At 38.7% G+C, this 903,201-nt stretch overlaps 2 protein-coding genes, 4 long non-coding RNA genes, 1 other non-coding gene and 2 pseudogenes across 25 annotated transcripts; 6 read left to right on the forward strand and 3 right to left on the reverse strand.

Annotated features, from left to right (window-relative positions):
* The first annotated feature begins 497 nt into the window (after positions 1 to 497).
* Positions 498 to 21,740, forward strand: LOC143653882 (uncharacterized). Of its 4 annotated transcripts, none has more exons than XR_013161587.1 (4): positions 498 to 5,526; positions 9,170 to 9,301; positions 10,359 to 17,683; positions 18,534 to 21,740. It is a non-coding gene; the product is annotated as an uncharacterized LOC143653882 (long non-coding RNA). The 4 variants fall into 4 exon arrangements; XR_013161588.1 differs by lacking the exon at positions 18,534 to 21,740 and having other exon boundaries at positions 10,359 to 10,516; positions 17,564 to 18,505; XR_013161589.1 differs by lacking the exon at positions 18,534 to 21,740 and having other exon boundaries at positions 498 to 1,861; positions 3,117 to 5,526; positions 10,359 to 18,505.
* Positions 21,741 to 21,807: 67 nt separating this feature from the next.
* LOC143653883 (uncharacterized) lies at positions 21,808 to 40,038 on the forward strand. Of its 3 annotated transcripts, none has more exons than XR_013161593.1 (3): positions 21,808 to 26,476; positions 27,098 to 27,175; positions 27,336 to 40,038. It is a non-coding gene; the product is annotated as an uncharacterized LOC143653883 (long non-coding RNA). The 3 variants fall into 3 exon arrangements; XR_013161590.1 differs by having other exon boundaries at positions 29,094 to 40,038; XR_013161591.1 differs by lacking the exon at positions 21,808 to 26,476 and having other exon boundaries at positions 26,730 to 27,175.
* A 29,726-nt stretch (positions 40,039 to 69,764) lies between these two features.
* On the reverse strand, positions 69,765 to 70,594 carry LOC143653101 (peroxisomal membrane protein 11A pseudogene; annotated as a pseudogene).
* Positions 70,595 to 80,851: 10,257 nt separating this feature from the next.
* FAM13C (family with sequence similarity 13 member C) lies at positions 80,852 to 424,305 on the forward strand. Of its 7 annotated transcripts, XM_077125262.1 has the most exons (16): positions 80,852 to 80,997; positions 282,593 to 282,679; positions 298,062 to 298,100; positions 306,053 to 306,109; positions 308,719 to 308,917; positions 344,463 to 344,581; positions 363,347 to 363,410; positions 376,694 to 376,781; positions 391,072 to 391,282; positions 392,429 to 392,567; positions 398,120 to 398,201; positions 399,294 to 399,505; positions 415,726 to 415,821; positions 417,055 to 417,254; positions 419,012 to 419,113; positions 422,764 to 424,305. In XM_077125262.1, the coding sequence occupies exons 5-16, from the start codon at positions 308,843 to 308,845 to the stop codon at positions 422,885 to 422,887; spliced, it is 1,512 nt and encodes a 503-aa protein (XP_076981377.1). In that variant the 5' UTR covers positions 80,852 to 80,997; positions 282,593 to 282,679; positions 298,062 to 298,100; positions 306,053 to 306,109; positions 308,719 to 308,842; the 3' UTR covers positions 422,888 to 424,305. The 7 variants fall into 7 exon arrangements, with proteins under 7 accessions (XP_076981377.1, XP_076981380.1, XP_076981378.1 ...); XM_077125265.1 differs by lacking the exons at positions 80,852 to 80,997; positions 282,593 to 282,679 and adding an exon at positions 297,670 to 297,759; XM_077125263.1 differs by lacking the exons at positions 80,852 to 80,997; positions 282,593 to 282,679 and adding an exon at positions 297,790 to 297,923.
* On the forward strand, positions 92,775 to 97,602 carry LOC143653102 (melanoma antigen preferentially expressed in tumors pseudogene; annotated as a pseudogene).
* On the reverse strand, positions 303,472 to 303,661 carry LOC143654699 (U2 spliceosomal RNA). The gene has a single exon (XR_013161894.1). It is a non-coding gene; the product is annotated as a U2 spliceosomal RNA (small nuclear RNA).
* Positions 423,861 to 697,233, reverse strand: PHYHIPL (phytanoyl-CoA 2-hydroxylase interacting protein like). Of its 6 annotated transcripts, XM_077125269.1 has the most exons (7): positions 697,084 to 697,233; positions 696,863 to 696,979; positions 646,512 to 646,588; positions 434,678 to 434,874; positions 432,394 to 432,568; positions 429,367 to 429,484; positions 423,861 to 425,362 (listed from the first exon to the last, which is right to left on the reverse strand). In XM_077125269.1, exons 4-7 carry the CDS (start codon positions 434,840 to 434,842, stop codon positions 424,828 to 424,830), a joined length of 993 nt encoding a protein of 330 aa, XP_076981384.1. In that variant the 5' UTR covers positions 434,843 to 434,874; positions 646,512 to 646,588; positions 696,863 to 696,979; positions 697,084 to 697,233; the 3' UTR covers positions 423,861 to 424,827. The 6 variants fall into 6 exon arrangements, with proteins under 6 accessions (XP_076981384.1, XP_076981382.1, XP_076981385.1 ...); XM_077125267.1 differs by lacking the exons at positions 646,512 to 646,588; positions 696,863 to 696,979; positions 697,084 to 697,233 and adding exons at positions 465,759 to 465,798; positions 489,770 to 490,851; XM_077125270.1 differs by lacking the exons at positions 646,512 to 646,588; positions 696,863 to 696,979; positions 697,084 to 697,233 and adding an exon at positions 489,718 to 490,847.
* On the forward strand, positions 641,445 to 677,289 carry LOC143653888 (uncharacterized). The gene is made up of 3 exons (XR_013161595.1): positions 641,445 to 641,512; positions 643,307 to 643,363; positions 677,211 to 677,289. It is a non-coding gene; the product is annotated as an uncharacterized LOC143653888 (long non-coding RNA).
* Positions 697,234 to 697,292: 59 nt separating the features above from the next.
* LOC143653103 (uncharacterized) lies at positions 697,293 to 737,372 on the forward strand. Of its 3 annotated transcripts, none has more exons than XR_013161103.1 (4): positions 697,293 to 697,368; positions 717,356 to 717,439; positions 736,081 to 736,314; positions 737,250 to 737,372. It is a non-coding gene; the product is annotated as an uncharacterized LOC143653103 (long non-coding RNA). The 3 variants fall into 3 exon arrangements; XR_013161102.1 differs by having other exon boundaries at positions 736,081 to 736,242; XR_013161105.1 differs by having other exon boundaries at positions 736,081 to 736,242; positions 737,254 to 737,372.
* The last annotated feature ends 165,829 nt before the right edge of the window (positions 737,373 to 903,201 follow it).

The following is a 903,201-nucleotide window of genomic DNA, read 5'->3' on the forward strand; positions in this document are numbered from 1 at the left end:
TTAAAGAGAGAAAGAGAGAGAGAGAGAGAGAGAGAGAGAGTGTGTGTGTGTGTGTGTGTGCGTGTGTGTGTGTGTGTGTGTGGTGTGCACGTGTTATGCCCTATGTCTTCATGGGAAGGGGAAAGGGCAATAAGCAATTGATACACTAATATAGTTTCTTTCTTTCTTCTGTAGATCTTTTTTAAAATGTAGGTGCCTGGGTCCCACCCTGAGCGATTTTAATTCTGTAGGTTTAGGCTGTGGCCTAAGCATACATGTTTTTAATAAGCTCCTCGAGTGAATCTGATAATCTAGCCTGCGTTAAGAATGGCTGTTAGAAGATTTTCAATAGAGGAATATTTATTCTCTTAAAGAAGAAAGAACAGAACAAAACAATAAACCACGAGTAAGGGGTTTTATAAGCAGTCAAGTGTGTTTCTTTAAATAGGGGGCACCCTTTCCATTGTGCCAAAATTGTCTTTTCATTTCTTTTGAAATATTTAAGATTTTTTTATACTTCTATGTTGCCTTTCTTTGAAGGCGCCTGCAGCACTTTACAAACCTGCAACCTCACAGCCCCTCTGTGAGGCAGGCCGGTAGTACTTCCCTATGTGGGACACCCGGGCTATGGAGAATTTCAGAACCTAGTTCAGCCTCCTCAGTAATGCAATAACGGGGCTCCAGCCGCTCTGGGACTCCTGCTTCACACTCAGTCTTCTGGGATGTTTTCTGTACCTCATTCTTTAATATCTGTCATAAGGTTGTAAATAAAATAAATTGACACTAAAAAATACCAACTCCATGTTTGTGCTGAAAGTTCCTTTTTTGCCAATGTTATGTTCAGGAAACCCCACAACCTAAAAATATTTAACCTATGGCATCCCCACATTCGTCAATGCTAACAGTTGTCCAAATGCATCTTCACTGTTGTCTACTATTTTCACCCAATGTGGCATTATCTATTGTAATGAACTTTCAGTTACAATAAAATATTTTTTGTTTGTTTTGCATCAACTTGTTTGCTTTCTCTCATCTCTGCCAGCCCTACCGCCACCCCTACACCCAGTTACAGTACTACTTCATCTGAGTGTAAAACTATAAATTACCTGATGTTCAGTTCAAGCTCCAGGATTTAGTGACAGTACAACATCATATTTAAAGGTAGTTTTGCTAAAATTATTAAGCATTGCCTTCCTAAATGCTAATGCCAATCCTACAGCACTCTCTTGAGAAAAAGAAGACAGGTTTCTCACTGAGAGTCTCAGTCACAATCTCAGCAACCACTTATTGAATTCTCAATATGTTCCAAGCACATTATACTGTTTAACCCTCACAAAAACCCTGTGAGGTGTGGTTTATGATCTTTATTTTATAGTATAAAACATGACTGTCATGATGCTATGGAGAGCATATTATAGAAGTCGACCTAATTTCCAAAAATAAAACAAGAAAGGTCTCTAGCGAAACCTGTGCTTTCTAGCAAGGTTGGAAATGGAGCTAAGGAGAGGGGTGTATAAAGCCAATCCATTAGTGACTAGAGAGATAATTACACATGACTTGCTCATCTCCCAACAATTAGCATTTAGAAAACACACCTAAGAATGAAATTATGTTGATTAGAATGTCATCTTTTATGATTCAGAGATACTTTTTCACATTTGAAGGGCTTCACGCTGAGTTTGGGACAGATGTGAAGGAAGCGAGTTGGTTACCCGGTCTTCTCCATAACTTTTTTTTAGTAGCACCTTCCAGCCTCCTGCCCCGCTTCCTGCAGTGAGCCTTTGATGAACCAGTTGATGATCTAATTTCTCATGTGACAAGGTTCAGCCATCAACTTTTACAGGCCCCATGAAGAAGAGCTCCCAAGAAGCAGGAGTTCCAGGTATTGTAAAGTTGTGATGTGCTGTGCGGGCTCTGAAATGTAACCTCAGATAGTCTCAACTTCTAGCAGGCAAACTATGATTGACTTAACTCAGGATGTTCCAGGAAACAAAGGGTGGCTGCTATTTGAAGGGAAATAATGCTTCATTTTTTGCTTTACTTAGATGGCTATTACATTGAACACATAAAATACAAAATTTACATTAACAGTGCCATTCAATTTCTCATCTGTCCATAACCTTGGAATCTTTTTCTTTATAGTCATTTGTGTCTGAAGGCTGGCAGGAGGCTAAGCCTTCTTTGGATAAGGAGTTAAAGCACAACCAGTTCAAATGAGCAGAGATCTCTGAATACATGGATAGTATTTGGGGATGCAGTAGACATACTCAGTAAGCTTGTGATTCAGCAACCAGATTACCTGAGTTCAAATCCTAGCTCATTCCCCATGGCTGTGTGACTGAAAGCAGGTTATTTAGCCTCTCAAAGCTTCGGTTTCCTCATTTGTAAAACATGTCATAGGACTATTGTGGGAAGTAAAAGAGGTAATCCTCATATATTATATATATAAAATCCTCATATATATATACCTGGCACATGGTAGGCATCCAATAAATATTAGCTACCATTAATTTTGTTGTTATTCTTAAGTGTGTGGTACTCAATACTTGAAGAGGCTCCAAGTGTTCCTGAGTGCAGATGATAGTGAAGTAAATGTTCATCTTGAAGAATTTCATTTAATGAAAGACTAATGAGCCTTCTGTTATCCTTAAATTGTATAACTGTCACAGCTTGTTCCCCCAAGCATGTTCTTGTCACAATCTTTCCCCTTAGGGACTCATGACTCAGCACATTTTTCTGGAATTACCATTCAGAAGCTCTGACACAAAACAAAACAGAACACATGCTGTTCCTCCACACTTCAAATAGAGCCTACTTTGTAAATGAACTGCCCTGGAAATTTGAACTTTTATATTTTCTTTAGGAACTCTCATCCAAGCTGCTCGGGATGTGGGCCTGAAATTGGGCAGAAAGCAAACTGCTCCGATTTGTTTATCAAGTACTGATTGGTTTCAGCTGAGGGCCCTTCCCTCATCACCTTCCCAGTACACCTTTGAGGTTTAGCCTTTAGGAAGTGCAGTTCCTTGCCAGGTCTTCTGGGATTCCATTCCTGGCAGGTCACAGCCCATATTTGGTTGCTTTTTTACTGCCTGCACTTCTTGTCTTGAATCATTTCCTTTTATTTTTTCTCTTTGCAGATAAATAAAAAGGCATTTAAAAATTTAATCCAGGTGGTGCAACGGTGGCTCAGTGGCAGAATTCTCGCCTGCCATGCTGGAGACCCGGGTTCGATTCCCGGTGCCTGCCTGTGCGAAAAGAAAAAATTAATTCATTCTTTTTCTAGGTGGTATTCTAAAACCTTTGGTAAGTAGCATGTTTTCAAATAAGAATAATTAATCGTGGTCAAGGTGCAGTCTTTGAAACTAAATAGCCACTAAGGTACACCTGCTTTTTCTTCTGGAGAAAGTTCCAGATGTGACAAGGCAAGTTACCATTCTTCGAGCTTGCATCCGAACACTGTACATCACTAACAGGGCATTTCTAAGAGTAACCGAAATGACTGCAGGGCCTTCACAACAAAGGAGACTAGGTAGAACTGGTTATGACCACCTGTATGAGATGATGGGCCAATGGTAGCAGCTCATGTGCATACAGCTGCTGGGGATTGGGGTGCCACTCTGAGGACTCTTAGGGCCGGATGCATTCCGGACCTGGAGGGATCAATTGAGGCCAATAAGAGTGCCGAGCTACCCATGGAGTCAGGACGAGCTCAGGGGCCTGGACAGAAGTGGAGAGTTGGTTTCTGAGATCAAAAGGGATAATATGTCAGACCTTTTTCTGCCCAAGTTGAAAACAACTATGATGTCCAATGGGCATTTTAGCCAACACCAGTTGAGAGGCATAAGCAGCAGCAAGAGCTGGCCTCATTCCTCACATTCTGGGAAGTGGTGTGAACCAGAGGCATCAAGCAGCCTCAGCAGCCTCAGCAGCCTCAGCAGCCTCAGCAGCCAGACTGAGCATTCAGACTCAGAGTCAGCCTCAGCAGCCACCTCTGAATCTGAAGAGTCGTTTAATGTATAGGTTTTCCCTCAGTTAACTTGTTGAAGAAATCAGGTTATTTGCCCTGTAGAGTTTCTCACATTTTAGATTTTGCTGACGGCACCCCTATGGTGTCATTTAACATTTCCTTTGTACCATGTATTTCCTGTAAACTGGAAGTTAGATCTAGAATGTTGATCACATTCAGGTTGTAATATTTTGGTAAGAAAAACTCACTGATGGGGTGTGTACTTCCATCAAGGTGCACTAAATGTCTGTCTCTTTTTTGTGGTTTTCAAATTCACCAGTAGGTTCAGGTTGTCAGCACGATGGCCCATTATAAATTTGCCTATCATATTTTCACCTAATGCCTTTTGCAGGCATTTGTGAACACTGCCTATGCTCAATATTTCATTAGAGATTGAAAAATATTGATATTCTGATCCTTTCATTCCCTAATTCATTAGATGACATACTTCTATAAAGAGAAAATTTCCTTCAACATCTATTGATTTCCCTAAAGAACAGTTTGTACAAGAAAAATAAGAAAAATATTTGATTCTTTTCCTTTTACCAGATTTTAGAAAAGTAAGTTGATCTTCTGGCATTCTCCAAATGTTACCAATGAGGTGCTTTTATTTTCTTCCTAGGGTGGGAGCATATACCTCATGGATCTTTATGAACTCATGGATCTTAAATTTGGGGAGGTTTCAAGCAATTGCAATTTTTTTTTTTTGATGCTCAGATTTTTCCATCAAGTTAACTCCTAAGTCCTATTAACACAACCTCAGTAGTCTTTGATAGTTTCTTTACTCTGTGATTTGACAAGATATTTTAGGCTTATCTTGAACATTTCCTGCCCCAGATTTGTAGTCAGCTATTTCTACAGGGAGCTTTGTATGAATAGTTTTTAGACTACAATCTGGGCAGTACGAGTGTTCATCTGCTGGGTTGGAGATTGTTCCTACAAAATAGGTATTTTTGTTTTTTAAACCGAAAATGCATTCTGAGTTCATGCTGAGAGCTCTAATCTGAATTGAGAATCACATGATTTTACTTTGACTTTACTGATTTTATATTTAAATCTCTTTTGTTTTATGCTGAAAATTTTGATTTTCTAATGCATTAACATAATTATTTGCCCGATCCTACTATGTATATAATGCTGTCAAAATAATAATACTAGTTCTGATGGATGGAATTGGGTACCGCAGTTTGGACATGTTCTTGGTCTTGGGTGCATTCCATGGGTGTGGACACATGGTAAGTAGGTCTTCTTCAAGCTATTATTTCAGCTAAGGTGTGGCTGACTGAACCGGGTTGGGGTTAGTCTGGATTATTGGAATCCTTTATAAGCAAAGTCAAAGTCAGAGGGAGAGGAAGTTCAAGCTGAGTATCCAGAAGCTGGAAGTCAATGGAACACAGAAAAGAAAGGAGAAGACACTGCCATGTACACTGTCATGGGACAGGAAAGCTGCTTGGCTTCTAGCCCCAGAATGCCGCAGACTTCAGGGAGAAAGCATGGCCCTGCTGATGCCTTCATTTTGGATTTCTCCTAGTCTCAAAACTGTGAGTCAATAAAGTCCTGTTGTTTAAGCCAGCCCGTTGTATAGTACCATTTTAGCAGCTGGGAAACTAAAACACTAGTATTACTAATACCATGACTATTGAAAACAGTTGAAGGTTGCTTTGCAATTTTGTTGTCCTTAGGATAACCTATTAGGGATGTGCAGTCAGGTTACGCTATTTTAATCATTTGAAATAGTTCCTTTCCATGTGATTAAGACACCAACTTGATCCTCACTTTGGTTTATTTGTGTAGTTTTAGTTTGCATCTCTCCTAATATAAGCAAGGTAGAACACCTTTTCATATATGTAAGGGACATTTTAAATTTCTTTCTTTGTGAACTCTCTTTTTCTTTAGGCTTGTGGGCCTTTTTCTTCTCTATTTTTAGAGACCTTTCATAGATTAGGGATGTTTACTTTTTATTTATAATACAAGCTGAAAATGATTTTTACTAGTGTGTCATTTGTCTTTTTAACTGGTTTATGGTATCTTTTTCCATAAAAGCATTTTTAATTTTTATGTGTGACTCATTTTTATTGTATATTTTTCAAGTGGGTTTTTTTTTTCTTTTTTGCGTGGGCAGGCACCAGAACTTGAACCCCAGTCTCCAGCATGGCAGGCAAGAAATCTGTTTGCTGAGCCACCGTGGTCCGCTCCAAGTGGGTTTTTAAATAATTTATTATTTATTTATTTACATATTATTGTGCTTATAAAGTTTACATGTTAGGGAGTGAATTTTATGAATACTTACTTCCATTTATACCTTCTGAGTTTCATGTCATGTTTAAAACTGTTTTTTCAACCCCAAGATCATTTTTTAAATACTGCATCATTTAGGTTACCTTTGGCCCCAAGTTATAGAATATCAAATAAAAAGTTGCAAATATATTTATTTTTTGTTATGAAATATTGTTTATTTCATAACAAAAATATGGCACTAAGAAAGCTAATTTAGTGGCTCAACAATATTAGCAAGGATCCAGAATCTTTTCATCTTTTTGTTCTGCAATCATAAGAATAGTTTATCCACTTAGGCTGGCTCTCCTCATGGTCTCAGAATGGCTGCCACTGTTCCAGGTATCTCATGCAGACAGTTACAGATTTAGAAAATGGAGGTTCCCCCTCTGGCTTCAGGTTTTGAGAGCATGGAACACCTTTTTCAGAAATCCACAGCAAACTTCACACATTCAAATTGTGGCCCATGCCCATTTCCAGTGCAATCACTGGCTTTGGAGATAACATTGCCAAGAATGACTAGTGTAGATTCTATCCTAGAACTGGGGAGGAGCCTGGAGTAAATGATAACCATACATCTGAGCATAATCTGCAGTTTGTGAGCAAGGAAGAAGCAAGAAACGACTATTGGGAAGGCAATTAGCAGTGTCTGCCATCATACTTCTTATAGATTCACATTTTACATATAAACCTTTGATCCACCTGGAATTTATGTTGGTGTAAGCAATGAACTAGGAATCTAGCTTATTGTTTTTCTAAACAACTAGCTAGATGTTCTATTTGTTGAATAATTCATCTTTTTAAATTAACTCTCTTCTAACAGTTTCTAAAAGAAAATATTGAGGAAAATTTGCTTATACTGTGGGAATTTTTTGACAAGTTCTTTTAAGTTCACTATCTCATATAGCTCCTGTAAGATAGCTCCTTCAAATCATATTTTTCACATCGTACTAAATCCACACTGTAAGAATTTGACAGATTGCTCAATCTCTATGTAATGCACAGTCTCGCCCTTCACCTCACACGACAGGACTGAAGTTTGGGTTTCTATTTTTGAAATTGAGTGCTGAAATGCAACTATTTCTTATTTATTACAAAAATAACTGAATGTCCGCTATGTGCCAGTTAGACGTTTTTCTGGGCACATAGAAGCCTCAAAGCATTTAGGAGCTTACATTTTAGGTAGCGAAGAGAGACAATGTGTATGTGTGTGCATTTATATACATACATACACTGGAGGAAAAGCAGAGTAAAAAGGTTGTTGGTACCAGGGTATGAGGGGTGAATTTTCATGATTGTCAGGGAAGGTTTCACTGACAAACTGATATTTGAGACAATATAAGGAGAAAGCAAGCTACGTGGCTGTCTGGAAACAAGATGAGTCTAGACAGAGCAAAGGGCAAGTTTAAAAGACCTGAAGCAGGGGTGAACTTGGCACTAGGGGTGAATTGGAATGAATAAGGAGGTGAGGTCAGAGAAGTTAAGCAGCTCCAGACCATACAGGGCTTTATGGGTCATTGTAAGGATTTGGGGTGGGGGGGAGGAGATGTGGGTGGGGATAAGAAATGAGAATGTTCTCATTGTAAGAATTTTGATTTTTATTTTAAATGAGGTTGAGACAATTCAGTAATGGTTGATAGATAGATTAGATATCTATATAGATAGGTAGATGATGATGATGATAAATGATGGATAGATAGATAGATAGATAGATAGATAGATAGATAGATAGATAGATAGATAGATAGATAGAAGTCATGATAGATCTCATTAATTTCTTAAGAGGATCACTCTAGGTATTGTGTTGAGAATGGACTATAGGAAGACAAGGTGAAACCCAGAAAACCAGGTAGGAAGCCATGACAGTCATTCAGTTGGGAGTTGAAGGTGACTTGGCGTAAATCTGAGATGGCAAGAAGCAACCAAATTCTAGATAGACTTTGAGGTACATCCAACAAGATTTATTGATGGGTTTGATGTGGGGTATGGGAGAGGTGTGGGGTATACTTGAGCAACTGAAAAGATGGAGTTGCCATTTGCTGAGAAGTTTTGCAAGTGGTAAATCAGATGTTCCGCTATGGATATGTTAAGTTTTAATTTTATTTATTTATTTATTTGGTGCATGGTCTGGGAATCGAACCCCAGTCTTTCATGTGGAAGGCGGGCGTCCTACACTGAACCACTGGTATGTTAAGTTTGAGATAGCTATCACACATCCACGTGGAGATGTTGGAAGGCAACTGGATATGCAGGCAGAGAATTCAGGGGAGCTGTCTGTGCATTAGATATACATTCGGGAGTTTTCTGTTACATAGAGGGTGTTTGAAGCCTTGAATCTGGATGAGATCACTAGGAAGTGAGGATAGGTAGAGCTGAGAAGAAGGTTAAGGACTAGGTCTGGGCATTCTATCATTTGGAGATTTGGAAGATACTTTGGAACCAACAAAGGAGACTGAACAGGAGCCAGCCAGTAAGGTAGGAAGAAGGAGAGAGAATAGTGTCCCAGAAGCCAAGCGAAGAGAGTGATTCAAGAAGGTGGTGGTGATCAACCCTGTTAAGTGATGCTTTTGGGGTCAAATGTGGCGAGGACTGCAAACAGATGGTCAGCTTAGTTTGGTGGTGATCTTAATGAGTAGCTTGGAGAAGAGGGCAATACAGGGGTCTCCTCTGAATGGGTTCAGGAGAGAATGGGGGGGAAAAGTGATTGGAGGCCATGAATACAAACAACTCGTGAGGAGTTTTATTCTCATATATAATGCAAACATTTTTAACTCTGTGGACCAACTTGAGCATGGTGCCCAAAGCTATTATTTTTGCCCCTATGTGTGGTTTGCCTAAAAGGCAGATTGATTTTGCTTTGTCTTATGGCCAAAAATTAATTCCTAACTTCGATCATCTGTTCACTTCTAGGAATGATCTGAGAGAGTGTAGACAATTCATTACAAATCCACCTGCAGTCCAGCAGAAAATAACCTGAAATGCCTATCTGACTGAAGGGTGCTGGTTGACTTTCCTTGTTTTGAACATTTACTCCCTTTGGAGGTAACTGTGACAGGTCATTCTGGTTGGGCCAGTTGGGTTGCAGGTGCTGTGAAAAAGGGTATAAAATAATAACTCCCTCTGATTCTACAGCAGTGCCTCCTGGTTTATGAAGTGCTTGTTAAATCCTCATTAAAACCATGTGCTGTGGGCCAGGCAGATGATGCTATCACCATTTTATAGCAGAGGAAAGAGAAGATTCTTGTGGCTAAGGAAATTGCCTTAGGTCGTGGAGCTGGGATAAAAGCCAGGACTTCTGTCCACTGTCTCCTATTGCTCCCATTTGGTCAGCGGTCAGTGGTCAGGGTCTCCCAGCTGGCTCAGCCCCATCACTGCTAATTAGAGTGAGCAGCCCACATCTGCTTTCCTGTGCCAGGTCTGCCTGGGAACAGTAAGGGAGAGAGGAATGGTATTTAGCTCTCACCATGGCACATCAACAACCCTGGGTATTAGTCATGCCCTGCCTCACAGTGTCTGAAAGTTGTTGACTCTGGCCTGAGCTTTGCTCTCTTCTCTTTGGAACTTTAAGATTATCTGCTATTCATAGGTTGTATCTCAAAGTTTAATGGGAGGTGACAAGCCTATCAGATTGTGCTGGATGACATCCACTTCTATTAAAGTCAAATGTGGCTCCTTTAAAATCAACAGATAAAACATTGAATGAAATGACCTATTAACCCAACAGGTGGTCTTTCATTTTGTGCTCCTGAAATTATATGAATTCTCTTCCATATCTAAGAACATTCTAGAACTAATTTTAGAGAATCACATCCTAATGTTCTTAGTGAAAATAAATGAAACCTGTCAATAAGCTATGCTTGGATGAGAAGGAATTAAAAGGGAATTTGGAACTGAGATGATGGAAATAATGAAGCTGGAGTTTTTCTGACAGCTGATTCTTCCTCTTCTAAGTTGTTACAACGGCTTTAAAAAGCCACCCTGGTAAGGTTGCCAGTATCCTCAAACAGGAAACACATACTGAGTGTCCGGGAGTCTGCAGGGTTTGATTACTGATTATTCAATAACGTGCATTTACATATGACAGCTTTCATTACTACAGGTTACTAGCTGTGGACACATAATGGACAATCTTGAACTCAGAGAGAAGAGAGGGAGGATGGAAATTCTTCCACTAATCACACTTGACACTGTAGCCCTGAGAGCCAAATATCATAAGAGTCTAGATGGAGAAAAAGCAAAAAGACTGGGAAAAACAGGGTAAGTCATCCATAGCCCAACAGTGTTCCTCTTCCAGTCCAGCCATAAGAATCTGTGCACAGGAGGCATGAGGAGGGAGAAGAATAGGAGGCTAAGCCGACGGCAAGTGCTTGGAAGCCCTTCAGTCAAATAGGTTGCCTTAAAAGTAGTCAGTGCAGGGATTTACTTATTAATTGGTACAGAGTTTCTGTTTGGAATGATAGAAAAGTTTTGGTCATGGACGGTGGTGATGGGAGCACAACATTGTGGGCATAATTAACACTACTGAACTACACAGTTGAATATAGTTAAGCGGGGGAAATTTTAGGTTGTATATATAATACTAGAAAAATTTTTTTAAACCCATATGATTGTACAACACAAACAATGAACCCTAATGTAAATTATGGATAATAATTAATAGCACAATTATGATAATATTCTTTCATCAGTCGTTACAAAGGTACCACATAATCCAGGGTGTTAATAACAGCAAGGTATATGGGGACTCTATTTTCTGCATGATTTTTCTATAAACCTACAACTTTTCTAATGAAAATATATCAAAAAAAGATTTCAAGTGGGGAAAAAGAAATAGCAAGCATACATTTGGTGAATATCTAGTGACAAAGGAATATTCCTATGCTTAAGATGACAGATATCAAACTGTTCACAGAAAGCCTAGCATTTTCTATCAGCAATTCCACTCAAGATTTTATACTAGTTTTGCAGATGTATGCAAAGATTACATAAATGCTCATTGCAGCATTTTTTTTTGTAATGGCAAAGCTGGAAACAATTTTAATGTCTAGCAATAGGGGACTCAATAAAAACACTATTATATTGGTAGAGTCAGTACTGTGCAGCCATTAAAGAGAATGAGAAAAACAGATCTGCTGATATAGAATGAGCTTCTAGACATGCTGAGTGAAGGTGTGTGTGTGTGGTAAGCATGGTATCTGTGTAGAGCATGTGTATCAGTCAGCATCCCAACAGAAAACCAGATTGGCCCCAGATGGTTCAAATGTTGAGACTTTAATGAGTGAACTGTGTACAGAGGTGTGGGTAGAGCATGTTGAGGTCCTCAGACACTAGAATCGGTGAGAAGCCATTACCACTCTGTAGTGGATACTGTGGTGTTGTACCCAGGTCTCCTTTTCAAGGCAATGTCCCCATTTGCAGTTATATCAGCTGTTGCTGGCACACTGGGAATTGCCCGCAGCCAACACAAGGGTCAGCCTTGTCCAGGTTGTGCCTCCTCCTGGGGAGTGTTGTGGAGAAGGGCAGTGGCCAATGACTGGCTGATGCAGGAATACAAAAACCCAGCCCCCATGCCCAACTTGGGACAACTCTGAAGGGCCATTCCAGCTCCACAGCCCCCTGTAGGATCAGTTGAGGTCTCCCTGAACTGCATTTCAGGTTAGCTTCTCCTTTGGGCCAGTCCTGCTATCCTCCGTTCCTTACAGGAGTATCTCCCAAAGAGCACTCTTCAACAAACTTTCTTCACAGAACCTCTCTAACTTGGTCTGTCTCCAGAAAACCGTGGAGGTGAAAGGGCTAAAGAGCTGGATCCATGAAGTAGGGGCTACATGCAGGAGCGCTAGTTGTGGAGGGATGCAGCAATTGCCAGGGATTCAGGGTTAAAGCAGAAGAGGAGGTGTCCAAATCCTTCTCTCTTCATACTCTCTAACCTCCTTCCATTGTCTGTCACTGGAAGAATGCAATTGGAAACCAGCCATGAGTTTGCACCTCTGGGAGCAAAGAATAAGAAAGAAAAGGGATTGGGAGTGGGGGTGGGTGAAAAGGGAGGATAAGCAGCACAGTAAAAAAGAAGAATATGTAAGTATATACATATATATATATATATATACATGTAAAATGTGCTTGCTTATGCATAGAGAATCTCTGGAAAGATATTGAAGAAAATAGCAACAGTGGTTGCCTCTTGAAAAGGCAACTGTGCAAACAAGACATGAAGGAGACTTGCCTTTCATTTATTCTCTTCTGATCATTTGAATGTTTTTATATAAGGTCATATTTAATATCGTATTTTAAAACTGTTAAAATTAAAGTATTGACCTTCTTGGTAAGGAATTCAGGAGAGAGTTTGGGATGAATAACAGTTCCTCCGTGTATGAATGGTTACTAGGGTGCCTTGCATTGTACTGTAGGAATACAAAGAGGCAAGGTCCCTGCCCTCCAGGAGTTTACTGTTTGGTGAGTTGCAGACAGTGACAATATGTGGTGGGACAAAGCTATGACGTGAAATGGATTGCAAGGTATAGTGGACTAGAGAAGAAAGGGGGTCTCAATCTTTCTAGAGGGCCCCTACATGTCTTCAGCTTACAGGGGGGAGAGCCAGGGCTGAGACTGAAAGGATGTCTGAGTTTCACCACCCCTGGCCAGTAGGATTCTAGAAGGAGAATAGGAGGCAAGGAAGATGCCTCAGGGAAATACAGCCTTGTAAGCTGTTTCGGTTTGCTAAAGCTGCTGGAATGCAATATACCAGAAATGGATTGGCTTTTACAAAGGGGATTTACTAGGTTACAAATTTACAGTTCTAAGGCCATGAAATGTCTGAATCAAGGCATCAAGAGGGAGATACCTTCTCTGAGGAAAGGCTGCTGGCATCTGGGGTTCCTCTGTCACGTGGGAAGGCACATGATGACATTTGCTGGTTCTTCTTTCCTGGATTTTGGTTTCAAAACATCTCTCTCAGTTTCTGTGGCTCCTTTTGGCTTCTCCTGGAGCATTTTCTCTCTCTGAGCACTCTCTAAAATGTCTCTGCCTTTTATCCTTTCATAATGGACTCCATCGAGGGGATTAAGACCCACCTTGAATGGGCTGGGTCACATCTTCAGGAAACAACCTAAGCAAACAGTCCCACCCACAATAGGTCTGCACCCACAGTGCTGGGTTAAAAGAACCTAGGCTCTTCCGGGGTACATAACAGGTTCAATCCAACACATATGCTATACTCAAGAGCTAAAATTTTGAAAAGCCATGGAAAAGTAGGTGTGTTGTTTTGGTTTTTTTCAATTTGACGTAAAACTAAGTGAAACCAATGAATTTTCTTAAATGTATATATGCAAGAAACCATCACCCCAATTAACATATAGCACATTTCTATTACCCCAGAAAATTTTCTTGGGCCCCCTCCACTCAATTCCCACACTCCTGAGGCAACACTGTTCTAATTTGTTTCACCAGGTGTCACCTGCTCATAAACTTCTTGTAAGAGGAATCATTCAGGATGTTCTCTTTTGTTTCTTGCTTCATTTATTTAGTGAAATGTTTTTGAGATTCGTCCATCTTAAAGTTGCCAGACAAAGAACAGGACATCCAGTTAAATTTGAATTTCAGACAAACAACAAATAATTTTCAGTAAAAAATTATTTTTTAAAAAATATGTCCCATGCAATATTTGTATCTTTGTTTGCTAAATCTGGTCATCTTAATCCACAATTTATCTCTTCTATTGCTGATTATTATAAATAAAGCTGCTGTGAATATTCTTGCACCAGTTTTTTGTGGACATGTTTATATTTCTATGGGGAGAAGTACCTAGAAGTACCTAGAACTGTTAGGTTATAGGCACATGTGTTTTTTGTTCTTAAACTTCCAGTTTTTCAAAGTATCTGTATGTTTTATAATCCATGGGAGAATTTTGAGCAGGGAAGCCACTTGATTAAGTTTGTGTTTTAGAATAGCTCTCTGGTAGCAATCTTGAGGAGATATTGGATGGCAGGGGCAAGACGAGAGGTAGGGAGGTCCTAGAAGGTCATTTAAAAGTTCCAGGTGAGTGTTGATGAATACTTGCATCGCGGTGGTAGAAGAGGCATTTAGGAGGCAGACTTAGGAAGGCTTCTTGATGGGCTGTCAATGTGAAGTCAGGGAGAAGGAGAAGTCAGATCCGCCATATCTTTGCCAGATCATTACCTAGAATTGGCATGGATGATGTCTGCTTTATTTACTAAAATCTCTGAAAACAAGGTGCTACAAATTGACATTTATTGCCTGACTCTTATGTCCCATGACTTAACAGAGAAAAGACTTCAGATGCTTTAGATTATTGTTGGGTTTTTTACTGATGCAAAATACTTATTCCAAGTTGGTTATTTTATGCTATTTTCACATCATAATAGATCTGTGATATCCACAGTTTGTAGATATGTAAATAATATTATTAAATAGTCTTAATCTTTGAAATCTCACAAAAATTTATAGTTTACAATCCATCCTGAATATCAGGGCTGAAAGAATAACACAGCATTTCCTATATCCAAATATTTCACATTGTGCCCAAAAAGAAATAAAAAGAAAACCACATATGCTTGGTTAAGAGTTAAAGCTATTCAGGCAGCCAAAAATAAAATAAAATATCCAAGTTATTAGCATTAATTTAATTGAATTTTAACTTCTATTTTGTCACTTTGTCAGTAACAATGATTGCTTGAGCATAGGGGTGAGTGCCCAAGGGCTGGTAGGACAAGCTGTTGCTGCAGACCAGTTTTTCAACTTCTCTTTGCTGCCAGCTCCCACATGTGCATCACTGCATATATTCTGCATGTATTTTATAAAATCTTTCCCACTGCACACTGCTCTCTATTAAGCAGAAAATAGGAAGAAACAACAACACACTAAACAAGCCAATCCTTCTCTCTTTGGGATATGATTATTTCCCTTTTGCAGAAATTCAACAACATAGGAAACACAAAAGAATTATTTCTTTTGTTCACTCCCTACATACACAAGCTGTGTTTCCTGGCTCAGATTTAACTGCATGCATTTATGTGCCTACTTCCAGGCATCATCATCATCTGGTGTTTCACTGCTACTGGTTTCCATGTTTCAGTCCTCAAACTCCACTTCACACGTTTTCCTCCAAGGGGAGGAGAGGCTGCAACTATGGCTCTGCTAGAACCTGTTCTTCCCAAAGCCAGTTCTCAGCCGCTCGGTCTTCAGATGGAACTCTTTGAGCTCATAGTGGTATAGTAGTTTAACTCTATTTATATTTCCATCAATAAACTTTCTCTTTCTTGCTCCTTTCTGCACCTTTCAATAACAGGTGTGTCCTTCTCACACGCAATTTATTGACAGTTACTGTGTGCATCCAGTTGGCCACTTCAGTTCAAAGAAGAGTGATCAGGTGTTAGTTTATGTCCATGGACTGCAGGTGGTATCCCCTTCCCTCAGTGCCAAGTCTTCACCCCCTCTGCATTGCATATATAGAAAGGAACTTGGTGAGACTTAACTTTTCTGCTAGGCACAGCCCCTTCTTGAATAATCAATATCTCCTGAATATGAGGGATTGGTTTTTGTAGTGATTAAGGGCATGACCTTTGGTTCAGATATACCAGGGCAGCATTCAGCACCTATTTGCTGTGTGACAGTGAGAAGATTACTTAACCCTTCTGAATGTCAGTTTTCTTTTCTGTAAAGTAGAGATTAATAATAGTATTTCTCTTTTGGTTGGTTATGATGATTAAGTGTCTGAAATTTCCTACCAGATCTACCTGGGGTTTCTTTATTTACTTGGCCCACCTGAGGACAGACTCAGCCCTTAATAAGTACAGCATTTATGACTAAGACACGGTTCGCTTTTCCAGTTCTGAGCTCAATTACATTGATTATCTGGCCTATTGCTTGGAGCTGCCTTCATTGCCAAGCCAAAGTATTGCTTAATTGCTCTTTTAAGTTCCTTTGAATTTTCAGACCTAACTTACCTGCAGCCTGCAACTCCTGAAATGCAGCACCCTTGAGCTTATTGGGAATAAGTGGGATTTTGCTGTGTGTTCTCCCGTTCTAGGACTATATTTTTCTTTTTTATTCAGCCACTGAGATAGTGGATCGAATCCTCCCATTTTGCTTCCTTGTGGCAGGGGACACGGGCAACCTTCCGAAGCATTTCCTGTACTTCAGCACCACCCTGTGGTTCAAAAGAAAATTCCAGGAATAGGCCGCGTCCATTCGTTGAGCATAATCAACAGCCATGAAAGGCCATCTGGCTTTTGTTGCCTCTTTCAGTCTGAGAGAAATGAGATTTGTTACTGAATATGGAATGTCTCCTACAGGCTAAACTGCTTGCTGAGAAATCAGGCAATTGAGTGGGTCCAGTTTGAACTGTGCAGCAAGTCATGCACAAATATAAATCCAGGCTGCTACTGTTCTATGATTTATATTGAATTGTGTCCACATTTCACAGATGACTCAGCTTAGCCAAAGACCTTGGCATTGCTTTTTTACTGTAAAATGTTGAGCTAATGTTTTCAGTTATTCCAAGTTAGGAATTGGCTCTTGGCCATTGGTGATACACCTTGGAAAATCAACACACCTCATGGATCCCACAACCCAACCTGCAACTGAATTTTACCAACAGACGTATTAGTTTGGCCAGCAAAGGTTTACATAAATGGAATTAGAAAGCCATTCGAAAGGGTGGAAATTTTATCAGTATCTGTAACCCCACTCACTTCCCTATTATCTTATATCCATACTCCTTACTTTTTTTTATCATTTGCTTCTACCCTGAAGACATATGAATTTGCAATTCCCTTACTAGTCCAGGAAGGTTGGTTGCTTTGCCTGTGCTCTTTGGCAGAACCTTCTTGACTAACTTATTGCTCCTAATGATGGATCACTTCATCCCACTGACTCCCTATTAAAGGTATGTCACCAGATTGTTGCAGAGATTTACTGGCACCCAGACTAAATGTATAGAGGCAATATCCAGAGGCCCCCAATCTGCAAACAGGAGGCCTGCTTATCATCACCAGTTCAAATCCAAGCTCTACTTTTCATTGGCTGTGTAAATTGGGCAAATTGTCTATAGGTGAGATTTCTGTGGCTTTATTTTCTCAACTGATTAAATGAGTTAATAACACATAAAGCCCTTAAACAGAGCCTGGGAACTGCTGAACACTCAGGGATGGTGAACAGAGCAGGGATTAGTGAGGGTAACACATGATTCTGAAAGTTAGTTCGGGAGCCTCACTCCCCTCACTCTAATCCTGGCGCTAGTGATGATGGTAATGACATCTAATACCTATTTTATGACATTCTTCAAAGGATTAAATGCCATTTCTGAAGCAGGCCCAGGAGACATTCTGTGGAGCGGCTTCACTGACCTCATCTAATCATCTTTTTTGTCCTCTTCTGAGATTTCACCACAAAGGCTTCGCTCCTAAGGTAAGCCATTGTCCTCTGAGTCCATGAGAAACCTCGGGAGAAATAACACATTAAACACCTGTCCCTTCCTTAACATTTCCCCAAGATTTAACTGAGAGGATGTTTCCAACAAAGCAAACAAAGGAGAGGGAGAAAGAGAAAAATTCTCAATTTCGCTGAAATCTGGCTCAGCATAAAATTACTGCATTGTTTACTCCCACTTTCCCTTTTACCTGAGGAGCAATTGTTGAAGCAGCCGTGGCCTAATCGTTTTCTGTGACTGTCACACAATTGTAGTCAGTCTGGTCACTTCCACCTAGCAATGCTATTTTTTTCCTGGGACATATCTTAAAGCCTAAGAAGGTTCAGTACAAAGTATGCAGAATGTTTTTGCTTTTAAATTGTTGGAATGGACCAACTCTCTCGACCCCTGCCCGAGAAAAACTAAGTCAACTTTCCCAAGGCAGACAGTTGGTTAGTTACTGGACAGGAATACAGGTCTTCTGGTGCTTGATCCAGCGTTTATTTTATCCAATTAATTAATTAAGCAAATATTTATTTATTATCTGTTACATGTGGGTACTGAGGGGATATGGAGAAGCAGGTGCTGTTCCCCTCACCTAGCAGGGGAAAGGTGATGGTGGAGTTACACAGATAAGGGAGGATGTAACAAATGAGTATGATTGCTGAATCATTAGATGGTTATTTCTTTTAGTCTCCAGTACCTTAGAGCAGCTAGAAGTAAAAACCTAAAATTGTGGAATTGTAATGCTTTTGAAATTTATTATTTATTTCAATAAATTTTGAAATTTATTGCTTTTTTGTATATGTGTTATTTTTCACAAAGAAGAAAACTATATATTTCTTCTAGCCCCCAGCGTTCTGGAGCAGCTAGAAGGAAAAATCTGAAATCTGGAATGGTAACACATAACAAACTCTGCAATCAGTTCTGTAACAACTTGTTGAAGTGTACTTTGAAAATCATTGCTTTTTCTTTCTTTTCTTTGTATATATGTTATATTTAAAAATAAAGAACATTACAAAAAAAAAAGATTGAACTATGCAGAGTGACTTCCTTCTAGTATGGAAAGAGGGGATGAAGATGGAAACCCCTGATGAACACTTCCACAGCCAGTTGACAGAGAACAAGATCAACATAAATCATGTTGATAATACATGCCCTTGATATAATGTGATAAAAATGACACTTGACCGGTTTGATTTTCCTCCCCCAAACCAATAAACCTGGCCTGATCATGGGGGAAGTATAAAATTCCAGTAGCAGATCTGACCTCTATTGGAACTATTTGACTGCTTTTCATCAAGACTGTCAAGGTCATCAAAGACAAGGAGAGTCCGAGAAACTGTCCCAACCATGAGAAGCCTAAGGAGCCATGGTAACCAAATGTAATGTGGTGTTCTGGATGGGATCCTGGAATAGAAAAAGGTCATTAGGTAAAAACGAAAGAAATCTGACTATATTTAGTTAATAATAATGCATCAATATTGGTTCATTAATTGTAACAACTCTACTAAACTAATGTAAGATGTTAATAATAGGGGAATCTATGCACTGGACAGAAGGGGTGTATGGAAACTCTGTATTATATCAATATTTCTGTAAATCAAAAACTGTTCTAAAAAAATAAAATGTACTAAAAAAATACATTTCATACCAAAGAGGACTGGGGAGCACTTGTATTAGATTTTATAGCTGAGCCCTAGGGACAACTGTTCTCAGATAAACACTAAATAGTTCCATGGCCATGGAACACTATGTATGACACCAGAGTCATTTGTTAATTGGTATTTCTTTAGAAGATTCACTTTGTGGGATGATATATGTATAGATATCAATACATATATTATTTCATAAATAATTTTCACATGCAATGTTGATTTAAACAATGCATGTAAATATAATGTCCTTCCTGGGCTTTTTTTGGGGGGGGGGGTGGTTCATGATCTGGGAATCAAACCCAAGTCTCCTGCACAGAAAGTGAGCATTCCATCACTGAACCACCCATGCACCCTGTGCCATTTATTTATTTTATTTTATTTATTATTTCTTTTTGTATGGCAGGGTCACATTTCATTATTGTTCCATGTAAGTATCCTGTTATTGCAGCAGCATTTGTTGAATTTTTGTTTGTTTTTGCTTGTTTGCTTATTTTTTCAGGATGCGCATGGACTGGGAATTGAACCCGGGTCTCCCACCTGGCAGCCGAGAATTCTACCACCGAACTACCCTTGCATCCCCTGCCATTTATTGATTTATATTTATTTATTTATTTATTTAGGCAAGGTCAGGCTCCGGGAATCGAACCCGGGTCTCCAGCATAGCAGGTGAGAATTCTGCCACTGAGCCACCGTTACACCACCCTGACATTTATTTATTTATTTATTCATTCATTCATTTTTTCCTGCCATTTATTTTTAAATAGCTTCTTTTCTGATTAAACATGTAACATATAGATTCAAAAATTTTAAAAATATAAAATAAGTCTAAGAAGAAAAATGAATTCATTTCAAAAAAGCAATCACATGCTAAGACAGCGAAGATAATCAGTAGGCAGCTGCATCTCTCTCCATGGGCGGTTCCATCTAAAGTGGCTGTCACTCTTGGCTTTTCTCACAGGTTGGGGCTGACAGGGCAGCCTGCAGCCTTCAGGGTGTGGGAAGGTCCTTGTCCCCTCTGTCCTGTGCTCAGCTCCTCCTCCCTAGCCTCAGGGGTATAATTGCTAGTTAAATTACCTGCTGTTAATTTTATTTCCCATCTGAAAAGGCTGGTAATTGTTAATAATATGATTAGCATTTGCCCTTTATAACAAACAGAATGAGTGAAAACTGATAGCAAATAGATTATTTTTACAGAGTGTCCTAAAGTCCTGTGCATATTTGAATATTTTTTTAAACATTTTTTTTCTCATGGAGGGTTATTGTGGGAAAACCAAACAGGGCATATTGAGAGGATATATATGTGTGTGTGTGTATATATATATATATATATATATAGGAGTTGCAGAAAGCTGAGTACAGAGTATACGACTTTATTTTCATTTTCTTCTTTTTACTTTCTATATCAGGGGTCAGCAAATTTTCTCTGTGAATGGCCAGTAGTAAATATTTTAGGCTTTGCTGGCATATGGTCTTTGTTACATCTGCTCAGCTCTGCCTTTTGTTAGCATGAAAGCAGACATCTATATGAATGACATTTTGTCTCATACCCAAGAGGGATAGGTATATATATTAGAACGTGAACACAGCTACCTTAATTGCAAGATAAATCCAGTCTGGCATTTGAAAGCTCATAACCATCTTGTCAGGATATAAACCAAAGACAAAGGAAAAAATGCTCTGCACACCTTTCATAGAATCACCATGTCAGCATGTGCCTCTTGTCTTTTTAATCATGCTATGCTTTTGTTAAAAGGTATAGGAAGTCACGGTGTTCCGCTACTAAATGTTCCTCTAATGACACAGCCATTTGGAATGAGCCTGAATTTTATTTTGGCTGAAGAGGGAGTGAGTTATGGGAAAGGTCTGCTCTACTTAGTCATTAGCAGTGTATGCAAGGTATGAGGTCTGCCAGCAGATCTAAGAAGTATTAGCTTGGGAGCATTTTTGTCCCCTGAACAGATGTCTTAAGTTTTATGAGTACAGATTGAGGCCCTCCATCCATTTGTTAAAAAAAAAAAAAAGTTGGATCGTGGGTAATGAGTTCAGTAGGAAAAATATGAGAAAAATTGTCCTTGCCTGATTGAAGTTAGCAGCATGCTTTGTATTAGCAGTATACGTTAAGAAAATTCAATAAGGAGGTCAGAAGGCATTTCAAATACAGATTGTTGGAATTGAATCATTTTTCAAACACATGTTCAAGTCCTAACCCTTAGTTCTGTGGGTGTGCACTCATTTGTAAATAGGGTCTTTGAAGATCTTCAGAGACCCTATTTAGATGAGGCCACACTGAAGCAGGGTGGGTCTTACCCTGGTATAACCGGAGTCCTTATAAACAAAGGACATTTGGACACAGAAGTGGAAGCCAGAGGGGGAGACAGAAAGACAGGACACCACATGACGGGGGCAGAATTGAGTTATGAATTGCTAGCAAGCCCCCCCCCCACACACACACAGAAGGCTACATTCTCTAGAGAAAGACTGATCTAGCTAACGCTCTGACTTTGGACTTCCAGCTTGCAAACTGTGAACCAGAAAACTCCTGTTGTTTAAGCCAACTGGTTTGTGTGATTCGTCATAACAGCCTTGAAAAACCAAGATTGATGTTTTTTTAAAAAATAATATTTTTGTTGTATTATTAATAAAAGTCAAACCTGGCTTAAGCTAGAAAGAGGCAAAGTCAGAATTAGCCCTAGAACTTAGGCTGTTTACTGCTAGAAACAGTATCTTATTCATTATACCCTGCTGACATATTAGGTATAAAAAAATTAAACGCTCTTGCTGGAGACCCAAGTATCCTTTAAAATAGAGCAAGTATCCATTGCTCTATTTACCTGAAGAAAATAAGTTATCAACCTTGGGCACTGTGATAGTTAGGTTCTGGTGTCAACTTGGCCAAGTGAGTATGCCCAGTTGTCTGGTCAGGCAGGCAGTGGCCTGACCATTGCTGCAAGGATATTTTATGGCTGGCTGATGGACTGGAAGATTGGTGTATTAAATCATTAGTCAGTTGAATGCATCTGTGGCTGATTAAATCTGTGATCAACTAAAGCATGCCTCTCACATTGAAATAATCCAATCAGTTGAAGGCTTTTAAGGGAGAAGAGAAGACTTTCACTGCTTCTTCAGCAAGCCAACCTCTCCTGTTGAGTTCGTCCAGACCCTTCATCAGAGCCACCAGCTTTAAAGCCTGTCCTACAGATTTTGGATTCTTCCATTCCATGGTTGTGTGAGACACATTTTTAAGCCTCCTATTGGCAGATCTCTTCTGTTGCTTCTGTTTCTCTAGAGAACCCTGACTAACACAAACATCAAAAGTGTAAACGCATTCCGGCTCAGACTTTCAGAGGCTCCTGGGCTAAGCCCAATGGCCATAGACAATAAAAAAAACCTACTTCCTGAAACTTCAGAGCCTCAACCCCAGTTTGTTCTGTCTCCGAGGAACATTCCAGGAGGCTTGAAGCCCTGTCCCTTTTCTGTGCAACATTTCTGAGGGCTCATCTGGGATATGAGGCCAGTGAATTATCACCTCCCTCACCCGTGGTGGCACCTGGACAGGAGACCCGACGGAATCCAGCGCCGGTGGTGGTGGTGGTGGTGGGGGCGTCGCCATCTCTCGGATTCCTCATCTCCCCGGGTGGGGCGCCCATCACCACTGCAGCGGCAATGGATCCGGGACAGTTTCTGGAACCAGGTGTCTGGGAGCACCGCCCGTCCGACTGCTGTCAGAGCCGCTGAAATCATTCTGTGATCAAGAGGGCCACCACAGACGACCCCTGGGAGTGCAGCCCTGATCCTGCACACCTGACGCGCATCATTCTCCAGAAGCCACTGTGCGCTTCTCCATCGCAGAGGAGATGAGCTGACCAGTCCGCAACTGAGGCCAGAGTGACCGTCGTTGCCTTGCTCTAGCTCACTGGAAGCAGCTAGTCCACGTATGGCGGAAGGCTGAGGAGACCTCCGAGTCCTGCTTCAGTCACCCCAGAAGCTGACTGATCTACGCACGGACGAAGATTGAAAAACCAACACATGGACATGCTGGCCTGCCGGGTCTGTGGACTAATTGTCTTTTCTTGCTCTTTGCATTTGTCTTTCATTTAGCAGTTTCAGCCCTCCTAGAAATAGGTTGCCTGAAGTTCTTCCCCAAAAAACAACTTTCCTCTAATTTGGTGGGATCCCTCGTACCCAGGTAACTTCCCCCTTCCTAGCTGCTGCCCAGAGTGTGTGTCTCCATTCCTTTCCTGAGGCTAACTGTACATTCATGTGGTGGCACTCCCCACAGTCAGCACCATGCACCTCGCTCCTCTATTTCTGCTCGGCATGGTCATAAGCCCTTCCAAGGGAATGATGCATGCCAGGCATGCCTCAAAACCACTTATGTTGGGAAAAAGGTGAAAACTATAACCAGCATTCATGCCAAGGCAGTTCTCAGACCTGCATTATTCTGTATGCATCCTAAAGGAAAAGCCCCCAGTATACTATAATCCCACCTCACCAGGTTCAGTATTGCTGTTTTCGCTACCATAGGATGGCAAAACTATCGCCATAACCCCTAAAAAGGGAAACAGTTCCCAAATCCACCTGACCTTCAACACATGTACAGTTTTACGCTCCCCACCCCCCACCAAATCCGACACCTTTCCCAATGTGGTCCTCCTGGTAATGCAATGCGTATACAATCAGGGGGGAACTACTTCCTGAAAAAAGAATGTAAATGTGTTCCATTCATAATTTTGTGAGGGTAAATTATATTTTAATCATTATGAGCAAGTGTTAGAATTACTATATTACATGATCCTATTTGTAATGGTTTGGAGGCTCTATGGACCCCAGGAAAGTATGTTCTTAAAGTTGACCAATTCCTGTGAGTGTGAATCCCTTATGAGTAGATTTTTTGGTGAGTAGGATCTTAAGTTGAGATGTGACCCACCTCATTCAGGGTAGGACATGATCTTTTTACTGGAGTCCATTGTAAAGAGGATGAAATACAGAGAGAAACACACAGAAACAGAGAGGAAGTCATTGAAGCTGGAAGATGGAAGCAACAAAATCCAGAAGAGAAGGGAGAGACCAGCAGACGCTGCCATTGTGCTTTACCATGTGACAGAGTCCAGATCACTGGCAGCTTGTCTTCAGGAAGATGGTATCCTGTTGATGATGACTAGATTTGAACGTTTTCATGGCCTCAGAACTGTATGCTTGTAAATTAATTAATCCGCATTGTGAAATCCAACCTATTGTTTGGTATCTGCATTTTAGCAGTTCTAGCAAACAAAAGCACCATTCCTCCTGATTTTAATTTTTTAAAACTTTTTATTTTGAGTTATTGTAGATTCAAAAGCAGTTTTAAGATATACCACAAAGAGATCCCAAATATTCATCACCAAATTTGCTCCAGTGGTAAGATTTTTGCATGGCTATAGAACAATATCATTACCAGGAAATTAACATTGATAGAGACTTTTGACCTTATTCAGATTTTACCAGTTTTACATGTTCGTGTGTGTATGTGTGTGTGTATTTAGTTCTATGTGATTTTATCACATGTGTAGATTGGTGTTCTAGTTTGCTAGCTGCTGGAATGCAATATACCAGAAACGGAATGGCTTTTAAAGAGGGGAATTTAATAAGTTGCTAATTTACAGTTCTAAGGCCAAGAAAATGTCCCAATTACAAGTCTATAGAAATGTCCAGTCAAAGGCATCCAGAGAAAGATACCTTGGTTCAAGAAGGCCGATGAAGTTCTGGGTTCCTCTCTCATCTGGAAGGGCACATGGCAAACATGGTATCATCTGCCAGCTTCCTCTCCTAGCTTCCGGTTTCATGAAGCTCCCTGGGAGGCATTTTCCCTCTTCATCTCCAAAGGTTGCTGGCTAGTGGACTCTCTGCTTCATGGTGCTGCAGCATTCTCTGCTCTCTCTGAATCTCTCCTTCCCTTTTCATAGGACTCCAATAAACCAATCAAGACCCACCCAAGTGGGTGGAGACATGTCATCACCTAATCCCGTTTAACACAACCACTCTATGAAATGGGATTTATATTAAAACATGGCTTTTCTTAGGGGGCATACTTCCTTTCAAACCAACACAATTGGTGTGACCATGACCTCAGTCATGACACAGAACAGTTCCATCTCTTCTGCTATCCTTTTATGGCCACAGCCACCTCCCTCCCTGTCCACTCCCTACTCATGGAAGCCACTAATCTGCTCTCCATCTCTATAACTTTATCATTTCAAGAATGATATATAAATGGAATTATACAGTATATAACCTTTTGAGATTTTTTTTCACTTAGTCTAATTCCTTTGAGATCAATTCAATCTGTTAGGGTGTATAATATATCATTATTGCCAAGTAGTGGTCTATTGTTTGGTTTGACCACAATGTGTTTAATTAACCATTTATCTTTTGAAGGACACTTGGGTTGTTTCCATTTTGGGAATATTATAAATGAAGCTGCTATGACATTTGGATACAGAATTTTTAAAATTTTACAGGTGAAACTTGGTTTTGTTTTTTTAATCAAATGTAATTTTATTCAGATATATTAATATACCATGCAATATATCAAGGGATGCAATTAGTGGTTCACAGTATCATCACATGGTTGTGCATTCATCACTATCATCCATCTTAGAACATTTGCATTACTTCAGAAAAAAAAGAAACAAATAACAAAACCCCCAACATCCCATATTCCACATCACTCACCCCTTATTGGCACCTTGTATTGCATTTTACTCAATTTAAAGACTTGCAGTAAATGTAATTGCTACTAAGACAGTGTAGTATTGTCAGCAATAGATATATAGATCAGTGGAACAGAATAAAATATCGAGGAGTATATCCATATAACATGGGCTTATACGGATAATATGGACTTTTCTTTGCTATATAGATATACAATCATTATCAAAGATCAGGGCTACTGGATTATAGCTCAAACAATTTCTGGTATTTCCTTCTAGCTATTCTAATACACTAGAAACAAAAAGAAATTTCTACCTAATGAATCAGTAGTCATAATAATTTGTTAAATCCAAATTTTTCCATTTCATGTATAGGATTTTAGCTGAACACACTTTCCATTATTCTGGAATAAATGCCCAAGAGTGTTAACTGCAGAATCTTAAGGTTTGTGCATAATTGGTTTTGTAAGTAACAGCATTATTCTTTTCCAGAATGGCTGTACTATTTTATATTCCCACCAGCAATTTATGAATGATCCATTTCTCCACATTCTCTCCAACATTTGATGTTATCACTGTTTTTTGTTTTAGCCAGTTTTTACAGCCAGAGTGGTATCTTTGGTTTTAATTTGCATTTCCCTATTAGCTAAAGATGTTGAACACATTTTCATGCATCTTTTTTTTTTTTGCCAACAGTATATCTCTTCCATGAGATATCTATTCAAGCTTTTTGACCATTTTCCAATGCTTTTTTCCTTATGGTTTGTGTTTTAATTGTTGAGCTTTGAGAATTTTTTATGTATTCTAGATACAAGTCCTTTGTTGGATATGATTTGCAAATATTTTCTCTCAGTTTGTAACTTGTCTTTTCATCCTCTTCACAGGATCCAGTCACATAGCAAAATTTTCATTTTTGAGGGCATTTATCCTTTTTTTCTTTTATTGTCCATACTTTTGGTATCCTACTTTATTTGTAACAATATCTATTTAAGCATGCATATTAGCAGCTGAAAGGAAAACTGTGAGTAGACATTGTTATGAGTTCCCTATATTTTTGCACTTTCAGCAATGATCTCATTTGGGTGAATGTGGATAGTTTGCTTTACCGTCAGCTGAGCACTACAGCTGATGGGCTGCAGTCCTGGTAAGTACATGCCACATTTCTTTATTAAGATATTTTCCTTCCTATTCCCACAATTGATGTTCTTTCTCAGGCTTTGTAATGGCTCTGGCTTGGGAGTTGCACTAGTTGGCATATGCTCCAAGCTATTTAGATGTACAAAGGTTACTTTATTTTATTGCAGGGAGTCCATGTGGGAATGGGGGAAGTGCGTGTGTGGAATTCAAAGCAGCCAGGCCCAAGCTCAGATCTTCCGGGTATATAAACCTTTCAAATTTCTGTCTTCTCACCAGTAAAATGAGGGTAACAATCTCAACAACTTTATAAAAATGCTATGAGAATGAAAGAAAACAATGTATATAAAGCACTTTGCAGAAGGTGCAGCATAGAGAGGTGCTGAATAAAATATTACTTAATTATGATCATAATCTTTCCTCTGTACACATTCATCTCAGATTATTTCCACACAAAGTGAAGAATTTCAGAATTCCAGAGCTGCTCCCCATCCCCTTATCAAGGTTTTAAGGAAAACATATGGTCTAAAGGGAAAAGCACTGGCATTTTTTTTCTCTCATATCCAGTTACCACAGGGTATGGAAGCATCAAGAGGGGCTCCAGTGACTTCTCTGGGTCTCAGCCCTACTCCTCTCTGCCCCATTATATAGCGGCAACACTGTTCCTTAAACTTACCAGAGACAATGATCTCTGGCAATGTGAAACTCCTCTCTTCACTTGCCACAAATGAGAGGTATGGTGGAACACTCACTGGTTTCCTGGTGGAAACATTCCCCCCACCAGAGGTCCTTTCCAGACTTTTTGTCTATGGTCTTCCAACTTTGTGCCTCCTAAGGCTTCTGACCAACCAGCCAAACCAGTGCCTTGTCGTTTCTGTAAACCCTTAATCTCTGATCACTTCCCCTTCCATAGCAAGTTGATGGCCAGATGAGCTGCTTGAAACTCGGCCTACTGGAAGGACTTCCCCTCAGCATCTTCTCTCAGAGCTGCCGCTGATTGTGGGTGTAATGAGGCTGCAGCCCATTCTCAGTTCACACAAAGATATAACTGGATCCATCTGTGACCCAGGCCCAGGTTTCTTCATCTTTCATCAGTGGGTCACAGGGAGTCCCCCATGGATGTGAGTCGAGGCGGAGGCACCAGCACAACAGAGGCAGATGGCGTGAGTGTCTGGGTCATCTATTCATGTACCTTATTTGCACTCTCAGGCTCTGCTTAGACCGAACTTAAATATCGATCCCATGTAGCCAGGGTTGTTGCCGGTCTTACCCATCCTTATGACTTGGCGGGTCTCACAATGCCTAGTCATGTCGGCCAGCTCCAATTGCATAGTCCCTTGATGTTTAACAGTCGGGAACTCATTCTATTGGATCTGGAGCTGCCTTTTCAATGGTGAATAATTTTCTGCTGCAGACAGCAGAGCCTTGCTCCAGAACTCTAAGACTCTGTTCTGTGAGTCTCATTTTGGGGCTTGCCAGAGATGCCACATGGTATCCTTATCTATCACGGATACCTCCAAATCCATATGATTTCCTGTGCCATATAGCTTCAGCCATAAGACTGCTTGACCCCTCACCTCAACTTATGATAGAGCCTACTCTTGTTCCGGGGCTCATTCAAAACCTGCAGTTATTTGCAACCAATAACTAGCTTGGAGTAGTATTTCTAAGGGTAGTAAATAGTTCTCCAAAATCCAAAGAGGCCTTCCAAGTCCTGTGCCTCATTCTTAGTGAGTGGTAGGAAGTGCAAGGCACAATAACCATCTTTTTACTTGGAGGGCATTTGCTGGCATGCTGCAGACAACTGATTCCTGAAATCCTCGCCCATGTGGCAGGCCTCTGAAGATTGGTTGGGTGCATCTCCTACCCTCTGGTATGCATGTGTTTTACCAGGGTACCCAGAATTATGATAACTTCCTTCTTATCAGGTCTGACCTATACGCTGGCATCAATGCAGTGAACCAGTGTGATATTCTACAGAATTTCAAGATGGAAGGAGTCCCTTCAGACTGTGTGGTGATTGGAAGTGAAGGTAAAAAAAGACTCAAAGGCTTAAATCAGCTCTGGATCTGAGTACTGATTCTGGTTTTGACTTGGGCACTAGGACTCCTTTCATTGATATTTATGTTAGCAGGGAACATCATTCCCTGGCGTTGTGACATAGAACAGACACCGTGGTCAGATCCTGTGGCAAGACAGACAATGTGTATTGCTCTGTCTCATGCAAATGAGAATTACATTTGATCCTTCTCTTTATGGGAAATAAAAAAAACACAGTAGACAGATCACTAGCCATATATCAAGTGCCAAGTTGTATTAGTCTATTAAATACACTACATCTGGCACAGCACCTGCGATTGAAGCTACAGCTTGATTAGGTGTATGGCTCTCATCATCTACCACGATCCGTCTGTTTCCCACTCCCCTCCGGGGCCCCAGACAGCTGAATTAAATTAGACCTTTTTGGCATCCTTTACTTTTCTAACAATGGTTCTGATCTCTGTCATTGCACCCAGGATGCAGTATTTCTTCTAATTTACTATCTTGGCCATGGTGTGTGCATGTTGGGACAATTTAAAGGGCAGCATCTTAGTCTTTCCTCCCAAATATCTCTTATTCCACAGATCAGGAAGCCTATGTAAAGTGCTTTACCTATAGGAAGGGCATCTTCTCTATTATACACTCAGGAACTGGGAGAAATGACCCCCTGTGTCAGACCTGGGCCAGGGCTTCACGGATCACCTCGTCTCCTTCCACTCTTATAAGGTGCCGTAATGGCAAATTTCATTCTCTGTATAAGTACCCTCTAAGAACCTGTATCAAACAATCCTCAAGCAATCGTGCCATTCCCCTTTCCTCAGTGTACAGTTATATGGGCAAATGATTGTAGGTCCTTTTGGGGAATGTATTAGTTAGGGTTCTCTAGAGAAACAGAATCAACAGGGAACACTTACAAATATAAAATTTATGAAAGTGTCTCACATGACCGTAGGAACGCAGAGTCCAAAATCCACAGGGCAGGCTGCGAAGCCGATGACTCCAATGGATGGCCTGGATGAACTCCACAGGAGAAGCTCACCAGCCAAAGCAGGAATGCAACCTGTCTCCTCTGAGTCCTCCTTAAAAGGCTTCCCATGATTGCATTTAGCATCACTAATCGCAGAAGACACTCCCCCTTGGCTGATTACAAATGGAATCAGCTGTGGATGTAGCTGATGTGATCATGACCTAATCCTATGAAATGTCCTCATTGCAACAGACAGGCCAGCGCTTGCCCAATCAGATGAACAGGTACCACAACTTGGCCAAGTTGACACCTGTCCCTAACCATGACAGGGAAGGATTAGGAGAATTACTTCTATGTGTATTTGCTATGGTATTGCAATAGAAATGTCTGCAGCAACTTCAATTGATAAGCTCTGGATCTGAGAACTGACCCTGATTTAGAAAGTAGGTGAGGGAGTTGGAGTGTTGTCCATCAACTCTCATCAGTCATTGGATGAAGGCTATTCTCAGGGGCATTGATTTCCTGGAACTGCTGGCTGCCCAGCAGGAGCAAAGCAGGTTACTGTGGTCAGAGAAAAATCTTAGACAGAGTTGCTGGCATTGCCAATGGGAATTTGGGCAGGCATAAATGGAAATGGTGAGTCCCAGGGATTATGGGATATGGGGCACCAACCACATTGTTGACAAACTCACAGGGAGCAGAGAGTTCAGTGGGTTGGGGATCTGCTAACTTTGGGATTTACTTTTCCCTAAAATCTACATTTACAGACTGTAGGTAGGATTTGTTTCCTTCTCTAAAATTTTTTTAAAAACTCATTAATGATTATAAAAGCTATACATATGATCATTGAGAAAACACTCCACTATAAGACATGGGCTTAGAGCTATGGGAGCACAGAAGAGAAAATCATTATTCTGATGAGCAAGTTAGGAGATGGAAACGGGAGAACCCTGGAGCATCTCTACTGATTCCCTGGTCTCTGGTCTCATCTAACATACAGCATCCTAACGTACCCATGATTTGAATATTATTCTCACTTTATCAGAAAGGAAGATGCATAATAATAATAAATTTAATGTGGTTGAGATTACACTGTGAATCTTAAGAATACAACTGCATCTCTTGATTCCCAGTTTAGTATTCTGAAACTCACTAAACCACTCTTTATCTCACTTCAATTGCTATCTCAAATTATACTGGTAAGCCCAAATTCCACAATCTGTTTTCTCTTGGGGAATGGAGAATGACAGGCCATCTATCATCCATCTTTGCTTTAGAAGGCAACGTGATTTTTATGTAAGTGCAGTAATATATATATATATAATAATGCCTTGCAGTCTGAAAATACCGTGAATAAATTGGAAAATGAAGACTGTGAAATTAAAAGGTTATAATTTTCAACTCTCTTAGCATGAGTCAGACTTCATGTGCCAATGCTCCCTTATGATGGGATTGACAGTTCTTCTCCAGCATTTAGCATAAACACAATAGAATTTTTCTCATGTCACACATTATAAATGTCTTGCACCCACTACCACAAATGACCCACGAAATTTAGGACCTCTTGTTGGAGGAGTGAATCCAAAATCTATAGCCCGACAGAAATGTCTTTCTGCTAGTCTGTTCCCAACAGTAAGGTATCACTAGTCATTTTATTAATACCCAATTTGTTCTTACTGAATTTTTATTTTCAAGGGTATTTTATAATAAATGGTCCTGTAGCATACCTCTAGTTATATTCCCATATAGAATGCTGGGAGAATTGTGCACCAGCTGCAAATCTCAAAATGCCAAAACTTTATTCATAGTTTTACCAAGAAATTTATATATGTATATGTGTATATGCATATGTGTGTGTATGTATATATGTATATTTACATATGTATGTTGTGTGTGTGTAGCAGGAATATGTGAGTAGAAAACTGATTTCTCCAAGTGCCGTATCTATTCTGCACTTAGAGGTAAAAGATTGGGACTGAATGACTGTGTACAGTCAGACTGTATAGACTAGATACAAGCCATCTAGAAGGAAGTCACATTTCCCTCCTTGTTTTAGGGCATAGACTCTGAGATTTATAAAATTTAGCTCAATCTACTTGTCTCAGTTGTGGATAGAAAGAATATAGGTTTAGGGGCCTAACGTCAAATTCCAGTATCAACTATATACCTGCCTATTATTGAATGGATTGCATACTCTCTTGGTCACTTAGTTTTCTCATCTGCAAAACAATGACAGGAACACCTATCTCATAGGATGGGAAGACAAAATGAGTTAACATATATAAATTGGTTATCACTGTGCCTGGCACATTGCATTAGTCCCTAAAATGTTTCCTTTGTAGCCAACACCCTAAATGCACAGTAAATCAATGCTCAAATGAGGCTTGCATTCTTCTAGTAATGAAACTCCCTATTTCCTGAAGCTACTCATTCCATTCCAGTTTAGGGAGCTTTAACTGCTAGAAAATTGAAAATGTTTCTCTAACTTTGAACCATTGGTCCTTGATCAGATTTCAGAAGTATATCCATGGAAAATCTAATCTTTCTTCTGAATTACAGCCCTGTACATATGAGGAGGTTGCTCTCATTGAGGCCAACTCTATGTCTTTCTTAAGAGATACTAATTTAAGGTTCCTCACCATTGTGATTCCTGCAAAAGGCCCTCTTTCATTTTCACTCTTCACTCACTTCCTGGGCCTTCATGGCTTTACTAACTGTCCCCCATCTTCTCTTCTGAATTTGATTTTTGGCTAGTGTTCCTGAGCTCTATAAATGGTAGTAGCCATCCATTCAGTCACCTAAGCCAGAAATCTAGGAATATATCCTTGACCCTCTTCTTTCCCTCAACCCCCCACCCCATGCAATTCTCTACTCAGTTTGTAGTTTCTGCCTTCTCAATATCTCTTGAATCTACTCATTCCCTCCTTTTTGAGGTCTACTGCTCTAGTCCAGCTACCATCATCTTTAGCCTAGCCTGAAACAGTAGTCTCTACATGGTCACTCCACATACCTGGTTGCCCCATTCTAATCAGTTCTCCACCCTGATGCAACAGTGATGTTTTAAAACTGCAAACAGAATCCTGTCATTCTCTGACTAAAAATGAATTAACGGCATGCTAATATCTTAAAGTGAAATATAAACCCCTTACCATAGCTATAAGGCCCTCCCATTGACTTCTCAGCCTTATCTTTGATCTCTTCTCATTTTTTTTTTTTTACCTTTGTAATGGTGGATGTGCTTTAAAGGGTTAACTCCCCAGGTCTTCACTGTTCAAACACTGCACATTCCAAAGAAAGGATTAGTCCTTGAATAGCCACTTAGAGATGACCTCTAAACCCTTGGAATATACTGCCTGATAAGAGTGTCTTTGTATGCCTAGAGGTACCCCAGATAGTTTATGCTAACAATGAGATTTATGGTGGGAATCTTGGGCCATGCTATATAAGTTTGACCTGGGTGGGGGGCTGGAGATTAAATAACTAAGGTTAGCCACATGAGCCTTTCATGTATATGTGGCCTATCCCCAGTAAAAACCCTGAAACCAGGATGGCCATGAGCTTCCTTGGTTGGCAAAATGCTGCACATGTAATATATGATTGCTGAGAAAATTAAGCTCTGCCTGTATGACTTCACCTGGAGAGGACAACTGGAAGATTTTGCCTAGTCTCTCCTGGACTCTGCCCTATGCATCTTTGACCTTTGCTGATTTTAATCAGTAGCCTTCTATTGTAATACACCATAACCATGAGTATATTAGCTTTTTATTTCGGTTCTGTAAGTCCTTCTAGCAAATCATAGAGCCCAAGGATCTCCCAACACATTGGAATTCTTTCAGTTCCTTGAACATATTGTTCTGTTTTTCTGTCTTTGGACTTTTGAAAGTATGTTCCCCCTGGCTGGGCCATTCTTTTCCTTCCAACTCCCTTCCCCATTTACTTGACCAATGCAACTCATCCTCAGTTCCCAGCTATATGGTCAAGTGTTCCCTGACCATCCCTAGACTAGTATAAATAACCGCATTATAAATCTAAAGTATCTTATATTTTACCTTTCCTATGTAATTATTTCTTTGTTTTAATATGTTTTCCCCTCTAGACTATATATTCCATTAAGATAGTGATCATTTCTTTTTTATGAAAAATTTCAAAGATATACAAAAATAGGCAGTATAGTGAGAGAATCCTCATATTACCATCCCACAGCTTCAACAATTATCAATTCATTACCAATATTGTTTTATCTATAGCCCCACCCATTCCTCCTATTTCCCAGCCTATTTTGAAGCAAATCTAGGACTCCAAGTTACAAGCCACATGAAAATTTGATTAATCAGTATTCTATCAGTGTTTTAGCTAGGCTAAACATTATTAATTAAATATTGATTAATATTTAATAGTTAATTAAATTTTAATCAAACGTATTAATTAAAACGTGGGGGAAAATAACAGAGATGCAAGACCTCTTTCTAAGGTGAAATGGAGCCATTAGTTAGTTATTCATTCAATTAATATTTATCAAGCTCTTGCTTGGCTTTAGACACCATATTCAGGGCTAAGGATACAGCCAACATGGAGTACATGGAGCTTATATTCTAGGATAGTAGTATACTTTGCATTTGGTGGGTGAACTAGTTATGAAATCATCTAAATGCTATCATCTTATAGCTTTTGTTCTTTCATTTTGTCCACTAGCGTATTATAGAAGTCTTCATTTACTGCTCTGCTAAAATCCAAATATAGTATATGAGATTGAATTATTGGAAATTATCATTTATGTAGGTCATAAAAGGTCAAATAATGACAATTTTTATAATATTCAAACTAATGTTTGTAGAATGTTATTCTCTGCCAGTATGGTAATAAAAAAAAAAATGAGCTGAAAAAGCATTTGACAAAATTCAGCATCCTTCTCTGTTAAAAACACTCCAAAAGATAGGAATCAAAGGTAACTACCTCAATATGATAAAGGGAATATATGAAAAATTGATAACCAGCCTTGTACTCAATGGAGAGAGACTGAAAGCCTTCCCCCTAAGATCAGGTACAAGACAAGGATGCCTACTGTCACCACTATTATTCAACATTGTGCTAGAAGTTCTAGCTAAAGCAATCAGGCAGGACAAAGAAATAAATGGCATCCAAATTGGAAAGGAAAAGTAAAACTCATTATTTGCAGATGATATGATACTATACGTGGAAGATCCTGAGAAATCAACAGCAAAGTTACTTGAACTAATAAACAAATTCAACAAAGTGGTGGAATATAAAATCAATGTACAAAAATCAGTAACATTTCTATACACAAGCAATGAGTTAGCTGAGAAGTCAGTTAAGGAAAAAATTCCATTCAAAATAGCAACTAAAAGAATCAAATACTCAGGAATGAACTTAACTAGGGATGTAAAGGACTTGTACACAGAAAACTATATAACATTGCTAAAAGAAATCAAAGGAGATCTAAATAATAGAAAGACATTTCCTGCTCATGGATAGAAAGGCTAAATATAGTTAAAATGTCACTTCTCCCAAATTGATCTATAGATTCAACTCAGTACCAATCAAAATTCCAACAACCTACTTTGAAGATTTGGAGAAACTAACTGCCAAATTCACCTAAAAACATCCTAAAAAAGAAGAATGAAGTGGGAAGATTAACACTCCCTGACTTTAAAACTTATTATAAAGCCACAGCGGTCAAAATAGCATGGTACTGGCACAAAGACAGAAGCATTGACTAATGGATTCGAATTCAGAGTGCAGAAATAGACCACCAAATCTATGGTCAACTGATTTTTGACAAGGCCCCCAAATCCTCTGAACTGGGACAAAATAGTCTTTTCAATAATTGGGCATGGAAGAACTGGATTATCAATAGCCAAGAGAATGAAAGAGGACCCCTATCTTACACCCTACACAAAAATTAACTCAAAGTGGATCAAACACCTAAACATAAGAACTAGCACCATAAAGCTTCTAGAAGAAAATGTAGGGAAACATCTTCAAGATCTAGTAATAGGAGGTAGCTTCCTAAACTTTACGCCCAAAGCACAAGCAACAAATGAAAAAAAACAAATAAATAGGAACTCCTCAAAATCAAATGCTTCTGCATCTCAAAAGTCTTTGTCAAAAAGGTGAAGAGGCAGCCAACTCAATGGGAGAAAATATTTGGAAATCGCATATCAGATGAAGGTTTGATTTCCTGTATATACAAATAAATCATTCAACTCAAGAACAAAAGAACAAACAATTCAGTTATAAAATGGGCTAAAGATATGAATAGGCATTTTTCTGAAGAGCAAATACAGATGGCTCAAAAGCACCTGAAGAGATGCTCATTTTCACTGGTTATAAGGGAAATACAGATTAAGACTACAATAAAATACCCCCTCACACCTATGAGAATGGCTGCTATTAAACAATCAGGAAACTACAAATGTTGGAAAGGATGTGGAGAAACTGGGGCACTTATGTCCCGATGGTGGGAATGTACAATGTTGCAGCCCCTATGGAAGTCTGTTTGGCAGTTCCTCAGGAAACTAAATATTGAGCTGCCCTATAACCCAACAGTAGCACTACTTTGTATATATACCCAGAAGAGCTGAAAGCAATGCACAAACAGACATTTGCACATCGATGTTCCTAGCAGCATTATTCACAATTGCCAAAAGATGAAAACAAACCAAATGCCCATCAACAGATGAGTGGATTAACAAAATGTGGTCTATACATACGATGGAATATTATGCAGCAGTAAGACAAAATGACATCCTTAAGCACATGACAAAATGGATGAGCCTTGAGGACATAATACTGAGTGAAATTAGCCATCATACAATAGGACAGATACTGTATGATTCCAGTTTTATGACCAGCATAAAAGTATTATCAGAGACTAATAATATAGAATACAGGGGACTTAGAGATACATAGAAGTTAGAGATGAGTGAACTGTTAGCTAATGAGGTTGAACTCCAGTGTAAGGGAATAGATAGGACAAAGGTGATTTTCTAGTGGGTCTAGAAGTAATATTACCATATTGAAGATGAACAAGATTGAAAGGGGTTGTATAGACCTACGTGTCCCACTGATTAACACTAGAAATATAAATTAGTTCTCATAAGAATCACTTCAAAGATATGATTCTTATGCAAAGAGTGTTTAAGTCCAGGGTACAGGGGGAAAACTGCTATTGCATGCTATGAACTATGTTCAAAAGGAAACGATCAGCACTACCACAGCAGCAGCAGAGGTAAATAATGGGATGAGGGACAAGAGTTAAGAGGAGATTTTTAGATCTCCTTCTTGGTGAGGTTGTGTTTATTGGTTTTCTGTCTCTTGGGAACAATGAAATTATCTAAAATTGAGAATGTAGATGGACTGTGGGCTTTGGGCCCTCTACATGATGCCCAACGAATGCAGGTGGCTGGAGGATGCACTGATGGAGAAGTAGACCGGTAAACAATGGTGCATACTTATGAACAAAGGCTGTGCTGCTACAGAAAGGAACAAAGTCATGAGGCATGCAATGATGTGAATGAACATGCAGGACATTTGGTGAGACAAAACAAGCCAGAAACAAAAAAAACAACAATGGTATGGTCACCTTTAGAAAATGCGTATAAGAAAACAGGGCCCTAGATTGTAAGCTTTTAGAGCAGACACATTAAATCCGGAGTAGCGATTATTATTTCTGAATTTTGAGAGGCTGTTTTATATATGTAACCTGATATTTGGAGATAAGAATGAAGCTGAACAGGTTGGAGTTAAAGTAATTCAGAACATAGGGGTAAGGAAGACTGTCTATATTTTAGAAACGCACATATTCTTTGAGATCAATAGGAGAAAGGCTTGTTTGATTTGGAACTGTAATTTTCTGTGTGCATAATCTAATTCAGCCTATCTGTATAGCTTATTTGAACAACTGAAACACAGAGAGCACAGAGTGAGAAAGAGGTCCTTTAATCCTGTATAGATTATTTTAATGCCTGGAAGCATACTAGAGTATGTTAAGCAGATAATCAAAAAGTATTGGCGAAGTCCCCTGAGGGAGGGGAGAAAAACTATGGAACTATTAAACCTTACCATTAGGGATTTCCTCTGATACTGTGTCAAACTTTAGGGACACCCAAATCAGTAGGCCATGTCCTCAATCATGAGGCTTACTCTTGTGAAGCTTATGTAGGTAGCTTATATAGAAGCTTAGACTACCTATAGGCATGCCTCAGAGTTACTTCTGGAGGACCTCTGTTGTTTCTCAGATGTGGTCTCAGTTTCTCTAAGCCCAACTCTGCAAGTGAAATCATTGCCCTCCCCCCTACATGGGACATGACATCCAGGGGTGAAAGTCTCCCTGGCGACATGGGAGAAGACTCCCAAGGATGAATCCAGACCTGGCACCTTGGGATCAACAATTCCATCCTGACCAAAAGGGAAAAAAAAGTGTAAATAAAAAAAGTATCAGGGGCAGAGAGAGAGTTCAGATATAGTCAAGAGGCTACTCTGAAGGTTGCTCTTGTGCAAGCATCAGGTAGACCTTGCTACCTATCATAACCTGTCAGCCTCCAACCAGGACCATTCCAGCCAATCCTAAAGCACACCTAGGGCAATTTATAGAATTCCACAAGGGTTCCAGGCAATAGAGTAACTTTCCAGAAACCTACAACCTCCAGATGGGTCCCTGGTTCAGATAAATCCTGAAACCTAGCCCAGCCTCTCCAGAACATCAGATAGTTCCATCTCCCTACCCCATATTAGTGACAGACCCTTCCAATATAAAAAATTTAGAATTGCCATACCCCAAACAACCCCAGTGAGAGGTATGGAAAGATCAAAGGTGATGGTGGAATTATACATAAAAGACAGGACTTGTGCTGGTTTGAAATGATGTATGTACCTTAGAAAAACCATGTTTTAATCCTAATTCCATTTTGTAAAGGCAGCTGTTTCTTCTAATCCCTATTCAGTATTGCATGTTTGAAACTGTAGTTAGATCATCTCCCTGGAGATATGATTTAATCAAGAGTGGTTGTTAAGCTAGATTAGGTAGAGGTGTGTCTCTGCCCATTTAGGTGGGTTTTAATTAGTTTCTGAAGTCCTATAAAAGAGGAAACAGTTTGGAGAATGGGAGATTCGGAGAGAACAGAGAAGGCTGCGGCACCATGAAGCAGAGAGTCCATGAGCCAGCAAGATTCAAGATGAAGAAGGAAAACACCTCCCAGGGAGCTTTGTGAAAATGGAAGCCAGGAGAGAAAACTAGCAGATGACACTGTGTTCGCCCTGTACCCTTCCAGCTAAGAGAAGCCCTGACTGTATTCACCATGTGCCTTTTCACTTGAGAGAGAAACCCTGAACTTTATCGGCCTTCTTGAACCAAGGTATCTTCCCCTGGATGGATGCCTTTGATTGGACATTTCTATAGACTTGTTTTAATTGGGACATTTTCTCAGCCTTAGAATTGTAAACTAGCAATTTATTAAATTCCCCTTTTTAAAAGCCATTCTGTTTCTGGTATTTTGCATTCCAGCAGCTAGCAAGCTAGAACAGGACTTAACAAATGAATATGAATGCTGAATCATTAAATTGATATCTCTTTTAGTCTCCAGTATCTTAGAGCAGCTAGAAGTAAAAACCTAAAATTGTGAAATTGTAACCCATATCAAAGTCTGAAATATGTTCTACAACTAATTGTGGTGCTGTGCTTTGAAATTTATAACTTTGTATATATGTTGCTGTTCACAAAAAAAAAAGAAGGAAAAAAAAAAGTTGATTATGATGATAAAAAAGTACTTAAGCCTGCTAGCCTCCCATATTTTGGGGCAGCTAGAAGGAAAAATATGAGAGGATTATATATATGGTAGCCCATGACAAACTCTATCCTGTAACCACCATTTGAAGAGTGCTTTGAAAACATTGCTTTTTTTATTTCTTTGCTTTATACATATGTTATATTATACAATAAAAAAAGTTGAAAAAAATGAGGTCAGTCATCATCTTCTCTAGTCATCATCACTGCTTCCCTTATAAATCATGCCCTTACTAATGTATCTAGAATGTTCTTAATGCACTATATAATGGACTCTTCTCTAGGCACACCATGCTGGGTCACCAGGTGTTATACCAAGTGTTTTAGTTTGCTAAAGCTACCGGAATGCAATATATAAGAAACAGAATAGCTTTTAAAAAGAGAATGTATTACATTGCAAGTTTACAGTTCTAAGGCTATAAAAATATCCAAACTAAGGCTCAAGATACCTTTGGCTCAAGAAAAGTATATGGGTTCTGGATTTCTCTGTCAGCTGGGAAGGCATCTGGCGACCTCTGTTAGCTTTCTTTCTAGGCTTCTTCCAACACCTTCCCCAGGGGGGGTTTCCATCTGCATCTCCAAAGGTCTCTTGTCTGTGTCAGCTCTGAAACTTTTTCCAAAATGATTCCCTCTTAATGGACTCTAATAAGTGACCCACCTTGAATGGGTGGAGACACATCTTCATGGAAACCACCTAATCAAAATGTCCACCCACAATTCGCTGGGTCACATCTTCATGGAAACAACTTAGTAAAAAAGATCCCACCCAGCAATACTGAATGAGAATTAAAGAACATGGCTTTCCTGGGATGTTCAACTATTTTGAACCCACACACCAAGTAATAACAGATGTCCAAGGCTGCTGGTACAAGTATTCTATGGAGTATTTCCAAAAGATAACTACACTGTCCACTATCATTTACATAGAATTTCATGGGAATTCTGGAGTTCATACTGTGGTAAACCAAACTCCCAGTAGTCATGCCCTTATGTTATGTCACCCCAGTTTGAAGCTGGGATGATCCTATAATTTGTGTTAATCAATAGAATGAGACAGAAGTGATGCTGTGCCAGTTTGTTGCTTAGGCCTTGAAAGGGCTTGACAGTTTCTCATCTTGTGCTTTTGGGAACACCACACCACCAGGTAAGAAGTCCACTTACTCTGCTGAAGAAACAATATAAATTGGTTATTTGAGGAGGGAAAGGCCTGAGACCACATGGAAAAAGACCCTCACATCCCAGGATTCTAACCCTGCGGGTGTTTGGTTCATGCAGGTAAAGCCATCTTGGATATTTTCAGCCCCAGCAACTGTCTGACTGCAACTATGAGAGACCCTAAGCTAGATCAGCAGCAGAACAGCCCAGCTGAGCCCTAGTCAACACACAGAATTGTGAGAAATAAAAATACTTGTTGCTTTAAGCCTCTGGGTTTTGGGATAAGCTGCTACACAGATAAAGACAACCCAAACAATCTCTTTCCCATGATTGCACTCTATCCAAGTTTGGCTTAAAAGTAGGATAACATGTCTGATATGTCAAAAATTCTCTTTGATTCCTCAAAGATTACCAAGAGCAGTTTTCTCTGTTCCCTGCATTTGTTTTTTGTCTACCTGGAAACTAATTTACAACCTCTAGATCTTCTTTATTTCTTTATCTATATGTGGCTTCAAGTCTCTCCTAACTATATTTGTTTCAACTTTCCCAGTGTGACAATTCTTTTAGACAGAGCGGATGTAGTTGAGGTAGAAGTTGAATTAACCCATTTGTTAGTGTTAAGTCTTTGTCCCTAAGCAGATAGATAATACTGCTTATATCATAACCTAAAACAAAATAAGCAACTAGAAATGAAAAAGAAAACAAAAACACTGTCACCACCAACACCATCTCCTCCTCCACTCTTCCATAGTTCAATTTTTAAAAGTTATCATTGACCTGCTAAAATATTCACTTTATTTTGGGTCTAAACTTTTTGTGATTTATTTGTTATAGCTCTTTAATAAGCTATCCCAAAGTTATGCATATTTTTAGTCTTTGCATTTTATGGATAAATATGATATCATCATTAATTTTAAATATTTTCAAGACCTGGTCAGAACCCCTTTATTTTGAATAATAATTGGTGTAATGAAATTGAAGGATAATAAGGGTGATCTTTAGAATCTGAAAGACTTCCTTTTCTGCCATTTAACCACTTAGGTGATATTTTGAACTTTAGTTTCTCTGCATCTATAAAATGAGCTTTTAGGATTCGATGAGATATTGTGTGTAAAAGCCCTGAGTACAGTGCCTGACACACAACAGATTATGGGCAAAGGTCTGTTTCTCCCCACCCACTGCAGGAGAACTGAGATGGCATGTTGTTTGAATGTTATGTACCCCAGAAAAGCCATGTTACTTTAATACAATCTTGTGGGGGCAAATCTATTTTGGGGAGGGACTTTTTGATTAGATTGTTTCCATGGAGATGTGACCTCCTCCTATTTAAGGAAGGTCATAATCTACATTCTGGAGTCCTTTAAGGGAGAGGCATTTTGGAGACAGCTCAGAGCTGAGAGGAGCTAAAAGAGAAAGAAAATGCCCCAGGAGAAGCCAGAAAGATTCACAGGAGCTGAGAGAGTCATTTTGAAACCAGCCCAGGAGAGGAGGACCAGCAGACATCACCATGTGCCTTCTCACATGACAGAGGAACCCTGGATGCCAGCAACCTCTGAGAAGGTATCTTTTTATTGATGCCTTAATTTGGATATTTTCACTGCCTTAGAATTGTAACTTGTAACTTAATAATCCCCTTTGTAAAAGTCAATCCACCCCCTACGTGGGACATGAGATCCAGGGATGAAAGTCTCCTGGCGGCATGGGAGATGACTCTCAGGGGTGAGTCTGGCCCTGGCACTGCGGGATCAATGGTTCCATCCTGACCAAAAAGGGGAAAAGAAGTATAACAAATAAGGTATCAGTGCCTGAGAGAGTTCAAATAGAGTCGAGAGGCTACTCTGGACGTCACTCTTATGCAAGCTTCAATTAGACATTGCTATCAAAACTTGCTAAACCCCAACCAAAACCATTCCAGATAATCCTAAAGATAACTTAGGGCAATATATAAGATTCTACAAAGGTTCCATGCACTAGGGTAACTTTCCAGAAACTTATAATTCCAGATGGGTCCCTGGACCAGATAAGACCTGAAACCTAGAGGGGCCAACCTCTCCAGAACTAGCTCCATTTCCCTACCCCATGTTATTGACAGTCCCTTCCTACATGAAAAAGCAAGAATGGGCATAGCCCATATACTCCTAAAGAGTGGGATAGAAAGATCAAAGTTGATAGTGGAGTTATACAGAGAAGGTAGGGTTTAACAAATGAGTATGATTGCTGAATCATTAAATTGATATTTCTTTTAGTCTCCAATATCTTAGAGTAACTAGAAGTAAAATGTAAAATTGTAGAATTGTAACCCATACCAAACTCTGAAATCTGTTCTACAGCTAATTGTTGCACTGTCCTTTGAAATTTATGGCTTTTTTGTACATATGTTATTTTTCACAAAAAAAGAAAAAAAGAGTTGATTGTGATGATAAAAAAAATAGTCATTCCTTCTAACTTCCAATGCTCTGGAGCAGCTAGAAGGAAAACTCTGAGAGGATGATTCAGTAGCCCATGATAAGCTCTGGGAGCTGTCCTGTAACTACTTGTTGACAAGTGCTTTGAAAACTATTGCTTTTTTATTTCTTTACTTTGTATATATGTTATATTATACAATAAAATAAGTTAATAAAATAAAATAAAACAAAATAAAAAACAAAAAAGAAAGCTAATCCATTTCCGTTATATTGTATTTTGGCAGCTTTAGCAAACTGAAACAGATAGGATTCAGATTTTGAAGCAATATGGGGAATTAATTTTCACAGATCTCTATCTATAAAATTAAGGCAACAAAAGTAAGGAAACTTCATTAATCAGTTTCTGGAAATTTAATTAAAAACAACCTATCAGGACTTTCAAGTTCTCAAGAAGTATTTTCCAATCTTTTCTTAACAAGAGTCATTTTTCAAAGTTTATAATTCATGATGACTGATATCAAGACTATACAATTTGTTAGGGAGAGGCTTTCAATCAGTAGTCATCCTTTCTCAAAACTAATTCCTACACAAAGACGCAGCTAATTAAGGAAACAGTTTTAATTGCCAGCCCTATCCAAACTAATATATTGCACTCTGAGAAACTTTTCTCAGGGGATGGGGAGTGGAGATTGGTTCTGGTCTATACAATTGTTCTTGTAGATTGAGCTGAGGGAAGAATTCCTTCCATTATCTTACTTCAATTATTGAGCAAGACCTATCAACATGGTTGATACAAAATGAGACCTTTCTTTGAAGTACAGAACTGAGAGGAATAATTAGATTTAAAAAATGTTCAAATCAATATTTTAGTTTTTTAATGGTTATTTGTTTAACGACTTCTTTTGATTGCTAGTGATAAAACCCCAATTCAACTAGTTTAAGCAAAAGAAAAAAGGAATTTATGGGAGGATACTGGGGTACTCTTTGGAAAAGCAAGTCACATGGAAAACAGAGGTACCACCAGACCTTAGGAAGTTAATGGTGAGAAAACAATGAGATTACAATCAGGAATCAGTTTCTGCCTCTTCTTCGGATTCTCTGTAAGTCCTTATCATTTTCTCTTGCTATAGACTGGCTTCCTTCACATGGTATAAAACATTGTTGTTGATGGGGTCCTGAGTTTTTATCTTACTCTTTCATTCATCAAAGAAAGAATAACACTCTCCTCCTGTATTAGTTTACTAATGACTTCTAGAATACAATATACCAGAAATGGAATCACTTTTATAAAGAGAATTTAAGTTACAAGTTTACAGTTCTAAGGCCATTAAAATGTCCAGACTAGGACATTCAGAGAAAGATATTTTGATTCAAGGAAGGCCAATGTCTGTTACATGGGAAGGCACATGGCTGGCTTCTGGCTTCTGCTGGTCTGTGTTCCTGGTCTGTTGCGTCCAGCTTCTGATTCCAGTGGTTTCCTTTATAAACATTTGTGGGCCTTTACTTAGCTCTTCTAAGACACAGCTCTGGGTTCTGGCTTGCTGAGCATCTCATGGGAGGGCACATGGCAAGGTCTGCCAGGCTTTGCATCTCCAAAGGCCATGGCAAGGCATTTGCTCAACCTGTCAGCACTTCTAGCATCTCCAAATGTCCACATCTCTGTCAGCTCTGAAGTGACTATATGTCCTAGGGCTTCTGCATTTTAAAATTTCTGTGTCTACGTCTGAATTTCCCACTTTTAAAGGTCTCCAGTAAACTAATCAAGCCCTACCTTGAATGGGCAGTGTCATATCTCCACCTAATCAAAAGGTCCAATCCACAACTGGGTGAGTCACATCTCCATGGAAACAATCCCATCAATGTTTCCACCCTGAACAATAGGTCTGCCCCCACAGGATTGGATCAGGATTAAAACATGTTTTTTCTGGGGTACATAATAGTTTCAAACCAGCACACCTGCTAATCTCAAAGATCAACAATCCTAGAGAAGGGGATAATTAGCCCTGCTTGGTTACATGTCTGTTCCTGGACCAATCAACTGGAGAGAAAGAGAGAGAGAGAGAGAGAGAGAGAGACCGCATGTGCACGTGCTAGAGAGAGCAGGGTCTGGTGAAAACATTAATAGTCCTTGGTGCTCCTTATATGTACAGTTATAGAGTCTTCTTTGGCAACTGGAACATCCGATCTGGTTTCTGCTGGAGCTTTAACTGCAATAACAGTCTTCATGGAAGGTCTGAATGCTGTGAATATCTTGATCCATCTCATATGCTAGTCTTTCATTATCTTTGTTAATTCAAACAACTGCTGAGCACAAAAACAACTGCTGAGCACAATCCTTAATTAATTCATCCAAAGCATCTTCTACTTCTAATAAGTCAGAAAGTTCCTCCTGTAGCTTCTGTTGCTGGGGTATTTTTCCAAAATTGCTAAGATCAGAACCTAGCCACCGAATATGGTTCTTAGGTTCTTTTTTCAACTAGGTTGATTCCATCTAAGTCATTGATAATGCCATTTACTCTTCATTTTTCATACTCCCAGTTTTGTTGTAACCTTATGTTACTGGACAAAGGTGGTGAATCCTTTTGCCCAATGCACTCAAGTGACCAATTCCTGAGACACTGGTTTCAAAGAAAGAGTTTATTACTAGGCATGTGGCAGGAGAGCAGATGGCCTATTGGCCCAAAATCTGTCTCCCTGAACTGTGGTAATTCTGAGAATTTTATAGAATTAAAAGATGGTCAGGTTTTAGGATAATGAGCACAGTGGCTCCAGATGATGTAATTAGAGGTGATCTAATTATTGAGCATACACAGATTGATTACATGCTTGGTCACAGAATGTATGGAAGAAAATGGTGGCCATAATATGCTGATGGATGTGATTTTTAGTATTATAATGAGGTGTAGGTGACTTGTAGGTTAAAGTCTAAGCTACTGCATTTGGCAGGTGGGCCCATTTTGGTTCAATCTGGTCTTGGTTATCAAAATGACTTTGGGCTTGTGGTGGGTTAATTCTGGCCTGACCCAAGACAAACATTAACAAACATTAGGAGCTATCTTTAGTGATTACAAGACTCTAAAGTTGAAAAACTAGATAAATGGGTACAAATGAAGTTGATCACAACATTTTTTACAGTCACAGGGGCACAAGAGAAAGGCTATACAATCATTATATAACTGGATTATAATTCAGGGATTTCAGGCATTTCCCTCTGTTCATTCCAATATGCTAGAAAGCAAAAAGGAATATCTATATAATGATTCAATATTCAAAATCATCCCTTAAATCCTAATTTCTCTCAATCTTGAGGGATATCTGGGTGATGACTCTTCTAACTGCTTCAAGGCTGAAAAGGGGTATTGATATTAAAGGGTGAAAGGATGATACTGATTGTTGTCCTTGGAGAATCTGCTATTGCTGGATTTCAGAGCTTATGTGGTGTTGGAACAATTCAGAGGTTTTATGTCTCTGAAAAACACACTTATAAATATGATTTTTATAGGGCCCAGGATATCTTTCTGGATTCCCAGGAATACTGTTGATTGGGGTTTACCATATTGTGGCAGTTTGCAATATATGACTGAAACTTGCTTAAGAGTAACCTCCAGAATGACATCTTGACTTGATTTGAAATCTCTTAGCCACTGAAACTCTATTTATTTTTACCCTTTTGGTTACCTAATCCACAATGCCAGGGCCAGGCTCATCTCTGGGAGTTATGTCTCATGATGTCAGGGCCATGTAGGAGGAAGTCAGAGTTTGGCCTAGAGAAAGACCACAGTAGAGAAACAGCAGAGGTTCTCTGGTGATGACTCTTAGGCATTAATTATAAGTAAGTTCAGTTTACTATTACAAAAATAAATTTCATAAGAGCAAGCCTCAAGACTGAGGCCTTGGCTTATTAAATTAGGAGCCCCTCTTACTTAAGAAAATGTCAGGAATTCCCCACGTGGAAAAGTTTAATAGTTCTACTTTTCCCAGTCTCTCAAGTGACTCTGTAAATACTTTTTCATTTTCTGCCCAAAATACTGTGAAATTTATCATGGTATAATGTTAACCTGTACAGAACATTAAGATTTCATTCCTTATTTTAGGTTCTATATCAAATAAAGCTGAATTAGTTTATTTAAATAAACTGACCAGACAAGGTAAATTAGATAGTGTGCTGCAGAAAATTTAAATTTTTGACAAAATTAACATTTTTTTTTTGGTCTCACACAAAAGTTGAAGTTTTAAATTACAGACTATATATATATATATATATTTTTGCCTTGTGTATTGATTTACTTAGGGTAAAGTAGATCAGTTTCAGTCACATCTCTAATTGGAGTTTAATGTTTTTCAGTTTTTTTTTAAACAGTTGTTGTATGGAGTGATGCTGACTTTCAGAGCTGGAGAACTAAATCTGAGTCTCAGGAGTCACCCAAATACTTAACATTCCAGGGAACTACTAGATAATACAAAGAGCAAAGCATTTCAGAATTTAAGAGTAACAGTTAAAGCTTACAATCTAAGCTGTAATTTTTATTAGCATTTTTAAATGAAGCTACTTTCAGAAATAAAAACATTAGACAGTTGTTTTACATTAGCAAACCATAGTGGGGGGGTTGTTCTGTTTCACATTTATACATTTATCAGAGTTATGTTAATTAACATATAAAATATAATTTATATATGTCCTGCCTCTTTTTTAAAGTCTCTTTTTGTTGCAGATGAAGCTCTAGCTTATAGCTGACCACATATACCTTCAGAGAAGTATTAGGGCAAAGCAGTGCAACTGACAAGTAAATTTGTCTGTTTCTATGATCAGTAGCCTTTTTATAACAATAACTTAAACCATAGCCAACAATATCATACCATTGTTTACCATCACACAGATTAGTATCACTCATGGGTAGTGAGTACATTGCCCAGTCTTTAAGAATTTTTATACAATTTCTAAATTTAGTGTCACTCATGGGCAGTGAGTACATTGCCCAGTCTTTAAGAATTTTTATACAATTTCTAAATTGTTGAATAACATTTTATTCATAAAAATTTAGCTAACATCAGGATAGAAAATCCCTTTTAACCACTATAATACATCCCAAATACTTCTTATACAATATGTTAAACTATTTTAGCACCTTACTTTTACAAGGTGAAAGAACAAATTCTTTGTAACAGTTTTTCTCTTAATAGTGAGAGGACTTGTCTTCTGAAATAAAGGATGATAAGGTCAACATAAACATTAACAAGGATGTTCTTTTTTTCTGATGTAAAGTCTTTGTTTTCTAGACAGAATACTCAGAGGATTTAGAAAAAAAAACTTTTTTAAAACTTCACATTAAGAGCAGACTAACAATTCACATTTTTTTAACAGGGAGAAAGCTAAACTTTAGTTTTGCATGAATACTTTGACACAAAAACTTTATTTTTTGAAATTTATAATAAACAGGCTTATGTTTTGGTCAGCATGGACTAAGACAGAATTTACTTTTATAAACATATAACTTTCTATATTCATTCAGGGCTTTTAGTCGACATACAAACAAAATTCACTTTTAATCAGAAAATAAGATTCCCTTAATATGGGAAATAATAAAGACACTCTCTATCCCACCTATAGTTTTTATTTATCCAGACTGCACATAATCAGAAATAGATTTGATAATAAATTCACAAAGCTTCTTGAACATGTATACTTTCTTTCAATTCGTGAAGGGGAGAAGGGACAGAGATCCTACAAAATATCTCAAGGCTATTTATATTTTAATAACAATCTGATTACTACAGTTACATTGCAAAGGTATTATTGGGAAAAAAAATATTAACAAACAGCCTATTCTGTAGCAATTTTTATGTTCACTATTTCTAATCTCCAGATCCCTTAGAAACAATTCTAAACCACACCTCCCCCCTATTTCTGTGCCTCGCCCTTTCCCGTAACTGCTTCACGTGGTCAGGCCTTAGGGGAGGGATAAGTGTGGTGAAGAATGAAGACCTGCTGGTTGAACTTGAATTTGAAAGTTTTAAGTGAGGGCAGGGTGGGATTTGAGAGTTCCTATGCCCTTCTTTTTTTTTCTTTTTTTTTACAATTTTTTAATTGTATAATATAGTATATATATACAAAGCAAAGAAAGAAAAATGCAATAGTTTTCAAAGCACTCTTCAACAAGTAGTTACAGGACAGATCCCAGAGCTTGTCATGGCCTACCAAATGATCCTCTCAGATTTTTCCTTCTAGCTGCTCCACAATATAGGAGGCTAGAAGGAATAAGTATTTTCCTATCATCACAATCGACTTTTTTTCTTTTTTTGTGTGAAAAATAACATATATATATATAAAAGCAATAACTTTCTAGACACAGCACCACAATTGTTTGTAGAACATATTTCAGTTTGACATGGGTTACAATTTCACAATTTTAGGTTTTTACTTCTAGCTGCTCTAAGATACTGGAGACTAAAAGAGATATCAATTTAATGATTTGACAATCATATTCATTCGTTAAATCCTGTCTTCTCTGTATAATCTACCATCACCTTTGATCTTTCTGTTGTCTCTTTAGGGGTATATGGGCTATGGCCATTCTAACTTTTTCATGTTGGAAGGGGTTGTCCCTAACATGGGGTAGGGAGATGGAACTATCTGATGATCTGGAGAGGCTGGGCCCTCTAGGTTACAGGATTTATCTGGTCCAGGGACCCATCTGGAGGTTGTAGGTTTCTGGAAAGTTACACTGGTGCCTATGCCTTTAACTATTTTAAATTATTAAGTCTTGCATTACAAGCTGTGACAAGGACAAAAATTGGAAAAGTTCTTTGCTTTTTCCAGAGGCAGCCCTTTGGTAACTTTCTGCTGCCTTAGGGAAATTCTAGGGGTGGTTTCTTTCTAATGTCCAGGTTGTTTGCAGTAATTACAAAACTAATACTTTTGAATCTTGTGGCTGAGAGAGCTTTTCTCTTTTTATATCAGAAGTACCAATTTATATATATAATTATATAAGGCACCTAATTATTTCTAAGCAGTTCAAATAGAGCTCTCTAAGAATTTTTTGTTACTTTGTTATTACCCTCTGGAGGTATGAGACTATACATTGAACAGGCAGATAGAAATAAATAGAAAGTTAGTTATGCAAGAAACAGAAACACAGAAGTGCTTTTGAGAAGGACAAATAAAAGATTAAAATATATTATCTCATTTGGTTTTTTACTTTTTACAGAACAATTTTAGCTGCAATATCTTTAATCTTAACTAAAATGACAGTATTTTCATTTTAAATCATATGGAGGCCAGATTATATTACAGGAATAAACCTTTTTCTTGAGGACTCATAACTAAAATCTTTCTAGTTTTCAATACAGTACTCAGGTTCCCTTTTAAAAGAATTTCCATAATCAGTAACCAGTTAGGAACATTTGACCAATGCAAATGCAGTAAGATACCAACTAACAAATTTAAACAGACATTTAACACTTATTATATTTAAGTAACAGTCCAAGTAGATACTAGACCGAACACACCAACTAACAATTAAATAGGCATTAAACAGCTTAACACACTGCTTATAAATAAAAAGGTTATAGGTGACACCTAATTATCAGAAATTCTTCCAATTCCATCTTTGTTTTATTCTCTGATGCATTTTTTTCTTAGGTTGCTTCTATAGAAGGCAAGTTTCTACTATTTCCTTCTGCTCTGTCTATATTCCAGAATTCAAAACACAAGTGTGACAAGTGAAAATTGAGTCCATCATTCAGACGGCCTTGTCTTTTTGGTGCTGGGTAAATCCAGTCCTAGAATAAAATAGACTGATGATCTTGTCATTTAGAATGACATACCATTATATGAATATGAAGGCTAAAGATGGGCATGTGAAACTGACTTCCATTTATGCACTAATATTTTTAACTATAGTCGTTTTCTGATCTTGCAGTTATAAACCATGAGCTGGATTTTTGAGTGCAATTTACTAGAGCTACAATTCTTGATAAAATTGCAGTAAGCATGTCACCCTCCCGGGTTAACCAGTGCACCTGCTTATGTCAATGCTCAAGCATGTGGGTTTATATATATCTTTACTCCTGTCCGGCCTCACCTTTAAGTTCACAAAATTCAAGAAAAAAGACTCCTTCCTTCTATTTCTTTTATGCTTTGTTTAACAGGGGCATCTAGCAGTGTCTTAGCACCCAGTGGACAATCGATGAGAGTGAGTAACTGACACTTTTCTCTTTGTGGTGAAAAAAGAGAAAAAGTACTCCTTGAAGGAGTAACGTGGCGGGTTCAATGCAATGCTCTAACTGTAACACTAATCCATATTCCTCCAGAAGCTATTGGTTGCTTAGGATAGATTCCATATGTCTTGGCAGTAATTTCCTTTATTTCTCTTTTTCCTTCACCTCCCACGATCAATCCATTCACAAGCCTGGTTAGGTTTCCTTTAAAATATACCCCTACTCTTTCCATTTCTCTCCTTCTCCACTCTTATTAATCCAGACAAAGATATCTTTTTTGGCTTATGTTCTAGCCTTATTATGACATTTCTACTGCTATTTTTGCTCCCAACCCCCTCTCAATACTCACACAGCAGAAAGAGAATATAAATCAGATTTATAACTCCTTTGAAATTATGTCTGACTTCCCATTTCACCAAGAACAATGCCCAAATATGCTATCTCAGCATGCAAGCTCCCACATGATCTGCCCCTGCTTACCTCTCCAATCTCATATCTCAACATCCCTCCCTGCACTCACTGACCTCAGTAAGTTCAGCAAGCACTTCAAGTTTATTCTACCTCCGGGCTTTTGCTTTTGTTAGTCTCTCTATCTGGAAAATTCTTCCTCTAGACATTTCCTTGTCCGGGTCATCTTGTCATTCAGGTCTCAGTTTAAATGTCTCCTACTCGTAGAGGTCCTGAAATTTTCCTTTCTCTCTTACAGCTTTTCTCCCATTATTGCTTATTTATAAATATATATGGCATTCCCTAAAATAATTATGTTTTGTACAGAGAATAATGGCTTTCCAGTATAATTTATTTTTTAGTTTTTTAAAAAAATCAACTTTAAAAACATTATTTTCTCCTAGTTGCAAAGTTAGTTCATGTTTATAATGGACATTTGAAAAATATAGAAAGATAGAAAGAAGATAACAGAAATCACCCATAATTCTACCAATGGAAGAAACTATTATTAATATTTTGCTCATTTCTCTAAATTGCATCTCTTGTAATAATCTTCCTTCATAATCCAGCCTGTATTTATCTCAATACTTCTCGGTAGAGCTTTGTTTTAAATCCAGCTGGTTTCAACTATGTATTAATGTGAACTTTCTGCCATATTTTAGTCATATTCTTCCCCAGCTGCTCCCCGTAGCACTCAGAGTCCTGTTCTGTGGCTTTTGGCAAGGCTGGGAAAATCTCTGTAAGTGTTTGTCCTCTTTTTTTCACCATTTGTGAATCCTATATTCATTCTTTATTTGTTTAATTGCACAAATATTTATCTACGACCTACAGTAAACCATGCACTGTCCTTGTTGTTGGGGACACAGTAGCTACTATGATGAGATCCCTGCTGTCATTTGTTTTCTATGAACAAATACATAAGTCCTAGGTGGTGAGTAATGGAGGGGAGTGATGTGTTATTTTAAATAGTGTGGTTAGGAAAATTGGAGCGAAGACCTGAAAAATGTGAAGGTATATCTGGAGGAATCTCCCTGGTAGAAGAAACAGCAAATTCGAAGACCTTGGGGCAGGAGTGTGCTTGAAAGGTTCTGGGAACTAGCAGAGAGGCCATGTGGTTTGAGCTTATCCAGTGAGTTGAGTGGGGAATGGAGGAGATAAGATGATGTCATGGAAATGACTCTGAGTAAGGTGAGATACCAGTGAGACGATTTAAACAGAATATTTCCTTGATCCCGTGGTTATTTATAGACTTCCTCTGGCTGCTATGTGGAGAAATGGCAGCAGTAGGAACAGGAGGCCACCAAGAAGTCGTGGCAGATATCCTAGCAGGGCATGACTGTGTTGGTGAGCTATGGTCAGATTATGGGTATGTTATGAAGATGGAACCACCAAGACCCACTTTTGAGAGAGAAGGAGCAGACTCAATGGTGACTCCAGGGATTCTGGTTTAAGTAACTCGAAGAGTGCATTTACCATTTACTGAAATGGGGACAATTTGAAAGAGACCGGGTTGGCAGTGGTGGAAGGAGCATATAAAGAATTCAGTTTTGAATGAAGTCCACGTGGGAATATCACATACATAGCTGGATATATGAGATGAGTCTGGGTTTCCGGAGAGAATTGAGGGTTGCAAATATGAATTTGGGAATTGTTGCATGACAGAAATCATAGGACTGCACATAGAGAGAGGAGAGAAAAGAAGAAGAGAGAACAGAAGGCGGGGGCTTAAAATCCTCTAAAACGCATAAGTCTCACCTCCTTTCTAAAACTTCCCTCATTATCTAGACCGTATTTATGTTTCTATTTTTCAGTATTTTTACCTTTTACATTCACTATTTTTACATGTACACTTGTATCACTATGATAGAATTTGGCATTCCATTACAATCTGTAGTACGTAATATTTCATGAATATTCATTGGACAGCTACAATTTGTGTGCCAGGTGCAGTGCTGGGCACTGGCAGTACATTGATGAATCACACAGACATGGTGCTGCCCTAGAGGACTTTTGTCCTAGTGGAGTTACCATAGAGTGTTAGAGTATACTTCATATGCTTAGGGTATTAATGATATGGTATTACTGATTACTAAACATTAAATCCATATCCTTTCCTTCCTCTTTCTCCGTATTTCCTCAGTAATGTTAACTCAGAGAAATGAGAGTTAATCACTGATTTAAACAAATGAAAAAGTACATGTGCATAAACAAACATGCATTGATATTTGATATTTGATCCAAAGATTGCATTTAACTAGTGTATAGAAGGTGTTTTGTGGCAATAGCAGGTGGCATCTGTTAAAAATGATGTTCCATGATGCCATGCCACCTTGGCCAATTCTGAGTGGTTTTCCAGCATTCTTCTCTTACTAAACAGCACTGCCCTCACTATCAACACAGCCGACCAGGTCAGAAGCAACCTGTCCTTGGTTTCTCATCTCTCCTTCTCTGCTTTCCCACTGGGCACCTGTGCTCTCAGGTGGGGAGAAAGCATCTTCAGTTCAAATCTCCATTCACCATCTCAGGCTGTAGCCAGGCAGAGGGACCAAGGGTAATGGGCCAACTGCAGAGGAGAAGGGAAGATAGACTGCCCCACATCTACTGAATCCCAATTTCTTGAGGTGTGGCCCAGGAATGAAATTTTAGCAAGCAATTCCAGGTGGTTCTGATGCGAACCGATGTTTGAGAACCTCTGTCTGGGAAGATGGGTGTCCTGCTGGCCCACGAGGCCATGTACTCTAGTCTTCAGCCTCCAGGCCAGCTTCCCCACAGATTAAATAGCTTCTTGGGCCTGGCCTACTGAGCATTTTGGTGGCCCCTTCAATTGTGCACCCAAAGGGAGTCCTGACCCTACCAGGAATCTCCTTTCTCCACAGGAAAGACAGGGCCAGACGCTGATTAAGAGCATGAGGCCAGCTTCCTTGGCTCTGCCACCTGTGTAATTTTAGGCAAGTTATTTACTCACTCTGAATCCCAGTTTCCTCCTCAGGAAAATAGGAACAATAATAGCACCAATTTACCGAGTTTGCTGTGCGGAATGAATGGAATAATCAATGAAAGGGGCTTAGGGCCGTATCTGGTGCAGACCAGGGCCAGAATGAACAGTGGCCTTCACTCTGCTTCTTCTTTCTCTGTGGGAAAGCTCGACCTGACTATAAAGTCTCAACATGCTTCTAGAACATAACCCATTCATAACTCGGGGACATCCGATTTAAATGGTTTTCGCCTTATCATTGTGTGGGAGAGTCAGTCAGCCCTCAGAGGCCGAAGCTATTCCAAAGCTAATTAAAGGACAGAGCCCCAGGCAGCAAACCAACCCTGACTGCCTGATGTCGCTTTTGCATCTTCCTTTAGAGGAGGACGAAACACTTGACTGATATTATTAGTTTAATAAACAACTTTCACAAAGTCTCAGTGAGGAAGTTGTCTTATTAAAGTGGGGTTGCTTAAAATAAAACCTCTTTTCATACAGAGTAAGACTAAAACAAAACAAAACAAAAACCACGGGAGGAAAGTGAAGGCAAAGGAAATTTATTTGAGAGGATAGGATCAGTGAGAGAAAAATGAAATATTTCAATCTGGTCACTGCTCTGATATTGCCATGAATAGGAAGATCAGTGGGAAATTGCAGATATGGGGAGGAGTGGGAGTTGTGGCTTTCTTATCCCATTTTGTAGGCATCTACATCTGCCCTTTACATTATATTCCCACAAACCACCCCCAAAGTTTATATGTGTCTTACCTTACCCTGAGACCATTTCCTAAAGAGTCTTTCTCTCACCACGCACTCCCTGTTGTATCTCATTCGGGTCACTGGGCATCTTCCTACAATGCAGTCTGCATAAATACTCTCTAGTTCTAGAATGCTCCAGGATTCCCTAGTGCCAAAAGACAAAAGTAACATCTTCTTGACCTGCTCCGTCTACAAACTGCCCCTCTCTCCAGGCTTCTGTCTCACCAACCCCAGTCTGAACCTCGGGCTGTCACAAATTGCCCTTCTTACTATGAGGACATACTGTCACTGAATTCTGACCTCTGCCCAGGTCACCTCCTTGTCCTGGCTTTCCTTCCCTGTCACTGTCTATCTTCTGTAGTGCCTTTTACCTTCGCTGAATTCTAGTGTGTGTTGTTATCTTCCTTTCTCAGGCTTCTTTGTATTCCCAGCATCTCGTGTCCTAGTTGCTCAATAAACAGTTGTTGGTGATGACAATGATATTGATTAAAAATTGGATTGATTCGCCCCTGTTGGTTTTTATTCTCAAGGCTGTGGTTGTGATTAGACTCTGAATTAATTTCAGGTCTATTATAGCAATGAATAAAATTTAAATTGCTCCCTATCTCAGAAGGCAAGACTGGGATCAGGAAGAGTAATTCCCAAAGAAATTCTTCTAAATAAGTTCCTTCCTTTTTCCCTGTTGCTAGTGTGTACCATTGCCAGGATTTTGAGAAAAGATATAGGCAGAACCATGAGCCTGTTAACAAGTCCTTACTACCAAATTCTTCCCTTAGACGAATAAGCATATCTCCAGATATGTTTTGTTTTCCCATTAGTTCCAAATTCCTTTCTTTCACCCAGCTGCAGAAGGACTTCAGATTTGATTTGTCACTTTCCCCCATTACTCCCTGATTCACAAGGATACATGTAAGGAGGGAGCTGGCAAGAACTGATTTCTACAAGTCATCAAAAGCATGTTATTAAAGTTAATGTATTTCCCTTGCCAGCTTTGGGACTAATGTAGCAATAAATTGGATGAAGATGGCTCTGACTGTCTACATAATGAGAAACCAACTAGTGTGGAACAAGAGAACCTTTGTGTTTTTCTAATGGGGGAAGGGTAGGAGTCAGGCAGGGTTCAAACTGTTTCCAAACATCCACAACCCATAAATCCAAGATAAGAAGGTTTGTTGCCTTTAGAGTCAAGCTATCTCAAATTAAATCTCTCCTGCTTAGAACCTCACTGCAGTGTTTGGGTTTGGGGGCCAGCATGGCCATGCTTAAGCTGACAACTTCGGGCACTTAGGGAATTTTGTAGCAAAGAGAGAGCTCCTGGTTCCTGCTGTGTCAGAGTGAAGGGTGTAGGCTTTGGTTCCCATCATTGAATCTCAGTTCTGGCACTTACTGACTTTGGTAAGTTACTGAGCCTCTAAGTTTCACTTTCCCATTTTTGGGGTTGGTAATAATATTCGATTCATAGGGTTGTAAGGATTAAATATAGCCATAGGTGGAGAATGATTATAGGGTGCCTAACGCATATGTCCTTGCTACCAAATTCTTCCAGCAAGTGAATAAACATATCTCCAGTTATTTTTTAGATATTGTTTTAGCCCAATAAATGGTAGCTGATTTTTATTATCCCCATGGAAAGATTTTAAAATACTTCTGAATTGGTGAAAGCTGATTCAAAATTCTTTCTTTCCCTTTCTTGCTTCCTCCTTCCGTTCCTTCCTTCCTTCCTTTCTCTCACTCTCTCTTTTTGTTTCTCCCTCTTCCACTATCTCCTCTTAAAGCCTTTATAATTCTTTTATGCTTCTTAGAGAGAAAAGGCCATGCTGCCGATTTTTGTTGAATGATTAAAAAAAATTATAACTAAGAGTACAGGATATAATGGGATAGGCTAAAATTTCATTTCAAGAGCCTTAGGGCAACTATTTCAGAGTTCTCCCTATCATGATAAATAAAATATGGACTGCCCTCTTTTAAATGCTTTGCTATATTATAAAACTAAAGATTTGGGAAGATTCTTCACATATGTTAATTTTCCCCCTCACAAGGAACGGGCCAAATGTCGTGAGAAAATGTAGTGAGTTGGCTCTGACTATGTGGATTAATGAGGAACTACTCTCCAAAGGGATGGGAAATGGGAGGCCCTTTCCTAGGACATTTTCAAGTGAGGCTGGTTCTTGATCTGTGAAGAAACAGGTGTTATGGGAGTCAGTTGTAACCAGCAGTCAGTGGTGAAAAATTAAAGAAATTCATATGGTGTGTCAACTCATGAGCAGGCCACTGATCCGAGGTCTGAAAACCTGGGGCCTCACGGGGGTGGGAAGGGAATGGGGTGCACAGATGAGATGCACCAAGGCAGGTAAGGAGCTGAGCAAGAGCAAGGGATCTTTGGTGTTGACTGGAAGGAGGACAGTAAATGCCTCTGGTTAATGGATCCATAGAGGCAGCAAATAGGTCAAACCAGATGTTGACTGCAGGATGGACAGATTTCTAGAGCCAGTACGATATCAGAGGTAATCTTGAGAGAGGCTCATGGTGGAGAGGAAAAAGCATTGCCTCTGTTGTCATACAGAGAAAGTTTGCATCCTGGCTCTGCTGCCTGCTTATTGCTGTGCAAAGGGACAAGCTATCAGATAGCTTGGGCTTGGTTTCCTGATTTGCTAGAAGGGAATCTGAACGCCAGCCTCTCCAGGCTGTTGTGAGGAGTAGAGGCAATGTGTGCATGGCAGTGAACTCAATAAGTGAGAGACTGTTCATGGTTTCTCATTTTTTTCAGGTGAGAAAATCAGTGCTAAGAGTGATGATTCAGCTGTCTGTTTGGGAGCTACATCATTGCTTTTCCAACTTTAATATGCACACTAATGCCCTGGTGTCTTGTTAAAATCTGGAATCTGGTTTGGTAGGTCCATGTGGGGCCTGAGACTCTGCACCTCTCATAAGTGGCCAGGTGAGGCTCATGCTGCTGGTCCATGGACCACATTTTGAGTAACAAGATGCTATATAACACAATCTCCTATGGTGTGCTAAGGTTTAGATGAACTAATGTAGATAAAATGTTTGCAAATGATCTAACACATGGCAGATCTTCAATAAATTGTAGCTGTTATATTCCAACTTTCGGACCAGTGTTCTCTCTTCTTTATTGCCTAAAGCAATACAGAATAATGCCCCTGAGTGTGGGCAGGAGCGGGTAGAAGGGTTGGGCTAGTAGTTTTGCAGGAGAGATAAGAGCCTTTTCACAAAGTTCTGCAGAGCTGTGCTGCTTTCAGACTGAGCAGGGTGGAGAGGATGGGCAGTTCTCCAAAGTAGATGGAAATTTTCCAAGACCCTCACAGACAGTGTTCTAAAGCTATTTATAGCTTTTCGTTATGTAGAAAGTGGTTATTTAATGGGCCTGTCTTTTGCAGTTCCAGCTGCTAGGACAAGTCATGGTGTAGGATGTCCAGTGCTATTTCAGAATCTCTCTTGGCCAAGGAGGAGGAAGGCCAGCCAAAGGAAAGATGGGCCTTTCTTACTAGTGCTCCATGCAGGTAAATTTATAGCATAGAAAAGTGCAGACCCTCCTTTGTGGGCTCAGAAAGCACATATCTTCCAGTTTTATGAGGATATTCCAACATGAAGAATGATATTAAAAATTGACTGCCTCTGCTTTGCTCAGTTGGTAGTGTTCCTTTAGAGATAAAACTAGCTACTAGCCCAAACTTCTCAGGCCTCTGCCTCTCTGGTGCCATGGATAAACCATACCTGCATTGAACTGTCACTGGCTCTGTGTCATATGATTCAATGTGACTTTACTTCCTGTAGGTGTATCACAGCTTTTGAAAATTCTTTTCAAGGGGCAATTTATGGAAGGGTTTCCCATCACCAATCTTCTATCCTAATGTCTTAATGGAATTCTTGCTCTGCTGTCCTAGATTCTGTTAGAGTCACAGCAGGATAAAGGAAAGATTATATATGTGAAGTTAACATTAATAAGGTCAGGAACTGAGGAAATTCTATGGCATAAATGAGAGTGGCTCATTGCTTTTCAGGGCTCTTGACAAGCTTTTAGGCAATGATACTATTTATATAAAAATGATTAATTCCTGTCCCCAATTCAAGGCGAAATTTTGAAGTCAGTGAAATTTGAGCTCTGTGTTTTCTTTTTCACTTTTTATTTTTTTTAACTTTTTTGTTGTGTAATATAGCATTTATACAAAGCAAAGAAATAAAAAGGCAACAGTTTTCAAAGCACTCTTTAAAAAGTAGTTACAGGACAGATCCCAGAGTTTGTCATGGGCTACCATATGATCCTCTCAGATTTTTCCTGTGTCTTCTTGATGTCTCTTGTCTCGTGTTATCGTCAATAAAGTAGCTTTAAGCATTAAATTATTTTACATTTACCAGAATTTCCTTTATCTGAGTGGAAAGAGCGGTCTTTCCATGAGTCACAATCAATTAACAATGCAGATCCTTTAGCACTACCCCAGGTCTTCTGAACCAGAAGATATTTTTAGTAATAAGGTATGTAATTTTTCTTTTTGTAAACTGAGATATCATCACACACATACAGTCCATCCAAAGTATACAATCAATTGCTCACCATATATCATCACATAGTTGTGTGTTCATCACCATGATCATTTTTAGAACATTTGCATCACTCCAGAAAAAGAAATAAAAACAAAAAAGAAAAAACTTATACATCCCATACCCCTTACTCCTCCCTCTCATTAACCACTACCCCATTTTTCCCCTTATCCCCTCCTCAGTATTTATTTTTTGTCCTAATTTTTTACTTATCTACCCATACCCTAGATAAAAGGAGCATCAGGCACAAGGTTTTCACAATCACACGGTCATACTGTAGAAGCTATACAGTTGTACAATCATCTTCAAGAATCAAGGCTACTGAAGTTCAACAGCTTCAACCACTCTAGTGTACTATAAAATAAGAAGGGATAGCTGTATAATACATAAGAATAACCTCCAGGATAACCTCTCAGCTCTGTTTGAGATCTCTCAGCCATTGACACTTTATTTTGTCTCATTTCTCTCTTCCTCCAATGGTCAAGAAAGCTTTCTCAATCCCATGATGCCAAGTCCCAGCTCATACTGAGAGTTCTGTCCCATGTCGCCAGAGATTTACATCTCTGGGAGTCACGTCCCATGTAGGGGGAAGTGCGGTGAGTTTACCTGCTGAGTTGGCTTAGAGAGAGAGGCCACATCTGAGCAACAAAGGAGGTTCTCTGGGGGTGACTCTTAGGCATAAATATAGGTAGGTTTAGTCTATCCTTTGCAGGAATAAATTTCATAGGGGTGAAACTCAAGATCGAGGGCTCAGTCTATTGAATTGACTGTCCCCATTGCTTGCGAGAATATCAGAAATTTCCCAGATGGGTAAGTTTAACTATTTCCTCCTTTCTCTCCAGTTTCCTCTAGGGGACTTTACAAATACTTCTTTGTTTGCAAAGTCTAAATTACTCTGAGATATTTTGAGGCATCACACCAACCTCTACAAACCAACAAGATCTCAACCCCTATTTAATATTGCATGTAATTATGGTGTTGGAATAAACTGACCATACAAGTTAAATTAGATAATGTGCTACCCAAAACATAAATTTTGTACCAAATAAACACAGAAGGAAGCTTTTGTAAAGTGACTCAAGGCTGGGAAGGGAACAGGCATTCTCAGGCTCTCTAAAGTACCAAGTCTAGATAAAAATGAACCGGAAGTTAATCTTTGCAGTATGAAAGGTCTATGTGCTTTCTGGTCTGAATCTGTTCTGTACCCCAGAAAAGCCTAGGTTATTTTAATCCATCCCTGTGGGTGTAGACCTATTGTGGGTGGGACCTTTTGATTAGGCTATTTCAACTGAGATGTCCCCTAGCCCATCCAAGCTGGGTTAGTCCTTCACGAGAGTCTTTGATGAGAGGATCAAAAACAATAAATTTCAGAGGACATCACAACAATTAGTTGTAGAACAGATTTCAGAGTTTGGTATAGGTTACAGTCCCACAATTTTAGGTTTTTACTTCTAGCTGCTCTAAGAGACCAGAGACCAAAAGAAATATCGATTTAATGATAAAGCAATCATAATTGTTGGTTAAAACCCTACCTTCTCTGTATAATTCCACCATCAACTTTGATGTTTCCCTCACTCTTAGGCGTATTTGGGCTATGCCCATTCTAACTTTTTCATGTTGGAAGAGGCAGTCAATAATCTGGAATGGGGGATGGAACTAGCTGATGTTCTGGAGAGGCTAGCTCCTCTGCATTTCAGGACTTAGCTGGTCCGGGGACCCATCTGGATGTTGTAGGTTTCTGAAAAGTTACCCTAGAACACGGAACCTTTGTAGGGTCTTATATAACATCCTAGGTGTTCTTTAGGATTGGCAGGAATGGTTTTGGTTGGGGTTTGGCAAGTTATGATAGGTAGCAATGTCTAACTGAACCTTGCATAAGAGTGACCCCCAGAGTAGCCGCTCGACTCTATTTGAACTCGCTCAGCCACTGATAACTTACTTGTTAAACTTCTTTTCCCCCTTTTGGTCAGGATGTCATTGTTGATCCCATGATGCCAGGGCCAGACTCATCCCTGGGAGTCCTCTCCCACACCACCAGGGAGACTTTCACCCCTGGATGTCATGTCCCATGTAGTGGGGAGGGCAATGATTTCACTTGCAGAGTTGGGCTTCGAGAGAGAGAGAGCGCGGTTACATCTAAGTAACAAAAGAGGTCCTCCAGAAGTAACTCTATAGGTAGGCTAAGCTTCTCCACTTCTCTACAACATACATAAGGTTTACAAGAGCAAGACTCAAGATCAAGAGTTTGGCCTTTTGATTTGGGTGTCCCTAATGTTTGACACAATGTCAAGGGTTTCCCCAGTAGTAAAGTTTAATAGTTCCATATTTTTTCTCCCATCCCTCAAGGGACTTTGCCAATACTTTTTCATTATCATCTTAACATACTCTGGGATGTATCCAGACATTACATTAAGCTATATGGTATTAAAGGCCCTCATTCTTATTCTGGGCTTCTTGTGTTGGATTGTTTAAATGATCTATCCAGACATGTTGAGTTAGGTTATGAGCTACAGAAAATTTAGGTTCTGGGCAAAATAAACCCTTCTTCCTTTAACCTCAAAGAGTAGATGAGGATCTAAAAATATAGACAATGTCTTCCTTACCTCTGTATTCTGAATTACCTTAATTGTGACCTGTTCAGTTTCATTCTTAATTCTAAATATCAGTTTATACATATATAAAACAGACTCTCAAAATCCAGAAATTATTACCACTCCAGACTAAATGTGACTGCTATAAGAGCTTACAGTTTAGGCCCCTGTTTTCTTATAAGCATTTTCTAAAGGAGACCATACAATAACTATTCTTTTGTTTCTGGCTTATTTTGCTTCACCAAATGTCCCAGTTTCATTCACAATGTTGCGTGCTTCACAACTTTGTTCCTCTTGTAGCAGCACAGTATTCGAACATATGTATACACCATCATTCACCACTCTACTTCTCAGACAGTGCATCCCTCAGCCACCTGCATCATTAGGCATTATGTATAATGCCCAAAGTCAGCAGTCCATCAACACTCAATTTTAGATAATTTCATTGTTCCCAAGAAAAGATAACCAATAAACACACCTTCACCAAGTAGGAAATCGAAACCTCCCCTTAACTGCTGTCCCTCCCTTCATTATTCACCCCTAGTATTGCTGTGGTACTGTTGATGTTTTCCTGTTAAACATAGCCCATAGCATGCAATAGTAGTTTTCCTCCTATACCCAAAACTTATACACTCTTTGTACAAGATTTATACCTTTGAAGTAGTTTATGTAAGAACTTGTTTGTTTTTGTAGTGTTAATCAGTGGGACACATGGGTCTATACAACTCCTTTCAATCATGTTCACCTTCAACACGGTAATATTACTTATAGACACACTAGTGAACTGCCTTCATTCTATCTATTCCATTACAGTTGAGTTCAACTTCATTAGCTAACTGATCACCCATCTCTCGATTCCATGTGCTTCTACGTCCCCTTTATTCTGTATCATAAATCTCTGATTTTCCCTTTACAGTGGTCATAAAAGTGGAGTCATACAGTATCTATCCTTTTGTGTCTGGTTTATTTCACTCAGCATTATGTCCTCAAGGCTCATCCATCTTGTCATGTGCTTCAGGATGTCATTTTGTCTTACTGCTGCATAATATTCCAGCATAAGTATATATAATATTTTGTTAATCCACTCATCTATTGATGGATGCTTGGATTGTTTCCATCTTTTGGTGATTATGAATAATGCTACAATGAACATCAGTGGGAAAATGTCTGTGTCACTGCTCTCAGCTCTTCTGGGTATACACCAAGTAGTGGTGTTGCTGGGTCATAGGGCAACTCAATATTTAGTTTCCTAAGGAACCATTAGACTGTCTTCAATAGTGGTGATACATTCCCATCAGCAGTGCATAAGTATCCCACTTTCTCCACATCTTCCCCCACATTTGTAGTTTCCTGTTTGTTTAATAGCAGCCATTCTTATAGATATAAGGTGGTATCTCATTGTAATCTTGATCCGTATTTCCCTTATAGCAATGAAAATGAGCATCACTCCATGTTCTTTTCAGCCATCTGTATTTCCTCTTCAGAAAAATGTCTACTCCTATCTTTAGTCCATTTTATAATTGGGTCGTTTGTCCTTTTGTTGTTGAGTTGTATGATTTCTTTATATATACAGGATATCAAACCTTTATCTAATGTGTGATTTCCAAATATTTTCTCCCATTGAGCTGGCTGCCTGTTTACCTTTTGGCAAAGTCTTTTGAGGCACAAAAGCATTTGATGTTTGAGGGGTTCCCATTTATCTATTTTTGTTGTTGTTGTTCCTTGTGCTTTAGGTGTAAAGTTTAGGAAGCTACCTCCTATTACTAGGGTTGAAGATGTTTCACTATATTTTCTTCTAGGAGCTTTATCGTACTGCTTCTTATGTTTAGGTGTATGATCCACTTTGAGCTAATTTTGTATAGGGTGTAAGGTAAGGATCTTCTGTCATTCTTCTGGCTATTGATATCGAGTTCTCCCATGCCCATTTATTGAAAAGACTATTTTGTCCCACGTCAGTGGATTTGGGGGCCTTCTTGAAGATTGGCTGACCATAGATTTGGTGGTCTTTTTCTGTGCTCTTGATTCAATTCCATTGGTCAATACTTCTATCTTTGTGCCAGTACCATGCTGTTTTGATCACTATGGCTTTATAATAAGTTTTAAAATCAGGGAGTGGTAATCCTTCTCTTAATTTTCTTTTTTAAGATGCTTTTGGCTATTCAGGATATCTTTCCCTTTCAGATGAATTTGGTAACTAACTTTTCCAAGTCTTCAAAGTAGGTTGTTGGAGTTTTGGATTTGTACTGTGTTGAAACCATAGATCAATTTGGGTAGAACTGACATCTTAACTATATTTAACCTTCCTATCCATGATCAGGGAATGTCTTTCCACCTATTTGATCTTCTGTGATTTATTTTAACAATGTTATGTTGTTCTCTGTGTACAAGTCCTTTACATCCCTAGTTAAGTTCATTCCTAGATACTTGATTCTTTTAGTTGCTATTTTGAATGGAATCTTTTCCTTAATTGACTCCTCAGTTAGGTCGTGCTTGTATATAGAAACATTACTGATTTTTGAACATTGATTTTATAACCTGCCACCTTGCTGAATTTGTTTATTAGCGCAAGTAACTTTGTTGCGGATTCCTCAGTATATTCCAAGTAGAGTATCATGTCATCTGCAAATAATGAAAGTTTTACTTCTTCCTTTCCATTTTGGTTGCCTTTTATTTCTTTTTCCTGCATGATTGCTCTAGCTAGAACTTCTAGTTCAATGTTGAATAATAGTGGTGACAGAGGGCATCCTTGCCTCATTCCTAATCTTAGAGGGAAAGCCTTTAGATTGCTCCACTCAGTATGGTGCTAGCTGTGGGTTTGACATATCTGCCCTCTATCATACTGAGGAAATTACCTGTGATCCCTACCTTTTGAAGTATTTTTATCAGAAAAGGATGTTGAATTCCACTGAATGCTTTTTCAGCATCAATCAAGATGATCATGTGATTTTTCCCTTTCATTTTGTTAATGTGCTGTATTACATTAATTGATTTTCTTGTGCTGAACCATCCTTGCCTTCCTGATATAAACCTCACTTGGTTGTAGTGTATGATTCTTTTAATGTGTTGTTGGATTCTATTTGCTAGTATTTTATTGAATATTTTTGCATCTATGTTCATTAGGGAGATTGACCTGTAGTTTTCCTTTCTTATAATATCTTTGCCTGATTTTGGTATTAAAGTGATGTTAGCTTCATAAAATGAGTTAGGTAGTGTTCTTTTTTCCTCATTTTTTGGGAAAAGTTTGATCAATATTGGTGTTAGTTCTTTTTGGAATATTTGATAAAATTCCCTTGTGAGCCACCTAGCCCTGGGCTTGTTTTTGTAGGAAGATATTTGAGAACTGATTGAATCTCTTTCCTTCTTATTGGTTTGTTGAGATCTTCTATTTCTTCTTGAGTCAGTGTAGCTTGTTTACGTGTTTCCAGGAATTTGCCCATTTCATCTAACTTCTCTAGTTTGTTGGTGTACAGTTGTTCATAGTATCATCTCATGAGTTTTAAAATTTCTTCAGGATCTGTGGTAATGGCCCCCTCTCGTTTCTGTTTATTTGCATCCTCTCTCTCTCTTTTTCTTTGTCTGCCTTACTAGTGGTCCATCGATTTTATTGATTTTCTCAAAGAACCAACTTTTGGTTTTATTGATTCTTTCTCATGTTCTTTTGTTCTCTCATTCAGTTAACTCTGCTTTAATCTTTGTTATTTCTCTTCTTCTATTTGCTTTGGGGTTAGTTTGCTGTTCTTTCTCAAGTTCCTCCAGGTGGGCAATTAAGTCCTTGAATTTTGCTCTGTTTTTCTTTTTTAATATAGGCATTTAGGACAATAAATTTTCCTCTCAGCACAGCCTCAGCCATGTCCTGGAGGTTCTGATATGTTGTATTCTCATTTTCATTCATCTCCAGATAGCTATTGATTTCTCTAGCAATTTCTTCTTTGACCTAGTTGGTTGTTTAAGAGCATATTATTTAATCTCCATGTATTTGTGAAAGTTCTCATTCTTTGGTGGTTATTGATAACCAGCTTCATTCCATTGTGATCAGAAAAAGTGCTTTGAATAATATCAATGTTTTTAAATGTATAAAGACATGTTTTGTGCCTCAGCATATGATATATCCTATAGAATACTCCATGAGCACTAGAGACGAATGTATATCCTGGTGTTTTGGGGTGTAACAACCTATAAATGCCTGTTAGGTCTAATTCATTTATCAAGTTGTTTAACTTGATAAGTCTATTTTGTCCAATATTAGTATAGCTACCCCTGCTTTCTTTTGGTTACAACATGCATGGAACATCATTTTCAATCATTTCACTTTCAATATATTTTTATCCTTGTGTCTAAGATGAGTCTCTTGTAAGCAGTATATAGCTAGATTACATTTCTTAATCCATTCTGCATCTGTATCTTTTAATTGGTAAAGTTAGTCTATTAATATTCAAAGTTATTACTGAAAAGGCATTTCTTCAGTCCACCATCTTATCATTTGGATTTTATTTGTCAGATCTTTATAATCTTTTCCCTTTTTCTCTTTTTATCCTTTAAGTTACCCTTACTGGTACTCTTCAATTCTGTGCCCTCCCTCAGACCTCCTTCTCCTGTCCTTTTTTTCATCTGGCAGATCTCCTTCAGTATTTCTTGTAGATCCAGTCTCTTGTTGACAAATTCTTTCAGCATTTGTTAGTGAAATTTTTAATCTCTCCCTCAGTGTTAAAGGACAATTTGGCTGGGTACAGAATTCTTGAATGGAAGTCTTTCTCATTCATGATCTTAAATATATCATACCACAGCCTTCTCATGTCTGTAGTGCTAGTTGAGTAGTCTGAACTAAGTCCTTAGTAGTTTCCCTTGTATATAGTAGATTGTTTTACTCTTGCCTCTTTCAGGATTTTTTGCTTCTCTTCAACATTTGACAGACTGATTAGTATGTGTCTTGGGAAAAGCCTATTTGGATTTATTATATTGGAGCTCATTGGGCTTATTTGATTTGCATATTTTTGCACTTTATAAGGGTTGGGATGTTTTTCCCCGTTATATCCTCAACTACTCTGCCTAGCCCTTTACTCCTCTCTTCTTCTTCTGGGACACCAGTGATCCTTATGTTTGTGTGCTTTGTTTTGTTCACTATTTCCCTGACATCCAATTCAAATTTTCCATCTTTTTTGCCATTTGCTCTTTTGTGTGTTTGAAATCAGTTGCCCTGCCCTCTAGTTCTCTTATTTTTTATTCTGCCTCTTCAGATCTGCTGTTTGTGTCTCTACTATATTTTTGATTTGGTCTACCACAACTTTAATCTCTGTGATAGCTGCTATTTTTCTATTTATTCTTTTAAATTCCTCTTTATCCTCTTCTAGTATCTTCTTTTTTTTTCAATTTTGTATAGAAATTTATTAGACATAATTAATTTGTAATACAATAGAGGATCTAGACAAGGTAAAAAATAGTTACTTAAACTTTTTATTTTCCCTGATCTAGCATCTTTCATTTCTCTTAGAATTCCCAAAACGTTCTTTCACAAATAAATCCCATGTCTTAATAGATAGCTTTAAAAATAGAGAAACAAGGACCTGAGTCTAGCTTTTAAGCATCTCAATCATATTTATGGGAAATTTAATTTATTTAGTGCACATTTCTTGTCTCATTTCCATTCAAATAAGTTAGAGAGCATTACTGATGGAACTGACTCTAGCCTCCTACATGAAAGAATCCTATGTCAACGGATCACAAATAACCAAGCCAGGAAATAAGAACATGAAGAGACGGCATCAACTCAGTCATTCTGGTGTCGTCTTCACTGGCCCCTTCCTACTCTTCTTTACCTCACCCAACCACCGTATAAATATGAAAATCTAATTTATCATAGAAAATTGTGACTCTCCTATACTCATATTCATGAACGTTTTTAACTATGTAAATTTTGATGCAAATTAAGAGCATTGTCGAAACTATTTCGGCATTTTAAATAAAACAATCTAATTGGTAAGTCTAGATACGGTTTCAATTTTCGTAAAAAAGAATGCAAATTATTGACCACAGAATTCTGGAGTCTCACACTTCCACTTAAACATGAGGGCAGTGAGATATCATGGAAGGAATACTGACTGGGAGTCAGAGGATGGCGGTTCAGGCCTAGAATGTAAATCCCTTCAACTTTTTCAGCCTCTGCTTCTGATTTTGCATAGCCGTTGTACTTCTTTACAACCTCTTCCTATAGACATATTTTAAATCATGATGCTGTCAGATGCTTTTATGATTCTGCTTCTGGACAGAGCAAGGACAGGAGTGCAAATTAAGAGGCTACAAGCCCAGCTCCCCTCCATCCTGCCACTGACATCCGTGGAGGGGGGAATAACTGATAAGAGAAAAATGGGGGTCCCTACTAGATCTGAGAGTGCTATGTATCAGACTTACTGTGATCAGGTGAAACTAATGATCCATACAACCCCAAGGTTACTGTATATTAGTGCTTTAGTTATTACTCTGATTAAGTCTCTTTCAATTTTTATTTATTCAACAAATACTAAGCTTCTACTGTGTGCATAAGAGATACTCAATAAATGTTAAATAAAGGGGAAATACTCAGAAATCCCTCCAGTTCTCAAAAAAATACACACAAATCTTCATGCTCTCTTTCTCCTCCCTTCCTGCCCCCACTTCCACTCACGTCACACATCACTAACTGCTCGTGTGAACAAGTCCTTAAGCACAATGGGACATTACTCTATGAGTAATACAAATGCCCATTTCACTGAGAGGTAACCTTTTAAAGAAGGTGTTAGTCCTCAGCCTAAAAACACCCTAGCAGGTCCTTAGCTTCATCTGAGGATATGTTACAATGATGATGCCTGCTATGGAAGACACAAGACCTCCAAGTCCAATGACACCGGGATTGGACTTATAGATTCCCAGTTGGTCCAAAGGGATGAGGATATGGGAGAGGGTTTTCACTGTGTCCAGGAGCAAGGGAGGGTGTTTCCTCAGGGATCGGAATAAGAGAAGGAGAAAGGACTGAAGCCATTCTGTTTCTCCATCAGCCACACTGTACCCAAGAGGATTCTGGGATGGTGACTTCTTCCTCTTTGCCCGGTCATGTGCGACTTTTTCCATTTGCAGGGAGATTTCATAACAGATCCCTGGCCAGGTTCAGCAGGAGAGAATAGTAGTAGTGTCGGGCAGCCCACATTTGCCATTTCTCTTTGCTGATGCCAGCGGCAAGCCCTATGTTCTTCACCCAGAGGATGGTGTCACAGATGAAATAAATCACACGGTTCAGATTGGCTAAGGTTAGGCATAAGCGGGGCACCAGGTCAGTGGCATGAATGCTCTGCTGAGCCGCCTGTATAGCATGGACCACGTTGCCTAGTCTGAACCACTGGACTCCAGTTTCTTGAGCTTCATTACCACCTTTTCTTTGTCAGCTTTAGGTTCTAACAAATATCTAAGCAACATGCATGTGTACTGAGTGAAGAGGCCGTCTCGGCCCTGGGTCTGGTTGGTGAAGTGGATAAAGGCGTCCATGGCTCCCAGGCCGAGTCCACGAGCCACACCCAGGTCGGCAGTGAGCCCACAGCCCAGGTTGTCCTCCACAATCCCCGGGGAAGGGGACGGGCCCACCGCGCGGAGGGGGAGGGCTGACTCCCTCTGCCCCCGTAGGGGTGGGCGCGACTGGCGGAGTTCTAGTATCTTCTTGATCTCCTTTATGCCATTTGCCATCCCATTGATTTTATTAAGTAGATTTATATGAACATCTTTGTCTGGTTGTTCTGAAGTCTATGTCTCCTCTGGTGTTTTAATTTGGTCATCAGGCTGGGCTATATCTGCCTACATCATAAGCTGAGTGATCTTCTGTTGTATTCAAGGCATGTAAATATCTCAGTAGGGTTACTCTGGAAGTTGATTTCCTTCAGGAAACTAAAGCTTTTTATCTGTGGGATGGATGTGGAGCAGGATGTGAGGCATGGGGCAGGGCACAGCAGTATGGTGACAGGTTGCAGCACAGGTATAGGTATGGTTTGGGGATGCTGCACTGGTGTCTGTGAGCCTGGGGTGTGGGGCATGGGGTTGTAGAGGTGTAGCACAGGGGCTTTGGGGACAGGGTGCAGCTCAGGCGGGCCTTGAAGTGCAGGAGCAGGGTGTGGCTTGGGGGACTAAGAGGCAGGGTATGGCAGGAGGCAGATGAGCGGTCTGTGTGGATGTATCGGGGCTGGTGCACAGACAGAATAAGGGTGAGCGCGTGGAGTGTGGGGGTCATGGCTGTCAGAGTGTGGGGTAGGTGACAAAGAGGTCGGGCACAGGGAGGGCAGGGTGTAGGTATGTCCTTGAACAGGGGGAGGGGTCCAGGGGGCCCAGGATACAGATGTACAAGTGTGTATGGGTGGGGCACAGGTGTGGGTCAGTGGCTAGTGATGTTGGGTGGGTGGTACCCTGATCACGCAGGCATGTGTAAGGGAGTGGGTTGGGGCAAGGGAACACACGTGTGCAGGGCAGTGGCTATGTAGCACAGATGCCCACAAGAACACCTGCCAGGTGTGGGAGCTGGGCGCTTGTTCCGGGGGTGGGGCAAGGGTGTGCATGTGTGTAGGGCAGGAGTCGAGAGGTCAGTGCAGGTATGCGTGGGTGCCCGGTGGGGAGGATATGGCTGGCACGTGGATGGGTCTGGAGAGCAAGGCCGTAGTATGCAAGGATTTAGAGGGCAGGGCCCTAGTGTGCATGGGTGTAGGGAGCGGGACTGTGGTGTGCGGGTGTGCATAGCTCAGGGGCAGCATGTCGGGGTTGAACCTTCGTGAACTAGGGGTGGGTGTGGGCCAGATGTGCAAGTCAGCGCTTGCCCAGAGCTGCAGGCTTGGCGGGTGTGCACGCGTCTGCAAATTTCAGAAGGCCATACGCCAAGACACATGTGCGCAGAGCTCAAGGTGGGAGGAGGAGGGTACCCACCGGACTATATATATAACAGTGTGCACCCACAGCCTGGAGGCGCTGGCGACTGCCTGCAAGGGGCAGGGAGGGGGAGGTGGGGTCCAGGATCTGAGAGTGGGTGTGTGGGTCTTAAGAGGGGTGGGGCAAGACTGTGTGCCTGCACTGGAGAGGTAGATTGGGCTGGGACAGGCTTGTGCACACGTATGTTCAGAGCTGTGGGGCGGGGACACAGTGGGATGGGGGGTTAGTGTGGGGGCACTTGGAGCCTGGTGGGGGCAGGTGACAGGGTTCAGGTACATGGCGAGTGGAGTGAATCGCGGGTCGTGGTGTAGGGGCGGCGCATGTGTGGGTACTGAGTTCAAGAAAGCAGGCTTGGCTTACTTTCTTGTTTCCGTCTCCCTGTCCATGCACTCCCGAGGGCTCTGGGCTTCTATTTCAAAAGACTCTTTATTTTTTTTAAATAGCCATCTTTGTGTGAGGCATCTCATTGTGGTTTTGATTTGCATTTTCCTAATGGCTAATGATGTTGAGCGTGTTTTCATGTGCTTATTGGCCATTTGTATATCTTCTTTGGAAAAATGCATATTCTAGTCCTTTGCCCATTTTTTAATTGGGTTGTCTTTTTGTTATTTTGTCAAAATTCTTTATATATTCTGGATATTAAACCCAATAAGTTTATTTTGTAAATGGAAGCACAGCCCCATCCATTAGTTTCCTATTGTCTATGACTATTTTTATCTACAATAGCAGAGTTGCATGGTGGTGACCTAGACTGCGTGACTGGCCAAACGTACAATATTTACCATCTGGCCCTCTCGTTTAGGTGAATCAAGATCTCTCTCTCTCAGTCTCAGTTTTCCTCATCTGTAGTATGAGATAAATATTACCTATTATGTAGAGTTTTTATATCATTTAAATAATTATGATAATGATAATAATAATAATGACATAATTAATGGAAATTTCATAGAACAGCTTTTAGTAATAATAATGGTTAATATTTATTGAGTCATTGCTCTGTACTGAACACTGACTTAAGTGTTTCACATAGATTTCCTCATTTATTCTCTATAACAACTCTATGATTATTATTTTTCACATTTTATAGATAAGAAAACGGGCAGAGAGGCGTGTAACTTGTCCAAGTTTATACAGACCATGTTTGGCTGAGTCAGGATTTAATTCCGTTACCTATGGTTTTATTTACTGTGCTGAGTTTCTCCGAAAAAGGTTGGTTTTCTGCCTTTCTTCCCCTTTGTGAATCTGGCATTGCCTTTTATCTCTGCTCACAAATCTTAAAATAATCCCCCTGATCACAAAAGTCTTCTGAGGTGGGATAGGAATTATAGGGCTTATCCAATGCAATTGGGGGACGCAACACCCACCCTCATTTTCAGGTTGAGGACACTGACTCCCTGTCCGGTTACTGCCCAGCCAGCTGTCCTACCCAGGGGAGTCTCACTGACCAGGCAGCTGACCACACTGGATGATTGACTCACGTCTGCCTTGAGAAGAAGGGCGTGAAGAGTTCTTCGAGGAGGTGAAAAAACGAATCCTTACTGTCCTCAAGTTTCCTAACTCTTTCCAATAGGTCCATAAGTACTGCATAGGCTGAGCCTCAGATGCCTGTTAAGTCCAGACGCCTTAGAAGGTGGCCATATTCTATACTGCCTGCCTCTGTCCTTTCCCACCCCAGGCAATTCTGAGTTTTCAGCACACCAGTGTGACCATATGATTAGTAAGCTATTGAAACACTTCTGTATCTTTTGGCAAATCGCAGCTGCCCCAGTACTGCCCCTTCCCCCTCCATGGCCTTGGCTGCCTGAACCTCTCTCCTAGGGCAGCGTCCTTTCCCCCACCTGCCCACAATCCAGCATGTAAAGAGGTAACCCATGGCTGGCGAAGGGGGTCCCAGAACCCTGTTTCAGCACTCACATTGGCATTCATCCTCATTGTTCAGTGCAAGTGCATTGTTCAGCAAGTGGATTGCTGAATCCACTAAGTTGAATATCACCCCAGCCGGTTAGTCTTTCCTCTGAGTTGTGCTAATCATATTTTCTCTCAAGAATTTGAACTAAGACAAGAGTAGGACCTTTAACAGTGAGAGCTGAATCTTCAAGAGGATTTGAAGAGAGTTAAGGCCAGAGTGGGCTCTGAGCAAGACAAAGCGATGTGAGGAAGCTGAAACTGAGTGATAGAGGCTGGATGGGGGAGAGAGGAGGTAGAGCACTTACAGAGAGAAACTGGCCACCCTGAGAAAGCAGGTGGCCCAGGGGAGGGTCGGAGAGAGCAGTAGGTCACAAGAACCACTTCAATCCCTGTTTCCTAGTCCATTCCAGTCCCTCTAAGTGCAAACCAAACTCCCTTTTCCTGAATCAATTTGCTCCTCGAAATATAAGAGCCAGACAAAATCAGTATAGTTCAGGCCAATAATCATTCATTCCTTTTAAATCAAACTGGAACAAGAGATGCATTTAGATGGTAAAATCTTTTGTAAGCATTGCCATACCATGACTAGCTTTGATAGCATCTGTGTTACTGGCCCCAGTGGTATGAGAAGACAGCTCCTCCCTGTGGCGAGGTCAGGTGAGGTCAAGTGAGGTCAGGTGAGGTCAAGTGAGGTCAGGCAAGGTCAGGTGAGGTCTGGAAAGGCTAGTAGCTGAGACCTAGAAGCCGGAAGAACACTCTTCTCTATATTAAAGTCTTTGATTCAAGGCTGCTATCCACAAACATGAACTAACTAAATGGATATTGAAATGGTAATGAGAATATTATGGTTTTCCAAATGAAAAGCCTCCGTCTAATATATTTTCCTTTGAGAACATTACTTTCAAAATAAAATCACAGTTAATTTAAGCTGAGTTAAATATAAGGAACAGTGGAAAATTACCAGCGAAAGCCCTTTATACCATTGCTTTACTCTGATGCATACACATCTATATAGCATACCTACAATTTCTTATTCCTGGGAAACCAAAGATAATTGGAGAGAGATCTGTCACAATTGAATCTTTTCAAATGATTATAAAATATACCTAAATTGGAAAAACTTAAGACTGAAAGAGATGAGAAAATTTTAGGTAGGAATATTGATAACAGGCAAAACTATTCCAAGGGCTAGACCAGAATTGGAATTTCAAGAGCAGAAATTCCTTAGCTTGACATTCAAAGACTTTTTGCATCTGTCCCAATAAACTTCTTCACCCTCCCTTCCCCTTCCTCTCTTTTCTACACACCCCCTATGCCACCATCTCACGGGCAGTCCTGGCATTCTCCTGTCTCCCTGATTACCTTATCCTACCGCTTCAATTCAGAAAGTCTAGCTCTCTGAGATTGGAAATTCTATGGGTTCTTCAATCTCTGGACCCCCTACCCAGGAACTTTCCCAGTCACTCTTCTGATGCTGAATTTTTAATGCATTTTGCACGCTTCCTCCCACCATGAAACTTAAAACATGTTTCCTTGCGTTGTACTGTTCGGGGTACATGTTGTGCTTTCACTATTACACCACAAGTTACCTAGAGCTTTGCACATACATTTTCCTGTATGTTTAGAATATGTGCAAATATTCCTACCCAGCCCTTCAGGTCTAGTTCACTGTAACCCATATTTAGATTAATGTTCAGAAGACGCTTCTTCTGAGAAGTCTTCCTGGACTCCTCAGAGTAAGTGAGGTGTTCACATAGCTACTTGTCCTCTTATTTCATAGCACTTAGAACAATTCATAATTACACCTTTATTTTGGTAACTATTTAGGAAATGTCTGTCTCCCATTCTAGACCAGCTGGGGCAAAATGACACATACAGACTCCCAAGCTTCTTCCATGATGTGAATCTGAAATGGGACTTGGAAATCTCAGCATCTGACAAGGACCCAGGTGATTCTTACCATCAAGGAAACTTGGCATTGTTCTAGCTCCCCCAGACTCAAGTTTAATTGGTTTGGGGCAGGACCTTTGTGGTGGGGGGGGGGGGGGGGGGGCGGGGAGACAATGCTTTCCAAACTCAGTTTCTGCTTTAATTTTATGTCTTTTGTGGGAAATCCTGTCCTTTACTATAGGTTGCTTTTTAAAAAATCTAGACTGCTAAGAACAGCTAACATCTGGGTAAGAAGGCAGGTTCCTAGCAGCAACCTTTCCTCATTGAAGGCCTTCCATCACACTTATTCTAACCGATGCTTCCTTCCTTCCTTTGTGCATGATACTGACTGTATCATCTTCATTTACAGCGCTTGTCATGGCTGAGGTTCTCCCTGCCTCCATACTGCAGACTCCTTGAGCCCTGGTAACCAATAAGACAGGACCTTTGGCCAAAAGAATTTGGGAAGAGTGTATCAGCCGTCAATCATTTCCCAAGAGACGGACACCGAGCAGCACTGGCCTAAATCTGACAAAGAGACAGCTTTTCAGAGCGGTTTTACAGGCTCATGTAATCATTCTCTAAGTCTCTGCCTCCCATCTCCATTCCATCTTCCCCTTGGCCTTTTTGGCTCTTCAGCATCTATCCATAAATACTGAGTCCAGAATTGAGTTTTAGAAATTTTGAGAAACCTAGTTCCAAAATTCTTTTTAAATGTTTTGGCAAAAATATTACTTTAGTTCCATTTAGGGCAGAGTTTTGAAACGAGGCTTCTCAGAATGGGCCTTTGTGTTTTGGAAAAAAGATTGAGTTTTTGACCTAAACTTTGCCCATAACCCACAGATCATTGGAAATTTATGTGCATAATGACCCTGTGGTCATTTACTTACAGTTGTCTGTAAGTAAATATTCCCTTATGAATCAAAACTGTCTTCTATATCAAACCTTATTACAGATAAAGAAATCAACACATTTGTTGCCTGCAAGCATCTTTAGAGCTGAGGAGCTTCATACAGAATATATTTCTAGAACCCACAGCGCTAAACTCTGCAGGGATGTTGACATGTCATTTAGGTTTCATTCCACTTGGGGGCAGCATTGTGCTCCAGATCACTGCTGTGTTCTTGTTTTTGTAACTCTAAAATGCTAATTTGGGCATCTCAGTGGAAATATCCGTATAGTAGCAAAATTGGAAGTTGCAAGGGAGCTCTGGCTCCATCTGTCATCCCTTTATTACCCGTGTTCACTAAGCTTCAAACTCACTTCATAGCAAGCATAGTAGCCAATTCATTATGAGTCCTTTCTCTTGGCATCTTCTTTTAATACCTTCTGAACATTTTCACCTGCATAACTACATTTGCAACATGACTTGCAGTTGACATTTTAACATCTACACAATGGTGTCAAAAGCTTGGCAAAATAGGGAGTCTAGAAGGCAATATTTTACCTCCAGCTGTTTGTCCTTGTTGCTAATCGCAAAAATCATTGGGATTTTCTTCAAAGCTGAGAGAGTACAATGAATTGTTTAAGGTAGAAGAAAACATAAAGACAGTGGTTCTCATCCTTGCCTTTACATTAGAATCACTGAAGAAAAGTAAATGAAATCCTAATGCCCTGGCCATAATCTACAGTAGATTAGCATCTCTGGGCAGTAGAGACCCAGGTGCAAGATTTTTTAGATGTTTCCCAGGAAATTTCCACGGATTGCTAGGGTTGAGAATCACTGACTGCTCTAGTTTGCTAACTGCCAGAATGCAATATACCAGAAATGGAATGGCTTTTAAAAAGGGGAATTTAATGAGTTGCTAGTTTACAATTCTAAGGCCGAGATAATGTCCCAGTTAAGACAAGTCTATAGAAATGTCCAATCAAAGGCATCCATCCAGGGAAAGATAACCTGGTTCAAGAAGGCCGATGAAGTTCAGGGTCTCTCTCTCTCTCAAGTGAGAAGGCACATGATGAACACACAGTCAGGGCTTCTCTCTCAGCTGGAAGGGCACGTGGCGAACACAGCATCATCTGCTAGCTTTCTCTCCTGGCTTCCAGTTTCATGAAGCTCCCCAGGAGGCATTTTCCTTCTTCATCTCCAAAGGTCACTGGCTCGTGGATGGACTCTCTGCTTTGTGGTGCTGTAGCATTCTCTGCTCTCTCCGAATCTCCTTCATTCTCCAAAATGTTTCCTCTTTTATAGGACTCCAGAAACTTCTCAAGACCCACCCAAATGGGTTGAGACATGTCGTCACCTATTCCAGCTTAACAACCATTCTTGATTAAAATCACATCTCCAGGGAGATGGTCTGATTACAGTTTCAAACATACAGTATTAAATAGGGATTATTCTGCCTTTACAAAATGGGATTTTGATTAAAACATGGCTTTTCTAGGGGACATACATCCTTTCAAACCAGCACACTGACCTAAACGAAAATTGCAGGACATGGAGCAACGTGTAAGTACAGAAAAGGGCCAGACTGACGTAAGCTAAAAATGAACTAGAAATCAGAACACCAGTGTTTTAGTTCCTTCAGGTCTCCTGGTTATCCATGCAACTTAGTACAAGTCACACGACTCACTTGTCTCAAGTTCTTCTTCTGTAAATGGCATAAGGATCAAAGGTCATGAAATGTGCTACTCGTTTGAAAACATCCTGTGCGTCACATAGTTTATTATTATGGTCATTTTTAGAACCATATCATTTCAGGGATTGAGTTTTGTTGTGTTTATGGAGTTTAAACAGCATCCCATTCCCTTTTTCTGGGTTTAGCTTTTCCCAGGTTTCCTTGACTTCATGCTGCTATAATGGAAACAAAATTTTCTAGATAAGCGATGAAGATGGTGGGTAAGAATATGCATATTTTAAAACAAATTTTTGGACTTCCGGTTCTGGACTAGATGGAGTAGATGTATTTCTCCTTGCCCCTCACATAGCTAAAATCCTGGGCTTAATATATAAAACAAACAAGGTATCTCTGAGAGATGGAGAGATGAAGGTAGAAGGTTACAGACTCTGGGATACGAGAAATGTCATGTCAGTGGTTTCCAGGGTTTTCTTTCTGGTATCTGAAGAAGCACACAACCCAGGAATGCCAATCAGGGCAGACAAAGTCAAAGAAAAGCCTGCTCCCTCTTGTCAAAAGGCTGGGAAAGGTGTAGTATGGCAAGACAGAAAAATCTGATGGCACAGGTCCTGCTCCAGCACCCCATTCTGTCAGCAAAGTCTGAGTTTTTGGAGTAACTTCATGCCGAGTTGCAGTTAGAAGAGGCCAACTGGGGAGCATGGACTTCACCTCCACCCTGTAGTGGCAAGGTGCCCCTTCCCCACCCTATGTACCCCCCTCCCCATTCAGTGGAGACCACCTGGAGCCTGAACGTCCTCCCTGGTCTGGTGGTAGTGAGGTGCTCCTCACCTCCTGACTGTGATGGTATCAGAGGAAGTCAAGGGGGAGCCTGGACTTAACCCCCTCCCAGTGGTAAAGAGGTTGCATGCTCTCTTTCTCCAATTGGTCCAGAGGCCAGCTAACACCAAAAATTTAAACGAGATATAGGGTATCATAATCATACCCACATATACTGAATACAATTTAAAAAATCACTTGGCATACCAAGAACAAGGGAAATTTCAACTTGAATAAAAAAGGAAAATCAATAGACGTCAACATCAAGATGATGCAGATGCTGTAATTATCTGATAAAGATTTTAAAGCAGTTATCTGAAGATGCTTCCATGAGCATTTATGAACATGCTAGATACAAATGCAAACAAATTGCTCAGGTGGGTTTTATGTGCACCCACATTTGAAGATTACCAGTACAGGTAGATCAGGCTTCATTCAAGAGATGAAACAGCCGGCCAAATAGATCTTTTTTTCCCTTAAATTCTAAACCTTTCCATGAGGGCCTAAAGCTGCTTGGTGTTAAATATCTTCAGAATGCTTTTAACTTGTTTCTTGGTAACCTCGTGCAGAATGAATAGTAGGACATACAGCATTTAGGCTCATAGTTCTTTACAGCTAAAGGTTTGAGGTACCATATCCCTTTGTAGACCCAGAACCAAGTTACAGTGGTCTCTGACTGGCTTGTATCTGACTTAAGCTACATTTCTTAATAGGGGCCAGTCTTCCTTTTTCTTCTCTTTGATAATAATTGTGACTCCCATAAGTATCTGCTTATGACTTCACCCCAGTGCCAGTTAAGAGGAGTTTGGTGGGTGATTCAGTGGCAGTTATTTCCATTGCAGCTGGGGGGAAATGGGGAAAGAATGAGGGAGACTGGGCACCCCTCTTCCCCCTTCTTTTGGTACCACTTCTAGTGGGAACTCCAAAATCCAGTGATGCTCCTTAGCAGCTTCTCAAGCCTTATGTGTATCTAAATCCTCCACCATCCCACCCAGGTTCCATTCAGCTGCTCCTTTTAGAGGTCACCAAACTCGTACAATAAAATCCCAAGACAGCTTAAGGCTGGGTTTCCTTTTGAGACAGACCAGTGTTATTAACTCATCTAAGTATAAATTCCATTACTAAAATACATCTGCCGTCAGATGTACTTTCTCCATAGGATTTCTAGGAAAAGAAAAAAGGAAGTGAGCGCTCCTTTATTTTCCCACCATTGACAGCATTAAAACTGGGGGGAGAAGGGGGGAATACAGCCACACCTCATAATCTCCCCCTTTCCCATTAGAGCCAAAGTTGCTGTTTTGCTATTTCTTCAGAACCCCACAGTACCCGGGAATAAAGATTCCTTCCTGCTCACTTGACTGACCTTCTAAGTGAAAAGGGGGAAATCACAGACAAACACTAACACTTGCTGACATAACCAGGTCACGTAGCTACCCAGGCACCTCATATGATTAACCTTTTAAATTTCCTGCCTTGATCAGATACATGTGGCCCGGCAGGGGAGGGGCCGTTACTTCCTATCAAGTGTTCCGTTTCAGGCTGTAAAATTCTGCTCAAGTGAAAGTAGAACCGGTTTGGGTCTAAGGCTTGTCGAGGCCCATGGTGATTCCTAAGGCCGCTGTTTCAGTTTTCCAAAATTCTCTGGTACAGTCAACTGCTCTTCAAAGGACCTGGGGCAGTCTTCCAGAGAGGAAACTGGGAGTCAGAGCAGCCCCAGCGGGACGACAATGTTCCTCTACCAAGCTCGGCTCGGTAAGTTCAGTACAACCACCTGGTGGCTGGCCTTGCTTATTCATGTGAATGGAATTTTTCGCGAATGTCTGCTTTACCTACTGACAGGAGTAGGTAGGGGTTAGGAGAGAAAAGAGGGGTAAGTAGTGGACTTGACACTTTTCGGTCTATTTTGCCTGGTTTCTCTGTTTACTGATGAAGGGATGAGTGAGCCTGACAACACCCTCCCTTCTTTCAAATCCGAAGTCTCCAGGCCTTGCTGCACCAGCGGCAGCAGTGATTGCACATTCCCAACTCACTGTCTTCTGGAATACCACCTGCTGGATCTTCCAAAAATCAAGAGAATGGAACAGGTTTGTGGTCAGACTTCACAGTTCCAGCCACAGCTTCAAAGGTGACGTAGTAATGAGTTAGGGACTGTCAGGATCCAGGACTTCATAGGAAATGAAATAACCACTGAGAGCAGTGGGGTGTTGTTGGTGAGTGAGATCACACAGGGGATGAGAGCATGCATGATGAGCTGCAGGAATAAAACAGAACTAACTCTCAGGCAGGTATAGATTGCTTCAGAGAAAAGCAAAGGCCTCGGTGGTAGAGGGTTTTGAGGTGTATTCTAGACAGGTCACCATGGATGCCAAAGGACATGTCTTCTTGTTTTGTAGGGTGCAGCAGGGATTCTTGGGATTCTTTAGAAACAGTGGCTGAACTCTCTGGGGTCCCCACAACCCCCTCCTCCCCCCACTGACCAGTGGGGATGCAGCACCACAGCCATCCAGTCCATTCCAACCCCGGCTCAGGAGATACTTTTCGGTCATTTGCAAATATAAATTCTAAATAAAAAGCCAATGTACTCAGGTTGGGTTTCTTGGCTGATATGAAAATCTGTGGCAAAGCCATAGATTTATAGCCCATGACAATAAAAGCTGCAAGTAGTGAGAGGTCCAACCCTCTCTTCTAGGTCAGGACCACATTACATGTTTATAAATAAATTGTTTTTATGGTCGCCCATTCTTGGACTCAAAACCATCACTATAAAACAATTCTTTTCTTTTATACTTCACCTTTGTCTTCTACAAGATTGGTCTCTTGTCTATAGAGAGGATACAGAACAAATGATTATTCCTCTTTGCCTAAATGGTATTCCGTATCAACCTTCTTAAAACACTGCTGAGATTATGCTTCTCTAGTATTAACAACCCCCATCTTTCCTTTGTCCCTATTTTAATTCTCTCTGATGCTGTCATTTGATTTATTTCAATGTCAAGAAGCCAGACTAAACTGAAATGAGGTAAGATGAGTAATGTTTAGGAAAGTAAAATACATTGGAGGCTTTTACTTTCTGTATTTTAATTTGTGAGAAGCACGCTGACTAAATTTTTAGTAGAATCACATGAAAGCTTACTAATTTCTACACAGTCAGTCTGAGTTAATGGTATATTCTGAACTCATCTTTAGCTTTAAAAAAAAAAAACTACAGCTTTACAACTGGCGTACAATGAACTGCCCATATTTAATGTGTACAATTTTGAGAAGTGCTATAAATGTTTACACTTGTAAAACTATCGCAAAGTCTAGATAATAAACATAAGAATTGCCTCCAAAATTTTCCTCTCACACCTTGGTAATTCCTGCCTTCTGACCTATCCCTGCTCTCCCTTCACCCCCAGGCAACCACAGATCTGCTTTCTGTCACTATAGATTAGTTTGTATTTTTCTAGAGTTTTACGTAATGGAATTGTACAGTATGTACTGTTTTACCTTCTGGCTTCTTTCACTCAAAGGAATAATATGAGATTCATCACCCATGCTGTAGGATGTATCAGTAGTTCATTCTATTTTGTTGCTGAGTAATATTCCAGCATCAGGCTATTCCACATCCTGTTTATCCATTCATCTATTGATGGACAATTGCGTTGTTTCCAATTTTATACTATTACAAATAAAGTTGCTATGAGCATACCGGTACAAGTCATTGCATGTGCATATGCTTTCATTTCTCTTGGGTAAATGCTTAGAAATAGAATAGTTGAGCATATGGTAGGTATATATTTATCTTTTAAAAAATATACCTGCCAAACTTTTTAAAAATGGTGGGATTATTTTATAGTCCTACCAGCAGTGTATGGAAGTTCCAGTTTCTTCACATATTTGATAACACTTGGTTTGTGTTTTTAGTTTTAGCCATTCCAGTGGGAGTGTAATGGTATCTTATTGTGGTTTTAATTTGTATTTCCCTAATGACTAATCATGTCACACGTCTTTTATGTGTTTGTCATCCATCTATCTTCATAAGGGATGTTGGCCAGTAATTTTCTTTTCTTGTGTTACTTTAGAACTTCCAGCACAATGTTGAATAATAGTGGTGACAGTTGGCATCTTTGCTCTGTTCTAGATCTTAGAGGGAAAGCTTTCAGTCTTTCATCATTGAATATAATGCTAGCTGTTGAGGAAATTTCCTTTTATTCCTATTTTTTGAGGTGTTTTTATCAAGAGAGGATGCTGGATTTTGTCAGATGCCTTTCCTGCATTAGTTGAGATAGTCATGTGGTTTCTCCCCTACATTTTGTTAATGTCATGTTTTACATTAATTTTCTTGTGTTGAACCACCCTTGCATACCTGGGGTGAGTGGGTTTCCCTTGATCATTGTTTATAACTTGTGCCGTTGGATTTGATATGGAACTTTTTTTTTTTAAGGATTTCTGCATCTATATTCATAAGAGAAACTGGTCTGAAATTTTCTTTTCTTATAAAGTCTTTATCTGGCTTTGGTATTAGGGTGATGCTGAGCTCTTAGAATTAGTTAGGCAGTGCTCTCTTTGCAGTTTTTTTTTTTTTTTTGAAGAGTTTGAGCAGAGTTGGTGTTAATTCTTGGAATATTTGGTAAAATTCATCAGTGAATCCATGTAGTCCTTAGCTTCTCTTTTTGGGAGGTTTTTGATTACTGATTCAGTGTCCTTCCTGGTTATTGGTCTGTTGAAATCTATTCTTGAATCAGGAAGATGGTCTGTGTGTTTCTAGAAATTTGTCTATTTCTTCTAAGTTATCTAATCTGATAAACAGTTGTTCACAGTATCCTCTTATCCTTTTTATTTCTTTGGGGTCAGTAGTAATGGCCTCTCTCCTCTCATATCTGATTTTACTTCCTTGCATCCTCTCTCTCTTTTCCTTTGTCAATCTAAAGTAAAAGGTTTGACTTTCTTCTTTTTAAGGATAAATATTTTGGGTGTTTTAAAAAATTTTTAGTCTCTATTTCCTGTACCTTTACTTCCTGCCTTCTGCTCACTTTGAGTACGCTTTGCTCTTCTTTTTTCTAGTTCTCCAGTTGTGCAGTTAGGTCTCTGATTTGAGATCTTTCTTCTTTTTAATGTAAGTGTTTAGAGCTTTTATACTGCCTTTGTTTCATCCCATATGTTTTGGCATGTAGTATTCATTTTCATTTAATTTCCACATATTGGTGATTTTTCCAGTTCTTTCTGCAACATTATTTCTAGCTTCATTCCACTGGAATAAAAGAATATACACAGTATGATTTCAATATTTTAAAATTTACTGACATTTGTTTTATGACTTACTGTGTGGTCTGTCCTGGAGAATGACCAACATGCACTAGAGAAGAATGTGTATTCTGCTGCTGGGTGAAGAGTTCTGTATGTCTGGTTGCTTTATAGTGTCCTTCAGATCTTTTCATTTCCTTATTGATCTTCTGTCTAGATGCTTTATCTGTCATTGAAAGCAACATATTGATGTCTTCTACTATTAATGTAGCACCATGTATTCCTTCCTTCAAATTTGTCAATATTTGTTTCATATATTTTGGGGCTCTTCATTTACATGCATATGTGTTTATAATTATGCTTCTTGTTCAGTTGACCCCTTTATCAGTGAGTAGTGACTTTCTTTGCTCATGACATCGTGTCTGTCTTAAAGTCTATTTTATCTGGTATTAGGATGGCTACCCCAGCTCTCTTTTATTTATGATTTGCATGGTAAAAGTTTTTCCATCCTCAGGTTTTCAACCTACTTGTTTCTTTGAATTTAAGGTGAGTCTCTTGTAAATAGTGTATAGTTGAGTAATATATATTTATTTTTTTAATCTGCCAATCTCTGCCTTTTTACCAGAGCATTTAATCCATTTACAATGAAAGTAACTACTGATGATGCAGGACTTGTTTTTGCCATTTTGCTTTCTGGTTTTTTTTTTTGTTCCTCAGTTCTTCCAGTAACTTTTATTTCACATGTTTTTATTTTTTAGTATATTACTTTGAATACCTTCTTATTTCTTTCTGTATATATTTTTCAGATATTTTCTTTATAGTTAACATGAGGCTTAAATGTAACATCCTAAATCTACAATAATCACTTTTTAAATGATAACTTTAATAGCAGATAGAAACATTGTTCCAGTACCCCTCCATCCCCCTATAGCTTATTTGCACTTACTATAAATTATATCTCTGTACATTATGTCCAGAAACCTAGATTTATCATTATTTTATATGCATTTGCATTTTAGCACCTATTTGGAAGTAAAAAATGGCATTACATACCAAAATACACCATAAAATAGTACTGGCGTTTATAATTACCCATATGGTTACCTTTAGCAGAGGTCCTTATTTCTTCATGCTGCTTTGATCTACTATCTAGTGTCCTTTCCTTTCAGTCTGACAAATTTCCTTTAACAGTGATTGTGGGGCAGGTCTAGTGATATAGCTCCCTTAGCTGTTGATGATCTAGGAACATGTTAATTCCCCCATCATATTTGAAAGAAAGTCTTTCCAGATACAAAATTCTTGGTTGGTAACTTTTATTTCAGTCCTTTTTGTCTCAGCACCTTCTTGCGTCGGTGGTGTCTGTTGAGAAATTGACACTTAAATCTTATGGGGTGCAGTATCCCTCATACATAGCACACCACTTTTCTCTTGCAACTTTGAGAATTCTCTCCTTGCCCTTGGCATTTGACAGTTTGAATACTGTGTGTTTGGGTGTTGTTCTTTTCGAGTTTATCTTGTTTGTTTTTTGTTGGCCTTCTTGAATGTGTATATTCATGCCTTCCATTGAATTTGTGATGCTTTCTGCCATTATTTCTTTGAATGTTCTTTTTTTGCTCTTTTCTCTCTTTCTTCTCTTTCTCGGAGTCCCATGCTGTGTATATTGTTGTGTTTGATGGTGTTCCAAAGGTCTCTTACCCTCAGTTCCCTTTTTTCATTTTTTCCCCTTTTGCTCCTTGCTTGAGTCATTCCAATTTTCTTGTTTTTGAGGTCACTGAGTCTTTCTTTTGCCAGCTGTAATCTGATGTTGAAACCATCTAAGGAATTTTTTATTTCAGTTATTGTGGAATTTAATGCAAGTGTTTCTGTTTGGTTCCCTTTAAATTTTCTATTTCTTTATTGAGATAGATTGTTTATTCATCATTTTCCTGATAGCCTTTAGATTTTATCCTTTATCTCCTTGAGCATGGTGAGCTTATTTTAAAAAATCTTTGTCTGGTTTATCAGAAATCTGGTACTCTTCATTGATGGGCCATCATTTTTGTTTTTCTGTGTTGTAACCTTTTTTGTACAGTGTGTGTTTTAATATTTTAAGGTGTTAACTAAGGGATTTAGTCTCTTCCTTAATTTTGCATTCAACTAGTGACACGACAGGGATTTCTTTGAGTGCCAGGAGCTGGAAAAAACAAATGAATGCAAGAAACACATTTCTTTGCAAATTGGCTGTGCTTTAGCTGGTGCTCTCTTTCAGAGTTTAGCCTCCTTTCAAGATCAGCCAAGGGTAAAAGCATCTTCCCCATCTTTTTTGAACCTGTGTCTTTTCCTGTATTTGTGCTTGCATGTGGCTTTGGAGAGTGCAGGCTTACTCCATACTGTGTTGGGGTTGGGTTTGGAGAGGAGCTAGCAAGGGTGCTATGAATTTCTATTGATAAAGCTATGTTTTCTTGATTTGGCACTTAACTAGTTATGGTAACACTTTATTTTCTGGAGTTTGAGGACAATGGCTTTGATCATTTTTACTGGTTGTTCAGAGATTCTGTTGGGGAATGGCTCCATCTTGTTTAACCAGAAGCAAGTTGCTGAATTTATTGGCATAATGTTGGTCACGATATTCCAATAATACTCTCTCTCTCTTTTTTTTTTTTTTTGGCTCACAAAAGCACTTTTTATTTGAGGCAAGGAGAAGTCTGACTAAAAGGAATATAATTCCAAGCAGTCAAAATCCAACTGTTAGTGATACTATTTTGACATAGATTTTTTTTCCTCCTTAGTAAGAAAGGTATATTCAACTTGGATTTCCTAGTCAGGCAAAAAAAAAAAAAAAAAAAAAAAAAGAGCAAAGAAAACTGGAAGAGACTTGTAATCACCAGCTCTTCCATGGCTGCCAAGTGTCCACAAAATCACTTTCACTGGGGATTACACTGCCTGCCTCATCCAATGGGAAAAACTCCTTTTTTTCAGTCTGAAAGCCTGTAGGCCAATGAATAGGGTAGAGGTCCAGGTAGCCCAGCCTGAGGTCACTAAGTGTCTTCTGGCAGGCTCCTTTCACCAGGCTTCTCTCATGGTATGTGCACCAAAGTTTGCTGACAATGGAGAGGTCCTCATGCTTCACCACTGCTTCTTGAGCATCTCCTGGATAGCCACCCCCACTTCATTTCATGCTGGTACACATGTGGCAGTCCATGTGGCAGTACCTAACCTAAATGATTACCTTCACAGCTTCTGCCACTTTGCCTGGGGGGGCGGTCTTGGCACCATTGCAGAGCATGATGTGATTAGCCATGACTGCTAGACTTCGTAGACCCTGACCCACAGCTATCCCATTATTGCACTTTTAGTATTTGTATGATCTGAAGTGATATCATCTCTCTTATTCCTGAAATTGGTAGTTTATGTCTTCCTTCCTTTTTTCCTGATCACTTGGCTAGACATTTCTCAGTTTCTTTAATTTTCTCAGAGAATAAGCTTTGGTTTCATTAAGTTTCTCTATTGTGAATGTTTTCTATTTCATTGGTTTCTGCTTTGATCTGTATTATTTACTTTCTTCTGTTTGAATTTAAGCTTGATTTGCTCTTCATTTACTGTTTATTTAAGGTATAAGCTAAGGTAGTTGATTTTAGACCTTTGTTTTTTTTTGCTTATAGGCATTTAGTGCTATAAATTATTCTCTAAATACCATTTTATCAGAACTACACAAATTTTGATTTGTTGTTTTTTCATTTTCATTTTGTTAAAGATAATTTGTTATTTCCCTTGTGAGTTATTCTTATACCAGTGGGTTATTTAAAAGTATGGGTTATAGTATCCAGATATTCACAGTTTTAAGTAATTTGATGATGTGCCTTTTCATAGTTGTCTTTATGATATTTATTTATTTATTTTGGATGGGCTTTATTGAGTGTCTTGGATCTGTATGTTTTGATTTTTCATCAAATTTGGATAAATTTCAGCCATTATTTCTTCAGTTTTTACCGTGTTCTCTCTCCTCCTTTGGAGACTGTAACTGCAGATATATCAGTTGGTATATAAAGCTCTTCCATATCTTACTTATCCTTTTTTATTTCAATCTTTTTTTTCTATGTTTCATTTTGGAAAATTTATATTGCAGTATCAGAGTTTCCATTCTGTGCATTGCTCTCCTCTCTTGTACTGTGACTTGCAAGCTCTTCCTGCTTTGATTTCCTCAGTCCCTGTTACATCCTCTCGACTCCTGGACACTGCCAGGCTCTGCTTGGGTCACCTCCTTTTTTCTGAGGCCTCATACTCTTTTCTAGGCAGTTTGCTGGGACAATTGTATGGTTGCCTCGTTTGTTTCTTTCAAGGGTCACTGTCATTTGATGCCTGATATCAAATATCTTTAAGATATTTGTTGTATCTTCTCTTTTGTCCAGTTTTTTTGTTTTGGATGGGAGGGTAAACCTTGTCTGAAAGAATAGATCACCAAAATGCTGATCCATTTTTAAAAGTTAAATGCAAACATATTAAATTTTTCATATACTTCAAAAATCTGTATTTATTGGAGGAGAGGATTTATTATTATATAAATTGTTCGGCGGCAGGGAGTAGGGGCCACTTAATCATGATGAAAATGAAATCAAAACCAAACAAACCAAAGAGAAATAATTGCTGGATCATGTTGCTCAATCAGGTAAAGACAAACCCCAGTTTCTCCCTGTCTGATTCCTAGTTCCAGGACCCGCCCACAAGCTGGAGAACATCACCTACTGATCTGGTGGATTTGCTTTTTGAACATTTCAGAGAGTCCAAACACATGCCAATGACATTAATAATGTGGGTGGGACAATGAGAAATGATAAAGGGGTTTGTCTCTAATACAGACTTTTCTAGTGTATGGTCCATGAAATCCCAGTATTTCACATGATGTTAATAAGTATTCACTAAAAATAAGTTTGGGAAACTTATGATATCATCCTCAATAGGAATTCGGAATGTACTTGAACTCTGAGAATTTTTTTAGTTAGTTAAATTATTTTTTAAATAATTTTTCCTTTTTTTTTTTGCCTGAAAAGCTATAAATTTTTTAAAAATTTGTAAATAAGATACCTAACTATCCTATTCAGAACCAAATTATGGAATTTAAATTTGTGTACATCTACAAAGTCATTGAACAGATACTACTTTTGGTCTAAGTCCTCAATGAAAAAATTATAACGTAAAGCGAGAAGCATGTATTGTTTGCAAACTGATCAAGATCTCAAAAATACTACATGTAAAAAAAAAGAATACAAGATTCCAAGTTTTCCAGGGATGATGGATGCGTTACCCACCATTATGCTGAGGGAAACCTGGGTACAAACTAAGCATTCAATAAATACTTGTTTGTTCATTCATTCAACAAATATTTATTCAATACCTACCATGTATTAGAGCATATACTAAGCATCAAACATGTGAAGTCAAATAAAAATTGGTCCCTGGAGTCAAGGACCTCATGATCCATGGAAATGGCTAGTGAATAAATAATTACTGCTAGTTAATCCAGAAGGAACTTTTCAGTCATTCATTCAGTCATTCAGGATACTAATTCATCACCAACCACAGGCCAAGCAGTGCTGTTAGATCTGGGGGATACAGGGATATGTCCCTGCCCTAAGGAAAAAATAATTAGGTGGAGGAATTGATTTAGAAAGTGATTGTACACTTGAATAATCAGAAGTGCAGAGTGCTTGGGGACAGAAAGGAGAGTAATCTAAGTGAGGTCATCAAAGACTCCTTCGCTCAGGAAACAGAGACCTGACCCATAAGGAGAGATCAGCAACAGGAAGGCAGGTGGGTCCCATGTGTGGGTGTGTGCTCATGCACAGAGACCTCACAGGCAAATCTGAACGCAGGGAGGACTATGGCTGTACATGCACCAAAGGATGTCAGTGTGGCTGGAGCAAGAAGCAAATGACAAGTAGCAAAAAATGACCTGGAGAGAGAGAAGGGACTAGATCACAGTGGTCTTACAGGCCATGTTAGGATTTTGGTTTTTATCTTAAGGGCAGGAGGTAGGAAGCGAGTGACAAGAGCAGATTGGCCTGTTAAAATGATCCCTCTGTAATTGTCTTATGGTTACATGAGAGAATGGCTTTGTTCTTAGGAAACATACACTGAAGTGTTGAGAGGTAATGAGGCATGTCATATGCAATTTACCTTTAACTAATTCTGGAAAAAAGTACAGGTGTACGGTTGTGTGTGTGCATGGGAGGGGTGTGAGGAAGGACAGGGAGGCAGAGAACATGCATGCAAGTCTCTGGGGAGACTTGGGGGGACACAACTGCAAGTCTCCATTTCTCTTTACATGAGAACAACTGATGCTAGCAGTTTTTCATGACTAGGTGTGTCTCCCCAGCCCTCCCTCGTATTGCTTTCTCAGCACTTGTATCTTGCTCCCCATTAACATCACCCATTTCAGCTGCCACAGACAATATGTGGGTTTTCTCCTGGGTGTTCTGACAGCTGAGAAATTTGTCAGCCCATGCAACGAGAGCTATTTCCTTGCAATGATCATTCTTCAGTAGCCTTGATATTTCTGGAGTGGTCTATGAGAGACAACACAGTGTGAGAAATAATGACCATCTGTGATGAGTAGCAGACCAGAGTCTTATTTAGTGAGTTACACAGCACTCCAGTCTGTGCATTTTTAGCCACGGAGAGTGCACATTCCTTATTTTTACATAGCCCTTCTATTCTCATCCCAATCTGCGAGCAACTTAAGAAAAATGAAGTTAAAACATTACTTTAACACCATAAATCTTGTGTCTGTCATGTCAGTTTTTGAATTTTGAACTGATGTGCAGTGGTCAGGACTCATTTGCTAGTGACAGAAATGTAAATGAATTTAAGCAAAATGGAAAATATTTTTTGGCTAGCAAAATCGGGAAATCCAGGGATAGATCTTGCTTTAGACATGGCAAATCACCATTCTTTTTTTTTTCTTTTCTTTAATAGGTTCCATGTCATTCATTTCTTCTTTTCACCTTTGAAACTCTAATCTTTTTTCCACCACATGGTAAGGGATCCCAGAGAAATAACCGCATCCTCCCTGATGGCTGTGAGTTGTGGGTCCACCATGGAGCTCTGCCCACACGATATGAATTGGAACTGGGGGAAGAGTTATTCCCCAGAGAGACCCAAAGCAGCTCCCCCAATAGAAGCATGTCTACTCCTTGATGCAATTTAATAGCTGATGGAAAGAGAGAGTCAAATTAATTACATGGCTTAAAAATGGAAAGTTGATTTTGCTGTCTAATTCTCTGAAAGAAAGGAAAGGCGCATCACATCTTCAGTAACCATCACATCTTCAGTAACCGTCTACGAAGGCAGTGGAGCTCATGGAGCTGGCCTTCGGAACAGCGACGATGCCCCCTCCAGGGACCCCAGAGCGTTGCGCTTGATTTTCATCCCTTCCAATGGAATTTCTATAGTGGACTGTAAGAGCAGCTAATTATTCTCCCTTTTTTCCCTTAAACGTATTATATTTTATCTAACTCTATATAGCCAATGTATTATTTTTAATATATAATTAATAAAAATCATTAATGAGCTATTTTACATCTTTTTGTGCATATTAAATCTTCATAACACAGTGTATATGTTACACTCACAGCACATCTTAATTTGGACCAGCCACAGTATTTCAAGAGCTCAAGGGCCAAATGTGGCTCCTGGCTGCCATGGTAAATAGTGCTGCTATAGGTTGCAAAAATCCCAGCAGACATTTTTGCAGTATTTAACAGCTCATCTTAAGATTAGTAGAGATATAAAGGGTCCAGAATATTCAAAGCAACCTGAAAAAAGAAAAGGAAAGTTTGGAGGATTCACACCACCTGACTTCAAGCCTTCTATAAAGCTCCAGGAATAGAGACAGGGGTATTGGAATAAGGACAGATATGGAGATTAATGGATAAGAAGCAAACCCACGGGTAAGCCAGGACCTCCATGGAGGATAGGGCCGTCTTCCCTACCCTCAGTCCTGCTCCCGGGGTGCCAGCCCCAACATGTGGCATGGGGGGGGGGATACTTTTTCTTTAAAGATCTCAAATATGACTTTTTTGAAAAATTTTTTGAAATGACAATTATCTAGCCAGTTGAATCTTCCTTTCATGGCATTTTAAATATATAGTCTGTGCCCAGAAATTCCAGTTCTTATGGTTTTGTGATTTTATTAATTAGGCTTTCATCTCCGTCTTCCAAGTGCTATGTAATGCTGTTTGGCTTTTACAGTTTCCCAATGAAAATTCTGAAAATGAAAAAATAATGGCCCCCATTTTAGGGGTGACCTGCAGCTGGGTGATCTGAGAACATAGCACATTCTGCTTCCAATGCCATGGCTTTGGGTCCTTGAGTGATGATCAGAAATCACTTCCCAAAGATTCCTCTGGGAGCCGATTCAGCAGGATGAGGAAGCCCAAGTCCCCACCCCAGCTCCTGGAGCTGGCGGGTCAGAGCCTGCTGAGGGACGAGGCCTTGGCCATCGCGGCTCTGGACGAGCTGCCCACAGAGCTCTTCCCACCATTATTTCTGGCAGCCTTTGCCGGGAGACACAGCCAGATGCTGAAGGCAATGGTGCAGGCCTGGCCCTTCCCTTGCCTCCCGCTGGGGGCCTTGATGAAGACATGGAAGACTCACCAGGAGACTTTAAAAGCTGCACTCGATGGACTCGATGGCCTGCTCACCCACAAGGTTCACCCCAGGAGATGGAAATTGAAGGTGCTGTATTTACAGGAGAATGTGCATCATGACTTCTGGGCCTTATGGTCCGGAGGAAGGGCCAGAGCTCAGTTGCTCTCACTGACAGAGACAGAGGCAGCCCAGCCCATCCCTAAGAGGCAAAAAGTGGACCATCCAAGGATGGGAGCAAAGCAACCCTTGGTCCCCCTGGAGGTGCTCATAGATCTTTGCTTCAAGCAAAACACCCTGGATGAATTTCTTATCTACCTCATGGAGTGGGCCAAGCAGAGGAAAGGTTCCCTCCACCTCTGCTGTAAGAAGCTGAAGGCTTTTGCAATGCCAGTAAAAAGCTTGAAGAAGCTCCTGAAAATGGTGCAGCTACACTGCATCCAGGAAGTGGACGTGAGCTGCACCTGGAAGCAGCCCATCCAAGGAAGCTTTGCCCCACACCTGGGCCAGATGGTCAATCTGCACAGACTCCTCTTTGCCCATGTCTGTGTGTCTTCCTGCAGTTTGCCAGCCGAGGAGGAGCGTCATGTCGCCCAGTTCACTGCTCAGATGCTCAGATTGCACCTCCTCCAGGAGCTCTATTTGAACTCTGTCTACTTCCTCAAAGGCTGCTTGGACCACGTGCTCAGGTGCCTGATGACCCCCCTGGAAAAGCTTTCCATAACCTACTGCCAATTTCAGGAATCCGACTTGATGCACCTGTCCCTCTGTGTGAACATCAGTCACCTAAAGCAACTGGTCCTGAGTGGTGTCATCCTGTTCGATATAAACCCTGAGCCCCTCAAAGTTCTGCTGGAGAAAGTCTCAGCCACCCTCCAAAACCTGGATTTAGATGAGTGTGGGCTCACAGATGCCCATTTCAATATCCTCTTGCCTGCCCTCGGCTGCTGCTCCCAGCTCAAGTCCTTCAGCTTCTGTGGAAACCCCATCTCCATGCCTGTCCTGGAAAACCTGCTGCAGAATGCTGTTGGGTTGAGACACCTATACCTCGGCTTGTATCCTGCCCCTCTGGAGACCTACCAGGACCTTCATGGTGCTCTCCACCTGGGAAGGCTTGCTGAGCTGCATGCCAGGCTGAAGGCGATGCTACAGGACTTGGGGCAGACCCGCACACTCTGGCTCGGTGGCCACCTCTGCTCTCAGTGTGGCCACAGGACATTCTATATCCCAGAACCCCTACATTGCCCCTGCCACAGGCAAGCTTAGTGGATGAGCACATATCAGAGACCTTCTACTCAGCATTGGAGAGTGAAACATCAGTTGTATCTTCAAGGAACAAAGAGGTCACAGTTTCAGACAACTGTTCAGTGTGGATGGACAATCGCCCAGTGGTCCAGCAGAGCAGCAGAACTGAAGGGGTCAAAATGTGTCCTATAGAATCAGAAATACAAATTTGAATCTATAGAGGGGGATGTGTACTCGGGAGATACATCTGAGATTTACCCCTTCTTGGATGGTTTGAAGAACCAGTCAGAAACTAAAGATTGTCAGAAATAAAAGGAACCTCCATGTAAAAAAAAAAAAAGCAAAAAAAAAAAAAGCAAACCCACACATTTGCTGTCAATTGATTTTTGGAAAGGTGTCAAGATAATTCAATGGGAGAAAGGATAGTTTTCTTTCTTTCTTTTTTTTTTTTGTAACAAGTAGGGCTAGAATAATTGAATATCATTGTACAAAAACAAAACAAAAAATCTTCGACGTCCTCCTCAAACCACACAAAAATTAACTCAAATTATATCCCAGATCTAAATGTGAAATCTTCTAACATTATAAAAATTCTAAAAGAAAACATAGAAGAAAATCTTTGTAAGCATGATTTAGGCAGAGATTTCTTAAAACACCAAATGTACAATTCTTAAAATAAAAAAAGATTGATAAACTTGATGTCATCAAAATTAAACTTTTACTCTTAAAAAAATTAAGAAAATGAAGAGACAACCACAAACTGGGTGAAAATATTTCTAAATTATAGATCTGATAAAGGACTTGGATTTAGAATATATCAACTACTCTTTCAACCCAATAATGAAAGGACAAGCAACCCAATTTAAAATTGTGGGAAAAAATTTGAACAGGCACTTCACCAAAAAAGATATATGAATGACAAACACAGGCAAAAATCCTTAACATCTGTAGTCATTAGGGAAATTCAAATCAAAACCTGAGATACCAGGTGTCATTCAATAGAATGGTTATAATAAAAAAAGCCTAACAATACTAAGTGTTGACAAGGATGAGGAGAAACTGGAGCCCTCATATGTTTGGTAGGAATGTAAAATGATCCAACACTTTGGGAATATTTTGGCAGTTTCTTAAATCATTCAACATATACGTTAACACATGAAACAGGAATTCTACTCCCAGACATCTATCCAAGAGAAGTGAAAACTTATGTCCATATACAGATTTGGATGAGAATCATAGTAGTAGTATTCATGATAGCCCCAAAGTGGGAACAACCCAAATGTCCAACAACTGCAAAGAGGATAAACAAAATGTGGTCTATTCATATGATGGAATATTATTCAGCACTAAAAAGGGATGAAGTTCTGTTACATGTTCCAACTTGGATGAACCTCAGAAATGTCATACTAAGTGAGAAAAACCAAATACAAAAAGACTACGTATTGCATGATTCCATTTGTGGTATGAAATTTGTAGAGACTGAAGACAGATGAATAGTTAAGTGCGGCTAGGAGGAAGTGAGGCTTGATTGCAGTGGACAGAAAGGTAACTTTTGGGGGTGATGGAAATATTTTAAAATGGTAGTAATGGTTGCACAATTTTATAAAGTTACTAAAACCCATCAAATGGTACACTTAGGTGAATTTTGTGGTATGTAAGTTAGAGGTCATAAAACCTATTAAAACAATAAAATGAATTGGTAGATGTGGATAAAGCAAATGTAATGAAAAGTTGGAAATTGTAGAATCTCAGTGATGGGTACATAGATATCAACTACACAATTTTTAAACTCTGTGCACTTCCAAGTTTTCAAAATACAATGTTGGACAAAACATTGCCAAATCTAATGCAATAGCAGTCACCTGCCTAAACAAATGTCATGATATACGAAGAATTAACTCTGTTAATACTGTGCCAAATAGTTCACTTTGACCTTTAACTTATAATCCCCAAATTAAAAATTCCTTTACAATTTTAACACAGTTTTGAACTAAGATTAACTGATTATACAGTGTGAATTTCAGGATAAGGTCATATAAAGTCACTGGGTCCCAATTTCCACACAGGTCTCTGTGGAACCTACTGACTACCTGCTCCCTCTTCACACACTCCCTCTGGCTTTTTCTCGACCTCCTTGTCCAGACCTTCTCAGTATTCTATTGGATGTTCTTCTCCTCATCGGCAGGTCTTTTAACATTGGTATCCCACAGGGCACAGCCTCTCCTCACTCCCCAGTACCTCTCTGAGCAATGACATTCATACCTGATCCTCAGTCACCAGCAACACAGGCATAAGAGCTTCCCTCTCATGTTTCTCAGGAACTGGGAAGTGAGTTTGTCCATGCAAGGTGGAAAGGGAGGGCAAATGTTGATGTCAAGTTAGGAAAGTACCCTAAGTCTCTGGGTTGTCCAGAGAGGACTTTCATAGAGGCAACGATGGGATCAGAGCAGAAGGCATGTGTAATCCAACTTCCTAGCCTTCCACCCTCTTTCCCTGCACCATATTGCAGCAGAAGCTGATGGGAGAGCCCTCACTTCAGCTAGAAAGGGCTGTGGAGTCGCCTCTAACTGCTTCCCCCCACTCTTGTTACAACCCCACGTAACCTCCTGGCCTTAGTCCCATCTGGCTTTATTTTGCCCTTTCAGGTGGTTTCAGATCTTTATTTCAAGAAGCACTTAACCACATGCATGTCTGAAAGTATTCATCAGTATTTTCCCAAGAGAGACCCTACCAAAGGTATTGAGCAAATCTTTTCTACCATTTTCTATCGTTTGTATTCATGACAGAAACTCAAAGCCATCTCCCCAACACAGACCCTTAAAACACATTCAGCTGTTAACCACATGTGGTGATACCACCCACCCTCAACTGCCGAGGAGTCCAATTCTTCTTTATGTTTTTCACACAAGAATGTAGTAAATGTGATATACAATTCTATTCCCACCTCCCAAGTGGGGGTAGGGTGCGTGGGGATCAGGAAACAGGGGAAATCTAGGATGTAGGCTAGAGGTGCTAGGATTTTCTCAGAGAAGTAATGGAAGCTGAGTATGTATAAGGGTTTTAGCTGCTGTTACCAGCAAGCAGTTCCTGACATTGGAAGAAGCACAAATCCACAACCACGGCATTTCTTAAGATATCCCAAAGGCGCTGTCTTCAAAGATCTAAGGGCTGCAGAGACGGGAGAACTGAAAGTGTTAACATCAACCTGTTGGCCTGGAATGGAGACCACCTTGGTGGATGAAACTTCTGGACCTGTGTGGCCTCTGTGTGTCTGTCTACAAGAGATAGCTCCGGGGTTGCAGGAGCTCAGATAAGGCAACTCCAGTAGCAATTTGGTTGTGGGTTTACACTTCAGCAGTTCTGTAACCTGTTTACCCACTCTATGCTCCAACTTTATCCAATGGGTATTTTCTCCTTTTATAAGGACTCATAGCTGCAATCAAGTGGTCAATGTCACAGGGAGGATGTGCTGGCAGTGCTGAGTACTGACAGCCTTTAGCATGGAGACTAAACTGGCCACATGCTTGTTGAGGGCACCGTGGGACTCCTTTATAGGTCAAGCAGTTAAAGGGTACTTTTCAGCATCAAAGGAAGCCCTTGAATATTTATCAGGGAAATATCATCCAATGTCATGATGTCCTTTGGGAAACACAAACCTTGTCAGCTGAACCCAGATGAGCCCGATGAGGGTACAGGGTGTGAGTGTGGGAACTCGGGTGGTGGGTCAACATAGATCCAACCTCTGCAGCTTCCGAAGTACAGTTTATCTATCACGATAGCCATCACAATGTTGTTACAACTCAGAGGACGCTGTTATAATTGGAGGATTATACCTAGTTTTTCGTAAAGAAGTTTGGAACAATGAACATTTTTAACAGTATCGTTAACAGTATGAAACACGTAGATCCACCTGCAAAATATCCTGAAATACTCAGAACGCTTTTATAGGGAGCCAATTACTGAATACTTCTGTGAATGCAGGGCAACATGAGAATGTCTTTTTTTTTTTTGTATGTGTGTGAGTGAGAAAGGGAAGGCAGGAAAATGGAAGCAATTGTGGGAGAGAGTCGCCATTCTGAGTGTATTGCAAGGAAAGAGAATTAAAGCATAAGCACATGAAAAGATGCTCAACATATTTAGCTCCTAGGGAAATGCAAATCAAAACCGCAGTGAGATACTGCTCCCCATCCGCTAGGATGGCCGTTATTAAAAAACAGATAATAACAAATGTTGATGAGGATGTGGAGAAATAGGAATCCTTCTATTGTGGGTGGGGATGTAAAACAATGGCAGTTCCTCAAAAAGTTAAACAAAACTACCGTGTGATTCAGTAATACCACTTCTAGGTATATACATACAAGATTTGAAAGCAGGGACTCAGGTATTTGTACACCAATGTTCATAGCAGCAGTATTTACAATAGCCAAAAGGTAGAGAAACAACTGAGTGTCCATCAGTGGATGAACAGGTGAAGTGTGACAAGAACAGTACAATGGAATATTAGCCATAAAAGCATGAAGTTCTGACATGTGCAACAATGTTGATGAACTTTAAAGAATCATGCTGACTGAAATAAGCCAGACATGAAAGGACAAATATTGTATGATCTCATTGATGTGAAATAGCTAGAAAATGCAAATTAATAGAAATTAGATTACAGGGTGGTGGGTGTGCGGGAGGGGGCATGGGGAATTTTTTCTTAATAGATACAGAATGTGGATTTGGGATGATGGAAAAGTTTTTGTAATGGATGATAGCAAAACACTGTAAATGTAACTAATGACACAGAATTGTATATTTGAAAGTGGTTAAAAATGGGAAAGTATATGTTGTATATATGTTACCATAATAAAAATTGAAATAAAAGAATTAAAGCAGAGAAAACAGCCAAGAACCATCAATGTGTCAACAAAGGCTGAGTGGGAGATTCAAACCAGATCATCAGAGAGTTCCTGGTCACTATCTCTTTTACTCTCAAGCTAAAAACAAGGTCTGACAGAGCCAGCTCTGCTCAGATCTGGAGAAGTGGAAAATCTGGAAAACAAGCTACTGAATTTGCTTTACTATCTTTTATCTAAATGTGTTAACTCCTGTCCATTACCCCGGATGGTGTCTCTAGTTGTGAAAGTTCAGGTTAGGAAATCTGGCATTACAAAACCTCCATGGGTCTTGATAAGTTTTTCTCAAACAACCAGCATCAGCTTTTGGAATACCCCTATGCTCATGTAGATGAGATATTCATAAGTATTATCAGCAAGACCTACTTTTAAAAGGTTGGTCTTTGGGATCTTGATAAAACTTTGTCAAGTGACAAATGAGACCGCAAAATGGAGCTGGGTTGTGACAAGGGTTGCGTGGTGCGATGCAGTGGGAGCCAGCTGGGAAGCAGGGATTCCTGAGTTGAGCTCATTAGGCCTTCTCTTGCAATGGTGCATTTTGGATAAGTCCTATGAACCTCCTGTTGTGACAATTTTACTACCTCAGGCTGGGGTGGAAATCTCAAAATTCTCTTCTGGTTCTAACAGTCTACGATTCCTTGTTCTCTGCCTCTTTTGTAGATTGGGGAATAATGGACCTAAAGGTAAAAAACATGTTTCTATTGCCTTCAGACCATTATTTGGACCTGCTCTCTAAACTCTCTTCACCCTCCCTGAACTAGTCTTCCTTTCCTAAGTTTTTATTCCATGTACTATTTTCATTCTGACAGGAAAAGTTTTGATTATATAAGCAAATCCTTTTGAATGGATTAGCTGATTAGGGTGTTACCTTCTAAAATGAGAGGGGAAAAAAGAGCATAGATATAAAAATTCTGGAACTGTCAGGCAATTGTGTGTGTGTGTGTGTGTGCTTGTGTGTGTGTGCTGTGCTTGTAAGAGAGAGCATCTGTTACTGTTATCAGTCAGGTCCAACCCGCCAAGTTGCTGTCTATTTGCCTGTACACAAATTTACATCAGGCTCAGGCAGTTCAATCAAGTGTGCAGAATTTGAATAGCAGATGCCCTGAGTGGGGAAGTCACCCTAAGAAGGAGACAGAGTTGGGGTAAACACTGTGTGTGGCTGCTACACCAGGGTGAGTTCCACAATAAATTCAAAACACTTCCAATCCTTATCTCATTTTATGCATGCAACAGTATTGTGAGGTAGGCTTGGTAGAGATTATTCCCATTTTATGCATAAGAAAAGAGAAGTTCAGAGAGAATGCAGTTTGTAGAGATAGGTAAAGTCAACATCTGATTTGTATTTTTGGTATCTTTTCTTAGTTTTAGAAGATTAGAGACCAGAAATTAGATTCCATTCCAGCCACTATTCCCCCACCCTTCACTTACACCAAGCACCCTGTTTTACAGATGTGCAGAGACCCAGAGAAGTCACCACGAGTTGTCCACCATAGAATTTATCTATTATATTTATCTGAAATAAAGTTAGAAATTGCAGATTTTAGTCAATGTAAACCTTAGGAAAATAGTTGGAGTGTACAGTTATAACAATACAGGCTGAATTATAAAGCTATTTTCCCTTTCCTTATCCCAGTATCTCTTCCCTTTCCAAAGAAATAACTTGAGGTCACAGAATGGAAATTTGAGGCTATGTTATGGGATTTTCCTGAATCTCTCAAGAGTTTTTAGCTGTTCTGTGCTCCTGAGTCTTAGTTTAACTAAGCAAGACTTGGTTCATTCCAACTGGGCTCCTATCACAATCTCAAACGTTATGTGAGGTTGGTGCTAATTTAATGCCCCATGTTTCTTCAAAGAGCAGGAGCTTTTAAAACCAGTCCAAGCCTCACCAGAGCCGATCACCCAGTGGACACAGAAGAGACATTCCTGAGAAGGGATCCTGTCAAGGAAGCCAAGGGTTTTCACTTGACCTCTATCGTCACTGACAATTCATTTTGGAACTCCTTCTCTTTTACTCTATTAAAGGCATGAAGTACTCACAATTTCACAACAAATATACTCCAAAAGCAGATTTAAAACCATGGAGGAAGATTTGGACTTACAGGTTTCCCTTAGAGATTTGGGTTAGGAATGGCCACAAAACTAGTTTTCTTAGTATCTTGTAGTTCCAAGGTGAACATCTCCGGTCTCGGCTCTCTCTCAGACTCTCCTTGCCCAGGCTACATGGAGGCACATACAAGTAGGCTTTGCTGCCAGTGAATACATGGTTGCTAGGTGGAATACAACACATGAACGATGGTCAGAACCGCCACAAACCAGTGTTCACAGAAAATGTGGATTAGCTGAGCAAAATTAAGAGTTTCAATTGAGTGCATTAAAATAAATTTCATCTGATTTTTAAAAACAGGCTATATGCAAGAAGCTGGAGATCACTGAAGGAAAGTTCCACTGACGGAAAATGGTCAAGAACATTCTGAAATTTGGCATATAATAAAGAAATGAAGGAGAAGAAAATGGAGCCCTAGAATGAAGAAAAGGCATTCAGGAGTCAGGAGTCCGGCTGTGATTCTGCTGGAATCCTGCTCCCTTTGCTAACTTCCCAAGTTAAATGTCTTTGATGATTGAATTACAGTTTTGGACTAGGTGATCTCTAAAGTCTCTTTCAATTCAACAGTGTTGTGAAATTCATGACAGGAAAGCCATTTCTCCATTCTCTCTTTGGCCTGAATGCACTTCTGAGATCATAAGCAGAACCTAATTAGCTGGTGTTGAGAAGGTTATACACAGTGTACTCTAATCATCCTGAACATCTTGTTCCATTCTTTTAATCTCCTCTCTTATTTTTTCCCAAGGAATTTTGAGACTCATAGCTGATACACTTCATAAACTAGATATTCAGAGAAGTGATACATTTTTAAAAATTGGAATCACTTTTTAATATTTTTGCAAAAAATGTATTCTAGAAGCTTAAAAACCAATCTGACATACTTTTCTTTGCATAATAACTTAAATGCAGCAAGTCTTGTTTATTGGCGCTAGGAAGAAAAGGTAGACAAGAGCTATATTTATGTGCTTATCTTGCCTTTAAATTAATCTCCCCCAACATTTTTCCTGAGCCCTTTGGTTGCCATAGAAACTGGCATGGCCTCCAACCGAGATTCCTCTGAGACTTAATTGCATTCTGAGTTTCATAAACTCTCTATTAACCTTTGCTTGACAGATATGTGTATGATACAATATGAGCTAGATTAATAGTTTACCGTGATGTATGCATTCAGATTTCATGTGCTTAGTTCTCTCTTTCAGCCAATTAAACATACTTATGAATAATTGTGTAGTGTTACTGCTGACGCATTTCTTCCTTTTTAGAAAATGCCAGATTTAATATAGCAGTCTAAGAGATAGGGTTATTTCTAAGGGATAATGCAGAGTGAAAGCTGAAAATGTCTATGCACTCAAATATATTGGAAATACTGTATCTATATATCTCTTGATAAAATATACATGTTTGCTATGTGTCAGGTACTATACTAAGAATTTTACATGCCTTATCTTATTTAATCCTCATAAGAACTCTATGTAGCAAGCATGGTTATTTCCCTCTGTTTGTTTCCTTGGCTGCTCAAGTAAATACCATGCAATGGGTTAACTTAAACAATGGGAATTCACTAGCTCACAGTTCTGAGACTAAAAGAAAGTTCAAATCAAGGCATCTTCAAGACGATGCTTTCTTTCCAAAGACTGGCATCCTGAGGCTGGCTGCTGGTGATCCATGGTCCTTGGCTCATCTGCCATGTAGAAATACACATGGCAGCCTCTCCTAGTCTCTCAGTTCTCTTCCTGGTTCCATTGAATTTGTTTCCTGCTTCCTGTTGCTTTCTATCTGAATTTCATTCTGTATATAAAGGACTCTAGAAATAGGATTAATAGCCATCCTCATTGAATTAGGCTACACTTTAACTGAAGTAACCTCATCAAAGGGTCCTTCTTCCAATAGTTTCACACCCACAGGAATGGACTGAATTTAAGAATGTGTTTTTCTGGGGTTCTTAGCTCCAAACCACCACACCCCCCATTTTACAGTTGAGATAACTGGGATTTAAGGAGCACGAAGCTTCTACAGTTAGTGGCAGAACTGAGATTATGATCCAAGCCTATATGACTCCAGAGTTTATAAACCTTCCATCTGTATCCATTTTGGTTGATCCTCAGGCAATGCCTTGGGGACCCCTGGGGATGGTGGGTAGGGTTCCAGAGAAAGTCTTATTTTCTAGGTGAATTATTCATTCACTAATATATCAGATATTGGGCTAGGGATAGGGGAAATGGATGCATAAGACACAGACCTTGCTCTCAACGAAAGTCTGGGGAATGGAGGAATGTAAGACAGGGAAAAGGACATGGAAATAGAGTTACGACTTGCTAAGACTTACAAGAGAGGTGTCACCAGCATAAAGCCTCAGTGAAGTACACAGTTGCCTTCAAAGAAACAATAGTCTGAAAATAGAATGATTGCAAAACAAATTCAAACTCTATGGAAAGTTCTTTAAGAATGCCAGTGCCAATCTCATTTATAAAGCCTAGCAGAGCATCTGCTTCTTCCCCTTCTCACGCCTCCCCCCAAAATCTTCTCCTGTTTCGCTGCAGGCTCCCCCAAACTCTCAAAAACTTGGTGTATGCAGGCTTTCTTGTTGCTTTCCACTCCCCTCTAGGGCTCATCTCTTTCTTTTTTTTTTTTTTTTTTTTTTTAATTTTTTTATTAATCAAAAAAAAGAAAAGAAATTAACACAACATTTAGAAATCATTCCATTCTACAAATGCACTCAGTAATTCTTAGTATCATCACATAGATGTATGATCATCATTTCTTAGTACATTTGCATCGATTTAGGAAAAAAACTAGCAAAACAGCAGAAAAAGATATAGAATGTTAATATAGAGAAGAGAATTAAAATAATAATACTAATAAAATATATATATATAAAAAGGAAAAAGAAAAAAACAAAAACAAAAGATACAAACACACAAACAAACAAACAAAAAACCATATTTCAGGTGCAGCTTCATTCAGTGTTCCAACCTAGTTACATTACACTTAGGTATTATTGTGCTGTCCATTTTTGAGTTTTTGTATCTAGTCCTGTTGCACAGTCTGTATCCCTTCAGCTCCAATTACCCATTATCTTACCCTGTTTCTAACTCCTGTTGGTCTCTGTTACCAATGATATATTCCAAGCTGATTCTCGAATGTCGGTTCACATCAGTGGGACCTTACAGTATTTGTCCTTTAGTTTTGGGCTAGACTCACTCAGCATAATGTTCTCTAGGTCCATCCATGTTATTACATGCTTCATAAGTTTAGTCTGTCTTAAAGCTGCATAATATTCCATCATAGGTATACGCCACAGTTTGTTTAGCCACTCGTCTGTTGATGAACATTTTGGCTGCTTCCATCTCTTTGCAATTGTAGATAATGCTGCTATAAACACTGGTGTGCAAATGTCCGTCTGTGTCTTTGCCCTTAAGTCCTTTGAGTAGATACCTAGCAGTCGTATTGCTGGGTCGTAATCCATTCTGCCATTCTATGTCTTTTGATTGGGAAATTCAGTCCATTAACTTTTAGTATTATTACTGTTTGGATAATATTTTCCTCTACCATTTTGGCTTTTGTATTATATATATCATATCTGATTTTCCTTCTTTCTACACTTTACTCCATACCTCTCTCTTCTGTCTTTTCGTATCTGACTCTAGTGCTCCCTTTAGTATTTCTTGCAGAGCTGGTCTCTTGGTCACAAATTCTCTCAGTGACTTTTTGTCTATAAATGTTTTAATTTCTCCTTCATTTTTGAAGGACAATTTTGCTGGATATAGGAGTCTTGGTTGGCAGTTTTTCTCTTTTAGTAATTTAAATATATCATCCCACTGTCTTCTAGCTTCCATGGTTTCTGCTGAGAAATCTACACATAGTCTTATTGGGTTTCCCTTGTATGTGATGGATTGTTTTTCTCTTGCTGCTTTCAAGATCCTCTCTTTCTCTTTGATCTCTGACATTCTAACTAGTAAGTGTCTTGGAGAACACCTATTTGGGTCTAATCTCTTTGGGGTGCGCTGCACTTCTTGGATCTGCAAATTTAGGTCTTTCATAAGAGTTGGGAAATTTTCAGTGATAATTTCTTCCATTAGTTTTTCTCCTCCTTTTCCCTTCTCTTCTCCTTCTGGGACACCCACAACACGTATATTTGTGCGCTTCATATTATCATTCAGTTCCCTGATCCCCTGCTCAAGTTTTTCCATTCTTTTCCCTATAGTTTCTGTTTCTTTTTGGAATTCAGATGTTCCATCCTCCAGTTCACTAATTGTAGCTTCTGTCTCTTTAGATCTACCATTGTAGGTATCCATTGTTTTTTCCATTTTTTCTTCTTTGTCCTTCACTCCCGTAAGTTCTGTGATTTGTTTTTTCAGATTTTCTATTTCTTCTTTATGTTCAGCCCATGTCTTCTTCATGTCCTCCCTCAATTTATCAATTTCGTTTTTGAAGAGGTTTTCCATTTCTGTTCGTATATTCAGCATTAGTTGTCTCAGCTCCTGTATCTCATTTGAACTATTGGTTTGTTCCTTTGACTGGGCCATATCTTCAATTTTCCGAGCATCATCCATTATTTTCTGCTGGTGTCTGGGCATTTGATCAGATTTCCCTGGGTGTGGGACCCAGCTGGTTGAAAGGTTTTTCTGTGAAATCTCTGGGCTCTGTTTTTCTTTTCTTGCCCAGTAGGTGGCGCTCGTGGCGCTCGTCTGTCTGCACGGCAGTCGGCCCGGGAAACCGCGCGTGGAGGGGGGGGTCGCTGGCCGCTGCGGCTTGGGAGAGTGCCGGTCCTAATTGCCCAGCTGGCCCGAAACGCCAAGCGTGACGGGAGGGCCCCGCTATCCAACGTTCCCAGTCAGACCGGGGAGCCACGTGCGTGGAGGGGACCCCAGTCGCCAGCCGCCCCGGCCGGGAAAACGCGCGCCCCTCGGGTATCTCACCGCAGCAGATTCTCCCTGCCCGTTCAGCCATTCCAGAATGGGGTACGCTGTCTTTTTGGTCTCTATCGTGACTCCGGGAGCTGTTTCGTATTATTTCTGTTTCTTTAGTTGCTTTCCTGAGGAGGAACTAAGACCCGCGCGTCTTACTAAGCCGCCATCTTCTCCGGAAGTCTCATCTCTTTCTTATATAAATCAACTTAGCCTCTCTGATAGGTTTTTCTTTTTCTGTTCTCTTATTACCCAAGTTTTGCATAATGAAGAATAGCTTGGAAACTGGCCAGAAGCTGCTAGCGTTTTCTACTTAAAGGAGAGATGGGCTAGGGAAAAGACAGCAGGCACAACTCATTATTTTGTATCTTATCTTTGCCACGCAGGAATGAATTGACAGGTTGGGGAGTCTAGAGAAGGGAGTGCAGTTATTCTCACCTGGGAGGGGAAAGTGGGGACATCTCAGAAGCTGATCTGGAAGGACGAGTGGGTGTTCTCCAAGTGGAGAGTGGTATAGAGGCATTCTCAGCTGAAGGAACAACTTGTACCAAGGTTGGTAGGCATGAACAGGTATTGTGTAGTTGGAGAAGAGATGACTCTTTTAAGATAAATCCCACTTATGTTGAAGCAAGTAGAAAATACAATTTGGCCGTTTTCTAGAGGTAAAGAAAGTGAAGCTAAGAGGCTAAGAGAAAATCTAGTCTAATCTTTTTCACTTTATTGTCAGGGAGCTGGAGGCTTCAACAAATGCGTGTAACTGAGTTGCTTCTGTGAGACCACCTGCTTCAGGGCTTGCAGCTCTTGCTCCTGTCCTGTGTTCAAAGGGTCCAAAGTCAATGGGTCTACCGCTAGTTTTGTAGGATGTTTTAACATCAAACACGAAGGTATTTCTAACACATTTTATCTAGCTAAATTCATTATTCATATTCAACAACAAATTTAATGGACTTTGCTCCCCTAAATTGAACTCAGATATGATTGGTTTATTGACCTATCTGAACCTGATAGGATTTAACAAGTGACATTGAGTAGTTTTCTGTGGTCGCAGACTCCACTGAAGTATGTTAGTCTCCCTTCACTACTGAAGGACAGATCCCTTCCTGGTATCTTGGTAAAAATTAACCATTCCCTGGCCACTTAGGTTATTAAAAATCTGACTTATTTGAAAATCCAATCTCATATCTGATTCAAAATTTCCCCCTATCAAAGACCAGGCTTGTGGCTCCAGGGATTATAGTGTGTCTGTGTGTGTGGCTGGGAGGGGCACAACCTGTTAGTTGATTCCTTATCCCACTCTCTCTCACTGGGGGGGTGGGGTGGGGTGGGGCAGATTGAACTCATTTAACTTTTTCTCCTCCTTCTTCTGGGATCTGGTTTTTCATTGTATTGGAACAGATATGAGGGAGAAAGAAGATAAGAGTTTAAGTGACTGCTGGGTATTCTCTCTGCAGGTTATTGATGCTTTGCTGGCCAACACTGACACCTGACCATTTGCCTGCTGTTTGGCATATGGCAAGCATCTAAATGTTGACTTGTGGTATAAGAGGACTTAAGGGAAAACATCCCCAATGCTAGCTCCTTGGCATAGGAGATCAGCCTCTCATTCAACTTTTCCCACTCTCCCTGCTCCCAGCTTCAGCTCCAGGCTCTTCAGCTCAGATTCTGTTAGTGGTTGTGGTTTCCTCTTGTCACTGAGATTCCTGGGTGGCTACTAAGCCTAAGCCTAAGTACCCTGAGTGATGTTTATTTGACCCCTGAAACCTCACATATCTTTTCAATTCAAGCAGGGAGAGCAATGCTGCTTAGAAATTAAAGATGTAAAAGGCAAACACATTGGGAAGGAAGAATTAAAACTGTCTATACACTAAGATGGCATGTTGAGCAGCTTTGTAGGAACTTCTTTAAATGAGTTTATCGAGGTTGCAGGATATCAGATCAATATATAAAAGTTAATCACGTTTCTATGAACAAGCAATGAGCAATTGGAAATTGAAATATCATTTATGGTATCAAATATAAGAAATAATTAGGAATCAATTTGATAAAAGTTCAGAACCTGTATACTAGAATCTGCACAATATTGTTGAGAGAAATTAAATAAGACCTAGTTAAATTGGGAAATATATCATGTTCATAGGTCAAGAACTCAAAATTGTTAAGATGTCAATTCTCCTCAAATTGATCTATAGATTTAATACAATCAAAAAACAAACTGAGATCACTGCAAGCATTTTTTGTAGACACTGATAGGCTGATTTAAAAATTTGTATGGAAATGCAAAAAGACCTAGATTACTCAAAGCGAATTTGAAAAATAAAAACAAATTTGAATGGCTAACACAGTCCTGATTTCAAGACTTACCATACAACTCCAGTAGTCAAAACAGTATAGTATTGGCATCAAGACAGACAAATAGATCAGAATTACTGAATCCTGAAATAACCCATACATATATGGGCAACTGAGTTTTCATTTCCATAGAAATCAAATTGGGAAAGGATGATCTTTTCACCAAATAGAACAGTTAAATAGCCACATGTAAAACAACAGCAACAAAAAACAAACAAAAAAAAAGAATTTCTATTCTTTCCTTATACCACACATAATTACTCACTCAAAATGGATATAAACCCTAATGTCAAATCTGAGATTGCAAAACTTTTAGAAGAAAACATAGGAGAAAATCTTAGTGACCTTGTGTTTGGCAAAGATTTCTTAAAAAATGTTAAAAGAGCAGGAACTTTAAAAGAAAAATCTATAAATTAGACTTCATCAAAATTAAAACATATGCTTTTATAAAAACAGCAAAATGAAAAAAAACAAGTCAGATGGGAGAAAATATCTGTAAAATGTATATCATCCAAAGGACATACATCTAGAATATATAAAGATTCTTACAACTTAGTAATACAAAGAGAAAGAACCCAATTAAAAATGGTCAAGATTTAAACTGACTCTTTACCAAAGAAGATAAAAGGATGGAAAATAGACACATTTAAAGAGGCTTAACATCTTTGGTCTTTAAGGAAATGCAGATTAAATGCATAATGAGATAATACTACACTGTCACTACAAAGGCTCAAATTAAAGCGATTAAACATATCAGTTGTTGAGGATGCCAAGATTCTGGAAGTCTCATAGGCTGATGGTGGGAATATAAACATTATAATCACTTTAGAAAACAAGTAGTTGCAAAGTTAAATATGTACCTACCATAAGACTCAGCTTTTCCACTCTCAGTTATTTAACCAAAATAAAAGCAAGCTTATTTCTATACAAAGTCTTGTACCCAGCAGGTATCTTCAGAACAGCCTCAAACTGAAAACAATCCAAATGTCCCTCAACAGGTGAATGGATAAAAAAAGTGTGTTATAGCCACACAGTGAAATATTGCTCAACATTAACTAGGAGTGAACTCTTGAAGCACATAACAACATGGATGAACCTCAGAATAATTATGCTGAGTAAAGGAGGCCAGGGAAAAAAGCAGGTGCATACGCTATGATTCCATTTATATGAATTTTTAGGAAATGTAAATGGTGAGTAGTAATAGGAAGCAGATAAGTGGTTGCCTCAGAAAGAAGTGGAGAGGCAGGTAGAAGGAGAGGCCTTGAATGTCAGTAGGGAAGATTATTAGGAGATACAAGGAAGCTTTTTGGGGTGATAGGAATATGTTTATCTCTTTGTAGTGATAGCTTCATGGTTGTATGAATATGTAAAAATTCAAGTTGTATACTATGAACATGCGCTGTTTATTGTATGTTGATTGCACCTCAGTAAAGCTAGGGAAAAAGTTTAAAAGGCAGGAAAAATATGTATTCTGTGATCCCACTTTTATTAAAAATTGTATCACACATATGTATTTGTAAGGAATTGGAAGAATATATTTTAGAATATTAGCAGTGATTTGATTTTCCAAATTTTCTATAATGACTAAATATTTCTTTATAATGAGAATCAATAATGGTTGTTAGCCTGGTGGGTAGAACATAGACAATAATCCTGCACCCTAAAAAAATGAACAAAGACTCTTAGAAGTAATTGTCAGGTTCTTGACAGAGAGAAAACTGAGGCATAGAGATGGGAAGTGACTTGTCAAAAGGCACCCAATAAGATAATGGCTCTACTCTAACTAGAATGCACATCTGGGGACATTCTACCTAGAGTTTGTTCCATTGCATTGTATTTTCTTTTGTTTGTCTTAAGCTGCATTTTAATTCCTGTTGACCTAATTTTAGGCTTATAGAAGATTTGCAAAACTAGTAGAGAGTGTTCAGATATATCTTTCACCCAGCTTCCCTTACTGTTGATATCTTGTATTACCATATTACAACAATCAAAACTGCAAAATTAGTGTTGGTACAAAACTAGTAAGACTTTGTTTGGATTCCATTGATTTATTCACTAATGTCCTTTTTTTTTTTTTTTTTCAGTTCCAGAATCTTATTCCGAAGCCCACATAACTTTTAGTTATGTCTCCTTCAATCTTTAACAGTTCCTCAGTTTTTCCTTATGTCTCATGACCGTCATAGCTTTGAAAGCTTCTGGTCAGACCGTCTTGTAGAAATATACAAACCCTCAATTTGGGTTTGTCTGATTTTTTTAATGATTAAGTTGAGGTTTTGCATTATCGGTAAGGGCATATCAAAGCATGAATTCATGAGGCCATCTTGACCATCTCTGAAATTACTTTGATTAAAATGAAGGGTGGGATCCATGAGTACATGATGGTGTCTTAACAGAGGTTCTTTATATATATATAACAATCAAAAGTATATTTTTGTTTCCTGGTTGTGCTTGCATAATGCTACTCATAATTTGCTGGGAAACTGAAACCGTAGGGTACATTATTTAACGTTTCTCAAACTTATTTTACTACAGAACTCCTTTTATCTGCAGCATCTCATTTGATTTATGTTTTGCAAAGGGCACTTTGAGAAATGGTGCCCAGGGAATGACTCAATAATAGGGATGGCTTGTCATCTCTTTTTCTCCTTCCTCTTTTCTGCTCTCTTCTTCCTTTTCGGTACCATGTTCTTCCTTCACCTTACTAGTCAATATGCCTTCAGTCAAGCAGTGCCTTCACAGGCTTCTGGCTTTACACAAGTCTTCCCATGGAAACACCCAAGCTCTCTACTCTAGAATGTTCCTGGCCATCCTTAGGGAGGCCAGAAGCACAGTTCTGAACACATTGGCTCTGACATTCAACTACCTGGGTTCTAATCTTTCTTATTAGTTTATGCAGCTTATTAGCTGAATCATCTTGGGCATGTGGTTGTCAGGATTAAGTAAGAGTGCTCATAATGTGCTTAGTACTGATGTACACGAATTATTCAATAACTGACATATATATGTATTTTTTTAAAAACTTTTTTTATTAAAAAAATTAAGCAAAACATTTAGATATCATTCTATTCTACATATACAATCAGTAATTCTTACTATCATCACATAGTTGCATATTCATCCCTTCTTAGTACATTTGCATCGATTTAGAAAAAGAAATAAAAGGATAACAGAAAAAGAAATAAAATGATAATAGAGAAAAAAAACTAAAATTATAATAGAGAAAAAAAACACCTTACCCCTTGCTTTCATTTACCACTAGCATTTCAAACTGAATTTATTTTAACATTTGTTCCCCCTATTATTTATTTTTATTCCATATGTTCTATTCTTCTGTTGATATAGTAGCTAAAAGGAGCATCAGACATAAGGTTTTCACATTCACAGAGTCTCATTGTGAAAGCTATATCATTGTTCAATCATCATCAAGAAACATGGCTACTGGAACACAGCACTACATTTTCAGGCAATTCCCTCCAGCCTCTCCACTACATCTTGAACAACAAGGTGATATCTACTTAATGCATAAGAATAACTTCCAGGATAACCTCTCGACTCTGTTTGGAATCTCTCAGCCATTGATATTTTGTCTCATTTTACTCTTCCCCATTTTGGTTGAGAAGGTTCTCTCAACCCCTTGATGTTAATTCTCAGCTCATTCTATGGTTTTTCTCAGTCCTTTGATGCTGAGTCTCAGCTCATTCCAGGATCTTTGTCCCACATTGCCAGGAAGGTCCCCACCCCTGGGAGTCATGTCCCATGCAGAGAGGGGGAGGGTGGTGAGACTGCTCGTCCTGTTGACTGGAGAGAGAGGCCACATCTGAGCAACAAAAGAGGCTCTCTTGGGGGTGACTCTTAGGCCTAAATTTTAAGTAGACTTGACCTATCCTTTGTGGGGTTAAGTTTCATGTGAACAAACCCCAAGACTGGGGGCTCAGCCTATAGCTTTGGTTGTCCACACTGCTTGTGAGAATATCAAGAATTCAACTTGGGGAAGTTGAATTTCTCCCCACTCTCACCATTCCCCGAAGGGGGCTTGCAAATACTTTTCCAGTCACTGATCAAATCATTCTGGGATTCATCGGGGGATCACTCTGGACAAACCAACAAAATCTCATGAGCTACCTGAGATTCCAAGTACTTATGACATTCAATCAAGCTATCTACATGAGTTATATTAGAAAATGCTCTAGTCAAAATATAAATTTTGTAACAAATAAACTTTTTTGCTTTAGTCTCACACATAAGGTGACATTTTAAAGTAATAATTATCTATTTTCAGCACCCTGCAGTAATGACATTCCTTTGTTTTTCCTCATGCCAAAACATTTTTAAAATTTGTACATTGTACATTTCACTATTATTATATACTCTAGGCATTCCTAGATTATACCATCTCGATCTTTAACATCTATCGTTCTTTCTGATTTCATTTATGTCCCCAGCCCTCCTCCCTCTATCATTCTCACATGCAGCTTCATGCGGTGTTTTAACATAATTACATTGCAGTTAGGTAGTATTGTGCTGTCCATTTCTGAGTTTTTGTATCCAGTCCGGTTGCACAGAGATAGGTATTCTTCATTCAATCATTGAATCAACATTTATTGAACACCTTAGAAGTGTCATGCACTTGGCAGGTAAAATGTTGGAAAAGACCCACTTCCTGTCTGTAAAGACTCACGGTTTATGGTGCTCTCGCTATTCTCTGTGGTCTTCATAAAGTAGCGTAAAGAGCACTGGGCTGGTGTCAGGGATGAGGCCTTACTCTCCCTGCCTTTCTGTCTTTGAGAGCTTCAGTTTCCTTATACACGAAACGGGGTTTGGTGTGTGTATCGACCTCACCAGATTGTTGGGAAGAAATATACATCGCAAAAGCAGAAGGACACATTGCAAATACAAGTATGACATTTGTGAAAATGTACCTGCCTAGAGTTCCATTCCCTAGGGTTCCTACTTAGACTTAATCTGATACTTGTGCATGTATGATTTTCTTTTCCCTTTCCTTTTCCTTTTCCTTTTCCTTTTTCCTGTCCTGTCCTGTCTTATCCTATCCTATCCTAGAAAGGTGGCAGAGTTAATATCTAAGATGCTGGGAGCCCCTTTTAGCACTCTGTACTACACCACGTAGGCAACTGGCTTTTGCTTACTTAGCCCTACTGCTACCCACTATAGGGTGTGGGAATTGGTTGGGGATAGTCGGGTCACTTTTAGGTAAATATTTTAGAGAGGTGAAGAGAAACTGCTTTAGTATTATAGCTAGGGCAGGAAAAACAGACACTTTTTTTTTTTTTTAGCATTATCTTATTTACTTTCTAAGTGAAAGTACTTTTATGAATCCATTGGAAAAAATTCATATTGCTACAACCAGGTTTGTGCAGTATTTAATAGAATACTACCAATAAGAAAATAGTCATTATTTTTTAAGCTACTAACGTTTCAGCATCACTGAAGAATCATACTACTGGGGAGATTTCCTATAGTTTTATTCTAAAAAGTGATTGAGGACCATAAGAAGAAACTAGGCAGGCTTCATATTATCTTACTCTGCAAATATCATAGATAATAAGACTGAAATTTATTATCTAATTTACATCTAATTGTGATTCTGGTGCTTGACATATCCTACTCCGATGGAATTAGAGAACATCAGAGACCATCCGGGCAAAGTCAGGTAAACAACAGGAAAATAAAAAGAAAACTGGAATAGACTTGATCCCTATTAACATCTATTTTTGTGTAAATAAGGAATTTGAACTTGATTTTTTTCCCCTTAACTAAAGAACTGAAAAGTGGGAAGTAGGCAGTTGAGACTTTATGAATTATTCTGTAGGGAAATGTTTCTGTGTTTTCAGCACTCTGCCTCCTAGCAGGAATTTGCCAGGTCCTGGAGAATGTCACAGCACTGTTTTACTTGAGAACAAATATTAAAGAAATGTGTTACTATAGTTGAAGTACACTCACAAAATATTTTCTACCTTTTTTCAAACTTTATTTTAATCAAATCTCTTAGATAGAACAAGATGGATCTCTGATTGGCTATGTGAAAATGCTAATTTCCTGTGGAAGCACATTCTTTTTCTCAACTCCAAAACAATTCAATGAAACTTGCAGAAACAAAGGCTAAAAATTTCTGCTTTATCTTGCTGTCTGAATCTTTTCTTTTTACCTCTCCTCAGAGTACAACTTAAATCCATCATCACTGTCAATTTCTACTTCATCAAATATTTACTGTTGTGTAAGAAATGCAGTGTAATATATAGGACACAATCTTTTAAATAAATAGTTTTAAAATTTTAGTTGGGGAGATAGGTCATAAAACAACAAAGCTACTGTTAGTAAGCACTGGCTCTATTCCAGGTCCTGATTTTAGAGCTGTTTCCTTCTCTAAGATATTATCAAGGTATGATCACTATGATCCCCAATGAAGCTCACAGAGGCTTAACAACTTGCTCAAATCACCCAAGTAGCTCTAACCTCGGTCAACCTGACTCCACTGACCATTCTCTCATTCGTGGGTGGAAGCCATATAGGCAGGAAGAAGCCAAAATGACAGGCGAAATGGGACAGGTCATAAAACTGGATACAGTCCCAGTAACCACAAATACTAGAACACAAAAACAAACTGCTGCAGCCACGTGATTGAATACTACTTAGCAATTAAAAGGAGCAAACTCCTATAGCAACCAATGACATGGATGAATCTCAAATGCATTATGCTAAGTGAAAAGGCTATACAAAAAAGTATGTATAATGGGTGTGATTCCATTTATATGAAGTTCTAGAATAGGCAAAATTAATCTATGGTGGGAAAAAAAACAGTACCTACCATGTATTAGATGCTTTATCAGGACCAGAGCACTGAGGTCCCTGAACTTCGATGGTTCAGGGTAGTGGTGGTGGCAGATCTGAGACTTGCTCCTTCCATGCTGGGAAACCAGATAAGTATTCATGGCTGGGAGTGGAAGTGCCTGTAACTTCCCCAAGGCAGGAACTAAGCCTGTTTTGCTCACCATGGTTTTCCAGCACCCAATGCAGTGCATGGCTCAGAGGAGTCCCTCAGTGTAAAATAGGAGGATCCACTCACAAATTGGATATGTCTACATGTTTACATTCATTATCCCTGAATTCCTGCAATTTGTGCCCCATAATTTAACACTTGATTATATACCATATGGTAATGTTCTTTGTGTGTCATTTTATCATCCCAATCATTTATAAAAACACAATGTGCAAGTACGAGAGAAATAGAGAATATGTGAACTGAGAGGTTCTTAGGTGATTACAGCGATTGTGTAGCTAATTAATATGATGGCATCAGTGAGTCTAGAATTACATTAGTGATTCTAGAATTACTAGAAGTTTGTGATGCCAGTTTAAGCGAAGTTCTGTGCTAGGCACTGAAAACAAACACAAGAGAAGCAGAATGCATGATCATTGTGTATAAGGACTTCTCTATGCTGGGAAGATGAGATAAATAAGAATGCAGGAATGCACTGCTGGGATATGTACTAGGAATCTCACTGCTCTGGCTTCCTGTTCTCATGGTAACATCATCACTCAATCATGACACTCCTTCCTACTGCTGTGAGTTCAATTAGGTCCCTTAAAAAGCTATATTCAAATCCTAATCCCATAAACACGACCTATTTGGAATAGGGTCTTTGAAGGTGTCATTAATTAAGATGAGGCCAAACTGGTATAGAGTGGTTCCTAGTCCAATATGACTGGTGTCTTTATGAGAAGGAATTTGGATAGAGACAGGCAGACACAGGGAGAAGACCTCCATGTGAAGAGAGGCAGAGATTGAGGTGATGTATCTATAAACCAAGGAACTCTAAGGATTGCCAGCAAACAAGCAGAAACTAGGAAGAGGCAAGGAGATATTCTCCATTCTAGGTTTCTGATGGAGCATGGGCTGCTAGCATCCAGAACTGTGAGACAAATTTCTGCGGTTTTAAACCCTGCAGTTCATGGTACTTGGTTGCAGCAGTCCTAGGAAACTAAGACATGTGCTAAGCCCAGGGCTGGCCCAGATGACTTTCCACATCATCCTCCAGTCAGCCACACTGAACAACTGGAATTGGCACCTGAGAGGAGTATAGAAAGTATAAGAAGTTGAGGGGAAGCAGTCACTGTTTTAGTTTGTGTTCTAGTTTGCTAGCTGCCAGAATACAATATAGCAGAAATGGAATGGCTTTTAAAAAGTGAAATTTAATAAGTTACAAGTTTACAGTTCTAAGGCCATGAAAATATCCCAGTTAAAGCAAGTCTATAATAATGTCCAAATGAAGGCACCAACAAGAGGTTACCTTCACTCAAGAAAGGCCAGTGAAGTTCAAGGTTTCTCTCACAACTGGAAAGGCGCATGGCAAACATGATGGCATCTGCTACCTTTCTCTCCTGGCTTCTTATTTCATGAAGTTCCCTCTGGGGCATTTTCCTTCATCTCCAGAGATCTCTGGCAGCATGGGCTCTTATGGTTCTTGTCTCTCTCTCGTCATTCTAAAACGGACTGTATCTAAAATGTTTCCTCTTTTAATGGATTCCAATAAACTAATTAAGACCCACCTGGAATGCTGGGATGGGTGGAGTCACAACTCCATGAAGCCATCTAATCAGAAGTTACCACCCACAGTTGGGTGGGTTACAGGTGCATGGGAGCAATAAAAAAGCTCCCAGCCAGCAATACTGAATGAGGATTTAAGGACATGTCTTTTCTGGGGTCCACTGCAGATTTAAACCAGCACACTTTGTTAAAAGCTGCTGGAATACAAAATACCAGAAATGGAATGGCTTTTAAAAAGAGCATTTATTAAGTTGCAAGTTTACAGTTCTAAGGCTATGAAAATGTCCAAATCAAGGCATCTAGAGAAAGACATTGTAATTCCAAAGAAAGGGCTGATGAAGTTCAGGGTTTCACTCTCAGCTGGGAAGGCACATGGCAATATCAGCTAGCTTTCTCACCTCATTTCATAAGGCTTCTCCAGGGGTGTTTTCCTTCTCCAAAGATCTCTGACTGTGGGCTCTTTTGGCGCTGAGCTTTTTTAAAAATGGTTCCGTCTTATAGGCCTCCAATAAGCAATTCTACCTTGAATGGGTGGAGAGATATCTCCATGGAAACCATCTAATCAAAAGTTACTACCCACAATTGGGTGAGTTACATCTCCATGGAAACAAAAAGATCCTACCCAGCAATACTGAAAGAGTATTAAAGAGCATGGCTTTTCTGGGGTACACGACAGTTTCAAACTGCACAGTCATGATTTGACTGATGTGGGTTTTAGAGGTTGGCAAAGGCTTCATGGAGAAGGTAAATTGATCTGAACTCTGTACCAGCAGTAGGTTTTACCATCTGGAGTGTCTTCCACCACTTCAGCCTCAAAGCCAGTCCAGAGAGGCAGTGCTGCTGATTGTCTTCATTCTGGTGCTGAGTCCTCCAAACCGAAGCCACCCCCTTGCTGAGACCACCATTGGCCTTGGAAAGGTGTGGGAGGGGAGGTGACCATAGGAGATGGGTCTGGGTTACAATGGCTTGTAACAGCACAGCAAAGGTTTTTGTCTGTTAAGTGTCATCTGCTTACCATGCTTAAGCAATGAGGGCCTAAAAGGAAGCATCTCTGAGAGTGGAGTGGACTTGTGTACATCTGCTGCCACTCCCTACACTGCAGAATCCTCCATGCAATGGGGGCTTCTCTGTGCTGGGGCCAAGTCTGCGAGAAGTCCAGTGCAGTCATTCTGTCTTACGGTGGAAGGGCCAGGCTTCCAGTTAGGCTGCTTACAGTCTCTGTCTTAAGAGGCAGGATCCAGAGAGATGGGGGCCTCTGCTTCAGAGGAATTGTTTGTCATGTTGGTTTGTTTGTCACCAGTCTGATTGGAAAGAGGGAGAAGAAATTGCTCTGTCAAGGTTTTGGCTTGAACTGTTTTTTGTTTTTGTTTTTGTTTTTGTTTTTTGTAACTATGGACCCTTTCCAGTATGGAAGGGTGAAGTCTTCCCTCTCAACTTTAAAAAAAGAGTGGCCAGCACCAACTTTAGCCAGCATCAACTCATAGTCTAGTTCTATTTCATACTTTGTTTGCTTCCCAGAAGTACCTAAGATGGCTTGAAATAAAAGCAAATGTCAAGACTGTTGAGAAAGAAACAAAACCCAAAATGTCGGGAGTTTTGCTTCAGGGATTAGTTTCTTTCCTGCTCTTTGGTGTCCTTGGGGAGCTTTCCAGTTGCCCAACACCATGACCTCACCACTCCTGGCCACGCTCTGAGCTCCCCACCTGCTCTCATCTCCCTCTCTGACACCTTATCAGTAAATTTACATTTTAAAATAGAAAACTTGTTGATCTAAAGGAGATATTTCCTACTGTGGCCTGAGGTTGAGTGAGGGTGAGGGAGAGAGAGTTTTTACTGGGAAGGGTCTTTGCTAGCCTGCTCCTCAAATCTCAGGGCTGCAACTTATTCTGCCAAAGGTTAAGGTTGACACTGACTTTAATTTCTGGTATTGCTGCATTTCAAGCTTTTCCAGTATGGGCAATGTTTGTATTGAACACACTCATTTCTTAATTAAAAACACACCAAAACCCCTCATCTCTTGTTGTGAAACCTCCCCCAATTTCTTTTTAATGCATTAATGGTTTATTTCTAAAACAGATGATAGACGAAGCCAAAGGACACCTTCAGATCATAAAAGAGACACCCATTCAATCAGAACACAACTGCAGATCTAAAAGGTGACTCAGGAAATCAGGATGCTGCTCAATCAATTTCTTGTCAGGAATTTTTTGGCTGCTTCTAGTTTTAAGTCCTTTCATTTTACATTTTGGGAAGCGACTCTCAAATTAAAGTCAAAATCTTAAATACCAAAAGATAAATCAGAAGTTGTTCACTATGAACTATTTCCCTTGACTGAGTAACCAGGAGCCAATTTCTCATATGATAATTTTGCATATTAATAAGAAACAGAATTAAGCCTTCTAAAAAGAGGCCGACTTTTGCTGAGTTTAAAGGAAAAAATACTTTGGTGCCAGAAAGAGCTTTAAAGACGATCTAATTAATCCCATCCTTTCCGGGGCCAGAATGGGTGAGAGCCTGGCCTGAGCACATAGTGAGTTGCGTGTATAGATAGGACTGTTGTGTCCAGCATCCCAGATTCCATGGCCACCCTGACATGACATGTCATTTCTGCAACCTTTCTATTACCAACAGTATTCTAACAGTATTCTGCCATATATACAAAGGAATGTCACAAAGATGGAGATTTTATTCCTCCTAACCGATAGCAATAAAGAAATTATGCCACATGTGCAGCATTCACACCCCCAAAGGAACCTTTTTGTTGAAATAAAATTTTGAAAGCCAGTATGCTGTTTGATCAAATTCACCTGATGGTGGGCTTATTTCTGGAAAGAGGTTTCAGTAAGATTTGTGCAGTATGCAAAGCCTAAATCAGCAGACACTGATACCGAACCCAGAGGAAGGAGGCTCTGCCAGAATGAGACATGGAAGTGGTGTTAAGAGCAAATCAACTACACCAAAAAGTAAATAATAAAAGGGCTTGCTGCAATAGATAACTTATGCAGTGACAGATCAAGAGGTTACTTGGCCTAGAATGCTCAAAGGCTGTGAAACAGGCTAGTCCTCAGAGCTAGCTAGAAAGCTTCAGAGATGCCAGGCACACAAGTCCCTTTGAGGGCATGGAGCCCTGTTCTTTCGTTCTCTGTTACCTGGGGAAATTGCATGTGGCCAAGATATAAATAAATGGTCAGTTCTCTTGCAGGCTGCTCTGACCTTCTGTATAATAATTCAGCAAATGGTTTAATTTTAGAATGCTGCAGATAATAAAACCCATTAATTTTCATTTTTATTTTTGCTTCCCACACACTATTTTTTTGAGTATACATATTGCAATGTCCAATAAGGGCTTTCTTTTTTATTGTTTCGCTTTAAGGCCTACATTGAAAGAAGTCTAACGTTATTGCTCTTCTCATCTGTTATTCAATAATGAATGTATTCCAGCTGGACAGAAAGACAGATCTATCTGTTTTCTGTCTGACTCATTGTTGTTAGCAGTTGTCAGGGAAGCAGAAACCTTCAGTCTATTGATGAGTTCCAGCTGTGCAAATTTGGAAATTGAATTTCCACTGGAAAAAAAAAAGGGTTGGTAACTCTTTTTAATGGCCCTTCCATTGAACAAAACAAAACAAAACAAAATAGTTTTCAGTCATCGTGGGATGCCAAGTTTCAATTTTTCAAAATGGTTTAAAATTGATGGTGAATCATTCTCTTTGAGTTACATTGAAAGGCGCTTTAGGTCCTCAAAATAATTGCTGGCATTCACGCAGAACCTTTCATGATGACTCTGAACACAGCCTCCAAAACCCAAGACTGATATTTGATGCATTGAAGTCTTTTTTACTTTTACTTTTTAAAACAGCTTTATTGAGGCATAATTTATATATGTACCAATCCAAACTGTGTGCGGTGTATGTGTGTGTGTGTAACCATCGCCACTATCTGATTCCAGAACATTTTAATCAGTCCCCAAAGAACCCCATTCCCTTTAGCAATTATCCCCAATAGCTCCCCCAACCCCCTGACCTAGGCAACAACTAGGTCTCTATAGATTAGTCGATTCTGGATATCCCATAAAAATGCGATCATATATATGTGGTCCTTTGAAACTGGCTTCTTTCTCTTAGCATGTATTAATACTTCACCCCATTTTGTGGCTGAATAATATTCCATTGTATGGTTGATATATTTTGCTTATCTATTCACCAGTCAATGAGTGTTTGGGTTTTTCCACGTTTGGGCTATTATAAATAAATAATGCTGCTAAAAACATTTGTGTACAAGTTTTGGGTTTCCAGCCCAAGACACTAGCCATCAGAAGGGGAAAGAGTTGGAGAAGCTACTTGCTTCCTAACCATGTCACCGAGAAGTGACACCATCCCTTTTGCTTACATTCCATTGAGGAGAACTTAACTGCATGACCCCATGTAGATGCAGGAGTGTATGGAAATTTAGTCTCTGGCTGGGCAGACCTTTCTCAGTGACAAGGGTATATTCTGAAAGGAGGAACAGGAGTTTTGGGGAAGACAGTTAATATTCTCTGTCCATAGAGAAGTTTTTAATGGTATGATCACTGTTTTTTTGATAACCTGGTATATTTTGCCAAATTATTCCCCCTCATTTTGAAATAGTTTCATTTTTACTTATTTCTGATTATAAACAAATACATACATTTGGTCTTGGTCAGTTAATTACAATAGTCTATCCATGGGACAACTTGAGAACTAATGTGTATACTACAACAATTTTATTTTCTTGGGCTACTTTTTTTTTTTTCTTATTTGGTTTAATGTTTATACTGCTCTGGTTGATTAATTTTGACTTCTGTGAGTATATGGAGCAATTAGTTGAGACCTTGTCAGTGATACCGTATGAAAGAGCAGGAAGAGATGGACTAAATCTATTCTGAAAAAGGAGCCCCAAATGAAACAAATTGGGTTCCCTCCAAGGAGACTTAAGAATTGCAAAAATATCTCAGCTGAACTGTGGGATCTTATTCAAAATATAAAATAACATGGTATTATCTGAAAAATATTTTCATTTATCACTTTTCTTTTTTTTTTTTTTTTTTTTTTTTTTTTTTTTAAAGGAAAGACAGAGAGAAGGAAGGAAGGAAGGAAGAAAGGGAAACATTTTCTTGTTTTTTTATTGTATTCTGTTTCTCCGTATTTGTTACATGGGCTGGGGCCGGGAATCGAACCGAGGTCCTCCGGCATAGCAGGCAAGCACTTTGCCCGCTGAGCCACCGCGGCCCGCCCTCATTTATCACTTTTCTTAAGCTATTTATTTTGTATATAACTGCTGTAAATTTCAAGGACATTTATAATTAAGATGTCTCTCTAGATGAATTATTTTGGTGCTTCTTTTTCAGTTTCTAAGACTTAAGTTTACTTACCCCCACCTCTTCCCCCAACCAAGAAAAAGATCCAAACAAAGCCCAAGTGTTTTAAGTGTCATTTTGACTATTATAATGTAGTTAGAAAAATAGCAAACATTGCTCCGCCAAAATGAATCTCAATTTTATTTGATCCAGTCCTTATTATTTTTCCCTTGGGAAGTTAAAGGATATGATTATGTTTTTCTTCATTAAAAAAGGTAAACTTTACAATATTTGTGAGGGAAGCTGCTGAGGCAGAATGAGGAAATTGTGCAAGATTCATTCATTCATTTGATTCATTTATTTATCAAATGTTTAATGAGCACCTACTATGTGCTAGGCATCATTCTGGATGCTTGGGATATATCAGAGAACAAAACAGACAAAGATTCCTGCATTTGTGAGACTGATATTTCAGTAGGAAGTGATGATAAGCATAATAAGTAAGAAAATCACATATTAAGTTAAAAAATGGGTAAAAAGAGCGTCAGAAGGTTTTCACAATCACATGATCATATAGTTATACAAACATCAAGAATCAAGGCTATATTGGATTGCAGTTCAATAGTTTCAGGTGTTTCCCTCAAACTACTCCAATACCTCAATTGCTACAGACTAAAAATTAGCATAGGCTAAAGGGATTTTAAGTGGGCTAGGACTACAATTTTAAATGTGGTAGCCTTGCTAGGTCTTATCAAGAAGGTTGCATTAAGTGCTGAAGGAGAAGAGTGAGTGCACCAGGAATTTATCTGAGGGAAGAGGTCTCCAAGTAGAAGGGACCAGGACAAAATCCCAGAGGCAGGAATGTTTCTGGGATTTGAAGGGGCAGCCAAAAAGTCAATGTGGCTGGGTGGAAAAGAGAGAGGAGGTAGAGGAGAAGCAGCAGGTGACAAAGTTAGAAAGGAAATGGGGAACATTAGATAGAAAATGTAAAGTCTTACAGACCATTACATATTGCAAGGACTTTGGCTTTGATTTCCAAAGAAATGAGGACCCCATCAGAGAGTTTTGGGAAGAGGAGTGTCATAATGTGAATTTAATTTTCACATGATCCGCCAATCTACTGTGTTGAGAATGAACATTAGGGAACAAGGGTAGAAGTGTGAAGACCAGTTTGGGGCTATTGCAATATTCCAGGTACATTAGAGCAGGGAGGTAGTCTTGAAGGTGGTGAGAAGTGATTGCATTAATAGTACATTTTGAAGTTATAACCCGCAGGATTTCCTGATAGATTGTATATGAGGCCTGAAAGAAAGAGGAGCCAAAGATTCTGTGGTACCTAGTATTACTGTCTAAATATTTGCTGACTCTTCCTACTGGGCCTGTCCCTCTGGAAGAAGTATCCTTGCAGTCCACCAACCTAAGGCTTGGACTTGTGACATGTTCTGGCTAGTGAATTGCGGTGGATGTAATGTGCCCCTTTCTACCAGACTCTTTACAGGTTCTATCATCTCTCTTGTGTCCCCTGCCATGAGAAAGGCAGTTCAGGGGAGGGAGAGGGAGAGCATTCCTTCACTCTGGATCCTGGAGTGAAGAGAATGTAGAACAGAGTCATAGTCCATCCTAAACTGATGTGTAATGTGAGTGAGGAATGAATGGTGTAAGCTGATGATATTTTTGGTTGGTTATTACTGTACCATAACTCAGGGAATGCTCACAGATACAGATACTTTCAAGGCTTTTGTCCTGAGCAACTGAGGTAGTGAGGTTTTTGTTGACTGGGATGGGAAGATTGTGGGAAGAGCAGGTTTTCGAGGGAAGATTAGGTGTTCAGTGTGGAATATGTAAAGTTTGAGATCTCCATCCTATATCTCAGTGGAGATATCAAGTAGGTAATTGGGTGTAAGAAATTAAAGTTCAGGTTGGAGATAAAAAATTGTGACTCATCAGCATACAGTTGGTAGTTTGAGTTTGGGTGTGTTCATAAAGAAAGTGGCTACAGGTAGAGAAGAGAAGGACTCCATCTGAGGTCATCATGGACCTCCTCAAGAGCATCTTCTCATGGGGCAAAGGGAGCCTGAATTGCCTTGAATTTGAGAGAGAATGCAAAGAGAGAAATTGAAACAGCAAGGATAGTTAATTCTTTTGAGTTTTATTCTTAAGGAGAGTCAAGAAAAAGACATTAACTGGAGAAGGAAATTGCATCGAGCGAGGGCTTTTGTAATAGGATGAAAATATCAGGGCAGATTCTGTTCTTGAATATAGTTCAGAACATTCTTTTTATTTCCCTTGGCCAGTTTATCATTTTTTAAGGCAATTTTGTTGAGATATATGATATATTCATATACCATATAACTATCCAAATTGTATACTCAGTTCACGGTAGCATCATATAACTGTGCATTCATAATCACAATAAATTTTTGAACATTTTCATTACTCCAAAAAAATAAAAATAAGAATGAAAGTAAAAAAAGAATACTCAAGATATCCCATACTCTCACACCCCCTATTATTTATTTATTTATTGTCTTTTTTTTTCCATACTCATCTGACCATACACTGGATAGAGTGTCAGACACAAGGTTTTCACTGTCACATGGTTACACATTTAAAAACTCTGTAGTTAATTCAATCATCTCCAAGAAACAAGGCTATTGCATTATAATTCAACAATTCCAGGTATTTCCCTCCAGCTACTCCAATACCCCCCAAACTGAAAAGGGATATTTATATAGTGCATACGAATAACCTCCAGAATGATCTCTTGACTCTATTTGAAATCTCTTAGCCACTGAAACCTAATTTTGTTTCATTTTTCTTCCCCCTTTTGGTCAAGAAGCCTTTCTCAATCCCATGATGCCAGGGCCAGGCACATCCCAGGGGTCATGTCCTGCATTGCCAAGGAGATTTACATCCCTGAAGCAAACTGTGCCATGTAGGGGGTAGAGCAGTGAGTTCACCTGTGGAGTTGGCTTAGAGAGAGAGAGACCACATCTGAGCAACAAAAGAGGCTCTCTGGGAGTGACTCTTAGGCATAATTATAAGTAAGCTTAGCTTTTCCTTTGCAAAGTAAGTTTCTTAAGGGCAAGTCCCAAGATTGAGTGCCTCCCATCAAATTAGCAGTCCACAGTGCTTGTCAAAATACCCAGCCTTCCCCAGGTGGGGAAGTTAAATGTTTCCAACCTTCTCCCCAGTCCCTTGAGGGAACTTTGCAAATACTTTTTAATCTTCTGCCTGGATTACTCTGGGATATATTGAGGCATCACACCAACCGGTACAAACCAACAAGATCTCATTCCCTATTCAATGTTCCATAATGTTAGGGTGTTTAGTTAAGCTAACCATACTAGTTAGATTAGATAGCATGCTATTGAAAATATAAATTTTGCACTAAATAAACATATCTTCCTTTGGGCTCATAACAGATGTTGAAGTCTTAGAATATGGTCAATATCATCCTTTACCCTTTAGCCTGATTTACCTTAGTCCTACCCAGATCAGCTTCTTTCATATCTCTAGTTGAAGTCAGTCTCTTTTTAAGTGTTTTTAACAGTTACTGTATGAGATAATGCTGGCTCGTAGCTGCAGAACTCCACTCTAACTGTGTCTCAAATGTCATACAAATTCCTGAAGATCCAGGGAATGACCAGTTTATACACAAAGAGGTCAGCATCTAAGAATTTAGAAATAACAGTTACAACTCAAGAATAGATGTGACTACTATTAGAGCTCACAATCCAGGACCCTTTATAATAGATCTTCCCCTGAAAACCTATGCTCTCGAGTTCAGTTTTCAGAGTTTGCACACTGTATTTAGTCTTTATTAATGAGGCATTATAACATCTGTCTTTTTGTTTCTGGCTTGTTTCCAAACCATGAGGTTGCTTTAAAGTCTGGTAGAAACTTCATGAATTCATAATGATGATTAGATATGTGTGATATAAAGCTTCAAATTGGTGTCCTGGTACAAGAGCTACTTTTGCTTCAGGTGAAAAGATTACAGAGATTATAATCTCTGCTATTTCTTGGATCAACATGGGGGAGACATCACATCTTCAAAATCCAGAAAAAGGGCAGAAAAAAATTCAATATGAAATGAGAGGGAATTTTAAAACTTCAATACTAAATAAAAACATGGGCCCAGATAGGTTCTAGATATATTGAATTAACATTAAAATAGTATAAATACATAAGGATGCAAATTTCTCAGAAAAGATTTCATTTTCTATTAAAGTTAATTTTACATTCCATTTCAGTACAACCAGACCATCCTATTTTTCTCTCATTAATTTTTCACATCAATGTTCTAATACACTTCATGGAAAGGATGTTATTAATAATTTGCGGTTGTATCATAAATCTATCATTTCAAAGTTTGTGGCTTGATTAATGTTCCCCTTCATGGTTAAGATTCTGCCAGCTGATTTCTTGCTTAGGTAAAAGGAAAGTGAAGAATGGAGCAATGCAATTTAAAAATTGACTTCTGGCTTTAATTTGAGTTTAAAAGATATGGAAGAAAATTGGAAGTGCTAGAATGTTTAGAAAAAAATAAATGATAGGTTAAAATAAATTAAATGTATAATCTAAGTTGTCACATGCAGTTACAGAAAAAAAAATATTTAAAGACTATGTCCCCAGTTTGGAATATACTTAGTAGAATATATACTGATTTATTTATTTTTTTAAATTTTTTAATTTTTACTTTTTTTATTAATTAATGGAAAAAAAGAAATTAACCCAACATTTAATAGAAATCATACCATTCTACATATGCAATCAGTAATTCTTAACTTCATCACATAGATGCATGATCATCGTTTCTTAGTACATTTGCATCGATTTAGAAGAACTAGCAACACAACAGAAAAAGATATAGAATGTTAATATAGAGAAAAGAAATAAAAGTAATAATAATAGTAAACAAAAAACCTATAGCTCAGATGCAGCTTCATTCAGTGTTTTAACATGATTACTTTACAATTAGGTATTATTGTGCTGTCCATTTTTGAGTTTTTGTATCTAGTCCTGTTGCACAGTTTGTATCCCTTCAGCTCCAATTATCCATTATCTTACCCTGTTTCTAACTCCTGCTGGACTCTGTTACCAGTGACATATTCCAAGTTTATTCTCCAATGTCCGTTCACATCAGTGGGATCATACAGTATTTGTCCTTTAGTTTTTGGCTAGACCCACTCAGCATAATGTTCTCTAGGTCCATCCATGTTATTACATGCTTCATAAGTTTACCCTGTCTTAAAGCTGCATAATATTCCATTGTAAAATATACCACAGTTTGTTTAGCCATTCTTCTGTTGATGGACATTTTGGCTGTTTCCATCGCTTTGCAATTGTAAATAATGCTGCTATAAACATTGGTGTGCAAATTTCCGTTTGTGTCTTTGCCCTTAAGTCCTTTGAGTAGATACCCAGCAATGGTATTGCTGGGTCGTATGGCAATTCTATATTCAGCTTTTTGAGGAACTGCCAAACTGCCTTCCACAGTGGTTGCACCATTTGACATTCCCACCAACAGTGGATAAGTGTGCCTCTTTCTCCGCATCCTCTCCAGCACTTGTCATTTTCTGTTTTGTTGATAATGGCCATTCTGGTGGGTGTGAGTTGATATCTCATTGTGGTTTTGATTTGCATTTCTCTAATGGCCAGGGACATTGAGCATCTCTTCATGTGCCTTTTGGCCATTTGTATTTCCTCCTCTGAGAGGTGTCTATTCAAGTCTTTTTCCCATTTTGTAATTGGGTTGGCTGTCTTTTTGTTGTTGAGTTGAACAATCTCATTATAGATTCTGGATACTAGACCTTTATCTGATATGTCGTTTCCAAATATTGATTCCCATTGTGTAGGCTGTCTTTCTACTTTCTTGATGAAGTTCTTTGATGCACAAAAGTGTTTAATTTTGAGGAGCTCCCATTTATTTATTTCCTTCTTCAGTGCTCTTGCTTTAGGTTTAAGGTCCATAAAACCGCCTCCAATTGTAAGTTTCATAAGATATCTCCCTACATTTTCCTCTAACTGTTTTATGGTCTTAGACCTAATGTTTAGACCTTTAATCCATTTTGAGTTAACTTTTGTATAGGGTGTGAGATATGGGTCTTCTTTCATTCTTTTGCATATGCGTATCCAGTTCTCTAGGCACCATTTATTGAAGAGACTGTTCTGTCCCAGATGAGTTGGCTTGACTGCCTTATCAAAGATCAAATGTCCATAGATGAGAGGGTCTATATCTGAGCACTCTATTCGATTCCATTGGTCGATATGTCTATCTTTATGCCAATACCATGCTGTTTTGACCACTGTGGCTTCATAATATGCCTTAAAGTCAGGCAGCGCGAGACCTCCAGCTTCATTTTTTTTCCTCAAGATGTTTTTAGCAATTCAGGGCACCCTGCCCTTCCAGATAAATTTGCTTATTGGTTTTTCTATTTCTGAAAAATAAGTTGTTGGGATTTTGATTGGTATTGCATTGAATCTGTAAATCAATTTAGGTAGGATTGACATCTTAACTATATTTAGTCTTCCAATCCATGAACATGGTATGCCCTTCCATCTATTTAGGTCTTCTGTGATTTCTTTTAACAGTTTTTTGTAGTTTTCTTTATATAGGTTTTTTGTCTATTTAGTTAAATTTATTCCTAGGTATTTTATTCTTTTAGTTGCAATTGTAAATGGGGTTCGTTTCTTGATTTCCCCCTCAGCTTGTTCATTACTAGTGTATAGAAATGCTACAGATTTTTGAATGTTGATCTTGTAACCTGCTACTTTGCTTTACTCATTTATTAACTCTATTAGTTTTGTTGTGGATTTTTCTGGGTTTTCGACGTATAGTATCATATCGTCTGCAAACAGTGATAGTTTTACTTCTTCCTTTCCAATTTTGATGCCTTGTATATCTTTTTCTTGTCTAATTGCTCTGGCTAGAACCTCCAACACAATGTTGAATAATAGTGGTGATAGTGGACATCCTTGTCTTGTTCCTGATCTTAGGGGGAAAGTTTTCAATTTTTCCCCATTGAGGATGATATTAGCTGTGGGTTTTTCATATATTCCCTCTATCATTTTAAGGAAGTTCCCTTGTATTCCTATCTTTTGAAGTGTTTTCAACAGGAAAGGATGTTGAATCTTGTCAAATGCCTTCTCTGCATCAATTGAGATGATCATGTGATTTTTCTGCTTTGATTTGTTGATATGGTGTATTACATTAATTGATTTTCTTATGTTGAACCATCCTTGCATACCTGGGATGAATCCTACTTGGTCATGATGTATAATTCCTTTAATGTGTTGTTGGATACAATTTGCTAGAATTTTATTGAGGATTTTTGCATCTATATTCATTAGAGAGATTGGCCTGGAGTTTTCTTTTTTTGCAATATCTTTGCCTGGTTTTGGTATGAGGGTGATGTTGGCTTCATAGAATGAATTAGGTAGTTTTCCCTCCACTTTGATTTTTTTGAAGAGTTTGAGGAGAGTTGGTACTAATTCTTTCTGGAATGTTTGATAGAATTCACATGTGAAGCCATCTGGTCCTGGACTTTTCTTTTTAGGAAGCTTTTGGATGACTAATTCAATCTCTTTACTTGTGATTGGTTTGTTGAGGTCATCTATTTCTTCTTGAGTCAAAGTTGGTTGTTCATGTCTTTCTAGGAACCCGTCCATTTCATCTAAATTATTGTATTTATTAGCGTAAAGTTGTTCATAGTATCCTGTTATTACCTCCTTTATTTCTGTGAGGTCAGTAGTTATGTCTCCTCTTCCATTTCTAATCTTATTTATTTGCATCCTCTCTCTTCTTCTTTTTGTCAATCTTGATAAGGGCCCATCAATCTTATTGATTTTCTCATAGAACCAACTTCTGGTCTTATTGATTTTCTCTATTGTTTTCATGTTTTCAATTTCATTTATTTCTGCTCTAATCTTTGTTATTTCTTTCCTTTTGCTTGCTTTGGGATTAGTTTGCTGTTCTTTCTCCAGTTCTTCCAAGTGGACAGTTAATTCCTGCATTTTTGCCTTTTCTTCTTTTCTGATATAGGCATTTAGGGCAATAAATTTCCCTCTTAGCACTGTCTTTGCTGCGTCCCATAAGTTTTGATATGGTGTGTTTTCATTTTCATTTGCCTCAAGGTATTTACTAATTTCTCTTGCAATTTCTTCTTTGACCCACTTGTTGTTTAAGAATGTGTTGTTGAGCCTCCACATATTTGTGAATTTTCTGGCATTCCGCCTATTGTTGATTTCCAACTTCATTCCTTTATCATCTGAGAAAGTGTTGTGTATGATTTCAATCTTTTTAAATTTGTTAAGACTTGCTTTGTGACCCAGCATATGGTCTATCTTTGAGAATGATCCATGAGCACTTGAGAAAAAGGTGTATCCTGCTGTTGTGGGATGTAATGTCCTATAAATGTCTGTTAAGTCTAGCTCATTTATAGTAATATTCAGATTCTCTATTTCTTTATTGATCCTCTGTCTAGATGTTCTGTCCATTGATGAGAGTGGTGATTTGAAGTCTCCAACTATTATGGTATATGAGTCTATTTCCCTTTTCAGTGTTTGCAGTGTATTCCTCACGTATTTTGGGGCATTCTGGTTTGGTGCATAAATATTTATGATTGTTATGTCTTCTTATTTAATTGTTCCTTTTATTAGTATATAGTGTCCTTCTTTGTCTCTTTTAACTGTTTTACATTTGAAGTCTAATTTGTTGGATATTAGTATAGCCACTCCTGCTCTTTTCTGGTTGTTATTTGCATGAAATATATTTTCCCAACCTTTCACTTTCAACCTATGTTTATCTTTGGGTCTAAGATGTGTTTCCTGTAGACAGCATATAGAAGGATCCTGTTTTTTAATCCATCCTGCCAGTCTATGTCTTTTGATTGGGGAATTCAGTCCATTAACATTTAGTGTTATTACTGTTTGGATAATATTTTCCTCTAACATTTTGCCTTTTGTATTATATATATATATCATATCTGACTTTCCTTCTTTCTACACTCTTCTCCACACCCCTCTCTTCTGTCTGTTCGTATCTGACTCTAGTGCTCCCTTTAATATTCCTTGCAGAGCTGGTCTCTTGGTCACAAATTCTCTCAGTGACTTTTTGTCTGAGAATGTTTTAATTTCTCCCTCATTTTTGAAGGACAATTTTGCTGGATATAGGAGTCTTGGTTGGCAGTTTTTCTCTTTTAGTAATTTAAATATATCATCCCACTGTCTTCTAGCTTCCATGGTTTCTTCTGAGAAATCTACACATAGTCTTATTGGGTTTCCCTTGTATGTGATGGATTGTTTTTCTCTTGCTGCTTTCAAGATCCTCTCTTTCTCTTTGACCTCTGACATTCTAACTAGTAAGTGTCTTGGAGAACGCCTATTTGGGTCTAATCTCTTTGGGGTGCACTGCACTTCTTGGATCTGTAATTTTAGGTCTTTCATAAGAGTTGGGAAATTTTCAGTGATAATTTCTTCCATTAGTTTTTCTCCTCCTTTTCCCTTCTCTTCTCCTTCTGGGACACCCACAACACGTATATTTGTGTGGTTCATATTGTCCTTGAGTTCCCTGATACCCTGTTCAAATTTTTCCATTCTTTTCCTGATAGTTTCTGTTTCTTTTGGAATTCAGATGTTCCATCCTCCAAATCACTAATTCTATCTTCTGTCTCTTTAAATCTATCATTGTAGGTATCCATATTTTTTCCATCTTTTGTACTTTATCCTTCACTCCCATAAGTTCTGTGATTTGTTTTTTCAGTTTTTCTATTTCTTCTTTTTGTTCATCCCATGTCTTCTTCATGTCCTCCCTCAATTTATCGATTTCGTTTTTGAAGAGGTTTTCCATTTCTGTTCGTATATTCAGCATTAGTTGTTTCAGCTCCTGTATCTCATTTGAACTATTGGTTTGTTCCTTTGGCTGGGCCATATTTTCAATTTTCTGAGCGTGATCCGTTATCTTCTGCTGGTGTCTGGGCATTTTGTCAGATTTCCCTGGGTGTTGGACCCAACAGGTTGAAAGATTTTTCTGTGAAATCTCTGGGTTCTGTTTTTCTTATCCTGCCCAGCAGGTGGCGCTCGTGGCACATATTTGTCTGCGGGTTCCACCAGTAAAAGGTGCTGTGGGTCCTTTAACTTTGGAAAACTCTCGCCGTGGAGGAGGTTCGCCAACCGAAGCGGCTTGGAAGAGTGCCAGCCGGCCCGGGGGTCCGAACGTGGGGAGGGTCGCCGGCTGCCGCAGCCCGGGAGAGCGCCCATCCGAATTTCCTAGTCGACCTGGGGCGCCAAGCGTGGCGGGAGGGCGCCAACCGCTGCAGCCTGGGAGAGTGCACCGTTCCCAGCCGGACCGGGGAGTCACGTGGTTGGAAGGGACCCCCCCGGTCACCGTTCTCCGCGGTCTGGGGATTTCCAATCCAATTCTCTCAGATGGTCCGGGGGGCAGTGCGTGGTGGGGGCGCCAGCCGCCGCGGCTTGAGGGGACCGCCTGCCGAATTCGGCCAGCTGGCCCGGGAAGGAGGAAGGGAGGGACTCCGGCCGCTTGCCGCCCCGCCCGGAAAAGCCCGCGCCCCTCGGCGATCTCACCGGAGCTGGTTCTCCCAGCCAGTCAGCCGTTCCAGGATGGGGTACGCTGTCTTTTTGATCTCTGTCGTGGCTCTGGGAGCTGTTCTGTATCGTTTCTACCCCCCTAGTAGCTGTTCTGGAGGAGGAAAGGTGAGGGTGGCAAGGCTGTCGAGGCCGGTGGCGGAGGAGCCGGTGAAGGCGGAAGAGGGCACGGTGGTGGTTGGAGAGCCGCTGGAGTAGGAGGAGAAAGGGCTATACTTATTTTTTTTAGAGCAATAACATTTCCCTGATTCTGTAAAAATACTTATTATTCTTTAGAGAGATGAATTAAGCTAGCTGTCCTTTGGCTATGAAGAAGTCCAAATGTGCCCCCTTTTAAGGAAGGGTGAATCAAAAAGTACCCAGAGGTTGTTGCGGAAGTGAAGGAGAAAGGGGAACTTTGGCTAGAGGGAATGTTGCTTAACAAGATGTTCTTTTTCTTCCAAATTAGCACCATGTCTCAGGCTGTAGATTGCATGCCCTAACATCCTCGGTCTAGGGTAGAAATGTGGGGAAAGTGTTTGTCTCTTCACCTAGCCCCACTGTGAATTTTACTTCTTATACTTGTTAATTATGTGAACTTTGCAAATTCTTTAACATCTTTGAGTTTGTTTGCTCCATCTATAAAAGAAAGGTTGGGAAATAATTTTACCCTAAGTGAGGATAAAATATAAACAAGAGTAAGCGGCTTCAGTGATGCTCAAGGTGCAAGATGACTTCTTTTATATTGTTAATAGATTCTACCTCTGAGCCCCACATTCCAAGCTCAAAAGTCCAAGGTCAAGACAAAGGGGCTGGGGGAGGGTTGAGGCCATGGGTTATCAGTCTGTCCTGGTCACTACTGGAGTTTATGCACACAGGTGGCTCTAATCAGGAGTAGAGAGTAAAGAGTGTCTCTGTTTCTGATTGATGGAGGGATCCTCACTCATGCTGTCCTAGGATCCTTGCATCCCCCAGGGGACAACTCCCGAAGGAGGTGCAACCCTCTCATACTAGGCCTCCACAGTTTCCCAGGGAATGATGTGGAGGGTTTAGGACCATTTTCCTTTACCTTTTCACATCCACCCTTCAGGGGTCTTAAAAAAAAGTACCTGGTAATTCTCCAGTAGGGGTGAGGAAAGTGCAGGTCTCTGGGACCCCACCCCTATCTTTATGTGTGATTATAGCAGAGATGACGAGGCAGCTGTTGGAGGTTGAATCGTATCCTCCACAGGACTTGTTCATGTTCTAATCTTACGTGTGGGTGTGAACTTATTTGTAAATGGGAAACTTTAGGTCCTAACCCCAGGTCCTGTGAAGGTGGACTCATTTGAAAGTAGAATGTCCAATGATCCTTTTAATATATGGTCAAATTGAATCAGGGCGGGCCTTAATCCAATATGACTAAAGTCCTTATAAACAAAGGATATTTGGACACAGAAGTAGAAAGAACACAAAGGAGATAGAGTGTCAGGGGATGGAACCAGAGATTGATTGCCAGTTGGCCACTGCCAGAATGCTAGACTTTGAAGAAAGTACAACCCATCTACACCTTGATTTTTTACTTCTGGCCCGCAAAACTGTGAGACAATGAATTCAGTAGCTAAATTCTCGAACATATCATTCAGCCACATTAACTTTTAGGAAAATTGCCTAACAGTGTAAGTGATGTTAAGTTTTCATACTTCAGCTACAATCCAGTGAGAACTTGAATTGCTTAATTCATACACAAGTTAAGTTTAGTTTTGGAAGAGATTTGTAGTAAGTAAGAGGGAGGAAGGGAGGACATAATAAAGGAGGGAAAGAAAAAAGGGAAGGAAGGAGAAGGGAGAAAAGAATTGAAAGAAAGAAGAAAAAGAAATCTCAATTCCCCACAGAAATGTTCCATAATCTAACAAAAATTACAACCTAAAAGTAAAAGAACCTGGTGAGAAAATGGAGAAATTAATACCCTTAAACATTGCTGGTAGGAATAGAAAATGGTGCACATACATAGGAAAATAGTTTGACAGTTCCTCAAAAAATGAAACATAGAAATACCATGTGGCCCAGCAATTATACTCATAGCTATAGTCTCAAGAGAAATGAAGGCATATGTCCACACAAAAACTTGTGCATGACTGTTCATAGCAGCATGATTCATAATAGCCCCAAACTGGAAACAACCAAGTATCCATCAGTAGTTGAATGGATAAAGAAATGTGGCATATCCATACTATGGAATATTATTCAGCCACAAAAGGAATGGAGCATTGATACATGTTACAACATGGATGAACCTTGAAAACATTACACTAAGTGAAAGAAGTCAGACACAAAAAGCCATATGTGGACAGGCCATGGTGGCTCAGCAGGCAGAGTTCTCATCTGCCATGCCAGAGACCCGGGTTCAATTCTTGGTGCCTGCCCATGCAATAAAAGAAAAAAAAAAGCCATATGTTATATAATTCTATTTATATGCCATTTTCAGGATCAGCAGATCTATAGAGACAGAAAGTAGATTAGTAACTATTGGTGGCTGGGGGTCTAGGGGAGCTGGGAGTGACTGTTAATGGGTATCTTTTGTGAATGATGAAAATGTACTAGAATACACTGGTGATGGTTGCACAATGTTGGGAATATCCTGAAAAACCACTGAATTGTGCACTTTAAGAGATGAATTTTATGGAACTTAACTTCTCGATTAAAAAAAAAAAAAGACCCAAATAAAACAGAGTAAACATCTTTCCCAGAATTTCCACCAGCCTTGCAGATGCTACAAATCACAGGGATCTTAGCTAATGAATTACTAAACTTCATGTTCCTTCTTGATTCTCAAAACAAATTGGCAAGGTTGTGTTTGATTATCCCCATTTTATAGACGAGTTGCTGAGAAGGCTCAAGAAAGGTTAAGTGGCTTGGCTGAGGTTTCTTGGCAGGTATACTAATTGGATATCTGATTGATGAAATTTTGGGGGGGAACATAGATCCTGTGAATTCTACCCTGAAGTCTTCTGCTGCTCCTTGTTGTCCTTGCCTTGAGCTCAGTATGATCTCTCTCACCTTCTCAGGAAATCTGCTCTATTCATGAATCTAATTGCTGATGCTCAGGGTCATTCAGGGCCCAAGGAGAGAGGATCATGGGCAATAAAATGCCTCCTTGTATACTGACCTCAGTAAATTCTCTACCTACACAGAACCTGCTTCTCCATTGTTCTGTTGGGGTAGGAACGGTGAGTGATATGGAAGAAAAAGTTGGAGTGACATGAAAGAACATACATCTGGAGCACCCACACTGAAACAGACTCAAGGATTAGGGAATTAAAGCTTCCAAAGCTTCCTGTGCACTCCTTCCCCACCTCACGTACCAAGCCTACATGCCTTTTAGAGTTCCCTTTCCACAGAGTCCCAAGCCCACCACCAGAATTTTTGCTTTCAAGAAATGATCTCTAAGAAAATTCTCGAGTTGTGGTGCTATTTGCTGTTTGAAAAATGAAATACTGAGCAGACTAACTGCCATGATGGATTTGTTAGCCAGGGAGAAATTAGTGTCAAAGTTTTGTTTAAGGGAATGTTGAACCAACAAATGCCTGCCAAAATTGCCTTTCTCTAGTGAAAAGAATTATCTGCTTCTGGAGAGCGCTGAAGATTGCAAATTACTTCTTTTGCTTTGAGGTGCCTGACAGGTTTTCATATTCATCTCTTTTTGTTTTGCTGCATGTTAATAAAATGCATTAGTTGGGTGATGGGTCTCTAAGTAGTGAAGGGCAATTCGCGCTATAAGAAAAGACATAGATGGAAACAAACTTGTATCTATGGGGCACAGATGAAGTGGGAAGGAGAATATCTAGTCAGGGAAGCTAAAGGCATGCTTTTCTTATCCTTTCAGGAAACTGTTAATGGTATTGAACTTTGCATTTCTATAATAACTATCAATTTCCTAGTACTTATTATCATTTGCCTGTAAAATACTAAAATTCTGGGACTTTTTCAAGATGGGGGCTATATAGAAAAGGGGAAGGTGGGTCAAGCAAATCATTAAAGCAGTCAGCTTAGAAAAAGGGAAATACAAAATACGGTCTTTTCATACCTCTTTAAAGATAGAATAGTATAGATTAAAGCCACAAGTAAAGCATGGGTCTTCATCCATTCATTTATTCAACAAACACTTACTGAGCACCTACTCTGCCTTCAGACACTGTTCTAGTTATTGGAGATAAAACAGTGAACAAGACAGACAGTTTCTTGCTATTGAGAGCTCATATTCTCCAAGCTACATATTTAGAATTGTTTTTAGAATTATCCAAAAATTGGGTCTAAAATTTGAGTCTTCAATTAAGTGGATTTTTTGAAAATGAGAATTTGGTTATTAGACAAATTTGGACAGAGACAGAGTAGTTATAAAGTATTCTGGGAAAACCAAGGAAGGAGGGACTATCTGAGCCAATGGAACAAATGGAACATTCTGCCCAAAAGTGCAGAAGACTATCTCATTGAGAAATAGGTAGCTCCTTGTGGCTGATACATGATGGATAGGTGGGTGAGGGGACTCCTGGGTGGTACAACTGGACAGGTAAGAAGACATATAGTTAAACTAAAATATAAATAAATGAATAAAATATCTCTTTTAGGGAAAGGGATAAAGGTGATGATTTTGCCTCTTGTGAAAGGCAAATTTTCTGTTAAAAGCACATCTTAAGATAAAAAATTTTCTTCCAAATTTACATTTATCCACTCACTTTTGGTTTTTGATGGTTGCAAGTTGGCTGTCAAATAGGTTTTGGCAGAATTTAAAAAGCTACAATTATAGAAATCCATCACTGTAATGGAACAAATAAATTGCTAATAGTCATAAGGATATATATATAATTTTTTTTTGCTACAACATGTAGCTTTTATAACCACAGTCTTTTATGTAATCAGAAAAGTCTGCGGTAGAGCTCAGCCTAAAGAACAAATTATAAGGAGAAATTGATATAAAGAATATGCTCAGGCTGTTTCATGGTCTCGTTTTTGAGCATCTGTTGGTCTTCAGAGACCTTACCTCTGCTATCCTCACACTTCATCCTAAATGTCAAAGAGTGGCTGCTCTGGTTTTATCTGAATTACTTACATAAATGTGTTTTTTCTTTTGTTCTGGTTTACTTCAAATAAACAAGTTTGTAGCGCTGGTCTTCTGAGTCCTAATCTGCCAGCTTCGTTCCTGTTTTCATTTGCTAAAGCTGCTGGAATGCAGTATAGCAGAAATGGAATGGATTTGAAAAAGGGAATTTATTAAGTTGCAAGTTTATTGTTCTAAGATGTCCAAACTAAGGGAGAGATACATTGACTCAAGAAAGGGCAATGGGTCCAGGACACCTCTGTCAGCTGGGGAGGCATGTGGCTGGTTGCTGCTGGGGTCTTTGGCTTCTGGGTACCTCTGTCAGCTGGGAAGGCACACGGTAACGTCTGCTTTCTTTCTTTCTCTCCTGGCTTCTCACCTTAAAAGGGTTCCCTGGGACGTTTTCCTTCTTCATCTCCAAAGGTCTCCTGTCAGTGTCAACTCTCTAGCTTTTTCCAAAATGTTTCCCTTCTAAGGGACTCCAGTAAGCACCCCTACTTGAATGGGTGGAGACATATCTTCACGGAAGCCACCTAATCTGAAGGTCCCATCAACAATCAGGTGGGTCACATGTCCATGGAAACAACTTAGTTAAAAGATCCCACTCAATAATACTGAGTGAGGATTAAAGAACATGGCTTTTCCTGGGTATACAACAGTTTCTAACATGCACAGCACCATTAGGAATTCATGCCCAGCCCTGCAATATGTGCTGGAGCATATATGAGAAGATTGTTGTCAGGTAGATGCTACTAGAGAACCCCCTCTCTTTCATTGTGCTGCTCCCCTGAGGACACTTTCCCTTTTATCTTTTTTTTTGTTTTGTTTTCCCTTAAAAGAAAAAAATCTCTTGAGTCACTACTAGTAGCAGGCATCTAGGAGGAGCAGAGTTCCTTGAAGGCAGCTGCTGAATTAGCATTGCTATTTGGAAACTGAGCCTTGATCCAGTTTTAGACCAATATGAATCCAAGAATAAACACTGGCTCCCTTGTGCTGATCAGCCTACGGTGTCCCACATTGGTGGTACTACCCTCTGTTTCTTTTGAAGGAAGAACAAGAAACTTACTGAAACACACCAATCTCCTTGAAATATCTACAGCTACAGAGTCATGAGAATATTTGCTTTGCCTCATCAATGTGGATAGCCTCATTCAGTCAGGTGAGGCCCTGTGAGCCAAAACTGAGAAGAAACTCTGCTCAAGGTTGTAGCATCAAATCCTGCCTGAGGTCCCACCTGCCCTACTGATTTCGGACTTGCCTGTCCCCTTACCCCATTCTGCTTTGTCCATGCCTCAAATTGTGGCTCACTGTTTACTTGTTTGTTTGTTTGTTTTTTATTTCTCTCCTGCTTTGTTCCTCCCATCTAAGACCCAATTTCAAATACTTTCCTGACCTTTCTGCTTTATTCCCCGAATAAATTCCCACATGCTGTCTCCACAGAGTAGTCACCTTGCCACAGACCTTGTCAACGTTGACTCTCTGGAAGCTTCTCACTGGTGAACAACTTTTATGAGCAGCCTAGTAAGACATAAGTAATCACCCAGCCTCACCTACTGGCCGTAGATTCTATTCAGTTACTCTAAATTTAGTTAACTCTCTGTGCAATACTTTTCATCTACTATCCAAATTCAAGCTAAGGACCTACTAAAATATGTCCACTGTTTCTCATCTTTAATCGCTCTTTAATACTAACATCCAAAATATCCTGATATATACTTTTGTGAAAATAGAAAAATCTAACAAGACAAATGTATGACTGGAGTTGTTATGAAAATTCTGTATAACCATTGGATTTCCATTGTGTGTTGTACATGTACACAATTCAATAGATATGTTTTTAATATAAAAATTCAGGTAAATCAATGTTCACCCATTCTGCTGATTTCTTTTTAGATCCCTTTGCCACTGAAAATGTGTTCATTGCTTTTAAAAGGGCACTGACTGATTTCTTCATCATGCTGCTTATTGGCATTGGTAGGTCCACAGAAAGTTAGATTTGGAGGGATTGTAAAGCACATGTAATTCATTTTTTTTTACAGATGAGAAAAGTAAGGCCCAGAGACAGTAAACCTCGGCCAAGATCATACCACATGAAGCACGAGGGCAGGGACCAAGTCTTTTGAGTCTCAGTCAAGTGCCAGCAGATCTCATATGGCTAAATCATAACACCTGGGGAGCTGGTGAGAAATGAAACAAGCAAACAGATTCCCTGGCAAAGGTGGAATATTCTGAGATATAGTCCACCTTGGGGAGGAGTTGGTGAATCTTTGTTTTAGAATAACTCCCCTGATGACAACTATTTAGGAATAACTATTTAGAATACTATCTAGACCAGAACTCAGTGCATTTTATGACCACAAACTTAAGAAGGAGCATGGATAATTGAAAATTCCTCATTATGATTTTCATCAAGAGAGCTAAAGTATACCCTAGATTTCTTTTCCCTGATTTGGTCCAACTTCAAAAATTGAAAGACCAAAAAATGCTTGTAGAGTATGTAAATAAAAAAGATATGAAGGTACAGACTATAAGAACTTTGGCTGATTATGTCCAAGAACTCAATATGGAAAGCTGCAGCATAGCTAGTGAAAGCACTGGTACTTTTTTCAGTGAGCACTGCAAGCACTGGTGGCCTGTGGCTCAGTAACAAAGTCAAAGTATTAGCTGTATGCCCTGCTTCGAACGCTGTGAGTTGTAGTTGCTGATTTGCCCCCCGTCTCCTTCCTTCACTTTTCCTTTCTCTTGCCAAGTCTTTCAAGTGAAGTGAGCTCCAAAGCAAAGTGAGTGTTTTGTGACTGCCTGATAGGTATTGACGAAAGTCATCGTTCAGACTGCACTTACCCAGAATGCAGCTTAGAAACCATGAATCATGTTTCAAATGTGGGGTGTACAAACCAGAGTCAAATATTGTAAATTGTGGCCTCTGCAAATGATCAACACTCAATCTTACAGAACAGACCATTCCACAACACAGAGGAAATTGGATGGTATTTGTTGAAAGTAGTGATCTCTAAAACATCAAAAAGATAATTAGATCATTCTACCATCTTTTTTGGAGTCATTTAGGAGACAAATTGAGCCCGAGAGGGAAATCTGCGAGAATTCAGTGTTTTTTAAAAAAACTGTTTACTAGGTTGAACTCAAAATGGTGAGTGCATTGATAGGAAAACTCTAATGTTTCTCAGTTTTGGCCTCTTAAATGTTATCACCATTAACACGTGACTTTTCCTGCAACACAAAGGTAAATGCATGTCACAATGAAATCCTGCACATATTAGTAGTAAAAAAAGTTTTCCCCAGTGGCTGAAGAAGTATACTTTTGACCCTTGATTATTAAACCTGGAAGTGATTTAGATAAATTTATTCACTGTCTGGTTTTACAATTCAAGAAAGGAAACAGAGTCCCTGAGAAGTTGTGCCTTGCCCAAGCAGAACAAATTCCTAGTTTACTGACCCAATAATTCAACATTTGTTTCCTCCTTCTATCTACTTCCCTGTAGGCAAAGAGAAAGAACTTTAAGAGTTAAAAATTTTGTCCAAATGGGTTGTTTACAAGGTGGCGAAGAATTTTTTTCCAGCCTCTGCGAGTTATTTATTTTTCTAATTTTATTTTTTATGCAATACATTACAATTTTGTATTTTAGAACTGGGTCATCTCATGTATAGAATGGGCAGATGTTTAACAGTCTTTTAATATTGTAATAGTTCCTAATCAGCTTTGAAGATGAGACTCTTGGATTATTTTTTCTTCATGGGAGTATTAAAATTGGCGTAGATTGACCTCTATTAATCGATATTTAGAGCATACAACTCACAGAAAATGCTCATTTTCCCCCTGAAGGGACTACAAGTGAAACTTGAGCTCATTTGTGCTTTGACATGTATTTATTCACAAAGGAATGGTGTGGCCCCAGGATGAGTCCTCATCAACCCCAAAGGACTCAGGGTATCAGTTTCCTTCCATTTTGAGTAAGTGGCTGCTGGTAGAGTGTTAGCATTTATACTGCATTTACTCTGAAGGTTCTATGGAGTTCAGATTAGCTATGGTGCAACTTTGGCTGGGTATGAAATTGGACAAGGCCTAATTACTGGTTATGCTATCAAAGACTTTTTGTTAGTTCCTTTTCCTCAGCTTTACCTCATACAATAATAGGTGCTTCCTGGATTCTTAAGGCCTCTTGGTAGTGGGGTGGTGGAAGAAAGGTTTATATTTTCTTTTTGTAAGCAGCTTTATGGTCTGATTATTCTTTTTTCAGAAAGTTCTATTGTATGTCTGACCTAAATCTCTCTTAATGTGGGGTAAGCCTTTCTCTTCTCATTTCTGAGTAAATATATGTGGGGTGAGTTTTTATAGGTAGGTGATGGGAACACAGGCTCAGGCAACCATAGAAACTTTCAGCAAATGACCACTTTATTATTACAGAGTTCAAAAGAGCAGGAGAAGAGATCCCATCGTGGCTAGTCTCCCCAGGAGGCCAATTGCTTGGGTCAGGGTCGATAAATGGCTGCTCCACTTCTTGTTGGAAAGGAGACATATATCTATGCTTACTCCAGAAGGTGGGGTATTTATACAATCCAACAAGGCCCTGCCAGGAAGAGTTCCTGCCCTGATAAGCAGCTGAGGCTGCTGGTTCCCATGTTAAGGTATGGTCAGGGGACTCCATTAAACATCTCCCCTGGGCTATAGGATGGAACCATACTGAAACATCTGCCTGCAGTAGAGAAGGAGGTAGGGGCAGGGTGAGGAGTAGGTGAGGGCTGGTTGATGGCCAGTTGGTGTATAGGTGATTTTCCCAACACAGCAAGCTATAAATGACACTAAGCAAACATTTCATTGTCTAAATTTAGGGGGAAAGGGATTTATTACAGTAAAGCAAATTTTATATGATTTATTCTATAAAATTTTGAATTGAAATTTGGCATGTAGAGGGTTAAGTCATGGTTAAGATAGTGTTAACCTTTTGCCAATCCCACCAGAGCACCCTATGGATTCACTGAGCAGATGGCTAAGAGTTGACTCCCATGAGACTTGGCACCCGGCACCCAGAGACACTTGCATTGGGAGAAATTACATGCAAGAGTTTACTGCCCCACTCTACCTCTGGTCCCAACCCAGAGAGAAGGTGAGCAGAACTTCAGCCTCCTGCATTTTATTGGCTGTCCACAATTGACCATACTCAATCCATACTTATTTTAATAAATTCACAAGTTAAATACGATGATACAACCTACATATTTGGTTTTGCTTTAAGGTTCTTGAAATATAGTATCACAAGTATCAAAATTTGGGGAGTACTGCCTCAAGATCTGTCTTACTTTGGCTAAAAGTAACACTAATCTTTGGCCTCATTCATAAGCACCTTTCAGACCCTGTGGCATAACCTCCTCCAGAGCCCAAACCCACATCTGTGGCTACCATCCCCGCAATATTCCCAAAACCCACAGCTGGTCCCAAATGATTAGTTAACCTTTTGTACTGCCTTCGGTTCCCAGTCTGTTCACTTTTTGGTACACTAAACTAACCAGTCCTTGACTCCTGTAAGAAATCTAACCTCCATCCCTGCACCACAATAAATGCAAAGCCATGGATCCCTCTGACCACCCAAGCCATCTCCTGTCAACCCATTTCCCTTTGGGACCTGTCATTAAACTATCTTTCTATTGGGACGCAAATTTAAAATCCAACTTGACTAATTCAAAACACACAGACTTGGAGAATTCTGAGAAATTTAGTCAGGGCAGCAAGCTCTCTGGACAATCTACTTCATGTGTTAGTTTCTAGTAGAAAAAGAATTTGATGGTAAGAATTCAAAAGGTACATACATGAATTGCTTTATAAGAGAGAAATTTAACCATTTACTCAGGATTTTATATTTAAAATGCCAGTCAATTTTATAGTATTTACTATAATTTAAAATGTGTAGAAATTGTTACTCAAAAAGTCTACTTCTCATTCATACCTGGACACCATGAGGCACCTACAAAGATGCTCACTGCAGCATTGTTTGTAGTATTCCAAAATGGTAAACAATCGAAATGTCCATCAATGGACAAATGCTCATATAAATTATGGCCTAGCATTACAATGTATAAAAGAAATGGGAAAGATCTATACACAATGACACAATATTTTCAAGGTGTACTGTTAAGTAATAATAGAAAGCTATAAAACTATATGACAACTATAAAATAATATGTTTCTTTAAGAAATATTGCATATTATAGACATATATGTCTATAATAAAAGATCTAAAAGATGCACATGAAACAGATAAAGTAGATATCTCTTACAGTTGTGTTTAGAAGTCAAGAAGACTTCTAGCATTTTTGCTAATAGTTGAACTTTACAATAAAAATGTGGTTGTAGGTAGAATTCTAAAATGGCCCCAAGATCCCTGCCCTTTAGTGTACATGTCCTGCATAATCCTGGGACTGAATTTGAAGGCTTTTCCTCTCCTGTGATTAAGTTCTAATTATTTCCATGATTTTGTTATGTCATACAGCACAGCTGACCTTTCACAGGGAGATTATCCAGCTGGCCCAACCTAATCACATGAGCCCTTTAAATCAGGGTCTAGAGGTCAGAGTGAGAGGAAGTTAGAGATGCGAAATACAAGGGGGACTCAAGTCAGAGGTTCTGCATTGTTGAACGGGCCAAGTATCAAGGAATTCCACAGCCTCTCATTGCTAGGAGTGCTCCCTGACTGACAGCTAGCAAGGAAGCAGGGACTTGAATCTTGTAATCGCAAGAAACTGAATTCTTCTGCAATCACAAGAGCTTAAAAGAAGACCCTGAGTTCCAGACAAGATAAGCAGCCTGGCCCAAACCTTGACTTTATCAGATGATTCCTGAGGATGGAACCCAGACATGCCCTGCTTGTAATTCTCACCTACAAAAACCGAGATAATAAATGGATGTTGCTTTAAGCCACTAAGATCATGATACTTTGCTCTGCAGCAATAGAAAACTAATACAGATATAGCTGAATATTACTTTAATTGAAAAAATTTTTTATTTAAAGAATAATTAATCTTAGTCATCCTTTGTTTTAGGTTCCTGGCTACCATACAAAGACTTGTCTTAAACAACGGGAATTTATTGGCTCAGTTTTGAGGCTAGGAGAAGTCCAAAACTGAAGCATTAGCAAGGTGATTCTTTCTCCCTGAATATTGTGCCCATGATCTTGGTCCTTGGCTTTTCTGTCACAGGGCAATACACATGGCAGAGTCTTCTTTCTCATCTGGTTCTGTTTACCACCAGCTTCTGGCTGCTCCCCGCGGCTTCTCTTTGTGTGCCAATTTCCTTTGCTTAAAGGACTTCAGCCACATTGGACCAAGGCCCACCCACGTTCGGCTTGAGCGCTCCTTAACTGATAATATCTTCAAAGGTCTATTTACAAATGAGTTTATACCTACAGGACCTGGGGTTGGTGCCTGAACATGCTTTTTTGTAGGGGATATGGTTCAATCCCCAACACCCTTAATAACTTCCTTATAGGTTATAAATGTTACCTAATTGTACTTAAGCCCACCAGTGCACTGTGGCCCCACCCTTTGGGAATCAGCATCTTAGAGGCTATCTGGTCCAACCCCCTAGACTTTAGCTCTGATTTATAAGTAGACAGCTAGCTGGAATGAGCATCCTCATTTCAGATGACTAACTGCTCTTATGTTCTTTCCCAGAATTTGTCTTTTTGCCACTTTCAATTTACACATCAGCCTCGTACTCTGCACCACCTGATCTTCTAAATGGGTCCTTCGAACACTCGAAGATCTCACGCATATCCCCTATAATCTCCTCAAAGCTGAATATTTTCATATGGTCTCATTATTCCTCAATATAAAAGACAAAACAACAAAAATGTTGCTTCTGTAAGACCCTCGCTTTCATTAGAGAAGAGGTTCCAATGTATAAGTTGAATATTAATTTCTCAGGATCATCCCTCAGTAGAGATAAACATTTCCCAAGGCTTCAGGGAAGTTGAGAAACAAAGTAGTTTTGTGGCCAAAAGATTTATGAATCATTGATGATGAGGTATTTTCGGTGCCATCAGTATAGGGAAATGCAAGGGCTTGTCCCAAAACAAATAAGAACAAGGCATTTCCAATCTACTTAGCAAATGTTTTATATTTGAGTGCTTACAGTGATTTTGTGGCCACAGCCACAACCTACAGCAAAATCAAGTATCTTGGAAATGAAATTATACAGAAGATTTTATAATCTAATAATTTTTCCAATACTTTAGTCCTTATTAAAATAATCCCAATTTTTCTTTGAACAACTCTAGTGACAGGCAAGTCCGTATTTGATGAGGCATCCAGGTTTACTTAAAAATGTTTTTCTTATGGTTAGAAATTCATTTTTATGTTAATTTGAAATGTGCTTTTACTTAACTTTTTAAAAATTGATAATTTCAGTTCTGTCCTGAGACTGAACATAGGTTCATATAAGCAATCTTCCTTTCAGATATTTCAAGGTAACCATCGTGTCCCCTTAAATTTCTGGTTTTCCAGCTAAACACCTCCAATTCTTCAACATTTAGTTAAAGGAGCCTGTTCTAGTTTGCTAACTGCCAGAATGCAGCACACCAGAGACGGATTGGCTTTTAATAAAAGGGGATTTATTTTGTTGGTTCTTCAGAGGAAAGGCAGCTAACTTTCCACTGAGGTTCTTTCTTACGTGGAAGGCACAGGATGGTCTCTGCTGGTCTTCTCTCCAGGCCCCTGGGTTCCAACAACTTTCCCTGGGGTAATTTCTTTCTCCATCTCCAAGGGCCCGGGCTGAGCTGCAAGTGCTGAGATGAGGAATGCCAAGCTGCTAGCAGTGCTACGTTGCAATCTCTCATTTAAGCACCAGCCAATTAAGTCAGACGTCACTCATTGCAGCAGACACGCCTCCTAGCTGACTGCAGATGTAATTGGCAACAGATGAGGTTCACGCACCATTGGCTTATGTCCTCAGCAACAAGACTAGGTATGCTCACCTGGCCAAGTTGACAACTGAATCTAACTAACACAGAGCCCAAGAGGATGTGAGCTTTTATTTTGTGCGTATGATTGTGTGTGTGTGTGTGTTTAAGGACATGTTCATTTTGTCTCGTATTGAACTTGTAACAAGCCTAAGGAGCCTGTTTCTTTTCTTTGGGATTGCTGATAAGACATTACCAAGTCTTCTTGTTCCTCTGATTTTTTGCAGAGAGCCAGGGAGAAGCATGGTTTTAGCCAATCTGAAAGCATTTCAATCAAAGTCATATTATTTTATTTTCCACCTAACTCCTGTGTGATCGTTGATGTTGAGGGCCTGTTACTGGAACCCAACTGGCAGTTTCTAGCCACTGTTGCAAAATTTATTCAGATATCAAAAGGTACAAAAGATACCAAATTAAAATGATTTGAAAGGATAACAGTAAAAAGTAACTCTCCCTTGCTCCAGTGACCAAAGTACCCAGTTCCCCTCCCCAGAGGCAGCACTGTCATCAGATCTTATGTATGCATCCAGAGACTTTCTGTGCATTTACAAATATGCACATATATATTACATATTTAAACACAGATGGTAGGACACTACATAATCTTCTGTACCTTGTTCTTTTTCACTTACCTGTATATTCTAGAGATCTCTTAACATCAGAACATATAAATCTGTCTTGTTCTTTTAATGTATTCTACTGTATAGACGTATCCTAATCATTTAATGATACCCTGTTGATGGATATTTAGGTTATTTCCTGGGTTTTTTGTTTGTATTTTGTGCAATTACAAACAACACTGCAAAAAAATATATACTTTCATACATGTCTATTTCATACAGGAGCAAGGATAAGTCTAGAACAATACTTCTCAAACTTTGGTGTGTATAGAATTACCTGGCTGGCTTATAAAAATCTAGAGTGTTAGGTCCCATCCCTTGAGTTTCTAATTTAGTAAGTCAGTGTCAGGACCCAAGAATGTGCTTTTCTAACTGGTGCCCAGATGAAGCTGACATTGCATGTTCAGGGTCCTCACTTTGAGAAACATACTCAAGGCTATCCAGAATGCAATTTCTCTATCAAAAGTGTATTTTTTCTTAATTTCGATAGATTTTGCCAAATTGCTCTTCATAGAGGTTGTACCAAGCTAAATTCCTTAAGGCAATGCGTGACCAGGTCTGTCGCTCACCCCTTGTTTTAGGCTCTTCAGCTTTTTAATCTTGGCCCATCTTCTAGGTGAAGAATAAGACATTGTCTTGAGGCCTAAGGGGAAGGAAGCAGTGTGATCTTAGAAGAAAGAGTAGTATACTGCAAATTAGGAGACCCGAGCCCAGTGAAGTAACTTCTCTTATAGAATATCACCCTGGTCAGGTTCTTAAGCTCCCTATGCTGGGCATCCCCATGTGTAAAATGGAAGTAAGAAAGATTACTAGGTCACAAAGCTACAGGGAGTGAAAGTGGATAAACACAAAGCATATAAAATTGAGCACATACAGCTAGAAGGAAAAATCTGAGAGGACAGTATGGTAGCCCATGACTAACTCTGGGATCTGTCCTGTAACTACTTGTTGAAGAGTGCTCTGAAAACTATTGCTTTTTTCTTTCTTTCCTTTGTATATATGTTATATTATACAATAGAAAAAAAGTTAAAAAAAATTGAGCACATAGTATGCAATTTCAGACTCTGGTTAAACGTTGCCTGTGGGTGACTATGCAGTTTGTTTTACATGCATAAAATTGTTCTTTTCTGAAACCAGCTTGATATCCCACTGTATTCAGTGAATAGATGTAATCAATTGACTGATGATTTAAATGTATGAAATACCCTCACACTAAGCAGCAGGCTGGTACTTGATTGATCAAACCAGTGGATACCATAACCTAGTTAACATATGACATTAAACCATCACAGGCCCTACAACCTAATCAGTGTCTGCATCATTGAGTGTTTATGAAATAAAAATAGCATAGGTAACAGTTACCTACAATGTCTGCCCCAAGCACAGGGTTCCGCCTCAGGAAATCTGCCTGTCAATACTAGTAGCCCACAGGCTGCTCCGGCTGGGAGGATGGCAGTGCTACTGTGCATGTAGGTCCTCAGATTTAGGCTACAAAAGGAGATTTTCCTAAGCAAAGATCGATGTTCTTGGAGGATCCATGTCAAGTGTGAGGATGACACCTTAGGCCAATCCTCAGTCCTCAGAGCTTGTGCCTCTTCCCTACAGAGGGACTCAGTGTGCAGAGCTGGGCTCACATATGAGCTGTGTGTGGCCTTAGACAAATTACTTACCATTTTAGGCCTCCAGCTATAAAGTGGGAGTATTGATACTCCCCCCACAGGGTTAATAAAAGAATTAGATGAGGTGATATATATGCAACACTTAGCCCAGTATCTGGCAAGGAAGAACCTACAATAAATGGTAGCTGCTGTTATTATTTAAGGTAGAAACATGTCTCTCGTTTTACCAGAGAGAAACTTTTCTTTCTTCTGTTAGCCAACCAGGAGATTTCCCCTTCTTTCTCCATGGCCAGAAGAGGGCATATTGTTATCCCTAGATGACATTATTTGTTGAGTAACTGAAAGGAGTCCTAGACCAGTTATGAAATGTGAGATTCTGCAGCCTGTACTTCTTCTGTCAACAACCCCACCGTGCTCCAGTGACGCCCACTCAATGTAGGCCTTCGGTGTCAGTCCAGCAGCCCACACATGGGTCGCGATGGCCACATCCCCCACACGGAACAGAGCAAGGCTCTGGTTCTCAGAAGTCAGGACTGCACTAAGGACGTGGAAGAGCACACGGCTGTGGCATGGTAGCCTGTCTCGCATTTCCAGGCCACCAGAGTGACAGATCCCTCCCCACTGACATGTCTCTCTCAGCAGACCAATGTGGGTCTTAGCTTCCTTGAGAAGGGCCTTAGCTTGTAACCACATCGCTGCCCAACTTTACAATTATGCTCATTAAATAAAAATTTTTAGCTTTAGAAAAATCCATAACTTAGAAAGAAGAGATGTCCTGTCATCCCAACCCAGAAGTAATCAGTGTTAACAGCATAATATCATGGCATATGTCATATGCTGTGATATAATACTTTTTCTATTTTATCAAATGGGACTTCAGTTGAATAGAAGTGAATTAACCATCATCCTTGGTTTTGGAATAACATTGGTCCTTGTGAGGCTCCATTTTACAATATTACAACTGTGGTAGCTATTCTCCTAAGACAGACTCCAGTGAACTTCTCTTCCTGGTACCCATGTCCTTTAGTCCCCTCCACACTTAACCAAAACTGGTATTGGATTCACTTTAACCTGGAGAAAGAGTAGAAGAGAGGCTGTTCCTCGCTTAAAAGAATAACTTCTGCTTTTGCACTCATGGGAGCCTGCTCTACCATGTAAGAAGTCCAGCGACCCCACTGGAAGGGCCATTTGAATCAGGAGTGGTCCTTAATCCATATGGTTGAAGTCCTGATAAGCAAAGGAAATTCAGATACAGTCAGAGAGTAGAAGTGAGAAGTGAGAAGTAAGGAGAGAGAGAGAGGAGAGAGAGGAGAGAGAGAGGAGAGAGATCCCATGTTGCAGCTGAGTCTTGCCATTTTGGATGTTTCAGTCCTAGCTGCAATTTGATCCCAAGAGTGACCATTAGAAGAACTTCCCAGATGAACCCCAGTCAACCCACAGGATCATCAGAAATAATAGAGTGAATAATAAATTGGTAGGACCCTATGTTTTATGGTAGTTTGTTACATATCACTAGATAACTGAAATCAATACAATGGATACCAGGGAATCCACCGCCCAAGTTGAAAACTAGGACACTCACCATGATTACACCTACCCATGTGCTTCTCCCCATCCCACCCCCTGCTTCTCCAGAGAGGTAACCACATCCTAAATTTTGCTTTTAGTGAATTTTGCAATTAAATTTTGGAATTTTATCCCTCAAATTTTATTAAGATTGATGTATGTTTTGTGTACTTAATGATTATAGTACTCCACTGAGAGACTGCACCACAAATTTTTCTTTCTTCTGCCAATGGACATTGAGATTGTTTTCAGATTTTGCTGTCATGTAAGAGATTGCAGCAAGCATTCCTGTACACATGTCCTGATGCTCATGCACCACAGTTGTTCTTGAGTCTACACCTCAGAGTGGAAGAGTTAGATTGTAAGATAAAATGAAGTTTTCTTTCACAATATAACTTTAAATTGATTTCCTTTTTTGTTGTTGTTTACAAAAATAGAACCATGTTCTATCTTTCTACACTTTACATTGGGTGTCATTTCAGGTCACTACATTCAAATCTATCTTATTCTTTTCAACATCAATATATCGGTTATATGGATATGCTGTGGTTTATTTACTCAGTGTCTATTGATAGGCATTCATAGTTTTTCCGATTATTAGCTATTATAAATAAGGCTGCAATAAATATCCTTTTACCTTTTTGGGGGGTACATGAATTTGTGAGAGAATTTAAAAAGAATACATTACTAGATGTTGAATTTCTTGATTGAAATGCATAACATTTACATTTTTTAAAATACCGTTTAAAATACATATTGTCAAATTACCTTCCAAAAAGTGATACTGATATATAATTTCTTGTAGAGAGAATAAGACAGCTTCCTTTGTCAGGTCTTTGTTGATACCATGCCTCATTACATCTATACACTATTTCAATCTGATAAATGAAAATATCTTATTGTTTTACTTTGCAATTCTTTAACTATTAAAGAGATTGGACATATATTCATATGTTCATTGACAACTGGTGTTTATTCACTTTGCAATTGATAGTTCATGTTATTTACACATTTTTTTTCTACTGGATTTCTTATTTATTAAGAAATTTTTATATATGATCACTCTCTCTGTCATACTATGTGTAGCTAATATCTCTTCCTTATGTACTGTTTGTCATTTGATTCTTTTCTTTTTTATAGTGAAAAATAACATATACACAAAAACAATAAATTTCAAAGCACACTGCAACTATTAGTTATAGAATATATTTCAGGGTTTAGTATGGGTTACAGTTCTACAAATTTAGGTTTTTCTTTTAGCTGCTCCAAGACACTGAACACTAAAAGAAATATCAATATAATGATTCAGCAGTCATACTTATTTGTTAAATCCTATCTTCTCTATTATAACTCCACCTTCTCCTTTGATCTTTCTCCTAATTTGGGGGGATATTTGGGCTATGCCCATTCTAACTTTTTCATGTTGGAAAGGGCTGTTGGTAATACGGTAAAATTTCATGTTGGAGTTGATGTTCTGGAGAGGCTAGCCCTTCTGAATTTCAGGATATATATGGCCTAGGAACCCATCTGGAAGTTGTTGGTTCCTGAAAAGTTACCCTAGTGCATGGAACCTTTGTAGAATCTTATATAATGCCCTAGGTGTTCTTTAGGATTGGCAGGAATGGTTTTGGTTGGGGTTTGGCAAGTTATAATTGGTAGCAATGTTTAACTGAAGCTTGCCTAAGAGTGACCTCCAGAGTAACCTCTCAACTATTTAAACTCTCTTAGCCACTGATAACTTATTTTTTACACTTCATTTCCCCCTTTTGGTCAGGATGGCAATGTTGATCCCACAGTGCCAGGGCCAGGCTCATCCCTGGGAGTCACCTCTCACACTGCCGGGGAGACTTTCACCCCTGGATATCATGTCCCATGTAGAGGGGAGAGCAATGATTTCACTTACAGAGTTGGGCTTAGAGAGAGAGAGGCCACATCTGAGCAACAAAAGAGGTCCTCAGGAAGTAACTCTTAGGCATACCTATAGGTAGGCTAAGCTTCTCTGCTACATACAATAAGCTTCATAAGAGAAAGCCTCAAGATCAAGGGCTTGGCCTATTGATTTGATTGTCCATAATGTTCGACACAGTATTAGAGGTTTCCCTGGCAGCAGAGTTTAATAGTTTCATGTATTTTTTTTCCATCCCTCAAGGGACTTTGGCAATACTTTTTGAATATCTGCTTAAGATACTCTGGGATGTATCCAGGCATTACATTCTTTTTTTTTTTTTTTTTACATGGGCAGGTACCAGGAATCGAACCCAGGTCCTCTAGCATGGCAGGCAAGCATTCTTGCCTGCTGAGCCACCGTGGCCTGCCCCAGGCATTACATTCTTGTATACAGGATTAAAGGCCTTCGTTTAGTTTGACTATGTGCTACAGAAAATTTGGGTTCTGGACAAAATAATCTAAGTCTCAAAGAGTAGATGAGATTCTAAAATGCAGACAATGTCTTCCTTACCGCATGTGTTCTGAATTACCTTAATCCTTACCTGATTGGTTTGTTCTTATCTCTGAATACCAGGTTATACATGTATAAAACAGCCTCTCAAAATTCAGAAATAACAGTTACTACTTTGGACTAAATGTGACTGTTATAAGAGCTTACAATCGAGGCCCTGTTTTCTTTTTTTTTTTTTTTGAATATATTTTTTGTCAATCCTTAACAAACACACAATTTGTTATTCTATTCTATACATGGTGTACAACCAATGGCTTGCAATGTCATCACATAGTTGCATGTTCATCACCATTGAACATTTGTATCTCTCCAGCAAAAGAAATAAAAAAGAAAAAACTCATATATACTATACCCCTTATCCCTCCCTTTCATTGACCTCTAGTTTTTCAATATACTCAATTTACTTTAACCTTTGTTCTTTATGTTATTTATTTTTATCCGTATTTTTTACTCATCTGTCCATACCCTAGATAAAAGGAGCATCAGACACATGGTTTTTGCAATCACACAGTCACAGCGTAAATATCATTATACAATCATGTTCAAGAAACATAGCTACTGGAACACAGCTCCACCATTTTTCATACCTCTCTCTAGCCACTCCAATACACCATAAACTAAAAGGGATGTCTGTATAAGGCATAAGAAAACATACAGGATAACCTCTCAACTCCGTTTGAAATCTCTCAGTCACTGACACTTTATTTTTTCTCATTTCTCGCTTCCCCCTTTTAGTCAAGAAGGTTTTCTCAATCCCTTGATGTTGAGTCCCTGCTCATCCCAGGATTTCTGTCCGCTCTTGCCAGGGAGGTTTATACCCCTGGGAGTCATGTCCCAAGTAGAAGGGGAGGGCAGTCCAGTTTACTTGCTGTGTTAGCTTAGGGAGAGAGAGGCCACAGCTGAGCAACAAAAGAGATTCTCTGGGGGTGACTCTTAGGCCTATTTGTTTTTAACTTCTTAATTGTATAGTATAACATATATACAAAGCAAAGAAAGAAAAAAACAATAGTTTTCAAAGCATTCTTCAATAAGTAATTATGGACAGATCCCAGGGTTTGTCATTGGCTACCATACCATCACCTCAGATTTTTCCCTCTACTTGCTCCAGAATATAGGAAGCTAGAAGGAATAAATATTTTTTAATCATCACATTGACTTTTTCTTTTTTTGTGAAAACTAACATATATACAAAAAAGCAATACATTTCAATGCACAGAAATTTTAAAAATCATAAGAAAATATTATGAACAACTATATGCCAACAAACTAAATAACTTAGATGAAATGGACAAATTCCTAGAAACACACAAATTACCTATACTGACTCCAGAAGAAATAGAAGATCTCAACAAAACAATTACAAGTGAAGAAATCCAATTAGTCATCAAAAATCTTCTCACAAAAAAAAAATCTCAGGACCTGATGGCTCCACAGGAGAATTTTATCAAACTTTTCAAAAAGAAATGACACCAATCCTTAAACTCTTAAGCTTAAACTCTTCCAAAAAATTGAAGAAAAAGGAATGCTACCTAACTCATTTTATGAAGCTAATATCACTCTAATACCAAAATTGGATAAAGATGATACAGGAAAAGAAAACTACAGACCAATCTCCCTAATGAGCATAGATGCAAAAATTCTTAACAAAATACTGGCAAATCATATTTAATGCCACAGTAAAAGAATTATACATCACGATCAAGTGGGATTCATACCAGGAATGCAAGGGTGGTTCTACATAAGAGAGTCTATCAGTGTAAAACAGCACATTAACAGACTAAGCTGGAAAAATCACATGATCATATCGATTGATGCTGAAAAGGCATTTGGCAAAATCCAGCATCCTTTCCTGATAAAAACACTTCAAAAGTTAGGCATCAAAGGAAACTATCTCAGTATCATAAAGGGCATATATGAAAAACCCATAGTCAGCATCATACTTAATGGTGAGAAATTGAAAGCATTCCCCTTGAGGTCAGGGACAAGACAAGGATGCCCATTGTCATCACTATTATTCATCATTGTATTAGATATACTAGCTGGAGCAATTAGACAGGAGAAAAATAAAACACGTACAAATAGAAAGGGAAGAAGTAAAACTTTCATTATTTGCAGATGACATGATCCTTAGAAAATCCTGAGAAGTTTACAGTAAAACTATTTGAGCTAATAAACAAATCTAGCAAAGTGGCAGGATACAAGATTAATGTACAAAAATCAGTAATGTTTCTATGCACAAGCAATGACCTATCTGAGGTGACAATTATAGGGAAAAATTCCATTCAGAATGGCAATCAGAAGAATTAGGTATCTAGGAATAAACCTTAGCAGGGATGTCAAGGACTTATACATGGAAAATTACAAAAAAAAATTACTTAAAGAAATTTAAAAATGACCTAAATAGATAGGAAGATATTCCATGCCCATGGATAGAAAGGTTGAGTATTGTCAGGATGTCAATTCTACTCAAACTGCATGCCTCACAACTTTGTTTCTTTTTGTAGCAACACAATATTCAATCATATGTATGCACTATCCTTCACAAATCCACTTCTTGGTTAGTGCGTCCTTCAGTCACCTCCCGTTATTGGGCATCATGTATAATGTTTAAAGTCAGCCATCCATCAACACTGCCAATTTTAGATAATTTCATTGTTCCCAAAAGAAAGATAACCAATAAACACACCTTCACCAAATAAAAAATCTAAACCTCCCCTTAACTCTTGTCTGTCTCCCCATTATTTAACCCTTGTGTTGCTGTGGTACTGTTGATGTTTCCCTGCTAAACATAGCCCATAACATGTAATAGCAGTTTCCCCCCTATGCCCTGAACTTATATGCTTTTTGTACAAGATTGATATCTTTGCAATAGTTCATGTAAGAACTTATTTATATTCGTAGTGTTAATCAGTAGGACACAGGGTCTATACAACCCCTTTCAATCATGTTCACCTTCAATATGGTAATATTACTTATAGATCCACTAGTGAACCACCTACACTTTTATCTATTCTCTTACATTTGAGTTCAACCTCATTAGCTAACCGTTCACCCATCTTTAGCTTCCGTGTATCTCTAGGTCCTCTATATTCTGTACTATAAGCCTCTGATTTTACCTTTACCATGGTCATTAATGTGGAATCATATAGTATCTATCATTTTGTGTCTGGATTATTTCACTCAGAATTATGTCCTCAAGGCTCATCCATCTTGTCATGTGCTTCAGGACGAGATTTTGTCTTACTGCTGCATAATATTCCATTGTACGTATATACCACATTTTGTAAATCTGCTCATCTGTTGATGGGCACTTGGATTGTTTACATCTTTTAGCAATTGTGAATAATGCTACTATGAATATCAATGTACAAATATCTGTTTATATCACTGCTTTCAGCCCTTGCCAGTAGTGCTATTCCTGGGTCCTAGGGCAACTCAATATTTAATTTCCTGAGGAACTGCCAAAACCTCTTCCATAGCAGATGTACCATTACACATTCCACCAGTAGCATATAAGTGCCCCACTTTCTCCATAGCCTCTCCAACATGTGTAGTTTCCTGTTTGTTTAATTGCAGCCATTCTTATAGGTATGAGGTGGTATCTCATTGTAGTCTTGCTATGCATTTCCCTTATAGCTAATGAAAACGAGCATCTCTTCATGTGCTTTTCAGCCATCTGAGTTTGCTCTTCAGAAAAATGCCTATTCATATCTGTAACCCATTTTATAATTGGATTGTTTGTTTGTTGTTGTTGAGTTTATGATTTCTTTATGTATACAGGATATCAAGGTTTATTGGATGTGTGATTTCCTAATATTTTCTCCCATAGAGTTGGCTGCCTCTTCACCTTCTTGAGAATGTCTTTTGAGGTGAAAAAATATTTGATTTTGAGGAGTTCCCATTTGTCTGTTTTTTGTTGTCATTGTTGCTGCTTGTGCTTTAGGTGTAAAGTTTGAGAATCTACCTCCTATTACTAGGTCTTGAAGATGTTTCCCTACATTTTCTTCTAGGAGCTTTATGGGATGGGTTCTTATATTTAGGCGTTTGATCCAGTTTGAGTTAAACTTTTGTACAGGGTTTAAGGTAAGGGTCCTCTTTCATTCTTCTGGCTACTGATATCCAGTTCTCCCATGCCATCTATGGAAAAGACCACTTTGTCCCAGGTCAGTGGATTTGGGGGCCTTGTCAAAGATCTGTTGACCATAGATTTTGTGGTCTAAATCAGCACCTTTATTCAATTCCATTGGTCAATACTTCTATCTTTGTGTCAGTACCATGCTATTTTGACCACAGTGGCTTTATAATAAGTTTTAAAATCAGGAAGTATTAATTCTCCCACGTTTTTCTTCTTTTTTAGGATGCTTTTAGCTATTCAGGGTCTCTTTCCCTTCCATATGAATTTGCTAACTAGGTTTCCCAAGACTTCAAAGTAGGTTGTTGGAATTTTGATTGGTACTGCATTGAATTTGTAGATCAATGTGGGTAAAATTGACATCTTAACTACATGTAACTTTCCTATCCATGAGCAGAGAATGTTTTTCCACCTATTTAGATCTTCTTTGATTTCTTCTAGCAATGTTGTGTAGTTTTCTATGTACAAGTCCTTTACATCCCTAGTTAAGTTCATTCCTCAATACCTGATTCTTTTAGTTGCTATTTTGAATGGAATTTTTTGCTTAATTAACTCCCCTGTTAGGTCATTACTTGCATAAAGAAACATTAGTGATTTTTGCACACTAATTTTATATCCCACCACCTTGCTGAATATGTTCATTAGCTCAAATAACTTTGTTATAGATTTCTCAGGATTATTCAAGTATAGTATCTTATCACCTGCAAATAATGAAAGTTTTACTTCTTCCATTCCAATTTGGATACCTTTTATTTCTTTTTCCTTCCTGATTGCTTTAGCTAGAACTTGTAGTACAATGTTGAATAATAGTGGTGACAGATCAGGCATCCTGATCTTAGGGGGAAAGCTTTCTCTCTCCATTGAGTACAATGTGGCTATGGTTTTTTCATATATGCCTTTTATCATATTGAGGAAGTTATCTTTGATTCCTACCTTTTGAAGTGTTTTCAGAAAAGGATATTGAATTTTGTCAAATGCTTTTTCAGCATCAATCGAGATGATCATTTGCTTTTTCCCTTTTGATTTGTTAATGTGCTGTATTACACTAATTGATATTCTTTTTTTGAACTATCCTTGCATTCCTGGTATAAATCCCACTTGGTCATGGTATATATTCTTTTAATGTGTTGTTTCTTTCGATTTGCTAGTATTTTGTTGAGTTTTTTTGCACCTATGTTTATTAGGGAAATAGGCCTGTAGTTTCCCTCTCATAGCATCTTTACCTGGTTTTGATATTAAAGTGTTAGCCTCATAAAATGAGTTATATAGTGTTCCTTTTTTTCTCATTTTTTTTTTTTGAAAACTTTGTGCAGGATTGGTGTTAGTTCTATTTGAGATGTTTGATAGAATTCCCCAGTGAAGCCATCTGGCCCTGGGTTTTTCTTTGTAGGAAGATTTTTTATGACTGATTGAATCTCTTTACTTGTGATTGGTTTGTGGAGATCTTCTACATCTTCCTGAGTCATTGTAGCTTGTTTATGTGTTTCCAAGAATTTGTCCATTTCATCTAAGTTGTTATTGGCATATAGTTGTTTATAGTAACCTCTTTAAAAAAATTTTCTTCAGAGTCTGTGATAATGATGCCTTTCTCATTTCTGATTTTTCTTCTTTGCATCATCTTTCTTTTTTTCTTTGTCAGCCTTGCTGGTGGTCCATCAATTTTGTTGATTTTCTCAAAGATCCAACTTTTGGTTTTAATGATTCTTTCTATTATTCTTTTGTTCTCCCATTCATTTAACTCTGCTTTTATGCTTTTATCCTTGTTATTTCTCTACTTCTATTTGCTTTGGAGTTAGTTTCTTTCTTAAGAATAGCAGTTACATCCTCGATTTTTTGCTCTTTCTTCTTTTAAATACAGACCTTTAGGGCAATAAATTTCCCTCTCAGCACAGTCTTTGCCACAATGCATAAATTTTGAAATGTTATATTCTCATTTTCATTCATCTCCAGATAGCTCACAATTTCTGTAGTGATTTCTATTTTGACCCACTGATTGTTTAAGAGTGTGTGTTTAATATCTCCATATATTTGTGAAAGTTCTCATTCTTTGGTGGATGTTGATTTCCAGCTTCATTCCATAGTGATCAGAGAAAGTGTTTTGAATAATCTCAATGTTTTAACATTTATCATCTGACCTAGCATGTGATCTATCCTGGAGAATGTTCCATGAGCATTAGAGAAGACTGTTGATTCTGGTGTTTTAGGGTGTAATGACTTATATATTTATGTTAGGTCTAATTCATTTATCGAATTGTTTAAGTTCTCTATTTCCTTGTTGATTCTCTGTCTGGTTGTTCTAGTTATAGAGGAAAGTGGTGTATTGAAGTCTCCTACTATTATTGTTGTAACATCTATCACACTCTTCCATTTTGCTAATGTTTATTTCATGTACTTTGGAGCTCCTTGATTGGGAACATAAGCATTTATGATTGTTATTTCTTTTTGGTGAATTGTCCCTTTTACTAGTATGTAGTGTCTTTCTTTGTCTCTTATTGTGTCTTTACACTTAAAACCTATTTTATCCGATATCTGCTTTTTTTTGAATTACAATTTGCATGGAACATCTTTTTCCTCCTTTCACTTTCAATCTATTTATATCCCTGTGTCTAAGATGAGTCTCTTGTAAGCAGCATATAGCTAGATTATATTTCTTAATCCATTCTGCCAATCTGTATCTTTTAATTGTCATATTTAGTCCATTAATGTATTAGTTTGTAAGCTGCTATAATGTGATATAGCTTGGTTCGAAAGGCCAGTGATGTTCAGGGTTCCTCTCTCAGCTGGAAAGGCACATGGCAATGTCTTCTAGTTTCTCTCCAGGAATCTTCAACAGCTTCCCTGGGGCACTGTCCATTCTCTTAGTGCTGTCAGTTCTGTTGGTTCTGATGGCTCTAAATTTTTTCCAAAATGGGTTCCTTTTAAAGGGCTCCAGTAAGCAAACCTATCTTGACTAGGTGAATATACATCTCTGTGGAAACCATCTAATCAAAATTTACTACCCAAAATTGGGTGGGTCACCTCTCCATGGAAACAATCAAAAAGCTCCCACCAAGGGATATTGAATAAAGATTAAAGAACTTTGCTTTTCTGGGGTACATAACAGATTCAAACCTGTACAGTTAACATTCAAAGTCTTTACTGTAAAGGTGTTTCTTGAATCCACCATCTTATCCTTTGGATTTTTTTTTTATCAGATCTATATATTCTTTTTCCCCTTTCTCTTGTTATCCTTTGTTACCCTTATTGGTACTCTTCAATTCTGTGCCCTCCTCCATACCTCCCTCTCCTGTCTTTTTTTTTTTTCAGCCAGCAAAACTCCTTATAGTATTTCTTGTAGGCCTGGTCTCTTGTTGACAAATTCTTTCAGGATTTTTGTTTGTATGTGAAAATTTTAATCTTCTCCTCAGTTTTGAAGGGCAGTTTGGCTCGGTACAGAATTCTGCCTCCATAGTGCCAGCTGAGTAGTCCGAAGTAAGTCTTATGTGATTTCCCTTGTATATAGTAGATTGTTTTTCTCTTGCTGTGTTGAGGATTTTCTTCTTCTCTTCAGCATTTGACAGTCTGATTAGTATAGGTCTTGGGGAAGGCCTATTTGGTTTTATTCTATTTGTATTTCATTGGGCTTCTTTGATTTGCATATTTATGCCCTTTATAAGGGTTAGGAAGATTCCCCCCATTATATCCTCAACTATTACTCATAGCCTTTTCACCTTCCAGGATACTATAATTCTTATGTTTCTGTGCTTTCTTTATTTTGCCCATCATTTCCCTGAGATTTAATTCAAAATTTTCTTTCTTGTTTGCCATCTGTTCTTTGGTGTGTTCAAAATCAGTTGTTCTGTCCTCTAGTTCACTTATTCCTTCTTCTGCATCTTCAAATATGCTGTTGTGTGTTTCTAGTATATTTTTATTTGGTCTACAGCATCTTTAATCTCTGCAGTTTCTGTTTATTCTTTCAAATTCCTCTTTATGCTCTTCTAGTGTCTTCTTGATCCCCTTTATGTCATTAGCCTTCCCATTGATTTTATTTAGTAGAGTTATATGAACATCTTAGATTAGTTTTTCCAATGTCTGTGTCTCCTCCAGTGTTTTAATTTGGTCATTAGGCTGGGTTATATCTCTCTTCATCTTGATAAGCTTAGTGGTCTTCTGATGCCTTCGAAGCATGTAAATATCTTGGTAGGGTTACTTTGGAAGTTGATTTCCTTCAGTAGTCTAAAGCTTTGTATTTGTGGGATGGATGTGGAGCAAGATGCGGGGTATGGGGTTGGGCACAATGGTGTGGTGGTGACAGATTGTGGCACAGGTATAGGCACAGGTCAGGTATGCTATGCTGGTGCCTGTGAGCCTGCGGTGCAGGCCACAGGGTTGTAGAGGTATTGTGCAGGGGCCACGGGAGTGGGGCCTAGCTCAGTCAGGCCTTGGAGCATAACAGCAGGGTGTGGCATGGGAGACATAGAGGTAGGGTGCAGCAGGAGGCAGATGGGGTGGCTGTGCAGATGCATAGGGGCTGGTGTGCAGACAGAATGTGGGGGTCATAGGTATCAGGGTGTGGAGTGTGGTGCACAGAGGTTGGGGCATAGGGAGGGCAAGATGAGGTGAGTCTTTGTACAAGGGGAGGGCCCAGGGGGGCCAGGATGTGGATATGTGAGTGTGTAGGGGTAGGGCACAGGTCGTGGGGGTTAAGGGATGTGTGCCAGGGGCAGGTGATGTCCGGTGGGTGGAGCCCTGGTGCATGTGCACAGATACAGGAGGGCAGGAGCTATGTAGCACAGCTATGCACATGAGTGCCTGCCAAATGTTGGAACAGGGCAATTGTGCTGGGGTATGGGGCAAGGATGTGGTCATTTGCAGGAAAGTGGGTTGGAGTGCAGGGGTCAAGGGGTTCGTGCATGGATGCGTGGACACGCAGTGGGGAGGGTGTAGCTGTGTGCAGTGCATGGGTCTGGGGGGGGGGTGGACAGGTGTGTGCATGTGCAGAGCTCAGGGGAGCAGGGTCAGGGTTGCAGCTGCATGGGCTGGGGGTGGGTGTGGCCCAGATGCACAGGCCAATTCTTGCCCAAAGCTAGGTGGCATGTCAGACATGCGCAAGTGTGCACAGCTCTGACGCTGATGTACATGTGCACAGAGGTCAGGGAGTAGGTGGGGTTGTGCAACTGTATGGGCTGAGCGCAGGTGCAGCCTGGTCATTAAGGGCATCTGCAGCCTGGATGCGTAGGCATCTGCCTGCTGGTGGCAGGGAGGAGGCAGTGGGGGTCAAGGAACTGGGTGAAGGTGCATGGGTCTCAGAAGGAGCAGGGCAAGATTGTGCACTTACACTGGAGAGGTGTGTTGGGCTGGAGCATGCATGCGCTCCTGCGAGGGGTGAGGGTATGGGGCACAGAGGAGGGCAGGGGAATCAGGGCAGGAGTACTCTGAGGGTAGTGTAGGGAGTGGGTGATGGGGTTTCGGTGTGTGGTGTGGGGTGATTTGAGAGCAGTGCATTCAAGAAATGTGGCTTGGTTTACTTCCTTATACCTATCTCCCTGTTCGTGTACTCCTGAGAGCTCTAGGCTTCTGTTTGGAAAGGGGTGCATTAGGCTGTTTGTACCAGCTGGAATGGACTCCAGTTCTCTGCATCTCAGTTCTTCAGCTTTTGCAACCAGGGCCTCCCTATATGGTGGAGAAGACCCTCCCAAGTCCCTTATATCCTGGAATCACCATCCCAGTTGCCTTCTCCTTACTTCTCTAGCTGTTCCTTGGAGGAGGGGTGAACTCAGTCTTTCCTACTCCACTATCTTCCCCAAACTCCCTATGATTTGATTTTATTTATGATTTTTAAAAATTAAAAATAAAATTGTAATCCTCATCTAGCAAAATGTGTCATTATTTTTCTTAGTAACTGTGAGGTTTGTGTAAAGCTTGGAAAGTCTTTCCCCACCTACTTTTTTTTTTTTTTTTAACTTTTGCAGTCTATTTTTAAATTTGAACATTTACTTTTAAGTAAGTGAAGAGGTAGGGACTTAGCTCTATTTATTGCTTGTTTTATTTGTGATCTTGAGCACATTACTGGCTCTCATGTGAAAGTAGAACAACAGTTCATGATCATAGGACTGCTAAAGGGATTGAATGTCTTTTAAAATATGTGAAAAAGAGGTCACAGAGGGTACAAAGAGATGGCACAAGGGATTTTTTGTGTGTGTGGTGATAGAATAGTCCTGTATCTTGATTGTGATGAAAGTTACTCAGATCTATACATGCAGTAAAATTATATAGAATTGCACTCACACCCATATAGATAAATGAGTGCAAAATTTAAAAATAGTGAAAACTGAATGTTGACTTTAATCTAGTTAAAAGTAATGCACCAAGGTCATTTCCTTGGCTTTGATGTTGTGTTACATCTATATAAGATGTCATCATTGGGGGAATCTAGGCAAAGCTAGAGGCAGCTGGGGAAGGTACATGGGACTCATCCAATTTTCTCAACTTCTTGTGAGTCCATAATAATTTTAAAATAAAAAGTTGAAAAATATGTGGCATGGTGCCTGGAGAATAATACTCTACCAATAAATGTTAGTTTCCATCCCCTCACTTTTGCCCTAACCCTATTCCTAGTGCTCAGATTAAATGTGAAGTATGTGTATAAATGCAGGTAAATGAGGTCTGCCTCTGCCCTGTCCCCAGGTGGGGAATGGGGGAAATAGAAGACTAAGCAGGGTGTGGGCCCTGGTGCCAAATCTAAATGCTTTACCCTTCTGGGCTCTCAGCCTGGCAGCTATAATGAGAGCTAGAGCATTATAGCATGCAAGCTCTTGTGGGCTGTCAATAGCTCTTTAATTGTCTCCCTTTCTGCAAATACGGAACAGAAAACAACCCTGGTCAGCTCTGTTTATTCCGATTTGGTGGCTCCTTGGAGAACCGATCAAGTCAGACACTTGTAAATTCTTTTCCAATGAGAATTCGTATCCGAGGGAAAAGGATGTTCCACCATTGTGAAGACCTGGTATAGCTCCAGGTCCTACATCACATTTGTTCTTTTCTCTAACTTGCTTCTCAGGTACAGCAAAACAAATACAAAGAATTGAATATTTATTGTATGCTCAGCACACAAGCTCTCAACAGAACAGCTTGTGTTATTCCTTCTATTTTGTAGATGAGGAGGATGAGGCTGAGAGTGGTGAAGCTAATAAGTGGCAGAGCCAAAATTCAAGCATAGGTCTTTTCAGTGGCAGCACCAGTAATGTGCCAACTCATATGGTAGCAGTGGTAAAGGTCAAAGGCAATGGTTTGATCTGGGTGACCTAAATGTAGCATTTATGTTCGATGATTGTGATGTCAATTGGTCTTGGCAAATCAGAAGTGAATTCTTTGAGTGTCTCTCCTCATTTCCTCCAATGTGACTCTCTGTGTCAGGGATTTGTTGTTGAATCTTGTCATAGTGATTAGCGTCTCACCCCTAGAGCAGAATTTCAGGTCAGGACTGCCCTCTATTTCAGTGTTTACACTTCTGTTTCCTAGAGGGAGAGAACTGAGGGAGATGGGAAAGTCAGAAGGATTAGTAGGGACCGAGGCCACCACCGCACAGCTCTGAAGGGCAGAGAGACCTTGCTTTTGGTTCAGATCCCAGCACTACCATTTATTTGCTCTAAGACTTTGGACCTTGATAGGTGTATGGCCACCCTATTTTCTATAAAATATCTATCAAAAAAAAAGGTAGTATCTCCTAATGCAGGGTTTTCCCCAAGTGCCCTATAAAATGATTCAAGCTTCAGATGCTTAGTTCCTTCCTCTGGGAAATCTCAATAAGAGGATTGAAGTTTGGGTTCAGGAATGGGGTTGACTAGGAGACCCACTGTGAAGACTACCTCATCTAACCCAGGAGTACCTCCTCGATCCTAGTATTACCCCATCCAATGGTATGGTAGCTCCTGTCCACTACACTTCACTCAGTCATGAGGATGATTATGATTTAAGGCTCTCAATGCTTTCCTGGCCCCATGCCCAAGAGGGCTAACAAAGTAGCCAAGGCAAGTACTTACTGAACTTACTGCTGCAGAATCCAAACATCTTTGGGTAATATACAAATAGACCTTTAGACCCACAATGGGACCTATTCAGGTGGCATATAACTGGGAATTTGGGTCCGTATGGAGAAGATGGGGGCCTGGAACCGGAGTGGAAAGAACAAAGTGCTAAGAAACACCAAGGACTGTTTCTAAATAGAAAGTAGAAAATATCCCACTGTGGGCAGGAAATTATAATAATAAAAATCATTCTAGCTTTTTTTGAGTGCTTAGTCATTGTCTGAACTGCTTTCTACAAAAGGGAGGATTTTGCAATAGTCAAAATTCATTCTTTGACTCTCATTTTCACTGACAATGACTCAAAGGACAAACAAAGCCTGTTGTTGCCCTTCCAAAATCGGCTGGCCCTTAATTGTCCTGCACACAGGTTTTCTGTGATCTCTGGTTGGGTGGCAAAGGCTTCAGGAAAGTATCTCCCCAGGGAATGGCCTTTACATCATCTGCTCATCAGAAGAGAAAAAAAAGCACTCTCACACGTATCATTGCATTGCTTCCCCGATGCAGAATGAACAACATCTGACAGCAGGTCACAGTCCGGGAGAAAGAAGGACTACATTGGGAAATAACATATCTGACCCACAGTTCCTGCTGCCATCTCACAAATGGAAATGGGAATGAATCATGAGAATCCAAACACCCTTGGGATAATAATTTTTGTGCCGTGCTGCCTCTCGTTACCATTGCTTTTCTGTCTACTGCCAGGGGGTGGAAGGTGGCTCCATTTGTATGCAGATAACAGCTTCAGTATGATTGTTTATTTGGAAATCTGCACTTGGGTTTTAAGCATAGGAAATGTATTTTAAATAAATTCCATAAGAAAGTGGAAGAGAATTCTAAATAATAAAAAATGAAAGAAAGGGAAAGGGTTTCTATAAATAACATGGAAACAGATGCTTCCCCACCTCCATCCCCGTTCAGACATCAGAAATCTGAAGGTGAAGCAAAACTACACAAGTTCTACTTGACTCCCTTTCTAAAGAATGGCACATAGGCCAGGACGAACGTGATGAATCAGCCCTGATAGGGCTCATTTTTGTTGAACACTTTTTTTCTGCCATAAATTAAGTCTTCTGTTCTGAAGAGATGACCCTGCAGGGCACAGAGAGAACTTGGCAATAAGAAGCATTTTCTGTACTCTTTGAGGAATGCTATGACCTGGAAGACATATGGAAAATACTGTGATGGAAGAAATAGATTACAATTTTTTGGAAGGAAGAGGTGTTTCCTTTTGGTAAGCTTGAGATCCCTCCAAAGCAAAATTCTGGAATGAAATATTAAATAGATGATTCAAGAAATAAGATGATCACTTAAGGTTTATACAGGTTCAACACAAGGGAAATATGCCCCCCTACACCAAGTTCCTTTCTTGATCAGGTTATTAGAGCAATAAATTTGGAGAGTGTTTTGATGTCATGTGGCTGGATATTAACAAAGTCACAGGTGATATCTTTCTTGTTATCCTTGTAGGTAAAATAAATATATACAGACTGTGTTATATTATGTGAATTTGTTATTGGTTGACCAAGAATGATGAACTTGGAAATAGGTCTCTAGTAATTTGCCAAAGGACCCTGCCTTCATCCCTGCCTGAGTCATCATTTTATTCATGATTTAGCAAAATAAATTAGTGGTAGGGCAATCAGTAAGGTAAGAAACTAGAAGGATGTTTGAAGGAGATTGTGATAAATGAGTATCCAAAAAGTCTTGTCTGCCTTAAATGATAAACTGACACCTAGCAAAATAAAATTGAAGTGAATAAATGGAAAGATCTATACTTTGCTCTAAAAATGTAGCTATGGAAATGCAGTTAAAAAGGTGCAGATCCTGGCTTTGCCACTTACCAGCTGTTTGACTTTGGAAAAGTTATTTAACTTCCCTGTGCCTCATTTCCTTGGGTATAAATTGATGTTGATAAAAGTAATTGTCTCCTTGGTGTGTTAGGAGGATTAAATGAATTAATATCTATTCAGTATCTATATGTACTTAGCATATAATAAACACTGATTATTATTATCATTCTTGTTGCAACAGAGAAACAGTTATAGTTGACTCAGTTTTCAATGTTAGTGATATAATAGAGCTGACAAGGAAGACAAAAGTTGGCTTTTATTGCTGTAATTATTGTTTTAGCTTAGGTACCCTAGAAAGCACAGCCTTATGCAAAAGCTTTACTACTATTTTACCAGGGGAGTGGAAATGAAGGGAGAGGGAAGCAAGGAGATCCTGTAAGTGGATGTCTTTCAAACCTGGCCACTGCTTCATATCAACAGGGACAGATGGTTTGATCTTGTGGAATCTCATAAGCTATCTTCCAACAGACAATATGAACAAAGGAATCTCAGGCTGATCCATTTGGGAGGAGGAAACAAGAGAATTGAACTGTAAGCTCCAATTTCACGTTGGCCAAAACCTTGTCCTATGGGTGTAACCTGAGTAGACACTGAGCAATGTCTCTAAGCCTCAGCATCACAGGAAGTCATGAGGAGCGAGGCAAGAGATGCAGGGGTCTGTTTATGTGTAAGTGAGTGAGAGAGAGAGAGAGAGAGAGAGAGAGAGAGAGAGAGAGAGAACAGGGTGCAAACTTGGTCAAAGCCTACTGATGCTGACTGCTGCAGCAATTAGAACAATTGGCCAGAGGCTGTGAAGACAGGTGTGGCAGTTAAGTTCCTTTGTGAACTTGGTGAGATCGTGGTGTCCAGTTGTTCAGTCAAGGAAGCACTGGCCTGATTGTTACTGTGGGGGTATTTTATGTATTTAAATCATTAGTCAGTTGATTGTATCTATGACTGATTACATCTGCAATCAACAAAGGAGACTGCCTTCAGCCATGAGGGAAATCTCAATCAATCAGTTGAAGGCTTTAAGAGGAGAAATGATGATTTCAGTAGCCAGGAAGAATTTCTCTCTCTACATCAGCCTATCAGCTGCTCCTGGGGAATTCAGTGAAAGCCTTTATAAGTGTTCTCAACTTGCAGCCCCAAGGTTGCATGGGGCAATTCTTATAATAAATCTCATAGTATTTACATATACATCCTGTCAGTTCTGTTTCTCTGAAGAACCCTGACTAATAAAACAGGTGAGGCCAAAATGACCTAAGAGGCCTAGAAGAGGTATCAGATGCAGGATTCCTGTTCTGCTAGGAGCTGGTCAGTCCACCCCTGAAGAACTATATTCCGTGTATGAGAACTCAACATAAGAGAGAAAAAGTAAAACTGAACTATGTCCAGGACAATGATGACAGGACTCAAAATCATCTACCTAAATAGTGGAATAGTGGATTGGAGGTTAGCCTGGAAAAGAGGACTCTGTGTGAACTAGAAAGACTAGAAAATATTTTCATGCATCTTAAAACCTGTTAAAGATTTTGTCTGGAACTAATGGGTGGAAGTGACAGAGAGGCAGACATTAATTCAATGTAAAGAAGAACATTCAAACAACCTCAGGTATACATTGCTGTGCAGTTTGGTGAGGCAGTTGAGTTCCCCCAGTTGGTTAGGGAAATTGTGTAGAGCATGTAGGCATTAAATGGGAGAACTAGCTGAACTCTGGGGCCCACAGCAATCCTCTATAAACAAATCATCAGGAACACTAGGAAGCTAAGTGCCTTCTTAAAGTGTTTCTAGATAGAAAGTTGGTTTATTTCTTGCTTTACAGAGGTCTATCTATGGCAAACACAGAAATTTTTATAGAGAAAAATGATGGCTAGAGAGAGAATGACAACAGCCAGGCTTAGAAAAGCTTGACTATTTTAGCTAAATTGTTCGTAATTAAATATTCATTTGATATTGAAAGGTCAAAGTGAATAAATCTATAATTCTGTATTTTACAAGGTGTTCACTTTGCATTTCCATATAGCTCCTGAGCAAGCTTTTTCACAAGGAATTTTGTTCATATTTTGCTTTCTTCAAACTTCATCATAGTTTAGAACATGAAATTAAAAACGCGTAGCCAATTAATTTTAAATTCAGAAGTGAGTGGGGACCCCACATATAAAATGTTGTGGATCACAAACCCTACACACATCACCAAAGGAAACTCACATAAATCAGTGTTTGGATTTTCACTTATCCCTTAGACAGAAATTTGGTGTATTCGTTAGGGTTCTCTAGAGAAACAGAATCAACAGGGAACACTTGCAAATATAAAATTTATGAAAGTGTCTCACGTGACCGTAGGAATGCAGAGTCCAAAATCCACAGGGCAGGCTACGAAGCTGATAACTCCAATGGATGGCCTGGATGAACTCCACAGGAGAGGCTTACCAGCCAAAGCAGGAATGCAACTTATCTCCTCTGAGTCCTCCTTAAAAGGCTTCCCATGATTGCATTTAGCATCACTAATTGCAGAAGACACTCCCCTTTGGCTGATCACAAATGGAATCAGCTGTGGATGTAGCTAACGTGATCATAACCTAATCCTATGAAATGTCCTCATTGCAACAGACAGGCCAGTGCTTACCCAATCAGACGAACAGGTACCACAACTTGGCCAAGTTGACACCTGTCCCTAACCATGACAGTCCACCCCTTGTCAACTTGGCACCTATACCTTAGATTTCCAAATGAAAACAAAAATAAGCACACATTTTTTTCTCTTACCTGACAATACTCAACTGTCCTGCATATAACTGGAAACACATTAAATCTCTCCAGAATAGGGTGCAAATCCTTGGGCAACATTCATTCTTAAACTTGATATCTTACAACTTAAATAGTATAACACAAACAAAACAGCATCACAGTCCTCGTTTCTGTAACTGATCACGTGGTCGAAGTTCATATTTATCACTACTTTCTTCCACTACCCATTCCATGTTCCCTTTCCCCTCAGCAGGCACTTCAGCTGGCCGTGGTTCTTTGCCTGGTGGGGTGACCCAAACCTTCATTCCTGAAGTCTCAGAGCCATTAGTGGTCCTGCCTGGATTGTGTTGTTGCAGTTTTCCATTGATTTTAATCACAGGGCATGGTAGTACTAATAGACGCCCAAGGGGATCTCCTATGTTCCAAGAAAACTCTTCTTTACCTCCATTATGTAGTTGCAGTCCTACTTCCTTCTGATAGTCAGGGTCAATTACCCCAGACAATAATATAATCCCCTTCTTGGTGTGTTGATCCAGAGGCATAAGTAGCCCAAAGTGGCCAGGTGGCAATCTTAACTTCCAGTTCAGTGGTATCACTGTTGTTTCTCCTGGAGAAAGCACACCCCGTTTTGGAACTAAAACCTGTAGACCAGCAGAACTCAGGGTAGCAGGGACAGGAAGCAAAAATTTTCCTAGTGGATCACTAGGAGTAATAGTGAGTGGCACCACACCCATTTCCACCCCTTGGTTCCTGGACCCATGGATCCTGGCTATGGGAGAAACAGCACCATACAGCGGACGCTGATTCAGAGCATACACAGCTTCCTGGAGAACATTACCCCAGCCTTTCAAGTTTTTGCCACCTAGTTGGCACCGTAATTGAGTTTTCAAAAGGCCATTCCACCGTTCTATCAATCCAGCTGCTTCTGGATGATGGGGAATATGGTAAGACCAGAGAATTCCATGAGCATGTGCCCATTCCCGCACTTCATTTGCTGTGAAGTGTGTTCCTTGATCCGAAGCAATGCTATGTGGAATACCATGACGATGGATAAGGCATTCTGTAAGCCCACGGATAGTAGTTTTGGCAGAAGCATTGCGTGCAGGGAAAGCAAACCCATATCCAGAGTATGTGTCTATTCCAGTTAGAACAAATCGCTGCCCCTTCCATGAAGGGAGTGGTCCAATGTAATCAACCTGCCACCATGTAGCTGGCTGGTCACCTCGGGGAATGGTGCCATATCGGGGGCTGAGTGTGGGTCTCTGCTGCTGGCAGATTGGGCACTCAGCAGTGGCTGTAGCCAGGTCAGCCTTGGTGAGTGGAAGCCCATGTTGCTGAGCCCATGCATAACCTCCATCCCTACCACCATGACCACTTTGTTCATGAGCCCATTGGGCAATAACAGGAGTTGCTGGGGAAAGAGGCTGACTGGTATCCATAGAACGGGTCATCTTATCCACTTGATTATTAAAATCTTCCTCTGCTGAAGTCACCCTCTGGTGTGCATTCACATGGGACACAAATATCTTCATGTTTTTAGCCCACTCAGAAAGGTCTATCCACATACTTCTTCCCCAGACCTCTTTGTCACCAATTTTCCAATTATGGTCTTTCCAAGTCCCTGACCATCCAGCCAAACCATTAGCAACAGCCCATGAGTCAGTATACAAACGCACCTCTGGCCAGTTTTCCTTCCAAGCAAAATGAACAACCAGGTGCACTGCTCGAAGTTCTGCCCACAGGGAGGATTTCCCCTCACCACTGTCCTTCAAGGACACCCCAGAATGGGGTTGTAATGCTGCAGCTGTCCACTTTCGGGTGGTACCTGCATATCGTGCTGAACCATCTGTAAACCAGGCCCGAGTTTTCTCTTCCTCAGTCAATTCACTGTAAGGGACACCCCAAGAGGCCATAGCTCTGGTCTGGGAAAGAGAAGGTAATGTGGCAGCAGGAGTGGAAACCATGGGCATTTGTGCCACTTCTTCATGTAACTTACTTGTGCCTTCAGGACCTGCTCTGGCTCTATCTCGTATATACCATTTCCACTTTACAATAGAGTGCTGCTGTGCACGCCCAACTTTATGGCTTGGTGGGTCAGACAACACCCAACTCATGATAGGCAACTCAGGTCTCATGGTAACTTGGTGGCCCATGGTTAAGCGTTCAGTCTCTACTAAGGCCCAGTAGCAGGCCAAAAGCTGTTTCTCAAAAGGAGAGTAGTTATCTGCAGCAGATGGTAAGGCTTTGCTCCAAAATCCTAAGGGTCTGCATTGTGATTCTCCTATAGGGGCCTGCCAAAGGCTCCAGACAGCATCTCTATTTGCCACTGACACTTCCAGCACCATTGGATCTGCTGGATCATATGGCCCAAGTGGCAGAGCAGCTTGCACAGCAGCCTGGACCTGTCGCAGAGCCTCCTCTTGTTCAGGTCCCCACTCAAAATTAGCAGCTTTCCTGGTCACTCGATAAATGGGCTGGAGTAGCACACCCAAATGAGGAATATGTTGTCGCCAAAATCCAAAAAGACCAACTAGGCGTTGTGCCTCTTTTTTGGATGTGGGAGGGGCCAGATGCAGCAATTTATCCTTCACCTTAGAAGGGATATCTCAACATGCCCCACACCACTGGATACCTAAAAATTTTACTGAGGTGGAATGCCCCTGTATTTTTGTTGGATTTATCTCCCATCCTCTGACACGCAAATGCCTTACCAGTAAATCTAGAGTAGTTGCTACTTCTTGCTCACTTGGTCCAATCAACATGATATCATCAATATAATGGACCAGTGTGATGTCTTGTGGGAGGGAGAAACGATCAAGGTCTCTGCGAACAAGATTATGACATAGGGCTGGAGAGTTGATATACCCCTGAGGTAGGACAGTGAAAGTATATTGCTGACCTTGCCAGCTGAAAGCAAACTGTTTCTGGTGGTCCTTACTAATAGCTATTGAGAAAAAAGCATTTGCCAGATCAATAGCTGCATACCAGGTACCAGGGGATGTATTGATTTGCTCAAGCAATGATACTACATCTGGAACAGCAGCTGCAATCGGAGTTACCACCTGGTTGAGTTTACGATAATCCACTGTCATTCTCCAAGACCCATCTGTTTTCTGCACAGGCCAAATAGGAGAGTTGAACGGGGATGTGGTGGGAATCACCACCCCTGCATCTTTCAAGTCCTTAAGAGTGGCAGTAATCTCTGCAATCCCTCCAGGAATACGGTATTGCTTTTGATTTACTATTTTGCTTGGTAGGGGCAGTTCTAGTGGCTTCCACTTGGCCTTTCCCACCATAATAGCCCTCACTGCACGAGTTAGAGAACCAACGTGGGGATTCTGCCAGTTGCTCAGTATGTCTATGCCAATTATACATTCTGGAACTGGGGAAATAACTACAGGATGGGTCCGGGGGCCCACTGGACCCACTGTGAGACGGACCTGAGCTAAAACTCCATTGATCACCTGGCCTCCATAAGCCCCCACTCTGACCGGTGGTCCAGAGTGACGTTTTGGGTCCCCTGGAATTAATGTCACTTCTGAACCAGTGTCTAATAATCCCCGAAATATCTGATCATTTCCTTTTCCCCAATGCACAGTTACCCTGGTAAAAGGCCGTCGGTCTCCTTGGGGAAGACTTAGAGGAATGTTAACAGTATAAATTTGTGGCAGTGTAACAGGTTTCTTCCCCATAGGGACCTGGCCTCCCCTTCATTCAAGGGGCTCAGGGTCTGTAAACTGTTTCAGGTCTGGAAATTGGTTAAGGGGCTGTGACTCTGTGTTTTTGTAATTCAGGTTAGACTTCTGTTCCCTTGACCTAGAACTCTTTTGTTTATATAGCTCCAACAAAAATTTAGTAGGCTGCCCTTCTATTGTATTTCTAGGCACCCTATGATTTACTAGCCAATGCCACAAATCTCTGCGTGTCATATAATTTTGATGCCTCCTTTGAGTTTGTTGTCTATTATAATACCCACGTCTACCCTGTCTTTGGTGATTAAGTGCTGCCACCTGGCTTCTGCCAACTCGAGATCCTGTCATCCCCATTGTGTTTAAGGATTCCAGCTCAGTGACAGCAGTTCCTACAGTAATATCTGACCTACAGAGAAGTGCAACCACAGAGCTCTTGAGGGATGATGGTGCTAGTCTCACAAATTTATTTCTTACTGTTCTGGTAAAAGGTGCATCCTCTGGACATTCCTGGGGTGTAAGAGCAGGCTTTGCATGATAAATCCACTCTAACATCCCAATCTCTCTAAGCCTCTGGATCCCCTCATCTACATTATACCAGGGCAGTTCTGGCATTTCAACCTCAGGTAATGTTGGCCACCTTTTGATCCATGTTTCAACCAACCACCCAAACAAACTGTTAACACCTTTCCTAACTGCTCTAGCTATAACATTGAATGCAGAATCTCTGCTTAGTGGGCCCATATCAATAAATTCAGCCTGATCCAGCCTTATATTCCTCCCACCATTATCCCACACTCTTAAAATCCATTGCCACACATATTCCCCTGATTTCTGTCTATATAAATTGGAAAACTCACACAGTTCTTTTGGAGTATAACGTACCTCCTCATGTGTGATACTTTGTACCTCACCTTTAGGGGCCTGTTGGGACTTTAGTCTAGTTATAGGTCTAGAAGAAATGAGGGGTGGTGGGGGTGGGTCATGAAAAGAATTAGAAATATCTTCCAAGCCATTTGCTTCAGGGCTTTCATTTGCAGTTTCATCTGGTGAAACAGGATTAATAACTCTAAGGCTAATCCCTTCAGGAAGAGGTTGGGTGGCCAATTCCTCAAGGCAGGCTGGAGGTGGGGCGGCTGTGTCCTCAGGGCAGACTATTACAGGGTTATCTAAAGAAGGCTCAGCATGGTCTAGGGTTTCAACCTCGCCCCCAACATCATTATCAATCCATATGTCACCATCCCATTTTTCAGGGTCCCACTCCTTTCCAATCAATGCCCTCACTTTAATGGCAGACACCATGCAAGACTGAGATTTCAGTTTATGTTGTAAAGTTGCTACTCTAACAATAAGATTCTGAGTCTGATTTTCAGAGATCTCAAGTCTACGGCTACAGGAAATAAAATTTTCCTTCAGGATACTCATAGAAACCTCTACATCTTTCATACGGCACTTAAGCTTCTTGTTTGAAGCCTTAAGCCCATCCCTTTCACCCTTTAATGTAGACAGTGTATCTAACAACAACCAACCAACATCTCTATAACTCTTATTTCTACAAAACTCTGTAAAGGTGTCAAAAACGTTATCCCCCAGAGTCTGGCTTCGTACAAGCGAAGCATTAGGAGAATCAAATGATGATATTTTGACTATCTCCTTTGCCAACTCAGTCCATGGATTGGGAGTGTCATTCTGATTACGGGAATCAGAGTCCTTAGTGTCTCTGAGCCCAGTCAGAGTAGAAAACCATTCATAAAATCCCATTTTTAAGATTCTGTTCCTTAAGAACCACTCCCGGTACCAAGATGTATTAGTTAGGGTTCTCTAGAGAAACAGAATCAACAGGGAACACTTGCAAATATAAAATTTATGAAAGTGTCTCACGTGACCGTAGGAATGCAGAGTCCTAAATCCACAGGGCAGGCTACGAAGCTGATAACTCCAATGGATGGCCTGGATGAACTCCACAGGAGAGGCTTACCAGCCAAAGCAGGAATGCAACTTATCTCCTCTGAGTCCTCCTTAAAAGGCTTCCCATGATTGCATTTAGCATCACTAATTGCAGAAGACAATCCCCTTTGGCTGATCACAAATGGAATCAGCTGTGGATGTAGCTAACGTGATCATAACCTAATCCTATGAAATGTCCTCATTGCAACCAACAGGCCAGTGCTTACCCAATCAGACGAACAGGTACCACAACTTGGCCAAGTTGACACCTGTCCCTAACCATGACATTTGGTAAATGACCATCACTTTGAGGAGAGGTAATAACCAGTGGCAGAATCATGGAATCAGAAGGAATTTTACAATTCTGACATTTTCCTGATATATGAATCCCCCTTAAAAAAATTAACCCCAAGAAGATTCCTGCTTGTGCTTGAATACCTCTGGCAATAGAGAAATCATTAACTCATAAGCCAGGAATTCTACTATGGGACAGCTCATCTCAGGAAAGTTATGATGGTGAAACATATTCAAAGATGTAAAATGTAAAGAGGGAAAAAAAGTCAGCAAGAGGTTAGTCACTTTATAAAAGAAATAACCAAAAGCCCCTCATTGAAAAATTGATTAACTATAGGATGTATATCGCCAAATGGTTAAGGTTAATGGTTTCCCAAAACAGTGGGTACACTCTGGATTAAAATAGAGACGTGTTTCTCAGATTGCTTGTGGGGAAGCACCGATTGTTAAAAGTTCCACCACATCAGACTACACATGGCCCTACTGCACACACTTAGTACATAGCTGGCTGCACAGAGGCTCACTGTACAAATTCAACTGCACACAAGGTGACCTATACTCTGTTCAAAGAGATGAGTTCACTGACCATGCGCTTGGAGGTCCTAGCATTGCCAAACTGTGGTAAGAGTTAAGTACCTTACTTACTCTGTTTCGGCATTTATCTTTTTGGATAGCAGAAACACGTGGTTTGAGGGTTGGCTCGTTGCCAAATCTTCCTCTTAATGGCTCCAAAGTTGAGTATACAGTACAGAGTCCTGGAGTCTTAATTATCTGATAATATAGTGCAAATACTAGACAAAGTGAAATTTCTAATCTTGCAAAAGATGCAGGATTTAATGAAGATGATAAAGTGATGTTGGAGCCCCGGGCAAATTACCCTTGAAGCCACTGACAAAGAGGATCTGGTAATGATGGAGGTGAAAATCAGCAAGAGCTCTGACATGACAGGTACTTCAAAGACAGATAGTTGACTATTAAAATATTAAGAACTCCCCTTGGGGGAGCTGATGAAAATCCCAAATATTTTTGCAAAAATGATTCTTTTCACATTCATGTTGCAAAAGTCAAATGATTGTAAAGGATGTCACATCACACAGGCAGCTTTATGAGTAAACTTAGCTGTCTCACCATCAGTGTTTGATCCATTCTGTATCTCTTCTAATAACTGTAGTATATTTGCAATCTTACCTAATGCTGTGAAATAAAAAATAAAACAATACTATAAAGTCAGAAATAGAGCTTTTTAAAATCATAAGATTCACAATGAAGGCATGTTTCCTGTTTTAAGTTTAATTCAAGTGGCCTTTTCTGGTGCCAACTAGTTTCAAAGAATGTGTATCTTTAAACCCCATTTATAAACAGCATCACACAAAGCAGTACCACATTAGTGAGGCAGCTCTTATATGACATTGCCTCAATTTCTGGTTCCTCATCTGTCAGCGACAGTACTTCTCTTCTTCATTGAGCAGGAGGGAGTCCTCTCTTCTTCCAGGGTGAATACTATTGTGGAACAGGGAAACAGCCTTTGAGTTTCAGAAATTGCTTCCCACCACTTAAAGGTGGAAATAGAAATTGTTTCTTTAAAGCACCGTATCTGTGTACTTCAGGTTTAGTGCACAGGTTTAGACAAAGGTGAATTTCACACATGGAGGACACTCCCCTTTGGTTTGCATTAAGGAAATGGCATTCCATTGAAGGAAGGGATGCAGAAGATTCCCACATGAACATCATCAAATGCAATAAGTATTTTTTTCAAGATTTTGGGGTCTACTGTGTTCTTATTTGCCTAGAGTATAAAATCTGTATGAGAAAAAAAATTATAGATGAAATAATCAACAAGTCAAGGCAATGAGTGATTAAGAATGAACATGAATGGTGCAAACTGTTATTTGCTTCATACTTTCATTTGTTTACTCATTCATTCCCCAATTTACATTAGAAAGGTAATGATCCAGACCAAGTTTAACCAGCTTTCAAGGAATGGGGGAGATCAACTGAGACTAGAGTAGTTAAGGGAGGCTCTTGGAGGAGCTGCAAGGTGAGGCAGTCCTGCTGGGGAGGGAGGATTTCTGTGGAACTGTGTAGGAGGAATGAGAAGGATAATCCAGGCAGGGGCATGGGTATGGCCAAAGGTAAGAAAGTAGGAATGACGCTTTGGGGTTAGTAGAAAGCAAACACCTGGGTGGGATGAATGAGGCCCTGATGGTAGCTAGAGGAATGGAGACATACAATGAAACACCTACAGGGACTGTAGTGTCTGGCCCTGGGGTCATAGCCCATGTGGACCCATTGAAGTCTTTTGGCAATAGAGTGATAGAAAAATGGATTCTAGCCGCTGATTTAGTAATACATCACCATGGCATTCTTCCTGCAGGGGAGCAAATCCTCACCATATGTGCTGGTTTGAAGCTGTTCTGTACCCCAGAAAAGACCATGTTCTTTTAATTCGTTCCCATGGGTATAGACCTGTCGTGGGTGAGACCTTATGGTTAGATGTGACCTACCCCATTCAAGGTGGGCCTTAATCCTTTTTCCTGTAGTCCTTTATGAAAGGATAAAAGACAGAAAAATGACCAGAGAGCTTATAGAAAAACCCTGGAAAGCTGGGAGAGGACCCACAGAAGCTCAGAAAGGAAGCCAGTGGAACCAGAAGCTGAAAGCTATGAAACCTGGGAGTGACGGACCAGCATACACTGACCGTCTGCCTTCCATGTGCCAGAGGTGTCCCAGATTCCAGCAACCTGGCTTCAGAGTTCAGGAATCATCCTTTTGATGCCTTGAGTTGGACATTTTCATGGCCTAAGACTGTAAATTGTCAGTTAATAAATTGCCATGGTAAAAGCCAACCCATTTCTGATAAGTTGTGTTCCAACAGCTTTAGCAAACCAAAACACCGTATATCCTTTCTGTCTTGTGAACAGACACTAATGCATTCTGTTTATCTGTACAATCCCATACTCTTTCCTCTATTTCTCTCTTTCTGTATTTCCCTTCCTTGTCTTACTCCTGTCTTCTCCCTGTATCTGCCATTTGGCCCTTCTGTTACTCCTAATCTTGTTGCTGCCTTTATTTCTTTACAAATGTAGTGTGCAGTGACTCTGCAAATACATTGCACATTTAAGAAAAAGAAAAGCAATGAAAGCATCAGGAAGGTAATGGGAGAACTGACTTCAGGATTCCTCAGGGGATTTTTGCAAGGATCCCATGCTTGCACCTTCTGGAGAAACATAAATTTCAGTTGCTGCTCTGCCTATTTTTACCCCCTAAAACTTACGACAGAAATTCTTAAGGTTATAGAATTTTTCTTACAGGTTTAATACTATAAATTGCTGGTTGTAGAAATTCAGGAGAGAAGACATGAGTTTGGGAAAAATTGGTTGATGTCCCCAGAGCACTAGCTTGGTGGGTAAACTAGATAAACTTTAAATTCGATGAGTGGGAAGCCTTGTAGCCTAAAGGAGAGATTCCAGGGGCAGGGGAGTGGGTGATAGTGACATTTTTGGATCCGCAAAAATAGCAACAATATTGAGGAGACTTTCATGTAAATAAATGTGTCATTTTTGAAAGTAAGGTTTGTAATGCTTGAGATTTTCAAGAACCTTCTTGAAATGATTAGTGATTGATGATAATCTTATGTGCTTCTAAAACAAGTTCTAATGCCCCAAAGTCATATCCAGTTTCTGTAATAATATTTTAATTATACATATTTCCATTTAAATAGCTCCAAAGCTCTAAGTATTAAAGATGTTACAATATTTTGTGTTTTTTTTACTGTAAAATAGAACATATATATATGCAATAAATTTCGACATATCTTGTAACAAGTTATTATAGAATAGATTTCAGAGTTTGGAGTAGGTTACAGTCCTACAATTTTAGGCTTTTCCTTCTAGCTATTCAAAACACTGCAGACTAAAAGAAATATCAATATAATGATTCAGCAGTCATGCTCATTTGTTAAAGTCTATCTTCTCTAACTCCTCCTCCTCCTTTTATCCTTATCCCAATCTTTAGGGGTATTTAGGCTATGCCCATTCGAATTTTTTCATGTTAGAAAAGGCCATTTATAATATGGGATAGGGGCACGGAACTCGTTGATGTTATTAGAGAGGCTGATGCCTCTGGATTTCAGAACTTATCTGGCTTAAGAACTCATCTGGAGGTTGTAGGTTTCTGGAAAGTAATCTTAAGTGTGTGAAACTTTTATAGAATCTCAGACAAAAAGCCCTAGATATTTTTTAGGATTGCCAGAATGGTTTTGGATGGGGTTTGGCAAACGTGGTAATAAGCAATATCTAGCTGAAGTTAGTGTAAGAGTATCCTCCAGAATAGCCTCTCAACTCTATGTGAACTCTCTCAGTCACTGATACCTTATCTTTTTGCATTTTGGTCAGGAAGGCATTGTCAATCCCATGGTGCCAGGGCCAGGCTCAGCCCTGGGAGTCATGTCCCATGTTGCCAGGAAGATTTTTACCCTTGGATGTCATGTCTCACACAGGGGAGAGGGTAATGGTCTTACTTGCAGAGTTGGGCTCAGAGAGAGAGGTCACAGATCTGAGCAACAAAGAGGTTTTCTGAAAGTAACGTTTAGACATAAATATAGGTAGAGTTAGCTTCTCTGCTACAGAAATAGGCTTCACAAGAGCAAGCCCAAGATTACAGGCTTAGCCTATTGACTTGGGAGTCTCTAATGTTTGAGACAGTATCAGGGGCTCCCCTGGTGGTAAAGCTTAATAGTTCTATATTTATTCTCCCATTTCTTAAGTGACTTTGCAAAACTTTTAACTGTCTGCTCAACATACTCTGGGAGTATCTGGGTCTTACATTAAACTACCGAATTACAAGCCCTCATTCCCCTTCTGGGATTCATGCATTTGGGTTGTTTAAGTGAGCTGTGCAGACAGGTTGAATTAGATTATGTGCTACAGAAAATTTAGATTTTGGACAACCTAAACCTCTCTTCCTTTGTTCTCATACAGTAGGTGGAGTTCTAAAATATCAACAATGTCTTCCTTACCCCTGTATTCTGATTTACCTTAGTCCTGACCCAACTGACTTTGTTCACATCTCTAACTGAAGCCTGATTTAATCTTTTACATTCAGCAGCTGCTGTATGTAGCAATGCTGACTTTCAGAGCTGCAGAACTCAAACTCTGAGTCTTAGGTGTCACACTGGTAGCCACAGTTCCAGGGACATACCAGAATATACGTATATAGCACAGCATCTCACCATCTTGAATAACAATTAAAGCTCCAGACTAAATGTGACTGCTATAAAAGCTTACAATCTTGGCCCCAATTTTCTTTTAAAATTTTTTGCCTCATCTTTTAAAAATATATTTTTATTGAGAAATCTTCACACACATACATCTCATACATAGTGTACAATCAGTGGCTCACCATATCATCACATAGTTGTATATTCATCACCATGATCATTTTTTCGAACATTCGCATCACTCCAGAAAAAGCAGTAAAAACAAAAAAGAAAAAGCCCTTTACCTCTCCCTCTCATTAATCACTAGTATTTCCATCTACCCAATTTATTTTACCTTTCCCCTCCCCCATTATTTATTTATTTATTCAACTTTTTTTATTGTATAGTATAACATATATACAAAGCAAAGAAATAAAAAGGCAATAGTTTTCAAAGCAATCTTCAACAAGTAGTTACAGGACACATCTCAGAGTGTGCCATGGGCTACCATATGATCCTCTCATATTTTTCCTTCTAGCTGCTCTAGAATATAGGAGGCTAGAGGTCTTAAATATTTTTTATCATCACTCGACTTTAATTCCTTCTTTTTTGTGTGAAAAATAATATATAAAAAAGCTATAAATTTCAAAGCACAGTGCCATAATCAGTTGTAGAACATGTTTCAGAGTTTGACATGGGTTACAATTCCACAATTTTAAGTTTTTACTTCTAGCTGCTCTAAAATACTGGAGACTAAAAGAGATATCAATTTAATGATTCAGCATTCATATTCATTTGTTAAATTCTAACTTCTATGTATAACTCCATCATCACCTTTGATCTTTCCATCCCTCTCATTGGGGTTGTTTGGGCTATGGAAATTCTAAATATTTGATATTGGAAGGGTCTGTTACTTATATGAGGTAGGGAGATGGAACTTTCTGATGTTCTGGAGAGGTTGGGCTAGGTTTTAGGACTTATCTGAAACCAGGCACCCATCTGGAGGTTGTAGGTTTCTGGAAAGTTACTCTAGTGCATAGAACCTTGTGAAATCTTATATATTGCCCTAGGTGTTCTTTAGGATTGGCTGGAATGGTCCTGGTTGGGGTTGGCAGGTTATAATAGGTAGCAAGGTCTATCTCAAGCTTGAATAAGAGCAACCTCCAGAGTAGCTTCTCGACTCTATTTGAATTCTCTCTGCCTCTGATACTTTATTAATTACACTTCTTTTCCCCCTTTTGGTCAGGATGGGATTTTTGATCCCAATGGTGGCAGGTCTGGATTCATCCCTGGGAGTTCTCTCTCTCCCACACCACCAGGGAGACCTTTACCCCTGAATGTCATGTCCTGTGTAGCGGGGAGGGCAGTGATTTCACTTGCAGAGTTGGGTTTAGAGAGAGTGAGGTCTCATCTGAGCAACAAAAGAGGGCCTCAGGAAGTAACTCTTAGGCATGCCTATAGGTAGTCTAAGCTTCTCCTCTACCTACATAAATTTCATAACAGTAAGCCTCTTGATCAAGGGCATGGCCTATTGATTTGGGTGATTTGGCCTAAAGGTTGATCACTAGTGTTTCCATCTACCCAATTTATTTTACCCTTTGTCCCCACTATTACTTATTTTTTATCCATATTTTTTTACTCATCTGTCCATACCCTAGATAAAAGGAACATCAGACTCATGGTTTTCACAATCACGCAGTCACATTGTTAAAGTTTTATCTTTATACAATTATCTTCAAGAATCAAGGCTATTGGAACACAGCTCAACAGTTTCTGGTATTTCCCTCCAGCCACTGCAATATGCCATAAACTAAAAAGAAATATTCATATAATGCATAAGAATAACCTCCAAGATAACCTCTCGACTCTGTTTGAAATCTCTCAGCCACGGACGCTTTATTTTGTTTCATTTCTCTCTTCCCCCTAATGGTCAAGAAGGCTTTCTCAATCTCTTTATTTTTATTTCTCAATCCCCAGCTCATCCTGGGATTATTTCTCAATCCCCAGTTTATCCTGGGATTTCTGTCTCACACTGCCAGGGAGATTTATACCCCTGGGAGTCATGTCCTATGTAGGACAGAGGGCAGTGAGCTCACCTGCTGAATTGGCTTAAAGAGAGAGGCCATGTCTGAGCAACAAAAGTGGTTCTCTGGAGGTGACTCTAAGGCATAGTTTTAAGTAGGCTTAGCCTATCTTTTTCAGGAATAAGTTTCATAGGGGCAAATCCCAAGATCAAGGGCTCAGCCTAATGACTTTGTTGTCCCTACTGCTTGCAAGAATATCAGAAATTCTCCAAATGGGGAAATTGAGTATTTCTTCTTTTCTCCCCATTCCCCCAAGAGCAATTTGCAAATACTTTTTTATCCACTGTACAAATTACTCTGGAATATATTGGGCATCACACTAACCTGGACAAACCAACAAAATCTCACACCCTATTCAAGGTTCCATGTACTTACGGTGTTCAACTAAACTGACCGTACAAGTCTTATAAATATATTTAAAAAGAGACCATACAATATTTGTTCTTTTGTTTCTGGCTTTTTTTTTTTTGCATTACATAATGTCCCCAAGTTTCATTCACCTTGTTGCATGCTTCACAACACATTCCTTTCTGTGACCACACAGCATTCCATCATGAGAATATACACAGTTGGCCGTTATACTTCTCAGTCAATGTATCCTTCACCCATCTTCTTCCATTGAGCATCATGCATAATGTCCACAGTCAACCATCTATGTCTCATAGTATCCTCACTTGTATAATCATCAACACTCTCAATTTTAGACAACTTGCATTGCTCCAAAGAGATAAATAACCAACAAATACACCCTAACCAAATAGAAAATCCAAACTTCGCCTTAACATTTGTCCTTCCCTGCCCCCCAATTATTTACCCCTGGTATTGCTGTGGTATTGTTGATGTCTTCCTGTTAAATATAGACCATAGTCTGCAATAGTAGATTTCCCCCATACCCCTCTATTATTTACTCTTTGTAAAAGATTCATACCTTTTAGGTAGTTCATGCAAGAACTTATTTATGTTTGTAGTGTTAATCAGTGGGATACATGACTCCATATACTCCTTTTCCATCATGTTCACCTTCAATATGGCAATATTATTACTTATAGATCAACTAATGAACTGCCTTCACTTCTTTCCATTTCTTATATTTAAATTCAACCTCATTAGCTAACTATTTACTCATCTCTAGCTTCTGTGTATCTCTAGGTCCCCTATATTCTATATTATAAGCCTCTGAGTTTATCAAGGTCATATGAGTGAAATCATCCAGTATCTATCCTTTTGTGTTAACATTATGTCCTCAAAGTTTCTTTCACGTTGTCATACGTTTTACGACCTCATTTCACCTCCTGCTGCATACTATTCCATCATATATATATATATATACCACATTTTGTTAATCTACTCATCTGTTGATGGGCACTTGGATTGTTTCCATCTTTTGGCAATTGTGAATAATGCTGCTACAAACATCAGTGTGCAAATATCTGTTTGTGTCACTGCTTTCAACTCTTCCGGGTATATACCTACAAGCATTGCTGGGTTATAGAGTAACTCGATGTTTAGTTTTTTATGAAACCACCAAATTGTTTTCCATGGTGGCTGTACCATTATACATTTCCACTAGCAGTGCATAAGTGTCCCAATTTCACCACATCCTCTCCAACATGTGTAGTTTTCTCTGTGTTCAATAGTAGCCATCCTTATAGGCATGAAGTGATCATTGTAGTCTTGATCTGCATTTCCCTTATAGTTCATGAAAATAAGCATCTCTTCATGTGCTTTTTTTAGTCATCTGTATTTTCTCTTCAAAAAAAATCTATTCATATCTTTAGCCCATTTCATAATTGAATTGTTTGTTCTTTTGTTGTTGAGTTGTATGGTTTCTTTATGTATACAAGATATCAAGCCTTTATGTGATTTCTGAATATTTTCTCTCATTGGGTTGGCTGCCTCTTAACCTTTTTTGACTATGTAGTAATCTTGAAAGAGAAGTAAATACACAAATTTATTTTCTTGTAGCTAAAACTGTCTTCTCTTTATTTAAGCCACATTGGGTGAAAAGACTTCAAAGGTATTTTGCACAACTTCATGATTTCTAAATGGAATTTGTTAGAATGTTTTGTATGAAAGTACAGGGAACCCAAATTGTCTTAAGCAAGAGTTGGACTTTTTAGGGTCTTTTAACTGAAAAGTATAGAGTGTGGGCAGGTCTAGCATGAATTGATCCAATGGTTCAGTGGTATCAATGAGAACTCAGTGTTTTTCTGTCTCCTACTTGGCTCTCCGTGCTGTTGACTGAATCTCAAGGCTAGTGTGCCTTATAACAAAAGACAGCTGCCAGTAGCTCTCAGGATGCCTGCTCCCTTGCTTTCTCCAACATGAAAAAGAAAGTGATTTTCCAGAACTATCTAAGAAAATGCTGAGCTGCTGTCTGATTCAATTAACTCAAGTCCGGTCAGCCCATCACCCAGCAAACACTGTGGTAGAATCATGTCTTGACTGGCTGATACCAGTTTGGTTACCAGTTCTTGCCTCAATCACTGGAGCAAGGGGAGAGTAGCACTTTATATTCTAGAAGTGTAAAAATTTTCTGTATGCTAGTGGTTCATCTAGTGTGATACTCAGATTATCTCAATATTTATCATTAGTAAACAAGTACAAGGAGAAGGGTGGCAAGTTTATTAAAGCTTTACGATACATCATGGGGGTCCATTGTGCTATTTTCTCAAGATTTGTATATATTTAAAATTTTCCATAATAAAAAGTAAAGAAATTTATGAAGGTCTGAGGGTACTATGGTTTTGTGCATTTTAGTAATATTTGAAAAGTCATTCAGCCAGTGTTTTAACATGTCACCCAAAAATTAGAGCCTCTTTCCAGGTCTTATGTTGTTTATTTAGGGAAGTGACCCCAAGGGTCAGGTGTGGTCATCCAGGAAGAGTGAAACAAGGAAGTAGGAAAACTGGTCACTACTGGGCACTGAGGAGCCACATAGAATAAGTTTCAGAAGTGCTTCCTTAAGACATGAAAGGACAGTGCTTATCCAGGGACTCCCATTAGACCAGGGCATCTTACATATGTCTGTACAGGCATCAGAATGGCTGTGAAGTTTCTAGCAGATGGCAAAGGTGCCTCGGGTGCAGTTGGGATGAGTGGTTCAGCTGAGCAAGGTGCTATCAGGTTGCATCCACGTACAATTGGTTCCCGCGATAATAACTGGAGTACAATAGGGTACATTAATGTCTGATATAGTTGCATGATCCAAAAACTTGGCTTTGTAGTTACAGGGACATGTCTGCTTTTGGATTCACTCCCCATGACTGAGGAATAGAATCAGGTATTCTTTGCCCTTATACTCAGTCATAGGAACCATGTATAGTGAGATTTTCTCTTTTGATGTAATACTTTCTAGCCTCCCATTTCCTTCCTCCCCCTACCATCCTAGCCAACAGTTCAGCTTTTGAATTTTGTTGAAGGACATTAATACTCCAGGAAATGCACAACAATATAAAAGGCCCTGGCTCAGTGGTAAGGGATGACGCATTGCCTCAAAGGGAGATAAAGTGGATGAGTTGTTGCCACTTAAGAAAATGTCACATCCTGTGTTTTCACCAAATACCCCAAAACCACAGGGTACACATATCACAATTCCTCTATAGTTTTTTTTTTAATTTCCTCTGATGCATATAAATGATAAATGATATGGTTGCAATTTGTTGGTAAATCTAAGATAAGATAGAAAAAAGTGTCCTGATGTGCTGTTTCTACAAAATTGATTATATTTTGGGATTTGGGGTATACAGGATTATGTAATAGGATTATTTTGAATCCTTTAACTCATTTACCTGTGTTGAAAGTTAAAGATTACAACCCCTCAGCACTCCTTCCATCAGGGTATAATCAGTAGAGAACATACCCAGGGAATGAGTGGGGAGCACTACATCAGCATTATGAATGCGGTCCCTCAGTGCTTAACATACAGGGCTCCCAGGAAAGGCCGGGCTGGAGGATGGGGCCTGGAATGGGATCAGATTTGGAAAATCTTGCTAACATCTGCCCACACTTAAGCCTTGACCCACTGGTGGGAAAATTAGACCCTGAATTCACTCATCCAGCAGGCTAACTGGGTTGCCCACAGATTCAAAAGTGCCAGGGGGAGGTAGGGACCTTCAGTCTAGGGTATAGAAAACAAGCCATGCTTGGGAGGAAGAAAGGGTAGAGGGCCCGCTGAGCTTCTGACCGACCCTTGAGGTGGACAGCACAGCAGGCCAAAGATGGTCCATGTTGGCTCTGTGATATACACGCCCAGATTAAGAAACAAATGGGAAAAACACAGTAGCAGCAACATCAGCAAATCATAATTTTGTTAAGCGTGTGTTTCTTTCTCCCTCAATAAAGAATGCCTAGTGATATAACAAGAGATCAGAAGTTGTACCTCAGTGGAGAGTGGCACAGAAGGCCTTGCCTAAGCAGCTGAAAAATGGAAGAATATGGGAGGAAGAGCAAAAGAATTCTCTTCTGATGGAAATATGAATCTGGCAGTCCACGGGAGCCTCCTGAGAAGCTGAACCACTTTCCTCTTCACCCTGGGATTTATATAATAATGATTGATGCTCTTGGTTGCACAGGGAGTATGGTCATCACTCCTGGTGGAGATCGAATCATGTCTCCTATAAAGACATGTTGAAGTGTTAATCCACATTCCTGTGAGTTTGAACCCATTTGTAAGTAAAAACCTTTGAAGATGTTTATTATTAGTTAAGGTAAAGACTCATTTGTGAACAGGTTCTTTGAATTTCCTATTTAGATGAGGCCACATTGAATCAGGAGTGGTCCTTAATCCATATGCTTGAAGTCCTGATAAGTAAAGGAAATTCGGAAGCAGTCTGAGAGTAGAAGTAAGAAAAGAGAGAGAGACAGAGAGCGACAGAGAGAGAGAGAGACAGAAAGATGGCCATATGATGGAGGATTGCCATTACCAGAAAGCTACAGACTTTGGAGAAAGCTTGGGTTTTCTGACACCTTGACTGGACTTCTAGCTTCCAAAATCAAAGACAAAAAATTCTCATTGTTTAAGCCAACTGATGGGTAGTATTTGCCATAGCAACCCTAGGAAACTAAGACAATGCCCATTATGCAAAGGCTGTGGTTCTCTCACACAAATATCTTCAACCAACAGATCAGAATTCGTAGTTATAGCTTAAGTGAGCAATATGAATTTGATCTCAAAGGCACCCGCTGCTGCAAAAATCCTCACTTGAGTCTTCGCTAGAACTCCCAGGGGCAAGATGACACAACAGGCAGAGACGATGTTTTCCTCCATTATCACCTCCTACTGCTTGTTCAAGTGCACATTCTGTAGCTCTTAGCCTGCTGGAAATTTCAAGCATTCAAGACAGATAGAAATCAGGGTCCTCATGAAGCAAAAGGTTGGGGACTCTTGTTTGTATATGTGGTCACAGCAATAGTGGGTACCATGTCACACTTTGGAGTGATGGGGCTTAGGTGACAGAGGTCACATTACATATTAGACAAAGTCTAATCCCCAGAGCCTGGGAATTTATTATAAATATATTACCTTGCTGTGTAACATGGGTCTATGCATTTTTTTTATCCTGTGGCAGGAAGACAAATTGCTGGCTATGACCTTCTGTTCCAGTTAATGTTCATTTGTGGGTCCTAGCAAACATCTTTTGCCCTTTTCCCTCAGATTCGTTTTGGTTATTTTAATTAACTCTCTGAATGTATGACGAGATTGAGATGGAGATAGAAAGAATTTGGCTCAGATATTAATTCTTGCTCCCTTTTTGTTAAGGGTTCTTACATGTCAACATGAAGCTAGTTAAATTTTTTCTTAGGCTCTCCAGTGCTGTGGCAGAGATGGTGATTTACCATCAAAGATGCAAGCTCTGTCTGTATGGTGCAGAGTTGTGGCTGGAAGGCACTGCCTAGCCAGGGACTACTCTTTCTACCCAAGACTCCCCCAACCTGCTTGCATCTGCCTGTGATCATGTGACTAGTTCTCACTAATGCAACATTAACTACTAGAAGTCATATGTCAGTTTTTGATTGGTATGGTTATGAAACAAGTATGCCTTTCCTCTCTCTCCCATCTGTCACCTGGAATTGAAGGGGCTTTGAGACCCTGAAAGAAGGTGGAGCCACAAGGTCAAAGGAGCCTCGTTCTGAATCATTGCCTGCCCAGCAGCACCATTGCATTGTTACATGAGTGAGAAATAAATTTCTATTCTGTTAGGCCACTGAGATTTTGTAGTTACTGTATTCCAGCTTAGATAGTGACTTTAATGAATACAGTTATCTCGGTTACTTGCTGGAACAAAGTAGTAGGTGTTCAATCAATGTTTTTGAGTAAATGAATGAATGAAATTGCTGCCTTTTGGAACCATGTACATATCAGGAGAAAACGTTTAATGAGTTAAACCACATGTTACAGAGAAGAGGCTTTCTTGATAAATCAACCCAATAATTAAGCACAGAGTTAAGTTACTTCTGAATATTGAAACAGTGTTTCTGGATGGCACTCAAATTAGAAGGTTGTCCTCCATCTGACAATAGGCATGGAACTCAGTAAAATTTCTCTCATCCCATAGAGAAGAAAGCATGCAAGTCAGTAGCAGCAGTCATTTTGCAAAAACTGGAAGGAATTTATTTGCCTTTTTAGTATTTGTGGTAACTCCAGGCAGCTAAAAAATATTACTATAGGCAAAAATAGGCAGGGTTCTAGAGAGGGTACTCATCTTTGCAGAAGGAAGGCTGAGAATTCTCTGCAGTTTGTCTAACTGTGCTGGGAAGATCAGGAGACTGGTCTGACACAGATCACAGTAGCAAGGCGCATAAACCGTTATAGGATTGAATTGTGCCCTTCCAAAAGATACATGGAAGACCTAATCCCAGTACCTCAGAATGTGAACCTACTTGGAGATAGATCATTGCAGATAGAGTTAGTTGAGATAAGGTCATACTGGAGTAGGGTGGGTCTTTAATCCAATATGACTAGTGTCCCTATAAGAAAGGGAGAGAGGACACTGAAGGGATGACACCACATGATAAAGGAAACAGAGATTGAAGTGCTGCATTTGCAAACCAAGGAATGCTGGGATCGCCAGAAAGGTACCAGAAGCTAGGAAGAGGCAAGGACGGACCCTCTCTTTCCAGATATCAGAGGAAGCGTAGCCCTGTTGACACCTTGATTTCAGGCTTTTAGACTCTAGACCTGTGCGAGAAATAATGTCTATTGTTTTAAGCCATCAAGTTTGTGGTATTTGCTCCAGCAGTCCACAAAGTCTCTTTGTGAGGTGGCCACTTTCTCACCCCACCTATTGTGGATTTCCCAAATCAGCAGCTCTCCCACAGGGTCTCTCTGTGCACATTGTTCCCTGGGCCTGAGCACCTGGAAGGTAAAGAGCTTTCTAGTCTTACCCATGAGGACTCATGTTGTTGTGTGTATTTCTACTCAAACTTGCAGGCTGATTTGAAATTTCAACTCCTCTGAGAAGCTTCCTTCATATCCCCTTATCTCTTCTTCCTCTAGATCTCCACAGCACAGTTTCATCTGATTATTAGGATTCTGATCTTATTGTTGTAGTTTTCTGCTTATAATCAGTTTTCCCCACTAGACTCCAAACTCCTTAAAGATAGGCACTGAACTTGATTTTCACTGCAATTCCAGGCATGGCAGAGGGTTACATGAATAGGATTTAACATCGTCCATTGTAAAGTGAATCTTTGAATATATAATTAGAGTTTTGACAAGAACTTTGAGGATATATCTGAGAATATCTCAATTTATATTAGTGTACAATAGAACTTGTTTCCTTCAGCTAAATGTTAAGAAATATTTTGGAAAATTTTGGCAAAGATTTCAGTTTTAGTTTGTAAAACTATAGTCTTTCTTTAACTTGGACCTTGTCACTCCAAATGTAGGGGCATCTAAAATATTATTTGAACACATTCATATTTCCTATTGCTTCCACTATTTTCTTTTAAAAAGTAGACTCTATTTTTTGAAACAAGACTACATTTACACAAAAATTAAGAGGATGCCCCACCAGCCAGCCTGCCCTCCTCTCCCTTTTTGTCCGCCGGCCCGGCGCGGCGCTCATGCCCCACCAGCCAGCCCGCCCTCCTCTCCCTCTTCCCCCCTCCCTCTTCCCCCTTCTGCTCCGGCGGCGCTCCATCCAACATCTTATCCTTCCCTTTCTCCTCCTGCTCCGGTGGCTCTCCAACCACCACCGTGCCCTCTTCCGCCTTGACCGGCTCCTCCGCCACCGGCCTCGACAGCCTTGCCACCCTCACCTTTCCTCCTTAAGAACAGCTACTGGGGGAGTGGAGACAATACAGAGCAGCTCCCGGAGCCACGACGGAGATCAAAGGGATGGCGTACCCCATCCTAGAATGGCTGACTGTCTGGGAGAACCAGCTCTGGTGAGATCGCCGAGGGGCGTGGGCTTTCCCGGGCGGGACGGCAAGCGGCCGGAGTCCCTCCCTTCCTCCTTCCCAGGCCAGCTGGCACAATTGGGCAGGCGGTCCCCTTGGGCCGCGGCGTCTGGCGCCCCCACCACGCGAGGCCCCCCGGACCAACTGAGAGAGTTGGGTCGGAAATCCCCAGACCGTGGAGAACGGTGACTGGGGGGTCCCTTCCAAACACGTGATTCCCCGGTCTGGCTGGGAACAGTGCACTCTCCCGGGCTGCGGCAGCTGGCGCCCTCCCGCCACGCTTGGCTCCCCAGGCCGACTAGGAAATTCGGTTGGGCGCGCTCCTGGGCTGCGGTGGCCAGCGACCCTCCCAGCATTTGGATCCCTGGGCCGGCTGGCACTCTTCCAGGCCGCTTCGGCTGCTGAACCTCCCCCACGGTGAGAGTTTTTCAAAGTTAAAGGACCCACAGCAACTTTTACTGGTGGAACCCGTAGACAAACATGTGCCACGAGCGACACCTACTGGGCAGGATAAGAAAAACAGAACCCAGAGATTTCACAGAAAAATCTTTCAACTTGTGGGGTCCAACACCCAGGGAAATCTGACCAAATGCCCAGATGCCAGCAGAAGATAATGGATCACGCTCAGAAAACTGAAAATATGGCCCAGTCAAGGGAACAAACCAATAGATCAAATGAGATACAGGAGCTGAGACAACTAATGCTGAATATATGAACAGAAATGGAAAACCTCTTCAAAAATGAAATCGATAAATTGAGGGAGGACATGAAGAAGACATGGGCTGAACAAAAAGAAGAAATAGAAAAACTGAAAAAACAAATCACAGAGCTTATGGAAGTGAAGGATAAAGTAGAAAAGATAGAAAAAACAATGGATACGTACAATGATAGATTTAAAGAGACAGAAGATAGAATTAGTGATTTGGAGGATGGAACATCTGAATTCCAAAAAGAAACAGAAACTATCCGGAAAAGAATGGAAAAATTTGAACAGGGTATCAGGGAACTCAAGGACAATATGAACCACACAAATATACGTGTTGTGGGTGTCCCAGAAGGAGAAGAGAAGGGAAAAGGAGGAGAAAAACTAATGGAAGAAATTATCACTGAAAATTTCCCAACTTTTATGAAAGACCTAAAATTACAGATCCAAGAAGTGCAGCGCACCCCAAAGAGATTAGACCCAAATAGGCATTCTCCAAGACACTTACTAGTTAGAATGTCAGAGGTCAAAGAGAAAGAGAGGATCTTGAAAGCAGCGAGAGAGAAGCAATCCATCACATACAAGGGAAACCCAATGAGACTATGTGTAGATTTCTCAGCAGAAACCATGAAAGCTAGAAGACAGTGGGATGATATATTTAAGTTACTAAAAGAGAAAAACTGCCAACCAAGACTCCTATATCCAGTAAAATTGCCCTTCAAAAATGAGGGAGAAATTAAAACATTCTCAGACAAAAAGTCACTGAGAGAATTTGTGACCAAGAGACCAGCTCTGCAAGAAATACTAAAGGGAGCACTAGAGTCAGATATGAAAAGACAGAAGAGAGAGGTATGGAGAAGAGTATAGAAAGAAGGAAAGTCAGATATGATATATATAATACAAAAGGCAAAATGTTAGAGGAAAATATTATCCAAACAGTAATAACTGTAAATGTTAATGGGCTGAATTCCCATATCAAAAGACATAGACTGGCAGAACGGATTAAAAAACAGGATCCTTCTATATGCTGTCCACAGGAAACACATCTTAGACCCAAAGATAAACATAGGTTGAAAGTGAAAGGTTGGGAAAAGATATTTCATGCAAATAACAACCAGAAAAGAGCAGGAGTGGCTATACTAATATCCAACAAATTAGACTTCAAATGTAAAACAGTTAAAAGAGACAAAGAAGGACACTATATACTAATAAAAGGAACAATTAAGCAAGAAGACATAAAAATCATAAATATTTATGCACCGAACCAGAATGCCCCAAAATAAATGAGGAATACACTGCAAACACTGAAAAGGAAAATAGACACATATACCATAATAGTTGGAGACTTCAATTCACTACTCTCATCAATGGACAGAACATCTAGACAGAGGATCAATAAAGAAATAGAGAATTTGAATATTACTATAAAGGAGCTAGACTTAACAGACATTTATAGGACATTAAATCCCACAACAGCAGGATACACCTTTTTTTCAAGTGCTCATGGATCATTCTCAAAGATAGACCATATGCTGGGTCACAAAGCAAGTCCTAAAAAATTTAAAAAGATTGAAATCATACACAACACTTTCTCGGATCATAAAGGAATGAAGTTGGAAATCAATAATAGGTGGAATGCCAGAAAATTCACAAATACATGGAGGCTCAACAACACACTCTTAAACAATAAGTGGGTCAAAGAAGAAATTGCAAGAGAAATTAGTAAATACCTCAAGGTGAATGAAAATGAAAATACAACATATCAAAACTTATGGGACGCAGCAAAGACAGTGCTAAGAGGGAAATTTATTGCCCTAAATGCCTTTATCAGAAAAGAAGAAAAGGCAAAAATGCAGGAATTAACTGTCCACTTGGAAGAACTGGAGAAAGAACAGCAAACTAATCCCAAAGCAAGCAAAAGGAAAGAAATAACAAAGATTAGAGTAGAAATAAATGAAATTGAAAACATGAAAACAATAGAGAAAATCAATAAGACCAGAAGTTGGTTCTATGAGAAAATCAATAAGATTGATGGGCCCTTAGCAAGATTGACAAAAAGAAGAAGAGAGAGGATGCAAATAAATAAGGTCAGAAATTGAAGAGGAGACATAACTACTGGCCTCACAGAAATAAAGGAGGTAATAACAGGATACTATGAACAACTTTACGCTAATAAATACAACAATTTAGATGAAATGGACGGGTTCCTGGAAAGACATGAACAACCAACTCTGACTCAAGAAGAAATAGATGACCTCAACAAACCAACCACAAGTAAAGAAATTGAATAAGTCATTCAAAAGCTTCCTAAAAAGAAAAGTCTAGGACCAGATGGCTTCACATGTGAATTCTACCAAACATTCCAGAAAGAATTAGTACCAACTCTCCTTAAACTCTTCAAAAAAATCGAAGTGGAGGGAATACTACCTAATTCATTTTACGAAGCCAACATCACCCTCATATGAAAACCAGGCAAAGATATTACAAAAAAAGAAAACTACAGACCAATCTCTCTAATGAATATAGATGCAAAAATCCTCAATAAAATTCTAGCAAATCATATCCAACAGCACATTCAAAGAATTATACATCTAAGTAGGATTCATCCCAGGTATGCAAGGATGGTTCAACATAAGAAAATCAATTAATGTAATACACCATATCAACAAATCAAAGCAGAAAAATCACATGATCATCTCAATTGATGCAGAGAAGGCATTTGAAAAGATTCAACATCCTTTCCTGTTGAAAACACTTCAAAGGATAGGAATAGAAGGGAGCTTCCTTAAAATGATAGAGGGAATATATGAAAAACCCACAGCTAATATCATCCTCAATGGGGAAAAATTGAAAACTTTCCCCCTAAGATCAGGAACAAGACAAGGATGTCCACTATCACCACTATTATTCAACATTGTGTTGGAGGTTCTAGCCAGAGCAATTAGACAAGAAAAAGAAATACAAGGCGTCAAAATTGGAAAGGAAGAAGTAAAACTATCACTGTTTGCAGACGATATGATACTATACGTCGAAAACCCAGAAAAATCCACAACAAAACTAATAGAGCTAATAAATGAGTACAGCAAAGTAGCAGGTTACAAGATCAACATTCAAAAATCTGTAGCATTTCTATACACTAGTAATGAACAAGCTGAGGGGGAAATCAAGAAACGAATCCCATTTACAATTGCAACTAAAAGAATAAAATACCTAGGAATAAATTAACTAAAGAGACAAAAAACCTATATAAAGAAAACTACAAAAAACTGCTAAAAGAAATCACAGAAGACCTAAATAGATGGAAGGGCATACCGTGTTCATGGATTGGAAGACTAAATATAGTTAAGATGTCAATCCTACCTAAATTGATTTACAGATTCAATGCAATACCAATCAAAATCCCAACAACTTATTTTTCAGAAATAGAAAAACCAATAAGCAAATTTATCTGGAAGGGCAGGGTGCCCCGAATTGCAAAAAACATCTTGAGGAAAAAAAACGAAGCTGGAGGTCTCGCGCTACTGGACTTTAAGGCATATTATGAAGCCACAGTGGTCAAAACAGCATGGTATTGGCATAAAGATAGATATATCGACCAATGGAATCGAATAGAGTGCTCAGATATAGACCCTCTCATCTATGGACATTTGATCTTTGATAAGGCAGTCAAGCCAACTCACCTGGGACAGAACAGTCTCTTCAATAAATGGTGCCTAGAGAACTGGATATCCATATGCAAAAGAATGAAAGAGGACCCATATCTCACACCCTATACAAAAGTTAATTCAAAATGGATCAAAGATCTAAACATTAGGTCTAAGACCATAAAACAGTTAGAGGAAAATATAGGGAGATATCTTACGAAACTTACAATTGGAGGTGGTTTTATGGACCTTAAACCTAAAGCAAGAGCACTGAAGAAGGAAATAAATAAATGGGAGCTCCTCAAAATTAAACACTTTTGTGCATCAAAGAACTTCATCAAGAAAGTAGAAAGACAGCCTACACAATGGGAGATAATATTTGGAAATGACATATCAGATAAACGTCTAGTATCCAGAATTTATAAAGAGATTGTTCAACTCAACAACAAAAAGACAGCCAACCCAATTACAAAATGGGAAAAAGACTTGAACAGACACCTCTCAGAAGAGGAAATACAAATGGCCAAAAGGCACATGAAGAGATGCTCAATGTCCCTGGCCATTAGAGAAATGTAAATCAAAACCACAATGAGATATCATCTCACACCCACCAGAATGGCCATTATCAACAAAACAGAAAATGACAAGTGCTGGAGAGGATGCGGAGAAAGAGGCACACTTATCCACTGTTGGTGGGAATGTCAAATGGTGCAACCACTGTGGAAGGCAGTTTAGCTGTTCCTCAAAAAGCTGACTATAGAATTGCCATACAACCCAGCAATACCATTGCTGGGTATCTACTCAAAGGACTTAAGGGCAAAGACACAAACGGACATTTGCACACCAATGTTTATAGCAGCGTTATTTACAATTGCAAAGAGATGGAAACAGCCAAAATGTCCATCAACAGAAGAATGGCTAAACAAACTGGTATATACATACAATGGAACATTATGCAGCTTTCAGACAGGATAAACTTATGAAGCATGTAATAACATGGATGGACCTAGAGAACATTATGCTGAGTGAGTCTAGCCAAAAACTAAAGGACAAATACTGTATGATCCCACTGATGTGAACGGACATTTGAGAATAAACTTGGAATATGTCATTGGTAACAGAGTCCAGCAGGAGGTAGAAACAGGGTAAGATAATAGGTAATTGGAGCTGAAGAGATACAGACTGTGCAACAGGACTAGATACAAAAACTCAAAAATGGACAGCACAATAATACCTAATTGTAAAGTAATCATGTTAAAACACTGAATGAAGCTGCATCTGAGCTATAGGTTTTGTTTGTTTGTTTGTTTTTGTTTTTTTGTTGTTTTTTTGTTTTGTTTTGTTTTTTTACTATTATTATTACTTTTATTTCTTTTCTCTATATTAACGTTCTATATCTGTCTGGTGTGTCGCTAGTTCTTCTAAACTGATGCAAATATACTAAGAAACGATGATCATGCATCTATGTGATGATGTTAAGAATTACTGATTGCATATGTAGGATGGTATGATTTCTAAATGTTGGGTTAATTTCTTTTTTTTCCGTTAATTAATAAAAAATAAAAAAATGTAAAAAAGTAAAAAAAAAATTAAGAGGATAGTACAGAAAATCGCCATAACCCCCTTACCTAGCTTTCCCTATTATTAACATAACATCTTACATTAATATGGTGCATTTGTTACAGTTATTGAACCAGTCTTAATACATTATTGTTAACTAATGTCTATCATTTATCCAGATTTCTTGAGTTTTTGCCTAATATCCTTTTTCTGTTCTAGGATCCTATCTAGGATACCACATTAGTTGTCATGTCTCCTTATCCTCCTCTTGGCTGTGACAGATTCTCAGACTTTTCTTGGTTTTGTTGACTTTGATGAGTACTGGTAAAGTATTTTGTAGACTGATCCTCTATTGGAATTTGTCTGATTTGTCTTTCATGATTAGACTAAGATTACAGGTTTTGGGGGAGAACAATCACAGATGTAAAGTGCCATTTTCATGACATCATATCCAGGATCATACCACATATGTACTGTCACGTGGTTTACCACTGTTGATGGTGACTGTGACCACCTGGCTGATGTAATATTTGCCGGGTTTGTCTGCTGTAAAGTCACTGTGCACAGCTCACAGTTAAGGAGTGGAGATTTATGATCCCCTATATGAGAGTGCAGTAATTACATATAATTTTGGAATTCTTTTGCATGGGGGAGTAATCTATTCTTCCCATTTACTTATTTATTCATCATTTATTTATAGCACTATGAACTCATGGATATTTAATTTGTGCTTTGGATTGCAAATCAATAGCATTTCATTTTGTTATTATGTGTTCCAGTTTTGGTAATTGGGGGATCTTTCATTTGGCCTCTGTGTCCTTTTGACATACCCTCTTCTTTGTAGGTTGTGCCTTTGTAGATTTTTGTTTTTGTTTTGTACTTCCTTACATCTTGGTATCACACAATGCTCCAGTCTCCTCTTGTATATTCCCTGTGCCAGTCCTATTAGCCATTTTTCCAAAAGGCCTTGCTTCCTTTTATCATAGAATGGTAGAAACCAACATCTGGATACTAGGTGCATTGTTGCTATGAGGGTGTCATTGCTTCTAGCCCCTTTCAACTGACTAAGGTAATATATATGTGAATACTTACTGACATACATGCATTTTTATATAAATTTTTCTATATGTAGCCATCTGTATTTATGTTAAGTTAAATTATCAGTTCTTACTGATAATTCCAACTCTAATCCTTTATCAGATGGAACATTCTAGTCTCCTTCCCTCATTTATATGGAAATTTCCACAGTGAGAAACCTAGTTCTCACATCTCCCATTTATTTACTTAATTGTTCAATTCAAGTGTATGTAAGAGTGGTTTTAGAATTGTTGACTCTTATTCCCAGTTAGCAACAACTTTATCAATTAGATCAATCAATAGTGCTCTGAACAGTTCCTTTTGCCTTCAGTTTTTTTTAATAATTTTTTATTAATTAAAAAAATTGCAAGAAAGAAATGCAAACATCCTTAATATATGCTCATTCCATTCTACATATATAATCAGTAATTCACAATATCATCACATAGGTTATTAGAACCAATAAACTAAGTCAGCAAAGGGGCAGGGTACAAGATCAACATTGCATATTCAGTACTGTTTATTTACAGAAGTAGTGAATAAACATAAGAAATCAAGAAAAAATCCATTCATAGTAGCAACTAAAGTAATCAAATATCTAGAAATAAATCTAACCAAGGATGTATAGAACTTGTACTCAGAAAACTACAAAACATTGTTAAAAATAATTCAAAGAAGACTTAAATCAGTGGTTTTTGAGATGTTTGATAAAATTCCCCTGTTAAGCCATTTGGCCCTGGGCTTCACTTTGTAGGAAGATTTTTGGTGACTGATTGAATCTCTTTACTTGTGGTTGGTTTGTTGAGATCTTCTATTTCTTCTGAGTCAGTGTAGCTTGTTTGTTTGTTTCCAGGAATTTGTCCATTTCATCTAAGTTATCTAGTTTGTTGGCATATTGTTGTTCATAGTATCGTTTTATGACTTCTTTTGTTTCTTCAAAGCCTGTGGTAATGCATCCTTTCTCATTTCTGATTTTATTTGCATCCTCCCTTTTTTTCTTTGTCGGTCTTGCTAATGGCCCATCAATTTTATTGATTTTCTCAAAGAACCAATTTTTGGTTTTATTGATTCTATTGTTCTTTTGTTCTCCCATTCATTTAACACTGCTTTAATCTTTATTTCTCTTCTTCTATTTGCTTTGTTGTTCTTTCTCAAGGTCCTCCAGGTGAGTAGTTAAGTCCTTGATTTTTGCCCTTTCATGTTTTTTATATAGGCATTTAGGACAATAAATTTCCCTCTCAGCACAGCCTTTGCTGTATACTCATTTTCATTCATCTCCAGATAGCAACTGATTTCTCTAGTAATCTCTTCTTTGATCCACTGATTGTTTAAGAATATGTTATTTAATCTCCATATATTCAAGAAAATTCTCATTCTTTGGTGATTATTGATATCCGGCTTCATTCCTTTGTGATCAGAGAAAGTGATTTGAATAATTTCAATGCTTTTAAATTTATAAAGACCTGTTTTATACCCCAGCATATGATCTATCCTGGAGAATGTTCCACGAGCACTAGAGAAGAATGTATATCTTGGTGTTTTGGGGTGTAATGACCTATATATGTCTGTTAGGTCTAATTCATTTATCAGTTGTTTAATTTCTCTATTTCCTTGTTGATCTTTTGTCTGGTTGTTCTATCTATAGAGGAGAATGTTGTATTGAAGTCTCCTATTATTATTGTTGAAACATCTATCACTCCCTTTAGTTTTGCCAATGTCTGTCTCATGTACTTTGGAGCTCCTTGACTAGGAGCATAAACACTTATGATTTGTTATTTTTTCTTGGTGAGTTGTCCACCAACTCACCAAGAAAAGGTCCTCCAGGTGAGCAGTTAAGTCCTTGATTTTTGCCCTTTCATGTTTTTTATATAGGCATTTAGGACAATAAATTTCCCTCTCAGCACAGCCTTTGCTGTATACTCATTTTCATTCATCTCCAGATAGCAACTGATTTCTCCAGTAATTTTATTAATATATAGTGTCCTTCTTTGACTCATATGATGTCTTTACATTTATGGTCTATTTTTTCCGATGTTAGTATAGCTACTTTTGCTTTCTTTTGGTTACAACTTGCATAGAACATGTTTTTCCATTCTTTCACTTTCAATCTATTTGTATCCTTGTGTCTAAGATGAGTCTCTTGTAGGCAGCATATAGGTGGATTACATTTTTTTAACCCATTCTGCCAATCTATATCTTTTAATTGGCAAGTTTATTCTGTTAACATTCAAAGTTATTATGGTAAAGGCATTCTTGAATCCACCATCTTATCTTTTGGATTTTATTTGTCAGAGCTATATGTTCTTGTCCCTCATTTTCCTTTTATCCTTTAAGTTACCCTTACTGGTACTCTTCAACTCTGTGCTCTCTTCCAGACCTCTCTCTCCTGTCTTTTTTTTTTTCCAACTGTCAGAATTCCCTTTAATATTTATTGTGGAGCCAGTCTTTTGTTGACAAATTCTTCCAGGATTTGTTTGCCTGAAAATTTTAATCTCTCCCTCAGTTTTGAAGGACAATTTGGCTGGGTACAGAATTCTTGGCTGAAAGTCTTTCTTTTTCAGGATCTTAAATATATCATGGCACTGCCCTCTTGCCTCCATAGTGCCAGTTGAGTAGTCTGAACTCAGTCTTCTGCAGTTACCCTGTATGTAGTAGATTGTTTTTCTCTTCCCCTTTTCAGGATTTTCTGCTTCTCTTCAACATTTGAGAGACTGATTAGTATGTGTCTTGGTGAAGACCTGTTTGGATTTATTCTATTTGGAGTCTGTTGAGCTTCTTTGACTTGCATAATTATGTTCTTTATAAGGGTTGGGAAGTTCCCCCCCCCCCCATTATATCCTCAACTAATCCTCCTTATTCTTCTCTTCTCCTTCTGAGGCACAATGATTCTTATATTTGTGCACTTCATTTTGTCCATCGTTCCCTGAGGTCCAATTCAAATTTTTCCATCTCTTTGGCCATTTGCTGTTTTGAGTGTTTGAAATCAGTTGTCCTGACCTCTCATTCACTTGTTCTTTCCTCTGCCTCTTTGAATCTGCTGTTGTGTGTCTCTAGTATGTTTTTTATTTGATCTACAGCATCTTTAATCTCTGTGATATCTGCTATTTTTTCTATTTATTCTTTCAAATTCCTCTTTATGTTCTTCTAGTGTCTTTTTGATCTCCTTTGTGTCATTAGCCATTCCATTTATTTCATTTAGTAGAGTTATATGAGCATCTTTGATTAGTTGTTCTAATGCCTGTGTCTCCTCAGGTGTTTTAATTTGGTTGTTAGGCTAGGCTATATCTACCTGCATCATGATATGCTTAGTGATCCTCTGTTGTTTTCATGGCATGTAAATATCTTGATTGGTTTACTTTGAAGTTGATTTCCTTCAGTAGTCTAAAGCTTTGCATTCGCGGGATGGTTGTGGAGCAGGATACAGGGCACAGGGCAAGGTGCAACAGTGCAGTGATGTGTTGCAGTGCAGGTATATGCCCAGGTTACAGATACTATCTGGTGCCTGTCAGCATGGGTGCCCAGCAGTGGGGAGGATGTGGCTGTGTGGGTACATGGGTCTGGGGGGCAGTGCCCTGGTGTGCACTGGTCTAGGGCATGGGGCCTTTTGTGCACATGCACAAAGCTCTGGGAAGTGGGTCAGTGTTGCATCTGCATGGGCTGGGGACAGATGTAGCCCAGCTGTACACATCAGTGCTTGCTCAGAGTTAGTGGGGCATGACTGGGGGCTGTGAGCATGCGCAGATCTGGGAGGGCAGTAAACTGATGTATACTGCTGCAGAGCTCAGTGTAGGTGGAGTGGAGTTGCATGACTGTATGGACTTGGGGCAGGTATAGCACGGGTATGGAGTAAGTGCAGCTTTTATGTACTGGTGACCACCTGCATGGAGCAGGGAGGGGGAGGTTGGGCTCAGAAGGGGCAGGGTAAGACTGCACTTTTGTGGGAGATGTGGGTTGGGCTAAGGCAGGTGTGCATGCTTGGGGTGGGGGTATGGGGCGAGTACACACGTGGGTGGTTGGTGGGGCAGGGGTGCTTGGAGTGTGGGGAGGGGGAGCAGGTGATGGGGTTCAGATGCGTGGGGTGTTGGGTGAGTTGCAGGTCATGGAGCTGTGCCAGTGAAGGTAGTGTATTCAAGAAATGTGGCTTGGCTTACTTCCAAGTCCCTATCTACCCGTTTCCCCATCCGTTCATTCCTGAGGGTTCCGGGCTTCTGTGTTAGGCTATTTGCACCAGCCAGATGGTCTCCAGTTCTCTGCTTCTCAGTTCCTCAGCTTTTACAACCAGGTCCATGCCATGTGGTGTAGAAGACCCTCCCAGGTCACTTACACCCTGGAATCGCCATCTCAGTTGCCCTCCCATCCCTTCTCTAGCTGTTTCTTGGAGCAGGGGTGAACGCGACCTATCCTATTCCACCATTTTCCTGGAACCCAGTACAATTTTTTTAATGTGCTGATAACAGGGTGATGTTGTTCCCTCCTTGTGCTGATTTGAATCTGTTATGTACTCCAGAAAAGCCATGTCCTTTACTCTTCATTCAATATTGCTGGGTGTTATCTTTTTTTATTGTTTCCATGGAGATGTGGCCCACCCAATTGTGGGTGATAACTTTTGATGAGATGTTTCCATGGAGATGTGTCTCCACCCATTCATGGTGGAATTGCTTACTGGAGTCCCTTAAGAGGGAACCATTTTGGAAAAGATCCACCAGAACCAACAGATCATGCAGCCAGAAACCTTTGGAGATGAAGAAGAAAAACACCCCCGGGGGAACTTCATGAAATAAGAAGTCAGGAGAGAAAGCTAGCAGACATTGCCACATGTTCTCCCAGCAGAGAGAGAAACCCCAAACTTCACTGGCCTTTCTTGAGTGAAGGTAACCTCTTGTTGCTGCCTTAATTTGGACATTTTCATCACCTCAGAACTGTAAACTTGCAACTTAATAAATTCCTCTTTTTAAAAGCATTCTGTTTCCAGTATGTCACATTCTGGCAGCTTTCAAACTAGAACATTCCTCTTCAATTTTTTTGAAGAGTTTCAGCAGAATAGGTACTAATTCTTTCTTGAATGCTTGGTAGAATTCACATGTGAAGTCATCTGGTCCTGGACTTTTCTTTTTTGGAAGCTTCTTGATGACTGATTCAATCTCTTTACTTGTGATTGATTTATTGACATCATCTATTTCTTCTCTAGTCAATGTTGGTTGTTCATGACTTTCTAGGAAGTTGTTCATTTCATCTATGTTGTCTAGTTTATTAGCATATAGTTATTCATAGTATCCTCTCATTATCACCTTTATTTCTGCAAGGTCAATGGTTATGTCTCCTCTTCCATTTCTGATTTTATTTATTTGCATACTTCTCTCTCTTTTTTTTTTCAACTAGCTAAGTGTCCATCAATTTTATTGATTTTCTCAAAGAACCAGCTTCTGGTTTTGTTGGTTTTCTCAATTGTTTTCATGTTCTCAATTTCATTTATTTCTGCTCTAATCTTTGTAATGTCTTCCCTTTTGTTTTCTTTGGGATTAGTTTGCTGTTCTTTCTCTTGTTTTTCCAGGTGAGCAGTTTATTCCTCAATTTTTGCTCTTTCTTCTTTTTTTTTTTAATATAGGCATTTAAGGCAATAAATTTTCCTCTTAACACTGCCTTTGCTGCATCCCATAAATTTTGATATGTGGTGTTTTCATTTTCATTTACCTTGAGATGTTTATTTATTTGTCTTATAATTTCTTCCTTGATCCACTGGTTGTTTAAGAGTGTATTGTTAGCTTCCATATATTTGTGAATTTCCTGGCCCTCTGCTGTTATTGATTTCCAATGTCATTGAATTATGATCCAAGAAAGAGTTTTGCATAATTTCAGTCTTTTAAAATTAATTGAGACTTGCTTAGTTATCCAGAATATGGTCTATCCTTGAGAATGATCCATGAGCATTTGAGAAAATGGTGTATCCTGCTGTTGTGGGGTGTAATGTTCTGTAAATGTCTGTTAAGTCAAGTTCACTTATCGTACTATTCAAATTCTGTTTTTTTATTGATCCTGTCTAGATGTTCTGGGCATTGGTGAGAGTGGAGAATTGATGTCTCCAACTATTATGGTAGAGGTGTCTATTTCCTCTTTCATGTACTTTGGAGGACTTTGGCTTGGTGGGTAAATATTTATGATTGTTATGTCTTCTTGTTGAATTGTTTCTTTTATGAATACATAGTGTCTTTCTTTGTCTCTTTAATTGTTTTACATTTGAAGTCTAATTTGTTGGATATTAGTATAGCTACTCCTGCTCTTTTCTGATTGTTGTTTGCATGAAATATCTTTTCTTAACCTTTCACTTTCATCCTATTTTTTCCTTGGGTTTATAATGGGTCTCTTGTAGGCAGCATATAGATGGGTCCTGTTTTTTATTCCATTCTGCCAGTCCATGTCTTTTGATGGGGGGGGGGGTGTTAATCAATTAACATTTAATGTTATTACTGTAAAAGCAGTACTTTCTTCTAATATTTTGTCTTTTGGATTTTATATGTCATATCTAATTTTTTTTCTCTCTTTACCTTTACTGATAGTCTTCATTTCTAGTCATAAATTCTTTCAGTGATTGTTTGTCTGAAAATAGTTTAATCTCCCCCTCATTTTTGAAGGACAATTTTGCTGGATATATAATTCTTATTTGGCAATTTTTTTCTTTTCGAATCTTAAAATATAACATTCCACTGCCTTTTCACCTCTATGGTTTCTGCTGAGAAATCCATAGTCTTATTGGGCTTCCCTTGTTTGTGATGAGTTCTTTTCTCTACCTGCTTACAAAATTCTCTCTTTCTCTTTGACATTTGACAGCCTGATTTGTAAGTGTCTTGTCTTGGAGAATGTCTCTTTGAGTCTGTTCTTTTTGGGGTATTCTGTACTTCTTAGATCTATAATTTTATGTCTTTCCTAAGAGATGGGAAATTTTCAGTGATTATTTCCTCCATTAGTGTTTCTCCTCCTTTTCTGTTCTTTTCTCCTTCTGGGACACACATATTTATGTGAGTCATGTTGTCATTCAATTCCCTGAGACCCTACTCATATTTTCCCATTATTTTCCCTGTATTTTCTTTTGTAGATTTCAGCTGTTCAGTCTTCTATCTCACTAATCCTTTCTTCTGCCTTTTCGAAACTATTGTTGCAAAGTTTCCATTGTTTTTCATCTCTTCTATTGTGCCTTTCATTCCCATAAGTTCTGTGATTTGTTGTTTTCAGACTTTTGAGCTCTTCTTTTTGTTCCAGCCCAGTGGCTTCTTTAAACTTGTTGACTTGATTTTTGATGAGATTTTCCATGTCTGTTTGAACATCCTGAAGTAGTTGTTTCAACTCCTGTATTTCATTTGAAGTATTGGTTTTTCCCCTTTGACTGGGCCATAACTTAATTTTTTCGTATGACTCATTATTTTTTGCTGGCATCTCAGCATTTGATTTCCTTAATTAGTTTATTCTGGAGGTTGTTTTCACGCTTTTACCTAAGATTATCTTGTTGGAGGTCTTTGTCCTCTGTCTGTTCTTTGACATTCAGTTCAACTTATTTTAGACCTCTAGCATAGGTTCTGTTTAACTGATCAGAATTTTTCAGTTTCTGTTTCTTGCCCTGTGTATGGAGCCCCGTTTTTCTTTCTTCTTTTTAGGAGAGTCTCCTCAGATATTATAGATCCCATTCAGGGGGAAATGTAGCCAGAATCAGTTTTCCCTGAGGGTGAGACCCAGCAGTTTGACAGACTTACTTATGAAGCCTCCAGACTCTCTGCTTTTCCTATGCTGCCCAGCATGAGGCACTTGTCTGCCCATGGCTTCCCACCAGTGTAAAGTGATGTTCTGCCTTTAACTTCAGCAGACTCTTCGTGCTGGAGAAATCATTAAAACAGAGGTAAGATTGTAGAATGGCTTTAATTACTTCGGTTTTCCAGTCCCGGGACCTGAATTCCTTGAAGGAGGGATTCCATTTGAACTGGGCCCCACCTTTCTCTTGGGAAGATACACCCTTTAGGGAATGAATTACTTTCACCTGACTACTTACTTTGTCTCTCAGACAAGCTTAATTCCCACCCTTGCCTGGGGCAGTGTTGGAGCCTCAGAAGGTTTCCAGTTCTATCTAATGAGCTGTTAAGGAGCAGAAAAAAAAGACAAAAAAATTAAAAAGACTCTTCAGAGCTGGACCCCTGTCCTGGTGTTTGCCAATCAAGAGCTTAAGTTGGTTTGTGGCTCTACGTATTGCCAAGCTCTGTGTGCCTCCTTTTCTTGGGGTTTAGCCCTTTTCCAGTATTTTGTGTTTTTCACTTTTTTTTTGTGAGCCCCACTACTCTCTGCTGGGGCAAAAACTCCTAATCCCTTTAGGGCTTATTCCAGGTTTATCTGTGCTGGGGGCCTATTTTCAGTAGTCAGTATTTGTTATTTAATTCCATAATTGGAGCTTGTTTCAGCTAAGTCCTTGCTGCTAGTCAAGTCTTTTTCCTTTCCCCCTGGGGGAACTAGGCTGCCATGCCTGTGAGGGGGGGGTGCCCCTCCAAGCTTGGGGGGGCTTACAGTTCTCTGTGGGGTCTCAACTGTTCCACCTGGTCCAGACTGGTGTATGCTGTGTGTCCTGTCACTGATATTCCCCCTAACAGTAATTCTGTACCATTCCTGGCTATTTACTAAATAAATAGCCGAACTAAATTCCACACCTCACAATGCCCCCATCTTGCTCCTCTCCTTCACTTCTGAAGGATAATTTCACTGCACATAAAATCTAGTTAGGTGAGGTTTTCCTTTCAACACTTTAAATATTTCACTCTACCATCTCCTTTTTTGCTGGTTTCTGAAGAGAAGTCCCTTGAAATTCTTATTCTTTTTACTCTTTAGGTAGGATGTTTTCTTTTTGGTTTATTTCAAGATTCTCTATTTGTCTTTGGGTTTCTGCAAGTTAAATATATTTGAGGGGTAGATGTTTTGGTTTCCTTGGTGTTCTCTAAAGTCCTACATCTGTGGTTTAGTTTCTATCACTGATTTTGGAAAGTTACAGCCATCATTATATCAAATATTGCTTTGTTGTGTTAACTCTTTTTTCTCCTTCTGGTATTCCAATTATGCATATATCATACTTATAAAAACTGTTTCATTGTTAGGTTATTCTATTCTTTATTTTTGCATTTCATTTGGGAAATGTCTATAGGCACATCTTCATGTTCACCAATTCTTTCCTTAGCTGTGTCCAGTCTACTGAAGAGTCCATCAAAGGTACTCATTTCTGTTAAAGTGTTCTTTATTTCTTGTATTTAATTTTGATTCCTACTTAGAGTTCATCTCTCTTATGTAACCATCTATTCTTCCATTTAGTCTACTTTTTCCATTTGAGCCTCAACAAATTAATCATAGTTATATTATGTTCATTGTCTCATAATTTCAATATCTGTGTCATGTCTGAGCCTGGGTTTGGTTCTTCCTTTGTCTCTTCAAACTGTATGTTTGTATGCCTTGAATTTTTTGTTGAAAGTCAGCCATGATATATCAGGCAATAGAAACTGAGATAAATAGGCCTTTAGTGTGAGGTTTTATGATAATGTGGCTAAGAATTGGGCTGTATTTAATAATTGCTATAGCTATAGTTGCCAGAGGCTTCAGATTCCTCTCGTTTCTTTACCTTTGTCTCCTCTGTTGTCTTTGATTTTCCTTAGATACGCCTTCTTAAGTGGAATCTGAGCCTTGAAGCTCTGTCAGAGGAAATCCTCTGAAATATTGGAGCACTTTTCATATTGTTGTAAGTAGTGGGGGAGAGGATCCATTCTATGTTCTTATGACTGAATCTCAGTGTTTTAGGGACATGTGTCCCTTGGCTGTGTCCTTCACAAATGTTTCTTACCTTTCTTTTTTCTTCCCCACTTAGGTGACACAGGAACACTAAAGAGGGCTAGAGTTGGATAATTGTCCTCTGCCTAAGGATCTGGTAAAGTCTTTTTACTGGAAATTAGACCTTTGTAATGGAGAATGCACTGGGCATATGTAGTTATGTTCAGGTGTCAACTTGGCCAGGTGATGGTGCCCAGTTCTGTTGCTGTGGACTAAAAGCATCAGCATGTGAAATTCATCTATGGCTGACTACATCTGCAGTTGGCTAAGGGGAGTGTGTCACGGTCAGGTTCATGTGTCAACTTGGCCTAGTGGCGGTACCTGTTTTTTTGGTTGGGCAAGCGCTGTCCTGTCTGTTGCGATGAGGACATTTCATAGAATTAAATCATGATCATATCAGCTGCATCCACAGCTGATTCCATTTGTAATCAGCCAAGGGGCATGTCTTCTGCAATCAGTGATGCTTAATCTAATCACTGGAAGCCTTTTAAGAGACAGACGCTCTTTCTGCTTTGGCTGGTGAGCCACTCCTGTGGATTTCATCCAGACCCTCCATTGGAGTCGTCGGCTTCACAGCCTGCCATGCAGATTTTGGACTCTGCATTCCCACGGTTACGTGAGACACTTTTATAAATTTTATATTTGCAAGTGTTTCCTGTTGATTCTGTTTCTCTAGAGAACCCTAATTAATATAGAGTGCTTTCCACAATGAGTGATGTTTAATTTAATCAGCTGGAGTCTTAAAAGGAGAAGTCAAAAGGGAGAGAAGTAGCACAGCACAGCACAGACTGAGCTCAGAGGGACACACAGCCAGATGTTTGGAGATGCAGAAAGGAACTGCCCTGGGGAAAGTCATTTGAATCCAGAAGCTGGGAGGGAAGGCCAGCAGATGTCACCATGGGCCTTCCCATGTGATTAGAGAAAGCCAGAGGAAACCCAGCTGCCTTTGCTCTGAAGAACTGTAAATTTGTAACTAAATAAATCCCCTTTATAAAAGCCAGTCCATTTCTGGAGTATTGCATTCCAGCAACAATAGCAAACAAAAACAGCATATTTCAGAATGCTTACTTTCCCCCTCCCTCTGCCAAAGAAAGGAGGTGATTTTTCTTGGTTCTTAACCGTGAGAACCAAGAAGGGGTTCCTGGATGAAAAAACTCATGAAAATATGTGGCCCTCCTAAGACTGCAGCCTCCAGGAGTTTCTTACCCTCAAGCTTGTCCACACTGAGCTGCCAGCAATTCATCAATTTACCTTTTAAGTGTTCCTACAATTTATGACTTCAGTGACCTCTGCCCCAGCTAAACTAACTTTGGCTGTGTTTCTCTGTATTTGCCTATCTCCTCAAATTTTTTGGTGGCAATTTGCCCTGTGACCTCAATTCTCTGATGGACCAAGAAAAGTAATTGATTTTCAGTTTCTCAGCTTTTTTCTTGTTGTAAGAATGGAACTGATGATTCCCAAGCTTTTTTCATGTCAAAGCTGAATCCTGAAGTGTCTTAAGATTCAGTTTTTAGTTTACAAAAGCTCTTTCAAACAAGAGGCTTTGACTAATGGCCTTTATAAATCGAACGTACTGTTATTGTTAAAATGTTGTGAATTTGAAAGTCTATTGTCATCCTGGAAAAGGAAGAAAGGTACTACTGTATGAACAATGAAAAAAATAGATTGCTTCTGCTATCTGATTGATAAAGATGTGCTCTCAATATAGATCACGTTTAAACCTTCTGAATTCTAGGTGAAGCTAAGTGGAAATATGTGAAGTTTTATCAAGATTAGAACATAAGTATAAACAACATTGGCCTCTTATCACCCTTTGGAAGCTCACAGAGAGGAACCCTTAAAAACCTTCCATCTTTGGCAAAACGTACAGCAAATAAAATAGTGTTTCCCCTGGCTTTTCTCCAATCTGTAGGCATCAAAGAACAGGAAGTGAAAATGGAAAACAACAGCATATCTGAACTATCAGGAAATATATTTGAGTTTGCTGGCTGTAAAATTACCAGAAGAGTGCATATGAAGTCTTAGGGAGGACTTTAACAGAAGACAAAGCCGGTCTAATTTGTTTCAGATTGTGTCTGCAGTCCTATCAGTGAGAAATAAAACATGTCAATCTGATGAGATTAATAGATGTTCAGCCAGGCTGCAAAACCATGAAATTTCAAGTGGAGAGAGACTTGTAGAGGAGCGCCTGGGTGATTTCCTCTTTAAGATTTTATCAGAAGCAGCCAGAGGGCAGCACAGCAGTTTGGCTTTAAATGCCAAAAAAGCTCTCTAAATGGGCCCTTATGCCAAAGAAATGAACTACAGATGGTGTTTCTTATTCCAGGTTCACAGATGCCTCCCACAAATACCAGACAAAGATATAGCCAGGCATTCAAATGAGAATAAGAATAAACATCTAGAATTCATAGAAGCTGTCTGAAAAAAAAATGGCAGTAAAACTTTGAGCAACTGATCACAGAAGCTAGCAGGAACCTGGGCATGTAAAAGGTAGGTAACAAAGATTTATCAGATAGTATTCTACTACATAGACCCTCCAATGAACTGGAATCCTTAAAAAGAAAACTTAAAAAGCAAAAGATGGCATGGATATAGCTCTGTAAAATTTGCTGCTTCAAATGTTTTTTAGAAATTATTCTGTCATCCAATTTTAGCATGGTCAATACTGTCTGCCTATGGATCTTCAGGAATGACCCCTGAAAAATTAACGTTATCAAATGATGACTCTCAACCCATAAAATCTGATTTCATTGCATTCACTATATGTATACCCTTAGGAATGACTCAGTCATTTCAGAAATGTAGTTCGTGCAAAAGTGTTTTTCTGCCTAATCCTTAGATAATCAGAAAATCTGCTAAAGAATATTACATTATTATTTAGTATTTTACTTAATGTATTCCTGTTATCTAATGTCCTTTGGCCTGTACTACAGTGAAGTAAAGAGTCATATGTTATACTCAAGAGCATTTGGGGATGTAGCATTCAGTCTATGAACAAAGCGGGTTAATGTCAAAATGAACTCTTCTCAGATACAACATAATAAATTAAAACCAAGCATGCAGTCCTATTGCATCATTCCGTAATCATGGCCCAGATTTAACACTTGGTCTGTAAATACATGGGCCATATTTTCTAAATTCCTATTCAAGGTACGTGAGAAGTGTTAATAGTGCCTTTGTGAGTGATGATAGATTCTTCACCAATGTTTGGCTCTCCTAGAATATTCAGGAGGTTGAGTCACTTTATCCATCATTATTGTTTTTCATTGGCTTGGAAAATTGTAGGGCCTTCACTAAGACACTGCCAAATTAATTCATTCACCTCATTTAAGGTTGCCTTTTCCAGATGTCCAGGCATTCCCACAGACCTGTAGATCATCTCATTTGAGTGGCTTGATTTCTTGCACTTTGCAACTGCTTGACTTATGTACAAAGCACTTTTCCTAAGAGAAAGTGGTCTCTTCTTAAAGGTCTCTGTGATGGAGAAACATGTTTTTCCTGTTCTCACAGCTGCCTCTCTTAAGTCTGAGTCCCAGACATTCCAGCAACTATAGCCTTGCCTTAAATGAAGTTTTTTTGTTTTTTAACCAGTCCAGAATCTATAATTAACAAAAGCAAAAAAGACTCTGATTCATGTTAAGGTCAACCAGTGGAAATAATAATTCTAGGCCAATTTATGAAGGACCCAGAATGTCAGTAGTTATTCGTTTTGGAAAAAGAAACATAAAAATAACAAAGACAGAGGCAGGGTTCAAGGCTTGATATTTTGCGTTTTCTTTGGTTGTTAGGTTTTTGTTTTCCTTGAGGAACAGCTGGTGTGTGAATTTGTCCCTTTCCCTTCCACAGCAGTTGAATACACTGCTAGCAGAATGTGTACATGCCAGAGTTTAAAGGCATTTCAGGTGTTGGTTACTATAAACAGAGGGGGCCAATTGTGCCTTAATTATAGGGAGTGCATAATGGATAACTTGGTGGAAATGAGGTGCACGGGGCAATTCTCTGGCTACAAAGTAACCATCTCCACCAAACCCTCAAGTCACCTGACATTCTAGTATTAGAGATTTATGGCTTGGGATCTCAAGACGTTTTACTCTTTAAATGTTTCTACTGACTAGGAAATTGTCTTTGAGTGAGGAAAGTCAGGACACTCTAAACTCATTTCTTGGACAGATTAGTAAAGCCCTTAGGATCTTTCAAAACATGAATGTAAAGACAAGAGATTGTCTAATTTGATGACATATGGAAAGTTACCAATGAATCTTTAACCTTTTGCATTTTTTTTTATTAATTAAAAAAAGAATTAACAAAACAATTAGAAATCATTTCAATGTACATGTACAATCAGTAATTCTTAATAACATCACATAGTTGCATATTCATCATTTCTTAGTACATTTGCATCGATTTAGAAAAAGAAATAAAAAGACAACAGAATAAGAATTAAAACAATAATAGAAAGAAAAAAAAAAACAAAAAAAACAAAAACAAAAAACCTATACCTCACATGCAGCTTCATTCAGTGTTTTAACATAATTGCATTACAATTGGGTAGTATTGTGCTGTCCATTTCTGAGTTTTTATATCCAGTCCCGTTGTACAGTCTGTATCCCTTCATCTCCAATTATCCCTTCTCTTTTTTTTTTTTTTTTTTAATTAACAGAAAAAAAGAAATTAACCCAACATTTAGAGATCATACCATTCTACACATGCAATCATTAATTCTTAACATCATCACATAGCTGCATGATCATCATTTCTTAGTACATTTGCATTGGTTTAGAAGAACTAGCAACATAACCGAAAAAGATATAGAATGTTAATATAGAGAAAAAAATAAAAGTAATAATAGTAAAATCAAAACAAAACAACACAAAACAACACAAAAACCTATAGCTCAGATGCAGCTTCATTCAGTGTTTTAACATGATTACTTTACAATTAGGTATTATTGTGCTGTCCATTTTTGAGTTTTTGTATCTAGTCCTGTTGCACAGTCTGTATCCCTTCAGCTTCAATTACCCATTGTCTTACCCTGTTTCTAACTCCTGCTGAACTCTGTTACCAATGACATATTTCAAGTTTATTCTCGAATGTCCGTTCACATCAGTGGGACCATACAGTATTTGTCCTTTAGTTTTTGGCTGGATTCACTCAGCATAATATTCTCTAGGTCCATCCATGTTATTACATGGTTCATAAGTTTATCTTGTCTTAAAGCTGCATAATATTCCATCGTATGTATATACCACAGTTTGTTTAGCCACTCTTCTGTTGATGGAGATTTTGGCTGTTTCCATCTCTTTGCAATTGTAAATAATGCTGCTATAAACATTGGTGTGCAAATGTCCGTTTGTGTCTTTGCCCTTAAGTCCTTTGAGTATATTTCCAGCAATGGTATTGCTGGGTCGTATGGCAATTCTATATTCAGCTTTTTGAGGAACCGCCAAACTGCCTTCCACAGTGGTTGCACCATTTGACATTCCCACCAACAGTGGATAAGTGTGCCTCTTTCTCCGCATCCTCTCCAGCACTTGTCATTTTCTGTTTTGTTGATAATGGCCATTCTGGTGGGTGTGAGATGATATCTCATTGTGGTTTTGATTTACATTTCTCTAATGGCCAGGGACATTGAGCATCTCTTCATGTGCCTCTTGGCCATCCGTATTTCCTCTTCTGAGAGGTGTCTGTTCAAGTCTTTTTCCCATTTTGTAATTGGGTTGGCTGTCTTTTTGTTGTTGAGATGAACAATCTCTTTATAAATTCTGGATACTAGACCTTTATCTGATATATCATTTCCAAATATTGTCTCCCATTGTGAAGGCTGTCTTTCTACTTTCTTGATGAAGTTCTTTGATGCACAAAAGTGTTTAATTTTGAGGAGTTCCCATTTATTTATTTCCTTCTTCAGTGCTCTTGCTTTAGGTTTAAGGTCCATAAAACCGCCTCCAGTTGTAAGATCCATAAGATATCTCCCTACATTTTCCTCTAACTGTTTTATGGTCTTAGACCTAATGTTTAGATCTTTGATCCATTTTGAGTTAACTTTTGTATAGGGTGTGAGAGATGGGTCTTCTTTCATTCTTTTGCATATGGATATCCAGTTCTCTAGGCACCATTTATTGAAGAGACTGTTCTGTCCCAGGTGAGTTGGCTTGACTGCCTTATCAAAGATCAAATGTCCATAGATGAGAGGGTCTATATCTGAGCACTCTATTCGATTCCATTGGTCGATATATCTATCTTTATGCCAATACCATGCTGTTTTGACCACTGTGGCTTCATAATATGCCTTAAAGTCAGGCAGCGCGAGACCTCCAGCTTCGTTTTTTTTCCTCAAGATGTTTTTAGCAATTCGGGGCAACCTGCCCTTCCAGATAAATTTGCTTATTGGTTTTTCTATTTCTGAAAAATAAGTTGTTGGGATTTTGATTGGTATTGCATTGAATCTGTAAATCAATTTAGGTAGGATTGACATCTTAACTATATTTAGTCTTCCAATCCATGAACACGGTATGCCCTTCCATCTATTTAGGTCTTCTGTGATTTCTTTTAGCAGTTTTTTGTAGTTTTCTTTATATAGGTTTTTTGTCTCTTTAGTTAAATTTATTCCTAGGTATTTTATTCTTTTAGTTGCAATTGTGAATGGGATTCGTTTCTTGATTTCCCCCTCAGCTTGTTCCTTACTAGTGTATAGAAATGCTACAGATTTTTGAATGTTGATCTTGTAACCTGCTACTTTGCTGTACTCATTTATTAGCTCTAGTAGTTTTGTTGTGGATTTTTCCGGGTTTTCGACGTATAGTATCATATCATCTGCAAACAGTGATAGTTTTACTTCTTCCTTTCCAATTTTGATGCCTTGTATTTCTTTTTCTTGTCTAATTGCTCTGGCTAGAACCTCCAACACAATGTTGAATAATAGTGGTGATAGTGGACATCCTTGTCTTGTTCCTGATCTTAGGGGGAAAGTTTTCAATTTTTCCCCATTGAGGATGATATTAGCTGTGGGTTTTTCATATATTCCCTCTATCATTTTAAGGAAGTTCCCTTGTATTCCTATCTTTTGAAGTGTTTTCAACAGGAAAGGATGTTGAATCTTGTCGAATGCCTTCTCTGCATCAATTGAGATGATCATGTGATTTTTCTGCTTTGATTTGTTGATATGGTGTATTACATTAATTGATTTTCTTATGTTGAACCATCCTTGCATACCTGGGATGAATCCTACTTGGTCATGATGTATAATTCTTTTAATGTGTTGTTGGATACGATTTGCTAGAATTTTATTGAGGATTTTTGCATCTGTATTCATTAGAGAGATTGGTCTGTAGTTTTCTTTTTTTGTAATATCTTTGCCTGGTTTTGGTATGAGGGTGATGTTGGCTTCATAGAATGAATTAGGTAGTTTTCCCTCCACTTCGATTTTTTTGAAGAGTTTGAAGAGAATTGGTACTAATTCTTTCTGGAACGTTTGGTAGAATTCACATGTGAAGCCATCTGGTCCTGGACTTTTCTTTTTAGGAAGCTTTTGAATGACTAATTCAATTTCTTTACTTGTGATTGGTTTGTTGAGGTCATCTATGTCTTCTTGAGTCAAAGTTGGTTGTTCATGTCTTTCCAGGAACCCATCCATTTCCTCTAAATTGTTGTATTTATTAGCGTAAAGTTGTTCATAGTATCCTGTTATTACCTCCTTTATTTCTGTGAGGTCAGTAGTTATGTCTCCTCTTCCATTTCTGATCTTATTTATTTGCATCCTCTCTCTTCTTCTTTTTGTCAATCTTGATAAGGGCCCATCAATCTTATTGATTTTCTCATAGAACCAACTTCTGGCCTTATTGATTTTCTCTATTGTTTTCATGTTTTCAATTTCATTTATTTGTGCTCTAATCTTTGTTATTTCTTTCCTTTTGCTTGCTTTGGGGTTAGCTTGCTGTTCTTTCTCCAGTTCTTCCAAATGGATAGTTAATTCCTGAATTTTTGCCTTTTCTTCTTTTCTGATATAGGCATTTAGAGCAATAAATTTCCCTCTTAGCACTGCCTTTGCTGCGTCCCATAAGTTTTGATATGTTGTGTTTTCATTTTCATTCGCCTCGAGGTATTTGCTAATTTCTCTTGCAATTTCTTCTTTGACCCAGTCGTTGTTTAGGAGTGTGTTGTTGAGCCTTCACGTATTTGTGAATTTTCTGGCACTCTGCCTATTATTGATTTCCAACATCATTCCTTTATGGTCCGAGAAAGTGTTGTGTAAGATTTCAATCTTTTTAAATTTGTTAAGACTTGCTTTGTGACCCAGCATATGGTCTATCTTTGAGAATGATCCATGAGCACTTGAGAAAAAGGTGTATCCTGCTGTTGTGGGATGTAATGTCCTATAAATGTCTATTAAGTCTAGTTCATTTATAGTAATATTCAGATTCTCTATTTCTTTGTTGATCCTCTGTCTAGATGTTCTGTCCCTTGATGAGAGTGGTGAGTTGAAGTCTCCAACTATTATGGTATATGAGTCTATTTCCCTTTTCAGTGTTTGCAGTATATTCCTCACGTATTTTGGGGCATTCTGATTCGGTGCGTAAATATTTATGATTGTTATGTCTTCTTGTTTAATTGTTCCTTTTATTAGTATATAGTGTCCTTCTTTGTCTCTTTTAACTGTTTTACATTTGAAGTCAATTTGTTGGATATTAGTATAGCCACTCCTGCTCTTTTCTGGTTGTTATTTGCATGAAATATCTTTTCCCAACCTTTCACTTTCAACCTATGTTTATCTTTGGGTCTAAGATGTGTTTCCTGTAGACAGCATATCGAAGGATCCTGTTTTTTAATCCATTCTGCCAATCTATGTCTTTTGATTGGGGAATTCAGTCCATTGACATTTAGTGTTATTACTGTTTGGATAATATTTTCCTCTAACATTTTGCCTTTTGTATTATATATATCATATCTGATTTTCCTTCTTTCTACACTCTTTTCCATATCTCTCTCTTCTGTCTTTTTGTATCTGACTCTAGTGCTCCCTTTAGTATTTCTTGCAGAGCTGGTCTCTTGGTCACAAACTCTTTCAGTGACTTTTTGTCTGAGAATGTTTTAATTTCTCCCTCATTTTTGAAGGATAATTTTGCTGGATATAGGAGTCTTGGTTGGCAGTTTTTCTCTTTTAGTATTTTAAATATATCATCCCACTGTCTTCTAGCTTCCATGGTTTCTGCTGAGAAATCTACACAAAGTCTTATTGGGTTTCCCTTGTATGTAATGGATTGTTTTTCTCTTGCTGCTTTCAAGATCTTCTCTTTCTCTTTGACCTCTGACATTCTAACTAGTAAGTGTCTTGGAGAACGCCTATTTGGGTCTAATCTCTTTGGGGTGCGCTGCACTTCTTGGATCTGTAATTTTAGGTCTTTCATAAGAGTTGGGAAATTTTCAGTGATAATTTCTTCCATTAGTTTTTCTCCTCCTTTTCTCTTCTCTTCTCCTTCTGGGACACCCACAACACGTATATTTGTGCGGTTCATATTGTCCTTGAGTTCCCTGATACCCTGTTCAAATTTTTCCATTCTTTTCCCGATAGTTTCTGTTTCTTTTTGGGATTCAGATGTTCCATCCTCCAAATCACTAATTCTATCTTCTGTCTCTTTAAATCTATCATTGTAGCTATCCATTATTTTTTCTATGTTTGCTACTTTATCCTTCACTTCCATAAGTTCTGCGATTTGTTTTTTCAGTTTTTCTATTTCTTCTTTATGTTCAGCCCATGTCCTCTTCATGTCCTCCCTCAATTTATCGATTTCATTTTTGAAGAGGTTTTCCATTTCTGTTCGTATATTCAGGATTAGTTGTCTCAGCTCTTGTGTCTCATTTGAGCTATTGGTTTGTTCCTTTGACTGGGCCATATTCTCAATCTTTTGAGCGTGGACAGTTATCTTCTGCTGCTGGTGTCTGGGCATTTATTCAGATTTCTCTTGGTGTTGGACCCAGCAAGGTTGTAATATTTTTCTGTGAAATCTCTGGGTTCTGTTTTTCTTATCCTGCCCAGTAGGTGGCGCTCGTGGCACACGTTTGTCTGTGGGTCCCACCAGTAAAAGGTGCTGTGGGACCTTAAACTTTGGAAAACTCTCGCCGTCCTGGGGGTTCGCTAGCCGAAACGGCTTGAGCCGGCCCGGGGTCCGAACGCAGGGAGGGTTGCTGGTCGCCGCAGCCAGGGAAAGAGCCCGTCTGGATTTCCTAGTCGGCCCTGGGCAACAAGCGTGGCGGGAGGGCGCCAGCGGCAGCGGCCCGCCCGAGAGAGTGCACGTTCCCTGGGAGTCACGGGTTTGGAAGGGGCCTCCCCCACCCGTCACCGTTCTCCGCGGCCTGGGGGTTTCCGATCCAATTCTCTCAGTTGGTCCGGGGGCTGCGCGTGGTGTGGGCGCCAGCCGTCTTTGTTTCAGGGGACCACCTCTCCAATTCTCCCAGCCGGCCCGGGAAGGGGGAAGGGAGTAACTCCGGCCGCTTGCCACCCTGCCCGGTAAGGCCCGCGCGCCTCGGCGATCTCACCCGAGCTGCTTCTCTCAGCCAGCCAGCCGTTCCAGGATGGGGTACGCTGTCTTTTTTATCTCTGTTGTGGCTTTGGGCGCTTTCTGTATCGTTTCTACTCCCCTAGTAGGTGTCCTGGAGAAGAAACTAAGATCCGCGCGTCTTACTAAGCCGCCATCTTCCAGGAAGTCACCTTTTGCATTTTAAGGTGGTTATTATTGTATCAATTGTATTACAACTGTCTATGGCATTATTTTATTTCATTTATTTAATTCTTTTCTTCAACAAATATTTCTTAAGCATCTATAAGTGCAAAGCTATGACATGAGTGGCCCTACTCTTCCCCTACCTTTGTAGACAAATCTTAATAATCACTAGCCATTTTTGGCATTTGTTTTATCTATTAAATAGTGTTTTTTTGTTGTTGTGGTGGTGGTTTTTTTCTGTTCAAGTATAAGGGAATAGAAATACAAATCCTGTCCATGGTCTGAACCAGTCCTGGGCAAAATACTGAGGCATAAAAATGTATTTTTTTGTTTTGTGTTTTGGTGGTGGGGCATCACCCCTCCCCCATATACCCTCTCCTTGTAACCCTTTTTTCCTTTCTTTACCTGCTACATATCTGCATCCCAGATCCTAAGGGCTTTACTAATCTGTCCAAGAAATGAGTTTAGAGTGTCCTGACTTTCCTCACTCAAAGACAATTTCCTAGTCAGTAGAAACATTTAAAGAGTAAAACGTCTTGAGATCCCAAGCCATAAATCTCTAATACTAGAATGTCAGGTGACTTGAGGGTTTGGTGGAGATGGTTACTTTGTAGCCAGAGAATTGCCCCGTGCACCTCATTTCCACCAAGTTATCCATTATGCACTCCCTATAATTAAGGCACAATTGGCACAATAGTAGCCGACACCTGAAATGCCTTTAAACTCTGGCATGTACACATTCTGCTAGCAGTGTATTCAACTGCTGTGGAAAGGAAAGGGACAAATTCACTAGAACTAAACCAAAAGTGTTAATCCTTTTGAGAGTAGACTATTTTGTGTTTGGATTCTCAACCAGCTCCAGGTTTGATTTATGGTCGTTATGGACTATGTATTACTTTCATAGCAGAGATTGGGTCTCTACTGATTCTGGTGGTTAAGAGTTATTTGAATTCTCATCACCACCACCACCCTACTCCTCCTAGCATTCCCCAAGAAGGCCTATGCTGCCACATTTAAACAGGGCAACACTCTTTAAGAAACTGAAATTAGTTTTCAGGCAGCTTGAAAAAGTGCATGTCTTGTTGGCCTGCTTACCCAGAAGGATTTGGAAACCATTTTCCATTTATCTATATAGCCTTTATTTTCCCTACAGAAACACCCCACTTTCCAGAAATGCCAAACATATTTGTTGAAATCTGTATCATGATGAATTTTGTGTCTGCTAATAATAATATTATCGTATGTGCAGTAGGAGTAAGATATTTCCAATTTAGGAACAAGGATTTTTCTGCAGGAGGACCTGCCATGTGGGCTGGACTTGGGGGTTGTTCTTGAATTTCTTTTTCTGGAAATAAATCCACTTGCCAATTTAACTCCAATTTGTATCCTTCTGAGTTTGCTGCTGAAGCAGGAGGAACAACTAGTTTCTCTAATAGTTTTATAAATAGTTCACCTGATTGTGTTTTGAGATCACAGAATTTGAGCATCTGGAGCTAATAGGAATTTAGAGGTCATAATGTCTGAGGGTCCTTAGCCTGGATACTTGGAAGAATGTAGGGACTCCGAAAACTCTCTGAAATCATTGCAAACTTTGTGTGTTTGTTTTTCTGGGGGTAAAAGGGCTAAAGCTTTCATTCGATTGCCAAAAGAATTCATAATTTAAAAAAAATGGATAAAATCACTTAAATTCCTCATTTTATAAAGGAACAAACTGAAATCCAGGAACTTTGCCCAAGGTTAGTAAAGGAAAAGTTAGAAGCATCCTCCCTACTCGAAATTCTCCTCCTAGGCAAGTGGAGGCCCAGGGTCCTAGTCAGTGGTGGGCTGGCCGATGTTTGACACCTGACTCTCCAAAAAAAATGTGTGCATGTATATACACATATAGCTTCAATATAACTTTTAGTGACATAAAAGAAGTGTAGCACATAATATGCAAACAATGAAGTAGTGCAATTCACTTTGTTATAAATTTTATATACATATAGTTTCAGGGTGACTTGCTATTTCTTGCAAAACCCACTATCGATGTTCATAATTCTATTGCCAACAATAGTGTCACAAAATCAGACTCTGTATAAAGGCTTGATTATTATCCAGTTTAGCAAGGAGGTCACTTTGTGTGTAGTTCCAGCATAAATGTTGGATATACAAAAGTTAAACCACTCGTTTGGCAATGATGTGAGTTGACTTCTTTGCTGAATTTGACAATTTGCAAATACCGTAATAGTCACAATGTAATGAGTGTAAACACACTCATTTTGTTTAATTTCATTATTAACATTTTCTTCATCATTTTATTTTTAAACCTAGATAATCAACAGAAGTCCTGATTTGTAGTGAGCATTTGTCAGTTTCCCTGGTGCAGAGTCTCCCTGTGTGGCCAGTTTCAGGCCACCAGTGAAATATCTCTGGATGAGGAGTTGGGAATAGATGCTTAGTAGCACATCGTTACATAGTTCTTTACTATTCAAATACCACAGAAACTTCAGTGGCATAGATAATAGTAAAATATGGTATGCTATTAGTGAGGGATGAATTTTGCATATTTATTATCCTTGTTTTAAGTATCATTTAATTGCGTATTCATGTAATTTAATTTTTAATAATGGCAGTTTGCAACATTCCTGATATTTTAACAATTGGCTCTTGTCCAGCCCACCACTTTTTCTGTCCCTGCACTGGGCTCCTATTTATGTTTAACCAAACAATTAAACATCCAAATTGTTTTTATAAATGCAGTGATTTTTTATCTCTCTTAGTATACGGTATTTTGAATATTCAAATTCTAACCCAATATAAATTTCACCACCTTTGAAAAATTGAAATACAAGCGGAAGGCTAGGTATGATTATTTTCGTACCTAAAATCTTCCCACTTTCCACGGTCACCATCATTCCTCACCGGCATCATAACAACAGCCCCTACCCCGTTTCCTTACTAGGTTTCCCGCTTTGCTGCAGTCTGTTCTGCACACAGCAGCCACTGTTTCTTTTAAATGAAAAATCATGTCATTTCTCATCTCAAAATTATCACAAAGCTTTCAATTTCAGTAAAAGGAAATATCCAAGGACTCACCGTGACCCATCAGGACTTAAAAGGTGTACACCACACCCAACCCTACCTTTCTGATCCCATGTCCTGGCACCCTCTCCCTTGTTTTCTCCAGGCCCTCTGTACTGAGCTAAGCTACCCCCTGTCGCACGACTTTTGCACTTACTGTTGCCTCTGCCTGGAATGTGTTCCTGCTGAGATACCCTCAGGGCTTGCTCCTCACATCATTAATGTCTCTCACCTTATCAGAGGCATCACCGAAACACCTTGCCATCGTCACACTCTATTCCTGTTCCTTGCTTTATGTTTCTTCAAGTCACTGATATCACCTGAAATACATGCTTATTTGTCTCCTTATTTTCTATCGTCAAATGAATGAAAGTGCAATAAGATCAGCATTTGTTTATTTAGTTCACCAGTATATTCTCAGAGCCTAGGACCATGCATGTGACATCATAGGCGCTGAATAAATTATTGAAGACAGAAGTTAGTCTTTACAAGCTATAAAGTCTTTTTTCCTAAATTCCTGTTTTTATAGTTCCTTTTTCCTGCACAAAAAAATAGTTCCAATATTTTTTTTAGCAAAGAGAAGCCAAAGACAAGTAAATGTTCTGAAAGCATTTATTGAAAGACACTTGCAGGCATGGTCTATAAGAGACATGTATGTCAAAGAAAAATAGCATAAAAAGCATTTTAGTAAAGAGAAGAATGTTACTGGAAAGGGAATGCAAAGGAATCAGATGTGAGAAATACTAGCTCACTAAATAAAAGCACAATAGGAATTTAAAAGAAAACGTGCAGTTTCAAAGATTACTAATTCATAACAGTCTGAACATGTTGAAAAAACTAATTTATCACAATTGTCATAGTCACAAATATCAGGTATTTCTTCAGGCATCAGTATTGTAAAGGTCGGGGATAAATTTGTTTCCTTGAACAGGAAATGCTCAATGTTTCATTTATTTCAGGGATCAGAACTTGACAAGCTGACCTGTTATTTTTGGTTTCTCTCAGTGCAAAGTGTTCTGTTTTGTTTTTTCTTCCTTTGTGAACGTGGGTCATAATGTACCTACTGATTTATAATGGCAGAAAGTGACTGTATCAGTTTTTTCTTCCTCACACCTAAACAAAGGGATTTGGAAAGATTGATTGTAAAAGACTAGCAAGGACTTGTCTAGCAACCACAATCCAAAGGAAAGTATGTATCACCTTATTAGTATCAGAAACAGTTTGATTTGCACTTGCGCTAATACTGATATTGATGAAAAACTGAATTGGGAGAGTAAATTAAAACTCCCATGTGATAGTCTCTGATGGAAACAGAGTGGCCAAAGGAAGAACTAGATTTAGCTAATGATCAATTCATTGTTCCTTTGAATCAATCTGATGATGGCCTTTTATCAAGTCCAACTTTCAGTAGTGGAGAGAAGTAAAGCAGCTGTCAAGCTTGTGCATGATTATGAGTAAGCCTGTGCTAGATTATTTAGTAAATTGAAATGTTTCTTTAAAGCAATACTGAAACCTCACTGGATGATACACGATTCATATTTTGGTGTTTATCCTTCTTCTCTTTCTGTGCTATAAATGACATAAAGTGCACAGAAAGAAAGATAACAAATGATTTTTACCAAGAAAGCTTCACCAAGGGTGGGGGCTAGGTTGTGTTAGTCCTCGGTTAATCTCAGCTGTCTGAATCTCTGTGGATGCCTGGAACCATGGTGCTGACACTTGGCTAAACCTAAAAAAATGTATTCTATTCCTGTGCTGTTGTCTAAGACAGGTCAGCAGCAGTATAGACAGGTCTATACCAGCTTGTCAGCATGGGATAGAAAATGTACCAATACAGTATTTGTACCTAGTTTCTGTTATAGTCCCTTGGTTTCTGCTATGGGACCTGCCCAATTGCCTGATTTTGGCTACACAACCAGTGGGATATAAAGACCCCTTTTTGCACAAGTGGCTCTCCTGAGATCAAATGTGATCTATGTGTCTTGGTGGTACACAACCTCAAGACAAAGCACATTTACAGAAACTGGCAGGACCGTAGAAATTGCACCTGGGAATTTCATTCCTCCCTGCTGCTCACCTGGTTTTTATTTCTCCTGCTATACTATAATCCTTTATCTTTATTGAAGCCTTTCATGAGTAAACCCTGAGGAATTCTGCGAGTCCTTTCATTTATCCAATCATGTATAATTGCTGCAGCAATGTGTTAGTTTTGTTTCTATACACTTAAAGTGACTTGGAAAGATGGATTGTCAAAGAATAGGCAAAGATGCATTGGACAATTGCAAAACAAAGGAAAACAGGTATCACATAATCAGAGAAACATTGATTCATGAATAAAAGCATTCAATGGGACAAAGAAGATGATTTCATAAATAGTACAATTCACAATGATAATATAACTGTGAATCTTTTGGAACAAATAAATAGAGGAATGTTGCTTTAATACCAAATGCAAAATCAGAAAGGCAGTGGCATATGCTCCCCGGATGTCCAGCTCTCCCTGTGTCCTTAGCCCTGAGGCCAGTGTAGCGCAGCGATTGTATTCTCAGGTTCAGGAGGAGGAAAGCCAAGGCTCAGATCCCAGCTTTTTCACTTTCAGCTATTCATGTTACCTAATCTCACAAATACATATTTTTTCATATAGCTAAAATAGGGCCGATAATAATAGTACCTACTATAATTTTGCACTTAACGTTATATATAATAGTTCCTGGTGTAACGTAAGAGCCAAATAAAAGTTAGATATTGTTGTTTTGAAAATTATTACAATAACCTCATTTGATAATGATTCTCTTTTCCCCAAAATCTTTCTGTATGTTTTAGCCATTGGGATTTAGGAAATGACAATTTACTTTTAAATTTCTCATGCCCCATAATTTAGGAATCCGATCACTTAAAAGGGAGTTTCCAACAAAGCAAACTGCTCTCTTTGGATGCATGGTTTAAAAAAGCACTACTGGTCCATGCACTTCCCACACAAATAAACAAAAAAACAACGGAAACAAATAAAAAATTCAAAATGGTATTGCAATAGCAGGTTACTTACATGGAAAAAGAATGAAATGTGACCCCACCATACAGCACACACATGAAAAAGAAAGCACAACTATATTACAATTGTAGCCCCCAAAGATAACCTGTTGTATCCTATGTAACAATTTACATATCCTTTGGATTTTAACTCAAGGATGAATGCCAAAAGCGACGATTTAGTACATAAATTTCTTTGTAATTTTATTTGTATCTATTTTATTGATCAAAAATATTCTGCTATGGGAAATGGTATTCTATCTGTAAAGACATTGTTGGGAGCATCTAGAAGACTAAGGACAGCTATTCTTCTTTTCTACTTTGCACTAACAAATCATTTACCAAATTAATTCATTATCTTTGGAGAGCCACATATGTGAATTCAAATGTCACCATTCCATTTTACTGTATATAACCCCTATCGTCTCTTTCATTTTTCTTTTGAGACCTATTAAGCAAATTCTTTGGGGAAGTTTGAATTTGAGATAAAGCTTGTATTTTGACTGACAAAATTTAATTCTTGTTGGCTATGTTCCAAGGGAACCAAAGTCAACTCAAGATCCTAGATTTTTATTAACTTGGTCTTCATGGCAAAAAGGTGAAAATTCTGGGAAACTGATGCTGATTAATGTTTTGAAAACATCTTCCAAATTAAGGTATCGGTTATAGAAATTAAAATAGTTATCGGTTGATCCATTTTTCCCCCTTTTCATTCCCAGAAGAAGCACGGGTGAAGTCAGGAAATTTTGTTATGCTAACCTGAACTTTCATTTGCTTAAAATAAGTGGTATTTGTAGACTTCAAATAAGTAATTATGTGCAATCAATCAAACAGTTTTTGAGGGAAACGGTCTTCAGTAGAATGGAGTAATAAATGCTCAACATGGGGGGAGGTAGAAGTGGGAGAAGATTTAAGTAACCTTCTTATATAGAAAGATCAAACAGTTATAAGAATCAAGAGCTTGTATTATAAGGTCACATCAATGGTAAAGAGAATAAATACAACGAGGTCACATTTCATATGGATTTTAAATTGAACATACCACTCCAATATCTGCTTCAGTTGTTGCATCAGGAGTTTACCCCCCAATGACCCTCCTGCCTTTCTCTTGTAAAGAGATTTAGGGCCCACCTGCAGATAATCCAGGATAATCTCCCATCTCAAGACCCTTAACTTAATCATATCTACAAAGTTCTTCTTGCCACAAGGGAGTATAATTCCAAGTCTCAGGGCTTGTGGTTTGAGCATTTTTGGGGGTGTCATCATGCAATGTAGGTAGGAGCTATGCTTATTCATCTTGTGTTCTTCATATATAGCGCCTTACTCAGCCCCTGGCCAATGCACGTTTGCTGAGTTGAGGAGAGGACATGGAGAGAGGTACAGAGGTGGGGCTGAGCAACGTGTGTCCGGTGGACCTTGGCTAGATTGCTACATGTGGACCCAAGGACTGCAGCATTAAGGGAGGTTAAAAAAAAAAAAATGATGTGGGAAGTCAGGTTGGGGGGCCATGTGGCAGAATGCCCTGAAAATCAGGCTGTGGTTTTAGACTTGGATTTGTGAGGATCTATTAAAGGTTTTTATTTATGGGAAAGAAATGATTACAGGGGTTTTAATGAAAGATTAATGTGGCGGACACAAACTCTTGGAGTCTACTTCAGCAATCCAGTCACAAAGTGATAAGTACTTGCGCTTTAGTTGTGGTGTTCCAAAAGCCACCGGGCAGAAACCTAAAATAATAGAAAGAAAGAAAAATGCTAGCACAATAGCTGAGTCACTATAGGAGGGAGGGTAGCAGAATAAAATCTGTCAGAATTAATTATGTTTAGACTACAAGAGATAAAAATTACAATATAATAAAATAAATATGTTTTTTTTCTCCATAGCAAGGGTACTGAAAGTAGGTGGCTATTGTGTTAGTTTAGAGGCATAATTTTATCAGAGCCTGTATCTCTGTGACTTTCCTGGCTCTTGAGATTACTGCTGCACTCTGGGATTCAGTTGAATTTTAGGGCAGAATTGAATAAGGCGGCAGGCGTAAAAGGGAGCTAGCCATGTCCTGGAGGAGTGGTGGCCTGCCTAGAAATGCCCAGAAGACAGTACTTATGACTCACTGGCCAGAACTGTGTCACGTAACCACCCCAGCTATAAGGGAGGCTGGGAAAGAAAGACTTCTGAGGAAGGGGTGTTGGCAAGGAGCCTTTGGTGAAAGCTTATATTGTTATTTTAAATGACCCTTTCCCCTTGCTTCCTGTTTTCAATGCAGGCTTAATGTCTGTACCTTTATGTAATGGCCATTTTGCATCTTTGAATCTTATAGGAAGGTGTTCAAAAAAGATTTGTAGGTTTGGATTAGATTTTTTCCCTTTTTCTTCTGGCGGTGAAGGTATTAACCAGAAAAGGAATACCATTCAACCTGTACTTGGGTGCTTGCTTTGTGCTAGATTTTAGGCTATACCCTATGGGAGATATGGACACCCAAAATATAATTTCTGCCTCCAGGATCTTACATTGTAATAGAGAAGAGAGGCACAGTCAAAACAAAGTATAAGGTGAGCTCGAATAGAACACTGCCTCAAGTAAAGTGTTGTGGTGGTTCTTGCAACTGGAAAAGCAAAGCAAAGAAACAAAAAACAAAAACACCAGAGTCTGGTTTCATTTAGTGTCTGAAAGAAAAGCCTCTTTTCCTGCCCCCATCCCACCCCACCCCCACCCAACCACTCTCCCAGGTCCATGCCTTTTGTTTCTGGGAACAGGGTTCAGAAAGTACCCAACAGGACTAAACATAAATGAGTGCCCTTAACTTTCATAACACTGTCCACTGGAAAATTAATTGTGAATGGTTAGATGCACTGAAATTTAAAATAGCTGAGTCATTATTTGGCTTCTCAGAAGTACCCATCACACCAGGAGTTCACATAAAGCAGTTCTTCCTGTGATCATACAACAAAAGCTATATGGGAGGATCAGATTGATGGGAATCAGACCAATTCATTTGAAATGCAGGAGGCGGCATTGTCAAGGACATGAATAAAAAGTAAACAGTGTTTCCTTTGCAAACAGGAAGAGGTTTAGAGAGTGTTAACCTTAGAAACTTTCAAAAGTTTATCAACAATAAGAAATGCTTGGCTTGGTGTTCACCATCCTTTGAATGACCTTGAGAGTGAACAAACTATCAAGTCAGGATGGGCTTAAACCTTTCTGGGTTGGACCATTTCAAATCCATTGTTGTCTAAGGATTGTATTTCCAGTTGAAGTTGGATAGCAGGAGAGGAGTAGGAAATGTATTTTGTATTGGCTATTTAGTGCCTATTAAAATAATGAATTTTGGCAATGATAATATCTCCTTTAGAAAAAACTAAGAGAGCCTTTAGGTCCTCTTTGGTGGTTACAAATGGGCAGGAAAAAGAACAATAGCGCTTTTGTATAAATACTCTTACTTTATAACAATTATACCCAACCATCTGAAAATCTTTTTAAAAGTTCTTATTACAGCAGAGAGGACATTGCGTATATGGTGAGCTAATATGTTTACTAAATAAGATGAGATTGTTTGAATATAGCCAGTTATCAAAGAATTAGGGAAAATGAACCAATAGTTCTAAAATTAACCTAGTCATTTAGTGCTTGTGAAATTAGACGAAATGACATTTAAGGTATCCTAGGATCATCAATAATGATTATACTAAACATTCGATACAAACTTAGTCTCTGCTCTTACGTTAGCTTCCCACAGTTGGAGCTCTTCTTGACTGGACATGGCATTTGTTTCTGCCTGAACTTCTCCATCCATTCCTTCTATTGCTGATGATCTTCATAATTTCAAAAGGAAAGAAGACATGAAAGCCTCAGATGCTACTATGGTCTAAAGGAAAAAAAGATGTTTCTGTAACGATCAATGTTATAACAAAATAAAATGCCCACAGTCATGTAGGACTTCTGTAATTCCCAACCCCCACTCCACCCCTGATACCCCAAGAGCTACATCCCCTTTCAGAGAAGAGCAATTTCTTATGGTCAAATCCTTGCCCATCAGTTATCCCATCTTTACCAGAGGGGAGGGCCGTTGCGCAGGCTCCTTCTTGGTCTTCCATCGGTTCCATGCAGGGGCCAGACAGGTGAGTTGAGAGATTTTTCTCTGTAGGCTTAGACTTCTGGGTGGTGTGGGCTCAGGCTTGTCTTGGTGGCCAGGCATGCTATGACACATACCATACACTGGGTGGCTTCAGCAACAAGTATGCATTGTCCAACGGTTTTGAAGGCTAGAATCCAAAATCATGCTTTCTCCAGGAGTCTGCAGTGCTCTGGTGCTGGGTTACCACAATCCTTGGGGCTTCTTGGCTTGCATCTCTGCCTCCATCACATGGATTCTCTTTCTAGCTTTGACTTCTGCTCAGTTGTTTGCATCTGTGTCCAGAATTCCTGCCCTTATAAGGGCTTCAACATAGTTGATTGGGCCCACCCTGATTCAGTCTGTCCTCATTGAAATAGGATCGTCAAAAATCCTATTCACAAATAAGTTCACAACTTTAATATATCTTGAAAAGTCCTGTTTACAAATGAGTTCACACCTTCGGGAATTTGTATGAAGACTTGAGTATTTATTTTGCGGGGGACATGATTCACTCTCCAATAGGCTATTTCCTACAAACCAGCTCTCTATATACATGTGCCTGTGAGAATTCAGGATTTAGTGGCAGGAGAGAACCCAAGCCTCTTGCTCAGATTCAGTTATACCACACCCCAGGCTCAGGGGTATCCCATGCTGGCTTGGAGGATACTTTCTTTTTTTAATTTTGTACCAAATACACATTTTTTGTTTTAGTCTCGCACAGAAGTTGAAGTTTTAAAATATGAATGACCGTCTATTTTCAACACCCTGCAATACTGACATTCCTTTTTTCTTCCTCAAGCAAAAACATTTTTTTAATTTGTACATTTGGTCACTATTATTGTACATTCTAGGCATTCCTAGATTATAACATTTTAGTCTTTATCGTCTATCTTTCCTTCTGATTTTCATATGTGCCCCCAGTCCTCCTCCCTCTATCCTTCTCACGTTCAGTTTCATTCAGTGTACTTACATTGTTGTGCTACAATCAGGTAGTATTGTGCTATCCATTTCTGAATTTTTGCAACTAGTCCTGTTGCACAATCTGTATCTCTTCAGCTCCGATTACCCTATATCTATCCTATTTTTATCTGCTGATGACCTCTGTTATTAACTGGAACTCTTGAAGTGTACTTTTAAAATTTCAATCCCACCATTGTTCCTTGAGGAAGAACCCTGTGGAAGCAGGAGGGAGATGGGAGATGGGTGGCAACTCTTAACATTGCTTAATCCCTGGATGTACTAGCTTTGAATAACCTCAAAGTGAATTATCCCCCATAAGAAATGTAAATTGCCATAACAACTTGGATAGCCCTGTGACAGTATCTCTTAGGGATGAACAGGCACATATCCTCTGGCCAGGAATTTCATTTTGGATGAAGGGATAGAGAGGCTTCTACCTATTACAGAGAAGAAATATCCAAGAAATTTGTTGCAGCTTTGTAATGGCAAAAAAAAAAAAAAAAAAAAAAGCCTAAAAAACTGAAAACAACCTAAATGTCCATCAATAGGAGAATGGATACTCGTGACCTATACATAGACTAAAATACTATTCAGCAGTAAAAAGTGAACTCCACATTCATCAGTTATAAAATGCTATGTATTTTGTGAAAACAATGCTATATATTTCAATAGATGCACACCTATGAATTAAGTCAAATAAAAATGAGAGGTACCAAATTTAGGCGAATTATTGATTCTGAATAGGGATAACATAAAATAGAATTGTGGAAAGGTACAAAATGACTTTAATTGTATATTTCATTTTATTAGGTCATGTGTGGGATACACAGATGTTCGTTATAGTATCCTATATACTTTTCATATGCCTGAAACATTTTAATTCTAAACTTCTTCCAAAACCTCTAATAGTTGCTACAAATATCACATATTGACAATTTACAAAAAAAGAGGAAAATCTTTTAGATGTAAATACAAGAAAGAATGTCTTTCTCTTGAGGTGCTCTTGTGCTTTCTCTTCTCCAACAGTGTAAATCAGTCAGGATCAAGGTTTCCCTTTCCAGCTGCCTGCGTGCTCAGAGCTGCATTTGAGCTTCAGCTGCAGTACGCAAGTAGGGCCCAGAGCTCCTGCACTGTTCTTTCTCCCTGAACTTGATTTTCCACAAAAGGGTGCATTTTTCCCTGGCCCTGAGATTGTTCATGCTAATTCATTCCATTTTATGGTATTGTAAGCCTGTTCACCTTCTTTGAGGAATAAAATGATTTATAAATAAAAATATCAAATTATTTTTCATTTCTCATTTTCCCTTTGTTTATATAAATATTGCTTTTGTACAGGGCAGGACTTTATCTGCCTCTACCTCTCTGCATCCGGCATCTAGCATGTCTCTGGCACTTGATGGGCATTTCAACATTTGTTAATTAAATGAATTAATGCACCTACAAATTCATGTTTAACCAGGTCTTGATTTTTACTAAATACAGCTTTACTAAATGTCTCGGGGGAATGTAGTTTTAGATGATTTGCTAAGGTTATTTCTCGAGGAGTAAGGTTATGTGGGTCAAATGATATGAGCACTTAAAGGCCATTAAAATGTTTTTCCAAATTGCTCTGCAAAAAGCTTTTTATCAGTTTATACAGCTATGAGAAATATGAGAATATCATATCACCATGAAACTATCTGTATTGGGGTAGTATTTTATTTTTTTCTCATGTGCAACTTAATAGATGTAAAATTATAGCTTAATGTAGAGTCCATTTTCTAAATGATAGTTTACCTACCATTTGTACCATCTCACTTTAAATCACTACCTTTTTTTTTATGGTGATCTTCGTGTGTTCTTGTGTCAACTCACTAGACTTTTCTGTGTCTCATCATAGATGTTCATTACTGAGTATAACCCATCAGAGAGAAATTGTCCGTGGAAACTGTTCAGGCTTCTTAAATCCCGGTAACCAGCTTTATGACCTATAGACAGTCTCTAAAACCCTTTGGGCTTTGGTTTCCTCCCCTATAAACTAGAGATAAGAATATCCTTGGATGCCTTTTAGAAGGAATATGGTCATATGTATAATATATCTTCGACCACATGGCACAGAGGAGATGTTCAGTAAATAATAGTTATTGTTATTTAAATTATTTTCTGTAAAATTAGATTTATAATTTAGATGAACATTGATTTTACTTCTTGGTATGTGTACATAAAGAACAAATGTATATTAATCATGGATTTTTTTGGCAATCTATTTTGAACTATCTTAAGCAAAAAGTGGGATTGACTGTCATAAGAGTAGAATGATCAGATAAAGGAGAGAGCAGGTATGCAGCTCAGCTTCCAAAGCATAGGAGCCAACACCCTAATGTTGAAGGATATTCTTTCTTCAACTCTTATTTCTGATTCTCCCTTCCCCTGAGCTCCAGAATCTTTCACTATAGGAGGGCTTTCCCCAGACAATCCCAAAAGTCCATAAGTTTTATACTTTACAACTTCAGTTTCTGAAGGAGATTGCCAGAACAGGCTCTCAGTTTCCAAGTCCATATATTTTAGGGAAGGACTTTTCGATGCAGTTTGAGTTAGGTGATTCCACCCTAAGTCCATTCATGTCTGGCTGAGGTGAAGATGAATTTCGATCACATAAGAATTTGGAGAGTTCTACAGGAATGTTGGGAAGAAGGTGATAATGTTTCCTGAAGAAAAGAGGGACAAAGAGTGTTTATCAGAAATGAATTGTTCTACAAACGCCTTGGTAGGGTGGGATGACCCTCTGGGGAGTCATAATCTCTTCTTAGCAGGTCTGGAATAAAAACATAGCTAGAATGAAGTATAAGGTTCTAAGTTAGGGACATCCAAGGAGTAGCTGGATGAGTGGGTGCCGTATGAGCAGGTCCCCAGTTCTCTGTGTGTGTGTGTGTGTGTGTGTGTGCGTGCCTCTGAAAGCCTTGCAGGTCATCTTCCCTCAAGGTACTCAATAAATGTTGACTGAGGAAAAGTTTAATGAAGTGCCAAACACGGTACCTGACCCATTATAAGTGCTCAATGAACATTTGCTGAGTTAATGAGTAACTGCAAGCCTAGGCTATGCTTTGAGTGTAATTATAAAAATAAGAGTCAAATGCTGCCCTGATGGTAATGAAAGGAGATAATCCAAACAACAGGCAGCACAGTAACCACCAGACTCTGGGCAGAAAGCAATAGGTGGTCAACAGCCACTCCAGTTAAGTGCCTCCAGCCCACACTGAAGCAGTATATCAGGAGTGACCATGGGACTGGCACAGCACAAGCCATTAAGGGCAGAAAGACAAACTATCTCAGCACATCCCAGTGTGTTCTTTCACGGGCCCGGAGGGTCCTAAGCTCCTGTTATCAGCAGAAACCAACTGGCTATGGGTCTTCAGGCAATGACTTGTTATCATCAGTATCAAAGGTTTTGGGTATTCCAGAGAAGAACTATTAATAACTGCAAAAAAATCTGTACATTTGAGTATTTAGTTCACTCCATTTTCTCTAGACTTTTTTCAATCTAGACTGTCATAATGTATCACTTCAACGACTTATTTGGCCCCCTGATCCTTTTGCCTCTTTAACTTTTTATGTGCCCGTCCCTGAATAAATTCAAAATATATGCCTTTTCTGCTCTTAGGTGCAGGTTCTCTTGAGAACATTATACAATGATATTGGGACCACCAAAAATTAAGGGTTTTCAAAGTGCACTGGATCCTTAGGCCTATTTTACAGCATTGCTTGTTCTTGATCATTGTCCTTTTCCATTTTCTTCTAAACTTCAGCCATTCTCCTAAAAAACAATACCCAGAGTCCTCTTCTTCATTGTCAACAAATAACGTAGGCAACTAGTTTCCTCCATATAAATTAAAGCCATCTAGTATGAAAATCCAAATTCCCCGCCTTCCCCTCCTTAAACTTACCTCCACTTATATCAGTGGTTGTCAATACTGAGCACACATTTTAAAAAAATGTTTTTTTTTAAATCTTGTGTCTCACTCTGATATTCTGACTTAATTGGTCTGGACAGGGCAGGGACATTGGTATTTTTATAAAATTCCCCAAATGAGTCCATATTCAGAGTTGAGAGCCACTGAACTATATCCATTCTTCCCTCATTCTCCCCAGTTTCTGAAATAAGATATCTCACCAGATCAAAGCCAACTCCTTCTAGAATGTTTTCAGTCTATCTCTTGAAATGTAGAGATTCCCTTTTCTGATGGATGGAGAAATCTTGGTAGGAATGCTGAACCCATAGATTTGCACAAAAGTCTGGTCCACAGAGCCACTCACTCCTTCCAAATATCCAGAAGGAAGCATAACCTGCATCAGAATTGTAAATTGTGTCTGAGAAGGCAGGTGAGGTACCTGAGCAGTACCTGAGGTTCTAAATCCAGCAAAGAGCTAGGAGCACAGGTTTTGAGTCCATCAAAGCTGTTCACCTCCTGCTTTTCTACCAGCCAGCTGTGTGATGTTGGCAAGTTTTTCAACGTTAAGGTCTGTTTCCTCTCATGTAAAATATCAGTACCTACTTCACAGAGTTTGGTGCACATAATTAAGATAATGAATATGAAGTCTCTGACACAGCTCTAGGATGTGCTCAATAAACATTTGGTGTTTATGGTCCAGTTTGTTTAAGCTAAGCATCTTTATTATTTCTTCATTCTAAGAGCTCTGCATGGGTGATTTCATCTGCTTCCATGGTTTTCCAAATATATATCTCCATTCCTTACCTCAATCCTGAGCTTTAACCCCCTGTCACCCGAGTGATCCAATCTAGACTCTTTTAATCTTTCTGTGACATGGAGTCAAACAACAAGCCACTCAGTCATTCATTCAACAATTTCTATTGACAGCCTACCATAAACCAGACATTCTTCTAGACACTGGGGCTATAGAAATGAAAAACAACAAAGCCCCATTCCCTCAAGTGGTTATGCTTTACTGTTTCCTTTCCATTTTCACAGCAATTGTATTCTTTGGGCCCATGTTATCCATTTTCTGGTTCTCCTGGCCCCCTGATTAGTCTCTTGGCCCTCTAACATCGCTCCCCTTCAATCTATTATTCACGGAGCAACCCAAGTTATTATTCTAAACTTTAAATCTTTGTAAGCCAATATCCTGCTTAAAACACTTGAAAAATTCCCAATAATTTGCAGGATGAAATCTAAACTCCTTAGAAAGGAATTTATGTTTATAATATAAACATAATGTTCAAATGAGGCTCCTTCTGTCTCGGTTTTAACCAAGATAGTAATTAAGAAAAACTCCCATATGCATATCCCTGATTCACCAGTGTTGGATTTGAAAGGAGGTAGCCAAAAGCCAGTTTTGCAACCCCAGGGGACTCATCTTCTTGAGGGCATAAGCAGGGTGAAGATAAAATGGCCAAGGAATGAAATTAGAGATAAGATATCTTTGGTGGGAGATGCAGTGAGGTCTCATGAGGAAGGAGAAGAGAATGAGCCTCTCTTACCGCAAACTTAGGTGGTCTTCAAGAAGATGAAAATCCATGGAGACTGCAGGTCAAAAGACTGATGCAAGACCCACGACTGGAAAAGTTTAAAGGCCAGAAAGTGACGTTAGCTAGTAAAGAGAGATTGTTGCATTGGGAATGATCTGCATTCCCAAATTTGTCAGGGGAAAGGTGTATAAAAAACGGATCTCTTGGGATGCAGAGCAGGCCTGGAGCCATCTAAAATGGACTTTGGACAAAAAACTTACATCAGGGGATGATGGGACTCTAACTTTTGAATGATATGCATCACCACAAAGTCCAAGGACTGAAAAAGAGTCAGAAGCAGCCGACTATAGAATATTGCACAATACAGAAATCTCAAAGGATACAACAGTTACAGAAATGAATGGATTTTCTGAAGAAATGTACTACAGGAAAGTTCCTTTTAAACATTCAACAAGCTTGGAGAGAGTTAACTCAAACCATCTGCTACAATAAATACTATGTATATGTTTGAGAAGATATTGCCTATCCTTTACCTCTTCTTTTAGTTTGGATTCCTCCAGAACCAGGCTCTAAGACAAGTATGTGAGTACAAATATTTTATTGGGAGGTGACCCCAAGAAGCACAGGCAGGAGAGTGAGAAAGGGAAGGGAAGAAGCTAGTAACATAGAAGTAGCTGACTATGCTACTGCTCCGGGAACTGGTGCTCAGAACCTCTGAGATCACTCTGGGACACAGTGAAGAATGTATCTCAGAATTACCCCAAAGGAGAGAGCTGCACCTCTACCAATTCTTGTCAGTCATTTGTTGAGGGTCACTCTTAGGAACATTAAGTCCTCAGCAGTTGTTGCCTGCACTGGATGCAGAAGGACTGGGCTTCAGAGGCCAAAGAAAGTTTTCAGGTTAAATATCAAAGGTGCTTCTGAGAGGAAATCATGGGTACCCCAGGGTACATGTGAGGGGTTATAGACAAGCAACAGCAGCAGCTGCTGTACTTCTCTTTCTCCTCCTGCTTCAGTTTTGGAGGTGCCAGAAGCAGTCTTGTAGGTGGAGAGAGAAGCGTAGAAACACTGCTTGGGAAATAGAAAAGAATCCCATTGTGTCTTCCTTTCCACGGATGTTGTCTCATCTCTAACAGCCACAAGCTGAGGGAAGGGACAGATTCCAAATATGAATGGAGTCTGGAGTTTTACTTTTACCACAATTGGGCATTTTCATGCCTAAAATGAGTATTCTTAAGACTAAAAGACCAGAGGGTGATTTGTTTCCTGACAGTCAACAGGAAAGTTATGGTTATAAAATAAAAGTTATAAAATAAATGGAGAGGACCTCCCCCCCCATGAAAGGAAGGGCTGAGTAGGTAGTGGAGAGTGGAATATATATTCATTTTCTCATTGCATGAGTCCCATTCATGTTCTAGTCAGCTAAAGAATTAAAAATTCAGTTATCCAGAACTTTTATCTATAGAATATCAAATACTAATGCTAGTCCCAAACATTTATTGAAAAATTTCCATGCGGACAACTCTAAACTAAGCACTATGAGGGATACTGCACAGGCCTACCCTCATCCCTCAGTGGTATTCTCCACAGTCTAGTTGGGAACCAGCATAGTTTGAAGAATTTTCATCAATGACTGAGCAATTATATGACCTCAAGGATGGATTCCTCCATCCATTGCTTACATGTTCAACTACTAGAAATCAAATAGGACCTTTATTACCTGCTGATTCAGTAAAACATTAATTATTATACTTATTGGTTATTGTTAACAAATTAAAAGTTCTTGGTGTGGAAGAAACTTCAGGTAAAGTACAATCATAAATCTGGGTAAGATTATAGCAAGTTTTGGCTATTTAGCTAATTTAAGTTTAATGATAACCCACCTCTATGATTTTGTTACTGGAGATCCTAAAAGCAACTGAGATAGTTTGTGAGACCCAGACATAGCATGAAGTCATCACAAACAAATGCTGTCAAACATTTTTCATGATCTTTTCTCCTAAAATTAATATCAACACAACCTAAAAAAAAAAAAGTCATTGTAGTTTATATAGTACAGAATACTGAATAAGACCACATGCTTTTCTTCCAACTTATTAGTATGAAAGTACTCAATAGAAAAGCAATCCTGTTCATACATGGATAGTATATCTCTTTTCCTTGACCTGCTTCAGAATGGTCTGATGTCTTCCTGGCTGGCCCTGAGACCCCTCGGTAATCTAAGGTGGGGGAGGAATAAGGACAGAGGATAAAATCTCCTATGACCATGGTACAGTGAATGTAGAATTGCCGATGTATTACAGTGATAGAATGCCTTGGATAGAGGAGGAGGATCCCATGGCATAGTGAAAGATCAGGGGTTTGGCGTTAGATGATCCATTTCCACATCTGCAGAATGGAGATAATGATAAAGCTGAAAGCAATGCCCTGGGTTCTGGTTCATGTACTCAGTATGCCTGTCATAATGGGGCAATAATCAGAGAATAAGTGGATCTGAAGGGAAGAAAAGTAATTATCAAATTGAGAAATAAGCTAAAGATCTTGGTTATACATGATAGCCCCACTTTGAGAGCTGATTCAGTAGGTTGAGGAGGAGATCCAGCAAATCAAAGATTTATGGTAGTTTCTGATTTGCAGCCATTTTGAAACCCACTGAATTAGGAGGATGGGACAACCAGGAAAGGTTCTTCAAACAACTGTCATAATTTGGCAATGAAAGTGAGAAAAATTCAGCTGTGTTTAGGAAGGAAGAAGGATAATTCCATTAACAAGTGCGGTTGCACACAAAGCATTTAATGATCATGGCCAAAGAGAGCTATCTAACTGGGATATCTAAGTAAGAGAAAGTTTGCTCTCCCAAACTAGGAAGTATTCCTGAAGTCCCCTCAAAGTTTCTGGAAGATAGATATGCTAAGCTTCAGGGGCATAATCTGCCAAACTGCTCCTACCCTAGATGAAAAGGGCTTGGAAGGTTTAATAAATATTAAGGCATTGCACCATTGCAAAATGGCAGTAGCAGTTCACTGTAGAGTGCAGTAGATTGGACTTCAACATTTATCTACCAATCAGTCGCTGTAATGCAATATAACTTCACTTACTCAGCACTTCCAACTTGGCTTCACAGTTGATAGCATTGTTATCCCCATTTTCTATGTGAGGAAACAGAAGTTAAATGAGGCAAAACCTGTTACTTAATATCACAAAGTCAGTAAGAAGCAAGTTCAATCGAAGAAAGCATTTCAGTTTCCTTTATCCCAATCCTGAGTTCTTCTGACTGTAGGAACACTTGCTCAAGAAATTCACCTGGGGTTGTCTAAAAGCAGAGTATAGGAGCTAGCCAGAAGGGACATCAGGGAGGTAAAGAATTTCAGGGATTTGGAATTCATATGAACAACAGAGAAGAGAAACAGGAGGTTGCTGGCTTAAGCATCGAAGATGTTAAGCCAAATGGGAGGATAAGGAGCGAGCCAAAAAGTTTCTATCACCCAAGGGACAAAGTCAGCGAGAGGCTGGGAAGCCCTGAGTTGTGACTCTCCATTCTTGAGTAGATATTAAGCATGATAATAGAGAGGATTCTGACCCTCACCAAACAAAAATAGACTAACTTCACTATGTCAGAGAAAAATGTCATTAATTGAATAGCAGATGCCTTAAAAAACTCAAATAACTGAATTTTTTTTCACTTTTAAATTAAGTGCTTGCTGTTACCTAGACAGAGCCTATAGGTTTAATAAGTTTGAGCTACCGAGTTGTCTACCAAGCTCCTAAAGAAATAAAATACTATCTTAAGCCACAAAACCCATACCAATCATATCCATTAACTGCATCTGATTTTGCCATGGATGCAATCAAAGTCCAGTATATAATTTGGTCCTATATTACATTCACAGAAGAAATAGGCCCAGAGATGTTCAGTCATTTATCCAGAACCAGGATTTAAACCTCTTTCCAGAATTTCATGGTTGACTAGCCTTTTTATTGTTCCAAGCCAATTAAATAAATCCTTGAGGATAGTAAAGATGGTTATGGTTAGTGTTTTGGATTGTTTCGAGAAAACATTTTTAATTTAATAATAAACGCAATTGAAGAAATCTTGTTATAAATGTGTTCTCTTTTGGAGATAGTGATGCATAAGCTTGTTTGCTTCATGACTCATAGCTCTTGGGAAAGGATGAGATTTAAGGAAAAATTGGTTTTTATTCAGAGTTGATCAATATTTTCATCCATTTTTACTTCCTTCTTTTGAAAAACAACAGCAACAGCCAGGTGGAATGCTTTAAAAAGCATCAATACAAAAATCAATCACCACTACCTAAATTGCATGATGATAGGACTTCATTGTGTTCCTACATACAGGAATTGATAATAGTTATTTGTGGAAAAAATAGCTATAGACGAGAGGTTTTAAAAAATAGAATTAGGAGGATATTATAACAGATCACAATTATTCAGTAGAAGCTTTTCCAATGCTATGACTCATTCTTTTTTTTACATGGGCAGGCACCGGGAATCGAACCAGGGTCCTCTGGCATGGCAGGCAAGCATTCTTGCCGCTGAGCCACCGTGGCCCGCCCATGACTCATTCTTAACCCAGGTGTCATTCAGAACCTACAGTATATTTTGAAGATGAGATTGTCATAACACCAATTGGAGTGGGAATCTTAAAGTATCAGAATTCATTCAAATTGTGAGTACACTAGATTGTGGGGTGAGTGATAAAAATGTGCAGGAGAAAATTCTCTTGAGACAATAAGCCTCCCTCAACAACTCCTAGAAAAGAAAAATAACTTGCTATAAAAGCATATTTCTAAAAAATAAAAATAAAAAGAAGTACATCTTTTGTTGGCTTCTCAAGTAGGAGATTATTTGAAGGATAGTTGATATTTGACACCAATGCAGACTCTCTTCTTATCCTTCTCATATTTTTTTTTCCCTTTTCCTTGCCTCCTATTATAATCCAAGATGGAAGTGAAAATGGACAGCTTGTGTAAATCAAGTCAGTTGCAAGTAATAAAAAAGGATCGGCAAAATTTTAGCTCAGACTGGATTTAAAAGAGTGAGTTACTGGCTTATGTAACTGGGAAGTTGAAGGGAAAACCAAACTAGGTTGGGTTCAAGGACTCGGAGGATGCTATCATCTTTGGGTGTCTGTGGGGACCCATCACTAAGGTCTGCTTTCCTCCATGTTGGTCACATTTGGAGGCCAGCTTTTCCTTGAAAATGAGAAAGTTCACTACACCCAACATCCAGTCCACCAGTTCAGCAATCTGAGGGCAGGAAAGGGTTAGTTTTCCAATAGATCTGAAGAAGCCCTGGGGCTCCCATGGAACTGGCTGGGGTTATTAGCTCAGTCCTGAAGCAATCACTGAGGCTAAGGATTAAGGTAATGGTCAAGCCTGCTGAGTCATATGGCTACCATGCTTGGGGTTGGGGCAAAGAAGTGAGGTCAGCCCTATGTGCCCCACAAATCCTGAGAGCAAAGGAAGGGAGCCATGTCTTCTCTTACTGGAAGAAGAGACAGGCAGGCAAGAATAGTTGAAGTTTGCAGCAGAGCCTCATAGTTACAATTTTTGGACCTCAAAGACTCCCCTAGGGCCCAGAGCAAACTCTTCTTTTCTGTGACATTGCTCCTGAAGAACAAAATGAGTCCTGGTGAACCTTTCTCTCCTTCTCTTAGCAGCTGCACCTCCTACTTAACCAAGTCCTGGGCTCAAGTTCTCCTTGATTAATCTGGCCCTTACTGATTTCATTACATTCCACTTGGCCTGGGGAGTAACCATTTTCTCTAACTTGCCTGAGGTTCAAGACTTTTAATCTTGGGAGGAAAGATTCTAAGCAGAAAATGAAGGAAAAAAAATTTTCTTTCCAAAACACTGTGTGAATTCGTGTTGATTATATTTTCTTTTCTCAGAGAGTCTACTTCCCCCATCAGTCTGTAGCGACTAAAACAAGAACAAGAGACTGTAAATGGCAAAAGGATTTTATGTGAGACTATAGCATGATCTACCTTTGCTTACAATCCCAATGCGCCAGACTTATCTTTTTCAAATAGATGTTGAAACAGTTTTCTTAGATTTAAAAGAATTATACTTGATCCGAGAATGCCAGTGCTCAAAATCTGATAATACCTCAAATGGAAGAGGTGAATTAAGAAAACTCTGCTTATGATTTTAGCTTTACTTCTTAAGGAATTTATAGGGAGTTGAAATTCTCAGGTGTGGAAATGGAAAACAGACTGATGAATATTGACATTTATTTAACATCTAGATCATGTTTTCTGTGCAAACCAGAATTCAGCTCACTGTTCAAATGCGTGTCTGCTCTGTTACATCCCTGCTGTGCTAAATGTTTGGGAATTGCATTGAATTCACAATGAAGGTGTGAAGGCATTTTGCTCTTCTGGAAACTGAATACAAAACTGCAAAGATGACAATTTTTAATTTCTTTTGGCTGTAGCTTCCAAGTTGTCATGCTCTGTGCATACAAATGCCAAGTACCTGCTAACAATGAGAAGGATGGCTTGGCAGGTGGCCAATGTGTTGAACTGGAAGATTCTTCCTGAGTTGGGCTGAGATGAGGCCCCAATCACTTGCATAACATTGGAACTTGATTTGAGTGATGACTTAGAAAGAGACAGTATTAAACAACTGACTCACCAAGTGAGTCACCCTTGCTGAGCCATGCACTTTCATTATCCTCAGAAAGCTGTAAAGAAAGCCTCTCGTTGCCAGATGTAAATGGAAATGCCTGGCATATTGATTCTGCTCCTGTTTACACTCTGGATAGAGAACAATCTACACCTGGGGAGTGTGCCAAAATCCTGCTGGGACAAAATTGTGAAATAGGTAGCAACTGTCTCTCAGGAACTTTTCTCAAGCCCCTATCCCCACCCCCCTTTCTTATATATATTTATCTCATCTTAGAAACATAACTTATTCTCTCTCTCCACTTACTTCCCCTTCCATTACTTTTCCTTCTCTTCTCTTTTTCCCTTCCTTTCTCCCCTTCTCTTCTCTCTCTCTCTCCTCTTTCTCCCTCCCTACACCTCTCTCTGTCTCTGTCTCTCCCTTTCTGTCTGTCTCCGCCTCTCTCTCACACACACACACATACACACACACATACACTCATACACACTCCCAGTTCTTTCTGGGTCCTGACAGGAGGGCATTGTGGCTCTCTAACCAGGTGACATCTTCTGCTCTGAAACTTTCCCCACTCACTCTTTCCCTCCCTACCTCTGGGCCAAATTAATCTGTCCTCTAAATCCTTCTCCCTTGTGCCTTCTAAATGGTTGAAGTTAATTTGATATGGATAGATTTGAGTACTGGGCAAGGTAGTTGATAAGAGATACTTACTTAGCATTAGATAAACCTAACACATAGAAGGCTCAAAATTTTCAATTTGGCTGGAATATGCATACTTGGGACCTCCATAACTACTATTTGGAAAGGTATCTTGGTGCTGTAGAAAGAGTATTGACCAGCAGTTAGACAGACTGTGTCCTCCATCTGGGTAATTTTGAATAAATTTTAACTTTTTTGAGATTAGGTATTCTTAAACCATAAGAAAGGAAGAACTAATACCTTCCTTTCTTACTACAGTGGCCATCTGCTGGTTTTGCCTGCTTGGCAGTCATTTCTCCTCCTCCTCCTCAATTTTCTTTTGTGTAGCCCACCCACCCTCACACATACGTGGTCCATGTGCCTTGCTTGAAGGAATCTTGGGTCTTACTCAATGCAGAACAATTAAAGTTAGTCTTGGGACTTTTGCTGTGACTACTTGAAAAAAGGGCCTCTCTTTCCATGGGCAGATGGTAAGGGAACTTCTTTGTCATTCTGTGGGGAGAGCTGCGTGCCTAAAGCACACCAGATTAGCAACCCTGGAATAAGGACATAGTCAGCATCTTTCTTTTCCATTCTGTCTGTCAGTCACAGGGAAGATCATTTATGAGCACTGATTGGGTCAGGAACCCATCCTTGAATCTGATCACGCCTATTTCCACATCAACTCCTACATTTCATGATCCAGTAAGTTGTTCTGTCTGCGTGAGCTGTATTTGAGATGGGTTTCTGTCACAGACAGAAGATCCCAATTAATATAGCTCAAAAGAACAACGACAAGAATTCCAGGAATAGTGGTTCTTGTTCCATAACACCATTTGGCGAACCTTCTGTAAAGGGCCAAATAGTAAATATTTCAGGCTTTGCAGATTATAGGGGCCATCGCAACTACTCAGCTCTGCTGCTGAAGTGAGAAAGCAGCCATAGATGGTGCAAAAATGGATGATTGTGGCTATGTTCCAATAAATCTTTTATTTATGGACACTGAAATTTCAGTTTCATATCATTTTCATGCCTGGAAATATTTTTCTCCTTTTGAGTTTATGGCCATTTAAAAATATGAAAGCAATTATTAACTCAAGAGTCTCTGTATAAATAAGAGGTGGGCAGTGGTCTGCTCAACCGTGTCCATAGGAATAGTTGACTTGAAGAATACTAACAGCTACATTTCTAGAGGTAAAAAAAAATGTTCAATTAACAAAGGACAGTTAGAGCCCTGTCTAGACTCACTAAATCAATCATTTGTCAGCGAGTCTGGGTTTTTCTGGCCAACCTCACAGTTAACATCTGCAGAGGATAGGATTGTGCCCGTAATCAATTTGATTTGAATGTTCAAATGGCTCAGTGGAATCTGTCCTGTAACTACTTGTTGAAGAGAGCTTTGAAAACTACTGCTTTTTTCTTTCTTTGCTTTGTATATATGTTATATTATACAATAAAAAAAAAGTTAGAAAAAAGCCCAAAGGTAGTACACAATGTTTGTTGTGTTAGAAAATAAAATAATACTTGTTCTCTCTTTGTTTTCCTTTTGCCTTTCATTTCTTCTTTCAATTTTCTTCTTTGACTCCTTTTTGCCCTTTGCAATTCCGTGAGCTTACTTGTTTCCCGATTTCTCTGTTCCTTTTTTCCTACTGTTTCTTCTGCAGTCATTTACTTATTTCTCTGACTCTTCCTTCTCTGCCCCTTATTTTCACCTTCACTGTTGCAGGTTTAGCATAAATTTTTCTACCATCTATTGGCCAATCCTTTTATATTTGTACTAGAAAATGTTTACCAGGTTCTGAAGCACATTTTAGCAATGCATGATAATTCAATAACTTACTCAGTTGTTTTATTTTGTCATTAAATACATATTTATTGTTTACTATTACTATATACTGTTTTAAGCACTAGCGTTCTAAATTGAATAAGACTAACAAAGTCACTCTTATGGAATTTGTTACCATGAGTTGTGACAGAGGAGACAGAGAGAAAAAAGAAACACAAAGAAACAGAAAATATTCTATAGTAATGAGTTTTAAGTATAAACTTAAAAAAATAGACTTTAAATAACCAATTCACAATTCCAGCAATGGCAGAGATTTGAGTATCATAAACAAATGTAAAACTCAAAAAACATATGCTGTAACTCTTTTCAGGTATCAAATAATACACACTGATGGGCTCTTATCCTTGAAAGGAAGGAAACACATGAGATGAGCAACATATTTACCCTGAATTTCTGATTGGGAGCACTTTCCAAACCATACCACAGTGAAATAGAACCTACAAGTGTGCCCAAGATTGAAGTTAAGAGGTTTGTGGTGCCTGGAATGTGTGAAGCAGGTTAGTTAGTAGAAAGGAAGCAACTGAAATGGAGCCCCGTAAATGTTGGCCAAGATTTCCTTGAGCCACTTGAACGGCTGAATACTGAGCTCTGTGCTCACAGGGCAAGACTCCATGTGGCTCAGGAGAGAGCAACTACTTAAGGAATATGAGCAAACCAGAAATTCTGGAAGTTGAATAGGATTGGAAAACAATAGAGGTCCTGGGACCCAGAGTGGTGGGAACTTGCTAGGCACACTGGGCATTCAGTTGAGATGACAAACAAGTGACATCTTAGGGATAGGCCTGTTCTAGTCCTGAACAAAGCCTAAAACCGAGCTTAAGAGAGTAACATCAAGCCCCTAGAAAGATGATACAAAATGGGCTTTCAACAGTGTAGCATCTACAATGCCTAGCATGAGAATAGAAAAGTGTCTATCCCTGCTGGGATTTTCCATCTAGTCACCCACCCCAAAGAGCTGCTAGAAGTCTGAAATCCAGGTCTTGTCAGGGCCGTGCTTCCTCTGACACCTGTAGGAAAGAATCTTTCCTTGCCTTTTCCTAGCTTCTGGTGATTTGTCAGCAATTGTTGGGGTTCCCGGGCTGGAAGCTGCAGCACTTCAGTCTTTGCTGTCAAATATCATTCTCTCTTGTGTGTGTGTGTGTGTGTGTGTGTGTGTGTGTGTGTGTGTGTCCAAATTTCCTCTGCTTATATGGACACCAGTATTACTGGATTAGGGCCCAGCCTAACTCTGCCTGGCTTCATCTAAATGAATGACATCTTCAAAAGTCATATTTCCAATTAAGGTTACATTCATAGGACTGGGACTTAGGACTCGAACATATCTTTTTGAAAGGACACAATTCAACCCATAACAACAGGACTCTCGTGCGTCTTTTGACTATTGCTAAATCCCAAAACTTGGATCAGTGCCGTTCAACAAATATTTTGTTGAATGAATGAATGAGGACAACCTTTTATTTCTGAGTTGCATCTCTAAATAAAGTGATGATCCTCACTTCCTACCTCTCAAAGCAAAGTTTCTAGAGAATAATTGGGAAGTCTACTAGGCAACTTCACTATGTAGTTTTCAGTAGAAGAAATTCAGTTTTATTCATTGAGGAGGTGAAATAAAGGGGATCAGACGTACATCTGATATAGGAAACACAAATGACCATGGGGGCCATGCAGAAAACATAAGTGAGTATGACTAAATGTAGGATAGAACTGTTAATTCCACATGCCCGGTCTAGATTGGAGAACCACATTTAGACGGCTTTTATTTCTCAGGACAGTCTTCCTTGTTTGACATTTGTCACTTCTCAGAAGAGAGGGAGAGATGAGGAAAGTAGTAATCTTCCAGAAATAGGGACGAGGGAGCACTATGAGCCTCCTGAACATAAGATGATTTTATATAATCTCAAGCAAAATTTGGAAGTGGAGGAAGGTGCTTATATCTAGTGATTGGTATTTCAGACAAAATACTTGAAGACAAAATTGTTACTAGAGACAAAGGAACGTTTTCTAGTGAAAAATGTGTCAATCAAGCATACATAACAATGACAAGTATGTATCTAACGGAGCACCAAAATATATGAAGGAAATGCTGACAGAATTGAAGGGAGAAATAGGCAATCATAGCTGAAGTTCCCCACTTTCAATAATGTATAGAAAAATGAGTTTGAAGATCAATAAAGAAATAGAAGATTTGAGCGGCACTACAAACCAAATAGTCTAACAGCTGTCTATAGAACTCAACACAGCAGAATATGCATTACTGTCAAGGACACATGGAACATCTTCCAGGATAGACTATATGAGGCCGTAAAACAAATCTCAATAAATTTAAAAGGATTGAGATCATACCAAATATGTTCTCCAACCACAAAGAAATGGAATTGGAAATCAACAACAGAAGAAATTTTGGGAAATTCACCAATATGTGGAAATTAAACAACACATTCTCAAATAACCAATGGCTTAAAGAAGAAATAAGAAAAATTAGAATACACTTTGGTTTGTATGAAAGTGGAAAAAAACACATACCACAACTTATGGAAAGCAACTAAGGAAGAACTTAAAGGGAAATGTATAGCTGTAGATGCCTATATTAAAACGAAGAAAGATTTCCAATTGATCATCTAGCCTGCTACCTTAAGAAACTATTAAAAAGAACAAACTAAATCCGAATCAAGCAGAGAAAGGAAATAAAGATTAGAATAGAAATAAATTAATAGAGAATATTAAAACAATAGAGAAAAACCAAAAAACTCCAAAAGTTGGCACTCTGAGAAAATCAACAAACTTGGCAAGCCCTTAGTGGGATAGAATAAGGCGGGGGGGGGGGGGGGGGCCTCCAATTATTGAAATCCAGAATGAAAGAGGGTGCATCACACATTGATATTACAATGCTTAGGGAAAGAATACTTCCATAAATCACTTCTACCTTGGGCTAGAGGAGTTTAGTGAGTGTTTCAAGGGCATGTAATGATTGAGGTGTGGCTGCCTGATCAGCTGACTTTGTAAATAGTTATCGGCAGGCCAAATTGAGCTGGCAGATGTTTTTCAGCTGGCTTACCTAATAATTTTCTTTTTTTAATTTTAAGGAAGTTAGTATTTTTTAATAATCAGTATATTTCACATTAAACATAAATTCTGGCTGCCCTAGTAAAATCTAAAGATTAGGCAGCCATCAGTGGGACTGAAAAGCACCCTGCCTTTTAAAGGAGACACATATTCCAGTTGGTTATAACCTCAAACAGGGCCTTTTGTCTTAGGCCTGGCCATTTCTCTTGTTTACTCAATCTTTTGGTCCTGTTAAGCACTGAATTTTCAATCCCTATGTACAGAAACAGATCCATGAGCCATTCAACCCACTACTCTGTGTATGACAAAGCTCATTTTTCATAATATCAACCCCAAGTGATAGTTTTAGAGATCATCAAATCCAATTCTTTTTATTTCTTTCACAGATGCTTAAAATGAATTTCAGGAACACAAAGTGCTTTACCTAAATTCACACAGCCAGCTAGTGGCAGAGCTGAGAGTAGAACCCAGGCATGTCTGCAAATTCCTTTCCTATACAATCTTCTAATTTTACATGTTCTCTAAATTTTTTGACAACTGCTTAAGTTTTACCCATACTGATTCATTGAGCTATGAGTTCCATGTATTAACCTCTGTGTAAAAAAATGCCCTCTTTTAAACTGTCTTAAATTAGCCTCTTTCCAGGGTGATAGAAGGAAATTCAGGTTAAAGCATATTCAACCCTTCTCTAGGCTTTCCTATTTGTATAGACCTGATCATTTTCCCCTTAGCCTTTGTCATTTGGAATGAACTTCTCTGGCAGTGCATGCCGTGGAGTATCTCGAGTTAAGTGGACCACAGATTTTTTCATTTTATGTGTTAGGGAGACTCAAGGGCTCTAAGCTTGTAAGATTGTCCTCCACTCCCTGCCAGGACCACTCTGACTTAAAAAATCTCCCTATAAGGGAAAAGAGTCTCAGCCAAGAACTGTTGACTGTGCGTTATGCCCTTTTATTGGGGCCACCCTGTGGTGCTGCCATTTCTTTGCAATGATTTCTCTAAACATTAACTTTTCATTTTGATGACCTTTAAACATAATTTAACGAGTCCTCTTTATATTGGTGTTTTTTCACATAGTTTCTACTTTTACCTTTTTATCTTTTAATTCCTGCTCTTAATCCTTAATCTCATAGATTAAGGTGGGTTTTGTTTAAAATTATAGTTCATAGAGTTTTACCCTTTATTTGTTTTGCTTTTAGGTTTTAAGCTTTTAATCTTATTGACTTCTAGGTTTTAATACTTCAGTTTAAATGTCATTTATTTTCTGATTATTTTTAGCTGTTGATCTTTGTTGGGATTTTTATTCTCAGATTTTCATTTGAATTTTATTGCTTTTCCTTTATGTTTCCCTTTATTCTCAGTGGTTAGTGTTACTTTCTCTCTACTCTCTCATTCTTCCTTAATTATTAAAATTGATGATATATTTTACCTTAATATACTTTTTGTCATGGCTGACAAGGAGTGTTATCATAGAGGTCATAGCTGCAGAGAAGATGGTATCAGAAATGGGAGGCAGCGATTTGGAACTTTCCTTTTCCCACACTCTACCCTCACTGACCCCTTTGAGTAATATCATTTGAGTAATCTCTATTGGATTATTTATCTTTTTCCTACCATTTCATAAGATCTTTAAACATTTATTTATTTTCTGTTTCCCACAGCAAAGTTATTCATCTCTGGGGACCTGAATCGTAGCCTTAGCTAGCCATGATACAATGAGGCTCTGCTCAGAATCAAAGGCAAAAAGACAATTGATTCTCTGTGAAACAAACGTTTAGATGCCAATATATTACTAAATGAAATTTTTTTACAAAATATATAACTATATATTTTGTATATATATATAGTTATTTTGTTATAACTATATATGACTATAAACTGAGATGTTAGTGGCATACATGGTAGCATAGGAAAATGACCCAGAAAATCTTCACCCCCTGGACCACTACGTCGCAGATGTATCATCCTTACAGACCATAATATAAACAATTTGTCCTGAGCTTGTGCAACGTGAACACCTTACATCTCTAACTTTAAGGGCAGCCCCATCTTTTGTATCACTGATTTATCCTTCTCCTTGGTATGATTTCTTTTTTCCTGGGACAAAAAAAAAAATACACATTTTAATATGTAGTCTAATCATTCCAAAGTCCATTATACATTTCCAGACCAGGAGCTTAATGAGATGAAAGAAGCAAAAATGAATCAAAGCTTTAAAATTCTGATGAGACCTGCGGTTATCCAAAACCTATTTAAAACTCTCCCCCTGATGTCTCAGTGAAAAATTTTATACTTTTACCTTCTATCAATATTTTTTATTTGAGCTTAAAATAGACTGTCTTCACTGTATCGCAGCAAGCATCGTACTCACCCACATGCCTGTTTTTTTTTTCACATGGGCAGGCACCAGGAATCAAACCAGGGTCTCTGGTGTGGCAGGTGAGAACTCTGCCTGCTGACCTACCATGGCCTGCCCCCATATGCCTGTTTTAAAATAAATCTTGGTTTAGAGTAACAAATGACAACCAGAAAAGACCATCCAACCCTTTTCCTTAAATCAAATTTAAATTTAGTATAAATTTCTCATCATCCTAAAAAGTGCTCTGCATTAATAAGTTGACGCAGGAAAAACTGAGTTTGCATAGTGTATGTGGTATAAAGACAGACTGTGGGGTGTAAGTACTGCTGGTTCATGAAGCTAAGATCTCTGCAGGAAGAATTAAACTTCTCAGTTTTGTTAATCAGACTCAATGCTCCACACTTCGCAGATCTGAAGCTGCTTGCTAACCAGCTTTTTCATTGCCTAGCCAACCAGCCAAGCCAACAAACAGAAAATAATACAGTCTGGATAAAATGCCTGAGAAGTTTCTCGCCAATGAATTCACCTTCATCGATGTAGGGACAGAGTCCTGTTTGACCATCCTCACGATGTGCTTTAATCCAGGGTTTCTCAAACTTCTAAACATGGTCTAGAAGGCCCATAATTTTCTGTGGGAATTTTTTAATACTTTATATTCATTTCAATGAAAAATTTTAAAATTAAATCAACTCTTAATAAAAGCACGTCTGGATTATATGGATAACATCCTGATAAAACCAGGATATCCAGGAGGGCTCAGTGCCCATGTTAGCAAATGTTTTAATGTCCTCATAGCAGGATATAAATTTGGAAGTTTTGGTTATGTGGAGATATCAGGAGGTGGTAGAATCAGATAGAAAGTGGGTAGGGACACCACCCACAAAATATAAATTTTTAAAGAAAATATTCAAAAATTGGTAATGATTTTTGGGCACTCTTCTCTGATGGGGGAAAGCATAGAAGGAGTGAAGATTCTGTAGAGATATTTTAAGAATTTATGGAGCGAGCTAGGCTGTGAGTCACACAGATGCACACACACACGCACAGTGAGGGGTGGGGATGCCTCTCCCATCATCACACGCATGGTGAGGGATTATGCAGGCTGTAATAATTACATCGCTTAATATTAAAATATGATTGCAGAGGGGATGGGCTGGTACGTGACTCATATCCAAGAGTCAACAATAGGGGCCTATAATAATTTTTTTCTTTATAAAGAACATATGTATTACTCAGGTTATAGTAATGTAATAATGTACTATTTCATTTCATTTTTTGTAAGGGCATCCTTTGCCAAAACGAAAGATGCATTATTACACAATTCATATAAAATATGTTTCTTTTTTGACTACTTGAAAATCTGGCCTCTTGGGGCCAGAGTGCTAATAAAGGAGCACAGAAATACCGTTTCCATCAACAGTACCTGATGGGGAATTCTTTTAGCACTAATGGAAAAAGGTTCAGTGCTTCAGTTTCTGTGTATCTGCCACTTTTCGCCAACCTATGATTCTATGCAGATATCCGTTTGGGGCTCAGCTGATGAGTTTAAAATAAATCCTTTGTTTTTGATACATGTACAGACTCATTATATAATATGCCTGTGAGTGTCAGGTTGATTGCTACATTCTTGTGTTTAAGCAGATAGCAGTTTTCATCGCAGGCATGTTGTTTTGTCCATTGTTCCTTTTAAGTCAAAGCTTTCTGACCTGAGTTGTGCCTCCCTGCCAGAAGGATAGGAAGATGAACTTTCTTTGATAAGCAGATGTCATGATTTTATTATCATAAACCAGCAGAGCCCCTAATAGATGACCAAACTAGCTCTGTAATTACTGCCAAAAAGAAGACGTTCAGATCAAATACTTTATAACCAAACATATTATTTTGGGAGGATGAAATTTGCAGCAACATTTAACTATGTTCTAGCCAATACTTTGATAAAGCTTTGACTAGTCAATTATGTTGTATTATATTTTGCAATTCGCTATTTTGGGGGTTATATCAGAGCATACAATTTAAATATTCTCTGGTTTTAGTGACAGTTGTTTTCATTTAATGGTACATGTCAGGATCTGATGTTTCAAACATTTTTCCAGGCTAAAAATATTACGGCTATAGTCTATGGTACAGAAATGGAAGGCTTGGTGTCTTTTCATGTGTGCCCTGAAGACTCAAAACAACCTCTTGGGGAGCCACTTGGCCATGGTCAAGGCCGTCTCTCAGCACAGAGGTAGCGTGAAGGATTCTTGTCAGTCTCCACATTTTTCATAAGAGAATATTAGCCCTAACTCATTTTGGTTAACAGTTAACTCTACATCTCCACCCCTCTCTATAGTGTTTGAAGTGAAAGAGCTTGGCAATGAGTAGAGTAGTAAATTTGCTCATTTACCATTAGTGTTATCTCAAAATCCTACAGTTTCTCCAATATATAATGTTCAAATAGAGCTGTCTTATAAGTGGACATTCTGCATGCTTATTCAGAGAACTGAATTCCAGGTGTGGAGTTTGGGGAACACCACGAAAACTAATACAAATTCACAAAAAGAGCTTATTTTTTAGTAGGGGGAGTCAGACAATAAATAAGTCAGTGGATAAACAAAAATATAATGTCAGATAGTGATAAATACTATTAATAAAATAAAGGAGCGTAAGAGAGTAGGAAATTCGTGGGGGCGGAGGGATGTTAGTAAAGAAGGCCAGAGTGCTCCCCCAGATGGAGGAGAAAAGGGGAGAGCACCGAGGAGGAAATGAGCCTGGCATTTCAGGAGACAGTGGGGAGGCAGGTGAGGCTGCCTTGAGGTGTGAGGACAGAGGGTGATGTGGTCTGAGAGGGGTCAGGACCTCAAACGCCCTTAAGGGGTTAGCATTGCTCTAAGTGAAGCCAATGGGAGGTGCAGAGCAGGGAGTGATGGAATACGATGGACCCCCCCTTTGGACAGGCTCGCCGGCCATTGTGTGGGGAATGGAAACAAGAGTATATATCGGCCCTGGAATGGTTCCCAATGCATGGAAGTTGTTAAACAAATATTCCTTGAAAGAAGTCTTCAAACTATAATACCTTTAAAACTGTGGCAGTTATAACCTTTAAAGAAAAAAGTTTTCTTATTCCCCAAGACCAGTGTTATCCAGATCTTGAAGTGTACGTTTGTTCATGAGGTTTGGAAACAAAATGCTTCTTCGCTTTGGAGGGACGGCAAGCCAGCTCGGCAGGCATTTTACCTTGGATTTCAAGGCAATTTGTTTAATTCTCTTTTTTACCTACTACGCTAGAGGTCTGAGTGGTGCTGCTTGGAGAAATCTCTACCTTGACGAAAGCAGTGGGTTGTGGGAAAAATAAAAAGAAAATAACTGAGAGGGGGTTCAGAAATTTAACTGACTTAACCAGCCAATGGAGGGATTATTTCTCACTTCTGCAGTTTGCTGTTTATCACATACCATTTTCACAAGCATGATGTTTAGACCAGAAACAGAAGTCCATTTGGGAAAATTTATTGCAAAAGTGCCTCAGCATCCTAAATGAAGTAAAACACACACACATACACACACAAACACAAACATTTTCACAATGAAGTAAAAAAAACACACACACACACACTCACACCCCTCCCCATTTTTCTAGAAGTTTAGAGTGACTGCCATCCAGGTCTTGACAACGAGTACCAGGGCCATCTATGGCTTTGTCTTTGAAATGTTTTTCCACTATTTGGAAATGGAAAATCTTCATTGGAAAACTGCTGTCCCTGCCCCCGCCCAGCTATGGTTCTCTAGCAGGGGCTACCTGATATAATCCCCTCCCTCCTGACCAAAAGCCTAGCCATTATTCAAACAGAGCCACCAGAGTCGCTCTGAGATTTTTCAAATTGAGACAAAAGGAAAGAGGGGACAGATGACATTAAAGATGGGATTCCAAGAGCTGCCAATAGTTCTGACAGGTCATGCAAAGAGGTCTGTCTGCGGAAATGAAACTAATATGCTGAGAGAAGCAGAGGTAGGAGAGAGAGAGAGACAGAGAATAGAAAGGGAGGGAGGAGGGGAAAGGGAGAGGGAGAGGAGAGAGGGACAGGGAAGCAGGCAAGTGTGTGCCCACGAGCATGTGTGCAGGCTAGCCATGTTCAAGGCCTTGCTTTCAGTTGTCTCTGAGGTCCAACTGCACCCTTCTCCTCCTTACCAAAATGTCAGTGTCAGCCCATTAATTTTTCTTTTAGCCTATGCGTGGGCTTCACTTGGGTCTCTGTCCCTTGCAACTTTATGTCCTGCCTGATGTAGGGAACATGACTTTTGAGCTTAATGTCATTCCAGACTTACAAACCTTTTGGTGGAACAAGCATGTTGCCACCCACCCACCCATAAAACTGCCTTCCCCGCTTAGGTGTGCTGGCAGCACACTGCATTGATATATGGCTTTTTTTTTATGTCTTCATTTTTAAAATTTGTATTGATAAAAGCAAACAACATAAAAACACAAACATTCTTAACATATGAACATTCCATACTTGATGTGCAATTAATGGCTCGCCACATCATTGCATAGTTTTATATTCCTCACCATGATCGTTTCTTAGAACATTTGCATTACTCCGGAAAAGGAAAGAAAAAGAAAAAAAAACAAACTCATACATACCATACCCCTTACCCTTCCTTCTCATTGCCCACTAGCATTTTCCTCTATTCAGTTCATTTTAAGATTTGTTCCCCCTATTATTTATTTTTAATCCATATTTTTTACTCATCCGTCCATACCATAGATAAAAGGAACATCAGAACAAGGTTTTCACAATCACACAGTCACTTTGATGCAGGTTTTAGAAACAACTCTGTAACACTGTTATAATTATCTTAAGAATTTTGATGATATTGTACATGGCATAATGTCCTCTTTCTAAAGATGAACAGGAGTAGTATGTTTCCAGTTTGAGGCACCATGACTGTTTTTGAAGGATAGAGTCATGCCTTGTGAAAAGAACACAGAATTGGATTCAAAACACCAGAGTTCATGTCAGGCTCTTCCCCTTACACAAGCTGTGAATAATTGGGAGACGCAAGTACATTTGTAAAGTAATGATAAATAATGTGTGTTTTTTACATAGTGATTGTAAGCCAATATATGTGCAAAGTGCTTTGTAAATAGGAACCACAAGTAATGAATGCAATTCATCGATTCCATGTCCACTTTTACCTTGCATTTAAAAGCGATATGTCTAACTCTCTTTTTCCCCTGCCACACTACAGCTCCAAGTGGTGCTCCTGGAGGAATTTCTACCTTGACAAAAGCAGTTGGTTGTGGGAAAAATAAAAAGAAAATAACTGAGGGTTGGGTCAGAAATACACCTGGCTTGATATGATGGAGACCTCTTCTCTGTCATTTAGCTCCAAGGCTGGACACTGGGTCCTTTGTGCAGAGCAAAACCAAGGTCAGCAAACATGTGGGTGTTTACAGAAAAATGACTTAATTTGGTTCACCCAGGTTTAGCTGGTCATGTGATCTGCCTCTATTTTTTATTTTTTCCATTTTTTAAAAATTTTTTCCTTTCAATTTTTTTTGTGTCAAAAATAACATAAATACAAAAAAGCAATAAACTTCAAGGCACATCGCAACTATTAGTTATAGAGCAGATTTCAGAGTTTGGTGTGGGTTACAATTCCACAATTTTAGGTTTTTACTTCTGGCTGCTTTAGTACTGGAGACTAAAGGAAACATCAATATAATGATTCAGCAATCATACTTGTTTGTTAAACCCTACCTTCTCTGTATAACTCTACCATCACCTTTGATCTTTCTCCCATTCTTTAGGGGTAATTGGGCTATGGTCATTCTAACTTTTTCATGGTGGCAGGGGCTGTTGATAATATGGGATGGGGGGTGGACTAGTTGATGCTCTGGAGAGGCTAGCCCCTCTGCATTTCAGGACTTATCTGGTCTAGGGACCCATTTGGAGGTTGTGGGTTTCTGGAAAGTTTCTCAAGTGCATGGATCCTTTGAAGAATCTTATATAATACCATAGATGTTTTTAGAATTGGCAGGAATGGTTTTGGTTGGGGTTTGGCATGATAGGTAGCAATGTCTAATTGACGCGTTCATAAGAGTGACCTCCAGAGCAGCCTCTTGACTCTATTTGAACTCTCTCAGTCACTAGATCTGCCTCTATTTTAAATCAATGGAGACTTTTAACTCAAACCTTGAGTTTCTCCCTTCCTTCTTATCAGTGCTTATTGAAGAAATTATGAAAAAAATAGAGAAAATATTCATACGAAATAGTTTACTCCATAATTCTCCTACACAGAAATACTCACTGCCTGCTACAAATTTCTTTTCTGTACGTAATACAGCCACATAGTTGAGCTTGTACATTTATACAATTCTGCATCTTGTTTTTTTTTAAACATTACATCATAATTTCCCAAATTATGGGAATTCAGTAAAATACCTTGTGAATATTATTTTAATGGCCATATAATAATCTATAACATAGATCTACTATTTATATTTAATTGTTCCCCTGTTTTTAGATTTTTAGCTGAATTCAGAATTATTTGCTATAGTAAATAATGCTGTGCTTAACAGTTTTGTTCATAAAAATCAATAGACTTTTAAAAAGCCTTTCCCACTTATTTATGGTGCTTCTTTTACCATATCTAGAAACACCTCAATTTTATTAGAAGGTTAGTTCTGAAGGTCATGTGTAAATCCATTTGTTCTTAAGTCCAAAGAGACCAGCAAGAACTAGTGCCCTCTGTTGGTGGTAGGTAAACACGAGGACGTAGCTCTGGTTTGTGGTTTTGTTTATCTCTAACTAGGTCTCTGAGTTGAAAGGTCATAAGCAGGTAAGACTCTGTGCTGTATTCTTAGATATCAGGTCTATTCCTGAGCTGTTATGTAAAGCTATCCATTTATCCTATTTTATTTGTTTTTTACTGAAATAACATGCTGCTCTGATTACATAAATAGTACAATTTATTGCAAAGACATGGGCAATATAGGAAATTATGAAGAAGGGAGTTAAAATCATCTATAACCATACCATGCTTAAACTTTGATATCTTTCTCCAGCAATATGTATATTTCTGTGCATCTCTGCTTTTCTCCCACATAATCAATCTTGTACTATATATGAGTTTTGTTTATCATGGCATTTAAAATATACTAAATGCATGTCACTAGTATTTTCCAAGACAGCAAATATTCTCTGAAGATGCAATTTTAAAACAATTATATTCTTGTTTATAAATCTTGGTCCAAAGTTATTAGTTTGTCTGGATAAAATTCCAAAAATGAGAATATTGGATCAAAAGATAGTATATGCTGCAAAGAATGCCATCGCTATGTGCTTTATTAGTTTTATCGACTGCTTTGTGTTTTACCAATTACCATTCCAACCAACAATGTATCAGAATACTTGCATCTTTACTTGAATTTTAGCTGGCCTGGTAATACATAAAAAGCAAAAGGTTCAGAGGATAAATTACCACACTCCTTTTGGAATTTGTATCCCACTACCTCATATAAGAGTGACAAATCTCATCCTTTTAGAGATCAGAGCTGGTTGTGCCCATTTCACACCTGGGTATGTGAGTTTTTCTGTAGTTTTCTGTGGACAATCTCTTGCTCCATGTATTTCCTCACCCAGGTTCATGAGAGTGTAGCAATAACAATGAAGTTGCTGGTGTAAGGAGTATATGTTGTTACGTGGAAAAGGCAGCTGAGACCAAATTCTACTAACTTCATGACCTTGGGTAAAGTTTAAGCTCTCTGAGTCTTCATCTCCACACCTGTAAAGTGGGATTAATGATGATGATGCCTACTTCAAAGGGTTGGCATGAGGATCAAATGATATAATGTACATAGAAAGCAAATTGTGACCTAAGCACTCTTTCATTATTGGCTAACAAGTAAAATATTTTTTTTTAAGTGGAAAAAATGGGGGAAAGGGCATCTGAAACAAATACCAGCTTTGTAGTCTAATCACTTGTAGACTACAAAAGCCTCAAATCCTATATTCTAATCCATCTCGGGATTTTGCCCACACTTTTCGGTATAGGTTTCAAATCTTGTGGAAATTTTTTTTTTTTTTGTAATTTTACAAAAAAAAAATTTACATCTTTGTAAGCAATGGCAGTGGGTTTATGTCACTAGACATTTTCTCATTCATTACTGACCACTCCATTCTGTGTTAGGTATGGTGCCAAGTCCTAGGAATAAAATATAAGTAACAGCCTAAGGTGTGAAACAGATGTGAGGTACAATCGTGTGACTATATACCAACAATTTACACAGCTAAGGAAGCAGTTGATTAATTCTGACTGGTGGTCAGGGGCACGATGAGCACAAAAGAAGAGGCACTTGACTAGGTCTTACATATACAACGAATGAGGAAGTCATTCTAGGTCAAGAGAACAACATATATGCACAGGCCACGGAAGGCATGCTTGGAGAAGGGGGTTGGTGGTAAGGCTAAATCGGAGCAGGCAAAAGGGGTTTTCAGAGGAAATGAGGGAATTTAGTGTGGGATTAGTGGTGGGTGTGTTGGTGACCTACCCCTCTCACATTCTTAGTTCAAGTCATTTAAATGGAGCTGACCCCATCTCCTGCCTTGAGTGCTAGTGGTTGTGTCTTTGATTAATAAAAATGGGAAGAGCAAATTATTTAATAAAGATATAATGTTGGATTGGCAAAACCTTGCAATTCACATGATTCGGGGAGAAAAATAATAAATGGTCTAAACAAAGTTTGGGAAACACTAACCCATATGTTGAGAAACATGCCTCCAGCGCTAATATTCAGTTCAGCACCATATACATTGGGGCACAGAGGGAGTCCTAGTGGCAAACATAAAATATTTTATTTATGGAAGAAAGTATATGAAGTCAAATTTACTAGACAGTTAAAACATTACTCTTGTGTGAAGGAGTCCTAAAAATAATAGGCCAACCCAATTGAAATGGCATGGTCCTCTAAGGTTATACATTTATTTTGGGTCTCAACTGTTTAAATAATTTGGGTGGGAATAACTCTTTCTTCCTGGAAGACCTATGTTCTGGGGTCAAAGTATATTTCTGTAGCCTTTAATTAACTTTTGGTGGTGACCAGCTGGTGAATAACCTGACAGTGTAAAAAAAGAATAGGAAAATATATTTCTAACTAGTATGCCTGGATCCCTTTAGAGTAGGTTCAGCTGTCCTATAAGTCTTGGTTCTAACAATTGTGAAATTGGGAAATAGGCAAATCACAGATGCTCTTTAGTTTTTTTTTTTAATGTTTATGCCATCTTAGAAGCAAGTAACATCAGATAATTTGTTTTGGCCACTTTCTTTGCTTTGTGATTGTACATTAAAATATAAGGTCAGCTTCCTATCTGACAACATGGACAGAATAGAGATGGGGCAGTGGCTGAAATGGCATCGGCGGCTCAGGTTCTTAAATGAACGGAAGGTTTTGCGGCGCAGATCTCAGACTGGCTAAGAACTCCCATGAGTTAAAATTAGGAGGAAAGAGCATCTAGCCTGGAATGCTTACTTTTCCATGAATAATGAAAGCTACTGATGTCATCATTGTCACAGCTCGGGCCATAGTTATTAATCTTAAAGTTTCTCAGCGGTCTGCTGAGAGTGAGAAAATAAATAGTGGTTCTTTTGGGGCAGGATTGAACACAGGACCGAGTTCACAGGAGTCATTTCTAATGCCATCAATTTGAAGTCGAGATGAAAGATTTTTCTAGCCTCCTCACACAGCAGCTACGTGGAAATAGAAGTATTTTCACTGGGTGATGTGCAAAGCCAGAAAAAAAATTTATAGGTACAAAACATACTTTATTAGAGATTTGGCTGGGGGAAAGAGATGTTCTGTGTTTCTGAGCTACACCATTTTGTTTATTTCTTTTTAAAAGGGAAAAAATGGGCCATTTAGCTTGACACTACTGAGATGAAATAAGCTTGATCCAGCTGTCTGAAACATCAGAGATTGCAGCTGGCCAATCTCTAATTATAGAATCTCTATTATTGGTGATGCAAGTGGCTGAATCTGTGGTTTGACTTCTATGATCCCTGGCTGTTTGAAAAGCTGGAATTTTTAGATAGTTTTTTTTTTCTTGCCTCTGCATAACATATTAAACAAATTTAAATAAACTTTTGGGATAAATATAATTAAGGAGCTGCAGTTCACATCTTTGTCCCTTTTGTTGACCATCGTATGCCTGAACCATGACTTTGGATGAAGCTATTAAATCTCTTCCCATGTGATTCAGTCCAGAGCATTTAGCTCTGACATCCTAAGGCATTTTAAGAGGCAAAGGTCAGCATTAACAATTCTGAGTCTCTCAGAGAAAGTTTATTTGTCTAATGGTTTGTGTGTTTAGAAAAGTTCTCAGAATTATTGTGTTTCAACATTACTCTGAACTCTTTATGCCTTTCTTGGTCTCCACTATTTTGATTGACTTTGCAGTTTGGTTTAGAGAGGAACAAGTGTTAAGGTTGAATTTAGATAAGTTAGCAGTGTCAGGAAAACCTTGGTTAGCTGGGATTACTTGATGATACCCCTTAACCTGTCACTTTTAAGAGAAGGAGAGAGATCACAGATTTGTTATGTTAACGAGATCTTGGGAAATCCCATGGTGGTCAGCCAGCCAGCCTCCCCATCATCTCTGTATGTGTAATTACACTGTAATGATAAATATTGGGAATGTTGCTCAAAACACTGAAATGCCTTTGGATATTAAAGAGTCAATATCACTGTGCTCTCTATATAAATTCACAAACCTAGACTCACAAACTAAAAAGATTTTCAATTTGGTTTGAAGTGAAAAAGGTTTAATTGCAAGCAAGTTAAGAAATTTAGATAATCCATATTCTCCATTTCCTAAATATTGTAGCAAGACATTATCTGGATTTTATAAAAAATATATGATTTCTATTTTTGATTTTTTAAGTAACCTATTCTTTGATGGATTTAACTATTCTTTACTTCCCAAACTAATCTGTTCTCAAGCAATCATCAATCCTAAGGCAGAAAAATGGGTCTTTTCCTTGATGCACTAGAAAGGAGAGCCTGAGGCAAAGATTCAGATGCTGAAATTTTAGTTGGGAGATATAAGCCTAAAGTGGCAAGGGCAAATTAAGAGGGAAGTGAGTCAAGGAAAGATATGAAGTTACATGATGTATTATGTTTCCATGTTGGCTACCTCTTCTCAATGAGCCATTAAGGGAAATGGTAGACCATCCAGCAGACATGTTCACTTCGCATGAAGGATTTCTATAGCAGGGCTATGAGGAGGACATGCCTCTCATTGCAGTCCGTGGAAACAGGAAAGGAGGGAAGATTTATCTTAGGTCCTCTCCTGTCCCCATTTCCCACTAGTCAAGTTTTACCCCACAGGGAGCTAACTTCCCAGCCTTATGAACTGTGTCATGGGCCCTTTGGAAGCCCAAGAGGTGACTATGTCCATCTTATCCAAGTCCTGAAGTAAAAATGTGATTTGGCATGAGGGGCATGAGGGCCGCGGAGGCCCAGGGATTTAACTTAGATCTTCTATCTGAGAGACCTTAGCAGCAGTGGCATTGTCCAGGAAGAAGATGTTGCCTTAGAAAGAAGGAGGCAGTGAAGCCTATCTGAGAAGGCTCACAAGGTTTGGTCTGACACCAATTCCAACTGTCAGGCTTGAAACTTTGTTATGTGAGAAATTCACGAAAGTATAAAGAGTAAAGAAGATGCATGAAAATGATCATTGTGTAGGAAAACGGACTAATTCTGAAATATTTGTGGGAAGTGGGTCTATTCATGTTACTAGAAAATTCAGCCTGAAAAGGTAGGAAAGTACAAATACTAAGTAGCCCTGAATTTAAGCCCAGGCTCTGCAAATCATTGGCTGTTTGACACTGGCTAATCAGTTATTATCTGTGGGTCTTGGGCTTCCCTTCTATATAGGTATTAGCGAATTAAGGACTTTTCACTCTAAAATCCACTGATTATATCATTTCTGGAACTCACTGTATTAGTTTCCAGCTGCTAAAACATATCATATAGTGGATTGGCTCAAAAATAGGAATGTATTGGATCAAAGTTTCCAAAGCTAGAAGGCTTACTTCCTCCCAAAGTTGGTATCTTCTGGTTAGCCAACAATCTTTGGGGTTCATTGGCTTTTCCATTATGTGGCAATGCATATGGCATCATCTCCTGTCTCTTCCAGGTTCCATTGACTTTCAGCTTTTGGTTTTCCTGAGGCTACTCTTTCCACATCCAATTTCCTTTGCTTATAAGGACTTCAGCCATATTGGATTAAGGCCCACCTTCATTCAATTAGGGCACCTTAGCTAACAACATTGTCAAAGGTCCTATTTACAAATAGGTTTATACCCACAGGACCAGGGGTTGGGACCTAAGCATGCCTTTTTGTGGGGAACATGATTCAATCCCCAATACCCACCTACTAAAATGTGATATAAAGTGGTAGAAGGTCTTATTCCACCTACAGTTAAAGCTGAACATAAGAAATTGATTTAAATTTGCAGCAAGATAAATTTTTGTCAAATTTATTGAAGTGAATGAGGGAGACTGAAAAAATGTTTCCAGGAGAGTTTAGGGAAACAGTAATACCTCTTGCTTTCTGACTCCATTTACTTCTCATTTAAAGCAGGGTGAGTCATTTTGGGCCTGTGATTCAAGATGCTGTAATTCTAGAACATTAGTCCCACAAATTATGTTTAATATGTTGGCTGTTTTAGGTACCATTTGACATTTTAGATGTTCGATCTGCTACAAATAGCTACTTAGAGCAAAGGAATGAAGCTACCACAATCAATGAAAATAAAGATAAAGGAGAAAAACTAGGGAGATGGGCTTGGAAAAGCCAACTGCTGTTACATTAAGCAAAATGTGATTTTCCCATCCTATTTAGTCTTTTGTGGCTGCACCATAAAGCTGATGGTATTTAGTTTACCAGTTTTCTTGCTGAATTCTCTGTGATAATTCTGTTGGCACCCTTGTCTTCTTGCCTCCATTGCTATCCTGTTTCCTTGAAGCTGCAATTGATGGGTTAATGCATAACATTTAGTCTTAAACATACTCAACTTTGCCAGGTGTTTCAGTTTACTAAAGCTGCTGAAATGTAATATACCAGAAATGGGTTGGCTTTTACAAAGGAGATTTATTTGTTTACATATTTACAGTTCTATAAAAATGTCCCAATTGAGGCATTAACAGAATGATACCTTTTCTGAAGACAGGCTACTGGCATGCAGGACTCCTTTGTCTGCTCTCAAGGCAAATGGCCAGTGTCTGTTGGTCCTTTGCTCTGGGTCTCATTGCTTTCAGCTCCTGCTCCAATGGCCTCCTCTCTGAGATTCTGTGGGTCCTCTCTTAGCTTCTTTGTGTTTTTCTCTCTCTAAGCTCTCTCCAAACTTCTCTGGGTATTCTCTCGAGATCTCTGGGCTTTTTCTGTCTTTTATCCTCATGAAGGAATCTAGTAAAAGATTAAGACCCACTTTGAATTGGGTGGATCACATCTCAATTGAAACAGCCTAAGCAAAAGGTCCCACCCACAATAGGTCTGCACCCACAGGAATGGATTAAAGGAACATGGCGTTTTCTGAGGTACATAATTGTTTCAAACCAGTACACCAGGTATAAACCTAGAGAATAAATCTTCTCAGATAATTATCACTGGATCTGAGTATGTCAGTTATAATGTGATTATATATTATATATGCATGAATAATAATTATTATTAATATCCCAAGTTGGCATTTGTTATTCCAATGTGAGAAAGTATATAAGGTTGAGAACTTTGGGAACTTATGTATAATATTAAGACAAAATATAGAAAATATTTGATCATGTAGGTACAAAAGAATTCCTTTGATATTTTTATTCAAATATGCCTACACATAGCAGTTTAATCTTGGGTCAATTTGCCATTATCTTCTGAAGGATGTCTTTGGTGCCCAAACCATAATTTCTAGGAGCTTCTCTCTTTGCTCAGACACACAGAAAGTGCTGAGACTTTTCTTTCCTTGGCTAGTTAGTTTCTGATTATCGCTGGAATGGCAATGTGTTTGGAGCTAGGGGCAGCCATATTCCACACTAGGGATAGAAAAACAAAGCCAAATGATGGGGTGAGGTGGGGAGAGAGACAGAGACAGAGGAAGAGAGAGAAATAGTATAGAGATGCTCAGTGATGAGCACAAATGAGACTGGGTGAAAGAGTACAATTGTCAGTTCAAGTCCATATCTCGATCTAGAGTAGAGGTTAAAAGTGATTAAATTCAGCTCATAGACATATTTTGTTTGACCTACATAGCTTTAAAAAATTAATTTCAAACAGAGATTTTATATTTATCTACATTTCTAGCTTCTTCTTCTTCAAAAAAAAACAAACATAATTTCTGGCACTACTGACCCTGTATTCCCACTGGGTGATGATGGGCTGGAGCTGAGCAGGTGTCCTTTCTAGATGGAACATGAACTCTGTGCAGCTCACTGCAGTCACGACCAGCCCGTATTACATTCCTGCCTTTCTAATTCACTGGTTATTATTGATACCTGCCTGCCTGCTTTAGGTTTGTGAGTTAAAGACTCTCATAGGAACCTCCTCTATGGTTTAGTTACCTTTAAATCTTTAACCTCTCCACTCTACCTGGTTCATAATGACTGATTTTGATCAATGATTAAAGATAATGCTGGAAACAGACCTGTTTCTAACATTTGAGGGGCCTGGGACCAGAGTCTGGATATTTAATAGTTATATTGCAAATTAACAAACTGAGAAGTAAAATTGATTCTACCCTCCTATTGTGGCAAATATATTTTCAAAATAACAAATCCAGAATGCATTTTAAGGTGTCATTTGAATAGAACTATTCAAATTCAGCAAAATGTCAATGATGGCAGAACTTAATTATTTTTGCTTATATACAGATATTTTGCCATTGGGCTGTTCATGTTTGTATGAGTAGTGAAATAAAGAGCTACATAATTCATAATTTTTTTATCTATCACACAAAATGTATATATCTTCCTTTAATTTTAGCAAAGAAATTAGTTATGTTGTTATAATCAAGATTTTCAAATGATTTGTGGTCTATTCTCAGCAGTGCACATTTTAAAAAATTACTGTAGTTTTTGTATTAATTTCATTTCAGAGAAACTACACTCTCATGAAGTGGTAGCAACTAGAATTATTGAAAGAATTCTTAAAGTAATATTTAGATTTGCAAATGACTTACGAATTTTATGTACCATGTTCAAACATTGCAATAGAACTACATATGATAAAATAGCACATGAACAATTACAAAATGTTTTAATTTCATTTTAAGATCTATAACACATTCCTCAATTTTCATCATATCTTAAAGTAATTTAAAATCCATGCAATAACATAAAGAATTGGTGTCATGCTTCATGTGCTATGTCTTTAGCTATGATATGTATGCATGTTTGTTTGAGCCATGTAGCTAGAACTATGTAAAAGCAATTTAAATCATTCAACCTAATGCATATTTAAGAGTCAAATGAATTGTTTTATATTGTAAAATATTCCTCAGTTGCCAAACCTCACTAATTCGTGAGCACCTCTACAATTACAATTGGAAAGAAGAGAGTCAAAGTGGATATACAGCACTGCTGGGAAATACTTCCTCATGCACTAGACTCTTAGTTGCCAAGTTGACAAGGGGTGGACATGTAGTACTTAGATTCAGTTGTCAACTTGGCCAGGTGAAGGTGCCTAGTTCTGTTGCTGTAGACATGAGCCAATGGTACTTGAGCCTCATCTGTTGCTGATTTACATCTGCAGTCAGCTAGGAGGCGTGCCTGCTGCAATGAATGATGTTTCACTTAATTGGCTGGTGCTTAAATGAGCGAGTGCAATGTAGCACAGCCCAAGCAGCTCAGCATTCCTCATCTCAGCACTCGCAGCTCAGCCCAGGCCTTTGGAGATGAAGAAAGGAATCCCCCGGGGGGGGGGGGGGGGGGAAGTTGTTGGAACCCAGTGGCCTGGAGAGAAGGCCAGCAGAGATTACCCTGAGCCTTCCCACATGAAAAAGAACCTCAGATAAATGTTTTAGCTGCCTTTCCTCTGAAGAACTAACAAAATAAATCCCCTTTTATTAAAAGCAAATCTGTCTCTGTTGTGTTGCATTCTGGCAACTAGCAAACTAGAACACAAGTTAACCAATTTGTCTTTTCTCTTACCTTATCTCTTCTGCCATTCAAATCCTTCCAGAACTTTGAAGCACTGTTTGTGGAAAAACATACAAGCCACCATGTTATTTGATACAGTCACCTTTCTTTTTAAGTAAGACAAGAGATATTGAGAAGTGTTTTCCTGTTAGATGCAGGAATGAATGTTTAGGGCCATGGGTCACACTGGGCCAGTGTAAGCTGCAGGTCCAGGAGAATAGCAGTGTCCACATGTTTGCTAATGGTCCTTTAAAGCATGGCCCAGTGCATCATCTCGTTGTTTTTTGTTGTTGTTGTTGTTGTTGTTTTACATAAGCTAGCACCAGGAATTGAACCCAGGTCTCCAGCATAGTAGGTGAGAAATCTGCCTGTTGAGCCACCATGGTCCGCCCCCAATTCATATCTTAAAGTTTGCTTCTAATCATTCTAGTGTCATTCAGAAATATTTACTGATGCACAGAATACAATTCAACATTGCATTTGGGCTCCACGTGATCAGACCCTGTGCCAGTTTGAATCTGTGGTGGACCTCAGAAAAGCCATGCATTTAATTTAATCCTCATTCAATATTGCTGGCTGAGAGCTTTTAAATTGTTCCCATGGAGATGTGACTCACCCAATTGTGGGTATTAACTTTTGATTAGAGGGAGATGTGACTCCACCCATTCCAGGGGCCTTGACTGGAATCCTTTAAAAGAGGAAACATTTTGGAAAGAGTCCCTTTTTAGAGCCATGAAAATTATGAGAGCCAGAGCTTGTGTGGCCAAAGACCTTTGGAGATGAAGAAGGAAAATGCCCCCAGGGGAACTTCATGAAAAGAAACCAGGAGAGAAATCTAGCAGACACTGCCATGTTCACTATGTGCCTTTCCAGTTGAGAGAGCATCCTTGAATGTCACCGGCCTCTTTGAACCAAGATATCTTTCCCTGGATGCCTTAGAGTGGACATTTCTATAGCCTTGCTTTGTTGGGACATTTTCATGGTCTTTGAACTGTGGACCTCCAACTTAATAAATTCCTCTTTTAAAAGTTTTTCTGTTCCTGGTATATTACATTCTGGCAGCTAGCAAACTAGAACAGACCCCACTGCAAACTTCTGGCCTTCCTTCCTACTCTTTGTCTTTACCAGTCTCCCTGAAGGCAGAGATTATAATTAAAAAATAATACATACCTTAGCGAGATGTCATATGTACATAATCCTCTCCTTTTTGTAAAAACTTATGAGATTATTTATGGTAGAAGAATTTGAAGCCTAATGACAAGCAATTTCTTCAAGATTCTCACCCAGGTCTGCTTCTTGCCCTGTAGCAGCCTTCTCTTATAAACCCAGAGATGGGAACTTCTGGGGAGTGTGGTGGAGTAGGGTGCCCCAGGACTCAGTCCTTCCACCAAAACAACTATTAAACTCCAGAGACCAGAAGAACACTGTACAGTATCCAGGGAAGAATGGGAAGAAGACTGGTAAATTATGGAAAAGAACTATAAAATAGTCTCTCTGTGCAGTAGCTATTGGCACTCAACCCCCACTCTTGCAGCAGGCCACCACATGGTCCAGTCTCTGGCTATCTGCTGCTGATAAAAGGGACATACAAATCCTCTTCCCCAAGAGCAGAGATGTGCACGGCTAAGCACTGATCATGGCTTTTGATTAGCAAATTTGGATCACTGGGTTCTGACTGAGAATAGCTATTGTTTTAATCTGCCCCGGTGAAAGGCAGCAGCAGCCATTGTTTCCACTCTGCCCTGGAAAAGGCAGTGGCAACCATTGTTTTGTCCCACCCCATACAAAGGCATCAGAAGCTATTGTTTCAACCTTCCTTTGACAGAGGCAGAGGTGGTGGAGATGTAGAGAAGCAGGGCTTCTTCAGGGCTGTATGGGAAAGTTACCTGAAGGGCAGCGTTTTCTGGGCAGGCAGGGAAGCTTAGCTTTGAGGAGCCATCAGAGAAGTATTTGGCACCCTTCCAGACCCTTCCACAGGGCAGTTTGGAGCTGTTCTGCGCTTGCTTCGCTTGCTTCATGAATCTCTGGCTCTGTAGGAAAGTCCTGCCTAGGGTGACCCTCCTCCCAGAATTTGTCCTCCAGGCAAAAGCAGTGTGAAACAATGAAAGGAGTATAAAAAACTATAAAAACATAGTCTGGGACAAAGGCCTCCAGGCTTCAGATACCTGGAAGAGGGAAGTGTTTGCTCTGGTAAATAGAGGGGACAACCAAACTGCTGTAAATTGTTTTGGGCACTGCAGAACAATTAACAAGTAAAAGACCAGGACAAGACAGAGATCCAGTAAGAGAGGGAAAACCCCTCACAGGACATTCACCTTGGGAAGACTCTTGATAGGAGGGCTGAAGCTCAAGAAAAACTCTACTTATCACCAGATAGTTAGAAAACCAAGAAACAGACATCCTAGGGAGAGAATCCCAGAGTTGACATTTAAAAATATTAAAATGTACAGTGTACAACAAAAGAATACAAGACAAAGATATAGGAAATGATGGCTTATCCGAAGGAAGAGGATAAAAATGTGGAATACACCAACAAAGAAGATGAGAATATGGACATACCAATCAAGGCCTTTTTAAAAAATGATCTTTAAAATGTATAAGGAGATGGAGGAAAATACAGAAAAAGAACTGCAGGATACCATGAAAACAATGAAAGAACAATATGAGAGTCTGAGTAAAGAGATCTTAACAAAGAACCAAAGAGAACTACTGGAGTTGAAGACCACAATAACTGAAATGAAAAAATGCCCAGGAGAGTTTCAGGAGCAGAATGGAGCTGTGGAAGAAAGAATCAGTGAACTTGAAGACAAGATAATTAAAATGAGTCAGGCTGAGGAACAGAAAGAAAAAATAAATATTAAAAGTGAAAATAGTCTAAGATAACTATGGGACACCAACAAGCATACCAATATACATGTGTTATGGGAGTTCCAGGAGAAGAAAGAGAGAAAGGGACAGAAAGAATAGTAAAAGAAATAATGACATAGACTTCCCAAACATAGCAAAAGACATGATTATGCACATTCAAGAAGCTCAAAGAACACCAAACAGGATAAACATGAGGAAAAATATACCCCACCTTATGCTGATTACACTATTGACTGCACAGGACAAGGAGAGAGTTCTGCAAGCTGTGAGAGAAAGGTAATGTGTTATGTAGGAGGGATTCTTAATTGGATTGAATGCTAATTTCTTATCAGAAGCTATGGAGGCAAGAAGGCAATGGATTGAAATACTTAAAGTGCTGAAGGAAAACAACTACCAGCCAATAATTTTATATATAACAAGTCTTTCTTTCAAAAATGAGGGTGAGATTAAGATGGTCTAAGATAAACAAAAGCTAAGGGAATTCATCACCACTAGACTTGCCCTATAAGCAATGCTAAAGGAAGTTTCCAGACCAAAAGGAAAGAATACTAGACAGTGGTTCAAAGCAGCATAAAGAAATAAAGACCTGTGGGACATGTAACCATTTTGGATAATTATAAATGCCAGTATTATTGTATTATATTGTTTGGTAAATAACTTCACATCTTACTTCCAAAAGGTACTAAAATGAAAATGCATAAAAAATAATGATATATATACGTTTTTTGACATACTATATACAAAGATTGGATTGGAGCCAATTAGATTGGAGTGGTAATAAGTACCAAAATATGGCAGAGGGACAGAGGGGTGTAGGAAAAGTATATGTGCATGCCATTGAAGTTAAATTGGTATCAAACCAAATAGAATTGTTACATATTTAGTATGTTAAATTTTAACCCAATGGTAACTACAAGGAAAACAGATGAAAACCTGTATCCAGAGAGAAAGGAAAATGTGCTCATTATTTTACAACACAAGTGAGGAACAGAAAATGTTTAAGACTTACAAAGGCTAAATAGCAAAATGGCAGAAGGAAGGCCTGTGTTATTAGTAGCTAGTTTAAATAAATTAGTAAATAAATTAAACTCTCTAGTCAAAAGGTAGAGATTGGCATAAGAGATAAAAAAAAAGAGTAGGACTCAACTATACGCTATATGCAAGAGACTCACCTTAAAGTCAAAGATACATGTAGGTTGACAGTGAAAGGATGGAAAAAAATTTATACCATGCAAAGTACTAACCAAAAGAGAGTTGGGGTGGGTATACTAATACTGAATAAAATAGTCTTTAAGTTAAAGCAGGAGGGTCAAATGTGCTCATTACATATTGGTAAGGGGGACAATGCAACAGAAAGATGTAACAATTATAAATATATATGAACCTAATTGTACAGCCCCAAAATTTATCAAGCAAATATTGAAAATATTTGAAGGAAGAAACTTATAGTTCTATATTAATAGTTGGAGACTTTAATATACCACTACCAACAATGGATAGAGAATCTAGTCAGGAAATCAGTAAGAAAGTACAGGAATTGAATAATACACTAAACTAGCTAGACCTAACTGGCATACATAGGACATTGCACACAATGAAAACAGAATATACACTCTTCTTGAGTGCACATGGATCATTTTCCAGGTATGTTGGAGTACAAAACAAGTCTCAATAAATTCAAAAATATTGAAATTGAACAATGTATATTCTCTGACCACAATGAAAAGGAGTCAATAACAGAAGAAATGGAAAATATGTGGAAGTTAACAGCATACTCTTTTTTTTTTTTTTTATGGCAAACCCACCCCTCATATGGCACTGTCCTCCAAGGGGCTACACCTCTCATTTCCCTACCAACAGTGAATAGGTACATCTCTTTCTCCACATTTTCTCTAGCACTTGTTTCTCTCTGTTCATTTTTAAACAGTTTTATTCACACATCATACAATCCAACCTAAGTGTATAGATTTGCCTTCACCACTATAATCTATCTAAAGACATTTTCTTTTCTTCCGTAAAAAACCCATACCCCCTCTTCAATCCCCCTGCCTGTTGACATTTAGTTTTGGCACAATGCCTTTGTTACATTCAGTGGAAGCATATTACAATGTTACTGTTGACCATAGACCCTAGCTTACATTGACTGTACTTTTCCCCATATGCTATCTATTTTCAACACCCTGCAATATTGATGTTCATTTGTTCTCCCTCATGCAAAAACATTTTTTAGTTTGTATATTTCATCACCATCATTGCAACTCTAGGCATTCCTAAATTATACCATCTCAGTCTTTATCCTCTATCTTTACTTCTGTAAACAAAATACTCTTAAACAATCAGTGGGTTAAAGAAGAAATCAGAAGCAAAATTAGGAAATATCTTGAGGTGAATGAAAATGAAACTACAATACATCAAAACTACGGCTGCAGCAAAGGCAGTGCTGAGAGGGAAATAGACAGCTCTAAATGCTTACATTAAAAATTATGAAAGGCTTCAAATCAGGTATATAACCTCAAAACTGAAAAAGAAGAGCAAACTACACCCAAAGCAAAAAAAGGAAGGATATAAAGATTAGAGTGGAGATAAATAAAATAGAAAAAAAAATAGAATCAATACAACCAAAAGTTGGTTCTTTGAAAAGATCAACAAAATGGACAAACCTTTAGCTAGACTGACAAGAAAAAAAGAGACAAGATACAAATAACAAAAATCAGAAAAGAAAAGGGGATTTACTACTGACCCCACTGACATGAAAAGGACTACAAGAGGATACCATGAACAACTGTAGGCCAATAAATTAGATAACTGAAATTAAATGGACAAATTATTAGAAACATACAGACTACTTATACTAACTCAAGAAGAGATAAAGTATCTCAACAAACCAATTACTAGTAAAGAGATTGAATCAGCTGTTAAAAAAACCCCCTCACAAAGAAAAGACCAGGACCAGGTGGCTTCATAGAGGAATTCTACTAAACATTCCAAGAAGACGTAATTCCAATTCTGCTTAAATTTTTCCAAAGAATCAAAGAAGAGGGAACACTACCTAACTCATCCTACATGGCCGACATCCCATAATAACCAAAGCCAGACAAAGAAACTACAAGGAAACAAAACTACAGACCAATATCTCTTATGAATATAGAGACAAAATTCTCAACAAAATACTCACAAACTGATCCCAACAACATATTAACATAATTATATACCACAATCAAGTGGGATTATCTCTGGTATGCAAGGTTGTTTCAACATAAGAAAATCAATTCATGTAATACACTACATTAATGGAATGAAGTGAAAAGAACATACATGATCATCTTGATGCAGTAAAGGCATTGGAAAAACACAACACCCTTTCTTGATGCAAACACTTAGAACTCTAGGAATAGAAGTAAACTTCTGCAACACGGTAAGGGCATAAATGAAAAGCCTAGCATCCATTTTCAGGACCTTGTGTCAGGCAATGGTTCTTTAGGCTTTACACCCAAAGAACAAACAACGAAAGAAAAAATAGATAAATGAGCTCTCACCAAATTAAAACCTTTGTTCCTTAAAGGACATTATCCTGAAAGTAAAAAAGACAGTGGGAGAAAATACTTGGAAACCACATATCCACTAACCTACGAGGTGTAAACCGAAAAGAATCAAAAACAGGATCTCGATCAGATATTTGCACACCAATGGTTATAGCAGCATTATTCACAATTGCTAAAAGATGGAAGCAACCAGGTGTCCATCAACCGATGAATGGATAAAGAAAATGTAGTACAGAAATACAATGGAATATTATTCAGTCATAAAAAAGAATGAAGTCTTGATACATGCAACAGCAGAGATGAACTTTGAAGACTGTTCTAGTTTGCTAGCTGGTGGAATGCAATATACCAGAAACAGAATGGCTTTTAAAAAGGGGAATTTAATAAGTTGCTAGTTTACAGTTCTAAGGCCAAGAAAATGTCCCAATTAAAACAAGTCTATAGAAATGTCCAGTCAGGCATCCAGGGAAAGATACCTTGGTTCAAGAAGGCCGATGATGTTCAATGTTTCTCTCTCAGCTGGAAGGGCACATAGTGAACATGGCAGCAACTGCTGGCTTTCTCTTGGCTCTGCAAAAAACGGACTCTCTCCAAAATGTTTCCTCTTTTGAAGGATTCGTAAGCAACCCCACCTTCAATGGGTAGAGACACACCTCCATGGAAATCATCTAATCAAAAGTTACCCACCCACAGTTGCGTGAGTCATATCTCCATGGGAACAATCAAAATGCTCCCACCCAGCAATTGAATAGGATTAAAGGACATGGCATTTCTGGGGTCCACCATAGATTCAAACCAGCACAAAGACATCATGTTAAGTAAAATAAGTCAGGCACAAAAGAAAAAATAGTGTATGATCTCACAGATTTGCATAATTTTATGCATGATTTTTCTATAAACCCACAACTTCTTTAATAATGAAAAAATTAAAACATAATTTTTAGAAAAAAGAGATTGTCCTTCCATTCTACTCAGCCACTCCTTTCTGTGCATTTCAAAGTGTTCAACTAATGTTTGCAGCCTGAATACACTTGGATTTTTACCAGAACCAAAAAGGGGTAGATGTCAAAAGCCACTGCATCTTTTCATTATGCAGTTTTTTCTACAGAAGAATGACTTAATTTACTAAACAGGAGATGACTTAGCACATCCGTCATTCTCCCTACAAAGGCCACATTGAATATGTACTCTTGGTTTCTCTCTGCTCCTGTTATCATGGATTAGATTGGCTGTTTGCCCAATAAGGCAATGATTTCTTTTTAGTGCTCTTTCAGATCCTCAGCATTTTTTATTCCAGAATGTGATAGTGAATTGCTAGCATAAGAGTGATTTCTCAGCTTTTCTGATAAAGGTAAGAACGAAGCAACTGGAAGTTAAAACGTTATATGTACATGAGGATTCTGGTTATTAGAGATTTTACCTAATTACAGACCATTTATATGGAGTTGGATACTACTTGGCAACTCTTAAAAATAAAATAATAGCTTAAAGTACTTCAGCAAAAAATAAAAAAAATAAAAATAAAGTACCCCGGCAAAAACAGTAACAACAGCAACAACACTGAAAGTGAATTGGGATAGATGACACTGAAATCCCAAATCACATACACCCACAGAGCTTACTGTGAATGTTAACATGACTTCACTATTCTACTGTCTCCATTAATATAACTTTACTGTTCCACTGCCTCCATCCATGTGAATCACTATTCCAGGAAGCTCTTGCCTGGGAAGATAAAAATTGGAAATAAATTTGTTGTTTGTTTCAGGAACTTCCCATACAACCCCTTTAAATGAACATCAAAGTATTCATCTCATCGGTGCATAGCATCACACCACTATTCTACTCCTCAACACTCTGTGAACCCATCGCCTCAAAATCCTCAACTTGAAAATCCTCACCTTAAAAATCGTCATCTTGAAAATACTCATCTTGCTGTATCCACTTTTATACGTTATTGTGTCATGATCCTTACTTAATCCTAATTGAACTCCCCTCCCCTTGAGAGGTCCATCTTTAACTGATTCCAAAACTTCATACATACCCCAATTTGCTATTCCCACTTCAAGATGACATCAAGACTCTGGCAAGGTGGAATTCTCCCTTCTTGGGTAAGAGTAAATTCAGCTTTATCTTATCAATAGGTTGCTCTGGTGATATTTTGTGGGAGCCGGCATTTTGCCAAATAGGAATTTTGAAATTGAGTACTGATCATTGGTAAAACTGGTTGATGTGGGTGGGGGGGAGGGTATTATGTTATTATACTATTCTCTCTACTTTTCTGCCTTTTAGAAAAGTCAAAATAAATGAAAAAACTAAAAATTTTTAGTTAAAACCTAACCGGGGTAGAGGCCAAGGAAAGTAGCTGTTGAATGAGTGATGAGAGATCAAAGCGATTTGATAGTCAGTAAAATTTAGCCTAGGTATCAGCTTCTGCATTTATGGCATGGTCCCTCAAGGTGGTACAAAGCAGGCTCCTACCTATAAATACAATTCTTATAAGCATTTGTTATTAATCTGCAGGCAGGAACATTTGTGAACATTTGTGTCTTGATGTCAAACCCTGGAGGATTTCGTGAAATGAATCCTCTTCTAATGTGTTACTTCTCATGATAGTAGGAAGGAGGTGGATAACAAATAGATAAGACAAGGACTTCCATAGGGTGTTAAATGGCATAGGAGTAAGGCGAAGGAGAATCCAGAGCCTGATTAAAAAGCCAGATACTTCCATTGCCTCTCAATTTCTACACAAACTCTGCCTGCCATTCCTTTCATCACTTCCTTGCATATAACTCATTTCCATTAGTTTTCTGTGCCTGAGCCTTTTCTCATCACAGTGGCCTTCAAACCATTCCTTCCCTCCACTTTTATTCCCAGTCCTTCAGTGATTAAAATCCTTCTTCCTTCCTTCCTTCCTTCCTTCCTTCCTTCCTTCCTTCCTTCCTTCCTTCCTTCCTTCCTTCCTTCCTTCCTTCCTTCCTTCCTTCCTTCCCCCTCCCCCTTCCTTCCTTCCTTTCTTTCTTCCATCTATCCATCCATCCTTATATATATATATACAGTGCTTGGCACATAGTACCCTTTCAATGTAGCTATTATTTTCACTTTTCATTGTAACTGTCATTGTAAGCCATATCTGTAAGGTACAAGCAGATGATAGGTGTATAGTTAACAATTTGTCCTTGTCCAAAGAGTAGTCTGGACTTCGTTCTAGCTCCTGGGAAGAAACTTTTGAATGCTTGTAATTTCCCAAGTAATAGTAACATCTTTGCTATGCCTATTAGTTTATGCTAATGAGGTGATTATGGTAGGCCCCTTGAGTCATTAGTTGTGTGATATCAGCCCAACCTCTGGAGGGAAATGCTAAAGACCAAGTTCACCCACATGTGCAGTTAGTCAATCAATTAATCATTCCTATATAATGCCACCCAATAAAAACTATACACTGAAGTATGGGTACGTTTCCCAGGTTGTCAATACTCCATGTGTAATGTCACATATCAATTCCAGGACATTAACATGTCCTGAGAATAATGGAAAGCTAACATTTGGAACCTTGTGGGCTCTGCTATATGTGTCTATTCCTTTGGCTAATTTTTATCTGTACCCTTTCCCCGTAATAAAATATAATAGTGAATATAATAGCTTTCAGTGTGTTTGTAAATCTTTCTAGTAAATTACCAAACCTGAGAGTGGTTTCAGGAACCCCTACACTTGTAATTTGTGTTAGAATTGAAGGAAGTCTTAAGAACTGTTCCCTATAACTTTGCAGTTGGGCCCTAATTCCTTGAAATTGCTGTCAGAGTTTTGGCAGTCTGGAGGGCTGTGCATTCAAACCTTGCAGTTTGGCTAACTCCAGGTGGTTGTGTCAGGAGATGTGGAATTTGCTAGAATGATCCTGAATCACTGAAACATGGTTTTGGAAGAGAAAGAATGAAAGGGAAAATGATAATTAACCTTTGATTCTGGAATGGCAGCTGTGGTGTGATCAGTTACTAGAGTAAACTTTACCAATGGAATTTAGAAATAATGGCCCCAACTTCCATGGAGATGGCTCACTGGCTACATAGAAATGCAAAATAATAAGAGAAAAGTTAAATTTATAATCCTTTGGGTATTGTTATCTGTAATCACTAAATTGAAAGTAAGGCAGAGTGTTAGGGTGAATCCTGAAGCTTGACCAAGCTTGGATTCTTGCCAGTTTGAGCTACAGCCTCTAGCTTCAGGACCCTACTAACAGATAATATTAAAATAAAAGCAAAAGGTGCCGGAGAAGATCTTGATACTGAACCAGACTTAGGGCCTCTACTGAAGGAACATATTGGAGTAGATTCTGATGCTGGGCCAAGCTTGTGTTCTGGTTAGCTCAAGCTATAGCTACTAGCCTCAGAGCCACTGCTAAAAAGGGCAAAGTTGTGCTGAAACAACACATAGTGGAGAAAGTTAGAATGATTCATAAGAAATTGGGCAAAAACAAAGGAGAAAAAAAAGAGGGAAAGTCAAGGGACTTGTCCAAGTGAAGCAAAAATATTTATATGTTTATTAAGAAGTCATAGGGATAAACAGTCATTGGTAGGGTCAAAAGAAAAGTCATAATGCAGCTGGATGGACTACATGAGCTGAATGGACCAATAAGAGTTCCTACTGGCCCCCAAGATTGAAGAGCCCTAAAAATATATGCTTTGTTACACTAGTTTGGCAGAATCTGGAAAGCTTCAAGGAAAGGAAGTCAGAGAAACCTGATTAACAAATGCCTTATCCTGAATCTAATCACAATAGGGACTGATAAGAGGGCCTGGGTCCCTTGGTGACATAAGTCCATACACACATGAGTAGGTAAATGGCCAGTGGTGAAGAAGAAACACTTCTGAGATTCCTTAGTACGGGAGCTGCATGCACTGTGGTTCCAATATCTGTTGGTAAAGTCCTAATGGGGACTAAGGTTAGATTAGGAGAACATAGGAATGATAGAGTTGATAGGATTAAGGTGAAGGTTTAGATAAAAATGGATATGTTTGTATAGGCTTTATGTACTGTATTTGCATCTCCTTTACCTGAATGTATTATGTAGAGATGCTTCCTCTACATAGTATTGTAAAAACCAAATCTCTTTGTGAAGTCCTAACAGGGGTCAAAGTTAGATAGGGAGAATATAAGAATGCAGTGGTCAGAGGGCTTAAGGTGAAAGTTTGTATGAGAATTGAAATGTTTGAACAGATTTCATGTGAAGAGAATTGGAATGTTAAAGCAAATTTCATTCTCCTTTACCTGAGTGTATGTGGGGATGGCTATTTTGTCTGACTGGGAAATGCTTACCCTACCTTGTTTTGTAAAATGGTAGGCAAATAAATTCTATCTTCCACAGATAGTAATTGAATGGACCAAAAGGGAACCACAAGCTTGCCCAAACCACACAGGTTGTTCATTTCAAACAGTATAGCACAGAAGCTAGACTGATGATATAGACAAATTCTCTATATAATAGTCCTGGGTGGAGTATAAATTAGGGCTTATGGCAAAAGCCTGTGAGATTCACCCAGCAAAGACTGCTGGGATTTTGCACCAGAAAATTTCCGTTTGAGAGACAATTACTAGCTGAACTTTGGACTTCGATTGAGACTTCCCTTATGAGAGAAGGACGTAAAATTGTCTTGAAACCTGAAATACACTTAACATCTTAGGCAATATGGGACAAATGCTCTAATGGGGAAGGCATTGCCCAGAATTTTATGATAAGATAGAACATAATATCAGGGGAATGCAAAGAGGTACTCGGTGTATTCACAAGCAGGTAGGATCTTCTTCCCTAGGACTGACTTTGGAACCATCATAGGAGTTGTTGAGTCTTATTGCCACTTGCACAGTGCTCCATGAACAGCTCTCCTTTGACCAACAAAAAAGCTACTTGGTTTAGGGATGGCAGTTCCAAGATGAATGGACAGCATCCTATTTGGAAGGCTACTACTCTGTTGAAAGAATATAAAAATGAAGTAGTTGATAGACCTGAATTACATGCTGCTTGCACTTATTTTGGATGTTTACTGACTTGTGGGCAGTGGCCAATGGCCTGGTTATATGGTCAGGCAAAAGACAATGGGAAATTGGCCTATTACTGAGATGCCGTATGAGGCACAGCCTTACAGAAATCATTATGAGAATTTAAAGGGTGCATCAAAGTAGAGCATGTTGATACTTGCCATAAGGAACCATTTCTAGAAATGGAAGTTGGCTGGAACCAGTGAGTAGATATTTTCTTGTGCTTGATTGAGGTGGCACCTGTGTCCAATAGACGGGTGGAAATGGTGGATGTATAGCAATTCAGAGAGGAACTTAACTATACATATGGCTCTTGTGCCCTCCAAGGCCCTAAATGCCAAAAAGAACTGTTCTGTCTGCCAACAAAGGAGAGGCTGCAGAGGGCTATGGGGTATAGTCTACAGGATGCCTGTGCCACACATAGCTGGCAAGTCAGACTGATGCTGGTAGCCCTGGAGGCTACAGATGGGTCCCAACAGTACCGGACACTTCCTCTAGACTGGGCTCGTGTATCTGGCAGTTGTTACAAATGCTTAAACACTATAAAGAGACCAGAACAGAATATAATGCACCAATTTGGACCACCTCATCACATTTCTTAAGACCAGAGAAAATATCTTATAATCCATAATGTCCAGCAATGGGAAGAGAGGTATCCTCAGAGTAATGGCTTTACAGAAAACTGGAATGGAAAATAACTGAAACATTTGATGGCTAACATGGCGACAGATAAAGTAAGAAAGGCTGGCTTGTACACCTTTATTAACATGTGCTCACACTTAAGATGGAGGACCCAAGGCAGGTCCCCACTAGGCAGGATTCTCTACTTTTCTGGTGGATCTGGGGAAGAAGTGGTGAGGGAGGTTGCTATATAGTTCTTTCCACTGGGGTGGGGTCAAGTGATGATAGGACTATTTAATTACTCCCATGAGGGAAAGTTGGTAGTACTACTCTACTTTTTTCTTTTTTTCCTGTATTACTTCAACTTTCTTTTTTCCTGTTTGATGCAGTGGTCTCAGGACCAGGACTGTACCTGTAAGTGCCAGAAGTAGAGATGATTCTTAATCAAGAAACTGTTATCTATACCTTAAACCTTTATGTCAGAATTCCTAAGGCCTAATGGGCTGGACAATGCCTTCACCCCATCTGGTAAAATTGAGGTTGACAATTAATGCAGTTGTTTTTACTAGTGGTAGAAATAGCACAATAGTTTTGTTCTTAGGTAACCCTAACCTACATGAGTGGGAGTGGACTTATGAGGAGGTACTTGCTAGATGGACGTTGCTGCTGGCAATCTAGATGAGCTCAGTGGACAAAGTTAATCTCCCCTTCCAAAAGTGGAAAAGTCTGAATATAAATAGAGAAGGAATGGTGGTCGAGGGTAAACAAATGTATAAGTGGGTTATGCAATGAAAGAAATGCAATATTAAATCTAGTATTACATGGGTACCTCAAGAGAGGCTCAGAGCAAGAGATGATATCATCTCTTATCTCAATTATACCAGATGCTTGAAAGAATGACATCATATGCTACTAAGACCATGCCTGGTTTTGGAAGCTGACAAGATAGAATGGAAACCTGCAAAGCTGAGTGATATCATTTGGGAGTGACATCACTTGGTCATATGCTATGATAGCTGAACCAATTATTAATGACTGAATAGGACTCTAGTTATGTGCCAGTTATCTTCTGCCTTTCAGGTTACATATATCATACTGGATATATAACACTGGCATTATTGGTAAAATTATAATACTGATATGATATTTGAGTTATTTTTCCCCTTTGGTAGCTGATACATTCACTAAGACTTGGTAAGCCACATTCATCAGCTCACTGGGGAAAGGGTTTGTGTAAGGGGGAGGAAAGGGAACGTAGAAGAGAGAAAGGAGGACAAAACGAAAAGATTTTTCTCTCTTGTTACTGAACAAAAGCAAACCACAAAATTGCCTCATACTTGAATTTTATCAAGTATTTAGCTAGCTAGTTAATACTGACTTCATAAGCAACATCCTCTAAGCTAGTAGCTCTTACTCTTTTTCTTTCCCTCCAAGACTCATAGGATGGATGACAGCTAGGGTGTGGGACCTTTCCATCAGTGTGCCAGGATTAAGAGCAGTTCCCAGTGGAATTGCTGTAACAGCTCCACCCCTTCAGCTCCACTGAAGAATGCAGTTAGGAATGCTTGTAAGGGAGAGCGATCCTATTATGGAGAAAAACTTGGATATGTTCTAATTTATTGTTTAGAAATGGAATTATTTATAAATCTCAAATTTGACAAGTGACTTGCAAACTGCCACATACCTCACAACTAATCATGGCTCGCCAGTGTATTAAAACAACACTGTTAAAGACTGTTGCTTGAATTACCCAAATTAAGTAACCAGACTTTTTATTCCTTGAGAATACCAGGCACTTTCCCTTTCTTCTTAATAGCTATCTTATATCCACCCATCTCTCACCCAAAAATATGGATTCATGGTCTATTGAAATGAGAAATATAACTGTCTGCTGCCATGACCTTAAAAATGAGAAAACCAGCAATAGTTATTCCTAGGAGTATCATTGTAAATTCTATTTAAGGATAGCCACAAATTCTTTAGCACTTATCCCATCATTAGGTGGGCCTAATACTCTATGCTTGAATCTGAGCTGATTTGTATCTGCCTTGATCAATAGAGTATGCAGAGATGATACTGCGCCAGTTCTTGGCCAATTCTGAAAGCAGATTGGCAGCTTCTGCCTTGGTTTCTTGGAAGTCAATTGCCATATAAGATTGGTTGCCCTCAGACCACTATATTGTGAGAAGCTCATGCCACATGGAGAGGTCCTGAAGTTGAGATGCCATGTGGTAAGGGGCCAAGGAGCATTGAATTTTTGGATATGTGAGTGAAGAAGTCATCTTGGAAGTGGATCTTCCAGTCCCACTTGCCCCAGCTGGTACTACATGGATCAGAGATGAAATGCCCAACTAAACCCCTCTTGAATTTTTTATCCTCAAAATCAGGTGAAAAATAAAATTATTGTTTTATGCCATTAAAACATTATATAACTGGAACAATGTCCATGAGTTGAGAAGTTTAAAGAGATGTAGACTATCAAGTTGTAAACACACAAAGGTATTTATGTAAGGAGATTCTGTGTTAAAATATGGGCAGATATACCTGGACTGAAGCTCAGCTAGCATATGTAAAGAAAAAGGATGCTATTAAGGATTATAAAACAGAAGTGTAGCTAAATGGAATTGTGGGACAAGAAAGAAAAAAAATGGAAAATTTTCTTTGAAGATATAGGAGGATTTATGGGGAGAAAATATCCTTTATCTTTCACAGACTGGGAGAGGCTTTGCTGAGGTATCTTGGATAGGTCCCGACTTATGTTTACTCAAGGACATGTGATGCTTTCTCTTTCAACTGGGTGAGTCATTAAATCACTATCTGTGTTTAACTTGACCTACAGCTATACCACTTTGCTGGAAGAAGGTGCTGAAGAAGACGGAAATGCCACGCCCATCTTGAATGACTGGTGCCTTTGTACTACTACCTGGTAACTCTAACAACCATGAAGCCCCTTTGTTATCTTTCACACTGGCAGCACCTTAGCAGGCCCAAGCCCTTTTCCTAAATACTTGTCTCCCCACCTACCACCCCTAAGGCAAAAAATGAGTTTCAGATATTCTGGAATTTAAAACATTAAATAATTATTTGATTCTCGGTGCCTGCCCATGCAAAAAAATAATAAGTATTTTTATTATTAGATAAAACCTTTCCTGATTTATAAAAGCAAAAAAAAAAAAAAAAAAATGAACTGAATAGAAGTATATTCACTGCATACTGTACCTTTTTGGAAGGACTGAATCCGCAGAGTCTTGACTACCTGAAACTGGAAGGGATAGCCAACTTATTTTTTGCTAAAATGCATACTCCAAAATATCTTAAGGGTTAGATTTAATAGTATGAAAAGGCAGATCAAACAATATTTATATAATTTCATAGGAAAATATGCAAAGCTGGGACTTAGGTTTGACAAGCCAGTTGCTCTCCTTCCAATGGCACAAATCTGGCTCTGGGGAATCAGATGACTCCCCCCAACCAGTCTACAGTATGATGTAACCACCAAAACCACTCATACTGATCCTGGGCCACATGATGAGTATAACATTCAGAAGAAGGAGGTACAAGTCCCCTTTTACTCTTCACTGATCAAACCACACCTGGAACAATATGTCCAGTTTAGGGACTGTACTTTATAAGGACCTTATCACACTTTATCCAGTGTAAAACAACCAAGAAGGATGCTGAAGGAACTCTGAATCATGTCATATGAGATGCTACTGAAGAAACTGGGAAATATATTGCTTGTAGAAGAGAAGTTAGAGTAGATTAATTCTGAGGGGTACTCAGCCAATGGTGGAAATAATGTGAGGCAGGGGAGGACTCAATTAGAAAAAAATCAAAAATTGGAAGAGACCAATAAAAGCTTTATGAGATATGGATTTCTGGTCCCTCAAGTTATTCACGCAGCAGTTGGGCATTGTCCTGGAAGAAGTTCAGTTGTTAAACATGGAATTTAACAAGAAAATATCTGAGGTTCCTATAGAATCACATCAATAGGAAAGATGTATTTGATTATGTGAAAAAATAATTTAGGCTACGATATTAGCAATGAAATGTATTTTTCCCAGGATGATTTTTATTACAGTTGAATGCTTTAGAAAAATAATCACACTATCATACCCACATCTTGCTGTCACAGCAAACATTGCTGAGCAATTAATCCCAGCGTCCTTTCTTGTGGGATTTCCACACCTTAGAAACAATATTCTGCCCAGCCATTACCATCAACCAAGCTGGCATAACAGCATGAAATCTGTTTGCTGTACCTGAAAAACAAAGCAAAGGAAGGGGCTGTCTAACACAAGAGATCCTCTTTCTCTGAAGACAAGTTGTCCTAGAAAAAGTCTACTTAAGGTGAAACAGGAGAACTTCTGGGGAAGATGGCAGAGTAAGGAGCTCCAGGAAACACTCTTCCTCCAAATCAGCTAATGGAGAGGCAGGAAATGTCTAAAGCAACTTTTCTGGGGCTCCAGAGGTCAGGGAGCACTGTACAATGTCCAGGGAAGAGCAGGAGGAAGATGCTGAGAAACCACAGTGAGGAAATCACTCTGCCACAGCTGCTGGCACCTATCACCTACGTTTGAGGCAGGTTGCCTCAGGGTCTTGTCCTTTTCTGGCTACTGCAGGTGTAGAAGACATGGAAACCCTTTTCCCCAAGAACAGGGGTAGTATGACCAAGCACTGATCATGGCTTTTGATTGGTAAATTCAGACTGCTGGGTCCCAGCTCTGAGTTACTGTTTCAGCTTACACCAGTCAGGGATCGCCACAGCCATTGTTTCAAACCTGCCATTGATGGGGCGAGGTAATGGAGTTTAACTATGCAGGGCTTCCTTAGGACTGCAGGGACAATATGTTGAAGGGTGCCATCTGTTGTGAATACTGGGAAAGTACAGCTTCAGGGAGTCATCAAAAAGAGTTTTGGTGTCTTTCCTGACCCCTCCTCAAGGCTTTTTGTAATAAGCCCCATTTGTGGGTTCTTGGCTCTATTCTGGCTGGGAAACAGTGACTTGGGAAAGTCCTCTCTAGGGTGAGTCTCCTCACAGAATTTACCTAGCAGGAAAAAGCTGCTAGAGGCAATGAAAGATGTGTTGAAAAAGAAAAGAAAAGAAAAGAAAAACTGCAGAGGCAAAACAAAAACAGAACATATCAAGATTCCCAGAGAAAGAACAGAGGAGAGGAAGTTATTCTTGGGAGTGAAATAATTGCACAAATAGTGCAATTTTGAAAATTGTACCACACATTCAGGTCAAGAATCAAATGAAGGAATACTGAAAACATCTGGTCAGTTAAACACAGGCAATTCTAAAGGTCTACAAAAAGTTGAATCAAATGTCAAAGAAAAACATTAATGCAAAGTCAATCAACAACATAACCCTAGGCGAGAGAGAAACTTGCCTTCAGAGTAAACTCATCAAGGTAATTAGATGCCCAGATATCAGCAAACAATTACAGGCCATTCTAAGAAACAGGAAGACATGGCCAAGTCAAAGGAACAAATTTTACCTTTGGAGGAGACACAGAATTGGAACAACTTATCAAAGATCTTCAAGTAAATATGTTAAATCAATTCAAGGAGATGAAGGAACATATACCTAAACACATAAAGGGTATTAAGAAGATACAGGGTGAACATAAAGAAGAACTGAAAGCATAGAAATAAAATAACAGAAATTATAAGGATGAAAGTCACAATAGAAGAGATTAAAAGTACACTAGAAGCATAGAACAGCAAATTTGAACAGGCAGAAGAAAGAATCGGTGAAGTAGAAGAAAGGACAATCAAAATATTACAGAAAGAAGAACAGATAGAATGGTCTCAAGAATTTGAATGAGAGCTCAATGTGCACAAACATACATGTCATCAGTGTCCCAGAAATAGAAGTAAAGGGAAAGAGGGTAGAAAGAAAACTTGAGGAAATAATGGCCAAAAAATTTCCCAACTCATATGAAAGACACAAATATATATAACCAAGAAGCACAATGTACTTCAAACAAAATAATCCTAATAGACTATTGCAATATACATTCTTATCAGAATGCCAAATTCCAAAGGTAAAGAGAGAATCCTAAAAGCAGCAGAAGAAAAGTGATTTATCACATGAAAGGTAATAGCAGACTAAGTACTGATTTCTCATCAGAAACCATAGAAGTGAGTTGGCAGTGAAAGAGAAAATTTTACCAGCCAAAAATTCTTTATCTGGCAAAACTATCCTTCAAAAATGAGTTTTAAAAAGCTACAGATAAACAGAAACTGAGAGATTTCATCAGCAAGAGACTTGCCCTACTAGAAATACTAAAGGGAATTCTACAGACTGAAAGGAAAAGATAGGAAAGAGAGGCTTGGGTTAGAGTGCAGAAATTAAAATCATTAGTAAGAGTAACTAAAAGGCGGGTTCATTTCCTGGTGCCTGCCCATGCAAAAAAAAAAAAAAAAAAAAAAAGAGTAACTGAAAGGGTAAAAATAGAGACAAAAATAAGATGTGAAATATAAAAAGCAAAGGATAAAATGATTGCAGTAAGTACTGTCTTCACAGTAACAATATTGGGTGTTAATGAATTAAACTAAACAATCAAAAGATATAAATTGGCAAAATGTATAAAAAAATATGATCCAACTATTTGCTATCTACAAGAGACTCACCTTAGACACAGACACAAGTAGTCGAAAGTGTAAGGTTGGAAAAAGATATTCCATGCAAGCAGTAACCAAAAAAATAAGCTGGAGTAGCTATAGTAATATTGAACAACATAGACTTTAAATGAAAAATTGTTATAAGAGACAATGAAAGACACAATGTATTAATAAAAGGGGAATCCATCAAAAAGAAATGACAGTAATAAATATGTATGCATATTATAGTGCCCAAAAATACATGACGCAAGCATTGACAAAACTGAATGGAGGAATAAATGTCTCTAAAATAATTCAGAGACTTCAGTAGACCACTGTTATAAATACATAGAACATTTAGACAGAAGATCAGTAAAGAAGCCGAGAACTTGAATAATATGGTAAATGAACTAGACCTAAAGACGTATTCAGAACATTACACTCCCAAACAGGAGGATATACATTCTTCTGTAGTGCACATGGGTCATTCTCCAGCATAGAACACATGTTAGGTCACAAAACAAATATCAATATATTAAAAAGTATGGAAATTACACAAGTACTTTTTCTGACCATAATGCAATGAAGCTGGAAATTAGTATAGGTGGAGAACTGGAAAATTTTAAAATATATGAAAATTAAACAACACATTCTTAAACAATCAGTGGGTCAAAGAAGAATTTGCAAGAAAAATCAGCAAATTCATTGAGATGAATAAAAATGAGAACACAGCATATGACAATTTATGGAATACAATAAAGGCAGTGCTGAGAAGGAAATGTTTAGCCCTAAATGCCTATATTAAACAAGAAGAAAGAGCTAAAGTCAAAGACCTAATTGTACACATGGAAGAAATAGAAAATGAACAGCCAACTAATTACAAAGCAAACAGAAGGAAAGAAATAAGAAAGAGTAGAGCAGAAATAAATGACAGAATAAAAAACAATACAGAAAATTAGCAAAACCAAAAGTGGTTCTTTGAGAAGATCAATAAAATTGACAAACCCTTAGTTAGACTGACAAAGGTAAAAAGAGAGAAGAAGCAAATAAATAAAATCAGAAATGAGAGGGGTGAAATACTGCTGACTCCACAGGGGGAAAAAAGGATCATAAGAGGATACTTTGAAAAACTAAATGTCAACAAAATAGACAACTTACATAAAATGGATAAATTCCTAGAAACATGCTGATGCAAGAAGAAATAGGAGACCTCAACAGAGCAATTACAAGTAAATAGATTGAATAGGTCATCAAAAACTTCCCAATAGAGAAATGTCCTGGACCAGATACCTTCATGGTTGAAAACTACTAATCATTCCAAGAAGAATTAATACCAGTTCTGCTCAAACTCTTCCAGAAAATTGAAAAGAAGGGAATACTATCTAACTCATTCTATGAGGCTAACATCACACTTATCCAAAGCCAGATAAAGATACTACAAGAAAATTACAGACCAATTTCTCTAATGAATATCAATGCAAAAAATCCTCAACAAAATACATACAAATCAAATATAGCAGCACATTAAAAGAATTATATACCATAAGCAAGTGGGTTTTATCTCAGGTATGCAAGGACGGTTCAACCCAAGAAAATCAATTAATGTAATACAACATATTAACAAATCAAAGGAGGAAAATACCACATGATCATCTTGATTGTTCCAGAAAAGACATTTGACAAAATCCAGCATCCTTTCTTGATAAAAACACTTTTTTATAAAAGATAAGAATAAAAGGAAACTTCCTCAACACAATAAAGGGCATCTATGAAAAACCCACAGCTAACATCATGCTCAATGATGAAATACTGAAAGCTTTCCTTCTGAGAGCTGGAACAAGACAAGGATGTCCACTGTCACCACTGCTATTCAGCATTGTGCTACAAGTTCTAGCTAGAGCAGTATGCAAGAAAAAGAAATAAAAGGCATCCAGATTGGAAAGGAAGAAATAAAACTTTCAATTCAGATGACATGATTCCATAAATGAGAAAGCCCCAGAACACTATAACAAAACTATGAGAGGTAATAAATAAGTTCAGCAAAGTGGCTGATATAAGAACAGCACCCCAAAATTAGTAATGCTTTTTACGTTAGTAATGAGCAATCTGAGAAGGAAATCAAGAAAATCCATTTACAATTGTACTTAAAAGAATCAAATATATAAGAATAAATCTAACCAAGGATGTGAAAGACCTACACACAGAAAAATATAAAACATTGCTAAAAAAAATTAAGGAAGACCAAAATAAAGGACATTCTGTGTTCATGGATCGGAAGACTAAATATGGTTATGACGTTAATTCTAACCAAACTGATTTACACATTCAGTATAATCCCAGCCACAATTCCAATAGCCTACTTTTCAGAAATGGGAAAGCAAATTACAAATTTATTTGGAAGGATAATGGACTCTGAATAGCCAAAAACATCTTGAAAAAGAAGCACAAACTTGGACGACTCACACTTCTTGACTTTAAAGGATATTACAAATTTACTGCGGTCAGAACTGCATGGTAGTTTTGGATGGATATATTGGCTAATAGAATAGAATTGAGAGTTCATAAATAAACCCTTCCATCTCTGGCCAGTTGATATTTGACAAGGCTGCTAAGTCCATTCAACTGGGACAGGATAGTCTCTTCCACAAATGGTGCTGGGAGAACTGGGTATCCATATGCAAAAGAATGAGAGAGGACCCCTATCTCAGACCTTGTACACAAATTCACTCAAAATGGATCAAAGACCTAAATATAAGAACCAAAACCATAAAACTCCTTGAAGAAAATGTAGGGAAGCATTTTCAATATCTTGTGGTAGGCAATGGTTTCTTTGACTTTAAACCCAAAATACAAGCTGTGAAAAAAACCTAAATAAATGGGACTGCCTCAAAATTAAAAACTTTTATGCTTCAACACACCTTGCCAAGAAAGTAAAAAGGCAGTCTACTCAATAGGAGAAAATATTTGGTGACCATGTATCTGATAACTATTTAATATCCAGAATATATAAAGAAATCGTACAACTCAACAATAAAAAGACAACCCAATTTAAAAAAGAAGAAAAGACTTGAATGGAAATTTTTCCAAAAAGGAAATACAAATGGCTAAAGAGTACATGAAAAGATGCTCAACATCACCAGCTATTAGGGAAATGCAAATCAAAGTCACAATGAAATATCATTGCACACCTACTAGGATGGCAGCTATTAAAAAAAAAAAGAAAACTGCAAGTGTTGGAGAGGGTGTGGAGAAATAGGAACACTTATTAATTGCTGGTGGGAATGTAAAGTGGTGCAGTCACTCTGATTCCTTAGGAAGCTAAGTATAGAATTGAATATGATCCAGCAATCCTACTACTTATATATTTGGAAGAACTGAAAACAGAGACTCGAACAGACATTTTCAAATCATTGTTCATAATGGCATTATTCACAATTGTTAAAAGATGAAAGCAACCCAAGTGTCCATCAACTGATGAATGGATAAAGAAAATGTGTTATGTACATATGATGGAATATTATTGAGCTGTAAGAAAGAAGTCCTGATGCCTGTGACAACATGGATAAGCTTTGAGGACATTATGTTGTGTCAAATAATCCAGACACAAAAGGTCAAATAGTGTTTGATCTCCCTGATATTAACTAATTATGATAAACAAACTGATAGAGTTAGAATCTAGAATGTAGATGACCAGGGAGTAGAATGGGGGTAGGGGATGGGGAGCTAATGCCTTCATCTGTGCTAAATTTCTATTTAGGTTGATTGTAAATATTTGGAAATGAATAGTGGTGATGGTAGCCCATTATTGTGAGTATAACTGTGAGTGGTGATAGTAGCCCATTATTGTGAGTGTATTGTGTTTGTGAACATGGTTGAAAAAGAAAGTTTTGGGGCATGATTGTTATTGGAAGAAAAGTTAGAAGATAAAACAGGGCATTGTATAAAACAGTGAACCCTTTTGTTGATAATGGACTATGGTTAATTGTACAAAACTAAGAATGTTCTTTCACGAATTATAAAAAAATGTAGGACACTATTACAAAGTGTTAATAATAGAGTGGTATATGAGAAAGATGCATCTAAAGTAAACTATGACTATAGTTTACTGTAATATTTTAATATTCTTTCATCAGTTGTAACAAGGGTACCACACTAATGCAAAGTGTCAACAATAGGGAGTTATTTGGGCATACTGTATCTTTTATGTGACTTTTCTGTAAGCCTCCAATTCTTCTGATTAAAAAAATGAAAATGAAACAGGAAGTAGCATTTCATAGTAAATAGAAAATATAAGGGGTGAATGGAGCTTTGTCTTGGAAAATAAAACTAAGTTGTCATTCATCTATCTAATTCTGCAAATAGTTATTAGATAGCTGTTATGGTCAGACACTTTTTTTGGCCCTTGGTATAAAATAGTGAGCAAGACCCACAAGTCCTTGTCCTTTAAGAACTCATATTCTAGTCAAGGAAGCAATTATTAAACAAATAGACAAATAAATATTAGATATTGGATAGTGACAGGTCCGATGAAGAATGTAAAACAGAATAAAGTGAGAGGAGCTGCTGATTTAGGCTGGATGGTCAGAGAAGTTCTCCCAGAGTAAGTGCTTTGAGCAGAACGAGGCAAGAGGTTATCTGGGGATGGTATTACAAGGAAAGAAGATTGAAAATGCAAAAGGCCTAGGTAAGCAGCAGGTTTGCCTACAGTAATAACAGCAAGGAGGCTGGTATGGCTGAGACAAATTCAGAGGATCTCCAGGGCCAGGGCAGGAAAGACCTAGCTGGCAGACCCTGATAAGAAATAAATAAATCATTAAAATATTTTAAACTTATATTCTGGCTGTCTTAGTTTTCCAGGGCTCCTGTAATAAAGTAGCACAGACTAGTTTGCTTAAACAACAGCAATGTATTATTTCTTAATTCTGGAGGCTGGATGTCCAAAATCAAGGCATCAGCAGAGATCCAAAATCAAGGCACAAAAAGCCATGCTTTCTCCTAAGTCTGTAGTGTTCCGTGGTAGCTTGCTGGGTGCTGGAATCCATAACTCAATCTCGGCTTCCTTCACACAGCCTTCTCTCTCTCTCTCTCTCTCCTCCTGTGTCCAAGTTGCCTCTGTTTATAAGGAATCCATTTATATTGGATTAAGGCCCACCCATTAGTTTGGCCTCATTTTATCTAATAGGTCCGAGGAATGGGACTTGATCATGTCTTTTGACGGACGTGATTCAGTTCATATATAATTGGATTCTATCTTGGATATAATTAAAATTGGATATAATTCTAACAGTGAACTAATCTTGAGAAACAGTGAAAGCCAAATCATGCCAACTGATGAAGGCGGGTATATGATTTTCTTAAAAAAACTTAGTAGCTCAAAATGAAAATCTTTTACATTTGACCCTGCATAATCATAAAAGTTAACATTTACCAACATTTACCAAATTCTTAAGGGTTTCGTAGCTTTAAGGATTGCTCTTAATACTTTGATATTTTAACTCATTCCCTTTTGAATTGAAGTGCTGTCATCTTTGCCAAGTTTTTATTCTTGGGTTGTCACTGCCAAAGATTCACTTGTCACTGGTTTTGAAAGTGATTCAAGCTGTTCTCCAACGTCACTACCATTAACTTTATGAAATCCTGAATTTTTTACAAGAATTGAAATTTCACTTAGACATCAAGTTTATAACATATCTGCACTTTATTGTTGGCAGAATCAGAGAGAACATGTCAGACAGAGGTGGACTTGATATATACCAGTATTGATTGGGAGGTGGGTTTGAATGAGGATCAATATCACAGTCTCTTATCAGTATATACTTTTGGTATCACAACTTTGCTTCCTTGGGCATCTTTGAATCTTCAGGGGCTCAGATACTGACCACTCAGATAATGATGCGTCTTTTATGATGACAAATATTGGAGTTGTCTAGGTGAAGGATTAGAAGACAGGGAGTCAGGGATTACTTTTTTTTCTTTTTATGGAAAATTCTCTTCTCAGGCTAGTGTCCTCTCTTTCTGGAGGGAAAGCTGCTCATTCCCAAGGGTCCTAGCAGGAAGTTGCAGGTCACAGTGTCCAGGTCAGTAGCACAGGACTCTTTTGACTTCCAGGCATTGTAAAAAGATTCTGGCTCCATGCCTCAGGGTCTTGCAGAAAGTGATTTCTCAGAATTGTCCATTCCTCCAGGGATGTGTGAGTATTTTAAATTGAAGAGATATAAAGTGAGCACAAAGCCGTTCTGGATGGAGCTCATTTCATTTTAGAAGATGCTCATCCACCTTTAGTAAAGCTTTCCTTATTATTGCTGCCCTTAAAAAAATAAGCTATGTAAACACTAATTTACTATTGAAAATAGAAAGAAAATGTCACCTGCAAGCCTACTAGTCAAGCACAGCAGTTTTGTTCATCCCGTTTCAAACTTTATGTTGACATATTCTTTTTTGCGTCATTTACTCTGCATAGAACCCATGATACAGGTCAATATCATCCATTTTACAGATGTGATCACTGAGGTTGAGTGGTTTCCAAGTTCAAAGTACTAGTAAGTAGTACTTACTAGTAGTCTGAGCAGTCTGACCCTAGAAACTCATTCTGGCCCATTATACTATTGTTTAGTATTCTACATATAGCCAAGTACATTAGAATTCAATTTTTTTCCAATTACAATAGACTATTGGCATTAAATCTAGACTTCAGATGTTAGTTTTAAGAGCACTGATGGGAAAAGTAAAAAACTGAAACTTTTAACATGCGTGTGAATAAACCATATTCAAATCTAGCATCTTCATTCTGTCCTTATTCTTATATTACATAAAATAGGGCTGCACATGTAACATATATCATATAATATATACATACACACATTGCAAGCATCATGGAAAGGACCAGGTCTTTCTTGTTCATGCCTAAAACAGTGGCAGGCATGTCATTTGTTTATTCATTCATTTGTTCAATAAGTAAAGTAGAGCAATTCATTTATTTTGCTTTTTTCCCCTGATATACTCAGGAGCTTGTCTCAAAATTCTTAGTTCAACCTAAAGTTAATAGTTTTGGTGTTTAGTGGTTTGAGAAACACTGGTTAAAAATGATGAAATACTTTTCTTTGCTGCAGAATCTCTCAGAGTCCAATATGCATTGGATAATTATAATACACATTTTTTCAAAAATTTACTTTTGACTATGTAACTCTTTTCTGTTTCTTTTCCTGGACCATATGGGAATCTATAATTCCACCAAGGATACTTTGAGAAACGCCATTCTAGAAGTTATGTCTACAAAAAGAGAAATGTTAGTTTTTCTGCTTCTCGTTTTGAACTGTCCTTGAACTGAGTTTAGTCAAACTGAGGATCTCCAAAATAATCAGATGTTGTATGAATTATAGGGAAGGTTAGTATAAGACTGTTAGGTTAGGTTTGTAATTGGTTAGCATCCTACAGTATGATAAGACTACAGACTTTGAAGTTATCTTTTCTTCTGGACAGACTGGACAAAATTTGCAAGTTATCATCAGTATTGACCTATTCTTAATTGAATAGTGTAGCATATATAAGCTAATGAATGACAAGCCAGTATAGACCATTTCTAAGCCTGATTTAAGATGAAAAGAAATAATGCTGTAAGAACTAGTTTAGAAATACAGATTATAAGTTTTACACTGCCAAATTACAAGTTGGTTGGTTTGTTTCTGGGGCACTTGTGTTTTTAACCATAATCAACTATATCTATAAATTGTTTTGATTATGAGTATTACTTAAAACTTAATTTTGTTCCATATTATTCTTGAGTTGATAAGAATTCTTACTTCTTCTCTGTGGACATTTATTGGATACCTGAATTTATTGAATTCAATTGTTATTTCATGTTATTTTCAAAGGATCCTCATTACAGTGAGAAAAGTCTGACCTTTCTCTGCAGTAGAGTATTTGTAGTCAGTATCATAGCCAATTAGTGAAAGGGGTTTTGGAAAACTGGCAACCTTTGAAGCAGTAGAATCGAGAAGGCTGAGTGTAGACATATTCTTATCAGTCTCAATAAAATAGAAAGAACCTCAATTTATAATAATTTTATTTATTATATAAAGTTATTTATAATTCACTTATAAATAATGAAGACAAATTTATAGTGAAGAGGTCGTTTCTTAGCACTCTTGAACCCAGCTTATATGAGATAGTGGGTGGTTTTGGAGCATGTATGTATACACACACACACACACACACACACACACACACACACACCTTATATTTAAACATCTGAGGGTCGGATACCTCTAAGCTTATGTGAGTCCATGAAGTTCTAGTCTAAGACCATATTAGGCTTTTATTCAAAAGCTTTTAAAAATATTCGGAGAAAGGAAAGTAAAATTGCAAAGGACCTTAATGAAACCTGTTTTTCTTTGAACACCCAATTTGGGTTTGTCAAAGTATAATTTTAAAAAGATAAAAACATGAGTCTTGTAATACTTGGAAATATCCTAGAGTATATTAAGCAGATAATCAAAAAGTATTGGCAAAGTCCCCTCAGGGAAGGGAGAAAGAGTATGAAACTATTAAACCTTACCATCAGGGAATCCCCTGATACTGTGTCAAACTTTAGGGACACCCAGATCAATAGGCCATGTCCTCAATCATGAGGCTTACTCTTGTGAAGCTTATGTAGGTACTGGAGAAGCTTAGATTACCTATAGGCATGCCTAAGAGTTACTTCTGGAGGACCTCTGTTGTTGCTCAGATGTGGCTCAGTCTCTCTAAACCCAGCTCTGCAAGTGAAATCATTGCCCTCCCCCTGACGTGGAACATGACATCCAGGGGTGATGGTCTCCCTGGCGATGTGGGAGATGACTCCCAGGGAAGAATCCAAGTCTGGCACAGTGGGATCAACTATTCCATCCTGACCAAATGGGGGAAAAGAAGTGTAATTAATAAAGTATCAGTGGTAGAGAGAGTTCAAATAGAACCAAGAGGCTACTCTGGAGGTTACTCTTATGCAAGCTTCAGGTTACCTATCATAACCTGCCAACCCCCAACCAGGACCATTCCAGCCAATCCTAAAGAACACCTAGGACAATATATAAGATTCCACAAGGGTTCCATGTACTCGAGTAACTTTCCAGAAACCTACAACCTCCAGATGGGTCTCTACTCTAGATAAGTTCTGAAACCTAGAGGAGAGAGCCTCTCCAGAACATCAGATAGTTCCATCTCCCTACCCCATATTAGTGCCAGACCCTTCCAATATGAAAATTTAGAATTGCCATAGCCCAAGCACCCCTAAAGAGAGGGACTGAAAGATCAAAGGTGATGGTGGAGTTACACATAGAAGATAGGATTTAACAAATGAATATGAATGCTGAATCATTAAATTGATATCTCTTTTAGTCTCCAATATTTTAGAGCAGCTAGAAGTAAAAGCCTAAAATTGAAATTGTAACCTATGTCAATGTCTGAAATATGTTCTACAACTAATTGTGGTGCTGTGCTTTGAAATTTATAGCTTTTTGGTATATATATTTATTTTTCACAAAAAAAGGAAAAAAATGTCGATTGTGATAAAAAAAAGTATTTACGCCCTTTAGCCTCCTATATTCTGGAGCAGCTAGAAGGAAAAATATGAGAGGATCGTATGGTAGCCCATGACAAACTCTGGGCTCTGGTCTGTAACCACTCGTTTAAGAGTGCTTTGAAAATTATTGCTTTTTAATTTTTTTGCTTTGTATATATGGTATACCATACAATAAAAAAAAAGTTAAAAAAAATGAGCCAAAAGCATAAGAGAACAATGAATATGCCAATCAACTGTATTGTTGAAAGCCTGACTATTAAGTTAATGAGAGACAGTGAATTTCCATGATGGAATTTGTGGTGGGCTGGCATTCTGATGCTATATGTATAGTTGTCTCTGGGTGTCACTCCACTAGGGGGGTGTTGATACTGAATAACCTCTAGATTTAGAAGTTATCAGTGCTGCTTGTTCCTGCTCTGTTATAACAGCTTATATGTATGAATAAAAAAATAAAGAAATAAAATGCCATAAAAAATCATGACTCTCATAAAAATGTAGGTCAGGTGTCAAAGATCTATTAACTCATTAATGAGGAAACCTGTAAGGTTGTCAAGCTGGCTCTAAAAGAGCACTTTTGAGGATCTGAGTAGTTATAGGCATTTTAAAAGAAGGTTATTATAACATTGTTAGGTTCGATTCAAAATTGGTTAGCATCCTACAGTGCAACAAAACAACAGACTTTGAAGTTATCTTTTCTTCCGGACAGACTGGACAAAATTTGTAAGTTAACATGTAACTTCACAGTGTCTGAGATTTAATCACTAGTGAATAAAATGAAACACAAGTACGTTCTCCTAGAGAATTAACAAATACTTGAATACATCTATTAAACAGTGCTTAGTTTCATGACACTGAAAGGTCATACTTCTCCCCTTATTTCCAGGTTTTGGGTAATTTTTCTAATTATCCCAAAATAAAAATTTATGGGTGTTTTTGGTGATGAATTAACTCACTGATACAACTAGTTTAGATTAAAAACCACCATCTCAGCTGATTTTGGGAGAAGAGAGATTAAAAAAGGAGGGAAGGGAAGAAGAGGAGTAGGCTGTTTTTAATTCAAAACTTAAAATAAGCATCTGGCACAGATGAGCACTCCTTCCATACCAAGGCCAACGTGGCAAGAAAAATGACCAGGAAAAGAGGGCAGGACAACCATTCTCGGGGGAATGAAGGGAGTGGGGGCTGATAACCTTCCCCTCCCCCAACAAAGCTGCCTTTATTCAAAGGAGGAACTTTCGTTGGTTTGATTTCTCCATCCATTGTAAAGGTGCCTGTGGATAGAACTCAGGTGACTTGCTCCTGGGAGAAGCAAGTCCCACCCCTTGCACGGGTCCTAGTCACCTGCTAGTGCCTGGAAAAAATTTCTCCACGCGCCCTACGTGGGCTCATTCACAGCTCTGTGGTCCGTTGCCGGGGCGCTTCCTTTTAGGAACTGAAATAGCTGTGCAGACAGATCGAGTGTGATGCAGAGAGCCCTCTTTCAGAGCTCTTCTTTTCCTTGGCAATAAAAAAAAAAACAGTACACAATAAAACAATTAGAAAAAAAAAAACCCACGAAAGCAATGTCCCTCTCCCCCTTCTCGTCCCCTCCCTGCTTTTCTTGACGATGAATCTCTGTGAGCCTCCGACCCTAGGTAGAGCAGCTCAGTAAAATTGGTAGGAGACGTCTGGAAGAAGGCAAGTCTCCTGGGTCTCTCAGCACCTGGACAAAAAAAAAAAAAAAAAAAAAAAAAAGCAGTCGGGCACTCCTATTCCCAAGCCTCAGAGTGGCTGGCAGCAGAAAGGCCTGAATTAAACCCAGCGCCTGGGCTCGCGAGGCCGGGGTCGCGCGGGAACTCCAGGTGCTCCTCCTGGGGGCCCGGGGGTCCCGTGGTGCTTGTCCCGCCACGCGAGCTCCCCGGCTCGCTTCCCACCGCCTCGCGGGCTGCCGGGCTTTGCGGTTCGCCGGTGCGGCTGGGCCCCTGCTGGGGGTGTCGTTGCGAGCATGTGCAGACAGCAGCCCAAGGTAGAGCGAGCGCGCCGGGCAAGCCCTGAGACTTGCTTTGCAATGCCATGTTTGTGTATGTGCTCTAACTCCCCGAGAGCAATCAGGGAGACGGCTCCCCCGCCGGACTTAGCTGATGTTTTCTTGTTTCTGTTTCAGCCTTCAGGATAATTCCTTCGGCAGCACCGCTGTGACAGAGTAAGTGATTCTTGGCATTAAAATAAGACTTGCATGCTTTTCTCTGGAAGCAGCTACTATCTTGAAGGTACGGTCCCCAACTGCTCGTCGTATTAGATGCATTGTCTCTCTGTAATCTGGAGCTGAGAAGATCGCGAGACGTGCTGACTGATGGGGCCCAGAAATCTTAATAGGTTAAAATCAGCCTTTTAACAGCTGCGAGAGAGATATTAAAATCAGCTGAATGCATGCGGGAGCTAAATGCTCCAAAATATGTGTTCTTGGAGCTAACATTTAAAAAAATCTATTTGACATGTTAGAAAGGAAGCTTTGTTATATTTTGCCAACATCGGTGTCAGGTTTCATGGAGTGCACACTGTATACATTAACAAATAGGAGATGGATGTGAAATTACTTGAACTGAATGCAGGCATGTGATAAACAGGCTAAACTTATCTTCACCATCTCTTGTCTCCAGATTTTTAAGACTACAGCAGAGTAAACTTTTCTTGTATGTCCTTTGTCTTTTTTGTTTTCTGATCTAAAGACCCGAATATAGGGATAATGACTAATCTGACCCTACAGTAAAAGCTATTGATTAGGGCAACTAGCACCGTTTAAGCCTGGGATGAAGGAGTGTAATGTTCTACAAAATACCAGCAGGCGCAGTATTATTTTTATTGAATATTTATAGCTCATTGCTAATTCTCATAATTGCTTCCTTAATATATTTTATTGCATTTACTATAATATACATTAAAATTAATATGTAGTGTGTTTTACTAATAGTGCATGTAGTTTATATATAGTTTATATATGTGTATATGTATGTATGTGATGTATATACTACATCTAGCAATCTGTCTCTAGACTAACTCAGGATGTTTACTTCTGGGACCTTTTTGTAGAAGTCACTCTAAACAGCTTTTCAGGAAAAGGGCATATATAGGTTTGTATACTCAGCTACATTTAAGAACAAAATAAATGCTGCATTTAACACAGAAAGCCCAAATAGGTTGGAAGCTGTTTGTTTAAGTTCTTTGGAAGACTAATAAATAGAATTTGAATGTCAAGTCCTATCACTGCCACTTGGGGATGGAAGGCCAAAATCCTACAGTGCTTCCCAGTCCTTCTAGTTCCCCACATTCTTTTGTTTCTCTGTTTGGATGTGCTGTTCTCTTAGTGTTCAGCTTTGAGCTCATTGGAATGGAATCAATTTTTAAAAAACAGTATTGACTTTAGAAGATGCAATGCAAAATACTCATTTGGGCCTGCATCCTATTAATGATATTGCTTGGTAACCTGTGCTGCAACTTTGGTTTTTTAAAAGTCTGAGAAAGGAAGAGGGATGCGTGCCAAGGAAGGCAGGCAACGAAAGCCGAGGCCTTCCTGGTTCAGGTGCACAGGTGCTGCCCTCATGCCTTTGCTGGGCTTATAGGCACCAAATACTTCCTGGGCCTGATTCTCGAGAGCCCTGTGTGGCCAAATTCCCCCACTCAGCCCCTATGTAGGCATAGCACCCTCAAAATGGAGACGCTTAGTTCCAGATTTTACATGGCAATATTGTTTTTCTTAAAAGTTTTGCAGTTAAATGCTGGGAAGGTCTGGTACCTTGTCTTTGGACACACCCCAAGGAGTTCTGATTGCATAAGATCATGTTGTTACTTTCAGAAAAGTGACAGTGATTTATTTTAAAATGCACTGAGTGACAATTGGAATGCCATCTGGCTAATTTACAAAACCTAAAGTGCATATTTAAAACATAACAAAAGCTTCATGTGTGCTACCAAACACAGACCAGGGTCATTTTAAAACTAGCTTTTGACTCATATAACAGTTTCTCCTTCCTACTTTCCTCCGCTACACGAACATTTTTTTCTTCGATCCCTGAACTTGACCAGCTGGGCCAGGGTGCACAATACTGAGACATAAGCATAGCAGGTGCTCAGTAAATATTCCGGTAAGGTCTTCACATAGGCAGAGCAGATACCTTCCTCTCTTATATTTTGGATACCAAGAAAACATCCTCTTTCTCCTGCCTCCAACCCCAACCCTAAAATTCAGGCATTTATTTTCTTTAGTGCCTGAGATTCCACCTAGAGATGATTTCTTTTGGATTAAGGCCTCTGGTGGTGAACCCTTATTAAAATGGAAATTTAAAAATATGTGCTCCTGGGAGGGGGATCCAAGTTGTCATTAATACTTTAATATGAATTACTCTATCAGTTATTCCCTGCTAGGCAGGGGTCTTAAAAGACTCCTAGGGAAGTGGAATTGGGAGGGATTCTAGGACAGATTTTATTCACTTCTAGATTTCTCCAGGCCTGGCACTGTCTGTGCAGCTCTGCACCAGTTCCATTTCTTTTTCTACCCAATTCTTCCGAGATTGGAATGGCCTTGCCTTTTCCTTCTGTGTCCACTTTTATCCATTACTTTTCCATAGTCATTTCAGATGTTGCTCTGGCTAACCTGCAATTTGAAATGAAGCCTAGAATGCAGTGAATTCTGATTGGTTACCCTCTGTTTCAGCGGTTCTCATACCCAACTCATCGTCATACTCAACAGGGGAGAAGGGACTTGTGGAGAATTCAGTTTCCAGGCTTTCTCCTAAAGTGGGAACTCAGATAGGAGATTGTGTTGGAGTCAGCCAAGCCCTGGACTGGCTTTTGGAAACTTTTAGGTCAGTATTAAACTTTTTAGAAACATACTCATTATGTGGGAAGAGGGGCTGCCTGGTTTAAAAAGTTAAGTTCCTGGGCCCCACCCTCAGAGAGTTGATCTAGTAGGGGTGGGGCTAGGGATGCCGTGCAGGCAGTGCTAATGCAGATGGTTCTAGGGTCACATTTGGAGAACGCCATGATGCTTCGGGCTGAACAGAAGTCCCATTCTCGTGCTGAAGAACTACATTCTTCTGATAAGCTGTCCGAGGCCTCTCTTTTTATTTGTTCTAAGTTGGAAAAGGGAACCTCCCAGGGTGCTTCTTTCACCATCATTATTCTAAGAAATCAGTAGTCCTCTCTCAGTTTATTAAGCCCCGTACTATGAGCCCTGGGGGAAATAGATGAGGAGAATAGTTGGTTCCCGCTTTTCTGGACTCAATGTGATGGAGCAGAAATGACCCCGACAGTTGGAATCCAGGACGATTCCTTCCTTGTGTGAAGGTGGTTCCTACCTCAAAATATTGTCAGGCTTAAACGAGATAATATGAGAAAGAAGGTGAGCTGTGAAGCACCATATAATTTTTCGTTGTTGTGGGGTGATAAAGGGACTAAAAGTCAGAATATAGATGAAAGTACCATCTTTGAGCATTTCACAGAGAAATGAATGCAAGGCCTGGGCAAGCAAAAATTAAGAAGCCTGAGAGTTCAAATCTGGTTGATGAGAACTACAAAGAAAATCATTTACTGGAGATTATTTCACATTTCATTTGACATGAGTAACAATAAAAAATCATTTTATATTGCAATCTGGCACATATACATAATTTAAACAAATTTCGTGAAATGGCATTTAACCCTTTATAGGATATTTTCTATTCTGTTTCTCTAGCAACAACAACAAAAATGCTGGTAGCTACTATCTAGTTTTAAGACCTACTAACAAGTCATGAAATATAGTTTGAAAAACACTGCATTAAAAGACATCTTGACTTTCTAAGGGGGAGGGCTTTAAAGGAATTGGTCCTTAAATTCCTGTATAATGCTATAACGTAGTAAGAGGACACCATGCTCAAGATCAGCTGGACACTTAGTTTGAGTTGATTTTCTTCCAGGAGTAGGGACATCTGGATATGGTCCCCTCTGTCAAATCTAGTTTTATAATTAGGCCAGTATCATGCATTTGCAAGAGGAGGGGATAGTCCTAAGCAAGGAATCAGTAGAACAACCAGAAAGGGTGTGCTGATTAACTAGAACTTGATGGTCCTTATCAAAGTAAATGAAAACTCAACTAAACTAAAAAGAGCTTGCATGTGTGTCATGTAAGCCAGTAGGGAGATCTATTTCTAGTTGCTGCATCTGTGAGCTTGGAATTGTGTTTCCTTGAGTGATGACTGGAGGCCTTAAAATTGAATCAACTAATTAGGTCCAGCCTCTTACTTCAGAAAGCATCTGCAACTTTGCATGTTTTGGTGCCGTTTCTATTTTAGCTAATTGTTCTTTGAGGAGAAAAATTAATATATCAGTCAGGGAAAATATATATTCTTGCCAAAGTCTCCAAACAATAGGTATTGTTGCGCTCCAGGGTTGAAACTTTGGTTGAGTCCCAGTTCTCTGGGAGTGAGCATTCTAGATTTCTGTTTTGCATTGATTTCTGTTGGCAAACATTTATGTTCACATTATAAAGCCTAAATGACCTGTAAAGTGAATGTCTCTAATGGAGGAGAACAAGGCAATACTTGGGAATTTAGTTGTGGTTTTTTCATGATATGGGCAGAGTAGGCTATTGGCAGTCAAAAACATGAAAACAAGGAAATGTAGTTCCTTTTGTTAAGAGAACCATTTTGTTAAGCCAACCAATTTCTTTTTTTCTGTTTCCATTTTATAAAAATTGCTTTAATTTCTGGGTTTTCATTTTTGAAGCCTCATTGCCTTTTTTTTTATTGTGAGATATAACCTATACAACAAAAAATTTCAAAGTACATTTTAACAAGTAGTTATAGAACAAATTTCAAAGTTTGGTATGGGTTACAGTTCCATAATTTCAGGTTTTTCCTTCTAGCTGCTCTCAGACACTGGAGACTAAAAATAAATATCAATATAATATAATGAGTCAGCAGTCATACTCATTTGTTAAATCCTAACTTCTCTGTTATAACCCCTCCTCTTTTGATCCTTCTCCCGATCTTTAGGGATATTTGGGTTATGCCTATTCTAACTTTTTTCATGTGGGATGGGGGATGGAACTGGTTGAAGTTCTTGGGGATACAGGCTTCTCTGGGTTTCAAGACCTATCTGGCCTAGGAACCATCTGAAGGCATTAAATTTCTAAAAAGTGAACTTAGTACGTGCAACTTTTTTTTTTTTGGATAGAACAGAGAGAGTGAGCCAGGTGCAGCTGATGCAGTTGATGGCGATAAGGAGAAGGTCTCTCGCAGGTTGGAGAAGGTAGTGAACGAAGGGCCTGCATGCAGCACAAGTGAAGTGCTCGCACAAGACTTACTACCTAGCATTTACTACTTGTACGAATCCTGGGTTGGCCATCCCCACGAATAAATTAGGACATGACAGCAGCAAGAAAAGAAAAAAGAAGAGGAAGGAGAAGAGACAGCACAAGCAGCTCAGGAGAAAAGACCCGAAGGGAGCTCTGGACATCCCGCTGTGGTAAAGAAAAGGAGCAAACTCGGACAACAGGGAAAAAATATCAAGTCTGTCAGTTCACATCGCAATTGAGGGAGGGGTGCACCGTTCCTGGAAGTACTGCAATACCAGGTCGATGCGTGGAGTGGACAGAGTAAGCTCCTATTCCATCTCCCTGCTCCAAAAATCCATTTAATCTATTGTCCTCGGATAGAGGACGTATCAGATATAAACTGATAAAAACAGATACTACACTTGATCTTAGCCAAAAGGCCAAGAAGCGATAGTATGTGCAGCTTTTGAAGGCTCTCAGATAGATCCCTGGGTGTTCTTTAGGCTTAACAGGAATGATGTTGGTTGGTTGGGTTTGGGAAACTGTAGCAATTAGCAATAACTAGCTGAAATTTGCACAAGACTAGCCTCCAGAATAGCCTCTCCACTCTATTTGAACTCTCTTAGCCACTAATACCTTATTTTGTTACATTTCTTTCCCCCCTTTTGGTCAGAACAGCATTATCAATCCCATGGTGTCAGTCCAGGCTTATCCCTGGGGATTATGTCCCACATTGTCAGGGAGACTCACACCCCTGGACATCATGTTCCATATAGTGGGGAAGGTAAAGAATTTTACTTGCACAGCTGGGCTTAGAGAGAAAGAGAGGCCACATCTGAGCAACAAAAGAGGTCCTCCAGACATAACTCTTAGGCATACCTATAGGTAGACTTAGCTTCTCTGCTATAGAAATATGTTTCATAAGAGCCTCAGGATCAGGGGCTTTGGCCTATTAACTTGGGAGTCCCTAGTGTTTGGGAGAGTGTCAGGGTTTCCCAGGTGGGAAAGTTTAACAGTTCCATATTTTTTCTCCAGTCCCTCAAGGGACTTTAACAGTACTTTTTTAATTATCTGCCCACCATACTCTGTAATATCCAGGTATTACATTAAGCTATACAGAATTACAAGTCCTCATTCCCATTGTGGGCTCCATGTATTTGCATTGTTTAAATGAACTATCCAGACAGGGTGAGTTAGATTGTGTGCTGCAGAAAATTTAGATTTTGGACAAAAGAAACTTCTTCCTTTGGTCTCATACAGTAACTCATTTCTTTTTAACTGCCAGAGGAAACAAAATATTTTAGCAGATAGAGAGGTTAGAGTCTGTAGGTGGTCTTTGTTTAATTCACTATAAAACCATAATTTAAAAGGAATCATAAGGGCAAAGTATTGGAGCTGTCATGAATTTGTTCTGTGGTAAATTATACATCATTGCCATTGAGGAAAAATTTTAAAATTTAAGTTGTTTCATATAGTATTTCTACTACATGGTTAATGTATTTTTATTTTTTTATTTCTATCTTCTCAGTACCTTATGGAATCTCTGAGCTCAGGGGCCTGGTCTTTTTCAACTTTGTGTCATTTAAAACTCATGTTACACAATGTAGACTTGGGTCTGTGTGGATTCCCACACTGTTTGTAACTTGTCTGAAATTAGGAGTAAGCATTCAATAACTATTAAGGGAATCTAACATTGATATGGCATTTTCCCAAAAGGATCTGTCCACCGTGGACTGGACATACAAATTCAAACCAGTCAGTCCTGAAGCTCAAGAGTTTGAGGCGCATAGCTCCAGTGCTTAATGCAGTACTTGAAATGCAACAGATGCTCAATAAGGGTATGTTAAATTATTTCGGAGACCAGTCTTGTGGAGGAGCCAAGTTACTGTTTCACTTCAAGTATATTAAGTGTCTGCTATGGGTAGTACTGTTCTAGGCACTATAACAGTACATCTGAAAAAATAAAATACAGTGATTTCTTCTCTGTATTTCAAAAACAATGAATGAAAAAATTCTCAGAATTGCAAAGCAGACTTTGTGGAGCAGGCTATACTTGGTTAGCAGAACCTCAGAATGAAGAGTAAACATCTGTGCATTAAAGTAGGAATGCAGTGCAGCATGACTTGACTGTGAAGGTTCAAGGAGCTTGTGGGACCTGACTTGGACAGGGAAGGATGAGTAGGAGTTGAAGATGGATAACACATTCCAGACTGGGGTGCGGTTGGTGTGGGATGGCTAAGAATTAGGAACAAAGACTCTATCTGACACTTGAGTGAGAGGGTCTGTTCGCAACATAAATTCCTACTCTGGATTCCCACGGCCAGTGTGGAGAACTAGAGATTTTTCAATGTGGAAGACCGAGAATTCTTTATAAGGTAAATCTAGAAGTTTTGTGAAAAGGAGGGATCAAGAAAGTCTGGAGGCCACCGTGGAGACTCCTGGAATAAGCCAGATGGGAGTTGCTGTGCTGTGGAACTGGCAGAAGCAGAGGAAATGCAAAGGGGCATATGGTTAAGTCTCTTTTGAGCCAGCAGTGATCCATCTATCTTGGTGTCTGGGGCACCGGAGTCTCTTCTAAGGTCTAGCTGGCGATACAGAGCTGGCGATACAGAGAGTGGAGGGAAAAGGAGAGTCACATCTAGTTCTGAGCTTTTAAACTCACATGAAAGGACAACATCAGTATTATAGCTAGCTTGGGAAACATTGGGAATGGGAGCTGGTTTGAGTGGTATAGATTGTTATATTTTTCAGTTTCATTGGCTAATCTGAGATAATTCTCAGCCATTGCTCCTACTCCTGAACAGACAGTTGGATCTAATGCATTTTTTTATTCCTTTCTCCAGGTGTGACGAAGATACAGTTTCTCTACATGAAGACCAGACTGATTGCTCCAGTCTCAGGTAAGACCCACCGTTTTTTTTTTGTTTGTTTTTTGTGTGTGTGTGTGTGTGTGTGTGTGTGTGTGTGTGTGTGTGTGTGTGTGAAGAAGAGACACCATCTGGGTCTGGTGTCTTCAGTCTCTCCTTTGAGTTCTAATTATTTGTTCTCTCTCATGTCACATCTCTTCTACTAGATTTTCAGTTCTTGAGGGAGGTTTGTTTTGTCCACTCTTGGATGCCCCTGCCCCCCTCCTTAGTATCCAGCAGCGTGCTTTAAGTATAGGGAGTGTTTAATAAATGCCCATTGAATTAAATGTTGTTTAGCCTATCTTAGCGATCCCATCACAGACCTTAAAGAAGGATTCAGGACCCAAACATGGCTAGCATAAGGTCTTGGCATCGAGAGGCTCACTGTGTGGTGGCTAAACTTTCACAGTTAACCTGTGAAATCTTCAACATTTACTTTGTACTAGGTGCTTTCACATACATTTCATTACTTTATCTAAATGACTGAAAGGAAGCTGATGTTTCTCTCTTCAGTCTATAGATGGGGAAACTGAGGCTCAGGGGATTGGTTTTCATCCAAGATAATATAGCCCCTATGAGGCAGAATTTCAACTGGGATCTATCTCGTTCCAAAGTCCACTTATTGGATAATAAACATATATTGAGGGTATTTTGCATGTTTATGCTGGAAACCTTTCAAGATACAGAGTAGGGAAAGACAGATCCCTGCTCCTAGGAATTCAGTCTACTGGAGGAGAGAGATGATACAGTGCCTTAAGCATTCTTATGCTAGAAGTAAATATAGGATTCATTTAGAAGGACCCCAAACAGAGGGGTGTAGAATGGTTTCCTGAGGAAAGTTGCACATGGTATGTGATAGTGTCTATGAGTGTGTAGGGGGGAAAGGATCTGAGGCTAAGTAAAGGATGAGACCACCAAATTGAGGGAGCAGCATACTGGAAAGCCACAGAGGTAGAGGGAATAGTTTGAATTGAAAGGATAGCGAGCAATTTAGGATGGCAGGTACCCTAAGAGCCTGGTGGAAGTGAGGAGGCAAGAAGAGGTGGTAAGAAATGAAGCTGGAGAGATAAACAGAGACCGGATTTCAACATGGGCTTGTATGCCTTACTAAGGAGTTGGGAATTTATCCTGGAGGCATTGGAAGACTAAAAAGAACTCTTGATTTTTTCTTTGCAAATAACCACTTGCCTAAGGCATGAGAGTTACAATAGCTATCATTTATTGGGTTGTGGCCTTGAGCCAGCTTTCTCTGGTAAGCATTTCACAGAGACTGTATTATCTCTCCAGGGTAGACAGTACAGCAATTTTACCGATGAAGTAACTAGAGGTGAAATAATGTGGCCCAGGCGGCAAAACTAATCAATAGGCAAACTCCTGCTCTTTTCAGAATACCATGCTCATTCTAAGTTATGATTTATTTCAGTACATAGTGACATAAAATTCATAAGCCTGTACGTTTCTGTTTAGGAGATTTTGGAGTAATATGTTGCAAATATATCTCATAAAAGATTACTTTTATGCTCAGGTTTTACTTTTATGTAACAGAAAGAGGATGTTGTTGCCTGCTCTCTGAGTTTTCTTGCCTTCCAAGTTAAGAAGGAAATTGTGGCCCTTTGAAAACATGATGTAGAAACAAAATGCAGCTAATAGTTATGGAATGAGCCTGTCAAATGAGACATTTTATATTTGAAAACCACTTTTTTTCTCCTTTATTTTTTTTTTTATTTATTTTTTTTTTTTTAAGAGAGAGGGAGGAAGGGAAGGAAAGACAGAGAGAAGGAAGGAAGGATGGAAGGAAGGAAGGGAGGAAGAAAGGGAGACATCTTTAAACATTTTCTTGTTTTATTATATTTTGTTTGTTTGTTTGTTTCTTACATGGGCTGGGGCCGGGAATCGAACCGGGGTCCTCCGGCATAGCAGGCAAGCACTCTTGCCCGCTGAGCCACCGCGGCCCACCCTCTCCTTTATTTTTGAGTGTTCTAGAATCCTCCTCTAATAAGGAACATTTAGGTAGCATGTTTCTATGTTAGGAACAAAGGGTGAGCGGATGAGTGTTCTTTGTTTAAATGCCTCTGCAAGTTTTCAGGTTATTGTAAATTGGTATTGCCTGTAAGGAGGAAGCATCATGCGCCTGGATCCTAGAAGAGGGGCCTGAGAATATGGAGTCTTGCAATCTTGCATAATAGCTCAGGGTCTCAGGGAATTAGCCCCTACATTAGATAGTCTGTGAGTCTTAGAATCTTAAGCGGTAAGGCTCGCATGACAATCCCTAGCCCGCATAGCTCACATTTTTATTATAGAGCAGAATATGATAATACGTGAAAGCACATTATTAAAGTGGAAAATTAAAAACAACAAAAAATTACACATACAGAGTTAAAACTATAAACATGACGTCCCCTGACAAAGACTGGAAGGTTATGTGGAGTGATACAAAGAGTGGCATTCGCGACTCCTTCTGTTCTTTTTTCCTGTAAATTGTCTACAAATTTTACCAGGCAGCCTAAAAAAGACAGCAGAGATGGATATTGCCAGCCCCTTTTCCTCAGAGTCGTCGATTAATTTCTATGTGTGCTTTCTAACTTGGGTCTTTCTTCTTTTAGAGATGAGAACAATAAAGAGAATTACCCCGACGCCGGAGCTCTCCTAGAGTACCGGCTGCCCCCGTGCGAGCCGCCGCAGCATGTAGAGCAGACTGGGCGGGCGGACAGCGTGCTGCGACCCAGCATGGGCAACTTCAAGTCCCGGAAGCCCAAGGCCATCCTCAAAGTGGAGAATGGGAGGAGCCACGGAGAAAACCAGGTAGCGGGCTCTCCTCCCCAGCCCCCTGTCCACCCGGGTGCTTCCCTGCGAGGCCGCCGCAGATGGCGTGGCGGGCCGCGTGGTTAGGGCGGCTTGGCGTTGAGTGCTCGGCAGACGTGAGACGTGGAGTTGCTTTCCTGGGTTGGTTTGCGTGTTCTGGGCGGGCTCATGATTCAGCGCCCTCTCAAATGGATGTTCTTATATATTGGCATTTGACACTGATTTAGAGGAGCAACTGTGGAGGAAAATGGAGGACGATCTATCGTCTCTAACTGTCCTCACTTATGCAATACCATATAACTCTTGTCTCAAACTTGTGGATTCTGCTCCACAAGTCAAAAGTCCCAGAATGACTTGGAACCATTCTCCTTTGGCTGCAGTTCAGCATCCTGAAGAAACACATTCAAGTGTATGTAGGTGTGTTTGAGTGTGTGCGAAGTACCTGGTTCTCTGAGGTCCGTGCGCATTTAAATGAATGAATGAAGCATGTTTTCAATTAGATTCTGCTAATAAATTTACATTTGTGTATTTTTAAACTTTTTCTACTTCAATAGGGATATAGCAAAGGATGTCATTTTTTAATCTTAAAAATCTCTCAAGTAATTTATGTTACTTCTAAAAGAGATTGAGTGAATATAGTCTAATCTTTCTGGGAGGTTAATGTTCTCACATTGAAATTAAACTTGTAACGCACCTAACTCAGTTTTGGGGCTGTATATGCTCCATAAATGTTAATTTTGCTTTTTTTGTTATATTAATCTTAAAATAATGTGGGGATCTCCAAGTGTACTAGGTTAAGTATGTAGGAACTTTAGTTCTGTTCTCTTTAGCAAATGGGCGCCAGTTGATCTTCCTTTTAGAATAACTTTGGCAAGCTGACCTTTAATTTTATTATGGGTGTGGTGATTTTTATCTCCCTCCTTCCTTGGCATTGTAACCTCCTTATTTATTATGTCAGTTTTGCAATGAAAATGCCCTTGACATATGTGAAGCTCTATTGTGATTATCTTCAACTGACTATTAATCTCATCACAGACAGAGATGAGTGTGAAATATCATCTGAGCTATGATAAGCTTGACACCCTGCCCATTACGGAATGTTCCTAGCACCTGCCTGATTTGGAATGTGGTGCTGGGAGGACACAGAGACCCTGAGGGCTGTTCCCAGTGTCTCGCTGATCCCAGGGAGGCTCTGACCTTGAAATCCTTGACAAGGGGTCCCCTGTGACCTTGCAGGTTGGGGGTTACCTGCCATCTCTCTTCAGGGTATTCTCTTTCTTATCATGCTATAGTCTGACCTCACGGATATTATAAAGCCATCACTTGTAATAAGGTGCTAACGGGGCGTGCAATTTCCAACTTGTTGTCCATACACTGGAACATTTCAGGGAAAAAATGCTTGTATAGTCTTTGCTCATAATATACCATTGGAATCCTGGACTGCAGGTAAAATTCCCAGTTCACTCCCAACATCTCTATTACACAATTAGATTTAATTTTTTTTAAATGACTGAGAATTTTGATAATGTTATTTTAGATCTTCTGCATTTGGGGAAAATTTGAAACACTCTTTCTTCCTATGTTCTTTGGGGAGAGAGAATTAACATTATTTAAGTAGTTACCAAGAACTGAACACTTACAAATATATTATTAATAAAACCTGTTTACATATTTAATTATGTACCATGTTCTAGGCACATACAAAGTTTTACTACAGTTGTATGGAATAGGTATATTATCTTTTTATGCAGATGGGAAAATAAGGATTTGAGGGAATAGATAGCGTGTTCAACCGCTATTTGAAAGAACTTGGGGAAATGTCTAGTATTCTCCACAAAAGCACAGTGCTTGCACCCTCTTATAGTATTCACACCTTAATTTTTATATAAAACTTGTGATTTCTATCTGGTACTTGCTTTCTTTGGTGATATATTGTGTTGCTAGGCAGTAATTGCTTATTTAGAAAGGATGACCTTGTAGGGAATTTCGTAAGTGTATGTTTTCTTGTCTGCCTCAGAACTTTGTGACACTTGCCACTAAAATCTAGACAAATGTTGTTTGAGTGAATGTTAGGTCTGCTAGGATATAAGTTTCTTGAGGTCAACTTATAGATTATTGTCAGCTGACTTATCTTCAGTCCATCTTATCTGTTCTATCTCCAGCACCCAGTAGTCATTAGTATTATATGTTGAATGAGTCAAAACTGGTGAGAGAGGCATGCATGTGATTGGTATCATTTTTTTTTTTTGTAAAATGTTATCTCTTCATTTAATTAACAGATAAATTTTCAAAAAGGATAAAAGCATGACTTCTATGAAGTTATAAAATAAAGATGTGTCAAAGATTTTATATAACTTCTTAATTAATGAGGGCACCAGTAAGACATTATGAGCAATTCAAAAGAGAACACAAAGTACCATATTGTTATAGCCTGATAAGGAATGATGAAATAAATTTGCAAATGAATGCAAAATTGGCAAAACTTGTAATATATAGGGTTACAGTCTATTACATTCCACTAGATACAAATTGTTTGCATTGTCATCAGTTTCTACAACTTCTATCATTATAGAGTTGTAAAATAGCCTAGCATTGATAAACAAAATCAGAGATAATACAGATGGATTAACTAGCCCAGACACTCACTGAAAAAATTTCAAAGTCTTTTACAAGTGTTCTTTGCCATTCACCCCCCTCCCTTTTGTGATCATAATAATCTCAAAGAAAGGTTTTTCTTGATCACAGAGTATGACTGGTCTCATTAGGCTTGACCTGATTACATAGGTGCAGCAAGAGTGTTAATTTACCACTTAAACCTTCTTAGATATGCGTTGCAAAATCTAGAGCCCTACAGTATTGAATAACAACTCTCTGGAAATTTTCATAAAGAATTCTCTATTAAACTTTCCATGTGTCTATGATTTGCTATCCCAGGGCTAGGAGGCCAAGCCCAGGGAGCCATCTCCACCAGATGTCATCTGCAGTAGCTATACATTTGGGTGAATTACTGTCTATTTGAGGTCCCTCAAATAACCTTAGGTTCCTGGCCTACCAGGAAGTGACTGTCCTCACGACTTGTAAGACTGGACCCTGGAAGCTAGGTATATTAGCTAGGGTTCTCTAGAGAAACAAAATCAGCAGGAGATTACTTTAAGTATAAAATTTATAAAAGCATCTCACACAACCGTGGGATGTAAGAGTCCAAGATCTGTAGGGCAGGCTGTGAGCTGGCAGCTCCAGTGAAGGTCCTCTGGCTGAAGCAGGAAGAGTGATTGTCTCTTCTGAATCCTCTTTAAAAGGATTTCATAATTAGATTAAGCATCAACCATTGCAGAAGATACTCCCCTTAGCTAATTACGAATGCAATCAGCTGTGGATACAGCCATTATGGTCATGATTTAAGTCCATGAAATGTCCTCAAGCAACACATAGGCCAGCACTTGCCCGACCAGACAGCTGGGCACCACCACCTGGCTAAGTAGACACATGAACCTTACCATCACACCGGGTAACAGGCCACTTTTCCTGGAAAGGCTTTGTAGGCATTGGCTCCATAAGTGATGTTAACAATAACTTCCTAAAAGTGACCTGTTCTACCATTCTCAGATATGAAACTCTATATAAGGCTTTGGTAGCATAATTGATTTTTCTGTTATGGCCTGATAAATAAGACTGATGATTATTGAATATATGCAAATGACCTTACAGCCATGTAAAGTAAGTACACTTAGTATGAATTTCTGAACTTTGGGGGTCAGCAAGACTGTACATATGCAGAGTATTTTAGTTTGTTAATGCTGCCAGAAGTACAATATACCAGGAATGGGTTGGCTTTTATAAAGGAACTTTATTAAGTTACAAATTTACAGTTCTAAGACCATAAAAATGTCCAAACTAAAGCATCCAGAAAAGGATACCTTGACTCAAGAAAGACCCATCTGGGAAGGCCTGTGGCTGGTATCTGCTGGTCCTTGGCTTCTGGTTTCAAACAGCTTATCTGATGACATTTACTTTCTGCATCTCCAAACATCTCTGTCTGTGTTGGCTGTGAAGCTTTTTCCAAAATGGTTCTCTCTGAAAGGACTCCAGTAAGTGACCCATCTTAAATGAGTAGAGTCACATCTCCGTGGAGACCACCTAATCAAAAGGTCCCACCCTAAACAAAAGGTCTGCCTCCACAAGACTGGAGAAAGAACATGGCTTTTCTGGGGAACTTAACAGTTTCAAACCAGTACACAGTGTCTACTAAATTGTCATGGGTTACAGATAGTTGAAGTAAAAAGAGAAAAGACATTCTTCTAAATCCAGTACATAAAACATTAAAACAACAATACTCAAAAAAAAAAAAAAAAAACTACAATGAAATTTACTTTATCAGTTCATTTGGACCTATGTAATTAATTCTTTTTCTGCTGATCTTGGCTTAGCAGTCTTATGACGCCATCTGCTTCTGACTAAAATGAGTTCTGCAAATACCAGCTCAGCCCACTGGTATAGTCTGAGTGATGCCATCGGTAGGCTGTCCCCAGGAGTTTGTTCTTTGAAGTGTCAGTGGTTTTAGTATCTGATACAGTTCTTTACCATGATTTACCTGAGACAATTCCCCTTTGTTGACAGTTCTCCTTTGTTGATGACACAAACTGTAGCCAAAAGCTGATAGCAGAATCTTCAGGAAAGCATCCAGTAACAAAAAACCTCTATAGATGACAGAAATTGTAAATGGCTGTGGTTAATTTATTACCAATAATTTTCAGACCTGAAAGATCTGATGGGAGTTCATAATAAGATTAATGCATAACATGACATGTAAAACAGGTTAATAAAACCATTCCAAAAAATTAGACAGAATGTCTTAAAGGACAAGGAGTAAGCCTGTTTTCAAAGAAATCAGGGAATATTACTTCTGATTCTATAAAAATGGGTGAATATAGTTTTTACAGAGGAAATACTCTGGAGATATAATCCTAATACATTTTATATATTTCATATGCATACATATTTGATATATTGTACATGATACATGAAGAATATACCAAGCTAAGACTACACTGAGTCTATCATGGAAAAACATTAATTAAATTTGGAATTAGGTCCAAGACATCTGTATTTTTATTAAACTCCATAGGCAAGTCATATGTGCATCCCTTATTGAAAACCACTGACCTAGATGATGCTAGATAAAAACTAAAGAAGCAAGGCTTTGGACAATTCACTGTTTTTAAGAACAATCAAAATGATCACTGATGGCACTATAATGTTGTCTAATATCAAAAGGCAAAGCTCCAACAGGACCTGGACAAATACAGGAAAACTAGATACAACTGTTTCATAGGAATTTTGCTCACAGGGTAAATGCTACATTAACTAGATTTACTATGCATATAGAGAGAGACAGTGGTTCTGTTTATAAAGCTGGCTTTGGGGAACTTGAATTTATATCACAGCTACAAAACCTGCCCGACTGTCACCATCGTTGAAACAGTGAGTTCTAACTGCTTTGATATGAGATCGTAGTTCCTCAAAAACAGTGTGAAGAACTGTTTTAGTTGTTAAAGCTGCTGCAGTAATATACCCGAAATGGAATGGCTTTTGAAAGGGGAATTTATTAAGTTACAGGTTTATAGTTCTAAAGCCATAGATATGTCCAAACTAAAGCATCCAGAGAAAGATATCTTAACTCTAAAGAAAGGGCCGATGATGTCAGGGTTTCTCTCTTAGCTGGGAAGGCACATGACAACATCTGCTAGCTTTCTTTACTGGCTTCTCCCTCAAAAGGATTCCTCTGGGGCATTTTCCTTGGGCTCTGTTGGCACTGTGGGCTCTGAAGCTTTTTCCAAAGTGTTCCCTCTTAAAGGTCTCTAGTAAGCAACCCCACCTGAATGGATGGAGACACGTGTCCATGGAAACCATCTAATCAAAAGTAAGCACCCACAATTGGGTGAGTCACATCTCCATGGAAACAATAAAAAGTTCCCACCCAGACATTGAATGAGGAGTAAAGATCATGGCTTTTCTGGGGTACACAAAAGCTTCAAACCAGCACATTCTACCCTCTGGGCCCCCCCAAAACATGTTCTTTCCATATAAATACATTAATTCCATTACAATACCAGAAAGCCTTAAACCATTTCAGTTACAATACAAATACAATATGAAGTCAGAAACAGTGCAGAATCTCATCAAAGCCACCTACAGTCATGATCTGTCCTAAGGCATAATTCTCCTCTGGCTCTGGACCTGTAAAACTAAGAACTAAGTTATCTGCTGCCAACATACAAAGGATGGACAGTCACAGAATACATATTTCCATTTCCACAGGGAGAAATTGGAAGGAATACAGGGGTCACTGGACCCAAACAGTTCTGAAAACCTGCAGGGAAAACTCCTTTGGATTTCAAAGTCTGAAAGTCATTTATCCTCAGGGCTTTAGAAAGTGACAGGCATAAGCCCTTTTGCAGCCTTGGAAGATGCTGGGGAAATCATCTTTTTCTAGGCTCCACCTTCTCTGAGAATCAGGGCAGCACCAGGCTTTCTGCCATCTCTGGGGCACACACTCAATCTCCTCAGAACAAGGCTCTTCCCAAACCCTGAGGATTGTGCTTGAAGGGGCAAAGCTCCTCCAGAATATGGAGATGGAGGGCCCACCCTCTGCCTTCAGGGCAAACTCACCCTTTCGAAGTGCTTAGGTGAGTCCACTCTCCTGGACCTAGGTTTCTTGGCTTCAGACCTTAGCTTCCAAGTTATTTTTCTTCAATTTGTTCCTTTTCTGTCCCTTTTAGTTCAGACTGGCAGTGACTCCATTTATACAGATTCCACAACACCCCTGTTCATTTTCTACATAGTATTCAGGGATCATAACCATCAGACAATAGGACTTTCCACAAATCCTTCCTGAATAACTCCATTTCCAATCCTGGCTTTTCCTGTGATGGCCGACTGCTTCCATGTTTGGTGAAATCCCCACATCAGCCACTATTCTCTAGTCTCCCTTTCTGGGTGTGCAGAATTTTACGTACTATCAATTTCTGGTTTCTTTGCACCCAAGAGTTCAGTTCTCAGCTTGTCTCTTTCATGTTGCATTTCAATATAAGCTGCAAAAACAAACCTGGCTGCACTTTCCACATTTAATTTGGAAATCTCTTCTGCTAAATATCCAAGTAGATGTCATTTAAAATCAGCCTTCCATCCAAAACCAGCAGCCAATTTTTCCAGAATTCTTTGCCACTTTAATACAGGAATTGTCTGCCTTCCATTTTGTAATAAAACTGAATCATTTCTCTATAAGATATCAGAGGTATCTTTAGAGCCCATATTTCTACAAATAGTCTCTTCAAAGCATTTTAGGCCTTCTTTATCAATCTTCTCACAGATCTTCCCAAATCTTCCCCTTATCCATTTAAAAAGCTGTTCCAATATGTTTGATATTTGCAAACTGCAGCAGCACCCCACTTCTCTGATACCAAAATCTGTTTTCATTTGTTAAAGTGGCCAGAATGCAATATACCAGAAATGGAATGGCTTTCAAAAAGGAAATTTATTAAGTTGCAACTTTACAATTCTAAGGCCAAAGAAATGTCTAAACTTTCTAAACTTTTTTTTTCTACTCCAATGAAAGGGTTGATGGTGTTCAGGCTTTCTCTCTTAGCTGGGAAGGCACATGGTGAAATCTGCTAGCTTTCTCTACTGGCTTCTCCTTCAAAAAGATTCCTTTAGGGCATTTTCCTTCTGCATCTCCAAAGATCTCTCGCTGTGTGGGCTCTGTGGCACTTTGGGCTCTAAAGCCTTTCCAAAATGGTTCCTTCTTAAAGGACTCCAGTAAGCAACCCCACCTTGAATGGGTGGAGACACATCTCCATGAGAACCACCTAATCAAAAAGGCACCACACACAATTGGTGGGTCACATCTCCATGGAAACAATAAAAAAAATTCCACCCAGCAATTTTGAATGAGGATTAAAGAACATGGCTTTTCTGGGGTACGCAATAGCTTCAAACCAGCAGAAGAACTTAAGAGCACAAACTTTATGAACTTGAAAACAGCCCTCCTTGAAGCTGAAGGGCGCCATTGTAAGGGTTTACCTATAGTCATCTCTGCTTCTGTTCTCACTATCCCAGAGTGACTCTTCAGTCAGATCCTAACCAGACTGGGGATGGGATAATAGGGAAGGGAGAAGGCACCAGATGATAACTGTTGACAGTTTTGACCTAATGCCTCAACTTTCTTACCCTTCTGATCAGCCCCAAAATCAAAATTAAAAATGAACATTATGGTGTGTCAGGTTGAAATCTCACTTCCAGCATCTTTTCTTTAATCTTGGTCTTGGCCATTTCTATGAGAAGGTGCTGTGGATAAAGTAGCAGAATCTAAAAATGTTTTTTGTTTATATATGAATGACTGATTCCAGGTTTGAACCCACTTGAATGATTTAAACAAGAAGGACTTAGGTAGATTTACTGAAACAACAGATACCAGGGATCAGGAAAAATGTCTTTGAAAAAGATATTTGGAATCAGGAGACTATTTTGTTTGAATGAGGATCATTTGTAGTTCTACTTTCTGCCTATTTTTTCCCTGCCTTCCTTTGACAGTAGGCTTTGCAAAAGATTGGCTTCAATAGGACCCATCTAATGACCTGTCTTATGTGATATTAATACCACAGTTCATTGACATGATGAACTTGAAGTAAAAACAAGATGTGTGAATTTATGCTAAGCATAAACTTCTGGTCAAAGTAGATGCCAATAACACTTTGCACCTGTGCAAAATGTTTTGTTTGGTAGCACACACACTTGCTAGGAAGAAGAACACTGCTTGAGGGTGGGCCAAATTTCAGATGCCTAGAAGAAGTTTGGTTAATAAAAATTTTGTTCCTATTGATCAGTGGGGGCAAGCAGTACAGCTAATCATTTATAAGGCAAGGAACAGGAATTTGGAGAGTCTATACCTGGTCTTGTCCATTAAACAACGGGTCATTCCTGAGTCTTACCTAAAGTTATAAGGGGAAGGGTAGTTCTTTGCTGTACCCTGTTTTCCTGTATACAAAGGGATTTTTAAAAAAATAGTCATTGTTTTCCAGGACCACAGGGCTCAGGTCAGGTTTAACATTGCCTGGATGTTTAGTTTTAGCATTGGTAGAGTGTGTCTTATCATCCTCCCTGCCATCTGGCATCGTGCTGTGCGCCATCCTTCTGTCCACCCCTCTGGTGGCTATTTGAACAGAAGACAAAAAGTAGGAGGCTCTATAAAAGGCTTTGCCACCGTGAGCGGTGTGCTGTGAGCACGCTGCTAATTCACTTCCTCGGGGAGCCTGGCTGTCCCGTCTGGTATACAGCAGCGTCGTGCTTCTTCCACTTGGCTCCGGTAGATGTGTTAAGAGGCTGGAGCAAAATCCAGCTCTGCTCGTGAAAGTGGTGTTTTTATCTTCCCACCCAAATGAAAAACTCTCAACACCTACAGGCAAGATAACCTAATTATGAAGTATTTACTATATGTTTGTTTTAGGAGGAAATAGGTCTTATTTTTATTGTTTTAAAGAGTCTGAATTAAAAGAAAGATGATAGTTAATTTGGATTATTTTTCCCCAAAATAAGGAAGTATGATTCTGTTTCCAGTTATGGATCTATTTGATACACATTTTTCTTAATATACTACTAGACCGCTGAACAACACTCAAACAGTAAAAGCCAGAAAATGTGTAGCTGATTGGCCTTGAGACTGAGAGCACTGGAATGCTAGAATGAAGACCTCAAATAGAATTTTGCCTGCTTCTTAGTGAGAGGAAGACTTTTAAGTTATAAATACGCCTTTGAGGGTTTCCTTTTTGCAGTGTGTCAAAAGCATGAATTCATTTTGACTCTTAACAGTTGGTTTTACTTAGGTAATTAGTTTGATGCAGTACTTGGTGTTTTATTATTTCTTATGCATGGTTTTGAAGTTCCAGTGTAGACTTTAATTCCATTCCTGTATGGTTTTTTTTCGGAAGACCTCTTACTAGTGGAGAAGGATGGCAGCCTTAAAGTTTGCTTTCTGAGTTGTCCTTTGCTCCTCCAACAGTGAAGTTGCTAAGATTTAGAGGGCTGGTGCTCTGGGAAATGCAGGCTCCTTAAATTTGAGGCCAGCTGAGTAGATGTGTGGATTCATTGGTTTCTCATGGTATATGTGCTTCTGCTGAACCCTTTTTTTAATAACCAATTTGTTCTTCATGATTAAACTGAGGAAGAAGCATACTTTTAGAAAAGAAGCTATAATGTCTGTTAAAAAGTCATTATTTTTTTTGAAATACACACACACACATACATCTAAATTCTGACCTGAAGGAATCTTAAAATAAAGTGATATCTCATGATTGCCTGGGCATTAAATCTCAAAAATTTAAAAACTTGGTACTCAGATGTAGTTAAAATTCAAAATAATGTAACTGGTTTGAGACAGTTAAATGAACCACGAGTGGGGAATTTGAAAATTTGGCATTGTGGTTCTTGGGGCCACATTATTTAATTGATATTCCATCTATGATGGAATTGCAGAAAAATTTTTCTTAAGAAAATGAACACGAAGGTGTTGATATATTGGTTCTCTTGAGTGCAGGAATGGAGAATGGCAGGGCTTGATCTCTGTACTTACATGCTGCTTGGAATATTTAACAGAGTTGCAGATGACTTCCATATAGGATGGCTGTTAAAATGGTCTGTTCTGCCTCTTCCTTGTCTATGCATTTTTTGCATAGAGAAATAAAATCTTATTTAAATAATTTCTGATTTTCCCTACATAAATCCCAAAGATTAATCAGTCCATCATAAGACTTACCAATACATGGAAAGAAGAGGAACATCCATGGGATCCTTTGTGCCTATTGGCATTTGCTGTCCCCTCATTGGGTTCCAGACTTAAGATACCATGGAGAAATTCCCTTTAATAAACTCCAAAGATAAACAGCTGAGTAGTGAGTATTCCTAAATCCCGATGGGTATGGGTTCAAATTCTTCCTCAGCCACTTACTTCTATACAACTTTAAGCCATCCATTCATCAGCTCTTTTTCAGTTTTCCTATCTATAAAGTGGAAATGATACTATATAAAAAGCAAAAGGTTACCGAGAATTAAAAGCAGTATTGGCATAAACAACACTCAGCAAGTTTCAGGGTTAGCGGGCAATAAACAACACACCGTAAATTTAACTGCCTGTCCTCTCAATCAGTCTAAGCTGGATTCTGCTGAAATAACAAATAACCCAAAACCTTAGTGGCTTAAACCAACGAATGTGCATTTCTCACACATGCTACATAGCCATCATTTGGTCACCAGCAAGTGTCTGCTGTCATTTAAGGATCCGGCTAATGGAGCAGTTGCAATCTTGAATGTTGCAGGTTTTTGAGACAGAAGAGAGCTCTGGAGTGTCCCACAGCAGTATTTAGAAGCTCCAAGTAGCAGCATTGCCTTCTCCACTAATTGGCTGGCACTAGTTGAGTACAACCCACTCTCCCGTCCCATAAAACAAGATACCAGGAATAATCCTAAAAGTAAGGAGAATGGAATCTGGAGATCAGCACTAATACCTCTCTATACCCCTGTACTCAAAATAGGAGATAACTTTTTTTAAGCAGGATAAAGTTAATTGGTCTTTTTTTCTCTTGTAGTCCTTCACAGTAATGAAGTATTAGTGTTATTAATGTGAAAGACTGAAAGAGGAAAAAGAACACTAAATAGGTTAAGTATAACCAATGGATAGACATGCCATTATATTCTTGTTTTGAATAGAAATTGAAGTTTTACACAAGCATGCCTTTAGTGTAACACCTGCTTCACTTTTATGGGGCAAAAAAAGAAGCAGGTCTCATTATTGGTTTATTCTCTTATGGCCAAATGAAACTTCAGAGTTCATTAATTTTGTTGTTGTTGAGGAATAATTGTGTCTTACTCTTGCCAGAAGAATGTAGTGACTCTAGGTCATTCCACCCAAACTTGCAGGGCTGGGATTAGGAGGCATTTTAAAGTTTGACCCAAAAATATTCCCATAAGAAAGAAGATTGGACAGTTTGAATATTGTTAGCTGTGGAAGCTGGAGTTCTGCACACACACAGATATGCAGGTTCACGTTCTCATGTACGTAGTGATATTTATTCAAGGGCAGGGTGCTCTTTGGGCAAAGCAGACAGCTTGGCAAGGATGTAGCCTGTTTTGGAGCGTGGAAGCAAAGCTGCTCGGGAAGTCTAGAGAGTAGAAACACAATGAACTGACATTTTGGGTAACTAAGAATCACCAGTTACCCAATGATATGTGGAATGAGACATAACGTGTCGACCCCAAGCCTACAATTTTGTGCTCCATATTTGTAAGAGTTGCAGTTGTAAGACAAAATATGGGATACCAGTTAAATTTGAATTTTAGTTAAGCGATAAATACATTTTTTAATGTAAGAATGTGCCAAATATTGCATGGGACATACTTATGCTAAAAATTATTCATGTTTATGAGAAACTCGAATTTAACCAGACATCCTGTACTTTTGCTCAATCTGACCAACCTACTGAGAATAAATGGCATGAACATTTAACCAAACTAGGGTGGAAATAACTAGTTGTGTCCATGTAGCCTGAGAGCTGTAAGCATAAATATATATATATATATATTTGTTTATTTTTTTATTTGAGCCTTTTGGGGAAGTTAAGAAGTCAGCAGCTGGTTTAAGTTTAGGAAGCTTATTACAGTATTTATTTTATCTCTTACTGTTCAAGAGGCATGAATCATCCTGGAAAAAAGTTGCCTACTCTCTCAGGATGATAAAGCTTTAAAAACAGGATAGAAATGCTCAAAAAGTTTGAGAATCTTTACTCTCAAAGTCTGCAGACAACTTGTCCCAAAGAGCCTCACTTGCAAGGGCAGTCATTAAATCAATAGGAAGGCTGACTTTCCAGAGCCACCTTCTGTGCTAAAATTAATCATCAAGAGCAATGTAACTTACGCCCGAAATAGACAGAACAATAGTGGCATGTTTTAGGTATTAAGCTTACCCGAGAGAAGCATCCTGTTGGAGGACTGCTGCTTTGAAAACTGCTGCTCTAGACCGAGGCTAGTGGCGCATGAGGATGGTTCCACTATTTTAAGCATTATTTTACTATGTGGTTACCTTCAGGCATAGGTGACTGAATGGCTGTGACTAACAATGGAACTTTGCCTTTACACCCAACAAAGCTCAACTTGGTTTTGTTAGGAACCCTTAGTCGCCTGAGTACTCTGAAACTTGACCACTGAAGAAGTTGTAGCCACAATCAGAGGATTTCTTGGAGGACCAAAGATGTTCAGTGCTGCTGCTTTTGCCCCTTATCGTGCTGAGCTACAATATTATGGTTGTTTGGCTCAGTAATGCTGCTGTTTGCTGGGGAAATTTCCGATAGGAAAGGTCATTGGATGTTTAGGCATTTCAGCTGAAACTGCCATTAAATATCAAAGGGATACTATCAAGATTTAAAGGGCTCTAAATCAATTTGCCAGTGTGGTGGTGGCGGAGGTTGTTTCTCTGTGTGTTTAAGTTCAGAAAACAGGGGCTGTTCTGAAGCTCTGACCCTCCAGAAATAAAAACCACCAGGGGAAAATCATTGTGTGTGGTGCCTGGAAACCCAGGAGAGCATTATCCCTCCCACCTCTTCCCTCTGTCCGCTCTACCCCCGCCCCCCATACCCCTTCATTTCTTCTCAGCTATGTTGAAAACTGACATTTGATTTAGAAACACAGAGCCTGGTGCGCTGAAGACCTGAATACCGCTCTCTCTGAAAGACGAGAAGATTGAACTAAAGCCTGAATTTGTGGAGTTCTAAATGTAAAACAGGCAAATACTGTTTGAGGCTCCTTCTTTTAAAATTTTATTTATTTATTTGTTTATTTACTTCTACTGGTTACTTATAAAGACTTTGATGGCTTTAGCCTTTTCTATCTGATGTGAAACATCAGGATGGAAATAGAGGGAAAAAATCCCCACAAACTATTAACTCTTTTATTCTACCTGTACCTTATGATAAAATATGGAATGGATGCTCAGTAATGGTTTCTTACTGTGATGAAGAATCTGGGAGGAAGGGTGTGGGACAGGAATGGGGTGAGCTGCACCCCATCTGATGTTGCCTTGGTGTTTCCACAATTCAGGGCAAACAGGGAGGACCCAGGCGGACATGCTTCAGGAGGTAATCATTTCCCGCACCTGCTGTTTGCAGAGAATGGGGTGGGCTCCAGGCAGGTGTCAGGATGAGGGGGCAGGTGGGAGCAGAGACAGGAGTCATTATTTCAGAAAAGAATGAACGTCTTTGAAGAAGACTATTTTTAAAAAGCAGAAAATGCAGTAGCTGCAACAGTTCTCGAGTATTATTTTATTTTCCTGTCATTGAACTTTTCATTATTTGGTTAAAATTTCAGACACAATCTGCCTAGAACTTGTTTGCAGTGTCTGGCTGTACCTCTGAACGCATTTTGTTGATGAATAAGGAACTTTTGAAGTTGGTTTATTTTGGCTTCCCCTTGATTACTTGTGAGCTAGTTGCTAAATATGATTTGACTGAGAGCCTTTTAATGTATTCTTTAGAAGGAGATTTTTCCATTGCAAACAAGATTTGAGGGTACATCTTTAACCACACTGACCCACAAATAATGCCCAGCTACTTATTTTGAAATGGGTTATTTTAGTCAGCCACCTTAGCTACAGCGTTATCGGGACCTACACATTTAGATTTGGCCTTTTCTTTTACTACCTAAACTGTCAGTTTCACTAAGACACTTTCCTGGGGGAAAAAAAAAATCAGTCAATTTTGTTTCGTTTGTCAAATCTAGTTTGATAACTTGGTGTTTCATCGGTGATGTTGGTCAGAGTGTGGCTGTCATTGGGCCTCGGTTTCCCCATTTGTAAGTTGAGGGGGTTCCTGAAGTTAGACTGTGGATTTCCTTGTTGCATCAGGGCAGCTGCAAGGCCAAGTGGGATTACAGTTCAGGAGGATTGGCAAAGCAGAAGCACGTGGGTACTGGGTGCTGTGACTGGGATCAGTCATTACAAGGGGTACAAGTACCGACTAGGGGACCAGAACAGAGTAAAACTTCAGTGGCAGTTGTAGCAAGACAGAACTGCCACTGAGTTACCTGAGCTGCTGAACTAGTGTTTGTAACCTTCCTTTTGACAGAGAACACAATTGGCCCCAAATCCTAGTGGAGCTGGGCCAAAGAGTCAGAGGGCCTTTTCTAGAAGTAGAAAATGGCAAGGGGCTGGGTAGCTTATTACACAAAACAAATGGATAATTGTAAGTTTCTGGGCATGGACTAAAGTGTTTGCTTTTCATGTAAATCTGCTTGCATTTTCAGACCTGTTTGGTGAATGAGTGGAAGCCTTTCATCCTTGAACCCAAGTATCTCTCCCAGATATTCTTTCCTTGTCAATATCACTGCTATAGTCCAATTCATACCTGGAAACCTGCAATAATTATGAAATATTCCTTCTATAGCAATTACCATGTACAGCCTTGTCTTAAGTGCTTTATATATAATAATTAATTAAATTTTTCTGAGTCCGCTATCATGGGTTGGCACTCTTATTCCCTTCTTTACAAATGAGGAAACTGAGGCAGAGAGAAGTTAAGTAACTTGCTCAAGGCCACACAATTTGAATAAATGACTGAACAGTATTAGTAGGTATTATTTGACTTATCATTTATATGGCTGTATTAAAAATTAATCTATCCTTTTTGTTGATCTAGGGGCAGGGGATGGATTAAATATATGTTGGTTCCTCAGTACACACACCGAACAGGTGACCACAGAGTTTGAATGTGTCTGTGGCCCTGGATAAAAAGGCCTTGCTGGGCTCAGAAGAAGTGGAATTGAACCATCTGGTTCTCACTTGTAGAGGATGCAGAGACTATGTCATCTTTGATAGAGGAATAAATAGCAGATGGATTTCATGGCACATATTGAGGAAAGATGGGAGGGAAATGGAGATGTTTTAGTGATATCAAAGGACCTTGCTGGGTGTTTGCTGTGGTTTGGATGTGGTTTGGTATGTTTCATATGATTTAATTTTGGGCAGCAACAAAGGAGATCTTTTCTTCAGGAGTGGTGGATTTGGGCTTCCATATTTGGGTGTATGCACTTGTGCTTAGGGTGCAAAAAGTTTTCAGCTACTGATATTATTCAGCTAGTGTTTGCTTATTTGTAGGCTACTAGAACCTGGCCACTTTGTGGAATCTAAGGTAACTTGATGACCAGTGATTCAGGCTTGGTAGTTGCATCAAGGATGAAGAATTGGCTATAAAGTACAGTTGATGTGAATGATTTGTGGATTCCATGTTTGTGAATTCAACTACTTGAAACATTTTTTTTGTAGACCCAAAATCAATATTTGGGGAACTTTTGTGATCCCTCCTAGATATGCACAGACATTGGCAGAGCACCCATTGAGGTCCGTTCTTGACTGAGGTCCAACAAGGTGATACTCTGCCTTCCTGTTTCAGCTCTCATACTGTCAACAAGGGCACTTTTCACAGTAAGGTTAGTGGCACAATTTTCATTTTGGTGACTTTTATTGGTGATTTCACTGCTTGAAATGGCCCCCAAGGATAGTGCTGCAGTACTGTCTAGTGTTCCTAAGTGCTAGAAGGCTGGGATATGTGTGTTTGTTCAGGTGTGGTTATAGTGCTGTCAGCAGTGAGTCGTATGTTTATGAGTCATCACCTTATTTAATGAGCTCCAATTACCTGCCCCCAATATGATTTATAATTAAATTCAATCACATTTATGTTCAGAGGTTTTGTTTAAAGGTTGCTCTAAAATGCTCTGAAGGCAAAGAGACTATTCCTAGATGGAGTTGAGTTGGTCTCTAAATCACGAGGTGATCTTTGTATGCAAATTTAAGGAGGAGGCAAAACATGTAAGGTGTCTTTACACAGAAACACACATATAACAAGGTTATGTGTTGGTCCCTTGAGGAAGTGTGACCAAAGATTTCCCCCAGGGGCAATAGGGCCATGTTCCTGGTGACTTTATAGAAAACCTTACTATCTCAAATAACAAAAATTGACTATAGTTGGCGAACAGGTGGAATGTATGTTCTTGAGGCATGTCTTTCTTAAAATCATAGATGTATTTGACAGCTTGTACAAGGTGTTGGTTTTATTATAAGCTTTGGCCACAGTTGAATGGTAATACAGAGCTTATTGATCATCAGATCAAGTTGTGAACTAACAGGGTAATTCAGAACTTTCTCTTTTTGTCCTGTAACAACAGACTTTTTAGTTACCTACTGCTTGACATTCCTGAACTGTGTGGGCACCAAGAAATGAGATGGGGTGCCTGTGCTTGGGGTGGGTGCATTATCATGGTTGCCCCTTCTTCACATGGAATTGTTCTAAGGATTAAATGAGGTAATCCTTATACGACATGTACTGAAATGCCTAGCACATAGTCAGAGCCCAATAAATGCTAGGATGTTACTCTGTGGTCATCATATCATAATAAATTATCATGATAGTGAGAATGAAAAGTTCCTGTTTTCTTAGGAAAAGACTGTTCTTAGTGACCATGGTTACCAGTTACCATCAGAACCTGTTTTACAGCTGTTTAAATCAGTCAGTAACACTTGCTTTAGCAATCAAGCTTCTGAAAGCGAGCCAATCAGTGAGAGCACCCCCACCCCACATCCCACACACGCTTGTGAAGTCAGTCAATCAGCAATGGCTTAATTGTGTTGACCATGATGTTACAAGTTAGCCAATCAACAGCATTCTCGCTCTGGCTTCACTTCTGCCTCCAAAGGTCAATTGATGCTTAAACTTTCCTGATTCTGGAAGCGTTCCAGTCTCTGAACTTTAGGGGTTCCCCAACTGTATGTAAGATCAGTTCTCTCTGTTTTGCTCAGGGAGAATGTCTTTTAAAGAGCAGCTCTCCCTAGCTTAAACAAGCAGTAAATTCAGGTTTTTCTTCATATATTGAGTGGGGACCTCTTCCTTCAAAAATCTGAGGTCTCTATAATGTGCTAAGGGAACACAAATGAAGTTATAAGGAGGACTTCACACATGAGATGATTTTTACCCTGAGTAATGAAATTGGGGTAATATAAGTAGAAGAAATTGCAGGGAGAGGGAGATATTATGTGCTAACAGAACATACCATGAGTGAATGCATGGATGATAGTGGCAATTCAAGAACTGCCTCCTATTTTGTCACCCCTGGACTATAGGGTGTGGAAAGGGCAAAGTGATGGAAATTAGATTGGAATAGTTTTTAGGAGCTGGATTGTAAAGGGCCTTGAATTCTATCTTAGGGAGTTTTGCTGTTCTGAGTCTCCCAAACATATTTCTAAGTTCCAAAAGCAGAGGAGACTAGACTTTTACCATAGAGGGAGTTTCTCTGTAATTTCCATGTAGGGGATATTTGTCATTCTTTTTTGGCTGCCCAGCATCTGAACTCTGTTCTTGTGCTTGAAGAATTTCCCACAGTAGGAAGAAAATTGCTACGTGGTTTTCCAGCCTTCCTTTCAGCTAGGGCATGAGTACAAGTTGGCTTCTACCAGTCAAATGTGCCCACCCAAGCCTTGGCATTGAGTTCCTAAGATCTGGAGACCATGGGAGGGCTCTATGGGTGTCAGAGGTTGCAGCAAGAAATGAGATCTAGACTCTGTGTGGCAGCCATGGCAGCAGTGGGACCACCGTTTAGAGGGCATTCCACCCTGCAGAATCTACTGCATTTCATCAGTCCTAAGAGTCACATTTCCCCTATATTTGAATATTTCTGAAACAAGGATACTTCTTACAATCAATGTTGTGTCGTAGTTTCATAAGTAGTATTGTTTACATTTTTTTTAAAAGAGAAATAGAACAACAGTCTATCTTAGAGTCAGTTGTATCATAGATGGAGAGTACTCAATGGAGGCAAAGCATCTGCACTAGATCCTTTCTGAGCACAGGTTTGAGTGTGTGCCTGCCCTAGTAGCCCTATGCATGATTCTGTAACCCTTGGGGTTATTATGAAAGCCTCCCCATGAATTCATTCTTGGCTTAAATTAGTGTAGTGTTAATGGTAGTTTGGAGCTAAATACCCGAGAAAAACACGTTTGTAAACTTAATCCGTTCCTGTGGGTGTGAACCCACTGTAAGTAGGACCTTTTGATGAGGTTACTTCAGTTAAGGTGTGGCCCAACTCAACGGGATGGCTCTTAATCCTATTATTGGAGTTCTTTATAAGCAGAATGGAATGCAGACTGATAGGGAGAAAGCCACTGGAAGCAAGAATGTGAAAGTCAGTGGAGCCCAGAAGAGAAGGGGGAAGTTAGGAGACGCTGCTCTGTGACAGAGGAACCACGGGTCGAGTATCACAGGCAGCCAGCCCATGTCAGTCTTTGGGAAGGAAGCATCGCCTTGATGATGCCTTAAGATCTCCTAGCCTCAGAATCATGAGCCAATGAATTCTTACCACTTAAGTCAACCAGTTCCTTGGTATTTGCTTTAGTAAGGAGGAAACTAAAACAGTGTTGCCGTATTTTTTAAAAGTAAAGATCCTGACTTGTTTTTTTTTGAGACAACCCTTGTTTTCTCAAAAGTCTTAAGAATGCTACAGTCCTTTAGAATAACTGTGTTAGTGGAAAAAGAGTTTTTTTTTTCTCTTAATCATCACTTGAAATAGATGTTTCAGGAAGCAATGCGATGTTAATAATTCATCATTCAATGAATATTTATCGAGTGCTTCTTTGTGATTTTATGGACATGGGGTTCCACAAGACAGTGATTCTCATGAAGCTTTCATCCTGCTATGTACCTTGGTCTTGCAGCCCCCCGGCAAAGGGTCTCATGCCCATCATTCCAACCTCCTGGGGGCTTATCCCAGCCTAGAAACACGAGGCAGTCAGTGGAGAGCTGGGGCTGGCTTTAACCGTAGGGAACTGATGTGACCCAATGTGCAGGATCACTTCTTACAGCCTTTCTTCTTTAGTTGTGCTGAATCTCTAAAATGCAGCCCTCATTCTACTTATTGGTGTTCAATTTCCCTTCAGAGTTTCCTGTATCTTGAAGTTCTGTGGAAACTAGTTTGGAGCAGGATGCTGTGGCCTTTGGGTTGGAGATGCCACTTGTCTATTGGACTCTTCTTAATGCCTTTGAGTTCAGATGTTCAGCGTGTTAAGCTTTCTTCATTCCAGATAATGGCTGAATTACCAAATTAAAAAAATTCCTCAGTGTGAGTGGTGATACAATTAATATTTTGGTCTAAGTGATCCTTGTTTGGCTTTTTCCCAGGTCCATATAATAACTGTTTTTCATCGGTTATCTTTAATTGGAATATTCAGTTCAGTCCAAATGTGTAATCTGATCTTACCGTGCAGAACGAAGTATGCTTTCTAAATGAAGACTCTTTTTGAAGAAAAACCTTACGTATTTTACTTGAGGCTGAGGAGTCTGATAAAAGACTTAAAGAGGCCTATACCTGTTAATTGGGAAATTCGACACAGGGGCTGTTTGTGCAGCCTTTGAAGGGACCAAGGTTGACCTCTGCAGAGTAGGTGCCTACTGTGTGCTAGCACTGGAGAGAAGGCCCTTGCAGGAAGGAGCTAATATTTTGCACCATTGTGGTATCCTCCCAAAGTCTCAGTATTTGAGGGGACATGACACCAAAAACTTGGCATCTTTTAATTATTGTTAAAATGTATGTGAAGCCATAATGCAAGTGGATGTTAGACATTCACAAGATATCACTATTTTCTATGTCTGTTTTCTTTAGCTATCTTAGAATACTTTCCTCCTCAGGATTTACTTGTTGCTGTTCATTTGTTTTTAATTTGAGGTAGTCTATTACGTAGTATTATATTATCACCCTTGTTTACTTTACCCTCAGCTATAAAATGCTTTCTTAAATAAGTTTTTGTGAGAAAAAAATCCATCTAGAAGTTTGTTTCTTGAGATGCTATTATTTCCCTTTTCCATCCCCTGCCTTCCACAATCTCCCTCACAAGGAAAAAAAGAACCCACATCGGAACAATATGTTTTAAGGATGGAAAAGATCATCTAATGCTTCCTCAAAGTCTTTAGAGGGAGAATGTTAAAGTACCATGGTTTTCTTTTATAGTGAGTGTTCCACGTTTTATGAGAACAGTTAGACTTTCCTCAAAATCCTCAAAATCCTCAATGACTAGTGCAAAAGAATACAAGGGAGGCAAGTCCCTTCTGTGTGCTTAAGCCCATTTGGAGCTAGTGTTGAGAGCTGCGAAACGCCCCTGTCAAAAGCTGTGTTTTATTTAGCACTTGGATGAAGTCCAGTCTTATATAGGAAGACCTAAAGCTGTCATTTGTTCAGAATTTGTAAGTAAGAGTCTGGGTTGAATTTTATATGTCCCTCATCTATGAAAAGTTGTTAGGCATAATAATAATGTAGCCAGAAGAAGCACTTAAAACCTAACCCTTTCCAAATACTTACATGCGATGCCCTCATTTAAGAAACAGACTTGATAAGTTATGTTAATGGATGGAAAAGCAGTCTAAAACATTTACATACTACAAATGCAAGCTGCTGTTAGTATTTGGCAGTTTCTTATTTATTCAGTAAAACAGCTGTTCAAGACCCTTCCTTAGGCCAAACTTTTTTAGCCTTATTCCAGACACAGAATGAGCATGCAAGTAACGAGACACTGGCGTTTTAGTAAAAATATTTTATGGTTCCTACTTTTGGGGAATTCAAGCTAGCATTGATCTTAAATTAGACTCCATCTTTGGAGTTTTTATTCTGTGGAAGTTTTTAATGTTGTGCGTGTGTGTGTGTTGTTAGGTTTCCTAAATTCACAAATTACTTTTACCTCAGCGCTCAGCAGAGGTAATGAATGAATGAATGAATCAGTCAACAAATATTTTGTAAGGTGCTGGAGCAGTTAGAGAGATTGAAAGAAATGCAGGACACAGGTGTGCCCCCTTTGGGTGCTTGTGTTTTAACATGGGAGATATAAGCCAAGCACAGATTCTGCATATGCTGCAAAACAAGACTGTCCAGGATTGAACACCGCAGAGAACAAAAGAAGAATCCAGAATGAGACAGACAGGCTGTTGGTGTGGCCTGATGTCATTTGAGTAGATGAGATTTGAGGTTAGTCACCCAGGATCCAGGCTCAGATCCATGGGATGTCATGAAGAAGGAAGGAAGGCAGGCAGGCATCCCTGGAATGAGGAAACTGCTTCCAGCGAACAAAGGGTGTGAATTGAGAGATAGCTTACAAGGAAAGAGAGCCCCTCAAAAGATTATTTTTCATCTTGTGGCTTTCTTAGGCTTAATGATTTGATCATGCATTATTCCCATAGAAGTTAGAAATGGGAAAGAATCTGTACTGATGCAACACAAGTCTAGGGCTTTTTACACTTTATTTTTTAAATTTTATTTTTTCCAGAGTGATCACCTACTTTGTTTGCTACTGTAGTCCCACAGCTAGAATGGTCTATTGTGTTGTAGAACATGCTCAGTAAATATTTTCATAAATGTGTAAGTAACCATCAAAGGGATACAGAGTTTATTAATTGGAAGTGGAAGCCTCCTTTGCCCTCCTGCTTCTCGAAGGTGGCGCTTTCTCTGAGTCTGAGGCTCCCTGCTTCTCCTTGTGTCTGACAGTAGTGGAGATGTTGAGTAGTTGGAGTAATATTTGCAATAGTAATTTTGGATTTTTCTCATGACTGTTTTGAGAACACAAGAATAATTTGATTCTTGCTAAACCAAATAAAATAAACAAGGGAGCTTGTGAAATAAAACATTGAGGGATATTTGAAAGCAAAGAATAACAGACGCAGTTTAATGATTTCAGAAAATACCACGGTAGAGATTCCCTATCAACAGGCTGTTCATTTTCCCATGGAAAAGAGGAATTAATGTTGCAGTTCCTGGGATCCACCTCTGTGCACTTTAGAAAGAGGTTTTAGAAGGGCCTTCAACCTCAGCTCAAAGGGAGATAATTTTAAAAATACACTAATATTTAACTTACATTAAAAAACAGAAATTGGCATTTCCAATTCTTAAAATTACAGTAATCTATTGAAGATGAAATAAGTCACTAGCCTCAGTAATAGTTCTGAAAGGCCAAGTGGCTGAGAAGGGCATGCAGGCTTGACAGGGGCACCATTTTGCCTTCCCTTTGTGCCTCGAGCCGTGGACATGACCCAATTCTAGTAGGAAGGCTTAAGCTTGGGGTGCCATATTTATAGATGCTGACCAACTGCTCTAGCACTCCCATTTAACTATCATTTTAGATTCCTCATTTATAAAACAACGTATTTTTATTTATTACAATAAATAGACTGTAAGAAACAGCGGCACCTATTTTAAAGAACATTCTTTAGAACATCTGAAACAGAAGTCATACTGTTTGAGTATACTTTTATTTTATATTTCTTTTATTGCTTTATTCCTACTTTCAACTGTAATCAAAATCCTTTAGAAGCCCTTTGAAGCAAGAAACAAATAGGCCAGACAATAAGTTTCCTCTTAAAGATTCTGTGAAAGCCACTCTGCATAGCCTTCCCATCTCTTTCTCTCATTCTTCTTTGCAGTCTCCTTTTCACCTGCCTGTCTCTTAACTACTTTAAAAATTAAACACATACTAGTTAAACAAGACAAGCAATAGAGTTGTTTGTATGTTAATATGCCCCACATAAAGCATAAGTCTTATATAATAACACGCAGCTCCATATTCAGTCTTCCCTTTTTGCTGTCCTTTGGAATCTGACTATATAACCTAGTCTGTAGCTTGTTTGTTTGTTTTTTTAATTTAAGAAATATATCATCAGTCCCATCAATAGTGGTGCTCCTGAAGGTTCTGTCCTGGGTTTTCTCTTCTCTCTCTGTACTCTCTGTACGAAGGCCTCGTCCTCGTCTATGGTTTTAGTCACCCATATGCTCATTCCCAAATCTGTATTTCCAGCCCCAGTTCTGTCTGTGGGATTCCAGGCCATGTGTTTATCATGCCTGCTTGGCTGCCCCATGGGAACCTTACACCAGCTCTTCCTGTCTCCATCTGAGGGAGCAGCACTATTATTCATCCCGTTTCCAGGCCACCTCCATAATTCATCTTTTGCTGGGATGTTGTAATTGTTTAACTATCCTCCCTTTTTCCATCCCTCCCTGCCACCACCCTCCCCCCCACCTGCCCCGCCCCAGCTTCTAATTCATTTGCCTCACAGGTCCCTGGCAATCTTTCTACAGTGAAAATGTAAACATTTCTCTTACTTATACTACTCAGTAACTTGCCTTTGCCTTCAGAATAAAGCTCAAATTCTACAGACTTCCTATAATCTGGCCTCTGACCATACCTCACCTGCCATCATGGGTCACCATTGTTTTCTTCTATCCTAACCCCAAACATAGTCAACCAGTTTGAGTTCTTTGAGCATGTTTTCACTTGTGCATATTTCCCTTGGTACAGTCTGTCTCCCAGCTTTCTGTCTCTTCCAGTGATGCTTCATTCTTAGAGCTATTTCAGTAATATTTCTTCCAGGAACTGGGTCTGGTGTCATTCCTATATGTTTCCAAAGCAAGTCATGCTCAGCCCTGTCCTATTGTAGCATTTATAATACTATACTGCAATTGCCTGTCTATGGCTTATGCTGCCCCTGTCCCGCTAGTACTAGACTGTGAGTTTCCTGAGGGTGGGAACTTAGGAATACCAGGGATAGCGCAAAATCTGGCGTCTGGAACCGAACATTAGAATGATGATTGAATGAAGCCAGAAACTCAGGAAGCCCATAAAACTAAAGGGATGGCTGAATCCTAGAACTTACAGTGATCAAAGCCAGGAAGGCTTTCTAGGCTGGAGGGATCAGGCTGCTTGTCATGTGAATGTCATAACATGACCTGAGAAATGATCAAATGATTCAGCACGACTATAATTTGGGTGTTCCATGCAGTTTGTTTGCTTAATTGCTAGCTGCCAACAAAATCAATATGCAAAAACCAAGTCAAGGACACACAATGCATTTAAAAAGGAGGATATCTAACGTCTATCAGCCCCAGGGTTGACACAAGGCAGGTGGGTGTCTTTAATGAGAGATCTCAAGACCTGGTCAAGTGAGACATCAGTGGAGGGTCCCAAGTCTTCACCTGGAGACCCTGGTCAGAGTGTGATGAGGATGTCAGTGGCCTCACATTTCAGTGCCGGCGCTGGAGCTGGGGTTAGAGCAACCGCTGTCATCTGCCTCCATGTGATGCTCACCTGGAAGGTGTCTGCTCTGGGCTTTTATTGCCTCAGAGGTCTCATCACCAATATTCTTATCGAGGAAGTATCCCTCTGGCAGCCTGTATCATGTCCTCACATGAATGTCTGGTTATTACCTGCTACAAAAACATGTTTTTCTCAACTTGTTTAAATTCTCACTATGGCCAATATGTTTACAGTATTTTTGGAATCCAAGGTCATTAATATCATTTCAATACACAACACTGGTTCAAAGCCAGTTTCAGGGCTCGGGCGTGGCAGATGGAGATACGGTGCTATTAGGAAGTAAAGCAAAATGGTCACAACCAGAAGCTCTTTGCCTTTTGCTTTCCCTCCTGTTTTGTCCTGGTTAGGGCTTTCTATAAACTCAGCAATGTGCTGGAATTGGAATGAGCTGGGGAGTTTATTTTCAAGGCCTAACTCCTGAATAGGGCAGGAGCAGAAATATGGAAGATTCCTGAAGAGGAGTTCTTAGATTTAGAGTAGCCAGTTGTCAAAACATCTCTTGTAGCTGCCTAATCCCTACCCTCCTCCCTCCACGCCTGTGTGAGCTCATTAAAGATGAGACTTGTGTTTCTTTATGAATAGCCCTCGTTTCAGACTCCATTTATCTATATACTGCAGAGGAGAAAAAACAAATGCCATTGAGAAACTAAATATGCCTGTGACTCTCTTTAAGCTGCTCTGTATGCTATTGATTTTACATTTGAATACCTGCTTCTACCCCTGCTGTTACATTTTGTTAAATATGACCGTGTTCCCACCAATTTGAATGGGATACTTCTCAGTTCTGTAGTAAACTTGGATTGTTGAGCCATAGTGAAAAGAACTCTAAATTTGGGGTTAGAAGACTGGAATTTGAATCTGATATCTGAAACTCATTCATGTGATGCAGTGTAGCCTGACTTCATGCAATTTTGAATTAAATAATAAAAGCATTAAGTCTCTCTTTATGCAGTGAAATAATACAGCCCCAATTTATCAAAAATTGCATAGTTTCAAAATTCTTTGGACCTATTGAATTATAAGTTGTTTTAGCTGATGAATAGAAACACCCAGTGTCTTCTGTTTTAGAAAAAGTCTTAAAATACATAAATCTTAGATGATGCAAGATCTTCAGGAAGGCATCTTTTATAAAAGGAATCCTTCCTGGCCTAAATAAGTCAGCTGTCTGGATGGATCAGTCTCATTTGATTTTTCTCATTGTGGAAAATCAGGAGACCCAATCCCACTTCCTATTGTTAAATGAGGAAATGTAGGTAAAAAGTGCCTAGTTTAATGCTGCCTGGTACAGATCAGACACTCAATGTTATTTGATTCAAAAAGTGAATAAGGTAGGCAACATAATTTGAATGTCTACTTTCTATTAGAAATTCTCATGGAAAAATAGTAAATTAGGCAATATCTCTATTTTATAGATAAGGAAATAGGGCAAAAGGAGATGGGATATGTATGTAAGGCCGCATAGCTAGGGCATGGGTATGTGTGGATTTTGAACCCATGCCCACCTTCCTCCATATTTTATTTCTTTGTTGAAACAATGACTAGGATAGCCAGAAACTGTTTTTTAAAATAGGGCTGAAGAAACTTTTCTCTAAGACCCCTTAAAGGGTGAAAACATTTTGAGTAATAGATACAAATTTTTCAAAAGAAATTTAATTTGGCTCTTCCAGGGCCTCCTTTCTCCCCAGTTATGAAAGAAATGTGATAATCTCGTGGGTCTTTTAATCAAGGGGGTAAATGTCTTTCAAATTCCCCAATTATTTGGGGAGACTTTAAGTTAATTTCACAGGCTTGTGTAGGTTTGAGGAAAGAAGAACCCTGGGGTGATACAGAATAGGGTAAATTTACCACACTTTCCCCATGTTGGCTTAAGAGCTGAATTTGTGTGCTCTCTCAAACTATGGAGACCTCAAATGGATCAATCATGTAGTAATCAGAGCTCTTGGGGAGAATATGCTCTCATTAGTGCAAAGTATTATTATTGGCAATGGAGTGATTAATTTTTAAACCACCTAATTTAAGCCAGAAATGGAAGAAAATAAAGTTTTATCAACTTTGAACGAGAGTGGGTAAGGAAAATCCTCGCATGTGAGAAGCTGAGAAGATTTAATGCTTTGAATGACTTTCTACTGAAGGGAGTTTTAGAGGACACAGAACATCTTTGAGTCCTAACCGCAGAGGGGCAAGAACTGAGATTAGAATGAAAAATTCTGTTCTTTGTTCTGGATTAAGGATTTGTATAAATGGGGGAATTTAGAAGGACCTGAGGCAATGGCCATGCCTTCAAATTAAAACTAGATTCCATGGTCCTTCCTAGTTCCAAAAAGGTCTGCTAACTTTTTCTCAACTAGGTTGCAGTTTCGAACCTCTCAAGCTCACAGGTGACTTCTTTGTAGTCTCTGTCTACACTATCCTAGTCTCTGCCCGTAGATCAGAAAACTATCCAAACGACAATATTTTTTTTCATGAACAGCTTTCTTAGGAAGTGCCTCAGAACTTGGTCAGTTGATTACCCCTGCATGTAGCAAAGAATTGACAAATCACTCCACCAAGGCAGGATATGGGGCATATGGGAGGTGAGATAGAAAGACAGGGGAAGATGGCTGAGAGCTGGGAAAAGATGTAGGATGACTCTTCTGGCAGTCTGCCCATCCAGGCTTCTCCTGGCCAGAAGGTAGGAGGACAGTCATGGAGGAGAAGGGTCTTCACTTCTTCTTTCCTCCTTCACCTTGGTCACTTGGACCTGACCATCTGACAATGACATTAATACAGAAATGAATAACTTAGATTCTGTCCTCTTGCAAATTTGGTCCCTGTCGAACAGTAGATTTTCAGCTTCCTTGAGTGCAGGGATGCTTCCTTCACCTTTATGTACCCGCCACCCCCACTAACTATCAAAATGCTTGGCATATGGTAGGTGAGATTTTTTTTTAAGTAAAAATGTATTTCAGCTATGATAGGATGAACACATGCTTTAATGTTCTAGAATTTTTGAGTTTGATTTATTGCCAATTCCAAACAGAGATGTAGTAAAGCTTAAATGGGCTAATGTAATCAAATCTTTACATCTTTTTCAAAATTATTTTATTGTGCTAACATATATGCAATACAAAATCTCCTATTTAAACCAGTCAATTATATACTTTAGTGGTATTAATTATATTTGCAATGTTGTACTATATCACCACAACAATTACTAAAACATTTTATCAACCCAGACAAAAATTCTGTACTCATTAAGCAGAATCTCTCCATTTCCCCTCCTCCTTCGTCCCATGGTTGTTAATCTGCTGTCTTTTACTATGACTTTGCATATTCTTGGCATTTTATATAAGTAGGCCCATGTAATATTTGTCCTTTTTTTGTCTGGTTAATTTCACTCAATGTATAGTCAAAGTTTGTCCATGTTGTAACATGTATCAGACTTCATTCCTATATATGTGCAGGAATGAAGTCTGATACATGTTTTATATATATATATATATATATATCACACATTTTGTTTATTCTTTCATCTGTTGATGAACATATGGGTTGTTTCCACCTTTTGGGTATTGTAAATAATGCTACTAGGAGCATTGATGTACAAATAGTTCGAGTCCTTGCTTTCAGTTCTTTGGGCTATATATGCAGAAGTGGAATTTTCAGGTTATGTGGAAATTCTATGTTTAACTTTCTGAGGAACCACGATCTAGTTCCATCATGGCTCTAGCATTTTACATTCTCATCAATGATGTATAAGGGTTCCTGCTTCTCCACATCTTTGCCAGCACTTATTTTCTGTTTTTGAAAAATAGGCATTCTAATGAGAATAAAGAGATATTACGGTTTTCAATTTACATTTCCATGATGACTAATGACCTTGAGCATCTTTTCAGGTGATTGCTTGGCCACTTGTATATATTCTTTGAGAAATCTCTATTCAGGTCCTTGTCCATTTTTAAATTGGGCTGTTTATCTTTTTGCTGTTGATAATAGTTCTTTATCTAGTCTAGATATTGAACCCTTATCAGATGTATGTTTTGCAACTATTTTCTCCCATTTTGTAGGTTGTCTTTTCACTTTCTTGATAATGTCCTTTGCACAAAATCTAATTTATCAATTTGTTTTTTGTTGCTCATGGTTTTAATGTCATATCTAAGACTTCATTACCAAATTCAAGATCATGAAAGAGTGTTATGGTTTAGCTCTTATATTTAGGTATTTGATCCCTTTTGAGTTAATTTTTGTATATGCTGTGAGAATAGGGGTTCATCATCATTTTTTAGGTGTGGACAGCTGTTTTCTCCATCACCATTTGTTGAGCAGACTGTTCTTACCCAATTTAATGTGCCTGGCACCCTTGTTAAAGATCAGTTAGCCAGGGCAGTACAACAGTGGCTCAGTGGCAGAATTCTTGCCTGCCATACTGGAGACCTGGGTTCCATTCCCAGAGCCTGCCCATGCAAAAAAGAAAAAATCGGTTAGTCATAGATATGTAGGTTTATTTCTGTACTCTCAATTATATTCCATTTGTCTATATGTGTATCCTTATGCCAGTACCACTGTTTTGCTTACTGTGGCTTTGTATTAAGTTTTGAAATTGGGGGTTGTGAGTTCCCTAACTTTGTTCTTCTTTTCAAAATTGTTTTGGCTGTTTAGGGACCTATAAAATTTCCTATGAATTTGAGGTTTGCTTTTTCCATTTCAAAACCTGCTGCTGGTATTTTGATAGAGATTGTGTTGAATATGTACATTGCTTTGGGTAGTATTGATCTTCCAGTCCACGAACACCTGATGTCTTGCCATTTAAGTCTTCTTTAATTTCTTGGAGCAATGTTTTCTTGTTTGCAGTATAGACTTCTTTCACCTCCTTGGCTAAATTTATTCCTAGATATTTTTAGTTGCTATCATAAATGGGTTTTTTTTTTTCCATTTAGGATCATCCGTTGCTGGTGTATAGAAACACAACTGATTTTTGCAAGACAACTGTGCCCTGCTACTTGATTGAATTTTTTATTAGCATTAATAATTTTCTTGTGAATTCTTTGAGATTTTCTCTATATTGGAACGTACCATTTCTAAATAGGAATAGTTATGCTTCTTCCTTTCCAATTTGGATGTCTCTCATTTACTTTATTGCCTCATTCATCAGGTTAGGACGTCTAGTACAATGTTGAATAATAGTGGTGAAAGTGGACATCCTTGTATTTTCCTGATTTTAGGGGAAAAGCTTGCAGTCTTTCACCGTGAGTATATTTTTAACTGTAGGTTTTCATGAATGCTCTTTATCAAGTTGATAACGAATAGAGCTTTCATTCTATTCCTATTTTTCTGAGTGTTTTTATTATGAAAAGGTGTTGGATTTTGTCAAATGTACTTTTTGCATCAATTGATATGATCATGTAGTTTTATTCCCTCATTATATTAATGTGGTATGTTACATTGATTTTCTTATGCCAAACCATCCTTACATTCCTGGGATAAATCTTACTTTGTTATGGTGATTAGTCCTTTTAAAAAGCTGTTGGATTTAGTTTGACAGTATTTTGTTGAGGATATCTGCATCTATATTCGTAAGGGAAATATGTCTGTAATTTTGTCCTCTTGTGCTATCTTTATTTGGCTTTGGTGTCAGGGTAATTCTGTACTCTTAGAATGAATTTAGGCCATGTTCTCGCTTTCTAAATTTTTTGGAAGCTTTTAAGAAGGATTGATGTTAATTCTTTGAATGCTTGGTAGAATTCACCAGTGAAGCCATCTGGTTGAGGACTTTCCTTTGTTGAGAGGTTTTTTGATTACTGATTCAGTCTCTTTACTTGTAGGTTTGTTGCGACATTCTGTTTCTTTTTGAGTCAGTTTGAGATATTTGTGTGTTTTTAGACATACATTTGTCTCATATAGATTTTTAGTGACATATAGGTGTTCATAGTATTCCCTTATGATCCCTTCTACTTCTTTCATCTCTGATTTTAGTTGTTCGCATCTTCTCCTTTTTCCTCTCAGTCTAGCTAAAGGTTTGTTGATTTTATTGATACTTTTAAAGTATAAATTTTTGTTTTTACTGATTCTTTGAATTGTTTTCTCATGCTCCATTTCATTATCTCCACTCTAATCCTTGTTATTTCCTTCCATATACTAACTTTTAGTTTTATTTGCTCTCTTTTTTTTAGTTCTCAAGATATGAAGTTTGGTAACTAATTTGCGATAGTTCTTCTCTTTAAATGTATATAAATAGAGCTCTAAATTTCCCTCCAACCCCTACTTTTGCTGAATCCCTTAAGTTTTGCTCTGTCGTGTTGTTGTTGTTTTTTTCCTTATCCAATGTTGTGACTTTTGTGGGAGGGACATGGAGAGAAAAGGCTAATTCCTGGTCACCTGTGCCATAAAAATTTTCTTTGGTTGCCCTTGTTAACCTTGACAGGGTTGGTAATCTTGTCAGGTGATAGTGTCTACTGGAACAAATGTTTAGCCTAGTGGGTGAGCCTTGGTCTGAGTGTCTGGCTAAATCCCTGTTATGGAGGCAGATATTTATGAGTGGGTGTTACTGTCCACATTTTGTAAAGGAAGTTGATAGCCTTATGAATAAATGACAGTTAGTAGCACAGCACTTTTAAAGGCACTGCTGTTCTATTAATTGAGTAAGAATGGTATCCCTTTTCTTTATGTCTTCCTTCTTTAGGGAAAGCTTGAAATTATATTTAAAACCTGGGATAACTAAGGATTGAGTTTCACTCCTCTGTTTCTTATGATGTTCTTGCATCTTCCAGATTGGACTCTTGAAATTACTTTTCCTGGGTGTGTCCTTCTGACAAGACTTCTGTGTCACTTAGAGTTCTGTGCTGTACTGAGCATGTTCCTAAGTTCCTTGATGCTAACACATACATCTTGTCACACTTTTACATTTTCTAAAATCTGAGTTTGCCTTAAAATTAATGGGTATACTTAATCTGGTATAATTTTTTCCTAAAATGCTATACCCAATCAAATTAATGGTGGCTTTTAATAATTGGTGACATTTTAGTATAGACGAAAGATAATGGTATTTTCATTATCTGTTGCTGTGTAGCAAGTTACTCCAAGATTTAAAATAACAATAATCATCGATTAACTTGAAATGGTTTCAGTGAATCAGGAATTCATCTAGGGCAAAGAGGGAGGTCTTGTCTCTGCTCTGGAATGTTTGGAGCCTCAGTTGGAGTTAGAATCATCTGAAGGCTCACTATTCCCACGTGGACTTAGCTGGGGCTGTCGGTCCACAAGGGCCTTTTCATGAAGAGATAATAGAGTGGGAGGAATTAAACTGAAAATTTCTGCTCTTTTCTTGTGAGTTAAATATTTTCCAAGCTCTTAATTAGCCGTAGAAGGAAGAACATATTCAGCATTTTTGAAGTGAGGTTAGACATAGGTTTCTGATCTGCAGGGGTTTTGGAGATCACAAATTTGGAGTGTGACCTACTTTTTGGCATTGGTACGGGCAGCATCTATCACAACCATGCCTATATTTCACATCAAAGCTTGCTCTGCTGATCAATATCCAGGATGATTGAACTCAACTCTTTACTTAGTCTTTCCCACTGCCTCATATGATCTTGAAGTTTGGGCAAAGAAGCAGAGCTGATGGTGCTGCTTTCTTCTCCATTTAAATAAGAGGCTCAATTGTCAGCTGTCTCTAAATACTTATATGCCAAACATTTCAGAGAAAGTTCTGCTCTTGCAATACTTTGAGACACCTGAGTTAAGAAGATTAAGGGAGCATTTTCTCTGAGCCCTTCTCATTTATCCCTAAGATAAATCTTTAGGTTCAAGGGAATCAAGCCGTTTGTAGCTTATTTGTTCTTCTTGGTCCTCTCTTTCCCTACTTTCACCTCATTGAGGAGTCAAAGAATTAGATAAAATGCTGAGTTTAGAAAAAAATAAACAAAAACCTGCTCTTTCCTAAAAGGGTGAAATTTTTTTCAATGGACATTTCTGGTTTAAACTTCTTAGAGATGAGAAGAAGGACTATTCTGAAGGCCTACAAGTATTGAGATCTCAAAGTATGTTTAAAACATCATTATTGGTATATAAACCTGAAGAAGGCATTCTAGCACTAAAATAGGTTTTCTTTTGCTGAACTCATTTAAATCTTCAAGGATTTCCTTAGAACTCATTTCAGGACAATATACTGAGGGGAAATTTTCTATAAAAGGGTATTGTCATTATCGGTAGTTATCACTAATATTATAGATAGTATAGATTATCACTAGTAATCACTATCGATACTGTCTGCTACATGTCTCCAGGTGGTAAGCACTGGACAGATATTGATGACAGGTTGTTTAAAAACTTTGTGAGGCTAACAAGGAAACTGACACCCAGATAGTTTTTATAACTTGCTCAAGGTCACACAAGGAGTAGAGCTGTCTTATTTGAAAGCCATTGTTTGAGGATAACTTAACCGATATTGGTTACCTGCAGAATTTTTCACAAGAAATTATGAAGTGTAGGGAACTACATACTAGTGAGAAGTTTTCGTTTGGAGTGCTCTCTTGCCTAAAGCTAGAGATTTGGAAATATGGAATTAAAGAAAGATTCTTGGTAGGTGTAATTTTTTTCCTTTCTTTCAGCTCTGCTCCAAATTTCCATCTCCCCTTTGATATGAAAGGCATTCATACGATTTAGTTGTAGAAGCTTGGAATGACTATTTGACAGATAGCTCCACCAGCTTATTCTAATGCTTTTGGAAAATAATTTCTGAGCACCTGACACGTGGGTACCTTTTACTGGCTTCAACCCACACTCCTAAAAGAGGGACTGGGTCTGTGCTGACATTAAAAAATATTATAGAATCACCCAGATTTACTTCATGACTTGGATATGTTGACTGTCTGATGGTAGCCATCCGGATTTACTAAATTTAACTGAAATAAGTGATTTGGGTTTTAGTATCTCATATTTTCAGATAAAGAGAGGCTATTTTATCCTAAGGAAAATTTGTCAGATAGAGGTTTGAAACTGCTTAGCGACTGCAGCTGTTTAACTGCTGGACGTATATAAAACTTTCAGTTTTAGTGGGTGTATCCTTGTATTGAATCCAGATTTAGTTTTAGTCTGAGTGATTTTATGATTTCCTCTGGTGAGTGTAGCTTTCTGCCATTTTTCTTAATTAATGAGAGGATTACATCATGGTATTGCTCACGAAATGGTTTCTTTGAATGTGTTGTAGCCAGTGGTAACAATATGTATTGGTGGGGGGGCATGCATGAGAGAGAGAGATTGATTGAGAGATTAAGTATGTTTAGGATTTGGGGTTCATTAAAATGGTCTGTCTTAGTTTTCAGACTAACTTAAATGTACATATGGTGTTCCAGTTGCTAAAGCTGCTGGAATGCAGTATACCAGAAATGGGTTGGCTTTTTTAGTGAAAATTTATTAGGTTACAAATTTTCAATTCTAAGGTCATGAAAATGTCCAAATTAAGGCATCAAGAGGAAGAAACTTGCTGGTAGGAAAGGCTGCTGGCATCTGGGGTTCCTCTGTCACATGGGAAGGCGCATGGCAGGGTCTGCTGGGCCTTCTCTCCAAAATGTCTCAGCTTCTGTCGGCATTTTTCTTTTTAGCTTCTCTGAGCTTTCTCTGAAATATCTTTGCCTTTTATCCTCTTCTAAAGGACTCCAGCAAGGGGATTAAGATCCACCTTGAATGGGCTGGGTCACATCTCCATGGAAACAACCTAAACAGAAAGGTTCCATGACACGTCTGCCTCCATAGGGATAGATAAAAAGAACATGGCTTTTCTGAGGGTGTATAACAGGTTCAAACCAGCACATATGGTCATTGCAGAAAATGTATTAAATGTAAATGATCACCCCAAAGAAAAAACCAACAAGAATATGCCATTTTAGAATTAGTCCCTATTAAGATTTTTGTTTCCATCATCCCAGTTTGTGTGTGTGGGTGTGGGTTTCTGTGTGTGTGTGTACATGTATGTACATTCAAACATGTTTGTTTGCAAAAACTGGGCTCATGCTGTAGATAATTTCAAGAAATTATATGCTCAGACAGATCTAATCATTAAATCTCCTTCTATAATATAATTTACTATAGCCACAACATTTTCTTTGTGTGGATCTATCAGCTCTTTTGGTCGTTAGTTTATTCTTTTTCTGGACTACCTTTTGTTCTCTAATTCTGCAGCAACTGACTGGTAGAAACAGGCTTTTTAAAGTTTGGGTCACTGGACTGACTCCTGCCCACACTAAAATGAGTACACTGTATTGTCTTGCTGCTCCCCTGCTCTGTGACCCCCCCCCCGCTGAAGAATCCCATGGAACTGACTGCTGCTGACAGCTCATCTACTTTTGCGGTTGTTTCTTGCAGGAGACAGAGCATGTGGTGTCCGGCCAGTCAGAGCGCCAGGGGAGAGCAGGAGCACCAGCTCACGAGAGTCCGCAAACCAACACCTTCAAGTGCCAAGAGGCAGTGTGCCTTCAACCGAGGTGGGCCGTTCGTTGTCAGAAGTTGCACTGCACCTGGGGTGTATTTCACAGAAATGGTAGTGCATGCACCTGCTACCTGTGTACAAGAGTCAAGGCTCCCTAACTTTTGCTGGCATTATGATAATAAAAGAAGCTGCTTGAGAGGACCCAGAGGGAGAATCATGGAGTCTAAGAGAAATGTAAAAAATCTACTTTCTCTGTCTCCAGTTTGAAACTAATCAGCCTTAAGGCTCAGAGAGGAGTGTGTGCATCTGGGGCTGTCTTTATTCTCTTGCCCTCTCTCATTCTCCACTGGAGGTGGTCAGGCGTTCTTCCATGACAATGGTAACTAATGATGACAGTGTGGGCATCATGCCCAATGTTTTCCACATATTATCTCGTTGTGCCTTCATGGAATCCTCTTCAAGCAGGCACTCATAGCCCCGTTTTAAGGGGAGGGGTCCAGAGACTGAGAGACATTAGGAACCTTGCCTGATGTTGCCATAGGTAGCAAAGATCTGAGCAGAACTTGAATCTACAAAGGTTTAATTTAGTGCTTGGCAGGTGGGCCTGGCGTGCTGACTTAAGTGGAGTCGTTAAACCCTGATGCTTCTCCCGGGCTGCCCTCTCTGGTCCACTAGACCTGCTAGAGCCAGCCCTGGATCCAACACCAGAGTGAGGGTGGAAAGCTGCCTGTGGAGAGGTTGGCATGGCCTTCTGATGGGAGACTGGCATTGCAGCTGTCTATGGAAAATCTCTTCTGGAAATAAACAGAAGAAAGAATTCAACCCCTAGTTGTGTCAGCTGTCTTTGTAAGATCTTGTGTTCGGGTGATATCATAGCCCTCACTCAATGGAAAGGGAATGCTCTGCCTCTGAGCATGACCTTTAGAAATTTTTTTTTCCTGTAAGGCAGCAGAGTCTAAATGAATCAACAACCACAGAGAAGAATAGTTGCGCTATGTAATTGTGTTTAAAAATATCCAGTGTACAAAATTTAGAATCATAGATCCCCAAAAGATTAGAGGGGGACTCTGAAAGTATGGTGTTCCACTATCCAAGTGGATTCATGGGAACCTTTTTTAAACGTTCTTGCAAGTTGCCACCTCTTACCTGACCTCAGGGAATCCAATTGGACTCAACCTTGTCATTTTCCTGCTGATTAGACTATTCTCACTCCTATAGGAGGCCTTATTTTAATTAAGCCTTTTTAGGCTAGCTAGAATCAGCTTAGCAAGCAACCAGACTGATTACTGCCTATTCCGGGAAGAAGAAAACCAATGATATTCACATGCATGTTTCAAAATAGTAAAAATCGAAACAGAGTATTGATAAAATGAAATCATTCCTATTTGCGTGTGCAATATATACTGGCCCTTTGGGGTGAATATTGGATGGTGGCTGAAAGGAGTAAAGAGCAACAGACCTTCTCAAGGATGCTTAAAGCTACTTTATATCCCACTTGTGGCAGGAAAGATAATTGGTGATTGCACTGTTGTCAGAGGGCAAGCTGGATATTTAGCTCGATTCCGTGGTGGGAATATTCACATCTGAATAATGAAGAGCTGACAGTGTTGGGTAAGATGAGCAAACACGATGAAGAAACATGCAGGGCAGCAATTCATAGATTTTGGAGGGTTTATAGCTTTATTCAGATTCTCAGAGATCAATGATGCTTTTGCTCAGGAAATAAGAAGATGCACATAAACGCAAAAGCTTGTGTAAAAATTTAGGAGCCTCTTAGCCCTCCTGTACTTGCCAGCTTAAGAAGGAGTCCTGGTTTAGGGTCATTGTGCAGCCTTTCTTCATTAAGCCAGTGCTGGTTTCTAGTCCCCAAAAGATCGGCTGCTTCTACTCACAAAAGCCCGTCTGGTCTCTCTCCCCCACACCTTAGCAAACCTCCACAGGATCCTCATACTTTGAAGGCCTTCTTTCCTTTTGCTCCTTTGACTTCAGTGTCCCACTTTGCAGGATTTAGCTCTTCAAGCTAGATCAACTGAAGGGAGTCTACCATCCTCTTAATAAAGCTTTTAAAAATTCAATGCTGAACAACTGTACCCAGGATTCGGCAAGTGTATTTATTTATAAGCATAGCAGCAGTATATAATTAACATGAATTTTATGGCTAACATAATGGAGATTCCAACAAAGGTAAACTTCCTGGTTACTAAGCCAATCTTCCATGCCAGCTCAGAAACAGTTATTTTCTATACGTGTGTCTCCATAAGGCCCGTGCACCACTGTCAGCGCTCGCCAGGAGCACGGCTAGGCCTGTTATGTCTAACACTGTCAGATTTTGTATTTCGATAGGGCCGGTAATCTTTAAACTACAGTTTTGACTTTATCTTGGTGGCGTCATCCAAGGACATTCTAATGGAACTGAAAACATCCTGTCTCCAAATATTACAGGGATTGTGAAATTTGATGAACTGGTGCAATAAGATCTGAGGCTAAAAACAACTTTGAATCAGGTAGCTCACATTCCTGGTAGCACTGTTCTGTTTGAGCCAGCGCATGGTCAGGTGCGGGCGTCTCATGCCGAGTAAGATCTTGATAGAGACCTGATACTGTCACAGGACCCTCTGGACCCGGGGCTGCCTCAGGGTGAAGGGGGAAGCCAGCTTAAACCTCCGCAGGAGTAAAATGCCACCTTCTTGGGGCTGGGGGAGAAGCTATTAACATAATGAACACTGATATGAAGAAAAGAAAGATCTTTCTGCAGCCGGGAACTGGCAAGGGGTCACACTTCTTTGGGTGAAACTCGAAGGAGGAATTAAACAGTCTTCACAGAATGAATCCATCCGAAATGAGATTTGGGACCTGAGTGGGGTCATGTTGGGAGTGGGTATTGATCTTCCCGCGCATGCCAAGGAGAAATAGTTTTTATACCCTTATGTCTCAGAACATTTTATGTCTTGGACTCTTTTTTAGCCCAAGAAGCTTTTATTTGTGTCTTTGGATGAGCTTCAGGGAGTCTAGGACTATTTTTGCAGAAGTGTGTGTTTGTGTGTAAACATGCAGTATTAATTTCCTATACTTACTATGATGAATGGCTACAAACTTTGTGCTTAAAACAACACAAATTTATTATTTTGTATTTCTGCAGGAAAAAACGCAAACACCCAAAACATTTCATAGCACCCTCCCTCCATTATTCATTCATTTCTTGTCTTTTTTTTTTACCCCCTACTCATCTGTCCATCCACTAGACAAAGGGTTCCTCTGTACCTGACACTTTCAAAGCATATAAAATTATAGAACTGTATTTAGTTAGAGCTGGAAGGAGCTTTTGTAATAATTATTTAAAACAACCTCCTCATTTTCTAGTTTGACAACCCAGATAAACTGGATGTTTAAGCTCTTGCTCTCCTTGGTAATAGAATCAAGACAAGCACCATCAATCTGTTTGGAGCAACCACTTGATGAATATGTATCAGTTTGATTGACTTTTTCCAGTTTGATTGATTTTTATAGCTAAAGTCGGTGCCAATCCTGTAAACCCTGGCATATGACAAAGGGGAATTTATGAAAGTAAAAGAATACTAATGAAGTCGGGGACTTCTTACCCAGCTAAGTAAATTTGCTTTTGAGAGTGATTAACTCACTTGTGTTTAAAATATTGTATTAAAATGTATGACAGCATTAAAACCTCTTTAAAGACCTTGTCTGTATAAACAGGAGCTGTTCCATAGCATTGTCGTACTAATGAAGTTGGTGGTTACATTTGCAAGTTCTGTGGCCTCTTATTCTTAAGTCCCCAGTTATATGGGATTGAAGATCAGGAATATGAGCAAGGATAATGGCTTTTGATGGCTTTGACGATTTTTGTGGCGTTCCAGATAAATACAGAAACTGGGGGCTTTGTTGCTTCGTGGAAGGAGGAAATTTTGTTGGCAGCAGCTTTTCCATGGGGGATAAATACTTTCATCTTTTGTTTTTGAGCTAGCCAACTTGGATGTGTGCATTTGAATAGATAATTTTTTCTTTATTTTTAAACATGTATCACAGAGGAAAGCAGTGACAAAGACTTCTGCTAAACAGAGAAAGAATGAATAAAAGAATGAGATTTTTTTAATAATACAAAATAAAAGATTACCCTTAGCCTGGAACAGAGCAGGGGTTATCAGCTCTGAGGGTTGAATGTGTTCTCAAGGTTTTTTGTTTTGTTTTGTTTTGCTTCTGTTTGTTTATTTATTTATTTGCGGGAGAGTGGAATAGGATAAAAAATATATATATATATATTCATCTTGACAAAGTTTTGAGACCCCCTGTTATCCAGCTAGGCCAGAATGGGTTCTAACATGTCTTCCTTTGAGAGTACTGTATAGGAAGCAGGCTGGAAACCTCAAGCTCTCCTCCCGCTCTATTCCAGTTAAGAAACACAGGGTCTTATCTCAGGCCTATCAGGTAGCCTTTCACTGCGCTCAGATCTCTGGAGGTTTGGGTCAGATGGTTTCTAAAGCCACTTTCAAGCTCTAACATGTGAAATACGCAACGCTTTAGATATTTGAATGGTTAGCCATGAAAAGACTTTAGCTTAATAATACAAGCTCTTACAGTCAGAGCTAAAAATAATTCCCCTGATGTGGAACACAAAAAATCCCACACCAAATCCTTAAACTGATGATTGAAAAAAGAGCCCACACTTGATTATTTTGGGAATGAAACACTTTTTTTTTAAAGGAATCTGTCCTTGGACACTAGATAAATTGTTAGTACTTTCACCAGGCAATGATTCAGCATAAAGATAGAAAGGGAAACTCAGAGATATTCTCTCATTAAAAATAATAGTAATAATAGTAAAATAGGTGTAGCGGTTATATTGGAAAATACAGCAAATCCCAAGGAAATAAAATTGCCTTGCAATTTTACCACCCGGGTATAACCACTGGTACCATTTTAGTGCACGTTCTTATGTTGTTGCTGTTGTTTCAGGGTTGTCATAAAAAAGAATTGTGTGTGAAAAGGGCTTCCTGATGGAATGGGATTTGAATTGGCTGGAAGCACTATTTACTTCGGGCAGGTCCAGCAGTAGGAATCTGGACAGTGTATTCTAACTGCCTGATATTTATACATAATAGTGTGATTTTTCTACAGAAGACCAGTAAGCTAGGTATTAGAGAAGTAGGTTATCACAAAGCTCATCGGTTCAAAGGCTACAGTGAACAAACAAGATTTTCCATAATAAACATCTAACATACAGTTTTCTATAAGAAACACGTTTCAGAAGTTTTGGTTCCATCAGAGTCCTGTATTAGAAGTGAAATGCTGGGGAGATCAAAGAGATAATCCATAACAAACTTAATAATTAAATGTAATCAGCTTAACATCTAAATATTTTAGAGAACTTCTTAGCTTTATCTGGAAATATGTAAATTTTAAGCCAATTAAGAACTTTGACAACTTGGTTTAATTGTTCTGGGTTCCTGAGGTCACTGGAATGTAGCTGTTCCTCAAAATAGCCTTCTCTGTCTTCTCAGTGAGGGAATGGTGACCCCACTACTTCTGTCCTCGTATTTGTCAACAAGGTTATGGCTTCTCAAGACCTTTATTAATATGATACATATATATATTCAAATGCTATTATATATAGCATATGGAATTTATAGCATGTAATATATATTTATATTTTTATATATGGTATTTAACATGTGTTGAAAAGAAAGACTTTGTTGATGAGTACTGTATATAAAGTATATATAGTGATGCACACACCTTTCTGCCTCTCTATTTTTTTATTTTACTTTTTACCAAGGCTGGATTAAAATATTTTTAGATTTAATTTATTACATATATATGCAAAAATGTATATGTATGTGCATATATACTATCTTAGAGACAATTGGTGTGTAAACTGTTTTTCTTTTAATATTGTATTTTTCCATATCAACATATTCTACATCATATTTAATGGTTGTGAAATATTCCATTCTGTGGTTATACTATCATTTATTTAACTAATTTCAAATGATTAGGAATTTTCATTATTTCTGGGTATTCGTCATTGGAGATAGTGCTGCAGTGACCATCTTTGTAGGAAAATCTTTATGTTCATCTCTTATAACTTCCTTGGTTTCGTGCTTAAGGATCCAAGGCCATCTAGGCATAGGATTTGAAATGGTAGCTGAAATGAGATTTAGGATATAAATCTTTCAGTTAACTGATCATAGAACAACATAGGAATATAATGGATAATTAACAATTTTGAGAGAACTAGACTGGATTCACATATGTTGGAATCCAGTCAAACATACTGGATACAGGATAGTCATTCTGAGTGGAATATTTGAACTAATCCAGTCCTGTTCCCTCCCCCATATATTAGATATTTCTGTTTCATCCGCTAGCCTTGACAGTTTTCTAGTTCACACTGTGCTGTGGACAAATTTCCTCTGGCTCTAACATTGCCAGAGGACATTTGAATGTCATGTGGAATAATTCACACATCTAAGGGGTTCTGGCATCTTTGGCTGTAACCCCCTGGATGCCAGCAAGCAATTTCGGCCTTTGTGCCGATCACAAATAGTCCCCAAATTTCCTATTTGCCCCCAAAGGGAATGTACCACCGCTCCCTTGGGAAATGTCAATCTGCAGGATGTACATTTTATTTCAAACCATGTTCTATGGTCTTTATTAACATGAGCATATGTTCATAATGTATTTATAAATGGAAAAAGCAAGTAAATAGCAGTATTGCAGTGTGATCCTGTTTTTGTTTAATATGGAAATATGCTCCAGAAATATACTTGAAAGGCAACATTTTATTGGTAGTTACTTCTGGATGGGGTAATTGTGGGTAATTTCTAAAATATTCATGGTGCTTTTGTTCTCCAACTTTTTCCCATTGAGCTTCTATTAAATTTTCAATTGGAGAAAATTGATAAGTTTATAAATACAAAGAAAATAAGAGTACGTACTGCCGCAGTTATGGAACATATCAGAAACTTGTTTAAGTCTTTGCAATCATATTAAGTAGTTTTATTTTCCCTGTTTTTTTTTTTTGAATTGTTGTATCTTAGTCTTGGGCAGACAGGAATATTGGGAAATTATTAGGAGAGGGTGGATTTTTGTTGTTGTTTGTTTGTTTGTTTGGTTACTGGGGAGAACTAAAAGGAATTTTGAATGATTCATGTGGCTTTTATGATATGGGTCAGTTGAGACCCAAACATTTGGGTCATATTAAAGGAGATTTTTATAGAGTCACATTAAGTTGAAACCAAAATTTGCATCCTACACCCCTCTTTCCTTGAATATTTCACCTTGTGGGAAAAGGCAGAAGAAATTCTCTTCTCACTTCCTTGAGCAGAGCAAACTATCAGGGTTCCAAAACCCCAGGGTTCTTACCCTGCAGGTGACAGAGACAAAGGAAGACCCAGGCCTTTTTAAGTGGAGTTGGTCCAAGAGAAAAAAAACCAATAAAGGGGGGAAGCAGGAGTAATGCCAGATTTCAGAGACTTCTGAGACAATGTCTTAAATTTAATGCCAGCATAGAAAACAATCAGCCACACCCAGCCTGTTGAGTAAATCCAAGGCCCCTAAAATAGAATTCCTGGGAAGGGCTAAGGAAATATGTCCAATATGCTGTAGCATAAACAGCATGGGCCCCGGGTGTAGGTAGACCTGAATGCTAATTCCAGCTTTGCTACTTCCTTGGACAAATTCCCTAACCTCTCTGGGTTTGTGTTTTTCAGATGTACTTTGCAAATGGAACTGTTTACTTTGCAGAATTAAATGAAACACTCCATGCCTGTCCTCAGACAGAGGCAGACCTGCAATAGGTGCTAAATAAATTCTTGTTGTCCACAGGGACCAATCTCATGCCAGCTTCTGACCAGCTCCACGTACTGGTCTGTGGCTGCCCACATGCCTCCCTTACCCCTAATTTTCCATCCTGTCTTCTCAATTTGTCTGATTTTCGTTCCTATCTCAGAGACCAGCTCAGTCCTTTCTTTCCTTGCAGTTTTCTCTTTCCACTGAACCCACACTGAGTTTTATAGTTGGAACATCTTCAACTGAACTAAGTATATGATCCACCCTAAGAGTGCTCAGGGTTATCTCTCCAAATGGGATGTAAGCCTATTTTCTTTTGAATGTGTACAGTTGCTGGCACAGTACTGAACTCATAGATGATCATTTGTCTAGTAAAGATTATACCTATTGAATCTTAGATAGATAATCCCATGGAATTCTGGGTTACGTTCCATAGTCCCATGTTTCCGTTGGCCATAGCTCATATAATCCTCATGTAAATAGGCCTTTCACAAGCCCTAGTATGTCTTCAAGCACATGCGCACGTTGCCATGCTTCCATAACCATCCTTCACCCAACCCACATTACCTCCGTAGACCCACTTTCCTAGGCCTTCATTTCTCTCTAGTTGAATCAAAAACCATGTAGATCATGAGCCGGCCGTTTTACCTGAATTTCTAATTGAGACTCCAGTGATTGCACCTTGCTTTCTCAACTTGGACGTGAGATTAAGATCATTCTAAAGAGCCTTGTACAGAGTCTGGGGCCAAGAAATCCTAAATGGCTGTGGGTTGTGTGTGGTGGGAAGGTGGGAATGAAGAAAGTGGTCGTCTTCAGTGTGTTAGTTCTTTCTGACCTTGCTGGCCTTGTGTGTGCTGCGAAGGAGACCCAGGCTATTGCTTACCAAGTAGTTGGTGGCTGGTAATGGTAGCATTTATAAGAGGAGACTTGGCTGGTGTACTCTCCATAAGTAACAGAAACCGACTCTGTTAGACTCAGGCAAGAAAGAGGGGTCTATTGGGAGGTGCTGAGGTGCTCAATTGAACTTAGGGTTCAACAGCCAAGACCCAGGAAGGACAAGAACCAGCCCTGTTCATGGACCTCTGGGAACTCAATAACAGGGACTAGTCTCCCTAGGGTGCCACTACAGGATGATTCATTGCCAATAATTTTCCAGTCCTGCTCAAGGTTCCAATTCCAAGTTCTGGGCAGACAAAATCAGTAAGTAGTGTTGAAGTGGGCTTGGCATAAGGAAAAGAAAATACTTAAGAACCCACTTAAGGTAACTGTGAAAAAGGATCTGGTCTGCCTGATCAAGCTTGCATGAAAAAAAGGCCTGGTGGGACCAGGGTTCCTCCGACTTGCCTCTCTGGTCCTTAACTCACCCTTGCTCCTCACTGTGGCACTGATCTAGTGCTGTTCATCTTGTGCCACGTCCGCATCAGTGAGGAAGGGTGTGTATTGAAGGCATGTATGGTATGCATTGTTTGCTTTGAAATTGGATGGTAATAAGAATCTAAATAGTACATATTTCAGGGGACAAACAGGGGAATAACAGGTTAGAGGTGCCAGCTTATTCAAGAAACAGACCAAGTTTGGTAAAGCTGGAGTAGAGTAAACTTTGGAGAGAATGGAATACAATAAGGCAGAATGGTTGACAGTGACCACGTGCCCAAGATATGGATTTCGAATTTTCCCTAAGTCCAAGAGAAGTCATTGGAGGTTTAAACAGGGTAATAGCATGATCAGATTTCATTCTTAAAAAGTCCACTCTGGAGAAATGGAAACCCTCATGCATTGCTGACGGGAATGTAAAATGGTACAACTGCTGTGGAAAACAGTTTGGTGATTCCTCAAAAAGTTGAGCATAGAATTAGTACCTGATCCAGCAATTCTACTCTAAGATATATACCCCAGAGAACTGAAAGCAGGAACACAGATACTTACATGCCTGTGTTCACAGCAACAAATGTATATCCATATAATGGAATATTATTGCGCTGTAAGAAAGAATGAAATGCTGATATATGCTGCCACGTGACTGAACCCTAAGACATCATATTGAGTGAAATAAGCCAGACACAAAGGGACAAATATTATATGATTACACTTATATGAAGTACTGGAATAAGAAATTTTATATATAGAGAAAGTAGATTAGCGGTTACCAGGGGCTAGGAGAGGGGAACTAGGGAGTGATAGCTTAAGGAGTCCGGAGTTTTTGTTTTAGGTAATGAATAAATTTTGGAAATAGTGATAATGGTTGTGCAACATTGTGAATGTAATTAATACCATTGTATTGTACACTTAAACATAGTTAAAATGGAAAATGTTATAGTATATGCGTGCTATGGCACCACAATTTAAAAACAAATAGCACTCTGGGTACTGTGTAGTGGGGAAGCAGGGAGGCGTTTTGGAGCCTAATGTGTTGCCCAGGTGAGAGATGATGGTGGCAATGCAGATGGAGATAAGAGTAGAGGTGAAGGATAGAGTCTCATGACTCTTTCCTATTGGGAGAGAAAGAAAACCTGTAGTGGAACTGGCATCATCTAGGCTTGTTTAATATTAAGACCTACTCAGATCCCCTGTGCCTTGTTTTCTTGTATTCCTAGAGCTATCCTGATATATAATTTACAAGTTGAGTATTGGAAGACAGAGTATAAGTTTAATACCATGGTGTCCATTGTAATGACTATTTAGTAAATATGTATCAAATATTCATCTGTTCTTCTAAATAGGTTTTTCTCTTCCCCAAAGCCACTTGTGATGCCCTGAGCCCTTCACTGCATCTGTCACTGAACTTGACCTTTATTTGTGTCATTATTTTTTTGCTTTCCCTGAACGTAAGCTCCAGAGAGCCAAGAATCGTATCTACTTTGTTCAACACTCCTGAAAGCAGAGCCAGATAGGACAGTGGGAGTATGAAGAGGTGAACCCCAGAAGAAGGGGTGTGTGTGTCTGTGGGCGGGAATGGGGAGGTGCGGGGTGGGGGAAATAGGCAGGGAGGGGGGAGGGAGGGGGAGGAAGGACAAGCCACTAATGGCTGTGTGGCTGAGCAGGTTTCCATGGTGAGCAACTCCTTAAGGAACCAGGTGTATCGTACTCTCTGAAATTTGGGGGACCAGAGCATTATCCACCAACTCCGCTCTCTTTTGGCTCAGGGTTTCTCCCAGGGGAGTTAAACTCTTTCACTTTTCCAGTCTGAGGGAACTAGCTCAGCCTTGGAACACCCCCCTTGAGTCAGAAAAGTGAAGAAAGTTGGCAGGTGTCTGAAGTGGGAATAATGCCAGTGAGCAGGATTACCCTTAGAGCGGGAGCATCTGCTTCAGTGTCTCCTACAACCTCTGTGTCTCCTGGGCTGAGTTCTGCCCGGCACAGGAGCAGGCGTCTAATGATTCTTTACTGACTGAGTGAATGAAATAAATGAGGTGATGCCAGCAAAGTGCCTTGTATCCTGCCCGGCTGTAACACAGGCTCAGTAAACCTGGTGCTGCAATCATTACCATTTCTAACAACTTATTACTAGGGACTCTCATCTAGTTCAGTCCCTACGGACAAAGCTGCTGGCTCCACTGTCCCCACTACCCCATCCCAGCCTCTTCCTTTCTGGTTCACAGGGTCTTTGCAGCCACACCCAGGTGACATCTGTCTCCTTCCCGCTGCCCATCCTGATGCTGGCCTCCCAGGCCCTGACTCGCTGCTGCCCGCTCTCCAGTCATTGGCCTTGTCCTGGCTTCTTTGCAGTTCTGTCCCAGCTCTTGAGAGCCGGTAGTACCTATGCCAGGGTGGCCAGGCTGCCTTGAGTTCTGAGTTTCTTTGTGGACTCTCCAGGGACATAGATAGCCCTTACCCCTTCTGGAATTGTGCCCTGGGAGACCAGGCCAGAAACACGTAGGTCACTCCTGGACTCTCTGACATCCCTCACCTGTGCCCTTTAACCAGTGGCCCCGCCCAAGTTGTTACCCCTGGAATTTAAAAAACATGTTTCCTAATTAAGAACTCCTGCAGTTCTTGCTAAATATAGGCTCTTTTCTCTGGAAATTCTGATTCTGTGGACCTGGGTTGGGATGCAGGAATCTCTTGTTTTTAACATTTACATAGGTTGTTTCTTATCTTCAGACAGGTATTAAGGTGGGAGGTGAGGGGTGATGCTTTGTTCCAGCTACTGGGAATTTGGGGGGCATAGGGATCAGCAACCTTATCCCTTCTATGGGGATTCACTGACCTGGAGAAGTAGATACTTGGTTGGAAAATCTGTTAATGAACATCTACTGACTTCTAGTTCTGTTTTCTGCCAAATGGTTTCTTTGGGAAGCATCTAAAACTCTGTATATTGGTTTCTTTATCTTTAAAGTTGGCTGCCCACATCTGACCTCAGTCCTTTAGCAAAGACATGTGGTAAGTACCAACAGACAAATGTCTTTAATGTGGCTGAGCACTCCCCAGAGAAAGGGACTTTATATTTACTGGTATTGAGGATTGTTATTGTTGCTAATAATATTACTGGAATTTATTGGCATCTCGTCTGTGTCTGCATATAGAGCTATTGTCTGTACATAAAGAAAGCTTTGCTCCGAGGGTTGTCCTCTTGGGATATACCTTTTGTTTTCAAAAGAATTTCAGGAAATAACAGTCATGCAGCTGGCCAGCACTCATTCAGGTATACATTAGTGCCGCCTGAGCATGGCTCAGCTTAGTACAACAGAATTTTTTGAACTCTTGTGATGTGATTTGTGGTAGGTACTGTTCAAGTTTAATGCCCTGATTCTATGAAAGGCATTCAGAAAAGTTTGTTTGGTGCTCTCCTTTTACTTTTTTCTGCCCAGGTTTTCTGTGTTGTGAGTTAGAAAGCCACTTGCTAATGTTTAGCAGGTCTCAGAAGAATACTTCTGCTTATGGGACTGAAGTTGTCCCATCCTGCTGGCCTTGCCAGACTGTTGCAGGTTGGGGGTGGAGGAGGGAGCATGTGTTGTATTATAATCGTACATACTCAGAGATATGTCAGAATTGGCAGCTTCCCTTAATCCTGGGATGCATAACTTATTAATAAAATATGTGAGTACCTGCTGTATGTCTTATGCCATGCTTGGCTGTGGAGATAAAATGTTAATAAGACTCATGGTCTCTGTCCCATAGAACTTACACATCATAAGAAAGAGGCAATCAAATATTTAAACAAATAATTAGGAACTGAGCAGTGCTACATAGCAGAAGTAGAAGATTAGAATACAGCAAGAACATATAAAAGGGAGATCTGATTGGGAGCTACCTGGTTTCTAAATAATGAATGAGGAAATGAAAAAATGACTGTGTAGCTGGGGTGTAAGGAGAAAGAATGACACAAGCTGAGGTTGTTGAGATGGACAGATCTAAATTTTTAAGAATTTTTAAGAATTTTGGCCTGGTATGTGGAAATGTAGTGACCAGATCATTGTGTGGGAAGTGGTTTGAGGAGCAGGTGGAGAACTGGGAACCAGGGAAGAAGCAGTCCTCTTCCAGGTAGTCCGGGTGACTCACCTGTGGTCATGGTGGAGATGGAGGGGAGAGGATAGACTCAAAAGCTATTTGGTGTAAGAAATTGATGGACTTGGTAATAAATTGACTAATGGGCTTGAGCTAGAGGAAGGTGTTAGATAACGCCTGGTTGTCTTCCATGGGCGACTGGATTGATGGGGAAGCTCTTTGAGATGAAGAACACAAAGTGGGGTGGTGGTGGGGGTATCAGCTTTGGAGGGAAGCGTTATCAGTTTCTGACATGCTGAGTATGAGATAACTTTGAGACATCCAAGTAGAGAGATAAAACATGTTGACACCATAATCTGGAGAGGTTTTGCCTAGAGGTGGAAATTTGGATCATTGGTGCATAGGTGGTAATGGAGCAATTGATGAAGTTGCCTGGGAGACAGTATGGAATGCTGAGAGGGTTTAGGATGGGCCTTGAGGAACATTGTTTGATGTACTGGTAAGAAGAGGATGAACTTGGGAAGAGCAGTTCAAAAGAATAGGAAAATCAGGGTCTATATGCTGGGACCAGTACAGTGTTTTAGTATGACCCAAGTAACTAAGGAATTTCTACTCCATTTGGGAAAAAAATGTATATATTGAAGTAACATATAAGTTACTTAATTTCTTCATGTGTAGTTTCTCCTTCCTTGTAAAATGGTGTTATCTCTGTTGTAATAAATGCTTGCTTCATAAAGTTGAGGGATTAAAGTGCTTAGCAGTGTACCTGGTACATAGTGAGTGTTCCCTCCACCGATGGGACATGGTTGCCCGAAGATAGTCAGCTAGCAGCTAGTTCAAACTGAGGTCTTTCTGTCGTCTGTTTCCACCCTTACCGAGCTGCATAAGTGGAGGAGCTGCCAAGGGAGAGCTGACAGTGCATACAATTAGTGAGTAATGGTGCGATGGCCTCTTAACAGAGCCCAACATTTTAACCAGTCCTTAAAAAGGCATCTATCAGAGACCTGCTCACTCGTCCTGAGAAAGGATGTATCAGCTCTTAGGATTGCATCTCTCCCTCAGCTTATTTATTCACAAGGCTTCAGTTATTAACAATAATGAAATATACCATTAATAAACAAATTTTATTAACAATAATGAAATATACCATTAATGATCAAATTTATATAATTCTTTCATGGCATTTTTGTATAATGGGATGATAGAATCCCCGTTAGGTCTAATAGCAACTCTAGTGATAAGCATGTGTCCGGAATTATCCTTCACATCATAAATTATCTGATGAGTTAGCTAATATTATCTGCACTTTACAGATGAGGAAACTGAGGCTAGAGAGGTTAATATCTTCCCTAAATAAATGTACATATCAAGTAAGTGATTGACCAAGAAGTCATTCTTGGATCTGATTCCTTTGTTTTCATCATTTATCCATCCGTGTACTGAGCTGGTATCAAGTGTCAGGCACCATACTTGGCTCTGGTAGCATAATGAGGAAAAACCTGATGCAGAACCTGTCCACACACCGTTACCTCTGACTACTGTGCATCAATGTCACCAACATCATTTCTCTGTGCAGAACACACTGGAGAAGTTCCCCATTATAAGGTGAGCTGGCTAGATATATTCACTTCTGTATGTCAACCTCACTTCACACTTCACATATCTAACCTGAACTCATGAATTGTTTCTCCTTATGCCTGCTGCCCTCTACTCAATAAATATATCACCTACCTTTCTCTGCCATGAAAAAAAAAACACCTATCATTTTCTTTTTCACATAGACTCAAAACTTTAGAATAATTTTGATTACATCTTGCATACCCAAGACCCTTCTTAGAAACATTTAAGAACCTGTCACTGCCTCTCCATTTCCTCTTTACCATTCTGATATCTGCTCTTGGGCTCTGGTCCTTGATTCACTGAATAGCCTCTGGGCTGTTCTTATTAGTTGTATGCTCTTTTTTGACGGATGCACTATGCTATAAGCCCTGCAAAGGTATTGATAGATTTTGCTTGCTTATTTTCATTGCCCCAACAACTGACACATAGGCATTCAAGTAGTTATCAGATTAAATTAAAGCATCTTTGATGCTTCAGGCCACCACTTGCCAAACTTATTCTGGGTGTTTTTCTAATGGGTTGAGGGTCATTTTCCTAGAAAATAATGTGATAATATTACATGTAGGCTGTCCTCGCATCCCAATAATATGTGAGATATTTTTAAACAAAATGCATTTCTCCTTTTTTCCATTAATGTCTGCTACTTGTTTATTGTGTTACCATTTGCTGTCACTCATCAACAGGAATCTGCTACAGAATCCTAGAGAAATTTATTATTGAAAAGTGCAAACTGGAAAATGAATATTCTTTCTGTTAAAAAACACCAGTATTGTCATCAGGAGATAGAAATAGGGTAGGTATTGGGTAATTGGAGATGAAGGGATACAGATTGTGCAACAGGACTGATTGTAAAAATTCAGAAATGGGTAGCACAATGCTACCTACCTGTAATACAATAATGTTAGAACACTGAATGAATCTGAATGTGAGAATGATAGAGGGAGGAGGCCTGGGGGCAAAAACGAAATCAGAAGGAAAGATAGATGATAAAGACTGAGGTGGTATAATCTAGAAATACATAGAGTATATAATGATGGTGACTAAATGTGCAAATTTTAAAATGTTTTGCATGAGGAAGAACAAAGGGATGTCAATAATGCAGGGTGTTGAAAATAGATGGTAATTAATATTTTAAAACTTTACCTTATGTGTGAGACTAAAGCAAAAAATGTTTATTTGGTACAAAATTTATAGTTTGACTAGTGCATTTCCTAATATAACTTATGTGGACAGCCTAATTGGACCTCATAAGTACGTGGAACCTTGAGTAGGGCATGAGATTCTGTAGGTTTTTCCAGAGTGATGCCTTGATAAATCCCAGAAGGATATGAACAGTGAATAAAAAAGTATTTGCAAAGTCCCCTTGGGGGAATGGTGAGAAAGGGGGAAAATTCAACATCCCCAAGTGAAGAATTCTTGATATTGTCACAAGCAGTGGGGACAACCAAAGCTATAGGCTGAGCCCCCAGTCTTGGGGTTTGTTCATATGAAACTTAACCCCAAAAAGGATAGGTCAAATCTAGTTAAAATTTAGGCCTAAGAGTCACCCCCAAGAGAGCCTCTTTTGTTGCTCAGATGTGGCCTCTCTCTCCAGCCAACACAGCGAGCAGTCTCACCACCCTACCCCTCTCTATGTGGGACATGACTCCCAGGGGTGTGGACCTTCCTGGCAACATACGACAGAAATCCTAGAATGAGCTGAGACTCTGCATCAAGGGATTGAGAAAACCTTCTAGACCAAAAGGGGGAAGAGTGAAATGAGCCAAAATAAAGTGTCAATGGCTGAGAGATTCCAAACAGAGTTGAGAGGTTATCCTGGAGGTTATTCTTACTCATTAAGTAGATATCACCTTGTTAGTCAAGATGTAACGGAGAGGCTGGAGGGAACTGCCTGAAAATGTAGAGCTGTGTTCCAGTAGCCATGTTTCTTGAAGATGACTGTATAATGATAGAGCGTTCGCAATGTGACTGTGTAATTGTGAAAACCTTGCGTCTGATGCTTCTTTTATCTACCTTATGGACTGATGAGTAAAATTTATGGATTAAAATGAATAAATAATAGGGGAACAAATGTTAAAATAAATTTAGTAGATTGAAAATAAAGAACACTCTTATTTTCTGTAGCTACCATACTGCTGTAGAAGCATACATAGCTTGAAAACCTTTGTAGTCTACCACGAAATTGTAAGCGACTAAATGGTACTGGATAAGATAGGTTCAACCCTATTCCCAAGAGTTCTTTCTCCTCAAGTTATGGGAAACTTTGTATTTTCTGAAGCCCTGAAATCAGTCTTGGGGTGCAGGAGATGATGGGGAGTTGATGAATGTGCCAGCTGTCTCCTTCCTCCTCTCCTTTCTCCTTTCTCGCTCAGTTTTTTTTTTGGTTGTCCCCACTGTTTGCAAGAATATCAGGAATTCTCCAAACAGGGAAGTTGAATTTTCCCCCTTTCTTGCCATTCCCCCAAGGGGACTTTACAAATACTTCTTAATTCACTGGTCAAATCACTCTGGGATTTATTGGGGCATCACACTGGACAAACCTACAAAATCTCAGGCCCTATTAAAGGTTCCATGTACTTATGGTGTTCAGTTAACTTTGAACTATGTGTGAGCTCATGGTTGGAAGCCTTAGTCTTCCTTCACAGCCAGGAGGGAAATGCTAGTGGGTGGTGCAGGCTTGGTAGACAGGGTTATCCCAGCCACAACTCTCTTGTTTTACTGTCCCTTTACTTTTCCCATTAGAATTAAATTGTTTGCTCAGTTAGTACCACTTGGGGACTGCAAAAACTTTGGACTCTTTGGAATATGTTAGAGAAGTTGGGCTTGTGACATTTAGAAATATGCATCCTGACATTTAGAAATCATTGATCTTATTGACCATTCAGAGGACATATATGCTTTCTTGAGGATTCAAATTGAGGCAGAATAATAACTTCAAATAATTATGTCCTAAAATAAATCTTCCATAAATGACTTAAATCTGACTAACTCTTGTATTCATTAAGATAGCTGACTTTTTATAAGGATAATAACTATAATTTAATATGTTTAAAATATAAAGCATAAAGTATTGAATGTCATCTAGTACGTATCATTGGACCATAGAGTTTACAGGTAAGCATATGCCAGTAGTGGGGTTTTTATTTTTCACACTCTTCCCCCCTCCCCCCCCAAAAAACAGATTCAAATTAGATTATAGCTTGACTTAAATCTTTTTATTATTATTATTGGGAACTACATAGTGGCAAAATCCAGCTTCATCATTTCTATAACACCAATTTCTATAACGTTTATTGTTTACTTAAGAGATAGGATGGAATTTCTAAAAATTGTTTTAATGAAACCATGTCTTTCTGTAGCAGTTGTTTCAGATCACAGTCATTCATTCAAAGCATACTGAATTAGCATTAGGTACTGAGGATTTTAGCAGTGTAGAAAATGGTCAAAACCATTTAGTTGGAGTCTGCATTTTAGTGTGGGGACACCCAAATGTGCATATGAACAAATAGAATTTCAGATAGTGATAAGTGTTAAGAAAATATACAGAACAGTGCAGTAGAGAGTGAGGGGCGGGCTACTTCCAGTTAGGGGAGGCCTCATTGGAGAGGTGACAGTGAGCCAGGATGCTTAAATGATGAGAAGTTCGATTGTATGACGATCTGGGGGCAAAGCGATCTGGGCCGAGGGAACAGCAAGTGCGAGGGTTTGAGCAGGGATCAGGCACTATGTCTGCAAGAAGAGGCTGGGGAGGCTGGAGTGGATAGGCAGTGGTGCAGAAAGGAAGGCAGGGTCAAAGGCTGCCAACTTTCTAGTTTGAACTCAAGTCTACAGTCAGTAGGGATACTATGGAGGGTTTTTAATAGGAGCCTGGCCAGATTTGTTGTTGCTAGCTTCAATTGCCTTGCTGAAAGGTTTCTTTTAAATGGAAATAATTTTTCTTTGTATTTTCTAGAATAGACCAATGTACTGCCATTTGGCCAAAGGATGCTTTTGAAACCCAGCAGGACTTAAATGAGGTACGTGCAGTCATTGTTGGTTGAATGAATTAATTCATCATGAAACTTCTTTTTCACAGTACAAGGAATTCTTTCTGATTAAAACTTTGACTATTTTTGCTCTTAGGTGAACTTGTCATACTTGTAGTTCTTTATTCAGTTGGTAATGTTTTTCCTTACTCTGGAGCAATCACATTCAAAATGTTATTTTTGAGACAGCTAGCCATGTCTTGGAACTAAACCGAATTTGGCAGTTATTTCATTAATGTCTTTCAGCTTTGCTTCAGGAATTGTATAATGATGACTATGTAAAGCACTTATAAAATTTTCTCTTAATATTATTTTATTTACATCTCTCTATTTTTTCTAATGATTTCCATTCTCAAACATAATCATGCTTACTTTTTACCCATTGAGTATGATATAGTTTGATGTTTGCTCTGACTGCCTTAGTGTGCTTTGAAATATGAAGTCATAATTTCCAATCTAAGTGATTTCCCAACAAGCTGGACATCACAATTTTAATTAGTTTGTCCTAGATTTTCTTCAAAGTATGTAATTTGTTATCCAGTTGGAAATCAATATAGTACTATCAGGAACCACATTATCATGAATGCTTTGGCTTAAGGGATTGGTTTGGAATACACTGTTCAGTTTCTCTTTCTCACATCGTATACTTAGGGAGCAATAGGTAGTATATCTGATTAGAATCATAGCAAAGAGAATAAAAATGGAATAGAAATGATGGGCTTCAGTCAAATTGTTTATTTGATATTTTTATGAGGTTTTCTTCCCTGCCCCTCTTTTATGGAAGAACCCCCTAATAACATTTCTTTGTGCACCAGAGTTCTGTGGCACACATATGGGAAACATTGCCTTTATATTGCTAATTGAAATTGAAAATATATACATAAAGGTGCACAAATTGTATAGCTGAATGAATTCTTACAAAGTGCATAAGCAGCGCCCAGATCAAGAGAAAGAACATGATCAGTTCCCAAATTCCCCTGTGTAATACCTTCTAAGCACTACTCCTCTATTAGGATAACAGTTATTCAGACTGACAGATTCATTTTGATTTTTTTGAACTTTTATAAATGGAGTGCATGTACTCTTCATTTGCTCAGTATTATGTTTGCAAGATTCATCCCTATATTGGCAGGTAGTTGTACTTTTCGTTCTCCTAGCTGTAATAGTATCCTATTGTATGGTTGTTGCCAGTTTTTGGTGTTTTTTTTTTTTTTTTAACTATTATGAACAGTCGTTACTGCTTGTAATTTATTTATTTATTTATTTATTTTTTGGTGCATAGTCCGGGAATCGAACCCGGGTCTCCCGCATGGAAGGCGAGATTTCTACCACTGAACCACCCGGGCACCCAATTTATTTTTATTATGAGCTGTTTTCTGGCCTACTTTGTACCCCTGAATTATGTAAGAGTATTCCTTTTGTCTGTAAATGGAAATGTAAGGAGGAACTTTTTGTTATATGAGCTCTTTATTGTTTTCTGTTCCATTTAAAAATTCATCTACTGCCCCAACCTTGCATTTATCTGAAAAGAACCCACCAGTTCCATATCACTCTTTTTTTTCCATTTCAACTTTGCAAATCTAAAATCAGAAAAGAGTTTCTTGGACTTCATGAGAGGCACAGTGCACAAGTATTTTCCAGATGTTTCCATGAGCCTGACCTTGAATATAAATAATAACAATTATAAGTTGCTTCATGTGCTTTATATTTTCCCACCTCGTATTTCATGTCTGCTATTTGGATTTCTTACTACTACTTGCCCTATGACAGATTAGATGGAGTTCAGCTATAGTTTGGTTCCAGAGCTAGTACTAGACCCAAGGTCAGCTCTCCAAAGTAGGGAGATACATGGCATACATATCTTTGTATGAGTTTCTGCCTGTGTGTATGTTCCCCACGCTTTCTCAATGGGCTGCAGAACCTACTTACTTTCTGTTTCTACTTGGCATGAGCTAAGATTTGATTCTTGCCAGTCTTACTTTTCTTTTGCCAGTCTAGGGCTTCCAGTTTTTGACCTTGGTCTTCTTGACAGGACTGATGTCTCTAGCCCATGTTTTTTTTGATGCTACTGAGACTATGTTATAAGAATTTATTTCTGAAGAACTGATTTTTTGGCCTATCCCTTGTGGGGTTAAGTTTCATATGAACAAAACCAAGATTGAGGCTTCAACCTATTGCTTTGGTTTTCCCCACTGCTTGTAAGACTATCAAGAATTCTCCACTTGGGAAAGTTGAATTTTCCCCCTTTCTCACCATTCCCCCAAGGAACTTGGCAAATACTTTTTTATTCACTGTTTAAATCACTCTCACCAGGAGATTTTATTTGATGGGATCTTCTGGATCCTGTCTGGAAAACAGTCTAGACTTGAGATCTGTCAGTGTCTCATTTACCTTGATCTTCGGTCTTTGTTATTCTTTCATGACCATATAATTTTAAAAAATTCAATAGCTCAAAAGGTGCTTGAAGAATAAAATGAGAAACATTGTTTTCTCTCTCCATATCCTAGTAGATCCCATTCCTGACTTCAGATTTGGTTAAGAAAACTAATGGTTGTATAAAGAAAACTGGTGGACCTCCCTTTCCTGAGCAAAAATGGCATATTGGATTCCCAGACTTCTTTTTCCAACTCTTCAACTGATTGGCATAGAGCATGAAATCAGTTTCATTCAGTGTTTCATTTGTAAAACCGGGGCAGGAAGTGTTGAATTGGGTTAATTCTAGTATCTTTTCAGTTTTAACACTCATTGATTCTATCCTTTTTTATTTTCCTAGTGGTTGTAGCATTTATTCATAGGTTCCCATCAGGGATGGCATGAAGCAAATGGACCCAGAGTTACTCAGGGACAAGGCGTCCTCAAAGCCATCCTCATGAAGGCCTGGGCTGGAGTGAGTTAAGGCTAAACCTTGGATCTATAATCAAGTTTTTATTCAACCAGGGTATATCAGTTTCTTTTAGCTGGGCATTAAAGAGATCATTTATCCATCTGAAAGTGATATGAAACTCTCATCTTTTCTTCACACACTGCTGGTACCCCTTATTTGTTGGATTATGTTAATTATAATAGCTCAACATTAGCCTCAACATTAGAGATACCTTCCTCTTTCAAGTTCATGAAGAAACCTGAAATTAATTACTTAATCTTATTAAAAATAGAACAGTTTGCACATTTGAAAGGACCTTCTTTGAATAGAACACAATATGCATGTGTCTGTGCCCCGTGTATGTCTCTATGTGGAGGATTTTATTGTCTTTATGTTATCATTCATAGTTGTACATTAAGTATTTATTAAGTTGTGCATTTGGTATTAAGCTATATCAGACCTCAAGATGGTACTTACTGCTATGTTTGAGATGGATTTCTCAAAACTGTTTTAATTGTGAGAAAATGGTTTCACAAGATGCCTTTTTGCACCTCTAATACTCCTGAGTTGACTGAATGATATTATTTCAGGAAGACTAGGTAGCTGTACTTTTCTTTTTAAATGCAAACCCAGTCTTTTGGTTGGCCCTTAGTTCAGGATTGATTGATGAATTTTTTAAGTATCTGGAATTCTGTCCTTGTGACTGAAAGCTAGTTCAACCTGGCTTTAATAATAACAGGGATTTATTGACTCACAGCTGAAAGTTTAGGATAGGGATAGGCTTCACGCATGGCTAGACCCAGGGATTAAACATTTGTCAAGTACATGCCATCTATTTTCCTCTCTTGACTCTGCTTTCTTATATTGGCTTCATCTTAATATAAGGCCCTCTCCACGGACACATTTTTACAGCTAGTAATTCCGGTGTGAATTACTTTTCTATTACTATATAGAAATTGTCAAAAACTTAGCAGCTAAAAAAATACCATTTGTTAATTCAGTTTTGTAGGTCAAAATCTGGATGGGCTCAGCTGGATTCTCTGCTTGGAGTCTCGCCAAGCCAAAATCAAGGTCTCAGCCAGGGTAGGTTATTTCGAGGTTCTTCCAAGCTCATCCATGTTGTCGACCAAATTCAGTTCCTTGCACTTGTAGGATTAAAGTGCCCATTTCCTTGCTGGCTGTCAGCTGGGGACAGCTCTCAGCTTCTAGGGGCTGCCTACATCCCTCATCACATGGCCTTCTTCATCACCAAGCCAGCAACAGCACAGCAAAACATTCATCTGCTTCGAACCTTTCCAACCTCTTCTTTTGCTACCAGCTGGAAAAAAAAATCTCTGCTTGGGTCACCTAATTAGATTAGGCCCGCCTGGACAATCTGTATATCATAGGTCAACTGACTTGTGACTTTATATTTGCAAACTCCCTTCATCCAGTTCTTGGATTACTCTTTGATCAACCAGGGTAAAAGAATCTTGGGGGGTCATCTTTAAAGTTCTGCCTAGCACACAGTGGAAAAATAGTCTCTCCTTTCTAGCTCCAAAAGTTTCCAAACTTGAGTCTCATTTATCTGGTTTGGGCCATGTTTTGATTTGCGAAAGCTACTGGAATGCAATATACCAGAAACAGAATAGCTTTTAAAAATGAAAATTTAATAAGTTGCAAGTTTGCTGTTCTAAGGCCGTGAAAATGTCCAAACTAAGGCATCCAGGGAAAGATACCTTAATTCAAGAAAAGCCGATGGGTCCAGAACACCTCCGTCAACTGGAAAGGCATATGGAGACATCTGCTGACTTTCTCTACTGGCTTTCTGCTTCATGAAGCTCCCCTGGCAGCATTTTCCTTCCTCAGCTCCAAAGGTCTTTAGCTGTGTGTGCTCTGTTATTTGTTGGCCTTAAAGATTTTTCTAAAATGGTTTCCTCTTAAAGGGCTCCAATAAGCAACCCCACCTTGAATGATGGAGACAACATCTCCATGGAAACCATCTGATCAGAAGTTACCACCAACAATTGGGTGGGTCACATTTGTATGGAAACAATAAAAAAGATCCCACCCAGCAATACTGAATGAAGATTAAAGGACTTGGCTTTTCTTAGGTACATAATACCTTCAAACCGGCACAGGACACATGCTCATTTCTGAACAAGTGACTGTGACCTTGAGTTTGGAATAAGCTCATACATAGGCTGAATGTAGGCCATATTTCCAACTTTAGATCCGGGAATGCTGTTACCAGAGGATGGTTAAAAGGATGTCAGGCTGACCGTGGGTCCACTTCAGAATGCCTCCTGGCATTTTTCTGTTATGGTTTTCTGAATTAAGAGAAACTGATCCTGCTCCCTACCAAGGTTTCTTGCAAGAGAAACCCTGTGTTTACTCAACCAGAATGGGGTCCTCTGATTCTTCTTTTTTTTTTTTTAAACAAATTTTTGTTGCCTTTGTCAATGAGAATATTCTGTAGCCAACATGGTCATGGTGTAAATCCTAGTTCTTATTCCCAGTTGAATGGACTGTACAGCAAAGAACTGTAAAATGCTTCCAGGCCTGGTTTATTCTACCCCATTGTTCATAGGCAACCATCCAGCCTGGCTTCTTGTATCCAAGGGGACCAGGTCTGTAGACCTCACCCCTCAGGGGAGTTCTTAGTGTAGTCTTAGCAGAAAAAGTGGAAGCCTTGCCAGCAGCTGCCCACATTCTTCTTTGTCTGAGAGTTAACTTGGAAGAACATCAGAAGTGTTGGGCTGAACTGAGAACTTACGGCAAGGTTTGCTGTAGCTGACCCACCTAAGCTGGCCTCCTGCCTTCCCCATCCTTCTTATACTGCTGCAGCTTTTCCCCATTAACCTCTGCTCTTTCTTCTAGATGACATCACTATCCTTTTTCTTATTATTCATTTTTCATTTATCCTTCTTTACTAATTTCCGCCTCACCCATGAATGGCAGGGAAGGGATGCTATCTAGTTCACTATCTCCCTGTGTTGTAGCCTGCGTCAGTCTGTGTTGGAATTTTCATTGCTTTGTAGCAAGCAGAGAAAAATAAGAACCTAGTGAGTTGTTCATAAACGAAAGTCTACGAACAACTCCTGAATTCCGAGATTGTGCAAATTTTCATTTTGTGATGAAATGATGGGGAGTTCGATTTTGGCTTTTCTATATGCTCTTAGTGAAATAGGAAGTTGACAGTCCTCATATAAAACTGCCTCCCTGTCCTCCAACTTCTACAAAATAGTGCCAAGAGCTACAAAAGGCCAAAAATTCACTGCAGTCTATTGGGTATTTCTTCTAAAGAGTAATTCTTTCTGGGTATTTCTCCTAAAGAGTAATTCTTTCTTTCAGTTGTGTTTATTGAGAAGCAAATATGTACCCAGCTCTAGGTTTTGTGTTGAGGTGGGGGTGTGAGGCTGGAGTAGAAGAAGGAACTCTGTCAATCCCACTTCCAAGGGGTTTATGGAGATATACTTCAACTCCTCATTTAATAATCCAGAGTGTGGCTTTCCTGGCATTGCTATCTTTTGACCTTTCTAGGACAAAACTTTCTTAGAGCTACAAAACTCAGGTCATAAGGCAGGTGAAAGCTGAATTTCCTTGTTACCTAACAAAATACTGGTATTTGGGGAAATGGCAAACACTTTCCAAGGTGATCTGCCACTTTTACAGGCACAGGTAGGCAACTTACATCTATGGCATGTGACTTCATGATTTCTGGTGGAATGATGATTAACTTTTAGTATTCATTACATTTTAGAAATTGAGGGAGTTAAGATAGTGTCATCAGAAAAAATAAAGACCGTGTCGTCCAGCATAGTTAGCTGGTTTACCCAGGGACACAGAATGAGCCAGTGGTAGATTTGGGACTAGAGGCCACAGTGGGGCCTCTACTGTGCCCATGTCTTACTCAAGTTAATTTTTTAAGCAGAATATTTTTAGGGCTGAAAGAACTTAGCAGAAAAATAGCTACAAACAAGTAACCATTTGGGCTGCTATACAGACTAGGCTTGAGGACTCCCTCCCCTGTAATATAATCCTGATCTGGGAAAATTTATTAGGGGGTTTATCCATCTAAATACCTGTGCTTTTGGGTAGTTTAAGTATTATGCACTCTAAAGAAAAGCTATTGAAGTCCATTCTATGAGTTGTAAATGAGGCTTTCTAGTTTTAGAAAATCAATGCCTCATCGTTTAGAAAATCTCAGAGCCTTGATTTTAAAATGTGAATTTATAAAATTACTTTATCTCCCAGACATCTTATTTTTTAATTATTTAATAAAGTGAACATAAAGGATATCACAGTGAAGTGAAACTGAGGGCAGGACTGCTCTGCCTTCCAAGAATGAAATCATTTGGCTAAAAAGAAATTTGGTTTGGGTTCTTGCATGCTATGGCAAGGTTGCCTCAATTTTTTTCTTTTTAAGTGCTGACAGAACCAGAATAGGCCCCGGATCTTCTTATCAGTAGAGGGCTCTTTGACATGAATAGCTTATCTTTTTTTTTTTTTTTTTAAATTTTTTTATTGTGTAGTATAACATATATACAAAGCAAAGAAATAAAAAAGCAGTAGTTTTCAAAGCACTCTTCAAAAAGTGGTTACAGGACAGATTCCATAGTTTGTCATGGGATCTGCCATACGATCCTCTCATATTTTTCCTTCTAGCTGCTCCAGAATATAGGAGACTAGTGGGCTTAAATTTTTTTTTATCATTACAAATGGCTTTTTTTCCTTCTTTTTTTTTTTATGAATAATAACATATACAAAAAAGCTATAAATTTCAAAGCACAGCACCACAAGTAGTTGTAGAACATATTTCAAACTTTGATATGGGTTACAATTTCACAATTTGAGGTTTTTACTTCTAGCTGCTCTAAAATACTGGAGACTAAAAGAGATATCCATTTAATGATTCAGCATTCATATTCATTTGTTAAGTCCTATCATCTATGTATAATTCCACCATCACCTTTGATCTTTCGATACCTCTCATTGAGGTTGTTTGGGCCCTGGCAATTCTAAATTTTTGATAATGGAAGAGTCTGTCACTAATATGGGGTAGGGAGGTGGAACTATCTAATGGTCTGGAGAGGCTGGGCTAGGTTTCAGGACTTATCTGGACCAGGGACCCATCTGGAGGTTGTAGGTTTCTGGCAGGTTACTCCAGTGCCTGGAACCCTTGTGGAATCTTATAAATTGTCCTAGGTGTTCTTTAGGATTGACTGGAATTGCCCTAGGTATTCCTTAGGATTGGCAGGTTATGATAGGTAGGAAGATCTACCTAAAGCTTCCATAAAAGCAACCTCCAGAGTAGCCTCTCAACTCTATTTGAACTCTCTCTGCCACTGATACTTTATTAATTACACTTCTTTCCCCTTACTTGGTTAGGATATAGTTATTGATCCCACAGTGCCAGGTCTGGATTCATCCCTGGGAATTCTCTCCCACGTTGCCAGGAAGACTTTTACCCCTGTATGTCATGTCCCAGGTAGGGGGGAGGGCAGTGATTTCACTTGCAGAACTGGGTTTATAGAGACTGAGGCCACATCTGAGCAACAATAGAGGTCCTCCAGAAGTAACTCTTAGACATGCCTACAGGTAGTCTAAGCTTCTATGACATGAATAGCTTATCTTTTACACTGAACTTTTTAGTAGGGAAAAAAACAAGGCTGACCACCCCAAGTAGAAAGAAGCTGGGATGTACTGATTCGAGGGGAATCGGAGTACATTTAGACTTGACTGCAAAGCATGCTAGGACAGAAGCGGCACAGAACCCAGAGGGATTAGCTAGAAGCCCAGTTTTTCTCAGAGCCTGATAAATTTGACTTTATTCTTGTAGGCATTCATGTTGGAAGAAGTTCCAGTTCTTTTGGCAAGAACATCCAGAGTACACCTATGACATTCAGGAGATACCACTGCCTTGCTCCTAAGCTTTTCAGCCCCTTTAGACTTCCCAGTGTGGACGTCCAGGGCAAGAGCCTCGTGAGGGTGGCAGAGGGCTGGGGCTCTGGCAGAAGCTACAGTCCCTGGGGTAACTGGAGCTCAGCAGGTCACGGAGGCTTGTTGGGTGGATCGGGGCTCCAAGGAATAGAAATGTTTCTCAAGGTGTGGACCTTGGCCCCACCTCTGCACCTGCTGATTTCAGAGTCTCTGGGGGTGGGACCCAGCTGGCAGTATGCATCTCTAACAAACTCCCCAGTGATTCTTAAGGCCTATTAATTTTCTGAACCAGTATAGAAAAGGGCTTGAAATGTGGATAATTCAAAGAGGCCCCCAAAATATACTGCCTAAAGGGCCCATAACAAAACTACTACACAACATTGTTGTATTAATTGGCTATTGTGCTATACACTGAGATAGGGAGGATACAACAGTGTACAATGGAGGTATGGCACCAACCCTTAAAGAGCTGGAAAGAGCCAATAAACAGGTAGACAAATAAAAATATATGTTGTAAAGAGTGTTAGCAAAGAAACAAGATGCTAAGAAATAAAATTAGATGAGGTGATCAGAATTAGATCCAGGAAAATGATGGTACATAGACTGTGACAGTAACTATAGCTGATTAGGTCCCGGTGAGTGGGGGGTGGGGGGGCAAAATTAGCAGATGGACAGGAAGGTATGGATGTTTGGGTGGGAGATAAATACTCAGAAAAGAGTGGGAATTAGAAATGGGGATGTTTGGGGACCCTGTTGTATCCCCAGTTTTGAGATTTTTTATTTAATTTTGCTTCATATCACCATAGTTTATATACAGTTCTTGGCACGGGGTGGGGGGGGCATGAAGCCTTTTCATATCAACTAAATGTAAGCTGCCCTGGCTCTGCAGCTGGTAAATTGCAAACGAAGCCACCCTAAAATAGTATTCAACAATCTAGCCTGTGTGGGCGTTCTGTATTCCAGCTATACTAAAGTGGGACCTGGGTAATTGTAGAGGACAGAAAATGAGTAGAGTGTTTTCTAAAACAAGCAGCATATTCTCCATTATGTAAAAAAGAAAAAATTAGCTTTTGGAAAACCACACCTAGGTTTCAGACTTCCCTCTATCTTCTTTTTTTAACCGGGTGGGAGAGTTGGGGAAACAGAGGTAGTTCTCTAGGAGATGCATTATCCCTTGCTCACTCAGTTTTCCTGAAGATCCCAGAAATCCACTCACTGAGACTTTGGAAGTAAATCTGGAAAAGTGCTAGCATGTTGGCCTCAAGGGATAAGCTAGGGCAGCCTGGCAGGGAGCCCAAGTCTTCATAAGAGGAGGGTTCCACTGACAGAGCTCAAGGACCACAGATGTACTATCCTACTTTGTCCTGTAGGGGAAAAACACATGTTCCTGCATGAAAGGTCAGTAAGTCAGGCATGATGGAATAGTGAAACAGCTTGTGAGATACTCTTCTAATGCTCCCCATTTTCCCCATAGCCTTATCACAGTGATATGTTTGACTTATTTGCTTATTTATGAGCTGTCTCCCCCTAGTAGACCAGAAGCCCCATGAGGAAGGTGCCCACATTAGCCTTGTACCCTGAGCCTAGTGCAACTATGTGTGGGCAGAAATATGCCAGCACATTGAGCTGCGAGTGTGACATCCGCTCTGCATGGGGGGATAAACCCTGTCTGTGGTGTTTGCTGTCCCTGGGCTTTCTCAAGGGCAGCTCTGCCAGGCTCAGTCCTGACAGGATAGGCTGGGCATGTCCAGTCGTCCCCTGGAAGGACATGTCTGGAACAGTGGTATAGATTGCTTGTAGGTAACCCCCCAACGATGACTCTGCCCCCAGGGTTCCAGTTCCAACTTAGTCATCAGGAGAAGCATTCTCTTCTGGGCCCCACCCATACGGGTGTCTAGGTGCCTACCCTTATTGGGAGGGCTTACAGATACCCTCTGCTTATCTACATCTCAGAGTGGAATCTACCAGCCATGCAAATAGATCTCCTTTAGCACTTGGAATCTTGTTTCTGCTTCAGCATGAAGAGGAGAATGTAGGAAAGGAAGATGAATGAGCTGTAACTAGGTCACAAGTATTGTACCTCATCCCCTGGGAGAACTCAGAGGCTCTGAATATGAACCCCAACATGCAGCTATGTATGAAATATTATTTTGATTCCTTACTTCTTTGGGTTGCATGAACACTTGGTTCAGTTCTGCAAACACTGCCCAAGTCCCCATGTAGTGATAGTGATGATATGCAACCATCTTCAGTATTTTTGTGTTAGCTTTTCTCTCCTTGAAAGTTGAAGGGGAGCTTAAATGTTATCTAGCTTGAGATCCTTGCTTGGCAGACACAGAAGGTGAGGCTCCAGGAGGTGAAGGGATGAGTCAGGCTCTCACAGTTGATGTAGAGCTTGGTCTTGTCACAGGACCAAAAATCTTCCCAGTGGTCTCTGGAGTTTGGAGATATTAATAACCATGAAATCCAGTCCTTGAGTATTTGGTACTGTGCAACATGCTTTCTATGGTTTGTCTCATTTAATTCTTAGAGCAGTCCTATAAAACAGATGCTACTGTTACTTTCATCTCTTTACAGATGAGGAAATTATGGCCTAGAATAGCCAAGAAGCTTGTGCAATGTCAAATGTACACAGTAGGTAGCAGAACTGGGATCGCCTTCTGCACCTGTATGAAATGAGCCCCTAAGCCGTTGCAGCTTTCTACTTTGTGGAATATACAAGCCCACAAAAATTTGAGAGGTTGCTGGTTCCAAATCTTCCCTCTAATTGTAGGGAGAAACAAGCATTATTTCTCAATTATTAGGGGCCATATTTAGAAGAGTTTTACTGTTTTGTGAGAAGTCACTCTGATTTCTAAGCTTCTCTGATAGGAAGTTTCCCTGGAATCCTGTTTGATTCTCCCAGCTGTTTATTTCCTTCTGACATGACAGTCTTAAACTCTTGCTTTTCCCCTGAGTTGCGAGAAGAACATCACCCAAAGGAGGGAGAGGCTGCGTAAAATACAAAGGCCTGGACTCAGGCAGGTGCTTCCTCTGAGCTGTGGGGCTCAGCCAGCCCAGGCACACCTGAGCACTGCGGGAGAGGGCGTGGGAGGGGGTGGGGGTGCCTGAGGGGGAGGGGGAAGCAAGAAGGGGAAGAGTAGAGCAGTCATGGGTGGTCTCTGTGTGTGGCCCAGGAGGGACCTGAGCCTGCTTAGGCACCTGCTGTTTTCAAATGGGCAAGAGACAACGTATGTAAGAGGTCCATCAAGGAGCAGCTTTTAGTACATTGCTGTAGATTCATATTTACTCAGGCCAACAGAATGGGAGAGGGTGCATGCCCCTTGTGTGGGGCTGCACCCGGGGTGGGGGTGGAAGAGTGTATGGGAGATGGGATGTGGTAAGGGGTGGGGTTTGGGTGGAGTGGAGGCATAGGTGTGGGGTAGGGGGTGGAGTCGGGGTGTGGGAGCATGTGTAGGAGATAATGGTGTGTGGGGAGTAGGGTATGTGGAGGCTAGGATGTGGATGTGGACGTGTTGGGGGTGCATAGTGGAGAGAAGAGAGAGGACAGGACTCTATGTGGCCGTCCTGCGGGAGTCCCGTGGGTGAAGAAGCTGCTGCTCCCCGCGGGGCTCTCCTGCTGCCCGGTAGCAGCGCCGGGCCAGGAACTCACTTTGGTGGGGGGCGGAGGTGGAGGTGGAGTGGGGGAATGGATATGCTCATTTTCTGCATCATGGCAGGATCCGTGCGTCAGTCGGGATGACTTTTTCTTTTTAAGAACACATTTAAAATGAGAAATGAAGGGAGTGGGCGGGGGATTGCGCCGGGGGCTGTAAAAGATAAAATGCTTCTCCCTCAGAAGCGATCGAGCTGGTCTCCCTGAACTCTGCGGTCGAGAAAAGGCAGCTGCAGTCTTCCCGTGTGAGGGAAGTAACTTTAGAAGCCGCATCTCACCACACACCAGATAGAGCCACCAATGAGGGAGCCGAAGCCCCTCCCGGTTGCCAGGCGCCCCTGCTGCAGTAACTCTTTGTGCACTGCGGTGTACTGCAGTCTTTGCGGTGGAGGGACGATGGCTTTTATGAATGGTAGCCAGGGAGGGGCCCCATGTCATCCGTTCCTGATGTCAGCACACTGAATGAAACACTTGTAAAGCGTAAAGCCTTGAGCACCCGGGAAGCAGATACCTTCTCGGATTGGTTCGCCGAGTGCAGCGGCTCTTGCTGACGAAATCACCAGCCCCATGTGTCACAGATAATCCGTGTACGTTCGGATTTAAATGAGGCAGAAACTCAGGCTGCATGTGTAATAAGGCGCATCCGATGCGGACACAACCGGCTCTCCGTGCAGCAGCTGTGGCCGCGACCCTCCTCCTGCAGACCGCTGCCCACCCACCGCTGTGCTTTCGGCATCTACTAAGCTGACCCCGATGTTCTGCTTCTGCTGGCAGAATTCCTTGCTGAAGCTCCAGGCCCTCGAATCTGATCTGTGCTCTGCATTTTTGATACAGCAGGAAGAAGCTGCTCAGGTGCAGGAAGTTAAGGACCCAGTCCCAGAATCGCTGCCGAGCGCCCCGGCGGACGGGGCGGATTCTGCAGGTAAGAGCCGGGCTGGGTCATGGGCTGGGGGGTGGGATGTCCTCGTTTGTACCCTCGGGCAGTATTCAGCCTCTTGCTGTTTATCCTAAACCTGGCCGGCTGTGAGAAGCAGTGCCGTTGCTCCAGGAAAACGGAAGAATTGTGTCCGAGTTACACAGGGGGGTTGGGAGGGAGTGGGAGGAATTAAGATATACCTTAGAGCCTTCTCTTCAGCTGGAGTCTGAGCCCAACTCGCATGAATAGGGTTCAGGTGAAAAGCTCCCGTCATAACTCTAGTCTTCCTTTTCCTAGTCAGCAGTCTGTAAGGGGGAGTGGTGTGCTTGTTTTACCTCCCTGGACCTGGGTTGTCTGTGCTTCCTTGAAACTCATGATGTTTCTGAGGTATGGTGCGGATGGGGGAATTTAGAAGGGGCACATCATGTATCCTGCTAACTGCTTATAAGATGACCCATCGGCACAGGGAGAGTGGAGGTAAGTGGGTAAGTGGAGCAGCCCATTCTCACCTATCTTATCTTGTTCTGTCTCTGTGTTCTTTTTTTAAGCATTGATTTCTGTTTAAAAAGTCTCAGAATTGGTTCTCATTTGCCTGTTAGTTTCTCCAGTTTTAATCCTGAGGATGATAGACTGGCTGGCAAGTAGACAGCAAACGAATTCTCTCAGTAAGACTTAGGCAGGAAGAAAACACTGATTTACATGAAATGAGAACACAGTTTATCTTTTCTAAAACAAATGGGTTAGAGGTTTACAGACTGGTTTCTGGATGGATGATAGAGATGGGCTTAGGTGTGCTTGTAAAGATAATTTATTCCAGTACTGTTAGTAATAATACATTGAAGATGCCACTATTTTAAAAAGACCCACATAAACTAAGCAGGCAAACAGTCATCTGCAGTGTTTGAATATAGTTTAATAATTGTGGCTACAATAGCTAATAACAGTAGCTACTATTATTATTAAAGACTTTCTATAAGCCAGGCACTATTCTAAGCACTTTGTATCTTATTTTAGTAAATGCTTAAAACAACCTTGAAAATATTGTGATTCCTATTTTATACTAAGGGCTCCACAGCCTAGAGAAGGTAACTGGCCCAACATGGCACTGCTGGATGTGGATGGCCAATGGGCTGTGACATTATTGCCTGGACAACCCCCTCGCTCGTTGGCTGTTGTGTTTGGAATAAGAGGCAAATGAAATTGGGTAGGAGCCGATGTCAAACCAGTTGGGACTTTAAGTGAGATTAGACAACATCTTTCTTTTTCCCCTAATCCCATATCCCACTCCTTGCAATCAAACAATATATAAAACACATAAAGCCGTCTGAAGCCAAATACAAATGAACTTTTGAATTGTCTGCTGTTTTGGATTAGGTATAGGGGGTGACTGACGAACAATGATTATTTAACAAAATAGTTGCTGAATGTTGGATATGGATATATTTTGTCTTGGTTTTTTCTTTTTTTTTAAATCATGACTTGTGTGTGTATTCTATTTTCTCTGAAGATCAGGAATAGTTTTGCATTGTCTCATTCTGGGTGGAGAGAATTTTGGAAGAACCTTGTAGAACGGAAAACACATGCTGGGTTTATGTGGGAATTGCCCACACAAAGGACCAACAATATTTTCTATGTTAGGTTTCAACTTGCAGAAATGGGCAGAAGTTGTCTCTCAAAGGAGGTTTATGGGCTAGGTGCTGAGTTTTCCAAAATCAAGCTGAGGTGTCCCAAAACCCTTCCAAGGGATTCTGTGAAGAGGTTTTCAGTGTTCATTCATGCAAACACGTGTGTTCAGCATGTACCCTGGAATGTTTTCTAGGAAGAGTTCCAAGAATGTCAGATTTACCTGAGGAGCTTCTCAAGTGTGCAGATTCTCAGGCCTCATCTCTAAACAGTGTGGAGCGGGAGTCCTGGGATCTGTATATTTCATGAACACTCCCAAATAATTGGGCCTCACTGGTAGGGTGAACAGAGTCTTGAATGATGAGAGAGAAGGTCTGGTTCTCTTTTGTCCCCACTTTGAGTTCATCATGGGGGTAGGCTCACAGACCACACGGGACTCATGATTCAGTGTCTGTGACCAGTTGGCTCAGTTCATTTACTTCAGGAGGACAAAGATGCTCAGTATCCAAGTCCAGAGGCTGGGATGGGGCCCCTAGAGGAAAGTAATGGAGAGGGACTCACCTTCAAGGCTGCTTTGGAACTCTAGGAAGGGTGACTGTTCTAGTTTGCTAGCTGCTGGAATGCAATATACCAGAAACGGAATGACTTTTAGAAAGGGGAATTTAATGAGTTGCTAGTTTAGAGTTCTAAGTCCGAGAAAATGTCCCAATTAAAACAAGTCTATAGAAATGTCCAATCAAAGGCATCCAGGGAAAGACACCCTGGTTCAAGAAGGCCGATGAAGTTCAGGGTTTCTCTCTCAAGTGAGATGGCACATGGCAAACACAGTCAGGGCTTCTCTCTGAGCTGGAAGGGCACATGGCAAATACGGTGTCATCTGCTAGCTTTCTCTCCTGGCTTCCTATTTCATGAAGCTCCCCGGGAGGCATCTTCCTTCTTCATCTCCAAAGGTCACTGGCTGGTGGACTCTCTGCTTCGTGGTGTGGCAGCATTCTCTGCCCTCTCTGAGTCTCTCATTCTCCAAAATGGTTCCTCTTTTATAGGACTTCAGAAACTAATCAAGACCCACTCAAATGGGTGGAGACATGTCATCCCCTAATCCAGTTTAACAACCATTCCTAACTAAATCACATCAACCAGGGAGATGATCTCATTACAGTTTCAAACATACAGTATTGAATAGAGATTATTCTACCTTTATGAAATGGGATTTATATTAAAACATGGCTTTTCTTAGGGGGCACACTTCCTTTCAAACCAGCACGGTGACTGAGTGCCCAGCACTATGCCGGGTTTAGCACCATAAGCGCCCCCATCCTGGAAAACACCTTACCTGGTCCTGGATGGGCATTCACCATATGTAGATCACAAACAGCATAATGTGAGATGGAGACCCAGGCAAGGGTTAGACTCAAAGTCCCTCTAACTGGGTCAGCTTCCTTTTACAGCTGAAGCAAGCGTTTCTCGATGACATTAGTGAGCATCTATTCTGCTATGGTTGGATGGGAAATGGAATAAGGAGCGTCTTTTCAACTGCTTGTCATTTTCAAAGTGCGCAGAAGGACTGTTTGGTGTTCCACATGACTAAATGTAGTAACCTCTTTTCCATCTGAACAAGAGTGATTGACAGTGTGGCGTTTTCAGCAAAAGCTTGCCACCAGCGATAAACTGGAGGCTTATTACTAGAAGTAATAGTTTCAGCGAAGTTCCTAATTAATTCTTTTATTCTAAATCTTGATTTTTAAATTGAACTTACCATTTGGATAAGAGCCTTGAGATTAATGTTGATAATTACAGAATGCTAATGTGGTATGTCTATTTACAGTCTATAATGATTCCTATAAAGAACTCTATCTGGTTATGGGTTTCTTTCTAATGTTGAAGTTGGAATGAGACAGAGTCAAAGGGAGCCTGACCTTTCTTATATCTTAAGAGACTATCTACTTTACCAGAAGTTCCCAGTTAGTTGGGAGTACTTAATAAATCTACCAATGTCTGGTCCCCAACCCAAAATGCAAAATTAAAATGTAGAGATTATGTCTGAGAATCTCCATGACTGAAAAGCTTCCCTGGTGATTCCAACCTGAGGGCAGTTGTGGGAAAACGGCATAGATCTCAGTCCTCCTCCAGGGTGCCCTGAAATGTGTTCTTGCTGCAGGGTGCAGTTTCTAATTGGATTTCTAACACGGTGAGCCCCGCAGATATCCTTGTCGGTGGGGCTGGTCATTCATTTAACTGGGTGCTCCACTTGAGCAGGTGCATTTGGAAGTCAGGGGAGGGGGGTCTCCATACCTCAGAAGTGTATGGAATTTCCAAATACCTTTTAGAAACTTTATTGATTGTGGGTTTATGTGTATATTATTTCTGAACCCTTCTTGAATCCTTTTATATTTTCAGTCTGTAGCACCTGTTACTTTAACTAAAAACTGGCTATTACTATGGAAAGTAGTACTCCATTTGTTTATTCTAAACTGGTTTATTTAAAACAGTCATTTTTTTAAGTGAGGCCAGTTTTGCCCCCTTTGAGATACTTGTTAATATCTATAGATGCTTTTGGTTATCACAAGTTCGGGTGGGGGAGAGGTGATACCGGCATCTGGAAAGTCAAAGCCAGGGATGTCCCTAAACATCCTGCAATGCATAGGACAAGTCCCCACAACACAGAATCATCTGGTCCAAGGTGCCCCAGTGCTAAGATTCATAAGTGAATAACATCAGATTGGTTAACACTGACCTCCATACTTGTGTAAGGTATTGTTACTCGGGTTTTGTTTCCTTCCCCTCACGAGAACCCTGAGGTGAGTGTCATAGTCATCCCCAAATTGAAGAAGAGTAAGGAAACTTGGAGAGTAGATAAAACTCACTGACGGTCCCATAGCCACTGAGTGGTAGGGGCAAGGTTGGGGGATGTGTCAGGGGCTCCCTGGTCTGACTCCATAGACTAAGCTCTTCACTACTGGGCTAATTGTCATCTGGCTTAGGCATTAAGTCCCCATAGCTGTAAGATTCTATAATTCAGAATTAAGCCCAAAGCCAGCCTATATGCATTATACATAAGTAGTGGGTTTTGAAAAAGTCACTTTGCTGATCCACCCCTGACTTTGTTTTATCATCCTGACCAGACCTGAATTTGTAGTTGATTTACTTAATTGCAGCCTCACTATTCCTACAGTGAATTCAGCAACTCTGATCTAAACCATCTGTGGGTCCCTGGTATTTACCTGACCTGCAGTCCAGATGAAGTGAAATAGGTTTTTCTTCTTCCTTAAATATGGGCAGAGTTAATATAGATTTTCAAAATAGTAGCTCATGGGCAGAGTGTACAGGGGATCTCTTTCTGTTATTTCTTATTTCAGCAGGTGAATATACAATGATCTCAATAAAAATGAATTAATATCTAAAAACCTACATGGGTACAAGGGTATTCTAGCAAATGATTATAAAATAATTCTACTTTTAGAATTGTTTTTCAAACTTGTTGTAGTGATACATGGTATTTTCTGGGCCTCTGTCTCATGGTAGGATATTCTACAAGGGCTCCAAATGTCCCGCTCACTATGAAACCATTAGCTTAGTGTTTGTCGCTTAAGAGGCGATGGATTAGTTTTCTTCAATCACATTATCTCCTGGTCTGCAGAGGAGGTCATTTGCCACTGGTTGGTGGTTGCTTGAAAAATATCAGCATCATGTGCAAACAGACTTATCACCCTGTACTTCCTCTTCTACGTCATTTCTGACAATGTGAAATAAGATGAATCCAGGATCTGTTTGCAAAGATTGGTACTGACGTGTCTGTTGCAAAGATATGAATTCAACCCTGCCCTTTTCTGCGTGTTGTTAAATGAATTTTGTGTCCATTACAAAGCAGTTCATTGACCATTTTGGTTTAAACAACCTTTGGTGTGAAAACCTTGCTATAGATTTCTTGAAAGTCCACATAAGTTCTATTAATTGGTTCTCCTTTGTTCAGAAACATAGCTCCTTCCAGAACTCCATGTGCTGGTGGAGTGACCTTGGGCAGATTATTTAACCTCTCTGCATATCTGAGTTTTCTTTTCTGAAAAAAATGGGAAAATTAATAGTACCTACTTCTTGTGACTGTTCTGAGAATGACATGCCATGATATTCATGCAGCCCTTACATGTTGCCCAAGGTAAATGCCCAATAAATGTTTGATATCCTTATTAAATAAGCTGGACATTACTGCCATATTCAGAACTATGTTCTTCTCCCTGCATTTGTCTTTACATATCTATACTCATCATAATTTCTAACTACTTTCAAGGTACGGAAGTGACATTTAGTATTGTGTGTTCCTTAAGTCCCTTCTAGAGTATTGCATATGATTAACCTTACACTAGTTCTCTAAAGCAAAAGGCATTTACAACAGCAATAATCTATAGAGCTGATGGTTGAATAATTACTATCTGTTAAAGTTGAAACTACATTTATTACGATAAAATCTATCCTGTGTTGAACCTGTGACATAACTTGGCTGGAAAAGGTCTTCACTATTCATTATTTTTCTCTGACACTTTTATAACCATCTTCTTAGTCTGTGAAGGAGGGAGCCTCATGTTAACCCTTTGTTTTCCAAAGGAAACATTTTTAAAAATTATTTCAAAATTTAGATGATCAGGTCATGCAGTTCTCTGAAGCTGTTTCCACAACTGCCTTATTTAGGAGGGGGAAATCAATACCACAGCCCAAATTACCAAGTCATTATTTTAAAAGTAATAATTCGGTTCTTAGGTCAGGCCAAGTGTTGTCATAACAGGCATTATGTCATTTGTCCATCTCACAACTCTTTACGAATGAGGAGTCTGAGCTTTGAAGAGACTCACCTGCCCAAGGATACCATAGCTGCACACAAAGTACGATCACAGACCAAACTCGGGTCTCTGGCTCCAGAGCTCAGCCTTTACCAGCAAGTTTACAGTCATTTTTTTTAAAAAAAAAAAAACGTTTCTTCTGGTTTTGTCTGGTTATATTGGCGTCATTCCTCCAGTCATATAAAGAGTACGGTCTCAAAGTGACCAGATGACTTGCCTAGAAGTTTTGTGTCCCATGCTGCTCTGAAAAGCCACCCAGGGCTGGGGTGGACAACCTCTTCTGTTTCTTCTTGTTCCCTGGGAACATATGTTTCTGTGGCTCCATCTATGTCGCGAGAATTTAGCCGAACCCATGGGACACTTGAGGAAATGCCTTGTAAACGTACTGCCACTTTGCTGGAACTTCCTTCAGCAGTCTTTCTGTTAACTTTGCATATTTAATTCTCCTTCTGCTTCTCAAATGCACATCTGCTCATAAATGAAAATTCCCTTTTCGGTGTGGATCAAGTCACCTTAGTAGCAGATTTTTATCAGCCATTTTATCATCTGAGGCGATCGATCGTGCAGGAATTACTGAGACACCTAGGAGGTTGTTTAGGCTGAAAAGTGATTGGCATCACAGCATCCAGCTCTGTGTACCTAGAGGATGGATGCTTCTGAATCTTTGACGCTCTCCTACATGACACCTGCTCTTTCTTGCCCAAGTCCAGCTTAGGCAGAGCCCTGCAACCTGGGCTGCTGCTGTTGAGCCTGATTGTAATTCAAGGAGCTGGTTCCATTCTTGTGACCCAGGAAGGAAAGGCTAGATGTTCTCAGAGATGAGGCAGTGTTCATTTGCCCATTTCCCTTGATGAGTTCTCAACTTTTATTTGACGATATACAGATAGGCAAAGAATAAGTCCTGACTCATCAGCGGAGAAGTGAAAGGTTTAGGCACCTGATAGATTTGTCTAGAAGATTTTTTCTTTCCTCCATGAATTGGACATTTAAATTGGTGCTGTATAGAAACTGCTGCCACAGAAATGAGTTATAACATCCTTAGATGTTCTACTATAAAGCAATGCAGAGAATGGATTCCTTCCTTTTCCCAGTAGGGCAGCACTCGGGTGGGGGGGGGGGGGGGGGGCGCGGCTTACAGCTTCTCTGTCGTCAGTGGAGTTCAAGCCTTCTGTTGCCCACAGGACAGTTCTGATTTAGGGCAGAAATTGTTAACTTCTGAGATCTTTCCATGGGCCAGAAGTTTACCTCTGCTGCACGCTTCCTTGTCGCCGACTGACTATTACTCACCCTAACTCACCTTCTTTCTCACCCAGGCCCACCATGATAGTCTGCCTATGTTTTTCTTCTCCCATGACTTTCTGTATGCTTCTTTCTCGCCAACTCTCTTGCCATTCTGTCTTCTTCCCTTCAATCTAGTATTCTCTGCCTCCTGTTTTTCTTTCCTTTGGGAATTTCCTTTGCTAAGCTGGTTGTGGTATGGAATTAAAACGTACTTAAGATATTGATTGAATTTCATTATTTACTTAAAATTTGAGTAAGTTTAAATTGTTTATACCTTTCAAAATATTTTAAACCAATATTGGCCAAATAACAATGTGATTTTCTTCTGATTAAAATAAAATAGGTTTTCTTTGTTAATCTATTCTTACCTTCGAGACAGTGAAAATACCAATAACATACTTTAAAAGTCCTTAAAAATTCTTTTATACAAGCATATATGAGTTATTTTTGGACTTTTAAAATAATAGAGACAATATAGCCTGAAGCTTTAGGTATTTCTGGGATTTAAATGTTATGGTCACTGGGCAAAAAGTGCTTAATTTTATTTATGAAGAAAAAATATTCCAAAATTTCCATCCTGTCCCTTAGGAAACATGATTGGTGGGAACAAATTTATCTTAAGAGCTACCCTGAAACCTAGAAGAAGATTGTAACAGAAAACACAGGACAAGGAATAAATGTAGATCTCATCTGAAGCCTCCTGATCCATGTAGCTTTCTGGTTTGCAGGAGGATTTTATAATTCCTCACTGCTCAGCAAACCCAGGGCCCTAATCTATAGGCCATGCCTTTTAATTGAAATCAGTACATTGCCACCTTCTAAATGACAATGAGGCCCACTGTCCTGCCCCCCTGTAACCGAGAAATTTAGATTTAAGGGATGCTTTTGATTACCGAATCATTATATAAATATTCCTTTTTGCTTTCTGGTATATTGGAGTGAACAGAAGGAAATACCTGAAATCCTCAAACTATAATCCAGCTGCCTTGATCTTTGACAATGATCATATAGCCTTAATCTTGTGTCCTGTGATTGTAAAAACCTTATAATTAACCTTCATTTGTGCCTACTTATCCAGTTGTTCATCTTCCGAGTCTTGTGATCACTAAAGACAGCCCCTAATGCTTATTAATGAAGGGTCTTGGGTCAGCCCACAACTAACCCACCCCAAGTCCAAAGTTGGGGCTGTTCTGACAACCGAGACTGAATCTAACCAAAATGGGAATGCCTGACATATGCAGTAGCTTAGATTTTAACCTGTAAGTTGCCTATACATCATAATACTCTGCCATTTTCTTACATATATTCTGTGACTAAGCATATAATCAATCTGCGCATGCTCAATAATCAGATTACCTCTAATGATATCATCTGGAGCACCTGTGCTCATTATCTTAAACTCTGCCGGTCTTTTTCTCTGATAAAACCATCAGAATTATTGCAGTTCGGAGAGACAGATTTTGGGGCTGATGGGTCATCTGCTTTCCTGCCATATGCCTAGTAATAAACTTTTTCTCTCTTTGAAACCCTGGTATCTCAGAAATCGGTTCTTGAGTGCAGAGGACAAAAGAATCCACCCTTGCCTGGTAACACCTCCTTCTCCCACCCTATAAGAGGCATTGGGGAAATGTGTGCTGAGATCAAACACAATTAGACATTTCACTTCTGAACTCTGTGCCTACCCATCTCCAAGGCCTGCTGGGCACTTCCGCCTGAATGCCCAAAGGTACCTCTTAACGCAGTGCATCTGAAACTGCACCCATCTTTCCTTCCCCCAGCCTGTTCATTTCCTCAGTCCCCTAACTAGGTGAAAGGTACTACCATAAATACAAAATGATACCTAACATTTAGTGGTAGATTATTATGTTTTTCTCCCCCAGGCCCTGTCCCTAAGCACTGGACATTCCTTTATGAGGTAAATAGTGTCATTATAACCCCTAAAACAGGGTATGGCATGTAGTAGATGGTCAATAAACACTTGTTGAATGATTGAATGAAGTTCCATTATACAAATGGGAAAACCAAGATCAAAAGAGGCTAAGTAATGTGCCCATGATCACACGGGCAGTAAGTGGCAAAACGACTTGATTAGGGTTTTCTGTCCCTGTAGCCCATGCTCTTGTCCCTGATGGCAAACTGCCTCTTAGGATCTGCAGGATATTGTTTTGCCGTGAAATATAGCCTCTATTCCCAGTGATAATCTTTCTGCTCCACTAGCGCCCTGGTGTTTATGGTGGCTATCCACAAAAGAGAGTTTACAGTGCTGGCCTCTCCCTGACTGTCATCGGCCCTCAGCCTTTACTGCCTAATATTGGTGGTACAGCTTCTGCTCTCTCGATGGTGTCCAATCAAATGACCTCATCTCTTTCCCAGCCTTAGTTATTAGAATGGCTTCAGATTTACCCCATCCTCCTTCTCTGATTTCAGAGCTCACCTCTGAGTGCCTGTAGGCACCCCAAACTCAACATACATGAAACTGAACTCAACATACATGAAACTGAACATGTATTAATCATGTTAATACATGATGTTTTAATAGCCATCTTTTTGTGTTTCGACCAGAGAGAGGCTGGCCAAGACTCTGATGCTTAAGCTTCATTGGAGTCATAAACATGCTTTTGGCTTATTTAGCTTTTAATAGTGACAGAGGCCAACATTTGGCATTCTGCAATATACCTGAATGCTTTCTGCCTATGAGACCATCATGGCAGGCAAATCTAGGACTGAGAATTAACACATCCTCAAGGCTATAGCTAATTGATTACACAGTTAAGTCTTCCGGGTCATCCCAAGTATTTGCAGACAGAGATTTATTTATATTTTGGATTGCTTTAAAAATTCATATTTGAAAGTCGTATTTAAAAATGACTGATTCGTTTAACAGCTGTAATAAAGCGCCTGCTTCTACCTGGGGTTGTAGCTGGATCTGAAGTGGTCTCCTGGCCTTCCCGCACAGGTGATAATTATTTCCATTTTCTGAGTTTCCTTCTGCTCAGTGAGTGGGTTGCCAGAAATATTCTTAGGCTCTGCAGGGCAGAGATGTGGAATCTTCTGCCATGGACACTGGTCAAACCCTCCCGAAAGGGAGTTAACACACTTATACCACCTTCACCTGCTGAATATAAAATGGCAAGCATATTGCTACCAGCCTCATGTGCTTGGGATAAAAATTAAATATGTGCAAAAATTCTTCGAGCAGTTTGAGGACATGGTGAGTCCCTCTGATATTATATGTCTATATAGAATATGTCTATAAATATTAGATATGGTTATTCTTATTTATAAATAAGAAATGACAGGAGGGACAACAAATTCAGTCTATTGGTCCTTGTTTCCCATAATAACCCAACAGGGGCTCCTAATGAGGTTGGTCCTCTAAAGGAAGCTAATATTCAAATCCTTTAATTACATACCAACAGTGATTAAAATGTTGGTTTTCATGGTTACTGTGTTAAGCGGTTTCTATGGCTTATAACACTGTTTCACCACATGTGATATACATGGTGTGTAGGTGAATATTGCTAGTTTAAATAGGGGTTTATTTTAACATAATAAAATGTGTTATTACAAAAGTGTTAGTACAAAAATGTAATTAGCCATCATTTGTTTATTGGCCTTCATTGCTTAGGATGAAGCCTATTTTTTAAAAAAATGTGTTGAATTTAGAAAAATACGTGTATATACGCATGTATATGCGCCTGTACGTGTATATGAGCACATATGTATAGTTAAGTAGGTTTATGTGTCTATGGCAACAATTTGTGTAAGGGATACAGTTTGATTTCATGTTACCCTTGCTTGGTATTGTGAAGTAAACATTATTGCCACCACCCCTCCCCCCTCCTTTTTATAGACAAATAAACCAAGGTTTGGAAAGGCCCGCCATTCTCTAAAGTCCCTCTTAACAAATAGTAGACCTGGGATTCTAACTCACAAACTTTTTTCTTTAGTGATCTATAGTGGGGATGCTTTTTCACATCCCTGAGAATGATGTGAAATATTTGACATTTTCATTTGCTTTATTTTATTTTTTGTCACAGCTGTGTGAGTAACATAGCCAAACAAGGAAACCGAGAGAGGTCGGGGAAATTGCTGGAGCCCCCAGCCCCGTTTCTCTAAACTGTCCCACTTGACGTGATGGGCTCTGGCAAGCTGCCTCTTCCTTGCGAAGAGAAAGTGAGGTGCCCCCAGGGAATCATCAGAACCCCCTGAGTTTATTTAATACTGCCATAAGCTTCTCCTGTCAGGGGCACAGCCTGGGAGGGAGCAGGGCTTGGAAGCATGGCTTGGGCATTTTTCCCAGGATGGCAGAAGCTGGCTGGCTGTGAATCCACACTGGCCCGATTTGAGCAGGCATTCCGTAATTCTGTCTGTACGGACGCACACACATAGACACATGCGGGGCTGATTTAATTAAGCTGTTTCTTAACTGAAGAGGGCGAGTTCAGACAAAGAACTACCAAATGACTAGTTCGTGACTCTGTCACTTTTCAGCTATTTCTTTGGGATCTTGCAGGCTGATTGTGCCCTTCAGGGGTGCATCCATAGGTTGGACAGGGGGTGTTCATTAGGCAGCTCTGATAAGTTTGCATCCAAGGAAAACAGGTGCCATGTAAATGGAAGTGTTCAGTTACCATTTCAATGTCGTTCCAACAGAGCAACTCATAGTGGGCTCTGTGCTTCTGTGAAGTTACCTGTCAGTGCTCTTTGGTCTCCAGAATCGTGTTCCAGGTGCTGCGTCACACCATGGCTAGGAAGGGAAGTGCCTCCATTTTGGCATTATAAACCAGCACCCAGGGGAGCCTTGGAGACCCGTGTTGGTTTTGATCCTGGGCCACTGCTAAGCTGAAGTCCCTGAATCATCCTCATTTCAACTAAAATATGCTGGTCCCAGGTACTTGCTGAAGATTTCCTTCTTCCTCATCATCACCAGAAGACATTTCCAAGAAATGGGGAACGAGAATAAAATGCCTTTGCTTTTTAGAGCCTAATGGTTTAAGAAAATAATTTAGGTAGGAACCCATATACCCCCTGGTGGATTTTGAAGGTGATTTGTTTGCTAATGTATTCTGTGATCTATTGGTTAGGAACTGTTACTCCTGTACCCTTGACTCCTGCCAAGCTGCAGTGACTTCTGGGTAGATGATTCCTTGCAGGGGTGTTACCTGCAGTGACTTGTGTCAGACCTGCCTGCATGCCTTGCCGTGGGCCTGGGACACAGGCATTCAACGGGTTCCTACTATTCTTGTGCAACCCTCACCACCTCCACTTCGGAGGAGCCCCAGTCTCTGGTGGAAATGCTGCCCAAGAGCTTCAAAGTCACCCAGGAGGCCTGTCTACCCTCCATAACCCAGAAAGGTAGAAACTGATGAAAAACACAAAAGGACCTAATCAGACATTTGATGTTACAGAAAGAAAATTGCATTTCAAGCTCTCGAGAACACAGCCATTCTCCTTCTGATTGAGATTCATTCCTTACCAAATTGTGATTAATGTTTACTTTGGAAGAGTAGATTGTAGCTATTTATAGATTCTGCTTATCCATCCAGCTAATCTTACTTTGGAGAAGTAGCAGTAAAAGAAAGCTGTGGGTTGTCCTGACTTGTCTGTTGGGAAAAGTTTAGGAGTTTGCTTTGGCTGCCTCTTGAATGATGACTTACAAAGCCACAGGATGGAGAGACTCTCACCTTGGCCACCCTGAGTCTCCTTTAAGGCCCCTTGCCCAGCATCCCACCTCCATAGCACTGGACTTTAGGGCTGACCCTGGCTGGAGTGGAGAGCTAATGGGCTGACTTCTAAGGGAAATGGTGGCAGCGAGATTTCAGATACGAAGCTGGTTAGCTGGGGAGAAAGTTTAGAGCTGGTTTTTGTTTGTTGGTTTGTTTTTGTCCGAAACACTATATATAATTTTCAAGAGGAAAATGGAATCACTCCTAATTCTACCAAGTTTTGTAGTTCATATGTAGCTTCTTAATGTTTTGGTGCATTTATTTGTACACGTAGATGTATTATTTTTATGCAAAATAGAATTATGTTTTGATACTTGTGTTTTTTATTTAGCATATTCTAAATATTGATGAACAGAGTTCTCCATCGTTTTAATGACTGCTGAATAATTTTCTATCTGGAGTCTCCTCTTCCCTTCTCTCCCTTTCTTCACTGACAATTCTGTTATTCCTTTGTTTCTTGATAATCTCTCCATCTTTTGCTCCGGCTCCATTTGATTATTTCCTTTTTACATATTCTAACTTTTTGTAATATATTCTTCAACGTATGCAAGTAATATGAAATAAAGTGAAGAATTTTGCACAATTTGAGCTATATTGACTCTTTAATTCATTATGAAATAATTTGTGTTTCCATATTTGTTGGTGACTTTGAAGTATTTTCTATCCAGTTTCTGTTAGAACAAGTACGGCATTATTTTGAAAGCCTTTCATATCCCCAGAAGGAAAAGAGACAAACCATGATAATGAAAGTTTGTGATCTTGCTTTGCCAACATGACGGTCACGAGCCCTCTGTCACTTCTGAGTCTCGATGATTCATCTCGTTTCCCCAGACCCTGAGCCAGTCCGCAAAGACTGGCAGAACGAAGTCAACAGTGGCCCGGAAGATGTCCAGTCCGTGGGGACCAGCAGGCTGCTCTATCACATCACCGATGGCGACAATCCGCTGCTGTCTCCGCGTTGTTCGATCTTCAGCCAAAGCCAGAGGTTCAACTTAGACCCCGAATCAGCCCCTTCTCCACCCAGCACCCAGCAGTTTATGATGTAAGAAAGCCTTGTTTTGTTATTATCTTAGTTTCATAAGTTGTTGTTTTTTCCAAAACTGCAGTGAAGCTTGTGTCTGAAATAGTGCAACCTGCTTCTCAAATGCAACTGTTAAGACTTGAACAGTAAATGACAGATTCACATTCAGGCCTTAATGTCTCAGGAGAAATGCTCATGCGATACCAGCCACCCTGGGGAGTCACATGTTTAAACGTATTTGGTGAAATGACCGGACCCCTAAATAACTTTATGTACATGCAAATGTTAGGAATACTGTTTTTAATGAGCTCGCTTTTCTTTCCATCTCCTGCAGTTGTCTCGGTGGATGGATTGGGGGAACTCTTGAGAGTTTCCCACCTCAAGTTCTTTTTAGATTCTAGAAAAGTGATCCCTTAGTGGCTGCCAGTAAGGAAAAAAAAAGTCAGATACCTGCACCTTTAGACACTCCTTTTGGAATTTGCATTTGAGATTGGAGTCAGGGAGAGAAAAGGAATAGTAGTCTTATTTTTTTTGAAGTTCCACAGATAATTTGATGCATAGGTGAAATTCAAAATCCCTTGGGTGAAAATATGCCCAGAGCATCCATAGTTTCTCCTTAATAATTCGTGTCAGTATTCATGAGCTTAACCCACCCTGGGCCCACAGCCTTGAGGAGGTGAGTGAATTACTGCTATTGCATATGAAGTTGTGTGTTATGTGAGAGAGAGTACATGTTTTCTGGAGAAAGGGCCCATTCATTTAATCAGATTTTCAAAGACTCTGTTGACTCAAGGAAAGTTAACCACTCACCTAAATATTCCTTGTAAATGTCGGTGAGTAGGGCTCGCATATCCTATTTAGGAGGATGTCTCAACAAGACTCTCTTTTCTGGGTCTTACCTTGGCTTTCCCCAGGCTTCAGGAAATGCATTTCCTGGACTCAATATTCTGACATTTGTATATTAAAGTTCTTGTTGACACTGTTCATGATGGAGTTCTGATCAGGGCTCCCCATTAATGAGCAGATGCTACCATAGTAGACTTCTCAGATAATGAATTGCCCTCTGGACTTCTCTGATAATCCAGGAAGCTCGGTTTGTGGACCAGCAGGTGTATTTACTAGAAGGCCATTGGTTTTGATGCTCTTTCCCTCCCTGTAATGTCACAGGCCCCGAAGTTCTTCGCGGTGCAGCTGTGGTGATGGCAAGGAGCCACAGACCATCACCCAGCTCACCAAGCACATCCAGAGCCTCAAGAGGAAAATTCGGAAATTTGAAGAAAAATTTGAACAAGAAAAGAAGTACCGGGTAAGGACCTTGGAGGTTGAAATAAGAGCAGATTCTCTCAGAGGCATGTGGGTTTTCCTGAGCCTCTGTCCTTTCTTTCTGGTCCCTCCTTTTTGCCAACTAATAGCATTGTCCCCTTTGGCCAACCTAGGGCTTATCATAAACTGAGTTCTCCATCTGGGGTCTGTCTTGTTCTTGAATGCTCTCAGTTGATCTCTTTTAAGATACTTCCCTGTAATTCCTCTTCTCAAACTTTTTTGACTATTGAGCATCACCCCCCCCCCCCCCCTTATTATCACTAGCATTCTAGGACCAAAACTTGGTAAACCTTTGAATTTCAATCTTATTTTTCTTTTAACTCTTCCACTTGCATTGTTTAAAAATATTTTTTATTGTGAAATGTAACATATACACAAAAAAAGCAATAAATTTCAAAGTACATTGTAACAAATAGTTATAGAACTGACTTCAGTTTGGTATGGGTTGCAGTTCCTCAATTTTAGGTTTTTCCTTCTAGCTGCTCCAAGACACTGGAGATGAAAAGAAATATCAATGCAGTGACTCAGCAGCCACGCTCATTTGTTAAATTCTATCTTCTCTGTTATAGCTCCTCTTTCACCTTTGATCCTTCTCCCAATCTTTAGGGGTATTTGGGCTGTGCCCCTTCTAACTTTTTCATATTGGAAAGGGTATCGATAGTATGGGATAGGGGATGGAACTAGCTGATGTTCTTGGAGAGGCTGGGCCCTCTGGGTTTCAGCACATATCTGGGCTAAGAACCTATCTGGAGGTTGTAGGTTTCTGGAAAGTAATTTTAGTAAGTGGAATTTCTGTAGAATCTCAGAAAGAGCCTTAGGTGTTCTTCAGGGTTAATTGGAATAGTTTTGGATGGGGCTTGGCATTCTGTGCTAATTAATAATATCTGTTGAAGCCTGCATAAGAGTAGCCTCCAGAGTAGCCTCTTGACCCTATTTGAACCCTCTTAGCCACTGATACCTTATTTTGTTACACTTCTTTTCCCTTCTTTGTTCAGGTAGGCATTGTCAATCCCTCTGTGCCAGGGCCAGGCTCATCCCTAGGAGTCCTGTCCCATGTTGCCAGGGAGATTTTAACCCTGGATGTCATGTTCCATGTAGTGGCGGGGGGGGTGGTGTCATGATTTACTCACAAAGTTGGGCTTAGAGAGAGAGCGCGAGGCCACATCTGAGCTACAAAAGAGGTTTTCTGGAAGTAACGCTTAGGCATTAACTATAGGTAGGCTTAGCTTCTCTGCTACAGAAATAAGCTTCACAAGAGCCAGCCTCAAGATCAAGGGCTTAGTCTACTGACTTGGGAGTCCTTAATGTTTGAGACAGTATTAGGGGATGGATTCTCTGATGGTAAAGCTTAATAATCCCATTTTTTGTTTCCTCCTGTCTCTCAAGGGACTTTAACAGATACTTTTTGATTATCAGCCCAACATACTCTGGGATGTACCTGGGTATTACATTAAGCCATACAGAATTCATTTGTTAATCCACTCATCTGTTGATGGGCACTTGGATTGTTTCCATCTTTTGGCAATTGTGAATAATGCCACTATGGACATCAGTGTGCAAATGTCTGTCTGTGTCACTGCCTTGAGGTCTCCTGGGTATATCCCATTTGCATTTTGATAAGACACTATGGAGGACCTAAAGGGCAGAGTCTCTAATTGTGGAGCAGACTAGAGGAAGAGACAGTTTTCTTTGACAGAAAAAAAGCCACTTCTGGAGGAATGGGGACATCACGAGTGACATCTGTAAAGGTCACTCCTGAGAACAACACTTGATAAATCCCTTCCTGTCAGAGAATCACCAGTCTTGGCACTGAGCTCCAGTATTGCATATTTGAACCTTTGTTTTTTCATATAAGATGCAATAGAGTCATAGGTAAATGTCCCAGTGGCCAATCCTGGTTTTATTGATTTTTCTTAAACAGTGGCCATGACATAGAGAAAAACCATATTTATGTAGAGTTGCACAGAAATATTGGGTCTTTGGCACACGGCCCAGAACAGCCTGTTATTAGAATAAAAGAAAATAGGGAATAAATCTTGAAATATTTAAAAGCTCGCTAAGCAGAAGGCAACTGGAAGGTCTCTGTGACCGTGGGCTCAGTTCTGGGGCGCGAGGTTAGTAGGTGAGACCCGGCTCTCCTGTGCTCTCCTGTATTTCACACAGTGGCCTCAACTTTACTAAAAGAAGGCTGTTACGGAGTGCCTTTTTTTTGTTTTGCAAATGGGGGAAGAAATCACATTGATTTTCAAGACATTCATTTTGAAGGTGTTGAAAATTCTTTTTTCCAGCTAGGAAGTATCCTAACTGAATACATCCAGCTAGGAAGTCGCAGGTGTTTACTGTTCTTTAGAGAGCAGGCAGGGGCCGTCTCTGTCTTGTCACAAAAATGAAGGGAAATTGCACACATTAATTCTCCACTGGAATTTTCTACCTGCAGCACAGACCCCGTGACTATTTCTCCCAAATATAACAGCCACCTGGCAGCTGTCTGTTTTGGAAGAGAAGTCCGCCTGGCGTTTTCTGCATTTGTTCGAGATAGCTTTTGCCCTAGCGCAGATACTACTCACACATCCTTAAACACTCACAGAGGCAGAAGGAAGGATTCAGGATCAGCAGGGGCGGGAAGGCTTCAGGGTGACCACTTTTATTTCAGAGTATGCAGAAGTCTTTGGTGTAATCAGTGCCTCGCTGTCTCAGGAAACAGGGCTTCCCCTCGCCCTTCCTGTCAGGGTGCCAGGCTGTGGTGAGAGGTTTGGCATGTCAGTAGGCTCTAATTGGTTGCTGTGTGTAAGGCTTCCCTTCCTTGCAGCCTGATTGTGGAATTAATAGCACCCATTGCTAATTTTTTAATCCAAGCTCCTGGTGGGCCTGTGTACAACAAACATCTTTTTCTCTCTGTTGGATGTACCCATATTATAGCTGTATCCCAAACTATGCTTATTCCCTATAATTCAATTTACATTTGACCATTATTGGACTCATGGGCCTGGAAAGGCTGTTTGAACTGGATGTCCGCTTTCAATGTAACTGGGGAATGTTTGAATTGGAAGGGATCAACCAATCTTATTTTTTATTTAATGAATGGGGAAGCTGAGGCTCAGAGAGGGGAAGTGACTTTCTGGAAGTCACACAACAAGCAATCGATCTAGCCTTGACAACTCAGATTCTTTTTATTCCCAATCCAGAAAACCTTCCAAGGTGTCTTTTGAGCTGTCTTTGGCAAACCACAAATCTGGTTCATTGGTACCCCCAGTTATGTGACTCAGGGGCCGATCTTAAATATACTGAGCAAAACGGAACCCACATAACTTCTGTCTATGTGGCCAAAGGGATCTATTAAACCAGAATATTTCAGTTCAGAAGTGAGAAGGCTGGAAGAGCCTCAGCTTGTATATGAAAACTTTCCATGTGATGGAAGCTGCCATCCATGCAAGCTTGATTTAACCTCTTTGAAAAGCTCCTTCAAGGGTAGGGAAATAAAGAATTCATTTCAGAAATTGATTTTGAGCTTTAAAATACTCTGTCAGAAATTCAGCCTTAAATTTCTCCAAGGTCCTATATGCAGTAGTGAAAGCTCATTTCTTTAGTGCTGACTGACTCGGTGCCTTAGGTTTTTTGTTTGCTTCTTTATTTATTTTTTAGTTTCTGCCATATTTCAAAAGATGGCATAAACTATGTGGGGCAGATTGAGATGGAGAATTCTATAAGGATGTTGAGAAACCAGATGTAAAACATTTGTCATATACATGGATTTTTATTCAAGCCCAAGCAAAAAGAAGCAAAGAAGCAGTTTCACAAATAGTTTCGTAATTGTAGACTCTTTATTAGGGAAATAATGCAGTGCCTCGTTCTGCCTCACCAAAGGTGGGGCCAGGCGGAGCTGTTTCAGAGGTTGGGGCATCCATTTGTTGCTGTCCCTGGCACTAGGACCTGGCACTGGGTCTCCCTCACAGAAACCGTGGTCTCCCAACCAAGCTCTGCTGAGATTTTTATATCATTGCAGAACTGACGGAGCCATGCCTGTGTCTCACCCTTTATATACCTGATCCCGGGTGCTTCTGATGAGCCCGTCACACTTCCATGCATTTCCCCTTGAACTTGAGAGGAATGTGCTCTCCACCTCTATGTCTCCCTCTTACCAACCAGCTGCCACTGCTGAGTGAATGTAGTGGACCCTGTGAAAAAACACAGCAGGGGCCCGGGGTTTTGTCACTGACAATGCACACTTCTTAGGCTCTTATGTTTATGGTTATGTCTTGTTGAGAGTTGCTCCTGGAGTATCTTCAATTCAAGTAACCCATAATCTTGGGCTGGCCTATTAGTAGCCTGGGTGGCCTCAGCTGTTTAAGAATGTTTCTTATTTATCTATGGGTGTGGGTGGCAGGGGAAAGGGGATGGGTCTCTGTCTAGCCACTGCACTGTCTGCCTCTGTTCCATAGAAAGCCTGCTTTTCTGCTCTGAGTGGTAGAAATCAAGCAAATCTAGGGGAAGTATTTGTACTGAAAATCATATCTTTTTAAAATAAAAATATATTCTATTGCCACGTACAAGTTATAAGGCTACTTGCTAGTCATACGAATCCCTACATGTATGTTTCTCCAAAAAAAATTTCAGCATTCCTCTGAAGGTTTACTAGTAACACTCCGCCTACTACCTCTGCTGCTAGTGGCAATAATGCTAGTGTAGTAATAATGCTAATACAGTAATACTAGTATTATTAACTAGTAGTAATAACAGTAACACTAGCTGTAATTCTAGCTAACACTTCCATAATGTTTAGCAAGTGGCCTGGGATTATTTTCAGGGCTTTAATCTATTAATTAATCTATCCATCAGAGCAACTCTGTGAGGGAGATATTATAATCCTCATTTTGTATATGAGGAAGCTGAGGCACAGAGATGCTAAATATTCCCTGAGGTCACACATATGTGATGAAGTTTAATTTCAGTGCTAGTCCTGTAATGATGTTGAGTCTATAAATAGTGAAAGGATTAGAAATGTAGGTGTTTCCTTGACAAACTGACTTTGCAGGAATGTTGATAGGTTTTAGAGATCCTGGGATCTCCTTTCTTTAAGGTAGACTTGACCTGTAGGAGTGAAGTCTTCCAGTTCACCTGTCAAGCTTCCCCGGGCAGGCTGAGGTCATAGCCATGTGGGTGAGCACTGGTCTGCCTCAGTGCCGTTGCCTGGAAGAGGGGTGGGGGGTCCAGGTGGCCCACAAGGTGACTGAGGAGTAGACTGCAGAGAGCACCTGCACCGTTAGGACTGTGTGAAAATGCTGGGTGGCCAAAGTGTGATTAGAAACAATGCCCATGACAAGGATTAAAGAGTGAGAGGAGGTCAAGAAGGTTTGCTTTGTCTTCTGGAAGCAACTCTCATCAGCTGGAGTTTTCAGGCCTGAGTTTCTCTCTCAGCTCCATGTGCCCCAGCTCTGTCTTTGTGTGTCTTAGCTGTTTAAAAATTTGTTTTTCCTTTTCTCTTATTCTCTCCCTCCCCCCCCCCCCCCCCCCCCCATATTTCTCTCTTTCCCACAGCCTTCCTATGGTGACAAGACTTCTAACCCTGAAGTCCTGAAATGGATGAATGATTTGGCTAAAGGTCGTAAACAGCTCAAAGGTAAACGCAGCCAAGGGTCGCTCTACCCAGAAAGGAAGCAATTAAAGTAGTGATAATGAGCTCCAGGGCATTTTGGATTCATTTCTACCTGTAGTCTCTTGAACCTGGTTTCCAGCCTTGGCTGGGGCTCCATCTTGAGATAAGGGGCCCAGGATCTCCTTCATTGTTGAGCCGCATTTAATAAATCTCCTTACAGTGTCTGAGGAACTCCAGCCTCCCAAGTGGAATCATTCACTTCCCTGTGGGAGCATTAACCTCCCTGGGTTGCTGGAATTTTTCCAAATTTCTTGAAGGATGGAAATTAAAGGACTAGACAGAACATTGATTCAATGGCATTATACTATAATGATACAGCAGGTTTATAAAATATGGAGATTTTACAAACCAAGCCAGAGTCTAACTAAAAAGCAAACAAAATGAGCTATGTAATTGAGAAATCAGTATAAATGGTGTCATACAAATGAGCAGTCCTTTAGTATATTCCAAAATGTACTTTTGTAGTTAAGTCTCAGGTGGTATCTTTATTTTTAATTATGTTTATCTAAACATCTAAAGCCACATTGCAATAGTGGTGATTCTTGGATTTTAAAACCTGGCGTTAGACAAAACTGTGACATCTGTCCAATTGGGGCTGGCACTCCCACCACCCCTTCCTGTCCCCTCAAGTATCTCCTTAGGTACCTGCATGTGTAATGCCTTCCAGAAGTACCTGCATTTCCATGGGGGTGTTTAGCTTTAAAAACCCAAGTAAACAATTTTTTGAGTGCAGAGTTCAAGTGCTACAATAAGTATAGGTAGAAACTTTAGGGCCAGGATACTACTGATCCTTTTCCTCAGAAACCTAAGCCCCTCGGTAACTCCCACACACGATCTCCCACCTCTGTGGGCTCCCAGCCTGTACAGTCCCCAGTTTTTACCCCTGACTGGGGACAAATGCTGTGGGCCCTGGTTACTAAGTTTGGCTTTGGCCGGTGGAATGCTGTCGTGAACACTGTTTATTTCCACTGACTTGGCATGAGGGAAGGGAATCTCTGTTCTTATCAGGACCAGTGAGTCTTCCTTACTCATGGTAACTCATGGAGTTTTTCTCAGAACTAAAGCTGAAGCTGTCGGAAGAACGAGGGAGTGCTCCCAAAGGTCCATCTAGAAACTTGTCCTGCGAGCAACCCCCAGTCCCCAGAGAGAACGGCAAGTCTGAAGCTGCAGGCCCTGAACCGAGCTCCTCCGGAGAGGAGACCGCAGATGCCACGTTGACATGCCTGAAGGAGAAGAGAGAGCAGCCTCCTCCCCAGGAGGATGCTAAGGTACCTCATGTTCTCTTCACAGGGCCCCAGCACTCCACAAGATGCCAGTGAGATCGTGGTTTTAATCATTTTTTGTTGGGGCCCATTGACACAATATGGGTATCTTCAAAAGGCTTGAAGTTTGTCAGATGAGTCCTTGGTGGACTATTGGCCATGAAATATGGGTGGTACCATATGATTCCAGGATGTGTTGCCATTTGGGAGGTTATAGAGTTCCTGCACTTTTATGGGAAATAAATGGCAAAAACACTAGAGTACATTAGCTTTTTCCAATCAGAAGTTAGCAAATGTAGCTACAACTAGGGAATAAGCATGTCTAAAATGAGAAAGAATTCCAATTATAGTCCCATCTTCCCTTATGTTTTATTAAAAATATAAAGCCAGGAAGAGGAATAAGTGGTAAGGAAAGTGGTTTGGTATTATATTTACTGAAACAAGAGACATTTGGTTTGTGGGGAGTGCTTTAGGTATCTTAAAGCTTAAGTGTTAGGTATCTTAAAGACTTCAGCTTTAGGTATCTTACTTTGAAATATCTGTGAGACATCCAAGTAGAATTGTCAGCTAGGCATTTGGATATATGAATCTGGAGCTCAAAGAAAAGATTCAATTATATTTTACCTACCTGATTAACCCCTGCACATCTGTGCTCATGTTTGCCATAGAAACTTCCCTCTATTCCCTTCTGTCCCAACCCTAAAACTGGCATGATTGCCTCTGCTTTCTTGAATAAGAGTTGTGGTTACACTGTCATAGCTCTTACCATGCTGTACGTCATGAAATTTCTCACACTGCACTTTAAACTTCTTAACTAGAAGGCTTGTTTATTGCTCATGATCACAGTAGGAAATGAGTACATTTATTGGGTGTATGGATGACGACAGATGAATGAGCAAACTAGCCTACTTAACTTTGGAATGAAGTCTTCTTGAGGAGAATGCTGCCTTTACCTCCCCTATTATACATTATCTGGTCTTAATCTTAAGGAAGCAGCATGTGCAAATCCCATGCCAGGTTCCTCCTGTGCTCCTGGACTTGTCCTTTACATTGGGTCTTGTTATGCACAGGTGGAAATGGACCACCTTTTTCTGTCCTCATGAAATACATTTAGAGTAAAAAAACAACCAATGTATGTTGTAAGCAGTGAATAGATTTTCATCCACTTGGCTAACATTCTCTTCCCTCCCCACAATATTCTAGACTTTTGTGTCAGCTAGTGGATAACTTCTGTTTTTATATGTATGCACATGCACATTTGTAGATTTTCCAAACTTCAATGCTTTTGAGGGTGTTTTCTAAATTTTATAGTTATTTTGACAGTCTATAAAGACAGGTTTATAGGTGAGTTAGAATTGGTATAGTAGACTCGGAGTGGGACTCAGCATCTGACCTGGTTGCTTCCTAACCATGTGTATTTGGCAAATAAATTGGTTTTCTGAGATTCAACTTCCTTATCTTTAAATACATACAAAACCTACTTACTTATATAATTATTATGATAATAAGGGAGATGCCTGGTAACTGGTGGGCAGTCATTCATTTGTGAAACAATTTGAGTGCCTACTGTGTGCTGTAAACTAGGATAGATGCTGAATATATCAGGGATGTGGGGTACAACAAGAAATAAGTGACTCAATCATTACAGACTTTGATAAGTACTATGCAGGGAATTAAACAGTGTGATGTGCTAGAAAATAATGGGTATGCTTTCGAGGGATTAGGAAAGCTGAGGAGGTACCATTTAATGAAGAAGAATCAGCATCCAAAGAGAGCAGGAAAGAACATTCTAGACAGAAGGAACTGTAAGTACGAAGCCTTGGAACAGGAGGAACTTGTCACATACTTGGAATTTTCAGGTTTGTTTGCCAGAATTCCCATCACAGAATGGGATGGAATGAAGTCAGAAAATTAGATCAGAGCCAGCCTGTAGGACATTTTAGGCTATACAAAGTATTGGGAAGGGGTTGAATGGTTTTAAGAAAAAAGTGATATGACCTGATTTACATTTAAAAGACCTTTCTGATTGCTGATGAAGATGGGTGGTTTGGACTTGCAAAGGGGCATTGGAGATGGAAAGAAGTAGATATAAAGTATATTTTGTAGGTCAAATCAAAATGACTTGCTGAAGCACTGGATGTGGGGAGATGAAGGAAAGGCAGAATCCAGGACGATAATGGGGCACTTTACTGAGATGGGGAAAAGTGAGGAGGATCAGAGTGGGAGGTGGGGAGAAAACCAGGAGGTCTGCTTTTTAAAATGTTAACTTTTAGGTCTTTGAGGAGTAGTGTGGCCAACCATCCCAATTTGCCATGGACTGTCCTAGCTTTAGCACTGTATGTTCCAAGCCTTGGGCAACCGCTCAATCCTTGGCAAACCCAGATGGTCAGTCTGAGACTTCTAAGTGCATCTGCCGAATAGGCCCATGCACACAAGTCTGGAGAGCAGAGAAAAGTGTCTGAGTTCTTTAGAAGTCATCTTTGTATAAATGACAATTATTTCTATTATTTTAGGTGAGGTATCTGTTGAACTCAGATTTAAAGGGGCTTCTGTTAAATAAACCTGGGAACTCTGCAGTAGACAAAAGTTAGGCCTTCTAAATAGAGAGCATCTGTAGTTGTTTGTGTATCAAGCTGCAGTTTTGTCCTTTGGAGGGCTGAGCTTCGCAAACCATTCAGGAGCCTGTAAGCCAGAAGGTGGGTTTTAAGGATGAGTACATAGGCCATAGCAGAACCAAAGGGAGGAGAATAAATCTCCAAAGCAGCTAGTATTATTCTTGACTCCTCAGCAAATTCATCAGCATTTGAGATCATCTCCTTAGGTTCTGTTCTTTAAACTCAAATTCACAGATCACTTTCATCTAGGGTACTTGCCTTACTGTTGAAAATGCATTAAATATTAACATTTTCGAGATGAATAATTATTTCTTTTTTAAAGAGACCTTTGTTATGACTCTTCCTTTCTGAATTTTATGCATTTGGTGTTGGAGCCCATGACATTGCCTTGTTGACTCAGATACTACTAAGGGGCAATTTTCTTCCTCTTTCATCTATGGATCATTTGGGGAGATAATCACTTTGGGGTCACAGGAATCCGTTGTGCACTGGAAATTAGTCATCCGCTGTCTGATTGGAGGGCCTGTTTATGCCCTTTCCAAGGTCTGTAGGTGGGGTCATGTGCATAGTGAAAATGGACAAGTAATGGCAGTTTCTTCTTCCAGCCCTCCACCAACTGCAGCATCTTTGAGAAGGAAAGCACATTTAAAAGCAAACAATGTCATAATTTTTATTTTTAAAAATCAAATAAAATTTAAGAGCTGATTAGTAGGTTGTTGGAGTTTAGAGAGAAGGGGTACTTAGCAGTAAAGGAAAACAGAAGGGGGACTTAGCAGTAAAGGAAAACAAGAAAAATCCCTTCAAGGGCTTTCTGCCTACGGATCCTTTTTTATTTAACGTTTTGAATAGGTAATACTTTCTCACATATCTGGAAAAGAATATAAAATGTCACACGGTGAAAAGGCTCTGAGGTCTCTCACCCCCAAAACAGAGAACTGGTGTTATTAATGTTTTATGTGTCCTTCTGGAGGTTTATAGAAGCACAAGCAAGAATCAATGTATATTTCTTGGTTACCCTTAAACTGTCTGTATAATTATGTATCCTTCTTTCACATTAAATATTCTGAAGAGCTTTTCGTATCAAGATATGTAGAGCTAGCTTCTCATTCTATTTTTAATTTTTAAAATTGATTCTTTAATACCACCATGGTATTCCTTTTTACTAACAGGCAGCACTGATAGTAACCTCACAGTCAACTAGTTTGATAGCTTAACTAGTACTTAGTGTATCTGACTCTGTGCCAGGGACCCTTACATATGATAACCAATTAAAAGCAATCCTCATTCTGCATATTAGGAAACTAAACTTCCAAGATTATATCATTTTCCACAGTAAAAATAGCTGACAAATTTTGAAGTTGGTTATCTGAATTTATGTCCTCTAGTTTCAAGGCTAATCCTAATCTGCAATGCTCTCCTTATAAATTTGCTTTGTATGCTGATTTCCTTATTGACTTTCCACATTGTTTGACAGACTGGTTAGTTCAAATAGCTCCACATTCAGTGGGCTCGTTCCACATACAGTGTCTCCCTCACTATGAAATTGGAGATGGAAAAATTTTAGCAAAACGTGAGTGTCTAAAGCTAAAGAATAATAGATTTCCATCACTCACTCTGTAGAGAGGAGAATGTTAGTTTTACTGCTTTTCTTAAAAGAGAGCCTGTTTATGGGAATGATTAGAGAGAATGATTTTATTTATAAATTTCAGTGGTTTATTGTGAAAGAATACATAGAGTGGTGGTTTGGAGAAGTAGAACAGGTATGGTGGTAAAAGTGCTTAAGTTGTGGAAGTTCTTTTCCCCAAACTTTCTGACCATAGCTCAAAAAGAAAGCAACCTGGGCTGGCACTCAACATTTCTCTCTCGTGGAAGTCCAGGTTATTTAGGAGCTGTCATTCCAGACCTTAAGTCAGGAGTTTTAGTTTTGCAAATTTGTCAAGACCTCAACACATCATTTAATAGCTGTGTTCTCTGTACAGTCCTCTCTTGCTCAAACTCCTCTTGGTTTCACCTCTTCTGATGCCATAATAAGGGAGGTGTAGGAAGTGAAGGGAATTACTTCTGGAGTTTAGCTCCTTAGATTTATCTTTAAAATCTGACAATCCATCCGCACTCTGGATAGTTCTGTTTCAGATTACTCCATATGGTCCATGTTTCCTTTATTCAAATCACAAAAATCAAAAGTTAGGTATACCTTCTGTGCTATAGATGGCCACAAAAGTGCAGAATTGGGGGAGGAAAGAGTATTTCAGGAAACAGAACCATTGAATTCAGAGGAAGAAATTGAAGCTTAGTACTATGTGACTGTAGAACAAGTTCTGATGAGTTTCTGCCCCTCTGATTTGGAGTATCCAGCTAGCAGACCTCACACCTTGACTCAGTTTCCTTTATGAAGACTGTCTTTGCAGGCCTCCTCTAGCTTTCCTCATGGGCCTGTGGGTAAAAGACACTATACTTGGCATGTAGCCCTACCAATAACCCTTCTTCCTCAGGCAGCCTACCTTCCTGACTAAGTCTAATTTGAGGATGAACACTTACGGAATTACAGTTTGGACAATGGCCATTGAACCTTTTTCAATGGCCATTTGTTCAATGGCCTTTCAATCTTTATGCCTCCTTTGGGTAATGATTTTAAGATTGAAATCCTGGAATCTTCAGATTAAAAGAAAAGTGTATACACTGTGCATATGCCCTAATTCTCATCTAGTATCTGTGGAAGATACTTTTGTACAACAGTACTCATCATTCTAACTTGTTTATTGGTCACTCTTTGCTATTGCTGTTCTAGGATTAAATTTAAGGTTTCTAGAATCTAGTGCATATCCTAAAAATAAACAAAATCACAAAATTGCATCTAAGTGATACTAATAATAGTTAAATGCAGCATTTTTCTGAAGTGCTTTCTACAGAATAGAAATCCCAATGCGGGAGAAGCATTATTTCCATGTTTTCTTACTTGCTAGATTGAGATTATTTTTCTCTATCACCAATTAAAGTCCCATGGAATACATTTTTTAAAAAACATTTTTTATTGTGGAATATAACATACACAAAGGTGATAAATTTCAAAGTACGGTTTAACTTGTAGTTATAGAGCAAATTTCAAAGTATGGTATAGTTACAGTTCCACAATTTCGGATATTTCCTTCTGGCTGTTCTAATACACTAGAAACTAAAATGTCTGTACATGTTACTGCTTTGAGCTCTTCTGGGTATATACTGAGTAGTAGTATTGCCAGGTTGTAGGTAGCTTTCCATCCTTTTCAATTTTTCAGAAGAGTTTGAGCAGGATTGGTACTAATTCTTTCTGGAATATTTGGTAGAATTCACATGTGAAGTCATCTGGTCCTGGACTTTTCTTTTTGGGGAGCTTCTTAATGATTGATTAAATTTCTCTACTTGTATTTGGTTTGTTGAGGAAGTCTATTTCTTCTCAAGTCAATGTTGGTTGTTCATGCCTTTCTAGAAAGTTGTCCATTTCATCCACATTGTCTAGTTTATTAGCATAAAGTTGTTCATAGTATCCTCTCATTACTTCCTTTATTTCTATGGGGTCAGTGGTTATGTTCCTCTTCCATTTCTGATTTTATTTATTTGCATCCTGTCTCTTCTTCTTTTTGTCAACCTCGCTAAGGGTCCATCAACCTTATTAATTTTCTCATTGAACCGTCTTCTGGTTTTGTTGATTTTCTCAATTGTTTCATATTCTCACTTTCATTTATTTCTGTTCTAATCTTCATTATTTCTTTCCTTTTGCTTGCCTTGGGGTTAATTTGCTGTTCTTTCTCTAGTTCTTCCAAGTAGACAGTTAATTCCTCAACTTTTTGCTCTTTTTCAATATAGGCTTTAGGGCAATAAATTTCCCTCTTAGCACTACCTTTGCTGCATCCCATAAATCTTTTTTTTAATTTTATTTTTTAAATACCAAAAAAAAAAACACCAAACGCTAACATTCTTATTTTGATCATTCCATTCTACATATATAATCAGTAATTCACAATGTCATCACATAGTTGCATATTCATTGTCATGATCATTTCTTGGAACATTTGCATCTATTCAGAAAAAGAAATAAAGCAAAAATGGATTAAAAAAACTTATACATACCATATCCCTTATTCCTCCCTTTCATTGATCACTAGCATTTCAAACTAAATTTATTTTAACATTTGTTCCCCCTATTATTTATTTTTATTCCATATGTTCTACTCATCTGTTGACAAGATAGATAAAAGGAGCATCAGACACAAGGTTTTCACAATCACATAGTCACATTGTGAAAACTATATCATTATACAATCATCTTCAAGAAACATGGCTACTGGAACATAGCTCTACATTTTCAGGCAATTCCCTCCAGCCTCTCCATTACATCTTAAATAACAAGGTGATATCTACTTAATGCATAAGAATAACCTCCAGGATAACCTCTCAACTCTGTTTGGATCTCTCAGCCATTGATACTTGGTCTCATTTCACTCATCCTCCTTTTGGTTGAGAAGGTTTTCTCAATCCCTTGATGCTGAGTCTCAGCTCATTCTAGGGTTTTTCTCAATCCCTTATGCATCCCATAAATTTTGATATGTTGTGTTTTCATTTTTATTTGCCTCAAGATATTTACTGATTTCTCTTGTAATTTCTTCCTTGACCCACTGGTTGTTTAAGAGTGTGTTGTTGAGCCTCCATGTATTTGTGAATTTTCTGGCACTCTGCCTATTATGGATTTCCAGCTTCATTCCTTTATGATCTGAGAAAGTGTTTTGTATGATTTCAATCTTTTTAAATTTATTGAGACTTGCTTTGTGGCCCAGCATATGGTCTATCCTTGAGAATGATTCATGAGCACTTGAGCAAAAGGTGTATCCTGCTGTTGTGGGGTGTAATGCTCTACAAATGTCTGTTAAGTCTAGCTCATTTATTGTATTATTCAAATTCTCTGTTTCTTTATTGACCCTCTGTCTAGATGTTCTGTCTATTGATGAGAGTGGGGAATTGAAGTCTCCGATGATTATGGTGGATGTGTCTATTTCTCTTTTCAGGGTTTTCAGTGTTTGCTTCATGTATTTTGGAGGATTCTGACTCAGTGCATAAATATTTATGATTATGTCTTCTTTTTGAATTGTTCCCTTTATTAATATATAGCATCCTTCTTTGTCTCTTTTAACTGTTTTACATTTGAAGTCTAATTTGTTGGATATTAGTATAGCTACTTCTCTTTTCTGATTGTTATTTGCATGGAATATCTTTTCCCAACCTTTCACTTTCAATCTATGTTTATCTTTGGGTCTAAGATGAATTTACTGTAGACAGCATATAGATTGGTCCTGTTTTTTAATCTATTCTGCCAGTCTGTGTCTTTTGATTGGGGGGTTTAATCCAGTAACATTTAGTGTCATTACTGTACGGACAGTATTTTCTTCTACCATTTTGCCTTTTGGACTTTATATGTCATATCTAATTTTTCTTCTTTTTACTTGATAGTCTTCATTTTGATACTCTTCTTCACACCTCTCTCTCCTGTCTTTTCTTATCTGTCTATAGTGCTCCCTTTAGTATTTCTTGCAGAGCCAGTCTCTTAGTCACAAATTCTCTTGGTGATTTTTTTGTCTGAAAATGTTTTAATTTCCCCCTCACTTTTTTTTTTTTTCTTTTTACATGGGCAGGCACTGGGAATCGAACCCTGGTTCTCTGGCATGGCAGGCAAGCATTCTTGCCTGCTGAGCCACTGTGGCCTGCCCTCCCCCTCACTTTTGAAGGGTAGCTTTGCTGGATGCAGAATTCTTGGTTGGCAGTTTTTCTCTTTTAGTAATTTAAATATATCATCCCATTGTCTTCTCGCCTCCATGGTTTCTGCTGAGAAATCTACACATAGTCTTATTGGGCTTCCCTTGTATGTGATGGATTGTTTTTCTCTTGCTGCTTTCAAGATTCTCTCTTTCTCTTTGACATTCTGATTAGTAAGTGTCTTGGAGTACGTCTATTTGGATCTGTTCTGTTTGGGGTATGCTGTACTTCTTGGATCTGTACTTTTAAGTCTTTCATAAGAGTTGGGAAATTTTCAGTGTCGTTTCCTCCATTAGTTTTTCTCCTCCTTTTCCCTTCTCTTCTCCTTCTGGGACACCCACAGCACATATATTCATGCATGTCATGTTGTCATTCAATTCCCTGAGTCCCTGCTCATATTTTTCCATTCTTTTCCCTATATTTTCTTTTGTTGTCGGATTTCAGATGTCCCATCCTCCAGTTCACTAATCCTATCTTCTGCCTCTTGAGATCTGACATTGTAGGTTTCTGTTTTTTTTTTTTTTTTTATCTCTTCTACTGTGCCCTTCATCCCCATAAGTTCTGTGATTTGTTTTTTCAGACTTTCAATTTCTTCTTTTTGTTCATTCCTTGCCTTCTTTATATCCTCCCTCAATTCATTGATTTGATTTTTGATGAGGTTTTCCATGTCTGTTCAAACATTCTGAATTAATTGTTTCAACTCCTGTATTTCATATGGATTGTTGGGTTGTTCCTTTGGGCCATTTCTTCAATTTTCCTAGTATGATTCATTATTTTTTGCTGGCGTCTAGGCATTTAATTACCTTGATTAGTTTATTCTGGAGATCGTTTGCACTTTTTTTTTCCCTAGGATTTTCTTGCTGGATGACTCTGTTGTCTATGTGTTCTTTGACATTCAATTCAGCTTATTCTAGTCCTCTAGCTTAGGTTTTGTTTAATAGATCAGAATTTTTCAGTTCTTGTTTTTTTTTTTTTTTTGCTTCTTGCCCTGCCTGTATGACCCATCCCTTAGGAGGGTCTCCTTAGGTATTAGAGACCCCAGTCAGATTTTCCCAGACTGAACTGGTCTCCTCTCAGGAGGAAAGAGTCATCTTCATCAGTTTTCCCTGAGGGTGAGACCCAGTAGGTTGAAAGACTTTCCTGTGAAGTCTCTGAACTTTGCATTTTTCCAGTCCTGTCCAGTATGTGGCACTTTTCTGCCTGCAGGTCCCACCAGCATAAGATGATGCAGTACCTTTAACTCCAGCAGACTTTCCCTGCTAGGGGTGTGGTAGAGACAGAGGAGAGGTTGTAGGCTGGCTTTAATTGCGTCACATTTTCAGACCCTGGGGTCTGAATTCCTTGAGCGAGGGATTCTACCTGAGTTGGGCCCCACCCCTCTCCTGGGGAAGGCACAGGCTCCAGACAAGCTCTCAAACAAGCTCAATTTTGCCTATACCTGGGCAGTGGAACCCAGGAAGCCTTGCAGCTGTATCCAAAGAGTAATCAATCAGTAGAAACACAGCCAAAAAAGAGAAAAAAGTAAAATCCTTTTCAGAGCAGGACCCTATTCCTCAGGTTTGCCAATCAAGAACTTAAGTTGGTATGTTGCTCTGTGTATCTCCAGGTCCTATGTGCCCCCTCCTTTCCTGCAGGGCCCAGACCTTTTCAGATCCAAAAAATACTTTTTTTTTTTTTTTCGTTTTCTGTCAGCCCTGCCTTCTCTGTGCTGGGGCAAAAACCAGTGACCTCTGCTTTTACTCGAGGTTCAGCTGAGCTGGGGGCCTATTTTTAGTAGTCAGAATTTGTTAATTAATTCCACAATTGGAGTTTTGTTGTGCTCAGCCCCTGCTGCTAGTAAAGTCTCTTTCCTATCCTCTCTGGGAAGCAGCCTGTGTGGGAGTGGTGCCAGCCACTGTGCCTTGGGGAACTCACAGTTCTTGGGGGCTTGCTGCCAGTCCAGCTGGTCCAGACTGGGGTACGCTGTGTGTCTGGTCACTGACGTGGCTCCAGCAGTTGTTCTGTGCTGTGCCTGGCTATTTACTAGCTGCTCTTAAATCCCACACCTCACTAAGCTGCCATCTTGGCTCTGTCTTGCCAGGTTGCAGGGTAACTCGATACTTAGTTTTCTGAGGAACCACTAAACTGTCTTTACAGTGGCTGGACCATTATACATCCTCACTAGCAGCGGATAAGTGTCCCAATTTCTCCACATCCTCTCCAACATTTGTAGTTTCCTGTTTGTTTAATGGCAACCATTTTTACAGGTGTGAGGTGATATCTCATTGTGGTTTTGATTTGCATTTCCCTTATAGCTAATGAAGATGGACATCTTCTCATGTGCTTTTTAGCCATCCTTTAGAAAAATGTCTCTTCATATCTTTTGCCCATTTTATAATTGGGTGGTTCTTTTGTTGTTGAATTATAGGATTTCTTTATATATACTGGATATCATCCCCTTATTAGACATATGGTTGCAAAATATTTTCTACCACTGAATTGGCTGCCTCTTCACCTTTTTGACAATGTCCTTAGAGGCACAGATGCATTTGATTGTGAAAAGTTCCCATTTATCTATTTTTCCCTTTGTTGCTTGTGCTTTGGGTGTAAAGTTTAGGAAGCTACCTCCTATTACTAGGTCTTGAAGATGTTTCCCTGTACTTTCTTCTAGGAGTTTTATGGTACTGGCTATTACTTATAGGCCTTTGATTAATTTTAATTTGTCTATGGGGAATGAGGAAGGAGCCCTCTTTCATTCCTGTGGCTATGGATATCCAGTTTTCCCAGCCCCAGTTATTGAAAAATCCAGTGGATTTGGGGGCCTTGTTGAAGATCAATTGTCTGTAGATCTGGGAGTCTATATCCAAACTCTCAGTTCGATTTCATTAATCAATATGTCTGTTTTTGTGCCAATGCCATGCTGTTTTGTACACTGTGGCTTTATAATCTTTAAAATCAGGAAGTGTAAGCCCTCCCACCTCATTCTTCTTTTTCAGGATGTTTTTGGCTATTGTAGGGCACTTTCCCTTCCAAATAAATTTAATAACTAGCTTTTCCAAATCTTCAAAGTAGATTGTTGGAATTTTTATTTTAGTATTGTGTTGACTCTGTAGATCAGTTTGGGTAGAGTTGACATCTTAATGACATTTAACCTTCCTGCCCATGAAGATGGAATGTCTTTCCACCTATTTCAATCTTTATGATTTCTTTTAGCAATGTTATATAGCTTTTTATATGCAGGTCCTTTACATCCTTGGTTAAGTTTATTCATAGGCACTTGATTCTTTTAGTTGCTATTGTGAATGGAATTTTTCTTAATTGCCTCCTCAATTAGATTACTAGTGTTTAGAAACTTTGCTGATTTTTGCACATTAATTTTGTATCCTGCCACTTTGCTAAATTTGTTTATTAGCTCAAGTAATAATTAGCTCAAGTAGTTAACTCAAGTAGCTTTGTAATGGCTTTCTCAGGATTTTCCAAATATAGGAGCATGTCATCTGCAAATAATGAAAATTTTACTACTTCCTTCCTGATTTGGATGACTTTTATTTCATTTTCTTGCCTAACTGCTTTAGCTAGAACTTCTATCAAAATGTCGAATGATAGTAGTGACAGTGGACATCTTGTCTCAGTCCTGATCTTAGGGGGAAGGCTTTCAGTCTCTTACTGTTGAGTGTGAGGCTGGCTGAGGGTATTTCATATATGCCCGTTATCATACTGAGGAAATTTCCTTTGATTCCTACCTTTTGAATTGCTTTGATCAGAAAATGATGCTGAGTTTTGTTGAAGGCTTTTTCAGTGACAAGAGATGATCATGTGACTTTTCCCTTTCACTTAATTAGTGTGTTGCATTACATTGATTTTTCTCATGTTGAACCACCCTTGCATGCCTGGAATAAACCCCACTTGGTCGTGGAGCTGGAACCCAAAACAAGGTTGGGACCTCATGTAGGAGGTGCAACCCTATTTGAAGATCTGTTAAAAGCTAGAGAGAGGTGTATAATTTTTTTTATGTGTCCTTGGCTTTGATTTGCAAGTATTGGGTTGGAATTTTTCATCTATATTCATTAGGGAGATTGGCCTGTAGTTTTCCTTTCTTGTAGTATCTTTATCCAGTTCTGGTATAAGAGTGATGTTACCCTCATAAAATGAATTGGGTAGTGTACCTTTTTCCTTTTTTTTTTTTGGAAGTGTTTGAGCAGGAATGGTGTTAGTTCTTTTTGAATTATTTGGTAAAATTCTTCTGTGAAACCATCTGGCCCTGAGCTTTTCCTTTAGGAAATTCTGTGCCCTCCTCCAGGTCCTATAGATAGGAGAGAGCTGACAGAGCTCCCTTTAGTATTTCCTGCAGGGCAAGTCTCTTTACAAATTCTTTCAGCATTTAATTGAAAATTTTAATTTCTTCCTCACTTTTGAAGGACAACTTTGCTGGATAAAGAATTATTGGCTGGCTGTTTTTCTCTTTCAGAGTTAAATATATCATACCACTGTCTTTTCGACTCCATGGTGGCCACTGAGTAGTCCACGTTTAGTCTTAGTTGGCATCCCTTGTATGTGGTGAATCACTTTTCTCTTGCTGCTTTCAGGACTTTCTGCTTCTCTTCAGCATTTGACAGTCCAACCAGATTAGAATCTGTCTTAGAGTGAGTCTATTTGGATTTATTCTATTTGGGGTTCATTGGGCTTCTTTGATTTGCACATTTATGTCTTTCATTAGCATTGGGAAGTTTTCCCCAATTATCACCTCAAATAATCTTCCCAGTCCTTTATTCTTCTCTTCTCCTTCTTTGATAACAATGATTCTTTCATTTGTGCACTCATGTTGTCTATCATTACCCTGAGGTCCAATTCAAATTTTTCTATTTTTTCACCATTTGTGCTTTTGTGCATTCAAATTCAGTTGCCCTGTGCTTTGGCTCACTTATTCTTTCTTCTTTCTCTTTAAATCTACTGTTGTGTGTGTCTTGTATATTTTTAACTTGATATATGTTATCTTTCATTTCCATAAGATGTATTTTTCTATTTATTCTTTCAAATTCTTCTTTATGGTCTTCTAGTGTCTTCTTGATATCCTTTTCATCTTTAGCTAACCCATTGGAGTTATCTTGGAGATTTGTATGAACAACTTTAATTAGTTGTTCCAAATTCTGTTTTCTGTCTAGCATTTTAATTTGATCGTTTGATTTGGTCATATCTTCTTTCTTCTTCCATATGGTTTACAGTTCTTTGTTGTTGCTTTCTTGGCATTTGATTATCTTGATCAGTTTATCTTGAAAGTTATTTTCTTTTGTTCATCTAACATTTTGTTTTTCCTTGAGTTTGCATTAGAGGCCTACTTTGGCCCTTGATTTGTCAGTAATTCCCTGCCAAACCAAGGCTTGGGTGTCATGCAGGAGGTGGAACTCTAATTGAAGATCTGTTAAAAGCTGGGGAGAGAGGCAATTTGCTGGATTGCACTTTTCCTGTCTTCCCAGCAGATGCACTCTTGGGACCCCTCTTCCTCTCAGACCTTCTGCTTCTTTGCTGAGTCTACTGACTGGGCAGGATGCAAATCCAGTTAAGGTCACATGTCTCTGTGTGTTTTGAAAGTGGCCAACCTGATTGGGGGATGGGCTGTGTGTACCTTGAAGGAGAATGTACTTGTGGCCACAGTGGGTCTGGTGATTCCCAGGCTCCTGCGTGGAATGCTCTTGGGCTGTGGGCTGAGAGTTTCAAGTTCCCCTGCCCACAGCCAGCACTGCAGTGCTTGGTGATGTGGCATGGCTCACTCCCTCAACTCCACCTCTCTGCCTGTGCATGCCATGGGTGCTCCCAGCCTCCATGGAGAAAGGATAAAGATAGTGGAACCCAGAGTGCCTCTTTCACTGGTCAATTGTCAGATCAGCTCTGTTCTGCATCCCCCCTACCTCCTGGGGCCCCCGAGTATCTGTCAAAACCAGGCACCCACAGTGGCCTGCCTCAGGGATTGGGGATAGGCACTGTGCCCCAGCAGCAAGGTCTCTGTACAAATATAAAGCAAGAACCCAGGCTTCTGGGTTCCCACATTGAAGCTCCCAGCTGCAGAGCTGAGACAAAAGATCTCTCAAACTTTTAAGGAGGTGGGAGTGCAGGATTGTGCCACTCCTTTGGCTCCAGCCTGCGCGTCGCAGCCTACCCCAGACACTGTCATGACTGAGTAGACTCACCTAGTCCCCTCAATCGTAATTTCTCCACTTTTTCATTCAGGTTCTCCATATATAATTTAGAGGTCCTTCTCTGGTCCCTTGTACCCTGGAACTACTGTCCCTGTTGTTTTCTGTCCTTCCTGTTTGTTTCACAGTGTAGGGATAACTCAGTCTATCCTATTCTGCCATTTTTCCAGAAGTTCCCTCCCCTGGAATACAGTTTGATAGGCATTTTTTTCATGGAGATGTGGCATGACTAAGAAAGTTTAAGGAATGATTGGGTAACACATGAAAAACTCTTGGGGTTACTTAACCAATACTTCTAAGGAGAGAGAGGTGATCTTTTTTTCTACCTAGACAGGGAAAGAAAAAGAGGCTTATGTTGTAGCTTCTAGAATTTATATGATGGTTATTAAAAATTGCAGTCTTCTTTTTTTTTTTTTTTTGCATATAATCCTGGGTTGATAGATTGATACCATTGGGGATAATAACATGTTGAATACTGTGAGAATTCAAAGAAATATGTGACTTGATCTATTTCCTCAAGAAACTGAATTTATTTGGGCAGATAAGGCTGAAACACAGATAATAGTTAAGACCCAGATAGGAGATAGAGAAATTCAGAGAAAAGGGATATCAGTAGGACTAGTATGGTTCTCACCTGGGAGGGGGGTAAAGTAGCATAACTGGGAAGCTTAAAAAATACATATGCCCAAGCCATTTCCTTTTCCCTCAGAGCCAGACAGCACTTTTGGGATGTGCATGTTGATAAATGATACCCGCATAATTATGCTATGCGCTATTTGTACCATTTCTACTCCCACTCCCTCCTGAGTGAGAATAACTGGACCAGAGTGAAAGGGGGATGCTGTGACTAGTAGATGTATAGCAAATTAATGCAGGATATATAGTAGGAGACAAGCCAAGCAGAGGAGTTGGGTCTGGATGGATAGATGGATGGATGGATGGATGGATCAATAGAGAAAAGAGTTGGGGGAAAGAGCAAGAAGAAGCTATTTAAATTTTTATGCACAGTGTGACCCACAGGAAATAATGCTTAGGGTTGGGTCATACAGCAGAGATATATAGAATGACTCAGTGGACCAAAAGGTATGGAGTTTTTAGTGGGAATGAACCTCGTAATTCCAACCCACTTTTTGTACAGGTAGAAAATTGAGGGTTCAGAAAACTGAAATGTTTTGAGTTTTTTTTTCCCATAATAATGTTGTTAGTTAATGTCAGTACTATCCAGTAAGCTGGTATAGTACTTATGTAGTGAAGACCTTGGTCAAGGTTGATAGTTGTAGATATAATAACAAAAATCCAAATAAAATTGATGTTTCAGAAGAAAACCCTACAGGTCTTGATCACCCACTGTTTTTTTTGAGAATGAAGAAGCAATTAAAGAAGAGCCTCCTTACTATTTAGGCATTGATGACTCCTCAAGAAAACTTTAAAAACATCTTTCTAAATGTGGACTTATTCTTTAAGAAACTTTCTGAAAAGAAAAATCAGCATATGCTTTATTAAAGTATCTTATGACTTCCTTTTTTCTAATTATCGTTCCATTATAGTATTATAATCCTTCACTTTGAAGCTTCAGAATTTTTTTGCCTGCTAAAAATACTGATGTGTTTCGATGCTAGCTTGAGAAAGGAACAATAATTAATTTCATGTTTTTCAGGTAACTAAGCAAGACAAGAACCTCATAAAGCCTCTTTACGACCGATACAGAATTATCAAGCAAATCTTGTCAACACCTTCCCTTATCCCAACAATTGTAAGTCGGGATGCTTACATTAACTAGAAGCCTGTACTAGTGCCGTGTACTGATGTTTGGTTAGGGAGGCAGCATAATGAAAGTTAAGAAGCCATCTTGTCAATATATGCTGCTAACAAAGCCAGTTGTTATTTCACAAGGTTGAAATGTGGCCTCCTCGAGCCCCAATACTGTATTTAACAGTGGCTGATAATTAGAACCACTGTGAAACAGGAATATATAGCACTCATATTCTTGAAGTCAATTTTAACATTGGCGTTCATGCTTGGGTGGTGAGAAGAGGCAACAGATTTCAGTTTAGCATTGTCTAATTTACAAAATGGCTAGACAAAACAGCCTTTCTATTCTTTGCATATTGGTTACTTCTTTAATAAGGAAATTACAGTATATTCTTTGATAAAATGCAAGATATTTTTGGTATCATTTGACCAATAGTGTGGAATATCTGAGTAAGCTTATTTCAATAGAAAATAGGAGTGTTGAAATTGAGTTAGACTTTAAAAAAAATAGTGATACAGGAATACAGAACCCCAAGAGCATCACAAATCCTACTCCATCAGTATCAAAACAGTCACTTGGTATATTTGAATATATTTATACACTGATATATTAAAGCCATAAAGCATAATGATTCATAGTTTTTGAAATTTCCTCATTAAGAAAGCATTATCTAAAATAGAATATGATTTTCATGCAAGAAAATCTTTAGATTCTGACCAGAACAGGTTAAGGAGTAATTCCACTTTGCTTTTGGCCTTTATTAAGTTTCTTCTTAAATTTGTCAGTTTACTAAGTATCATCCTTATCTGAATGTGGCCCACATCTGGACCTGATTTGGGTTATTTCTAGATGATGAATATATCCATCTCTTCCTAACCCACTTCATCTGAGAACCAGAAGGTCTGGCTCAGAGGGAGAGAACACTTGGCAATGTGACCCAGAAATGGGTCAGATCTTGAATGGTCATGCCTTCTTTGACTCGGCAAGCACAGATAAACTTGGTGAACATTTTAGCCCAGCTTGGATGCTTCTTTGCTCCTTAACTTCTGCGAGCACTTGAATGCAACTGATAAAGCACACCTCTTGGTTGCTTCCTACCCTGTCCTCAGTAAGCACACCATAAAAAACCTGGTTTTTATGGTATCCGTTTATGGTTCCTCCTTCCTGATTTTCCTTCTTTAAGAGGCACTTCATATTTTGTGACTTGCTGTATTTAACTCTGCCTGTCATAAGCAGGAGGAAGAGGACTCTGATGAAGACTGTACACAGGGAAGCCAACAGTCCGGTTCAACAGATCCAGCATCTCACCTTCTTGTTGGCGACCACCTTACCTACTCCAATGAGACTGAGCCTGTTAGGGCCCTGCTTCCCGATGAAAAGAAAGAAGTCAAACAACCAGCCCTCTCCATGTCCAATTTACATGAGGCCACCATGTGAGTATATATCCTAAGTGTGACATCTTACTCTAATTTCTTCTGGTTTGGGGTACGTATTTGTGCATATGAAGTTCAGAAGAACTCTTAGGCTCTCTAAAAAGTGCTAACTACCAAAGGGCAATCCTAAAAGCATGATCTGGTTGCCCTCTTAATGGAGAATCAGGAAGATAAAATCTTGAGGAACCAAGCCTCCCAATATTGGGTTTAAATTAAATTTCACAGGGTCTGGCCCCAAGTCTAATTCTTAGATGTGTATGAAGTAGAGCTAGCCTTGAAAATTTTGGACTGAAAGAGTTTTTATCCTGTGTGGGTCTATATCTCAGTGTCTTCCGTTTGAATAAAATGGGTTTCTCCAGACTGGGAATCCCCTTGGCTTTAAGTAAATGAGCTGCCCTTTGTTTCCTAATAGCCTCTCAGTCAGGAGCTATTTGGATTTTCAGTAGTATTATCATTATTGTAATTATCATCATTATTCAGTGACTGGCATTCCTCTTGATCATTTCGCTGTCTTTGGTTTATATCTTGCAGCCCAGATTAGGATATTTTAAATCCTAAGGTAGGGATGGAATACACATAAATATGTGAGGTGAGACCACAAGGTATGAGCTGAGATTTTGAAGTGCCTGTAGAATTAGTTGGTACCTTAATTTCACTTCACATAAAAGTAACTTGTTTGGGAGCTTTTATATTGATTATATACTTATGTAGCAGAAAATCCTTATTTCCTTGTATATATTAAGTGGTTCCTAACTTTTATGGGGTGTTGGACTTTTTTGAAAGCATTAGAATATTTTCATAGACAATACCTATATATGATTTTAGAGTTCACAGAATTACTGAAACCCATACACAGGTTTCACAGATTAAAAAAATTCATGTTCAAAATATGTGACTCTTCTCTCCTGTCTTTGGAGAATTAAGTAGAATTTGAAATGCAACTGTACCTTTCTTCTGGGGCTTAGTTTTATTCCCAAGGCTCTCACCATTCTCCCTGGTTTAGTTTCCCAGCTGTGGAAATCAATACCATATAGTGGGTTGGCTTTCAGAGGCTAGAAGGCTTGCCCTCTCCCAGGGTTGGTATCTTCTGGCTGGTCATCAAGTTTGGTTTTTCCATGGCCTCTTCTCTTTTGGATTCCCACTGATTCTGCTTTTGGTTGCTCCCCGTGACTTCTTTCAGTGGCCTTCTCTAAAAGGCCTCCAGTAATTGGACTAAGATCTGTCCTGATTTAGTTGAGTCATACTTCAACTGAAGTAACTTCATCAAAAGGTTCTATTTACAATGGGTTGATGTCTACAAGAATGGATTAAGGACCTGTTTTTCTGGGTCGATAGCTCCAAGCCACCACACTCTCTAATCTCTGGATTAGAAGTGTAGAATTTTCTTAGTCTCTTCCTCTGTGTCTGTTATGTTCAGTTTATCATGATTGTTTATGATTATTTCTTCAGAATGTCTGTACATCTCTCTTCACACCACAATTATTCTCACAATTTCTAACAATGGCACAAACTCGTTTCCTTGTCTCTTGCCTGTCCTTTTTACTTTCCTGTGACAGTGCTTTCTTGGGATAATTTTCCCTTTGCTCATGTGTACCTGTGCTATGATCAGGGAGTCTGTTGTAATTATACAAAAGAGACTCTATGGAGAACAGTTCAGAGACCTAATATGCTTTTACTGAACAGATAAACCTGCTCATCATGATGTCTCAATTAGGCCAGAGCTCAGTAATGGCAAATTTATATTTTACCTGTTAAAGGCCTGTACTCCTTGACCATCTCCGAGAAACTAGAGCTGACAAGAAGAGACTTCGGAAAGCCTTAAGAGATTTTGAAGAACAGTTTTTTAAACAAACAGGAAGGTAAGTGTGGGAAGAAATAATTTTAAGCTAATATTTTTTAGGAAATTATTAAGAATGAGCTCTAACTTTTCTGTAGGAATGGGGAATTTATACAGGTGCTAATAATTATCATACTGGCCTAGACCAGGATTTGCCCAATGCAACATTCTGACAGTGCCATTACTATGCTTTGTTAGAGGTTGGAGATGTTAAAATATTACATCAACCTTTAAAAAGTAAGAGGAGTATGCTATATCACCCCTCACTTTGCATAATCTTATTTTAATTATTCAATTTTTTAGACTTTTAAAAAACAAAAACATACTTGATTTCTCAGCCCATGTTAGTTTGATTACTTAGTTCCAAAGTTAATCCCTACTTTATCAAATTATAATTCTTCTTTAAAAATGTCCTTTAAATTTTAAAATAATTATTTTATTTCACATAATGGAACAAAAATTCCTATATTCTTTCTATCCCTTTAATATTTAGGTATATTCTCTACTGCCAACTAAGGGTTGGTATGCATTCCATTAGCTTCCTCTAATTTTTGATGTATCATCAATAAAATAATCAACTTCTTGAATTAGCTTAAGACCAGAGACAAATCACTTAGCTACTTTGTACCTCAGTTTCCTCCTTTACACGATGAAATGATTCAGTTCCATGGGATACTTTGTGGGAGGCTACAGCCTTCATGTGTATGTCAATTTTATTATTAATTTTCCCAAAGTCCAGTTATTAAATGGCAGAGATGAGATAAAAGTCTCCCTTTGGATTGTAGAGCCTAAGCACTGGAGTCAGTACTGAACTGGCTCCTTGGGGTTCCTCTCCATGTAGCTATCGGCCTTTCTTGGATTGTTTTCATTTCAGTAATCCTAAAGTTGCCCTGATGGAGATGGATTATTCTCTGATGGCACCTGAGGCTTTATATACGCTCCTCTAGTATCACTGACAGCCTTCTCATGTCTGCCTTCCTGGGCTGTTCACTAGGATGGACCTAATAGGTCAGGAGTTTTTTACATTCAGCAAATACAGGTGTAACCTACCTGGTTTTCTACATTGAATCTTCTTTTCCAGTTGAATGTTACAAGTCTAACTTACTTACCTAGTGGCTAGCTTTGTTTTTGGTCAGATAACTTCATCTGTCTAAATCTGTTTCCTCAACACAAAATATTAACCACTTCATAGTATGGCTGTGAGGACTATAAGACATAATGTATGGAAAGTGTCTGGCATAGGTCAGAAACTCAAAAGTCATTTATGTTATTTATTATTCTCCTAGTATTAACTAATCTCATGGGAAATGTTATGGGACTACTTAATTTAGAATATAAAACATGTTTTGTCTGTTTTCCTTCCTCCATACCTTTTTCTTTTCTTTTATAACTTTTATTCAAATGTCTCTCTGAAACCTTCCTTGGAATAGTGACTTTGTATTGTCTGCTATACTATGCTTTGGGTATACATATGACTTACATAAAAGTTTCTGATCTCTGCCTTTTTTTAGATTAAAGTACCCTGCAGGAATCCTTCACTCAGGGAAATATTTGGGGAGATGTTATCAGTATTATAAACCTATAGTCATTACATATGACATATGAGAAATGAGTTAAACACTTCAGTACCTGCATAAATTCTTTTCATAACTTTGGGTTCCCTGAATAAATTTACATTTTTTTACTCCTTTAACTGAGGAATCTATTTTAAATAGTTTGAGAACCCATCGTGCTCATAGTCCTGTCTAGTGGATTTACAGTGGTACTTGGCATGCCTTTTGATATTCAGAGAAATTACGTTCTCTATATACAGTATACTCTACTGTACCTGACACCCGTCAGTCCTAAAGTCATTTTAGTTATGCCTATATCTGACCAAGAGGTTGTTTTGCCTCTTGTGGTGATATATTTCAACTAAATGCAAAACCGGTGATATGATGTAACTAAAATTAAACTGTTGAATGGCTGAAAAATATGAATCTTAATCTTGTTTTCCCTAAGAAATTTTATTAAGAAAGTCCAATGATCCATAAGGTAAAAAAGACATGCTAATGGAATACTAAAATTTTTAAAGTTCTGTAAATTTCCTTGGCAATATTTATCAGGGCTGAGACATGATTATCATATAGATGAAATTATTATTAGCAGTTATAGGCCAGACTGTGCTAAGCACAGTAGCCTGTTTTAAATGATAGGACAACTGCTCCAAGAAATATACAGCAAATTTTTTTTTTCTGGGCACAACGTGGTAATATACTTTAGTGGTAGTATTGCCATTCTTAAGAAGGAATGGCAAGCGTAATTATATATATGAGGGAAGTATTCAGATGGGGGAAATATACAAGGGAATATGCATAACAAGGGAAAAGTCATAATGGATTGTTAATATTTCCTTATAGATTAGACTATTTCTTCACTTAGATCTGTTTAACCAAATTAAGGTGGTATTTAGGCACCCAGTTGTAGGTTTGGACCATAGCATAGATTGGAGGCAAAGGAATGATGGACTATAACTTAGACAGCAGTAAAGAGAAACCATGTCTATGTATTTGTGTATTTTTCTACATTCAGTACTAGAAATTCCAGGGCAGTGAATAGAGGTGCAACACAAGTAGATAACTACATTCTAAGAGTATCCTTCTACATAGCTTGTTTGTTTTTTATTTGTAAAAGGTATTTGAAATATATTTCTTTATTATCTACTGGGAAAACAGAATGGGGTTCTGGGTAAAACACTGTTTGCTATTTTATCCAGTTTCAGTCACTCTAAAATTATTAACATTAGAGAGCATCTGCAATCAGTTCCAAGTGTGGTGACTACATGTGTTTTCCACCCCTTGATATTTCAAAGTCATGGCTGAAAGTGTTTTAAAACAACTGCATCTTGGTTGATAAGATGACCAAGAGCATTCTGAGACCTGCTGCAGCAATTATTCCCCTTTAGAAAACATATCCTGGCAACATGTTTTGGTAAGACAACTGGTTTTAACCCCAGATAGGTACCCAACTATTCGTCAGAGTAAATGGCAAGAAGGTACATTAGTTAGAATGTGTATGTATCAAAGTTGTTGCACTATTGTAGGTCTAGTTTTATTAGAGTTGGTGTGAAGTGAATCATTGTAGTTTAGACTCATAATTTGCCTTAATTATGGTAACGCTTAGTGATTCTACTACACATTAGCAGAGAGGGGTATTTATAACTACAAGAAAACTTGCAAATGTTTCAGGTTTGTAAGTAGGTACTAAGCTTTCTTCCCCATCATCATAAATGTAAATGTAATTTCTAACAACTTTCACTCTTAAGGGCTGAATCTTGCATAGGCATGGAACTATGGGTAGGTAACAGGAGAAAGACTGTCAGGGAATGACTTGAGGGTTTTGTGGGTTTTTTTTTTAACCCCCTAGATCTTTTAACATGTCCCATTGTCATATGTCTACACTGGACTATATTATGTTCTCAAGGGTGCTCTTACACAGAAATCTAATAACTCATGGAACAGAGGGAGGGAGTGAAAAGTAAAAGGGAAAGTAAGGAAGACATGATAGAATGAGTTGAAACTGTTACCACCCTGTACTTTCTCAATTATGAATTACTCAAAAAGCATTATTAATGACTTGATTCATTATGAATTAATAAAAAAATCTATAAAAAGTCTGTTTTCCTTTTCATAGAAGTCCACAAAAGGAAGACAGGATCCCAATGGCAGATGAATACCATGAATATAAGCACATAAAAGCCAAACTGAGACTATTAGAAGTCCTTATCAGCAAGCAAGATGTGGCCAAAACCATTTGAGCTATTTTGTGATTACTTTCATCCAAGAAACAATCAAGTTTATTTTGCCCTGCCATTTCTGTAAGTAGTTTTGACATACTGAAAATGAAGCACTTTACTGATAATAGCTGTTTTTTAAGAAGAGATGGCAAATGTAATTATGTATGAGTAGGAGGGAGTCAGATGGGGGAAGAATGTAAGTGACAGTGTAAGTGGGGAAAAAAATTGTTTCCTTCATGACAAGGGGGACTCAGTCATTATAATAATTACAAATATATATATATATTTTTTATCAAGCCTAAATAAAGAACATCTATATGTTCAATGGGCTACTTGTTAGGGAAAGTATATGTAGTGTCCAAAGACTGCTTATGTGAATGTATAGAAAAGAGGATGATTTTCAAAGGTGGAAAGGAAATTCTGCTTTTTATGTAGAAAAGAATATAGCTGTTCAGAAAGTAATTTATTTGGAGCTTTTAATAGATTTATGTGATTTAAAAAAAAAACTACATTGTCTCTTAAGTCTGCTAGACTTTCAGTACCCCAAATTATTCTAGAATGTCACTGCTAATTTTTCATTTCTTTATAAAAATAGCACATTATTTTACATGTTTGAAATTTTACATTTCTGACTACCAAAGTTCATTCTGATAGCATGTACTTTGTGAATTATCTTTGTCTATAACTGACAGATGTTGATATTAAAATATCGCATTAACATTTGAAAATAGGTATTTTGGATAGATGTGTCTGCATTAGGTAATTTAATGTGATTATAGTTATAATTAACCTTTTTGTTTACTGTAAGATTATATAACTATTTTTCAATTGGGAACATGCATTTTTCTTAATATTCCAAGGTCTATACTTTGTGAAGTCAAAAAACTTTCTCTTAAGCTATTCTTATTTCTGTGAAAAATGAAAGGTTTTGAAACGGTTTGGCTTATTTGCTATGATACCTTGGAAAAGAAGCCACATTATTTTGTTTGCTTCATCAACTTTATGTAGATTGCTTTATTTTGTAAAAAACCAAACTTCATTATTTTTCTTCTGTAAAATCAGCAAACAATTGACATTTTCTTTCATGTACCAATCATGTTTGTATTTCTGATATGTTTAATCATGATGTTGAAATTTTCATGTAGTTTGGAGGGGAAGAATACTATTTCAAAGGCTTATTGTTTTCTCTGTTAATATTTACCTACTATTTTTTGTAACTTTAATGAAGCAGAATAATGTCCTTCATAAAATGGTTTAATTAAAGTCATCTTCTTGTAACAGGACAGATACACAATTATTTGAGCTTTACAAACTACATCTTTGATAAGGGAAATGGTTTCATGACATATATACAATTGCTATTAAAATGTAATTCTATATATTCTATATGATTGTAAATATTTTATACAACAATACAAATAAAATATTTTTCTATTATATTTATTATGTTGAAACACAGCTGTTTCCTGTTAGCTAATATAAATAACATAAATAACACTGTCAAACAACAAGTTGGAAGTGCTGACAATTCTAGGTTTCAAGATTTAACTCATGCTGCAATTACACCCTTTCATGCGGTTTGGAGTTATCTCAATATTTATTCAGTAGATTAAAATGAATGCATATTTAAACACCCTTTATAAGCCATTTTGTATTTTGCTAAAGCAGTCTATATAGAATTGTCTTATGTTTGGCATAAGGACAAATAAAACATTGCAGCATCTAGGCAAATAAAGTGTCAGTAAGAGAAATGAGGATATTTCATCATTGAAAGTAATGGGAAAGGTTGGGATTAGGAAACACTAAAATGACTCTGAATGAAATTTGAAAAGTGGCAGTCTGCTTTTGGTAATAGTGGCATGTGCATGCTTCAGAGCAAACCATCTGGTAATGAAAATGGACAACAAAGGATAATTGCTTCTAGCGGAAGAAAAGGGACTAAGAATAAGAAAAGTGAACATTTAACGTCCAACACTGATGTTACAGGTTTTACAGCTGGGATCTTTCTTTGCGTTTGCAGTAGACAAACTCATGAGCTGATGACCAGTGATTTCTGCCACGGTGCCCAAAGAGAGATCCACAGGGTCAGTATAAATGACTTCTAAAATGACATCCTGGGCATGATGGTAAACTAGCATCCCATCTTCTTCTTTGCAGGTCAAAAATTTATTATCCTTAGAATTTAGCTGAGGCAGACGCTGCTTACAGAATTCATCTCCTGGTGATCCAACAGGGGCAATAACAAGGATCACATAATGGTAAGCAGTGTACATACAGTAGAAGTCCCCAAAGTATAAGTTAGTATTAGGGTTAAAAAGTTTTTCTGCTGCAATCTCAAACCTGTATCTTCCATAAGGTGAATCCTGGGGTGGTTTCCCAGTATTGAATTCAGTGCTGCAACTGAAAAAGATGCCTTCTAATTTTCCACTGATGGGAGAACCGTGGCTACCACTGTTATCCTTGACAGAGGGCTGCATAGCATTCTCATGATGTTCTCTACAAGAAAAAAAAAAAGGTCATTGCTTGATAAAATAGTGGTATAGCCACTAAGTTGTAAATTTCAATGCTGACAGGCCTACAGGTCAACTGTCTGATGTTAAATTCCTGAATGCCCATTCTCAGATCAAGGAGAACAGCTTTTTGATATTACCTATAGATGGCCCAGTTCTATCCCCAACCCTAAGGTAAGGATAGTCTGTTACAGATCCTTAACATAAATTTCCTGACCAGAAAAATCAAATTGGAATTATAGATCTTACACTGAAATCATACCCACTGTATGCACACTGGGTTTCTGAAATGTCTTTTTGAAGAGAAAATTAGACTGCCAGGACTACTTACTTAAAACAAGGTAAATGTTGCTTTCTAAAACACCAGTATTTGGTCATAAAAATGAGTGCTGTCTGCTCGTTTGGCAGAGGAGTTTTGTTGTTTTACCCAAGTACAATTTATTAATCAGGCTCTCTCTCCTGTGTTTAGCTTAAGACTGTGCTGATTATTTTCCCTTTGGCCATCCCCAGATCCATTCCCACTGCCTGACTCATCTTCTCCTGTGGCCTGGGACTGTATTATCCAGTTTTTCCATCTCTGCTGGTTTTCAGTTCTGATAGGAAGCACCAGCAGGAGATCTAGGGCAAGAGGAGGTAAAGCTTTGGTATGTCTTCACCTACTTCCTCCATGCTTCAGAGACTTGTGGTTTTGGCAGACCTGGGTGTATCTATATTTACTTATCTCTGATCACTGTTCCTGCTAGGTTGTTCCTATTTCCCTTCCCCAACATATTAAAACCTTTAACCTGTTGCTAGGTCACAGTTGCTTTTTAGTGTCCCTTAACCCTTCCTACTCATACTAGGTAGACTATTGTCATAATTCCCAGAGTATGTCTTCTGTTTGTCAGGTCCCAGACTGCTACAAACGTGACTTGGGATGAAGAGTACAAGCTACCATTCAGGCAAAGTTAAGTTCCCCCAATCAATATGATTCTTAGAGTTTCTGGGGCAAGTGAATTGTGCTCAGGATGTGCCACTGGCTTCAGAACAGCAGTGGGTCTCAAATTCTAGGGCCTGAGAACCACTAAGGAGCTTATTAAAAACTCTGATTCCAGGAAAGACCAAGACACTGTTACCCACTGGAGGAGACCAAGGAAACATGATAAATAAATGCAGTATGGTTTCCTGGATTGGGCCCCATATTCTTCCCTCTCAAGGTTTCAAGAATCTCTCTTTTAACATTTTTTTTTAATTTCAAAAACTTTCTTTAGCCATTCTTTTAGGTTATGTTTGCTGGTGACAAATTATTAGTCTTCCTTCACCTGAGAATGTTTTGATAGCTTCTTCATACTAAAGTGCCATTTTCACGGAATATATGATTTTGGGTTTGATAGTTTTGTGTACCTGAAAAATATGCCACTTCTGGCTTCCATGGTTTCTGATGTGAAATCCACTGTTGTTAAAAATGTTTTTCCCTTGTAGATAAGGTGTTTGCATTGCACTGCTTTCAAGATTTTTTTTTGTCTTCAGTTGTTCAGGACTTTATACTGTGTCGTTACATGGGATTTTTGGGGGGTTTATCTTGTTTGCTTAGCTTCCTGAACCTATAGTTTTGTTATTTGTCAAATATGGGAAATAGCTATTATGTCTTTGAATATTTTCTCTTCTCCTGTGACTCTTATATGTGTATGTTAGCTCTTTTGTTATGGTACCCCCAAATCCATGAGCTACTGCTAATTTTTTTATACTGTTTAGAGTTTTTAGCTGTACTTAAGTGGGAAGGATAGGGAGAAGTATGTCCACTCCACCTTGTCTCCAAACAAAAATTTGTACCCTTGTTACATTCTCATTAACAACCCAAATACCAATATATTTATCCTACAATGATCTACAGAGCAAATATATACATAGGAATCTATTGGAAAAGTATCCTAATATCAGTGACAGAATATCAACTTTGACACTTTACAACCTGGTACCAAAAGTACAACATTTCTTACATGTGATTACCGATGACCAAACTTAGTCGTTTCCCAAAGAGAAAACGTCCCTCTATAGGAAAGTATTTTAAGGACAAATAAATAGCTTTCCCCTATTTGGCTACCTAATGAACATACATGAGCTAAGAGATCAAGTGGTATTTTCATTTGGGGTACGGAAAAGCAATGTTCACTCAGGAATTCATTCCATATGGAGACATAATCTGTTTAGGGTTTTCTCATAATGTACAGTGGGAAAATTTATCAGGCAAATGAAAGGTTCCTTTTTATTCGATCATTCTAAATAACCAGAAGAAATTTTAAATGAATGTTGATCAATAAAATGTTACCTATTAAAGTTCATTATTAAAAAAAGATCCACTGAAGTTAATATACACTAATAAAACAAAGTACAGTGTAAAAACTGTACCCATGCCTTAACACACTTGAATATACTTGCCAAGTTATAAATTACATGAATTTTACAATTAACAATATGGAAACATCAAAGGTAAATTTCTAAATTCTATATGTTTCTTTCATGCTAGCTTAGAATCAATTATATGTAGTTTATGTTCGTGATATATATGCACAAACACACAGTAACTTTCTCCATCTTCAATGTATTCTTTCTTTACCTTATTTTCTTCTTGGAAGCAATTTTGAAACCAGGGACCTGAAACTAAAGGCCAGTCCCCACCCACAAGACATAAAAAAATCTTAGAGAAATGCTGACCTCCAGTGGCCACCTAAAATAGATATTAAAAATACTTCAGCAATCTGAACCTGCTTCCAAAGATGAAATTATTTATTTTGGTCCTGTATTTCTTAGACAATTGCAACAGTGACATTTTTTTTTTCCAAATTCGATGTTTGACAAATATAAATACCCTTCTTACTGAATATATATGGTTGTTCTGGTCAATAACTGATAGGTACTATATCTGTGGTATCTTTCCTTTTGTATTTTCTAATATAGGTGAAGGTTGTCCCCTCTCAATAGACTCTAAGATAAATAATTTATCAGCCAAGAGAATGGTGAACTAAAATGTGTATAAAATGTTTAAACAAAACACAGGAATGCATTTTACCATAAAAAATATGAAAACATGATACTGCAAAGTTGTTCCTTTGAAGAACACAGGCACCTAACTATTTCTCTCCCACTGATTTCCTTTACATTTTCCTGTTGGGGCAGCTTTAAATGTGGAACCATAACCTTGATTTAAGAAAAACTAGAGAACTATGAATTTTTTTTAAAAAGCTTCCTAAAGGTTTTCATATGTAATTTGTTAACTTAAAAATCTTTTAAGGTCTAAGTATGACCAAGGCTTTAAAAATGATTGATTATAGGAACTGCTGTACTAAAAAAGATTCAGAAACTTAACACAGATAGCATTTGTCATTTTAAAAGCCTTAGTTTTACATCTGCCTATTTACTCTCCTGAAATGTTCTTTCAAAAGTGACCTATCAAAATTACATGTGGTATAGAGTTATTCTGACTTCTTGACCACTGCTTTAATGAATAAACATAGGGGTTTTTAGAAATAAATAATCTAAGATAACAGCTGAGAGATTTACAGTTAGCCTGCAAATCCAACCTGATTTACCATACTTCATGAAATTGTCACCCTTTTTATCATTTTCAATGTAAAAAAGAGACCCCCCCCCAAGAAAGAAGAAAATTCTGTAGTCTGAATAAAACAGAAAGAATTGAACAGTTGGAAATTAGGAGAAAGGTATGTACAGGAAATATTTATCAATCTAAATACCAGAGGTTTAAGATCTTCCAATCAAAATAGAGAAAGAATTAGTACAACAAATGATTATGGAAAGGAATTGAAGTAAAATGGGGAAAAAAATCCTATAATACTGACTTTTACTACTTAATTATTCTAGAAAACAAAAGTCCGAGTACCATTAATATTTCAAAAACTAAAATTGCTATTGATAGAACGAGAGTTAAGGGAAACATGAGGCTAGATTCTGGAATGTTTTTTAGTAAAACAAATTACTATTTTTGATTCCTACCGAATATAGTCAAAATATTCCTTCTGCTGGTTACGGTAAAAAACAGAAAATTTAAGCATACGTCCTGCGATCACTTCTGCCTTCTCCAACAGTTGTGTTAGATGAACTTTTGAATAGTCTGAAAATAAAAAAAAGAGTTGGTTATTAAAAATACAGTGATCAAAGTCACAATTACATGCTTAATAAACTTCAGACCATTTTACTGCCACGGAAAATAATGCTCATCAAAGTTTAATGATCTGCCAAATGCTCACACACTCAACTTCACCCATCATCTTCTGGTCCCTAATTGATGGACTGAGTATAAAAGACTATTGACAATCTAAAGCACCTCTCAAAGGTTCTTTTCAGCAACTTTTGTTTTGAAAATTGTTTGAGAACTGGTTTCAAATTGTTGCACCAGAATCTTAAAAAAAAAAAAAAAAGGCAGCCTAGTTTAACTGCCCATGGCACCACAGTGTGGACTCACTGCTTCATTGGCTCAACAAACATTTAGTTACAACACAGAATGTACTAAGCACCATACAAAATTAGATGATCAGGTTATAGAATAAAAAGACATGTTCTTCTCTCAAAGAACTCAAAGTCTAGGAGAAGATATACATAAAGGTAATTAAAACTTACTATGGTAAGTATTAACAAGATTGGGTTATACAAAAGGTTTTATCGCTGTCATACATGGTACTACAAGTAGAGTATACTGCATCTCTGAGGTCATGCATTGTATCCATCACTATTTTATTTCCAATACCTTGCACACTGCCTAGGACCATAGTTCGTGCTCAATAAATACTATATGAGTTAGATGTCCAGATTAAAAAAAACAATTTATAAACAAAAAACAAAAAACCAATTTATATGATCAAAATGTACATAGCCAAGAGTTACTAAGTTTTGGTGAAACAGTTACCAAAACTGTAACAAGATTTAAGCTTAAGTTCCCTAAGATGTTAGCCACGGAGAGAAAAATGCAAAATAAGTTAAAGAAAAATATTGTGACATTTAAAAGCTGGTATTTTTATTATTTACCCCATAATTTCCCTAGAAGATTGTGGGGTTGTAGGTAAATAAAGGAGCAACAGGGAGAAGATGACTCTGTGAAAGTAAGAAGACGTAAGGATTCAATTAACTAGATTACAGAGTATATATATGTATAAACATATCTATATATTTATATCTGTGTCTATATAAATGCAAATATATATGAAAAGTTCATATATACATGAACTGCAAATGCCAAGGTTTTTCCTTAATCTCACACCTTTCTCTAATATCAAATGGCATTTTAGCAGGTAAATTCTAGCTTCTTTTAGTGGACAAACCCTATGATCTGTTTGGTGCAGTCTTATTGAAAATAATGTTTATTAAACAACATCAAAAGACACTGTGCCTACATGCTTGCTTAGATTAAACCTCCCCAGTAGGGCATAAAGAAAGCAATGGAAAGAAAAACAGTGAAAAGAGTAAAATATGAGGTGGATTCCAAAAAGAAATTTTAATTCAGGAAAAAATGAGGGGAAGTACTAATTATAATATGACACACCAAATAAAAGTAAAAGCTGTATCTGTGGGAAGAATTCTTTACTTCACTGTTAATACAATTTGGACATTTTTAGATATTTCCTTACTGATTATTGAACTATGATTAATACAATATTTTATATATTCTAAGACTCGTCTTTTATGTTAACATCTCTGGCATGCAGCTGACAATAAATGTGATAAGAAAACACTGTTATAGTTTAATTGGCAGTATTTTTTCTTAGTGGTGCATAAAATGATGTTGGCTCTTATAGTTGATGACAACTTAGGCATGAAGAAATATGGTACCAGAGATATTTTCTTTGGCGCTCAAACATTGAAATCCTTTACAAATAAGGGTGTAGTGATCTTTAGTAACTTCCTCACATGGTAAATAAAAAAGGTTGAAGAAAAATGAAAATCATGTAGAATGAAAATAAAATTTCATTCATTAACATACTAGTGTACAAGGCTTACCCTGAGTTCAAGGTTAAGAAAGAATAGATATCAAGATAAAGTAGGAGCTGAGCATGTACTGGGTTTAAAATAATGTAAGTGTGAAGCCACAGGCAAGAAAAAACTGATTTATTTGAAGGATGCCTCAGCTGGGTAAGGTTGCTAAGCAACTTGCAGTAGACAAGGCCAATTATTAAAGCTTTTTCTATAAGCTCTTTAATGTTGGAGCAAGCACTCAGCTTCTCCCTACAATTATTTATGAGAAACAATCATCTAGGCAAAGAAGAGGAAACAAAACATACAAAAGTAGAGTATGGCCAATGTACTAAGGTAGAGGTATCTTTGTATCCTAACACCTATCAAGATGCTGATTTGTTAAGCAAATTTTAAGTGTACAAAAAATGTTTGTTTTCTGAATGAATGATATGATAGTAACATTTCCAATCTCATGGACTATTAAGATATAGTTCAAGATCAAAGAAGATGAGCTGTCCACATTCGAGCTCGCAGTAAGGTTCTTTTAAAGAAGCAAACACATGTACCCCACAAAGAACAAGGGCTTCAAGATATTGTTCTTCAGCTTTTCCAGCACTCAAGTGAAAAATTCAACAACATCACTGCTAGGGACATTCACTGAGACCTGGCACCATTCACCTAAATAAGAGAAGGATGTCCCTGGCTTCCTTCTTCCAAAAATGTCTGTGAGAATGCTAAAAAAGAAAAAAATAAACCCCTCTCTCTAAAAATGAGGCTTAAAATATTCTGAGTAATATTTTGAAACTGTATTTTTTGGGCAAAGCTTTTACTCTGAAAAACCAAACAATAAATCCAGTAAAAATTTAACTGATGTCATTACTCAGCTTTTATTATTGAAAACCTCAGCTCTCTCCAATCAATACAACATGGTTTATTCTGTTTTAGAATGCTACTGACAATGCAAAACTGACTAATACAATACATATAATTTTATAATTACAAAATAATTTTCTGTAATTAGCTTTCCAGGAATTATATTAAATGTTTTTCTATATTTAAACATAGTTCTCTCACCTGCTGTGCAGAATTCTATAATTTCACTCCATTCAGATACAACATAATCACCATCAACTTGTTTTGATGCAGTCTGCACTGCTACCGTATATTCAGTTCTTGGGCTCAAAAACCAGTGTCCACGGACAGTCATAGGCAAAGGAACAGCTTTTGCCACCAATTTTGTTGGAACATCCTAAGGAAAGAATGGAGGGAGGAAAGAAGGGAGAAAGGGAGGTTATTAAGTGAGGGGACAAATTAATTTAGCAGCATATCTTGAATCAAATATAAATAGTGGGGAAGAATGTATTAAATTTCTTGCTGATTGTTAAATTTATTCACACAAGAAAACTCTATGATCATTATATTCAAATCTCACTCTCCATGTGTAGAACTTAAGGCTGAATTGATCAAGTGACATGGTGAAGTCACACAGCTGGTTTATGACATAAATGTATTTGTTTTCTAGGTCTCTAGACCTAGAAAAGTATGTGCTTGTTTTTCGCTCTATACAATGTTCCTTAAGAAACTTAAAGTAACAGTGAAATAAAGGAGATGGAATACAAATTGTGTATTTTAAAACATTATATTTGCTTAATTTAGTCTACTCAATAATTTTACAAGGGAAGCCTGCTCCTGAACACATTATATATGAAAGAAAAGAGCAAATTTTAAATAAATATTTTTAAATGTTTTTAAAAATCTGTTTCACATACAAATCAGGTAGCATTTGTTTCATCTATATTCAGGTACACAGCCTGCATGTTGCAAAAAAGTTTAGATACTTTTAAACAACTATTCTTAAAATTATTAAACCTGCTGGGTGAATAGTCACTAAATTCCTAAGGATATGGCAATGTAATCTTCACCCATGGTGAATAAAGGGGGTCAAATCTTGATCTATTCATCATTTAATGTTAAGTATTTCAAAGCTGTTCCAAGAAGGCAAATATTAGCAAAGAGAACATCCATCAGTGGAAAGCATAATCAGAATTGGAACAGGGGAACAATAACGATTGGCTAATCTTCCTCTCACTTTTACATCTTTCATTTGTATAATCTTCACGTATCTTTAGTATGTATAATTTCACATCTACTAAAATGCAAAATTTCCAGGCAAGGTAAGACAGTTCCTTCTCAAAGATTACAAAAGTTAAAACAGTGTTAAAAAAGTTTTTCAGCAAAGGTGAAAACACTGAAATATTAAGAAACAATACTTTAACCAGATAACTGTTATACCCTCTTATAGCTATTTATGGAATGATACAGCTACTTATGGAGTGATCAAAAAATGTATGATACGTAGACACCAGAGAAGTGTTACATGTCTAAATCAACTCAAGGTTAATTTCTACCCTCAAAAACGCAAAAAAAAAAAATCAATACATAAAACAATTTTTAACCTTAACGTGTTTCAGTGTTCTTTTTTCTTTGTGTTCTGTATGGCAGGGGTCACATTTCCTTCTTTTCCCATGTGAGTATCCCCTTATTGCAGACTTTTTGTTGCATTTTTTGTTTATGTTTGTTTGCTGTTGTTTTTTGGGAAGTACATATAGGCCTGGAATCAAACCCTGTTTTCCACTTGGCAGGTGGGAATTCTACCACTGAACTACCCTTGCACCCCAACCTTAAAGTGTTTTAGCAACTACCAGAAAGGTTATAAGCTGATTCCTCTTTTGACAGTTATTGCAGGGAAAAACTTGTGCCTCACTGGGAAATTATGCATTGTCTATATAGCGCACTCTTCTGGTTATTTGCTTTTCATTCTATGGAAGTTATTGATACTGCTGTTTGTAGATAACGATATCAATTCAGTTATTCTTGTCTAAAGACATGTAAATGAATTCTGTTCAGCAGAACACCCTCATTCCCACCCCCTCTAATGGAAAATACAGTTTTGCCTCTACTTGTTCATTCATTTCAATATTCCTGATCTATAAATATATTGGTTCGTTAGAGTACCCTTCGGACTGCTTATAAGACCTCATCAGCTTCCTCATTAATAGTTAAATTTTTTTAAAGACATACTCATTTTTATGTCTGTATGAGAATCATGATTGTATCTTTTTTTTAATTATCAATTAATAATACACATGGCCTTTCATTTTCTTACAAAATTTCTTAGAGGGATAAGGTTTATCAATCATGTATAATTTTTATTTTCCCCAAACAGTATCAAATACAACATATAAATCATTAATAAAACATTCTTTCTTTTGAAATATCTTCATACTTCGAATGTTTTTGAGGTGCAAAGGAATATGATTTTGCATAATCTACTGTAATGTTGCTATTAGAATTTTACCTTGTGTTTAAATTTATTGGAATTCTTGTTTTCTTTCTTGTTCAGATCAATGAAATAATGTGTAATACGGTCCTTTGATTTTGAATCCATTTCCCATGAAATCTTGAAAGAATCACATGTAATATTGCTTATTTTGATGTTATGTGGGACAGGAAGTTCTTCCATTTCTGCTATGCCACTGTCTTGTGATTTGTTCCCTGAAAGGAAACAACGTGCAGAAAGTTAGTTTCCAAAGAATGGATTTTTCCAGTTTGCAAGGTCATTTAGCTGTGTAATCTATTTCTAAATTTAACTGTCTAATTACTGAATCTGGGATTTCACTTTGTTGTTAAGTAATTTGAATGTTAATTCTAGTAAAAGTCCTTTCCACCTCTAATTTCAGTTTACCTAACAAAAATATTGTGGCTCTGACTTCCTAAACCACAAAAGGCTAGGCTTACATTGTAGGCTTCTTCTGAAAAGCCTCAAAAGACCATTTTCCTACATGAGCAGTAGATAGTGCTCTAAAGTAATATCAGGTGTTTTAAGCTACATGACTTCATGGAAATGTTGATAATGAAAGAATCCAGTCAAATATTTCTTAAGAAATCTATGAGGTATCAATGACAGGCTAAAAAAAAAAAAACAAACTGCTCTTACTTTTCCTTACTGTTAATATTACATAGAGAAGCAGCACGTAATGGTTATATTACATACACAAATAATAGTGAAGGATCATTCACCTAGCGTACTGTATCAAAGGAGTACTCCAGCAATCTTTTTAACTAGTTATCTTGATAAATTTAATTTTGAATAAAGGCTGAAAGAGAACATATAACTGCCATGGTGATCAGTATCATTAAAATCTTGAAGAACTGATCTGACAGTTAGTTTAAAGACTATGTCTCTACATTCCTACATAGGAAAAATACTAACAATCTGGCTAACAGTACAGAGCAGTATTTGATGGATAAAAAGACAAAGAAAATATAGACTTCCCAGGTTTGTTTCATATACAGACAAGATATAATGAAATAAAAATGCAATCATCTCTCCACTTCCCCCTCCTCTAAGCAAATTTAATATTTGGATATCCCAAAAGAGAAATATATAAATGTAATTGTTATTCATATGCTAAAAAATGGCAAATCATAAATCAGTTACATAACGTATTCTTTAACAGAATAAAATAGCAAATATTGATCAACAAATAATAAAAACAACAAAAATGAATGCCACCATGTGCAATACCTTTCCACTTCCAGGTAAGATTGTTCTTTCTCCCCCAGCCCCTGCCCCAATCATCCATATAAAACTTTGACAATTCCCACCCTTGATAAATCTTTGACCATGCTGTCTGGTGGCCAGAGGAACCTAATGTCAATAGAAAACTAATTTCAAAATACTTAGCTTCTTTACTTTTATTTATTGAATGTTACTTCTTAAAATCCTTCTTTCTTCTCCCATTTGACCTCAAAAAAAACCTTACACTGCTTCTAGTCTAAAGGTTTTCAGAAGTAAAAGGAAGGGAAGAAACCAAATGGAACCATCTTTAGCAGCCGTTGAAAAAGGAAATGCAATAAACACTTAAACATTAGTAATCTGTGTCTATTTCAAAAAGCTCACATTCCAATTTGTTATTCTGATTGCTGCTGTACGATTCTAGGAATTATATCTCCCAGAAAGGAGTGTTCAAGTCTTAATCTCAGTCCCATGTATGTGACCTAACGTGATAATATGGTTTTTGAAGATGTGATTAGTTGAGGACAAACTGGATTAGGATCTAATCCAATATGTCTGGTGTCCTTATAAGAGGGGCACAGACAGACGGAAGAATACATGTGAGGAAGCAGAGAATGAAGCATTGTAGCTGCAAGCCCTGGAAGATCAAGGATTGCCAACAAGCCACCAGAAGCTAGAAAGAGGCAAGGAAATACCCTGTCCTACAGATTTCAGATGGAACATGCCTTGCCAACACCTTATTTCAGACTTGACCCTCTGGAACTGAGATAATAAATTGCAATTGTTTTAAGCCACCAGATTTGTAGTGCTTTGTTCCAGCAACCCAGGAAAACTAGATAGTGTCCTTGAGGCACAAATGTTTTAATTTTAATGATGTCCAGTTTCTTTGTTTTTTCCTTTGTTACTTGTGCTTTTGGTATCATGTGTAAAGAATCCTATGCCTTGTCTAATCTAAACAACAAATATTTCCACATATTTTCTTCTGGAGTTTTATAATTTTAACTCATATTCAGGTCTTTGATCCATTTCTGGGTTAGTTTTTATAGGAGGTATGAGGTAAGGGTCCAAACTCTTTCTTTTCATGTGGATATCCAGTTGTCACAGCACTCTTTGTTGAAAAGATTGTTCTTTCCCCATTTTATTACCTTGGCACTTTTGTCAAAATCCATTTTATTACCTTGGCACTTTTGTCAAAATCAATACAACATAAATGTAAGGGTTTATTTCTAGACTTTCAATTTGACTCTAGTGATCTATATATATCTATTCTTATTACAGTCTTCATTACTATAGTATTGTAAGTTTTGAAATTGTGAAGTATGAGTCCTCTAACTTCGTTCTTTTTCAAGACTGTTTTATCTATCCTGGGCTCCTTGAATTTCTGTATGAATTTTGTAATCAGCTTGTCAATTATTACAAATCAGTCAAATTTGTAGACTGATTTGGGAAGTACTGCTATATTAATGATATTAATCCACAAACACACAATGTCTATTTAATTTCTTTCAACATTCAGATCTTAAATGCCTTAAAAGTAAAAGCATTTAATGAGTAAGTAACTTGAAATTATCAGTGAAAAGATGAATTCCCTTTTAAATCTACCATGGTAATTTTCAAACATACACCAAGAAAGTTATATAATGAAATCCCAATGTACCCATAACCCAGCTTCAAAAATTATCATTTTGCCATTTTTGTTTCAACTATTTACCAACCAACTTGAATTCATTTACTTCTCTTTTCTTGATAACTTTTTATTGGAAATAATTTCAGAGTTAAAGATAATTGGCAAAAACAATATAAGGACCTTGCACAGAGATTCCCCAATTGTTAATATTTTACCGCATTTGCTTTTTACTTTCTCTCCTTCTCTTTCTCTCTCCCCATCCCTCTCTATATACAGAAAGCACATACATTCTTTCTGAAGCATTTGAGAGTTGAATACACACAAGAAGGCCCTTCACTCCTAAATATGCCAATGCATATTTCATGAAAAGATATTTTCTTACATAACCAGAGTATAATGATTAAAATGAGGAAATTAACATTTTCTAATCTTAATACCTCATATTTCATCATTTGCCCCAAAAAAGGATGTCCTGAGTACCAACAACATTTGATCCAATCCAAGATCACAAGTTGAATTAAATTGTCATGTTTCTTTAGTCTCCTTTAATCTGTTAACAGTTCCTCAATCTGTCTTTGTCTTTTGGGCCATTAAGAGCAATTTTGTACAATGTTTCCTACTTGGGTTTATCTGATGTTTCCTCATCATTGAGGCTTTTTTGGTGTGTGGCACGAATATCATACAAATAACATTGTATACATGATGCTGTTTTGTTCCACGACTGAAAAAACCATATAGACTGGAATTGAAGATATGGATATAAACTTATGGTTTTTATATATATATATGTATATATATATAAACTGTACTTATATATATGTAAGTACAGAAATAGATACAAGTGTACATATATACAAATATGCATATATTCCTAGCCCTAGTCATTAAGAAGTTTAGCTCCCTAGGATGCTTAAGCAAATACCATGAAATAGTTCAGCTTAAATAAGGGGAATTCAGTCATTCACAGTTTTGAGGCTGGGAAAATGTCCAAATCAAGGCAATGATGCTTTCTTCCTGAGGACAGGATGCTACTGATCATTGACTCTTCTGTCACATGGAAAAGCACATGGCAGTGTCAGATGCTCTATTCTCTCCCTTCTCTTCTGGGTTTTGTTGATTTCAGTGTCTTGCTTCCATGGCTTTCTCTCTCTCATCATTCCACTTATAAAGCACTCCAGTAATAGGATTAAGACCCATCTTGATTGAGATGGGTCACAAACCGAAGTAGCCTCATGAAAAGGTCCTACTTAGAATGGTTCATACCCATAGGAATGGATTACATTTAAGGACATGTTTTTATGGATTGCATACAGCTTCAACCAAAGAATTTATAAGCAATGGCACTCTAATAGCAACTGGCACCTTTAGTACTCAAATCTTAGTTCCTAAATGCCATTCTCCACTAAAATGAATCAGAGTTTTTTTTTTTAGAGAAATGGCTCTACAGCTGGGGCTGGAAACTATAAAATAAGTTTGGAACTCCTTGCTAATGGTAGAAAGTAAAAGTGCTCAAAGAATGATGGTGACATGTTAGATGGACACAAAATCCAGGTTGAAGGGCTTTTACTAGCCAAATGTGAGGCAAGTTGAGAAATGAAATATTGATAGTAACCCAGTGAATAGAATAGGACTACATGAGCCTCTGTTATAAATGGGGAGAGAGAAAAGTTCTTCCATATAGGAGAATACAACTAAGAAATATAAAATGGAATGATGTAATTAGAAAACCACCATTTAGAAAACATACAGTAATAACTGATTCAGGGAAGAACCATCAGTGTATGCCATAGCAAGTGGAATAAATGTTCAATGAGGAAAGGTATATTTTCATAGTTTCAAAGTATCTCTCCACAACTACTTCTTAATTTACAAAGAGAAATACACTAGAGAAACCTAACAGGCACTATATTAACCAAGTGATCTTTTGATTTTTATGTTTGAAAATTTCATAATTGTATACAGAAAAATATAATAGCAGATTTACATGGTTTATTTCTTCCCTCCAGTGTGATTATATTATTCATTTGGAATGCAATGTTTCATTTGCTTTATTTTGAATGCTATTATCTAGTCTAATTTTCCTAATAAATCAAAGGACAAAGGCAAACGGAAGACATAGGCAAAACGGGAAAACCTGAGACTGTCACTGTAGCTCTTCCCCATAGTATGCCTCCTGGTTCAGATTTAACATACGTTCTTAATATGGGGGATACCACTTACAAAAAGGGAGCCATTTTGTTTACAAAGCATTTCCTCTCTTATATCACATTAGTTATATAGTTAACATGACATTCTCCAGTGAGCCATGCTCTATAAATTTCTAAGTCCCAGGTTTATTTACAATAATAACAGGTATATCTTGCTAAAAACATTTCAAAATAAGGACTCTTTAATAACTTTCTGCCAGTAAATATCATTAGCATGTTTACAAGGAGATCTGGTTACTAGGTATGTATATAAAAAGACTGGACCAGGTCATCTCTCTCCTGGTCAAGGGACAAGATTCGTTCCAGGTCCCTCCTTTCTATTCTTTCTATTTCTTTCCTAAGGTCACCCTTGTTTCATTTCTTCCTCTTTCCTTTTTTCATTTTTTTAATAATCCACAAAGCTTTTTTAGATTTCACCAGTTATACATTCCCTTGCATGTGTGTATTTCTATGTAATTTTATCACATGTATAGCTTCATGTAAATACCATTAGAATCAACATTTAAAACTGTTCCATCACCACAGGGCTCCCTTGTGCTATCCTTTATAGTCACACCCACCTTCTCCCTCCTCCCCAAACCCTAATCCCTGGTAATGACTAATCTGTTTTCCATATCCATGATTTTATTACTTCAAGAATGTTATATAAACATGTATGTATAAAGTATGTAGATTCTGGGAATTCACTTTTCCCACTCAGCCTAATTCTCTTGAGTTCCATCTAGGTAACCGCATGCACCAATAGTTTGTTGCTTTTTTTGCCAAGTAGTTTTCCATGGTATGGATGTTCCACAATTTAACCACTCATCCAATGAAATACATATGGGTTATTTTTAGTCTGGAACTATTATCGATAAACTTTCATATGAATATTCATTGTACAGTTTTTACATGAACTTAAATTTTTATTTCTCTGGGATAACTGACCAAATAATTGTTCAGTGATATGCTAAGTACACTTTCAGTTTTAAAAGAAACTGCTAAACTGTTTTCTAGAGGGGATGTGCCATTTTACATTTCTACTAGCAATGTATCAGTCTTCCAGTTTTTCTGTAACCTTGCCAGCACTTGTTGTCACTATTGTAATATCTCACAGTGGTTTTAATTTGCATTTCCCTAATGGCTAATACTGTTTAAAATCCTAAACACTATTAAAATCTTAAAATAGGGACTTCCGGAGAATATGGCGGCTTAGTAAGACGCGCGGATCTTAGTTCCTCCTCTAGAACAGCTACTAGGGGAGTAGAAACGATACAGAACAGCTCCCGGAGCCACGACAGATTTAAAAAAGACAGCGTACCCCATCCTGGAACAGCTGACTGGCTGAGAGAACCCGCTCCGGTGAGATCACTGAGGGGCGCGGGCTTCCCCGGGCAGGGCGGCAAGCGGCCGGAGTCCCTCCCTTCCTCCTTCCCGGGCCAGCTGGCCAAATTGGGCAGGCAGTCGCCTCAAGCCGTGGCAGCTGGCGCCCCCACCACGCACGAACCCCGGACCAACTGAGAGAATTGGATCGGAAATCCCCAGGCCACGGACAACGGTGACCGGGGGGGGGGGTCCCTTCCAAACACGTGACTCCCCGGTCCGGCTGGGAAAGGTGCACTCTCCCGGGCCGCGGCGGCTGGTGCCCACCCGCCTCGCTTGGCGCCCCGGGTTGACAAGGAAATTCGGATGGGCGCTCTCACGGGCTGCGGCGCCCGGCGACCCTCCCCACGTTCGGATCCCCGGGCCGGCTGGCACTCTTCCAAGCCGCTTTGGCTGGCGAACCTCCCCCATGGCGAGAGTTTTCCAAAGGTAAAGGACCCACAGCACCTTTTACTGGTGGGATCCGCAGGCAAACGTGTGCCACGAGCGCCACCTACTGGGCAGGATAAGAAAAACAGAACCCAGAGATTTCACAGAAAAATCTTTCAACCTGTTGGGTCCAACACCCAGGGAAATCTGACTAAATGCCCAGACGCCAGCAGAAGATAACGGATCACGCTCAGAAAATTGAAAATATGGCCGAGTCAAAGGAACAAACCACTAGTTCAAATGAGATACAGGAGCTGAAACAACTAATGCTGAATATACGAACAGAAATGGAAAATCTCTTCAAAAACAAAGTCGATAAATTGAGGGAGGACATGAAGAAGACATGGGCTGAACAAAAAGAAGAAATAGAAAAACTGAAAAAACAAATCACAGAACTTATGGAAGTGAAGGATAAAGTAGAAAAGATGGAAAAAACAATGGATACCTACAATGATAGATTTAAAGAGACAGAAGATAGAATTAGTGACTTGGAGGAAGGAACATCTGAATTCCAAAAAGAAACAGAAACTATCGGGAAAAGAATGGAAAAATTTGAACAGGGTATCAGGGAACTCAAGGACAATATGAACCGCACAAATATACGTGTTGTGGGTGTCCCAGAAGGAGAAGAGAAGGGAAAAAGAGGAGAAAAAATAATGGAAGAAATTATCACTGAAAATTTCCCAACTCTTATGAAAGACCTAAAATTACAGATCCAAGAAGTGCAGCGCACCCCAAAGAGATTAGACCCAAATAGGCGTTCCCCAAAACACTTACTAGTTAGAATGTCAGAGGTCAAAGAGAAAGAGAGGATCTAGAAAGCAGCAAGAGAAAAACAAATCCATCACATACAAGGGAAACCCAATAAGACTATGTGTAGATTTCTCAGCAGAAACCATGGAAGCTAGAAGACAGAGGGATGATATATTTAAATTACTAAAAGAGAAAAACTGCTAACCAAGACTCCTATATCCAGCAAAATTGTCCTTCAAAAAAGAGGGAGAAATTAAAACATTCTCAGACAAAAAGTCACTGAGAAAATCTGTGACCAAGAGACTAGCTCTGCAAGAAATACTGAAGGGAGCACTAGAGTCAGATACGAAAAGACAGAAGAGAGAGGTATGGAGAAGAGTGTAGAAAGAAGGAAAGTCAGATATGATATATATAATACAAAAGGCAAAATGATAGAGGAAAATATTATCCAAACAGTAATAGCACTAAATGTTAATGGACTGAATTCCCCAATCAAAAGACATAGACTGGCAGAATGGATTAAAAAACAGGATCCTTCTATATGCTGTCTACAGGAAACACATCGTAGACCCAAAGATAAACATAGGTTGAAAGTGAAAGGTTGGGAAAAGATATTTCATGCAAATAACAACCAGAAAAGAGCAGGAGTGGCTATACTAATATCCAACAAATTAGACTTCAAATGTAAAGCAGTTAAAAGAGACAAAGAAGGACACTATCTACTAATAAAAGGAACAATTCAACAAGAAGACATAACAATCATAAATATTTACGCACCGAACCAGAATGCCCCAAAATACGTGAGGAATACACTGCAAACACTGAAAAGGGAAATAGACTCATATACCATAATAGTTGGAGACTTCAATTCACCACTCTCATCAATGGAAAGAACATCTAGACAGAGGATCAATAAAGAAATAGAGACTCTGAATACTACTATAAATGAGCTAGACTTAATAGACATTTATAGGACATTACATCCCACAACAGCAGGATACACATTTGTCTCAAGTGCTCATGGATCATTCTCAAAGATAGACCATATGCTGGGTCACAAAGCAAGTCTTAACAAATTTAAAAAGATTGAAATCATACACAACACTTTCTCGGATCATAAAGGAATGAAGTTGGAAATCAATAATAGGCGGAGTGCCAGAAAATTCACAAATACATGGAGGCTCAACAACACACTCCTAAACAACGAGTGGGTCAAAGAAGAAATTGCTAGAGAAATTAGCAAATACCTCGAGGTGAATGAAAATGAAAACACAACATATCAAAACTTATGGGACGCAGCAAAGGCAGTGCTAAGAGGGAAATTTATTGCCCTAAATGCCTATATCAGAACAGAAGAAAAGGCAAAAATGCAGGAATTAACTGTCCACTTGGAAGAACTGGAGAAAGAACAGCAAACTAATCCCAAAGCAAGCAAAAGGAAAGAAATAACAAAGATTACAGCAGAAATAAATGAAATTGAAAACATGAAAACAATAGAGAAAATCAATAAGACCAGAAGTTGGTTCTATGAGAAAATCAATAAGATTGATGGGCCCTTATCAAGATTGAAAAAAAGAAGAAGAGAGAGGATGCAAATAAATAAGATCAGAAATGGAAGAGGAGACATAACTACTGACCTCACAGAAATAAAGGAGGTAATAACAGGATACTATGAACAACTTTACGCTAATAAATATAACAATTTAGAGGAAATGGACGGGTTCCTGGAAAGACATGAACAACCAACTCTGACTCAAGAAGAAATAGATGACCTCAACAAACCAATCACAAGTAAAGAAATTGTATTAGTCATTCAAAAGCTTCCTAAAAAGAAAAGTCCAGGACCAGACGGCTTCACATGTAAATTCTATCAAACATTCCAGAAAGAATTAGTACCAACTCTCCTCAAACTCTTCAAAAAAATCGAAGTGGAGGGAAAACTACCTAATTCATTCTATGAAGCCAACATCACCCTCATACCAAAACCAGGCAAAGATATTACAAAAAAAGAAAACTACAGACCAATCTCTCTAATGAATATAGATGCAAAAATCCTCAATAAAATTCTAGCAAATCGTATCCAACAACACATTAAAAGAATTATACATCATGACCAAGTAGGATTCATCCCAGGTATGCAAGGATGGTTCAACATAAGAAAATCAATTAATGTAATACACCATATCAACAAATCAAAGCAGAAAAATCACATGATCATCTCAATTGATGCAGAGAAGGCATTTGACAAGATTCAACATCCTTTCCTGTTGAAAACACTTCAAAAGATAGGAATACAAGGGAACTTCCTTAAAATGATAGAGGGAATATATGAAAAACCCACAGCTAATATCATCCTCAATGGGGAAAAATTGAAAACTTTCCCCCTAAGATCAGGAACAAGACAAAGATGTCCACTATCACCACTATTATTCAACATTGTGTTGGAGGTTCTAGCCAGAGCAATTAGACAAGAAAAAGAAATACAAGGCATCAAAATTGGAAAGGAAGAAGTAAAACTATCACTGTTTGCAGATGATATGATACTATATGTCGAAAACCCGGAAAAATCCACAACAAAACTACTAGAGGTAATAAATGAGTACAGCAAAGTAGCAGGTTACAAGATCAACATTCAAAAATCTGTAGCATTTCTATACACTAGTAATGAACAAGCTGAGGGGGAAATCAAGAAACGAATCCCATTTACAATTGCAACTAAAAGAATAAAATACCTAGGAATAAATTTAACTAAAGAGACAAAAAACCTATATAAAGAAAACTACAAAAAACTGCTAAAAGAAATCACAGAAGACCTAAATAGATGGAAGGGCATACCGTGTTCATGGATTGGAAGACTAAATATAGTTAAGATGTCAATTCTACCTAAATTGATTTACAGATTCAATGCAATACCAATCAAAATCCCAACAACTTATTTTTCAGAAATAGAAAAACCAATAAGCAAATTTATCTGGAAGGGCAGGTTGCCCCGAATTGCTAAAAACATCTTGAGGAAAAAAAACGAAGCTGGAGGTCTTGCACTGCCTGACTTTAAGGCATATTATGAAGCCACAGTGGTCAAAACAGCATGGTATTGGCATAAAGATAGATATATCGACCAATGGAATCGAATAGAGTGCTCAGATATAGATCCTCTCATCTATGGACATTTGATCTTTGATAAGGCAGTCAAATCAACTCACCTGGGACAGAACAGTCTCTTCAATAAATGGTGCCTAGAGAACTGGATATCCATATGCAAAAGAATGAAAGAAGACCCATATCTCACACCCTATACAAAAGTTAACTCAAAATGGATCAAAGATCTAAACATTAGTATGGCACCTATTTCTCCGCAACCTTAAATCTGCCTAGTTGCCCCACGAGCCCTGTCTGTACAGCCCTCTCCCCGGCAACAGACACGTCGCCCCACAAAAATTCTCTCATTGGGCCTCTACCTATCTCCTCCTCCTCCTTGCTACATTCCTGCTACACTCTAGCTGCGTTGCCACTTATGAACACACAACCCCCTCTTCTTTCAACACTCCTCCTCCCCCAGCCCCTCCTTTCAAACTTATATGTAGTAATCAAGCCCTCTCCTCCAATCACAGTGCCCTTGGAAATCCACCCTCCCCTACTCTCTACCATCCCTATATAATCAAGTATACTTCCCTGAATAAAGGTCCTTGTGCGCAGTCTTGCTAACTCCACTTGGTCCCGCGGTTTGATTTCGTCTTCCACATGCGCTCTCAGCCCTGTCGAGCCCCCGGAGGCGTAGGCCAACGCTTCCCCCAACCGCTGGCGGCAGAAAACCCCATCGGAAGGAGGCTAGCAACCTCCTTCCTGCTCCTCCGTCTTCGCGCCAGCCCCGTTCGCTGAGAGACGGACCCCAAGCGGCAGCACCGGCCGGACCAGACACACTACCGCCGCAATTGGCGCCCGAACAGGGACCTCCCCGCCACTCGTCCTCTCTTCAGCCCCATTCGCCGTTACTCGGCAGAAAATGGACCGCAGCCGATTTGGATCCCTGGAAGAAACATCCGTCCGGCCACAGCGACCGAGCAGACGCCACAGACGCAGAATGCGCACCCTAAGAAAGCGGATGGAGCAAATGCAAATTAAACGGTCTCCACAAGAAGATAACCCGCAAACACCACAACCATCACCCTACCCAACCAGGCAGGTCCGCCGCAGAATGAGGTGCCTGGTCTTCCAAATGACACAAGCAGCCCTCGAAGAAGACGACCCTCAAAGCGACTCTCAAATTCAAAGAAGACAGCTCCTCAACCTCTACAACGAGGCTTGAGAACGCTGTGCCCCGTTTAATGTGGATCCCTCTGAACGCTTCCACCTGGATAGCCCCTCAGCTTCCCTACTCAGTTAAGGCAGAGGGCCTGCCCTTGATCTCTCGCCACAAACGAGACTTTGGTGTTTCCGCCGCGATCGCCGCTGCCGTCGTTGCGTCAGTAGCCGCCGCTGCCACAGCTGCCGTCGCGCTGACTCAAACATCCACCACTGCTGAGGCCATTAACAACCTCACACAGACCGCTGCGGGGATGTTAAGGACCCAGGACAATATAAACCTCCTCATGCACTGGGCGGTTTTCAACCTGCAGCAACAAATTGACTTACTAGCCTTAGATATTGAAGCTCTATATGAAGTAGCTTCGTCTACTTGTGATGGACGCTACCCCTTTTCCCGCCTCTGTGTTACTCCGGTACCTGTTAACACCTCCCGACCCCGCCTAACTTTACGTGATTGGATCTTTACAGCCTATAATGACTCATTTTGGAACTATACCCATAATCTTCAAACACAAATTTTAGCTATGGAAAACATTATAGTTCCCAAAATCACAAACTCCCTTCTTAACAGTTTGCTTAAAAAATTCACCTCCTTCTTCCAGCCCTCTAACCTTCTCTTCTATGGAATACTGCTACTCATTCTAATAATCATCCTCTTCCTGCTCAAATGTTTATATACAAAAATCTCTCACCACAAGCAACAAACTAAACTTCTTGCTCTAGCAGCTCTCGAACTTCAAAACCCCTTCGCGGATGCAGGCCATCGCCAGCAGGCGCAGGTTTGGTTAGCAAGTGTTGCCCACCCAGAGGACTGATCACCCTCTGGGGGCGTGGCTCATGAACGCGCGCTACAATCCTCATGAGCCCCCAGGGACCCTGCAAGCCACCTAGCCTATGGTAAGCCCTGCTCCCCTCTCTACTCGCCCTTCCTCACCAAATCATTTTACCCCCCATTTTTTCTTTCTTTCTATTAAATAAAAAGGAGAAATTATGGCACCTATTTCTCCGCAACCTTAAATCTGCCTAGTTGCCCCATGAGCCCTGTCTGTACAGCCCTCTCCCTGGCAACAGACACGTCGCCCCACAAAAATTCTCTCATTGGGCCTCTACCTATCTCCTCCTCCTCCTTGCTACATTCCTGCTACACTCTAGCTGCGTTGCCACTTATGAACACACAACCCCCTCTTCTTTCAACACTCCTCCTCCCCCAGCCCCTCCTTTCAAACTTATATGTAGTAATCAAGCCCTCTCCTCCAATCACAGTGCCCTCGGAAATCCACCCTCCCCTACCCTCTACCATCCCTATATAATCAAGTATACTTCCCTGAATAAAGGTCCTTGTGCGCAGTCTTGCTAACTCCACTTGGTCCCGCGGTTTGATTTCGTCTTCCGCGCGCGCTCTCAGCTCTGTCGAGCCCCCGGAGGCGTAGGCCAACGCTTCCCCCAACCGCTGGCAGCAGAAAACCCCATCGGAAGGAGGCTAGCAACCTCCTTCCCGCTCCTCCGTCTTCGCGCCAGCCCCGTTCGCTGAGAGACGGACCCCAAGCGGAAGCGCCGGCCCGACCGGACACACTACCGTCGCACATTAGGTCTAAGACCATAAAACAGTTAGAGGAAAATGTTGGGAGATATCTTATGAAACTTACAATTGGAGGCGGTTTTATGGACCTTAAACCTAAAGCAAGAGCACTGAAGAAGGAAATAAATAAATGGGAGCTCCTCAAAATTAAACACTTTTGTGCATCAAAGAATTTCATCAAGAAAGTAGAAAGACAGTCTACACAATGGGAGACAATATTTGGAAATGACATATCTGATACAGGTCTAGTATCCAGAATTTATAAAGAGATTGTTCAACTCAACAACAACAAAAAGACAGCCAACCCAATTACAAAATGGGAAAAAGACTTGAACAGACACCTATCAGAAGAGGAAATACAAATGGCCAAAAGGCACGTGAAGAGATGCTCAATGTCCCTGGCCATTAGAGAAATGCAAATCAAAACCACAATGAGATATCATCTCACACCCACCAGAATGGCCATTATCAACAAAACAGAAAATGACAAGTGTTGGAGAGGATGCGGAGAAAGAGGCACACTTATCCACTGTTGGTGGGAATGTCAAAGGGTGCAACCACTGTGGAAGGCAGTTTGGCGGTTCCTCAAAAAGCTGAATACAGAATTGCCATATGACCCAGCAATACCATTGCTGGGTATCTACTCAAAGGACTTAAGGGCAAAGACACAAACGGACATTTCCACACCAATGTTTATAGCAGCGTTATTTACAATCGCAAAGAGATGGAAACAGCCAAAATGTCCATCAACAGACGAGTGGCTAAACAAACTGTGGTATATACATACGATGGAATATTATGCAGCTTTAAGACAGGATAAACTTATGAAGCATGTAATAACATGGATGGACCTAGAGAACATTATGCTGAGTGAGTCTAGCCAAAAACTAAAGGACAAATACTGTATGGTCCCACTGATGTGAACCAACATTCGAGAATAAACTTGGAATATGTCACTGGTAACAGAGTCCAGCAGGAGTTAGAAACAGGGTAAGATAATGGGTAATTGGAGCTGAAGGGATACAGACTGTGCAACAGGACTAGATACAAAAACTCAAAAATGGACAGCACAATAATACCTAATTGTAAAGTAATCATGTTAAAACACTGAATGAAGCTGCATCTGAGCTATAGGGTTTTTTTTTTTACTATTATTATTACTTCTATTTTTTTTCTCTATATTAACATTCTATATCTTTTTCTGTTGTGTTGCTAGTTCTTCTAAACCGATGCAAATGTACTAAGAAACGATGATCATGCATCTATGTGATGATGTTAAGAATTACTGATTGCATATGTAGAATGGTATGATTTCTAAATGTTGGGTTAATTTCTTTTTTTCCATTAATTAATAAAAAAAAAAATCTTAAAATAGTGTTTAAAGTGCTTATTTCCCATCTGGGTAATTCTCTTTGGTGAAATGTCTATTCCTGTTCTTCTCCCATTTTCTAACTGGATTGTCTTTTTTTTTAATGTTGCTTTGAAAGTTCTGTGTATATTCTTGATACAACGCCTTTGTCAGATATGTGGTTTGCAACAATTTTCTTGCAGGCTATAATTTGTCCCATTACAGGGTCTTTCACAAAGCAAATATTTTTAATTTTGATGAGGGAGAATTTATTATTTATTCCTTTTATGAGTTTTGTTTTTAGTTTAAATCCAAGAATGCTTCACTTAGTTCTAAATCCTGAAGATTTTCTCTTGCTTCCCCCCCCAGCCCATAAAAGTTTTATGGGTCTAGGTTTTACATTTAAGTCTTTGAACCATTTTGGGTTTTTGAGTAATGTGTGAGGTTTGGGTCCAGGTTCATTGTTTTTGCCTATGCATCTCCAATTGCTCCAGAACCATTTCCTGCAAAGGCTAGCCTTCTTCCATTGAATTGCTTTTGCTCTTAGACATATTTCTGTAGGTCTATTTCTGGATTCTCTTTTGAATTCAGCTAAAATCTGCATTGATCCTGTTCACTGGTCCTGTCACACACTATGAGATTATTATTAAACTGAAGATATCTTCACATTATTATTACTCTGTATCTTTCAGGATAAAATGTCTTAATCATTATTCCCACAGATTATAAAACCTAACAAAGTTTCAACAAGTCTCAGCACATAGGTAATACCTGTTGTTATATCTAACTTGAACTCTGCTAGTCCTGTCATCCTCTGGGTTGCTGTTCTCCAAGGGCTCTCTTGGTACCAGGGTATGCACACTTAATAAGCCATCTTCTGAAAAACTGCCATTCTCTCCCTCATTTTGTAATTTCCTTTTGCTTCAGCAATAGACATTTTACTCCTTCTTAACTTAGTTCTATCTTGTCTGGCATATCTTTGGCCATGATATAGTGGATCCAGTTCATTTAAGTCTTCTAGTGGCGGTTGGTTAACAGTGTGTGGCTTGAGGATATGCAATGCAGAAGAGCCCATGGCAGGAGAAGCTGAATATTTTTGTTGGCCATTAATATTTCTTATCTTGGGAATTGATTGTTCCTATCTTTTTTAAAAAAACCAGAATGTCCCTCTGTAGTTTTTTTTTTCTTTCTGTGCTTGGCCAGGTATTTTTATAACAATTGGGAAAGAAACAACATCTCCTTTTTTGTGTTCTGAAATAATTTAAATGACAGAGATGTATATCTTTCTCAAAATCTAAATAACCCAGAATCATCTTGGCTAATCTCTAACTTAAAAATGATGCATTGTCACATTCTATTTCTCTAAACCCTGCAAAATGTCAAAAAAAGAAAGAAAAAGAAAAAAAACAAAAATCTGTATGACCCCACAAAAGTAAGAAGAAATGGAGAAATAAAGACTGGTGAGTTTCAACAACCTTTGGAAAGAAACGTGGTAAACAGGAATGATAACTGATTTAACAAAGCTGAGGAAGTTACAATCTAAGTGTCAACAAAGGGGAAACCAATATAAATTGGCCAGTTGGACTAAGGAACTCTCAAGAGGATATCAGCATTTGCCAACTTCAAAGTGATTTTCAAATGTATTAGAACAGATTTGTATAATCTTATTTGTGCAAAGTAAAGCTTCTGCAAGTTAGACTGCCAGGTTTGGAATCTAAATTTCTACTTCTAGCTATGGCCTTGGAAAAATAATTTATCAGACTTTTATTTCTTTTTCTGTGACAAAGAATAACAGTAATAATTTAAATTATCAGGAATTAATATGAAGGACTCCTCTCCCTCCCTCAATCTTTAAAAAAATGTAAGGGTAGAAGGAAATTATGAGAACAATATTGTAAACAGATTTCAACAAACTCGTGGAAAATGCATGTGACATCTCATAGGAGTACTTAGAAGATGAGGGATAATCTAGAAAGGCACTTACAGAGTTACATGTGGTTCCAGACAGAGGAATAAATCAATAAATGAAAGCTATTTTTCTTTTATGCGGCCTTTTATGGTATGTGATGCTAGCTCCTTTTGTATTCTTAAATTTATGGATGTATGTGTACATGGACTCTCCCTTTTTTCCTTAAATAGACAAGGTAGGAGCCTGAGATTTTACTTTTGTAAAGAAGCAACACCGATTTTTTTTAATAATCCTGCTTTTCTATAATTAAATGATAAATTCTTTCATCTCTACTTGTAACTTCTTGTTTTGTTGTCTTAAAATGAATGATCATTACTTTAATTCAACGAGGATGAATATTGAAGAATATTTTTATAAAAATTTTGCCTGAATTCCAAAATGGTTTTTCATGATCACTTCTTCTATCTTGTTTTCAATATATTACACTTCTGATTTTATTTCTTTAACCCAAGAATTATACAAAAGAATAGAGATTATTTTTAAACATTTAGGTGACTGTTTTTTCTCTTTAGGCTTTTGTCATTTATCTATTAGATTTATAGCACTGTATTCAGGGAGTAAGATCAGCACTGTATTCAGAGAGTAAGATCTGTTCAATTTTCTGTTTTGAGATTTTAGAATTGAGGATCTTTGCCTAATAATTACATTTTACTTTTATAAATGTTCTATAATCACTCGAAAAACGTAGATGTTTAAGGTACTAATAATTTCTCAATTATATTATTCAGAACTTCCCCATTCTTATTTCGTTTTTACGTGCTTGAAGTGCCCTTCTACCACTGTATCAGTTAACTTACATGTCTAAAACTTTTTGCTTTATCATGATGCCATAGTATGAAGCATGTATATGTTTATGGAAGGTATAGCTTCATTGGGGAGCATAGTCCTCCTCAATTAAAAATAAATTTATTTTCCTTAATAAGTACATTAATTTGTGTGGAATATTTTTATTTATTCCTGTCCTTTTTTTTCTTTAAATCTCGCCCTTATTGATAATTATATCCCAGTATTAATTACCAACTGGCCAAGAGTTTGAGTACTCAACAGATAAATATGAATTTAAATTCCAACTATGCCACATAGCTGTCTGACCTTGAGAAAATCTTCTAAGTCTCTTTTTCCTCACAGGGTCCATGAGTATTAAATGAGTTACTGCAGATATGGAAAACATTCAGTATAGTAACTGACATGTAGTAGATACTCAAAAAGTGTTAGCTGAGAAAAGTCAGTATTAATTCACTCAACCCTCTGGCCCAATCAATACATAATTCTTCAAATTCACTCCAGATTATCAATGTCTCCAGTGATCTTTAACAATTATTTTTTTCTTTTCAAATTCCCCCAACTTACGAATACTCATTAGTGTCCAGATTTGCAAACGTTTTGAGTAAATCCATATACTCTCAAAGAGGCTACAATTCCCTAATTTTGGCATAGAATCTGAATATAAATGGTCCCTAAATTACTTCATGATTCTCAAATATACTCCAGTATCTTTTTATTTTTTTAACTGAATTACTTTGCAAATCACATCTAATTTTCTGCCTTTAAGGTCCTGTTGACTCTTACAGCTTGTCACCCTGCTTGTTGCACTCTGTGTCCACAGGTCTCTAGTTTTTATTTTTGCACAACACTTCATTTTTTTATTACTTTTCTACACATCTAATTCTTAAACCCCTTTGTATTGGTTTGTTTAATTAATGCTGCCAGAATGTAATATAACAGAAATGCAATGGCTTTTAAAAAGGAAATTTATTAAGTTACAAGTTTACAGTTCTAAGGCCATAAAAATGTCCAAACTAAGACATCCAGAAAAAGAAACCTTGACTCAAGAAAGGCTGATGTCTATCATGTGGGAAGGCATGTGGCTGGCATCTGCTGGTCCTTATTCCTGGTTTTGTTGCTACCAGTTTCTGATACCAGTTTCCTCTCTAAGCTTCTGTGGGCCTTCACTTAGCTCCTCTGGAACATAACTCTGGGTTCTGGCTTGCCTAACATCTCATGGAAAGGCACATGACAATGTCTGCTAGGCTCTGCATCTCCAAACGTCCATGTTTAGGCATCTGCTCTTTCCGTCGGCACTCTAAGCATCTCCAAACGTCTCTATCTCTATCAGCTCTGAAGCAATGGTGTTTTCCCCAAAATGTCTTCCCTTTTAAGGGGCTCCAGTAAACCAATCAAGACCCACCTTGAATGAGTGGAGTCACATCTCGATCTAATCAAAAGGTCACACCTACAATTGGGTATGCCACATCTCCATGGAAATGATCTAACTGAAGGTTTCTACCTTACAATATCGAATCAGGATTAAAGATCATAGCTTTTCTGTTGAAACACAACAGTTTCAAACTGGCATACCTCTCTATAAATTATTTCTCTCTTACATTTATTCTTCTTCTTAGTTATCTGTATATTTTTCAGGGTTATTTTACATCTGAATTTTTAATGAAAATTTGTTTAAAAGCATTAGTCTCCCAATGCCCGTAGTACCTAAATGGCACCTCACCCCAAATTCAGTTTCTTAAAATTTATAATTATTCTGTGATTACAGCTCCTGGGTTTGTTTAAACCCATGTAACAGCACTTTTTTATTAAAGAATTCTAATTCATGAATCAAAAATATTTTACAATATATTATTTAATTTTTCACTGATAAGGAAACTCCCCATTTATTGAACCATATGCAGGGTTTTTGAAACTTCCTGATACCACAAGCTTTCTCACAGCTTCTCATTATTCTGGAAGATAGGTTACAAATGCAAGACGTGGCTATCCAAATGTTACAATATTAGGAAAATAGTTCTGCAAAGAACAATATGGCACCTGAATACTAATAAAACTTTCCCTCTCTATAAAGGCAAATTATCTTACCAAAATCAACAGAATGTGACCACTCTGGGGTTTCAAACTCTGAAACCCAAAGTCACCAATATTTGAAATAATTTGAATGTAGTAAATTTACAATGTCCATGGATATTAGAGCCTTGAGCTTTTATGTGAAACCAAGAAAACCTATTTATCTCTGTGGTGCTCACCCTTCACATATAGCACAACAGATTCTTCAGTTCACAAAATAAACACACAATTCTGGCTTCACTGACATCAACAGCAGCACAACATCAATGTTTCATGGTCCTATTCATAGGCTTATCTTTCTTAGCCATATCTTGTGTTAAATTCCAAGCTAAATTGTCTAATTAATCTTAAGAGAGATGTGATCACTGCCCCTGAACTTGAACTAAAGCATTAGCAAACGAGCAGCAAATGAAAAAGACACATTCAATGTCTTATGTACAGCTAGACTACTCAAAGCATATGTAAAAAATGGAGAACAAAAGAGCAAAACCTTTTTGATATTTCTCCTTACAAATGCCAAAACTGTATTAGCAATGATAAAATTAAGGCATTTTGTTAAGCTTGTTTTAAAGATGAGGTGAATTTGCTTTTTCTTTTTTATTTGTCTTATCACTCACATTTAAAAACTATTCAGAGAATAAAGGTGGAAAACCTTTGGTATATGTTAATATGATATTTTCTAAAGGTAAGTAGACATCTGTAACAAAAGAAAAAAATTTTATAGAAAAAAAATGCTAGATGGCAATTCAGGGGTGGGGGTGGGGTGGTTCTTTAGCCCAAGTTTTCCTTCTAACTAACTGGGCAAATGAAGGTATGCCTGGTTTCTCTGTTAACTATAATACACAGTCTTTAAATACAATATTGGATCAAGGCCTCTTAGTAACAGAAACATTTACTAAAGACTTACATAGTGTTTTGAGTGTTTTACATATATTTTTAATTCTCATAAAAACCTGAGTTAAGTACTGTTATTATTATCTCCACTTTAACAGATGAGAAAAACTGATAGAAAGGTTATGTTACTTGTCCAAGGTCAAATTATTGAATGTAAAGGGCAAGATTTCAACCTGGAAGGCCTAGTAGTAGCCTTTACGTTGTTAACCATGTACCTCTGCTGCCTTACCACCCATATACCTCTGCTGCCTTACCACCAATTGCTATAGAACTATCCATATTGCTTTGGACCAATCACTTAACCTTCATTGTTTCCTTATTTGTAAAATAACAGAGCTGGTCCACCTTATATTCTCTTTAAAGTCACTTCTAATTACAAAATTAAGAAAACTTAAGGATATCACACTTTTTCTCAACTGCCATTTTTCTAAGCTTCTTGTCTTTATTAACAGTACTTTCCATCACTTCGTTATCAAATTAAATATATCCAAATACCTTCCATCACCTCATTATCAAATTAAATATATCCAAAGAGCCTTACATCTAAGAACTGCTTAATTGTCTTAAGATAATATCTTCTTGCAATTAGTTGGGATACCATAGTGTAGTGGAAAGTCGTAGTATTTTGCCCAAGTTTTTTCACCAACCTGTTGTATGACCTTAGCTAAGTTACTTAACTTTTCCTGAACTCGGCTTCTTCCTCTTCAAACTGAGGGGACTTGTTAATGTGTCCCATTCTTTTGGATGTTTTTATTCTTGATTTAAAAATATTAAATGATAAAAAGGAGAATCTATCAACTTTTATTTGATAGTTGACTGTTTATGGTCTTCTACTGCCTATTCTTTTGCCATTTTAGATTAAGTCCTCAATAAGGATACCCTGGGGCAGATAAAAGTGGAAGTGAGCAAATGCTCAACTATTCATTTTGTTTCGTTATTGGCAATTCACCACAAAAATGGAGTGAAAGGAGGCAGAACCTGCATTAACTTCAAGGTCTGAACTGTTTTTGTCCTGATTTTTCTCCACTACTATAGAACATATCCTAGTTTGCATAATCCTATTTCTCTGCTTTTTCAATATATTTGCCCCTTTTTATTTTTTACAAGTTTGATCTTAGTCCAAGATCCGGAAGGTTTATGGTGGCAGCATACCTGAATCTGTGGATATAAGGGATAAAGTGTTTCTTTGAATGAGCATCTTACAAAGAACTGTGTCTCAAAAAAGAAGTTAATGATGGAATGCTACTATAGCTATTTAATAGGAAGTGATTTATATTCAGTTTTCCTTATATTTTGGTTATGAATCATAAGTATATTAAATTATCTAAATTTTATTTTAATTAAATAATGATTTATAAACCTGAATTTATTATGTACCATATTTTTAGGTAGTTATTTCCCCCACATTTGTCCCTTCATTGTGATACACAATAAATTCATGCAACAATATTAAAAAATATAAAATACACAAACATCTGATATCAACAGATATCAGAATGCACAGAAGCAGCTAAAACATTTCAAGATCAAATTTTTCTATGAAATACAAACATTATAATTGTGTTGTAAGCCTTGGTCTATCCTACACAGAAAAAAATGAGGAAGAAAACATTTTCCTCTGCACTAGTAGTTCAAAAATTTGCATCTAGAACATGATTTTTAATTGACAGATTAGTCATTTTATTTATTCCAATTTTCACCAGCAAATGTGCTTACAAACATCAGAGAAATCTACTGCGTCATAAAGAGTATTTTTTTTAATTGCAGCTCTATTTGTATTCTGAACATTATAAAATTGATCTTCCTACATAAGAAGGGTGGATCAATTTTCCTCATCACTTGAGATTCCTTCTAGACTTGAAGGCTAAAATATGGCTCTGATGCAAAATAAACATTGGAGATAATCTGCCTTTATAAAAGTATACTGCAGCACTTGCCATCTCAATGTTATATTATAAAAAGGCAAAAAACAGTTCTCCATAAGTAAATATATAAATTTTTAGGATTAGAATCTCACCCCAAGAATACTAAAGTAATGATTACAAACTGTTTTTTTCTGGTATAATTAGGAAGCTGATTGATCTATACGTGCAAGAGACATACGCTGAATGTATAAGTGCAAGAGGATCAATGATACACTAGAGTTAATGTTTTTATGGCGATTAAATTACAATCTGATAAAGCATTTGTGTTTTATTTTTGTTTTTACATAGACAGGCATTGGGAACCAAACCCGGGTCTCCAGCATGGCAGGCGAGAACTCTGTCACTGAGCCACTGTAGCAATGCCCAGCATCTGTGTTTTTAAAAACATCTTTATTGACATATAATTCACAACCATAAAATACACCCATTTAAAGTACACCACCTCAATGATTTTTAAGGATAATTACAGAGTTGTGCAACTACCACCCCATGACCCAAGAAAGAAATCCTGTACTCATTAGCTGTCACTCTCCATCCTTCACCCCAGGCCTAGAAAGCCATTAATCTACTTTTCTATTCTATAATTTTCCCTATTATGGACAGTTCATATATACATGAGTTCGAACAATGGATTGATTTTTTAGTTTTTTTTATTAATGGCTTTCCAATTAGCATAATATTTTCAAGGTTCAATGCATTATAGCAACTATCAATACTTCATTCCTTTTACTGCTGAATAATATTCCTTTGTGTGGCTATATCACATTTTATTTATTCATTCATCAGTAAATGGGCATTTGAGTTGTTTCTACTTTTTGGTTCCTATAATAATGTTTCTATAAACATTTATGGATAAGTTTTTGCACGGTACTATGTTTTTGTTTCTCTTTCATATATACCTAGGAACAGAATTGCTGGGTATAAAACTCTATGTTGACCAATTTGAAGAAGGATTTGTTTAAGGTAATAAATCATATTTTATGATGATAATATTATGTTGATGTCTTTTAAATCTTTATCACTAGGCTCACATCAGCTCCCAAACTCTGGACCCCCAAATATACAACTACCATATATAATCACAATGGATGCCCTTGCAACCAATCCAACCTTAAGCATCTTGAGGATGTCTGGCACAGTAATGTGTCCTCTATATACACAATGTCTGACTTACAGAAGGTACTAAAAGATGTTCACTGTATGAATGAATCCATGCATGAGCAAACATAAAGTGGAATTTATCTCACTCACAAAAACCTGTATGAACTTTTATATTTTCAATCTGCTTTATACCATGCTTACTCTCTTCCAAGGTAGACATGAATCAGTTACTTAATCTTCCCAATTCTTCCTTACAAATGTCTCTCAAATCTGTACTCTTAACCACATCTACACAGCCATTGCCATATACAAGCTACTCATAACTTCTCATTCATTGTAACTCTAAATCAAGTCTTTCTTCACTAGGTCTATCCTTCACACTGCTGCCAGATGGCTTAACAAAAAATAAAGGTTAATATTATCTTCCAATTTAAAAATCCTCCTTGTCTCCTTAGAATCATCAGGATAAAATCTAAGTCCTTTAGCTTAAAATATCAGGATCTTCATACTTTGGTCTTAACTCACCTTTTCTGGTTCTCTTTGTACCTTTATATTTTCACTCTCCAGATTTCTTTTTGCTACGGTATTACATTCTTTTTTTTTTTTTATTTTTTATTTTTTTTTCTTTGATTTTTTTTTTATTAATTAAAAAAAGAATTAACAAAACAATTAGAAATCATTCCAACCTACATGTACAATCAGTAATTCTTAATAACATCACATAGTTGCATATTCATCATTTCTTAGTACATTTGCATCGATTTAGAAAAAGAAATAAAAAGACAACAGAATAAGAATTAAAGCAATAATAGAAAGAAAAAAAAACAAAAAAAACAAAAATAAAAAAACCTATACCTCACATGCAGCTTCATTCAGTGTTTTAACATAATTGCATTACAATTGGGTAGTATTGTGCTGTCCATTTCTGAGTTTTTATATCCAGTCCCGTTGTACAGTCTGTATCCCCTCAGCTCCAATTATCCCTTCTCTTTTTTTTTTTTTTTTTAATTAACGGAAAAAAAGAAATTAACCCAACATTTAGAGATCATACCATTCTACATATGCAATCATTAATTCTTAACATCATCACATAGATGCATGATCATCATTTCTTAGTACATTTGCATTGGTTTAGAAGAACTAGCAACATAACCGAAAAAGATATAGAATGTTAATATAGAGAAAAAAATAAAAGTAATAATAGTAAAATCAAAACAAAACAACACAAAACAAAACAAAAACCTATAGCTCAGATGCAGCTTCATTCAGTGTTTTAACATGATTACTTTACGAATGTCCGTTCACATCAGTGGGACCATACAGTATTTGTCCTTTAGTTTTTGGCTGGATTCACTCAGCATAATATTCTCTAGGTCCATCCATGTTATTACATGGTTCATAAGTTTATCTTGTCTTAAAGCTGCATAATATTCCATCGTATGTATATACCACAGTTTGTTTAGCCACTCTTCTGTTGATGGAGATTTTGGCTGTTTCCATCTCTTTGCAATTGTAAATAATGCTGCTATAAACATTGGTGTGCAAATGTCCGTTTGTGTCTTTGCCCTTAAGTCCTTTGAGTAGATACCTAGCAATGGTATTGCTGGGTCTTATGGCAATTCTATATTCAGCTTTTTGAGGAACCGCCAAACTGCCTTCCACAGTGGTTGCACCCTTTGACATTCCCAACAACAGTGGATAAGTGTGCCTCTTTCTCCGCATCCTCTCCAGCACTTGTCATTTTCTGTTTTGTTGATAATGGCCATTCTGGTGGGTGTGAGATGATATCTCATTGTGGTTTTGATTTGCATTTCTCTAATGGCCAGGGACATTGAGCATCTCTTCATGTGCCTCTTGGCCATCCGTATTTCCTCTTCTGAGAGGTGTCTGTTCAAGTCTTTTTCCCATTTTGTAATTGGGTTGGCTGTCTTTTTGTTGTTGAGATGAACAATCTCTTTATAAATTCTGGATATTAGACCTTTATCTGATATATCATTTCCAAATATTGTCTCCCATTGTGAAGGCTGTCTTTCTACTTTCTTGATGAAGTTCTTTGATGCACAAAAGTGTTTAATTTTGAGGAGTTCCCATTTATTTATTTCCTTCTTCAGTGCTCTTGCTTTAGGTTTAAGGTCCATAAAACCGCCTCCAGTTGTAAGATCCATAAGATATCTCCCAACATTTTCCTCTAACTGTTTTATGGTCTTAGACCTAATGTTTAGATCTTTGATCCATTTTGAGTTAACTTTTGTATAGGGTGTGAGAGATGGGTCTTCTTTCATTCTTTTGCATATGGATATCCAGTTCTCTAGGCACCATTTATTGAAGAGACTGCTCTGTCCCAGGTGAGTTGGCTTGACTGCCTTATCAAAGATCAAATGTCCATAGATGAGAGGGTCTATATCTGAGCACTCTATTCGATTCCATTGGTCGATATATCTATCTTTATGCCAATACCATGCTGTTTTGACCACTGTGGCTTCATAATATGCCTTAAAGTCAGGCAGCGCGAGACCTCCAGCTTCGTTTTTTTTCCTCAAGATGTTTTTAGCAATTCGGGGCACCCTGCCCTTCCAGATAAATTTGCTTATTGGTTTTTCTAATTCTGAAAAATAAGTTGTTGGGATTTTGATTGGTATTGCATTGAATCTGTAAATCAATTTAGGTAGGATTGACATCTTAACTATATTTAGTCTTCCAATCCATGAACACGGTATGCCCTTCCATCTATTTAGGTCTTCTGTGATTTCTTTTAGCAGTTTTTTGTAGTTTTCTTTATATAGGTTTTTTGTCTCTTTAGTTAAATTTATTCCTAGGTATTTTATTCTTTTAGTTGCAATTGTAAATGGGATTCGTTTCTTGATTTCCCCCTCAGCTTGTTCATTACTAGTGTATAGAAAGGCTACAGATTTTTGAATGTTGATCTTGTAACCTGCTACTTTGCTGTACTCATTTATTAGCTCTAGTAGTTTTGTTGTGGATTTTTCCGGGTTTTCGACGTATAGTATCATATCGTCTGCAAACAGTGATAGTTTTACTTCTTCCTTTCCAATTTTGATGCCTTGTATTTCTTTTTCTTGTCTAATTGCTCTGGCTAGAACCTCCAACACAATGTTGAATAATAGTGGTGATAGTGGACATCCTTGTCGTGTTCCTGATCTTAGGGGGAAAGTTTTCAATTTTTCCCCATTGAGGATGATATTAGCTGTGGGTTTTTCATATATTCCCTCTATCATTTTAAGGAAGTTCCCTTGTATTCCTATCTTTTGAAGTGTTTTCAACAGGAAAGGATGTTGAATCTTGTCGAATGCCTTCTCTGCATCAATTGAGATGATCATGTGATTTTTCTGCTTTGATTTGTTGATATGGTGTATTACATTAATTGATTTTCTTATGTTGAACCATCCTTGCATACCTGGGATGAATCCTACTTGGTCATGATGTATAATTCTTTTAATGTGTTGTTGGATACGATTTGCTAGAATTTTATTGAGGATTTTTGCATCTGTATTCATTAGAGAGATTGGTCTGTAGTTTTCTTTTTTTGTAATATCTTTGCCTGGTTTTGGTATGAGGGTGATGTTGGCTTCATAGAATGAATTAGGTAGTTTTCCCTCCACTTCGATTTTTTTGAAGAGTTTGAAGAGAATTGGTACTAATTCTTTCTGGAACGTTTGGTAGAATTCACATGTGAAGCCATCTGGTCCTGGACTTTTCTTTTTAGGAAGCTTTTGAATGACTAATTCAATTTCTTTACTTGTGATTGGTTTGTTGAGGTCATCTATGTCTTCTTGAGTCAAAGTTGGTTGTTCATGTCTTTCCAGGAACCCGTCCATTTCCTCTAAATTGTTGTATTTATTAGCGTAAAGTTGTTCATAGTATCCTGTTATTACCTCCTTTATTTCTGTGAGGTCAGTAGTTATGTCTCCTCTTCCATTTCTGATCTTATTTATTTGCATCCTCTCTCTTCTTCTTTTTGTCAATCTTGCTAAGGGCCCATCAATCTTATTGATTTTCTCATAGAACCAACTTCTGGCCTTATTGATTTTCTCTATTGTTTTCATGTTTTCAATTTCATTTATTTGTGCTCTAATCTTTGTTATTTCTTTCCTTTTGCTTGCTTTGGGGTTAGCTTGCTGTTCTTTCTCCAGTTCTTGCAAATGGATAGTTAATTCCTGAATTTTTGCCTTTTCTTCTTTTCTGATATAGGCATTTAGAGCAATAAATTTCCCTCTTAGCACTGCCTTTGCTGCGTCCCATAAGTTTTGATATGTTGTGTTTTCATTTTCATTCGCCTCGAGGTATTTGCTAATTTCTCTTGCAATTTCTTCTTTGACCCAGTCGTTGTTTAGGAGTGTGTTGTTGAGCCTCCACGTATTTGTGAATTTTCTGGCACTCTGCCTATTATTGATTTCCAACATCATTCCTTTATGGTCCGAGAAAGTGTTGTGTAAGATTTCAATCTTTTTAAATTTGTTAAGACTTGCTTTGTGACCCAGCATATGGTCTATCTTTGAGAATGATCCATGAGCACTTGAGAAAAAGGTGTATCCTGCTGTTGTGGGATGTAATGTCCTATAAATGTCTATTAAGTCTAGTTCATTTATAGTAATATTCAGATTCTCTATTTCTTTGTTGATCCTCTGTCTAGATGTTCTTTCCCTTGATGAGAGTGGTGAGTTGAAGTCTCCAACTATTATGGTATATGAGTCTATTTCCCTTTTCAGTGTTTGCAGTATATTCCTCACGTATTTTGGGGCATTCTGATTCGGTGGGTAAATATTTATGATTGTTATGTCTTCTTGTTTAATTGTTCCTTTTATTAGTAGATAGTGTCCTTCTTTGTCTCTTTTAACTGTTTTACATTTGAAGTCTAATTTGTTGGATATTAGTATAGCCACTCCTGCTCTTTTCTGGTTGTTATTTGCATGAAATATCTTTTCCCAACCTTTCACTTTCAACCTATGTTTATCTTTGGGTCTAAGATGTGTTTCCTGTAGACAGCATATCGAAGGATCCTGTTTTTTAATCCATTCTGCCAATCTATGTCTTTTGATTGGGGAATTCAGTCCATTGACATTTAGTGTTATTACTGTTTGGATAATATTTTCCTCTAACATTTTGCCTTTTGTATTATATATATCATATCTGATTTTCCTTCTTTCTACACTCTTTTCCATATCTCTCTCTTCTGTCTTTTTGTATCTGACTCTAGTGCTCCCTTTAGTATTTCTTGCAGAGCTGGTCTCTTGGTCACAAATTCTTTCAGTGACTTTTTGTCTGAGAATGTTTTAATTTCTCCCTCATTTTTGAAGGATAATTTTGCTGGATATAGGAGTCTTGGTTGGCAGTTTTTCTCTTTTAGTATTTTAAATATATCATCCCACTGTCTTCTAGCTTCCATGGTTTCTGCTGAGAAATCTACACAAAGTCTTATTGGGTTTCCCTTGTATGTAATGGATTGTTTTTCTCTTGCTGCTTTCAAGATCTTCTCTTTCTCTTTGACCTCTGACATTCTAACTAGTAAGTGTCTTGGAGAACGCCTATTTGGGTCTAATCTCTTTGGGGTGCGCTGCACTTCTTGGATCTGTAATTTTAGGTCTTTCATAAGAGTTGGGAAATTTTCAGTGATAATTTCTTCCATTAGTTTTTCTCCTCCTTTTCCCTTCTCTTCTCCTTCTGGGACACCCACAACACGTATATTTGTGCGGTTCATATTGTCCTTGAGTTCCCTGATACCCTGTTCAAATTTTTTCATTCTTTTCCCTATAGTTTCTGTTTCTTTTTGGAATTCAGATGTTCCATCCTCCAAATCACTAATTCTATCTTCTGTCTCTTTAAATCTATCATTGTAGCTATCCATTATTTTTTCTATGTTTGCTACTTTATCCTTCACTTCCATAAGTTCTGCGATTTGTTTTTTCAGTTTTTCTATTTCTTCTTTATGTTCAGCCCATGTCCTCTTCATGTCCTCCCTCAATTTATCGATTTCATTTTTGAAGAGGTTTTCCATTTCTGTTCGTATATTCAGGATTAGTTGTCTCAGCTCTTGTGTCTCATTTGAGCTATTGGTTTGTTCCTTTGACTGAGCCATATTCTCAATCTTTTGAGCGTGGACAGTTATCTTCTGCTGCTGGCGTCTGGGCATTTATTCAGATTTCTCTTGGTGTTGGACCCAGCAAGGTTGTAATATTTTTCTGTGAAATCTCTGGGTTCTGTTTTTCTTATCCTGCCCAGTAGGTGGCGCTCGTGGCACACGTTTGTCTGCGCGTCCCACCAGTAAAAGGTGCTGTGGGACCTTAAACTTTGGAAAACTCTCGCCGTCCTGGGGGTTCGCTAGCCGAAGCGGCTTGAGCCAGCCCGGGGTCCGAACGCAGGGAGGGTGTCCGAACGCAGGGAGGGTGTCCGAACGCAGGGAGGGTTGCTGGTCGCCGCAGCCAGGGAAAGAGCCCGTCCGAATTTCCTAGTCGGCCCTGGGCAACAAGCGTGGCGGGAGGGCGCCAGCGGCAGCGGCCCGCCCGAGAGAGTGCACGTTTCCCGGGAGTCACGGGGTCACCGTTCTCCGCGGCCTGGGGGTTTCCGATCCAATTCTCTCAGTTGGTCCGGGGGCTGCGCGTGGTGTGGGCGCCAGTCGCCTTGGTTTCAGGGGACCACCTCTCCAATTCTCCCAGCCGGCCCGGGAAGGGGGAAGGGAGTAACTCCGGCCGCTTGCCACCCCGCCCGGTAAGGCCCGCGCGCCTCGGCGATCTCACCCGAGCTGCTTCTCTCAGCCAGCCAGCCGTTCCAGGATGGGGTACACTGTCTTTTTTATCTCTGTTGTGGCTTTGGTCGCTTCCTGTATCGTTTCTACTCCCCTAGTAGGTGTCCTGGAGAAGAAACTAAGATCCGCGCGTCTTACTAAGCCGCCATCTTCCGGTATTACATTCTTAAAATTCTCTCTCTCTTTTTTTATCATTCCTAGGATGAGTACTTTTTTATGACTCAGTGGCTTTGCTTGAAATTCCTTTTTTACCTCCTGCTTCTCCCTGACAGATGCCTCCTCACCCTCTAAGATATATAAAAATATCACCTATATAATTAAGAAATCCAGCTTCCCTAGGCAGAATTGGCTGCTCTGATTTCTCTGCTGCTTTAACATTTTATTCGGAATTCTGCATTGCACTTAATTGTACTGTAATTTATCTATACATGTCTGAACTCTTCATAAGTTTGTAAATTCCTTGAAGTTATCTTTATGTCCTCAACATGTTGCATAGTGCCTGACACAGAGATGTTTAAAATTATTTAATGATTGAATATATTTTTTATGCAGGAGATTTAGGAAGAATATATTGAATCATTTAAAAGCAAGAACATAGAGCATTCTTCAATACTAAGAGGGAGGGTAATGAAATGATTCAGTGTGCCTCTGTACACAGGGCTACAAAAAAAATACAGTAAATCAGCTACTTAAAAAGTTCTGAAAGCAGGGTGGTACAATGGTGGCTCAGCGGCAGATTTCTCACCTGCCATGCAGGAGATCCGGGTTTGATTCCCAGTGTCTGCCTATGCAAAAAAAAAAAAAAGGTTCTGAAAGCAGTGACCAGTGACATAAATGATAAAAAGTATTCAGAAATAAAGGATGACAGCTGCTTCTAAAATCTCAGATCAACAACCACTTCTGAAAACACTGTTTCACAGATGAGATAAATTTAAAAATCTAAGTATAAAATATGACATTTCTCAATCAGAGTCTATCAAAACCTAAAATATAAATTAAATTAGATTCAAGCACTAAGTATGGAAAAAAACTTGGAGGATATGAGCCCTATTATCTGCCTTCATATACTCGCATCTAAGCAACTGACTGTTGCTGTTATCAGATCACAGCAAGTTGAATGTTCTCGCCATAATTTTTAAGAGAGACCCTCAAGTGACAAACAATACCCAATAATCCTACTTGTTTTTCAAATAGGCTGGCTCTTCTCTCTCCCAGATAGCTTTATATTTTTTCTCAAACCTCCTATAACCTCTCCTCCATCTTCAGCAAATGAACAATTAGATATTACTCCTTTTCTTCTCATTCACATACCTATGAAAGTACCTAAGTGTTCCTTTCTTCCCTTTTATTACAATGGAGAAAGTGTCCCTCATCTTATCAATAACAATTTTTTTCATTGGTATTCCACTTCGCCTCCTCCAAGACAGAGTTTCTTCAATAATTCCCTTTATTCACAGCATCGTTGTATCTCCACCTGATCATTTTCAAATGCCTACATATTTACAATTTTTATATATGCATATACACATACATTTTAAATCCTTTACTTCTCTATTGCCTTCATAATCTAATTTTTACAAACAATTCTCAACACATGCTACAGCTCCGTTTCTTCACACTCTTTTCTCTCTTAAGCCCAATCAAATCAGTTTCTGCCTCTGCCACTCCAAAAAAGTCATCTTCTTACGCCATGGGAGCAAATCCAATGGATTCTTTCTAGTTCTCCCTTGACTTTACCTATCAACAGCATTCCTCACAGTTTATCATTTGTTACTTCTTTAAATATTCTCTTAGTTTTTCCTCATTGTCTCACAAACTACAATTTCATGTTTGCCTAAACACAGGTTAGTGTTTCTCAGGGCTCTACAGCAGTGTTATTCAAAGAAACTTTCTGCAATGATGGAATGGCTTTATTTGTGTTGTTCAGTATCTTAGCCAGTAGCCACATATGGCTATTGAGCACTTGAAATGTGGCTAGTGTGACTGAAAAATTAAAATTTTAATTTTACTTAAGTGTAATAAATTTAAATTGAAATAGCCACGTGACTTATTTTATAGGACAGAACAGCTCTAGAGAGCTTACTTTTCTTTAAATTGAGCTATCATTTTTTGGCTGACAACTTCTAAATTTATTATATATAATAATAAATTATTTATTTTATACCTATTATATCTATTATATATATAATAGATATAAAATCTATTGATATATCTATATAGATATCTATTTGACACTTCTACTTGGATCTCTCACAGACGTCTCAAATTCAAAATGTTTTGATATTTCCCTCCCAAAACTATCCCCCAGGACAGTGTTCCCCCATTTTATAGAAGGCAAAAAACATCCATGCAGATGCTCCACCCAGAAATTTTAGACTTTGACAACTAATACCAATTAACTGATCTTATTTTCAATTCATCAAAAACCCAAGCTTTTATCCCGGAAGGGTGTGTTTGGATCCAAAAGGCTTTACCTCAATTCTTTTGAAATACTACTCCTTTACCCCCTTCAGGTTTCAGCTTATATGTTACCACCTTTCAGAGAAGCTTTCTGTGACTACCCTATCTAAAGTTGTTTGTCCCACCTACTGCTGATATTCTCCCTAAGTTCCTCATTTGTTTTCTTCACAGCACTTTCATAATTTCTCAACGCTATGACTTATTTATTTATGTTTAATATGTACTTCCCACTTGTACATGAATTCCATGAATTCAGGGATTATGTTTACCTTGTCAGCAATGCTTTTCCAAATTGCTTAAAATTAGAAAAAAATAAGAAATGAATGCTTAATAGGTGCAGTATATTCCTCAACATCATAATGAGGACATTATTTTAAAGCTTCTATAGTACCAACTGGATGAAGTGGGAAAAGAATTTTTAATCATCATTTAATTTTCAAAACCTCACGCTAAATTATCCAAACATTTAGGTTGATTCTCAGCTACCAAACTGCATGTTTTTCTAGTACTACAGGCAACCTACTAGAAGGCAATGGTGCTTTTGCAGATTCAATGAAGTTAATACCTATGCTCTAAAACATACATATGGCACTATAATGTTTTGCTATCACATTATGTTGGTAAATCCTGCCATCTCAACCTCAAGTAATACGCTATCTCAGGCACTGACTAACGTGCCTCTTTACGGATTTATATAGACCACGAAAATGTACCTCTTCATATAGATTTCTAATCTGTATTATGGTTTTGAAGACAAAAGGCATATACAATATTCAAAAACAATAGTTAAAAAGTAAAGGTATATGTAGTAAAAAGTCTACCATCTACCCTGTCACCTAGCCACTTAGTATCCCTATCCTGAAACAATCATTATCATCAGCCTTTCTGTGTATTCTTTCAGAATATTTGATGCATATTTTCCTGCTCTGGCCAGACTTGAACTCAACCTTTTTTTTTTTTTTTTTTCAAGGAGTCTTGGTTCTTTTTGGAAGGAAATGGCATTTCAGGGCTGTAGTGTGAATTCTAATCATGTTCATTCTTACTGGATTGGTCTTTTTTCTAGGCCTTTTCAGTTGAGAATGCTAGGAAATATTCCATTGCTTTATTTTTTAAGAGAAAATTCATCAAAAGTTAACTTACATTTTTAATTCAAATCCAGGACTACATATTTTTATTTAAACGTTTAATCTTATATTTGTACTTCCTTTCTAGCATGCCTGGTACTCAAGGGGATCAGGAAAAACAGAATTAAAGTAATACTCATTTTTTTAATCCTACACTACATACTTAGTCTCAGAATAGCCACCAACATACAACCAATGATTACTATAAATAGTTTATAGTGGAAAAAATTTCCATAAGGCATTTTCATCAGGGATGTACAGTCTAATTGCTATGCTTTCAAGCCACTTGGAATATTTTCTGAGTGATTATGCCACCAAGCGGATGTACTCTAAGGTTCATTTATGTCATTTTATCATACATTTTTAGGGATTTATGTTGTTGTTTTTAACCTTTATTTTACTTCAGTGAAATTTACTGATCTTTCCTGTTATGATTTCTAGGCTTTGTGTCATCCCTTAATGGTCTTTGCATTGTATTTTAAAATATTCATTCATGTTTCTCCTTGAGTTTTCATAGTTTCACTTTCTAAATGTTTAAAAATTTTATCTGTGTGAAATTTATCTTATGGAATAGGAATATTTGCAAAATTCAAAATATGTGGAATTAAATGCAAATTCTTAAACCAATCCATCAATGAAGAATTCATAAAGGAAATTAGGAAATATTTTGAAATGAATGAAAATGAAAACACTTATCAGACGTAGCAAAGACAGTGCTTACATTGAAATGTATAACTATAAATGCTTACATTAAAAAAGAAGAATAATCTTAAATCAGTAACCTAACTTCATCCCTAGAACTAGAAAAACAAGAGCAAAGTAAACCCACAGTGAACAGAAAGAAGGAAATAATAAAGATTACAGCAGATAAATGAAATAGAAAATAGAAAAAAAACAAGAGAATCAATTAACCAAAAGTTATGTGAAAAGATCAATATAATTTAACAAACCTTCAGCTAGACTTACAAAGAAAAAAGGGAGGACACAATTAAAATCAGAAATGAAAAATGGAACATTACTCCTGATCTTACAAAATTAAAAAGGATTATAGGAAGATACTATGAACAGTAGTATGCCAGAAAAGTTAGGCCAGAGGAAATGGAAAAATTCCTAGAAACACACGAATTATCTAAACTGACTAAAGAAAAAACAGACCTCAACAGATCAATAATGGGTAAATGAAAATCCAAGGCCAGGTGGCCTCACTGGTGAATTTTAATAAAATTTAAAGATGAATTAACACCAATCCTCCTGAAACTTTTTCAAAAAAATTAAAGAGGTGGAGGGACACACAAGGGCAGCATCACCCTAATCCCAAAGTCAGGTAATGATAGTACAAGAAAAAAAAGTACAGACCAATATCCCTTATGATGATAGATGCAAAAGATCCTCAACCAAATACTAGTAAACCAAATTCAACAGAATATTGAAAGAATTATGCATCATGATCAAGTGGGATTTAATTCAGGAATACAAGGATGATTCAATACAGGAAAATCAATCAATATACTACATTAATAGGATAAAAGAAAAAAATGCATATGATCATCTCTATGCAGAAAAGGAATCTGAAAACACCCAGCACCTTTCTTTGGTAAAACATTCAGAAAACCAGGAATTGAAGGGAGCTTTCTCAACATGACAAAGTGTGTTTATGAAAAACCCACAGCTAACACTATACTCAGTGGTAAAAGATTGGGCGCGTTCCCCTAAGATCAGGAACAAGACAAGGATTCCTGCTTTCACCCACAACTATTCAACATATAATGAAAATTTTGGCCATAGCAATCAAAGAAATAAAAGGTATCCAAATTGGAAAGGAAGAAGTAAAACTGTTCCTAACTGCATATGACATGATAGAGAAAATTCCAAAGAAACTACAAGAAATCCACTAGAATATACAAATTCAGAAAAGTGGCAGGGTATAAGATCAACACAGAATCAGTAGTGTTTCTACACATCAGCAATGAACAAGGTATGAAAAGTAATCAAGAAAACAATTCCATTTAAAACAGCAAGTAAAAGAATGAAATAGCTAGGAATAAATTTAACCAAGAATGTAAAGTACTTATACACAGAAAACTACAAAATCACTGCTGGAAGAAATTAAAGAAGATCTAAATAAATGCAAAGATTTTCCATTCTCATATATTATAACTTAAGATCATTAGAGGTCAGTGCTATTCAAAATGATGTACAGATTTAGCACAATCCCAATCATAATTCTAACAGCTTCCTTTGCCAAAAAGACAACTTATTAAATTCTTATGGATGGGGAAGAGGCCCTAAATAGCTAAGATTGCCTTGAAAAAGAACAAAGTTGGGGAATTCATACTCCCTGGTTTCAAAACATATTACGAGTCCACAGTAATCAAAATAGTGTGGTACGTGCACAGGACAAGCATACAGACTGCTACAATAAAAATGAAAGTTCAGAAATAAACCCATAATCTATGGCCAATTTATTTTTGACAAGGGTGTCAAGTCCAATCAATGGGGAAAGAACAGTCTTTACAACCAATATGCTGGAAAAAGTGGATACACACATGCAAAAAATGAAATTGGACCCCTATGTCATTCCACTTAGTCTGATAATGAACTCAAAATGGATCAAAGACCTAAATATAAGACCTAAAACTATAAAACTGTTAGAATAAAACCTAGGGAGATATCTTCAATAACTTGTATGAGATAACGGATTCTGAGATTTTATACCAAAGCATGAACAACAAAGATAAAAATAAATTGTATTTCATAAAAAATGAAAAATACTTTGGCGCAAAGGACATTATCAAGAAAGTGAAAAGATAACCTACAGAACGGGAGAAAATATTTGGAAACCATATATCTGATAAAGATTTAATATCCAGAATATAAAAAGATTTCCAACAATTCAACAACAACAAAAAGACAACTCAATTTAAAAATGGGCATGGGCCTTCAATAGGCATTTTTCAAAATGGGATATATAAATGGCCAATAAACACATGAAAAGTTGCTCAGCATCATTACCCATTAAGAAAATATAAATCAAAGCCACAAGATATTATTTCACACCCACCTGGAAGGTATTATTTTAAAAAATGGAAAATTACAAGTATTGGAGAGGTTGTAGAAAAACAGGAAAACTCTTTAATTGCTGGTGGGAAAGTAAAACTGTACAGCCACCATAAAAGGAAATTTAGCAGTTCCTTAAACATTAAACACAGTATTACTGTATGATCTGGCAAGCCCTCTTTTAGGAACAGACCCAAAAGAACTGAAAGCAGGGACTGGAACAAATATTTGTATACCTATGTTCATAGCAGCATTATCAAAAACAGCCAAAAGGTGGAAGCAACCTGATGTCCATCAACAGATGAATGGATTAAAAAAATCTGGCATACCCATATAATGGAATATTATTTAGCTATTAAAAGGAAATAAATTTTGATACATGCTACAATATGGATGAATCTTGAAGATATCACGTTGAGTAAAAAAACCAGACACAAAAGGATAGAAACTGTATGATTCCACTCTTATGACCATGGTAAAGGTAAAATCAGAGGCTTGTAATAACAGAATATAGGGGACTCAGAGATACATAGAAGATAGAGATATGTGAATGGTTAGCTAATGAGGTTGAAGTCCAATGTAAGGGAACAGAGAGAGGTGAAGGCAGTTTTCTAGTGGGTCTATAAGCAATATTATCATATTGAAGATAAACAAGATTGAAAGGGGTTGTATATACCTATGTGTCCCACTGATTAACACTAGAAATATAAATTAGTTCTTGCAAGAACTACTTCAAAGGTACGATTTGTGTACAAAGAGTGTTCAAGTCTAGAATACAGGGAAAAACTGCTATTGCATGTTATGGGCTATGTTTAAAAGGGGAACATTAGCACTACCATAGCAACAGCAGAGGTAAATAATGGGAGGAGGGACAAGAGTTAAGAGGAGGTTTAGATTTCCTATTTGGTGAGGGTGTGTTTATTGGTTATCTTTCTCTTGGGAACAATGAAATTATCTAAAATTGAGAGCGTTGATAGACTGTGGACTTTGGGCACTATATATGATACCTGAAGAATGCCGGTGGCTGAAGGATGCACTGACTGAGATGCAGATGGGCAAATGATGGTGGGTACCTATGATCGAATGTTGTGCTACTACAAAAAGGAACAAAGTCGTGAGGCATGCAATGATATGAATGAACCTGTGGGACATTTGGTGAGGCAAAATAAGCCAGAAATGAACAAACAATTATGGCATGGTCTCCTTTAGAAAATGCTTAAAAGAAAACAGTTGTCTAGATTGTAAGCTTTTACAGCAGATACATTTAGTCCAGAGTGGTAATTATTATTTCTGGATTTTGAGAGGATTTTGGATTCTTAGAGATAAGAACAAAGCTGATCAGGGGTTAAAGTAATTCAGAACACAGGGGTAAGGAAGACATTGTTTATATTTTAGAATCACACACACTCTTTGAAACCAAAGGAAGAAAGGTTTATTTGGTCTGGAAACTAAATTTTCTATAGCACATAATCTAACTCAATTTACCTGCATAGCTCATTTGAACAACTGAAACACAGGGAGCCCAGAATAAGAAAGAGGTCCTTTAATACTGTATAGCTTAATGTAATGCCTGGATATATCCTAGAAGATAAGCAGATAATCAAAAAGTATTGGCAAGCATCAAAGGATTGAGAAAAACCCTAGAATGAGCTGAGACTTAAAAATCACAGGATTTAAGGAAAACTTCTCGACCAAAAGGGGGAAGAGGGAAAGGAGACAAAGTGTCAATGGCTGAGAGATTCCAAACAGAGTCGAGAGGTTATCCTGGAGGTTATTCTTATGCATCAAGTAGATATCATCTTGTTATTCAAGATGTAATGGAGAGGCTGGAGGGAACTGCCTGAAAATGTAGAGCTGTGTTCCAGTAGCCATGTTTCTTGAGGATCACTGAATAATGATAGTTGTCACAATGTTACTGTGTGATTGTGAAAACCTTGTGTCTGATGCTCCTTTTATCTACCTTGTCAACAAATGAGCAGAACATATGGAATAAAAATAAATAATAGGGGGAACAAATGCTAAAATAAATTTAGTTTGAAATGCTAGTGATCAATGAAAGCGAGGGGTAAGAGGCATGGTAGGTATAATCTTTTTTTTTTCTTTCCTGTGTTCATTTTATTTATTTTTCTATTGTCTTTTTATTTCTTTTTCTGAATTAATGCAAATGTTCTAAGAAATGATGACTATGCAACTAAGTGATGATATTGTGAATTACTGATTATGTATGTTGATGTTTTATTTGGTTTTCTTAATTTTTTAATTAATAAATTTTTTTAAAAAGTATTGGCGAAGTCCCTTGAGGGATAGAAGAAAAATATGGAACTATTAACTTTACCATCAGGGAATACTCTGATACGGTGTCAAACTTCAGAGACACCCAAGTAATAGGCCAAGCCCTTGATCTTGAGGCTTACTCTTGTGAAGCTTATGTAAGTAGCAGAGAAGCTTAGCCTACCTATAGGTATGCCTACGAGTTTCTCTGGAGGACCTCTTTTGTTGTTCAGATGTGGCCTCACTCTCTCTAAACCCAACTCTGCAAGTGAAATCATTGCACTCCCCGCTACATGGGACATGATATCCAGGGGTGAAAGTCTCCCTGGCGTTGTGGGAGATGACCCCCAGGCCAGCTCTGGCACAGTGGGATCCACAATTCCATCTTGACCAGAAAGGAGAAAAGAAATGTAACTAATAAAATATCAGTGGCGGATATAGTTCAAATAGAGTCAAGAGGCTACTCTGGAGGTCACTCTTACACAAGTATCAGTTAGACCCTGCAACCTATCATAACTTGCTAAACCCCAACCAGGACCATTCCAGCCCATTTTCAAGAATACCCAGGGCAATATACAAGATTCCAAGGGTTCCATGCACTAGAGTAACTTTCCAGAAGCCTACAACCTCCAGATGGATCCCTGGACCAGATATGTCCTGAAACCTAGAGCACCCAGCCTCTCCAGAACATCAGATAGTTCCATCTTCCTAACCCATATTAGTGACAGGCTTTTCCAACATGAAAAAGTTAGAATGGCCATAGCCCAAACACCCCCAAAGAGAGGGTTAGAAAGATCAAAGGTGATGGTGGAGTAATAAAGAGAAGAGAGGATTTAACAAATGAATATGATTGCTGAATCATCAAACTGCTAACTCTTTTAGTCTCCAGTATCTTAGAGCAGCTAGAAGTAAAAATCTAAAATTGTGGAACTGCAACCCATACCTAACTTAGAAATATGTTCTACAACTAATTTTGGTGCTGTGCTTTGAAATTTATTGCTTTTTTTGTATATACGTCATTTTTCGCAAAAAAAGGAATAAAGTCGATTGTGATGATAAATTGTGATTTATGCCTTGGCTAGCCTCCTATATGCTGGAGCAGCTAGAAAGAAAAATCTAGAGGATCATATGGCAGCCCACGACAAACTCTAGGATCTGTCCTGTAACTATTTGTTAAAAAAAGTTAGAAAAAAAAAAAAGCAAAAGGACAGATATTATATGAAATAACTCGAGTATGCCAATTCACAGAAACAGAAGGTAGATTAAAGGTTGCCAGGGGCTGAGGCAGTGCAGGCAAGAATGGAGTGTTAATGCTTAAAGGGAACAGAATTTCTGTTCGGGTTGATGGATAAGTTTTGGTAATGGATGGCTGGTGAGGGTAGCACAACATTGTGAATGCATTTAATGTCAATGAATTATATACCTGAAAATGGTTAAAATGAAAAACTATTTATTGTATATGTTACCACGATACAATTTTTTTTTTAAATAACAATATATGGGGTGGGCCACAGTGGCTCAGCAGGCAGAGTTCTCACCTGCCATGCTGGAGAACAGGATCAATTCCCAGTGCCAGACCATGCAAAAAAAAAACAAAGAAAAACAACATATGATAAACCTCTAATCTTCAATTAAGGTTTTGAATATATTTATAACTCTAAAAGTATCAAGGCTCAGAATCACCTTCTACCTTTCTGATTTACAATTTTGATAAATCATTGTGAGATTTTTTTGGTTTAATTCCAAATTTCATCATTCAAAGGTTAAAACTGCAATAGGGAAGGTATCATGACATTCTCATTCCTTAAAAGCACTATAATCACAGAGGAATTGGTCAAGGAAGAGCTGGCACCTACCCAAATGAGAAAGAGGGTTATCAAATATACCCAAAATCTTTTTCCATGATTCATCCCACATGAAAGCCCAAATGCAAATTAAGCCCCAGAACAACCCAGAATAGCTAGATAATAAAAACACAAAATGCAACTTAGTTGTTGGGCCTAGGACAAAATGCAAATTACTGAATATAAATAGGGTACAAGAGGAACAAAAAAAAAATTCTGAAATAGTGCATATGTTAATAAAAATAAATAAATAAGCAACTGCACTTCAAGACTAATGTTAATGGAAAGCAGGCTCTTGCACTGTTGAAGGAGCCAACATGTACAAACCTACACAAGTAGGACGTAAAGTCTTAAGCAAAAAACAAACAACAGTTGCCTAGCCAGAAGAGAAGATGACATGAGTAAGTTTGGAACAGTGAAAGTAGGGAATCCTGGCCCTGGCAGAGAGGTATAATAATTTTTACATGGAAAAGAAGTTCGCTTTGAAATTGCTGAGATTTTGCAAGGAAAATGCATGGAAATTAAGAAAGAAAAGAGCACAGATGCCAGGTGGCCTTGGTGAACAAGGGGGTGACAATACCAAAACCAGTCAACAAATACGTTGCACTTGAATTGAGGTTTCAGAACAAGGAAGACTAATATTGCAAAATTAATTGTCAAAAAAACCTATTTTTAGAAAAGGATTAAGAAGTGATTGGAGTTAAGGAAGATGAGTAATGCGCAGATCATCAAGGAGCACACAGAAATAACAGTTATAAAGTTATAAGAGATAAAATCAGATTAGACCAATGAAGAGAAAAAAATGAAGGAATTTTGTCTTAATACTTTATGTCAAGAATTCCCTGGAGTTCAGGGCCTGGAGAATTGGAGAAGTAATGAGAACATCTTTTGAAAAGGAGAACTGTCACAGGGGCAGTGGATAACAAGATGTTTCTACATTTGCAGTATTAGCCTTCCTTGTTCTGAAACTTCAATTCAAGTGCAACATATTTGTTGACTGGTTTTGGTATTGTCACCCCATTGTTCACCAAGGCCACCTAGCTAACTAGTTATCTGTGCTCTTTTCCTTCTTACATTCCATGCATTTTCCTTGCAAAATCTCGGCAATTTCAAAGCGAACTTCTTTTCCTTTGTAAAAATTATTATACCTCTCTTTTAGTTCCTTGATGAGCATTTAAATCAAGCTTTCATACAAAGATTCTCTTAAATTGTTTACCTATAGAACACAAGAAGCTCATCTAAATTGCTTCATACAGCATATTAAAAAATACATTTAAGAAATGTTTTTGATGATTAAAAAGTACATAAGTATGTAACAATCATGATATCCATCTTTGAATATGTTGGATGGATTTAATAATTACAGATATACTTGTGGTATAACGCAAGATACATAAAAATACAATTAATATAATAAAAATTTGTTCTTAAAACATTTTAACCTTGAGCCCTTATATGAAAAAATCTTGAGTGTACACATAAGTACAATTTAGAACAAATGACTAGTTCTAAATTCAATTTATTTAGATAGTTGGTTTTAAAGGCTGTCACAGTTGGAAAAGATATAAAAAAAATCACTAGCTATGCTTACTATACCATAATATTCTTCATTCCTCAATTCTATACACCAATAACATGAACATTCCTCAATTCTATACACCAATAACATGAAGGTACCCCATGAACACTTTGTTCACCCACATATTTAACATTAATAAAGTTGATTTTTCTTATTTTAGATAATCTAAAAATAAATATTAATAGAAGTTCCATAACTTCCTTCCATGGCCCAAATGATTATCTTAAATATACTCTGGGGTCCATACACACCACTTTGATAATCATTACAATATATTCATGGCACTTACAAAAGATAAATAAAACTTGCAAGTCTGACACTTATAAATATAATTAAAGCATATAATTTCCCCATAATATAATAGAGTACAATAATAAAATTCAAGTGATCCATCTGCACACCCTTAATGATAATATAAGACAATAAAAGTCATTTAAAAAGCAATTAAAGTAAATTCTGTCAACAAAATAAATTATGATATCTTTAAATGTATTTTTAGTAAATAATACACAACGAAAAATTTCACAAAACTTTTTAATTTAATGAAAACTATTCTTTTGGTTAAAATCCTTTTTCTCTTCTCCCTTTTCTTATATCAACACACTTAGATTTCCAGGGAGTCATTTTACTTAAATATAGTATTTTTGACATCTCACAAGATTTCTGTACGCTCAAAGAAAAGTAAAGAATAATAGAGGAATGTTGATAGCAATGCTGGGCAATAAGCTCTGCAAATTTACTGGTAAATGACACAAATGCAGTATCCCACAGTGCTATTGTAATTTAATTGTCGGCGAAATTATAATTTAGTCAACCATTGGCATGGCCCATTAATAGATTAAACAAAAAAAAAAGTTGTCTTTGAACATCCAACATACAGTATATATTACCTCCCACGAAAAATTCAGAGATAATTTTAGAAGTTATTCTTTAGTTGATGTCACATTTCACTGCCATTTTGCATTCAAATTTTTCTGAAGGAAACACTTAAGAACAGTAGAGAAATGACATAATGCTAATGTAGAAAATCATTCCATAATTAGTTTTATAAGCTTATATTTCATATTTTATAAATTCGGCACATCTGTATTTTAAAGAGCTCTGTAAATAAACAAATACACATATATTCACAATATATATATCATCTGTGCTAACAGCATTATGCATGTATCCAGAGAAATACATTTAAGATTTTCATAGAAATATTTTTACATGATAATGAAAGTAAGTGGTCTTGGTATGCCAGAAAATTAAAATTGGAAAATATTAAAACTAGAGGCAAAGAAATACCAAAAAAGTTCTTACAAAATAAAATGAGATCAAAGAAAAAAAGTTCTGCAGATGTTAGTCCATCTGAATGAAGGTCTCAGAAATATTTACAAAGCTCTTAAAAATATTTACATATGTGACAATACACTTGTACAATACATTGTGCAAAAAAAGTCCTAGGAGAGGTAGCTACATGGCATTTGGAATATTTATCATTATTTCAACTTCAAGTTTTATTACTGTAAATATCATTAGAATTTGAATTAGTAAATCGTTTAACAAAACAATGAGTTTAAACAGCAAATTCTAAAACCACTGCTTTTTAATAATAAGGCTTTCCTTTCTTTTTCCTTTTTAATCACTAAAAATAACAAACAAAAGGGCTACATCAAACCCCAAGGAAATTAAAATTGTATATACTGAAACTAACTGCACCAAAAGAAAATATAATCAAACATCCAGCCTTAATAAAGTTTGAAAAAGGTAAACAAAAACTGTATTTATTAAAATGGAAGACTTACCTAAGCAAAGAATCTACAAAAAAACAAAAATTCAATGTAAAAGACTGTCTTATTTAAAGGCTCTTAACAAATACCATAGTAAACATTAAAATTAGTTGGTTTAATGTCAAAAAAAAATTCTTGAAAATATAAGTACAGCCCAAAAGCCTTAGAAATAGCTTTGGTGTAGATTTAAGTTTTTCTTTAGACTCCAACGTCATTTTTCTGTTGATTTAATTTTATTTGGTTTCTTTATTTGATACATGCAGATTAATGTTGCCAATAAGAGGAAAATTAATCCAGTGTGTTTACACAGAAAAGTATACGTCTAATTCTCTTGTCCTTCAAAATAAGGGGGAGAAATCTACTAAGTGCAGAGATTAGGTCAACTGTATTTCTTCTTCTTTGCATTTATGCTAAATGTCCCAAACAACCACACAGAGATAAATATATGACAACAAAAGCAATTAATTTGCAAATGCCCCTTTCAGAGGCCACAAAAAACAGTATTCTAATTTACTCTAATTTCAAATGAGTTGAACTATCAAATTTACATCTTTAATCCTAAAACTCTCCATGAGCCAGATTTCTAATAACCTTCTGGACATTTCCACCTAGATATTCCACAGAGATCTCAAACCCAATTTCTACAGAAATGACTATACTAACTTCCTATTATAAGCCTACTTCACATTCCCTCCAACAAACTTTTACTTCATTTACTGGTGTCAGAATGTCCCTAAATCTCGCAATCTAGTAAAATTAGCAATCCTCCACAATACTTTTTCATATCTCAGACTTCTCATTTGATCACAAAGCTGATAGATTTTTGCATCATAAATGTTCCATTCCACTGCCGATCTCTATCTACCTTTTCTCAACAATTTTACCTACTATCAAAAATGGGCTTAATCTCCCAGCTCATTACCCCAAACTGATGTCTATACTATCTCTTTAAACTACATATTGAGTATCTCCTCCCTAGTTTAGAACTTCTTAGGTTATACTGCCTAAGGCAGTAGTTCACCAAGTGTGGTTCCTAGATCAACATCAGCATCACCTAGTAATCTGTCAGAGATGCAAATTTTTGGACTCCATCCCAGATCTAATGAATCAGAAAACTTTGGAGAAGGGGCCAGGCAATCTGTTTTAACAAGTCTTTCAAATGATTCTGGTGCCCAATAAATTTTGAGAATCGCTGAACAATAATTTTAAATTCCTTTAAAACACACACACACACACACACACACACAGGGTTCAGTGAACATGCCCTTAACTTCCTAACTATTTTAAAACTTCTTTAAAGTTGTAATACAAACAGCATATATAAAGTTATGCTGTTAATAATAGGTGACTTTTGGATATACATAAAAAAATAAAACTTTGCCCACTATCCCAGTGCACAAAGTACTGCAATGCATAAGAACTTTTTTTTAAACTTGAGCCAGCAAATATATGATCAAGTAAAATTTTACAAACACACACCTTATATACTTGTGTATTGCATCCAAATCGTTACAGACAAGGCTTATGTGCATCTGTTTGGTCATTCCTTTCCTCAGAACAAATTAAATAGATTGAGGGCTTACTATGAGTTTTTAAATTAATTTCTTTCCTACTTTTTGCTCAACAACTTTATTCTTAATTCACAAAAGAAAAATGGTTTCACCAATGATAAGTCAATTAAAAGCTAGCTTTAACAGAACAGTAACTATTTCATAAATGAAATGAAGAGAGTAATTTTCATAGTGGGGTGTCAAAAGAGATGTCCTAAGTTGCCATTTATTTGCTTAAGAAAATGCATAAAGTTACTTTATGAATCTTTATATATGAAACTTTATTACAGTTCTTAAATTGTGCTCTTTATCCTCCAAGTTTGAAAAATGCTGATTTGTTTGGATCCAAAACCATATAAAAGGATTTTGGTACTTTGGTGCTAGGAATAGAATTATTAGTTGAAAAGGGAAGATGATTTCTGAAATTGATTAAATGTTTGTATGCATGTATATGATTGTGCATATATAGTTATGTTACATTAAAAGAAAACAATGCTGGCATTGTTATCTTCACATGCAGATGTGGCTGAAAAGGCTATTTCATAATCAATAATGTATTTTTTGGCAGTTTGTATGAGCAAAGTTTCTTCTGTGCTTTGTTGCTGTAGCTTTTTTGGTAGATCCTGCAGGTTTTCTGGGTCTTTGCCTCTTTTTTTTTTTTTTAACTTTTTTTAATTGTATAATATATACAATACATATCAAAGTAAACAGTTTTCAACGTACTCTTCAACAAGTAGTTACAGGACAGATCCCAGAGTGTGTCATGGGCTACCATACCATCATCTCAGATTTTTCCTTCTAGCTGCTCCAGAATATTTGGAAGCTAGAAGGAATGCATATATTTTTATCATCATAACTGACTTTTTTTCTTTTTTCTGTAAAGTAACATATATACAAAAAAGCAATAAATTTCAAAGCATAGCGTAATAATTAGTTGTAGAACAGACTTCAGAGCTTGATATGGGTAAACAATTCCACAATTTTAGGTTTTTTCTTCTAGCTGCTCTAAGATACTGGAGACTAAAAGAAATATCAATATTATGATTCAGCACTCTTATTCATTTGTTAAACCCTACCTTCTCTGTATAACTCCACCATCATCTTTGATCCTTCTCCCATTCTTAATGTTTTAATTGACTATTTTTAGAGCAGTTTAGGTTTACATAAAAAGTTGAGCAGCAAGTTCCCATATACCCACAAACTTAAACAATTTTCCCTAATATTATTAACATTTTAGCATGGTATATTTGTTACAATTAATTAACCAATATTGTATTATTAGCTCAAGTCCAGAGTTCACACAGGAGTTCACTTTGTGATGTACAGTTCTATGGGTTCTGACAAATGCATTATGTCTTGTATCCACCAGTACAGTATCATACAGAAGAGTTGCATTGTCCTAAAAAGCCTCTGCACTCCACCTATTCATCCCTCCTTATGTCCCCCAACCCCTGGCAACCTCTTACCTTTTTATTCTCTGTAGTTTTATCTTTTCCAGAATGCCATATAGTTGGAATCATACCATACGGAGCCTTTCAGCCTGGCTTTCACTTAGCAATATGCATTTAAGGTTTCTCTATGTCTTTTCATGGCTTGATACCACATTTCTGTTTATCACTGAATAATATTTCACTGTATGGATGTTTATCCATTCAACAATTGAAGGGCATCTTGGCTGCTTCCAGTTTCTGACAATTATGAATAAAGCTGCTAGAAACATTCACGTGCAGGTTTTTGTGTGGAAATGTTTTCAATCCATTTGGGTAAATAAGAAGTGCAACTGCTGGATCATATGTTAAGACAACGCTTAGCTTTGTAGGAAACTACCAGATTGTCCTACAAAATGTTTGTACCATTTTGCATTCCTACTGTGCTGTTTTGAAAGGAAGTATGCCCCCTATGAAAAGCCATGTTTTAATATAAATCCCATTTCATAAAGGTAGAATAACCTCTATTCAATACTGTATGTTTGAAACTGTAATGAGAGTATCTCCCTGGATGATGTGATTTAGTCAAGAGTGGTTGTTAAACTGGATTAGGGGATGACATGTCTACACCCATTTGAGTGGGTCTTGATTAGTTTCTGAAGTCCTATAAAAGGAGAATGAGAGATTGAGAGAGAGCAGAGAATGCTGCAGCACCATGAAGCAGAGAGTCTACCAGCCAGTGACCTTTGGAGATGAAGAAGGAAAATGCCTCCTGGGGAGCTTCATGAAATAGGAAGCCAGGAGAGAAAGTTAGCAGATGATGCCGTATTCGCCATGTGCCCTTTCAGCTGAGAGAGAAGCCCTGACTGTGTTCACCACATGCCTTCTCATTTGAGAGAAACCCTGAACTTCATCGGCCTTCTTGAACCAAGGTAACTTTCCCTGGATGCCTTTGATTGGACATTTCTATAGACTTGTTTTAATTGGGACATTTTCTTGGCCTTAGAACTGTAAACTAGCAACTCATTAAATTCCTCTTTTAAAAAGCCATTCTGTTTTTGGTATATTGCATTCTGGCAGCTAGCAAACTAGAACACCTACCATCAATGAACCAGACTCCCTACTGCTCCACATCCCTGCCAGCATTTGGTGTTATCAGTGTTTTAGATTTTAGCTACTATGTTAGCATATTAACATAATATCCTGCAAACTTGCTGTAAATCAGTTATTAATTCCAGCAGTTTCTTTTGGATTTGCTAAGTAAACAATCATGTCATTTATAAAAAAAGACAGTTTTATTTCTTCTTTTCTAATCTGTATGCCTTTTATTTCCTTTTCTTTCTTACTACATGTGCTGGTTTGAAAATATCATGTACCCCAGAAAAGCCATGTTTTAATCCTGATTCAATCTCTTTGGAACAGCCATTTTTTAAATTCTGATTCAATACTGTAGGTTGGAAACTTGATTAGATTACCGCCACAGAAATGTGACACACCCAGTTGTGGGTATTAACCTTTGATGAGAGGGGATATGTGACTCCACCCAATCCAGGTGAGTCTTGACTAGTTCACTGGAATCCTTTAAAAGAAGAAATGACAGAAGCCTCAGAGGCAACAGAGAGAGCAGATGTAGATGCTTGAAAAGAAGAGTTGCTTCAGAGAACAGACACAGATGTTTGGAGATGCTTAGAGCCCAGCAGACATCACCATCAGATGTTAGGCAAGTCAGAACTTGGAGAGAGCCAAGGAAAGCCAAGAGATGAAAGCCAGCCCTAGAAAAGCAAAGTGAGGAATGCACACAGAAACAGGCTGACGGCAGCAATGGAACCAGGAGCAAGGGACCAGCAGATGCCAGTCACGTGACTACCCAGCTGACAGAGGTGTTCCACACCCATCAGTCTTCCTTGAATGAAGGTATCTTTTCTTAGATGTCTCAGTTTGGACATTTTTATAGGCTTAGAACTGTAAATTTGTAATATATTAAATTCCCCCTTTAAAAAGTCATTCCAATTCTGGTATATTGTATTCTGGCAGCTTGCAAACTAACAAACTGCAACATCCAGTATGATGTTGAATACAAATGGTGAGAGGAGACATTCTTGCACTATTCCTGATCTTAGGAGGAAGGCTTCTAGTTTCTCACCATTATCTATAATGATGGCTGTAAGTGTTTTATAGATGTTCTTAATCAAAATAAAGAAATTCTCTATTTCCAGTTTGCTGAGAACTATAATCATGAATGGGTACTGGATTTTATCAAATTCTTTTTCTGCATCTACTCATATGATCTTATAATTTTACTTCTTTAGCCTGTTGATGAGAAAGATTATATTAATTAATTTTTAAATATTGAACCAACCTTGTATACCTTGCATGAATCCCACTTGGTTGTGGTATAAATTCTTTCTATACATTGTTGAATTTGATTTGCTGATATATTTTGTTGAGCATTTTTGCATCTATGTTCACAAGATATAGGTCTGTAATGTGGTATGAAGGTTATGCTGGTCTCATAGAATGAGTCAGGAAGTATTACCTCTGCTTCTATTTTCTGAAAGGGATTGTAGAGAATTGGTATCACCTCTTCCGTAAACGTTAGGTAGAATTCACAAGTTAAACCATCTGGACCTGGAGCTTTCTGTTTTGGAAGGTTATTCAGTACAGATTCAATTTCTCTAACAGATATAAGTCCTAGTCAGAATATCTATTTCTCCTAGTGTAAGTTTTGGTATATGTGTCTTTTAAGCAGGGGTCATCCCGTTTATTTATTTACTTATTTTTTTACATGGGCAGGCACCAGGAATCGAACCCGGGTCCTCTGGCATGGCAGGTGAGCATTCTTGCCTGCTGAGCCACGGTGGCCTGCCCTATATGTGTCTTTTAAAGACTTGATCCATTTCATCTAAGTTATTAAAATTATGGGCATGGAGTTAATGATATTACTTCATCATCATCTTAATGTACATAGACTCAGTAGTGATGGCCCCTCTTTCATTTCCAATATTAAGAATTTGTGTCTTCTCTCTGGTTTTTCTTAGTTACTCCTGCTATAAGTTTATCAATGTTAATGATTTACTCAACTTTCACTTTTGCTGATTTTCTCTATTGATTTTCTGTTAATTTCAATGATTTCTGTTCTAAATTTTATTATTTCTTTCCTACTCCTTTCTTTTAACTTGCTTTTCTTTTTTAGTTTCCTAAAGCAGAAGCTTATATTACTGATACTGGATCTTTCTTCTTTTCTAATATATATACTCAATGGTATACATTTTTCTCTAAGTAAAACATAAAAAAAAATTTTTTTTCTCTAAGTAAAACATAAAAAAAAAAAACAAAAAACATGCCCAGTCATGATTTCTTAAAGTCAAGCCAGCAAATAAACACATGGCAAAATTTTACAAACACACACATTGGGTACTTCTGTGCCGCTTTCAATTAGTTGCAGGCAAGGAAAGTTCAGGTGCATCTGTTTGGCCTTTACTCTCATCAAAACACACGAATTAGATTAAGGGTTTACTATAACTTTTTGCATTTCTCTAATTATATTTGTAATACAGTTATTCTCAATTGGAATAGAGGTACATGTTTTCTGGTATAGGTAATGAAATATCTATAAAACTAGAAATGGATCCCTAGTTAAAAAGAGGAAATGTTATAAAAAAAATTAAGAATGGATATATCGAGATTGATAAGGCCCAAGATGTTTCTAAGTCTTACTATGTTAGTACCGGTTGATCTTTGAGCTAGTATTGACGTCACTATCAACTATGTTTATAAGGAAATAAATATACATAGTCAGTCTATGCCGAAATAAAATGATAGTCATGTGTCATTAAAATTTATTTTGTAGTGGTAAAAACTGACAAGTTCTTCTTCAATTTTATATAATAAGGTTTTGCAGTGCAATTAATATGGTCTCTACAAGTTACTTAATTTTGAAACAAACAAAATGCACTTGAGATACTTTAAATCTGACAATTAAAATGGACTCAAAACAAAATCACTAACTGAGTAGATGGAAATACTAATGATCGATGAGAGGGAGAGGTAAGGGGTATGTCATGTATGACTTTTTTCTTTTTATTTCTTTTTCTGGAATGATGCAAATGTTCTAAAAAAATTATCATGGTGATGAATACACAACTATATGAAGATATTGTCAGCCACTGATTGTACACCATATGGAATGTATGTGTGTGAAGATTTGTCAATAAAAATGTTTTTTAAAAAATCCTATAAGGATATTTTGAGGGGAAAACTTGTTAATCTTCCATTTCTGTTACTGCAACAAATATGTTAAATGAGTAAGGTATTTCAAAAATGGAAATAAAATATTGGCTCTATGTCTGAAAACTTAGAAAATAATGCAAAAATTATTCATCCCATATCTTGATTTCATTTACAAGCTGCGATTATGTAAAATCTTTCCAATTTAACTAAAAGAGAATATGAATATGGCATATCTCTCCTTTTGCTTTTGCAGAGTTTTTTCAGACAGATAAATTCAAGAATGGTATACCAGTCTATAAAACACACAATGAGAAGAAAATTTTAATATCTAAATTAGTTCTCAACACACCATCAGCTAAATTGTCTAAAATGCTGAGACACTACATTAAAAGAACTTGTATTAAAAGAAGTCAAATAAAATAATAACCCTCAGGAGTGGTGATGCCTGTAAAAAAAAACTAGCCTGTTGCTAGTTTTCATCAAGTCGTAATTGTACATTATAACAATTAGATTTTAAGATAATTGTTAAATAATCAAAATATTGTTTAAATTGAAGATTCTGTTTCTGAGCTACCTGAAAAATGTTACAAACAAAATTTCAGAATTCATTTTTCATAGCATCTAGCTCCTTAATAAGCAGATGGAACCCAATTTGACAATACAGGTCACAGTGTTGCCAAGCTTATAAATGCACATAAAGTCTCAGCAATGAAACTGATTCTTGCAGTAAATATTCATCATGCAAGTAAAATAAATTCAACTGTTCAGAAACTTGAATAGATCACCGCTAAGATATAAATATTTTTAAAATGCTACCAATGTCTATCTTGGAATATTACAGGATACATTATTTTCTCACAGATCAATAAAGAAACGTACTGACTGAAGAATCATACATTTTCATTCACTCCAAACGCAATACATCATTATCTTTCATGATTCAGCCTTGGGAAAAAAAATCTACTTGTTTTTAAGTTCTGGATCAATTTATTTGAAGTGTATCCTGAGAAGGCAGACAGTAAGAGTTAAAAACCATTATGATTTCCTACTACTTGTTTGTATAAAAAAACTTTTATATACACAATGCAGTTAAAATAAACAGAAGTAAAATGGATGCTGAAACTGACATACAATAGTAATTTTCAAACACAGCTGCTAACTTTAATTTCCCATATAACCACTGATTGGCTACTTGAAAAATGTTATAATACTGAAATTGCAGGAGATAAAAATATACTAATAAAATGCTTCCCTTAAGTATTAAAGTTCTGCAAAATGTTTTTCAATGCAAATAGTTTCTTTATTAATTAGAACTAGAATATTTCAAATAAATTAAGAAGATAAAGTCAACACCTTTAATCCTGGCATGATTTAGCTAGCCTTAACTAGCTTTCAGTTTATTTTCCCATCAGGTATGTTTCCTTCCTCCAGCAATACTAAATAGCCTGTATTCCCAGAACATAATGTGATTTAATGTCCCTAAACATGCTTTTCTCTCTACCAGAAATGCTCTTCTTCCACTTCTTCTCCTGGCAAAATTGTATCTTACTTTTAATCTCCAGAAAAATGTCACTTCTTCTATGAAGCCATAGGAGATAAAAGGCAGAATTAACCACTTTCTCTTCTATACTCTGTTGTAGTACTTAACACATTTATCTATTAAGCATATTGTCTCCCTAACTGGACTGCAAATTCTTTGAATGCAGGATTTAAGTTGCATTCATTCTTGGATTCTTTGTCTTTTTTTTTTTTTCTTGTTAGCACAGACCTGAGAGGTGGAATACATGCATAACAAAATATTTAAAATATCAGGCAAGTAAAAATACTCAAAAGAGACTAACTGAGAATTTTAACTGATTAAAGCTATATAAATTATTGAACAAGAATAGAATGGCACTGTCCTCCTACCAGCACTACTCAATGTGTGGTCAACCCACAAGTGATGGTCTGAAAACTATCTGTTACTAGTCTGTGATGAGATAAAGATAAAAATTGGGTTTAAGCATTTAGAACCTTTTATAGGAAACTGAAAGAAAGATTTGTATGTCTGTTGAATCTAATGATTAAAAAATTGTCTTGTGTTTTGTATCTTTTTAATATCATTTTGTGGGGTTCATCATTATATTTTTATAAAGGATCAAGTTGACAGATTGGAAATCATAAAAAAAAACAAAACTGTTCCCTTACCACAGATAGCTTGAGAATTATTACATTAGGCTACAGAAAATAAAGATGAATAAGACCCTGACTCTTGCAAGGAGAGTTTGGTTTAGAAGACAGGCTATAAAACATGCATAAATTTGTGTAATATGTGTCAATATAACTATTCATATTTCTCAAAGTTCACATCATCATCTTTGATACTTGTTTTACATGGCTATTAATAGAAATCTGAGTGTACCTAGAAATACTGGTGCAAAACTAGTATTTCTTTCTAAATTTATTTGTATTAAGGCTATATTTCAATTTAAAACTAGGGCCTGTTTCTCTCATTGCTTATCATACCCAATGGCATGGAGGGCTATCCACCTCTGACTGACCTCACAAAGAACTAGCCTAATGCCTGGTAAGACTTTTCTGCTTTACAAAGCTCTAAGTGACTTGCATAATCTCAAAATTCAGATAGTATGTAAAAACAAAACGAGATTACAATTTTTTTCAGAAACACTTTTTCTTCATATTTTTGTACCTGTTGAGAGAGATAAACTTATTTTTTCAATCTTCTACATTAGGGGTTAGCAAACTTCTTCTCTAAAGGGTCAGGTAATATTTAGGATTTGCGTGCTATGAGGTCTGTCACAACTACTTAACTCCACCTTTGTATCAAGAAAACAGCCAAAGACAATATATAAGCAAATGGACATGATTGCATTCAAATAAAACTTTACTTAAAAAACAGGCAGCATGCTTGTGGATTGGCCCAAGGGCTATAATTTGCTGACTCCTTTTCTACATCATAGTCATAACTCAAATCACATAGTAAATTTTCAAAATTAAGTGATTCTTATTTTCATTTATCTGATTTTTAAATAGAGTTCACCAACCTGTAGACTTAGGAAATATGAGACATTATTTTCCAAGCCAAACAAAGCAAACATATGGAAGATGTTTTGTGTTTTATCTTTTTTAATGGCTTATTTCTAGGGAAGCTAGAAGCTACAAGTCTTCGATACTATTAGTAGATAGCAACACTCCCACAGGCTATAGAAAACAAAAAGACAGATTTATTTACACTAATTGTCACAAACACTACAATAGATATCTCAAAAAATCCTCAAGTAACAGTCTCTTTTAAATGAACCACAAATTTGGCCCAAATAATCATAACATCAATTTTTAAATGAAACTAAGTACAATACAGAGTATAATACTCTTTGTTCAACTCACATCTATTAAATATCTTCAAAATGAATAGCTCCTGTATGCATTTTTAACAAACCTGTGTTGTAGATTTATTTCATTTTGTGGGGTTCAAAGTTGACCTTCCCCAGGTTGTGATCACTCCTTTTCTTCAGGGGATGAAATATAAACCTCATCAGAAGTCACCTGAAACTGAAGTCGATTCCTAATCTTTTTTTTTTTTCCTTCAAATTTAAGCCTCCCTAAGGGAATATATGTTTCTATGAATGATGCTCCTCCCCATTCTAGAACTCATCTCAGAACATAATTGCTGAATGTTTAATGTAAGTTCCTAAGGGGTCTCTTAATGTTAGATTGCAAATGTCTTAACATAATTCATATGTTCTTCCGACTATATACTCAGTCCTTCTAAAAATATGTCTAAAGACTCTGATACTATCTTTTTTGCAGATAATTAAAAAATCTCAACAAAATCTTCAACGAAGTGTCAAATGGCTAGTTTTTGTAATAATGTTCCAAGTATTATTGTTAAACTATAGGTACCTCTGAAGAGTAGAAATAAAAGAAAGAGTCTAAAAAGAATGTAAGTACATTGTCTTGTGGGGATCCATGTTGAAGTGATAATGAGAAGGCAGCATATATTATGGTTTTGGCAATATTACATTTATGAAAGAGGGAAGTGTCACTGGAAAAGGCTTAAGATATACCTGGATGTCCACTGATATTTCAAGTTTGAGTCACAAAAATTTAATGTTATCACATTGTATAACAGTATTTCCGTTCTTTTGCCTCTTAATGATTATTCTGATTTCCCAGATTTTACTACTGATTTCCCAGATTTTCCAGAAGTTACTACTGGTAACTTTATTTGCCTAAAAATTCAATCAATTATTAATTCTTGGTAATTACTGGATTTGTTTCATACCATTGCCATCTTCTATTCTTACCTATAGAGCATATACTGATGCCTATTATCTATTTTTCCTTCCTAGTCTTTCCAACTCTTCTATAGATATTTGCTAGCTGTCTTCCCCAAATACTAATTTTACTTCTCAATGTGTGTGTATATAAACACATAGTTTACCTAATAAGTCACTGATTAACTACTGAGTAGTGATAATAAAGTATTTTAAACAGTTAAAGGATGAGGCATGTTTTAGATTAGTAAAAACAATTTGAATACTCAATAAAGGAGGAAAAGATTCTTCTAGAGAAATTTAACAGAAATGGGGAAAAAAGCAAGAAAAAGACAAATTCTATAAAGCAAAATTAAATTATGTATCTACTAAGGACAGAGAAGGAAAACCAGAAAAAGTATAGAAGGAAGGATTATACTTGCTTCAATAAGTAATGATTGATGTGTAGCTGCTGCTAATACTGGGGCCCAGAATATATGTTATCCAGAAACTATACTCATAGAAGTTAGAGAAAAAAGCAAAATTGTGACTAAACGAGGGGAAAATATCAGCGGAGATAAAACTAAGTGACTAGGAAGTTGCCTAGATAGTGAGTGACTCATGGGGAGTGAATTTCTGACCTGCCTATGTGGGCAACAAAGCAAACCAACTGTGTTACTACTTAGGACACATCAGTCATTCTACCACTGGAGGGAGTCTGGACACATATCCTTTGATGTGGCTTTTACTGTAATAACTTTCTGATATTCCCTGGAAATGAATTAGAACCTCTACCAGGGACATGAACTGGTTTAACATGATCTGATGGTTCTGACGCCTTTGTTTGTTTTGGTTTCTATTTTTCTTTTGTTTAATACCCACTAATGAAAATTTATATCATCTTTATACTCACACCTGGGTCAAAGGAAATTCACAGATCAAAATGTTGTAGTACAGATCAAACCTTAGGAAGAAAAAAATCACAAAGAAAAAATTGTAAAACAAGTACAGAGGAGGGCTCTAATGAAAACACCAATCTAAAGCAGGTGTCAAGGTCATGAGGCACATGACAAGCAGCAAACATCAGGTTTGAGCTAGAAACTGAAAACAGATTTTAGGGGTAAGCCTGACCAGGATATTACTGATGGCATAGTAAAATAGAAATAAAAGACAGAATACTCTATGATCTAAAAATGTTCTATTCTGTAATAGATAAGAGTTTATTGTTTCCATTAACTTCTTATGAAGCTGAAGTGACAGAAGAACAATGCCCTAGTTAAACACACACTAGAAGAAATTATGAAAAACAACAAAGATATAAAAAGCCAAAAAATAAACAGAAAGCAGTTCAAGAATTATGTGGAAAATAAGTTTCCATTCGCAATAATAGTTGTTATTCTCTTATTTTTATCTATAATCATGATAAATTTTATATAGTATTATTTCATTTAATTCTTTCACTAATCCAACAAGATAGGCATTATTATATACATTTTTAATGAGAAATCTTGAACTAAAACAGGTTAGGCAATTTGCTTAAGGTTACACATTTGACAAATATACTAACAAAGATCTACCTGCTTCTAAAATGGTATTACCACCATGCTATACTACATGCCAGTGAGAATGAGTGATGACTATGTTACATTATTTTAATAAAGAACATTAGAGTTAACACTTTTGTTGCTCAGATGTGGTCTCTCACTCTCTCTAAGCCCAACTCTGCAAGTGAAATCATCGTCCAACCCTCTAAGTGGGACATGACATCCACGGGTGAAAGTCTCCCTGGTGGTGTGGGAGATGACTTCCAGGAATGATCTGGCCCTGGCACTGTGGTATCAACAATGCCATCCTGAACCAAAAGGGGAAAAGAAGTGTAACAAATTTCTCAGTAGCTGAGAAATTTCAAATAGATTGGAAAGGCTACTCTGGATGTCACTCTTACACAAGCTTCAGTTAGGCATTGCTGCCTACATAACTTGCCAAACCCCAACCAAAACCATTCCTTCCAATTCTAAAGAACAAGTAGGGCATTATATAAGATTCTACAAAGGTTCCATGCACTAGAGTAACTTTCCAGAAACCCACAGCCTCCAGATGGGTCCCTGGACCAGATAAGTCCTGAAATGGAGAGGAGCCAGCCTCACCAGAACACCCCCTATTCCATACTACCAACAGCCCCTTCCAACATGAAAAAGTTGAAATGGGCTATGCTCCTAAAGAGTGGGAGAAAGATCAAAGGTGATGGTGGAGTTACATAGAGAAGGTAGGGTTTAACAAACAATTATGATTGCTGAATCATTATACTGATATTTCTTTTAGTTTCTAGTATTTTAGAGCAGCTAAAAGTAAAAACCTAAAACGGTGGAGCCATAACCCATACCAAACTCTGAAATATGTTCTACCACTAATTGTTGTGATATGCTTTGACATTTATTGTTTTGTATATATGTTATTTTTCACAAAAAAGGAATAAAAGAATATTAGAGGTAACAACTTTGGGTATTCTTCCTAAATGTTTGCTTCAAAAGATGTCACTGACGATTACCTAACACAGCCTGTGCTATTAGGCTTTCGTGCTTCTTTATGCTTCCAAAGTTAAAATTTGTTTAACTGACCTGTCAATAAGCATAAACAAGGAAGTCCAAAGTGATTTATAACTCAAATAGATATGATAAAGTCCAAATTCAAAAGAATTTATCTTTTTAAGTATGTTAAAGAAAGAAGATTCTGTTTTCATTTACCCCAAAGGACTATCGCTAGTGACAAACAAAGGGAAATCTATCAGCTTCTGTCTTTAAAACGTGTTCCCTTGATGACTAGCATCATAAACTTCATAAAGTGTATCTAAGGCAGTCATAAAAGGCCTTAACCATGGAAGTAATACTTTTTAAAACTAGGAGGCCTTGGGGGTTTATTTCAGTACTGCACCATAAATTAATTTTGCACTTTCATTCTATTATAACAAGGGTGCAGAGAGCTTGGATAAGGCAATATACAGAAAAATCTTTACTTTTCAGCAAGGAAAGGAAGGTGAAAATATGTATATGTATGATAAAAAGGTGAAGAGAAACAGAATATAGAATTTTCTATCTAGTGTTGAGGCTGTTTTGCTTTGTCACAGGTCAGTGAGGTTCTGAAGCAGCTTCATGAAGGAACAAACTGGAAATGGGTTCCCATATCACTAATGCTTCAAAATGAGAAATTAATGTGTTTTTCCTTTCATTTAAAAAAAACACTACAACTAAAGTAAATCATATATGCAATGTAAGTACATTTCTGCAGAGCACATAATGAGGGACAGAAGTATTCACCTAATTACAATAGGGATTACAGAAACCACTAATCAATAGCATATCTTCAGAAGGTTTCCTCCTGAATCTTCACTTTGAAGTAGAAGTGATACCTAGCCTAGGCAGTGCTCCTGTACAAGAAAACAAAGTGAGCTTGCCAGGACCACTTGAACTCTATCTCATGTTCTTTAGAGACTATTAATACTTTGAGAAACTATGAAAAAAGCATTATGAATTGTTATAAAAATGTAAACATATATATTCAAATTAAAATAAGAGACAAGAACATGAGAATCAAGGAAACACAAGAAACACAAGACACAGTTTTGTTCACCAACAGCTATAGTTCCTGGTTAATGCAATACGTAAAATACTACCAAGTAAAAATCTATGAGTGGAGAGAGTAAAATTATACTTTCCCCTAATCTCCTTCTTTATTCCACTTCCAAGGAATTAATACTGCTTTCACTTTTTTTTACCATCACCAAATTAACAGCTGAGTTTTAAAAAGTGAGAAAAGTAAAGAACAACCAAGCAAATTTATTTCTATGATCATAAAATTATGAAAATACAGCTATTAGGTATTTAAGCATGTAAATAGAGCTACCACATATTCTGCCATGTTCTATCTTTCTGTGTTTTGTACCTACAAAAGTAAAATAATGACATGAGAGGCCGAAGGAAAATGAGGAGAAGGAAGTGAACAAAGAACATCTAGCTGAAATTTTACAATTTCTCCATTTAAATTTGGCTAAACAAGGTTTGGTTTACATATTTAGTATGTTTCATAAACTATTTTGTGAAAAACAATTATACCCTCTAAATTATTCCTATAAAGCCAGGTTAATAATTTTGGAATTGACATGTGAAGTAAGAATACCAAAATAAAAAAAAGTTAACATTTAACAACTTCTACACAAGCTATTTCCAAACTTTTACACATTTTCTAATAAAGGAGGGAACACTTTATTTGTTGATATAACTATTTTATATAAAACCCTTTTAAATTAGTCTGTCGATTCAATTAGAAGTCTTTAAATGTAGGAATTTCATAGATACTGCTTAGTGTTAGCATCCCCTCCCCAATTAAGTGTTACATAATTTGCTCATTTTGCAGGATTCACAATATGAATAGGAAAAACTTAAAAACACTGCCAGAATAAAACAGCTGGTACTCTAGATCATAGCAAATGTGGTTTTTAAAAAAATTCTACATTAACCCTGTTAACTTTATTTTTAAAGAACTTTATTTTCCCTAATATCTTTGAAATTTGTGGTAAATGCAATTCTAAATATTGAGATGACTGGATTATGAGGGGCAGCAGTAAAATATCTATTTTTTAATTACTACAGGAATGAGCTTTTGATAAATCACTGAAGTAAATAAAAATGAAGTCCATCTTTATGAGATTCTTGGTTTTTTATCAAACCAATTTAAGAAAATTAAAATCTATTTACAGCTTACAATGGTAACATTCCAAAAAGGTATTTCATCAAAGTATAAACTAAAACCTAACTGACTTTCTATGTAGCATAAAAATAACCTTTATAGTCATTATAAAATCATTATATAATGAAACACCAAAAGAACTAATTTTTTTAGATGCCATAATTATGTTCACCTGCTACTATGGGAACCAAAATAGTCTAAGAATAAAGAAAATATAAACAGCCTATTCAAGAATACTTATTTTATTCGCACTACACTTATTTCAGAAATTATTCAAAGTCACTTTGGAATCAAAGAGTAATTACAATGTTTTCTAAATTCACCAATAAAACAGGAATTTAGAGCTCAGTGGGCCTAAACGAACCAAAGAGTAACATCTAGCCAAGTCAGTACCATTTAAATGACTTTAGAAAGAACTCTGCTCCCTATTTGGATAACACACTGATAAATTTTACGACCTTATTGTGAACATATCAACGGCTCTACACAACCGTGGGGAATGACTGTTTAAAATAATCCTCCCTAGGTACAGTTAAAACTTAATTTCATTTATAGTTAAAATTGTTCAGTCTTCTCTTGACAATGTGTAAACTGTTTCTTCGTTGCCAGATGTACAATTTTACAATTATTTGGCTAGCCAATTACAATCAGATGATTTCTTTACAAATGAAATTCTACTCCACGTTTTTGAAAAGGCATTGACTCTCCAACTATTCCAACTAACCCAGAAGCACTTTACTCACACCGGGCAAAGAACTAGCTTACTCTCCTTAAAGCTCACACCTGTGTTCAATCAATTCCCTTCCTCAGGAAACGGCCAACTTTAACAATAGACTAAAACGACTTCTTAACACACAATAGCGAGTACTCGCCGCCTATTCTGAATCGCAACAAACATATTAGGCAATTCTTTTAGGATTTCTGACCACCTCTGAACCACAGTCTAGAACCACGAAGCTTGTTACTGTCCTCGGTGCTGAAACGCACTCTTTTCCTGAAAAACTGTCATACTAATCCCATTTTAAGGCGGATAAAAAGTCGTCTAAATTTGGGGAGTCTGAAGATGGGAGGTTTTAAAAAAGAAACTGATAAGTTTCTGGGCAGAGGATGCTAACTAGTGCTTGCTGGGGGTGGGGTAAGGGGGAGCGCTAGGAGCATCGGGAGGGCATTTCCCCTTCCCAGCCGGGAGACCCACGAAACCCGGACTGCGGCAAAGATCAGAAACGCTTCGTCCCGGGCAGGAGCCGAGCGGCTGAGAGCGGCGCCCTCCAGGGGCAGCTCCTCGGCCGGGGCTGGGCGGGCGAGGGGCGCCGCGGCCAAGGACCCCCAGAGCATTCTTTTGTTTCTGGGATCTGAAGGGAGGATGGGTGGGCGGAGAGGAGCCTGCACCTGTATTTATTTGTACAGAGGGAACAACAAAAGACCCTGCCATCCCGGCGGGCAGCGTCGGCGGAGCCGGAGCGGCCACGGCGCCTCCGCGCGGGCTCAGCCCCTCTCCTCACGGTCCTGGCCGCTCTTACCGTCCCGATCGCACAGCTGAATGGCCTCCAGGCTGAGGTTTTTGATCACCTCTTCACAAGGGCTGGTGGGGCTGCTGAGGGCATGATCCAGGCGCGGCACCTCCATTTTTCTAACTCCCTCTCGAACCCGCCGGCTTCGTTTCCAGTCTCTCTGGGCGGGCCGGATGGGAGAAGGGCGGGAAGGGGAAAGCGAGTGGCAGAGAGAGGGAAGAAGGTCTGGCACGCCGCACTGAGAACCAAGGTTTAGCCGTCGGGTAGGACAGCCGCGGCCGAGGCGACCGCCGTGACGAGAGCTCAGGGGAGTGTGCGACTCAGAGAAGGAGCGAGACCCAGCGCGAGGGCGGGAAGCGCGCGCTCCCGGAGGGGAGGGGACGTGGCGCGCGGGGAACGTGAGGCAGAAGCAGCGGCGCGCGCGCGCACGCGCGCAAGAGAACTTGCCCACCTACTGGTACGCTGCGCCTTCCCTCTTCTCCCTCCCCGCGTCCGCACCCGCACCCACAGGCTGTTCCTCCCGCACGCACGCGCCCCCAGCTGCTTTCGCGCCGCGGCCTCCGCACCCCCGCACATAAAGCGTCTGGCAGCGGAGCGCGCGCGTTCTCCTAAGTCGCTGTGCGGGTGATGGCGGTTCGGCGGTTTTTACCCTCCGCACACAGGCGGAGCCCAAGTTAGTAATGAGGTGATTGCGGGGACACAAGAACGAGCAGGCTGGCTGTTTCTCAAAGACTGGAAAAATAAAGGCCCAGATCCTCTGAATTGGGGTATTGGAGCCAGCGGGCTTCCTGCACCCTGGCTACTTGCTGCCCGCACCCCGCTCCCTCAGACAGAAACATCTGCCTCCGTGTGAAAAATGAAGCAGATTATCTGGGGAGTGCAGGGTTTAGGTACAGGGATTTGGGCCACCCCAAAGAGGGGGCAAACAGTAATTCGGTACAGCCCGAAAGGTGAAGGAAAGAGGATGCCAGCCAACCCGCTAGGAAGGAAGCAGACGTGTTTAAGAGGTGGAGAGCCGCTCACATCAGATGGACTTTCCAATTTAGCTGCCTTCAACAAATATGTATGGAATACTTCACTGTGCCAGGCGTTGTTCTGGGAGCTGCTGAAGGGGGTGGGGGGACGGGTAGTGGAGAGAACAGCCTCTGGACCTATGGAAATGGAAGGACCTATTGTTGCTACAATAGAAAATAAAGTTACCCTGAACTTGAATGCCCACTGCTTCTCCCCCCCCACCCTTTTTTATTGTATACTGTATGGTGGGGTCACATTTCATTATTTTTTCATGTAAGGAACCTGTTATTGCAGCATCATTTGTTGAATTTTTGTTTGTTTTACTTGTTTTGCTTTTGAGGAAACTCAAGGACCGGGAATCAAACCCGGGTCTCCCGCACAGCAGGAGAGAATTCTGCCACTGAGCCACAGGTGCACCACCCCCTGCCCATTGCTTTTGATGAATCCTATAGTGCTCTTAGTGGACCTGCAAATGTTTTTAAAATAAAATAGAAGCAGGTCACAGCCTGTTGCTCCCATTTACTTTATTGGAATATCTGAGTTTCACTGCTATCTTATGACCAAAAATAGTGCCCCTCCCCGCTTTTTTTAGTGTGTATACTTGTTGGGAATTCAAGTTTCTTTTATTTATTTTCCATTTTCAAACATGAATGTTAACCAATAAAGTAACAATCTACATATATAGATTACTATGTGCTATCCTTTCCAGTTACATCCATTTTGCCACAACATGACTAAATCTAGTTAACTGAAGCCTCATAAAATTTAAGGACTAACAAGACAAAATAAGCCTTTGAGAAAACCTGGTACAACTGTAAACTGAGAAGAATCTGGGGAAGATAATTAGGTATCTTACACTGAAACACCCTTATTATGAACTTAGTATCAAAGATGGATCTCCTGCTTGCAATTTAAAAGAATTATTTTGTCAAGACAAGGTGTCCCCAAGGAGAGGGTAAATTATTACCTGTCAAAAGCTATGACAATGAGACTCTTATTGGTGAATTTCCTGTGTTCTACAGCCCGACTGTGTAAAATTAGAAATTGATAATGCCAACCCAACCACAATGGGTTCATCTTTTAAGGGTGGTCTCAGATTTACAAATCACAAAAGGAACTGTGTAAACCAGAATACCAATATATTGATTTACAAATGAGAAATACAACCCATGCATATAATTGCAACTATAACTCAACTACAAATATTTATTAAGCACCTGCTATGTCCAGTATAATAAGCTAGTGTTGGAAGTACGGAATTCAAACTGAAAAAGTAAAAGTATGATGGGTGTTATGAAGAGAAAATAAGGGAGCTGTGGAAGTGCATGGGGTCCTAATGTAGTTTGATTAGTCAAGAAAAGCCTCTAAACAGAATTTTATCTTAAGGGAATGGAAAATTATTGAAAGGTTTTAAATGGGGAATTGGCATGATTAATTTGTAGGCCAGAATATTTGTGTAATAGGAAAAGGGGGTAATGCTTTGAAAATTATTAATTTGGCTTTCTAGGTTTAAGAGCTATTCAATCCAAAGCACCTTTTTTTTGTTACACAAAAAGTATAAAGAGAAAGAGTTAATATATTTTGAATATTCAACATAGGCTATTTTTAGCAAGTAGCTACACTTCAAAACAAGGCATTGTCAAGTATATAAATGTATAATTTAACATATTAAAGCTAGGCCTGGTAGACCAAATAGATGCATTTTTCCTTTTGTGAGGAAACAATATCTTAGTCAACTTTAGGATTAGGCTTGAGATTGACATAAGAAAGATGGTGGCTAGAGGTAGGCCAGAGGTAGAAAAAAATTCTATTCATCATGTAGGTGAGAGGCTGTGGCTTTAGAAACATCCAAATAGTGATTGGAAAACTCAAGGGCATAGGAATTTCTGCCCTAGTCCTCAATTCTCTGGGAGGGGGAGGATATATCTGGCCAGACTGAAAGGGCAACCACATTTGAACCAACTTAAACAAGGTATTATAGTTAGGGGAAGGAAGGGCAAGGGTTTACTCTCCAGACTGTTGAAAGTTGCTGTGTACACAGAAGGTAACTGAGTTGAGAGCCAGCAGGCCTGCCATAAGCCTAATGTTGACAAGGAAGGTGATGATCCTCTAGTAAAGACTGTGGGATGCACTTTCTACATCAGAGTTGTTTAGAGTATCAAAGAGATGAGACCCAATCACAGAAGATGACCAAGATCTGACTGAACCACAAAAGTAGATGAGTTCCTCTGGCCACCAACTTCAAGTGTAAGACCAGAAGCAAGTAAGCATATAAGGATGTCACCACAGAACCCAGAGGAGAGAGAAAACAACATTCAAATCCAAGGGCCCTTTGTCCCAACCAATGCTTCAAGGTAATACAAGTGCCTCTCTCCTGATAGTTCCAAATACCATCTAAAATAGGATCTATGGAATATGGTGGAAATTTGAGAAACTGAGGAACTTATGTAAAGAAATGGGATTTTACCTAAAGAAACTGATAAATGGTTACTGAATACTGGTTCCTGGATTAGAATGAAAACACATTATTACCTCGCTCCCATATCTCAGTGAATAAGTTTAAGACTTCATTTTGAGCCAAAACCTGCCCCCCTTAGTTTCCCCTCTATTGATCATATGCACTAATGATAATACTTTTTCCTTCTCCTGCGCATATATATTTTCTAACTAAAAACTCTTAGTTCTTTCAAACATTTCTGATAACATACTGTTTTGAGTCCTTACATCATTTTGAATACTCTCCTTGGATAGCTCCAACTTCTCTAAGCCACCATAGGTGAACACACCAGGTGTGGAAATATAATAAGAATATAAAAGGGAAAATACAGTGGGCTATCATCATCTTTGTTCTATATTCCAGACACCTGTAATATAGCCCAGGAGCACATTAGCTTTTTTGACAGTGATAACACTCTGCTCACACATCCTGAGCTCGCAATCACATAAAATCCTGTACCTCTTTCCCCTAACATTTCTCATTTCCCCTATGATGTTGTAAATTTTAAGCACATATTTTGGTACTTTTCATAGTGAAGATACTTTACTGAATTTTCTGAATTATTTGAATGAACTTCAGTGCTTTGAACATGTTTAATTATTCTCCATCAGCTAGCCTACAATTTTATCAAAGCAAAAGCAGGTTACAAAGTCCTTTTGGCAAGCTCGCTAGTGCTGGAGAATCAGATATTATTCTTATATGACCCTCAGCCTTAGGCACAACCCTGGTTTATATGGCTAGGAAGAGGGTAAACAGGTGGGAACCAAATCCATGGGTAAATAAAGAAGGGCTCTTTCTTTCTTCTCATAATACTATCACAACTTCTCCTAAGCACTTTTTATGAACAGCAGGGCAACAGGAAATTCATGATTGACAGAGTCAAAGTTGAAAGCCACTCAAATATTCTAAATTATGTTGTCCTGACTCAAATTGAATAGTGTCTGGATTTAGGATCAAACAAAATAATGCATAAGAAAACACTGTATGAACTGTAAGGCATTTCAAAAAATTAGAATGCTTTTATTGGACGTGAAGAACCACATTAAGAAAGGCTGTCTGGTCAATATTATAATACAGATTTTTAGAAATGTTTACTATTTTAAAACATTGAGAACTTCCATATTTAGAATATCTTTATGGTTTAGTATATGGGCTTTTAAAAATCATGTCAGATTATGTTGGCTTTTGGTAGATCTTTGCCAAGCCCATAAGCAAACACTCGCTATTAGATCCCTCCCCACTATTTGATTTCTATTACTAATTCTAAATCACTAAACACTGATTGTGTAAATAGAAATCCATGAAGACTTGCCCATTAAATTCATGCTGTTAAAATTTAGCTTGCTTAGTGATACAATGGCTATTTCAAATCTTCTCTCTTTAAAACCCCCAGTTCTACACTCACTTTTAAATTATCTCACACACACTTGTGAAAAAAGGAAGGCAGAGTGAAGTTTCCCATTTGTTTTTTCTTTAGCTCAATAGGTTCTGGTACACTTACAACTTCTTCCCTCACCTGTACTGTCCATTCAGTGCTTGTGTGATGCAGGATAGAATTAGCTTTCCACTTATATTTTCCCCCCTTCATCTTCAGCTTCTTTCTTTCTGGCTTTGAACACTTGTCAAATTTCCTTGATCTTAAAAATTATCTCACTTAAATCAAATGGTTACTACCCAATTTCTTTATATTCTAATAAATATAAAGGGCCTGTTGTAAACTGATATAAAGTGTTATTATTTCATTGCATTTTAAAAAAAATTCTTCTAAAACTTATCACCCATCTCCATCACTCTGATTCTTACTCTCAAATGTCACCTTTGGATTTGGTAAGATTTATATATCATAATATAAAATTTAAAGACCTTTATCATCTGCATTCTCTTTGTTATTTCAGCAGTTTATTTCCATGAAATTTTGTAACTCTGAATTCTACTGGATCTCTTCCTATGTGAGCTTAGTGTTTTTTATCCTGCCCTCTTGAGGGGAGGTGTTTTTTAAAGTTCAGCCTCTGATACTATGTTCTTCCCTGCAAAAAGTCATTTCCTCAGAGAATTCATGCATTCCCATAAATTCTCATTTCTTCTTAATGTTTTAGTTTTCACCTTCATCATCAAATTCCTCTTCCAAGCTCTCAACTCTAATCAAAAGCTATTGCCATATTTTAAACTAATAAATATGTTCTAATTAATCATAATCATTTCTAATTCACCAATCCCTCCCCAAAACCGATTCCCTTTTCTACCTTCTCCTGTTATAGTCAGTGTGGCATCACCATCCTCTTAGCCACACAATATCACACCACTTTCTGATTTTCAATTTTCTTCTTTAAATCAAACTATGATCAAAACAACTGAAATTCTTGTGCACTGAAGGGAATTAACATGAAAGTGAAAAAATAAACCGAAGTACGGGAGAAAAGCTTCAAACCAAATATCCAATAAGGGTTCAATATACAGAATATATGAAGAACTTGTTCAGTACAACAACAAAAAGACACACAATGCAATTAAAACAGGGGTGAAGGACTGGAATAAATCTTTAACCAAAGAAGATATACAAATGAACAGCAAACACACAAAATGATGCTCAACATCATTAGCCATTAGGGAAATGCAATTTAAAACCACAAGGAGATACCACTTCATATCCCCAACAATGGCTATTATTTAAAAAACAGAAAATAACAAGTTTTGGAGAGGATACAGAGAAATCAGAACTCTTGAACATTGCTAGTAGGGATACAAAATGGTTCAACCACTGGGGAAAATAATATTACAGATACTAAAAAAAATTAAATGTAGAATTATCATTTGATCTGGTGATCCTACTTCCAGGTATATACCCAAAGAGTGTGAAAACAGGCTTGCAAACAGATACTTATACACCACTGTTCATAGCAGCAATCTTCAGTGTTGTATATCACAGAAAAACATGTTCGTAAACTTAATCCATTCTGTGGGTGTGAATAGGACCTTTTGATGAGGTTACTACGGTTAAGATGTGACCCAAATGAATTAGGATGGGTCTTAATCCTATTACTGATGACCTTATAGGGAAGGCCACAGAGAGAGAAAGTCAGAGGGAGAAGCCATAAGCTGAAAGTCAACTGACCAGGAAGAGAAAAGAGAAGCCAGGAGAGACCACCATGTGCATTGCCATGCAACATAAAAGCCAAGGACCAAGGACCAAGGACCACCAGCAGTCAGGCCCAGAACAGTACAGTCTTCTGGGAGAAAGCATCACCTTGATGACCCCCTTGTTTTGAAACCCTCCATAGTTTCAAAACTATGAACCAATAAATTCCTATTGTTCAAGCCAAAGCCATTGAATGGTATTTGATTTAGCAGCCTTGAAACTAAATCATTCGTAACAGCCAAAAGCTAGAAACAACCCAAGTTTCTATCAACAAATGAATAGATAAACAAAATAGTCTACATATACACAATGGGATATTATTCTTCTTAAGAAAAAATGAAATTATGATATAAGCTGCAACATGAAAGAACCTTAAAAACATTATGCTCAGTGGAATAAGTAAGGCATGTAAGGACAAAAATTGATGATATTACTTAAAAGAGATGATTAGTAATGGCAAATTTGCAGAGATAGAAAGCAGATTAGATGTTCCTGGGGGAAGGGGAATGTGGAGAGGAGGAGAAAGAGGAATGTTTGTTTGTAAAATTTTTTAAATGAAAAAAAAAGGCAATTCTGCAATATTTCTCAGGTACATGATACTTTATTCTGAATTTTAGAATCACCACCCACATATAGGTCCCAATCATTTTGATCAGATTATTAAAATTGCCTTTATAGTCTACCTTCCTCCATTCTATAATCTAGCTGCTATAAAATCAACCCACTAAAGCACTCTGTTAATCAGAACTTACTCAACATATTACAATGGCAACCTGTTTTTGTTCTGTAGTTAATGGGGAGCTAATGAAGATTTTCAGATAGTTATGTGACAACTGCAAGTGTGTTACAAGAAGATTAACCTGCCAATGTTTCATAGGATGAAAGGAATGTAGGAAAACAGAACATCAGGAGATCATTATAATTTAGAAATATCAAGACATTATAGACTAGGGATAGTAGATTGGGGATAGAAAGGAATTAATAGACTTGAGAGAGTGATATCATATTACTGTGTTTCCAATACTGTGGAAAAAAAAAGCACAAAAAGGAGAGGTCCTTCAATATTCTGATATTTTAAAACATAACGTTCATTCTCATAATACTTCATGGTTATATATTATAAATATTATCACAATATAGTACTAAAATACAGCATCATTTGTCATATGAAGCAAGTAAAAATTATCAAAAGCCTTTTTTTCCTGTTTTTAAAACCCCAAAGTTAGGCGGTACAACTGTGGCTCAGTGGCAGAATTCTCACCTGCCATGCTGGAGACCTGGGTTCAATTTCTGGTGCCTGCCCATGAAAAAAACAAACAAAAAAAACCCCCAAAAGTTATTTCCAATGATAAATATCTATGAATAAACAAATCTCAACTAAAAAATGGCTCTCAGAACAGACAAACAGGTTGCCTTTTTTGGAATACTTTCTACTGTCACTAGTCGAAATTTAAAAGCTGTGGCTCTTACGATGATGAACATATTTTAGCTTCCCCAAATCATTTTTAAAATGAAGAAAATGCCTGCAGGATCTCTAAAAGGCCTTCTCATTTTTCAGACTGCCCAACTCCACCTGACATTGCATGGTATCATCAGTAATGTTATATACCATTATATATAATGGTATCATATATAATGCTATTACCATACACTAATTAGTGTGATAATAAACCTTATTTTAACAACCACATCTTGATTCGAGACTTCCTCTTTAATATTTGTCATAAATGAAGTGGTAATCCACACTACATTCAATTGGAGTGTAAATTACCTAAACTTATCCAAACTTAGACCTGTTTCAAGATGTATAATGAGAAAAATATCAGGGTGGGCAGAAGTTTATTAAAGGAATTACTCAGTCAATAATATGCAATGAATGCTGATTCAGTACTATGTACATATGTATATGTATGTATATATGTATGTGTATGCATTAACTTAACTCTGTGTTTGCCAGCACCTCCCCTTCCCTAGGTTATTACTGTTATCCTATAATGCAGATAAATGGGAGTTACTTCTGGTTAATTTAAGAGAAGACAGCATCATAAAAATAATCCCATTATTGCTATGCCTGAAGAGGCTTCAATAAGTAAGTAACAATAGTGAGGACCACCGAGACACATGAAAATCATCTTCTGCTATTCCTAATAAGGGTTCTCATCATTAGAATACAGACATGAGACTATTTATTATCCCATTCTATGTTAATGTTCATTGTATGATATTCATAAAGATGTCATATTCTCACCTATTACCATTGCTTTTCTAATGTTTGAACCATCTTCACAATAAGCAAGCTAAGTTGTATGTAAATACCTCTAGTAAATACAAAATGAGCCTGTCCTACCTACAGACAGCTCTAATAGTCAACATCATACAAAATAAAAAACCTTCTCCATTGTCAAATTTCTTCTCTACTGGTCATGGAGATACAGAGAAAAGTTCATTCTTCATCATATGGCAGCCCTATCTATGGTTCAAAACGTCTATCATATCTCTGCTGATTCTTATCTCCAGACTAAATCTTTGCAAACCCTGCAGCTCTGCTTCAAAGGATATTGAGTCCTTTTGCCATCTTATTTACTTTCCCCTGAATATGCTCTAAAATTACATATGTCCCTCTTGAAATATAATGCCCAGAATTAAACTCAATGCAACAGGGGTGATCTGATCACAGTACAGCAATTTTATAGCCCAGAGACTATAAAATTTGATTACAAATAAGTACTTTAAAATTAATTACCAGAAGAAAAAAATTAATTACCTGTTCATTCATATTCAAAAGTGTTCTTTGATAATTATTTGACAGTCATATGGATATTCACATTCGTAAAGTCATTCACAGTAATGTTCATTTTTCATCATGACAACTTTCTTCAACTTCTGTGTTTCTAGGCTGAACAAAATGCTTACAGGTCTCTTGTTTATAAATCACAGATGATATTAAAGGTAATTATGCTTAAAATATCACAAATGAAAATAACTACCGGAAGATGGCGGCTTAGTAAGACGCGCGGATCTTAGTTTCTTCTCCAGGACACCTACTAGGGGAGTAGAAACGATACAGAAAGCGCCCAAAGCCACAACAGAGATAAAAAAGACAGCGTACCCCATCCTGGAACGGCTGGCTGGCTGAGAGAAGCAGCACGGGTGAGATCGCCGAGGCGCGCGGGCCTTACCGGGCGGGGTGGCAAGCGGCTGGAGTTACTCCCTTCCCCCTTCCCGGGCCGGCTGGGAGAATTGGAGAGGCGGTCGCCTGAAACAAAGGCGGCTGGTGCCCACACCACGCGCAGCCCCAGGACCAACTGAGAGAATTGGATCGGAAACCCCCAGGCCGCGGAGAACAGTGACGGGTGGGGGAGGCCCCTTCCAAACCCGTGACTCCCGGGGAACGTGCACTCTCTCGGGCGGGCCGCTGCCGCTGGCGCCCTCCCGCCACGCTTGTTGCCCAGGGCCGACTAGGAAATTCGGACGGGCTCTTTCCGTGGCTGCGGCGACCAGCAACCCTCCCTGCGTTCGGACCCCGGGCCGGCTCAAGCCGCTTCGGCTAGCGAACCCCCAGGACGGCGAGAGTTTTCCAAAGTTTAAGGTCCCACAGCACCTTTTACTGGTGGGACCCGCAGACAAACGTGTGCCATGAGCGCCACCTACTGGGCAGGATAAGAAAAACAGAACCCAGAGATTTCACAGAAAAATCTTCCAAACCTTTGGATCCAATACCCAGGGAAATCTGTCTAAATGCGCAGACGCCAACAGAAGATAACGGATCACGCTCAAATAATTGAAAATATGGCCCAGTCAAAGGAACAAACCAATAGTTCAAATGAGATACAGGAGCTGAGACAACTAATGCTAAATATACGAACAGAAATGGAAAACCTCTTCAAAAACGAAATTGATAAATTGAGGGAGGACATGAAGAAGACATGGGCTGAACATAAAGAAGAAATAGAAAAACTGAAAAAGCAAATCACAGAACTTATGGAAGTGAAGGACAATGTAGAAAAGATAGAAAAAACAATGGATACCTACAATGATAGATTCAAAGAGACAGAAGATAGAATTAGTGATTTGGAGGATGGAACATCTGAATTCCAAAAAGAAACAGAAACTATCGGGAAAAGAATGGAAAAATTTGAACAGGGTATCAGGGAACTCAAGGACAATATGAATCGCACAAATATACGTGTTGTGGGTGTCCCAGAAGGAGAAGAGAAGGGAAAAGGAGGAGAAAAACTAATGGAAGAAATTTTCACTGAAAATTTCCCAACTCTTATGAAAGACCTAAAATTACAGATCCAAGAAGTGCAGCGCACCCCAAAGAGATTAGACCCAAATAGGCGTTCTCCAAGACACTTACTAGTTAGAATGTCAGAGGTCAAAGAGAAAGAGAGGATCTTGAAAGCAGCAAGAGAAAAACAATCCATCACATACAAGGGAAACCCAATAAGACTATGTGTAGATTTCTCAGCAGAAACCATGGAGGCTAGAAGACAGTGGGATGATATATTTAAATTACTAAAAGAGAAAAACTGCCAACCAAGACTCCTATATCCAGCAAAATTGTCCTTCAAAAAATGAGGGAGAAATTAAAACATTCTCAGACAAAAAGTCACTGAGAGAATTTGTGACCAAGAGACCAGCTCTGCAAGAAATACTAAAGGGAGCACTAGAGTCAGAACCGAAAAGACAGAAGAGAGAGGTATGGAGAAGAGTGTAGAAAGAAGGAAAGTCAGATATGATATATATATAATACTAAAGGCAAAATGTTAGAGGAAAATATTATCCAAACAGTAATAACACTAAATGTTAATGGACTGAATTCCCCAATCAAAAGACATAGATTGGCAGAATGGATTAAAAAACAGGATCCTTCTATATGCTGTCTACAGGAAACACATCTTAGACCCAAAGATAAATATAGGTTGAAAGTGAAAGGTTGGGAAAAGATATTTCATGCAAATAACAACCAGAAAATAGCAGGAGTGGCTATACTAATATCCAACAAGTTAGACTTCAAATGTAAAACAGTTAAAAGAGACAAAGAAGGACACTATATACTAATAAAAGGAACAATTAAACAAGAAGACATAACAATCATAAATATTTATGCACCGAACCAGAATGCCCCAAAATACGTGAGGAATACACTGCAAACACTGAAAAGGGAAATAGACTCATATACCATAATAGTTGGAGACTTCAATCCCCACTCTCATCAATGGACAGAACATCTAGACAGAGGATCAATAAAGAAATAGAGAATCTGAATATTACTATAAATGAGCTTGACTTAACAGACATTTATAGGACATTACATCCCACAACAGCAGGATACACCTTTTTCTCAAGTGCTCATGGATCATTCTCAAAGATAGACCATATGCTGGGTCACAAAGCAAGTCTTAACAAATTTAAAAAGATTGAAATCATACACAACACTTTCTCGGATCATAAAGGAATGAAGTTGGAAATCAATAATAGGCAGAATGCCAGAAAATTCACAAATACGTGGAGGCTCAACAACACACTCTTAAACAACGAGTGGGTCAAAGAAGAAATTGCAAGAGAAATTAGTAAATACCTCGAGGCAAATGAAAATGAAAACACAACATATCAAAACTTATGGGATGCAGCAAAGGCAGTGCTAAGAGGGAAATTTATTGCCCTAAATGCCTATATCAGAAAAGAAGAAAAGGCAAAAATGCAGGAATTAACTGTTCAATTGGAAGAACTGGAGAAAGAACAGCAAACTAATCCCAAAGCAAGCAAAAGGAAAGAAATAACAAAGATCAGAGCAGAAATAAATGAAATTGAAAATATGAAAACAGTAGAGAAAATCAATAAGACCAGAAGTTGGTTCTATGAGAAAATCAATAAGATTGATGGGCCCCTATCAAGATTGACAAAAAGAAGAAGAGAGAGGATGCAAATAAATAAGATCAGAAATGGAAGAGGAGACATAACTACTGACCTCACAGAAATAAAGGAGGTAATAACAGGATACTATGAACAACTTTACGCTAATAAATACAACAATTTAGAGGAAATGGACGGGTTCCTGGAAAGACATGAACAACCAACTTTGACTCAAGAAGACATAGATGACCTCAACAAACCAATCACAAGTAAAGAAATTGAATTAGTCATTCAAAAGCTTCCTAAAAAGAAAAGTCCAGGACCAGATGGCTTCACATGTGAATTCTACCAAACGTTCCAGAAAGAATTAGTACCAATTCTCTTCAAACTCTTCAAAAAAATCGAAGCGGAGGGAAAACTACCTAATTCATTCTATGAAGCCAACATCACCCTCATACCAAAACCAGGCAAAGATATTACAAAAAAAGAAAACTACAGACCAATCTCTCTAATGAATACAGATGCAAAAATCCTCAATAAAATTCTAGCAAATCGTATCCAACAACACATTAAAAGAATTATACATCATGACCAAGTAGGATTCATCCCAGGTATGCAAGGATGGTTCAACATAAGAAAATCAATTAATGTAATACACCATATCAACAAATCAAAGCAGAAAAATCACATGATCATCTCAATTGATGCAGAGAAGGCATTCGACAAGATTCAACATCCTTTCCTGTTGAAAACACTTCAAAAGATAGGAATACAAGGGAACTTCCTTAAAATGATAGAGGGAATATATGAAAAACCCACAGCTAATATCATCCTCAATGGGGAAAAATTGAAAACTTTCCCCCTAAGATCAGGAACAAGACAAGGATGTCCACTATCACCACTATTATTCAACATTGTGTTGGAGGTTCTAGCCAGAGCAATTAGACAAGAAAAAGAAATACAAGGCATCAAAATTGGAAAGGAAGAAGTAAAACTATCACTGTTTGCAGACGATATGATACTATACGTCGAAAACCCGGAAAAATCCACAACAAAACTACTAGAGCTAATAAATGAGTACAGCAAAGTAGCAGGTTACAAGATCAACATTCAAAAATCTGTAGCCTTTCTATACACTAGTAATGAACAAGCTGAGGGGGAAATCAAGAAACGAATCCCATTTACAATTGCAACTAAAAGAATAAAATACCTAGGAATAAATTTAACTAAAGAGACAAAAAACCTATATAAAGAAAACTACAAAAAACTGCTAAAAGAAATCACAGAAGACCTAAATAGATGGAAGGGCATACCGTGTTCATGGATTGGAAGACTAAATATAGTTAAGATGTCAATCCTACCTAAATTGATTTACAGATTCAATGCAATACCAATCAAAATCCCAACAACTTATTTTTCAGAAATAGAAAAACCAATAAGCAAATTTATCTGGAAGGGCAGGGTGCCCCGAATTGCTAAAAACATCTTGAGGAAAAAAACGAAGCTGGAGGTCTCGCGCTGCCTGACTTTAAGGCATATTATGAAGCCACAGTGGTCAAAACAGCATGGTATTGGCATAAAGATAGATATATCGACCAATGGAATCGAATAGAGTGCTCAGATATAGACCCTCTCATCTATGGACATTTGATCTTTGATAAGGCAGTCAAGCCAACTCACCTGGGACAGAGCAGTCTCTTCAATAAATGGTGCCTAGAGAACTGGATATCCATATGCAAAAGAATGAAAGAAGACCCATCTCTCACACCCTATACAAAAGTTAACTCAAAATGGATCAAAGATCTAAACATTAGGTCTAAGACCATAAAACAGTTAGAGGAAAATGTTGGGAGATATCTTATGGATCTTACAACTGGAGGCGGTTTTATGGACCTTAAACCTAAAGCAAGAGCACTGAAGAAGGAAATAAATAAATGGGAACTCCTCAAAATTAAACACTTTTGTGCATCAAAGAACTTCATCAAGAAAGTAGAAAGAGGCGGGCCGCGGTGGCTCAGCGGGCAAAGTGCTTGCCTGCTATGCCGGAGGACCTCGGTTCGATTCCCGGCCCCAGCCCATGTAACAAAAACAAAGAAACGGAATACAATAAAACAAGAAAATGTTTAAAGATGTTTCCCTTTCTTCCTTCCTTCCTTCCTTCTATCCTTCCTTCCTTCTCTCTGTCTTTCCTTTAAAAAAAAAAAAAAAAAAAAAAAAAAAAAGAAAGTAGAAAGACAGCCTTCACAATGGGAGACAATATTTGGAAATGATATATCAGATAAAGGTCTAGTATCCAGAATTTATAAAGAGATTGTTCATCTCAACAACAAAAAGACAGCCAACCCAATAACAAAATGGGAAAAAGACTTGAACAGACACCTCTCAGAAGAGGAAATACGGATGGCCAAGAGGCACATGAAGAGATGCTCAATGTCCCTGGCCATTAGAGAAATGCAAATCAAAACCACAATGAGATATCATCTCACACCCACCAGAATGGCCATTATCAACAAAACAGAAAATGACAAGTGCTGGAGAGGATGCGGAGAAAGAGGCACACTTATCCACTGTTGGTGGGAATGTCAAAGGGTGCAAGCACTGTGGAAGGCAGTTTGGCGGTTCCTCAAAAAGCTGAATATAGAATTGCCATACGACCCAGCAATACCATTGCTAGGTATCTACTCAAAGGACTTAAGGGCAAAGACACAAACAGACATTTGCACACCAATGTTTATAGCAGCATTATTTACAATTGCAAAGAGATGGAAACAGCCAAAATCTCCATCAACAGAAGAGTGGCTAAACAAACTGTGGTATATACATACGATGGAATATTATGCAGCTTTAAGACAAGATAAACTTATGAACCATGTAATAACATGGATGGACCTAGAGAATATTATGCTGAGTGAATCCAGCCAAAAACTAAAGGACAAATACTGTATGGTCCCACTGATGTGAACGGACATTCGAGAATAAACTTGAAATATGTCATTGGTAACAGAGTTCAGCAGGAGTTAGAAACAGGGTAAGACAATGGGTAATTGAAGCTGAAGGGATACAGACTGTGCAACAGGACTAGATACAAAAACTCAAAAATGGACAGCACAATAATACCTAATTGTAAAGTAATCATGTTAAAACACTGAATGAAGCTGCATCTGAGCTATAGGTTTTTGTTTTGTTTTGTGTTGTTTTGTTTTGATTTTACTATTATTACTTTTATTTTTCTCTCTATATTAACATTCTATATCTTTTTTGGTTATGTTGCTAGTTCTTCTAAACCAATGCAAATGTGCTAAGAAATGATGATCATGCATCTATGTGATGATGTTAAGAATTAATGATTGCATATGTAGAATGGGATGATCTGTAAATGTTGGGTTAATTTCTTTTTTTCCGTTAATTAAAAAAAAAAAAAAAAGAGAAGGGATAATTGGAGCTGAAGGGATACAGACTGTACAACGGGACTGGATATAAAAACTCAGAAATGGACAGCACAATACTACCCAATTGTAATGCAATTATGTTAAAACACTGAATGAAGCTGCATGTGAGGTATAGGTTTTTTGTTTTTGTTTTGTTTTTTTTTCTTTCTATTATTGTTTTAATTCTTATTCTGTTGGCTTTTTATTTCTTTTTCTAAATCGATGCAAATGTACTAAGAAATGATGAATATGCAACTATGTGATGTTATTAAGAATTACTGATTGTACATGTAGATTGGAATGATTTCTAATTGTTTTGTTAATTCTTTTTTTAATTAATAAAAAAAAAAAAAAGAAAATAACTACCACAGTAGCGGTGTTTTATGCAGTTTCTTGGTTACTCTAGGTTCCCTAAGACCTTTAAATCAGGATATGTTGTGAAGTTGATAATAAGATTTTCTATTTAGGATAAGTGTCATATAACTATAAAGTTATCTGTATATTCACACATTTTGTGGGACAGATCATGGGCTAATCTTCCATGGTGTCGAAGGTTGCTGACAGTTCATGAAATGCAATAAAGAAACTTATTTCAGATATTTACAGAGTAAACCTGACAGCCTCATAAGGATTTAGTTGACACTGCAGTAGTGATGAGGGAGATTACTTCTTCGGTCTCCCATGTGATACTCCTGTCATTACAGTACAATTCTACATTGCTTTTGCTTCTCCACACACACAAAAATTGCTTTGCAGATAAAATAGCTGATTTGATTGTTTAGGATATCTCAGATTGAAGAATTAAGGGCCCTTAATCAAACATAGTGAAGAAGAATCTAAGCCTACAGAAAAGGTTCTAATACTTCAAGAAACAAGACTGACACAAATAAGAAGTTAAATTATAAGCCATCATCCGGAAAAAGTGAGCTTTAAAGATAGCCCAGGCACATTTGGTCCATGCTACATTCGATTCCATATTATTTCAATGACTTAATCATGGATCAATCGTTTTTTACTAGATCTTTTTCTTTTTTTCTTGTACCATAACAGCCAAATACCCCTGTAAATATTAGAGGGATGACGGGAGGAAAGAGCAAAACAAAACAGAAATGTCCATTTTAGGCCCTCATTAGGCAACTCTTCTATTTCTCTCTTAAGGATACCTTTATTTATATGACCCAAGCAACTGTTTACTTCACGAATGTATCGATTCAGTCAAACCTATTTGTCTGGTAACATATAAGTAAATCAAATATATAATTTGTTTTATACTTTTCAAATACTAATTTGCGTGCCATATTGAAATAGGATTAAGTTTCTTAAAACACAGCCCATAATGACTTTGTCCTGTGCCTTTGTAAGAGGCTGCCAAACAACAGTAGTAGAAATAATACAAATGATGCTCACTGGTCTTACCTTTTTCTGAATAAGCAGCAAATTACATACATGCCAAGACCTATGATTGATTTTTTTTTTGCTACCTCATATGCAGACATAACTTTAAATACATTAATTTTCTGTTTCAAAGCCCCTATCTTTTCATATTCTTTCCTATTTCTGAGGTTTCAGTATCTTTGTCAAGATAATGGCTCTCAAATGATTAGAAGGGTAAATTTGTGGAGTTGTTGATACATTTGAGTCAAAAGATTATTTACAGCTTTCAATTTCACCCTTGACCAAATCAGTCTGTGTTTTGCCCCTCAACTCTGCAGACTAAAAAGAAAACAGGGGGAGAGGTTTGTCACATCACTGACTTAAATACTACAATCAACCAGTGTAAACTCCATTAGTTAGATTAATTCAACTGCACAAAGATTTTTAGTGCTTTCAATGTGTGAGGCACTAAGTGATAAGGCACAGAAAAGTACAAGACTGTTCTGAGAGTGCATTTACCCATAAAAATGTAACAGTCTACTGACATCGAGGGGACATCAAACACACACAAATAATCTTCATTTCTTATATAGTGCACATTACATACTTTTTTTGGTCAGAAACCGTCACTGGCAGTTTTCTGGCATGTCACTATAGGGACTAAAAAATATAAAATTGTCATTGTGCTTTCATCTTAGAAGTTCAATCTTCTCTTTACTTTCTGTGTTGCTGATTTGTTTTACAGTGCTATCAACTGATATATACTTGGCATCCTGTGCAACAAGTATTTAGATTATTGAATTAAAGAAGAGCTAGTGAAGGAGACAAGAAACGGACCAGTCTTCAATTTGTTATTAAGATAATTATAAACATTGCTATTTCACCTTTTTTTAAAAAGGGCAGAACTGAGAGTAAAGCAAATGGTATAAAATGCTGTAGAAGAGGAAGAAATCATGTGTCATGCAAGCACAAAGGAGGGAGAAATTAATTATTTCAGTCAGGAAAAATCTATGTAAATAAAACACTTATCGTAAGTATTGTAAATATAATAAACTAAAGTGTCATCAGGTTGCTTCTCCAGGCTCTACACAGTACTCAAAAGAATTGCTGAGTCAACCATTCTAACCTGTAGTGTGATTCACAAAAGCTTCATTTTAGCCCCCGAAACATTTTTATATTCTGTAGATATATCAGAAAAAGATAGTTTGATCAAATGGCTCAATATCAACATACTCAATTCACTCTTTTAGATTGGGTCCTTTTAATGAGCAGGAAGGATAACTACTCTATATATGGTGTGCATTTAACAGTAATGAATACGACCAGTTATAGAACCTAATTTCATTTAATGTAATGAAATTACATGTGTATACTAGAAAATACCTCATTATTATTATAAAGTCAACATTAAAACTCTTCTTTATAATTTTATCTAAATATAAGAATCACTCAGGTGCTATTTTTTAAGATTCTGGGCTTGTGAATAGGCACTCCACTCTAATTTTGAGTGATTAACTATCATCTAATAAATTTTTATTCAAAAATAAAGTTATCTAATATTGCTTCCTTATAATATATTCCAGGACTATTGTTTTGAAAATGTTTGAGGCTATATGTGTCTGCTATAAATACAAGAATTATATTTTTTATTAATTAAAATATACCATGCTTATAACCTCAGTAAGTCTCTTCTCTTCCCATGTCTTCAAATGAAACCTGGAAAAAACAAATCGGACCTGCTTTATATAGGCTAACATCCCCACAGTGCATTGTTTCCCAAACCATTTTCAGAGTATCATGAGTTTCTACTTAGTTTTTTCCATCTAAAAGCATAGTATTAATACAACCATTTTATAAAATATAACTTTTTAAACTTTTTAAAATTGTATAATATAAATATATACAAAGCAAAGAAAGAAAAAAGCAATAGTTTTCAAAGCACTCTTCAACAAGTAGTTACAGGACAGATCCCAGAGTTTGTCTTGGGCTACTATACCACCATCTCAGATTTTTCCTTCTAGCTGCTCCAAAATATTTGCAGGCTAAAAGGAATATATATTTTCTCATCACACTGACTTTTTTCTTTTTTTGTGTGAAAATAACATATATACTGTTCTAGTTTGCTAGCTGCCGGAATGCAATATACCAGAAACGGAATGGCTTTTAAAAGGGGGAATTTTAATGAGTTGCTGGTTTACAGTTCTAAGGCCGAGAAAATGTCCCAATTAAAACAAGTCTATAGAAATGTCCAATCTTAGGCATCCAGGGAAAGATAACTTGGTTCAAGAAGGCCGATGAAGTTCAGGGTTTCTCTCTCAAGTGGAATGGCACATGGCAAGCACAGTTAGGGCTTCTCTCTCTAATCTGGAAGGGCACATGGTGAACACAGCATCATCTGCTAGCTTCTTCTCCTGGCTTCTGGTTTCATGAAGCTCCCCGGGAGGCGTTTTCCTTCTTCATCTCCAAAGGTCACTGGCTGGTGGACTCTCTGCTTCATAGTGTTGCTCTCTCTGAATCTCTCATTCTCCAAAATACTTCCTCTTTTATAGGACTCCAACAAACCAATCAAGATCCACCCAAATGGGTGGAGACATGTCATCCCCTAATCCAGTTTAACAACCATTCTTGACTAAACAACATCAACCAGGGAAATGATCTCATTACAGTTTCAAATATACTGTATTGAATAAGGATTATTCTACCTTTATGAAATGGGATTTATATTAAAACATGGCTTTTCTTAGGGGACATACTTCCTTTCAAACCAGCGCATATACAAAAAAAAAAAAAAAAAAGCAACATATTTCAAAGCACAGCACAACAGTATTAGGCCTATGCCCATTCTAAATTTTTCATGTTGTAAAGAGCTGTCAATAATATGGGGTAGGGAGACAGAACTAACTGATGTTCTGGAGAGGCTGGCCCTTCTAGAATCTAGTTCTTATCTGGTCCAGAGATCCATCTGGAGGTGTAGGTATCTGGAAAGTTGCCCTAGTGTATGGAAATTTGTAGACTCTTATATATGGCCCTAGGTGTTATTTAAGATTGGCTAAAATGGTTTTTATGAGGTTTGGCAAGCATGATAGGTAGCAATGTCTAACTGAAGCTTCCATAAGAGGGATCTCCACAGTAGCTTCTCAATTGTATTTGAACTCCCTCAGTAACTGATACCTTATTTGTTACACTTCTTTTCTCCATTTTTATCAGGATGGTATTGTTGATCTCATGGTGCCAGGGCCACACTCATTCCTGGGAGTCATCTCTCATGCTGTCAGGGAGACTTTCATCCTTCATGTCATGACCCATGTAGGAGAGAGGGCAATGATTTCACTTAGAGTTGGACTTAGACAGAGTGAGGACATATCTGAGCAACAAAAAAGGTCCTCCAGAAGTAACCCTTAGATATACCTATAGGTAGTCTAAGCTTCTCCACTACCTACATAAGCGTCATAAGAGCAAGCCTCAAGATGAAGGGCTTGGCCTATTCATTTGGGTGTCCCTAATATCTGAATTACCTTAATCCCAACCTGATTGGCTTCATTATCTCTAAATACCAGGTTATACATGTATAAAACAGTCTCTGAAAATCCAGAAATAATAATTACCACTCAGAACTAAACGTGATTGCTATGAAAGCTTACATTCTAGGCCCCTGTTATCTTACAAGCATTTTCTGAAGTAGACTATACAATAACTTCTGTTTTATTTCTGGCTTATTTTGCCTTACCAAATGTCCCACAGGTTCATTCACAATGTTGCATGCCTCACAACTTTGTTTCTTTTTGTAGCAGCACAATATTTGATCAAATATATACACCATCATTTGTCAATCTCCTTCTCAGTCAGTGCACCCTTCAGCCACCTCCATTCATTAGGCATCATGTATAATGCCGAAGTCCACAGTTCATCAACACTCTCAATTTTAGATAATTTCATTGTTTCCAAGAGAAAAATAACCAATAAACACACCCTCACCAAATAGAAAATCCAAGCCTCCCCTTAACTCTTGTCCCTTCCCCACTATTTACCCTTGGTGTTGCTGTGGTACTGTTGATGTTTTCCTGATAAACATAGCCATAGCTTGCCAACAGTAGCTTTCCCCCATACCCTGAACTTATACCTTCTTTGTACAAGAATCAGACCTTTGAAGTAGCTCATGCAAGAACTTATTTATATTTTTAGGGTTAATCAGTGGGACACATAGGTGTATACAACCCCCTTTAAACACGTTAACTTTCAATATGGTAATATTACTTATAGACCCACTAGTTTGAACTGCTTTTAATTCTGTATGTTCCCTTACATTTGAGTTCAACCTCATTTGCTAACCATTCACACATTTCTAGCTTCCATGTATCTCTAGGTCCCCTATATTTTGTATTATAAGCTTCCAATTTTGCATTTACCATGGTCATAAAAGTAGAGTCATGCAGTATCTATCCTTTTGTGTCTGGCTTATTGTACTCAACATTAGGTCCTCAAGGCTCATCTATCTCGTCACGTGCTTCAGGGTGTCATTTCGTCTTACTGCTGCATAATATTGCATCATATATATATACACACACACACACACACACACACATCACATTTTGCTTATCCACTCATCTGTTGATGGGAACTTGGATTGTTTCCATCTTTTCGCGATTGCGAATAAAGCTGCTAAGAACAAGCAAATATCAGTTTGTGTTACTATTTTCAGCTCTTCTGGGTATATATCAAGTAGTGGTATTGCTGGGTTATAGGACAATTCAATATTTAGTTTCCTAAGGAACTGCCAAACTGTCTTCCATAGTGGCTGTACCATTTTACATTCCCATGAGCACTGCATAAGTGTCCCAATTTTTCCACATCCTCTCCAACATTTGTAGTTTTCTATTTGTTTAATAGCAGCCATCGTTATAGGTGTGAGGTGGTGTCTCGTAGTCTTGATCTGCATTTCCCTTAGAACTAATGAAAATAAGCATCTCTTCATGTGCTTTTGAGCCACCTGTATTTGCTCTTCATATCTTTAATTCATTATATAATTGGGTTGATTGTTCGTTTGTGGAATTGGATTATTTCTTTATGTATACTGGATATCAAACCTTTGATGTGTGATTTCCAAATATTTTCTCCCATTGAGCTGGATGCCTCTTCACCTTTTTGACAAAGTCTCTTGAGGTGCAAAAACATTTGATTTTGAGAAGTTTCCATTTATATTTTCTTTCATTCTTTGTGTTTTTGGTGTAAAATTTAGGAAGCTACCACCTATTACTAGTTCTTGGAGATGTTTCCCTATATTTTCTTCTAGGAACTTTATAGTATTGGTTCTTACGTTTAGGTGTTTGATCCACTTTGAATTAATTTTTACAGGGTGTAAGGTAAGGGTCTTCTTTCATTCCTTTGGCTATTGATATTCAGTTCTTCCATGACCACTTATTGAAAAGACTATTTTGCCCCAGTTGAGTGGATTTGGGGGCCTTGTCAAAAATCAGTTGACCCATAGATTTGGTGGTCTATTTCTCTCGATTTGATTCCATTGGTCAATACTTCTTTCTTTGTGCCAGTACCATGCTGTTTTGATCACTGTGGCTTGATAATAAGTTTTAAAAACAGGAAGTGTTAATTCTCCCACTTTGTTATTCTTTCTTAGGATGCTTTTAGCTACTCAGGTTCTCTTTCCCTCCCAGATGAATTTGGTTTTCCAAGTCTTCAGAGTAGTTGTTGGAATTTTGATTGGTACTGCACTGAATCTGTATATCAAGTTGCATAGAGTTGACATCTTTACTATATTTAATCTTCCTATCCACAAGCAGGGGATGTCTTTCCAGATGTTTAGACCTTCTCTAATTTCTTTTAGCAATGTTGTGTAGTTTTCTATGTATAAATCCTTTACGTCCCTAGTTAAGTTTATTCCTAGGTAATTGGTTCTTTTAGTTGCTATTCTGAATGAAATTTTTTCCTTAATTGACTTCTCAATTAGGTCATTGCTTATGTATAGAAACATTATTGATTTTTGTACATTAATAGTCTGCCACCTTGCTGAATTTGCTTATTAGGTCTAGTATCTTTGTTATAGATTTCTCAAAATTTTCCAAGAATAGTTTCATGTTATCTGTAAATAATGAAAGTTTTACATTTTCCTTTCCAATTTGGATGCCTTTTATTTCTTTTTCCTACCTGATTGCTCTAGCTAGAACTTCTAGTAAATGTTGAATAATAGTGGTGGCAGAGAGCATCCTTGTCTTGATCCCAATCTTAGGGGAGAGCTTTAAGTCTCTTTCCATTGAGTAGGATCTGGCTATTGTTTTTTTCATATATGTATTTTATCATATTGAAGAAGTCAACTTTGATTCCTATCATGAACTGTTTTTATCAGAAAATGATGTTGAATTTTATCAACTGCTTTTTCAGCATCAATCGAGATGAACATGTGATTTTTCCCTTTTGATGTGTTAATGTGCTGTATTACATTAAATGATTTTCTTGTGTTGAACCATCCTTGCATTCCTGGTATAAATCCCACTTGATCATGGTATAGAATTCTTTTAATGTGTTGTTGGATTAGATTTGCTACTATTTTGTTGAGAATTTTTGCATCTATGTTCATTAGGGAGATTAGCCTCTAGTTTTCTTTTCTTATAGCATTTTTACCCAGATTTGGTAATAAAATGTTAGCTTCATAAAACCAGTTCCGTAGTGTTCCTTTTTCCTTAATTTTTTGGAAAAGTTTTAGCAGGATTGGTGTTAGTTCTTTTGGAATGTTTGATAAAATTCCCCTGTGAAGCCATCTAGCCCTGGGCTTTTCTTTATAGGAAGATTTTTGATAACTAATTGAATCTCTTTATTTGTGATTGGTTTGTAGAGATCTTCTAATTATTCCTGAGTCAGTGTAGCTGTGTTTGTGTGTTTCCGGGAACTTGTCCATTTCATCTAAGTTGTCTAGTTTGTTAGTATATAGTTGTTCATAGTATCCTCTTATGATTTCTTCTATTTCTTCAGGGTCTGCTGTAATGACCCCCCTCTCACTTCTGATTTTGTTTATTTGCATCCTCTCTCTTTTTCTCTTTGTCAGCCTTGCTAGCAGTCCTTTGATTTTATTGATTTTCATGAAGAACCAACTTTTGGTTTTATTGATTCTTTCTATTGTTCTTTTGTTCTCCCATTATTTAACTCTAGTTTAATCCTTTTTATTTCTCTTCTTCTACTTGCTGTGGGGTTAGTTTGTTGTTCTTTCTGATATGCCACCAAGTGAACAGTTAAGTTCTTCATTTTTGCTCTTTCGTCTTTTTTAATATTGTGGTAGTTAGACTCAGTTGTCAACTTGGCCAGGTGAAGGCACCTAGTTTTGTTGCTGAGGACACAAGCCAATGGTACGTGAACCTCATCTGTTGCTAATTACATCTGTGGTCGGCTAGAAGGTATGCCTGCTGCAATGAATGACATTTGACTTAATTGGCTGGTGCTTAAATAAGAGAGCACAATGCAGCACAGCCCAAGCAGCTCAGCATACCTCATCTCAGCCCAGGCCTTTGGAGATGCAGAAAGGAATCACCCCAGGGAAAGTTGTCAGAACCCAGAGACCTGGAAAGAAGGCCAGCAGAGATCACCCTGTGCCTTCCCACGTAAGAAAGAACCTCAGATGAAAGTTAGCTGCCTTTCCTCAGAAGAACTAACAAAATAAATCCCCTTTTATCAAAAGTCAATCCGTCTCTGGTGTGTTGCATTCCAGCAGCTAGCAAACTAGAACAAATATAGACATTTAGGACAATAAATTTTCCTCTCAGCACAGCCTTTGCTGCATCCCATAAGTTCTGATATAGGGTTGTATCCTCATTTTCATTTGTCTCCAAATAGCTACTGATTTCTGTAGCAATTTCTTCTTTGACTCACTGGTTGTTTAAGAGTGAAATTTCTCGTTCTTTGGTGGTTACTGATATCTAGCGTCATTTCATTGTGATCAGAGAAAGTGTTTTGAATAATTCCAATGTTTTTAACTTTATAAAGACCAGTTTTCTGCCCTAGCATATGGTCTATTCTGGAGAATGTTCCATGAGTATTAGAGAATAATGTTTTCCTGGTATTTGGGGATTTAATGATATATATATGTCTGTTAAGTCTAATTCAAATTTTAAGCTGTTTAACTTCTCCATTTCTTGTTGATCTTCCGTCTGGTTGTTCTAACTACAGAGGAGAGTGGTATACTGAAGTTTCCTACTATTATTGCTGAAATGTCTATTGCTCCCTTCAATTTTGCCAATGTCTGCTTCATGTACTTTGGAGCTCCTTGATTGGGAGCATAAACAGTTATGCTTGTCATTTCTTCTTTGCAAACTGTTCTTTTTATTAATAAATAGTGTCCTTCTTTGCCTCTTATTATGTCTTTATATTTAAAGTCCATTTTGTCTGATACTAGTATAGAAACTCCTGCTTTCTTTTGGGTACAACTTGTATGGAACATTTTTTCATCATTTCGCTTTCAATCTATTTATATCCTTGTGTCTAAAGTGAGTCTCTTGTATGCAGCATATAGCTGGATTAATCCTTTCTGCCAATCTGTATCTTTTAATTGGTAAGTTTAGTCCATTAATATTCAAAGTTATTACTGAAAATTCATTGCTTGAATCTACCATCTTATCCTTTGAATTTTATTTCTCAGATCTATATATTATTTTCCCTCTTTCTCTTTTTATCCTTCAAGTTATCCTTACTTGTACTCTTCAATTCTGTGCCCTCCTCCAGATCTCCCTTTCCTGTTTTTTTTTTTTTTACATCTAGCAGATCTCCCTTTAGTATTTCTTGTAGGGCTAGTCTCTTATTGACAAATTCATTCAGGATTTATCCGTCTGTGAATATTTTAATCTATCCCTCAGTTCTGAAGGAAAGTTTGACTGGCTAAAGAATTCTTGGCTGGAAGTCTTTCTCTTCCAGGACCTTAAAATATCATACCACTGCCTTCTCACTTCCACCATGCCAGCTGAGTAGTCTGAACTCACTCATATGTGGCTTTGCTTGTATATAGTACATTGATTTTTTCTTGCTGCTTTTAGGATTTTCTGCTTTTCTTCAACATTTGACAGAATGATTAGTGTGTGTCTTGGGGAAGGCCTATTTGGATTTATTCTATTTGGAGTTCACTGAGCTTCTTTGATTTCCATAACTATGCCCCTTTATATGGGTTGGGAAAATTTCCCCCTGTTTATATCCTTAACTAATCTTCCTAGCCTTTTACCGTTCTCCTTCTGGGACAGCAATGATTCTTATATTTGCGTACTTTGTTTTTGTACATCATTTCCCTGAAATCCAATTTACATCTTTTTTGCCATGTGCTGTTTTAGTGTTCAAAATTGGTTGTCCTGGGCGGGCCACAGTGGCTCAGCAGGCAAGAATGCTTGTCTGCCATGGGTTCGATTTCCGGTGCCTGCCCTTGTTAAAAAAGGAAAGAAAATTGGTTGTCCTGTCCTCTGGTTTGCTTATTCTTTCTTCTGCCTCTTCAAATTTGCTGTACTGTGTCTCTAGTATATTTTTCATTTGGTCTACGACATCTTTAATCTCTGTGATATCTGCTATTTTTCTATTTATTCTTTCAAATTCCTCTTTGTGTTCTTCTGGTGTCTTTTTGATCTCCTTTAAGTCATTAGCCATCCAATTTATTTTATTTAGTAGAGTTATATGGACATTTTTGATTAGTTGTTTCAAAGTCTGTATCTCCTCCGGTGTTTTAATTTGGTCATTTAGGTTGAGCTTTATCTGTCTGCATCTTGATATGCTTAGTGGTCTTCTATTTTCTTTGAGGTATATAAATATCTTGATAGGGTTACTTTGGAAATTGATTTCCTTCAATAGTCTAAAGTTTTGTATTTATGGGATGGATGTAGAGCAGGATACAGGGCTTAGGGTGGGGCACAACAGTGAAGTGACAGGCTGCAGTGCAAGTATAGGCACAGGTTGGGAAAGCTGTGCTGGTGCCTGTGAGCATGCATTGTGGGGAGCAAGGTTGTGGAGGTGTAGTGCAGGAGCCATGAGGATGGGTGCAGCTCTGTCCTAGTTGGCTAGCTGCTGGAATGCAACACACTAGAGGTGGATTCGCTTTTAATAAAAGGGGATTTATTTTGTTAGTTCTTCAGAGGAAAGGCAGCTAACTTTCATCTGAGGTTCTTTCTTACATGGGAAGGCTCAGGGTGATCTCTGCAGGCCTTCTCTCCAAGCCTCTGGGTTCCAACAACTTTCCCAGGGGTGATTGCTTTCTGTATCTCCAAAGGCCTGGGCTGAGCTGCGAGTGCTGAGATGAGGTATGCCGAGCTGCTTGGGCTGTGCTACGTTGTGCTCTCTCATTTAAGCACCAGCCAATTAAGTCAAACGTCATTCACTGCAGCAGGCATGCCCTCCTAGCCGACTGCAGATGTAAATCAGCAACAGATGAGGTTCATGTACCATTGGCTCATGTTCACAGCAACAAAACTAGATGCGTTCACCTGGCCAAGTTGACAACTGAATCTAATTACCACAAGCTCAGGTTGGCCTTGGAGGGCAGGAGCAGGGTACAGTGTGGAGGACACAGAGGTAGGATGTGGTTCAAGGCAGATGGGGGGCCTGTGTGAATGCATGGGGCTGGTGTCTAGTGTGCATGTAAGATGTGGGTAGGCATGTGGGGCATGGAGTCATGGGTAAGGGGTGTAGGGCAGGTGGCACAGACGTCGGGCACAGGGGCAGTGGGGCATCAGTGCATCCCTGCTTAGGGGTCCAGGGAGCCCTGGATGTAGATGTGGGAGTGTATAGAGGAAGGGCACAGGTCACAGGTATTGTGGGAAGTGAGCGGTGTGATGTCAGTGAGTGGGGCCCTGGTGCGGGTACACAGATTTGGAGGGGATTGGAGCAGGTGTGCAGGCACGTGGAGGGTCGGGGCTATGTAGCACAAGTGTGTACATGAGCACCTGCCAGGTATGGGAGCAGGGTGCTTATGCTGGGGGATGGGGCAAGGGTGCAGGTGTAGGGAAGTGTTGAAGTGCAGGGGTCAAGAAGTTAGTGCATAAATGCATGGGTGCCCAGCAGTGGGGAGGAGGATGTGGCTGTGTGGGTGCATGGGTCAGGAGGATAGGGCCTTGGTGTGTATGTGCACAGAACTCAGTGGCTGCAGGTGAGGTTGCACCTGTGTGGGCTGGGGTAGGTGTGGCCCAGATGAGAAGATCAGCGCTTGCCCAGAGCTGGGGGGCATGACTGGGAGCTATGTACCTACAAGGATCTGGGAGTTCCATAAACTGATGTACACATGTGCAGAGCTCACTGGGGGTGGGATAGAGTTGCACCACTGTATGGGCTGAGGGCCAGTGTAGCCTGGGTATGAAGGTGAGTGCCTGCAGCCTTGATGCACCTGTGACCACTTGCAGGGGGCAGGATGGGGAGGTGAGTGTCAAGTGACTGGGTGTGGGTGGGCAGGTTTCGGGAGGGGTAGGGCAAGACTGTTCACTTGTGCAGGAGAGGTGGGTTGGGCTGGGGCAGGCATACACGACAGTCTTCAGTTACCTGCATCTCAATTCTTCAGCTTTTGCAACCAAGGCCACCCCTATGTGGTGAAGAAGACCCTCCCAGGTCACTTACACCCTGGAATCACTGTCTCAGTCACCTTCCAGTCCCTTCTCTAGTTGTTTCTTGGAGCAGAGGTGAACTCAACCCATCCTATTCTGATATCATCCCAGAACCTCTAGAACATACCTTTTCAATTGCTAATTTTTACCTGAGCAGATGTTTCATTGAGATATGAGTGCATCTGCCTGTATATGAGAGATTCCCAATGATCTACTCTGTATAAATTAAGCCACACGCTGACAAAATATAAAAAGTATTTGTAGCTTAGCCTACTATATTACTGAACTGTATTGCCATCTTTTACATTAATTTATATACCATTACAAGAATGATTAATAGTTGGTCATTTTCAATTCTTTCCAGTTTTATATATTTTCTTGGATTATGGCCTTTTGATAATTGGCTTTTTTGTTTTGTTTTATTTTGCTTTGCTTTTTTTGACAGAGAAAGGGTTGGGAGACTAGGGACTTAGAGAATGGCTAAAAAGTTAGCAAGATTCACATTTCCTTTGTCTCCAGCTGTAGAGTTATATGAACTATTTTACTTCTATTTGAAATAGAATGAATTTTTATTTTCTTTTTTATGAAACCACCTCACTATGTCCTTTAAGTAAGCTATGATTCTATGGCCACCAAAGCTACAGCTTCAACTATCTACAGACAAAATTTCATAGATTCTGTAATTTGATGCTGCCTCTAGGTTTATCTACAGCAAATCTGCTGAAAACACAAAATGAATGATATTAGAATATACTTAAAATAGCAAATTGTCGTTTCCCGGTGCCTGCCCATGTAAAAAAAAATAGCAAATTGTAATATTTAGTCTCAGAAGTAATTTATTTGATGATGTTTACCTAATTACTATTCATACTGTACCTGCTCAAGATATAAGCCTTTAGAATTATTCATTTTAAGCTACTTGCACACATAGAAGTTTACCAAAGAAAAGAAACAAAACAGCAACCTGATCACTATGCTTGTATTATTTTTTCTGAGGCAAAGCAAAAATGAAATGTGATAACATAATCACTTATAATTTTATCTGTATAGAAAAGGCATTAGACTGATGGTTTTGAGATGCATAAGCTGATATGCTGGTAAAGTCACTCTACAAAGGCCTGTTTGTAGTGTTTGCCAGTTTTTGTGGTATAATATTCCCACCATGGATGATTTTAAGATAACAATTGTTTAACAACCACTTCACAAAATTCCTGAAAATTTAGAAATCAATTATGATACACAATTGGATGCATGATTCTGTGACTTATTTATCAGTCCCAATGATAATGACTGCAGTAGACTGATTGCATTAATGGATCCAATTCTTCACCCTTCATGTATCTATAACCTTTAGCATGTAACCTTATATGTAACCACACAAATTCTGGACCTAGCCAAGTGACTGGCTTTGACCAATGGGATGTTAGCAGATATAAGATGTACTAGTTTGCTAATGCTGCCAGAAAGCAATATACCAGAAATTGAATGGTTTTCAAAAAGGGAATTTAATAATTTACAAGTTTACAGTTCTAAGGCCAGAAAATGTTCAAATTATGGCACCAACAAGAGATTACCATCCCTCAAGAAAGGCTGATGCCACCTGGAACACCTCTGTCAGCTGGGACAGCATGTGGCTGGTATCTGCTGGTCACCTGGTCCTGGGCTCCATTGCTTTCACCCTCTGTTTCCTGTAGTTTCCTCTTTAAGCATCTGTGACCCTTCACTTAGCTCCTCTGGGACACAACTCTGGGTTCTGGCTTCCTTTACATCTCATGGGAAGGCACATGGTGACACCTGTTGGACTCCGCTCATGTCTAGGCATCTGCTTTCTCTGTTGGCACTCCAAGCATCTCCAAACATCTGTGTCTCTGTCAGCTCTGAAGCAACTATTCTTCAAGCATCTGCATGTGCTCTTTCAAATATTTCCCCTTCTAAAGTACTCTAGTAAACTAATCAAAACACCCTGAATGGGTGGAATCACAATTGGGTGTAACCTCGTTAAGCTATAATAGGTGGCAATGTCTGTGGTAGTTAGATTCAGCTGTCAACTTGGCCAGGTGAAGGCACCCAGTTCTGTTGCTGTGGCCATGAGCCAATGGTACGTGAACCTCATCTGTTGCTGATTACATCTGCAGCCAGCTAGCAGGTGTACCTGCTGCAATGAATGACGTTTGACTTCAATGGCTGGTGCTTAAATGAGAGAGCACAACGTAGCACAGCCAAGCAGCTCAGCATTCCTCATCTCAGCACTTGCAGCTCAGCCCAGGCCTTTGGAGATGCAGAAAGAAATCACCCCTGGGAAAGTTGCTGGAACCCAGAGGCCTGGAGAGAAGGCTAGCAGAGACCATCCTGAGCCTTCCCACATAAGAAAGAACCTCAGCTGAAATTTAGCTGCCTTTCCTCTGAAGAACTAACAAAATAAATCCCCTTTTATCAAAAGCAATCTGTCTCTGGTTTGTTTCATTCTGGCAGCTAGCAAGCTAGAACAATGTCCAACTTGAAGCTTGCACCAGAGTGACCCCCAGAGTAGCCTCTCAACTCTATTTGAACTCTCTCAGCCACTGATACCTTATTTGTTATTTCTTTTCCACCTTTTGATCAGGATGGCACTGTTGATCCCACGGTGCCAGGGCCACACTCATCCCTGGGAGTATCTCCCACATTGCCAGGGAAACTTTAACCCCTCAATATCATGTTCCTTGTAGAGGGGAGGACAACGGAACATTGGGCTTAGAGAGAGAGAGAGAGAGGCTATATCTGAGCAACAAAAGAAGTCCTTTGCAATCAACTCTTAGGCATACCTATAGGTAAGCTAAATTTCTCTGCTACATACATAAGCTTCACAAGGGCAAGCCTCAAGATCAAGGGCTTGGCCTATTGATTTGGGTGTCCCTAATGTCTGACACAGGATCTGGGGTTTCCTGGGTGGTAAAGTTTAATAGTTCAATACTTAGTCTCTCATTTCTCAAGGGACTTTACCAATTCTTTTTGATTATCTGCATAATATATTCTTGGAAGTATCCAGGTATTACATTAAGCTACACAGGAATAAAGGCTCTCATTCTGATTCTGGGCTCCTTGTGTTTGGATTGTTTGAATGATCTACTAAACTTTAAAATATGTTCTATAACTACTTGTTAAAAAGTACTTGGAAATTTGTTGCTTTTTTTTTTTGTATATATATTCTATTTCACAATTAATAAGTTAAAAGAATTACATCAGGTAACCAGCACCAAGACTGGGAAACATTACAACCAGACTCCTAAAATCCTAAAAGGTCCTTCTAGTAAGGACTCTTTAAGGGTAACTACTAAACTGATTTTTAAACCCATGGTTTAGTTTTGTTATGCTTTGACACTTTTATTATTGAACTATAGTATACTCATTCTGTTAATGACATTTTACTAACAATATATTGCGTAATTAAAAAAAAAGACTCACCTTGAATGGGTGGAGTCACCTTTCCTTCTAATCTTTAGATCTCATCTTTAAAAGATCTAAAAGATCTCACCTTTTAGATCTCATCTTTAGATCTCATCTAACCTTTAGGTCTCACCCACAACTGGGTATGTCACATCTTGGTAGAGACAGTCTAATCAAAAGTTTCCACCCTGGACTATTGAATCAGGATAAAAATAAACCATGGCCCCCATGAGATCAGATCAGGATTAAAATGCAGCTTTTCTGGGATTCATAATAGTTTCAGAACAGCAGATAACACAATTAGAAGCTTGAAGAGAAAAACAACATGTATATTTCTACTCTTGCTCTTGAACCTCTACCTTTGCCATGAGAACATACCTAGGCCAGCAGAGCCAAATAGCCCTAGTCATCCAAACTAATAACATCCTAAACCAGCTGACAGACAACCAACTCAAATACATGAGAGAGATCCTAGCCAGGACTAGAATATCTGTCTACTTGACCTACTGCTGAGTGCAGATGAATGAGCAAATCAAACCCAAGTCAGCCAAGACTTCACTTGAGCTGGCCCAAGTCAAGCAAACCACAAGGGATTGTGAGATAATTTTTCTTCTGTTGTACTCATTGAGGCTTTGTGGTTATTTGACATGGATTATCTTGATAATAGATAACTGAAATGATGTTATTTTTCGACAGCTTTAATTAGAGTGAAGAGAATTTATAAAAGAAGCAATGTTTGGTTTGTGAAAAGAGAAGGAACTTTGGATCAGTCAAGCCTGGGTTTGAATCTGAGAACTATGACTTACATGTTAATTGCCTTGAGAAATTTACTTAATCTCTCTGTACCTAAGTTTTTTCATTTGTAAATTATGGATAACTATCCCTGAAGTTATTGTGCAAACTAAATATAAAAAAACATTTATATTATGAATATAACAATGATTAAGAGCACAAATTTGGAATCAGACTACCTGACATTGATTCCTAGTGCCACCATTTCAATATTGCAAAGCACTTAGAATTATATATTTGCACTTTATTGATAAATAAAAGAAAGTACCTGATACACAGCAGGTCCATTAAATGTTAATTATGTAGCATAACTATTTGTTTACTAAGTTAAAATGAGTTGATATTCTGGTGAAATTAATTATAATGCTAGCAGAGATAACCTAAGAAGGGAATACAGCGGCTAGGCAGGATTAAATCAAAGTTTTGAGGAATTTCTTTACTCTCCAGAAAACAAGCCTATCAAATGATTATTCTAACACCTTCCATGGAGAAACTCAATTTCCATTTGGGACCACACAAGTATGAATTTGGGGGATGTGTTTAAATTTCTAGCAGGGATATGATGTTTTTACCTTCATATCCAACATAGTCATGCAAGCTAGCTTCTTCGCAAAAGGAGAAACTTTAGGAATTGAGGAATTCCTGTTGATACTATGACTTAGGTGTCTGGATAAAGAAAGGCTCTTTCCTAGGATGGAAAAAATTTAGAAACCAGGTCATAAAAATACTGAAGGAGATAAAAAGGAATCAAAATAAATGTCAAGAGGTTAACATGGAGTAGAATCTGCCAAAGAGTAGAAAGAAGAGTGGAAATTCATGGTGAAATGTAGATTGCACATTATGAAGATGACTCAGCATTCCTTGCTTTACAGACTGAGAGGAGTCATCTATGGGCAATGACAGGTGTTTGGAATTAAGTTGCCACCTCTTTGCAGGAAGAGAAAAATAGGGTAATATGTAGCTCCTTAATGAAAAGTGGAGGGTGGTGGTAGGCATACACAGAACTGAAAATGAATTGTCATTTGGAAATGAGTGCTTTCTTCCTGGAGTAGCAACCTAAAATACATAAGCAAGCTTGCCAAGATACATGAAAATTACCAACTGCTCTTCAAGGAGACACATTTACATAGAAGGAATGAGTAGTAAGCCAGAAGAAACCTGGAACATAGATATAGTGACATGAAGATTTGAGAAGGAAAAAGTGAAAAATGAGGGGAGGCACAGATGGAATTAAATATCAAGTTGAAGGTTGTAACTCTGGCACAAAAACCTGGATGCTGAAGTGAAAAACTGCCTATTCAGATAGTATCAGAACACAGAGTTATATTTTATTTATGGTGGCTTGTTATACTGGAAAGATGGATTCCTGGGAAAGCATGTAAGCAACGCAATACCAAGATGACCACACATAGCAAAAGCATTCATTTGATCAAGAAAGATCAAATTTAAGGAAGAAAATCTTCCATGAAAAAAACTACAAAATCAGATACTTTAGAAAATATATATTAAAAATCATTTTGGGGGCAGGCCACGGTGGCTTAGCAGGCAGAGTTCTCACCTGCTATGCCAGAGACCAGGGTTCGATTCCCAGTGCCTGCCTGTGCAAAAAAAAAAAAAGATCATATTGGGTATCTATATTTTCTTGAGAGTAAATAGAAGAAATGAGACTTAGGAACAAAGCTTTTTCACATTGTCTGAAACAACAGATATTCAGTAACTATTGATGGATTAGACATACAAGGTTTACAGGAAACTTTACAATGTCTGCTTTTAAAACGTTATAGAAAAAGTAAAATTAAAATTTTAAACTAAGAAGGGAACCAACAAATTAAACAACATAAATAAAATGGACAAATTCCTAGAAACAAACTACTAAAATGACTCAAGAAGAAATAGAAGATCTCAACAGACAATCAACAAGTAATGATATTAAATCAGTAGTCAAAAATCTCCCCCAAAAGAAAGATCCAGGAACAGATGGCTTTACTGGAGAATTTCATCAAATGGTCTTGGAAGAATTAACATCAATCCTTCTCAAACTCTTCCCAAAAGTCGAAGAGGGAGAACTTTCAAATACATTCTCTGAGGCCAATATCACCCTAATACCAAAGCCAGATAAAGATATTACAAAAAAAGAAAATCATGAACTGATATCCCTGATGAGTGTAAAAGCAAAAATCTTCAACAAAATACTGTCAAACTAAATCAACTGTATAACAAAAGTAATATACACTATGATCAAGAGGGATTTATCCCAGGAATGCAAGGGTGGTTCAACAAAAGATAATCAATCAATGTCATAAACAAAATTAATAGAACACAAAGGAAAAAATGTGATCATCTTAATTAATGAACAAAGCTCATTTAACAAAATCCAACACCCTTTCCTGATAAATACACTCAGAAAAATCAGGATAGAAGGGACTTCCTCAACATAATATGAAAAACACAGAGCTAATATCATACTCCATACTATAAAGACTGAAAGTTACCCCCTAATATCAGGAATAAGAAAAGGCTGTCCACTATCACCACTGCTATCTGACATTGAACTAGAAGTGCTCACCAGAGCAATTAGACAAGAAAAAGGAATAAAAGGCACCCAAATTGGAAAGGAAGAACTAAAAACATATCTGTGTGCAGATGACATGATCCTATATACAGAAAACCCAAAAGAATCTACAAGAAAGCTACTAAAGGTAATATTTATCAATGTGATAAATACAAAATCAATACACAAAAAGCAGTGGTGTTTCTATACAACAGCAATGAACAACCTGAAAAGGAAATGATGATAACAATTCCATTTACAATAGCAAATAAAGGAAAAAAATTTCTAGGAAAAATTTAACCAAGTCTGTAAAAGATTTGTATGCTGAAAGAAACTAAAGAAGCCCTAAGAAAATGGAAAGATATTCTGTACTCATGGAAGACTTAATATCATAAAGAAGTCAATATTACCCAAAGTGATTTACATATTTAACTCAATCCCAATCAAAAGTCCAAAAGCATTCTTCACAGAAATGTAAAAGCCAATGATCAAATCCATAAGTACAAGGCAGGGACTCTGAAGAACCCAAAACTTGAAAAAGAACAAATTTGGAAGACTCACATTTCACGTTTTCAAAACTTTTTACGTTACACATCTCTAATTTTGATATACATATACTATATGATATTGTCACAAGGGCAGAAATATAAACAAATAGAATTAAGAGTACAAATAAACCCACTATTTATGGCCAATTAATTTGTAAAAATATTTTATTGAGAAATCATCACACACATATATTCCATACATGGTGTACAATCATTGGCTCACCATATCATCACACAGTTGTGTCTTCATCACCATGATCATATTTTAGAACATTTGAATCACTCCAGAAAAAGAAAAAAGAAAAAACTCATCTATCCAATGCCCCTTAACCCTCCCTCTAATTGACCACTAGTATTTCTATCTACCAATTTTTTTTTTTACCATTTGTCCCAGTATTATCTATTTATTTTTAATATATATTTTTTAATCATCTTTCCATACCCCAGATAAAAGGAGGATCAGTCACAAGGTTTTCACAATCTCACAGTCACATTGTAAAAGTTACATCTTTATACAATCCCCTTTAAGAATCAAGGCTCCAGTATCTTCTTTCTGGGGCTTCTTCCTTGTAATTGCCAAGAATCCTGAGAGCTTCCTCAGTTCAAAAGAAGCAAAAAAGGTAAATGAATCTGATATATCACTACTGTTGCTTCTTTTTTTTATTATAAAGTTTATTCAAAGAAACATACTTCTTAGATACATAATATAGTAAAATTCTTTAACTTGGACAAGTAATGTGATTCTTTTAAAAATATATTTAAATGACAAATCTTCACACACATACATTCCATACATGGAGTACAATCAATGGCTCACAATATCCTCACATGGTTGTGTATTCATCACCATAATCATTTTTTAGAACATTTGTATCACTCCAGAAAAAAGAATTAAAAAAATAAAAATTTCATACATACCATACAGCATACCTCTGGTTCTCATTGACCATTAGTATTCATCTACCCAATTTATTTTACTGTTTGTCCTTCCTATTATTTAGTTATATTTTAAATCCATGTATTTTTTTACTCAGACATCCATACCCTGGATAAAAGGAGCATTAGACACAAGGTTTTCACAATCATACAGTCAGATGGTAAATATTATATGTTTAAACAATTGTCTTCAAGAATCAAGGCTAGTGGAACATAGCTCAACAGTTTCAGGTACTTCCCTCCAGCCACTCCAATACACCATAAACTAAAAACGGATATCTATATAGCACACAAGAATAACCTCCAGGATAACCTGTCAACTCTGTTTGAAATTACTCAGCCAGTGAAACTTTATTTTGTCTCATCTCCCTCCCCCAAGAAAGCTTTCTTAATTCCTTGACGCTTGGTCCTGGTTCATTCTGGGATTTCTGTCCCACACTACCAGGGATATTTACAACCCTGGGAGTCATGTCCCATGTAGGAGGGATGGCAATGAGTTTACCTGCCGAGTTGGCTTAGAGGGAGAGGCCACATCTGAGCAAGCAAAGAGGTTCTCTGGGGGTGACTTTTAGGCTTAATTTTAAGTATGCTTAGCCTATCCTTTGCAGAAATGAGTTTTATAGGGGTGAACCCCACGATCAAGCTCTCGCCTATACTTTACACTTGTGGGAAGCCATGGGCAGATAAGCACCACATGCTGGGCAGAATAGGAAAAGCAGAGTCTAGAGGTTTCATAGGAAAGTCTGATAACTTCCTGGGCCTCACCCTTAGGGAAAACTGATGCTGGTGACTCTTTCCTCCTGAGAGGAGGCCAGTCCAGTCTTGGAAAATCTGACTGGGGTCTATGATATCTGAAGAGACCCTTCTCAAAAAAAAAAAAAAAAAAAAAGTCAATATATGCAGGGCAAGATAGAAAAACAAGAAGTAAAAAATTCTGATCAGTTAAACAGAACCTATGCTAATGGTCTAGAATAAGTTGAACTGAATGTCAAAGAACAGTTAGAGAATAAAGCCATACAGCATGAAAATCCTACATAGAAGAGGGAAAGCAGCCTCAAGAATAAACTAATTAAGGAAATCAAATGTCTAGAAGTCAGCAAAAAATAACGAGTTTAAAAACACTTTCTCAGATCATAATGGAATAAAATCAGAAATCAATAATAGGCAGGGGTCAGAAAATTCACAAATATATGGAGGCTAAACAATATACTCTTAAAACAATCAGTGGGTCCAGGAAGAAATTACAACAGAAATCAGTAAATAGCTCAAGGCAAATGAAATGAAAGCGCACCAAATCAAAATTTATGGGATGCAGCAAAGGCAGTGCTAAAAGGGAAATTTATGGCCTTAAACACCTATATTTAAAAAAAAGAAAGAGCAAAAATCAAGGAATTAACTGTTCACTTTGAGAAGTACAGAAAGAATAGCAAACCAACCTCAACGCAAACAAAAGAAAGAAAGAATGAAATTATAGCAGAAATAAGGGAAATTGGGAATATGAAAACAGTTGAGAAAATCAACAAAACCAGAAGTTAGTACTTTGAAAAAAATCAATAAAATTGATGGACCTTTAACTAGGGTGAGAGAGAGAGAGAGAGAGAGAGAGAGAGAGAGAGAGAATGCAAATAAATAAAATCAGAAATGAAAGAGGAAACATAACCCCTGACTCCACAGAAATAAAGGAGGTAATGAGAGGATACTATAAGCTACTATATGCTAACAAACTAGACAATGTAGATGAAATGGACAATACAAAGGCATGAACAAGGAACACTGACTCGATAAGAAATAGACTACCACAACAAACCAATCACAAAATAAAGAGATCAAATCAGTCATCAAGAAGCTCCCAAAAAAGAAAAGTCCAGGATAAGACGGCTTCACATGTTAGTTCTTCCTAGCATTCAAGAAAGAATTAGTACTAATCCAGCTCAAACTCTTCAAAAAAACTGAAGAGGAAAAAATACTGGAAAAGGACTGGATCCCAAGAAAAGGGGGCACACACAGCCTGGAGATACACAGAGCCATATACTAACTTAAGCTCTTGACTGACAAACCTAAGGTGTAGGGGTCCATCTCTGAAAAGGCTTTTTTTTTTTTAACTATTTTTTTTACGCCTTAGCAGCTCATTACCTTAGATAGAACTGGAAGCACTCTCAGGCTCCAGCACTTCACCATGCACGGGCACATTAAGCTTGTGTGACAAACAAAGTAAATAGTTGAAAGCAGTCAATACACTAAAGGATGTATCTTTCCCCAAGAAAAAGGAGGCAGGGCCCAGATCAAGTAGAATCCTTCTTCAAGGAATTCAGGCCCCAGGGACTGGAAAACTGAAGCAAGTAAAGCGATCATACTACCTCACCTCTATCCCAACCACACCCCTGGCACAAAATGTCAGCTGAAATTAAAGGCACCATATCATTTTAAGCTGGTGGGAAGCTGTGGGCAGAGAAGCACCATATGCTGGGCAGGACAGGAAAAGCACAGAGTCTAGAGACTTCACAAGAAAGTCTGACAACATACTGGGTCTCACCCTCAGGGAAAACCGATGCTGGCTACTCATTCCTCCTCAGACATGGGCCTCTCTGGTCTGGGAAAATCTGACTGGGGTCTATAATATCAGAGGAGACCCTCCTCAAAAAAAGGCTCAATATAGGCAGGGCAAGAAACAGAAAAACAAAAACTGAAACATTCTGATCAGTTGAACAGAATCAATTGAAGAGGTCTAGAATAAGTTGGACTGAATAGCAAAGAACAGATAGAGGACAAAGCCATTCAGCAAGAAAATCCTAGGTAAAAAATCCCAGAAAAAACTAATTAAGGAAATCACATGCCCAGATGCCGACAAAAAATAATCACTCATACTAGGAAAATAGAAGATATAGCCCAGTCAAAGTAACAAACCAACACTTCAAATGAGAAACAGGCTTTGAAACACCTAATTCAGGATGTCAGAACAGACATGGAAAAGCTCATCAAAAATCAAAATCAATGAGTTAAAGAAGGACATAAAGAAGACACTGGGCAAATAAAAAGAGGAACTCAAAGTTTGAAAAGACATATCCAAGAACCTTTGGGAATGAAAGTCACAAAAGAAGAGATGAAAAAAAAAAAAGATGGAACCCTACAACAATAGATTTGAAAAAGCAGAAGAAAAGGTCAGTGAACTAGAGGACTGGACATCTGATATCTGACACCCAGAAGAAAATATTGAGAAAAGAATGGAAAAATATGAGCAGGGTCTCAGGGAATTTAATGACAACATGAAGCACATGAATGTACATGGCATGCATGTGCCATAAGGAGAGAAAGGAAAAGGAGAAACACTAATGTAGGAAATAATCACTGAAAAATTCCCATCATTTATGAAAGATACACAATTATAGATCCAACAACTGCAGCATATCCCACACAGAACAGATCCAAGTAGACATACTCCAAGACACACATCAGACTGTCAAATGTCAAAGAGAGAGAATTTTGAAAGCAGAGAAAACAATCCATCACACACAAGGGAAGCCCAATAAGACCCTGCAGAAAGCACAGAGGTGAAAAGGCAGTGGTATGATATATTTAAGATTCCAAAAGAAAAAAACTGTCAACCAAGAATTATATATCCAGCAAAATTGTCCTTCAAAAACGAGGGTGGAAAAAGTGAGGGGGAGGTTAAAATATTTTCAGACAAACAATCACTGACAGAATTTGTGACGAAGGGGCCAGCTCTGCAAGAAATACTAAAAGGAGCACTATAGGCAGTAGAGAGGTAGAGGTAGAGGTAGAAAAGGTAGGAGAGAGAGGTCTGGAGAAGAGTGTAGAAATGACAACTGTCAATAAAGGTAAAAAGATAAAAACAATTAGATATGACATTAAAATCCAAAAGACAAATCGTAGAAGAAATTACTGCCTTTATAGTAATAACACTAAATGTTAATGGATTACATTCCCCCCAAAAAAGACATAGATTGACAGAATGGATTAAAAAAACAGGATGCATCTATATGCTGTCTATAGGTAACTCATTTTAGACCCAAGGACAAAAACAGGTTGAAAGTGAAAGCTTGGGAAAAGGTATTTCATGCAAACAATAATCAGAAAAGGGCAGAAGTCTGACAAATTTTATTTCAAATACAAAACAATTAAAAGAGATGAAGGATACTACATATTAATAAAATGAATAATTAAACAAGAAGACATAATAATCAAAATATTTATGCACCAATCTAGAGTGCTCCAAAATAAATGAGGGAATCACTGACAACACTGAAGGGAGAAAGACACTTCAACTATAATAGTTGGGAGACTTCAATTACTTGCTCTCATCAATGAACAGAACATCTAGACAGAGGATCCACAAAGAAACAGAGAGCCCGTCTTCCACCTTCACCGGCTCCTCCGCCACCAGCCTCAACAACCTTGCCACCCTCACCTTTCCTCCTCCAGAAAAGCTACTGGGGGAGTGGAGATAATACAGAGCAGCTCCCGGAGCCACGAGGGAGATCAAAGGGACGGCGTACCCCATCCTGGAACGGCTGACTATCTGGGAGAACCAGCTCCGGTGAGATCACCAAGGGGCACGGGCTTTCCTGGGTGGGACGGCAAGCGACCGGAGTCCCTCCCTTCCACCTTCCCAGGCCAGCTGGTAGAATTGGACAGGCGGTCCCCTTAGGCCACGGCGGCTGGTGCCCCCACCATGCGAGGCCTCCCGGACCAACTGAGAGAGTTGGGTCGGAAATCCCCAGACTGCGGAGAACAGTGACCGGGGGATCCCTTCCAAACATGTGACTCCCCCGTCCGACTGGGAATAGTGCACTCTCCCGGGCTATGACAGCTGGCGCCCTCCCGCCACGCTTGGCGCCCCGGGCCAACTAGCTAATTCGGCCGGACGCTCTCCCGTGCTGCGGCGGCCGGCGACCCTTCCCGCATTCGGAACCCCAGGCCAGCTGGCACTCTTCCAAGACGCTTCGGCTGCCGAACCTCCCCTACGGCGAGAATTTTCCAGAGTTAAAGGACCCACAGCAACTTTCACTGGTGGAACCCGTAGACAAACGTGTGCCACGAGCGCCACCTACTGGGCAGGATAAGAAAAACAGAACCCAGAGATTGCACAGAAAAATCTTTCAACCTGTGGGGTCGAACACCCAGGGAAATCTGACTAAATGCCCAGACGCCAGCAGAAGATAACGGATCACGCTCAGAAAATTGAACATATGGCCCAGTCAAACGAACAAACCAATAGTTCAAATGAGATACAGGAGCTGAAACAACTAATGCTGAATATACGAACAGAAATGGAAAACCTCTTCAAAAACGAAATCGATAAATTGAGGGAGGACATGAAGAAGACATGGGCTGAACATAAAGAAGAAATAGAAAAACTGAAAAAACAAATCACAGAACTTATGGAAGTGAAAGATAAAGTAGAAAAGATGGAAAAAACAATGGATACCTACAATGACAGATTTAAAGAGACAGAAGATAGAATTAGTGATTTGGAGGATGAAACATCTGAATTCCAAAAAGAAACAGAAACTATCCGGAAAAGAATGGAAAAATTTGAACAAGGTATCAGGGAACTCAAAGACAATGTGAACCGTACAAATATACGTGTAGTGGGTGTTCCAGAAGGAGAAGAGAAGGGAAAAGGAGGAGAAAAACTAATGGAAGAAATTATCACTGAAAATTTCCCAACTCTTATGAAAGACCTTATACAAAAATTAACTCAAAACGGATCAAAGATCTAAACATTAGGTCTAAGACCATAAAACAGTTAGAGGAAAATGTAGGGAGATATCTTACGAATCTTACAACTGGAGGCGGTTTTATGGACCTTAAACCTAAAGCAAGAGCACTGAAGAAGGAAATAAATAAATGGGAGCTCCTCAAAATTAAACACTTTTGTGCATCAAAGAACTTCATCAAGAAAGTAGAAAGACAGCCTACACAATGGGAGACAATATTTGGAAACGACATATCAGATAAAGGTCTAGTATCCAGAATTTATAAAGAGATTGTTCAACTCAACAACAAAAAGACAGCCAACCCAATTACAAAATGGGAAAAAGACTTGAACAGACACCTACCAGAAGAAGAAATACGGATGGCCAAGAGGCACATGAAGAGATGCTCAATGTCCCTGGCCATTAGAGAAATGCAAATCAAAACCACAATGAGATATCATCTCACACCCACCAGAATGGCCATTATCAACAAAACAGAAAATGACAAGTGCTGGAGAGGATGCAGAGAAAGAGGCACACTTATCCACTGTTGGTGGGAATGTCAAAGGGTGCAACCACTGTGGAAGGCAGTTTGGCGGTTCCTCAAAAAGCTGAATATAGAATTGCCATACGACCCAGCAATACCATTGCTAGGTATCTACTCAAAGGACTTAAGGGCAAAGACACAAACGGACATTTGCACACCAATGTTTATAGCAGCGTTATTTACAATTGCAAAGAGATGGAAACAGCCAAAATGTCCATCAACAGAAGAATGACTAAACAAACTGTGGTATATACATACGATGGAATATTATGCAGCTTTAAGACAAGATAAACTTATGAACCATGTAATAACATGGATGGACCTAGAGAATATTATGCTGAGTGAATCCAGCCAAAAACTAAAGGACAAATACTGTATGGTCCCACTGATGTGAACGGACATTCGAGAATAAACTTGAAATATGTCATTGGTAACAGAGTTCAGCAGGAGTTAGAAACAGGGTAAGACAATGGGTAATTGAAGCTGAAGGGATACAGACTGTGCAACAGGACTAGATACAAAAACTCAAAAATGGGCAGCACAATAATACCTAATTGTAAAGTAATCATGTTAAAACACTGAATGAAGCTGCATCTGAGCTATAGGGTTTTTTTTGTTTTTGTTTGCTTGTTTGTTTGTTTGTTTGTTGTTGTTTTTTACTATTATTACTACTTTTATTTCTTTTCCTTATATTAACATTTTATATCTTTTTCTGTTGTGTTGCTAGTTCCTCTAAACCGATGCAAATGTACTAAGAAACGATGATCATGCATCTATGTGATGATGTTAAGAATTACTGAGTGCATATGTAGAACGGTATGATTTCTAAATGTTGTGTTAATTTCTTTTTTTTTTCCTTTCCGTTAATAAAAAAATAAAAAAAAAAAATTAGAAAAAATGATCTGAGATGAGAAGATACAGAGAAAAAAAAAAAAGAAACAGAGAATTTGAATAATAGGATAAATAAACTAGACTTAACAGACATTTATAGAACATTACACCCACAACAGAATGATACACATGTGTCTCACGTGCTCATTGATCATTCTCAAACACAGACCACATCCTGAGCCACCAAGCAACTCTCAATAAATTTAAAAAGATTGAAATCATATAAAACACTTTCTCAGAAAATTAAGTTGGAAATCAATAATAGGCAGAGGATGACAAAATTCACAAATATATACAGGCTAAACAACACATTCTTAAACAACCAGTGGATCACGGAAGAAATTACAATAGAAATCAGTAAATATCTCAAGGCAAATGAAATGAAAATACAACATATCAACATTTATGGAATACAGCAAAGGCAGTGCTAAGGGGGAAATTTATTGCCTTAAATGTCTAAACTAAAAAAGAAGAAAGAGCAAAACATAAGGAATTAACTGTTTACCTGGAAGAACTACAGTAGGAATAGCAAACTAACCCCAAAGCAAACAAAAGGAAATAAATAACAAAGTTCAGAGCAGAAATACATGAAATTGAGAATATGAAATCAATAATAAAAAAAAAACCCCAAAAAACCAAAACCTGAAGGTGGTTCTTTGAGAAAATCCATAAAATTGATGGACCTTTACCTAGGTTGACAAAAAAAAAATGGAGAAGATGAAAATAAATAAAATAAAAAATGGAAGAGGAGACACAACCACTGACACCACAGAAATAATGGAGGTAATGAGAGGATACTATGAGGAACTATAGCTAACAAACTAGACAATGTAGATGAAATGGATAACTTTCTACAAAGGCATGAATAACCAATATTGACTTGATGACCACAACAAACCAATCAGAAATAAAGAGATCGAATCAGTCATCAAGAAGCTCTCAGAAAAGAAAAGTCCAGGACCAGATGGCTTCACATGTGAATTCCACCAAGCATTCATGAAAGAATTAGTACAAATCCAGTTCAAACCCTTCAAAAAAACTGAAGAGGAGGAAAAGTTACCAATCTCATTCTATGAAGCCTACATCACCCTAACACCAAAGCCAGAATAAGGTACTACAAGAAACGAAAATTGCAAACCAATCTCTTTAATGAATATAGAGGCAAAATTCCTCAACAAAATACTTGCAAATCAAATCCAGCAGCAGATTAAAAGAATCATACACTAGGACCAATTGGGATTTATTCCCAGTATGCAAGGCTGGTTCAATATAAGCAAATGAATTAATGTAATATCCCATATGAACAAATCAAAGCAGAAAAACTATGGGATCATCTCAATTGATGCAGAAAAGGTATCTGACAAAATTCAACACCCTTTCTTGATGAAAACACTTCAAAGGATGGGAATGGAAGGGAACTTTCTCAACATGATAAAGGGAATATATGAAAAACCCACAGCTAAGATCATCCTCAATGGGGAAACCTGAAAGCTCTTCTATCCTAAGACCAGGAAAAAGACAAGGATGCCCACTGTCACCACTGTTATTCAACATTGTTCTGGAAGTTCTAGCCAGGGCAAATAGACAAGAAAAAGAAATAAAATGGATCCAAATTGGAAAGGAAGAAGTAAAACTCTCACTGTTTGCAGATTATATGATACTATATGTTGAAATTCCCCAAAAATCTACAGCAAAGCTACTAAAGCTAATAATGTGTACAGCAAAGCGGCAGGGTACAAGATCAATACCTCAAAATCAGCAGTATTTCTATACAATAGTAATGAGAAAGCTGAGAAGGAAAGTAGGAAAGAAATTCTACTTAAAATAGCAGCCAAAAGAATCAAATATCTGGGAATAAATTTAACTGAGGAAACAAAAGATCTATACAGAGAAAACTATAAGAAATTGCCAAAAGAAATCATGGAAGACCTAAATAAATAGAAGGGCATATCATGTTCATGGACTGGAAAACCAAATATAGTTAAGATGTCATTTCTACCCAAAGTGATTCATAGATTCAATGTATTACTAGTTAAATTCCCAAAAACTTACTTTATTGAAATAGAAATACTGATAACCAAGTTTATTTGGAAGGCAAAGTTGCCCTGAATAGCTAAAAATATCTTGAGAAAGAAAAATGAAGTGGAAGGTCTCACTACCTGACCTTAAAGCATATCATGAAGCTGCAGTGGTCAGAACAGTATGGTACTGTCATTAAGATAGATATACTAACCCATGGAATCTAACTGAGTGCTCATATAACAGACCCCCTCATCTATGGACAATTGTTCTTTGATAAGGTAGTCAAACCAGCCCATCTGGGGAGAGCAGCCTCTTCAACAAATGGTGCTTGGAGAACTGGATATCCATATGCAAAAGAAGGAAAAAGGATCCATATTTCACACCTGATAACAAAAATTACTCAAATGGATAAAAGACCTAAACATTACAGCTAAGACCATAAAACTTTTAGAAGAAAATGTAGAGAAATATCTTATAAACTTGTAATAGGAGGTGGTTTCCTAGACTTTAAATCCAAAGCACAAGCACTGAAAAAGAAACAGATAAATGGGAACTCCTCAAAAATTAAACACTTTTGTCCATCAAAGAACTTTGTCAGGAAAACAGAAATGCAGCCTACACTATGGGAGACAATATTTGGAAACCACATATTACATGAGGATTTAGCATCCAGTATATGTAGAGATGCTTCAACTCACAAGAAAAAGACAAACAACCTAATTTAAAAATGGGCAAAAGACATGAAGAGACACTTCTCAGAAGGGCAAATACAATGGCTAAAAGACACATGAAAAGATGCTCGACTTCACTGGCTATTAGGGAAATACAAATCAGAACCACAATGAGATATCATCTGACACCCACTAGCATAGCCATTATCATTAAAGTAGAAAATGACAAGTACTGGGGAGGATGTGGAGAAAGAGGCACACTTACCCACTGTTGGTGGGAATGTAAAATGGTGCAACCACTCTGGAAGGCAGGTTGGTGGTTCCTCAGGAAGCGAAATAAAGAATTACTATTTGATCCAGCCATCCCCTTACTAGGTATGTATTCAGAGGAACTGAAGGCAAGGGGTCAAATGCACCCAGATGTTTATATCAGAATTATTTATAATTGCCAAGAGATGGAAGCAGCCCAACTGTACTTCAACAGATGAGTGGCTAAACAAGCTGTGGTATATACATACAATGGAATATTACGCAGCTTTTAGACAGAATAAAGTCACGAAGTATATAATAATGCTCATGAATCTTGAGGACATTATGCTCAGCGAAATTAGCCAGAATAAAAAGGACAAATACTGCATGGTCTCATTAATATAAACTACCATTAATGAGTGAACTTTGAGAGCTGAAGTTAAGAACACATTATCAAGAGATAGAATAGGGTAGAGTATGGGTATTTGGTTCTGAAGGAATACAGGTTGCACAACAGAACTGATTGTAAAAATTCAGTAATGGATAGCACAATACTACCTGATTGTAGCAAAATAATATAAGTACACTGAATGAAGCTGAATGTGAGTATAATTAAGAGAGAACAGCTAGGGGCACGGATGAAACCAGAAGGGAAGATATAAGATAAAGAGTGAGATGGTATAACTTCGATATGCCTAGAGAGTGGACAGTGATGGTGATTAAATGTACAAATAAAAAAATGTTTTTGCATGAAAGACAACAAATGATGTCAACATTGCAAGGTGTTAAAAAAGGATGGAATGCAAGAAAAAGAACTATCAATGCAAGCTATGGTGTATAGTCAACAGTAACATTGTAATATGCTTCCACTGAATATAAGAAAGGCATTATGCCAAAAGTAAACATCAACAGGCAGGGAGCATGGGGGAGGGGTATGGACTCTTTGTGGAAATAAAGGAAATGTCTTCATATAGATTATGGAGGCCAAAGGCATGTCTATATACTTAGGTTGGATTGTATGATATGTGAATAAAACTGTTTAAAAATAAACAGAGAGCAGAACTGAATTCTCACCTGCCATGCCAGAAACCCGGGTTCAATTTCTAGAGCCGGCCCATGCCAAAAAAAAAAAAATAATAAAAATAAAAAAGAACAGAGAGAAACAAGTGCTACAGAAAATGCAGATAAAGAGATGGACCTATTCACTGTCTTTAGGGAAACTGAGAGGTACAGCCCCTTGGAGGGCAGTGTGGTAGTTCCACAGGAAGACAGGGATGCTTGCCATAGGATCCTGAAACTCTGTTGTTCAGTATATACCTGGAGGAACTCAGTGTGGGGACAGAAATGGACATTTGCACACTGGTGTTTATGGCAGCAGCATTCAGGATTAGCAATGTATGGAGATGGCCTAAGCGTACAACGATTGAGGAATGGAAGGGGGAACTATAGTGCATACATACAATGGACTACTGCAAGAAGGAATGAATTTGAGACACATGAAACAAGGTGAATGAATCTTAAGGACTGTATGTTGAATGAAATGTGAGAAACAAAAATACAAATATTATCATGCCTCACTCATAAAGACTAACTATAATATGAAAGAAAACTCGGTGGAATTGAGGTTGAGAGAATGGGATATCAGATTGGGGCTAATTATAATATAAAAACTTGGTGGAACTAAGGTTGAGAGCATGGGTTATCAGATTGGGCCCTACTGTAAAGGGTCCTAGATTGTAAACTCTTACAGCAGTCATCTATATTCCAGAATTATAACTGTTATTTCTAAATTCTGAGCTGTCTGTATATAACATGGTCATCTCCAGAAACTTCAGGTATTTATGTAACACCTGAGATTCAGAGTTACTAGAGCTCTGAAGCTATGAAAGTTAGCAGTACAGGAACTGTTCAAAAAGTTGAAAAAGGGATCAGACTTTGACGAGAGATTTGAAGGAAGTTAATCTGGATAGGACTAAGGTAGATCAGAATACAGGGTAAAGGATGATATCGTCCATATTTTAAAACTTCAAGTTCTGCATGAGACCAAAGAGAGATGTTTATGGGGTGCAAAATTTGTATTTTGAGTGGGACATTATCTAATTTAACCTTGTATGGTTATTTTGGTTGAACACCATAAGTACATGGAATCTTGAGTAGGGCATGATTTTGTTGGTTTGCCCAGGTTAGTATGATACCCAATATATCCCATAGTAATTTGGGCGGTGAATAAAGAAGTACTTGCAAAGTCCCCTTGGAGGAAGGGGGAGAAAGGAGGAAATGTTTAATTTCCCCATTTGGAGAATTTCTGATATTTCCACAAGCAATGGGGACAATCAAATCAATAGGCCAAACCCTCAATTGTGGGGTTTGCCCCTATGAAACTTATTCCTGCAAAGGATAGGCTATTTCTACTTAAAATTAGTTCTAAGAGTCACCTCCAGAGAACCTCTTTTGCTGCTCGGATGTGGCCTTTCTATCTAAGCCAAATTGGCAGGTGAACTCACTGCCATCCCTCCTACATGGGACATGACTTCCAAGCCCTCACTCCTATGTGGGACATGACTCCCAGGGTTGTAAATCTATTTGGCAATGTGGGAGAGAAATCCCAGGATGAGCTGGGACCCAGCATCAAGGGACTGAGAAAGCCTTCATTACAAAAGGTGGAAGAGAGAAATGAGACAAAGATTCAGTGGTTAAGAGATTTCAAACAGAGTCAAGAAGTTACCCTGGAGGTTATCCTTATGCATTATATAGATATCCCTTTTTAGTTTATGGTGTATTGGAGTGGCTGGAGGGAAGCATCTGAAACTGTTGAGCTTTGTTCCAGTAGCCTTGATTCTTGAAGACAATTTATAAATACATAACTTTTACAATGTGACTGTGCCATTGTGATAACCTTGCATCTGATGCTCCTTTTATCCAAGGTATGGACAGATAACTAAAAAAAAATATGAATAAAAGGGATAAGAGGTAAAATAAATCGGGTAGATGGAAATACTAGTGGTCAATGAGAGGGAGAGATAAGTGTTATGAGATGTATAGTTTTTTCTTTTTTTTTTCTTTTTCTGAAGTGATACAAATGTTCTAAAAAAGGATCACAGTGATGAGTACACAACTATGTGATGATATTGTGAGCCACTGGTTGTACACCCTGTTGGACTTTATGTATGTGAACATTTATCAATAAAAATATTTTTAAAAAACAAGGAGCAACTAAGGAGACAGTGGTAATTATATGCAACACATGATCCTGCACTGGATGTTGGAGTTCTATGGATTTTGTATTATTTTCACAACTGTCCAGTAAATTTTCAATTATTTCAAAATACAAAGTTCAAGACAAATTAAACTAAGGAGGAAAAAACAGTCTTATAAATACCAAGTTTAGTGAGACTGACTTTATGACTGCAATATGGCAATTGTTAGAAGACACAATCCTGCTATGGGAAATAAGCATTCCTGTACTCTCTTGCTGAGTACGACAAACATGCCATGTTCTGCCCTCCTTTCACACAGGCTATTCTGTTTGGAGTAACTCTGAAGGATGAGCTGATGTCTCTCTTTAGACAAAGAGCAGGCGTCTTTCCATTTATAAAAGTCATTAAGTTCTCCAATCGCAATTTTCCTCTCTAGAAATGCAGCCTATTAGGTGGTAGGCATCTATCTAGGCCCACCTACATCACTCCTTTGGGATAGGGAGGGCTTGAGGAACCTAAGAACAGGAAGTTCTGGCTACTGCTTTGCTCTGGTCTAAGAATCTTGTGTCTTCTGGCAGCATCTACGAAACAGTTAACATGTCAGCTTATTAGCTTGTAGGCAGAGGAAAATCTCTTCCACACTTTGGGACAGCAGAAGGAAATATCTTTTTTGTAAGAAACTGTTCTAATAGCGGGATGAAACAGTACATGTCAAAAAGCCATTACTGAACATGAATGCCCAAGTACTTTTGTTTAATCTATGTTCTGAAAGCTAGTGAAGAATTAAATAGAGTGAGGGTCTTTCAAGTTTTAATGGTGTCCTCCTGCTATAGGTGATTCTACTGAAACTCTGTCTTGAGTGTTTATACTCTTCAATGGAGTTCTGCTAACTATAACCAGCTCTGTCTATTCTATTTGGGTACAAGTGAGAATTAACATCTAGGCCTTGAGTTAATATTCTTCTGCCAAACTATTAAAAAATGCCTGCACCAGTCCTTTATAATAAAATAAAAGTCACACATGTTAATTACAGTATTAAAAAACTATGGAATAAAATATATACAAGAAGACAATGATGGGATACTATTCACAATAAGTGAAAAAGGACTTGTAAAATTGTATATGCCATTAATTTCCAAATTATGAAATACCTACTTATTGTTAAAATTATAATACAACCTGGAACAAAACATATCAAAATGTTAAAAGTGTTGAGATTAAGGGTGGGTTTAATGCCTTATTTGTATTTTTTAATTTCCCAAATTAAAAATGGAAAGTTCTTTAAAATAGTAAATCATTATAATTTGTATTTGTAGTTCATCTCTAATACAATAAAAAGTAACTTCTAGATTTACATTTCTATATTTATTTTTTCATCATGTTTATTTTCTCATATATATTTTTCATCGTTTGTGCTGTATGTATTTTGTAAGCAACTTCAAATTCTCTTTAGATTAGGTGGGTTGTAAATAACTAATTGAAAATTTCATGTTTTTTTGCAAATCGAAGGATTTTAAAATGAAAACCTAGGAACAAAATATTGGGTAGAAGATAAAAGACAAGTTAGAAGTGTTATAATCATGGAAAATTAAGGTGGGGATTAAGCACCTAGATTCTAGGGCCAGATTACCAGGGCCTAAATCCTAGCTCTGCCACTGGCTGGCTGTGTGACTTTGGGCAAATCATCTAACTTTTATTTTTACATGTCTCAATTTCATCACCTGTAATAATTTGTATTACTTTATGGTATGCTATGAGGAATAAATTAATATGTAAAGTCCTTAACAGTGCCTGGCATGTAGTAAGCATTCTAAGATGTTAATTAGTACTACTATTCTACTCAAATTAATTTACCAGATTGAATTTTAAATAATACTATATAAAATAGGAAGGGACCTTACTCAGTACAGGCCTTTCCCTCTCCAACATCCTGGCAAAGGGTCACTAAAACTTTCCTTAAATGCAGTCAGTGTTTTGTGATTCATAATCTGAGGCATTCTACCTTAATTTTAAACAACCCTATTTAAGTTCTTTCTTTTATTAACACTTTCATTAACCTCAGCCTATTGTCCCCAGTTATGGAGTCACAGGAAGTAAGACATTTCTCTTCAATGTAAATGGTTCCCTCATATATTTGAAGAGCTATTTGTCCATCATTCCCTTACCCACAAACTTCCTTTCTCTGGACTAAATCCTCACAATCAGCTTGTCAGTAACACAATGCAGAGTTACTTTTCCAATGTGGATTCTATACTTCTGACTTATGTCACCAATATCGCACCCAACACCTGATCCCTTCCCAGGCCCAACCAGCAATAAGTAAAATTGAACTATTACTTTCCATACTCAGGTCACTACTATTAAAATATTTAGGTTTTAATTCCTTTGTGAGTCCTTTTACATTGCTGGGATAGGGCTCAAAGTTAATTCAATTCCAAAAGAATTCTATAACTATTATATTAGAGGCACTGTGCTAAGTAGGCCAGGTGATAACTGCAAAGATAAATAGGACATGATCCTTGCCATCAAAGCAGTTGGAGTCACTTGGCTTTTATTTGTTTCCTATCCTTTAAATATTTCTCTAATATTTCCTCTCCTCTCCACACTATTGATATTATCCCAGTTCAGGATCTCAACATCTATAGGCTGAACTATTACAACATTATCCTAACTAGTTTTCTGCCTTAATAAATCTCCATCCACTGTATTCCACAAAAGCGATCTTTTATAAATATAAATTTAATCATGCTATTTCCCAGGTGGAAACTCTTCATGGTTCCTATCATCTGCAGGATGAGGTGACTGGGATATCCTCCATGATCTGCCATGTACCTGCCTCTCCTCAGCTACTGTGGCTCTTTACCCACTTGACCTAAACCATGAGAGTCTGACAAGGCTTTCTAGATGTCTAAGCCAAGTCTTGAAGGATAAGTACAAGTTTTCCTGACCAAAATAGAATTAAGGGCATTATATGCAGGGAAAACGTGTACAGATGTCGGTGTGGAAAGGCATGGAGAACTCGTGTTTGCACTGGTTGGAGCACAGAGCCTGAAGGTTATGGACTGGTTGGAGGGGGGGTACAGGGAATACATGGGAGAAGATCCTTTATGCCCTGTTGTGGAAATTAATTCTGTAATACAGGAAATGGGAGCTTGTGGAAGACTTTAAGCAAGCAAGGAATAAGATCATGTTTGTCTTTTAGAAAAATAATACTTGAACAAGGAGTTTAGACAACAGATTGAAGACAGATGAGGCTAAAAGCAGGGAAACAAAAACTGGGGGCTACTGCAGCTATCCAGAAGTAAAATCAGGAGTCCCTGAACTTAAGCAGAGGCAAGGGGAATGGAAAGAAAGAAAAATGCTAGGAGAGATCTTAATGAGGGAAAAGTTACAGGAATAAGGTTCTGATTGGATGTGGTCCATAAGGGGAAGGGTAATCAGGTTTCTGACTGAGGTGATGCCATTACCTGGTAATGGGAAGATGGGATCAGGTAGGAGTCTGACCAGGAGCAGGTATATGTCACTGAAACCAAAGAAGGGGCATTTCAAGAGAAAAGAGGCTATAGTCAACAAGACCAAATGATGTGGACATTTCAACTAAGAAAAAAAAACTGACAGGTATCCTTTGAATTTGAGTTAGAACATCACTGAGACCCACCAATGGTCCCAAGGAGAAGAGGAAGTTGGAGAGCAAATGAATTATAATGGGTGATTGAGGAAATGGAGACCAAGGATATAAATTACCCTTTTAAGAAGCATGAAGGGAAAGAGATGAGAAGGCGATGATTAGAGGGAGATATAAGGTCACTAAAAGATTCTTTCTTGTTTGTTTTTAAGATATGATTCTTGATACACGAACGTGTTTGCATGTTGAGGGGCAGACGCTGGTAGAGGCGTAAAGAGAGACAACTCGAGGATCATGTATTACACTAGCTCTCAAAAAAAAAAAAAAGTGTGCATCAGAATCACTTTGGTAGATTTTAAAAACTTCAGTTGCTCAGGCCTCATTTTTCCCGTATCCCAGCCTTCAGCTTTAGTATTCATTTGGTCAGGAGCAGGGCACAAGCATTAGCATTTTTTAAAACACCCAAATGTTTTAATTTGAAGTTTTGAATGTGCAACTGAGATTCATTGATAGAGATGCTCAGTAGAATAGAATCAGAAGAATCAACAGAAATCAGATGGCAAAGAAACCATGGAAAGCATATTTTAATAACTAGGTTGTGATCAAGAGGATCACATGATGGGATGATGGGAGATCACAGAGAGGCAGCATTAAATTGGGAAAAGGTACATTCAGGTTTTGGAGGCAGAAAGAGCTAGGGTGAGATGTATTTGCCACCACTGGCTAGCTGTATCAGCTGTGAAAGTCATGTTACCTCACTAAGCCTCATTTTCCCTCACTTGGAAAGCAGAGGTAATAGGAGTCCTTAATTTTGTTTGGTTGTAATTATGAGTAGCACACACACATGCACACATATAGAAAAGCCCTGAAAAGCAGATGCTCAATAAATGGCAGCTATTATAATATTTATATAAGATAATTGATGAAGGAACAGGACTAAATTATTAGGAAAAATGGAATTCAAAAAAATAATTAAAGAAGATATTTTCTATTCTTAACATTAAGCAATCATTTAATGAGCACTTACTATGTGCTAGGCACTGTTCTAAGCACCTATATGTATTCATATTTGATCCTGACAATCCTTTGAACTTAGTACTATTGTAATCCCTATTTTACAAATAAGAAAACAGGAGCAAGGTGGTTATTTGCTCAAGTCCACGAAGATGTTAAGTGTCAGAGGCAGGATTCAAAGCCAGCAACTCTAGTACTCACAATTTTAAACGCTCTTGTTACACTTCCTTTCTTTTAGAAATAATAGTGTGTTACTAGCTATTTAGTCTGTGAGAGTGAATCCGTATTCCTTTCTTCAGTGACTATAGAATTTCTATAATTTGAATTATTATTCTATAGCTGAGTTATTTCTGTTAAGGCATTTCTGGACAACAGTTTTCTACCAAACAGGCTCTTCTATATTGTCTCCTTGGGCAGGAGAACACACTTAGCGAATATTTTTACCTTCTCAATTATTGGTTAGGTACAGAATTTGCTTTTGGAATATAGGGAAGACATCTGAGACATGTTAATAACAATTAGTTATTGATAACAGGCTTGATAAATCCAGTGGATCTTTATTTGTTGACATGATAGCCTACAATGTCATGTGGATATTTTCAGTTGGCCTCATGCAATGGAGTGTTAAGGTCAGAACATACCAGCTAGACTGATAAATTTCTGGAATTAACCTCTCCGTGCCTTAGCTTCCACCTTCATAAAATGCAGATGATATTGAATCCATTTCCTATAGTTATTGTACAAATATAAATGAGGTAATGGATGTAAAACATGAAGAAAATTGCCTGGTACATGGCAGGTCTTATGTAAATATTTGTCATTATTCCCTCTACATATCAAAAGACAAGGTTTCACCCCCAGAAATGACCGGGAACTCGGGTCTGTTATCTTGCACAGTTCCAAATGAGAATTTGTTCAGTTAAGAATATGTATGCTTGCTCAAATGCTATTCTACAGAATAACTTAAACTTTGGGGAATGCATGTCCCAAACTACTATTCCTCAACTTTTAGTTATGCACACTTTGTGTGAGCTGTCGCAGTAAGAAAATGGATAAACATAATAGAACTGGCAATTTTATTCAACCTATCTGAATGTGCAACATACACGTGAATTTGCAGTGACCTGTTGGAAAATGAAGAGAGCCTACATGTAGTCCTACATGAGCAGGGGGCTGTTTAACCATAGGCTGACAGAGCCCTTGGGATGACCTACGTGGGCTCAAAATCCAAAAGGGAAGTAGCACATTATGACCATAACAGCACTGAATTACATATTTGAAAGTGGTAAAAAGAGAAACTTTAGGTGGTATAGATGTTACTAGAAAAAAAAAAATTTTAATGCATCAAACTGCACTACAGAAACAGTGAATCCTAAGTTCAACCATGGACTATAGTAAATAGTAAAATTATAAAAATGTTCTTTCATCAACTGTAACAAATGTACCGCACCTGTGCAAGCTGTTAATAAATGGTTGGCTTACAAGAAAAGAATAAATAAACAAGAACTAAAATAAAAATAGAAATCCAAAATGGCAAGGTGACTTTTTCTAAAGTATGTAGTACTAGTATTTTAAAATATGATTAAAGAACTGTGAATCTTTATTTAGTAGCTATTGTATAATTAAACATATGTGATCCCAATAGAGATGTCCCTTTTTTTTTTATATTTCTCTATTATCTGGTGACTCAGAAGAAGTAATTATGGGCGAGAATAATTTGATTTGAGATTTTAGATGTAACCTAAGCTTAAAATAAGAAAAAAACTATTAAAGAAAAGGGCAGCTTAGTGATGTTTTATGAAATGTTAATGACAGTAACAACGTACTGTTTTTCATTCTAGGTGACTAAACATGAATCCCATACATTGTTACTCCAAATACACTGTTGCCACCTGACCAAGTTTAGATATATGAATACTAAGCCAATTCATTATCATTATTGGCTTATAATAATGCAAGATTTTTAATTCGGATGCCAATTCTCAACTTCGGGCAAAGGAACAAAATTGCCACGCATACTGAAAACCACAGATTTTTAAAAATACCCAGACAATCAGTTTGTTTGGCACTGGGTCTCTAAGTACAGTCAAGATGATTCACGTGGATGACTTACAGAAGGGGTAGTAGCAGTAGCTAAATGGAGTCCTTCCTATCCCATCAGATGCTTAGAAAACTAGTAGTTTCCTTAGGACTAGGGTACCACAAACCAGGTGGCTTAAAACAAAAGAAATGTGTTCTCTCACAGTTCTGAAATTAAATGTCCAACATCAAGGCGTCAGCAGGGCTATGCGCTCTCCACATGCTTTTAGGGGAGAATCTGTCCTTGCCTCGTCCAGCTCCCAGTGGTCCTTGGCATTCCTTGCCGTGTAGACACATAACTTCAGCCTGTCTCCGTATTTACACAGTCTTTCCTCCTGTGAATCTGCCTGTGACTCATCTCCTTTTCTTATCAGGACACCAGTCGCCAGCCACATTAGGTTAGAGTCAATCCTAATTCAGTGTGACCTCATCCTAACATCATTACCTCTGCCCAGATCCTATTTCCAAATAAGGTCACATAAACAGATTCTAGTGGATAGAACTTCAAACATATCTTTCTTGGGGACACAATTCAACCTATACCCAAGACACAACCAGATGTAAGGAAATTTTTTTATTTGATTCACCTGCTGGGTCCTTTTATTCTTTCTTTAACTTCATCAAGTGGACATTTGAGCATAGGAGAAATTTTTTAGGGAAATATTCAATAAGGTATAGGAGTATGGCAAAGGCCCTGAAAACTAAAGAGTCAGTAATCATTTCAATGTCACTATTCATATTTTTCTTCATTTTAGGTTACGGAAAAGATTTCTTGTAAATCAAAACTTAAGGTTTCTTTCAGAAACTCAGCCTAGTGTGTGTGTGTGTGTGTGTGTGTGTGTGTGTGTGTGCATGTGTGTGCAAGCACACACATTTTGAGTAGTGCCTTATGGTAGGTCTATTATCTTTCAATTTCTCTGATGAGAATTTGAATATATGCCTATGGTACCAGGAGTCACCCATTCTCTAAGAATGGACGCTCTGTAGGAACACATACTCTAGGAGCAGGCACAATCCTACCTTTTGCCTTCTCCTTATCATCTTTGTCTTCCTTTCTTCTACCTTCCTTCCTGTCTCTCTGACTGTAGATATTAAATCCTGTGCATGTATCTGTCCTGTTTATATACTGGGAGAGAGAAGACATATCTACAAGGTTGGGTCAGGCACAGCAGACATTTGTATAAAGGCTATTGAAATGTGTGTCTCCTGCCATATCAGCCTGACTTTACCTGAAGTGGCACCATATATATATATATATATATATATATATATATATATATGTAAGAGGGCAATTTGTGTCTCATGAGACTGCCTAAAAGATTAAGTGACTACCCTGAGTTCACATAGATTCCTAGAGTTTGAACGTCCTTTTTCAAGCTTTTTTTCATTAAATCAGTAATCTTAGTTCAATTGTCCTAATATTAACCTGTACAATTTCCTTCATTAATTATGCATTTGAAATTACCAATATCAAGAAAGAAAGAAGTGACAGCACTATAGGTTCTACAGATATGAAACGGATGACTATTTTAAACAACAGTATGTCAATAAATTCAACAACATGAAGGAAATGGGCAAATTATTTGAAAGGTACAACTATCAAAACTCACACAGAAAGAATAGATAATGTGAACAGCTCTTCTATTGAAGAAATTTAATGTGTGGTTAAAAATCTCCCTAGCAAGAAAACTCCAGGCCCTAGATTATTTCACTGGTGAAATATACAAAACATTAAAGAAGAAATATTATAAATTCTACACAAATTCTTACATGACATTGAAGAGAAGAAAATACCTCCCAACTCACTCCATGACTCCAACATTATTCTCATGCTAAAAGTAGATAAAACATTACAAGCAAAGAAAATATTGACAATATCCCTCATGAAATAGATGCAAAAATTCTAAAAATTTTTAGCAAAACAAATCAACAATACATAATAATAATAATATATCAAATGGAGTTTACCTATGAATGCAGAGCTGATTTAATATTTGAAAATTTTCAATGTAATACACTATATTAAATTTAAAAAGAAAAAAAATGATCATCATAGTGAAAGCAAGAAAAGCTTTTAAACAAAAACCAAAACCTATTCCTGACAGAATCTCCCAGCAACTAGGAATAGAAGGGAACTTCTTTAATCTAATAAAGAGCAGCTTTGAAAAAGCTACAGCTATCACCATACTTAGTGGACAAAGACTACTTCTATCCTGAGATTCAGAAACAAGAAAAGGATGTTCCTTCTCCTCATTTCTATTCAACATTCCTTTAATGTGAAACCAAAAGCACAATCCATCAAAGTTGGACTTCATCAACGTGGTAAACTTCTGCTCTTCAAAAGGCACTGTTAAGACAATGAAAGCAAATCGGAGGAAAATTTTAATTGCGTATATCTGATATACCTGATAAAGGTCTGGTGTGCAGAATACATAAAAAACTCAAATCTCAATAATAAGGAAACAAACCATTGAATAAAAGATACACAGATGGTAAATAAGCACTTTAAAAGATATTCAACTGGGGGGAAGGTACAAGAGTAGTTCAAGGGTAGTTCAGTGGCAGAATTCTTGCCTGCCATCCTAGAGACCCATTCGATTCCTGGCATAGGAACTTAGAAAAAAAATTTTTTTGAAAAATAGTGCTGCAATAATGGGATACTCACATGGAAAAAGAATGAAATGTGACCCCCACCACACAGCATACAAAAAAAAAAACAAAGATATTCAACATCATTAGTCATTAGGGTAATGCATAGTCAAACCATAATAGGCTACCACTACACACTTAGTAGAATGACTAAAGAGACAGAATATACCACGTATTGACAAGTGTGTGGACTTACTAGAACTCTGATACATTGCTGGTGGGAATGTAAAATGGTACAATAACTTTCAAAAACAGTTGGCCAGTTTCTTTAAAAGCTTATGACATGGTCCCACCCACTCTACTCCTTATATTTACCCAAGAGGAATAAAAGCATCTGACCGCGTGAAGACTTGAAACAAATGTTCATAACAACATTATCTGTAAACTGAAAATACCCAAACATTCATCAATAAGTGAATGGAAAAAGAAATTGACACTCCTGTACAATGGTATACTAGTAAGCATACAAGAATAAATTATTGATATACATAACATTGATGAATCTCAAAATAATTATGCTGAATGAAAGAAAACAGACTAAAAAGAATACCCCTCAAAAGACTTTGCCAAAAAGGTGAAGAGGCAGCCAACTCAATGGGAGAAAATATTTGGAAATCACATATTGGACAAGGTTTGATTTCCTGTATATACAAACAAATCATACAACTCAACAACAAAAGAACAAATAACCCAATTATAAAGTAGCCTAAAGATATGAACAGGCATTTTTCTGAAGAGCAAACACAGATGGCTCAAAAGCACATGAAGAGATGCTCATTTTCATTGATTATAAGGGAAATGCAGATCAAGACTACAAAGAGATACCACCTCACACCTATAAGAATGGCTGCTATTAAACAAACAGGAAACTATAAATGTTAGAGAGCATGAGGAGAAACTGGGACACATGCATTGCTGGTGGGAAGGTATAACGGTGCAGTCACTATGGAAGACTGATTGGCGCTTCCTTAGGACACTAAATATTAAGTTGCCATATACCCAGAAGAGCTGAAAGCAATGACTCAAACAGACATTTGCACATCAATGTTCACAGCAGCATTATTCACAATCGCCAAAAGATGGAAACAAACCAAATACCCATCAACAGAGGAGTGGATCAACAAAATGTGGTATATACGTATGATAGAACACTATGCAACAGTAAGACAAAATGATGTCCTGAAGCACGTAACAAGATGGATGAGCCCTGAGGATATAATGCTGATTGAAATTAGCCAGACACAAAAGTACAGATACTGTATGATTCCGCTTTTATGACCAGCATAAAGGTATAATCAGAGGCTTTTAATACAGAATATAGGGTACTGAGAGATACATAGAAGCTAGGGATGGGTGCAACGTTAGCTAATGAGGTTGAACTCCAATGTAAGGGAATAGATAGGAGTGAAGGTGGTTCTCTAGTGGGTCTATGAGTAATATTACCATATTGAAGATGAACAGGATTGAAAGGGGTTGTATAGACCTACATGTCCCACTGATTAACACTAGAAATATGAATTAGTTCTCACAAGAATCACTTCAAAGATATAATTCTTGTACAAAGAGTGTTTAAATCCAGGGTACAGGGGGGAAAACTGCTATTGCATGCTACGAGCTATATTCAAATGGAAACCATCAGCACTACCACAGCAACAGCAGCGGTAAATAACGGGGGGAGGGACAAGAGTTAAGAGGAGGTTTAGATTTCCTATTTTGCGAGGGTGTGTATATTGGCTTTCTTTCTCTAGGGAACAATAAAATTATCTAAAATTGAGAATGCTGATGGACTGTGGACTCTGGGCTCTACACATGTTGCCTGACCAATGCAGGTGGTTGAAGGATGCACTGACGGAGAAGTAGACTGGTGAACGATGGTGCATACTTATGAGCGAAGGCTGTGCTGCTAAAAAAAGGAACAAAGTTGTGAGGCATGCAGTGATGTGAATGAACATGTGGGATATTTGGTGAGACAAAATAAGCCAGAAACAAAAGAACAAGAATAGTATGGTCACCTTTAGAAAATGCTTATAAGAAAACAGAGGCCTAGATTGTAAGCTTTTAGAGCAGACACATTAAGTCCAGAGTGCTGATTATTATTTCTAGATTTTGAGAGGCTGTTTTATATATGTAACCTGATGTTTAGAGATAAGAATGAAGCTGAACAGGTTGGGGTTAAAGTAATTCAGAACACAGGGGTAAGGAGGACAGTGTCTATATTTTAGAATCACAGATACTCTTTGAGACCAATGGAAGAAAGTTTTATTTGGTCTGGAACTGAAATTTTCTGTAGTGCATAATCTAATTCAACCTATCTGTACAGCTCATTTGAACAACTGAAACACAGGGAGCACAGAATAAAAAAGAGGTCCTTTAATCCTGTATAGATTATTGTAATGCCAGGAAATATCCTAGAGTATATTAAACAGATAATCAAAAAGTATTGGCAAAGTCCCGAGAGGGATGAGAGAAAGAATATGGAACTATTAAACCTTACCACCAGGGACTCCCCTGATACTGTGTCAAACTTTTGGGACACCCAAATCAATAGACCATGCCCTTGATCATGAGGCTTAATCTTTAGGCTACCTACAGACAGGCCTACAAGTTACTTCTGGAGGATCTCTTTTGTTGCTCAGGTGTGGTCTCACTCTCTCTAAGCCCATCTCTGCAAGTGAAATTGCTGCCCACCCTCTACATGGGGAATGACATCCAGGGGTGAAATTCTCCCTGGCAAAGTAGGGGATGACTTCCAGGGATGAATCCAGACCTGGCACTGTGGGATCAACAATTCCATTCTGACCAAAATGGGGAAAAGAAATGTAACTAATAAAGTATCATTGGCCAAGAGAGTTCAAATAGAGTTGAGAGGCTACTCTGGAGATTGCTTTTATGCAAGCTTCAGTTAGACCTTGCTACCTACCTGCCAACCCCCCAACTAGATCCATTCTAGCCAATCTTTAGGAACACCTAGGGCAATATATACGATTCCACTAGGGTTTCATGCACTAGAGTAACTTTCCAGAAATCTACAACCTCCAGATGGGTCCTTGGTCTAGATAAGTCCTGAAGCCTAGCCCAGCATCTCCAGAACATCAGATAGTTCCATTTTCCTACCCCATATTAATCAGATCCTTCCCATAGACAAATTTAGAATTGCCATAGCCCAAACACCCCGAAAGAGAGGGACAGAAAGATCAAAGGTGATGGTGGAGTTATACAGCGAAGATAGGATTTAACAAATGAATATGAATGTTGAATCATTCAATTGATATCTCTTTTAGTTTCCAGTATTTTAGAACAGTTAGAAGTAAAAACCTAAAACTGTGGAATTGTAACCCATGTCAAACTCTGAAATAAGTTTAACAATTAACTGTGGTGCTATGCTTTGAAATTATAGCTTTTTTGTACATGTTATTTTTCATAAAAAAAGAAGGAAAAAAGTCAATTGTGATGATGAAAAAATATTTAAGTCTGCTAGCCTCATATATTCTGGGGAAGCTAGAAGATAAAATATGAGAGGATTGTATGGTAGCCCGTGACAAACTCTGGGATCTGTCCTGTAACTACTTGTTGAAGAATGTTTTGAAAACCATAACTTTTTTATTTCTTTTCTTTTTCTATATATGCTCTACTATACAATAAAAAAAAGAATAACCACTGATTTCATTTACATAATATACTGGAAATCACAAACAAATTTGTAGTGACAGAAAGCAGATCAGTGGTGGTCTGGAGATGTGGCAACAGTGGGAGGGTAAAGATAAGAGTGGAAGCGGAGGATTACAAAGGAGCATGAGAAAACTTTTGGGAATGATGGTTATGTTCATTATTTTGATTGTGTTGATAGGTTCATGGGGTAAACATGTCAAAATATATCAAACTGCATACTTTAAATATGTACATATTATCGAATCTCGATTATACCTCAATAAAGCTCTTGAAATTATTATTATTTTAATACTACCAAATGGTACTTTTACAACAGAAATTCTACCTGTAACTGAAAAACATTAAGTAGTTCAATGGGCATTACAGATTTTAAGTTATAACCATGAAAACAATAGTCATAATTAAGTTCTCTGAAAAGTTTATTGCTACAGAATAATTTTTATTTCAGAAAAATTTACATTATTTTCTATGGTCAAACAAGAAAACGTCAAATGGAGAGCAATTTGGTAAAATATAATGATTTTGTCAGAGAATGAAAGATGTTTTGTCTTATTGCCAGCTCTGCAGTACACAAAGTTAAATGGAATAAATGAAAATATAATCTAAAATAATTCTATGCTTAATTTTGCATTCTAATGAGCATAATGTAGACCTTTGGATACCTGGGAAGATTTATGAATAAACTTAACATGGCAAACATAATTATAATTTGCAACAAATGGGGTTGGGACATGACCAACTGACTTAGATTCAATGGTTGGACATAGGGATCTATTATTATCAATAGGAAATGAACCTTGAGAAATTAATTTTATTTCTCCTAAATAACAGGCATTGAAGACACAATTACTAAAAGAGATTTAAGCCCCAATGCAGAATGTTAAATGAGGGTATTTACCTTTAATTAATGAGGAAACTCTGGGCAGGGACCATGCTGTCCTAATCTCATCTATATTCGCTTTTAAGGACACCTCATCTCTCTCCTTTGAGCATTCCAAGTTCTTTTATTATGTTAGACAGAAAGGAAGGAAAACAAATTGATAGAGGCAGAACATTTACAACTTTCCTACAATGATTTGTCAAGGCAATTCAGTGCACAATCCATTAGCATGCTTGTTCTAAACTTCTGTTGAGTTGAACTTCTGTTGAGTTGGCAATAACAAATTACATAGCCTGGAGAATAACAAATTACATAGCCTGGAGAATAAGAATTCAGTGAATTTGCTAAACTTTTTTTCACTAAATATTAACATCATATACTCTTAAACTCATGAAATCATATAATAAAAATCATAATGACTAGCATTTGTCAGGTACATAGAACGTGTCAGGTTTCCTGCAAAGTACTTTATATCTTTTAAAACCAGTTAATTTTTTATTTTAATCCTCACAAGATCAATGCGATCTATGTTTTCTATTTGTTCTCATATTACAGAGAAGGAATCTGAGGCACAGAAAAGATCAGTAAATTTTCCTGGGTTACAAAGCTATTATGCCAGTAAGTAATGATTCGAACCCAGAGCTCTGACTTCAAACTACATCCTTTTTTTTTTTTTCACAAAAGATGATTCTCTATTTCCTCTCCCAGTTTCATTTAGAAACATCTGAAAGTTGGAGTCAATCAGGAAGATACAACGGGATATCCATTAACAGTAATTCTGTGATAGAGATCGGTAATGTAACTAAAGTCATGTCAAAAACCTGAGTTGAAATTAATGTGAAACACCAGCAGAAGGCATCTGGGACATGAATGATAAGACCAAACCTGGGGTTTTCTTTCCTTCGTTCATTTCTGGGACAACTCCTTTCTTTTGGAAATCTACTAAATAGGAAAACTATGGACAACCTCCTGTGATATTGTTTCTGAAATACTGTATAAGGCAATATATATTAAATCCTTAGTACTGAGTTTGGTTTATCATAATAGATACTATTCCAGTATTATAATATGTCAACATATAATACATTTTATAGGATATAAGATAGCATGATTATTTTTATTAAATAAAAAAACAAATGTACTTTAAAAAGAAAATCATATGCTCCACTCCTAGTTATATACCCCAGAGAAAAGAAAACATATCTCCACACAAGAATTTATGTATAGATGTTCATATAGGCATTATTTGTAAAGCCAAAAAACGAAAACAACCCAAATGTCAATCAACTGATGAGTGGGAAACAAAATGTTGTATATTTATAAATGTAATATTATACATCAGTAAAAAAGGAATGAACACTGATACTTGCTACAAAGTGGCTGAACCTTGGAAACAAGTTCAGTGAAGAAAGAAGACAGTCACAAAAGACCACATATTGATGATTCCATTTGTATTAAATGTCCAGAATAACCAAGCCCACAGAGACATTGCCTAAACCTTCGGAGCATAGGGACAGTGGGAATGGGTAGTAGCTGCTAATGAGTATGGAGGTTCCTTGGGGAAAAACAAATATTTTCTAAACTTAGATTATAGGGATATCTACAAAAGCCTGTGAGTATACTAAAAAGTATTGAATTGTACACTTTAAATGGGTGAATTGCAGGATATATGAATTATACATCAATTAAGCTGTTTTAAAAAGAAAGCATGCAAACAAGACATACATATAATCAACCTAGGTCTAAATAATGTGCAAGCAAAACAAAGAAACTCCTTTAAAAAATCAAAAACAAAAAGAAACAAAACATCTAAGGGGCATCCATGAGGTACCAAGGCTTTGAACAATCATGCCCGGGATTATTTTGAGGTCAGCATCACTTTGCTGGCTCCCCAATGGAGCCCTGCAGGGCTTACATTGATCTTTAAGTTTCTATCTTATTTTTTTCCTACATTTGCCCTTATCTATACATCTATAAAAGTGCACTGCATACAGCAGGCAATCAATGAATAACATTGATAATATTTTTAGGTAGAATCTTTCTGGTTGTTTCTGAATTGAAAATTAATCCATGCTCATTATTTTAAAAATCAGAATTGTATAATGCACCCTCTACAGATACCAAATTTAGTGTATTGACATTCTTTCATATTTTTTCTAAGTATGGACTAATGTACTCTAAAAATAAACAAAAATGAGATAAAAAACAAAAAACTATATGTCAAGTTGCTGGTTTAATCACTCAGAGAAGAAATTTCTTGGGTAACTTTGAAACTCAGTATGTTGAATGTACTTTCTTGGCAGATACATCCTTAAGACAAAAAAATAGAAGAAAATTTAAGAGATGTTTAGTTAACATATCAGTATTGCTATTTGTAATTGATATGTGTATGTATTAGTTTCTTACATAATTCATTAATTTAATCACTTACTAGCTTTATCAATAAATAATTACGTTATTGCATTGAGGAATTATTTCAGTGTAAGTGAAAAGACATTCAAATACATAGAGGTAAGGAAAAATCCAATCATCTTAAATTTTAATTTTTAATACCAGTGTGAATTCAGAGTGCATTTTTCTTCTTAAAAAAATAAATACTAAGGTCCTACCTCTGTCCACTGAAAACTTCCTGGAAGCAAGGTCATCCAGTAGCAATAATCACTGAGCTCAATCTGAGCCCTCTAAATACCCTTTCACACTAAAAGGAACCAAGACTCCTTTGAGAAATGGCTGATACCGTGTGTGCTGGTTTGAAGCTATTATATGCCCCAGAAAAGTCACGTCCTTTAATCCTCATTCAATATTGCTGGGTAGAATCTTTTTGATAGTTTCCATGGAGATGTGACCCACCCAATTGTGGGTAGTGACCTTTGATTAGATGGTTTCTATGGAGATGCTTCTTCACCTGTTCAAGGTAGGATTGCTTATTGCAGCCCTTTAAGAGGGAACCATTTTGGAAAAAGCTCAGCGCCTACAGAGCACACACAGCCAGAGATGCAGAAGAAAAACGCCCCCAGGGAAGCCTTAAGAAATGAGGAGAGAAAGTTAGCAGACATCACCATGTGCCCTCTCAGCTGAGAGAGAAATCCCAAACCTCATTGACCCTTTCTTTGGAGTTAAGGTATCTTTCCCTCGATGCCTTAATTTGGACATTTTCACGGCCTTAAAACTGTAAATTTACAACTATATAAATTCTCTTTTTAAAAACCATTCAGTTTCTGGTATATTGCATTCCAGCAGCTTACAAACTAGAATACCATGTCTTGGCAAGAAATGTATAAGTTCAATTAGAACATCTTTTCTTGCTGGAAAGCAATGAAATTATCAAAGGTCTTTGTGCTCATGTCAAGAGGACTTAGGAGACTTTGAAAAGACTATTACAGGCCAAATATGGGCATTTGAGCCTCAAAAAGAGTAATGACTCCAATGGAATGAATTAAGTACATTAAAACGCATGAGTTCAAAACAAAACTCTTTGGTCACCTAAGGAGCGTTAGAACACAAAGTCATTAACTCAAAGACTGGAAAAAAGGGGGAAAATCATGCATTTATTTAACCCTTGCTATACAAACTGTGTAATCAAATTCGATAAGGAAAATTTGTTCTTATGAGAAGAATTTCAGCTAATAAGTACAGAAAGAATGACTGCTTGCAACATCTAATCAAGTAATGCATTAAAGGCTGCTAAAACAATTAAGAGAATAGATTCATGAGTCCGATATACCCTGATAAATTTTTTTTGTATACTGTTTATTTTCATATATTGTGTCATTTAATACTGAATGCATATTTTTCAACAAGCAAGAGATGAAAATCTCTTACCCTGATAAATTTTATGAGTAGTTTTTTTTTTTTTTTTTGCATGGGCAGGCACCAGAAATCGAACCCAGGTCTCCCACAGGGCAGGCAAGAATTCTGCCTGCTGAACCACCATCACACCGCCCTATCCTGACAAATTTTAAATCACAACCAGTGCCTTTTGACATGATTTAACCAAAGGAATAGAGCACCATCCATGATGCATGCATGCCAAAAAGATTGAATTCGATTAAGCACCTACAATAATTACCATTTTGCAGGAAATAGGACAGAGTAACATGCTAAACAACAGCCTAAGGATACAATAAGCCAAATGCAGTATGAAGGAAACTCTACAAGATAATGAGCCAGTGTCATTAGCAAATAAAAGGCAAGAAATAGGGTAAAAGGGTTCCTGTTGATGATTAAAAGAAACCTAAGAGACATATTAACCAAATGCAATTTGCAGATCCTGTGTGAATTTCGATAATAATCAATTATAAAAAGATATTTTTGACACAATCAGAAATTTGAACTCTGGCTAAATATTAGATAATATTTAGGAATATAAAATTTTGTCATAAATGAGGATGGTATTTTGGTTAATTTTAACATTTCCTCATACTTTAAAGCACATACTAAAGAAATGATAAATATAGATTAAAAACATGATGTCTTGGATTTGGTTTAAAATGCTCTAGTTTGTCAAATGAGGGAGTGTGCATGGGGACAGATAAAACAAGATGATCTAATGCTGATCAATGCCGAAGATAAATAGATGACACATTTCATTATTCTCTCAACCTATACATAAATTTGAAATGTTTCATATTAATTTTTAAAAATCTCACATCTGGCTTAGCAAAGTATGTGCTAACAACATAGAAACTTTCACTGTCTATAAGAACTTAATATAGGGCCTAAAGTGTGACAAGGCTGCTGACAATTCTGATGCAATTTTAGGCTGAAATAAAGTAGTTTCCTGAACTCAAGATTCCATTGTTCCCCTGCATACCCATACCTTATTATATTGTTGTGTTTAGTTCAAGTACAAGAGTTTAAGAGGAATATTGGATAAGTGGAGTGATTCTGGAGAAGCATGACCACCATAAAAAAGGTTCTGAAAACCACTTCAAAAGAAATGGACATGGCAGTACAGGAAGGGGTGGGATTTAATTTATCCTCTGGGGCAGCTTGTAAATAGCCAAGAAGTGTCTGGAACAACTATTTGGGGGACTGCTGTGACCAGATGCAAATCATACATCAGCCTGGAAAGGGTGGAATTCCTGAGATCACAGAACAGAACTGTAAGTAAATTATTCCATACTGTGGGAACTGGTGCCCTTCCCCCAAGGCATAGGAGGCTGTCTCAGAGCCTCCTCCTGATGGGAAACAGAAGCCCTCTCTATTAGGAGCAAGGGAAGGATAGCTCAACCAAGTTCAAACTGTAGACTTGATTAAGAAATTCAGACTGCTGAATATGGGCCCTGAGCACAGATACAACTAAAAAAAAAGGCAAACACGAAACAAACTGGAAGGTCTCTGCAAGGAGATGGGGCTGATGAAAAAAAAAACATAGCCATTTGGAGTTTTCTGAGCTCGAAACATTGGAAAAGAGCTGTGCCCCAAGAGAAAGAGCACATAGAGCCAGGTATCAACTCTGGCTCTTGGTTGGCCAAACCAGGGAGGCTGGGGACTGGCTCTAAAAAGGATTTTTTGTCTTTCCTTTCCTTTTTTTCTCTTTTCAAAAAAAGTTTTAGCAGCCAATTAAAGAAAGCAGCAGGCATTCTCAGTTGTCAGCACTTCCCCAGACAAAAGTGGAATTAAGGAGTGACTAACAGACAAAGAAACTAATCAGATGAAGGTCATAGCTCCCTGAAGGGTATATCTTCCCCAAGTAAAGAGGGTAGGGGCAGGGGCCAGCACAAGTGGCAGCTCTCATTTACAGAATTTAGATCTCTAGGGCTAGGATATCAACAGCAGTTTCAACTTACAAAAAGCAGGGACCAGTTTGTCTCAAACATGTTCCAAACAGAGGAAAAATGGGAGACTGCTGGAAAGACATATAACTTTTCTAACCTGAAGGCAACAGGGGTCTGAACAGTGGCCCAGCACAGGCGATAAGAGTTATTTAGAGAATTCAGACCCAAGGAGTTAGAAAACAGAAACAGTTTAACCCACCTTCAGCCTCAGCCTCTGTCTCAAATATGCCACTGGAAGGAATAGGGTCTGCTAAGAATTATAGGCACAGTAACATTTTGCACCTCGGAGAGCATCAGGCTGACAAGGGACATGTGCTGTGCAGGACAGAAAAAGCACAGAATGAAGAGGTTTATAGGAAAGACTGGCACCCCTCTAGATCTCATCCCCAGAAACCTTGATACTGATTGCAGCCACTTTGTGAGTCGTAGGATTGTATTTTTCTGGGAAAATCTGACTGGGGGTGGATCCTATCTGAGGAAATTCTCTTCCCTGAGCCAGATCTCCAGCTAAAAGTTGCTAGAGGTAATGAAAGGAAAGGTAAAAAGCAAATAAAAACAAAACAAACAGCACATCAACATTTCCTGAGAAGGAAGAGAGAATAGACAGCTTTTTCCTGGGGGGTGAAACAATGGCACACACACAGAAAAGGGTAAATCTTAAAAAATGTCCATATAGGCTGGGCAAGAACAAGAAATTCTGATCAGTTAAAGAAAAGCTGTGCTAGAGTTCTAATATAAGTTGAAGTGAATGTCAAAGAATGGACAGAGAACAAAGACAACCAACAAGAAAACCCTAAGCAAAAGGGAGAATAAACTAATCAAGAAAATCAGATGCCTAGACATTAGCAAAAAATCAAAAGTCATACTAGGGCATGAAGATATGGCCCAGTCAAAGGAAAGAACTTAACAATTCAAATGAGATACAGGAGTTGAAACAACAAATTAAAGAAGTTCAAACAAATTGTCTGAATCAATACAATGACTTGAAGGAAATGTGGCAAAAGAGATGAAGAATATAAAAAAGAACTGGATAACTATACAGAAAAACTCAAAAGCTTGCAAAAAGAAAAGCAAAATTTATGGGAATGAAAGGCATAACAGAAGAAATGAAAAATTTAATGAATACAAAAATATGAAGAGGCAGAAGAAAGGATCTGTGGATGAGAAGACAGGACATCTGAAATCCTACACACAAAAGGATAGGGAAAAGAATGGAAAAATATGAGCAGTGTCTAAGAGAATTAAATGACAACATGAAGTGCATGAATAGATGTGTTATGGGTGTCTCAGAAGGAGAAGAGAAGGGAAAAGGGGTAGAAAGAATAATGGAGGAAATAAGCATTGAAAATTCCCCAACTCTTATGAAAGACGTAAAATTACAGGAACAAGAAGCTCAGCATACACCAAACAGAATAGATCCAGATACACCTACTCCAAGACACTTACTAATCAGATGATTGTCACAGGTCAAACACCAATAGAGAAAGTATCAAGAGAAAAGCAATCCATCATATACAAGGGAAGCTTGATAAGACTAAGAGTGGATTTCTCAGCAGAAACAATGGAGGTGAGAAGGCAGTAGCATGATACAGTTAAGATATTAAGAAACTGAAAGAGAAAAAATGCCAGTCAAGAATGCAGCAAATAAGTCCTTCAAAAATGAGGGAGAGTTTTAAATATTTACAGATAAGCAGAAACTGAGAGAGTCTGTGAACAAGAGACCTTCCTCAAGAATTACTAAAGGTAGTGCTATAGGTAGATAGGAAAAACAGGAGTGAGAGGTTTAAAGAAGAGTATAGAAATGAAGATTACCAGTAAGAATAACTAAAGGTTAAAAAGAGAGGAAGAAAATAGGATATGATATATAAAATCCAAAAGATAAAATGGATGAAAAAGTACTGCCTTTACAGGAATAACATTAAATGTTAATGGACTAAATTCCACAATCAGAAGACTAGACTGACAGAATGGATAAAATAAACAGAATCCATTTATATGATATCTAGAATAGACTCACTTTAGACCCAAGGACAAAAACAGGTTGAAGGTGAAAGGTTGGAAAAAAGACATTTCTCACACACAAACCAGAAAACAGCTGGGATAGCTATACTATTATAAGATAAATTGGACTTCAAAGGTAAAATAATTTAAAAAGACAAAGAAGGACACAATGCACTGAGCCAAAATACATGAGCCCAACACTGACAACACTGAAAGGAGAAGTAGATACTTCTACAATAATAGTTGCAGACTACAATGCACCACTCCCATCAATGGACAGAACATCTAGACAGAGGATAAATAACAAATGGGGATCCTGAATAATACGATAAATGAACCAGACTTAATAGATATTTACAGAACACTGCACCCCACAACAACAGGACATACATTTTTCTCAAGTGCTCATGGATTATTCTCCAGGACAGAACATACATTTGGTCAAAAAGCAGGTGTCAATAAACTAACAAAGATTGAAATTATACAAAACACTTTCTTAGATCATAATGAAATGAAGCTGGAAATCAATAACAGAAGGAAGGCTGGAAAGTTCACAAGTATATAAGGCTAAACAACACATTCTTAATCAACCAGTAGGTCAGGAAGAAATTATAGAAGAAACCAGTAATTTCTCCTGTAAAATGAAATGAGAACATTTCTATGAAATGAGGCAAATGAAAATGAGATCACAATATATCAAAACTCATGGGATGCAGCAAAGGAAGTGCGGAGAGGTAAATTTATTTTCCTAAATGCCTTTATTAAAAAAGGTAAAAACTTGAGGAACTAACTCCTCACTTGGATAAGCTAGAGTAAGTATAGCAAACTAACCCAAAACAAACAGAAGGAAGGAAATAACAAAGACTAGAACACAAATAAATTTGAGAACATGAAAACAATAAAGGGAATCAGCAAAACCAGAGATTGGTTCTTTGAGAAAATCAGTAAAATCAATGGAACCTTAGCTAGGCTGATAAAGAAGAAGAAAAGAGAGAGGATGCAAATAAATAAAATCAGAAACAGAAGGGGGGAAGCACCTACTGAAACTGCAAAAATAAAGGAGATAATGAGAGGATTCTATGAGCAATTATATGCTAAAAAACTAGACAAGTTAGATGAAATGAGCAACTTTCTAGAAAAGCACAAACAGCCAACACTGACTGAAGAAGACATAGAGACCTCAACAAACCAACCACAAATACAGAGATTGAAAAAGTCATCAAGGACCTACCAAAAAAGAAAAGACCAGAAACAGATGGCTTCACACGTGAATTCCACGAAGCATTCAAGAAAGAATTGCTACCAATCCTGCTCAAACTCTTAAAAAAAATTTAAGAGGCAGGAAAGCTACCTAACTTGTTCTATGAAGCCAACCAACATCACCCTAATACCAAAGCCAGACATATATGACACAAGAAAGTTACAGATCAATTTCTTCAGTGAATATAGATGCAAAAAACTCTTCAACAAAGTACTTGCAAACTGAATCCAAAAGCACATTAAAAGAATTATACACCATGACCAAATGGGTTTTATTTCAGGTTTGCAAAGGTGGTTCAATATAAGAAAATCAATTAACATAATACACCACATCAAAGAGGTAAAACCAAATGATGATCTTGATTGATGCAGAAAAGCCATTTGACAAAATTCAGCATCCTTTCTTGATCAAAACATTCAAGAGATAGGAGTAGAAGGAAATTTCCTCAACATGATAAAGAGAATATATGAAAACCCACAAATAACATCAAATTCAATTAGGAAACACTTAGAGCTTTTCTTCTAAGTTCAGGAATAAGACAAGGATGCCCACTGTCACCAGTTAGTCAACATTGTGCTGGAAGTTCTCACTAAAGCAATTAGGCAAGAAAAAGAAATAAACAGCATCCAAATTGGAAACGAAGAAGTAAAACTATCACTATTTGAAGATAACATGACCCCAGATGGAAAAAATTCTGAAAAATCTGCAGCAAAGCTAGAAGAGCTCATAAATAGGCACAGAAAAGTGGCAGGATACAAGATCAACACACAAAAATCAGCAAGGTTTCTATATACTAGTAATGAGCAATCTGAGGAGGAAATCAAGGAAAAGAATTCCATTTAAAATAGCAATCCAGAGAATAAAATATTTAGGAATAAATTTAACAAAACACATAAAAGACCTCTCCACAGAAAACTATAATATTGTTTAACAGAAACTATGGAAAACCTAAATAAATGGAAGGACATACGATGTTAATGGATTGAAAGACTGAATATAGTTACGATATCAATTCTATCCAACCTGATTTACAAAGTCAATGCAATAGCAATTAAAACCCCAACAACTTACTTTGCAGAAATAGAAAAACCAATAATCAAATTTATTTGGAAGGTTTCCACGAATGGCTAAAAATATCTTAAGAAAATTGAAGTGGGAGGTCTCACATTACCTAACCTTAAAATACATTACAAAGGTACAATGGTCAAAACATGAACCTGGCATAATGATAGGTATACTGACCAATGAAATAAAATGAAGTATTCATAAATAGACCCTCTCATCTACAGACGGTTGATTTTTTTGTTTGTTTGTTTTTTAGCAATACTTTTTATTTCATAATTTTTAATGTTTTTTTATTAATTAAAAAAATTAACTAACACAGCATTTAGAAATCATTCCATTCTACATATACAATCAGTAATTCTTAATATCATCACATAGATGCATATTCATCGTTTCTTAGTACATTTGCATCAATTTAGAAAAAGAAATAGAAAGACAACAGAAAAAGAAATAAAACGATAATAGAGAGAAAAAAATAAAAAAAGAAAAAAGAAAAAAAAAACTATACCTCAGATGCAGCTTCAGTCAGTGTTTTAACATAATTGCATTACAATTAGGTAGTATTGTGCTGTCCATTTCTGAGTTTTTGTATCTAGTCTTGTTGCACAGTCTGTATCCCTTCAGCTCCAATTACCCATTATCTTACCCTATTTCTATCTCCTGATGGTCTCTGTTACCAATGACTTATTCCAACTTTATTCTCTAATGTCGGTTCACATCAGTGGGACCATACAGTATTTGTCCTTTAGTTTTTGGCTAGTCTCACTCAGCATAATGTTCTCTAGGTCCATCCATGTTATTACATGCTTCATAAGTTTATTCTGTCTTAAAGCTGCATAATATTCCATCGTATGTATATACCACAGTTTGTTTAGCCACTCGTCTGTCGATGGACATTTTGGCTGTTTCCATCTCTTTGCAATTGTAAATAATGCTGCTATAAACATTGGTGTGCAAATGTCAGACGGTTGATTTTTGATAAGGCAGTCAAGTCAACACAACTGGAACAGAGCAGCCTCTTTAACAAATGGTGCTTGGAGAACTGGATATCCATATTCAAAAGAATGAAAGAAGAATCCTACTTCACACCTTATACAAAAATTAACTCAAATGGATCAAAGACCTAAACATTAGAGCCATGACCATAAAACAAAGAAGAAAACGTAGGAAAATATCTTAAGAAACTTGTGACAGGCAGTGGCTTCCAAGACTTTACACCCAAAGAATGAGTATGAAAAAAGTAATATATAAACGGGATCTCTTCAAAACTGAACACTTTTGTGCATCAAAGAACTTTGTCTGGAAAGTAAAAAGGCAGCCTGCCCAATGGCAGACAATATTTGGAAACCAGATATCAGGTAAGGGTTTAATATCAAGAATATATAATAAGATCCAACAACTCAATAACAAAAAGATAAACAACCTAATTTAAAAATGGCCAAAGGACATGGACAGACACTTTTCCAAAGAGGAAATACAAATGGCTCAAAAACATACAAAAATATGCTTAACATCATCTAGGGACATGCAAATGAAAACCACAATGAAATATCATCTTACAGCTATGTGAATGGCCATTATAAAAAATACAAGAACAAAAACAGAAAATGATCAGTGCTGGTAAGGATGTGGAGAAAGAGGCATGCTTATACACTGTTGGAGGGAATGGAGGATGGTGAAATTGCTCTGGAATGCAGTTTGGTGGTTCCTCAGGAAGCTAACTATAGTACTGCCATATGATCCAGCAATCCCATTACTATGTATATATTCAGAGGAAATGAAGGCAAGGTTGCAAATGGACATCTGTACATCAATGTTTATAGTAGCATTATTCACAATTGCCAAAAAAATAAAAACAGCCCAAATGTCCATCAACGGACAAGCAGATAAGCAAACTCTGTTATATACATATAATGGAACATTATACACCTGTAAGGGGGAATAAAGTCATGATGCATACAACACACGAGGGACATTATGTTCAGTAAAATAAGCCTGAAACAAAAGGACAAGTACTGTATGGTCTCACTAATATGAAGTAACTATACTGAGCAAACTTTGAGAGTTAAAAGTTGAGACACAGGTTATCAGGAGTTAGAAAGAGGACAAAGATTGGGCATTTGATGCTGAAGGAGTATAGAATGTTCACAGGATTGAGTGTAAAGATTCAAAAATGGATAGCACATTACTGTGTGATAGTAGCACAATATTCTAAGTATAATGAACAAAGCGGAGTGTGAGGATATGGTTGACAGTGTAAGCCTAGGGGCATGTATGAACCAGAATAAACAGAGGATAAAAATCAGAACTGTATAATTCAGCAAAATCTAGACTGAGCAATCATGGTGATTAAATGTACAAATACAAGAAAGTTTTTACCTGAGGCAAACAAGTGTATGTTACCATTGCAAGCTAAGGCATGGTGTATGGAAAAAAAGGTATGGTGTATGGAAAAAAATGCAATTGATGCAAACTTGGATCTACAGTTAAACAATGTAATATTCTTTCATTAACTATATGGTATATTACAAGGAAATATACCAAAGCTAAATGTCAGTAAGGAGGAATATAAAGAAAGGGTATGGGATTTTTGTTGTTATTAATGTTGTTTCTCTTTTTTCTCCCTCCTCTTCTTTTTTTGCAGAAGAAATGGAAATGTTCCCATATAGATTATGGTGACGAATGCATAACTATGTGATTTTACTGAGACCGATTGATTTTACACTTAGAATGGATTATATGGTATGTGAATAAACCTGTTGTAAAAATAAACAGAAAGATACAAGTGCTGAAGAAGATGTGGAGAGAGAAATGTACCTTTTCACTGTTGGTAGGGAAGTAGAATGGGGGCAGCCCCTCTGGAGGGCAGTGTGGTGGTTTCACAGGAGGCTAAGTATAGGGTTGCCATATGACCCTGTAACCCCATTATTAGGGTATATACTTGAAGAACTGAAAGTAGGGACATGAATAACCATTGGCACAATGGGATTTATGGCAACATTATTCACAGTTTTCAATGGATGGAGGCCTAACGGTATATCCACTGATGAATGGGAGGGTGAACTACGGTATAACACATACCACGGAATATTGAGTGGTCTCAGGAAGGAAGGAAGTCAAGAGGCATGCCACCAGGTGAATGTAGCCTGAGGACATTATGTTGAGTGAAATAAGCCAGAAATAAAGGGGAAAATATTGTACGGTCTCACTAATATAAACTAATATAATAAGCAAACTCTGAAAAGTGAATTCAACAGCATAAGTTATCAGGGGCTAGAAGGTGGGCAGAGATTGGGCAATCAATGATTACAGAGTAAAGAATGTTCAATAAGCCTCATAGTAAAAGTTTCTAGATTATAAGCTCTTATGGCAGTCACATCTATTCCTGAGTTTTAACTGTTATTTCTAAATTCTGAGATGCTGTGCTCTTTGCGCATAACCAGGTAGTTTCCTGGAATTTTTGGTATCTAGATGATAACTAAACTCATAGTTAGAGTTTTGCAACCCTGAAAGACAGAATTACTCCATACAGCAACTGTTAAAGAAGATAAAAACGAGATCAAACTTCATTACAGACATGAATGAAATAGACCTGGTTAGGATCAAGGTAAATCAGAGTACAGGGTAAAGATGATATTGTCTCTATTTTAATATGTCAACTTCTGTGTGAAACCAAAGGAAGAGATGTTTCCTGGTCTAAAATTTATATTTTCTGTAGCATATTTTCTAACTTAACCTATCTGGTCAGTTTATTTTAACAGTATAATTACATAGAACCTAGAATAGACAATGAGATTTTGTTATTCTGTACAGGTTAATTTTATACCCTGATATATTCCAGGGTATTTTGGGCAGAAAATAGAAAAGTATTTGCAATGTCCCCTTGAGAGACTGGGGAAAATTTTGGAACTATTAAACTTTTCCACCTAGGGAATTCCTAATAGTCTCTCAAGCATTAGGGATTCCCAATTTAATAGGTCAAGCCCTCGATCTTGAGGCCTCCCCTTATGAATTACTTCTGTAATGGCAAAGCTAAACCTACTTATAATTATCCCTAAAAGTCACCCCCAGAGAACCTCTTTTGTTGCTCAGATGCAGCCTCTCTCTCTCTCTCTAAGCCAACTCTGCAAATAGCTAACTATCCTCCCCTTATGTAGGACATGACTCCTGACTCCCCAGGGTTTAACTCTCTCTGGCAACATGGGACATGACTCCCAGGGATGAGCCTGGCCCTAACATAGTGGGATTGAGAATGCCTTCTTGACCAAAAGGAGAAAGAAAATGAAGTTTCAAGGGCTAAGAAATTTCAAATAGAGTCAAGAGTTCATTCTGGAGGTTACTTTTATGCTAGCTTCAGTCAGATACTGCAAATTGCCACAGTATGCCAAGTCCCAACCACCAGTATTCCTGAAAATCCTAAAGAGTACCATGGGCTTTATCTAAAATGCTACACAAGTTGTTCTTAGTAAGTTTACTTTTTCAGAAACTTAAGGCCTCCACACTGTTCCTATGTCAGTTAAGCCCTAAAACCCAGAGATACCAGTCTCTCTAAGAGCATCAACCACTTCTATTCTTGTACTCCATATGGTTGATACCCTTTCTCACAAAAAGAAGTTGAAATGGCCATTCCCCAGATATCCCTGAAGATTGAGGGAATGATCAAATGTGAGAGAGGAGGTATAACTAAAAATTAGGATTTAACAAATGATTTTGACTACTGACATTATATAGATTTTTTTTAGTTTCTAGTATATTAGAATAACTAGAAGGAAATACCTGAAATTGTTGAACTGTTAATCCAGTAGCCTTGCTCTTTGATAATGACTGTATAACTATATAGTTTTTATCATGACCATGTGGTTACAAAAACCTTGTAATGGATACTCCTCTTATCCAGTGTATGGTTAGATGAGTAATTTTAAGAAAAGACAAAACTATAATAATAGGAATGATAAAGGGTATGGGATGTTTTGGATTTTCTTTTTATTTTTTTTTTGGAGTAATGAAAATGTTCTAAAATTTCATTGTGGTGATATACTGTGTGATGATACTGTGAGCCATTAGTATAATACATCTCTAGTTTGGATGTATTATATGATGTTTGAATATAAGCCAATAGAATTGCATTAATAAAGTAAAGAAAAGAGAGAATTCAATCAAAATCAGGTTACATATATTAAATATTACCAGAGGGAAAAAAACTGGAATCATTGGGTAGAAGTCATAAAGACAAAAAAAAAAACGTATTCCAATACAAGAAAAAAATTAAAGTGGTCTAAAAATGAACTGTTTCTTGAAGTGCTGTGCATCCTGTACCAGTAAGTGTTTGGGCATACAGAGGCTAACGATATTCCAGGGATGTTATACATAGAAGTACTAAATTCAATGAGATGTTAGGCTAGTCAACTTCTAAATTTCCTTTTTTCTTGAAGATGCTGATTCCAAATTTACTCTAAGAAAATTACTCAATAAGAAATGTGCCCAAGTATGGTAGATTTTGTTTCCAAAAATGGTCCCAACTAGCTCTCATTCCACATGACTTTTTTTTTAAGGAGAACTTGCCACTTTCCTATCAAGAAGTGAAGCCTCTTTCCCTGATGCCTGAATCTGGGAATCCAAATAACTGGCTTTGATGAACAAAATGTGGTGGAAATGTGACTGTGTAACTTCTGGGGCTGGGCCTAAGAGATGGTCAGCCTCTGCTTCCTCCTCCTTAGACCCCTGAATCAACATGTAAAGAGGTTCAGTTACTACTGGAGGAAATGTGAAAAGAAAAAGAGATTTCCATCCAGCCTGGTTCAAATACCATAAAAATGGCAATAATCCAATGGATACACTTTAGGTATTAGATCAGTAAGCCTTTGTTTCACCATCCAACTACAAGCAGGTATGTGAAGATTGGGGGAAATTTCATAAGGCTGAACCCAAAGACACCCTGCAGACTTCTGTTTGGATCTGGATGAGTGAGATAGTCTCTAGCTGGTAAACTGAGGCCTTACAGAAGAGGATGAGGGGGAAAAAGACATGGTTTTAAAAACCTTTTCCTCAACTGCTGAATAGGTGGTACATCAGCCTTACCATCTTCTTTCTTTCATGTTTTTCTTTTTCCAAAGAGAGAAAGATATACATGTTAAATAGCATGACAGGTGTACAGAAACCTCCGAGAACAACACAAACCTGCAGAACCACGCCCACGCAGTCTTTCATTTCTACTTCTCCCACCCTTATTATCCTGAATGGATACCACGCAATCCTATATCCTCTGTTCTGAGGTCATCATCATTATCCCACCATCATCACCATTTCAGGAGGAAAGATCGGAATGGCAGATGAGGAATCCAAAGGGAGAAGATGAGGAGATGGAGATGGATACAGCAAAGGAGCAAGAGAGGAGGCAGAGAAAGTAAAGGAATGTGAAGAACTCCTGGTGAAGACTGAGAAATATAAGGGGTGTAAGGACCACAAAAAAAAAAACGATGGCGTATTATATGCAAAGTACCCTGCTATTTAAAAAGCACTTTAGTATGGATTATCTAATTTAATCTTTATGACACTTGCTATGGTACTGTATTAGCCACACATTAAACAGATGAAGAAATAAAGATTAAAGTATATGATTTCATCGTTAATTTTTTCTATTTAATATTTATTGAATGCCCACTCTGTGCCATTCACTATGCTGTGGACTGGCAAAACAACTGTTAGGAAACCAAACATGATACCTACCCTTATAATTTACAGTAAGGTTGAGGATGAAGCCATTATTCAAATAATTATATAAACAACTATAAAAGTGCAATGATTCAAGGAACATGTTATGTGAAAACATGGAATAAAAGGATTTGATCAGGTCAGATTATTCTGATTACAGGTCTTTAGACAAACACATTGCACAATGATCTTGCCTGAATCTGTCTTGTGAATTTTTTTTTTTTACTAAAATCAGGTTGTACATTAAGGAGTCAATGAAATCTTCAAATCTCTCGTGTATTTTTTAAATTAGATAAGTTTTCCAAGGAAGAAATTAACTCCTGATTTATTTTCATATACTTGCAGCCTTTACAGCACTACTATGGTTCAGGTTTTAGACCCTGTAGCCTTTAGCCAAGAAGTGGTTTAAAAAGTCACTTATCAATAGAAGCCTATTTTAGACACAAAAATTTAAACACTACTTACTTGCCCACTTCCCAAAAGTATCACTCACAGCCTGACAGTCTTGAGATGATTAAAATCGCTGCCTCTATTCCCTGAGGTTTCCCTTTTCTTAGCCTTCTCAGAATAAATGATAGTTTTATGCACCACCAGATTTAAGGGACTGTGATTTGTACTCACAAACTTCAGTTCCAGAAGAAAAACACACAATAAAATCCATAAAACATCCAATAACACTTCTACTTTAAGGTCACATAAAACCTAAGTGAACAAATAACCCCAAATAGTTTCAGATTGTTAATTCATTAATCTTCCTTAGAGCCCAGGGCTAAAGTTGATAAGAATAAGCAAGAAACTAAAATATAAAGAGTTGAACTGATCCATCCTAGGTTCCCCAAACTGAACAGGAAACAGAGTAGTGAAGCCTCCTTTTCTCAATATAGACATTCAACAAGGGCTTCTGAACAAAATGGCTAGTACTCACCTATCCTAGAAAAGTACACTGTCATTCTAAGTGCCAATTACCACTATTTAACAGTTTGTTTCTCTACCTTTCATAATATATTTGGAAATCTTCACATGCAGGTATCCTTTACAGGACTTGATATTACCCAAAAGTTTTAGTTTGGGCATTTTATAATAATTCTCATTTTACATTATTTTAATAAATATTTTTCATGTGATAATATCAGGACATGTTTCAATGCTTCTATCTTTGCAGCATGCCCTATAAACTTGTCTTCTGATATCCTTCTGGTCTACCGCCAATTATGCCAGTTTGAAAGTATTATAATGTACCCTAGAAAAGCCATGTTTTAATCCTGATCCAATCTTGTGGGAGCAGCCCTTTTTTTTATCCTGATTCAATAATTTAGGTTGGAATCTTTCGATTAGATTATCTCCATGCAGATAGGGCACACCCAATTGTAGGTACTAACTTTCAATTAGATAGAGATATGACTCCACCCATTACAGATGGATCTTGATTAGTTTACTGGAATTCTTTACAAGGGGAAACATTTTGGGAGAAAGCCAGAAACAACGAAGCAACAAACACAACAGAAACCTTAGAACCAACAAAAACTTCAGAACAGAGCTGACAGAGATGTGGACACATGGGGAACAGAGACACGTATGTTTGGAGATGCCTGGGGTACAGGAGACGTTGCCCTTGAGATATTAAGCAAGCCAGAACCTGGAGAGAGCCGGGCAAGTCAAAATATGAAAGTCAGCCCTGGAGAAGCAAAGTGAGGAACAACCACAGAGACAGAGGCTGAAAGCAACAGAGCCCAAGAGCAAGGGACCAGCAGATGCCAGCCAAGTGACTTTCCAGCTAACAGAGGTGTTCTAGATCCATCGGTCTTTCTTGAATGAAGGTAACCTCTTGTTGGTGCCTTAATTTGGACAGTTTCACTTCCTTAGGACTGTAAACTTGTAACTTATTAGATTCCCCTTTTTAAAAGCTTTTCCAGTTCTGGTATATCACATTCTAGCAGCTTGCAAACTAACACACCCATCAATTCTTATTTCCTTTAAAAACAAGTCTAGAATATCAAATGATGCTAGAGATTTTTGAGAAGTGATCAAAGCAATAGGTACAGCTCCAGAGGAGAAGCTAAGATCCTGGCCCATTTCACTTTCATCTTCTCCATGTGATTAATGACACCTTCAGAATATGTGAGGAACATTCAGACAAGGACTCTGATCTTATAACTTTAAAAAAAGGTACAAACTGCATATTGGAATTGATATTTAAACTTAATCTTGATAATATTAAAATTAACCATATTCTTCCACAAGCCCTTGTGTTAAATGACAGAAGAATCCCATCTATCTACATTTCAGAGAATGAAACTTCTCCTTTATTTCAAGGACAACCACTACATTTTTAAATGTACAATGCTTCATTAATTTCCATCTTTCTCTATTCTATTTTCTTCTTCTCCTTATCTTTTCCATATCTACATCTTTATCTTCTATATCATCTCCAAATTTCTATTCATATATATATTTATATTTACCTATTTCATTCCTTAATAATATGTTCTCATATCAATTTCTCTCCCCTTTCCCTAACAAACCTCATTTTATCCTCTTTATTACAATTTTAAGTTTAAAAACTATGATTTTCTTCCAATTATAAAGCAGTACACACACATATACGTATGAATATAAATATATATGCATTGTAGGATATTTGGAAAATATGAAAAAGCATGAAGTAGAAACTAAAAAATTACTTGTAATATCAAACATCTACAGATAATCACCACTAACAACCTAGAGTCATCTCTGTGAAGCATCCTCTTTATATACACATTTGTCTATTAAAAATTGGGGGTCTACGATATAGTCCACAAGTCTTTTATAGTTTCACACAAAAAATATTCTTTGGAAGTATATTTGTAGATTGTTGCGCAATATTTTATTACTTGAATTCACCATAATGCCTCTAACCATTTAGGTTTTTCTCCAGCATTTTATTTCTTTAATAATATTCTAATATTTGCATATTTATTTTTGCTACATCTTAATTTTAGCATAGATTTTCTAGATTAACATATATGGCCAATTAAGGAAATTATTTCAAATTCCATTGATACATGTTATCACATCCCCCCTGAATAATTAACAGTGTACTCCCAGAAGTCTTGGATGGGAATGCAAATTATGCTGAATTTTTGCTAATATTAGGTATTCCTTTTAATCTTTGCTGATTTGGTGGTTCCCAAAAGAGGAAACCTATTATAATTCAAATGTTTTATTTACTAGTAATAACAATCGCTTTGTCTTCATATTTATTACTTGTATTTCTTCTTATTTAAAACTGCTCATTCCTCTCAGGTGCCCATTTTTTAAATTTTAACATGCTTGTTTGATACTGATTTTATGAGTCTTTTATACACTGAGCTTAGTAACTACCACTCTTTATGTTGAAAATATCTATCTGTTAATATTTTCATTTTGTTTAAGCTTTTTAGGATAAATAAGTTTAAAGTTTTTATGCAATCAAATCTATCGCTGTCTTCCCATTTTTTTCCTTTGCTTTTATGTGCATTCAAGCTCTTTGAAAAAGTCAGTGACACTATTTCCATTTTACCTCCAGCACGCTCCTAAAACTACTGTTGTGAAGGTAATTAGTTCTCTACCTATTATCATACTCATTGCTTTCAGTCCTGCTTAGACTTCACTTGTGAGTTTCAGACTTTTATAAGTAACTCTCTAGTAGAATTTAGTGGATAATTCAAGTTATTAATAATGTGTGCTAAGTTTTTGGTATAGCAATGATATCGTAGTTTAAGCTTTCAGAAAGTTCTTAGACTTATTTATAGTTGAAATGATATGATGTCTGGGATTTGCTTCAACGTAATTTGTAGTGGGAGAACGGGAGAACAGAGTGGTTGTAAAAATGATACAAGAGCATCTCTTATTTGGAGGCTTTTATACCTGGCTGATGGTTAAATGAGTCCATGTTTTCTACTTTTGGTATTTTCATATTTTCCATGACAAAAATAAAACCTGTTGCTACATGTATATATTTTAATATCTTTTTATACCTACATTGAGCATGTCTAAGATAAAACTTTTCAGTTATTTGCTGTGCCAGTTTGAAAAGCCACATTTTAATAATCCTGATTCAATCTTGTGGAGCCAGAACTACTGTATACAGTGGGAAGCTGGGCTTGGATAGTTTCCATAGAGATGTGACACGCTCAGGTGTGGATGTGGCCTTTTGGTTAGATTATTTTCATGGAGATGTGACACATCCAATTATGGGTGTGGCCTTTTGATGACAGGGAGATGTGATTCCAATTACCGAAAGCGGGTCTTGATTAGTTTACTGGAGTCCTTTAAAAGGGGAAACATTTTAGAGAAACCTCAGATGCAGATGCTTGGAGAACAGCTGCTTCCCAGCTGACAGAGACACAGATGTCTGGACATGCATAGAGCTCCAACAGAAAGGAGCAGATGCCTACACATGGGTACAGCCCAGCCAACATCGCCATGAGCCCTCCCATGAGATGCTAAGCAAGCCAGAACCCAGAGTTGTGTCCCAGAGGAGCTCAGTGAAGGCCCACAGACACTTAGAGAGAAAATCACAAGTATCAGAAGCTGGAAGCAAGGAAATGGGAACAAGGAACAGAAGACACCAGCCACCAGTCACATGCCTTTCCATGACAGACATTGACTTTTCTTGAGTTAAGTTGTCCTTTTCTGGATGCCTTAGTTTAGATATTTTTCTGGCTTTAGAACTGTAAACTTGTAATATGTTCCCTTTATAAAAGCCATTCCATTTTTGGTACATTGCTTTCTGGCAGCTTTAACAAACAAAAACAGGCCCTCAACCGAGGAAAGTGATGGCTAGAAAGAAATAATCACCTATGCAGCTTTTACAAATACCCCAATCTCCTACTAGTCCACAACCTCATCTTTGATGACTTATCAGAATGGGATGAAACAATAGGGGAAAAAAATTTTTAACTCCCCAGATGATACTGAAATATGGTATTCTTCATTTCCCTGATTGGGAATTTTTCTTTGCCGTCCTTTTTCTAGTTTCTCAAGGTAGAAATTTAAATCTATTCTTTTTTCTTCCCAATAGAAGCATTTAAAGCTATGAATGTCCCTTTGGGCACCACAAATTGTGATGTGTCATACTATTACTGTCATTTAACTCAAAATATTTTCTAATTTCTCTTTTGATGTCTTCTTTGATGAACAGATTATTCAGCAGCGTGTTGTTTAATTCTCAAATATTTAGAGTTTTCTTAGATATCTTAGTCATTGATTTCTACTTTAATTCCATTGTGGTTATTGTGGTATGATATAATTCCTTATTGGAGAACATACCATCCGTACTTGAAAATACTGTGTCTTTTGAAGTTATTGGGGTATCATTTTGGTCTAAGTGGTTGAGACCTTTGTTTAGATGAATTTTACAGAATTTGCTGAGAGAAGGATGTTAAAATTTCTAAATATGATCAGGAAATTGTCTATGTCGCTCCTTCATTCAGTCAATATTTTCTCATATATTTTGAAACTCTAGATTAGGCACAACATTTATGATTTTTTTCTCATGAAGTTATCATTATGAAATGTTCCTATTTCTCTCTAATCCTAAAGTTTATATTTTATCTGATATTAATATTTTATCTGATATTCATATTAACAGACACCCCCAACTTTCTTATGATAACTGTTGAATAATGTAGCTTTTCAATCCATTCACTTCCAACCTACCTGTGTATGAATATTTAAAGTCCATTCTTGTAGAAAGCATATAACCTTTTGGTTAGCATACAAAATATCTAGTTATTGGATTGTTTACTTCATTAACATTTGGTGTAATTGTTGGTATGTTTAGATTTATATCTAACATTTTATTATTTATTTGTCCTCTCTGTTTTTTTCTCCTTTGATCCTCATTTCCTACCTTCTTCTGGATTACAAGAATTTCTTAGAATTCCATTTTAATATATCTATTAACTTCTTAGCTATACCTCCTAAAAATATTTTAGTGGTTGCTCTATGAATTATAATACATACAATAAAATTTTTATAGTCTGCTAAGCATTAATACTACTTAATATAAAATGTGGAACCCAGTACCTGCATAGGTCCATTCACTGCAACTCTCCATCTTTTACACTACATTTGCCATATGAATAAGATCTACAAACGTAAATCCCACAACACAATAATATAATTCTTTAAAATAGTCTTAAGTATTTTAAGAAGTAAGACCAAAGAATAGTCTTTTATGCTTGCCAGTATATTTGCCATTTCACTCTATCTTTATTCCTTCCTCAAGTGCTGAGGTTCTGAGAATTTGTTTTTAGCATTTCTTTAGTGCCTATCTGCTAACAGGAATTTTCTTTGCTTGGCTTAAAATGTCTTTATTTTACCTTCACTTTTGAAGGATAATTTCACAAGATGTAGAATCTAGGTTGACTGTTTTTGCCTTTTCAGCACTTCAACAATTTTGTTCTAGCACTTTCTGGCTGCCATTGTTTCTGATGAGAAGCAAGTAGTTTATCAAATCATTGTTTCCCTGTATGTCATTTTTCTCTGGGTATTTATAATATTATATTTCTCACTCTGTTCTTTCCAGGGTTACTTCTCAGGCACCCAAGGGCCTCCTATACTTACATTCCAGTTACTGAAGTTATCCTGCACTTATCCTCTGATTTTTTCAGCCAGAAAGACTGGGGATTTTCCACTACAGTTTTAGTCTCTCATACAGTGCCTACTGTGAGCTCAAGCTAAAAGCCTTTCTTCATCTTGTTAATTTTTCCCCTTGATCAAGATTCAATTTAATCATCCTCTTTTCCAAGAAACTTACCTAAGGTCTCTCGATTCAAGTAAATGTAAATATGAGTTAGGAACACATGTGCTGCAATTAAAGAAAATACTACCATAGTGACTTGAGCAAAACCAGGTGTGTTTTCCTCCCCTAATATGAAATTCAGTGGTAAGCAGTTTGAAGTTTATATAACTGCTCAAATGGGCCATGAGGGACTTATATTTTATTCTGTTTGCTCTACTGTCTACATAAACTTTTGTCTTTAGGGTTTCAAGATGAAAGTTGTATCCCTGGGTATTACATCCATTATTCAGATAAGCATGAGGCAAGGACAACTGGTAGGGAGACCAACTTATCCTGGTTTGCCCAGTACCTCCTCGGTTTTAACACTGAAAATCTCAAGTCCCAGGAAATTTCTCAGTCACTGGCAAATGTGGATGGTTGGTCACCCTAACAACTAAGGGATGGGAAAAGGCCTTCCCTCTATGAATCATCACTCAGATGTGTGTCACATGACTATCTCTACCTGTAAAGAATCCTAGAGAACTATTTTTAGCTAGGAATGTTATAAAGCTGAATGAATTAGTGGTCTGTTATTAAGAAAGGAGGAATAAATATTAGGTAGACAATTCACAGGGTCTACTATACTGCCTCGTCTTTGTGTCTACACCACCACATTAGACGTTCCATACTACATTAAATTGATAGAGTTAGCCTCTAGCAGTTTATTTCTTCATGCCTTCATTAATAAGCACTGTGCCTAACATATAAATCTTAGGACAACTAAAAATAACATGGATCTAACCAAGATGGTTTTTGTTTCTCATGCCTAGAAAAAAATCCTACAGGATTGAAAAATGAGAAACAGAGCCTACTCATCCTTCTGCAGAGAGGCGACCCGATCAATCTGTGGTCACATACCATGATCACAAGTCTGGTTTATTATTAGACACAGCTAGATTCCCTGGGTCATGACATCACAGTCTGGTTTATTATCTCCAAAGGGTGATAATCCAGAAATTACTTAGATCCTTTCCTAAGAATGGACTTAGTGAAACACTGATATCATGTTTGGTTATTTTACCAAGCCTTTAAAGTAGCAGTATACTATTTATGTTAGCCAACAAACTACAGATGGTAAAAAGTAAAATCAAAACAGACATTTCTTCGACGTTTTCAAATATAAGTCCAAACAGTAAAATAAAACAAAATAATAAGTTCAAAGAAATCTCAATTGGAGTTACTCTCATAACTCCAATGAATAAAGCACGAAGTTAAATTACAGATAAAGTTAAGAAAATACACATTCATTTTTATCTATGTCAAAAACACCAAGAACAAAAATTTAAATATTGGGTTTTAGGGAGGAAATTTACATGTTTTATGTGGGTGGAGTTGCCTTAATCAGACTGTTATGTTTTCAAAGGAGTCTGATGATATATAACAAGTTATCAATTTAAGTTATGAATTCTAAGGAAATTAAAATATATTTCTAGCTTGTTCATTAATTGCTTCCTTCAAGGCATAAATAGTATTTCATGGCCTTAGGAGCAGCATATGGATCTTTCCAAGGTAAACATAAAACTAGTAAACATTCTGGCTAATAATCATGTGGAAGGTCTTTGTTATATAACCTGACATCACATGCGCATGGTAAGGAATGTGGAGCACGTATGCAGCAGTGTAAAAACATGAGACAAACCTAACAGCCACTGGCATTTTCTTTTTTCTTTCCTCATTTTTTTTTATTCCCAGTTTTGCCATGAACCTATGATCACAAAGAATGAATACTAATAAAGTAATCCTCACCTTTTAATCAAAGCACTTTTCAGATATTTTTTCTCATGCCTAAGAATTATTAAGACACAGATGTCTCAGGAGTATTCAGCAATGTAAAATGTTTTTCTTCCTGAAAATGAAAACAAGTAATTCATTTTAATACTAAAGATCTCTTGGGCCAGAAATGAAATACATTTTCAGCAATAACCGTTGACCCCCAAGATTCCTAAGGAGCCAAGTTAACATAAATTACAATGCAATTGTCTTGCCTGAAGGGCTTGGAAATAAAACTGCTAAAAAGGCTTGGTATCAAGACATGGGGATGTGTGTACAGAACATGGCCCTCAAAAATTTTTTTAAAGTGCTTAATGGAAGAGACATGGTAGTTCCCAATTATAAAAAGTCAATGGTGTTAAAAAAAAAAAAAAAGTCAATGATGACCCCACCTCGGATCCATGTCACCTTTTCCTCTACAGCTTTAAGCCTATTCCAGGTCCCAAAGAGCTTTCTCTCTCCTGCACTCCTTAACTATAGTCTCTGGAACTCATTCCTCCACTTTCGAATCCAACACCAGTCTGAACCCATCATTTTGAATATCATGTCTCCCCAGTGCTCTTAATGAAGCTATGCTGTTTTCTCAAAATCCCCCTATTTTTAATTTTCTATTAATGGTAAAAACTATCATTTAGGACTTGTCTTTCTAAATCTCTCAGCTTCTGGTAGCTCAAAGAGCAGAAACACATTACAGTAATCATACTGGCACACCACATCTTCAACTCCAAGGTGTTTTAGTATGCAAAGATTTGGTGATATTTCCATCATATGGAGACAGTAAAACATAAGGAAGCTCCTTTAGTAAATTATTCTTACTTGTGAAATTGCTGTTTTGTTGGCACTTCTACCATGTCCACAATTACCAGAATTCTTATAGGGTTCACTGCCAATGCAATAGAAACTTTGCCTTTAACCTCCGATGTTAAATTTTAGGTTAACAGCACAAAGCAGACAGCTGCCATGTATCAGGGGTACACACATATAAACATATATGACTACAACTAAACCTCTTTTTATATTTTCTTGTCACATCTTAAAGCAATGAATATTTGTGGGTAAACTTTAAATAATGTCAGAGAAGGCATCCTTTGTCATAGCATATGAAAGGGACAGAAATTAGAAAAAGAAGAAATTAGAAAGGCTCTTAAGTGAATGGCAAATATTTCAAACTGGTGGAAACTTCAGGTTTTACAAACATGCCCCATAGGTTCATATTTTCTTTACAGGGCACTGCAGGGATTTTGATAAACCCATAGCCCAGTCCAGTTGCATGATAAATATTCAATAAAATGTCCATGCAACAATATGATTAACTAATGATTTTTTTTCATTTTCCAGTCAGAAATGGTATTTGTATGGGTATAACAGGATTTACTATAGGTAGAGTAGAGAGGATACTAGATTTAGAGTCTAAAAGATGGATCTGAGTCTCTCCCATATACTATTTGTGTAACTGCAAGCAAGCTACGTCACCTCTCTGAACCCCGTTTCCTTGTTGAAAAATAGAAGATGAAATCCTTATCAGAGTGTGCAGTAAAGAGAAAATGCATTAAAAAGGGAGAAATTGCTTTATAAAGCCTGACAGATACACAAAAGTAGCACAACATTATTTATGGTAGAATAATAATAAAATACGTTTAACTTTTTAAATCAAAGAATAAAGACTCTCAAGTTTTTTTAATGCCTGGAAGTTTGTTCACATAAAAAACATGGAATATACTTCTAGGAAGATGGCAGAGTAGGGTAAACTGGATTCACACCTGTTCTTTATAACAACAGAGGGGATGGGGAAAAAATGAGGAGGACTGAAGTCCCGGATTGGGGAGAGAGTGATTGAAAAAGATCTCCAATATTTCATAGGGAAGAGAGAGGCAGGGAAATAGGTACAGGCAGAGCAGGGTGGGTCTGACTGGCTGTAAGCACTACAGGGGGCAGGTAGCTGTGGGCAGGAAGTGTGGATCTGAGGGAACTGACTGTCCCCCCACTCCAGCCTGCTCCAGCTGCTGGCTGGGGACACCTCCCGGGGCAGCTCACAGCTGGCAGCACCTGTGGGGAGGCCTGGAGGCGTGCCTACCCATCCACTGCAAAAAGCCACGCCCCCAGGCACTGAGAGCACTCACCCAGCAAGGTGCTGCTAACAGCCATTCTGCTGGGTGCAATGAATGGTGGATCCACTGTGTACCAGGCGCTGTGGACCAGCTGCTCGCTGGGCACTGCAATCGGCAACCTCATTCTGCATGCTGGAACCAGCCTTCTCACACAGCCCGCCATTTTCCCAACTGGCCATTGCAGTTAGGCAGGGGTGGGCCTGAGGGGAGGCGATAACTCAGAAGCGCCACCTGCTGGGAAGAAGGGGTAAGTGCGGTCTTGCTGAGTTCCTATCTGCCTAGTTTTAAAAATATATTTTTTCTATGTTGTTTATTATTATTAAATTTTTATTTATATAACCTTTATATATTTATATTTTTAGTGCTGTTTACTTTTTCTTCTTATTTTTTATTTTTTCTCCCTTCTGTGCGCACCAGTCTGAGTATATCTTGAGGTGTCTGCTTCTGACTACAGGGACTATTATAGTTGAGGTGTGTGTTTTTTCAATGTATTTTAAATTTTATTTTATTTTATTTTATTTCGGGGTGCATAGGCCAGGAATCAAATCCAAGTCTCCCATATGGCAGGTGGGCATTCTGCCACTGAAATACCCATGTACCCCTTCTTAGCTTTTAATAGACCATTCAAGTAGAATCTTACCCTCTACATAAGATCTGGGCCTTGTTTTGGCAGGGAATTAATGACAAAGTAAGTACAAATGGAAACCTTCAATGCAAAACTAAGTAAATACAAAATTTTAGACAAGTGAAGGAAACCAACTTGCACAATAACCTTATTAAGATAACCAAATGCCCCAACCACAAAAGAAAATTACAAAGCACATGAAGATACAAGTAGAAATAGCCCAGGCAAAATGACCAAATTAAATGACCAAACTAGAGAGGATACTGAACACAGAACAACTACTCAAGGATTTTATAAAGACATAAATGATACTGGGTAGACACTAGAAGAACATAAAGAAAATTTTGAAAGATTAAATGGAAAAATGTGAGATCTTACAGAGATGAAAGACACAGTAGACCAAAACAGAAATACACTACAGATATACTATAGCAGATATGAAGAAACAAAAGGAAGAATAAGTGAGCTAGGAAACAGAACAACTGAACTAGAGTGTACAAAAGAACAAATGGCAAGAATGATGGAAAAAATGGAACTGGATCTTTGGGAGATGATGGACAAGAAAAGGTACACAAATAGAATAACTGATGTCCTATAAGGAAAATAGAAGAGTAAAGGGTTGGGAAAGTGAGCTGAAGATCAGAGAAAACTTCCCAACTTTTATAAAAGGCATAAACATGGAAATCAAAGCAGCCCAATGAATCCCAAAGAGAATAAATCCAAATATGCCTACTCCAAGACATATACTAATCAAACTGTCAAATGTTGAAGAGAAGCAGAAACGCCTAGAAGCAGCACGATAAAAGCAATCTACTGTAGACCATAGAAATCAATAAGACTGAATTCAGACTACACAACAGGCACCATGGAGGCAATATATCAGTAGTATGATATATTTAAGATCCTGAATGAGAAAGGTTCCAAGAATTCTTTATCCAGTCAAGTGATCCTTCAAAATTGAGGGAAAGATTAAAATCTTTAAGGACAAATACTGAAAAGTAGACAACAAGAGAACTGTTCTACATGAAATACTAAAGGTGTTCTGCCAGCTGAATAAAAGACAGGAAGGAGAGGAAAGTCTGGAGGAGGGTACAGAATGAAGAGTACCAGTAAGGGTAATTTAAAGGATAAAAAGAGAGAGAGCAAAAAGAATATATAGCTCTGACAAATAAAAACTAAAGGATAAGATGGTAGATTCATGAACTCTTTGAAAGTAATAACTCTCAACATTAACAGACTAAACTCACCAATTAAAAGGTAGGAAATTTGCAGAATTGACTAAAACATATAATCCATCTATATGCTGTTTACAAAAAGATGTATTTTATACCCAAGGTCACTAATAGATTGAAAGTGAAAAGATGAAAAAAGATGTGCTATGCTAGCTGTAAACAAAAGCAAATAGGAGTAGCTATACTAATAGCCGATAAAATATACTTTAAGTGTAAAGATGGTATAAGAGACAAAGAAGGATACTACATATTAATAAAAGGAACAATTCACCAAGAGGAAATAAAATATGCTCCCAATCAAGGAATTTCCAAGTACAGGAGGCAAGGATTGGCAAAACTGAAGGGAGCTGAAGATGTTTCAACAATAATAGTGGGAGATTCCATACACCACTCTCCACTACAGACAGAACAACCAGAGAGAAAATCAATAAGGAAATAGAGAACCTAAACAATGTGATAAATGAATCAGATATCATATACATATATATATACATATATATATATAGTTATACCCCAAACACCAGGATATGCGTTCTTCTCTAGTGCACATGGGACATTCTCCAGGATAGACAATATGCTTGGACAAAAAATACATCCTTATAAATTTAGTAAGATTGAAATTATCCAAAGCATTTTCTCTGACCATCACAGAATGAAGCTGGAAATTAAAAATTACCAAGAACCAGAGTTTATACCAATGTAAGGAGATTAAACAACACACTCACATAATCAGGTCAAAGAAGAAACTGCTAGCGAAATCTGTAAATATCTGGAGATGAATGATAATGTGAATACAACATATCAGAATTTATGGGATGTGACAAAGGTAGTGGCGAGAGGGAAATTTATTGCCCTAAATACCTATATTAAAAAAAAAAATGAGCAAAAATTGAGGACTTAACTGCTCAGTAGAGAAAGAACTGCAAACCAACCCCAAAGAAAAGAAAAGACGAGAAATAACAAAGATTAAAGCAGAAACATATAACCTAGCAAATAAAAAAAAATGTTGGTTCTTTGACAAAATCAACAAATCGATGGACCCTTAACTAGACGGACAAAGAAAAGAAGAGGACACACAGAAATGAGGGAGGAGTCAGTACCATGGATCCTGAAGAAAGTAAAAAACATCATAAGAGAATACTATGAACAACTTGACAATACTATGCCAACAAACTTGACAATGTAGATGAAATGGACAAATTCCTAGAAACACACAAACTATCTATACTGACTCAAGAAGAAATAGAAGATTGCAAGAAACCAATTACAAGTAAAGAGATTCAGTCAGTCATCAAAAATCTTCCCACAAAGGAAAGTCCAGGACCAGATGGCTTCACAGAGGAATTTTATCAAACAGTCCAAAAAGAACTAACAACAATCCTGCTCAATCTCGTCTAAAATACTGAGGAAAAGGAATGCGACCTAACTCATTTTATGAAGCTAACATTATACTAACACCAAAACTAGAAAAAAGAAAAACACTGCAAGAAAGGAAAACTGCAGACCAGTATCTCTAATGAACACAGATGCAAAAATTCTTAACAAAATGTCAGCACCTCAAATCCAACGACACATCAAAACAATTATACATCATCACCAAGCGGGGTTTATACCAGTAATACAAGGATGGTTCAACATAAGAAAATGAATCAAAGTAATATAGCACATTAACAAATTGGAAAGAAAAAATCACATGATCATATCAATTGATGTTGAAAAAGCATTCAACAGAATTTATCATCCTTTCCTGATAAAAATACTTCAAAGGAAGGAATCAAAAGAAACTTCCTCAATATCATAAAGGATATATATATATATATATATATATATATATATATATATATATATATATACCCATAGCCAGCATCATACTTAACAGTGAGATATAGAAAGCATTCACCCAAAGATCAGGAATGAGACAAGGATGCCCAATGTCACCACTATTATTCAACATTGTACCAAAAGTTCTAGCTGGAATGATTACACAGGAGAAAGAAAGAAATGGGATTCAAACAGGAAAGGAAGAAGTAAAACTTTCATTATTTGAGATGACATAATCCTATACTCAGAAAACCTTGCGAAATCTAAGATAAAGCTATCTGAGCTAATAAACAATTCAGCAAAGTGGCGGGATTCAAGTAATACACAAGTAATGACCTATCTGAAGAAATAATTAATGAAAATATTCCATTCAAAATAGCAACCAAGAATCAGGTATCTAGGAATAAGCCTAACCAGGAATATCAAGGATTTGTACACAGAAAACTACAAAACATTTCTAAAAGAAATGTTAAATGACCTAAATAGATGGAAAAACATTCCATGCTCATGGGTAGGAAGGTGGAATGTTGTCAAGATGTCAATTCCACCCAAACTGACCTACTGATTCAATGCAATACCAAAGTCCCAACAACCTACTTTGAAGAATTGGAAAAGTTAGTTATCAAATTTACTTGGAAGGGAGAGACCCCAAATAGCTAAAGATAAACTACAAAAGTAAAGCAGAGTGGGAGGACCATAATTTTCTGACTTTAAAGCTTACTATAACAGCATGACACTGGCACAAAGAAGCATCACCCTATGGAATCGAATTGAAGAGTATGGAGACAGACCACGAAATCTAAGGACAACTGATCTTTGATACAGCCCCCAAATCCACTGAACTTGGACAGAATAGTTTTTTTTCAATAAATGGGCATGGGAGAAATGGATAACAAGGGCCAAAAGCATGAAAGAAGACCCCTAATTTAGACACTATACAAAAGTTAATTTCAAATGGATTGAAGACCTAAATGTAAGAGCCAGTAGCATAAAACTTCTAGAAGAAAATGTAGGGAAACATCTTCAAGATCTAGTAATAGGAGGTAGCTTCTTAAACTTTACAACTGAAGTACAAGCAGCAAAAGGAAAAATAGACAAATGGGAACTCCTTAAGATCAAAAGCTTTGGTGCCCGAAAAGACTTTGTCAAAAAGGTGAACAGGCAGACAACTCAATGGAAGAAAATATTTGGAAATCACATATAAGATAAAGGCTTTATTCCCTGCACATAAAGAAATTATACAGCTCAACAACAAAAGAACAAACCCAGTTATAAAATGGGCAAAAGATATGAATAGACACTTCTCTGAAGAACAAATACAAATGGCTAAAAAAGCATATGAAGAGATGTTCATTTCATTGTCTATAAGGGAAATGCAAATCAAGATGGCAATTCGATATCATCTCAACCTATAAGAATGGCTGCTATCAAACAAACAGAAAAACTACAAATATTGGACATGATATGGAAAAATTGGAACATTTATTCACTCTTGGTGGGACTGTATAATGGTACTACTGTGTAAAACAGTTTGACAATTCCTCAGAAAACACAATATTGAGTTGCCCTATGATCCAGCAATACCACCACTAGGTATATATCCAGAAGAGCTGAAAGCAGGGACACAGACAGACATTTGCACACCAGTGTTCATAGCAGCATTATTCACCACTGTCAAAAGATAACAATCCAAGTGCCCATAAACAGTTGAGTGAATAAACAAAATATGGTATGTACATATGATGGAAAATTATGCAGCAGTAAGGCAAAATGATGTCCTGGAGCATTTGAAAATGCAGATGAATCTTAAGGACATAATGCTAAGTGAAATAAGTCAGACACAAAAGGACGAATACTGTATGATTTCGCTATTATGACTCTGGTAAAGGTAATTTCAGAAGTTACCCTCTAGAATATAGCAGACCTAGAGTTACAAAGAAGCTAGAGACAGGGAAAGACTATTCGATGAAGTTGAACTTAAATGCAAGGGAATGGCTAGAAGTGATGGTAACTACTTAGTGGGATTATAAGTAACATTGACACTGGAGGTGAATATGATTGAAAGGGGATATACAGAGCCATGCATCCCACTGATTAAATACACAATTATAAATAAGTTCATGCATGAACTATTTCAAAGGTTTGATACTGGACAAAGAGGCAATAACAAGGGATACAGGGAGAAAACTAAAAATGCATGCTATGGCCAACAGTTAACAGGAAGACATCAACACTACCACAGCATTATTAGGGGCAACTAAATCGCAGGGAGGGACAAGTGATAAGGAAAGGTTTTGATTTGATATTTGGTGAGGCTGTGTTTGAGAGTTTTTTGTCTCTTTGGACCAATGAAAACTATCCAAAGTTGAAAGTGCTGCTGACTGTATAATCCAAGTGAGGATACTGTAAATGGTTTGTTTATTTTGGACATTAGCCATGATGCCCAATACATGGAAGGAGCCAAAGGGTACAATGACTAAGAAGCAGAATAGCAAACTGTGATACATTTATATGATGGAATATGGTGTGCCTACAAAAAAAGAAGGACATCAAGAGACACGCACTGAACTGAACAGACCTTGGGGACAATGTGTTGTGCAAAATAAGCCAGAAACAAAAGAACAAATATGCTATGGTCTCTTACAGAAAATACTTATAAAATGGAAGCTTAAGTTGTAAGCCTTCATAGCAGCCACACTTAGTCTGAAGTTGTAAATGTATTTCCAAATTCTGAGAGACTGAGCTATATGTGTATCAGCAGGTATTTCCCTGGACTTTAAGTAACTCTGTGACACCTAAGACCCAGGAAAAGAGTACTGCAGCCCTTAAAACTAGCATACCTATATACAATAACAGTTAAAGTAATCGAAAATCAGACCTCAATTAGAGATAAATGCAAAGCCAATCTGGCTGGGACTAAAGTAAAGCAGAATGCAGGGTAAAGGATGATTGTATATGTACTCTAGACCTTCACCTAGTGTACGAGACCAAAGGCAGAGAGGTTTATTATATCCAGAACCTAAATTTTCTGTAACACACAATCTAAATCAACCTGTCTGGATAGCTCACTTAAACAATCCAACTCCTGGAGTCCAGAATGGAAACAAGGCCTTGTAATTCTGTATAACCTAATATACCAGACTATGGTGGGCTGATAATTTAAAAGTATTGGTGGAGGCCCTTGAGTGTCAAAAGGGAAAAAAATTGGAACTATTAAACTTTTCTGTCTAGGACACCTCAGGTACCCTCTCAATCATTGGAGACTCTCCAGAAAATACGCCAAGCCCTTTATTTTGAGGCTTATTTCTGTAGTGGAGAAACTAAGACTACCTATAAACAAGGCCTAAGAGTTGTTTCCAGGAAACCTCTTCTGTTGCTCAGATGTGGCCTCTCTCTCTCTAAGTCCAACTGTCCAAGGAAAATCATTACCCTCCCCTGTACATGGGACATGACATTCAAGGGTGAAAATCTCCCTGACAGTGTGAGAGCATGTCTCCCAGGGGTGAGTTTGGCCTTGGCACCGTGGGATTGACAACACCTTCCTAACCAAAAGGGGGAAACAAGTGTAATAAAATAAGGCATCAGTGGCTAAGAGAGACCAGATAGAGTCAAGAGCTATTCTGAAGGATACTCTTATGCAAGCTTCAGTCAGGTAGTGCCAATTGCCATGGTTTGCTAAACCCTAACCAACATCACTCCTGTTAGCTCTTAAGAACACACAAGACTCAAACTAAGACTCCATAAAATTTTCATACACTGTATTTGCTTCTCAACATAAACAACAAAAACAGGCATTGCCTAAAGATTCCTATAGATTGGGAGAAGGAGGAGTCATCAACAGAGAAAATAAGATTTAACAAACAAGTTTGACGGCTGAATAACTATATTGATATTTCTTTTAGCCTCCAGCATTTTGGAGCAGCTAGAAGAAGCAAAAATCTGAAATAGAATGGTAACCCACAGCAAACTCCAATACCTGTTCTGTGACCACTTGTTGAAGTGTACTTTGAAAATTATTTCCGTTTCTTCCGTTTCTTTGTGTATGTATATTTCACAATAAAAGTGTTTAAAAAAATCTGCAGTGTTAAAGTTCAAAGGGATCTCAAGAGATTAGATAATGGCCTAATGTCCTCATTTTACAATTGAGGAATGTGATAATAAATGATGCTAAGTGCCTGTTTAATAAGATGACATTGTTCTCCCTCTCCCTAGTCATTGTTCAAATGGTGTGTGCTGTATTTATGTGTAGGGCACAGCCTCCTTCCAAGTTAAAAAATTCCATTTTTAAAAAGTATTATATATGTTACTCTGTCTTACTTTGAACAGTTATGGAAAAGTGTTTGTCAAAACTATTCTACATACGGATATGGAGGCCTAGAGAGAGACCAGAGAGGTTAAAATATTCTATCTTTGGGAACTCAGCACATTCAGGATAAAACCAGGGAAACACCTACACCACACAGCCGCACAGCTCCACTTAATAGGCTTTTTAATGTGCTTTCAAAGCTACTTTCAAAATATTATCAGCATATTATTTTAATTCACTGTAAGTTTATTAAGTTAATATTCTTAAGATTTTAAAATAGTCTCGCTTACAGAATACTTTTTTTATCTACCATCACCCTCTTTGCATCCACAATCCTTTCTCTAGCCTACTAAAATTACTATATTACTTCCTATCATGTGTGATATGTAGGTTTTCCAGGATACTCTATTCGTTCTGACAATCAGATAGGTATGCCTAAGGCGCTGACATTTCTAGAAGTGCTGTTGTAGTTGACAATGCTTTTGGAAGATATGTATCCAGAAACTAACTTTTGACCTAGTTTTATTCTTATTTTCTACTGACGAATTGTATTCTTCTACCCTTCCTTATCTTGTAAGTAGTGTTAGATATCAAAGTATTTCTCTTGGTTGGACTAGTGGTTATTGCGGTAGGAGAAACTACTGTGTATGAGCACATGTAGAATTTTATTTACTGCTGCTCTGTTGACTTCTTGAATGATTACATTCTGTTAATGCACCTGAATACAGCTGAAGGGCTTTGTAGTATTAGAATCTGGCTGGCATTTTTTTGTGTGTTTTGCTGGGTGGTTCCAACTCATTGCACAGTTGGTACTATTAAGTTGTTGAGAAATACAGATGCAGTTTCCTGGTAGTCAGAAGCAACCAAGCCTCTTTGTTCTTTTTATCTGTTCATTTTTTTACCCTGCTAAATCGATGATTCATGGCTGCCTTTTCATTGTTCACTGAGGTTTATTTTGTCGCCTCTCTCTTTTGCTCATTAGACAAAGAGCAGATGATAAATAGTCATTGGGAAAATAATGTGTTACACAAAAATCCAACAATATGTTTCACAGAAAACGGCATGTCACAGACGCATTGTATCTATAGTAGAACAAGTTAAAAATCCTTTATGCATAGGGAAAAAGCATATGTAAAAAAAAAAAGCATGGGAAAGATACAATTTCAGCCTGTTTTATAGATGTTTAACGCTGGACAAAAGAAAGACTAAAACTTGCATATGACCCTAGTCCCAATGCCTTTCACCTAGGATCCCTTAAAACCCTATATATATTTCTCTGTTAGCACTTAACACATTGAAATTACTTCTTTGTCTGTGTCTTCCCTAGAGTGGAATCTGCTTGAAGTCAGGAATTTCATCCCTTGGCTTTATTTTCCCATCATTTAGCACAGCAATGGCTTATAGTAGACTGTCAATAAATGTTTGGTGTGTTGAATCAAATAAAAATGCTCAGTGAATCTGTTTCTTATTAAGCTAGCCAATATAATTCCTTAAATATTGGAAAAGCAGTATTTTATTCCTTTGTGACTCACCCATCAAGGCATCTATTTAATAATACACATTATGGATTCTTCCATCCAATTATACCAAATATACATAGATCAGATCTTAGGAGGAACTGATATTTCGAAGCCAAGTTTGAAAAAGGACAGAAATTATGAATTCCTAGATTAACTACATCTACGAGAAAGGCTCAAAAGGAATCTTTATGCTCCAAGAAACAGAAGCATTATTTCAAGAATATGGGAGGCTAAAGCCATGGTCAATGAGGTGTTTCCCTTCCCTTATGAAAGAAAAAAGGCCAGGTCAGAGGTACCAGGTTAGATGTAAAGTAGGACCATGGCCATAAAGGAAAGAAAATGCAAGAGGAGGGTTATTGAAGAATGAGGTGAACTCTTTCTTTCAAAATAGGATGGACACATTTTCTGAAATCATATTTGATGATCTGATTTTTTTCATATATGTTTTAGTTCTTCTATTCATAATTCCTGTATAAAAAATTTTACACTTTCCATATTGAAATAATTTAGATTTACAGAAAAGACACAAAGATAATACTGAAAGTTACAATATATCCTTCATCCAACTTCTCCCAGTGTTAAGACCTTACATAATCATGGTATATTTATCAAAATTAAGAATTTAAAAATGATACAGGACTATTCACTAAACCAGACTTTATTCAGAGTTCCCTAATTTCCACTGATGAACTATTTATGTTCCAGCATCCAATCCAGTATCTTACATTGCATTTAGTAATTCATGATCCCTTAGATATCACTTTGAATCTTAAGATTTACGCACTACAGAGCCCTAATATCAAATCAAAAAATCTCCTGATTTTAATTCTCCGTACTTCCTATATTCATAGCTCATTCAGTATGTGCTTTGTTTGTCTAATCTTTCTTGATCGCCTGCCTGTTGTACTCTCCAATTCACAGTCCCTCTTTGCCCCTTTCTCTCTGCCCCACTTTCTACAGCCTCCACCCAATGTACCTGGCTCTTTCTAAAGACACCTCACCTCTGACCAACATAACAAAGATCAGCTGAAATGTGCAACATCCCCCATTACCTTAAGTAATTTAAGCCCTTAGAGAAAACACATAAGCAGAGATTGTCAAGTCAATCTGACAGCACTATTAATGCTATACTTAACTTGTACTGTAATATAAATAGGCTGGATATTTTAATATTTTCTTGGACTTCAGTATTAAGTAATAACATTAACTGTCTCCCAATGCTTATCATTTGAGGATGTCAAGGTTCTTTTCTGAAAATAATTATTTGCTTTAGCTAAGCCATCCATCAAATGAGGGTAAAATATTTTATTCCAGTCTCATTACCAGAGAATCCTGGAGTGTACAAACTGGATTTAGGGTGTCTACGTCCATAAACCACTAAAATTATACACATAATATTTTGTTTCTAAATGTATTTTTCTAAGGAGTAGAGCCCACAATTTTCTTTAGATTATTAAAAGTATCTCATGTTTTAAAACAATGAAAAAACATTTCTTTGGGGTTAGGGGTATCAGGAATCTGCATTGTGAGTTAGGTTTGCCTTTCAAATTTTAATGCAAAAAATAAGTTTAGAGTTATAAAAAAAAAATAAATAACTCCAAGTGCCTTAAATTCACAACATACATGTTCTCTGATTTCCACTCAATAAAGGAACTTAAAGTTCACTGTGATCCCTCTTTATATCATCTTTCTACCTCTATGTCCTTTGTGTGGGTAAAACCTTTCTTTTTTTCCTTTTATTTCCAGAGTCTTTTTCAGCATGGTTATTATTCCTTCTGCTGTTGCCTGTCTCTGCTTCACACGCCATTCTTTCATCCATCATTCTGTACCCCATTACTTTTGCCTGACAGGACTGCTCACTGGGCATTTTCCCATGCCTCTCCATTCTGCTCCTTCCACCTCCACTTGCTTGTGTGAAGTGCTCAAGTGCTCACACTAACAGAGTATGTAACCATGGGGACTGCCAGTGCCAACTGCATACCAAAAACTTCACTCGAGAAAAAAATTAGCCTGACTTCTTTGTGGGATTTTCTAAACAGAAGGCAAGACATGTCCCCGGGAAAAGTTTGAAATTTACAGCATGGAACTAAAAGTAAACATAAAGCAAACAGACTCTATCTTCTTATATGAGAGGGCAGACTATACCTCAGCACGGGAGGTTGAAGAGTGGAAGGTTAGAGGGCTGAAGGTTGCAGTACTGTCCCTCATCCATTCAGTCAGGCAAAATGCTCCTGTACTGGTTCCCACAGAGAGGTAACTCCCCTACCTACCCCAACCCCTATCAAAAGTTATAGGATTTGTAAGCAACTTCATTTACTTGTCTAATATTCTGTAACAGATATAAAGGTTTATTCTCAAATCTGATTTTCAAACATAAAATACAGATTGTGATACAATAATGCAATAAATACTGAAATATTTTAATAATCTATTATGGTTACTGCCATTATCATAGATCTATTTTTGAGCAGTTCCACTATGCCAGGCACTCTGTTATATGCTTTATGTATATTAGCTTTGAACCTCACAAAGCACAAAGGAGTAAGCCCTATTATTATCCCTGTTTTTACCAATGAGGAATTGAAGCTTGATTAACTGGCCCACAGTTTCTCTGCCAGCAAGTGGTAAAGCAGGGTTGCATGAAGGCCTGTTTGTGGTTGAAGCCCAAGTTCTTAAACCTAAAACTATCCTATACTTCATAGATGAACTGAAAATGAGTTGCTGCTATTAGGAATTAAGAGGCAAGAAGAAGGTTAGCAAGGGGAGGGACAAGGGAAAGCAGAAAAAGAAAGAATACAGACAGGTTCCAGATATCCACTAAGAGACTGTATCAAGATGTATAAGTTCCATTTGCCTAATTATCTTTTTCCTTGAGGGCAGTAATTTGATTCCCTTCAAACAAACTATTTTTTTGCATGGGCAGGCACTGGGAATTGAACTCAGGTCTCCAGCATGGCAGGTGAGAACTCTGCCTGCTGAGCCACCATGGCCTGCCCCAAACATCTTTTAAATAATAAAAATGTGGAGGGGAAGGGGGTAAAAAAAGAACAGAGAGACAGAAAAGGAAGTGGGGAGAGAATAAGAGATAGTCATGAAGAAAGAAGGAGGAAAACAATAGCAGCAAATGGGGAAAGGACAGAGAAAAAAAAAGGATGGAAAAAAGATGAAGGGAGGGAAGTCTGGCTCCTTCTCACCCCCTGGCCCTGAAAACTCACTGCTGACTTAAGACTCTGAGGAGCAGCCAGTGGGTAAAGCAATCTCCTTTTAGCCCCTCTTTCCTCCTTCACTCATTTCCATTTTTCACACTTGCTTCTCTGATATTGTGCTTCCTAACAGAACAGTAGCACAGAAGCTTCTGCCAGAGGTTCTGCATCTAGAGAACTAAGGCTAAGACATAAACATGTTTCTTTTTTCTTTCTGGCTTGTTCTCTTAGCAATCTCATCCATCCCCTGGTTTCAATTACCATCAATGTACAGATGAGTTCCAAATATACCTCTTTAACCAAAACTTTTCTTCTGTGTACCAGATATAATATTTAAATATCTTATGGGTATCTCTACTTGAATTTCTGACAGGTACCACAAAATTATTTGAAACTAAAGTGACCACCTTTCCCCATACTAAACCAGATATTTGGGAGTAGATCTATCTGGGAGTAATTTTTAAGCCCCTTCCTTTCACCTTTGTTTCTAGTTATCACCAAAGCCTCCTCCATCATTCAAATGACTAAACCAGATATCTGGGAGTAATTCTTAAGTTCCTCTCTCTCACCTTTGATTTTAATTATCACCAAAACTTGCCAATTCAACCTCCTAAAATCCCAGATTCATCCATTTCATGGCATCCATTCCTACTGCCATGCTCAAGTTCAGGCCACCATCATGTCACGCTTTTCCCACATTCCTACAACATCCTCCTGAGTCTCCAGACCACATTTCTTATCCCTATCAAGTCTGTAATTCCATATTAGAATAAAAATAATGATCCTTCCCAAATCATAAATCTTATCTTGCCACAACCCTGCTAAAAAATTCTTCAATAGCTTAGAGATAAAGTTCTATCTTTCAGTGTGGCTTCCAGGGCTCCTTATGCCTGGCACTGCCATTGTGCCTTATCTCTTGATATTACTCCCTCATCTTCTATTCTGCCAGGTGGAGTGTCTCTACTTAAAAGAGCCAGACTTTCTTTAACTCACTGTTGGTCCTTTAGATGTGCCTATTTGTCCCTTTGGATTATCTGTCCTTTTATCTAAATTTATTCATTCTATCTCAATGTGAATGACACTTCTCTATGTACTAGGGTTTGAGGTACAGAGTCTGAAGCAGTTTTGAATAGCTTTCATCTCCAAATTGGATATTGCAATTTAGATAATTCAGAGCAGAGACTTGGAAGCATTACCAAAACTTATTATGGAGATGAAAGGAATGATGGCTGGTACAGAGAAAAAGTGAACCACCTTGTTGAAGTCATATTGAGGGAGGTAAGAGTATCCTTGAGATCAATATACAACAAAGTGAAGATTCTGCTATGCTATGGGAGAGCCATTACAGATGACCACAGAAGGGGTTATTCCCTAATCTGCCTAGTCAGTGAATATATTAGCAAAAACATTAAAACGAGAGTAGGCTCTGATCTGCCAGCCTAATGTCCATCATCAAAAGAACCTCAGCTTTGTCCAGAGAGTGCTCAACAACTACAGATGGAATCATATATAATTTCAGCCACAAAAATTAACAGAATTATGGAGGTAGGCAGAAACTAGTGTTATTAAATGCTCTCAAGTCCACAATGGAAAGAATTAGATCCTTCCATATACAAGACTGATTAGAGGACAAATATTTAATAGAGACCAAGTTAGTTGGAATAGATAAAGTTTATAGATGTTTGAATTAGTTAAGCTGCCAAAATGCAATATATGAGAAATGGAATGGCTTTTTAAAAGGGAAGTTAATAAGCTACAAGTTTATAGTTCTAAGGTCGTGAAAATGTCCAAATTAAGGAACTAACAAGTGGTTACCTTCACTCAAGAAAGGCTGATGCCTCCCAGAATACCTCTGTCAGCTGGGAAGGCACGTGGCTGACATTTGCTGGTCCCCAGCTCCTAGGCTCCTTTGCTTTCAGACTCTGTTTCCTGTGGGGTTTGTCATTTGGATTCTGTGGGCCTTCAACTTAGTTCCTCCAGGGCACAACTCTGGGTTCCGGCTTGCTTAGCATCTCATGGGAAGGCACATGGCAACATTTACTGGGCTCTGCCTGTGCCAAGACATCTGCTCTCTCTATCCGCACTCCAAACATCTCCAAACATCCATGTCTTCATTAGTTCTGAAGCAACTGTTCTCCAAGCATCTGCATCTGCTCTTCAAAATATTTCCCCTTTAAAAGGATGCCAGTAAACTAATCAAGACCCATCTTGAAAAGGCGGAGTCACATCTCCATCTAATAAAAAGGACATGCCCACAACTGGGAGCATTAAATCCCTATGGAGATAACCTAATCAAATGGGTTTCTACCCTACAAATATTGAATATCGATTAAAGGACATGGCTTTTCTGGGGTACATAATACTTTCAAACTAGAACAATGATTAAATTATTTCACCCATCTGAATTCACAGCTATAATCTAATTTGCCTAATTAAATGAATATTTTATGTTTTTCTAGCCCAATGTTTGCAGGCCATTAGATAATTTGGAAGATGTAACCACCTAAAAAAAGAAAAAAGAAGGTGTCTTCCATACCACTAAAACTTCAACTAACATCCTCGAAAAATCTGTGTCTGCCTTCACACATCAAAGGAACTGTCTTCTGTGCCATCAATATATGACAAGTGGAGCTGAATGTTCAACTCCTGAGAATCTCAGAATCCCTGGAGCAAGAGAATCCTGACATCAGTTTCATTTTGAACCATATTGGGTTTAAATATAATTATTTTGGCCTTGTGGGCTCCAGGCTACATTAATCCAATTTTGCAACATCATAAATTATGCTAAAGTGAGGTTAAGGCTAAAACAGTTTACATAAAACCTTTTTATTTTTTTTAGTTTCCATATGTAAGTTCCATTACCTGAAAGAACTGACTCAGCTGCAAATTTAGTTAAAATTGTTTTCCTAGGTTCTATTTGTGAGTTCTATTGCTTAAAAGAATTGAATCACCTATGAGGGATATGTGATGATATTTAGAGAGCCATTTTCCCACTCTTGGCTCATGTCCCTGACAATGAATAAGCTGCAAAGCACAAGGTATAAGGAAAGTGATTTTGCAACTTACTCCTCATCTGAAATCTGAGATGTAGTTCATCCTTACTTAAAGGACAAGCGCATTTTGAAATGGCTCTTCTGAGGTTCTATCATGAGTCAACAACAAATAAGGACTAGAATCTTTGTGCCTGCAGGGCCAAGCTTTTGTCATAACTTCTCTCAGGCCATCTTTCCTCTAGAAGAATATCATTCCTTATTTCCACAATGCATACATCAAAATAATTGACTCCAAAGTACCTTCCTGATGCAATGTATTATAGAAACAGCCCTATAATGAAGCAAATGGAAAACAAAAGCATTCTTATTGTGCTAATCTTTCATTGAGGGCACTCAATTTAGAAGCAGATTTAAATGGCTTTAAATAAATAATCCAGAGTGTGTATCTGGGGCGGGGGTGGTCAAAGCAAGCTGAGAAGGTATGAAAAAAGTTCGGAAGAAACAAATTGAAAACTCAGGACAATCTGAAGGAAAAGAAAAATAACTCAAGCAACTCTCAAATGTGAATTGTGGAGTTCAGCTAACAGTACTGCCAAAGCTCAAAGTAGAGAAATGTGTTCTCAGGGCTGACAAATGGGAAAAAAAAGCAGTAAGAAGGTAAAGTTGGAGGAGTTCTATGGGAGCCTTCAGAGACCCAGAAAGAAAAATGGCCCTTTCAACCCTGGGAAGCCTGCCTGGCTTGAAGGGTGGGAAGTATCTTTGGCTAGAAGCCTAGGGCTGAGGTTTGAGGATTTGGAGAAAGGATGAGACACAAAGGGAAACGAGAGATTGAGAGGCCTGGACCTGGAAGCCCTTTAAGGCCTGAAAGATTTATATTGGAGGGAAAGTTTCACAATTCCAGAGAGCTGAGGGGAAGCTAGAGATGACCAAGGGAAGAGAGGCTCCTGGAACTTGTAGGGAGGATAACTTGGTGGAGGGCAAGCGTTTCGGCAGAATTTTAAATGCATGGCTATTATTTCTCCTCAAGTTTCTGGCACCTATACAAATGACTGAAGTAGCTCTCTCAATTTTATGGAAACCTTTGATGGGATTGCTGCCCCATAATTTATTTTCCCTGTGTTTATCTGTATGTAAGTAACACATTGCTTCCTGTAGTGAAGAGATTTGGATTTTCAGACAGCACAGAAAAATTGTACTTTTGAATGGCAAATATAATACCTCTATTTTTTAACATCTGTTCAAAGTCCATTATTGGAAAATCAATTCTACACCTGATTTCCAACAACAAATTAAAGATACTTAACAAGTGACTTTCAGGACACTGTGGAGTTTAATCTCCATTTTATTTATTTTTTATTCTTGGACCAGGCATTCTTCCAGAATCTTTGATGCATTTCCTTTTTTGTCCCCACACATAGGCCACAGCCATATCTAGCTGAGGTTCCCACTACCAACATTACTGCACTATTTACCTTCTGGAAAGAAATATTTCTAGTCTCTTTAACATATAACCAAATACTCTTCATAAGAGCTGTAAAAGAGCTTAGTTTGCATTTCCTTAATGAGTAATAATATTGAACATCTTTTCATGTGGCTTATTTGCCATTCACAGTACTTACACATATTAGAACGGTTCAAATTAAAAAATAATAAAAATAAAAACCAAGCACTACTAAGTTCTGGCAAAGATGTAGAGCCACTGGGAACGTTGATACAGTGCCCATACAGATGTATAGTAGTTCAGCCACTATAGAAAATGGCTTAGAAGTTTCTTATGAAATGTTAAATAAAATGACTGTCTGCATTAAGCATTGCTAATTCTTTCTGAGAAAGAATATTCCAGAAAACAAAAAGAAGTTGCAGGGCTTTGTGAAAAAATGGAAGAGTAGAATGCAGCCTATAGAATTGTAGACAAGCAACTCCTCTTGATAAACCAGTTTTCATCTAGTAGAAATAGCTTGTTAGCATGGACAAGCCTACCATCTAATCAGTGTACATCTGCCCCCATTCTTTAAGCCCCTCCCCCATATAAAATGGAAACCTAAATTCAACCAATCAGAACATTTGCTCACTTGCTTCTACAACTATACTAAAAAACATTCCCCCTTCCACTCTCTATATGAGCTCTATCCCACATGCAAATTGCATGCTGCCCAATTCATGAATCACAAACTGCTCAAATAATCTCCCATAAATGATATCTTGTTTAATATTTTATTTTAACAAAGGTTAAACATACACGTAAGGAGTATGATTGCTTGCATAAGACCCAGCAATCATACATAAGGAAGGAGCATGATTGCTTGCATAAGACCCAGCAATCATACTCCTGGATATTTACCTTAGAGAAGTGAAAACTGTGTTCACACAAAAATCTGTATACAATATTAATACTGCATTATTCATAATTGCCCATAACTGGAAACATTCAAGCGTCCTTCCATAGGTGAATGAATGAACACACTAAAGTAAATTCATACAAGAGAATATTACCCAGCAATAAACAAGAACAAACTACTGACACATACAACAATATGGGTAGAAAAAAATTTACATACTACATGATTCCATTTAAATGACATTCTGGAAAAAGCAAAATTATAGGGACAGAGAACAGATCAGTGACTGCTGGGAGTTACAGGTGGAAGACAGATATGACTGCAAAGCAGCAGTACAAAGGAAATGTGGGGGTGGGGGAGGAGAATGGAACTATCTGTATCCTGATTGTGATGATGGTTACATAACTCTAGGCTAAAACTCATAAAGATGTATACTTTCTGACCATAAGAGAATGAAGCTAAATAAAGATCTATTTGCATCTACTGAGTCTTCTGGAGGTCAGCTTAAACCAGCTGACTTTAGGGAAGATGGTAGGGAGCAGAAGCCAGATGGGAGGAAAGGATGACAGAACCACTTAAAGCCAATTCACCATTAGTTTAGAAAAATGTGGCTCACTGAGAGAGATTCAGCAACAGGGCCTAAGGACAGATGCGGAGCAGGTAGCTAGAATACAGAAAATAACTGGAAACCTCTCCCAATGGTGAATACACTGAAAGAGCTGGGTTTGGGCCCAGGTAACTCTGCTTTGTTATTCCATCCCCATTTAAGTGGCACAGAGAAGAGAACCTTCTGTCTCTGGCTTCATAAATGATGGCAAAACTGCATCATTAAGTGAATTTGGAGTGGTTGGGCCAGTGTTAATAAAGTACCTGGAGGCAGAGATCAAGAAATGGTAGAGAAGAGCTTGGAGGGGTCAAAAGAAGAGGTGGAAATTCCAGAAAAAAATATGGACAGGGCTGACACTGGGGACCATCCCTCCCTGTTCAAGTTTGCAAGCTGCCAGAATGCCGTATCCAGAAACAGAACAGCTTTTAAAAAGGGGAATTTATTAAGTTGCAAGTTTACATGTTGTAAGGCTGTGAAAATCTCCAAATTAAAGCAAGGCTTTAGAAATATCCCATCTAAGGCATCAGGGAAAGATACCGTAGTTCAAGAAGGCCAATGACGTTCAGTTTCTCTCTCATTTGGAAGGGCGTATGGTGAACACGGAGATGTCTGCTAGCTTTCTCTTCAGGTTTCTGGTTTCACAAAGCTCCCCAAAAGGGCATATTCCTTCTTCATCTCCAAAGGTCTCTGGCTTGTGGGCTCTCACAGCTCTGAAGCTCTTTCTAAAATGTTTCCTCTTTTAAACTAATTCTTCTTTAAAAAAAAAAAAACACAAAAAACAAAACTAATTTCCTCCAGTAAACTAATCAAGACCCACCTGAAATGGGGGGAGTCACATCTCCCTCTAATCAAAAGTTAACACCCACAACTGCATGTGGAGATAATCTAATCAAGTTTCCAACCTACAGTGCTGGTTAGGGAGAGGCATCAGGATTAAAACATGGTTTTTCTATAGCACACAATCCTTTCAAGCTGGCACTGTTTCCCCTTCGTGGCTCCAAACACACAGAAAACTTGAATAAAAATATAATAAACAATTTTTAATGAAATTCAATAAAAAAGAAAATTGTTAGGTATTTGAAATAAAGAAGAAATATGAAAACAGGAGAGCAAACACATCATGATGATTGACCAGTGGAGATATTGTTCCCAAATATAATCCCAATGGCAAGAGTTGAAAATACAGCTTTGCCCCATCAAATGCTGACAGCTGGAATTGAGACTCTTGCTCAAAGATAGGATGTAAAATGGATTACCCTCTCTGTGAAACTGGGCCTAGAAAAACCCGGCTGTCTGGATCAAGAAAGTGGCAAGGAAGTTTATCATTAGTCTGGGACTCGGGGTGAAAAAGAAAATTAGGGGACAAAATTAGAGCAAGGGGAACTAAAGTTGTAGGAAATGATTTCAAGAAAGTTGGGTGAGTTTGAGAGAGAGGCTGTAAGTGTGGCAGTTAAGAGCATGAACTCTGAAGGCAGACTACCTGTGTTCAAATTCCAGCTCTACCATTTACCAGCTGGGTAATCTTGGACAAGTTAACTTTCCGTGATCTTCTCATTTGTAAAATGTAGAGAATAATAGTCCCTATTTCATCGAGGGTCTACCCATCAAAATTAACTCATTTAGTATCTCTAAAACATTTAGAACATTGATTTTAAAATCCTTTTAGGAAGAAAAAACAGGATTTGAAGGGAACTTTCTTAACCTGATTAAGCTTATTTAGTATTCTCTATGAAGTAAAAAACAGGATAAGAATGCCAACTATTACTGCTTCTCTTCAATTTTGTGATTTACTGTTCTAACTAGCCAAGAAAAAAATAGTACTGATGATGCTTTTCTTTAAATTAAAATTCCTAATTATAAACAATTAGAAATAATACAAGTTCATTAAGGTTGCTATGAATAAAATTGAGACAGAAGATTTCAGCCGAATTCCTACACACCATTTCAAACAATTACAAAAATGTGATGATAAAAATGATCACAATTGAACCAGCAACAGAAACTAAGATACCTAGAAGTAAATCTAACAAATGATGTGCAAAATTGTGATGGAAAGTATTATAAAATATTATTGCAGGTCATAAAAGAGGACTTAAATATAAAGACTTTGGTCAGTCAAGGGGGAAACTCAGTGTTATGTCAGTTGCCTGCAAACAACTTAAACATTTGATTAAATTCCAAATATAACCCCAAAGGTGCTTTGTTTTTGTGGAATCTTACAAGATAAATGTAAAATTTATATGAACAATAAAGAGTCAAGAACAGCTGAGGTAATTTTCAATAAGTGAAAAAGAGAAGATGTGATGTGCCACCCAGATATTTCTTTAGGAATGAAGGACTTATTGCCCCAAATGCTGGGCTGCCGACTGCCTTCATATATTAACCCAGTTGAAAAGGGGCCATCTAGCCCAAAGCCATGTGCCCTTCCTATGGGGCTCGTCAATGTTGGGATATAAAGGGTGATCCCTTTTTGCCCATTCAGGGACAACACTGAAAGGCTATCCCCGCTCCAGAGCTCCCTGTGGGATAGGCTGAGGCCTTCATCCCAGCTCAACTGCCCCCCTGCCCAATTCTGTTCTTTCCCTTTCCAGGGTTTTGATCCCAAGAAAAATCCTTAATATATCTCCTCAGGAAACCCAACTTGTGACAAAGGACTTTCCCTTTCAGATATCAGAGCCTGTTTATAAAGCTAGGATATTTTCGGGAGCATAGTGTTGACAAGATAAATGAATAGATACATCAAAAAATGTGCATAAATAGAACTCTGTGTATGTAAGAAGTGACAATATAATTAAGTTGGAAAAGAATGAACTATTTATTAACAGTCACTGGGACAACTGTCTGCAGGCATAGAAAAAAAATTAGGTCCTTTGCCAAAACATTTCCATGAGAAACAAATACCCAATTGTAATAAGCAAAATCATTGATACTGGTGAATATCTTTATGACAAGGCAAAAAAGAATTTTTAAACAAGATGTGAAGTTCAAACCATAAAAAGAGATTGATAAATTTGATTACATTTAAATTTAAATTTTTTGTGCCCTAACAAATAAATTACAAACTTGGAAAAGACATAACTAGTAGAGAATTAGTACTGAGAATATATAAAGAACTCCCACAAATTAGTTTGTGAAAGATAAAATAACAGAAAGAAAACTGACAAAAGATATGAACTTGAAATGTGCAGAGGAACAAACAAAAATGGTCAAAAATCTTAAGAAAAGATGCTCCAACACACTAATAACTTGTGAAATATATATAATGAGATAGTATTTCTCATCCACAAGAGAAGCACAAATTAAAGAATGTGATATAAATTAAACATAACAAATGTTGGGGAAGATGTGAAGAAAAGAGCAGGGTCCTCTTTGGAGAGGAATTTGGAAATATCTCAAACTTTATGTTTGGTATATGCCCTTGAGAAACTCATAAAAATGTTCAGTGACATACATAAAGAAGATCAATGCCACCTTGTTTGTAACTGTAATTATTTTGAACAACCTGCATGTCCATTTATAGATGATGAATAAATAATTGCAGTATAACCACAAGATGATATACAACAATGTGAATTAAACACATTTATAAATATCATCAAAAAATCACAGAAACATAATGTGAAGTAAAAAACTGAATGCATAAGATACTATTCCTTTAAACTCATGAAACAATATTGTATAGAATTTATGGAAAAACATAAGTGACTAACATTCTAAAATGTGTTACAAAAGGGAAACATAACTTCAGAAGAGTGGTTATCTTTGGGGAGAGACAGGAATGAGATGAGACAAGTCTTTGTATACGTTTCAATTTTTATGAACATAAAATGAAATTAAAATAATTTGTATATGGCAAATGATTTTTTTTTACTCTGAATAGTAGATAGATGTTCTATATTCTTCATTTTTGAAGACTGTGAAATATTTTATTATATAAATTGAAAAACAATGGGAGGTGATAGAAGCAAGAAGTGAGCAGGAGTCTAGACTGTTTTTTTATATTTTTTTTATTGTGAAATATAACATATATACAGAAAAAGAAATAAATTTCCAAGTACATTTCAACAAGTAGCTATGGAACAGATTTTAAAGTTCAGTATGGGTTACATTTCCATGATTTTTCATTTTTTATTCTACCTGTACCAAGGCACTGGAGACCAACAGAAATATCAATATAATGATTCAAAAGTTATAGTTATTTGCTAAATCCCATCTTCTCTGTTATACTCCTCCTTCTCTTTAAATAATATATATACATGAAGGCAATACATTTCAAAGTACATTGCAACAATTATTCCTGGAACAGATGTCAGAGTTTGGTATGGTTACAATTCTATAATTTTAGGCTTTTATTTCTAGCGTTCTAAGGTACTAGAGGCTGAAAGAAATATGAGCATAATGTTTCAGTACTCATACTCATTTGTTAAACCCTGCCCTCTCTGTATAAATCCGCCATCACCTTTGAACTTTCTCACACTCTTTTTTTTTTTTTAACTTTTTTTATTGTATAGTATAACATTTATACAATGCAAAGAAATCAAAAGCACTTTTCAACAAGTAAGTTACAGGACAGATCCCAGAGTTTGTCATGGGCTACCATAACAACATTTCAGATTTTTCCTTCTAGCTGCTCCAGAATATAGGAGGCTAAAGGACTTAAATATTTTTTTATCATCACAATAGACATTTTCTCCCCCTTTTTTGGTGAAAAAATAACATATATACAAAAATTCTATAAATTTCAAAGCACGGCACCACAATTAGTTGTAAAACATATTTCAGACATTGACATGGGTTACAATTTCACAATTTTAGGTTTATACTTCTAGTTGTTTTAAAATACTGGAGACTAAAAGAGATACCAATTTAATGATTCAGCATTCATATTCATTTGTTAAATTCTAACTCCTATCTATAACTCCACCATCACCTTTGATCTTTCCATCCCTCTCTTTAGGGATGTTTGGGCAATGGCAATTCTAAATTTTTTATATTGGAAGGGTCTCTAACTAATATGGGGTAGGGAGATGGAACTATCTGATGTTTTGGAGAGGCTGGGTTAGGTTTCAGGACTTATCTGGACCAGGGACCCATCTGGAGGTTGTAGGTTTCTGGAAAGTTACTCTAGTGCATGGAACCCATGTGGAATCTTATATATTGCCCTAGGTATTCTTTAGGATTGGCTGGAATGGTCCTGGTTGGGGACTGGCAGGTTATGACAGGTAGCAAGGCCTACCTGAAGCTTGCATAAGAGCAACCATCAGAGTAGCCTCTAGACTCTATTTGAACTCTCCCTGCCACTGATACTTTACTAGTTACACTTCTTTCTTCTTCTTGGTCAGGATGGAATTGCTGATCCCACAGTGCCAGGTCTGGATTCATTCCTGGGAGTCCTCTTCCACTTCGCCAGGGAGACTTTCACCCTGGATGTCATGTCCCACATAGGGGGTTGGTCAATGATTTCATTTGCAGAGTTGGGCTTAGAGAGAGTGAGGCCACATCTGAGCAACAATAGAGGTCCTCCAGAAGTAACTCTTAGGCATGCCTATGGGTAGTCTAAGCTTCTCTGCTACCTACATAAGTTTCACAAGAGTAAGCCTCATGGTTGTGGGCATGGCCTATTTATTGATTTGGATGTCCCTAAAGTTTGACACAATATCAGGGGATTCCTTGATGGTAAAGTTTAATAGTTCCATATTCTTTCTCCTAGACTGGTTTTCGCAAACATTTGTAAAACCACATTTGGAGAATTTTGAAAAATAGTAAATCTTCTTTACTCACAGATTCTGTTGGTGAATTCTCCTACTTATTAAAATCTGTTTATAACTAAAACAATACTGATGGCTCTTTCACAGTCATTCACAGACATGCATAGAGTCATGAAACTGAGTCACCTGACACACACATTCTCAGCTAAATAAGGCAAAGCTTTGCCTTGTTCCAGTGATCAGACTGTAAAATGACTTTTCATGCTATGTTTAGTGGTAGAGTTTTCATAATTTTGTTCTTTTCATCGCTGATTTTGCTAGTTAAAATGTGGCTCCAAAGCACAGTGCTGAAGTGCTATCTAGTGTTCTCCATGGAAACAACAAAATATGTTAAAATGCCCTACCCTTCTGGCAAGAGTCTTATCATTCTTTCTGCTTTACATCCCTTCCCTGACAGCCTGATGTAATGGCAGATGCTTTGGACCAGGGATACAGGAGATTTGGGCTCAATAAGGAACTGCTTAAACTCTATACTGCTTAGCAGTTTAAGTTGCAGGCAAATAAGTTCTCTAAGGGTCTCATTTCCTCTCGGATAAATGATGGGTTAGTTTGCTCGGCTCATTCCTCTTTTATCAGTCTCTGATTCTTTGGCTTTTCTTTATCGGAAGTTGAGTAGCATTATTAGTTGACCTAAATATTTGGCACTTAGCATATACCAACTTTTATCAATTTCATCCCTTTTTACTTGTGCTCAATATTTCTAAATATATTTTTCACATCCTTGAAAGGCAAATGTCTTATAATATACTACTTTGTATCATATCGGTACAAAAAGCAAGCGCTATTTTGACTTTTGTTGAGACTCTCTGGAACTAAATTAAACAATTACCCTAAAACTTTAAAGTAATATGCAGGCATGTCATTGGGCCTAATGAAGTTCTCTAGGATAAAATAATCTTCTTATCTAGATTCTTATCTAGAGTCAATAAAGATAGTTTTAATGTTTTATTAGCAAGTTTTTAATTTTCCCCCCAAAGATAATTTTCTAGTTAAAAGTCTTGGAGCATTACTCAAAAGCTTTCGTTTGTTGATATTTTGTCAGTTAGGAAGACTTTCATCTTTCCTCTAATACTAATTTTTCTAATAGAAGAGCCCCAGATTCAAGCTCTTCATTTCCAAATCATGCTCTTCATTGCATCTAGACTTCTCTGACTTCCTCTGGCTTCAAACAACTAGCTTACTGAGATTTTCCTCAGAGAATACCATCACCAGCATCCCAAAGATTTTAGCCTCAAAAACAAACAAACAAACAAACATTTAACTGCATATTGTCCTCAGCCTTTAAAAACCTCCCAGATTAAACTCCACGCATTCAATTAGCCAGAAAGAGGCTAACATACAGTTTTGTGATGATGCCATAAGCCTGGGAGGTTTATTTTATATTTTTGGCATTACACTTTATGTTAGTAAACAGGTATAAAGATGAGGCTTATAACAGATAAACTACTTAAAATTCAACTATATTGAACTCCATGATTCAACTGCATCATGGAGCAGAGAACTTGTTGTTTTTTGTAAGCATAAAAAGTCTAAATTTAATCTGATCAGCGACCTGTGTTTAGTTGATTTCTATAGTTAGCTGTCTCTCACAATATAAGATACCATTTTGCATTATTTTGTTGACTTTTAAAGCAAAAGTGGAGAGACAATATGAATTTCTTGAAATTCTTATACATTGTCAACTGACCGCATTATTAGTACTAGGGTACATATAAAACAAGACTAAGATTCTTCTCTTAGGTTCTGGAAAGACTGGATGCAGGTTAGGTTAGTGTCGTGATGAAAAGTTTTGGCTTTCAATCAGATGGACTAAGGCTCAAATCTCTGCTCTGCCACTTTCTAGCCAGTTACTTAAGTTCTTTAAGTCTAAATTTTCTTAACTATAAAATGGAGATAAAAGAATGCACTTTATAAGTTTTCTATGGGTACTGAGTTTAACGCATATGAAAAGCAGTAAAGCATATAGCCTAGCACATAGTAAGTGCTCACTTAATATTAATGACTACTATTTTGAACTGAGAACAATAATTTTTGGTGAAGGTGAGGGTGTTCAAGGAATAGCAGAGAAGGGGAGGATGTTTGAGAAATAGCAGAAACTGTTAAGTGCAATGCAGTATAGTACAACATAAGTCAGGTCAAAAGACTCAGGGTTTAAAATGGAATTTCACCTAAAGGATCTTGGGCAACTTTCTAACCTTGGTTAAAAAATACCCTTGGTTGTCTCAGTATCCTTTTTCCATATTTTCTTTGAGATGTTTCTTTCTCCTCTTCCATGCTTTATACTTTCTTTTTCTTCCCTTTATCATAAACTACCCTTGGAAAATAACCTGTTAATATTCATGACACCCTAGTCAATGGATTACTTCTTTATGAAGGAATTTATTTTTCAGTACAATCATTCAGTAGGTACTGACAGGTTGTATATCTGTTTGCAGAACTTCAGGTATCGGGGGCTGATAATGGGAGAAGGAAATTTTGAAATGGTATGATCATAAATAGGTTTTATAGGTATTCTTAATCTCTGGCTTGGTGGACAACTGGGTAGGTTAAAAAAATTAATTCTTATTATACCCTTTTCTTCTCAGTTGCTTGAATAACAGAATAGGTTTTCTACATTTATCTTAAAATACTTTTCTTCTTATGGCAAAATTTTTCATTTGCTTCTTTGATAGTTAGGTTCTGGTGTTTACTTGGCCAAGTGATGAGGCCCAGTTGTCTGGTCAGGCAAGCACTGGCCTGACCATTGGTACAAGGATATTTCATGGCTGTTTGATAAACATGAAGGCTGGTGTATTAAATCATCAGTCAGTTGACTGCGTTTGCGATTGATTATATCTGCGATCAACTAAGACATGTCTCCTACAACAAGATAATCCTATTAACTGAAGACATTTAAGAAAGAATACAGACTCTTTCACTGCTTCTTCAGCCAGCAAGCCTCTCCTGTAGAATTCGTCCAGACCCTTCATTGGAGCCACCAGCTTCACAGCCTGCTCTATAGACTTTGGACTATTCCATTCCCACAGTTGCGTGAGACACCTTTATAAATCTCATATTTACATATCTCTCCTGTTGATTCCCCTTTCTCTAGAGAACCCTGAATAACATAACTTCCTATACTCTGTCAGGCAAAAAGGAGAACAAAATAAAAATCTCTTAATCTTTCTTTCCAGGCCAGCTCTGCCATCCTGTGTGTACACATCTGTTTTGTCTTCATATATTCAAACAAACACACAAAAAAGGCCCCCTAGGACTATGGAGACCTTCTGGAATGGCTGTGCTCAGAGTCAGGGACCAGACTTACGGACCTAGTCCTAATCCTGGTACTGCAATTGATTGGCACCCTTTGTTCCCATGTCTGTAAAACTGAGTATGGACTATGTTCTGAATGGCAAAGAGGACGTATAGTCCTACTCTGAGTAACTGGAAGTGGCTGCCTGAGACACTGAGTTGAAACAGCTGAGATAAGAGTGTTTTATGGTAGATTAGCTATAAGCATGGCACAGAAGAAAAAGGACCTTCATGCCAGATGCTTGCCATCTATGAACTAGGCCATCACTAACATCTTTCCAACTCTAGCATTATATCAGGCTATGGTAGATTCTCTACTGAATTATACTGCTTAGATGATTACCCATTCTTTCCAAAAGAATATGAAACACTGTGAATAAATTCTTAAAAAGTAAAAAAAGTAATTCACAGAAGGGGCAAAGAAAGTGAAATAGAAGAGAAAGAATGTATAAGAGCCAACTCTGAAATTCGAAGTTTGATTTTAATCTCCCTAACTTTATTCTCTAATACTGTATTTCTCCTCTTCAATTAATACCCACAGACTGCCAAAAAAGAAAAAGGGGTTATGCTGACCTGTTAATTCTATGTGAAATCCTAGACATTTCCCAAATTTTCTTGTGAAAATGTCTGGTAGAATCCTTAGAAATCAAAAAGGATAGGTGAAGAAATGATGGCAAAAGCTTTTTCAAATTTGGTGAAAACTATAAACCTTAACATCTAAGAAATTTTAAAAACCCAAGCACAAGAAATGTGAAGTATACTACACAAGGCATATTGCACTGGTCTGAAACTGTTGCGTACCCTAGCCATATTATTTAATCGTCATTCAATACTGCTGGGTGGGACATTTTTATTGTTTCCATGGAGCTGTGACCGACCCAACTGTGGATGGTACCTTTTGTTTAGGTAGTTTTCACAGAGACGTATCTCCACCTATTCAAGGGGGGGTTGCTTAATGGAGCCCTTTAAGAGAGAACCATTTTGGAAAAAGTTTCAATGCCAGCAGAGCCCACACAGCCAGATTTGGAAATGCAGAAGGAGAACACACCTGGGGAATCCGTATAAAATGCGAAGCCAAGAGAGAAAGCTAGCAGACATCGCCATGTGCCTTCCCAGCTAACAGAAGTGTCCAGAATCCAAAGATACTAACAGACACCAGCCTCGTGCCTTCCCAGGTGACAGAGGTATTCCAGACGGCATCTGATGGTGCCTTAATTTGGACATCTTCACGATCTTAGAATTGGAAACTTGAAACTTAACAAATTCCCTTTTTAAAAGCTGTTCCATTTCTGGTATATTGCATTCCAGCAGCTTTAACAAACTAAAACACATATCATAACAAAATTGCCCTGAACTAGTGAAAATGATCAAATTTTAAAAGCAGCCAGAGAAAAATGTTTCATTATACATAGAGGAACAAAAATAGGGATGACAGTAGATTACTTGTCAGAAACAATGTAAGGGGGTACACAGGTGGTTCAGTGGTAGAATGCTGGCGTTCCATATGAGAGACCTGCATTTAATTCCCGGACCATGTACCCAAAAAGAAACAAAACAAAACAAAGCAAAACAATGTGTGGGGACTTCCAGGAAGATGGTGGAGCAGAGTAGATTGAATTCACTCCTGTTCCATGGAACAAGATAGGGGATGGGGAGAGAATGACCAGGCCTGTGGTCCTAGGGTGTGAGTAATCAAAGAGAGTCTCCAGGGGTATTATGGGGGACAGAGAGGTGGGGGTTCGGGATAGGAAGAGCAGGTGGGTCAGGTAGGCCATGATCCCCACCGGGGTCAGGCTGCAGCACTCAGGGAGGTGCGGATAAGGAACCTGACCTCCTCCACTCCAGCCTGCCCCAGCTGCTGGCTAGGGAAAGCTCCTGAGCAGCTTCGAAGGTGACAGCACCCATGCGGAGACCAGAGGTGGGCTCGGCCATCCACCACAAGGGCCACGCCCCCAGGCACTGGGAGCAGTCGCCTGACTGGGCACCAGGAACAGCCGTCCCATCGGGTGTGGTATGTGGCGGATCCACCACGAGCTGTGGATCAACTGATCGCCTGGTGCTGGATGGCCCCCCTGTCCAGTCACCCTGGGGTGGGAGCAGCCTTCCTGCCAAGCACACCATCTTCCAGCCACCACTGTAGTTGGGCCTGAGGGAGAAGATGCCTCAGGAGCACCACTGGCTGGTGAAAAGGGGTAAATGCAGGAAGGCTAATTCCCTATCTGCCTAGATGTTTTTTTAAATTATTCTTTTATCTTTTCCCTTCCTCTTAAAATATTTTTTCTTTATATAAATTTTATTAGTAGCAGTATTTTTATTTTAATATATATTTTCATTGATTCCTTATTTCTTATTATATATATTTTTATTCTGTTTTAATTATTTATTTTCATTCTATGTTGTTATTATTATTATTATTATTATTTTATTTTATTTTTTTATCTCTCACTTTGGTGGGCACCAGTTTCAGTTCATTCCCAGTATATTTTGGGGTGTCTCCTTCTGACTTTGGGGCCTACTACTATTGAGGTGTGTTATTTGTTGTTGTTGTTGTTTCACATTTTAACTTATTTTATTATTTATTTTTCTTCTTTTTTTTGGGCAGATGGGCTGTAATCAAGCCCAGGTCTCCTGCATGGTAGGTGGCCATTCTGCCACTGAAGTGCCCATGCACCCCAGCCTAGCTTTTAATAGACATCAACTATATGAGATCAGGCCTTGGCTGGTGAGGAATTATTGACAAAGCAAGTACAAAAGAAAATCTTCAATGCAAAGCAAAGTAAATACAAAACTTTAGATGAGTGAAGGGAACCAACTTTAAGAAAATCAAATGCCCTGAACTTAATAGAAAATCATAAGGCACATGAAGATCCAAGCGGAAATGGCCCAGCTAAACAACCAAATCAAAACACCGGAAGGGACTGAGAATATGGAATAAACACTCAAGGACATTTATAAAGACATAAAGGATATTATAAAAACACTAGAAGAACATTAAAAAAAAAAGAACCTGAGAGTTTAAATAGAAAAATGGCAGATTTCATGAGATGAAAGAAATATACTAGAGACACATAACAGCAGATTCAAAGAAGCAGAAGAATAAGTGAGCTAGAAGACAGAACAATTGAACTAGAGTGCACAAATGAAATAATTGCAAGAAGGATGGAAAAAATGGAACTGGATCTTTGGGAAATGACAGACAACAAGTGGTGCACACAAAAAAAGAATCACTGCTGTCCCAGAAGAAGAGTAAAGGGCTGGGAAGATATAATCAGAGAAAACATCCTAACCCTTATAAAAGACAAACACACAAATCAAAGAGGCCCAGTGAACTCCGAACAGAATAAATCCAAATATGCCTACTCCAAGACTCATACTAATCAAACTGCCAAATGCTGAAGAGAAGCAGAAAGTCCTGACAGCAGCATGAAAAAAAGTGATCCACTACATATAAAGAAAAACATGTAGGACTGAGTTTGGATTACTCAACACACATTGTGGAAGCAAGTTGGCAGTGGTATGATATGTTTAAGGTCCTGAATGAGAAAGGCTTCCAGACAAGAATGCTTTATCCAGCCAAGTGGTCCTTCAAAACTGAGGGAGAGATTAAAATCTTCAAAGTCAAAAAAATACTGAAAAAACTAGTCAACAAGAGACCTGCCCTACAAGAAATACTAAAGGGCATCCTGTCAGCTGAAAAAAAAGACAGGAGAGGGAGGTCTGAAGGAGAGCATGGAATTGAATAATACCAGTGATGATAATTTAAGGGATAAAGAGAGTGAAAAGGAAAAAAATATATAGATCTGACAAAAATTAAAGGATAAGATGGTAGGTTCAAGAACTACTTTGAGAGAAATAACTTTGAATGTTAATGGACTTAACTCACCAATTAAAAGATACACATTGGCAAATGGATTAAAAAGCCATCTATATGCTGTTTACAGAAGACACATCTTAGACACAAGGACACAATTAGACTGAACGTGAAAGGACAGAAAATGATCCATCTATGAAAGCCATAACCAAAAGAAAGTATGAGAAGCTATATTAACATCAGAAAAAATAGATTTTAAATGTAAAGATGTCATAAGAGACAAAGAAGGACAATACATATTAATAAAAGGGACAGTTCATCAATAGGAAATAACAATTATAAATGTTTATACTCCCAATCAAGGAGCTCTGTGCTTTTCCTGTCCTGCTCAGCATGTGACACTTGTCTGCCCATGGCTTTCCACCAGTGTAAGACAGGAAAAGTACAGAGTCTAGAGACTTCATAGGAAAGCCTGGCAACATGCTGGGTCTCACCCTCAGGGAAAACTGATGATGGCTGCACTTTCCTCCTGAAATGTGGGTCTGTCTGGTCAGGAAAAATCTGACTGGGTCTATAAAATCTGAGGATAAACTCTTTCAAAAAAAAAAAGAGGCTCCATATAGGCAGAGAAAGAAACAGAAAAACAAAAACTGAAAAATTCTGATCAGTTAAACAGAACTATGCTAGAGGTCTAGAACAAGCTGAACTGAATGTCAAAGATAGAGAACAAAGTCATCCAGCAAGAAAACCCTAGTTAAAAAAGCCATACTAGCAAAATCAAAGATATGTCCCACTCAAAGGAACAAGCCAACACTTCAAATGAAATGAAATAAGGAGTTGAAACAACTTATGCAGTATGTTTGAACAGACACAGAAAATCTCAAAAATCAAGTCAACAAGTTGAAGGAGGATATAAAGAAGACCCTGGGTAAAGAAAAAAAAAGGAACTCAATAGCTTGAAAAAATAAATCACAAAACTTATGGGAAAAAACAAAACAAACCTACAACAATAGATTAAAGACTGGGCAAAAGAAAGGATTAGTGAACTAGAAGACTGGACATCTGAAATCTGAAACAAAAGAAAATGTAGGGAAAAGAATGGAAAAATATGAGCAGGATCTCAGGGAATTTGATGACAACATAAAGTGCATAAATATGCATGTCATAGGTGTCTCAGAAGGAGAAGAGAAGGAAAAAGGAGGAAAAAGACGTTTGGAAGAAATAATCACTGAAAATTTCCCATCTCTTATGAAAGATATAAAATTACATATCCAGGAAGTGCAGCGTACCCCAAACAGAATAGCTCCAAAGAGACATGCTCCCAGATGCTTACTAATCAGACTATCAAATTTCAAAGACAAAGAGAGAATTTTGAAAGCAGAAAGCAAAATGCAATCCATGACATACAAGGGAAGTTCAATAAGATTATGTGTGGATTTCTCAGCAGAAACCATGGCGGTAAGAAGGCAGTGCTATGATATATTTAAGATTCTAAAAGAGAAAAACTGGAAACCAAGAATTATATATCCAGGAAAATTCTTCTTCTAAAATGAAGAGGAGATTAAAATATTTTCAGACAATCACTGAGAGGATTTGTCACTAAGAGACTTGCTCTGCAAGAAATACTATAGGAAGCACCACAGATAGGTAGGAAAAGCCAGGAGAGAAAGGTGTGGAGAAGAGTACACAAATGGAAACTACCAGTAAAGGTAAAAAGAAAAATATATATATGACATATAAAATCTGAAAGATAAAATGGTAGAACAAAGTACAGCCTTTACAGTAATAACATTAAATGTTAATGGATTAAACTCCCCAACAAAAGACAAAGACTGCCAGATTGGATTAAAAAACAGGATACACTCTGTGGTAGTTAGATTCGGTTATCAACTTGACCAGGTGAACATGCCTAGTTCTGTTGCTGTGGACATGAGCCAATGGTACCTGAACCTCATCTGTTACTCACTACATCTGCAGTTGGCTAAGAGGTGTGCCTGCTGCAATGAATGATGTTTGAGTTAATTGGCAGGTGCTTAAATGAGAGAACTCAATATAGCATAGCCCAAGCAGCTCAGCATATCTCCTCTCAGCACTTGCAGCTCAGCCCAGAACTGTGGAGATGCAGAAAGAAAACACCCCAGGGAAAGCTGTTGGAACCCAGAGGCCTGGAAAGAAGGCCAGCAGAGATCACCCTGAGCCTTCCCATGTAAGAAAGAACTTCAGATGAAAGTTAGCTGACTTTCCTCTGAGGAATTACTGAAATAAATCCCCTTTTATTGAAAGTCAATCCATCTCTCTGGTGTGTTGCATTCTGGCAGTCAGCAAACTAGAACACACTCTTAGACAATCAGTGGGTCAAGGAAGAAATTACAAAACAAATCAGTGAATATCTTGAGTCAAATGAAAATGAAAATACAACACACCAAAATTTATGGGATGCAGATCAGGCAGTGCTTAGAGAGAAACTGATTGTCTTAAATGCCTATGTTAAAAAAAAAGAGTGAAAATTGAGGAATTAACTGTCACTTGGAAGAACTAGAGAAAGAACAGCAAAGTAACCACAAAGCAAACAAAAGCAAAGAAACAGCAAAGATTAGAGCAGAAATAACTGAAATAGAGAACATGAAAACAATTGAGAAAATAAACAAAACCAGAAGTTGGTTCTTTGAGATAATCAATAAAATTGATGGACCCTCAGCCAGGTTGCTCAAAAAAAAAAAAAAAGACTAGATACAAATTAACAAAATCAGAAATGGAAGAGAAAACATAACCACTGACCCTGCAGAAATAAAGGACGTAATATAAGCAACTATATGCTAATAAACTAAACAACATAGTTTAAATGGACAACTTCCTACAAAGGCATTAACAACCAACAGAGACTTTGTAGACGACCTCAACAAATGAATCACAAGTAAAGAGACTGAATCAGTCATCAAGAAGCTCCCAAAGGGAAAAGTCCAGGTCCAGATGGCTTCACATGTTGTTCTAGTTTGCTAGCTGCTGAAGTGCATACTTTAAAGGGTCCTAGATTGTAAGCTCTCAGAGCAGTCACATATATTCAGAAGTTGTAATGTTATTCCTAAATTCTGAGATATTGAGCTGTTTGTATATAACATGGTCGTTCCCAGAAATGTCGGGTATTTATGTGACACATGAGACTCAGAGTTAGAGCTATGAAAGTCAGCAATACTGCATACAGGAACTGTTTACAGAGTTGAGAAGCAATCAGACTTTCAGTAGAGATAAGAATGAAGCTGATCTGGATAGGACTAAGGTAAATCAGAATACAGGGTAAAGGAAGATATTGTCCATATTTTAAAACTTCAACTTCTGTGTGAGACCAAAGGGAGAGATGGTTTACTTGGTACAACATTTACATTTTGGGTAGTGCATTCCTAATTTAACTTGTATTGTCAATTTAGTTGAACACCATAAATACATGGTATCTTGAATAGGGTGTGAGATTTTGTTGGTTTGTCCAGGTTAAGTGTGATGCCTCAATATATCCCAGAGTAATTTGGACAGTGAATAAAGAAGTACTTGCAAGGGAAACCTTCAGGGACCATGGAGAAAAGAGGAAATTTTCAACTTCCCCATTTGGAGAATTTCTGATATTCTCACAAACAATGGGGACAACCAAATCAATAGGCTGAGCCCTCGATCCTGGGATTCACACTTATGAAACTTATTCCTGCAAAGGATAGGCTGTATCTACTTAAAACTAGGCCTAAGAGTCACTCACCCCCAGAGAATGGGGGAGAATTACTCAGATGTGGCCTCTCTCTCTAAGCCAACTCAGCAGATAACCTCACTACCCTCCCCCCACCACGTGGGACATGACTCCCAGGGGTGTAAATCTCCCTGGCAGTGCAGAACAGATCTCCCAGGATAAGCTGGGACCTGGAATCAAGGGGTTGAGAAAGACTTCTTGACTAAAAGGGGGAAGAGAGAAATGAGACAAAAAAAAGTTTCAGTTGCTTAGAGATTTCAGAGTTGAGAGGTTATCCTGGAGGTTATTCTTATGCATTATATAGGTATCCCTTTTTAGTTTATAGTGTATTGGAGCAGCTAAAGGGAGGTACCTGAAGCTGTTGAGTTGTATTCCAGTAGCCTTGATTCTTGAAGACAATTGTATAAAAGATAAAACTTTTACAGTGTAACTGGTGATTATGAAAACCTTGTGTCTGATGCTCCTTTTATCCAGAGAATGGACAGATGAGTAAAAAAAAATTGGATAAACATAAATAAATAATAGGGGCAATTAGAGGTAAAACAAATCGGGTACATGGAAGCACTAGAGGTCAACGAGAGGGAGGAGTAAGGGTTATGGTATGGTACATATGTGGTTTTTCTTTTTATTTCTTTTTCTAGAGTGATGCAAATGTTCCAAAAATGTCTAAAAAATGATCATGGTGATGAACACACAACTATGTGATGATATTGTTGGCTAGTGACTGTATACCATGTGTGGAATATATGTGTGTGAAAATTTATCAATAAAAATATTTAAAATAATATATTTGAGCGGGTGATACTGCTCAAATAGCCAAAGACGAAATTCTCCCTGCAGATTTGTTTCTTCTCTCCTCAGATCAACTTAATGGTTCAGGTCACATTACAACTGCTAAGATAAATTAACCTAAAGACACATGTGGCATTTCCAGATACAGCAGTGTCACAAACAACTGTCAATTTGGACACTCTTGTGGCTGTGATAGAATATCAGTAACCAGAAGAAAACTTGTACAGATTCATGGGAATAATGATAATAACTCAACAAATGGAAGACTTTTTAAGACCTCTGGGACCAAAGAGTCTCTTATTTTGTGGAGCCAGATCAAAAAAGACAAAAGAAATTTTTGGTGTTACTATATACACTGGAACGGAAATTAAGATGGCATTAAATTACCAAGAGCAAGTCACAGAAACAATCTGTAGTAGAAAAGCCAATGAATATATTTTTGATCATTTATCTTATTATCCTTATTTCTGAAGTGATCATCAGTACTATTTTGAAGTATTCTTCGCAAGCTGAAGAAAAATGGGATGAACCTCGGTATAACCACAAAACAGAACATCAGAGGAACAGTAGTAAGATTCTGAGATTTATTTTAGACTTCCATGCTTTTTTGGTACTCTATAATATCATCACTCCAGCGTCATTATATGTGACTGTTAAAATGCAGAAATTTCTTAGATCATTTTTTATAGGCTGGGATCTTCATCACTACCATGAAGAATCATATCAGAAACCTCAAGTCAATACTTGAGGTTTAAATGAAGATGGGTGGGCCATGGTGGCTCAGCAGACAGAGTGCTTGCCAGCAATGCCAGAGACCCCAGTTCGATTCCTGGTGCCTGCCCATGTAAAAAAAGAAAAGATTTAAATGGAGAGAAATGACAAAGAATAAAAGAAAAATAAACAAATGGATAAAATAAAACAATAGAAAGAATCAACAAAACCAAAATGTGGTTCTTTGACAAATTCAGTAAAATTGATGGACCACTAGCTAGACTAACAGAGAATAAAAGAGACAGGATGCAAATAAAACCAGAAAGGAGAGGGGAGTTGTTACCAAGGATCCTGGAGAAAAGTTAAAAATCCTAAGAAAATACTATGACCAACTATATGACAATAAACTAGAAAACTTAGATGAAATGGATAAGTTCCTAGAAACACACAAATTACATCTACAGCTTGAGAAGTAACAGAAGATCTCAGCAAACCAATTACAAGTAGAGATTCAATCAGTCATCGAAAATCTTCCCACAAAAAGAATAATAATCCCATTCAAACTCTTCTAAATAACTGAGGAAAAGGAATGCTATTTAACTCATTTTATGAAGCTAACATCACTCTAATATCCAAACCAGATAAAGACACTAAAAGAAAAGAAAACTACGGACCAATATCCCTAATGAACATAAATGCAAAAATTCTTAACAAAATACTAGCAAATTGAATCCAAAGATGCAATAAAAGAATTATACATCACAACTAAGTGGGGTTTATACCAGGAATGCAAGGGTGTTCAACACAAGAACGTAAATCAAAGTAATACATCACATTAACAAACTGGAAGGGTAAAAATCACATGATCTTATTGAATGATTGTGAAAAAGTATTTGACAAAATTCAACATCCTTTCCTGGCAAAAACATTTCAAAAGGTAGGATTCAAAGGAAATTTTTTCAATGTCATAAAGGGCATATAGGAAAAACCCATAACCAATATCATACTTAGCAGTGAGAGACTGAAAGCACTCCCTGTAAGACTGGGAATGAGACAAGGATGCCTATTGTCACCACTATTATTCAACATTGTACCAAGAGTCCTAGCTGGAGAGATAAGATAGGAGAAAGAAATAAATGGTATTCAAATAGAAAAGAAAGAAGTTAAACTTTCATTATTTGATGAATATTAGATGGCATGATCCTATACTTAGAAAAACTTGAGGAATCTATTAAAAAGCTACCTGAGTTAACAAACAAATTCAGCAAAGTGGTGGGATAGAAGATTAACAGATTAATGTACAAAAATCAGTAACATTTCTATACACAAGTAATGACCTGAGGAGACAATTAAGGAAAAAATTCCCTTCAAAATAGCTACCAAAAGAAGTAGGTATCTAGGAATAAGCCTAGTCAGGGTTGTTAAGGACTTGTACACAGAAAACTACAAAACATTGCTAAAAGAAATAAAATTGACCTAAATAGAGGATAAAATTCCATGCTCATGGATAAGCAGGTGGAATGTACTTAAGATATTAATTCAATCTAAACTGATCTACATAGATCCAATGCAAGACCAATCAAAGTCCCAACAACCTATGTTGAAGATTTGGAAAAGCTACTTATCAAATTTATCTGGAAGGGAAAGAGACCCCGAATAACTAAAGGTATCCTAAAAAAGAAGAGAAAATTGGGAGGACTATAGCTTCCTGACTTTAAAGCTTACTATAAAGTCACAAAGGTCAAAATAGCATGACACTGGCACAAAGACAGAAATTTTGACTGATGTAATCAAACCAAGAATACAGAGATAGATCACCAAATCTAAGGACAATTTATCTTTGATTAGGCCCCCAAATCCACTAAAATGGGACAGAATTTTTTTTTCCCAAAAAATGGGCATGGGAGAAGTGAGTATCAAGAGCCAAAATAATGAAAGAGGACCCCTATTTTATACTGTACACAAAAATTAATTCAAAATGGATTAAAAACTTAAATGTAAATGTAAGAGCCAGTATCATAAAATTTCTAGAACAAAATGTAGGAAAACATCTTCAAGATCTAGTAATAGGAGGTAGCTTCTTAAACTTTACACCTAAAGCTCAAGCAGAAAAAGAAAAAATAGACAAATGGGAACTCCTTAAGATCAAGAGCTTCTGTACCTCAAAGATCTTTGTCAAAAAGGTGAAAAGGCAGCCAAACCAGTGGAAGAAAATATTGGGAAACCACATGTCAGATAAAGGCTTTATATGCCATATACATAAAGAAACTATAAAGCTGAACAACAAAAGAACAAAGAACCCGGTTATAAAATGGGCAAAAAATATGAACAGACACTTTCCTGAAGAGCAAAAACAAAATGGCTAAAAACTACAAATGAAGAAATGCTTATTTTCATTATCTCTAAGGGAAATGCAAATCAAAACAACAATGAGATATCACCTCACACCTATAGGAATGGCTGCTATTAAACAAACAAAATTACAAGTATTGGAGAGGATATGGAGAAATTGTGACACTTATTCACTGTTGGAGGGACTATATAATGGTACAACCACATTGAAGACATTTTGGTGATTCTTTAGAAAACTAAATATTGAGTTACCTTATGACCTGGTAATACCGCCACTAGGTATATACCCAGAAGACCTGAGAGCAGTGACACAAACAAACATTTGGGCATTGATGTTTGTAGGTGCACTATTCACAACTGCCAAAAGATAGAAACAATCCAAGTACACACCAACAGATGAACAGATATACAAAATGTGGTATATACTTATGATGGAAAATTTCATGGCAGTACAAAATGAGGTCCCAAAGCATATGACAACATGGATGAACCCTGAGGACATAATGCTGAGTGAAATAAGTCAGACATAAGAGAACATATACTATATGATTTCACCATTATGGCGCTGGTAAAGGTAATCTAAAAGGTTACCCTCTAGAATATAGCAGACCTAGAGGTAAACAAAAGCTAGAGATGGAGGAAAGGCTACCCAATGCGGTTGAACTTAAATGCAAGGGAACAGACAAACGTGATGGTAACTAGCAGATTTATAAATAACACTGACACTGAACGTGAATATGATTGAAAGGGGATGTAGAGTGCCATGTATCCCATTGATTAAATCTGCAATTATAATTACGTTCTTACATGAACTATTTCAAAAGCTTGATACTGGAAAATGACTCAATAGTAGAGGAGTATAAGGGGAAAAGGAAAAGTGCATGCTTTGGCCAACACTTAACAGGAAGACATCAACAGTGCCATAGTACTACCAGGGGCAACTAACTGGCAAGGGGGGATAAGTGGTAAATGATAGTTTCAATTTGATAGTTGGTGATGCTGTGTTTACTCGTTCTTTGTCATTATGGACCAATGAAAACTGTCTAAAATTGAGAGTGCTGCTATTTGTACAACCAAACAAGGATAATGTACGACCTGAAATTATTATGGACATTTTATCCATGATGCCCAACACATGGAAGGAGCCAAAGGATACAATGCCTGAAAAACAAAATAGCGAACTGTGATGTATTTATATGATGGAATATGGTGTAGCTACAAAAAAGGAAGGACTTTGAGAGACATGGATCAAACTGACTAAACCTTAAGGACAATGTATTGTGCAAAATAAAGCCAGAAAAGAAAGAATACTTATAAGAAAATAGGAGCCTAAGTTGTAAGCTTCATAGCCGCCACACTTAGTCTAAAGTTGTAAATACATGTCTAAATTCTGAGACTCTGAGCTATATGTGTATCAGGTGGTATTTCTTTGGAATTTGAGTAAATTATGACACCTAAGACCCAGAAATGGAGTGCTGCAGCCCAGAAAGTTATCACAGTTATATATAAAAAAGTAACGAAAAAAGAGATCAGGCTTCAGTTGGAGTTTAAAATGAAGCCGATCTTTCTGAGACGACAACAAAATAAAAATGCAGGGTAAAAGATGATATGTACCTTAGACCTTCACCTACTGCATGAGACCAAAGGCAAAGAAATTTATTATGTCTAGAACCTAACACAATCTAAATCAACTTGTCTAGATAGCTCATGTAAATAACCCAAACTCCTGGAGTCCAGAACAGGAACGAGGCCGTGTAATTCTTTACAGCTTAATGTGACAGACTATAATGGGTTGATAATTAGAAAGTATTAGTAGAACCCCAGCTACCCTCTCAACCATTGGGGACTCCCAAGGAAATGGACCAAGCCCTGGATTTTGAGGCTTGCTCTGTAGGGGAGATGCTAAGACTACCCATAAGGAGGCCTAATAGTTGCTACCAGGAAGTCTCTTTGCTGCTCAGATATGGACACTCTCTCTCTAAGCCCAGCTCTGCAGCGAAGTTGCCCTCTCTCCTAGGTGGTACATGACATTCAGGGGTGAAAGTCTCCCTGAAAATGTGGGGTGTGCCACCCAGGGATGAGCCTAGTCCTGGCACTGTGGGATCAGTAAAACCTTCATAGCAGTAAGACCAAATGATGTCCCAAAGTGGAATCAATAATAACTTCTGGACCAAAAAGGGGGAAAGAAGTGTAATAAAATAAGACATCAATGGCCAAAAAAGATCAAATGGAGTCAAGAGGCTATTCTGGAAGCTATTCTTATGCATGTTTCAGTCAGAAGTGCTAATTGCCACGATTTGCTAAACCCCAATTAACATCACTCCTGCTGACTCTTAGGAACACCTAGGGCTGGAAATGAGACTCAATAAAGGTCTCATACACTAGGCTTGCCTTCCTGGAACCTATAATTCGCAAAGGGCCCCTAGGTAAAAAAAATCCTGAAACTCAGAGGCGTCAGCCTCTCCAAGACTATCAATTAATCACATACTCCTATCCTTTAGTGTTGATACCCCTTCTCAACATAAAAAAGTCATAACAGTCATTGCTTAAAGATTCCCACAGATTAGGTAAAGGATCAAAGGAGAATGAGGAGGCATAATAGAAAAATAGGATTTAATAAACGAGTATGACTGCTGAATCACTATACTAATATTCCTTCTACCCAATGTTTTGGAGCAGCTAGAAGGAAAAATCTGAGATGGTGGAATGGTAGTCCCTGACAAACTTTGGGATCTGTTCTGTAACATTTATTGAAGTGTGCTTTGAAAAGTATTCCTTTTTTCCTTCTTTGCTTTGTATATATATTTTACAATAAGAAAATTATTTTTTTTTTTAAAAACTATAAGGGGAAACAAGGAAACAACATTTTTAGAGTACAGGCAAAAACCATTTTTAACTCTCAATCTAGAATTCTATACCTAGCAAAAATATCTTTCAGAAATAAAGGTGAAATAAGGGACTTTTACGACAATATAAAGGTGGAAAGAATTCATCACCAATAGTCCTACAATACAAGAAATATTACATAAAGTTTTTCATGCAGAAATAAAATAATACCAACTGGATATTATATCTAACAATGACAACAAAATTTATTTCTTATTATTGAAATATTTTTAAAAGATAATTGACTACATAAACGAAAGTAATAGCAATGGATTATGAGTTTTATAAGATATGTAGCGCAGTTGCACAAAGACCAAGAGGTAAGAAATGGAAGTAAACTATTATAAGATTCTTATACTATACCTGGAATGGTATAATAGCACTTAAAGGTAAACTATGATAAGTGAAAAAATGTACGCTGTAACTCTAAAGCAACCAGTAAAATAGCAAAACTAGATTACAGATTGCAGCTAATGAGCTAACAAAGGAGATAAACTGGAATAATAAAAAACATTCACTTTATCTAAAAGAAGGCAGAAAAAGAAGAAAAGAGGAACAAAGAACAGACAGGACAAGGAAAAAACAAACAGGAAGCTAGATCTAAATCTTGCCACATCAATAATTGTATTGTGCATCAATGGTCTAAATACACCAATTAAAAAGCAGGGGTTATTTATATTGAATAAAATATTCAGACCCAACATCATGCTGCAAAAGGCCCACTTTAAATATAAAGACATAAATAAATTAAAAGTATGGAAAAACATATATTATGCTATACTAACAAAGGAACGATAGAGTGGCTACATTAACATCAGCTAGAGTAGATTTCAGAACAAAAGATTACTGGGGATAAATAAATTTTTTCATAATGATAAGGGGTTATATACAACTGATGGAAATGGAAAATGAAAAAATTCACTTGGAAAACAATTTAGAAATTGTTTCTAAATTTAAACATACACTTACCATTGCACTCCTTGATATTTACACAAGAGAAATGAATGTAGATCAATGGTTGCCTGAGAACAATGAGGTGCTTGGACAGGTGGAGAATATGGGCTGGGAGGAAGGGAGAGATCACACGTAATTCTGAGAGTACTATATACATTCATTATCTTGATTGTGGTGATAGTTTAAATACACCAAAATTTATAAAGCCATATATTTTAGTATGTTCAGTTTATTGTTTGTCAATTATACCTCAATTATACTGTTTAAAAATAAGTGATAAGGATATCATCTCAGGGCATCAGGATGCAAATGTTTTACCACCTCCTCCTCTCTACTTTACACCATAAACATTACCATTTTATTTTATCAGCAGAACAAGGAACTTGAAAACTGTCTCAGGAGCACACAAATGCTGACTAGGGACCTGGAATGGGTTCGTATTAACTGAATATATTATCCAAAAGTAATGACTATTTATGTTGGCTTTAGGTATCTTTTTGTGCAATTTTAATTGTTAATCTGTTTAAACAAATTTATGATTACTTCACTCAAAATCTCCTAAGCCACCAAAGAAAGATTTCAGACTTTCATTGTGGCATGACTAAACACAGAAACAGACTCCTGGAGCTGGCAAGGGCCTCAGAAATATCTGGTGTGCTCCTTCCTCACACAGAGAAAAAGACTGAGTTCCAGTGGAAAAAATGAATGACCAACCAGAAGCCAATCTAGAACCGGAATTAGAACTTGAGTATCCTCACTTCCTGAGTAGGTGTTCAGTATTTCAAAATTCAGAGGACTTCAGTACAGAGACCATTCAACACATACTTATTAAACTCAGAATGGATATCCAAGATTGAACCAGTGAACTTACACTCTCCTATTTTAAAACACTCCGAGTTACTGTAAAAGAAATAGAAGACTCTGGTGCTAAAAATCCGCCCCTCCCATCTACTTATATTAACAAGTTTCCATTTTTGAACAGGGACACAATAAAGAGAGCATAAACTGCCCACATCTCTCTTCATTTCTGTGATGATATATTTAGCAGATGGCCCATTTATTTGGGTTTCTGGGGAAAAATGGGCCAGAGCAAACTGCCCCATTCTTATGTTTTCTTAATTATGTCCTGTACCTGATTTTGTCTATCTCTACTTATCTTTTCATTAAATTTCTGGTAATAATCTTTTCAAGGATTCTGGGAACACTCAGTCATTTTTCTCAAATTCAAAGCTATGCATAATACAAATTATGCATAAGGGCTGCCAAAACAAAGAGAAAAAGAAAAGGGTTAGCACACAGCTACTGGACCTATCATAATGAGTGGGGAAAAGCATCCATGCTTCAATCAATTAAAACCAGTATAACCATTAAGAAACCACAGTAAACAGATGCACAACAGTTGTAGTTCTTGCTATGAATGGGCACATACAAAACATTTCTCAGCTCTTGTTCTTTCTATTGTGCCACTGTTTTGCATGATACTACATAAACTTAGTTTAAGGAGAAAATGCTAAATTTTTGTGGTCGAAGTTAAGTCTAAAATTTAATCTTCTGATATGTTCTATATTAAGATTTTCAGAAATTCTGACAGAATCCTTGGATTGAGAAATAGGTTTAATTATCAGGAAATATCATGTATTCTGCAAAATAATTGGTGGCCAAGATTGTCTGCAATTATGCTCAAAGCAGTAATTCTCAAATTTTAGGGGTCATAAGAGTCGCAGGGCATTCTCTGGTCCTTCTCCAGGAAATTCTGATTTGGTAAGTCTGGTGTAGAACCCTAGATTTTCACTTTTTAACAATATTTCAAAGACGACTTTACTGCAAGTGCATTTAGGTTGATTAAAAACTGCTCAAACTCCACCTGTGCTTAAGGTCATTCGTGGGAAATATACATGGAAGTATGCAGTATTTAAAGAGCATGATGTATACAATCTATTCTCAAATATTTAGAAAGATAGAGATAGACTGACAGAGAGAAAATGATACAGTAAAAAGTGGTAGAGTTAAAAGCTGGTAAATCTAGATATCTAGGTGAGGATATATTGGAGTTTTCTGTATGGGGGTTGTATTATTTTGTAACTGACCTATAAATTTAAAATTATTTCAAAATAAAAAGTTTAAAATATTATGCAAACTCTCTCCTTTTTTGCTAAAGAAACATTGGTTAAAATTCCAGCACCATTACTTACTAGGTAGGCAGACCTAGAAAAGTCACCTCATCTTTAAAATAATGAATGTTGTTGTATTAAATGAAATAATTTATGTACAATGCCTGGTCCAGAGTAGATGCCCAATTAATGTTAATTTCCTTCTTCAAACATATACCATGTTCCTTCTCAATCTGATACTAAACTAGAATGTATCTCTTCTCTAATAGTTAACATGAAAATAAACAACTGCACATATTTGAAATTGTAAAAACAAACAAACAAATAAAACACATATATCAACTCAAATAACCAGATGCCAGCCCCAGAAATATTTATGCAATGTTTAAATGACTAAGGCATGATTGAACATTGATGCATGCACACAATTAGCCATAATACAAAAGTCAGCTAATGTAAGATTTTGAAGCTCAGGCAAGCAACAAAAATGTAATCAATAACCCATATTTATCACCCTGTTGTAAAGTGAGAGAAATTGCTTTAAGGATTAATAAGAAGATACAGAGCATTTCTGCTCACAGAAAAAGGTGACGTCTTCGGGTCACCCTTCTTTTCATGCTCACTCAAAGGCCTTAGATGCACAAATATTCTCTGATACATTATGATTCAACTTCAGCCCTAAACATACCAAGGGGGCCCAGAGGAATATTTTTCAAAAAGAGGATTAGGTTTGGACCAATAGCCAATAATGTTAAGGAGAACCTCAGCATTCCAAATGAGTACATGGAATTCAACCTCAAACCCGAGGTTTATGAAAGGCTCTCTCATTATTTATCAGGGGTGAATCAATGCCAAAGAGGCTATTAAAATTAGGCCAGGGCCCTTCCAGACAGAGTCTCAGATTCAAAGTTCTTTCCATATCCTGCCAAACCCACCAAAACCTTCCTAAGCCATATGCTTACACAAGTCATACCCCTTTGGCACTGCTTCGCAAAACATTGGGGGAAAGCATGCTAAGCTCACATGCATGTTAAAAAGGGTTAGGAGTACAAACTCATATTTTCAAATGTTTAATTTTTACCAAAATCATACAGACACAAAGTTTAAAAAGACAAATAATTCTAAGCAGCTGCTGATAAAAAACATACCGCCTCCTCTCCCCCATACCAACAATATTATCCCTACTCTCTGGAGGTAACCACTTTCAAATATTTTATCTATTTCTTCCAGTATTTATCTTCACATTTCCAAATAACAAAAATTTAAGTTAAACAAACTGCACAAATATGAGTCACTACTGAGAGACATAATCCACTATAGTTTTATTTCCTTCCTTAAGTATATATATATATTTGTTTTTCCTAGCTATTCATTGCATTTTTTAAAGAATTTACTTGGTTTTCTCTGCACTTAAGTTTTTCTACATTCTCTGGCAGCCAGCATTTCAGTATAACTACCACAAACACAACTAGTCAGAAAGCTTCTAATTTGCATTTTTTTTTCTGGACCCCTTCCTCCTAGAGTCATTTTGGTCTTCCTCTTTCATTTTAAACTAGTTGTTTTAAAAAGGGACTATACAACTCTTATCCTGGGAATGCCTTTTGCTAATTCCATATTGGACTCTGTATCCAGATACCATGGCTTCTTTTTTTGTTTTTATTCCTTTTTATTTTTTTGGTGGAAACTCACTCACTTTTAATGGCCTGATCTTTAAGTCAAATTCCAAAGGACTCTTGATATGATTATTCCGTTATATTTTAGAGACACCTAGAAGTAGAAAATTAAACTCACTTACTTATTACTTTAAGGGTGGTTACTGATACTTTCTCTCAGATGAAAAAATCAAAACTACCTGATAGAATACCATAAAAATGGTGAAGAGCTTTCCAGATGGGAAAGCCAAAGGCTGGAATATTCTCAATGGAGAAGACTTGAAAATGTGTATTTTTCCTCGAGTTCTATATTGTTTCTCCTATAGTTGTCATCTGATTCTAGAAATTCACAATAATTGAACACCATCCACAAGCAACAAGGAAAAATCAATTTGGTTACCAAGAGACAAAAAAGAAATGAGCTACAGAGTCACTGGAAACGTTTATAAAACCTTCTCCGTAGGGTTTAGTTATTGGTTTTATTCTTGAGATAGCATCAAAGAAGCACAAAAAATGCCAATAATTGGTGTCAATGTTCAGTCAGATACCAAAAAAGTATCTCCAGCCAACCAGCATATAGTGTTCACAGTGTCCTCTATTTCAGTAAAACTGCAGCTTCAAATAAGCATGTAATGCCACTAACTTTTCCATTAGGGAAAGTTAATGAGTTTCTTTTGACTAAAGTGCTACAAAGGTGTGATTCCCAGAAATGAAGACTCTAAATACCTCAAACTCCATGTGTTTAAATATATATATATATATATATACACACTCTTGAAAGGAGACAAAATATACGTTAATTTCAAAGGTGGTTTTTTTTTTTTTTTTTTTACTGCATAAAACTCTCAGGAGAATAGGCAGAAAATTATGTTGCAATGGGCAGGAATAAGATTCCAGGTTCTTGTTGAGAAGAACACATAATTAGTCAAGGACTAATTTCAAGGCCATGTGGAAAGATGGAAACTACAGTCTCCTAGACTTGGGATCAGATCAGTTGAGTTTTCCCTAATTACTTACAGAAAAGTCTGTCCTCTCTGTGTGACAGATGAAGAAATCAAAAAGTAAAAAGGAGCAGAAACTTTCTGAGAAATGCTGATAAGTAGCCTGAATATCTGATCCTCAAGGGTCACCTCCTTGTTCCCTCAAATACACCGTGCACCTGCTTCTTTAAAGCTATCACTTACCTTTTCTAAGTGTCGGTTTTAAAAACCGAAAATAACAGCACCACTTTCAAGAGTTGTTCTGAGAAATGGAATCTTAGAGAAAAAATAAATTGTATTTACAACACCATTGCAGTTTCTTAAAAATTCAGACAATAAATATGAGGTGTTTTAAGCAGCTCCCTGCTCTCCTAAAAACATGTCCCAAAGCTGATTTGAAAAAGTCAAGAGCACAGTTTGGTAACAGACAGTGGTGAGAAAAGCACAACACTGCGAATGTAATTAAAAACCACTGAATTATACACTCAAAAAATGGTTAAAATAGAAAGTTTGTGTTACATATTTATGTTACCACAATAAAAAATATACGACTTTCAAGGAATTTATAATCCAAGAAGACATATTAAGATTTAAACCTATGAAACCTAACAAAGAAACAATAAGTCACAACTATCAAAAGAGAGAAATAATAATGGTTGTTAATAATTGGTTGCTGACCATATGCTAAGCATGGTGCCAAATGGTTTACATTTATTACCTCATTTAACCCTCACAATTTTGTGAGGCAGAAACATATTACCCTAATTTTACATGGATAAAGGCTGAGTAACTTGTACAACATTAGATATTTAGGAAGTACTAGAACTTTTGGAACCAAGCAATCTAACTCCAGAGTCCACACTATAGATATTCTGAGCCACTGCCTTATGCGATGAACAAACAAGGGCAACTGTTGTTCAGAAGAGGTAGAGATAATTGTGAGATGTGATAAGCAAAAAAAAGCATTCACAGAGATGCTATGATTTCAGGCGGCCCTGGACAGAAGTTAGAAGGTAGAAAAGGGACCTGGGCATGGGGAGTGCATCTTGGGAATCTCAGTACTTCAGAAACTAGATCAATTGTGGCTGCAGATCTACTTTCTGTCTGCAAATTTGCTACTTCTAGATATATGTGACCTCATACAATATTTGTTCTTATGTACTTGCTTACTTTACACAGCATAATGTCTTCAAGTTTCACCTATGCTGCAGCAAATTTCAGAACTTCATTTCTTCTTACAGCCAAATAACATTCCACTGTCTGCACACAGCATATTTGTTTGCTAATGGACAAAAGTTTTTTCCACCTTTTGGCTACTGTGGATAATACTGCTATGAACATCAGTGTACAACTATCTGTCTGAGTTCCTGTCTTCGCTTTATTTAGGGATCTACCTCAGAGCAGAAATGCTAGATCGTATGGTAATTCTATATTTAATATTTTAAGGAATTCTCATATTATGTTCCACATTGGCTGCACTATTTGACATTCCCACCAACAAAACACTAGAATTCCAATTTCTCCAATCCTCTCCAACACTTGTTATTTCCCATTTTTTTAATAACAGTCATCCTTGTGGGTATGAATTAGTATCTCATTGTGGTTTTGATTTGCATTTTCCTAATGGTTAATGATGCTGAGTATGTTTTCTTACACTTATTAGCCATTTGTATATTCTCTTTGGAAAAATGTCTGTTCAAGTCCTTTGCCCATTTTTGGAAAATGGGTTGTTGATTTGTAGGAGTTTATTAAATATTCTGGATATTAAGTCTTTATCAGCTAAATTGTTTGCAACTACTTTCTCCCTAACCATAGGGAGAAAAAGCGTCTTTTCACTTTCCTGATAGTGTCCCTTGATGCACAAAAGTTTTTAATTTTTGATGAGGTTCATCTATCAATTCTTTTGTTGCTCATGCTTTAAATGATTTTAAAATACTTTTAAAAAAGGAAATTTATTAAGTTATAAGTTCACAGTTAAAAGGCTATAAACTATCCAAACTAAGGCATCCAAGGAAAAATATCTTGGTTCAAGAAGGCTAATGGGTCTGGAACACCTCTGTCAGCTGGGAAGTCACTTGGCTGGCATCTGCTGGTCCCTTCCTCCCGGGCCCCACTGCTTTCAGCCTCTGTTTCCTGTGGTTTAGTCTCTAAGCCTCTGTGGGCCTTAGTTCCTCCAGAACACAACTCTGGGTTTTTGGCTTACTCAGCACCTCATGGGAAGGCACATGGCGACATCTGCAAGGTTTTGCCTGTGTCTAGGCACCTGCTCTGTCAGGACTCCAAGCATCTCCAAACATCCGTGACTCTGTCAACTCTGAAGCAAGTGTTCTCCAAGTGCCTCCAAACATCTGTCTGCATCTGCATCTGAAGTTTCTTCAAAATGTTTCCCCTTTTAAAAGGACTGCAGTAAACTAATCAAGACCCACTTTGAATGGCTGATGTCAAATCTCTATTTAACTAAAAGGCCACACCACAACTGGGCATGCTACATCTTTGTCAAAATAATCTCATCAAATTGTCACATAGCTGGGAGCACTGCATCTTCGTGGATATAATCTAATCAAATGAGCTTCCACCCTGCAATATTGAATCAGGATTAAAGGACATGGCTCTTCTGCGGTACACAACCCTTTCAAACTGGCACACATGTCACGAACATTCATTTCCATATTATCCTAAGAGTTTTTATGGGTTTAGCCCTTATATTTAAGTGCTTGATCCATTTCAAGCTAAATTTTGTATAAGGTATATTGTTGGGGTCCAACCTCATTTTTCTGTATGTGGACATCTAGATTTCTCAACATTGCTTGTTAATTATTCATTCCCCCATTGCATGTACTTAGCATCCTTGTCAGAATATACTGGCCATAGAAGTGTGGATCTATTTCTGGACTTTCAAATCTATTCCATTGATATATGTCAATATGACCTGGTTTTGATTATTGTAGATTTGTAGTGCATTTTGAAATTTGGAAGTATGAATTCTCCAATTCTATTCTTTTCCAAACTTGTTTCGGAATACAGGACCCCTTATATTTCCATTCAAATCTGAAATTCAGCTTTCCCATTTCTGCAAGAGAGTGCTGGAATTTTGATAGGGATTTTGTTGAATCTGTAGATACCTTTGAGTAGTATTGACATCTTAACTATATTAATGTCATGTCTTCTATTCAGGTCTTTAACTTCAGTCAGCAGTATTTTGCAGTTTTCAGTGCACAAGTATTTTATATGCTTAAATTTATTCTTAGATATTTTATTCTCATAGAATAAAATGGAAATGTTTTCCTAATTTTCTCTTCATATTATTCATTACTAGTATGTAGAAAAACATATTTTTGCATATTAATCCTGTATTTTGTCACTTTACTGACTTTGTTCATTAGTTCTAATGGTTTTCTTGAGCATCCCTTTGGATATTCAATATATAGGATCATGTCATTTGTGACTAGGGATAGTATGACTTCTTCCTTACCAATTTGGATAACTTTTATTTCCTTTTCTTGCCTAATTGCTTTTCGTTAGAAGTTCTAATACAATGTTTGAGTAGCAGCGGTGAAAGCAGGCATCTTGTCTTTTTCCTGATCTTATGAGGAAAGTTTTCAGTCTTTTACCTTTGAGTATGATGTTAGCTGTGAGTTTTTCATATATGCCCTTTATCATTTTAAGAAAGGTCCCTTCTATTCCTACTGAATGCTTTTCTCAATAAAGAGTGCTGAGTTCTGTCCATTGCCTTTTATGCATTAATTGAGAATTTTGTGTGGGTTTATTCTTTGGTTCTACTTATATGATGCATTAAATTAATTGATGTCAACCCATCCTTGCGTTCCCGGGGTAAATCTCACTTGATGACAGCAAGCATTACTTTTAATATGTTACTGGACTTACTTAGTTTATTAGTGTTTTCTTAAGGATTTTTATATCTATGTTCATAAGGGAAATCGGTCTGAAATTTTCTTTTCTTGTGATGTCCTTATCAGGGAAATGCTGGCATCATACAATGAATTAGGAAGTGTTAACTCCCCTTAAATTCTTTGGCAGCATCTGAGATTAGTGTTAATTCTCCTTTAAATGTTTAGTAGAATTCACCAGTGGACCTATCTGGTCCTAAACTTTTCTTACAAGGTTTTGATTATTTGATTATTGATTCTCAGTACTTGTTATAGCTCTATTGAGGTTTTCTATTTCTTCTTGAGTCAGTTTAGCTAATTTGTATCATTCTAGGAAATTTTGCATTTCATCTAGATTATGTCATTTGTTGGTATAAAATTGCTTATAGTATTCTCTTATAATCCTTTTTATTTCTGTAAGGTCAGTAATGATATGACCATTTTCATTTCTGATTTTGGTTACTCAGGTTTTTTCTATTTTTTCTTTGTCAGTCTAGCTAAAGGCTTGTCAATTTTATTGATTTTTCTTCAAAATCGTTGCTCTCAATTCTTTCTCTATTCTCTTTTAATTTTCTCTGCTCTAATCTTATTTCCTTTCTTCTGCTAACTTCAGGTTTACTTGGTTCTTCTTTTTCTAGTCTCATAGGATGAGATTAAGTTATTGATTTGGTATCATTTTTAATATAGAATTTCATAGCTACAAATTTCTTTCTGAGTACTGGCTTTCCTACATCCCATATATTTTGGTATGTTGTGTTTTTGTTTCCATTCTTCTCAAAGTATTTCCTAATTTCCATTGTAATTTCTTCTATAACCCACTGATTGTTTAAGAGTAAGCTGTTTAATTTCCAAATATTTGTACAATTTTCAGTTTTCATTCTATTGTTGATTTTTAGCTTCATTTCATTAACAAGCTTTGTTGTATGATTTCAATATTCAATATTAAGACCTGTCTTATATCCTCACATTTGGTATGTCCTGGAAAATTATCCATGTGCACTGAGAAGAATATGTGTTCTGGTGTTGTAAGTAAAGTGTTCTGTAACATTGGCTGCACATGAATCACCCATGGCACATTGTGAAAATACCGATATCCTGACACATTGCAGACAGTGGCTTGGGATTCTGAGTTGCATCAGAGTTATGAATCCCTGTCAGTGTAGAGGGGGAAAAAGCATTTACATGGGCTCTGTAGCAGCACACAGAAGAGAGTGAATGAAGGGCAATGTGGCTGGAGCAAAGACGGCAAAGGGGAGCACCAGGTGAGATGAAATTTGGGATTTGGGAAATGCTAGATTAAACAAAGTTAAATAGGTTTCTTTACTATAGTACTTCTCAGAACTGCTAGTAGTTTAATGTGTTGTGAATCTCTAAAAGGCATGCTATTTACAGTATCCTGAATTTACCTTTAAACAGAACATATTAAAACTCTCATGTTTCTCATTCAGGATACTACTTGCAAGTATGTAAGTAAAGAATGGACTATATGGACGGGAGTATTGAAATGGGGCTGATGGAATAATTTTGTTCCAAAAGACAATTGGTAATAAATTGTCTCAATCTCTGAAGGATTCTGAAAGGGACCTCAACTTGGAATCAATGCCTGTTTACACAACTGTCAAGTAATAGTAAACTTTTCTATGTTCAGTCTTGTTAACTGACTCTTCACTACCTAAAAGAACATTAATGATTTACTCCAGTTTCCAACAGAAGGTGCATGTTTCAATATTTTTAAACATAAAATATAATTGCAAAAGGAATTAATCATATTCACAATTTGAGTTAGAATTAAGACTAAAGAGCACTAATTTTGGGGGTACAGCCTGTTTTCTTAATCTGCTGGAAAAGAATTGATCATTTATACTAGAAGAAGATTACCTTTTAGAGGAAGAACTTGGGGAAAACTTATTTAGAGAGGAAATGCTTAAAATGGACTATTATGAGTGTCTTCCTGTATAAATATGATTGCAAAGATTACTCACTGATTAACCTTTGCATATTAGATATATCTAACTGGAATTTGAAAGTCATGAGCCTATTTCATTTATATGCTTTTGAAAACATTTTGACCTATTTATGCTGTTAAGATATAAGCTTTAAAGCAGGAACTTTAGAGGTGTAAAAGAGAAGTCAAGATTATTGTACTTCCTGAGATGCTGGAAGCAGCTCCATGCTTTTAGTTCTCTCAAGCCTTTAAAAACAAAGAAACAAAAGTGAATATTGACTGAATGCTTCTAAGTTTTAGAATAGAAGTAATACCTCAGGTAATCCTCACAACAATACAATGAAGCAATTAATAGCAGAGAGATTAAATATTTTCTAATATTGCACAATGGGTAAATAACTAAATTAGGACCGGGGTGCATATCTGGTTGACTAGAGCCTAACCTCATGTTAAAGGAGAATTTTTAACAAAGATAAAATCATGATCTTACACAAATATAAAATAACACATGCGAAACATTCTATTTAACGCATTAAATATATTTTTTTTAAAAAAAGGCAAGCTGTTTGTCTTAGTTTGCCAGGGATATTGTATCAAAGTACCACAGACTTAGCTTAAACAACAAGAATTTATTTTCTCACAGTTTTGGAAGCAGAAATCTGAAATCATAGTGTCAGCAAGGACATGTTTTCTCTGTCTGTAGGATTCTGGAGGTGGTTTGCCAGCAATCCAGAACTCAATCTCTACCTCTATCATATGGCAATCTTCCTTCCCTATGTCTCCTGATTCTCCTACTGTGTCCAAATTTCCTCTGTTTATAAGGACCCCAGGCATACTGGATTAAGACCCACCCTGATTCAGTTTGGCCACGCCTCAACTAACACCATGTTCAAGGATCCTGTTTCCTAATAGATTCATAACCACATGACCATGATGAGAACTTGAACAAGTCTTTGTGGTGGATATGATCCAATCCAAAACACTGTTACAATCCATTCAAAAGAGAATCCAAAGAACAGACATGATTACAGATCAGAAGTGTTGAAACGGCAAATAAATGCAAACAGTAGTCTCAACAGGGGTTAATTCTTACTATTCTGTTTTCAACCAGAACCTTTTGAAGGATGGACATGCCAATTCTGATGGAATACTCTGTTGATCTAATAAGGTATGAACAACAAGGATGATGTATTAATCCCATGGGTTGCCCAAGATGATTGCTGTTTTTTTTTTTCATTTCATTTCATTTTTGTTTATCAAAAGACAAACTTTTTCTATAGAGACCACATATCACCTCTGAAATAATTTAAAATATTTTAAAGAGAAGTATAAATGACACAAAAATAAATTTTAATGTTGGGGAAGAAAACTAACGAAATTTTGCTTTCCAGCTACTAAATCAGACCAAGAATCCTTGTAGGTACTCCCTTTCCCTGCAAAAAAAAAAAAATATCCTTGATGCTTCTAGATTTTCAATGCTGATGTGCTGGGGTTTTTGTTGTCATCATTGCCTACTTATTTCTCTTTGACTCCCCCAAGGGACAAGGCTGAAACTGAGAATCTAATTTAAGCTCAGATACAGAATTATGTTGTCCCTCCTATGGTGAACGGACTAATAAACAGTTGTTGGTTTTTCAGAAATACATCCATGCCCTGAGTTTCCAAATATTTGGTCATGATATGATGACGGCCATACATCTTTATAAGAGCAAATTCTCTGCAGAGGGTGCAAACTGAGCCACAATCAGGAATCTGAACACGCCATTCAATCCAGCTGAAGTTTCCTCTAATAGAAGCTGGTTTCCCCCAGCCACAGCTGGCTAATTACAAGCTCTATATAGATGATTTTTCTCTCTTTGGAACTGTTTTGGAATCCTCAGCCCAATATGAAATCAACAGTAACTCTTTGACTTCCTACAAGCCCTGAAAAATCATGCCTAAATATTCAATTTCTGAAACCTGAGGGAAACAGGAAGGGGAGGGGAGACCTGGAAATAAAAGTAAACTCTAACGACATGGTAGAGGGCTTTTAGGGGTCAGTGAGGCTATACAAAGACCGAACTCCAAAATGAGAACTCTAAAATGCTATGCTTTCCACCTGTGATCCAATCAAACCATCACAAACGAGAAAGAGCCTTACCATATTATGGTAAAATGTGTTATGCCACCCCCCTCCGCCCTCCGCCTCCCACCAAAGGAAAAAAAAATCATGATTTAAATTCTGCATTACTATAATAAAAACAAAAGAATCTTTTGCATTCAGCAGTAGTTTGTGCTTTTTGAAATATTTCCAGCTTATTATCTAATCATCAAAGTAAACCCAATGAGATACCAGAGGAGATATTCTTTTCTTTCTATAAAAGAAAAACAGATCAGAGGTCAGTTAAAAACCATCAGAGCCAGAGAAAAACCATCATTCCTGATTTTAAATCTAAGGTTCTTTCCATCAAAGCTAATTCCCCTCAGCACTGCTGCCACCAGCATTTCCACCCAGTACACTGTCTAATTATATCCACCTGGCTTGTGAATCTCCTCTTCTGGGTTAATGTGAAAAACAGAGAAGTTTTCATTACCAAAGAAAATCAGAATAATCTTTCTTTACCATAAAAAGCCAGTCTCCTCACATAAGCATGTTAGTGCTTTCAGCACATTAGTAGCATGTCACAGCTATTCAAATCAAATGATTAAAAAAAAATTTAATGTGCAGAACTCTAGAGTAAAAATAAACTTACTAACCTCCTCATTGAGAAATAAGATAACTTCCTTATAAGATAACCTTCATGGACTGATGAGGTTTCCTCATTAATATTTATGAAACAGGAAATCCAAACAACTTAATCACCTGGAAGGCAAACCGTAGGACTCACAAAGCACATGTCATCAAGCATATCCAAGAAACTTCCAGGACTCACTAAGCCTTAGAGCACAGAGGTCTAGTGCTCTGGTTCAGAGCCAATCCACCTGGGTTCAAACCCCAGCTCTGCTACATAGAAACTGGGTGATGGTAGTCAAGTGGCTAAACATTTCAAAGCCCCAATTTCCTAAGCATTAAAAATGAGGATAACAACACAACCTTCTCAACGGAGTTGTGGTAAGGCTTAAGTGAGATAAAGCTCTTATCCCATGCTCTACATGAAAACATTCAATGCTTAATATTAACGGAGTATTATTTGAGCATTTCAATGAAATGAAATATCCCCATATGAAATGTTCCCACTTTTACAATGGGAGAGAAAACAAAATGTGAAGCTTAGGATTTTATTTAGGCAAAAACATTTTATTTTAAGTACTGCCATAACACTTCAGTGCCAAAGTTAATATTTGTAGTTGTGATTGTAACTGTCTCACTTCTGCTTTATGTTCACTAATCAGAACTTAAATAAATGAAGCACTCAAACCAATCAAAATGCAAATGTCAAAAGGTTGCACGAATAGGTGATACAGAAAAAGGATGACCTTAAAAATGAGTTGTTATATAGAACAAGGTAGTAAAATTGGCATGCTTACCTCAAAACAATGTAGATGTTATGGTATGGCTCATATTCATGTTAAAGCAAAGAAAAAAGCATGTGTCACATCAAAATCATGTTGTCAATTTGTTAATTTATTAGTTTTGTTTATATTTCACCTGTAAATGTATTATGATCTCATTGTTATATAAGTTCTATAAGTACCAGTTCATATAAATAAACTCACTTCTTAGTTCTTGCAGGTTTTTTGTAGATTCTTTAGGACTTTCTGCAAAGATAAGTAAGTCTTCTGCAAATAATTTTACTTCTTTCATTCCAATCTGAAAGCCTTTTATTTCTATTTCTTGCCTTATTGCACTGGTTAAAACCTTCAGTAGAACTGAATAGAACTGATAAATTTCATTTTGATGAGAATCAACTTTTACTCTTGGTATGGGTTTGCTTGTCTTGTCACTATCTGAAGGATTATAGAGTGTTTGTTTGATCCACTAATCTGGCATTCCACATGGCATTGCACAAACCAAGGGAACCATCTTGAAGCAAAAGAGGTACATCAATGAGCACAGAACATTAGGATCTACTGGTTCTGTACAATCCAGAAGCTGTCAGTCTGAAACAGTGACGGATCTTCCTATTATGGTGCCAACTTGGAAATGACACCCAATGAAGATGGGACCCTATGTTCCCAGAATCCAGTATACATATTAAATCAGTGACCATTATACAGTATTATATCTCCACATGGTAAAATACATGGGTCCAGGAACCAAGAAATAACAACAGGAACGGCCTTGCTTACCTACTTTTCGTCACCTCTAGTGACTCATTCAGGGATTTTTTGCTTACCATTCAGACAACTTTGACATCTGCAGGTTTATACAGAGCACAGCAAGAGTTGCACTGACCTTCTTCCAAGGCTTTTTCTGTTAAGAGACAAGTAGGCAAGAAGAGATATTATAGGAACTGCTGTGCTAGCAGGGATGCTGGCCCTAATCCTTTGGAGGAGATAGGGCTATTGTTAACATTTAGAAGAAACATTATAAAACAAAAAGACTTACTAACCTAGAATACTATTGTTATTAATTTGAACTCCAGCACTTATTTTTTAATCAACTTCTTCACCTACAGTGTGGCTCCAATAGGGTAAGAGGGTCACTCTGCATATATCAAGACAAGTTGAGAACATAGCTACAAGACAGCAAACTTTTGCCTACATATCTTGGTAAACCAGGGAAGGAGGAAGGGTAAAAGAAAAATTTCTAAGCCAGAGGTAGTAATAATTGGAGATGTTCAAGTTCCTATAAAAATTTACATTCTTCAATCACCCAATAAATAGCATAGTGATAAATGTGTGGAGAGAAACAAAGATCAATAGGACAACAATTTATCTTCAGCACTAGTTACTCTTTACTTTTCTGTCCTCACTGTCTTGATGCTCCTCTCCTACCTGCCAAGGCCTGTCTTTATAGAGGGTTTTAAGCCACTGTCTGTTTTCTCTTACGCTTTTTGTTTTATTGGTTGCTCCAACTTCAGGAGAGCAAGAAACTATGTCTTTTTTGCTGTTTCATCCCGAACACCAAGCATAGTATCAGTGTATAACACATACAATGGAATGCTATTCTATTTAAAATTATGTCATAGGTTATATGTATTTATTGTATCATATATATAATACTATGTAAGTTATCATATATTGTTACATTTAAAAAATAGGTTATAAAGCAGTGTGTGCTCATAATAAAATCTCATTTTGAAGGGTGTGCTTGATCAAGAAGATTAACATATAAATAATAATCCTGGTTCTTGCAAGTACATATGAATAAGGGTGATTAACATGCTTTCCCAACAGTTCTATCTGTATTTTCTGTTTTTTTCTCTATAATGAAAATATAATTCTTTTTAAAACTAAGGCTAAAATTTATTTTAATATCAACAATGATGATGATAAAATTCACCTTTGAATTATTCAATAAAATTTTTATAAGATTTCTATAAGATGTTTGTCCATGTGAAAAAACAGATAAAATCATTTTGTCTTTGACTGAAAATGGAATAACATAATAGTTACCTCTAGGATTGAGGCTCTCAGAATTGGTGTCAACTTTGCCTTCTCAGAGAACTTTTGACAATGTGTAGAAACATTTTTGAGCAGCATGACTGGTTGAGGTACTACTGTCACCTAGCAAGAAGATGCCTGGGATGCTTCACTACACAGCACAGTGCCCAGCAAGAAGGAATTATTTGGTCAAATGTCAGGAGGGCTGAGGTTGAAAAATTCTGTTCTAGATTAATTTGTCTTTTGATGCTGGAAGACTGATGGTAAAAATACAAGACTTTAGCTACAAGTTACTGGAGGAAATGGTTTGGTCACCAAATATGTAACTGCTCACTCTGACTACAGACAAATCTGCATTTATGCAAAAATGGCATTCATAAAAATATATTTTTAAGATCTTCCTTTACATTTCAGTTGCATGTAACATGTGGATCATTATACACAGAAGAGAGGAGTATAAAGGAAATAATTGATAAAATAAGTTTATATAGGCTATTTCCATTTTGTGGGTTCATGAACAAGGTAAATTATCGAGGTGATATCAATCCCTTGAGGGACAACATAGTGTTGGCTAACAAAAGGCTCAGTTTTATTGGTCAAATATCCCAAAGAAGATCCTGGCAATCAGGACTGCTGAACATTTCACAATGGAGGTTTCTCTCTTTCACTGTCTAATGATCTTTAAAATAGAGACTAGGTGAGGGGTTGGGCATTATCTCTAAATTCTGACCAAAACATTTCCTCCACTAACTTGGAGCTAAAGTCTTATATTTTTACCATCAGAGAGTCTTTCAGTATCAAAAAGTGAATTAATCTAGAGCAGAATTTTTCTAGATAAAGTGGATTTAATTTATAAATCATATTTACAAGGGAAAGTACAAGATACGACCCAGAAAAATTATAAGACCATGCACACACACTAAGTTCCTGTTTGACTGCATTAATTGATCTTTGTTATCTGCCATTTTGGGCAAATACAATAAAATCAGTTTGACATGTAGAATCTTTCCAAGAGATTTATTTCTCTCTATTCCCATGGACCAACACTTTTTCTCAGATTATTGCAAAAGCACCCTACCTAGTCTCCCAAACTCTATATCATAGACACAACTCATGAATTCAAGATAATCTCTCTGAGCCTTAGTTCCCTCAACACAAAATGAGGATAATATCTATTTCATAGGGTGATAATGAGAATTAAATGAAATTGCATATAAAAATCACCTAGAACTGTACTGAACAAATAGTAGACACTCAGTAATAAGAACTTAAAGTAAAAATGCCCATGCTTATGGAGTGATGACTTTCATCCTTCCATCCCTGTATTTAGGCTGGTATAATATATTTATATAAAACTGTCTAATAAATCCTAGAAATTTGTCAGAACCAAGCACAGTAAAACTCTAGCTCAGAGATGCCTGAAAATTATTTGCTCAAACCTCTTTCTAACCCCTTCCACTTTCTGGTAATTAAGATATCTTGGGCCAGTGCAAAACACCATCTTGAGTAGGTATGCCGTTTTTCCTAAGCTGGTTAGTCTCTGGGAAACAAGAGAAACTAAATGAATAGAAAAAGAGCTTTCCTTCCAGTCACTTTCAGAGACAATGGAAATACACTGACAGTATTAAATCTTAGACAACAATCTGTTCATCAGAAATTAAAAACTACTATTAATTGAAGCTTATCTTATTGCACTTACCTCTCACATCAACTCTAAAACAGACATTATTTATACTGTTTTACGCATAGGAAGTTGAGGTTTTAAAGATTGTGATTTGCTCAAGGTCAGGGGACCAGTAAACTACACAGTTTGGATTTAATTCTGGGTCTCTCTAACTACCTCTCAGAAGTAATTTATTAGAAGGGTACAAGATAATCTAAAATCTATTTAATCTGTCTAGAGACATTTGAACGTTGAGAAGAAGTTAAAAATTTTCCCTGGAGCAAATTATTCTCTTTTTTAAAAAATTCAAAATAGTTGACTGACATGAGCTTTCACTTTTAAACTCAGGGCACATTGCTTTTGACCAAATGTCCCCCCTCCATGCCAATGACTCAGTAGTTTTCTGTTAGGCCAAAGGTAAGAAAGAATTATCCAAAGGGACACAGACTGTTACCTAACTTACATTCCCTGGAATGGCCATAAGTCCTATCTCTTTCTTTTTCTCATTGGAAGAATATATCTCATGAATTCAGTTGAGATGCAATAAAAACACAGATCATTGCTGGGAAAAAAATGCAAGCTACCAAGGAATAATCACTATTATAGTTAACATGAACCCTTAAAATGCCTAACTAAACAGAACTTATAAACATTTTGAAAAAAAAAGAACTGCTTTCTTACTTTCCCCTCCAATTTTGAAAGTCATTTTCCTTGCCTTTGCTTACCCTGGCAGCTATTCAAGACTGTCTTTCATTGGTATTCATTCTCTTTATTATATTTGCAACATATTTGAATAGTCATAGTTCTTTGCTCAGCTTTGTAATTAGATGAAGTGATGAAAATAACTTTTACTTGAGTCCAATTTTCTCTACATAAAAATAGCTGTTTGAGTCTTATGATGTAATAAATTATAGACAACATTAGGTAGAACTAGGTCTAAAACTGGAGTCTGATTATGGCCAGATGCTTCTAAGTGGTACCGGAGCCATCTTTTACTTTGTATTCTTTCGTTGTAGGTTCAGATGCTATACTATAATTAATTTAACTTGGAGATGATGATTCCAACTGATGGCCAATAGGGCACTATCATTTTCCATATTAACTCATATCCAAAAATACTCTGATCTCCAAATAATTTATATATAAAGTCAGGACTAAACTCTAAAATTCCTTTCAAGCCAACTGTTTGCAATTCTACTTACCTCAATTTCCAAATCCAGATATATAATACAACAGGTTACAATGGAATCTGGGTCCTGGGTTGTTTTTTTTTTCAATCTCACATTTCCTAAAAGTATGTCGGGAGGGAATAATCTTGTCCTTTTACTCAGCTTACTGGAGACATAACATGGCATTGGAATTAATATCTAGATTCTTATTCTGACGCACTTTAATTTGATTCAACAATAAAAACAATAGTAAGTAAATTATACCTTCATAGTATTGGAATTGGCAAATTAAATTTGGGATGGCAGTTAACCTACATGAGTGAAGCTGGTTGAGGACTATGGTAAATGAGACAGAGCATGCCTAAGAGCTCACAGACTTCAATATCTGATGCCATTCAGAAATACACAAGATGGTTTTTATTTCCTTGTCCAAATTCAAAGCTTTGGAATTTGAATAAGAAGCAAACTCCTCTATGGTTGGAAAGCCATCGATAAAAGTCCTTGCAAAGAGATGAGTGATCCCAGAGAGTCAAGTTGACTTTATTCCCCACCACCCCCCTCTGTGTACCAGGGACACCAGGGCTCCTGGGCCGGTCTTCATTAGGAAAGTGCAAAAGAACTGGAACATTTCCTTACTGAAGCACAAAGGCCCTTTGCCTCTTTTGTTGGCTCAGAAGCTTCAATCAGCCTTGAAGTTTCAAAGGTTTAACCAGTGGAGTTCCAACTGGGCTGGGTTAGAGTAGTGCCCTGGATACTAAGTAGGAAAGCAAGTGTGTCTGCCCACTCAGTAACCCTAGGCTGGTGAGATCTCCTTACAAACGTTTAAACACAATGTTTTATGACTTATGCCATAAGAACAGGGGAGAACCAGGTGATGAAATGCCACTTTACCCTACATTTTCAAACAACTATTTTTATTACTCTGGTAACCTTTGAAAGAACATAAACAACCGTACTTAGGACTTACCAAAACCCATTCTCTAGCATCACACATTCAGAGCAGGTAGCGTCTTTTAAAAGTAAAAACAGCCAGGCCATTCTAGCTGGTAGTAGAGAGTTAGTGATAGACTGATATACAAAAGCTGAGTTTAAAAAAAGGGGAAGAAAAATGAACCACTAGAAAAGGGCAACATAGCTCAGAGAACAGTCATGGAAGAAGGACTAGGGAGAACAAGCAACATTGTTTGGTACCTCCAGTTCTTAGCCAAGTCAGGGGGAAGATGGAAGATGATCAGCATACAGAGCACCCACTTACTGTCAATTTTTGTTATACTCCATTATGGTTAAGAGGCCAAATAAACTTTCCTTCTCTCTATGATAATGAGAGGAGGGCAATTATTTTTAAAAGACAATTACAAAGAGGTGACAGTGCCAGATATAATTCACTAACATTCCCTGGCATGCTCCCATCACCCAATCACTACTCACATAAAATAAACTACTAAATCATTCTGTTAATTGTGCTAATCAATTCCAAAAATATCTATTATCTACTGTGGACAAGTCACTGCGCAAGGCCTAGCAATATAAAGATAAATGAAATGTGAACCACGTACTCAAGTAGACTGCAGTATAGTGGATGAGACAAAATACCACGACAACTAAGGTGGCATGGTATACTGCAAAGAGCTCAACTTTCAGATGTAGATAGAACTGAATTTGAATCCTGGACCTGCCATCTATTACACAGCCTAGCTAGCCGAGTCTCAGTTTACTACAAAGACAAGCCCAGCGTTAGATAGTTTCTTAGGGGAATTTTCCCAAACATTCCAAAAAAGAACTAATACCATTCCTGCTCAAATTCTTCCCAAAAATTGAAGAAAAAGGAATACTACCTAACTCATTTTAAGAAGCTAAAATCATTCTAATACCAAAATCAGATAAAGGTACTTCAAGAAAGGAAAACTGTAGTCCAATCCCCCTAATAAATATAGATGCAAAAATTCTCAACAAAAATATTTTCAAATTGAATCCAAAGGCATATTAAAAAAACTATCCACCACAACCAAATGAGGTTCATTCTAGGTATGCAGGGGTAGTTCAACACAAGAAAATAAATCAATGTAATGTAACATATGAACAAATCAAAAGGGAAAAATCACATGATTATCTCTATTGACACTGAATAAGCATTAGACGAAATTAGGAATTCGTTTCAAATAAAAACACATCAAAAAGCAGACATCAAAGGAAACAGCCTCAAAATGATAAAGGGCATATATGAAAAACCCATAGTTAGCATCATACTCAATGATGAGAGATTGACAGCCTTCCCACTAAGATCGGGAACAAGACAAGGATGCCTGTTGCCACCACTATTATTTAACATTGTGCTAGAAGTTCTAGCTAGAGCAATTAGGAAAGAAAAAGAAATAAAAGGCCTCCAAATTGGAAAAGAAGTAGTAAAGCTTTCATTATTTGCAGATGATATGATCCTGTAATTGGAAAATTCTGAGAAATCAACAACAAAGTTACTTGAGCTAATAACAAATTCAGCAAAGTGACGGGATATAAGACTAATGTGCAAAAATTAGTAATATTTTTACACACAAGTAATGACCTGAGGAGGAAATTAAGAAAAAATTCCACTCACAACAGCAACTAAAAGAATCAAGTATCTAGGACTGGACTTTCCCAAGGATGTGAAGGATCACTACACAAAAAAACTACAAAACTTTGCTAAAAGAAATCAAAGAAAATTTTAACAGGTGGAAAGATATTCTGTGTTCATAGATAAGGAGGCTACAAATTATGAAGATGCCAATTCCACCCAAATAGATCTACAGATTCAACACAATACTAATCAAAATTTCAACAACCTACTTTGCAGACTTGGAAAAGCTATTTACCAAATTTATTTGGAAGGGAAAGAGGCCACAAATTGCCAAAAACATCCTACAAGAGACGAATGAAGTGGGAGGACTTACACTTCCTGACTTTATAGTTTATTATAAAGCCACAGTGGTCAAAACAGCAGGGTACTGGCACAAAGATAGACATACTGATCTATGGACTCAGACTGAGAAGTTTAGAAATAAACTCCTAGATCTATGGCCAATTGATTTTTTGATAAAGCCCCCAAATCCACTGAACTGGGACAGAAAATTCCCTTCAACAAATGGGGCTGGGAGAACTGGGTATCCATAGCCAAAGGAGTGAGAGGACCCCTACTTCACTTCCTACACAAAAATTAAATCAAAGTGAACCAAAGACCTAAATATAAGATCCAGTACCATAAAACTCCAAGAAAAAAATATAGGGGAACATAGTCAAGACCTAGTAATAGGAGGTAACGTCTTTCACACAACGCACAAGCAACAAAATTAAAAAAAAAAAAAAGATAAATGGTAACTCCTCAAAGACAACTGCTTCTGTGTCTCAAAGTACTTTTTCAAAAAGGTGAAGAGGCAGCCAACTCAATGGGAGAAAATATTTGAAAACCATATATCTGATAAGCGTTTGATATCTAAAGGATATATATAAAGAAATCATACAACTCAACAGCAAAAGGACAAACAACCCAATTATAACATGGGCAAAAGATATGAACAGACATTTTTTCAAAGAGATAATACAAATGGCTAAAAAGCATATGAAAAGATATTCATCTTCCTTAGCTATTAGAGAAATGCAAATCAAACCACAACGGGATATTATCTCATGCCTAGAAGGATGACTGCCATTAAACAAAGAGGAAACTACAAATGTTGACGAGGATTTGGAGAAACTGGAACACTTATCCATTGGTGGTGGGGATGTATAATAGTACAACCACTGTGGAAGACAGTATGACAGTTCCTCAAAAAACTAAATATTGAGTTACCCTACAACCTGGCAATTTCACTACTTGGTATATACCAGACAATATGAAAGCAGTGACACAGACATATAAGCACAATGTTCATAGCGGCATTATACATGATTACCAAAAGACGGAAACATAAAAAATCCAAGTGTCCATCAACAGACAAGTAAATAAACAATATGTGGTATATACATATGATAGAATATTATACAGCAGTAAAAAGGAATGACATCCTGAAATAGACAACATGGACAAACCTTGAGGACATAATACTGAGTGAAATAAACTGAAAACAAAAGGATAGATGCAACTGTATGACTTCACTAATATGAAACCCCTCGATGATGTAAACTCAGACTCTTAAAACGTAGAATACAGGGGACACAGAGATAGACAGAAGTGAGAGAAGAGTAGGCAGTTACCTAATATGTAGAGACTTGTTAATGCGGCTGAACTTAAATGTATGGGAATCGATAGAGGTGTTGGTAGTGCATCGTGGGATTATAACTAATAGTGCTGTATAGAAGGGAATATGATGGAAAGGGGTTGTTTAAAGCAATGTATCTCACTAATTTAGCACTACAAATACAATAAGTTCTTTTTTAAAATATTTTTACTGAGAAATCTTCACACAGAGTCCAACCGTAGTATACAATCAGTGGCTCTTATCATCCCATAGTTGTGTATTCATCATCATGATCATTTTTAGAACATCTGCCTCACTCAAGAATATAAATAAGCTCTTACATTAACTACTTCAAAGGTATGACACTAGTACAAAAAGTTAACAACAGAGTGGTATATGAGAAAAACTATCTATTGCATGTTATGGACCATATTTAACAGGAATACCTCACTAGTACCAAAATAATACTACGGGTAAATAATTGGGGGGAAGTTATGAGGTATCTGGGGTTTTCTCTTTGGTGTGGGTGAGTCTGTAACTTTTCTCTTTGGAGCAGTGAAAATTGTTTAAAATTGAGAATTATGATTATTATACAACTAAGTGAGGATACTGTGAGACATTGTTTATTTTGGATAGAACATATCTATGTGAATATATCTCAACAAAATCTGCAGATTCAAATAAATAAATAAACAGAAAGATTCAAGTGCTAGGGAAAATGTGGAAAGAGAAATAACCTATTCAGTATTGGTAGGGTAGCAGAACCGTGCAGTCCCTCCAGAGGATAATGCAGCAGATACACAGGAGGCTAAATGTAGGGCTGTCATATGATTAGGCAATCCTGTCATAAGGACTATATTTGGAAGAGATGAAAGCAGAGATTGGAATAGACATTTACACACTGATGTTTATGGCATTATTCATGATACCTAATGGATAGAGGTGGCTGAAGGGTACATCAACTGAAAAGTAGAAGGGCAAACTGTGGTGTAAACATAGGATGGAATAATGTACTCTACGGAAAGGAATGAAGTCGTGAGGCATGGAATGAGGTGGATGAAACTTGAGGACATTATGAACAAAATAATCCAGAAGCAGAAGGACAAAAATTGTATGGTCTCTGTTAGAAACTGCTTATAACAAAATTAGGGCCTAGATTGTAAGCTCTTAACAGCAATCACAATTATTCCTGAGATTTAAGTGTTATTTTTAAAAACTGAGATGCTATGTTCTACGTGTGTAACGTGGTATTTCCCTGGAACTCTGGGTACTTATGTGACACCAAAGACTCAGGGTTAGCATTCTGCAGCTCTTTGAAAGTCAGCATTATGCCTATAGTAACTGTTAAAGAAGCTGAAAAAGAAATCAGACAGCTATGAGAGGTAAGGACAACGCCGATCCAGTTGGGATTAAGGTAAATCAGAATGCCATGATACTGTATGTATTTCATTCTTTTTTTTTTTTTTTTTTTTTTTTTTTACATGGGCAGGCACTGGGACTCGAACTCAGGTCCTCTGGCATGGTAGGCAAGCATTCTTGCCAGCTGAGCCACCATGGCCTGCCCTTATCTGTATTTTAGAACTTCAAATTCTGTGTGAGACCAAAGGAAGAGAGGCTTATTTTGTCCAAAACTTAAATTTTCTGTAACACACAATCTAGCATCACCTGTGTGTCTGGCCAGTTCATTTAAACAATCTAAACTTATGTAATTCTGTATACCTTAATGTTATACCCTGATACGTTCCTGAGTATGTTGGACAGACAATTTTTAAAAAGTACTGGCAAAGTCCCTTGAGAAGCTGGAGAGAAAAAAATGGAACTGTAAAATTCCCCATCCGGGAAATTCCTGATTACTCTTTCAGGCATTAGGGCTCCCAAGTTAATAGGCCAAGCCCTTGATCTTGAGGCTTGCATTTATGAAACTTATTTCTGTAACAGGGAAGCTAAGCCTACCTATAATTATGCCTAAGAGTCACTTCCAGAGAACCCCTTTTGTTGCTCAATTGCGGCCTCTCTCTCACTAAGCCCAACTCTGTAAATAAATTCATTACCCTCCCGTTCATGTGGGACATGACTTCCAAGGGTATATGTCTCCCTAGCAACATGGGGACATGACTTCTAGGGATGGGCTTGGCCCTGGCATTGCCTTCCTGACCAAAAGAGGGAAAAGAAATGTAAAAAAAAAAAAAAAAAAGTAATAAGAGATTTCAAATAAAGTTGAGAGGCTATTCTGGAGGTTACTCTCATGCAAGCGTCAGCTAGATACTGCAAACTGTCATGGTATGCCAAGCCCCAACCAAAAGTATTCCTGAAAATGCTAAAGAATACCTAGGGCTTTATCTGAAACTCTATAATAGTTTCACTCACTAAGCTTATTTTTCAGAAACTTAAAGCCCCTGGATTATTCCTACGACAAATGGGCCCTGAGACCCAGAAGCATTAGTCTCTCCAAGAATATCAACCAGTTGCATCTCCCTACCCCATAACGTCGACACCCCTTTTCAACATAAAGAAATTAGAATGATCATTGCCCAAATATTCCTGATATTTGAGAAGGCTCAAATGAGAGGAGGAGTTATAACAGAGAAGACAGAATTTAACAAACGACTGTGACTACTGAATCATTCATTATATTGATATTTCTTGTTAGTCCCCAGTGTATCAAACCAGCTAGGTGGAAATACCCGAAATTGTGGATCTGTAACCCATACCAAACTTTGAAATTTGCTCTGTAACTACTTGTTAAACTGTACTTCAAAATTTATCACTTTTCTGCAAATATATTTCACAATAAAAACTTTTTTAAAAAAGACAATGTATGACTTTTTCCTACAGGCATTGAGATTCATCTCTTTTACAGAAACCATTAAAGAATTTTAAACCAGCTTATAATATAATCACATTTACATTTTAGAAAGCAGTATAGTGAAGGGATTGAAAGGGTACAAGCCTGGAGACAAGAATATCAAGTAAGCAATCTAGGTGAAAAAATAAGAGAGCCACAAAATTGCAGTGCTGGGAGGAATGGAGAAAATAGGATGAATATATTAGCTATTAAGAAAATAAGCTACATAAGATTAAATGAGCCATTAATTTAAGGGTGAGAAAAAAGAAGTCGAGGATAGCCCCACTTCCCAAGTTTCATCCCTCTGTTTAGTCCTGACCTTCTCTTGTATAAGATGAATTATTCATACTGAAGAGAACTTTGAGAGACAAGGGGGTTTTGACTTGGGCAACTGGGTGACCTGTCAGGCAATTGCTCTTCAGAAAGAGGCAAAATTAAGCCAAAACTGTGGTGTGCAGGAGTTGCCTCACACCAGCTTCCAAGAGCCGATTATGCAAATCTCTTTTCTAACTTCCAGTTCAGTGGATCACAGTAGTTGAAACTGGCCACAGTAGGGGTGTATACACCATGGAAATCATCAAGCACTGAAAATCAGGACACTATTTTTCCTCCCAGAGATTGTTAAACATTTACTAGAACCACTGATTCAGGCCATTTCACAAAGGGAAGGATACCTCTAGCAGTGATGGTAGAATTGAGGTGTCAAGTCAAAAAATCTATACCAAGATATATGCTTTAATTTTAAAAATCTGATAGACAAAGCAGAATGAGAGAGAAATTTGCAGATTCTGAATGAAATACATATTAATAGGTATACTGGAACATATATACAAGGAGACTACTGAAGATGGTATGGGTGCACCAAGAAAGAATTTGAAATAGCTCAGGGAGTAGGTAATTTAATTTGCTACACAGTAATGAGAAAGCATAGTAACTAGGCCAGGGATCAGAAACCAGGAACATCACAAGAATAAGAGTTAATTCAAGCATGAAAGATGGGAAAAAAGTTATATCAAGGAAAAGCCAAAGCTAGAGAACCTTTAAAATGGAGGGATGCCTTCTTGAAAGACTTTATTAAAGAACCCTTTTATTTTCTCACTGGGAAATGCATTGGAATATGTCACCAACTCTATCATCAAGGCATCTTCCAGAGAGTAAATCAGGTGGGAATTTAGAGAGGAGTCTGTAACGCAGGGCAGATAGCAGATGAGGTTTATGCAACTGCTGGCCAGATCTAGTCTTTGAGCCCATACTCCTGGTGCCAGTTATCCAGGAGATGGAAGACCAAGATGGGCCAAAGGCCAACTCATTTTCCTTTATTATAATGGACAAGAGTAGCTACATCATTTGAAGGGACCACTGCAAAATAATATTGTAAGGTCCCCTGTTCAAAACTTATAAAAATATCAAGAGAGTAACAGAAGAGCATTAAACCAAGCACATGCCCGCCTCTAAAGATGACTTTGGGGATGGGGATAGGTCACATTGGTCATACTGACACTTGACCTAACATATTACTTTCCTCTATTTAGTCCAGACCCTCTCTAGTATTAGTCACCTATAAATGTTAGTCACCTATAAATGAACTTTGGAAGATGGAAAGCTTTAGTTTCAGCTAGAAGTGCAGACTCTGTGGACTTAGGAAGCTTAAGAGAGAGAACAAGGATTTCAATGATGCTTGGTGAAGGAAATAACATAGAAAGTGGCAAAAATTTTAAGAATTATCATGACTTATTCCAAATGTGATTAGTTTAATGGTCTAAATGCTATAGCAAACACGACAAAATTTCAGTGAGTGCAGAAACAATAGAAGTTTTTTTCTTGCTCACATCATAGTCCAGCGCAGGACAATGAAACTTTTTGTTCCACAGTCAACCAGAGGCCAAAGTTCCCTCTATCTTGGCAATGCACCTTCCTCTAGGTCCTTATCGTATACTCCATTTATTGGTAGATGGGGAAAGAGAACAAGGATTCTGTGTGGGAAGTTTTCATGGGCCAAGACTGGAAGTGGTGCCTATTACTTCTACTCACATTCCTTTGGCCAGAATTCAGTGATATGACCACAGCTATCCAGAGGAGACTGCAAAGTGTGGCTCTGTGCTCATGAAGAGAAAAACACGAATATTAATAAACACCTGCGGTCTCCGTCACACAAAGACTAGTGGTGACAGCTCAGGTTCAAACGCTCAAGAACGGTTCTGAATTCTGTGTTAGAGAACTCCTTCTATCTGTCTTTCCTACATTAAACAAATATTATCAGTAGCCTGCAATTTGCAGGCCTGCACTAAGTACAGGGAAACCTAATGATGTTAATTCACAGAACCAGCACTCACAGTGAACCAGTCACAGTGGAGCAGGAAACTGAGGATGAAAACTTGTTCCTGCTTTAGATGGCACTGCCTCAGCTCCAGCTTTTCAGAGCCCAGCCCTTTAAAACAATCCTAGGCTCTCTGTATTCATCTGCCAAATTAGGAAAATGTGGGTTTGACTGTGTAGACACTGACTTTCCCAAAATGTGATCTTTTCTCCAGAATTTCAATGAGACTCTATCAAGACCAAATCTCCTTTGAATGCGGGATTTGGAACAGGTGATCTCTGAAGTCCCTTTTAGCTTTGACATTCTAAGATTTTCTGTTCCTGAAATTAAGCAGAGTCACGAAACCAGGTAAGATGGCTAGACAGGGACCAGGGGTAATATGTGAATGGGGCTTGGCAATAGCAGATTAAAATTTACGGGCAAGAGTCACAAGGATGTAGAGCTTGCCAGAAGGATACAGAGCCTACTGGGACAGTGGCTTTATGATTAAGCACTTCAGTGGATTTTCTCAGTACCTGGAGTTCAGACTCTCAAATATGCAGAGGACCTCAAACTTTAGAGTACATAAGAATTACACCAGTAGTTTGTTTAAAATGCACACTTCGGGCAGGCCATGGTAGCTCAGCAGGCAGAGTGCTTGCCTGCCATGCCATAGACCCAGGTTTGTTTCCTGGTGCTTGCCCATGCAAAAACAAACAAACAAATAAATTGCACACTTCCTCATCCAGAATCTCTGACTCCATATTTTAAGGGCAGGAACCAGGAATATGCATTTTAACAAGCACCTCTAGGTGACTATACTTGAGCAATCTTGAAATGTTAAGTGTTCTAGTTTGCTAGATGCCAGAATGCAGTATACCAGAAATGGAACAGCTTTTAAAAAGGGGAATTTATTAAGCTGCAAGTTAACAGTTTTTAGGGCGTGGAAATGTCCCAATTAAAGCAAATCTATAGAAATGTCCAATTTAAGGCATCCAGGGAAAGATATCTTGATTCAAGAAGGCTGATGAAGTTCAGGGTTTCTCTCGCAAATGGAAAGGCACATGGAGAACATGGTCAGGGTTTCTTTCTAGGCTGGAAGGGCATCCTATTAAGTGACAAAATCTCTGGGTTTTGAAAGAATGAGGTTCTGGCTGCAACCCAATTGCAGGAAAAAGGAAATCGGCTGCTAAAAGTTCCTCAAAAATAAATAAATAAAACAAAAGTTCCTCAAGTTAGGGACAATTTTTGGCATGTTATTTTATTCCTTTATTGAGAAACTCACTGAATCTTACTTACTTGATTAATGTGGAATTACTGTCAAGCTGAACATGTGCCCAAGCACCCACGACCCCAGAGTAGAGATTCTAAAAACTCAATCTTCAAGTTTTTAGACTGACCCATACGTTGGAGGATAGCAGGCAGACAATCTGGAACTTGTCAGAGGCTACTCTATGTGAGTCATTCTAACTTCCATCCACAGCTCAGGGAGCAATACTGCAAAGACTATTATGATTCAGAAAGCAAAAGAGCCAGGAAAACTTTCATATTCTTTGTCTATCGCATCAACTGGGGCCCAGCAATAGCTGAAGTAACATCCTTACAACTGACTTCCTGAAATGAGAGAAAGGGGGTTCAGATACTTAGACCAAAGAAGTAGGGGCAAAACAATAGGGAATGGATACACTAATGCTTAATTAGGCATAATTCACAATTTTGGATAAAGAGAGCTCTAAGTTCATTCATCCAATAAACGATATCTACTTGAGTATGATGTACCAAGCACCATGCTATAGCTATTAAGAATCTAACAGTAAGCAAGACTCCTTGTGAATCACAACAGATATCATAATCTAATGTGTTAATTGCTATTACTGGTTCCTATGGGAGTCCATAGGATGGGGAGTTAATGGAGGTTTAACAGATCAGGAAAGGTTTTTAGGAGAAAGTAACCTTGGCAAGTCACATTTTAGGATCTCAGTTTCTTTACTTTAAAATGGAATAATAATAATATAATCTCATAAAGTTGGGTGAAGATTAAATGAAATGATTATAAAGTTCTTAACATAGTTGCTGAACCTAGTAAATACTCCAAAGATATAGTAGATACTGTTATTTTCATTACTATTATTACTCAATAGTAATATATCAAACTACTATTACTAGCAAATTATTTTTTATGTTATTATTTGTGACTTGAGTAATGAGTAGGTGAAATTCAGGAGAAGAATGGAGATCACAGCAGACAGAGGAACAGCATTGTCAGGGGCCAGAATTAAGAGACACCTTAAGGAGTGCGAGGGTAGTTCAGTAGTAGAATTCTCACCCGCCATGCGGGAGACCCGGGTTCAATTCCCGGCCCCTGCACTTCCCAAACAAAGAAACCAAGAAACACAAACAAACAAACAATTCAACAAATGGTGCTACAATAATGGGATACTCACATGGAAAAGGAATGAAATGTGGCTCCACCATACAGCATACAAAAAAAAAAAAGATAGCTTAGCTTAGGGTAACTGGACACACAGTTTGTGTAGAGTTTAAAGATGAAAGGAAAGAGATGATATGGAGACACAAACCAGATTCTGATCACAAACAGCTTGTAAGCCAAGTCTACAAGCTCTAAAGAGTTTAGATTTTACTCTAAGATTATGTCCAAGATAAAGGATATCACATAATGGGACAACATGATCACATACATACAGACTCACACACACACATTCGTACTACTTTCATATCTACAACTTGCAAGTAATCAGGTCAAAATGCAGTTGGGTCTTGAAGATAATATAATCCAAACTTTTTATTTTAATGTTGAGTAAAATGAGTCCAAAGGGGGTAATATAATTTAACCAAAATGGTAGTTCTGGACTACAAATCTACTGACACCTGATACCTTTTCTTTCCACCACACAACACTGCTTTCCTTTACACTCTCCATTGTTACTACTCTAATACTGGAAAATCTGGGAAGATCTCAGGTTAATAGTGTCCCAACTAAGCTGCTTCTTCTCTAATGGCCTATAGGCACCATTGAATTCCTCTAAAAAAAAGAGTCAATTTTCATATGTGCTCTAGTGGACCCTTGGAAACCCACTGGTTGATGCTTTCAGTGCTCAGTCATCTCCACAAGTGTGTGGATCTGAAGCAAAATTAACTGTTATTTCTTCCACACTCACATTGATAAAATTTTAAATTAACATAAAAAGCAGAGGGAAAATTGTCCCAAATGAGCACTCTGCAGACTTCAGGAATAAATCTTGTTAGGGAAAGTATTTGCCTCGGTGTTGATCCTGCATGGTTTTAGGGCTTGACTGTACATTATTTTGCTGGCCATCTAAGTTCAATTCCTTGCTACCCTGAGCTGCTTTCCTGAGTCACTGACCATCTGACTATAATTTTGATGCATCCTGCACCCGCTGACCTGACTTTTTACTACAAACTGCTCGAGAGCAATCATCATGACTGATTTTCCATACGTGAAGAACTCTGAGTGTACCAACAAATGTACCTGCACTAGGAATTCTCCCTATAGAAATGCCTCTATTGAACTGCAATTTAATATTAAGCTTTTAAAAATTATAGCTTCATATGAGAAATGGCCATAAAAAAGCATCACCTATGGATCTGCTATTGAAGATATTGTCTGCTATTTGGCCTCATGACATTTATTCTTAAGATTAATTTCTCCAAAACTCAATGTCAGGAAGAAAGCTCATCTCTTCTGACAAACAGGTATTTCTACCTTTTATCAGATGAGAATTACATAACTTAGCATATTCCCCCCCCCCTTTTTTGTTTGTTTGACAGGAGCTCTGAGTTGACTGCACACTTATTTACAGTCAATAGTTCATTGTTTACGTCTCTATTTCTTTAACTTGTTCCCACTAACTTTTCAGATTAGCTAGATGAAGAAGGGGTCATATACAGAAAGGTCATCTGAGTGAGGTTGGATATTAGGCCAAATCCAAGAAATGGCCAGTGTTTAAGGCAAGCACTGGACTGCCATTTGACGGAAGCTTTTTATCCTCTCACTGAAGTCCTTGGAGAGGCAGAAACTTCCTCTATGTGTTGGGTGATCTCCTTTCCTTATTTCTTATAAATTCTATGTAGGAATACATATTCATTTAGTGTAAAGAACTTGAAATTACTCTTGGAAGAAGAAAGACTGTAAATTATATATAAATGATCATGAATTATAAATGCTTATCATTAAGAGTTCACCAATCCTAAATTCTCTCCCTGAGATATGCATTAAGCCCACCACCAAAGCAAAGTGGCCATGAAAGAGCACCAACAAGCTCTAAGCTGTAGCAGTTCTTTTCCGGTGAACAACTCATTTGCACTATGGGCAGTACTCAGACCCAGTGATGAAGCCTGAGTATGGAGAGAAAGCCAGGAAATCATTCATTTGAACACTAAGCCTTGCCTCAAATTAAAGGAATATAGACAGCTGCTCAGTTTTTAGAACTGCTTCTGAGAAGAGGAGGGGTGAAATGAAAGCAAGAACTAGAATGTTCTTCAAGCTGTGCAGCTCTCCTTGGGGTGTTTTTGTTTAGTGAGCTACTTATTTCACTTCTAATTTCAAATCCACTAGCCCAAATAGTTGGAGGAAAACAAAATGACAGAGAAGTTAAGTTACTTTAATTTCCCCCATTTAGGTGACCTACTGTCATTGTTCCTTCATATTGTCCTAACTCCTAACACAGACAGCTGGGAGGAGAGGCCTAAGAGTGGACAATTAGGCACCCAATTGTATATCACTGACAACAAATGCAAAGGACTCAGGGGAGAAAGTAATTAGAGGAGTAGCTGGAGAAAGTGAGATTTGAAGAATGAAGAAGTACAGTTTGAGAAAGAAAGAGAAGAGCATTCTATGTGAGTGAACTTGAGAAAAACATTATTGGAAATGAAAGTCCTGGGAGGAGCGTGTAGACGGGTGTGGAGAAACGAGTGTACAAAATTTCGTGTCTAGTGAGTCAGGAAATGGAGAATATATAAAAAATAAAATCTGAGATATCAAAAGATAAGATTGGATATGTAAATGGGATGAGACTATCAAAGGTCTTACAAATTCAATAATGTTTCTGAGTGGATTTATAGGGGTATGCAGTACGGATTAAAGGCTATAATGAACAAGAAAAGAAACCAAGAAGCTGTTATAAAAGTCCAACAAGAAATGAGGTAAGGAGGCAAGGGATTATTGCATCAGAGTGATAATAATGAGAATGGAGAAAAATAGCATGTTCAAACAGAGGAAAGAACAAGCATTCATTGCATGCCTATCACATGCCTAACCCTTTACAGGCATTATCTTACAGCTCATGACAACCTAGAAAGGAAGTAGGATTATCCCAAGTCTACAGATGAGAAAAAAAAGGTAACCAGCTTTCAGAGATTCAATCAACTACTATGAACAGCTAAGATTTGAATTCAGTGCTTTCTAACTCCAAAGACTCTGCTTTTCCCATTTCAAGTTCAGCTCCCCCAGAGAGACATTTGAAAGAAATGTTAGGATTTGCTATCAAAGCTGAGATCTTACTTGGAAGTAAAGATCTTTTACTCTAGGTTTCCACCTGAATATTAGAAATATTCAGATAGAGACAGATATCTGAATAGAGACAAAAAGTTTAAAAAGGAAGAAAATTGATAACTTACTTTGTTCCAGGTACTGTTCTAAGCACTTTACTTGCATTATCACATTTAATCCTCTCAAAAATCTTACAAGCTAAATGTAATTATTACGCTCACTCAGGTAAGGAAGATGAAGTTTGTTTGGAGAACTGAAGGAATCTGCCTGAATCTTAGCTGGCGAGCCCCCAAAGTGGAGTCTGAGAGACAAGGGTTTGCCTGCCAGACAGAGTTTATTTTGGACAGTGACCCTCAAGAACATGAATGGGGGGCTCAGAAAACTGAAAAAGAGAAGCATGAATAGCCAGTCTAAACTGTATAACTGACATAGTCAATTATATCAAATCGTACCTAGTCTCAATTCCACACCCACCCCACCCCTGGAACCGTCTAAGAAGCTGAGACAAAGCCACAAAACTGTGCCCAAGGGACAGAAGAAGGGCCTAACAACTGGCTCCCAACCCTGTTGGTTAAAGACTGCCCCACAGAATTAACTCTGCTGAACTTCTAGGTTTGCACATGCATCAGAATGTAGAACAGGTTGCTACAGGTGCCCCAGGTAATGATGATAGAGCAGAAGGTAGAGATATGGGTACAGCAGAGGCAAAGTCAGGGTAGTTATCACAGCAATGGCAGGAATAACAATGCAGGCCAAGGGGAAAAGAAGTGTGACTAACAAAGTATCAGCGGCAGAAAGAGTTTAAATAGAGTCAAGAGGCTACTCAGGAGGCTGCTCTTACGCAAGCTGCAGTTAGACATTGCTACTTATCATAACTTGCCAACCCCCAACCAGGACCATTCCAGCCAATCTTAAAGAACACCTAGGGCAATATATGAGATTCCACAAGGGTTCCATGCACTAGAGTAAGTTTCCAGAAACCTGCAACCTCCCAATGGGTCCTTGGACCAGAGAAGTCCTGAAACCTAGAGGGTCCAGCCTTTCCAGAACATCAGCTTGTTCCATCTCCCTAGTCCACATCATCGACAGCCCCTTCCAACATGAAAAAGTTAGAATGGGCATAGCTCAAATACCCCTAAAGTATGGGAGAAAGATTAAAGTTGACGGTGAAATTATACAAAGAAGGTAGGGTTTAACAAATTAGTATGACTGCTGAATCATTATATTGATATTTCTTTAGTCTCCAGTATCTTATAGCAACTAAAAGTAAAAACCTAAAACTGTGGAATTGTAACCCATACCAAACTCTGTAAATCTGTTCTACAACTAATTGTTGCACTGTACTTTGAAATTTATTGCTTTTATGTATATATGCTATTTTTCACAAAAAAAGTAGATTGTGATGATAAAAAAAAAAATATTTACTCCTTCTAGCCCCCAACGTTCTGTAGTAGACAGAAGGAAAAATCTGAGATGATGGTATGGCAGTCCATGACAAACTCTGGGATCTGCCCTGTAACTGCTTGTGGAAGAGTGCTTTGAAAACTATTGATTTTTTCTTTCTTTGATTTGTATACATGTTATATTATACAATAAAAATTTTTTAAAAATGCAGGTCAAGAGGATGTGAGATATGGCACAAGAGATGTCAGGAAACATGCAGGGTCATGGCAAGAGGCAGAACTAGGATTTGAATCCTGGCAGTCTGACTCAGAAGCCCAAGCTCTTACACCACCGTTAAAACACAGCTTACAAAGCCTCACTTTCAGAGTTTCTGACTTTGTAGGTCAGACGTGGGGCAAAAGAATTTGCGTTTTTCTCACATTCTCAAGTGATGCTAATACTCATCCAAGGACCACATTTTGAGAACTTCTGTCACACATGATACTGTATTATGACCCTCTGGCAAGGGTATCCAAGATCAGCAAAGGAGAGATAAATCACTAAGGGGGTGAGGGCAAAGGAGAGGTGCCCAATTCACTGACATTCAATTTCTCAGGAAATGGCTTATATGCCTTTCAAAAGGAAAAGTTTATCCTCTACATGCAAAACGAGGCTTAGATATGTGTGAGAAAGTATACGCCTGTTTCAAGAGGTTCTAGATGATTAAAGTAATTATATGATGGACAATCATCCTTCAGGTAGGATTCCTAAGGAAAGAAGTGTGAAACATGGAGACTCATGAAAATCCAAGAAGTTTAGAATATTATAAAGCTTACTCTTTGAACGAGAGTATGAATGAGAGAACAAAATAGAGAAAATCAGGCAATTTATAGTGCTCTATAACATGCTCTTAGTCTTTGCTAAATTTATTGAATACCAATTAAATATAAGAATGCAAAGATAAGATACAGTTATATGATGCAGTTCCTACTTAGAAGGAATTTATAGTCGGATGAGGATAATTAAACAAAAAAGCAATGAAAATGAAAAGACTACCTGTAAACTTATACAGAAAGGAACAATCTCTGAGACCATAAAGAGAGTAGCCAACTTTGCCTGAGATTGCTGAGAAGGTTTTAGGAAAAGGTAATCAATCTGGGTTTGAAGGAGGAATGATTGTAGGCACTGATAAACACTGCTTGCTCCAAGGATTTCAAGCACATACTGGAACCAGAGTGTAAAGTTTCCACGAGCCAAACAAAAGGTTTGAACTTTATCCAGTAAGCAACAGAGAGGGAGCAGAGGTGTTGAAGCAAAATTTGGCACAAGCAGACTTATTTTTTAGAATGATTTCTAGATTAGAAATAAAAATAAAGTGACTGGAAAGATGAGATTCTGAATCAGAACTATGATAACAGGCATAGAAAGAAGAAGCAATATTGGAGAGGCAAGGAAAGATCACAATCTAGGATCCAAATGGATGCCGGAATGGGAAAGAGGAGAGAGGGAGGAGTTTAGGAGCTGGGTATTAGCTTAAAGGTCACACACAAGCATGTGAGTCCTATTTCTGGCTCTCAGGGTAATATGCCATGGTTTTCTCACAGCACTTGATATTTTCTTGTTTGTTTTTAATCATCTAGAAATGAATATCTCAAAGAGGCTAAGGCAAGGCTTCCCCTAGTGCTCTTTAGAACTACTGGTTATAGGGAGAACAAATGTTTCACGGTGAAATGAATTCCCAAGGCCTTCTTTAATGGGCACTGGGATCCTCTAAGTAATCCCAGATTCCCAACAAACTTAGCCCTAGCGTGCTTTTTTCACAGAGCATCTCTCAAGTTAGGACATTCAGGATCTTTTCCTCTTGGGCAATCAGGTGACTCTTAGCAGAGAGCAAAATGGAAAAAAACCCTTTCCTCAAAGGAGGCATCATGATAAGAGCAAACTTGATGTAGTATTTAGAGTCAGTCAAACCTGGAACAGTATCCCTATTTTGCCCTTACTATGTCTATGATTTTAGACAAATTATGTATACTCTGAGTCTCAGTGTGTTCATCTATGAAGAGCAAATAACAATGCCTACCTGAGGGATATACATTTTTTACTGACTTCTATGCACTTATCTTGACTTAATGACACTGTTAAAACACAGGTTTCATTTGAGAGCTATGAAATTGGTATGTTGCTTGGTTTCAGAAACTGAGTGAGCTGTTTATTTTATATTGCGGAGGTGCAGAATTTTAGCTTATACCATTTGCTCCTGTTCTAACTTCTAATCAGACTGGGAATATCCTTATCCCCCTTTTCATGCTGGCACTTTAAATCTTCACCTTCCTCATTCTTTACTTACTCTTCACATTGTTTGCAGGTGTTATTTCTGCTTATAAGTATCTGCTGTCTTGGTTTATTCTGTTCTTGTTTATTGAACCAAGGGGTCAGTCAGTTCATGGGAAGACATTCAAATGGTCTAGGGTGTGGAAGAGATGTGATGGTTTCTAGGATCAAAAATGATAAAGTTAGGAAAGTTTGCTTTTCAAGAAAAGTCAAAGCACAGTGAGAGATGTGGGAAGCTGAATCCAGCACTATTTCTATATAATTCCATGGCTCTGGACCCAACTCCTGTTTTGCTAAGAGCAATGCCTCATAAAGCTAAATCACAAGCACATCAGAAAAAATAATTGGGATGACCTCTCCAGGTTGCAGCTGAAAATGATTAACATGCTATCATGAGGACACTAAAAAAATAAATCTGCTTGTGCCAAAGAGTGTAGATCTGACATAGCTGAAATATAACATGGCTGTATTTTGTTATCAGTTATGAGATTCTAAGGCAGTTAATGAAAACTATGGTGCCTCATATTTGTATCAAGTTGTCAGTTTTCCACTCAAATTTTCTCACAAAGTAATTTAGAAACTTTAGTGCACTAAGACTATTATGGGTCCTCAAGATTAACTAATTTCAATCATGTGCTCTTTTATTCTCCAGCCTAAAAATTTTCCATGCTTCCCAATTGTTTACTGAATTGAATACAAACTGCTTAATGTGCAATTTCAGGCTCTCCATGGGCACCTGGGAGTAAAAGGAAACTAAATTATGTGTCTTAAGCCAGGGCTGCTCAAACTTTAAAATATGCACAAATGACCTGGAGATGTTGACAAAATTTTATTTTGATTCAGAAATCTAGAGCAGTGCTACCCTGAACATGGCCATGGCAAAATTTTAAGTGATAGGGAATTTAGGAAGAACTTTAAAGTATCAAATCCCACAAAGGAGAAACAGGCAAATTTCCAAAAGAAAATAGTTATGAAAGGTGAAGACATTTAGAGAATGCCAAGAGATTTTCCCTTCAAGGGTGATACTTTTTCAGAAAAATTCAGGGGGCCTCGGTTATTTGACCTTACTTTTCCTGGTTTATATTTCTCTCTGCTCAATAATTTCACACCAAAATTCCTATGGCTATGAGACTAACAGTGGTAAGCCAACTGAACCTTGGAGCTATGTTCTAAGATAAGTAACATGTGCCCTGACCTTTCCATGCTTTGGAAAAGATATCCATCTTACTGATGTAGTGGTTAAAGCAATCTTTGGTTTAAGAGTTTTAATTTTAATCCTCAAATTGTCAGTTACAAAGTCCAGCCCAAATTCACCTGGAAGCTTTCTTGCACATTGGATTTGTTACAAGATTTCAGAATCCTAAGGCAAGTTAGGATGATAATTTACTAAACACTTACTATGCAATGGATAACATAATAAGGGCTCCCTAAATATTATTCCATTTGAATCATAGTATATAAGCCCTGAATGCATGTCTATTTAATTGAATGAATGTCTTATAAAATAATACTAAAATATTCTTCAGGGTTTTAGTTATAGCCTGTCCTGTGTATAAATGGTACAGTGGTTGTTCTTTTTCTTTTACCTGTTATTGGATATTGACTGTTGAGCTTCTCCTCATAATTTTGAGAAAATCAGACCCAAAAGTAATTACTCTGGACTCTCTTTCTATAACTGAAGGTGATTTTGAGCATTAATGATGCATTTGAAGTACTCTTAAACTGGTGTTTGGAAACATACTGTTCTAAAAAGTCTAAGTACCTGGCACCATTTTTCCTTCTGGGATTTTTTAATTGAGTCATTTTCATTTTAATCAAACTGTTGCCTGGAGCTATCACAATACTGCAGGAAGTCTTGGTATCGCTCTCACCTTACCTTGGCATGGTTAATACTCCATTTTGAAAATAAATCTGTGGGTCATGTTTCCCTTCACTACCTTCTGGTAAGATAAAACATTAAAAGATTGTTAAATTGTGACTTGCTTATTTGCCTTTTTAACAGGAGTACAAAAGTAAATAAAATGTAAATGTTTCCTCAGTGAAGCTTTGTTGTAATATTTAACTTCTAGTATGTCTCTGGGAGCAGGTGTACAAGGAAAGTTTTCTCCACAGTGTGGATGCTTTTGGTCATGGCCTCTACTGCAGTGGTTCTGACCACGACTGCTGCATAGAATAACCCTGGGACATTTCTGAAAGGATAGCAGTCCCCACCAGAGATCTAGTGAATAAGCCTCTCTAGGGTGTGGCATGAGAATCTGTATTTTAAAACTACCACCACTAACAACCACCAGCTCACTGACTATTTTTGTGCCCAGCCAGATTTGGTGACTATTATTCAGAGCAATGAAATGGGCCCAGCTGACCAACAACTAGAGGAGAATATTTCTTTATTTGGCCAAACAGTTCAGAAACTCAATTATGTTGTCCATCTCTGACTCAGGTATGAATCTCCCTAAAGGTGAACGATTACCTAAATGTTTCTCAAGTGTGCTCTGGGGAACATCTACATCAGAATTTCCCACAAAGCTTGTTAAAAAGGCCAATTCCAGGGCGCTATGCTAGATTTACTGAATCTGAATTTCAGTTGCTCAGAAATCTCTGCTTCTATCAGGCATCATCAAGGATTTTCTATATATAGAGTAAGTCTCTCTACATTAAAGAGCAATCAGCTGCCTGGGTGGCTACTCTACTGAATTCCCTGATTATATTAAACTCTGTCTCCAATCTACAAGAACCATCAGGTTGATTTTAAGGAGCTGTCTCAAATATTTCGAAAAACAGATTCGCCTTCGTGAATGCTATGGGTCTTGTCCCTAGGAAAATTCACAAGGCACACATGCATATTTTACATTTAAAAAGGTTCACAGACTTGGGGACAATTCCTATATGCCAGATTAAGAATGAGGACAGACTAAATTGATCAACTTCAGCAAGTATCTTGTCTTGACAGCTCTATTCTTGTCTTGATGGGTTCTACCCGGCAGAACTAAGAAGATATGGAGAAGACTGGCTCAGCCAGCAAGTATGGGAGTAAGAACAGAAAGGACGAAGCCCATCCCCGAGTTAGGGGCCTGGTAAACATGGTGTGCAGCCCAAATGGTGGCCTTCCTTTGTAAGACCCATAGACCCAAGAGTATAGTGTCCTTCCTTTGTAAGACCCAAAGACCCAAGATTTGAATCCTTCCTTCTGATTCAAAAGGATTGTGCCAGGTAACAGAGGTTCCTTAGTACATTAAACATTTCTAGTAACTACCATATGTCAGATATTGCCAGGAGCTAGATGCACAAAAATGGATAGGACATGTGATTTCAAGTACCTCACAACTAGTGGTATATTCTGACTTATTACACCCAGCCTGCCCTCCACAAACTTCACTATGATGGTGATGAAATACCTAGCAAAAGACAGTGACCACAGCTTCAGGGATTTGCTTGAATGCTTCCTATATATTTTCTTTCTTGCTCCAATGCTCTGTGTGTTTCTCTGCTGGCCCTTGCTCCCCAGCTCCACCCCCAGTACTCCATATCACTACCCTCTTTTCTCTTTAAGTCTGAGGACCCATTTGGATCTCCTTCTCTGGCATAACAACTTCACATATCCCCCTGGACATTTTGACTCTAAACACTCCCATGGATTTGGTGCCCCTGGATCTTCTGGCCCCCGATATCAACAGTCCTGGCTTCAGAATCCTCAACAGCCCTGCAGTTTCCAACCTTAGGAGAAAGATACCCTCATTCATAGATTCAACAATACCGACTATGCCAGGTACTGTTCTAGGCATTGGGAACACATCAGGGAGAAAACAGACAAAAATCCAAAGGGCACAGAGTTAACATTTTACTTACAGTAAATGCATAATACTTACATATACAAATACATAAGTAATATTATTTGTTAGACCAGGTGTCAGGAAATGCTATATATAAAAAGGCTAGAAAGTGTATAGGGAGTGTTTAGGGATGGAGGTATACCTACAATTTACAATTGGACGTTCATGTGACATTTACGCCAATCTATAAAAGAGATGAGGGAAGAAACAATGAAAATATCTGGGAGAAAAAGCATAGTAGGCAGAGAGAAGAATAAGTATGAAGGTCATCCAGAAGCATGGAAGGGATGTTTGAGAAACAGGAGGCCAATGAAGCTGGGATACAGTCAGTAAGGGTTAAGTAGTAGAAGGCCCTGTAAAAACTAGCTTTTTCTCTGAAAGCAATAGAAATCCATTTGAAAGTTTTAAGTAGGAAGGATGAAATGATGACCATGATTTAACAAGATCTTTTGCACTGAAAATAGACTGTACGGGAACAATAATGGAAGCAAGGCACCCATTTAGGAGGCCCTTACAATAAGTCAGAAAAGAAATAATGGTGGCTTAATGAAGTGAAGGTAGTGAGGAGTGGTTGGAATCTAGAGTTATTTTGAAGGAACAGTCAACAGAATTTGCTGATGATGAAATGTGGACTATAAAATATAGAGAAGAAGCCAGGGTCATGTCAAGGTTTTAGACCTAAGCAACTGGAAGAATAGAGTTGCTGTTGGATATGGGCAAAATTATATGAGAGGGCAGGTTTAGGAATGAGATGTTTGGGAGCTTTGTACCATTAAGTTTGAGATCTTTAGGAGGCCCAAGAGGAAATGTGGAATAGGCAGATAGAGATATCAGTCAGCATTTCAGAGGAGGAGGCGTAGACTGAAGAGTCATCAGCTCACTGATGAATATCCAAAGTGAAGGTAGATAGAAAAGATAAGAAGCTCTAGTATGTGTAATTATGGCCTTGGAGGCACTCCAGCATGATGGGAAACAAAAAAAAAATGAGCTAATAAAACTAAGAAGATGTAGGTGAGGCAGAAAACAACAGAATACTGTTCTCCTGAAATCCAAGGAAAGAACATGTTTCAAAGAGGAAGGAGCCATCAGCTCTGTCAAATTCTGAAGATGGGTCAGGAATGAACAGATAATTAAGCTTCAGATCTAGCAGCACAGAGATCACTGGTGGCTTTGACAAAGCCATTCCTCAAAGTGTAGGGACCAAAGCCTGACTGTAGTGTATTCAAAAGAAGAGGAGGAGATAAATTGAGTAAGCGGTTACAAAATGATTATAAACAAATCTTTTGCTCTAAAAGGTAGAGAAAAGGGGTGTTAGCCAGGAAGGATATGATTGTCAAAAAAGAGGGTCTTTTTAAAAAAAATTAATTATTAGAAAAATAAGGAGAAACTACAGTATATTTGTTGGAAGATAGTTTCGCTCATCTCTCTCATATTTTTGCAGGTGTTATAAGTAGACATTGACTGCTTTTGGATCATTCTAGACTATCCTTCCAAGGTTGTTAATATAGTGAACAGCCTTGGAAAACAGAGTATTTCCCTCTAAGTTCACACATGCTTACTTTCCAGTAAAACATAAGACTTTATTTCCCTAAACTCAGGGTTCCTCTCCTGTTAACATAATGCACTATGTATGCAGGTGTCACCTGACCTATTCAAATCACACTGTGGGAAATGGAGCTTGGGAATCCAGCAGAACAAAATGTTGATCATCTGGCTGCTGCTACTGCTGGAAATAATAAATTTCTTTGTCTCTGACCCAGGAGTCTCATGGTTTCTGCCATGCAGCAGGGTAACTTTGGTTCACAAGCAGAATAAAACCTCAGGTACTTCACAATCCTTGATATTGTTGTATTGGTAAGAATGATCTGGCAGAGAGGAAAAATCTACTGTGGCAGAGATGAAGAAAAGAATTTCTAGAACAAGGCCTTGAGTAGGTGAGAGGGCCTGGGATCTCATGCATAAGTACAGGAGCTCAAATCTTTCATTCACAGCAAGAAGAGAAAAGGCAGAGTAAATGGACACAAATGCAGGTAGCTGTATAAGGGTGGTTGTAGAATGTGTGGATATTCTCTTGCCATTGCTTTTGTTTCCTTAGTGAAATAAGAAGCACTGTCGTCAGCTGAGAGTAAGGATGAGGAGGTGTTAGAGGTTGAGGAGATGGGAAAGGCATAGAATAGGCATCTATGTATGTGGAAGGGGAACAGACTAGAGGAAAACAGTTGGATTGATAAGAATTGCTACAGTCCTATTCTCACTAAAAATGAGAACTCTCAGCAGGATACACTCATGTTTGCCCTTTATGAGTCAATCATAATAAATTTAAGCTAAGGATTCTTACTCTCTCAGCTTTAATGAATCACTGTGATCAATAAGTCCCCTTTTTCACCCCAGGAATATATGATAGTCAAATCAGGTGGATCCAATTCACAAATTAAGCACCAGCACTTTTGTCCAACTGTCCTGAGGGTTTATGTCCTATTCAAACTTCAGATTCATATTTAAGTAACAAGTGGCTGTACTGTTTACACTGTGAAGTTTTAATTGTATTACTAGAGAATGCCTGATCGATGTGCACATGTTATTTGTGATGTTCTATTTTCTAGCTTATTGGACATTTACTTTATAATTAATCCAGATAATTAGTGGGCTTTAGATTTTAATGTCTTAATTAACTATCCTTATTAACTTTATGGCAAGCACTGCAGCATAACCATAATTTCTTAGAAAAATATATTTGATTATACTCCTTTCACCTACAGAGAGAAGAGAAAGGCAAAACAGGCAGCATTCAATTAGATTTAGTCCCAGTGAACTAATTTCTTTTAAAGCTCAGGCACGTGGATCAATCCTCAGTGTCATGGTGAGACATCCACACCAAGGCAGCTGTCTTAGCTGGGCAGCTTCTCAATCAAAACATTCAAGCCCCAGACACTTTTTAAAACTAGCAAAGCGTGCCAGAAGGAAATATAAAGATGCCTGTATTTCTCAGTCTTTATCCATTCAGGACTCTCTGATGTCTTTATTTCTTGTGATGATTCAATTTCTTGTGATGATTCTCACCACCTCCCATATATCCACGTTGCTTTGAGTCAAGATAGGCTAGGCTCTGCTGTGGTCATAAATATCCCTCTCCTCCCCTTCCCCATAAACCTTGGTGACTAACATAGTAAAGGTTTATCTCCTACCCATGTAAAGTCCTATACAGGTCAGGTGGTCCTCCTTCATCTTGTAGCTATTCACTCTGTGATATGTAACCCTCCAGGCTGCAATGGCAGGACAAGAACCACTTAGAAGGCTCTGCAGGATGCATTTACTAATATCACTTTTATCCATATCATGCTGAGCAGAATCTACTATAAGACCCTAACCCTAAATGTCAGGAAAGGTGGAAACTGGTAAGGAGCATGTGGCTGTATGGGAAGGCCACACGGTCTCTGTCACACTGCACCACGTACTGAGTAGGGCACAAGGAAGAAGGTAGCTAAATCCTTGCCCCTGAGAAGACTGCAATCTAATAGGATGGTGAAAAAGAAGGCAATTGGTATTCACGGAGCATTTCCCCATGTTAGGTAATTTACTAGAGGTATTAGGTATTACAATATCTCAGTTTTGTTTTGTTTTAACTTTTCAGGCTTTTTATTTGGCTTCTTTACTTATGCCAGGATATACAAAGCAGCTCACTTATAAAATTACAAAGTGAGGATATACTGGCTCCCCAAAATTAACAGACGTTAAATCTCTATACCAGAAGTTGAAAAAATGCTGCTTCTTTAAAAAATGAGATTTCAATTGGTTGTGTTATTGTTTTACCTCCTACATCCAAAAGTGGATTTAAGTGATCTCCTTCCGTAAGCTTCACAAATCCAATCTAATTTCAAAAGTTTCAATCCCTTGAAAGGGAAAAGTCAAATGCTTTTCTTGCAGGATTTCTTGTATGAATGGTTTTAATTCCAAAAAAGCATCAGTATCAATGCTTACTTCGTCTTTGTTTAGTAACAACATCACAAGCAGGGTAATATGAAAGGTACTCTCACCAACCATGGCTTTGGCCAGTTGATTATCTTGCACGACTGCATTCTGCAGGATCTTTTTCTGCTTGTAATCTCTTTTTGTTGATGATCAGAATAGATAGGGAGCAGTTGGTGTATTAGCTAGGGTTCTCTAGAGAAACAGAATCAGCAGAAAATATCTGTAGAAACAAAATTTATAAAAGTGTCTCATGTAACTGCAGGAATGGAGAGTCGAAGGTCTGTAAGGCAGGCCACAAGCTGGCAACTCCGATGAAGGTCCTTAATGAATGCTCAGGAGAGGCTGGCTGGACAACTGTGGAAAGGTAAGGGTCCAAGATCTGTAGGACAGGCTGTGAAGCTGGTGGCTCTGATGAAGGGTCTGGATGAACACCACAGGAGAGGCTCACTGACTAAAGCAGGAAGAGTGACTGTCTCTTCTGAATCCTCCTTAAAAGGCTTCCAGTGATCAGATTAAGCATCACTCATTGAAGAAGGCACCCCTTTAACTGATTACAAATGCAATCAGCTGCAGATGCAGCCAATATGATCATGATTTAAGTTCATAAAATGTCCTCATAGCAACTGACAGGCCAGCATTTGCCTGACCTGATAACTGGGCACCATCACCTGGCCAAGTTGACACATGAACCTCACCATGCAGTTGGGTTGATAATCATTCAGCTTTTTTTTCCCCCTCTTCTTTTTCCTCTTTCTGTTTCGTTCATTTTCTTGACCACTCTGAATTTACTTGAGGTGCATCAATGATTCCATAATCATTTTTTTCGGCATTCAACAATAATCATTTTACTTTGTTTTGCCTTGTTTTCTTTGTATGCTTATAGGTCTGCAGTCTATTAGGATAACTTCAGGTTTTTAGCAGCTCTCAGAAAATGATTTTCTCATGGTAAAAGCTGGAAGCTACTTCACCATTGTCACAAATGTGAAATCATTCAGAATCTATCCCTTTGTGTCTGGCTTCTTTCACTCAACATTATGAACTCAGGGCTCATACATCTTGTCATGTGCCTCAGGGCCTCATTTCATCTTAAATATCTTGATAGATTACTTTGGAAGTTGATTTCCTTCAGTAGTCTAAAGCTTTGTATCTGCAGAATGGACATGAAGCAGGATGTGGGGCATGGGGTAGGGCACAACATTGTGGTGATAGGTTGCGGTGCATGTATAGGCACGAGTCAGGGACACTAAGCTTGTGCCTGTGAGCATGGAGTGTGGGTCATGGGGCTGTGGAGTTGTGATACAGGATCTGTGGGGGTGGGGCACAGCTCAGGCAAGCCTGAGAGTGCAGGAGCAGGGCACAGCGTGCGGGACACAGAGGTAGTGCTCAGTAGGAGGTGGATGGGGTAGGCAGTACAGATGCATGGGGGCTCGTAGGTAGGTAGGATGTCAGTGGGCACATGGAGAATGGATGTCAATGGCATCAGGATGTGGTGTACTGGGTACAGAGGTCAGGGCACAGGGAGGGCAAGGCACAGGGGGAGGGGTCGGGGAGCTGGGATACAGGTGCAAGTGTGTAGGCGTGGGACACAGGTCACAGGGGTTAAAGGACATGGACCGGGGCAGGTGATGTCAGGTGCACAGGGCACCGGCGTGGGTGTGCAGGTACAGAGGGTTAAGGCAGAGATGCACACATGTAGGGCAGGGACAGGGGTTATGTAGCACAGATGCTCACATGAGCACTTGCCAGGTGTTGGAGCAGGATACTTGTGCCAAGGTGTGGGGCAATGGTGTACACATGTGCGGGGAAGGGGATTGGAGTACAGGGGTCAGGTGGTCAGTGCACGAATACCTGAGCACCCAGTGGGGAGGATGTGGCTTTGTGCGGGTGTGGGTCTGGAGTGCAGGGCCGTGGTGTGCACCTGTGCAGAGCTCAGGGGCAGCAAGCCAGGGTTGTGCTTATGCGGGCTGGAGACAGGTGTGGCCTGGATGCACAGGTCAGCACTTAACCAGAGCTGGGGGTATGGCTGGGGTGCATGCTTGTGCATCCATGGATCTGTGGGGCCAGATGTTGATACATACATGCACAGAGCGGAGTTGTGTGACTATATGTGCGAGAGGTCGGTGTGGCCTGGGCATGAAGGTGAGCAGCCGCAGTCCAGGCAGGGAGGGGGAGGTGGGGGTCAAGGGGCTGAGCGCAGATGTGTGGGTCTCAGGAGGGGCAGGGCAAGACTGTGCACTTGTGTGGGAGAGGTGGGGTGGGGCAGGCATTTGTGTGGGGTGGGTGTGTGAGGTGAGGGCGGTGTGGGGCAGTGTACTTAAGGGTAGCGCATTCAAGGAATGCAGCTTGGCTTACTTCCTTGTCTCTGTCTCCCTGTCTGTACATTCCTGAGAGCTCTGGGCTTCCATTTAGAAATGGGTATGTTAGGCTGTTTGCACTAGCTGGATGGTCTCTGGTCATCTGAATCTCAATTCTCTAGCTTTTGCAACCAGGACCTCCCTCTCTTGATGCTTCTTCAGCCAGTGGTGATGATTCTGTCCTTGCCCCTCTATCCTCTGCATGAGCCTCCCATAATCATCTTTTATAACTACAGTTGCTAATGACATTTCTAACAGAGAAATCCATTACATTGGCTCCAAATTCCTTTAACATTTTCTTTTTTCTAGATGTGTTTTCACATTCATTGGAATTTATTCCTTCTGCTTGGGGACACTCCACAGTGTAGTCTGGGCGGGCAATGGTGGTCTGTGGCCCAAAGCAGGGCAGGGCACGGTGTTGGCTGGCAGGAGTGGCTGAGCCTGCAGAGAACCCTACATTGGAAACCCCAGTACCTGGGCAGCAGCCACAGAAGCTGCATGCCTAGGCTGGGCTCAGTTCATGTTTAAAACAATGGATTTATCATTCATCCACTAATTATTGAGCAACTACTCTACCCCAGGGATGGGAGTTTGCACTAGATTTCAAAGATGACTATGACTCAACCCCACCTTTCAAAGAGGAGGGAGGAAGATGAACAAGGAAGCCAAATCAATATGATATAGTGTGACAAGTGCCACAATAAGCCAAGATGTTAGGAAAGTACACAGAAGCAACACTGGAGTCATAGAAGTTTCTTAGGAAATGATGTCTAAGCTAAATCCCCCAAAACAAGCACTGAACAGTGGAGCAAAAGCATGGGAGAAAGGCATCCAAGGCAAAGGAACCAGCATCTGCAAAGGTCCAGCAGCAACAGAGAGTCTAATACATTGTGCAAATAGTTCAGTCTGGCTGGAGAAAAAGTTCAAGGTGAGAGACTAGAAAGAGATGAGGATGGAGGACTAGGAAGTGACCTAATCATGAAAGGACTGTGAGATGGTTGGAACTTTATCCTAAGAGTCAAAGGGAATAAAATAAAAGCTATAAGGAGGGAAGTGACAGAAATCAGAATTTAAGAAAAATCATCTTAGTTACAGAATGCAGCAAGAATCAAAGGACAAGACCATAGTCAGGAGGTCACTAGAATAATTTAGGTAAGAAAGGGTGGCAGCACAAGAATGGTAGCAGAAGTAGTGGTGAAAAGTAGATTAGTTCTAAAGGTATTTAGGAGGGAAAATCATACTTCACAATTGTTACAATGAGAGGGAGAGACAGCAATAAAGGATAACCTGCAGTTTCTACTCCAATGGTGGCATAACAGTGAGAAGTGTAACAAAGGAAGAAGAACAGAACTGGGAAAGAGAATGGATTGAAGGTGGGAAAACTGCTATGCCACAGATCCCTGTGACACGTCAGAGGTGTTCCTAGGTAGTTGGACAGCATAATAGGCTAAGATTCCTGCATTCCTTCAACCATAACCTATTTGTCTACCAAAGTCACATACTAACAAAATTCTTATTAACCAAAGACAAAACTAACAGTGCCAAGTATTGCCAAAAGACAGCAATGTCTTGAAGGATGCAAAACTTGAGGTAGATCTTTCAATGAGAGAATTAAGAGAAACAAAGAATTGGTAAGGCATATGAGGCTGAGGGATTATAAGAGGAAAGGTGAAGAGGGAGAATACGCATGGCTTCCTGGACTAGAGGTGAATTTGAGAAACTGTGAGAGAGAAGATGGAATGGGACAGGTGAAGAAAGGGATGGAAGCCTTGGCAGTCAACCAGCAAGCTTTCTACAGTGCCATCTTGCCAAAACGGTGTTGCCTAACTTCCAAGGGCATTTCTTGATCTTTCTAGGTATGAACAGAACTATCATTCTATAGTGTGTGTTGAATGAATGAATGAATAAACAAATCAATAATTATGAACTAAGATCATCAAATTATTACAGTTTCTTTTGGGTCCATGAGTTAGCATCTTTGTTCACACATTGTATGACTTTTTTCTTTCAATGAGAAGATGATGTTACTTTTTTTTTTTTTTTAACATGGGCAGGCACCGGGAAACAAACCCAGGTCCTCTAGCATGGCAGGCAAGCGTTCTTGCCACTGAGCCACTGTGGCCCACCCATGATGTTACTTTTTAGGAAAAAAGTGACATCCTCAAAAAGAATAAAAAAGATTTGCTGAGAAACATTAAATCAACACTGGATGAATTATTTATCGATTTGTAAGTCATTAATCTAATTGCAGGTATTTATGTGTCCACAGACAATTATTGGGATGATAGGTAGCCAGGATTATTACATGGCTCTGAAATCAGTAACCAATCACTCTGAGAACAGGTTAGTGAAGTGCACAGCTCTGAGTGGCTATCAACATTTTGTCTCACACTGGTTCTTTGTTGTGCTGCTCTGCCTCTGATTCACGTTGTCTGCTTCTTAACCATGATCATCAGTTCGCACTGATGTTAATGCACTCTTTAGAAGAGGCCCATCTGTCTCAGAAGAATCCAGTGCCTCTGCTGTAGGCTCAGTACCCGAGCCATGGAGTTCATCAACTTCCTAGCATGCTCTCTGCTCTGTCTTCCTCCTAGTCACTCTGTTTTCACGCATAACAGGTATGGCTCCTGCACAAGTTGATACACAGGTAATGATTGTTTTCTTCCAAATGTTCTAAAATATAACAGACCTTTCAGTTCCCGCAATAACAAAGACACGACAGGTGATGAAATCTTAGTGTCACAGCAATCAGGCAGGACTTATCCCTGTGTGGATCATTTACTCCACTCTGATCACATTCACCCAAATCAGGTTATAGAAACAATATTTTCTCTATTGTGTGTATTGCATTGTGAAGGAGGAATTGCTTCTGGCGGCACACAATAAAGAAAACCAAAGGCATAAGAGGGGAATTTTAGCTGCAGGAGCTGGGAACAGATTTTCTCATCAGAGCAGCTCCTTTTCATCTCCAGTGAAGAGGCCATTTTCTGTCTTGATTTTGTCTCTTGCGAGCAAGCTCAGAAGGAACAGCTCCATGAGAACAAGCATTGCTGTTACACATCAATGAAAAGAATATTAGATGTGGCAGGGCAAGGGAATGGCAATGGAGAAGACTACAGAAGAGAGGAATTAGATCTCAGATGGGTATCTCTTTGCTGGTGGGAGTAATATATGGCTGGAGGGTGATGTAGAGGCATCTGTTGTCAGTTCTTTCAAGATCCAATTACCCCCATCATCTGCAAAGTTCCCAGAGCAAGTATCACCAAGAAAGAGTTTTCAGCATCTGAGAGTAATGTAGCTCTTTCAGGTTAATTCTGTAGTGTGCTTTTCTCCTATACTTCCCAAGAGGTCTGAAATTTAGCATCATTTCATCCCCTAATCAAAATGTCCCTGAATCTCTCCTCCAGCAAATATTTTTAAAAGATGTTTGCATCTATTACATCTCCTCTTCACAAGCAGGCTGTGCTGGAGAAAGGTACTGCAAAGAGTCTCAGTTCTCTAGATGAAAAACATAAGGTCCAGTAATTTTTCCTAATTAATGACAACAGAGCTATGGCCGAGTGTAATCTCCCTTCTTTTAACCAAACCAAAGTGCAGGCTTGGGTATGGAGAGGTGGAAGCCTATTTTTCTTTATTCCTGCTAGACCAAAAGTATGAAAGAATGAAAAAAAAACCTAAGAAATGAAATATCCAACTCAGTCATTTCAAAGATTGTGGTCCCATATTGAGTGGGCTGTTGATGGCAGATCTGTGAACACTGAAATCATAACAGGGGGCTTTAATCTGGAGGTAATGACAAACCCAGTATGAGAAGAATCAATAGATTATTATGTGAGTCACTGAGCGTTGTTATGAGCAGCAGCCTTTCACAGCAAGCACCTTTTTGGCACAAAGCAGCAAGATAAACAGGGCTTCTTGTTCGTCAGATCACAAGAATTAAAGCTATTACCATGTTGAGCAGAAATGATTTCTAAAGCATTTGTTTATCACCTATTTCCCAGCTATTGGGTACAGAGCACAAAGACAAGCATTCTCTTCCAAACTACTCAGCACAGACTGTCTGGCACCAGTTAATATTTCATCAAACCTCTGGGAGGAACTGGACATTTTAGGCCTAGATAATGGTGTGAGTTTTAAAGTCTTGACACTCCAAGACAAATCATGTTTTCATCAGTACACATTTATAAAAGTTTGAACCACATCAGACCATGTTGCCTCTCTTTAACAGAACTGAATGGATGTATTAGAGTATCAAAGCAATAATAATCTATTTAGACTTCAGCAAAGCTTTCACTTTTGTGATGAAAACTATGTAGATATGTGGATAAAGTAGCTGAAAGTGACAAAATAATTAATTGGTATCTAAAGAGACTAGATTAATAATAGTGCTGCTGCCTATAACCTCTCTCCATTCAAAAAATAACTTTACTGAAATATCTTTTATATATCATATAATTCACCCATTTCAAGAGTACAATTTAATGATGTTTTTTATAAATTTCCCAAGTAGGTCAATCATTACCATAAACCAGTTTTAGAATATTCCCATCATTCAATAAGATCTCTCATGCCCACATTTTGGGATAATCCCTATACCTATTCCCCAACCCACCCCAAGACAGGCAACCACTAAAATCAACTTTCTGTCTCTAGAGAGTTGCCTTTCCTAATACAGATGGAATCATACAACATGCAGCCTCTGTGGTCTGGCTTCTCCCACCTAGCATATGTGTCTGAAGTTCACTGACCCCTACAGAATGTATCAATAGTTTTTCTTTATTACTGATGGATATACACATTTTGTCCACCCATTCATCAGTGGATGGGCATTTTGGTTATTTGCAATTTGGGGCTATTATGAGTAAACCTGCTAAGAATATTGGGGTGCAAGTCTTCGTGTGGACATATGTTTTCATTTCTCTTGGATAAGCAAATATTTTTAAAAATGCTTCTTAACCCACTGTCACCTCTGTTTCCATGGAATTCCTTTAGTGAGTCAGTTCACTTCATTTTCATCTTGCCGTTGACCCTTCCTTTTAAAAGTCAAAGTAAAAAAGAACAGTTGATCAGGCAGCCAAAGGTTATCTGGGAATAGAATTCCTCCCTGCCCACTCCCACCAGCAAATGGGAGCTAGAAACAAGACCTTCACTGAGAAAAGACATAGCAGAAAAATATACAAAACATTTTATGATGAAGTTACATAGTCAAACAGTTGCATTGTATTATGATCAGTAACATCTGTCCCTCATTTTCTCTCATTCGTACTTCTAACGGGGCATCTACACTGGGATCACTATATTTTCCTTAAATGCAAAGTTACCAACATTTAGGCATAAAATAAAATGCAAACTACTTAATACGTTTTCCCAGGTTCTCCAGGATGCAATCCCAACACAACGTGATCAGTCAGGATTTCATCAGTAAAAGAGTCCTCGACGGGTAGTTCAAGAGAAAGAAATTAATACTCATTATAGTAAAGAACCTGATTACAGAGATGTGGAAAGACCAAAGGGAGTGGGGGCAGGCAACAGAGATTGGCAAGAGCAGGAAGCTGCCACCACCCTAGAGACAGTGGGAAGAAGGGTGTTATTGGAGCAGGCTGGCTCTGGAATGATGGGGGAGATGGCCCTGTGTACCAAACACATTACCTATTGCAAGAAAGAAGGGTTAAAATGCCCTGGTTTATATTTTCTCCTGTCCTCCCATCTCCAGCCAGTACATCTTTTTGGCCAAACTGAGCCGCAAATCAGTTGGCAAGGGAGCCTGGGAAATAGGGCAGGGCAAGGCAGGGAAAGGATAAGAGAGCAAACACAAAAGTTGAGCTCAGTCTGCCTACTGGCCTTAATTCACAGTTCTCAGACTATACATACCATGAATCTTCCAGCCTCCTAAATAGAACCTGCACAAATAAATGTAAATTTCCTGTGCCTCATGATGAATTTTAGTGCTAGAAGGGCTGTGATCGAACATGGGGTCAGTAGTTTTCAGAATCCCCTGGGGTACTGCTGAGCAGATATCAAAGCAGCTCTGCTTCTTTCTGTTTTCCATGCTAAAGCACCTTAGTAAGAATCTTCTTGAATAAAAGAACCTGTGCTTTTAAAAGGTAGACATTCACTGGTTAGTTCACTTCTGTGTTTTACAAATGGGGAAAATGAGACACGGAGCATTTATTGACCTTTGCAGGAGCCTGCTGAGCTTCCTCCCACAATACAAACATGTTTGTTGGGGACAGAGTCAAAACTCAGGTTGCCACCAACCTCCACCCTAAACCAGTGGTTCTCAATTTCTGGCATCCCTAAGAATCATCCAAAGAATCTTAAATATATATACAAATGCCTTCCCTCCCCCCATATCAGAACATCCAGGGTCTGGTCCCAGACACACTTTAATAAAGTCCTACAGGTTCATATGAACAGCCCCCAGAACAACTGTTCTAAATAACTCTTCACTAATTACCAAGATTCCTCAATTAGGAGCAAATTCAATTATCAGCCCACCTTATATTTATATAGCATTTGCCAATTTATTATTGGATTTAATCATCCCAAAACTCTATGCAATAAATTGGGAAGGGAACTAAGCTTGCTCAAGCTCTCTCCAGCAGAGAATGACCCAAGCATATTAGACACAGATCTTCTGACGGACAGTCTAGTGCTCTGCCTTATCACTGCAAGCTGACCTTCTCTTACTCCAATTACTGTGACAGGAGCACGATCAAATGCATCCTAGAAAGAGTTCCAACAAAGGAAATCCCTATTTCCTTAAACAGTAGCAAAGAATGTTTCTTCAGTTCCATGTACATCTGAAATCTACAGAAAACCACCCATTCCAAAACCCGCCAATTGATTTCAGGGAGTCCCCAGCACTTACATTTCATGTGCTGAGAAGAATATTATCCTTTCAGCATTAGGAGGGGATCACTTGTTCTTCCACTCAGAAATTCTAGTTGCAGGACTTTCTTCTCACACATGTGAGTCCTCTTCCATTTCTCCCTTTCAGGGAAAACGGGTCAAGCAGAAGCCACAATTCCTCTTGTGCTATAGTATACACTTCCCCAGCCATCTGACCACGGGAAATCATTCCTCTTCATGTTTGGTTTATGATACTGACTGCTTTGATATGTTGATATGGTGTATTACATTAATTGATTTTCTTATGTTGAACCATCCTTGCATACATGGAATGAATCCTACTTGGTCATGGTGTATAATTCTTTTCACGTGCTGCTGGATTCGATTTGCAAGAATTTTGCTGAGGATTTTTGCATCTATATTCATTACAGAGGTTGGTCTGTAGCTTTCTTTTCTTGTAATATCTTTGTCTGGCTTTGGTATGAGGGTGATGTTGGCTTCATAGAATGAGTTAGATAGCATTCCCTCTTCAATTTTTTTGAAGAGTTTGAGCAGGATTGGTTCTAATTCTTTCTTGAATGTTTGGTAGAATTCACATGTGAAGCCATTTGGTCCTGGACTTTTCTTTTGGGGGAGCTTCTTAATGACTGATTCAATTTCTTTAGTTGTGGTTGGTTTGTTGAGGTCATCTATTTCTACTCAAGCAATGTTGGTTGTTCATGCCTTTCTAGGAAGTTGTCCATTTCATCTACATTGTACCTAAATACTCTCAAAGTTTTCATTTCTGGTGGATAAAGTTATTTTTACTACCATCTCTCCATGTCTGCCTTCCCTCTGGTATCAGCTCATTGCCTTTGGATCAAGTGTGGGTTCTTCAATTTCTCTTGAATTGGGATGGTCTTTTGGGGACGCTCATGGGTTCTTACATGCAAATAAAAACATAGCTCCCTAGCCTGTAGTACTCGCCTTCTCAGAAATGTCAGAATTCATAGGAGAGACTGAATATAAAAAATGGGCAAGGAGCAGGAAACTCTTTCCCACTAGCATCAGTAATCAGAAAGAAAACTGTCCACAACAATCAGTACAGGAGCTGGCCACTATTTATGTTAACACCCTGAAATATCAAACTACAATCCCTGTAACAACTGACACAAAATATCGAAGACTTGATCAATACCTGACAGCTTTCCACATTTTTGCACACATACCCCTCCTAATTTAAGACCAACCAGAAAAAGCCAAATTTGTTCCCCTAACCCATCAGATAGGATGCCCAGCTTCTAGTTAGCCAGCCTCCTGCCTCTCCATGCCTATAGCCTCCAACAAAGCATACCTGAAATCTTCTGCTTTTTTTCCTTCTTAAACATTTTATTTTGAAATAATTCCAAACTTATTGGGCAGCTGCAAAAATAATACAAAACCCTTACAGAGAACCCCAACATACCACCCACCATGATACCCAGATCCATCAGTTTAACATTTTGCAACATTTGTTCTATAACTCTGTCAATCAATCCAGCTATCTACCTACCTACCTATTTTCTAAACATTTATTTATTTTCTAACATTTGAGGGTAGGCTGTATACGTCATCCTTCTTAAGTACATAATACTTGCATGCATATTTGCCAAAAATAAGGACATTCATTTATGTAAACACTTTAAATATACTTAACAAGTTCAAGAAATTTAACATTGATATTACGTTTACAGTCTATATTCCAAATTTTTCTTATGTCCAAATAATGTCCTTTTGAGCCCTTTCTCCTCCATTATTATTTCCAGTCCAGGATTATGTATTGCATTTAATTGTCATTGTCTCTTCAGCTGTTTTCTTTTCAGAATTGTGGAAACATACACAACATAAACTTTCCCATCTCAACTACTCTCAAGCACACATTCAGTGGAATTAATCACACTTGTAATATTGTGCTACCCTCACCAACATCTGTTACAAGAACTTTTCCATCACTCCAAACAGAAACCCTACCCCCACTGTGCATTACTTCCCATTCTTGCCCCCTAGTAACTATATTCTACTTTCTGTCTCTAAGTTCACATATCCTAACTATTTCATATAAGCAGAAGCATATAATATCATCCCTTTGTACCTGACTTATTTCACTCATCATGATATCTTCAAGTCCATCTGTGTATCAGAACTTCATTCCATTTTAAAGGTAAGTATATTTCATTGTATGTATAGACCACATTTTGTCCATTCATCTCCTGATAAACATTTGGGTTCCTTCTACCTTTTGGCTATTGGGAACTATTTTGGTAGGAGAATTGGTGTACAAATATCTGACCTACTCCTTGCTTTTAATTCTTTTAGGTATATAGCTACAGTGGGACTGCCAAATCAAATGGTAGTTCTATGCTTAACTTTCTGAGTAATTGCCAAACTGTTGTCCACAGCAGCTGCACCGTTTTACATTCTCTTAAACAATGCACTAAGAGTCCTATTTCTGTGTATCCCCATCAGCACTCATTATTTTCCTTTTTTAAATAATAGCCATTCTAGTGGGTGTGAGATGGTATCCCTTGGCAGTTTTGATTTGAATTTCCCTAATGGTAAATGAAGTTGAGCATCTTTTCATGCACTTATCGGCCATTTGTAGGTTTTCTTTGGAGAAATTTCCATTCAAGTCCTTTACCCATTTTTTTTTTAATTTCAGTAATGGAGTTTATTTAACCCAATTATCCAAAATAATGTTATTTCACATGCAACCAATATAAAAATTATTAATAAGATATTCACATTACTTTTTTCATACTAAGCCTTCAAAATCTGGTATATATTTCATACTTATAGTACATCTCAATTCAGCAGACCCACCTTTCAAGTATTCAACAGCCAGGTGTGGCTGCTAGTTATATTGCACATACAAAACTAGGAGGTTTGTAGACTGTTACCCTTGGGGATACCTAATTTGAGATCTGAACGAGTAGAAATTAGCAATGGGGAAAGGGTCTGAAAAGGCATTTTAGGCAAAGGATATGGGGCACAAAGGCCTAAAGGTGATAGAATCATGGAATCATCCTGTACTGCAAATGGTTTAGTGGCGATGATGTGGATTATAAAAAGAGATGGGCAAATGTGTACTTTCTTTCAAGGGCAATTAAGAAACATGTGTACATGGAATTGACCAGAACATGTTTTTTTTTTAGAAAGACCATTCTAGTTGTAATGTAGGAAATGTATTAGAAGAGAAAATGTTGGGAGTAGGAAACCAGTTAGGAAGAAATACTTATGTCCTGCATATAGGTAGTGACCGTGACGACACAGAGAAGAAAGAATGAATCAAGAGAGTTAGGAGCTTTGCACTTTTTTTAACTGAGTTTTCCAACATAAAGTTTTCCCACTCCCCTGCCTCCCTTGTGAGTCTGCCAAATGTAAGTGATGGCAGCTAACTCCCTTGCTATAGCAAGCTCTGAATAAATAAAATGTTCTCATTTGGGTATACTTTGCTCACTTTCACAGATGATTAAAAGATGGAACCTCTTCTACATTTAGTCAAGCATGAATTTGCCATAAAATCAAATTAACTAAAATTCCCAATTCTCTGAGCATTCAGGTTAATCAAGATATTATACATACATTACAAGGCAAATACCTACAGTCACTACAAAATAAAAATGGTTTATTTATTCTAAATTAGAAACCAATTAATCGTGGCAAGGCTATGACTAATATTGTTTACACAGTGGATCTCAAACATTGGTGTGCATGAAAGTCATCTGGGAAAAATTAAAAGTGAAGATTTCTGACCTCTCCCTACAGGGGCTCTAATTCAAAAGACCCAGGCAGGGCCTATATATTCCGTGAATCTGCTCTCTGGTACGCACCCATGTGATTCTGATGGGATTGGATCAAACCATACCCTGAGGATGACGAGTCCTCTAAATCTGAAGTTCTGGGAAACTTTTCTTAAAAAGCTTTCACACAGGCCCGACTCCAGAGCTACCAAATTAGAATCAATTACCAGATTGGGTGATGGCATACTGATGGAGCATCTTGCAGTAGATTTGAAAGATCATCAAGGATTGGGGACCACTGTTCTATTTTCCAAAAAAAATTAAAAATCAGTATCAACAAGTGGGAATTAATTATTTGATTTTGGGGCCAGGCTTCCCATAACACAGACTGAAGGAGAGAGGAATAGACTTTTCTCAGTTAAGAAGAAAATTTATTTAGTGTATCAAGAGCCTCAATAAAATATGATACCCTGATGATTTATCCTAAAACGATAACATTGGATGCTTAAGAATTTCTCTTAGATTTGAGTAATACATTTCTCTTTCTCTTACCCTGGTTAAAGCTTTTACTTTAGTTTCAGCCCCAGTGGACATCAAAAGCCCTTGCCTCACCATGTGATTGACATTTCCTTTGCCTGATGTATGGGTAGATGAGTAATAAAATAAAAACAAAAATTATATATTTTATATATTATTTATATACATATGCACATATATAGAATGGGGAGGATATGAGGATGGGATGTTTTAGGTTTTCTTTTTACTTCTTTTTTTTGGAGTAATGAAAATGTTCTAAAATGGATTGTGGTGTTGAATGTACAACTATATGATGATGCTGTGAGCCACTGACTGTATACTTTGGATAGTTTATATTGTGTGTGAATATATCTCAATAAAACTGCATTTTTAAAAAAGCCCTTGCCACAGCTAGTCTCCAGAGTTCTGGAGGTCTGCCACTTTTCTCTGCTTCATATCATCAGATTATTCTACTAGGCTGAAAGATTCAAATAAAGAGAAATCCTTATCATTCCCCTCAGTCCCTATGTGCCTGGCTTTCTTGCCTCTCTTTTCTATTAGCAATTACACAGAGATTAATTTTTGTTACATCTCCCACCCAGATATCAGGACAATGGTCTAACAGAAACTACTATATTTAAGGAGACAATGGGATAGAATGTTTAAAATCAGAACTGCCCTAGAAAATGCAAAACATTGCTCTCCTTGATCTGAAACCCTGGAATTTTCTCATCCTCAATTAGATCTTTCAGCTGTTCTAAGGCCGTTTCCCTCCCCCCATCAGCATACCAGCTGCTACAGGTACCTTAATTAACCTAAATATAATGTTGAGGATTGCTCCACAACTACCACCTCCAATTTACAAAAGTGATTCAAATACAAACTGCTTTGACATACAGAGTTTAAAGTATTGGGAGCCTTCCTAATCTCTTCTCTAAAGTACATTGAAACCTGGTCAAATTGAAATGATTTTCGTTCCTCCCACACTCCCTTTCCTTTCCTTTCCTTTATTCATTAATCCACCTGCTCATTCTACAAACATGACGAAGTGCCTGGATCTGTATTAGGTTCTGTGTACAAAGACGAATAGAACCCAGTCAATGCCACGGTCTGGAGGAGAGAGTAAAACATGCAAGCAAACACTGTACAATGTTTGTACAATTGTATTAATTATGACTGGGTGCCAAGAACTATATAATCTAAACTACAACCAATGGCACTGCACAGGACGAAGAACTTGCCTGAGAAAGGACGGTGATCCAGGAACGTCTTTCCGAGATGAGCTCAAAATGTAATCTTGAAAGTTAAACAGGAGTTTGCTAAATAGATGAGACAGGGCAGTGCAGAACTGCAGTGAGTGACTTGAAGAACTGAAATTCACTCAGAATGGCTGAAGCTCAAGGTGCAAAGAGAGGCTTGAGACTACAATGGTAGGCACAGATGACGAGCATGCTTCTGAGGAGCAGCCTGCGGATAGAAGAACCACCTGAGCATAGAAGAACCACCTGAGCATAGAAGAACCACCTGAGCCGTCTTCTGCAGACCCGCACAGTACTACTTCTTTTCTGGGAAAACTGCTTTAAACCATAGCGTGAGAACAGCCATCTTCCCGTGAGACCTCGTGACCCTGACTTGCGGGCTATGGTGATTGGCCTGGCAATGGACAGACCAGAAGTGGACCAATCACAGAGGATCTGGGCTTCCCTGCCTCAGTGATTGGCCAGGGGCTAATACTGGGACAGGTTCGCTATTCCTGAAGCTAGAAAATTGGGTTGGGGCTGCTTACGGACATGACCCTCTCCACACCTCGCAGACAAAATAATTTCTCACTAGAAAAGCATATGCAGCTTTTGGCCCACAGAGAGAAGTAGAAACACGAACCACTGAGAAAATTGTGGCAACTTTGCCCTCCTTCTGGACTGCGAAGCCAAGAACGAAGCTCTGCAAGGGCCTCCAGGAACCTTACCTGGAAACAGGACTGGAGCGTGTAACCAGGAATGAGGCTGCAAGCCTCTAGGTCCCTTATGCGGAAACAGAACTAACCGGATCGAGGCTCGGAAGTTTCAGGAAGTAGGCTTTATTGGTCTATGACCACAGGACTCTGCCGAGTCACTTCTGAAAGTCTGACCCCCGAGTAGGGGCTGATACAAGATTTTGTAGACAATGGCTGGTTTAGGACAGGGTTTTCCTAATATGATAACTGGTGATGCTCGAGGAAGATGATTGGCTATGTGCGGGCTCAGACCCGGGATTGCTAAACTGAGTTTACAGACGCGGATGAGCGGTCATCATCGGGGAGGGGGCTCCTACGGACGCCTCTTATCTTGCCTACACGTGCTTTCAGCTGTCCTTGGGGCTGGGAGGCTTTCCAAAGGGAAGTGGCTTGGCTAAACGGGCCTGCTTGCTACACTTCTAGTCCCCAAAGCTGCGCTGATTCTTTCCCCTTCCTAAGACCTGTGTGTTCAGAGACGTGTTTCCACTGTTTCCCCCAGTACCCTTCTAATTGCTTAAGCTACTTTGAATTTGGGTTTTTACCGTGACAGCCAGGGCTTCTGAGGAATGATGAGATCCACCTTTGTCTTTCCTCTGCCAGAAATGCCCAATAACACACACCACCTCCCCAGACCCCTCCACATCAGAAAATCTTGGCCCAAATCCTCTCGACTTATTACAACACCCCTGCCCAAAAATCCCATGTTACTAGAATACTCGGCTTAGGAAAAAAAAAAACAAAAAAAAACCCAGGGGTGTGGTGCTGTTATTTGGAGGAGACCCCTAACAACAACAAAAAATAGTTATTGTAAGGCTTTCCCTCAAGGTTTTGCTCAAGCTACTAAACCAGTACCAGAAAAGGGCAAAACGTGCATTTGTAACTCTGAAACACCAAGCAAACCAGAGCAAGGAGTCACTGAGAGCCTCTTGCATATTATCTACCAGTTTGCAGATGCAGAGACCCAGTTTAGAAGTATAAGTCTGTGGTCTTTATTTCCACCACACTGATAGAGTACTAATGTAAATGCACATGAGTAGATGTGCACTTTAATAAGATTTTTCCAGTTTGATGCTTGGAGAATCTCTGCACTCTAATTCTTCAAAGTGGGTATAAAATGAGTTTATCCAGTCAGTGCATGGTTTAAAAAATTAGAAGCCATGCCTGTTTCCAAAAGAAAAAAAAATAGCACCTACCAATATGAGAAAAATTTTCAGAATATATACTAAGCTATGAAGTCCATGACAATACTTGATGCTAAATGAGTAAAGAAGACAGTGCATCAGTTCTCTAAGCCAAAAGATCAAGTGCTTGAAAAAGTGCCCTGGTACTAAACTCAGCTTCTGTTTATCTAGAAAGAAAGAGGTGGTCTCTGTGAGCATTAGGGACAGTTTAGAAAAGGCCTTGGCAAGCAAAGCACTGAGTCACCCAACAAAGCTGAGTGGAGTCTGGCCGTCTCCAGCCATGGGCAGATAGCACACCAGGGCACCAACCTCAGCATCTAGAGGCATTTTGAGGGCAAACCCCAAAGAGACAGCATTCCTGCAATCTGGCCTTAGTATTCCCACAGCACAGAGGGAAGTAAGACTATCCCAGACTTGCCAAACCCCATCTGAAAAAGCTCACTGGCGGCAACCCCTTCTCCCAAGGATTCTGGGAGAAGATCCAGACAGAAGCATTTTATGTGGGATGAATGAGGCACCACTTTAGCATCCTGTTTCCTCTCCTGGCAGGGGATATTTTTCTTTTTATCTCTTGTGAAAACTAGAACTTTGGCTCATGTTCTTAGGATACCTGAAAGATGGAGATCAGAGGCTGAGGAAAAAACTGCTAAGGAGGTTATATGAGGAGGACAGGGAGAGAAGGAGGAGGATGGAGAAAACACTTGCATTTAGGTCAGCAGTGCAAACCCTATGGATCATACTATTATTGACAAAGGACCCTGGGGGGAGGCTGAGATGGAGCAGCCTTCTCCTGGGATGTCCATCAACAGAGGAAAGAGGACTTTGGGAATTGTTAGCACCACCTGCCATGGTTAGAATGAAAGACTCCTCTTTTTATCTGAGGATGAAATGGTTACTGTTTCAGTGACGGGACTGCAAATGAAATGAAAACCCGTCCTTACTGGTTGGCGGCATGAAATCCCTTTCTCCTCAGTCTCTGACTGCTCCTCTGCAATCTCTCACAGACCCTAAATTCAGGCCAATATATATCCTGCTTCAAACCTTTTATTAATTAAAAATCATTGTATTATTGTTTTTTTCTAGCTATGCATGATCCTTGTTGGGGGGGAGGGCGAGAATCAATGCAATATAGGAAAACAAAATATTAAAAATGAAAATATAATGGATGATGGCAATGGTAGCACAACACTGTAAATGTAATTAACACCACTGAATTGTATAATTTAAAGTGGTTAAAATAGAAAATGTTATGTCATATATATATATTACTATAATAAACATTTTTTTAATTAAAAATTAGCCTAAAGCCCATGAACCACTGTGAATATTTTGGTAAATAGTCTTTTTTTTTCTCCTTTCCTGCCTTCTTTTCTTCCTCAAATATTTATTGAACACCTACTATGTGGCAGCACTGCACATTCACAGATGTGTGCAAGAGATTGAAATGTCTGCCTTTTAGTCTGTGTCCTTTGAGATCTTCATTTCTCTGCATAAATAATCACACACAAATATTTATATATATATTTATGTATAATATATAATTTTATAAAAAGTTAGATCCATATATAATTTTACACAAATGGAATGCTTTAAAATCAGTCTGTAACTTACTCATTTCTCCCTCCAACAATAAGCCATAAATATTTAGAGGCTATATATCACCTTGTTAACTATCCCAAAATGAGACTGCTTTGTTAAAGGGAACATTTCCTATTTTGACATATACCATCACACTGTTTTCCTCAAAGCTCACACCATTTGAGTAGGCACTGAGGATATATAGAAAACCAGGTTCCCCATACCCATTTTGTCATTGTCATTTAACAATATTTATATTGATTTTTTTGCATTCATTTTTTGCCTCATTTTCCCATGGAATCAAACTTATCTCTCTTTTTTCCATAGGTTCCTTTTTTTATAACACTTCGGCTTTTCCTATCATAAGATTGTTTAAAAAGATATTTTTTCTAACACTTGCAGATAAATATGTGTGTGTGTGTGTGTGTGTGTGTGTGTATTCAAGCTTTTAATCCATCTATACTTTCAATTAGTGAAAGGATTTACAAATTTTTCTTTTCTAAATGCACTCAAGAGCTGTTATCTCAAAGGACTTTCTTATGCATAGGCAGCAACTTCATGGTGTAATTTTGTATTTCTTCCACATGAGCACTAATGCTAGAAATTCTACTGTGAGACACTGGTTTTTCATTCTCTATTAAAATATAAATATCCTGTGGAGAGGAAATACCTTAAAGTTTGGCAGTCATTTCTTTGACTTAGTGTAAACTGAAACTTTTTTAGGAGTGCAGCACAGCATATGGGATGGATTTGGGAGTAAGGAGGTGGAGGAGAAGCATTCACAGGGGAAAAGAGACATTGAGAAGAGCATGTGGCCTTGCTAAAGTGTGGAGCAAATGGCAGGAAATGATGAGTCATGAGGCCAGATGGGATGACAGGAGCCAGTGCCTGGCAGGTCTTAGATACTATGTTCAGAGGCTTAAACTTTCTCTTAGAGACAGTGGGGAGCCAGGGAAGCAGTTAAGCATGGCAGAAACAGCAGATTTGAGCTTGAGGTAGATCACTCTCATGGCTTTGTGGATATTTTATATGGGTGGCAAGGAGAAGGAGAACCCAATGAGGAAGCTGTAGAAGTAGACAAATTGAAAAATAACAATAAGGCTCTAAATAAAGGGTTTTGCAGTAATTCATGACAGTGAGCGAAGGGATTAGAGAAATATTTATGAGGTCAAATAAGCAAGCGAGGGTAAAGGAAGGGAAGAGATCAGGATATCCAGGTTTCTAGTTTGCCAACTGGGTGGATGATGGAACCAACCCCCTCCGCCCTCACAAAAACAGAAAAGAAACAGAGAATACAAATTTCTAAGAACCATCCTGAGAGATTATGGTTCTGTAGATCTTGCTTGGGACTCTGATGATTCTGAACCAAGTAGTCCCTGGACTGCACCTTGAGAAACTCTGGTTTAAAATATCCTGAGTGTCTTCTGTGGAGCCTACAGCTTCCTTCAAAATTGGACATGTCAAGTGACATCTTTGAATTTCAGTTTGATCATTTTATTATTTGATAGGATTAAGTGTGTGAGAATAAAATAAGCTATGTAAATTCCTACTATAGTTTCTTTCCCTTTCCTGCTATATATAGATAAGCCCATGACATTCTCTTTCCTGAAAGTAAATGCCAATATAAAACTGACACTGCCGATAGTGCCATAAAATAGTGTCTAATGGGAATTAATAATTACCACTGTTAATTCCAGTAATTCCTGAACTGGCATTTACTGCATCCAGCAAAGGCACCTGATGATGGCATTCAGAGATGGCCCAGAATAAAGTTCTTTCCATAAGGGAAAATAGAAAGCCTGAATAGAAGAAAGAAGGAATTAATTGAAACACACATTGATAACTAGGTGGATTATCAGTAGGGACTTACAGTCATCAAGGTGACACTATAGCTACTACTTACTGCTTAATAATTCTCAGAGGACTGAAAGAAGCCCCAAGTGCTGGGAAAGGTGATGCTATGACTTAGGGCAGAGTTGTTCCATTAAAAATAGGAAAACAAACAAACAAAAAAAGAAACAGTTAATTCTGCTTCCTTCATAGAAAAGATACCACAAAGACAAAACTAATCAAATAATAGAGCATAGCACATTCCATTATGAAGTCATAAGAAATAATCCTAATGATAGCTACCAGAGTCTTCTATGGACCAGGAATGGCACTAAGCACTTGTACCTAACTTTTGCAGGTGAGTAAACTAAAGCTGACAGTGGTTAAGCGGCTTACTCAAGATCATACCTGCATCTATTTGCACTGCTGCCTCTACAAGGGCTTTGATAACATTTTGGATTCTGTTTTATTCAGACACTAAGGAGAAAAGGTATAGACTAGATCCTGAACCCACTGAACTAGGTAGAATACTTGCTTAATATCCTAAACAAATGGGATGAAAGATTCACATCTGTGGCCTAGACGGGCTAGGTGTTACCAAACCTATTACCTCTTCCTCCTGGGCACAAAGCTAGACTGCATTTATCAAGCTCCTTGCCGTAAGGTATGGTCATGTGACTAAGTTCCGCCAACAGAAGGCGTATCACTGTGATTTGTGCCAACACTAGGGTTAGCATAAAAGTCACAAGATGAGGGAAATTGAGTCTCTCATCACTGCCTGGAGGAGAGTCATCCTGCTTGCAGTAACAACCATTTTAGTTTTTATCTGAGAAATAACTTCTACTTTGTTAAGCCAGTGAAATTTGGGGGCATATCTTTTATGGCAGTTAGAATGACCTTGGAGGACTTTTTCATTGATGTCATACTGAGAAATCCTGGGATTGATGTCAATAACCATTAATTTAGATGGCAGCTGGGTCAAGTTGGCAAGGGTTGCCAATACCTTGAAAAACGGAAGCAAATTTAGTGCAAATTGTTTGTGAAACAGTCCCTTAAAATGAAAAGTGGAAATCCAATAATTATAGAGAATACAGTTGCGGGTGAACACAAACTTACTCAGATATAGGATGAGGAAAACTGACTATACACATTTTTTTTCCAAAAAAAAATCTCATATTCAAAACAGAATACAAATTGGATATGAATAGCAATAATGTTGCTAGTTTAGATGTAATTATTGGTAAATAGACACATACATACATGCCTAATGGCACAGGAAGACGGTCACATTGGTACAAGAATGGGGGCAGGCCCACATTTTTAAAGTTGAGGCTATTACCCACAATTCAAAATCAGTAATCAACCTGAAACCAGATAGTTGAGCATTAAGTTTTTGTTTTTCTTGACCATTCCTGGGACTTTGACTCCAGGCGAGAAATCAAAATAATGGATACATCCCAGTTTGCGCCAGATAGTCCCAGTTTATGCCTGTTATCTAGGCCCAATTATTAATAGTGCCCCTTTTCTTTCTTCAGAATGCCCCAATTTGAATGATAAATTATATAATCACCTTTGTTTTGATTCAAACTCAAGGAGCTCATTTCAGACTTCCCTGCTCCCTCCCATCACCTGATGCTTATAAGGGCCGTCAGTACCACTGGCACCAGCATAAAAGTTAGGTTGATGAAGCAGAAGACAATTTCCTTCTCTTTTAACTTCATATGATAACTGTCCACTTATACTTTTGGATGAGTTTGACATACTTTCACCTTATTCCACTCCTATTCACAAGAGAAAAGAGATGAAAGCATTTTCTTAAATGCCGGTGACAAGGTCTGCTGTCACAAACTCAAAATAAGCTTCATAAACAACAGCTTCTTCTCTTACTTTTAATTATTCGCAGAATGAAGGGAAAAAGAGGACACCTCTCTTAAAATGAAAATCGTCATTCTAGGTAGACATCCCCAAAATTTTACCTAGAGTATTCTAAATAGCCCCATACCAAAAGGCCTTGAGTTGTATTAACACACATTTTGAAAACAGTATTTATGGTAGGGCACATCTAGGATGTAATTCAGAGTGATGCTTGATCTCTTATGGCTCTTTATCAAGACGAGTGTTTTGGGAAGGGAGGAGCAGCTGAACGCAACTGCTTTGAGGTAGTTTCCATGGTAATGCCATTATAACCATCACTAGGGCCTTACTTCTCCATTCCAGCTACCCATAGCCCTACGGACACTAAGTAGCAAAATAAATAGGATGTAGCTTTTGGAACATTCACTCTTACTTGATGCATGTAATTTTACCTTTCTAATATTTAAATAAACATGAACGTGTCATTAAATAGATGCAAAATGTACATGAACTTTTAAGATGAGAGACAAATTCGCAGAGACTCTCTCCCATTTCTTGTGACCACTTTGTGATTCTTCCCAGCTCCCCTAAACATTAGAATAGAAAAATCGGAGAAAATGTCTCCAATTTAAATTGGGTAGAAAAATTTAAAGCACCGTTCTAAGGTAGAGCACTTTGGGACCTTGGTCATCCAATTATGTTTTACCATGGCCCCAAACTCAATGGGCTGTAATATACCATGGGGGTTAAGTGCACAGGCTTTGGTATCAAACAGACCTGGTTATTATCTTGGCTATGCCCTTTATGAGCTCTGAAACCACATATAAGAGTGAAATGTGGGCACTAGTAGTGCCTAATTCATAGGTGTGTCTTGTATTAAAGAATGTATGTAAATTGCTCAATACAACACCTGGCACATAATTACTCCAAAATTGTTCATTATCTTTATTTTTTGAGAGGTCTGTTAGCCTTCTGCAGTGGCGTTTCCTATGAGGATGTAGTCTGTACAATTTTGCTCTACAAAATATAAAAGGAGATGTGTAGAAATTGGAATTGATCATGAAAAAAGACAACAATAGTGCATTAGTTTTTAAGCTACCAAAACGCAAAATGCCAGAAATGGGATGGCTTTTTAAAAGGGAATTTAATAACTTACGAGTTTACAGTTCTAAGGCTGTGAAAATGTCCAAATTAAGGCAACGACAAGAGGTTATCTTCACTTAAAAAAGGCTGATGCGCGGGCCGCGGTGGCTCAGCGGGCAAAGTGCTTGCCTGCTATGCCGGAGGACCTCGGTTCGATTCCCGGCCCCAGCCCATGTAACAAAAAACGGAAAAACAAAATACAATAAAACAAGAAAATGTTTAAAGATGTTTCCCTTTCTTCCTTCCTTCCTTCTCTCTGTCTTTCCTTTAAAAAAAAAAAAAAAAAAAAAAAGGCTGATGCCATCCAGAACACCTCTGTCAGCTGGGAAGGCATGTGGCTGTCATCTACTGGTCCCTGCTGTTGGGCTCTGTTGCTGTCAGCCTCTGTTTCCTGTTAAGTTTCCTCACTTCTATGGGCCTTCACTTAGTTCCTCAGGAACACAGCTCTGGGTTCTGGTTTATTTAGCTTCTCATGGAAAGGCACATGGCAATGTCTGCTTGACTCTGTCTGTTGCTAGGTATCTGCTTTCTCTGTCAGGACTCAAAGCATCTCCAAATATCCGTGTATCTATCAACTCTGAAGCAACTGTTCTCCAAATGTCTGCATTGGCTCTGAGCTGCTCTAAAATGTTTCCTCTTTTAAAGGACTCCAGTAAACTGATTAGCCCCCCCCCCGCCCCCGAATGGGCAGAGTCGTATCTCCATCTAATCAAAAGGACAAACCCACAGTTGGACATGCCACACCTTCCTGGAGATAACCTTATCAAAAGGCCACACCCACAACTTGGCATGTCACATCTCCATGGATATAATGTAATCAAAAGGTTTACCCCTCAATACTGAATCAGGATTAAAGGACGTGACTTTTCTGGGGTACATGATACTTTCAAACTGGCACAAATAGCATTTTTTAAAAAAAGCTGGGGAGGTATAAAGAAAATTGAAAGGAGCTGGTATGTTTTTAGCTTGAGGAGGAGGAAGTCGAAAAGTGACACCAGCATTCAAGTGTAAGAATTAATTTGAGGATGAGGCTGACAAGTTGTTTTCCATTTCTATAGGGTTTAGCAAAGGTAAATATTACAGCAAAATAGCTTCATTTGGCACAAAAAGAATATCTTGTCGGAAAGTGACAACATTAGAACAATATACTAGAGAGGGTTTGGATGTATAAGCCTGGTTGTATCTAAAATTATACTGGTTAATTTAGGTGAAGATCTAGTTGTGGCCGCCCTGGCTGGCCTTTTAAAGCTGAGTCCCAGATACAAATTTTTGGTAGATGCACATGTCTTGTAGATGCACAGTAGCATACAGGGTAGTGGTGTGTATCCAGCTTTTGGAAACATATTTATAAAAAATGAAAGTGATGTATAATTGGAGGTCTTTGATCTAAAATAATGATGACAATAATGTTAATAACAATAGTTAGTATTTATTAAGTATTTAGTACTTGAAAGGTATAGCCTAAGCGTGTTACATGTCTTATCTCTTACCATTTAAATAATTAGCATTTGCACTTAATTGTATGAACTGCTCTAATCTAGGCATATCTTGGAACTTTTATATTAAATCACACATTAATATATTATATCAAGTGAACAAAGAAAAATAACACCCTGCCTATCCATTCTTCCATGTCCAGTTCAAGTTGTTCTTTTTTTGTGTAAGTTGCCTGACTACTAGAATCCCTTATAATTTTCTTTTCTCACAGGTTTTATCCTCAAATCCATTCATATGGAATTTAATCAGGTCATTACTTTAAAGTTTTGTGCTATTGTTTTGGCTATTCAGCTCTTATCCCTTTATTTAACTCTTCATGGAAGTATGTCACATCTTCCAAACCCAATCACAAAATCTTCAGGGCAAGAAGCTGTAATCGTCAGCTTTGTTTTTTGGCTGTTCAGCATCCATTTTCCAATTTTGGAAACAGCAGCCTATTTTTCTTTGGGGCAGTCTTTATGGGACAGTCAACCAAGGCTGTCCTGTCCTTCATTTTCCCAAGGGTAAGTAAGTGTCTCAAGTTTCCCAGAGCTTTGAAATTTGAACAAATTGTCTCAGCAATGGGGAAAATAGTTGGTTTACTCTAGTGGCAGTGCCTGAGGAATTGTCTAACTTTTCCTGCTACATTGGCCCCCTAGATTTACCAGATTCTGTTGTGGCCAAGCCTGCTATTCCAGCCTTTCTTTGAACTATCCAATAGCTTTATAATAAGTTAGGCAGACTTAGTTTCTGTTGCTGGCTACCAAAGCACACGCACTGCTGCAGGGGCACATCTTCTACCTCTTTGTGTAGTCCACCACACAAACACAGTGCTTGGCACAGAGTAAGCGTTCATGAGTGATATTTTGAAGAACTGGAATGGAAAAATAAACACTGACAAAAATAAATAAGATCTATGAAAGCATTTTACAAATAGATAAGAGGCATAACAATTCCAGGGGAGAGTTCCAGGTATGCCACACTGGCAATAAAAAAAAGCTAAACAGTGAATTTCAGAATTCCAATGTCCACCCTAGCTGCCCTTGCTAGGCTTATTAAGGCATTTGAGAGGAGCAAGCCGCATGCTCTGCAAAACCCCACGGAGATGCCCTCAACAGCTGGCTGTGCATTCTTACTTCTAGAATTCTCGGCATTTCCTGGCTCAGAGTGCCTTCCTTTATGTACTGTTCAAGAGTGTGATCTGAGCCAGAATGAATGATGCCCATTGCCTCACAGGAGGAATGTGTCCTATTTTTACATTTTCAAATGGATTTAGCACAGTCATGCAAATGTCTACTACCCAGGGCTGGAAAGAATGGAAGACAGAGCTGAGAGAAGTCAGGAAAAGGTCAATCGTGAGACCAAATAGAAAGCAATACCCACAGCAGTTGTACTGCTGCACACATCAGATAGGGAGTTGTAACAGATGACCCCTAGAGTCCCCTCCAAGTCAGGCATTCTTTGATTCTATTTCTTTCAGTAGTTCATAGTTATAACTCCCAGAATCGACTCCACTGAGAGGCCCTGGTGAATGCAGAAAGGCAGTTGAAAATGATGTTCTAGTAGTTTGCTTTTTTTAAAAAAAGAAAAGAACCAAAAAACTCCGTTATTCTACAAATGGAATTTTTCATTCAATAAAAATGTATTAATTTATGTGAAAATAACTCTTCTAGGTGCTAGGAGGAAGGGAGAGCAGAGAGGCAAAGAAAACAGTTACAGCTGCTGTTTTTAAGTAGTTTAAATTTTACTGACAAAGGGGCTGTAGGGCTTTGTGTTTTCTACATGAAGACATAACAATAGAAGCAATCCATAAATTAATTAGTGTGAAACTAAGATCATTTCTTGCCCTCAAGGAGCTTTCAGTTCTTTATTCATTCAATGATTCAGTCAACAATCTTTAATGACTAATCTCTAGGTGCCAGGCTGTGTGCTGGGTCCTGAGGATACCAGCATGAGCAAGATAAATAAGGCTTCTGGAACTGAAAGGGGACCTGGGAATGGCCTAAGCCTCCAATTTGGTTTTATGATGTCACTTCTTGATCTCTTCCAAGCTATTATCATCCTATAGTCATAGTTATTGACTGTACATTCTGAAAAATCAAATCTAATTGGGTCATCTCTTCTGCTTAAAACTTTTCAATAGCTTCCCTCAGTGTACAAATCAAACTCCTCGTTGAGGCAAACAAGACCTTGCATCATCTGGCTCTTGCCATTTGAAATGGCAGGATGGCAGCCCCTTATAATCTAATTCAACCCGGACAGATTGTAATTGGTGTAATAAGCAGTCTGAAGTGCTAATAACAAATAATCGCAAATAACCTGTAAGTATCCAGCAATCATGCCTACACACCAACTTGTGGGAGTAGGTAAGTGGGGGGATGTGACAAAGATCAAGAGTTGAAGCCCTTGGAGGAGTGGACCAAAAGCAGTGTGGAAATCTAGGACAGATGATTCACTTTTTATTGCTCCAAGGCAAGCACTCTAGCCTCAGAGAAAGAGATATTTGGACGGATGGAAACTTAAGAAATGAGAAAATATGATACCCTGAAAAGATAATAGTGGCAAGCATTTTTTATTGCATTGTTAGACCTTTGAAGCACTCTCTGGACAGTTACTTGAGATGTTCTTAAATCCTCTTAGGCTGCCATTGAAGACAGTGGGCAGAATTCGACCCTTTACCTAAAGGGAAAGGTTCTGAACCATAACGTATTTAAGAGTCTGTGACCTCTGCTGCCGTCCACAACACATTCATCAAATTCTCTAAGGAATTTATAATAAAGGTCAGAACCACAATAAATAAACCAACCCTATGGGCATAATCCCGATATGAATTCCAGTTCTCTTTGTTAATAAGGAGGGCAAGCAAGATTCCCAGATTAGTGTACGAAGCAAGTGGCCACTGAAATTCTAGCTTATATACTAATGGAAAAATCTGAGTGCCCAAACCTCAATTTCTTTAGCTGTAATTTAGAATATAAATACTTATTTATAAGTATTTATATGCATCATACTGTACATTTTGCTTTTGTTTATTTTGCTTCTAGGGGTTAATAGTAAAGTTAAAAAGTTCAAAAGAGTTCATGTGGTGGAAACAGGATTTGGTCTCTGAAAGAGGCTTTGGGCAAGTTTCTTCATTTCTTATTGTCCCTTTTCCTACATCTATAAAGTAGGATTATTGGGAAGTCTGATTGAACGATGTGTATATAGTATTACAGGGTAATACATAAAATAACGTGTACAAAACATTTAGCATAGGGTTTAAAACTTGGTAGACACTCAAATTGTGATCATTATCTCTGATTCTCACACTGTCAGTGTCCACAACACTGTGCATTTCATAGGGAGAACCATTCTTATGCTACTCTTGTCCTTTATGAGGTTATCAAAGCCCTCGTGTAAACATAGAGCATTAGAGCTGGAAAGAATTTGGGGGAACCTCCTTATTTTAGGGATGCGCATGCTGGGGACCAGAGTCTTGCCTAAGGTCAACTGGAAAATTATGGCAAAAATGGGTCTTGACCCCAAGTCCCTTGTCTTTTAGCCCAGTGGCTTTTCTACTACATTAATATTATTCTAAGTTGTGAGAAGTACCCCCCAATCAATACATTAATATATATATATATATATACAGAGCACCTATCTAAATGGGCCTAGAGCCATGCTAAAAACTAAAGACATATGGGACATTCTTTATAATAAAATAATTATAATTTATTTATACATTATAAATATAATGAATCTATGAATAATTTATTCAGTATAAATATAGCAAATCAAATTGCTCCTCTCACTGTAGACATTTTTCTCATCCCCTTCTTCTATATTAATTTTGAATGTGCCTTATTATGTTTCTATCTTGAACTATGAGAATAAGGGAAAGCACTTGTCTACATGAATTCTTGCTAAGCAGTTAATGGTTGATGGTTGCCATGCAGAGGCCCCCATGATTAGGGACAGGAACACGTTCATTCACTATATATACATCGTTCAATCAGACTTCCCAATAATCCTACTTTATAGATGTAGGAAAAGGGACAATAAGACATGAAGAAACTTGCCCAAAGTCTCTTTCAGAGACCAAATCCCGTTTCCACCACATGAACTCTTTTGAACTTTTTAACTTTACTATTAACCCCTAGAAGCAAAATAAACAAAAGCACACTGCACGAGTAGGATGCATATAAATTGCTTAATTAACAAGAATTGAGTCTACAAATATTTGTTAGGCACTGCACTGATGGTTATATCACAAGAGGGTAAGTTAGGGCCATGGTAACCCCATGGATGGCATTTCACTCACTCCATCCCATACGCTCACTCAGGTAACTCCCTTATCTGGGTCTTACCTGTGTCTGTGAGTTAGTCTTCTCAGCTGCCAAGGTCCTCGGTTGTTTATTCTTTGCAGTTTTCTTTGCTCATCTCCTGGGTGATCAAGCTTACTGCTCAACTCACTGTGTCCTTGACCTATTTAAGCTCTAGAAGTTATCTCAAGGAGGAAATTTTAGTGCATCCTGATTTGTAGTAATAAGCCAGTTACAAAGCCATGTGGTCTTATGTTCTGAATGTCCTAAAGAGGTGTGAGTAAACACCACCTTTCTTTCTTTTAACCTAAGCCCCAGGTGGATGCCTATAGTCTGAACCACAGGACATTTGAGCAGCAGATGAGGTGTGGTTTTCAGTATCACTGTCCTTATGAACCTGGCCTGTGACCTACAATCACTCTTCTACTTGGAAAAGTTCTTGTCCAGAAGTATCCAGGCCTTCAGGCAAACAGACCAGGTTAACCAGTCCCATGGCCCTCCAGATATGCTCTGTCCAAATATGATGGTGGCTTAGGTTCTCAAACAGTTAATTCTGTCACTCACTCCTATGGAGTGTGGAGGTGCTCTGGATATAAGAGAACAGGACCCCATTCCCACTAGCAAGAAGTATATAGTTTTCACCTGCTAAACAGGATCTCTCTTGGGTTTCTTCACCACATTAAACTCATTCTCTATCTCAAAGCCTGACACAAGAGATTCTGAATATAGCATGGCTGAGAAATTACCCTCTCCCCCTACCAAAACACCGTTTGTTGACCCAATGTTAATTAGCCCTTGCTATGTGTCAGACACTGTGCTACACTCTACATATGTCACTTAAACCTCAAAACAGCCTAATTGTGTAGGCATGAAAATTGACACTCCGAAAGATTAAGTAATGTCCCTAAGGTCACACAGGTCTTACATAATAGAGCTGGAAAGAGGACACAAATGTGACCACAAAGCTCTTTTCCTCACTGACTATGCCACATTGCCTTCCTTTCACTGACTCAGTTTAGTACTAATTTCTGAAATGCAAAATAGATAAAAGGACAACATAAGTAAGAGGAATACAAATGCAAAATTAGCATGAGTAAAGTGTTCATTATCATTTTTATGTCAAGCCCATTTCTGTGACTTTTCCATTATAAGAGCATTTTAGTTGATGAAAATTCAAAGATGCACATTTGCAAGTTGAAGCAAGAAAATGTCAATAATCCCACTTTATTTCATTAATTTAGATATGGCTCAGGCAAGTACAGCTGGTACTGCTATTCTTAGACCAGGAAGGAATGAGAAAAAAAAAAAAATTGTGTTAACAGACTCAATCTGATTCAAGAGATGACTCTACTACCCCAAGTCCCTTGTTATCCCTATCCTGCTTTGCCCCTTACAAATCATCCACTGCAAACTGTGCTGGAGAGATGAATGTGAGAATGGAATTAATCAAAGTAAGATGAAGGACCAGAAGTCTATCACAGGTGGCAGTTTGATTAATGAAAGCCAGAAAGCAGCTAGTACGATTTGGGGAATCAATGAGACCAAGGGGAAAGCAAAAACAAATGGGAAAGCTCTAGCTTTTCCTAGAGGAAGGAAAGAAAAAAAACAAAACATAAATCCTTTGTATGTAAGACCCTTTGACCTGAGGATGTCAAAGCATTTCAAAAGCAATTTCTTTTATTCTTATAGAGGAATCAGCACAGAGACACTAGTGTGACTTTTCCTCTGGGCTAACTAAGCCCAGAGGAGAGTAAAGAAAAAGGAATCACAATTTTCCTTGTAATTGACACCTCTATGATTGGGCCACCAAGCCTTTATGCAGTTGTTTTGATCTTGAAATAGATACCTTTGGGGGCATCTGCCCACCCCAGAGTAGCCCTTTCCTGAGAACTACCCACCTCATCCACAGAGGCAAATCCTGGCTGCCAGGTATTTACTGTATGTCCCATGTCCACACCCACCCTGGCCATGGTTGATCCATCATGAGTGGGCAATGACCCAAGTGGGGCCAAGCAGATTCTTTCTTTAATGACTTGGATTTGGGATTTAGGGAATTACTAAATATGTAAATTATGCACTGTGAGGTGATCAAGAACAGAGAGTCAGTCTGCAGAGAGAATGAAATAGTTGCTTAGAGAAATGAACAGGCATCTCCCTTGCTTCCTGACTTCTTTCCACTCCTGGTTACAATCTCCTGTGAGACCTAGCCACATGGTCTGCCTTTAGGTTGAACAAAAACTCTTGAATCCTATTATTAAATTATTCTCCCCAGCTTAAGTTAGTTCAAGCAGGTTTCTGCTACTTGTGACAAATATATATATATATATATATCAAGAAGGACTTCATCAGTGGGTCTATTGAGTCCACATTCTTTTTCTCCAAACCTCTGCCTTGCTACCTCTTTTAGTTCCCCCCTAACCTTTATCTATTTTTCAATCTCCATCCATTGTGCTCTTTTGTTACCTGACCCTTACTAATGCTCTGTGCTCAACTCACCTCTCTCTCTGGTCACTCTGTCCTTCCTGGAGAATCTCACCTTTTCCCATGGTTTCAATTAATACCCAGAAGCACCTGAATCCCAAATATAATCTCTAGCCCTGACCTCTTCAGTGTTATTGCAAGCTGCTCTGGATATCCCCCTACATGGTCCTCGAACTCAAAAAATCTAAATTCACTCATTGTCCTCTTCCTCAACTCAAAATAATCTGCTCCTTCTCCTGTTTTTTCTATTAGAAATTGATATTACACTCTTACCAATCACCCAAGCTGGATGTCCCTGAATTATTTTCAAGTGCTTCCTCTTTCTTACCTCCCTATCAACGTTCAGCCTTCATCATCTTTCAAACAATTTACCATAGTTTCCTAAGAATTTTCCCTTCTCTGATATTAATTTCACATAACCACACTCATCCATTGCCAAACCATCCTCTACACTCTGCCAGAGTTATTTTAAAACACAAATAAGCCATGACATTCTTATGCTCAAGAAAAGTTGGTGGATCCATATTTCCTATGAAATAAAGCCCAAGCTCCTTTCTATGGAATACTGGAAGTCTTCAGAATTGGGCTACAAACAAACTACCTTTCAAGTTTTACTGCCTACTCTATACTAAGGTACCTGCTAGTTCTCAAACATTTTATAATGTTTATTTGTTCATTCATTCCATTATCCATCCATCCATCCATTTATTCAGTATTTGTTGAGTACACCATAATAACCTTGTGAGGAACAAGGTCATAGAGATGGCACAGGCATAATATATGCCTGGAAGGAATTTCCCATCTAGAAAGAGAGACAGGTAATTTTGCTTTAGTAAGCCCCATACCTTGACCGTATTCTTTTTGCTTAGATGAACTTCCTTGACTCCTCAGCCCAAGAAAATCATCCCCATCCTTCAAAACCCCAATTCAAGTGCCAATTCCTCTCCTTCACCTTAAACCTTAATTACTCATTCGTTATTTCCTTAGAGCTTCCTATCCACGGCACTTTATTGTAGTGTGGTCTTCATTAAAATTACACAAGTATGTGTCTATTTCACTCTTTACTAATAAGCTTAATGAAGACTGTTCAATAAATATTTGTTGAATCTTGGAATAAATAATGCCCCAAAATAATTTTTGGACATATCATATCAGCTTAAAATTTCACTCTAGAGCCAAAGAGTTGCACTTTGCCCAATAGCCAAATTAGATCTCATTTAGTATAACCTGTCTCATAGTTTACTCTGAGGATCAAATGAGTTAATAAATTTAAAGCTGTTAGAAACATGTCTGCATAAAATAACCATATTTTTACAGTAGTTAATCTAGCTAGAAAATTGCCAATTTCACATTCACAGGTTTTCAAATTTGAGAGTATATAGAACCATGTGGAGATTTTTTTTTTAATAACAACCTGAAAAATAATTCACATAACAGAGATTCTGATTCTATCAGTATGGGGTGGACCATGAGTCTGATTTTTCACAGGCTCCATTAAAGTGTTTATATTACAGGGTTCCAAGGACCAAATTTTGGTCTAGACATTCATCCTGGTTGTTGGCACACCCTCTCTTAGGTCATATTCCAACGGATGCTCACAGAACTTGGGGTCACACCACCTTTCTCAAGGATGCCACAGAGTAGTGGATGTGAATGTGTGTTTTAGAGCCTGGTTTACCAAGACTGAATCCTTCGCTCTTCCTCTTACTCACCAGGAAATGCTAGGGTGTGGATCTGCCTCTCCTTCTGCAGTATAGGGATAGTAATAATAGTGCTTTTCTCATTGGGGAGTTGTGAGAATTGAATTAGTTAATTCATCTAAAACAGAAGAGGGCCAGGGACTCCATGCTAGGTAATTATTTTTACCAATATTTGGTTAGAGGAGCAGGCGATGGGGAAATGCAGAAAGGGAAAAGAAGTGTGCAGATCTGTTGAGATCAAAGAATTTTCTGAGACTTGGCAGAAGCTGAAAAGACTATTTTTGACTAACAAGGGGGAAAGCACATCTGCTGAGTAACTCATCTTTTAATGAAAATAAAATGGTGCTTTGTAGTACAGGAGGCCCTTTACTATCTCTTTTACAAACTGTCCTTATGACAGGTGGCTAATCTTGTCAGTTTTCCCCGATCCGCATGTCTGCAGTTCATTGTAACTACTGCTTGGGCCATAAACATGTGAGTGCCTCCAGAGCAGGGCAGCTGGAAAAGGGAGGGTTCAAACTATTCCCAGATGACAGAAATCAGTGACAATGCTCATGAGAACCAGGGTGAATGCCTTGTAACTCTTTCATGCCTCATTTCCTCTGATATCTCTCACCCTTGGAAGAATATGCTGCAATGCCCTAGTGACCATGAGGCTACGTAAGACCTTGGAAAGGGGTAAAGGGGGTCTGTATAATTGTGCACATCTTTTGACCCTCACAGCTGCCTAGGCTACTATGACAGTCAGCAGGAGCCATTGAGAGAGAAATGAAGGCAATGTTGGCATGGGATTGGAGGGCACAGTGGCTCCAGCTTGCTAAGGACATTCACAGGTGGGAAGAATTCCTGTGATAGCTCTTTCCCACCCACCTCACCATTGGGAGCCCATCTCCAGAACTATCCCAACACCACTATCTCAAACTCCTAACCTGGCACCATACCCTCTGGCGCTAGCAAATTTTCCCCTTAGTTGGTAAAGGTGCATGCAGGGAGTGGTGACATTATCATATCCCGGTAGGGAGAGTGTTACTTTAAGCAATATTAATGAGAAATATATTAGGTTATATAAAATAGGACATAATTAATTGGACTGTCCATGCTTGGAAATACTTTATGATTTTTTTTTTTTTGGCAGAATGTAATGTATTACAGTGGTGAGATTAGGTGATAATGAGCTAGTCAGTAAGAAGAATATTTCTCTACCAGCCTGTTCAAGGTACATAGGCTTGAAAATAGAGAAGGAATTACACAGAGGCCTTGAAGAGCTGCATTAGGTTAGGTGGAATTGGGCCCTATGATTGGGAGTTGATGAACATTTGGGGTTGGAAATAAAAGATTTGCCCTAGGTGGCACATTTGAGACCATCTTGGGCATCTTGCCTGCTCATGCTTCTCTATCAGCTCACAGAGCAGCATAAGCATAACAGTGTCTGTGACAGCCTATGCCATCTGCCATTATAACTGAATAGCAAGCTCCTGGAATGGAGATGGAAGCTCTTATTCCAGGTGGCTTTGGGGAGCTCTCTTGGGTTGCTGGCCTTTTGGGGAGTCACTTCCTTGAACACTCATCCAGCCCCTTGCTGGCATCCGAGAGTCAAGCCCAGTTAGAAAGGGTGGATCAACAGAGACAGATTAGAAACAAAAGGGAAAAGCGCAAACTGAGCAAACCAAAATGTTTTAGTGTTTTAAGAAATTATGATTAAATAGAGATCAGAATTTAATTGCCAAGATTATTAAATTCTGCCAAAGACTTTTGGCTGACATAGGCTTCAAAACTCATAGGATTCTCATAGTGCCCCCAATCCTGACTTGCTAGAAAACCAGCTAGAAGAATACAAGCTTCTTCTACTTGTTCAGGAGTGTTGCAGAGTTTTCATAGATTCTTAGTCCCTCCCAGTGCCTCCCTGAGCTGGCTCTGTTTCTCCCAACCTGAGCTATGCATCTTCTCAGCAGCTCCTCAGCCATGTACAGCCTCCTCTGATACCTGCCTCACTGAAGAGAGAAGGACTTCCCTATCTGGCCTCAAGACTCCAGTTCTAGGCTTCTGGGAACAAAACATGAAGCACATGGACATTGTATTTGTCACTCTGATTCTGAATAACCTAATTCTTACCCTCACTCCTAACTTTAAAAGTTTTTGATGAGGCTATATGGGGCATTTTCTTTAAGACTCCAGTCAGTTACCCTTCAGAGGGGCAGTGTGGTGAAATAGAAAGAGCGAAGGTATGAAGTCAGGCAGTTCTGGCTCCAAATCCAAGGTCTACTCCATACTAGCTGTCTTGATATCTCTGAGCCTCAGTTTCCTCATATGTGAAATGGAGATAATAAGAGTTCCCAAGTTTTTCGGGAGTATTAAATGGGATTATGAATGTAAAGCACAAAAGGGGGGCTCCGTATTATGTTCCCAACATTTTTGCTTCCCCAGGGAGAGCTGAGCCTCCTCCTGACCTATCACGGATAATGAGGGCCATGAAATGTCTCCCAGTGTCCACTTCATGACGCCATTCCTTTTCTTATTTCAGAAGTTCACTTTCTGGGAAGTCATTAAAAATCATGTTTTCTTGAGGCATGTTCTACAACATAAGGAAATGAACAAAATATTTGTGATAAAGAAGTTAGAAAATATACAGTATGAGTCCAGTTTTCAGAATATATGACTATACGTCCATGTGTTTGATATCTGGGGGCTTCATAACTTCCCTCACCTGGATAAGGAATGGTAGCTGTCAGTAAGACACCAGCCTTTTTTAATACTGCTGAATTGTGACATTTATAAGGTGAGAAGAGGAGCAGAACATCCTACATGGGGAAAATATCCAGAGGGAGATAAGATTTAGCTAGGAGCTAAATAGAAAATTGGAATTTTTGAAGCAAAATGGTGTGTGCTCTGTGGGGCAACTTCTACTCCTTTCTCTTATTTGCTTGAAATGATCAGTACAATAGCAATTTCCCACTCTGTATGGAGTGCCACAAGGTAAGGGGGAGGGGGAAGAGGAGGGAGCCAGAGGCTGCTGACAGGATCCAGCCATATATTTGTGCAGACACATCTACACACACTCAAAGACACAGACTTTCACATACACACGCACATTGAAAAAGATTAGGAAAAGATGTAAAAGTGTGATACTTCCTACTTAATTGCATTTTCCAAGCTTAAAGTTACCTCTTGAGCTTAGATTATTTGTCAAGCGGAAATAATGGACATATGGTAAGCCCTAAGAGGAGTCAAAGCTGACCTGGTCAGGGCTCTGATCCCCTTACCTGCGTGGTACTTGGTGCTCATGGTTGTTTCAAAATAGAACAGTCTTATCAAATTTTTGAAGTTTTATAATTTTCCAACATCCAATCTTTCTAACCATACAATCAGAACATTCTACATGAAGAGGATATTACTTTTCTAAGACAGACTCACCCAAAGCTGTACATTGTTAATAGCAAATTCAATCCTGAAAAATTTGACTCCATGTTAACTGTAGGCCTAGCTGCCTCTCCTTATTGCATTGCTTTTGGTATGCATGTGCTTTAGGAAAAAACAATGTGTGTGTTCATGTATGTGTGTGTATGTGTGTGTGTGTATAGATCATGAGATAAATTACACACACACGCAAACATACTTTATTTCTTCTTGAGGATGCAACAGGCTGTATTTTCATGCCAGCAATATCTCAAAATATCTGAACCTCTACCAGGGTAAACCCCGGATGGAGCTGGGACTTAAGAAAGACAACGAGGAAGATATGATCAAGAAGCAATTCTTAGAATGTAATCCTTCAAAAAAAAGGCCTCAGAATCATGTAAATCCTTTAGACCCCAGACCCCAGGAAGAACAAATTTCCCCTTCAGGGCTAGAGCAGCATTAAGTATACTTGGCTCAACTACTCCATGACTAGCAGCCTTTTGTGATGCATCACAGGCTACGACATTCAGTCTTGTTTTCAGCAATGAATCCAGCCATGTGGGCCAGCCCAGTCCCTGGGCATGTGACTTCTACTATCCAGAGGGAGACTGATTATATGTATGAGGGTCACTTGCTTAGTCCAATCATCTTTCATTCCTGGACTCATAGCTAAATGCAATGCACCTCTCTCCTGTTCTTACTTCATCCATCCAAAATTTCACCTCTGTTTATTTCATAATCACCAGACTTGGACAAACACAGAACACCCTAGAAAACAGCAGGGCCCTAGAAGGAAAACTAGCAAGAGTAACATATCTGGCCTTCTAAAAATAGAGATTATCCTATATTAATAATTAAAGATCAGTGAAGGACAGATGCAAATTTAACACCTTCGAGTTAACTCGAGGTTAACTAAAGATCATCTAGACAGGGATTTTCAAAACAGGTTTTATGGTGCTCAGTGACTCCTTGGATAGTTGTTAGGGATCTGTGAGATGTTTTTCAAAAAGATTTAGGTTTTCAGTGCTTTTGAGAAAATACAAATCTTTAACAAAATATACATTTGTGCAAAGGTTTTCTTTCTGCAGCCAGCCTCATTCTCTTCAATTCCCAAATTAGGCTGTCACTTTCACTCCAGTGCAGGTCACATTTCCACTGTTGAAGCTGCATGTCATAGTGGAAGGAGCACAGCTCTGAAGTCAAACAAACTAGGCTCCATTCTCAGATCTACCACTCATTACTCTGGTGCTGTTGGCTCCAGGCCTCAGTCTCCTCATCTATAAAATGGTGTGCATGAGCATGAAGGGTGTGGTAAAGATTCAATGAGATCATTGCTTGCAACAGTGCCTGTCATATGGTAAGACACATCTGCAGATATTACTATCAGCTCAAGTGTTGGAGCCAGGCAGTTCTGCGTTGCCTTCTAGAGTTGAAAAATAAATGCCTAATTTGACATGCCTCAAAGGAAGAATGAGAGAAATGCTACAACATCCATCTCTAATCTTGCTTTTAGCACTCCATTAATGCTGTTATTATTTTTGGAGTCTCCTTACCATTTCTGCAGATTTTTAAAAAAATTCATGAACCATAGGCTTCAAACTGGCATAACTCTCGCTTCATTATAACTTGCATATGTGAGCTTGTTCTCTATATTTAGCCTTCATTGCCAAAGTGCCAGGATTTTTGAAAATTTATATCTATTCAAAACTGTTTGGCTTGCAGAGGAAATAACAGGCCCAGAAAATTTCAGATGCTTGCCAAAATAGAGTGCAGACCCGGATTTGGATTTTCTTGCTCCTTAACAACTAGTTTGTGAGAAATTTACGTCAGACTAAAAGAATCTCAATTTTTGTACCTTACCCCCCAAAATACATTTAACTGTGCTGTGAGTTTGAATCATACACAAACTTGCGTGGAAATGAAGCTATCCTTTACCCTCACTCTGTCGGCTTAGTCCCACACTCTCCTTCAAAGGACATCGAGATAAGAAAGAACCTCAAGAATGAGTGCTGAATACAGTGCTCCTTTCCTAAGCCAGGCCAGGTTTTTTCCTTTCCAATTCTAGATTTAAAAAAAAAAAAAGAAAGAAAGAAAAAGGAAAATTGGTAGAGGGGAACTTTGTTGTTATCTGCCTTATTTCTTCCCAACCTTTTCCTAAAAATACCCCTTGGTTAGTCATTATACATGGAGCAGTATTTATTTTCTCATACAGCAAAAGGTTAGGAAGAGTCTGCATATTTTAAAGATACTGTTTAAATAACTCCTTGGCCTAAAATCTTGTCACAGGGTTTTAAAAAATTTAAAAGGTTTTCTTATTGTGGTGATTCATTTAGAAGGAGTTTTAAATTCAGTTTTGCATTATTATTTTTGTTAGTGTTGGTTGTTTGCTTGTACAAAACAAGCTTATTTTTCTGGATAATCATCTTGATAAGGTGGCTATAGAAATGTTTTAGGAATCCAACAGAGGTCTATGAAGAAGGCACTCTAGCACGGGTTCAATTCCTGGTGCCTGCCCATGTAAAAAAAAAAAAAAAAACAACCAGAATTGCTGGTTTAAAAAAAAAAGAAGGCATTCTAGCAATAACGCCACCCACACTAGAAGATGATTAACAACACAACACATGTACACCCACGCACGCGTCCATGCACAGTCATGACTGCAAAGCCAGTAATTTAGTGCCATCAATAACATGGCCGGGAAAACTTGCCTCATGCTCCGGTCCCACCAACTTTTCTCTCCCACCTCTTGGCTGGGGCTTGCTGGTGACCATCTGCAGCTTAGTAACCTCCAAACTGACTCCATGCAGGTCAGAGCCCTCCAGATGACACATATTCATTCTATGCTTTCTGCTAGTCTGTTTCTAACCTTGGGCCACAGCTCAGGTGCAAGATCTCCACATTGTTTCTAAGTTCATTTCTACTTCGTACAGTGGTTCCAGGACCTGGACCCTTATTTTGGTTCCCCATGCCACAGTCCCTGTGTTGATCATTTATTCTGTACAGCAGTTTTCCCAGGATGAAAGCTCACTTTTACTATTGTCAAACTCTCCTAAGCACTAGACTGTCACCCCTCATCAGGATTTTGTTTCAAACTTTTCTAATACCAGCCACTAGCCTGTTAGCCTGGATCACTGCACATCACCTGCTCCTGGCTAGGTTTCAAATCACATCAAGCAAGATGTTTCAATGCCTCTGTGCCTGTTTCCTTATCTATAAACTAAGGATCAGAATACTTTCCAAAATGGAGGGTTTCAGTAAAAATCAAATGACGTAATAAATACAAATCACCTCAAAAGTGCTTGTTACTTAGTAAATGCTAGTTTTAGTTACTATATGCTTAGGCACTTAGAAATCTCATAACAATCCTATCATTGACAGTTTTGTACCCATCTCTCACATTAAGAGAATGAGGCTTAGAGAGGCTTAGAACTAAGTAACCTGCTCAAGGCCAAATAATAGAGCTGGGATATGAACCTGGGTCTAACAGTAAGTTCATTCATTTGACATTGTTGAATGTCCACCAGTCCTGGGGTGTCTGGCACATGGCCCCATGACAGTAACCCTTCATCACATAAAGTTGGGTTGGACACTTCTCCCTCTAGTCCTCTCCATCCAGTCAAGCCTATTTACCTCTTGTGGCCACAGGATCTAGGTAGTCGTTCAACAAAAATATGAGCTGCATCACTCGCCCATACAGCTCTCCTATATGTGATCCTCCCAGTCTATTTTCCCAACTCCTGACTGCAGGGTAAAGGTTAGAAATTCTGGAGAAGGTTCAGGTTACGAGTTGCTGCTTGGAGCAGAGTCCCCAGGAGAGCTGCTTGGCCAAGAACACCTATGTGGCTTGTTGCCTGGAGAGAAAGGAACATTCGCTATGTTAAACCACAGAAATGGGGAACTTTTATGACAGCAGTTAGCCTGCATTGACTAATACAACCCCCAAAGCACACGCAGAATTCTAAACCTAGGTCCACTTTTGAACTTTGTGCTCCAGGTATTCTGAACTACTTCCAGGTCTTGTTCTCTCTCACCTATAAACCAGTGCTCCTGTGGTCCTCCAGAAAACAGATGCTGAGAGGTAAGTAGGTCTTCGATTGTTTGTGGGGTGTTTTTGTTTCCTAGCTGCTAAAACAAATATCATACAATGGTTGGCTTAAGAAAAGGAATTTATTACCTCACAGTTTCAGAGGCTGGAAGGCTTGCTACCTCCCAGGGTTGATATTTTCTGACTGGCTGGCAATCTGTGTGGTTTCTTGGCTTTTCTGTCACGTGGCATTGCACATGGTGGCACCTCCTCCTTTCTCTCTGGGTTCCATTGACTTGCAACTTCTGGTTGGTCCCCATGACTACTTTTTGTGGCCTTCTCAAGAATGCCTCCAGTAAGAGGATTAGGATCCATCCCACTTCAGGTGATCACATCATAACAAAAGTGATTTCATCAAAAGCTTCTATTTATAATGGGTTCTCATCCGCAAGAATAGATTAAGAACATGTTTTCCTGTAGTATATAATTCACTTCCCAATAAGGGTTAATACTGGTGGCTGATCAAAGGGATGGATGAAGAATAAAGCCCAATCAATTCACACCACAATTCAGGCCACAGTGCAGACCAATTCAGACCAAAATGCAAATCTGACACCTATACTGGACAGGCAGGTAGAGCCTCAGGTAACCCAACAGGCAGCTCCAGCAAAGATGGCCTGTTAGAGGAGTCCAGTGTCGGGCAGAAATAGTCAGACCCTAGTACACTTGCCATGCTTAGTTATTGACTAGGCTGCCTGAAAAAAGCTGAGACAGATCTGAAGGTGCTGTAGTTGAATGCTCATCTAACTCACTCCTGACTGCTGAATGGCATGCTCTTTCTTGAAGGAAGATCTGAGTGGTGTACTTTTGTAGCTGCCTATAAAGTATCTCTTCTCCAGAGTTCAAAAACTCCTATCCATTCTTTAAATCTTCCTCCAGGAAGGCTTGTCTAATCCCCCAAATCCAATCTGGGTGTTGCAGTAGAACAAGAGCTCCCAAAGATGTACACATCCTACTTCCTGGAAGCTGTGATTCCAATAGGTTATATTTCAAAAAGGAATTAAGTTTGCAGATGGAATTAAGGTTGCTAATAAAATGATTTTGAGATGGGGAGATTATACTGAATTATCTGGGTGTGCCCAGTACAATCTTAAGGGTCAAAAGTGGAAGTGGGGTGAAAAAGAGAGAGAACCAGATTGATGTGATGTAGGAAAGACTCAACCAGCCATTGTTGACTTTGAACATCAGAAGAGGCCATGAACCAAGGATTAAAGGCAGCCTCCAGAAGCTGGAAAAAGCAAGAAACCAGATTCTTTCCCAAAGCTTTGAAAAAGGAATGCAGCACTGCTGACACCTTGATTTTAGTCCAGTGAGACCCATTTCAGACTTCTGACATCTAGAACTGTAAGAGAATAAATTTATCTTGTTTCAAGCCATTGAGCCTGTGGTGATGTTACATCAAAAAAACAGGAAACCAGTATAGGTGTCTACCTCATTTTTAAACAACCTACATTTCCATACTCATGGCACATTTTTGTGCCCTTACATTGTGGCTGCTATTACAGTCTACTCCGTTCCTGACTATTTTGTCATGAACACACCATGTTGGACATTGAAAACATGACTTCTAAAATCATTCCTATCTATAATTATCTCTGGTACATAATCACATAAATAAAACTTTAATACTATTTACTTTTTGGAAAGTTCTAGGTGCACAATAGGTGCTCCATGAATAGTTGGAGAACAAAATAATGTATGGCTGTTCCATTATCACAAAGCAGCCTTTTTATGTTCACTTCTTGTTTATTTATTTGTATATTATGACAAAAAAAAAATCCCAACCACGTTCAATCACAATGGACTAGAAGAGGAGGATGAAAAATCCAAAAATAATGTAGCATGTCTCAAAAAAAATTATTTTTTGGTTTCAGAACATCCTTTGCTCTCAGCAGATGCATAATTATTTGAGGATTATTATTGGAGTCATACCCTTAAGATATAGCTCCAAATTGTATTTGATTTATTTCCCTAAATTAAATTTAGAATAAATTGGTTTTAAAAGACATTTATAAGCTCTAACCAGTGATGTTTTCTTAGTTTCCTGTGTTGGCTGGGAGAGAAAAGGAGATAAACTGAAGAAGAGACAATGACAAGACAAGGCTTATTAGCTGGCAAGCCAGACCAAGCCTCACAGATCGGTGTGACTTTGAGGGGAGTGGTAGATTTTTGTGTGTTTTACCTGCTTAGCTTCCATTCTTCCCTTGTCTGATATTAGGGAATACTTTCCATTTAGGAACCACCTACTCCCATCCTTTCTATATGAAGTAGGAGGGGCTGTCAGCAGCAGCAGGGGCCTAGGACCCGAGATGCATTGCACTTCTTTGGTCCCAGTGATTGGTTCAAATTTAGCCACTTGACCCAAATCAAACCAATTACATTTTCATCCAAGATCTTAAAGGAAATGTTATAAACAGAGGTTCTCTCTTTTCCCATTGGAATGTTTTAGAATTCAGGACTAATTTAGATCTGTTGACAGCCATTTTATCAGGACAAAAGGAAAGCCTGACTAAAAATGGAGCTAATAGGGAAGTAGAGTAGAGTATAGCAATGAAGAAAGAGCCCTTCATCAAATTATTTAAGCACCTTGACTCAGCTCACCTAAGAGTAGTGCCACCTTGAACTTCTAAGTGAAATGAGCCAGTAGATGCTTGCTTTTGCTTATGCAAGTTTGAGTTGCATTTCTATCACTTCAAAATCAAAATTTATTCTTGAACACAAGGAGCCATCACAGCCTTAAAGAGCCATGCACTTCAAATTGAGGTCTTTAGAAATGATCAGGCAGTAAACTGGCTCACATTAACCAAATTTAAAAGGGACTAGTTACATCATCCAGAGTGCTAACTTAATAGACCTTTGCAATGTCTACAGTTTTACATCTTCTGCTCAGGGCATCCACATCCAAGAATTAGGTTACCTGAAAAGCCAAATCACGAGTAGGAATCATAGTAAAGAAAGGTTGCTATTTTAGGGCCCATTTTATCTAAGCCAAGATGAAATACTGTGATCTGCATTGCCACCCAAGAGAATACCTCTTTCATACCTAAATTTGAATCTACTAGATTCAGCACACTTCTTCTCTGGAGCGTATCAGATAGTCCTCAGTCATCTTTTTTATGCTTGAGGTAGACTCTGCTTCTCTTCACAGAATCTAATCAATTGTATTGACTTTTATTTTATTTTTCCCCCATTCAATTAGATTCCACTTGCCAAATTACAATCATATTCACTTTCTGCGTACACAGATCTATGTCCGATCACCTTGGTAGGTATAACAGCTGTTTTCACGCTTTCTAGACACACCCCAAGTATTGCCTCTAAGGGGCAAGCTAGACAGGGTTTCAGAAATTTCTGTACTTCAGAGATATCAACTTTCTAAGTATCCTGAGGCCTTATTTATTTTAATTGAGGCAAAATGCGTAATAGTGAAATGTATAAATCCAAAGTCTATAATTCAGTGCATTTTAACCAATGTAAATACCACACCTGAATCAAGATATAGAGCATTTCTATAACCCCAGAAATTTTATCCAGCCTCTTTTTTAATATCCAAAGTTTCAAAAACTCCAAGCAATATTAGTTATACTTTTAGTGTCCACTGATTGAGAAAATATCACTTGATACAACGCTTACTACTAATTCAGCAATGTTTTACATAATTATTTATTCTAATTATCATAACAGTCTGGAAATATTTGAATAATAGATATATTATTTTAATATGTCTGAATAATAACTTTCAATATGTTTGAGTATATTATTTACTTGGTAGACAGTCAATACTGAGTATCTATGAGGATTCAAATACCTTTAGAAAGAACCTTTCAACCACCTTCTAGGAGCTCATCTCATAAAGTAACAGCTATATATGAGATATTCCTCAATGATACAATTATGAGCATTTGGTTGAAAATTGAAAAGTATATAACAAAGTACAAAAGGATTCCCAATATCATCATAGTCATTGGCTTCACAGTTCATAGTGGGGTAAAATTCAAGAGCATGAATGCTAAAATCCTTCTCTGCCATTTATTAATTATATAAACATTAGCAAGGAATTACTCATCTTTAAATCTCAGCACTTTTCTTCTGTGAAATTGGAATGGTAACTTACCTTATAGAGTTTCTATGAGGATCAGATGAGATAATGTGTGAAAACTTTGAAAGCTCTAGCCTTCATTTTTTTCATTGCTTACTTATTAAAAAATATAGTATTTGAAGGGATATATTTCACTGATGTACTCCATACCTGGTTCTTTCATCTGGTAAATCACATGTTAGTCTATGTAGGTAGAGTTCCTTAGCACATTGCAAAAGTTTCCTTCTTCAATAAAGGTTAATGGAGTTTAATCACAAAAAATCTCAGCTCAATCACATTAGACTTTCAGAATGGACTATGGAATATTCCACAGAGATAAATTAGAATTTTACAAATGGGGAACAAAGACCAAAACTGGTAGGTGATTTATCCAGGCCAACACAACCCGTTGCAGCAGTGTGAGGACTCAAATACAGTTTTTCTGACATGTCTGCTCTTTTGGCTGCTACTAATGAATAAAGGTAATATCTTAAGGGATATGTTTTACTAACATGTTTTCCATTATATCACTGAACCAACCAACACTAAAGCTTCTCAGGACCTTCTCTGATATGTACAATCATACTTAATAACATATATCTATGTTAAATTACCTTTCTGACAGTTTCCACTGTGCTGGTATTTCTATCAGAGGAATATTTTCTTTGCCCAAGAGACTGAAGCATCTGCTCTCTCTGCATCTCTATAATTCACTTGCAGGATGGAGCTTGTCTGGGGTTGGTTGGGTAGTTAACAGACTTAATAGAGTGTCGCCACTTCAGAAGTTCTGCCGCCACCATTCTCCACTCGTGAGTGAGCCCTTTAGAATAACAGCTGTCCTCAGCCTCTGATGTCAGGGGTTTAGTAACCTCCTAACACACCATGGAGTCCCCAGGGGAAAAACTGAACTGATATCAGTCACCAGAGCTGAATAGTTGAAGCACCATGCCCAGTTAAGTTGTAGAACATACCTTTAGCAGTACCCTAGGGAGCAACAAATTTGATTTTCTCTGTCTTCAATTCTATATGGGTAGAAATGAAAGGAGCAGAAACCTAGAAACCAATTTTATATTTCCAGCATTCCATTCATCTCTGGCCCCAAGGCTTGATGTGCAGGTAGCTGAGTTTGATTTTCAAGCTGAAATGGAAATGAACAATGCTGCTAAGTTGTTCCCATCATCATTTGATACACTTTAATACTTGTTGAAAGGCCAGTAGAAACTTCTGATGGCTCCTAGGTGAGGCAAATATACTTTTCATTAACCTAGAGAAGGAGAACAATATTGCTAGTAACCTGGAAACAATTGCTTTGGACAAACTCTACCACTAAAAGCACACTTAACAGCGGCTATGACATCATACCATGCTTTTTGGAACTGCTCAAGATGATTAATAATAAAATTTACTAGACCTAGACCATTTGTATGGATGGCTCTCCTTGTGGCTACAAATTGCATCTATTGAAGCCTGTAAATTATCAGCTTAATGAAGCCATAGCTTAGAGATTAATTTCTGACTTACTCTTCAAGTGTATTCTATCCAATAAAAATAGCTTCTGTTTGTTGACCACCCACTATTTGTCAGACACTAAAAACTATATCATGTATAGCTCATTACTCTTCCCAAGAATTCCACAAGGTTGTATTATCAACAGCATAAATCTGAGAAAATCGAGACTCAGAGAGGCTAAGTAAAATCGCACACAATTAGCAAACTGTTAAGTAGGGGAGCCAAGGATAGAACCCAGAGCTGATCCCAAACCTTACTTGCTTTCAACCTCATGCAATAGCATTTGGGTATATGGTTCAATAGCAGTTACTTTATTTCAAAGGCCACTTCAGGTCCTGCCACTTCCATGAAACCTTCAAAGTGTTCTCTTCTATTTCCTGGAAAAAAACATGGGCTACAGAGTCAGACAGACCAAGTTTGAGTTCCCCAGCTCTGCCACAATTGATCATTGTACCTTGGATGATTCATTTAACCCATCTGAACCCTCATTTCCTATTTGTAATGTGAGGATAATGCTGCTATCTCATGGTACTTTTGAGAAGATAAAGGGAGATGTCTGAGAAGCATGCATTTAGGGTCTAGCACACGCTAGTAACTAATATTTATTGGGTTATATATTAAGCAATTCAAGAGCACAAAAATTACAGAAGTGCCAAGTTCAATCTTTATCAGTAGGTTGCAATATCACTGTTCCCTCATGTCTTTTATATGCAAATCTCCCCATCTGCTTCTTTTTCTAGGATGTTGGAAAGATGTATGAGGAAGGCTTCTCAAGTTAGTGAGATTGAAGTAATTTTCTATATAATATACCACAAACAGATTTAGAAATGTCAATTTTAGATTCTATGATGCATATTCAAATTTTCCATGCAATGGATTAGATAGTAGCATGACTAAGTTGAAGGGCCAGTGAGCTAAAAATACCTTCTGTATGTTTCATATATTGAAATATTAATAAGGCAGAAAATCAAAATGAGAGCAATTTAGGGATTCTCATGTCTACTGATTATAGGCTTGTTTCTGTGGATCTAATTCCAGACAGAAAAAAGAGCAATAATGGAAAGGAACACAGCAGGGGAAGCAAGAAAGACAAAAGAACAGAAAGGAAAAAAAAATAATAATAGAAGCAAAGGGTCAGCATCAAAATACCCCCATCTCTATGAAACAACACTATTATAGTCCTTCTTCTTAAAAGACTCCCCAGCTGAGCTCCTGGGCTACTCTCTCAAAAATTGGCAACCTTCATATATTGCACTGCATCAACTCACTGTTTATTTTGCCAATTCTAAAGAAAGCTTCAGTTTGCAGTTTAGAGTACTCTGGTTTGATATGACTTTAAGTGCTGCCTAAGAGCTCAGTTCTGCAGGAGAACTAGAGGGTCTTTGCCTCCCACCTTTTTTGGATCCTGCTCAATGTGACAAAGAATGGCTTACCCCTAGAAGTCAGCTGGTGTGCTAGAGAAAAATCCTTCTGCTCCATGCTGAGAGGTCCCAGGATGGAACTGTGAGGCCATGGCAGTCCCTGATGGCAGGGTAGAGTTTCTAGGGTTGGTAGGTGGAGGGAAACAATGCAAAGAGGATGGTAAATTCCATCAGAGGCTAAACAACTCCATTTTAACCAAGTATACTTAGGGTGCCAGTGACCAAAACAAAACAAAACAAAAAAAAAAACTTAAAACATGTAAGCTCTAAAGGAAAATTGATTGGCTCATATTACCAAAAAGTCAAAATCAGAAAAAACTAGGTCAGATGTTCAAACCAGATGTTTTGAACTCTTTCTCTCTCTACCTGCTGGCCAGCTTTCCCTAGGTTGCTTAAATTTTAGGCAGGTCCTCCCCAGTATGGCAGAGCCGGCCAACAGCAACAGTAAACTTACCTCTGATAAGCTTCAAAACCTCATTCCGAGGGCTCAGTTCTTTCTCAATAATTTCAGCAGCAATTTTGGGACCAGGTCTGGATCATGTCCTTAGCAGTGGGTATGAACAATTTCTAAAGAAAATTGAGATTCTATTACTAGAAGAAGGGGAAGCAGTTTGGGGCAGGGAAAACTGAGCAAATCAACTTAACTGCCAAGCCCTTGGAATGATTCTTTTGATTATCCACTAGAAACAGATATGTCACAGTCAAACACAGACCCTTATATACCCCTTTGCACGTTGACTCATAATGTATGATTTTTCCTCAGGAAAAAATATTAAAGACATTAGGAAACACAAAAGATTCTGAATGCTGTGCCATTTTTGAAGTTTGGACAGAAATACCAATAGAAATAAAAAGTTCCTCCTGTGAGTTTGCTGACACAGGGTAGTGTAACACCCATGCTAAATCAAACAGCAGGCTTGCATAACTCCAATTTAAAACAGAGATGCAGCAGCCAATTTCACGACGGGAATTGATAGCTTTGGGTAGGGACCCAAAGCTTGTGTAAAAGTGCCTTCATATTTCTGACCTCTTTCATGTTGCTTCCCATTTTGCTGACCGCACAGAAATACCATTTCTTACATTATTGATTTCCAGCTCTTTCAAAAATGAGAACCTTTTCTAATGTAAGATTTATAAATGTCTCAGGGAAGTTGTTGAATTTCCTGCCTGTAATGAGCAAGAAAATATATAATATCAAATAAATTTAGTAATATTTATACCATTAAAACAATTTATATCATATTGATTATAATAGCACTTATTTATATGTGAAAATGGATAGTATGTATGTGTATAAAGTATTTTTATTCATTTATTCACATGGATTTATAGATAATTTCATAAATCCTTGTGTATTAGAGTCCAGACATTGGGAATACTTGACTTACATAGAGCTCCAGTGTTTATCTTAGCTCAGGTCAGTTCCTCCAAATATAAGATCAGAGCCCCACATTAGCCTTCTCTTTCCCACTCTGTTTCCATGTCCTTTAAATACCTAGTTCAAATTCTAACTTCAATAGAAAGAGAACCGAGAACCCAAGGGAGTTGACATGAGACTCACTACCTAGATGGTGAGTTAACGTAGCTTCCAGACCCTGTAAACCAATGTACTCTAGGCAGAAGACCTATCTTCCAAAGAGTAATGGTGACTCTCATCCAGAGCTATAGCATATCACTTTGAATCAGGACACAAACAATCAGGGTACTAGCAAGGAAGCATTTGTTCTAGATGCAAATTTTAATCAAAGAACTAGACATTTAATGTGAAGATAATATTTGAGGTTGCATATTTGAGCCTGCATTTAGAGTTCACTGAAAGTGCTTCATGTAGCACTTACCACCCCATATGATGCTCTCACCGGCTCCTGGTCTCCTTCATAAATCCTTCCCCCAACCTCCCAGATGAGGCAGAATGGAGATGAGTGAACTGCTCAGAGGGTACAAACTCAAGATCATAATCCTAGGCCCTATTATTTCCACTGATCTTTTGGGAGGAAAACAGTAAGTTAAAAAAAAAAAGAAAAAATTTCCTTTTTGAATTGTCCTGTCAAAGTCACAAGCATTCATGGTTGAGAAATTCCAGCACTAACTTGCAGTATGATTTAGAATCAGTACTCTAATGCAGATCTGGATCCAAAATAGTACATTAGACTGAAAGCTTTAGTAAAAAAGAATGTTTTAAAAGGGTAGAATTGAATTTTATTTGTTATATGCAAATAGTATGTGGTTATGTTGAAATGATTAACTTTAGTCTCAGTGTAGCCTCAGCCATCTGGGGATGGTAATACCTAAAGTTTATGATGATTAAGAACATTTGTAATGAGACTGAAGCTGAGAAGCCCAGTTCTGCTATTAATGAGCCATATAACCTTGGGCAAGTCATTCAACCTTTCTAAACTACAATTTCCTAATTTGGGAGGTGAAATTACAATTTTGTAAGATCATATTAAGATTATTATGATATAATTAATGTAAAAACACTTGGCAAAAGGAATGTGAACATGTTAAATACTCAATCAATGGTGTCTCTTATTGTAGATGAGATAGAAGACAAAATATCCTACTTAACAAGGCAGTCATTTGAGACTCCTGCTTTCATCCCAAAGAATAAGTCAACCTTGTCTTTATCTGTTCAGATTCTTCTCTTGCATCATCCTCAAGGGAATTTTGCCAAAATAGCTCCCAGACTTTTTGTAAACATAAGCAGAAACACATCAAACAAGACAAAAAGAGTAAAACAGAGAGGCAGAGTAGATCTACAAAAGGAAAAGCTGAAGGAATGGGAGATGAGAGGCCACACTGGCACATGTTATGTGAGGACAGTTGGGGTTTGGCATGTGAGAGACTCTAGAATAGCTTTGGAGTCTGAGAAACTGGAAAAGCAGCAAAGGGATTCTTTGTTTTACTTTTAATTCTGGTAACATATATACAAACCAAAATTTCCCATTTTAACCATATACAAATGTATCATTGAGTGGTATTCATTCCACTCACAATGTCATGACACCATCACCATCATCCGTTACCGAAACTTTTCCATCACCCCAAACAGAAACGCTATACCAATTAAGCATTAACTCCCACATTTCCTACTCCATTCCTTTTTATGACTGAATAATATTCCACTGTAAATATATACCATATTTTGTTTATCAACTCATCGGTTGTTGGACACTTGTGTGGAAGCAAAGGGAATTTTGAAATATGCTTTGTCATGGATTAGAAATTGAATCTACTTTAAAGATCTTTAAGAGATAAAAGTTAAGATGAGCATTCAGCCACAATTTCTTTGCTTTCTGGGCTGGGCTTTTTAATGTAACAGCCTATAAGATTAGGTCATGTGAGGCCCCAGTTTGTACTTGGTTTATGTAGCCACATTTCCTGAATTAAGTGGCACTTCTCTAACAACGCTGTGACAAGTTTACCCTGACACAATTGTTTTTCTTCCCAGCCTCTATATGTATTGGTTGAACTACACCTTCACCATACAAAAGTGAGTCTTCATCTTCTACCTCAGCTACTAGGCTTCTTCTCAACAACAATCCCGCATAAAATGGCACTGGTCTCAGTAAAGGCACATGAAGTAGCCCATAGTGCAGATGTACTTACTCAGTCTTTATTCCTGCTATTCCAAATCCTAAATTGAGACTTAGCTAGGTTGGGAAAAATGATAAAAGGAGGCAGAATAATACAATAGCTCTTTCTTATCAGCTTCTTCTACAACAGTAAGGTGTGCAAGAAATTATTGGACATCATAATTTTGGGGTTAACTTCCAAAGGAGACACTAGAGATTTCTCTTTGGAGTCATACATCAGAACTCTTCTTTATAGATCTGTTCCAGATAATTGCACTGTCTTAGTCAAGACAAAACACAGACTGTTAGAGAGCTTTGGGTACCATTGAATACCTTGCATTTACTTAGTGACAGAAAGATGCCGGAGGTTACAGTGGGAACAGATCCCTTTCACATATTTCAAATATACAACTGAACAATCAACACAATTCAAATGTTTCAAACATTTAAAGCATTTCCACCCTGACCCATCCTTCAAACAGCAGACTCATGGGCCGCTAAATCACTCTTGTATAATCAATTAACATTATTTCACCAATAGACAAGTTAAATATCACCAAGGCAATCTGTTTTCAATTACCAACCTCACTAAAGGTCTTCTGAAACTAAAGCTTAGGGAAGTATTAGAAAGTTTATGTGTCACTTCAGGGCTGTGTACATTTTCTACACAGGATCAAAATGATTTAGTGCTACTATATGTCAACTCTTTGGGATTTTACCTTTCCATAAAAAAATACGCAGGTCAAACAACCCAAACCATCTCACTCTACATAGGGAACTTCAAGTATTCACTCTATTTTCCAAACAGATCAGAAGCTCTATCTAAGCTCCTAATACCAAGGGTTTTTCTGTGGTTGTCATAAATAAGTCGGTGGCTAATCATAAAGCACTTCTTGGCAATAACTAAATCAAGAAGATCAGTGAAGTCCAGCCTCAAGCCAGCTATAAATTTTACGGCAAGTTTTAAATGAGGCCAAAAAAAGGTAGCTTATCAGCATTTTTGTCTTTCAGGGCCAAATGAGAGAAAGCAGGAGGGAGAAAGAGAAAGGAATGTAGGGTACCTGGTAGTTTGGAGAGGGGAAAAAAAGGAAAAGAAAATAAAAGAACAGAAACCAAGTAGCTAGAGGCTTATACAGCCTTTTGCTTAAGGGCGAAATATGTAAGTTTGATGTTGTCCTCAAGAGAAGACTGCGGAAAGATGTCTGTGCCAATGGATTTGGCACACATAAAGAAGGATCACAGCTTTGGCATTCGGGCTGAAATATACAGCAGAAAAGCGGGTGAGAGGTAGAGACAGAGAATTAGATTGGGTAGAAACAGGAGACTGCAGAAGAGATACCATACCCAAAAGATGATAACTAGAGAGAGCTCATAATTATTACAGACCATGTTTCCTTCACCAGTCATGATGGTTATGATACCTATGATGAAGTGAATTAAAGCTCATTGTTCCAGATTAGATTAGACATTATTTTAATTCTGTTTATAGTCGGCCGCCAAATATAAGCTCAAAGTGGCAATTTTTGAAGGACAAGTAGGAAGGGGTAACTGTATAAACAGGCCAGGTGGATAGGAGCCCTGACAAATGGCTAATACAGGTAACAGCATTGACATGTCTTATTGGTGAATATCACTAAGTTAGCAAGGAATCTTAAAGCAAGAAAAACCCACGTGAATGCAGAAAGCAACAGGAAGAACTCTGGCTGTCATCAAGCAGTGGTGTTCAGTTAGCCCACCCTCTGACACAAGGTTGAGCTCTGTTCCTTGCCATGAGCCTTTACAAGTGTTCTCACAGATGTTTCTGCATCTCCAGCTTTTGCCTTACTGATAACTTTATCATCTGAGATCTTGTCATGTCACTCACTCTCATTGTCTCAAAAAAAAAGAAGAAATATTTTAATTTTACCACCTCATCTATTGCTACCTTTAGGGGCCCTTTTAAAATCTCCCATGATAAACCAAAGAGAGAAACTTTAGAGAATCTGAGGGGAGCTGAGTTCCATTTCCTTTTGTTAATTAATTATCCAAAAATAACAGATATGTTCTTCCTATAGAAACAAGAATTCTAGTAAGATTTAATTGCAGTGTCCTGTGTACATGAAAGAGAGGAGTATTCAAAGTAGTCACAAAATTGGTTAGGCATGGATTTGGGTGAATGCACACTATGCTATCATTTTTCCAGAGCTCCAAAGGAAAGAAAAGAACTCAGAGCTGCAGAAAAATTATTAACATCATGAGTAATGAACAAAATAAGAGAATTTAAAAAATTAGATCCTTTTTTATCAACACCTGAAAATTTTCTACTTACAAAAGAAAATAAAAGGATGAAAGAAGGAGAACAAAGACAAGAAGAGAAAGAGCTGAAATAAAGAGACAAGAGATAAGGCAATTCAAGTAATTTATTGTAGTGAATAGCAATCAACTGTCCACAATGAAAATATCATTAAAGAAAACACAGCAAATACTTCATATAAGAATACACTTGCTTCAAAGTTCCCTTGTTTGACTCCAACTTCCAGTGCTTCAGTGTATCCTATAATGAATTATGTTTTTCCCTCTGTGAGTCAAACCCCAAGCTAGTCATACTGTTTCTGGTTCAGATTTTCTTCCTACAGGTCTATTCAAAGAAAAAAAAAATGAAGAAAATGAACCACTGGAGTGAGAACTAGAGGACTTAGATTCTTGCCTTGCTTCTTGAACTAGCTTCTAACAAACATACTGAGTTGCATTTTTCGGTAAAGTTAACCAGATGGGCAGGTCTTCTTGAATTGGCATCTCAAGACCAATTCTTTAACACAGGGTCAGCATTACAGTTGTTTAGCTGTGTGGTCACACGGGGCCTGTACGTCAAGACTCTGGGCTTGGTTGAATGCTCAACTGAGCCACCCTGAAATTCTTCACAAATTTTGAACAAGGGTCCCACGTTATCATTATGCTCTTGGTCCCTCAATTTAGGTGACTGGTTCTGCCCTAACACTGCCCAGCCTCTGCTCTGACCTGTAAAATCAGGACTGGACCACCTCCAGAAACATTTCCAGCTATAGGATGTGATGATTCAAATTCCATGGCATTGTCTAGCATTTAGAGAGCACAATGCCACAATGACCTTGAAGAGATTTGCTTGGACTTGCATTTCCAGAAGATGTTTTCGGCCTCTAAGTTGGTCATTATTCCTAGTGATAGAAACTGTAGGAATATTCATGCTTGGGGGTGGCCTGCTCCTTCTTCCTTCTCTTCGTGACCAACCTCTCATTACAGTGCTACCAAAGACTCACATGCTACCACAAGAATGCCTCAAACAAACCACCCAGAACTCAGAGGCTTAAAAAACAGCCATTATTATAGTTCCTCCCCAGTCCACAGGCGGCTGGGTTCTTCCAAAGCAAGTCACAAAGCTAAACCAGGTTCAAGGGGTGCAGGGAATAAACCCTATCTCTTGATGGGGGAGCTACAAAGTCACATTGGAAGGTGAGTGGATATGGACGGGAAGAACTGGAGCCCTTTTGCAATAAATCTGCCACACACAATCATCAAAAGCCCTACTTTCCTTTAGTTACTGCACCCCAACAATATGCACCCCTGTGACCCTAAGCAAACCACTTGCCTATATGAGTCTCCCTCCATTGCCTCACCTGTATGAATGAGGGCATCAGACTCCAGATTATCTCTAAAGCCTTTTCTGCCCTGACATCCTCTTGGCTTATGACTCTTTCTATTCCCATTTCAACCATAGTTATTAACTTCCTCCTCCTCCTCTGGAGCAAATATCTGTCTCTATATCCTATAGGGCACTTAATCATAGACGAATCTAAGTGATCGATTTAATTGGTTTTGATCAATATAGCTTTGTCAGGCCCTGAGAACATAACTCCAAAAACAGGAGCTCAGAATTCTCAGGGGAAAAGCCTCTTAACCAGGCCAGAAACCCCTCACGCTACATTCAAAAGAACAGCAAATGGTGACTCTCCACCCCCACCCCCAAATCCAATGTCTACTGCTCTGTGTCTCCTTTGTCTCTATAGAGCTGGATCTTTTTATTTATTTGAATGCTCTCTGCACCACCTCCCCGAACACACCCCTCAGCCTGCATCAAGCTCTCACGGCCCAAAGCACACTGGCGCAGCTCACTGCAAGCCTTTGTGCTGGGGCAGTGTTCTCTTACATAAATGAGAGGGACAGCCTGTTCTTGCAGAAGCCTTCAAGGTCTTGTCAGCTTTATTCTTGCCAATTTACATGGTTTTCAAAGACATAACCATAAAATTTCACTCCAGAATTAACCCTGGCCAGTCAGATCTTTGCCCAGACAGAATAATTTCAATCTATCAAAGCGACTAGAAGACACTTTAATTTTTTTTTTTTCTTTTCTTGGGGGTGCCCTTTGCTCTTTATACCTCACGACATAACACTTTCTCTCAGGAATCTCTCTGATGGCACTACACGTGAACCCAGATTTCATTTTACTTTTCTTCCTAAGAAAATCATTAAGGCCCGGGAACTATTCCTGCACAGATCTCCATTCCTAATGCACAGGAGTGGCAAGTGCAGCAGGGATGGAGAGGCGTGCTGTTTGCACTTGCTGGCACGTGCAGGGGCTGCTTCTGTGGCTGGTTTGGGAAATAGGAGCTAAATTTGGTCTGTACCACTGTGTTTTAAACTGCAAACTGCTTCTTATGCTGCCAGATTCGCCCTTTGTTTGTGAATTCGTTTGTGTTTTACTGTCTCCAAAATAAACTTGTCTCTTCAAATCAGAAACTCTTCCACTAGGCCAGCACACTGAAGGGTGATGATAGAGGACCAACGAGCCTGTCCTCCACATGCTGACCTGCCCTTTTCCCCTTCGCTGGCTCTTCATCATATCGCTGCAGTTACCCCTGTGGGGTGTAGGTTGGAGCAGCACAGTGGTCTACTTGCCCTTAAGGTGGCCTTTGAAGGTCACTGATGTCTAGCCACTAACACCTTGCGAACCCTTCAGCTTCCCTCTATGAAGTGTAGTGGTTTGTTTAGATTTGCTTCTCCATTAATTAAGCAAGAAAATAGAAACTCAGAAGCTTCTCGGTCAAGGCCTATTTGACGTGAGATGGGAGGCGGCCGGAAGAGGGAAGTGAAAATTTGGCCCAACCTCACATGTACAAAAATCCTCATATTTTCGCTTTTATCTATAAATTATGTTATATTTACAATCACAAAGATACAGAATTGAAATCAGGTCTTCATGCTTCAGCTTTAATCTTATGACCTGATCTGTTTATTGTGTCCTTGAATGTTTTTAAAACTATAATTATCTTTAAAAATGGCATACTCTGTGGTGTATTGGTTGTGGTAAAAAAGTTTAAATTCATACAACATAAATACTTAAAATACACCATAAGCTTTATCATCTCATTTTGCCAAGTGCTTTTTTTTTTTTTAATAAACCAGGAAACGCAAAAATTGCAAGTTTTTGGAGCCTCTCTTCTTTTCTGAGAGGCTTTGCTTTGGACAAAGCATTTTTGTTTCTTTGCACATTACTAATCTCTTTTCAAGAAATGCAGAAGCCTGGTTCATGTGTTTGGGGTAGGCGTGAGGTGCATCACTCAATCAAGTAAACGCTAATGAGGTGCTTAAATCCTAGAGAGGAGTGGGCACGGCAGCCCTCAGGGCAGCGACAGGACACATCTGGAAAGCAGACCTTCCCGGTGGCCAATGCATTCCCTTCCGGAGCTGCTCTTAGCTTCTGCATGTTGCACCAACCTCTTAGCTTAGCATCCTGGGTCCTCCGTGACCTGGCTCCTGACCATGGCCTACTCTTTCTCCCTCAACCCTTTCACCCCGAGCCTCTGCTTCAACCAAATCCCAAGACCAGCAGAAACCCTAAAGAGGCTGGTGACCACCTCAGCACCTGCACACCTGCCGTTTCTCTAGCCTGAACTGCTCCGCCCACTCATCCCTCACCACAACTTCTCACAGAAACCCCTCTGTTCTTCCTAAGTCAACCTACTCTTACACCTCTAGTCTCAGGCAGAATCCTGGAAACATTTCTACCAATTTTCAAACTATTTTACAATTTTTTTGTTTTACCTGACTGTGTCCTTCACTAGACGGTGAGTTCTACGAGAAAACCATATTTTAGTCCTTTTTAAACCCATTTATACCACAAGGCGCAGCCCATGGGGCACTCAATAATGAGCAGATGTGTGACTGCGCAGGCCACAGTCCTGTTAGAAATGAGGAATCTCGGGCCCCATCTCAGACCTAGTGAATCAGAATCCGCATTCGAACAAAGTCCCTTGGGGATTTAGCTGCATATTAAAATTTGAGAAGCACTGATCCAGCTTTCCCTGATATCTCACTTCTGTAGACACCTGGAGCATTGATTGCCCATGACTCTGTTTGGGGTTATTATTAATTTGCCTGTTTTGCATGGTGGTTTGGCATGTGAGTGTGTGTGGGCGCTCAAACATGCTCACACACCTGCATTCTTGCCCATTTCCTAGAAGGCCATTCAGGGACTCTTGACATTACCTCACTATTCCTGTTAGCACCTAGCGCTAGCACTAGGCCAGACCCAAAGTAGGTGCTTGGTACACATTTACATAAAAATCTAAGGGCCACTGGAGAAAACACATGCTCTAAAACTACAGTATGCATGTCTCTAAAGCAAAGCAGGCACTATTATACCAAATCTCAGACTAATAGGAAGGAGATAAGGTAAATAAACAATACCTACAAGCATCAAGTAAAATATGAATTCTTAGTAAACAGTATTGATAGCTCCCACCAACGTGGTCCCCAGCTCCCACACTGTCTTTGAAGGGACATCAGGCAGTCCAGTAGGACCAGATTTCCTGATTCACATTCTATATGTAACTTCCCTTAATCTTTTTATGACTAGAGAGTTAATACTTTTGATTACAGCTCTCAACAACTTGTATTCTTTCTTTGAACACTCAGGAAATGCGTGGCTGTCTTATTTAATCCCACATTCCCTTAGTTTTTCATACTTTGTCATTTAGTAGTTGAAAGCATTATGCTGAATAAAGACAATTATTAGTTTATTATTCAATGCATTAAATAATAAATGCATATACATTTACACATGTCTGCGGGCTAATGAGGGGCAAGAGAAAAAAGGTTAAATGAAGCAGGCAATATTTTTTTCCATCCCTGGAAAAATACCTATAGGAAGATATAATCTACTAAGTCCAAAGCAATGGGCAAGGGAGGTGTTGGAGGACACTGACGCAGGGAGGAAAAGAACATTAGCTTTCATTGTTATTCTACCTGTCACTTACATACATTATCTCATTTAACCTTGTCAACCCAAGGAAAAGGAATTATGACCCACGTTTGTCAATGAAGAAACCAAGTCTCCTAGGTTTTCTCACTTCCACACAGCTCATCATGGAGCTGGATTATGCAGCACTGCTTTTTATAAACTACCTAAAGATAGCATCTTTTTCTCCTTCCTTAACCTTCTTCCACTTTCTCCTTCTTCTCATGATATCATATACTTTATGATGTTGTGGTCTATTCCAGCAGTGGAGAAAGTGACCAGAAGATTCTAAGATATTACCATGCTATCCTTCTCTAAGGAGATTTGAGAACAAGCTGCAGTGGATGGATTGCCAATGGATGAAAAACAGATTATTTGGTCCCTGTAATGCTAAACACTAATCTATACACTTTACTTATCAATACAGCTCTAAATACAGCTCATTTGCAACTCCAGATACAGCCCATTATTTCACTGCAAAATGGTTGTGCCTGCCCAGCATTCTTTCTATGCTCCTGCAACCACCATTCTAGTCTCAGTGTTCACATGCTTCCAAAGCCCCATGGGACAATCTATACATATCTAGTGCATGGCAACCCAGCGGGTGGTCTTGCCTACTAAGTGAAGCTGTCTGTGTCTGGTGCCAAACTTAAAATCCATGAAGATGAGCCAGGTCTACACAGTGAGAATGCACTATAACCCAGGGTATAGGTTTGAACACCTTTGAACTGCCCAGTAACATAGTCTTACTGTGACTGTATTCACTAAACCTAATTCTATCTAAATATGCTCTTTATTAGATATTATAAAAGTTGTAAACACTTGCTTTGAAGTATTAGAATGCTATCAAGCCCAGAGAGAACAGCTCGCAAATGCCAAGAGGAGCAGCAGACATTCCCCAGGACCTACTCACTCCAGAGTCCATTGTCATCATCGCAGCCCCATGCAGTGAAGAACTCATGGTAGGCAGTCAGCATTCCCATGAGCCATGGAACACAAAGGGTCATTTCTTCCCGGATTTCATATCATCAGAGGTAATGGAATAAAACCATAGTGAAGGTCCACATAGAGCTGCTCTGTGCAGATACTGCAGCTCTGTTGTCTCATCTTGATGAGAACAGGAGCTTCTTATCATAGTTCCCAAAACCCTGGAGAGCTTTGGATTCTAATGGAGGAGGACCTGGCTTTAAACCCAACTCTACAACCAACTAGATTATGATCTTGAGTGAGTTACATAACTTTTCTGTGCATAGTATGCTAATGAGACAGATTAGATAAAACATATATTATAGTGCCTGACTCACTTAATAAATGTTAGCTTTTGATATTTTTATTACTGCCATTTCTAATAAAAAACTTGGACAAGAACTTAAGTCTTCTGATAGTCTTTGGGAATTCTCCTCTGTTTTAACATACTAAGAAATAACAAACTATGGCCCAAGTGCCAAATTCGGCCCACCACCTGTTTTAATAAATAAAGTTTTACAGGAACACATAAATGCTTATTTATTTACATATGGTCTATGGCTGTTTCCATGCTACATTGGCAGAGTAGAGCAGCTGCATAACATTTGACTGTATGGCCTGCAAAGCCTAAAATACTATCTGGCCTTTCACAGAAAAGTTTGCCTACACCTGAAAGATGAAAGATGCTCTATAATAAGATCAATGTCAAGCAGAAGTAATTTCTGTGGACAAAGATTTGACGTTGTGAGGATTTAGAAAAGCCCTAGATATTGGTGTAAAAAAAACTGGGATTTAAGTTTCAGCCCTGCCCCTCTCTCACTGTATAATGTTGGGCAAATTGTTGTAACCTGCGCCTCAGTTTCTTGATCTGTTCAATGGAGATAAGATCCACATTGTATATGTTTAGTGAGGATTAAATAACTTATATTCAAGCCCTGTATACATATTCAAGTCCTATACCCATTAACTAATTAACTCATTCATTCATTCATTTATGTCACAGCTAGACACCAGACCTGATACAGAAGATTCACAGTGAAAAAACTGACATAATCTCTACGCTTTTGGAATTGACCTTCTGGCAGGGAAGACCAACTACTCAATAAAAAATGTGTTTCCTAACTAATCAATCTTGCTACAGTTTATTTGTAATATAACCTGTTTGAATTGTGAAAGCAAACACTAGAGGGGAAAGTGCCTATAATTTATAATTCTACCTTTGCCTCAGCCTGGTTCAGAGATACTCAGTTGTATATCTCTGGGTATTTAGTTGGTTATTTGCTTTTATTCAAACAGTAGATACACTCAGCTCTTCAAAAGAAGCACATTCACAGAGGTAGACAACTTGTCTGGTGAATGTGACACACACAGAGATGCCCATGGATGCTTTGAGCCTTTGTGCATTTAGAAAACAATGTTTAACTCTGCAAAATGATGCTCTGCAAGAAAACCCCACAAACCAAATACAAATACCCATGAATCCAGCATGGACTTGTAAAACCCAATTAAGAAAAAGAAAATAACGCCATCAGATATTTTCCCTAGTTGTTGTTTTGTTTCTTGTTTTTTTTTTTTTTTTTGTAATTTGATAGCATTGCTTCCTGGAAAATTGTAAAGAAGAAACAGGCAAAATAATTTTGATTTTTTTTTAACTTCTATATCATATTTCAGTTGAATAACAAATAAATGATTATTTGTCCTAATTCTAGGCCAATGTTTCATGATGCTTTTATATGTCAACTTGTCTAAAGTAAATATGCATTAAGAACACATCACTCCTCTCTAATTTTATTTATGTTTCTTCTTGAGTTTTCACTCCACTCTAGGAAGACTAGTAACATGTTAAAGATTTGTAATCTAGTATGAGATCTACCAGTTTCCCTCTTACAAGGGCTTCATTCACTTTAAAAAAAAAAGGTTCTCAAATGCTGACCAATCTAGAGGCATGATTCCCAAGTCAATCATCTGACCATGGGTTTTACACCCATGCACAAAGGGATCCTCAGTGTAAAAGCAGTAAATGAAAACTAGAGGCTGTTGTCAAATTGTCAGCCATTCTGCTCATATTAATAACCACTGCAGCTGTCTGAGGCTCAAATTAGTGTCTCTGAGACAAGTTGAACACTTCCAGCATTATTTGGAGCCATTTCAAAGAGAAAAACAAAAGTTTATATTGAGATCTTCTGCTACATGGCCTTTAAAATAAAAATCTCTTCAGAGACTTAAACTATGCTTTTGGGGGGACATTAACATTGGCATACCTGATCAATCCTCATTTCCGATTAGCTAGATATCCAAAACCTGGATTTGTAGATATATTAATTTATGCATATATGCTCATGTGCACTCATGTAAATCCTATAGTCTAAATGAGGAAGAGAGTTTTCCCTTGGAAAACTTAGTCAATACCCCCAAACTAAGCAATATTGTTTCTGGCTGATCACGTTGGCATTTAAAGGGAATAATCATTGCCAGCTAAGACCATAATTCAGGTTGGAACCGGTAAGTATATCTGTCTGACTGTTTTGGGTTGAGGAAGAAGAGCAGCATCTCTCAAAAGGAACTGCTCTAAATGCATATCAACTGCTGGGGAAAAAAAAAGAGTTCATCTTGGGATTTTGGAAAACCTGTGACTTGATACAGATGAGCTGGCAGTGAGTCAGTCAGTCATTGTGTCAACTGGCCCAGAGAGAACCAGCAGCATTGACTTCGTGCACTGTACTGCTAAGATCCTTCAGATGGCCTCTCGGGAGTTATGTGGGGGAAACTTTCTATGTCAAGCTCCTGAAATGAGCTTCCTGAATTGTACAGTGGTAAGGCACAGCCCAATAGCTGGGAGTAAATAATTTTATTTACCAAATAAGGAGAGACAGTTAGATATTTTACTCAAATGGAAAATTCATTCCTTCTCTGACAATCTCAATCTAAAACTCTTTAAAGTCCTCAGTAATTAAGTGGATGAGTATGCAATCCATCACTCCCTTCACATGTACGCTATTAAGGTCTGCAAATGGTAAGTCAGAAGTCCTTGATTCTAATAGCAGGTCTGCTTCATTACCTTTGTCTACCTCTCCAGAGTATTAATTTAAAAGATGGATACTATATATAAAAACATTTTGAAACATGTATGTATGTATATATATATGTATTTGTTAAACACTTATTAACTTCCTACAATCTGCCTGTCGTAGCCACCTACATTTCGTCTAATCCTCAGAACAATATGCTAAGATAAATGTTATTACCTCTATTTTGCAGATAAAGAAAAATGAAGCTCTGTGAAAGTTATGTAACTTGTCCCAAATAATGCAGTTATGACATGAAAAGTTGAGATTCAAATTCAGATTTTTGCAGACCAAGTCTAGATCTATTTGCTTCTGTATCAAGTTGTCTATGAAGTTACGCTATGATGCTAAAGACTTAAATGCTGTGTATAAAGCTCCAAGTCAGCAGTTGACATATGGGCTTTAGCTCAGGGGACCCTAAACTTCGTGTGTGGGATAAATTTCTTTTCATTTGCTTGGAGCCTAGAGGGATGGTGCTCAGAGGGAGGCCCTCGGCAGCATGAAGAAAGGGCAGTATTGCTTCTGCAGGACCCTCCCTGGGATTTCCCACCAAGAAAAGGGTATAGCAATGAAGAAGAGGGGGATGAAATGGGCTTGGAGAGCTCTTTGGGAGGCTGCAAGATTAATGAGTTGTTCATATCCCCTAATCGAGAACCCTTCTTTTCTGTATGAAGCGTGGGGTGTGGGAATTTTATGGCATCCTAGTGGAAAAGTTAAAGAGGAGCGTCACCTGGGATCCCTTACATTTCAACACCTAGGAAACCCCCAGTCCATAATAAATAATGCCAACATGGTTGCAACCTAAAATATTTTGGTATATTCATCCTATACAGGTAACCAAGGGTCCTTAGTTACATATTTTCCCAGCTGTCCTACAATTCAGTAATTTTCCTTCTTATTTTACAACAGACGGTGATATTTCAGACTAATATATACAACCCTAAGGCCATAGAGAAATATGAGTCAAATAATTCCATCTAGTAAGAAGAGTCAATTTCAAAAATCAGTTTACCTTCTATGTGCATCACACACACACAGAAGTCTATACACACTACAAAATTTCTCCTCCTTATCCCTATAACTTTTCAGAGCCTTATTTCAGGGCTGGGAAATCAACTAACACAAGCTCAAAATAAAACGCAGGACCAAGAGTGTTGGGTCGGCAGGCTCTTCCTCTTTCCTCAGAATGGCATCACCATCAACAGCACAGAGGCCCCAACGCAGACAAAGGCCCTGGCTTCAATTTTCCAGTTGGTTTTGACCCCTCATTTGGAGAGGAAGAGCTCCCATATGAATTGACTCTATGTCAAAGTCAGAATCTATTTTAATTGCCTTCACTCCCTAGTAATACATCAAAACATTTAAATATTCTCCCATTTCCAGGGAACTTCCTTTACAAATATGAAAACAAGACAACTTTGGACCATATACCTTCATGGTAGAGCTGGAAGTAAATAAAATAACATCCATTCATGCAGAAACAGAAGAATTTTGAATATCATATGGAATTCATGTGTTTGGACTGCAGACAGTTAAAGAATGAAAGCCTAAATCCTTTCTCCACTATTGTCCTCCTTCTCATCTTCATAATACAGAGTATGCATACGAGGGTTCTCTTAAAACGAACTGCTTAAGTCAAACTCCCATGATACCAAGGAGCCACCTCAGAGCACTGTGAGCAGCATGGGGTATTGGTCAGGTCCGGCCAGGTTTGGGAGACCCTACAAATTTTCCTTGTTGATCATAATTGCCTTGCTCCAGGTTTAGTTTACTTCTGTGATGATAATCCACCTTGATCCAACCTTTTCTGATTATAGTTCTGCTGCTTTTCCTCCTTGTTATCTCTACTTTTTGTTATCTATCAGTGTCTTTAGCTCTAGGATAGCTGGATAAAGGGAACCTGACCCTATACCCCTTCTTTAACAACTTGGAATTAGAGTTGTCCATTTAGAAAAATCGTGGCCACAATGACCATTGGCCATAAGACCTCGTTACATAAGAACACAGCCTATTCCTAGTCAATAATCAAATGGGGAAGATTTCTTTTGTTCCAAAAGTTTATAAGGACTTAAAAACAATTGGGTTTCCTGGAGCCCGCCCATGTAAAAACAGAAACAAAAAAAAGGCAATTGGGTTGGAACTGGATTTGGGGGTTTTTCTCGCAACAACTTCTTCATCATAGAAAAAAAAAAAACAATCAAAATGTTTCCGAGGGATCCCAAGATATCACTTAACCTCTTTGGAATTCTTCGCTTTTTCACACTGACATTCAAGTACTGAGGACAAAAACTAATGGCCATGTGAATACAAATTCTTGTGGTTGAATAAGTATTTCAATGTGTGGGCAGGAAAAAGAGTTCTATAATGAGCTGTCTTCACACTACTTTGATTGATACATCTTTTTAATTTTTTTTTTCTCTACATACTAGTCATTTACTCACAGGGTCTCTGTCTTGTCAGTATAATTTAATGCCTCTCAGTCTGGTGATGGAGAAAGTGATGAGATGTCACTATACTGTCCTTCTGAGTGAAAGTACAACCATATAAAGAATAATTTATAGATCTTTAAGTGGAAAAGTGGGGGGGAAACAGACCTCAAAAGTGTAGCCACTAGGAAAATTGCATTAAACAAAATGAAGGTAGCTTTGCTCAGGTGTCAAAGAGAGAAAGAGAGAAATTTTGAGTCATGTGAGAGCTCCTGACTTAGAACAAATGACCAGCTAACCTGGAATTTTGATGGATAAAAGATATAAAAGATTTATTCATCACCAATTTTTTCAGTAATTTTTACCTACATCAAAATCACTTTCCTTCAGGAGTTAGCTAGCTTTTATAATTATTAAAGATTGATGATTTCCATCTGAAGGACCCAATTCAGATAGGTTTGCCACTGAAAGTGTATGCAGTTAAGTTTTAAAAAAAATTTTGTTCATTCATGAATTTATTTACTTTTCCATCTGTTCTATCCATGTATTTAACAAATGGAGAGTTGCTTATTTAACAACTCTTTATCCAGGATCAACTAAACGTTGCCAAGTTTTGTATTACAAAAAAAAAATTGACACCCTTTTCTATTTCCTGGTAACAAATTATTGCATACGGCAACAAGTAACAAGAAGATTTTACAGATGGTCAAGGAAATTCCTAGTCATCTCTCCTCTATAACGCAGGTACTTCTTTTCTGATCAAGACTGGCCACAAAACCCTTAATACTTCATTGGGGCTGGAACCAAGGCCAAGGATAAGCTACCAGCCTTCAGAACATGGAACTCAACTGAAGAATGAATTAGTCTTGGGAATATTTTTAGCAGGTGATTGTAGCAGTTAGGTTTTGATTTTCATATAAAACCTCCAATTTCATGAGGTTGTTTATGGAAAATCCAAGCAGCCTGTGCCAGCTTAGTCAAAGTCTCCTTGATGTTGGAAACCTCTATTCCAATATCCTTCACAAGTCAGCACATGAATTCCTATCTGTTCCATTGTTAATCGTGCTTTCATGGTTTTCCGGGTAGATCAGAGATTCCTGGGCTTTAAATATGCATGGAAATCAACTCAGAAATTAGTAAACTGCACATTCTTAGGTGCTATCCTTGAAGATTCCAGAGTGGGTGTGGAGTAAAGGGCTCAGCACTTTCAATTTCTCTCCTTTACTCTTATTTCATTTTCTCTGTTTCTTGTTGGTTTATTTGTTTATTTTCCAGCTTCTTTCTCTCTCTCTCTTTTTCATTGTTGGCAATTTAGGCCTGTTATGAGACCTCAGTGATTTCAAAGAATAATAAAATGACCCTCACAAAGATCAAATATGTCTCCTCACAAGCAAAATTGAGCATAAAAATAAAAGAATGAATAAAGACAAAGATGGATATAAGAAGAACACAATAGACCTGGTTGTACAGTAGAATCACCCGAGGAAATACCACCCCAGCCCGTGTAGACCAGACTCTCTAGTGGCTCCCCTGCACTGGTGAATGTTATTAACAACCCAGGTGATTCCCCAGGTATTGGGCAGGCAGGATTGAGAACCCTTGATGTAGTTACAGTGTATTTCTGCATAGATGTGGGTCCACAGCGGCTCTGCTGTTCCCCACAGGATGACCCCAAGACGGTGAGAACAGACGGTTGCTAGGGGGTGATGAGTCTGCCAAGGCTGACAAGCACTTGGGAAAGGGCGCTTAGACTTTTAACCCTTGGCTCCTCTCCCCACCCCTATCAGCATCCAGAAACAGGTTGGACTACCAGGCAGGGCAAGTATCCTGCTATTCAGTTATGGCCTGGCCTCCCGTCCCAGTTTCTGGGGTCCGGATCCAGACACTTCGCTATGCCTTACTCAGTTGTTTATCCTGTTCTATGTCTGTTACAGCTTAGAAAGTCCCTTGCACAACCAGACCCAGGGATTTTCCATTTATGTCTTTCTTAGGGATTTTCCAGGAACATGACTGGCTCTGACATCCAACAATCACCTCTCTCTCCTTTACATTCTCTGAACTATACATTAAAGGGCAGTCACCATCTATTCATTCTGCCTGCCTAAAGTTTAATGAATTATCCTTCTAATTAATAATTTTTATTACAATGAATTTAGCTGGAGAGAGGAGTCACTCCAATCCTTCTAACTGCTTTTTGACATTTTTGCCTAAAAGAACAGAGAATTTAAACTGTAGAGTGGTCAGACAGAGCTAATATTGAAAATCCATTACTTTTAATTTTTAATAGCCATGCTGTATTTCATTGCATGTACCAATTTAATTAGCCAGCACCATGCTGAGGAACATTTAGGGTGTTTCAATCTTTTGCTGTTATACACAGTCATGGAATGGATATTTTTCTACATATTCTACATATTTATGTTCTACTATACTTGAAGGAAAAATTCTTAGGAGTAGAATTTCTGAGATAAAGGGAATATGCTTTTATAATTTTGAGAGATACAGCAAATTGTCTTCCCCAGAGTTGTACCTGTCATTCTCCCACCAATAACTGAAATGGTCTGCTTCTCACATCCTCACCAATGCAATGCAGTATCAAACTATTAAGGAAAATTAAAATATCTATAAATCTTTCCAAAAATAAGATGTTTTCTCATCTATTCAGATCATATTTTGTATCCCTCATTAACATTCTAAAATGTTCTTTACACAAATCTTATACACTTCTGTGTAATAGCTTACTTTTTAGTTATGTTTTTGTTTAACATTTTGAAAGACATCTTTATTTTCTTCATAAAGAGTTGATTGGGATTTATATATACCAATTGACTTTTGTACATTAATTTCATATCCAGTGTTATATCCCGGGAAAGATGACCGGCCCCAGACATAGAAGTATAAAAAGTTATTAGGGGAGGTGATCTGAGGGTAGCTGAGTGATAGAATTCTTGCCTGCCCTGAAGGACACTCAGGTTTGGTTTCTGGCCCATGTACTTCCCCCAAAAGCAAACAAACAAACAAACAAACAGAAATTCAACAAATGGTGATGCAGGATACTCGCACGGAAGAAGAATGAAATGCGACCCCACCACACAGCATAAATAAATAAATAATAAAATATTTAAAAAATTAGGGGAGCAAGAAAAGAATACAGACATGTTTGCCAATTCATGAACATCAGATTTCTCCTTTATACCTTCAATCTGAAAAAGTATTATCCTAGGATCAAGGCAAGGAAAGTTTGTGGCCATATTTACCAACTGAAAATATAAATCAATTCCAAAAGGTTTCAGCGAAACGCGTATATTGCAGTTCAGTAATCAAAAGAGTAGTGGAGAGCGATTAGGCTGGCATTCAGAACCTTCTCTTAGCAGGCCTGGCTTCCTGGTCCCCTCTTAATACTGCTCAGCCCGGGCAAATGGCCCTCATAGCAGTCCCGGCAGCCTCCCTGTTGGGTTTCAGAACCCCCCGCCCTCCGCCGCTGGCCACGCTCACAAAGTCACACTCGTGTTCCCCTACACGCAATACCTCCCCGAGAATGCAGTCCTGCCACCTCCTATCAGTTCAAAATCCTATCCTGTCTTTGAGGACTGTTGTGTCTTCTGTGAAACATTTATGTTCCAGCATGGTCTACAGTCTTCTCCCTGACATCACTTATTAATCGTAGTATTTGTCTCTAAATCATTACCTGATTTTGGAGTTGGACATCCCAGTCTGAGGTTCCAACTCTGCCACCCACTGGTTCTATCATCTCAGATACGGCCACTACTTTCTCTGAGCTTTGGTTTGCTCCTATATACCGGGAGGATAATAATAAGAAACCTACCTCTCACCCACAGCCATTACTAGGAATAAATAAGTTATATAAACTGGAAAGTGGAATCCAAACACCAAATATCAGGTAGTAAGGAATCAGGATCATAGAACATGTATAGACTAATCACTTGACAAAGAGAAAGAAAAAGGACACTTTCCCTTCTGCTCTGGGAGGTATTCAGAAAGGGGATGGTAGGAGAGAGAGAAATTCTTCTCCTTCCATTATTTAAATGATAGGGACAGTTCGCAGCGGCCCACACCCCTCTACCAGCAACAGTGAGTGTTATTTCAAATTCTGACACTAACCCATCAGCAATGCCACTCCGACGCTGCGTTCGGCGTCTCAGGACCCATCTGGGTGGGGAGGGCAGACTGCTGCTGCCAGCTAGGAGCAGCTGTCAGGGCACAAAAAGAAGTGGCAGAGCAAAAAGCACACATCGGCCTTTCTGTCCTCAGCTTTGCACCCACATCTTGGGAAAACAGAGGGTTGACCTGCCACACTACTGAATGGATTTTCCCAAATCTCTGTTGCTGTTAGCCCAACTATGTCTTAAAGCCTATTTGCATTCCATCTGCTCTCTCAGTGTCTGATTAGAAATATGGACCACCTCCTTGAGGAACGCATCTAAATGGTTACAAAGTGGTCATGTCGAGAATCATCTATATTTCGTACAATGCGCAGGACACTCGGTGCTGGGGGGATGGGAGAACCAATAGCATTTATTAAATACCCACTCTATGCCAGGCACTGTTTTAGACTCTACTTGAGCTTTCTCATTTATTAGCAAAAAGTTTTGCAGAGCAGGTATTACTTGGCCCATTTTATAGAGGAGGGAATTGAGATTATTGTGGTCAAATATGCTGCCCCGGAACTTTGCTGCGCTATAATGCTCCCCACTCCAGGGCCCCCTGTGTGTACTGGGCCTACTGGTCCACCGCAAACCAGAAGATGCTTCTTCACTGTTGAGTCAGCTGGCAAACAAGTCCCCTACCTGCGAATAACAGAGCAATCTCAACGGCCCAAAATGCTTCAGACCTGCCAATTAGGAGCGTTAGCAACCTTTCTCTCGGCTTCACATAGAAGAGAGAGACTGCCAAACCAGAACAAGACTTGGGAACTTTGCAAGATTTCTCCATCATCTAAATTTATACTGCAGGAGCTGCTAACAGTTATTTTATTTAAGGTACTCTGGATCGTAATCTCCTTAGTTTCATTACTCCCAATTAAGCTTATGTATGCTCACAAAGCATCATTACATGATTTAACGACAGAGCATTTTGAATTAATTATATGCCAACATTTTATGACATATTCTAGGTGCCTCACACTGGAATTGGGACTGCTTTTTATAGAGGCCCAAATGAAGGTAGATATGTTATTGAAGTTCCACTTCCATGAATTATCCCCTAGTTGAGGTAAAATATATATGTTCCTACACGTATATTTTAAAAATTCTGTGATTTAACACCTACCTGCTCTCAGAAACATTCCACTGGAAAGAGAAATCTGTACATTTCAATCTCCTGAAGCTGAGTAGCCTGAATAAATTAAATTATATTCAGAGATTAATTAATTACTTCCCCTTTGCTGGTTATTCACGATGGATGGCGTTAAAGGTAGGTCATCATTCCACAACAGCTGCAACTAAATTTGAAGCAGGGAAGCTGTTAAGGCTCTCAAAAAACGGGGCGATTTATTTTAGCTGGAGTTAATTCCATGGTGAATCAAATGAGAAAAATATTCATCTCTCCCCGAGGCAAATGAGGTTACTGTGACCCCTTCCAAGGTGTTAAGTGGTTCCTAGAAGTAAAATTTTCTGTAGTATTTTAGTATACACTCCCTTGGTGTTTTCCACTCACAAGACTGCGAAGTCAGGTTCCCTACTCGGTCTCCTCTGTCCCCTCCAGCCTCACGTCTGGGGTCTCGTCCTGCATCCCAAGTTCGCTATTCTCTCATACCACTTGCATCAGCCAAGCTTCTCCATAGAAACAGAACCAAGAGGATGTGTGTGCATGTGCGTGTATGCGTGTGCATGTGCGTGCGTGCGTGTGTGTGCATTTAAGGAATTGGCTCACGGGATTGTGGGGCTGGCAAGTCCCAACTCCGTGCAGCTAGTGGGAGGCTGGAAATTCTGAGAGGAGTGAAGTTGTCATCGTTAACCCTAGCCTACAGGGAGGTCAGGGAGGAGTGGTAGGCGTCGCCTTCAGGGAAAAATCATCCTGCTGCCTGGAACCCTCAGTTCTTGCTCTCAAGACCTCTAACTGATCGAATGAGGCCCACCCATACTACAGAGAGGAATTTCCTTTATTTATGCTAATCCCATCTACAAAATATTTACACAGGAACAACTAGGCCAATGTTTGACCAAACTGGATACTATAACCTAGCCAACGTGACATATAAAATTAACTATCACATAACGCTACCCTCACCTCCCTCCCAGAAGCAGTTCGCCTAGGCTTGACCTTCTTGCATCTGAGCTCCACCATCAAACTCATCTGTCCTGTGTTCTATTCTTTCAGGATTCTGCTCTCTAAATATGATCCACAAGTTAATGCTAGGTATAGATGGCTGATTATAGTCATTTTATTACATGTCAACAAATTTATATTTTTTTCTTTTAAACATGGGCAGGCACCAGGAATCGAAACCGGGTCTCCGGCATGGCAGGCGAGAATTCTGCCACTGAGCCACCATCACACGGCCCTCAACAAATAATTTTAAATTAAAAAGAGCATTCACTGATTGAGTGTGTAAAACAATACTTGCTGCAAGAGGAAAGCAAAGATGGCTGAGACGTTCCCTTGCCTTTCTCTTGTTTTTGTTTCTAGTCAAAATAACAACATGACATCAGGCACCATGACGAACCTTGACTTCAAATGAATTTAACTCTCCAAAATTAAACCTACCTTGAAAGGACAATGATCAGCTAGCTACCAGTGCAGCAATTTGAAAAAATATGGCACTGATTCTGAAAGTAAATTTCAAAAGAGGTAGTTGCTTTAGCTGAAAAAACATAAACTTCGGTATATCTGGACAGAAATGGACTCAAATCTAAGGACACTGGAAGGCTAACATTAGCCAACTCAGCAACTCTTTCTAAGACTCAGATTCTTCATTTGCATAAAGTTGATAGAATTATCTACCTCTTAGATTAAATTGACAAGATTAAATTGTGCATAGAAGCTTCTAAATTAATACCCTTGCCATCTTAGATAAGCAGTTTCTCAAGTGTCAACCCTCTCTTGCACAATTGCAAGTTTATTTAAACAAAAAAAAGAAGACGGTATTTCTTTATAGCCATGCTTCCTACAGGTGACCAAAGACCCATGCTTTGGCAATCTGCCACTTAACTGCACATTTAAAAAATAATTAACTGCGCTGAAAACTCCCCACAGAGCAGAACAACTGGTCTTCTGTGAAACTCTTCATACCCACAAATATCAGGGCTGAAAGATAACACTAAACTGTCAAACCTGCATCCTAGCTTTCCCCTCAGTGAATCTAGAAACAGGCAGCTCTCTGCTTTCAAGTAGGTACCCTACTCTCTTTATAGATACTCAAGACCAGATTGGTATAAATCATGCTTGTCCTGTGTAAAAAATAAAGTCTTGGGGCTTTTGGACATACCCTCAATGACTAAGAGGACTAATGGCTCTTAAAGAATTTAGTGGGATTGGGGATTGTTTTTCCAAGGTATTCCAGGGCATCTTCCTGCGAGGTCTATGCTGTTATCTTATTAAAGATGGCTGGAATCTGTTTGAACTGTAGCTCGACGCATCATTTTTGGGCTAGCTATTTAAACGCTCGAAGCTCAGTATCCACATTAGGAGAGTAATAATCACCTTATAGAGAGCTGATAGGAGAATTGACAGAGTGCTCAGGTGGTCAGACAACGTAATCACCCTGTTTGAAGTCACGAATACAGCCCTGGCACATGAGTTCTCAGCAAATTCTAGTTTTCTTCTTTCACGTAGCCCTCATTTCAGATTCAAGAATGATTCTACCTACAGCCCCATACATTTCCATTCACTGATACAATTTTAAAGGCAAGGATTTATTCTTCCCCAGAAAAACAAACAATCCAACAAAGAGGGACTGATTTGTTGATTCTTTCCACCACAGCCTCACCGAACTCATCTTATTTCACTTAAGGTTCTGAGCATATGTCCCCTCCACAGAGACATCCTCCATAAGGACCCTAACATGGCTCCCTTCCAAATCACCTGTTTTTAAAAAATGCAATTTTATTGAAATATAGCACATACCATACAAACCATCTGAAATGGCTCACAATAATATCACATAGCTGTGCATACATCCCCATGATTAATTTTAGAACATTTTCATTGATCCAGAAAAGCAATAGAAATAAAAAAGAAAACACCAATCCACATCACTTTTTATCTCCTTAACTGTTTATTTTCCTTCACAGTACTTGAAGCTGCCTGAAATTACGTGATATATGTGTTTGTTTATTTCCTGCTCTCCCCCACCACCACGAAGGCTCAGTGGTAGCTGTCACTTTGTCCATCTCATTCACTGCAGCTCTCCGGGCACAGCACTTACAACAGTGCCTGAACATGTCTGGGAGGTACCTGGCAGATATTTGTTGAACAAATGATATCTTAAATTCTACAGCCAGTCTTAATTTCTTTCCCTTAACACTGTATTGAGAACAAAAAAACATCATTTATTAAGCACTTACTCGTTCCCTGGAACACTTTATATGCAAATAGTATAATTTAATCTTCTGAACATCCTTTATGATAAAGGAAAAAGTATGATCTCTTAATATAGGTGAGAAAACTAAGGGTTAGAGAGGTTGAGTCATTTGCCCAGAGGCAGAAGTACATTTGGGATTCACTTTAATTTGACTATACTATTTAGGTAATCATTTGCATCTACAATTTCCTCCCATACCCTCCTGCTACAGCACTTAAATTCTACTGCATTATGAGCTGCCTATTTTCTGTCAAAATGCAAATACCTCTGGGAATGGGTAACATTTAAAGTGATGTTAGTCATTCACACACTTCGGTGCAGCATCAACTCAGAAATAGGATTGGGATACTCATATATAAGACTGATGAGATATTGCAGCTTTTTGTCAAAGACTCCTTACTCCACCTTGTAAGCTTTCCACATCCAGAGCTCTCTTCTTCCTTAACGCTAAGATGTTTCCCCATGCAGTTTAGCATCTCCAAGACAGCACAGCCCTGGGGGGTTTGTGGTTTGACAGTACCTCCCTTGAGTACAAAAGAAGTGAATCAGACACATGATGAGAAATTGCTAGAGATGTTTTCTCCAGTGTCATTTCTTCCTACATTAGTGAAAATGCAGGCAAAGGTGCTGGATGATTGGATTTGAGTATCACCTATGCAATCACAGCACTCGGCAGTTCCCCACAGGACAGACCGTAGCCAGCATGTCACTATGATCACAGCAGATAGGACACAGATGCTTAGCAAAGGAAAGAAGTATAATAAGGCACCAGGTAGCTTTACATGTAGGGTAAGCAAGAAGACTCCTTCCATGTTGCAATTTGAGAGACACCACACGCTGATTATTTTTAAAATGATGGTCTTCAGTCTTGGTCTGAGATTTCCATTATATCATTTCATTTCCAGGAAGTCTGTCTCTAGAAGTCTCCCTTGCTTGAGAAGGCAGGAAGGACATATTAAGCATGGATTAGCTAGCTGTTTCCATAGTAACTGGAAGCAAGGCCCTGAGGGGATGAAATACTGGGCAGGTAAATTTTTATACGGTGGAAAAGGCCCAGAGTGAAAGGTTAGACAAGGTGGCACCCTAATTGGTAGCCCTGGGCAGCCAAGGGGCAGTCATCTATAAAGCAGAGTTACCACTCATTTTAGTCAGGTACAATCTTAAATTTCTCTATCGCAAAGCTAGCCCTGGCTTACCCTGAAATGATTGGCTCTCACTCTCTGTAACGATGCATGGATTTTTTAAAATCCTGGGACCTCATTTTCTATTACATTTCCGGGACAAATATAATTAAATTTTTCTTGGACCCTTTCCCAAAAAATCAGAATTGTATATGGAATTCAAAGAAAATTGACCAGGTATCAGGATCTTTCTTCCTTTCTTCCAGATATTCATATGAGACAATGCATTGTAGGGGGAAATAGAGTGCAGATAATCAAAAAATCTGAATTTTAAGAAAGTCACTATCCTTCATATGAAGGTTTCCAATGCAAAAATAAATCTTATAAACATAACATCTTACAGCAGGGAGGAACTCAAAAGTCTTCTAATTTCATCCCCTCCTTTACAGAGGAGAGTGCTGAGAGCCAGAAAGGTTAATTATGTCCCCTAACTACCTAATCACTCTGTCATTTCTCATTATTGTTAGGAAAAAAATCCGGTAATGCCCAATGCCCTCCACTTGGGTACACTGAAAAATCAGTTTGTGTATCAGCAGGAAATTTTATCATTGGGGCAGAAATGTTCAATTTCTTCATAATAAAAATAGTAAGAGATGACATTTATTAAATGCCCATAATGTGTCAGGAACTGGGGCTAAGTGCCCTACCACCTGTGTCTTACTCAATGCCCAAAATGGTCCTGGAAGATATATTTAAACCATTTTAGAGATGAGGACATCAGAGTTAAAAGAAGTTAAAACTCAAACTCTGACTCAAAGTCATTGCTCCTTATCATAATTCTCAGCCATATATCCTGACTATTTCCATGTTTCACTTTCCTAAAAGAAAACCAGGGGTCAGGAATCAATTCTCTTCATGAGCTTAATGCCTCCCTATGACAGCTAAAGCCATCCCTAAGGCAAATCACCCAATTCCAGCTATCCGAACCCATTCCCCAAAAATGCATTTTAAATTATAGCTTTTTTCTGGTTGTAAATGTAAATCATAAACAATATACAAAAAAAATTTTAAACACAGACAACTATAGAGGTGAAAATTAATTTTTTCTGTAACTATACTAAGGATCATATGCAGGGAAATCTATTTTTTTCTTGTATCTCACGGGCCATTATCCTTTTGAAAAAACAGCAATAGCCTCTCTGTTTTCAACCATATTTCAATTTCCTCAGGGAAATTTACACAGTGAATGGTCACCATCACTTATTATTTACTTTTTAGACAATTTTGTTTGAATGTCCACTCTTTGTGCTGGACATTCTGCTAGTTGCTAGAACTAGCAACCAGTGGTTATTAGTTCACTGTGGTTAAAGACAGGCCCTGGTCCTGGGCACATGGAACCCACAGACTAATTCTCTGAAGGAAGTTCTCAAGACATTGCACCTTATCTAGTCTCCAAAGACCTGGATGCTTTTAGTCCATATGATAGGTGAAAGGCTGATGTGAAGCCAGGTATCTTAACCAACACAGAGCAATGAAAAGTTCTTTAAAATTGCAGATCTCATGATCCCCTATCATGGCAAATATATCTCACATGCTGGTATTTTATGAATTTCCCTCCTTAAAGAGTCTTCCCATTCAGGACATAGGATTTCAAACCTTACCTTCATGGTAAACTAGCAGCCTTACCCAAGGAAGGACTAGGAATGGGCCCTTTTAGTTGGAAATCCTTTAACATGAACAAAATCTACCTTTGTCAAACAGAGCTAAGGCTGATTGAAATGTGTGAGTAGAGCTCCATCTAAACAACACAGCTTGGGACCTTTTTCCGAAGAACAGGTGTTTATGGGAAGGAGGTTTGGGGAAACCTAAAGGTTGTAGGCGTGGAGAAGACACCTCACAAATCAGCCAGGGGCTCTGTCTCAGTTCCTTACAGTAACTATAACAAATTATCACAAACTTCGAGGCTAAAGCAACACAAATTCATTCTCTCACCATTCTAAATGTCGGAAACCTGAAGTGGGTCAGAAGGAGCGCGTACTTTCTGGATGCTCTGGGGCGGGGAGCTATTTTCTGTCCTTGCCCAGCTTTAATAGGTCGCCTGCACTCCTGGGCTTTTCCCCAACATTACTTTGGCCTCTGTTTCTATCATCACATCTTCACTGACCCTGACCTTCCTGCCTCTCTCTTATAAAGCTCCTGTGATTACATTGTGCTCACTCCAGTATAATCTCCCCATCTCAACAACCTTAGTCACAGCTGCAGAGTTCCTTTTACCATGGAAGGTAACAGATCACAGGTTCCAGAGATGAGGATGTGGCTGTCTTTGGGAGGTGGGGTCGGTGCTGGAGCATTATTTAGTCTACCAGAGGCTCCAAAGACAGCTTGACTATTTCACATCTTTGTGGGGCTGAGGCTGTCTTCTAGAAGGACAGTTGTCCCTCTTGCATTCTTTTCCCTCCACTCTCCCCACAAACCCTCTCCTGCCCTCTGCTCCTTTCTCTTCACCTGGATCACGGCCTGCACCATCCTTTCAGGGTTTTTCATTCCTCTCTCCAGCCACAGGAAATTGGCAGCAGAGTTTGGTCACCAGCTACTACTCTTCCTTATTTCACCAGAATCTCACCACTCTTAGCAGCCCCAGGACCTCTTGGGGAATCGACTTTGTATTCAAACTGTCTACATCAGGCCCTTAAAAGAAATTTAGTCATTGAACATTAACATCAACCAGTTAATTGCAAATATCTCATTGCTTATCTGGAGAAGATGAGCTTCAGAATAGGGGTCTGTTTAATTTTGGGAGAATGAGCCTAAGAATAAAGGTCTGTTCTCTCTGGCATATGCTATATATACACTCTGATAACTGAGGCAAGCCAGTGGAAAAGCATTTCAGTGCCACGCCAATCTTACACCTAAGCCAATTTCATAGGCCCAGAAAAAATATCATTGCTGACCTGTTTTGCCTCCTCCTATAGGTTAAAAGCTCCTTAGCAGAAGAGATAAGAGTCTCAGAGACTCTCAGAGTCTGAAACGTAGACAATTACTTTGATTCCGGTGTTTCTCCAGCAGAAGGAAAGCATTCCAAAGCAGAGATGACAATTAAGAAGCATGCCTGATACTGTTACCCTTCTACCCCCAAGACAGACATCACTCATCCATCAAGCACTGTTCCCCCAGAGCCTGGATCTGGCTAGAAAACTCTTCCCGACTGAGTGCTTAAGCCAGCCACTACCACTCAACTAGAGTTGGCAAGCAGAGTGAACTCTGTTTGTTCCTGTATTGGAAAGTCAATGTCCTACTGTTTCCAGGCATTAAGGAAAATTCCTTCTACTGCAACCCAGCAATAAAAACATCTGATGCTTAGAACATCATCTGAGCTCAATTTGTGGAGCTTGCAAAATCCTGAGAGAGGTTGATTCCAAAGTGAAACAGTTTCCTCATTCGCCCTATTTTCTGTTTGAAGAACTGGGAGGTGGGGGGTGTCCCACCTCCTCCTGTTGCCTCCAGCTCTTCCTCTGGGCGTCCTGAATCATGGAGGCTTCTTCCCTATTCCTTCCACAAGCCTTCTGCACTTTGAACTCCTGCATTAAATGTGTGCTTCCCACTCTCTACTCTCTGCTTTATCTTCTTTAATTATGTGGCTCTCCTCTTTTCATCCAGAATCCTACTAGGCCCCCAAGAACTCCCTCCCCAGGGAGTACTTGGCAGTATTGTCAAACTTCTCAAAGGCCAGGAGGAGAAAGAAACCCAAGCTCATCCATCCCTGTCTCTTTTTCACCTCGTGGTTTCTGCTTAGAATAAGCAGCCTTGCAGGTTATCAAACACCCCGCTGTGCTCTGACAGTTATTCATCTATGAAAGCCTCTGATTGCCTGGCACAATTCTGGACTGGACTCGAGCTCCATAAACATGGCTTCTCAACTATTTTTATGTGCTCGCTTGCTTTACACCAGAGCTTGCTAGGAGAAAGGCTAAACCCGGCTATTTCAAACAGCTCGGTGACAGGTGAGCCATGCATATCAGAACAGGAAAGGGGGTGGGGGTGGGGGAAGCAATGTGTGCTACTATGTGCTTACTGTTTATTAAAAGAAAATTATTTACATGGCTGAGTCCCCACCATTTTAGCTAGGATCACTGGAAGATCTTTCAGTTTGCACTAAGGCCATTTGGAGTCGGCAATATCCTGGAAGAGGCCGAATCAAAAGAGCAGATCAGTCTTCGGATTTTATTTCATCGCCTCTCTCAACCCCAGTCCATAATCCTGCTGCGTGCTCGGCACAACGAAGCACAATCATCCCGCATTGTGCCTGTGTCGCTGCCTTCAGAGGGGGAAATGGGCTTTTTCGCTTGGATACAAGCAAGCTGATTGCCTTTCTTCCAAGGTTCCCGCGCGGGAACACCCGCCGGGGCGCTCGCTCTGCAGCGGCGAGCGCAGCAGCCCCGGGGTCGAGCCGCCGCGTGCAGAAGCCGCCGCGGGCGGTGCGGGCACCCACGGCTCGGTGAGGCTGAGCACACAGTCACTGCGCACCACCTGCGTGGAAGGGGGCCGAGTCCGAGCAAGCAGCTTGCAGCCGCGGAGCCGAGAGCTGGGACCGAGGAGTCAGAGGAAGTTAAGGGGATACTGAGAAGGTACCCGGGCTTTCCAGGCAGGTCATGTGTGACTCAGCAGAGCTCAATGGCAGAGCACTGAAGTGGGAGTGCAGAGCCACGGCCCTACCCCTGGCCTGGTTGTCACGCCACTTACGTTTTGCATTATCATTTAGGAAAACCTAAGTGCTAGATCTTTTTTTCTTAATTATTCTAATTTTCATTGAGATTAAGTTTTGAAAAATAGAAAAGCACGAAAGAAATATAAAACTGTGCATACTCTCCAGCTAGAAGAGACCATTGCTAATATTTTGTAATGTTTGTTTCAAGTTTCGTTCTAAAAATATAAAGCTCAAGAGATGAAGACAGATGCCCCTTCAGCCCCTCTCCCCTCCCCATCCCCCAGAGGCAACTACCAATCTGTTTCTGAGACTTTTACTTATACATAAAAATAGAGACTATAGGATTTTAGGGGTGCATTTTATAATGTGCATTATTCTGCTTTTCTATTCTGCAACTTGTTTTTTTCCACTCTGTGTTGAGATGTTGAGCTGGATCCGGCTTGTTCTGTAAAGATCTGGTTCACTCATTTTAAACATGGCATGACCTTGAATTCTGTGGTTTCTAAGCCCATACTGGGTGGGTCTCAGCCTGCACATTATCATCTGGACGCTTTAAAAATGCAGATGCCCAGGCCACATTCTCAGATAGTCTGTGTCATTGGCCAAGGGTGAAGCCCAGGTGTAGCCTTTGTATGAAATCTCCTTAGGTGATTCTCAAATGCAGCCAGGATTGAGAACCACTGCATCTCAGGATTCTGTGACTCTAGGGAGGAGAATTGCAAGTGCTGGCCATGCCTCTTCTGGTAGATGAAATGTAGCTTCACTTCCTCTTACAGAATTATGCCAACCAAAATGAATTTGCTAGGGATGCTCCCTGAAACCTGCTGGAAGCTGTGCCTGAGGGGTGAAAAGAGTCTCTCTCCCTTCCTCTTACTGCTAAAGAAATGGTGTTTGAGGGGCTCACCTGCCTCTATTTCCTGGCAGAAATGGAAATGTTCCTATTGGGAAGAAAATATCAGGTTGATGACCCTATCAGCTAGGGAGAAAACCACAGAAAGTGGAATGTGCAGGGAATCAGAATTACTCTCTTCTCACCAGGTGGCAGCGGGAGGAGGAAGAAATGACTGCCAGCTAATTCTGCACAGAACATAGACAACCATGCACCCACCACCCCTGATTTTATCTGTACTAGGCTCATCCTCCTCCTGGAAAGACATTTACAAAATGGCCATTTGTAGTTTAAGGAATCACACATACCTGGACCCTGCCTGCTAAGGCCCTATCTTTGGGACAGAGTTCAGGACCAAGGTGACCTTGAGAGTACTTTATATTTTTGTTCTTTTTCTCTTCATTTTCCCTAATCTTTACGCTGGCAACAGAGGAAATTACCTGGAAGGGTACATTTTATTAATGCATTTGACAAATATCTACAGACTGCTTATTAGGTGTCAGCCACTGTGGGAACCGCAGGGAGACTCTGCCTTCCAATCCAGGAGGTAGGCTAGGGAAGCGGCGACCCAACACAGTACGTGCAAAACGTGCTGCCGCAGAGGGAAACACAGGACGCCCTGGGAAAACAGAGGAGGTCAGAGAGAGAAATCAGCTCCATCTTGGTGTCTCCGGAATACTCCCTAGGACAGGGCTGTCAGCAGTGAGCATGCGGAGGGTCCCCTGGGTGTTGGGTTAAAACCCAGGCTGCTGCTGCCGCCCTTGCACCAGAGTTTCAGAGGAGGAAGGCCTGGAGTGGGATCTGAGAATTTGCCCTTCAAGCAAGTTCCCAGAGAACTCTGCAGCTGCTGTCTGGAGACCGCACTTAAAGACCCGAGAGGGAACGAAGTCTCAGCCTGTGCTACTTGATGTGTGATCTGCAGCTAAGGGCATCTTGCCGGCCTCATCTGGGAGCTTGTAAGAAATGCAGACTCTCCAGCCCTACCCTAGATCTGCGCAGTCAGAATCTGCATTTTAAATGAGATCCCGAGCTGATACATATGCAATTTAAAGTTTGAGAAACACATTGCTAAATCGCTCAGTCTCCAACTTGGCTGCATGTTGGAATCACATGCATTGGGGAATTAAAAAAATATATTGATGCCTATACCCCACCTCTAGAGATTCTGATTTAATTGGTAGACGGTGTGTCCTGGGCATCAGAATTTTTTAATCCTCCTCAGATGATTCTAATATGGAGCAAAATCCACCTCCCCACCAAGTGCAGCCTGAACAGGAATTAACCCAAGGTTGAAAATATTTACAGGGAATAGAATGTGCAAAGGCTCAGGGGCCAGAGAGAACAAAGTTGGTTTGGTGAACAGAAAGCAGTTGGGTTTGCTCTGAGTGTCGAGATAGAGGAAAAGATATGGGGCTAGACGTTTAGAGAGGCAAATGGTGGAAGACTCCAGAACCTAAGTTTTCCCTGATGGTTAGACACATTCAGATTTGCATTTTTAAAAGTGTTCATTCTGCTAGCCCTGTGGAAATAAGCCTGGGGGGTATGGGAACAATATGCCCAGTGTTAAGCCTGGGATTTCTTTGACTGCAAAAAGAAAAAACTATACTGTCGCTTTTAGAGAGAATTATTCCTTTTAAGGAACACTGCTCTTTAAACTAAAGATGGGAGCAAAAGGATAGAGGTGGGGACAAAGAAAAACAGTGACAAGCAAGACATAACACTTCATTGGGCTTCAGTAGTTCAGCTTAACAAATATTTATTGAGCTCTGTGTGTCAGGTCCGGCACTGTGAAAGCAGAAGCCAGATCCCTGGTGCTCTGTCTTAGCAAAGGGTCACAAGGTGGTGGACTCAGACAAGGGGGTAATTTTCCCAAAGAGCATCAGTTTGGGTCTGGGTGCAGATTTGACAGTGCTGTTAAATGGGAGGATTCTGTGCCATCCAACGCCACTTAAGCCCTCGGCTCAACTATCAAATGGCCCCATTCATGCTGCAGCTGCAGGATGCCTGAGGTCATGCCAGTGGGTGCCGGGAATGCAAACGAAGGCTCAGTCTTGGCTTCTGACACCCTGTGAGCTTTGAGGAAGAACAAGCGGGCATTTGTTAGGGGAATACCCACAAAGGAACAACAGGAGAGGGGATTGAATGCCCCAGGGGATTCCAGGCCAAATGCAAAAAGCTGGTGTAATCCCTGCCACCCTGGCTTGAGTGACCTCACTTGCTCGCTGGCCATGCAGGCAGCTGACAGGCCCAGCCGGCCCTCTCTGGGTCCCTGAACAGACTGGGTGGGTAGCTGTTAAGGAAAGAAGTGGCTACTCGGTAACCCACGAGGTGAGAACTGTCAGGCCAAGCCACGTTCAGTAAACAAGGCTCTGCAAGGCAAGGAGAAGACGAAGGCATCTTTTGCTGGGGTTTCCCAGGCCATGCCTCCCCATACGTGCCTGAGAGGGTAAAGAAAAAGCCCAGGTGGTGGGGTAGAATTCCTTTAAAAGTCCTGGAGAAAGCAGAGAAAAATCGAATCCTTTCTAGATGATTCTCTGTGGAATTCAGCCCTCCCAATAACTCAGAAAATGTTCATTTGCTCCTGTAATTTCATTCTGCTACCCTCACCAGAAATAAGGTTAAGTCATTTTAAGAGCCAAATCCAGGCATCACTTACCTGCACTGCCCCCCCTCCCCATACACTCGGAATATTAGGGCTTTTACACATTGTGAAATGATTTAGACCATGCATATAGAATAGCATTTTTGGATCTCGGCACTATCTTGGGCAGGATAATTCTTTGTTGTGGGGGCTTGTCCTGTAGATTATAGGATATTTGGGAGCATCCCAGGTTTCTACCCACTAGATGCCAATAAGCACCCTTCAGTCGTGACAATCCAAAATATCTCCAGAATTACCAAATGTTCCCTGGGGACAAAACTGTTCCATCATCCTTCCCATCCCCCTCCTCCTTCCCCCTCCCTCCCCCCAGTAAGAGCCACTGGAGTGGAGGAAAGGTAGAGGTTTTGCTATGTAATCCTTCAAGAGAACAAAAGGAGGAGTGATCAGCTTTTGCTTAGAATTACCAATTTCAAGTACAGGAAAGAAGCCTCAAATGACTATAGCCTTAGGTGGGACTTTTCACCTTCAACATAAAAGGAAAGTCCTATATTAAACTGAAACGACAAGCCACAAGTGTAGCTGCTCAGTTCAATCAAATCAGTCCAGCAGTTAATTAAACTACACAAGGTGGGCATTGGCTCAGTTTTGACTGTGTTTAATATTGTTCTAGGTTCTCATGCATTCCACACACTACTAAAATGCTCTGATTAAACACTAATGCTCCAAATGACTGTCCCTGGGAGAGGTTTAATAGTGGTCCACAGGAAGTACCATCTCAGCTTGACTCTGAGATGGAAATAACATTTGCCATACCAAAAAGATTTGATATGCTTCTGTCATTGTTGTAGTGCAAAAAAAAATGGCTCATCCCACAGAGACAGCATAAATGCTTCCAACTATAAGAATTCAGGAGTCGGACAGAGAAAGATCTATGGCGTATGGCAGCAAGCAGCTATCTTCATTAAGAAGAAACACTAATAAGCTGCATTTTAGAAAAAAGAAAATAAAAATCCCTACAGAAGGAAAACATGAAGGCTTGTCTTTTGACAACTTGAAAAATTCCTAAGCAAAATGTGAAAACATTCTTAACAGAACACAGACTCCATAAGGGAAGGGCATTTTGTTTCTCTTTTATTCATGGTGGTCTCTATACCTGTAGCCCCAGTGTCTATTTAACAGTGTCTGGCAATTTTTGAATGAATTCTGCAATTATTGATAAGGGACCCAAAACAAGAAACCCCAGCGCTATCCAGACTCTGTGGGATCCACAGAAGAAGCTCGAGATTGACTACTGCTATGATTATTCCGTCAAAGTGCTCAAAGACTGTTTTAGTTTGCCATAAGAAATGGATCAACTTTCATAAAGGGGGTTTATTTAGCTGCAAATTTACACTTCCTTGGAGGAAAAACAGCTTTCTTTTATCTGTGTTTCTCTGTCACATGAGAAGGTACACAGAAACATCTGCTAGCCCACTCTCCTGGCTTCTGGGTTCAAACAGCTTTCCCTGGAGTGTTTCCTTTCTGCATCTTCAAACGTCTGGGTCTGTGTCAGCTCTGAGCACAGAACTGAGGTGTGCTGGGCTGCTGAGCTCTACTGAGCTGTTTCTCTCTCTTCTGACTTCTCCTGTTAAGCCTCACTCATTGCAAAAGGCACTCACCTTAACCAACCTCCCATGTAATCAGATATAGATGAAATCCACATGCTGATGATTTAAGTCCACAGCAACAGAACCATTGTGCACCATCACCTGGCCAGGGGGACACTTGAACCTAACAACTACAAAGACCAATGGGATGCATCCAAATGACTTAGGAAACTGTTTGAAGGAGCTCCCACTGACCAAATTTGAGCAAATGGAGCAAAATGGAAAAATGAGGGTGTTGGATTGTAATACATTGAATAAAAATTAATCCAATGGTCCATGGTATTACTCAAAAAGGAAAAAGGGATGAGGAATACGGTGTATAGGAAGCTCCCCTTTTCTTTATAGAAAATGGCAGGTAATAAATATAAAAAGAATGATTGAACTAGAAAATCTTCATTTTCAAGCATTAATGTAATCATTGATTCAGGCACACATCAAGAATGTTTCTAAAAACATTGGATTAAAAGTCATTAGGGAACAGTAATATGCAGACATCCTCAAACATCACTGCACAGATTACTTATTTATTACAAAGGAACTTTGCCATGGAGAGAATTGGCGGATTCCATCCTAACCAAGTAATCAAACTTAGCATCACCAATAACGGACTGTGATGCTTGCTATCATTCAGCGGGAAATATACATCACTGCACTAATTATCAAATGCTATATAACAAATATCCTCAAAACTTAGTCACTTAAAATAACAGTAATCATTTATTTTTCCTCACAATTCTGTATAGGATTCATGAAGGCTATGGTTACGTAGAGTGTCCTATGAGGTTGCAATCAGATGTCAGCTGGGATTATAGTTATCTGAAGCCCCTCTGAGGATGGATGATCCACTACCAAAATGCCACATGATTGGCTATTGCTGCTAGAAAGTTGGTTCATCTCCACTTGGACCTCTCCACAGAGGTCTCAAGTGTCCTTCTGGCATTGCACTGGCTTCCCCATTGAGCCAGTGCACCAACAGTTCAAGGTGCAAGCTGCATGCCTTTTGACCTAGGTTTAGAAACCACACATCTTCCCATCCACTGTCTTCTCCAGGTCACAGAGGCCAGCCCTGATTCAAGCTGTGAGGGAACCGCACAAAAGTGTAACCACCGGAAGTGAAGACATGGTGTTGTCTTAAAGGATCACCTCCACAATGCTTCCTCCTGTACTTTTTTTTTTTCACATGGGCAGGCACCAGGAAACGAACCCGGGTCCTCGGGCATGGCAGGCAAGCATTCTTACCTGCTGAGCCACCGTGGCCTGCCCTCCTCCTGTACTTTTGATTAAAAAACTTTAAACTGAAACCAGTCATAAGGAAACAATCATACAAATCCAACATAAGGGATATTCTACAAGACAACTGCCTCAAACTTTTCAAAGATGTCATAAAATATATTTTAAAAAGCAGAAGTTTTAAAGTTCTCAGAGGACACCAGGGAGAAAGGGCAGACAAATGTAATGTGTGATCCTCAAGTTGAGCCTGGAATTAAAGAAAAAGAAAAAGCTATAAGGGATACTATGGAGACAACTAGGATAATTTTGATATGGACTGTATACTAGACAATATTATTGTATCAACATATCCACAAAATTTTATATGAGAATGTTCATAGCAGCTGTATTTATAATAGCCCAAAATTGGGAACAGCTCAGGTGAGATGGATAACAAACTGAGATATATCTACCTATGGAATACTAGTCAGCAATGAAAATAAACGAGTAACAACATGAATACATGTTGCAACATGGATGAATCTCAGTAATATGAGAAAAATGCCAAGAGTGAAAATGTGTGTACTCTGTGACTATTTACAGGAAGATCTAGGCTAGGCAAAATTAATCTGTAGTGATAGAAATCAAACCAGTGGTTGCTTCTGGGTGTGGGAAGGACCAACTGTGAAGGGGCATGAGGGAATCTTCTAGGGTGGTGAAAATGCCCTTTGTCTTGATAGGGCTGTGGATTACACAGCTGTATGTGCATATGTCAGAGCTTATTGAACTGTTCACCTAAATCTCTGAACTTCACTGTATGTAAATTGTATCTCAATAAAAATTTGTTTAAAACATTATCAATGTTACTAGTGGCGTGGGAGATGACTCCCAGGATGAGTTCAGCCCTGACACCATGGGATCAACAATTCCACCGTGACCAAAAAGGGGAAAAGAAGTATAACTAATAAAGTGTCAGTGGCAGAGAGAGTTCAAATAGAGTCTAGAGGCTACTCTGGAGGTCACTCTTACACAAGCTTCAGTTAGACATTGCTACCTAACATAACTTGCCAAACTCCAACCAAAACCTTTCCAGCTAATCCTAAAGAACACCGAAGGTAATATATAAGATTCTACAAAGGTTCCATGCACTAGGGTAATTTTCCAGAAACCTACAACCTCCAAATGGGTCCCTAGACCAGACAAATCCTGAAACCTAGAGGGCCCAGCCTCTCCAGAGCATCAGCTAGTTCTATCTTCCTACTCCATATTATCGACAGCCCCTTCCAACATGAAAAAGTTAGAATGGTCATAGCCCAAATACTCCTAAAGAGTGGGATAGAAAAATCAAAGGTTGTGGTGGAGTTATACAGAGAAGATAGGGTTTAACAAATATGATTGCTGAATCATTAAATTGGTATTTCTTTTAGTCTCCAGTATCTTAGAACAACTAGAAAGAAAAACCTAAAATTGTGGAATTGTAACCCATACCAAACTCTGAAATCTATTCTACAACTGATTGTTATGCTGTGCTTTTAAATTTACTGCTTTCTTGCATGTATGTTATTTTTCACAAAAAAATTAAAAAGTTGATTGTGATGATAAAAAAATGATATCAGAATAAAAAAACAAAAAACAAACAAAACAAAACAAAATTTTAGAAATGATATCAGTGTTAAATTCTTTGCATATAATAATGACATTGTGGTTAGGAGATATATCCTGAAGTACTTATGGGTGAAGCATCATGATGTATACAACTTTTTTCAGTAGTTCCAAGGGAAAGAGGTCGATAGAGAGAAAGCAAATGCAGCAAAATATAAAACTGGCAAATCTAGATGAAGGACATACAGTAGTCCATTGTAGTCTTAGCAAACTTTTCTGTAGATCTGAAAATTTTCAAAATAAAAATTTGCATGGAAAAGAAAGGAAATAGAAAACTATTCCCTCAGCCATCATTTCCTCAAAAGAGGAATGGGAAATTGAACTAAACTATCACTGTACATTCTCTAAACTATCACTGTACATTCTCTCTAGTTTGTTATATGCAGGAAAGTCCAACCCTTCTATATAGTTCTTAACAAAATGTGTTTAGCTATTCAACTTTTCCTTTTGTCTGGGCAAACAAAATCAGTCTCAGAAAAGCATTGGTAAAAGGTAAAAGGAGATGTGGGCCCTCCAGCAACTTGCTGGGTTACTACCTGAACTTAAGCCGGTCACAGCTAACATTTACTAAACACACACCTGCTCTCATTTACCTAAACTTTTAATATTTTTCAAATCCTTTCATCTGCCTGGATGTGCCTGCTTCCAAGGCTTCTGCACAGACGGAGTTGGCAGTTCAAATGATCAACACTTGATCTCATTTATATTCTGAGATTATCAGACATACACTGGGTCCAGAAGGAAGCAAACATGAGTTGATGGAGCTCATGCTATAAATGTCACAGGTGAGAAAGGGCAGATGCATGGCTTGTGTTCGGATGACATTCCATGGAGGGAAAAGGCAGAGCTTTAATTCACTATGTAAATTGTACAGTTGGTCAGGATGTCAAAGGAAGGAGAAGGCAAAGATGTGAATTTATAGGGTAAATGTGTGAAAAGTGTGCTAGGTTGAAGAGGAACTTAGTATGAAGATTTGTTTCAAAGGAAATGTATTCAGAAGACCCAGAGATCAAATTTGTGTAGTCTTATCTCAACAGGCAATGGGAAAATAAACTCTGTTGCACAGTGGCCATGGCAGGTGAAAAACAAGGCCACCAGATGAAGTTTCTGTCAGGGGATTAGCAAAAGAGTCAAGGAGAATTCAAGAAAGTGCTGAGTGCACCAGACAGATATCTTCTGGAAAAAAAATACTATAAGGACAACTCTACATGGTTGCCTGATAATAAGAAAAGTTGGTTCTTCCCTGAACTACCTTTTGCTTCTGGGGTAGTAACAGAAGCGGAAAGAAGCTGGCTCTGCGATGCATTAAGGGTTGTGTGAAACTGTGTTTTTCCTTGACGATGGTGAGTCTCTTGGTTGGAAACCTAGAGAAAGAGCTAGTTCTGTGCACGGGTTGAGCAGGGAGTCACAAAGGCATGGCTTTTAAGAATGTTTAAGAGTTATCCAAGCCTGGCTTCAGATTCCCATCACAATTTCCCTTCTAGGGCCTACTAACAATGCACTGAATTTACAAAAACCAAGCACTTTCACTTACCTCCTCACATTTGAACCTTACCAATCTGTGACGTATAATATTTTGCACGGATAGGCTCTGGGAATCAAACCTTGGTCTCCAGCACAGCAGGTGAGAATTCTGCCACTGAGCCACCACTGCACCACCCTAAGAAAGGAGATTTTAACCTGCATTTATTGATGAAGGTATTGAAGCTTAAAGACAATGAGTGTTCCTTGGGGTCACATACATAAGACTCCAGCTCTTTCTTCTGATTCCTCTTTGCATTATGCTGCTGCACAGACAAGACAGGGAGATGGCACTGGGACAGCCTGTTAGATTCCTCCTCAGCTTATGACTTGGACAGATTCTTGCTGGGCAAAAGATGTCCAGCCTTGATGGACAAATAACACGAGAGGTATGTTTCGAATGGAAGCAACTACTCATTTTGGCCAAAAGAACCTCGTGCGTGAGTGGGGAATTCCAGTAAGAGCACAGCGTCCAGGATTGGGTGTGGATGATACAGATGGGCAGAAAGAACAGCTCCTAGGCCAAGATATAGCTCAGAGAAAGGACTGTATTCAACAGGTCACACCAAAGGCTCTGTGTCCATTACGTCATTTAGCCAAGGGTCATCTAAGAGAGCATTTTACTGTTTCTTCTCAGGGGAATTGACTTTCCTTGAAAATATCCATTTAAGTAAGCCAAGGTTTTACTGACTATGCAACTAAACCATTTTTTTTTTTTTTAAATCACCTTGTTCCTCCTGCTTGTTTTAATATATGCAGTGTGGAGGAAATTGGACCTCACTGAAAAGTACAAGTGGTCAAGTCATAGCCCTGGCAGGAACTCCCATGTGCCCTTCAGCCTCTCTGAATTTGTTCAACTACCTGGAAACTGAGGGAGATTTCTTAAAATAAGTCCCTCCTAGGTCTAACATTCCATCAGCTCAGGGGGTCTCTCTCTTCAGTCTCTCCCATATCTGACCTTTCAAGGTTACCTCGTCAATGCACTTTCCTGTATTTTCTTCATGCAAGGATAACCAGGCACAATGGGCACATATACGCAAAGGAACTTCTCTGTCTTAATGATCACAGTTCTGTTGGACAAGTGTGCTGAGCCCGATTTCTACTTTCTAAAAAGCTGCTGGTATTTATCCTCTCCTTTCCCCTCAGCATTCAGCTACAATAACAACTGCTATGAAGTCTTCAGATAGTCAGAGAAACTTTGGAGGCCACTTTCTGGAATTTATGCATTGGAACTCTTTTTGGAGACCATGACCTGGTTTCTACGACGTGTTGGCTAGCAGAGGGTGTTTGTTACTAAACTATTTCACTGAATGGTTTGCTAACGGTGTACTCTCTATGTAAATCAGAGTGGTTATTGAGTGGAGGAGAAAGGGAATGGAGTTTAATTAATACACTGAGAATTGCACATAATTCTGGGTGGCTCATGGTTTTGTGCAATGCCTGGAAGGTCATCGCTTATATCTCCTGTGGTGGACAAATGTCCTCTTAACTGATGGCACAACCCATGATTATCTCTAAAAGTGGGGATTTCAGACCAGAAGCAAAAAAAAAAAATAGTACAGTGCGGAGCAATGTGGGAGGGGGGCAGGGGGGTGACATTTTCATCCACTGATGGGTCCAGCCAACCATAAGTATTTTGGGTCTAGGAAAAAAATGGATTCTATTTGGAGTCACATTGCTTCAAGACTGACCACCTGAGAAGCCCTCATTTTTACCGTCCCTAATTCATTTTGCTGCCTAGGGGCAGGGGCATAGCTGAATTGATAAAATAAGTAGCCCCGTGAATTTTATGTGTGCATATGTACAAAACTAATAATACGATTATATCTGGAACATAAATATTTATGAATACTAATAAAACTGTCTAAAGACTCTGGCTCACAGCCACAGAGATCCTTGTTATATTTCTAATAACCTGCAGTTAGATTTGTGGTTAGATCAAGTCAGGAGATGGGTAAACATAAATGGTTGACCACTATATTCTGCCAAACTGCAGCCAGACACTGAAAAGAAATATTTCTTGACTTCTTGCTAGGTGGTCTAAGAATATCACTAGAGCTAAAGAAAAATCTCCAGCGGCCCTGAAACTTCTCTGATTTCTCACACACAGAATTGCATTATGCAAATGTGCTTAGCTCCACATGAAAGGCAGTGAGAAAAAGAGTCACTGACTTCAGATTTTGCATGCTTTAGAGCAAATGTCTAGGTACACAATACTTGCTGTTCGCAGCATTTAAAACAGAACTGGGGCTGGGGGATGTGTGCAGACTAGTTAATTGAGCTCACAGATAGTTTTCTTAATGGCCGGGTCTGCCTTCAACTTCCTGGGCACTCCCAAGACACACAACAGATCACAGATCTCCCTTCACTTTTAAAATTGTGACTGCCCATCTTTAGCCAATAATTCTTTAAAATCTAACACCCATCTTGGTTTTATGGCCAGAAAATCCTATAATGGCATATTGTTCGTTCCCTCTACTGAGTGGAAACACTCTGGGACCTAATTCACAATGTCATTTGCTAAGCGGCCATGCAGCCATGTTATTGAAGAGCCAATGTTTTCGGAGAAAAACGATTGCTTAAACTGAGTTGGAGTTATGCTGTGGGGGGGTGGGGTGGGGGCACCAGGCAAAACAAGAGGAAGCTCAGGCCCCTTCAGCCAAGCTCGTGATTGCTTCCATGCACGGTGCTGCAAATTGTTGTATAGAAAGTGGCAGGTCCAGTATCTGGCACAGGTAGCTGTGATCCGTGATGACCTGCAGGAGGGAGGATAAAGCAAATGGTGCAAGGACATGGTAGAAATTGCTGCAGTATTTTGACAGGCTAGTTGCTGCTCTATTGGGTGCTGGTCAACGGAAGATGGATTAAATACTGGGTATGTGGTTCCGGAGAGGCAAGGAATATTCTTTTTGATCTAAACTGATCCAAGCTAATACTGATAATCAAATTTCTAAGCTTTGCCCCCACCCCACCCCACCCCCCATCCCAGTCACAGTGACCTGCTCTCTTATTATAGGACCAGGCTTCTTTACTCACCCTGGTGCTAACTAGCTAATCAGATAATAATTACTCTTGCCAATGGCATCATGGTAGAAATTTAATAATTCTCTGTAGACTGTTTTCTCCTTCATGTGGTCTAGAAGTTCTCATGAGACTTTGCCTCTGCCTCATCTCCTGCCACTCGTCACCTAGTTCTTGCCACAGCCATACCGGCTTCGAGCTCCTGGAATGCTTTTTACCCCTTCCTGCCTATGAATCTTAGTACATATGTTTCTTCTCTTGGGCCATTTCTTCTCCAACCCATTTCCTGTTTCCCAGCCAAGTTTCGGTCATTACTCCACCAGAGAAGTTCTTCCTGCTACTTTCTCCCCCATGTTCCGTGGCCTGTACTTCTCAGGAGACTCTTACCACAATTACCTCTTCAGTGTCACATCCATTCATTTGCAAGGTGACCTTCCTCAGCACAGGTACTGCCTCCTCTTTATCTCCCCATCCCTAGCACTCAGACCAGAACCGGAAACACAGAGGACACTTGACAAATAGTTGCTGAGTGGCTTAACAAATGAAAGTGAGTGAGAAAATAAATGCCTGGTCTATTCCAATGGGCGTATGGCCTTTTGAAGCCTAGTTTAAAGGACGTCAATTGTGCAAGTATGAAATCCCCCCTCAGGTCTAATGGAAACAGAAAGGCTTTGAGCAGGAGTCCATGACATTACTGGGGAAGAGCGATGTGTTTTTTACTGGTCATTATACTGTACCTTCCTGGACATACTTCCCCACATGCTGGGACTACCAGTGGTACGACCTATCGATTTCAGACCACGATGCGAGTCTGCCATCTACTGGTCGTGAAGGGTACTGTGAAACCTATTGCAAGTCATTTTCATTACTTCCTGGTTCTTCTGGATTGTTAAAGCTCTGCTTCCTACAAACCCAATCATTTCATTTTACCAAAGGAGAAACAATATCTCACCGGGAGTAAATGATCTACCCAGGGCCATACAATTAATCTGTAGAAGTGCCCGAGTTCTCATCTAGGCCTCCTGACAAAATCAGGCTCTTTTTTGTTCATATTTGGCTTCCAGCAGTACAGCTGGTTAATAGTGCTGACCTTAACTTTTTCCAGAGGAAATGGAACAACTGACAGTTGTTCCAAGTCACATGCCAGGAATCTCCTACCCCCTTGCATAAAGCGCCTCACATCCCAGAAAACAGAGGATCTGATTTTCTGCCTTCTGTCCAAGGATTTCCTGGATCTGAAAACAGCTGTATGGGATCATGTGGGGAAGACTAGACTTACAAAACTTGGAATTTCATACCAAAAAGTTAGGCAAGGATGTGGTGCAGGACATGTGTTTAATGCCTTTGGATTGCTTGCCATCAACAAGGCTTGGAGGAATTAGAAACACCAGACGTTTGTGTTTCAAAAAGCCATGAATTTTCATGGAAAAGCTGACAAACTATAACTGAAAGAGCTAATAACTTCCATCCTAATCAGAATAGGCAGGGGCAAGTGTCAAACCTTCCAGAAACTTTCTCTGTGAACCTGGCAGAACCGGCTACAGAAGTACTAGGTTTTCCAATATATATACATATTTTTATTTTATTTTAAACCCCTTGGGACTGGATTTAACCACAGTCATCTTTTTATTTAGGTGTGGTTTATATGGAAACATGCCTCAACATTCCTTGGATCAAAGACAAAACAAACCAAACAACATCTCACTACCTGCCAGGAAGGGTTTCATCTTTCTCTAACGATTCTCAGAAGTAGGCACTTCAGGGACTGGACTTCCTAAAATGAAGGAAAGAAAGATGTGGCTGCCGGGAAGTTCTCACTGGGTACTTTGGAAAAATTTCCCTGGAGCTCTTTGGCTCTGAATGTAATTTCTGAAATCTTTATTCAAAATAGTACCGCCAGTCAATGAGCATGTCTAGGTTGGCCATTTTGCTCCATAACTTGGAAAAGTAATACCTTTATTTCACAGCACTGGGACGACTGTTGTCCCAGCAGACGTAGTAGAGATCATGGTAGAGGGCCCGGAAGCATTAAGGATCAATTGAGGTATTGTGTAAGTCCCTTCAGGATTGAGGGGTGGGTGGGGGAAGAGCTCCTCTTGAGAAAATAAGAAAAGACCAAGGGAAAAGTTAATAATCATTCCATTAATCCCTTCTTATAATCATCTTCCCTCCAGTCTCAAGAGCTAGTGTGCAGGGCAGTTTTTACCATCACCCCTTCCCAGACGTGGTCCTCAATGCAGACCTGGATTCCTGGGCGCCCTTACATCCCAACTCGGCACCCCTGCTGAGGAGCACGGTGCTGCCCTGACGCCAGAAACATAGAGGACCGCCACAATCTAAGGACAGGCCTAGCTGTCTCAGGGAAGGAAAAAACAGATGCTCATGTGGCTTAGATTTTTCATTGTGGGCTTTAAAGGCGAGCCCGGGGGTCCAAAGAGCACCCCAGGCCAGATAAAGGCACCTCGGAATTGGTCAAAGCCACTGCTCTCTTTCTCCCTCTCAGGGAAGTACTCAGAGGTCTTGAAACTCTAGACTCTAAATTCTGCTCTGGATATTCCCAAGAAGCTAGAGATACTGCTCGATGCAAGTGACAATTCCCCTCTTGCAAGACTTGTGAGGGATTTAATGGCTCTCAGCCCGCTCCACCATTCCTTCTTCCTTCCACATCGAGGAGACACAGGCAACTGGAGCCTCTGGTTCTCCATTTCAAGCTCTCCCATCATTTCACACCTGCTCCTACTATTAGTGAAATTTACTCCACATTCATTTTTCTTCTCTTCCCTGACTCCTGCTGCTGTTTCATAGTCATCAATCAAGGTCAGACAGTCCGGATTATCCTGGCAGTCTTGAATTGAGGCCCCAGACTTAATAAAATTGTTGACCAGCTTTAGTCATCCTTGTTGGCCCTATTTGTAGGATATGATGGTAGTGGGATTTTCATGCTGAATATAGCATGGATAGTACATGTTCTTTTGAGAATGTTTACATCCCCCCTCCCCAATTTTGCCTTGCTTAGAGTCTAACTTGATTTAGGATTAATTTGAATGATTTCCAAATAAATTCATTTCCTGAGAACATTCATATGGACAATATGATTCAATCGTCTGTGTTGTGTATTTTAGTCAGTGTATAGACATGTATATATCGTGGGCTCTGGCTCCAGACTGCCTGGGCTCAATTTGCCACTTCCAATCTGGGAGACCTACACAAGTTACTTAACTCATCCAATACCTGTAAAATGTAGACCATACTAGCAGTTGCCTATAAGGATATTGTTGGGATTAAATGAGATAATATTTAATAATGCTCTTAGCATTGTATCTGGTGCATTGTAAATTGAATTTTTAAAAAAATTTAATATTTAAAACAAAAATATTTTTAAAATATTAAGGCAACCGTCCTCTATGGCAAGCATTTCGACATATGGCCTCATTTATACCTGATAACTTTGTAAGTATGAATGTCTCCATTTTATAGATTCAGTATTCTCCTTTCTATACAGCTTTCTCAGGGAGCATTTCTTCAGTCAGATGCCCAGGAGCCTGGAGGCAGGGGCAGTGTCCTCTTCGTTCCAAGTGGCCATCTCTAGACCATCACTCCTGCACCCTCCTGTAAGAACCCTGGCTCCTTGAGCTGCATCCTTTTGGCTCCACCACCCTCAACTACTCTGTCACAGTTAACTTCCAATTCTCGATCTCTCTACCTAGATCGTAACGGCAGCACCTGTGTGACTTCAACATCTGCATCAGTCCTGGTTGCTTAGTACCTTTATCTCTTCATCCCCCTTGATCTTCTCCCCCACTCCAAATTTAGTTCCTGTTTCATTGCTCCCTCCCAGACCTCATTGCTCCAAAGCGTGTTTCCTCAGGTACCTTGCAGCTCCTTTTCCTCCAGGTGACTCCTTCAGTTGTTTCTGTTAAACCAGATCTCGGCGTTCTTTGGACCACCCTCACAATTTCTCACTCACCGGTGCCCTCCTTTCTTCCCTTCCTCCTCCATCCTATTCATATTCCACATTCTGTTACTTTGACCACTCTCTACCCAGTTTCTCCCCTTGCCTCACCGTCCTTTTAGCACACCTCCTCAGCCTTTCTTGGTCAATCCAACTATTGCTGCCCCAAGGTTGCTGAGCATCATTGCAGAAAATTCAACAGGGCAGAGTGTTGCCAGTATCTCCCTGGTTATTCTGGTTCATGGTTATCTCCCTCAACAGACGTGGAACACTGCCAAGGAATTCTACTGTGTTGTAAGCAATTCTCTCTCTTATTTCCCACAGTAATGATTCTATACTTTCTATACTGCCCTCAACCCTCCAGCTTCCTTATATCTCCTCAATACCCAAAGCAGATGGCATCAACTACCACTGCACAGAGAGAAGAGAGACTCTTCGAGGAACTATCCCTCAACTTTCCCCAGCCAAACTTCAAACCTGTGTACTGACACAGCTACTTCCACCATGCATCACCTGCCATGGAAGAAGGGTCCCTCTTTTTACCAAGGATTTTCCCTGCACTAGCCCAATGGATAAGACCCTGCCACGCTTTAGCAGGGAGGGACCTTACTCTATAAAATATCCCCTCTTGTCTGTCTTAAACCTCTTGCTCCTTACTAGATCCTTCCCATTGAACCTTTTTTTTTTTTTTTTTTTTTTGCATGGGCAAACACCAGGAAACGAACCTGGGTCTCCGGCATGGCAGGCCAGAGCTCTGCCACTGAACCACTGTTGCACCACCCCTTCCCATTGACTTTTAAACATGTTCAAGACTTTCTCATCTCTTAAATCTGAAAAGAACCTAAAGGTGTATTTGCCTTTTTTCCATTTCACATAAGAGAAATAGAGGCTCATGAAAATTAAGAAGGAAAGGGCAGATTAGGGCTTGAAACTGGGATACTGTGGCCACACTTTTATTATGGGGCCATGCCATGTTCTGTGGCAGCTGCTTATGCTTAAATATGAAGACATTCTCATCGGTGGACTGTGTAGAGCTCTCTATTTTAGATATCATCAGCGGCCTGGATCAATTTTTTGACAAGCCAATCTGCTGATCAATGTTTAACATTCTGACTTCCTTTAAGGACCCAAATGATAAACGGGAGTAGTTGGATAAACCTAATCCATACTTTGCTTGCTCCATCTGTAAAGTTTAACTGAAAATACATCTTCTTCCTACCTTCTACTATTTTTCGCCTCCTACTCCCCACCTCCATTTCTCATCAGCAGTGTAAGAAAGATGGCAAATCTCTCCTCCATGGAAAGTTTTCAATTGCTGAGGGGGAAGGTGCTACATCAGTGCTCGATATAGCCATCTTTTTTGAGAAGCTGAATCCCTGCCTATGCTGACAGAAACCTGAGGTGGATGGAGCTGAGTACATTTTCTTTAGAAGGGAAAAAATAGAGTAAGAAGGAGCACATTCATTAAGCTCTAGGGAAAAGGCTCAGAGAAGACCCAAGCCGAAACATGGCCAAGCAAGTAAATCAACAGCCATGGCTACAGCTATTTGTGTCTGCCCTTTGTTACTATTAGGCCCAGGAGGGAACAGAGCGTGTAGAGTATGGGATATTATTAATGTAGAGAGAATGAGAGGTGAATAGGAAGTGAAGGGAATGTGTCTCACTAGAAAGATACGAGGAACAAGATACAATAAGAAATGTAAACCAACAAAACTAATCTCTTCTTGTCAAAAAGAATTGATATGGGGCATAGAAAGAGACCAAATATTTAGTCCTTAAATGTTACTTTTCCGTCAAAGGTAATAAAGCCTCTAAAATATAGGACTAAACTAAAAAAAACATGAGACTGAAATGAGAAAAAAAAGTATATTGCTTGTAACAAGGGAATAACCACAGATCCTGAGATAAAGTTCAGTTTGAAACTAAAATGATATCAAATATAAGCCTTAGAAGTATGGACAGAACTGCTGTTAAGGTCATATCCTGGATTTTCTGCTAAGTTTGCTGAGTAGCTATATGATTTTGGGCAAGTCACATTCAACCTAGGAGGATGTCAAGTGTCCACATTTATAAAATTATGGAGATTGACTAAATCAGGTATTTCAAACTGGGAATCATGTTCCGTTTTAATGAGAGGTGTTACTGAGGAAGACTGACGGCATGGGAAGTGTGGAAAGAGGACAACAGTTCGAGAAGTACTGGACTTCTGCAAGGGTTTTTCAAATTGTAAAATTCCATAAGCTACAGAATAAGTAATCCAGGAACTGGCTTGGAGCCAAATGCACCTTTGCAAATTCATATAATTTGGTTTGTTTAAGGGACTGTTTGTAGAACCTAACATATCTTTTTCCTGTATACTTAACTGAAAACCAAATGGAAAGGACAGTTCAGCAACAGCTGGCAGAAACAGAGGTTGTATCTGTAGGAAATCAAAGTCCTTTTTATCCTATTTGGTCTTCAGATAAGCAGTGATGAGGGGACAAGTAGCCTTCTAATTACTGCTGGACTAGAATTAAGTTGTCTGGAGTTAGGGGCACCTTTGAGGGTAATGAAAAGCAATCAGTCCCCAAATCACTCTTTTTGTCAACCAGCCGGAGAGACCAGGGACACACTCCAGCCCCCACAGCAGATCACCGGCAAGGGGATTCGTCCAAAGTGGGAAAAGGGAGGTGGGAATCTTGCTCCTGCGTGTGGCAGCACACAAGGTCCTACATCCATGAGGGTCCCCAACCCCTTGTCAGTCATCCCGCCTATGACAGGCAGAGTCATGTCCCCCCAGAGTTGTTCATCCCCTAATCCCTGGAATTTATACATTATCTTACATAGAAAAAAGAGACTTTGCAGAGGTGATAAACTGTGCACACCTAGAGATGGGGAGATTCCTCTGATTATCAAGGTGAGCCCAACCTAATTGCATGAAAAATCCTTACAAACAGAGACTTTCCCAGCTGTGGTCAGAGACGTGAAAAAAGAAATAGTGTCAAAGAGCTGCTACATTTTCTGACTTTGAAGTTGGAGGAAGGGGACATGAGCCAAGGAATATACGAAGCCTCTAGAAAGTGGAAAACACAAGGAAACAGATTCTCCCCTAGAGCCTTCAGAAAAAAAAAAAATGCAGCTCTATCTACATTCTGACTGTAGTCTAGTAAGTCTTGTGTTGGATTTCCGACCTACAGAACTATAAGGTAATAAGGTTGCATTGCTTTAAACCACTAACCTTGTAGTAATTTGTGTGGCAGGATTAGAAAACAAATTCGCTGTCCCACCTCCAGGTCCACTAACATTCAACGCCCCAGACTGCTTGTTGTTCACTGAACACGCATCTAGGTTTTCTGCTTCTGTGTTTTGGTGCATGTTGCTTCCTCTATCGGGAATGTCTTTCTCACATCTCTGCTTTTCAACTCTATCTCACAGGCAACTAGCTGAAGAGCTACTCCTCTAAAAACATTTAGCTCAGTCACACCCCTCCTCTAGTAAGCGTCTTTGAACACCACAAGCTATCTCTCTCTCTTTCCCAAATCCAGGGTGGAATCGATCAATGCCATCTCTGCTCCCACCAGACCATGTGCTGATGTCTATTCCAACACTCTACTGAAAGTGGCCGTTTACTGCCTGTGACAGTTTGAACTTGTATACCTCAGAAAAGCCATTTTCTTTCATTTTCATTGGTGGGATCCTTTTGATTAGGTGATTTCCATGGAAATGGGTCTCCACCCATTCAAGGTGGGGTCGCTTACTGGAGCCCTTTAAAAGGGAACTATTTTGGAAAAAGCTTCAGAACCCACACAGTCTTTGAAGATGCAGAAGGAAAACACCCATAGGGAATCCTTATGAAATGAGAAGCCAGGAGAGAAAACTAGCAAGACATTGCCATGTGCCTTCCCAGCTGAAAGAGGAACGCTGAATGTCATCAGCCCTTTCTTTGGTGTTAAGGGTATCTTTTCCTGGATGCCTTGGTTTGGACATTTTCATGTAAACTTGAAAATGACCTTAGAAATGTAAACTTGCAATTTAATAAATTCCCTTTTTAAAAGCCATTCCACTTCTGGTATATTGCATTCTGGCAGCTTTAACAAACTAAAGCATTGCCTGTCTCCCCTTATTAGAATGGATGCACATAAGCCCTGTGATACTAGCAAATCCATCACAGAGTACGTTATGCCCTTGAGGGAAAAATTAATGAGAAACAAGTTTTGGGGCAACAGATAAACAGACATCTTTAATTATCTCCCCAAACCCAATGGGATAACAGATATGAAATACCCCCAATTTATTAGAAATACTATATTAATATTATATGCTTATACTTTCAAAATGCCTGATCACTACAAAATGCATGACTCTGAACTACATTTGGAGGAAAAGAATCTACTACCACTCTCCATGCCTGGAGTCACCTCAAGAAAAGTACATCTTTATAATCAGATGTTTTCCTAAGGTTTATTTAGAAAACTCAAGTTGGAAAAGAATTGTACTGACCTACTTTGGGTCCTGAAGAAACTTCTCCACTCTTTTATGTTTCTGAAAGCCACCAATGCTCTTTTCTCCAGCTCAGACCTCCTCCTCTATTCAGTATGTTCCAGGTCCCCATGGGGTGCTGTTATACAGACCACATGAACCATCTCCCTAGGTTTTTAGTCATCCCTTGACTCTTTTTTTGGGGGGGGGGGGGAAGGGTAAGGGTGGTGGATGGTCTGGGAATCAAACCTGGGTCTCCTGCATGGAAGGCCAGCATTCTACCACTGAACATCCAAGCACTCTATCCCTTGACTCTTTACATAACTTATTCAACTTGCACTTAGGGTAAGTTTTTGGCCTTCTAGGTACTCTCAGGGCTGTGCTTCCTAATTGGGACAGATTTGTAACCTTACACCCATTACACCACACTACACTGAGACTCTGCCTACAAAATTCTCTCCTTCATATTTCTTAGTCACCTCCGACTCAATGAAGCTTGGTCATACATCATGAGAGAGAATGTAAAGTCAAAAATTGTTTAACACAGGTTGTATAAACAGCATCCAAAATTAGTAAAGAAAAAAAATAGTAAAGAAACCTGTAGAAAGGCAAGGAGCAGTATGGCTAATAAAAAGAGAGTTGAAGGAAGAGGAATTAGTGCTTCTATGTGGCTAAGGTCCAAGAAAGATAAAAGATTAAAACAAGGCAGCAAAGAGGGGGAAAAAAGAGAAAAAAACTACTTTGACTAAATACTAGCATGGATCTTCTTCTGCCATTAATACCCATGTACTATTGTCAGTTTCCTCATAACAACCATTTTCTGCTAGGTACTTGGCTAATTAATAACACACTATATCACAAAGTTTCTTCCTTTCCCATCCCCAAATAAATGCAAGAGGGAGCAGAGAGGGCTAAGTCAATCTCCTTTCCTCAGAATTCTCTTGTATCTCATGAGATTGAACGAATGATCAATAAAAGATTAAGAAAAAAGCATGCTAAGTTGAGCAAAAGAAAACTAAACAGTTTCCTTTGCTGCAAGAGTTAACAAAACTTTTATTATTCTAATATGCCATATGACCTAAAGGGGAGAGCTTATCTCATAAATTCATTTGGAGAGAAACCATTTTGTCAAAGCCACACCCATTAACATCTTGATGTCCTGTTTGTAAAACACTGCTCTAAACAATCTCACAATGCATGTGATGCCTGAAACATAGTAGGTTCTCAATAAACATTCCATTGCCGAATGAAAGCCAATACTTCCAAAATGGCCAACGAAAACCCTTCAACACAACATTTCTTGAATAGTAAATACAGATAGGTTCAGTGAATCACCCATTTTTCTCAGTTTCACAAAATGTTCACAGGTAGTAAAACAGACCACTTTGGTCCAGAGTTTAATGCCCATTGTTTGAAAAGAGGCCAAGCATTTCCTAGCCGAATGTTCTTGACAGTCTCAGTTGGCTTATTGTTCTTATATTGGGTAGGAGGAGGAGAAAATGAAGTCAAACAGAAGGCATTTGAGAAGATATTAGTAAGAACCCAGCAGCATCCCACTAGACAGTCTTGATATGTATCAAGCGGAATGTCATCCGAAATGATCCCAACAAAAACACAACTAAAGTTTGGCTGGGGACAATTAATCAAGAGGAAAATCACATAGAGCATTCCAGGTCTCTGGCTTACTTCTAACCTCATTTCTGGGACTTTCAAACTATTTGTTTGAAACTAAGCCCTTTGAATGACTATTGAACTTAATCTAATTTTCTGATGACAAGAGATTCTTCAACACTTTTGCCAAGTTAGTCAAATAACCAAATCGTTAAGCAACAAGCTTGATGTTTTCTTCTGCAATACATCAACTGGCTGTCTGACTATATCGCTTGGTTGTTTTGGTTTCCTATCAATATAGTTTAAGTACTGTCAACAGTTACTATTTATCCCCTCCTAGCATTTTCTCCAGGTTTTTCCAACTTTCTCTGCACTTTGAATGTGTTTATCCACGGTTCTCCCAGGGGTAGTCATGATGAAAAATATAACCCATCTGAGGCCTTCCCTGACTTCAGCAGGCTGAATTGCTCTGCTTTGTGTTGCAACCCCACGTGACTGGGAGCTCATATTGACAATATAATAGCTTAATTACACGGTGCCTCCTCTGTTGTCCTCTAATGGTTATGGGTCTGGTCTCCCCTGCACATCTGCTTGTCCTGCAGTGTCTTCAGAGTTAAGCGCAGATGGTCTGCCCCAAATTTGGGGGCATGAATGTTGTAATCCAAGCAATTCATCAAACAGCAAGCCAACTCTTACAGACTGGGTAGGAAAAGTACAAGAGTCACGAAGATCAGAGTCAAAAGCTAAGTTGCAGGAACTGTGACACGTGAGTTGGCATCGCTGGGACTCTGGATCCATATCAGACTATAGCTGTCATCTCTGGGGCAGCAAGATCACATACCTGGGACAAGTGCAAATACTAGCTCTCTTTTCATGCCCTCCTTTCTCACCCTCATCCCATTTTCTTTCCTCTATTGTTTCCAGCCAAGGTTATTTCAATGTTGTTTATCCTACTTCAAACTGGCAAAGAGAAAAAAAAAAATCAATGAACTCAACTCTATGAGGCTTGCAAGTCCAAGTGAGGGAAATTGGGATTGATGGTGTCTAACTGATAACTTTTCCAAACCATCCCCAGTCTCGTGTATTCTTCTCCTGTACATCATGCTCAAAGATGAGCCTTTTGTTCTCCTTAGTTTCCTTTCCTGGAATGCCAACGCTACCTTTTTCTTTCTGCAAGTTCCCCTACTTAAAATTAAAGACGCAACTCTAATGAGGCGCCTCTGGAAAGCTGTCCAGATTATTCCAGACCAAATCAACTCGATTCAACCAACACATCATCCTTATGCCTCTGCAGTGCTCCTCTATACATTTCGTTCTAAGTATTTGTTTACATGCCTGTAACCCTATTAGAGTGTGGACAGTCAAGTCTGCGTCATGGTCTTCTCTGTGTCCTCAGCATTTAGCAGAATATTGGACATCAGAAGAGTTTGGGTAAGAATGATATTAATTTTCTTCATTGTTTGGTAGAATATACCTGTAAAACCATATTACCATGTATTTTATTTTTTAGTTAGAGGAGTGTCTATATTTTCATCGAAGAATTCTTCAAGAAATTTGAACATTTAATCCACATTGTGAAATTTACCAGTGCAAAATTGCCCTAGTACTCTTTTATTATATTTTAAATGTCTGTAAAATCAGTATTGATATCTCGTCTTTTTATTCCTGATATTGATAATCCATATTTTCTCTTGATAAGTATTTTTAAAGAACAAAATTCTTTTTGATGACTTCCTTCTTTTGTATTTTTTGTTTCTTATTTAATTGATTTCTGATTTTACTCTTCTTATTGGCTTCTTTTCACTTTCTTTAAGTTTATTTTGTTCTTCTGTTTTATAGTTCTGAGATATTTGCTTTGATTATTGATTTTCTTTCTAATGCAGGCATTTAAGGCTATGCATTTGTTTATTCCTTTGGCTATATTCCCATAACTTGATACGTCATATTGTCACTTTTATTCAGTTTAAAATAGTTTCTATTTTAGAGAGTAACTTCTTATTTGACTCGTGGGATTTTTTAGCAGTGTATTAAGAAATTAATTTCCTAAGATTGTGTATCGACTGGCTATTTTTCTGTTTTTAATTTCAAGCTTAATTCCACTTTTGTCAGCATACATAAAACATTAGATACTCACCTTTGTGAAACTTTGTAAGACCTTCTTTATAGCCCAACATATAGTTTATTTTAGCAAATATTCTAGGTGCACCTAAAAATAATGCATTTTTGATCTGTGCTATACCATTCTGTATAGATCAGTTAGTTCAAGTTCGTTGCTAAGGTACTCAAGTCATCCATATCCTCACTGATTTTGTTTACTTGCTCTACTTAGCACTGAAAATTTTCCGTTTGTCAATTTCTTCCTTATATGTTGGTTTTGATTTATATATAATGCATCTATCTTTTAATGAAGGATGTCTATCTGTCACTAAGTGTAATGACAAAGTTTATTTTGTCATATTAGAACAGCTATATCACAATTTTTGTTGTTGTCGTTGGTGTTGCATGACATTTATTCCCCATTCTTTGACCCTCTGCATTTTGTGTTTCAAGTTTGCTCCTTGTAAGGGGTGCATATATTGGGATTTTGTTTTCTCTGTGTATATTCTAACAATCTTTGTCTTTTAACCGGAAGGTTTAGTTCTTCTACATTTAACGTAATTACTAATATATTTGCATTGAAATCTCCGTCTGTTACTGTTTTCTATTTATTGCATCTATTTATGTTACTTTTTATACTTTCTTGTGTTTTTTAAATCGATCAAGAATTTTTATATTATTTTTCTATCTTTCTCCCATGAACAGTGGTTTAAGTAGTCATCTTAGACATTTCAACATATATTCTTAACTTACATCAATCTATCTAGCATTAGTTTTTTCACTGCTTCCCAATCAATGAAATGTTACAACATTTTAATTCTGTTTACCACTCTCTATGGTATTGATATCATGGATAATTCTCTTCCACTCTCCCACTCTCCCTTCCTCCCTCTTTCTGTCTATACATATATATATATATATATTTTTTTTTTTTGCATGGGCAGGCACTGGGAAATGAACCCAGGTCTCCAGCATGGCAGTTGAGAGTTTTGCCACTGAGCCACAGTAGCACTGCCCAATTCTCTATATATTTTAAATAACAAAAGACTTTGTTATTGGTTTTCTGACTAGTCAATATTTATTTAGATTTACCTACTATTCCCTCTATTCTCAATGATCTTTAATCCTTTCTGCATGGTTTTGGTTTCATATGAGATCTTTTTTTTTTTCTTTTTCTGCATGAAGTTCTCCCTTTAGTATTTCTGTTTGTAGAGGTCTTCTGTCACTTTTTGTTTGTCTACAACTTTATATTCCTGTATTTTATGTGGACATTTCCACTATATGTAGAGTTATGGATTACAATATTTCAGTTGAAAAGCCAATTATCAAACTTACTATTGTTAAATGAGGTTATCTTTTTCTGGTTATTTTTAAGATATTTATCTGTCTTTTGTTTGTAGCAGTTTGACGATAATGCATCTATATGTGGGTTTCTTTGTGTTGATCCTGCTTCATTTTCACAGCACTTCCTAACACTGCAGATTTGATGTCATCCAACAGTTTTGGAAAATTCATGACCTGTATTCCTTCCAATTAATTGTATCTGTTTCCTTTTATCTCGTTTCCCTTGGAATAAGAATCACATATATTTGTCATTTTAAACATCAACCATATTTATTATACATATTGCTTTTGTATTTTCTATCTTTTTCTTCACTATGTGGTTCCATCTGGATATTTTCTACTAACATATATCTCAGTTTGATAATCCATTCTTATACCATTTTTAATCTCTTGAATTCATAATATCTGAAATCATATCTTTAAGTTCTAGAACTTCTATTTGATTATATTCTTCTATATAGATACCAATTTCTGATGAAATTTTCCTTTTAATATCTTTTGTTGATCATATTAGTCATAGTTATTTTAAATTCCCTATATTATAATTCCAACATCTGGATCTGCTTCTGTTGTTTGCTTTTTCCTCTCAGTTTTCGGTCATTTGGTCCTGTTTCTTGGCATTCCTCGTAATTTTTCACTGAATGTTAAACATTGTGTATGAAAAACTTGTATGGTCTCTGGATGAAGTAATCTTTACCCTTGGAGGATTTATTTTTTGCTGTCAGGCAGCAAAGTATGTGAAGATCAACTTTATTCAGTCAAGGTTGGTGTTACATTTTTGCTAGAGCTACTTGGTGGCATAATAAAGATGGTCTCAAATTCTTTGACACTCCTCCCACTGAGTTGAGGGATTTAGATCTAATCCCCTTAAAACTGGGTGGGCTCTGGGGACTTTTAAAGAATATATGTCAGAAGTGAAACTGTGCCAGTTTGGGGCTCAGGATTTTAACAGACTGGCAGCTTCACTTCCTGTCTTTTGAAATACCTATTCTGGGAGAAGCTATTTCTCATATAAAAATCCCCCTATCCTGGCAGAAGCCATTCACCATATAAAGAATTCCAGCTACACTAAGATCCCATGTGGTGAGGAAGCCTAAACTAGTCGCATAGAAGGACTTTTTTTAGAGATAAATGCTCAACTACTTCCCAACTGTTCTAGCTTGCTAGCTGCCAGAATGCAACATACCAGAGATGGATTGGCTTTTAATAAAAGGGGATTTTGTTAGTTCTTCAGAGGAAAGGCAGCTAACTTTCAAGTGAGGTTCTTTCTTACATGGGAAGGCACAGGGTGATCTCTGCTGGCCTTCTCTCCAGGCCTCTGGGTTCCAACAACTTTCCCCAGGGTGATTCCTTTCTGCATCTCCAAAGGCCTGGGCTGAGCTGCGAGTGCTGAGATGAGGTATGCTGAGCTGCTTGGGCTGTGCTATGCTGCACTCTCTCATTTAAGCACCAGCCAATTAAGTCAAACATCATTCATTGCAGCAGGCACGCCTCCTAGCCGACTGCAGATGTAATCAGCAACAGATGAGGTTCACACGCCATTGGCTCATGTCCACAGCCATAGATCTAGGCACATTCCCCTGGCCAAGTTAACACCTGAATCTACCACACCAACTATTCCAGACCTCCAACTCAGGCCCCAGTTACCTTTTGATGACCCCAGCCTCAGAAACTATCTGATTGCCATGAAGGACACCAAATAAGAACCACCCAGTTGAGTCTGTCAACCCCTATAAGTGAGAGAGATAATAATAAATTGTTGTTTTAAGCCTCTAAGTTTTGGCATATTTTGCAACAGAATAGAAGTAGACCACGGGAACATGGTCTATTTCAGGATTGTGTTTAATGCTATGGCTTAGTCATAACCTTTTTTGCATTCTCCTTCTGGAGTCTCAACTGATAATGCAAAGGTGTTTCCCAGGAGTTCTTCACATTTGTAGAGGTCTCCTGAACTAGCCTTTGTCTATTCAGTGCTAAATGACTGCCAAAATCTCTGCTCAGCTATTAGTATCGGAGATGCTGCTGTCTGCCTATTTTCTTCACAGATTTGCCTTACTTTAGCTCATGTAAGCACAGCTACAAGTTGGTAGATTCCTCAACTGGAACTTTCATGCAGAATTTCCAGTTCATTTCTCCAAGGTTCCATCCTTCCCAGGACTTTGGCTCCTCAATTCCTAGCTACCTTGGCAGTTTCAAGATCCAAAATCTGTTTTCTCAGCCTCATGAGATTATTGCAGCCCCAGGCTTCCTTTACTTGCTCGGTTTCTATTCCCTGATCTTTGAAATAATAAATGAGCCAAAGGGAAAAGTGGAAGAACATGTTGACTTCTCTACAGTACATTTCCCTTCTCTCACAGCATTTGGCCCCGGAAGTCTTCACTGACTTGGTTGCACTCCAGAGCCTTCAAACTATCATTTTTTCCAGATGTCATGGTTTGTTGTGGCAGTAGAGTTGATTTTGATACAAGTCATTCCATTATGTCAGAAACAGAAGTCCTGGGGGTCAGAAACCCTATCTAATTTTATATTTGGAATGTCCCAGTGCTTGATCAATAGATATGCAAATATTCTTAGGATTCTTAGATACTCTTCTATCATTGCTTTAAATCCATTAAATGCTCATCTTATGACTCTGCCTATTTGCTCCTGCACCACTCCAACATAGTCACAACTCCCAGAGTATAGAGATTCAAAGACTAGATCCTAGATTTGCTGAAGTTTCAGCCATGAAAGGGTAAAAAGAGAGACATCACATATCACTGTTCTCTGTTGGTGTATCCTACAATGCTTTTTGCCTTGCTCACCACACCACACTATAGAACTATTCTCAGTCCACATATCATATATGTCACCTACTTTGTGTAGCTGAGTATCAAGTTTCAAGAACTATTCAGAGAAGTCACAAACTTTTGTCGTAATCTGCTCACTGAAAACATGTGGAGACTGCAAATAACTTTTCCTGGAAATAACTCAGCAGTTGGTCTCCATTTGACCCATATGATCAGGAAGTTGCTGAGCCTGCTCTGGCAATGTGGATAGTTTATTGCAGCATTTGATTTTTCTAAATCTGGTCTTTTCTCCCTATATCTCCATCTAATTTGTCACCCACATGCCCTATGTAGCCTTCCCCTGATGTAACCTCAAAAAGAAGTTCTATTTCCTTTGACATCTTCAAGGAATTATCTAACATGGACCAGGTATTACTTTTATTCATTGATTTTTTTCTTCACTGTGCTTAGTCTATTGCTTTTGCTTAGTAAACTGATATTTGTTAATTTATTCAGTATTCTTAACACTTTACTCAGACTTTCAGGTTAGGGCATTAGATGACCTTCTTCCCTTGTCCCCCCAGATTAGCCTATAACTTGGCCAACCAAAGTCTGTAGACTAAGATCTTACAGAAGACCTCAAACCTTTATCTGATAAAAGTTGACTTCATCACTTCTTCTCCCAAAGTATCTCTATATCAAACTCTAGCTGTTTCATAGTTTTCCATTGTTCTCACTATAGACATTGATCCCTTTCCCTATTGGATCAGATAATTTACTGAGAGCAGAGTTCCTCAATGCTTAGTTCAGAGAGCTTGCAAGGAATCACCACAACTTTGCAGATTTGGAGCAATAAACCTAATCTCCTTCCCTGCCTTTTCTCCTTCTTTCCTCCCAAAAAAGACTGGGGATTTCTGCTGTAATCTATCGACCACAAACCTGGAAGCAACCCTGGAAACAATTAATCAACTCCAAATATAATCAAAAGACATTCACAAAATAACCATTACTATAATCCTAGTCTAAATTTAAAACTTTCTTAAGAAGTGAGTTAGTTACTACAAAGAGACCTGGAATCCACCATCTGCCATTTAATTTACTTGGTGAAAATATAGCATCCTACCCAAATACTTTAAGCTTTCAAGGATGATCAAGATTATAGTATTATCAATAAAGTTAATGTCTAATTATAAAAGAATGCTTAAACTATAATTCATAAATAAAAGTAGTATACAAACATTAAATTCATGTTTGTAAAAAAAATTAATAGCATTAGGAAATGCTTATAAACAAAGGTTAGGTAAAATAAGACAGGATACAGAACAGTATATAAAATATAACATCAAAAATACATACACACAGCGTGCATGGATAGTTTAGTGGTAGAATGCATGCCTTCTATGCGGGAGACCTGGGTTTGATTCCTGGAACATAAACCTCCCCTCCCAAAAAAAATACACACACACACACACACACACATACACACAGAAAAAGGGCTGAAATGATATATATCAAAATATTAACAATAATAAAAATTTTCTTTTACTATTTGTGTATTTTCCAAATTTTCCGGTGTCAAAATCTGCTCACCTAAAGCAGGTTGATTTTTTTCTCTAGGAACCACCAAGTAAAATATGCAAATGTCAAGAAGTTGGCTTCATAAATTTGCTCATTAAATTGCTCCCTATCAGAAAAAGAGAGAGCAGTACATTCTTTTCATGAGTTATTTTGTTTTTCTCTAAGATGGGCCCAATCTTAAATTTATCTTAATCAATTTCCTCAAATTAAGCTGCTGCAAGACTTACTTTCTCTGTCTCGTTACAAGTGTTATCAGCAAGTCTTTAATGAGAAATACAATTTAACAAATGCAAAGAACAAAGCCTGAGCAATGCAGTGTGATTTGCTTGAGCTCCTAACATTGACAATAGAATCACACTCCTGTGCCCTCCGTTAGTAGTCAACCAATAGATTCATGCATGACAATGAGCCTCTCCTTCCTAGAAAAAGCACTGCACAGCCTATCGACACATTTAATTTTTCTTCTATTATCCAAGACCATAATGCCACTCCCAGTTATACTTAGCAAAATCTGAATGGCAAATTAAGTTTTTAAAAAAACACATTTGATAGGAAATGTATTTCTTGGGTGGATACAGGGACAATATATTCCAAAATTCATCAATAAAGAAAAAAGTTAAACCTGAGGAAAAAGCAAAATATTACAATGCCATACTGTAGTGAAAACCAAATTGCCTTCCCATGTATGTCCCCTTGCTGGTTTCATAATAATTATTTTATACATATTAAACATATTCATACAAATACAAAAATTATCTATTTTTTTTACCCCTACCTTGTTAATAAGCCCATAGTATTTACATTCAGCCTGGACTAAAAGAAATAAAAGAGAAAAATGTGCATTCCTCTTTGATGCTGAATATAACTCAGTAGTCTTTTAGAAAATGGGATGGGATGAAGGAAGGAAATCCAAGTTATTCTACTTTAGGACCACACATTGAGGTTTCCTGTATGTAAAAGGAAGATTCACATGGCCACTCAGCAGGCCACTTGTCACATCCTAGCTGCAGGATGCAATTACTATAGGTACTTCAGGCGTTGAAGAGCCTGGTGTTTGCAAAATGAATTGCGTTTGTGGCCAGAATATTAATGACTATTCATAACTGACCCAAAATTATCCTCCATGAATCATTTCACAAAGGTTGTAATTTACCAAAAAAAAATTCAGTGAAAGAGGCTCATTTTCAAAGCTAGATTTTTTTCTCCTTCATATTTTAGCAAGCTCTATTTTCCCTTGGAATGCCTGCATTGATAAATGCCTGCTCTGGTTTCCAGCTAAGGCACCCATGCACACCTAAAATACTCAGGACTTTTAAAGAGAACTCACAGATACTCGTAGGGACAGATCCCCATACTCCAAAGTCAGTTACACACAATGGCAGAGCATGGCACGTCATGAATCTCTATTTTTTTTAATCTTCTTCCCTGGGTCATTTTTATACTGAGTAAAATCTTAATATAACTTCTTTATAATTTAGGAACAAACTAGCAAGAAAATCATAAAAATCAGTACTAGAAAAGTTTAACTTCCTCCAACTCCTCCACTGCCAGTGCATTTGGCTAAGGGTCTTGCTGAATGAAAAAGTTTTCCTTTTTCAGAAATCATAATGATATTGTAGCCGTAAAGTTAGGAATTAACATATGATTATCATTATTAAACTGTATATAGATATCTCCTTAGATATCTCCTTTTACTTTCTAAGTGTGTTAGAATAGACAGAGGGAAATACCTGAAATCTCTGAACTGAAATCCAGCTGCCCTGATCTCTGATGATTGTACAGCCTTTATCTTAGGCCCTGGGATTGTTAAAACCTTGTGACTAACCTTCATTTGAACCCATTTATCAAGTTATTCAATTTTAGAGTCTTGCAAATGCTAAAGACAGCCCCTAATGTTTATTAATGAAAGGTCATGGGTCAGCCCAGAATTAACCCACCCCAAGTCCAAAGTTATCTTGATGACTGAGCCTAAACCTAACTGAAGTGGGCCCACCTGACATGTGCAGTAGCTTAGACTTTAACCTATGAGTCACCTGTACCTTATTATAATATTCTGCCATTTTCTTACCTGAGGCTAAGCATATAATCAATCTGCACATGTGCAATAATTAAATCACCTCTGATTACATCATCTGGGGTCACTGTGCTCATTATCCTATGCCCTGCCCTTCTTTTTCTCTAACGACAGTATCAGAATTACTGCAGTTCGGGAAGACAGATTTTGGGTTGACAGCCCATCTGCTCTCCTGCTATGCGCCTAGTAATAAACTCTCTTTGAAACCCCTGTGTCTCAGGAATTAGTTACTGAGCGCAATGGACCAAAGAATCCACAACCTTTATCCGATAACAATTTGTTGAGATGTATTTTCATTTAAGGATATTTTAAATAAAACTTAGGATGTTTTCTGTTCTATATTTGGCCTTTGAAGAGATGTGCCTGCCTAAAATCTAAGACTACATCAAAGTCTATAGGTGTCAAAAAAGAATAGAATGAAACAGAAGTCACAGAGAGGCCGAAGTAGAATATCAGCCTAGCTGCCCGTGGGCTGCCAACATGCATACCAGAAATCTACCCCAGACGAATTCAAAGGAAAAAGAGTGAGCCTGGGGTTTAGATTTATGTTTCAGAGCCAATCCTAATCTAAGACAGATGAGGAGTTAAGTGTCAAGTGAGAGAAGAATTTCCCAAACTTGGGTGTATGTTTGAATCACCCAAAGATCTTCTAAAAAATACTAATTTCCAAGCCCCCACCAAAACTTACTGAAATACTGTAGAGAGCTGCAGTAAAAAATGCTTCTTAATAGATTCTCAAATACAGCAATGCTTTGAAAATGAAGGCATGTCACACTCTGACTATAATCATTATAAAATAATTCAAAATACATATCTTATTAATTGTGAGGCACAATATTCATAGGTAGAGAGCTATACAAACCTTTTAGTATGGTGTGATGTAAACATTTTTTTTAATATTATGTATTTAATTACCAACAAAGAAGCCAGGAGAAAAGAATCAGAGTTTCAAAAATATATGATGTAAGTTGAAATATCACATGTATCATTATTTTCAGTATAAGTGGACTAAACACCCAGAACAAAAGCACAGTAATTGATCCTGTTAAAATTATTATGTAACTATATGATGCTATAAGAAATAGGTGAGTAATAAAAGGATGCATATATATTAGCATGTAAACATGACAGTGCAAAGTACTAATACTAGAAAAAATAGAGGTCTATATTCCAGAGATAGGAAGAACAGAATAAAGTAACAATAGAGCCTGTGTTTCACAAAATTATAAAGATCTTTACCTGATTTTTCAAAAAACAAAACCAAATTTGACAAAATCATTTTTCAAAAAACAAAACCAAATTTGACAAAATTCAATGGAATAGAGGTTTTTTGTTTGTTTGTTTGTTTTCTTTTTCGCATGGGCAGGCACCAGGAATTGAACCCAGGTCTCCAGCATGGCAGGCAAGAATTCTGCCACTGAGCCACCATGGCCCATCCATGAATAGCATTTTTAAGAATTAATGACAGTGAGTAATTGTAAAGGATAAAATTCTAATTTTAATTTTCAGATTATTTTTTCATGATCCTAAATACCATGATTATCATATCAGAATATATGTGAGTTATTGCTCTATTGACCAGGGAACAAGACAGAAAGGGAGGGCAGGCACCCTGAAGTAGGCTTACCCATTGGGTCCAAGCAGGGACTGCAAGGATGGACTCAGCTGTAGGTACTGGAAATACACTGAGGTCCACAGGAATAATGTGGATGACATCTGGGGAGTAAGATTTTGCATAACAAGAAGGATCAGCAAAACAAGAAGAATTGTTTAGAAAACAAGAAAAATGAGTGACTCAAAAGAGTTACTCCAACAAAAGGCAGTTCAATATGTAAAGTATGAAATTCTAAACAGGCAGACAAACATCTTTGGAAAAGTCTGATAAGACCTGTCTGAACCTCAGTCACTGAGTTCAGAAGAAAGATTCCAGCCCCTGGAAAAGGAAAGGAAAAAACAGGTAGGACCTAATTTTCTCAAAGGAAACAGTTATCAATGAGACTATGAAAATAGTGGTTTAAACCTATAATCAAGTGAATAAAAGCATTCAATAGAAAAATACGTCAATATAACTTAGACACAGAATAGCAAACAAGGACTTAAAATAGCTAATATAGATTTATTCAAGACCTAAAGAAAAGATGGGCATAATGAGCAAACTGTTAGAAAATCTTAGAACAGAAAAGGAAACCATAGAAAATGACTAAATAGAAATTCTAAAACTGAAAAATATAGCACTTGGAAAAAAAATCACTGAATGGGCTCAAGTGCATATTGGAGATGGAAGAAAAAATGACAAAGTTAAAAATAGATCAATATAACTTATCCAAAAGGAAGAACAAAGAGACAAAAGTGAAAATATTAACAGGACTTCAATGATGTGTGAGACTATTAAGCAGTAAAACATACATATAATAAGAGTCTGAAAGGGTGTAAAGGGAAAGAATAGAGGAGAAAAGTTGAAGTTCACAGTTGAAGAAGTAAAGGTCCAGATCAAAAATGTGTAAAACATCCTCAGGAAAATTTCCTCTCTGAGACACTTGTAATTTCTGGAAGATGATAGGGTCTGGAGAGAGACTCGAGAAACTATGAATCAAAGAAAACAAAACCACTGAAATAGAAGATAAGAGAGCTGTGATGTGGGCATGCCGGTTCAGACCCCTGCCCCATTTGTGGTCCCAAGCACCTTAAGAGTCTCACCATGGCAGCACTGTAGCCTGGGAACCTCCTGCTGTGGTTGCTGACAATAGGGTCACCCCATGGCAGCAACTTGGAGTCTCTCATGCATTCAGGCACAGTGTTCCAAGGCCATGTAGACTCAGAGGAGGGCCCTAGCTGTAAGAAAGTGTGTGCATACAAGCAGCTCCCAGCAAACAATAACAACCCATGGCAGAACTGTTGGCAAGTGGGACACACTCACAACTGAGTCCCTAATTACTGGCTCAACTAGACAGAAAACCAGAATCTTTGAACACTGAACCCATCTGGCTCCTTCTCCACAAATGTGGCAGAAGGCAAAATAATCACTGGTAAAAGGAAAACCGAAAGTAGGGCAGTCCCAGGACTGAAAGTTGAAATGAAAAGGCAGCTCTGAGCATAGGAGAACAGTTGAGCAAATTATAATCACTGGGGAGGGAAATTTGCATAAAAGCAAAGAGGACAGCCGAAAATTCCCAGAGGAAGAACAGAGGAAAGGAAATTATTTCCTATAGGGGAAACAGTTACACATAATGGGGAAATATTAAAAGTTGTAGCACATGCCCAGGGCAATAGACAGATGCAGAAAGACATAAGAAAATCTGACCTGATAAACACAGGCTGCTCTAAAGGCTCAGTTAAGTGGGACCAAGCACTGAAGAGGAGCTTTCACATAACCAGTCTATAACAAAACCCTAGGCAATAGGGAATAACTGACTTCCAGAGTTAGCTCCTCAAAATAATCAAATGCTCAGACATCAACAAAAGTTTGCAAGCCATACAAAAGAAACAGGAATAATGGTTCATTTGAGGGAAAAAATGAAAACTTCAGAAGAAACACAGACACTGGAACAACTAATCAAAGATATTCAAATGAATCTCCTAAATAAATTCAAGGAGCTAAAAGAAAATATGGATAGAAATAAACTAAATATGGATATAGACCTAAAGGATATTAAAAAGACAGTGTGTTAACAAAAAGAAAAATTAGAAAACTTCAAAAGAATATAACAGAACTTATGTGGATGAAAAATACAATAAAGAAGATTAAATATACACTAGAGGCATACAACAGCAGATATGAGTAGGCAGAAGAAAAATCTGTGAACTAGAAGACAGGACAATCAAATTCACCCAGCCATCAGAACAGATAGAAAAACAGATTGCTCATTTCTGAATTTCTTTGCATCCTTGTTTGCATCTTTTTTAGCTGAGGGTTTGTCAATTTTATTGATTTTCTCGAAGAACCAACTTTTCATTTCATTGATTATCTTGTTTTTTAGTCTCAATTTTATTTATTTATGCTCTAATCTTTGTTCTTTCTTCTTGTTTAGGGGTTGGTTTGCTGTTCTTTTCGTAGTTCCTCCAAGTATGCAGTTAGGTCCTTGATTTTAGCTCTTCTTTTTTATGTAGGTATTTAGGGCTATAAATTCCCCTTTCAGGACTGCCTTTGCTGCATCCCATAAGTTTTGATATGTTGTTTTCTTATTTTCATTCATCTCAAGATATTTACTGATTTCTATACTTATTTCTTCTTTGACCCATTGATTATAAAAGAATGTATTGTTTAACCTCCATATATTATTAATTTTCCAGTTCTCTGCCTGTTATTGATATCAGGTTCATTTCATTATGACCAAAGAAAGTATCTTGTATAATTTCAGTCTTTTTAAATTTATTGAGTCCTGTTTTGTGCCCCAACATGTCATCTATCCTGGAGAATAAGTGCTTGAGAATGTATACTCTGTTTTGGTGTGCAATGTTCTGTAAACGTCTGTTGGGTCTAGTTCATTTATACTATTCAAGTTCCATGTTTTCTTATTGATCTTCTGTCCAGACGTTCTATTGATGAGAGTGGTGTATTGAAATCTCCAACTATTATTGTAGAAATGTCTCTTTCTCTCTAAAGTATTGCCAGTGCTTGCTGCATGTATTTTGGAGTACCATGGTTAAGTAGGGAAATATTTATGATTGCCATTATTTCTTGGTTGATTGCCCCTTTTATTAATATAGAATGCCTTTTTCTCATAACAGTTTTGCATGTAAATTTTATCTTGTCCAATATTAGTACAGCTACCCCAGCTTTTTTGTGGTTACTGTGTGCATGGAATATCTTTTTCTAACTTCTGTTCTCAATCTATTTGTGTCCTTGTGTCTATGGTGAGTCTCTTATACACAGCATATAGGTGGATCATATTTTTTTATCCATTCTACCAATCTTTTGGTGTCTTTTGATTGGGGAATTTAATCTATTAACATTCACTCTTAATACTGTAAAGGTAGTACTTACTTCATTTTATCCTTTGTCTTTTATATCTGATCTTATTTTTGTCCCTCCTTTTACTCTTTTAGTTACCCTTACTTATATTCTTCACTTTATACTCTCCTCCAAATCTCTCCTATCTTTTCCCATCTGCCTGTAGCATTGCCTTTAGTTTTTCTTGTAGAGCCGGTCTATTCTTAAACTCTCTCAGTTTCTATTTATTCTTGAATAATTAAAACTCTCCATCATTTTTGCTGGGTAAAGAATTCTTGCTGACAATTTTTTTTTCTTTCAGTACCCCAAATATAACATACCACTGCTTTCTCAGTGTTTGGTGCTTTTTAGTCCAATCTGACAATCTTCAATCTTTACTTAAAATATAAATGCATTTACACTGAATGTAATTACTGATATAACTTGTTTTTATATCTACAGTTTTACTATTGTTTCTGTTTCTCCTATGGTTTATATTTCTTTTATATCTTCTTTCTACTCTTCTAGATCAACCACTTTATTATTTCAGTTTTCTTCTTTTACTAACAGATGTACGCTGAATATTATTTTGCTGTTCTGTTAACAACTGCCTTAAAGATCATACTATACATTCTGGGTGTGTGATAGCTAATTTATTACTTTACCAATACTTCCCCAAACCACTTTAGAAAGTCTTCACTTTTATTCATTCACCAATAGCTTTTTCATTATTGTTCTCCTGTATGTTAGTTGTAAAGATATTTTAAAATGTGTTATCAATGTAAGTTTTTTTTATAACACCAACATTTATTTATATTTCTTACATATATATCCTTTGATGGTCCCCATTTGCTCTTTCTTTTTTTGCGTGGGCAGGCACCAGGAATCAAACCCGAGTCTCCAGCATGGCAGGCGAGAATCTCCATTTACTCTTGCATTCCTACGTTTTCATCCATGCTCATTTTCTGTCTGCTAAAAAAGAACCCCTTTCTTCTTTTTTTTTTTTAATGCAGGACTACTGTAATAGTTTCAGTATTTGTCTGAAAGTGACACTTTCATTTTGGACGGATATTTTTACTAGGTATATAATTTCAGATTGGCAGTTAATTTTCTTTCAGCACCTTGAAGACCATTTCTCATTGTCTTCCACAAAGTCATGTCCAGGTCCCAATCCTGGTCCTGTGGGTGGGAATCCATCTGTAAATATGATTTTTAAAGATGTTATTAGCTAGGGAAGATGGCCACTAGAGTAGCTCAAGATCAGCCCTGATCCACGAAAAAGTGAGAGAAGAGACAGGAGGGCCACTGAGGCAGCAATTCAGGAGTGCAGCTGACCTGGGAGAGCCTTCTGTACCACATGCAGCAGCCCTGGTTGCAGAGGCCGAGGAACTGAGAGGCAGAAAGCTGGAGCCTGACGCAGAGGCACGGAGATGCAGAGTCCACAGGAGTGCATGTATGGGAACACGGGACTAAGAAGTAAGCCAGGCCATATTCCTTGGATGCACTACCCTCACCAGCACAGCTCCGTGACTGACGACTCACCCCACACTCCACGCACCTGAACCCCATCACCGCTCCCATTCCCCATGTTCCAGGTGCCCTTACCCCACCAGGGCCCAGTGCATGTACCTGCCCCACCCCCACCCCAAGTGCAGCCCAACCCACCTCTCCTCCCACTCCCTGTTCCCTGCAGGCTATTGCCAGAGCATAAAGGGCACTAACCTCCATACCTAGGCTACCCCTGCCCCTGCCCATAGTGACATACAGCCTCACCCCGCCCTCCCTGAGCTCAGTGCATCTTTTTATGGCACTCCCAGGCCCATGCATGCGGGCAGGCCCCCAGTCATGCCATTCAGCTCTGGTAACCGCACTTTATAGCAATTCTAGAACTCTGCATGTTCACAGTCCTCAGCCTCACTTCCCAGTGCTGAGAAAGTGCCAACCTGTGCAGTTGGGTCACATCTGCCCCCAATCCATGAAGGTGTAACGGCGACCTGCTGCCACAGCTCTATGTATGCACACAGAGGGCCCTTACCCTAGGACAGCACACACCAGGGTTATACTCTCCAGACCAGTGCTCCTGCACAGCTACATCCTCCCTGGCCACTGGGTGCCCACATTCACAAACATCAGCATAACATCCCCAAACTGCACCCATACCTGCTCTGAAACAAATCACCATACTGAGTGTTCCACCCCATGCCCTGCTCCCTGCTGTACAACCATTCTGCAAAGACAAGGCCTTAGACTATTAAGAGAAATCAACTCCCAAAGTAAATCAATCAAGATATTTACATGTGATGAAGACAGCAGAAGATCACTAAGCATATCACAATGCAGACAGATATACCCCTGCCTAATGATGAAATTGAAACACCAGAAGAGACACAGACATTGGAACAACCAATCAAAGATGTTCATACAACTCTGCTTAATAAAATAAGTGGGACATAAATGACATAAAGGAGATCAAGAAGACAGTAGAAGAGCACAAAGAGGAATTTGAAAGAATAAATAGAAAAATAGCTGAAATCACAGAGATTAAAGACTCTGTTGACCAAATAAAATATACTAGAGGCACACAACACCAGACTTGAAGAGATAGAAGAAATAATAAGTGATATAGAGGACAGGATAATTGACTTCAAAGACTCAAAGCAGCAAATGGCAAAAAAGATGGAAAAAATTGAATGGGAACTCAGGGAGATGATAGACAAAACAAAGCACAAAAATACAAGAATTACTGGTGTCCCAGAAGGAGAAGAGAGTAGTAAAGGTCTAGGAAGAGTAGTTGAGGATATAAGGGGGGAAAACTTCCCAACCCTCATAAAGAACATAAATATACAAGTCAAAGAAGCCCAAAGAACTCCAAACAGAATAAACCCAAATAGGCCTTCCTCAAGGCAAATAATAATCAGTCTGTCAAATGTCAAAGAGAAGAAGAAAATCCTGAAAGCAGCAAGAGAAAAACAATCTACTATATACAAGGGAAACCACTTAAGACTTAGTTCAGACTACTCAACTAGCTCCCTGGAGGTGAGAAGGCAGTGGATGATATATTCAAGATCCTGAAAGAGGAAGACTTACAGCCAAGAATTCTATACCCAGCCAAACTGTCTTTCAAAATTGAGGGAAAGACTAAAGTTTTCACAAAGAAGTCCTGAAAGAATTTGTCCACAAGAGTCCAGCCCTACAAGAAATACTAAAAGGAGTTCTGCCGGCTGGAAAAAAAAAAAAGACAGGAGAGGAAGGTCTGGAGGAGGGCACAGAATTGAAGACTACCACTAAGCGTAACTTAAAGAATACAAAGAGAAAGAGAGAAAAGAATATATATATCTGACAAATAAAATTTAAAAGATAAGATGGTGGAATCAAGAAATGCCTTTTCAGTAATAACTTTGAATGTTAACAAACTGAACTTTCAATTAAAATATACAGATTGGCAGAATGGATTAAGAAACATAATCCAGCTATATGCTGCTTATAGGAGACTCATCTTAGACACAAGGATACAAACAGATTGAAAATGAAAGAATGGAAAAAGATTTTCTATGCAAGTTGTAACCAAAAGAAAGTAAGAGTAGCTATACTAATATTGGACAAAGTAGATTTTAAATATAAAGACACCATAAGAGACAAAGAAGGACACTATATACTAATTAAAGGGTCAATTCACTAAGGAGATATAACAATCATAAATGTTTATGCTCCCAATCAAGGAGCTCCAAAGTATATGAGACAAACATTGGCAAAACTGAAGGGAGCGATAGATGTTTCAACAATAGTAGTAGGAGACTTCAATACAACACTCTTCTCTATAGACAGAACAACCAGGCAGAAGATCAACAAGGAAATAGAGAAGTTAAATAACTTGATAAATGAATTAGACTTAACAAGCAGACATATGTAGGCCATTGCACCCCAAAGGACAAGATTATACATTCTTCTCTAGTGCTCATGGAACATTCTCCAGGATAGATCATATGCTGGGGCACAAAACAGGTCTAATAATATTGAAATTATTCAAAGTACTTTCTCTGATCATAATGGGATGAAGCTGGATCTCAATAACCACCAAAGAATGAGAACATTCACAAATGTATGGAGGTTAAATAACAAACTCTTAAACAACCAGTGGGTCAAAGAAGAAATTGCTAGAGAAATAAGTAGCTATCTGGAGATGAATGAAAATGAGACTATAACTTATTAGAATTTATGAGATGCGGCAAAGGCTGTGCTGAGAGGGAAATTTATTGCCTTAAATGCCTATATTAAAAAACAAGAAGGGGAAAAATTGAGGACTTACAGCAAACATGGAGGAACTTGAGAAAAAACAGCAAACTAACCCTAAAGCAAATACGAGAAGAGAAATAACAAAGATTAAAGCAGAGATAAATGAATGGGAGAACAAAAGAACAATAGAAAGACTCAATAAAACCAAAAGTTGGTTCTTTGAGAAAATCAGTAAAATTGATGGACAATCAGCAAGACTGACAAAGAAAAAAGGGAGAGAATGCAAATAAATAAAATCAGAAATGAGAAGGGGTGCATTACCACAGACCCTGAAGAAATTAAAGAAAGCATAAAAGGATACTATGAACAACTATACGCCAACACACTAGACAACTTAGATGAAATGGACAAATTCCTGGAGACACACAAACAAGCTACACTGACTCAGGAAGAAATAGAAGATCTCAATAAATCAATCACAAGCAAAGAGATTTAATCAGTCATCAAAAATCATTCTACAAAGAAAAGCCCAGTGCCAGATGGCTTCACAGGGGAATTTTGTCAAAAATTCCAGAAAGAACTAATACCAATCCTACTCAAACTTTTCCAAAAAATTGAGGAAAAAGGAACTCTACCTAATCCATTTTATGAAGCTATATCATTTTAATACCAAAACTGGGTAAAGATGCTATAAGAAAGGGAAACTACAGGCCAATAGCCCTAACAGATGCAAAAATTCTCCATAAAATATTAGCAAATCGAATCCAAAAACCCATAAAAGAATTATACACCATGACCAAATGGGGTTTATACTAGGAATGCAAGGATGGCTCAGCACAAGAAAAATAATGTAATGTAATACAGTACATTAATAAATCAAAAGGGAAAAATCACACGATCATCTCAATTGATGGTTAAAAAGCATTCAATAAAATTCAGCATTCTTTTCTGATGAAAACACTCCAAAAGATAGGAATCAAACACGACTACACTCAATACGATAAAGTAAATATATGAAAAACCAATAGTCAGCATTGTACTAATGGAGAGAGACTGAAAGCCTTACCCCTAAGATCAGGTACAAGACAAAGATGCCCACTGTCACCACTATTATTCAACATTGTGCTAGAATTTCTAGTTAGAGCAATCAGGCAGGACAAAGGCATCCAAGTTGGAAAGAAAAAAGTAAAACTTTCATTGTTTGCAGATGATATGATACTATACTTGGAAAATCCTGAGAAATCTACAGCAAAGTTACTTGAACTAATTAACAAATTCAGCAAGGTGGCAGGATATAAAAGTAATGTGCAAAAATCAGTAACATTTCTATACACAAGCAATGAGCTAGCTGAGGAGTCAGTTAAGGGAAAAATTTCATTCAAAATAGCAACTAAAAGAATTAAATACTTAGGAATGAACTGAGCTAGGGACGTAAAGGACTTCTACACAGAAAACTGTATAACATTGCTGAAAGAAATCAAAGGAGATCTAAATAGGTGGAAAGACATTCCTTGCTCATGGATAGGAAGGCTAAATATTGTTAAGATGTCAATTCTCCCCAAATTGATCTACAGATTCAACAGAATGCACCTCAAAAGACTTTGTCAAAAAGAGGCAGCCAACTCAATAGGGGAAAATATTTGGAAAACACATATCAGACAAAGATTTGATTTCCTATATGTAAAGAAATCTTACAACTCAACAACAAAAAGACAATCCGATTATAAAATGGGCTAAAGATATGAATAGGCATTTTTCTGAAAAGCAAATACAGATGGCTCAAAAGCACATGAAGAGATGCTCATTTTCACTGGCTATAAGGAAAATTTAGATCAAGACTACAATGAGATACCACCTCATACCATAAGAATGGCTGCTATTAAACAAACAGGACACTATAAATGTTGGAGAGGATGTGGAGAAACTGGGACACTTATGTACTGCTGGTGGGAATGTATAATGGTGCAGCCACTATGGAAGACTGTTTGGCAGTTCCTTAGGAAACTAAATGTCAAGTTACCCTATGACCCAGCAATAGCACTTCTTGGTATACATCTAGAAGAACTGAAAGCAACAACACAAACAGACATTTGCACGTGATGTTCAAAGCAGCATTATTCACAATCGCCAAAAGATGGAAGCAAACCAAATGCCCATCAACAGACAAGTGGATCAACAAAATGTGGTATATACATATGATGGAATTTTATGCAGCAGTAAGACAAAGTGACGTCCTGAAGCACATGATAAGATGGATGAGCCTTGAGGACATAATACTGAACAAAATAAGTGAGACACAAAAGGACAGATACTGTATGATTCCACTTTTATGACCAGCATAAAGGTATAATCAGAGACAGAGTACAGGGGACTTAGAGATACACAGAAGCTAGAGATGGGTGAACCCTTAGCTAATGTGGTTGAACTCCAATGTAAGGGAATAGATAGGAGTGAAGGTGAGTCTCTAGAGAGTCTAGAAGTAGTATTAGCAAATTGAAGATGAACAAGATTGAAAGGGGTTGTATAGACCTACGTGTCCCACTGACTCCTACTAGAAATATGAATGAGTTCTCCTAAGAATTACTTCAAAGATATGATTCTTGTATATAGAGTGCAAAAGTCCAGGGTACAGGGGGAAAACTGCTATTGCATGCTATGAGCTGCGTTCAAAAGGAAACCATCAGCACTACCACAGCAACAACAGAGGTAAATAATGGGATGAGGGACAAGAGTTAAGAGGAGGTCTAGATTTCCTATTTTGCAAGACTGTGTTTATTGGTTTTCTATCTCTTGGGAACAATGAAATTATCTAACATTGAGAATGTTGATGGACTGTGGGCTTTGGGCCCTCTACGTGATTCCTGATGAATGAAGGTAGCTGAAGGATGCACTGACAAAGAAGCAGATTGGCGAACGATGGTGCATACTTATAAAAAAGATTGTGCTGCTACAAAAAGGAACAATATCGTGAAGCATGCAACGATGTGAATGAACATGTGGGACACTTGGTGAGACAAAATAAGCCAGAAACAAAAAACAACAATGGTGGTCACCTTTAGAAAATGCTTATTAAAAAACAGGGGCCTAGATTGTAAGCTTTTAGAGCAGACACATTAAGTCTGGAGTGGTGATTATTATTTCTGGATTTTGAGAGACTGTTATATATACAACCTGATATTTAGACATAAGAACAAAGCCAAACAGGTTGGGGTTAAAGTAATTCAGATTAGGTGCAAGGAAGACAGTGTCTATATTTTAGAACCACACATACTCTTTGAGACCAATGGAAGAAAGGTTTATTTGATCTGGAACTGAAATTTTCTGTACTGCTTAATCTAATTCAACCTATCTGTATAACTCATTTGAACAACTGAAACACAGGAAGCACAGAGTAAGAAAGAGGTCCTTTAATCCTGTATAGATTATTGCAATGCCTGGATACATCCTAGAGTATATTAACTGAAAGGTTTTAAGATATGAGGTATTTGAGAGAAAGGGAAGTAGACGAAATGATTTTAATTGAGCGTGCTGTATTGGCTGCGCTCCCGGGCAGAGCTCACCGAACCCAAGATGGAGTGAGATGAGTCTGCGCATGGGCTTTGGCGAGTGCAGTTTTTAAGGGCAGGGATTAGGTGATGACATGAAAGGGGCGGCACATTAAACAGAGGATTATTATGCTAGTGGGTTGAGCAGCCGGTGGTTAGATGTACGTGAACAATGAGTGAACAGATGTTTGCTGCGCAAAGACCTTGATTGTAACGGTTCACCTCCTGTTCCTGTTCTGGAGTGACTTCATGATTCCAGCCATAGAGCCCTCCCTTATTCCCCAGACCTAACATTAACCAGATAAGAAAAAAGTATTGGCAAAGTCCCCTGATGGAAGGGAGGAAGACTATGGAACTATTAAATCTTACTATCAGGGAATCCCCTGATACTGTGTCAAACTTTGGGAACATCCAAGTCAATAGGCCATGCCCTTGATCATGAGGCTTACTCTTGTGAAGCTTTTGCAGGTAGCAGAGAAGCTTAGACTACCTATAGGCATGCCTAAGAGTTACTTCTGGAGACCCTCTTTTGTTGCTCAGATGTGGCCTGTCTCTCTAAGCCCAACCCTGCAAAGGAAATCATTGCCCTCCCCCCTACGTGGGACATGACATAGAGGGATGAAAGTCTCCTGGTGACTTGGGAGAGGACTTCCAGGGATGAATCCAGACCTGGCACCATGGGATCAATAATTCCATCCTGACCAAATGGGGGGAAAGAAGTGTCATTAATGAAGTATCAGTGGCAGAGAGAGTTCAAAGAGAGTCAAGAGGCTACTCTGGAGGTTGCTCTTATGCAAGCTTCAGGTAGACCTTGCTACCTATCATAACTAGCCAACCCCCAACCAAGACCATTCCAGCCAATCCTAAAGAACACCTAGGGCAATATATAAGATTCCACAAGGATTCCAGGCACTAGAGTAACTTTCTAGAATCCTACAACCTCTAGATGGGTCCCTTGTCCAGCTAAGTCCTGGAACCTAGCCTAGCCACTCCAGAACATCAGTTGGTTCCATCTCCCCACCCCATGTTAGTGACAGACCCTTCCAATATCAAAAATTTAGAATTGCCATAGCCTAAACAACCCCAAAGAAAGGTATGGAAAGACCAAAGGTGATGGTGGAATTATACAAAGAAGACAGGACTTAACAAATGAATATGAATGCTGAATCATTAAATGGATATCTCTTTTAGTCTCCAGTATTTTAGAACAGCTAGATGTAAAAACCTAAAATTGTGAAATTGCAACCCATGTCAAAGTCTGAAATATATTTTACAACTAATTGTGGTGCTATGCTTTGAAATTTATAGCTTTTTTGTATATGTGTTATTGTTCACAAAAAAAAAAGAAGGAAAAAAGCCAATTGTGATGATTAAAAAAGTATTTAAGCCCTCTAGCTTCCTATATCCTGGAGCAGCTGGAAGGAAAAATCTGAGAGGATCGTATGGTAGCCCATGACAAACTCTGGGAGCTGTCCTGTAACCACTTTTGAACAGTGCTTTGAAAACTATTGCTTTTTTTATTTCTTTGCTTTGTATATATGTTATACTATGCAATTAAAAAAAGTTTAAAAATAAGTAAATAAAAGATGTTATTAGCCAAGATGTCCCTTAATCTGATTTGGCTTAAGTTCTTAAAAGCAAAGGAAATTGCATATGAAAAGAGACACCAAAGGGAGTAACCAGAAGTTAGAAGTGAATGGAACCTAGATGATAAGGGAGAAGATGCTGTATAAGCACTGCCGTGTGACAGAGAAACCAAGGAACCCAAAGATTGCTGGCCAATCTTTGGCCAGAAAACACTAAATCTGGAAGGGAACAAGTCTTCCTACCTTTGAAACTGTGGGCCAATAAATTCCCACTGTTAAACCAACCCATTGTATGGTATTTGTTTTAGCAGCCAAGAAACTAATATGTATGACACTCCAGAGTTTTTATTTTAGAGTCAGGTGAAGTTTTTAATCTTCTTGGCTCTACCAGACTTCAGGAAGTTCTACTTTCCAGAGTTTTTTAGTTTAGTTCTGGCCTCTCAACTTCAAAGTTTGTCAAATGTTTGAGAGGCCAGCCCTGTCTTTGAGGTATTTCAACTCTCTAGTCCTGCATAAATGACAGAATCTCTGACAATTTCCTTCAGAACCAAATCCAGGTTTTCAACCTCTAGCTGTTTTCATGCCCCGCCCTTCACTGCCAGTAAATGCTCCCAGGTAAGAAGAGGACGTAAGTCCTCAATGTTCATTCAGTACTTCCTCTAGGGATTTCATCTACTGCCTAATAAAATTTCAGGACTCCCCTGGTGTATCTTTGTTTTATAAGCACTACAAGAGATTTCATTCTGCCTTTAAGTTTGTTACTATTATTACTACTTTTGCTTAGCTCAACTTCCTGTGCAACCTTAGATTTTAACAAATGTTTTTTGAAACAAACTGACCAAGTCTCTGAGATGCTTAAAATCTCCACTTTTAGCGGATTTGTTGGTTTCTCTCTATTAGGAATCATCCTTATGATTGGGTCAAGCCCCATTTATCAGCCTGCACCTTAATTTCACAAATGCCCCAGAGAAAACACTAGCAGCTGATTGCCAACTCACCTCTAAATTGCCAACTCTACCTGGAATGCTAATTCAAACAGCCCTTATGTTTCCACATCTCTCTGATGTTTTTTTAAAAAGTACAGTCTGCCTTTTTTTAGTTTTTGTCAGCAGGATCATTACTTACTAAATCTACCTGGCCTACCATGAATTACTACATCCTGTTCGGATGTGGAAGCCACCTGACCCATTCTCTAGGACGGCATTGTGATGTGGCCCTTTAGAAAAGCTGAGGCAATGAGAATATCCATAAGATTCACCTTCACCTATAAATTTCTTTACCTTCCAATAAATATCAATACTTACAAACAGCTTAAATGTTTGTCTGATGTTCAGCAATTTTTATGTGAGCATGCTAAGCAAAGAATATGAAAGCATCCATAACCACTTGAAAATTACATGGTTAGCTAAGAAATGACAGGTGAAAATAGATCATTTATAAGAACATGTTTATGAACATTTCTTTGTTCAACTTGTTTTATTGGACTGTTTGTCTTATTGAGTTATAAGAATTCTTTATATATTCTGGGTAATTGATTATATGTTTTATAAATATCTTCTCAAGTATGTGGCTTGTCTTCTCCTTGTCTAAATGGTGTCTTTTGAAGAGCAGAAGTTTTAAATTTAGATGAAGTACAATTTGTCAGCATTTTCTTTTACAGATTATGCTTTTGGCGTGCATGTAAGAAATTTTTGCCTAACTCAAGGTCACAAAGTTTTTCTCCAATACTTTCTTCTGTAAGTTTTATAGTTTTAGTTCTTACATTTAGGATCAAAGATTCATTTTCAGTTAATTCTTGTGTTTGGTAAAAGGTATGAGTCAAGAATCATCAAAAACATTTCTTCATATGTGGATATCCAATTGTCACTGCACAGTTTGCTAAAAAGACTCTCCTTTCTTCACTACATTGCTTTGGCACCTTTTCCAAGTATCAGTTGATCATAGGATGTATTTATGACTCTATTTTGTTTAGCCATATTCCTATCTTTATGACAATAATGCATAGTTGTTGTGTTCACTATTTTAAAATAAAGCTTAAAATGCTTATGAGTTAACTTTAAATATATTCAGTCTACTTTGAAGTTAATAGTGCCTGGCACATAAAAGGCACACAATAGTTATTTTTCAAGATGGTTTTCAAAAACTGCAGTTTATTGAATTACAAAATCTTAACGCATAAAGGCTTAAATAATTTGAGATACTTAAAAAATACTAGATTTAAAACAAATTAAACAAATGCTAACAAAATAGAAAAGAGATTTTCAAGACCAAAATAAAGCTTCATGATGATAGAGAACTGCAGAGAACTCTGAAGGAAACAAGAATTTGACAATTGTTGAAATTGAGAAAAGGAGGAAATGGTGGAAGACTTACCCAGAGTTTGCCTCACTGGCTGCAGAGAAGGTCACTGGGGAAGTTTTAAAAGTGTCAATGCCTGATTCTCAACCCCAAAAATATAGATTGTTTTGGGACAGGGTGTATTTTGAGAACAACCTAACTATCAAATGGACACTTCGTATATAAAAGATCTAAAAGGGTACGGAACAGATTCTGAAGCAATGTGCTAAGAGATTGTGATATTCCATTTTATACATTATTTATAATCTTTACAAACACTACAATAAGTTTTTTTTTCTATCTTCATTTTGAAAAAAAATACTTATGGTGTGCCTTTGAAGTGCCAGGCACTGTTCTATCTGGGGACAGAGTGGTGAACAAAACAGATTGGGCATGAGCCCATATGGCGCTTACATAGTAACTGGGGAGACTGGCAACTGTAGAAGCCAATACAGCACCACGGGTAGGTAGACAAAGAAAAATAAAGCAAAGTGAGAGAAACAAGAGTGACAAGGGGTGCTGATTTTGATAACTAGTGTAGTCTATACTTCAGAGATGAATGTGAGAAGAGATCCAAGTGCAGCGAAGGAGCAAACCAAGCAAATAATAGAAAAAACATCAATTCCACAGCCCCAAAGCGGTCTGTGCTTAGTGGGGGCGGGGGGGGGGGCAGCAGCAGCATGAGGCGGCAGCGTGTCTAGAGCAGGGTGGCCTGGGGGAAGACTGGTCGAAACGGGGAGAGAGGTAGAGCCTTGCGGGCCCCACCAAGGACTTTTTATTTAACTTTAGACATAATTTTTAAGTGTAGCAGGTAAGAGAGGAAGAAGGGAAACAAGTTAGGAGTCTACTGCACTAAATCAGGAACAATGGTGGTATTAAATGACTCTCCCAGGAAGATAGAATTATTAGTTGTTCAGCTCTCAATTCAGACACAAGTTTATCCTTCCAAGTTGATGATCTTTGCACTATGTCATGTGCCTCTCCTTTGCAGTGTAACGTTTTCATTTTTCCAGAACTCTTTAGGCATGGGTGTGACCTGGTGTGATGACTCTGCCAAAAAAAAAAAAAAAAAAAATGGAAACAAAGGAAATCTCCCCAACTTGACAAATTAAGAAATTTTGACAGCCTAGATTTAATAAACCAGGGTGCCCGTTTTTTCCTATCCTGAGAAGCATGAACCTTTTCAACTGGCAACACCAGTACTCTCCCCATATCCCTGACTGCCAACCCCCAGCGCTACCTTGCAAGACTCCCAGACTCACCAAAACCTCAAACTGCTGCTTCTCTGCCTGACTGCTATAAACTGAAAAGAACCGAGTCATTTGTTTCCTCCACAAGCCTCAAGTATTTTGTGAATCCACATTTATTTCAAAGGATGCTTTCTTTCCTTTCAGAGAGACTATTTGGTCCCAAAGGTCAGCAGAAACCTTTGAATAAGCAGCCTTTTTCATCTCGCTAACAGCAGGGAAAGAAGAGAAAGAAAGAACCTAACGGTAAGTGGACATAAGGAATAAAAGGAATGACAAGGTAATTTCATTTATGCTTTTCAGGCAAAGAAAGGAAACAAGAATAGCTCTCACCTGGTAATAATTGCCTGGACCCTTGCTGGGCTCCTCATGCTGTGGGAATACTGATGGGGCTGACTGCCAGGTGACTTTGGTCTAACCAGTGATGGGCCCAGGACTCCTCTAGTTCCACAGACTGGCTCTTATAGACTCCTTAGCCAACACTAGCACTAGCGCTCCTCAAGTTCCATCCGAGTATCAGCATAAGGGGGTAGGGTGGGAGTGGGGGTGGGGGTGGCTATTTCTCCCTCTGTTCTCTCTCTTCTCAGAAATGTAATCATCTTCCTTGATTGCCTAAATCCATAATACATCCCTCCACCATTACCAAGAACTTGAAAAGCATTGGTGATTGGGCTCTGAGATACAGGAGAGAGCAGCAGTAGGAGAGAGCCAGGCTGCCCAGACTAGAATCCCAGCTCCCCACCCCTTACTAGCTATGTGGGAAAGTTCCTCAACTTTTGAAACTGAAACTTTTCAGTTTCCTGGTCTGACAAGTGGGGAGGATGATAGTAGTATTTACCCTAGGCTTTTGGTGAGTTGATGAAACAATTCCTGGAATAACCCTCGTGATGACGCTTAGGCACATATAACCTGACTGACCCTCAACCGCTGCCCAGCCCATAAAGCCAGAATTCTACTGGCCCAAATTCCCTGGAGCAGGCTGAAGAAATGGGCACCATCTAATTAGAAGACTCCTGAAATCACCCATGCTGTCCTGGGAGTCTCTGTCAGGCTTTTGGGACCCAGAATTGTTGTTCCCAGGTAGCATCAATCCATAGCTAGAATGAGGTTGGATTAGAATTGTCCTGGGGAATTCCTAGCCAGCTAACAATAACCTTTCAATAATTCTTTCCTGCCATGGTGAATTATTTGGACCTCATCGATTGCATTAGAGAAGAGTTTTAAAGAATAACTAAAGGACACAGGACAGTCTCTGACAAAGAATAAGGAGTACATGTATAATTGCTGTTGCCATTAAACCTCTGGAAAAGAGAATGTTCAATCTAATACATACAGTTTCCAAATGTCCACTTGCTGCAACAAATAGAAGAAAAACAATCAAATTATTTTATGATTTTAAGAATGAAGAGGAGATTCTTGATCTATAGAAAGAATACAAGAAATGACTGTATAAATTTTCAGATTTTAACTAGCTATGTGTAAAGAACTGAGAAATAATGGAGCTTGACGGAGAATTTATATAAAGCTAGTATTTTAGGTAAAATGCTCATCTTATAGGAAGTGATTTTTTTTTTCCACATGGGCAGGCTCCAGGAATCAAACCTGGGTCTCCAGCATGGCAGGCAGGAACTCTGCCACTGAGCCACTGTTGCACCACCCAGGAAGTAAGTTTTTGAAATACTAGTCCTTGTGTCTTATTTTCCTCCTGTGGGACCAATAAGATACTCGCCTCCCTCCCAGGGTATCAGAAGTTGCCTTTTTCTACTTTTCTATAATTTTTTAATGACATTCTTGTGGCCAAGCTTTTGAGCAGTTAAATATTTAAGAAGTTAGCAGGAAAAGGGAGAAAAGGGAGCAGAGAGGGAGCACCTGTCAGTCTCCTAGGCTTTTGTCCTGCTCCTTGAATGCTGGACCTCATTCCTCCAGCCTCTCACATGTAAATGAAGATGCCATTAACCTGCCAAATGAACTTGCTTTTTGGCATTCAAAAAATATCACAGGCTTCCTTCCACAGGCCTGTAAATCAAACTTAGAAAAATGCCAGCATCACCGACACAAATAGACCAGAGTCTCCTTAGACCTAGAGGGAATTGCAATCCCAGTAAGGTCAGACAAGAAGTGGATTCAGAACCTCCCAAATCCACTGAGATGATTGATTTCCATGCATGTAGAAAGCACTTACTGCACCCGGTGAGGCCTGAATGAAATGAATCGAATGGCTTCATCTTGTCAGAAACAAGGAGCTCTTTGCCCATTGGAGCTTGGGTGTCAGACTCTCACTGGTTTCAGACAAATAATTAATATTTTCTGGTGTTTGTTGGATGACTGGTTTTATAAATCAAAACGGTGTCTTTTACGTTTTAAATCCTCATTACCATAAGCCAATATCAAGTAATTTTTCATCCTGACTTTTCCTGTCATGCATTATAGCAGCCTTTTCATTATTTAGGTATCACCAGCCACACATGCATTTGCTTACATTTTTTTCCTTAAATATAAACTTGTATATATCCACATTCATTCTTGTAGTCTTGGATATGTTGCCAAAAGCTCCAGGAATAAGCAGTTCAGCTTGAACATTCAGATGCTTGTGAAAAGAGAAAACTAGTTCATTAGGGCTAGAAGGCAGGGAGAAAACAAAAAGCTTTGTTTTCCACTGAAATTATTCAGTGAAGGCTTCAACATGTAGCTGATACTATCTAAATTTATAAAAGTTTAAATCTGCATTTCTGAAACTTTTGCTATTTACCCCCCCAAAGCAGGCCACAAATCTTAGTTTTTTATATATATATATATATGTACATGTCTACATACACACATACACACACATTTTTAATCAGAATTTACCTGTTAAAGGAAATAAAATGTTTCCTGAAAAGTTTTCCAAGAAATCTATTTCACTAATTTTATTTCAATAAGAAAATGTATTTATAATAATTCACATATTATTCAGGAAGGCACTATTGACAATCTTCCACCAACGCACATGTTGGGTATGTGTGCATATAAAATATCAAAATCATAGAACATAAGAGCATGAGTTTCAGAGGTAGTGCCTGGCTTCAAATTTTGGCTCTGCTACTTAACTGGATAAGTTATTTCTCTTTTTGTTCCTTAGTCTCCTCATTGAAAAAATGGGCAAAATAATAGTACCTAACCACAGTGTTGTTATGAACACTAAATTCAACAAATGTGGAAAAGTGCAAGCACTCAATAGAAAGCACCTATTATTTTAAGTGGCTCTGTGATTTAAAGGGTCTTCAAATTTTACTTAATTTGATACACCAGAAGACTGTATTTGTTGTCCTACTTATTTCAGTTCAATAAAAAACATTGTAAAGCTAAGAGCGGAATTGCTCTTTGCCTTCTATTTAGATCCAGCCTAAGACACACATGAGAAGATGTTCAAATTTATCAATACTTAAGCATATTAAAATAGAAAATACGCTTTTCATCTCTCTGATTAACATATATAAAAATGGACGCTAAGCCTTCTGATTAATTTGAAGTACACTGTGAGGAAAAGGTCCCCTTCTAATATTGGCAGAAACCTAAGTCGGCACAAACTCTTCTAGAAAGCAATTTGGCAGTATACATCCAAATCCTTAAAATGAGTATTCCCTTTTATCCAGAAATTCAACATGCAGAAATTAATCCTAAGGAAGCATTAGACATATAAATAAGGATGGGCACTACAGTACTATTTATGACAGCCTCAAATTAGAAGCAACTTAAAAATGGGCGTGAGTTAATGATATTGAGTCATATTCATAAAATAGAACATAATAGGTCATTCATGAGCATGAGAGTTTTGAGGCAGAAAGATGATCAAATGAAAGCAGCATTATTACAGTATGGTTCATTTGTTTTGTAATACACTTATAGATGTATGTGCATAGAAAAAATCTAGAAAGCTATATGAATTACTAGCCCTGGTTATATCTGGGCGATAGAATTATAACTGATTTTTATACTTTTTCAGTTAGACATGGCTTTTTTACCAAAAAAAAAAAAGTTACTTTAGTAATCATAGAAACATCAGTTAATAAAAAAAATTAATCCAGGGACACCCTTGAGTCTATAGAAAAGTATCACGGTGCTAATAAACAGCACAGAGACGGTTTTAAAAATACAGCTTTATACAAACTTTGTTTTTTTGTTATTCCTCTGTCCAAATGGTCTTCAGTGTGGGCAGAACAACCTGACAGAATTTCAATCAAGGAGGTTCCTTGGGCCTGTACTTGGAATAGTATTCTGACTTTTTGTTTTGTCCCTCCTATGCTCACCCATATCCTCAGGGCGGTTTATTTCAGCTAATGCTCCTTCAGTCTGGCTGTTGGCTATAAATTTGGAATTCACTGAATTAGTGACATGGTTGACCTGGGCCAGTGTGATTCAAGGTTAACAGGACTAAAAGTCAAAATGAAAAAGAAATTTTCTGGTATACAAAAAGGCAATCAAAGAAAAGCTATTCCAGAATAGTGGAGTTAATGAAAAGCTATCTGTCTTCTGTCAGTAACACCAAAATTCTAAAGACCCTTCTATTTAAGCAGTCCTAAATGATGGTTAAGGTCGAAATGGGAGGAATTTTTAGAAGACAAAATTGACAACCAGAAACCAATGCTCTAAATTTTATATTTACTAGGGAAATGTGGACATGGGTAGATGGGTAGGTAGTTGTTTAAATAAAGGAACATTTTCGTTTGGTAATATGAAAAATATTAAATTTCTGAAAATTAGCTAATATAGGACCCTAAAAATAAAAAATGATTTGAAAGTGTCAGAATCAAAACATCCACTTATAAGTTTGTTTTTGGTCTTGTTTTGTGAGGTGTAGGCTATCGTAAGGAAGCCCCCATTACCTTCATATGTTGTTCAGTGTATATTTAAATTATGGTGATCAGGGAGGCCCTTTTCAGAAAATATTCCAATGGAAATTTATTTCGGCCGCTGATATTTGCTAAGGCCAAGTTAGAATATGCCAAGATCCATGTATTAATAGAACCATCACACTGGTGATGTCTACGCGTGAGGGGAGATGCAAATGCGAGTGAATTGAAGAGAAGAGAGAAATAGTTTAGTAAGAGGACAACGACAAGACAGATAAATTAACCTAGAAGTTAAGAATTCTGAATTCTTTGCCCATCTCTGTAGATAAGTCCCTGGCTCTCTCAGTCTCTGATTTATCATTATAAATAGAAGATGTGAATTCGATTATGTGGGAAGGTCTTTAACGCTCTAGTGTTTCCTTATTCTGGCCTTTTTATTACAGGTGGTGAGCTTACAGAAGGGTAAAATTCAATCAGGGGCTGCAGAACAGGAAACCTCATCTCTCTTCAGCAGACTCCCAGGCACCTCACGCTAACGTGACACAGACAGGGTCTGAATTAGGAGAGTTAGGTCCACATATTAAACGCAAGGGACCAAACAACTGGAAAGAAGGACTTCTGTCACCCACCCACTGAAGACAATCCAGAAAGTAATATCCATAAAGAAGGTTAGCAGTTTATAGTGTAAATCAGAGACTACCAGTTTTAGATGGTCAAGAATTTTAAACGGTTAAAATTAGAGGATAGGCCAATTTGTGCCAACTTGTGGCATTTCTTTAAATCATGTTCCACCTTTATTCAGAGGTTAATCAGTATTCAAACAATAAAGGGCTGTGTGTTCATTTGTTAAAGGCTTGCTTAAGCGCAGATACATCATTGGCATCTGTCCTTACCCTTCATGTTTGGAAAATCTTGAAAAGGGAAATCCATGCTACTCAAAAGTGACAGAACCATCCAGCAGATGTCTCTTAACCGAATCCCAAGAATATTGTCTAAGCAGAACTAACTACCACTAAAGGAAAGATCTTCTAAATGTAAACTATACCATTATAACAAACACGCGACCTCACAGGAGGAAAAGTAGCAGGGGCTTGGCGTATTTCGTATCACACACCAGTCTTCTTTTCTTTATGTCCCTTGCCTGCCCTTCCTTCCTTCTTTTTTTTTTATTCATTTAAGCAAAGACTACTGTGAAATTTCAGGACATTTTTAAAGGAATATTTTTATTCACAAATTACTTATTTTACAGGACATGCAAAGCCTAGAGAATTGATTTAATAGGCTGCACATTTTTAACATATTGATAAAGAACCAATTTGGCTGATGAAATAATTTCTAAGTAGTTTTAGACATTGGCCATCCAAATTTCAATAAACCCTTTATCACTTTACTCCATAAAAATTTAATGAAAATTCTTAGAAAGAAAGAATAATGAATAAATCAAAAAGAGTTCAGTGGAATTGCAGAGAGAGAACTTAAAACAGGAATGTACATAGCCAGTAAGAAAGAACTGATGAAGCAGATGAAAGATGGAAGCTAAATACCATTTCCTATTACATTATTATAGATGTGCCCCAAGATTTACCAGAAATAGAGAAAATATATTAATTTTATCCTCAAATGGTATAGGACTAAGCAGTATCATGAAAGCCACACACATAGAGGAAAAGCACAGAGAAATCTTAAAATGTAGAGTGATTTACGTGGGCGACTTGAGGTGCCTGAGAAAAATCATGTGGAGACAGAGGTAAATGTTCCTTTGAGTTGGGAACAGCATATGACTTCCTCCACTGCTTAGGAATCCTCAGGGACTCTCATTTCTTACCATAGCACCTCCTCCACTGTACTTCAGCATACACTTCTATTGGAATTTGTGGGACAGTCTGCTTCCTCGCTGTCCGCAGCTCATCAGGCTCCACGCTGCCTCTAAGCCTTAAATCTGGTTGACCTTCTCTTCACTCCTCCACTCCTCTACCACCTGCCCATCCTTTCCAGCGCCCTCCTCTATTCTGGTCTAAACCCAACCCAAATCCCACTTACTCCTAGAAACTTCATGGCCACCCAAACCCACATTGATCTCCACGGTTTCTGAGCTACAGAATACCTAGTATGCACTCGTGTCTCTTCCTCTCACTATTATGAGTGGTCCGTCCAACTACAGAACCTGGCTTTAAAGGTATTGTTGATAAATCCCATGTGTATTTTGTATTACTCCAAAATATTGAGCGTGTGGATTGACTGATGCTAGTTAAAAGGGCCACTAACTTCAATAATAAAATAAAAATATTCTGTGTCTTTCATATCATCAACATATCTGAGACTTTTGTTTCAATTTTCACTACTATTTAATTAACAAATCAATTTTCACTATTATTTAATTGACAAACATTGCTTGAGTCCCTTCTACATTCTAGGTACTGTGCTATCTGACTGAGGTACAGAGTTAATAAGACTAAGCCTCAATTTAAAAGTTAATCCTGGAAACTTACATGAATAGGGTTTTACAGCTTATAATACAATTTGACATGTTTTATCTAATAATGCTGTAATTCCTTATCACTGACATTCAATTGGAAACTAATAACCTACTAATCACACTTCAGAAATGACCACCAACCCCATTGCAACTCAAAGGCTGGAATATGTCCAAGGCAGCTTGGACTTTGTCATAATATGGAAGCCTGAGAATAGTTGACTTTTTACATAGTTAGGGTGTAAGTATGAGCAAGGTGGTAAAAAACTGCCTAGCTTTTGGTGACATCCTTAGAAGTCACGTAGGGTTATTGCTACAATGCTCTATTGGAAGAAGCAATCATTCAGATTCAGAGAGATGAGACCTAGTCCCAATCTATTAATGGAAAGAGTATGAAAACAGTTTCAGCCATGTTTTAAACACATCAACACCTCTTATCTCTTATATACTGAGATATGGCATCTCCCAATGCATTTCCTGCAGTTAGTATCACATCCCAATTCACCACCAACAAAATTTTAATAGCTACACCCCTACAGCAGGCCAGGGGGCTATCCATCCTCCACCCACAGCAGAGACAGAGCTCTCATCGCCAGTCAACTAGTGGTGATCCCAGTTCCAAAATCCCGCTTTAGAGTCTGCTTCTGACCATCACTTCTGGTCCCAACTGTTACAGGTCCGGGTTCCCAGGAGACATTGAAACTCTGAGCTTTGCCTGTGGGAGATTAGTTGAGGAGGCTTCCATAAACAACCCCTGTGAGACTGAAGGGTAAGAAGGATTGGGCAGAGAGAGAAGTCCAACCATGATGTAAGTGTGATACCTTCCATGGATTTTACAGGGAGCTCTGAAGTGGAATGGCCCTGCAGAGAGAGCTGTACCAGAGGCAAGAGGGAATAGGCCTTTTTGTCCCTACATTCACCTGTCTTTGGAAACATAGTGGGGGCACTACCATGGGTAAGGCAGTTTACTGTAGGTGATGGATTGTATCCTCACCAAGATAGTAAGCTGAGGGCAATTTCCAGAACAGGGCCACAGTCATGAGCCATTATCAGCTAACACTTCTGCCAGCTGGCAGAAATGAGTGCTTAAAGGGGGAATATGGTTGTTGCACCACAGCGTTCACTTCCGGTCTTTTTATATTTTGCCAAAGAAAGCTTTTATGGTCCACATTTAATTTACTCCAGAAGAAAACTGTCCTTTACCCTTAGTGCTTGTCTGCAATTGCCATTTGGTTTACTTTCAAGTCCAGTATGTTTGAGATGTGCCATTTAAATTCTCATATAATAGTGCATCTTTATAGAAAGCAACAGAGACTGCCATTAGCTTATAATCTGGGTGCAAGTAATTCTGATTACAGACTACATGATTCTAATGTTTTAAGCAATTCGTTGGAAAAGAATATCCTTGTTTTTCTGTTCTGTGAAAAATAGTTGACCTTCTGCCCACAAGACATTTCATTCTTAACCTCTGAATGAGTTCAAGTTTGTGCTGTTTACTGAAGCTCAGCTTAGAAGAGTACGTGGACTGTTTTCTTCCTTTCAGTTCAGGAGGAAACAAAATTGACGGCAAAATTCCCAAGCAAGCATTATTAATTAACCCTTATTAAGGTAACATAAAATTTGTGGTTGATCATTACTGTTTTTCTTAGGATTCGTTTAGGAAGTCTTGCTAAGTGCCATCTTTACTTAGAAAGAGCAACTCTACGGATAGGTTTTTGGAAAATGCTTCTAGACTTTATTTTTATTGGAAAGAGAAGTATTAGTTGAAGACATACCACTAAAGTTCAAGTAATAGAGGGTAAAATGAGGTCAAGTAGAGAGAAATGGCTTCTCGTAATAGTAGCTGGCCCTGAGGTGAGCGTGTCCTAAAATTCTGTACACCAGACCTCACTTTACCCATCCTAGTTCCATCCTGCTCAGAACAGGAATCAGATATTGAAGTGGAACAGGTTGTATCTACATGGAGTGTATATTTAACAGTTCACATTATTAGGTCCTTGTCATTTTTATAATCCTTTTTTTAGTGGTCCCTTACCCAAAAGTCACCAGAATTTGTACAATGGATCTCAGCTAACCTGGCCATACCCACTTGGACCAGGGGGTTGACACTGAGCTAGAGGCAGTCACCAATGGCCTGTGACCTTGGAGGGGTCCACCTTGAGACCTCTGCCCAGCAGGGCATTTTGCACTAGATGGTAACACTTCAAAACTAGTCTAATCATCTTTTGGAGAGTTTGAATGCAATTTACAGCAAGAATAAGCAGGTAGCACCAAGACAGAAATTTCAGGGAGAGAAAATAACAAGTAGAAAGAAATAGAGAATGAAGTGGAGAAAGAATTGAGAGAATGAATTGGTAGAATAGGAAATAGAAAATCCATGGAGACAGGTAGAGTTGAAGAGCTAATTACAGAGCCTTAAATGCTAGTTGACTTCTGTTTAGATTGTTGGCAGACTCCTACCAACTGCTCTCATATCCTAAATTTTGAAGATTATTGCTTTTGCTTTTGTTGAAGACTGAGTATTCATAACTGAAATGTTTCCCTTTTCTCTTATTTTCTAACAGACTACTATTAATAGAAATAAACTGCACATTTTCCTGTTCATTTCAGAACTGTGATTCCAGAGGCTCTAGATAAGCCTTTTGTCCTAAAGTATCTTCTCCAGCTGCTTAACCATAGTTTCTAAAATTCCGTGAGAGGTGATTCACAGTCCTGGAGTTATTAAATGCAAGTACACCTGGGAGGGGAACATTTTGAACTGCTGCCAAGCACCTCCTTATTTTGTTTTAGCTACCTATAAAACATGAGAATAAGATGAAGAGAAGGTCCTAATGGGAGGAGCGTCTGATGGGAAGACTCTCCTGGACTAGCCCCATCCTATAAACTGACCTCAGCAAACATCAGGGCTGGGTCCAAATCAGTTCATCTTTCTACCTAGCCTGCATTATTTGGCTTGAAATACATTTCGCTCTTCTAAGGCTTGACAACTTGGATTGCAAAATACAATGTATTTTATAAAAATGTAACTGGGAAATCACCTTGAGGGACAGGGAGAAAAATGCAGAACTGTTAAACTTCCCCACCTGAGGAATTCCTGATATTTTCAGAAGCATTAGGGACTCCCAATTTAATAAGCCAAGCCCTCGATCTTGAAGCTTGCCCTTATCAAACTTACTTCTGCAATGGTGAAACTAAGCCTACTTGTAACTGTGCCTAAGAGTCACCCCCCAGAGAACCTCTTTTGTTGCTCAGATGTGGCCTCATTCTCTAAACCAACTCAGCAAGTAAATTCACCACCCTCCCCACTACATGGGACAGACTCCCAGGGTGTAAGACTCCCTGGCAACATGGGACAGGACTTCTAGGGATGACCCTGCCCAGGTATTGTGGGATTGAGAATGCCAATTCTCAATTGGCATTGACCAAAAGGGGGAAAACAAATGAAACAAAAAGTTTCAGTGGCTAAGATATTTCAAATAGAGTTGAGAGGTTATTCTTATACTAGCTTCAGCCAGGTAATACAAAACTGTCACAGTATGCCAAGCCCCAACAGTATTCCTGCCAACCCTAAAGAATACCTTGGGCTCTATCTAAGACCCTATAAATGTAAAGAAGTTTACTTTTTCAGAAACTTAAGGGCTCTAGATTGGTCCTATGCCAACTCTGAAACCCAGGGGTACTAGGCTCTCCAAGAACATCAATCAGCTGCATTCCTCTACCACATAAGTTACAGCCCTTTCCAGTATGAAGAAGTTAAAATGGTCACTGTCCAGACATGTGTGAAGATTGAGAGAATGGTCAAGTGGGAAGGAGGAGGGGTAACCGAGAAATTAGGATTTAACAAATTATTATAACTTCTGACATTATATAGATATTTCTTTTTAGTTTCTAATGTATTAGAAGAAACAGAGCAAATAACTGAAATTGCTGAACTGTAATCCAGTAGTCTTGATCTTTGATAAATACATATATTTGATATATAGCTATAGAATTTTATAACTATATAGCTTTTATCATGTGACCATGTGATTGTAAAAATCTTTATCCAGTTTATGGGTAGATGAGTAATAAAATAAAGAACAGAAAAATAATAATAGGGAGGATAAGGGGTATGGGATGTTTTGGGTTTTCTTTTTCTTTTATTTCTTCTTTGAAGTCATGAAAATGTTCTAAAATTGATTGTGTTGATGAATGCACAATTATATGATGATACTGTGAGACACTTATTGTATACTTTGGATGGATTATATCTAAATAAAATTGCATGGAAAGATTTAAAAAATACAATTTATTTTAAACAGTGTTAAACTGACGTTGACCAGACCAAAACCAAGTTGTCACCCTGGTGCCTTGGCATGTGCAAAGGGCACAGGATTCAGAGTCAGATAAATCTGACTTTAAATCCTAGCTGTGCCCTTCATGTGCTGGATACCTTTGGATGATAAGCCAACTTCACTTTCTGAGGCTTGTTCTCATTTATAGAATGATAATAAACCACTTTACAGGGCTATTATGAGATCAGAAATAAGAGAAAGGTTAAGTACCTGGGGCAGAACCTGGCACATAGTAGGTCCCCAGGAAATCATAGTTATCATGCATCAAGATTTTCAATACCCTGGTCAGTAACATGAAGCTTCTCTTTAAGTTGAAACTTCTCTGCCAAACACACATATCCAATGAATCTCATTTTCACTATTTTCGCCTACAATCAGGCTTGTCTTTTATCTATCATTTCATACACAGTAGGCTCTTAGCCTCTCTGCTCCCTTTGGGGTGGTGAATAATAATGTTCTCACATCACTGACACAGTATTCAATAGTTTACAAAGGGATTTACCATATTTGATCTTAATTTGATCCAGTGAAATAGGTGTTATCATATCTGCTATGAAGATGGTGAAACTGAGAAGCAGAAAGTTTACATAACTTGTCAAGGTACCAGAGCAATAGTTAAAAAAAAAAAAAAAAGATGGACATAATCATAAATTTCAAGCCTTCTGATTTCAAAACCCACAGGTTTCCCTGGCTGCCTACTGGAATCACCTTTTTAAAATAAAAATTGCAATCAGGGTTCCACCCCAGACCAATTAAATCAAAATGGCATTGGCCTGAATATTAGGAGTTTAAAAACCTCCCCTAGTGATTCTTATGCTGAATTAGCCCATACTGCTATTCTTACTACAGGGATAGGGGAGGATATTTCCATGCCCAGGCCTGAGCAGGATGAAGAGTCTGAGAAAATGTGGTTAGAGATTGTAATTCTAGCAGGATCTTGGCACCCATCCTCTGCCCTCAAGGAAAGCAGCTACAGGAGGCCCAGTCCGTGATTGGAGGAGCACTGTAGACTGGGGCAGCTTCAGGAGTTCTCTGCCCCAAGTACAGATGGGGACACACCCAACACTGAGCCAGATATTGGCCCACAAAGTGAGGAAATGGGACTGCACAGTTCCAGCTTCCCCGATCAGATGCTGCTGGACTCCAAAAAGTGCTACATGCTGAAAAAGACCAGAAAGTACTGGATAAAAAACACAGGGCTTTTTAGAGCCCCCCCAGATCCTATCCCAGCTTATCAGAGCTTGGCCTATCCCTCCCCACCCCCAGGGCATAGGTACCCCGCCCTATTTAGGTTGGGAAATACCCATGATTCAACAGTAAAAAGCATTACCCTAATACAAACTCAAGCAACAACTAAAACACAGACAAGAGGATAAACTGACCTTCAGAATAGACCCATCAAGATAATCTGATGACCAGATATTAGAAAAAAAATCACAAGACACATTAAAACAGGAGAAGAAATGGCCCCGTCAAAGGAACAAAGTAAAAAGTCAGAGGAGACACAGAAGTTGAAACTAATCAAAGATATTCAAACAAATCTCCTAAATCAATTCAAGGAGATGAAGGAAAATATGCATAAAGAGTTAAAGGACATTAACAAAACATTACGTGAGCATACAGAAGAATCTGAAAGAATACATAGAAAAATAACAGACATTATGGAAATAATAGTGATGTAGATGAAAATTAAAATATACTAGAGTCACACAATAGATTTAAAGAGGCAGAAGAAGGGATCCATGAGCTAGAAGACAGAGCAACTGAATTCGAACAGACAAAAGAACAAGTAGAGAAAAAGTGAAAAAATTTGAGCAGGGTCTCAGGGAAAGGATTGACAACTTGGACTGCATAAAAATATGCAGCACAGGTGTCCTGGAAGGAGAAGAAAAGGGAAAATGGCCAGGAAAAATATTTGAGGAAACATTGGCTGGGAATTTCCCAACTCTTATAAAAGTCATACATATGCAAATCCAAGAAACCCAACGTATTCCAAATAGTATAAATCTGAATAGACCCACTCCAAAATAAATACGAATCACACTGTCCAATGCCAAACAGAAGGAGAATATTCTGGAAGCAGCAGGAGAAAAGTGATTCACCACATACAAGGGAAGCCAAATAAGACCATTTCTCATCAGACATCATAGGGGCAAGAAGGTAATGGTAGGATGTATTTAAGATACTGAAAGAGAAAAATTGTTAATCAAAAATACTCTATCCTGCAAAACCATCTGTGATGGTTTGATACTGCCAACTACCCCAGAGAAGCCATGTTCTTCTAATCTGTTCTTGCAGGTGGACCTTCTGATTAAGTTGCTTCCATGGAGATGTGATTCACCCAATTCAAGGTGGGTCTTAATCCTCTTTACGGGAATCCCTTGTGAGAGGATAAAAAGACAGGCCCAGAGATGTTGAAGATAGAGAAAGAAACTGCATTAGGAGAATCCAAAAGGACCCACAAGAGAGAGCCATTTTGAAACAGAAAAATTATGGAGAAAAGGACCAACAGACATTGCTATGTGCCTTACCATGTGACAGAGGAACCCTGGATGCCAGCTGCTTTTCCTGAGAGAAGAAATCTTCTTCTTGAAACCTTAATTTGGACATTTTCATGGCTTTAGGACTGTTAATCTATAAACTAATAAATCCCCTCTGTAAAAGCCAACCCATTTCTGTTATATTGCATTCCAGCAGCTTTAGCAAACTGAAACACTGTCTTTCAAAAATGAGGGGAAGTTTAAAATATTTATGGATAAACAGAAGTTGAGCAAGTTCATTAACAAAAGACCTGCCCTGCAAGAACTACTAAAGAGAGTTCTGCTGGACAAAAATGAAAGACAGGAGAGAGGCTTGAAGGAGGGTACAGAGTTGAAGAGTATTAGTAAAGGTAAGTAAAAGGATAAAAAGACAACAAAATAGATTTTGCAAATAAAAGTGAAAGGATAGAATGGTTAAAGTGAGTACTGCTTTAAAAGTAATAACATTGAATATTAATGGTTAAATAATCCCAATCAAAAGACACAGATTGGAGTCTGACTGCGAGACTCGGCTGCGGTGAGATCCCCGAGCGGCGAGCGATTTCCCGAGCAGCGGCAGCTGCGGCGGTCGGAGCTAATCCCTCCCTCCTTCCCGGGCCGGCTGGGAGTCTCGGAGAGGCAAGTTTCCCAAGCCAAGGCGGCCGGCGCCCCTCTTTTGCGGGCGGCTTCGAGTCTCGGCTTCGAGTCCGCGGCTACGAGTCTCGGATCGGAGGGCTGTCCAAAGTCTGGACTGGCTGGTCTGACTACGAGACTCGGCTGTGGTGGGACCCCCGAGCGGCGCGCGATTTCCCAAGCAGCGGGAGCTGCGGCGGTTGGAGCTACTCCCTCCCTCCCTCCCGGGCCGGCTGGGAGTATCGGAGAGGCAAGTTTCTCAGGCCGAGGCGGCCGGCGCCCCTCTTTTGCGGGCGGCTTCGGGTCTCGGCTTCGAGTCCGCGGCTACGAGTCTTGGATCGGAGGGCTGTCCGGGCCGTGGTGGCCCCCCCACCGCGGGAGGCTTCCTGGTCCAGTGGGGAATTCCCCAGGCCCTCTGCGGCCCACGACCATCCACGGGGTCCCCTCACGCCACGGCAGCTGACACCCCCACCACGCGCGGCCCCTGAACCAATGGAGAGAATTGGATCGGAAATCCCCAGGCCACAGAGATCGGTGACTGGGGGAGACCCATTCCAAACACTTGAGACAAACGTGTGCCACGTGCGCCACCTACTGGGAAAGATAAGAAAAACAAATCCCAGAGATTTCACAGAAAAATCTTACAATCTTGCTGGATCCGACACCCAGAGGAATCTGAATAAATGCCCAGACACCAGCAGCAGAAGATAACTGTCCACGCTCAAAAGATTGAGAATATGGCCCAGTCAAAGGAACAAACCAATAGCTCAAATGAGATACAAGAGCTGAGACAACTAATGCTGAATATACGAACAGAAATGGAAAACCTCTTCAAAAATGAAATCGATAAATTGAGGGAGGACATGAAGAGGACGTGGGCTGAACATAAAGAAGAAATAGAAAAACTGAAAAAACAAATAGCAGAACTTATGGAAGTGAAGGATAAAGTAGCAAAGATGGAAAAAATAATGGATACATACAATGATAGATTTAAAGAGACAGAAGATAGAATTAGTGATTTGGAGGATGGAACATCTGAATTCCAAAAAGAAACAGAAACTATCGGGAAAAGAATGGAAAAATTTGAACAGGGTATCAGGGAACTCAAGGACAATGTGAACCGCACAAATATACGTGTTGTGGGTATCCCAGAAGGAGAAGAGAAGGGAAAAGGAGGAGAAAAACTAATGGAAGAAATTATCACTGAAAATTTCCCAACTCTTATGAAAGACCTAAATTTATAGATCCAAGAAGTGCAGCGCACCCCAAAGAGATTAGACCCAAATAGGCGTTCCAAGACACTTACTAGTTAGAATGTCAGAGGTCAAAGAGAAAGAGAGGATCTTGAAAGCAGCAAGGGAAAAACAATCCATCACATACAAGGGAAACCCAATAAGACTATATGTAGATTTCTCAGCAGAAACCATGGAAGCTAGAAGACAGTGGGATGATATATTTAAAATACTAAAAGAGAAAAGCTGCCAACCAAGACTCCTATATCCAGCAAAATTGTCCTTCAAAAATGAGGGAGAAATTAAAACATTCTCAGACAAAAAGTCACTGAGAGAATTTGTGACCAAGAGACCAGCTCTGCAAGAAATACTAAAGGGAGCACTAGAGTCAGATACAAAAAGACAGAAGAGAGAGGTATGGAGAAGAGTGTAGAAAGAAGGAAAATCAGATATGATATATATAATACAAAAGGCAAAATGTTAGAGGAAAATATTATCCAAACAGTAATAACACTAAATGTCAACGGACTGAATTCCCCAATCAAAAGACATAGATTGGCAGAATGGATTAAAAAACAGGATCCTTCTATATGCTGTCTACAGGAAACACATCTTAGACCCAAAGATAAACACAGGTTGAACGTGAAAGGTTGGGAAAAGATATTTCATGCAAATAACAACCAGAAAAGAGCAGGAATGGCTATACTAATATCCAACAAATTAGACTTCAAATGTAAAACAGTTAAAAGAGACAAAGAAGGACACTATATACTAATAAAAGGAACAATTAAACAAGAAAACATAACAATCATAAATATTTACGCACCGAACCAGAATGCCCCAAAATACGTGAGGAGTACACTGCAAACACTGAAAAGGGAAATAGACTCATATACCATAATAGTTGGAGACTTCAATTCACCACTCTCATCAATGGACAGAACATCTACACAGAGGATCAATAAAGAAATAAAGAATCTGAATATTACTATAAATGAGCTAGACTTAACAGACATTTATAGGACATTACATCCCACAACAGCAGGATACACCTTTTTCTCAAGTGCTCATGGATCATTCTCAAAGATAGACCATATGCTGGGTCACAAAGCAAGTCTTAACAAATTTAAAAAGATTGAAATCATACACAACACTTTCTCAGGATCATAAAGGAATGAAGTTGGAAATCAATAATAGGCGGAGTGCCAGAAAATTCACAAATACATGGAGGCTCAACAACACACTCCTAAACAACGAGTGGGTCAAAGAAGAAATTGCTAGAGAAATTAGCAAATACCTCAAGGCGAATGAAAATGAAAACACAACATATCAAAACTTATGGGACGCAGCAAAGGCAGTGCTAAGAGGGAAATTTATTGCCCTAAATGCCTATATCAGAAAAGAAGAAAAGGCAAAAATTCAGGAATTAACTATCCATTTGGAAGAACTGGAGAAAGAACAGCGAACTAATCCCAAAGCAAGCAAAAGGAAAGAAATAACAAAGATTAGAGCACAAATAAATGAAATTGAAAACATGAAAACAATAGAGAAAATCAATAAGGCCAGAAGTTGGTTCTATGAGAAAATCAATAAGATTGATGGGCCCTTAGCAAGATTGACAAAAAGAAGAAGAGAGAGGATGCAAATAAATAAGATCAGAAATGGAAGAGGAGACATAACTACTGACCTCACAGAAATAAAGGAGGTAATAACAGGATACTATGAACAACTTTATGCTAATAAATACAACAATTTAGAGGAAATGGACGGGTTCCTGGAAAGACATGAACAACCAACTTTGACTCAAGAAGACATAGATGACCTCAACAAACCAATCACAAGTAAAGAAATTGAATCAGTCATTCAAAAGCTTCCTAAAAAGAAAAGTCCAGGACCAGACGGCTTCACATGTGAATTCTATCAAACATTCCAGAAAGAATTAGTACCAACTCTCCTTAAACTCTTCCAAAAAATCGAAGCAGAGGGAAAACTACCTAATTCATTCTATGAAGCCAACATTACCCTCATACCAAAACCAGGCAAAGATATTACAAGAAAAGAAAACTACAGGCCGATCTCTCTAATGAATATAGATGCAAAAATCCTCAATAAAATTCTGGCAAATCATATCCAACAACACATTAAAAGAATTATTCATCATGATCAAGTAGGATTCATCCCAGGTATGCAAGGATGGTTCAACATAAGAAAATCAATTAATGTAATACACCATATCAACAAATCAAAGCAGAAAAATCACATGATCATCTCAATTGATGCAGAGAAGGCATTCGACAAGATTCAACATCCTTTCCTGTTGAAAACACTTCAAAGGATAGGAATACAAGGGAACTTCCTTAAAATGATAGAGGGAATATATGAAAAACCCACAGCTAATATCATCCTCAATGGGGAAAAATTGAAAACTTTCCCCCTAAGATCAGGAACAAGACAAGGATGTCCACTATCACCACTATTATTCAACATTGTGTTGGAGGTTCTAGCCAGAGCAATTAGACAAGAAAAAGAAATACAAGGCATCAAGATTGGAAAGGAAGAAGTAAAACTATCACTGTTTGCAGACGATATGATACTATACGTTGAAAACCCGGAAAAATCCACAACAAAACTACTAGAGCTAATAAATGAGTACAGCAAAGTAGCAGGTTACAAGATCAACATTCAAAAATCTGTAGCATTTCTATACACTAGCAATGAACAAGCTGAGGGGGAAATCAAGAAATGAATCCCATTTACAATTGCAACTAAAAGAATAAAATACCTAGGAATAAATTTAACTAAAGAGACAAAATACCTATATAAAGAAAACTACAAAAAACTGCTAAAAGAAATCACAGAAGACCTAAATAGATGGAAGGGCATACCGTGTTCATGGATTGGAAGACTAAATATAGTTAAGATGTCAATCCTACCTAAATTGATTTACAGATTCAATGCAATACCAATCAAAATCCCAACAACTTATTTTTCAGAAATAGAAAAACCAATAAGCAAATTTATCTGGAAGGGCAGGGTGCCCCGAATTGCTAAAAACATCTTGAGGAAAAAAAACGAAGCTGGAGGTCTTGCACTGCCTGACTTTAAGGCATATTATGAAGCCACAGTGGTCAAAACAGCATGGTATTGGCATAAAGATAGATATATCGACCAATGGAATCGAATAGAGTGCTCAGATATAGACCCTCTCATCTATGGACATTTGATCTTTGATAAGGCAGTCAAGCCAACTCACCTGGGACAGAACAGTCTCTTCAATAAATGGTGCCTAGAGAACTGGATATCCATATGCAAAAGAATGAAAGAAGACCCATATCTCACACCCTACACAAAAGTTAACTCAAAATGAATCAAAGATCTAAACATTAGGTCTAAGACCATTGTATTAGTTAGGGTTCTCTAGAGAAACAGAATCAACAGGGAAAACTTGCAAATATAAAATTTATGAAAGCGTCTCACGTGACCGTAGGAATGCAGAGTCCAAAATCCACAGGGCAGGCTGCGAAGCCGATGACTCCAATGAATGGCCTGGATGAACTCCACAGGAGAGGCTCACTAGCCAAAGCAGGAATGGAACCTGTCTCCTCTGAGTCCTCCTTAAAAGACTTCCCATGATTGGATTTAGCATCACTAATTGCAGAAGACACTCCCCTTTGGCTGATTACAAATGGAATCAGTTGTGGATGTAGCTGACGTGATCATGACCTAATCCTATGAAATGTCCTCATTGCAACAGACAGGCCAGCGCTTGCCCAATCAGATGAACAGGTACCACAACTTGGCCAAGTTGACACCTGTCCCTAACCATGACAGTCCACCCCTTGTCAACTTGGCATATATATATATATATATATATATATATATATATATATATATATATATATATATCACCTTAGACCATACTTAATTTCCAAATGAAAACAAATAAGCACACATTTTTTCTTTTACCTGACAATACTCAACTGTCCTGCATATAACTGGACACACATTAAATCTCTCCAGAATAGCGTGCAAATCCTTGGGCAACATTCATTCTTAAACTTGATATCTTACAACTTAAATAGTATAACACAAACAAAACAGCATTACAGTCCTCGTTTCTGTAACTGATCACGTGGTCGAAGTTCATATTTATCACTACCTTCTTCCACTACCCATTCCATGTTCCCTTTCCCCTCAGCAAGCACTTCAGCTGGCCGTGGTTCTTTGCCTGGTGGGGTGACCCAAACCTTTATTCCTGAAGTCTCAGAGCCATTAGTGGTCCTGCCTGGATTGTGTTGTTGCAGTTTTCCATTGATTTTAATCACAGGGCATGGTAGTACTAATAGACGCCCCAGGGGATCTCCTATATTCCAAGAAAACTCTTCTTTACCTCCATTATGTAGTTGTAGTCCTACTTCCTTCTGATAGTCAGGGTCAATTACCCCAGACAATAATGTAATCCCCTTCTTGGTGTGTTGATCCAGAGGCATAAGTAGCCCAAAGTGGCCAGGTGGCAATCTTAACTTCCAGTTCAGTGGTATCACTGTTGTTTCTCCTGAAGAAAGCACACCCCATTTTGGAACTAAAACCTGTAGACCAGCAGAACTCAGGGTAGCAGGGACAGGAAGCAAAAATTTTCCTAGTGGATCACTAGGAGTAATAGTGAGTGGCACCACACCCATTTCCACCCCTTGGTTCCTGGACCCATGGATCCTGGCTATGGGAGAAACAGCACCATACAGTGGATGCTGATTCAGAGCATACACAGCTTCCTGGAGAACATTACCCCAGCCTTTCAAGTTTTTGCCACCTAGTTGGCACCGTAATTGAGTTTTCAAAAGGCCATTCCACCGTTCTATCAATCCAGAAGCTTCTGGATGATGGGGAACATGGTAAGACCAGAGAATTCCATGAGCATGTGCCCATTCCCGCACTTCATTTGCTGTGAAGTGTGTTCCTTGATCCGAAGCAATGCTATGTGGAATACCATGATGATGGATAAGGCATTCTGTAAGCCCACGGATAGTAGTTTTGGCAGAAGCATTGCGTGCGGGGAAAGCAAACCCATATCCAGAGTATGTGTCTATTCCAGTTAAAACAAATCACTGCCCCTTCCATGAAGGGAGTGGTCCAATGTAATCAACCTGCCACCATGTAGCTGGCTGGTCACCTCGGGGAATGGTGCCATATCGGGGGCTGAGTGTGGGTCTCTGCTGCTGGCAGATTGGGCACTCAGCAGTGGCTGTAGCCAGGTCAGCCTTGGTGAGTGGAAGTCCATGTTGCTGAGCCCATGCATAACCTCCATCCCTACCACCATGACCACTTTGTTCATGAGCCCATTGGGCAATAACAGGAGTTGCTGGGGAAAGAGGCTGACTGGTATCCATAGAACGGGTCATCTTATCCACTTGATTATTAAAATCTTCCTCTGCTGAAGTCACCCTCTGGTGTGCATTCACATGGGACACAAATATCTTCATGTTTTTAGCCCACTCAGAAAGGTCTATCCACATACTTCTTCCCCAGACCTCTTTGTCACCAATTTTCCAATTATGGTCTTTCCAAGTCCCTGACCATCCAGCCAAACCATTAGCAACAGCCCATGAGTCAGTGTACAAACGCACCTCTGGCCAGTTTTCCTTCCAAGCAAAATGAACAACCAGGTGCACTGCTCGAAGTTCTGCCCACTGGGAGGATTTCCCCTCACCACTGCCCTTCAAGGACACCCCAGAAAGGGGTTGTAATGCTGCAGCTGTCCACTTTCGGGTGGTACCTGCATATCGTGCTGAACCATCTGTAAACCAGGCCCGAGTTTTCTCTTCCTCAGTCAATTCACTGTAAGGAACACCCCAAGAGGCCATAGCTCTGGTCTGGGAAAGAGAAGGTAATGTGGCAGCAGGAGTGGAAACCATGGGCATTTGTGCCACTTCTTCATGTAACTTACTTGTGCCTTCAGGACCTGCTCTGGCTCTATCTCGTATATACCATTTCCACTTTACAATAGAGTGCTGCTGTGCACGCCCAACTTTATGGCTTGGTGGGTCAGACAACACCCAACTCATGATAGGCAACTCAGGTCTCATGGTAACTTGGTGGCCCATGGTTAAGCGTTCAGTCTCTACTAAGGCCCAGTAGCAGGCCAAAAGCTGTTTCTCAAAAGGAGAGTAGTTATCTGCAGCAGATGGTAAGGCTTTGCTCCAAAATCCTAAGGGTCTGCATTGTGATTCTCCTATAGGGGCCTGTAAAAGGCTCCAGATAGCATCTCTATTTGCCACTGACACTTCCAGCACCATTGGATCTGCTGGATCATATGGCCCAAGTGGCAGAGCAGCTTGCACAGCAGCCTGGACCTGTCGCAGAGCCTCCTCTTGTTCAGGTCCCCACTCAAAATTAGCAGCTTTTCTGGTCACTCGATAAATGGGCCGGAGTAGCACACCCAAATGAGGAATATGTTGTCGCCAAAATCCAAAAAGACCAACTAGGTGTTGTGCCTCTTTTTTGGATGTGGGAGGGGCCAGATGCAGCAATTTATCCTTCACCTTAGAAGGGATATCTCGACATGCCCCACACCACTGGACACCTAAAAATTTTACTGAGGTGGAAGGCCCCTGTATTTTTGTTGGATTTATCTCCCATCCTCTGACACGCAAATGCCTTACCAGTAAATCTAGAGTAGTTGCTACTTCTTGCTCACTAGGTCCAATCAACATGATATCATCAATATAATGGACCAGTGTGATGTCTTGTGGGAGGGAGAAACAATCAAGGTCTCTGCGAACAAGATTATGACATAGGGTTGGAGAGTTGATATACCCCTGAGGTAGGACAGTGAAAGTATATTGCTGACCTTGCCAGCTGAAAGCAAACTGTTTCTGGTGGTCCTTACTAATAGCTATTGAGAAAAAAGCATTTGCCAGATCAATAGCTGCATACCAGGTACCAGGGGATGTATTGATTTGCTCAAGCAATGATACTACATCTGGAACAGCAGCTGCAATTGGAGTTACCACCTGGTTGAGTTTACGATAATCCACTGTCATTCTCCAAGACCCATCTGTTTTCTGCACAGGCCAAATAGGAGAGTTGAATGGGGATGTGGTGGGAATCACCACCCCTGCATCTTTCAAGTCCTTAAGAGTGGCAGTAATCTCTGCAATCCCTCCAGGAATATGGTATTGCTTTTGATTTACTATTTTGCTTGGTGGGGGCAGTTCTAGTGGCTTCCACTTGGCCTTTCCCACAATAATAGCCCTCACTGCACGAGTTAGAGAACCAACGTGGGGATTCTGCCAGTTGCTCAGTATGTCTATGCCAATTATACATTCCGGAACTGGGGAAATAACTACAGGATGGGTCCGGGGGCCCACTGGACCCACTGTGAGACGGACCTGAGCTAAAACTCCATTGATCACCTGGCCTCCATAAGCCCCCACTCTGACTGGTGGTCCAGAGTGACGTTTTGGGTCCCCTGGAATTAATGTCACTTCTGAACCAGTGTCTAATAATCCCCGAAATATCTGATCATTTCCTTTTCCCCAATGCACAGTTACCCTGGTAAAAGGCCGTCGGTCTCCTTGGGGAAGACTTAGAGGAAGGTTAACAGTATAAATTTGTGGCAGTGTAACAGGTTTCTTCCCCATAGGGACCTGGCCTCCCCTTCATTCAAGGGGCTCAGGGTCTGTAAACTGTTTCAAGTCTGGAAATTGGTTAAGGGGCCGTGACTCTGTGTTTTTGTAATTCAGGTTAGACTTCTGTTCCCTTGACCTAGAACTCTTTTGTTCATACAGCTCCAACAAGAATTTAGTAGACTGCCCTTCTATTGTATTTCTAGGCACCCCATGATTTACTAGCCAATGCCACAAATCTCTGCGTGTCATATAATTTTGATGCCTCCTTTGAGTTTGTTGTCTATTATAATACCCACGTCTACCCTGTCTTTGGTGATTAAGTGCTGCCACCTGGCTTCTGCCAACTCGGGATCCTGTCATCCCCATTGTGTTTAAGGATTCCAGCTCAGTGACAGCAGTTCCTACAGTAATATCTGACCTACAGAGAAGTGCAACCACAGAGCTCTTGAGGGATGATGGTGCTAGTCTCACAAATTTATTTCTCACTGTTCTGGTAAAAGGTGCATCCTCTGGACATTCCTGGGGTGTAAGAGCAGGCTTTGCATGATAAATCCACTCTAACATCCCAATCTCTCTAAGCCTCTGGATCCCCTCATCTACATTATACCAGGGCAGTTCTGGCATTTCAACCTCAGGTAATGTTGGCCACCTTTTGATCCATGTTTCAACCAACCACCCAAACAAGCTGTTAACACCTTTTCTAACTGCTCTAACTATAACATTGAATGCAGAATCTCTGCTTAGTGGGCCCATATCAATAAATTCAGCCTGATCCAGCCTTATATTCCTCCCACCATTATCCCACTCTCTTAAAATCTATTGCCACACATATTCCCCTGATTTCTGTCTATATAAATTGGAAAACTCACACAGTTCTTTTGGAGTATAACGTACCTCCTCATGTGTGATACTTTGTACCTCACCTTTAGGGGCCTGTTGGGACTTTAGTCTAGTTATAGGTCTAGAAGAAATGAGGGGTGGTGGGGGTGGGTCATGAAAAGAATTAGAAATATCTTCCAAGCCATTTGCTTCAGGGCTTTCATTTGCAGTTTCATCTGGTGAAACAGGATTAATAACTCTAGCGCTAATCCCTTCAGGAGGAGGTTGGGTGGCCAATTCCTCAAGGCAGGCTGGAGGTGGGGTGGCTATGTCCTCAGGGCAGACTATTACAGGGTTATCTAAAGAAGGCTCAGCATGGTCTAGGGTTTCAACCTCACCCCCAACATCATTATCAATCCATATGTCACCATCCCATTTTTCAGGGTCCCACTCCTTTCCAATCAATGCCCTCACTTTAACGGCAGACACCATGCAAGACTGAGATTTCAGTTTACGTTGTAAAGTTGCTACTCTAACAATAAGATTCTGGGTCTGATTTTCAGAGATCTCAAGTCTACGGCTACAGGAAATAAAATTTTCCTTCAGGATACTCATAGAAACCTCTACATCTTTCAGACGGCGCTTAAGCTTCTTGTTTGAAGCCTTAAGCCCATCCCTTTCACCCTTTAATGTAGACAGTGTATCTAACAACAACCAACCAACATCTCTATAACTCTTATTTCTACAAAACTCTGTAAAGGTGTCAAAAACATTATCCCCCAGAGTCTGGCTTCGTACAAGCTAAGCATTAGGAGAATCGAATGATGATATTTTGATTTTCTCCTTTGCCAACTCAGTCCATGGATTGGGAGTGTCATTCTGATTACGGGAATCAGAGTCCTTAGTGTCTCTGAGCCCAGTCAGAGTAGAAAACCATTCATAAAAACCCATTTTTAAGATTCTGTTCCTTAAGAACCACTCCTGGTACCAAGATGTATTAGTTAGGGTTCTCTGGAGAAACAGAATCAACAGGGAACACTTGCAAATATAAAATTTATGAAAGTGTCTCACGTGACCGTAGGAATGCAGAGTCCAAAATCCACAGGGCAGGCTGCGAAGCCGATGACTCCAATGAATGGCCTGGATGAACTCCACAGGAGAGGCTCACCAGCCAAAGCAGGAATGGAACCTGTCTCCTCTGAGTCCTCCTTAACAGGCTTCCCATGATTGGATTTAGCATCACTAATTGCAGAAGACACTCCCCTTTGGCTGATTACAAATGGAATCAGTTGTGGATGTAGCTGACGTGATCATGACCTAATCCTATGAAATGTCCTCATTGCAACAGACAGGCCAGCGCTTGCCCAATCAGATGAACAGGTACCACAACTTGGCCAAGTTGACACCTGTCCCTAACCATGACAACCATAAAACAGTCAGAAGAAAATGTAGGGAGATATCTTATGAATCTTACAATTGGAGGCGGTTTTATGGACCTTACACCTAAAGCAAGAGCACTGAAGAAGGAAATAAATAAATGGGAACTCCTCAAAATTAAACACTTTTGTGCATCAAAGAACTTCATCAAGAAAGTAGAAAGACAGCCTACACAATGGGAATCAATATTTGGAAACGACATATCAGATAAAGGTCTAGTATCCAGAATCTATAATGAGATTGTTCAACTCAACAACAAAAAGACAGCCAACCCAATTACAAAATGGGAAAAAGACTTGAATAGACACCTCTCAGAGGAGGAAATACAAATGGCCAAAAGGCACATGAAGAGATGCTCAATGTCCCTGGCCATTAGAGAAATGCAAATCAAAACCACAATGAGATAACATCTCACACCCACCAGAATGGCCATTATCAACAAAACAGAAAATGACAAGTGCTGGAGAGGATGCGGTGAAAGAGGCACACTTATCCACTGTTGGTGGGAATGTCAAATGGTGCAACCACTGTGGAAGGCAGTTTGGCGATTCCTCAAAAAGCTGAATATAGAATTGCCATACGACCCAGCAATACCATTGCTGGGAATCTACTCAAAGGAATTAAGGGCAAAAACTCAAACGGACATTTGCACACCAATGTTTATAGCAGCGTTATTTACAATTGCAAAGAGATGGAAACAGCCAAAATGTCCATCAACAGATGAGTGGCTAAACAAACTGTGGTATATACATACGATGGAATATTATGCAGCTTTAAGGCAGGATAAACTTATGAAGCATGTAATAACATGGATGGACCTAGAGAACATTATGCTGAGTGAGTCTAGCCAAAAACTAAAAGACAAATACTGTATGGTCCCAATGATGTGAATCGACACTCGAGAATAAACTTGGAATATATCACTGGTAACAGAGACCAGCAGGAGTTAGAAACAGGGTAAGATAATGGGTAATTGGAGCTGATGGGATACAGACTGTGCAATAGGACTAGATACAAAAACTCAAAAATGGACAGCACAATAATACCTAATTGTAAAGTAATCATGTTAAAACACTGAATGAAGCTGCATCTGACCTATAGGTTTTTTTTTTTTTACTATTATTATTACTTTCATTTTTTTCTCTATATTAACATTCTCTATCTTTTTCTGTTGTGTTGCTAGTTCTTCTAAACCGATGCAAATGTACTAAGAAACGATGATCATGCATCTATGTGATGATGTTAAGAATTACTGATTGCATATGTAGAATGGTATGATTTCTAAAAAAAAAAAATGGTCAGCATAATACTACCTAATTGTAATGTAATTATGTTAAAACACTGAATGAAGCTGCATCTGAGCTATAGTTTTTTTTTTCTTATATATTTTTGTACTTTTTATTTTTATTTTTGTTTTCTCTCTGTGTTATCATTTTATTTCTTCTTCTGTTGTCTTGCTATTTCTTTCTCTAAATCGATGCATATGTACTGAGAAATGATGACCATACACCTATGTGATGATATTACGAATTACTGATTGCATATGTAGAATGGAATGATTTCTAAATGTTGTGTTAGTTAATTTTTTTTAATTAATAAAAAAAAAAAAGACACAGATTGGAAGAATGGGTAAAAAAAAATATGATCCATCTATATACTGTTTTCAAGAGACTCATTTTAGACAGAAAGATGTAAAGAGGTTGAGAGTGAAAGGATGGAAAAAGATACTCCACGCAGGCAGTAACCAAAGTGAAGCTGGGGTAGGTATACTAATATCAGACAAAATAGACTTCAAAAGCAAAAATGTTATGAGACAAAGAAGAATCCTACCTATTAATAAAAGGGATAATTCAAAGAAAAGAAATTACAATCAAATATTGTTTATGACCTAATCAAGGTGCCACAAAGTACAGGAGGCAAACACAAAACTGAAGGGAATAATAGACATCTCTACAATAACAGAGGGAGACTGCAATACATGACTCACTTCAATAGGCAGAACATCTAATTGGAGAATCAATGAGCAAATAAAGAACCTAGACCTAGCAAACACATATAGAACACTGTACCCCAAAACAGCAGGATATACATTCTTCTCAAGTGCTCATAGAAGATTCTCCAGGATAGATCACAGGCCAAGGCACAAAACAGGTCTTAATAAATTTAAAAGGATTGAAATTATATAAAACACTTTCTCTAATCACAATGGAATGAAGCTGGAAATCAATAATAACTGGAAATTTCACAAATATATGGAGGTTAAACAACACACTCAATTAGTGGGTCAAAGAACACATTGCAAAAGAAATCAGTAAATACCTCAAGATGAACAAAATGAGAGTACAATGTTTCAAAATGTATGGTATGCTGCAAAGGCAGTCCTGGAAGGGAAATTTATAACCCTAAATGCCTACATTGAAAAGGAAAAAAGAGCTAAAATCAAAGACCTAAATGAACAGTTGGAGAAACTAGAGAAAGAACCACCACCTAATCACAAAGCAAGCAGAAGAAAAGAAAGCTTAGAGCAGAAATAAATGATATGAACAACAACAACAACAAAAAAACCCTTAAAAAGAAATCTTTCAATATTTTATTAAAGTATATATGCAACAAAGCCAAATGACTGCCTCCTCCCATCCCACTTAAAGAAGGTAAAATTCTGCCTTTGGTTCTCAAATGCTTTTGCCTAAATTTAGATAAGAATGAATCTTCTCAAAACATTTTGCATCTACTCATAAGGATTTCATTTTTATGTAAAAGTTATCAATGCTACTTTTGAGAGAGCAAATTGATGGTATTTTTGTTCACATAGTACAGGGGAAAGCAGAAATATTGCATCATGCAAAGAGACACTGATTATTTATAGTATTCCCTTAAATAGCCCATTCCTAATGTACTGTGGTAATTGCTTATCTGTGGGCTTAACTACTCGGTGCTGCTTCTGATCAGCTCAAACATTAACAGAAGAATTGATGTCTTGGTGAGTACCTGAGGATGTTGAACATGTGAAAACCTTCTGAAGCTTTGAAATGTTGAGTTTATTATTTTGCCAGGAATAAAAACTACAGCCCCCTCTGCTTGTCCTCAAGCTTGAGCTTCTTCCCTTGCTCCAGCGACGGGGTCAGTTTGGCAGGCACTTGTGGGTGCATGCTCCAGGATGGGCGCTCTCTCTTGGGGCTCAGTTAAGACCCGTTAACTACCTTGTTTTATTCCTCCCCTGATGAGACTCTGCAAACCAAGGTAATCCACTTCCCCTTTGTGCTAGCCCAAATCTCCACTGTGTACTGGGATCCTGCATCAAGCGGATCCCAGCCCTATACAGGTGGAAGAGGATCAGCGTTACATACGGAAACATCGTCCCTCGTTTTCTTCATTCCCTCAACTCAACCCTCAAGACAGTTTGAGTTAAAAACTCAATATTGAAATGCCCAAGTTTATAGTTTCCAAAGTACCTTGTTGGAAGAAGCAGAAAAAAATCAAACTGGCTCTGAGTGCTTCAAGAAGGCACCCCGCTGTCATACTGTTACTCACTGTGGCTTCTGAGAGCTCCCCCTGTAGAGGCAGTGCGGCCACCCTGCCCGGCCAGGCTCAGCCCTCTTCCTGGGCATCATCCGTCCCGCTGGGCCTGCCAGGCAGGAAGAGGGAGCTGATTTAATCCCTGACCAGCCAAAGAAATTGCAAATTGTTTCAGATGAAACTACAAAATCCCTACAAAGAGTTAACATTCTCATTTCTTCAATCTTGACTTATGTTACTTGTGAGATTTGGCTTTATTATGAAGGTTTACACAAACAGCACCTTGGGCATGGATTCTACTAAATGATTTATTTTCATCTTGCCTTATTTTGCAACAATGCCTAGCGAACACACTCTTAAGCTTGTCCTGCCCTCAGCCGTTCCCATTCAGTTCGTGATGCCTCCTGCCAGTTTCCCATGTCACACTTTGTATTCATCCTCAATGCTTCTCTTTCTCTCATCACCTCATATTCAGTAGGTCATCAAATCCTATTGGCTCTACTTTCAAAAGATATCCAGAATCCAAAACTTCTTTTATCTCAACTGCTACGAGCCTGATCCAAGTCACCATCCTCTCTTGTCTGAATTATTTCATTTGCTTCCTACCTTTGTACATTTCTGTTCTTCCAGTTAGTGTATTCTTAATACATCAGCCAGTGTGCACCTCTTAGCATTGAAGTTGAAACCTGCTAAAAATCCCTCAGTGGCTTCCCATCTCACTTGGAGTAAAAGTTAAGCCCTTGCATGGCTAAGTAAGGTCCAGCTGATCAGCTCCACTCTCTGACTTCATCTGAAAGTACTAAGTACTTTCATCCTCACTTAATCCATCACAGCCATGCCCCTCTTCAGAGATGTTAAACTTACTGTTTCCTCTTCTAGAAAGTCTCCCTTACCCCCAAATATCCTTTATGGCTGGCTGCCTTATCAACTTCGGCTCTTTATTGGAAAGAGAATTGAGAGGAAACTAAGAAAGGGGAAGAGGAAGTGAGCAAAACATTGTATGAATGATAAAAATAAAGACGGGCAACTACCTCATTGTTTAGGAGAATGCTGGTGATAGGCAAAAACCAGAGAAATGAAAGAGATGCAGAGGATCAAAAATGGAAGTAAAGAGAAACTAGAAGAGTGAACAGAAATAAAACACAAGCAGTTTTCTCTAATGAGACTTCATCCCCATGGCCATGAGGGATCTAGCTGGCATGATCTCCTTTCCTGTCCAGATGAGCATTAAATTGGAGAATTTCACCTATAGACTCCTCCCTTAGGGAGAGAAGCTGTAGAAATCTGTCATAATTCACAGAGGTCTGTTGGCTTGTAAGAAGGTGTTCTCGTTTGCTAGCTGCTGGAATGCAATATACCAGAAATGGAATGGCTTTTAAAAAGGGGAATTTATTTAGTTTCTAATTTAAAGTTCTAAGGCCAAAAAAATGTCCCAATTAAAACAAGTCTATAGAAATGTCCTATCAAAGGCATCCAGGGAAGGATACCTTGGTTCAAGAAGGCCGATGAAGTTCAGGGTTTCTGTCTCAAGTGAGAAGGCACATGGTGAACGCAGTCACAGTTTCTCCCTCAGCTGGAAGGGCACATGTTGAACATGGTGTCATCTGCTAGCTTTCTCTCCTGGCTTCCTGTTTCATGAAGCTCCCCAGGAGGCATTTTCCTTCTTCATCTTCAAATGCTGCTGGCTGGTAGACTCTCTGCTTCTTGTGGCTATGACATTCTGCTCTCTCAGAACCTCCTTCATGCTCCAAAATGTTTCCTTTTTTATAGGACTCCAGAAACTTATCAAGACTCACCCAAATGGGTGGAGCATGTCATCACCTAATCCAGGTCAACAACCACTCTTGATTAAATCACATCTCCAGGGAGATGATCTGATTACAGTTTCAAACATACAGTATTGAATAGGGTTTTTCTGCCTTTACGAAATGGGATTTTGATTAAAACATGGCTTTTCTAGGGTCCATACATCCTTTCAAACCAGCACATTCCACCCTCTGGACCCTAAAAAAGACATGTTTTCCCATATGCAAAATACATTAATTTCATAGCAGTATTAGAAATCCTTAAACCATTTCAGTAGCAATATATATGAAATACAAAGTTAGAAACATACAAACTCCTATCAAAGTTAGTTACAGGCATGGTCTGTTCTAAGGCAAAATTATCCTCTGGCTTTGGACCTTTGAAAACTCATAACAAGTTATTTGCTGCCAACATACAAAGGAGGAACATTCATAGGATACATGTACACATTTCCAGAGGGAGGAAGGAACACAGGGGTCACAGGATCCAAGCAGTTTCAAAAACCTGCAGGGCAAAGTCCATTAGATTTCAAAGTCTGAGAGTCACTCATCCTCGGGGCTTTAGAAAGCGGCAGTCCCACCCTTTCCAAAGGCCTACGCAGTGGCCTGCCTCTCTCCACACACAAGCTTGGGGGGACATTGAGGAGACCACCCTTTTCTCAGCTCCACCCTCTCCAAACATTGGGGCTGCACCTGGGCTCTCTGCCATCTCTGGGGCACACACTCAATGTGGTGGCAGCCAGGCTCTCCCCAAACCCCACGGAATGTGCTTCATCCTCTCCAAGGCCTGAGGAGGCATGACTCTTTCCCTGCAACCAGGTAGAAGGGCCATCCTCTGCCTTTGGGGCAAACTCACCCTCTTCACAGGTTTGGGTGGGTTCGCTCTCCTGGCCTGAGGCTTCTTGACTTCAGACCCTGGCCTCCATGGTTTTGCCTCTGAAGTTATTTTTCCTCCAATGTGTCCCTTCTCTGAACCCCACAGTCCATACTGGCAGCGGCTCTGTTTATACAGTTCCCACAGCATTCTCTTTGGCTTTCTATGCAGTAGCCTTGGATCATGCCCATCAGACATAAGGAGTTTCCACAAATCCTTCCTGGATAACTCCATGTCCCATCTTGGCTTTCTCTGAAATAATGGCTGGCTGGTTCCACATTTAGCCAAATCCTCACATAGGGCACCATTCTTTGGGGTCTCCCCTCCTGGAAGCCCAGAATTTTTCAGAACATCAATTCCTGCTTTCTTAGTACCCAAGAGTTCAATTCCCAGCTTATCTCTTTCCTGTCGCATTTCACTATAAGCTGTAAGGAGAAACCAGGCTGTACTTTTGACATTTAATTTGGAGATCTCTTCTGCTAAATATCTAAGTTCATGACTTTTAAAATCTGCCTTCCAGCCAAAGTCACTAGTCAACTTTGCCAGATTATCTGCCATTTTAAAACAAGGATCGCCTTCCTTCCAGTCTGTAATGACGCATGTCTCATTTCTGTCTAAGTCTTTATCACAAGTGTCTTTAGAGTCCACATTTCTACCAACAGTCTCTTCAAAGCATTCTAGGCCTTCCCTATCAAGCTTCTCACAACTCCTCCAGATTCTTCCCCTTATTCATTTAAAAAGCTGTTTCAATATGTCTGGTATTTGCAAACCACAGCAGCAGCACCCCACTCTTGGGTACCAAAATCTATTCTAGTTTGCTAGCTGCCGGATGCAATATACCTGAAACAGAATGGCTTTTAAAAAAGGGAAATTTATTAAGTTTCTAATTTACAGTTCTAAGGCTAAGAAAATGCCCCAAATAAAACAAGTCTATAGAAATGTCCCATCAAAGGCATCCAGGGAAGGATACCTTGGTTCAAGAAGGCCGATGAAGTTCAGGGTTTCTCTCTCAAGTGTGAAGGCACATGGCGAACACAGTCACAGTTTCTCCCTCAGCTGGAAGGGCATGTGGCAGCATGGTGTCATCTGCTAGCTTTCTCTCCTGACTTCCTCTTTCATGAAGCTCCCCGGGAGGCATTTTCCTTCTACATCTCCCAAGGCTGCTGGCTGGTAGACTCTCTGCTTCTTGTGGCTATGACATTCTGCTCTCTCAGAACCTCCTTCATTCTCCAAAATGTTTCCTTTTTTATAGGACTCCAGAAACTTATCAAGACCCACCCAAATGGGTGGAGACATGTCATCACCTAATCGAGGTCAACAACCACTCTTGATTAAATCACATCTCCAGGGAGATGATCTGATTACAGTTTCAAACATATAATATCGAATAGGGATTTTTCTGCCTTTATGAAATGGGATTTTGATTAAAACATGGCTTTTCTAGGGTCCATACATTCTTTCAAACCAGCACAGAAGGCTACTGCCAAATGAAATCTAAATAGCCATTCTCTTTTTCCTCAGAATATTCTAACTCAGAATAGTCAGAATATTTTGGAAATGAACTAGGCCAGAAGACTACTTTTATTAAAATATCTATCTTAGAAGAATGTTCTTACCCAGATTCATTCAATTATGCTTTTAAATTATTTGAAACTGGAGAGACATAATTATATACATATATACTCTCAAGGTCTTACATATTCTATTTTACTTCTTAATTTCTTTTTGTAAATAAAGGGCAGGTGGAGAATGAATATTTAAATGATTGAAGCTGAGAAATCGCTATTTGGGGTGTTATGAGCAAATTTTTTTCATTCTATAGTAAAAACTAGAATTTCTCTTTGGGAAAGACCATTTGGGCAGGTGCTTTTAGTTACATAGACATAACACAAGTATCCCTATCTGTTTTTCTTGGAGAATCTTGCTTCAGATGAGATATGAAACATTCTATATAGTAATATAATATAATAAAGATGCATATTTTTACAGATTAAGTCATTTTTACCCTGATAGCCCTGTCTACAAAAAAACTATATGTTGTTCTTGTGAAGGGGGCTGTGAGTGTGCTTTAACACACACTCGTGGGCTATGCCCAAGGACAGCCTACAGTAAACTGGACAATGAAACCAGGGGATGGTCGAAAAGAGGCAGCAGCCTGTCTGGAATACCATCACCCTGTGCTGGAGGCAGGATCACCCAACAAACTGGAGGGGGGTTGCCAAACTCTGCTTTCTGTTGAAACCCCAAAAGTGGCATAATTCTGATCGTAATATAATTCTAATATTAGGAAACAGTTTGTTAAATACTTTTACTTGCCTTATGTCTCGCCTTGGGGGCCAGACCACAACTGTGAGCAAGAGTGAAGGTATCCCCTAAAGAAATCTATGCTTCCTCTGTTAATCATCTGAGGAGAGAGAGGGAATGACTTCTCCTCTCTGTGGCTGTGAGCAGTTGAGCCTGAGTGCTGGGCACTTCTGATCAAAGGTATCCTTGCTGGAGGAGGTGGACTTGGTTCTGGAACATGGCAGCAGGCCAGCGCTAAGTAAAGCACCCCCAATGGAGGACCATTTTTAAGGGCTCTAGAAAAAGTAATGTCTATATCCAGTTCTAAATCTTCCTTTCTGCATTATAATTTTCTTCTCAAGATAAACCAACCAGAGCCAGGTTTTAGAATAAGTAACTATTCCTGGAAAATCCCAGAATTACTTGGGAAAACAAATTGAGTAGAAAAATGAACTTTACGATTCACCAAATAGGAATTCAGAATACTAGAATTATGGAAGGGTTCCTTTAATTGTGTGAAGGTTTCCCACTTTAGAATCCTGAGGTTCTACAACTTGTATTATAAGAGGGACAGTGCTCAACAATGAGTCTTTATCTCTAGTCTTGCCTCTTATCACCCTAAGGAGGAGGTTACTGGATGGATAGATCCAGAGTCTTATCCATATGATATGAATTATCCATAAATAATTCAGTGATTAAATGCAAAGTCAGAATTCACTTTGTGCCAAGTTTAGGAAGGTAACTTAAGTGTGTAATCCAATTTTGTAAGTCACAACAGAATCATTAAAGCAGTAACAAAACACTATTTCTTTGGTCTTACCTTCACCAGAGTCTTGGTTTCCCTGGGCTGCTGTAACAGATTACCACAAACTGGGTGGCTTAAAACAGAACTTTATTGGCTCATAGTTCTGGAGGACAGAAGCCCCAAATCAAGGTGTCAGCAGGGCCGTTTCCTCTGTGGTTTGTGGGGAAGAATCCTTCCGTGCCTCTTCCTAGCTTCTGCTGGTTTGCCAGCAATTATTGGCATTGCTTGGCCTGTGACAGCATAACTCCAAACTCTGCCTCAGTCATCACATGGCCTTCTCCCTCTGCATGTGTCTCTCTTCTTCCCTTCTAAGAACACCAGCCATACTGAAGTAAGTATGACCTTATTTTATCTTGTCTAACTCCAAGGGTTAGGGCTGGTACCAAGGGTTTAGGACTTTCAGCATATTTTTCTAAGAGACAACTCAACCCATAGCAACTGGTATTTATGCAAATGCCAGCCTGCCCCCCACCCCCCACCAGTTCTTTCTCTACAAACTTCCTTAGGGAATTCATCACACACTCATTAACCTGTCTTCTCACCTATAATTTAAGATCTGTCATCTCTCTCTGACCCTGTTCAAACTACTGAACATGATTGCTCAACCGCCTAGCTCTTTGTCTCCAGTCCAGAGTAAGCTTGTCTGTTCCATATTCCAAATGTTTCTTCAACTCGAAAAAGTTCCACTGCATCCCAACTTGTGCTACACAGTATTGTCTTCTGCTTTCCTGGTCTCATTGATTGCTTTTTTTTTTTTTAACATCTTCTTTATTGAAGTCATCTTTTCCCAGAAACAATCTATGGACTCTGCAAGGAATGATCAGAGGATTATTGTGAAGCAGACATTTTATCGTACTCCGAGTTACCTCTACCCTCTGACTCTGACCTATTTTTCTTGGCTTGAATTTATGAACCCAACTCCCTCTTCCAGTTGGATGAATTTTTTCCTATAAGTGGTTGGGGGAACAACTCTCCAGGCCCTCAAGGTATGTCCAGACCACAGCAAGGCTAGGTTCTGACAATCCTGGGGAAAGAGCACTTTTGTTTGGGAGCAAGCACATGGAACAGCTGCCACCCATGGACCGTATGTGTTGTTGTCTCACTATTAACATTTCATTACGTATTTCATACAGTTTTAGCTATTTTGTTCCATTACAATCTTAATCGTTACAAGATTCTCCCTTTAGAGAATGCAAACACCAAGCCCCTCTGCTCTTCTTCTTTTCAGTTTACATTTCCAACTCAAATTCATCTAAATTCTAATGCAAACAGCTTGGTTCAAGGTGGAAATCCTGCCATGGCAAACATGAAAGCTTTTCCCTCATATAAGTTTCTCTTTTACATGGAACTGTTCACTAAGAAAAGATGGCAGGTGGCACATGCACCCTTTAACTCTCGATTCTAGTCTTCCAGAAGAGGATAGCAGTGTGGACAGGTATGCAGTTAAACTCTCGGGTTACATGGTAGGGGCAGAATCTTCAAACCTTGAGTCCAACTGAGCAACCGGATCAGTCACAAGTGTCGAGTGGCACAGAGGCATGGGGGACATGGATGACAAAATGTACACTGACACTGAAAAGAATTAGGTGCCGCAATTGTTTAGAAATTGTCCCAATACTACAGGTCAGCTTTCTCTAGGACAGGCCTTGATGAAGACCAGAGTACCTTGAAGAAAAGTAGAGTAGAAAAGGAAAACCAAGAAGAAGCAAACAGCTAAACCTACTGCTTCATAGTTGGGAATTCAGCCAGCTCTGGACATGGATTACAGAGCTTTTCTGTAAAATGTGGCTGGTTACCACACAGGACTTTATTCTTTAAAAATGGACATCAAGTAGGTTAAAAACTGTTAATTCATAAGCCTACATTTTATCTTTAAAGAAAGTAGGGTAGTCTACCCTATCTGTTCCTCAAGTTATAATAATCACACAGAAAAATATCCCAACATGTTTCTCCCTACCCCATTCTATCACCTCTGTTTTCTTCAGATATGTTTTTAGGAAAGAAGCAAGAGTAAGAATAGGAGAGATAGAATGATGCAAAGATGTGGCGGGGGGGGGGGGGGTGGCAGGGAGAGACAGACAGACAGAAAGAATGTTAATGTTAATAAATGCCAGGCAAATCAGAGCCCAGACAAAATCCAAGCAAAAAGAAACCAATAGGACATAGCATATATGCTCTGTGCACAATAGCACATATAGAAATCATAAACTTTAAACATTTTTTAATGTCAACCAACATTTTCCACTGGCCTCTTTATCTCACTGAGCATCAAGAGGTTAGGACCTGGCTGGATGACATTATCTCTAGGGCTGAAAGGCAGAAGGGAGACAAAGAAGGAAGAAAATACCAAACTCAATATTTGTGTTCAATAAGTTTCACTAACAAAGGCAAGGGTATCCTTCAATCATTCGGGGTGGGATGCAGCTTTTCTTATAATATTGTAATATCTGTAATAGCTACAAAAATTTAATAAGATTCTGTTATCTGTGCGTCACACATAAGAAAATAAGACATTGCCCTTTCAAAGAGATAGAGTAAATCTCTTCTTCCTAATGATGTCTGGGAGAGCCAAGAAAAGCACCTGAAGCAAGAACTGTGAAGAGCTAACAGGAGGATTCATTAGGAGGCCCATTTTCCAACTGGTGGCTGATGTGGGTAAGCAGAGAGAATTAAGGAAGCGGGGAAGTTACCAAAATCTCGTTAAGGCTCAGCAGACCTACAGAATACAGTCAGTTCTCCATCAGAGTAAAGGAAAAGGGCTTGTGTCAGACAATGCCCCTGATGCTTATCTGAATCCCTGAAGCTGAATACAAAGAACATCCCTACAGAAAAGCTGCCATCCCATCACCCAACTCTCTACCTTGTGCCATCAACAGATCTTCAAATGAACATAGCTACCTGCCCTCCAGCCTGATCTGACCCCAAAAGGGCCCCCTGAACCAGATTCTACCCCCAAGGTCTCTGCCAGGTTCCCCTTGTCCCTCAAATAAGTCCCTAAATTCCTATTCACCTTTTCACAGCTACTCCTATAACTATCACATCTAGACCTAAGTTAGAATAATCCATTTAAGAATTGTCATGCAATCCCCTTCAACATATACACTTATGAAGTATAACCTTAGACTAGATTTTCCCTGAGTTCAGAAAAGGTGCCCTATTTCATCAATGAGAAAGTGAGGGTATTTTTAAATTGTTTTAGCTTCTGAATTCGGTGGGACAGAGCAAGGGTGAAAAGAGGTCACAGAAACAGAAGGCTGGTGAGTCATGTATGTTTACTTTCTTTGTGGCTCTGCTAACAGCAGGAACTTTATATGCCTAGAAGGTACGTACGTTCCAGTTGTCTGGTTTTTATTTAGAAAGATGCTAATGTAGGCAGCAAGACTGACCTTCTGAAAGTCTGAACATGAGAGACAACATAGGATGGTAATGAGGATACTGGGTTCAAGGCCAGCAGTGTGACCTTGGGCAAGTCCTCAGCTATAAAGCCAGGGATAATAAGTATACTTATGTCATATGCTTAGAGTGAGTATTAACACATGTAGTACCTGATGTTAAATAACATTATTATTGTTGTTATGGGAAAATGATGATTTGAAGCAAAGGCTGGCAACTCCTTATCTGAAAAGTGTTGTGCTTCTCCAAGATAATGGGATATGGAAGTCCTCAAGGTGTGTTTCAGATCTGTGGCTCTCTGAGTCCCTATGCCATTCTTTGTGTAGGAACAATTATAACAACCAAACTAGTAGACCTTCATTGAGTCTAAGTGAGTCAAGCAATGGGCTAATATTTTACACATGTTCTGTTTTATTGAAGCAACAATTCTATCAAGAATGTATTCTCATTTTACAAATGAGAAAAACGAAGCTCAGAAGAACAAGTTAAGTGCCAGAGGCTATACTTCTAGATACTAAAATTCAATCTAGAGACCCACTCTTAACTCAAGTTCTTCAAACTCCAAAACCTATGTTCCTTCCAATGAGCTGCCCTTTTATATGGAAACAGATGAGTCATCCATCAGGCTCAGATGGTTTTCCACGAATGGGGTGCCTTTTCCCCACTGGCCCACACATAGGCGCGTTCCTCTTGTGACCTATAACAGTATGTAAATGGCATGCCTCTGCAACTGGTTGACCAGGGTGGGGCAAGATTGGATCAGGCTTGAAGCTCGTCTCATGCACTTAGTCATCTCAGAGCAATTGAACCTCAGACACTTGGCTGGTGAAAAAAGTAAGTAATCATTTTAATAGTGTGTGGGCTTGGCGCAGGTCAATAGCTTTTTAAAAGCTATTAAAAAAATGAAGGAATAAGGATCGCAAGCACTTTTATCTTTGAATAAGGAAAGTCTGGCTTTACCGTCTGGGTAGCCACTGCCTCTGAGGACTTAGAAACTAGAATGAGATGATAGAGCTCACGGGTAACAGTTACAATGGAAAATATCTTTGGATTACCAATTATAGCCACTGGAACCTAGACTCTCCCCCCTTACTCTCCCCTCCCCTCCCTTAGCAAGTTCCCAAATGCCTCTGTGTGCCCCCTCGAGAGCCAGTTAAGTTTGTTTGCTGGCAACTTCAAAGTCATATTTCACAAACTGCCTGCCAGCCTGACTGGTAAGCAGCCAGTTAGTTCTCCCAACTTCAGTCCCACAACGACAGTTCCTACTGCTGCAGGACTGCCCTTGCCTCAAAGCAAGGGAAGATTTTTCTCCAGACTGGGGCTTGTGCTTATATATATTGGGGCTCTCTAAAGGCTGGCAGCCTATTTCTTTATATCCACCCTTGAAGATACTGGGACAAGTTTACTTAGGATTAGGCTGGATTATTTTTGAATGGTACAACCCAGCGTCACAACCAAAACTAAACCTCCAAGCTGACCACTGAGAGTGCCCCAGAAGAGAACTCTGGTACTTCAGAAGAAAAGTCTACTCCAATCAGAACATTCCCTCTGGAACATGATTCTCAAGGTGTGTCTGTCTTTCTTCTGGTAAGTTGAACATGGTCCTAAGAAGCCTAGAACTGATCATCATTCATTTCTTAAGAGTGAATAATGAAAAATTCAATGCCTCATCTTTAAGTAAAACTAATTGCTAATTTCTGAAACACCAAAGTGATGTATCAAAAGTTTGAAACAGAAGTTACTCTGTGCTTTGTTTTTCCACTAGAACAGATTTATCGGCAAAATAATAAAAAGGTCATTCTCCTTGCATGCCTTACAGAATGCTCTTTGTATTATCTATTCTGGGATTCCTGGCAGGAGTTGATCTTTCAGTGTTGGAAGATGCCACGGTCAGGTGCATGTGTCAACTTGGCCAGGTGGTGGTGCCTGTTTGTCTGGTTGGGCAAGCGCTGGCCTGTCTGTTGCTATGAGGACATTTCATAGAATTAAATCATAATCACTTCGGCTGCATCCACAACTGATTGCATTTGTAATTACCCAAGGGGAGTGTCTTCTGCAATGAGTGATGTTTAGTCTAATCACTGGAAGGCTTTTAAGGAGGATTCAGAAGAGACAGGCTCTCTTCTTGCTTTGGTGGTGAGCCTCTCCTATGGAGTACATCCAGATCATTCATCGGAGTCATCAGCTTCCCAGCCTGCCCTACGGATTTTGGACTCTCTGTCCCCATGGTAATGTGAGACACTTGCATAAATTTTATATCTATGGATATTTCCTGTTCATTCTGTTTCTCTAGAGAACCCTAGCTAATACAGAAGATGTATGTAGAATCATGCTAACATGAGACCACCCCATTCCTGACTTGACTCGGAAGTCCTAAGCCTGGGATCCCAGATCCAAATGACTTTTGGGGCCTTATAGGAAATGTCGACTAATGGAGAGTTTAAGACATAATTAGGAAGGGTGGGGTCTGGGTAACCTGGGGCTTACACGACATTTTTAAAGGGAAGCTGCAACTGCAACTCAACTCTAGCCAATTAGTGCCACCTAGAAACATAGGCCCAGTATTGCCGGATCAAATTAAAATAAATCTGGAAATAAAGACATTATAGGAAATTTCAATTTTAAAATGGTGATAAATAATGTACTTTTTCTTAAACACTTTGTGAGACAACATTTTGTGGGCCAAATAAAACATGTCTGTGAGCCAGTCCTGACTTGTTCAGTTTTGGACTTGGTCCTAGTCAATGTTTCCCAAGGGAGAGTCCAAGGACCACCTGCATCAACATCATTTTTTTAAATGGAGATTTTACAGGCCTCACCCAAAACCTACAAGATCAGAATCTCTGGAAGTAAGACTAAGGCATCTGTATCTTTAAAGAAATATTCCAGGGGGAAAAGAGAGTAATTCAACCTCAAAGTGTTAAATTTTCAGAGACTAAGAAATGTGATAGATATGCTCCCCTATCACAGTTAAACCACTAGCAAATTATTTAGGTGTTCCCCATCATCATATCTGTTGAATTCCTACTATGTTCCAGGTGCTGTTCTAGATACTGGGGATGCAACATTGAGCAGAAGACAATAAATTCCCTGCTCTCATGAAGGGAATTCATGAGGAGAGATAGACAGTAATTCATGGAGAGAGATAGACAGTAAAGAAGGTAATAATTAAACTCTAGTAGGTTAGATGGTGGCAAATGCTACGGGGAAAATAAAGCAAGGAAGTAGAAAAGGAACTGCGTGTTGAAGGGGGATTGGTAAGAGGAAGTTACAATTTCAGACAGGATTTTAAAAGACAGGCCCACTGCTTTGAGCTGAGAGAAGCCAGAGCCACGTGGAAGACCAAGGAAAGGCATCCAGGCAGGGTGAGTAGAAAGGCCCACAGACATTGTTAATGGGGGAGTAAAGGAACAACAAGGAAGACAGAGGAACTGAGAACAGTGAGCAAGAGGAGAAGAGTGGAAATGAGATCAGAGAGGGAAGGGGATCATCCTTTCAGGGAAGGGCTTCAGCTTTTACTCTCTGAGAGAAGGAAAAAACACTGGAGGGTCTTTTGTTTTGGTTTTAAATTTCTATTGTGTTAATATATAATGCAAAATATCCATTTTAACCATTTTTAAGTATACAGTCCCATGGTACTAATTAAAATCACAATGCTGTGCTATTGTCACTACCATTCATGACCAAAATTTTCCCATCACCACAGAAACACTGTACCCATTAAGCCATGACTCCTCATTTCCCCCTCTCCCTAGCCCCTGATAACCTCGAGTCTGCTTTCTTTCTCTATGGATTTTTTTATTCTAGATAGTTCACATACGTGGAATAAATCCTTTTGTGTCAGCTGATTTCACTCAGAATAATGTTTGAACTTCATCTACATGGTAGCGCTGTAACAGAATTTCATTCATTTTTAGGGCCAAATAATATCCCATTTCACGTATATACCACATTTTGTGTATCCATTTATCTGTCAAGGGACACTTGGGTTGTTTCTACCTCTGGCTATTGTGAATGATGCGGCCATAAACATTGGTGCACAAGTGTCTGTTTGAACCCTGTTTGGAATTCTTTGGGGTATGTACCCCAGAGTAGAATTACCGGGTTAGGCGATAGTTCTGTTTATACTTTCGAGGACATTGGAGAGGTCTGGGCAGATAATGACAGGATCCTTTCAGTTTGAGGATATATGGGAAGGAGGTAAAGAAAGAACAGTTTAAAGGTATTCCAATAATTCAGGTGGTTTTGACCATGGGGATTGTGGTGGAAATATTGAAAGTAATTGAATTCTGGGTGGGTTTTGAGGTAAACCCAGACTTGCTGATGAATCAGATGTGGAATGTGAGGCAGAGAAGAGCCAAGAATGACACCAAGGTCTTTGGCCTAAACAATTACCAGAATGGAGTTGATATTTTCTGAGATGTGAAAGGCAGTAAGAAGAGTAGGACTTGAGGGTTCCTATGCAACAGTTTTGCTCAGTTTGGGACATTTTAAACTGGAAATGCCTATTAGCTGTCCAAGTGGAGATTTTGAGTGGGCAGGTGGGAATGTGCTCAAGTAAACCATCATCATCATAATCATCTTATCTATGAATTACTGGGTACCAACTGCATTGCCAGATATGCTAGGTGCCCTGCATTATTTTTCATTAAGCTACCCCAAAACACCACAGGTAAATGCTATTATTCCTACTGTACAGATGATAAAACTGAGGCTTTCTCCCAGGTCACATGGTTGGGATCCAATCCCACATTCCATTTGCCAGACCATAATCTTCCCATACTGCCTTCAATCCACAAGTCTCCTGTTTCCCCAAATATACTATTCTATGTATCTATGCCTTTTCACATGCTGTTACTTCTGCCTGAAATACTCTTTCCCACTCAAACTCATCTTCTTCAGCTGGACAATTCTACCCATTCATCAAGACTTAACTCAAGCATCACCCACCCCCCAACAAGAAGCCTTCCTGGATTCCTTTTCCTGCATGGATTCAAGACTTTTACTCTATGTTATCATAGCAGAGGACTTTACCCATGTCTGCAGAAGAAATCAGCAATCTGTAATTGTTAGTCTGCTGGCCTTTCTTCTCAATAAAGCTGTAAAACTCTTCAGGAAGTAAAGCACATCTCACTCATCACATTATCTGTAGATCCTCAGCACCCAATCTATTTCTTGATAGGCATCAAATATAATGTTTATAAAATGAAGAAATGAATGATGTGTAAAGGGAGCTAGTTAATGGTTGTGTGTAGTTAGAATGAGTTGTCAACTTGGCCAGGTGAAGGTACTTAGCTCTGTTGCTGTGGACATGAGCCAATGGTACGTGAACATGATCTGTTGCTCATTGCATCTGCAGTTGGCTAAGAGGCATGCCAGCTGTAATGAATGATGTTTGCTTTAATTGGCTGGTGCTTAAATGAGAGAACTCAACGTAGTGCAGCCCAAGCAGCTCAGCATACCTCATCTCAGCACTCACAGCTCAGCCCAGGCCTTTGGAGATGCAGAAAGAAATCACCCCAGGAACAGTTGTTGGAACCCAGAGGCCTGGAGAGAAGGCCAGCAGAGATCACCTTGTGCCTTCCCATCTAAGAAAGAACCCCAGTTGGAAGTTAGCTGCCTTTCCTCTGAAGAACTAATGAAATAAATTTCCTTTTATTAAAAACCAATCTGCCTCTGGTGTGTGGCATTCCAGCAGCTAGCAAACTAGGACAATGGTGTTAAATAATGCTAGGATATTGATGAGAAAAGAGACTATTGGGTTCACTGGGGAAAACTCAATGAAATCCTCAGCGGATACATGGTGTATGGCATGGAAAACAACTTTCATTTTTAGAAATTTATCTGATGCTCGCTGAAACAACCATCTGAAACAACATCACAGAGAATTTACAATCTGAGTTTAAAGGGGGGTAGAATTTGAGACAGTATGTATGGGGGAAAAGGAGTATGAGGATGACTTGAAAAACCAATAGGCATAAAAGGATCACATTTTTAAAGTAGGTTGGGGAGGTTATCAAAGACAAGAAGATGGAGAGTGATTGAGTGGCCCAGGTATGAAAGCAAAGACTATAGCTCAAAACAAAACATGACAACCCAAGTTCCCCAGCACAGCTCTCTGCCTTTCTGACAGCTTATCACCCATCAGCAAATGAAAACAGAACAGTGGCTCTCAACTCTCTAATACTCAAATCACTGTGGTATATAATTTACATGTCAGTTCCTTTGATTAAAAGTACAGTAAGAGGGCGGGCCGCGGTGGCTCAGCGGGCAAGGTGCTTGCCTGCTATGCCGGAGGACCTCGGTTCGATTCCCGGCCCCAGCCCATGTAACGAAAACGGAGAAACAAAATACAATAAAACAAGAAAATGTTTAAAAGATGTTTCCCTTTCTTCCTCTCTTCCTTCCTTCTATCCTTCCTTCCTTCTCTCTGTCTTTCCTTTAAAAAAAAAAAAAAAAAAAAAAAAAAAAGTACAGTAAGAATGATAATGAGTTTAGACATATTTCAAATGATGAAAATACCAAATCTGATAACTCATCTTTTTTTTGCCTCTAATTTTCTCTCCAATTCAAAAGTGACCCAGATTCTAAACAATTTTTTTTCTCTGCTTACCTCGGTGCTTCAAAATAACTTTGTAATTGATAACAGATGCTAATTTCTCATTGAAAAATAAAATTAAATGACCACTGCTAGTTGAAGCTGGCTAACTATTTCATATACATTCCTGAACTTCTAATATAAATAATTCATCATTTGATATTATAATTCTAAAGAAATATGCTGCCTTAAATATATGCTTCAGTTTTTAGCTAAACCACTGCATTTCTTTCATAATCTCTAACACAAGCTATTTGAGTTAACTGCTTTTTATGAGAACAGGGAAAAAGATTGGAGGCCTTTGCACTTTCTACCAAATTACAGGGCAGGGTTCAGTCAATTCACAGTGCTAAGTGGGTTCATTTTTGCAGTACTCACCAAAAATTATAGCTTTTTTTAAGACCTGGCATTTCCATAGTAACTGCACAAGATTTTAACAACACACAGACCAGAGTAAATATGGGAACAAGATTCATGTACTTCTTAGTTTTACCTTCTACATTTAACACCTTCCATCTTGCAAATATTTAATGAAAGGCTTGAATTCAGGATGCAAATTAGTGTCTAAACCTGCCACAGGTTGTGGATTTAATGAGAGCCCAGCAGACTTTTGAAAAGAGAGCTATTTTCCTCTGTTTCAACTCAGAGACTCTATTGGTCATTTAGGAAAAGTGAACACTAGAGTTTCCTTCATGGGTAAGTGGACTGCAAAGGCTCACGGAGGAATTCTAACCATCTACAACTGACCTAATGAAAATCAGCACTTCTGCCACAGCACCCTAGTTTTCTAGGGTCTCGCTCCAGTCTTATAAAATACAGCTGGTGCCTGGTTTGCTAAACTTGCAGATGTACACCTTTGGGCAAAACTGTCTTCTTCGGGCTTGATGAGAAATTTTAAATGCAGTTCACATTCCATATTCAAGTGTGACATGACAAGATGTTTAGCCGTCTTTCCTAATAGACCAATGACTTTTTAAAAAGGGACCTACAATGACCTCCCTTCCCTTCCCCCCTCCTAAAACCTAACGCCAAGATGGGAAAGCAATGCAGCTGCTTCTTATTACTCCCCATTGTGTCCTCAGTTGAGAGCTTGAGAGACCAGAACCCCATGCTTTGGGAGTTAAAAATTGTTACATTTTGGGCTTTTATTCTAATCTCAACACTTGTGCTTCCAGAACCTAAAGGGTAAAATGCAGTCCAAGTAGCTCCAGCAATAGCAAGAAACAGAAGCAATCCTTGCTAAAAGTTGTGAAGTTATCAGAGAATATGCAGAGCTTGGACCGATAGTTAAACACCTATTGCCTATGGCCTCATGTGCCAGATAAATCAAGTTTGCCACATCCTGACCTGAGAACTGTAGAAGGGGAAAGACTCAGATTTGAGTTAGAAGAATTGAAACCAAACCCTCATTTTCCCACTCATTGAACTTGTGGCTTTGTTTTTTTTTTTTTAATCTCCATGCACCTTTGCTGTCACATCTTTAAAATCTCTTTCCCATCAGGGTTTCGGAAAGGTTAAATACTATGATATATTGGAGGCATTTCAGAACGTGCTTCACATGGCCAGTGCTTAATAAACAACTAAGTGAATCGGAACAGCTAGAGCTCAGGTGACCAAACTTGCTTGTTAAGGAAAAGGAAAACAGAGCTCCACGGCAACGTCTAATGAAAGTTTTTTTGAGAACGTGAATTGGAAAACAATTTAGATGCATTCTAGTCCCCCCACATCCTTGATGAATGATTTATTTCTATATTATCTCTGTCAGTTGCTACTTATTCTAGCGTATCAGGTAAATTTCCAAATACGGAGGAACTATCACTTCATGATCAGCCACTTAATTGTGAGAAATGAAAAGGGACAGACCATTGTTAGGATCTAATTGTATCCAGCACCTACACAGATATTAGTTTGCTTATTCATATAATTACACTGTGAAATTATTATCCCAGGTGTTACAGTCTAAGAAACTGAGGTTCAGTGGAGAAATAATTTCCCAAACTCCCAAAGCATCATTTAAAACCACAGTGGAACGGACCCTGGTGGGAAATGGAAGGGATTATAAGGGGATACTATAATTTGTTTGGCATGCAGTTATTCAGGTAACCTAGACAAAATGGGCAAATTTCTGGAAATACACACACTATCTACACTGACTAAAAGAAATAGATCTCAACAGACCATTAACAAGTAAAATGATTGAGTCAGTAATAAAAAATATCCCAACAAAGAAAACCCTAGCACCAGATGGCTTCACTGGTGATTTTTGCCAGACATTCCAAGATGAGTTAACACCAATCTTGCTCCAACTCTTCCAAAAAATTTGAAGAGGGAACACACACTTATAACAAAGCCAGATGAAGATACCACAAGAAAAGGAAATTACAGACAAATATTCCTTTGAATAGAAATGCAAAAATCTTCCATACAATTTTAGCAAACAAAATTCAACTGCACATTAAAAGAATTATACACCAAGATGTGTGATATTCCCAAGTATAAGAACATCAATTAATGTAATCCACCACATTAACAGAATGAAGGAAAAAAAAACACCACATGATCATTTTAATTGATGCAGAAAACTCATTTGACAAAATTCAGCACCCCTTCTTGATCAAGTCACAAACTAGAAAAAGAAGGAAATTTTCTCAACATAATAAAGGGCATATACAAAAAAACATAGATAACATCCAACTTGATGGAAAACAGAAAGCAACCCTTGTCTTGTTCCTGATCTTCAACATTTATCTTATTCAACATTGTACTGGAAATTCTACCTAAAGTAGTTAGGCAATAAATAGAAAGGGCATCCAAATTGTAAAGAAGTTAAACTTTCCCTATTTGCAGAAGACACATTCCTATATGTAGAAAATTCTGAAAAAAATCCACACCACCACCTCTAAAGCTAATAAATGAATTCAGCAAAGTGGTGGGATGCAAGATCAACACCCCAAAATCAGAAGTATTTCCATATACTATTAATGAACAATATAAAGAGGAAGTCAAGAAAAAATTCCATTTACAATAGCAAAAAGGAATCAAATGTCTATGAATAAATTTAAACCAGTATCAATTTGTTAAACTGCCAGAAAGTGATATACCAGAAATGGAATGGCTTTTAGAAAAGGAATCTAGTAAGTTAGAAGTTTACAGCTCTAAGGCCATGCAACATCCAAATTAAGGCACCAACAAGAAGTTACCTTCACTGCAGAACGGTTGATGTCATCCGGAATAGCTCTGTCAGCTGAGAAGGCATGTCGCTGGCATCTGCTGGTCCCTTGCTCCTGAGCTCTGTTGCTTTCAGCCTCTGTTTCCTGTGGGAGTTCCTCACTTGTTTTGTGGGCCTTCACTTAGTTCCTCCAGGGCACAACTGTGGGTTCTGACTTGCTGAGCATCTCATGGGAAGGCACATGGCAATGTCTGCTGGACTCTGCCCACGTCCAGATACCTGCTCTCTCTATTGGCACTCCAAACTTCTCTAAACATCCATGCCTCTGTCAGCTCTGAGACACAGCTCTCCAAGCAGGTGCATCTGAGGTGTCTCCAAAATGCCATCCCTTTTAAAGGGCTCTAGTAAACTCATTAAGATCCACCTTGAATGGGTGGAGTCACATCAATAGGTCACTCCCACAACTGGGCATATCACATCGCTATGGAGATCATCTAATCAAAACTTCCCACTCTACAATATTGAATCAAGATTAAAAGAAACAGTTGCCCCCACAAGATTGGATCAGGATTAAAACATGGCTTTTCAAACTGGCACACAAGCATATACAGGATTTATACACAGAAAACTACAAAACATTGCTAAAAGAAATCACAGAAAATGTAAATAAAAGGACATTCTGTGTTCATGGATCAGAAGACTAAATATTATTAGGCTGTCAATGCTACTCATAGCTATACTGAGATTCAGTGCAATCCCAATCTAAATTCCATTCACATTATTGCAGAAATGGAAAAGCTAAACATTAAATTAATATAGAAGGGTAAAGGACCTTGAATAGGCCAAACTATCTTGAAAACAAAGACGAAGTTAGAGGATTCACACTTTCCAATTTTAAAACTTACTACAAAGCTACAGTAATCAATACAGCATGGTACTGGCACAAGGACAGACATATGGATCAAAGGAATCAAACTGAGTTTAGAAATAACCCTCTCATCTAGGGCCAATTCATTTTTGACAAGGATGCCAAGTACACTCAATCAGGAAAGAATGGTCTCTTCAAAATTATTGTAGGGCAAAAGCAATGAAAGAAAAAAATAGACAACTGGGAACTGCTTAAGATCAAAACCTTCTGTTTCTCAAAGGACTGTCAAAAAGGTGAAGATGCAGTCAATTCAATGGGAAAAAATATTTGGAAATGTGGTTTCTCTATTCAATACTGTATGTTTGAAACTGTAATGAGATCATCTCCCTGGATTATGTGATTTAGTCAAGAATGGTTGTTAAACTGGATTAGGGGATGACATGTCTCCACCCATTTGAGTGGGTCTTGATTGGTTTACTGGAGTCCAAAAAAAAGGAAACATTTTGGAGAAAGAGATTCAGAGAGAGCAGAGAATTCTGCAGCACCAAGAAGCAGAGAGTCCACCAGCCAGTGACCTTTGGAGATAAAGAAGGAAAATGCCTCCCGGGGAGCTTCATGAAACAGGAAGCCAGGAGACAAAGCTAGCAGATGACACCGTATTCGCCATGTGCCCTTCCAGCCGAGAGAGAAGCCCTGACTGTGTTTGCCATGTGCCGTCTCACTTAAGAGAGAGACCCTGAACTTCATCAGCCTTCTTGAACCAAGGTATCTTTCCCTGGATGTCTTTGATTGGACATTTCTATAGACTTGTTTTAATTGGGACATTTTCTCGGCCTTAGAACTGTAAACTAGTAACTCATTAAATTCCCCCTTTTTAAAAGCCACTCCATTTCTGGTATATTGCATTCCAGAAGCTAGCAAACCAGAACACCACATATCAGGTAAAGGCTTGATATCCTGTGTACTTAAAGAAATTACACAGCTTAACACTAAAGAAAAAACAGCCCAATTATAAAATGGACAGAGGATATGAATAGACACTTTTCTGAAGAGCAAATACAAACGGCTAAAAAGCACATGGCGAGATGCTGATTTTCATTAGCTACAGGGGAAATGTAAATCAAGATGAGCTATAACCTCACAACTATAAGAACAGCTGCTGTTAAACAGAAAACTACAAATGTTGGTGAGGATGGGGAATAACTGGAGCACTTATTCACAATTGGTGGGAATGTATAATGCTGCTGCCTCTGTAGAAAATAGTTCTGAGCAATTCCTCAGAAAACTATATATTGAGTTACCCTTGACCCAGCAATAATAATACACAGTACACACCCAAAAGAGGTGAAATCAGTGACATGAACAGACATTTATACACCAATACTCACAGCAGCACTATTCACGGTTCTAAAAGATAGAAACAATCCATGTGCCAATCAACAGACGAGTAAATAAACAAAACGTGGTATGTGTGTATGTATATATATATATATATATGATGGAATATTAGGCAGTAGCAAACAAAATGAGGTCCCAAAGCATATGACAACTTGGATGAACCTTGAGGACATAATGTTAAATGCAACAAGCCAGACATAAAAGGACAGATACTGTATGATTTCGCTATTATGAGTTAGGTAAAGGTAATCTCAGAAGTTACACTGTAGAATGGAGCAGACCTAGAGGTACACAAAAGCTAAAGATGAGGGAAAGGCTACACAATGACATTGAACCTAAATGCAAGAGAATGGATAGAAGTGAGGGTAACTAATTAGCAGGGTTGTAAGTAACATAACCATATTGAAGGTGAATATGATTGAAAGGGAATATATAGAGCCATGTATCCCACTGATAAAATCTACAATTATCAATAAGTTCTTGCATGAACTACTTCAAATGTTCAATAGAGGACAAAGAGTCAGTGGTAGAAAGGTATGGGGAAAAACTAAAAATGCATGCTATGGCCAATCATTAACAGGAAGACATCAACAGTCTTACAGGAATACTAGGGAGAACTAATTGGGGGAGAAGGGACAAGTGATAAGGGGTAGTTTTGATAGTTGGTGATGTTGTGTTTGTTGTTTCTTTTTCAATGGAACAATGAAAATTGTCCAAAACTGAGAGTGTGCTGCTAATTGTACAACCAAGTGAAGACACTGTAAGACACAGCTTGTTTATTTTGGACATTATCCATAATGCCCCATAGATTAGGGCGATGAAGGGGACAAAGACTGAGAAGCATAATGGTGAACTATGATACGTTAATATGATGGAATATGGCATAGCTACCTAAAGGAAGGACATACAACAAACTGAATAAATCTTGGGGGCAATGTGTTCTGCAAAATAAGAAACAAAAGAACAGATAGGCTAAGGTCTCTTTCAGAATATACTTGATTGTAAGTCCTTATAGCAGCCACACCTGCTCTGAAGTTATAAATGAATTTCTAGATTCTGAGACACTGAACTAAATGTGCATCAGTTGGCATTTCCTTGGAACTTCGAATAATTCTGTGATACCTAAGACCCAGAAATCATGCGCAGCAGCCATGAAAAAGTTATCACAGTTATATATAGTAACAGTTAAAGTAAAAAGATTGGGTCTCAATTAGACTTAGAAACAAAGCCAATCTGGCTGAGTCTAAGGTAAATCAAATAGAGGGTAAAAGATGATAGTGTATATACTCTAGACCTTCACCTACTATATGAGATTAAAGGCAGAGAGGTTTATTATGTCTAGAACCTACATTTTTGGTAACACATAATCTAAATCAACCTGTCTGGATAGCTCATTTAAACAACCCAAACTCCTGGTGTCCAGAAAGGGAATGAGGCCTTGTAATTCTGTAGAACTTAATGTAACACCAGGATACATCTCAGACTATGGCAGAATGATAATTAAAAGTATTATTAGAGTCCCTTGAGGGTCCAAAGGGGGAATATATATATATTATTATTATAAATAATATATGGAACTATCAAACTTTCTCATCTGGGAAACCCCAGGTACCCTCTCAACCATTGGAGACGCCCAAGAAAATAGGCCGAGCCCTTGATTTGGAAGTTTGCCCTTATGAAAATTATTTCTGTAGAGGAGAAGCCAAGACTACCTATAATGAGGCCTAACCTAAGAGTTGCTTCCAAGAAACTCAGATGTGGCCTCTCTCTCTCTAAGCCCAACTGTGCAAGGAGAATCATTACCCTTCTCCCTATATGGGACATGACCTTCAGGGATGAAAATCTCCCTGACAACGATGGGTGTGACTTCTGGGGATGAGTCTGGCCTTATCACTGTGGGGTTGACAATGCCTTCCAGACCAAAAGGGAAAAGAGGTAAAATAAAATAAGGCATCATTGGCCAAGAGAGATCAAATGAAGTCAAGAAGCAATTCTAGAGGTTACTCTTATGCAAGCTTCAGTTATATAGGGCTAATTGCCATGGTTTGCTAAATCCCAACCAACATCACTCCTGTTGATTCTTAACAACACCTAGGGCTCAAATTGAGACTCTATAAAGGTTTCATGCACTAAGTTTGCTTTCTTGGAATATATAATTCCCAGAGGGCTCCTAGGTCAGATAAATCCTGATTGAGTGTTTACATCTCCCCTATCCTTTTGTGTCATCACCCCTTCTCAATATGTAACAGTTAGAACAGGTAATCCCTAAAGATCCCTATAGATTGGGAGAGGGATCATAGGAGAAGGAAGAAATATAACTAAGAAAATAATATTTATCAGATATGTGTGGCTGCTGAAATCACAATATTAATATTCTTTCTAAGCTCCAGTGTTCTGGAGCAGCTAGAAGGAAAAATCTCGTATGTGGAATGGTAGAACATGATAAATTCTGGGATCTGTTCTGTAACTACTTGTTGAAGTATGCTTTGAAAATTATGCTTTTTTTTCTTTGCTTTGTATATGCTCTATTTCATAGTAAAAAAAATGTTATAAAAAAATAGTGCTGGGAAGATAATGGCATGGGGAGGTGTGGAATTCAGTTAGTCCTCCAGGGCAGCTAGTAAATAGGCAGGAACTGTCTGGAACAACTTTTTGGGGGACTTCCATATCTGGACACACATTGTACACCAGTCTGGAATGGATGGAAGGGTTGAGAACATACCACAGCACTCCAAGGGTCCCAAACTGTGGAGGCTGGTGCCCCTCCCCCACTGGCACTGTAGACTGTTTTAGAGGCACTTACCCTTGGGAGAAAGAAGTAAGTAAGCCTCTACTAGATCAAGGCAGGGAGAGCTCAGTAACTCCAATTGTGGTTTTAATTATCAAACTTGGGCTGCTGAACACAAGCTCTGAGCACAGATAAACCCAGGGCAAGCACAAAAGGAACCCTGCAGTCTCTCCCAGCAGAGAGGAGACAGGGCTAACAAAAAAAAAAAAAAAAAAAGAAAGAAATATTTGGAGTCAGCTGAGCTCAGAATACTGGAAAAGAGCTGTGCCCCCAAGAAAAGGGGCCCAAAGAACCAGGTACCAACTCTGGCTTTTGATTGGTGAGCTCAGAGGACTGGGAACTGGCTCTGAAAGGGATTTTTTTTTTTAAACATTTTCAGCAGCCATTAAAGAAAGCTTCAGACATTTTCACTTGACAGTACTGACACAGACAAGGACAGAGTTAAGGTATGACTGAGAGATAAAGTAACTAGTCAGGTGAAGGAGATAATTCCCTAAAGGGACTATCTTCCCCAAGAAAAGGGGGTGGGAGTGGGAGGCAGGGCCCAGCATAAGTGGCAGCTCTCATTCAGACCCCAAGGCGCTTAAACCTAACTTCTACCTCAGCCTCTGTCTCAACCACAAACCTGGTATGGACAGGGTCTGCTGAGAATTAAAGGCTCTGCACCGCTGAAGCTTAATTTTGTCTCATTTCTCTCTTCCTCCTTTTGGTCAAGAAGGTTTTCTTAATCCTGTGATGCTGCGTCCCAGCTCATCCTGGGATTTCTGTCCCATGTTTCCAGAGAGATTAACACCCCTGGGAGTCAAGTTCCATATAGGGGAGAGGGCAGTGAGTTTACTTGCTGAGTTGGACTTAGAGAGAGAGGCCACATTTGAGAAAAAAAAAAGGTTCTCTGAAGGTGAGTCTTAGGCTTAATTTTAAGTAGGCTTAGTGTATCCTCTGCAGGAATACATTTCACAGGGGGGAACCTGAAGATCAAGGGCTAGGCCTATTGATCTGGTTATCCCCGCTGCTTGCAAGAATATCAGAAATTTGGACAAGGTATATTTCAGCCAAAGAGTTGAGATGTTACCTTCATTTAGAGAAGATATTGCCTTCTCTCAGTTTACTCTGGTTTGAAGACAGTGGTCTCATTTCCAATGGGCTCCCATAAAATTCATTATTATTTGAAATTCACCAGTTTCCACACAGTTAACAGAATCATTTAGCTTTCAGCCCTTCACTTAACTTTGTTTCCTAACTTACAAAAAAACAATTAGATATTATTTAAGACATTGAAGGGTGTTTCCATTATGGTCAGGATCTGGGAAGACAAGTTCTATCACGCCCAGTTTGAGGTTACTAAAAACACCCCTTGGGTATGTTCTGAGAAAGTTGGTGGAGTAGGGAGCTCGAGGACTCAGTCCATCCTCCAAGGCAGGTAGTGAGCAGCCAGGAAGTATCTGAAACAACTTTTCTCTGGAGCCCAGAAGAACACTGTACAGTGTCTAGGGAAGAACAGAAAAAGAGTCCAATAAACTGTAGAGAAGAACTGTGAGTAAAGCACTCTCCATACTGGTGGTGACTGGTGCCCATCACCCACTGTTATATCAGAGCACCTTAGAACCAGGCCTTGCTGGCCACTGCTGTCAGAAAAGGAGATAAAAGTTCTCTTTGCCAAGATGAGGCCAGGGTCAGAGGGTACAGCTAAACAGTGCTCACAACTTTTGGTTACTCAACTCAGATAGCTGGGTCCTGGATCTGAGGACAGCTATTGTTTCCACTCACCAAAGAAAAAAATCAGCTGGCAGCCTCTGTTTTTCTGCCCCTGACAGAGACGAATTAAATGCACAGAACTCTCTTAGGGCTGCTGGGAACAGTCTGCTGAAGGGTGACTCTTCCAAAGACTGGGTGGGGGTGGGCCACGGAGGCAACACAGCCAAGCACTGAACCTGGCTTTTAATTAGCAAATTCATGTCACTGGGTTCCATATCTGAGGGTAGCTATTGTTTCAATATCCCCCTATCCCCCCTGCCCCAGTACCCCAACAAAATCAGCTGGCAACCTTGTTTCAACCCCACCCTCAACAGCGGCAGAGCTGGTGGAAACAAAGGCACAAAACCTTCTCAGGACTATGGGGAACAGTATACTGAAGAGCACCAACTACTGGGCAGGACAGGAAAGCAAAGATTTGGGGAGCCTGCAAAAAGGCAATTGGTGCCTTTCTTGGTCTCCTCCACAGAGAACTTTGGAACTGGTCCATGCCTCCACTTGTGGGTTCCTAACCCTGTTTTGGCTGGAAAATTCTGACTTGGGAAAGTCTCTCTGGGATGACTGTCCTACCAGAATTTGTCCTCCAGGCAAAAGCAGCTAGAGGTAATGAAAAGAGGAATACAAAACTATAGAGTCAAATAAAAATGAAACAGAAGAGATCATCATTTCTGGAGAAGGAACAGAGGAAAGGAAGTTTTCTCCTGGGGGTAAAACTTAATCTTAAAAATTGTACCATATATCCATGGCAAGAATCAGATGATAAAGAGCTGAAACAATCTGATGAGTTAAACATGGAGTCTTCTAATGGTCTAGAATAAGTTGAACCAAGAGTCAAAGTAGAACCTTAACACAAAAAAATCAATCAACAATAAAACTCAGGCAAGAGGAAGAAACTGAACCTGCAGAGAAAACTCAAAGATAATCAGATGCCTAGACATAAGCAAAGAATTACAGTCAGACTAAGGAACAAGAAGATATGACCCAGTCAAAGGAAAAAATCAAAACTTCAGAGGAGACACAGAATTTAGAACAACTAATCAAAGATGGTCAAACAAATCTTTCAGATCAATTCAACAAGAGGAAGGAAAATATGGCTCAAAAGCTAAAGGATATTAAGATGATACTGTGAGCATAAAGAAGAAATTAAAGTATGAAAAGAAGCATAACAGAAGTTATGGGAATGAAAGACACAACAGAGGAGATTAACATAAGCAGATTTGAACAGGCAGAAGAGAGAATCAGCAAGCTAGAAGACAGAACAATCAAAATCATACAGACCAAAGAACAGGTAGAAAAAAGAAGAGGAAATATTGAGGATGGATTCAGGGATTTGAATGACAACACAAAACACACAAACATGTGTCATATGTGTCCCAGAAGGAGAAGAGAATGAAAAAGGGACAAAAAGAATATGTGAGGAAATAATGGTTAAAATTTCCCAACTCTTATAAAAGACACAAATATATGTCCAAGAAGCACACCATACTACAAATGGAATAAATCCTAATCGACCTACTCTGAGACACATGCTAATCAGAATGTCAAATGCCAAAGATAAGGAGAGAATCCTGAAAGCAATTTGACATATACAAGGGATATGCAATAAGGCTGGGCAAATTTCTCAACAGACATTATGGAGGCAAGAGGGGAGTGGTAGCATATATTTAAGGTGCTGAAAGAGAAAACTGCCAGCCAAGAATTCTTTATCTGGCAAAATGTCCCTCAAAAATTCAAGAGAGAGTTTAAAATATTCACAGTTAAACAGAAATTGAGAATTGATCACCAAGAGACCTGCCCTAACAAGAAATTCTAAAGGGGAGTTCTGCAGGTTGAAATAGAAGCAGCAGAGAGAGGCTTGGAGGAGAGTGTAGAAGAGAAGATTATCAGAAAGCATAAACAGAGAGGCAAAGAAGAAAAGATATGACAGAAAAACAAAAGAATAAAATGGTTGATGTAAGAAGTTTACAGTTTTAACACTGAATGTTAATGGATTAAACTCCCCCATAAAAACAGATTGCTAGAATGGATTTAAAAAAAAGTCTGATCCAAATATACACTGTCTTAGACCCAAAGACACAAATAGGTTGAAAGTGAAAGATTGGAAAAAGATATTCCATGCAAGCAGTAACCAAAAAAAGAGCAGAGGTAGCTACACTAATATCAGACAGAATGGACTTTAATTGCAAAACTGTCATGAGACACAAAGAGGCCATTATATATTAACAAAACGCACAATCCACCAAGAAGTAACAATCATAAATATGTTTACACCTAATCATGGTGCCCTAAAATACATGAGGTAAACACTCTCAAACCTGAAGAGAGTAATAGACATCTCCACAATAATGGTTGGAAACTTCTATGCACCACTTTCATCAATAGATAGAGCATCTAGACAGAGGATCAATAAGGAAAAAGAGAACTTCAGTATGACAAATGAAAATACATTTCACAGTATACACAGAACACTGCACACTCAAACAGCAGGATATACATTCTCCTTGAGTGAGTATGGATCAATCTCCAGGGTAGACCACATTGTGGGTCAGAAAACAAGTCTCAATATATTTCAAAAGATTTAATTTATACAAAGCACTTTCTCTGATAATAATGGAATGAAGCTAGAAATCAATAACCCACAGAGACTGGAAAATTCACAGATACACAGAAGTTAAAGAGGACTCTCAATCAGTGGGTCAAAGAAGAAACTGCAAGGAAAGTCAGCAAATATCTTGAGATAATGAAAGTGAGAATACAATATATCAAAACTCATGGGATGCAGTGAAGGCAGTGCTGAGGAAAGAAAAATTAGAGCAGAAATTAATGATTTTGAGGAAAAAAACAATAGAATTAACACGAAATGTTGGTTTTTTGAGATCAATAAAATTGCAAATAAAGCCAGAAATGAGAGGGCAGACATTACTACTAACCCACAGAAATAAAAAGGATCATAAGAGAAAACTGCAAACAAGTGTATGCCAACAAATTCAACAACTTAGATGAAACAAATTCCTAGAAACACACATACAGCCTGCAATGACTCGAGAAGAAATACAAGACCTCAACAGACCAGCAACAAGTAAATAGATTGAATCAGTCATCAAAAACTTCCCAACAAAGAAAAGCCCTGGACCAGATGGCTTCAGTGGTGTATTCTACCAGTCATTCCAAGAATTAATACTAAGCCTGCTCAAACTCATCCAAAAACTTGAAAAGGAGGGAACACTACCTAGCGTATTCTTTGAGGCCAGTATCATTCTAATACAAAAGCCAGATATACTACAAGAAAAGAAAATTACAGACCAATTTCTCTAATGAATATAAATGCAAAAATCCTCAACTAAATACATGCAAACTGTATTCAACGGCACATTAAAAGAATTGCACACCATGATCAAGTAGGTTTTATCCCAGTATGCAAAGGTGGTTCAACATGGGAGACGTAATCCTGTCACCCCAGCTGCCCATATATGTCCTATGCCCAGGCATTTGGGTAGTGGGCAGCCTATGAGCACTTCTATTAGCTGTGAGCCTACCTTGTCTCAATCCTCTTTCTCAGCTCAAAATAGTAAAAATGAAAAGCCCCAGGGGGAATGAAAAATCATGATATCTCTTTGCTTGTTTAACTTTTCTGAAATATTTTCCTTGGAGAGATCCTAGAACAGGTTTTCTCAAGGCAGCTTCTTTGTTCGTTGTCCTTTCTAGACCACTTAAGAGCTGGCCAGGACCAATTTCCCCAACATGGAAGGAAAGGCTGACTCTTAATTCTTCTTTGGAATCATCTGTTTCTTCCTGTTTTGCAGCTTGTCACTCATTCTTAATCACCCTACCTCCTCCTCTTCTTTCCTCTTGCTGATAAATTTTCAGTCTTGTTTCTCCCCCAGAAAACATAAACCATAAGGTCATCTGTAAATAAGAGTTTGGCACAGGGATAAAGGTTGAAAGTGTACTACCACATTTCCTAGCAGCTGGCAAGACTTCTCGAGTGTAGTGTTAACTGATATGTAAAGAAAGCTGTTTGTGCTTTCTGAAAATACCTCTGCACCTCCAGAAGCTAAATTAAATAAGTTTCTCAACTTAAGAGCATTTCCTCTTTCTTCCATGATACAGCATATAATTACAAAGATTAGTTGAAGTAGTATAAACGTGGCATTGTTTCCTTTAACTTACGCCAGAACTATATATCTTTTCAAAATTTAAAGTGTGTGTTGCCATTTTATCTCACAAGTAATGTCGTGATTCAGGATGAAGACAATTTTCTTTCTTAGAAATTAAATATATATACTAGTCACTGATAGATATTCAGTTATTTATTCATTTATTCAACAACTACGCATTGAATGCCTACTATGTGCCATGACAAGGAAACATAATAATGATGAAGTGGACATGTATGACATGACCCTGGCCTTGGTTCATCTGGAATCTTCTTAAATTGCTGAAATGGGCACCTCCTAACTATCAACACTAAATGTCACTATAAGTCAGTGCTGATTTAATCCTGAGTCCTTCTGATTTTCCTAAATATGTCTAAAGACCCTATTTAGTAAAAAAAACAAGAAAAATTCAATACCTACAATCCTAAAAGTTTCTCCACAATCCTGATACAGATTCCTGGCTTCTGGTAGAGCTCAAGGACCTTGTCTTCACTTCCAAGTCTCCTCCTCTCTCTACTTTAAAAGGTGTCATGGTCAGGTTCATGTGTCAACTTGGCCAAGCGGTGGTACTTGTTTGTCTGGTTGGGCAACTGCTGGCCTGTCTGTTGCAATGAGGACATTTCATAGAATTAAATCATGATCACATCAGCTGCATCTACAGCTGATTCCATTTGTAATCAACCAAGGGGCATATCTTCTGCAATGAGTGATGTTTAATCTAATCACTGAAAGCCTTTTAAGGAGGATTCAGAAGAGACAGGCTCTATTCCTGCTTCGGCTGCTGAGCCTCTCCTGTGGAGTTCATCCAGACCCTCCATTGGAATCGTTGGCTTCACAGCCTGCCCTGTGGATTTTGGACTCTGTATTCCCGTGGTCACGTGAGACACTTTTACAAATTTTATATTTGCGAGTGTTCCCTGTTGATTCTGTTTCTCTAGAGAACCCTGGCTAATACAAAAGGGGAGGATGATTTGCTCACATATTCCAGGGATGAAAATTCTGGGGGTTCCAGGGATTAAAACAGTGGTCCTCAAATTTAGTTGGAAGTAGATTTACTTGGGTTTGTTTTTGCTTTGTTTTAAGCACACATTATCAGAGCTTTTTAAAAATTAAACCATTTGTCTCTGTCCTGGCCTTTACTAGCCAGTGCTTTGTTTATTTGCTTGTTTTGCTGTTATTTAGATCAATTTTTTTATTTGGGAATAATTTTAATTTTCAGGAAAGTTGCAGAGACAATACAGAGGGTTCCTGAATACCCTTTGCCCTAGTTTCGGTTTGCCTGTGTGCTACCATCTTACATCATTGTAGTGTATTTGTCAAACGAAGAAACCAACATTGGTAAATTACTATTGACTACAATTCAGGCTTCATTAAGAATTCACCTATTACTGCCTTTATTTGTTTCAGGATCCAATTCAGGGCACCACGTTGCATTAAGGTATATCTCCCAATCTTTTCTGCTCTGTGATAGTTTCTCAGTCTTTCTTTGTTTTTCACCACCTTGACAACTTTGAGGAGAACCAGTCAGGTATTTTGTAGAACGTCCCTCAATTTTGTTTGGCTGATGTTTTTCTCACGGTGGGGTTCTAGGTTTCAGACTCCCACAGAGAGGAAGTGGATTTCTCATTGTTTTCTAGGGCTGAAGATTTCAATTACTCAGGAATGGTAAAGTCAGTACAAAGTCAGTACGGACATAAAGAAAGGAAAGAAACTGAAAATAAGATAAATCTATTGGGTACTCACGATTTCCAGAGCAGTACACAAACACCTCACAGGGAGCTTCCCGGATGCAGGGCAACTGCAGACGTGAGAGAAGCCGGGACACGGCGCGCTGCAGCCTTTATCGGAGCTCAGGGTGGGGCATCAGCAGGTGAGCATTAGGCATGCGACGGGCGGGTGGGTATCTGAATTTGGCTCCCCTGTGAAACAGAACAAGGGCCTCTGGGCTGAGGGGGGCTTAGTGTACCTTATCTCACGGGAGCAGCTGAAGAGGGCTGTGATGTGATGGCAAAACATGAAAATGGGTTTTTGCAGTAATACACTCATCACATCATTTCAGGGCTCCCTGACAGCCACCTGACATCACAGGTAATAACCTTCATCGCTTGATCAAAGTAGTGTATTCCAGGTTGCTTCCTGCAAAGGTACTATTTTTCCCTTTCTTTCCTCTATTCTTTGGAAGCAAATCACTAAGTCTAGCTCCGCCTCCTGCAAGAAGGCTATTTACATAAGTTGCTTGAAATTTCTCTCTAAAAGTTATCTTTCCCCCCATTTTATTTGTTCAGTCATCTATTTATATAAGTATAGATTTATTATATTCATTTTATACTTTGGATTATAATCCAATACTATGTTATTTATTTTATTGTACAAACTGTTCCAGCTTTGGCTAATGAAAGTTCTTTTTGTTGGCTCCTATGTCCCTTTGTTGGCTCCCTCACCACACTGCACCCCATTTGCATTCCCTTTATTTCTCCAGGCACTGCCTTACTTTCTGGTACTACAAGATGGTCCGGGATCATCAAGATGCTCCAGAAGCCATTTCTCCAAGGAGCCCTGGTTCCTTTCATTGGTGCATAGTAATTAGAAGCCAAGATGTGATGTCTTTAATGCTCATCCAGTACCACAAACTTCATTCCAGCCTTCCCCTGTCACTTCCTTCTCTGACAGTGAGAAACTGACTTCCATCACCCACTTACTTATATGTATGATTCCAGTATACATATAAAGCAGTTTCAGAATTACTCATCCATGCACCACCTGGGGGCATTTAAAAACTCCTGGCAATTTAAATTGTCCAGGGTGCACCTGTGAGCAATTAATCAGCATTAATCAGCATTTCTGAGGCTGCAACCCAGGCCTTAGAGTTTTAAATCTCCCCAGGTGATTCCAACATACAGCCAGGTTGAGAACCTTTTGCTTGAAGGCTGAGCACATGTGGGTGAGCTCTTCCTTGCCCATCACTCTCAGGCTCAGGGATGCTTCTCAGTGGAGAGGTGCAGGCAGATCAGTCTCTGGATAGTCTACCCTTCCCTATAGCAGTTTGGCATGATGGGACATTTTACTCTCTTCTGGTCTGTCTCTGAGGCTTAAGATTTTCTGGTGAAGGAATATGGGCTTTGGATTGGACTCCTCTCCCAGCAGCATGTATAAACTGACTCTGACATTGTTGGGGGGAAAGTAGACGAGCCTGCCTCATAGTCTTTTTAAGCCTAATAAGTTTAGGAGGAAAGTGTCTATCAGACATGTCCCAGACCAGATAATTACTGTCACATTTTTCAGCAATGATTTGTCTCATAAGCCCTGAACTGGGACTAAAGCATTACTTTGCCTCTGTCTGCCTGCTTGGCTTTTGGTGTGCATGTGCTATACATGTGAAACCTTTGGGGGAAGAGTTAGTGATCAAGAATGAGATTTTGAATTTCCTGACTACCCTAGCCTCAATGGGTATCATTTCTTATTAAAAAATTAAATATTGGTAGGTGTTAAGCTATGTGTGATTCCTACAGTGAAAGTCACTTTTAAAAAACTTAAACTAGGTTTACTTCTTAGTTAGAGTAATATTGGATGTAGTTGAAAAAAATTAAAACCACTGCCAAGAGTCTAAAATTAAAACTTCCCTTTTTTACCACTTCCAAATCTATGTCCCCTGAGTAGACGCTTTAAATAGTTCCAGGTTTTTTGTTTTTCTGGGCTTTGTTATTATAGATTTAAGTAATATATTTATATTTCTCTGGCTTTATTATCAATGTTTATTTGGCACTTTGTCAACTTCCCACTAAGAAAAATGAGATATTTAGCACATATTCATGTTAACCACATCCATCTCTCTAGCCTCATTTTTGTCAATTACATAGATTTTTTTCATGGTCGAAGTTTATATTTATTTTCTGTTTTATCATAGCTTTGTCTTTTGCGCTTCTGTTAACTCTGAGATCAGTCTTTGCCCATCATAGTTATTTTTTGTTGTTGTTAGTTTTCTCCAGTTGTTGTGGGATCTTTGTTTGTCGGTTAACTTTATGATTAGAACTAGATAGGATACAACAGGTACCTGAATTGGCTTTCTGTAAAGTCAGAGTTTCCCAAAAGGGAAAGACAAATGGGGACAGAAAGGACAGTGGTTTTCCCTCCATTGTCTGGCCCAATTACATCAACACACCCTGGAAATAGGAGGGCTGCCCCCCAACTCCCCAGAGTGCAACTGAGAAGTTAGGATTTAATTTTGATTACTGATCATTAGATAGATATTCCTTTTTCCTTTCTGGTATATTAGAGTAGACAGAGGGGAATATCTGAAATCTTTAAATTGTAATCCAGCTGCCTCAATTTCTGATAATGATTGTATCACCTTTATCTTTTGTCCCTGTTATTGCAAAAACCTAGTGACTGACCTTCACTTGTAGCCAGTTATCCAGTTTTTCGACTTTAGAGTCTTGTGATCATGAAAGACAGCCCCTAATGTTTATTAATGAAGGGTCTTGGGTCAGCCCAGAACTAACCCACCCCAAGTTCAAAGTTATCTTGATAACCAAGACTGGATCGGCCCACCTGACATGCGCGGTAGCTTAGATTTCACCTACAAGTCACCTGTGCCTCATTATAGCACTAAAAATCACACCCATCCTCATAGTGAGGACACCATTTTCTTACATACGTTCTGTGACTAAACATAATCAATCTGTGCATGCTCAATAATTAATCACTTTAATTATATCATCTAGAGCCATTGTGCTCACTATCCTGAAACCTGCCCATCTTTTAATGCTATAAAACTATCAGAATTACTGCCGTTCCGGGAGACAGATTTTTAGGCTAATAGGCCATCTGCTCTCCTGCTTCACAATTAGCAATAAACTTTTTGAAATCCTGGTGTCTCAGGAACTGGTCATTTGAGCGCACTGGCTAAAGAATCCACCATCTTAGTCTGGTAACACCAGCCGCCTTCTCTCACACCTGGTTGCTTTTCCTGGTACCTACGTCACCTCGAAAAGGCCTTTGCTGGCTTCCTGTCTGAAGCAGCCTCCTTACGACCTCACACAAAGTCCTCGTTATTTCCTTCTTAGCAGCTTGAGAATTTGAATTTTGGGTTTATATCCTGGTTTGCTTGGTTGCCTGTCTCTCCTCTCTGAAATGTAAGCACCATGAGGGCAGGACATAGAGAAAACACTCAAGACATATTTGTAGTATGAATGATGGACACACTGTAAGCTTTAAGTAAATGGCAGGGCATAGCAACTGGAACGGAAAAGACAAGCAGGCTGGGAACCCCTGCCAAGGCAAGGAACACTTCTCTCTGTGGCAGAAAAATTCAAATAACTTGCCTCTTGAAATAATTGAATTAAAAAAAAAAAAAACAGAACTTCTGATATTTAAGCCCTGTATTACCTCAATTTTTGCTTCAGTTTTCTTTCAGGCCATACAGTTGACTCTGGAAATTCTCCTCAAACTGATTAACCAATTTTTTTTTTAATGTTGATTTTTTTTAAATTTTTTTATTAATCAAAAAAAGAAAAGAAATTAACACAACATTTAGAAATCATTCCATTCTACACATGCACTCAGTAATTCTTAGTATGATCACATAGATGTATGATCATCATTTCGTAGTACATTTGCATCGATTTACGAAAAGAACTAGCAAAACAGCAGAAAAAGATATAGAATGTTAATATAGAGAAGAGAATTAAAATAATAATACTAATAATATATATATAAAAAGGAAAAAGAAAAAAACAAAAACAAAAGATACAAACAAACAAAAAAACAAAAAACCATATTTCAGGTGCAGCTTCATTCAGTGTTCCAACATAGTTACATTACACTTAGGTATTATTGTGCTGTCCATTTTTGAGTTTCTGTATCTAGTCCTGTTGTACAGTCTGTATCCCTTCAGCTCCAATTACCCATTATCTTACCCTGTTTCTAACTCCTGCTGGTCTCTGTTACCAATGATATATTCCAAGCTGATTCTCGAATGTCGGTTCACATCAGTGGGACCATACAGTATTTATCCTTTAGTTTTTGGCTGGACTCACTCAGCATAATGTTCTCTAGGTCCATCCATGTTATTACATGCTTCATAAGTTTAGTCTGTCTTAAAGCTGCATAATATTCCATCGTAGGTATACGCCACAGTTTGTTTAGCCACTCGTCTGTTGATGGACATTTTGGCTGTTTCCATCTCTTTGCAATTGTAGATAATGCTGCTATAAACACTGGTGTGCAAATGTCCGTCTGTGTCTTTGCCCTTAAGTCCTTTGAGTAGATACCTAACAGTGGTATTGCTGGGTCATAATCCATTCTGCCATTCTATGTCTTTTGATTGGGAAATTCAGTCCATTAACTTTTAGTGTTATTACTGTTTGGATAATATTTTCCTCTACCATTTTGGCTTTTGTATTATATATATATCATATCTGATTTTCCTTCTTTCTACACTTTACTCCATACCTCTCTCTTCTGTCTTTTCGTATCTGACTCTAGTGCTCCCTTTAGTATTTCTTGCAGAGCTGGTCTCTTGGTCACAAATTCTCTCAGTGACTTTTTGTCTATAAATGTTTTAATTTCTCCTTCATTTTTGAAGGACAATTTTGCTGGATATAGAAGTCTTGGTTGGCAGTTTTTCTCTTTTAGTGGTTTAAATAGATCATCCCACTGTCTTCTAGCTTCCATGGTTTCTGCTGAGAAATCTACACATAGTCTTATTGGGTTTCCCTTGTATGTGACGGATTGTTTTTCTCTTGCTGCTTTCAAGATCCTCTCTTTCTCTTTGACCTCTGACATTCTAACTAGTAAGTGTCTTGGAGAACGCCTATTTGGGTCTATTCTCGTTGGGGTGCGCTGCACTTCTTGGATCTGTAAATTTAGGTCTTTCATAAAAGTTGGGAAATTTTCAGTGATAATTTCTTCCATTAGTTTTTCTCCTCCTTTTCCCTTCTCTTCTCCTTCTGGGACACCCACAACACGTATATTTGTGCGCTTCATATTGTCATTCAGTTCCCTGATCCCCTGCTCAACTTTTTCCATTCTTTTCCCTATAGTTTCTGTTTCTTTTTGGAATTCAGATGTTCTATCCTCCAGTTCACTAATTGTAGCTTCTGTCTCTTTAGATCTACCATTGTAGGTATCCATTGTTTTTTCCATTTTTTCTTCTTTGTCCTTCACTCCCATAAGTTCTGTGATTTGTTTTTTCAGATTTTCTATTTCTTCTTTTTGTTCAGCCCATGTCTTCTTCATGTCCTCCCTCAATTTATTGATTTGGTTTTTGAAGAGTTTTTCCATTTCTGTTCGTATATTCAGCATTAGTTGTCTCAGCTCCTGTATCTCATTTGAACTATTGGTTTGTTCCTTTGACTGGGCCATATCTTCAATTTTCCGAGCATCATCCATTATTTTCTGCTGGTGTCTGGGCATTTGATCAGATTTCCCTGGGTGTGGGACCTGGCTGGTTGAAAGGTTTTTCTGTGAAATCTCTGGGCTCTGTTTTTCTTTTGCTGCCCAGTAGGTGGCGCTTGTGGCGCTCGTCTGTCTGCGGGGCCCACTAGTAAAAGATGCTGTGGCTCCTTTAACTTGCCAATCCGAATCTCGCAGTTGGCCCGGGAAACTGCGCGTGGAGGGGGGGGGTCGCCGGCCGCCACGGCTTGTGGGAGTGCTGGTCCAAATTGCCCAGCTGGCCAAGATGCCAAGCGTGGCGGGAGGGCCCCACTATCCAACGTTCCCAGTCAGACCGGGGAGCCACGTGCGTGGAGGGGACCCCAGTCGCCAGCCGCCCCGGCCGGGAAAATGCGCGCCCCTCGGGTATCTCACCGCAGCGGATTCTCCCTGCCCGTTCAGCCATTCCAGAATGGGGTACGCTGTCTTTTTGGTCTCTGTCGTGGCTCTGGGAGTTGTTTTGTATTGTTTCTGTTTCTTTAGTTGCTTTTCTGGAGGAGGAACTAAGACCCGCGCGTCTTACTAAGCTGCCATCTTCTCCGGAAGTCAAATATGTTGATTTTTAAAATCAATTTTTAATTGTGCCTTAGCTGGGAAAGTCAAACAGGCCAAAAATCCCATGTAAAGGTTACTTATTGTTCATGAATTCTAACACATTCATATAGACAAGACTTTACTGGAGATATACTTTCTAAATTGTGGAATTCAATCGAAAGGAATCAGAAGCCTTCTCCTCGTCTGACACCCGATCCTCAAAGTCGGCCATCTTGGGCTCCTCTGATTAACCAATTTTTAAGAGAATAACCTTCAAGCTTTAAGTGTCTGCTTCATAAGTTAATAATAAAGCTTTATCTTGGAGGCTGCTGCTAGGAGGATAGCTGCTGGCCTTGCCACTCAGAACGAGGATCTTTAAATAATCATCTGGCACTTTACTGATTTTGAGCATGGAGCGTTCTAGGTACTCCCTAGGGAAGGAGTGGTAATGCCTCTGTTTTGGGAAAACTGTGGCATCCCCGATCCTTTTTTTTTTTTTTTCCATTAGTCTAATTCCATCTACTCTGTATTTTCCAGGATTTCATTGCAATTTTCTGGTTTCTGCTGCTTTTTGTATTCCAACACTCGTACATTATCACATGTATTTTCAATTAATTCATTTCTGTTGTTTCAATAGAAGTTTCTGAATATTTGAGGTAGATGTGTGTACTCAGGTATGTTTTAAACAAGATTCCAAAAATATCATTTTACTAAAAAGCGTTCCCCTTTCCATAATTCCTAATGGAAATCACAGGTTTATTATTTACCAAATGACTGAAATGGAACATGTTTATATGAGATCGTCTTGTAATGCACCATAGTGATATTACCTTGATAAATATTTTTAATTACTAATATTAACTGGGCTAAATTACTTTTACTTTATTTGTCTTTTGTGAAAGTCAAAGCTGAATATCTCCTTTCTTTCAAAATTCTCTTAATTAGCATTTTCAAACATCTACTATCTAACAATTTACTTATGATGGTCCTGAGACAAATGTGAGCTCTTTAAATACACTCCAAATCCAAGTAATACGAACATACCTATGGTGTAATTCAGCATAATTCTTATGTATTTTGTTATAGTATTATATTTTGGAAAAAAAATCCCAAATTCCAAATATATATAATATAACCAGATAAAAGCATAAAATTATTATGAGAAAGTAGTGAAATACATATTAATGAACCTTTGATTAGAAAAGTTATAACAAATCATAAAAATAATAAGTCAAAAGAAATATATATGCATAAGGATATTATTTTTACCAGACTTTATCACTGTTTTCGAAAAACAGGAAACAAAATATCTGTCAAAATATCCATCAGTTGATTGTATAATGATAGAGCATTCACAATGTGACTGTGTGATTGTGAAAACCTTGTGTCTGATGCTCCTTTTATCTACCTTGTCAACAGATGAGTAAAATATATGGAAAAAAGATGAATAACAGGGGGAACAAATGCTAAGATGAATTTAGATTGAAATGCTGGTAATCGATGAGGGGAAGGGGTGGGGGGTATGGTATGTATGAATTTTTTTCTGTTTTCTTTTTATTTCTTTTTCTGAATAGATGCAAATGTTCCAAGAAATGATCATGATGGTGAATATGCAACTATGTGATGATATTGTGAATTACTGATTATATATGTAGAATGGAATGATCAAAAGTTAGGAATGTTTGCATTTGTTTGGTGTTCTTTGGTACTTAAAAAAAATTTTTTTAAATGTCCATCAGTGTATCTCCCTCAAAATGGCAAATATAATACAATATATATAAATGTAAAATGCGTGTTGCTTACAGATAAACGTGTACGTTGGTGACTACTGTGGGTTGGGGTGGGGAGGACACTAAAGCGTGACAGGGGAAAGGGTTCGGGGTGGTGGGTCAAAGGGGCTGAAGAAACTGTAGATTGGCTGCTGCATGCTCATGACATCCCTTTCTAGCCTGTCTGGCAGCGGAAAAAGAGCCACAGTGTTTCTTGCAGCTGGGATTCCTCACGTGGCCTAATTTCTGCTGAGCAGAGGCTTCCGTGTGCAGTTGCATAGGGAAGTGACCATGATGAGATGGTGGTTCTGTCTACAGAACTCAGACCTCCCGGTCAGAATGATGGCAAAAGCATGTGATGCATCTGAGACACTGAGGCAGAGTTTTAGCCTCCAACCTCCAGTGTTCCAGGATGGCAAGTGCAGGGATTCTTCTGCTACAGGAACTCCATGCATGGTGGGTCACAGCTCCTGGCTGTGTCCGTCCCAAGCCTGGTTGCGTACCCTCCTGGAGATTCCCTATTCCCATTAAAAAAGAATTCCTTTCTGCTTAACTTTGATAGAGTGGATTCTGTTGTCTGTAAAATCATAAGAATAGTGATATATACATCAGGATTTACTTTTATCTATCTTGTTTAATTTCTTAAGGAAAAAAACCCCGAATATGATAAAATATTAATTGTTGTCAATTGTGAGCAATGAAATTTAAATTGTTTAATTGTTCTTTGTAATTTTAAATTTTCTTTAATTGTCTTCCTTGGAAAATCTAATCTCAGTAGGGAACACATGTTAATTTTTTACTGACCTGATTAAGCAAACATTCATGACAGGAAACTATCTGTCGACTCAATACAGAAAACTACTTCACTTCCGTATTTATAAAGTGTCCTAAAAACTATTTATTTATTGCCTATCTTCTCATCTTTTCCTGTACCATTTCTAGTTTATTAATAATTTCCTCAAATTAAACCATCCTGAGGATGCTCCTTTCAGAGGCATGTGTGTATGCCTCTTAATTGCCTTCACTTACTTGAATATTTTAATTCCCATCAGATTCATACATGGAAGTCAGCATTTGAACAACTTTTCTCATCATTGCCCCAATAATTATACTGTTAGAGAGTGATGATCAGTTCTGAACAAGACCAAATTCCAGGCATTCATGATATATATAACCAACAAAGTGGAAAATATCAAGCTCTATTGTCTTCATTAAATCCTTCAGTGATGTGACTTTGTCAAGTTACTTGATTTCTGTAAGTATCACTGTCCTCCATCTGTAAAATTGGGACCTAGCCTGCAGAGCTGGGTGGCTGGGAATCCACGGTATGAAAGGAAATTGAAAGTGTTTTCAATTTTTGACACGTTGAGTTTGAGGGGCCTTTACTGAAGTGGTGATATTAGGTGAGTGATTGTTTATCTGTCTTTGGAGCTAATATGAGAAGTTATGGTAAGAAGGAGAACTCTGAAATTCATTTAAACATGAATATATAGTTGAGGCCGTGTGCATGGCTGAGATTGCTTAGGGAGATAGAGTAGAGTGAGAAGGGGACCTAGGGCCAGGCTTTAGGAACCCCAACATTGTTCCAGGCTTTAGGAACCCCAACAGATACAAGAAGGGAGCCTGCACTGGAGGCTGAGAATGAAGGCCAGACAGAAAGGGGGAAACCAGCAGAGAGGAGTATCATAGAAGCCCAGGGAAATGAATCTTTCAAGTGATAATAATTAAGATACTTTGAGGTCAAGTCATATGAAGACTGAAATTGTCCAACACTTTTAATGGAATGTTACTGGGAAGAAGCCAAGAGTAAGAGGTTTGAGGGAGAAGTGGGCCTTTCTTTTAAGATGGGAGAGACTTGAGCATGTTTAAATCTAGATGAGAAGTTTCTAGTTCTTTGCTTCTTTTACCTGAAAGATTTTACCTCCATCCTACCTACTTGAATTTACACACCCTTCAATTATCCATTCCTTCCTTTTTGAATGATATTTTACATGGGTCAGATTTTAATTACAGAGACTTGAATCTATAATAGCTCGTTTAGTACAAGATACAGGATAGCATAAACAATTAATTTAGGATTTTATGTGGATTACAATATCATTGCTGCAGAAAGACTAAAATCTGAGCTTCCTGAAATGATTTCCATAGAAGCACCACAGAGCTGGGTTTTAAAAGGAGCTGCTGCTCTGGTCACAATCAGATTTCAATGTACTGACGAATCAGTTTAGGGGATAAAACTACAAACATACTCTCTTCCAATGTGCTTCATTTTGGTGCTTTCCATCCTCATAGAAGTTTTAACTCATTCTGAAACTTATTAGGTAGAAGCATGGAAAATATAAAAAAATCCAATTGAAATTTTGGAGGTAACAACTACAATGTATGAGATGACAAATTCACTTGAGGGATTAAGCGCAGACTAGACACTGAGGATAAAATTATTAGTGAACTTGAAGATATAACAATAGAAACTAGCCCAAATGAAAAACACAGAGAAAAAGACTCATTTAAAAAAAAGAAAAGAAAAAGAAAAAAAAAAAGAACTGATCATCAATGAGCTGTGCAACAATATCAAGCAACCTACTACATGTATAATGGGAGGCCCTGAGTGAGAGGAGAAAAAAGAAGAGCAAAGCAAAACATACTTGCAGAAATAATGACTGAGAATGTTCCAAATTTGATAAATTATAAACCTCCCAATCCAAGATACTCAATTAACCCCAACCACAAGAAACATGAGTAAAACTATAACAAGGTACACAATTAAATTTCTTAAACTCATAAATAAATAGAATATCTTAAAAGCATCTTGAGAAGAAAACACACTTTACCTAACAAAGGTAAATAAAGATTTATTGAAACATTCAAAAGCTGAGAGAATTTTTCACTAGCAAACCCATACCAAAAGAAATATTCAAAGAAGTCCTTTGGACAGAAGGAAAATACCAGATACAAGAAATGCGGAGCCACAGAGCGGGTAACAGACCATGTGTATAAATGAATATGACCTTTTCTTATTATTTGCAGCTCTAAAAGACCATTGGCTTTTTTTCTTTTTGGCATAGGGGCAGGCTCCAGGAAGCGGACCCGGGTCTCCGGCATGGCAGGTGAGAATTCTGCCACTGAGCCACCGACACCCACCCAAAGACCGTTGGCTTTTTAAACAAAAATAATTACAATGTAGTGTGGGGTTTAGAACACATGAGGGAGTAAAATCTATGACCAGCCTCAAAGGCCAGGAGGAGAGCAGGGGAAGTATTATGTTTCTTACTGACGGATAGAAGCTCTTTGTATATTCTAGATTTAAATCCCATCAGGTATAAATTCTGCAAATGCTTTCCCATGGTTGATGGTTTATTTTGCCTCTTGTGTCTTTTGACATGTAGATTTTTATTACATTTTAATGTAGTCAAATATAGCAGTCTTCTATTGCATAGTCTGTGCTTTTTATCTTGTTTTATAAATCTTTCCCCACCGCTCCTAAAGTCATAAACATAATCTCCCAAATTTCCTTCTAAAATACTCTCAATGCCGGCATAACAATCACTCTGTTCTTTTAAATTAGCCAGAGATGTTTCAGCTGATAAAAGAAATTTCTTGCAGCGGGAATGCTGTGATAGCTTGCTTTTGATTGAAGAAGAATCCTTCCCTGGGAAAGTCATCCCCTCTAACCAGGCACAGCTCTCGAGGAGGCTTCCCCACGGGGGGTGGGGGGGGGTGGGGCGGGTGTGTGTGTGTGTGTGTGTGAGGCGTGGGCCCGGAGACAGCCCCATCACACTCAGCGCCCCTCGGCCCCAGCTGTGCCACCCTCCAGTCTCTGCAGTCACCCAGGGTCAGCAGCCTCGGAAGAACATCATTTATGCCCAAGAGACAGTTCTGGATGCAGGAGAAGGAAAGAGAAAGCATCCGGTGAGAATTCAGCTTCGCGGATCCATCAGACCACATTTGGAAAAGTATTTCACTGGCAGAAGATAAGGGCCTACTGGGTTTTTTGTTTGTTTGTTTTTCTCTTTGTTTGCCCTATGGTGGGGTCACATTTCATTCTTTTTCCATGTGAGTACCTCCTTATGTAGCACCATTGGTTGAATTTTTTTTTCCTGCTGTTTTTAATGTCTGAGAAAGGGCTTGCTTACATTTCCCCGGTCGAGATTTTTCTGTCATGATTCAAGTGTTCCCCATTTTATTTCCTGACTCATCTCCTTTTGGAGGTCACACTCAATTCTTAATGTTCAGCTAGCCTCCTGATTCCTTTTTCAAGGAATAACCAGATTATTAGGAGAGGGGACTGGAATTTTTATTCAACCTCAAGGACAGACTCTGACAGAAGCAAAAACAAAGTAGAACAGATTCTGGAGGTACTGAAATGTCAGCTGTAACTATGCTCTTAGATTGGATGATTCCATTTTTTAAAATATCCTCTGAAAATCCCTTTCAGAAACATGCTAGTTACTTCCTTAACCATCTCATTTCTTTTTTTTTTTTTTTGCTTCCTGTATAATCATACCACCTTCCATTTATAGTATTTTTTTACTTATCCCAATTCCTGTGACACACCCTTTTGATTGGATTATTCTTCAAGAGGAAAATAACTTTTAATCTACTGTTTCCTCCATATACTGCTTAAAAGGATAAACATAGGTATTGTTTGCATGGTTTTGAAGTACAGATGGAGAAAGAGTTGCTCTGACTAAATGAAAAAAAAAACCCTTTAAATTATTTTCTCTTGACATGTTCTGCTAACAATTACATTATGATTTATTTTATTTCTTAGTATAATGGAATAAATTTGTATTTTGTTTTGCATTTGAGTAGACCATGTACCAAAATGCTGTTAATTAACCATAACCAGCCTGTTGTTTCTGTTTTGGACTCTCTTGCAACATGAACTGTAAGGGGTGATGCAACATTTTCTTCATTTGGCCCTTGCATGGAATTCTAACACTGAACTCAAAGTCCATCTCAACTATTAATTGCTGGTGAGGTTATATGAGGTTCTCAGACCCAGATAATTGTTGGTTATAATCACAAACAGCCAGTGAAGCCTTGGCAAGAAGCTGGAATTAAATGGCTCTGGGTGAAGTTGAAACTCCAGGGGACTGGGACGCTCCATGGGACACCCCACAGCATCCATTCTGATTTGTAGCTCTGAAACTGAGACCCAATCTGGATCAGGCTAGAAGAACAGGGAGGGCTCTTGTTTTTCCAGGAATAATCAATGTTTCCAGAAAATATGGTGCTTCTCTAGGAAAAAGAGGTGGTATTATGGGAGGGAGACCTTTTGCAGTTCCATCACAAGCATTACTTTTGCTAAAGCCTTCTTGTCTCCCAAGAGACCCTGTGTCCTCATTTTCTGTTGATCAAAATAACTTAACTAGCCACATAATCAGAACCCCACACAAAAGTCCTGAGGAAGGCCAAGTTTGTATGGGGAGTTGCCTTATTTCTCTTATAAGTTCCCACATTCTCTCTTCCTATATTTTCCTGGCACCCAGAACTCTCACGCTCTTCCCTGACTGCCCAGCCACTTCCCCACCACACTCATGGGCTTGAACTCTCTGAGCATAACTCTCTCCTCTTATAAAATTCCCTGCCCTCATCCCATGATGATGTCCTCCCTAAGAAGGGCCAAAGCTAAGGGCGGGGGGCAGTGTGGAAATGGTATGTCTTCCAGAGCTCAGAGACCCAGGGTCCCCTACAGACACTGAAACCCCAGTGTCATGAGGGACTGCTGGGGAAAATAAAACAAAAACTAAAATTATAGGCTACGCCTGAATATAGGGTGAAGCCAAACTACCCTAAACAGTGAGTCACAGTTTCCTGAAGAACAGTTTCTGGTTTTCATTATACCATACAAAACTGAGTGCTTTGTGTTCCTTCGCTGGAAAGTTCCAAAGCCCCTAATGCACAGAGGGAGCATGGGTGAGGCACAGAGGCAACATCAGAAGGGACAGGAGGTGCTGAAGGAGAGGCAGGTCCAACAGCCATGAATTAGGCCTTCTCCCTTACACATGGCATACAGGTAACCCGAAAATGCCTCCACACTAAGCAGTTCGAGGCCCTAGGAGTGATGCCTGGAGCCCTGCAACAGGCTTTTCACAGACCTCCAGTCTCCAGGCATCTGGCTCAACATCATCACGGCACCCAGCATCTTTCCAAAGGAAAAGTCTCCGTGTTACACAATCCCCTGCTAAATCCACTACCGGCCTCCCCATAACTCTTCAGATTCAAACACAGAACTTACACAGTAACTTCCAAGGTCTGCGCCCTGCCCCCCTCCTAGGGTCCTTCCATAACCACCCTCCCACACAAGCATTCCTGGCACAATTCTTGTGGGCACTGAATGAGCCTGATGGTGCCCATTTCTGTGGCTTACCACACGCTGCTCCTCGGACCTTCCCTCATGCCTCTTCTGTGTGTCTGCAACTACTGTCCCCGAGTCAGCTGAGGGTGAGTGTGTCCCTTCCTGTTCTATGTCCCGCAGTAGGATTTGATGTCCTCTCCTGGGTACGCCTCTGTCCTAGATTTGCAACACGGGTCTCATCACTGATGCACTTCTCTGTCCCTCTCACCCTCATGTGAGTACCACATGCACGCACGGCTTCTCTCTGACCTGCCCTCACAGTGCACGGTGCGAGCAGGTGGCATATTGTAGGTGACTAATAAGTGTTCATTCAAAGAATGGGGTAAGAATGTGTAATCTCAATTACATACCCAAAAAAACCACCTTCGTGTTCAGCTTTAAGTTAATATCAGGCAATTGCGTGGGTTGAACGGTGTCTCCTTAAAATGTGTATGTTCTAAGCCCCGAAACTTGTGAATGCAAATTTATTTGGAAAAAGGTCTTTGGAGATGTAATTAAGATAGGGCCCTCGAGATGAGATCATCCTGGATGTTCTGGTGGGCCCTAAAATTGGTGACAAATGTCCTTTTAAGATGCACAGAGGAGAGACACAGGAGAGCAGAGAAGTCCACATGCATATGGAGGCAGATATCAGAGTCCAGCACATACCAGCCAAGGAAGGCCTAGCCAGAGGAGGCAAGGAAGGGCTCTCCCGCAGAGCTTTTCCGAGTGGTCCTGCTAGAGGGCCCTTCCTTGCCTCCTCTGGCTAGGCCTTCCTTGGCTGGTGTGTGGACTTTGCACTTTTGCCCTCCGGAACTGGAACTATAAATGTCTATTGTTTTAAGCCAATTATTAAAGTCACCATCTGTGGTGATTTGTAGCCCCTGAGCAGATCCAGCCTTACTTCATAATAATGTATGTTTTTGTAGAGTCATGAAATTGTATACCAACTCTCAGAGGATTTGGTTACAACCTGAAGATTCCTTACCAGCCATAATGAATGCTTCTGCCTGTTGGAACCAGCTCAGTGCCAGGCAGTCTCTGGAGGAGAGCTAATATAGGTAACCAGAAGTGTGAAGTGTAAAGGTAAGAAAAACAGGCAAAGGATCCTACCCACTTGAGATCTGCACTATTAAAGACCCAGGAATGTGGCTGAGAACAATTGTCCAGCCTCCATCTTCGGTGTATCTGATAAAAATGGAAGCTAGTGAAAAAAATGTGATTAGGTATGTGAGTTTAAGATGCTAATGGCCTTTCTCATGTGGTGACTGGCATGGGGCTCACTCCTATTTCAGGGGTGTCTTGGGTCAGCTCTGGCTTTTCCTTGGAACTACAGTAGAGGGTCAGGAAGGGTCTCATTTCTTAGCCAATCAGAAAATGAAATATCAAGCCTGAAGACAAGTTTCCCCCCAACCCCACCCCCAATTAGAGCAAGACAAGCAATGGGCAACCTGATGCTGTGGAGCAGAAGTCTATGTGTGGGGTCTTTGCATGGAGTCTGTGCAAGTCAGAGAAGGTATTAGGTGAAAAAACAGGGGAAGCACAGGGCCATGTCTTCCAAGAAGGTGCCGGGAGGGATGGAGGCCCAGGCATGCAGTGATAAGCAGCAGCTAGAGAAAGGCCGCAGTGCTCCGCCTCGCTGTTCTCCTCCAGAGACTGCCTGGCACTGAGCTGGTTCCAACAGGCAGAAGCATTCATTATGGCTGGGAAGGAATCTTCAAGTTGTAACCAAATCCTCTGAGAGCTGGTAAACAATTTCATGACTCTCATGAAACATGCATTATTACAAAGTAAGGCTGGATCTGCTCAGGGGCTACTGGGTTCAGACAAACTTTTCTAGGGCATCCCTTGGCATTGAAATACCAGAGACCACAGATGTCAATTTTAATAAGCATAACGGTTGCACATGCTGCACCCTAATGGGGAGCAATGACAGTTCAACGGCCAGGTTTGCAAGTCCAATTAGTGCCCTGTATATAATTATCTCAAATAACTCTGGCATCAGATCTACATTCACATATATATGGATAAGAAAGGATCAACACCTGTCAAGCAGGTTGCATGTACCAGGCATTAGGCTGGAAATGTTACCTAGATTATCTCATTTAGTTCTTATAACAAGTCTATGAGGTATGATTTTACAGATGAGAAAATTGAGTCCCAGAGAGGTTGAGTAAATAGCCCAAGACCGCACAGTTAACAAGTGGTACAGGTATCTTTTGAAGCTACATCTGTTGAATTCTTTCTACTTGCAATGATAATAGTAATAATTGCTATAGCAAATGCTTTCATAACCGTTACTCTATGCCAGGAACTCTCAGGGCACTTTATATGTATAATTCATTTCATTCTCATGGCAACCTTAAGAGGAAGACCCTAATTTTATGGCCATTTTTCAGGTAAAGAAAACTGAGGCCAGAGAGTTTAAGTAACTTGCCAAGGGTCACACATATGAAGATGAAGAGCCAGGGTTCAAACCCAGGTATCTGATTCTAGAAGTCAGGCCTTCCAGACATTCTATTATCTTTAATTTCAAATACCCTGAACTAAGTACTTTTCAGATCTTTAGACTTTCTAGAGAGAGAGAATGTCACAAAATCCAAAATGGCACAGATAAACCGCTAAAGGGCAGCGTGCCTGACAAGAATTTAAAAGGTGAGAGGGGTGCAGACCAAGCCCCTGAACCGGGATGACCCAAACTTCTTGTGGTATCATAATTTGGATGCCCCCCCACTAGGACACTTCACTCAGCCCAACGGTTCCTGCGGAAACTCCGGGATTAAAGGGTGCCCGAAGAAGCCTCAAAAGTTCTGGAGACATGCGGCCTCCAGTGTTGAGGTGGGCTCTGCTTCTAACATGAGCAGCTGTCCCTGCTGTGGGACTCCCCTGCCTCCTGTTTCCCTGCAGTAAGTTTGAACAATGCGAAGGATGTTTAAAATAGACAGATGCTGAGCAGGCACTTCAAAGTGGGAAGAAAAGTTCAGTCTAAATGGCGGGCTTGGCCCCCTTGTCTTGCAGGGCTGCCTAAAATGTGTCTCACTAAGCACTCGGCCATCTCTGAAGGGTGGGCTGCTGTGGGAACAGGGAGTGTGAGTCAAGACTTCCCTAAGTCATGTAGCGTGATTAATCACCCTGGTTTGCAGAGGACGGAGGGGATTCCAGGGATGCGGGAGTCTCTGTACTAAAACCAGGATGGTTGGTCACCTCACACTCATGCTCGAGTCAGCAAGAATGCTTGGGACTCCTCCTCACTCCATCACCTTCCACATCATGCCGTGCTAGGCAGGCACTGCCATGGGGGGGGGGGGGGCAGATGGTCAGACACACGTGTTCTGAGTGTGAGCATTTTATTTTCACACCCATTTCAGCTCTCCTGCTGTAACCCCAGCACCCACTGTCTTCTAACAGCTGCTTTACTGGCAGGCTGATCTGAATAAACCAGATGAGATTAGTTTTGCCAGTTGTGGCCTTACAGCCAGAGGGGAGAAGAGTTTCCTGGCTTGTGTTCAGAATTTAACCCCATTCCTTTGAGTTGCTGAATCTCAGAATTTGGACACCAGATAAACTGCCTTAGACCTGGGAAGGGGAGGTCAGAGAGAATGATGACACACATCACCATTTTAGAAAGTCTCCATTGCAAAGCAGTACCTGGAATTGCCCCAAGTGAAAAGTGTTGATGAGCTGTTTGGCATTAAGTTGTTCAATCCCTGTATGTAATTAAATTTCCAGCAGTGTGTGTCTTATGGGCAGGACCACCAGATGTTCTCTAGGAATCCTGACAATCTGGCACCTTAGTGCATGAGCATTTCAAGTGCAGTCAGCACCATTTAAAATTCACCGTTATAAGCACTTGGTGAGAGGAACAGCCCCTGCCTTTAAGAGATGCCTGCAGTCTAATTAGGGAACCACTGTGCACATGTGCACCGGCACACACACATTCTGCATGCCCCCAGTGATTACAGACATCAGGAGCTGTTAGCACAGAAACTCATATCTGACCCACAGGAGATGAGGGGAACCAGGTGTGAATTCAAGCACCAAAATCTCTGCCAACTGCAGCTGCTCCATTTCAATTTGACCCCCGACTTTGTGTCTCCTACACTTTGGGAAGGCAAATGGGTGCCCCGGGGGTGGTCCCGTGAAGGAGATGCCTGTTCATCCTTTGATGGCATGTACACACCCCATCTTCTCCTCTACCCTGCTCACAGCCACTCATGCAGTTCAGCCCCAGGGGGCCTCCTGGAGCTCCGTGGTCTCTGATTATATCACAAGACTCCAGCCCTGAACAGATGGCCACCTCATTCAGAGTGGCTCCGTATCCGGCCAAGATAGGGCATTAGCCATCTAATGAACAATCTAGCAAATGAGGTTGAACATGCAAGTATCACTCTTCATTTGAATGTCCCAGCTGTTGGCTCCTAGGCCCTGGGCAGTTGCACAGGCAGGGCTGGGCCTTAGTGTAAGGAGTGGGATTGGGAGAAAGTCCCCTCAGAGACCAACCAGGGCACCAGATGAAGTCAGATGGCATTATACATGCTCAGATGGTACAGGCCCCCAACTGCCTATGAACGAAGCGCAGGCAGGCAAACTCCCTCGGAAATGCCATCCCAGAGAGAGTGGAGAGGAAACAGCCACTTCCATGCTGACAAAACCAGTGTTTCCCTCTCTTTAATTGCCTATTGCACTTGTTCTCAAGTTTTCGTTTTCAGAAAGCAACCTGCAGGACTCACCAAACACACCCCTGCAGGTGTGGGGGGTGGGGCCTGAACATTTGCATTTCTAGCAAGTTTCCAAATGACGTGGATGCTGCTGGTTCTGGGAGCAAACTCTGGGGAGCACTGGTCTGTAGACTTGCATATTTATCTCCATATAAGAAATCTCTTCTCCAGACCCAGCCCACGTAGAGATTGTTGTGAAGGTCCGTATATGGAAGAAAGGGATGGAGACACCCAAACTAACACTTAATTAACTACAAGTATTTATTGAACAAACCAAGGTCCCCAAATCTGTAAAGATTGAAAAGAAGTGTCAGATAAGAGAGGTTTCTAAACTGGCAAAATTTTTCTCAAGGGTATAGATATAGATATAGATATAGATATAGATATAGATATAGATGATATAGATATAGATAAAGATACAGATCTTTAAAGTTTGCTATTCTTTAATCAAACAACTCCACACCCAGGAATTTTACCTCGGAAAATGTTCACTGACGCTTTCACAAGGTGAAAATTTAGAAATCTAAATGACTCCATATATAAATCTGAATGACTGAAATATATGTGATTAAACACACACACACACCCATGACACACAGCGCCCATATTTCTCTATGCCAGTGGTTCTCACTGGAAGCTCCCACTACAAAGAATTGGCCAACGCAAAGTGTCCACAGTGCTGAGATTGAGGAACTGCTCTAGGTCACTCGCCTGGGGATTCCGATGGAACCACATCCACTGTAACAACTCCCATTTCATAGGACTGGGTCTTCGCCAAAATCAGGGATTCGGTCCCCTCAAAGTCTCAGGCTATCATCTCTTAACATCCCAGGGGCTTAAATGAGTTCATGTGCAGTTCATGGAAGCTTTCCCTCTCTGCTCCTGCCCCTTGTTCTCCAAGAGAACCCCCCTGGGAGCAACAGCCCACCCTGCACTGCTGCCCAAGCACCCCAGGAGAATGCTGACTGGGACCCAGCGAGCCTATGCTGGTGCACCTGGAACTGGGGAATGCAATCCTCATAGCGTCACTCATGGACAATTCTGTCACATTTAGTTACCTGGACATCAAAGAATAACCAGTGATGGTTCCTGAGTCTTCGGCCAGGAGATAATAGCCAAGAAGAGCCTATGCTGTCTTCTCATATCTCAGGCACCTGAGCCAAACTTTATTTCTCCTTCTGTAGCCCAAAACCTGCATGCAAATAAACTTCTGCAAATCTATATAAATACATATACAAACCCCACAGCGTAGGTGCAATGAGTTCACAGCAAGGCACAATTATTCCAGGTCACATCCTTCACAGTAGCCTGGCGAGTCTCTTCACCATCAGCCCCATGGGCCAGACTAATTCCCATTGCTTGCCTTTGCTTTTCCTCCCACAGAAGGTCTCCACCTCCCTGCTGCATACCTAAGTCTTACTATCTTTCAAAGCCTAGTTCTCATCTCTTCCAGGAAGCTCTCTAAATCAGCTAGGATGTATTTGGCTATAAGTAAGAATGTGTCTGATTGTAAGTGGAATTCTTTGAATGGTTTAGGAGCTTTATTATTTCATATAAACAGAAGCCTAACACAGAAAGATCCAGGACTAAGAAATCCAACAGTTCATTGACTTTTTCCAATTCTTCTGGATTCTGTCACATGGTCACAAGAGAGCTGCACAGCATCTCATCCTCTGCTTGCCTTTCCTTTATTTGGGGTATAAGAAAGAATTTGATTACAAGCCTCTTTTCTTTTTGTTCAGAGAGGAAATTCTTTCCCAGAGTCTTCAGTATTATATCTTTATATTTCATTAGCCACAACTAAGCCAAACCATTGGTATTATTGTCATGAACTTTAGACCAATTGAGTGTAATACATTAGGGATGGTGGAGGGGCCACTTTACCCTAGCACACTGTTGCTCCATAAAAAGCAAAGCACAGGTGCTTTGTCAGTACAGAGAAGGAGACAGGCTGATCTTCTAGAATGCAGGGCAGGCCCATACCATCTTGGACGGCAAAGAATCTGGAAGCAACTGATGACAAAACTGCATCAACAAAAGAGAACCTGTCGAAAGAGATATACAGATTCAAGATTACCAAACTTACTCCTTTTCCAGCATTCACTATGCAACAAGCTCAGTGACAGATGCCACAATGGAGAGATTACCACAGTGAGAGTGAGCATATTTAGGTTTGAGCCCTGAGTCTTGCACTACTGAATGACTTCCAAATTCAGAAATGGCACTTGAGGGAAGGTGGAAGCTGAAAACAAGGTAATCTCATGAGCTTCCCCTGCCCTCTTCTTCAGCCTGAAACACCCTTCCCAGGATGGGAAGGGATCAGGTATCACAGGCAAGGCTACTCAGAGTCCCTGCGTCCCCAGAGCAGAGGCTGGAGGCTCACCCACCGAAGCCCTAAATCCTGGAACTCAGGAACAATGAACAGACCAGCTGCAAGGACCAGCCAAGATCAAAAATGTTTGTGATTTCTAAACCATCAAACCAAGAAAAGGATCCTGCAAACAGTTTTATGTTTTTAGGAAGAATAGGAAACAAGAATTTTTGTAAAGCCCTCATGTGATTGATTTGGAATGGACTGCAGGCCCCTCCCACTCCCAGCTGCTCTGCTCTCTGAGTTCGCCAAACCATTATCATCATCACCCTCATTACTACTCATAGTTGGCAAGTGCTTCTTATGAGCCAGGCATTTTGCTGCGAGCTCTGCACACCTTTAGGTTATTTAATCCTCACAATGAACCTTTGGGTTGGGTTCTATTATCACATCATTTTTACCTATGAGGCAACAGGCTTAGAGAATGGAAAGCAGCTTTCCCAAGTTCTTGCACCTAAAGCGGACTTGACTGGAACCATGTCAAATGCTCTGAATGATTATGCTATTTGGCCTCTGAAGGTCTATCTTGTTCATTGTGCCATTCTCGGAACGTACTGCAGAGCCTGGCACATAGTAACCGCTTATGAAATGATTTTGGAACGGATAGATGCAATTGTGTCAGCCCTGGGTGAGCTGCTGCTCGGACAGAATTAAAAGCCATTGTTTTCAGGACATGAACCAGAACAGAGGAGTGTGGATGGTGTGCTCCCTACTCTGGGAGAAAGCTGGTTTGTGGCATCTCAGAACCATTTCATCAATAAAAGAATTGAGGACAGAAGTTAATTGCTAGTGAAGACTTGAGTATGAAGAGAACATAGGCTTCTCAGTTTCCAGTCCCAACCCCTTCTCAGGCCATTGAAAGTTCTCATTGGTAATGTGCTATTTAGCAGCTCTAACTCCCAAAACACTCCCAAATGATCAACTGCCAACTAGTTCCCCAATTGTTCCCACTTACGTTGCATTTTTGTTCTGAATGCCACTTTCCCCTTTTAGTTTGAGGCTATCTTCACTAATTCTCACTGGTTTCATTGCTTGGTCTTTGACACACACATCAGACCAAATATCAGCAAAAATACTGTGCAGAGAGCAATTACAGCAGATGGGTCATGCTGTGAAATGGCACCACACTTCAACAGTGCACGCTTTTTGCCCATTTCAAGAACAGATTCTACATTTGGAAAAAAAAAAATTAATTGGATCTCATGTCTCCCACCCTTCCACTTCACCATGACCAGGAATGAAATGACATATGTTAAGCAGCAAGCAGAGGAGAAAGAAGTGCTGGGCACTTTCCCTTCCCTGTCTGTAGCCATCTCCTTGTTTTCCATCAAGTATAGGAACACAACTCATCTTACTATTCTTAAGCATCATCCTAGTGAGTGAGCAGATAGAAAGAAGAACGGAAGCTAGAGTCTGTCCTAATATTGCTAGGCAGTATTTGATCCACTTAGAGGGAGGTACACAAGGCTACAGGAAATCGGAGGAGAGAGAAGATCCTTCTGTCCTGGTATTCAAAGCAACTGCATGGAGGAGGTGCCGAATTCAGCCCAGAGTGGCGGGAAGGTCACCCAGGCCTCAGGAAGGATAGGACCCAGGGGCTCAAGGCCCGCGGTTTCATTAGGCTGCAGGGCAGGGTGAGTCTTGGAAGGTGCAGCTGGAAACAGCCTGAAGGACCTTGAAAACTATGACCACAGCGCCTTGATCTGAAGTGGCGCGGAGTGCGGAGGTGGGGAGACCCCTGTCTGCCACCTCCTAGTTCTAGGGCGGGTGCTATGGAGGGAGGAGTGATGCTGGATGTTTCCTGCATTATATCCACCCCTCCCTGGGGCTCCTCTCTAAGAGGAAGGGTTGCGGCTATATGAGCTCCGAGTCTGGAATCCGAGGTGGGTGGGGTGGGGGCCCCTTCTCTTCCTGCTTCTGCTCAGAGAGGACCCAGGAGGCACTGGGGCAGTGAGCTCAGTGACGGCTCCGCCTACCCGGACCTCTAGTGTCATGGGGGAGGGAATAAGGTGCCTCGGTTTACCTGTTGGTTCAAACATGAACCCAAACTCAATTTTATCAGAGGAACTTTCTTCGGAAAAGGGAGGAGGGGCTGATAATAAGCATGTACCAACTTTTTTTTTTTTAATTATTTTTTAAGATTATATCATCTCAGTTTTTATTGTCAGTCTTTCCTTCTCATTTCATTTGATGCATCAACTCTTTAATAAAAAAAGAAGCACTTGGGGTGCACGGGCAGTTTAGTGGTTAGAATGCCTGCCTTCCATGCCAGAGATCCAGATTCGATTCCCAGACCATGCATCCAAAAAAAAAAAAGCACTGGATTTCACATTTAGACTGTTTCCCGCTGCTCTTCAGCTCTGCTCCCACTCTCCCTTCTGGGTGGGTTCCAGCGTGGGTCCCACCCATCTCCCTGAGAGAATAAAGAGCAGGGGAAAAGCTTCCCATCAGCTGCCGAAATTCCCATCACCTTCACCACAGCAGAGATCACGTTCATCGCTTCTTTCCAATGACTCCTCCCGACAGCAACGCTGCCAAGTAGCACCCAGAGCAATACGGGCATGCAACTATAGGACATCCTGTTAAACATTTTTTATTGTGAAATATAACATATATGCAAAGAAAGAAAAAAAGGAAGGAAGGAAGAAAAACGAAAAGAAAGAAGGAAGGAGTGGCGGGGGGTGGGGGGAGAGAGAGAGGAATAATTTTCAAAGTACACTCCAACAAGCAGCTTACAGAACAGATTTCATAATTTGGTATGGGTTACCATTTCACAGTTCCAGGTTTTCCTTTAACTCCTCCCAAACACTGGAGGCTAAAAGAGATAGCAATATAGCGATTCAGCAATCACACTCATTTCTTAAATCCTATCTTCTCTTGTTATAACTCCTTCTCCCACTTTATAAGAACCTTTGGGCTATGCCCTTTCTAACTTTTTCATGTTGGAAAGAGGTGTCGATAATATCGTATAGTGGGATGGAACTAGCTGTTGTTCTTGGGGAGGCTGGCCTCTGGGTTTCAGGGCTTTTCTAGCCTGGGCACCCTCTGGAGGTAACGGGTTTCAGGAAAGTTAACCAAGTGCATGAAATTTGTAGAGTCTCAGTTAGAGCCCTAGTGTTCTTTAGCTACATGACACTTTTAATACCTACCCTGACTGCTGCAAAAGTAGTCAAAACAAGATATGAGATGTACCCAGGAACTCTATCAACCACGCATGCCAACAAACCCTGTTTGCACAACTCATAGTCTTCCCCTTAACCACTTTCTTGAAATCCATCTCTAGACTTCCCCACGTGTGCTGACATCTCTTATGACTATTTACTGCCTTTGCACAGGGACATTTTTCTCATGATAATGATGACAGCACGAAGGGGAGCCCCTTGTCTGAGGTACAGCACCCCTATTCTGTTAACCTCCCCCACAGCTCTAGGTTCACCACATTTTGCGGTTACGGGGTTCAAATACTCTGTAGATCCTTCTTATTTGGTTTCTCTGCGGTCTTTTCTGATCTGTACACATTGCCTTGAATCTACTGGCTTCCCCTATTCTCTTTCTTCTTCCTAACCCCAACATATTTCCCCTTCTAATTAAGTACATTCCCTGCCTTCTCAGTGCCCCCCATCTTTTATGTGGATCTTCCTAGACATCTTAGCTCCCTCGCAAAAGGTACCCATTCACGGTATTTTTCCTATCCGTCTTGTTTTCTTTTTTCTCTCACATTATTTGCAAAAAATAATACGATATTAACAGGAGAATAATGAAGACTATGGTATTATAATTTCCTCACTCTAAGCTATTTAAAATATTTTAGCTGTTCCAAATCCTTCTTCCAAAAGATGATATCCTTTTATGGACTCTTTTGCTGCCTCCAAAGCAGTATCTTTAGGTGTCCAAAGCTTTGATCTATTTCTTTATCCTGTTCTTCTGAACAATGAGAATACGACCACTGCCCAGAGTATTTTTAGTTGTTGGGTAACCTGTTTGATATTTAAGTTTTCTTGACCCTTGGTTACCTGGCAATTGAAATGCAAACTTTCCTGTTTTTATTTTACTTCAGTGCCCACCAGGGTGCTAAGAGACTGTGGGAAATGTGCCACTTGAGATCTGTGCACTTACCTTTGCTCTCTGACTCGACCAGTGCTGACAGCTGCGTGTATTGTCCTTGTGGTCAAGCAAACAGGCCTCTGCTGCCGCCACCTATTCTGCTACAGTAGGCAAGTCCTGCTATGCCTGCTGGTCCTGACCCTTCTGTCTCTCTTGAGCTTGGCATGAGACCATTTTGTCTCATGCCCCTGCTGGGCACCATCTACCTAGATGCTTATTGTCCCCGAGGTGTGAGACGCCAAGGGACCCATGTGATACCCTTACATGTACAAGCCAGAAGTATGTGGGAATTGATAGATAGGGGAGTGTAACTTTGACCAATGGGATACAGGAGCCAGAGAATGAATTCTTCTCCCTTTCTCTGCCTCTTACCCCCAAAGAATAGTTCAGAGAAGAAGGCCACTATAGATTCTTGGAAGACTTCTGCAAGATTCTGTAGCCATCTAGTCACAAAAGTGTGAGCACTCTTGCTTTCCTGGCCTCTCTACCCTTTATCCCCACTTCTCCTTGCTATGAATGCACGATTTAACAGAGTGCCAACACCAAAGGTTTTGCTCTAGCTTTTTTCCAGTGAACCCAAGCTAAGAAATGAGCCATGATGACGAGTTTGAACACTGGGGACTTAGCACCTGCTCTATCTGTAATTTTACACCATTGTTAATGTGGTCATCAAAAACTGTGTAAATGCCTTCATGCCACATTCCTAATGTTCCTTCTGCTCTAACTTACCCCCAGGGTGAGAGCTTCAATGAGGAACTTAATAACCCTAAAGGCACCTATTCCATATATCCTCCAGTCTAGCCCAGGAGGCTTCCATGTTGCAAGTTAAAGCTAAGTCCATCCTGTCCTCCTAGAGCGACCTGAGAACCTTGTTCAGGGTGGCCACTCTGCTCCTCTAAGAGCTGTAACAGGGACTTCATGTCCTCCTAAAGGCACTCAATGACAACCTCACAGCCCTGATAATTGTATTAAGAATTGGCCCACATCTTGGCGCAAATCCACCCAGCTCTCAATAAAGTTGCATATATCCCTGGGGTGTGTGCAGTGTGAGTTCCCCCAGGCTCTGTCAATTTCTGCCCCAGATGGAGTTCACATATTTTAGCTCAGATTATCAAAGTGTAAATTACCAGTGCCATAAACTAAAAAAGAGCAATGTAGATCACCATGGTTTGGTAGCAGAAAGGTCTGCAAGTCCCCAGTCATCCTGGAATAGAAAGCAAACCGGTACTGAATCACTTAGTGAGCACAGTCATAACCTCAGGTTTCAGCTTCATTTGCCTGAGATTACCCTGCATATATCAGGAATAGTCAGTGTAAACGAGAAGCAATAATAGATCATAATGATTATAGCCTGACGATGTGACAGTCATTGTGCTATGTCCTTTACATATGCATTACTTAACCTAATGATGATCATCAATCTTCCACAGAACCAACTCTATGGAACAGAGTAGGCACCTGGTTATCTGTTATCATGCAAAGGTTGAGGAGAATCATATTGAGAATCTATTCTAGGTAGGACAATAACTGATGCCTGACTTTTGTTACTTTGGACTCATTATTTCTGGGTGAGATCAACAGCGACTTTGAGAATTGAAAGTATTTCTCACCACTTACATCTAAATAGAACTTTTTCCCCCCTCTCTTTTCCAAATGACCTGATTTGACTTGAGAGCAAAACCAACTTACTGGGGAAGAGGGAACAGGTTGGGAAGCTTCTTGGTCCTACGCCTATGGACGTAGACCTGGTAGGGGAAACTAGAGGTTCCTAGAAGGCTGAAGGAATGCTGACTGCAGAGTCTATCAGGGATTATGTGATTGTTCCACAGTCTTCCCCACAGATAACAGTGTTTCTCTTCTATGATGAAGCATGCAAAGGGAAAGGGAATTCACTATACCATAAGAGATTTAAGTGGATATAAGGAAGGACTCTCTCTGAATAGTTACTACTACATGGGCGACAGCTTTTTGTTCACCTATTATTTGACCACCTAAAAGCAGTTGTCCCAAGTCTCAACCAGCTTGGAATTTATCTTTCCTATTTCCTTTTGGGGTTTTGCCTAAAATACAAGATACAACTCAGACTGTCGATGGTTTTAGGTTATAGCTTTAGACAAGAGTCTCAGTTACACTCCTTAGAAGTCTCAAGCAAATGCCACTGATTTCATAAACTGACCGCATCTGAAGTCTCCCTGCCTCTTTCCACTATCTGACCCCAATATCAAAACAGGTTTGAGCCCGCATTCTCATCCTAATCAATCTCCCATCCACTCTGTTGCTCTGCTTGAGCAGCATCTGGAATTGTTTAGAGCTCCCTGGGATGTGAACATCTCATCCCATTTGTTCAGGTGTTGGCAGCACAGGCAAAGTGCTGATAGGTGGAAAACTGTTACTCGGCATACCCTCAAGATTCACTATCTCCCTTGCCAGCCACTAAATAGAGAGTGACCAGCCATTTCCTTTGCTATAAGCAGATGTGGATGCTGATTCTTTCAACATAGTGCAGCAGAGAATGGATACTGGTGGGCCTGGTAACATCTGGGTTACAAACTCACCACGTGCATGCCATAGATATTCAGTAAAGATTTTTAAATGCCCAGGGTCCACAGTCAATGATGGCATAGAAAGGCTCATAGAAGAGCAAAATACAAAAATGAACTGTAAAGAACCCATTATGTGGACTATGAGAACACTGTATGGTTCTGTCACCACTGGTTCTTCCTTTGTACATTCCTGACCTTCTCTCCTAGCAGGTTCCAGAACTGATACTGAATTGTTATTCCCAGGAAGAGAGCACTAGGAAATGCCCCCTCAAGTTCTCTCCTCTCCTCTGTCCACTGGATCAGCTAGGCTAAAGGGCATCCAGGTAGAGCTCAGGGTCCTGCAGGAGAGGGAGGGCACTGAGAGGGCCCCTGAGGCCTGCCTTCCAGGACAAACACAATCCTGCCTTCATCCGTGTAGTTTAGGAGCCCTGACTCAGGAGCCAGACTGCCTGTGGCTGAACCCCACAAGCTGTGTGGCCTTGGGCAATTTACTTCACCTCTCTGATCCTCAGTTTCCTCATATGTAAAATGGGGATAAGAAGAGTACTAATCTCTTAGGGAGTATTATGTAGATGTATTACTATTTGTGAAGCTCTTAGAATAATCCCTGGTATATAATAAATGTCAGTGCTGTATAAGTGTATGTTAAATAAAATATATAACTAGAACCAAACCAAACCAAAACAAATAACACAAAAAAGAGAAAGGCAGCCCCTGACATCTGGGAGCTGGCTTGGCCTTCACGGGAAGGCGTTGGTGTCTCCTATAACACAAAAAAGAGAAAGGCAGCCCCTGACATCTGGGAGCTGGCTTGGCCTTCATGGGAAGGTGTTGGTGTCTCCTGCTGAACGTGAACAGTTTTGCAGGTCAACATCAGACAAGGCCATTGTGTGATCGTGATGGGTCAAGACAAACACAAGGTCACCCCGTAATCATGTTCGAGCACAGACCAAACACGAACACTGCCCAAACCACAAAACACTAAACACTATCCCACTCTAATGTGGCTGATGTGAGTGACTGCTGCTTCTTAACAATTCTAGCTTTAGCCTCACCCTTCTTACAGGAAGGTAAGACTTGGAAACCTGATCCTAAAATCACCCTTGCCTCCCGACAACATCCGATCCACAGCAAAACCTCTCTTCCTTAAACCCTCTCCAAAATCATCCAACATGTGCAAAATCCTATAAATCCTATAGCTACTCTTTCCTAGCCATCCGACCCACACGCACAGTTCCCTATGGCATGCTTTCCCCGCAGAGAGTAAGGAACTGAGCTGACAGCAGGAGGTGTGGGAAATTCACTTCAGAAGAGGCAAGGAACCCTATAGGTAAGATGACGTCTCTGTGCAGACAGTAACTGTTTTTTTCCAACAGTGTTTGAAGCATCACTCTAGAGAGATCACTGAATGGGGCATAGGGGAGAAATGGATTAACACTTCTTGAGCTTAATTGAAAGGCACTGGGTGAGATTCTTAACTCAAATTATTTTACTTAATCCTCAGAATAACCCTGGGTATAGATATTTGTTAACTAAATTTTACTGATGAGGAGCTTGTGTGTCAGAGAGGCCAAATAACTTGCCAAAATTGATGCAAACCTGGTAAGCGGCTAAATTCACGCCAGTACTTAGCCAGGAGAGAAGTCAAATTGCATCAGCTCACTAGGAGGAGCACAGCAGAATGTGGGCCTTCAAACACAGCTGCAGCAATGCCACGGGAGGTGTTCAGAGATAAATCAGAGGTGGGAAAGGTATAAGTCGGAGCAGGGGAGAACTAGCTCATTCTCTCTTCTAACTTCCATAGGTAATGACAGTTTTTTCCTGGTTGGTTGAAAACAAAGCATGCTGGAGCCACAAATGTTACATTGCTTTTCATGTCAGGGCTTCTTTAGGTTTCATGGCAATTGGAAAAACCAGAGTTTGTGAATCCCCCCGTGGGCTGAAGAACCAGGAGGGCTCATTTCCATGCTCACTCCCTATGTGACACTTACAGGCCTAGTGGTTTCAATGCACAGTCCAGAGGAGTCCAGAGGAGGTGCTACCACTTCAGAGCTGTACACTCAGCTCCATGAACCTCACCTGTACAAGAGGCTCTCAACAGAACCTCTCTTCACGGCCTGGAGTGGAGAGGCACTACAGAATCCCACGCTCCAGCCTGCTCACAAACATAGAGATGCTCTATTTCCAGGTCATTTTCCAATCTTCTGACTATAATCCCCTTCTAAAAGCGAACAGACAACTATGGACCAGCCACATCAGGTTGCCTTGGATCGTTTGCAGCTCAGCAGGTGATCAAGTGTGCTATTTCTAAAGTAAGGAGCTAAATGCCAGCTGATCTCCTACTGGCTATACTACCTTTGGCAAATTACATAACCTCTCTCTGCATCAGTTTTACCATCTGTCCAAGGGGATGCCAACAGTGCCTTCCTATAATGGAAAATGGTCTTTGTTTTTCCTGCTGTTGTCTATTCCCCTTATTCCTTTGAGGAGCTCCTCTTCCACTCAGTCCAAGCGGTCCTTTGGGCTGGCTCCACCACCAGGCTCCAAGGGTGGGCGTGTAATCCAGGTGTGGCTAATCAGAGTCAGGGACTGGTTCAGGGATGGTCACGTGGCCTAAAACAAGTCAATAAGCATCAGCTCCAGGAAACTTGCTATAGTATCGTGAAAGGCACATTCTTTCCCTAAGTTTGGAGCTACTAGAGGCCACCCCAGGGAGAACCAATTGGCAAAAAAAAGCCAACAGAAAGGTAAAAGTGAGAGTTGAAGTGTAACAGGATTCCTAAGAACACTGACTACCTGGCTCTAGGCATGCCTGAAGCCATTCCCAACACCATCCCCTGGTCTTTTCAGTCACATGAGCCAATGCATTTCCTTTTTTGCTTTAAACATATTTGAGGAGGCTTACTATCACTTGCAACCTATGGAGTGCTGATAATAAGTTGTCTCCTAAAGTTGAAGAAATGAGATGATTCACAAAAAAGTACTCAGCACACTGCATGGTACCATGCAAGCACTCAATCAATGGTGGCTACTTTTATTCTGGACTCAGAGTTGGCAGCCAGCTAGCCGTTTTTGGATCCTGGCCAGATGGGATTACTACCCCTCAGTAGGCCATGCCTACCACGAACCCTTAGCACTAGATGAATACCAAACATCCATGTCACCCTTTCTCCTTTGAGTTACTTCTGATCTCTGCAACTCTGAGAGTGTATCCAGGTGATATTCCTCCCAATTTCCTGCCTGCTTGTTACATTGACTGTATCATCTGAACTTTCTTCTTCCTGATGCAAGTCATGCAAAATCCAGGATATCGTAGAAGATAAATTATGAGCTAATTATATGGTTCAGTAAGCAATACTGCATGATGGTTTTCACCCTCCTTTCACAGGCAAAACACTACCTCCTTCTTGCCTACGTCTTGGGCAAAAGGAAATAATCACTTACCTTCTCTCTCTGACCTGCTCTGTCCGAGTTCAACATCTTTTCCCCCTGTATCCCCACCTCTGATTTTATTCCTGAAGTTCCATTTAGCTTAAAGACCACAAAAGTGAAGAAGGTGAACTAAGGAGGAAGAAGAGTGGACCTCCAGGCTCCCTTGGCAAGTAGCACTAGACAGACAGAGACGAAGAGTTGAATGGCAGTCACTGGCCAAGCCACATGCCTTTTCAAGCCAGGCATTTATTCACATATACACAGCAGGGCCCAGCCTTAGCAGGAGGCCAGAGAGGGAGAATTCTTTTATGATCCTGGCTTTTCTAAAATGTCCACAAAACTAATAAAAGTAAAATTATATTCTGCAGTTATTTATTGGAGCACAGTCTGTTGTTCAAGTGTAGTTTGGAGGGAGCTCTATTTGTCTGCCAAGAAGGGGAAATGAGCCAAAGGACAGGAAGCATCACTGTTCCAGTGAGAAGAGCTATGTCAATTCTCTAGATCACCTCTCCCCCTTCATCTGACTACACACTTTAATGTGACAGTCAATGAAATGGGAAGGAAACTGGACTAGCCAAGTGCTCTGAGCCTTTGTAGACAGCTGGGAGAATCCCAGGAGCAGGACCAGTATGTAATTTGTGGATCCCGGTGCAAAATGAAATCGTGGGATGGCTTGTTCAAAAAATTAAGAAGGGCTTTAAAAGAACACCAGCAGAGCATTAAACCAAAGACACGACCCTCCTGAGCGTGGAGCCCTGTATGACTGCACAATGGCTGAAACGTTTTAGGCTCTGGAAGTGGGTGGGCTCCTGAACACACAACTGTTGACTTCTCCATGTGTTCAACACACACTTTCTGCTGGAGGCTACACTGAGGATTTCCCTGTAGTCAGGAAGAAAATGGTTGGTGTGTAAGGAGAGAAAACATGGCTGACACAGAGTAAATCATCACTGCTATGAGGAATTTAAGGATCAGAGAGGTTTGGGGGGTTTAGAATGCAGCATGCCAACAACTACTTCAGTGGCGTGGACTTCAATTTTAAAGGGGAGCTGTTTCAGTTTGCTAAAGTTGCCGGAATGCATTATACTAGAAATGGGTTAGCTTTTACAATGCATATTTATTAGTTTACCAATTTACAGTTCTAAGGCCGTGAAAATGCCCCAGTCAAGGCATCAATAGGACAATACGGTTCTCTGAAGACAGGCTGCTGGCACCCAGGGTTCCTCTGTCAGCTAGAAAGGCACATGGCCTGTGTCTGCTGTTCTCTCCTGGATTTCATTGCTTTCAGGTTCTGATTCCTTCCGTTTCTGTGGGTCCTTGCTTACTTCTAGGCTTTTCTCTCTAAGCTCTCTCTGGGTGTTTCTCTGAGCTCGCTGGGCTTTTTTCTGTCTTCTCTCCTCTCACAAAGGACTCCAGTAAAGGTTTAAGACCCACTTTGAATTGAGTGGGTCACATCACATTTCCAACAACCTAACTGAAAGGTCCCACCCACGGTAAGCCTGCCCCCACAGGAATGAATTAAAAGAACATGTACATAACAGATTCAAACCAGCACAACAAAGATCCCTTCGCTAATAGGGGGACAGGAAGCCAGATTGAAGGAGGAATTCTAACAATACAATTTTATTCCTTCCAAGTACAATACCTAATTGCTAACCTATTTTTCAAACCCTGCCCTATTCAAATGCTTAGCGTTTTCTGTTTGAATAGCTGACTTTGAATAAGCTTGCAACTGATGTATAGGTAATAGATATTCCTAAAGTCCGAGGGAGCTTTTGTGTTTTCAAGATTGTCCCATTCAAAACTCTTATTTGTCCATTTATTTACACTTTGAGTGGATTTGCCAAACAAAAGCAAGTTGCAATTTGGTCTTTCTAAAGTCTTTTAAATAATATCCAAAAGATTAAATTTTAGAATCATTGAATAAGGCTAAAGCTGAAATATTTAACACAGGTCTTGTTCAATGGTTCCAAAGATTAGGCTTCTAGCCCTGAAGTAACAGAACTTTTGGGGAAGCTTTTGGAAAAATACAGATTCCCTAGACCTCTCCTAAGAAATTTGTTTCCAGTGATGTAGGGTGGAGTTGGGGAATCTGTATGTCTATAAAATATATTCATTGTAATTTAATAAGCACTAACAACAAACGTTTGGCCAAAAGCATTACAAGTCAAAAGACCAAATAGGAATGACCATTTCTAACTCATAGGTGGACCTGGGGCTGAGTGCCGTGGGTGAGAGTATCTTCATACAAGATCTTGGCACTGGCTCTGAATGCACATGTGCCCCACAACCAGGCTGGATTGTATAATTTGGGTGATTGTGTATTTATTTACTTACAAAGGACGATTTTGTGTCAGGGCTCTGGTGGTGCTCATCTCCAAACTTGCATGGAATCTCCTTATTCTTCCCATCATGAGGACAGTGGTTTTCCTGCTTGCTCCTTCCCTGTCACCCATCTTACTGGGAGAAATCCTGGAAGGCCTGAGCAGCCCTTGGAAAGGAAGCTGCTATAAGGAGCCTGCCATCTCAGAAGTCATTTTTTGATGGAAGCAGTTCCTACTCCATGGCCAGAGGTGCTGGAAACAAAATACATCCAAGCTCCCCAGAAGCAAACCAGGGATTTCGTTCTTTTGTGCTGTGGCTGGTCGGCCTTGCAGTAGCAGGTTCCCCCAATTTCCCTCTTTCCTTAACAGTGTTTTACTTGGTTCCTTTCCCTTCTGTGTGAACAGCTGGTGCCCAAATCCCCAAGCAGCTTGTAGTTGGGTTGTTACTGTCACTCCACATGGCTGCCCCATTCCATTCCAGCAGGCACACTGGTTGGACATCCTCTTCACAAAGCTGTCAACTCCTTTCTCTAGGCTGTAGGCTGGAGTGACAGTTGCTTGGGGTTTGTTTTCCTTTTTCTGCTGAGAATGTTATCTATCCCCGCCTGCCTTGGGCATTGGAATGATTTAGCAGGATGTTAACATTAATTTCCAAGAGCATCCTAAAGAGGTAACGTTCTAACATTTAATAATAAAGGATGGCTTTGAACAAAGTGGCCTGGATTAGCCTCGCAAGGGTGAAAATGGCAACCCACCACCAATCTTTTGTAAAATCATTGTGTAACCCTCCAGGTCTCAGCCTTGGAACCCTGCAAACCACCATCTTGAGGACATCAAGGGAAATATTTTCTGCTTCTAGAGCATGCCAGATCCTAGAGGTACTGTCACACAAAATAAATTCTCTTCCAAGTGACTGAAAATATTATCTTCCCTAAATTGTGGGAAAGCATAAATAAATTGGATGGAGTAAGACGGAGAAATCAGTAGAGGGAGAATGTGATAGTTTAAACACTGGGGTGCTGCAGGAGCAGCCTCAGGGCTGGCGAAAGAACAGAAATCAAATGAAAGTTACATTTACATTGGGAACACAGGGGAGGCCCATTTCAGTATTTCTCCAGGAGATCTGTGCAACTTAGTGTATCTTAAAGAGATACTGAAAGCAGATCTAGGTTCTCTTGATGCTGGTGCAGCTGATAAAAACACGCGGATGATACTTGATAATTCCATGTACATATTTGTGAACAGTTTGTTAAACTTCTATTATGAAAAATTTCACACATATAGTAAGTTGAGAAAGCAGTATAATTCAGTACTTCTCAAAGAGTGGCCTGTTGAATGGAGTGAGTCCAAGAACTGTTTGTTTCTTGTTCACCAAACAGAAAGTGAGAATAAGCATCTAGAACTGTTTATAGCAATTTTATACTGCCACAACCTTTGTACTATATATTTTAAAACACATGTCTGCAAAGAATTAAAAGAAAAAAAAATTTGGCTTTTCACTATATGTAATTTGAGCAGCAATGGTATAATAAAAATCTATAATCACATTGCCGAGATTTAATTGTTGTTAATAAATTGACAGAAATACAAGACTTCATACAGAAATACCAGGGCATATAATTCAGACACCTAAGTCTAGGCTTTAAATTATTTAACTGGCTTCCTCTCCTTGTTAACTTATCATTGCCTTGAGTGTAGTGTGACCAGAAAGTAATGAATCCATTTATTCATATTTATATGTGCTATTGCAGGGATATTCCATGAAGTTTGTATTTATACTAGTCTTATGAAGATAAATGAGGAAAATATTATCCTTATCATTCCTATGACAATCTTTTCTAACTCAATTCTATGTTCTCTGATATTTAATTTTTTTAAAAGCCAGTTCCCCTCATTATTTTGGTGTGCTA

Source organism: Tamandua tetradactyla, chromosome 13, assembly GCF_023851605.1.
Source record: "Tamandua tetradactyla isolate mTamTet1 chromosome 13, mTamTet1.pri, whole genome shotgun sequence".
In the NCBI taxonomy this organism is placed as follows: Eukaryota; Metazoa; Chordata; class Mammalia; order Pilosa; family Myrmecophagidae; genus Tamandua; species Tamandua tetradactyla.

Bases quoted from the DNA above. Each gene is read 5' to 3' on its own strand.
- FAM13C (XM_077125259.1), top strand. From the start codon at position 298,039: ATGTTTTCTTGTTTCTGTTTCAGCCTTCAGGATAATTCCTTCGGCAGC. The intron at 298,101-306,052 runs GTAAGTGATTCT...TCCTTTCTCCAG, and splicing joins GGCAGCACCGCTGTGACAGA to GTGTGACGAAGATACAGTTT. The intron at 419,114-422,763 runs GTAAGTGTGGGA...TCCTTTTCATAG, and splicing joins TTTTTTAAACAAACAGGAAG to AAGTCCACAAAAGGAAGACA.
- PHYHIPL (XM_077125266.1), bottom strand. From the start codon at position 496,955: ATGGAGGTGCCGCGCCTGGATCATGCCCTCAGCAGCCCCACCAGCCCT. The intron at 434,875-496,849 runs GTAAGAGCGGCC...GTTTCCTTTCAG, and splicing joins TCAGCTGTGCGATCGGGACG to GGAACAAATCACAAGACAGT. The intron at 432,569-434,677 runs GTAAAATTCTAA...TTCTTTCCTTAG, and splicing joins CCAATAAATTTAAACACAAG to GATGTTCCAACAAAATTGGT.